This window comes from Camarhynchus parvulus, chromosome 11 (assembly GCF_901933205.1).
Source record: "Camarhynchus parvulus chromosome 11, STF_HiC, whole genome shotgun sequence".
NCBI classification, from domain to species: domain Eukaryota; kingdom Metazoa; phylum Chordata; class Aves; order Passeriformes; family Thraupidae; genus Camarhynchus; species Camarhynchus parvulus.
The window spans coordinates 6,369,134-7,468,140 of NC_044581.1; the positions used below are offsets into that span (position 1 = coordinate 6,369,134).

Genomic DNA, 1,099,007 nt, shown 5'->3' on the forward strand with positions numbered 1-1,099,007 from the left:
CCCTGAGGATGTCCAAGAGGGACAGGCCAGGATGAAAGGACAAGGTTAAATCCTGCTCCAAGCGTGGCCAGGAGCGAGCAAAAGGCTGGGACTGAGTGTGGTGAGATCAGAGGTGGAGAACATGTGGTCTGAGGGGAGCACAGCACAGGGCTGGCATCAAACCCTCCTTTCCCAAGGGACGCCACTCCTGCATGCCCAGAGCCACGTGGGACACAGGTCAGCCTGCCATCAGGTGTGCGGATGTGAGCCACGGGCACAGGGCACCCGCTGCCACCACCAGGGATGCCAAGCTCAGCTTTGGTATGGGGAATATCCAGTACTGCCAGTTCATCACCCTCAGCAAGTCATGAGTGACTCGTGTCACCCAAACCAGCCATTACTGCGAGGGCTGTGTGTGCAATACAGGGAGGCAGATACAAATCACACCCTAAAAATGCATATATACTATATATAAAGCAGGATTTTCTGTTGCCTTTCTGACACCGGGGCTTTTGTAGAGGTCTTGGCACACGAGGCTGTTTTCTCCATGTCTCTGGGTTAGAAAAGGGCTGTTTTTCATGTGATATATCTGTCCCTGGGCCCGATGAGCCTGGGGTGCCAGCTGGCATTGCTGCCTGGGGATGTTTGGGAGCAGTGGGAATGTGGCAGAGTGTGAGGAGGGCGTAGTTTGGGTTGGCAGGTCCTTGGTGGGTAGCACATCAGCACCACTGTCCCCACAGTCCCCCAGGGTCCCCGTGATGAGTGGCGCCGGGAGGGGCGCACAGGTGGGGGGCAGTTACACTGGGACTCCCTGGAGAGCTCCGGGCTTGGGGTGGGAATGGCAGAGACACACGGGGAGCACCCGGGACGCACGGGGAGTACCCGGGACACACCGGGAGCCCCAGCGCTATAGCAAGGGAGGGTCAGGGGAGCACGGCGAGGGCGGGCCGCCCTGGGAAGGGCGCGGGGAGCACCGGGGCTCCCCTGTGCTTCCAGGGTTCCGGCCAGAGGCGCCGGGGTGCCCCGGGGGCGCACCGGGTGCCCTCCGCAGCCGGGTAGGGCTGCCCCTCCGGAGCCCCGCGCTCCCGGAGCCGGTGCGGGAAGGGGAGCCCCGCCTCCGCCGCCCGTCGGGGGTTTCACGCGTTTCCGTGGTAACGGGTGCGGGGCGGAGCTCGGCGCTTCCGTTACCGAAGTGCCCGGGAAGGCGGGGACGGACGGGCCGGGGCTGTGGTGGGTGCCCTGCTGCTGCCGCCGCCGCTCCGCGCCCGGTGAGTGGCCCCGCGGGGCGGCGCCGGCACCGCCGGCACCGGGGAGCTGGGCTGCACCGGGCAGGACCGGGGCTCCCTTTGTCTGCGGGCTGGGAGCGCTGGCACGGAGCGCGGCGAGAGCGCGGCTCCCGTTAACCCGCGGCGGGCGGCGCTACCGGCACCGGCACCGGCACCGGGGCTGCGCGGAGCGGGGCTGCGTCTCCGGCACCGGCACCGGGACCAGCACCGGGGCTGCGCCTCCGGCACCGGCATCACCGGGGCTGCGCGGAGCGGGGCTGCGCCTCCGGCACCGGGACCGCCTCGCTGCGGGTCCCGCCCGCCCGGAGCCGCCGGTCAGGAGAACAAGGGACCCCGCGGTGGGCTGGGCGGCTCGGCGTGCTGTTCCCCGCCGGAGCGGCCCCGGTGAGGAGCGGCGAGTACGGGGCGGTGCCGTGCGGGGCGGTGTGCGCGGAGCGGAGCGGGCGGTGCCGTGCGGGGCATTGTGTGCGCCGAGATGCGATGGGTGCGGTGCCGCCCCGCTGCAGGGCTGCCCGCGGTCCCGGAGTTCCTAACTCCATAAAGTCAGCCCCAGCCCGAGGTTAGGAGGGGCCTGGAGAGGCTTCAGGAATGAGTAAATTAATTACAGACACCGTTTATGTCACATCCGCTGGGAGCACGGAGGGAGCCCGGGGCTGTCGCCTTTTCGGGAGCAAAAAACGGGATTGATGCAACTTCCTGCGGGTTTCGAGAGTCGGAGCCGGTGTTGCCGTCGTGTTTTGCTCCAGAACGTCCCGCTGGGATTTACAGCTGGACACTGAGAGCGGCTGAGATGTCCGTCCTTGCGCTTCTCCGCAGAGGTGCCGCTGTGCCCGGGACCCCCGTGCCATGATCACATCCCGCACCGCCTGGCACCTGGGATCCGGGCCCGCCGCCGGAGCCGCCTGGAACACCAAGGACCTTGCCCCGGACGGTGAGTACAGCACGGTGGCTTGTCCCTTGTCCTTGCCCCGTGGGGCTCAGCCTGCTGCACTCACGCCCTGCTCACTGGGGAAGGAGAGGCTGGGAACAGGCCAGCCTGCATTTTTCACATTTCTTTCCGGATGAAGGTCAAGATTTGAGAATCGGGGACTCAGAAGCAGGCACAAAGCTCTGGGCAGCCTGCTGGTGAGAAGGGAGGGCTGCCTCCATCTCCCTGCTGGCCCCTCCGAGCAGGAATCGTAGGGAGAAAGGTTAAAATTTAACATGTAAGATAGAAAACAGAGTGATCTGCGTGACAGGGTGAATGCAGGCCCTTTGCCTCTTCCCAGCCTCAGCTCCTTGGAAAGGCTCCTTGTCCCTCCCTGGCACATGGACCCCATGGGTGAGTTTAGCTGGAGTTTGCTCTGTGGAGGCTGAGCTGCTTTGCAGGCAGGCGGGCAGCTGCCTGCCCCAACCTGCAGCCGCTTGCTGGGAAACAGCCCTTCCCTTCCCACCTCCCTCCCCGATGGTGCTGAATGGAGCTTGGCAAGAGGGAGGCTGAACCCCCCTATTAGAACTTCTTTTCCTCTTGGCTTCAGCATTTGCCTTCATCCCTCTGTGCTGGCAGACACTTCTCTGGGCACAGCTTCTTCTCTGGCACTCAGGCCAGTCCAGCCAAATGCTGGTTGGCACCAAAGCCTCCAAAACCAGGGTTTTCAGCTCTTTCTCTGCCCAACGGCTGCTGCTGCCCATGCCAGGATGGGGAAATCATCTCCTGTTATCCAGCACTTTGGAAACGCTCAATTTTCATGGCGTGTGCAAAATGTTATGGACAATTAGAGGCTGAGAAGAAGTCCAGAGTGATGGACTAACTTCATAAGGGCACATCTCCCTCTGGACATTAGTTCCACCTTTGGCCCAACTTCCTCTGTGTGGTTTTAGGGGGGAAAAGGCTGCATTATTGAGGTTTGATTTGTGAGCGATTGATTTTTTCCCTGCCGGCTGGAGAAGAGATTTGGCCACCCGCAATGGTGGCAGCATTTGTGGCAGACAGGTGGGGGGGCACAGGGTCCCTGAGCAGTGGGATGTAGCCCTTGCCAGCTGCTTTTCCTGTAGCAGAGGAGGACACAGCCATGGGAGAAGGCTCCTCGAGTTGCTGTTTCCTTCTGTGTGGCTCAGCAGGACAGGGAAGTGCTGCCCTGGCCGCTTTTGGGATTGGCTGCCTGACAAATGAAGGAAATATTTGGGGGCAGTGGAGGGAGGTGACGCCGTCAGGGTCCGTCTGTCTGGTTTTGGTGATGCAAGCTGGCTTTGACAGCTTTTCCAAGATAGGATCATAGGAAGTGGAGCAGCTTGGCAAGGGGCAGAGCTGGGATATCCCTGGTGGGGGCACAGACCTGGTCCTGCCGAGGCCAGACGGAAGCTACACCCTGAGTTCTCATTACTAGTCATTGGCAACCAGTCTCCGCCCCCCGGAGGGCTAATTTTACTAATTAACATAATTAACATTTTTAATAAAAGTCATGCGCTGTCTCTGCCACGCCGGTGTGGTGGCGGCAGCAGGGAGGAGGAGGAGGAGGTGGGTTTGCTGAGCTGGCCGAAGGCTGTGTCTGTGCTGGTGGATCCAGTGATGCTCTTTGCTCCCTCTCAGGCCGTGGGCAGGACAGGCTCGGCGCCGGGGGCGGAGCAGGCGCCTCTCCCCGGGCTCCTCTGCTGCCCGCGCTGCTTCACCATAAAATCCTCAGCGTGAGCTGGCCGGACTCTGCAAACCCCCGAGGGCTCTGCCGGGCACTGCAGGTGAGGAACGCTGAGCCAGCCATGGCATGTATGGGAGGGCAGCTGTGGGGTGATGGGGAGGATGCCCTGCACCCATCCAGGTGGGAGCCAACTGGTTCCCTCCCTCACCACAACCAGGTTGTGTCTGGAGCCCAGCAGCGTGTGCCTCGAGCAGAGCTGCTGCCTGGATGGGGAGGGAAAAGCATCTCTGGGGAGTGAAAAGGCATCAATGGGGAACGGTGTTCATAACAAAATAGCATTTCTGGGTCACTTATGGGTCATGCTGGCAGGAGAGCTCAAGGCAGAGGTGTGATAAGAAAATGCAGCGCCGTGAGGTGGTGTTTGCCAGTGGGATGGAGGAGAAGGAGGTGGCAGGGTGCCACGGCCAGGGACAGTGTCGGGACACCACACACTGGTGTGGCTGCCACGAGTTCATTCCAGGCTCCAGGCAAATCATTCAAATTCCCCTTCTTTGAAAAGAAGGAAAACACCTTATCACACACCAGCCTTGATGAATTCCCTTCAGCAAAACCCCTCTGGAGTCTCAGATGCAGAGGCACCGCAGACACGCGGCTTCTCCAGGAGGATGCTGCCGCCTCCTTCCAAATTACTCCCAAATTACTGGCATGTACTGAGTATCTGCCCCTCTGCTGGAGTGAGGTTTCCCCAGCATCACTGGCCACAGGGTCTGAGATAAGATTTGAGAACGAAAAGGCATTATTGAGCAGGGTGAGCTTGGCTGATCATACCCTTTTACAGCAGCCTTATGAAAGCTCCTTTCAGACTTCTTCTGATTTTTTTGGAGCTCCATCCCACAGGGATGGAGAGCCATGCCTCCAAGTCAGAGTCTCTTTCTTTTGAAGGCCATAGGAAGAAAAATGGGAAATATTCAGTACAGCTGTGTGGCCAAGCTGAGCAAAGTTTTTTATGTGAAGAACTAAAAACATGATAAGTTCATTGTGGCAGCTTCCCAACACAGAACTCCCTTGGAGGGAGGGTTTCCCCAAGCTCTGCTGGTCTGTCTTCTGCACTTCCCGCCCTGCTCACTCCTCCTGGCCAGCCCTGGGAGGTGCCAGCTGCTGGCACCGTGTCCAGCCCGGTGTGGGCTGTCACTGTCTCAGCTCCCTGCCCTGTTTGTGCCACAGGCCCTGCGGGACACGACGCGCAAGCGGCGGGAGGAGCCGCAGCCCCGGGCCCCGGCCACGGAGGAGGAGCCGCCCGCAGCCCCCCGTGAGCCAGCGGCCGTGCAGGCAGCCCCCACCATGAACCTGGAGAAAACAGGTGAGGGGAGAGCAGGGATCCACTGCTGGCTGCTCAGGACCTGGAGGGGTGGGATGGGATGGGATGGGATGGGATGGGATGGGATGGGATGGGATGGGATGGGATGGGATGGGATGGGATGGGATGGGATGGGATGGGATGGGATGGGATGGGATGAGGGCTTGGTATCTGCCCGTGGGTATCGAGGAAACCTCTCCTCTGTTGGGGTGCACGTAGATGTGTGGCTGTGCTCACTGTGGGAACAGGGCACAGGAGAAACCCAACACCAGCCAGCTGCTGGCTGCTGACAGGGACTGATGAATTATTGAGCTGGATGAACAGAGCAGGTGAGCTCTGATGAACCTGCTGCTGTTTCCTCTTTCTTAAGGAAAATGTAACGTGTGTGGAAATGCCTGCAGCGTGTGTGGCTGTGCCAGGATGGGGAAATCCCAAAGTCCCATAGTTTCCTGTCTTTTTTGGTCAGGATTGTATTGTGTGAGCTTGTCAGGGCACATCTCAGGAGCTGCTCCTGGCCTGGTCCCCTGCTGCATCCCAGAACAGCTCCTGAGGTGGGGTAGTGGCTGGGAACTGGCAGGGATGCAGGAGAAAGGAAGTCAGGGTCTGATTGGCAGTGGTAACAGGGCAGAACTGAGGAACAGGTGTCTTTCTGAATTTTGCAAATTTCTGCATTTTGGAAAGCAGGAGGGTCACTGTGCACCCTGCCTGCCACACTCAGACCACGCATGGCCACCAGCACATCTGCCCAGGGGGAGATGTAACGCAAAGCTGGTCAGCATCTCCTCTCCCATGGATGCTGTCACAGGAAGGAGGTGCTGGAGTGTGGAGGAAGGCATGATCTGTGGGGGATTTTCCTGCCTGGCAGTTTGATTTGCAGCTGAGTGTTGCAGCTCTTAGCCTGGCTCTGCCTTGGGTCTCAGCCCAGGATTAGTGTGAATGATGTGTGCAGACATGCAGTGTGTCCACAGGAGCCTGGTGCTTCCTGGAATTTTGTCTTATCCCTGCACACTCCCAGGGGATGAAAGCTGGCATTCCTGACAACTTTGGAGATTTCGAGGTGGGATTTTTGGTTTTTGTTTGGGTTTTTTTGTGTGTTGATTTTAAAGAGAAGACCACGGTCCTCTGCCGGAGCTGGGCTGAGCTTTCAGTATGGAAAGAAAGAAAAGCCAGCACCTGACAGTGCTGTTTTGGGGTATCCAACCCATGGCAGGAAGACAAAACCTGTTGATCACTTCTGCAATCATTGCTGGATAAGCCCCATGGCATGCACTCAGCAGCAGAGTTGTGGTTTGGTCCCAGCATTTCATCTTTTTGCAGGTTACGCTGCCTCCCTAACTCCACTTAGGGGTAGAAAATCTGACTCACGGACAAAAAAGTCTCTCTTTTTGCACCCAGGACGTTTCCCATGGAGCAGGCAGCATCTTCCCACAGGCAGCACAGTGATTCCCAGCAGCAGTTCCTGCCTGTGAAACCTCAGGTTTCTGGTGGCAGCAGCTGAAATCCACAGCAGGCAGGGAAGGGCGCCGGGCAGCTGGGATCCTGTCCGTCAGTCCTGCCGCCTCATCCCACACTGGGGATGAGTCACGCCAGCTCATTGCTTCTTGGGAACTACCAGGTCATTTGGTAGGCTCTGATGTACGGCCAGGTTGGCTTCTGTCAGCACTGGTGGCTCTATTAACATGCAGAAAGTGATGTTTAAAATAATACTAGGAAGGTTAGAAAGCCAAACGCACAAGGATTAGGCAATGTGGCCATTGAGGGTACCTGTATAATTTAAATTTTGCTTCCATTATGTTTGTGTGTAATGATGCAGACGTTAATGACATGATCACACACTGCTTTTCCACGGGCACCTGCTCATTCAGAAGAAAGGGTGCCGGGGTGAATCAGCGTCCTGCTGAGGGCGGTTGTTATCGGAGCGAGGCAGCAGCATTGCAGTGTGTGATGGGGCTGGGTCACGGGGCACTGCTCTGGGCAGCTGCTCTGTGCTGTGGCCTGGGATGCTCTGCTGGCACCAGCAGATCCCTCTGGCTCCCACACAGCTGGACCCCACTGCTAGCCAGGCCTGCTCTGCTGAGCACCTTGGCACTCAGGATGCTCCTCTGACACAATACTGCGCTCTCTGGGACCTGTGCAGGTCCAGTTTCCTGCGTTCCCATCTGCAGCTCAGCCCCTGGGGACTCCCCATGGCTGGCATTCTGCTCCCCAGCGAGGTGGCTGTGCCCTGACCAGCTCCATCTTTGCTCACACTGCAGGAGGGAGGCTCTGTGGTGGAAAACGTGCCAGCCTGTCCACGGCCCGGCCCTTCCCCGTGATCCAGGAGGTGATGGCCTCCATGGCACATCTGCAAAAGGAGAAGCTGCGGCTGCAGGAGGAGCTGCTGGAGCTGCAGGAGAAGCTCACTGCCCAGGAGAACAACGAGCTCTCCCTCTCTCTCCAGCTGCAAGGCCAGGTATGGAGGGGACACAGTGACACAACAGGGTTCATCAAGGTCTTCTGCCTCAGGCTGTGGCTTGGCTGGAGCTCTGTGGCAGTTAGTGCTTGCACTCAGAAGGAGTGTAGGATCTCCATCACTGAGCATCTTCTCTGCTGGGTGCTCCTGAGCACCAGCTCTGGCTGTGCCTCCCTTGGGATGCTTGCAGTCCCCAGTGACACTGCAATAGTGCTGACAAGACTGTGCGGCTCTGTGGACATGACATGGCCAGGAGGGCTTTGGGCATCGGAATGCAGCTCTGCACCAGTCATCCATGCACTCAGCACAGGATGGCTGCCACGGGGTCAGCTTGTTAGACTGACCTAGCAGTTTAATTTTAGTGACTTTCAGCAGGTGGAAAGTGAATGTGAAGGCACAGAATTGTCTGATGAAGGGACAGATTTTGGCCACTGTGACACGCCCCCCAAAACCGCCTCCTGCACTGATGCAGGCACATCCTCAGCACGAGTACTTGGGTCGTCTCAGGGACATGGAAATTTTGGCTGCTCGTAAAGAGATTTGCATGTGGCTGTTGTGGAAGCTGTTACAGTCAGGTTCTGCTTGTTCCACGGGTGTCAAAAGGAGGAGGTAATTGTCCTGCATTTGGTTGGCATGCTCTGCATGACACAAGCGTGAGCGCAGCGGGATCTGGCCCTGCGCTCATCAGTTCGGCAGCAGGCGCAGCCGGCGCCGGCCGGAGCCAAGAGCTGCCCCAAACTTCCAAAGCTCTGGGATGGCCGGGCCATGGCTCGAGCCAGATCCAGCTGCCAAGGAGTCCCTGTCACGTCCAGAGAGCAGGATGCAGCTGGAGATGCCCGAGCAGGTAGGGGAAGGAGGAACATTGACGGCCCAGGGAATGGTGGGCAGGCTGCAGCGTGTGCACCGACTGATTGCGCTGGCGGCTTTCCCGGAACAAGCCGCGACTCTTTTCTTCTCGGTACCTCCCCTCCTTTAAAAATACTTATAAAAATAGCTTAATAATCTCCCTCAGTGGATATGGAAATGGGATTTTCCCACTCAGGCGCTCGCTCAGCCCCCAGCTAGAGCCAGGGAGATTTGCTGTGGAAGGAGCGGGATCCCGATCCTGGCTGGAGCAGCCGCCGTTCCCCTCCTGTAGCTGGGGAGCTCCAGCTCCCAGCTGTGCCAAGCAAGGGCACACGGAGGGGCTGCCCACCCTGCTGCCATCTCTGCAAGGGTGTGGCTGAATAATTTACCAGATTAATTACAGCCCCATGTCACCACATCTGCATTGGTTATTAATCAGCAGTTCCTAAATTATGGTCCGTGGAGAGCCAGTTGCTGGCTGGTTATTGGGATGGGGCAATATCCAGGTGTGTCCCAGAGAGAGCTTTGGCAGCTTTCTGGAGTGGGGAAACTGGGAGCTGGGCTGGGATCTGGGGGATGGTGGTCCAGTGAGGGACAGAGCAGGTGGGTAAACCCCACTATGACACAGCCTATGAGACTGCTGGTTTCACCAAGCACTTACTGCTGCTGTTTATTCCAATAACTGCAGATTTTGGGAGAGCTTCACAGGTCTCTGCACAAAAAAAGGTTGAAGGTTTTTTGAGATCCATCTGGCTTTGCGGGGAGGGCAGCCTGGTTACATGAGATGGGCAGATGCCCAGATAGAGGTTGATGGAGAGCATCATCCCATGGGACTCAGACATGTGGTCTTCTTGAAGAGCTCTTGCTCCCTCTTTATACCAAGATAACTTTCCTAGAAAGAAAAATAGAGAAGGTAGAGCAAAGCTGGTTGTGAGGGCAGGACCAGGCATTTCTGGCTCTTCAAACACAGTTATGGATGGGTTTGTTTTTTCCCTTCTCCAAAGATGATGCCTTTTTATTTTTTTAATAATGGTTTCTGCTAGTGCTCAACACGGACAAATTATACCCATGGTTGAACAAGGTCAAAGCAAAGCTTTCATTAATGCTCATTTTAATCTGCTCGTGTGAATCAGGCGCTCAGAGCCAGGTGGAAAATTAAAGCATAACAAAAGTGTGAGCCAGACTGGACGTTGGTGGCTGGGGTGGCACCGCGGGGTCTCCTCCAGAAGCTGCTGAGGTGCCTCCTGGTTAACCTGGTCTGTGTTGACAGGTGGAAACTCTGAAGGAAAAGCTCCTGGAGCAGGCACAGGAGATCAGCCGGCTGCGCTCGGAGCTGGTGAGCTGCCACTGGGATGGGACTGAGCCACCCTTGCCCTGATGGACGCTGGAGCTCTGGGTCACTGAGGAGGAGGAGGGAACACGGGGTGGGCGGAGATGGATTAAACCTCCCCAGGGTCACAGTTTGGACCATGCAGGCCAAGAGACACTGAGGAACAAAATGTGGGATTTTCTGTCCAATGCAATGTGGCACTGGTGACCCTGAGGCTGTCATCCTGTGGTGGGAAGTGAAAGCCCCTCTGTGGGTTGGGGCTCCCTGGGGGCAGCAGGAGGCTCATCAGTGCAGCAGGCTGAGTGATTCCCAAAGGGCAGGCAGGGACTCCCTGGGAACGGCACACTGGGGGCTGGGGGATCAGTGAGGGCAGCAGGCTGGGGCTCGCTGGGGTGTGTGGAGATTCCATGTCCTCTCCCATCCCCTCCAGGGTGGCACGGATGCAGAGAAGCACCGGGACCTGCTGGCGGCCGAGAACGAGCGCCTGCGGCAGGAGATGAAAGCGCTGGAGGGGGAGCTGCGGGAGCTGCAGCAGCAGCCACCGTGCCGCGACTGCCCCCACCTGCAGGTGACTCCCTGGTGGTGGCAGTGGTGGTGGCAGGGTGACAGTCACCTATGGGTGACATGGCCCTGGCTGTCCTGTCCTCTGCCAGGAGAACGCCGAGCTGCAGGAGCAGCTGTCCCAGCTGCAGCGGGAGGCAGAGGAGACGCGGGCCAGGCTGGTGGAGCTGGACCTGGAGGTGCAGCAGAAGACGAACCGCCTGGCTGAGGTGGAGCTGCGGCTCAAGGACTCCCTGGCTGAGAGAGCCGAGGAGGAGGAGCGGCTCAGCCGGCGGCTGCGGGACAGCCAGGAGACCATCGCCAGCCTCAAGTCCCAGCCCCAGCAGATAAAGGTGAGCTCTCCATTTATCCTGGTCGGGCCAGATGCCTTACAGTGCCCAGTAGGTGCCCTGCAAGTGCCACCTGTCTCTCTATCCTGAGCACATCAGCACAGCACCATGATTTCCTAAATTATTTCCCCCTGGGCCAGCAACAGCTCCACCCCAGGCCCTTCAGGTGTTGTTTCCCCAGCACACCCCATCTGTGGGTGCTTTCCCCTGCAGTACATCATCAAGACGGTGGAGGTGGAGTCAGCCAAGGTAAAACAAGCCCTGTGCGAGACCCAGTCCCGAAACCAGTACCTGCAGGAACAGGTGGGGATGCAGAAGCAAGTGCTGAAGGAGATGGAGCAGCAGCTGCAGAGCTCCCAGAAGACAGAGGCTCAGCTCCGAGCTCAGGTCTGAGTGTGATAAATGTAAATCAGAACTCCCCCCACCATTCTCTGCTTGCCAGGTGACATGGTGTGGCAGCAGGTGGGCACTCACTCAGTGTCATCCCCCACTGCTTCTCTCCCAGATCATGATGTATGAGGCTGAGCTGGAGCGAGCCCATGGGCAGATGCTGGAGGAGATGCAGGCGATGGAGGATGAGAAGAACCACGCCATTGAGGAGGCATTTTCCCGCGCCCAGGTGGAGATGAAGGCGGTGCATGAGAACCTGGCAGGTGAGGAGGGTGCAGGGGGCTGTCAGGGTTGCCTGACTGGTGTTGGGGTGTCATCATCTGCCTCTCACCCTGCCTCACACCTGCAGGTGTCCGGACCAACCTGCTGACGCTGCAGCCGGCGCTGCGCACCCTCACCCATGACTACAACAGCCTGAAGCGTCAGGTCCGCGACTTCCCCCTGCTTCTGCAGGAGACCCTGCGCAGTGCCAGGGCCGAGGTGAGCCCCCCCGCGACCACCACCCAGCACCCCTCCATGTGGGGTGGAGGTGCTGGGGCGTCACTGAGCCTCTGGTGTCCGCTGTCCCCAGATCAGCCAGGCCATCGAGGAGGTGCACAGCACCAACCGGGAGCTGCTGCGCAAGTACCGGCGGGAGCTGCAGCTCCGCAAGAAGTGTCACAACGAGCTGGTGCGGCTCAAAGGTGTGCAGGGGGTGGTGTCCCTGAGGTGGGACAGCAGGGACACAGGAGCGTCCCCATAAGGTGGTTGGGTTGGCTGCAGGATGCTTCAGCCTATCCCGTGTTTGATGGCTGACTCCCTGCTTCTCTCCTCCAAGGAAACATCCGTGTTTTTGGGCGAGTCCGCCCCATCACAAAAGAGGACGGGGAGGGCCCCGAGGCAGCCAACGCTGTGACCTTTGATGCTGATGATGACGCTGTCCTGCACCTCCTGCACAAGGGGAAGCAGGTGTCCTTTGAGCTGGATAAGGTCTTCCCCCCACAAGCGTCCCAGGAGGAGGTGGGTGCTAATGTCCGCTGCTGGTGTGAGGTGGGGAGGCAGCCACCTTCTCCTCACTGTCCCCTGTCTCCCCCAGGTGTTTCAGGAGGTTCAAGCCCTGGTCACCTCCTGCATTGATGGCTACAATGTCTGCATCTTTGCCTATGGGCAGACAGGGGCAGGAAAAACCTACACGATGGAGGTGAGTTTGCTTGGCTTTGTTTCCATCTTCTTCCTTGCCTTCCCACCCTGCAGTTCCCAGTCTCCATCACCAAGGCTGGTGGTCAGCTCAGACCTGATGTGCACCACTGATGGTCACTGCTGCTCCACAACATCCCCCTGGGCTTTGCTTCTGCTCAGAAAAAATCCAGAATAAAATGCCAAAGGGTGTTTTTTTCCCTGTTTGTCACCTCAATCCTTCAGGGGACAGCTGCAAACCCAGGGATCAACCAGCGGGCCCTGCAGCTCCTTTTCTCCGAGGTGCGGGGCAAAGCGGCCGACTGGGACTACACCATCACTGTCAGCGCCGCCGAGATCTACAACGAGGCGCTCAGGTACGGGGATGGGCAAGAAGCTTTTGGACATCACCCCGTGCTGCTCTCCCCCACATCCCTCCACCCCTTCCTAGGCCTCACAGCTTGTCCCAGGGCACTGCATTTGGCCCTGCAAGGATTTATTTTTAATTTATTTGGTGCACACTGCCCTTTCCATGAGCTCACTCGCTTGCACAGGCTCCCAGCTGTGCCATCACTCCCACTCTCTGACCCTGATGCAGCGGTGGGGGCATCTCCTTCTCCCCCCTTTCCCTGCCCACGGACACTATATTTAGGAATTTGTAACTGGGAGCTGAAAGCATGAGAAATATTTTCCTTCCTAGTCCAGCCACAGGAGGGGAGGAGCCTGGGTTCTCATCCATGAGAATAACCGGGAGCAGGGATGGGAGCGGGGTCTGAGCTGGGTGAGAGAAGGCACATGGGAGCCAAGAGAGTTGAGGTCTGTAAATAGGATGTGCAGCTTTGTCGGGAAGAGATGGCTGCTCTGGCAGTGTTGGCACACAGCCCTGAGCCAAGGAATGGATGCCAGCACTCCCTTGGGATGGGAATGATAACGAGTGCCCCTTTGCCCAGGGACTTGCTGGGGAAGGAGCCGCAGGAGAAGCTGGAGATCAAGCTGTGCCCTGATGGCAGCGGGCAGCTCTACGTGCCCGGGCTCACCGAGTTCAGGGTGCAGAGCGTGGAGGACATCAACAAGGTGTGGGGACATGGGGGCAGCAGGCACAGGAGGGTGGCAGCAGGGGTGCAGTGAACTGGGGAAGGGTCTTTGGTGTGTGACTCCTGGATTTGGGAGCATTTCTGAAGCCATGGGGAGCAACAGGGACCAAAATAGGTCCCTGGGTGTGATGTGACGGTCACTGTCCCATGGGATGAGCCACAGGGGGTTAAAAATAAAAGCGCGGGGCCCAGAGAGTTCCTGAGGGATTAGTGGGGTGTGGCTGTCACCGCAGTGCCCTGCCTGTCACCCCTGCCTTTGTTGCATCACCCAGGCTGAGACCCGACAGTGGTCATTACCCTGCTGGGCCAGGCACCCCTGTGGGGGCTGATGCTCAGGTTACATCCCTGGCCATCCCTGGACACAGGGGATTTGTGGTGGGACTGAGGCGGGTTGGCCTCACCCCCTCAACTCCCCGGGCTCCCTCAGGTCTTCGAGTTTGGCCACATCAAGCGGGTGACAGAGTGCACCAACCTGAACGAGCACAGCTCTCGCTCCCACGCCCTCCTCATCATCACCGTCCGCGGCCTGGACCGCAGCACGGGGCTCCGCACCACAGGTGGGTGTCACGCAGCAAACCCTCACTGAGGCACCTGGGCTGTGCCATTCCGGGAGTGTGTAGGGCTGGGTGCTGATGCCAGCGGTGGGATTTGGCTGTGTGCCCTCAGGGAAGCTGAACCTGGTGGACCTGGCGGGCTCAGAGCGGGTCGGGCGGTCGGGCGCGGAGGGCAGCCGGCTCCGCGAGGCGCAGCACATCAACAAGTCCTTGTCAGCGCTGGGCGATGTCATCTACGCCCTGCGCTCCCGCCAGGGCCACGTGCCCTTCCGCAACTCCAAGCTGACCTACCTGCTGCAGGACTCGCTCAGCGGTGACAGCAAGACCCTCATGATGGTGCAGGTAGGGGCTGGGCACTGGTGCCTGTATCCCCACAGCCAGTCACTGATTTCTGAGCCCCTTCTCGCCCCAGTGCTGAGGCAGGTGGGAGGGAGGCTGGAATCAAGGGACGGGGCTCACCCCTGGGTGAGCAGTCTGCAATCATGGTGCCAGTGGCAGCTCTCTCCCTGTCTCTGCACTCGTTCCTTAGACAAGGCCAAGGAGTGGGGAATTAACTCGGAGGTCCACGATCCTGCCCTCCCTGCCTGCACATGGATGCTATCCCTATGGGCAGCATTATACAACCTCTTTGTATACTGTCATCTCTTCATCCCCTCTTTTTCTGGGAGGTTTTTAAGTTCTGGTAGCTTCTCCGCCCCTGCCCTGTGACCCCCCCAGTCCCAGCTGCTGGCACCCACCACGAGCCCAGGGGGAGCTGCCTGAGCCCCTGCACCTGCCACAGCTATTCCCGGCTGCTCCGTGACAGGGAATGCAGCTGGCTCAGACACCAGGGATGGATGGGGCTAGCCTGGGAGGGGCAGGTTAATAATAGCATCTCACTGGCCAGCAGCAGCAGGTTTTCTAGGGGGAGCCCCTGGGGTGCACAGACAGCTGTCAGGGTGACTTTGTGCCTCTCCTCCCTGAGCACAGGTCTCCCCTGCCGAGAAGAACACCAGTGAGACGCTGTGCTCCCTGAAGTTTGCCGAGAGGGTTCGCTCTGTGGAGCTGGGTCCTGTCTCCCGCAAGGCTGAGCTGGGCTCCTGGCCCAGCCAGGAGCACCTGGAGGTACTCAGGATACTGCTGGTGCCCTTCACCCTCACCCCAGGGATCATCCTTATTTTGCCCCCACACGTGGTCCCCAGAGTTGTTGGATGATCCCCTAGAGCCACCCCCACTGGGGACAATCACCTGGTGGGATGCAGGTTGTCCCCAAACTGCAGTGTCCAGCCAATGCTGCCACCTTGGCTGGTCCAAGCCCTGTTTTGCAGCAGCCCCCTGAGAACACTTGGACACCACTACCCAGGCATGAACTATCTGCCTCAGAGCCCATCCCCATTCCTTCCCTCTGGGACCTGGCCTGGGCTGACCCTGGGGCTGTGTCCCCTCTCCTCCCAGGGTGACTCTCCGGGTTCCTCAGCACCAGCAGGCCGGGGCCATGCATCCCCCAGCCCGGGGCAGCTCTCCAGTCGCTCTGCCTCCATCCGCAGGAAGCTCCACACCTCAGGTGGGTGGTGGGACACCTTGAGAGTCCATACAGGGTCCCTCTGTCCCAGGAGGCTCCAGCCAACAGCCCATGGCTGCAGTGGGGAGTGAGCAGCTCTGTAGTCAGCTCATTAGTTAATAGCTAATTGGCCATGGTTAGCACTTCCCCAAGAGTGCCCTGGTTCAAAGGCACTGCTGATGGCTCAGGGTGGGGCAAGGGGAGGGCAATGCCAGGAGGCTGAACCTCTTTCCCTTCGATTTCAGCCTGACTTAGGGGCAGCCGTGGCTGCCAGGTGAGTGCCTGCGGCCGGTGCTGGTGGAGGGCTCTGCTTTCACCCCGCTCCCCACGCAGGGCAGGGCTGCTGGACTGTGCAGGGATGTTCCTGGGAATGCTTGTGGTACCAGCTCCTGCTACAATGCCACCAGACAGGGCTGGGGCACTGGAGGCTGTGCCCCTGCCTGCTGTAACCCGTGCATCTCTCCCCTCAGGGAAGCTGAGGTCAATCCCCCTGTGATGAGTGCCAGCCATGGCATCCAACCTGCTGCAGGACCCAGCCCCTCACAGTGACACAGAGACGGCTGCTGGAAGACATGAAGGCTTTGGTGCTGTTCCCTTGGCCACCAGGACCCATGACCAGAGGGTGATGGCACCTCTCACCATGAGCAGCACAGGGTCAGGGTCTCCCAGCAGCCATGCCCCCCTCTCAGAGTGGGGGACAGTGGTGCTGGGCAGGGATCTGCCTCCTTGGATGCTCAGCTCTGTGAGTTTATTTTTACTGGACAGATGTTTTTAGCCAGAGCAGGGAGCAGCTGGGTGTTCCCTCCATCTCTCCAGCTTTGCTTTTACAATGAGAGCTGGAAGGGGGGCACAGTGCCAGACCAGTCCCTGGCCCTGCCTCTCCCACTGCCACAGGGCCATCCTGGCCACAGTTCCTGCAAGACAGCATCTGGGCAGCTGCCCAACGTCTTTCAGAGCAGCACTTCCTCCAAGTTAAAAAATCCCAGCAGCTCTCTTCCCTGTCAGTTTCTCAAGCCCTGTTGTTGCATGAAGGCCCCCGGTGCTGTGCATGAGCCGAGCTGCCGTTCCTCACGGTGCCAGTGCTGCCAGGGCCCCACACTGGCTGCCTGTGGTACCTGGCACCAGGGGGGATGGAGCAGTCTCAAATGAAGCTATTGTAAAGTTATTTACCAGTTGTCTTGTCAAGAGAGATCACAGTGTGGTCAAGATGAAAGTGTTTGAAATATTTATACCTGTTTACATGGTCTTGGAATGGAAAAGTAGTGGAAAACAAACAAAAAGACCCCAAACCTCCAGTCAAAAAGCCTCTTGGCTTATGTATGGGGATGGTGGTTGGCAGGGGCATGGGAGGGGATGACACTGCCCTTGGACCTCTCAAGACCCACCTGTGGGTACATTTCCTCCGGCTGCAAGCCCCTGCTGGATGCACTGATGGCTCTTTCCACCACTCTCTCCTCTCGCGCTTCCACGGCGTATTCTATTTAAAAACAAAAAAGGGAAAAATAAATTTAGCCTTTTGTAAGATTAGATGTTTCTATGTATTTTAATAATTAAAAAATACCCTGTTTTGTAACAAAACTTATTTTAAATAAACTCTTAAAGCTAGTCCTCCTGTGCTGCGCTGTTCTTGAACCCTGCTTGAGGAGGGGTGGGTGCTTCTTCCCTCCTCCCATAGGGCTGGAAAAGTCCCTCATATCCTTCTCCTTGCAGCTGCCCCCGGGGCCAGCCTGGCAGCACAGTCCCCACCCCAATTTGCAGCTATCAGGTTCCTGCAATTAGTGGGAGAGCAGTGGTTAAATCCAAAGTGAGTCCCAATGTGCCCATGTCCTGCTCCACCTTGTACTGCCCCACCTCACATCCCCGCAATAGGCTGGTGGCTGGCAGAGCCTTTTCACACCCCATGGGGGTCCAGGCATGGGATTATCACCAGACAGAGCAGGAAGCAGCTGCAGAGCAGGAGGACACACACGCTGTGAGTGTCCTGGTGCTCAAAGCAGGCAGCACTCACCGTCAGTCCTGCAGTGGCTCAGTGCCAGGGCCTCTTGCTGTACAAGCCACTTTGGAGCCACCTCCTCCAGAGGCACGGAGCAGAGCAGGCACTCCTCTTTGTTCCCAAAATGTGACTGTTTGGATGAAGCATCAGCAATGTGGGGACTGGCTTTAGCTTTCCTGATGGCCCCACTCCACCTCCCCAGAACAACTTTCCAAACGAGCTCCCTGGCTCAGAGCGCATTGACACTCTGCCCGGATCTGCTGGAGAGGCAGGGGAGGGAGATCTGTGTGCAGCCAGAGAGAAGGATGAGCCCTAAATGATGACACTGCTCCTTGGGCTGGGAACGACCCAGCAGAGTGAAACTGCCCCCGGGATTTCCACAAGCCGCCTGGCAAGTGCTGGCTCTGCTGTTGTTCACCACGGCCTCCCAGCAGGAAGGGTGAGAATGGTCAGCTTCCTCTGGGACAGGCAGGGAACACAGCCCTGCTTTTCCTGGGCACTCCCAGCCAGGAGCCATGCCAAGGTGAAGAGCACTTCAAGAGATTCAGGCATTTAACACAACTTTTAAAAAAAATTACAAATATTTTAATAAAATTCATTATAAGTTACAGATTCCTGGAGAACAGGCTCCAGTGTATAAAATGAGAGACAGGCTGGGAAGAGCAGGGAAAGCACCAAGAGGAACCTCTTTCCCCAGAGGAAAGAAGAAAGAGGGACAGAAAGGTTCTGACAGACATTTATTGGGGGAAAAACCAAAAACAAACCTCTAAGAATGGTCCAGTGGATGTAGAAAGACATAACTCAGTCCATGTCCCTCTGTTCCTCCACCCTTCCAAATCCTCACCCCCAAAGGCAAGCACATACGACGAGTCCTGTTTAAGTCACATGTTTTAACAGGTCCAAGGACAGTCTGAAGACACTGATCCTCTGCAGCCCTGGGTGCCAGCAGGGATGGCTGAGAAGCCAAGAGAAAGTCTCTTGGTTCAGGTCCTTGAGATGCACCAGCACAGTGGCACAGTGTCCTTGCCCATGTCAGATGAAGCCAAAGGGGCTGGTCCCCCCTGGCAGTTGAAGTCCCTTCTGTATGGAAAGGGCATCACCCCACAGCAGGCGTTTGTGGGGCGGTGCCTGCAGTCCTCAGCAGCTGCACAGCGAGAGCAGGGCCCTGACCCACAGGGCCAGGCAACAAGAACCGACAGCACAAGCGGGAAGGAGGGGTGACAGCAGGCTCAGAGCCCTCCTGCAGGGACAGGCCAGCACACAGAGCAGCCCAGAGCTGGATGCTGAGATGAAGAGCTGAAATGAAGCAGCTTCCCTACAGGGCTCTGTGGGGCCCTCCACCCGCCAGGGCCCCTCACACAGCACACACATCTCTCCACTGGGGTCCTCCATCCAGCCCCTAAGGCACCAGGGCTGGCTGGGCGACCAGCCAGGCAGATTGCACTTCCCTACCATGCTGGAGAGGGGCAGGGGGAAAGGACGGACACACGGAGAGATCTGAAATCCAGCCAGACCACGAGCAGGGGAAGCTTGGCCACCTGTATTTGTACATGAGGAGGTGGTGGCTGTTAGTCCAGGACAGCCATGAGGAGCAGCAGTTCCCGAAAGGCACTACCATGGCGGCCACTGAGCCCAGACTTGTTCTTGACAACGTTGCTGATGTTTTTCAGCTGCTTGTAGCACAACTTGCATTTGTGAAGCCTGGAAAAAAATGACAGCAGACACAGCATGAATCCCTAGTTGCCTGAGGTATGGCAGTTCCTGCAGTGCCAGAGAGGCAACTCAAGCAGGAGAGAAAAGCCCTGAAAATGGCCTGGAAGAGGCTGAAATATGAGCACAGCTCTGCAAAAACACCAGGCATTCAGCCCACGTCCTGATGAGACAGGAGAACAGCATCCACATAAGGGCTCTTTCAGCCCTCTTCCTCCTTTGGCAGCACAGTCCAGGAGAAAAAAATGTGCTGTTTTCCAAAAGCCAATTCCCAGAGAGGAGCTATCCTGTGAATGAACTCAAAATCCAGGGCCTGGCTACCAAATCATGTTTCTTGTGAGGCAGAGGGGAAAGCCACAGGGTGCTTTTACTCCTGATACTTTGTTTAGGTATGACTCAATGCACAGAGGCAAAGGGAAAGGCAGTCCTTTTCCTCTGAGCACGAGGGATTGGTGCTTGCAGACAAAGGGAAGGCATGTCCAGTCTGGTATCAGAGCCCTGATGGCAAGGCCAAAGCTCACCCAAGAGAAAGGCTGGTCCCAGGAGGGAGCAAGTGGAAGTGTGTGCCTCACCTCTCCTCTCTGCTGATGTCCACTCCAACAGAGGGTGGTGCAGCGAGGATGTCTGTGATGAGTGGAAGGAATCTCTGGAGAATGAGTTTCAGGGATGTGCAGCCAGTCTGCACGTAACTGAAAAACAGAGAATTGGGTCCCACTTGAATGCCATTCCTGTCCCCCCAGCACACAGCCCCCAAACAACTCCACTCACCACCTGTAACCAGGGAAGCAGAACAGCCAAGTACCAACAACACATCTGAGTTCCAAAGCTTTCACAAAGCAAGTCTGTTCCAAAGGTCCTGGCACATACCCCATCCCAGGGGGACCTCTCTGCTCAAGGGCAGAGATGTCCTGCCAAGGGAACCTGGCAGGAATCTCTCTCCCAGATGAAAGGAAGAGCAAAAGCTCCATCTTAAGAGAGGCTGTAATTTTTCTCCCTACAGATGAGTCCCCAGGGCTGTTGCAGGACTTCATTCCTTGTCCCAAGCTGACAGCTTCACTCCCAGCAGTGGGCAAAGCCCATTTGTTTTACATGACCCCTCCTGGCTGCCAGAGCTGTCTTAAACCAAAACACCTATGACAAATCCCACTATCCTGTTCTTCCTGCCCATGCATACCTTCTGCATCTTTTCCCACACACACCTGGCAACTCCATCATTCTTTTTCAGGTGTCATATCAGCATGAGACTGTATCTGCAGTGATTTCTCAGCATTTTCCTTCAGGTACAAAATACCCAGCACAGCTCCCCTCTCACTACCTAGACCCTGTCCCTCAAGCACACCATGTTCTTGAGGCCTCACCTTTCATATTTACTTTGGAGTAGTTTTTCTATCTGTGGCAGGACTATAGTACACAAATCCAGCTTCCAGAGAGACCTGAAAAGAAAAGGACAATCCTGAGACTGGAGACTGAGGCTTTACAAAGCCAAGCCGACACAAATAAGAATTCCTGGCAAATGCCCAGACAGACACACTCAGGTTCAGAGAGCAAGTTCACTGACTCCCCCTCGTGAGAGAAAGTGGCAGGTTCAGACATATTTCTTTGACTCTCAGCAGAATCACTTTATGAAGCCCCAAGACTTTAATTTTCCTTGGCCTCAAATAATTCCAGCAGTTACTGCCACTGCAGGCTTGAAGATGTGACTACAAGCACATGAATTTCATGCTGACATGGCCCACTGGACATGGGGCAGATACAAGGCAACTCCCAGCCAGGCAGCTTTGCATATCCCAGGGGCTGACCCCATCCAGGACTCACGCTTTTTGGTTGACAATATTCAAGAGATCCACGACAACAGACAGATCATTGATAGCCACTGCAGAGTCCAGAGAGTTCTGAGAGAGAAGGGGAAGAAAAAGTCATCTACTGCAAAGGTCAAACTGTTTAGGCTAATGCAAATTAGTATCTAGTGCTGCTTTTCCAAAACAAGGTAGAGGAAACATGAAGTTGGCTAGGGAAGAGAACTCTCTCATGGGAAAGTCATGTGAGTTTCTTTGTGACCATTCAGCTGCAGCACTCTGTGGTGCATCCCTGGGGACAAAAGCTGTGAGACCCTTGTTTTGTATGAGGCAGAATCAGCCCCAGAGAAGCAGAGAGAGCTGCTCAGCTGCTCCCTTTATGAGCCTCAGGCATGTCCCCGTGCTTGCCTTGATGTCACTGGTGCTCCACACGGCGCGCACGGCGTCCAGGTTCTTGTGGCGGCTGGTGAGCACCACGCACATGGTCTCGTGGCCCTTCCTGATCTGGGACATGGCCTCCTCATCCACCAGCTCTGTCTGGCTTTGGTTCTTCACAGCCTGCAAGGACAGACACCACGAACAGAGCAGGGTGGGAGCATTCTCTGGCCTAGGTGAGAGCCAATTTTGGTGCACAGATTGTCAGTGAATACTGACTTCCTTGCAGATGCTTGTAAAAACCTTTTGAAATGGAAATGCTCGATTTGTTCTGATTTCAGTTACTTATTTCCTGCTTTTTTCTACTACATCAATCACAAACATGTTTAAAGCTTTGGAAAAACTCTCAAAAAAGGTGAATTTAAAGTAAGTTTTCAAAACCAGTATATTTTAATGAAGAAATGTTTTCACACAAACCCAATTCTTTTATGTGAAACACTTGTCTGGGAACTGCAAGTTGTATTTCAAAGCCGAAATCTTACATAATTCATTAGAGTCTCCATTTGCTTCCTGCCCAGGCCATGACAGAACCACTACTTCCTTTACTCACATTTAGAGTTTGATATCATCAGGATGCTCTGGTCTTTCCCCCTTTTTAGGACAAGGGAATACACCCCCCAAAAGAGACCAAGAAGCCTTCAAGATGCAAGAGGCACAGATTCCTGTGAAATTATTATGTACATGTAATGGCAGACACTAATTTTTTAAATGAACCACTGTCTCACCCCTTGCTCTCTGCTTTGGTAAGAGCAGGGCTCAACTCTGCTGTACTCATACCTATCACAATGGGGCACCCCCTTTCTGATGCCACCCAACACAGACATTGGCTGGAAAACATTATTCAGAGACACTTACTGGGAGAAAGTCAGAGGCCTTCAGGCCAATGGGCTCATTCCTGGCTGCAGGAATCACTGATGGCTCTGTTCTGCTCAAAGAAGTCGAGGAGGCATTCAGTGGCCTCTGGACTGGATCAGGCTGCAGGAGAAATTGGGATAAAAGCTCTAGCAGGAACAGTTTGGCCCTAGTCTGATGACCTTTACTTCTGACCTGCTTTCTTCTCACAGCAGGGCCCTAACACAGAAGCAGTCTGCAGCTTGCTAGCATAATTTAAGAGGCAATAAAGTGACTCTCAGGTACACACTACGATGTAATTAAGGTTTGTAAAGAACACGAAGATGCCCCAGCAGAAGTGCCAAGTGCTGTTATTGTTATCTGAAATTAGGGCAATGGGCTGTGGCCAGCCTGAAGGCTAAGGGAGAATTCTAAAGAAGCCAGTAAAATGAATACTGGCCCATCAGCTGCTTGCACTTTTGGCAACAAAACAGCCTCTGTTCAAGCATTGGTAGAAACCTGGCACTTGATTCTCTGAGTGCCCCAATTTTGAGATGCAAGGAGAAGCACCACTGCAAGCACAAGCAGCAAACTAACACAACAGGCTTTAGTTTCACTGCTAAGGCAAGACACTTGGCAGCACAAAGCCTGGAGCTGCACTTTTACTGCCCTGCAGTGAAAGAATCAGCCTGAGCAGAAATCACAAATTCTCCAGCTCTGCACATCCCTCACAGAGCACACAGAACGTACGAGCTCCTGCTTTGGCAGCGAGGTCTGGACATCCACAGCTTGGCTGGGCTTCACTGCTTCCTTTGCAGTTCCAGGCTCTACCAAGAGGGAGAGAAGTGGGAAAGCAGAAACTGATTGTTACTTTCAAGAGTTCAGAGCAAAGGTTCTGTTTAGCTATACTACAAGGAGTAATTTCTGCCTTCAGGCAGCTCTGCCTCTTTTGAGGGCCATTAACCCCATCCCCACCAACGGGTCATTTCCATACTCACCATCCTCAGGAGGGGCAGGAAAGGGCTCATTTCGAGGAGGAGTTCGACCTACAGAAAATTATTTAAATAATAAACAAATGAAGGATCATCCAAGGCTACAGATAAGTGATAAGTCAACCTTGGAGCAGAGAAATCTCCAACAACTCCACACATGAGGGTAATCAGTGATACAACAAGCAGAGTTATCTCTTTTGGACCTTGACACTATTGTTGAGTTTAGCTAAAAGCTTTCAGCCTTCATGGATAGAAGGGAAAAAACTGACCCCTGTGGTTCACTGCTGCTGTAGAGGTGTGAAGTATGAGACAAGGCACTGTCACAACAAATGATATTAGGCAAAATCCACCTCCTGTTATTGATTTACATAAGTAAACAAAAATAATGCAATGAATTCCTCTGAAAGAGTATCTCATTTTTATCATTTGCATAAAAATGAGATACAGACACTGCACAATGCCTCCTAAACAACAGTCTTTGCTTTAACAAAACATTTTGCCTTTCCTTCTTTAACAAAGACTGCTGATTTTGATATACATATCAAAATTCTAAGCTAACAAAATTCCCTTAACACTCTAATCAGAATAGGAGGGCAGCACACTTACAATGAAGCTCTGGATTCTGAGCCAGGCTTCAAACAGACATCACTGTACCCTAGTAAAGGTGCCTTTAAGCTATTCACCAACACGATCTGTGCATCAGTGTACCAGCACAGAATATTAAAGGAAAGCTTTCTAAACTCTCCAGTCACAGGTGAAGCCTCTGTTACAGTAAGCTAAAGGTCAGTTCTATCGAATCAGTTTAGCACCCTGTACTCAAAAGCACTGTAAAGCCTGGTACTGACAGATTGCATTCTTGGGCTGGAAGATCTCTTTGTAATCCTCCTGGTTCTGGATCTCAGCCTTTGACTCCTTCTCATCCCGGTCATCTTCACTGCTAGGACTGTGCCTCTCACTCTCCGAGTTGTGCTTCACTCTGCTGTGGAAAAAGAGGTGTTGTCAGGGGAAGCCATATTGTCAGAGAGAGAGAGAGAGAACACTGAGTGCCTGGGACATTTCCTCAAAATCTGGAAACTCAACAAGCCAGCACACTGCCTCACCTCTGTGGCTTGCTGCAGCTCGTTGAGGGCCTGTCATAGATGCGGCGAAGGGAGGACCCTGTGGGGGTAGGTGGCACAAGAGGCTGGTCGTCCCTGATCAACCCTTGAGGAACAGAATCTGACTTTGGGACTCTGCTGAGATCCACAACGAAGGAAGAGACTGTGCTTTGTGCAAAGGAAACTCCTATCTGCAGAGGCAAAAGATCAAGATAATTCACCAAGGAGTGGGGTGCACACCAGCCCTTTTGAGAACAGGCACGATGGAGTGACCCTGAGCAACTGTGCTTGAGGACTGCTCAGTTCAGTGCTGCAGATTTTTCAAGCTGAAGCTGCCAGCAATTTTGAAAGGCTTGGATAAAACTTTTGCCAAGTATAGTTTCTAGATATTAGTCAAACTAAGCTCCAGTTTTTTCCTCCAGAAGCCAGAGACACAAAGTGGAGCACAGGGCACACAGCCTTTGGGCGTGCTGCAAGCCCTGACACAAGCTTACAGGTCTGAAGGCCTGCAAGGAGGTAGCAGGATTTTATCTTGTGTTTCACAGCTGCCTAACCCTGCCTCAGGAGCAGTGGCTTACCAGCTGGTTGTTGCTGATAGACAAGTCAGCTACTTTTCCCCAGTTCACCAAGACCACATCAAAACAGCGCTCTGGCTCCCAGCCGTACACTCGCAGCGAATCCTGGAAGCCGCTGTACAAGCAGCAGCCATCAGGGTTGAAGAGCACACACCTGGGAGGAAGGCAGGAGGAGAATCAGGCACAGCATTCCCACCCTGCTCAGTCCCTGTGGATCTCTGACTACACTGAACACCTTCAGTTTTGTTTCTAACAATGAACCTTGCAATGTGGGGTTCACCAGGGCAGTATCTCCAGCAGCCCAAACTTCTCCCCAGTAAAGCCTCTCTCTGAGGAAACCCCCCCTTCACCCCACCTTTAGTCTCTGCCTAGCACATTTCAGTAGGAATTTAATGTACCTGACAGGAGTGGCCTCCTCTTCAATACAGCTCACAACTTGAAACTTCTCCAAGTCCCAGAACCGAACAGTCCTGTACACACAACACAACAAAATTCATTGCTTGTCATTCTAGAAATCTCAGGAGGATCCAGATTTTAAACAAAACACTAACAGTCAGAATGACTTTTGCAGCTGTGCACATACAGTGAGCCTACACAGAAGGCTGGTCTAGCTAAGATCCATGAATCCAGACAGAGATACTTAGAGGCTCTAGACACAGACAGGCATTCAGAGCCAGCCCAGAGCTAAGAGAACACCCTGCCAGCTGAGCAGGGCTGCCTGCTGTTCACACAGGATGTCAGCTGGATTTGTGAGAGGCTTGGGGCTACACATTGGTTTCTAGTGTGGCAGAAGGTGCCATCAATTTTGGATGAGAAGGGAAGATCTCCATGTTCTGCCCATCACAGATGCCATGTCCTGCTGTCTAGATGTCTGAGGCAGGTTTGAATTGAGTGACATTCCTCTTGACATGCCCTTCTTACAAGGAAAGGCATCAGGAAATGGAACAGACATATACATTTCCCTTCTTTCTCCCTCCCCTTATGTACCTGTCAGAACTGCCAGAAGCCAAAAGGTACTCATTGGGATGGAATTCAACAACGTTCACTGGGCCGGTGTGTCCTGTAAACTCAAACATCAACTTCCCAGCAGTGAGATCCCACAGCTGAAAGGAGGAAAGAACAGAGACTCTTGAAGAGATTAGAGATTTCCAACACACCTGGGATTTCCTTGTACTGGCAACCTTCTAATACTTCCCTCCTCCAAAAACAGACACAAGTCTGTCAAAGAAGGCAATAATCAGGGAAAGAGTACCATCCAAATAATTTAAGGCTTTGTTTTGGTTTTGTTTTTTGCATTATCTTTTATTTTCCACATAACTTGTCCCCTAGAAGTTTCTGGTTTATATTTAGAGACTGAGACAAAATATAGCAGTTCCATCTGTCCCCACAGACTGTATCTCAAAGTGAACAAACAAAAATCCAAAAGCTCTGAATCCCTTAGCAATTCCTTCCTCCTGTGCTCTACTCTCCACTCAAAAATGCCAAGAAATAACTGATCAGTTAATTTCATGTGAAACTGAAAATAAAATCAGTTCTTCATCTCCATTCCTCCATACTCCATGTGAAACAACTGAAGTCACTACTTCAGTCAACACCTTCCTGATCTCCTCCTCTTGCTCTGCTCAGTCCTGACAGCAATTTTCAGACTGATAATCACATGCAATGTGTATAACACAAACAGAGCCAGAAATTAGTCTGGTGAAGCAATGTGCTGTGGACAACTCATTTGACAATGTTTACTGAGGCCAACATTCAGGTATCACAACTCTACTACCATCAAAACATTGATTTTTTCTGTGCATAGTCTCTCCCAATGTGTCTGCTGGATAAGGGCATTTCAACCCATGCAGCTCTTCCATGGGTGTTGTGGGCCATCAGATAGGATCCTCACAAGAAAACCAATCTCTGCAAACCCACAGGGCTCAGCCAGTTGCCAAATGAACTGAGGGTATTTATGAGTGAGTGCTGGTAATGCCTGGAAAAAAGCCAATCCCAGCATTCCCATGTGCCACAAGACATAAGGAAGGTGTCACAATAAATTACCTTTACAGTGTGATCATCAGCAGCAGAGGCCACCCATTTCCCATCAGGGCTGAAGCGGAGACACCGAACTGCTTCTGTGTGACCCTGAAATGAGGAAAACAAACAGTACTCTGGCTTTTGTCTCTCAATCCTATACAATATAATAACCCCAAACCAATCAAGTGTTTTACAGAGCTCACAGCTTGCAGAACACAACACTGTACTCAAGACACTACACCCAGCCACATTAAATGTGTGTAATCTCTCTCACCTAGTCATTTATGCCATCAGTTTAAGTATGGTAAATACAGATCTAGCTTCACTAATAAGTTCGAAATGACAGATTTACATATGGTCAGATAGAAGTGCTGTGACACTCTGGTTTCTACATGAAATTAATATACAGCAAGTTCTCCAGATAGAAGAAGGTCCCAAGAACAGAACCATCTCAGTGCAGTGGTAATACCATTAAGAATATAAAGAAACCCTCATGGATGCTCTCCATCCCCACTGAAGCCATCCACACTATAGCACATGATACCCATTGATATCCTATAATATCCATTTTATATTCCCATACAGCTTGCAGAGGCCTGCTGAGATTTGCCAGGCCACTTCACAAATCACACAGATCTTATTTTCATGCTGGAAAAGCAGACAGTTCATTGTACATAATCACATTTAGATTTGCTCACAAGTCCTCAAAATAAAAATTTCTCCCCTCTTTGCCAAACCTAATGAAATATTTTACCTTGAACGTGAAGATACAGCCTTTTCTTCTAACATCCCAGAGCTACAAGGAAGAAAAGCAAACAAATTGTATGTTTAGAGCAGTGTGTTGGGAGCTCAAGGGTCTTGCCAGAATAAGGGATCTCTGGGTCACCAAGCTAACAGATACTACAGAATGAATGGGCTGCTGAATCCCTGTAGGCCTTACGGGTATTTTCTAACTCCCCAAGTGAGAATCACTCCTGAAAGGTATCTCTTACTACAGCAGCTCAGCTCTGACAGTCAAACACAGTCTGAGGAAGCAGATACAATCCACAGCAAGCAGGACATCTGTGCTTGCTGACACCAGGCACCTTACTCAGAGCCACATTCCACAGCAGAGGAGTCACACTCATGAGCTGGCTGTGAAAATACACACACAGATTTCACAAGCACTCACAAACACACCTGCCCACACACGGAAATGATGATGGGCAGCATCCACCAACAGCTTGACACAAGACATGTTCTGGCACTCTAAAACAAAGACACTGCAAGTAAAGAGGGAAATCTCTAGTGGAAGCTGGGTTTTACCTTAATGTTGGTGTCCAAAGAGCCAGATGCCACAAAGCTTCCAAAAGGATGGAAATGAAGGCTGCAGATATTTGCTTTGTGACCTGGTAGGGTACGAAGAACTGGGAAAAGGAGAGGCAGAGCAGTGACAAAGAATAGGGGGAAAATATTTAATAGTTCATTTCCACCAGACACCATGCAGAAGTGTAGCCATACTATTCCCACCATTATTTTATGGAAATACACATTATTTTGTGGAAATGCCTCTGACTTTACCCCGGCAATGCAAAGAAACAGCAATAGAAAGCCCATGATCAATGAACTTAATGACAGTCCTGTCCTTAGGTATGGAAACTACAGGCAGAACTCCAAATATCTCCATTCTGAAAATGAGGAAGTTGGCAGGCAGTGCATCTTTCCATTTGTTACACAGACAGCAAAATGGGCCAGAGGAGGAACAGTTTTGGCTGGGAAGTGAAGTGAAACAGTCTTGACTGCCTGCAGCATTCACCCTGCAGTTATTGGACAGACCCTTTCCCAGGACTCTGCACCCCATCCAGTATTAGATGGAGTGCAGAGTCCCCATCTAATTAGGTTCCAGTATTCACCCTGGAGTCCTTCAACTGCCCCTTGCAAGAATCCCCACAAAGACAGGAAATGGATGCTCAGGGAGCAGGAGACAAAGAAACGATCAGCATTTCAGCAAGTCATCAAGTAACACCCCTGTAATTCTGGAAACCAGCAAGGACCAGTAGAACTGGTACACCCTATCTCAGCAAGCAGTGACAAATGCAGAGCTCAACTCTAACTGCCCAGACAATAACAAGGGCAATCCCTCTCCCTCATCCCTCATCTGGAACAAGCTGATGATTCCCCTGGCAGAAATTAGCTCTTGAGCCAGAGCTGGGGTGGTCATTTGCACAGACACTGGCTCATAGGTCTTCTAATAAATGCAGCCAGATCAGCTACTCCCCACGGGCAGAGCCAAACTATTCCATAACTGAGCTGATTCTAACTGTCTGAATGACATCAGTGCTTTCCATTATTGATGCTGCCTGTGGTTTGCCTCCTTAGCTCAGCCAGTGTAAGTCCATTTTCATTACACATTCCTTCTATGAACATGTAGTAACCCATAAGAAATATTCAGTCGTTTTCTGGTATTCCTGCTGGAATGCACTCAAGTGATTTATGATACCTTTGCAAACTCATTCTAGGATTTGAGGAAAATGCAATAAATAAAGCATGACTCAACAGTGGCCTCTAAAGGATCAGAGCTTGATGAGTTCATAGCTTTTACAGCTTATTAAAAATTAGGTCTTTGTCTATTTATGTGGCCATGCAAGAGCAGGACAGCAGGAAAATTGCTAGAGGAAAAACAAAAAGTTAGAACATAAGAACAAGAAGACAACAAGCAGAGGATTCCTGCATTTATACAGAACCTAATAAACTTAAAACTTCCAATCTGGTTTGGGATCCTTTCATTAAGGTTGACAATTCTAAGTTGAGACTCTGAATACAAATTCTGTATGCCTAGTTATCCGTACGTGAATGGAAACTGATCTGGAATACAGATTTTGACACACTCAGGTCAAAACCATAGAAACTAGTTCCTCAGATCAGTGTCCCCAAAACATGCCCAAATTTCTGCTGAAGTATGAATACAGAGATGCAGATGAAGATGAAAGCAATGCCAGGCTCCTGTTCCTTCTCAAATCAGGAACCTTCTGGGTCAGTACAGGCATTAAACATAAGGATTCCCCAAAAAGTGTGCATGACCAGAAGCACAAACTCATGGGCACATACCTTTGGCAGCTTCCAGGTCCCAAACTCGAATGGACCCTGAGCGGGACCCTGCCACTATGAGCTTCTCATTTGGGTTCACTTGTAGGCTCTCAATGGGGGTTGTGTGGCCTGTCAAGCTCTGCAGAGAAAACCATCAGTGTCAGTGAGCAGCTGCTGGCACAGCTCTGTAGGAACCACAGGAACCATGGCATTGTTCATAATCAAGGGGTAACTCTTTAGCCATGAGCTGGGACCACCTGGCTGAGCCATAATCCTTTTTCCTCAGCAGCCACCAGGGTGGCAGAGCACTCTAAAGGCCATCACTGCACCCAGCACAGCACAGCTGTATTCCCACATTATCTTTGGAATCACTTTCTGGGGCACACTGACTAAGTTTTAAAGGATGCATCAACAGAGACACAGGTAGTTAAACATTAGGTGCAGGTGCTCAGACAAGGCTGACACATTCTTACATCATACAAATTATGCTGTGGTAGCACAATGCCACCGTGTTTGTTCTAAATGGGTCATGTAAGTGTCATGAACCAGTTACAAAATCAAAGCAAGAGCAAAAGCAGGGCTACTTTGAAAACTTCACACAAGCACCAAGCCATAGGTTGCTGCCAGCAATGGATGTCACAGTGATAGCATGGTGCTAACACTGAAGTACTGACTTGAGGCATAAGGCTGTAATTCACATGAAGTTCCTTTCATCCTTGAGCACCTGAAAGCTTACAAATTACATCAGCATCTTGAAAAGGCCTATATTTTAGTAAAACACAAGGATATTTAAAATTAGCTCTAGAAAACAAATCCCACCATTGCAGACTTTCTGCTTGCCAAATAAGCAGTATTCTCTGCTTTAGTCCATCCTCAAATGTCTTTTTAAATAGCTGCACTAGCTCTGTGCCTCCCACACACATACAGAGGCTGGGAATGCCAGTTGGAAGCTGCCTGCTCTGATGGAGCTTTCTTAGGAATCCATGTGCAAAATCCACAGCAGCAACTGCCATTACTGAGAACTAGAGCTAACACTTAAACCAAGTCCCAATATTACTTGAAAAGTTCCTTTTCTCCCTCTTTCCTGACACAAACATCCATAATCATTATAATAGAAACACTAAAAATGAACTTCAGAGGACAACCCCAAAAATCAAGATTCTTTTTGATATACAAGAATGGCACAAGCAGCTTCAGTCAGTCCCTGCCTCTCAGAAACAGCAGCTCAGCATCTGTGGTTCCCAGGGAGTGCCGGAGAGGGGCAGCTCTGCCACCACAGAAAGGTACAGAGTTAGTCCTTCCACCTTCCTCTCTAGTAAGGCAATAGTCCAGTTTCAAACTGGAGTCATGCCACCACCAAGGGCCTGAAAAGACACTGCTTAACTACACTATGCAAAAAGCACAGCCCTGCTAAAGGTGATCATTCACACACAGTTAATGAATGGAAAAATAAAGTGGACAAATTCTCCTTTTAGCCTTTTTGACCTGACTTCCCTGATTTTTTTTCTCACAAGGCTCACACTGGTTAGAGCAATGCCTTTGATACCACAACATTATTGTGTTGTTAATTAAACAAATGACAAGAGATGTGCTAAAGCTGGTTTTACACAACACCCACTCAAAGTGATGCAGGATAGATATCTGTTAAATATATATTTATGGTGCTCTTCAGTGATCACTGCTGGGGTAAGCTTGCCCTTGCTAACCACTGCAACCAGAGTTACTCCTCCCCAGCCTACAGCAAACTATTGTGGCAACCTTCATGGTGACAGTTAGGGAGGGTGGCACAGGTGGGAATGCATCCTGCTGTGACTGCAACCCCCAGGGTATAAAACTGGCCCCTGCACTATAAAACTAGCTGTTCTTGTACAAAACTCTTCCTTTCATTATTTGTAGCCTGGTAATGTATTAAAGCACAATATTTATGATCTGAGTAAGCACTGGCCCAGCTCAAGCATTCCCACAATGTCTCTAGAGAGAGCAGTGGTCTCACCAGGCACCCAGTTCTGTCCCTATCTTTAGCTAGAATCCGGTTACACAGCTTTGTGTTGGCAAACTCTATTCAAAAGTCCCACAGGCTCCATCCCAACAATCTTTCCCCTCATTCTCTACCCTCCAAACCTCAGAATTAATATTCCCACCCCCCAAAAGCTGAGAACAGGCCTGTCCTTACCATGATGCAGTTGGGCTTGCTAACTGACCATATGTTGACCCGACAGTCGTCTCCTCCAGTGGCCAGCATCCGGCCTGAACCTTTTCCCAGGACCACTGAGGACACATTGCTGCTGTGGGCCATGATCTCTTCTGCACAAAACAAAGCAAACACTTTTTACAGATCAGTTATAAAAATTTTCATCCCTCCAAAAGGTCTAAAAAAAATTTCTTTCTCCAGAAACACGTTCCAGTTTCCACTGGACAAGCTGCAGCAGCCCACTGCTCAGATAAGAAGTCACACTATTATCTTGCTTTGAACAGTCCTTCTTGGCTCTTCCTGCTGCACTAAAACATTTGCTGACCAAAGTCTCACGACTCCAGGGCTCACATGGCTTACAAAAAGCATCTTCTCTCACTTGCAGCAACTCAGGAGCTTTTAAAGATTTGCTCAAGTGCAGCAAAGCACTTTACCTGCAGTAATGCACAGCAGCCAGAGTCATCTAGTGAAAGGCCCTCCAATCCTGTTCTAGAGAGCAGCAGCAGACAGTCCAACCTGAGAGGAACTGGCAGAGCAGCAGCAGCACAGTTTGTTACCTTACCCAGAAAAAAGCCAGACTCAGCAGTGGGGAGAGGTGGAGCTCCCTTCCCTGAGCTTTGGCAGAGACTTTGTACATCCCCACTAGGGAACACAGGCAAAACTGAGCACTGCAGGGCATGCAGCTGTGACAAAGGAGGGTGAATATCCATCCAAATGGGCAGAAAATAACAAATCTGATTGATGCTAAATGACTGCTAAAAAACTGGGAGTTGAGGGGACGCTCTGACACTGCAACAAATGGAAACCTCATCATAAAGAAACCAATTTGGGGCAAAAAAGAAGCAAAATTAGCATATTTGCTTACACATCTCACAGTGGAATTTTAAATTCATTCAGAATTTTGTCAGGGGCTTTTGGCAGATGCATTTACCAATACCTTCATCTAACTGTTCTCTTCTTTGAAACATCACAGAATTTGCATGCCTAATAGTTATGAAACTGTAAAAATGGTTCTGAGTCTGTAAAAAGGCTAGGGAGCATCAATTCAGCTTCCATTCACTGTTTGGCTGGGAGGAGCAATGTGATCACTCTACATGCAACACTAATCCAAAAGGATTTTAGATGGCTGCAATAATAATTACAGGTACTTTGATCTCAAACTCTCAAGAGTGTTTTTCTGAAAGCAAAACTGCGCAACTTTCACTTGGGCTGGAGAAACACCTTTCAAATTACAAAGGTGACTGGACCATAAATTGCATGTGAAGGGCAAATCTGAAAATACACCTGCATTGTGTTGAAAGACCAAACTTCCACATAAAACTGCTAAAACAAAGCCTGGATGGATACACAGACTATAAGGTAACCAAAAGTACAATTAGCATTACTAGACCAAGTCACTAGTTAAAATTGCAAGGACAGATGCTGAGCATTGCTGCTGAAATGAGTGTGTCAGCAGCTCCACTTCTTCCTGTCTTGATTACCTTCTTAATAACATATTGTAAGTTTAAAAGTCATTTTGGAATCCAACCCTCTGTTCCTAAAAGCCAGGTGATAAACTGATGTCTGCCTTGGGCAGAGAGGTTCATTTGCTCTCCCCCAAGTCCCTTAAACCCACAATTTTTTTATTTAATGAAGTTCTTGTCACCAGCTATCACCTACCAGCCCAGTAACACTCAATTCCTAATTAGCATTGCTGAAACATCCCTAACATTCAGAATGCTTTTGCCTCTAAAGAGGATGCTAAGATGGGGCAGCAGCCAGCAAAAATGAAGATCAAGAACCTCTGCACATCTATGGAAAATGGAGATGGACAGACTTCCAGCTCTTCCTGCAACTGGAGTTTCAGGGATGGGAAGATAACAGCAAACTGGCTTTCTGCTCACAAAGATAGAAAACTCCTAAGTCAGTAATCTCAGATGACTTCATGTGTTACCAGCCAAGGACACTATTTCTGACAGCCAGTTTCCAAAGCCCACCACTGACTAAAGCAACTGATCACATTCTATTGCTTCTAAGCATTCCTCAATGAAATAACTCATCAGCGACCAGCTAGAAATTGACAGTCAGCAGAATAACAGACAGGAAACCAGCAGATTCTTACTGTCCCTTGCAAAGCAATTTCAAGAGGGTGGGACACAGAGGCCCTGCAAAGACCTCCTCATTTCTCCTGCAACAGAGAGCTCAGTGAACCTTCTGTGTAAGTGAGCACCAATGAAGGACAACTCCACAGAGGCTAACTTTGGGGCCTTCTCCCTGATACTGAGGAGATGCCCCATCAAAACCTGGCTCTCAAGAGCAATTTCCATTGAATGACAGAATATTCTGAGTTGGAAGGGACCCACAAGGATCAAGTCCTACTCCTGCTTGTCCTACACAGGACAACCTCCCCTTTGCCTGAGAGCTTTGGCCAAACACAGGTGTGGTGCTGTAAGTACCTCTCTGGGGAGCCTGCTCCTGCTCCGGTGAAGAACCTTTTCCTAATATTCAACCTAAACATCCCCTGGGCACAGCTCCAGAGGCTCACTCAGGTCCTTTCACTGGTCACAGACAGCAGAGATGGGAGCTGTCCCTCCAATGCACTCAAGAAGCTGCTGCAGCTCATGACAAGCTCTGCCCTCACTCTCCTCCAGGCTGAACAAGCCAAGAGAGCTCGATCACTCCTTTGCATGGCTTCCTCTAGACCCTTCACCACATTCGCAGCCCCTCTTTGGATGCTCTCCAAAAGCTTTATAATCCTTCTCACACTGTGGTGCCCAAACCGGCCCCCAGGACTCGAGGTGAGGCTGCACCAGCACAGAGCAGAGTGGGACCATCACCTTCCTTGGTGCACCCCAGGGCACAGCCGGCCCTTTGGGCTACCAGGGCACACTGGTGACTCATTTTCAACTTGACATCGACCAGGAACCCCACATCCCTTTTTGTGAGGGTGCTGTCCAGCCTCTCATTCCCCAGGCTCTCTGTACATCCAGGGTTGTCCCCTGGCAGGTGCCCCATCCCTCACTGCCTCGGTTGTGCTTGTACTACAGTAGAGTCATGTGGGGTCAGACAGGCACTTAGCTCAGCACTGCAGCAACTATCCAGAAAAAATAAAGACAGTGACCCTTTGAAAACAGCACTGACAAGGCCACGCTATTCACAGTGCCGCTACGTTTTCCAACAGGACTTCCAGGAGTTAAAAATTCCAGTCAGCAATGCAGAGAGAGGGCCGGGGCACCATATCCAGGGCAGGGATGAGGTGGCTCCCACCCCTCCCCGCTCCCCGCCGGGGCGGCTCCCCCGCCCGCCACTCACGCAGCTTCCATGCCGTCTTCGTGGTGACGGCCACGGCCATGGCTCAGCGCGGCGCCTCTGGGGCGGGCAGCGCCTTCCTCCTCCCGGCGAGGCTCCGCTCCGCTAGCGCGTCCTACGGCCAGGCCGTGCACCGGGGCTGCCGCGGCCGTCCTGCGGGCACTCAAACACGGTCACGGCGAGACTCTCCTGAGAGGCGGTGCGGCGGGGGACGAGGCCTCACCGCTGACGAACATCACGGGACGAGAGCGCCGGTCGCGGCTCGGGCGATCGCCTGGACGCTGGCGGCGGCGGGGCCCGGCAGTTCTGGACCGGGACCCTCTGGCCGCCCCCGCCCCGCAACCGGCCCTTCACAACAACCCCGCGCCGCGCCGGGCGGTTGCCCGGGCTCCGCGCGCCGCTCGGCCAATAGGAAGCGAGGGCGGGGTGGTTGCCATGGCGACGGCAGCGCGGCCGCCACTCGCGGAGCGGCTTCTTAGCGGAGCCCCGCGGGCGCGGCCAATGAGGAGGCGGCGCTCTGGATGGGGGCCGCCATTTTGCGGGGCCGCCCTGAGGGGCGGGGGCCGGGCTGCTCCTGCTCTGCCGCCGTTCCGGAGCTTCCGTGAGGGCGGCCGGGGCTTTCCTGGGGCTCGGAGCTCACGGCCCGCCAAGGGTTGGGGCCGTCGTGCCTTGTCAGGCGGCTCACGGGTGTCTCGGTGCGAGCGGGACTCCTGCGAGGCTTCTGTGCCTCTCCTGCGCGGCTGAGGGGCGGTCGCGCTGCTTGTGCGTATTTCTTGAGTCTTTGAAACCAATTACTCCATCAACAGAGAAAAATCCAATTTGACGCTGCTCCTTGATAATGACCTAAGAATGAAGGCTGAATTTCAAGGATTATATCCTTCGAGCTCAGGAGCGATGCATGCCGACAAGAGGGAAATCGGGCAAGAATGCCAGGAGGCCTTCGTGGATGGATGAGAAGCTGCGGAGCAGCAGATTAAAAAAAACGACAGTAGAAAAGAAGAGGTTTTTTTCTGAGAAAGGAAAAAGAAACTTTCAAGAAGTGGATATGAGGACGAGTGGCCTTGGAGGACTACAGGGAAATCCCCTGGCCAGGGGACTTGGGGCTGGATGATATTTAAGGACCATTCCAACCCTGTAATGCTCTATGATTCTATAATATGCATTTGCTGATGGTTTGGCAGCTGCTGTGTCCCTAATGCCTGTAAAAGGATTTTTAAATTAATTTATTCTGGTGTCTTCTCTGGTATTGAGTTAACATTGATGAGTTCATATCTACAGTGTTATATGGGGCAATGTTTTGTCATTACAGGGCTCTAGATCAGGTCAAAGAAATGCTACATTTGTGAACTCACCAGTTCAAAACCTTTGCTTATGAAAAACTGACTTATAAATTCGTTAAAATATTATGTTGGAAAAGAATCAGTATTAAATAATCCCACTCCTGCTGCCAGCAGCTATGGAGCAGATTTGGAAAAGAAAAGCCCTGAAAGAATGTGCATGGTTTGTCTCCCCTTCTGAAGCAGACCTTAGGGCTAAGGTCTCGTTCAGGTTCAAGTCTCAAACATGATGGAGTTTTGTGAAGAGACAATTGATGTAACTGCAGATGGGCCTTAGAAAAAAACAGGGAAAAGGAAAAGGTGCAGAATGGTGCAAATTTATTAAAATGTCTGCAAATCTGATAATACTGAAAAGTTTACTGTAGGCAACTCCAAAAAAGGAAAGAAGAAATCAGTAATGCCTGAGGTGCCCAGCCAGGTGAGGATTCCTGAGCAGCACCTCTTTAGGAGAATGGTTTTTTTCTATTGTGCCAACTGCTTTTTCTTACAACAAGAAGGGGAAAATCAGAGAGAAACTGTAGTGGGACATGGATTAAAGCATTTCACAGAGTAGCTTCTGTTCCAGGTTGCCAGGAGGCTGAGTTGTAAACGTGCCCTGCTCAGGCAGTCATTCCCAGCCCCTGCAGAGGCTCCACTTCACATCGTGGAGTTGGTTGCAGTGTGCTGGGTGACAGATTCATCCTCCCCTTCTGTTTGCTGACTCTTCTTCTCCAAGGAACTCTGCTCCTCTTCCAGCAACTGTGAGGGAACATGCAACCAGAAGTCAGGGAAATAGAAAGTGAGGAGCAAAAGCACAACTCAAGTCACAGAGCTGAGATGAAGGAAACAACAATCTGGAACTGATTTATTTTTGGGAGGGGGCAAAAAGTTTGAGATGAGGTCTCGTGAGAAGAAGAAAACAAGGGGAATCAAAATACGGAGCAGGAAGAGGCAGCAAATGCAAATGTTTTGCCTCACTAGAGTCAAGAAGCCCTGGAGAACCAAATAATCTGTGATTGGGCTAAGGACTAAATTTGACCCTGTGGCTATTTTGTTCTTTGATGCTAATTACAAATAAAAATACATATATCTGTATATATACAGGCATATTTATGGCTCTTTTAAAATACTCCCCCCATAATCCCTATTATCAACTAAACATTCTTAATTGTTTTCTTTATTAACTATACAAAACACAGTAATCTTTCTCAGTGGTGCAAGTTTTTCCAGAAAGTCAGGAGGCGACCATAGCACAACCATGTTATATTTCCCTGGGAAGGCAATTGAAGCTGTGCTGACTTACACCATACTGTGATTTGTCCCAATATATTTTAATGATATTAAAAGATCTTCAGAGATAATTCCTGATAGAGAAAAAGCTGACTCTGGATTTCTTTGAGTGCACGTACTGAATGCTGACATTAATGAAGTTTACCTACCGTGGCTATACGCTGGTCTCTCTGTGCAGTGGTGTATATTGAAACTGTCAATCTAATGTTGGCTTCTTCATTCTCACGGACCGCCAAAATATTTAACATCTTCCAAGAAATAAGAAGAAAGACCCCTCAGCTTTCCCACAAAATGAATGTACCTTTACAAGCCTGACCTGCTAACAGAGCAAATGCTGCATACAAGAATTGTAGAATGAGATTAAATATAGATCTGTGCAAACATGTCTACATCCTGCTGGATCAAGCTCATAGTCTTAATTTTAGACTGCTACTGTGTAGAAAATTCTTGAATGTAATTACTGATATTAACTGATAAAGCTTTTCTGGAATCATAGTTTTGGCACTACTTTAGAAATGGCACTGATAGCTTTGACTTATTCTTTGACATATAGGATATGCAGCATAAGCAATGGGAATATTTTGCCTGTTGATACAAGGCTGAGAAATTTGGTAAGGTAGTTCATGAGGTCACAGTGAACTAGCTTCAAATTTCGGAGGAAAAAATGTGATTTTTGCAAAGTTGTTCTTAATTACTACTAATATTCTGGGCTAATGTAGTTGAGAATTCCCTCTGCAGCTCCTTCAGGGATTTCTCTTCCTCAAAAAAAAACATTACAAGAAATCCAATAGCTGTGGCTCCATCTGCTAGAACGATTATCATAAAGTAATTACAAAGAACACGGATCTGTTACACCAGTCAGTGTGATCAGCAGTACAAAGTGTTTTATGAAGTATTTCTCTACAGCTGCTCATGCAACAAGTCACTTCAGTATTTGGGATAGGGTTTCCTGCAATGCCTAGCACCTAGATCTAGCATTACATACAATATCCTTGCTTTTTGGCCTCATTCCTGGGCAAATGGCAGGTAGGCTTCCAGATGCCCCAATTCATATATTGTCATTTGCTCTCTGAAATGTTTCCTCACAGGGAAGGAAGACTAAGAGCAGGAGCAGGAGAGTGTGTGACCCTCCATAAATATATTACAGCTATGTCTTCACTGAACAATGCCTGAGTAGCAAGAATAATAATTCAGCATGGACACCAGCTTTGTCCTATTTGATCACAGTTTATGCTGAGGAAGTTTTCAGTCAGCTGAAACTATTTCTGCACCTGATCAGCTCTGACACTGGACACCTCCCTGTTACCTCTGCTTCAGAGTCCCGCACCAGCTGCTTCAGATCCTTCTGTTCTGCTCTCAGCTCCCACAGCAAGTTGTAGAGATAGCGCATGTTCTTGTGCTTCTCTGAGGACCAGGGCTGGAAGCAGATCAGTCAGTGAGAAACAGCAGCACTGCCTGGGTGCACAGATCAGGTACTCTGCTGGCAGAAACTGCCACGATCCTGCTACAGCCAGTAAAGCAGCACTCCTTTCCATCATTGAAACATCAAACCTGTGGTCAGCATGGGTTTATCAGACTTCATTTTGATTTAGAATCCATCAGTAATGTGAACCAGATGGCACACTTTGCTGATGCTGCTGTTTTACAGTTGAAATGAGATGAATAGGAATGTACAGAAATAGAGATGAAAAAAATGGGATTCCAGCAATGGTACTCTGTGTATTCTCCCCAGTGGGAAACGGGAATTTTAAAAACCCTGTAACATTAAAAAAACCCCCTACTTTGTATTCTCTGTTTGGTTTTCCTAAGTGTAATTGTACAGCATCACTGCAGAATTTACTGGCAGCCTTCTGCCTCTGGTTACAGACTTGCACTGATGCTGTTAGTGGGGTAACCCCTCACCCCTGATGAGATCATTTGCCTTAATGGCAGCACTCCACTTCTTTTGGAATATCTTTTATTTAAGGCTAGCTAGCTAGCTAGCTAGCAATCTGCAATTAATTAAGCCTCTGCATCTGTAAACACTGTGCTATTTAAGGATTGATAGGACCCAAGAACTCCACAGCAGAAACAGAACCAAAACAAAGAGTGTCTGCCTTTGCTGCTCTGTTCTTGCTCTTTTTGAAGAGGGAACAACAGAGGACATTTCAGCTTCCCCACTATGAATCTCCAGAACTGAGTCCAACAGCTGCTGAACCTACATTTTGCAGGATCCCAGGGGATGGCAGAGTCTCCCTGATGACCAAACCTAAGAAGATGACCTCAGGCATGGCCAGAGCAGCCCTGCCATGTCACATGTCCTGCACTCCCAGCATGGCAGTGCATCTCCTGGGCTGTGGCTGTTGTCAGCCTGGAGCTGTGCAGGTGGAGTAGAGGGGCAGCATGGAATCTGTCATATCTGTATTTCTTTCACTGACATTTCACCTTTGTGTCTTGTGATCTTCATACCTGGTATTTGACAGTGTTTTCTCTGCTCAGGAAGATTTCACCTTCTCTCTTCTCCCTCCCTATTACTCTAGCGAAAACCACCTTTGAGGGAATGATGTCATAGATCTCAAGGTGATATGTCAGCTGGATGACATCGTCTATGACCTTAAAGACACGTTCCTCTACATCTTCATCAGCAGGCTTTCTTGGATTTCTGTGGAAATACTCCTTGATTTGCTAATGGAGAGTGAAAAAAAGATACAGAAGCAACTTAGACAACACAAAACTGGGAAATTTACAGATTTGGGTAAAATCCCAAGGTAAAAATTGTGCTTTTCTGCCTGGACTTGCATCTTTTGGCCAATGGTCCTACTGTTCTTGCCTATGTCTTAAAAAAAACCCAACCACAAAGCTGCTTAAAGCAATATAGAAGTTTCCTATTTGTGGAGCAGAGTATGCTTTCCAAACCACAAGGTAGCTTGGGATGCATCCCTGCCTGAGGGACCTGCAGGAAGCAAGGTGTTTTGGAGGAAAGCAAAGTTTCCCACATTTCCCAACACAGGGGAGGAAAAGGTAGCATGTTTGGTGCTGGTCCAAAGACAGACCACTGCATGGCTCTGTCTTGGCAGGTGAAGTGTCTGAGCCATACATACTGCCAGATGTCAGACTTTCTCCTTCTGTTCTGCAAACCCGACCTGACAAGAGGAAGTGTAAGATTACCTGCCTGTAACAAATCAGAGTGATGAGACAATTCATCAGGAACCTAAAATGGTATTAGTTTGGGCTCAGCACACAAAATCATTTTCCTAGTTCTGAAACTTGTGAAAATTTTTTTCTGAAATCATAGTCACTTTTTTTCTCTTTCCTCTGACACACAATTTCCAAGCCTTAGTTTCCTAGTTTAATTCTAGCTGTTCAATGCAATTCCTGACAACTGGTCACAGTAACTCTCTGTCAGGCAAGCAACTGTGAGACACAGCAGCTGAACAACGCTTGGATGTCTCATCTGGAGACATCAGCCTCAGCCATGCCCACTGAAAATGAACTGAAGCCCCAGGCAGTATGTTTTGCATAGTTTAAATATCACAGTGACACATATTTTCTGTTCCTGCCTTGGCCATACCACTATGGGCCGGGCGTTAGCCTCAGCTGTGCCTCCAGCCATTTCCATTCCCCGGTCTCTTTCACCAAACTTTATGTGCCGCTTGTGCAGGAGGTCCTCCCGCTCCTCGAAGTACTCTGTCATCTCTGTAGCCGTTTCAGAACGTTTCCAGAGGCCATCAACTCGTGCTTTGTGGTAAAACTCCACTGTGTGCCCAGTCTCAGGTTCCAGTGATGTGTAGGTGTGAGCTAAGGACAAATCAGACACAATTTCAGAGTTAGCAGCTAGCTTGTAATACACTGAACACAAGCATGGCCAGGGGAGGTCTCATTTTCTTCAGCTTTAACAACAGATCTGATGCAGGGGTTATCCTCAGCTGCACAACACTGAGAGAACAAGCATAATCCTAAAGAGAAAGTTTCAGCTTCTATCAATTCTGCTGATAAAAGCAGAACTGTATCACCCTGATACACATGACAACTATGTATTTTTCTAACACGTAGAAAACTACACAGCTGTGGGAGCACTGCCCAGGACTGCAAGCCACCAACCCAATTCTCTACTCTTCACTGGAGATCATTTTATTTATCTAGAAAATTTATCCCACAAGTATCCTGTCCCCCCTGCCTTTCAGCTTTGGGCTTTTGCTACTGCTAGAAGGGAGTCGTGTGAAATCCCATCAGCTGCAGTGGCTGCCCAGATGAGCTGGAATACCTTTAAGAAGGAGGGGGTGTCCAGGATTAAAATGGTCTGTGATCAGCTGTGTTTGATGATTCACTTCTCTCATATACAGCAGGTCTTTTCGGTGTTCAAACCATTCCTTCACCTCCAGTTCTTCAGTACCTGGCAGGAGACAAGTCATTTTGCAATCTTAGGTCACCCTGATGGAGGAGGCAAAATTCTGATGGGCTCTGAGTGTCTGTGCCAGCACCCTGTGCTCCTGATATACCCTCAGTGGACACAGTACGGCCACTGGAACTGCCCCTGTGCACAGGGGAATTTTGTATGGGAATCCTGATCTACATTTGAGTAGATGAATTATACCCTAAGAGGGTCTATTCCTTTCCATCAACCAGAACTAGAGTAATGAGCTCAGGCATAGAACATGGCACAGCAAAGGGCTATGGATAGACAAAAGAAATTCCATCCCAAATATTTATTCACGGTGTCAGGAGATTGGAGCATCACACTATCCAAGAAGGCTGAGGGCAGGACACTGTATGTCCAGTTTGGAATCTGCATGGTTTCTTGAACCAGCTGTTAAAAATAATGTTTTCAACTACAGAGATACCCTCAGGCTGTAGCTGCCCCTTTCTATGGCCCCTTTTGACACCAATGAGGAAATGAAGATAGTGACACTATTGGATCAAATCCAACCAGCCTTCCATTTCTCTGAAGACTGAAAATCCAAGCAGCTGACCTGTGACACTGAACAGTTTCACTGGTGTATAAAACAGATTCAAACTCTTGTGAAAACCCCCAGCAATGCTGAAAAGTTCAGGGGCTCCACAGACTAAGCATGATGAAGAGTTGGAGGATAAAGTAAATAATTCCCCCACAAAGCTGAAAGGAAAATGAGAAAGCACAAGAGAGACTCTGGCAGAAAGGGAACCACGTCCCCCTTTCCATCAGCACAGCCCAGGCTGTGTGCTCAGTGTGTGGAGTGTGCTCTCTCATCCCTCTTACGGTCAGAGTCTGCGTAGACAGTGAGGCGTTCCACCAGCCCGTCTGCGTTCGCATACGCCGCCCATTTCTCCTGCTTTGCTTTATCGTACAGGATCACCTTCTTCCCCCGGGGAAAGGGATTCTCATATTCTGCAGTGGGCAAGAGACATGTCAGACAAATTGACTCCTCTGTGTTCAGCCCCAAAAATAAAGAATTTGAGAGGGGAAAAAACCATGGTCTAAGGGACATTATGCATTTATTTATTATGTTCTGCTGGCAATAAAGCTGTTCAGATTCTGTCTGTTGTCCTTTAATGTTATAATAACTCTTTTCTCTCCCCAAACAGGTATTTGATAATGCAGGAGCAGTTCCTTGTGCATAGCAGTAAGAGAAAGACCATCCCAGGAAAAATTCCCAGCTGGCAGGAAAAGAGTGTGGGGTGTGTGTCTGTGGGGGATGAGACAGGGCAGCACGAGGGCAGCCACTGGAACCAATAGGTGTTGTGGTCTTCATCTATTGTGCTTCACTGTCACTGTTTGACCACCTGAAGGAGAACCCAATTAGATAGACAAATGTCCTAAACCCACTGAAAGGTCAGCTGGGGGCAAGCAAAAGGCAAAGGAAAAATACCTACCTTTGCAAGATACCTTAATTCGGTCTACCCATGATAGTGGCATCTCAAAGCTCCTGCCTATTTTCTTCTTTTCTTGCTGAAACAGAAGCAGAGATTTGTGGTTTTGGCAGCATCTCTTACTGTGCCAGGAGGCATTTTGGTCTTGGTGAACTGCAGTGATGAGAGCTCAGCTCATGTGAGGCTGTGTTCTGGTGAGCACCATGGCACAGCTACAACAGCACATCCCTACTCAAGCCTGATGAAATTATCTTCTCCTGGCTACTGCTCATACTGGCAGGGAATGAATGTGGCAATCACCAGATTATTTTATGTAGATCCTGGAGGACTCTTTGCTCCCCAGCTATGGGTACAGGCTGAGAAGAGTAGATAGCAGGAGGGAATTATTATTTGCATTCCTTTGTCCTGCTGTGGGGGTGCAATGTCTTTTTTATCATGCTGTCTTCTCCCAACATGACAACATTTTGTGCTTCTAGTACATGGCATTTTTTGTATTTTAGAGAACACACATTATTTCTGCATTTGGTTGGCAGGTTCACCTTGCAGCCAAGAGGGGAAGGTGACCAGCATAGAAAGAATGTCCACAAAAATCTCATTCTGGATTTTTTAAAATTATTTCACCCCAAAGGCCAATGCACTGGAGGCTTGCAGAGATCCCTAGCCACTTATGACACCTGAAGTACCACTTGGAGTCCTGCTTCAGAAATCACCAGAACTCTCCTAGATTGAGAAGGAATCTAAACCTGGCCAGAGTAGAAGGGATGTGACCTGGAGAGGGCAGCAGGCAGGCAGATATTCACTATGGACACACTGGTTCCACACAGGGTCCCCAGTGCTCAAGAGCATCGCTTGGGTCACTCACCATGTCATCTGTGCTGTCCTTGGGTGACTCTGTGGACAACTGAGAGGCCTCGTTGCTCTCTGGAAACATAACTTCCCAGTAGAAATGATTACTCAAGTCAAAGCTGAGATCCTAGGGCATATAGAAAAAATTCTTTTAACTACAGGGCATTGTCAAGGGCCTGACACTAAATTTGACCATTGCATCAAGATGTCTGTGGTGCTCTGGACCTGCCTGGGTGCCAGAGACTTTAGGAACTCTAGGGAGTTGAGCTCCTCAAATCCTTGGCTGGCTGGTGAGACCCCAAAGACCCCTGTCCCTTGAGGTTGCAGAACCCCTTCCTCGTGGTGCCTCTTCCTCAGATGAGAGGAAATGGCTGGAAATGCTTCTGCCTCCTTCCTCTGGGCAAGTGTGGCCCCAAGGGCAAGCTGATCCAACTCAGACCCTCACCTCCCAGACTCTCTGTCTGCTGGGGGATAGCTGAGGTGTGGTAAGAGCTAAATCAAGATTTTACCTTCCTTGAGCTATGCCTGACAGACCCAAAACATCCTCTGCCTCCAAAGCTGTTGTTTGAGAGCAGGAATACCTAGCCATCCTTAAAAGCTGAAACTCTTGCAGTGTAGGGATTTCATACATGTGATCTGTATTTGCTAGCTCAGAGTCTGGGATGCCCTGGAGTAGTTCCATAGTCTGTGTAATCAGAGCAACATGACCAAAACCAACACAGGGAATGGTTAAGTGGAAACTGGAGCACTCCTGGTCTTGGACTTCCCCAGGACTCAGGTGAGCCCAGCTGTCCCTCAGTGGCCAGGCAGGGTGCTGAGGGCTCCCTACCTTGCAGCCTTTGTGGCAGTCCTGCATGTTCACCCAGTAGTTCTTGTCGTTCCAGATGCTCTCAATCCCAAGGAAGCACTCATCCTTGGTGCTGTGGCTGTTTCCTGTGAAGGGGTTGATGAAGAAGGTCTCGGGAACCTTCCTCTTCCCAGACAGAACCAGAACCCAGGCGTGCACCCGTAAGCCATGCAAAGGGTCTTGCTTGGGCTTTTCCACCTCCTGTAGCACAGAGGATAGAGCAATAGTTACTGCCATTTCACTGACACTTCATTCCAACCCAAGGGCCATCTTGTCCTTTCCTCTGTCCACTTCTAAAGAACTCCAGGCTCTTAATGCTCTTTAAGAGTGAGGTACATAGTCAGCACATGTTCCTGTGCCAGCACACACTGTGCTCCTGCAGGCCAAGAGCTCATGGCCATGATCAAGGCTGTGTCATACTTCAGGAGGGTGTGAGCTCTTCTCTTTGGCCAGCCATTACCTCTGTCTCAGCTACTTTTCCTGAAGCTCACAGGAAGGTGGACCTTGCTAACTCACCTCAACCACCTCCTCTTCTCTTTCCTCCTCTTGTGTGGATTTAGCTTCTTCCTCCTCCTTGGCCTTCTGCTGAAGCTCAAACTGGCTCTTTGGCTCTAAAGGGTACTTAATTCTATACTTGTTGGGATCCTCCTTTACTGGTTCCTGCAAAAGCAAGGTATTACAGTGAAACCCAGCAGAGATCAAGAGAAGGAAGTAAATGTATGGCTTACAGGTAACCCCCAGTTCCCAACACTTGGCAGTTTGCAATATTGCACCTGGTGAGCAGAAATTCAGTGAAGCCAAAAAGGCCTTGTAAGGAGCTGTAGAAAATCACTCAAAAGATTGCTTTGGTGGGCACAGACTGAAACCCAGTGTGGACCTGAAGCTGTTTCCCCTAGCTCAGCTCTGGAGCTCACTGGACATGAACAGGCTGAGAATGTGTGCTGGACTCCTCCCTGCCCACTGACTGCAGATCTCACCTCTGGGGGCTTCTTGAGCCGTGGGCACACCTCCTGGGTCTGGTCCAGGGAGCACATCTCGAGGGTGGCATATCCATGTACACAGTAGGCATCGTAGCCAGCCCCCACCAGCAGGGAGCACAGCAGCACGCTGAAGTCAAAGCAGTTCCCTCGCTGGTACTTCACAATGGTGGTTGGGGAATAGAGTGAGCTGGGCTTGAAAGAGAGAGATCACGTTCACAGTGCTTGTCTTGTGGAGCTGAAACGTGCACCAGGCAGAGAGCAGGGGAGAGAGGCATTCCCCACATCCCTGGGCCCTGCATCCTATGGGAATCTGTTATGTAACATTTCTTCAAAAGCCACTGACTCTAAAACTCCCCTCCAAAATGATCTGGGGAAACTCTGACCTCAAATCTGGTGATAAATTTAACCACAGGAAGGGAAGGAAATTACAAACTCATCAAACTGCTGAAAACCTAATGCTAATCCTGGAATGGGATTTCCCTCTCTCTCCTGCTGTTCTGTCTACTGGTCTTCCAAGGAAAACAACATAAACTAAAGTATAGTTCACAGGAGGAAACATATTTCCTTCTGGCCCTCGCTGGTGAGCAGTAAAAGGTATCACTACACATGTACTGCATACAGAGAGGTTCTAATCCCACTCAGGTCTCAGACACCACCTAAGGTGATCAAGGCAGTCTCCACCTGCTAAATGGAGATACCTTCTGTGTAGTCAGAAAGTGCCAAAGCTCCTCTTGAGTCCCTGGGGCTCTTGGGACAGACTGTGCCTGGTGCAGATTGTTTTGGTCACTCTGCAGTCCTTGCTAGCAAGGAGTGTGTTCTCTTAGCTGATTCTCATCAAGAACTTGTCCCAGCTCTGGCATCATCCCTTTTTGCTAACCTAGAAATCTCCCTTCATCCCAACATATACCCAGATACGGGAATATAAATGTCAAAAAGTGCCTAAGAACAGGTCACTGAGGTCAAGTATCATCCCCTAGGGTTTTTGTGCTCCTCTGTTCCAAGGTGTCTTGGTTTTCAGAGGGGAGGCTTGTCAGCCATTGCCTCCCACAGTGCTCCAGCTGCTCATCTGGGCTGGCTGAAGGCAGGGTCTGGTATTGAAGAAATGGTGCTTAATTACTTAAAAGGTATCACACTGCACATGCACAGTGGATCCAACAGAATGCACTGGGTCTAGGAAAATCAGGGGGCTGCCTAAATAGTGAGGGGATGGTGGAAGTGCCGGAGACCTTTGTGACCCCAGCCACTGGGACTTGCCCACTGTGTCCTGCTGAAAGGCCCTTCTGTCACCTCTGTTGTGTCTCTGCTGGGGCTGCAGCCCCTTTCTTACCGGCGTCATTGGGCACTTGAGGGGCTCCATGATGAGGTAGTTAGAGACAAAGCTGGCACAGCCTGACCAGTAGTACATGTCTGGGTAGGGCAGCAGGGTTGGCCTCACTGTTGTGCTCACAAACTTCTGTAAGGCAACAAGAGGAGTTTGATTAGCCAACAGGCCCTTGGCAGAGTCTCCTCTCCAAAGCCATCCTCAGACCACCCCTGGATGTTGCAGTTCAAATTCAGGATCTTTCTACAACATACCAACAGCATCAATATCCCTTCTCTCCAGTTCCAAGATGGAAATTTCATGGGGTTGGGAGGCTGTCTGCTTGCCTTTGGCTGAAACTTCAACCTCATCTCAGACACATTCCAGATGTGAGCCAGTTCTTCTCTTCATTTTCAAGCAAGTCAAATAGCTACTGCCTTTTCTGGCTTTTGCATCCTCCAGCATTTTTTTTCCTTGCATGTTAATAATACAACAAATTTTGGGGAAAGCTGGTACAAACTAGCAATTCCAGGTGCCCAGGGGTGCAGGGGTGAAACATCAGGTCCAGAACTAGATAGCAGTTGTGCAGCTTGGGCCCAGAGAAAACAAAACCAGACCAAAACCTTCCACATTTACTCCTTCCCTGTAACTTCGGGGAAGTTCAGAGTAAGTCCTAACTCTGGATCCTCATCTGTGGCTGAGCCTGAGCCTTATCTAGTTCATGTGTTTCTTTTCCTTCCCTTTATGTTTCTGTGGTCTCTCTTGTTTCCTAAGCATCACTCTGCAGCCCACATGACAACACCAACATTTATATGGCTCATGGATTTGGACAGCCAGGGTGTTCCTGGGGCTCTGTGTGCTCGCTCAGGGGCTGTGGGTTCAGCCAGCAGGTTCCCATTCCCTTTAGCCAGGAGAACTTGCTGCTGCTCTTCCACAGCATTTGGCACTGTGGAATCCAAGTGTTCCCTGCGCTGTGCCCAGCCCCACCCACCCCATACCTGCACTCCACACTCGTTGAGCGGGTGGATGAAGAGCGGCTTGCGGTCAGGGCACAGGTGAGAGTACTGCTGCAAGAAATGGTCAGCCAGCTGCAGCAGCTTCTTCTCCTGACGGGAATTTGTCTTGTATGAAGATGGTAAGTTGGATGTGTCAATGGAGCTCCAGTCAAAATCACTGACATGGCAGGGGGAGGCAGAGAGACACAAGTAATAAGCCAGGAGCAATACAGGCAGACCTGGTATCAAAACATGGCAGAGCTTCCCTGTATCACAGGTACAAAATGGGGGCCATATCCAAGGATATGATTTTGACATAGCCAAACATCTCCGGAGCAATGGGAAACTGACATATACCCAGAGTCTCAGAGGATCTTATACAGTGATGAATGGATGTACAACTAAATGAGTTACCTTGTCTTACTTGCACACGCACACTCTTGGACAAACGCATCAGGCACAAGAAATTTGCTCACTCCCATCACCATGCAAGGGGACCACATGTGCCATCCACACATGTGTAATCACCCTGTGGGGCCCAAAGAGAACATCTCTGCTCATCCCAGCCATGGACAGAGACTTACGTTTCATTGCTTATGACAGAGGCTTCCTCCACATCTAGCTCATCGAGGAAATCACTGATATTCAAAGAGATCACATCTGGCGGTTGCTCCACTTCCTCCTTCTCCTCCACGGCCTCCATTCTGCCCGGCACTACAGGAATGCACACACAAGGGTGAATTCAGGGGTGGGACCCAGCTACACAAGGAACAGAGAAACACTCTCATTGTGGCCGCAGTGCTTTGGCACACGAACATGGCTGAGGCAGCTAGAAAGGGACAGCACTGCGTTTGGGCTGGGACAAACTGTCCAATGTTCCTGGACACCCTAAGCGTGCAGAGCAGGCAGAGCCTGGCTCAGCAGGGCAGCGCACGTCCCCATATTCAGACCGCGTCTCCCGTGCCCTCCCTCCTGCCCGGGGTGCTGCTGGCGGAGCAGCAGCTCCATCAACCCTCAGAGCACCGGCCGTGCCCAGCCCGCGGCCCGCAGGGGCCTTGGAGGGAGCGGCCGCTCCGCGGAGCCGGCAGCCCCCAAGGGCAGCGCCTGCCGCGTATCGCCGCCGGCGCGGGCGGTGTTTGTGTGCCGTCCCTGCGGCCAGGCTGACCCCGAGCGGGGCACACAGGGAGGCACAGACCTTGCCCAAGGGCCCCGCACCGCCCCGGCCGCCCCTCACCGCGGCTCCAAGGGCAGAGCGGCCGCTCCGGCCCCGCGCGGCTCCGTTGCTCACCATGGCAACGCCCGCCCCGCGGCTCGGGGACGGGCCCGCGACTCCTCGGGGACGGCACCTGCACCTCCTCGGGATGGGGCTCGCGGCTCCTCGGGGACAGGCCCGCGGCTCCTCGGGGACGGGCCCGCGGCTCCTCGAGACGGGCCCCGCGGCTCCTCGGGGACGGGCCCGCGGCTCCTCGGGGCGGGCCCGCGGCTCCTCGAGACGGGCCCCGCGGCTCCTCGGGGGCGGCACCTGCACCTTCGGGGCGGGGCCCGCGGCTCCTCGGGGACGGGACCTGTGGCTCCCCGGGACGGGATCTGCGGCCACCGGGGTGCCCCCAGACCTTCTGCCACAGCCCCGGCCCGGAGGTTCCCCGGGACCCCTGCGCTGCCCCAGCCCCGGCGCCTGGCCCGGCCCGGCCGCCGGCACCGTGCCCCGGGCCCGCTGGGAGAAGGGGACACCGCGGAGCAAAGCAGGGGACAGCGGCCGGCCCTGCCCGCCACCACGGCTGAGCTGTCGCCCTCCAGGACCTGCTCCGAAACTCACGAGTTCGGCTCTCTTAAAATTAAAGACACCCCCGGTGATCCTTTGTTGCAGAGGGACTTACCCAAAAGCTGGTACCACAGGATGTCAAGACACCTTGTTCTTTTTTTCTTTTCTTTTTCTACTTCTTTTTCTTCTCCTTTACCATTTCCTTTTCCTTTTTCCTTTTCTTTGTCTTTTTCCTTTTTATATTTTCATTTTCCTCTTTTTTCTCTTTATTTCCTCTTTATTCTTAATTGGAAGTTCATTAGACTGTAAGCAGGGTCAGATGCTAAACACTTTTTTTTCTGATTTGTTGTTGTGGTTAAGAAAAAATATGGATTGATGGACGGATATTCACATTAGGCACTCTGTTAAGGGAACCATAGCAATTAAAGCTTTGAGGATGCGCAGACTGCAGTCAAAATATATCAAGAAGCATCATTTTGCGTGATTAATGTGGTTTGCAGCTGGTTACTGTTGCCCAAATGGAATGAACCCGTGTTGAGGGCAAAGGTTTAGGTTGGATATTAGGAAAAGGTTCTTCCCCCAAAGGGTGGTTGGGCACTGGAACAGACTCTCAGGGAAATGGTCACAGTCCCCAAGCTTGCCAGAGTTGAAAGAACATTTGGACAATGCCCTGAGAGGCACAGGGTGGGACTGCTGGGGTGGTCCTGTGCAGGGACCGGGAGTTGGACTCAGTCATTGCGGGTGTGTTTCACGTCTGGATATGAAACAAAGTGGGGTAGGATCCTCCATCTCTCACCAGCACTTCTCAGCAGTTCTTAAATCCCAGAAGTCAATTAAAAAAAAAAAAAAGATAAGACAAATATATGTTGTGGTTCCAAAACTGCCTGTACTCAGCACCCAAAGTTATCTGGCCTTGGCATGTGCTGCTATGGTATCTGTTGTTATTGCTGCATCAAAAACAGATACCACAAAACCAGCTGGATGCCCAGACCCCAGATCCTGGAGGGTTTTGCTGACACTCCTTGTTTGGCACCCTCTCAGGGCTGTGGATGCTGGATTGGGTCAGCCTCCACAAGCTGTTGGCTCATGGGCACGGCCATCCTTGCTGGAGGAAGGACTTTGAGAGTCCTTTCCTCCTCCCCGGCCCCGAGGGATGCTCAGCGGGCTCTTGTGCAATCCCAAAGGCTGCGTGTTTGCGTGGGGCAGAGCGAGGAGATGTCGGGAGGCGATAAAAGGCACACAGCGGGAGGCACGGAGCAGCCCCGGCGTGCCGAGCAACCCCGAGGGGAAGGAGCATGGATGGAGGAGCACAGAGCAGCCCGGCAATGGTGAGCAGGGGGAGAACAAGGTGGTGGGACCTCTCAGGATGGATCTCTCGGGATGGGTCTCTCAGGATGGGTCTCTCGGGATGGATCTCTCAGGATGGGTCTCTCAGGATGGGTCTCTCGGGATGGATCTCTCGGGATGGATCTCTCAGGATGGATCTCTCGGGATGGATCTCTCAGGATGGGTCTCTCAGGATGGGTCTCTCGGGATGGATCTCTCAGGATGGGTCTCTCGGGATGGATCTCTCGGGATGGATCTCTCAGGATGGGTCTCTCGGGATGGATCTCTCAGGATGGGTCTCTCAGGATGGGTCTCTCGGGATGGATCTCTCAGGATGGGTCTCTCGGGATGGATCTCTCAGGATGGGTCTCTCAGGATGGGTCTCTCAGGATGGATCTCTCGGGATGGGTCTCTCAGGGATCTCTCCTGCAGCCAGCAAGGAGCAGACAGGGCATTAACTCTTCCTGTGCAGCTGCTCAGGGTCAGTGCAGGGGGGTGTGGGTGAGCTGTGTGAGGGGGATTTTGGCACTGGCTTTGTCCTGCTCTCAGCACTGACAGAGCATTGCCCAGCCACCAGTCCTGGCTGACTTGCATCCACATCTCTGGTAAGGAGTATCTGGTGTCCAGGGCTGGTCCAGCACTGTGCCAATAATTTCCCTTAAGAATCTGTAGCAACAGAAGACATTGTCCTTATGACACTAATTTTGGTAGTGTTGAAAGGTTTGGGTTTGTTTTATTATCCTGTTGTCTCCTTGTTATAGTTATGATTTACTGGAACAGTGAGGATCCTTTTGCAAATCCTAACTCTTCAAAAGAGCTGTAGTGGGAAGAGGGTAACTCCTTTCCTCTTTGGGGAGTCCAGACTGATATCCCATCTGTACAGCTTTACTCAAATTGCCACTGAAATGTGGCTTTGTCAGTGCCAGCACATCCCTGTGGGTCCCAGGGCTGGTTTCTCCCACCTCCTTTCTGGAATAGCTACCTAAATTCAGGATAGTATTTGACCCTTGTGTTAACCTGATGGGGGAAGGCTGATCTGGCCCTTTGGGATGGGAAATTACTTTGAGCCATGGAATGTGGGAAATACAGTACAGAAATTATTGCACCCATACTTGAGGATTCAGCCTTTCTGAATGACTGCAGACATCTCCGGTGAGCATGATAACAAATCCAAGTTATCCAGAGCCTGCTTGTTTTTCCAGGACAGGATTGTGAGATGTTTGCTGCTGCTCTCAGTGCTCTGCCTGGCTGGCTGTGAAGGCAACAAGAGTGAGTCTCCCCGTGCTCTGTTCCTGCTGGGTCATGGATGGGTAGTATGGCAAGGAAAGGTCAAACCTCCACCTGCTCCTTGTTCAAGTTCGTCATTCAGCACACTGCTGAAGGCTGCTAAAGAGGAACAATGGAATAGGGCTCAGAGAGGCAGGAACTGGGGTCCAGGAGCCAGCAAAATAGGCAGAAACTGCAGCCTGTCCCCCCCCAGCCATGAAGGGTGTGTAACCCATGGTGCTGCAATGTGCCACCCTGCTCATTGGTGACAGTGACAGGCCTCTTAGCTCTGGTCCAGATTACAGCCAGGCTGAGGAGGTCTCACAGCCTCCCAGCAAGCTGAGGCAGCAGGTTCTTCCTCAGATGTGTCTGCTCTGGCTCCAGGCAAGGATCTCAGCCCTTGAGAGCTGTGCAGAGCTTCCTGCTGTGAGGTGAGTTCTCAAATCTCTCATCGGGGAGGAATTCTTGCTGCATTTCATCTTTCTTGCCTTTGCTTTGCTGCAGGTGACCTGGCCAGCACCCATGGCCCAAGGCCAGGTGTTGCCCTCCGTGTCAAGAGGAGCCCAGATGCCTGCGTGCCCAACCCGTGCCAGCACCAGGGGCAGTGCCAGGTGCCTGTGGACAGACCAGTTTGCAGCTGCAAGCCAGGCTTCACAGGGGAATTCTGCCAAGGTAGGGCTGGGAATGCTGGGGAGCCCTCCCCAGTCTGTCCATGGGCACCAGAGGGGACAGAGATGGGCACTGGTGTTACCACTGCTCTCCACCCCTGCAGCACATCCCAGCTCCTGGATCAGGTGTATTCTGCACCACTAGAACCATATCCTGGCTATGTGCTGGTAAAAGACCCAGCTACAAGCCATTTTCCTCTTCCCCAAAAGCCTGAATTCCTTGGCTGTGCCGTGGTGCAGCAGGGCATGCTGCAGGGCACAGCTGCCTCACAGTTTCAGAGCAAGCACATCCACCCTGACACAGATACAGCTCCAGAAGCCTCTTCCAGACACTGGCCAAAAACTGTGTCTTCCTCCTCTGAAGGAGAGGGTCCCTGTCCCTCTGGTGCCCTAGACACACGGTGGCGGTTGTGTGGAGAGCCCTCCAAAGGGACCAGCCTGTCTCCTGCCCAGTGTCTCTGAAGAGCCCTAGCTCAGCGGGACTGTGCCACCCTCCAGCTGGCCTAGGGCTCCTTCAGGCCTGTCCCTTATTGCTATTGCAGATGGCTTTTTCCCCCAGATGTGGTGCTGAAGCTGGCCTGTGAGGAAGAGCACATGAAGATGATGGTGAGGAAGGAGGTGTTTGAGCTCTTGAAAATCCCACTGGAGCTTGTCCACTTGAAGAACCAGGCATGCAAGGTCTCAGAGAAGGAAGAAGAGGGTGAGCTGTTTTTTGCAGCCATTCTCACAGGTGAAAACCACACTGCCTGTGGATCAGTGATCCAGGTGAGGATCCATAGCTCCAAAGCCAGGAGAGGAGCAGACGTGGTGAGGTGGGATGGCAAAGGGCAACCCCAAAGGCTTTTGCTTTTATATCTGGGTGCTGAAAAGTTCTCACTCCCCTTGAAAGTCTTCCCTGAGGATGTCAGAAAGCTCTTCTGTCTCCAGCAAACCGCTGCTGGCAGCACATTTTGTCTTATTTAGGAGAGCTTGGAAGTCTCATTGTGCACTGGTAACAGCCCTCAGCTTTCTGAAGACATCCTGTGAGCTCTGCAGCCCTGTTCCCTTGGTCCCTGACTTGCTTCATGGAGCAGGAAGGGAGCAGACAAGGTGCTCGAGCTCTGCATTGCACAGCAGAGCCCTGTGCTCACCTGTGCCCACTGTCCTGACTGCTGTGCCAGCAGCACCCCGACACAGGCTGCAAGCCCAACAGATATCCAGGCCTGCAGCAGCTACAGCTGAGTTGTGCCTTCTGAACTTGCAGCTCTGTGTGTGGCTTTAGTCATGACCTTGATTTCTGTGTCGTTCCAGCAAAACAGCTCCCATGTCTCGTACTCCAACGCCATCGAGTCGGAGCAGGAGGCCCCCAGGGCCACGATCTCCCGCAGTTTTCAGCTGGAGGTGCACTTCTCCTGCATCTACGCCTACCAGCAGCTTGTGAGACTGCCCTTCACTCTCACTGCTGTTGACAAGTGAGTGTCCCTCTTCACCTGGCTGCTGGCATGGTGTCTTTGAGCTTGGAGAGAAGTAGATTCAGTGAGACAATTTGCAAAGGTGCTGGGGAGCCCTAGAGAGCTCTGAGAGCAATGGTGGCTTCACCTGTGCAATGTCCTTCCCACCTCCTTGTTCTGTTTGTGAGCTCTCATCCTGTGCTCTCCTCTCAGGCTGGTACAGCTTGTGGTCAGAGAAGGACACTTCAATGTCAGCATGAGACTGTACAAGTCCCCCTCCTACCTCGAGCCTTATCACCTGCCAGGTGTGGCTGTCCCCCTCACGGACACACTCTATGTGCTGCTGAAGATGGAAGGGCAGCACCAGCTCAAGTATTTCCTGCTGAGTGTTCTGGACTGCTGGGCCACGCCGAGCCCGGATCCGCACCAGGACACGCAGCACAAGCTCATTGAGCAGGGGTGAGGGCAGTGAACCCAGCACATCCGTCCCCTTGCACACAGTGTGTCAGGGACTAGACAGAAATAGGCCAGTGGGCTGCACCCATTCCCTGTGGGATGTGTCATCCCACAGGGATAACCCTGCTCCACCTCGTTTGCCACCCACTGATCCAGCCCCCGTGTCCCAGGTGTCCCCATGACGAGACGGTGACCTATCTGAGTGCCATTGGCGAGAGCACCACTGCCAAGTTCAGCTTCCAGATGTTTCAGTTTGTTGGTTACCCTGAGGTGTTCCTGCACTGCCGTGTGCAGCTCTGTGTTCCTGACAGCCCAGAGCCCTGTGCCAAGGTGAGCTCCCTTGCTGGGCTGTGGGACGAGGGGCTCTGCTCTGCTTTTGGGGGCCTCACCCAAACACCTCCAGAATCAGAAGCCCTGAACACCAAAGGTGCAGGGGCCTGAACCCACCAGAGACCTCCTTTCCCTCTTCCCTGGGAAAGGAAGGGAGATCTACAGGACAGCCCAGGTGCAGGGTGCCCTCCCCTGCCCTCCATCACCCTTCCTTTGGCTTTGCTGACAGCAATGCCCCAGGCACTGGAGGAGCAGGCGGGCACTGGCAGATGACTACAACAGGATTGTCTCCTACGGGCCCATCCTCCTGCTGGCTGCTCCTTCCTCGGGAGCAGAGATCCACCATTCCAGCAGCGACCAGCAGGACCCAGCGGGTATGTATGTCCTCCTGGGCACCGAGAGCAGTCCAGCAGATCCAAGCAGCAGTCCAGGAGCAGGGCTGGGGGCAAGCCCACCTACAGCACGGCTCAGAGCAGGCATGCATGCTGAGCTGTAGGCAGCAGGGGTGGGTGGAGGCCATTTGAGGTGTTGAGTGCTGTTAGTGCCCTCAGGATCCCAAAGTACCCCCAGCTCCTGTGGCTCCTGCCTGTCACAGGAGATGACCTCCCTGAACCTATCCCCAGTCAGGAGATGCCTCAGCAGGGCTCAGGGGACCCAGATACCCAACCAGTCTCTCTCCTCTTTGGCAGGACCCAGCCCGTGGCTCTCCAGGGCCCTCACCCTGCTGGGTGTGCTCGCCGTGCTCGCTGTGGCTGCTGCGGCCGTCAGCGTGGGGCGGAGGATGGGTTAGGAAACAGCTCTTTCCCAATAAACATCACAGGAGCAGAGAGGCTCTTGCTGTGTCTCTGTGGGTATTTTGGGGAAGGGGGTGATGGCTGGCTGCAAACACTGCTTGAAGGATGAGGTGCATCACAGTGTTTCTGTTCCCTGTAGCATCTCTTGGACCTTCTTCCCTTCGGGCCCATGGTCTGTAAACCCAGAGTATGTACCCAGGGATGGGAGAGCCCTCCCTCCTGCTTCCCTCTCCCCCACAGAGTCACCCTGGTGTGTGGGGAGATGAAAATACCCCACTGTAGATACCAAAGCTGGTCCTTGCATAGTTCTGTGCCACACAAAGACAGTGTTAGCAGAGAAAGGGCTGCTTTGTGCATGCACATGTGTGTGGTGGGTGTGTGTGGGTGGGTGTGGGTGTGGGTGTGTGCACCCATCCATAGTGATTTCTCTCTTCATTCAGATGACATTTCTCTTCTCATTCATAGCAAATGGCCAGCAAGACTTTTCCCATTGATACCTCTCCAATATAAAGCAAATAACAAACAATAATGCAGGTATTAAAGACTAAATTCACAGTGCTCAGACAGCTGGCAGGGATTTAATACCAAAACACAGATCAGGAGACAGAAGTTGCCCTGCAAGGCAGCTGTATGTGCATTTTGGCTAGAGCACCATGTCCGTGAGGGAATTGCTGCTGGCCCCAGAGGCTGTTTGGCAGGAAGGACACACAGCAGATCTCTGCCAGAGAGCAAGGAGATGTTTTGCAAAGAAGCTCATGGATTTCCTCTTCTTTTTGCTGATTCCCAGATACAAACCCCCCACATCTGGGCTGCAGCACGTCAACCCTCTCCCTCCAGTGGCAGGAAACTCACTGCTGGGCTGGTTCAGCACCAAAAGCCACCTCAAGCAAAGAGGGTGATGGCTCCATCACAGCTGAAGGCAGGTGCTTTGTGGGCTCCCTCCTTGTCCCCTGGGGAATGAGATCAGGGCCACCTCGAGACCATGGAGCTGCAGCCTGGAGGGGCTTGGCAGAAGCATCATCTGTGGAGCTCCTTGCCCAGGGCAGCCCAGCAGGAATGAAAGGGACAGAGCAAAGAGCCCTGCTGAGGTGGACCATGCCCACTGAAGGGTAAACTGAGGCATTGTTAGCTGATCTCCCCTCTGTGAGGAAGCTGTATCTGCCAGCATCGCTCTCAGTGGATGCAGGTGCAGGCAGGGAGAGAGGTCCAGGCAGGAGCTGCTCCAGGCAGGAGCTAGTCCTGGGAGGCTGTGGTGGTTTTGTCATGTCTGATGATGTAGGAGAGGGAACCAGTGCTCTCCTTTGTCTTTGGGTAGTAGAGGACAACCAACCAGATGAATATGAAGATTCCTGCAGGGAAAGGAAGACAAACACTCAGCAGCAGCAGGAGACAATGGGAAGCATCTTGCTAGGATGCTAATGGCACTTCCAGGGGATTCCCTCAGCTCAACCCCTCCTTCACAAGAACCATTTGGCTGGGAGTGGCTAATGTCCCTAGTCCTCTGCTAAGGAATGCCCTTCTTGGAGAAAAAACAGAGAGGATGTGATTGGGAGCAGCTCCGTGCTGGTGGTTGGGACCTGCCCTGACAAAAGGAAGGGTATGACAGTGCTGGGAAGACACTGGTGCCTTGGGATCCCTGGTCAACCCACAGCCAGGCTGGCTTCTGCCTCCTCCACCTTCCCCACCCAAGCCAGGGAACCCCGCAGTGAGTGCTGACCTTGGAGAGAGTTGAGGACGGTGAAGAGGTAGAGCACAGCTGCAGAGGAGATGCCATAGGTGAGGAATGCCAGGGCCCAAGTGGCTCCCAGCAGGCAGAAGAGCCCTGCTGCCACCAGAGCCACCTTCCAGGGCTTACTGTGTCCCTGCACTGCCCCAGTGCCCTGCAAGCTGCAGCTCTTGTGGGTCACCACCCCGAACACAGCCATGTTGAAGAGGAAGATGAGGCCAAAGTAGCCACAGTTGGTGATGTAGTGCACCAGAAGATGTTTGGAAGTGATCCAGCACCTGAAAAGAGACAACCCTGGTGCCTCCAGCAGCCTTGCAGGCCTCAGCAGCACCCATGGGAGCCTTCCAGGGGGGAGCAGGGGGACAGTGGTGGGTAAACACTGCCCTCGTGTTGCTCAGCTGGCAGGGACCTGGGCAAGCTCCAGGTGGACCTTGGGCTGCAGGCATGACTGAGGAGGCTCAGCATGAGAGCTGGGGGTGGCTGCTGTGTGGCAATCACAATTAAGGAAGCAGAAGCAGAAGCATGGCCCAAAGCAGATGGGTGCAATCCCTGACTGCTGCACTCCTGGCAGGACTGAGCTGCCCCTCCCTGTGCTAAGGGCCCCCTGAGCCCAGTGGGCAGTGGCACACGCACAGGTGGGCTATGGCCTGGTGGTCCATGGTCTGGATGCTGTATTCTCCATAGCTGCCAAGAGCTCCTGCCACTCCCACCACGAGAGCAGGGAAGCCTGGAAGAAGGGAGACACAATCACACAATTGTTTAGGTTGGAAAAGACCTCTAAGATCATCGAGTCCAGCCACATTCACCACTAAAGCAGTCCCCAAGTGCCACATCCACACATCTTTGAACACTTCCAGGGTTGGTAACTCCACCACTGCCCGGGACACCCTGTTCCAGTACCTAACCACCCTTTCAGTGAAGAAATTTTCCCCAGTATCCAACCCAAACCTCCCACTGCCCCTCTCACCCCCCACCTCCCATCCAGGCTGCTCACCCCAGCCAAGCAGGCACAGCTTTGCCAGGTAGTGGTGGATGTAGGTGCCGAGCACCTTGACAAAGAGGAGGTAGAGCTGGCAGCCCTCCAGCGCCGTCCAGGTGAAGCAGCAGAGCAGGCAGTAGTGGGTGAGCCCCCCCAGGAGCCCGCAGGTGCTTGGGGGGACCCTGCCAGCAAGCCCACTGTTGAGCAGGAAGGCCAGGTTGAGGAGGAGCAGGCTGCCCACGAGGTTGAGGTGCAGCCCCAGGTTGGTGCGGACGGTCTCCTCCAGCCTGAACCTGCACCTGTGTCCCCACAGGGAGCAGGGAGGGGTCACAGGTGAGCAGGGCCTGTGCTGTGGCACAGCAGGTCCAGGAGAGGCACTGGCACTGCCTCACGTCTCTCCCAGCCTGACAAGCCCCCATGGAGCTGCCGGCTCATCCCACCTGACGAAGATGCAGAAGGCCACGGTGAAGATGGAGAAAGCCATGGCTACCCCACAGCCAGCAGTGGCAACAGCCATCAGAGCTCTTGCTGTGGAGGCATCCAGAGCTGGGCTCTGCCAAACATGCAGATGTTGGGTTAGACAGGCCCTGCCCCAGCCTAGAAACCTGACTGCAGGTGCCAGAGCCATGGGCTGCTGCAGGGACCCCATACCAGCCCCAGCAGATTTCAGGGGAAGCAGGGCAGTGGTGGCTCAGAGGAGATGCTCTGTGGGTGAAGTGGACCACCGTGAGCACCCTCCTGGGGGTCTCCACCAGGATTGGGGCCTCAAGCTTTGTTCTGCCAGAGCCTGCACAAAGCTGGGGCTTTTTCCAGCCTGCCCTGCTCAGCTGAGCTGCTGCTGCCCTCCTGAGCTGGGGCTGGGCTCGGGTTTGGGACCTTGCCTTGCCTGAGCACAGATATAATTGTCCCTGTGGGGCTACTCATGACACCCAAGGGGCCACAAAGGTGTGCAGGCAGCACTGCCGGGGCACAAGCAGGAGCTGCAGGAAGCGGGGTCATCACCAGGAGGAGGGTGAAGAAGGTGAGATGGTCACAGGAGCAGACTGTCCCCTTGTCCCCGGGCTGTGTGACACATCCACTGCTGCGCCAGCCTCCTGCCCGCCCTGCAAGAGGAGCGGCTGTGAGCGCTGGGACAGCGGCCGTGCCCCGCCCCACACCGGCCCCGAGCAGCCGCACCTTTGCTGGCATCCCAGAACACGCATCGGGGGGTGACGCCCTGCAAGGGAGAGAGCAGCATCAGCCCCTGCCCCAGGGAGAGCAGCATCAGCCCCTGCCCCAGGGAGAGCAGCACCAGCCCCTGTATGGGGAGAGCAGCATCAGCCCCTGCCCCAGGGAGAGCAGCACCAGCCCCTGCCCCAGGGAGAGCAGCACCAGCCCCTGCCCCAGGGAGAGCAGCACCAGCCCCTGCCCCAGGGAGAGCAGCACCAGCCCCTGCTCCGGGCAGGGGCACTGGAAGGGAGGGGAGGGCAGCCCTGCAGGGCTGGCTCACCTGGGGCAGCTCCCCGTGGGGGAAGGCGAGCTGCACGGGCTCCTGCAGCCCCGACATGCTGCTCTCCCCCACCGTGATGCCCACCACGGTGTTGTCCAGGACCTGCCCCGTCTGGTTGACCTCCTGTGGAGGGGAAACCCTGCAAGGGCTGAGCTGGTGGGCGGCAGGGGCTGGGGGCAGCAGGAAGGATGCTGGCAGTGCCAGCCTGTACCTTGAACATGCCAAGCTGCTGGATATTGAGGACTGTCACCACCACACGCACTGTTTGGCTGCTCAGGGACCGGAATATCTCCCTGGGGAGACGGATTTTACCTGCCTTCCCTTTCTCTGTGGTGTTCAGCCTGCTGGGGCCCTGCAGCAGAGAACAGAGTGAGAGGTCGTTTGCTGCCAGGTGACATCTCTGTTCAGAACCCACCGATCTTGCTGCAGGCACAAATTCAGCCCTGCCCAGGTGGGTTTGCTCAGCAACATCAGCAGGAGCCCTGAGGGCAGAAGGAAAGAACCTCATTCCCAGCATCCAGCATCTATGGGGGCAGAGCTGGGAGTGAGACCCAGCAGATTCTCCACCCACACATGGTCCCCTGGGACATCCAGAGCCTGGGACAGCCCTTGGTGGGCAGGAGGCACAAGGTCACACCTGTCTCTGCTCCTTTCCTACCTCACACTCCCCCTGACCCCCCTGGCTCCTTGGGGAGGGCTCTTTCCTCCCAAGCACCGTTTCACATGGCTCCTTGCCAAGGGATGTTGAAGTTGGTGTGGGCCCATGATGCAACCCCACAGGGAGGAGGAAGAGCACAGCAGGGCACACCACACCCTGGGGCAGGGGCTGAGGGGTGCTTGGAAAGTGTGGGACCTTCCAAGCAAGGGAGAGGGGGGGGCACACCTCACCTCAGTGGGGGAGAAGGTGATGAGGACATCGCGGGTGACAGCCCTGCTGACATTGAGGAGCAGAGCCTTGAGCCCAGCCAGCCAGCTGTGCCGCCCTGACTGCAGCAGCCTGTGGGACAAGGGGGGCTGTGGGACACAGGAACATGGGGGCTGAGCCCCCACACCCTGTCCTGGCCAGCCCTGCCCCTACCTGAGCCAGTGCTCCCTCAGGCAGGCGCAGGCGCGGCTCTGGGAGCGCCACAGCTCCGGGCAGTGCTGGGGCAGGGGCAGCCCTCGGGTGCTGCTGCCTGGGCTCTGCTGCTCCAGCACCACACTGCAGCACTCCCGGTGCTCATCACCCCGCTGCAGCTCTGGGCAGGGCGCAGCAGTGACCGCTGGCACCGCAGCACGGCGTGGGCCCTGGGAGCAAGGGCGGGAATGGGAGGGGAACTCACCCGAACAGCTGTCCTGTCCTTCGGCAACATCTGGAACAGGGGGATATGGAGAAAGGGGCAGACCTCCCTCAAAATCTAGGGTCAGCCCTCCCTCTGTCCAGAGGGAAAGGGGAGGAGAAGGCAGGAGAGTCTGGCAGCTGCCAGGTTTTAAAGGAACAGTCCTGCAGTTAGATGGGCTTCAAAAACACCTGGACATCAATCAGAGCTGGTGAGGGCAAAACCACCGTGCCCAGCCTGCCACGGGGCTCACAAAGGAGACCCTGGACTGCTGATCCCGGGTTTTAAAAAAGCCCCCAGCAACAAAGCCCCCAGCTCTGCTCACCTCTGCACATCCCAGTGGGGACGCTTCCCTCTGGCCTGTCCATGTTTCAGGATGAAATCCCCACTTGGTCTTTTGGTGAACACCTTCCCATGGGAAAACCTTCCCACAAAGCCCATGCACCACCCCCAGTGCTAAGGATGCCACTCACCAGGCAGCAGCAGGAGCAGCAGGACAGTGCCCAGGAACACGTTCACGCCACTTTGTGGGGTCTCCTGGCTGCCCCCGGCCATCCCACCACACTCTGCTCCCCTTGTCCCAGCAGCTCTGCTCCTCCCCAAGCTCCCCCAGGGCTTGTGGCCGCTTCTGAGGCAAGAGCTGTTCCTCATTTCCCTTCTGGGAGCCCCTCACGCCTTCCTGTGGGCTGGCAAGTGACCTCCTGTCCCAGCTCACAGCAACGGCAGCAACCGCCCGAGCCGCAGCTCCTGCCCGGCACAGCTCAGGGCTTTTTGCTTTCCCTTTCTCCCCACACTCCTGATGGCCCTAACCAGCCCAGCAAATGCTGGAGCATCCTCATCTGGCCATCACCACAAGCCTCCAGGATGAAGCATCCCCCTCCTGCCCCAGCTGGGTGGAGGGGGATGATCTGCAGGCAGCTGGAAGGGAGGTGGTGGGATGGGAAATGTGGTGCTGTGTTTGCAAGAGACACAGCCAGGAGAGCCAGATCCTGCCTGGCCCCACAGGCACTGAGGGGTGATTCCCATCCTTTGATGTCTCCCTCCTTGGATCCCTGTCCTCCCTTCCTGCTGGGGAGTGACAGTCCCTGGAGATTCCCAAGCCGTGGTACCTCCCTCCATAACCCCAGCCCCAAAGGCAGCAGGCAGCCAGTGCTCTGCCAGGAGCTCCATGATCAGTCCCACTATCCTCAGCAGGATCCTACAGAGTGAAGTGCTGGGTCCTGCCCCAGAAATGGGATAACCCAGATGAGAGATGGATCCCATCAGAGAGCCCACCAATGCACCAAGAGAGTCACACTCAGAGAAAAATCACTTTAATGGGCACAAATCTGGTGTGCAGGCATGCTCACTGAACTCCTACATCGCCCAAAAGTAGACATTAAACAAAATAAAAAAAATAGATTGTTTCAGCTGCCTGAGAGTGCGGCAGGGGCAGAATCATTCTGTCTTCTCTGGGGAAGGGCCCTCATGGTGACCATCAGCAAGGGCTGAAAATTGGCCCTTTCCCACCCATCACTCCTGGCCTAAGGATGTGGGAGGGGACATCCAAAGGCATTGGGGACCCTGTCCCTGCCCCTTCCACTTTTTACAGCCCCCACTGCCCAAGTAAGCATCCCTCCCTCCTTCCCTCCTGCCCCAAGGGTGCCAAGCCAGTCAGGATGAGAAAACTGGGAAGGGGGCCAGCAGAGGGGAGGGTGGCTGGCCCCACTGTGGGTCCCTGGGCTCCCTGTGGCACTACAGGGCAGGTGCAGTAGCAAAGCAGATGGCGTGGTCCTTCCTGTGGCCGTCCTTGGCATGGGGAGCTCTGGCACGGCCAGCACGGGGCTCAGCTGCTGCTGGGCTGTAGCTTGGCACTGTCAGAGCTGCTCTGGGAGTCAGGGCCCTTCCTCGCCTGCAGCACCATGGTCCAGTACCAGAGGAAGATGAGGAAACCTGGCAGAGGGGAGAGGAAGCATGGGTAAGCCCCCCACAGTCGAGAGTGAGTCACACCCAGGCTCCCAGAGCTCCTCTTGCACGCCGTCACCACCCCACCAACACCCCGTGAAAATCCTGCTGCTCCTCAGGGGAGCCCAGAGTCACAGGCTCACCTTGGAGGGAGTTGATGATGGTGAAGATGTAGAGGGAGACAAGGCAGAACACACCAGAGGTGAAGGAGAAGAAGATCAGCGCCCAGGGGATGCCCAGCAGGATGCTCAGCCCGAAGAGGGCCAGGACATGCTTGAGCTTGTGACCCCTTTTGTTCTGCCGGAGGATCTCGCGCACCATGGCCCCCAGCATGACCGAGTTAAAGAGGAACACCAGGCTGAAGAAACCCAGGTTCACGGTGTTATGGACCAGGGGGCTCGTGATCCAGCATCTGCAGGGAGGAGAAAGGACAGAGGGTTACTCTGTGTCTGCCCACAGGGTCGCAAGGAGGGGCTGGGAGAAGCACAGAAGTGTGGTGCCAGCCCAGGGAGGGGGATCCCCCTGGCACAGAACCCCAGAACAGCCCCAGGGCACGGTGAAGGTTTAGCCAGCTGACTTTACCTACAGCCAGTGACCAGGTGACCCGTGTGCCAGGACTCACATGGTTGCATTGGTGGTTCTGCCATCAATGGATTCATAGATGGGAATGGAGACGGGGCCGTAGTTGGTCCAGCTAGCCAGGAGGATGGTCACCACACAGAAGATGGGGAGCCCTGGGTGGAAAGAGCAGAGTGAAGCAGGAGTAGGAGTGTAGTAGGAGTAGTAGAGGAGTAGGCTGCCCTACTCCCTGGCCTTTGGACCTTCTGGAAGGACTTGCTGGCCCTTTCTCCCTGCACAGAGCACAAGCCAACATCCTCCCTCCCAAAGGGAAACCAGGGATGGAACACACAGCAAGGGCACCTGGAATAAGCCCCAGCCTGGGAGGGAGTGGTGCTGTGCTGGCCCCAGCTGGGGACCTCCCAGGGCTGTGGAGCTTTAGGCCATAAAAGATCACAAGATCTTCCTACCATGACCTGCAGCCCAGAGCATGGCAGAGAAGCATGGGCACTTCCTGCATCCAGCCCTGGGCTGTCCTGGATGGTTCTTTCAGAAATAAAGGATCATATTACTATTTAAAGATCCCAAGTGGGGGTTCTCACAGGTCTCCATTGCTGGCTGATCCCCCAGGATGACCCACCCTTGCTTTAGCACCAGCTTCTGCTCTCAGCCTTCCAGGCTCCTCCTCCACCAAGGCTCTTGACAGACAGCTGCTCCCCACAGCTGTGTCTCCATCCCCATCCAGGCATCGCATCCAGTGGGAATGACCCACCCCAGTGCCCCTCAGGGGGTCTCTGCCCCCCCATGCTCACCCCAGCCAACCAGGCAGAGCTTGAGGAGGAAATGGTCGTGGTAGGCGTTGAAGACTTCGATCACAAGCCTGTAGAGGTTGTAGCCCTCAATGCCCATCCAGGTGAGGCAGCTCAGGAGTGAGAAGTGCAGAAACAGCCCCCCAGCTCTGCAGACAGCCTCGCTGCTGCTGGCAGCCAAGTGCTCGGAGATGAGGAAGGTGATGTCCAGGAGGAAGATGGCAGCCAGCAGGTTCATGTGGATGTGCATGCTCGTGATCTGGTCTCGCTGTTTGCTTCTGCAGAACCAAAGGGAGCAGAACTCAGCACCCTGCCTGGCCAGCACCACTGGTGCCCACAGCACCCCACAGCCCTCATGGGGCACCTTGCCCCAGCAGAAGAGCAAGGAGACTCTGTGGTAGTGCCAGGGACTGAGACACCAACCCTACTGAGAGACCCCTCATCCCAAACCCAGCCCCTGCAGCTGACCCTGCACTGAAGATGCTCAGAGGGATGAAGCACTTTTCCTATGGAGAGGCTGAGCGAGTTTGGGTTGTGCAGCCTGGAGGAGGCTCCAGGGAGACCTTAAAGCACCTCCCAGTGCCTAAAGAGAGCTGGAAAGGGGCTTTGAACAAGGGCATGGAGTGACAGGACAAGGGGGAATGGCTTCAGTCTGAGCACAGGCTTAGTTTAGATATTCAGAAGAAATTCTGAGGGTGGTGAGGCCCTGGCACAGACTGCCAAGAGAAGTTGTGGCTGCCCCATCCCTGGAATTGTTCAAGGCCAGGCTGGATGGAGTTCTGAGCAATCTGGTGTAGTGGAAGGTGTCCCTGCCTGTGGCGGGGGGGCTGGAAATGAATGATCTTTCAGTCCCTTCCAACCCAAACCATTCTGTATTTTCATGATTCTAAGATTTCAGGTCTGAATCATCCCCTTAGGATCAGTGACATGACTCAGGAGAAGACACTCATGTTCTCCTCCAGGTCCTTGAAAAGATCTTTGCAGACTTCTACTTGATACATCCATAAAAATCATTACTTCCAAAATCTTTGAAAAGAGCTGGTGTTTCTGAGCTCCCTGCAGGAGGCCTGACAGAGAGGGTGGGCCCTGGGCAGGAGAACTCTGCTTTCTTCAATCAAGGCTCCTTCATGATGCTTCTATCCAGGCCACCAACTGCTTGGAGAGCTTGTGCCCACCCAGGGGTTCACAGCCAGGGACAGGACACAGCAGGGAGTGGGGGTGACCCATCAGACTGTACCTGAAGTAGAGGAAGAAAATGGTGCAAATGGAAGCCAAAGCCGAGATCAGGCAGCCAACGTAGCTTATGATACTCAGGTAATTCCTGTGCACAGAGGTGATGTCTGGAGACGAAACCTGAGGAGGAGGAGGAGGAGGAGGAATGAGAGATGGTGAGGAAGAGCACCACTGGGAATGAAGTGAGGGATCTGAGGGAAGGTGCTACCCACCATGAGCACAGCAAAGTAGGTGAGGTGGTTGCACCTGCACTCTGTCTGGCTGCTCCCTGTCACTGTGGCACAGCCAGAGCTGTCCCAGCTCCCAGAACTGCCTGTGCAAGAGAAAGGGAGAGCATCTGGTGAGCAGCAGGAACATCTGCCATGGCCGAAAGGATCTTCAGGGCAAGGTGTCCATGGAAAGAGGGAGAAAAGAGTGGAGGGTCCCAGCTTGTCCCAGGCCAAACACACAACTCAAACAGCCCCCTCAGCACAGGAACGCATCCCTAGGGAAGGGGAAAGCTCTTAGCTTAGCTCTGGAGGGAAAAACCTGACATCAGCCCTGTGGCAATGACTTCTGGAGATGGAGTGAGGAAGGAAGGTGCAGAGCAACCTTCCCCCTGCTGGTGGGGCTGTGGTACCTTGGAAGAAGGGCCTGGCTTCCCTCCCGAGGGCAGGGGCACTCACCAGAGGTGTTCTCCTGCCAGAACACGCACACCGGGGTCACGTTCCTCTGCAACGACAGAACCACAGGCCCTGCTCAGGATGCAGCTGCGGGTTTGCTGCCTGCCCAGCACTTCTGATAGGGGACAGCACGGGGCAGGAGACAGATGGTCTCAGGAGACAAAATATGACTTGGATAAACCAGACTGCCCCTATGGTGGGAGTGGGCTCCAGGCAGAGACCACTCTGTTAACAACTGATGGAGCAGATGCCTCCTTCCAGATCCTCTTTTCCAAACAAAGAGTTCAGCTTAGAGCAGGCACCTGGCAGGGCCATGATGAGCCAAGGGCCTGCTGACACAGTGTGCCCCAGGCCTGGTGACAGTGCTGGATGTGACACATCTGCCATGAGGCACCTCCTGGAGAGGGGAGGGCAGTGCCAACCCTCAGTGCACACAGCCAAGCCATGACTGTGACACAGCCCCAGAAGACACAGCAGACCCTGCTCAGGCTGGCCATGGGCATGGACCTGCTGGATTGTGAGCCCACCCTAGGCTGGCAGGGGCTGAGCCCTCCTTGCCCCTCATTCCTGGTGGGATCAGGTTCTGTGAGGCTGCTCCCCACCTACCGGGAGCTGGTCGTGGAAGAACGTGAGGAGCACTGGCTCGGAGAGGTTGGCCACCACTGTGTCCACCAGGGAGATGCTGACCACCTTGTCACCCAGCACGTGGCTGCTGTTTTCATCCTGTTGGAGAAGAGGGGCAGTGGCAGGGTGGGAAGGGAGAGCAGCCAGGTGTGAAGCAGAGGAGAGTGCCCGAGAAGAAGTTCCCATGACTTTACCCATCAAGCTTTTAGCTCATCTTTGAAGTCATCATCACTTTCTCCCAGTGAGCACCAGCCCCCTGGTCTGGTGGCACCCCTGCAGCCCAGGACCAGGGGACACCCAGCCTGCCATCCACGTGGGCATTACCTGGAACATGGTCTGCCTGTTGATGTCCATGACGAGCACCCTGTGCTCCACCACCTCCTCCCTCTCCTCCACCATCATAAACAGGCTCCTTGGCAGGTCCACTGTGAATCCCTGGACCTCTCCACTCTCCTGCAAAGACAGATTCATCAGGAAAGAGGTGTAGAGAGAGCCTGATGGGCCAAGAGCACTAGGCCAGAGTTTGCAGTACCCACCTCTCTCTGGGGAGCAAAGGTGAGGGGCTGAGGGGCCCGGCTGGGCTGCACCCTCAGGACGGTGGCGTGCACAGTGGCCTCCCCAAAGGTCTGGTTCTGCCCTTCCAGCTCCACCTTGGCCAGCATCCTCTCCAGCTCCCCGAGTTTGCTGCTGGGGAAGGGGCACAGTGAGCTGGGTGCAGCGGGGGTGCCTTGGCAGCAGCAGGAATGGGCTGAGCTGGAACTCACCGCCGGAGCCTCTGCTGCTCCCTGGCCCCCGGGCTGCTGCCAGGGGCTGGGCAAGGAGGCTGTCCAGGGCACTGAGCTGCTCCTCCACATCCTGCTCCCACACGGGCATGCTCTCTGCAGAGGCTGGGGGAAAGGAAATGCCGTGAAATGCATGGGCACAATTGGCTTCCTGATGCCCCAAACTGACTGGCAGAGCCCTGGTGGGGGCAGAAAGCAGAGGCCTTCAAGGTGATCCCCAGCCAGGAAAGCTGACAGTGACCCCAACCCACAGGGCTTTCCTGCCGACCAGAACTCAGCTCCCACTGAGGCCGTGGGGACCTCATGGTGTAGACTGGACCCTGAGAAACCACTCAAAGACCTCAATTTTCTGGGATTTTAGGCAGCATTTTGAAAATCTCCACCTTTATGGACGCTAGGTACCAGGCCTGTCTTTGGGCTGCTTCTAGAAAACCTACATCACCTTCAGCTATCTTCACATCACCAGGCTAAACCACACACTGGGAAACAACCAGTGCTCTGATGCTGCCTAGGGAACAAGCTGGGGATAAAACAACCCTTAAATTTCCTTAAAATGACATTAAATTGCATTTACCAGGGAAGAAGTATTCAGCTTTAGCATCCAGGGAGGTGTTCTTCCCACCCTTTATGATATAGGACACATTGAAGATGTTGGCTCTGGTTCTTTCAGTCTTCTGACTCTCCTGTCCCCAGGGGATGCTGCTGGCTGTGTCCCCACCCAGGGGGATGCTGTGCTTCCCATACACCAGCTGCAGGCTCCTGTTGGACTCGAACCAGAAGATGCAGAAGCGGTACCTGCCCAAGGTGGGGGGCAACCTGTACTTGTAGTAAGAGCTTCTCCTGCTGGGCAAAAAGGGCTTTTTTATGATCAGAGCCTGGGCTGTGTTCTCGATGGAGATGGTGGCGGGGCCGTGCTGGAAGATGGCAGAGCTCTCCTGGGTCTGGTTCCGGTCACCACAGAAGCGAAAATCCTCCTCCCTGTGGCCACTGGCTCCCAGCCCTGCGTTGTACAGGCACACAGAGCCAGCAGATCAGATGCAGGACAGCCAGCCCTGCAAGCACCCCAGCCCTGCAGCAGCTGTCACACGTGGCATGCCAGGCTCTCCACCCCAGTCATCCCAACCCTGTCACTCCTGCGGGCTGAGTGACACCAGCCACGTCCCCAGTGTCACTGCCACGCTGCCAGGGGCTGACAGGGCCCTTTGGGCAACGGGACCTCCTGTCCTTCAGGGACACCCTCTCCCATCTGCCACCACCCACATCAACAGACCAGCCCATTCCCAGGAGAATGGATGGATGGAGGCCACCTCCTCTCCCTGGAAAGGAGACATTCTGCCCAAGAGACCCACCAGAGGCACATCATCCTAGGAGATGCTTTACTTCTGTGGAAGCTTTGGTTGCACACATCTCATGGTGCCCCCAGCCAATGTTTTGGGGCTGCCAGTTACTCCCAGCAACCCAAACCCAGCTCAGCATCCCAAGGCAGGACAGTCTACCTTGGAGAAGGGAGAGAAGGAGCAGGGAGAGGACCTTCATCCTGGGCAGCTCTACCTTGGCCTGGCCTTCAAGGAGACAGCAGAGCCTGAAAGGGTACAAAGGGAAAGGACCACATGAGTATTTGGGTATCCCCCATGCCATGAGGGCAGGGATGAGAGCAAAGGCTGTGCAGGTGGGGCACAGCCAGTGTCACAGCCAGCTCCCTGTTGCCTCTGCCTCCAGAGGAGCCAGGATCACTGGGCACCCAAGCTGGCTGTGGGCTGGAAGGATGGCAGAGGCTGGGAGCCCCTGAGCTCTTAGCATGGAGAGGGTGCCCCAGCTCTCCAACCCAAGAGCCCACACAGGAGGGGTCCCCAGGGTGCCCCAGCACTCCAAACAAAGAATCCACACAGGAGGGGTCCCCTCTTCCGCTCTCAGCCCCACATCTCAGTGAACACCCTGACTTATCAGAAATGATAGGAACAGAAGGAAATTGTGGTTTCCTAATTAGCCAGCCCTGAAATTATTTTCTTGGATGTTTTCAGCTCCTGCAGATTAGCTGAGGAGCTGGGCACATTGCAAACCACCCCATCATTGCAGCCTGCAGAAACAGGCTCTCCCAGGCACATCCAGCCAGCGCAGCAGCCGTGACTGCCCAAATCTGCTGCTCACAACCAGCTGGGCCACATCCTGCACAGCCCCTTTGCCCATCCCTTCATCTGCCACTCGGCTCCACCGCCCTTTTCTTTATCTTTGCACGAGGAAAGGCTTCTGTCACCTACACCAGGCCAGCACTGAGCACCCTCAAGTGCTGCCACACCCCTGCGCTCACCCAGCCACTGCCTTCACCCTTACAGCTTTTGTCACTGTGCTTTCCGCCTGCCCCAGGCCACAAACTGCACCTCCAGCTCTGCTGGGATGCACAAAGTGTCGCTTCCTCCTCACCCTGCTGTCACTTCAACCGTGGCACACACCCTGCCAGGGTCTGTACCCCGCAGAAGCTCCCCAGGGTGGGACAGCATTGGTGGAGCTGTCAGAGCAGCTGGCCCAGCGCAACTCTTCTCCGTGCCCAAAGTGAAGCCAGCACCCTTGGCCACTGCTGCACCCCCTCCTGCACTGCCCTCAAACAGCCCCCCAAACGCCACCAAGAGGCCAAAACTGTTTTGTTTGCTGTGAGTTGGTGCTGGGGCACCAACCAGCATCACCTGCAAAGGCGTACAGCTCTCCCAGATGCTCAAGGCTCATCAGATGCTCAATAACTTGTTAGCAGATTTCTCCCACCAGCACGGGCTTTTCTGGAAGTTTCTCTAGCCAGCACAGATCCTGCACGGGTGTACAGCCCACTCCCTATCCTTCCCCCCCTGTTTCTTGTGGCAATTTATCATCAGCAGACGGGGGCTTTGGGTTGTTAATTAACCTGTGCTGTGGCTGTAGCTAAGTGACACTAACGAGGTGTCCCAGTGTGAGCTGGGAGGGTTTGGCACAGACATGACTTGGCAGGAGTAAATGGATTTGGTGGGGCTGGCACCCCAGTGCCTTGCCACACACTGAGGAATCTCACCTATATATCCAAAAAACACGGAGTTGGGGTGGCAAAATGCTGTGGGTGATGGAAAACACCTGGAGCACGTAAAAGCAATGGAGCTTCAACCATGTTGAGGCAGCACAGAGCTGGCAGGGCAATAAAGCATCGCCTCTGGATGGGGAGTGCTGAATCCTAATGAGGCCTCAGCCCATCCCACTGTGCTGACATCCTTAAGGTTTAATTGGGAAGGTTGGAGGAGAGGATCAGCCCCTTTCAGTGTTACTCAGCTGGGACCAGAAATCCCTGTGGGAAGCAGGGTGGGGGAGCCGGTATTTCAGTATTTCCCCTCTGAGCCCTGCGTTCTCCTGCTGGCCCGGCGCTGATTGCCACTTCCTGAGCTGAACAATAGCGAGAGAAAATCCCCTGAAAATGGTTTCACTGTGAGAAACCAGGGCTTCCATCCACACTGGCAGTACGCACAGCAAAGGGAGCAGGATGTGCTGGGTTCTCATCAGGCCTGAATCCTGCCTCGTCATCTTCCCATGCCCGCATGGCAGAGGGGAAAAATTCCTGGCTTGGCCTCAAAATCAACCAGATCATGCACAAAGAGGTGCCAGACACTCAGCCAGGGCTGCACAGCTTGGAGCAGGCTCCCTTATCAGCAGAGAGGGAGGCTTATTCCTGGGCACCAGTTCTTATCCTCCCATCACCATTAACATACTGGCCTTGGGAAGAAAAGCCAAAGCATTATACTGAGGTCTCTAAACCTCAGGTGAATGGAGGGCAGGGGGAAAAAGACTTAAAACCCTACAAACAAAAGGTGTTTACTACAACCTTACTGCCTTCTGGGTGACTTGAGGAGGTATTTAAGCTGGTATTTAAGCTTTTGGAGGTGGCACGTGGCTTTTGGACATGACGTTTTTCCCAAGGAGAAGGGAAGATGCTCTGATGACTCAAACAAACACAGGAAGCAGGGAGATCCAGGAGCTTTTATCTGTTTTCCTTCCAGCTCCGTTAGGAAAGTGACGCTCTGTTCCTCGAGTGTGAGTGGGGCTGAAGCTCATCACCGCAGTGGTTACTCAGGCAGCACTCAGCAGCAAGATGAGGAAACTGTGGCACAGAGAGGCAAGCCAGGACGGGCCCCTGGAGATGCAAAACAGCTTTGCACAACCAGCCCCTCATCGTAGGGACCATAAACAATGTGCCCTGGGTCTGGAGCTGCACAGGATGTGAGGACCCCATGGGGGTCCCCCTGCAAAGGGATGCCCCAGTGTCAGCATCTGAGTGCTTCACAAAGTGCCCTTGTCCTTGGCCAGTGGTACATGCCCACAGCGCCAGCCTCACATTATTCATGGCATTGGCATGTGATTCCCAGCACCAGTGGGCTTGGCTAGTGCCCAGGGAGTCGAGGGGCAGCTGCACTGTGCCAGAAGCCTGGCACTGCCAAGCTGTGCCATGGGGTGCTTCAGCTTTTCCCGGGCCATGGCACTGCACAGAACACCCAGCAGCACCTTCAAGATGAGCCTTGCCAGCAGGATGAAACCAGATCTGATGGAGATTCCCACGGGAACGGCACAACTCCCTGCCAGATCTGCTCTTTGCCAGCCACTGGCAGCCATCCCTCCCCACAAAGGCTGGCATCCCTCCCCACAAAGGCTGGCATCCCTCCACAAAGGTGGGCAGAGCCAAGGGGAGGCTGGCACAGGCGCCTGCCAGTGCCTGGGGCTCCTGGGACGGAGCATTTGCTTAGAGCTGGGTCTTGACATTCAAAACTTTTTTTAAAATTTCCATTTCCTAAAAAACACCACAAAGAGAAGTACCACAGTGAACTAACCCCGTACTTCCTCCAGTGCCAGGGCAACACAGCACCTGGCTCAGCCACACATGAGGCCTTGTGGCTCCAGCAGCCGCCACAGACACTCTGCAAAGGACCAGGTACATCCACACTGGGCTGAGGCTGACGTGACACGGTTACAACGCAGTGCAAGGACATCTCTGGCCACAGGACTACAGACAGTTGTCCCTGCCACACACTCCCACCACAGAGTCTTCTTTGAGAGCAGCTCCATTTCTCCTCCTGCACATCCCCCTTCCAAATCACTCCTTTGGGTTTCAAACAGCTCCCAAAACACCCTGTGCAGCTCCTCATGGCCTGCCTGTGCTGCAGGTGCCAGGCAAGGGAGGTGCAGAGCAGTAGCTCAGGTTTGACCACCCCAAATCAGGGTCCCAGGTATTTGGCACAGAAAACAAGGTGCTGGAGCCTAAGAAGGGCAAAGTCTGCAGCACCCAAGGAGCCAGGTGACAGACTGTGGGCCTCCCAGATTCCTGCCAAAGCCCAGCTGTCGGGTAAGGAGCTGGTGAGTCCAAGAGCTCCTGAAAAGCAGGCGCCAGCAGGCTGAGCCCAGCTGGTCCCGTGCAGACATTGGCATGCTGGGAGCGACCCAGCCTGCTGCCTGTGAACCACAGAGCTCTGCCCCTGCACCCACGGGTGCCACCTCAAGGTGCAGGGATGGCCAAACCCAGGGATCTCCCTTCAGCCAACACACAGTTGCTCCAAACCTGTTCCTCTGCAAATAGCAGCCCCCAGGCCGCAGGATTAAGAGCTGGACTGTAACCAAGTACATTTTCAGGCCTTGGCTTAATTCACGTGGGAGCTGTGAACCCAGCAAGGGACACGGCAAACCCCCCTGTGGCTGCAGTCCCGGTCTCAAAGGATTTGCCCCCTTCCCATCTCTGCAACACTCCCGGCTCCCTGCTGGTGGGGATGGGGGGGTGGGGGGGTTACTGCAGCCCTCAGACCATGAAATGAGCTTTGGCTGCCTTCCCTCCACAACAGCCATTCGGACTTGCTGCCAGGAGGTTATTCCAGGAGACTTCATTTCAATTCTCCAGCTGGTCTCTCTGAGCTTTGCTGGTCTCTCTGGAGGGGCAGCACAGACAGTGGGTAGAGACCACCCCAAGCATCCTACATCCCATATCCCGCAGAGACATGCCAGGACCGGCAGGAACAAACGGGGATGTTGCAGGAGGAATCCCCCCAAAAGGCATTTTAGGGAAGGGAGATCACCCTGTCGAGACATGCCGGCGATCCCACGGGATGCTGCACCCTCCGCCGGGAGGGAGGAGAGGAAGGAACGAGGTGTGCTGGTGGTTCCCATAAAGTGGAAGCAATGGCCACACACCGGCCGGGGCTTCGTGGAGCTCAGCTCTGCCGCTGGCAGCAGAGCCGGTCCCGGGCAGCTCCGGGGGCTTTGTGGTGCCATGGCCCGGGAGCCCAGCCTGGCTGCGGGGCAGGCGAGAGCGAGCCCCATGGAGCAGGGATGAGGGTCGGTTTCGCAGATCACTGGCACCACGGCCACGAGCAGAGTCCCTGCCCAGCCCGGGCAGGGCATCACCCCCAGCGCTGCGCCCCCGCACCCGGAGCGGGGTGCTGCTCAGCCCCCATAGAGCCCCCTCCGCTCCATCCATCCGGGCTGCTCCCTGCCCGAGCAAGCCGGGGCGCTGCCCGGTGCCACCGTCCGCACGGAGCCCCCCAGCCCCGCTGGGCGCCCACCCCATTCACTCCCGTACCCCCGCTCCGCCGAGCCCGAGCGCCGCAGCATCCCCTCGGCTCCTGGTGCCGGCAAACGCCCCTCAGCGCGGCCTCTGGGACCCCCACGGCGGGCACCGGGCTCCGCAATCCTCCCCCGTCCCGGCTCAACCGCTCCCCGTTGCTTCCATACCTGGAGTCGGTGCGGGCTCGGCTCGGCACGGCTCGGCACCGCCCGGCACGGCCCGGCTCCGCTCGGCTGGTACCGCGCGGCTCAGCAGCCCCGCACAGCTCCGCCCGGCTCCGCGCAGCTGGGCTGGCCCGGCTCGGCACGGCTCGGCCCCGCTGCCCCGCGCACCTCCGAGCGCGCCTGCCTCAGCGCGGTGCCCCGGGAGCCGCGCCCCGCCCCGTCCCCCCGCGGCCGGTGACTCAGCGGGGCGGTACCGGCACCGCTCCCCCCGCACCGACCCCTCCGAGACCCCCGAGATCGCTGCGGGGTCACCGCCGCCCGTCACGGCACCTGCCCGCTTCTGCTCTGCCCGCTTCGGTTCAGCTCGGCGCGGCTCTCAGCACCTCCAGCCCGGTTCGGCTCAGAGCGGTATCCCGGGACCGGCGGCCCCGTTCCCGGTGAGACCCCCGGGGATCGCTGCCCTCGGTCACGGCGCTGCCCAGCGAGCCCCGGGCCGGCAGCACCGGGGGCTGCGTCCCCCCCGGGCCGGTACCGGCCCCGGCACCGCCGTGGGCTGGGGGAGCTCGGCTGGGCACAGCCGGGCGTGCCGCGTCCCGTCGCCCTTCAGCTGCGGGCTGGCGGGCGTCCAGCGGCGGAGCCAGCAGGCTGCACGCCTGACTGCCAACGGGATTAAAAAATAACAATTAATGGGAAAGCAGCCGGGACGGAGTGTCCCGGTGACCCCTGTCCCGCTCCCTGGATGTGAGGGAGGAAAGGAGCAGGGCAAGGAGCCCAGATCACAGGAGGGGGATACACAGCGCTCTCCTGGAGCAGGTGGAATGGGGAGTGGGGTGTAGAGCCTGGCCGCGACCACAGCGCCCTCAGCACCCACCCCAGGGCCGGAGATGGTGGAGATGGGCACCCCGGGGCTGCAGGCAGCGCTGTGGGAGCGGGTAAAGCCGCTCCTGCAGCGCCTGCACCCAGCCCTTTGTGTGTGCCCCGGGAACAGCCGGGCTGGAGAAAGCCCAGACGCAGGGAGAGGAGGGAGCAGGGCGGGGGGGAGAGCTCCGGGAAGTGCCCTGGGTAAATAGTTGCTCTTGCAGATATTTTCAATGGCTTGAATGAGACTTTTCTTTCTGCAAGGGGGAAGGGTGTAAACAACTTCCCTCTCCAGCAGGGAAGGTGATGGACCTTGATCCACGAGGATTGTGCCACCGCGGGTGCCATGGCGGCTTTGGGATCCTGCAGAAGGGGACATCCCGCAGTTTACATCCCCCCACTGGCTGAATTTCCAGCTCCAAGCCTCAGTTTCCCTGGCTGCCACGGGACAAGGCTCCCACGGGAAGCAGCTCACATGGCTGGAGCGTGGCTAAAGCGGCCGGACCGTGGCTAACAGAGCTGCCTTTGAAGTCCGGCCGTCCCCACGCCTCGGGGAGCCGGGCGAGCTCTCAAACGCGCGCTCAATCCGCCAGAGCCGCGGGAGCATCGCTGGGAGCCAAACCTCCCTCCCACCGCGGGTCATCCCGACCGGCTCCTTGGGGAAACGCCATAAATCCACCTCCCGGGAATAGCCCTGCTGAACCCAGCATCAGGCTCTCCTGGAGAGGGGAGTTAGGTGCAGACCCCTCGCACCAGCGAGGAAAGGATTTTTTGCTGCTGCTCGTGGAACAAAGAGTCTTTTTTCTGCATTCGATGTTATCAGAAGTTATTTTTAGGTCAACGCCTGCACTTGCTGGTGTTGTCGGGATTATCTCTGAGTCGACAGACCTTCAAAGACTCTGCCTGAGTACGAAGAGGGAGGAAATCCTTGTGTTGTCTCCTGGAAGGGACATTTGCCCTTGTACTCGGCCTGATAAGGGTGTATTGCTTCAACTGGGGAATTCCTATGAAAGCCCTACAACTTCTTAAGAGTCCTAAGAGCTCCTAAATCAATTAAAGCGCCTAAATATGCCTAAAGTTCCCGAAAGTCCTAAAAGATCCTGAAAGCTCCTAAATCCCTAAAATGTCCCAAAACCCCTACAACAACCTAAATGTCCTAAAACCCCAAAAGCCCTAAAAATTCCTGAATATCCTTGAAGTTCCTAAAAGCCCTAAAAATTACTAAAAGCCCTAAGAGTTCCTAAACCTCTTAGAAGTTCCTAAAAACCCCAAAAGTTCCTAAAGCCCCTTCAATTTCCTAAAAGCTCCAAAAGAACTCTAAGGCTTCCAAAATCCTCTTAAAGCCCTAAATCTTGCTAAAAGCTCCTCAAGGCTGCGGCGGCGGGCGGGAGGGAGGGAGGGATCAGGAGATCGCGGCGGCGGGGCGAGGGGATGGGCAGGCTGCGGCAGGAGAGGGCACGTCGCGCCAGGGCTGCTGCCAAACAGGGGAGACGAGCGTGGGCAGGGGAGCCCCGGCGCCGTCTGCAGCCGAGGGATGTGCCAGCCCTACTGCCCAGCGCTGCCAGCCCCACTGCCCAGCGCTGCCAGGGTGCCCAGACCCCCCCAAAACCTCTTGGGTGCTCCCAGCAAAATGCTACCATAACCAGGGCTTAGCCCAGCTCCGGTGGATGGAGGAGGATGAGGATGAGGATGAGGATGAGGAAGCAGAAGGAGGCTGGTGGGAGGGAATGCCCCTAGATCTCTCATCCGAATCTGGTGAGCAATGCCAGGACAGCCCTGGGAGTCTCTCGGGGAGTGCCTCAGCTGCCTTTGAGCGGCTGTGGGTGCCCGTGCTCCCCTCCTTGCTGCTGCTCCACCTCCCTCAGCCTTCCTCCTGGAAAAACATCCGGTGAGGAGGTGAGTCCGCCCCACCCCACGTCGGGATTTCTCCTTCAACGAAAACAGGGACACAACAGGTGCCAGGGCAGTAAAACCCGAACAGCAATAAACCGGGATTATTTGTTTAGGCTCGGCTTTGCAAATAAACCCCCGGTGATGTCAGGGAGGTCTGGGGGAGAATTGGTCCCTGCGGGTGTCTGCACGAGCACCAGGTGAGGATGCTCCCATGGGATGCAGTAACTGGGCTCATCAGCTCCCCAGCAGACAAGTCCCAAAAGCAGATCCCAAAATGGAGCCAAGGTCTTCTCCAAACCTTCCATTTCCCATGTGGATTCAGTGTTTTTCCTGGCTGCTTGTTTCCCCAAAATCTGTGGCATTTGCTATAATTCCACAGCTTTTTCCCTGGAGCCAAGGCTGGCTCGGAAGCCTGAAGGTACCGTGGTGCCACCAACCCTCCTCTCCTGGGCAGAAAAGGATGGCACAACCCCTCCAGCAGCCCGGCCCTGGCTCCTGCCAGGCAAGGTGCCCAGAAAGGTAAATGGCACCATTTCTCCTTGAGAAGATCACAGGGGCCGGGCCCCCTCCTGCCCATGCCCGGGTGCTGGATGGAGCCAGCCCTGGCACCGTGGCACTGGGCGGTGGGTGGGGGGCTCGATCCCAACCCCTGCTCCCTGGGGAGTGCTTCAGCCTGCTCCTGGTGTGCCAGGCTGGGAAAAGGGTGACCAGCAGTGGGCTCAGCTACCCGAGAGCCAGCATGTCCCACCAGTCCCCAGAAGCTTTATCTCCCTGGGGACCTCCCAGGAATGCTGTGTTCCTGTGACCGTGTTCACAGGGGTCTTAGGATGAGGGAAGAGACGAGGATCTGAGTCCATGTTTCAGAAGGCTTGATTTATTATTTTATGATATATATTACATTAAAACTATGCTAAAAGAATAGAAGAAAGGATTTCATCAGAAGGCTAGCTAAGAATAGAATAGGAAAGAATGATAACAAAGGCTCTGTCTCAGACTCTCTGCTCGAGCTAGCTGGGCTGTGATTGGCCATTAATTAGAAACATTTACCATGGACTAATCACAGCTCCACCTGTTGCATTCTACAGCAGCACTTAATCAATGTTTACATTTTGTTCTTGAGGCTTCTCAGCTTCTCAGGAGGAAAAATCCTAAGGAAAGGATTTTTCCATAAAAGATGTCTGTAACATGTTCCCGCTGCCAGGAGCCAATCACCGAGTGATTGTTTTCCAAGCGCCACCGGATACCGGAGCAAGGTGGATGTGCGGCAGCCAGAGTGACTCACAGCACAAACCCCCAAACCTGGAGATGGGGAAAACGGGCACGGAAGGCGCTGGGATGTGACTCTCCCACGATGGGGCTCACGGGGGAAGGTCGGGCACTTGGCACCTCACCAAAGCCGCAGGCTCTCAGTGAATAGCTGAAGTCACGGCCGGAGCGGTGAGCCATGCACAGCTCATCCCGTGCGAGCGGGGGCACCGCGGGGCCGGCGGGCTGCGGGGAGGGGACACAGAGCCCCGGCGGGACGGGCCTTTGTCCGGGATGCCGGCGGCACTGCCGGGAACGCGGCGGCGCTGGCTGCCCTTTGTGCCTGGAACAAAGAACAGCCAGAGGCTTCCTTCGCTGTCCAGCAGCGGGAAGGAGCCAGAAAGGGAAATGTCACTCGGCAGAGATGGGCAGCGTGTCCGGTGGGGCTCTGACCCTGCCACCCGGCCAGGAACGGGCACAGCAGCTCATGGCACCTCCCTGGCTCACCCTGCAGGGACAAGCGTGGCGGCCGTGGGGACGCTCATGTCGCCATAGGCGGATTTGCCGTGCTGAGATGCTGGTCTGCACTCCAGCAGGCAGAGCGGGATGTCCGGCTCCAAAACCTCAGGCATCAGGAGAGGAAAAACCCCGGTAACATTTCCAGGTGATGTCTGGTTTATGCGGATGCACCACGGGCTCAGGACCGACTCGCTGCCCCCAACTGATGGATTTAATCCCTGCAATTTGTCCTGGCTATTTATTTCCACAGGCTGGATTGCTTCAACTCCGAAAGTGTTTGGTCGCCTTGAGGAGCTCTGCTTGGCATCTGCCTTGCTCAGTGAGAGCGGGAGGAAAGCCGAGTATCACTTACTCACTTCCCATGCTCTCCTCCACCCAAGCTCGTCTGCCCGATGCCGAGACAAAGCCCTGCTCACCCATTTTCCCGTCGCCCCAGGGCTGCAGGTCGCCTCCACCCCTGCGCTGGATTTGGGGTCAGAGGGAGGGCTTCTGTCGTGATGCTGTCGTGGATGAAAACCCAGGGTCGGGATGGTTTTGGGATGCCACAGCCTTACAGCCGCTCCTGCGCTGCAGCCGCGCTGGTACCGAGCGGATTTGGGGGATGTAACCGGAGATCTCCCGCTTTTGACCGTGCCTTGTGAGATGCGCAGTGGCAGCTCCTCAAGGGGGCTCAGAGGTCCCCTCCCATTTGTCGGGGGACACTTCGGCACCGCTCGCCGCCACCGGCCGTCCCTGCGCCTGCACATTCCCGATGTGGGACCATTCCTGCGCCCCTTGTGCCATCTAGTGGGACCTGCACCAACCGCCCGGCGGGTGTCCGGGCGGAGCAGACCCGGCCAGAGGCGCCCGGCTCGCACACGGGCAATGCAAACGCGCTCCTAAAGAGAAGCAGCGGCCAGGGCTGGTCGCTAACAGGGACACCACGGGCAGGGGAGCAGCCGTGGTGCCCAGGACATGCAGCACCCCGAGCTGCAGCCCCCCAGCAGCAGCTCCCACCACCCAGCGATTCAGGTTTTAGCCCCAGTGCTGAGCCCAGAGCGTCAGGGTGCTCAAACTGTCCCGCGGGCCAAGCTGTGCCGGTCATCCTTGCTGTGTCTGCAGCCTGTGCTGTGCCCAGCCTGCCCGGGAAATGTGGTGTGCCAGGGGTTCCTGGGGTGCACAGGGTGCTGATCTCCACTCTCTGTGAAAGGACACGGGAGGTGGAGTGAAGTTGCTGCAGGGGAAGTTTAGTTTGGACATTAGGAAAAGGCTTTTCACTGAGAATGTGGTCAGATACAGGGACAGGCTCCCCGGAGAAGAGGTCATGGCATCAAGCCTGGCAGAGTTGAGGAGTGTCTGGATGATGTTCTTAGTCACATGGTTTGCTTTCAGGTTTTCCTGCAAGGAGCAGGGAGTTGGACTCAGTGTTTCTTACGCGTCCCTTTGAACTCAAGATGGCCTGATCCTGCGACACCACAGTGGATGCGATTGCCAGGATGGAGCCACCACACTCCATGACACCCCCAGTGACCACAGCATAGCCCTCCAGCAACGCCAGCGAGCCTAGCTGAGGGAACAAAGGTATTTTTTTACCCAAAATGGTTAGGTTTGCCCCAAAAGGCTTCATCTTGCGCTTCATCTTGGCTGCTGGGTCCAGCTGCAGGGATGTGGCCATGAGCAGAGTTGCAGGGGGCAGGGGTGACTCAGCCACAGCAGCGCTCATTGTGGGGCAGCAGTGCCACGCTGTGCTCGCCCAGCGCCTGCAGCCACTCCTGCAACATTTCTAGGTCCCAGTTCATTAGGACAACCATCTGGTTCGCTCTGACCTATCCCAAATGGGGGCTCCTTGGGAACAGATTTAAGGGGTCCTGCTGTCCACGGCCAGGCTGGAAACCCAGAACGAGAGGAGAAGGGCGCCAGGACGATGATGCTTGGACCACAGAAGTGGGTCACTGGCCATATCTTTCGGTGATGCACCCCACACCAAGGAGGTTTGATTTGTGCAAGGATAAGCCCCACAAATCCCAGGATGCTGCAATGCATCCTGGAGCCTGCTGGTGTCACCAAGACACGCATGTCCGAGCAAACAGTAAAGGCATGCTTGGAAAAAACTTTGCCGGTTTTAGTGCCGGGAGCGGGTTAAAGCCGCAACCACGCACCCGCAGCTCTGGCCAAGCCGCCTGCAAAATCGCTTCACCGGCTGCAAGAGACGGCGCCGGCTCCCCTGGCACAAGACGCTGGGATAGGGGCGTAGGAGAGGAAAGCATCCCTCGCCTCCAGCTTTTTGGGGTTGTTTCCAGCTGGAAAAAAAAATCCGATCTTGGAAAGAAGTTTTGCTTTAACTTGATTTGGTTTTCCCTGCCTCGCTCGATCCTGGGGGAGAAGAAGTTGTTGGCGTCCCATGGCATCGATTCCACGTCCAGCAGAACACAAACCCAATTTTTTGTCCGAAAGGCATCCAGCAAAAGGAAAGAGACGGGCAAAATGGTGGTTTGGGGTTTTGCCGCTGGGCCAGGAGTAAGCCAGCACGGGTATGTGTGGGGGATGCAGACAGCACGCGGCCACCGCTCACCCGGGGGGCCCCCCGTGTCCCCAAACGCGTCCCCACCCAGTTTCCCCCCGCCCTGGGACAGACAGACACGTGTGCGCAGCCCAGCAGCAGCCACGGGCAGGGTCCCCAGCCTTGGGAGCACTCGCTGTCCGAGCCCCCAGCCCCGGCACGCTGGGCAGGGCTGCCCGCAGCCCCCGAGCGCCGCAGCCCCACGCGTGCGGCCGCCCCGCCCGTGCCACGGGGCAGGACACGCAGCGCGGCGCGGACCGGCCCCCGGGCGCGGGCGGGGGGCGGGAGCGGCGGCGGGGGGAGGAGGAGGAGGGCGAGGAGGAGGAGGAGGAGACTCGGCCGCAGCGCCCCGGCCCGCGCGGGCCGCCCGCACCGCCGCCGCCGACACCGCCGGGTGAGCGACCGGGCCGGGCCGGGCCGGGCTGGGTTGGGCCGGGCTGGGTTGGGCCGGGCTGGGCGAGGCCGGGCCGGCGGGCGGGCGGTGGCACCGGCGGCACCGGGAAACTTGCGAGAAACTTTGTTGGGGGAGGGGCCGGGCCGGGCCGGGCCGGGCCGCGGCGGGGCGGGCGGGGCCGTGGCGAACCGGGCGGGGCCGGGCCGAGCGGTGCCTCCCGGCCGGAGCGGGGGGAATTCCGGCGGAGCGGAGGAATGCGGGGCTCCCGCCGCCCGGGCCGCGGCCGGTGAGTGACGGAGCCCGGCGCCAATGCGGAGGCGCGGGGGCGGCCCCGCCGGGAGCCCCGGGGAGGGGGCGCGATCCGCCCGTGCCAGTGACCCACGCGTACTCCCCGCGGCTGTTCCGGGGTGTCCGTGACCCACGCGTACTCCCCGCGGCTGTTCCGGGGTGTCCGTGACCCACGCGTGCTTCCCGCGGGTGTCCCATGGGTGTTCGTGCTCCCCGTGGGTGTTGCAGGGGTGCCCTGGCTCCACTCGTGCCCCCCGTGGGTACTGCATGGTTGCCGGCTCTCGGCATGCGTTCCGTGGGTTTTGCGTGGGTGCCCGGGCACCATCTGTGCTCCCGTGGGCGCTGCCTGTGCCGGGTCCTGCCAATGCCTGGGATTCCAACAGGAGCAGCCCAGAGAGCGCGGGCCTGGGCTTGCTGCTGAGTTTTACCAAAACTTCACCATTTCAGCAAATATCACCGGAAAATTTAGTTCTTTCTCCCATGCAAATCCCACAACTGCTACCGGCCTCTGCTCCCGCTGCTCCAGCACTGGCTCTCCCAGCCCAGCCGGATTTGGTAGCAGGTTAGGGCTGCACCGTCCCAGAAACCTGCCGGGGCTGCGGGCAGCCGCGGCTGGACCCTGTACTTATCCCATTAGGACGCGCAGCAGCCTCCCATTGAGGTTTCCTGGGGCGGTTTGCCTGCCCGGCCGCGCCGGGGGTGAGATCCAGGCCGGGATCTGAGCTCCGTGCCGGGATGTGGGCTCCATGCCGGGATGGGGACACCCAGCCCCGGCCCTTTGTTGCGGCACCATCGCAGAGCACATCCAGCTGCCGGGACACACGTCCCCCTGCCACGCCAATCTCGCAGCTCCGGGCTCTCCTTCCGGAGCTGTTCCTGCTTTGCTGGCTCCAGATCCGGGCTGTAACCCTCGCTGGAGCTGCTGGGGTGCAGCCGAGTACCCCAACTCCAGCACCAGGGATGGTTTTGGAGGCTCACAGATGATGATGATGTCATCAGATGACCTCATGCAGATGACATCATGCGAATGACATGTCGATGTCTTCCCTTCATTGTGGTGCGCTGGCAGAGGTGCCTGCAGGGCCAAGCTGAGACCAGATGCCGGTGGCTGTGGGCTGTGGGCTGTGGTCCTCACTGAGGACCTCACTGGTGGAGCATCCCCTCACTGGGGATCTGGCTGGGGCTGTCACTTGGCTGCCAGCTGGGGACATTGCCAGAGTCCTCACTGGGGACCTGGCTGGGGTCCATCCCAGGGATCTCATCACTCAGTGTGCCGCTCCCCAAAACCAGGGACCGTGCCCCTGCCGCCCCTTCCCTCCAGCCGCCGTCCCCAGCTGACCCGCGTGTCTCCTGCAGGTGCCCGGGTGCAGGACGGTGACGGCCATGCCCTAGGGAGCCCCACCATGAGCCAGAGCGGGGCTTCGCGCCTGGCGGGCTCCCCGCCGCTGCCGGGGGGCTCCCTCCTGGCCCTGCTGGCCCCCGAGCCCTCCCCGTCCCCCCCCAGCGGGACCCCCTCGCCCGGGCCCCCGCCGGCGCTGCTGGAAGGGGACTGGGAAGGGCGGGAGGAGCTGCGGCTGCGGGAGCTGGAGGAGGCGCGGGCGCGGGCGGCGCAGATGGAGAAGACGATGCGCTGGTGGTCGGACTGCACGGCCAACTGGCGGGAGAAGTGGAGCAAGGTGCGAGCCGAGCGCAACCGGGCTCGGGAGGAGGTGCGGCAGCTGCGGCACCGCCTGGAGGCCCTCACCAAGGAGCTGGCCAGCCTGCGCGCGACGCGCGACCGCGAGCGGCCCGACGAGCGCCCGCCGCGGCCACCGGGACAGGCACCGGCACCGGGACAGGCACCGGCACCGGCACAGGCACCGGCACCGGCACAGGCACCGGGACAGGGACAGGGCAGCGCCGGCAGCCCGCCCGCCGATGGAACAGAGGGGGACGCCGGCCCTGAGCAAGAGCCTGTGCGGGATGTGGGGGCCGAGGTGCCCCAAAAAGCCAAGGTGGGCGTGCGGGGCTGCCCCAGGCGAGCAGGGGAACAGCGGAGCTCCTCATCCTTGTCTGCTGCCCATGGGCACCCCCAAACCACCCCTGCCTGTCCTGTAAAATGGCCAGTGTGGGGGGACTGCTCTTGGGGCAGGACTGGGAGGGACAGATCCCTCTCAGAGCAGTAGAGGATGGTCAGACCCCTCTTGGATTAATATGGGGGGTGTCACACCCCTCCAAGCAGCACTTTGGGCTCAGACCCCTCTTGGAGCAGTACAGGACAGTCAAATCCCTCTTGGAACAGCACCAGGGGGGATCAGACTCCTCAGAGCAGTGTCATGAGGAGACCCAGAGCCATCACAGCCCCGTGCAGTGAGATCACCTTGGCACTGGCAGCAGTCCCTTTGCTGGGGCTTTCCCTTTGCGGGCACAAGGCAAAAATCACTGTGCCAGTACAGGGATGGTGGCATTGGCAGTGCTGGTGGCATCTCCCAGCCACAGCTTGATTGTCAGGGTGTCCATATGGGCTTCTGGCAGGGGTTTTTGCTGAAGGAAGGAGAAGGAGGAGGAGGAAGGGGGGAGCACACCAGAGGCACCTCAGGGATTATCCCAGCTGCTGCAGCCATCCCTCCTCTGCTGCCGTTGGCTCTGTCACAGCACCGAAGTCACTGCTTAGGGTGCCGTGCTGTGACATGTCCACCTGACAGCACAGCTGCCAAGTGACAAATCTGAGACTAATGTGAGCATCCCCCACGGGCTCCACACTTGGTCCCCAGGCATCCTGTCTCCTGGAATCCCCTGCTGCTCATTTACTGTGTGCTCAGAGCTCCTGGTAGAAGGTCACCCATGTGGCAGTCCTGGGTGAGATCGGCGTCATAAATTGGTTTTAAATTTTTTGATACCACATTTCCAGCATGGCAGGGAGCTGGCAGCAGAGTGTGGTGACATGTGGGAGCTCCCCTGGGAGGGCAGGTCCCTCCTCACCAGCCTTAGGGGATCCCCGGGGGATGGAGGGAGAGGTGCTCTTGGTTATGGGGTGCGGGCTGGGTGCTGTAGGGCTGGGGAGCCCTCTCACCCTGTCCCCTGTGCTGGGCCACCCACGGCGCCACAGGAGCTGGAGCTGATGGAAAACATCTTGACGAGCAAGCAGGAGGAGAGCTGGGAGCAGCGGGGCCCCCGGGCCTCCTTCAGCCGCCAGGAGCGGAGCCGCCTGCTCTGGGAGGACGTCAGCGCCGTGGAGGAGGATGCCACCAAAGTCACCGCCCTGAAGCTCAGGCTGGATGAGTCCCAAAAAGTGCTGCTCAAGGAGAGGGAGTGAGTGCTTGGGGCATCATCCTTGCAGGCTGCCAGCTGATACCAGCCTGGTCCCCGCTGGGGTGGCACATCCCGTGGGGTCCTGCAGGCTGTCACTGTCACTGCCTCTCCCCAGGGACAAGCTGGCGCTCAGCAAGAACATTGAGAAGCTGGAGGGCGAGCTCAGCCAGTGGAAGATCAAGTACGAGGAGCTCAACAAGAACAAGCAGGAGGTGATGAAGCAGGTGAGCGAGGTGCCTGGGGACAGAGCTGCTCCAGAGGGTGGCCTGTCCCTCACAGGGTGGCACATCCTGATGGACATGGTGGCCCACAACCACTTCCCCAACCCCAGGTTGCTTGTTAAGGGTTTTCATTAGTGCTGTTGATGCAGTGGGTCCATCCATAGAGTTGGGTGAATGTGTGTGGGCGGGGCTCAGGTAGAAGGTGGCTGCTCACAGCCCCCTTTGGTGCCATGTCCCCCCACAGCTCAACATCCTGAAGGAGATTCACCAGGACGAGCTGGGGCGCATCTCCGAGGACCTGGAGGATGAGCTGGGTGCTCGCTCCAGCATGGACAAGAAACTGGCTGAGCTGCGTGCAGAGGTGAGGCCAGACCCCAGCCTGGGGGACAAAGGGGGCAGAGAGGGGGGTCCTGCTGCCCCCCAGCCACCCCATGCCCTGTCCCAGATGGAGAGGCTGCAGGCAGAGAACGCGGCTGAGTGGGGCCGGCGGGAGCGGCTGGAGACAGAGAAGCTCAACCTGGAGAGGGAGAACAAGAAGCTGCGGGCACAGATCGAGGACCTGGAGGAGGTGCTGGCTCGCAAGCGGCGCCAGACGGCCAGTGCCCTGGACACTGACCTCAAAACCATCCAGGCTGAGCTCTTCGAGAAGAACAAGGTGCCACAGGGGAGGTGTCCCCCACTACCGCATCCCTGGGTGACTCTGTTGTGGGGCTCAGCCTCCCCAAGGACTCCCTCAAGCCCATATTTTGCCATCACCCTTCAAGGGATGGTGTTGACCCCATCAGCTCCTGGGTCATGGGGTGGGGCAATGGGAGAGACCCCTGGGGAGGGAGGGGAGGACACCCAGTGGTGGGGGTGGCTGTCCCATGCTCAGCCCCCTCCCCGTGCCCACCACAGGAGCTGGCCGACCTGAAGCACATCCACACCAAGCTGAAGAAGCAGTACCAGGAGAAGATGGCCGAGCTGGCCCACGCCAACCGCCGCGTGGAGCAGCACGAGGGAGAGGTGAAGAAGCTGCGCCTGAGGGTGGAGGAGCTGAAGAAGGAGCTGGCCCAGGCTGAGGATGAGGTGAGAAAACTCACGCTGGTGGAGGAGGTCAGGGGGCTGTTCTGCTCCTTACACAGCTGCCAACAGCACCATCCCACCCCATCCCACCCCATCCCATCCCACCCCACAGCTGGATGAGGCCCACAACCAGACGCGGAAGCTGCAGCGGTCACTGGACGAGCAGACGGAGCAGAGCGAGAGCTTCCAGGTGCAGCTGGAGCACCTGCAGTCACGGTGAGCAGGGGCTGGGTGAGCCACGTGGGCACCAGCCAGGATGGGATGATGTTCTCCTTGCCACCATCCCTCAACCAGCATCTGCCTGGTTGAACCCATGGCCCGAGTGCCTGTGACATCCTCGGGAGGGGCACAGCCATCCTCTGAGCAATCTTCACCCCACCTTGAGCTGGGTGGCATTCACCTCCCAGTTAAACCAGCACAAGGCTGCCCAGAGACCAGCACAGCCCAGTTTTATGCTGCTTAGGGTTGCACCCACTAGTACCCACAGCCAGGGCAGGCTGCTGGCATCCCACACCAGTCTGGGGAGGTGGGAGCTGAGTTTTCTTGCCCTTAAAACTTTCCCCGGCCCTGCTTTGCCTCTCCAGCAGTAAAGAGCTGAAATGGCCGTGGGATCGATGCCGTGGCTCCAGGAGGCGCTGGGGGGGTGTTTATAATCATCCTTTATTTTATTGGGACATCTGCATTAAATCATGGAAGCATAATGGAGGATTCATCGCCCACCCCAGACTCCCTGTGCAATCAGCCCTAAATAATTCATGCTTTCCAGTAAAGTGTGGTGGACTGGTTGGATCTCACTGGATCCTTGGCCTTTGGATTTCAGATTTGATTCATAAAATTTGCTTGATGAATTTTCACACAAGGGCAAGTAAAGAGCTAAAACCACCACAGGGCAAGTAAAGAGCTAACACCACCACAGGCTCCTGGGGGTTTTGAGAGTTCCTCAGTTTAGGGGAATGACACCTCCCTTTGCAGTCCTGTCTGGCTCTGTGCTGCCCAGCACAGGAATGCCCAGCCACGGAGGGGTTTAGCCTGTGCCCCATCCACAGCTCCCAGTTCCAGGCTGTGGGGGCTCATCCTGCGCTCAGAGCTTAGCGAGGGCAGCTGGAAGGGATCTCTGGGGTGCAGCCGTGCTGTCAGGGGGTGCAGGGGAATGCAGGCCCCCCGGGCCGTGCTGCCCCCAGCCCAGCAGCTGTCCCCGCAGGCTGCGGCGCCAGCAGAGCGCCCCGCTGTTCGGCAAGATGCGCAGCGCCCGCTTCGGCCCTGACGACGCCGGCGACGGCACCAGCGACCCCGACGAGGATGAGGACCTGCAGATCCAGGTGCCCTAGAGCCCAGGGCAGTGCCACCGCCGCAGGACGTGCCACATCAGTCCCCTGCGTTCAAGTGTGTCGCCATGGGGCCCAGCTGTGCGGTGATCCTTGTATAGATGGGGAAACTGAGGCACACAGCGGTGGGGAGGAATTTGCCCGGGGGTGCTCCAGAACCCACTGCCTCTTGGACAGGACTGGATGGCCCTTCAGCCACTGGCATCTCCTGGGACACTGGTGTGGCCACCAAAGCCAGCATCACTGAGCAGCCCAGGAGGAGGAGGCGCAGGCCTAGAGAGGCACCAAGCTTGGCAGCCGCAAACTGCCCACTTCTCTTTATATATATTATATATATGTATGTATTTGTATATGATTTTTTATTATAAATACAGAGCCCAGATGGGCCCAGGCTCTGATGGTGGTGTGAGCTGCTTGTCTGTCCCCACACAGGAGCGAGGGTGGGGAGGGGACACATCAGGGAGATGGGCCTGAATGTCACCCACTGGCATCCCTGTCCCCATGCCTGCATTCCAGCCCAGCGTGGGGTAAAGCCTGTCCCTGGGCCTGTGCAGTGAAAGGTGCTCACCCAGGGGTGCTCACCCTGGGGAGGTGCACAGGTGCTGACCCAGGGGTGCAGAGGTGCTCACCTGAGGGTGCTGCTCACCCCAGCACAGCCCTTCAGCCCAGCCCCCCAGCACAGGGCCTTGGGGGCTTTGGAGGCGCTCAGACACAACCTTATTAAAAATTAATATTTCGGTGAGCTAATCCCCTCGCTCTGCCTTTTAATTGATTGGCTAAAAGCGCAGCTCTTTGCTGCTCATGGGGTTTTTTTAATGCCCTTTTATTTCCAGCGATTATTCATATTTTTATAGCCCAACAAGCGAGGCCGCGGGGGTGGGGGTGCCTGGGGGCAGTTTTAGTGAGAGGCCTGGAACCAGTCTGGGGGCGCGGAGCGGGGATGCGGCGACACCTGAGCCGAGGGACCGAGCAGAGGCTGCTGCCGCCGCCCGGCAGTCGCTGCGGGGTGTTCCCTCCGAAGCCCAATGATGGAATTTTCTTTCCAGGGCGGCCGGTTGTGGCTCTGGTTGGGCAGCCCGGGGGTGGAGGGAGGGGACCGGGGCGGGGCGGGGGCCGGGGCGGGGCCGGGCGGGGCCCAGCGGCTCCGGGGCTCGCAGGACGCGGAGGCTCCGCCGGCTCCGCTCGCACCGGGAGCCGGTAAGGCGGCGGGACCGGCGGGGGAACGGGTGACACCGGACGGGGCTGGAGCGAGGTTTGGGCTGACAAGCGTCGGGGGCAAACGGGCGGGAGGTGACAACGCCCGGAGGGACGTGCCGGTGGGAGAGCGGGGTGTGATGGGTGCTGGGGCCGGGGGGCGGCGGGTGTGGCGGTGACAGGTGGCAGGTCGGGGTAGGGGCAGGAGGGGCCCCCCAGCAGCTCTGGGTTCCCTGGGGTGTTGGTGTGCGCGGGTGGGTGATGGCGATGGGGAATGGGGGGTGTTCCTTCACAGGAACGCTGCCCCGGCCGCTCTCGGACACCGGCGGTCCCCAAGGCGCTGTCCCAGCCCGATCCTCCTGCTGGGCTTTGGGGACCCGGGTGTCGCTGGCACGGAGGAGCATCCCCGGGGATGGCCCTGCTCTGTTTCCTGGGTTACTGCCTCCACCTGGGACTGCTCCACCTGGCAAAGGAACCTGGTCCCCACCTGGTCCCGCCGGTGCGGGCTGGGGAAGCAGCAGGGACCGGGCTGAGCGAGGCCGAGCTCAGGGAGGGCTGGAGGGAGGCTCGGTGACACCGGGGGGCGAGGTTGGAAGCCGGGGTCCCTCTGGCCCCCGATGCCGGCCGAAACAGCCCAGAGCAGAGCCGGCCTGGCCGCTCCCACCGAACCCAGCCCGTGCCCAGGGGCCGGGGCCGTGTTCCTGCCCGAGCGAGCAGCCTGGGAGGAAGGAGGGCAGTGCGAGAGGTGATGGAGACCTGCGGGCGAGGTGTGGTGCGGGTGTCCCCTCGGACACATGTTGGAGCTGGCGGCAGGGCACTGACCGCTTGTCTGTGGCACCCTGGCTCCGCCGTGCTGGCAGGGGTTAACGCCGGACTGTTCCACTCGGATGGTTCAGGCAGAGAAGGGAGGAGGAAGAGGAGGAGGAGGAGGAGGAGGGGAAGGAGGAGGAGGACGACAAGGAGGAGGGGGAGGAGGACGAGGAAGATGTCACCCGTCGATCTGTCATTTCTCTTTTCCAGCCAGCATGGGGGACACTGCTAGCACCAAGCTGGGCCGGTGGTGAGACAGGAGGGGTAGGGAGGAAGAGGATGGAGAGGGGGGGGCGAAGGTGAAGGCAGCCCCCCCCCAAAATATCCCCTACCCTATCGAGCCATCGCCATGGCGACGAATTTTAACGACATCATCAAGCAGGGCTATGTGAGGATGAAGAGCAAGAAGCTGGGGGTGAGTGGGGATCTTGGGGAATGGGGAGATGTGGGTGGGACACCCATGGATGTGGGGTTCTGGTTTCCCAGTGAGGTGACGTGGCCAGGTCCCTCTTGTGGCTCCCTGTGCCCCGTTTTGGGGTTGAATGAGCAGCTTTTTGGGGCTGTGGTGGCAGAGGAGTGGGGGATAGCAGGGACGGGCCACTTGTTGGTACCCAAATCACCCAGCAGCCCCAGGGGTCCAGCATCTGCACCGGCCGAATCCTGCACCGAGTAACACCCGTTCACCTGTCCGAGGTCACCCGGGGTTTGGGGAATGTCTGTGAGCCTTCCCTTCCCCCCGTGCCTCAGTTTCCCTGCACACACAGTTTGGCATCGGGGATGCCCCGCACCGGGAGGGGTTGGAGCTGCTGGGTGCAAATTCGGGTGGTGCAGCACCCACAGGTGGGGGGTCAGGGGGTTTGGTCGCCCATCTCCATGGTTTGGAGCCGCAGCAACGAGCATGCTGGGTAATTTCATGCTAATTAGGGAGAACAAAGAGGGAGCGGGATCCAGGGGAGGGGGACATGCCTGGAGACCGTGGCCCCACCACCCTCAGAGGCAGAGGATGTAGGAGAGGGGACGGGGAAATGCCAGAACAGCGGTCCCCTTGGGAGCTTTGTCTGTGCTCATTAATTAAGCTCTGCAATTAGCACTGGCGGGGGGTGGGGGCAGATGATGGCAGCCCCAGCACAGCCCTATCCCCAGCATCCCCTCCTGTCCCCAGGCCAGCAGGGCCAGCAGAACCAGGCACGGGTCCTGGGGATGGGGCCAGGGGGCTGTGGTGGGGACAGGGAGCCCCTGTGGCACCGAGCAGCCGCCGCTCTCTGTCCGGCAGATCTACCGGCGCTGCTGGCTGGTTTTCCGCAAATCCTCCAGCAAAGGGCCCCAGCGCCTGGAGAAGTACCCGGATGAGAAGTCAGCGTGCCTGCGGGGGTGCCCCAAGGTGAGGGGGTGCGCTGGAGGGGTCATGGGGGGGCTGCCCGCTGCTCGGGGACCCGTGCCACAGCAGCTCCTTCCCTGCCTGAACTCGCTGGGTGGCTGTCACCCCATGCTCCGGAGGGGGATGCAGCTGGGTCCGGGTGCTGCAAGTGTCGGAACAGGGGCTGGGAGAAGCAGCTGGGGTCTAGAGCAGCCCTCGGTGACCCCCCAGCTCCTCTGCAGGTCACCGAGATCAGCAATGTCAAGTGCATCACGCGGCTGCCCAAGGAGACCAAAAGACAGGCGGTGGCCATCGTTTTTACCGACGACTCCGCCCGGACCTTCACCTGCGACTCAGGTACGGGGCAGCGCCCAGGGGAGCCGGGCAGAGGGTGCTGGGTGGGGCACCCGGCGTGGCCAGGGTCGCCCAGGGGCTGCCGTGGTGCCTTGCAGAGCTGGAGGCGGAGGAGTGGTACAAGACGCTGTCGGTGGAGTGCCTGGGCGCCCGCCTGAACGACATCAGCCTGGGGGAGCCCGACCTGCTGGCGCCCGGTGTGCAGTGCGAGCAGACGGGTGAGCGCGGCGGGGAGTGCTCGCCCGGGGCTCCGCCTTGCTGCACCCCTCGCTGATTATTTTATTTGCTTTTTTTTTTTCTCCCTTTCCAGACCGGTTCAACGTGTTCCTCCTCCCCTGCCCCAACCTGGACGTCTATGGCGAGTGCAAGCTGCAGATCACCCACGAAAACATCTACCTCTGGGACACGCACAACCCCCGGGTGAAGCTGCTCTCTTGGCCCCTCTGCTCCCTGCGCCGCTACGGCCGCGACGCCACCCGCTTCACCTTCGAGGCCGGACGGTGAGATGTCACCCTTGCCAGGACAGGATCACAGCTCTGTGCCCTCCTGCAGCTGGGCAGTGCCACTGCTGGCATCACCACAGGCAGGCCTGAGGCTGGGGTGATGCCCATGGCTGGCAGGGCTTGGAGCTCGTTCTGATCCCAGATCAGCATCGTGCAGGGGACCTAGGCACAGCTCTAACAGTATGGGAAGCTGCCCCAGCTGTCATCTGGGTGGGTTTTGCTCATCATCCCTTGGCTTGAAGACCTTGGTGACATCCTGTGCCCTGTCCCCATAGGATGTGTGACGCAGGAGAAGGTCTCTACACCTTCCAGACGCAGGAGGGTGAGCAGATCTACCAGCGCGTGCACAGCGCCACATTGGCCATCGCTGAGCAGCACAAGAGGGTCCTGCTGGAGATGGAGAAGAACGTCAGGGTGAGCTCCAGCCCATGCCAAGGGGGGACACAGCTGGGGGAGATGCTGGGGGCCCTGTGTCACCCTCCTCCCCTCCATCCACTGCAGCTGCTGAACAAGGGCACTGAGCACTTCTCCTACCCCTGCACGCCCACGACCATGCTGCCCCGCAGTGCCTACTGGCACCACATCACCGGCTCCCAGAACATGGCCGAGTCCTCCAGCTATGCTGGTGAGTGTCCCCACCCCACTCTGAGGAGATGCTGCTCCTCCAGCCCCCAGAGCTTTCCCCACCAGGTGAGCCCAGCCTCTGTTTCATCCCCAGGGGAGGCGTATGCAGGTGCCCAGGCCAGCTCGGACACCGACCTCCTCAACAGGTTCATCTTGCTGAAGCCAAAGTCCTCCAAAAGCGACAAGCCTGAAGACAGGGAGCCCACATCGTCCCCATGAGCTGGTGTGGGGGGACTGTGGCAGGGGCCCCCTTTTTCTTCTCCAAGGGGTGGCGAGGACGCAGGCAGTGACCCCTCAGAATCCCCAGGAGCCCGAGCTGGGGCAGCTCAGTGCCAAGGCCTTGGGAAGCAGGCACTGGCTCACGCCCTGGGCTGGCGTTAGTGGAGGCGATGGCTGGCTCAGCCTCAACTGACTTCAAATATATATTGAATACCTGTATTGTAAGAGATATTTCCTTCTCACATGAATGCAAATGTGGTGGCTGCTGAAGAGCCCTTGGGCAGATGCCCAGAGGTTTTTGACTCTTAGGGATCCAACTGGGAGGTGAAGAGAGGTGGGGGCGGGGGGTCAAGAAATTTGGAGTTTTCTGCATGGCAGGAAGACTGGAGCATCACTCTGCCATGGAGCAGCGTCAGAGGATGCAGCTATGTCAGGCCGTGGCACAGGATCCCATCCCTCTATGAAGAGCAGGGTGCTTCTGAGGACACCCTGCCATCCCTGAGCTGATTTTTGCACTTCTTCAAGCTATTTAAATGCTCGCTGTAGAATTGATATGTCTCAGGAGAAACTAGTTTTCCTTCCAGGGGGTTGGCTGGGGTGAGCGGCCAGGCAGAGCCGAGCTCCCTGGCTTCTCCCACCCCAACACCCCTCACTCCTCCCACAGCTGTGTCCCCCTGCCCACGCCCCTGGTTTATCTGCTGGTGGGCAACCATGGGACTGGTTTTGGCCAGTAGCACCTGTCTCTCAAGGGGCAGCTTTGTGGATATGGGAAGCCCCAGGGCAGAGAAACCCATGCTGATGGGGAGAGAGCCACATTCCTCTGTGCATTCCCACAGCCCTCACTTCCTCCTCACCCACTGGGGGTGGAACTGGGCTTTATGTGCTGAACTTAAAAAGCAATTGATTTTTTCTAGTTCTCCTATTTATTGACCTCCTTTAGAAGGGCTATCTTTTTATTGCCGTGCAAACCTTGGTGTTTCTTTGGAGTCTTCTTTCTGTCTGGGTTGGATGCTTGGTGGTTTTTATTTCTGCCCTTTAAAGCTCCAGGTCCATGTGTTGGGCACAGGGAGTGTTGTGATGTGGGAATCTGTGGTCTGTAAATACTGTGTTTCAGGGTGGTGTAGCTTGTGGCTGAGGGGACATGGGGACAGGGAAAGGCTGCTCCTCGCAGCGTGGCTGTGCACAGAGGGGCTCTGGACCCTAGCACCGCCCAGCAGTGTGTCCTCCCTGGGGTGAGAGGTGGAACTTGCCCTCTTTTCCTGGCTACACACCTCATCTGGAAAAGATTTAACATTTGTTACCAAAAACGTTTGGGTTTTCTGTTTTTTAAGGAGTTGCTCAATGAATAAACAACCCTTATCCACATCCACCCTTCCTGTTTGTCCGTTCCATCCAAGCGCGCTCGGGAAGCGCGAGTGGGAGTTGTGCCTGCCAGAGAGAAAAATGCTGATGGGGGAGATTTCCTGAGGTTCCTGGCAGCATGCTTGGCTCAGGGCTTTGTTCTGCCTCCAGCCATGGCCAAGACATTTCAAGTGAAGCCCTAAAACCACTGGGATAGGAAGAAGGGTAAAGGGAGTTGCCACTCTCCATCAAACACCCCTGAGTGGAACCGGATGCCAGCATCCCCCGTCACCCTCACCTCCAGCTGCCCGTGGCTCTGGGGATGTGCCAGGCCAGTGGTGGCTCCAAGTCCCCAGGTGAAGGAGCTTCAAGGCACACCATCTCCCAGCTCCCCCAGAGCTGTGCCAGATAAGCTGTCCATGCCATGACTGCCTGGCAGCACTGGCCTCAAGACAGCCATGCCAGCCAGCACAGTGATCCCTCCAGGGATGGGGACATGGGGAGCCATGCTGCAGCCAGCTCTGCCACAGCAAGGAGATGGAAGCAGCAGCCTGGCTGCAGCAGCTTTTGCCTGGAGGGGAAGGCAATGCTGGCATGGGCTGCTCTCCCCAGCTCAGTGTGACCCTAGCACCACCCCCTGAACCATCCCCATCCATACCAGGATGAGCACAGGGGCACACAGGCCTTCCCCACCCTCCCAGCTGCAGGTCTCTCCAGAAAGCGTCACCAAGCTCATCCCAAGTCATGCTGGGCAGTGATGAAGGGGAAGAGGAGGGGTGACAAAGGCCATTGCTTTCAGCCACTGCCAGGGCAGTCAGGGCACGGGACTGCCCAAACTCCAGCTCAGCACACACTGGGGGCTGTGGGCACAAAGAAAAGTATCAGCCAGGGGCCATTACTGACAGCCCATGTGCCACCCAGCTCCTCAGAAAAGGGTTCTACAGCACAGGGGTGGAGTCTGTTCCAGAGGATTCTGTAAGTACAGTTCTGCCTGCCTGGCCCAGCTGGGCTCCCCTGCAGTGCTGCCTTCTGCAGCTCTCGCCCCCCCCAGCCTCAAACATGTGCTTTACACACAGCCCTGGATCAATGAACCACGGGTTCCTGCCTGCAGGAGGGTGCTGCTCTCCTCAGGAGATAATGTCACAAGCAGCAATCAGCATCAGCGAGCAATGCTCCCTACAAAGCAGATCTCATTAAGTCAATGTCTATTGGAGGGAAGTAAATGATGTGACATCTCCTCCAGCAGCTTTGAATGAGCTTTCAGGGATAACAGAAAAATTTGGGGGTAAGGCTTTATTCAGCACAGTAAAGAATGGACATGTAAAAGGGTTGTGTAACAAAGGTACACACTTCCCAATCCCAAACACCACGTGGCCAAAATCCAACACCAGAACCAAAACTCCAGGATCATTTGGAGACAAAGCCTGTCCCAGCTAAGATGCTCACTGATGCCCCTCCTGTTCTACCCTACATGTAACAATGGCTTTCCCTGGGAAGGAGGGCCAAGGAAGAGGTGTCCCCAATCAAGTGCTGGGCCAGGAAAGGCTGAAGAGATGATGGGGAGGTAAAAGCCTCTCCCCAGATCTCAGCCAGGCATCACTCACAGCTCACAGCACTCTCTTGCCAGGGCCACCTCAGTTGATAGTGAGGACATCGCTCTGGATCTCGTGGCTCAGCTGTGTCTGGAGGTCGCTCAGTTTCTTCTTGAGGCCGGACAGGGCAGACAGGACGATGGTCTCAGGGCGCAGGGAGCCACAGGACTCCACGTTGTAATAAAACCTGAGGTTACAATGCAGGGGTTAAGTCACCACCACCTCTGCAAGGAGGTGCAAACCCAGACTGCACATCATTCCAGCCCATCCACACCCACAGCAGGGAAAGCAGGGAGATTGGCCTGGAATCCCAATCATCATCATCGTCATTCACCTCCCAAGCAGGCAACAGCCACTGCTGCCCCTCTAGAACCCTCACAGCAACACTCACAACTTCACAGGCTGCAAGAGCACTTCTGAGATTGATTTCTGTTCAGCACTGTGACCTGTGAGCCAGCAGCCCCCAGCCAGGGACTAAGGCTGGCTGAGGCACTTTTGCAGTGCAAATAACACCAGCAATCAGAGCATGAGACACACACAGGTGAATGAACACCTTCAGCCAGGGTATTTCCCCTGCAGGCCTCACACCTCACTGAGTGTGCACCGCCCTCCCTGGCAACATGAACTCAGGAGAACTGTCTAGGATCCCCCAGAGGGGAAAACCTGCCACATCCAGGTATATCGCCACTTAATGCCAACTCCTGCCCTGCTTTTCAGGGAATGTCAGCTCCCTGGGCTGGCAATTTCAGCACAGTGTAGGCACTCTTTACTAATGAGAGCCCATGAGATGCACCCAGCCAGTCACCCCCTCTCCCAGCTGCAGCACTGCATTCAGCTCCCACCTCTCTGGCTTGCCATTGGGGTCATAGGGAGCCTGAGCATCCTCATCGTCGATCTCCGAGTACTCACTCTTGGGCCTGGAAGCAGAGAGCAGGAGAGGTTACACAGAGGTTACACAGAGCCTGCTCCAGCCTGGCCCCACAGAAAGGGAGAGCAGGAGAGGTTACACAGAGCCCCTGTCCCAGCCTGGCCCCACAGAGCCCAGGCACTCAGTCTGACCCCAGTGAGTGAGCACACAACAGGGTGGTCATCAAACATCAAGTCACAGAAAGAACCTCAGTCACACATTGTGCTTTCTGGCTCCTCACTAATGCCCCAGAGTCATCCAGCAGCACTGGAAGAAGGGGATCAGCCCTGCTCTGCCCAAACTCAGCAAGCCCTGTACTGTGGCTCCATCCATCTACACTGGTACAATCTGGCAGGTGCTTCCAGTGAAGGGATGTTGATTCCTGAAGGGACTGTGTTTATGGAGCCTGGATGCTTTTATGGAGTAATGGACCTTGAGTTATCTTTTCTTTCTACTTCCCACTGGGCCAGGAAAGCACTGGAGTACACCAGCACTCAAGCCTGTGAGGCACAGTTGGCTTGGAGCCAGCAGGAAAAAAAATCTCCTGTACAACAGACACCACCTGCATCAGTGAGCTCCATGCTGATGTCCTGCACCCTCATTCCTCTACCAAAAATCACTGCAATTCCTGTGCATCAGTTAGGCAAACACATCTTTTTACCTTATGCACTCCTTGGTTTGTAGAGCACCACACCAGAGAGACTGCGTGGAACCACTTAATCCATGTAAGAAAACCCAAAGCCTTGAGCTGTCTGAGAAGGCAGCACAGAAAATCCTGTACCCATCAAGGTCTCCTGCTGGCCTTCCTCTGCCCCAGCAATGCCCAGAAACACTGATCCCAGCACCCTGTAATCAGCTGTCTGAAATAAAACTCTGTTTCTCAAACAAACCCTCTGCCTGTACAAACCACCGAGAGAGATGAGGTGTTAATGAAGAGGGGATTTCTTGTCACTTGCAGAACCACCCATGACCAAAACAGTGCAGAGGTTTCCATGACCCTGAGAGCTGTTTGGAGAGTCCAGCTGCATGCCAGTGCTCTGCCAACAGCCTCAAAAAGCAACTAGCACGAAAAACTAAACCAAAAATCATAGCTAGCCTTGGACAGCAGAAGGCTTTGGCTCTGTATTGTCTTCACAGGGAGACAAATGAACTTGAAAAGACAGACATATTGTCAAGAACTGGCAGCTCCAATATCAATCCTCTTTGGGGATTTTTCCAACTTTTACATATATTTTGCCTAGCACCTCTCAGAAATTGTTTCCTGGTGCCCTGTCTGTTGTATGCCACACCAGGTTTGTGAGCCTGCCAGTAATCAATGTTTACAGCAGCACATCCACCACCCTGCCCAGTCCCTGCTCTCAGCCTGCCCTGCCTGAAGGCACCTGGTTCCTCACTATGCTGCTGGCTCAATGATAGGATGTCTGCTAGGTGATCACTGGGATACTGAGCCAGGAGCAGCTCAGGTGAGCAGCATTCATGAAAAGTCATGCTGGACGAAGTCCTCATCCAGGCCAAAGCAAGGCAGCAGATTTCCAAAAGTAAAATATGCCACTTTTGGATGAGAAGCTGTGTGCAACTTGTGCAGAATGGTATTTCAGAGTAGAGGAAAGGGCCAGAGAGGGAAACCCTGCAAGAGCTCAGGCTCTAGGAGTGAGGAGAAGTATGGGTTAAATCACAGCCATACTGGGCTTCCTCAAGCCAGGCTGAAAAATCAGTCTTGCAACTCAACCTTCCACTCTTTACTCTCATAGCAACTTCTTTCATCTCATATGGATCTTCTCCTTCCTCAGACCTTACTCCAACCTACAAAACACTTGCACAGGGAAGAAAAAAACAGCAAGAAGTGGTGAAAAAGGGCATGAAAGCGAGGCAAACCAGCAGTGATGGTACGTGAGGGAGGACAAAAGATGACCACACACCAGTCCACCTTGTGTGCAGCTGCCAACAAGTGACTGGCCTTGCTTCCCAACCCCAGGAGCAGAGTCTGTGCAAGGGGATGTGGCAGGCACGCTCCCCATCGCTTACTGAGCCAAATTATCCCCAGGGCTGAAATGTAAGTTGTGTCCTGCTGGAAAACCCTTCCCAGTCGCTGCAGACAGACAGCAGGACATACCACTCCTCTGGCTTGGGGTACACGGTGTGCCTGAGCGCGTTGTCGGGGTCGTACTCGAAGGCCACGCCGGCCGTGGGGTTCCACTTGGCGTGCTCCTTGCCAAAGCCCTTCTTGGCGTAGGCCCGCAGCCGCAGCTCCTGCCCCTTGCGCAGCTTCACAATCAGGATGTCTGCAAAGCACGCAGAGGAGACAGCAGTGGGTGAGCACACCCTGCAAAGGCAGATTTCTGGTGCCCAGGAAGATGTCACCAGTATCCAGGTTTAGCTTGGATCCTTAGCGGGGTGTGACCGTGTTTACAGCGGTCCGAGGATGAGGGAAGAGACGAGGATCTGGCTCCATGTTTCAGAAGGCTTGATTTATTATTTTATTATATATATTATATTAAAATTATACTAAAAGAATAGAATAAAGGATTTCATCAGAAGGCTAGCTAAGAACAGAAAAAGAAGGAATTATAACAAAGGCTTGTGGCTCGGACAGAGAGTCTGAGCCAGCTCACTGTGATTGGCCATTAATTAGAAACAACCACATGAGACCAATCACAGATGCACCTGTTGCATTCCACAGCAGCAGATAACCACTGTTTACATTTTGTTCCTGAGGCCTCTCAGCTTCTCAGGAGAAAAAATCCTAAGGAAAGGATTTTTCATAAAAGATGTCTGTGACAGCGGGGCTCAGCTGTGTCCTCAGAAGAGTGAAGTAAAAAGGAGCTACACAGGCCCCCCAAGGAACAGCCAACAGCACAGCATTTCACCTCCCTGATGTCTCTAAGCTACCACAAGGAGAGACAGAAGCATCCTTTTCAGTTGTGGGACAATCTGACAATTAAGATAAAATGCTACCCCACTTGTGCAGTGACACCAGTAGCTCAGAAGTGTCATATTTACAGCTGCCTTATGGTTGCACAGCTAGTAAAGGAAGAATGAGTTCAAAGAACCTGAGAGAAAAGGGAATTTCCTGCTACAGTTCTTATTGCCAGTGACCCACCACTCACCATCCTGCTCCACGTAGTCATTGGGGTCGTTGTCTCTGCTCCGAGATGTCACCTGCAGCAGCCAAACAAAACCAAGCAAATTAGGGACCAGTTCAGCTTGGATGAGTGCTCCAGCACAGCACATCTGCTTGGCTCCTGAAGTCACTCCCACAACTGCTACAGATGATACACAGCACACAGCCAAAGGCAAGTAAAAGACAGTAGGCTCCAGCTGGGCTCTACCCAGGCACACACTGTCACCAGGCAGCAGGAGCAGCCCAGGCTGTGGTGACATCTGGATTCACCTCAGCAGTGTACTAGAACATTCTCTGCAAGTCCCTTTGTCTCTGTCCCACCTCAGCACCACCAAGCCTCCCCAAGATGACAGCACAGGAGCTGGTTGGCAGCACTGCCCTGGCCCTGGCCCCTCACACTCTGCCATGCTGAGAGTCAAGAACCAGCAAGCCAGAGGCCTCAGGGCAGCCCAGGATTTTGGGATGGGGGTGCAGGATGAGGCCACACTGCTTTGCAGCCCATCAGACAGCAAGTGAAGGACAGCATGGCAGAGACAAGGAGGGCACTGGCACACACATCTGCTCCTGCAGATACTTCTGCTTTAATCAAACACTGGGATTTAAGTGGAGCTTTAGGCAATATGAAGTGTGGTCAGAGTGTCTACATTCCCTGTGTGTGCCACCCTGCCTCTGCAGGAGCAGGGAGGTCACCCTTCCCCTGTACTCAGCACTGGTGAGGCCACACCTTGAGTGCTGTGTCCAGTTCTGGCCCCTCAGTTTGGGAAGGACACTGAGACACTTGAGCACATCCAGAGGAGGCAACAAGAGGGGCTGGGAACACAAACCCTGTGAGGAACAACTGAGGGACCTGGGGGTGTTTAGCCTGGAGAAAAGAAGCTTCAGAAGTGAGCTTATCACTCTCTACAGCTCCCTGAGAGGTGGCTGTGCTCAGGTGGGGTTGGGCTCTTTCTCCAGGCAGCAAGTGACAGAACAAGAGGACACAGTCTCAAACTGCATCAAGGGAAATACAAGTTGGATATTAGGAAAAAGTTTTTCATGGAAAGAGTGATCAAGTTCTGGAATGACCTGCCCGGGGAGGTGGTGGAGTCACCATCCCTGGGTGTGTTTAACAAAGCCTGGATGTGGCACTGGGTGCCAGGGTTTAGTTGAGGTGCTGGGGCTGGGTTGGACTCGATGATCTTGAAGGTCTCTTCCAACCCAGTGATTCTGTGAATCCTGTGAATCCTGCTGTGGGTGCTGTGAATGCAGGAGGTGGCACTGACCGGGATGACGCGGGGGTTGTTGGAGATGAGGTCCCGGGACGTCACGTGCCGGGTCTGGTCCTCATTGCAGCGAACGTCCAGCGTGAACTCCACGGAGCACTCGGGGCAGAACTCGTCACACGTGCAGTCCTGGCACGCACACACACACAGGTTCTTTATGCACAAACTGCCAGAGCTCCCCATCAGATCAAACACCCACCACCCTCAAAATGACTCCCCACAGCATTTTTGTGACTCACTCTGGAATATTGCATCTTATCCACAATGTCATCGCTGGTGAGAGGAATGAGACCTGGGAGAAGCAGGAGATCAGAGGAACATCTGATAAACCACAAGAGCCCCTAACCCTGATTTTGCCCACAACACACCTTCATCTTCCTCCCCAACCAGCACTCACCCAGCCTGTGTGCAATGAACTCATCGTGGAGCACGGAGGAGTTGGCATCTATCTGGACCCAGTCAATGGCTGCAGAGAAGAGAAAGTCACAAACTGAGGAATACTCATGTGGGGAAAAGCAGCTTGTGAGGGTACAGAAAACATTACAGAGACTGCAGAGACACTGGGGCAGCATCTGCAGGGCACAGTACTGGCTGAACACGGGTAAGGAGAGCCAAAAGCAGAGAGGAGAGGGAGAACACGGAGGGCAGCCCAAGGGACTCTGACCACAGGCAAGCAAAAGGCCTCACCTATGGTGGGGACTTCTGCGATGAACACTCTTCGAATGGAATTCGCCACCCTGAGGGAGGGAAACACCCGTGGTTGGGCACGAGGGAGCGTGGGGCTGCAGGCCCGCACAGCCCTGGCCGAGGCTGCTGCGGGGCTTTGCCTCAGAGACCCTGCCCGGCCGCCCCCGGCGCCTCCCGCGGCCGCTTCACCCCCGGGCCCGCCCGGCCCGGCCCGCGGCGGTGCTCACGCCAGGTCCGTGTTCTCGATGATGAACTTGACGTTCTCGTCCGTGAGCTCGGTGATGCGCACGGTGGGCTGGTTGGCGTACGGCATGGCTGCCCCCCCCCGCTCCCGCTGCTCCCGGCCCCGCTCCCGCCGCCCGGAGCGCCCGCCCGGTCCGTCCCGCCCCGCTCTCCCGGCCCCGGTGCGCCCGCAAAAAGAGTCCGTGCCAGGCTGAGTACGACTTTATTGGTGCCGGGGAAGGGCCGGGCGCGGCCGCTCCGGTGCTCGCTGCCGCCGCCGCCTCACCGGCGCTGGTTCAGCCCCGCCAGGTTCTTGATCTGTGGGCACAGGGAAAACGGGCTTCAGTGCCCTTGTGCCGGGTGGCCGCCGGAGCAGGTGCCGAGGGGAGGCCCGTGTGCTACGAGCAGAGATGCGGGGCCGAAGGGCATCTCTGTGGTCTGGGGACGGACAAGAATCAAACTCCAGCCACCCCTCGGACCGGAGCCTGCCCTCCCAGTCAGCAGGTTTGGGTTTATTTCTGCGGCCACACAGACCTCGGCAGTGAATCTGTGCTTTTGGGGCATTATTTGGCTCATCCATTTTGCAGAGAGCCGCAGAGCTCAGCACTCCTGTACAGGAATGCACCTCGGGACACCCTGCAGCTGTGGGAGGTTCGGAATGTGCTCCCCTGTCAGGTATGTACTGGGATGATTCTGCCCTAAAGCCATCTGACCACAGCCCACCCCCTCAGAATGCACCCAGGTTTATCTGGGCAGTGGATCTGCTGCAGGGACAGACCAAACATCGGCACTGGGAGAGATCCCAGACCCGAGGGCACCGTGTGGATGTAAAACAGAGCCCGGACTTCTCTAGGGAGGATCCTTTTGGCACATGCAGATATGAGAGAGGAGAGAGCCTGAGAGCCACCAAATCCCACCACAACTGCAGGGGGAAGGAGGTGGGAGAAATTCTTGACAAGTGCTTCACCAGTTACAATGTCTAATTTATGTTCCAGCCTATTTGTCTCTTAACAAGAAAATCACTTTGTTGCTAAATAAAATGGGAGTTTTCCAAAAATAGAATCACAGCGAGGCCCTGAAGCCTTTCAAAAGTCACTCCCGGGTACACAAAGGGTTATTTTGTATCCCAGAGGAATTGCAGTTCCCTCTGCATGGACAGAAAGCAGTCCAGGACACTACCAAGAAGTGGAGGAATTCTTGGAAGGATACTGAAATCAAATGAAAGAGCTTGAAGAAGTCACCCTGCTGTGGCTCAGGGACTGGTGCCACCTCCCAAATATCCATGGGGCCACTGAGCCTCTGTCAAGATTTCCAGCACGGGGCCTGCACAGGGAGAGATCTTGTGACAAGCAATGGAGAACAGTTGTATTTATTCTGATCACCTGTCTCTCATCCCTAAAGCTCACCCTGCAGCTTCAGACTTAATTTCCTTATGCTCTATTCAAGTTCTTTCACCACAAAACAGTGAACTAACCTCAAACTACCAAGGAAATGACCCTTAAATAAATCTAAGTTATGAAATACAATAGTTTTTTCCATGTTGTCCTCTAGATTTGGGAGGAAAAACACGCTGACATTCAGAAACAATTCTGCTCTCACAGCCCTGCTGGTTCCAGCATTACTTACAGTAACTGCAGCTCCCATCAGGCCCTGGACAACAGCTTCTCCAGTGGATTGTACCTGGGAGACACAGTGGGAACGTGACATTTTGCTTCCTGCAGTTGCACCCGTGGCCCTCAAACACAGAGGGAATGCACAACAAACATGTATCTGCCACAGAAAGGTGCTGACAGCACTGCAGACAAGTGACAGACAGAGCACATGGAAGGGGTTTCCTGAGATGTCTCCTAACCACTGGGACAGCCTGACAAAGAGGGCACCTACATGTCAATTTATTAAAAACCACAATCGTTTCTTGATTTTGAACTGACAGCACCAAAGGGGTCTCCCAGCAGATGTGCATGATGGAAAAGCCAGCTGTGCCTGCAGATATCCTTGTGGAGGAGGGATTTGCTGCATGCACACCTGTTCCCACGCTTACCTGAGTGGCTGTATTGCTCATGGTCATGGCATCAGCCACTCTGTTCTCCAGGAAGCGCCAGGTGTCCTCGAAGCCAGGGGACGAGTCCTGCATCATGACCAGCTCCGTGGTGTTGTAGATGGCAGTGAGCACTGCCCGCCGAGTGTACCAGTTAAACTGCAGGGACAGGGGGGGAGAGAGAGAGAGCTGTGACCTGAGTGCACATCCAGGGTCAGAGAACTGCCAGGGAAAACCCCACACCCACAGCACGTTCCTCCCTGTTGGATTTTTTGAGTCCCCTGTCGTTGGGAGGAATGATGAATCTGACTCCATGTTCTTAGAAGGCTAATTTATTATTTTATGATCTATATTATATAAAAGAATTATACTAAAGAATAGAGAAAGGATACAGACAGAAGGCTGTATCTAATTAGTATCTAAAAGATACTAGATTAGTATCTAAAATAAACTAATGAAAACTCGTGACTCTCTCTTCAGAGTCTGACACAGCTTGGCACTGATTGGTCAGTAAGTAAAAATTATTCACATGAAACCAATGAGATCCCCCCACCTGTTGGATAAACAATCTCCAAACCACATTCTAAAGCAGCAAAACACAGGAGAAGCATATGAGATAATATTGTTTTCCTTTATCTCCGAGGCTTCTCAGCTTCCCAGGAGAGAAATCCTGGGCGAGGGGATTTTTCCAGAAAAAATGACAGTGACACCTCCCCATACAGAGGAATTTGCCATTTGCAGCTGGATCTCTCAGAGCCTCAGACAAAAGTCTTTCTGTTCTCTTCCTGCTCCTAAAATCCCACCTGAAGGGGTCTCTGAGACATGAGAATTCTCTGCCAGGCTCCTGGTGTTGGGAAGAGGGATCTGCTGTGAGCAACTTTAAACCCCATTAATGGGAAAGAGGGAGCAGGCTCAGCATCACAGCTTTCCTGGAAAACTCATGCAACCAGTCAGGAGGTGCAAACAACTTTAGAACCTCTCCTAATGCCTGCATCAGTGAGACTTTAGGAACAGCTCAGTGCAGACACTGGCTCCAACATGTTGATTTGACTTGCATAACACGTAAGGGACTTTCAGTTCCTGAAGCAATTGCATTCCTTCAGTTGTCTTCTGGTTTATTCCTTTAATTTTTCTGCTGTCTTATTTATTTTTCACTTCAGTAGCTTCTCTTTTATACACAGATAAAAGAAGCTTATTAAAGTAGTTTGTTAAAATGGCTCATTTAGCTTTTTCCATCTCACCCTACGTCTATAAGAATTAAAGTAATTTATTAATTGCTATAATTAAGGTTATAATTTTCTTTTATTTCCTGCCAGAAAGATGAAAGCTTTAATAAGCTACTGGTATTTTTAGGTAGGTTCTTTAAAGGTTTTCAAGTCAAGTCTGTAAATGCTATTGCTGGTAGAAGAGAGATGTTTGACAGACCCACTGCTCACTCACTGAAAACTGGATCAACTTCTCAGTTTCAAAATCTCAACAACTTTGTGTCTTCAAAAAAGAAAAAAGAAGAGCACTTAAGAGCCTAGGGAAGTAGGTCCTTTTAATTTGCACTAATCCCATTGGCAGTAATTTGCATTCAGTCTCAGTGCCTCTTAAGTCTCTTTAGAAATTAGACTGTAGTTTATAAGGACCCTTGGGTGCCTCTGAAATGCCTTCACTCAACAAATGGGCCATGTGCAGAGGGACTCAGCCCCACTCCTATTTGAACCCATGATTTTGCCAAAGTAGAAGCAGCTTGTCCCCAAAGCACAAGGACTCACATCTGTGGACTGGTCCCCAGCATAGTGCCAGATATCATCAATCATGCTGGTGAGGAGGTTGAGGCTGGAAGGGATGTTACGTGGGAGCAACAGGACACTCAGGGCCTGCAGAGGAAACACACACAGAAATGGGAGCCAAAGAGAGAAGGATCTAACACCAAAGGAGACCAACAGTGCTCTGACCTGTTATCTTTTCCCTGTTGCTGCTGACTGAGCCTGTCACTTGTCACTCCAGCTCCCAGTGACAAGTCCTCCCAGCTCTCTGCAGTCTTTCCAAGCAGCAGGATGTGCAGGGAGCACACAGTGTGGCTCAGCAGGATGTGCAGGGAGCACAGTGTGGCTCACTAAGTGGCACAGAGGGTTCAGGCCTCAGCCTGTACTGGCCCAGAAGATCCCTGCTCAGTTCAAACATCCCTGTGCTGTCTCTCCTGAGCTGCCTCTCTGGCATGGAAACATCAGAGCCTGAGCTGACTCACACTGTGCTGAGCCCCTGTGGGCAGGGAGTCACATCTCTCATTTCTCTGAATTTGACTTTGAACTCAGAGCTGCAACCAAGGGCAGAACAGTGCCAGCCATAATGGCCCTGCTGGGATCCTGCAGCGTTTGAACGTAATCACACAGTGCCAGGAGAGACACAAACCACCCACATCCTTCACAGAGCAAATTATGCTAATCTGAAAGAAGAACACGAAGCCTGTACTCTCTCTCTGTGCATGGGGTGCAGGATTCAGCTGCCCAAAGGCCAGCAGTGGCTCTGCACAGAGGTTGACCTCACAGCAATCTCTGCAGCCCAAGATCAGGAACTCTCTGCTTGTCACTGTAGCCACAATTCAACTCCCTTCCCACTGTGGGAAGAATGGCTAGAGAGTTAAATCTGAATTTAGAAGCATGGAGCCCTCTCAGTTCAGCTCTACCCTCAGGCTGCCAGGGGTCTGTCAGTCACACACTGCAAGGACAGTTCCCTGCAGCAAACCAGTTCTGCATTTCCAGGTGTGAGGTGATCCCGGTGCAGCCACAACAACGCTGCACAGAGCCTGACTCGCAGTGACCCTGCAAACAGGACTGAGCAGAGACACAGTAATCAATCCCCTGGGGATGCCAGATGGGTGGAGGAACAACAGAGAGCTCTGCCTTTCCAGAACTGCGAGAAACAGTTGCTCTAAAGTCACCTTTAACTGCCTCCTTCCAAGGCTGCTCTCCTCTTGAAGGCTACTAATCATTTAAAAGCAGCCAGGGCTTCATTTACTACCTTGAACTAATCTGGTGGAGAGACTGTGTTGAAAGTCACAGGGTGTTAAAAATACACACACACAAAAGAGACAATGTTGATATTAGTTTTATACCTGGGGCCATTTCTCAATATATGGAATCAGCATCCTCAGTCTGGCTTCCACAGCATCTCTCAGGAATTCGTCTATAGGCTTCTTCCTGAGTAAGGAAAAAATATTAAGAAGAATATCAAAAATTAAACTCAATTCTGATCTTGAAAAATCAATCTCCACCTGGCTGAGCAATAGATAAGGAAAGTATTATATATCCTTCATGCCTTGGTCCTAGTCTGTATCTGGAAAGATGGTTTTATTTGAGTAAATTATACTTTTAACTTAAAGTATCTGTGTTCCAGGTGGCCTCTCTGTCTACCCAGCTCCCAAAATCTGCAAAGGAAGACATTCGTTCACACCCAGTACTCACTCTGCTTCACCCAGCTGCACTAGTTTCTGCTCCTTCTTCAGCAGCTCGGACAGTTTGGTGTTGCACTCAGACACAAAGTGCAGGATCAGTTCACTGCCATCACTGTGAAACAGCCCTGCTGCAGCAACAGAGAGGCCCAGGGTCTGGAGGGAAGAAGAGAGAAGCACAGACCAGGTCAGACACTGCTAAGCAGGATCCAGCTAGAAAAAGTAGTATTTGTTTTGTGAAAGACATCATGTGAATTCAAACAAAGCAATACTACATTAAAAAGTACTTAGACATGTTCTCTTTAGGATTCACTACTCTACATTGTGCCTCAGTCTGACTCTGAAGGGGTTATCCTGTAGCAGCTGGGTTTCATTCCTGCCCAGTAGCATTTGCTGACTAGGGTGCATCACCCAAGAGTATGTGGGGGAAGCATGCAGGCCTGGCTGTCTCTGCACTTCAGCTCCATCCAGTTTTCAACTGGTTTGTTGCTTCTCTCCCCACATACCTTGGCTCCCTCTGCAATGGCCTCTGCAGTCCAGCCATGCTCAGGCACGAACTCCAGCGCCGCTGTGAGGATTCGATGCTGCAGCTGCTCCTCGCTCTCATAGTCCTCAGACTCCTGGCCGCCCTGGCCAGTGTAACTATGAGAAGGTATTGTTACAGTGAGGGGAGTGTCACCACCAAACACAGAGCCCTGGGCTCTGCCACTCACTCCCTGACAGCAGGCACGTTCTGACACCTGCTTAGTATCAATCTGGCCTCCTCCAGTAAAATCCTTCCCTGTCCAGAAAAATGATTCTTAACGAACGTTTGCTGAGAGAGAAGAGAAAAATAAGGGAAGGAGGGCTCAATAGAAATGCCTACATAGAGACCAATCAGCCCCACATTCCCCTCCTTTACAGAGAACTAAACTATAACCTTTTCCAACATGGGCTTTATACTATGGGCATATGGACAACACAAGGTCCCTTTTTTTTAAGATTCACACAAAAATCCAGAAACAAAGACTTGTGCTTTGCAAACAAGACAGTTTCCCTCTTGAAAGCAAGGCCCATACTGTTTCCATGGTGGAATTAGCATGGTCACAACAAATCAGCTCTCCAGCTGCTGCAGTCTGGGGCTCCTTAACTCTGGATCTCATCTTCCATTTTCAGATGTGAGGTTCAGGAAAGCAAAAGCCCTCTGATCCCTCTTGGTGGGACAGTGCTAGAAGGAGTTGTGAGTTACCTGTGGTGAGGGCCCTGAGGTTTCTCTTCAGGCTGGTGCCCAGCTGGAGGTGACTCAAAGTGCTGCTGGGAGGAAGATGCCCATGGCTCCTTCTTGTGCTCATCGGAGGCTGCCCTGAGCGCGGCCGAGGCCTGGAGAGCCCGGAGCGGTGGGTACTGCTGGCACCTGAGCACTGCAAGGGAAACCAAGAGTCAGCATCTCCTTCCCACACCGGGAAACACGGAAAATTAAGGTGGAGAGAGTTGTGGTGAATGCAGCTGAAAAGATCACAAATTCAGTGTCTCTTTTTATGCTTCTGTTAAGTGCCGCTCTCAACTGAGCTTGTGTCTATGTGAATACAGCAAAAATGTTTTGTGAGGGAAAGAGCAGTGCAAATGGCGCATATTGCAAATCGTTTCCCAATCTCGGACTGGAAACCAGGCACCCAAACATGCCCTTTCCCCATCTTGGTCCCCGATTAAGGAGTTGGGAGGAAGGTGCTGCCCTCCGAGCAGGGGATGTAAGGCAAGTGCGACTCCGGAGCCGAAGAGCCCTGACAGACACCACACGCTAATCACTGAGTGATTACTCAACGACACTCTGGGAGAACGTTTAATTTAGCTGCTGGTTTTTAGATTTGGGTTTTTTTAAATAAATTGGGTTTCACGGCCCACGCTTCCAACGAAAACCACCACCGACCAGCTCCTCATTCAAACCCACCGGCTCGACACCCGCCCCGCTTCCCTCACACCCCTCGTGCCCTTCACCTCACCTTGCCCCGCCCCGCCCCGCCCCGATCGCCGGGGCGCGCGCGGGGCGCGCACGGGGCGCGCACGGGGGCGCGCTCCCCCCTCCCCTCCCCGCCCCGCGTCCCGGGCGCGCCCCCCCCCCCTCACCCGCGCGCCGTGCCCGCCACAGCCGCCAGCCCGCGCGCCGCAGCCCGCCCGCCGCCGCCATCTTGGAAGCGGGCAGAGCGCGATGACGTCACGGTGACGGTGTCAGCCCGGGACGAGCGAGCGGAGCCGAGCGGGCCGGGCCACGGGAGGTGAGCGGCGCGAGACGGGGCTGCCGTGCCCCTTTTCCCCCTTAAAAATATTCTCTGAGACCTCGTCTGAAGCGCTGGGGGTGAGGGGTGTGTGCTATGTGTGTGTTTGTGCTTAAGTAATTCCCTCACGAAATTTCCTCACGTTTGCTGTCCTTGCTGCCGCTGAACCGTCCCTGCTCGGTGACCGAGAGGTTTAGTGCGCCCGTTCCCCCTGCGCTTCAATGCGCACCCGCTGTACGGCCCGCGGCCTTGCGCCGCCGGAGCGTCCCGGGCCGCCGGAGCATTTCCGGGCCCGCTGGAAGCCCGAGCGTCCCGAGCCCGCTGGAATCTGGCTGTGCTGCGTCACGAGGCCGCAGTTTACAGCCGTGGAGTGGTTTGGGTTGGAAAGGACTGTCAGGATCATCCCATTCCACCACAGCAGCTTTCTAATCTACCGAAGCGGAACCTGCGCTATTGTTTAACCCCTTTCCTTGGCCTGTTCCTCAGGGACTGTTAAATGTGTGTGACATGGAGATAAGGGCCCCTCCTCCGCGGCCTCCTCGCCGCATCTCAGGGAGGTGAAGTTGCTGTTGATGCAATTTGGGCTCTGACTGATCTTGCAAGGTCATCACCTGGTGTTCAGAGAGGAAGCTGTGACTTCGGATTTATCTCTCCCACCTTAGCCTAGCAGCCTAGGTGTCTTTTGAGATTTTCAGCCTTCTTCTTGGGAAAGGTGACTTTTTAATGGGATTAATATGTGTGATTACAAATGTTACTGTCTGCTGTGACTGCTTAGCTTGTGTCACACATGCAAAACCAGCTGTGAGATGTCACAACCTGCAGTGTACATCCAAGGTGTATGTTCCATACTTGGGTTGGTATTGTGGTTGTTTTAGTGTGAATTCCTACCACAGTAGCTCAGAAAAGGCACAGATTGTCCCATTCTGAACTTGCTGGCAGTTTCCAGGAGGGAGGGGGAGTTCACAACACACAGAGCCAGAGGAACCGTGGGTCAAAATCCACTGCCCACCTCACCGCAGTTAAATTTGGTACAGCGTATCCATGAGCTGTGCTTCAGTGACAATGTGGTGGCAGCAAGGCATTGCCCAGGATGTGTGATGTAGCAATTCCTGGTACAGACCTTGCTTACAGCTGTCTCTCCAGAAATAGGTGTGTTGTTTCCAGGTAGTTGAAAATAAACTGGGCAACTGTTCTGGTCAGCAGTGCTCTCTGTTCTCTAGTTGCGTTACATTAGGAAGAAAATAAGTTTGTGTTGGATAGAGGAAAGAGGGGAGGTCATGGGGTTCAGTAGCTGGTGCTGCTGTGAGAACAGGTGATTATGGGATACTATTGCCATACAAGGAATACAGTCTCATATAAAAGATCAGTGGAGACAGCTTTCTCCAAACTGTCACTGCACATTCTGTTCTGCTCCTCCCTCCCTGTAATTTGCTCACCCAGTGCCACCAATCATAACGGTGGGAAGAGGCTCAATCTGGAATGCTGGGAATGCTGAAAGTTACTTTTTTCTTCTCATGTGCTGCATAAATAAACTCTGCTAGGTGCTGTTTGAAGTAGGAGACACAAGGCAGTGTTTAATGTCAAATAGCTGTCACTGCTCAGGAAATCCAGAAATCCTGTGTTTGTCTTATTCAGATTTTTAAGGAAAGCAGGTGAGATTTTTTTGTTATTTTGTTGATTTCTTTAAAGCATGGCTTGCAATCTCCCAGCAATGAACTGGAGAGAAACTGAATTATGCCCTGAAGTGTAGCTCTTTCTTCATGTCCTGCTAACGTTCAGATTGTGGGAACTTTGTATTGCCCATTTTCAGAAAATTACCCCTGCTTTTTAAAACAACTCCCCAGCTGATTAAGTCACAGTCCACAGCGGTTTGTGCACTTACCCTTGCCCTGTCTCCCCCAGCCCTGCCAGGTTTGCTGCTGCTGAAATGGGCGAGTACGGATTGGCTCCAGGCCAGCGCGTGGCCATCATCTGGGACAGCTCCTCGCCCGTCGAAGCCCTGAAGGATTTGGTGGATAAAGTCCAGGCACTGGTGGGAGCTGATAATCATATCTCTGTGGAAAATGTTAACCAGCTGCCTCTGTGTAAGAATGAGCTTGATTTTTCACTGTTTCCTTAAAAGGGAGAGGGTTCTGCTGCTGTGTGAACCAACGCCTTCCCACTTTGGGAGTCAGCACTCAGAACATTGTCAGCACCTGCTGCTCCTTCTTACCTGGGCAGTACAGCAGGAGAAGTGATGCACCTTGGCTGTGCTTCTAAGCTTGGTGTCTTTAATCAGTTCCTACTGTTGTACTCAAGCATGAGGGATGAGGGAGGTGGAACTGGTGTTTTAAGCTGTGTGTACATGTTCAATGGTACCATCTTGCTCTTTCTTCCCAGCGGCTCACAGGAAGTCCAGTTTTGATGTAATCCTCTCTGGCATGGTACCAGGCAGTGCAGCACAGCACAGTGTGGAGCTCCTGGCAGAAGTAGCTCGGATACTTAAGCCAGGGGGCCGTGTCCTCCTGAAAGAACCAGTGGTTCCAGAGTCAGGTGAGAGACTCTTGCTTCCATGGCAGCATAGCATTTCTCGTGAGGATTAGGCTGAAATAGAAAGGACAGGAACCCCGATCAACGTTGAGAGATTTTCATTCTCCTGACACACTAACTCAAATCACAAGGTTTTTATCCTGTGCTTATGCTGGTATCCATCAGAGATGTTTGCAGTCACTCTCCTATCAAAAATGCTGGATGGGCTTGTTCCTAAACTACACTGAAAAGCTTCAATGACCGCTGTTTTCTCCTCAGGGTGCAGTGTTAAGTAGTTGCAGATGTTGTGTTTCTGAGGAGCTTCTGATATGGTTTTAAAAACAGGTGACAGATGCTGAAGAGATTGCCTCAGAAGTCCATTGAGAAATAATTATCCAGAAAAGGTTAAAAGTCTTTGGACTGAGTTTTAGGAGAAAAGCCAGAGCACCTGCCATGGGACAGCTGGAGAAGCCATGAGAAGGCAAACACAAGTTGATTTCTTTATGTAGTGTGTTCATTTAGGAGTCCATGTTTTGAAAACTTCATGAGTAGTTTAATAGGTAAAAATGTTGGGGAGGGAGTTTGTGTGGGGTTTGGGGATTTGTTGAAATCTTTTTTTGATGGGTGTTGATTGGATTGAGAAATGTTTTGGCATATATAGAACATATTCGGAGCCAGAATGGCTTTGTGACCCCACACTGTTACTCTAATGAACAAGCTGCTGCTGCTTTTTCTGGTTTGTTCTGTTGACTAGAAAAGGCCCAATTTTGGTGCAGAAGTTTGGCTCGAGTTCTTCCCTCTAAAGTTCTTGCTCTTTCAGGTTTCTCAGTGAGCTGTATTCTTGTTCTTGCCTTCTCCTACTCTCTGCTTTTGTGTCTTGCAGGAAACAATACCAAAATCAAGACAGCAGCCAAGCTTCTCACTACTCTGACTCTCTCTGGGTTGGTGGAAGTGAAGGAGGTAGGGATGTGTTTACCATTTCCAGAAATGCCCTCGGGCAGTTACCCGGGGATTTGTTGGGTGATGAGGGTTTTAGCTACCCTAGTAAATGTGCATGGCCACTGCCTGGCACAAACTTTAGATAGTCAGCATAGTGGTTTTCTTTAGGATTGAAAATACTGACTATCTGTTCACTGGAATGCTGGGCTTGGTGTTAAAATAAAGGGTTCTGCATAAGGTTAACCTAAAATCTTTCTTGGCAGCTGCAAAAGGAAGCACTGACCCCAGAGGAGGCCCAGTCTGTTGGAGAACATCTGGGTTACCAAGGCAATGACCTTCTCATTGTTCAGATAGAAGGCAGGAAGCCCAATTTCGAAGTGGGATCCTCAAGTCAGCTCAAACTTTCCTTTGCCAAGAAACCTGGTCCTTCAGGTAAGGAGTGGTGCATGCTGAACACCTGGCTCTCACAAGGCATCACTTGCAACAGGGAGACAGTTCCCAAGTAGGGAGTGCTACAGTGAAAAGCTATGAAATGGGGCTTTCCAAAGTTGCTTGAACTCTTATTTTTTTGGAGTAAATGGGGCAAAGGCTGGAATAATTACTATTTCTTCCTTTGTTTTGGCTCCAGCAAAACCCCGTGTGGACCCAACTGCTGCCAAGCTGTGGACACTGTCTGCCAATGATATGAATGATGAAGAGATGGTAAGTAAGAAAAGATGGTTTTCATTGTGAGGCTTTGCTGTTCCTTCTCTCTGTCCATTATTTCCTCTTCTAAATACTTTCAGTCATGCCTCTTAGGAAGCTTTACAACTTCAGAGGTAGAAAAACCTCCCTGGGGCAAAATAGCTCATCTCCTTCATGGGGTCTGGAGAGCTCAGTGATGTGGTGAGGGCAGAGAGAAGACAGGGATGAGAGAGCAGAGCTGCAGCACTTTAATGCCAGTGTACAGATAGTACCATTTCTTTGAATGTAACTCACCAGTGTCATTCCCTACTGAAAAGTCTAATTCCTGCATTTTGTCTCCCATGGTGTGTTTTCAGGATCTTTTGGACTCTGATGAGCTGTTGGATTCAGAGGATTTGAAAAAGCCAGATCCATCGTCCCTCAGAGCTCCATCCTGCAATGAAAAGGGCAAAAAGAAAGCCTGCAAGAACTGGTCAGTGCTGGAATTCATGTCTCAATGAACTTTTCAACTCCAGCATTAAACTCTTAAGAGTTGGAGGGATTTAAAAAATATTGTAGGCAATTTGCTGTTCTTCAGAGCCTAATCCTCTTAGTTCTTGTTCTTTCTTATCTTAATTATTGGAACGTAAATCCAAATACAGTGAGAATTGACCTGTGACAGCTACAAATTACCACGATGGTGTATATTATCAACAGCCATCTTGGAGGTGACTGCATAGCTTGTGCAGCTTGCCTAAAACCCTGGTTTCTCACCTTGCAAGGAGAAACAGCACATGTAGCAAGTGCTGTAGTGTCATTTCCCACTCAGTTTAAACTTGAGGAGTGTTTCAACACTTGTTATACAAACTGTGGTGTTGAAGAGCAAAGTGAGGAGTGTGAGTCCAGAGTCAGCTGTGTGGTGTGACAGAGTGAGGGCTGTTGCATGTGAGGAGGGCTGGCACAAGTGTTGATGTCTCATGACCTTTAAGCAGAAAGATGCAGGTGACTTCTTTGTTTTTCTTACAGCACATGTGGCCTGGCTGAAGAACTGGAACAGGAGAAGAAGGGCTCACAACCTAAATCTGCCTGTGGAAATGTAATTAGTAATTTTTGTATTTATACCATGGTTTACAGTAGATGATCTCTGTGTAAGAATTGTGTTTCCTAGTCACTGCAGCCTGAGCTGGATCACTGCTTCCACACACTGCCTGTGCAGCTTCTGCAGAGCTTCAGCCTTTGCCCTGTGCCCATGTGCTCTGTACCAGCACATGCTGTTCTGACTCCCTGGGGCAGTCAGAGTGAGCAGTGACCCTTTCCCTCTGCTCATGGCCTAACCAGGGACCTGCCCAGGGAGGATTGCCCTGTGGGAGCTCAGGGGGCTGCCCCAGCCTGGGCACACCAAGTGGGGTGGAGACTCATTTCTGTGTGAGCCTGCACGGCTCTGCCATCCACACTAACCAGGTGTGTTGAGAAGGGGGTAGAAGGGAAGCAGTTTCTGTGCTCATAGATGCTGAGGAGCATGACACCTCTTGACCTGGAGAAACCATATCACAGGGGAAGAGACCTGAAGGTGGCACCTGATTACAGACAGTGCTTTTCTTTCCCTTGCCAGTGCTACCTGGGGGATGCATTCCGTTGTGCCAGCTGCCCTTACCTGGGGATGCCTGCCTTCAAGCCTGGGGAGAAGATTCTCCTGCCAGAGAACCAGCTGCACGATGCCTAACAAAGACATGTCCTGCCAAGGACTCTGCTGCTTTTCCATCACTCTGAGGTTCTTCCTGCAGTCCTCATCCTCTCAAACTCATGCTCTCCAGCCAGTACTTCATATGGGGAGGGACACTGCGAGCACTGACACTGCTGTGAGCTCACCACTTGTCTCCAGCCTTGGGCTACCTGATCCTCTGGTGACAAGTCATGTATTAGACTTCATGTGACACCTTCTTTTGGCTGACCTGACTCGATCCTGGACGCTGGCCGTCACAGCGTGTCCCACTAGCAGAGGGAAGTACAGTCACGTGTCAGGGTGTCCTTGTGTGCCTGTGGCATCTCCCATGCCCTACAGCTCTAATTAGTCCTGATTGTCCCTGGTGAATCAGCAGCTCTGGCTCAGCCCCCGGGGCGATGGGCTCCTGCTCTCTTTGAAATTTCAACCTGCAGTCCCATATGTGGAGATGGTTCAGCAGCTCCTGTGGCAAGTCAGGAGCAGGGAGTACCCTCAGCATTATGTACTCTTAGCAGTGTGCATGGGAAAGGCTGGCAGGCATGATGAATTTCCAGGTGTTCTGGGAGCCCCTTCCCCCAGCTGTTTTCAGCAAAATGACAGAGATTCAGTCCCACCAAGAGCTCCTGCCTTTAAGGCAGGGAGCTGATGAAACAAGATCTGTCTTGTCTCCCCACAGCTTTCAGTTCAACATGAGCTGATAACACAAGGGCAGTCTGAGACTATCACCTCTCTTGGTGGTTACCCAAGTGAGTTACCTGCAGTGTCAAATACATAAGAACATAGCAATAACTTAATTTCTAGATGATCTGTGGTGGCCCTCTGCGCCCTCTCCATGAGATACTATTTATTTGTGTAGTTACTACTAGTGAAGCATCCTGCAGGTGTGGGATCAGGGTGCTGTTCACATTTGGTGCTGGGCTTGCTTTTCACCTAGGGAGGGGGAGGAGGAAGGCCCACATTCAGTGTCTCAGTGGGGACTGCTTTGTTTGGAGCTCTTGCTCTAGAGGATGTGACTTCTTCTTGTGTGCTACCTGAGTTACTAAACTCATGGAGAGGGCTGGGATGAAAGGCTGTTCTGTTCTTGAAATAAAAGTGACCAATAGTAAAGCCTTTGTTTTAAGGCTGGTATTAGTGGTATTCTAAGTGTCTCTCCTTCTACTCAGCCTCTCAGCGATTTCTTAAACTGTCCAAGTGTTAGGTTGCATTCTCCATAAATTGTTCCTCTGAAAACTTGACTTGAATATGTGGTATGCACTGGAAAACCACAGATGTTAGGGAAACTTAAGAAAACACCTTTCTGACTGCTCAGATGCTGCTCTGGGAATCACTGCCCCAGTGATTGCACTGCCCCAGGCTGTCACTGGTGGGATTGAAGCTCCTTCCTTCTAGAGCACAGCTTTCCCAGACCCCTCTTTCACTCCTCCCCAGTCCCTGCTTCTGTCATCAGTGAGAACAGCTCCCAAGGAGACAGGATTTGTGTGATTAACCACCTGTCCTACCAACTTGAAGCTAGTGATGATGTGAGAAGGAAATGGGTAAAAGCCTCTGCACACTTACAGCCTTTGGGGGTTATATTACCTTTTCTCAGCCTCACTGGTAGTAGAAGATCAGATCTCTTTATGAAGTCTCTGATATAGGCAGCCCTTACCCTCAATTCCACTTTCCCCTTGCCCAAACTGGGAGAAGCAGCACTTCTGTTTCTCTGGATGAGCCAGCCTTCCTTTTTATGGCCAGCAGAGCTTGGGGGCCAGCAAGGACACACTCTGTGCTCCTGGCATGAAAACCCATTGTGGATGTTCCACCCACCTGCCTTGGGTGCACACAGGGACAAGGAGCCCTCTCCATATGGAGGAGTTCGGGACAAGGAGAGCATTGTGTTTATTATTGTTTTACCTTCACACAGTTCCTCAACTGCTTGTGATAGCACCTTTCTGAGAAGTGAAATTTGGAGGCTCAGCTCTGGTCATAGTAGCTGCTTCACCTTTTTAAAAATAGCCAATGGGCAAAGACTGCCCCCACCCTTCCTGCCTGCACTGGAGAGGTTGCCTCAGCGAGTTCCTCCAGCAGCCCTGGCTGCCTTTCCCTGCCCCTTGTCACTGCTGTTGCTGCTCCAAGGCTATTTCATGGCTTCTTGCCTGGTTCCCTGTTAAAAATGCTGTCCCAGATCTGATTCCCCACTAACCTTGGGCATAAAGGAGGATGCAAATGCAGCACTATCAATGTCCCAGCTTCCTCCATTTCATTGATCAATAACTCTCCTGGTGAAGCAGTGAGCCATGTTTTTCTCTCCACTTCTTTTTAAGGCAGTTAAGCAAATGCAGAGCCTCTGGCAGCCCTTGTTAGTCTTAATTTGATTTGCATCTCAGCTTTCCAATTTTGCCTCTGCAATTTAACAAGCATGTCATTCTGCTCATGTCCTTTGTGGTTTTCCTCATGGCCTTGTGTTTTGACCAGTGGGATTCTGAAGAACTCTGCAGCTATATTTGCCTCCTCTGAAACTTCCCCTCCTTCCCTCAGCAAATAAGTGGCTACCAAGGTTGTTAGTACAAGTCTCAGGTGTCTGGCTCAGCTCTTCTTGAATTCATGAGCAATCTGTCCCTTTTAGTTAAAGGGTTTTTAACACCCTTTTCTCCTTAAAATAACAATATAAGTAATTTTATGCTAGAGACACAAGAGAAGGGCTGTGCTGGTCCAGCCCAAGGGCCACCCAGCCTGGTTGTAGAGAATCATGGGATCCTTTTAGGTCAGAAAAAAGATGTTTGCAACAGTTACCCCATCATTGCCAAGCTTGTGCAGGTTTTTATGTCACTAGGCTTTGAATGGATCCTGGTCATGCAGGTGCTGATGATGCCATGCCTGGCAGAGGAGCTGATGAGGTGGGTTGTTTAATGGTTGGATATCTGCTCAAGCTGGATCATATGCTCTGAGAATAACCCAGAAGATCTGGACTATCTTTTTGGGGTCATCTCTGAGCCCCAGCATCTGTTGTGGCTGTAACACTAAATCACTAGAGCTATGTGCTGATTTCAATAGTTAACTGCACTCAAGCTGCTCCTCTTCCAACAGCAGAGGAAACACCAGGTGAGACCACATGTAGGAATGATAATTTTACTGAAAAACTCACAATAAACACAACATTATCAATAAAAGGGCACAAAAGAGAGTGTTCTATCCACAAGAAGGTTATTCACCACCAAACCAGCAGAAACACCCAGCTACTCCCAGTACAAAGCAGATCCATGTGCATCACTGCAGCAGCACCTCTGTGAAGCAAGCAATGCTTTTCCATCCTTGCCCCTTGTGTTTCAAGTGAGTGAATGAAACAAAGGTCAGCCTACATCACAGCAGGTGCCTGCTCCAGAGAAAATCCAGAATATTGATCCAGGACTTCTCTGGATGGCCAGCATGTGCCACCCAGCACATCCAGGACCAAGCTCTTCCTGAACACCATGCTGGCCACACAGTGTACAGTGTCATTCCTGAGCATGGAACAAGCAGCAAGAGGAGCCTGTCAGCAACTGGAGACAGTGAAAATAATTGCTGAGGCTTGGCAGTGCTTGGAGCTGCAGAAGGCAAGGGGAAAATGGGCTCAAGAGCCCTGTCCTCACATGGCTTCTTCCAGGGGAACATAAAGCAGGGCTCTGCAGCCACTCAGGGGTAATAGGTGTCTTTGGTCCCCAAGACTGCACTGCTGTATGAGCTAACATCTAGTTTTTGAGGAGAAAGACCCCAACAGGTGGACAATCAGCTGCTCAGCTCCCTCACTTGTCCTCTTCCTTGGGGGAGACATCCACCTCCGTGTTGGCGGCACTGCCATCCCCACCACTCTGCTTCTGTTGCAATGGCTTGATCTCAGTGTAAATGACATTGGAGGAGGCAGATCCTGTCCCCTTCTTTTCAAATTTCAGGTTGGCATAGGTCAGATCCTCAGTTCCTGTCACCGGGGCTGCCTGCAGGGAGACAGCAATGAGTAGAGCCTTGGTTTTTCTTTCTGTGTCTCCCATGCTAACATATTTCCACTGGCACAACTCTTTGTGCTGCCCAAGCATTACCCAGATTGCTCAGAAGTGCCACCTACTCAAACACTCATAAGCCCTTATTTAATAGAAATTAATAAGTGTTTAGGACCATGTTTTCAGAAAGCAAAGCTGATTTTACCATGAAATCCTTCAAGTGGGTATTCAACAATGCTTTTTTTGACAGGGAGGAGGAAGCAATACGTGGAAAGCTTCCCCAGCTTACCATACTGACTTGATTCTCCTCTGCCACTTCCTCGCTCATGAGCTCTCCTGGAAAAGGAAACCTAGTTTAAATAGTAGTTAAAACAGTGACAATGATCATTATTTTAAATTAAAAAGATAATGAAAGAATGAAGCAAACATCTGCATTGGTCCTGCTTTTGTTGTGGGAGAGGATGAGGCACTGCAGCTCTGTGGTTCTGAAGATGGTCAAATGGTTGCAGGGGGTGGCAAGGGCTTAAAAGCCCTTGGAGGGGCTGGAGAAGAGCTCTGAGATGGACACTTCTGGATATGCAAGACCTGTTTCAATCACACAACAGGTTATGCCATAACCAGACTCCCACTAGCAACTGGCCAGAAGGAAAGGAGCGGGGTGAACCTTCTCACCACACTGGGACAGCTGGTTCAGGAGGACTTGTGAAGGGAACACAGAGCAAGCAAGAGCAGTAGGATGTCAAAGATGGACAAAGATCTCCCAAGCCTGACTTTGTCCAGACCAGCAGCTGAGGAAGAAATGCCAACCTGTTCTGTTCCTTCTGCACTGCCACAGCAGGAAGCCAATTATGGGCATGTAAAGGAGCGTCCCGACCGCTAATCCAAGGAGGATGCACAGAAGGAGGTTGAGTCCTGCACACACAACACCACAGAGGCACTCGTGAACCACCATCCATCTATCCCCCCTGCAGGGACATTGCTGCCATTGCCTCCTTCATGGCCAGTTTCTTCCCAGACTTGGCCTTCCAGACCCTGAACCCTCTACAGCTTCAGGGTGCTGACAAAACCCAGTGGGGAATGGTCTCCAAACTCATCCAGGGGGTAGTTGGAGCATCAGAGCCCCTTCCCAGCATCACAGCCTCTGATCCACTGGTGCCTACCCCAGTTTGGCACTGGCTCCCACCCAATCCTGGGAAAATATCTGTCTGTTTTCTCCCTTACTGCTCCTCCCTCTTTTTCCCTGAGGATTTCTCCTGCCCTCCACTCTTGCAGCCAGGGGACTGTGGGGACACACCTGTCCAGATCTTGCCTGTGACATCAGTCTGAGGTCCAGCACAGCCACAGCCTGAAAGGCAGAAACATGAGTGAGAGACTGTCCAGAGGCAGAGAACCCTGCACCCTGCTCTGCTTTGGAGCAGGAGGCTGGAGCCACAGTCCTGGCTGTCCGTCTCCTGCCACCACAGCTCCAGCCATGTCAGTATTTGGCTGATGTGCTGCAGTTGGAGAATCTGGCAGGTCATAGGAAGGAACCAATGGCCCGGCAGCCCCATGGTCTGTCCCCCCAGCTCTGTCCCCCCATCCCATGGTGGGATGAATCTGCCAAAAGCTGCTGTGCTGGGCTGGCTCCTCCAGCTCTCAGGATGCTTTCAGGGGAAACAACACATGGAAGAACCAGAGGAGTGCTGGATGTAGCATCCCTCTCTGCCCACTCATCTCCCCCATGGAAACAGACCCACTGCCACTTACTGAGATCTGCTGCTTGTGTGCTGTTTCCAGCATCTGTCGAGTTTGGTCTTGTGATGAAGATCCTGCACACACAGATGCCTGTGCAGACTGTACACAGGCTTGAGCTGGTGAAATTCATACAGTTTTCTCCCAGAAACACAGTGTTGGTTTGATTTCCAGCATCTGTTGAGTTTGGTATTGTGATGAAGACCCCAAAACCACAGATTCCTGTGTGGGCTGCACACAAGCTTGAGCTGGTGAAATTCATACAGTTTTCTCCCAGAAACACGGTGTTGGTTTGATTCTCCCCCTGCAGACATTCAGGATTGTACCACTTCACCTGCACTGTGAGATTCTCCAAACCAATCTCGAGCTGCACAGTGGTGACTGGCTTTACCATCTGACTGGCTGTTCCCGGAGGAAACAAAACCAAAAGTGATAGCTGAAATACAGATGATCTTACAGGGTCATGTCCCACATGTCACTCATGAAAGACACAGTCAAGTGACCATCCCTTTCTGCAGCAGCTGATGATCTTTTCCAAATCTGGCTGCTAAGGATTCTAAGCACTCTAACCATGCTAAGCACTCAACGCTGAAATGTTGCATGTTAACTTGTGCCACTGGATGCTGTGCAGGGCACAAACTTCTCTGTGCCTCAGGAAGGATTGAAAATGTGAGGATCAGGGGGAAGGCACCTCCTCCAACAGGGACACAGGCACCCAAGCAGGAAGTGCCTCATGCTCCACCATTTCATGGAGCATGAGGTGGGACTGGGGGATTGAGAATAGAGAATGGTCAGCCCTGGAGAAGCAAAGAAAACACAGTAAACAGATTCTCTGCAGCCTCTCTGGCTTCATCTTGCCTATAATGCTCACTCTGGAGTATTTCAGAATCACTGAGCTGAGCTGAAGTCACTTCACACATTCTCAGCTGAGTCCTCCCTCTCTCACCTCTCTTCAGTCCTTTCTTTCCACTCCAAGGGGTGTTGGTGGATTTCTGTCCCTTACCACCCTTGCTCAGTTCAGAACACCTGCTCTTGGACATGCTCTGTGTGTTCTCCACCCTGCATGGGTACATTCCTGCATTTGCTTTGTTCACATTGGCAAAGATGAGCTGGGCCAGATCATTTTTCTTCTTCACACCCCCTCCATTCTGCTGTTCTCCATCATTTCAGGTGACATTAAACCACTTCACCTCCCTGGCAGTGCTGCTCAAACCTGACTGCTCAGACACTGCAAGATGAGACCTAACCCTGCCAACACATGAACTGTGGCTGAAATCTGGTGAGCAAATCCTGCTGGAAAAAACAACCCTATAGGAGGGCTGGTTTTGTCTTAAGGAATATCCACATCTGACCCCACTCTGCAATAATCAGGCTTATAAGCATGTCTGTTTCCTTCGCCCCAACTGTTTTCTCTCCCTGCTGCTGAAGGCAAAGCTGGTTCAAAGCCCCTGGAGCTCACAGCCTGTGCAAGCACAGCTGCAAGGGGGACCCCTTGGCAAGGCACATGGCAAGGTGCTGCTGCAGAAGAGGGGCTGAATGATGCAAGAGGGGAGGTAAAAGCAGCAGCAGGCACTTTCCACACCTTCTGCAGGCATAAGCATAGAGGGAAGAGCTCAGAGCAGAGGCAAGGGCACTGGGGGACTCACCAAGTGGCAGCCAGGTGAGGAGCAGCAGGGGCAGGAAGGTGTTCGCCAGCCAGGGCTCCATGCTCCCCAAGAGCCTCACAGCGACCGTGCTGGGTGCCTGATGGGATCAGCCGGGAGTCTCTGTCTCTCCCTGCAGTGAGGGGTCACTGCTCAGGCAAGGGCAGCTGAAGCCTTGCTGGGACCTCACCCCTGCACCACTGGGCCAGGCAGTTTCCTCTGTGCTCACAGGCTTCCTCTTCTCTTCCCCTTCTCTTGCCTCAGCCCAATTCTTATCTCCTCTGTTCTCTGATTCCTCCTCTGGTTTCATCCTGACAACACGCTCTCGGCCCTGAGACCCGAGTAATGCCCCGGGAGCTGCTGAGGGCCATTTCCCACTCTGCTAAGGCCAGCCCAGCTCCCCGCCACTTCCCCAGCTTCCTGCAGCACCACCTCCCCAGGCCACCCCAGCCTGTTCGGTTTTGCACCAGGGAATGGAGCCCCTGGAGGACGCAGCGCTGCTGTCTCGATGGGGGTTGATATCCACACCCATGTGGTGATCGGGTGTGCTCCTGCTGAGCCCAGGTGGGGACACACACACCCTGCCACCCCCACACACACCCTGCCACCCCCATACACACCCTGCCAGCCCCCACACACACCCTGCCAGCCCCCCCACACACCCTGCCAGCCCCAGGGACCTGCGGTTTGACATAGGGATGGGCTTGATCAGAGTGCTCTGCTTGTGGGATGTACACGGCCCTGCAGAGCCCTGCTCCCAGTCTGGCCATGAGGACCCAGATGCCAGCTCCTGTCACTTTGCTGCCACTGCCCTGTATTTCCCTACCACCTCTGGCACGAGGAACATGAATATCCATCAGACCAGACACAGCTTGTGTCACCCTTGCCACCAAAGGGACAAGGGCAGCAGTCAGCAGGTGCAGGCCCCTCTGTCCTCCCAGCCTCTGTGGGTGCAATCTCTGCTGCTCCCCACTGTCTGCCACCACTCTTCCTCTTCATACTCAGAGCAAAACCTCCTCCCATCTGCCATTTCCTCCCCTTTAGTTTCTATCAGCATCCACAGTTATCGCCCTCCACACCACGTTGGGAACACACAGCCCAGCCCCACGTGTCTCCAGAAGAAAGGGTGTTCACTGGAGCTCTGCTCCACCAGCCAGTGGAACTTCCTGGCTGAAGCTGAGGTCTCATCTGTAAACCAACCCACATGAGGAAACAGCAACACCAGCATGATATTTGCTGATAAGATGGTACAAGATCCACAAGAATGATAAGTGAGAGGTTCTGTATCACTCTTGCTCTGCCCTCTGGACCTCTGCATCTCTTCCCATGCTCTTTCTGATGTTCAGTTCCTCTCTGCATTTGAATCTTTATCTTCTCTCATTTCACAACTGCATAACGATGTGTACATGTTTGCTTCCTTCCTTTTCATTTCTATTCTGGTTCTCACGTTTCCTGGCACTGATGAAGCCAAGACCTTCTCCAGCAGGACGTGCCTTCCCCCTGTCCCCAGCTGTGGTGCTGGTGGAACTAAAGGTTAATGTCTTGCTTTCTGCTGACTCCACAGAGGTGCTCTCCTACCAGAGCCCCTTCCAGCTCCACAGCCACATTCCATGGTGCTCTCTGCCAAGGAGAAAAGAGAGCAGGAAATGACAATGCTGCTGTTAATAACAGGGTGCCCCGTGTCAGCAGGGCTACACCGGGCACTACACAATGTCCACAGCAACAGGGAGGCTGCGGAGTTCCTCAGGAGCTCCCCACTCCCTTGAAGAACACGAGGGAAATACAGAAGGTGCCACCAAGGTCTTCCTCTCCCAGCTGCTGAGAGCCAGCGAGCAGCCGTGCGAGGCTGGGGAGGACGAGGAGCGCTGTGAGGAGCGCTGTTTTCAGCCGGCCCGCGGGGATTTTACAGAGCTGTTCCTTGGGTGTCGTGGTGCTCTGCCCTCTGCAGGGCCGCCAAAAGCGATCCTGCCCCACGCCCGAACCTCACAGCGCTGTGGGGCTCACATCGATCTGAGGCCCCTGAGCCCCCATGGAGCTGGGCACGGAAGAGCCACCGTCAGAGGAGCTGGAGCTGGTGCTGGTGCCAGCGAGCAGGAGGTGCTGCACACACCGGCGGGGTCCCGGGCTCCCTGAGGCACAGCACCATCGAGAGACGGCCACCCCTCAGACCAGCTCCGGGCACAGCCCGAAAACGCAGAGCGCCTCACCACCGCTCATCGCGCTGTTCTCCCATTGGTTGTTATCTCTGTCCGTCACTGTAAGCCCCGCCTCTCCGCCCATCTACGCCGCAGGATTGGCCGTACCTTACGCAGTGTCTGAAGCTCCCCAGGGCGCCGCCATGCTGGGTGCCGCTGCCCGGCAGAGGGGCGGTGCGGCGCGGGGCTGTCGCGCATGCGCGGGCCGGGCAGGGCCGCCGCCCCGGGAGCGCGCGGCCGCCTCGGGAGCGCGCCCGGCCCGAGGATGCGCCAGGCGGGACAACCCCGGTGGCCCGGCCGGGCACAGGTGAGGGCGGCTCGGACCCCTCGAGCCCCCCGGGCTCCTCCGCTGTCCCGGGGCCGCTGGGCGGCGAGGGGGGCGCGCTCCTGCCAGAGGGCGCGGGGCCGGGAGGGGCCGGGGGTACCAACTCCGTGTGGGCCGGTGAGGTGAGGGGGGCCCGTCCCGCCCAGACCTCTGAAGGGGGAGGCCTGGTGAGGTGAGGCGAGGTGAGCCCTGCCCTGTTCCTGAGGTGAGGCGGGGTCAGGTGAGCTCTGTCCCGTCCAGCCCCGTGAGGAGCCGCACAGGGGGAGCAGCTGCCCGAGCCCCGGGCACACAGAGCGAGCACCGCGGGCCGTGCCAGCGGCATCCCGGGGCTGCCATGGCCGTGCCGCGGGCTTTGCATCAAGGCCGGTTTGGTTCCCAGGGTGTTCCCGCTGCTGCTGTCTCCGGCACGGTCCTCACTGCCACCTTCGGCCTCGGGCGGCACCTGTGGGAAGAGCCGTGCCTGGAACGGGGCCTTTGCTGCCGTACGGGCAGACCAGGAAGGACAGAGTGCTGTGCCGGGCTTGTCTCCAGGTGTGGTGGGAGCTCCTTCGGGCTGTGGACTCGTGGGTTATCGCACAACCCGCTGGCGCTGAATCAAAAGCACGTTTAGTAATGAAAGCACGTCAGTTTTGACATGGACACGTGAGCCATTCCATACACAGCCTCAAGTATATTTGTGCCAGAGGGCAGAAGTGTTTGCTGATGTGCTCCTCCACCATGTGCCTCGTCTTTCTTGGAACCCAAAAGGAACTTTTTAGGATAAGTTGGAGACATGTGAAAAGCTTTCTCTTTATGCAGAGCTAGTGCTACCCTGGCCAGCACCTTTCTGAATATGTGCTGTTATTTTCACTACCTATAGTGGTCCTCAACAGTTTCTGGGCCCTGTGATCCTTGTCTGTACTATCAAATTTTTGAAACTTCTGCCTTTGGAGCTCCCAGACTGCTTCAACATGCAATTGAATGGGATGCTGTAGGAACCATCAGGTTTTTCATTGCATTGGGTCACAAACTTATTGTTGCTCTGTGTACCAAAAGAGTCAAAAAGCTCCTTTCTATGACCAGGATGTGCCTTCAAACTCACTGTGAAATTCAGCAAAAATGAAGGTGTTTTGTGGCCACAAAAAAGAGGAATGGCAGAGCTCTTAAGTGTTTCAGTTGGAAAATTTAAGTCAGAATGATGTTGCAGGATTGATTATTTAATCTCTGTTAAAAAGAGATTGATTTTTATCTCCTGACATGCAAGATACCTGTTGCAATCTGGTTTCAGTTGCCCATAAAAGCTCTGCCATTTGTGTTTCCTGGGGGAGGGTTCTCACTGGAGTGTTCATTCCAATGTTTGACTGCTGGAGAGGTTGATGCACTAGGATTTTAATTTTTATAACTGATTTGCTGAGGCTTGTGTGAAGGTTTGAGACTTGGCAAGTTCTAAAGTAAATATGTAGAAATTGTACCTAATTGTAAGCTGGTGTTGGTACCAGTTTCAGGCATTTCTTTCTCAGAGCTGTTCCCATGCTCTGCCAAAACCAGTTTTCTCTAGTTTTCAGTTCAGTGCTAGATGTGACTTGTGTGCATTCAGTGAGCCTCAGTGGATAGACAAGAGTCCCTGTAAATGACAAATGTCTGCACTGTCTCATGGCAAGGGTGCTTCACAACTTTAAAAAGTCTGCTGCAAGGAACCACCTCCTTCAGATTGTTTTGTTCCTGCCTTCTCTGAGCTCCATTTGATGTGCTCCTGTATGGTGAAGGACAATGAAAATTGCAGTTTTCTCCATCCTAAGCCACTCTTGACTTTATTACTTGTGACTCTTTCAAACGGAGGAATCTTTCCTTGCTTAGGTCTTCCTTTTCAGGAGATTTTGGTGCTTTTGATCACCTCTGCAGCCCTTCCAGTTCTGCTCCCCCCTGCTTAGAGGAGAAGTACCAGATGTGCACATAGAGCTCCAGACGATGGTGCTCTGGGGACTTCTGTGGCAGCACAGGGCTGTTCTCCTGAGATCCCTGTTCCTTCTTCCCAAACTGGTAATTACAGTTGCCTCTCCTCAGCCGTGGCCTTTTTCTGTCATGGAGGGTTTAGGCTGTTTCCTCACGCTGGCCTAGGCTGGAATCTCTCCTGCTAACCCTGGAGTGTGTCTGCAGTGTGTGTGTGTGTGTGTGTGAAGGCTGCAGTGCCCACGGGTACCCCTTTCTAAAAGCTCTCTCAGCTCAGTTCTGCTCGTGCTCTCTGATTTCCCTGTGTAAGGACTGGCTTTTTGCTGCCCTTCAGCACCCACATCCACCCTGCTGTGCCTGCCCTGCCAAACCAGCACTGCTGAAAGTCTGGTGGGAGAAGAGGAGGCTGCAGGTGGCTCTCAGGGGACGGAAGAGAAGCTTGTCCTGTGCTCAGGGCCACTCTGCAGAGCCTGGTGGCTGCAGTGTTTGGGGTCTCCAGCCCTGTGGGGCCCTTGGACCCTGCAAGCTGTGTCTCCATTCCCAGAGAGCTTGGGCTGTCCTGCTGGAAGTCACTGCTGAGGCTGGGCTGGCCCCTTGTTGCTCTGTGGTGGTGCTGGTGACCTGAAGTTCTTGTAGCATCAGGAGCTGGTGCATGGTAGCTCATCACTAGATTTTGCAGGTTTGTGCCAGTAGCTCCCAGTGATACCAATGTAGAAGCTTGCTATCTTTTGGGATAAGTGAGTTTAAGATTAATTCCACATGACTGAGATTATTTTTAAGAGGCAGCTGGATGGAAAACAGGGAAGAGTAACACTAAAACTGAGTGATTGTTACAGAAATCAGCTTATCAGAGTAGCAGGAGCCTCCTGTTGCACATACTGTGGTGTTCTCCTGGAGCATTTTCAATGAATTCAGCCTTTTCTGAACCGTGCTGGTGTTGTGTGAGTTAGACACATCTGTGTGATCTGTGCAAGCAGGCACACACTCACCTGGTCTGTGTTCCACCTCACTTTGTGTCCCTTCAAACAAAGATGTTCTTTCTGCTGTAAGAATTTTTAACTCTTCCAGACCATAAACTGCTAAACAGATTTGTGGGGACTTCAGTAATTATGCCTGCTGTCCAACCAGTTGCAAGGGTTTGTTTTTTTGGTTTTTTGTGTGATTTATATAAAGCAAGTCTGGGTAGAAGCTGTCCTCCTTGCCAGGGTCCCACCCTTTTATGTAGTAAATATTTTCAAGATCCTTTTGATCTTTGTCACTGCCTTGTTTGAGTGTTCTGCTAAATGTTGGATAAAAAGGAGTTTATGCCAATGAATGTTGTTCATCTTTATAAAGAATGACAGTGACAGTATCACTGCAAATGCTGCATCACACAGAATAAGGAAAAACATACTGAATTAATTAAGTAAATATTTCATAAGCTGTTTTATAGCATCTGTAAACATTTGTGCATTTTGCAAGATAAATATTCTCAAGCATTTCTGTTTTCTAGTTTAGTGTTTGTACTACAGAAATACCTCAGAGTTCAGTCAGGGTTCAGTTTTATAGCACAAGCTGGGCAGTGCAGCACCCCCAGACTGATGAGATGCTGATTGCAAACAAAGCCCTTGCACTGGGAGTAGTTCCACTTCTGTGCTGCTACTGCCCAGTGCTGTGTCAGGGTTTGCTTCATGTCTTGTAACTTAATGTGAGTATCTTGGGATGGGGAGATGGGTAACACTGTTCCTGAAACAGGCCATGATTGTTGCTGCTTTTAGGTGTCTTTTCCAGAGGCGTTGATCTGGTGCTGATACAAGTTCTCTTTTAAAATATGGTCTTTGCTTTTTCATTGGAAGCTTCTAATGAAAACTGAATTCGTCATGTTTTTCTCTCAAAAATAAAAAAAAAAAATCAAAAAAGGTCAAGTGGGTGTAGTAGATGAGAATTCAGAAAGGCACAGAACAAAAGCTGTGTTTTGTAGGTTTCTGTGGTGTCAGAGATTGAGGAGATTTCTGCTGTCTCTCCTTGCAGCTGATGCTGAAGTGAGTGCTGAAGGCAGTTTGGCCAGGCGTGCACAGCAGCTGGGCTAAGACAGACTGGCAGGTAGAGCTCAAAGGAATTGATTTACCAGGAAATATTTGGAAGAACAAAAAGAATGTGACTTGACCAAATGTTTGTGTGTAGGGAGTATAATAATTCTGTGCAAACCCTGCATTCCTGGAGTTTAAGTGGCATTGGCAGAAGGAGATATTTTTAACTGTCGTGAGTGAAGCTTTTAACTTCCCACAGTGGACACAGAGGAGTGCCCTTCTCCTTTCAGCAAGCACATTTCTGTATATTTAAACACTGGCATTCTCTCTCCTTGTAGGCTTCTCCCCAGGCAAAACAAGCTCACTGAATCCAGGCTTTCCCCACAGGACATATTTTCTAAATCTTCTCTAGACTGACTTATCTATTTGCCATAAAATTGTTAAGGTCCAAGTAGTTGTTTTCAGTTTGTGTATTTAATTTGGAAGAAAGATTTATGTGTCCCAAAACATGTCTATTATTTCCAGCTATTTCAATTGGTCTAATAAAAGATATTACCTCATCTCACAAACCTTTATCTTATTTAGGGGCTTACATCATCACAAATAGAGCAGCACTGCTTTTACTGTTGGTATGACAGACTCCATGTCCTGTCCTCTTGGTGCTTCCTGTCACTCCCAGTTTGTGCCTCTCTGTGTCTGGTTTATCTTGCATTCTTGGATGTGTTTCTGTCCCCATGTGCTGAGTTTTGAAGGTGAGGAGATTACTCTCTCCAGCTGCTTTCTTACCATTCTTCTGCAATAGGTTTGTTAGGTTTGTCCCTTAATACTGTATCTCTAGATTGCGCCTTTTTGGAGTTTTGGTTTTTGTCATTAGGATGTTTGAGAATGTTGAAAGCCATACAAAGGACAGAAGATGGCATTCAGGGTAGGTGTGTTTGATCCCACAGTGTGCCTTTTCCTGATAATGACTTGCAACTTTTACCATTTTAGGAGCTGTGGATGGGACACCGAGCTGAGGAGCCGAACATTTTATTGAAGGCCTGTGTGTAGACCCTGATGCTTGAATGAATGAATGAAGAATGAAAATGCTCCCTGGAGTGGGTGTGTTTGGAACTGGTAGTGCTGCCCGGGTCCTGGTACCCTTGCTGAGGGCAGAAGGCTTCTCCATTGAAGCTCTTTGGGGCAAGACTGAGGAGGAGGCCAAGCAGCTGGCAGAGGAAATGAACATCTCCTTCTACACGAGTCGCACTGACGATGTCCTGCTGCATCAGGATGTGGATTTGGTCTGCATCAACATCCCTCCACCACTGACTCGGCAAATTGCTGTGAAGGCTCTAGGTACCTGTTTATCCTTGGAGTTGTACCAAAAATCTGTAGCTTCTTGGCAGATTGAGATTGGAGGCTGTTAGCCCAGCACAGTTCTGGTTGCACCAACGGGCAAATGCAGTGCTAAAAATTTTGTGTGGCATTTGTGAGAAGGGTTACCTGGTGTTCTTTTTTTGTAAAAATACTGTTAATAATTGCTTATAGATCTGCTTGAACCAACTGGGCTAAAATATTTCGCTTGGGTCAGACTGAAGTTATGGTAGGGAGTTTGTAATAAAAATCAGCTGTATCAGAGACAGTAATGAGAGGGTAAATGGCTTTATGCCCATTAAAAAAACACAGGGCAACAAAAAAAAAAACCAAAAAACCAAACCAAAAAAAAAAACAAAAAAAAAAAAAACACAAAACAAATTGTTTAATTAATTTTAAATTTTCCCATGTACTAGGAAACTGAGATTTTCCTGGGAAGGGAAGGTTGTTCATGCTTTCTCCACAAGTAAAATCAAACTTGGAAGTTGAAAGCCTTTGAAAAAATGTTTGTAAGCACTCAGTAAAATCTTGTGAATTAGGAGCTAAGAGATGCTGTTTTAGCTGTGACCCTGACCACTGCCTGGACCACTCTTGGCACATCCATGTCCATAGCAGGCTGATGTGGTCCCAGGTGGAGGAATCCTTCTGCCTGACTCAGGAGGGCAGATGCTGGGGACAGCAGGAGGAATCTAGCTAGATGAGAAAGAAGGGATGACACCCCAGACTGGTTGGGCGGGGAGATGGGAGCCAACTGCCCAGGCAGCCTGACATTTCTAATTCCCCAGTGTGTGACTTTGTAGTGTTAATGTCGTCTCCTGCAGTGCAGCGTGGGTGTCAGTTTGCGTGTAATTCTGTAAATAACAAGGGTGATATTTTTACTGTGTTTACAGGAGATACACAAGTTAATTTTAGGACAGGTAATCTCAGACCATGTGAGCCAGGGTGGTTTGTTGTGCCTCTTTTCTCTACAGTAATTTCTTTTGCAAGTAAACAAATTCCTGGACAAACATTTGCAATGCCACTTAGATATGCAGAGTGAGATTTCAGGCTTTTTTTTCCCTTTTCTTTTTTGTACTGTTAGATTTGTTTGTTTACCTTGTTAGAGTACTGTCCTTTGAATTTCAAGGTATTCTGAGTTTTAAATATTTGAACTGTAAGTTAGAATTTATCTCTTCAAATATGCTAAAAGCTCTTTAAAGCACTTGTTAGGTAATATGCATTTCACTAGGTATTCTGGCCCTTGATGATCAAATGGGCTGAAAAGGAGAGGATTCACCATTCTCTGATGGATTATTAACTAAAAGGGATAGGGATTTCTTCATTGAAGGCTGGGAACCCATGAGATGACATTATCCAGAAGAGGAAAGGGAGGTAAAGCTGGTGCAGAAATACAGAGGTTGTATGTTTGCTTGAATGGAAGTTTAGGAAGTGTAAGGCTGAAAAAGCCAGGGAGATGGATGGAGGAAGCAGGAAAGGGTAACAATCCCTTCCTCTGTCCTGAGATGTTCTGGTCTGTAAACTGATGCAGACATCTCAGGCCAGTGTGGTGCTGACCTTGCCTTTCAGCTCTCCAGGTTCCTTCAGTGCTATTTGCAGGTCTGCTGCCCAGTATATCATGACTTATTTAAAGCCAGTGTTGGGTGGTTTCCTGTGTCTGAGTGTTCTGAAGGAACACAGAATGAGGGGAGGGCCAAAGATGGCAGCAACATATTTTTTTTGAAGTTGAGATTGATACAGTGATGATTATAATCAGAGGATTATTTTCTGTGAATTGTTTATAACAGATTGGTGTTTACTTGCCAAGAGACTGGGCTTTAGGAAATGTCAGAAGTGGTGCAGTAATAATGGTCTTGTGTGTTGTGTTTTGTTGGGCTTGGTTTGTTTGTTTTAAAGTGGTGACACTTTTATCACTTATTTTTGTACCTTTTTCTACTTTTTTAAAAACCTGTGCTTCCATTTGGTAAAGAGGAGAAAAGACCCCAGTTTTTCTAGGTGGTGCAGTTTCCTTCCCTAAGTTTCTTGCTGACAGGTATCCATGAACAAGCCTGGGGACAAAGCAGTGACACTGGTTTGAGTTCATGAACCAGACAGAATAGATGAAAGCCCAGGGGATAGTTCATATTAAAATCAGTATAATCTTATGGTTTATCTCCACAGCAGGCAAAGCAAGAAGCTCTCTTTAAATGTGTGCTTCTTTTGATCTCAGAGGAACTAAATAAATTTCCCCTAATGTCTGAGTTGTGGTTCGTGTCCCACAGTTAAATGCACCCATCCATGCTCTCATGTCTCCTGGCTGGAGAGGGTCCCAACTGAAAATTTTGCAGCTGTGGTTTAGGAAAACAATATGGTACAAAGTTCAGGTTATTCATTACCAAAACAATAGTAACAATCCCAGGGATGTAAGCTGCACTGCCTTGAAAAACAAAAGGCATGGCCATTACCTTGGTCAGGGACCTTGTAGCCATCTCTGACTGGGCCCCTGTCCTTGCCTCATGGCCATCTCTGTGAGCTTGGGCACAGCTGGAGCGATGTTCACTGAAGGCAACAGCAGGATTATCCCAGAGCTGTTCTGTGTTCCCAGGTGTCACCCTGGCACTCTGGCAGTGCACAGTGGGCTGTGCTGAGCTGTCAGTGTGCTGCACTGGCTGCCATCCCACAAAAAGGCAGCAGGCAACTTTAACTCCTCAGGTGGCTCAGTCTGGGCTGCCACAACGGGCACAGCACTGAGTGAGGGCGAGGCTGCTCAGCAGAGCAGGGAGGGCCCGGGGTGACAGGGCTGTCCCCAGGCTCTGCTGGCTCTGCTCTCAGTCCCTGCTGCAGGGAGCCAGGGCTGGGCAGCAGGGGAGCAGCACCAGCACAGCACTGGCTGCAGAGTCACTCTGGAGTCACCATGGAGCCAGTGTCACTTTGGTTTTCTGCAAGCTTTGAGGGTGCAGATCTGCTCGGGATGCTGTGAGCATCCCTTTGCTTTCTCTGGTGGTGCTTTGCTGTAACCTGCCTGGAGACAAGCATCATTTTAACAAGGCAGATAAACTGGACTGAAGCAGCTCTAGATGCTTGTCCAGGTGCTTCAGCCAGCCCTGAAAGTACTGAACTGAGGGTTGTGCCTTGCCTTGGCAGCAGGACTGGGACAGAAATGGTCCCTGAAATGGGGGTTACCAATGGACTGCCAGGGTGTCCACTGGGAATTTGACCTGACCCTTTGGTCATTAAAGCTGCTGTAGACTCTTCTCAGTAGAGGGGATTTCTCACTTGTAGTCTTCACGTTTTCTGACTGGGTTTCACTTGTGTCTATTAGAAGCAGAGGTTCAGAGTCTCCTGTAGCTGTCCCTTGGCTGAGCTGTGTCACGGAGTGTGCTGGCCCCTGGCCCAGGGTTCCTGGAGGGCTGGCTGGGTGCAGCCGGGAGGGGGAGCACGGAGAGCAGGAGCCACCGTGGGGGATGTGCCGTCCCCTGTGCCAGACACCGACCGAAGTGCCTGTGCTGGTACCCTCGCACTGGGAGTCAGTCAAAAGCTGTGCCAGGCAGGGAGCACAGCCTGCTCCTGGCTGAGGAGGAGCTTTCAGAGAGGTGCCCAGCGCCCTGTGCAGTGATTCCTGCAATTCTTGGGCAGAAACTGAGGTGTGCCATGACTGACATTCAGGTGTGGCATCCCCAGTTAGTGTCTGTAAAAACCATGTTAGGAATAACATGGTTATTAAAAATGTGTAGATAAGTATTTGATCAGATGTAAAACAGGAAAAAACAGTAAAAGTCAAGCCCTGCCATTAGAAGGGGGATACCAGAAATGTAAGGACTGGTTAAAACTTGTACTGTCATGCTCTTTTGTATTACTTAATTTCTGCTTTACACTTAGGGGAAAAAAGAGGATTATTGACTGCCCCATTGATTTAGGCTGAGCACAATGTAAAGTGCATCAGGAGCAATAACAGTGCAGTGGGTCAGCTTGGGGGTGCAGCTCTTGTCTGTGTAACTCAGTCACCTTTTGTCTGCTTGTACAAACAGGCTCTATGTGCAGACCAAAATTATTTGCTTTCTAATTAGAAAGGGTTGTTTTAAAACAGTCCACCTACCAAAAAATTATTTCTAATTCTTGTGTTCTGTGCACAGAATCTGTATGTATCTTTTATATATATACATTTTTATATAAAAGTAAATGGCATGTCCCATTTATATTAATTAATAATAATAATAAAAAATTGTAGAGGGATGGTGAAATACAAAGTGAAAATCAAATCTCCCTTTCCCCCACCTCTTCCCTGCAGGGTACATGGTGCTTTTTTTTCTCCTCTAGCTATACAGGTATTCAAATAATGTTTTAAATATAGCACTCGTGTCTTGTTTAGATGCCATGTGATGCCATTTGGACATTTATCTTTCATGGTGTAAAAATCCTCTCTTTATTTGGAGCCTCCCTCTATGAGAGTTTGTCCGCTCTGCAACTGGAGCATCTTGGAAACAGCATTGAGTCTTGCTGGACTTGGCATTCCTACTTTAGTTCTCAGATCTTTACCTTAGAAATTGCAGCAGGAAAGCCCAACTCTTAAAACCACCACTTCTTGACAACCTTTGGGGCATCTGAGCATGTTCTCCTCAAGGGTGCTAAATATTGTATTTTCTTTTCATTTGTGCTACAGGAATAGGGAAGAACGTGCTGTGTGAGAAAGCTGCTACCTCTGTGGATGCCTTCAGGATGGTGACAGCTGCCAGGTACTACCCCAAGCTGATGAGCATCGTTGGCAACGTGCTGCGTTTCCTGCCCGCCTTCGTGAAGATGAAGCAGCTGATTGAGGAGCACTACGTGGGCAACGTCATCATCTGCGACGTGCGGGTCTACGGGGGCAGCCTGCTCAGCCACCAGTACAACTGGATCTGTGATGAGCTCATGGGAGGGGGCGGCCTGCACACCATGGGCACCTACATCATCGACCTCCTGACTCACCTCACCAGCAGGAAAGCTCAGAAGGTGCACGGTTTGCTCAAGACTTTTGTGAAGCAGAACACGGCCATCAGCGGGATCCGCCACGTCACCAGCGACGACTTCTGCGTTTTCCAGATGCTCATGAGCGACGGCGTCTGTTGCACTGTGACTCTCAACTTCAACATGCCCGGCTCCTTCATCCATGAGGTCATGATTGTGGGCTCTGCCGGCCGCCTCATAGCTCGTGGGACAGACCTCTACGGGCAGAAGAACTCTGCTCTCCAGGAGGAGCTGCTGTTCACAGACTCTCTGCCTGTCAACAAGGGCCTTTTGGAGAAGGGCTTCAAGGACATCCCTCTGCTGTACCTGAAAGGAATGGTGTACATGGTGCAAGCCCTGCGGCAGTCTTTCCAAGAGCAGGAAGACCGTCGGACGTGGGATCATAAACCTGTGGCTATGGCAGCCTCTTTTGAAGATGGCCTGTACATGCAGAGTGTGGTAGAGGCCATCAAGAAATCCAGTAGGTCAGGTGAGTGGGAGACTGTGGAGGTGATGACTGAGGAACCAGATGCCAACCAAAACCTCTGTGAGGCACTTCAAAGAAATAACTTATGAACATTCCTACCTTGGAAAATACTACTTCTGGCTGTAATGTAAAAAAACCCGGTTTTTAAGATATGTAGATTCTTATTTAATAGCTTGAGTTTCTTGGTTTTTTTTTAAATATGTAAAATATGTTCTCATAGGAACAGTTCTGGTTTAAATTGTTTGAAGAGTTTTAAATGTTTCTGTTTTTAGCAAACATTTAATTTTTGTCTTGGAGACTGGTAGGAAAACTTGAATTGCCCTTTGCACTTGCAGTAGCTGAAGTGAATTGTGGGATCTCTGCCATTGCATGGCTTGGAAATGGGACACAACCCCTGTTGCACAGGTTGCTGATTTAACTATGAGAGCATGAAGAGCAAGATCAGGGAGTATCTGCTGTTCAGATGCCTTTTTCCTCTCTCTTGGAGACTGATTTATGTTTTAATCCTCAGTTTGTAAAATTTTACGAAAGAGTTCAGTGATGTAACAAGTCTCTGAACTCCTATAGGACAAAAAGTAGAAGGAATGGATTAAAGTTAGTAACATACAGATCAGCCTTTTGGCTTCCTGTATGTGGTGAATGTCTTTCAAATTCATTCAAACTGATGTTTTATTTAAACGATACTACAATTCTCTGTTGTTGGTGTCTTGGCAGGAAAATATTCAGGAAGTCTGTGATGCATTGAGCTATTCTTCCATATCTGTAGATATTATTCCTTCTACTCAAGAGGCTGCCTGCATCCAGCAGCTGTTTTTCCATAAGCTCAGTGCTTATGTCAGTTGTGTTTACTGCCTGGCAGCACCAGTGCCGTGCCTGTGGGGCCACCTTCTCATTTCTGTGACTGTTACCAAATAAATGCCTCCCTGGGTCATGGGACTGCCACAGTGTCGTGGGTAACAAAGTTGTACAGCATGAACCCTTTCAGGGACCTGAAAGTGGAAGGAAGGAGGTATTTCCTACCTCTTGCAGCTCTCTTCATGTGCTGGCTGGGTAACTGTCACACTACACACATCCTGATAGTTGAGAGAACAGGGACTGAACTGCCATGGCTAAATGTGCTCTGGATCTCAAACACTGGCTATTAACCCTCTGGGCCAGCCCATCCTCACTCCCTCCTGCAGCTGGTGTCCAGTGGAGAGATTTGTTGGCAGATGATGGGGTGGAAGTTCATTCCTTTTGAGAAATGTTTCTCTCTGAGGCAGGTATGTGGAAAGGATATTCTAATTTTACTACATTTGTTTTGTGTACTTGAAAGCTTTTTTAAAAATGTATTTCCCACTAAATTGTAACCCTGTGTATTTATGTATATTAACATGCACGCTGCTGTTCCATAAGCTGGACCTTCCTGAAAAGTATCATGTTTTCTACAGAAATAAAAAGTTGTGTTTGTTGAGGGAATTCTCTATGCAGCTGTGTGCTTGTGTTTGATTTGGTCAAGCTAAAACCATCTTAAAAAAAGTGAACAGGAGACTCAGAGCTGGGACTCAGTCCTTCCCCACTTATTGTAGAAATTGCCAGAGGACCCCAAGTAAGAAGTAAAATCCCTGCAGTATTGATGGGACCACTTTCTTTGCTTGGTGTATAAATTAGGTATTCACCTTTGGATGTTTACTTTCCAGACTCTGACAGAAACAAGTCTACTGCTGTGCTGTTTTAAAGGGTAGGAGCATGGCTGCTCTTGTGCTCTGCACATTCTTCTCCCTGCTGTGAGCTGTGTGAAGGAAGTGCATGGTTAGATTGGATATTAGGAAAAGGTTCTTCACCCAGAAGGTGGTTGGGCACTGGAATAGTGTCCCCAGGGCCCAAGCGTGCCAGAGTTCAAGAAGAGTTTGGACAATGCTCTGGGAGGCACAGGGTGGGATTCTTGGGGCTGTCCTGTGCAGGGCCGGGAGTTGTACTCAATGATCCTGCCATACGTGTGAGATCTAATGCCTGTGGAGTCTGTGCTATGTAAAATGGATGAGATAACGTGTCCTGAGCTCACCTGGCACTCACCACCTTCATTCAGATAGAAGAGCCCTGACTGTTTTCATGCCAGTTTGGGGGTCTGTTTTGAAGCTGTCCTTCTGGAACTGAGAATCTTCCTTTGTGCCTTTGTCACTAAGTTTGTATTGGGCAGAACAAAGCTAAAGCACAGCTCCTCCTCTGTGTGAAGAAAGAAGCACAAAACATCTCCGGACGATCCCAGTGAAGGAAGGAGAGTGCCGAGACTGCTGGGTGAGAAAGAGACATGACCGCAGAACTGTGCGGAGAGGTGAGAGGGGCCTCTGTGGGCTGCCTGCAGCCTGGGGCTGCCCTGCTCGGGCAGGGCGGGACGGTGACCGCAGGCGCGCCCGTTTGGGCGAAGCGGGTTCGAGCCGGGATTGCCCCGAGGAGTCCCTGTGTGTTTAATGCAGATATTGTGCATTACGGACCGGGGGCTCGGTGTCCCCCGTGTGCTGCGGGGCCCGGGCAGAGCCGGCGGTGCCGAGGGAGCGGCTCCGGGGGCCCTCGGGGCCGGGCCCGCCCATCCCGGCGGAAGCGGCGGTTGCCGGGGAGCGGCGGGGCCGGGCCGGGCCCTCGGCTGCCGGCGGGCCCAGCCCAGCCCGGCCCGGCGGGGAGCGCTTCTCCGCGGCCTCCCTCGGTGAGTCCTCTCGGGGCGGCCGCGCAGGGCCCTGCCCGGCCCGGGGCCGCCCGCCGGGGCTCGGGAGCGGCGCAGGCCGGGGACGGCGGGAGCCGGGCCGGGAAGCGCCGGGCCCGGGGCAGGGGCAGCGCCCGCAGGGGGAAGGCCGCGGGCCCCCGGCACCGCGGGACTGCGCTGCTGGCAGCGCCCCCGAGCCCCGGAGAAGGGAGCCAGGAGGGTTCCCCCGGCGGTGTCCGGTCCCCGGCGGTGTCCGGTCCTCCCGGCGGTGCCCGGTGTCCGGTCTCAGCACGTGTTGATCTCAGGGCCGGTGTTGATCTCCCGTGCCAGCCCGGCCGAAGGAGCTGGGGCTCCCACACAAGCTGCAGCCTCAGCACGGGGCTCGTCCGTGCATCCCAGAGGAATCGCACGCGTTGAGGTGAGGCTCCGTGCCCGCATCTGTGCTTGCCCTCCGGAGAGGACTGGGCTGCAGCTCTGTGATACCCACAGCAATCTCTGCCCACCTTCCACTGCCGAGCACGGCCCTCGTTCAGCTCCTGCCCCAGCAGGAAATGCGTCTGACTCCCTGGGCAGGCTGTCCAAGCTGGCTTTATTCCTAAAGAGCTGTTGGTAGGGCACCAGCTCCCAGAAATGCAAATGTCAGTGTCACACCTGGCTGTACCTGTCTCTCTGTTTTCACAGAGACAGAAGGAAAAATGGGTCTTTGAAACTGGCAGATGGGGAAGAGCTGCTGAGACCTGGGGAAACTCACATGGGGAATGATATTAAAAGGAGAATATTAATCTCTCCCATAGCAGTCAGCAAGGACAAGGCTTCGGCAGGGACAAAAACCACTGGGTAGGTTCACAGCACATTGACCTCTGCTCCTGACTCCCAGTTTTTTGGGAGGAATTGTCTCAGATCCATTGGTGCTGTTTTGGTGCAGCCCTCAGGCGTGGAAGTTATCCTGATGTGACTTTCCATTTCAGCTAAAACTGTTGAGGAAGGAATCAAACATGCAAGACCAGCTGCACGGAGATTAGCCCTTTGATTTGCTGCAGATGACTTGCTCTGCTTATCACAGCTTATCACAACCGTGGGATGTTTTTTCCCATGCTTTTTGCAGAGATCGGCTCACGAAGACAAGAAGCTGGGCTGGCATCAGCTCTGTGTGTGGTAGCAGCTTCCTGGCCAGGGACCCAGGCACAGTGAAAATGTCATCTGTGAAAGAGAGGGAATGCTTCAAAGTCAGATGCCGAGGGTTCAAGGCGGTGAAATGCACCTGCCTGAGGCTTGTCTGTTCCCATGTTTTGCAGTTATCTTAACTACTATGTTAAAAACAAGCCACAAAAGGAAGCTGTGGTTCTTACAGGCTCAGTTTACCAGGGAGATAAGTACCATTTTTACCACTTGGTCTGCTGCAGCAAAGGGCACAGAGCCGAGTTAATGGTAATTAAACTTGCAGACACTGTGGGAGAGAGAGAACTGGAGCCTGCGTTGCTTGGCTCCTAGGCCAGCATAAAGCCATGTTCTGGTGGAGAAGGGAGCAGCACACGGGGCTGAGTGAGCAGTGTTGAAGTTACTGGGTTACTCCAGCAACTGCTCTGTGCCTCCTGTAGCTGTGCAGGGTGGCTGGGAGCTGGGACTCTTCCCTAGGGAGCCTGCAGGGACAGGAGCAGAGAGGAGTGGCTGACATGCATCTGTTTGCCTGGACTTACTCAGCCTGCTTCTGCAGAGTGTGCCTGAATCTCACAGCCTGTGAGTGCATAAATGGTGTGTGTCTGGTGGCAGCAGGTCGGGTGCTGCACTGCTGATGTTTAGGTTGCTGATGTGGTGGTAAAGCAGATGCTCTGCTGAGTGCAGGAAAGCCCCCAAGAGGGCTGACCCTGTCCCCTCATCCCTCTCCTCTGTGTTCATAACTCCTGCTGTGTTTCTCTGGTGCTTGCTCCAGTGCTTCTCTGATCCCCCGTGTGATGTTAAAGTCGTGTTCCTTTTGGACAAAGGGTTACATGGGCAGAAAACAAAGCCAGTGAAAGAAGTGACTTGTTTGGTGCAGGGGCAGTGAGTGGAATTGGCTCAGCACAGGACTGTTGGTGCTGCAAAGCTGTCCCGAGAAACAAAGCAGGTGGGAATGACAGCAGAGGCCATGCAGTCCCTCTTGGCAGGAGTGAGCCATGAGGGTCTCCCACTCTGTCCCCCAGCTGGGCCCGTGGCCAGCAGGAGCAGAGCAGCAGCTGGGGAAGTGCATTCCTGGAAGTGTGGCTGGGACACTGCTGCTGGGAGCTAGTGTCCCTGTAGGTCCCTACATGGACAAGATGCTCCCTATTGTAATGAGGCTCTCTGATCCTGCAAGATCCCATGCCAGAGGTGATGTGACTTGCAAATCAGGGAGTGGGTGTCATTTGCAAGTTCCCTGCAGCAGGGCAGGGTGCAGTTGGGATGGAAGGTATGAAATGAGCCTTCCATCCCCCGCCTCCCCTCAGCTTGCCTTTCCTCCTCAGTCCCCCGCAATCATTGTCTGCTGTTACAGGGCTTGATTTCAGCCTGTCATTTTACGTGTAAATCACTGGGGTGGGACTTGAGTTCAGATCAAGATCAGATGTGCATTTCAAAGCCAGTAGCTGTTCTGGAGTGATCTCATGGTGAACGCTTTCTTTTTTTTTTTTCCTCTAGAATAAGAGAGGCTGTTCTGGCTTAGTTGATCCATTATCGAGGAGATTAAATAATACCAAGCCAGCATCCTTTTATCTCTGGCTGAGAGTCTGTGCCTGCTTTTCAGAAACAGCTTTTCCAGAGCAGCTGGCTAGAGGCTGCACATGCATGCTGGTGTGCAGCAGTCAGCACTGCTTGCATTGCCTCTGCCCTTGTGTCCAGGAGATGAATAACAGCATTTTGCTAATGGGTCTCATGTCAACAGGGGTGATTTAGCAGGGAAGACTGCAGTGCATTAGTTGCTATGAGTCAGATTCACTCAGCCTTGCACTGATCCTTTATTGGTTTATAAATTAAACTGCAGATGCTGCGTCCCGTCAGTGCTGGCATGCTGAGGATCCTGAAAGGGGTTCTTCCCGTGGAGTTGTCTCAGCAATGTTTAAATTACTGCCTCAGGAGTCAGGGAGTGCAGGTTGTAGCCCCAGCTCTTGGAGCAGTGACTCCAGCCAAGCTGCCCTGGCGCCTGTCAGAATTGTGGTGTGACTGTGATGAGGCTCTTGTGGCACCTGCTGAGAGCAGTGTGTGCCTGCTGTGTGGCATCCTGCACGCTCATGCTCTGAGCTCTGGGTTTGTTGTACGTATAAAAATGCTGTCCAGGAGATCTTGGTGAGCAGTGCAGGGAAATTGATGCTGGCTGCTCCTGGTGGAAGGATCTATGCTTCTGTCATAGAGAGAAGAGAAGCAACAGGGACCCTGTGGGCCAGAGCAGGGACTTGTGGCTCTGTGCTGCTTTGAAAAGTACTTCAGAAATAAAAAACATGTTCTTTGTTATCTGTTTGTTATCCCCAAGACCTGAGAAACCATCTGGGCTCTTCCCCAGAAATCCAGTCTCTGCCCCACATGGTCCTGGAGGGAACTGTTTTGTATTTTTGTGAAGTGTTTGTCCTTCTGAGGGTCAGCCCCAGCCTGCTCAGGGGTGGTGACAGCACAGGTCTGTTCTCAGGGAGGATATGGCCATGTGGGGCAGGAGCTTCAGCTTCCTCTGGACAAATTGTGTTTGAACCACAGGAGCCATTTAGAGGGAGCCCAGGGTACAGAATAATTCAAATCTCAGGCTAAAAGCTGTCAGATGATGGCCAGCTACCCCGTGTTTCCTGTTCACCCCTTCTGTGTCTGCATTCAGCGTTTCCATATGGGAGAACAAAGCCACAAAGGATTTTGTGGTAGCAAAGGTACCAACATTACAGCAACTGTGGGCATTTTCAGCACTGGTAAGAACACTGACCCACAGCAGGGACAGGGCTGCTGGACCCTTCACCTGCACAGAGTCCAATCTGGGGTGGTTTCTACCTGCAGGACATCTCTGGAGCTGGGGATGAGGTGTCAAATGAAAGCCAGAAATTCCCCTATACATATATATATATGTTAAATGTAGCTTTCCAGCGGCTGAGTGAGCCCTGCTCATTTCTGTTCTGGTGGTTGGTTTCTCTGGCAGAGGTAGAGCAACGTGTGGCAGGATGTGTGAAGGGCCATCCAGGATTTCTGGACCCATTCCTCCAGACCCAGGGCTCTTTCCAGAGTATTACAAACGCCCCCTCTCAGGTGAGTCCTTGATGCTTGGCACAGGTTTGGGGGTTTGTGCTTTGGTGTGACACAGCTTGATGTCCTCGACAGTCTCTGTTCACACTGCTGAAGGTGCTTCTGGTGGTGACCCTAAAGATTTTTGTACAGCTGGTTGAAAGATGGGAAAGCATAGGGCAGAGGTGTAGAGGGGGTCATCACGTTGTTGGTGGGCTGTGGGTGCAGAAGACTCAGGTAAGATCATTTCCTGACAAGGTTCTCCTTTTTCTTTTCACTGCAGCTCGAGGGAGGCTGGAAGGAAATGCTCAGAGGCTGTTTTTAACCTCCAGCCCTCTGGACACAGTCCCCAGCCCCTGCCTGCCTCTGGGCAGTGCCCGCCAGGCCCAGCCAGCCCCTCGTGTCCGCCCCAGCGGGAAGGACTTCCTGGAGAGGGGACAGAAAGGGACACTCGGCCTCCTGCTGCAGCTCCAGGGCATCTCCCTTGATGGGGGGCTGCCAGCTAAGAATAAGTACAGCCAAATCACTGCTGGCTGCAGCTGCCTTTGGGGCCAGGCATGAAGCATTTGGGGTGGATTCCCAGGATCTGCTGCCTGAGGAGAGCTTGAGCTTCACAGGGCTGGTCACCCCATCTGCAGCTTTTGGCCTGGCAGTGGAGTCACCTCTGCTGGAGCCAGTGATGTTTTGGCTCCAGTTTCAGTTTTAGAATGGGAAGAGGGACTTGAAAAAAGGTGCAAAAATTTGTACTTCTTTGTGGTAAAACTTCTATATGAATCAAACAAAACCTTGTTGTATTGAGGATGTTTAACATGGTGAGCTCCTAGTTGGTGAAGCCAGGCAGGATTTGGGAAGGGTGCCTGTGGATGTGGATGTGAGAACATCTTTGCAGAACATGTCCCCTTCTCCAGGGCAGGGATGTCACCCAGAATACATTCAGAGGTCCAGGAAGGTGATAAGGTTGAGCCCTGTGTGTCATTTTAATTCATTTCATGTGCTGGCATTGCCCTGAGCTGGTGCCAGTGTGGTAGATGGCACAACTGCTGTGCCCAAACGGGGGAAACAGATGAGCATCTGGTTATGTCAGCTGAGATGTTCCCTGCCTTGGGGAGCCCAAGGAAGGATAATTTTTAATTCAAAACCAAAACAAAACAGAGTCCTAATCCATAATCTTGGTTGTGTCATTGTAGGACAATAGCTGACCCTAAAACCAGGCACAGGGCAAGCTCAAGGCTCTGCAGCCCTGTCTACTTCAGAAACACCATGTGAGCTGAGCTGGGAATTGGCCTTGCTCTTGAGAGGGGCTGGCATGGTCCATACTGGAGCAAGAGGAGAACAGGGGAGTCTGTGGACACCAGCAGTGAGCACAGACCTGTTCTGTGCTCACCTGGGCATGGTGGGATCCCCTGGCAGAAGAGTCAGTCTGGGAGTGTGCATCTACAGGGGCAGGAGCAGACTGGTCTGGTCTGCAGGAGAGGGAAGGGCTTGCTGGGTCTCTTGGTTGTTGGACCAGCGTTGGGAGGGATCTGTGGCAGTGTCTGGGAGGTGAAGGTGTGTCTCTCCTTGCTGAGCAGGGAAAGAGGCCAAGGACTACGAGAAGGAAAATGTGAGGCGGATAAAGGAGATTCAGAGGAAGTGCAAGGAGAAGGAGCGAGCCCAGGAGCACAGCCAGCCCAAGCCTGTGAAAGCTCTCTGGAAATCCCAGAAATATGAAAATGTGGAGTCAAAGGTGAAGGCCAAACTGCAGGTTGGTATCTGTGGAGGAGGTCTTGAAGTCTCCAGGCTCGGGGAACAGTGGGATGGATGATGGAGACAGGGGAGTCCTGGTGCCTGCAGGATCTGGGGGCATCTCAGTGCTGAGGCACAGTGGGCAGATGTGGCAGTGGGGCAGATGTGGCAGTGGGGCTGTGAGTGAGAGTGTGTGGTTTGGGTCCAGACAGTGACTGCTGCCATAATCCCTGTCCTGCTTCCCCCTCATAGCTGTATTTCCTGCCAGGGGATGCTCCCATCTGACTTTTCAGCTTCCCCATGTTTGGGGCAGCACTTCTCTGGGGTTTGTGCCAAAAGGCTGTGGTGTTTTACCCAGAGGTAAGATCAGCAGGTTGCCTTGAGCCTCAGTCCATCTATTCCCACCCTCTGGATACACAGTGGGCAGTGTCTTCCATGTGTGAACATCTTCCCCAAGTGATTGTCCTGGTGGATAACTGTGGGATTCACATTCTGTGAACAGAGAGAGACAATTCTCTCTCTCAGGTTCAGAGAATGAATCCCACAAATGACCCCTGCTCTGGGGGGCACACAGCCATCTCCAGGCAGGCAGGGTTGAGGCCTCAGAGATCAGCACAGATCTGAGGGCGCTGAGTTGGAGCCTTTAACTTCCTCCTCATCTCTGCATTGCTTCCCTTTAATCTGTTGCCAGCTTTCAATGTTAAAATGACATATATTGATAACAACTGTCAAAATTGGCAGGATGATTCCCAAACCAGTGGCTCCAACTGCTGTGTCCCTTTTTCCAGGTGTGTCACCAACCTCTTTGGTATCTGTGACCCTTCCACACATGGGAGCAAACCCACGAGTGCTTCAAGAACACAAGCCTACGCTCGTTTGACAAATCCTCTGGGTTAGAGGCAGATTGAGCTCATTTCTGCCTTTGTTATGGGGAAGGGGGGTGGTCTCTGCGCAGGCAGGTTCTGCGTGGTGCGTTCCCTGTGCTCTGTGTGCTCCTCCAGAGAGGCCCTGGCACTGACTCATGATGCTTTAACTGTTGCTGGGGCTCTCCTGGAGCTGAGATGTTCCCTGTGAAGGATCTCCATCTTCTGTGGAGCTGCTGCTGCTGCTGCTGCTCAGAGTTTCAGTTGATTGAGCTGGATCTGGATGACTCATGCAGAGTTTTTCCTCTGAGGCTGTTGGCTGTAGCAGTTGTCTTGGGAAGGGTTCTGGCAGTGCCAGTGCCCCTGTGCAGGGAGATGGGGTAAGCTGTGCCCTGTGCTCCTGAGGTCACAGATTCAACTTTGAGCCAGCTGTGCCAGGTGAAGGCAATTCTCATTAACTTATCAGTGAGACCCAGGTTTGTTGAAACAAGACTGATCATGTTTGGGGCATGAACAGTCTGGGCAGTGCTGAGGGCATCCCTTACCCTGCTCCTCACACTGATCCCAGCAATGTGGCTGCCCAGTCCCACCCTGTCTGCAGCTCTGCCCAGGGGAATGGGCCAGGCAAGAGGAAATCTTGCCCAGGGAGCTGCAGTTCAGCTGAGACCTTGGGTATTTCTGAAGATCTGGGGGTGGCCCTGTGCAGTTCCCACCACTCCCAAGGGCAGAGCAGTGCCCCAGCTGCATTTTTCATAGGGTCACCGACTTGCCACAGTGTCAACTCTCAGTTCTCAGGGTTTGTTTGCAACAAGACTGTCTGGGATATTCCCAGACCACCTGCTAGATATCAAGTACTCTCAGCCTGTGCCACAGCCTTTGAAGATGCCCCTCAGATGCAATTCCACCAGACTCCTTCACTCTCTGCTCCCTTTTCTTTCTGCAGTGATACAAGCACACACTTGAGGCGCTGAGCAGAGCAGCCCTGGAGAACAGCACCTCAGCAGGCAGCCTTGTGCCTCCCTGCTTGATCCAAATTTGCTTCTGCAGCGTTCCCCCCCTGTTTCTTAGCCATTCACTCCCTGGCCAGGTCTGATCTGTTGCTGTTTGTTGGCCTTTGCTGGCTGATTACAGATTCTCTTCCCCCAAGAACTTCTGCCAGGCCATGGCAGAAGGTGTGTGTGCTGTCGTGTGCCTGCTGCAAACCTGTGCTGAGCTGGGTGCAAACCTGGGTGACCCCCCAAACTTGGTTGAGAGGGTTTTTCTTTGCCACAGCCTCTCTCCACTGGTGGATCTTTTCTTGCCTTTCCCAGGAGACCTCTCCACCTCCCAATCCCGAGGCTGTGAATTTCCTGAGGGCGTATTCCCGCTGTGGCTCTGGGATCAAGCCATGCAGACCACTGTCCCCAGGGCCTGGCAGGGCAAAGGCAGGAGCAGACACAGAGGCTCCAGAGGCACAGGGTGCTGAAACCAAGGTGAGTTACACACTGACTGCATCCATCCCAGGCATTTCTGGCATGGAAAATCCATTCTTCTAAAGTGTTGGGGCACATGTGCTGCATGAGTAGGGAGATGTGTAAATGCTGTTCCTGGCTGAAGGGAAGGAGCAGGGTCCTGGTCACTGGGGTGGTGAGATGGATATTCAGGGACTGTTAATTCTGGCTTCATCCTCACTCATAGTTAAGGTGATTATGAAGTTCCCTGTGAAAATTCCACCTCATCATGCCAGCAATCTCAAATCTGCTCTCCCAATGGCTTTGCAGGAGGTCTTGGGGTTTTGGAGGCTGTTCCCACTGTAATCAAAGGAACTGTGGCTTCTGGATGTTAGATAAAAATTCGGGAAATGAGTGTGTGTTTTAGTAAGGAGAGTTAAATCAGCATTAGTAGTTAAACCTTTCAAGTAGTCTGTTTGGGAGGTCCTAAACAGCTCCATGACTCATGTCCTTTTCCCTTGGCAATTGTGAGATTGTCAGTTTGTTGGTTCCTAAATGCCATGAATGACTTAATTAAACAGGACATGATCTACAAAGGAGGAAGACCAGGGAAATCTTAAATGCAAACACAGCCACCTTCTCCACTGTTTTGTCCATCAGAGGAGCTGTGGTGGAGGTGCTGTCTCTGGGGAAGTGCCCCAAGGATCAGCAAAGTTCCTGCTCTGCCAGGGGTTCTGTTGCATTCCTTGGCCTGGTGAGCTCCCAACCTGTTTTTCCTCTGCCCCTCAAAATGCTTCATGGTGACTACATCAAGCCTGAGGTTTTCTGTCTTTCTGGCTTTTAAGGCATTTGGTCATCTTGGGGACGTTATAGAGGCCAGGATTAGGCTTGGCTTTAGGTGCCTACCTTCCCAAACCATGGCCACAGCTCCTGCCTGAGACAGGCTGTGCCGAGGGTCCGCCTGTCCTGCTGTCACACAATCCACACACACCTTGTGTGCTGCATTTCTGCTTTTCCCTCGTGTGGCCAGTGTCAGCTGGCTGTGTGCCTGTGCCCAGCCTGCCCCTGATGCCTGGCTCTCTGTTTTTGCAGATGCAGGTGGAGGGCAGGAGCGTTGACTTCATCAGGCACAACGCGTGCAGCGCCAAGCGGGCGCCGCTGCGCCGCTCGCAGTCCCTGCAGGCGCTGGCCCAGCTGCTGCAGCACCGGCAGCAGGAGCAGGAGCACTACAATGCCAGGCAAAAGGGACACGTCCCCCAGTAGTAAGTGTGCCCCTTTCTGCTCCATGGGAGTGCAACAGCCTTAGTGCATCCCCTGGGTGTGCCTGGAGAGATGGGCTGGGCTCAGAGGTGCTCCTGCAATGTGCAGCAGTGCCTTTTTCTGTGGCTGGGGAGTAAACGCTGTCCCTGCTGCTTTCTTGGCTTAACCAGCCCAGTGTGACAAGGCTCAGAGGGAGTTTTATCTCCTCCTCCCTTGCTTGCTGTTGTACAATGATGCTGATATGGGGAAGCTCTGTATGCTTTGGGAAATGTGCTCCTGCCCCTTTGTAGGCTTTGTTCCATGTGATGTAGCTTTGGCATGAAGAGGCCTGGGTTTGGAGAGGCAGAGAGCTCTCTCTGCCTCACAGGTGTTCATCCTGCCTTGGGCCTGGGTTCTGAGGAACATCCAGCTAGTGCTGTGCATTTTGGGGCTGTGCATGGCAAACAGACCCTGTCCTAGGACTGACTGTGGTGCCAGTCCTTTGGCTGTGCTGTCCTCTGCCAGCATCCCTGGCCGTGAGCTGCTGTCTGACTTCATTCTGCCATTGACCCACAGATGGTTTGGCGAGGACTCAGCGAGCCAGAAACGAGGAGCAGCAGCCCTTGTCTCCAAGGAGCACGTGTTGGCCTGAGTGCATCTCTGCCAGCAGCCCTTTGTGCCTGTGGAGCACATTTGCTGGCCCACATATGTGCTTTAAACACGGTGTATCCCCCACCATGACGGTGTGTGGCTCCCTGGGGTCCTCAGCCAGTGACATGGAACCTGGTGGGGTTTGAAGGGCACATTCCTGGCCTCTGCCTGTGCCAGAGGTGCTGACACGTGCTCTCCTTTGCCCCCAGCCTGCTGGAGAGGAAGGAGCTGTGGCGCAAGCAGGCGGAGGAGCGGCTGCGGAACCTGCCCGACCCCGACACCCCCCCTGGGCACACCCTGATGCCCGAGGGCCAGCGCCTCGAGACCCTCAGCAGCCTGAAACAGAGTAAGAGGGAAAAACCCAGTGAATCCAGCTCAGAAAAACAAACAATCCCAGGCAGGATAATGGAGAAGAGACACAGGGACACATTCCTGCCACTTGGAGAGTTGCCTGGGTTAAGGCATATATAGTCAGGATATGAGCTGGGTGCTTGGAAAGAGGAATCAGTGTCCTGCAGGTTACAGGACTGGCTGTCTGAAGCACACTTGTCCACTGGACTTGATGTCAGGGTTGCTATTGCTCCTAAAATCTTTGAAAGATTTTGGCTGGAAGGGACCTTCAGAGGTCTCTAGTCCAATCCTTGCTTCTCAAGGCTAGAGCTGGTCCCTCAGGTCTTCATCCAGCTGAGGTTTAAATAGAAGGATTCTAGGTCCTTGTTCCAGTGCTGCCATTGTGTTCATAGCTCTAGAAAAAGGGTGGATTTCTTTGCTTTTCAACTTACACAACTTTTTTTTCCTCTTTTTACAGGCCAGGAGCAGCTGGTAAAGGACCTGGTTCTGCTGCCCATGCGTGGAGACAGCCTCAGGATGCAGAAGAGGCGGGTAGAGCTCGAGAGGAAGCTCTCCCAGATAGATGAGGCAGTCAAAATTTTCTCAAGGCCCAAAGTCTTCATCAAGTTGGACTCCTGAGCTGGTGGGGCCAGGTGTGCTGTGCTGCTCTGCCTGAACATCCTTTGTTGCTGGGCAGGAATGGACATCACTTTTTGGGAGGGAAGGAGAGGAAGCCAAGTTCAGACCCTGGGCCCATGCAGGTGCCAAGAACAGTGTCCAGTGCACAGCTGGCATCTCTTGCTCACCTTTCAGTGCTGTATCTTGTCCACAGAAAAGGGAGGGAGATGTCCTAATAAAGGCCCTGCTCAGTGGTCTGGGGAGCAGTTGTCTCTGCTGCTTGACTTCTCACAGATCAGCTCTCTGCTCTGGATCTGTGGCATCACCTCTTACTTTCCCCGTTTTTCCTACTTTAGAAACTGGTAGGAGGTCTCTTGTGCTGCTGTCTGTGGTATTCCTTGTATTCTCTTTCTCCTGAGCTGGACCGTGGTCATGGCTCATCCTGAGCACCTGAGAGCTCAGGGGACAGCTTGGGGACAAGAAGGAGGCACAGAGCTTCAATGTTCTCTGCCCAGGGAAGGGCTGAGCTGTCAGGAGGGTCTGGTCAGATGTCTGGAGAAGCCTTTGTTGTCTGTGGGGCAGGAGATACTCCAATAAATCATCATTTCCATCTTGCAGTGTGTGTGCAGCTCCCAGTGGGCCCAGCAGGGCCTGAGGAATGGTGTGGGCAGCAGAAACCATCAGTGCAGGCAGGGGATCATGGACTGGAGAATGTGCAAAATCCTGCTGGATCTCCATCCACAGGCTGGCAGGACAGGGCTGGAAGGTGCCATCACACAGGTGAGCTCTCTGCTGCCTTGCCTGGAGATGCCATGCAGGAGCCTGTGCAGACCTTTGCAGGGATCTTGCTGCGTGAAGCAAAGAAGCTGTGAGGGATGGCTGGAGGGCTTGGTGTGTCTCCTGCTCAGCAGAGGCACAGTGCCACAGCTTGGAGCCATATCTAACTGAATTTGGAGAATCTCCAGGGAGGGGCTTGTCCCCTTCACCTTACTGGGGCTCTGTCTGCAGACAGTGCTGGCCTCAGGGGGAACACTTTTTCCCCTGAAATCCCATCAAGTTTTCCTTTCTTGCTGCTTGTGCTGTTGCTCCATCTCCATTTGCTACACAGGGTGGATTTGCTACTGTGTGTGGATTTTCCAAGCAGCTGCCTTTTTGCAGGGGTTGCTCCATCCTGGGCAGGATTGTGGAGTATCCTAGCCCTGCCTGTGCCACCTGGCACACTGCAGTGCCCTGGGATGTCAGGGCTGACGCTGCTGCCAAGGGGTGGGGAATATTTTGGCACTGGAGGGCTGGAGGAGGAGAGATGCCAACTGGAAAATCACCCCATGTGCCCCTGGGGCCACCTCAGGGCAAACCCCAGCCAGGCTGAGCCTGCTGGATGAGAGTGACTGGGGGCCATGGGCACAGCCCCTGGGCACCTCCCTGCCCAAAACCAGCCTGGGCTAACCAGCCCTGCTGCCAGATCTGCTCTCTGGTCTGTCTGGGCCCTGGCTGTGTGCCATGAGTGTCCTCAGCCCTTGCTGCACTCCCAGCCTGCCCTGCCCTGAGGCTCTGGACAGAGTTGGTGCTGGCTTTTCAGACCCTGAGAGCTGCAGGGCTTCCTCATTGCCAGTCCCACCACAAGCCCTTGGCAGCAGTGAGTGCCACCATCAGCTTGGCACTTCTGGGAGAGGGACTGAGGGTGCTGGGAGCCCCAGCAGAGCAGTAGGGACAGGTGTGGACCCCCCTGCCCTGAGCTTGGGGCTGAAGAAGGAGGATGGGGCTGGACTATGCCCAGCAGCGTTTGCAGGGCTGAGTGACAGCCAAGGTGCTGCTGCCAGACCAGGTGTCCCCTGCGTTAGTGAGGGCCCTGCAGCAGGGACAAGGTGGGAATGGGGGGACCAAGCAAGGCTGACTGCATCAGGCCATCAGGCCAGGTGGCTGCCCAAAACAGCCTGGACACCTGTTCTGGAACAGGCACAATGAGTCTCAGTGGGGTCACCCAGCACAGCAGCAAAGATCAAGGCCACCACCCCCAGGCACTGCCTTCTGTGTACAGGGCTGGGGAACCCACCTGCTGTCCCCCTCCTCCCTGCAGTGACACCAACCAGGGACAAGCATGGTGCTTTCTAGAAAAAGTTTTACTGTCCATTGCAATATATTAATGATGCATATTTCAATAAAACAATTAAAAACCCCCGCTTGCTTGGAAGAGGAGGCAAGGGCGCTCACAGGGGCAGTGCCCAGCTTGAGTGGGTCCCACAGTGGGGCTCCCAGGGTCACAGGGGGTGGGAGGAGGCAGTGGGCAGCCCCTCTCCACCCCTGCCCGCTGGCCACATCATCACCCTGCTGTCCACATCCAGATCAGCAGAAACCCATCCAGCCACCGCGTGGCACGGGCCCCTGTGGCTATAGGGTGAGGAGGGTGCCATCCTCCCGTGCGCTGCCCCTGCCAGGGCTGCCGTCGTGGCTGCCCAGGGACTGCAGGGAGCCCCGCGAGCTGTGCGGGGACAGGCTCCGCCGCAGGGCTCCGTCGGCAGGGCCCCCGTTGGGGCAGCCCCCGGGCATGTAGTGCGAGGCGCTGTCGCTCTCGATGACCAGGTCTCCCTCCTCGTCGCTCTCGGCCGTGCTGTAGTTGCTCAGGTACTGCGAGGCCGGGCTGGGGGTCTGCTGGCTGGGAGTGCTGTCCGTGGACACGCCGGAGCTGCCCGAGGCCTTGCTGCTGCGGATGACGTTGTTGCGCTGGTTGGCCGGCTTGACGGTGATGATCAGGTTGTGGCTGTTGGCCACCATCATGTCCGTCACTTGGTCCAGCGACTTGCCGGCCACGTCGATGCCGTTCACCTCCAGGATCTCGTCGCTGACCGCCAGCAGCCCCGTGCTCTCGGCCAAGCCGCCCTTCACCAGGCGGGAGATGAAGATGCCGGGCACCTTCTCGACGCCCTGCGGGGCCACGCGCACGCTGACGCCGTCGCGGATGTAGAAGCCCAGCGGTTTGTCGGAGCCGTGCTTGTGCAGCCGCACGCGCCGGTGCGTCTCGGGCAGGATGTCCACGTCGATGATGGAGGAGATCTGGCGGAAATCCTGGGGCATCCCGATCAGGAGGTGAGGCTTGGCCCGGTAGTGCGCTGGCCGCAGCAGCCCTTTCTTCTTCCGCTGCAGGGAGTTGGAGGCGAAGACGCTGGCGTCAGACTCTGCTGTAGGGAGCGAGGGAGGGAGGACACGGGTCAGGCACTGTGTGGCTGCTGGGGATGTGAGCGTGTGCCCCTGGTGCTGGGGCAGTGCTCAGCAGAAGGGCCCTGCTCACAGCTCTCACCAGCTTTTCCTCCCCAGATCACCAGCCTGGCTCTCCCTGCAGCCTGTCTCCGCTGGGGCCCATCTCCTGGGATTACCCAGCGTACACAGGCACACAGGCCAGGATTAGTGGGATCGAGGCAGTGATTCAGCCTTAATCACACTTTAAGCCAAACTCTGCAGTTTAACACTAGAGCTGCCAGCCCTGATGGCCTGGGAGCTGCAGCCATGCCCCAGTTTGGGTTTGGGGAGCGAGGATCCCCCCACATAAGTGTGCTGTGGTGGCAACCAACTCTCTTAGGGCGAGTCCAAGCCCAGGAGACAGCACCAGAGTCCTCTGCCCCACCAGAGCAGGGCTGTCGCTGGCATGGGTTGGTGATGGCCACCACTGTGTCCTGCAGAACTCTGCCATTCCCAAGGACAGAGACTCCCCACATCCTGGAAATTCATCCCAGGGCTGCAACATCCTCAGAGCCCCTGAATATCCCAGACTGTGATTTGTGCCCATGTCTCTAACTGCACCATCAGGCACCTTCATACAGGGTTTGACTCCCTCCTTCTGGACCGTGGCCTGGGGCTGCTCTGTGGAGCCCAACTCCAACCCATCACACTTGGCCTCATCTACCAGGTGCTGGGGAGTACGCCCTGGTTCCTCTCTGGTTTCTCCCCATCTTTTTCCATGGGGGAGCCCAGATCTGGATGCTCCATGGTCAGCACATTCCACACAGGTGTCCCCCACCAGCACCTGGACCCTGCTCCAGCTGCCAGGATGTCCCCAAGCCCAGGGGACATGGGATTTCTCCCTAGCCAAGCCAGCCTGCCAGGGCTCCTGGTTTATAAATATCTCCCTGCACACACAGCCTTGGCATATTTTTAGCTCAGGGAAGGGTGGCGGAGGCTTTCCCACAGCTATTTCAGCACACAGCTCCTCTCCAAGGGGCGCAGAGTGGCGGGGCCAAGCAGGTCCTGCACGCCAAGGATGAGCCCCATGGTGGCCCTGGCAATGTCCCACACTTTCCCCTGCCCTTCCCACGAGCCTTGGCCCAGCCAAGGAGGGTCAGCACCATTGTCCCAGCCAGGCTGCCCTGCAGGGATGGCTTCACCCAACGGGGTGATGGCACAGAGGGAGCCCAGCTGCAGCCTTTGCTTTTTGCTCTGCTGTGGCAGGACTGGCTGCTGCAGAGCCCACTGCCAGGAGCACACCTGTGTGTGTGCACCGCTCCCTGCACCCGGCGGGGTGAGAGGCTCTGCAGCCACATTCCTCAGCGACCCAGACCGGTTCAACGACAGCCCAGCCTCGGGATGACCTGGATCCATTTTAAATTAGCTGTGATTCACCCAGGACTTGCTCCTGGCCTCTCTGCTCACCTCCCTGTGGTGCTGGCAGCCCCGCGGCCCCTCTCCTGCGGGCACAGCTGGGTGCTGGGGCTCCCTGGTGCTGCCTGCCTGCCTTCCTTATCATGCTGCCCATGGAGCCAAGCTCTGCCTGCTCCCTCTCCAGTCTGCTCCACAGACTGTGCTGTCTTGGCACAGGCAGCCGTGGGCCCTCACAGGCTTTTCCAGCAGCCACAGGGTGCTGGAGGATGGTTTCTTGGGAGCAGGAGTGATGGACCCACTGCTGCCTTGGCACACCCACCCCTCACTGGCTCTCCATGTCACAGCCTGGGTCCAAGCATTGGGCCAGGAGCAGGGGGTGGTTCAGGGCTGGCAGTGACAGCCCCTGAGCACACCATGAGCTCCAGCAGCCTGGATCAGTGCCAGCCCCCACACCATGCAGCCATGAAGCACATGTCCAGGGCATCCCACAGCATCCTGATGCAAAAGCCCAGGAAAACTGACACTGCAGCCAGGGCTGGCCACCAGCACCATCTTTTGCCCAGAGACTTCATACCGCTAACATGAGCTGGAAACACGGACTCATTCCGGATGCTGTGCTGAGCCCGTGGCTCTGGGTCAGGCTCTGGCTCTGTGAACTGCTGACTGATGGTGCTGTGAAAGAGAAAACCTAGGTGCTGCTAAACTGGGTGGAAGGGGATGGGCAAACAGTATTTGTCCCTGCAAACAGGACAAATACTTGGGGTGTTTGTCACTTGGAGGCTTTCATTCCCACCAGGACACTGCTATCAGGATGCTATCAGGTGTACCTGTGCAAGGAAGTGGTTCCCTGGGAATATGCCACTAAGGTAAGGGCAGGGAGGCACCAAGCCTCTTCCCAACACCAGAAATCCAGCAGCACCTGGCACCCTGAGAGCTCTGTCATAATGATGGCTGCTGCCTCCTCAGGGCAGGAAGCTGGATGGGGCTGCTGGCGCAGCACTCACAGGAGCAACACGGGTGTTATCTGGGAGCCCACGCTGGCTTGGCTGGAACACACAACTTCAAAGGGGTGAATTGCAAGGATCTGCCTTTGCTCACCAGGTCGCATGGGGCTGGGCTGAGGCGGGTGCCCTGGGCTGCCAGGGAGAGCCCGTGCGGTTGCCACAGCCCTGGCAGGGTTCTGGCAGCCTCTCAGTGCCACCATCTCCACATCCATCCACTAAAGCAGTGGCTGGAGGGTGTGTGACCAGCCAGGCCCTGCTGGCACAGTCCAAACCAGCAGTACTGTGGGATGTGGCTCATCTCTCTTGACAGGAGGACACATCCAGCGCCCTGCTTACCCTTCTTCTGGATGATGACCCTGAGGAGGGGGTTGGCAGAGGACAGGGCTTTGTGGTAGTTGTCGTCGTTGTTGATGGGCAGGAGGTCGCCGTGGATGTCTGTGTAGCCCAGGAGCACATCCACCCTCGGGATCTGGTGCACTGTCTGCAGCAGCTGGTAGAAGTCCTGGAAGCTGCCGGCGCCAGAGCGCTTCATGGCAAAGCGGCGAAATTCAGCGTCGAACTGCAGGGGAGGATGAGGAAGAGGAGGAAGAGGGTGACCCTGGGCAGGGCTGGCCCCGGTGGGCAGGACTGATGCAGGCAGGGCACCACACAGAGCCGGCCCAGGGCAGGCAGAGCCAGTCAGGAGGAGCCCGTCCCAAGAATAAAGTAAGAGGAGGGAAGCCGTTTTTCTGCCCAAACACTGAAGTGATGGGGCAGAAAGATGGCCCCGCGGCAGAGGAAGGACCCTCTGGCCGTACCACCAGCCGTGGCAGTCTCCGTGCTGCCGGGAGGCCCTTCCCTGCGACACGGGCGCTGCCGTAGCACCTGGTGAGCAACAGCGCTAATTAATGCCTCCTTCCGTCACGATGAACGGGAAGCCAATTAAGAACAGGCTGAGGAGCGCTGCGAGGATCGCGCTGCCCGCGGGGGTCACACCCCAGCTGTCGGGGCAGGCGGTGGCCACCACATCCTGGGAAGGAGGGCACCCCTGCACCCTGCCGGGGATCCCGAGCCGGCAGGGGCACAGCTGGATAAGGGTGCACAGCTGGATAAGGGTGCAGAAAGGGAGTGCACGCGTCTGGCTGAGCATAGGGATGGGTGGATGGGCACAGGTGGACGATGGTGCATATCTGGGTGACCGCACACAACTGGGCAAGGGTGTGCCAGGTGAGCGCATATCTGGATGAGCAGACACGTCTGCGGGAGACCACAACCGGGCGAGCGCACAGTCATGCAGGTGTGCACATCTGGATGCGCGACAGGGGCTCGTCCCTTGCTGGGGGTGCACATCTGGGTGATGGCACAGCCGGGGATGAGCCTGCCTTGGAGAGCACGCACATCTGGGTGAGTGCACATCTGGGCGAGGTGTGTCCCCGGGGTGACCGCGCACCCCGCACACCCGCACCGCCGGGGCCACCGCGCACACCGGGGCTGCCGGAACGGCGCACCGGCGCCCTGCGCATCTGGCGAGCGCTCCGCCGCGGCGTTCCCACGGCCGCACCGAGCGAGCCCGCGGCCCGGCAGAGCCCACGGTGGCGGGACGCCGCGGCCGCCGGGCCGGGCTGCGCTCGGGGAGGCTCCGGGCAGCGCCGCCGCAGCGCGGGAGCGGAGAGCCGGCCCGGCCTGGCTCCCGCGCCGCTTCCCGGTGCGCGGTGCCACCCCACGTGTGCCGCCCGACGCGGGGGCGACGCGCTCGGTCGTGACCCGGCGGAACCGGCGCGGGCTTCGGCATCGGCATCCTCGGCCCCGTCCCCGGCGGGCGCTTACCTTGCTCTTGACCTCGATGACGGGCTCGGCGGAGCGCGCCGGCGTGCGGTGGTGCTTGGCCATGGTGCGGGCCGCGCCGGGCCGCGGGGCCGCGCCGCCACCGCCGCTCCCGCGGCCACGGGGGATTTTCACCGGCCATGACGTCACCGGCGGGCAGGCCGGGCGCCGCCGCGCCATTGGCCCAGGCGGGGCGGGGGGCGGGGCCAGACGGCTGCTGACAACGTCGCCGTGGAAACGGGGGTGGGGACGGGACCGGCGGGACCCCCGTCCTCATCCCTGCCCCTATCCTCGTCCCCAAGCCCGGCTCCATCCCGATCCCCTCCGTGCCCGTCTACCCGAGCACGCTCCGCTCCCCGTCCGGCCGCCGCCGCGCCGGGACGGCACCGGCACCGCGCCGGTAACCTCGGGCAGCCCATCGCTGTCAGGAGCATCATTAGCGACACATTAAACACAACAGCGGCTCCTCTCTGGGGATACCGAGCTCCGGCAGGCGGCCAGCATCCGCACGGAATCCCCGCGAGTGTCACCGGTGGAAGCCTCGGCCCCGCCCGGGAATATCCCTGCATTCCCCCGTGCTGGCAGGGGGCTTCCCATGCCACCGGTTTGGTGGCCTTTGGCTCAGGCAACCCTGGTAGCAGGGGATGTTTTCCAGCTGTGTCCCTCATTCCTCACCTCCTGGTTCGTTCTGGTTTTTCTCCCTTGTCTGGCAGGGAAGTTTCTCGCTGCCCCAGAGCAGTGTGGGCCAGGAAAGGTTCATTGTTTTGGGGATGATTTGCCTTACTGAGCAGTGGAACAGCTGAGCGAGGGGAGGGAAACTGACCGAGTTCACCGGGTGTGTGGCAAAGCCTCGCCGTGCCTGTCCCAGCACCAGGCTGCCAGGATGTGCAGGCAGAGCACATCTCCTCAGTGCTGCCAGGCTGTGCCCACAGGTGATGCCCGTGGGATGTGTTTGGTGGCAGATTTGGCTCTGCTCGGGCACAGAAACACTCAGGGACAGCCAGAGAACCCCTTCCCTGCAGACCCCACTGCAGGGCAGCTCTGCCAGCGATGCCAGAGCACACTGTGAGCTCCCCTCCGCCAGCACCAGGGTCACCAGCCCCAGAGCCTGAACAAAACCAGACTCTTGCTCACGGACTCTGAGGGATTTTGGAGCCAAAGGGGCCATGACAGCAGCACCACGGAACAGTTTTTAAAGCCAGACACCCAACAAGCACAGTGCTTCTGACAGAATAAACATATTGAACCGAGCCCAGACAATCAGCTTGGCTTGTCCGGGTTCTGCTGCCCTTTGATCCTTGCCCTGTCCTGGCCCAGGGAGCAACTTCTGGTCAGGACAAAATTGCATCACACCCCGGCATCCCTACAGCACCAGGCCCGTGTTAGCTGCTCTCAGGCTCGTCCCTTGTGCCTGGGTGAGCAAAGGAGCCTGCCAGGCTGTGAGACCGCAGGGCATCTCCTCATGAGCTGGCAAATTCTCCTCTGGCTGTTCTTGCTGTGCCAGGAGATTGCCACGCCATGAAAACCAGCCTGACCACAAACAGAGCTGTAAACTCATCAGCAATACCCACTCAGCACCCCCCCCACCCAGTTTAGTTTGGTTTTTTTTAAACAGAATAATTGTGTTAAGTTCAGAGAGATAATCCTGATTTACACCGTGGTTAATATTTACGCAGGTGACAAAAGCAGCTTGCAGCCCTTCATCTCCAATTTTGGTAAACTGGAGTTAATTGTTCAGCAGGACAGTGGGGTGATGTGCTGGTCACACCTTCTGGTTTGTGCTATGGCCCCTTATCTGCTGCCATAGAGAGAGCTAAGCTAAGCAGACACTATCAGGGCAAGTGTTTGTTTTGTCTCAGTCCAAGGAGCTCTGAATCAGCCTCTGGAGCTGGAGCATGTGCTACCTGATGTCCACACGTGTCCCCTGACTCCAGATCCGCCAATTCTTGGCTGCTGTGGGTGAGGGCAGCGAGGGACAGGCTCTCTGGGGGTCCAGCACCCCCAGACATGGAGGGGGATGCTGAGGTTTAGCACTCAGGTGCCTCAGGAGGTTGTTCCTCCAGCCCCTGCTCCACGCCAGGTCAGTGCTGGCTTCAGGTAAGTTTGTCCAGTGAGCAGGCAGAGGACAGGGGCGGGGGCTGCCACGTGGGCCAATGGGACGGAGAATTGCATTTCGCCAGCAATGGCTCAGACATGGAATGAACAGAAAGCAGCTCAGCTGAGTTCTGTCCCCTCTTGTCTGTGATGAAGGAGAAGCACAGGAGCCTGAGCTCCAGGCAGGATCGGCACTGTGGCTACAGCTGTGCAGCTGGTCCACGGGCCAGCAACAGCACAGGGAGTCCCAGACAAAACACACCGAGTGCCTGATCCTGGTTTCACTCCAACACCTGCACAGCCTTACCCTGTCCCTGCCACCCACGGGAACTCGCTTGGTGCTCTGAACAAAGGCTGCAGCCAAGCCAGCAGCAAAGTCACCTTGACTTTGGCAATGCCAAGGGTGGCCCTGGACACTGTGTTTGTCTTTCCCCACTGTCAGCAGGAGCTCAGGGATGGGGATCCCGATCTGTGCTGATGGAGCAAGAGCAGCAAATAGCTCTGGCCGTGTCTCCTCGGGCTGCTGGGACACAGAGCAGGAGTCGGGGAGGCAATGCCCACCCGGGCATTGAGCCCTCGCAGGGACAGCAGGGACAGAGCAGGCAGGAGCGCAGCCCCAGGGCTTGCTGCGGGATGGATGCGAGAGGGGAACGGGCTCCGATGGAACTCTCCCACCTCACAAGGACGTACCCTGGCAGCTGCGGGGGCTTCACCCGGCCAGAGCCAGGCTCGGCTCAATCCTCCGGGGTTCGGTGCTGTCGGCTCCCACGGCAGCGCTGCCTCTGGCTCAGCTCTGACCCGGGAGCCGCGGGGTGATGCATCCCCGTGGCAGAGCGGCTTTCCTGCTTGCAAAATCTGCTCTTGGCTGCACACTCATCCGCGCCTTTGGGCAACAGGTCTGGCTGCCAAGGAACACCGAGCAGCTCCTGAAGCGCGCACAGTAAATACCTGGCGCCGAGAGATAAACCCGACGTTCCTAGAGCTTTGTTTTGCAGGACGCGAAAACCCCCTCCTGGTGCATCGGGATCATTACCATGGGCTTTTTACGGGAAGATGGGCAAGAGGAGGAGCGCTCAAAAGCTGCTGATCCACATTTTTATGGCTTTTCCTTTTAATTTTTTTTTAGTAAAAATGCCATGAATTACTAACTTTCCCCAGCATCTTTGCACACTTCTTTTGGCTCCTGCCAGAAATATGGTTTGTCGTGTACCCACAAAGCCCGCAGTAAACCGGCTATCGGGTAAAATAACCATAAGGAAAAAGGGGATGTTTCACCCGGATCAGGCTGTGGATGCAGCACGTGCGGAGCTCCACAGAACGGTGCTGCTCCAGCGGGCAAGGGGAGAGGGAAGGCGAAACAAGGGATCGCTAAGAGCGGCGTTGGCGCCGGTGGTGGAAGGAGGGACGGAGGAGAGCGGCACCACCCCCGCCATGGCCTCCGCCCCTCAGGGCCCGGGCGGGGCGGGTCACAGTCGCCGTGGTGACAGCATAGCCCCGCCCCTCACCCGGCACCACCCAATCAGCGCCTCCGTTTCATCACGGCCCTGCACGCGAGGCTCCGTCCCATTGGCCCACGTGGCAGCCCCCGCCCCCGCCCCATCGCGGCCAATCAGCCGCAGCCACCGCGGCCCTGCGGCGGGGCGGGCCCCTATAAAGCTCTGGCTGGGGAGGTTTTGCAATCACCGCCCGCCTCGCGCCCGCCATGGAAGAGCCGCTGTCGCTGCTGGTCCGGAGCCCCGCGCAGCGGCACCGCGACCTCCGCCTCAGTGCCCGGCCTGCCTGGACCGTGCGCCGCCTCAAGACCGAGCTGCGCCGCCTGCTGCCCGACGCGCCGGTGAGTGCGTAATCCGCTCCTGCCGCAGCCCCGCCGGGGGTCCCTGCGTGCAGCCCGGCTGGGTGGGTGGGTGGTGCGGGCTGGCTGGCGGCTCCCCGCGGGGCAGCGGCGGCAGCTGCCGCGGGGCTCTCGCGGGGCTCCGGGACCGGTACCTGCCCCCCCGCGGGGTGTCCTGGTCCCGGTTGCGTCAGCCGCGCTTGGGGCGCGCTTGGGCTGCGCTTGGGCTATTTCGGGACTGGTTTGTGGCCGGCCGCGGTTAATGATTAACCAGCCGGCCTCCCGGCACTGCGCGGCTCGCAGGTGTGCGGGGACGGCAGAGCCCGCGGCAGCGCAGCCGCGCCCGGGCACCGCGCCCAGCCGGGCGGGCGGGCCCCTTTCCGGGGCACACGGCGCTGTGAGGGACTGGGATACCGGTGTGTGCCTGCCCCCGAGCCCCGGGACACCCGCGCTGTGAGGGGCTGCAATGCCGGTGTGTGCCTGCCCCGAGCCGGACCCGCGCTGTGAGGGGCTGCGTGCCGGTGTGTGCCTGCCCCCGAGCCCCGGGACACCCCGCTGTGAGGGGCTGCAATGCCGGTGTGGCCTCCCCCGAGCCCCGGGACACCCGCGCTGTGAGGGGCTGCAATGCCGGTGTGTGCCTGCCCCCGAGCCCCGGGACACCCGCGCTGTGAGGGGCTGCAATGCCGGTGTGTGCCTGCCCCCGAGCCCCGGGACACCCGCGCTGTGAGGGGCTGCAATGCCGGTGTGTGCCTGCCCCCGAGCCCCGGGACACGGGAGCCGAGGCGGGAGCGCTGCTGCAGCAGCTGCGCTCCGAGCCCCGCTGCTCCCACGGGACGGTGTGTGGCCTTCACAGAGCAGACAAACTCGGGAGAGACCGCCAAGTTCAACCTTGACCAAATGCCACTGTATCTAAGCCACACTTAGATATAGTGTGGCTATATCTAGATATATGGCATGTCTATACTAAATTTTTCAAGAGTTCCAGGGATAGTGACTCCACTTCCCAGGGTAGCCCATTTTGATGTTTAGCCATTCCTTCAGTGAAAAAATTTTCCATAATATCCAGCTGGAGTATGCCCTGCAAACTTAAAGCTATTTCCCCTTGTCCTGTCACTAGTTGCCTGGGAGAAGGCCTGGTTCCTGTGCTTTGCCATGCTTTCCCTGGCAGTGTGGTGATTAGCCAGGAACAGGCTCCATGTGCTCCACCAGCTCCTGATGAAGAGCTGCTGGGTCCCGTTGGATGGGGTGTAACAGATTGACTTGACACCACCTCTGCTGCTGATCAGATTAGGTGGAACTCCAAACATCTGTTTTTAAGAAATACAAATATTTTTGTTAGCACTGTGAAAGATATAACACATGAACCAAATTCTTTGTCCAAGGGACTTTAGGTTCTTATGCAGGTTTACACCTCCATAATATCCTTCTTGGGCATTCAGTTGTGCTCATAACTTCAGTTGAATTGAGAGATGCACCTTAGTATGTGGGGTGCTCCAAGCTCTGTGCCTTTCTGCACCAGCTGGAAGCTGTGTTGGTTAATGCTTGGCAGAGCAAGTAATCCTATTCCTTGTTTTCTTTCTTCAAAGCCTGAAGAGGACCAAAAGCTGATTTATTCTGGGAAGCTGCTGCTTGATCATCACTGTCTGGGAGAATTGTTGCCAAAGGTATAAAAAAAGTATCTTTTATGATGTGCTGAAATATATCTGGAGAAGGGATTTTTTTTAACAGCTCTTCCCTTATATTTCAGCATGGGGAGCTGCATGCTCTTCATTTGGTATACAACTTCAAGACTCCTGCAAATATGCAAGGAACCAAATCAGAGGTAATTAAACTTAACTCTGAATCTTGGGCTTGTAACTGAAAACAAGAAGTGTTGCATGACCATTTTAAAGTTCCCTTTTACTGCAGTTCCCTTTTCCCTATTAGTGCAACAGCAGTATTAGTTTGTGATAATTTGTTTGGGAATGTGAGAATGTATTTAGATTAAGCTGAGTAAAAAAAACTGCCTCTGCAGTTCATCAGTAAAGATTCTCATGGTATCTGTTAAGAAAGATCTAGTTGTGATGTGCTGCTCAGGGGAGAAATGCCTTCTGGCAGATTCAGTTTTATTAAATAGATTATGATTTGCTGTTTCCAGGCACGCTTGGACAAACAGCTTGTGGTCAGAAGTGGAGGGAAGTGGTTGTGATGTGTGTGGGGAAGGAAGAAGGCTGAGAACTGCAGACACTTTAACTGCTCCCATTAATGACTCATCTGTGGCTTCCTCTCTGCAGGCTCAGCCTTAGTGCTTGAGCTCAGTCCCGACTGCTCTCAAGTACAAATGACCAAAACCCTTGCTTTCTTTAAAGTGGCTGGGCAAAGGTTTCTAGAGGTGTGCTCCTGTTGCCCAGTAAAGGCACTGTGAGCTAACCCTACCCATGCCTGCTGGTTGCTAGATGTCAGCCAGCTTTGGCTGGGTGTCAGATACATCACCACAGGACAGCTCTTGAACTGTGTACAGCAGTTTGTGCAAGTACAAATTTACCATAGGAAAAAGCCAAAGTGACTTTTGTATCTTATATTTTTATAACAGATGGACACTGAATGTGTGCATAAGAAGTAACAAATACAAATATAAATCTTGTGAAAGGGAGGAGTAGCATCAAATCAGTTTTGCATCTCAGTAATTTGGTTCCAGGAGGTTTAAAGTACTGATAGAGGTGCTTGTGGTGTGGTGCCCAGAGGCAGGGACAGCACTGAGAGGTGCTGTGCAGGAATAAGTGTTAAGGGCATACTTTGTGGGGTGTAGACTTCTTGCACAAAGTGTGTGTGGTGTCCTGGGTAAACCTCACTGGCTGCCCTGCTGTCTGTAGGTTAAAGCTGATCAGCCCAAGTTACCATTGGAAACCAGGCAGGAATCAAATGTGTCTTCCTCAAATGGTGGAAGGTCGAGGAGCTCTTCAGGTGTCCAGTCATCAGCAGAAGCCAGTAATGGGTAAATACAGTTTTATGTACATTTTTAAGATGTGTGTTTGTGTTGGAGGCCACCTATACTGCCATAAGTCCGTAGAACATGGGCCACGTGTGATGAGGCTTTATAGAAAAGCTTTAGTAGACATACAATAATTTGGATTGGAAGGGACCTTTAAAGGCCACCTAGTCCAGCCCTCTGCCTTTCACTACATCAGGTTGCTCTGTCCAACCTGGCCTTGAACACTTCCAAGGATGTGGCATCTAAAGGAAATGCACTGCTCTGTTAATTAGGAAGAAAAGTCTTTCCTTTATTCATGTGGGTAAAGAGGTGTCTAGAAGGAAGCATTAATTTTGTATTTGGGTGCACAAAATGGCAGAAACTATTCACATTGTTCTGTAAGAAATTGCTTTTGCTGTTAGTCCAGTGTTTGCTAATGAATGTGTTCAAATTTTGACCAAGGCTGGAAACAACTCAGCATCCCTTCCAGAGTGTGGCTCCTGGCTTCTCTGCTTACACAACCTACAGCATGCTTCAGATGTCCTGGTTCCAGCAGATTTATGCAAGACAGTACTACATGCAATAGTAAGTGTTCTATTCAAGCTGCCAGTAGGAAGTAGAAACTGTGATACAAGAAATTTAACAGCTCATGGCAATTCTTCCTCTTTTGATGGTGCTTGGAGACTTTTTCATCATAACCTGTGCTGAATGTTGTGGGAGTGTACCCCTAACTGCTGCTCTGCTGCTGTTCAGGCCAGTGGTTCTGAATCTTGCCCATTGCCTGACTGTTCACTGGGAGGGCAGGTGACTGAAGTAAATCTGATCCTGCTGAGGAGCCTTTGTTCTTTTTCTTGACTGCTCCAAGTGCATACAGCATTGACTGGACATCAGTGATAGGTCAAGCTGAGGCTTGCAGAAGGCTCTTAGATTACCTGAAGATTGCTCTAAATTGTTTTTTTGAAGTGTTGCTAAAGGGGGAGGGTGCCTGGTTTGATTTGTTGAAGTCTATACAATTGTTATGGGTAGAACTAAAACTTGTTTATTATGCTTCTGTAGCCTCTAAACTTAATGCTTTCTACTTGCCTGTGATCTGACTCTGTTGCTAAAGATGGACAGACTTTCACACACAGGGCCTGTGTGGAGTGAGAGGGTTTGGCTGAGCCTCATTCTGTACTTTGTTCTCTGCTTCCAGCTTGGCTTCCACTGCTGCATCTGCTGACCCATCCCATGCACGGCATTCTCAGGAGATACCAGTGACACCTCCAGCTCCTCTCCCAGACCCATTTCCTGCCCAAAACCAGCCCGGAAACCAGAATGTTGCTGCTCAAGTTAATGCAGTGGCTGACCAGAACTTGAGGATGAATGCCCAAGGAGGGCCCCTCATGGAGGAAGATGAGGAGGGTGGCAATCGAGACTGGTTGGACTGGCTCTACTCAGCAACATTGTTATATGTTTTTGTCAACATGGTCTATTTCTACTCCAGCATCAGCAGACTCCTCATCGTCATGGGTGGCACTGTTCTGATGTATGTGTAAGTGGATGTGTTAATGTTTGCTGTTCAGAAGGGTTTCACTGAAGTGCTGAGTTCTGTGCTCAGGGAGCTTCCTGGTGCTTAAGCTTCATAGGACTCTTGGACCTGGAAAGGGCAAACCACTCCTATATCCTGGTATAATTAAGTATTTAGAAAAATTATAATTAAGCCTATGTCTGGTTTAAATTAAGAATGTGGCTGATCTCACTGGGGTTTTGCAGTTTCTGGTGTGGCTGTCTTTCTATTTCAGAAAACCACTTGAAACCAAAGTAACCCCTGTTGTAAAGCTCCAGGGACTCAGCAGCATGGAGCAGACAAACCTCTAGGTTCAGTGTGGGAAATTACAGTTTGTTGTTGGGGAATTAGTGGTTGAAGTCTGGGAAGGGATCTCACACTTGCTGTTCAGTCATGCATCCATGCAGTTCTTCTGCTTGTTGCCCCTCTGGAGAGCAGACCAAGCTGAACTGAGTGGAGTGTCCTGAACTGCCTTTGAACCTCTCTGTGGGGGAATATAATTAGGATAAAAACACAGAGATAATGGACCCTCAGCTGCTATGCTTGGGATGTCTTATCTGAGAAAAATACTCTGTCCTCTTAAATTCTTTGATCACCTGTGGAACAAATGATGTAGGTGTCTGAATTGTGTAGGTCTAGGAGTTAAAAGTGGAGCAGCTTTTCCAACATCTCTGTAGGCTTGGAGAGTTGAAGGTTCATTATTCCACTGAAAGTCCTTAAATTTTACTGTTGGTGGTTGCCAGCAGCTCTGAGCAATCAGATGTGCAGCTGTTGTGTAACAGGATGAGTCATGTTGAAACAGCATTAATTAATTAATTAATTTGTTGCGTTTCCCAGGCACCATGCTGGACGGTTCCCATTTAGACGAAGACCAGTTCAGCCCTTCCCAGGCAATGTTCCTCCTCAAGCTGCTCTAAACCAAGACCAGAACAATAATTTTCAGGTATTGTCTTGCTATATTTTTAAACCATGATACCCTGGGAAGTTTTTGCTTTTGGTTTAATAATTGTGTAGTAGAAAAAAATATTTTCTTGAAACTTCCGTAAGACCTATGGGAGAATAATTACCACCTGAGTCCTCCTGTAGTAAATTCATTAGTTAACCTGAAATATTTTGGTGATCTTTAGCTTCTTCTGTTCTTTAGGAAGTTGTAGTGGGAAGTGGTCTGTTACAGGCTGTAACTGAGGGCAGGGTTCAGGCTACACCTCTGTAGGATTTGTGTCTATAAGCAGTTGGAGTCTTTCATTTCAAGCTGACAGTTCTGATGTCAATGAAAGTTAATTAGCTGTAAATACACAATTCACCTGATCTGGTGCTTGATGGATGTCCTGGACAGTGCTTCTGGACACCAGTATGAGTTAACCAGTAGTGTCCATGTGCAGCTTGGGCTTTTGACTTTATATCTGGAGCTACTTGAAAAATGTTATATTCAAACAGTGACAATTGTGGCAACAAAACCACGGTTTGATGCCAGATTTTTCTAATATGTTTCTGAAATTCTTCTTTACCAAGTATCTTTTCTTTTGACAGGGGGAAAATGGAGGCAGAACAAATGAGTCTGAGGCACCTCCTGGTGAGGGACAGGCTTTCCAAGAGCTGCAGCAGGCCAGCCCTTCACTTGTGAGCACCGTGTGGGTTTTCTTCAAGACTTTCTTTGCCTCCCTCCTTCCAGAAGGGCCCGGACTGACCCGTAACTGATTTGTAACCAATCTGCTTGTCTGAAACTGCAGTGGACACCTGAGAGAAGCAGACACCAACTCCAGAGCAGGCATGGAAAGGGATGGCACTTCCTCTGGCTTTCACTGAGCGAGCAAATAAAGCTGCAAGAAGCCTTACATCATTACAGCCCAGGGACTGAGATGCTTGTCCTCATTCCAAAGAACTTTGTTCCATAGCATTTATTAGGTACCTGTGTAGAGGCTTGGCATTGTGGACTTGTGCACTAAAGGCACAGGCTCTGAGCGGGTGTGCAAAAATGTTAGGGAAGCAAATTGCTTCTTCTGTGCAATGTGATTCCTGTTGGAATGTTTCAAATGCTGTTTTAATTACACTGAGTGTAGGATCTCCAACAAAAATTGCTAGATATGCATTAGCAGGTTTTTAGGAAAGATCTATTGTTAAATTGCTTCAATATTTTAAATGTTCTTTGTAAATATTTCCCTGTGAAGAATGTATTGTGCAATCTCCTTGTTGGACAGAGTGGAGGACTGTAAGATGGTGATGTGGATGAGCAATTACCTCAGTGGAGTTGCAGGCTAAATTTCATGTTGCTGAATTCAGATAGTTTAAATTCAAGATTTAATTCCTCCTTCCCCTCTGCCCTGCTGCCAGATCATGAGGGAAGAGTAAATATGTTCAGGTATAAATATATTTAGCAAAAACTTATGCGAAATGTAAACTTTTTCACTACTTTTGGATGCAAAGTTAAAGCAGTCCAATTCCTGTATTCAACTTTGCATTCTCACTCCAGTGCAACTCCTCTTGTATAATTTAATTGTGTTCCCTTTAAATTCTGATATGGTTAAGGGCTATTATTACAATAAAATTTGCAGGCATTTATATCCATTTGTATATATCTTCTAAAGCACAGGGTGTGTTCTTGCCTATTTTTTATTGAAAAGTCTTGATGAGGGAGTTGGGATATGAGGGGAAAAGGTGCTGAACTCAGTTCCTTGCTCAGCTGTGTTCTTCAGCAGGTAAAGTACCTTGAATAGTTTGGAGTTTGTTTATGGAAGGCTGGTAACAAAAAGGCCATGGACATCTTGAAATGGGAAATTCTGTATGTATTTGGGAAGTTGGGCTCCTTGAACCCTGCCTGAGACTTATGGTGGAGTTGCTGCACAGTCTTGGCTCAGGGTTTAACTTGGCTTGAAATGTGCTCTCTAGGAATAGCTGCCACTCTGGAACTTGTCACTCTCTTCCTTTGCTGCCTGCACCTGGCAGGACAATGTGAGGGGTGTTGGCAGGGCCAGCACACATCACTTGGGGCCAGCAGTTGTAGCAGGTAATGCTTGATCTTGCCATGGCAGATCAGACTGATGCTGAACATGATTTGATGGTGTTACCTGTGGAATCCACTTCATTCTTGTGCTGGTTTTGATTTGAACAAATTCTTTTCCAGGTGTGTTCTTCTGCCATATCTTCAGTTTGCTGGAGACTTGGAGGATGGGTAGGACAGTGGTAAAATAATTATTTAAAATGAAATCATTTGAGAGGAGGTCAGTTTTGTTGCCCCAGATATATCCTGCATAAGCCTTTGAAGATGTTCCTGGAGGAGGTGCCCACTCTTTCTTGCCTGGGTAATGGTCTGGTGCTGCTCTGGGAATTGCACTCTCCCAAAAAGAGGCATCCCAGGCTGTTTTACCCTCACAGTCTGTGTCCCTGTCCCTGTGGTGGGCACGGGATGGGTGACAGCCATTCCCCACCCTAGACACAGCTGCAGCTCTCACCTGAGGTGCTGCACTGGGTGTGCTCCACATCAAGGGTGCTTTGTGGATTGTGGGTTTTTCTCCCTCAGGGTATAGCAAACCCTCACTCGGTACCTAAATTAACTGAGCTGTGCCTGTGCTCAGCTTGAGCAGGAGAGAGCAGTTCCTGGCAGCCAGAAAGAAACTGGTTTGATATGGTGGAGACAATGAGCACATAATGCTGGATTACTTGTGAAATCTCTAGTCTGAAAATTTGAGACAGCAAAACATCTGTTGTCTTGCAGCTTTTGCTGTTCCCAGGAGCAGGCCAGATGGATTTAAACCTAGTTGAAAAACTAATGAAGTGTAGCTAATGCCGCTGCAGAGATGCAGTGAGAGTCCTGGACCTTAGAGGAGATTTCCTTAATGGTTCTGTTAAATGCATTGGTGTGGAGGGGGGCTGTGACTGCAACAGAGGACACAAAATGTGGAAGTAAATCCTGTGTAATCCTGCAGAGGCAACTGCCAGTGGCTGTGAGGGGACAGTGCCTGGCTGAGGGTTCCAAGCACTTCTGACTGAGCCAGCCTGATGTTCTGGGGAGTTGGAGGTTTGGGGTGGCCCTAACCCTGTCACTGAGCCCTGAGCAGGGAATGCCTCTGGTTGCCTGAGTCCCTAGGAGCAAGCAGAGACAACTGAGGCATGAAAGGAACTGAGGCAGCTCAGCCTGGAGAGCTGTCAGTGTAAACAGTGAGGAATGTGAGGAGGGATGGCGAGGAAGGGGATAGAGCCTGGCTGCAAGTGAGCATGGCCCTGAAAATGAGGGAATCCAGATTAGACACAAGGCAAACAAACCTTGAATCTTCCAGAGCAAGGCTGTCCCCTCTGCTGGGCCAGAAGCTGAGAGACCAGAAGGGGCCTTGAGGCTTGTGGGTTTAGGAGGCTGGCTTTGCCTTGGCTCACACTTCCAGCTCTGACTCTGCTGCTGGTTTAGCTCCTCTGCCTGTGAGCTGCAGCACCGTTGTGTAAGGCCCCCGAGAGCAGGCAGGTTGTGGCAGTGAACATCCTCTGAAGGTCCACAGGGTGGCAAAGTGAGCAGCAGGACAAAGCCAGTTCCTCTGCTGCTGTGTCCCCTGATACTCTCTGGCAGCTGCCCCTAGCTGAGAGCAGTTCTCTGTCCCCACTGAGAAACAAGTCAGAGAAAAATGTCCAATCTGTTGTTCTCAGACACCTTTGTTCTCGTTGTGGAAGCTCCTATCATGCTGCTTGCTTGGGGAGCCACTCAGGTCCTGTTTGTCACTACAGATTTGGTCCTGTCCTCAGCTCTGGGGACACAAAGCTCATGAGAATGAGGCTGCTGCTGAGCAGATAAGCTGGTGCTGTGTTTGTTTGTGTGTTGTTTCCCCTTTTCTCTGAAGAGCTGTTTCATTATGCACTGACTTGCCTGCTGTCCCTGTTCTCAGCAGCCAGGACATCCCCAGAGCTGTGCAATGCCCAGCTGAGTGTTAGAGCCTCCCTCTGCTCTTTGTCCTGTGATCCAGTTCTAGCTGTGGGGCTGGTGGCATTTGCAAAGCAGTGCACACAAACTGAGTCTCCTCAGTGTTACCAAATGTGCCGACTGCATCTTCACCACCTCCCTCCAGCCCTTCTGCTGCACAAGAGTAGCTCTTGAAATGCCTGCTAGTGTTCAATGTGCTGTGAATTTCCAATGGAGTGATATCACGGGGTGATATCATGGGTGTCATCTGGTGTGACAGCCCCTCACAAACCTGCAGTGAGTTCACGTTCAGCTGCCTGCCTGGGAGGGTTGGACAAATCCTGGGAATTGTTGGGACCATGTCTTGTGTCTGTTCAGTGACCTGTGCTGCAGAAGAAACTCCTCAGTTTCTCACAGTAGCACTGAAAGTTGTATTTGCTGCTCTTTCAGCCTGGATTTGCCAGTGCCACAGAAATGCAGCTGGCTGCACTTCCAGCTCCAACCCAGCTGCTCTGGGCACCCTCAGCTGTGAAAAGCCTGGGCTGATTTGTGTGTGCCAGCTTATTTTTTCTTTTTAGAGGTTGTTATGGATGATACTGGTACAGAAGAGAAGGAATTGAGTTGGCTTCAGGAGAATTTGGAGTTGCAGTGGGGGAACCCTCCCCTGGGGTCAGGACATCACCCATGGACACTCCTTGAGACTGAGAGCCCTCACTTTATCATGTGATGGTGGATTCCAGGTTACTCCTGCTTTCTAAAATTTTGAGAGTAACTCAGGTAATACCAATTTCATTTGGCATCACAAATCTGTATTCAAACATTGCATAGCTTTAATTGACTTAACTAGTTCATAAAACAAATCTTATTTGACTGTTATTTGTCTCAATTTTATAAACATCTGGGACAGACAGGAGCAGTGCTCTTTGGGCTGGCCCCGCTGCCATGGCAGGGCTGAGCTGCAGTTGGATCCTGGCAGTGCTGCTGGGCCCATCCTGCTGACGGGTACAGCCAGGGTACCTGGAAAGCTCTCAGGAAGCATCTGCAGGGTAACACCAAATGTTTTGGTCAATGCAGCACAAAGATTAAATGGCACTGTGATGTACCTCTGCCCTGGACAATGGGGAAAAACAACCCCAGTTACAGGACAGTGCACAGCAAGGTGGTAAGTGCATGTGTGCGTGCACGGCCTTCAGATAAAGCCTTACACAGCAAGAATTTATCAAAACATCTTCCAGCATCCCCTTTGCAGCTTGGATGTTTAACTTTTCTTTGGGGTTTAAAGCCTGCCCTGCCTCCTGCTAGCCAAAATTAACTTTTCCTTAGGCTTTTAAATCTGACCTGACTTGTCCTAGCCTGACCTTGCACTGGGAGGAGGGTTGGGCTCTGGTGTCCTTGCTGCCCTGGCCTCTGCCTGGTTACTCCAGGACAAGGATGCTCACAGCATCTCTGTGTTCCACATGCTTTTGCAATTGTAGGCAGAAAGGCTCCAGCCTTCCTGTTCCCACTGGAGGTCAATGCCCAGCAGTTCCCTGTTCACCTTTTCTCTGAGCTCTGCTGACAGCAGACTCTGCAGCCGTGCTGGGGCAGGGGCCTGGCCCCTTTGGGGGCCGGGAATGCACTGGATCTAGCAGGAACAGCACAGTGGGGCTGGGGTCTTGGGCTTTGTGCCTTTACCTACCCTGGTGACTGACTCAGGGGTGTTTAAGTGCCAGTTTTCCCTTTCCTCCATGCTGATGTGAATTGCTGCCCTGGCCTAGGGAGTGGTTGTGGCCTCCTGGGGCCTGCAGGGTTCCCTTTATGCCAGGCACGGGCCACTGTGCCTACACCCCTTAAACTGAGAGGACAGGAAATAGAGCTGTCAGATGGTTAAATCCTCTTGAATTCCACTCCTTTTGTGACATGGCCAGGCTCTGTGCAGCTGCCCTGGGAAGAGCTCTCCTGGCCAGGGCAGCGGGGAAGCTGTGGCAGCTGAGATGGTGCCATGCGGGAGCTCTGCTGCTCCAGCACCTGCTGCCTTTGTACCTTTGTGTTTCCAACCATTAGCTGCTCGTTTATGAAGCACTTTGGGCTGGCAGAAGCCCGTCTGTCCACGGCCACCACGCTGCTCTGCTGGAGGAGCCTGGAGGAAGCTGCAGATGCTCGGCTTCCCTCGGGGTCAGTGACCGGCAGTGCCTCCCGCGGGGTACCCGAGGCCGTTCACTTTCTCACCTCAGGAAGAAAACAGCCCGGCAGGGTGGGGGCTGCTGGCCAGCAGGGACCCCGCAGGAAACGTGCTCAGCCTGCCCGGGGAGGATGAGGCATCTGCCAGGGAGAGGAGGGAGGCTGGCACCTCGCCTTGCTCAGGGCGCTGCTCCTGCAGCGCTGCCCGGTTCTCACCTGCGCTTCTCCCTCAGCCTGGTCTGGCTAAAGGTGCAGGGGAGCTCCGGTGAGCCTCCTTGCTGAAATCTGTTCTGTGCTGGGGGTGTTTTGGGGCAGCACAGCAGAGGGGCAGCAGGGCAGCGGCACACAGGGCAGGGGTGCACAAGGAGTGGATGTGAGCCTGGCTCTCTGATGTTCCCCGATAGCAGCTGAGAGCCTGGCTGCAGGGAAAGCTCTGCCTCAGTGGCATGGGGGCAAATCAGACTGTTCGCCAACCCAGACAAGAGGCAAAATGCATCCCAGGTCATGGAGCTTTCCAGATGTGGGTTCAGCCGGTAGGAGCAGGAAACACCCCCGTCCCAGGAGCGTGCCTCAGTTTCCCCTCAGTGTGTATAAAATCAGTGGAAGGAGGAGCAGTGAATGATGTAGGCACCTTTCAAACAGGGCTTTGCTGGGGAATCACTGCAGGAATACAAAATAAGGAATATTTCTGCATGAATTAAAAATGATGAAGTGGCTTGAGGCAGCATGTGAGGCTGCTCCCTTGACTTTATCCTCCTCCACTCTCCATCCCCCTCCAGCTTTTTCCACCCACCCTGGTGTGTCCATGTCCTGAGCTAAAGCAGTCTTGGCAGCAGCACCAAGCCCTGCAGCCCAAACTCCTGCTGAGGGAGGAAGGCAGCGTGCAGCATGACTGGTGTTAAGGAAACTATAGGAAGATTAGGAAATGTGTGATGAATTCTGATAAGTGGAGGAAGCAGGTCATGTCCTGCTTCGAGTGGGCTCTGCTGAGGGTATGAAAGCAGTCTCTGCCTCCGTCAAGAACCACTTGGTCTCCTCAGCTCTCTCTGCTCTGGCTGAGGATGTGCTGGGCTGGCAGGATGGTGCTGGGGACCTTCAGCATCCTGCTAGGACTTGTCCAGGCAGCAGCAGCCTGCGAGTTCGGGCCCTTTGCCTACCGAGGCACGGGGATCGTCTGCAGGATGACCAAGCCCGCGGCATTGCTGTGTAAGTGCCTGCTCCTTGGGGCTGCCTTTGCCCCAGCTCTGCCAGAAATCTGGAACAGATCAGCCCAGGGAGGGGGTTTCTTGCTTCTGTGCCTCTTGTGTGAACACCTGCCTGGAGCACAGGTTAAAGCATGAGCAGGCAAAGGAGCTTGAAAATTATTGTCAGCCACAGGATTTAGTGCTGTTCCTGTTGGGGCTTTGGCATGATGAAAGAGCTTGAACAAATGTGTGCTTGATTTCTCTCCTCATTGCAATCTCATCTCTTGGGGTCGGTGAAACAGGTTCTCACCTGCTGTGGGCTTATTTGCAAGGATTTGGGAGCTTTGTGGGGGAGGAACTTAATTCTTCTGTGGAGGGTGGGAACATCTCTGTCCTGTCCCGTCTGACAGAGATACATGCAGAGAGAGATGTATTCATGCTGGGCTGAACTAACAGAGGGTATTTCTGGAAGGAAAAAGTTCTGTAGAAGCATCTACCTGAAGCTGAGGCTGGAATGGGCTGTGTAACATTAGGAAAATGGGCACAGAAACTTTTTCAGAATTTTTTCTTTGTAGACCCCAGAGCTGACTGCAATACAAATAAGCAGAAACAAAGCAAAGCACTGGGGTAAAGTCAACAGCTTGTGTGGTGTAAGGATGAGCACAGCCTTGCCCTTTCCAAAATCTGCTCCTGAGGTGTGTGAAAGCTGGCCACGACTCCCTGGGACAGCTCCCACTGGTGGCTGTCGAGTCACACACGCTACTGTCCCTTGCTGCCATCAGCTGTCACAGTTAGGGATTTTCAATATTTTAAATTTACTCCGAAACTACTTCTAGAGCTTCCTGAATCCAACACAAATGCCTCGGATAAAAACCTTCTGTAGTGCTTCAATCCAGAGTGCAGCTCTGGCTTTGCAGCCAGGGCAGATTGCAGTTTGACGCCTCTGCCCTTTTCTTCCATGGACAGTGAACAGGGAAACAGCACAGGTGATTCAGGCAGCCTTCAGGAGCGCCCAGTTCCCGAACATCACCGGGGAAAGGTCCATGAGGCTGCTCGGCAGGGTGGCCTATGGGCTCAGTGGGTGAGTATCTGGGTGTGTCTGTGCCAGGGGAGGGATGGGGCACACAGGGGACCAGAAACTGCCCTTGGAGGGAGCTCTGATCCAGCAGTTCCTGGGGAAAGCAAAGCTCTGGGCTGGGGCAGACACAGTTTTGGGTCTAAGCGTCGCAGACAGTTTGCATGTTAAGGTTTAGGCTGCTAATGTGTTATTAAGAGTTATTTGTTTTTCCATCTGAGTGGGAAGGCAGCTTGTAGAGCTCATTTCTGACAATGGGGATGGGGAGTAATGTCCCTGTGGACTGGGGCACCCGTGGGCGCTGATGGCAGAGGGTGGCCAAGGCACATTAAGAGGCAGAGGGAACCCATCCAGGGTGCCAGAGCCGCCCCTGTCAGCAGGATGTCACTTGGCTGTGCTTTGTGACAAAGCAGGCTGGGTGTCACTTGTTACTCACTTTTACATGGGGAGCACAAATCCAGGGGTGTACTCACAGAACCGACTTCCTGCCATGACCACGGCTGCACAGAGCCCTGCAACAAAACAGGGCTGCATTGTTCCCTGTTTCCTGTTTAAATCATCCCAAAACCTGTATCCAAACATTGCACAGTGCACCAAGGCTGAGCACAAGCAGCACTGCCACTGTCCTTGTACCTGGCCCTGGGATTTGCAAAAGCTCCAGAGTCTGGCCCTGGAGTCCCTCAGAGATCCCATTCCTCAGGAACAAACCCAAAACAATCCCAGCAAAGAGTTCTGGGCTGGGACAAGCTCTGTCTCTGCTGTTTCCAGCATCCAGGTCAATGATTTGTCCATCGAGAGGAGCGAGGTGGAGCTCAAGGACGACAGTGCCATCCACATCTCCATTAGGAATGTGACAGCCTTGTTCAAAGGGACCCTGACCTACGGCTACGCCGGGGCCTGGTTGTGAGTACAGGGCTGGAGCTGCTGAGCTCCATTCCCAGCCCTGCTGCTGCTCCTTGGACTGGCCCATGGGGCTGGAACTGCTCAGCTCCACTCCCAGCTCTGCTGCTGATTTCTACTCCCAACCTGGCTCCCCATCTCCGCTCCCAGCCCTGCTGCTGCCCCTGGCACTGTGGCAAAGCACAAGTGGGGCTGCTCTCCTCAGTGTCTCTGGCCATGGCTGCACTGATGACTGCCTGAGACAGGATTTTATACTCCAGCAGAGCTTCTCAGCCCCTTCTTGCTTTCTGCTTTTCTGTCCTCACCTTGCATGGCAAGACTAGATGGCCAAAGCGCAGGAGTTGACTGAGTCTCTCTGCTTTGTTGCTCTGTAAACTCTGAGTGGGCAAAAAGGGGGGGTTAATGCTCCAAAGTGCCACTAAGGCAGGAGTTTGCAATGATTTGAAGCCAGAGTGTCTGAGATGGGCTGGGGTGTGCTGGGGCTTGGCCCATTGCAGTGCAAGGACAGCTGTGAGAGGTGTTATAAAATCCACATCTGTCAGGGAGAAGCTGCTCCTGGCTCAGGTTCCTAAATGTCCCCTCTTCTGCCATTCCAGCTTGCAGCTTTTCCATTCAGTTGATTTTGAAATTGAGTCTTCCATTGATCTCCAGCTAAATATCAATCTGAGTAAGTATGCTGCAATACCCAAACATTTTGCAATATGAATAAATTCCCTCCCCACTCTGCTTTGTGGGCTGCATGCACTGTGCAGGTTCTCCTGGGTCGTGTCAGGGGGCAGCTGAGTCCCTGCTGGCAGGAGCCAGGGCAGCTGGCAGGTATGCAGAGGAAGAAGGGTGCCTGGCAGACCAGCTCAGCTGGAGCTGTGAGCAGAAACCATCCAGGTGCAAGGCAGCCCCACCTGCCCCAACCTGTCTCGGGTTGCTGTTGATGTTCTCTGCCCCAAGAATGTGCAGGATGTCTCTGCTTCAGCCCGCGCAACTGAAGAACGAGTCTGGACTCTTTCCTTTTCGGTCTTGAGGTTGTTTATTAATTCTTATCTATAAAATTTTCTTTCTGCCCAGCCAAGATCTGCTCAGCAGGGCAGCCACAGGCACTCTGACCGCCCTCAGGGTGGTGTTGTCCTTTTATACTACAAACTAAGTTTAACATATGTACACTTAATTCCCAATACCTATCACCTATGTTAGATAGTGCACTTCTACCCTAAACCAATCCCAAAGTGCCAACATCGCTGCAGAAAATGGAGAACAAGAAGAAGAAAAGAAGAAAGACTAGACACGCCCTGATTCCTCCATCTTGTCCCCATGACCCCCATACCAAAAATCCTAAAATCTATATTTTCACCCTGTGAATATCTTATTATTACACTATTCAAACCTGTGTGACTTTCACATCCTCATACAAGACTGGCAATTTGCTCCAGGGGTCAAAATCAAGCCACCAGGTGTTCTGGGGAGCATGCCAGGGTGTCCGAGCCCCCTGATGGGGTTCTCGGCAACTCTGGGCATCCAAAGGGATGTGCTGAGTTCCCACAGGTCTGGAATCTTTTGGAAGCATCCCCTGGGAGATGTGGGGAGCCCTCTGCAGTGATGCCCTGCTCCAGCTCCAGGCCTGCAGTGTCTGCAAAGTGCACTCTGCCTTCTCCTCTCAGTAACAAATCAGCTATTTTTGTTTTTTTTCCTTTTTCCTTTCATCCCATGCAGTGTGCCAAAAGGACCAAGTGGCTCCTGATGCTTCAGACTGCTACCTGACTTTCCACAAACTCACACTCCACCTGCAAGGAGACAAGCAGTGAGTCTGACCCCTTCCAACATTGAGATTTATTGTCCCCAAATGCCACCCACCCAAACGTGCAGACCTCACTGTGCTCCCTGTCTTGCACAGACCCGGCTGGCTGAAGCAGCTCTTCACAGATTTCATCTCCTTCACTCTGAAGCTTGTCCTCAAGAGGGAGGTAAGATAAGATCAGCCTGTGGACTGAGGGAAGCTCTCTGTGCATGCCACACACTTTTCTTGCCCACAAGACAGCAGCAGTGACATGTTAGTGCCCATGAAAAATAAGACAAATAAATTGAATACACAATAAAAAAGCAGCTTGGGCAAAGTGAGAGCTGTTGCTGACCCTGAGGCTGTCAAGGGACTCTGACCAACAGCCCCTGGATCTCAATGAGGCTCAGCTCTGCTCTAGAATGCAAAATCCTAATTTTTCCCCTTCTTTTCCTCCTGTAGGTGTGCAAGGAAATAAATGCTGTTGCTCAGACGCTGACAAACTATATACTTGATTTAGCAGGTAAATATTCTTGTTTTTTCTGCTTTCTTTTCTTATGTACAGCTTTTAATATTTGAGTGGTAGCCACATCCATCAACAATGTCCTTCAAAAATGTGTATGGGATCCCAAGCCCTCAGACAGCAGCAAAATAAACCTTAGTAATGTTATGTTTGGATTTTTCTGTATCAGGTTATCTTTCATGATGATTACATAGATTCAAAGCTATTTCAATTAATAAAGAATTTCTCTTCAGTGTGTACTGATCAGCTGTTCAGGATGCTGCAGGACCAATGTTAGCTAGAACAGGAGCAGGTACTGCAGGATTAGGCATAAGGCTGTACACCATCTGGAGATTTCCCACTCCCAGATATCAGGAAAAAGGAGTTGAAAGTAAAACTGAGCATAATTATCCCAATTTCCCAGGGAAGATACAGAGTCAGGGAGCTGCAGGAGGATCAGTGCTAGCATCCAAAGGAGTGGGAACCCTTGTGCCACCCCTGTGCTCTTCATAACGTCCCTGTCACCCCCTGCACCCAGCCCTAAAAGTGACAGTCACAAGTCACCTGTTTAAGGTCCTGGTTTCTGTGAGGTTTTTGTGTTTTTCCTGCAGCCAATTTTGTCCGGGACGGGGACATCGCTGTCGATATCTCCCTTGCATCAGATCCTGTCATAAAAGCAACGTACATAGAGTCCCACCACAAGGTAAAGTAGCCCAGGCTGCTCAGACACCAAAGCTTTTCTGGCCATGCTGTGCTCTGGAGAGCTTGGAGGGGCTGGTTCTGTGGGGCTGTGCTGGGGCACTGCAGCTGGGCTGATGCTCCCTGCTGCATCCATGGAAATGCAGGAGTGTCACAGACATCTTTTATGAAAAATCCTTTCCTTAGGATTTTTCCTCCTGAGAAGCTGAGAGGCCTCAGGAACAAAATGTAAACAGTGGTTATCTGCTGCTGTGGAATGCAACAGGTGCATCTGTGATTGGTCTCATGTGGTTGTTTCTAATTAATGGCCAATCACAGTGAACCGGCTCAGACTCTGTCCGAGACACAAACTTTTGTTATTCATTCTTTCCTATTCTATTCTTAGCTAGTCTTCTGATGAAATCCTTTCTTCTATTCTTTTAGTATAGTTTTAATGTAATATATATTATAAAATAATAAATCAAGCCTTCTGAAACATGGAGTCAGATCCTCGTCTCTTCCCTCATCCAAAAACCCCTGTGAACACGGTCACACAGGTGTTGGCTTTTCTCCTGTCTCCCTGCTGCTTGCTGTGGCCAAGCCCCTTGTTTTCCTTCCCAGGGCATTGTGCTGTACAAGAACAGCTCCAGCAGGCTCAGTGACTCTGTTTTCTCCCCGTCCCTGCTGACCGAGTCCCGGATGCTCTACTTCTGGCTGTCCGAGCACAGCCTCAGCTCCCTGGCTGCTGCAGCCTTCCTGGATGGGCAGCTGGTGCTGGACCTCAGAGGGGAGAAACTCCAGGTCAGTCCCAGAGGGGTGCCCTCCTTACCCCATACATCATATTTTGGGGAGAAAGTGGAAAATTCACTGAATGCTGTGTTTTGGTGAGAGCTGGTTTCTGTAGAAGGTAGAAATCTACAGTCAGTCACTTTGGGTGGGCCTGGAATTGGTGCCCTCTTATCAAAAGGGCAGAGTTATTCCTTGGAGGGATAACAGCAGCTGATAGGAAACTTGTCTGCTGAATTGCAGAGGGATGTGACTTTCTGGGGGATCACTGGGATGGAAAAAAGGGTGGGAGCTGGGGGAGCTCAGCCATGTCCTGCCCTGGGCACAGCCCCCAGGAGCAACCACAACCTTTTGTTTTTTCACTATCTGTTTCTGGTTTGTTTCTGAAGGAGCTGTTTGAGATGGAAGACACAGAAGTGCAGAGGAAGGCAGTGCAGATGGTAACTTTTTGTCCTATTCAGAGCATTGCATGCCAAACGAGGAAATTTCAAACGGATTCTGTTGCATTGTAACAACTTGGGTCCTTCCCTTGGCGATCTGAGTCTTGGGTGGGCCAGATGGAGAAAAAGAGGGGCTGATGGAGAAGCAGCTGTGCTTTGCAAGGAGGATTTCTCCATCTTCCATGCTGGCACAGTTTCCCTGAAACCTAGCTGAGTTACTGGGCTTGGGTGAACAGGAGGAGGACCTGGGGACAGCAAAATGAGTGCAGCTGAGTGACAAGCTGGCATGAAATTGGTATGGAAAAAAGCCTGACTCAACTTCTGCTCCTTACTCGACCAGATTTTCCAAGGCACCTCCTACAATGACTCTGTGGCCAAGGTGTGGAGTCTCAGCCAGCCCCAGATTTCCTTCCAGCCTGAAGGGACCATTGTGAGGTCCTCAGTAGCAGTGGAGGTCAGCATCCCCCTGGCAGGAGAGGAACCCCTGGTGGCCCTGTACATGGAGAAGGTCAGTTCTGGCACCTCCTGGCTGTGAAGAGCTTGGGACAGGCTCTGTCCCAGGTCAGGACCATCCCTGGTGTGCAGGGAGCCCTTTGGCAAGGGTGGGTGGCTAACCCAGGGCAGGTGGAGAAGGTAAATCAGTTTATTTCGACACTCCCATGTGTTCCTTTGACCTTGGGGCTGGAAATGGTGACAGTGATCCATGTGCAAGGTGGTCAAAGCAGCAGAAAGCTCTGAGGAGCCCCCATTAACATTTCTCTGACCCAGGGTAGTGTCACTGAGATGTTTTAGGAGAAAGTGAAGGCACCATGGGAATGGATTTATTTTGAACTCTCCTTGTACCCAAATTCTAGCTCAGGTCCCCACTAGGAGTATAGCAGTGTCAGAAATGGACAATGAAGCTCTGAAGAATGTGGAGTTCAAAATATAACCTTTTTCTCTATGTGAGCCTGTGTGAAGGGTCCTGATTACACTGTGTTTCACCCCAAACTGCTTTATAGTGAATCTAACAAGCAGAAAAAAGAAATGCCAACAGCTTCCCTGTCATGGTTAACATCACAGGAAAGCAGCGTCCAGTCTTGTAGCTGTGGGCTGAGACAGACACAAAACCAGCCCAAACCCTTGCCTGAGGGTTGGGCACACTCAGTTTTAAAGGTTTAACCACAGCTGAGAATAATTCCCTCAGCAAGTATCCCATGTTAGCAGGGTGTTAGAGGAAATATGCATGGCTGTTTCTCATGCCCCAAATGGAATCTTGAAATACACTGCAAGGATTGCAGAAGCACTGGATTAGAGGTGATCCCCAAAATTTTGGCTCCTAGGATGAGATCTGCTCCTGGACTGCCAAGACCCTGGTTGTAATCTGCAACTGCATCACAAAATGTTCCTCTTAAATGAATGTTTACGTGCAGACAACAGCAAGACAGTGAGCCCAAGTGGCCAGAATTCAGAGATTGCTTTCTCTTTTAAATTTGGTTTGCATTGCATTGATTACCTGTGGCAGCCCTGAGGCTGTTCTCTCTACATCCAGTCAGATGTTGAGATGGATGTCATGGGAAAGAACACACTACAAAGCCATTTCCATCCTCGTGCAGGACTCACAAAATAGCAAAAGTGCAGTGGATGAGCCAGCCTGCAGCTCCAGAGGCTGTGGGCATGAGGGGGGAGTTTATTGCATGCAAGGGGAGAAGGAAAGTGCTGGCCTTCTCTAGCAACACCTGGAGGTAAAGCCAAAAGGATGTTGAACTCTGGCTCCTAGAAAACAACCCAAAATATCCAAATGCAGCTCCCTGCTATAAGGCTATGCCTGAACCCTGCTGTTCTCTCTGCAGGAAATCACAGCCACCATCCAAGCTACCTATGCAGAAAAGAAACTCATTTTGCAGCCTGTGGACTCCAGGTTGGTACTGTGCTCTCTTGAGAGTTGCCTCTTTTGGCCCATGTTTAAAAGCAGCACAAAAAAAGGATCCCTGCAGCACTTAGTGACTTTTCTTCCCCTTTTCCCCCCTTCTCTTCAGTGTAGAGATTAAAGTGTTTAAATGCACAGCTGATCCAAGTGGGGTAAGTCTTTAGAAAAGCATTCTCTAAGCCATTTGAGGCTAAACAATGTATTTTAAAGCATTTTTGTATGAATTTTCTGGTTTTCAGGAGGACTCATCCATACAAAGCTTCCTGCAGAATATGATCTTGGTTGCTGGCATTCCAGAAGTAACTTCAAGTGAGTTTTCATTTGGGGAAGTGCCAGCCTCCTCCAAATTGTCTAACATCAGATCTCCTAAATCTGAGCACTGAAAAAATACATCAATAACACTTATAACTGGGAAGGGGGGGAAAGCCACATTTGTGGTTTGAAATCTGTTTGAAATTTCTGCTGGATACCCTTGGGGAATGAGGCACCCCATGTAAATGGCTGGGAGAAAGGAAAAGCATTTTTTCTGTCAGGCTGAAGGTCGTGGGACATTGAGGCACAATTAGCAGCAGCAAGCCAGGATGGACATCCCTGTAACTGGATGGGTTTGCTGCTTCCACAGGTATTGGATCAGCTCTGACCTCGCTGCTGAACAGCAAAAGGCTTGATCTCTTTGACATCATAAATCCTGAGATCATTACCAGGAAGGTAAGCAGAGCTCAGAACTACCCAGCTCTCAAAGCCCTTCTGGGACTGTGGCAAGAACTAAAATAATAATTTCTGTTCTCTCCCCACTTTTTAGGGATATGTACTTGTACAGCTTGACTTTGGCTTCCCGAGTCATTTGCTTCTTAATTTTCTTGAGAAAAGTTTGTAGGGCTCATCCATTCACAGAGGAGAACAAGAACTTGTGTACAACCAGAAAAAATTGTGTCTGGACCAATTAAAAGATGAGCTGCTTTAAATCAGTTTTGGTTGAATTTTATTTCCTTTTCCTGAGAAGTGCTCTAGGCTTTGTGCGACTGTGCTACCATGGAGCCTTTCTTCTGCAAAGATTTTGAAGTCTGTACCTCAATCCACACAATTTTTTTCAGGATCTTTAAAGGGCTTGTGTTCTTAGGAGTCAGAGCTGGGCTCTTGAGGTGCACAGGCTTTGGGTTAGCAGTCTCAGGAGGCAGCAGAAATTGGTTTTACCACCTTTTGGCATCTCTGTTGTTACATTTTGGAAATACAGCACCTTTTGTTTTCATCCTGGGTTTTACTTCCACCAAGAGCCTCCTGATTTTGGTAGAATCCAGAAAGTCAAATGATATTACCAAACTCCCAGTAAGCTTAGAACCAGTAATGCTAAAAGAACCTGGATATGGCTGAAAAAAGTAAGTGGGATGTGAACTTGCAGTGCAGTACAAGAACAGAGATCTTGTGCCCAGGGTAACTTTTTACAGACCCTGATGGTTCAGTGGAGAGCTCCAAACTGATAATGGCCATGTTGTTGAGACAGTGACAGCAAAGATGAAAAAAACATTGAAAATTACAAGGAAACAAAAGAGATTATAAGAGAAAGTTTAAGTGTCTAGTCGAACATCAAGTTCCTTTTCCTTCCTACTACAGTGCAATAATTTATCTCAAGTGGCTCAGTTATTTTCCTGTACCAGTTCATGCTTTTTTTTTTAAGTCTTTTCACTTGGAGGAGATCTTGGGTGATAAATCCAACACCTGTAAAGGTGATCACATTACCAAAGGTAGAGATGATGTTCTCTTCCACCACAGAGCTGTATAAAACATTAAACTTTGTCTCAGAAAGAAGCTGGGCTCCATTTCCTGAGCTCCTTGGGCATGGTGGTTGCTCCCTCTGCATTACCACGGATATAAGCCAGGTCCCTCTGAGCTGCTTCTCTCTCACCCACAGCACCAGAGGCCCTTCCTTGTCCTGGGTGCCTGCTGGGCTGTCATCCCTTCAGTGGTCCTGGTGCCCAGGCTGGTGGGGAGGAGGCTGGAGGGGCCTCAGGGGCCCCATGGCAGCCAAGGAAGGTGTGAGCTGAGACAGGAGTGTGACCCAGCTGTGTCCCTGGGACAGCAGTGTGACCCAGCTGTGTCCCTGGGACAGGAGTGTGACCCAGTTGTGTCCCTGGGACAGCAGGAGCCGAGGGGCACCGAGGGAATGATGCTGTGCTGTGACTGTGCCCTGGAAGAAGCCCTGGTGTGGTGGGCAGTTTTGTACCTCCCTTCTCACCCTGTTCCCATCGCTGCCAGCTGTTTCAGTACCAGCCAAGGGCTTGTCCATGTTCCCTCCTGCTCTAAGGCCACCAGTGCTCAGGTGACATTTTCACTGCTTACACAGCAAAGTCTGCTGAGGACTGTGGGGACCTGGCTTCCATCAAGCCACAGCCTTCAAATGACATCCCACAGGAAAGGGATGTCATTTTATTAATGCTCATTAATAAAAAGGATTAATAAAAAGGAAATGGCAGGAGAAAAGCACCCTTTTTCTGCCATGCAGGTGCCTGGCCCCACTGGGGGGGCTGCTCAGTGGGGACTGGGCTGGGCTGCCCTTCCATGGGGACAGAGGAGGGCAGGGGAGCTGGGGAAGGATCTGGAGCAGAAGTTTGATGAGGAGCATTGATGGAATTGGGAGGATCCAGCCTGGAGAAAAAGCTCAGGGAGGACCTTGGCACTCTACAAATCCTTGTAAGGAGGATGGAGCCAGCTGGGGCTCTGTCTGTCTTTTCTCCCAGGTAGCAAGTGACAGAACAAGAGCAAACACCTTCAAGTTACAACAGGTGAGATTTGGGTTGGTTCTAAGGGAAAATGCCTTCATCATGTTAGGAAAATTGATTCACAAACACCAGAGGTTTATGTCGAAAAAGGAGACAGAGGAGTCCTTTTGGACTTTATTCAAATAAACAGAGAGGCCATGGGGCATTCCCCTGGGATCTCTCCAATTTTTGGAGGAGGCAACATCCTTTTTATCCCAATTTCCTGGCCACATTTCCCTTCTCTCTTTCCCCATTTCTGAGGTAGTTGAATGGTACAGACTTCTCAATATGCCTGATAGTGAAGATTTCCCTCTGATATGTAACCCTTCCTTTACATTTTTAATTCTTACGGAATTTAGGGGTTTTTCTTCCCCGTTGTTTCTTTCATCTTTCAATGTCCAATTTCATTTATCAGCAAACCTAAGGTTTATTTGTAAAAGCAAATATCTTTTCCCATTCATCAATCAGTGGGATCCTTCCCACTGTTTCTTTTATCTCCCAGTGCCAGTTTTATCTACCAGCAGTCCCACAGCTTGTTTGTAAAGACAAATCCGCTATTCCTCTCAACCAGAAGCGGGGTCAGCCTGCGCAGGGTAGAGGTGAGCTCCTCATCCCTGCTGCTGTTCCAAAGGTGCGCGGGTGCGGCACCTGGGCACCCGGCTATTGGTGAACACAGCCGCGCTCAGGTATTGAACTCGCTGATGTGAGAGGTCTTTTCTTTCAGAGATCCAAACTAAATGATTCCAGGAAAGAGCAGTGAAGCCTCCGCTGCCTCCCGGGGCATCCCGAGCTGCCTCTCTGCCATCCGGGGGCTGCCTCCCTCCCCAGCCCGGCTCCGCAGCCCCACGTGCTTTCCCGGCAGAGCCGCCGCTTTCGCTTTCGAGCGCCGCCGCTGTCCCGGGCTCAGCGCTGTCCCGGGCTCAGCGCTGTCCCGGGCTCAGCGCTGTCCCGGGCTGTCCCGGGCACCGCCGCTGTCCCGGGCTGTCACGGCACCGCCGCTGTCCCGGGCACCGCCGCTGTCCCGGGCTGTCACGGCACCGCCGCTGTCCCGGGCACCGCCGCTGTCCCGGGCTGCCCGCGGGGACGCAGCGGGGCCAGGTGAGCGCTCCGGGGAGCGGGGACATCGCGCTGGGCACACGGGGAGGGACGGGGCGAGGAGGCGTCGTGCTGGGAACCCCACGAGGGTTTGGGGCTGGAGGTCTGGCTCTGCTCCCCAGCCCCGAGATGTTCGTGTCTTATGGGAAAAGCTGGGCTAGAGAGCGGGATGTGAACGCTGGAAAACACCTCCGAGGTTCTGGAGTCCGAACTTCCACCGAGCTGGTGGTTTGTGCTCCCAGGAACAAGGTGGGCCTGGAGGCGGCAAAGTGGGGCCGAGCCTGGCAGGTGTCCCCGTGGCCGCCTCCATCCAGCCCTGGTCCTGCAGAGCTTCCCCCACTCAGGGCAGGACAGCCAGGGTCGGTGTGCCTGTCCGGAGACACGGGTGTTGCTGGATCTGGGTAATTTGTTCCTCTGCTAAGTGAATTATGGCACAGCACAGTGTGCCACCTTGCCTTCTCTGGGTTTCGGCTGCAGGCTCCATCTGGTTTTCCAATGCAGCTTCCCTGGCCTTCAGAGAAATATTAATAACATTTCATTGTGGCAGCCCATCCGATTAGATCTGGAGACCTCTGCACACACAGCTCTATCTAGACATGGGATCTTTTGTCTAATCATTCACATCTGCTACATTATCACTTTAACCTTGTTCTTATTCCAAAGGAAAAGACACTTGTTTTTTCCTCTTACATATAATGGAAGAGGTAATTAAATATTTCCCCGTGTACCAAAATAATCGGATTTATGCATGTGAATAGAAATATTCCCATTGAAAGTGCCTTGACCAAAACAAACTCCACTAACTGTTAACTCCAACAACTATTGTTGCTTGCCCTGGGTACCATTTCTTTGGTCTACTCCTCAAATGCTTCACCTAAATTATCACCTAGCTATAGATTTTAGGCTTGGATGTTACCCTTCCTCTGTTCCGATCGGATATTTTTGCTAATTTCTCTGTTTTTACTGCAGATACATTTCAGTTGGGGAATTCCTAACTGGTTTTACTTTCATTTTGCTCAGTCTTTTGTTCATTAAAGGCAGGAAAGACTTTGTGCCTGGGGGTAGTGGTGAATTAGCATGTGGGGAAATCAAGGCCGTGGGTATTGTCCCCCAGCTTTGTTGTTTGGTGACCCCCACACTGGATTTGGTGCTGGTACTCTGTTTCTGGGCTTCTGGTAAGTGCTCTGTGCCCTCAGAGCGGGCAAGAAGTTGGTGGATTTGCAACAGGGAGTTTCACATTTTATTTTAATTTTTTTGTGGCTGGGAGCAGTGCAAAAGCCAAGTTGAGGAGGTTTAGTTCTGCAAAGTTTGTTAAAGACGGTTTTGCATTTGAAGGGTAAGGATCGAGGCTCAAAAGTTTTCTGGCTTTTCTTGGGAGGTTTTTGTGCTTCATTTTGGGATCAGAGGTATTTTATTGAAGGTAACTGCCAATCGTTCTTGAGCAGACCAGTAGTACAGGAGCTGTGCAGTGTGGCTGAGCTTTCATTCAACTTTTCAGTGTTGCTTTCATCCTGAATATGAGTCTTTCATTGACGTGCATGAATCTACTCTTTGTCTGAATGGCTTTCAGTCTTCATTGGCATGAAGTGCTGATTTTATTCGTTTATGTATGCATTTAGTATGGCTTTATTAAGTCCGTTGTTGTCTGTTGATCGGATGGTGACTGCTTTCCTCTTCCCTTTCCCTGTGGGAGGGGTGGCTGGACACCAGCTGCTGCCAGGTGCAGAGCAGGCTGAAATTTCCCTCCACCCTTTGTGCTGAGAGGTGGAAAGCTGGCACTGGGAGCTTTTTCAACTCCCTACACTTGGAACTCTTTTGTGAGAGCTGTGCAGTCTCAGAGGATCAGCTTTTCACAGTTTTTCTGGTGTAACTGACTGCCTGACTTGAGCAAGATGCTGCTGCTTCTGCATCAGCCTCCACAGAGGGGCTGACAGCAGCAGAGTGGCACAGCCCAGCTCAGATCAGGCAGTGACACCAGGAAAGCTGTGATTCCCACAAAGTGTTCCTCTAAAGCTGTCTTCCCTTGCATCCTAGGGCACAGGGCTCAGTCCTGCATTTTCATGAGACCAGGAGTGAATCCTCAAATGTCGAAACTTTGTGGTCGCTGCTGGTTTGAGTGAGAAGAGACAAAAAGCATCAGAGCTGAGCCTCGGATCAAAGGCAGAGCTCCTAGATTTGTGGCACACATAACTGCCGTGGCCTGGCGTGTCTACACCAAGCTCTGCTGTCGTTATCCCCAGGCAACTGTACCAAGTGAGGCATGTCCCATGTGTTGGGGTGTGTCTGTGTTCTGAGACTGCCTCCAGCAGATCAATTCTCTGTCAGAATATGGAGGAGAAGCCACCTTTGCACTTGACAACTGGAAGGAGACTGATTACACAACAATGCAGGTAGGAGATCATGTGTGTGGCCTTGTGGCTAGCAAGAGGGAATGGAGGTGGCCTTGTCACCAAAGCAGAAACGGGCTGTTCATCCCCACAAAATGAGCAGCAAGAGCAGTTGTCACCAAAGCAGAAATGGGCTGTTCATCCCCACAAAATGAGCAGCAAGAGCAGTTGCCTGAGCCCTTTGTGCAGGGGGATCCTGCACAAACTTGTGAATTGAGATACAGCTGAACAAGGAAAGCAAAAGCTGCACACACAAGGAAAGTAAAACAAGGAATTCATTACCACCTTCTCATGGGCAAGCAGGAGTTCTGCCATCTCCAGGAATGCAGGCACATGCAATGGTGATCTGGGAGACAAACATCATCACTCTAACTCCCTGCCTTCCTCTTTCTTACCCCAGATTTATGTTCTGAGCATGATGCCATGTGGCCAGGTGAAGTCAGCTGTCCTGGCTGTGTTCCCTCCCAGCCCCTTGTGCATCCCCAACCTATTTGTTGGTAGGGTGTTATGAGAAGCAGAAAACCTTGCCACTGTCTGACCACCCTTGAGCAATAACAAAAACATCCCTGACCTCCCCAGAGGTCCTGGTACATGTGAGAGATGTCTGGGATGTTTGACAAATGGCCACTGCAGCAATATAGATGCCAACAGCTTCTCCCTGGCTGGTGCCAGAGAGGTTGCCCCTGTCCTTCACAGTCCCGCTGTCAGGCACTGTGATGGCAGACAAGGACTGCCATGAGTGGGCTCAGATCTCTAAACTCAGGAGTAAAGGTAAGAAATTCTAGGTTAGGCCGAGGGGTCGAAAAGCAGATCAAGCCATGCAGGGCTGTGTGGGTGAACATCTCTTGCTCCTGTGCCCACTGCTGCCCTTTGTGTGATCCCTGTAGCCCCCATTCCAGCACGACGACCTGGAGCTGGCAGCAGCTGTGGCAAGAGCCCGTCCCCAGCTGGTGGAGTTCCTCAGCCAGTGCCCCGAGTGGCTGCTCTGCACTGCCCAGCGCTTCGTGCCCCAGGCAGCCCTGAGCAGCCTGGGCACCATCACCAGCCCCAGGGAAAAAACATCCCTGCTCCTTGACCTGCTGGAGGAGGCTGGTCCTGCTGCCTGGAAGCACTTTGCACAGTCTGTCTGCATGGAGTATGACCTGCCCCTGGACCTGGAGGTGCTGCTCATGAGCTCTGCAGGAGAAGGTAAGAGAGGTCAGGCCAGTTTCCCCTGACCAAACACAGCCAACGCCTTGGCCACCCATCACCATCACCCAGTCCAGGCAGTGGGACCACCAGTGCCCTCAGTTGCATGGTCTTGTTTTTCTTGGAAGCACAACTTCTGGCTGAGAAATGTAATTTGAGGTAAATCCCCCTGACATTAACAGCTTAAAACAATAAAAATTGTATGTGCCCACCTCCAGTAAAACTGAGATGCAATTTTTGGATGGATTTATTTGAAGGAAGAAATACTCCAATCTCTTTGATCTGCGGAATTTTAATTGTTATTTTTTTTAAGTTTTCCTGACCCAGAAAGGCAAGGAACACAGAATCATAGAATTACCACACAAAACCACTTCTCCATATTCCACATTAGCAGAGGCAGTGGCTTTAGAGAAAACGAGTGATCCCTGGGGACCACGATCCATTGGTGTGTGTCATCTTGCAAACGACACAGAGTGTGCACACCCTCTGCCTTGTGAAGGCCTGTGGGGCCAGATAAGCTGTGCCTTTCCTTTAGTGGGCTGCTTTGTCTGGTGATGAATTCTTCTCTTCTGCAGGAAGTCTCACAGGGTGGGTCCTTCTCAACGGTACTTTCACATTCTGTTGTGGTAACTCTCATAGGTTGCATCAGTTGGGTGGATGCAACATTTGTAAGCAAGTGCAGCAGCAGCAGGATCTGTTTTGGCTGAGATGAAACAGGGCAAAGACCACACAACCATCAGGGAACGTGGATTGGTGGGGATTTCTCTCAGGACTGAAGCAGATGCAGCTTTCAGCCTTTTGATACTGTGACATATCATAGAAGGATGTCTCTTAAGGAGCTGGCTTATGCTGGTTTAACTTTTGCAGTAACAGCTGAGCATCACTAATCCTTCTGAAGGTGAACTGCTTCTGGTTATGCTGAGGGGGTTTTGTGGCAGCTTTGAGCTGTGCAGTGAGTCAGAAAAGGCCCTTGACTGGGCTGCCAACTCAGCCAGTGGTTTATTCACAGAAACCCTTCTTTGCAGGGAAAGTAGGGCTTCCCTTTTGGGCCACAGTGTGGTTTTAGATCAGCCAGGGCTGCCCATACTCCGAGTTTGTTTGCATCAGAGAGTAAAGTTGTTTTTCTTCTGCCTTGAAAGTGAAACTAACTGTACTGCACAGTAACCTGGAAGGAAAAGATCAGATGGAGACTTTTGAACCTGGATGTTTGCATCCCTTATACTGAGCCTTGGTTTGTGCCACTGTCTGTGTTGCAAGATGCTTGTCCTTTGTCTCTGGCCAGCTGCACTCTGAATTTCAAGAGCAGAATGCTCACATGAGCCATAATTAATTTCTCATTCAACTCCTTTAGGTACCTTCAGCCTGACAGAAGAATCAGACACAGACACGAGAGCCCAGTCATCTGTGCCAAAAGGTAAGGCTGGCACAGACCCTGGGCACTGAGCTCTTGGAGGTTTTCTCTGCTCATGGCCTGGGCTGGGCTCCAAATGTCCAGATGTCCCAGGTATTGACCCTCAGCACTGGCAAGGTGGGGAGAAGCCACTGCAATCTGCCATTTCATTGTTCTGTTCTTGGTGCTTCCCACGTGAACCTCCCCTGGTTTTGCTTTCTCTCACTGAATTTCAGAAAAGCCTTGCTGGCCCCTGCTAAGGAACTCGTTCCTTTTAGTTTCTGCAGGAATCTCCCACCCACTGTACAAAACCCATGCTTTTTCTCTTATACTGTGGTCAGCTCACTGGGAGCTGCAAGAAGTTGGTTTGGCTTTTAAAGGAAGAGCAGAAAAACTATTCAGGTGTTGATCAAGCAGAAACCACTCCAGAGTTGTCAGAATAGGAGCTTAAGAGAGCAGATAGCAGGGTTTTCTTCAGGGGTGCATTTGGGACTGAGACTTTCCCAGCTGGTGCAGGTCATGAAGAGACACTTTTGCCTCTGCTGAGTCACAGCACTGCAAACATCAGATGAATGTCCTCTGTGCCATGTGCAGGTTTAAGATGTTGAAAAAGAGAAGAAAAAAGTGACCTTTGTTCTGCATTCAGACTGCTGCCAGCTGCTGTGTGTCCTAGTGAGTCCATCTCACCAGTTGCTGGTGGAATGGAAATTTGAAAATAGTGCTGAAGTTACTAAGACCAGTCAAGAAAGACATGTGTCTCTCTCAGCTCTGTCCATTCTTTCCATCTGACAGTCCACCATAAAAAAAACAGGGAATGAACCACTATAAACAGCCCTGGGAATCTGTGGGCCCTGCATTCCCCAGACACAGATATTCCCAGCCACATTCCCCAGGATATCAAAGCAGTTCCTCTGTTCAAAGCGAGGCAGGTGCTTCATCCAGCCTGCAAAAAGACTCACCTCAAAAAGAGGTGCTTGTGGCCCATCTCAGAAGAAGCAATTGTGCAATCTCAGCCTGAGTTTACAAATAGTTTTGTCTGTCCAGTTTTTCCTCCTCAGCTCCCCAGATGCTTTGCTGGAGAGTTTTGCCCAGCTTTAACATGCTGCCGTCCAAAATGCTCTTTTGACGTGGTTCTGACCTTTCCATTTCCAGGCTCTGCTCGCCCTCGCCCTTGCAGCAGCTCTGGGAGTGACAAAGATGCCAAACGGCGAAGGTTGGGTATGTGGATATTCCAGAAGCTGTGCTGGGCTCCCCTCTGAGGAAAGGACCTATTTAACATCCCTGCAGAAACACCCAGGAAATCAACTTCCAGCGTTAGGAGGCCAGCATGGGTGAAGAGGGAGCTAGTGGACAGGGAATAATATGCATAATACACAGATACCTATTTCTCATCTTAGTAAGATTTAATTTTCATATAAAGCTGTCTCATCTTTTTCCTGAATGTTGTTCTTCTTTGGCCCCTGTGAAAAATTAGGAACAGTTATGTGTTATTTTCAGGAGTTCAAAATTTGTCATTTCTACCCAGCAACCTCTGATCAGGGCCATTGTTTCTCCATCTATAAGTGGTAGTATTTTGGATCTGTGGTGACTCAGAACTAACTTTTTCACCCTCATGCCCCCTCTGTTGTCTTCTCTCTTAGATGCATGTGTGAAGTACAGGCATCTCCTCATCAGTTCCATCCGCCAGAGGTACGGAAGCAGGAGAGCAGCAGAAGCACAGGAGCAAACACAGCCACTGCCTTTCAACCAAACCTTTGTCAACGTTGTCATTCATCAGAGCAAAGCCCCTCGCTTTAAAGAGAGAGCAGAGAAAGCCCAAGAGGGCCTGGCAGGTGCTCCTGAGGCAGAGGAGTGTGCAGATACAGCTGTGAAAGTGTCAGACCTGCTCTGCAGCGAGGCCCCGTCGCACACGACCAAGGTGATCTTTTTGTTTGGGAAACCAGGGATAGGCAAGACCAGGCTCATGCACAGGATTTGTCAGAAATGGGCAGAAGGTGTCCTACCTCAGTTTCTCTTCACTTTCCTGTTTGAGTTTCGGCAGCTGAATTTGTTAAAGAGGAAATTGACCCTGAAGGAGCTTTTGTTTGACATGTTCCTTCAGCCAGAGGACAGCCCTGACGCCGTGCTCCAGGGCCTCCTGGAGAATGCCCAGCAGACACTGATCATCTTTGATGGGCTGGATGAGTTTGCAGCCAACATGGACGTGTCATCCTCCTCTAAGAGAGGCCCAGCCCTTACCTCCCCTCTGTCCATATCCCAGCTCTTTGCAGACCTCTGCCATGGGAACCTCCTGCCTGGTTGCACAGTGCTGGTCACCAGCCGCCCCAAGAGGTTGCCTGACTTCCTATTATACACAGTAAGTGTGTTGGGAGAAATTGGGGGATTTGACCATGAGAAGGTTGAGGAATATGTTAGCCACTATTTCTGCCAGCATTCATTCAGAGAACGAGCTATTGCTCACGTGAAGAACAACACCAAACTCCTCAGCATGTGCCTCATCCCTGCTCTGTGTAACATTGTGTGCATCTGCTTGGAGTATCTGCTCCTCAAACACCAGATGAGTGTGGAGCTTCCTCAGACCATGACACAGTTTTATATCAAAATGTTTCTCATCTTCCTGAACAAGCAGCAAGGAGACTGTGCAGGTGATGAGGAGACTCAGGTGAACTGTAACAAAAAGGCCATTTTGGGTCTCTTTGACCTTGCACTGAGAGGCCTGGAAGAGAAGAAACTTGTATTTTATGTCCATGATATTCCTGAGGACGTGAAGGCATTTGCTTCCTTGCATGGGTTGCTGACTGTCTTTGAGGTGAAGACGAGTGGCACCTGCCCAGAGGCTGGCTATGCCTTTGTGCACTTGAGCTTGCAGGAGTTTTTTGCAGCACTGTGTCTCATGGTGAGTAGGAGGGTGGACAAGAACTACCTGAAGAAGAAGTTCTTCTTGAAGTCAAAGTGGACTTTAAAGAATGAGACAAAGACTGAGTTTATGGAGAGTTTTCACATATTTCTCTCGGGCTTGTCATCAAGAGAGTGCAGGACATTCCTCATGCTGCTGGCAGAGCAAGATGAAGCTTGGGTGCAGGAAAAGCAGGATGTGATCCTGCAGTCTCTCAAGAAACTGGCAGCCACTCATCTGTCAGGCCCTAAGGTCCTTGAGCTCTGCCACTGCACCTTTGAAACCCAAAACCTTGAGGTGGCCCAGCACATTGGGAGCCTGCTGAATTTCAAGTATGAGTTTAAAAACTTCAGACTGACAACGCTGGACATGTCAGCTTTGGTTTTTGTCATAAACTTGGGCCAGGATTTGATTTGTTTGGATTTTGCAGGATGTCTTGTGGACACTGAATGTTTGGAGGTTCTGGCTGGCTGTAAAAATGTGGAACACTTGAGGTAAACACAGTGAGTGCTGTGAGCTGCTGGGTGGGGAGAAGGGATTGGAAGGTCAAACCTCAAGTTAGTTCTAGAACAGAGAGAGAGATGATGTGAGAAAATTTGATCAGAACAGCATCACTCCAGTACTGCAGAAGTGTATGAAATAATGAATTTATGAATGACTGAAGGATAATAAGGTGGTAAATCCATTCTGGCTATATGTTTGTTTGGTTTTCCCTTTTGATTAAGGTGAACAACAGGGGAGTTAATGCAGTAGATAAGAGGGAAGATGATAGGCATTTCTTTTCAATACTAAGGAAGGGTGAATCCTGCAAGCAAATGAGAATATCAGCTTTTGGTGTGTTTGTCTTTTTCCCCTTTTTTCACATTTTAGCTTTCGTAGCAGGAGATGTGGTGATGACTTTGCTGCTGCTCTTTCAAAGGTCTTACAAGGAATGGGGAGCATGAAGAAACTGGAGTAAGTCTCTGCTTGTAGCACCTCTTCTCCCTTCCTGTCTGTCCTCTACTCAGTGACTTTGGCTCACCCCAGCTGATTGTTCTGTGCAGGGTGTGAGGGTGGCAGTGCCACACAGGGCAGCACAGACACATGTGGCTCTTGCTTTATGCTGGCACCAAGAGCAGGGTTGTGTTACCCTGCTGGAAAAGGAGTATGAAGCTGGTTCAGGTGGCTGCTGCCTCTGTCTCTATGGTGGGCACATGGTGCAGGCAAGGGTCTGAGACTGGCTTGCCATGTGCTGCAGGGGATTCCAGTCCTCCCTTTGCTTGGTTTGAGTGATCCTTTCCCTTTCCAGGCTGACAGGTGGGTGCATCACAGCTGAGGGCATGACTAACCTGGTCCAGGCTGCATCCCAGTGCCTCCAGCTTGAGGAAATAAAGTGAGTGTGTTGTGGCAATGGCCATAACTCAGCCATTCCTTCCTTGGGGATACTAATGGGGATGAATCCTGTGCAGCTTGCAGGGCAACCGGATCCGGGATCCAGAAGTGAAGAAGGTGATGGACCTGTTTTCCAAAATGGAAAAACTGAAGAAAGTAGAGTGAGTAAAAAATGGCTTAAACCTTGGCTACTGTGAAGCCAGGCATTGCACAGAGATGTGGGGCACCAAGCTGAGGCACAGACATTTAAGTGCCAGCAGGGCTGTGCTGGGCTCAGTCTGAGGTAGGCTCAGCCTCACAGTTCTTTTCTAATTCTTTTAAAATCATCCCAAGGGAGTCCTGGCACCACTGACACCTCTGCAGGAATTACAGTGCATGTGCTCAGCTCAGTGCCTAGCTTGACTTTTCCTCTTCTCTTCCCCTTGGTGAGGTTCAGGTTGAGATCTCACTCTGATTTAGGGAGGAGGGCTCCATCAAATCTTCCCAGCCTTTCACAGCTCTCTTCTCCTGTGCTGCTCCTTCTAAAGCTCCTGTGGCCATCCAGAGCTGGCTGAGAGGGACAGACTGCTTGCAAAACTCCCAGCATGGATCTGCAGCTTTTTAGGTGGAGAGAAGCAGCCTGGCTGAAGGGATTTAAAGCCTTTGAAGAGCTGCCAGGGGCAGTTGAAGCAGCAGCAGAGCTGCTGTGAGTGCTGGAGTCTGAGTGGAGTTTGTGTGACAGGACAGGGATAGCCACAAAGCCATGGAGTCAGAGCACCACCTGCCCTCCCCAGGTGAAAGGGACACACTCTGCCTTTAAATGCCTTCCACACACCCTCAGGTGCAAGCAGCTGAACCCAAAATACCTGCAGTCATTGCTGGATGCCACGCAGGGATTAGTCACTGGCTTTGCAGTGTGGTCAGAAGTGTTTAAAAGCACGGCAGAAGGACAGAGGAATGGACCTGCTGCTCTTGCTTTCCTGGGCACACTGGAAAAAGCCTTGTAGGGAATGCCAGCCTGCCCCAGGGAGCAGAAAAGGCAGGAAAACAGTGTCATTTGTAATCCCCACTCTAATACACACACAGTTCTCAGGGATGGCTCCCTCCAGGCTCTCAGGAGTGGTGCCCCGTGGCCCTGAGAACAAACAGAGGATTTGTAGCAGCAAGATCTTGTGTTTCACACCTAATGAGGTCCAACAAGTAAAGAAACAGAACGAATGTGCAATTAAAGAATAAACCCTCAGAGGCTGGAGGATTGTGTTCAGGCCTCCCTGCTTCAATAAGCCATAATTAAATTGGATTTGTTGTAGTGGGAGTTGAACTGCACTGTGGATCAGTGGTGTAATCATGAAATGTGAACTACCTCCACTAACTAACCCAAAACTGGTTAATGATCATTCTGCTGCACGTGGAAGAGTTATCTCTGATTCTAAATTCATGGGAGCTACAGCTTGCAGAGAAAGAACTGATAAAATCTGAGAATGCTTTTGTGGAGTCCTAGATGGAAATTTCAGAAGTTTTTGAGAAATACCCTTATTAAAAGATCGTGTGCTTCAGGATGTTTGGGGAGCAGAGCAGAGGGCATTTGTGTAACAAAAGAACCTGCTGTGGGGTCCAGCAGCTGAGCTTCTGTTTTTGCTCATGTTCACAGCCTGAGCAACAACCATCTTTCCTTGAATGCTGTTCTCAGTTTGGCAAAGGAAGGCATCGTGTGTCAAAATGTCACTGAACTCTGTGCCAGGTATCAATACATGGGAGCTCTTTCAAAAGCAAGTAGGTTGTCTCTTTAGATGCTGACTTTAAATGGACACTTTTTCAGCTTAATTGTTGGCTAATTGAAGTGAACAAAAATCAGTTTGACTCCTTTTTTCTTTGGTATTGGAAACAAAATATGAATTCCTCTTCGTATTTTTAATAGGTCGTTTTATCCTTGGTCTATAAAACCATTTGCAGGGTGTGATACTTCTTCCTGTAAAACAGAATTTAAACTTGCTCCTAAGCTCTGCAATATATCAGAAAGGGAATTCTTTACTAACTAGCACAAATTTGCTATGAGTCAGCTAAGTTCAGTGAAAATGTGTGACTTTAGCTCTAGCTCTGCATTCCTTTAAATTACAGGGTTTGGGGTTTTCATGTGTCTGGGGTGACAAAGGGTAGATTTTTTAAATCATCCTGGCTCTTGTGGTTGTCTTATGTTCTAAGTTTAACAGGCCAAAGTAATCCCTGGTGTAACTGAAATTGCATATGGCTTTTCCTTATTTTTCTTGCTGGAAGGGAGTTTCTACTGAATCTCTTTCCAACAAACTTTGCAAAAAAAACCAAAACCAAAACCTAGCCCAGTCTTTTTCAGTGTGTGACCTAATACTGACCTGGATCTCTTTTTCAGGGGGGACACCATGGTGATTCATTTTTCTGGCACATCTAGGAGAGCTCAAAGGTGAGACACTGCACTTGTGGTTACGCTGTGCTCAGTTGTGCTGATTGAAATGTCACCATAAACCACAATGCCAGCCCAGCTGGTGCCCACTGCTCTTGCATCTGCCTGAGCAATGGGAAATGTAACCAGAAATAGCTGGGTTTGCACACACACCCAAAGCAGCTCCTTAGAGCCTGGGTAAGATTGAGGGCCATGGTTCTATTGCAAAAAATTCACAGAACACAGACCTGGTGCTTTCTGCTGGGAAATATTAACTGGGACTCAAGCTGTCAGATAGTTCATGAAAGCTCATTAAAAGCCAGATTATTTTGCTTGTTTGCAGATCTCCGGATTTGAAGTTGGAAGAGAATAAAGAACACATCATTCCAACTAGACATGTGAATTTATGGTAAGAGTAGATATAAGAGTCCTGCTGATGCATGTGATTTGCAGATGGCAGGTACTACAGAAGGGCCAGAGAAGCAGATGTGTTCATCCTTAAGGACAGATGATATTTCCACATGTGGAAAAGCTTGAAATGAACCTGAATCAGCAAATAAAAATGACAATAGAAATCCTGTCCAGCCCAGCCAGGGGCACCCCCATCCCCTCACTGCTCACCAAGCCTTCCTGTTCACAGCTTGCAGGACCACAGGCTGCTCTCCCAACACACCAAGATGATTGTGGCCATTCTCCAGAGCTGTCCCTGTCTCTCTGAAGTGGAGTGAGTGCCTCCTTTCCTTCCTGTTGAGTAGCTGCAGGGGATCACAGCATCACAGACTGGTTGGGGTTGGAAAGGGCCTTAAAGATCACAGATTTTCTAAAGCAAGATGGTTTGGGTCTAAAACATGAATCGTGTTGCCCAAGGGCTAAAACTTTTTGTCTGAAGTTGATTGATGCAGAAATAAGCAGGGAAGATTGATCTGAGACAGAAGAACAGTCCTGGCAAAAAAGCAGTTGTAGGAAAGGGAAAGCAAGCAGGTTTTGAGGGCTTTGTTTTTACTGTTCCAATCAGTCCCCACTAACTGGAAAATGCTTCAGTTTATCAGGCAACAAGCTTGGAGATGAAGGCTGCAGTTGTCTGCTGGAAAGCTTCCCCTGTCTCTCAATTTCAAAGCAGCTGAAGTAAGTGTTGCCTTGCACAAAACCAACCTCCCCCCTCTGAAGGGAAATGGTTCCAAGCATGCACAGCACTGGTGGCTGCTTCACAGGCCATGCTGTGGGATTTCAGAGACCAGCTAATTGCCTTTTTCTTTCTCAGTCTCAGTCAAAACCACCTCTCTGTCAGTGGCATGTGCAGCCTGCTGAAGTCAGTCAACACCTGCCAGGAGGTGATGGAGCTGCAGGTCAGGTATGTGCCTCTGGAACCATGCCTGGGGTTATTCCCCAGCCTGGGAGCTGCATTTGAGGGGGTTTGTTGGGTCACCTCAGGCGTGGGGTGGGTGAAGAGCATGTCCCAAGGTGGTCACTGACACTTGGTGACACTTGGTGACATTGCTGGGAGCTGATTGCACCAGGGCCATGGTGGGGGATGGAAGAGGGGGAATGAAAGAACAGAGACAGTGCAGAATGCAATCTCACCCCTGAGGAGCTGCAGCTGTACCAATTACCAGGGATTAGGAACAGGACACAGCTGTGTCCAATAAAGATGAGTGCAATAAAAGGGTGGGTGAACTCCTGGAGTTTGTTGGCTGTGCTGTGAAGAAGATGATGGAGACAGTGCTGTGTGGAGCTGCCACTGAGAAGCCACTGAGAAGGTATGGAACTTCTGCAATAAGATGACAACAGGCCATCAGCCATAATTTTGGTGGTTGTAAAACTGGCTGTTCTTTCATGCATGGGGTGTTTTAGAATGCTTCCCTGCTCTCTCTGCCTTGGGAAGTTTTGGAGACAGGATCTCTGCAGAGTGTGAGAGCTGGTGACACCTCCTGGAGCAGCGCTGGAAGTTCTTTCTCCTCTATTGCTTTCACTTGAAAACACACTCTAGTACAGCAATTTTGTCTGTGCTTTGTCTAGTGATTCAGAGAAACTGGATCATCAGGTACTGCAGAATTTGATCCAACCAGAGTTTAAAACTGATGGGGATTATTTTATCTTGCTTTGGGAGTGTTTTAAGCACAAGTGATTGGTGTCACCAGAGTTTTGCAGAACAAAACCAAACAAGAAGTCCTGTAAATAACCAAACCATGACATTGATTGATTACTTCTCTTCCTCACAGCCTTTCTCGTGATACTGCAGTCCTGAGGTTCAGAGAAGACAGGGAGTTTGCTTCCCTTCCTCCTAGGTAGGCTGTGTGTGCACAAATGGTGTTATCTCAGCATCCTGTTTGCTTCTGGCATCCTGTGTAGGTACCAAGGGTAACACTCCACTCCACAGCAGTTCCTGCCTCCCACCCCACCCCCAAATCTAAATGTGGAGCTGTCTCCTGGCTTTCTCAGCCATTTGAAAAGTTGTCACTGCCTTCTGTAGTGTTTTCTGCCTCTAGAGCACGTTCCATCCCACAGCATCCTGAGCAGAGCAGGCTGTTTAATGACACCCATGCAATCTGACAATTGTGAGGGTAAAAAAACAAGATAATGCCACACCAAATTCTGAAAAGATTCACAGATCTCTGCAGTTCAGAACACTATGCATTCTGGATCATGGTACTCCTAAATTGTGATGTTTGGAGTTTAATTTTTTCCCCTCAGAAAATTGTGGTTAAAACAGCTCAACCCAAAGGTTTTGATCAAGAAATGGTTTCCTGTTGCTCCTGGAACTTCAGGTTCACTATACCCTTGTTCTCTGTGGACTGTAAAATAGCATTTTCTTACAGTAAAATAGCATTTCCCATGGAATTCCACCTCTTAGCCAGAGAGAAACAGCAGCACCTTTGCAGGCCCAGCCCGGTGGTTGTGCTTGAGAAAGAGTGACAGGCAGAGACAGGCAATCTGTGGGCTCCTTTAAGGCACCAGGTGGCATTTCAGACTCAGATATTTTAGGTCTTGCATGTTCCATTTAGTCATGAATAGTCAGATTTAGTTATAGTTTCACTGTTTATAATTGCAGCTTTTAGTTACAGTTTAGTTAGTCATAGACAGTTCCATTTAATTATGAATAGTCAGATTTTTGTACAGGCTCTTCACAAAACTGTTTTAGGCAAAAGCTAAATTCAGCGAAAGCTGAATTCTCCATCAAACTTAGATAGAAATATCTATTTTCCCTTCTCTCCAGTTGCCTGCATGCTCAGATATTTGGGTAGAAAAGGAGAGTTTGCAATTGGCACAATACAGGCTGGAGCCAGGGCGGCCCCAGGGATCTGCCAAACTGCTAAAGCAAAAGAGTTTCACCTCTGTCTGCTTTTGTGCTCACTTAGGGAACAGCCTGTGTTCTCTACTGATAACCAACAACATGGGGAGGAAAACCAGACACCAACCACCACCCAAAAAATCAGGTACCCTGGCCAATTTTCATTGTGTTCCCTGCATGTCCCATCTCTGGGTCCTGTTTCCAGTGTAACCTGCATCTCTAGGAGGAGAATCACAAGAGATCTGGGGATCTCCAGCTGCCAGGGGAGCTGCAGGGTCTGCCCAGGCTGGGGGGAATGCTGGAGCCCCTGGCAAGGGGCTGGGACCTGGTGCCCACCCTGTGCCTTCCCAAGGACACAGGACCTGCAGTGCCAGGCAGGGGTGGCATCCCCTGGAGACCCTGTGGGAGCTGCTGAGCATCAAAGCATTTTTAAATTTCATTATTATCTCTTCACTGATTCTCTAATTTTCAGAGGAGTGAGTTTTACAACCTTTATTTGAATTCCTGCAGACCTGGATCGTTGATTTCTTTTTTTTCCCCTAGACTGACAGACTGTGATCTTCAAGGCAGTGACCTGAAGAATGTGTGTGCAGTCCTGAAGGAATGTGGCCACATCTCTGAGCTGGAGTGAGTCCTCCTTAGCTCCCCTGGTGTTTACCTGCAGTTATTTGGGATGCTGAGAAAATGCCCCTTGGTGTTGTAGAGGGTGGTGTGGAGGCACAGCCTGGTGGAAGGTGTGGCTGTGCATGCAGATAACAGAGCTGATGGTGCCTATGGGTGTTTTTACTGTGAAAATTAAATGCCTTTCTTTAAATCCTAGCCTATCTGGGAATTTTCTGGGAGATGAGGGACTTCTGCAGCTGTTTCAGTGCCTCCCAAAACTGAAAATGTTACGTTCTCTCAAGTGAGTAGCTCCTGGTTTTTTCCTTATGCATGAACTGGGTTTTTTTTGTGGAAGCACATTTGGGAAGGGCCCCTCACAATCAGGGCAGGATATTCCGTGTTGGGCAGATGCACTGTGCTGCTGCTCTGTGCCACCTCCAGCCCAGAGCAGGTTGAGTCCATTTGAAGCTTGGCTGAGATCAGTGCCCGAGAGCCTCTGTGCTCTCTCCTCCATGAAGGGGACAGGTGGTTTTATGTCAGGTGTGGTACCTGAAACTGCCTGAGGTCTTCAGCAACTCACTGAACTTTTCCTCACAGGGAGGGAGAGCAGCCCTTCCTCTCCTGAGGGGAATAGGAAGGCAGGGAAGTGCTGGGGAGACCCAGCTTCAGTGGTGGCGTCTGAATTCACCTGCAGTGCTGGCTGGTGTTTGTTTATCTGGGCATTTCACCTGCACTCCCACTGCAAGTGCTCTGGGCTGTGGCTGAAGGAGAATGGCACCATTCTGCACTGGTGAAAGAAAAATTTATTGTTCCTGTTTGGTTAATTGAACTTGTCTCAAGCCAAGGCTGTTCCAGTTACAGACAATCTCACTAGAACCAGTTGCCCTGAGAGAATGTGAATTCTGTCTTCGGAGATGATAAAAACCCAGCTGTTCAGTGTCCTGAGCTGTCTCTCCATGCTGACCCTCCTGAGCAGGAGAGTTTCACCAGATCAGCTCTAGGGACCCATTCCAGCTTTGGCTATTCTGTGATTCTCTGAACACCGAAAGTGAGGGATGAATTTAGAATATATGGGAGGGAGTTGTGCCTGCAGAGCTGCAGCAGGAGACACAGGCAGAGGGTGGCACAGCAGCAGCGTGGCAGTGCTGCACAAGGATCTGTGCAGCAGATGTGCTGTGGGTTTATTTTTTATCAGTTTTGCTTGCAGCAGCTGGTTTTATCTTTCCCTGCAGGTTTAACAACAACAGGATCTCCCTTAGCTCTGTGTTTTTCTTAGCTCAGTCATTAACTACACTGGAACACATTAAAACAATGAGCCTCAGGTATGGCCAGGAGTGCTTTTTATATTCTTTTGCTATTTAAAACCCCAAGCTGTGGGTTTTGAGGAATGACACAGGAGCTTGTGTTGTCAAACTCCATGCTGATGATGTTCTTCTTTTCTGGTTACAGCTTAGGACACCCCCAGGTGGTTCATTTGACCTTTTGGGAAAGACTCAGGTAAAATCATACCCACCCACATAAGTCGTTTAAACTCCTTGTGGAGTTCTGAGCAGCAGGTGACACGTGGCTCCCTGAGGTGTTTGCCTCAATGAAGAGCCAAACTCCAGCCAGGCTGGGGAAGCCCAGGGAGCTGTTTCATGGCTGATGGGGGCATGGAGCAGGCAGCAGCACCCACTGCTGAGACAGGCTGCAGTCACCTCCCTGCTGGCCAGCACACAGCACAGCCCCAAGGGCTGAGGGGCTGCACAACTCTCTGGAGGCCGGAAAAGGGCCAGTAAAGCTCTTTTCCTTCTGGGGATGGGCTGAACCTCATTCTGGCACGTGGTGGGGGAAGGCAGGTTGGAACAGGAGGCCACTGCCACCACCTCAGCCCCTTCATGGGGAGCTGGCTATGGGGGCAGAACAGCAGCACAGCTCCTGGGCTAAACTGCTCCTTCCCCAGCAGTGCCAGCAGATGGACAAGTGGCTCCCTGGCACGGCCCAAGCAGGAGGCAAAAGGACAAAGCTTCAGGTATGGCAGCCTGAATTCCCTTTCCACCAGGGCTGGGGGGAGAGGTGATTCTGGGGGTCTGTAGGGCAGTGTGCTGTGTGGGACAGACCCATCCCTCCAGCTGGGTCTCCTCAGAGAGGAAAATAAATAGTAATAATAGCATCTTTGGCTTGGTTTGAGGGGATTGTCTTGCTTTCCAGCAGAGGAAGCTCCTACCCATAAATAATGAGACAGATCTGTGTGAGTGCTACATTCATCCCATGCAGACCTGCCAGTTTGTCACCCAAAAAGGCTTCTAGGATTTCCTTCCTGGAGAAGGACAGAGGAGGCACCAATTCCAGCCTTTCTCTGGGAGAGCCCAGACAGTGCTGAGCAGGGAGAGACGCTCTCCAATCTCCTGAGACAGCTGAGTCACCAATGATGTGGCTCCAGGGAGACAACACCCAAAGTTTTGATAGCTCAGGGCTGATGAAGTCATCTGCTTGTCCCAGGTTTTGATTTCTTAGTCCCAGACCAAACTAGCAAAATCCATGTAGAGGAAGTGAGAGGGTCACCATGGGCCTTGTCCTGGGCTGTGAGGCTCTGGGGTATGCAGGGACCGGTGGCATCCTGTGGGCATGTCCAGCTCCTGAGAGCTTTGTTTGCTTCAGTCTCAGGGACTGCAGAGTGGGTCTGGAGGACGTGACCAGGCTGTGCCAGACACTGGCTCAATGTCCCCAGCTGACAGAAATCCAGTAAGTCAGCCTGTCTGTCTGTCTGTCTCCCCAGCCCCAGATTTGCTGTTCAAACCCCAGATTTGATGTTCAGGGTGGCAGCTGGTGTACACCAGCTCTCCTCTCACCACATCCTCACCCAGATACTTGGCTAAACCCAAACTTTCTACTGTCCTGTTCAAAGAGAACTTGGCCTCTCCTGAGGCTGCCACATCAGTGTGTAAAGGCCCCAGAACATGTGTGTGTTCTCATGATCTTCCTCAATCCTGTGTCTAGAAACAATTGTCATCTATTCCTTGAGACCTCAGCTTGTAGCACAGCCAGAGCAAGAGCTCCTGCCCACCAAGCCATGAGCTCTGCTCCTCAAGGGCTGGTCACTCCAGGCAGGAGCTTAGCACCAAGAAAATTGGAATGCTGCTCAGAACAAAAACTCAGTAATAGCAAATAAAAATAACCTAATTCCCCTCTTGCCTGCATGAAAGACATCAGTAGCATAATTTTGTAAGTGTACAGTAATGGAAAAGTAAGACTCCTAAAACTGGAATGTTGATTGGCTGTAGGATGTAAAGAAACACAGAGATCAGGCTGTAAGGATTAAATTTTGCCCAATTTTCATGGTATTTCTGGACATGTCCTTTCTCAGAATTTGCCCGTTTGTGTGTGCTTGTCCATGTAAATGTTACAGAAGTAATTAGGAATTGAAACAATTTCTCCTGGGTTTTGTTTCCTTCCATGTTTTACAGTCTGTCTGGAAATTCATTGAGTGACCAGAGCATTGAGACATTACTGAGCTTTCTGCCATCCCTCTGTCATCTGACACTACTGAGGTAATGGTTGGGGTCCTGCTTTCAAACATTGGTTTGGAAACTGTTAACAGCACAGCAGATCTTAGGAGCATTAATCAGCAATTGTAAACTAACAAGCAAGGCAAAGAAAATGCAGAAATGCTTTCACACCCATTCCTTTCTTATTTCCAGAAGTAAAGCAGCACTTTAATGATATTTAGCAGAGGGCAATTCAGAATCACAGAATAATGAGGTTGGAAGAGACTTCTAAGGTCATCGAGTCCAACCTTTGCCCTAACACCTCAACTAGACTATAGCACCATGTCCAGGTGCCATGTGCCATGTCCAGGCTTTTTTCAAACATTTTTTCAGGCTGGAATTCAGGCCAGGGACGCCCTGTCAGGGGATAGGGCACTCCTCTGTGTGCACTAAGAGCCCAGGAGGAGCCTGGCCATGTTTTACAAGGTGCTGTAGCATGGAGGAGCTGCAGGGTCTCGTGAGAGTGAGTTTGCCCAGTCAGGAGTTGCTTCCATCAGTGTGAGCCCTTGGTCTGTGCTCCCTTTTTAGTCAAAGGGCACTAAAGGAGACTCTCCTTTAGGTAAAGGAGCACTGAGTGCCAATGCTCCAAACTTTAGGTCCTTGCTTCCTCATCCTCAGTTAAATCTTTTGTGTCTCAAAACAAACAATGGGGAAATTGGGCTGTGTGTATGGGAGCCTCTCTTCTTAGGAGCTGATTTCTGTGTTTTTTCTTTCCCTTCCCTTACAGTATTAGGAAAAACTCCTTTTCCCCACGTTGTGCTGTTCTACTCCTCAGCTCCATCAACCTCTGTGAGCGGGTCAGAGTGGTGGAAGTCAGGTGAGGCACCCAGACTCTGGAGCCCCGCAGGGCCTACAAAGCCTGTCATCTTTGGGGATCAGTGCTGAAGGACTGTCCTTTGTGTCTGCTTCAGGTCGAGTGAAAATGCCTTCCTGCATTTAGGAGCGAGCATGCAGAGCCAAAGGACATCCTGCAGGTACTGGCACAGAGCACTTGTGGGCATTCTCTGTGGGTGGGTTTGAAGCACCAGTGCAGGGAGGAGCCAGATTCCCTCTTGTATTGAGAATTCATGGGCTGGTGGCCAAGGAGCTCAGGCCCCTAAGCTTTAGGGCTCAATTAATCTGCTTAAGTGCAATCCAGAACCATTTGGATGCGCTGAGATGGCAGAGGCCAGTGCTTTTCTTTTCCTCCTTTTTTCTTTATGATCATCTTGGGTTGCACCAAATTCTGCTCCATGAACAGCTGAATTGAGCCCTCATCAGTGCATTTTCCAAATGTGTGCCTCAGATTCTGGGGGATAACCTCCACGTGCCCATCTGTGTGATGTGAGATGTGTCTGCAGCCCTCTGGGAGGGATGGCCCTGGAGTGCCCCTGCACAGGAGCCTGTGAAGTGTCTCTGTCCCAGCACCAAGGAAATGGCAAAAAATGTGAATGCTGCACAGAGACTGTGCAGAGGTGCAGGTGGGCAGTGCTCAGTGCTCAGGCTGAGCTGGTTGCTGGCCATGCTTTCACTCTCCTGCTGTCTCCCACAGGCTGACAGGCTGTGCCATTGGGGAAGGGCAGGTGGAGGAGCTCTGCAGCATCCTGGAGCAGCACGGCTGGCTGGCAGAAGTAGAGTAAGTGGGGCTCGGGGTGTTACCATGATCTTGAGCAGAGAGACAGGGGGAGAGCTGTGTTTGTGGGGTTCAGCATTGCCTGGAGTTTCCCAGCCTGTCTGCAGGGGTATGTGTGCTCATTCAGGGTGCTGAGAAACACAATCAGTGGGAAATTATACAGGTCCTTTTGAGCTGATGGGACAGCTGCTTTGGGATTTTCACTCCTTTACTGTTTGGAGACATTTGTTGCTTCACTTGAGCTCTTCATTTGAGCTTGCTCTGCAGCTTATGCATGAGGTAATTTCATAAGGCAGTGCTTTGTTTTAAGCAGACCTTTTTTGGCTAAGCTAGGATTTAAGTGCAGGAAATTAGAGTTTTTTCTTCAAAGCTTCTCAGAGGACCATTGCTGTTTAAAAAAATATAGAATACTTTTTTTTTTTAAAGGCTCTTTAAAGGCCATCTAGTCTAACTCCCTGTCATGAGCAGGGACATCTTCAGCTAGATCAGGTTTCTCAGAACCCTGTCCAACCAAGCCTTGAATATCCAGGCATGGGGAAACCCCCACCTCTTGGGGCAACCTGTTTCAAAGTTTTGGCTGGCCACATTGTTCTTCTGCCTTTCAGTCTCTCCAGGAATCAGCTGGGGGATGAAGGCCTGAGGTGCCTCTTGGACCACTTGCATCGAGTGCCTGGTACCTGTTCCCTCAAGTAAGAGAGCACACAGTGAATCCAAGGAGCAGGAGGGTGTGGTGTGATCCTCCAGGATGCTGCTGCTTGTGCTTCTTGCCCTCTCCTGTTGGGAGCAAAGCTCAGACTGAGCTGTGAGCACAGCTCAAGGCCACCAGGCTGTAGTGACTCAGGGTCTGATCCAAAACCTGCTGAAAATAAGCAAAAGTCTTTTTATCAGTGTCAGCAGGAAATAGCAATGCCCAAAGTGGGGTGGGATTGTATTTGTAGGGACCCTTGTGGCAGGGAGGAATGATGAATCTGACTCCATGTTCTCACAAGGCTAATTTACTATCTTATGATACTATATTAGATTAAAGAATACTAAAAAATACAGAAAGAATACTTACTCAATGCTAAAAAGACACTAATGAAAACTGGTGACTCTCTCCAGAGTCCTGACACAGCCTGGCCCTGATTGGCCAAAGAGTCAAAACAACTCACACCAGAATCCAATGGAACAATCACCTGTGGGTAAACAATCTCCAAACACATTCCACATGAGCACAACACAGGAGAAGCAAATGAGACAAGAATTGTTTTCCTTTTTCTCTGAGGCTTCTCAGCTTCCCAGGAGAAAAATCCTGGGCGAAGGGATTTTTCAGAGAATGTGAGTGCCACAGGGTGGTGTGACAGAAGCTGACCCAGTCCCCAGAGCTTTCAGCTCATCCCTCTTCTGGGTGTTCTATGAGTGACTCAAGACCCAAGGTGCTGTGAGCTGAGCTGTGCCCTACCCAGCCTCTCCCCTTCCCTTTCTGCTGGGGCAGTAAATGTTCCAGCTGCTGCTGCCTCTGTAGTGCGAGAGGAAAATTGCATCTCCTGCGTCCCCCGAGTGAGCAGCCCTGTCTTGGGGGAGTTCAGTGACTGAGCAAAGCTGAAGGGGCCCAGCACCCCACAAGCTGCTCTGTCTTTGGTGCCAACTTGAGTTTTGCTTCTGTGCCTGAGGCCTGGGGACAGCCCTGACTCCTGACATGTGAAAATCCTTCCTTCCCTTCTGTGCAGTCTCAGCCATAATGGGATTTCTCAGGATGGAGTCCTACATCTCGTAAATGCCTTTGTCACATCTGGAAACACCACTGAAGTTCAAGTCAGGTGACTGCTTTTCTTCATTAATTTCTGAGTCTTCCCTGCTTGTTTTCCTCTTAATTATTGAAAGTTTGTGACCTTCAGGTAAGAATGATGAGGACCATGTTTTCAACTACCTAAACCTTTGGTTTGTGTCCATTTCAAATGGCCAAGCATAACTGCCAAGCAGAACTACCATTCCACAGGGCCAGGTTATTTTTGTGTATGGGCACAGATATTCAGCTGTACCAGCAATTATTGTCATGTATTTATTTGTTAATGAACCTCTTCAGGGCAGGAGCCAGCATTGCTCTCTAAGGTTCTCTTCGGTATGCTGAGATTTCAGAGGCAATAGAAAGCAATTTCCCATGTTCTTTTACTTGGATTTGCATTTTATCTCCTTTCCTCTTCGGCAAAAATATCCCATGGGCTCTGGGCCTGTTGCTCTGGCACAAAGTGCTTTTCTCACAGATTCCAGGCATGAGAATTCCAGGCTGTGCTGCTCATCCGTGGGGCCTTATCAGTGTTTGTGTTCATGGAGCAGCTGGTCTGTCCTGAGCCACTTTTAACCAGGGCCACTTCCATCCCTTCCTGCAGTTAGATGTGGCTGCTGCATCTTTGGGCCACTTTAAAGTCTCCTGTTATACCTCTCCCCAGAGAGGGCAGAGGAGGCAAATAAAATCAGGATAGGTCAGGATGCTTCTCCAAACCCCAGTGCTGCCTTTATGCTGATTTAGCATGAGTGAGACCTTACTGAAGCATTTCCCTGGGCTGGTTTATTTTAGGGAGGGCTGAGCTGTGCCAGGTACCTTTGTCACTGCTGTGCTGGGTTATTTTCCGGAGTTTGGTATCATTAAATTTTGAACACTGGGAAAAGTAGTAATTATCCATCTAAATCTCACACTCATGTCTTCTCTGTGCAGTTTGTGCTCCAAAGAAACTTTAATCATCAAGCTGGCAAGCAGAGATGACCCAAGAAAGATTTTGAGGTAATTTTACAGACCTTTTGTGGTGATTTCTTTGGCAAAGGGGGGGGTCCTTTTTTGAGGCGCAAGACAGACAAAACCTCTTTTTGCTCCTGGCATGGTGATATTTTGCACTAATAGCTGATACGTTTCCTTGGGCTCACGTTGTGAGAAGAGCTTTGTCACATCACAGAGGATCCCACCTCCCTTTCTCTCTGTGCTTCCCCACCATCTGTTCCTCACCTGGGCACCTGTGGCTGTTCCTGCAGTCACAGGACAGGGTCCTACAGAGAGCAGTGCCATTATAGCACACATGTTTATATCAGAATATCTCAACAGATGCTTGTGAATGTTGCCACAGTCTTTTTTTTTGGAAATCCTAAAGGTGTTTAAGGTTATTGTGCCATCCTCCTTTCTCTCTGGGGTTAGGCTGTGCTGCCTGATATTTCCAGTTCAGAAAGCCTGAACTGTTTGTGATTAATTAAGGCTGTTCTCTTTCTCATCCTTTCAGACTGGCAGAGTGCAACTTTCAGCCAGAGCACTTGGAAAAGTTGTTCTTGCTCCTGGAGAGGTGCACTGGTCTGACAGAGTACACGTGAGTTAATGGCTCTTGGTCCCATTGAGGGGTTCATTTGTCAGCTGTTCATTACACTGAGCTCTGGTTCTAGGTCCTCAAATAACAACATGACAGTCCAAGCTGCAGAAAGACTTCTGCATTCCCTGAGGAAGGATCTGGGACTGCTGAAAATCAGGTATTGTGTCACTGTGCTTTTGTAGATACTGGTGTGATCTTCTGAGATCTCCTTTCATTAAAAAAGAAGTGAGCTGTGCTTCTTCCAAAGGCAGGGAGCGCTGGCCTGAGAAACTCTGTGGCTGACTCTGTTATTGGTGTTTGGCTTTATCTCCTTGATTCTGACTGAGCCTCGTGTGGAGCTCTGGCCATAAGCTGTGCTGACCCTGCAGGCCCCTGCCAGTCTCACAGAGAAGGGTGATCATCCTGGGGGACACATTCCTGCTGCCAGAGCATCCTGCACTTTGCCTGGCTGGCAGATTCTCCCCTCTCTGCAGGAAAGCTGGGCTATTCTCCCTGCTCCCAGGCTGCCCCCTGTTTCCCATGCAGACATTCCTCTGCTAAGCCAAGCAGCCTTTCCATGGATTTGGAGTGTGGAGCACTCAGCTGGAGAGGCAGGGATGGAGCCAAGTGTGTGAATAAAGCAGAGCTGCCTGTGTTCTGCTTTGCAGCATAGAAGAGCCATGGGTGTGCAGAGAGAGAGTTGTGGACCTGCTCGAGCTGGCTCTCCAGGCCTCTGGAAGCATCACTGAGATCATGTGAGTGGCACCTCTGGTGTCTTTCAGATGTTTTCATTCAGCATGATGCTCTTAAGGGAATGAGATTGAAGCCAGCGCTGGTTCTTCTGTTTATTCACTGTCTCCAGTGCATTTGTGATCTATTTGCCCACTTGAACCAATTTTAACCCAAATTGCTGGTGGGTAGAAGTGCTTAGAAGGTTTGTGGTGTCACAACTCAGAAGGTTTAATGGGAAGGAGATGATGTCCCTGGTTGCCCCTGGGAGAAAGGCTGCCCACTTTAGGCTGGTTTTGGAGCTAGTTTAAACATTACAAACCTCCTCAGAGATGGGTGATTAGCTTTCATGTGCCCTGTCCCATTCAGTCCTTCTGATTTTTCCTATGGAAAATAGTATTTTCTTCCCTCGGGAGTTCACTGGTTTATGCTGTTCACTAATCTCTTAATTTTTCAGGATATGTAAAGATAAAACCCTCTTCCAATTAGTCATAAGATTCCCACACTGCCTGGAGAAGACAGAATCAGTCATCAGCAGGTGAGAAGGCAACTATTTCTCATTATTTTATGCTTGCTTTGATTTTCACTGTGGGATGAAAAATACCTTCAGAGTGTCTAAGGCTCCCTGGGTTCAGCCTCTGTGCCACACATGTGGAAGGAACCTTAAGCATGTGCATGGTCCTTCGGGCTGCCCTCCTTCACCCATGCTGGACCTAAACAAGGCTAAAAAATCCATCTGCCTTCCTGGCAGCAAGCAGGAGCACTTTGAGGACTCTTAAGAGATGCTGGCTTATGCATGAGCGTGCAGAGAGAGCAGCATCAGTGTGCTTTTCCTTTTGTGCAGCTGGAGGAAGAGGCAGCTCTTGTCCTGGGCTGTGTTTCTCTACGTGGACTGTGACAGAAATGGGACATGGCAGGGAAGCCCCAGGTGGGCTCTCTAAAGCCCTGATCTGTCCCTAATCGTGTCACCAGGTGCTGCACTGGGCTCTGCTGCTCCTCACTGAGAGCTGTGTTGTTTGTGTCCTGCAGACTGAGCCTGTACAAGCCACAAATGAAGCACTCCTTCTGCCAAAGGCTCTGTGAGAAATGTGCTCAGCTTCAGCAGCTGAGGTGAGTTACCAGGTGTGGTGAAGGATTTTTAGGGAGGGGAGCAGCTTGTCCTGGTGAGTGCAGCACTCTGAACACTCAGCAGGGCATGGGAGAGGCCAGTGCAGGGGCCCAGTTCCTGACTTTGGGTCTCCTTCTTGGAGTGCTTGAATGGAAAATAGGAAACACCCATAGACCTGGTGGCTGCTGGGGTATCCTTTGAAATCCCCTCAGTCTCCCAGTGCCCAGAGAAGCTACACTCCCCTACCATGGCTGGAGCTCCTGTGGGACCCTGCCTGGTGTCAGGGTTGTGTCCCTCCTGTGGGCTCAGCACAGACCTTCTGCCAGCCCCAGACCTGTTGTTCCCTCCCTGCAGATGGTCCCACATGGAACTCCAGGAGGATGAAGCAGAAATGCTGGTCAGGATTTTGCTGCCCCTTCCAGAGCTGAAGATGTTTGGGTATGTGTGACCTTGGGTTTGCATGTCAAGCTGGGACCTTTTCCACATTTTTATTGTTTGTTCAATCCTCTGCCTCAGGCCAGTCCTCTTAGCCCTGCAGAGAAGGGAAATCTCTCCAACCTTGCTGGTCCCTGATGTCTGGGCTGCCTGGGGTTTGGGATGGGGCAGTTTGCCTGTCAGTGGAGTAAACCCTGCCTCAGTGTGCTGAGACCTCCTCATCTGGTCCTTGCTGTTTTTCAGGCTGACCTCCAGCAGTGTTGCACCAGCTGGAATTGATTATTTGATCTCAGGCTTGCAGAATTGCCAGGCCATTGAAGAGCTCAAGTGAGTGAGTGTGTTGTTACCAGGCTGACCAGGGGCTGCCAGAACTTTCTAGACGCTTCAGTTAACCTGCAGCCTCCCTTCTGCATGTACTGTGGACAGATGTATTTTCCTGATGGCTTCTGATAGGGAAGAAGCAACAATTATTTTATATTTGCAATGAGCAGTGAGTGAGACAGACAGAGATCAGTACTCTGTGGCAGGGAATTCCAGTGGAGAATCAAATGTTCTGGCAGTGGTTTTTTTGCATGGATCTTGTTGTCCTGCGGTCACAGAGGCACCTTGCTCCATGAGGGGCTGGGCTCTTGCTCTAGAGCTTTGGTGTTCTGTTGGTATTTTATCAGAATCCAAACAAGTCCATTAGAATTGCATTAAAGAGCAAAACTGAAGTTATTCCTAGGGATTAGAATACACTCCCCCATCTCTCCCATCTTGTTCTGCTCCCCTCTGTGCTGAGCGCTCACACCACTGTCCCTGGGGAGTTGATTGTTATTTCATCCTCCAGCCTGGGCTACATGAAACTCAGCAGTGCTGCCATCCCTGAGCTTGTGCTGGGGCTTTGTGAGATGCCATCCCTGAGAAGGTTGATGTAAGTATGGTTTGTGCAGCTCACCTCTGGCCTGGGATGCTCAATAGCAGCAGCAGCTAAATCTCCATTTTCCTGGGCATGTTGTTTCCAGCTTGAACCACAACAGCATTGGTGATGAAGGCTGCTCCAGACTTGCAGAAGCCTTGAGGAAAATGCACAGCCTGGAGGAAATCAAGTGAGTTTCTCCTTTCTTGCAGAGAGGTGACCACCAGTGCCAGCCCTTGGAGAGAACCAGGTGTGCTTGTACACAGCGTTGTTACAAAGCAGGGAGGTTGCAAAGTGCTCGTGTATGAGGTACCTTGGACTAGAGGAAATCAGAAGAGGAAACTTTGGTCTTACCCCACTCAGTCATGTAGAAAATGGATTTAACAGAATTCAAATCTTCCCTGGGAGCCAGAATAGGACTAGAGTCTCCCTTCTGTCCTGGGAGAGCCTCAGACCCAGAATTTGCCTGAAAAGATCTGTACTGGAGCCAACCCCAAGTTTGATCTCCTTTCTTCCCCTCTCTCCTGCCAGATGCTGTCCATTCTCTGCTGTAGCAATTTGTAAAATAATAACCACCTGTCTTCATCCTGTCTTGGTATTCTGGCTGAAGTAATTTCCCACCTGTCAACAGGATCCAGTGATTTTAATTGTTCTTTGCAATTTTTTAAAATTCCTCATTAGCACCTATTAATTTTCTGTGAGATAGTTGAGATAAACAGCTCTTTGATTCTGCTGGCAAGGCCTGAGGTGTCATCCAGCAAATGGGATACATTAAATAAGATCTTGCACGTTGCCTGCTGTCTTCCTTTACAACACAGGCCTTCCATCTCTTCTTTAAAGTTTAAGCCACACCGAGATTGGAGATCCAGGCCTGATAAATCTTGCTGCTGTCCTGCTGGAAATGCAAAACCTGAAGAAAATCGAGTGAGTCCCTTTGTTCTGGTTTAGCTGTTTTGGTCATGGCCATGGCTGGTGGGGAAGCCTGTGTGGGAATCCCTGTGCAAGGCTGAGACATGGATTCAAACTGTTCCTTCTCCCAGGGAACAGAAATTAGAGCATCCAGCTCTTTGTTAGGCTCAGCTCTTGGGGGAAGCCTGGTAACTTTGAAATGGAAAACCTGGAAGTGACTTGGGGCAAGAAAAGGATTTTCCCAGTTCTGTCTGGGAGGGAAAACTGCTCCATCCCCACAGGACCTGCAGGGCCAGGAGTTACTCAGCACCTGGCAAAAGAACCTAAAAATCGCCAGACCATTTCCCAGAGACCCATCACAGCAGGCAAACAGTGAAATATCTTAACCTGGTGCATTCTGGTTCTCCTTTAGTCACTGAGAGTCTCATGTTTATTTCAGCCTTTCAGGGAACTGTCCCAGTCCTGCTGGAGGGGAGAAGCTGATGGAAGCTCTTGCCCATTGCAAGCACATCAAGGAGTTACTGTAAGTGTGTAATTTCAAATATCCTTTGGGGAAGCTGGGCAAAAATCAAGGCATAGAAACCAGATATGGCTCTGATAAAGCCAAGATCAGTTTTACCACTTGGTTCTTGTGAGAGCAGAGTAAAAACTCTGCTGCACACCACAGCAATGTGTGGTGCTGGGCGTGGAAGGTTTGGGGATTGGTTGTTGGATTGTCTTGAAGATTTCCAAGAACTGTGCAGCCTGCATTAGTGGATTAATGGATTCAAGAGCTGAATCTGCAGGTTCATAGGCAGTGTCAGGAGCTGCTCAGTGCCTGTGTTGCCCAGGATATCACCATTAATCTGGGTGGCTGCAAAAATGGAGGGAAGTGGACAGATATAGGCTTTACACAATCAGATCTATTGACGTTCTATCCCAGACCAGTTTAAAGAACATATGTGCCCTGCCATATTAAATAAATGAAATTTAAAAATAACAAATAAGGAAAAGTTACAGTTGAACTACTGGAACTGTCCTTGTAACCTTCAGACTAGGGTGTGTGTACTGAGGGCACATATGAAAAAGTGCAATTTCAGTTCAATTCCAGCTCAGGTAACTCAGTCAGGAAGTGCAGCTCAGTTTTACTTTCCTGTTTAACTTCTGCTGCAGGATTTCAAAACCTCATTGTTTCTTCCCCCCACCCTCAGAGTCCTTTGGATTGGGCCCTTTAGATCCTCTCAGCACAGTCCCAGGCACACAGGGGTGAGGAATGGGGGTCACACATCAGTGTGGGGGTGACACACAGGTGAGGAATGGGGCTCTGGGCTTCACTGCCAGCAACTTTTCACTTCTGCTTCTCCCAGGCTGTCAAGGAATGGTTTTGGAGACAGGACAGCCGTGACACTTGCCCTCTGTCTGCCTCACATGGCCGACCTGAAGGTCCTGCAGTAAGTGTCACCTCTGCCCAGGAAGGCTGGGTATCCTGGGGAGAATGGGGATTCTTGAAAGAAGGAATGGGAAAGGGCATGGGCACTGGTTGTTTAGAGTAATTTCAGTGTCCCAGGGTAGAGAAACCCTGCACAATTACTCTGCTGTAAGAGTCACATAAACTCTTGTTGCTTCATCTCTTGCAGCATTAGCTATGGAGATGAGCCAGGAAGAGAGAGTACAGTAAAATAAACCTTAAAATTGATTTGGAGTATGTTGGTTTCTGATGCCTCTGGTGGGATGTAAGCCATAAGGATGAGCATCTTTTATGGACCCTCACCTTTTTGTGCAAGCACATCTGAGTAATTTCTGTTCCCTGAAGTCAGTGTTACTGTATTTTTAAAACTTTTGTGGGAGTCTCTCCAGGATTCTAACATGTAGGACTTTCTTGTACTGTTTTATAGTAACAAAGTGAGAAATTGGTGAGCTAGAAGTGCTCCCTGGGCTCAGCTTAGAGGTATCTCTTCCAGCCTGTGTCTAAGATGTCATCAAAAGTTAACTTAGAACAGGAATCCCAGTGGTAGGACACCATCTCTGTTGGGTTCTTGGCAGGTTAAATATGAACTTCTGTTACAGTTTTATTCCAAAATAATCCTCCAATGCTTATGTTTCCTTGGTTAGCTTCCAGAACAGCAACATTGGGCAGGCAGGAGGGCTGGAGCTGGCCAGAGCCCTGGTGGTGTGTGAGCAGCTGGAAGAGATAAGGTAGGTCATGGCTGGTGCACCTGGGATGGTGCCAAAGATACCACAAGCTGGTTTGGAAGGGACCTTTGATGATCACCTGGCTCCAATCCCCCTGCCATGGGCAGGGACATTTTCTACTGGACCAGGTTTCTCCAAGCCCCATCCAGCCTGACCTTGGACAATTCCAGGGGTGGGATATCTACAGCTTCTCTGGGAAACATGTGCCAGGGCCTCACCACCCTCACAGGGAAGAATTTCTGCTTCCTAATATCCGATTTAATCCTTCCCTCAGCTTGAAGCTCTTCCCCCTTGTCCTGTCTCTCCATGCCCTTGTCAAAGGCTCTCTCCAGCTCCCTTGTAGTCCCTTAAGGTGTTGGAAGGTCTTCCCATTCTCCCTTACTGTCATTTCCTCTCAAGTCACACCAGTCATTAACTCCAGTTTTTGAGGTTCTTTTTTATTTCCAGTTTCACATGCAACACATGATGTGCTGCAGATCTGTGCTTCTTTGGCGCAGGTATAACCCCAAATTTCTGTCTGCAGGCAGTTCCCTGCTGCAAGGACTGAGGTTGTGAGTTAGAGCAGGGCTGCCACTCCCATTGCACCAAGCAGTGAACTGAAGTTGCTATTTACCAATCTGGCCCATCCCTGCTGTCTGCAGAGCCCTCACTTAGTCCGGGTAGTAGTTATTAACTTGCTAGTTCACACGCTTATGTTTTCATGGTGGCTTTTCTCTGACTGTACCTGCTTTTGCTGCCCCACTCAAAGCTTTCCCATCCCTTTTACAGTTTATCAGAAAACAACCTTGGGGAGCAGAGCATCCATGCCCTGTCCAAGGGGCTGCCGTGCTTCAGACGCCTCCGGAAGATCGAGTGAGTGCCGGGGCCCCGGGGCAGGACGTGGGCTGTGCTCCCCTCAGCTCTGACACCAGCACCCCATGCCCTCTGTTTGCTCTCTCCCTGCTGCTGCAGCTTGAAATTCTGTGGCGTCACCGATGGTGCTTCAAAGTCCCTCTCTCTGGGCTTCCAGCAGTGCCCGTCCATGGAGGAGATAACGTGAGTGTGGGGAGGGGTGGGGAGGCACTTCAGCACTCACAGGTCACTCTCATTTTAGCGCCGGCTCCTGTTTGGAGATGCAGGGTACTGTCACAGACATCTCTTTGTGAAAAATCTTTTCTTTGGGATTTTCCCTTCTGAGGAGCTGTGGCCTGGGAGACAGATGTAAACAATTGTTATCTGCTGCTGCGGAATGCAACAGGTCCGTCTGGACTGGCCCATCTTGGGTGTTTATAGTTAGTGGCCAATCCAGGACTGAGCTCTCTCGGGCAGAGTCCGGGAGAGCTGCCTTTATTATCACTCTTTCTTTTCTAGTCTGTTCTTAGTGTAGCTAGCTTCTGGAAATCTTTCCATCTTTTTTCTTTTAGTATAGTTATAATGTAATATATATATATATCATAAAATAATAAATCAAGCCTTCTGATCATGGAGTCAATGCTCTTGTCTCTCACCTCACCTGAAAACCTTTGTGACCGCTGTCACAGGGCGCTTCTCACTCTGCTGAATATTTGTTAAAAGTATTTCATAATGCTTTCCACCAAGTACATTTCGGTGGTAAATGTATCAGTAATTTACTAATTGTTGAAATACACTGCTAAAACGTTTCGTGGGGTAAAGCTGTGTGCTCTGCAGCCATTTCCATTTTTCACATCTCATTCCCTGGGCCTGAAGGACTCTGAGATAACCACAGTCCACAGACACTCCTTGGTGTCTTATCATGCATGTGATGAAATGGAGAGAAATCCTCAGAATTAAGCTTGCAATCCAAGGTCACCATGATATTTTCTGAAAAATCCCTTTACCAGGATTTCTTCTCCTGGGAAGATAAGCCACAGCTTCTCCATATTTTGCTGCTCTGGAATGTGGTCTGGAGATTGTTTATCCAAACATGTGAATTGTTTAATTAATGACCAATCACCAGCATCTGTGTTGGACTCTGAGGAGTCAGTCACAGGTTTTTATTATTCATTATTTTCTAGCCTTCTGATGTATCCTTTCTTTTTCCTTAGTATAGTTTCAGTATAGCATTTTAATATAATATAACAACATAAAATAATAAATCAGCCTTCTAAGAACATGGAGTCAAATTCTCATCTCTCACCTCATCCTGGGAACCTCACAAACACCACACCAGGGAAATGTTTACCTGTCATGATAAGAGGGTGATTAGCTCTTGCAAATAGGCTAATCCAGGAGGGGTAATGTCACAGTAGTGACACCAGTGTTCATCCAGACTCACAGCTGGGATTTCTTGTCTGCTTTAGACTGTCCTGGAATGCCCTTGGAGATGGAGGAGCCCAGGAGTTGGCCATTGCTCTCCCAAAGATGGAAAAGCTGAAGGTGTTGGAGTGAGTACAGCCCTGGGAAACACCCCGGGAAGGCTCATTTTTCTGTCCTTGAGCCTTCAATCACTGGGCTTCCAAAAAGGGGAGGCACTTTAGGAACAACAGGAAGGCTCCTGCAGTTTAAGCTCCATGCACCAAGGGCCAGCCTGGCCTGGCTGATTCACTTGAATTAACGCTTATTTTACTTAAGGTGATTCCAACACGGGACAATTCAGCTGTTTTCCTCTCTGGGTTTGTTTGGGGTTTCAAAATTCTCTTTTGGTTTTTAAAATAGCCTGGAGAAGAACTGCATTGGAGCCTGTGGGGCCACAAAGCTTGCAGAGGAACTTGCCACGTGCCCAGAAATTGAGGCCATCAGGTGAGGAGGTGTCCCAGAGCTCTGTGGCTGGCTCTTGGCTCAGCAAGGAGAGGTCAGGGTGACAAGGGTGGGGACAGATGTGACCCATGCCCCTGCTGCCCTGGGTTAGCTGGCAGGGAATGGGGCATTGCAGGGAATGCAGGCACAAGACAAGCTGAGGGTTTTCTGGGACAGCTTCAGCTCCTCAGAAAGTCCAGGGAAAAAAAGAACTGAAAAGCTTGGTGGCTTTAAATGAGGAAAAAAAAAAAAAGAAGACTCAGTTGTGTAATATCCCCATCAGGAGGTTGTTGCATTTGTTCTTTAAAGTTTTCTTTTCTCTTTCCTTCTGGTTTCACTTCTGATGAACATTCCTGCCCTGTCCCACTCTCCCCTGGGATCCACACCTGGTCCTGCAGTAACACTTTTGCTGTCCTTGCAGGCTGTGGGGAAATCCAGTGCCCAAGGGCCTTCCTGAGACTTTGATAAGCCAAGACCCAAGACTGTGCTTCTCCTTCAACTAGAAAAGACCCTTGCCCTAGCTAGGAGTTCTCTGTCTGCTGCTGCCCTCAAAACTGCACTGAAGAACCAGGAGCTCAAAGTTCCTACCACTGAAAGCTGTAAATATTGGATCTTTCTTTGCTGCACTGAACCAAGGGTGGACACTGGGGGTTTTTTTTGTTTGGTTTGGGGTTTTGTTTTGTTTGTTTCTGTTGGTTTTTTGTTTATGATTTTTTTTTGTTTGTTTTGTTTCTTATGATTTTTTTACTGTACAGAAGAACTACTGTAAATAACTGCTGCTGAGTAGGCAGGATGGTATTCTTGGTAGAAAAGCACTGAAACTCTCTTCAAGAGAATAACTTTCCAGAAAATAATTAGCAAACTGTGATAAGAATACTTATGTGCTAGACATTTTTTATTTATGTATTGCCCTACAATGAAAGGTTCACCATCACCTCCATCCAAGCTTCAACTTCAAATTAGAAGTTTGGTACTTTGTATTTATTTTGAGGGAGGGGCAGAAAGAATAGATACCATAATTAAGTTCTCACAGTCAGAAAAAAGCAGATATAAGGTTTTCTCAAAGCTGTGAGATTTTGGAGTCACCATCCCTGGAAGTGTTCGGAAAACGTGTGGATGTGGCACTTGGAGACACGGTTTGGAGATGAACATGTTGATGCTGGGTTAAGGGTTTGGCTCAGCGATCTTAGAGGTCTTTTCCAACCTTAACCCTTCTATGACTGCATTATTCTAGGATGAGATGCATGTTCTCAGGCATTCAGAAAGGCAGCAGAGTTTTTCATTATCCTTAATCAAGATTGCAACACCTGCAGGGTGTTGTAGTAAAACAATACACATCCTCTAGGAGAGAATGTAAAAATAAATATTTAATTCTTGTGGTGGATTTATTTATGGAACTTTGTTTGCAGCAGCGTTTGCCTGGGGAGATGTAACTGATCTGATTTGGGCAGGGCAGGCATCTGGAATGAGACAGAAATGCTGGTCCAGCAAATCTTCAGGCAACTGGTTGTGAGCAGGTGGTGCTGGTTATTCCTGGGGGAGCCACTGTCCCTATTTAAAGATCAGCACCATGCTTTGTGCCATAATGACGTGGTGGTGTAAAAGTGGGACACGTTTTGCAGAGACTACTCTGAAAAGGGTTTAAAAGCAAAAACAAAGGGAAAAAGAGGTAGTGAAATTGCTCATCAGGTTATATATTTCAATGGAGTAAGCAAGTGCCTCAGATTTAAGCACTGCCACTTAGAAAAAGTGTAGTGAACTGATAGGAGGAAGAAATTCTTTCCTGTGAGGTTGCCCAGAGAAGCTGTGGCTGCCCCATCCCTGGAAGTGTTCAGGTTGGATGGAGCTTGGAGCAGCCTGGTCCAGTGAAAGGTGTCTCTTACCCATGACAGAGGGTTGGAACAAGATGATTATTAAACTTTCCTGCTACCCAAACAGCTCTATGATAAATGAGGTCTGAAGTTCCCCCCCTGCAGTCCCGCTGACTCCTGAGGTCAGGCAGGGTCCGTCTGTACCATGAGCTTTGCAGTGATGTAACACACCATGGGAATGTTGTTATAGCACTGCTCTTGTCTCGAGGTGTTAAAAGAGGGACTCAAATCTAACTGCACACCTGCATTTCTCAGGGTCTGCCCCAAATTCAGGGCTCTAGTCTAACCCAGAGAGTGGCCATCCCAACGGGAGCCAGGGAGGGGAATTGCAGGAACACACAGCATCTTCTCCAGACCACCAGGTGTCAGCAAAACCCCAAAAACTGGGAGAGGTTCTCTGTAATCCAGCAGTTCAGGATAAAAACGGGCTCTGTGCTCTATTTTATGTGCATGGGTTGCATTTTTTAAAAACCAGAGGTTTGGACCGAGTTGTACATGGAACACAAGAACAGGATGGGTCTGTGGTTCAATTCTCCCATGTGATGCCAAGGACTTCTGGGGCGTGCTTCCCATTTCCATTGTGCTTGCCATGTCCCTGCTCCAGCTGGTGCTTGTTTCTGAAAGTTTCTGAGGGGAACTTGGGGGCTCTGTCCAATTTTGAGGGGCTAAATGTATCTTCTGGAATGCAGGAAGATGTGAGGCCATGAGGGATTGTGTGTGATGGCCGAAAAACAAACCAATTCCCAACCACCTAATTACTGCAGGCCATTTTTAGAGCTGTTACTATTAGGTTTTGGATTTATCATGGTCCAAAAATGGAAATGCATCAGGACTCTCTGCACTCCCCTATTGTTTCAGGCTGCCTGCAGTCTCTGGAAGACAATGTCTGAGCTAGTCAGTACTGGTTTCATACACAGAAGGCATTTTGCCCCCTGAGACCGGATCTTTAGAAAGAAGCACTGTGCTGTAAATAAACAGGCTGCTGCAGGGCGGGAGGGAGCCTGGATTTGGTGCTGGGGAGCAGCTGGAGCCAGGCTGGGCCAGGATCCTGCACACGATGGAGGCAGCTCCAAAGAGCTGGAAATGCAGCCTCTGTTTCCTCTCTGCTAAAAGCAGTTCCAGGTAGCCCTGAACCTGCTGTGACTTGGAGAGAAAACACAGGAAAATCTGATCTGGGAGAAAACAGGCATATTGGCATTTGTGAACTACAGTCTGCCTCTCCCTTTTCCCCTCAAAGTGACATTTCAAGCCTCAGGCAAGGAGGTAGGAGGGCAGGGCTGGCACAGACCACTTCTCCCACTGAATTCCTCCTTCAGGCACAACCTCGTCCCTTTCTGTGATGGTTTCTGGCCACACAGATCTTCACACAGAAAGAGCAGGGTTGCTCCCCAGCATTAGGCTCAGCTCTTAGCTGGGTGCTGCCTGTGCTGAGAGGAGCCCTGGTGCCCCCGAGCCTGTCCTGTGTCCACTGCTCCACTCCTGGGGCTGGCAGAGGGAGCACCTTGCGCAGGCTAAAAACGCGGTGCCTTAAAACTCCCGTGCCTTCCACAGCTCAAACTGAAGGAGAAGAAACTATTCCAGCTGGCCAGGGGAATTTGGGACTTGCTTATTTGCCTGCGATCTTCCAAAGCATGAGCAGGGCCCACAGCAAAGAGCTCTGATCAAATACGGATGGTTTATTTAATCAGCAGCCTCAGAGAGAGGCTTTCAGCCTTATTACCATATCTCCACATCAAAAATATCTCTATAGATATCCTGGACACCTCAAGATGTGTCCATCAAGGACAGGTGAGGTTGCTAATGGCACTTTGGTGGTACCAGTGGTGGTACCAGCCTGGAAGGGAGCACACACCAGCTCCTTGAGGTGGGTGGGTGATGGGTGGGTGTGACACTGCCCAGCCCTTCACATCTGGGCCATGCATTTGGGGCCTGTTTCTTTTCCTTCTTTACCCATCTTTTTCCCACGGGGAGCAGAATCAGCAGGACACAGTCCAGGCCTGAGTGATTTCAGCACCAGGAGCACCCACACTGGCTGGGCAGGGAAAACCCTGCTTACACCCAACCAGCACAAAACCCTGTGGTTTTACTTAAAAGCGATGACTGTTGATCCAACAAAGATATATTTGCCCTTGGATCTGACTGCATAACACAGAAAACAATTTTCTATATGTATTTCTTAGGCTGTTTTTAAGCTTTTTTTTTTCTCCAAACAGCAAAGCAAAAGCAGCAAGAGAAGAAGTTTTGGGGTGGATCCTCTCTTTTTTCTTCTTTTTTTTTTTTTTTCCTTTTTTTCTTTTTTTCTTTTTTTCCTTTTTTTCCTTTTTTTCCTTTTTCTCCTTTTTTTCCTTTTTCTCCTTTTTCTCCTTTTTCTCCTTTCTTTCCTTTCTTTCCTTTCTTTCCTTTCTTTCCTTTCTTTCCTTTCTTTCCTTTCTTTCCTTTCTTTCCTTTCCTTTCTTTCCTTTCTTTCCTTTCTTTCCTTTCTTTCCTTTCTTTCCTTTCTTTCCTTTCTTTCCTTTCTTTCCTTTCTTTCCTTTCTTTCCTTTCTTTCCTTTCTTTCCTTTTTTTCCTTTTTTCCTTTTTTTCCTTTTTTCCTTTTTTTCCTTTTTTTCCTTTTTTCCTTTTTTCCTTTTTTTTTTTTTTTTTTTTTTTTCCTTTTTTCCTTTTTTTCCTTTTTCCTTTTTTCCTTTTTTTTTTTTTTTTCTTTTTTTTTTTTTTTCTTTTTTTTTTTTTTTTTTTTTTTTTTTTTCTTTTTTTTTTTTTTTTTTTTTTTTTTTTTTTTTTTTTTTTTTTTTTTTTTTTTTTTTTTTTTTTTTTTTTTTTTTTTTTTTTTTTTTTTTTCTTTTTTTTTTTCCTGTTAATCAGGAAGGGCTGCTGCTCGTTGCGGGAGGGGGAGCCCGAGCCCGGCCGCGCCCGCCGCCCGCCCCCGGCCCCGCCGTTCGGGGCGGGAGGGTGGGCGGTGATGGCGAGGGGCGGGCGCGGCCGTGCGGAGCTTCTGAGCCCGCAGCCCCGCGGGAGCGGCTCGGCCCGGCCCGGCCCGGCGGTGAGTACCGGCAGCCCCGGGGATGCGCTGGGGATAACGGAGCGGGGCTGCTCGGGCGGGTGGTGCTGGGAGAGCGGAGAGTCCGGTGCGAGGGTGGCGCTGGCCGGGACAGTGTAACGCCGCTGTCACCCACCGGATGGGGACATGCAGGGTGCTGTCCCCCACTGGCTCGTCCCGAGGTGTGTGGTGGCGCTTCTGCCCTCTATGCGTTTGGACAGACCCTCCGTCCTGCCAGACAAGACCCTCCGTGCCCTGGGACAGACCCCCTGTGCCCTTGGACAGACCCTCCCTCCTCTGAGACAGATCCTCCATCTTCCCAGACAGACCCCCTATGCTCTTGGACAGACCCTCCATGCCCTGGGACAGACTTTTAGTTCCTTGCCCATCCCTCGGGACGCTCCCCCCGTCACTTTCCGCTCCCCTTCCCCAGCCCAGGTCCCTTCGTTCGTGCACGGTGTGGAAGTTGTTCTGCTCCCACTCTCTGTGTGTCTGTATCCACCCCTGAAGATGTGAACTGGGTATGTGACCCCCAAGCAAATGCCAGGGCCTGGTGGCTTCACTCCCCAAGCCTGGGGGTGTTTGTAGGGTTTTTGCTGGGCAGCTGCTGCAAGCCCCTCTCTTTATTCTCTGGCATTGAGTCCAGGGGAGATCTGGCGAGTTGGAGGCTGAGGAATCAGAGTCGCTTCTTCAGGAGCTGTTTGCAGCCTGATGCTGCTCCAGCTGGTGATGATTTCCCTCATGCCACGCATTTTGGGGGCACTGGGAGGGTTTCTGCTCACGGATGTGCTGCCTCTCTCTGCTCTGTGCCCAGCAAGACGCTTTGTTCTCTGAGCGAGAGGCGAGCGGAGCGTTTCGCTCAGCAGTGTGAGGGTGCTGGGAGGATGGCAGGCAGGGAGGTGCTTTCCTGTCAGCTCTGCCAGCCTGAAGACCTGATGCAATAAGTCTCTGTGTGAGTAACCCTAATTTAGGCAAAGGGGCTGGACTAAAGCCAGCAGGGCTGGAGGACTTGGTGGGCAAACACACCCTTTGGAGCTGGCCACCACAAGGAGGGTGGAACAGGAAACAGAGGTGAGTGGAGAGCCGAGCCTCGGTGGCAGAAACATCTCTGAAGGGCTGGGTCCTTGCTGCTGACTCCCCAGAGTGTGAGCTGCTCTGTGGAAAGGAATTGGGAGGATCCTCATGAACCTCGAGGACCAGGTTTGAACCTGCTGGCAGTACACCTGAACCTTGCTGGAAAAGCTGGAGTTGTGAGCACAGCCCAGGTGTGCTCAGTTCTGGTCCTGCTCCCCCGTCACCTGCATCAGCCTCCTTGAGCCAGCCCAGGTACTGGGGCCTCTGATACCACTGTGCTTCTCTGGAGTCAGAAAATTATTTATTATCAGCCAGAAATAGCCTTCCACCGAAGCCTGTTGGGGGCAGGGAAGGGAGAGATGGGAGGAGGAAGGCTGGGAACAAAAGCTCGGGGCATGTGGAAAGGAGCTGTTTTGAAGAACGAAGTCCGTGGAGGATGTTTTCCTGTAGCTGCCTTGGGGAAATGCTGCATTTGCTTTGGTTACAGCTGTGTGACAGCCTGGGACATAGGTTTTCTGGTGATGTGTGTGTTTCTTTCCCTGCTATTGCTGCCTGGGATATCCTGGACATCCTGACTGGGATAAAGTGGAGGGAAGGAGTGAGGGCATCTAGTGAGGCTTCCAAGTGTCCCCAGATTTCATTTTCCTGTGGTGTAGGCAGCCCCTAGCCCCTGCCTTGGGCAGACACATGGTCCTGGAGCTGCTCTGTGAGAGCCAACGCTGTCCCCAACCCCCAGGGGATGGGGTTTGCCAGCAGCCTGCCTCTGCTGGCACTGCTGACATGTGCCCTGCTGTTCCCAGGACCTGCTTGCTCAGGAGCACAGTTTGTATTTCTTTCAGGGGCTGCAGACACTGCCCTGCTGCAGAGTGAGGGTGGGCAGGGCTGTCCAGCTGCTGCCCTCCCTGCTGCCCTGTGAGCTCCGGCTGAAGGGAGCTGAGATCCTGAGGATCAACGCGTTGTGTCCTGGGAACATCCTTGCTCCCTGGGTCCGTGCTGGGGGACAGCAAGGGGTTATGCTGGTTGCTGACAAGCTGTTGTGAAGCTGCTGCTTATCAGGGTTAGACAACTCCAGTGTGTGCTGTAAGAGGGGCCCTGGACACCAGGAGCTGGGGATTCCAGTGTGGAAAAATCCTTTTGGGGTTCAGCTGCTGGAGCCGAGCTGTGGATGAAGATGCTCTTTGCCTTGGAGGGGATACATCAGCTTCACAGCCCTTGGCAGTCCTTGATTCTGCTCCTCTGGCAGGGATCCCCCTCCCTCACCCCAAAGCACTGGGATTTTGCGGTGCTGGAGCAGCCTGGAGCTGCCCCACGATTTACCAGTCTGCCCAGTTGTGTGCTGGAACTGCAGGAGCTTTGTTTGCCTTTCAGCAGTCTCAGTGTGGTGCACGAAGAGCCTGGGAGGAACAACTTCTCCTGCTCCACTTGGTGGAAAGAGTTTCCCCCTGCCTTCAGTGGAAAGCCCAGCCTGGGGGGAGCAGCTGTAAATCAGGGCTTGTTCTCCAGGAGCCCTCGGCGTGCTGAGAACAGAATTCCAGGTTAATTGATGAAACAGCTACTCCTGTCTGGGTTCAGGGCTGCCAGCTCTCATAAGGAACTCTTTATGTGAGAACCTTGGCTGGTGTTCAGAGGCAGGGTGGGGGGATAGAAGGAAAGGTAAATTTTCTGGTGCAGTGGAGTCGCCTGGCATTTGAAATAGTGCTCCTGGCAGGATGCAAAACCCACAAAACAGTGGGAAAAAAAAGAATTGAACACTTCCCCACCCTTTCTGCCCCTGAAATCTTACAGTTTGTCTCTTAAACCTCTGTAAAATATTTGTTGAAGGACCTGAGTCATCACTTTTTGCTGCTTTGGCTGCTGGCTTTGCAAGGTTTCTTGTTTGGATCATGAGAGCAGGGGAAAAACTAATTCCCAGGAACTCAGGTGAGTTTGGAGATCATAACGTTGTTAAAATGCCAGAAAAACAAACGAGTGTAGAATTCAGCAAGAAGGGCTCCAATTTTATTTGTCTGCTGCTTTTGCTAAGGCCTTGTGTTTGGGAGTTGTCATATTTTCTGCCTGTAGCCAGCAGGAAAAATCTTGTGTCTAAAATAGTCGCCTTCCTCAGAGCCCTGGATTTTCCATCATCACGTGATTCCAGAAGCTGAGGATTTAGGAAGAAACATCAGCTGTCATGAGGCTGATTTTAAAAATGATACAAGCTGGGAATACAAGTTTTGCTATTAAACAAGTCCAGTGCTGTGCAACCATTTAAACCCAGTCTGATATTCCCTCGAGCGGTGTCTAAAGCTGTTGAGAAGGGGTCGAGAATTAGTCAGACGTCATTCTCACAAACCACAGCATTTTTGTCTCGCTGGCACACAATTCTGTCTCAGGGTGAAGCTTCACACATCAAGTGGCAGCATCTCTCTGCTGCAAAGCAGGCCAAAAAAATTAAAATTCTGTGGGAAAATGTTGGATCTTGGTGATGAAAATCGTGTCTGTGAAGAGGAGGGGATGGGGGGCTCTGAGGGGTGGGGTGGAAGGGAGGGGGAAAGGTGGCCCCAGCCATGGGGACAGCAGTGCTCTGCATGGCTTGGTGTCCCAGTGCCAACGAGCATTGCACATAAACACCCACGAATTAATATTTATTTATCTTATCAGCTCTGAAGCACTGGTTGCTTTAGGGATGAAGTAGTGCATGGGAAGGAGGGACCTGCACAGCTGCCTGCTGCTGGGGCTGTTCTGGCTGACATGAGGTTAGCCTGACATGCAGTGAGGTTCAAAAGCAGTTAAAGATATTTCTGATCACATAAATGATGATTTTTTTTTTTTCCCCTCTCACATGTAGTAGATGGTGTTGGCTGGGAATAGGAATCCAATTAAGATTCAGAAAGCCAGCATTTTTGTTTTCAATAGCTCAGGAAAGTGGATAATAAGTTAAACAGCCTGTTATGCGTGTGGTGTATAGTTGGGGTGTGGGAGGCTCCCTCTGCACCTGCAAGGGGGCCCTGCTGGCTGTGTGTCCTTTGCAGCCCAGCCACATCCCCACAGGCCTGATCCTTTACATTCCTTAGGGATGGAATGTAAAGACTTTAATTAAGTCCACTTCTTCCTCCAAATCCAGTTTTGAAACAGATCTACCCCCCCCATTGTGACAGTGTGCCCAGCTTTCATATGCCTCCTGTAGGATGGGGCAGGGAATTTTTGATACTGGAAGCTAAAATATGCCCCAAACCCTGAGAGTGCCTTATCCTCCCTTGCTGCATCTCCTGTTTGTCCCACGTGGAGCAGGTGCCTGACAAGAGCATCGCTGCCCTGGGGAGGCAGGAGATTTGTGTTTGATTTTCTCTGTTGGACAGAGGCTCCCACAGGTGCTGCCTGTGGCTGCCCCCAGGATGGAGCCTCTCAGTCCCCCGTGGAATGGGCAGCGTGGATTTGTGCTTGGGAAGGGGCAGGAGGGTGGATTTGTGCCTGGGAAGGGGCAGGAGGTGGATTTGTGCCTGGGAAGGGGCAGGAGGGTGGATTTGTGCCTGGGAAGGGGCAGGAGGGTGGATTTGTGCTTGGGAAGGGGCAGGAGGTGGATTTCTGCCTGGGAACGCGGTGGGTACAGAGCCGGCACACGAACCCTTCCCCTGGGTCCGCCTTGTAGGGCGGCTGTGTGCAGGGTTTGATGTGAGCGCCACGATTCGCGGTGACATCACGATGTTTTCTGCCCTGAATCACAGATTTCCCTAAATTGAGCCCCAGAGGAAACTCGTAGTCAAGCGAGAATGTGCAACCCTTCTCGGCGTATCTGAGCCAAATACGTGCGAGCCCGTGGGGACGGCAATGGGCTCTGTCCGTGTGTGTCCCGGGCAGGGGCAGCTCTGCCCTCCCACTCGCCCTGCTCCTTGTTTGCCCTTTCTCCTGCCTGAGCAGCAAGCCTGGGAGGCACCCATGGATCTGTGAGCTGGGCATGGATGTGCGGGGTTGGCACCAGGGTGGGCTCTGCCCCCTGCACACGCACCCCTGTGCGGCTGCCTGGTAGCAGAGCCCGTTTGTTTCCTCTCCGGTTTTGGTGGGTTTTTTGTTTGTTTTGGTTTGGTTTTGGGGGTTGTGGTTTTTGTTTGTTTGGGTTTTTTTTTTTTTTGGTTTTTTGTTTGGTTGTTTGGGGTTTTTTTTCTGTTTTGTTTGGTTTTTTTTTTTTTTTTTTTTTGGTTTTTTGTTTGGTTGTTTTTTTTTGTTTTGTTTTGGGGGTTTTTTGTGTGTGTTTTTTTTTTTTGTTTGTATTTGTTTGGTTTTTTGTTTTGTTGTTGTTGGTTTTTGGGGGGTTTGTTTTGTTTTGTTTTGTTTTTCATTGTGTGACTTCCTGAGCACGCCCCCGGCCCCTGCAGCTCCTCCCGGCCGTGTCACCAGCGGGGCTCTCGGTCTGTCCCCGCGTCACCGCGGGGTGTGGAGGAGCGAGTTTTGCTTTCGTTTGCCAGCCTGGAGCCCTCGGCTCTGCGACGACGCTGAGGATTGCGGAAACACCTCAATCCTCGTGATTTCCCGTCGGTCAGTAGGTTTAGGTACTTTGGGGGACATTTTCAGACTTCATCCGTAGAGGGCTGGAGAACAAATTTGCTCTTTGGTCCGCAGTGCCAGGGCAGGCTCTGCCCGGAGCTGCCTCCGTGCCAGAGGTACCTAAAGGTGTTGGGTTTTCCTCTCCCCTCCCTGGCTTGCTGAGATTTCCAGTTTTGGTGTCTCTGCGGGTGTGAGCCCCTCCCTGAGGTCCTGTGTCCGTCCCGTGTCCTGGAGCAGTGGCTGTGCCCTGCTCTGGCAGAGGCACCGGCTCTCCCCCCCAGGGGATGCTGGCACAGCGGCTTTTGCCTTCCTGCTCGGGACAGAGCAGCCCCAGCTCCTTCCAGCTCCTGCTCGGATGGAGGAAGCAGCCAGGGTGGTGAGTTTGGTGGTCACAAGGGTCCCTTGGGGTCGTGGTCAGGGCTGTGAGGTGGTGCAGGAGGAGTCACTCCCGCCCTGCCGTCCTTCAGTGTGAGCCAGGCTCTTCCCTAATGCCCCTGCCACAGCAGCTGCTGTGCCACATGTGGGGATGGCACAGAGGCTGCTGGAGCTGGTGGATCCCTGCTTGACATCAGCAGTGCCTGTCTCAGCTCTGCCCTGGGCACGGGAAAGTGCTCTGGAGTTGCTTTTCAGGGAATGATACTTCCAAAATGAGATGAGCCGCTTTGGGGGTGTCCAGCTCTGGTGCCACAGGGTTTGTCTTGGAGTTTTCTTGTGATTTGTGACTCCCAGGTTACCTCAGGTGACTTCTCAGGGCTCTGCTGATCCTCAGCCCCTGGAGAAGCTTTGCTGGGTGCTGCCCATGTGCTGGTTGGTGCAGCCTCTTGGGGTTTCAGCAAGGGGGGTGCTGCCCTCGCTGGCACTGAACCTGCACAGACCTGGTGGGTGAGAGCTTTTCTGGGGACAGCAGGGCCTGAGAGGAGCTGGCACTGTGGGTGGGGATGGCCCAAGTGTGAACTGGAGAAGCAGTCACTGTCACAGCAGTGGCCACCAGCCCTTGAGAGGGAATTTTGCAGTGCTGCTGTGAGCAGCATTGTCTGTTGTGGCCCATCAGGGACAGTTTCCATCAGGAAGGGTTCAATGGACATACCACTTTATTAGGCTGTCCTAAAACACTTTGTCCCTCTGTATCAGGCACCAAAGTATCTCAGTACAGTCCCCTTGGCAGTGGGACTTGTGCTAAAGGCTGGAAACAAGAGCCCTGCCTGGGCATCTCTGTCTGCTGGGTCTCCCCCAAATCTCTGTGAATTTGGGAGAATTTGAGCTCAGTCCCAGCCGTGCTGCCTCTGCTGGGATGCTCAGGGGCAGTTTTCAGCATTTCCCTGCCCAGTGGGAGAGATGAAGTCCTCTGGCAGTAGCAGGGACCCAAGGAGCATATTCAGGGGTGTTCCAAGCATCCCCTTTCTGCCTCCCAGCCTGCTCACAGAGGCATCTGCTGGGGACCAGCAGCAAGGTGCTGTGTCCATGACTAACTGCACCTGTGTGCGGAAGGTAACGAGGCTGCTGAAGGACCAGGGGCAAGCTGTGAATCCACTGAACTGCCTGGGTGGGACTGAGAGGTAGATGTTTTTGCCTTGTGAAAGAGTTCTGGAGATGGCTCTGTTTGTCAGCAGGAGAGGGGAAAGTGACCACTGTGAGTTGTGGCGCTGTGGGGAGCTGCCTTGGGTGCTCATTGCAGTGCATCCCAGCTTTTCCTGGTGTCCCCAGCTCCATGTGTCCTGAGTTTCAGCTTTTCTGCTGCTCTGGGCAACCAGTTTTGTATCCTCACACTCCTCTTCTGCTTGAATCTGGTGACAGCCTCCTTTCACCTGCCCCTAATCCTCCCTCAGGTACTGCTGCTCTCCCTGTGTGTCTCCACTGCCTGTGAGCTCAGATATTTGATTTATAACAGCCCCAATTTACCTGTTTGATACTCCTCTCTCATTTTTGCCTTCCTGAAAGCAATTTTGCTTCCACAATTGCAATAGGCTGTAGTGGGACAGCCTTAGTGGGGAAACAGTCACAGGTGACTTTTGTGGGCTCCTGCAGAAATTGTGGATCATCCCAAAGAAGGATCTCCTGTTCCCTGGGATGGATGCAGCAGAATTTTGCATGGTATCACTGTTGGGTGCCTGTTCCAAATATGCCTGGTATTAGCCATGAAAAGAAATTATTTCTTTAATGAGAGGAGATCACTGAATTTAAGGCACTATTAAGATTGAGCCCCTCGCCCCCATGTTTTACTTAAAGCCCAGCTTTATTTTTTTTTCTCCTGTTTTTTCTTGTTAATGTTTAACACAGAACTTTAGCATGGCCTGAGGAACTGCTGCTCATGGGGCTGCTCTTCTGCAGAGGGAAGGGGAACCTCTTCAGTCAGGAGTTACTTTGCAAATCAGATATCTCCTTCCCCTCTTTCCTTTTCAGATAATTGAGGAAGTAAAGCTCAGGTTTTTCTGCTGACCCTTTTACACTTTGTAAAAGTCATTTTGCTCTGCTGTAGAGATTGGTGTGCCGTGGGATGAGACTCTGCTCTGGGACTGCTAAATATTCTTAGATATTCAGGGCTTGTGTGTGGCCCCAGGCAGCAAAACCCTTCTCTGTGGGTTGTTGTGGACATGAAACAGCTTGGAAGTGACCAGGCCATGGAGAAGAAAAGTACTTGAAAGTTGTAAGCACAAAGATGTTCAGTTCAGAAGGTCCTGGAAGCTGGAGCCCAAAAAGGATTTGGTGACCGTGTCCCTGCATCCTGGTCCTGCTGCTGTGACACCTCCTGATAGCAGAGGGACCCTGGGGCAGCCAAACCTTCAGGCTCATCCCTGAGAGCCCTCATTGGTAACCTGGCTGTGTTCCCTTGGGGCACCACGTGTGTGTGCTGGAGCTGGCAGCTGGGATGGAGCACAGGACAATGTTTGGCTGCAGATGCTGAGCCAGCCACAGGACTTTGTTCAGGGCAGCAAATGTGGGGAGAGGAGAACAAAAACGGGAGGAGAGACTGGAATACAGATGGTGGCATGCTGACTCTTTCAGTGCCAGCTCAAATACCCCCTGAATTTAAAGCTTTTGTGGGGTGTTAGGATGGTGCTGGCTCACTGGTGGTGCCTCAGAGGTGAAGCCTCTGAGGCAGCAGGGGCTGAACCCACACCTGGCCCTGTGGAAAGTGCTGGATCCATGCAGGTGTAGCAAGAGGAAGGTGCTGGATCCATGGCAGGAGAGGTGGCTTCCAGGGTTTGCTCTGGCTGGTGCTGGCCATCTCCTCATCCCAGTGCCTGTGACCATGCCCACCCTGGGGAGCCAGACAGGCTGAGCTCAGGGGCTGGAGTATGGGTGATGTGCTGTGCACCAAGAGGATGTTTTGGTGTCTGCTAGCCCTGGGAAAAAAAGGTTTTTTCACTGAGTCACTGCCTCTGCTTTTTATGAGACAGTGCTGAGATCTGGGAGAAGGGGAGATGGAAAAACCCAGCCCAGATCTCCCTGCTCTGGCAGGACCAGGTCCGTGCCAGCACAGCTGCTCCATGTTTGCTTCTCAGAGGGAGTAGTAGACAGACAGCAGCATAAATAGAACAGGCTTGGCTATTTTAGGACATTGATTACATGATCAGTGCATTAAAGAAAATTAATTAAGTAAAATCTTCACTTTAGCTGCAGCTGGCAACATGGGCTTGGGTGGAGCAGAGCAGGGATGGGCACCTTGGGGCTGGTCCCCAGCTATGGTGGATGAGCCATGAGGACTTCTGCTTCTCCACGTGCTCCTCCTTGAAGCTGCAGTGGATGGAAGCTTTCCCACGTGTGCCAGTGCTGGTGTGACACTGGCACCGTTCTGGTGTGACAGTGCCACCATTTGGGTGTGACCCTGCCGCTGTTCTGGCATTGTGCTGCTCCCTGAGCAGCAGTCTGGGGTGAAGAAACATTTGGGGGGCTTAATCTTAATAGTTCCCTAAATTCAGTGATCCCCTCTCATCAAAGAAATAATTTCTTTTCATGGCCAACACCAGGCATATTTGAAACAGATGCAGAAGTACTGACACCCAGCAGTGATACCATGCAAAATTCTACTGTGTCCATCCCAGGGGATCCTTCTTTGGGATGATCCACTATTTCTGTAAGAGCCCACAAAAGTCACCTGCTTGCACAGGGGGTGATGGCACCAGACAGGCTTGGTCTAGGAAAGGGGGAGCCACACTTGGGAAAGGGACGTGGGCGCTGTTTTGGTGATGCACACGAGTGTCTGCAGCCAGGAATGGGGTTTTTCCTCTTCTGGAGAAGTTTCTGAGTTCTTATGGAGCTGGGATGGTTGTACCACTCATTCCCTGAGCAGCAGTGTGGAGTGAAGAGCTTCTGTTTACTGCTGGGGTTAAAACCAGGCTTGTTTCTGGTGACTTAGTGCCAAGCAGAGATCTTGGCAGGCAGGAGAAGAAGGCCCCAAGCCTTGGGAGCTGGAGCTGTTTTCTGCTCAGAATTCTTTGCAGCAGGGCTGAGCACTCAGGACAGCTGGTGGTGAGCCCAGAGCTCCTTCCACAGCCCTGCTGGGATCACCCTATCCCTGCCCTCCCTCCCCATTCCAGCTGGGAAGCTGAGCTGCAAGGGAAAAGGGCAGCAGCCCAGCTCCTGGCAGCACAAGGGCTTGTAAATACTCATACCCAGGCAAAACAAATAGATAATATTAATTGGGGTTTCAATGCCAAATAGAAGCAGATGGTTTATCAAGGTGGAGAAGGCAATGTTTGAGGGCTTCAGATAAAGTGGATGAGCCAGGAGCCGCTCTTGAAAAAGAAGACAAAAAATATTGAAGCAGCTGCTGAGAAGGGCTCACTCTCCACTAGCAAAAATAGCCACAAAACTTTGTTAGTGTAAATTTATCTAAAAATGGGTTTTTTCTTATTTTTCTCCCCTTTTTCTCCATTGAAGACCACTGGTGATTCATGACAAGTAAAATGTATATCAGAAGTCAAGACTGTCCTGTGGGATGGGGTTTTGCACTAATAATGGTATTAAACCCATTTATCTCTGCAAAATGGCTTTGGTAGCAGGCTTCTGATAAGATTTTAAATGGATTTTTAGTCAGGGCCCTGTAAATCGTGCTCCAGGTCATGCAGTGCTTGTCACATGAGCCTTCACTGCTCTGAAACAACTATTGCCACTTTTTACCTGCTGCCAGAGCCACTGTTCTGTGCTGGCCTCAGGAGCTGGGTGGAGATGGGGCTGACTGAGGGCTGGAGCTGCCCTGCGTCACACTCATCCTCACAGTCTCTCCCCTTTCCCTGTGATGATTTGCAGAGCAGAGCTCAAGTTTGCCCCTCATTGCTTAGGTCTGTGGTGTGTTGCCTGGGGACAGACAGACAGCAATCAGGTTTGTGCTCAGAGATGGTTGGGAGTGTGGCTCCTCAGCACAAGCAAAAGCCCAGCATGCTGGAAGAAGAGGCTGGGGAGTTCCCTCTCTCTTGAGGGGGTAAGATGTTACCTTTCCTTGAAAAATGTGTAATTTATGGAGCAAACTCACAGCAGGTCAGTGCTCTGCTGGGCTTCCACTCAGGACCCCTGGGAGATGGAGCCAGGAGAGCCTCATGGCTTGGATCACCTGTGTAACTCAGAGCAAGAGGCTCTGCCCATGGCCATGCTGTGTATGCCTAGCTCTGCTGTAAACCAAAGGCGCCTCCCACGAAGGAGAGAGAATGATGAAGAAGACTCTGTAGATATCAGAAAGCGAATTAATTATATTTTGTTACATTTTATTTAAATTGGATCTGTTAAGCACTCACTGCACACAACTGCTCACGCTGCACAAAATTTCATGGCTGTCACCCAACAGTCCACACACACACACACACACACACACACACACTCTCCTGGCCCTGATAGGCCAAGGAGACAAAACATCTTCACTTCAGATAAACAATCTCCATATTGCATTCTACTTCAGCACAACACAAGCACGAGCGAGTAATAAGAACTGTGTTTTCTCTTTCTCTGAAGCTCAGAGAATGCGAATCTCGGGAATCTTTGAGAACAGTTGTGCCTCGCTTTTCTCTGTGAGGAGAAATGTGGCAGCACGGCTCAGCAGTGCTGCCAGGAGGTTTGGTGCCCCCAGCGCTGAGGTCTGTCCCTGTGCTGTCCCACACTGAGGTCTGTCCCTGTGCTGTCCCACACTGAGGCCTGTCCCTGTGCTGTCCCACACTGAGGCCTGTCCCTGTGCTGTCCCACACTGAGGCTTGTCCCTGTGCTGTCCCACAGAGTGCCAGGAGCTGCTGTCCCCCGGGCCCATGGCGTACACGGCGCCTCCCTCACCGCCGGGGCCCGTGGGCTCCCAGTACTGTGTCTGCAAAGTCGAGCTCTCCATCTGCGGCCAGAACCTCCTGGACAGGGATGTCACCTCCAAATCCGACCCTTTCTGCGTCCTCTTCATGGAAGTCAACGGGAAGTGGGTGGAGGTAAGTCCTGCTGATGGGTGCATTTGTTCCTCCCGTGGTTTGCTCGTGCTCATGCCTCCTTGAGCAGGAGCGGGAGCTTTCCTGGAGCTCCTGAGGCTGTGTGTGGCAGCAGTGTGTGAATTGTTCTGTGCCACAACTGGTCCTTCCCCCATTAGTGCTTTCTGCTTTGTGCTGGGCATTGGTTTTTACTGAAAATTCTGTTTTAAACCTGGTTGGTCTGGGAGGGAGCAGGGTAGGCAGAGGATGGATATGTGATGGATACAGGCACCTGCACTGGGTGCAGCACAAAATGAGCATAGAGGGATGTCACAGACATCTTTTATGGAAAATCCTTTCTTTAAGAGGCCTCAGGAACAAAATGTTAACAATGGTTATCTGCTGCTGTAGAATGCAACAGGTAGATCTGTGATTAGTTTCATGCAGTTGTTTTTAATTAATAGCCAATCACAGTCAGCTGGCTCAGACTCTCTGTCCAAGCCACAAGCTTTTGTTATCATTCTTTCTTTTTCTATTCTTAGCTGGTCTTCTGATGAAATCTTTTCTTCTAATTTTTTTAGTATAGTTTTAATATAATATATATCATAAAATAATAAATCAAGCCTTCTGAAACATGGAGTCAGATCCTTGTCTCTTCCCTCATCCTTGGATCCCTGTGAACATGGTCACAGAGGGATTTAAATCATGTAAACCACACAAAAATTTTCTCAGTTCCTGGGAGATCAGGTGGTCTCATTCAGGTACTTGGCCAAGGAGCTGGTGAATGTCCAGCACCACCTCAGGTGTCCAGCAGCTGATCTCACCTTCAGCAGGGAGAGTGTAGGGGAAAACCTCACTTTGCCACAGCCTGCAATTAACTTTTTTCAACAGCCTGGATGAGACTAATGAGCTTTCCAGCCTTGATAGGTGTCATCTCTGACCTAATTGTGCTTTTCAGGAATTTTTCTTTCTGTCAGTGATGTCTCAGTCCAGCGGTTTTGATCCCGAAGCTTTCTATGTGATACAAATGTGTGGTGCTTTTAGGTTTTTGTTTTTCTTTTCTTCTGCTATTTTTAGCTTCTTTCTAATTGGCACAGCAGGCACTGGACTGAGCCTTGAGCAGCAGCTTGCTGGTGGTGTCAGCAGGGCTGGAAGGGGCTGGCACGGGGTGTGGTGTGCTGGTGCCTCTGAGCTCTGCCCAGTGGGACATTCCTGACACTGGTGGTGTCAGGGGTGCTGTGTGGGTTTGGCTCGTGGCTGGGTGCCAGGCAGGGTCAGGAGAGGTGGGATTGCCCATGAGAACCTCGCTGGATGGGATGTTGGTGGAGTCTTGGCAGCTGATGGCACATGGTTCACAGCTACCCCCCTGTTCTCTGTGGTTTTGGCTACACAGATGTGTCCTTTGCCCTAATGGGGACAAAATAAGCTCACTGGAACCCATCCCACCCCGCTGCTCCTTTGTCCTGCACACCAGGACATGTCCCAGGCCTTGGTCCTGGCTGTGGTGGTGGGTCTCCTCCTTTGGCACCAGCCCTGGTGCCAGTTCTGAGCTGGGCAGTGGGGCTGTGGCACCAGCTGATGCCAGCAGGAAGATTTCTGCTCACTGTTCTTTCTAGCTGTAACATTTGTTCCCAAATACAATTATTTTGTCTCACTTGAGCTTAATAGGAATTAAAAATCTTTGTGAATCAGCCTTGGAGGAGTGGGGGAGGGAGGGACAATAAACCACAGGCTGGGAAGTGAAGATGGGTGATGTTTAAATGTTCTGCCCAGTGATGTCATCTCACAGAAGCCATGAAAGAGCTGACCTGTGGTGCCAGGAACAGGGACAAGGGACACATGACTCAGCCCTGCAGCTGCCTTTGTGCCACTGAGTCATCCAGGCAGTCCTGCACCTTCAGCATCAGCTTCCCTTGGCACTTGAGGCAGCATCTCCCCATGTAGGGGCATGAAGCAGCTCCCCATGCTGGGGATGCCTGAAGGCCCCAGCCTCCCTGTGAGCCCTGGAAGACTCCAGTGCAGTCACTGAGCACAAGGGCTGCTGCTGGAGATGATTTCCTGGTTTTGTGCTCGATTTGCAGAATTGTAGAATCATGGAATGGTCCCTGTTGGAAGGGACCTAAAGATCACCTCGTTCCTACCCCCCTGCCATGGCTCTTGCTTGAGGCCACATCAGCCTGGCCTTGAACATTTCCAGGGATGGGGCAGCCACAGCTTCTCTGGGCAACCCGTGCCAGGGCCTCCCCACCCTCACAGGGAAGAATTTCTTCCAAACACTCAATCTAACCCTGCCCTCCGTGAGTTTGAAGCCATTCCCCCTTGTCCTGTCACTCCATGCCATTGTCTGAAGTCCCTCTCCAGCTCTCCTGCAGCCCTTTCAGGTGTTCTAAGATCTCTCCTGAGCCTTCTGTCTTCTGAGCAATCCCAAGGCTCAGTCTTTTCTCTCAGGAGAGGCACTCCATCCCTCTAATTGTCTTTGTGGCCCTTTGAGGCTCTTATCCAAACAGATTTTTTTAATTAGCCTGGCTGCCTCTGACAAACCCTTGTGCTTTTCTGCTTTTTGGTGGCAAAGGCCCTGTTCTTTCCTGTACATCTGAAGGGGATGGCAGGAGCTGCTGGCAGTGAGGGATGGTGGTGAAGAGGCCTCATGTGTGATGGTCACCAGCAAGATGACTTGTGCTCACCAAACCAAAGATCAAACCTTGTCAGCTGGGGATATTGTTGTGCTTCACACTGGCACTGGGCAGGAGATTAAACTGTTGGATCTGGGGCTTGAAGAAAGCTCCATCACTGCCAAGTTTGCCTCAAGCTGGCTGGGATTTTCATAGCCTTCCTTCAGCCACCTCTTCCAGAACAGAGCTGGAGAGGGGACCTCAAGTTATCTCCCTCAGACTGGGGTCTGGGTGTGAAAGGACTGGTTTCTCTTGATCCCTGGCTTCCCAGTCATTCAAAGAGCATGGAAGGACCTAAAATCCATCTCTGCTGCCTGTGCAGTCCCATCTCCTAGGGCTGGAGGGGCTTTGTGTGTGTTGTGCTGCTGAAATGAAGCAGGGCTGTGGATGCCTCTGCTCCTGGTCCAGCTCACCCCTGAGCAGCTGCTCCTTTGGTAGGGGATGGCAGCAGAGAGGGGAGGGTCTGTGTGAAGCTGTGTGGCCCTGGCCAGCTCACAGCCCACTGCAGTTGCTGGGTTTGGTTCCCTGGGGTGCAGCAGGTGGCTATTCTGGGAACACAGCATTTACTTTAGTAAATTTACTTTCCTTTAGCATTTCTTGGCAATTAAGGCAGACTAAGCGAGCAATTGCAAAAAACCCTGTGATGGTTGGGTGTATAAATAGCAAACTCACCACATTTCCACTGAGCCCCTCCAAACCTGCCTTCTGTGCTGAATGAGTTTCTTTGGGACTAAGGTATGTGTTTGCTTTTTTTTTTTTTGGAAGCTTTTTCTGCTCTGCTTATTCTTGGCTCAGCAGCCCTGGCAGACATCCCACGGTCCCACAGCCTGGCTGGTGCTGCCCAGGGATGCCAGCTGCTTTCCAGAGAGGTCCTGCCCTGGATCTGGGATGCACAGCCCTGTCCAGAACTGGGTGTCCTGGCTGCAGGACAAGGTGGAATGCCAGCCAGGGTCACAGCACAGCCAGAGGCTTTGTGCTGCCCCACAGGGACATGGGATGGTCTTTCCAGACACTGAGGGCAGCAGCTTTTGATAAAATCCCACTGGACATTGTGATCTGACACAGTGCCTGTGCTTCCTTCTCTTTTAATATCCATGTTACCGTACCCTGGGATAACGAGGTGATGTGGCAAAGTGCCAGGGCTGTCATAACACCTTTCAGCAGTCTGGGTTGCTCAGAGCCACATCCAACCTGGCCTGGAGCACTTCCAGGGATGAGGCAGCCACAGCTTCACTGGGCAAACTGTGCCAGTGACTCACCAGCCTCACAGGCAAGAATTTCCTCAGAACATCTAATCTACACCGGCCCTTTGTCAGTTTGAAGCCATTCCCCGTTGTCCTGTCACTCCAGACCTTTGTCCAAAGTCCCTCTCCAGCTCTCTTGGACCCCTTTACATGCTGGAAGGTACTCTGAGGTCTCCCCAGAGCCTTATCTTCTCCAGGCTGAGCAGTGATACCAACATGATGCCATCTGCTGCTCTGCTGACAGAGCTCCTGCTTGCTTTGCAGGACTCCCCCCAGCTCTGGGAGTTTCTTGTTCAGCTCTCAGGCTCTGCTGCCCCTGCCCTTCCTGCCCCTTTCAGCTTCATAAGGATATTTTGCATGTCAGGCTCTAAACTTGCCCTTTAGCATGTCTGGGGGGGAATATGGGTTCTGACATTAGAGTTCAGACTCTCCTTGCCCATGGACTTCTTCTAGAAGTAAATAAACCAGCTCTTCTCAGCCTCAGTTTCCCCAGTTTCTAACACTTGGGCCAAAATCCTGGGGGTTTGTCTTTGTGCAAGCTCATGCCAGGATCCCTGCTGGTGCTGCCACCCTTCCTGCAGTGAGTTGTGGGGCTGGGACCAGAGTTCCATTACTGGAGAGCAGCATTCCAGCATCTCCATCGTGGCTGTCCTCAGGGTGTTGTTTCGGCTCACGCAAGGCTTTCTGACCACCTGTGCCATGCAGTGTTGTAAACCCACACTTCCACCAGCTGCCTGCCAAGTTTCCTCTGCTCCTATCCCTGCTCCTGGCTGTGGGGTGCTGCAGAGTGCTGTGCTGCTTCCCCTCTGGCAGTGGGTTCCCCACATTCTTCCAGTCTCCATCTCCTCTCTGTGCCTGCGCTTCCAGTTCATCAGGGATATCATTGCTTCCAGCCTGCTTCCCATAGCTCTTGGTGACAAAATCTATTGAAGTTTGTCTTTGGGCCCTTCCAGCCTCTTGCTGCTACTAATGCTTGGTGAAATCTATGAAAAAGGGACTGTGGTGATGTTTTTTTATCTTTTTATCTATGGAAGGCCAACAAAGAAGAAACCACATGGATGTTTTGGTTTGAGTTCCAGAGGGAAATGCTAGAGAGTTGTGTTCTGGCTCATGACACTGCTTGTTTTGCTTGTCCTTGTTGCTGGCTGCACAGACTAGAAGAAGCAAGTTTGGCACTACAGCTGTGAGGGTCTCCTTGGGGATCAGAGGTGTGTGAGAGCCTCAGCTCATGGAGAATGGGGCTTGGAAGCAAATGAAGCAATTCTGGCTTCAGTGACCCTCGAGTCCATGCTGAGCCTTGTCTGGGTGGGCACTTCCATCCTGGCTGTGGGGTGGGGAGGGGTGTCCATGCACCCCATCCTCGGGAGGCAGCTCTGCCTGAGGTGCCCTTGTGTGTTCAGATGGATCCCAGCTTGTGCCCCCGGGTGTCACAGCCTGTGTTTGGGGACAGCTCTGCTGAGAGCTTGCTGTGCTCATTCTCGTGGTCACCATGGGGTTTCTGGCTGGCTCTGGCTGAATTCATTTTCAGTGACAAAGCTGCAAAGTGCACTTGCCTAAATGCCTCTTTTTCTCTGCAGCTGGACAGGACAGAGACAGCTGTGAACAACCTCAACCCAGCTTTTGCCAAGAAGTTCATCATTGACTACCACTTCGAAGAGGTGCAGAAGCTCAAGTTTGCCCTGTTTGACCAGGACAAGTCGAGCACACAGCTGTATGAGCACGACTTCCTGGGCGAGTTCTCCTGCACCCTGGGCACGGTGGGTCTGGGGTCCCTGCACAAGGGGACCCCAAAACACATCAGACACGGGGATGTGGTGAGGCTGCAGCTGTTCTTCTTACCCCATGCAAAGTTTGCTGGCTCCTTCCTGCAAAGGCAAATGTAATTTGCTTGTCACACTTCAGCTGTTGAGGTTGAACTGTTCCTCATTAGGGAATGTCTGCTTGCTCCAGTCTAAGCTAATCCTAGTGTGGGTTTCTGCTGGTGCTGGCAAAGGGGCATCAGCTGGAAGCTTCTGGCTCTGTCTTCACCATGGGGTACAGTAAGGGCCCAGTTTGGGCTTGGGAAACTTCCAGATATTTAAAGTTAGGATGCATGTAGTCTGCCTTTCTTTCTCAGTTTGGGTTTTCTCTTTCTGAAAGTTTTGTCTGTTGCTGTTGTGTAGCAAAGCATTCCTCCTCCTTGAGCATGTTGGTGCTGGAATGTGTCTTCTGCTCTTCCTGTGGAAAAGCTTTTGGGACACAATGCAATTTATGAGTTTTTGGAAGGTTTTTTTCATTCATGAGCCCAGACCCTGTTAGAAGCTGGCAGCTGCATTCTCCAAATGTCTTTGTCCTCTGGCTCAGAAGCTGGGAATGAGGGGGATTTTTTCCATCTTTTTGCAGCATCCAGCAGCTGAGGGCTGCTGTGGTACCTGGCACAAATGCAGAGGCTGGGAGAAACTGCATCTGTAGTGCTCAGTGCTGGGATGGGGAGGAAGGAGGTGCTGTAATAGGTGGGTCAGCATGGGGAGGGAGCCCAGGGTGCTCAGGGAGGCTCATGGGCACAATTGCTTTGCTCACAGAGTGCAGCATGGCACTGCATGTGGCAGGCAGCACCAGGACCTGACCACTGCCAGCTCAAGAGCTTGACAGGTTAGAGGAGCACTGACATTTACAGGGTTTGAAGTTTAATGACTGGAATTTTGGAAGTGGTCTGTGATGACCTAATTCTGCTCCTGCAGAAGTTAAGGGAGTGCAGGCAGCAGCTCTGGCCTGTGTTCAGTGGTTCAGCTTAAACCCATCCTTTACTGTTGGTTCTGCTGTGCTGAAGCACATCCAGCTCCAGAGTGGGGCAGCTCAGCAAGGGCTGCTTGTGAAAGTCATGGTCTTGGTGGGAGCAGAGAATTCACGGGCATAAGGACACAGCTGGAACCTTGCTGTTCCTGACTGTGGCTCTGCAGCAGCTCAGGGCTCTGCAGGCTCTTGTTGGGGAAGAATATTATCCATGTGCAGTGGGGGGGAAGGTGGGAGGGTCTGAACCATCTTCTCCCACTTGTTGGGTCTCCCAGATGATCTCAGCCCTTCTGGTGCTTGGGAAGGTGATGATGTCAGAGAGGAGACTGAAACTCACTGAGCTGGGAAAAATCTCAAGGGTTTAATTAATTTCCCAGTTTATTCTGTCTGTCCTGTTACAAACCAGAAGTGAAGGGAAGAACATGCCTTTGGGGGTGCTGTCCCTGCTCAGGGGGTCCAGAATGATGCTGGGGAAGAGCATCCAGCTTGTAATCGGGATCCACCCGTGGAAACATGTCCTGCAATCAAGGTGCTAGCAGGGGTCATGGTAGGAGTGTGTGAAATGGGTCTTGAGGGAGTGAGTGGTGATGTTGCTGGGATCAGATTGCAGTGGTTCTGTCTGGGTGAGGACCCACTGATCTCCTCCACTGGTGCCTGGGTTCCCCAAGGGCTGGGTGTCACTGGTGATATTCCCACTCTCACAGCCATCTCTGCATATTGGTGCTTTTGTTCTACTCCTGCAAACGCTTAATCTGAATTAACCAACATGAGCAATGATCAGTTGCTTATGGGTCTGCTTTTGATCACTTGTACAATCATGGCTTTTTTGTCTTTGGCATCTCTAGATTGTCTCCAGCAAGAAAATAACGCGGACTCTCCTCCTGGGGAATGGCAAGCCAGCTGGGAAGGGCATGATCACGGTAGGTTGGCTCCTTTGTGTAACTGCTGGGATTCTGAAGGTGGATGGGGGCAAGGCAGGGCACTCACAGGGGCTCCAGGAGACTGGGGTGAATCTCTTGAATATTCTTCCTTTTGCTTGTTGTTTTCCTGGCCACTTTGGTCTGTTTGGAGGACAGTTTATTTGGGACAGGACAGTTTATTTGGGACAGGGATGGTCTTGCTCAGTGTCTGTCCTGTGCTTAGCACTGTGAATCTTCAACTTCTGCTTCAGTCTCAGAAATAAAAGATGCCTCAGTCTGCAGAAGTACAAAGTAAATCTGTGCTGCTGCTGTTTGTTATCTGGTAGAAGGCGCCTGCTCAGACCTCTCTGGTGCAGTGACAGGTAATAGGGCTCATTCCTTTTGCAGGGATGGGTGATTTTGTTTGTAGGATGAGGATGTGCCATGGCAACAACTCTCATGGCAACAGCCACTGCTTCTGATCCAGACCCCTTCGGGCAGTGGCCTTCCTGCTGCGGATCTCTTCAGCAATGTTCTTTTTTAAAAAGAAGAGACTAAATTTAGGTGTGTTTCTGTTCTACCTCAGCTGCCATCATTTTTGGATCTCTGCTGTGTTATGGGTTTTGTGAAATGTGCAGCTGGGCTGCAAAGTTGTGGAAGGAAAGGCCAGCAAGGAGTTAAACTTCTGTCAGGTTTAAAAGCACTGGAGAGATTTAAAAGCCTGGGACCTGCTGCATCTCAGTTCTGTTTGCTTTAGGGGAAGATATTTTTCTCTCCTAATTGCTGCAGTTAGTCTTTAAATGCAAGGGGAAAAGCCACAGTGAGGTTCAGAAGTGGGGCCATTCCCAGGGCTCTCACATCCCATCTGCTGCTTGAGTGGGAAGAGCTGGAAAAGTTTCCAGTCAAGTTCAAAGGCTACGTGCTTTAGAGAAAGGAAGGTCCTGTTGTGTCACTAATGTGCCATTAAACATCCAAGGGGCAGAGACATCTCCTTAATTTTGTAGAACTGATATGATTTCTTGATCTGGGTTTTTTCATCCTGTCCTGGACTGGGTGATGTCCACACACACAATCCTGTTGTCACCTTTCCCTGCTCTTGGTGCAGTGCTGAAGCACACACCATGGACACCACTGGAGGAGCAGGCTTCAGGGAGTCTGGAGCCAAAGCCTGACTTCCTTGTCCTCATTCCCTTCAGTTGTGCCCAGCTATCCATTTTCCTAGCTGAGATGCCACACAGGTGAATGCAGCAGAAGAGCCGTGGCTGAATAGATGGGACTGTGTGGGGGTCCCTGAGTTTGAAGAGAGAAGATCCCAAAGCAAACCTCTGTGTTTGTGGAAGTAAATTTTAAAATCTTGCAACACCTTTAAATCTTTAAAATCTCTCTGCACCCCTGTGCTGGACATAGTGGTGGGGATGTTGTTACTGTCCGTGCTGGCCAAGAGAAGATGCCACCAGCAACTGTGGCAGGGTGGCACAAGGACATTCCTGGCTTGTCTGCACAGCCTGGCTTTTACAGAGCCTACAGGAGCCCTAAAGTGCTGGATTCCAGCTGAACATGCTTTTGTGGGGCTGAGGAAAGGGCAGATTTCATCCTCTTCCCTGCAGTTTCTCTTCCTCCTGCTGGTTTTGGTGATTGCTTGCACCCACCAGGGATTGGTGGGAGAGAAAAGTAATTCCATGGCATGGCAATAGGGAACTCCTGTATGGGGCAGAGGGGAAAACTGGGGCTCATATGCAGTGAATGGGGGTCCTCTGTGGACCAAAGAGTTGTGTCCACCATGGGAAGAACAGGAGGTTGTCCAGGAGCTGTGGCTCATCCCCTCAGCTGCCCAGGCAGATGCAGGAGCTGCATCTCTGCCTCCTCATCTCTGCCAACTCCCCAGCTCTCCTAAGTGCCAATAACCCTCTGATTGCTCCTTCTGTAGAAAATTGTCCCCTGGAGTTCTGCAAGTTTTTCTTGAAGCCTTGGTGTAATGACACTGCATGATTTCAGTGCAGGACAGCCTCTTGTGAGAGCCCGCAAACAGCCATGCTTGGGACACTGTGCACAAGGACAATGTCCAGGCTGTGTTCCTGGCTCTCCTGGTGCTGGCCCCTGCCCTGGGAGAAGGAGCATGCAGCTGGGAATGCTGGGGAACAGCTCAGCCCACCTCAAGAGATCAGAGAAAGGAGAGCTGGAGAGCAGATGCTTGGGCAGGAAAAAAAAGACAAGTGATTCAGAAAATGGCTTGTAATAAAAGTGAATAAATGTGGGGTTTTGTTATAAACATTCCTTTAAAATACCAAGAGACTGATTAGACCATATTCCAGACAAAACTGGCCCACTGGGGGCTGGCAGCCAAAGCCCTTCTGGAGCACGTGTGAATGAAGTCTCTCCATCTGAAGGGGTCTGGGCTGTGCTCCTGCCTGCTGCAGCTCCTCAGGAGCACTCATGGGCTCTTCATCCTTGGGGCTGCCCTATCAGGTGGGCATCTGGACACATGGCTCAAGCCCTGGCTTCCACCAGCATTTCCTCTCAGGGAAATGTTGCCCTGGCTTCCACCAGCATTGCCCCTGAGGGAAATGTTCCCCTAAGGATGTTTTTGCCTTGCCCAGCCCAGGACATGGAGGATGAGGTTGCACATCTTGCTGGCAAGGGTTCAGATGGCTTCTCCTCCCTCTTGGCTCAGTCCTTGGAGGCTTCTCCTCCTTGGAGGCCATGAATGAACCCTGGTACAGAAAAGCCATGTGAGACCAAGTCCAGCATAACACTCAAGAAAGGGATTGTGTTTTTTACCAGAAACATAATTTTAATGCTGAGAATGAATGCAGCCTTCCCTTGTCTTTCAGATAGCTGCCCAGGAGCTCTCGGACAACAGGGTGATTACTCTGAGCATGGCTGGCAGAAAACTGGATAAAAAGGTGAGTGGAGCTGTGTCTGGGGGATGCAATGTTAAATTTCTGCCCTCGGGATCTAAAGAAATCTCTGCTTTGGGTGTAGCAGTGACAGAAAGCAGTCCCACTGGAGAAGGTTTCAGGGTGAAACTGGGCAAGATCCTCTGGCTGCTGGGTACATCTGTGCCTCAGTTTCCCTGTTGTCACTGTTCTTCATCACACATCTCCAGGTGGAAGGATTCTGTGTGCATCAGCATGTTTCAGAGACAGCAGATTTACTGCCTCAGTGGCAGCTGTTTGGAATTGCCTCCTGACAGAGCTGGAAGTTTTGATGACCCTTGACTCTATGACCTGAGAGCTCCTGGCTTGTCACCTTCAGCCCCTCTGGAAGTGGGGCAAAGACCTGCTTCTGTACAAAGTGTAGGGCCTGTCTTCTCCCAGGAAGTGAGGATCTCCCAGAGGCAGGGAGCACATGAGCTTTGCTTTGGACGTGATGCACAGGAAACAGTTCTTAAAGCCTCTCTGAACAGCATCTTCTGACCTTATTTACCAGGCAACCAGAGCTATTCCTCTTGAACCACTCCTGTTGCTAAGCAATCCATGGGAATATTATTTTTTCCTTCTTCCTAGTCTCTCCAGAGCTTGTTTTATTGGTAGGATGGCCCTCAGTTTCTTTGAAAACAGGATAAAGCAAGCAGCCAGGCAGGAGGGTATTTGCTGGGGCAGAAGATGGGGCTCACCCAGTCCTGTTGTTAAAACTCAGTGGGTATCTGGTTTATCCAAGTGTTTTTCCCCACCTGTTGGAAATGGCTGTTTTCTCACCCTCCTCCTTACCCTGCCTAGTGCAAGGAGCCAAATGCCCCAGTTAGGAGGTGACAAATAACAAACAATTCAATTTAATCTGTAGGTGTCAGCAGAAAGGTTGTGCTCAGTGACCACCTGCTGCCACCAAGAGCTGACAAGGGTTCTTTGCCAATTCCCATACTGCAGGACAGAGTTGCAGTGCTCAAAGTCCTGCTCATGAGCAAAGGATGCTCAGGTCACTTCATGCAAATTAAAATGGCCCTTGAACAGGGATGTTGGATGAAAACCAATATTTTGGTGGCATTTTTGGTTATGGTTGAAATGCAGCTGTGGGAGCTGGGTAAAACTTGTTTAAGTTTAGGAAAGACAGTGAAAAATTGAATAAACAAAAGAAAACCAAGGCTAAGGTTGCAGCCTGGGGAGTTGCAGCATCCTGTAGCACACAGCATGGAGCTGGGAGCACAGCTACAGGCTCAGACATTATAGGAAGGGACTGGATATCACAGGACTTTGTGGTGGGGTCATGGGATCATCTTCAGTGCACACACCAAGCTGAAGCTGTGCTCATCCCTCACTGGCAGCTGTGCCACAAAGCCAGCCTGGAGCAGTGCTCAGCCCCAGGCAGCTCCTTCTGCCAGGGCTGCCCTGAGGCTGGGATCTCTTTGAGGCTGCAGGCAGGTCCTCCTCCCCATCACATTCCATCCTCTCCACCTGCATCTCACTACCTTGATTTAAATGTTGAAACTGCAAAGCAGGAGCATGTCAGCAGCAGACTCAGCCTGGGGCTCTCATACCTCATGATCAGTTCTTGGAAGAGTTGTTGAAAGATAAAATATCTTGCAGAAGAGGAGGTATTCCCACCTGGGACCAGCCATGTGGAGCCCAGAGCTGTCCGTGCCACCACAGCAGTGGGGACAGCAGGAGGTGACAGTGATGCTTCAGCATGGCTGGGGGACAGCAAGTGCTGCAAGCCAGGGCTGCTGCTGGAAGCTGTGATTTAGGGAGCTGTATCTGTGATTTAGGGAGCTGTATCTGTGATTTACGGAGCTGTGTCTGCTGGAAGTCCCTCCCTCCTTCTCCATGGTGTGTTAAAACCAGTTTGGATCATTTCAATTCTTGGATCAATTTGCAGATCGATCTGGCCTGCTGAGCTCCTTTGGTTGCTCAGTTTCCACCTCCTGCCAGGTTTGCAGGGGTGAGATGTGGGTGGGTTTGATGTTTTAAAATAGCAGCCCACAGTCTTGTGGCTTGGAGGCATCTCCCACCCTGCTTTGAACAGAACAAGGCTGACTGGACTTGCAGGCCAGGCTGATCCACGTGGGATGGCAGCAAATCCTTCAAAGCTCCCAGTGCCTCCACCAGCCCACGCTGGGCTGCTGCTGCTGAAGCTGCCTTGGTTGGAGGTTAAGCCAGCACAGGCAGGGTCAGGTACCCACCACTGGTTCTTTAATCCATCTGAGAAGCCTGCAAGTGCCAAGCCCAGGCGGTGGGTGAGGGATCAGAGCTGTGCTATAGTCACAAAGCTGCAGAAGGAATGGTTTGTGTTTCTATCCTACAAATGTGTGAAAAAGGGGAGGAAAAAACCAGCCTTGTCTCACCAGAGAGCCTTTATGGTCTGCTTCTCTGCAGAAGAATTTTGACTGAAGCAAGTTGTAGTTTCCCCAAGCCAGAACACTTTGCAGTGATTTACTTTTCTGGCTGGCTTCAGAAACAGGATTTACATGGAAATGTTGATGGATTTTCTGCTGGGACATCACTAGAACCCATGTGCACCCCAGCTGCCATCTCCTGGGCTTGCTGTGGACAGGAGGTCCTGGAGTGTCCCCGTTTCCTCCTTCCCCATGCACAGCCCCTCACATCCCCACTGCATCGCTCAGAAGCACAAACGCATCAAAATTCCTCAGACACCCACCCTCCTCTAGGAGGAAAACCCAACTGAAATAACTTAAATTCTCCATAGATTGTCTGGAATATTTGGGATTGGGTTTCTTCTTAGCAACTCCTTGGGTTTTTTTCTGAATGGGAACGAAGCTCTGCCTAGAAAAGCCGGAGTTTCCCTGCTGGTGCCTTCCTCCTCCCGAGGCAGCCCCCGAGCTGATCCCAGCAGGGGGGTGTGTGTGTGTGCACGTTCCCGTGAAGCAGAGCCTTTGTCGGGGGATTATCTGAGGAGATGCTGGCACAGAGGCAGCACACACTGACTCAGGGCTGCTAGCTCAGGGTGTTACATGATCCCTGTCAACACCAGGGCAGCTCGCTCCTTAAAGACTTCCTCTGCTTATGCTTTGCTGCTGTGTGTAGGAGGGTGGATTTTCTTCCTTTCTCCCCCAAGAGATGCACTTCAAAATTCTGGTTTTTCCTCTGAGGCTTTGGATGTTTTTCCAAGCCCAAATGCAGCTGCCTCCCAGCTGGGGTTGTTTTCTGTGGCATCTGTGTCCAGAGAGCTCCTTGGGTACAGGCACACGCTGGGGTGCCAACTCACCAAGCTCACAAAATGTGCTGGGGAAATCCAGGGGATTCATACAGCCAGGACACTGCCTGTGGGTGCTGCCTGCTTGCCAGAGTGCCTGACCTGGCCCCACGAGGACAGGAGAGTGTCTGCAGGGCTGGCAGTGACACAGGAACATCTCCCTTGGACCTCTGCTGCTTGCAGAGCACCCTGTAACCCGTCCTGTTCTTCTCCCTCCAGGACCTTTTTGGGAAGTCAGACCCCTTCTTGGAGTTTTATAAACCAGGTGATGATGGGAAGTGGATGCTGGTTCACAGAACAGAGGTGAGCAAAACTCCAAAACTGCTCCAAAACAGAGCTGCTGAGACACCTCCATCCTCACATCAGCTCCTCTTGCCCTTCATGGGGTTATCTCATCCATTGCCTGTAGAGCAGGGTGGGATCCAGGGATTTCAAAACCTCACAGCTTTGCTTCCTGGTGTCCAGTTGAGGCTGCTGGACTCCAGCAGATGAAGGTTCACTGGCAGCAAAGTCTTGAAAAATTTCTGTGCCCTGCTGTGTCTAGCATGCAGAGAGGGAGATGGTCTTGAAGCCTGTGATAACCTCCAGTCTCATCCTGGGCTTAGACTGAGCCCTGGGCCACTCTCCCTCCACTTGCAGGAGCACCAGGATGAGCTGTGACTTGGGGAGATGGTGGAGAGAGGTGGTGTGAGGTGGGGAAAGGTTAAAATGAGCTTTTTCCCCACCTCCACCTAAGCTGGGTGTTGAGGCACCTCCAGTTTTAGTGCAGAAGCACCCTCCTCGTGTCTCTCATGAGCCAGAGCCACAGCCAGGGAGGCAGAGAGCTGTACCAGGGTCTTGGTGGGTCTGAGCAGGGCCAGCTGACCCCTCCTCTCCCTCATTTATACCTGCTGTGGTAATTTGGTCTGAGCTGGTCATGTTCTCAAGCTGCTGAAGCCAGTGATGTTAGCAATACCAGGCACAGCAATAGGCAGGGAGAAAAAGGCTGGATTTTGCTTTAACAATGGACTAATAAGTACTTTTCAACGGCTTTCTTTCTTCTCCTCAGAGCTTGTTTCAAGGCTGTTTTCAGTTTGCACATAGTTCCTGGCAGCTGGCAGAGAGAGGAGGGGGAATCACTGGAGGGGGGACTCAGCAGCTTCCATGGCAGAGGAAGAGAGCTCCATCTCACCCCATCTCCCCTTCTTTCTCCATCCCTTTCCTTGTTCCCTCAAAGCCTGGTTAAGGAGTTGTACCATCACAGGAAACTGCTGTAACAAAACACAGGGGGAGCTCAGGTGGCAGGAGAAAGTGGTGTTTGTTTACTAAGTCTCTCCATATGTTTGGTTTTACCACTTCTGTGCAAAGTCCATGAGGATTTCCTTCCCTCACACACCCACAGGCACGTGAGCACCAGGATGTGGGTAATGCCTTGTGTCCTGTGGTGCCAACACAGGCCATCCTTACAACCTCAGCTCTGCTGTTTTATTTTTTGGTGCTTTCCCACACACCTTTCCATGCATATTTAGCTCACATCAACCTTAGTATTTCTCCTGTATTTCTGTGGGAGCAGGCTGGGACCTCACTTGTTTTTTCCCTCATGATTCAGTGTGTGTCGCTGGGCTTTGACTCAACAAGATGTGTTTCTCAGATGTGGGGGTTTGGAGTGGCCCCCAGCCCTTCCTTCTGGAGAGGCATGGGGAGGTGACTGAGCACCAGCCATTGCTGGCATGTCTAAAAGCCTGTCAGGTTTGTGGGGAACAGATGTCTGTACTGGTGTTTCCTCTGAGTTGCTGCCCCTTGTCCTGCCTCACTGGATCAAGGTCTAGACAAGTTTTCTTTCAGGTAATGGGTGCTCCAACAGCCTCCACCTTTCCAGCCCTGCATACATCCAGATGCCCTGAGGGGGGTACCCCACATTAGGTGACCCATCCTGGAAGAGTCCAAGGCCAGGTTGGATGGGGTTTGAAGCAGCCTGGTCTAGTGGAAGGTCCCTGCCCATGGTGGGGGATTGGAACTGGATGATCTTTAAGGCCCCTTCCAACCCAAGCCATTCTATGATACTGTCACCATCTTTGTGCTTTGAGGCTGGATATGAAGAAATAAAATTCTCCATTCTTTTAGTTTCCAGTGCAGGAATAGAACCAGTTTTCAGTGTGATGCTGGCATTTCCCCTGCCCCAGCAGACAGGGCAGGATGGGTGCAGTGCTGCAGCTTGTTGTCCAAGCACAGATGTGAGTGCTCAGCTGGAACTCTGGATTCTCCCCCACCCACCCTGGTGGCCTGGCAGCATCTTGGGATGTGTGGGCTCCCCCTGCTCTCCCAGGCTCCTGGAGGGGGTCTTTACAAATTCAGCTGAACTGTTCCTGCCCTGTCAGGGTTTCCCCCACTCTCAGGAAGAGCTTAGCTGTCACACAAGATCCCAGGTGCTGTGCAGGAGTTTGCCCACAGCAGCAGCCATGGATCTCTTCCTCCCTGCTCTGTGCAGTGACTGTCCCACCTGCAGAGATCCAAGGTCCTTTACAGCAGAATCCCCCGTGGTTGCTTTGCACAGAGAAGGGTTAATTTGCTGCCTGTGCCTGGCTTTCTGAACGTCCCTGTGAATCTCTCTCTGTGAGCACCACACCTCGGTGAAAAGGGATCTTTGCCTACCCTGCAGGCACCTCTGATGTTCACAGCATGTGCCTGGAGCCCGCTCCAGTTTGCTTAGGTTTCTACTAAGCAATTGCATTCTCTCAGGAAATGTCAAAAAGCATCAATTAATATTTCTCCAGCCCAGGCAGCAGATGTTACACAGATGAGACAAGAGAGCTTAATGTGCCCCAGGCTGTTTTGGCTTTCCAGGGCTGCTTGCAGCATCTTGCTGCTCCATCTTCTCAGTGGTCAGACCTTAGATGGACTCAGGCTGTGTTTGGGTGCTGGGGGGCTCTAAGCAGTGAGCAGGGGGCAAGCAGAGGATGCAGAGGGCAGAAATAGCAGGGGGGTTGTGCAGTGAGTGGCTGTGCCAGTGCTCAGGCATTGCTGTGCCCCTGCTGCCCAGTGTGCCACAGCTGTTCTCTCAGGCAGATTTCCTTAATTGCTCCCATGGGTGGATAAATCACCCAGCACAATGAAAACAAACCTGGTTTAACTCACACCTGCTGCAGCCTGAGAAGGGGAAGCTGCTGTGTCTCAATTATGGAGGCAGGGGAGGGCTGAGCCAGCCTGCCTGGCCTGGCCCACCAGGAGCTGCTTCAGGGTCACTCTTGGAGATGTGTCCCTGCTTTGTCCTGATCTGTGCCTGTGTGTGTGCCCATGGTGACAGCATCCTGTGCTCCCCCCTGCAGGTGATCAAATACACACTGGACCCTGTCTGGAAGCCATTCACTGTGCCTTTGGTGTCACTGTGTGATGGAGAGATGGAGAAGATGATAAAGGTAGTGGGGAGCCCTCTGTGGGGATCAGCCTCTGGGATTGACTCTCGAACATCTGAACCCCCATGGCTGCCTTATTAACAAACCCCAAAGCAACAAAAAATTCCTCATTTGGGGTCTCCAGCTGGGGACTCCAGCAGCTCTGGCAGGAGGTGGTTGCTGTTCCTGAGGTTTTTGTTCCATCCATCCCAGGTGGTGTGCTACGATTACGACAGCGATGGGGGACACGACTTCATCGGGGAGTTCCAGACCTCGGTGGCCAGGCTGTGTGAAGCCCAAGATGCCTCTCCAGTGAGTGCTGACATGCTTTGGGGAAGAATGAGGAAGGGGCTCCTCAGGGTTGATGGTAGACTTTGGTACTTGCACCCTCAATCTGTGCTCAGAAGAAGCCAAGTCCAAGTTCCTTTCTCCTTCCACCCGCACCCTCAGTGACCCAGGCTGTAGCTGAAACGCCTGAGCTGGGGAGTGCTGAGGCAGGCTTTGCTGAAAATCAGGCTCTGCTGGGTGTGTGAAGCAGCACCCATGATTTGGAGGTGCCCTGTGGTTTGGGGGGCAGAAGGGGAGGTGTGACTTGCTGCTGGGGCTGCATCTGCAGCAGGGCCAGCCTGGTCCCCAGGAGTGCAGCTCAACACCAGTTTTGTGACAGAAGTGTCCCCGTTTTGCCCTGAAGTGCTGGCCGAGATCCTTGGCAGATGCCTCCTGGTTGAAGGGGTGTTGTGAAGACCCCTGGATGGCAGAGCTTTGCAGTGCTGTGTTCACCAGGATTGCAGGCCAGGACATCTTGGCCAAGGCATGGAGAGGTGCACACACCATGTGTGGTGCATTGTCTCCTGCCTGGGGAAACTGAGGCACAAAGGCATGAAAGTGCCCTGTGTAGGACTGCACAAGGTGGTGGTGCCAGAGGCAGGCATTGAGCCCGTTTTTCCTCTGGATTTGCAACCTGTAGCCTGGCACTAAAATCTTCCTCCTCAGCACTGGAGGGGGGCTGCCCCCAGGACGTGCTGCTGGTGGCATCTGCAGCCACGGGGCACAGCCCAGCACTGCTCTCACACCAGGGCCTGTCCTGTGTGTTACAGCTTGAGCTGGAGTGCATTAACCCCAAAAAGCAAAAGAAGAAAAAGAATTACAAGAACTCTGGGATCATCATTGTCAAGTCCTGCAAGGTGAGTATGTTACTGAGATGTTTCCTTCAGCCCTGACTGAGCTTTTCAAGCTCCCTATCCCTTATCCTCTGCCTCCCTTGTGTTTCCAAGGGCCTGCATAGCCTGAATAATGATGGCAATGATGACAATTGCTGAAACACTGCTTTTTTTGGTTTTTTCTTTCAGATAACCAGAGATTTCTCCTTCCTGGACTACATCCTGGGAGGCTGCCAGCTGATGTTCACTGTAAGGACTTTTGCTTCTTTGCCCAGTAGTAGTAACGCCTATGTGATGGGCAGAACTGGGGAGTGAGGTTCAGTGTGAGATTTGGCACCAGCTTGGGGTGACAGGAGCTGCCCATTTTGCTGCTAAACCATGTGGGTTTGGGGATTCTGGGGATGCTGAGGTACATCCAGTAGCATGGAGGGAACTGGTTGGACTTTGGCTGAATGCCAGACTTTCAAAAAGACCTTCTGACCCTTCACAAAATGTCACCAACTTCTCTCCCTATTTCAAGCTTTAACCACCCTCATTTTTTTAATGGCAGCTCTCCTCATTCTGAGCCCATATGGGAGGTTTTGGGATGTTATAGAGATGGTTTTCTGCATTTTTACTGACATTTCCACTTTCTTTCAAGCTGGACCACAGCTTGTCAGGAGCAAATAAGCAAGAACATGTCAATCCTGAGTGAAACCACCACAATGCTGAAGCGGGTTTCTCAATTTCTGCAAACTTTCCTGGTGCAGTACCCAGAGAGCTGCAGGCACTCACAGTTAGATCAGTTTGTATTTTGTTGGTTTTTTTCTGAAAACATGATGGGGGAAGAGTAGGAGGAGGAGGAAGAGTTGCCATAGGAACAGCAATGATTGGGAGAGCTTTTTGTGTGCTGCTCTGCCTCTGTGCGCTTTGGCCTGGGTGCTGGAGACTGAATAGAAGAGAAAATCAGTGAATTTATTGGTAGTACAGAGCTCTGGTGTGAGTTAGGTTTGAATGCAGAAATTTTTCCCCCATCTAAAGATCTGCTGGTTATTGGAGGGCTCCTCCTCCCAAGGCATCTTTGGTCCAAAGGGTGTGTTTCCAAAGGGAGCACGGCAGAAACACCTGAGCTGGCAGGAGGATGCTGCACACACCCCCTGCAATTTGGAAAGGCCACTGGTGCCCTCCCCACCGAGGTAGGGGCTCAGGAGAGGAGGGCTGATGCCAGAGAAGAGGGTTTGGGCTCAGCTGTGTGCCCTGTGCTGGAAGCAGAGCAGCTGTGTCCCTCTCAGACCCAGTGCCTGAGTGCTGCTCTTGATGGCACTGCTTGCACCAGCAGGGCCCTGCCTGTCTCACTCCACCCCACCCCGTGCCTCAGTTTCCCTCTTGCTCTCTGGCCATGGTGGCTTGGCCAGAGCTGGTGCAGGGATGTTCCACAGGTTTGGTGAGGCCATACAGGTGTTCTATAAAGAAGTTAGGTCTTCATGGAACCATAGGATGGTTTGGGATGGAAGGGACCTTCAAAGATCATCTCATTGCACCCCCCTGCCATGGGCAGGGACAACTTCCATTGGACCAGCTTGCCCAGGGCTTTGTCCAGCCTGGCCTTAAACACTTCCAGGGATGGGGTAGCCACAGCTTCTCTGCACACCTTGTGCCTCACCACCCTCATTGTGCAACATTTCTCCCTTATCTCCAATCCAAACCCACACTCCTGCAGTTTAAAACACACTCCCTTGTCCTGCCATGCCCTTTTTCCAACCACCCTGGCACAAGGTGGTGGCACCTCCTGGGCTGTGATGTCCTCTTGCCCCAGCCAGGCCAAGGTCCCTTCTCAGGCAATCTGCCATTTGTCCTCTCCCATTATGAATATGGAGCAAAATCTCTCTCAAAATCCCTGAGCTCGATTTAGGCAGTGGAGTTATTTTGGGTTTTGCCTCTTTGCAAAGCAAACCAGTCGAGTGCAGTCACGCTGCCTGTTTGCCTGGTCCCAGCTCTTCCTTCCCAGTCACGTCAGATTGGGTGGCTCAGCATCTCTCCTCTCCTGGCCAGATTTATCTGGGTCTGAGATAGGCATTTCTACAAATGCCTTTAAATAGAAAGCCTAATTTAGTGCCTTCCTGACAGAGTCCCCTGAGAGCTCAGCATATATTGGTCCCTGGGGAAGCCTGGTGAAGAGCTGGTCTTCCTGCCTGCAGGGAAAGGTCTGCTCAGGGCTATGATGCTTTGGTCAAAGACCTTGAGATCCAGGTACCCAGGTGGCCCTGGCTGCCTTGGTGGCCCTGGGGCTGCTCAGTTCCTGTGCACCTGGGAGATGGGAGTGAGAGTCCTCAGCTGGAGCTGGTGGTGGCTTGCTCCAGGAGTAGGGGCTGCTTGGGGACACCTTGTGTGATGCTCATTGGTGAAAACTGGAGGGGAAAGAGTGAATGACTTTGCCTAATGCAGTATTCAATCAACTTTTTGCAAGGAAGGTGAAGAAATGGATTTTGTTAAACTTTTTTCCAAAGTTTGAAGTTTGAGGGAACTGTGTGTGGGCCTCGCAGCAGTGGAGGCTTGGTGGCCAGGTCTCTGGTGGCATTTGCTAACAGAGGATGGGTTTATGCCTCTCTCTTGTCCTCCAGGTTGGGATTGACTTCACAGCTTCCAATGGGAACCCCCAGGAGCCCTCCTCTTTGCACTACATCAACCCCCTGGGCACAAATGAGTACTTGTCAGCCATCTGGGCTGTGGGCCAGATCATCCAGGACTATGACTCGTAAGCACCGTGTCCTTCTGCCACCACCCATTTGCAGATGTTTCCCTGGCTTCCCAAGAGGCTTCTGGGATGCATCTGCCTTGATCCAGGGCTAAGTAATACCTTAAGGATATTATTTACCATAAACATCAGGATGCAGGAGGAGAGGATTGGGACAGGCTTTCTCCTCTCTCCCCACTGCTGCTGTGGAGGCGAAGGATGTTAGCAGAGGTGGAACATCCTGGGGGCTGTCAGCTTGCTGTTGTTTACTGTCAGAGCTGTGACCCCAGACTGCCTCATTCCTCAGACATCCTGAGGAATGGAGAAAATATCAAAAAAATATCATCTCAGACATTGATAGAGAAAACAAAACAGAAGTGTGTTGCTCTCACTGTGATGGCTTTTGTGACCAAAATGGATTGCTCACTTTTTAAAATCTCCAGGGTTACATGCCTGCAAGAGACGTGTGTGTTTGGGCAAGAGGATGCTCCTGGTCTCTCTGGGAAACAGAGCAAAGCTGGGCTCCTTTTTCTCTAAAGGTCAAATTCAAGGGGGAATATCTGTTCTCTCTTGAGAATGTTTATCTCCCATTGAAGAGCACTGCATGTTTTGGGAGAAGCTGTGCAAGCCTGCTCTGTGTGTGTCAGTACACCCATATGTTTTCCTCCTTCTCTTTAGGGACAAGATGTTTCCTGCTCTGGGATTCGGCCCAGCTCCCGCCAGACTGGAAGGTGAAGTGCTGTGGCCACCTGAGTGTTTGAGATGGGTTTGTCCTGAAATTGCCTTGGCAGGAGCAGAACTGCCAGGGCTTGGTCAGGGAAAAGCTGCTGGGGAGAGGGGGAAAGGGCAGGTGTGGAATCTCAGCCGGTGGGATGTGTCAGTGTGGGTGGGCAGCAAGGCAGGGATGGGGCACAGGCAGCCCGTTCCTTCCTTCTGCACTGGCATGAAAGCAGCAGCTCCCTGGCATTAATAGGCAGAGCCAGGCATTGATTCATTTTCCTGGCAGAAGGCAGGAACAATTCTGGGGAAGGGAAAAGGCCTCTGGATGAATGTGTCAGACGACAGCTAAGTCTGGAAGGGGGCTGGGAGCTGGGGAGCCTTGATTTGATGCTGCACATGCGGAGACTGCGAGGGCTGAAGCACAGGAGCCTTCCCAAAAATCCACCTTGATCTTTGGCTAGGATTAGACACTGGTCCTTCAAGGGCTGAGCTGCACATCCTGCTCTACTGGAGCGCAGGGAATGGAGCTGTTCCTGCAGCCTGGCTGGCAGATGGGGAGCATCTTCTCAGGGCTGAGACAATGTGCTGGGACACCACCATCATTAGTTACTGGCTGGCTCTTCTGGCTGCTCTTTGCTCACGCCCTTTGTTTGCATTTTCTTTCTGCTCGCTGCTTTTGAGGCGTTCCCAGCTCCAGGCTGGGGTTGGATCTCAGCAAGCCCTTTGTGTTCTGTGGGAGGGGAGCTGTGCTCTGGGCTGAGCACAGCAGGGCATGTAAGTCATGAGCAGCTGGGAGCTGGGCTGGGAAGCTCATCCCTGCCAGCCCTCGTGCTGGGGATGTCCTGCCTGCTCCGGCTTTGTGCTTTTCCCTGCCCTCCCAGCAGCCAGAATTTGTATGACTCAAGTCGGAGCTCTTGCTGTTTGCCAGCCACAGAAGGAGATCCCTCCATGTGCACTTTGTAGCTGATTCATCCTCCTTGGCCTGCAAATGTCTCTGGTCTGTCACTTTATCACTTTTGTTGGGAAAATCTAGGTAAGCAGCTTCCAAGGTCTAAGAGCCAACTGCTGCCAGGGATTTATTACTTGGGGAGAAAAATGGGAATGGGAAATGCAGTAGGCATGCAGTAGGCATGGAAAGGGCTCAGCAGCTCGGGATTGTCACAGAGAGCATCCTGTTGTGCTGCCCATGTGTGTGAGTCAGTGCCCACAGGAAGAGCATTGCTGGGTTAGAAACAGCCCTTCTGGCAAGATTGGAGATGGGTACTGGGTTGAAGATGAGAGCTGGGGGCTCTGCACATGCCTCCTGTGGGCTAGGAGATGCTCTGTAAAAGCTACCAGAAAAAACAACTTGTTTTTCCCCAGAATGGTCTCTAAGCCCAAATAAACCCCAGTGGGGAGCAGCTTCTTCCTCCCCAGGTGCTTGGGCCATGCCTACAGGTCACCCATGACCCATCAGTTGTCTCATGTTATCAGTGAGGCCATCCCTGGTGCATCTCCCTGCACCTCTCCAGCTTGGGGCTTCCTCTCTTCCCAGCTCTCTCTAAGCATCACTGGCTCCACTCGCTCATTAATGATTTTTTGGCTGTCGAGGCTCATTGTGTAACTTCAAAGCCAAAGCAGCAGCTCTTCATGAAAACCCGCACCCTGTGCTACAGTGGACAGAAAGCAGGGAGCCACAGACCCAAGCAAAGATTGCCAGGAGATACAAGAGGTATAAATGGTGCTTTGTGCTCCCGTTGCCATGGCTCCCCCAATGCTTCTCAGGCGCCCGTCGGAGCGAGATGTTTCACACACAAAAGTCGCGTTGGAAATGTCAAAGAACATCTTGCGGTGTAACAGCTCTGTGGAGAGCCTCGAGTGGTTTCCTAGTAGGGAACAGCAGAGGGGAGCAGATGGGTTGTGCTTTCTGGGGGATGAGCAAAGGCAAAGCAGCAGCAGAGAGGGGGATTCTAAATGTTGGAGCCACACCGGTCACCTGGATTTGGGAGATGGGATCAGCCGAAGGAAGCTGGTGGCTTGACTGATATGCAACCTCCAAGGCTTTCCATCATTTTGCCATATATATATATAATCTATATCTATTTGTTTGTTTATATTTTATATATAATTTTATTTATATATATTTATATTTTTATATATAATTTTATTTATATATATTTATATTTTTATATATAATTTTATATATATATATGCAAACTGAGTCATGGCAGCGATGGGATTCCTTCTGGAGGTGGCAGAGAACCCTCTGTGAGGTTGGTCTTACCCTTTGGGGTGGTTCAAAAGTTTCTCCCTGTGAGTTACTGGGGAATGGGATAGCTGTGGGTGGGTGCTCCATGTACATTTAGCTGGACTCCACAGAAACTGTTTTCAAAGTACAAGCTGAATAGGGAATGACATCCTTTCTTTTACATTTTTTTGTTGTTTTGAAGCCCTCTTGTTGATTTTTTTAGGAGATATGTATATGTAGATATGTATTTTTATATATATGTAAAATTCATAAAAACTCCAGAGGAGGTTTTGCAACACTTCTGCCATGTAGGGGTTCTGCTCTGAGGAACACAGCTTGAAACCATTTCATTGCTTCTTAAAAGAAAGAGAAACCCCTCTTTCGCAGAGCAAAACATGGAAATATTTCTGCCTGCCTTGTCTATAAATACTCATGACAGAATTTTGAACATCTTTAAAAAAAAAAAAAGCCCGTTTACAACTGCAAGTCAACTGAATTACTGAATTTGGGTGTATTGCCCAAAATCAAGGCTTCTGTGAGAAGGGGTGTATGCAAAACACAGTGATATATTCAGCTTGTCTCTACCCTGGTGGCTGTGGGTGCTCTGCAGGCCTGGGGAGACCTGAGCAGGCTGTGGTCGGTCACCAGTCAGGCAGCCCATCAGCTTTGCAGCATGGGGAAGGCTTTTGGTTGACTTTACTTTTGTTTGGTTGCTGTTTCCCACCCCACAGCCTCTTGTAACAGCAGTTTCTGCTGCTTTGGACACAATGCCCAGCATAATTGGAAAGTCTGAATCAGACGCGCGTTGGGTTCGCAGCCTCGGGCGGGCTCTGCCTTCAGACAGCTCTGGAGGACACTCGTTCTGCCAGCATTGGGAATTTGTGTGTCCCAAAGCAATTCCCTTGCTGACAAGCTCAGCAATCCTCCACCCTTCCGAGAGGGAGACAATATCCTTGTTTTGTAACACTGGCACGAACAGGGTGGGAGCTTTTTGTTTCAGAGTCCTTGAGCCGGTGGCCTGAAGGCCCAAATCACCCCTTCAACTTTCAGAGGTGCTGGAAGAGGCAGTTGCACATCCTTGATGCTCCTGAGGGTCTGTTTGCTTCTTAGAGTGCCTAAATGGCTGGGAGCAGAGTGGGGAATGTGTAACCCGACATATCTGGTGGCTGTTGACCCACACCAGCACTGGAAAGGCTCATACTGGAAGCCAGGAGCCCCCTCTTGCAGCTGGGCTGCTCAGCTTTCTGTGCTGGCTGAGACAGGTTCAAAGCAGCTGCTGTCCAGTGCACCAGCCAGGGATCAAGGTGTGAGGGCTGTCTGCTCTTGCCACAAGACTTTTTGAAAACCATCTCACTCTGAAAGCTTGAAAGGAGGTGGTGGAAAAGCCAAAGGGTCTTGGATGTGCTGTGGTGGAAGGATGGGTTCATAGGCAATGAAAACCAGCTCAGATTGTGCTGGGACTTGCTGCCCATCACACCCAAGCTTTCCCATCACCTCTCCCACACTGCCTTTCACCCTCATGCTGACCCAGAGGATGGAGTTAATCAGCTCCTGGTTTGCCATTGTACCTGACATGCCAGACCAGGTCTTCAGCACAGCTCACGCTGTGTCTTCTTCCCTCCTGCTGCATCCTCCTCATGCAGAGAGATGGGGAATGGAGATGCTGCCAGGACTGGCACTCCCTGTGATGAGTTTGAGTTTTCTCTCTTTAAAACCTGCAGCAGGATGAAGTAATTTCTCCTAGTGACTGGTGAGATGGCACAGCTGGCTGGGAGCATCCCTTCTGCCTGCTTCCCCTCTGGGCAGCCAGCAGGAAGCCGCGTGGACAGACCTGCTGTGGTAACTGTGGGAGAATGTCTGGTGTGATAATTTCAGGAGGCTGCATGATGAGGGCATTGGAGAACTGGTTCATCCTCAAGTGCTGCTCAGCCCTGACCACATTTGTGTTTGCTGTTTGGGTAGCAGAGGGCTGGGAAGTGTCACTGACCCAGCAGTTATGTGGACCATAACTCTGTGACCTCCTGATCCAGGGGAGCATCACACTTAAACCAGCCCTGCAGTATCAGCTAAACTGTTAGTGAGCTGCCTGCCCTGCACTGGCCCTCCAAATTAATTTGAGTCTTTTCTTCTCCACAGGTATCCCATGAGTTTGCCATTAACTTCAATCCCAGGAATCCGTTCTGTTCAGGTAAGCATCTGCCAGGCCTTTAGGACTCCTTAGATGCCTTCAGGGCCTTCTGTCCTTCCTCTGCATTTCTTCAGTAACTCCTTCATCCCTGGATGTGTTCAAGGCCAGGTTGGATGGGGCCCTGATCTGGTGGGTGCCATCACCACCCGTGTCAGTGTGGTTGGCACTAGATGATCTCTAAGGTCCCTTCCAACCTGAATCATTCCATGATTCTGTGATCATGGGGGTTTTTCAAGGCGCGTTCAGGGACAGACATGAGCAGCGAAGCAGAGCACATGCTAAAGGCACACTCAGAGGAAAGCACAGAAAATTTGAGGGTGTGTAGGAAGGCCCAGGGTAAGATGCAGCTGGATTCAGACTGTGTAAAATCCGCCTTCGCTCTGCTGTCTGGTGTGTCCTACCAGTCGTCTGCTCCCCCTGCAAGGCTGCAAGAAACACAAGGCCTGCTTAGCAGATGGGGAATTCAGACTCAGTGCTCCATTTAGCAGCTGATAGCTGCTCACAGTGATGGCTGAAGGACTGCTCAAATCCGAAGTAGTAAGGGCTACTACCTATTCTAGAACTACCGTGGACCCTCTGTTTTTGGTTATGTTCAGAGACCAGGAGTTGCTTTTCTTTTTTCTCCTCCTCCTTGGCTGAGTCTGAGATTTTTTCACAATCCCAAGGAATGCTTTCATTGACTGTGGGTCCTACGAGGGCTTCCCTAACACAGAAGGTCTGAGGACCCACTACAAAGCAACTGAAGAGCAAAGCTTGGATATTCAGAAATTTGGGATGAGTCGGGCAGGAAGTGGGGGAAATATCTCTGACTTCAGCTCCATGACAGCATGAGCTAGTGATTCCTGGTTGGGCTTGCTGTGGTCCTGAGTTGTGACCCTCTGTAATGCCTGTTTCTCTGCTTTCCCTGAAGGTGTGGAGGGCATTGTCCAAGCATACTCTGCCTGCCTGCCCCACATCCGCTTCTACGGCCCCACCAACTTCTCGCCCATCATCAACCACGTGGCTCGTTTTGCAGCTCAAGCCACCCAACAGGAAACTGCATCTGTAAGTCCGTGAGATTCCGTGATCTGATGGCAATCCTGATGGCTCTGGGCAGGGGAACACAAAGCCTGAGCTGGCTTTCATGTCTTTCCCTTGTCTGTGGGTCCAGCCTTGCCAGTGGTGACCAAGGTGTGCTCTTAGGGGTGTGAAGAGCATCTGGAGTCTGCAAGATAGAGCTCCCTTGGGTTCCTATGGCAGTAGTCTGCCCATGGAGGATGGCAGATCTGGCCCCTGGCTTTTGCTGGCCAAAACAGCTCAGCTTGGGCACCAGCAGTTGCATGGCAGGAGATGTGGGGGTAAAAGCTTCCCTGATTCCTGCCTGGAGCAAAGCAGGATCACACTTAAAGCCTCTTCCCCATGAGGACCTTTTCCAGCCTTGCTGTGAGTGCTGTTGCTCTTCCCAGCTCCAGGCATAAGGAAATACTGAATTTGCTTTAATTCAGCACAAATCCAGGTCTCTCCCCATTTTTTCATTTTCTGCGTCGTTGTCAGTGGGGGAGGGAGAGCCCACGGGCTCAGCACTGAGCAGAGGCACTAATCATATGCAAATTGCACCCCTCTGCTGGCACTAATAGTTTAATCAAGGGAGATTTTAAATAATGGGCACTAATAGTGCCGTCAGAGGCAAGCCTGGCTTGGCTCGGGTGGTTTTTTGGCAGCACAAAGCGTTATTGATGAGGGATCTCACTCCCCCGGGGTCTTCTCCTCTTCCATCCCCTCTTCAGCTTGTGCATCAAAGCCACCCCTGGTGCTGAGTGGCTGCCTGAACCTGCCCTCCTCTTCCTCCCGCTCTCGCTTGCTCCCAGCATTTCAAATACGACCAAAAAAACCTCGTAGTTTTTCCATAGCAACATAGATCACAAACACAGCCCTCAGCTCGTAAGGGATGGGAGACCAAAACATCCTGGGGCTGGGGGAGAGACAGAGGAGTGTTACACCACCTGGCTCTTGGGGAAGGATTAATAAGCTTTGGGGAATTAAAACTCACCTTTCCAGCAGGGTCCCTGCATCCAAACCTCCCCTTTTCTCACCTCATGCTGTTCAGTGCTGCCTAATCCCTCCAAGTCCTGCTGATATCATTAACAAATGGATTGGGAATCATCCCAGAGCCCACGTGGATGCAGGGATCAGCCATTTTAACAAGAAAAAGAGGAGAAAGGAGGCAGGTGCTGCTGGTTGGTGTGTGATGGACACCCTATCCTGGTCCCTGTGCACCAGCAGCTCTGATTGTGGCTTGGCAGAGGTGCCAGCCTGGCTGAGTACTGCAGCTGGAGCCTGGAGGTGCCACCAGCACCCCTGTCCTGCTGTCATTTACTGACACCACCAACACTGCCACTGCTCCTTGGGGAATCTCCCACTGATGCTCTCCAGCAGTGCCTCCTGGTCCCTTGCTTCATCACCCCTACACAGCCCCTGGGCTTTGAGGCTGATCCCCAGCATCAGCTCTTAATTCTTTTGACCTCTGAAATATGTTGTGATAAACATTTGGCAAGCTCTGCCTCCCCACCCCTTTTCCTGCATACTTTCCAGCATTTTTCTCAGATCCTGTTACAGATTTCACAGAAAAAAAAGGGAACAAAGGGAAATAACCCTTTCCATGTTTCCAGGGGAGAGGCCAGGCAGGGAAAGGGAAAATCAGCTGAAAGTCATTATCAGCTGCTCCCCTCAAGGTTTCATACTCTCCTTCCCATACTGGTTCCCAGATGGGGTGAGGTCCAAGTCCAGCTTCCAGTTATGACCAGTGCAGGTCCTCTCCTGAAGTTTAGTCTTGTCCTCCAGACTCAGATGTTACAGTCCTGCTCTGCAGACTTATGTTACTACAGACTTATGTTACTTATGTTTTGCTCTCAAAAGTTCATCTTTAGATAAAAACTAAACCCTGGACCGTGCTGTGCAGGCAGGGTTAATGCATCCAAAGGGGCTGGAGTGGGGAAGGGTCTGCCTTGGGAAAATCTCCTCACCCATGTCCTCAGTTGTGTTTAAGCTCTACCCAGCTTTATTAGTACTTGGAGTTTAGCACTGCAAGAGTGGATGAGGCTTAGGGAAGGTTTCAGGGGATGTGGACTGGAGGAAGACCAGAAAAACAGGCTTGGGGCAGCACTCCTTCCTTTGCTTTTCCAGGATGCTGCACTAGCGGTTTTCAGAGGAAATGGAAAGAATGAGGAGAGGAACAAAGGCCTTTAATGCTCTTAAGTGCTTGTTTTCGTCATTTCTCCAGCACACACAAGCTCTGTAATGTGCCAAAATTGAGCTATTACTTTCCCTGGAGACAGAGGAGATGGGATTTTGGGGGTCCACATGCTCCAGGTTTGCTGAGCTGAGTCCAGCAGGACCATCTGTCCATCTCTGTCCATCCTTCCCCAGCTCTGCAGGAGCAGCCCTTTCCCAAGGGAAGGGGAGCAGTTCCTAATGCTGCTGCTCTGTCATCCCCCAGCTTGCTGATACCCTCTGCATCCCCCTCAGTGCATCCCACAGCCATGGCTTTGGACAGGAGCCCTGAGCAGTGTGGGATGGCCCCACAGTCTGGCAGTGCAATACAGGAGATGCTCCCCATCAGAGCAGGGAGATGTTGATGGGAGCACCCCAAAAAACACCCCGCTGTGTGCAGGCAGAGGGAGATTTCCTTTCCCAGCTGGGCTCATGTCCCAAGCCTGAATTCCTCCTGGCCCTGACAGAGATCCTGTGCAGTTTAGAAGTTGATTTTGTTTTGCATCGTTAAGTACAGTAAATCAGTAATTCAGAAAAATATTTTGGAGTGAGAGCTGGTTTGTTTGTTTAAGATCTTTCAAAAACCAGGGGGAGTAGGAGCACCTGAATTTCTGGATTCTGCTGAAGGGCATGAAATGCCAGTTAACCTGGGAAATGGTGAAGCTCACCCCCAAACCCCCAGGGGCCCTGCCACTCCTCGACATGTGTGAGCCCTAGCTGCAGTGTGAGGGTGTATCTCAGGACTTTAGCTGGTCAGAGTGACTTTGAGATATGTTAGAAAGTCTTTTTTCGTAGCCTGGTGGTCGAAGAAGGAGTCAGAACTCCTCAGCTCTCGGTCTCAAGGTTGTTTATTGTTTCTTATCTATAAAATTCTTTCTCCTGACCTGCCAAGGGCCGCTCAGCAGGACAGTCAGAGGCACTCTGCCCGCCCCAGGGTGGTGTTATCTTTTTACACTAAAAACTACGTGTGCAATATTTACCATAACTTTCCAATACCTATCATTTATGTTAGACAGTGAGCTTCTCTTCTAAACCAATTTAAAGGTGCCAACATCACAGCAGAAGATGGAAGCCAAGAAGAAGAAGGAGAAAGACTAGACACGCCTAGATTCTTCCATCTTGCCTCCTGAACCCCTATTCTAAAAACCTCAAAAATCTATTTTTCACCCCATGACAAACTAATTATTATTCCACTTATACTTTCATGGCTTATAGATCTTCATATAGGGTTGGTAATTTGCTCCATGGGTCATAATCAAAACCACAGAGGTCTTGGGCTCTGTGCCAGGGTCTCTGAGCCCCCTGGCAGGGGTCTTGGCAATCCAGGACAGCCAGAGGGATGTCCTGAATTCCGACATCTGTTCTGGCATCCCACTGGCTCTCACCCTGTGCCCTCCCCTCCGCAGCAATACTTCATCCTCCTCATCATCACGGACGGGGTGATCAGCGACATGGACGAGACGAGGCACGCCGTGGTGCAGGCGTCCAAGCTGCCCATGTCCATCATCATCGTGGGCGTGGGCAACGCTGACTTTGCAGCCATGGAGTTCCTGGACGGGGACAGCCGCGTGCTGCGCTCCCACACGGGCGAGGAGGCCGTGCGCGACATCGTGCAGTTCGTGCCCTTCCGCAACTTCCGCAACGTGAGTGGGGCCAGCAGGGAGGGATCCCGGGGGAGATGGGCTGGCAGGGGCTGTCGCAGACGTCTTTTCATGAAAATCCTTCCCTTAAGATTTTTTCCTCCTGAGAAGCTGAGAGGCCTCAAGGACAAAATGTAAACAGTGATTATCTGCTGCTGTGGAATGCAACAGGTGGATCTGTGATTGGCCCATCTTAGATGTTTATAATTAATGGGCAATCACAGCCCAGCTAGCTCGGACAGAGAGTGAGACAGCTGCCTTTATTATCATTCTTTCTGATTCTATTCTTAGCTTAGCTAGCCTTCAGAGGAGAACCTTTTCTTCTATTCTTTTAGTATAGTTTTAATGTAATATATATCATAGAATAATAAATCAAGCCTTCTGAAATTCGGAGTCAAATCCTAGTCTCTTCCTTCCTTCAACATAAGACCCCTGTGAACACCGTCACAGGGAGGGATCCTGGGGAAGATGGGCTATCTACCTAATTAAGGTGTCCAGGGCATCTACACTGGAGCACTGATACTTGCATGTATATACCTAGCAAAAACTAACAGTAAGGTTAGGACTAAGTCTTTTGTCCTTGGGTTTGTGTGGCAGCCATCTTGACATCTTCAGTGTCATGCTTTTCATAAGCTACAAGAATGTAAAATTTGGTGGGTGATTGGTTGATGATTTAGCATCATGGTTTGTATTTTTGTTTGGTTTTTTTCTGGGGGGGGGTTAGTTCTGGGGTGAATTCTATATTTGTTTGGGGGTGGTTGTGGAGTGATGATGACAGTTGGTTATTGTTTTTGATACTAGGAAATATAGAGGAAGGTTAATTGAAAGTGTATTGATGACAAATGATTTGGATAATGTAGGGATATATGGTTTAATTATTTGACCAAAAAAAAAGTCAAGATAAAAAAAAATGGATGTGTAAAATGGAATTTTATGCAGACCTGGAAATCACCCTGCAAGTGGAACAGCCAAGGCAGAGGCAAGAGGTTCCTGCCTGTCTTGCTCTGTCTTAGCCTCAGGGATGCTGTGGTGTGGATCACATAAATCAGCACTGCAGGCAGGGTGGCTGTGCTCTGCAGCTCTGTAGTGGTTCCACCTGAGCATGCCATGTTTCTCCACCCCTGTCGTGGTCAGACAGGTGGGAGCAAAAACCAGTGACTCAGAGCAGGATCTGGGTTCCTGCAGCAGGGTGTGGCAGCACTGGGCTCATGCCCCTTGCCACAGCCCTGTGCTGATTTTGGTGGCTCCCACTCAGGCCTCATCCAGCACCCCTGATGTGCCACACACCAAGGGCTTCGTGCTGAATTGTCCTGAGGAGGAGCCCCATGCCCCCTGGTCCCCTGTAGGAAGGGGCAATGGTGGCACTGGCCCTGCACATCCCCTCTGTGGGATGAGTCCATTGCAATCATCCAGCAGACAACTCTGGGACAGAGGCTGTTGCTGGCATGGGATCGATTGCCAAGGACAGAGCTTGTGCTTATCTTCCCCTTCTTTGCAATTAATCAGTGTCTTTCTATTTCACCTCCTGCCACCCACACCTGTTTTTTCTGACCTACCCAGAATGTTTTATTCCTGTGTACCAGTGAATTCTCTCCTGGAAGGATGGTAGTATAGAATATAATAATCCCTGGTGTATAAAATGCTGGCTATCAATAGACTCTAGTGGGTATTAAATGAGATGCCAAGATTTGGAGCTGGAGCCAGCCCAGCCATGTTTGGTCAGTCAGTCCCCTGTGGCTGTCCTAACAGTGGTGTTGGTTCCCTTTGGCTCACAGGTCCCCAAGGAGACCCTGGCCAAAGCTGTGCTGGCAGAGCTGCCCCAGCAAGTCGTGCAGTACTTCAAGCACCAAAACCTGCCCCCCATCAACTCGGAGCCCGCGTAGAGCCGTGCCAGGCTGCACCCTCTGCATGCTGCCGAAGCCTGTTGGTCCTGCCAAAAGCACATCCCACATGCTTTTAAGAGAAGAATACCCTCCCTGAAACACTTTGTACTTCTTAATTTAATTGCTAAGTTCTTAAGACGCATCCCAGCATAGTGTCTGGATTCATTTTGTACAGTCCTGGCTCAAGGTAACACTAAGCAGCCAGGCCATGCCTTGGTCCTGCTCCGTTGAGTCACTTTTCAGTATTGAATGTACTTTGTATAATTTCAGTGGTACAGAATACAATTTTTATGATCAAAATTTGCTTTTTCCAAGCAATGAAATGCTTAATATATTATCATTCAATGAACTGGTCGTTGTATAGTTCATGTATTTGTGTTGTACCTGTACACCTGTCAGGTTCTGTGTTCATTTTTATACTGTGTAAATGTTATATTTGTTATACTCAGGTTAATAAAGAAACTTGGACATTTAAAACAAGAGTCTCCTAGGTGGGAAGGTCTGGGAGTGGCTGGCAGCAGTGCTGGGTGTTTGGAGTCACCCTGACAGGGCCAGTCCTGGTCCCTCAGTTGCTCTGCTGGCTGTGCCCAGGGGCTGTGCCCCACACTGTCAATGGCAAAGGGAGATTTAGTGAAGGCGGATACCCTGGGGAAGGCAGGATGCCCTTAATGCTTGCCTGAGCTGAGTCTGTGTGCTTGGGAAAACCCTGGTGACCCCACAACAAACCATCAAAGGGAGTTTCATGGTCCACTGCTGCTCCAACTCCAGAAAATTTTCCAAGTTTGAGTAACAAAAGCTGCCTGCTGCCTGGGAGAAGATGGGCTGGGTAATGAAATCCTGCTCTCCAGCAGCTCCTTTGAGCTGCTCATCAGCAATGTGCTAATTGCTGCTTTATGCTGCTCCTAACCAGATTAAGGTCTTTTGAAGCTGAGTATGCTGCTGAATATCCGGCAGGGATCACCAGCCCTACTCCAAACTCAAGTAGACTTGACTTGAGTCTCCTCCCCATTAATGGAAGGTTTGAGGTGGGAGGTTGCTGTCCCTCTATAATGCCTGCACAGGCGTGTGCTACTGCTTGTGTTCTCTGCCAGCAGCCTTGTGGCTGTCACTGCTGCCACCAAGTCACCAGCACACAGATGGCCCCAGGCTGTCCCACAGTGAGTCGGCTCCAAGCACGGCACTGGGTGAGACCCCATCCCTTGGGAGAGGTGGGACTGTTCTGAGAAACATTTTTCCCTTGCAAAACCTCCTGGAAGGGAAAATAAACAACCAACACCACCCTTTTCCAAAGGGAGAAGCAGCCTTTGAAGGGTGGCTTGTTTAAAAATAATGCTGTATCCAGCTCAGCTTCCAGATTGAAGTCTGCGGCTTTGGAAAATTTTTTTTATTTATTTCCATAAGAGAACCTCACACACAGCTGCAGGAGCTCATAAACTCTGCTGCTAGTAGAGTGTTTGTGGGGGTCTGTTGGGTTTTTTTAACACCTCCTGAAACTTTAACAGCTAGCACAGACAACGAGTGGTTTATTGAGCTGTCCCTGGGGAGGGGATGAAGCACACACTATGCAGTCATGGTTTTTTCTTAAAAATAACAAAAAAATGTATCTAAATCCACCAGTGAATGAGAGTTACTGAAGCCAGCCACAACCAGCTCGTCTCCAGCTTTGCCAGCCCAGGGCAAGGTTACTGCCACAGCTGCCCTTTTCAGGTCTGATTTATCCTCCATCCCATGCACTCCGCACTTCCCAGCACATCTCCGGCACTGGAGTATTTTAATGTCAGATGGCTTCTGATTACAAAGGTAAATGGGACCAAGAGATGGAGTGAGGAGCTGGGACAGCTCTGCAGTTTGTTTACATGAGGCAGGCCCTGAGAACAGCAGAGCTGACTCAAAGGCATTCCCCAAGTGTCCTATTCCATTCTTCTAGGAACAGAAGAAAGGCAGAGGGCCCTCACATCTGCTTTTCCTGAATTATGTCTCCTCCTGGCCTTGCACAGCCCCATATAAACACCATAATTTACACACCACAATATACTCACCATCTCACCTGCAGCCCACCACTGCATTTGCCGCAATTGGCTGGAAACTCCCACTATAAATTTCTGGCTAAATCAGGCATTTTGACTGCAGCTGTGCAAGATACCACTCAGGAAAATGGCCCCAGCATGCTGGCAGCTGGGCAAGGCTGCTCTGACTCTACAGTCAGATAATTTATGAAGTTTAATGCCAGAGAAGAACACCAGCAGCTCTCATACCAACTCCTTGAGGCTCTTGCCCATACAACTTTAATAAAAAAACATGCAATTTTTTTGTGCACCACTTCCATTTCATTCCCTAGCTCAGTATTACGAAAGTCACCAAAAGCAAAGCATTAGGGAGGCTGCACAAAATCTGCTTATTTCCCCCCTGTAAGTGCCATAATTACAGTAGCTAGAGAAGAGGCAGGAGCAACTCTGGAGCAAACACAGGAGGTGCCAGGCAGCCCAGAACAGGGGAGGAATTGCAGTGTGTTTGTAAAGATCTGTCTGTGGAACAAGGCTGTGCAAACAGAAGGGGTATTTGGCTAAGGATAGCTGCATTGTGAGCACAACTCTCCCCATTTCCTTTGGAAAATTCAGCACTCAGGCTAAGGCATGAATTCACTACAGGCCTTGTTTTCTCTGCTCCCTCCCAAAGCCCTCAGTGCCACCTCCAGGTGACTGCCCCTTGGTACACACTGACCAGTTGCTGTCTCACAAGGGCAGTACTTAGAGCAGGATTGCACAAAGACACTTCCAGCCCTGAGCTGAGCTGTTCCAACCCTCCAAACTCCCACCAGCACACCGAGATTAAGAGGATGGGCTCTCAGCCCCACTTCTGGAATTCTCCAACTCCCCTACAAAGGAGTTTGGCTGAACAGGGGAGTGCCACCCACTCTGGATTCATACCCTTCAGGACACTGCTGATGAAAAACTGCATGACTTGTCAAGCCCCAGTGCTGGAGCAGCCTTTGAGCAGAAAAGCCAGCTGCAGTTCCTGTGAACTCACTCTGACCAAGTTTTCCTTCACCACCTCTGCTTTTGTGGGAAACTGACCTACACATCTCCTGGATGGTGGTTTGAGGGAATGGCTGGTTGGGTAGAGCAGAAATTGATTAATGAAATGAGAACAATTATGAATGGCACAGGCAGAGATAAAAAAAATGCATTCAGAATGTCTTTAATCATGTAACACTAAAACTTCTTTACAGTGTCATGGCAATCTACACTTCACCATCTGCTCAAATTTGGTTCTGCCCCCATTTTTCAAATACCGAATAAAAATGACATTTTAAAACAGAACACAGGGCTGCTTCTACAAGACTTCACTGCTTCAAGTGATTATTTTTTGCCTGTTAGTCTTGTATAAACTTCTTAAATCAACATAATTCTTTCCATAAGAATTGTAAAAGATAAAGCTCTCTCCTCCATACCCTCAGACCTTTGTGACATGGTTAGGTGTGCCTTCTGCTTTAGGATGGCAGCTTTTCCTCCAGGCTCAGTATGCACCCCAGAAATGGAAAGTTGGGGGGGAAGGGGGGGAAATAATGAGTTACTTTAGGAGTATCTGAGTGTAATAAAGTTGAGAGGTTAGCTAGAAAGATTATATTTGGGGCAGAAGGATGCAACAAGCATCCATCAGGGCTTTGGAAGATATTCTGCACTACATTACACACGGAGGGATTTTGTTATGGACCATCAAAGAAGCTGTTGCCACGAAAGACAGAAGAGACAATCTTCCCAGTGGAATTGATGGTGCCCTCGCTGTCCGAGCTGGACTCGGAGTCGCTGCTCCCCGAGTAGGCGCCCAGGCCAGGCAGGATCCCGATGCACACGGCTGCTGAGGGACAGTGCACCGTGGAGCCTCCCACTGAGCTGCTCCCCAAGGACACACAGGAGGGCTTTTCTGCAAGAGAGAAACCTCAGTCAAAAATTAGAGTGCAGGAAAGGGCTTTCAATCAGCCCAGGAACCGCCACGTGTCACTCACCTGCTTTTCCCACATAAGCAGGGGATGATTTCAGGGTTTAATTAAAGCATAAGGCAGCTTTATGCTGTAATAAAAGCATTCTGACAGGAAGGACTTGCTACCTCAGGGGATTTTTTCCTGCTCATCACTAGTTTAAGCCTAGCTCTATGCTGCCATTACAGATTTTTTTATTCTAAAGTTGTCAGTTTGATGCTTGTCAAGTACCAAACCCACTAAATAAGAATAAATGCTCTGCTTTGAGTAATTGAGTAATTTTTTTCAATATAACAGCATAGTTGAGAAAAAAGTTTTATTCCATTATTCTGCTAGTCAACATCTCCCATCTTCCATGGCTAATTAATTATTTCTGCTCTTCTGAAAGTTTACTGAACAGAAGGAGATTCAGGAAGCGCCTTGGGTTGTCGTTACACAACTGCAGCTCACCCGATTTGTGTCAGGGTAGCTTGACAGCAAGTCAATTGCAGCCCTGACAGCTACAGCTGAAACACAACTCAATTTTTCTTCTAGCTCCCCACAATTTTCTGAAACAAATTGATTTCAGGATGGACTGAATCACTTCAGAGCATGAAGTGGATGTATACAAATACATGCAATGCTGCTGTGGAAGAGGAAGGGGATGATCTATTCTCCATGTCTCCTGCCCACAAAACAAGCATTAGGCTTGAAATGCACCTAAGGACAATTCCATTAGTTATCAGGTTAAACTCTTTCAGATTAATAAACTCTCAAAGGAAGGTGGACAGTCTAGATGTAGAGACTTAAGAGCTCCTTAGACAAACATCTGTCAGGGCTGGTTTGGGCAGGGGACATCCTGATAACTGGCAGAGGTTCCCTGCAGCCCTATTTTCCATGAAGGCTCTCAGCTCCCACACTTACCATTTCTACTGCTTTAAAAGAGAACGTGCCAACCAAAGTCCGTGCTGTCCAGTGAAGGATCAGAAAAGCAAAGCTCCTATGAGATTTAACCCCAACTCAGCTGCTGTTCAGTGACAGACACAGAGCTTCCCACACACAGAAGTTGGGACATACCTGGATTCTTTTCCTCGTGGTCAGTGTCTAGTTTCAACCTCTTGACACTGTTACCACCATCTGAACTGTGGAAAAAATAACAGAGTGTCTTGTTCTTCACAGGCAACCACTTAATTATTGTGAAGTCATTGTTACATCTTTGCCTCAAATGCTACAGCAGATGCCAGGAGGGTCCCCTGATGACCATCACCACTTCCACCTGCCTTTAACTGAGGCTCCCTGGGGAACATGCAGGATCCAAGGAAGCACCAACACCTACACTACAGCTATCACTTGTTAACCTGGGAAAGGAACACATCATTTAGAGTTCAAGTCAAACCCCCTGCACAGCAACCTGGAGCTGCCTGTTCAGCAGGATGTGCCCCACAGGAGACTGGGAATGACTACCTGAGCTTCAGACACCCACATGGCCACAGCCTTGCACATGTGGATGATTACCACACTTGCTGGTGCCAACATCCATGGCTTTTCCCTTGCAGGGCTTCCTTCCCCTCCTTCAAGCACCTAGAGAGCCTGTTCTAAAACACCTAGAAACCTTGCACCCAGTAAGCTCAGACACTTACAGCAATGGACAGAGCCACAGTGTCCACAAAGGTCCTTTTTGGGTCCAAAGTGGCACTGGGAGAAAGGAGCATGACTTGAACTCCTGACTCTTCAGAGCTTCTATAGCTCTCCCCTGTCACTGCTGAGATTTCCCCCCCTTCACTCCTGCATGTTCCCAGTGCTAAGGCATCCACATAAACAAATGCTTCCCAGATTCTGCAGTGATGAACTGATGAAGCATAAGCATTAGGATGCATTAACTCTTTTCTGTCCCTATCAGAACATGCAGTACAGATGAAAGGTTATTCTGTGCAGAGAGCTTTTAATAGTAATACATCCTTTAGAGGAAATTACAAAGCTCAGGGAGCAGATGTTGAGCTCACTACACTTGCTTTGGGCCACTTTGCAATAAAAGGTAAGATGGCAAAAATAGAAGACTGCAAAGCAAGTCTGCAATGGCACTGACATGTCATTTAAGATGCTCTCTTTTAAACAGATGCCATCTGCAGACTTTAGAAGTACCATTAAGCACATGCCAGCTCCTTTTGTACATCCTACTGGGTTAAGTACTATTAGTTACAAGACAAAAACAACATTTTTGGCTGCTTGTTATCAGCTCAGGGTTTTTCCTTTCTCTCTTCCCAAAACCCAAACTATCACCCAACCCCACAGACATCAGGTGGTGGAAGTGCTTACTTCAGTTTTCAGACATGTAATTAACTGCTGTACTGGGAGCTAAACATCACCCTACAAGATAAGCTTCTAAAATAATCTCACATTCCCTGAGAAGATTCAAACACACTGCACTTTGAGATGTCAGTAATCATCTTAAGTATTAGATGATTCATCTGGGGGAAATAAGTCTGGTCCCACATGCCTGGTTTCTCCATAACCTGTAGTACACCAGCAGCTGTGTTTGCAGGCCAAGATCAAAGCAGCAAGCACATCACAAACCCAGCTGGGATGGAAAGAGTGTTGATGTATCAGTGTAAATCCATTAAAACAATCCATTTTAAACACAGGTAAAATTGGCTGATAAATCAGGCAACCTGAATGAAATTGCATTCATGAGGTGACACTGATATCTACAAACAGAGATGTAAAACAGATTCCCTCAAACCCCAAGCAGGATTGCCCAAGCCTGGCACTCTAAAATGAAGATCCTGCCCACTTGCTTTACACACACTTATCTATTTGATTTGCTTCATGTTTTTCCCCACAGTTTGTGAGAGCCTATAGAAACAAGACTGGTCTTTTCTTATACCTTCCCCCTTTTTCTTTAGGGCTAAGGTTTACACCTCACTCTCTGGAGGCAGTTTTGGCCTGTCTCCCTTTACACTGCTAACTGGGTTCCGTTCCTCAGGAATTTATAGAAGTGTGAAACTAACCTTCTGTGTTTCACAGCTCCTGCCAACAGCTTTGCCTGAGAAAATTTGTTCTTGTTTTCCACTGACTTCATGGGCAATTTCTTCTCAGTTTCCTTCTTTGGGTCCATACTGACTCCCACTTTAGCGAGAGTGCTGTGAATTAAGGGTTAAGGATCAGCTGGGAAGGAATGGGGAGAACAGACATTTCCTCCCTGATATATTTAGCCAGCTCTGCTGACAGCAGTGACCGAAGTTCATTCACATATTCTATCCAAATATACTTATTTGTGATGACATTGAGCTGGTAGCCTCAGCCAGAAGAGAAGATAGTTTGCCCTCTGGGGTTGGAGCTCTCTCTGGTATCAGGACCAGCTCTCCCTGTGAGGATGTCCAGGCAGCAGCTGGGAGCTGCTGTTTTGAAGCCAGAAAGGTGTAACACAACACACCCAGCACCCATGAACACATCCACCATCCTGCCTTTCCCTCAAGGCCTTAGAAAAGCAAAAAGGTCAGGCTGGACCAAAACAAACAAACAAACCAAAAAGACAATGCAGTACCTCCCTTCTATGGGGATCAACACATTTGTAATTCAAATTTGCTGCTCCACACTCTAATCCTTAGCAGAAAAGCTAAGTAGCAATTTATGCACTCACTTCCACTCCTCAAAGCCTCTTTCTGCTGAGCCCAGCAGATTTCAGCCTAGCAAGACAGAACAGTTCCATTTTTTGGTTTGGTCTTTAGCACTCCACCTTTGCAGCTCATCTCTCTGTAAGGACCACAAGGATTCTACTGCTGGTCTGAGCACCAATCCCAGGAGAAAGGAGACTCTGATTAAGGGGAACTGTGGTCCAAGATTCATCCAAAAAAGACTAAAACTGCTCAGAAAAGCTAAGCAGATTAAAACAGTGTTAGCAAGGTGGAATGCAGCTGAAACCTACAATGAAGTGGAGAAGCTTAAGCAGGTTCTCAGATGGGATGAGAAAGAGCAGGGTGTGTTTATTAGGGCACACTCTGCACACACTGAACACATCTCCTTGTGTGATGAAGAGAAATCTGCCAAAGACCCTGTTTGTAGACGAGGTGCCAGGAAAGTCACACAAAATTCTGCAAAAATTTTAACTGCACAGGCAAAGGCAAATTAAAATTAACTTAGTTTAAAAGCATGTTTTTAAACTCAAATCTAGTGCTCTAACAGTCTCTCCTCTGGCTACAGTTCCACAAGCTGGAGTTTCACAGATGCCCCAGTCACTTCAGACTTATATTGGATAGTGAATTTCACATTGATGGCCCATGTATTTGAAGCCATAGCTTTTTCCCCCCACTGAACATCTGAAAATCAAAAACTTCCAGACTTTGCTTTGAAGTGACACCCAGTCTCCAATCCCTTTACAGACAGGAATGTTCAGATGCCATTTGTTGTTTGATTTTCCTAAGGATACAGCACTAACCCAGACTGTTCCTTACTTCAACCAAAAGCCCTCTCAGCCCAAACCACTGTTCAATTTTATCTATTTTTGAGATGGCACAAGAGTGCCATCCTGTGGCTGTCTGAAATCATCTGAGAGCTCCTCGTGCTGAACATGATTTGATGCTGCCACACAATTCTTCCACGGTCTGCAGTGTTCAACTGCCACATTCAGGTCCATTACCTTGTTATAGTCTAAGCCTGACTGAGGAACTCAAAGGCTTTTCTTTTAAAGATACCAAATTACAGGCTTTTAGCTTCCATCCAGGATGGCATTCTCCTAAAACTCCTCAACTAGAAAGGCACAGGACATTTTTAGTAGGTATTTTATACATCTTGCTGTCATTAGCAAATGTAATGCTATAGGCAGCCAAGAAGTGTTCCCTCTCAGGAAGACAACATTAGAAACAAACCTCTCAATCTTAAATATCAACTGCACTAAACAAGCTGTCCTTCAGTAAAGCCAGCTTCTTGGAGGGGGGACTGTTCCTACATTTAGACAGCAGTAAAGACAAGCTGATCTTGCTCTCAAATACTTCTTGGAAATGCTTTAAAAATATTTGTAAATCTTCATCTGAACAGGGGGCTCTGGATAAGGTAAGGAACAAACCAACCTAGTTACCCATGCAGGAGAAAGAAAAATTCCTATTCATCCATGCATATGAATTTCTTATGCTCAAGAGTACATTAAAATATTCCAAGGCATATTTATCCTGAGGATGTATAATTTTGTGATTGTTCAACCTGAAAAATTAAGAAAAAAAATCTCTGTACTTGAATATTGACACAGTTTTTACCATGAAATTAATGCCTCTGGGTAGCTTAAATTAAATGCTATTGCAGGAAAAAGAGCAAATAGTGAAATCCATTGGGTTGACATTGCTCTTATTAATTTGGAAGAGCATTTAAACAGCACCTATAGATGCAGCACAGTGGTTTTTGTCACTGCAGTGATAAACCATTAGTAACAACCTGCAGAAGCAAAAACCACTTTTGCATTTCAGAACACCACCAAATATTTCAAACACAAGTCAAGAAATTAAATTTTCTCACAAGATGAGGTGACTATAAAACATTTTCCCTTCCTCCACTCCATCAGCAATAAGTTCTAAAGTTTAATTTTTACAGTAAGACTTCAGATTCAGAGCCACCAATACTACTAATCGTGCAAAAGACTGAGGTGAGATGGTCTGTACATCTTGATCAGGCTGTTCAGGGATCTCTGTGTTAAGTGGCCAATTCAAGGCAACTTAAGATTCCCTCAGGGCTGGTATGGCTCAGCCCAGATGTACATGACATGACAAGAGCTGTCAGCTGCTCCCACAGCACAATCTCACACTGCACAAACCTGGATCAGCCAGCCCCATGAGCAACCATCACCAAAACTAAATATATCCATGAATATTCCATGAATAGATCCAGCAAATCAAGAAAATACTCCAAATCCATCAGCTAACTGCAGCCTATTTCTGAAGTTAAAAAAATGCATCAGGATTGCTTTTTCATAAACGCATTCCTGAGCTAATTGGGATGTTCTTCACAGGACACATGCTCCAAATTGTAAATCATTGACCAACACAAGGTAAGACCAATCTCTGTAGCACCAGCACTATTCAATTTTATTTGCTGACTGGTTTTGGTCACCTCCTTGTGTCCACAAACTCCTTCATCTTTACTAAAGCTTCCCTGAGCACTTGTGTTTTGTTCACCTATAAGTCAAAAGCAATCCAGCAAGGAAACCATCAGAGTCAGCACAGGTTCAGTAAACCTCAAAAAAGCAACATTTTGCTTAGCACAGAAATTCTCAAATCATTCCAACCTCCCTTGACTGGCACTGATTAGAGAGAAAAAACATCCTCTATGATTTTCTAGCATATCTACAAGAAAATTAGTCAAATTTAACAGCAAAGCCAAACTGTCCTGCTCTTAATCCTGCCTACAAGTGTGCACTACCCAAAGGAACCAAGACTCCATGGGCACTGACTTCCCAGAAGAAAATCAGCACATCTGCACAGATGTATTTAATTTCTCACCCTGAAGGTATCAGTAAGGGAGAAATATCTAATACTCCAAGAAGAACAACAGAGAGAACAATCCACACATTATTTCAAACAGAAATGTTAAAATCAGGCAATATACAGTTAAAAAAAAGAGCGTGTAATTTTCCATAAGAAGATAAAAGCAAAATATTAGAAATAATATACTGGCTTTTCTTTATGTTCTCTTTCTCTTTTAAATTATGGTATTTCATTACCTCAGTAACAGAAAAAAACAAACCCCAAAAAATGACAACCAAGCCCCAAAACAATGCAGAGGGGAGAAGGAAAGGATCAAAGAAGTGGGAGTTGAGAGGGGGAATATCAAACATTGCAGGGGTCTATCAAAGCTACAGTGAAGACATTAAACTTTGGAAATGTATCACTATACACACTCTGTAAAGCAGCTTTATAAAAACAATGTCGACTGACAGAGCAAACTACAGTCCACTCTTACTCCTCTAGGTAACCACCAGCCACTTTAGTGCAAAGGATATTCTGTATTCATTTAATTCTTTCAGCTCTTCTTCCCTTCGTTGCTTTTCTAGTAGCTCTTGCTGCCGAGAAACCTCATCAAGGAAATGTGTCTCATCTTCATCTAAGCCTCTTACCATGTTTTCTGAATAAAGAAAGAAGAAATTTGTTGGTTTCAGACACCAAGTCTGTCTCCTCTGAATGTTCTTAAACCAACCAATAACTAAAAACACCACACTACTTCTTGCCTCAAAAATCTTGCCTCAGAAGAAGTACATTTTCTTAGAGCAAACAATTCCTACCTAATTAGTTTTAACACCTGTTCAGAAATTTTAAAATAGTAGAAACAAAACAACTCCTAATTTCCAAATAAAATCAAAGTCTTTCTAAACATGCTACCCTACTTTAAGGAAAGTACATGCTAGTGCAGCAGGAAGGTCTTTTATTTCCTGTTCTGAAAATGTTCGGAGCCTCTTAAGCAAATTATTTAATTAGAATGACAATAAAGATTATGTTTCAGGAAGACCAAATCCTGCTCTTTGTAGTCATCATCAGAAATCTTAGCCCAAACATTACCTTTAGTGTTCATTAAAGTTAAATTCCATATTTTAGGCTTTTACATGAAGTCACCGTATTTTTAATCTTCAACCCACACAGGCAAGCCCTAGTCACTTTGAGGGCAAACTAGGAAATCCATTTACACCCATAATTGGCAAGCTTGTGTCTGACAGAAAAGCTCTGGAAATCAATGATCATTTGAGGTTACTTTATAAAAGCCAATCCCTGCTCCTTCCAACTCATGCAGAGCTCATTCATAAATCTTTCAGCAGTAACTTGTAGCACTCACTACTACTACTGAGGACCCCTCCAGAGAGCAAAAGCAGTGACACTCAGGACATTTTTTGAAGGAAGTGACATGAATTAATCTCATTTTCTGCCTGACTCATCTGCAAACTAAGAGGAGCAGCCAGTGAGGTCCTTTGAGCTGAGATTTTATTGAGGTTACCTCCCAGGCACTCTGCAGCAGGTTTTGTTCTCCAGGTTAGCTGGTGTCTGATATTCTGCTGTGGTTGCATTAAAAGCAGAGGTGGGTTTATTGCTCAGGGCTACTTCCCATTCCAGTGCTTGGAATACCAAAGCAAAGCTGTTGCAGATCTAATATAACTGGCCAAGAAAAACTATTCATTTAGGCAGTTATTAGAAGCACTTCCTATTCAGGCTGACAGCAGTCAATTTTTGGGTGGCTCCTTCAGCAAGAATTGCTTAGTCATGTTACCAAAAATGACTGGGATCCAAAGTCTACTGAAGTTTACTGGAAAGAATTCTAGGTGGAAAGAATCCTGTAGGTCCAGCTGGAGACTTTAATGTATGAATGTTGCTATCTGTACTTGCCACTTTTCAAAGGGCAAGCACTTTTCTATAAAACCAGAAATTCAAACATTTCATTAGAAGAGTCAAACATCTACTTCTAAAGAATCAAAACATTTAAATTTACTTCTTCCAAATCATAATCTTAACTCTCAAATCACTTTTAGTCAAATAATTATTGCTTGGAAAAAATTGAATTTTTTTTTTTTGTTTTTTTTTTTAGTATGCAATACAAGCTCAGTATTCAACACTTTGCATGCACACAGCTTGATAACTGCAAACACCTTTTGAGTTTTGCAAGTGTGCAGTGCTGCCTCAGCATCCAAAAGGTGCTCCTTTAAAAATTCAGGATTTCAAAAATACTCTCCTGAAGCCTTTGTTTCCCTCTCAGAGAGGGAGACAAAACACACAGATATGTCCTTTGCTCAGAGGTTGTGCACAGCTGTTGCATACAACACACACAGTTTGCTGCTTACTGAATTTAAATTGCTCCTCAAACTCCTGCTGCTTCTTTTCTCTCTGTTCCTGGAGCCTTTCATACAAGGACCGTGGGTCATATGCCTCCTCTGGGCATTCTGAAAGGAACAAATCAGGAAGGGAGACCATGTCAGAAACACTAAACCACCAACAGTTCTCATTTCCTTCATGTAAAAACCATTTCAATTATAGAATATAAAAAGACATTACTTTTATTTCTATTTCTCACAAAAGTGAAAAATTCTCAGATCTTTTTCCTGTAATTACTGACATGAGCAGCACTTCCCCTGCAGAGAGCACAGCCCCTTCCCACACAGTGCAGCCACCTCTGCTTCAAGATTTCAGTACCAGGGGCAAGGTGGAGATGCTCCAAGTACTCAGCCTAACAAGGAAACTCGTGGTCCTGACACCTGTAAGCCCAGGATGAAACAAACTGCTTCTCTCAGTCCTAGGCGTCTCCTTCTAGAATTTCTATTTCCCACAAAAGTGGGAAAGTGGAAGAAGTGGGAAAATTCGCAGCTCTTTTCCCTGTAATTACTAAATTGAGCCCATACCTTTTGGGTCCTCAGGTTTTCGGACCTTTTCCCATTCCTCTTGCCTCCTCTTTCGTCGCTCCTCTAGCTCTGCTTCAGACACGAACCTCTTGTTAATCACCAGGTCAGCAGTGCCATCTCCCCCTTCCATGGTGGAACAGTGTCTGCTAAAAACACAATCAGGAGTCTGATGATGCTTTTTAATGAGTGATTATTAAATATCCTGAAAAACAGACTGCTGTCCTCATAATAACTTCAGTTCTCTAAAGAACACTGCATGGTAAGCACTGACTGAGACACAAACTCACTGCATAACTGCTAAGACTTATAACCAACCTCTATTACTCCTTCTTTACTCTTTTTTCATAATTATGTCCTTCCTGCTAGTTGTCTGCCTCAGGCTGTTTTTCTGAAAGTCATGTTCTAATGGATTTACTTTGCTTAAATAAATATTAAAAAAAATAAAATTAAACACCCTCACCTACACTCTCATCCTTTTATTTCTGTTCCTCCACATATGTTCTGAAGAAAAATAAAGTGATGGCAAAACATCAAATCCCAAGTTCTTTTTGGCCAACCTATAAAAATTTGAGAAACCCTGCCTGTTTTCAGTTGTTGAATGCATGTATTTAGAAGAGATTAACAGTGAAATTTCAGAAATTAGCAACTCTTCTGGTTTTGGCTGGGACAGAGCTAAACTTCTTAGTAGCTGGAACAGCTCTGGGGTTTGGGCTTGGTGTGACAAGAACACTGATAACACCCTTGCAGTTTTAGCCTAAGTCAAGGACTCCCCAGTGTGTCACACTCAGCCAGTGAGGAGCTACACAAGAAGCTGTGAGGGAGCCAGGACAGCTGTCCTGAACTGGCCAAAGGGATATTCCACAGAGCCATGACCACACAACACTGTGCCCAGGATATAAACTGGGGAACACTGCCTGGGAGGTCAACAGCTGAGTGAGAAAGGGCTGAAACAGAGCTGGGGTTAGAAAATGGAACAGCACTTCCCCTGCAGAGAGCACAGCCCCTTCCCACACAGTGCAGCCACCTCTGCTTCAAGATTTCAGTACCAGGGGCAGGGTGGAGATGCTCCAGTAGTCAACCTGACAAGGAAACTCGTGCTCTTGACACCTGTAAGCCCAGGATGAAACAAACTGCTTCTCTCAGTCCTAGGTGTCTCCTTCCAGAATTATTCTGCCAGCTCCATGCTAGACCATGAAGCCCCAATGCCTGTTTTTGTTTCAAGCCTGAACATCAAAACTGTACACAGAAGGGCAACATAAACACAACACACGAAGCTGTTCATTTAAAGACATGCAAACGTAACTTTTTCCTACTTTATTGTCTCCCTGGATAACTGCAGCAAGTTCAGGATTGCCCACAGTTCTGCCAAGTACTGTTCATTGGGGATCTCACCCTGCATTTCAGCACAGAAGAGATCTCAGAACTCTTCCAAGGAGGAGGGGATGCAGGAACCCAAACAAGGGAAGAAACCTGTTAATCATCCTTCTTTCATACCACAAGGAACCAGTCCTGCAGGAAGTCCTGAAATCCTTACAAAAACTGATACTTTTGTGGGGTATTGCTTGTAACAAAAATAAAAAAATTGAGGTCTCAGCAGAAATCCCAGTTAGAGCACTGGACAAATATTTGTTACAGCAGGATGCGTTCTTAAGGTTAGCATTATTAAAAGAAGTTAAGAGAAAAGAATTCTCTTAAGAGCTGGGGACAGGAAGGACAGATCCAGGGCTGATGATTTTATCCTCTTTAAACTTTTCTTTCTTTCTTTTTTTAATATCTACAAAAAATCCACCCTAAGACCCTAAGTCCACTTTCCAGAAAGCATGGAACATTTGCTCTTTGAGTGCAATTTCTGAAGTTGGTTCAAGCTGGAAACCTACAGAGAAGATAAAAATTGAATCTCACTACTTAATACAGGTCCTGATCACAAGACCAGCTTTCCTATCCAAGTGCTGCAAACAACATAATTTGTTTCTCCACTTGTGTCATCTCAACCTATATATTTAGAGAGGACACAAAAGGTTCCAATACAATGGTGACAGAAAGTAATAAAAGCAAACTGAGAGAGGGATTCTGCAACAACACACTATCCTCTGGGGACTACAGCCTTCAGCAGCAAATCACCTGGATCAGTCAGTTCACTCAGACAATATATTTTAAGATACATAAATTGATGAATCAATTAAACCATGATTAAGGTTTAATTATGGCCTGAGATGCAGCAAAGGTGCTTCCAACACCAGCCTGAAAACTGGTGTCTGACAGTGACAACCCTATCTGGGGGAAAAACCCCATCAAGCAGCATCAGAATAAAGTTCACTTGCACGTATAAAGTTTGGTAATCTTGCTGTATTCTTTGTCCTCTCCCATCTGAAGCTAACACACACAAACCAGACCCAACAAAAAACATGCACTTGGCAACTTTTCCTTATTTATCTGTGTTTTCGTCTGGTGACTAGGTATTCTAGGGCTATGCTGTCACCGCAAATGACAGAAGTTTGTCACAGTTGTAAACCACATGTTTTCATAACACCAGATGGTAACACCGCCAGGATCACAAAACCTCCCAAACTTCACAACCCTTGCCACCACTGAGGCTGGAACAGACGTAGGGCAGCGACGGCGCCCCGGGTACCCGAGCGCAGCTTCCAACAGACTCAGCCCTCTGTAAATACCAAACGCGATTTACCGACCCGTCCCATCAACCCACCGGGGCCGGGCCGGGCCGGGAGCGCTCCCCGCTCCGCATCAGCTGAGGCGCTGCGAGCCGAGCCCGGAGCCGCCCGGGGCCGGAGGGGATGAATCGGCCCCACCGGCCTGACCCCGCCCCGGGTCCCGCTTCCTGCAGCACCCCCGGAGCTCGGTGCGGCCGTGCCGGGCTGGAGCTGCTCCGAGTCCTCTCCGCATCTCGCTCCCGGCCCCTCGTCCCGGGAGCGGCCCCCGGCCCGCCGCGCGCGCGGGGCCCAGGCCCGGCCCTCCTCACCCCCGCACCCCAAGGGCGTGGCGGCCCGGCCGCGGCCGCTATCCCCGCCCCCGGGCGCTCCCTCTGGCCCCGCCGCCCCGGGCCCGCCCCCGGCACGTACCGCGGCCCTCACAGAGAGCGGCACCGCCGGGCCCGCAGCGCCGCCATTGACCCCGCTCCCCTCCGCCGGCCGCCCCGCCCCTTCCGCCCGCCCCGGCCAACCGAGCGAGAGCTTCCTTGGTTGGCCCCGCCCCCGCGGCAGCCAATCCCCGCCGTTCTTACGACGGGCAGAGCGGCGCGCGGAGCGGGCGGGGGTTGGCTGCAGGGAGGACGTCACGGCGGCACCGCGCCGCGATTGGGCGAAGCTCCGGGGCGGGGGGCGGGGCCAAGGGCGGGGCGGGTCGCCCGGGAGACGGCGGGGGGCGAGGCCGCGGGCGGGGCGGGGCTCGGGGCGGGGCGGGGCCGCGCCGTGAGTCGCCTCCATCTTTCGGCACAAAGGAGCGGCGGCAGTGCCGGGCCGGGGCCGGGCAGGGGCGGAGGGCGCGGGGTCCGCGGCGGCCCCGCTGCGCTCCCGGCGGGGCTGTGCGGAGCTGAGGTGAGGCAGGGCGGACGCGGCCCGGCTGGCGGCGAGTACCGCGGGGCTGGGGTGGAGCGGGGCGCGCATCGAGGCGAGGGGAAGGGACAGCGGCGGGCTGGGCACTGGTCGCCCCGCTGGTGGCCCTATTGCCGCCTGTGCGTCCGTGAGGGAAAGCTCCGTTCTCAGCCCTCCGCTCCCCCAGGCGTGGATCCCGGTTGGGGCGGGGGCCGGGCCAGCGCAGCCCCCGGCCCCAGGCAGCGGCCCGGGGTCCCGTCGGCTCCCGTGGTTGGTGCCGCTGCCCCCAGGAATTCCCCGTCCCCCCCCCGCCTGCCTCGCTGGGGCCGTCTGGGGCGGGCAAGCCGTGGGTACCGGGGATCCCTGCACCTCCCTGGCCGAGGTGCAGCCCCGGGCTGGCTGAGCCCTGATGGAGGCCCCGGAGCTGGGCTGGCGTGTGGAGCTGGAGCTCGCTGGGGAAAGCGGCGGGAGGTGAATGAACGGGGGTTTGCCGAGCTGGGGCGCCCCGAGTGCGGCGCTGCTCGGGGCCCGCAGGGGCTGGAACTTCCTAACGGCGCCTCCCGGGAGCGGGGAGCGCTCCCGGGGCTCGTATGACTTGCAAAACACGGGCTTGGCCACAGCGGGTTTGGTGTGTGAGGAGCGAAATGCCATCGAATCGCGGAGTCACGGGCTCCAGGTGCTGCTCCCCCAGCGCTTGGCGGCTCGGAAACACGGCAGGGCTGCTGAGCCCTCGGGTGTTGTACATCAGTGAGAAGAGTCAGGTCCTGAACGCTGTTTATGGCTCTCAATGTGAAAATGCTTCTCTACTGCAAGTTTTCTGGCTTCACAGAGGAGATGTGGAGCGGGCCACCAAATGCACTCGTTTACCTGGATCTTTTGTTTTACATTCTTGCGTGGTAGATTGGGCAGCGGCACCTTTGCTGCGGGTGCGGCAGCACCTCGGCTCCGCTCTCCCACTTCAGTTGCTCTAAAGCAGGATTTTTTCACTGCTGGTATTATGCCCATATCGAGCGTGAGTTTCTCTTTTAAGCCCTTTGATTCTGTCCTCCTGATCGCTGTTTCTGTCTCGCAGGCCTTCATTGACCCCCTCTTTTTAGGAATTGCTTTTTTTTCATATGTTCTGCTGTGTAGCAGTAGGTGCACTGTCCCTCCTAGGCACAATCTTAGTGTAGATCCCAGGAACGGCTGTAGTCACCTTACTTGTCACTTTCTGTTTCGTTACTGCAAACTGATCCCTGAGCCCAGAGTTCATTTGGGTGCTCAGCCAGTGTTACCAGTTTTTGTCACACAGTGAAACTTTGGTCCATGGAGGAGCACAGACATAAGAGTTGCCTTTTCTCTCCTAAATTAATTCAGCCTGCTCTGTTTTCTGAATGCTGGTGTGTTTGGTAGGGTGGGTTTTATTTTTTCATTTTGTGTCTGTGTCAGTGTTTGTTTTCTTCAATATAAGAGATTTTTTTTTCTACTTAGCACTAGCTTTGCCTCAGGATTTTAGTTTTTCTGTCCTTTGTCTTGCATTGAATGCGTGTATTTGTTTTGGTGTTGTTTTCTTTTCTCGTGCTGGTTCTCAGCTCAGTTCTGCTAATTTTCTGTACATCCATCACTGCTATGAGATTATTGTCACGTGGAAACCTACATCCACTGTTTACTGTGACTTTCCCTTGTTTTCTTCCTGGTATTTTGTACTTTTCTTGTTAAAATATACAGATTTTTAAACAGTGAATGTTCTCATCACCTTTGAGCCACCTGAAATATTCCCTTGCATCTCATCTCCTCTTGGACTCCTGTATTTGACTGTGGATTTCCGGAGGACTCTGCATTCTCAAAACTTGTCATATTATTTTAAGAGTCTGTGATGCTGTTAAATGTGTTTTTGTTTTGCATTTATCCAAATGCACAGAATTGATCTAAATCTGGCCCATTCTTCTGTAAGCGCTTTTGCCTGTGTCTTTGTTCTCTGCCCAAGTCCACTCAGCAAAACAGGCCCTTTCTCCTCCTGGCACCCATTCCTCTGTCCCTCCCTTTAGGACATTGCTGTTATTGCTTTGTGCCCCAATCTCTGCTGTTTGTTCCTATTTATAGGTCTGCTTGAACAGATTGTGAATTTCCTGTGCTGTGTTCTTTTTCAGATGAGTGAAGCGCAATTGTAGTTGTGCGATCGCTTCTTGTCTCTTCCCTTTTCATCCAGGCATTCTCTTGAGGTTGCTGCTAAATGAAAGTTTTCAGTTTCCCCTGTCCATCACTTGAGTAGGAAGCTCCTCCAGGGTATTTTAGTGCTGTGTTTTGCATTCTGCACAACTCTTGTGATAACTCTTGCTGATGCTGATTGTTTATTAGCTTGGCTTTGGTTGTTTACCCACTCTTAGATTGCTGATAGAGCTAATCCAGCTTGCCCACACACCTCCCTTATCAGCAGCTGTGATACCAGTGTGTGTTTGCAGGGAGGTGGGCTTATTGGTTTCCCTGAGGTCTTTAACTTTCCCTTTAATTTACCATCAGCCTCCTATACAGGGAGTTTCACTGCAAAGCTTTGTGGTAGCCGCTGTGGTATCTTACTGTGTGGCCTCATAATTTGGTGATCACTCAGTGGCTCTCTTGTTCTCTCACTGATACATTACTCTGTGCTTTTCTTAATGTTCTTTTTTTTCCTCTTAGAGGGACATGATGGTTTTCTGCACAACCCTGCAGTGCTCTCCCTTGGTACATTATCAGTGTTTTCACATAGGAGGTCTTACCTTGAAGTGCATTTCATTTGCTGTGAGTCTAATGGATAGGACTGAAATAGATCACTTACAATGTTTTGGTTCCCTCCTGTGAAGTAAGACATCCCTCATATTCTGCCCTTCAGGTGGAATCAGAGTCAATTCTCCTCAAGCTTTTTGCTTGTTTGTTAAAATTGAGGAATAACAGGAAGATATTTATTAGTGTAAGCAGCAAGTTAGTGATAAAGGCAGTGATTTGTCATAGAATACTTACTGGCCTGTAACTCCTTAGGTTTCTTCATTCCAATTTCCTTTGATATCATTATCTCCCCCACCTGGCAATGTGCTGTGTTTGGAAATGTCCTCAGTTGTTCATGTAGTTATGTGCTGATATCCTCACAAAGTGGAGTAAGGCTCATCATGTGCACTGTGTGCTTTCCTTCAACACAGAGGCAGCAACTTAAAATGCTTCAGCTTGTAGTAAATTGAAGGCCAGCTAATGTCATGATATTTGTCCTGTTCTGCTCCACTATCAATATGTTGTGTTCAGCATTTCAAACTGATTTTTGTGGGTTTTTTCCCTCTATTGAACTTATGATTGCTCAGTAGGCTTTGAATTTATTCATTGCTTTAAGCAGTGCAGATCTTACACTGAGATTCCTTGTCTTTCAGGTATCTCATGTGCATTGTATTACCTTGTGTCCGGACAATATATTTAATTTTCCTGGTCTGTGTGTGGTAACTGTAACACTGGCATTGCAGGGCAGTGACTGTGCCAGCATGATCTTTATTTCCTTTTCTATTCTTCATTATATTGCTGAGGTCTAATAAAAGTCAAATGCTCACACATGACTCACGAGGCTGCGTGGCTGACCAATGCATCATGATCTCTCTTCAGGAGTGCTTGTAATTACCTGCCCTTGATCTGCCATTCCTGTGACCAGGCTTGTGCTCTGGGAGCACAGCTCTGCCGTGGGAGCTCTGGGTGGGCTTTGCCTGTGCAGTGCAAAGTCTGGGATAAGGGGCTGCTCCTTGGTTTTTAATGCATGTTTATTAGATGGAGTTCAGGGACTTACCATGATAAGTAAGAAGAAATCCATCTTTTTCCTAATAAATCTCTCCCCTTGGGGAAATAGTGGTTTCTGAGCATATGAAACGCAACTGTCATTATTTTTCTCCCTTTCTAAGGCTTTTTTTTTCCCATAGAATATGCCTCCCTTTTGCTCTAAGTATCTGAATATCTTGGTGTTGTGTTAGGTGGGAGAAGGATGAGTATGAAGGACTTTTTGATCTGAAGTGTTGGCACGGGCTTTTGGATTTCTGGCTTCAATGCATGTGCACAAACTGGTGCAATTACAGCTTGAATCATAGGTTAGAGGGCAGCTGATGAACTATGAGCCAGGAGGCTGCACCATTCACATGTATCTTATACCCTCCTGCAGACAGTGGGACATGCTAGAAAGTCATACTGAAAAAAGAAAACCCAGCAACCTGCTGATGCTTTTTTTTTTTTCTCTAAAGGCAAAGATGTCTGGCATGGATCAGAATTAGAATTGTTCTCCCTGCTTTTAAAAACACTCAGCTAATGGTGAGTCCAAGATGGTGTGTGTTTGCACTCAAACTCTGGTTAATGTATCAGTCCTGAAATAAAAGATTAAAAAAAAATTAACAATAGGTGAGTTATTCTCTCTTTAGAGCATTACCCCTTTGTAACATTCAGTGAAGTGATGTTTACAGGTAATTATCAAAACAATTTAATCTTAATTCTCCTGAAATTCCTCAGGAAGTTATTTAGCAGAAGCTCCAGGTGGCTGAGACTTTATGTACCTGGTACTGTTACAGGATTTTGAAAGCCTCTTAAATAGTTTTTGTGCTTTTTGCCTTTTTTTGACTAAACTGGGTGCACAGTCTTGTTTAAGCCGTATTCAGACTGCCTTGTGAGACACGTGCTCATCATCCTCCCACTTCCCAACCCACCTGCACATGGCCAAGCCATCTCTCAGGGCTCTTCCCCCCTTGGCCACGGCACATTGAACAACTTCCTCTGGCTTTCTTGGTACTGGAGGGGCCCTAAAACACTGTGAGGAAACACCACAGCTCAGTGGTTGGAGCAGGACACCTGAGAGACCTGGCAGGGGCCCTTGTTACAGTGGCTGGTGAATCCACAGCAGGCTCTCTCCTGGCAGACTTGTGGCAGGGCAGGGCAGAAAGGTCCTGAAGGCAGAACCTGAAGAGAGAGACCTGGGGAGAAATGAAACTGAGTTCCTGTTTGGGTGGGTTTTTTGTTGTTTTAAGTGTGTTCTGTGATGAGGTACTGGAATGGGTGCCCAGGGAGGTGGTGGAGTCACTGTCCCTGGATGTGTTTAAAAAAAGCCTGGATGTGTTTAAAAAAAGCCTGGATGTGTCACTGGGTGCCAGGGTTTAGTTGGGGTGCTGGGGCTGGATTGGACTCGATCTTGAAAGTCCCTTCCAACTTATTGACTCTGTGATCCTTGAAATTGGTGAGATAAGGGGGTTCCAGTGACCTGCCCAGAGCTGTTTCAGGTTCTGTATTCTTCAGCTCTGGAAGCCCCAGGTCGTTCAGGAATTGTGCTTTCCAAGAGTGCTTCCAAGGCAGGTTTGCTAACCTAGTGACCTACATGTTGTGTTGGGCTCAAGTGACAGTCTCTTGAGCAGCTGTCACTGTATCCACTCACAGGAGGAAAGGGAATTTGAAGGGCATTTCCTGCTCTGTCAGTACAGTCCTGAACTTTGTCTAGCAAAGAGCAGCCAGCTTTCCATGGCTGGCAGGGAGGGCCACAAAGCTGGCTCTAGCTCTGCCCACTGAAAGATCAGGCCATCCTCTGATGCTGCTTTAATTATCAAGACATGGAACTTTCTTCAGCCTGTTTCCAGACATTGTCTGCTCACCAAGGCACTTGTCAGACAGCTGATAATGCAGGCTTCCAACTGAGGCATTGCTGAGTTTTTCAGCAATGTTATTCAAATTTTACCCTGAGAACAGTTTGTGGACATGTGAATTTTATGTGTTTGTAGTAGCTTAGTCATGCCGTGTAGCTGGGCTAAGTTCTGTGGTCTACAGCAGGAGACTGTTCTGCCTTCTACAGAGTAGTTCTGCACCCAGTGTTCCTCTGAAAACAAGCCCAGCTCTGAGACAGAAGAAAGAAAAGCACTAAGATCAGTTTAGACAAGAAACAAACTCTGAGTTGCCACTCTTTTGGCTCACTTACATGAGGCTGGTGATTTGCTGACGAGAATCTGCCCCTGCTTCCAGCAGTCCCTCCTTGAAGCATCTTCCTGGTGCCCACAATGTGGTGACTTGGATGCCCCTGTGCAAGTCCTAATTCTAGTTCCCAGGGCAGGGCTGTGCTGTGACTGAGCTGCTCAGTCTCTTGACTTGCCCCTCAAAATGCTTTTGTGGTTTAGATTTTGCTCATGCACAAGGTTCTTTAGGTATTGCAAGGAGCTGATCTCCACGTGACTGAACAGAACTCTTCCACTGGTTTTTTGATACTGATGTAGATAAAGCCTTATCCTTTCTGAAACGAACTGTTGCAAATTTTACTAGGCAAAGCTTTAAAAAAAAGTCTTTTTTGGGGGAGGATTTCTTTGCCATTCTGTACCTCTGCTTGGTATCCACAGAGTCACTTTCCTTCCAGCATAGTCTACTCTGGAATTTTTTGTGGATTTTTTGGGAGAGTTTTGGGCTTTTTTTTTTGGGGGAGTTTTTATTTAATATTGAACCCTGATATCATGAATGCTTTTGTCAGAATTGTGTTGTTGATAACGCCTTTAACTTTCTGGGCAGCAAGGAAGATTAACTTGAATTAATTGAAAGAGTTATTTATAAGCTTCAAAATGAATGTCTGTGCCAAAACTTAATAGGGTATAGCTAATTGATTTTATTTCATGTGCTTGTATCCCTGCAATTTATAGGATTAGTGTTCCTTGCCATCTACAGGGCATCATCTTTATCTCCCTGGCACTTGTGAAGCAGTGCATTCTCCTCTGCTCCTTGGGCAACTGCTGAGCTTGTTCAGCTCTGCCAGGCCACGTCACCCTGCTGGAGGCACCTCTTGTTCAGCTTCACTGGGCTGTCAGATACCACCATCTTTTAAAAAGATCATTATCTCAGAAGTGCTTTCATCTGCCTCAAAGCAGAGCTTAAGCTCAGGCTCTGATAAGGAATTCAATGATCCATCTGTGGCTTGGGGAGCTGCAGGAAGCGTGATCGATAGCAGCCTTGGTTTAGACATGAAGCAAAGTTGAGGTTTTCTGTAGTACAAAGGACAGTTCCACCTAAATGACAGATGACAAGTGATAACCTCTGAGATGGGGAAGCTCAAAAGGTGGGAAATGCTTCAGTTTCTCTTTCAGAAAGCAAGCTGAACAGTCTGATGCCTGGCATGTCCTGAGCACTAGTGTCTCTGTATCCAGAGGTAAGGGAAAAACTGCAGGGAGGAATCCCTGCCAGGCCTGCTCTGGTGATGCTCATTTAAGTGAGAAAGTGAAGTTCACTTTAAATCCATGCTGCAATTTTAGTGTACCAGCTTAAAAAAGGAGTTTAAAGGAAGTGAAAAGACAAAGTAGTGCGGTGTGCAAGTGACTGTAAAATCTGACTTTCACACTGAATCTACAGAAAAAGAAACTACTGTGGTGGTACTTACTGTCTGCTTCTTTCTGCTTCACATCAAGTCAAACAAGAGATCAGATCCTCCAGCTCTGTGTGTGTGACAAAGATGAATTGCCTAGAGAAGGCATCAGGGTTAAAGCCCAGTTGTTTGCATAAGCCTTGTACAACCCTGAGGTTTCCACTGATGAGCACTTGTGCAGGGGCTGGAAGGCTTTGAGACGTGGTGAGTCTCCCTTTCTGTGAAACTGGCATGCTCAAGGTCAGTCTGCTTTTGGTTTCAGGTACTCTTGCCTCAGTGAGAGCAGCTGTGGCAATGGCTTTGTGAAATGCTGCATGCCAGTAAAGGCTGCTTCCCATCGTGTTTTGACACTACTCTTAACCCTCCAAGGTATTTTTAAAGAAAATAGAACTGAATTAGGGGTTTGCTTCAGATTACACAACGTGGTGGTTGGTTACCACATGCCAAAGCAGCAGCAGGGTATTTACCTGCTCCTCCTGAAGCCTGTGCTCCCCTGACTGTGTGGAACCACTCTGGACACCCAGCACCTGCTGCTCTTCAGCTGCACAAGTCTCACAGGTGAGAGGTTGTATATCAATGGGATCTCTTGAGAAAGTCTCCATTTCACATTCTAGTTGTATGTCATTTACTGGAAATTGTTGGTTTTCAGTACTATCCCCATTGTTTCACTGCTGAAAGCTCTCCTTATTAAAAAAAACTTGTTTTTCAAACAGGCTGCTTCTTCCTCTTATTCCTGTATCAAAGTTGATTATCTTTCAGCAGTCCATAGCTGTGTTTCCTTCTGGTTTGAACTTTCATCTGACAGGCATCGCAAGCATTTCCATCTCTTCCTTTTTAGGAGCATCATTTCTTTGGGAAAGAAATGCTGAGGAAATATTTCTAATTATTTTATCTTTGTAATAGGAAGCTGCTGGCCAAAACTTACAGTTTTGCTTTTGAAAACTTGTCAGCTTTGCTGTGTGGTTTGTTGACTGAGCTCCTGTGTTACTCTGCTCAAGAGGGGAAATCACTGATCTTAGTCTTGTAGTGGTGGCAGAAACTGGAAAAGTGTTTTTGGTAGCTGAAACCTTCCCCATTTATGTGCATGAGGGTTTTTTTGTTTGCTTGGCAGTGCACTCCATTTCATGGAAAGAAGAGGCATTTTCCATCATGAGGCAGTGTTATGGTTGGCTGTAATTGAATATTTGAGGGGATGAATCACTGACTTTAGGGCTGCACATTGCAGAGCAATGATCCCAGTGCCACTTGGAGCCAACTCCTCCACTGGTGTGCTCGGTGGGGTGATCCAGGGAGGCCTCTCTGGGGCAGGCTGGGCACCTGCACTGCCAGGCAGGTGCAAATCCACTCCCACAGCATCCCTTCCAATGGATGATGATTTTGTCTGCACACTTGGACTTTCAGCCATGGCAGGTTGGTCAGCCTGTGGAGCTCATGACTCCTTTGTGCACCCATGCCTGTGCTTGAACCTGCCAGGAGAGCAGCTGCTCCCTGTGCTGGGCTGGTCCCAGTGCCAGGGGGGGTGTGGGGGGCACAGCAGGCTGCAGCTGGCAGCTGCTTTTCACCAATTCAGGGAAGGTGTCCTGCTCCAGCAACATCTGATCTGGGGGCTGTGTTGAGGGCAAGATGTGCTGGGGCAGCTGCTCAGTGAGTGTCCCACAGAGGAGGTGCTGGGCATTGGCATTTTGTGCTGTTTGGTGAGAGCTGGAGTACCAGCTACTTCTTATGGAATAAAAACTTGTATTTTTATTAGTTTCCTTTGCACTTCAGAACCTTTCTTCCTGCATTTGTGCTCTATCCAGACAAGCTGGTTTGTGAGCAGATCTGTAGCAATCTCTCCTACCTTGTGTTCCTAATTTATTTAGCCTTTCATTTTGTTTCAGGCTTGACAATGAGCTCCTTGTATGTGATGGTGAGCAAGAGCCAAGTGAATGCTGTCAAACCCAGCTCTTTACTAAATAAGGGGAGTTTATCCTGTCATTTCTCTCTTCCTGTTATCTAATCAGCTTTTATAGTGTACTTTTATTTTCTGCTCTGTCTGGAGCAGATATTATTGCTTCTCTTGTTCCTCCTGTAGGGAGTAATTTGAGGTGAGGAGTTGGTCACTGCTCTGCAGTTGGTACTGTGTAATCTGGAATACCAAGGCTGTAGAACCAGGTTGGGTTTTCTGTCTCTGTGTCTAGTCCTAAAGCTTTTAGATGAGAAACTGGGTTTTGAAGCCTTAAGAGAATTCCCTCTGTAAAGGCTGAAAATAAGACTCTGTATAGCTGAAAATAACAGTGTGGCTTGATGTCATGGCAGGTGTAGGGAGGAGGTAAAGTATGTCTACCTTAGATGCAGTTTCTAAGTGAATTCTCTTTTTTTTTTCCATCTCTCCTCAGGGACTCCTCAGTGCAGTTCCTAGGAGTGAAAGCAGAGTGAGTAATGACTCAGTGCCCACCATAAAGGCTTACAGAGCACTGCCTTTTCCAAAGAGACTTTGTGCCCTGGAGAACAACCCACTTCTGCCACAGCACTTTGAGCTCCCCCAGCCATTCCTGAACCAAGCAAACTTACAGGTGAGTTGATCATAATTACTTGGTTTTAATCATGCTTTAAGTTGTCAGCCAGAAAACCTTAGGCTTCAATAATCAGTTTTAATCTTGACATATGTCTGGTTTTGTTTCTTTAGGTTTTTTAGGTTCTTACTCATTGTTCATCTCTAAAATACAGCTTTTCCATTCTTGTTTTGATGGCAAGATAGATTCACTGTGTTAACATTTCCATAAGTTACAGAACAACTTTATGCAGATTCTAAATCTGTAACAGTTTTAGATTTTAGCATTATCTTGCTAAAAAGCCCTTAAATGACCCAGATTCATAAATATATACATATTCCCTAGAAAGACATGATTTGCATTTAACATAACTAGTTCCTTTTAAAATCAAGAAAGTCGTTTTAACCAGTTGTGAACTCGGCCAATTCTGTTGGAGGTCTTTGCAATCTGCACTGGCACCTCTCATCTCCCTGTGACTTGCTGACTGAGAAGATGCCAGCAGGATTGGCTCAGATGGAAGGACTCTGAGCCTGATGGCCAAACTGCTCAGGGCAAAAAGCAAGCGTGATGTGATGCTGAAACCCTTTTGATGATCTGTGCTTTAGGAATTTCTTGACCAAGAAGTCAAGATCCTGTATTTGTTTCCTATTAATATCCTTTGGGGAATTGATTTTTTTTTCTTAGTTAGCCTCAATACTGAACATTTCTCTGTGCTAAAAGATGATGTGCTTCACAGTGCAGAAGAGCCTGTGAGAGCTTCGTGGCAGTGCTTTTCCAGTGACAGCTGACATCCCAAGAGTTGCTCATATGACCAGTGTCTGGTTCCTGAATGTTGTTGTGATCTTGTCCCAAAGGGCAGCCAGCAATTGCAGAGTTGCCAGTTGGCTCTGATGGTGGGGGCCTTCCATATTTAAAAGGTGTCAGCTCTCTTTGACTTTCTTTTGAATTTATGGTGCTACACGTCTGCTGTTAATGAGATTATTTAATAATTGAAGAATAGTAATAACCTATTACAGGATATTCACCATAACTTCTAGTGTAAATGTTAAACTTGATTCTTGAAAGGATAAAAATTACTTACTTATTCTGACATGCCTGAAGTGTGTAAGTAGTGAAATTCTATCTTTTGTAGGGTTTTATATTACCTGAGACTTTACTTAAAGTTCTATAAAAATATGCCCTATGCCTTGAAACATAACTTGTTGTGAAATGGGGCTTTGAATCCTTTTTGTCTTGCAAATGCCCTGTGGTCTCAGTTGCTACTGGGCCTGTATGTGATCCAAACCATTTGAATGAAGAACAGAAGAATGATTGGATTAGTCTTTGTTCCCAAAAGTGGGAGATCGGTGTGACACTAGATCCGAACAGGCACACAACACCCATTTCAAAATCCCGGTTAGATTTGTGAGGCATTAAAATGTTGTCTATAATTCCTATTTAATTCAGTATTAGTGCTTCTTTGGGTGAGAATGCAGGAGATGTAGGCATGTTCCAAAAATGTGTGTTTATGGACAGGTGGACCAAATGGTTCTCTGTTAAATCTATTGTTTATTGAGATAAACCATAACTGTAAGATTAGTTCTTTACCATTTTATCTGTTTTATAGTTTGGAAATGTTCCTGATGTGAAATGAGAACCTGAGGTGTACAGCCTTTATTGGGGTGGTATAAGCCATGTGTCTCTATAAAGGGCAAATGAAACTGGTTGGTTGATACTTGGTATTTAAAGGGCAGCAGTGTGGGACATTTACAGGCAAACTTGTTCCTCTGCATCCAAAAACCACCAAGGAGCTGGGAGGTAAGGTAGTGTAGAAAGGAATGGTGTGTGGGTGAGAGCTCCTTACCAGGGGAACTTCCTCCTCCTCCTCTTCCTTCCTTTCCCTTTCCCCACAATAGACTTCAGGTAAAGCCTTGTGTTTCTTAGCTGCTTTAGCCGCCAGAACTGCTGGTGTTTACTAAAATAGGAATTCTTCTGTTGTTTTCTAGCAGTAGTAACACTGACTCTTGTTCTATGTTTGCTTTTTCAGACCTCCTTCTGGATGACCAATGTGTGTTTTAAGTGATTCTGTCAGCAACTAAGTCTCCAACTTCCCACTCATTCCAGCTGGCAGCAGCGTTTAAGATGCAAAAAGATCACGATCCGGGATCGCACAAACATTTCTCTTAAAACTTCCTAGATGATTGTAGTTGCTTGGGTTGTGTTCTATGCTAGCAGAAGCCTTTTCCAAGCTCTGCTGTTGACTCTAGAGCACCACATTCCCCATTTCCTGGGAGCCTTGGGGGCTGGCAGCATGGGAAACTCGTGCGTTTGCCGCGACGACAGCGGGGCCGAGGACAACGGGACCTCTCAGGGCCGACAGACGGAGCACAGCAGGACACACATCCCTGAGGCAAGGAGCCACCCAAGGGACCCTGTCCGTCCACCCAGGAGGGGTCGAGGGCCTCATGAACCAAGGAGGAAAAAACAGAATGTGGATGGGCTGGTGCTTGACACACTGGCTGTAATTCGGACGTTGGTAGATAAGTAAGTACCTCCTCAAGGAATAATTCAACATGAATGAAAATGTTCTTGTCTTCTCTCAAACTGTGGCTCCAGCCTCTCACCGATCTGCACCTGACCCTCCCTGGAGCAGCTGCGTGTTTCCATCTGGAGGCTTAGGAGAGGAGCACCTTTCCTAGGTAATAGAAGTAGCTCCTGAGTGCCCAGGTACAGACTCTTCCAGGAGCTGAGGAGCTTCCTCACAGTTCCTGATTTCTTACCTGGCACAGATACACAGTTTAGGAAGCAATAGATATGCTCCAGAGGCTGGGAACTTCTGTCCTAAAAATTGGTTGTTGTGCAGTTTTCTATTTGCAGGCTGGATTTTACTTCTTTGGAAATGGTGAAGCAAAATAGGGAGCTTTGATCTTTATTAGCCTGGATAAACAGACTGAGGTTTTCTTTCCAGTTGTAAGTCTGACTACTTTTTAAAGATCACATGTTGTGACTGCCCAACTCACAATCCCAGTATTACATTCCTGGCATGCTCAAAGCATCCATTAAGGGCGTGGGGGATATTTATGGGCTCATCCATTTTTTGGTCTTTTTTTGGTTTTGTATTGCTTTCTACAAAGCTTTAAAAGGACCTTAAAATGATGGGTTAAGTTAGCTCAACCCATTTTGGGTTAGGTGCAGGCTAGGAATTGGGAAGACCAGAACTGAAGGAAAAGCACAATTCCAGCCTGAGAGCTGGGGTTTGAGTTTAAGGTGGATGAGACTCAAAATAAGTGAGCCTTGATTCATATACCTGCATCAACTCTGGAATGTGCCTGCAGAGAAGGAGTTTGCCTTCTTGCTGTCTAAGGCTTTAAGTGAAAATATCAGGACTGATGTTTTTCATGAACATTTAGGTCTAAGATACGTGTTTGGTTGGTTTTTTAACAGGTTTTATTTTGTGCTCTGTCTTCAAATCATGGCAAATGGTTTTTAAAGTCTCTGCCCAGTCTCACATGCCCTTTCCCTCAAGTTCAGCTCCTTAAACTGTTTCACAACACTTCTGCCCACAGTCAATCCTGTTCCTGTGGGTCTTGCAATCAGTTTTGTAATCTTGTGAGCGCTTTCCTATGCTACTGAGAGACAATAAGCATGGTTATTTCACTGCCCATGGAGTCCTGTTTCTGATCAATTCCTGAAGCTACTGTATTTTTATGGGGGCTTTTATACAGATTACAGTAAAATGAACTGTGATAAGGAATGAGAATCATTGCTTAGCCTGTTTATTATTTGTTTGTTTTTTCTTGGGGTTCATTTCTTTTTCTTGTTGTTGTTTTTGGTTTTATCAAATCTCAAAGTTCTGACCTAAAACATATCTGACAACTGATGTTTTTTTCTCTCTTATCTAGAGATAGCTGCTTCCTAGAAGTTTAATTTCATAAACTCAGAAGGATAAATTCTATATTTTGGGGCTTATATGAAAAGCTGCCTTGCAAATTAAGAAATTACCAAAATGGCTGTTTTGTTTCAAAATGAGGAAGGTGTGTCCTGGTGGGGATGTTGGAAATTAAGTGGTTAAAATGGCAAATCCGTGGGACAGGATTGTCCTGTGCTCAGTGCCAGTACTGTGAAAAACTGCTACTCATGACAAAAATCAGAAATCTTGCAGATAAAAATGTCATTCCTTTTTATTGCAGCCTTTACTTGTACTTATGGTTGGGAATTTTTGTTGGGGTTTTTTTTCTCATTTCTTTGAATCTTTCTATCCTTTCTCCTGATGTAATACGGGCTGCAAAACTGCACTTTTTTTCCTTCTAGGCAGATACTTTCCAGAAGAAAGGTGAAGATGCCTCGAGTTAAAAAAACAACCCAACTTTGTTTCAAATGTTGTGGCAATATAAAAATGCGTTAAACTGGACTTTAGCATTTTCTTGTGGAAATATTTAAGAATGTGCTCACCTTTTTGTAAGAAAAGAAAGACATGTATTTATGTCATATATATGCCAGCAATGCTGAGATTTTTCTCTTCTTTATGATTAATCTCTCAAACTAAGTAGTTTTATTATCTCCATAAGTAATGTCTGTTGAAATTTTCGCAAATTCCTCTGTATTTCACATTTCCAATTTCTTTTTAGAGCTGTGTGATCGAGTGTGAGTGTGGAACATAAAGTCTAAGCCTGGGGTTAGATCCCAGTGCCTGAGGAGCACTGAATAAAGTATTTTAGGACATGCTGCTGGATAAGCTTTTTCTGGACCTAGAGGTGCTTACTGAGCAGGACTTTGGGGTCTTGCTTTAGGTACTTTCACTGGCAGTGCCTGCTCAGGTACACAGATGTGTCCATAGCTTTGTGTCCTTATTCCAGCAAACTGGACTGAGGACCTGAGCTATTGAGCTTCTTGTGGTTTTCATGTTGGAAAATGGCTTGGATGAAATATTTTCTGTTAAACTGCCTTAACTGTTTCTTTTAACAATTCTTGTTGAAGACTATGATGCTGTTAGGTGGCTTCCCATTTGGGTTTTGTGGTGGTTTTTAAATATTTATATATTTAGCAGAGAATTTCTGAGAAAAAAAATCCTGTTGAAGTGATGCCCCTTGTGCACTGCTCTGGGTTCACTTTGTGACCTCTGACATGCAGTGCCTCATTATGTGCTACAAGGAACCTGCTAATGAACAGCACCAAATCCAGGCATTATGTTCAGCTCTTGGACATGCAGATGTGAATCACAATTTCACTTGTCAGCTGTTGCAGACATGCAGATGTTGATGTTGAGCCAGAGAGAGGCTCAAATCCCATCTGTGTTTCAGACCTGAAAATGACATTAGCAGTCTGCAGCCTGTGTAACTTCCTTTTGTTAAATGGTTACTGGATTTGTTTTTGTCTGTGAGTAATCGTTTTATTCATTGTATTACATTGATGATTGTGTATAATTTTTGACCTGTGTAATATCTCTTTCAGTGACCAGGAGCCTCCTTATTCAATGATCACGTTGCATGAAATGGCAGAAACAGGTATCAAGGCATTGTGTTGGGCATTTCAGTTGTGACTCACAGGCAAAAGAAACAAAACAAACCCCAAGCCCCTCTTTTCTTTGTAAAGAAAAATGCACCTCAGCTGGGTGTGTTGGGGTGTGGGAACCAGAACAAAGTTCTGCCCTTCAGAACCTCACTGAGCTCATGCATTGGCCTGAGTTTGTTTGAATTCAGTTAAAGTTCCCACGTGAAATCTGCAGAAGCAGGCAGTGGATGGCCACAAACACACTGTAGTGGCATTAAACCCTAAGCCACCAAGAGTGGCTGTTTGCAGCTGAGCAGGAACATCCTACACCTGTACACAGACATGGGCCAAGCCCGTGTGCTCTGGTCTTAGCACAGAGCAGGTTCCTTTGGTTTGGGTCTTGCTGACCTGAGACCTCTGCTTTGCTCTGTATTTGTCCCAACCCTGTCCCCCAGTGCTCCTGCAGGACAAGCAGGGGCTGTTTCATCTTTGTTACAGCAGGAGAAATTCTCCCAGCTTAAGACTTCAACAAAACTTCTGGTTTAGTTGAATTTTTACCTCTCTACTTAGTAGTCTTGATAGTGGTCTTAGGAAATAGATTTCTATATTAAAATAAATTAATCAATCTGGTTAGATATTACAGGAATTCAATAAAATGTTTTTCAGGGGAATGTGCTAGCATAACTCAACCCCCAGTATATTACTGCTGTGTTGTTGTTGTAGGGAGTACTGCTGCTTCAACCTCACTCACCTGTATATAGATACAGACTGTCTTTATTTTCACTTCTAAGGGAGCTATTTTCTTGTAAATCCAAATCTGTTTACTTTATCAGTAGTTTAACATCTTCTTAGTTTACTTGCAAGTAAAAGTCCTTGTCTACTTCATGAGAGCTGCTCCTTAGGAAAACATTCTTTAGACCAGCAGGCATGGGAAAAAGTCACTGAGTTTCTCTGTTACTGTCTGTTACTTCAGGGAATTCAGAAAGAGGCATCTGATTCTCGTTAAAAGAAATTATTTCCTCAGTGTCATTGTGTATGTAGCATTTAACACTTAAGAGTTGACATTGGCTGCTGAACTCTGAGTGTCACACTAGAGCAAAGTACTTGTCCATACCACCATGAGTATTCCTGATTAATAGTAGTAGGAACTAAAGGATGCTCTGGCCTGGGTTAAGACTCTTCTCCAAACCATACAGGTGTTCACTATTACCCAAGCTGCTGTAAACTTTTTCTTTTTTTAAATTTAAACTTCTAGACTACTGCAAACTAAGACAGTGGTGTAAAAAGCAAACTGTTTTTCCTGCTGTTTCTAAGCTCACTGGTAATTTTGAAGATTTTTCAGTTTACATTTAGGGAAGTACTTTGGACACTTTGAATGCTGTTAATTCTGAGTGTGACTTCTGTTTTGTGGTTGACAGATGAAGGCTGGTTGGAAGTTGTTCAATCTTTAATTAGAGTTATTCCATTAGAAGATCCCCTGGGACCAGCAGTTATAACGCTACTACTTGATGAATGTCCTCTGCCAACAAAAGTGAGTCAAAAGCAGATGCATTTATCTGTGCATGTCAGTTACTTGTGGTTGCCACACCCAGGATCCCTTTGAGTGCCTTTCACCAGTGATGCAAGACTGATAGTGGTTCAGAAAATGGGTGTAACATTCAACTTCAAGTAGTCTGGGGTAACTTGGTGTCTAAATGTTAATTAATGGTAGGAGTGTTCTCCCCAAAAAGATAAATTTGATCTGTGGGGAAGAAGCAAGAGAGCCTTGGGTTTTGGCTGCTTTTCCTGCCACTCTCTCCTGCTGTGTGGTACTTACTCTGTGCAGGTGCTGCAGAAGCTGCCCTAGTTCTGCCCTTTTGTTCTCTCATTTGCAAATCTGCACATTTACAAGTCACTTTTGAATTTTTTCCTGCCCTGCACATGAGGAATACAATGCAAGTGGGTGTGTTAAGCTAAATAAATTACATTTTTCAACTATGAAATACCTATGTATGGTTTTGGCAAATGAGAATCCTTTTGTTTTACTGGTCACTAATCTGGTTTGGGGCAGAAAGATGACCTGAGGTGTTCATGCTGTGTGTAACTGAAAGCCTCAGGTGCTTAAGGATGCTAAACATAATGTTTGTACAGTGAACTTGTCTGTCTTCAAATATTTTCATTATCTCATTTCTTCAGAAACTGATAATCACATCATTGTTGCTTTCATTTCTCAAGCTCTTGATGCTGCCAGTTTTAGTCTTCCATTGGTGTTGTTAGGGATATGAAGAGCTGGTTGCATCGGTGGCTGGAGAACTGGTCAAGCTCTCAAACTACCTGAAGTGGGTTTGTTTCCCCTAGGCTATTGATTCAAGTGATCTGAGACTTTTAAACAAGATAAATGTATTATGACTCTCACAGAGACTGCTGAGTTATTTTGAAAACAAAGCTATGACTAGAAACTTTGTCTACTTTAAAAAAGAAATCAGAAATGTAGACCACTGTGAATGCACATAGAGAGAGTGATTTTGGATTTTTTGTTTGGCTCTACAATATCCTCAGCAATCAAATGATTTGTCTTTGAAAAGCCAAGTGACTTTCATTTGGGTACAGTTAAGGAGTTTGCTGTAAAATAGTTGACCTTATCAAGACAGGGAATGAGGTGCTTGTTTTTCTGGGGGGCCCAGTGGTTTTTTCCTGTGTAGCTTCTTTACAGCACAAGGAGCTGCAGCTGTGGGGTCTGCTGGCCACATGCAGCCTCATAAAGTCTGTGCTGCTGTTCATTTTCGTTCTATACAGTTTAAGTTTTTTGTCTTGGGGATTTTAAGTCAATGCCTCACTTCCATGACAGCTGGAGAACAGCATTGTGCTGTATTTTATTTTCTGGTTTTGCAGGCTATAAAGTCCATAAAGTTAAAAGGGCAGTGCAGTAAACTGTTTATTCTATAAAGTCTTTATTTAACTCAAAATACTTGATCTCTCTGACAGTTCTAATAATGGCTAAAAGCAGTATCAGTATGTCAAGAGTCTAATTTTAGTGAGTCCTTTCCATCCCAAGTCTGTTGCTCAGTCATTCTTTCTTCTTTCTCTGTCCTTTCCACTTAGCTCAGTCCTGTTCATCAGCTCTGTTTTTGTGGCTTTCCTTTTAAGAATGTAACTACTTTTCAGTGTGATCTCTGTACAGACCTCAGACTCTAGCACAGTCACCTGATTCAAATGTGGCTCAGAACACAGTTCAAAAAAACACATCTATTCAACTTGAGCAGTGCTCATTTTTCCTCCAAATGGCTGCTGATGACTTCAATATGAGGAGTTCTTCTATTCTAATTAGATCCTTGCCTGAGATTATGCAGTTTCAATCTGAATCAGCTGAAACTTTCATGAAGGCTGGAAAGTTGAGGAGGATTTGGAACTTTTCAGGGTGGGGTTCTCCCTGTGGGATGACTTGTTCAGGCTCTAGATTAACCTCTAACTACCCTGAAAATGCAGAGAATGCTCTAGGCCTATCTGGAATTTTATTCATACCATACTGTCTGAACAAAGCAAGTCAAAGCATGGCATTTTAGCTTTATTACCCTCTCTGGTTACTTCCTAAATTTGTGTGACTACAGAAAACCACTTAGGCTCTCAAGAATAGAGTTTGACATCCTGTAAAGCTGACAGCATCCTAAATTTATGATGGGAATGTGGGCTTTTTGGGGAAGGGGCATGTCTCTTTAGTCCTGAAATCTAAAATCTGAAACAGTCCTTTTCTTTTGAAAAGGGTGTGAGTTTTAGGACCCTAGAAATAGATCAGATGGCAGTGGTGCCATATGTGCTAATTGGTTCCTATTGCCATGGGGAGCTCACTTAAATCCAGAAGTGTCCTGAGCTATTGATCACAACAACCAACAATCTGGGGCTAATTTTAAAGTTACAGCTCTTGGATGTGTTGAACTTTTTTCTCATTTGTCCTTCATTATCTTATCTTAAAAGATAACCACCCCATGCTGTCTGTAATACGATGTTGACTTTAGTAATGTGTAAAAACAATCTGACTTTACGATACTGAATTAGGGGGTACCTGTCAGTAACATTTAAGAGATTTCTGATTTTTCCTTTGCAGGATGCATTACAGAAGTTAACAGAAATATTAAACTTGAGTGGAGCTGCTGCTTGCCAGGACTCTTGTCACCCTGCCAAGCACCGGAACACGACCGCAGTGCTCGGCTGCTTGGCAGAGAAATTAGCAGGTAAAGAAATAAATTAGCAGGTAGAGAAATTAGCAGGTAAAGCCCTGGCCGCCTCCTCACAGCTGGCACTTGGATCTCTGCAACACCTTCTGCTTTAGCACCCTCCATGTGTAGGTCAGAGGTGTTTGCTTAGAACTCAATGTTCTGCATCCCAGGGGTACCAGGTGTGACAGAATCTGGTTGATTCAAGTGTCTGAATGAGCCATTGACAAATCCTTCTGATGTGTGGTTAGTGATTGGGGATCACTGGTGGTTATATTGCTTTAGCACTGTAATCAATCTCTTCTGCAGACCCACTCTTGCTGTGAATTACTGAGGACACATTCTCTAGAATGTAGGCAGGAATATCAAGTTGGAGATCTTGGAGGCTGTATAGAAATAAAAAAGAAATGTTTTTTCCACTAGACATGTCTTATTCTATTGTAGATAGCTGAAAAGATTTTCTTCTGTGTTGCTTAAAAGAAAACTGCTGAGATTCTATTTTAAGGTGTCTTCATATAGAATCTTTATTCCCTGTCATTCCTACCTAGTACACAGCTGGAAACTGATGGTTAAGTTTCCTTCCTGCTGGTGATCTCTTTTGTATCTAGGTTTTTACTCCTTTTTTGAAAGTGCACAGGAAATAAAGGGGAAAAAAGTGATTGTCCAATGTCACCTAATGGTTATTAAAACCCAATTACTGTATTTCTGGGGAAAAAAAGTAAAGAACAAGGTCTGGAAGTGTTTTTGTACTGTAATACTTACACTGTATTATACTAAGTCAAAATGAGATACTGTATCTACTTCTATCTTAGTGGACACAGATCTCATTGTGTCAGCTCAGGCAACAAATCTGTTAATGAAGTGTTGGAACCCACTGCAAGTTCTTAAGAGCTTGTAGATGCCAGAGTTTGATTCCCTGGTGTCTCTCTCTTGATTAAGTGGACACTATTTCAGGGCCTTTCCATTTTAAATTGGCTGCTTGCTCTGGTGCTGCTGCAAGCTGTATAATTAACTATCACGTTGGCTGTTTCAGGTGCTCAGTTTTGCTTCTTTTGGGCTACTGATAGATGGAGCTGGTCTTTGCACATTGACTCTGGAAGTAAAGGGGAGACAGTAGTTTTTCAAAAGTAAAGAGCATGAAAATGCTGAGTGGAGGCTGCTGGAGTCTTACTGCAAAATCTCTGGCTGGAACTCTGTACCCACTTAGAGCTGTGAACTGAGCAGGACTGTAATGTGCCAGTAACTGTGTAATTATTAAATGTGCAACAAGTATTTTACTAGAAACAATGATAATTGTTTTATATTATAGTTTTGCTTTGCTGTGAAGTTGTTTGGTGTTCTTTAATTTGTTACCTTGTGTTTAAAAGCTCTGTGGTGATGGGTATGTGGTACTTCCCATGGAGGGATTTCATTCCTGATGTTCTTGCAGGTCCTGCAAGCATAGGCTTGCTCAGCCCAGGCATATTGGAATATTTACTTCACAGCTTGGTAAGTGTCTTTGATCTTTCTGTATGTATCCATATATAGCAATTAGAATGCAATTTTATTATTATTATTATTATTGTGAAAAGTTGAAGTCATGTCTGCTAAATATTGGCAGTGTATGTTACAAAAAGCTGAAATTCCAGAGCCTGTGGGACCTCCATTCTTGGAGGTAATGAGAAGTCAGTGGAACAAGGCTCTGGGTAGCCTGATCTCTCTGGATCTATCTCCACAGGAGGGTGGAATACAGGCATTTTGGAGGCTCCTTTGAACCTTTGACTTACAGCTCTTCTTGTCTGTACTGGGTATTTATTAATAAGCTTTTTCTTACTGCCCATGTTTAGAACTTCCAGTCTCACCCGACAGTGATGCTTTTTGCACTAATAGCACTGGAGAAGTTTGCACAAACAAGTGAGTATTGGCCTGGTACTGGTCTTACCACCATGGCTTCTGCATTACTGTCACTTGCTTTGCCTGACCACTTGTGAGCATGAGAGCCTGCAGTGGTATTTATTGCTTTAGTGACATCCCTCTTCCCCTCAAAACCCCTGAGATACTTGCTGAAACTTATTTTCCCTGTTAGAAATTGCTGTAGAAGGATTTGTGACATGAGGCCTTTGTCACTGACATAAATCTGTATTAGAGCTGGACAACAGCATTGGGAGCTTGTAGGCAGGAAAAGATATTTTTTGTTTTAATGGCAAACCCTTAAGAGATTTGCTGAAACTGACCTTCTCATCTGAGAAATTACTACATAATTACTTATGACATGAGACCTTTGTTACTCGAAAAGAAATCAGTCAGTATTGGGGAGATGGAGAACAGCTGTGATCGGTCTCTTGATGATGCAGCTCCATGCTGAGAAATCTGAATGAAGATAATTCCAATTCTGCTTGGGGAAACATCTACATGCTTGTAATATTGAGGTTTAAATGTGTGTAGAGAGTTCTAGTGCATTTGTAGGATGCTATTTTCAACTTATCCCTAGCTGATAGCAATTATTCTTTTCTCTGCAATTGCAGGTGAAAATAAAATGACAGTTTCTGAATCGTGCATTAGTGACCAACTGATCCTGCTGGAGAAATGGACAGATAACCCCGACTACTTAAAACGCCAGGTTGGATTCTGTGCCCAGTGGAGTTTAGACAATCTGTGTAGGTATAACAAAGGGATGGATGAATTAAATAGTAATCACTCCTCCAAGAGATGGAGGGCTCCTTTGTGTTCATTTTTTATGAGCACTTTGTGTACTCATTACAAACCTGGCTGCGTTTGTAATATCTCCTTGGAAAAGAAAACAAAACCAAAAAAACACACCAACAAATATATCCAGTGTAGTGGTATGGAAAGAAAATTTTGGCATGGAAAATGTTTTTAAAAGGAAGTGGTTTGTACTGTGCAAGTTGGAACTGCAATGAAAATTCTTCTTTGCACCAATTTCCTGTAACCCACACTTCAGCCAGTTTGCTGAGTGGCTCAGCAGTGCAGCTCTGTCTCTGTGGAACGTCTGGGTTGCTGACATGTCCTGGTGATGGCCACTCCTGTGTCATTCCCCACTGGCACAAAGAATTACTGAAGACTTTTTAAATTAAATATACTTTTTGATTTTTGTGATCAAAAGCAGAAAGTGTTTGGCAAAGCACTGCTCCAGGTCGATCTTTTGGATTATTAAAAACCCACTGAATTTGCTTGTTTAGTTGTGATTTCAAGGGTGCAGTAACTCTAATGACCTTGTATTTTCTAATGCCTTTTAGATAAATTTGGCTAAAAGGTCTGTTGGGCTTTAGGGGCTTTAGTCAGCTTATGGAAAGCCAGTGTTAGCTGTGTTTAGTAAATGTCTAAGTGTTGTAGCAAGTTTGAGTTATATGAAGGTCCTCAGATAAGATCTTTCACTTGTAAATTAACAGGTATGTGTCAACAATTTGACACCTGGCAAGAGAGAAATGCTTCTGATCCTTCCACGTAGAAAGGGCAAGCTGGGAGAGAGAGAGAGAGAGAGCTGGTTAAAGTTCACCACCTAAAAATGAGATGGTAGAAACCTTTAAATCCCTGTTTTCCCCTTCTTCCTATTTCCAAATCTGTTTCCACTGTAATGAGTCAGAAAAACTCTGCCCACTGAATATACTAATGCAATGGTAAATCCTGAAGCAGTGGCATCTTGGTGTGAAATTGGATGCCTTCCATTTGCCTGTGGGTTTCCTGCAAGTGCTAATTAGATTGAGGGAGCTCTAGTCAGAGGCACAGGTCATGCTTTCATGTTTGGAAGGTATTTAACACACATTCTATTGAAAGCTGTTTTCATGCGGGCTAAATCTCAGTGTTTCATTCAATTGTGCCAAAAACTACCTGGATCCTAGCGAGATTGTCATTCTATGAAGTGTTTAAAATCAAGTTTTGCAGCAGCAGTAACTAATGCTGGTTGGGATTTTTTTTTTTTTCAGTTTTAAAAGAAGGCAGGCAGTTTACATATGAGAAGGTTGACTTGACCAACATTAGGGCCATGCTGAACAGCAATGATGTCAGTGAATACCTGAAGATCTCACCACATGGATTAGAGGTAGGAATTGTTTCAGGTATTCAACCTGAAAAAGAGGCTGAAGAAAAAGGCAGGTTTTGCTTTGCACTTGTTCCTGTGATTTTGTAGAATGAATCCATCTTGTCTGCCAGCTTTGTACAGAACACTTGCTTTGTCATCAAAGGGTTGTAGCATCACTACACTGATCTCAGTTATAGAAATGTTCACACTACAGTAATGCCTGTGCCCCAAAATTTCAGGGAAGTGATGAGGATTCTTAAGAGTCCCATGGCTTTTCACTTACTTTGTGAGCAGTTTTAGTCAAAATATCATTCTATTGTTTGTCCTGTCTTATCTTGAAAAGCTCTCAGCAGTCAGATTTTTGTCTCAGCCACATGGCTTTTTTTCTTTCCTCTCTAACTCCTAAAAACTTGTTTGACTACTTAGAGGTGACTTTTCATGAATTAACATTGAAGGCCTCCTTGTCCTTCCTACCAGGAATCAGTTAACAACCAATGATTTAGGTTTTCCTGTCTTGGTTGTCTTAGTCTTTAAATCTTTACATTGTTTCTGTCAACTTTCTACTTTTCTCTTTTTTTTTTTTTTTTTCCTTTTGTTTTCCTGCCTGTGGCTTAACCACTTAACAATTTTCAGTCTTGCCTACTCACTAGGTCAAAGAGAGGTCACTTAGTCTGAAATGCCTCTAAAATTATGTTGGTATGTTCTTATACTCAAGAAACTTGAACCAAGGTGGAAGGTGTTTGTTTGGGTGGTGATTTTTTGGAGCCCCTGGGTTTGGAGGGTGATTTTTGGAGCCCCTGGGTTTGGAGGGTGATTTTGGGTTTCTGTTTGGTTTTGGTAGGCACGGTGTGATGCCTCGTCCTTCGAAAGCGTGAGATGCACATTCTGTGTCGACTCTGGAGTCTGGTACTATGAAGTCACTGTCATTACTTCAGGAGTGATGCAGATAGGATGGGCAACCAAAGACAGCAAATTTCTCAACCATGTGAGTACCTGTAATATCCTTGAGCTGGTGATGTAACATCAGTATTTTCCTTCTTACAGCATCTGTGAAAATAGCTCTGGTTATTCTGTGGTTGTAACTGAGCACTTGTTCCCTTCAATTTTTCTGTGTCCATGAAGAGCTGGTTTTGCTGAATTTGGTGGTACAAGAGAAGTCAGTTATTGCTACAGACTCACACTGTTCACCTAAGGCATGCAGAGCTAGCAGAGACAGCTTGTTATCTGCTGGCTATTGTATGGAAACTATAGGAAACTTTATTTCTTATTTCTTGTAGCATAATCTCTTGGAAATTCTTTAGATAATAGTAATTACTCTCTGATTTTGGAAACAAACAATAAATCACTAGGAACAGCAGTTTCTCATACACTGTCCTTTACAGAGGTCACCAAGCAGCCATTTCCTCATCCTCTTTAACACATTTTCCTATTAAATTAACTTTCACAAGGGAAATAACTCAAATTCACTCTGGGATATCATGGTATCATTGGATTTGCTGGTAGCAGCAATATGGGACAGTCTTGGAATGCAAAAGCTTCTTTTTAATTAAAAAAAGGGATTAAAAAAAATTAAACCCTCTACCTTCTTGCCTTTTTCTGAGAGTACAGAACAAGTCTGCTGTCTTATTTTATAGCTTTACTGTCCTTTTCATCCAGATAATTTTGTATCTTATTCTCAGTTCTAAGTATTCTTCGTCCTACTATTTACTTGTAAGATTATGTACTTGCTAGCATTAAAGCAAAATGTGCCTTGTGCACATGAAGTCCAAACATAGTCAGTCATCATGGAGATGTCACTAGGCTTTCTTTCTTCTTAAATCTTCATGGTAACTCTGCATGGCTGTTAGAAACTTTGTATGCTTCTCATGCTATGGTATAACTTGTTTCGGTATTTCCAGAATAAGAAAGAGTAATTATTACTACCCAAAAACCTTTTCTACCTCAGCTTAATTTTCCATGTTATCAGCCTTCCAAATGACCATTAATGTTCATTAAAGTCCAAGCTAGAATTTTAGGACAAAAGGTATGTCAGGCCTAGCCTAGTGCTGAGGATGGAAACAGTGCTGGGGTTTCAAGTTGACACTTCTACTGGCTAAGCTTGAGTGAGAAATTCAGCTGTAGCCCTTCTTTACTGTTGTAATTGTATGGCTTTCTGCTCCTACTTGGAGCTTATTTTAGAAGAAGAATTATATATTTAATATAGAGAATTATATATTTAATATAGAGATAAGCAGTTAAACCTGCTCATTTCTGATTATTATAGAAAAAGTCATTCTACAGATGAGTCAAATACAGAAGTTAATACGAAGATAGGCCAAATTCATACATGTGAGCAAATATTGATTGTGGGGGTATGAGATAAATACATTAAGGAGATTGAACAAACACCAGTGGCAAGAAACCCAATGGGAATGCAAGAGTAGCTTCTCTCACCATTTAACTTAGGTATTCCTGTGAGTTCAGAGGTCTTGCTCCATTTCTTCTAATTATCCATGGAAATAGCATTGTCTTCTATAACAATTGTCTGATCTATAACATGTACATATCTCTGTGTCACATCCAAAGTCCAGTCCCACATTTTTAGCATGGAATTGAAGTGTGATTTAAGTAAAAAAAAAAAATCTAAACCATACACAAAATCAAAAAACACCAACTGAATAACAATATCATGCAGGCCTATGCTGAGCACAGTCCTTGCAGACACTGAGTGTAACAGAAACTGTGTGAAATAAAAGGCCATGTGTCTGCCTTTAGACTGCTAAGAGGCTTAAAAGATTTTTTTCCCACTTACTGTTAAGGAGCTTGGTGTATATGCATTTTTCTGTGTGTCTTGTACAAGGCATGAAAATAGGAGATGTCACATCTCTGAGCAGGATGATTTTTCTGTTGCTGCAGCTGTTTTGCTGGTGGCCAAATGCTGCTGTTATTTAAGTTCATCAGGTGTGTGCCTGAAATACAAGGATATTATCCTCTGGGTATGTCACAAACACAGGCTTCAGAAGCCATATGCTCTTTATTTACAGCATCTGTAACAAAAAGACTAGTCCTAGATATGACATTAAACACCCATTTGCTGGGCTTAGCTTTAATTTGGGACATGGGAAGCTTGTGTAATCAGATGCTGTCTGGTATTTGCACTCCAGACAAACCATGCTGTGCACGAGGAAGTTACTTACCTTCCATAATGCTTTGGTTTCATGGTTGGGCTCTGCTGTGGGACAGATTTTTCTCCCACTCTGAAACTCTTTAGTTCTGTGTTTGCCTTGGACCTTAGGACTATCACTTGATTATGTTTTCACAATTTGAGGGAGGCTGGCAGTGAAAGGGACCCAATGTGAAACAAATTAGGTGAAGGGGCTGTGTGTTTGTTCCCTTTGTGTACTGTGGGTTCTGGTGGCACATGGATATCTTGTGGGGAGGGCACTACAAGCTTGGTACTGGGACTTCAAGATAAGAGAGTGGCTGTTACTCTGTGGTGACTTCTAAAGATGCAAAAAATTAACCTATTTGGGTACTAGCCTTCTGGTATTTAAATAGTTTGACAGACAGGAGTGATTTGAGATCAGAGAATGGAACACTTTGGAAACAATATCCCCTTCTCGCTTCCTCCTCACCCCAACAAATTCCCTTTTGATGTGAAAATGGAACTGAAACTAGTTTGAAAAAAAAATATTACTTTCATGGGGGAGAGAGAAAGAAACTATTCCTGCTCCTGTGAGAGTGGTTTAATGACAATTCTTTGCTTATTTTTTCTGCTGAGTTTGGGATTAAAGGCACAAGACAGTATTTCTTGTTTGGACTCAGATGTTCATTAGTTCTTATCTATGTTACAGTCTCAGAGCATGAGTTCTACAGCACTTCATTAACAAATTACAAAATGGAGCCCTATCTTTTTCCCTACTAGGCCTTTTAAGGATAAACTGCCTAATAAAGAAATTAACCTAAATTATTTTTACTTTTAACCAATAACCAACCACCCGTGCCCCACAATGACTTTTTCATCTAATTACACAACACCACCCAAATCCATGGAGAAGGACCAGTCTCAGCCCTAAAACTTCCATCTTGCTTTATATATATTACTATATTTTAAAACCTTAAACTCCAAGTGATATTACACACTTCTATTCAAACTCCACACCCACAATCCCAGTTTTATCATTCAATTTTGAAAGCTTTCTCCACGACCTCAGGTCAAATGCAGGGTTGGCTCCTGTCAGCACAGAAAGTCCAAAATTCTCAGTTTCCAGAGTTCCAACAGATTTAGGTGAATGCAAAGAGGTTTTAGCTGAGTGTGAGGGACGGCTGCAGGCTGAGATGTTGTGCTCTGTCTCTGAAGGAAGGTTACGGCATCGGGGACGATGAATACTCCTGCGCGTACGATGGCTGCCGGCAGCTGATCTGGTACAACGCCAGAAGTAAACCACACTCCCATCCCTGCTGGAAAGAAGGTATTCACTCTGTCTGCTGCTCTTTATCCTAACTGCATTTCTGCACAGGATTCTTTCCCCTTGCAGGTATCTGTTCATTGGTGCGAACAAAGCAGTTACTGCCTAATTCTGATGATCATAAAGGTTTAATAATTACTGTGTCTTTGTGATTTAAATGGGCACAGTGGGCACTACAGTTTTGTTCCCCAATCTGTGTAAAGAGACTTTTGTTGGTTAAACACTTTTTCTTTTCAAATGCAGAGTGAAAATCATAGTACCAATTAACATTGGACATTTAAACATTAGATTTTTTGTAGTTGTACAAGTACAAACAAGTCGTACAAACAAGTCCACTTGTTTGTGTTTGTACACAACAGGGTTGAAATCTTCCTTTCAGGGTTAAAACAGTTGTTTTAGAGAAGGGGAAAAAACCTTGATCTCTGAATTAGACCTTTTTTTTTTTCTTTTTTAAGGAGGAGTTGCACTGTCTTGCTTACTTTAAATTCTTGGATAACTACTTGGACAGCAAAGTTCTGTTCTTGATCTCAGCTTTGAAATCTTGGTAGGATTCTGTGCATGCCAAGCTTGTGTGAACTGTGCCGCCTTCTCTTCTATTAAAATTTTCCCCCAAGGATGGCTAAATTAAAACACCTCTTAAAAAAAATAGCACAAGCATATTGGAAATTTCTTCTTAGAACACCCACTTGCTAAAGTCTATTTTCAACAGGTGTAAAATAGCCAAGGAGTGACAGAGTGCAGCTTTCTTCTGGCTTTGGCAAATACTCTGCAATACTTCTACAACTATGTAGTATTAATGCTCTGGCAGACTAAAATACTTAATTTTTTTACTATTTTCTTCTGGGTTTTTTGGTTTTGGTTTGGGTTGGGGTTTTTTTAGTTACTGTCTGTATCAATGTTCCTTCTTTTGTGCTTTTGCAAACAGTTCCTTTTAAGTAAGACAACTCACAATGACATATGTGATACTTGAAACAATAACTGTTTCAGCTGTTGGCATTTAACAGAAATTAAATCTTTAAATTATTTTTGTTTTGCATGTAAGGAGACACAATAGGATTTCTACTAGACTTGCAAGAAAAGCAAATGATCTTCTATTTAAATGGAAACCAACTTCCTGCTGAGAAGCAAGTATTTTCATCTGCTGTGTAAGTATCTGCTCATTTGGAAGGACATGACCTCTGTGGATAATTGTGTTAATTATATGAAGAGTTTTTAATTTGAGATGTGAATTCATATTTACTTACCTGAAGCCATCATTAAGCAAGTTTCCCTGTTGAAAGTTGCTTAGAAATCAGTAAGAGGGATATAATTTTACAGGTGGATTTCAGAGTCCAAAATAAATACTTTGGACTTTCCAAAGGTATGATCAGCTCAGTGGTTTATACTGTCAGATTAGCATAGCATTAAAATAGAATGAGGCTGCAGCAAAGATGAACAGTTTTCTGGTGCCTGAGGAACTTATCTTCTGAAAAATAAAGCCTTTCTTGTAGATGTTGAAGAGGGCTTGTTAACTGACTGCCATTCACTGGGGCCAGCTTCTGGAGCAGCACATTGAATATTCACCAGAGGATGTCTCTGGGTAGCATTGCAGGCAGGTGTTGGGCTTATTTTGCCAACTGTTGTTAAAATTAACATATGGTGAACTCCTCTAACTCTCATAGGGAAGTTCAGCCTTTTACTTCAGAAAAGATAAGCTGATGTAATACTTGAGAAAGCAGCTTCCTATGCAGCTTAATTAAACATTACAGCACTTTGTCAGTTATTCCTACCAGGCTCATAATTTCATTCATGTTTTCTCCTCAGAATAAAGTTCAAGCTGCAGGCAAAGAGTAGTTCACTTTAAAGAGTTGCTGAGTATCTTCTTTATTCAGCTTTTAGTGCTCTGTGCTTTGAGTATGGAATTGATAAACTTGAGTATTTGTTAGAACTTGGGGTATTACTAAACTTGTGCCCTTCCAGTAAATTTGAGAGGTGATAGTTGTGGTTTTAAAATTGTGACTAATCCTTGTTGCACAGTAGGCAGCCCTTATTGGCTGACTTGCTAAGAAATTCAGATAAATCCCCATAGTAAATTCAGCAGCTGAGAACTAAACAAGGTAAGTATGTGCAGCTGCAACTTGATGCTCTCCCAGTTAGCTGCAAAACACTGGTATTAAACTTGTCTCTGTCTCTGGGTATATTTTCAAATGGTAATAGTAACATGCTTGAAAGCTCTGCTATTATTTAAGTCATTCTAAAATGCCTGTTCATGATGTTGCAGATCAGGATTTTTTGCTGCAGCAAGTTTCATGTCCTATCAACAATGTGAGTTCAACTTTGGGGCAAAACCCTTCAAATACCCACCACCAATGAAGTTTAGTACCTTCAATGATCATGCCTTTCTCACAGCAGAAGAGAAAATCATTTTACCCAGGTAATCCTCCTCCCTTGTGTGTTTGCATGTAGAGAAATAAAATGTTTCATGTCTGAGTTGCAAAATCTTGCCTTGTACTTCGCAAAATTAATTTCTTATGGGGTCATACTTCCATAGGTTCCTCTTCTAAAAGGATGAGACAACAGGCTCCAGTGCAATTTTATCAGTAGGGCAGGAGATATGCAACCAAAATCTATTAAATTAAAATAAATTTTGTAATATTAAGCTAATTAAAATGAGCTAGTACCACACAGTAAGCTGTTGTAGTAGAAGTACCTTCTGCCATCTAAGGATTATTAGGCTGATTGAGGAGGTATATAGTGTTAATTAAAAAAATATGTCCTATTTAAAATTGACCTAATTAGTGGTGTTGGCAGCATGGAGGTGCTGAATGATTGTAAGTCTTGAAATTGTCCTTTTCTGAGCATGATGAAAATTTCCCCATTTTGAATGACAGTAATGACAAAGGTTATTCAAATTTAAAGTGTTTTCCCACCTAAATATAATCCAACCCAGATAGAAACAGGTCTAAATACATTCTTCTTTAGCTTTTACCAAACTCTGGCAGGAATGACAACTAATAGGTCATCTGAATCAAGTTATTACTAATAAAATAACTTACTGGAACATAAGCAGTAACAGTGTACAGTTAATCTTTGTGGTGTACCCTGAATTTCAGTATGTGACTGAAATGACCTTAAATTGCAACTAATTAAGTGGGGGCGAGATTGTTGGAGGGGATACCCCTGGCTCTAAATTGAATTAGCTCTGGTTTTGAATTATCTGGCTCTAAATTGGCTCTGGTTTTGAATTATCTAGTTTTGATCAAGTGTATTTGAGGTACTTAAGTATCTTTAGTGTTTAAAAAGAAAATAAGAAAACCACCCCTGACTTCTGGGTTGGTGTCACACATTTGCAAAGTTTGAGGCTTGGAATGTTGTATTTATGCAGAGAAAATCAAATGCAACTTGCAAAATCATTTTGTGCTTGCCTATAGCCAGAGTAAATTAGTTCTGCTTGTGACTGCAGGTGCTTTAAGTGAGAGTCTGATGTAGTCTTTGAGATGATCTGTTAGGTACAAATTTGTGCTCTTCTGTCCTGGTAGTGTCCCACACTGGATGAGAGGTTTGTAGTTTCTGGCTGATGCTCAGGTGGGATTGATGTTCTGGCGCTGCTCTTGCAATGTTCAGGCAAGAGCTGTGAGAGCTGTTAGTGATTGTGCCAAAAGATGAGAGACAAACTGGGGGAAACTGGTTTCCTGTTGATGCCTGACTGGTGAAACTTGGCCTCCTGTGTTACAGACCCTGCATTATGCAATAGCACTGAAAGGCTCCATTCAAGGCTGGACACTGTTGTTCTTTGTGTAAACAAAGATCATCCCTGCCCTACAGCCTGAACTGCTTGGAAATGATAAGCCAATTTTAAATTAAAAGATATCTCCAATCACTTTTAAGATGATCAAAGCTAAGGCAAAGGCCTGTATGACTGGACCCTAATTATCCATCACAGGATTTAACATAAACCCATGCAGAGTTATGCTGAATTTAGTGCATCTGGTGTTGGGGCCAGATCCCAAAACACATCACTCTGCCATTGAATAGTTGTGGTGGGTGTTCTGGGTGTGTGTATGTGTTCCAGGTGAGAAATGTCTTACTTCATCAGATGAGGGATTTTCCCTATTTTCTCTCCTTTGTGGCTGTTGCCATACTGGGATGTTGATTTAATTTGCTGGTTTTATTCTTTTAAACTGTGTTAGAATATTATAGGGTTTCTGTATGTTGTTGATACATGGGTTTGTGAGGTTTATTTGTTTGGGTTATTTTCTTAACTCCTGAAAGTAGCCAGGTACAAAAGAATTTCTGTAAGTGTTCAGCTGTGGGGGCTAGGAGAATTGTTATTTAATCCCCTCTTTGTCCCTTTCTGACAGACCAGAATAGGGAATCAGATTGTTTTGCAGGTCTGAGTGTGTTAAGCCTTTTTTTGTGGGCAATTGTGATTGATGTTTATCAGCAGTGTGATGCAGCACTGCTACAAGTGTTATGTTGGCCTTGATGCAATTCTCAGAATAGTTTGGAATCTATTGCTTTGAGCCAAATTAATGTTTGGGGGGTCTGTCTCTCTTTCCCTTCAGACACAGGCGCCTGGCTTTGCTGAAGCAAGTGAGTATCAGAGAGAACTGCTGCACACTTTGCTGTGATGAGGTAGCAGACACAGAACTCAGGCCGTGTGGACACAGGTAAAACCTTAAAAAAACCCAAATCCAAAGAAATAGGAAAATGTGTGTGTGATGCTCAGCTTAGATGAGGCTGTATGCAGTCCCTGCTCATCTTGATTGACTCCCCAGGATAAAGAAACATCCTTCTTTTTAAGGATGTGATGTTTAGAGGTTAAACACAATATTCCCACTATTCCACTGATCCTAGACCTGAGCAGATTGAACCCCTGATTGTGTATTTGGGGAAGTACAGAGAGTACATCTGTGTGCTGCCCTGGGCTACTGAGTCTTATTTCCCTGATGTCAAAGGCTTTTCTGATTAGTACTTGATACTTGGTACTGTGAAATCCAGATCGTGCGAGGAGAGCAGAAAATTCATAATATGGTCACATACTCATTAAATGTTCAACAAATGGATTGTCTCAAGTCACAAATTCCTCTAAAAGCTAAAAATGAGCCAGCAGTATGAGTTATACCATAATAGCACTTTCCTGCCTTTAAGCAGCCTGCTGGGAAATTAATCTAGTTAAGTCCAATTCCTTAGAGTTTTAGAGCACTCATGGAAGGAGTCTTGCCATGTGTCTAGGTGCTGGAAAGTTAAAAAGAGATGTGCCTGGATTGGAGAATTTGCTGCAGGGCACTGGGGCTGCTCTCCAGACCAGAGTGAGTGCAAGGATTAATGAGCTCAGGGAAGTGGGATCCTGAGCAGCTGCAGGAGCAGCTGCAGGTCTGGGAGATGCTGAGCAGCAGGAGCTCCTCTCAAAGCCTGTAAATGGATCCACCACACCTGACTTGCAAGGCCTAATCTCCACACTGAGGGACTTGACTGTGACTCTGGCAGGCTGACTAAACTGCACAGTGCTTAGCGTTATTTTGTTGTTGCTGATTAGTTTTCCATACTGTAAAAGCAGGCTTTAACTGGTTTTTCTTCTCCTTCAGTGACCTGTGCATGGAGTGTGCCTTGCAATTGGAGACCTGCCCTTTGTGTCGACAGGAAATACAAACCCGAGTCAGACAGATCTCTCACATTTCATGACACATGTGGAGAAACACCACAGACTTGTTTTTAAAGAACTCCAACCAATACTGAAAGGGGAAAGCATCTCTAACCAATCCTTATGCACATAGAACCATAGCCACAGCCAGATTTCATGCTAACCTGTAATCTGTTTATCTTAAAACTGAAATCTTTAATAAGCTCTTCCCAGCTGCCAGCAATGGGAGCTGGATTCAGCAGTCAGGAGCTCTGGCTATTGGTTCCTCCGAGCAAGAGCAGAGGGAGTTGTCTCTTCTTCCCCTTTTCCTTCTCGCCTGTCGCAAGTGCTGAAAAAATTTGCACTGGAAGTACACATACAATGCATTTTAGAAAAGAAGAGAAAATAAGTATTTCCTAAAACAGGGCTGTGCTGTCTTGTGCTCGAAAGTCTCTATTTTTGGCAGAAGTCAGTGCTAAAAAGAGAATGCCAATGTTTTCCTGTTTAATGTAGCCTCCTGCTGGTCAGAGACTCTGTATTTTCCGATATTAAACTGCTCAAAGACTGAATCTGTACACAGACTGATTGAAAAGACAGTGTGGAGACTGTAGAGAAACTCACAGGTTTTAATAACTTGGTGATTCCAAAGAATGTTCTGATTTGTTTTTAAATGTTAAAAGATCAGTGGTATTTTCAAGTACATAATGTTTCTGATACTTTTAACTTCGGTACCCACATTTTTTTGTGAGGTTATAATTTTCAGGAGGTATTCTTAACTACTTATAATGCTGGACTGGAATTAATTTGATATTCTGGGTATTTTTTAAGGTATCATCGAACATCTTTTTTAATCAGTGTTGTTTTTGAAAGTTAGCTCAATTTTTCCAAAGTGAATATATCTTAAAATATTAGAGAAGAGTTCTGGACCCATTTATTTAAAACAATTTCAGTCTTATTCTTAACTCCTTAAAAATGCACCTTGCTTGCCACTTGTCAGTCCTGCTCTGAGCAGGTTTGGGGCCACACTTCCTATTTTTGGTAGGGATCATACAGTGGGAATCTCTGCTCCACTTTAATTACATATTTGTGATGTTTGTGTGTTAAGGATGCACTTCAGTAGGCAGCTCTTGACTTTTACTAGGTTTCTACAAGGAATCAGGGTTCACAGCTGGTGTCAGTGAAGTAGCACAAAAATAGGTGGGGTTCTGCTTATTTTGCACCAACTGAGGGATATGACTCGGTCTCTTCCAAGTCTTGCACCGGTTGATTTTTTAAAAATATCTGTCTGTATAGTAGGACTTTACTAATTCACACACAACTTATACCAAAACCATCCCACTTCTTGGCAGTGATTCAGCAGCAGAGGCTGTTGTAGTGAATTCTCATGGTGTGATGTAGCTTATTTTTAAAATCATTTATTATCTTTATTGTACTATGAAGTACTAACAAAGCAGAGCCTGCTGAGCACTCTGGCTTCCTACAGACCTCAGCAGGAACTGAGAGCTCTGCACACAGGTCCCAGAACCCAGCTCTCTAGCAACTCCTTTCACCTTCTGCCTTTGCTAACTCAAGGGTGCTGAACTTCATCCAGACATGTGTGAATTAGGAAAGTTCTGTCCATCGTTTTCACGTTGACTTTTGTCCAAATGTAGACTGAATCCAGCAGCAGAGTGCTGGTTAGTGTTTTTGCTAAAATGTGGATTCTCTTCCACCTTGGATGCCTGGTCTGATTTAGGTCAGGCTGGCAAATCTGTGCCACAGGGATCTCATTCCTTGCTGAGTGTACTTTACAATGTTTTGCTGTATCCATGTTTTCAGTCAGGGCCGAGTCCCTTCCAGCTCAGTGAGCAAACATGAGCTCCATCACTGCCACAAGGGTGTTAAAAATTCAGAATCATTTGAAATGAAGTTCTAAGCGCTTCCAAATGCAATTATGAGTTTTTATCCCTAAGGTACAAAGTTACAAATCATACTTTAGGGAAGAGGTGGGACAGAACCATTTTGAACTCTGCCTTAATAGAGTCTAGTAATTTCAGGGCTTTGGTTTCCCTGGCCAGGATTAACTGAGGTAAAATTTTCAGAAGTGCCTAGGACTCCTAATTTGCATCAACTGCTGTATGAGATTAAGGTCTTCAGGCCCAAGTCCACAATGGCTTCTGGGCACCTGCTGTCCCCTTGGAATGCAGGTGATCTTAGAGCCTCACTGCCTTTGTGGACATGGGGCTAAGTGCCTGTAATATGGAAAAGATGTGAATGCTTTGGAAAATTTTGCCCCAGACCGTCTTCCATGCAGCTGGTGCTGGGCAGAGGGAGCCAGCGGTGGCGGAGGAGGGAGCTGTGTTGCAGAGAACTGTCCTGTTCATTTCACAAAGGGAAAACTGTACCCTGGGCCCGGCTGTGTGCCGCCATGCAGGCCGGGGCCATTGCTGTCAGGCTGGGCGCTCGGTGGGCAGTGCGGTGTCACCTCGCTCCCTGCACCCCCGGAGCTTTGGGGACAGGGACAGGAGGTGCCGACTCCATAGGCCCTCACAAGGGGAAACGAATTGTAGCAAAGTTGTCCATTCAACAATAAAAACATCCTGAAGGCTGTTTGTTGTTCTTTAATTCCTTGTCGGCTGAGATGCGTCTGTGCGCTCGGGTGGGACATTGGTGCCAGGGGGGCCCAGGTCATCGGGCTGGTCGCTGGGCTGCAGCTGCTGGGGGCTGTCCCCAGCCCTCGGAGCTCCGCTCTGTGACAGGAAGCCCGCTCTACCGCTGCCATTAACAAGCAAATACTGCTGCCTCCTGTCTCCCCCTCAGGGCCCGGCCCGACGCCGGACGTGCTCCCCAACCCGCCATGGCGGCGGCCCCGCCTTCCCGCGCAGCCCCCGCCGCGCTCTGATTGGGCGAGCGGGGTGGGGGCGGGCCCGGCGGGCCGGAGCCGCGCTGTGATTGGCTGCGGGCGGGGCGGAAAAGCGCGTTCCCCAGGAGACGGCCGGAGGGGAGGGGGCTGCGCGCCGGCCTGAGGGCGGTGGGTGCGGGCGGGGGCGCGGGGCCGCGGGAGCGGGACAGGGGCCGGCGCCCCGGAACGGCGGGATGGCACCTCCTTGTGCAGAGAGGGACGGTGATGGCCCGCTGCCCTGGGTCCCTTTGAGGAGCGGGAGGGAGTGAGGCGGGCTGGCTGCCTGGGGAGGGGCTGGGCTGGAGGGCTTTGCCCGCCCTCGCCGGGACTGAGGATGGGAGGGCGAGGGACGCGCTCGGCTCCTGCCGGGCTCCCGGGGATGTCCCGGGACTGCTCTGAGGGGCGGCGGTGGGGGAAGCCCGGCGGGAGCAGCGGGATCCCATCGCCAGCGGCCCCGGGAATCCTGTGCCCTGACCCCGGTGTGCCCTGTCCCCGGAGCCCGCTCACAGCCTTGGGCCGAGTGTCCAGCCGGGTCACAGCCCCTGGGATCGCTGTCCAAAGCTGCTCTGGGACACTCTGGGACACACTGGGGCACGGTGGCACTTTCATCTTATCTGGCTTTATTTCTATAATGGTCAGTCAGAGATGTTTCAGGAGAAAAGATGTAGAGGTGACCCAAACCCCTTTCATAGGGACTAGTTGTATTTTGAGCCTGTTCTCTGAATAGGCAGGGACAGTTTCTAGATTATTTGGGTTATTACAAAAAAACAGTAGCAATCGTTTTGGAAGAACGTGATGTTGGAATTCCTGTGTTTAAAAATTAAAATTTATCTCCTGATTTGCTCTTCAGGAAATGTATGGCAGTTTAGCAACTAAATTTGTATTAACACTAAGTCGTGTTATTCCTTAGCACTTTGGTCAAAAAGAAGAAATAACCACTAACAGCTGAAACATACATCTTCTCCACTCTGGCTAGGCAGGAGCAATGGAGACTTCTGATGGAGAAAGTTTGGGTGTAGCCACGTGAGTATGCTGCATTCTCATGTGTCAGATTTCAATAAGCTAATTGCTAATTAAAATATCTTGACAGGAATATAATTACACAAATGAATTGACACCAACACTGTTTAGTAGATTCTGCCCCTTAGGAGAACAAAGGTGCAGAATGCAAAGCTGCAAGAGGGAATAACATCAGTACAGAGTTTAGGTGAAGTCAAACTAAATAACACTGTGGTCAGTGTAGCACTGGGTAGCTGTGCTGAGGGATCACAGCAAGCCTTGTAAAGGCTGGAAATTGCTTCTTCTGGTGTTCATTTTAAATTCAGAATTCTCCTTTTCAGAGTGTTTGTTGTCTTATGTCACTGATCCTGAGAGGAGACTCTTCCTCTGAGTGTTCTCCTAAAACTGAGCCCATCCACAGGTGACCTCAAGCAAATTTCACACTGGCAGGTGTGAAGCTAAGGTGCTGCTTCACCCCACAAGTGCCAGCCATACTCTTTTCCCAGGAGTTGTGGCAGAAGGGGCTGTGTGACTATGCCTCTGTCATGCATGGATTTAACTCTTTCAGCCTCAGACTGTGGCAGAAGGGGCTGTGTGACTATGCCTCTGTCGTGCATGGATTTAACTCTTTCAGACCCAGACTCTGAGCAAAGGCTGGTGCCAGGGCTGCCTCAGCAGCACAGTGTGCTGGACCAGTCTGGGTATTGTGACAGGGAGTTAAACCCCAGAGTTGGTGAGCTCGTGTCTCTGTAGGTGTGTGGATGTCCGTGTGTTGTATGAAGAGATGGAATCGAGTTCTTTTGGAACAGATAAATTCCATTACTTGCACAGACTTCAACCAGGGTTTAAATTAACACTTTCTCTGTTGCTGCTAGGATAAGCTGTAGAACTAGCAGTAGCATTTATTTGGATGGGGAAAAGAGTGGAAATTACCGCCGGCAAAGGCAGCGCATGCCAAGGGGAGCTCTGAGTCCCGCTGAGCTGCCCGGAGGTGTCCCCGGGCCGGGCCAGCCCCGCTGCCGGCCTGTGCCGCCCTCTCGCGGGCTGTCCCCGGCCCTGGCTCCGCTCCTCTCCCCGGAGCAGCAATGCTGTTGCTAGGATATCCTCGCTGAGCAGAAGCCTTTTTAAATTAAAGATCCCTTAATTTTTCCTGATCAGAGCGAGCCTGATTATAGTTAAGCTGTCGGCTAAACTGCTGTTGGATTAATTTCACTGGAGTATTCTCTAATGGCAAAGTAACTTTAATGGGCTTTTCAAAACTTAGTCTGAAGGGCTGTCCTACTCTGTTTACTGATGAGAAAGAGACATTCAATTGAATTTAAATGGTGCTTTCACTGATCGAAGCGATTTTTTTTTCTTAAAGACAAATATCCCTGTTCCTTTGAGACTTCTTTTCCTCACATGTGAGAAAAGTTTATCTTTCATCCCTTGGAGGAAATAGGAAGAGTTCATATCCCACTAAAGAGCTGTGAATGCCAAAGACATCCTGTGGATTATTTACCGTGTCTATATTGCACAATAACAGATCCAGACTTCTGATACTGGCACCAAAGATTTCGTCCCTGGATTAATTCAGATCCATAATGGTGTTTAATATTTGCTCATGATGGAATAACTTTAGGAGATTATCCCATTTATTTGGATCATATAACGATATTTCTTGCATAAGAAAAATATTTAAGTTTCTTCAGTTATGTAATACTTGTGTATACACTCAGTTTAAGTTGTTCCACAAGACCAAATATTTCAAAATATTCTCTAGAGTGTCTACAGTTCTGTAATCACCATGTGCAGGAAAGAGAAGGGAAACTGGTAGCAGCTGGGATTTGTGGGTTGGAAAAGGTTTAATTTGCTGTTCTAATTACACTCTTTACATTCTTTTGCACCAGAACTAGAATTACGTTGACAGTAATGACAGTAAAACAACATTTATTCTTTCTTGCAATTAGCACCTTACTGGGAGGAAATAGAGTAGAGGCCTGATGAGAATCTCCATGGAGCAATCTTCTCATCAGTGCCATGGATTGTTTTGTAGGTTGAAACTAGGAAGTTTTTCAGTTATCTTGTAATTACTGGGCTTATTTGTTTATTTGTACTTGGGCTTCTGTTAACACTTTTTAATTTTAACTTTAATTTCTGCTGTGGTCAATATATATATTTTTTCTTTTGCTTTCAGCTCCACCACTTCTGATGAGTTTGATGCAGTTGTTGGCTATCTGGAGGATATCATAATGGGTAAGGTTTGCAAGTAGGTACAGACAACAACAGGGCTGTTAAACATGTTGCCAGCTGCTCTTCTGTTAATTAGCCAACACACAGAGCCCCTGCCTGCTTCATGGAGGCTTTCTCCTTCCTTTCCTACCTGGTAGTGTAGTAAAAATATACATAAAATTCTTCTGTGTGCTTGTGACTCTTGAAAATTATTCTCCACATCACTGCAGCACATTGCTTCTTAGAGAAACAGTAAAGATGCTTGTGCATCTCACAGAGAAATCAAAATTTTCTGGGATTTTTATGGAAGAGACTGTGAGAGGCAGCCTTCCCTTCCCCAGCTCTACCCAGACTTCTCCTGACATGTCTGTCAGGATGTTTGGTTTGTCTGGGCAGTTTTCTGCAGTGCCCAGCCACTGCTGCTGCTGCTGCTGCAGGGAGCCTTTTGCACTCTGATACAAAGTTGGTTCTGTTGAGAGTTGGTTCCATTCCAGGACTGAAAGCTGCAAGAATGGGGAACCTTATTTCTGTGTATCCAGCCCTAAAGCACAAAGATGGTCACAGAATCACAGAATGGTTTGGGTTGGAAGGGGCCTTAAAGATCACTCACCCCCCTGCCGTGGGCAGGGACACCTTCCACTAGAGCAGGCTGCTCACAGTCCCATCCAGCCTGGCTTTAGGCAGCAAAAGCTGCTCAGTTCTCAGGGATGTGGCTTTAATGAGAAGCCAGTGTGTGCAGGGAAGGTTTTTACAAGGTGCCAAGGCAGAATTCATGCTGATCAGCCATCAGCTGCTTTATTGAGACAGCACAGAATTTCTTTGGTCACATCCTTCCCAGAGAGATGCAGATTCTGGAGCCTCAGTTGCCTGGTGATGCAGCTGATTCTGGATAAATGTTAACTAAATTAATTTGGAATGTGTCAGAGTTTGGAAGGCTGAGACCTGTGTCCTTTACCAGTGTTCATAAGTAAACTTTTTATTTATACCTGTTTTGTGGAATTCCATGGTAACTACTGTATTTATTTTTACTCTTCTTTGCTTCCACAACTGGAAAAAATTCTTTGGCAATTGAAAATTTAATCTGGGAATTTCACTAATATTTTTAAATTCAAAGAAAAAAACTTAGAGTTCTTGTAGAGAACAGATAATCACTTATTAAAAAATACAGATGTTTTGCTGACTTTAGAGCCAGAGCAAAAGGAGGTTGAGAATAAACAACTATTAATAAATGTAGAGCAGGAGGACTGTTTTGGTAATATTTCACCATCAGCCTCTGTTCTCTCACAGATGGGTCAGAAGTGGTGGTTTGGCAGCAGCTGTGGGGCTGATGTGATGAACTCTGCACGTGTGCAGGGCTCTGTGGTTACAGCAGGGAAGCAGAGGACCAGTGAATGTGGGGTTTGTGTTACAGAAAGAATGACTAAACTCCTAACTCTGTGCTGCTTTTCTGTCATGGCCCAGATGATGATTTCCAGTTAATACAGAGGAATTTTTTGGAGAAGCACTACCAGGAGTTTGACGACTCAGAAGAAAACAAACTCATCTATACAGACATTTTTAATGAATATGTAAGATACCTTTTCCTATTTTTTCTTTTTTTTTTTTTAATATAGTTCTCCCTTTGTAAAATACTGGGCTTACTTGGAGCAGATCCCAACATGTTCCTGTCTCCTTCAGCAGCACAGCCATGATCTGTGAGCAGAAAGTTTTTTTCTGAAGCTTTAGGTTCCTTTCTCATTGTTTCACACAAAATTTTCTAGAGATATTCTGGAATTTGTGTAGCTCCCTTGAACAGAAATTTAGCCAATTGCTATAGTAAATAATTTGTTTAGCATGTGTTCAAACAAAGTTTCTTCTTTTCCAGTTGTTTTATTTCTTGTATTGGATAATTCTATCACATTCTTCATGCGAAGCATAATCAAGAAACTAGACCAGTCTGCTATTCAGTTTTCCAACCATTAAATGAGTTGGAAAAATATTTGTTACTCGATACAAATATTTGTTACTAGATACAAACAGTCAGTGTTTGTTCTCCCCAAGATCCCCAGAAAAAAAATGTGCAGCTCTGCAGCTCTGTGCCTCAGGGCTGGTGTGAGAACAGAACCAGCAACACCCCCTGAGGAATCTGCAGCTGTGCCCAGTGAGGATCCTGCAGAGTGTCAGGAAGGTGTCAGTGTAAGGATGCTGTTTGAAATCTGCCTCTGAAATCTCTTGTGATCTTACTGGGGTGGTTTGTCTGGGTTTTTTTCAGATCTCTTTAGTGGAGAAATACATTGAAGAGAAGTTGCTTGATCGGATTCGTGGGTTTGATATGGTTGCTTTCACAGTGTCATTGCAGTAAGTCTCTGCTTTGCTTTTGGTTGAGGAGTGGCTTGTGTGCCTCTCAGTTCTTTTTATCTAGATTAAAGCTTAGGTTTTTGGCTGTTCTCCCTTTAGCTAATGGTTCCACTATAAGTTAAAATAGAAGTGTTCATACTGGCAGTGGCTGACCACTTTTCTTGCCTTCAGCATGTCCTGCAACTCTACATTTCTGAATTGTCCTGCTGAAATACATTGGGTTTGAAGGGGTAGGAAGAGAAATCAGAATGAGAGCACTGGAGGATTTTTGTATTTCTTGTCATTTTGAAGCCAGACCCTTATGAGGTTGTGTCCTATCTCTTCCAGGCACCTCAGCAGCCTGGTGGTGTTTCAGTCATGTGGTTGAATTCCTTTATTGCAGTTTTCATATGGAGCATCCAGACAACAGTTTGGTTTGTGTTCAGCTTTTGCATTGGGTCATTTTAGCTTAACCAGCTCCCTGAAGAGCTTGTTTTTGAAAGATCACTGGTTTTCCCCTTGAATAAGAAAATCAAGTGTCATTGGGAACTGAGTATCTTAAAACATTTGAATCTGGTTAATTTTTAATGTTTCTTAAATAAACAGATCAGGTTTTCAAGGGCTGATAGGATACTCATAGGTCTTGGATTTAGATTAATTTAACAATGTAGTTGGATTGGAAATACTGCCCGGTGATATTTGGCTGCAGTTTTGCTATATGATAACATGCAATAATATTCTTGTTTAAATACTGATATCATTCTGCTTGTCCTTTTTGACCTTGTATCATTTTAAAAATAACAAATTTTCCTCACACAATTTTCTCATTCCCCAACTTCTTTTTCTCTGTAGACAGCACAAAGATGAAGTGCCAGGTGATATATTTGATCTGCTTCTCACATTTACAGACTTTCTGGCTTTCAAAGAAATGTTCTTGGAATACAGAGCTGTGAGTATATCACATTGTTTATTTTCATTGGCACAGTAGCTGTTGGTTTTGTGTAGCTCCACCTGAGAGTGCCGAAGGAAAAGTTGCTACAGTAGGTCACAGTATTTAATCAAAGGCTGTAACAGAGTCAAAAGAAAAATTAATTCAAAGAGTGGCTTTGTAAGCTCAAGCTGCACATTTAATGATTTATAGAAAACATTAATAAAGCTGGCATGTGGAGCAGTTCTTCCTGCTTTTGTGAACTTCCTGCATTTGTGAATATTGTTTTCCAAATGAACAGAAGGGAACACTTTTTCACTGTGACAGTCTCTGAGCTTGTAGAGTCTCCATCCTTGGAGACAGTCTAAAGTTGTCTGGACACAGTCCTGAGTGACCATGCTTGAGTGTGGGGTTTGGCCCAGATCACCTCCAGAGATCCCTCTCCACCTTGGCCACTCTGACTCTATAGTATCTTCTTTTATTTTTTATTCCTGGTCTATCCAAAATTCGCTTTTTAAGACTCTTTCATTTGTTTTCTCCTCCTCTCTGTGCCAGCTGGAGAAATAAAAAAAAGTGCTGAGATTTTTGGATGAGGTTTTTCCTAGCAAAATAAAAATCACTGCTCTCCAGTGTCGGTCCAGTCCTGTTTGACAAGGAGCAAAAGAGTCACAGTTGTGGTTGTGCCTCTGCCTCTTCCCCATCCCTGTGAATTTTGTGGAACTGGGGACAGGCTGAAGAGAGTCAATCTGTATATCACCATCAGGAGGAGTTTCAGTTGGGATTTGCAGATTGGAGTCTCTGAGAGGCGAATGACAGGAGCCAGATTTCAGTCGATCCCTGAGCCACAGCGTTCCCAACCAGGGGCGAGCAAAGCTCTGCTCTGACACGGGCAGGGTGACAGCCCCCTCACCCCAGGGATTCCTGCACAATCTTCTTGGGTTCACATTCAATCCCAGATGTTCCAGTAACATGTAATTTCATATTGGTTTGATGCAGCAGAATATGTTTTGCCTGTTTCATTTTTTGAAATGCTTATTCCAAACCATCATGGAGTCACAGATTTCTCTTTTTTTCCCCATGTTTCTAGGAAAAGGAAGGTCGAAGTCTGGATTTAAGCAGTGCGTTAGTGGTGACTAAATTAAACCATTAAACAAGTCATTCCGAAGGGAGTTCTGTTGTATTTTAAGCGAGGTCTATTCAAATTTCAGAGGTGAAAGGCAGCGATTCCCAAGAGAGGCCGGGGCAGAGGGGCGGGGACTCGGCTCCACTCGGCCCCTGGGAGGGAGGTGGGTGTTCGGTGGGGCCGGGCCGGGACTCTGGGTCCTTTTCCAGGGCGTCAAATCAAAGCTTTCTGGAATTTTTATACCCTTGCACAAATGGATGGAAGAGACTGTGAGAGGCAGCCTTCCTTTCCCCAGCTCTACCCAAACTTCTGACATGTCTGCCAAGATCTTCTTAGAAGCTGCCATGGTTTGTCTGGACAGTTTTCTGCAGTGCCCAGCTGCTGCTGCTGCTGCAGGGAGCCTTTTGCGCTCTGATATCAAGTGCCTGAGCTGCAGTTTGAGCTCCTTGTTCTTTGTCCTGTCTCTGCTGAACACAGAGAACAGTTTATTCCTTCTGTTCCTGCAGCACCATTGCTTAACTGCAAATCATCCAGTTCCAACCCCCCTTCCATTAGAGCAGGTTGCTCACAGTCCCATCCAGCCTGGCTTTAGGCAGTAAAAGATGCTCAATTCTCAGGGATGTGGCTTTAACTGAGGAGCCAGTGTGTGCAGGGAAGGTTTTTACAAGGTGCCAAGGCAGAATTCATGCTGATCAGCCATCAGCTGCTTTATAGGGACAACACAGAATTTCTTTGGTTATATCCTTCCCAGAGAGATGTGGATTCTGGAGCCTCAGTTGCCTGGTGATGCAGTTGAATCTGGAGAAATGCTAGTTAAATTAATTTGGAATGTGTCAGAGTTTGGAAGGCTGGAGACCTGTGTCCTTTATCAGTGTTTGTAAGTAAATTTGCTGTCTAGATTTTGGAATTCAATAATGACCTCCCATGTTAATTTTTATTAATTTTATTGATTTTATTTTCTTACTGTTCCTGTTATTTATTTATTTATTTATTTATTCATAACTGTGGAAATTTGACCCTTGATTTACTCACTGACAACCAAATAAAGGCAGATGTGTCATGGGCCAATGACATGTGTCCAGTTCCTTTTCAGTTCTCACCTTCCATCACTGCAGTTCCATTTCCTGATCCTGCCTCTGCAGACAACCTGGTAAAACTTTTCCCCTGCAGAGCATGCAGTAAGATTTGCAGTGTTGCTCACCATGCACCAGCTTTGGAACTCACTGAAACTACTTTTACTACCTTGTACAAGGAGGGTGTGAAAGGAAAAGCTGCTCTGCCTGGCTGGGCATCACTTCTCGTTCTGACAACACCCAAAAGGTGAATCTGTGGTCTGCAGCACGGGGGAGCCGCATGGTTCTTCCCTCTCCTGAGGCACTGATCCTGCCTGTCTTCCCAGAGCTTTTGCAGACTTGACTGTAATTTCTGAAAATGACCTGCAGCTAATGGGCAAAATTGACTTGCTGGTTAATTAGGTGAACTCAGGAGTGTGTGGTGCTGAGCCAGGAAGAGGGAGTGATCAAAGCCTTGGCACCTCGTTTGTGCTCTTGTGGTCTTGGCTGCACACTCTGAGCGTGTGTGTGCATAAAGCAATGAGAGGTGAACCCCATGGCCTTTTTCCTTCCATAGCCCACATGGGCTAAAACCCACATGGAGTGGGAAGGAACAGCCACCTCTGCAGTGACATCTCTGCTGTCCCCACCATGCTGTGTGTGCTACTTCCTCATAAGTTTTCTCATGACAGACTCCAGTGCTGGATTGAGGAATGTTTTTATTTAAAGCATAAATTTTCTATTCAAATTGTTAGAAATCAATCCAAGAGCAGTAATGACTGTTTCCCTTGCTTCACTTCTTATCTTCCAGCTCTGCCACTGTTTCTGCACCCCGTTAATTGCATTACTTACACTGTAGCTGTGAATGAGCAGAGAGGGGAGCCTGGGCTTGAGTTAGTCAGTTTTAGTATTGCACTGTGCCAAACTGGCTGAGCCCCCTGAGTGGAGCTGCTCTGGTGAGGATCCAGATGAGCCCCAGGGATGAGCAGGAGCTGCAGCCCCAGCGAGTCCGTGTCCCCGTGGCGATGCCGTGGGGTCGTGCTGTGGGCACGTCAGCTGGGAGCATCCTCAGGAACCACAGGGCAGCATCCACGTGAGGCAGTGCTGAGCACTGCTGCCAGCCCAGGCTGCTCCCAGAACGAGCCCCGGTGGCACACGAGGCTCCAAGGCTGGCACAGGCCGGTGCAGGGTGGCCCCGGGGTGGCCGGGCTTTGCTGCCCACTCCTCCTCACGCGTGGTCGGTCACTTGGCTGGTGGCCGCGTTGCTGCCCAGCCCCTTCCAGGCGCGGAAGCTGAAGAAGGTGCTCACCCCGTAGGTGATCATGGTGGCACAGGCGAAGAACTGGAAGAGGAGCACACATCCATCCCCGTGTGAGCACGGGGGCTGCCCCGGCCCGCGGCCCTGCCCTCCCTCCCGCCGGTACTCACGGAGGCGGCGGCTCGCCGGTTGTAGTCCCACTGCCGCCACGACGTCGGCTGCACGGCGGCCGCGCACGTCACGAAGGCGGTGATGTACAGCACGGTGGCCGCGGCGTTGCAGATCATCAGCTGGGGAACAAAGAGGAGCTCCTGAGGTCTGGGCTTGGGCTTGTGCATGCTGGGGTGAGGCAGCAGCAAAAGGCTCAGCTTCACATTCCTCCCATTCCCCAGGAGAACACATTAAATGCTCCCCAGGTTGTGCTGGGAGGTTTTTGGATGAACCTACAACTACAGCAGTTGGTGGCTGTAACTTTCTGGACTGACACAAGACTTTCTGGTTTGAGCATTTTCTAAGCAATTCAAGGGCAGAATGAAAAACATCACTGTGCAGAGTGCAGGGGACTTGGTTCCATCAGCCCAGAAGAGACTGAAGCCTTCCCAGACCACCTTTCCAAGATGTTTCCCTCTTGGGATCCCCCCTCACCCCCTCTCAGCTACGCACCACGAGGGGCCAGGGGACCATGTAGAACTTCTGATGAAGCTGCAGGAGGTAAGTCACCAAGAAAAGGAGTGTTAGTATCCAGAAGAAGAGGGACACGAACATCACCCAGCCGTACGCCGCGTGCAGGTGGTACGTTGTGGCGGCGATGAGAGACCACACCAGCAAACCGAGCACCTGTGGGGTGAAATGGGAAACCTGTTCAGGGGCTGGTTCCTGCAGGGGGAGCACAGAACATTGCCCACAAGCCCAGGCACACCAGCACCAACAGCAGATGGGTTCCCTTCACTCCAGGAGGGCAGCAGAAGGGCAGGAGAAGGGCTCCTTGGAAAGCCGCTGTGCCCCTGTGTAAGCCCGCACCGCCCATTGTCATGGAAGGAACACAACAGCCTTTGTCCTGCCCGCGTCCAACGCCCTGGCTGCCCCGACAATGCCTCCTTGTCTGTCACATCCATTTCTAACACTCGTGATCACAAAATATGTGCTGGGGAGAAACATGCTGGGGGGCTCCTGCAAGAATGGGAGGTGGCACGCGTGAGCTGCTGCGGGAGGAAAGCAGGGGAAAGTTTAACAGTGTGGTCTAAGCTGCAGAGGTGGGAGCAGCTGCAGAGTTGGAAGGTCTTGGCTGCTGGCCTTGCTTCCATCTCTCTTTCCTGGCGCTCCTACAAGGCACCTCCAGCAGCATCCTGCCCAGCCGCTTCCCCGAGCGTTTGTCTCTGTCACCGCCAGCTCAGCCATGCCCAGGGGCTGCAATCTGGAGCCAGGAGCCGGGTCTGTGCCAGCTGTTTGACAGTGGCTGCTCAGGGCACATCCCACAACGCTGCCCCGAGGAGAGGGGACGAGCGAACAGGCTCCCGGCACCGTGGGCAGGTCACGAGTGGCCCCGTCCACAGAACTCCCATCCCCGTGCGTTCATGCGGCACCGCGGTCGCGGGGACAGCACCAGCGGGAGATTATTGTGGTTGCCTCCGATGCTGAAGCAACGGGCAGTGATGCTGCTGCTCGATTTGACGGTGCAAGGGCCCTTGGGCTCCTCTGGGAGCCTGGGAGGACAACCTGGAGAGCTGAGAGTGTTCCAGGGGGCGTGAGAGCCTCACGGGCACCCCCAGCACAGCTCCCCTGGAGTCACTGGGCTTCACACACCCCGACCCCATCGGCTGTGCCCTGCGGAGATGCCCGCACGGATCAGCCCGTGCCTGGCACTGGGAACCACCCGGCACTGAGCGGAGTTACAACCGGCAAGGGGTGTGAGGACAAGAGTCCGATTTTTCCTCTGGTTTATAGAGTGAAGGAGGAGAGAGGCTGCACGGTCTTAGGGTTGGGGATTACCCAGGGTTAGACGGCGGAGATGGGGTCGGAGTGGCAGCCCGGGCTGTTTCCAGCTGAAGAAAAGCACCCGAGTGGGTGATGCCCTCCCCCCTCCGCCGCGCCCTCTCCCCGGTACTCACGGCCTGGGCGCACATCAGCCCCCCGAGCGGCGAGAGCAAGAAGGAGCCGTCCAGGGCCGGGGGGGAGCCCGGGGAGGCGTTCCGGGCTCTCGCGGCTCCGGGCAGCCCCGCCATGCCGCGCACCGGCCCCGGCACGGCCCCGGCACGGCCCCTCCGCGGGCGGGGCGCGGGTGGCTCCGGGGCGGCCGGGCTGACCCCGCCGCTGCCCCCGCCCCGCCGCCCCGGCATGCGGCGGAGCCTCCGCCCGGCGCCGCGCTGCGCTCCCGGTGTGGGGCCGTGTCCCCGTACCGGGGCACCGCCAACAAAGGGCGGCCCCCACCGCGACAGCCCCCGCTCCCCGTATCCCGGCGATGCTCTGCTGGAGCAGCCCGGGGCACCGGAACCTTCGGCGCAGCCGAGTCCTGCTCGGCGCTCACCTGGGACGTTTGGTGGCCTCCGGCGCATCCTGCTTCTCTGCGGGGTCCGGGCGACACGCGTCTCCTTGTTAAGTCCTGGAATAATTTGGGTTGGAAGTGATCTAAAGGCACCTCGTTCCAACTCCCTGCCATGCCGGGACACATTCCACTAGACCAGGTTGCTCCAAGCCCTGGGACTGCCTCCAACGTGGCCTTGAACACTTCCAGGGACGGGGCAGCCGTAGCATCTCTGGGCAACCTGCGCAGAGCCTCATCAGCCTCCACTCCGGGAGATTCCTGTCAGCCCGTATCCCGGGCTGGTCCGGGTCACTCTGGGTGGCAGCAGGACCCTCTGGACTATCAGCCACTGCTCCCAGTTTGGTGTAATGTGCCCAGGGCACCCGGGCCCCATCACGCAGGTCGTTAATGCAGGCCGTGGCTCAGGGCTGGGCCCGGGGCTGTCCCGGGCTGTCCCGGCAGTGACCGAACGCGGCGGCTCGGTTGGGATCTGGGATGGCAAGCGGCTGCAAGAGCAAGGCGCCCAGCAGGTCAGGATGGCCGAGCGGTCTAAGGCGCTGCGTTCAGGTCGCAGTCTCCCCTGGAGGCGTGGGTTCGAATCCCACTTCTGACAGCTAACTTTTGCGCCCCCCCGCGGGCGCTTTTAGCTGCGGAAGGCGGGCGGGAGCGGAAATGGAAAAACAAAACCGACCAAAAGCGCGCAATTAAAAGCAATTACCTAATTAACTACAGGCGAGCAGAATGCAAAAATACTCGAGCTGTCAGAAGTGGGATTCGAACCCACGCCTCCAGGGGAGACTGCGACCTGAACGCAGCGCCTTAGACCGCTCGGCCATCCTGACACCACTGGGCGACCGTTTCGGCCTGTGCTACACTTGAGGGCGTTGTGCGAATGTTCCGTGAGCTCCATCACACCAGGGGCTGTGACGTCGCCCTGCTGTGGCACCTTCCTGGGGAACTTTCTCCAAAGCCCGACCTTCCTCTTCACGCAGAGGAACTTTTCCTAACATCCAGCCTAAACCTCCACATGCGCAGCTTAAGCCATTCCCTCAGGTTCTCTCACCAGTCACAGACAGCAGCGCTGCCCCTCTGCCGCCTCTCCTGAGGAATCTGCAGCTCACAATGAGCTCTGCCCTCAGGATCCTTTGTTCCAGGCTGAACAAGCCACTCCTCACATGGCTTCCCCTCCAGACCCTTCACCATCCTCACAGCCTCCTTTGGATGCTCTGTTACAGCCATAGACACTTCTTGTACTATGGTGCCCAAGTCTGCTCCCAGAACTCAAGGTGGGGCTGCACCAGCAGAGTGGAGTGGGACAATCACCTCCTCATCCTGCAACTGCCTTTAACATTCCCAGTTCAACCCAAAAATGTGATGGTTGAGGCACAGTGGAAATTTTTTGCTGCATACATTTGCTTGAGACTAATAGCTTGAAACCAGGAACTCTGGCAAGTGGAATTACAAGTTCTAAGAGTGCATGCAATCTCTTCCCTGCACTAGGCTGGTTCATGGGAGGCCATGCCTTCTCCTTCCTCCACCAGGCATTAGACAGGAGAGTCATGCTCAGGGAAGCCCTGGGGGGAAGCCTGGTTCCCTGCTCAAATCCCTCCAGGTTGCACAGAGAGCACCCTGTGACTGATGGCTCCAACCTCTGTGCAGGTAGGTGTGTGGTACACTGAACTGACCTCAAATTCCTCTTCCTCACCCCACATGAATGTGAAGATATTCCTGCTGTTCCAGCTGTGGAGCTGACAATGAAAAGAAAAGATGTTACAAAAGAAAAGACAAAGCTACAGTCACAACCTTTCGGAAATAGATATATAAACCACAAGGAGACAGGAAACATAAGAAAACAAAATATACTTTATTAAAATTAAGCATGTTAGCACCTCAGTGTAACCTGGAGAAGTCAAACAGTCCAGCAGGTAACCAGTCCAGCAAGGCCAAATGGCTGAACATCCTGAAGTGCCTCCAGATGGTAGAAAAAGTACCATGACTGTCAGGACACGCACGCTCTGAACGGGCTCAGAGGCACAACCAGCCTCGTTTGCAAGGAGGGATGTTGTGCTGCCTACTGTCTTGATGGGAGCATCTAGAGCTGCTGGACCAATCACATATGTTAGATCCCATGGTGGAGCAGGTATCTGCTTGTCCTACAAAAGAAACCAAAAACAAACCCAAAACAACAAGCCAAACCAACCAAACAAAAAAATCGCCGCTAACTCGACTCGCAGAAAAATCAGTACAGCACAGAGCTGGAGAGCCACATATCAGATTGGAGAATAAATTAAACTGAAGTAACAGCAAGGACTTGGTACATGGATAGACATGTAGCATCCTTACAGATGACCATCCAACTTGGCACACACGTTAATAAAAAATGACCCATGCATCACATAGCAGGCTGTGACAACCTGGAGCTGAACTGGCTTCAGGATCTACAGAGAAACCTCCGGCTACAAAACCCCAGGGTGCCCTTTTGTTCAGCTGTATACACTGTTGAAGCTGATGGTTGTAAAGCTACATTAGCCAGTGTTACAAAGATTACATAATTTCAAACTAAAGATACTTTTTACATTTAGAAAATACCTCTATAAAATTTAGTAAAAGTGACATCCCAATCTACTGAGCACAATGCATTCCGGTTCCAGAAGGATCTCACAGAGCCAGGGAACACCTGGGAATTCTTCCCTCCAAGGTGAATATGGGCACACTGTGGTCAAGTGCCCTTTGTTCTCAAAATCCACCGTCATTGCCCATTGCCACAGGGCCATGCTGGGGCACCACACACTCCCCTTCTCCTCCTCCTCCTCCAAACTGCTGAGGGATGTGTTCCACCAGCCAGGCTGGAAGTGCATAACCGAGCCAAACCCGTGGCTTTGCTACCCTCACTCCACCCTCTTTCTAGCCAACGCTGATTTGGTTTCCTGTTGCAGAAAGTGAAGGGACTGATGCTGGCTAGAAACAGAAACTACACAACCATTCCACATAGATTTGTTACAATACTCGTAAATCTTGGTTTAGAACACACAAGCAGGTTTCAGTATGGTCTTGCCTAATGTACAGATTATTAGTCATGCCAACTAGTTTAGGATTAGACACGAAAGGTTTGCAACCACTGCAAGTAAAGTCACTTCTGTTTCATCCTGGATCTCAGAACGAAAGCCAAGGATTAAAATTCCAATGTGTTACAAAGCCTCAATTTCATTAGAGGGAGTCTTAAGCCAATGAGATAAACTACAGCTGTTAAGCGGCCACCGTGTTCCTTGTACCAGACTGTAATCCTTACTGGTGTCGAGAGCATGGAGACATCTGTAACCAATACACACACGCTGCAGAGAAAGCAGAAACTACACGGTACAAGAACACTCTTTAATCTGGGGGTTCTGTCACGCTAGGAACAGCAGTCTTTTATGGCATCAGTAATTTACTGAAGAAACACATCACCCTGAGAGGGTTTCTAAAGCTTTCCTCCACTGAGCGAGGCTGAACGCGACATCACCGACCATCCCGGGATGGGGACAGCGCCCATGGCAGTCGGACACGCCTTCTCCAGGGTAGTGTTGCTGTTACCTCACTTGACACAGAGCGAGTTTATTTGCTGAAAACCGATACCCTACTTAGTGACGACTCGGGTCCCATCCACGCTACGAGCAGCGCGTTCCGACCCCGCACACGGCGGGTTTGTTGGGCCCAGCGTGAGGTGACACCGGAGACAACGTCGGGGCGATAACGGCGCTGGGCACCGAGCTGGCCCAGTCCGGGCAGGGGAATCCGACAGCCTTGCCCGGCCGGGGGCTGCTGTGGCGTGGGCTGAGCCGGGCACGGAGGGGCCGCGGACCATCCCATCTCTGCCGTGCCCGGCACCGCAGCGAGGGCGGCGGAGGCTCCGGGATGGAGAGCCCCGCGCCGGGCCGGGCGCCGGCAGCGCTCAGAGGCCGTGGCGCTTGCGGGTGCCGGCGCTGGCGGCGTGGAGCAGCCGGTCCTTCTCGCGGATCTCCTCGCGGAGCTGGGCCTCGGCCAGGCGCAGGCGGCGGATGCTGCCCTTCATCTCCTTCATCTTCACCTCCAGCAGCGCGATGATGTCGCGCTGCTCGTTCAGCTTCCTCAGCAGCTCCTCCGACGTGGTGCCCGACGACAGCGAGTACGAGTGATCGGGGGGGCCGCCCTCCACCGGGCTCTCCTCCCCCGCCGCCGCCGCCGCCGGTACCGGCACCGGCAGCCGCACGGGGCTGGGCCCGATGGTGGCGGCGGCCCCGAGCTCCACCTGCACCGTCAGGTCGATGGGCTTCACGTCCTCGGCCGCGCCCCTGCAGGGGCCTCGGCGGCGGCCGCGGACCCTGCGGGGCGGCGGCGGCGGCGGCGGCGGCGGGGCGGGGGCGCCGGGCCCGCTGAGCCTTGCGCTCGTTGACGCCGCGCAGCGGGAAGATGGTGGGGACCCGCACCAGGTAGGACTTGCGGCCGCCCTGGAAGTGCTCGCTGCAGACGCGGTGGCCCGTGGTGGGCTGGAAGGTGCTGAAGCAGCCGCTGACGCCCGCCCGGGAGACGTTCTTGAGCCAGAGGCGCCGCAGCTCCTCGTCCTTGGGGAAGGTGTAGAAGTGCAGCGCCTTGTCGCGGTGCGAGTTGTTGTAGCAGCCCGGTACGCAGCAGGTGAAGCCCGGCATGGCCTCGCGGGGCGGGGGGACACCCGCGGCGAGCGGGGCGAGCGGCCCCGCCGAACTACAGCTCCCACAAGGCCCGCGCGGCCTCTCGCCGCCGCCGCCGCCGCCGCCCCGGAACTACGCGGACCACAATGCACCGCGCTGCCGGCGGAACTACCCGCCCCACACTGCGCCGCGGCCACTCCCGGCGCGCGCGCGTCTCGCGAGAGGCGGTGGGAGGCGGGTGCCGTTCGGCCGTTACCGGACCCGCCATGGCTGACGGGCGGTCCCGGGCTAGGCCCGGCCTCAGGCGCAGCGGGCGCAACGCGGGGGCGGCAGCACAGGTGCCCCGAGGGACCTGCAAGAGCGGGCGGGAGGGGAGGAAGAAAAGAAAGAAGGGAGGAAAGGAGAATCGCTGTTGGGATCGACATCCCGTGGGACTCGCCCGGTGCCGCTCTCCCGGTCGCTCCCGGTTTGAGACAGCAGCGAGGCCTCTGAAGCAGGAGCGGAGGCCGCTCCCGCACCCTTGTTCGCCTTTAATCGTGGGAAATAAGCCGAAAGCCCTGACTTTGGCGCTCGGCGGGTTTAGGTGGCGGCTGTGCTCTGAGGCCGCTCAGGATTCCGTCCACAGGAGGGTTTTTTGCTGGAACCCCCCTGGATGATTCCACAGGAGAGTTTTATACTGGAGCCCCCCTGGATGATTCCCTCAGCTGATTTGTCTCCCGTCCACACGGGAAGTGTCACCGTTGTCAAAAAGCCAACACGCGCAATTTCTCTTTGGAATTTGGAAAAAGTTTCTTACCAGCTTGCTGAGCTTGTTAGTAGAACATGGGTGGTGGATGCTTTTGATGTTGGGGTCTTTAATAATAAAAATCATAGCTTTGAATTGCTTGTCTCTTGATTTCCCTCTAGACTGGATCGAGTGTAGAAAATAAGAGTAAATCTGTCAGGAGCACCTTGGCAAAGCAGAGACTGGGAGTGTTCCCTGATCTCAGAAATGGCACACCACGGCTTATGCTCAAGAGAGTCATGCAGAACCGTAAGTGGCTTTTTTTCAGGAGAATTGAGAACAGAAAAACAATGGTTTTGGAAAATTAAGAAAACTGAGGATGTTCCTTGCCGGCCCATTATCCTTTCCCTGTTCCATGAAACAGAAATCAGATTGTTGTATGACTGATTTATGTAACAGAGTCACTGCAGGGCACCTGAATGCAGGATTCAGCTGTCTGAGACCAGGCCTTGCACTGGTGAAATCAGAGCTTTGAAGATTCTCTTCAAAACCCTCTTCACTTCTTATCCTGGTGACTGAGCACATAATCCTGGTGCTGCCTTTGGCTGTAGGATTAGCTGTGAGTTATTCTGCTGCAGTGCAGGGACCCCCTGTGCTGCCCCCTGTCACCACTGGCTTTGTCACTGCCAGCCTTCCCAGGAGCAGAACCCAAACAGTTTTCACTAGGTCTTTATTTTCACCTGCTAGTAAATGTTATTTACAGCCTGTAGTGTAGATGTGACACCCTGCTGTATTGAATTGAGGAAAGGAAATGTTCTGGTTTGTTGGCAGAGCCCCAAGTTTCACCACTGGCACCTCAGGTATCTAACCATGAAGACACAGAAGAAACTCATTCAGAAGTCCCATCTAAGAGGGTTTCCAGCATGTAAGTAGGGAGTTTTTATAATTTACACTTTTATTACATTTCTATTACACTGCTGTTATAGCTGCAGTTTATGTGGTGGGACTGGGGAGCAGGACTTCTCTACTTGTGTTTCAGTGATCAGAATTGCATCTTGTCAGGTGGGATTATCAGGAATGCTTCTCCAGCTTGGTTTGTTTTGGCAGGGGGGAATTGCAGCTGCCAGATGTTGCTCCTGAGGACACATCTATCACTGTGTTCAACATGAAAAAGAAGAGAAGAAAATTCAGCATTTCTGAATTTGAGAGGGCAGCAGAGAGCCGACTTCCCCAGTACCAAGGTAAGGCTGCAGTCAAGAATTACCTTGCAGAGTGCTGCATTTGCTGTCAGCCTGTTCTCACCTGCTCAGCTCAGTTGTCAGGAGCAGCCCAGTTGGGCAGTGGTAGGTTTGGAATCCAGATTGCAATATCTCATGCAAAGGGGAAATGGAGAAAGTAAAAGCCCCCATCCTATCAAATTTAAAATAAACCTTTTTAAGCCAAGTTCTAGGCTCTGCCACAACTGTATATAATTTCCTGACTACTTTTGCAACTTGGTGCTTTTTGAGTTTTGTGTCTCCAGAGGAACCCTTTCTTCTTCTCAGTTCTAGAAACTTTAAAATCCAAGCGGCTGCATAGTTTCCATTGCAATTATATAAAATAATGATAAAAAGTTCTTTGTGAACAGAACATGTTTGAGTTCCAGTTTCATCAAGAGTCTGTGGAATAGTTATCTGTGTTTGTAAAACTCCAGGTGTGTTTGGGTTGGGTTGCTGAAGGGTGGCTGTGACCAAGACCTAACATCTTGTTATCAGTGTGGTAAAATTAAAATTATTAAATCTGAGAGTATGTGCCATGTTAATTTTTCATTGAAATAACTATTTTCTTACCCTTTTAGAAATTGCTTATTAGATTTCTAATACACAATTCTGAAATGTAGACAAGAAATGGTAAAGTGACCCCGTTACCTAATTCTGTTTGCACCAAAGTATGATCTTTGAGGATTGTAGCAGGGCTGGCTCTGAAAAGAGGAAGATCTGTTGGGATGTTCCTGTAGCCTGGTGTGTAGTTTCTCAACTAATTTGCCATTCACTTTTTCTAGCTCAATCAGCGTTGGACAGCACAGTTATGACTCGGTGAGTTTAACCTAAAATGTCTTAAATTCTGTCTGTCCTGGCTGTGATCACATCTGAAGGGGTGAGGAACAGTGCAGATGCCTGGGTTCATGTTCAAGACCTGTGTTAGTGTTAGCAATAACAGGCATCTGCCCCTCTGCTGATGGAATTTCAAGGTGTTGCACCACACACCTTTTGATTTTCAGAAACTGTGGCTCTGCACTGTGTGCCTGGCTTGGTCTAGCTTGTATTGCTACTATTGCTCCTCTTTTCGCTTGCTTGGATCATTCCTTTTTTCCTTTCATTCTCATGCTTCCAGCAGTAAATCACTGCACAATATACCTTAGAAAATTATGTAAATCAGTACACAATATACCTTAGAATATTATGTAAATCAGTACACAATATACCTTAGACTATTATCCCTGCCTGTTCATAGTTTTATCACATCAATTGCATCTATGCAGTATTTTCTGGACTTTAAAAGCTTTTTAGTGAATCAAAGAATTTACTTTCTGGTGTTGCCTGTGTACTTTGCAAAGGACCCTGGCCAAAATCAGCACATTACTTCACCCTTCTCACTGCAGCCCTTGCCTGGGGTGCCACACAGGATGCTTTTTGGGGCTGCATTCTGTACTTCTGTCTTTGAACCCTCTGAACCCCCTTTTTTAATGGGGTTGCCTGGAGAGAGGGACAGGAGGTCATTGAGCATGGTTGGTCTTCAGGGTGCAAAACACCTGCAGTGAGAAACATTTCCTGTGCTTCAGGTGTTGCTATCAGCTCTCTCTTAAACCAGTCTCAGTGTGTTGGAAGCTGTACTTTGCTGAGAGTATTGATAATAAGTAGATTCTTAAACTTATTGGGAAGTCCTCCTACCACCCCATTGTCATTTAGGGTATATATTTACTCTCAAACTTTTTTTCCCCCTTTTTATTTTTTTTAAAGATTTTTAAAATTCCATCATGTATTCTGAGGGGGAAAGTGGGGTGTGTGATTTTGACAGTTTTTCCCCTCTTTTTACAGGTCCCTTCGTATGTCTGTGGGTTCCTTGCTGGCCCCAGACACCGTTGAGAAGAGGGGCTTGCTGCGGAGGCCCAGAACCCGCAAGGCTGTTGACATGCAAGCCTTTGAAGGCAGAGTGGAACAGAACATGCTGAAGAACAAAGGTTTCTTTAGTGGTGTTATTTCTCTTTTGGGAAGCAAAGGGGCTTTTAGAAGCATTTACTGAAGCATGGTCTGTATTTTAGAATTTAAAATTTACTAACACATTGACAGAAATAGAGTGGGATTTGGGAGGCAAGATTAGAATGAGGTTCTGCCTTGGCAGTTCCTTTGATTCTATGCACTTAAATGTGTACTTTGCCCAGTTTGGTTGTTTAAACCACAGGAATTGTTGGGGATCCTCTTCATCTGTGGGTACTGAGGTCTCTTTTGTTTGGTAGAGAGAGTTGTGGGCACAGAAGTGGGGTCATACAGTGTCAGTGTTTGATCTGCTGAGAAGAAGTAAAATTTGGTTGAATGACTTAATTGTGAATTACACAAGTCCTGGTAGTATAGTGTGTCCCTATGACCTTGAACAGTTTTTCACACAAAATTTGTTTTAAAACTTTCTCAACAGGACAGAATGATCTTGTGGACTCACAATCTGCATCTGGGATTCGAACAAGCATGCTGACCAGTGATGCAGAAATGATGATGAATAGCACAGAGCTCTTTGTTCAGCCCCAGCTGGATGAAGAGAGCCAACATAAATTGTCTGCTCTTGAACCCCAGCTGTCAGATTCAAAATCTTCAGCACAGAGGAGCCCGATTTCTGATGCAGATCAAGAGGAAGCAAGGCTGGAGGGCCTGGTATCCAGTGTGAGCACAAACCAGGGAAGGACCCAAAGATACTCCAAGAGCTCAAGCCTTGATGATGAGCATGTTGGCAGAATGACTCATGTATCTCCAGAAACTCCTGCAAAACAGGGAGAAGAAAAACAAGATCACTCCCAGCAGAGTAACCCAATGGCACAGATTTCTATTGCTGAAGAAGAGGTGGTTTGCAGTGAGTACTATGGGTTAAGGCTTAGCAGGTGTTACCTGAACTCACAGAGTGGTTGAGGTAGAAAGGGACCTCAAGGTTATTTTCTCCTGCCCCTCTGCCCTGGCAGGGCCATATAGAGTAGATTGCCCAGGACCCTGTCTAAGTGGCTCTTAGGAGTCTCCTAGGGTATTGGCTGCAAACTGTCTTCCTTCTGTTCAGATGGAGCCTCCCATGTTCCAGTCTGTGCCAGTTGCCTTTTCTCTTGGCACTGGCCATCACTGGGAAGAGTCTGGCTCTGTCTGCCTTACACCCTGCCTTCAGGCACTTGTGTATATTGGTAAGATCTGCCCTAAGCCTTCTCTAGGCTGAACAGTCCCAGCTCTGTCAGCCTTTCCTTCTAGGAGAGATGCTTCAGTCCCTTAACTGTCCTGGTGGGCCTTTCCTGGGCTCTCCACTGTGTCCATCTCTCCTTTGTACTGGGACCCAGAAGTGGGCACCCTAAATTGGTCACAAAAATAAGGAGATAATATGTAGGACATGTAGGCAGACGTGGAAGGAATCTCTGGAAGTTCCTAGTCCAGACCTTCACTGTGGTATGGTCACTTATTTGTCACAACCAACCTCTCCATTGTCTCCAGGGCCTTAAAAATCTTTGGACAGGGGCAGTTGCCTCCCTGCTCACTCTGTATCAGTGCTTTGCAATTCCTTTTGCTTGCCAGTTTTCCCCTGGTACCTCTCCTTGGCATTCATTTCCCTGGCCTTGTCCTGGTTGTGTAAATGGGAGCACATTTTCCTCATGCTGTTTGGACCAGGCAAAAGTTGTTTTGAAAGGACAAGGGAAGGAATGACCAGAAGAAGGTTAGTTGCTCAGAGGGCTCCAATGGCAGGCATTTTTAGGACAAAGGGAAAGATAATGCAGAGTGTGGGGAATGTGGAATAGGGGACTGGATCCAATGAGGGGAAGAGGAGAGGGAGTGAACTGATCTTTAAGATGCTGGAGTTAGTAAGGCATTAATGTCAGATGTTAATGGTGACATAGTTCTGCTCTACCACAGGAGGCTGCTGGTGGTGTTGCTCCTCAGTGTCAACTGAAAAACAGTTGCAAAGATTTTTCCAACTGGTTCCTAAGGTTCGATGCCAATTCCCTAAACTTCTTGAAGTGCACACAAATGTTTCTTGTGTGTCTTCTTCTCCCTCCTTGGTTGGTTTTGTATTTACCAGGAAAGTTAAAAGAAAATTCCAAAAGTTACCAGGAGACACATTAATGATCTGTTCTAGGTGTTTATAGATGGAACGCCTCTCTGCCCTCCAAAAGTTCAAGTACATATTTGGGATCCCCAGTCAATCTAAATGTTTCCCGCATATATTTGAGACAAGTTGTGTCCCATATAATCGAAGACCTAGAAATAAGTGATACAGAAGAAGAGATGATTAATACAGAGAATGGAGTGGAACAGGAAAAGATTTCCCAAGAGGGTAAGAAGTACTTTCATTGTAGAAAGGGAATGGAGTATAATCTGATTTAAACAGAGTGTTTCAGGTGACTTGTAAAATAAAATTTATTCTACTCAGATTAAAATAAGACTTAATTGTACAGTAGATGCTGGAAATAATTTAACTCAAGGCATACCAGAAATACTTGGTCATTTCCAGACAAGCTCTCTAAAAGTGGGCTGTGACTGGAAGTGGAATAAAGGTTCATATGTTTTGGCAGATCTGTACTACTGCTCAGCTTCCCATAGGAAAGATGAAGAGCCCTCATCTGACTAATCTAAGCTGCTTAATATTTCACTTCATTTTAGGCCCTGTGTTGATGTAGGCAGCTCAGTATTCTGGTTAGTGAAGTTGATAAAACTGATTTTTGCATTACCTTTGGCCACATTTCCTTGTGCCCTTCACTTGGGCTTGGGGGTCCCAAGGCCTTGTGACACTTGTGCTTTTCAGTGTGAAAACTCTGAAGTTGCTGGAGAGGATGGTAAAAGTGCAGTTTGACAGCTTTTGGTTCTGGGCTCAGCCAAGATTTCCAGACCCTTCAGTGAGTGACAGCATTGTCATGTGTGTCATGATGTCAGAGTGCCCAATTTTCACAAAGTAATTACCTGTGTGGGTTTCTGCTTAATGAGCTACATAGTAACAGATATGTGGACTATATATATAGTATAAAGGAAAAAGGAATACTTAAGTAGTAGCTCAAGTTTTTAAACATAAGCAAGTCATGTGTCTGTATTATTTCTAATCCTGCATGCCAGAGGCTTGTCCTGCATGGTTAAAACCACTCTAGGCTCTCTTCTCCCCACAATGGAATATATATCTTACGAAATTGTTTAATCAGAAAAATGGAGGAAATGATGAGGAGATTCTGAGCACAAACTCCAGGTATTGTTAGATTTAAAGGAAAAGAAATTGGTCTTTTACACAATCACCAAAATTGAAAATGGCCATAAAGATGGCAGATCTGGAGGAGCTCTGCTTACTGTAAGTAAAATTCCTTCGTTGGGATCTGATGGGCCCCTAATTAGGTGCCTGTGGAGCAAACACAGGAAAAGTTGGGCATTTCTCAGCTGTGAAGGGAACTGCATCTGCTTTTCTTGTTTACAGCTTATGGCTGAGTTTATTTATCACAAATAAATTCCAGTGGTGGTTGAACTGTGTGCTGGTGGTTGGTTGGGGTTTTTGTAGGTAAGATGTATAATAGAATTTCTTATTTTAGCTGTAGAACATGGTGCAAGTGCTGGACATTCTGAACATTTGGAGAAGAAACTGGCTGAAAAAGCAGAATTGCAGATAACTGCAGCACAGAACAGCAGAGGTGAAACAGAAATGGCTCCTTCAGCAGGAAAGGAAGTGGAAGAGGGCAGCACTGGAGCCCACAGCTCTCCCAGAGCTGGTGAGGACACCATTCTAATGCTGACAGCTCTCTGTAGTGCCAGAGTGCTCTCATGCTGCATGACTGGCATCAGTGCTGAGAGAGACACTTAACTTCCTTTGTTTTCTGGAAGCTGGCCTAATTACTGGGGAAATATCAAACTGATTTTGTCATTTTAATCTGGAAGACTGCATTTTATTTAAAGGGAAACCAAAATTGTACTGGCAGTAGTATTTAGAAATGTATAGTTACAGCAGGTATCTTTGATTAAAATTTACTAGTGGAAGTTCCAGAATCAGGCAAAGATCTTTGTTTCAGTGCTTTATTTTTTCTGTTTTGGAAATCTAGAACGTGAGATTACCAGGGGCATTGGAGCTGAAAGTCTGGGCAGGCACTCTCATGCCTTTTCCTCATTTGAAAAACCTGAGATGACTCCAGTAGATGAAACTGATGAACAAGGAGATGAACTACAGGACCAGGCTATGATGCTAAATTTGGATAGTTCAGTGGAGGAGCCTGCTGAGGATGAAGCTGAATACCCTGCCAGTGAAGGTAAGGAATCTGCTCAGCATTTCTTTTACATTCTTTTCTTTCCTGCTCTCACGTGTTAAGAAGTGAAGAAGTTCAAGAGTGAAGTTAAAGACAATGCAGATTAGACTTGGAGGAAACTGCTGTGGGTTCATAGCAGAGAACAGGTGGCATGCTGATAACAGGAGCCTTGCCCGGAGGGAGTTATGAAACTGCAGACAGGGAGAAGTTTATAGTCTGGCCCTTGCAACGTGACTCTGTAGTCAGCTTGTCCCTTTGTCCAGGAGCATTTGCCAGTGGCTTAGCAAGATGACAGAGGTAACTTCTAGACTTTGAAGTTCTCTGTGGTTATAAAGGATGCAGCTTTGTGGCAACCTAAATTAACCCAGCCATCAGCCACTGCAGCCTGGTCCTGAGTGTGTGTCCCTGCAGCCTGGCCAGCCAGCTGGGCCAGCACAGGGGCCCAAAGGGAGCCACCAGCCTGTGTGACAGGAGCTGGGGGTGTGGCACTGCAGCAGCCAGCAGCTCTGCTGGCTCAGGGTGCTGTGGGGCACAGCCAGAGCACAGCCATGTGGGGAGCTGGCTGGGTTTCTGTCTGCTGTGGCAGCACTGCCTGCTCCAGGAGCTCTGGAAAGACACTTCAGTTCCTCCAGTACTTTTTTCCCAGAGGTTTCCATGAAGACTCCTGCATTTGTCCGTGCTCCAGCCCGCAACCTCCTGCTGTCAGCAAAACCTGCAAAACCTGCTGCTCCCAGGTAAGCCTAAGCCTTGTCCAGCCTGGCAGAGGTGGGGCTAGGGCAGAGCAGAGCCTGGCTTTGCCAGCTGCTCTGGCAGCTGCCACAGGGAGTGAGCAGTGCTGAAGTCTGAGTGAATGTCAGTGCTCTTCCAGGGCAGATCTGATGCCTTGAGGCTTTCCAATTAACGTTCTTGTAATATTTTCTTGTGCTAAAGGCCAAAACTTTTCCTAGGAGTTTTTCAATTGGTAAGCCACTCTGGAGCCATAGACTCCAGTAGGGAATGCAGAGGCCCTTGCAGAAGAGGGGGAAATACAGAAGGGCAAGACACTGATCACCTGGAATGACATACTTGTATTGACTGCAGAAGCCTAAAGCTGTGTGCAGTTGCCATGTGTTGACTAAAATGAAGCTCTCTTAGAGGCAGAAAGTGAACCTGTCCTCTGCATTACTCCAAATTAGTTAACACTTTCACCCTCTTGACTAGAAATTTAGTTTCATCAGAGCTGCTAGCAGTGGGTCCTAGGGAACAGGAGGAATCTTCTAGCCCATGACTTCAGAGCTTTGTCTATTAAAGCAATAAACAAGAAGACAAAATTCTTTTGCCCACATATGGGTGGACTGGAGAGAGTCAAGTGATCCACACACCCTGTCTGGGGTTTTGCATGTGTTAGCCTGAGATTCTAGTTTTTTTCTGTTGTTTTCCAATTACATCTGAGTGAATCCATAGATTTCACTTAACTTTTCCATATTACAATTTTTCCTATTTTAGAATGGAAGACAATTGTAATTTCCTTTAGGACGTACAGTCTTGTTTAATGGAGGGATGGGGAACCTTACAACCCACAAAAAAAGCCCCCATTGAAGTTTTTAATAGTGTAGAAGGATTCCCTGCAGAGCAGCTTCCCCTGTCCACAGATGCAGAGGTGACCTGTGGTGCCTCAAACTTTGTGCACTACTGTAAAGGGAATACTGCAGGGATGCACTGGAAACTGCAGAGAACTCCAGTTTGCTGAGAGTGTGTTACACGAGCACTCTGGAATCAAGGCAACTTGAGCCTGGATTGCTTCTCTGAAGGCCATGATGCCACATGAACTGTTTGCAAACTGCCCTGTGTGCCCATGAGAGTTTTGAAGAATTGGGAGGGAGAAAGAATGAAGAGCTCAAGGTAGTTCTTATCCCTTCCAGTTCAGCTTAGGGTTTCTCCAAACTCAGCCTGGTGTTCTCTGCCTCTCCCTTATTCATTCAATGTGTGAATTTTCAATTTTCCTCAAAGGTCTCCCCTGCAGCTGCTGCAGCGTAAGACAGTTCCAAAGAGATTGGCAACATCCCAGAAGAAACCACGGGAGCCTCAAGTACCCAGGAGTTTGATAAAGGAAATATTCAGACATTTTGCTAAAATGCCAGTAACCAGAGAGGCATTCCAAATTGTTGAAAAATGGTATGTAGCAACAAACTGCTCTTTCCATTATTTTTGCTATTGAGGTTTTTTTCTTTCTTTTCTCCCCTGCGGTAATAAACCTGCTGGGACTGCTGCTGAGAAGCTGAGCAGGATGCTCTGGACAATGGCCATTGTGCTGGGCACATTGAGGGTGTGCTGTGTTCCATTGGAATCCAGATCTCTCAGCTTTTTGCACCCTTAGACCTTGTTACCTTCATGAGTAAAGTCTGTGTATTGTTTGAACACTGTCACTGCAGCAGCCAATATCTGCCCCTCAGTGCTGATTTCTCTGTCACTGGTGTCAACCCCTGCTCCTGCAAGTGTGGGAAGTTTGGGAAGGGTTCTGGTTGTGCAGCTGTTTCACAGCTGTCTTGGCACTGAAGTTCCAGGGAGCCTGAGCTGAGAAGCCAAGCTTTGTTCATGGGCTGGAGAGTTTCTTCTCCCCCAGCTTTCCCTGGCAGGCTGTGACCTGCACAAGGAGCAGCTCTGGTGCAGCTTGGCCTGCAGAAGGGGGTGAGTAGCTGGTGTTCACACCAGCTTTGATCTGCTTTGATTTCCTCCCTCAGCTCAGAGAGATACTTCAAGCAGCTGAGTGATGATCTGGAAGCTTACAGCCGCCATGCAGGGAGGAAGACAGTGGAGGCAGCTGACCTGGAAGTCCTCATGAGAAGGTAATGGAAGGGTTGTTACTAATCTGCAGTAGTGTTTGGTGGTGCTTTGATGGCCCAGTAACACCTGGTTGTTGCCAGAATGTGCCACCAGCAGAGTTTGCATAGTAAGTGTGGGATCTGAGATTTACTCTGTGTGAGGCCACTTCTGTCCCAGGAGACATCCCTGGACTTGGGTTGCACCCCTTGGTGATGATGGAGGGGCAAGGGGAAGTAGTGAGGGGCTGTGAGTGCAAGGAGTCATCTGAGGAACCAAGGGGAGAGGGATTGGTGTAGAATGTGTAGAAGAAGTAGAGAAATGCTAAGAGGGAGGCTGGGCTGCACTGTTTGCATCCTCCAGTGAGCTCTTTGCTAAAATATCTGCAGCTGACACTCTGAGCATTTTCACATGTCCTGCTGTCTGTTTTGGTGACTTGCTCTTGCTGCTGCTGCACAAGCTGATCCTTGGGATCCAAACTGACAGTTCCTCTTGAGAGCAGGAGAAAGAGCCCCCAGCCCGGGTGGGCAGGGCTGGCCTCTCCTAACAGTGCCATTCCTGGGCAGCAGCCTGAAGAGCTGTTCTCAGAGCTGCCTCACTGGTGTTCTGTCCTCTGGACGTTCACAGCTGCCCCATCTCCTGCCTGGATTGACCTTGTTCTGTGACCAAAACACAAGGGATTTTTTCTTTACTTGGAAGCCCTCTGTGAGGCCTGAAGCAATCCACCACTTTTCATTTAAAGTCCTTACTCTGGGTGGTTGTTCTTAATCTCCACTGGAAGAGTTTCAAATGTGATGTTAAAGTCACCTGGGGGATAGTGCAGGGCACAGCTGATGACTCTGGCTTTGCATGGGCCTCTGTAGGTGAGCTGGTGCTGCTGCTTGCTTAAAAAGAATAATCTGTTGCTGTCCTGATGCAGAGATTCTGTTTTCCCACCTGACAGGTGTGTGCTGAGGTTGGTATGAACAGGCCAGCAGGCACAGTGGGTTACTTGTCCTGGTTTGGGAATTCCATGTACTTGTTGTTTAACTTTGTTCTTGATGTCTTTATGCCTTTTTCTGCCTGATAAAGAGATCAGGAATTGTTGCTGGCTCATTGCATAAGAACAGCACCTCTGTTCCTTCCACATGGGAAGTGTGAACAAATTTTGCACTTCCTTTCTTTCTATGAAACTGGGAGACGCTGACTTTTTCAGGCCAGTCAGCTAAATGGTGTACAGGAAAACTCCATAGCCTGCCCAGCTGGCAAATGCCAAATCTGGTTACTGAGCTATTTCCTTCTGTCACATCATTCTGTGCACATCTTCAAAGGGTAGAATTTATCCATGGTAGGTGGATTGTGAATTTAGAAAGCAATGAGCCTCTACTTTGGTCCTGATCAATATAGATGAATATCCCCATGGTAAACAGTGGGAAGCTGCTCTGCAGGACCCCTCTGGGTCTGTCTGCTCTGCTGTGTGGGCAGCCCTGCATTGCACCATGCACAGGAGCTCAGCAGCGCCTGCAAACACGAGTCTGGAGCTGTTTGTCACAAGCAGTCAGAGCATTTCAGCTCTTCAATGCAAAAACATCGCTGCAAGAAAGCTTTACTGTGGCATTGAGTGGAAACACATTTCACTAACAGCTCTTGTTTCTTCCCTGCTCTCTCTGGCTGAAGGCAGGGGCTGGTGACAGACAAGATGCCTCTGAGGGTGCTGATCGAGCGTTACCTCCCCCTGGAGTACCGCAGGCTCCTGATCCCCGTGGCTGTGAGTGGAAACAAAGTGATGCCCTGCAAGTGAAGGTGCAGGGCTAGCCTGGGCTGGATGGTGGCTGCTCCCAGGGGTTGTTGCATGTCACTTCTCCAGGTGATGCTTTTTCCAGTCAGGCAGCCACTGCTGGATGTTCTCCTAAGGGGAGGCAGCTTGTGCTGTGGCCACCACACCCTGCTGGGTCTCACCAGCCTTTGTTACAAAATTTGACTATCCATATTTTTATATGTTACCTTTGGATACTTGTACAGCTCTGATAAATAAAATGTTACATGCATTTTTTTTTTTGTGATGCCAATGCTGTTTATGCCAGTGAGCTGAGAGGCTCCTGCATTGCGGTGTTCAAATTGTTCCTAGCAGGCATTGGGCTGTGTGGGTGCTCTTCATGCCAGCCATGGTGCCCCTTTGTTTTCCACTGGTGTTCCTGTGCAGGTGTGACCGTGTTCACAGGGGTCTGAGGATGAGGGAAGAGACAAGGATCTGACTCCGTGTTTCAGAAGGCTGATTTATTATTTTATTATATATATTATATTAAACTATACTAAAAGAATAGAAGAAAGGATTTAATCAGAATGCTAGCTAAGAATAGAAAAAGCATGATAACAAAAGCTTGTGTCTGACTGAGAGTCCAAGCCAGCTGGACTGTGATTGGCCATTAATTAGAAACAACCACATGAGACCAATCACAGATGCACCTGTTGCATTCTACAGCAGCAGATAACCATTGTTTACATTTTGTTCCTGAGGCTTCTCAGGAGAAAAAATCCTAAGGAAAGGATTTTTCATAAAATGTGTCTGTGACATCCAGGCATTTGCTGCTTGGAGGAGCTGGTCCATGCTGTGCTCCTCACACAGGGAAACAAAGCAAAACTTTTGTGTGTGGTTGTATTGCTTCCAGGGAGCCTAAACCACACTAGGAATGAGATCTGGCACAGCAAAGGGTGCCAGGGAGTGTGACTTTGTAGGATAGTTCAGAAGCTGGGAAAGAATAATGCCTGTCACATGTACCAGTTTCAGAGGGATGGAGATGGGTACTGGATTTTCTCTGCAGTTCCTTCTGGGCACTCAGTGTGGCATGAGTTGTTTCTCCCCATCTGAGGCTGTCCTAAATCCTGCTGCAGGTGTGGATCCTCCTCCCCTGTGGGTTATGCTGTGTGTGCAGTACAGTCTCCTCAAACCCCAGCCACAGGGCACAGTTCATAGGGACTCCTGGAAATCCAACCCAGCTCTTGGCAGCAGGAGCTGCAGGTTAAACGGGTTCTGAACAACACTGAAGGACACAATGGCCAGTACAGTTAAAATCTCTTCATCAGCCAATGCCAATCCAAATGGCAGGCATTTTTCAAGGATTTTTTCAAAACAGAATTCCATTACTACAACAAAGAGCATTTTTTGCTGATATAGTGTGACTGAAGTCTTGGAAAAAAAAGGATCTTTTGAGAAGCTCTGCTGGCAGCAGGGTCTGCATGTCCTGCATGGATGGGATTCCCTTCTCCAGGGTGTGTCAGAGTTCACCTTCTTCTCACCAGGAGCTGCAGCTCCCAAGGGGAGCAATGGAAGGAGGCAGTGCTTTGCACCTGCTGCCTGTCACATGTTGGGCTGACACTGGGGTTGGATGTTCCATGGGAATTGTTCAACTCAATGGAGCCTTTCCTTAGACTGGGTGTATTCCAAACAGTTGATACCTGTTTGGCAGCCTGGAGCCTCAGAGGCTGTATGTAACTTTTTGTATCAAACTGGCTTGTATGGATATCTAAATATATATATTATAACTAGAGATGTAGTCTAAATATATAACTATATAAATATTCTCTCAGGGAAGGGACGATCATTCTGTCAAGAGCACCTTGTGTCAGACCTGTAACTTCAGTGCAGACCAAGAGAATGCAGCTCTTGCCTTAAGAAGGGCCCCAGTTGCTCCAACATTCATGGCTTTGGAATGATGACAAGGCCTGTTTATTGCTATGGAGACATGGAAAAAGAATGGAAACATGGAATTACGTGTGTCATACACAGAAGAATGAACTTATACTAGAAGTCTGCTCAAGGATCTTGTTTTTCTTCCTGCTGGCCGTGGCTTCACAGCAGCAGTTCATTTTTTTGTGGTGTACTCTCAAGGCATAATTGGATTAAAAAAAATACGTATATATAAATACATACAAAGACTGTGTAGCGATATGGATCCAGCTGGGACCCGAAGGATCCTTTGTGAGCTGCAGGGCCCAGCCGGGGTCCCTCGTGCCCCGTCCCTGGCAGCGGAGCCGCCGCTGCTCCCGGTGCTGTCCGGGCCGTGCCCGCTCCGCTCCGCCATGGCGCGCCCGCTCCGTTTACCCATCGCCATGGCAACGGCCGCGCCCGCAGGACCCCCTCGCGCGCCGCCATAGCTGCCCACGCAGCGCCTGACGCGCGGGCGCCGCGCGGCGGCCCAAACCGGCCCGTGAGCGGAGGCGGCCGGCGGGCGCCTGCAAGCGCTGGGCGGCCCTTGGGCTCCGCGCTGCCGCCGAGCACGCTGGGAGTGGGAGTCTCACACCCCACGGCAATGAACGGAGCAGAGCGGAACGGGGACACGGTTCCCAGCGTGCAGCGCGCCGAAGGGGGGACGGGGATTTGCACGCTTCGCCTCTCGGGAGTTGTAGTCTCGGCGAGAGACGGGGACGGACGGACCGGAGTGACGAGGACTGCGCTTCCCGTCGGGCGGCGCGGCCCCATTGTGGGCACGCTCGCAGCCCATTGGCTGCCGGCCGCGGCCGGGCCTCGCTCCCCGCCCGCTGACACAAAGCGGGTCCAAGATGGCGGAGGCGGGCGCGGGGAGCCCGCGCGGCGGGGACGCGGCGCCGCCGGGGCCGCCCGAGGAGCAGGAGCTGAGCCGGCGCCTTCGCCGCCTCTACCCCGCCGTCAACCAGGACGAGACACCGCTGCCGCGCTCCTGGAGCCCCAAGGACAAGTACAACTACATCGGCCTCTCGCAAGGCAACCTGCGCGTCCACTACAAAGGTGCCGGGCTGGGGCGGCGGCGCCGGGTTCGGCCTCGGCCCGGAGCGGGACGGCCCCGCCGGGGCCCTCGGCCCGGCCGCTCCGCGGGCCTCGCCGAGCGCGGGCTGAGCCGGCAGCGGGTCCGGTGGCCCCGGGGCAGGGGCACCGGGAGCGGTGCGGGGACGGGCAGCTCCGGGCTCCGGGAGCCCGCTTGGCCCCGAGCCCCGGCTGGGCTGCTCGGGCCGGGCTGCCGGGGCTCGGGAGCGGAGGCGCTGGGGAGCCGGGGGCTCTCCCCGGCGGGGTGTGTGGCCTTATATAACGCTGTGCTGTGCCGCCCGGCCGGGCCCGGTGCGGGCAGAGCGGCTGTTTACTCTGTCATCCTGCTCAGAGCCAGCCCAGCGCTCGGATGGCCCCGACACGCTCCGTGCCCGGGCTTTGGCTCCTCGGGTTTGCCCCACAGAGCTGCTCGCTGACTTGTAGTGCGATGTTTTCCTTGCTCGCTGTTGGAGCTGTTCTCCCTACCCACCCAGCGGAGAAGCGATTATTCCTTTTCCAGCCTGGCTAGTAAACACTGATGTCATTCCCTTCTTGTGTAATCATTTTTGTCTTCTCTCTGTGTACATTGGTCTTCAAATTGTGTCTGTGGGGAGGGGGAGAGGTGGTACTGAGAGGCTTTCGCAAAAACTTCCTAGTGAAAACAAAGGGAAAACTGAAAAGCTTGTGCTGTAGGAATTGTTCTTGGTGGCAGTGCAGAGTTGTGTATGCTGGTTCTTTGGAACGTGTGCTTTAAATGGCTGGCTCCGTGTAGAAACAGATCCCTGCTGGCTTCAGACAGTGAGGCTTTAGATCAGGATACGTGAGAGGCCAGATCCCCTCAGTACTTACATTTCTGTTCTTTCTTAGGTCACGGTAAAAATCACAAAGATGCTGCCTCGGTCAGGGCCACTCACCCCATCCCTGCAGCCTGTGGCATTTATTACTTTGAAGTGAAGATCGTCAGTAAAGGTAGAGATGGGTAAGTGCTCCTTGCAGCCCAGTGCCTGGGGATGTGTGGCTGGCAGCTCTGCTGGACTCTGGCCTCCTTTCCCGAAGGGTTCCAGCTCCCTGTTCCAGGCAGGCACAGCACGGGCAGGTTTTGTCTCCTGCTGAATGGATCTAAACGAGGTGGAATGCCCTGGAAGCAGAGGCACTGGCACAGCTGTGTCCTGAGCTCTTGGAGATGGGCACTTCTAAAAAAAAATCAGTAAATTGGGGGTCTCTGGTGTGATATGAATTAAAACAGGTTTTCTTCTTGCTGGCAAGGTCTGGTCACTCTGGTTTCTGGATTTGTGATGCCTCAGAAATGAAGTGAAGCAGAAGGGAGGAGCCTTGAGCTTAATTTTGGACTGCTGCAGTGGTGTTGATGTGCTGAGGAGTACTGGAGCACTGGGGAGAGCAGTAAAGGGGCATTTCTGACAAGGTCTGGAGTTCTCTTGTTAATGTGGATTTAATTTTTACTCATCATGAAGGTGTCAGTCTGCTCTGTGTGGATGGCCCTGGCATTGTTTATTGTTAAAGGATGAATATGGCAGGAATATTATCTGGAAAGGAACGCCACACAGGAGGAGGGATTGGGTATAATAAATTATTCCAGTCCTTCAAGTGTGACACTTGAACTCTGTCCAGTTTAAGGGTTGTGGGGAGGGCAGCAGATGTTCCTACTGAAAACCAAACCAAAGTGACAACTTGTTACAGTTGAATTTTTTTGCTGTCATTGTTGAAGTGAGAAGTGGCCTACTTGTAAAGGGACTTGGAAGGATCTCAGTTTGTGCTGCATTTAGGCCCTTGATAATTACTAGGTTATCTGCAAAGGTGGATGCTGGGCTGAATTCCTCATAAATGCAGGGAAAAGACCATCCTTATTCCTTCATTTCACTGACCTGGCTATTAACTGCTTGTCTGTTTTGAAACACTGCCCTTGATTAGTTTATGTAACTGCTAAAACTGAAATAATTTGCAGTGAGCTTCAAGACAATTTTCCAAAGAAATCACATTACAAAAGGTCACTGAACAGCACTTAATCTTTTCTGCAGTCTAGATCAATCTTAAAGGGAGATAATGGAATTCTCTGCTTGTCTCCCAAGATCAGAGTTTTCTGTATTAACGATTTGTTGTTTTTATTGTATTCTGTAATTACAGTGATTTTCCAAGAATAATTAATTCCAAAGAGAGAGACCCATGTGTGTCAACAACAGCCTGAACAGGAGCTGCTGGTAGCTCTGACCTAGAGCAGTGGAGAGGCTTTGAGAGCCTCTCTGATGTCTCAGCCATTCCTGTGCCTTGTTTTTCTTTTGCTGGTGGAGACAGATCCAGCTTTTATCTCGCACAGGGTGGTGCTGGGGATTTGTGGTTGTGAATTTCCACTGTAGCTGCTGCCTGGCTGTCACTTGAGAAGGTGTTTTTGTGTACCTCACCTTTAATAGTTTGGATTGTTCCTGCTGGAGGCTCAGTGTGTTGTATTGGTGAACTGTGGCGGGGATCTCTTCTGGGGAGGCTCCCCAGTGTTGATTCCATCATGGTGACTTCAGTTCAAAGGATTGAAGGTGCAGGCATCTAAAGAAGGGATTGAGGGAATGAAGTTCTCAAGCAGTGTAAGTGGCAAAGCCTGTCCCTAGAAACAGCACTTTAGCAAGGGGAGAGGAAGAGGAATCCTTCTGAGCTCATTTTCAGAATGGGTGTTTCAGCCTCTGCCCTAGAGCTGGTTATTTGACTTCTGTGTGAGGTGAGAATGTGCAGTTATTCCCTGTGCAGTTATTCCCTGTGTATCTCCTTCTGGAGTTTGTGATGGCATTTCACATTTGGGTTTAAAATGTGAGTGATTTGGTTTTGAAACAAGACTTGTTCGAGAAAGGCTTTGGTGAAGGGAATTTCAGGGAGTGTTCAGGAGTCTGATTTTGCTCAAAGCTGTTGTCTTTCTGTGCTCAGCATTCTTAGTTTAGGGCACTGCACTCTGGTTAGGTACTGACACTTGCTAATAAACAACAGAAATGAAGGTTTCAGATAAGAAATGGGATGGGAGCTCCCAGTGGCTCTTAATGGAGAATTAAGAACCCCGAAGCTCACCCAATGCCTTTCTGCAGCCTGCCAAGGGATGTTGCCTGTGTGTGAGCTGCTCTGATAAGAGGCTTCTTGAGTTGGCATTAGGCAGTGCCATTTTGGATTGGTGATGTCACTGTGGGACAGAAACCTGAGCTATGGAGATTACTCAGGTGTCAGGACCACCTTTTTAACTTCTCCCCTGCTTTTCATTGGACTGAGGGGATTTAAAACCAGTGTGCTCTGGTTCTCTCCTCTTTCCTCCCACCACATCGTATCCTAGCAGTCAGAGCACACATCCCTGCCTCCCCCTGTTTCCCAGGCTGAGAACTCCTGTGCTCACCCCAGAGCCAGCACAGGGGAAGAGGGAGGGAGGGATTGCAGCAGCACAGACACAAGTTGCTTTGCCCTGCCACAGCTGGTAGAAAAATTTCCTCTTTTGCACTGCCTTGTCTCCCCTGTGCCTTACTGCACCTGCCCCAGAAAGGTGCTTTTGTTAAAGAAGCAAACAAAATGATTCATGAAAACTCAGCCTTTGCCATCATTGGACTTTTCTGCCTCAGCATTGGTAAAATCCTTTACTGGTGGATATTTCAAAGCAAGTACAGCATCCAAAAAGTCCATTTGGTGCATGTAAGAAACTTTTAAGGCTGATCAGGTTTTCTTAGCTTTGGATTTTCCACTGCTCAAGAGATAAAACCACAGTCCTTTGAGAAGGACAAGTGTGATTCAAACATACTTTTAGTTGAATTGTAGCTATTTTTTATCCTGGTGGATTTAGTCTTTATTGATAAGAGGTAATGTTTATTTACTGGGTTTGTTTTTTGTGTAGTTTTGTTTTGTTGTTTTTTTTTTTTTTCTGGGAGAGTGGAGGCTGCCAGGATACCATTGAAAATTTGTCCTGACAAGGTTTCTAGGTAGCATGGAACAAATCAGATCTGTCAGTCTGTTGATCTGTTGCTACTTCTTGAGGGGGGAGATGGTTCTTATCCTCAGAGAGCAGAGGAGAACTTAGTCTGCAGTCTCTAGTCCCAGCCCTCCTGTCACCTCCTTGTCTGTGCTGAGCACACAGGGAGTGGTTCCACAGCCCCTGGGGATGATACATGTCAGGGCTGTGGGATTCTGCCCTTGCTTTTGCTGTGGGTTTCTACCCCTTCCCTCATGCAGACACACTGCTACCCTGTCCTATGGAGAGCTGGTTCAGGGAGATAACTGGTGGAAGGCTGGCCAAAAAATAATGGATGATGATTTCATCTATTGATGTCACTGTCAGAAATTACTCCTTTTTTTTTTCTCCTTAAATTGAAGTCTACTTTTCAGGGTTCCCTTTATTAATTGAAGGCAAGTTAATAAAGGGATGGCCTGAACTGGCAGACAAAAGGGTAGGGTTGCAGCAACCCTCAGTCCCATTCAAAGTGTTGTTGAACAGTTTTGTTTTAAGACTTGCTGGTAGTTAATTCCTGAGCCATTGTGTGCTTGTCTCCTGAGTGTTGTCAACTGGAACAAAAGAGGCAATGGGTCACAAGTTGTGGCAAGGGAAATGCCAGCTGGACATAAGAAAGAATTTTCCTTTGTGGAGGTGGTTGTGCTCCTGAACAGGATGCCTGGAGAGGCACTGGCATCTCCCTCATCACATTTGCCTGGGGAAGCCCTCAGTCTATTGCTGCCTGAGAGATGTTTCAGAGTTCCTTATGCTTTGGGCAGAAGGGTGAAGAAAGAATGTCCCAGGGTCCCTTCCTGTCCAAACCTCTCCATGAATCCGTGGATGGCTTGCTTCCAGCATTCCTCAGATGAGCAGATTGGCAGAAATGCCTGTGACTTCTCTGTTCCTGAGCTGCCACAAATAACTCAGGCTTTTATCCTGGTGCTGTTCATAGCAGTTCAACCTTAGCAGTATCTGAAGCCCTGAACTCTTGTCCTCTCTCCCTCCAGTACGTGGTTCTGCTTGCTGGTGATTTGTCAGCACATCTCACAGCCTCTGTTCCCCCACTCCATGATCTCTGCTTGGTAAACAGGAACAGGGACAGACTCACCAGGGCAGGGCAGCCAGCCCACAGCTTGGGGGCTGTTGTGACTCAGAAGGACAAGTCATCCTTGTTGTCTTCTTTGTGCTGGGGCAGTGTGAGCTGTCTGTGGGTGACACTGTGTGTTCCTGGCCACCGGTTTGGTTTCTTGACTGGTTTTACCTCCCCCAGCCACGTGCTGGGATTGTGATGGAGTGTGACTGGGGAGGACGTTCCAGAGGCCAGCCCTGATGATGCATGGGTTCTGAATTCTGGCAGAAGTCACCTGTCCTGCTGCCTCCTCTCCATTTCTGAGCTGCTCCTGGAACAGACAGCCCAGCAGCCTGTGGATTGCCTTTGCTGTTACTCATGGGTGCTTCGGTGTCCTGACCTTTCTGGTGGGGACAGAGCCACTGCCTGCCCAGAGTGACTCTGCAGACACAGCAAGTGTGCTCTGTGGGCAGAGGAGGTGCCAGGGCAGCCCAGTGGTTTCATGAGGACTTTGAGCCATCCCAGGAAGCATCTCAGGATGGCTTTTCTTTTTGCCATGATGTGTTTTTGTGTGCCAGCACTAGTGACTGTGTCCTGAGCTCCATTGTGCTCACAGTCTTTTTGCTGGATGAAACAGTGATTTCTGCAGTAGGTGAAGTCCCAGCAAGGCAGGAGGGGGAAGCTGGAAAGACATAAGCCACAGGGAATGCTGGTAACCTTCTTCCAGCCCCATTCCACAGTTGCTTTGAGCTGTGCAGCCTGTTGTCCAGAGATGTTCAGCACTAGCTTGGGTCGAGGACAGTTTTCTGGGAGAGGGACAAAAGAGTTCTTTGAGGAGAGTGGCTGAAGAGCTAATCAGCTTAGTCCATACCATAGTTTATTCTAAATCTTCCTTTAGCTTTCATACACAAGTGCCATAAGCCAGACTTAAAAATAGCTTAGTTTCTCTCTGACTGAAAAAGAAAAATAAAGGTCAGATGTGTTGGTTGGTTGCAGTCTGTACATTAGTAACAAATCATCTGCCCCTTTTCCTTGCTTATGTTTCTCCTTGCCAACTTTCCATTTCTGCTCAGCATATGGTGAGGGTGATGGCTCTGTGAAAAGCCTTTTGCTCGTGTTCTCTAATGGCTTCCAGATGCTGCCAGAGGCCTGGCCATGGAGAGCTCTGACAGCACTGGCTGCTTGTGCTCAGGCACCTTGGAGTGCCTGTCTGGATGTGGCTGTAGGGAAGGGTAAGGGACATTCTATAGGAGCTGAGGATTTCTGGTGTGATCCCTGATTTGTTATTGGGAAGCCTGTAAATAATTGATTTCCTCCCCCCTTTTTATTTTTTTTCCATCCTGGTTTCCAGGAATCCAAAACCAGCACAGAGAGGGGGTTGTTCTGACTGCAGGTAGGTCTGCTTGTTTGAATTTCTGCTGTTCTGCAGACACTCATTTAAACAACCCAGCACATAAATAAAGCCCCCAGGTAGATTCCATAAACAGTTCCTGCCTTGCTCGCATTTGCAGATTGCCCAAGCAAGTCCTTCTTGCTCAGCCACCAGCTGTGCCTTGGTGCTCTCAGGTGTAGAGTCTCATTTTCTGCAGAGGTTTTGTGTCAATTGATGACACCTCACACAAGTTGTTATTTCTTTGTCATTGTTCTGCTACACTCTTCTGAAAGGGAGTGATATTGAGAGCAGCTTTTCAGTGTAAAGGAGTCATGAGTTTGGAATATCTGATTTGCAGTTGATAGCTTTTTAAATTCCTTTCTTTTTTTATCAATGAAGTGGAAATTTAATCTGAGTGTCTTATAACAGTATCATGAGCCATCTATTGTAATAGTTGAGTATCAATTTATCATTAAAATTATTTGTGAAATATGGCAGTGAAATGGAAGCAGTGATGGTGATATGTGACATTTCCACTTGTGATATGTGGATTTAGGTATGTCTCAGATCTGAGATTTCCTAGATTTGACTGTGATAATTATTTTTGTTGTTGGGGTTTTTTGTTCAGCTTCTTATGAAATTTTGCACAGTAAAAAAGAAAAATTTTGGGAAGGGATTATTTTTGTTTGGTTATTTTTTCATCCCCCCTTATTTCTGAGTATCTGTTATAGAATAGGTAAGAATGTGACAAAAGCAAACGCTAGCAAAATCAACATCTTTAGAATATATATAAAACATTACTGTGCTCAGTTCTTCTGAATATATTTGCAGTTAAATCACAGAATAATGGGAACTAACTAATTACATATTCTAAGCTTGCAGATCTAAGGAATTTTGTTTAATAATAACTTTTGTAAGCTGGATAACTTCTATGTAGGAAAACCTTTTTCCTTCACTTGAGAAGCCTTGAAATGATGAACTGCTGAAGAATTTATCATCCAGTGTGAAGCTTTGACTCTCTTTCTTCAGCTCTCCACTGAAGCTGAATTGTGTTAGTTGTGGCCAGATTCATTTTTTTATACTGCTTTTCTAGCAATAGGATTTACATTGTACCTGTGATATAAGACTGGATCTCTGTTTCCACACTACAATCTGCCTGCTTGTTTACAAGTTCTTTGTTTTGATGCCATGGTCCACATGCAGCCTTTGTCCCTTGTTGTGGAGATGTCAGTGTGTAAAGATCTGTGAGTTCAGTGTGTGGTGCTTTCCCAGCACTCACCCAGCTCTGACTCTGCTGCTGATGTTTAAAGAGAAAGTGTTCTTATTTCACCAGTACATCTCTTACAACTTCAGGTGTTACTTTTTTTTTTTGAGATGTTTTGCACATAATTAACCCTCACTCCAGATCTGATATAAATATTGCAGCTACTTCCTTCTGTAATTTCATTAATTATTATTAGGAGGAAAGAAATCTTCCTTTCATAGGAATTGTTACCATCCAAGCCTAAAGCAGAGGAAATTAGCCTATAGGGATGTGAGAATACCCCCTAACAGAGAGCTAGCTGATGATGGAGTGTTTTCTTCTGATTTGGGTGTTGCATTTATATTGTTCCCCCTGTTTTTCAGAGGAAAAACAAGGGCTCAGGGTGCATTTTTAATCTGGCTGTCTATTATGATGGACTGAAATGCAAGATTAGTCACCAGAACGAAACAGTCTTTAAATGACTTGCCTTGTTTTGGATGCTTTTCTGTTAGACATTTGTGGTAATTCTTAGCATTGTTTTTTACTGTTTTCTAGGTTTTATTCATGGCAGAAAAAATGTTCTGTTACTTAGAGTGGCAATCAAACAATCTTAAGTCCTTTCAGTTGTGGAAACCTGTTTAACTGACCTAATACATTTTCAGTGACTGTGAGCAGTGCATTTGGAAGTGAGGTTTGTTAATCAGCAGAATAACCTGAAGAAAAATCCTACTTATTCAGTTGGGTGTAACCAGAATAACTAATCAGAGAATGAGTATCAGTAATGCTTTGTGCTGTTCCCAGACTTCAGGCACCATTTGCCACTGAGATGGTTTGTGTGTGAACTTTGTTGGATATCAGCTGACTTGGAGAATGAGTCAGCTGCCAAGAGTGAAAAAAATAATAAATTGCTGGGACACCTCTGCTTCAGCTACATTTGCATTTCACCACAGGGTTTGGGGTTCTGTTGGATATGGTGATGCTTGGGGTAGCAGATGGAGAAACTGGTTATTCTTGACAGATTTTAGTGGTGATTTTACCCTGGTGCTTGTATTTGGCCTTTTCTTTCTTAAATGGTGCTCAGAGCAAGTCTTCATCTCTGTATTTTCCATCTTTCAGTGTTCCTACAAACATGGTTAATCTACATCATCAGCCTTCCTTTCCTGAAGGTAGCAGCACAGGCAAGGGACAGTTTGGCCCTTCTTCCAGCTGGCAGATACCACTTGAACGTGATCCTAAAATTAGAAGGGAGCTGGCAATATGATACCTTGGTCTGTCAAAAATAGCTTTTCATTCTTCCTCTTGTCATTTTATCACTAATTACTCATAACCACCCTGAGAAGATGTTATGTTACCAGATTGCTGCCTCTCAGTTTTGTCCTGCTAACTCACCTTCCCTTCCACAGTCTTCAGCTTTTAAGGATTCTCTGCCTTTCTAAGGGCTGATGTACACTGGACTCCTCCTTGCCTCAGGATCCTTGTAGTTGTCTTTAATGAGCTCTTCAAAATTTTATTTTCTTCCCTTTATCCCCTTCTTTTCAGCCTTGCGTAGTTTGTCTTTACTGACCTCTTCTTGGGGAATTGGGATTCTTCCTGGAGCCCATCAGTGCTATTTCTGAAGCACCATCCCAGAACAGCACAAATAAAACCAGAACCACTTCCACTCTAGAGATTATATTCCATTATGAAGTAGTTCCAAAATATTTGTTGTTAGACTGAGGAGTTAGAGACTGTTGGAATCCAGTATTTTACATGCCATAGGTAATTTTTCTAAGCAGATGTAACTTGTTTTTTTCACTGCCTTAAAACAATGTTCCCCTTCCCCCACCAGAACTGCCACAATGTGGTTTCAAGTGGTGAGTTGATAAGGGTTATCATTTCTAACCACTCTTTAAACCTGGCATGAAGTCAGGACCCACCTCAGACAAGAATGATAGTTCAGAGCTTTGCAACAAGAGACTGTGAAAGTCTCTGAAATGCCACCAGTGTGGTGCATTATTCACCTCTAACTTGATCATTTAGTTTGTTTATTTTAGATTTAACTGTGCATGTTGAAAGAGTGAGATGCATGATAGCTGGGAGGACAGGATTCCTGCCACATAGGTGTGGTTATTAGAAAAATCTGCAGGATACAGGAAGACTTTGAATCCTGTGGAAGAGTGAGACATCCCTTGTTTAACTGGTGGCTCAGCAGGATTGCTTGGCTTTGGCTGAGCCATGTAATAAAATGCCATTCCCAGGAATTTTTACCCCGTGTTGTGTTAATGTTGGTTCACAACTGCTTTACTGCAAGTCATGGCATTCAAAACAAATTATTCAACCTCTCTGCTCTTAACTCTTTCCTGTTTGGACCTTGGTGCCTGTTGGCATCCCTGGCAGTCATGTTCCAGCCTCCTGTACTGTGCCAGGGTGGGACTGGCTTGGGAAAGAAGAGTTTTGGGCTGGTGGCTGTTACCCAGCCAATGCTAAACCAATGTATTTTTCCCCCCTTTGTTTCCCCAGCTCTCAGATGGGTAGAATTTTGTCTGCCATCTGGGTGAACCTCACAGCCCCTTGAAAGAAGAGTGGCAGGGATTCTTTCACCATCCTGATCTAGTACCTTTCAACAGGTTAAACAGTAAATACAGAGGAAACCTGTATTTATTATTTATACTGTCTTTCTTCTCCTGGCAGAGCCTTAATAAATCTGCCTTGCTAATTGTCAGCTAGTGTTAGAGATGAATACTCAGTCCAGGTTCATTGGAGAAGGTCTTGCAGCTTTTTAAGGAAAGAAATACCTCCTTTTGTTTCAAGTATACTCCAAGTCCATGGACTAATTGATTTTTCCCTCCTTCTGCTCTGCCTTTATTTTGCACACAGTGCAAAATTATTATTATTATTTATATTGCACACAGCAGTGCTTCCGAGGTGCTGGGTGCTTTCCATGGAGGTGATCTTTGCTCCTGGGATTCCTGAAACTGCAGAATGTAGTTCAGGTCTGCAGGAGTTCTGTTGCTGTGCTCTCCTCTGTTGTACTCAATGAGTTCTTCAGTCCTGCACTGCAAAACCCAAATAGATGCAAATGCTGGAATTTCAGCATTAGCCACTTGCTGTCAAAGGGCAGGTCTGTTCTGAAGGTTTTCTGCTGGGTTCACAAGGATTTTTGTGGGTTTGCTCATACAAAGTAGCTTTAAACTGCACAAAAAACTTTCCTTATGTTGTCTTTTTGGCAGGTTCTCCGAGTATCATGTTTGTTCTGGAGAAACATCTTTTGACTCAAAGAATTGCTTCTCATATGGGTGGATTCCCCTTCTGGGACAAGCTAAACACAGCCATCAGTGTCTCCCCTACTTCTGTGACTCTGTAATGCTTAGAGCAGCCTCATTAAGAGATCTCTTTGTTTCAGTTTGGGTCAGTCAGATGTTGTCACTCCTGTGAAATAACTTTTCTCATTGTTTTTCAGATGATTTCAGCGCAGTGACAATATATAATTCTTCCTGACTGAGTCACTACATTTGAGATCTTTTATAACTTTAAGAGTTAAAATTTAATTCCGAAATGCAGTCATCATTTTGGTTTTCCATATATTTTCCAAGGGAAAGTCTTTTATTGACAGAAACAAAAACCAAATTACATAATTTTTTTTAATATACAGATTTAAAATGCAGCTTTGAAAATATCTAAGACAACCCAAGTTGTCTTAGGGGCCAGAAGTGAATGCTCTTGTGTTTGGATGTCACTGTGGTGGAACAGCTACATGTTGGTGTCCACTGCTGAAGTCCTTGGCAGCTGGGAAGGGACCCAAAAAGCTTTGTGTCTTTGAGCTTAATCTTAGCACAGTCATGGTGCTGTAAGACCTAGAGGAAAAAACCCTGGGAGTACTGCTGGGTGTGTGTGGAGCCAGCATCTTCTGCCATGAGAGCTTTTTACCAAGCTCCTTCGTTCTGCAGAGGCCAAGGAGAGGCAGGGAGTGGATGAACAGGCAGAGCTGATGGTGGGGCTCATTCAGGCACATTTTCTAAAGCAGCCAGTGCTGGGCAGGGCTGAGATGGAGTAGGAGTCTGGAAAAATTTGGTGCTATGGTAACTGCCAGGGCTGCTGGTGAGTGGAAACAAGACTGTTCTGACTGAATCACCAGCATGTGTCTGAGTTTATTTTTGCCAGTCTGCTCTATTTGGAATTGATCTAATGATGCAGCATTTTTGAAGCTTCAGATTAGGTGTGGGGGACAGGTCCAAGAATTCAGTGTTCACTGCTCAGAAGATGGTTTTAGGAGGTCACTTTAGCTTAGCTTTGCAGATTACCTATGATGGATAATGGATATAAGGATATTATTGCCCCCCAATTTTTTTTCCCAGTTTGACGCTGGGTGCTGACATTCCTCTGCATCTTTTTTTTAATTTTTTTTATTTTTTAAGAGGTTCTTTGGATCTCTCAAAGAGGAGCTCCAGTTAAGGGATACCCCACAGGGAGCCTGCCCACATCATTATGGTCTGAAACCAGGGGTGAGAACAGGCAGGCCACAGAGGTTTGTGTTGAATGATATTCAATATAATAATTGATTCATTAATTAAAACAAAAAGGGCAGTAGTTTGCTCTTGATGATGCCCGCAAATACTGTTTAACTAGCATTTGTTGCATACACAAAACTGATTTGGAACATTTGGAATCGAGGAAGTGAGAAGCTGTTCTGCACTAAAAAGTTCAGAAAGCATCTGGTGCTTTTGGGGGTGGTGGAGTTGAAGATTTAATTTTTTTCCCCTCCCAGTTTTAAAGAGAATAGAGTGATTTTTTTTTTTCCACTGAGGCTTTATTGATCTTAAAGCTCATTTCATCCATATTTCTGGTACATAAATTGATTGTAGATGATAAAAGCAAAGTAGCACTTTCTAAAACAAAACCCAGCAGTCAAGTCTGTGACAATTTGAAGTTCTGGATGTAAGCTGTGGGCTGTGGAGTTGAAACTCAGCATGGTGAGGGAGTCTGTTTTTATTTTAGGTTGTCTGCAAATTCTGTCTACAGTTCTACAGCCATTATGGTCTTATTTTTAAAGTTTGTCTTGAGCTTTAAATGGGAGCAGAAGTTGAAGAGCAAAAAACTGTGAACCAGGAAGGTTTGTGGTCATGTTCCTTTCTTTTTTAGCAACGTATTTCCATGATGTTGTGTATCTAGATTAAAGTGTAATCTTAAATTTAGAATTTGTGGAGTTGTAGTGCTTGCTTTTTATAAAAATACAAGCTTCCAGTCTCAATTTAAAGCTGTGTTGTCTGAAAATGGAAAGATAAAATTGTATAAGTTTTGTGTTTGGTTATGTGCATCAGATTTAGCTGTACACAAAAGAGGGGGGGATGAATCTGCATAGAAAATAATGAAGTTAAGCAGGATAAGCTGAAGTGAGTGGTGACCTATTTTATCTGAGTTTGACAGTTAGGTTATTTCCTCTGATTTCCAATGTTTTCCTTGGTGTTGCCACCCTTATGGTGCAATACAGAGCAGAGACCCAGCAGGGGATGGGGACAAAGGGCGCCCCTGTGAGTGCTGCAGCTGGGATTGTGGTGAGGCTGTGCCAGGGCTGTGTGCAGAGGTGTCCCCTCTGCTCAGCTCTGGGTCTGCTCATGCCAGCAGCAGCACATGTAGAGGCAGAGGAGCAGACAAGCACCCTCAGGCAACAAGGAGGGATGGAGCTGGCCCCTGGCCCTGTGCCAGCAGAGCTGTGCTGTGTGATACTGAAAGGAAGGAATCTGACACCACCACATGACAAAGTGGCCACAGTTCTACAGTGCTTTACCTTCAGCTGAGCCAAATAGATCAGGACATAAGAAGCATTCCCTGTGCCAGGAGGCACGTCCTGTTCTTTGAAGAGAATTTGTCACAGCCAACAGATTCAGGAGGTCTGGAGCTTGTGATGTGACCTGGTGAAGTTGGGTGGGGATGGTTCTGCCAGGAAGCAGAATGGTCCTTGCTAAGTGTTTCAGACCTGCCAGTGTCAGGGGGAGCTCTCTGGTGTTATTGCTTCAGGCTTAGAGGGTGTTTTTACACTGAGTTGAAGCAATTGGGTACTTTGGATCACAGCTCCCCTCAGGCTTGAGCTGTTGGCAGAGGTGGCACTGAGGTTGTCACAGCTCTCATAGAGCTGAGGGCAGCTGTAGCTGTGGACTGGATCCTGGCTGCTTGTACACATAGATGGAAAAACACACATGGCAAAACCCACCATGTAGTAAGGAAATCTCTGCAGCAGCAGCAGACTCCAGACTCAGTAGAAACACAGAAATTGAATAAGAACTCTCTTATCTGCCAGTGTGACAAGGAAGAGCTGGAGTAGTCCCTGCAGATATAGGAAAAAGTCTTCCATATTGTGCCTGGAAGGCTGTAAAAATATCTCCAAATTCGGTTTATTACAGATGCATGTATGTCAGATGACACTGGGAGGCTGAATTTTTAGATGCCATAAATGCCTGCTGTGGAGAGGCTCTTGTGAGTCAGGGAGCTCATGGGGATGTAACTTCTGACTCGTGCTCTGAGCAGTGCAGGAAATGTTTACAGCAAAGGTGTGTTCAGAAGTTGCTCTGCAGCACTGACCATAATCACTCATCTTTGGTATCCTTTGAGAAGTGCTATAAAAGGCCCCCAGGCCCTGCCACTTTAGTATTCATCCAAAAAACCCACCACCCAACAACAAAAAAGCCAGAAAAAAAAGTTATCAATTGAAGAAGCTTGTTTAGGAATAGCTAATAAAATCAGAAGGGTCAATACTTTGAGATGGTATAGAGACTGTTTAAGAAGACATTTTATTGGAGGATCAGACAGCTGATCAAAACAGCTGACAAAATTACGTAGGGATGAGAGGCAATAGGGATACACACCTGAAGTTTAAATTTTATTTGATCAGACAAATTGAAAGAACAAACTTTTAAGCTTAAAAAAACCAATAAGGTTGACCAAAATTAGTTGAGGGACATCTGGCTAAAGGTCTGAAATTTTAAAGGGATATTTTTCCTTCCCAACACATCAGGGATGAGAAGCAAGCTGAAGTTTCAGGAGAACTTCTTACGAAGAACTCTGAAAGCACAGGAATATTTAGAGGCTCACAAATGCCACTCTTTTGCTTTTAAAGGATTATAATTTTAAAGTAAAAGAGTTAATACAGCAACAATGTTGTTTGACAACAAAAAAAATTACAGACCATGCAAATTAACAGAAACAGAAGGCACAAAATGGGAATGTGTGTAAGTATTGCAGTAAGGAAGAGGAGACTTTGTGAAGGCTTGCTTTGCCTTACTGTCCTGTTGGATAGGTGCACAATGATTTTTATGAGGGTGGAATAAACAATCCAGACTTAATACAAAAAAGTTGTCTCTGAGCTGCCACTTATAATGCAGGGTCAAGCTGTGTCCAACTTCCATGGAAAAGTGAGTTCAGTTCTCATCTGCAGTCAGAACATAAATGGAATAATAGAGATCAGGAGGAGGAGGAGTAGAAACCAAAGCAGAGAACATTGTTCTGCTGTTATCTGTAATAATCACCTTGGGCTTGTGTGGTGCTGGTGGCTCTGGTTATTCCCTGCTTCTCCAAGAAGTTACAGAACTGGAAGTGTAGCAGGAGCACTGAGGTGGAGATGAGCTTCCATGAGAACAGCTGAGCAGACTCTGATTAACCAGCCTTGAGAAGAGACCTTTGGGGAGGGGTGTGATCAGGACTTCAAAATCCTTGAGAAAGTGGTCAGGGAAATGCTTTTCCTCTCTCTTCCAATTTTAAAATAAAAAATAGGTTGGGCAGGAATTGAATGGGGGAGCTGTGGGATGTTGCCTTTTGAAAGAGCTTACAAAGGTTCAGAAAGTGAGATTGTGTAAAATATATGCTGAACAATGAAAAAGTGTTCTTGGAAAGTACAGCTGAGTGCTCTGTCCTCTGCATCCACTGTCAGCTATTTTTGGAGACAGTACATCAGGCTGGACAGACATCTGTCCTCATATACTATATCTGCACTTGGGTGTTTTTTGTCTTGTTAATCACCTATATAAATAGTTTTTTTCTGATATATGAGTAAAAATACCTCACAAATACAAAATTGGGAATTAAACTGCTGATTTTTGTCCAGTGCTTTTCCTACCAATTAAGAGCTAAAAAGTAGCTGTAGTTGTACATTGAAAAAGCTCTCAGTTACTAGAGGAGATTGATGTTTTATCTTGGATTCAGTAAAATACATAAGTAATGGAAAATCTTTAGTAATTTTGTCATTCTTCAGTAATTTTTGTGTGGATTGGATTTATTTTAGTGCTGTATTTCTGCTGCAGGGAATCTTGTGCTGTGACCATTCTTTTGCTTGACTGATATTTTGTTTGGTTTTTTTGAAGGTACATGGGAATAGGACTTTCTGCTCAAGGAGTCAACATGAATAGGCTTCCTGGTAAGTCACTGTTAAGGTTTGTTTTGACCTACAATCTGTGTTAAATGTTCATTTGAAATAAAGATTTTTCTTTATATATATGTATTAGTGAATGTGTGTTTCTATTAATAAAATTGCATTACTATAATTGTCTTATATCTGGAAACTTCAAACCATTGAGTGTTATCTGAAATTGAGCAGCCATGATGATTTCAGCAGATAATAGAAATTAAACTAATAGGTAATGGGCAAGATGATGAACTTTCAGACAGGCAAACTATTCTTTGTGTCTGAAAAGTAAGTAGGAAAATAATTTTACATTTAGTCTGTGTACTCCACTTGACAAATTTACATGAAAGAATCTGAAAATGACAGGATAATTGACCTGTTGTATTGTCTCTATTCTTTTCTTCTTCCCACTGAAAGACTACAAGAATGTGATAGAGTGTTATTTTTAGTTAAGATTGTTGCTTCTTTTGTTTGAAATGTGTGGTTCTATGTTTGCTGCTAAGTTGGTCGAGTGGCTTCTTTTTAGAAATAAATAATTGGTAATTCTTCTTTGACAATATTCAATTTATTGAATAAAATAACAATTTCTAGATATATATTGATGTAGTGACTTCTATGCCAGAAATTCTTTCAACTGGGCTTAAAATTGGAAGCTTGTATTTGGTAGAAAATAAATGTTCTCAGATGGCAAAGTGAATGACAGCTGGTCAGTGGTAAGGGCTTTTTTGGCCTTGGGTGTTACTTCTAGTGAAGTTGTTTTAAAGGTGAAATCTGTGCTCAGCCCTTATGGATCTTGGTGTCTGGAAAGGAGAATGTTTAGTGAATGTCCTAACAAAAGAAAGATCTGTCCTGGGGAGAATGGTTTGAGTGACCTGTGCTTCAAAGAATTTGCATCTTACTTCAGTCTGTATTTGTTAGTAATTGTTATGACAGCTGCACCAGTCAGTCCTGCTCTCTCTGCCCTTTCTCTGCCCCCAGCCCTGATCCCGGTGGGTTGTGTGCCATGTACAAGGCAAAGCAGGAATTGAGTCCCATCATCTCCTTCCAGGGCTGAAGTTCTTGGACGAGGGGTTGGTTGGTGGTTAATGGAGCCTGTTCTGTTCATGGCTCTGTGGTTTGTGTGGTGGAAAGATGGGGGGAATGTTTTGTAGGCTTGGCCTTGCAGATGGTTGGTTGGATTATGCTGTATTTAGGATTCCCCTGGGGTTATAGCACAGGTACATGCAGGGTTCAGTGCTAACCAAGATGGTGTGTACTGAATGTCTCAGGTGTGCTGTCCTGAAATTGAACAGCCAGTGTAATTTCTTCTCCTTTTTTTTTTTTTTTTTTTTCTTTGGTGATTAAAAATTACCCAAACCACTTCTGATAAATGGCTTTAAAGCCCAGGAGTTACATGGGCAGCATTTGTGGGCAGGTTAAGTCAAAGTGCCTGTACACCACTGTCATTTCTAGAGTGCATGTGATGAACATGGAATTCTTTTCTCTCAGTGAAATAAAGCATAAAGTGAACTTGAGACTTGAGATTGTACAATTCATGCTAAATAAGCACCAATTTGATCCTATGAACCTGTTGTTTGTTTGATCACATGCAGATTAGGCTGCCAAGAGTCATTCTGTGGTCATAGTTAGGTCTCTCTCCCTTCATCTGTATAAGATTAACTGCATGGCTCTGTATTACAGCTCAGTAATTATCTTCCTGGCTTTTTGAGAATGAGTGTGATTTTTTTATATATATATATATATATATATATAATTTTTTAGTATATTATTCAAGTAACTGTAGTGAGAAACATTTCCAGGCTTAACTGTTATCAGGTCCTTCACAGCACAGAGTAAGTGAGAGCTCACAAAGAAGTGGCAGACTTTGGAGTCTTGACTTGGCTTTGTGTCAGAGTGTAATTTTAACTTTTTGTGACCTGAAACCCTGCCAGGTTTGTCTCCTTAGACCCTTTCTAAGTCACTTCTGCTTTAACAGATCGATTTTCACTCAGTGTGCTGCCAGGGAAGTGTGTAACCACTACAAGTGGTGGTTGGGAGCCCAGAGCCTGGTACAGGAGCCAAAGTTGGTCCCTTTCTTGTTCCCAGTTTCACTTGGTGGCACCCTGGGAGTCCTAATTCAAAGAACAATCCTGCTGCTGGGTTCTGTCTCAAACTCCTTTTCCCTCCACAAGGACAAACACTTGGCCATATCCAGTTCCAAGTCAGGGCATTTGTGCTTTATTGCCAAATTTATTTTGGCTTAAACCCAGCTGGGTGCTGGTGGGGGTAGTGCTGAACTTTCTCTGAAGATTACAAATGTGATTGGAGCCACATGAACTCAGTTCCCTTAACTACCCCTGTCTGCATGGAGAATAGAGGTTGCTTTTAATTGGAGAGTTCCCTGTCCATGTTCTACTCAGGGTTTCTTTGTGCTGCGGTTTGAAATTCAGTCAGCAGGTCTGAAGTAATTGTGGGATTATTATTAACTATCAGTTTTTGTGACCCTGACATATCTTGATTTAAAAAAAAAAAAATTAAAGACATTTAGAACATTTACTAACCATTCTGCTTTAAGCCAGTGGCTTTTAGTGAAATGTCTGCTCACTTCTTTCCCCACATTCAGTTTTTTTCATGTGTGCTCAGCATTTTGGTATTTGAGGATGAAATTACATGTTGCAGCTGAACTGATCTAACTCCATGTCAATCAAAGGAGAGAAACCTGACCCTTCCCTCCTCTCCACCCCATCTGCACAGCCACTCCTCTGCCCTGGTGCAAGCCTTTGGCTCTGGCAGTTGTCACCTTGGCCAGGCCAGCTCCCAGGCCAGGCAGGAACCTGGTGGGCTGGTTCCTTCAGGAACCATGGAATAATGCTCTTACTTGTGCACCCTGCATGTAACAGATCAGTGTCCTTTTAAAAAATGATGATGATGATGATGATGATGATGATGATTATTATTATTTAGGCCTCAGTCCAGTAAGTTTTCCTGAGCCCTGCTGAAAATGTATTGGTAGTTTGCTACAGGTTTCACCAAACCTCCATAAAATGAGATGATGATAAGTGTCCTGTCCTTAACATGGGTGAGATTGCACACTGGGAATGAGTCTCTCCTGCATGGGATGTTCTGCATTAGTTCAAGTCTTCATGCTGTTGAGAAGTAACATTTCATTTGTTTGAGCTCTTTGAGGGCAACCCAGCAGGAACATGGAGCCAGGCAGAGAGGGAAGGAGGGATGAATCTCTAAGGTAGCAGCAAGTTCTTAATTCAGCCTCAGATACTGTGAAACCACACCTTTAGGCATACCCTGCTTCAGTTTCTTAAGCAGCACAGATAGGAGCTGACCAATCACTTTTAGAGACTCTAAACACCCTCTGGTTAATGAATGACCTGCCCTGCTGTGCAGCATTGTACATGCTGAAGGGAGTGCCAGCTTTCACTCACCATTCTTTGGTTTTCAGAAACGTTGGTAATTTTTTCAGCTTGCTTTTTAAACAAAAAGATACTGCTTGGCTTATTCACTGTCTGCTCCAGACTGTCTGTTAAAAGAACAAGGTTTCAAACTCAAAAACATTTTATAGACTTGAATTCGTGTGCAGCCAGATAAATCAGGAGAATTTGGTGTACAGAAACCTCCTCCCTAATGGTGTTTGGCTTCTGGGTCTGTAGTGCTGTGAGCCAGGTCAGCAAAACCAGAAACATTTTGTCCAGGTGTCCTGAGTCTTTTGTTCAGCAAAAGGTCCTTGTGAGTGACCCATTTATCTGGGCATAAATATAAAATAGAAATGAGCCCTGGGAATGAAGAATTCCCCCTGCTCTCCTCCTCTGTGAAAGCCATCCTTCATCCTCCATAAACCCATGTGTGGACTGGGCTTTCCGTTTTACCTTTGTTTGGAGATCCTTTCCTTTGAATTTTCTTGCTGATAGGTTTCTGTTGACATTTGTAGGTAGGACTTTATTTCTTCTCAGCTTATCTTACGAGCTGTCAGAGGAGATGCAAGCAGGGGGAGCAAGACTGTTGAGGACTCTGTCCTCCTGTCCTTTCTTTGAGAGGAAAAAATTCCTTGTTTCTTCCTTAGGGATGTTCCCAGGGGTTTTTCATGCTGGTGTGCTCCCCTCTGGGAGCTGGGTAGGTAAAATGATAGGATGTCCCACATTGGAAGGGATTCACAAAAATCATTGAGTCCAGCTCCTGGTCCTGCACAAGTAAAATTCTCATGGGAAGATATTATTCCTCACCAGAGCTGGGGATGGGTTTCTGCAGAGGTTCTGTATTTAGATTTTCAAACCTCAATTCCACAAGGATCTGGCAGCCTCATGTAACTCTTAATTTAATCCTGCTGCAAGTGGGAAGTTCTGCTAAAGTCTTCCAGATTTTCCTTCTAGCCAGTTTTGGTTTGTTGTTGGTGTGAGGTTTTGTTTGTTTGTTTGTTTCTTTGGTGATTTTGTTTTGTTTCTTTGTTTTGTTTCTTTTGTTTAATGTGAATGCTATGGAATCTTTCTACTTCAAATGTATTTAAGGAAGTTTTCAGTTTATGCTTTGGCTTGTCACTTTCTGTGACTCCACTGACAAACAAAGGACCTGTGCTAAAGGACTCCGTGCCAGTGCTAAATGCAGTATAATTATAGAAGCTGAGACCTCACCAAATCATCTGATCTGAAGTGAGTTCAATTAGCATTAGTCCTGCCTGACAGGTGTGTGTCTAAACCAGTCTTTCATTATTTTTCTGGCAACTTCTTCCAACACTGTCCTTGTGTTGGAAACTTTTCCTGATGACAAAGCTGAATATCCCATGTAGTCTGAGTCTATTCTTGGATCACGTGGAGGTGGAAAATAATTAATTTCTTTCCTCTTTGTAGCTCTATACATAAAAACCTCTATCACTGCTTTGTGGTCTTCTCTCCAAATCATACACCCCTGGCTCTTCACCCTTCCCTGTTTGTCAGGTTTGCTTGATTTTTGACAACTTCTGTAGATGTTTTCTGAAATTTAATCACTGGATGTATCACAAGCACTGGATGTATCACAAATATCTTACTTTTTATAGTAAAAGAAAACATTAAAATTCAGAGCAAGTTCAGGAAGTGGCTCTTATCCCATCTTGCAAACAAGGGCAAAGGAAAATCCTTGCCAAGCTTTCACAATTCTTACGGCTTCAGCAGAAACAGGAGGGGAAGAAGCTACTTGGTTACCTGGGGAAAGAAGGCTTTTGTCTTCCAGAGCAATCAGCAAAAGCCCTGAAGTATGGGGTTAAATGCATGAGCAGTATGTGGCAAACAAGCAGGGAATCAGTCTGCTCCCTGAGCCTCTTGGCTACATCAGCAACTTGGACACACTGCTTGATTTTCTGTCTTTAGAAGTCATTTCTATTAAGTTTATTTATTTATGCAGCTGATGAAGCTCTGGCTTGTAGTACCTTATGGTGTTTGTCCTGCTGCAGAGCTCTTTCAGAACTGTCCTTAAAAGCAGTTGTCCAAAAAGGCATGTGGGATTTCCACAGGGTGTCACAGCAAAGCCTTGGACAGGTGTTGGTTCCACATTCAGCTGGCTGTGCCAGTTCCTGTCCACAAAATTGCTTGTGCCTCTGGTACCCTCTAATTTATCCTATCAAACCAGTTTATGGGGCTGCATATGGAATGGGTCACCTAATTGGGTTAATAATAATGGGTGGGGGGCACTGCTTCATTCTGGGCTTGTTACTAACTTGGGTCTGTCCACTTGCCTGGCTCATCACAGGTAATGCAGGTTGAAACAGCTCCTTTGGGAAACTTTATTCTCCTCAATCATGTGTTTAACAGTGGTCAGAGGTTGTTTTTGATAGAGATATGTGTTGAAAACCTCAATTAAATTTCCTCCCAATTAACAGTTTTCCTGATCATGGAGACATTTTTATCATTTTTTTCAATCTTTCCAGGCATAATGGACTGAAGCTAACTTGGCTGACTTGTCTCCCTGAATTTTTATTTAGGCTGAGAACTCCTGAAACTTCACTTGGGTAGCCTTTTGCTGACTTAACTGCTTTTTACCTGAAAGCATAATTTGTACCTCCTAAGAGGTCATCAGTGTGTTTAGAAATGGGAGATTTTAGCACTGCACAGTGGAAGAAAAGAGAGCAAAGTGGGTCAGTGTGATGGGTCAGCTCTGGAATTATTGAATCCATTTGTGCAGAATGGATTTACAGAAAAATTCCTCAGCACACGAGAGCTCCTGTGGGTGGATGAAGATGATTGTGCATAGAGCAATGGTGGATAAAAAACATACCCTGCCAAGAAAAGATACATGTTACAGCAGATTGGAGATTTCTGGCCTTTGTAAGTCAGAGCCTTTTGGATTTACTTACCTGACTCCCTTATTTTTGAAGGGGTTTATTTATGTAAGTGAATCTCCTGGCTGTCACCACTGCCTGTAGTTTTATTTACATCTTTGGTTGTGCTACCCCTGTTTCTTCTAAACTGAACTGAAAGATGCACTCCAGAATCACAATTAGTGCACTACAGCCACTAATAAGAGTTCAGTCCAAAACACAAAGCTAAGCAATAAACCCTACCCAGACCCATTTGAAAAAAAAAAATTAAAAAATCTCATATGGGAGGAAGTGTCCTGAGACTGGTTTAAGCTGGTTGTTTCTTTCTTGAATCTGCTCTTACTGTACTGCACCATCTGCTATTTTCAAAATAGCTTTTATTTATTTTTTTTAATTCAAGTCAAAATTAAGGTCATACTAAAGAAATTAATAAGAAATTTGGGTTTCTTGTAATGAAACAGAAGGATTTCCTTTGAACTTAAGCTTTCACATATTTTTAGTGTTAAGATTTCTTTTTTCCCCATATGGAATCAATCTTGTTTTCAGTGTATGTAAAATGCCATCATAGGAAAGCAATCTGAGGAACATTTAATTTTTGTTTATCCTGGGTATACAGAACTCATTAAATTTTCTTTCTTCATCCTCACTCTAAATTCTGTGTATACATGTATTCTATGTATATTTTAATGGCTGCCCTGCTGCATCATATATTGAAGAATTTGAGTTCCTCTGGGATTACTTAACTCGCTCTCATCTTTTCTCTTCTTGTTTCTACTCTCTGCAGATCAGCTGAACACCTTTTAAAATTAAAATTTAAAACCACTAAATTTTTAAAATTGGAAATTTTAGAATTCTTGAAATTATATGAGCTTTATTAAAAAAAAATAATTCTTTGTGTCTTTGGGAATATTTGCCGTTCATGGTTGATTTGTCCACTGCCCATCCACTTCAGCTTAGTTCCACTGAACTGCTCAGTTGTCTTCTCATCCCATGGCAGCTTTCTCTGTTTTCAATCATTTTTTCAGTTCATGTGCTGAATTCACCTGAACTTGTATGAAAATTCCAGCTTGAATACTAAAACAGATTTGTTGCGTGCCCTGTGCATCCATTCACATCCCATCTTTGTCCCTTAGAAGAGCTGGAAGTTCTTTCTTTCCCATTCTTCAGTTTTTCAGGACTCATTAATGGGCTGTCTGACCAAAGCTGCCTCCTCACAGCTGCTGTGTTTGGGGTGTTGCCCTGCAGAGCTTATCATGGCCAGAGCTGTCACAGCTTGGTGGGGTGGATGTGTTTTGGAGATGAGCCTTGTGCTCAGGGCTGATAGGGCTGAGCTGCTGTGGCAGGGGGGTTGGACAGATGTGGCATCTCCGCGTGCTGAGCGGTGACACCACAGGGATCAGGTCCCCAGATGAGGTCAGACCTGGTGCTATCAGGTCTGTTCAGAGCTGCAGAGTAACTAAACTAGCTCCTGAACCACAGAATTGGGATGAATTCTGAATTAAGGTTAAATTTAATACCATGCTTTATTTATGGATATGTATATATGAAAACTCGGACTGTATAAAGTTCCTGCCTTTTTCCCTTTCTGACTGACTTCATGTCATGTGTTTGCTCATATTGATTGTAATGATTGTCCTGCCTGCAGCCAGAAGAACTGCTGCCCATTTGGTTGGGTTTTTAGGGAAGTGTTTGGTTTCTTTCCTCTTTTTCCTTTGGTCTGTTCAGTTAGACTGGCTTTGGGCACCCAGCCTTCAGGTTTGACTGGAGGAGCAGACTGAGGCTGCAGCTGAGCTCTTAGAGCTGTGCCTTACCCAGAGGTAGCTGGGAAAGTGCTTTGCCATTAAAGTTGAACAAAACCATCCATCAGTGTTTCAAGACAGTAATCCTGGCCTTGGAAAATAACCAAAGAAAGTGTTTTCCACTGGCCATTAAGTGCTCAGGCATCAGTGTGGGTATGTGATTCTTAGTGCTGGCCTGCACTTTTCCATGCCCTGATTTCTGTGCTGTGGCTCTTTCAGAGCTGGGCTGGCCTCTTCAGAGGTCCTGTGCTCTGTCCTCCTGCACCATGTTCCCAGAGGTGTGTGATATGGCTGTGCTGGAGCCTTTGCACGGGTTCTCTGTCATCCAGCAGGCTGTGCTGGTTGTGTGCCATGTGAAAGCAGAGTTTCCAAAGCAGGGCAGAGATGGCATTGCACAGTGGGGTTTGGGGTTTGGCCTTCACCCCTGCCACAGGTTGCATCTCCAGCTGTAGCCCAGATTATAGAAAATCCAGGTATTTTAGTGACAGCTAAGAGTTGATTGGCACTTTAGAGACAGCAGTTTAGCTGTCAACACAAGTTGTAATCGCAGAACTGCTTATTTTTCAGATTAAAACAAATTCTTTAATGTGGCTGTACCTATTATTTTGGATGAAAGGTGGCATCAACACAGAGCTCAGTTTCACTACAACTCAAACTGCTGGGTAGCAGCTGTTTCCACTGATGGATAAATATCATCCTCTTCAGAAAACCCTGTTGCTTCACCTTGATTAATATGGAAAGTATTTAAGAAACCTCAGTTTAGAATCTAGAAGTCTTTGTTGCAACCTCCTAACATCATGAGGTGTGCTTCTTTTGGAAGACTTCTCTCTCCATAAGGTCTTGTATTTAGATAAGTGGGGTTTTGTTTGTAATTTTCTTAGCTCATTAAATACCATTTTAGGGATTGTTTTTAATGGTAACTGGACATGAACCCCCTGCATTCTGCAGTGATCTCTAACATTTCTTTTGGCTGAGTCACTAAACTGTCCTGCCTTGATGTGTCTGTAGAATGACTCTTGCCCATTACCTTGCAAGACTTTGCTGGAAGTGTCTTAATATTTTATAAAGGTGTTCTTGCCCCTCAGCTGAAGGTTGAAATGTTGGCCCATAAATGAACATGTGAATTATTTAGTATGATGAGATTTGAAGCCTGTGTATGTGATAAGCTTTTGATTGTTGTTCCTTACCCCTTCCACTAAATAGGTAGAGTCAGATGAGGAGCATTTCCATTTTTTTCCCCATACCTGTCCTGCATTATTGTGTACCCCTGCCCTGTGTCCCACCCTCTCCACTCTGCTGTGCCAGGGAATATGGTGGATATAATAGAGCAGTGGTGACCTGGTCATGCTGGAGAGCTTTTCCTTTGTATGCAGAAACAGCCTGTTCTGTGGCTGTGGTCTTCACAGGGCTGTAAATGGCTTCAAGCACATCTTGACCTCTCCGGTGTAGGGAAACCCAAACTGTGTTCTGACTCTGGCAGAAGATGGAACCATCAAGCTTGTAAGTTAGGAGGACTTGCCATATTTATTCAGATGATTTTTATCTTGATTACTGTATTCAGTGGTGAGGTGCATGCTAATATTGAAATGGACTCCTTACAAATTTCTGGGGCTGGTGGAACAGACCTTTCCTGTTGAAAAGGTATTGCCTGTGTTGCAGCTGTCCGGAGCCTTCTGGTTTTGTTTTTTTCTTTATGAGTCAGTGGGTAGTGCCACTTTATATAATGGTGTAGACTGTGGTTTGATGTTTTTTGAAGGCTAGTTAACATGCAGTGAGTGGTTGTTAATGGTAGGACTTGCTGATCTGGTCTAAAAATCACTGTGCCAGATCAATATTGTGAAAAATTGAATTGTACAGTGCTGCTCTGCTTGTTGTCTCCATGGTGGATCAGGCAATGCTTGTTAGCACCCACATTCTGCTCAATCTCTCAGACTCTTGAGTCATACTGATTTTTGGGTCACTGTGTCCTTTTCTTCCTGCTTTCTGTTAATATGAGAGAGATGTTGTGATTCCTTTTTTTTCCCTTTTTTTTCTTCTCCTTTGGATTCTTGCCACACAAGTCTTGCTGTGAGGATTTGGACTGAATTTTGTCTCTTTTGCAGTTGCAAGTACTGTATTAAAAAACATGGACTAGCTTCTAAGCAAAAGCTGCAGCCAGGCCTGCCAAGAGTCCTGCACTCTCTGATGAGCATCATCTGCTGTGTCTGTGCAGGGGCCAGGCTGGCTCTGCTTCATCTGCTGGGACCTGGGGTGAGGGGGAGGCCATGAGCAGCAGTGCCTGGCTGGGGTGTGTGTGGTGCTGCACTGCTCCATGGCCTTGTACAGGATTCAGTGGGATACTGCAAAGTTATGGACCTGAACCCATCCAGCCCCTGCTTAGGGAAGTTTGTGCTCCATGGGGTAAAGTGATTTTATTCTCTGTAGAAGCATTGGTCCTGTAGTGCAAGGTTTCGTCTTCATTCAGTCATTTTGCCGCCTTGTAGAAGAAATAGAAGCTGGTTGGGGATGTTTCTAGCTAGGGCTTCTTCATATCCCTGGGTAAGTGGATTTTAGGGTCTCTTTTTTTTTTTTTTTTTTTTACCCTTGACATGTTCTGGGCAGATGTCCAGGCCCTTGAAGTTCTGCCAGGGAGATTCTGTAATGTGTTGAGCACGCTGTTCCCTGCTCCTATTCCTGTCCTGCAGTTGGTGTTGTGACTGTACCTAGACAGTTGTTCATGCCAGGGCCTCCCCTGTGCCCACATCCCCAGCTCTGTAACAGAGGTTGCTGTGCCACTGAGCAGCTGTTTTTGTAGGCTCATTATGGGAGCAGAAAGATGTGTTGCAGCACTATTAGTTGATTTGATTCTAAAGCATGATTGAATAAAGGAAAGCAAAGCAACCACCCTGCTCTCACCAAAACATGTGATGAGTGTGCAGCTTCATAGGGCTTGGCATAAATGCTGTAAAACTGAGTGACAGGTGAGATGCTCCAGCATCTCAGATGCTTCTTGGGGCAGCAGATTTCTCATGACCAGGCATTTACAGACTTCTCAAGCCCAGGCATTTGGTTTCTGAGGCTGTAGGAGCACCAGAGCTTGTTGAGCTTTCCCTTTGCTGGTGGTAAAGGCCTCTGTTGGACTGATGTACACCAGAGGCACATCCAGTTGCAGAGCCAATCCACTGGAAGATGGAATCATCAACAGAGGGTGGTTCTGCTTCTCCTGTGGGGTTCTGCTTCTCCTGTGGTACTGGCTCCTGTCCCCTGTTTGTGGCTGTCCTGTCCCTGCCTGGGACTGCTCAGCCCAGGATGGCGTAGAACCAACATCCAGCTTCTCTGTGCACCAGATTCCATCTGTTCAGCCTCTGTTGAATATACCTTCCCCTCCCCTGAGCTCATGCTCTGCTGCTGCCAAAGACCCATAGCTGGCTGAGCAATAGCAGCCTGCTCAGCACAATGCATGGAGCTGGACCACCTCCTGCCTCCAACTGGAACATGGTCCAGCAGCAACTCTGGGCTCTGCTGCTGCCTCCACCCTCTACATCCCATTCCCCAAGCACTGCACAAGCAAAGTTTGTACATCTGTTTCTGCTGGACTTTGGATTCAATAAATCTTATAAAATAATTTTGTTTGGTTTATTTCAGTGTGTTGACACAAGTTCTTGTCCCTTTGCAGCTAGTGTTTGCACACCACTTGCCCTGGCATGGGCAGCTGTGGGAAGCTAGGATTGCTGGCCAGGGGAGTGGGAAGAGGAATGCCACAGGCAAAATACTGGACAAGAATAGAGGGGAGAAAAATGACAAGTGTTCCAAAATATGAAAGAGAGAAACTTTGGAAAGATTGTAGAGTGGTCACTGGGGTCTGCCCTGAAGAGTAAGTCTCAAACTCTTCCATTAGTCATGATACAACAGACACAAACTCTATTTACAAATCTTCAGATTCTTTCTGAGGAACTTCCATCTGCCCTTCATATGCCCAACCATACTCCACCATTCCTTCCAGCTTCAGATGCCCCAGGTATCCCTGACTGCCGGGAGGTTACCACTGAATGTGTGGTCAGCAAGGCCCTGCCCTTTGCAGCAGCTTCTGCACCCATGACATTGAATGCTTGGGCTGAGTTGCAGTGGAATGTGTTTCTCCTTTGGAATGTTCATGGGCAGGGAATGGTCCATGTGTCAGTGACAGCTCATCTGTCTGCCAACATCTTCAGCCCAGCAAGTGCAGAGCAGGAAGAGTCAGACATGTCTGGCTATAACTCACTGGAAAAGTTTATTTTCCATGGTCACTGGGCCTTGTGTGTCAGTCCTTTGGCATGTCATCAGAAGGGGATCTCAGTGCAGATCCCTCTGGGTGTTGGCTTCCCTGTTCCCTTGTGCCCAGTGGCAAGTTTGACATGTTTGAACCTTGATGCACTGAGGGATGTCATCACTTGGCTTTCTCCTCCACCCTGTGTGAACAAAGCATCAGGCCAGAAAGGCGGGGTGAAAATACTGCCCTTGGTGACTTGCATCAGGGCATCCATCCATCCATCCATCCATCCATCCATGCTCCACCTGATGCTCCACACTTTGAAGGCTGAGCAGCTTATCCAGGTCCTGATTTACCTGGGTGTGTGATGTAGCCATGGTGCCAGTTCTGCCCAGAGCCTACCAGCAGCTCTGTGTTCATTGAAGAAAAGAGCTGAATCACCATGTTATTTCTGTGGTGCTGAGATGTAAATGGTCACCCAGCTCAACAGAACCACTTCCCACTTGCTGCCTTCTGAGGCAGCAGAGTCTGATCTCAGGTACAGAAGTCAGGATCTGACCAAAGAGTCAAGAGCAAAGCAAGGCTGATGTTGAGTGGGAAAGGTGGGATTGAGCAGGGACAGATGTAGGACAGTCAGGGATAGTAGTAGCACACTGCATCTAACTCTAGTGCTTGCTTAAGGGTGAGTGTTTATCAATTTATCCTGTAACTGTGTCCTGAAGTAACTCAAGTCCTTTCTGCCACGTGTCTGGCATTGCATAATTCTGACCTGTTTATCAAGCAGCAGCAATGGAACTCGCTGTTCATTTTTTTCCCCTATGTGTTGGGGTCGAGGTAGTCTGCCAAGAAGGTCAGCATATCAACTTTTTCTTGTTAGCAGGCCAAACAGAACTTCAGTTTGGTGTTGAGCATACAAAAATGTCCTCCCAAGCCCTACTCATGGGATTTGTTTTCCTTTCTTTCAGGTCTTTGATTGCACAATCTGAGCTATTCTGCATCTTGTTAGTAAATGTATAGGTATATTTTGGGTTTGGGTGTTGAAGGGTTCAATTCAGAGGGATGTAAATTTAACCTCTTTTTGCTTTTGTAGCTGCTGAAGTCTTACCTGTAGTGGTTGTGATTCTCTATTTGCATGTTCTAAGTGCTGTCTTAAAAATGAGCTGTAGTGAGAACAGTCTTAGAGTCAGGACTTTGAGGTTCTGCTATGACCACATGAGCCAGGTGGCCAAATCCTTTCTGTTCTCTGCCTGTCTCCCCTATTTAAAATGATTTTGTGCTTTTGAAGAGAGAATGGGGAAGGGAAAGGAAAGGAGGAGAGAACTGTAAAGAAGGACCCTGCAGCCACTCTAGCTCACTTGATTTCAATCTATAGAGTATAGTCCATCAGGAGTCCATGACCTGTGTTTTGTAAGAAAAAGCACATTCTCCAATTTGGTCCAGATTTCTAAAATTTTAAGAGGAATCTGCACTTGCACTTGAGAATTTTTAGACTTGGCCACAACTGCATGTGGGTGCTGAGTGTCCATTGCTCTAGACATGGCTATGACCAGGAGATCAAAATGGGATGTTTTAAACAGCCTTGTTGGAATGAGCTACCAGTCACAAACTGTCAGTGCCTGGGTTCTCCCAGGGTTTTCTTAGGAGCAGCTGCCTGCCCCTCTCTGTCCTGGGATGGGCTGCTGGAGCTGCTGAGGATTGTGAGATTGAGGGTGGTGAGGAGTGCTGGGGGGAGCTGTGGGAGCCAGCTGAGGTGACACACCCCGACAGGGAGGTGCACATGAGAATCTGTGCAAAGGGAGCAGTGATGCATTTTGGAGTGATGACACTGACTTCATGGAAACATCAGGTCACTGGTGAAAAGGACAATGAAGGGAAAATGCTAGAATTAACATGTAGGGGGTTTGGGAGCAGTGCAGAGAACAACTGCAGCCTGCTTCCCTTCTCCATGGGGCACCTTCTTCTCCATTCCTACAAGCAACACTAAATCCAGAGGAGGTTCAGATGATGATGATCAGAAAAGCAGGAAATAGCTAAATAAGTTAGGAAGCATTAGCCTGGAAAAGGGATCATTATGGGGGATTTTGCAGAGGTCTGCATACTGATGTATGTTCTGGAGACACCAAATCCACAGTTTGTTATCCGCTCCTGTGCAAGAACTACAGGATATATCTAAGTAGTAGGAGGCACATTTTCATTGATTGCAGTTACTCTGTCAAACCCCTTCTTGCAGGACACAGTGAATGATGTGAGTTTTTATGTGTTCTTAATAGAGGATTGAACAATTTAATGGAAACAAAATCCTTCCAGGAGTACTGAGTGGACAGAATCTTCATCTGGCTCAGTCTGTCTGTGCTCACAGGTGGTAATGCTGTTCAGTCAGGGTGTGATACATGCCCATCCTGTACTTCTCCTGTCTCACTTTTTGAAGAGCATCCTTGTCCGGGCTGACCCCTATCCCACAGGGACAGCCATTGTAGGAGCATGTGGGTGTCACCTCGTCTCTGCCTTCCAGGTCACAGCAGTGACTTCTGCAGTACTCGAGTACAAGTGGCACAGAGGTTAAACTGTCAGGAGAATTGGCAGATGCAGCTGTGGGGAGGGATTTCAGGAAGTTCTGATTCAATCCTTATTAAAACACTGCTGGATTTTGTAGAGGAAGAAGCTGTTGAGTCACTGGAGGCTCAAAGGGTGTCGTGGGAGTCCCAGAGGAGGTTGTAATATTCTGGACCCATTCCTAGGTGGCGATAGCAAATTGTTAATGATGCAGGAAAAGCCCAAGTTTTCAGGAAGTGTTTTGAGAAAAGTTGGAGTCTGTGTTTTCAAAATACATGTGATGAGTTACTCCCCAGTCTGCTGGTAATCCAGGATAATGCCAAGTGCTTTCAATAGGGGTACATGATTTAAATCAACAGGCCCTGAAAACTTTGACCTAGAAGTACCAGAAGTGCTGATTCTTGTTTTTAATTCAGATTATTAGGAAATTTCAGAAGGCTGGCTGAAACTGGCCAGTGCTGGAATTACCTGTATGCCACTGCCCTCATGTTTATTTTGGGCAGAATTTTAGGAATAGGGATCTGTTTTTTATTAATAAATAACTTAAGGTTAGGCATATGATTAATACCACTCAGTTTATGTTTACAGTGAGTACAGTAAGTTCACTCAAACAACTCTGGCTTGTTGTTTAAGATGACCATGGTGATGTGATAAGGCTGACAGGGTAGATTTAAAGCCCCTAGTGTGGTGCCAGGTCCAGGTTCAGCACCACACAACATTTGAGTTGAAAAAGTAAACTCTGCATAACATCAGCAAAGTGCTGGGTGAGCAAATTTCCTTAACTGATTATGTTAGTGGTTTTCTGGGGAAAATAAGATTCAAAAGAAGCTTTTTCCGGTCATTGTTGCTGTTTGTACCATGTTTGTCATTGTCTTCAAGGTCTTTATTCAGTCACTTTTCACTGGAGTTCCCCACCACCATTGGTGCTACAGCAAGAACTTACACTGTGAAGCTCAAGTCAGAAAGGAACAGGGGGAGGGTTTTTTCAGTAGGATCAGCTGTGATCTGTAGTTAATGAAACCTTTATTTCTCACACTGCAGAACCAGTAATGTCTGCATTGGCCCAAGCATTTAGTGAGCTCATATGGGAGCCTTACCCAGTACATGATGCGTAAGCACTTCGCTGCTTAGATGCAGCTGATGACAAGTTCTTGGTAGGTGCTTTGTAATGCCAGAAATGTTTTGTATGCAGAAGATACAGAAGTTTGTATTTAGATTGTATTATTAGTACATTAAGAGGTGAATTGATTTAAATTATCATCTGAATTACAACTTCCCAACAGCTCCATTAGAGAAGTTCTGAATTGACACTCGTGTAACAGGTCTGGTTTTGAGGAGACTAAAATAATAGATCAGTGATGGCAACAGTGCAAATAAACAGGCTAGTGGAAAGGAGCCACAGTTTTAAAAATTCAAAAATATTTCAATGGTATTTTTACTGGATGGAGTCTTAGCAGTGAAAGTTTGACAACAGACTCTAGAGCCCCTATCACTTCCTCCTTTGCTCTGGCAAGTCAGTTTGGCATTGTTTTTGTGCTTGCTGAGGGTGCTGCCTGTGCTGTTGTCCCTGTCTCTCACGAAGATTTGAAACAGGACTGGTGCTACTGTCAGCAGCTTGTTTGGAGCTGATCCGAGGGAAGATGGAGCTGACTCTTGGGACATCTCAGTCTGTTCCTGTTGGATGTGTGGGACTAAATAGAGGAAATTACTCACCATTTCTAGACTAGAATTTTCTGGGAGTCCTTCATGCCTTTCACTTCCAAAGTTTGCTCTGAGGTCCAAAATCTTGGCCTGTGGCATGTTTCAGTCTTGCTTCATTCCCTGACTTTCCCACTGGCATTCATTTGGTGTGGTACAATAAACGGGGCCTTAGACATGCACTGACTGTTTTGTGCTTTTCTGAGAAGCCCTGAGCATGGGAGTGCTGATGCCTCAGTGTTGTAGCACTATTTTACAAGATTGAATTTCTAGTGCCCTCATCTTGTTGTTGGTTTTGGAGGAAAATCCTGGCTCACAGAAGTGCTCCAGCCCACCTTCACAGGGCTCTGCTCTGTAGTTCTCAGGGTGCTCAGTCTTTTTGTGCCTCATTGCAAGATGTGCATTTCCTGCACAGTGTCTGTGTTTCTTACATATTCCCTGTGCCAGAGGCATCACTCCACATTTAACAGAATCTGCACCACCCTTGGGTGTATAAGGTAAGAAGATGGCCAAAGCATCTTCTTTGCTTCCCTAAGGATCCAGCCATATCCATATAAAACACAGGTGTCTGGTTTTAATGTTGTATCACTTTCTGGTAGAACTCTGTCTCTCTGTGAGATGTGGCTTTGATTGTGCCATTCAGAGGAATGATCCAAATGAAATTACTGGGATATATAGAAAAGAACAAGTGGGCAGGGTGCAGCTGTAACCTGTAGCACAATGTCACTGGCTGAAGAAATAAAAGATATTAATATTAGAACTGACCGCTTTGCATTGAACTCCCCTGTGACATTTGAGGGTTGTGTTTTAAGCTGTCTGCAGAATGGGAAATATTGTATCCCAATGGAAACATAGAAATCCTTATCAAACAAAGATTTGAAGATAGAAAAATTGACTCTCTCCGTTTCTTACACCTGTGACAGTACTTACAGACAAAGCTGCAACTGTCTGAGAATTATTTTGTTAAATGCTTTTGTGGGAAGTATTTGGTTTTGGGAAACACAAGTGTTTTACAAAAGGAGTTTGTTTCACCTCAGGCAAGATAAAAGAGAAATGTGTTGAAATGCAAATGATGTGTTTTGATTAAACACCATTGATTTCTTTTCAGTTACCAGTATGTGAAAATTAATATTGGGATGAATCAGGAGTGGCAATCAAATTTTAAAACTCACACAGAAAATGATGTCCTGAGAGTTGTAGTAGTTCCATGTGGTTCTGCTCAACTGGCTTCACTGCTGTCCTGTTCTTTTGCCTTTTGCAGGATGGGATAAACATTCTTATGGGTACCATGGAGATGATGGGCACTCCTTCTGTTCCTCGGGGACAGGGCAGCCCTACGGCCCCACGTTCACCACTGGAGACGTGATTGGCTGCTGTGTCAACCTCATCAACAACACCTGCTTCTACACAAAAAATGGCCACAGTTTAGGTGAGTGAAGGTGTTCTCAGGAGAGGGATGCTCCAGTGCTGCTCCTGCTGCTGTTTAATACTTTGGTGTATTGTAACTCTTGTCCCACACCTGTGAGTAAGGTTTAAATGGCAGAGCAAAAGAGCACTCAGCAGCTGTCAGCAGCTGTAAATTTGAGCAAATTTAGAAATGCTTCCAGCAGGTAAAATGGTTTCCATGCTGCTCAGTTTGTTTAGATATATTAGAATTTCATCCACAGCTTCTTCTGCTTTCCTCTGCTACTGCACAGTAGGTGGGAGGTTGGATAAGATGTCTAATGGCTGGACAAGAGGGAAAGAAAGAAAGAAGTGGGAAGTTTAATTAGTGTTTTGTTCAACTACCTACAAAGGCACAGTACTGGTGTCTTCAGTTTTGAAGGGACTTGTCCATCTGAAAGCCTCAACACGTTGGTCTGAGCATTCCCAAAGCCAGACATTAATTCAGCACAAGAAAGGTCCAACTTAAGCATTGAGCTACAATGTGGTTCATTCCACACTTGTTTCTGTAACTGTCTTAAAGTTAAGGACTAAAAAATTTTGCCCAAATTAACACCTCAGATGTTTTCCAGACATCTGTCATATCTTATTTGTCTAAAATAGATATTTTTGGCCATTTTCCCCTAAAATACCGGTTCCTTGGATGGCATGTTCTCTACCCCAGATAAATTCTTGTCTTTTTTTTTTTAACACATAAGATGTGCAGTAAATTTTTGTAGGTTCATCTCACTTTTTATCCTGGGATTAATTTGATTTGGCAGGGAGGGATGAGCACTCCTTTCCTTTGCTTCTCCTTGCTGTGTCAATTCTACTTCGTTGAATTCAAGATTAAATTGGTAGAAAAATACCAAAAATACCCTGCTCAAAACACTTAACAGAGCAAAAATGTTTTGAATTGCTGGCTGGGCTGAAGGAAGGAGTGGGATTGGAGTGCAGTGTGTGCCTGGAGAGTACAGAATTTCTGGTGAGCTCTTGGGAGAAGTACTGGGCTCCCCAGTATTAGAGAGAGATGGACTTATTGGAGAGAGTCCAGCAAAGGGCTGCCAAGGTGATGGAGGGTTTGGAGCATCTGTCCTGGGAGGAAAGGCTGGGAGAGCTGGGCTTGTTTGGGCTGCCCATGTCAGTCCAGTACTGGTGAGACAAGTAGAGGCTTGAAAGCAACAGCTGATGGTGTAGAGCAGGAGCTTTTGATTAGGAATGAGACAAGACGGAACAAGAGCAACTGAGGTAATGAAATAGTTAAAAAGATTTCACAAAAGGTCTCCTGTTAGTTCCTGTCCTTGATTTTTGGCCTGTATTTCCCTGTAGTGGTTTGTGCTGTGCTCCTCTGGATGTTTTCTGTTAAGTGGGTGGTTTTCCAGCTTCACTGTTTTTCACCCTGATGGTGCTGTTACTTCTCATCATAACAAAAGTGTGAGAGTCAGGAGGAGGCCAGATCTTCTATTTAATGAATACAAGTTTGTTCATTTGGTATTTAATTTCTTTTTAATGACCAGAATCTCCACAGTATAATCTGTAGCAGTTGAAAAGTTGCTGCTTTCTCCTTCTCTGTTTTGTACCCAGGACTGTGTTGTGCCTGAGTGTCTGGTCAGATGAAGCCAAATAAAGAGCCCAGTTCAGTAACTTCTGTGTTACCTTTTGTCATTGCTCAGAGATTTGTTTGGTTTGGGACATTCAGAGTTCTTTACAGCAGAGAAGTTATCTAGTCTTCCTTTCTGAAACTGAAGTGTTCCTTTTCCTTCAAAGATGGGGCTTTTTTTGGATGGAAAGCTTGTGTTTTTCTAATGTGACATCGAATGACCCCTTGAGGAACAGCCTACCCCAGTGGTGAACAATGCCAGTGGGAAGAAACGGGAAAGGTAACAAGAAAGCTACCATGCTTAGAGAGCAGCATCACTTATAAGCACTGCTGTCCCCTGGGTGTCTTCTTGAGCTCTTCAGATGTGCAAGACATGAGCTGTCTAAGAAAGGGACAGGTAGAAGCCTCTCCTCAGCATTCACAGCTGGCTCCTGTGTGTAGCAGCTTTTCTTTGAGCTGTAGTGGCATAGTACAGATAGATAGAGAGAGGAGAGATGGTGTGGTTAGAGGAGACAGGAGTGGAAGTGCAGAAGGGAGCAGCAGAGCTCAGGCCTTGCTGGGTGACCCCACAAAAGCTGCAGGAACATTTTACTGCCTTTTTACAAAAGCAGAATGAAAACCTCATCTGAGGAGGCTGTTGGTAAGGGCCAGCAGTGTCTGTTTGTGTCACTGATAAAGAAACAGCATCCAGGAGAAATAAATGCTCAGTGCAATGCTGAGGAGAGGAGCCCCTTGGCCAGGGGTTACACAGCTCCTTGTGGGCACAGAGCAGAGGTGTGAGGAGGGGGTCAGACAGGTGTCAGCAGAGGAACCAAGGCCAAATGGATGTAGGAGCAATGATTTGTTTGGAAGTCAGAATGCTTTCTTCCCTGAAAGAAGCAGCTCCTTGATGGTCTTGAACTTCCATGATATTTAGTGCTAACCTGAGAATCTCATTTCTGTGTTGTGTAGACCCAGGGTTTACCAGGAAGGGGATGAATGTGTGTTTTTCTAGGTGTTTCCTGACATGAAGCTGTGGAAGCCATGTGTGTCTCCTCCTAGGAGATGAGGTAATTGTGTAATCCGTACTGCAGACGCCAAGAATATTCATGAGGCTGATCAGCCCCTTTGTGAGGCCGGTTAGCTTGAGAGCAGGGTTTCAGAGTTTGAATTTGTCTTTCTTTTGATGGAATTGCTGTAGCTTTGTCTTTCTAATCCACTCTTCACCATTTAAGTCCTCTCCTTTTCATCTGTTAATTAGACATCCCCCCTTTTGTTTTCCTTGCAATTTCTTCTGTTGCTTAACTGTTATCTTCCATTGTCTCCATACTTTTTCATTTAATCAGATCCATCAGGAGCACTGTATAAGAACTGTTTTCTTGGCCATCACAAATTCTGGATGTTCTGTTTGGAGCTATGTCTTGAACTTTATTTGGAGACGTCACATGAAAACTGTTTGACATCGTATGTAGTCTTAATTCTCTGTTCTGGAAAATGTCTTGAATGTCTTCTGGCTGCTGATGAAACACTTTTGACAAGTTCTGAGCAGAGTCCTGGCAGTAAAAAACATAGTGAGATGTGGCTTGAAGTGTGATGAGAGTGAATTTGGAGAGAAAGGGAGAAATGTTAGGGCACCAGCCATTAAGCAGAAAGTCTTGGACCAGGGCATGAGGAGGAAATGTGACTGCTGCAGGTCTCTGGGTTTAAGTGGATGAGTTTGCTCAGGGATTAATGTAGGAGTGTCTCAGATCTCAGACTTTGACAGCAGACCAAGGTAAATGGAGCAGCAGGACTATAAAAAGAGCATGCAACCCTCTGAAGTCTTGGCATAGAAAACTTCCTGTAGTTTGAGTTCTAGTGCAGGCTCTTGGAAAGACCAAGTTAACCTAAAAAGTAAAATATCCATTCTGCAGCCAGTTTAGAGACTAGGGGGAACATTGGGAGTAATGCAGAAAGCTGATGTGGGAGACATGCAGGTATCAGTCCCAGATTTAATAGGTTTGACCCCCAAGGCTCTAAATGAAATTTGCAGACAGCAAGAGCATTGGGATGTTCAAAACAAGACTTCAGATTAATCAGATTTCAAACTACAGAATCCTGGAGTGGTTTGGGTTGGAAGGAACCTTTAAGATCATGTCATTCCAGCCCCTCTGCTGTGGGCAGAGACACCTTCCACGAGACCCGGTTGCACAGGGGCCTATCCACCTTGGCCTTGAGCACTTCCAGGGATGGGGCAGCCACAGCTTCTCTGGACAACCTGTGCCAGGGCCTCACCACCCTCATTCCCTACCAAAATGAGCAGAAAATACCAGCCTTGGCCACAGCCTTGTTCTCTGTATGAGCAGTTTTACCCAGTGGCCTCATTGGAGGATCTGTTTCCAAGGGCATGTAGAGCCATGTGGGTTTGACAGTGCTTCTCCTCAGCAGCACGTTGGAGAATATTCAAGTATTTTCCTGGGCTGGCATTTCCTGGTCTGCTCTTTAGGATGCCCAGACTGCTGAAGGAGTTGTGATTATTGCAATCCACCAGCAGTGCTTAAGGATTCCCTGGATCACAGCTCCCTAAGCAGGTGCTGGAGGAGATCCCTGCTGTGCAGGCAGTGCAGTGCTGTGGCTGATTACCAAATGTACATTGTCTTGTGCAAATTGAATTCTGTAAGTGGCCAGCTGTGAGGCAGAAAGGATGATTGGTGCTGGGTGGAGAGCAGAGATGGGCTGGAAGGTCCACAAACATTCTGTACATGGGATCATGTGTAAGTGCAGTCATGGAACGTGGAAGTCCCTTGGTTGGCAGGTGAAAATGTCAGTCACACTGTGCCCTAGCACTGAACCTTCATTCAATGTCTTTATGTCACTGCTCTTCACACACTTGCCCTTGCTTCCTGGCCTCTTGGTTTGTCCAGTCCTTGAGTCTTTAAGAAGGTTGTGGTTTTAAACTGGATCCAGGCTTTGGAGGGACTGCAGAGAAAGAAAACAGTTTCACATTCAAGCTGTGATTATTTCACTTTCTGCTGTTGGCTTTCCTGATGCAGGTGTGTAGCAGTGCAGATGCAGAAACTCTAAGCAGACGTGTGTGTGCAACAGACCAAGTGCTGTCTGCTTTTATTTATAGAATCATAGAATTATTTTTTCTGGGAGGGATCTCTGGAGGTCAAGCATCCAACACCCTGCTGAAAGCAGGCCCAAACTAGATCATGTTATTCAGAAACTCATTAAGTTTTTAGTGTCTTCAAGAATGGAGATCACCTGGGAGCTTTTCTGGTCCTGATTCAGTGTTTGACCAAAATTCATACTGAATTTTTCTCATTAGAATTTCCCATGTTGCAGCTTGTCTGTGTTGCTTCCTGTCTCCTGCCACCACGCATCTCTGAGAAAAGCCTTTTTTACACCCTCCTGTATGACAGTTGGCAGCAAGAGGTGTCTGCCCTAATGCTTTTGAGACTGAACAGAGACTTTTCCCTTAGCCTGTCTTTGTCCTGCTGGCCTCTGCTGGACTCACTCCAGTCTCACTGTGTCCTGTGTTGGGGAGCCCTAAAGTGAACATCATAACCGGAGTGTAGACTCACCAGTGTTGGAAAAGAAGGGAGAAATCCCATCCTTTAACCTACACTCTCACTAAGAAACCCAGGATGTGGTTGATGTCCTTTGCTGCAAGGACCCACTGGTGGCTCCTGCTCTACTTTCCCAGCAGGACCCTGAGTCTTTTCTGCAGATCTGCTTTCTCTCCAGTCAGCCTCATCCTGTCCTGTTTCCTGGGACTATCACAGCCTGGTGGCAGGGCTCCTAGGTTGCTTTTGTTGAGCTTTGGGAGCCTTGTGCTGGATCATTTCTCCAGCTACAGCACTGTGCCCTCCAGCCTGGTGTCCACTCTGCTGTTTGGTGACAGCTGTGAGCCTGCTGGGAGCACACTGTGTCCCGTTGTCCAGGCCATTGGTGAAGACAGGGAGCTGTGTTGGCCCTGCCATGGATCCCTGAGGGACAATTCTTGCACTTTGAGCTGCTGATCACAACTCTTCCATCCTGACAGTTCAGGCAATTTTCCACCCACCTTGTCCATTCAAAACCCAAGTGCTTGTCCAGGTGCTGGAAGCAGCTTCCAGCCACACAAATACACCAGCCTGGCCACCTTTGGCTCTCAGAGGTGCTAGGGGCAGAGGAAGACTCCAGTGGACAGCAGGTTTAAGGAGATTGACCTCATTCTGCCATAAAAGTAGGAAAACAAGCTTTCATCCACCTTTTCATCCAGCTGAGCAAAATAATTGCAAAGTGAAAAAAAGGTTTGAGTGAGGAGCAATATCTGGGCAAGGTGACAAGGTGAGAGAAATGCTCACTGAATGTTTTCTTCAGTCACATGTTCAACATCACCTGTGCTCACAATCTTTGGTTGGGATGTAGAAAGGGTGCTCAATAAACAAGGTCCAAACTGCCAGGATGTTCATTAAATCATACTGACTATCTGCCATGATGTTAATTTATCTTTACTGGCTGTTTATTAAGTAAAATATTCAGGATTTCTTTCTGAGCATTTGATTTAGATCTGTGCTGTTTTGAATAACTTGTTTCCTATCTTGACTCCTTAAACTGGTTTAAATTACCATTTCAGACTGATCTGGTAACATTACATTGCAGCTCTGGGTTAAAATAGTCCTAAAATTAAAACCAGAGGGTGGTGTTCTGCTTCTGCAGTCCTTCCAGTGCCAGGCAGAAGGGAAGGAGGAGAGGTGGGACGTGTGTGAGAACTGGCTGTCCTGGTGTGGGTACCAGCCTTGCTCTGGCTGGGGACAAGAAAGCATTCTTGGGAGCACACATGGGGAAAGGCTGCAGCTTCCAGAGTGACTCCTGGAATGTCAGCTGGAAGTCTGGGCTTAGCTGAGCCTGGTGAGGTGATGGCAGCAGTGTCCCCTGTGCTGCTGGTGATGGTGACCCAAAGCCTGGGGGGCTCTGGCTGATCCTGAGCTGCTGGATCCCCCCCGTGGCAGGAGAGGCAGCATCCTTTGGGGCAGAGCTGTGCCTGGGCAGCCTGGCTGTGGTGGGTGTTGTCTCTAGCCAAAACCCTGTTAGCCATCCCAGGCAATGGCTGCCTTGGCTTAAATACCTCTTTTCTGCCAGATGTAAATAAAAAGGGAAACCATACTTTTTTTTTTTTCACATCTTTTCTGTTTGGAGCTGTATCAGCTGAGTTGAGGATGAGGCTGTTCTTTGCACAGTTTCTCAGGTGCTCCTGGCTGCAGCTTGGTCCTGTTGCAGGGCTGCTCCCCAGCTGTAATGCCAAGTGCTGAATATTTATTCCTCTTTCTCTGGCTGATAAGAAGAATCAGTTACAGCCTAAACCAAAGCAATTTTATACTAAAACTCTGTTTCTAACACCAAAGGGAGTCTTGAAAACTAACTCCTTCCTAGTAACAGAGGGAGAAGCAAAGGAAAGAGGAGCTGCTTTTAGAAAATCAAATTTTTGGGAGAGATGTTGAAAACATTTAGGCTTTTTCTTGAACCTTTCTCCAGATGCAAAACCTTGCAGAGGAAGGGACTGGGGAGTGTAGTTACTTCTAAATACATGAAGCAGTGAAATGCAGGGTCAGAGCTGGGATTTGAAATGCAGTAATGTTTAGTAGCATGTTAAGGATGTAGGCAAGCAGGGAAAAAAATCCTTTGTTTTTTTAATTCTAATATTTTTTCCCCCCACAGGTATAGCCTTTACAGACCTCCCTGTAAGTACATCTATTTTCAGTATTTTAAGTAAGGATGCAAACAGAAGGGAGGGGGAAGAGTGTGGGGGTGTGATTTTTTTTTCTGTTTGATGTCCTGTTGAAAAAAACCATGATAACACACATTACTGAATGATGTGGATGCTCCTTTTTCTGAAACTTCATAATCCTGTGACTGGGTTTGTGGGCTACTCACATGCCTCCTCTCATCCCTCACCACCTCTAAGAATTTGTTGCTCCTTCTCCTGGAATTAAAGCAAAGATGCAAACTTCATTACAGGTCATTGTCTTCCAAATGCAGCTTTGACTCTGAGGAGGAGATCATGTGCATAGTTACACTCATGTCTAGTCAGGTCTCACAAAAGCACAAGAAAATGTTCCCTCTTTTCTAGACCCAAGTGTTCCTGGACAAGGAGCATGTGTTCAGTGAAAAAAGGTAAACCCAGGTCAGGCATACACCAACACATCCACTGCATCCCTCTCATACACAGGACTTCTTGTCCCTAAGGTTGCACTCCTGTCTTTGTACTTAAATACTCCAAATTAATTTCCTCTGACAAATTTCTTAGTTTTGATAACTTTTTTAGGCCTCCAAAGTGATCCATTTTCTTGGCTGACTTTGCTGTTGTGTGGAAGGAAGGTTGCTTTGCTTTGTTCTGTACTTCCTGTCCAAAAATTTATCTTGTTCCTCTAATTTTTATATTGTGAGGAATAATGTCTAGTACTCCCTGTTCACCTTCCCAATGGGATTTAGGGCTTTACAGATTCCTCCCATATCCCAAATATAGCCTGCACTTAAATTGCAGTTATTTGATTGGCCTTTTCACATCAGCTGTCAATATAGGATGTTTTGGGGTTTTTTTTGTCCTAGGGTCTTTGAACTTGGTAACATTATGTGGGTTGTGTAACAGCAGTTCATTCACTTGGTCCAAGTACAATTTATTAAAGTACAAGAGTAGTTTGCCTTTCCATGAAGATTAACCTTTTGGGGTGAGGTATTGCGATAACCTTACATCCACAGCAAGAAGATGCTTCTCTGATGTACCCCTTAGTTTTTAGTGCTGTTTGTGTTCCCTCTGGGTATAGATTGCATTAGTAGTCACAAATTTACCATATTCCTTCTAATTTTTTCACCACTTTGCCTTCTCATTTGGTTAGACTGCTTCTCCTTCTGCAGCAGGAGCAGACATTGTCCATGTTGTCAATGACAAATGGCAATGTCATTGTCCATGTTGAGCTGGACAATGGCAATTTAGGCTCCTGTCAATCAGAAATGGCTGTCCAGCACACGTACCACTGCTTTGCCATTTACTGCCCAAGTGTTGCTCTGAACCTTCACAGCACAGATTTGGCAGCTTGAAATTCCCTGTCCTGCTTAGCTTAACTTGCATGCTGTTGATCCTGGAGTGCCCAGTGGGCTGACACAGAATTTAATGTTCATGTGTAAACTGTTCACCTCTGTGCTGAGTCTCTGCTGGGCACAGGGGATGAGCAGCAGGGGAGGCAGAGCACACAGAAGGGTGTGAGCTGAGAACTCTTCTGAGCCCCTGGCATCTCCCTGTCCTGCTGTTTCCTGGTCTGGGCAGATCATCCTCACAGGATCCCAGGCTTGTTTGTCCGTGTGTCTTGTGCAGAGGAGATGTTTAGTGTGAAACTGGGAGAAGATCTGGCCAGGGTAGGTTTTGGCAGATGCCTTGTGGTTAACTGGTGTGTAAATGGTCTCTGTACCTTTAGCAGCCAGGTTGCTGAGCTGTTTTCTGGGCAAATCCCCTTCTGGCTTTTACAGCAGCAGCTAATCCATAACACTGCTTTTCTGGGCCAGGAAAGAGAACAGCTGATGCCCTGTAGGCCTCCTACTATTGAGAATTATCCTTCATGAGATAATTCCTCTTCAAGAAGAGGAGGAAAGAAGCTTGATGGGGATTTTTTACCTCTTAACTGTGAATTTGAGCAAGGATGGGAGACTTCTGCCTCCATATGGATCTAGGACATCCCTCTGCATATGCTAAATCACTCTGCTGCTCTGCTGGCAGCTTCCTAATGGTGCCTACAGCTGACTTCAGCATTCTCTTTTCCAATGTCCTTCCCCTGGATTACTGCATTCTTCCTTCACCCTTGCAGGTACCAATGTGTTCCATGTGCTCTTTTTGCTCCCTTGGCCCATGGATTATTGGTTGTTCCAGTTCAGGTTACAACCTTTCCTAAAGAAGTGGATGCCAAACCCAAGATAGACTTTGGTTGAAAGTCTGTCAGATATTTTAGAATTCTTGAGGCAGTAGAGAATATGAAGCTGATCACTTGCAGGTTTCATTTTTTATAGTTCTCTGTTCCAGGCTCAAACACAATATCCACTGATTATAAGGTAAAAAAAAAGAAAGTATCCATTATAGAGTCTGTGTTCTTCACCTGCTAAAGCTGCAGTTCTGAAAATTTAACTGCAAACAGGAGTGGGAGCAGCAAACTTACCTGGGTGACCCTTGAAGTGCTTTGGTTTGAGCAGCTCCACTTAGATTTTTTGGCTCTGGTCCATTCCTCATTACTCACCCCTCCAGGGGACCTTTAAGGGAGAACTTTTCCTTGCATTACAGCCTGAGGGCTGGTGAAGCTGACTGGTAACACACATCAGTAAACCCCATTACTTCTGCAATTTTTAAGCTTAAATTTTAGGGTTGGCATATCAGTGAGGTTACACAAGGAATTAAAATCCTTCAAAACATTGCCAGATTAGAAATAATTTCCTTGAAATGCTTGTTCCAAAATTCCCCTTGCAGAGGCAAATGGTGAAAGCAATATTTTGCAGAATTCACAATATTAGGAAGTTGAAATGGATACTTTAATTTGAAAACCAGAGACACAGATGTTGAAACATACTTGCTTTGGCTCGTTTCAGTTTCCTCTAAAGGGTGTTTTCATTTGTACAAAAATACAGTGATAGGAGAAAACACATTTTGGCTTAGCACAGGCTGAAGTTAAAACCAAAATAACTGCTTGAAATAGGAGTGAATTCCCACAGAGGAAAAAGAGGGAGTTTCTTTTTTTTCCTTTTTTTTTTTTTGCCAATTTAAGTCAGTGCTCAGGCCCAACTCTTACTTACACAAGCATGGATCAGGTCTATCCTGCCTGGAGATTTGAAGGAATAGTAGGAGATGAAAAAAACCAGAAGAGCTCAGGGTGGGATTGTAGGAGTGCAGAGGGACAAGGGGGTTAAAAACCAGGCCAAGATGAACAGTGGGGATTGTGAGTAACATCAGGGCAGGAGGTGGGCCAGATGTCATGGGGAAGGTGTTCCTGAAGAACTTGGCAGGAAAAGCATCTCCTGGGTCAGTGGGCTCTGGGGTTGTGTCTGCCTGCATCTGGCAGGGTGCTGGAGATACACGAGCTTCCCAACAGCTGCTAAGCAGAGAGAACACATCTCACATGGAAAAATGGAATTTTACCTTAGAGATGATTTGGGAGATGTAGAGGGTAGGCAGCTTCTGCTCAAAGATGAACATAGCCAAAGCTGGGGGCTTTGCTTCCAACTTCCAATAATAAGAAGTCTGAAGTATGGACTGTGGAAATATCTGATTCCTCATTAGAGATATTTCCATGTCAGCCAGTTTTGAAGGAATGAAGGGATTAAATGTAATTACAGCATTTTCCTCTGGTAGCTCTTCCTTTATCATGCTGTATTTACTTTGCACATCTCTGACCCAGAGACTTCCTTGGTGTGGGAACAGGAAAGGAGGTGTAGCAAATCACCAGTAATGCAGTCATCCTGATCTCTGTTTCCAGCCTGTATTTATAGATTAATTTCTTTCCCTTGTTGTTTGAGGTTTGATAATTTCAAAGGTAGAGGAGGTTGGTCAGGTTCTTAACCAGTTCAGTTTTGAAAATGAGAACAGAAATGCTGCAGTCATTCTTGGAACCCATTCCAGGCCTAAATCATCCTCATCTCTGCAACAGGGAAGAATAAGTTGAAGAAATTTTCCATATAATTGTAGGAATGCCCATGTCTCTCTCTACAGAGGAGGAGAGGGTCATCCTAGGTTTCTGATGGGACTTAAGGAGGGAGGTCTGCCCCTCTGCTGCTCTAATATCTGATATGGGTTCAGCCCTGAGCAAGGCGCTGCAGCCAGGCACCTTGCAGACTTCAGTTCCATACAGGTGTCCCTGTGCCTTGCCCAGTGTCCATTTCTGGCTCCACTGTTTTAGGGCAAAGTTTTTAGGAAAAAACCCAACACCAAACAGTTCCTGAGTGGCATGAGAGAAAGTTCTTCCCCAGCCTGCAGACTCTCAGCACATGCTGTGGAGCAGAGAATTCGTGAAGCTTCTGTGTGCTTTGCAAAGAGAACAGTAATTTGTGCTGCACAGAAGTAACTTGAGAGTGAATGGAACATGCTTTTGAAAAATGTGATTTTGGTGTGCACGAGTGTGCGTGGGTGTGCACGAGTGTGAGCAGGAAGTTTGAATTCGTGGTTTGTGTCTGGTTTGCAAACAGCACAGTAATTTGTGCTGCACAGCAGTAACCTGACAGTGACTGGAACATGCTTTTGAACAATGTGCTCAATGATGAGAACCAGGCATCCCTGTACCTCTTCTGATGCTGTTTCTCTTTTCCCAACGTTTAAGTGGGCTCAGGGATTCCGTTTGTATCCATAAGCTTATTCTTAATATAGCATGAATTCAGAGAACTTCTGATACACTTTGAACTCCTATTTTTAATTAAATCATCCTTAAAAGCAAATTAGTGGCTGAATTTTAGAGACACTTATGGTGGTAACCTTTTTATTTTCCTCATGTCCTGTTGATGGGTCAAAGCTTCCATTTGGATCTGTAGACTTATTCTTAAAATGAAATTAATCTATCAGTAGTGTAATTTCTTGTGTGGATGTCTTGGGATCTTGGGATCATCAAAGACCTAGCCTCAGAGCTCCACCACTGTCTGTTCCCTTTTCATCAGAGATGTACAAGACTGAGATAACAATTTCCAAGGAATAAAAGAGTTGAGTTGAAACAGGAGGGAATACACAGATCCATTGATTGAGATGATACACCTCTCATTTATTTTTATTTATTTATTTATTATTGTTGTTGTTGTTATTAATATTGTTGTTATTGCTGTTTTTTGTTATATTATCTGCTGGCTCTTGAAGCTTGGTAGAAATTGTAGAAAACTAAGCCAGAAGTGCCATCCACACACAGCAGTCATGGCCTTGATCCCAGGCTGCTGGGGGATTGAACCCATTGTTCTGGTTTGATGCAATAACTTTTCATAAATGCACAATAAGTCACAGGATTTCTTGAGAAGTACCCAAAGGGCTGTTGCCTCTCCCAATTCCATTATATTTATTTCAGTATAAAAAGCAGCTCTTTGGTTTTACCAAACCACATAACTGGAACCAGGAGGAGACAGCTGTGTTTAATACAGGTTTGTTTTTCTTCCTTCCCAGTCAAACCTCTACCCTACAGTGGGTCTCCAGACTCCAGGAGAGATCGTGGATGCCAACTTTGGGCAGCAGCCCTTTGTGTTTGACATTGAGGACTACATGAGGGAGTGGAGGGCGAAGATCCAGAGCACCATTAAGCGGTTTCCCATAGGAGACAGGCTGGGAGAGTGGCAAGCCATGCTGCAGAAGTAAGTCACTGCCTTGCTGTTCAGCTTCTTCCCTCTTGGTAGGCTTTAAATACTTCTTAAATGCTAATTTGTGCTCTCTTATGGCAAAAGTTGCCACTCTGTGCATTTTGCTCATATTGTTTTATCCTCTGTTCGGTTGTTTAAGTTTTTCCTGGGTAGATTGCTGCTGTTTCAAATGTGGCAGATGTGGGAAAAGTTTTCAGCCAAAGATTGCCTGGAGAAAGCTTGTAGGAATGGAAGGATATACATTTTGGGGTGATACATTGCAGGAGGGGGAAGACACCATAAACACTCCTAATGCAGGAGAAAAGCTGGTGTGTAAGCCAGCTGAATTCAGAAATGAAAGAGCAAGAAACAGCCTAAACCAAAGGCTTCCAAACCTAACTGGAAGCACATTTATGGCACTTTATAAATTAATGAATATTGAAAGCACTTCTCATTGCAAAAGGGATTGAGTGGAACTTGATGAGAGCAGTTGACAGGAATTGTCAGAGGTCAGGAATGTTATTGATGCTGTTATTTGCCTTCCAAAATAGGACCAAATTAGAGAGTCAGGACCTCCCTTAACAAGAGCTGTTGATTCTGCTGCAGTGGGACCAGTTTATCCCTGTATTTGTTCCTTGTGTTCTCCAGAATTTTTTCTTCTGATGGGCACGGTGGAGTTGTCGGGGTCACCACTCTGGAGCTCCTCCTATAGAGCTCTTGGGCAGAAGCACTTGTATTTAAAACAACTTCCAAAAATTACACACCTGCCTAGAATGTTATGCCTAAGAATGATTGCTGACTCATAAAATACTTCTTTCTTGTGCTGAAAGTAGCCAAGTTGAGTGTGTGCTTTGAGCTGTGGCTTGATCAGATCAATGCCAGCTTCATCGTGAGAAGCCTGTTTTGAGATTCATGAGAAGCTTTGAAATCCTGTTGCTGGCTTTTTAGATTTTGTTAAAATCCAGTGAGCATTAACATTGAGTCACTGTGTCCTAGGAAGGCACAAGTGTGTTAGAAATGGTCTGTTCAGGAAGATGGTTTTGTTGTATTTGTTTTGTGACAGTGATACTCCTCCCTCCCCCAAGATTTTTTAAAAATACAGCTTCAAAGAGTGTTAATGTTTTTTAAATCAATTCTGACAGTCACCAGATTAAAGTATCTGTGAATGTGCAGAATTCATAAGGAGATTGAACTACTAAAGATACAATTGCTGGCAAATAAGTGATGGAAGAAATTCAGGACCAGAATCTTTTCTTCTTTTTAAGATCTGCTTGAAAGCCATGAACCTCTCTAAGGTTCATATTTATGTCTCTATAGGATGTCAGTGCAGTAACACAGTATTGAGTCCAAGTGACCCTTGGACAGCAGTCATAAATAAATACTGTATATGCATTGAGATTCTTCTTTTTTTTTCCACTCTGTAAAGTGAATTTAGAGCCCCACTCCTGTTTGCAGAGGACCAGGTGCCTGTCTTGTAAATACACACAGTTTAGACCCAGAAGGAGAACCTTGGTTATGTCCTAAGCAAGCTGAGTTTCTCAGTGAAATTGCAACTTCTGTTGTGTTGGTTTCTTTTTGCTCCAGTGTGATGACTCTGTTTCACTTGTACCTTGTCATCTCTTTGTATTTTCTTTTTTTCTAGTATGGTTTCGTCCTATTTGGTTCATCATGGGTACTGTTCAACAGCAACTGCCTTTGCCAGAGTCACAGACACCACAATCCAGGAAGAGCAGACCTCAATAAAGAATAGACAAAGTAAGTCTCTCAGGTGTCACTCCTCAGGTGTGTTCTGTTGGGGACTCTGCAGAGGAGTGAGTGCTGTGGAAGCATGAGAGTACAGAGCTGTGCACAGCACTCTGGCCTGGAGCAGAGCTTGGGAGTCTCTGCTAGGAGCACTTTTCCCATCACCACTGCCTGCTCTCCACCTTCTGCCATCTTTGCCTGGAGAACTGCCCTGTTCTTCCTGTCCCTGTCTGCTCTGCTTAGCCTTTACCTGAGCTGAGGTTGTTGTGCACCAGAGATCCCTTGGGATGTGATCTCCTCACTGCAGGCTGGTGCAGCAGGGGCAGGTCCATCAGCCCAGGCACAGGGACTCAGACACATCCATTTAGTTTCACTGGAGCTCCCAGTTAAGGACTCTTCCAATCCCTCTGCACATTGTGATTTCAGGTAACTTTTACATGCTGAAGGGTTTTCAAATTCACAGCCAACATGTTAAGCTCACACTGGGTGAAGAATTTGTGTTCTGTGTCTGTTTTGGTTGCTGCTGTTTGCTCCCAGGTGGCTCATCTCTCAGCTGCTGGGGCTGTCAGCACTTTTGGTCCTACAGAATAAGGCTTGCAGCTTTCTCCTGCTGTACCTTTTTTTAAAACTTTTCTATTCACAGGCTCAGCCTGCAGAATGGCAGAACATTGGTGTGTTTTCTGCATTCTCCTGGCTGCTGAATACAGGCCACATGCCTGTACATTTCCCTTCCCTTTGTGAGCTGCTGCTCGTGTGACTGTCACGTACCAGAGCATTGTGCCCTTTGTGGCTTGCTCTCCATACATTGCATGTGCTTAGCCAGCAGTCAGGGTCATCTGGGGACTCTGCTCTTAAATAACTTGCAGTTGCTGCCTCTTAGTGCTGATGGGCTTGGTGCTTTCCAGGTCATGCATTATGCAGCCCTGACCCCAGCAGTGCTCCCAGTGCTGTGGTTTAGCTGGCAGAGCCTGGCAGGAGGGAGACACACACACGAGATGCTGCGGGCTCCTTTGGCTGAGGACAGGTGACAAGGCAGATGGAGGGAAGGAATACAGAGCCCTCAAGTTGGGGCTTCAATAAAAGGTGTGAGGAAAACACAGATGGGGAAACAAAAAGAGGGGGAAATATAAAAGGGAATGACATCTGTGAGAGTTGCCAAACAAGGCAAAGCAGAGCTGTCAGAAGCAGCGAGACGAGAAAATGGACGTGCAAGAGAGGGAAATGAGAGCTCTTGTGTTGGTGTGAGAGCCACGGCTTTGGTTCCAGATTTCAGCTATAATAACAACCAGATAGACACTGAGAAGTGGGAGACATGACAAGTCATTGCAGTTTGTTACTGGCATCGTTAATGAAGATTTGCCAGACTGGGCTTCCAACTGCTCCAACACTTTGCAAAAGCCACAGCCTGTTGTTATCAGAGGCCCTGCTTGCAAAGCACCTCATGGGCCATTCCAAACCTTCCCTCTGCTGTTCATAAGGAGTACTGGAAAAACAATGCAGTTTTAGTTTTAAGTACATTTAATTTTTATCTCCAAGCATGCTTAGAAAAACGAAATGTGAGTCCCTGTAGATTCTCTGAGCTTTCAGGGGTCTCGGGTTGAGTCTTGCACTTGTGTCTTCTGACTTGCTGAAGGAACTTATATGGGACATGAACACTCAGCATAAGTGTCCACCTCCTAGAAGTGTACAAGTCACTGAGCTGTTTCTAGTGCAGTCAGTAGCTGGTACTTCTCTGGGAACGCATTGAGGTGGCCTTGCAGGAACATAGTTTTGTTGATATAATTACTTCTGCTTAGTGGTAGGAATATTGTGAAAGCAGTGCTGTGATTTAAGACCACTGACCCTCTAAGAGTACTCCATTTATCTCATACTGAGCCATATGTTTGAGCCAGACAGAGAATGTAATATGAGGGTGACCTAGGAATTTGCCCTCTGAAATTGTCACTTCCCCAGCAGCCTCCTTATTTCCATCCAGTTGGCATGTCCTGTTTTTGTTGCCATTGCTGCAGAGCTCTGTGACTAAAGAGCACCCCAACCCACCTTCTTCATCCTTCAGATCCTTCTATTCTTGATGGCTTTTTGCTACTAAAAGATCCTTTCACATTTTCACAGGGTTTTCCTCTCCCTGATCCATAATAAACCAAATATAGTCTCCAGCTCTCCCAAGCCCTTGTGCAAGATGGTTGTGGGGACCTGGATGGAATGGATGGGACAGCTCTTTTGGCTGTTCCTCTGGGCTGGTCCTGTGTGTCACCAGGTCTTCTTTTGCTTTCAGGAATACAGAAGCTAGTATTAGCAGGCAGAGTGGGAGAGGCTATAGAAGCCACCCAACAGCTCTATCCTGGCCTCCTAGAACATAACCCCAACCTGCTCTTCATGTTAAAGTAAGTATGAAAAGCTTTATGCTCCCTAATGCTGAAATGTGTAAATGAAGGAAGGAATAAGAACCTAGCTAAACATCCAAGTCTGGCTGCACACCTTGCTCTGAATTCACACTGTTTGAGCTCCCTTTGGGAGTCCTTTGCACAGTGCTTGTAGATGTAGCCCTTTTGTTGCTGCTCAGACCCAGTATAGCTTTGTCTCATGAGGTCATACATAGGTGGGTGAATTTTAGTTCTGCTGACTGCCAGAAATTCCTTCAGAGGAGTTTCTTTACTGGCCTTGTGAGGATCTTGCAGTGTTGGAGCAGTGTCAGTCACTGTGAAGGTTCCTAGAAAGGCAGATGTGTGGAAAAGGCTGTCTGGGGTAGAGATTAAAGGAAGAAGTGTCCCAGTTCTCCCAGCTGTACAGAGTGGTTCCCCCCAGACTTCTGAGACATATGAGGACAATTCCCAGTAAAGCTAAATGAGGAGCTGTCCTCACTGTCACTGTGGATATTGCATTTTTTTACTCTTCCTTCTCTATTTTCCATTGGCCACCAGTATTTTTAGGTTGGTGGAGTAGTGAAGGAATGATGGTATTTGACAGATTTAGTACCTTCCCCCTGAAAAAACCCCTCCACAACTGAATCTCAACTTCTTCAGTCGTGTGGCTGGGAAAGAGACTTTTTAATACCTTAGGAGCCATTTCAATCACAGAAAACCCGAGATTTGAGTACCTGCAGAAGAGCTGGAGGTGAAAGCTGCCAAGGAACAGTTTTTTCTTAGCACAGTGTAATTAAACTTGCTTTTTTGGGAATATCTCACCATCCATTAGCATCAAAAGCGAACTTTCCAAACTCCTCCCTCTGTAGCATCATCAGAGCACTCACAATACAAAGGCACCAGGAGCCTGAAATGTCTTTTTGAAAGTTTCTAGGAGTTGCCCAGTGGGGCCCTGAGGCAGGCTGAGTGCAGAGCATGCTGGCTGTCACGCCCCCTTTGTCCCTCTTGCTCCATGAACCCAGGTGCCGGCAGTTCGTGGAGATGGTGAACGGCACGGACAGCGAGGTGCGCTGCTTCAGCGCCCGCAGCCCCCGCTCCCAGGACAGCTACCCCGGCTCCCCCAGCCTGAGCCCCAGGCATGGATCCAGCAACTCACACCTTCACAGTACTGGTAAGTTGTGGGAAGCCAGAACATCCCTCTGGCTGTCCAGGATGGCCAAGACCCCTGCCAGCCCAGAGCCCAAAACACCTGTGGGTTTGATTGCGACCTGTGGAGCAAATTACCAACCTTATATAAAGACCAGCAAGCCACAACAGTTTAGGCAGAATAATAGTGAAGTTATCACGGGGTGGAAAAGTAGATTTTGGGGCTTTTGGTATGGGGGTTCAGGAGACAAGATGGAGGGAGCTGGGTGTGTCCAGTCTTTCTCCTTCTTCTTCTTGGCCTCCATCTTCTGCTGGGATGTTGGCACTTTTGGATTGGTTTAGAGTAGAAGCTCACTGTCTAACATAGGTGATAGGTATTGGAAAGTAATTGTGAACATTGTACACGTAGTTTTTAGTATAAAGACATAACACTGCCCCGGGGGCAGGCAGAGTACCTGGAACTGTCCTGCTGGACAGACCTCAGCAGGGCAGGAGAAAGAATTTTATAGATAAGATACAATAAACAACCTTGAGACCGGGAAATAAAGAGCCCTGACTCCTTCTTCGAGCGCCGGGCTGGGAAAAGAGACTTTCAAACTCTTCCCGGGGTCACTCTGAGCAGCTAGAGACCCCGACAGTAAGTGGGTCCTGTGTCTCCACATGAGGAGAGCAGATGTCAGAGGTGGATGTGTCTTCTCTAAACCCCACTGAATTTAAGAATGATAAACCATAATTTAAGGTCTGCAGTCTTACTTTGCTTTCTTCCTTTGGGGCCACAACAGAGTGACACTGTCAGTGTGGTCTCATTTTTCTTTCTTCTTGGCTTTCAGGAGCAGATAGTCCAACCTGTAGCAATGGAGTCATGTCCACAAAAAGCAAACAGAGTCACAGTAAATACCCAACACTGAGTTCATCATCTTCATCTTCCTCCTCCTCTTCCCCTTCATCTGTGAACTACTCGGAGTCCAATTCCACAGATTCTACCAAATCTCAGCAGCACAGTAGTACGAGTAATCAAGAAACCAGGTATTGTTTTTCCTCTGGAGACACCTGAGGGGGGATGGCATGGTGAGAAAAGTCTCAGTCTGCTTTCTAAGGAGCCAGAAGGGATCTGTCCTGCCCTTTTGAGGAATATTGTTATCTACAATATCTACCCAGCACACACAAACCTGTTCTGGCTTCCCTGCCCCTTGGAGGTTCATCTCATAAGGAATATTATGATGCTCTTGTTTCAGGCAGCAAGCTGTCCCATTACACTGATGCCTTTGGATCCCAGTGTGATAGTTTACCCAGAAGCTTTCCCAGTCAGCCTGGTGTTGTTTCTGCTGTCTCAGCCAGGCACTTGTTCCTGCTGAGCAGCTTTCCTGCCCTGTCCTGTGAGGCAGCAGCTCAGGCCACAGTGGCTTGGTGCATTGCCCTCTTGTGTCATTTCCTTGGGCTGCCTGTTGCTCTGTTCCTCCCAGGTGAGCCTCTGAGCCAGCAGTGATTTGTTTTGTGCTGTGGCAGCAGGTCAGACTGAGCCTCTCTTCTCCAGGAAGCCACAGGTGATCCAGCAGTTCAGTGCAGTCACTGCTGCCTTTTCTGGAGTGTGGAGCAGAGTGAGCTGTGCTGAAAACTGAGCTTCCTTTGGGCTCACTCTCCACACTGCTGTTGCAGGGCTGTCTGAGGCCTCAGTGGAGCAGAGGGTGTCATTGTGATTAAAGGAATCTCTTGCTAATTACAGCTGGCACTCATTCTTCAAGTGCTGTGCTGAGCACAGCTTGCAGGGCAGTTTGTAGGCTCATTTGTGACCTCTGGAGAGCCACCTGGCATGTAACTGAGTGAGAAACACTTGTTCAGACTCAATTTACCAGAATCATTTAATGATGCTGGATTTGTCATTCTTTTTTTTTTTCAAATGTAGAACCCATGTTCCAGTAAGATTTTCTCATAATTTCAGTTAATCAGTAGTTAATTAGCAGTCTCAGTCAGCCTGCTGTCTTGGGCATTTAAGTGCTCAGTGGTGCACTGTTTGCAAGGACTGGGGATGTATCACAGCCAAGATTTCCCTCCTGCAGTCTCTGAGTGTGTTATCTGTTACCTGGCTGCTGTTTACTATCCCAAGGATCACCACTTCCTGAAGGGCAGATGCAAAATGTTCTGCACCTGGAATTATGACAGGCACTTAGGGAACAGAAACCTGCTTCATAAATTGTCTTCAGAAGCCTAAAACAACTTCTGCTGCACTGACTTGGACCATCTGGCTCCCTGCAGTCCATCTGGACCTTTTCTGGTGTGCTGGTCATTGCTGGGCACTGTTTGGCACATAAGCTCTTCATTTCTTCCCTTTTTAGTTTAGACATGTGACCTTTCTTCCCTCCTTTCACCTCAGTGACAGCGAGATGGAAATGGAGGCTGAGCATTACCCCAACGGAGTCCTGGAGAATTCATCCACCAGGATAATGAATGGCACCTACAAACATGAGGAGATCCTGCAGACAGATGAGTCCAGCATGGGTAGGTCCTCAGGGGCAGGAGGGGTAAAGGGAAATAGGAGCTGGTGTCAAAAGTTAAAACTCTGATTGGATTGTGGGGGAAAAGCATGTACTTTGGGCTGCTTCATGGGGAAAATTAATCTATCCTGGAGCTAAAACTAGGTCTGGCTTTTCATAGACTCCCAGCAGTGCTGGTGGTGTTTTGGAGCAGGGAAAACAATAGGAGTCAAAGGTTTGTTCCGTGCTGGTCATGGAATTGAGCTCAGAGCAGTCCTGGCAGAAGTGCCTGTGGGGAGCTGAGCTGGGTGGTGTGCCAGCTGAGCTGGTGTTCCTGTGCCAGGCTGGGCATGTCCAGCTGCAGGGTGGCCTCAGCTCAGCTGGCAGCCATGACTGTCTTGTTTGCGGGTGCTTTGGCCAGGAGGGAGCAGATGAAGCAGCTACACTGCCTCTGAAACTGATTCATCCAGTTCTAAAGGCTCTTGTGGCCACTAATACTGGGAAGCTGGTGGTGTTGGCCTATCTGAGTCCAGGATTTGTTAGACCAAGGGTTTCTGGGTTATATACCCCGTGTTACACACATGAAAGGGTAACAGATTGGTTACAGGCAAGATCCCAGGATTTTATCAGGACACTTGATTTTTAGGTAGTTCTCAGGTATTAAACAGAGCTCAGATCTTCCCTGTATCTACCAGGCACTGTGACAAACCCACTGCTGGCTGTTGTAGGGCAGGGATCACACAGAGAAAGCTTCCACCGGGATAATCTTAGGGCAGGAAGCAGATACCTGCTGCAGAAGGGTATCCTGACACACAGTGGGCATTGGTGGGCAATGCAAGATGATTGTTCCTTCTCCACTGCTTCTCCTTAGAAGACAGCTGCCCCCAGAGGCAGCTCTGTGGAGGGAACCACGCTGCCACAGAGAGAATGATCCAGTTTGGGCGGGAGCTGCAGATCCTGAGCGAGCAGCTTTGCAGAGAGTATGGGAAGAACACCATGCACAAAAAGATGCTTCAGGTAAACCTGGACCTTGTGCTGCATTGCAGCAGTTCTCTGGGCCAGCTCTGGGGTTGTGGGTTCCCTTGCAGACACCTGAGTAGCCCCCACTTCTGCACCTGCTGAGCAAGAAGGGACTTATATGGGGATCAGAGATCAAAACATGACTGTAGAGCATCTACACCCAGTTCTCAGCACAAGAGAGAAGAAATACAGCTCCTGCCTGGCTTCCTGGAGCAACTGCATGCTCTTCTTCACTCCACCTGCCTTCCCATGCTGGCTCCCCTGTCAGGTGGAGGGGGCACCCTCTCTAACCTCCTGTCTTGGTGGCCCACTGTGGTCCCCTGCCGCCAAGAATAAAAAGGCCATTTCTCTGCAGGAGGTAGGCACCTCTCATCATGGTGACTGCAGGAGGTGCCCCAGCTGGACTTGGTGGTTTTCCTGTGTGTTTGCAGCCCTCCTGATCTCACTGTGCCTTTCTCTTCCCTCCCAGGATGCCTTTAGCTTGTTAGCTTACTCAGACCCTTGGAACTGCCCTGTCGGCCAACAGCTGGACCCAATCCAGAGGGAACCTGTGTGTGCTGCTCTCAATAGTGCTATTTTGGGTAAGATCTTCTTCCTGTGGGAGTGTTTCCCCAGACACACCTGCTCTCAGGGGCTGTCCTGTGGCAGGCAAGCCTGTCAGAAATATTTGTGTTTAGCTTTGGCCTTTGTTTCTCTTGCTGGGGACTGTCAGGGCAGTAATGCAGGAAGGGGAGCAGGAGGGAAGCCTGCAGAGTACAGATCCTCTGATACACTCCCATTTTGACTCCCTTCCCTGCATGTTCCTCAGTGCTGCTCCCAAGGATGCACGTCAGGGTTTTCCACCCCTGCTTACTGAAGAAACTGAGATCTCTTTGGTGCATTTCCTACCCCTCTCCCTTCATGATCTGAACCCACCTGAACCATTTTGTGGACTTTACCAGGGCTCTTTTCCAGCTGTATGGATTAGCAGAGTTCAGCCCTGATATCATCATATTTTCTAGGAGGGAATGCATTTGCACAGTCTGGCTCCCTGTGCCCAGGCAGATTTCCTATGGGGGTCTGTGTCTCTCACACTGAATGTTCCAGAAGGAGATTTAGAGATTTTCTTCTGGGGAAAGGAACAACTTGATGGACATGGCCATGAGGGTTCATGTTCTGACTGAGCAGAGAAACAGGAATTGCATGTTTTGGGAAGGAGAGTCCTTTCCCCTGACAGTCAGGAGCTTTTTGAGGAGCATGGACAAGTTGTCACCAGGGAGATGTGGTGTCTGGACATGCTGCATCACACAGGTTACCAGGCACCAAGTGTAGCTCAGCTGAGGGTTCCCTCAGAAAACATGTCACTGTAAAGGCATGGTGGTGAGGGAGTGAGTTCATCCAGGTCCTGGGCTGCTGTGCAGCCTTGCACAAGTGGGAGAAATGGAGAGGTTGCCTCCAGCTGGGACCAGATCCTCCTGCCTTTACTTATTCCTCCATGCTTTGATATCTCATGTTTTAAGAGTTTTCTGGCAAGCAGCATCAGCAGTAGCTACGTTGCCATTTTGTTGCTCTGGCCAGCACAGCAGCACTCTCTCAAAGGCCCTGCTGAGCTGTGGGATGTGTCATGGCTGCTTGGCGTGTGCAGCAGCAGCAGCAGCAGCAGCACGGAGCTGGCAGTATTTGGGAGCAGCTTCCTTGCAGAACCAGCACCTTCTGCCAGGGATCTGGACTTGGGACAGAGAGAGGCCGGGGTGCAGGTGAGGCAGCACCAGCCTGAACCTCTTCTGAGCAGCTTTTTCTTTGTCCCCACAGAATCTCAGAACCTGCCAAAGCAGCCCCCGCTGATGCTCGCCCTGGGCCAGGCCTCGGAGTGCCTGCGGCTCATGGCGCGCGTGGGGCTGGGCTCCTGCTCCTTCGCCAGAGTGGACGATTATTTGCACTGACAGGAGCTGCCGTGGAGTGCTGCCCTTCACCCTCTGCTGCTGCCACTCTGCACCACCACCTCCCTGCCACCAAGCCCCTGTAGCACACACACACTGCCCGTGCCAGGACGGAGCGAGTCCCTCGCTGTGTGGCTGTTGTGACCCCGGGGAGTCTGGCAGGGCTGAGCCATCTCCCTGCCGCTGCTGCCGCGGCTCCGGCGGCGCTCAGTATTTCGCTGGTTATTCTAATGTAGCACCTTCTGATGTAGGGATTTTTCTCTTTTTGTTTTGATTTGAGTTGTTTCTCATGGTTCCACCCATGTTTTATCTGGAGAGTTTTGCTGAGCTGGTTTATGCTGATTTACTGAGGAAGCTCATCAAGTTGGTGACAGCTTGTTCTTTTCTTCCCTTCTCCCTCCATCGTGCACATACAGCATCATCCGTGCTAGTAATCAGAACTCTTCTCACAGTGGCAGTTCAGAGGGTTTTTTTTTTTTTTTTTTTGAATCATGTTTATTAAAAAGGTCTCTTCCACCTCCACAAAGTCATTGATGTATTTATTGCCCACAGACTCGGTCCCAGCCACACACACCATACAGCCCCTCAGGTGAGGTAGGTCCTGTCACACACTAATGATGGAAACTGGAGGAACGTGGTCCTTCATGGTGTCTCTCTTCAGAGCCCAAGGCTCTCAATCTTGGCTTTGTGAGTGGGAAGAGTAGAAGATTTACATTGCCTGTGTTGGTGATTGTGCTGTAGAAGCATCTCACAGCCCTGAGAAAGAGTTAAATCTAGCTCTCTGAACAGCTGGAGGGACAGGACTGATGAATGTGAAGTGAAGTCATCTGCCACTGTATGGTAGAACCAGCTCCTGTGAGTTGGCCAGAAACATCCGTGGGCGATGCCCTGGTGGGCTGACAATTTTTCATTAAATAACAAATCCCCCATTTTTCTCCATGGAGGAGGGCTCTGCCACTAACTCAGTAATAACAGTATTTCCTGCCCTCTCCCACCTCTGTAACACTGATCTAAATGAGCACTTCTAAATTTTGGAAGTGCCTGGAGAAACCTGGTCTGAGCTGTGCTCGTCCTTGCAGGTGGGACAAGCTGAGGTCAGGTTGCAGGTTGGGGTCAGTACCAGCTCTGTGGGGCCTGAGCCATTCAGAAAGGAGCAGCAATGTTTCTTTAGGGATTATTAAGATAATTATCAAAGTTCCAATCCCAAAAGAGACCAGCAAGGATCTGTGGGTGAGTAACCTCTGAGTAAGATGGACTAATGTGTCCGTGCTGTGTGCCAGGCTTAGGGACTTGAGTGCTAATAAGCATTCAGACCACCTGGGAGTGTTTCTGAGCTTCTCTTACCTGGCCAGGCTGCCTGGCAGCACTGTGTGCTTTGAATCCTCTGCTGTACCATTAGGAGATGGCAGGTTCAACCTGGCAGGTTCTGCACCAAATTAATTTTAGATCAGTAGCTCTGGGGAGGACCCAAGGGAGCTCAAACCAAACATGAATTTTACTGCTGTTCACAAATTTTTTTTGGAAGGTCAATGAAAGATGAACAGGTTTTGTTGAGGTTTGTCCTTGAAATGGAGGTCAGCCTGTGCCAGGGCTTCAAGCACCAAGAGAGTTTGTGTGCCACTGAGAGGGAAAGTAGCAGCAGCCCAAAGCTTTAAGGATTTTCTGGGTTTGCAGGATGGATTTTAGCTGGCACATGAGGTCTGAAATCAAGGCAGAGCAGGGGGCAGGTGCCAGGACAGGCTGTGGCAGTGAATGTGCAGATGGTGCTGGAGGTGGTTGGGAGCATTATCCCTGCCTTTTGGTGAAGGTGTGCAGTGTGTAGGGGCAGTGAAAAGAAAACAGGAGGTTTAGAGCTGCAGGAGATGCTTTAATCAGATCACTGGGACAGCTGCAAAAAGCAGAGGGAGCTCTACCACAGCCTTTCTTCCAGGGAGACAGAAGCAGAGAGCTGCACCAAGCAGAATTCAACCTGCCAGTCTGGGGCTTCTCTTCCAGCTCCTCTCCAGGAACAGCTCATGTGCCTGACAGCTCATCTGTTCATTGCCAGCTCTGCTGATGGATCTTAGCCCAGCCTGCTGTCCTTGCCTTGCTGCAGGTGCAGAGAGAACTCAGTGGGAAGGTTTCCTTCCCAAAGCCTCAGGTCCCAAATGTGCCAAGGCAGCAAGTGAACTCTGCCTGGTGGGACTCTCCTGCTGGCTTTCCATTCCTTAGGCTGACAGCACACTGCTGGGCTCATTCTGGGTGCTGAGGTACTCCAGGACCTTGCTTTGCCTTCCCCTTTTAGCAGCTTCCTCTGCTGTTGGTCACCACTTGCAGCAGTCTGGCTGCAGTCAGACCTCTCTCTCATCTTCATAGCAGCACCATCTTTATCTTTCTGAGGGTTTTTTGTTCCTTCTCTTTGTGGTTTCTTTAAGCCAAGTCTCTTCATCATGTGTCATATTAATGCCCCATTTGGTCTCTCAGCAAAGCTTTGCTGACTGTCCTAGAGTCAGTCTACCAAAAAAAAAAAACCCAACCAAGAGATATTCCTAGCTATCTAGTTATTTTGGTGCCAAGAAATGTGTGATGGATGTTATTTGGGGTTTTTTAATTTACTTCCAAGTGTTCTGGGGGTTTCACCAGTGGTTTCTGCTTCTTGTACTCAGATTCTGACTAATGTGGCCATGACTCAGTATGGGGAAGATAAGCATGTTTGTGGTGGGATGTAGGTCCCAACCTACCCCTGATTCCTAGATGGGATTTCTCATATGCTTTTCTCAGGTTGTATTTCAAAGCCTCTTGCCTTTGAATCTCCCTGGCTGCTCTTTGATGGTTCATGTTAGCTTAAACTTGGATTATTGCAGTAGTTTTTAAAAACAGAGCTAAAGTGAAATGGGGTCTGTAACACTGAATGTGGCTGTACAACTAACCAGAGGCTACATGGCAATTCAAAAGTTACTTTTATAAAAATTATTTGGTTTTTTTTTTTTCTTCCAAGTGCCTCAAACAACCTGATCACTGCTCCCAGGAGTCCTTCAGTACAGCCATGTATTACTGTGGAGCCTGTAGGAGAAACTGCTGGTATCATTCCTCATGGTTACCTACACCTGGGATCTTCCCATATCCTTCCTTCTCTTTTTCACAGTGACATCTCAGTCTCTCTTCAAGCTGTGTCCTTGTTTTTCACATTTCATTAAGGCATCTTTACCATTCTTTAAATAGCTTTGTTCTTGAGGCTGCCTTGAAAAACTGGAGCAACCAGAGCTGCTGGAGGTGGTTCTAGGGATTGAATGTATCGTTTTCCACCTTGGGTATCAGGGATGATGAACATCTCCTCCTTCAGCAAGGAAACCAGGCTGGATTGCAGCTGTGCTTTGGTACCTGTCCGTGTTAACTTGTAGCACAGGTTGCTTAGACACATTTCAGAGTTCTGCTGCCCTGGGGGTGATGGAGAAGGTGACCTGTGGCAGCCAGGCTGCAGAGCAGTGTGTAAGTGCCATGAAGCTGTGTGGTGCACCACATGGGATCAGAAGTTCTCCCCTTAAGAAGCAGAGCAGACTTGAATTGTCCTGTGGCAGAACAGAGGTCCCTCACTCTCCAGTCTGGGTGCAGCGAGGCCCCATGAGCTGGTGACAGCCTGGGAGAAGGAGCAAGGGCTCCTGCTCCACCAGGGGTGCCCTTTGCAGGGGAGCATCTTCCTTCCAGCCCTGCCAGGGTGAGAGCAGCCTCAGTGGTGGGGCAGGAGAGGGCAGGTAGAGAGCAAGTGTTGGGTCTCCAGCTGTACCAAGGTGTTTCTGCATGGAGATGTGCCAGGGGACACGCTGGGTGCTGCTGGGACCCTTCAGATCCAGAGGTGGCTGTGAGTCTTGTCCCATCTGCTGTGTAGGGGCAGAGCTGGAGGAAGTGTTGCTGGGGCTATGTGAGGGGAGCTACAGCAGATTTGGGAGGAAAAGGGAGGAGCTGAGAGCCTGGAGACTTCTTCCATAGACAGCACTAGCTGCTCTCCACCATCCTTCCCTGCAACAAGAGCTGGCAGGTGATGGATGAGTGAACCTGGCATGTCTGTCCCTCTCCCCACATCCCAAACCAAAGCTCAGAGCCTGCAGCTTGAGCTGGAGCAGAGCCCAGCAAGCCAGGGCATCATCCAGGCTTGAGGAGCACACACACATCCTGCCAGCTCTTTATTTCCAGGAGGGAAGCTTAACTCTCTCCTGCTCGCAGGAAACCCACAAGTCCTGTGTGGAATTTACACTCACATCACCACAGAAACATTCCTGGAGACCATGCAAACCTCTGCTCCTTGCTGAAGGTCCCATGGCCAGGCAGACACCTTTTCTCTGGTCACTCCACTTGGGTCCAGGCGTGTGCTGGGATGTTTTTGCTCGGGAAGACTTCAGCCACATCCTTCCGCCAGAAGGGAGCACAGCTGGGCTTCTCACAGGCTTAGACTTGGAGAAAGGAGAAGCAGCAGCAGCAGCAGCAGCTCTGGGGATAATCCAAATTTTAGAGAAAATTTAAAAACCACAAGTATGGTGACTTCCAGACCAAGGACTGCACCAGCGCTGGATTGGGATTGTGTCTCTCAGTCCTGCCTGTGCAGTGGGGGAGGCAGGAGGAGGCTGCAGCCCCTGAAGCTCTCACACACAGCAGTGCAAGCCCCAGGACCTGCCCAGCACACAGTGAACTCTCCTCTCCTGCTGGTTGCTCAAAACTCAGGTATGAAATGCTCAGCTCTGGAGCACGGGGTGCGAGCTCTCCGCAGGTTTCCTGGCAGCCCTGGAGGAGCAGCCACCGCTGGGCACAGCTCCCTGTGCCACCCCAGGCTTCTCCAGGCCCTTGGAAGGGAGTTTCACCTCTTGGGTACAACATTGGCTACGTGGACATTACACAAACTGTGCACATTGGTTCAGTCTACGCTTAGTATTTGTGAATTAAGTTATCTGATGCTTCGCATGAAAACTTCAAAAAAGGGGCTGGGGGGGTGGATTTTAACTGAGAAAAAGCCTATGAAAATATACTGGAAATATGGTAAAGAAATCGACATTCTGCTGTATATTGACAGAATTATTTTTATTAAAATACACATCCATGTGCAAGAGCCAGCGTGGAGCTGTGTGCTTTGTCAGTCTCTGCTCCTCAGGGAAGGCTGTGTCCTCTCTGACAGGGGGTGCACAGGGCTCCAGGTGTTTGTCCCCCAGTATCTGATTCTGTTCCAGCTTCCCCTTCCACCATTGCTCCTCCCATGTGCTTAGAGTTCAAAAATGGGCCAAAATGTCATTAGGGATGTTTTTCCTGTGCCATTCAGGGTCCTAGAAAATACAGCCCTGAAGTGTTTTCTAGGCATGAGCATAAAACATTGATGAAGCTTTAGGTTGAGGATCATTTGCCCCATTCCTTGCTTTCTCCTTTCTGAGGTTTTCCCTGGTGTGTTTGCAGCTCTGCCATGAGAAGATGGGCCAGTAACCCGGTTTTAATGTCTGATCTCGCAGTGCTTCCACCCTTTTGTGGCCCTGCAGAGGGACAGGCAGCCAGGACAACTCTGTCCACCCTCAGGGTGCTGTCTTCACCCTCCTGGCGCTGTGGGCATTCTCCTTATCTCCCTCAGACACTTTGCAGTGACCACCAGCACATTTGGAAGCTGTCAAGTTATTTAAGGTTTAGTAGATCAGTATCTTCTCCTAGAACCCTCCCCTTAATTCTGGAGCACCTGCAAAGCCCAAGGGGCTGCGAGCATGCCCTGAGCATGTACAGCTTTGCCTGGGGGTGAGGTAACCTCATCTATGGGTCCTGGACCTGTGGGTCAGGGCCTGGCTCCCCTGTCACATGCCCAGTGGAGCACACTGTGACCAGGCACAGTTTGCTCCTGGAGAATTAAGAGCTTGTGGCAAAGGCTTTTTTCTGGGTTTGTTAGGATCTGCTGCTTGGTCTGGAGAATCAGGAGAAGTTCAAACAGCAACTTGTGGCAAAGAGTCTTTATTATAAATATTGGTTCCACAGGCACATCTTGGCAGAGCAGTGACAGCAGGAGGAGCTCGGGAGCTGGCAGGGCCATGGCACGGTGACACCTGATCCTGATGGCTCCTCCTGCAGGGACCCCACGGCCACAGCACCCGCTGGAGAAGAGCTGCCAGCACTCTTGGCTCCCTCGAGAGACAGGAAGATTGAATGGGCAGGTCAGATGGTGGATGGGTCTGATGTTTTGTTTTGAAGCCGTTTTATGATTTTATTCACCCAGTCCTTCTTGGGGTCGGCACAGATCTCATCACCATTGGCAGCCACAATCCTGCAATGAATGAAAGTGAGGAAGAAGAGTGAAAACAGGAACCATGAGCCATTCCCTTCCTGTGCGCTATTTCTCCCCTCCCTTTTTGCAGCCCCTTCCAGGATCAAGGCTTGGAGCCATCTCCAGCAGCCTGTGCCCTCCTTGGGCTGCTGGTGAGTGTCTGAGTCTTCCCACACCACTAGCATTAGCAGACAGCACTAAAACCCATCTTTCCCCTCTTTGCCCACCCCCCAGAGCTGCTTTCCTACAACATCCCCCCTGGCTGGGACTGAGCTGGGATGGGATGGGATGGGATGGGGATGGGGCAGCAAAAGATCTGGGATCCCAGATCTGAGATGGGGAGCAAAGCCTGGGATACTCACACAACTGCAGGCTTGGGGCAGTCCTTGGATGTCTCGTAGAAGCCCTGAGGGTGTCGGATGCGTTTCTGTGCATATTTAAAGCAGCATTCCACAGGTGCAAAGTGGGCTGGGGAGGGAAGGGGGATGTTGTGAATTGCATCACCAGACAATGGCACGACCAGGTTTGGGACACAGCACAGAGGCTGTGGAGCCCCTCAGCAGCTCCCATAGCATCCCATGGCAGGGGTTTGTCACCCAAGCTCAGCACTGGGACATGGACAGAGGTGGGGCAGGGGACAGCCTGGCACCTGGCCCCTCACAGCCCGGATTGCTGCAGCTCCCAGAGCACACAGGCTGGGGTGCTCAGTCTGGAGATGAGATTTTGAGGCTTTCCAAAGCAGGAGCACAACTTGCAGGGTGTTTTGGAAGGCTCCAAACAGCTGCATGTTCTCCCTCCATCCAACCCCTTGCTCATCCAGGGGAACCTGCCAGAGCCTCCTCCAAGCTCCTGCAGCCTCTCCCCAGGTCTGGCTTTGCTGAGAGCACCCAGCACCTTCTCCATCCATCCCTGCATCCCGGGATGTGCTGCCCTGCCCTGAGCAGGGGTTGCTGCTCCCGTCAGCAGCACCATCCCCACTCCCTGCTGGGGTTCCTGCCTGACCTCCCCAGTGGGGGCTCAGAGCCCTCACCTGCAGCAGCAGCCCCTGAGGTTCCTTACCTGTGGCGTGGTGCAGGGAGAAGGTGAGCAGCAGGGTGAGCAGCAGGACAGTCCTTGCAGGGAGCATGGTGGCTGTGGGGTGGCTCTTCCTCGTGCCCTCTGCTGCCCTGCCCGCTGGCTGTGGCTGTGGCTCTGTCCTCGCTGCCATTTATCCTGTGCTGCCGCCCACTCAGGCTACATTTCCAAAAATTCGGGGCTGTACCAAGAAGCCAGGGTCAAGGGGCTTTCTGTTGTTTATTTTTGGGGCACATCGAGCGGCGGGTGGAAGAGTTTGAGGAGCAGTTCTGCATTCGATGGAAGAGCCGTGACGTGGCAAGGGAGCTTCTAGGAACTGAAAGCAGATTGAACCATCTTCCCATGCAGGCAGGACAGCAAGTCCAGTGCTCATCTCTTTGTTTCTAACAGGAGACACAGTCCACAGTCCCTGAGCAGGGACAGGTCTCAGGGGGTTTAGTTGGTTTGCCCAGTGCCAAAGGCCAGTGATGGAGTCCCACCCAAACCAACCTTGGGCACACAGGGAGCACTGGGCTGGGCAGGAAAGCACAATGGGATGGACTGGGATGGCATGGGGTGGGCTGGGGTGGGATGGGCTGGCATGGCATGGCATGGCATGGCATGGCATAGCATGGCATGGCATGGCAGGCAGAAGAAGCCACACTAGACCAATCCAGAAGGGAGCCTGGAGCAGGGGGTGTCAGAGGTGGTTTTGGTGGGCTCAGCAGACATCACAGAAGGGGAAGAAATGGGGCAGGGGCAGTGGGGAGTGTGAGGAGAGTCTGGGTCTGAACACAAGCCTGAGCCCCTGTGCTGCCTGTGCCTCCCACAGCAGCCCTGGGACTGAAATGAGAGCTGGGGGATGGAGGCTTGTGGCCATCAGTGCACAGAGATCTCCAGCAGGAGAGGGGACAGATCCCAGCACAGCCCCAGGAGAGCCATCCCAGAGGCCAGGCAGGAGGGGCAGGTGGCACAGACCCCAGTGGCAGCCCCATGGAGCCCACCTTCCATGCAGGGATCTGCTCCCTGGGCAGGAGATGCAGCTCTGTGTGAAGAGGTGAGGTCCTGATAGGAGCCAGCATAGGGTGATGCTGAGTGGGAGCACAGGAGGGGACCTGGCTGTGGCTTGGGGGATGAGGCAATGAATCCAAGGCTTCTTGGAGGGGATGAAAGGTGGAAATGGGTTTCTTTGGAGATTATGTCATGTCTGCACGACTTCTCTGAAAGGAGAAAGGAGAAGGAAACAGATCTAATGTGGTGAAAATGCTGGTTTGCAAGAAATGGTCTGCAGGACATGGGGTCTGCTGGCCTTGCATGGGGCAGGTGGCCCCACAGAGAGCTGGGCACAGCCCCAAGGGGTTCTGGTGCCACTGTCCCCAGGCAGGGCTCTGCAGGGAGAAAATGCCTGGCACAGAGCAGCCAGAGCCCTCTTCTGTGGGCTTTGCATCACCCCCAGGCTCTCCTGCCCTCCCTGCCCACCTCCCCACTGCACAGAGCCTTGGGGCCAGCAGCTCACACCAGCTCCCAGGCACTGGTTAAAAACACACAACTGTAATTAAGGGAGAACTGAGCTAATGGCTTTTCCCAACCAGTATCCCCTGGCTCAGAAAACCTCATGTGCCAGCCCTGAGCTCCCTTTCCAGGCATGTCTGAGGCACACAGCTGCTCCTCCTTTCCCTTGGCTATTTATTCCTCTCTCCAGAGGAAGCGTTAGTGGATGCCTCCACTATCTGTTCTTCATGGAGGAAATCAGTGCATGTTGGATGTTTGAAGGCCTGGAAAGGCCCCACAAGGCTCTGGAGGACTGAGCTTCCCTCCCTGCCCCAGCACTGGACCTTTGGGTCTGGCTTTAGTCTTCTCCAGGCTCCTCTGCAGCTCCTGGGGCACTCCCAGCACCCTCTGAGCCATCCCCAGCAGTGGCACAGCTGTGGAGCTCCTGCTTGGGCAAATGCAAAGGCAAGTGGAGAGAAGAGGGGGTACAGACTCTGCAGAGGATTTTATGGGTGTCCAACCTCACTATAATTAATAATTGAATACAGATTTTCTGACTGAGCAAAACCCCTGCTTTAGAAATGGAAATGGATAGGCATGGACCAAAAAAGAAAAAAAAGCATCATAGAGGTGGGAAATATTCTCTGACTCATAAAATGCTTTGGGTTTTGAGGGGATAATCACAAAAGTTAATACTTTAACAGAGAACATGAACAGTTTGCCGGTGATAAATGCGGGTGTCCGGCCGGACCTGCCCCGCCCAGAGCCCCGGGGTCCGTTCTGCATCCGAGCCCCGTCAGGAGAGGGCACCAAGCCCCAGCAAACAGAGACTCCACGGCCTGAGGACTCCTGCAGTGGAAAGGCAGCAGTTTAAGCAGTTCAAGAGGCTTCCCCAGGCTGGAGCCTCTCCTGGTGCACCCAGGGTTCTCCTCCTTGGCAGCTGTGACACCCCAGGTTCCAGACCTGCAGCGTGTCAGGGTCACCCCTGAGCTCTGCTGGGAGAGCATCCCTGGAGATGCTGCTGCTGCCAAAATCCCCTTGCCCGGGAGCTGTGAGTGCCTGAGCATCATCTGGGCCAGTGCAAGTGATGGTTTCTTTATCACTTGGTGGAATTTTTTGGGTAGGTTTCTTTTTTTGGTTGGTTCTCCTTTTCTTTTCCCCCTTATTGGACTGTTACAGGGAAAGGAGGAGGAAGTAGGGGGACATTCAGATTTGCAGAATTTGTCTTCCCAGGTCACTGTTACATGTGAGGGAGCCCTGCTCTGTTCCCCATGGCTGGACCCCTGCCCACCCATGAGAAGGAGAGAATTAATCCCTTATTTTGCTTGGCTTGTGTGCCAGTTCTGCTTTATTTATTAAACTGTCTTTAACTCATGACTTTCCTCATTCCTGCCCTTCCAGTTCTGCTCCCCCTCCCACAGCCCTGGCAGGGATCACTGCTGAGCTCTCCATGGCCCCTGGCAGGGGGATATTGCAGGAATCCCTGGGGTGATCCAGCCTCCCCTGTCTGTCCCTCCTGCCCAGGGAGCCCTGCAGGGAATCCCTTCCTCTGCAGCCCAGCAGACACCACAGGCCTGGGCACACGTGGCAGGCAGGCTGTGCTCCTCCAGGGGACAGCAAATGGGACAGGCTGAAACCCCTTAGCCTGAAACTGGTGGCAGTTTGGCACCTAAAAACCCTCAGAGGGGTCTCCAGCCCCTTTAGGGTCCCCTTGGAATCCCATCCATCCCCTCCCTTCCTGCCCTGAGACCCAGTGGGAAGAGCCAGTCCCAGCTGCTGGCAGCAGCACAGTTGTGGGGCTGGGAGAAGAAAGGACACCACTCTCCAATACCACATGGAATAAACTTTATTTTGTGGCTGTTATCAGCAGGCAGGTGCAGGCTGGGCCAGCAGCATTCCAGGAGCTGGTGCCCAGCTGTGGGTGCAGCTCAGGGCTCTGGTGCCCTCTCCCAGGAGCTGAACATCCTTAACCCCTTCTGAGAGGGGATGCAAGCCTTCCCTCCCAGCAGATGTTGGGGAGCCTGAACCAGGGCACCCACTCTACATCATGGGGCACGAAGTTCTTTCTTCCTTAGAAGCATTTTAACTGCTCTCTTCACCCACTTCTCCTCAGGATTTGCACAGACCTTGGCTCCTTTCTTGGTCTCAAACCTGCCAAGGTTAAAGGTGAAGCTTTGTGAGGAATGACAGCTGGGATTCCACTTGTGCCCACCACACCATCCTCCCTCCCTGCACCCTTTCTCCTTTCCTTTGTCCCTGTGCCTGCCCCTGGGTTCTTGGTGTCCTACAAGCAGCTCATCCTGCAGCCCAGCACCTCTGGAGCCCCTGCAGAGCCCTCAGGAGCTGCAGTGGCCTTGTGGAAGTGCCCAGACAGTCACATCCTCCCCTCCTCCTGCTGGAACATCACGGAGCTTACGCAGACCTGTCCCTGTCCTGTCCCCACATGGAACAGATGAACTGAGCCTGTGGCAGCCCGGGAGGCAGCACAGCAGCAGGGGAGCTGCCAGGACTTACACAATTGCTGGGTAATAGCATTCCCTGGAAGTTGAGTTGAAGCCCAGGAGGATGTCCAGCCGCAGGACACCCTTGACGTAGTCGAAGCAGCACTCAGCTGGAACGTAGGGGGCTGCAGAAAACAAAGAGGCACAAGTGAGGCTGGCTCTGGGGCAGCCTGCCCTCAGCACCTTCCCCCAGCACAGGGCTGATGGACACAGCACCCCCCAGGCTCTGCAAATGCTGCCATGAGGAGCCCCAGGGGCCCTCCCGGGGCAGGAGGATGCTGCAGGTGAGCACCCAGCCCTGCAGCAGCTCTGCCAAAGCCACCCAGCCCCAGGAGCAGTCTCCATCCCTCCCTGCACCCCACGAGGTGCTGCTCTGCCCTGGCCAGGGCAGCAGTGCCCCAGCAGGGCCGTTACCTGCATGGCAGCACGGCAAGAGGGTGAGGAGCCCAACGAGCAGCAGGACTGGCCTTGCAGTGAGCATGGTGGCTCTGGGAGGGCTCTTCCTTGCAGGATGCTGCTCTGCCTCCTTGGGAGAGCTCAACTCTGAGCTTAGGCAAGGAGCTGCTGCAATTTATCCTCTCTACTTCTCCCCAGTTCTCTCTTTTCCGAAGAATTTTAACCCAATTCAAGGAAAAGCTGCAGCTTCTTTGTCCGTGGGGATTTCCATGTCACGTGGGGTCATTGGGATTGCAGACAGACAGTACCTGAAAGGCTAAACAAATTGTGTCAGCTTCTGTCTTCACCCACACAGGGAAAGTCATGAAGGAAGTGAAATCCTCCTCTCTGCAGATGTAAACTCAAGAGCTCCTGGGCCGTCAGAGAGGGGATTCATAGCCATAGGAAATGCAAAGCTTGGTGTTCCATGCAAGGTCACTCAGCCCAGAGCCAACACAAATGTGCTGGAGATGCCTGGATGGCTTGTGAATCCTGGAAAGCATTAAATAGAACACAGTGACTGCTGCCACCAGCCCTCTGTGGCCTGAAAGGGGCAAGTTGGCAAATACTGGCAGAAATTGTATCACATTCCATGTTGGTACTATGGAGAAGAACCCAAGTTTTCCACCAAAAATCCCTGTTTGTAACTGGGCAGTGAGGGGGGAAGAGAAGGGGGTGTAGTTGAGCCTTTCCTTGTGGACAGGGCTGGCTTAGCCCAGGGCAGGGCCGGAGTCAGCACCAGGCTGAGGGGAATGGATGGAAAACTCACTGTTCAAAGGTTTTGGGTGTGTTTCCATCATCTTCCTCTCTCCACAGCCTTGAGGCATCCCAGACCCTGCAGGGAGCTGTGAAAGGGGTCAGCCCCTCTGTGTTAACCTGGGGGCAGCTCTCCCCCCTTGTGCTGGGCTCCCCTTTCTTCAGACCTTCAGAAGGTCCAAGGAGCCCCTCTGCAGGTCCTTGCCAGTCACGCTCAGCTCATGCTCAGCTTTTTTCACCTTTCCCTCTTTTTAACCAGACTCCAGGTGGATGCAGGGAGCAGTGGGGTCCCATGCAGATCCCCTGGCACCACAGTCCTCCCTCACCCCCTGTGAACTCCCCAAGGGGCCACCTCAAGCCCTTCTTCACACTGGCACCCTCAGCCACTCTCTGGGGCAGGACATTGTGCCTGGGGCTGTCATCCCTGGATGCCTTTGAATTGGGAGAAAAACCACCCAGTGCTGAGAACTGCTCTGGTCATGCTCAGTTTCATCACACACATTTCCTGCCAATGGAGGCTCAAGATCCACTGCTCTGGATGGACCTTCAGAAGCTCCTGCAGGTCTGTGTTTCTTTTTCTGGCCGAAGACCTGGCCTAGGATGCTCTGCTTCCCTTTTCTCAGGATTTGAAGCCATGTCTGTGGAAACCAGATGACTCACAACTCCCTGGAGAACTTTTGATGTTTCTTTTCACTTTGGAAAGGGAAAGGCTGGTGTGTAGGCATTAATTGTTAAGTGTTGGAAAGCCCCTGTGCTGGCCCAAGTTTTTATTTCACTTGAACAGACTCTGAAGAATGTGCTTGTTTACATGAAAAAGAAACAGAATCTTGTTTTTCTGCAGGAGCAGGGAGGCTGAGGGGACACATCAGATGCAGCCTTTGCCAGTGAGGGGACAGAGGAGTTGGGCAGAGCAGCCCTGAGCTGGGTTTGGGGTCTCAGTGGGTGACTGAGCCCTCCCAGCTGTGCTGGAAAACAACCACAGACATCCTGCACTTGGGGAGGCCCTGCAAGAGCAGCTGGGCTGCAGGGCAGGAGAAGGTGCCTGAAACTTGTCCCCAAGGAGGCAGTGGGAGGCTTTGGAATAAGTTTTCCCTGCTTTCTTCTGTTCTACTCAGCCATTTTGAATTTTTCCATTTACAAGATGAGACATCCTTGTCTGGCTTCTTTAAACCCTTTCTGCCTGCAAAGCTCCTTCACATTTCTTTGGGGTGCTCCCTCCAGAGTCTCCATGGAGAAGCCCTGATTGACTCAGGACAATCACAAACCAAATGTGATTCTCTTCTTCCTTCCCAAAATCCCTGTTATTCCAGGAACAGCCCTGGCATGTCCTACAGCCTGGACATTCTAAAATAAGAAAAATAAGAATCTCTTCCAAAGTCTGCTTCCTACAGACGGACACTGGGGAGCACCAAGTGCTGCGAGTTGGTGATCTGAGATATTTCCTGTGCAGGAAGCTCTGCCTGGAGTCACGAGACACAGAGGCTGCAGAAAGGCTCCATGCCTTCCAGGAGCCCTTCCCCAGGCTCTGCCTGCACTGACTCACTGGGCAAGCTCCTCCACAGGCACAGGGACAGAGCAGAAACGCCCTGTGGGCATGCAGGAAACCCTCACAAACACAGCCAGGAACAGGCAGGGGTCAATGCACCTGCAGCAGAAACTGGAAGTGGCCTTATCTGGCTAAGGAAGATGAGATAATAGATCTGATGTCAGCTTCCCCAAACACACTAAAAATGAGATATTTTTCCATTTCTATCCAATGAGGTCAATCAACTACCTCAGGGTGAAGTGAAGGGGTGTGAGGGAGACTCTGCATTGGAGAGCCTTCTGTGTGGAGTAGCAATCAGGGGAAATGATGCTTAATGAGAACTTCAGGCTCCTTTTAGAGCTCCTAGAGTTTAAGCAAGCAGCACAGATGCTTCAGCTTTTAAAGCAAAGCTGAGATAACAGAAAAAAAATAGGACATGGAAGCAATTCCAGTCTAATTTTTGTGATTTAATTCTGAACAGAGTTAGCCCTGATAATTTCAAGATGGCACTAGAACAAGTTATGAATTTATCTGCTCCTTAGTGTTTGATTAGAATAAACCCCCAGCAATCAGAAAAATAAATGCAGTTAATGAATGTGATGAACAAGACACGTTAAGGGACCTAGATGTTGTAATGAAGATGTGTTTATGTGGGGTTATGGTCAGAGTCAGCAAGCTGACCTCACATCCCTCCTTGGAGGGTGATCTCACTTATATCTGTCTTCTTCTTTTTAAAATTATTTGGTTTGTGGCAGAATTCCAGGGTGAATTCTGAAGGCTCAAGAAATGAACCTTCCTCCATCACCTGTGACAGTCACCAAAGAGGTCCCAACAACCTCTGTGATACCCAGGGGGATTCCAGCAGCAAAAGCAGCCCTTGCAGTGACACTGCAGGGACACGATTCTCATAAAAGGGGAGATCAAGCAAACACAAAGCCCAACAGGACTGTGGCTGTGCACCCTGTTTGTCCTGCCTTGCTGAGCCAGCAGGGTGAAGGTGCTGGTGGCACCAGAGGCTGCCCCAAGCACGAGAGCTCTTGTGCAACATTTCACAGGAAAGAAACCACACTGAGGCCTGTGATCAATCCCAGCCCAAACCAGAGAGGATGGAGGCAGCACCTTCTCTTCCTCACCTCACACCAGCCTGGGAGTAGTCAGAGCTTGCAGGAGACAGTGGCAGAGGAGATGATGGCAGAGGTGTGTCCCTGGCAGGTCCAGCCTGCAGGGAGCAGAGGGAGGGACAAGCCAGCAGCCAAGGGTGGCCCCAGCAGAGGCAGGGTCCTCACCAGTGAGGTGACAGCCCCCAGGGTCTGAGCACAGGGCTCAGAGCCTCCAGCAGTGCCCCCCGGCACACCAAGGTCAGGAACCAAACCCAGAATCCATTTGGGAAGGTTGGGGGAATTTTCTCAGCAGTAACAGGACATGGGGACAGAGACAGGGCTCCATCCAGCCAAGGTACCTCCAGCAGAGCCCCAAGGGCTGTGCAAGGGGCTGATCAGAGCCAGGACATCAGAGCAGCACTCACAACACAGCAGGGACTCAAACCTGAGTTAGATGGGGCTCCTGAGGACACTGAGCCTGTGAGGAGCCCCAGGAACTTCTCCTTCTCACAAGGTCAATCTCAACAGCTGCTAATGACATGGTGGAGGTGTTGTGGAGCTGGAAATGAAACATGTGGGTTAGTAAGGGCTGAGAGAGCCCTTCATGACCATGGATCCCCCATCTCCTGTGGGCTGTGGGGAAGCATCAAGGCAGGACATGCACCTCTCATCCCCCTGAGCAGAACAGATGTGGCATTGGTTATCCCCTGGACCAACCTCCGCCCCTGAGGCACCCATGGAGCTCCAGGGGAAGGGGTTGGAGGGACACCCTTGGCACAAGGTCCTTCCCTGCACAGCCAGACACCAACACCAGCAAAGTCAGGGAGTGTGTGCCACCCACAGCCCAGGGGCACCCAAAATCTCCAGAGGAGCAGCCCCAAGAGCCCTGCTGGGGCCAGCTCTGCCTGGGGGGGAAATGACTGGAAATGATTCATCCTGTCAGGCCTGGCTGGATTGCATCACTCCCTCCTTCCTCCTGCTCTCTCCACAGGAGAGGAGAAATGAAATTGAAAAATCAAAAGTGCTTTCATTTCCTTAGAGTTACATTATACCCAAATGACTTTCCTGGCCTGGTGACTCAGCTGCAGGAAATTTTCATTGACTTCTGCATCTACCTGGAAGGGCACGGGGCTGAGAGATGGTTGGGATGAGAGCTCCTGAAATGTAGGGAAGGTGCTCATTCCTCTTGCTCCTGCCAGCTCCCCACTCCAGGCAAACCCCTGAGAACTGACTCTTTCATTGAGCTGCTCCTCCCAGCTCTCCAGCACCAGAGCAGCACACAAGGGCAGCCCAAGCCCTGGCTGGGGTGGCAGAGGTCCTGTCTCAGCCCTTGCCCTCTTGCCTCCTTACAGAACAATGTTTGTTGTCTCTGAGCTGCTGTTTGACCTTAGCTTTGCTTAAACAATGCCAAAGTCCATTTTTCTCTATTGCCTTTGTAAGATGGGAGACACAATTCCCTGGGAGGAAATATATTTCCTGCAAACACCTGCAAGATGAAACCCTAAAGGAGATGGAGCAATAGCCTGGCCACATCCAGCTGTGCCAGATTTGCCATCTCTTGGTGATGCTGGGATGCTTTCACAGTGCTCAATCACAGGTGTTCATCTCTGCAGGGACCACGCTTGGAAACCCAGCCCAAGGCTCAGTCCCCTGAGGGTGAAAGTTTTTAACATAAGAACTTTATTACTTTTATTTCTATAAAAATGTACAGCTCATATCTCATGCACACACTCAATATACAAACAAACTGCAGCTTGTAACAGTCACTGTGCTCCACAGCAAGTGTATTTTAACTCCCAGAAATGGGTGACACCTACAGGCTCCATCCTCTCTCCCTCCCAGACTGCAGAGAGGAGCAGCAGTGTCCCCCTGTCCCCTGTGAGGGTGCCAGCACCCTGCCTGCAGAGAGCCAAGGGACAGGAGAGGGGCAGGGAGTGCACAAGGACAGGGCCAGCCTGGAGGAGCAGCTGCTCCTGCTGAGTTCCAGAGGGGTCACAGCAGCTGGGAGCTGGTGGTGGAGCAGGGAGCAGGGTCCTGCCAAGGACTGGGGGATTCCAAGTGGTCTGGTGCACATCCATCCCCCCAGCCCTTCACCTGCAGCACACAAGTGTCCACTCTGCTTGCTGAAGGGCCTGGGCAGTGATCCAGCCCCCATGGACGTGCACAAGCCATCTCAGACCAGCAACAAAATAGACAAGGCACAGTGTTTCCCAGTGCTGCCACAAAGGTCTTGACTCCAAGCAGCTCAGACAGGACATTACATACATTCAAAAAGCTATAAAACCTTTTTTACAAAAATAACATTTCTGGTGTTTCGTATAAAAATAATGCCACAGTACATCACCTCACGAGTTCCAGCTGTGCACAGGTGGGGTGCATGGGGAGGTGGCACTGGCAGAGCCAGATTTACCCTCCAGGAAAATCAACCCCAACCAGAGTTCCACAACTGAGCTGCTGCACAAGGAAGGATTTCACTCCAAATTAATCATTGAAATAGATCTGATTGCATCCTGTGCTTGCAAAGGAGAGGAATCCCTCAAGCCAACAAAATGCAGAAGTCAGGGATGTGTGATGGCACACAGCAAGCACAACTGTGGTGTGTCCTCTCCCCCTGCAGGGCTGGAGGGATGCCCTGAAGGTGCAGTTTGACAGATCTAACAGGCCACATTCCTCAAGCTCTGCTTCACAGCTGGCCCATCATTTTTCTGATCATCTTGCTTATTCTTTTCTTGTTTTTTTCTTGCTGATCTTGCTTTTATTTTCTGCATGCATATTTGTACTTAGGGATCTGATCCCCTGAGATTGGTTGGGATCTGACCCTTGATGTGTATCTACTTACAAAGCATCATGTCATGAGGACCTTTGCACACTCCAGCAGAATTCATCCTGGAGTCAAAGTTTAATAAGGGCTTTCAAGACTTGACCACAGATAAAACATAAGACTTATGTACAGCAATGTCAGGATGTGTTAAAATCAAAATCAATTTGGAGTTTAAAAAAGCCTGGTTCTGTAACAGTGCTTTCATAGCCTGGTGATCAGTGCTATCCAAAATGGAAAAACTGAAATGTGGCTGAAGCATAGGACCATGAATAGGCATTTTGTGCTTTTTTTTTTTTTTTGTGGATCAGCAAATGTGCTTATTTCTAGAGAGAAAATGGGATCAAAAGAATGTCTGCTGTGGTAATTTTTTCATTACTACATCCAGAATTGCCTTTAGCTCCACATTTCCTGGGTTTTGTGCTTGCAGAGAAGAGCAAAAATGTTCCAATGATAACACAGGAATAGCAAAATTATTGGGTGGCTTCTTGATTTCTCCCATTTGTGAAGATTCATCAGCATTTTCCTGCCCTGGTGATGGATGCAGCTGGGCACAAGGTGCATCAGCTGGCAGAAGGGATTTATTGCATTGATTTGCCGAGAACCAGCTCTCAGAATTCATCTGCAAGAAGAATCACCCAGAGCTGCTAAAAGGAAGGGCTTGATTTCAAGGAGACAGACTGGATTGCCAGCTTCTCTGAATAGATCTGTAGCACTGACCTTCAGTCCCCTGATCAGATGCAGTGTTGGTCAACTATTTCTGGAAAGCTGGGCTACCCCTTGTGCCTCCAGCAAGAGAAAATGATGAGAGTAAATTCCATCAGCCCAGGCAGAGCCAGCACCCAGCTGGCCACCAGCTCCAGTCTTGGTCTGGCAGAGCAGAGACCTGAAGTGCAAAGAAAGAAGCAGCAGAGAGTTTAAGTGCAAATTGTGTGGGTTTGGTGCTAAGATTGCTCCAGGTGGCTGAGCCCAAGTCCAGCAGTGTGGGTGGGTGAGTGGCTTCTTGCCTGGGCCACAATGAACCTCAGAAAAATTCCCAAGAGTGACTTAGAAAATCATATCAGCTGGCAAAGAGCCAGCAACAGCAGGAGAACAGCCACAGCCTTTGTACAGAGCACTGCCAGTAGAAAAGAAGTGTCTCCCTTATTTCCAAAACACTGTGACTGGTCAATGATGAAGTAGATGTATTATTGGGCATTCTGCTCTACCAAAAAATCAGTTTTCTCTGTGATTTTTATTCCCAGGCTTGTTTCCTACTGGTCACCAGGTTCAGCATGAACAGCTTTTCTGGAGCAACACTCAAACAGAAATGTCCATGCCATGAAGCATTCATATTACTTCCATTGGATAGACATTGTCTTGATGTCCTGCCTGCTGGTAGAGCAAGCCCTGCACCATTTCTCTTGATGTTTCTTCTGGTTTGACTCCAAATTTCAGATACAACCACACAAGAACAACGCTGCTAACCATCAGTCCACAAACCACAGAAACTGGGATGACAAAGTGCATTTGAGATTTTGACAGGAAGCTGGGCAGAGGCAGATTGTTTGGCCTGACTGTGATCATCTGCACTCTGGCTTGGCTTGACAGTGCCTGGTGAGTAAAAACTCCTGTGTCTGAAGGCTCTTGCTTCCCTACAGGCAATGAATGATCAAATGCTGTTGTCCCTGCAGAGGGACCAACAACCCTGTTGGTATGGACAGAAGCAGCTTTGCCTGTGGCAGTGGTGGAGCTCAGAGTAGACACTGAAGCAATCTGTGGTGCTGTCTCTGTGACTGTTGTGGTCCTCATACTGTCCCAGACGGAGGGGAGATCTGACCCAGAACTGCTGGAAGCAGTGTCTGGTGTGTTGGCTCTGGCTCCTGTGGGGTCCAGGGGTCCATTGGCAGCCAGTAGAGGTTGGATTGATCCTCTGGCAGCAGCCATCAAGTCTGAATTGGAGTTAGGAGCAGCTGTGTGTTGACCAGTGGGATGTGGGGTGGGCTGCCTGGAGCCCAGGCCTGCTGCAGCAGGAGAATTTGAGGTCTCTCCCTTGGCTTCTGGAGTGACCCCAGGGTGCATAGCCTCCTCCTGTGTCATGGGGCTGGATCCTGCAGGGAGCTGGGAAGGCTCCTGCTTGCCCAGGGGTGGCTTGCTGGACACCTCTGTGGTGGCAGCAGGAGCATGTTCTCTCTCCCTGAGTGTTGTTCCAGTCCCTTGGGAGAAACCAGCTGGAGCAGTGGTTTGAGATGGAGGCAGTTGTGGAAGACCAACGTGTCTCTCGATGCTGCCGGGCTCTTCTGCTGAGGTGACACCACGTGGTGGCATCACTGTGGCACTTTTCCCGTCCAGTTTGTCTTTGATCTCCTTCACCCAGCCTTCATTTGAATCTACGCAAATCTCCTTATCCTTCACAGTAACAAATCTGAAAATATAAAGGGATCACTCACTGAATAAAGAAAACACTGGTTCAGGTGATCAGAGCTGTGGGGAATGTGTGTAGATACAAACACCAAGTGTTGTTTGGATGATTCATTTCAGGAAAGGCAGGCAGGTGCCTCTGATATCTGACTGAATGAGCAGCAGCTGAACATGACTCATGGGAGAAGGGTTTTTCCCCAATAAGTTTTTCACTTTCAGAAGCATTGTCCTGCTTGGACACAGAAAGCTCCACAGGCACCAGCTGCCCCGGGGCACACAAGCATGAAGGAAAAACTCTCAGGTTTACTGGGTGTTGTGAGACTTCCCAAGGTCAACCCAGCAGCTTCACTTTGGAGCCACCCCCTGGGCTGCAATAAAATGGTGTCAATGGTGCATGAACTTCAGCATAAGCACAAAACAGCAATTATCCCAAAGGAAAGAAATGGAGCTTTTCTCATTTCCAGACAAGCTCACAAGTCTGAATCTGTCTTCAGACAAAATATCTGCTTTCAGAGGACCACATGAGCTCTCTCCCCACATCATTCCTATGCCCTGTGCTTCCAGGTACATCCCTCAGTCCCTTTCCCCACACATTTAACCCTGATCCCACTTGGAAGTGGGGCAGCACTTACACAATGGTATTCTGTCTGCATCTGGGGTCCATCTCGTAGTACCTCCTGATCAGCTTCTCTGGTATCTTCTTTGTAGAATTTTTGCACTCTAGTGAACACTTCACAGGTGCTCTGGGTTGCCCTGAAATAAAAATTTCACCTCATTAAGTGTTGGCTTTTTATCAGGGCCTCTAAAAACCAGCACTGTTTAATGTCTCCCTTTTCCAGGGAAGAGTACAAAGCCTGCCACAAAAGTTTCCAATCCCTGCTGAACTGAGATGAAGACAGATCCTGATGAACACAAAGTCAAATTTGCTTGTAGCCCCCATACATGCAATAAGATACCCAGAAAACTGAGGGGGAAAAAGCACTGTGAAGCCTGTGGGCTTTTGGGACAGCATTTCAGCTTGTCCTGTAGGATGTGTAAGCCCCTGGGCCTGCAGGTCCTTTCCCTTTTGGCTACCAGGAGGACTGGTCTCAGCACAATGCCCAGAAAATTCATTTCTTTATCCCCCAAAGACCTACTGCAACCCTCACCAGCGAGCAGGGTGCTCTGCTCTCTCCTTATCAGTCTCATCTCTTCCTCCTGTGGCGTGTCCCCTCCAGGTGAGCATCCTGCCTCTCTGCTCCCGGTCTCTGAACGCCACCTGGGCTCAGAGAAAGGGTGCAGGGCAAGAACCTTTTGGGAATGATGCTTCACTCCCACAGGTATCTCAGCAGCCCAGCTTCCCAAACACATCTTTTTGACCTCCACCAGAAAACACAGTTCTCAGTTTGCAAAGTGTAAGAATAAACCCCCCCTTGACCCCTTCAAGGGGCAAGGCCAGTAACGCCACTGGGGCCAGTCATGCCTGCATCCACCTCCAGCCTCACATAACAGGCACTTGCACAACACATCCTGACAACTTGTTCCTGACATCCCTGGGGGCAGGATTTACAAAAACAATCCCTGATTTATGTGGGGCCTCTGTGAAAAAGGAACTGGCATCTGGTTTCAATCAGGCTGTCTCTTACAAAATGTTGCCCCTGATTCCCAAGGGGATGTGGCAAATTTTATGCAGTTCAGTTAGGAATGAGCCAGGTACCAGGCACAAGAATGAGCATCAATGCAAGAGCACTCTGAATCATTTGAATAATTTACTGGGGAAATGATTGCAAAGAAATCCCAAGCAAACACTCCTGTGGCCCCTCTACAGAAGTCCATTTCCAACTCCCAGTCAAGTCAAGTTAAAGCAAAACTCTTTTTTCACACAATAATGTATTCTGTGGCATTTTAGGGTCAAAAATTCCCTGCTGGGAACTCAGGGCGGCTGACTTGTCATACAACTCTCATTAGCCAGAGGATATTCTGCTGTTGCCCTCCACTTTCAAGAGCACAGTTCAGCAAAACAGGCACAGGGACAAGAGGGCCACACTGTCCCCTGCATGGTGGGGAGCAGTCCCTGTTCCTTGGAGAACCAAATCTGTTCCTTTGAGAACCCTGAACTGATTTTACAATTATTGGCACCAATGCAAACGGTTTCCATTTGGCTGAGCTCCTGGTAGGTTTCTCCCAGAGTGGAGGAGCTTGGAAAGCTCCTTCCCAGGACAGAGGGGTGCCACAGGAGCATGGAGCCGTCCTCTGGGGCACACACCCCGCTTCTCTGAGCAGCACCTGAGTCTTTGCCAAAGGGATCTGGGAGTTTCTCCACCCAGGACCACTGCTCTTAGGAGCCATTGGCACCTAATTTTCAGCGCAGTTCCTCCAAAGGAGCTCTTCCAGGGAGTTCTACCGGGCCTTTAGCAGGGCCAGCCCTGTTTCCTCTTTTGGGGGAAAGGGAGAGCAGAGTCAGGCAGTGCCGAGCAGGCAGCGGGTTCCCAGGGCAGGGTGAGCTGCCTGGTGTCCCTGCCTGGTGTCCCTGCCTGGTGTCCCTGCTGTCCACCTTTCTCGGGCCAGCGCTGCAGAACCTGCCCGGAGGTGTGTGGAGGGAGGAGCTCCACCACTCCTGCCGTGTCCTGGCAGCAGGACACGGATCTCATGGGCTCTCTGCCTCGTGGGAATAGTCACCCCTCGGCTCCGGGCACAGTCCAGCCTTGCCTGCCGTGCTGGGAGCCTACGGACAGCCCAGCACCGCCCTGCTAAAGGTGGCGAGCACTGATCGGTGCCACAGCCACGGCAGCAGAGCCGGCCCAGCACGGCCCGGAGCCCGCGGAGATCTCAATCCGGACAGGAGAGCGGCTCCCCTCACACACAGCCCGCAGAGATCTCTGTCCTGAGGGCAGGAGAGCGGCTCCCCTCACACACAGCCCGCAGAGATCTCTGTCCTGAGGGCAGGAGAGGCTCCCCTCACACACAGCCCGCAGAGATCTCTGTCCTGAGGGCAGGAGAGGCTCTCCTCGCACACACACACACACACACACACACACACACACACACACTGCAGTGTGTGACAGCAGTGACAGTGACACCCCCCTGCCTCACAGGGACGGCAGCACCGGCACCTGCAGCACACGGTGTCGTCTCCTCAAACCCCCACCCATCCTTGGCCAGGCTGCAGCCTTCCTGCCACGTCCCCAGGCACGTGAAAAAAGGGGGACAAGAAGCACATTGTGCTTTTTTCCTAACACGGGTTATCGGGAAGCGTCTCCGCCGCTCTCCCCGTCTTCCCTCCGGTGTGACAGAAGCCATCTCGGGGCTCTCGGATGTCCCTGCTGCCGGGATTGCGGCCATTTATTGGCTTCTCCCCCCAACACCGCTTCCCAAACCCAGCCTGATCCTGCCCTGAGATCCCCTGCATCCCTCCCCACAGCCTGATCCAGTGCCAGCGCCCCCTTCCCGGCCCCATGGCCATCCCCCCGAGCCCGGCTGTCCCCGGGCAGCGTGGGGACGAGCGGAGCTGTGTCTCACCTCCAGCCAGGGTCACCACCAGGCACAGGGCCCACAGCAGCGTCTGGAGACAGGCAGCCTTCATGTTCCCGTGGTGGGCAGGAGGAAAGGCAGGCAGGCAGGGATTCCCGGCAGGATTTCCCACTCCCGGCTGCTTATTGCATCCTCCGGAGCAACACAGACGCTGCCGCTCATTCGGGATTGAGAAGCCCCGAGACAGAGCTTTAGTTGTTATTCGCGTGTCCAAGGGTGACGCCAGGAGGAGGAGGGAACAGGGAGAGGGCAGGGAATAGCGGCGGCTGCGGCGCGGGATGGCTCCTGGAATTCCCCAGATGTACTCACACCAGCTTTTCCCAACGCACGCACAGCAGCCCACACTACTTGGCAAATTATTCAGGCAGGGACTTGCAGTGGTCGGCTGCTCCCTCCTCCTCTCCCACCACAGCATCACTGTCCTTAGGCTGGGAAAGCTCTCCCCACCTCCAACTGCAGCTCCCCGCTGCTCAGTAAGCTCATTAATTACCCAAAATGCCAAAGCAGTTATTCCTTTCCTTTCCTTTTTGGCAGCCATCTTACAACAGCAGTCATTAGGCCAAAAGAGACGGAATTTGCTAATCAGGATCGTGAGTTCATCAGCGGCACTTTGATCTCAGGCCAGGCTGCCTCTGAGGAGCATCACCAAAGACAAGGAGAGGGATGAGCAGGGACCCGGTGGCTCTGCAGGCAGCTCCTGTGCCCTGGCCGTGCTGTCTGCAGTGTGTGCTCGCTAGGACAGCCTGATTTTGCATCAACACGGGGGCTCAGACATCGGGGTCTTGCTGCTGCTGGGAGCAGGAGACCCCCAGGAGGCGGAGAGCCCCAGCTCTGCAGGGACCAGGCTGGGTCAGGGCTTTCCAGGGGCAGCCCCTGTGGCAGGTCAGGAGCGGACGTACCAGCACTGCAGCCACATCCTGCACCTTTTCTTTCTCTTTCATCTCCGGTCCCAGGAGACAGAACAATTTTCCCCTAACAATTCCCTCAACTGAAAGATGAAGATAAGCTCCAGACTGAGTCTGTGACTGCCTCGGAAAATAAATATTTTTGGATGAAGTTTCCTTAGGGCTGGTGGAAATCTGGCATCTCTGTGCAGTGGGAAATTCCAGCGGTTCCAGTTGGGATTTTCATTTTCAAGAGAGAAAATCCCCAGGTTTCCATATAATGCATTTGGTGAAAATCCCAGCCTACAACTTCGGGTTTTGTTTTATTGTATTAGAAGAAAAAGGCCATTTCAAGGAAATGAAATAAAAATTAAGGCTTGAAATAGTCTACTTGGTCTAGCAAGAACAGAACACGCAGAGTTTTTTGGGATGTTTTCTGGCGCTTCCCCAAATGGTGTTTTCTCAAGGTCCACAGGAAACTTTTGTCCCAGGAAATGGCATTGCCTGAAGCCATTGGGCACCTTGGCTGCTGGAAGTGATGGCACAGCCTACATGTGCTCATATCTCCCCTGAAGGAGCAGGTCCTGCCTTTTCTGCAAAGGGTTTGCTGCCAGAGTTAGGTAAAACTGAGGAAGGGCTCTGACATTCAGCTAAGTGGGAGTGCTTTGTTTGCCAAAGGCATGACTTGCCATAGGGGTTGTTGTTTTAAGGCACAAACTGCTCTCTGGCAGCTGCTGTTCCTCTGCAGGTTGGGCTGGAGGTCTTTTACCTGGAAGAGAACTCCTCTAGGTCACTTTTGGACATCCCCATTTGCTCCCTGTGAGCTCAGCAGCTGGATTTGGAGGTGACGTCTGCACAAGGAAATTCCACAGCAGGAGTGTGGAGGGCAGCTGCAGCCTCAGTGTGGCTTTGTGGGACACCACGAGCCATCAAGGGCTGGCAGCAGCGAGGGCCTGAGCCACCACCAAGCCCTGTATTTCCCACCAAAAGCAGGACACAGAGGCCCAGCAACTGCCTACAATGGGAGCAGGCAGCTCCAGTGAGCAGTGACAAACCTGGGCTGCAGCTGGCAGAAAACTGGCACCATCACTGCCAACCCACTTCCCATCCCATCCCATCCCATCCCATCCCATCCCATCCCATCCCATCCCACCCCACATCTGCTCCTCCACACCAGACCCTTGCAGCATTGAAGAACCTAAAGTCAGAGGATCTGATGTATTCCAGGGGATATTTCTGATATAACTAGTGGTAAACCACAGACATTGTGTCACTCTGACATGTGGGAATCCTTAAAATCAGAGGGTTTTGGGAAAGCTGCAAAAGGCAGGCTGCTTAGCTCTAATCACAGTTCTGTCTCTGAGGCCTGCCTTCTGCAGCTTTCGCAAAACACTCTGATTTTAACCATTCCCACATGACAGTGAAGGATCTCAGGACTTCTCTTAACTTCAACAGATTTTAGCTTCTTTAGTTACAGTAGGAATTGTCTGGGAACTTGTTTTCTCAGTTTGATTAGTTTCACTGTAGTTTCCAGGAATAGCAGGTTGTTTTTCAGTGCAGGTCTGGGCCTGTAGATGAAATTGGGATATGGATGAGTGCAAGCAGGCAGGTGAGCTCCTACATGAGCAATCCCAGAAGAATCACAGCATCCAAGTGACGGAGTGTGCAACCCTGCGAGCCAGGGACTTCCAAGCCTTCAGGGAAACAGAGAGCAGAAAAACTGAGTAACTGGGAGCCAGGGCCAGCTTATCCCAGCCTGCTCCCATTCCTCCTTGGGAGATTTCTTGAGGCAACCCTTTGCACCCCAAAGAAAAGCAGCAGATAACAGGAAAAGTGTTGGTTTTTTTTCCCCTACTGGTCTGCTGGGGACATTGGTGACAGGCACCAGGCACACTCAGAAGCCTGATCTGATGTCATTCCCTAACCTTTGATTGCTGCAGCCCTTAGCCAGGAACTCACTTGATTGTTCCAAACCACATACAGCACAGGTCAAAGTGCAGATCCTATCTTACCCAGGAGAGGCCTGAAAGCAGCTCCAGCATTTCCCACCCACCAGAGCTGTTCACAACCAACTTGAGCTGTGCACAGGGTCAAGGTCCCCACAGGTGGAGGGAATCCATGACTAATGCCTGAGGAATTGCTCGTGAAGGCAAAAGCACCTTGAACCTGCAAAGCTTTATATGCAAAACAACATATAAGAGAATGTGGGTGGTGTTCTAAACAAACAGGAAATGGCCCCAGAACACCTCCCCACCTCCTACAGGGAGTTTTCCTGCTGGAAGTGTTTGCTGTTTGGTTCTTTGTGAAAGAATTGTTTGTTACAGTAGATTTGTGTTCCTTGAAATAAGGTCAAGACTGAGAATTAAAAGGGAAAGTAAGTGAGAGCTAGGAGACTGCATCTGACCTGAAAGAAAGATGCCAGAGTGGATCAGATGAGAATGTTGATTTTCCACTTCATGGGAATTTCCACTTCATGGGAAGCATGTTCAGGAGGTCCCCAGGCCCAGGAGCTGGTGACACTAGAGCAGGGCCTGGGAGCAGGTACTGACAGCATCCTTGTCTGCCCACAGCATTGTCCTCCATCCCAGGGCCTTGCTGGATGGAGGCAGCAGGAACATTTAGGTTTTGGGACAGCCCAGCCAGGGTTGGTGCTGCAAGGGAGACACACTGACACTTGACTCCAGCTCTGGACATAGGATGGGATTCTCTCTCCCCTGACAAAGCTCCCAGCTGCCTTGTGGCAGCTCATGCTCACACTAACCCACCTCTCCTCAGTGGTGTTGGCAGCTCAGCCTCTGCTCTGACACAAACCAACCCACCAGCCCCTCTCTCCTGGCCAAGGACACCCTTGCCAAACTCAGGAGAAGGTTCCTTAGAGCCAAATGTGGCCTCTTACTTTGGAGATGCCCTTTGGAGAAGCCTCTGTGGTTCATGTAGAGCTCTTGAGCCATTACTGTAATGAGGGAGAGAAATAAATGGCAGGGGATCAAGAAAGGCACCACATGATTTCATATTTTCTCACATTTAAGAATGAAGCAGGAAATGAAAAGCAGATGTCTGGATCTGTCTGCAGCCAGTGTCTCCACAGGAGACGGAAAACTCCAATTTTGGAAGTACTGACCACTCTGGGGGTTGTGTTTTAAGGGAACTGCTTTACGTAGAAAATGTTTTCAAAAGTAGTAGAGACCATCACACTGGCTTTCACTTCTCTTGAAAACAATGGCTTCCTCCTTCTCTGTAAATGAGAACCAGTTTGAAGCCCAGCAGGCAGTGCAAAGTGCTGATACTCTGTATTTTCCACAGCTACCAGTCAGCATCCCAAGGCAGCCAGGCTGTGGGATGCAGCTCTTCCCTGGCAGCATCACACCCGAGCTGCAAACTGCTGGCTGATCCCAGTGGGACACTGCAGGACAAGGTGCACACCTGCAGTGGGAATTGCTGCCTCTCCTCGGCAGCTGGAGCAGCCTGGACTGAGGAAAACTCATCCTGTGCCTGTCCCATGGAGGCTGCCAAGGGCTGCAATGTCTGCTGCAACAAACAAGATTCAAGTTGTTTGAAAATATTGTGTCTAAAGAAACAAACACGGAGCTCTTCAGTGCACACTATGGTTATGCTCTTTCTAAACAGGGAAGGGTCACTTGCCTCCCACAGAGCAAGGCAGCCATGGGAGCAAGCTCCTTCCTGGGAAAGGGGATGGGGAACTGCTGGGAAAGGTGCCTGCATGGCAGAGGTGAAACCTGGGCAGATTTCAGCTGAGGAGAAGGAGCATGAAGGGATTGTACCAGAGCAGGCTGCCCTGAACACATCAAGCCCTTGGCTCCTGCGTGAGGGCAGTCCCTACAGAGCTGGGGAGCCATCCTGATGTCCCAGCCCCTTCTGTGTAGCTGCAGGCCCTGAAGGGAACAGTTCCACAAAGCTGACACAATGGAGGACAGACAGAGGATCTGTCCCCCCAGCTCTGGGGCCCCAGGAGGAATGTGGAGCTGCCGGAACATGTCCAGACACCACCAAGATGCTCTGAGGCCTGGAGCACTTCTGCTGTGGAGAGAGGCTGAGAGAGCTGGGGTTGTTGAGCCTGGAGACGGTTCCAGGAACACTTTAGAGCCTTTTCAGTACTAATGGGACTACAAGAGAGCTGGAGAGGAACTTTGGACAAGGGCATGGAATGACAGGACAAGGCAAGATAGCTTGAAACTGACAGAAAGCAGGGTTAGATTAGATATCTGGAATAAATTCCTCCCTACAAGGGTGGCAAGGCCCTGGCACAGATTATCCAGAGAAGCTGTGGCTGGCCCATCCCTGGAATTGTTCAAGGCCAGATTGGATGGAGCCCTGAGCAACCTGGGATAGTGGAAGGTGTTGGACCAGATGGCATTTAAAGATCCCTTCCAACACAAACTGCTCTGTGATTCCATGATCCATGGAAGGGCAGTCTCTTGCCACTGCCCTGCAGGGAGGAGAGGTGAGAGTGGCAGCAACCGTGGTCAGGAGGGCAAGACAGAAATCTCCATGTGCCACAGGAGACCACGGCTGCTGTTGGAGCTGCTGCCAGGCTCTCCCTTGGCACAGGGGTGGTTGTGCTCTGCTTTGTCCCAGGGTGATAAAGGGGGCTCTCCCCTCCTTTGCTTCCTGGAAAAAGATTCTTCTGGAGCCTCTGTGACAGAAGATGGGGAGCAGCAAAGTGCCATGGCTCTGCTATTTCACCTCTGCCAGAGCCTGAGGCCAGGCTCGTGCCTGCTGCCTGGGCTGTGGGAGAGGATGAGGCATGTGCCTATTTGCAGCAGCCCCCCTATTTGCAGCTCACTCCCCCTCCTCCTCCCTCCCATGTCAGCAGGAGCAGCCAGTGCCTGTGCAAAGGCATCCTTGTGTCCTGGAAGGGTTTTCCTGCAGGAACAGCCAGGTCCTGGCCCCAGCCCTTTGCCTGGGGTGCTGCGAGTCCCCAGCTGCCACAGAGCCAGCCCCTGGGCCCCGTGCCATGGCAGGCATGCAGCACCATCAGCACCTCCCCACATCCCCTCTTCCCACTTCTCCATCCATCCTGTCTGCACACGCCGCAGTCTCAAAGAAAGGAGCTTACCAGAATCAGCTCTGTTCCCAGAAAGGCTCACCTCTTCCCGCCTCCTCTGGGCAGGAGATGTCTGAGAGCCTTCCAAGAAAGATCTGTGACGTCATCACTCATCTGTGACATCATCACTTGGAAATGGCTTCTGGATTGCCGAAGACACCAACTCCTCGACTTTTGCTCAGGGAGAGACTGAAGTCTGATACTGTGAGTAGCCGCTGAGGCTGTGTTAAGGCTGGCACTGCCCTGCTGTCCCTGCTCTCCCTGCCCCTGTTGTCCAGCAGTGCAGTGAAGCTGCAGAGCCCCTCCCCAGCCCTTTGTGCCGTGCTCCTGTTGCTGGGGGCTGTCCTGGTGCAGTAGGGAACACCGTGGGATGTGTCAGGGACAGCCCAGCGCCCTGCCTGGCTGTGCCTGCAGAGCCAAGTGAAACCAATGTACAGCTGAAGCCCTCAGCATGGGCTTCTTTCCTTCCCCTTGGCCACAGGAATTCCTTCTGTCAGGCTGGGCACTCACCTGTGCTGCTCTGACCATCCTGCCCTTGGGCACCTGGGCATGTGGGGGGCAGCTCAAACCCTGCCCAAAGCCTTGAGAGCCACAGCTGGTCCCAGCTGGAAGAGCTTCCAAAGCAGCTGTTCTCTCCCAGCTCCTGGGTGGGCACAGATGCAGCCCTGCAGGCAGCACTGGAGCCAGGGCCACAAAGGTCCCTTGCTGTCTGCAGCTCACTTGACTGAAGATGCCCCACTGCTGAGGCTGAGGAGATCCCTCTGTTCTCTTCTCTCGAGGGCTCTGTCAGCCCAGACAGAGAAAACCAATGCTAATTTACAGAGAGAGCTAAAACTTGGACACATTCCTGTGCACCTCACTCTTGGTACAGCTTTTCTTGCTTGCTTCCCCTGGACTCAGCCAGCAGTGCTATCTCCTGGCTGTGAGTTTTGAGTGTTGTGCAGGGATGGAGTTCGGGCAGTTCTGAGAGCTCCTCCCCACTCTCTGAAAAGGTCACTGCCTCAATCCAATGAAATGAGAGAGGAAACAAATGCCCAAAGAGCAGAAATCCCCAACCATGTCCCATCAAATCACAGAGAGACTAATGGGACACAGCCATGTCGTTGGAGTATGTGTATTGCACTCTGCATTATTAATTTATTGGTGCTAAGTATTTCAGCAGGTAACTTCCAGGGCTTCCAGAACTGTCCTAGTGGCTGTGATCACAAATTATTCATCAGTAGTAAGTGAACAAGAAAAGGCTTCATGAACATGGGCATTTCTGAGACTCTTGCTGGCTTTTTGCCTTTCAGCTGACTCCCTCTGCCTTCCAGAAGGAGATGTCTCTGAGCACCAAGCAGAGGCTGGCCAGAGCTAAGAAGCTGAGTCTGCCTCAGGTTGTCCAGCCTCAAGACAAGCCTGGGACCTCCCATCACAAGGTAGCCTTTCCCTGCCCTTGTTGTTTGATGTGATAATTGAGGAAGATGCCAAAAGAGCAGCTTGGCTTGAGCCTGCTCAGCCTGGTCCAGGAGCTTTGGTCAGCCCAGGGCAGAGGTGGAAGAGCCACTGTTTGCCCAGTGTGGGCTGGGCAGATATACTCACCCAGAGTCTGTACTTCACTGGTGATCAGAGCAGAATCTTCCTCCAGCAGCTGAACCTGTCTCTGCTCTCTCTGGCCTCTCCTTGCAGTTCTCAGCAGCTAAACCAGAGCAGAGCTCATTTCAGCCTTGCCCACCAGAGGTGGTGTTTCAGAACTACAGCCCCGGTGAGGTCTGTGAAGTGCCGCTGCTTCTGAGGAACAGGGACAAGGTGAGTGCTCGGACGTGCAGGTTTAACGCTGCGCTGGAAGAGGAGAGCAGAGAAGGGTGGTTAAGGATGGCACCGGGGCATGTCCACCTGTCTCCACAAGTGGCAAAACCATCATTGCATGTCTCTCCTGCAGGTTCCTCACTTGGTGAAGGTCACCTTGAAGGGCTCACCTTATTTCCAGCTGGTGGGCCCCAATGCCGTGTGCCGCAAGGTGCCACCGGGCCTCTACACGACTGTCCGCATCCTCTTCACCCCGGGGCAGAAAAAGGTGAGTCTGGAGGGCCCAAGAGTTTGGTGGCTGCAGTGGAAAGTGGGCCTGCAAGGCTGGATTCAGGACATCTGGCCTGGGTTTTCAGGACCTGTTCTGGTTTCAGAGGATCTAGAACTGGGAGATACTCTTTGCCTGTGCTTAAGATGGGGATAAAGGCTCTGTGCTGAGACAGTTTCTTTTCCCAGTCCCTTAAATTCTAAATGGCTTTTATGAGTCTCAGAGAAAACCTTAAGTTCATAACAATTCCTCTAAAGATTAATAGTGACTCCCCCCCCCCCTTTTTTTTTTTTAGGTTTTGGGGTTTTTTGGGGGTTTTATTTTCAGTTTTTGAAAGTTTTTATGTAATAATATGATAGCTTTTGGCCCAGAGGGTTAATAATTTTATTTAAGATGATGCATTATTGGCCAGCATCCCCAAGCTGTGGAGCTCAAGCACTAACAGGCCATGTATTCCCTAAGTAGCCCATATCCCGTATCCACCACTGCAGTACAAGACCACCTACCAGTTCAGCTTTCCAGACACACAAGAAATTTAGGAATGTAACTCTGCCTACGGCCCATTTAGGCATGTAATCCTAAATCCTGACAACTCCTGTACCCTTTTGAGTCCCCTCTGCTGCTGCTGCTTCAGGGAATACGGTAGGGCTCCAGTGGGACCCAAACCACGCTTTTTAGACCACCTATATCTTCACAAGTATTTATTTGAAGGCGTTTTCCTACCACCTCACACCTTCTTTGCTAACTTCACTGCAACCAAGTTGAGTAATTTCCTTAAAAATCGTCATTGCATAGCTCTTATGGGGGGACTAAAATTAACTTCAGGACCTGCAGCGCTGCGGCTGGGACCACCCACGTCCCCACTCAGGGCCTCAGGTCCTGCTCTGACCCAGAGGGTACAACTCTGTCCCAGATGGGGACAACCCTGTCCCAAAAGGACAGAACCCTGTCCCAAAGAGGTAAAGTCCTGTCCCAAAGGGGACAATTCTCTCCCCAAAGGGGGACAGCCCCCAGCCCCAGCCCCAGCCCCAGCCCCAGCCCCAGCCCCGTCACTCCCCAGGCGCAGGGCCCCGCTCCGCTCCCCCACCATCCCACAATGCTCCGGGGCGCCGCCGCGGGGCCAGCGGCACGCGGGCCCCTTCCCTCATTCAAATGAGCCACAGCGGGGTACGCCGCGGGGCTTGTCGGGAGTTGTAGTTCCAACGGCCTGTCGCAGTGCGCGTCCGGCGGCCGGTGTGACTCGCTGTCCCGGCATGCCGCGGGGCCGGGCGGAGCGGGGCGGGGCAGAAGCGCGGGCGAGGGAGGCTGAGGGGGCTCGCGCCGCGCACGGGGCCGCTGCCGCCGCCATAGTGGGAGCCGCGGGTGAGTGCGGGGGGCGCGACCGGTGGTGGCGGCGGGACCGGCACCGGCACCGCCCGCGGGCCGGCGCGCGGCACCGCCACACCCCGCGCTCGCCCCCCGCGGCCCCGTGGCCCAGCCCCATCCCCGCCGCGGGGCGCTGCCGGCTGCCGCGGGCCGGGCTGGGCGGGAGCCGCCGAACAGAGCCGCCCTGACCTTCCCCGTCTTTGAGGCGCCGGCAGCGCGGTCTCCGAGGGGCGGCGGCGGCGGGAGCCGAGCCATCGCCGGCCGTGCCTTGGACCGGCGGGGCCCGCGTGTGGGTGGGCCGGCGGGTGGGCTGAGGGGGGCGGGCGGCCCGGGGGGAGCGAGGGGCCTCGCAGGGGCGAGCTCGGCCCGCAGGCTCGGGGCACATCGCTCCGGCGGGGCCGGGGCACAATGCGGGGTGCGGGCTGGGCTGGGCTCGCCTCGCCCCGCCGGCAGCCCCCGGCACTCCCCGGCCGTGCTGTGCCCGGCGCTGCCCTCAGAGGCACCGAGGCTTCTCGGCCTGCTGCCCGTCCGTGCTTCAGTCTTGCTTTGCCACGGTTCGGTATCGCAGGGAGGAGAGTTAAAGGGAGGGAACCGGGAGCTGCGAGGAGATGGGTTGTGCAGGGCAGTAGGTGTGCTCTGTTTTAATGTTCTTGCTGTTTTCTGTCTTACCAGAAGGTTGTGAGAGGACTGGAGTTATCTGACATGGTCGAATCACTTTGTCACAATGAACGTGAAAGGTTCATGCTTCCTTGGAGTGAAGCTAGCAAAGTGCATGTGCTCAGTGATCTGCTGAGTATCAGAGTATCTGCTAAGTATCAATGGCAACTCAATGTAAAAACCATGTAGTTTTCACATTGAGTTGCCATTTTCAAGTATGATGTGCAAGAGAGAATATTTTTTGCCTTCTCTGGCTGTTGTCACTTTTCAGCTTTGAGAACACCTGCAAAGGTGTGCAATAGGAGTGTGTGTTACATTCAGTTAATGTGAGATAGCTTTCTGAAGACATTTAAATTCCCAAAAGCCTGTTCTTGCAATTCAAATCGAACTTCCTGTCTGAGGCGGGCTGAAATAATAATTCACTTCATTTGAAGTCCATAATTTCCAGTGTAAATATATCGTAGAGCTGGGCATACTGTATTGATCTGGGGGAAAAAAGCTCGGGTAAATGCTTGAGCAGGAATTGGTTGCAAAAATGTTGCTTGAAAGTGAATTCTGATTCCTTAAGCAGCTGCCATTTCAAGTTAATACTCTTTTTGCCTTCTTGAAAAGTTGTGTTCAAGCAGTGATTTCTGTATTTATGTGCAGTGACTTAACATTTTCTTTTAGCAGCAACAAAACAAAAGGCATTTCACAGACCTTCTCCTAGAAATAGCAAAATTTCTGTATATGGTGAAATGCCTGATCTCACTTAAAGTGAGGAGATATTTTGGCTCACTTTTGGACAATTTAACTATTTTCCCACTGGGCCCTTAATTATAATTTGCCTAAAAGGTTGCAAGTTACTTGTTAGATGATTTGAAATATATTTGCTTAACGCCTGTGTTTGTTCAGGTCTTTGGAAAAATGCAAATGGTAACAACTTTGCAGTTCTCTCTGCTGGATTTCTTTTGCCTCTGTTAATAAGAAGATAATTTACTCAGTGAAAGTGCAGAGTATGATTAGTTAAGGAATTGCAACATATACTGATAGCTGGTAACATTGCAAGTATGATTCTTTTAGGTTGTTTTGAAACTTATAGATATTGTGGCAAGTTTGGCCATTCAGTGTTTTGTTACTGTGTCCATAAGGTAAAGAAAAACAGGGTGTAGCAGTTCTCCCCTCCAGTTCCCCAGTGCCTCCTGGTTTTGTTTTTTTTTTTTTTTTTAAACTGGGCAGTCCTGTGTTAATTTTGGGAAAAGGAAATGTGGCTTCAGCCTTGCAAACTTGAATTCAGTCTTTGCCTTGCATGAAGAACATTCTGGAAAAAGAGGCAGTTGTGTAGCATTGTGGCTTTTGCTTAACAACAAAACATGATGTCCCCCTCTGCAGTTATGTGTAGTATATGTCTGTATATTTGAAAATCATCCTGACTGACTCTCTGTGGCCCTCTTGGGTTGTCAGGTTGCAGTTGGGATGAGCATCGAGCTGCAGGCACAGTGAAAGCTTTCCCAGAGTCTTCCTCAGGTGCTTTGTGTACTAGTGGCCTTACACTTGCTGACATTTCTAACAAAAAAAGATGTACCTCAGGTTGGCATAATTCCCTCATTAATTTGTTTTACCAAAGTTGGAGTAGAGGAATAAAAAGACTAAGAAGGGGCAAGTAAATGTATTTCCCAAAAGGAAATAGTCTAGACCTTGTCATCTTCCCCATTCCATTCTCCCTTTCCATTCTTTCACTGTTCACATATCTAGACTTAATTATTTTTAGCTCTAAAACATATTTAGGATAATGTCATTTCTTGCACAGAGCAGTCCATGGCAATTACTTGGTGGAGGTCTCTGAAGTCAGTGGTTTCTGATTGGCCTTGAGCTGTAGTTCACAGAGGGGTCTCCTTGTGGATCAGTCAACTGCTGTGGAGATAATTGTGAAATACGTCAGAGAAACACTTCTTTCCTTCAGTTCTGAATGCATAAATGTGTTCCTCAACTGGAAATGTTACAGGTTTTCACATGAGAAAGGTTCACTGCTGAATTGGCATTTACCATGCAGAGCTGCAGTGTGTTGAGGATAAATGACTGATGAGGCAGGATGCCCCTCAGTAAGTTCCAGTATTTCTGCATCCCTGTGTTACTGGGCACTCTGCCTGGCCTTGTTTAGTCTAGGAAAGGCTTGAGCAGAGCTTAATCCCAGCCTCCAGTCTCTGTCAGGCCATGATCAGGAGAATGGAGCCAGGCTTTTCTCAGGGTACCTCATGGCAGGGCAGCACATGAGGGCATGCCTGGGACAGATGGGATTGGGGTAGGACAGGGGACAGCTGCCCTTTGTATGAGGCCAGTCAGGCAGTGGAACAGGTTTGTCCTCCTGCCTTGAGCTAGAGGAGGTCCCTTGCAAACCTGCATTATTCTGGGATAATTTGCATAGTTTCTCTGTTGGGAGTGGATCCTTTGCTAAAGGAGGATGATCTGTTATCAAGTGGTTGTTGGTGGAGTTGAATAGAAAGAAGATGAACTGGTCCTGTGATGCTGGTTCCATTGTGTTCCTAGAAAGTGCACACTGGAGACACTCTCGTCTTTGCAAGTTTTAGGGGCAAAAGAAAAGCTATTAAAAGAAAAATAGCCTAAAACTGATGGCTGCTTTACTTTACTTACCAGTCTAAAGACTGCTGACTCTCTAAGTCATCTAACATACCTGTGTGGTAAAAATTGCAAGAGTATCAGGGACTGCAAAAGCTGAGAGTGCTTTCACTGTCCTTATTTGCTCCTGTTAATCAGTAGTGAAGGACACAGCAACTGATGGTCAGAACCATGTTTGCGGTGGATTCACATGTCACTGGACCAGCAGCACAGATTTAAGGGTGGTGGTGGTGCTAATTTGTTGCACTGATTCTCAAATTTTCCAGAAAACAAGCTTGAATTCAGTCTTGAGAGAGAGTGACTTTGGTGGTGTTGGGCTGGCTTTACTATCCTGGGAGCGTGGTTTATTTATGCTGAGATTACTTGTGGAATAAATACAGTCATAACTGGGTAATAGAAGGCAATTTTCTCCACTAGCATTAGAATGCATTTGTTTGAGGTTTTTCCTCTTACAATTCAGTGGGTTTTTTCTTTTGAGTGTTTTGCAGACCAGAAAGACTTCACAGACCTTCTGTGCCTGTGGTGGTTGTTCATTGATTCTTTGAATACAGCTTGCTTTTTAAATGTGGCAATCCCTGGCAGACCACCTCTGTTTTTCTTTACCAATTTATCTTTTACTATTGCTCATGCTAGTTTTTGTTGACTTTTTCAGAAAATGTCATATTCTTTTAGAATCACAGGCCTACCTTGCTCCAATTCAGAATGACTTAATTTTTTTAATTGATAGCAGCAGCCTTACATGTGTCCAGGTCAGATAATGTGATAAAGCATAACTGCTGGCTGAACTTTTTGTTCTTTCTTCATAGTGCAGAGCTGTGACAGTAGCTCACCTGCTCCAAATGTCACGGGCACTTAATGTGTTTCAGAGAAGGCAATCTCTTTACTAGTGTTGTTTTTCCATGTAAAAAAGTGACTTTTCCTCAAGCCATCCCTCTGAGTAGCTCTGGTGGTGCTGCATGAGCAGAAAGATGGACTCTATGCTGCAGCAAACTGTCAGAATCATGTGTTTTGTAGCTTGGGAAGGAAGCAGTAGGAGGAGGTTTCATCCAGACAGGTGGCAGAAATGAGTCTCTTAAGGACTGAGCTCCCCTGAGGAGTTATGGGCAGTGTTGGTGTGCTGGTGCTAATCTCACACCCAAACTGTAGACAGAGACACCAAAGCTGGGACAAGCAATGGAAAAGATTCTGTATTTTTGGATTTTGTGGATAAAAAAGCCCGCCTGAGGCTGTGTAACCCTAGTTTTACTCAAGGTCACTCAGGGCCCATGTGGTGGCTCTATTCTCTTCTAGGTCTTCTCTGTTTTATGGGTGCAGCTTTCTCTCCAATGCTTCTGCTCACTGGGTTCTGCAGCTTGTCCTGCTCCTGGTGCAGTCTCTGCCACATGCCAAGGCAGATGGATGCAAAACAATCACCAGGGATGCCCTGGTACATTGTAGGATGAGATGTGTAGGGATTGTGGTGAGAGATGTGTACAGGGATGGGATTTACTCTTGACATGTCAGTAGGCAGCCTGGCAAAGGTATTGGAGAGTTTTATTTTGATGTCACTGCAGAAGGTCCCTGCAGAGAAGCACTTCAGTTCAGCAGTGTCAGTATATATATACCTGTTGAAGACAGAGTTGCTGGGAGCTGCAGCTTTTGTGCCCTGTATTGGGTTTCTGCTTCAGCACTGAAGCACTGCTGGGTGGTATTTGGGGTGGGGATAAATTCTCTAGTAAGAGCAGAGTCCAAGAAATAGAGTGAATAATGTGAATTATTACACTGTGCTGGTAGCTCAGCTTTACAACTGTGCCTTGTGAAGAAGCTGTGAACCAAGTGGACCATGATGTTCTTAAGTGGATGTGAGCAGGTAGCCTTGGTTTGAAGTGACAAAGGCAAGGAAATTAATTAGCTTAGGGAAATTATCTCCTTTTCTGTGGGGAATTAAGATGGAATATCCAGTAATGCACTTACACAATAGTAACTTTCAGCAGATGCCTTTAAAAGGACAGGAGTCCTTTTTAAGCAACATCTTAGGAGCTTTCTAGTTTATTGAAACTTCTTTTATCTGCCGTTATCTTAAGTGGATATTCTTGTTTCTGTAACCATGGATAGATTTGAGTGAACCACAGGTGGATTTGGCTGAATGGCTCTGAGGCACCCCTGTGTTGCCCTAGTGTTTGACAACATCAGAACCTGTGCTTTCCTCATAGGTTTGCAATAGATCCTAAAGCCTTTTATATTATATTTATCTCATTAAAATACTGTACTGATAAGTGTATCAATACAGTCTTACATGGGTTGTGTCTCACTGAAAGGGACTGGGCTGGATGACACAGATCATTCCCATCTTGTTCTTTCTTTAGGTACATCTCTAAGCTTCTTACATCTGTAATGACAGGCAGAAAACACAAGACAGCATGGAGGAAAAGGTGACAAATCAGAAAAGGAAAATGAACCTTTCCAGGAAGAATGAGTGTACAGCAAAACCATATATGAATGGCACAGGAAAGAGAGTAAGGTTGTAGCAAACAGAAAATTAGTCAAGGATCATTAATTTCAACAACTTTTTTTTTAGCTTTTTCTTATTTCTGAGAAAATCAACATTATAATTGGTCAAATTTATTCTGTTTTTTATTTTATTTATTTAATAGTATTTTACTGTTCAAAATACAAATACTTTTTTTAGGAGGAGATAGCAAGCTAACATACTAATTTTTAGATCTAGAAACCGTAATTCTACTTTCCATATTTAAAATAAGAATTCCTTCATTCCTTGCAGTCTCTAAGGCTTTCTCACAGGTTCAGGATTGAACAGAAGGCATCTGGTGCTTGAGTGAGGCTGTTATGCCTTGAGGGACTAAATGAGGTGCAGTGCTGGCATACAGCTTGATCTTGGGTTTGTGTGATGGTACAGGGAGCTGTTAAGGGTGAATGGACTTCTTGTGTGTGGGGAAGTTTAATATGGCAACAGCTACCTTGCTTTAGCTTCAGAAGAATAAGCTGGTGGTTATTTTTTGTCCTCAACTTCAGTTCAGTGTTTCATGTGTGGCTGCTGAGCATCAATACTGTCAACTAGATTTGCCCTTAAATGTTTAGGAGTATCTGACAGTGATGTAACTTCATGTGTTGGAATTGAAGCTTGATCCATACAAAGTGATTCAATGTGATTTTCATCTGTGCTGATTGTTGGCTCCACTGCAGCCATCCCAAACTAGGTACCCACAGGTCTGGAATGGAAACTGCCGGCATCAAACTTAAGTCCTACTCCTTCTGGTTTCCAAATATGACATGAGTCCTACCTCTCAGCAGGGTGGGCATCACTCAGTAGAGCTTCCAGGGAGTTGGTGCCATGATTTTAGGGTGTTTTATCTTTAACATAAAATCCCCTAATACAGGCTGAAGTTATTTGATTTCTGGATCAACTCCAGATTAGGCTGATATGCAGCAATTATGATGTGCAATCAATACAACCTTTTCACTTGTAAAGAACTAGTTTTAAGTTGTTTGGGAAGTGAGTGTGGGGTTGGTTTTGGGTTTTTTTTAAATCTATTGTACTTGGGTGATTTTTTAAATTTGTGATGTGTTTTCCCAGAGGAGTGGCCACACTGGGTAAACTGCTCCAGACTGAGGTATGTACTGCAAGTATCAGTGGGGAGCTCATGATGGTGACTAACACCAGACTGTAGATCTCTTTGGAACAGTTGAAACAACAGTGATGTGGCAACAAGACTTTGAATTTTTATGTCAGTGTGCAGGCTTGGTGACTTGGATGTTGACTGTACTGCCTAGGTGTCTGATTGTGAAATTAGGATGTTTAAAGTGTGATAGCAGCTGTGCTTGGTAGTTGAATGTACCACCTGAAAACACAGATGCTGCCTGCTGTTAGGCCATTGATCTGACAAAAGAGATTTGCTCTTCTATAAGTCTGGCCAAATCTGTATGACCTTAATACTTCCAGCCTAGAGTCTGAACCCATTTCATGTATGAGTAAAGCTCAGAGGCCTAAAATATGCAAAGAGCTTTCTTGTCCAACTGTGCACAAAAAGCTGGGCCTGGGAGTCCCCTCTGTGGAGATTTTGGGAGTGTGTGTTTTGCTTCTTTTAGGAATTTGTTAAATCTTACACAGGTGTGTGAGTAATTGACAGCTAAAGGAAACCAAAATAACTATTATGTCCTGTGTCTTAAAACAGAATTTCATACCTTTCTAGGCTTGCAGTGCAATTTAAACCTGTATCTCCAAGGTTCCTGGACAGGGATTGAGAAGAGGGACTAGTGGCTGACAGATGTAGGTGTTAAGCAAGTATAGTTTGCTTGAAGTGAACTCAGGTCTTAAAAAATAATGTAGTGAGGTTTGAGTGCAGCTATTTTGTGTTTTGTATTTTAGCACAATTCTTCTGACTTTCAGAGAGAGATCAGGATAAATAAAAATGAATTTGCTTTCTTGAAAAATGTAATGTGATACAGCCATCTGTCTAGACTGCTGTGCATGCTCTATGCTAAACCCCCTCTGGAACAGAGGGATTTGTGTTCAGAAGTGTGGGATGCCTTCAGCACCTTCACTAGGATTCTCTGCACTATGAAAAATCATGGTTTGTGTCTTGAAGTTATCACAGGTTCAAAGATAAGCATTGAGTCTACTTCAGCCTCACTGACAGAAGAGGATGGGCAGTAAGCTTATGTTGAACAACGAGCTAGTGAATTAATTCTTGTTATGTGCCATTGACAGGACACTCTTAGAATGGCCTGTGGATGGTGAAATACCTGTGGAGCTAAATACATGAATCAGTTGGTGTAAGCCACTTGCAGACAGGTCAGTTGTTTACAGTAAATGAGACCAAGCTGAAACAGGGAGCACTTGCCAGCTTGTTCAGATGGTGTAACTTCTGAAATATGTGAAGACAAGGTGGTAACACTTGGTTTTGTTCTTGTTCTCCACTTTTGTACATGAGATATGACCTCCCACTGAAATAGCACTACAAACCACATCTATAATTAGAAATTAAAGCATTCACTATTCAAGACTTTTATTTACAAGTCTAGGATACAGAGGTGAGTTTGTCCTACTTATCCCAAAGAAAAACTCAGGCCAGTTGAGAAGATCTGTGATTCTTGATGCTAATACTCAAGCCAAGTGTTACACTTATTCCTGTGGTCTTTCTGATGGTTTTGTTTGCTTGTTTTGTAGTCACTGGCTCTGGTTGAGGATTCAGAATGGGAGACAAGCCTATCTGGGAGCAGATTGGATCCAGCTTTGTACAACATTACTACCAGCTTTTTGATGCAGACAGGACTCAGTTAGGAGCAATATATGTAAGTATCCACAGAAGGGGAGCTGGGACTCTCTCCCATTATCTGTCTGGAGTTCTCTGTTTTGATGTGTGAGAATACACAGGGTGGGATAGTGGGCTTTATCCTGACTCCAGAATGCCAGTCAGTGCCATCACACTCACTTTTATTTATTGCCTTTCTTTTATGTCTCACTTCTGTTTGGAGCTTTGTTTGCCTTGTAGGCAGTCAGACTCACAAAAGCCCTGTTTAGCTGTAGGCAGTGATTTGTTTTGGAGGGGTTTGATGATAATCCTGTAATGAAGTGCTCTGTAAAAGCAAACATTCTAGTCTTAGTTTGCCATTAATTTACAGGCGTGGATTTGCTTGGATCCCTCTTGAAGTGGGATGTAATTTAAGGCCTACCCTGTGTTTAGCAGTTCTTGCAGGTGTTTCTTGGACCTCATGCTGTATTAATCCTCTGAACAGTAAAATAGATTTACAGTTTTAAATCCAGTTTAAAATGTAGAATGACATATTAAATGAATGTAAATTTAGTTTAAATTTCCTCAGTCATTAGGTTTTTAGTTTTGCATCTTATTTGGGCTGAAGTAGACTTGGATACCAGAATTAAAAAGTGTAACTAACAAACCCAAGGCACATCAGTTTTTAGTTTTGGGGGAAGATTCCTCCGGAGCACGCCAAGTGCTCTGTGTGTGGAGTTTGATTGCGGATGGTGAGGAATGCTGCTGGGTGGCTGAGGAGTTGCAGCAAGAGGTTCAAGGCTGACAAGTCTTCTAGCAGCATATCCTGTTTTTCTGGCTGGTTTTTCATCTGCTGGATGAGCTAAAGTTTCAGCAAGCTCTTGAGGATTTAAATGGTTCAACACCCTCTGCCACCCCTCCTTATACCTCAGCAATATCCAGCAGCACTGATAGCCTTTGCTCTTGGGATTGTTGTGTACTTGCTACCTGCCAGATTGTTGGTTTACTTTGCCCAAAAAGCTGTGTACAGAGCCTAGAGAGAAAGAAAACCAAGCAGTTTGTGTTCCAACCACAGCTCTGAATATGGAGGCTCTTAGTAGTTTGTATTTTATTACCAAAATACATTCAGTCCTCAAAGTGTTGTTAAGTACAGACTAATTTAAATTCCTGGATTTAGGGCCTTCCACACAGTGAACTCCTGGCTTTTTTTCACCCTGAGGGTCTTTCTGCCTTCCATCATTCAACAGAGTCCTGTGCACATGTAATTGGGAGAACTATTATGCAGGTCACTGATGTGTGTTGTTTTGTGGAGCTCCTGAACTGTGGAGAAAACACACACTGTTTTGTGTGGCTGAAATGCACCAAGGTCACAATTTGTATAAATCTGGGGGGATTCTGTAGAAATAGGCTTTTAATGATAAACTTTTTCCCTCCAGAGACCCTGGGGGAGCAAACAAATTTTATAGCATGCAGGAATGCTGCAGGGAGCTCTTAGATTTGGTTTGTATTCCTGTATCACTACTTCCACCACAAGATTCAGTTTACCTTTAGTGATGTGATCCAAGTCAATTAAGACTTTTGTCACTTATCCCAGGTAGGGATCTGGCCAGTCACTTTTGAATTGCTTGAGTTAGGTGAGTTGAAGCGCTGCCCTGGTGATGCAACCCATGTTGTCAGTTTTCTTAATATATTTTTCTCTTTACACATGCTTGACTTTGTGTCTGTAATTATTTTTTTTTAATCCTTTAGATTTTCTTCCGAAAGCTGACTTTTATCCAAAGGCAGGAATTCTTTTTGCTGATAGACTTATGATACTGAAATGTAGTGTACTTAATTTTTAGTTGATTGTTACAAACTTCTTCAATTGATTTTGCTGGTTTCTTTCTGTGTCCCTTTGAGGTCGTTTTCAAATAGCTGGATTCTGAGGATTTCTAGTAAATACATAAAGTCTCTTATCAGGATTGCTTAAGGGCTACCTAAGTTGATGACATTTTTCTTTTTCCCCCAGATTGATGCATCATGCCTTACGTGGGAAGGACAGCAGTTCCAGGGCAAAGCAGCCATCGTTGAAAAACTAACTGTAAGTCTGTAATCCTTACTGAATGTTTTGGGAAACAGTTATGAAGACTAGAAGATAATTGCTTCTGAAAATTTGAGTTAGACTTAAGCAGTTCAAAAATCTTGAACTTGTGCTTCCAGCTTAGTTCTTCAAGAAATGTTATGAATTACTGCTGCCCAGTGGGTTATTCCACTGATGGCTCTAACGTTGGAATGTTAATTGACTCCATAGTTTGCAAGGTTATTTTGTGACTGCAATTGTATTTGACATTATTGATTTATTTTTTTTAAAAGGTCTAATGCATAAGCTGCCTCTGATCTAGAGGAGTGAAAGGTGCCTTTGCTCTTTTAAGGAAGAAGCAGTAGCAATCCTGTTACTTGGATCTGTCTGATAAAGGCTAGACACATTACAGCAAGGAACAGCTTGTTTTCTGATACGTAAACTGCAAATAAGTTCTATAGTGGAGAAGCTGACTTATCCTCAGTGCAGATTTGTCAGCAGTTCAGATGTGAGCAGGTAGGATTCAGGACTTTGAAATGTGTTTCCTCTTCAGCAAGTGAGAGGGCACTGGAATTCTATGTTTGTTTAAACGAAAAGAATTTTTATCTTCTAGAGTAAATCCATGGTTCTGTTATAAAACTGGGGGTACTTGCAAGCTGTCATGAGACTAGAAAGTTTGTTCCTCATGCAAGATATGCAGAGGACATGCTTTTTAGGTCACCAGACAGTCTGCTCTGAGTATGGTATTTCAGACATTTTTATTACACATTGAGAAGAAATGTAATTGAAACTTGACACTTGGCTTATTGCACAGCTACTCCTCCTGTGTTTTGGAATTGCTTCTTTTGCCTAAGGCATCTTTAACTGTAAAGACTGAGGTTTGCCCTCAGGCCTGTGCTTTAGGTACCTGTGTTGCCTTTGAGAAGGCTGCACATCTCAGAAACAGCAGCAACTGCTTCCTTGTAGGTGAGGAGCTACCCAAGCTCCGGGGTTGCTTGTTTGTGTATTCAGTGTTCTTTAGACTTTTGGGCTTGCAGCCACTCAGATACCCAACCAGCCAAGCATTTGCTTGGCCACAGTGTCTGATTGCTGCCTTGGATTCAGCCCAGGCAGATCCAGCCCCTTTCCCACTGTGACATAGCTCATCTTTACCTTCCCTCTCACTGGTGCAAGGTGGACTTTCTGGATTTATGTGCCTGCTGCAGTTGCAATTGGTGAGTGAAGACACACTACTCTGCTTTAGGGAAATTTTTTCTGGCTTGTATCCATCTGCTTAAAGTGAAGAGGAAAAGCACTGAAGTTGCTCTATGCCCTTCCACCACCATGGCTCATTATGGGCTGTATCAGCTTACAGTGACTCTCATGTCGCTCAGCATTCCTCTGTCAGCACTGGGCTGCCTGGACTCCTGTTGCTGTGTCAGCTTTATGTGCTCACCTACTCTGCTTCTGGAGCTGCTTACTCAGTTCAGCACAGCTCTGGAAGTTTGACACTGAAATTCTTTCACACTCCTGTGGTCTTGTGTCCTTCAGTGCCTGGCTGGTGAACTGATGTGAGCACAAAGAGGTGGCATTTTCTTTTAGATCAAGTTCTTTGCTGTGTGACAGCAACGGTATGGCACCTTTTCAGTCTGCTATTATAGTAGGGCAAGGTTGTATGGGCATTGCTCTGCAGGCCCAGCACATCTGTGCCTTGCTACAGCGTGGGAGTTGACACTTCAGTTCCTTCTGTCCTAATTGGTGCTGGCTTTGTTTAACATGGAGTGCCTGTGCTAATTAGGGGCAGCCTGATTTACATTGAGCATTTGAGATAATAATTACGTAGTTCTATGAACATCCTGGACCAAGGAGGAAGCTGAGACAGGTATTCTTGCTGCCAGCAGTGAGTTTATGCTACTCAACTTTATTCTTGCCTAATTTCTCTTACCTGACTTCAGGAGATTCCATAGTTTTCATAGTGAAAGGCCAGTCAATTCCTAAAGTCAGAGGATGGTAAAAACCTTGCTTGTGTGGCTCTATGCTTTTTAGACACTTTTATTGTACTTTTCATGCCACAAAATCCTTCACTCCTGTACAGATGCATGTCTATAAGTAGCTTTCCTTTTGAGGTAGCCTCTACCTATCCTAAAAATCAGTGATCTTTTCTGTCACCTACATTCCTACTCTTTCCAATGGGATTTCTCCCAGTGCATCATATGAGTAGCTCACTAGGCTGGGATCCTTTCCTCTGAAGAGGACAATCAAAGAGTCTTGGGATCCTTTCCTCTGAAGAAGACAATCAAAGAGTCTTTAAGGTTGGAAAAGTTGTCCAAGATCGAGTCCATCCTTTGACTGAACACCACCTTTTAACTAAACCATAGCACTAAGTGCCATGTCCAGTTGTTTCTTGAAAACTTCCAGGGATGCTGATTCTACCACTTCCCTGGGCAGCCCATTACAATGCTTAACCTTTTCAGTCAAGAAATTCTTCCTGATGTCCAACCTGAACCTCCTCTGATGCAGCTTGAGGCCATTTCCTCTTGTCCTGTGGAATCAGGTATTTAAAACAGCCACTGTCTTACCCAGCCTTGTCTTTGTTTCCTTGTCACCATTTTGCAGAGCTCTTGATTCCAAAGACTTTCCTTCCTTCCTGGAATGCATTGCATTCATTCCCCTTCATCCCTCTGTCTTTTCAAGAGAATCTTTTTGCAGGGCTTATTCAACAAGAAGCTCTTGTGCTGAGGTGGGACTAGGCTTTGGAGTATCCTTTTGTCAAAGGAACATCCCAGCCTATGCTTGTGCAGGCTGTGTGGGCATTTTGCACATTCAAGTTCAGGATGGTGACCCTGGAAAACAGTCTGCTGGTCATTCAGAAAAGAAGGCTCTGGATTTGTGTTGTTACTAAATGTCTATTCCATACTGCAAAGCAATTGGTTCACTTTGCACTTCGAGTTGGTTGGGATTACACTCCCAGCTGAAAGGAAACACCACAGGCTTTATTAAAGGGTGTTCTTGAACAGTGTCCCTCTAATTAGAGGGCTGCTCCCTACACTTCATTTGCTTCCTCAGGTCCTGATCCTTCCACAGTTTGTGTTCTGTTATCCATGGATTTAGCTTCCTAGAATTCTTCCTATAGCCTTGGGCTTGTAGAGCCGAGACTGTACTTCATATCCATGACAGCAGGACTTGTGTCTCTACCTAGGCCTTCTAGGAAGCCTTTGGGGCTCCTTCCACTAGAGGGAAATGCAGGATTTGTTGGAGTATGCATTTGGATCTGTTTCAGCCTGTTTCCAAATGCAGCAAAGGCATCCAAGTGCCACCTGAGGTTTGAATGGCCACGTGCTGCCATCCTGTGCAGTTCCTGGACTTTGGGTATCTGCCACATGGTCACCTGGAGCTCCATCCATGCTGAGCTGCCACTAAAGCACTCAGCAATAATGCAGCTTTTGGGAGAACAGTCCCAAAATTGCATTTGTGTGACAGGACTCTCAGATCTCCCAGGTGTTTCATGTTCACTGCTTGGAATTTTCCATGTTGGAATGTGAATGTGGTCTAAGTTGAAAGACAGGAATTATTCTCCAATGCCTAGTGTTTCTCAAGGTGTGTTCCTTGCACACATTCCTCCAGACATACTGACACTGGCTACCTGAGTGTAAAGGCAATTAAAAAGGGCAAGAGTGGATATGTGGATTTCAAGTCTTGAAGATTTAATCCACTTTTCCTTTCCATTCATAGCCACTTTAACAAAGAAACAAATTCAGAGTTGTCTGGTAAACATCAAGTATTAGATGACAAAATCTTTTAACACAGTTGAGAGCAGAGGTTTGTTCCTTCATCATAAGAACTTTGAGCTTACAGATGATCTGAAGCCCTTCAGGCAGTGCAGTTAGAGTAGGAAAATATACCATTTACTGTGTATGATGACATTATGTCCTCTTTTGGTGCTTGAAAAACACACCTGTTAAAATTTACCCCACATGAGTAGGGCCCTCATTTGCAACAGTTCTCTGTGCAGTACTGCCACTATAGTCTAACACTTCATAATGTTGGATTTGCTCAGTCTTTGTTTTGTAAGTTAAATAATTCCATTACTGTACATTTCTTATTTTGATTTCTTTTCATTGCAGAGCCTCCCTTTCCAAAAAATACAACACAGCATCACAGCACAAGACCACCAACCTACACCTGATAGCTGTATACTCAGTATGGTAGTGGGACAGCTTAAGGTAAACTCTTTCCATTACAGGTGCTTATGTCTTAGATTTTTGCAGGATTCTAAATTATCTGATTTCTGAATACATTTAAATGCTTTCATGGGTGGGGAAGGAACATGGGTGGATTTTACTGTGCAGACAAATACCATGTGGGTTCTAGAGGCATCAGCATTTCCCTTACCCTGATGCAGTAAGGTTTTGGTGTCCTCTGTTGCATTTAAAAGCATTGTCACAGTGTTCTTGGACAATTTAAGCACATCTAGTTTAACATCCTCCTTGATGTAATATTTGCATTGAGCTCTGATTTAGCAGATTTCATTTGTTAACTGACCACCCTTCAGTGAGTCCATACATTTTTTTTTGCTGTCACAGGACACAAGAATACAATCCTGGTGTTAGTACAGTCCTGTACCTCTGTAACCAAAACTGATTCAGCAATGGAAATGTTGCCTCTGAGATCAAACACTAATTGTTGAAACAGCTGCTTCTTGTGAAGAATCAGATTATTTTTCAGGCTTAGTATGACCATATTGCTGTGTGAGTGATACTACTGAACTGTGCAAACTTACCCAGTCTGCCAATATACCAGGGCCACAGACTTGTAAATTCATGAAGCTGCTGATGAATGAAAGACATTGTCCTGGAATTTGCAAAAAATACTCTGTAAATAAAATCAGCTGCAGACAGAACTTGCTTACAGTGGGTGGTAATAGTTAAAAAATGTGAAATTATGTAGCAGTAGTTAAAGTTATCAGAGCTCATTTGGTCCAGCCATGCTGTGAAGTCAGGCCTCTAATCCCATCCAATGTTTAGAGTTAGATGCACACAGTTTGTTTTAAAATAGCTGTTTAGATTTCCTTTTCCTACTAACTTGATGGCACTTCTAGTATCAGAGCATTCAAACTTCCACTGACACTGTACTGTCTACTAAGCAGACATAGGACTGAATGTTTGAATCTGCTTGCTAAGCTGTTCTCTTTGTTTTGGGCTGGGCAGCTGAGAAGAGCAGTGCCCACTGTAATGCATCCACTGCTGAACCTAACAGAGGGAGCTTTGGCTCTCATTAAAGCTGCTCCTGCTTCCTAGCTGCAAGTTGGATTCCAGCTGTTGTGTTGCTCAGTCCCACCTGCACACACTCTGTGGAAAAGCAGCCACACATGACCATGGAAAGCACTGAATTACAGGACAGATGTGCTGATCTCCTCAGCCTTGCTCTTGGGTGTGCACAAAATTCTGTGATGTGATCAAGACCTTTTGACTCAATGTCTTGGGCCAGTCACATCTGCACCTCGTTTTGCACAGTCATGTTTTAAGGTTATTGCATAATTATCAAGTAGATTGCAGCTTGCAGCAGTGATTGTGTTGGATCCTGTGGCAAGATACCAAGTTCTAAAAGATTCTGTAAAGTTATTGGGTTTTCTCAAACCATAATCCATTAATATGTAGGGATTGTAAATGCACTCTGGGAGCTTTCCATAAATACCATGGCTTGGAGTAGTATTTTCTGATGTATTTTTTTAACCTCTGTGTAATTTCAGTTTGCTGAAATTACTCAGTCTAATTTGAGGATCATGTGTTAGAGCATCCAGGTATTTGGAGAGAAAATACTGGGTTAAAGTATGCTTGTGGTCATGATCAAATGCAACTTGTTTGTGAATTTTTAGTAAGTGAGGAAAGGTTTTTCCACTCTTCACATTTATGTGTCTCAAACCTTAGCTTTAAAAATCACATTTTAATCTCAGGAATGCTGCTTCTCACAGAACAAGTGTCCGGAAAGTCAAAGTCAACTTAAAACCTTAACTTCATGCTTCTGCCCTGTGTGATATTTATAGAGGTGGACAAATGAAATATTAGGAACAGTCTGTGGCATGAATGAGCCTGGCTGTCATATGTAGTGAATGCTTTTCTCTCATGCCAATTCACACATGTTGACAGCCATTCTACTGCATCTCAGTGCTGCTCTGTGTACAATACAGTAAGTGGGAACAACTGGGTGCAGGTGGTGCATTTTAACAAGTGGCTCACATGTAGCTCCAGTTGAGCAGGGAACACTATAACAGGCAAACGTGGAGCTGCATACTCACTGTTATTTAAAGCTGCCTTCTTAGTGATGTGCCTGCTCAGCCTGCATATATTGCTCTCAAGGAGAACTGTAAGAGAATTTTGCACAAGGAAGGGCACTCCCAAGACCACCAGTAGCATGCTAATATACCAGTATCAACTATAAATAAATTTTTTTAAAAACCTACCTTTTGCAGTAGAATCACCTGCACTGAGGGGCTGGGGCACAACAGCTTCTTTGAGAAGATGCTGCAGAGTAACAGAGCATCTAAGTAGTGACTGCCACTAGCAGGGATCTAACTGGCTGGCTAAAGCAGTGCAGTGATTGCTTTCAAAGATCCTCTTTAATGGATCCTGATAGGTATTAATGTTTGGTTGGGGTTATCCTTTTGTAGAGGTATAATAAATATACATCCACTTGCTGTAATCATATTGGTTTTTATTGCTGTTCATTGTCTGAGTGCTGCCTGCTTGCTTCAACTAGGAAGAGTGAGCATCAGTTTAAGCCTTTAGCAGTGAATTCCTTTTGGTGTGACCCTGCTTTGCCAATGTTCATCCAGAATGTCACCCAGTATCTTCAGTGTGCTTCACCTAGTAATGTATTTCTCCTGTCATGCTCAGGCAGATGATGACCAAGTTCTAGGCTTCCAACAAACCTTTTTGTTGAAAAATTTTCAAGGTGCCTGGGTGTGCACCAACGAAGTCTTCAGGCTAGCCCTCCACAACGTTTAACCCTGTGCCTTCCCTGTCTTCCAGTCCTCGCTGTCCTGGTTGAGTAAGGAGTGCTCTCTTCTCGCCCTTCTGTCCCTTGAGCTCGGCTGAGAAGCATGGCTGTGGCTTGTGTGTTCTCAGAGCCATGTGGCACATCTGTGGCTCTCCTCAGAGTGTGATTTTTTTGAAGTGATCATGCAGAATTAATTGTGAATAACTAATTGTTATGCAGTGTTTCCTAGTTTTAAAAGGAAAAGGAAATTTGCAATTAAAATCACTGGGTATTTTTGTAATGCATGCTGAACACTTAAAGCATTGCTTAAAGCCTGTTAAATAAGGCTTCACATCTGAAAGAACCTGCAGTCTCAAGTAATTATCCTTTCCTTTGAGGTAAGGGTTGTTGCAACCCTGCAGTTCAATCAAAAATTGCTGGGGGTGCTGGTGAAGAAGTAAAACTCTCTGACCAGGCAAGAGGAGGAAAGTTGTGTAGCTAAAGCTGAAATGCAAAGCAGTGCTGCATCTCAAACTCTGACATGACTCACTGCTCTGTGAGCTGACAAGTTCCTTTTGAGCCTCCAGGTTAGAAAGGATGTAGAAAAACTGAAAGGTCAAAAAGCTGCCAAGATTGTGGGCGATGAAGAGCTTGTGGAACTTGGAGAGGAGGTGGCTAAGGGCATCTCCTTGAAATGTCAGTGAAAAGTAATTGAGTACTTCCAGCAACCTGAAAGCAAACTCTTCTCAGTGGTGCCAGACATTGTAACAAGGGACAGTGGTCAGAAACCATAACTAGGAATATACAGATGGGACACAAGGGAAGATTTTCATGAGAAGACTGAAACCGTGGGAAGTGGTGCCTGTACACCTTGTGAAACATCTGTTCTGTGAGAATTTGAAGACTCTGCTAGGCAAGGCTGTGGCTGATGCAGTGAAAGATGTCCCTGCCCAGGATAGCAGAATTGGATTAGATGATCTATAAAGGTCCCTTCTGTGGACTTTTACCATCTCTGGACCAGCCTGTTCTGTGATGCAGAGCTGCTGCAGTCTGTGGTCATGCTGAGCAAAAGGCTGGCCTGGAAATCAGAGGATTCTTTCAGTCTGATTCGGGGACTTGTTTAATTTTTGTTTTAATTCAGTGATGTCATGGAAGAATTTGAACTGCACAAAGGAAAGTTTTATAGGAAGACTAAAGCCCCTTGTGTTTTGAGCCTGGGCTCACATGTGGAATGCAAATCCTGAGTTGGACATGCCTGAATTTGGAGTGTAAAGTAAAGATAGCTGGTGTTATCTGAGCTGTGATGAACATCTAAACTAAAATGGAATAGGATTAGTCTGTGTTTTCTGTGGCATCTTGAGTCACTAACCTGTAAGCCTTTGCTATGCATAGTCAGAATTGGGGAATGGACTATAAAGTATATACTTCACCTCAAATATAGTCTAGGATTTTCCTTGTTTTTAAAGTATACTGCTTCTCTATGCTATGAAGGGATAACAAGAAAGGAATAAAGAAAATAATAATGTGTGACTTCATTGTGAGGAATTTGCTGTCCGTAACACTAAATATTTTGGGGAGAATTCCCTTTTAATCTTTCTTCATGTTTTCAGCCCTGAATTTCTTAAGAAAGGAGGAAATTCTCCTTAAGCCAAAGCATCAAGAGCTGTAGTACTCTTATCAGAGCCTATCTAGACTTATCAGAAATCAAGGAGACCTACACTAAAGCTTGTCTGGAGATGGTATTTTTTTCCAGAGGTATATTTTAAAGCATACTCATGTCAGTAATGACAAGCTCAGATTTGGTGTGAAAAGTACTTATGCAACTTGTAGTAGATGTCCCAGTGAAAATGCCTCACCTGGAAAAGGCACAAACCCACAGGCTTCAGTGCACAGGCCACCTCTACAGCTCAGATATGTGTTCTGGGCACATGTAGTAGGATTAACACTTCCTTTGGAATAATTGCCATGGCTGCTGTCATGTGTGCTAACACACGAGCTGGATGGCTGGTGTAGCCCAGCAGAGTTGCTGGTGTTCACACTGGGCTCCTCCTCTCCTTCCTAGGGAGCCTCTGGCTCATGCAAAGCAGGTGTGAGGGACAAGCTGTCCTGCTTGTCTGCTGCACAGTGACTGCTGGCACTCGTCTTGCTCATTCAGTCATGTATTGAACACTGACTTGCTCGTATTCCTGGCCTTACTTGTTGCCTTCCCAATTTCTGGCTGTATTAGTTTCCTCATTCACTTTGTTCCTCATGGTTTTATAGTAATTTATCTTGCCTGTTCTCCCCATTCTCATTATGTTTTTGCAAGCTGAAAAGTTGTACTCAATTTACTTTCTTCAGTAGGAAACCATTCTGTAGCTGGATCATTTTTCTTGTCCTTTTATGACTTTATTGTAGCATTTTGTTTTTTTAACTTCTCAAATCCTGCATGCATTTCTTATATGTGGGTGCTCTTTGCCTATTTATGCATTTGCTTACTTCTGGGTTTTGGTTCTTTGTTCTTTCCTAACAACTGCTAACCCTGTGCTTGCCTTGATAGCTTTAGAGCTCTCAGCTGGTTTAATAAATAAATATCTATTATTATTTTAGTATTACTTTCATGAGGGGCCAGTCTAGGGCCCACTTTGGCTTACTCTGTGAATTAGCACACAGTTACTGGAACTGCACTCATTGTATACCACTTAACTTCCCAGGCAGTTGTCACTGTGAAATCCATGCTGTGATTTTGGATCTGAATGCTTCCTTTCCATGCACCTGATGCCACCAGTGTTCTGGCAGACCTGCTGTTCTGTGATATAACTGATGTCCTTTGCAAGTTGGTCCTCAAAGCTGACTTGTTTCACAGTCCCTGAATACTTTTTTAAAGTAAAGTTTCTTTTTTGTTTATTCTGTAGTCTGCTTTGCTCTTCAGACTTTTCACTTGTTCTCAGTGAACAGCAGCAGGGCAGTGCCAGTGAACATTGAGTGTTTTGACAGCCTCTTTCATCAGCTGCTCTGGCTGCTGCTTTTCAAGCCTCTTTTTTATAAATTTGCTCCCTTTTCTGAAGCTGAACAGTCACGTGTTGAAAAAATAAAGCTTAAAATCCTCCAAAAATGCAGAATTGAACACACTACAGCCACCATCAGAAGATTGTTTTGTAGTTGGTCCTGTGTGATGCTCAGATTAAATCCTGTTGTGTGATTTCCAGCTGATTGATTTGGGAGTCATTTATGTTATTTTGAGGATTTGATTCCTGCACAATGTCTCTGAGAAGATGGGTAAATAAAATTAAGTGGGAGTATAGTCTCCCTCTGATACTCTTTTCTGCTTTTGTAGTAATGTAAATACCCAGACATATTGTCAGGCAGGAGTGCAGGCAGTGCTGCAGCCATTCCCTGTGCCTAGCACACATTGTCCCAGCTGTAGTGAATGCTCTGCTCCCTTCCAGCTGCTGCTGGACACTGGAATGGGAAGCACTGTGTTTCTGGCCAGCTGTACCTGCTCTGGCAAGGCTTTCAAAGCCCAGATCACCTGGGTCATGCAGGCAAAGTGTTGATACCAAGCTCTGCAGAAACTCCCTGAAACTCCCTTCTGCCATCAACCCAAAGTTCAGCAGTTAAAAATTGAACCACTTTCTTTTAAGCTTAATTCCTGGGCAAGGGATTTGTGATTCCACACTGAGGCAGGCATGTTCCATCAGTGTGGTGAGTGACATGTCAGCAAGTCTTCCACAAAACCCCAACTTCAGATGCTGGTTCAGGAATTCCATGTCTCTGGGCCAGGCTGTTTGTCTGCAAAGCCCCTCAGAACAGACCCTCTGGTGGAGTTGGTGTCTCCTGGGGTACTGCACACCTTACAGCATGTAATGTCACTGTAATGTTAGCTTGAAGTTGTCTCGTCGTGAATTTTGGAATAAGTTTCTCAAAACAATGAGTATTTGAACCTTTCCCCCCCTCTCTTTCTACAGGCTGATGAAGATCCTATCATGGGATTCCACCAGATATTTCTATTAAAGAACATCAACGATGCCTGGGTTTGCACCAATGACATGTTCAGGCTAGCACTGCACAACTTCGGCTGAGCAGCCCATCCCGAGGCACCCGGGCTTTTTTTTTTTCTTTTTTCTTTTATTTTTTCTTTTATTTTTTTCCTTTTTTTTTGGTTTTTATTTTTTTGTTTTTCTCCTCTCCTCTTAACTGGTATTATTCACACTCACGGAACATTCCAAATATCATACACAAACCTGCAGCACTGCAGAGCGTGAGCAAGCAAGACTTGTGACCTGCCCTTCTGCTGAGTTTACATTGTCACTAGATGAGTTTCTTGTGCATGATGTTTGGAACTTAGACTTAGCTGCATTTGATAAAAGAAATTTGTGTTGTACCAGCATGCCTCGGAAAGAATTTATAATGCAAAAGGTTGTTGTTTATGTACTGACAAGATGCTCTATAACCCAAAGAAATGAAAGAACAGCAGCCTGTACAGCCCAGTTATTGATTTGTTCAGATGTTTCAATGCTACATTACACAATAAAACAGAGATTTTCTTAAAAGTTTAAATTATTTTTATGAGTTGGCTGTGGAGTGTGTGTGGTAGTGCTTGCTGGGGGTAGACTGTGTCTGTCTGCTGGGGGAATGCTTGCAGAGCTGGAGCTCGGGCTGAACGATTCCTGACAGTTTTGGCAGTGAGTGCAGGGCAGGTCTGCCCTCCTCCATACACCTTCTTCCCCTCCTTCTCAGCAGCTTTCATAACAGAGCCTTCCGGCTCAGTTTTTAACAATGACAGCTTAGTTCTCACCTGTTGTATGTTACCGATGCAAATTCCTCACACTCCATAGTACAGGAGGATGACAACAGTGGTGGCAGCCTGCGGTCAGTGTCCTGTGTGAACCCAGGGGTGGCTCCCGTGCCGATCTCCAGGAGTTGGTGCCGGCAGCTGTGCTCAGTCCCGCGCTGTGCTGTGTGTGCAGCCTCCCCGCGTTCGGCGGGAGCCGGTGTGAGCGGGGCTGGCCCAGGGCGGCTGTCCCAGCCGGGCGGGGGCGGATGGGGGGCTGGGGGGAGCCCCGGACACCGCTGCTCCCGGCCCAGCCCCGCCGCTCCCGGCTCCTCCCGGTCCCGCCCCGCCGCGCTGGGAACGCTCCGTTCGGGCAGCGGTTTCCGCCCGGCGCTCGCAGGGCCGGGCCGGAGGCGGAAGCGCGGGTGGCGAGGCCGGGCCGGGCAGCGCGGTGGCGGCGGCGCGGGCGGGCGGCGCGCCGGGCCCCATGGCCTCCTGCTCCAGTATCGACATCGAGGACGCCACGCAGCACCTGCGGGACATCCTCAAGCTGGACCGGCCGGGAGGTGAGGAGCGGGGAGCGGCGGGGCGCCAGAGGCCGCCGGGCCGGGCCGGGCGGGGCCTTGTCTCCGGGCCGCGCCGCGGGAGCCCCGCGGCCGTTGCGCCGCCGCCCCGCCGGTTGTCAGCGGTCGCGCTCGGGGCCCCGCCGGGACCGCTTCGCCTCGGGGCGCCCGGCAGCGCCCTCCGACCCGCCCGGGGCCAGGGGGTCCCGCTCGGCTCTGCCTCGCTCCCCGCAGAGCCCGGAGCCGGCGGCGCGGCCGGTGAGGAGGAGAGGAGCCCCCGGGCTGGGGACCAGCCTTGGGGGACGGGGTTGGTGGCGCTGGGCAGAGCAGAGCAGGCCGGGCCCGGGGCTCGCTGCTGCGGCCGTCTCGGGGCTCCATTCATCTGGGAGGTGCTGCTGCTGGGAGCTGAACAGCCCCGACCTCCCTGACACGAGTGTTCCCCCTTCCCAGGAGTGCTTGGAGTGTTTCCCAGGTGTCTCTCTGGGCTGAGTGGAAGGGGCTGGTAGGCTGCTCCGAGATCAGTGCCAGCTTCCCCCTTTACAGGAACTTTTCACTCTCCTTATTTGTACGTGAAATGGGATCGCAGATATCTCTTCTGAAGAGGTTGTGAGTCTTTTCCCTGTGCTCTGAACTATTATACCTCTCTGCTCAGAGTTCAGCGGGCTCCCCTCTGCCTGTAGGAGTATCGGCAGCGGGCTCAGTAGTCAGCTGGATAGTGTTCCCACTCTCCTGGAGCTTCGGCTCTCTCTCATCTCCCTTCTTGAACCTGCCGCGGTGTTTCAGTCAAATGTAGTGAGTTAACACTCTGAAGGAGGCTGAGACATGAATGCTTTGCAAAAATATCTTAGCCCCTGGGTAGAGGACAGAGTTATGCCCCTCTTGTGCTCCTTTCGAGGGGAAGACAGGACAGGAATAATATAACTTCAAAATGTCCTGAGACTCAGCAGGAATGTGCTACCTCCGAAGCAGCTGCCATGTGTGCTGCCTTTTGCTGGGCCAAAAGGAAGAGAGATTGGGTGTGGGAATGTTGTGGAGGGCTATAGAGGCCTGTGAAGTGATGGAAGAAATCTACAGGAAGGCAGCTTCATGAGCTCTACTACCCTTAGAGAATCTCCTCATTAATTGGAATAGTTTCTGTGGTTTCTGGAGTGCTAGCATGTTCCTGGATTCTAATTCTTACAAGAAGAATACATTTTTTGTTTGTAGTGCAGCACTGTACTTGGAAGACTGGAAGGAAGCTCAGTACAGGGATGGGGAACACTCATTTCACAAGCAGTTTGTGAGCTGAAAGGATATGTTGTGGTTGAGAAATGCTTGGAGTTGTTGCTCAAGGTGACTTGACTTTCTCCTGAAGCAGCTTCTCCTGCTGGTTGAGGTCAAGGAGTTACTGACAGAGTATGGCTTATTTCTTTCATTCTTCTTTCCTGTTCATTCTCTTTTTAACTTCTCTGTCATCTCCAGTGCACAAGAAGGGTTTGAGAGGAGAGGAGCAAGTGGGCAGGAAGTTCATAGAAGGAGCCTGTGCTGGTTCTCAGCAGAAATCACTGCCTGGGTAACAGCAAATAAACTTGAGAAGATGGACTTAATAAGGGGAAGAAGAAGAGTGCACATGTTGGCTGAAAGCCTCTGAACCTCCTGTTAGGATGCCAGGGGAGAGGAATAGGGGAGCCTTCAAGTTTTGCAGTACCAGGTGCAGGTGGCTGTGAGCAGTGTTGTGTTCCTCTAGGTCCTGTCCAGGCAGGTGACAAGAAACACTCCCTGCTCTAAAGAGTTTACCACTGTCACAATACTTCTTTAATTCTGCTGGGCTTGGTGATTGTGAAAATGTCATCCACTACCCAGTCTGTCTCTCCTGACACAGTTTCTCCCTGTTTTGGCAAACTTCATCCAGTGCTTCAGTAGCTGTTGCCAAAGCATGGACCTGCCTGCTGGGATGTGGGGACAGGCTGTCAGTGCCACTGTGCTGAGGAGGAGCATCCCTGCTGGTGGTGAGCAGGATCCTTCGATCCATGCAGAGATCTCTGCTGCTGAGCAGGTGTTATGTGGGCTCACCCTGCTCATGGTGTATCAGGGCAGTGTTCAGTACAGGCTGGCATCTCCTGGTGCAGCTGGTGGTGGGAGCAGGAAGAGTTCAGTCTCAGCTCTGACTGCTTCTGCTCTTTGAAAAGGTAATGAACACAAACACCCTTCTTTCCCTTTGGGAACCTCGATCTACCAGTCTAGCTTAACCTTTTGGTTTAGTTCATGTTCTTACTAAACAGAGCCTCTTCCCTTCTTTTATGCCTTGAGGACTGTGCACAGACAGCACCTGTGTTTGTCTGGGTTTCACTAACACAGACTGAGCTGTGCCCCTTCCTGAACTTGGGTGAGCTGTTGTTGGGCCCATCAGCCTCTGGGGAGTGTTTCCTCCTTCCTTTTTCCCATGGAGCAAACATCACTGTCCTGCTGTGTGTAAAAGAGCAGCAGTACTTACATGAGGCTTTGCTGTGGCTGCAAAAGGGCAAAGCACGTATCATCTTTCTCTGGGAGACTGGATGCTTTTTCTGTAGGGAATATTTTCCTGCCTTTGGTCACAAAGGATCAAATGCTGTCAGTGGAAGTAGCTGCAACTGGACGAGCACCCACCTTATGCTGTAGGAATAAGGGGCACATCTTAATCCTGTGACAGCAAGCACAGCACCAGTGGGAGGTGCTGGATCACATTCCCTTGCCTGAATTTCCTCGTGCTGTATGAGTGCTGCTGCTTTTTTACACTGAGGTGCGTGCCCAAATTGTCCCTGCATTGGGGTACTCTGTCACTGCCCATTTCTGTGTCCATAATGACTCTTCATAAACAGGCAAGCTTAAAATACTCTTCTGGCAAATGAATAATTGCAGTTGTGTTTTAGGCAGCAGCATCACCCTGATCTGTTGAAGCCTATTCAGTAGCAGAAAGGTTGTCTCACTTTGGAAGGATCTGCCTCTTGGCCCCAGTTATGTTTAGGTTTGTTCCATGTGCCAGAGATGGGGAGTTCTGGTCCTGGGAGCAGCCATTTTGCAAAAGCTCAGCAGCAGTTGTTACCTGGCAACAGTATACGAAATTTCGGGTTTCAAAACCAGCGAAAATTTCCAGCAAGGATTCGCTGAGACAGGCGGCTTTTCCTTGGTGTGCTGATGTGGGGGTGCAGATGGGGGGGCCTTGCTCTGCAGTGGGGGTTGTCAAATATTTGCCTTGCTAGTGAAGAAGAGTCTCCTTCACCCCCTGTTATGTCTGTCCCCTCCTAAAGCCTTCAGAAGGCATGGAAGCCACCAAGCACCTGCTGCTAGGCCAGATGTGCAAAGTCAGGGCATACACACTCTTCAGAGCACAGCTGGGGCTCTGAACAAATGGCTGCTTTACACAAAATTTGACTGCTATAAACTTCTCTGTGGTTGTTCAACCAAGGGAAAAATACGGGAATTCCAAATGCACAGCTGCAGAGTTTCCTAGGAAAATTACTTAAACACCTGGACTTTGAGGTCTCACGGTCAGAAGCCGGTTTTGGAAAGTTACAAATGCACTGTTTCCAGCCAGCCCCAAATGTTGCAGCTGATCCCTGCACTGCTGCACTTCAGAGGTCTCTGCAGGCCTGAGGGTTAGCATTGACTTGTCAAGAACCTTTTGGTCTGGCACTTGGTTCAGTAAACCTGAATTACCAGCTTAGTCTTTCTGATCTAAAGCTATTTGCTCCTTGAGCCAGGTTAAGTTCCTTGAAACATACTCTTTGGAGTTTCTCTGATTTGCTTGTGAAGAAAAAAAATCTGTTTCACTCAGATGTGTGAAGGTGAGTTTGTCATCACACAGGAGGTCTCTTACCCATTTTTTTTGTTGAACACTTGTCCCAATTAATTCAGCATATTCTACCTGACAGACCAATAGAAGCTGACAAAAAGCACCTGGAGGTGGTGTATTTCACACAGTGCTGTTTCTTTTAAATGCACATTGGGCACAGCTGGTGTTGCTTTTCCTCAGGTTCGGTGAATGAGAACCAGAGGCCGTCGAATTCGTACAACGGGGACCTGAATGGGCTGCTGGTGCCTGACCCCCTTGGGAGCGGAGATGGAGCTGCTCTGGCCAAGCCAGTGCATCGCAGCATCTCCCTAGGAGCCCTGCAGGAGAAACAAGTCATGTAAGTTTTGCCAAAGAAATGCTGAGAGTGAACAGAAAACAGCTCAGATTCGGTTCTCCGGAGCGTGGAGATTCATGCTGGGCCTCTGACAATGGGTTTTGTGTTCAGTTCAGGTGGCAGCTGTGAGCCACTGCTCATGGTTAGAGCTTTTGTAGCTTTTGTGAGGCTGATGCATGGAGTCTGCCACCCTTGCATCTCAGGAACCAAAGAATACCTGCAGAGTTGTTCAGAGAAGGGAAACAGGACTGTACATGGTGAAAATTGCACATAAGAGTGAATGTAAATCATGAGGGCTGTGGTTGAAACTGTGGTTCTCCTGTAGATGTCCAGCAGGACTCCTTCAGGGACCCAACACCTAAGGTGTTGCAGAGCATGGAAGTAGCTTCTGCTTGGGTGCTCTGGTCATGGTTTTGAAAGAGGATGCCATGAGAACCATGAGCAGTGTGCACTGTTTTGTTCATGAGGTTCAGCTGGTTGGTTTTGGTTCCTTCATATCATCCAGTGCTGGGGATGTGAATCAAATGTAGGTCTGTGCTCAAGTGAAATGAACTGAAGGTTTTTAGGCTGAACAAAGCAGGTGTTTGACTCTCTCAAACCTGTGACACACAGGGAAGGGAGACTCAGCTGAGAAGAGTTTTGTCTTCACTTGTTCAGCTCAAGCTCTTAGATGCACAGATCCTGCTGTGTTGCTGTTAAAATTATGAATTTAACATAAAATATTAAATATTCTGTTCCTGTGAGTCCTGTCTGATTTTTCTCCCCTTTGTTTTTTTTTTTAAAGCTGCCTTTCTGGTGATGACAGCTCCACCTGCTTAGTGATATCAGCAAAAGACGTGGAGGTGGTGGCCAGCAGTGATTCCAGCATCACCAGCAAGGCCAGAGGGAGTAACAAGGTAAGGAGCAAGAGAAAGCATGGTCTGCCTCTTTTTTAGTCACATCAGCTCATGCTTGAATATTTTTAAACAGAAATGAATATCTGCTTTCTTGTGTCATAGGAGTTTCTAATGAGGTAGAAGTTTGTCAGAGACTAACAAGGAGAAAAAGTTGGAGCAGTATCTTGTAGCTGATTGTTTCTATTATTCCAGAGTCTGTCTGAGTTATCTTCTCATTTTCAGAAGTTCATGATCTAAGCTGTAGGTTCCTGGGAAAGTGTCCTTTCTCCACAAACATGATTTTTCTGCTGGTTGTTTCCTCCCTGCACCCTGAAGGAAGGGTTTCCCTGGCTGTTTTGCTGGCATCAGTCCTGCTGAGAGCTCTGGCCAGCAGGTCAGAGCTGCAAGAACCAATATGCTGAAATTAGAGCTGGTGCTGAGCAGAGAACTAAGCCATGCTCTGAACAAATGCTGATGATTAGGAGAGAGACATTTGGTCTTGATCCACTCAGACTTTTTCCACTTTGTTCCTTAATTTTCCATTTTGTGTTTTTCCATTTTCTGTTCCAGTTTATTCCTTAGTGTGCAGTGACCTAAGGGACCACAAAGATGGAAAAAATAATTCCAGACATTTCTCATGTTTTGTTTGCTTTCTTCTGAACAGGTGAAAATACAGCCTGTTGCTAGATATGACTGGGAGCAGAAGTACTACTATGGCAATCTGATAGCTGTCTCAAACTCTTACCTGGCTTATGCCATTAGAGGTGAGTTACTTTCTTGTCTTGGATGTGATTTGTATTCTGTTGCTCTGTGTATCAGTAAGAAAGGCAGAGTTTGCATCAGAACAACATAACTGGCACTAATTGAAACATACCTTGCAATACTCAGATCAGAGTGCTGTTGTAGAGGGAATATAAGCAATGGTGGAGAGAAGAGTTTATGTGGGAGAGTTAGAAATAAAAGAGAAGGACTCAGTGGGGATGTAGGAAAAGTTGAAGGACTACATTGGTTTTACTGGAGAGCTGATGTTCATATTCCTCCTCTAATTAAATATTTCTGCAGCAAACAAACTGCTCTGTAGCAAAGCACAGAAACAGCCCCATGGTAATTTGAGCAGATAAGTGTTTGTGATGGATTTGCTTGCATAAATTTAGACTTGAGTTTAAGGCTAAATTTTGAGGATCCAAAGAGCATGCAGATGCAGTGCCTTGTGCAATAGAGAAAGCAGAACAACACAGGGAAAGATTGTTTCACAGCATATGGGAAAGAAAGTGGCAAGATGAGAGGAAACAGTCTCAAGTTGTGCCAGGGAAGGTTTAAATTGGATATTAGGAAAAATTAAAACGTTGGAACTGCCCTGCCCGGGGAAGTGGTGAAGTCACCATTCCTGGAAGTGTTCAAAAACACATAGTTATGGCACTTGAGGACATGGTTTAGTGGTGAACATAAGGGTTGTGCTGGTTGGACATGATGATCTTAAAGGTATTTTCCAACCTTAAGAGTTCTATGAAATGAACGCTTAGTTATCTACAGTGTCTCTTTCTGCTCTCATAGAAGCAGAGAGTGTCTGTGTCTCTTTGTTCTTAGTTCTCACACCAGTTTATCTGGTCTTTGATGAAACCTGCTACTCTGCTCTTTTTGTTTTTTTCCTAGCTGAGATTATTTTAGAGTATCTTAAGGATGTCTCACCCTTTTAAAAGTATTTTAAAAGCTTGGGTGTAGTAACACTGGGAAGCTGAGTGGTTTGCTAGGGCTGACATGGGCATCAGGAAGTGAAAGCACCATGATCCCTGTAAGACTGCCTGCTTTGTAGGGATTGGTGTCTGTCTGAAAAGGGAAAGCTGGAAACTTTGCTTAGTGTGCTCATGTTCTGAAGCATCTTCTTTTCAGTCATGCAAGCCAAAAAGGAGGGCTTTCTGCAGGGTGAATGCTCATGCCTTTTGCTTCCCCTTACAGAACATGTATCTGAGCTATCTGCCTCTCAGTGGCTCCTTTTCTCCATGAAAAATTAAGCTGAAAATTTAATTGAATTTAATTAAAACTAACTGAAAATTAAATTGCAAACAAAATTAATTCACTGTCACTGGAGGTCAGCCTTGGAAGCGTGGCAAGCTCAGGATGGAGGTCCAGGCCTGGCATTTAATTGCAGCATTTAATGAGGATAATCCTGGGAATTATGAGAAGTTTATGAGAGTTTTGGGAAGTTTATGAGAATTGTGCAGAGAAACCACAGGCATGAATGGTGACTTGTCCCTCTGTGTGTCTCACAGCTGCCAGCAATGGCTCTGCCATGGTGCGGGTGTTGAGCGTCAGCACTGCTGAGCGGACCTTGCTGAAGGGATTCACAGGAGGTGTGGCAGACCTGGCCTTTGCTCACCTCAACTCCAACCAGCTGGCCTGCCTGGACGAGGCTGGCAACCTTTTTGTCTGGCGCCTGGCCATGGATAAAGAAAAAATCCAGTATCTTGTCCAAATACATCTCCTGTCAGCCTCTGCGTAATGATTAGATGTGAATGCAACCCCAACGTTACCCTTTGATTTTGTAGCTTTTGCAGAAGAGCAGCTTGCAGGGGAAAGATGGGATCGTTATACCCCTTCCAGAGTGTCAAATCTGGCAACTTTTACCTGCATTCAGCAGTCATTACTTGATATTGCAATGCTTGAGATTGTAGGAGCACCTCAGTGCTCCTGGTCCAGGCAAAGTAGACAGTGAGAAGTGTCATTCTGTAGCAGCTTGGGTGTGGACAGTGTCACCTCAAGTGTGTGACAGAGGCTTATCTTGTCTGATTCTACCTCTTTTCCTCAGTTACTTCTCTAGGGAAGAGGCTAGACATCCCATCCACTCACTATCTTCCTTCCAAACCTGTCATCCTTTTAGTGGCCCTGAAATTTATTTTCAGTGTTCATTACCCTAAATATTTTCCTTTTAATTGCTAGGAGTGATTGCTCAGTGCTTCTGGGAAACATGTGAGGTATGTCACCTCAGAGTGTAGCTTTTTAATTTTAATTGTGCACCATCATTTCAAGAGCAACTGGAGCAAAGGTGGTGGTAGTTGTTGAAGCCCTGATTTGTGGTGGTGCACTCAAGCACTCAGCTGGAGGCAGTATGGTAGCTCTTGTGTCTTTCTCTGGCAGTGTTGCAATGCTAACAAATCATCTAATCATTAGCTGTCTGATGGATTGCACATTCAGACGTGGCTGTGTGCCCCTGTTGTGCTTATCCTGTCACAGCAGCCTGCAAGAGAAAATTGTGAGAACCTATAAACTTTTGTAAGCTGAAGCTCTCCTGTCAGTGAAGAAACTCTAGCTTGGCTGCTTTCTCAGCAGAATCCCTTTACCTGCTTCCTTTTTGAATCAATGGCCCAAAACCCCTTGTTAAAACAGCAGACCAAGCCTGAACAGATTATTGCTGGGCATTAGTAACAGAGCCAGAATGTTACATTTCTTAACCCTGGTGATCAGAGAGGAGATCTTGGTTAACATCAAGCGACCTGACAACACCCCCCTGAACACCTTCCGGAGAATCATCTGGTGCCCCTTCATCCCCGATGACAACGAGGAGAGCGGCGAGGAGGGCAGCCAGACCCTGGCATTGCTGCATGAGGACAGGGTAAGGAAACTGCTTTGGAAACATTGCCCTCATTTATCATTAGGAGAGAATTTAATGGAGGAAAGAGCTGAGTTTGCAATGAAGTTGTAAAGGCTCCTGTGTAGTCCATGTTGGGGATCCTCCTGTAAGATGTTGGGTTCCTCTCTTCCCAGGAGAGATCATTCTCTGGGCCTCAGGAGGATGGAAAGGGAATTTCTGCTCATCATCAAATGACAAAGACCACTTGAAACAGAGACATCACTTATCTGTTCAGGCTGAGCCAGTACCCGAGGGAGGGGCTTGGTGGGCAGCAGCTACAAATGCCAAGAGCAATTCCCTGTGTTATGTACAGTGCCAGGATTGAATGGCCAAATTGTGTGGAAATGGGAAGGTGTATGTCACACACTTCCATTGGGCTGGTGTGTCAGCCCATAAGATAAGGATCTAGGAAGTTCTCTGGATCATACCAGTGGTTATAAAAATAAACCTGTGTGTCTGCATGTTTGTTTTCCAGGCAGAGGTTTGGGACTTGGACATCATCCGAACCAACAACAGCTCCTGGCCAGTGGAAGTGCCTGATATCAAAGAAGGCTTCATTGTGGTGAAAGGCCACAGCACGGTACAGACTTGGGTTTTTTGGCTTTTCTTTGGGTTTTAGTGTCTCAGGAGCTGCAGTTCTTAGGACAGTTGGCTATAAAAAAACAGTTGTGAGGCAATTATGATTGTGAAAAGCCAGAAGAGCCCAAACCAAAATGAGCTCTACTCATAACATGAATAAGAGTAAGAGCAGTGGCAACAGAATCCCTTGTACTTGAATTTGCTGTCTGGAAAGATGATAGTTTATTATTACCAAGAAAGAGGGTGCCTGTCAATTGTTCTGTGTAGGGTTAAAAGGTTTAATGTTAGAGGCTACCAGTTTCTGTTAGAAATCACTCTGGCCTTCTCTACTATCAGATTGTTAGTCAAATTCTTGCTTGAAGATAGAGCCTTTTCTTCTTGTAAAGTAAGAAAAACTGTAAAATTACTTTTCTGTGTCTCTTTTCCCCCTCTCTGTGTAGTGCCTGAGCGAGGGAGCACTTTCTCCAGATGGAACTGTGTTGGCCACAGCAAGCCATGATGGTTTTGTAAAATTCTGGCAGATCTATATTGAGGGACAGGATGAGCCAAGGTAACTGGAGAATTGGGAAATGAAGGATCTTGGAACAGAGAGCAGCATTTTCTCTGGGAGAATTTCCTTGATACAGAATTATCTGTGATGGTCATTCTCAGGACATTATAAAGATACAGCATAAGTGTTTGTAATTTGTTGCTGAAAAATTGCACCACTGAATACCACAGGCTTATGGAAAAAACAGAGATTTGTGTCTGGAGACAGGAGTTCTGTGCTTTGCACAAGCTGTAGTCAAACTTTTTGCACTGTCTGTGTAAATGCAGGAAGCTGCTCTGAGCTGTTCTTCTCAATGTTGACTTCTTTTTGCATTGTGTTTTTGTTAAGACATCAGACCAAAAGACAACATGGGATTTTATTTATTTATTGGTAGCAATATTTGTCTGTGTGATCTCCTTATTTTGTATAAGGAGAGTTACAAGTCAGTATTCATTTGTGGCTTCTGGACAAGGAGTTGTGTGTTCAGCATTCTCCTCATTTACCACTCCCTTCACACTTGGATGTTTTCTCTGATTTATTCCCAGGTGTCTTCATGAGTGGAAACCCCATGATGGTAGACCTCTTTCCTGCCTGCTCTTTTGTGACAACCATAAAAAACAAGACCCAGAGTAAGTCCCCAATCCTGTGCTTGAAGTGTTAAAGTTCAGCATTGTTTTCTAACTCTGCCTTGCCTTGAAAGTTCCTTGTAACTGAATCATACTTAAAAAATTTAGCTTAATAGCAGGAACAAATCCTGTCATCTTTGTAGTCACTTTTCTAGTGGTGGAGAAATAAATAAGACTCTGAAGCACAACCTAAAGTGACTTTAATCATAGTGCCAATTTCATGAAAGTAATGAGAATTCTAAATTAAGGGGTCCTCTCAGGTGTGTGGTATGGTCAGTCTTAAATAGCCTGTTAGACCTCCAAATTTCAACTGCTGTTGCTGAAAATATAACTTATTGTTTCTTCAGTCAGTTGTGGTATTAAGGTTTCTGAGAGGTGTAGTGGTTTCTAGTCTGCCTCAGAGCAGAAATTTTCTGGGAACTTTGAGCCATGGTTGGGTAAAATCAGCCATGGGTAGCTTGTGAGGAGCTTTTGTGGGAAGGATCAATCTTCTTTAAGAGAATTTGGATCTGTTGTGCCTACAGAGTTCCCTTCTGGAGGTTTCTCATCACAGGAGCCGAACAGAACAGAGAACTGAAGATGTGGTGCACGGTGTCTTGGACCTGTCTGCAGACTGTTCGGTACGTGTGCCTGGATGCCCCTGAAGGCTGGCATTTAAGGGTACTGAATTTACAAAGGTGATCCCTGATGTCCCATGGATTCTACTCCTTGGCCATTCCAGCCTGTTGTTGGAAGCTCTCAGCTCTGGCGGACTGTCAGGTCAAGCTTAGGCAAGGCCAGGGAAGTTTTATACTTTTATTATTTGTGTTACCAAGATCTGTTGTCTTTGCCTTGTTCTGTAAAGCACAGACATAGCTGTGGCAGGAGGGGAGATTGCACAACAGAACTGCACACCTTGAGTGTTTTCTTCTCTGGAGATTTTAGATATTCAATAACCAATCTAGGATCTTTTCCTATTACTGCTTTTTCTGTTTAAATTTTGAGAAGCTGCTGTGTTGATAGAGCTTAAGAAATTATCCAAGGCTTAAATGTTGTGCTGTCTAGGCCCAGAAATGCATCCCTTGACTCAGTTTAGGTTCCCTGATTTTATTTTTCTGTTGGTGGATCATGGCCTTTCTTACCACACACATGCTTAGGGCCACTTTGGATTTTCCCTCTTTAAATTAGAAGAAATTACATAGAGCCAAGTGCTGCTTTTTCCACCTCACACTTCAGAAGGTCCAAAACTTGTGGAAGGGTTATTTTGATTTGGTGAAGTTTTACTTTTAAATCTGCAGCATTGACTCTTGTACTCCTATGAATATGGAACATGATGAGTAATGACTAAGTGTCACCTTCCATTTCAGTGTTCAGAATCCATAACTTGATCCTATCATGCCATCTCCCAGCTGCTTTCTCAGCTGGTGTCAGCATTGATTTCAGCAAAGGAGTTTCTGTTCTAGTGGGTGGTTGCACTGTAATAGGGCTGTAAACTCCTTAATGTTCCGTGGGAGTTTTGGTAATTAGTACAGTTTTGTAGCAATCATGCTGGTTGGGCTAATCTACCTTGCTGTCTGCACCCCCTCCCTCTTATTTGTATATGTAGCTTTTCTCCTGACATCTTCAGCTCCATGAATATTCTTCCCAGCCTGAAAGTCTGCCTGGACCTCTCAGCTGAGTATCTGATACTGAGTGATGTGCAGAGAAAAGTAAGTAGTTCATTTTGTTGCTGCTTGTGGGAAATGGTGGTTGAAGCAGAATTGGCCTTATGTTGTGACTGGTTCTGCTGCCTAGGTCTGGGATTTGCATGTTAGTAGATAAAAATGCAGAAGTTGACACATCACTGTTTGATGAAAAAGGGCAGCAGTTCAGCTGAGTAATCCTTAGGAGCCTTAAGCATTATTTCTCACCCTTTGTAAAGCTCGCATTTGGAGATACTTGTGTCTGACATGGTAGGATTGAGTTCTTGATCAACATTGACTCCCTTGAGAGTGTGGTGCTTGTGGTTCTCTTGAGTGTTCCATTTCAAATTTCAAGATCCAGGCTTTATTCCTCACATTATTTCCCTTGTTCCCAATCTGGTTTGGATGCTCAGCTCTGTAGTCCCCACACATGTGCATGGTCTGCTCTGAAAGCTCTGATTTACCATTTCCAGGTCTTGTATGTGATGGAGTTGATGCAGAACCAGGAGGAGGGCAAGGCTTACTTCAGCTCCATCTCAGAGTTCCTCCTGACCCACCCAGTGCTGAGCTTTGGCATCCAGGCCGTGAGCCGCTGCCGGCTGCGGCACACCGAGGTGCTCCCGGCAGAGGAGGAAACTGACAACTTGAGTGTAGGTAGGTGACAAAATTTGGCTGCTGTGTGGTCAGGATTTCTTTCCTGGCTTGTTCTGATTTTCTTGTGAAAGGCTAGTCACTTCTCCCAAATAACAAGACAAGAGGAAACAGCCTCAGGTTGTGCCCAATGAGGTTTGATTGGGTGTTAGGAAAAATTTCTTCACCAGGCTTAAGCTGGGTTGTCAGGCATTGGAGCAAAGGATTCAAGGTGTGGCCTGGTCACCGCCCTGGTCCTGCTGGTCACACTGTTGCTGAAACAGGCCAGGATGCCAATGGCCTTCTTGGCCACCTCAGCACATGCTGGCTCATTTTAAGGTGCTCTCAACCAGCACCCACAGGCCCTTTCCCCCTGGGCAGCTTTGCAGCCACTCTGCTCAGCCCATGGTGCTGCAGGGGGTTGTTGTGGCCCAGGCAGAGGACCTGCCACTTGGCCTTGTTGAACCTCACACAATTGGCCTCAGCCCATCAATCCAGCCTGTCCAGACCCCTCTGTAGGCCCTTCCTCTCTTCCAGCACATCAACACTCCTGCCTGATGTGGTGCAGCATCCACAGCCAGGCAAGGGAGGGGATTGTCTTGCTCTGCTCTGCAGTGGTGCAGCCTTGAGTCCCATGTGCAGTTTTGGGCACCACAATATAAAAAGGACACTAAGCTGTTAGAGAGTGTCCAAAAGAGGGCCATGAGGATGGTGAAGGGGAAGCTGGATGGAGAGTGGCTGAGGTCACTTGGTCTGTTCAGTCTGGAGGAGACTGAGGGAAGACCTCATTCCAGCATCCTCACGAGGGCCAGGCACTGATCTTTTCAGTCTCATGACCAGTGTCAGGACTCAAGGAAATGGCATAAAGCTGAGTCAGTGGAGGTTTTTGCTGGATATCAGGCAAAAGTTTTTCATCCAGAGGCTAGTTGGGCACAGGAGCAGGTGCCCTGGGGCAGTGATTATAGCGCTGAGCCTGTCTGAGTTCAAGAAGCATTTGGACAGTTCTTTGAGGCACATGCAGTGATTCTTGGGGTGTTCTGTGCAGGGCCAACGATCATCATGGGTCCCTTCCAGCTCAGAATATTCTGTGATTCTGTGGAGTTGTCTGGAAATTTACTGAGGGTGCTCTTGATCCCCTCATCCAGATCATTGATAAAGAGAATCTGTATAATGCTGGTTATTTGCTGTCAGTTCATCCTGCTGTGATGCTTTTGTAGTACTTTGTGTGTAGTTTCCATGCAACTTCATATTTTACCTCTGTTTCCCTTCCAGAAGGTGCTCAGGGCTCTGGGGCTGTTGAATCAGCAGCAGGTGTGCTGATAAAACTCTTCTGTGTTCACACCAAGTGAGTATTTGTGTGCAGCTGTCCGTGTTTGTCCTAATCCTGCACTGACCTGTAGAAATTTAAGTTCAATTCTTTTGCTCATAACAAAAGCTACTTGGCCCCACAGAAATTTCTGGCTGTGGTGTGTATGGCCTTACAGGAGGTAGCCCTGAATGGTGTGACAAGCTTGTATTTCCATGGCTATGAGTGATTTCAGAGTTGTGCTCACACACAAGTGCTGGGAAGCATCTCAGATACCCTGGGTGGCAGAACTGGGTGACACGGCTGAGTGAGGATCAGCTTCTGTTGCTTCTGTGACAGGCAGAAAACACTGAAGCATTTTCCAAGGGAATTAGTTCAGTGAAGAGAAATCTTCTGAGCCTTAATGATGCCTTAAGTCTTCTCCTGGTGGTTCTTAAGCTGATCAGAGATGCTTGTTTCTTTCTAGGGCCCTACAGGATGTGCAGATCAGATTCCAGCCTCTTCATAGCCCTGACACAAGTGCTTCCATGCCTGCCCATGGCTCTCATGAAGAATTTGGTGAGCATGTGTGTTAAATTGGTCTTCAGTGTTGCTGAGCCTCTAAAGGTTATTGGTGGGGAGAGCAGGAGGGTTTTGGGTATCTTGTTGTACTGCAGTGGTGTCATTGCATAAAGGGTTCTGAATAGAGAGTAGCAGTGGAGCAGGAAGCTGGTTAGACCCTGGTTGTGAGTATGGAGTTTGGGATGTGTTACACCAGGAGTGCTAATGCTTTGTGCATGCTTGAGTTCACCTTCCTGGGTGATTTGACACTTGTGAAAGAAACTTGGAGTTTGTCTCTTGTCAGGTGGAAGAGATCAGAGTGACAGCAGAGCTGTGGGAGTAGAGGGGGCTGGACTGTTTGTGATGAGCTCTTTCAGCTCATTCACCATTCTGGGATGTGGCAGTTCAACTGGCCTTGCTTTTAGGGAAGAAAGGAAGCTTGGACATTTTATTATCAAAGCCTGATAAAATCCAGTCTGGCATACAAAGAGAAAGCGTAACACAGGATTTGCTTTGCTCTAAGCTTTGACTGGGATCTTGCGGGGGTTTTGCATGTTCTTTTTGGAATCAAGCATGGCACACAATGGCATAAGTTTATACTTCGTGGAACTAGAGCTTTAGTTTTAGAGGGAAGTTCCAGACTGATTTGTACCTCTCCCTTGAAGCCTTTCCAGACCACATGGCTGATCTGGGCACGGAGGGGCTGGGCTCTGAGAAGGAGTCTGTGCATGGCTCCCAGCCGGACCTGCGGCGCATCGCGGACCTGCCCGTGCCAGCAGACTTCCTCTCCCTCTCCAGTGATGCCAAACCCAAGCTGATGACTCCAGATGCATTCATGACACCAAGTACTTCTCTTCAACAGGTAATCAGAGAGCAGCACTGTTATGGTGATGCAAGGGACGAGGGTGGATTTTGGTACTTTTGGACACCCTTTCCAGCTGTAATGACTGTGATAAGCTCTGCTAGCTGAATGCAGAGCACACAGGAAAGTCTGCATGTAGCCAGACTGAGCAGAGACCTCTTGGCACATCTGAAATGCTAAACTGGCCTAAGCTTGTGTTGTAAGGGCTGTGTTTAACTGCAAAACCACTGATGTAGGTATGCTTTGTAGAAATATGGGTTTGCTAAATAACTCTATCTGAGCTGGGAGACTGCTCTTACTGGTTTACACATGTGTATGGGGATATGATATAACTGTAATGGAAGAAAAGATGCCACCTCTGCACATCCTGTCTGATGGGGTCCTGTGGGAATGCAGATCTGAAATGATCAGATAGGTAGATGGGACTGTTCAGACTTGTGAGACCCCTCTGGAGTACCATAAGCCCTTTGCCTCTGCACTGGTGAGGTCACTTTGGGGACAGCAGCTCCCCAGTAAAAACAGCCATATGATGAGAATGTTTTCAGATTTGCCTTTGACCAGCACCTGAGCACCTTAGCAGAACAACCCAACCTGTGGGGATGTTTTCTATTCCCTCTTCACCAAAGACTCTCTAGGAGTCTTTCTTCCTCAGGCTGAGTTGTGTTGTTGCCCTCTGTGCCATCCTGACTGCTGTGCTTCCTTGCAGATCGCTGTCTCTCCAGGCAGCAGTGTCAGTTCCCTGACCGCAGTCACAGCCATGAGCAGCACTTCTGTCACGGATGCCTCTCTGCCCAGGTGAGTAGCACATGAGTTAAATAATGCATCTGCAACTGAACTGGCACAGGCCTTTGGGATAGCACAGAGCTGTAGCATGTCTTGCAGGAGAGGAGATTGTAACCAGAGTTAGAAACTGGCCTGAGTCCCAACATCCCTGTATAGGCAGCTGTTTGCATCCCTGTTGCAGCTTGGAACGTGTCTGTTGTCATGTAGAGGCCAACAAGAGTGTTTTATGTGTGCCTCATAGGGATTCTGTTTGTGCAGCTCAGTTTTGTTGCTCTCCATGCTTTTCCCAAAGGGCCGTTGTTTACAGGTAAGAGAACTCTGCAGCCACCAAGGACAGGGAGAGAATTAGGACTGGTAGGAAAATCTTACAGTGTGACAGTGGATTGGGCTGCATAACAGGGGAGAACTTCCCTTCTGGGAGTTGGGAATAGGAGAGAGACCTATCTCATAGTGTTGTGTTTCTCCCTGTACTCTGTACCGTGTCCACTGGAGATGCAATTGGTCTCTTCTCTCACTGACCCTTCAAATTCTAAAAGATTGCAATGCCTCTTGTTTTTCTTTTTTTGTTGTTTCCACCTGGTATCTCTCTGGGCTCTGTGGGGACTAGAAGATGCAGGTGCTCATTGACAGGGAGTAGCTGACCATGGTGGAAAGAGCAAGGGCTCCTCCACTGATCTTCGTACCCCATCTCCTCACCTTGAGTGTTTGATACAGATCAATCCTTTCTTTGGGCTTCTTGATTTGCTGGTGTCTGTTTCTGCAGAGCTTCAGAAGACTTGACTGTGAGCCCCAAGATGCAGCTGGACACCAGCCTCACACTGAGCAGCAGCAGCAGCAGTCTCCAGACCAGTCCCAGGAGTCACTCTGTTCTTATCCCAGGCCTCCCTGACAAGCTTACACCAAAGGCACCTGTTCCAGTAAGGCCCCAAATGCTGCTCCCTTCCTTCTCATGGGCCAAGGAACCTCTGTATGGGCCTCCACAAGCTGAAATTGCTCAGCCTGGAGAACAAAAGGCGCTGAGGAGCAGAGTGCCCTTTTAGTGCTTTAAAGAGTGACTTTTTGCTTGGGGAGACAGGGATGGGGCATGGGAGAATGATTTTAAACCAGAAGAGGGGAGGCTTGTGTTAGATGTTAGGAGGAAATTCTTTTTCCAGGGGGTGGTAAGGGACTGGCATAGACTTCCCAGGAAAATTGTGGATTCCCCATCCCTGGAAGTGTCCAAGGCCAGATTAGATGGGGCTTTGAGTAACCTGGTCTAGTGGAAGGTGTCCCTGCCCACGGCAGTGGGGTTGGAACGAGATGAGCTTTAAGGTCCTTTCCAATGCAAACCTTTCTAGGATTCTATGAAATTACACTTATTTGGATGTTAACAGGGATAGTGTGTGCCCTTTGGAAAACACAGCTGCTGGCACAGATGTGCAGTCCAGTTTACTCAGCCATGTTGGTGGAATTTGTCCATATATAGAACAGTGTGTCTCTGAAATAGAGATACAGCAATGGAGAGACAGCTCTAGCTTGTGCTGTCACCATCCCAGTGGCTGGAACTGGTCAGCCTTTGTGTTAAGCGACAGTGCTACCTGGAAAGGCTTATTCCTGCTTGTTGGTCTATTGAGTGTGAAATCACGATTTCCTATCCCTAAATTTTAATTTCCAGGTGTAGTGTAGAACAGATCATGACCAAAGCTTGAAACAAGTTTTCAGTCCAGGAGATGTTCAATGTTAAAATTAATGTTCTCCTTCAAAGAGGAGGGAGTCTGGAGCAGAGCAGGGGGGTAGATGTAGTGTTACATTTTCTTTTGAAAGGGAGTTCAAACTAGCATTGGCTTAAGTGTGTTGTTAGCCCAGCTCAAAGTCCACTACAAGTGCTGGGACCATTTTCCATCTGATGGAGGAGTGGGAGCCAAGGAATCACATGAGGAAAGGATACAGCAGGCTGTTTCCAGAGGCAGTTAGTTCTTGGAGTGTCTCCACATTATCCTAAAGCCTCTTGTTTCATTTCTGTTTGTAGGTGGCACCAGGAAACTCCTCTCTAGCACTGGAACTGCAGGAAGTGGAGCCCTTGGTGGTGCCCCAGGCTTCTCCCACCCGTGAGCGCTCCCCAGATGTCATTTCCTCTGCTTCCACAGCCATGTCCCAGGATATCCCAGAGATTGCTTCCGAGACCCTGCAGCGCAGCTTCGCGGCGGCGGCGCCCGCGCTGCCCGGGGAGGGGCTGGAGCCCGGGCACCACGCAGACAGCATGGCCTCAGCTGCCTCTGCCCTGCACCTGCTGTCTCCCAGGAACCGCCACAACTCCGAGCACAGCCACCACTCTTTGGACATGCCTCCAGTGGAGGTGGACAGACTGAATGCTCCATCATTACTGGAGACTGCTTTAACTCAGGAAAATGCATCTTCTGACAGTGTTGTGAGTCAGCCGTGGCCGGCGGCTCCTGACATAACCCGGGAAACCAGGAACAGCATGGCAGACAGGTAATCCTTGGGTTTGTCTGGCACGGGGCAATTTGTTTGCATTGCCAAGTTGGCAGCTTGGTGGAAAGCTCTTATGCTGTGATTAATCCGGAGCAATTCTCCATCCCTCTTTCCCTTGAAGGATCTGATGAGTCAGCCTTCCTGTGTGCTGTGTCCTGAACTTCCTAGGCCACCTCTAACCACTTCTGCTCTCTGATACCCTTTGCAGCATAAATGATCTCTGTTAAGAAGGTGAAAAGTCTTCTTTGTTGGCCTTCATGTTCACATGGAGACTTGAGATTTTTTTTGTGTGCTCTGGAAATCAAACCAGTACAAGCTACATTCTGCCCCAAGTGATGCAGGCTTTTGTTGAATCAATTGACAAAATAACTGACAGGTTTGCTTGTATGTCTCTCTTTTAGGACTGGCTCTATGCAGCTAGTGTTACAAATACATAAAGTACTTCAGCAGTCAGAAAATAAATGGCAATGGAGCAGGAATGAAGGATGATGCAGCATCACTTAGGCTGCTTAGATGGAGCAATCTGTTATGCTGGACCAGGGCTGGGTTTCATCACAGAATTAGTGCCCCGGCCTGGAGTAGGATGAGAGCAGCAAGAGGCATCTGGCATCTCCAGATTCCACTTAGGCTGGGGCTACAAGCACCATGTGAGCCTGCAAACACCTTCATTTTCAGCAGACTGGAAGGCTGAGAGGGTCAGTGTCCCTCAGGTAATCCTGGACTGTTCACTCATCAGAGTTGCAGAGAAATGCCTCACCTTGTGCCTCCACAGCTGAGGATGTTGTTTCAGGAAACAGTCCCATCTGATGCCTCTGGGAGGTCATTAAGACTGTATTTCTACACAATATTTTTTCTTTTACTCATAATATGGACTTGAGAAAATACTTTTGTAGGAGTTTGCAACTCCCCTCAATCCCATTCTGTCTTTGAATTCTTCTGGATGTCTTATATCAGAATACCAGATCAGCTATCTCTGACTGTGAGAGATTTCACCAGTGCTCACTTCTGTGTAAAGTCCTTCCTGCAAGCTGCATTCAGGCAGATCTAATTGACAGCCCAGAGGCATGTGCAGTTTGCTCTCAAAATCATTGTGATACTCAGACTGGATCCACTGTTACAGCCCTGTTAGAGCTGACCCATCAAATTCACACACTTCCTCAGACACTTTAAGGAACAAAGAAGCACTGATGATTTTTGCTTCAGTGATCAGTAGTAAATGAGGAAAAACAAACTTAAGGTGATGCTATTCATGGCAGTATGGTGTGCTGCCAGGTTTGAGTACCTGTCTTGTATGGATGTCTGTTGGGAGATTGTTGCAAGGTTACTACTTCAAGCATGGCTGAGCTGCTTCTCCCCTTTTGAGGCCCCAGAAAAGCACATGAACAAGTTCAAGTGCTTAGTGCTTCTACACAACACTGCCTCTTCCTGGATCTGTGGGATGAGTGTGGGGTTGATTTTTGTTACAGACTTCCTATCAGGATCTCTCATGAGACATGGAGAGAGTGGCTATCCAAGCTGAAAGAGACTTTCATGATGGTATTTTCTTTTTTCCCCTCTCTAGCCCAAGGGATGAGGTTGAAGAAAAGCACAAGAGTTCTTCCTACCATCGACACAGCTACCACCTTCTGCAGCATGACAGCCAGGATGCCAGTGCAGAGCAAAGGTACCAGAGTGCTCAGCCCCCTCTCTCACCCTGCATGGACTCAGCTCAGGCTGCATTTGTGCCTCTGTCCCCAGCCAGCCTTCACGTGTGGGGTGAATGTCCCTGCTTTGTCTCCTGACGTAATGGGGTTTGCAACCCAGCTTCCCTCATGTTCCAGTGACTTCAGCTCATCTCAAGATTGGCCTCTGGGCCCTCTCCAGTTTATTCTCTGTAGGGAAAGATTTGATTGTGCTGCTTCTAAAAGCATGGACCAAGCTTGGTTTAATTACCAGGAAAAACCTTTTAAGAGATCAGTTTCCAAATATTCTGCCTTTTATAAGGTAGCAAGGGTACCTCAGGAGTTTCTTGCTTCTGCTATCTTTCCTCCCTTATAAGTGCCCCTGAAGTTCTGTGGGCACATTCTGTGTGCCTCACAAGCTCAGCCCTGTTTGACAGCTGAGGGCTGTCCACAATCCACACATAAATTCAGACTGAAACCTGCAGCCTGTATTGGAGGCTGCTCAGCAGGGGAAAGTCTCCAAGGTACTGAGGATCACAGATGTCTTAGGCTCACCTGATCCTCCTCTGTTCTCACAATGTGTTCTGTGTCCAGTGCTTGCTGTCTGTAAAGCTGTAGGGAGGTGCTGTGTAAAGCACATTCATACAGGATGTAGGGATGTGCTTTACACAGCACCTCCCTACAGCTTTACAGCTGCTGGGCCCTGCTGTCCCTAATGCAGGGACCCCCAGCCTTGCTGCACAGCACTGGAGCTCAGCCTGAGCAGACCTGGATCAAAGCAGAGCAGCCTGTTCTGAGCTCTGAGGTGACTGTGAAAGGTTGGGTGGGGGTGTCTGTAGCTGACTCTGGCCATGTGTGGATGAAGAGCTGTGTGAATCCATCCCAGTCCAGTGTGGTGAGTGAGTGATGTCCTCTCCCTTGCTATTCCTTCACAGTGACCACGATGATGAAGTTGCAAGCTTGGCTTCCACGTCAGGTGGATTTGGTGCCAAGGCATCAGCACAGAGGCTGCCTGTGAAGGACTGGAAAGTCAAGGCATCCCCCCGGGCCTCCCCAAAGCTGAAGAGGAAGGGCAAGAAGGATGATGGGTATGCTGGGCTGGCCAGGGCACAGCAGGCTCAGCACCAGCTGGGCAGGGCACAGCCTCCTGCAGCCCTTGTGGTCTGAGGCAGCAGCCAAGTGCTCCCAGCCCTCACCCTTTGCAAAGGGCAGGAACCCCACAGAAGGCATTGCTGGTCACTCAGACACTGACTGGCACTCGGGTGTGGGAATAGTTCTGCACTGTCTCCAGCTGGGACTCAAAATCCAAAATACAGCCTGGGCTTGAGAAGAATGTATGGGAGGTAAATTACACGTTGTGAGGGGACACTGGGCCCTTTCACTGGTTTCAGTAAAGGCTTCATTGGAACTGTGAGTGTCACAATGGCCTCCCTTTTTAATTGGCTTCTGAACAGCAGCACAGTGCCCTTGTTCAGCAATATCTGTCATTTGTTATCTCCTTGCTGCTTCTGTGTGTTTCTAAACATGCCTGTATCAATATCCTGTAAGTGAAAATTGGTGACTGGAAAGGTCTGCCCATGGCATGTTAGATCAATCTGTCTACATCAGTGTGAGGAGAGCAGCAGAGCTTCTGCACAGGGCTCTCTCCTCTTCTTGTGTTCCCATAGCTCCATGATTTGGATCTCTGGCTGTGCAGATCACAACAAAGAGGGGCTATGGCATTTAATTCTGGCTGTGGTCCTGCACGGTGACACCTGGAAGCTCTTGGTCTCTGAAATGAGTTTCACTTTTTCTGTCTCAGTTCTTTTGAAGTTGCTGAGTGGATACTGTCTGGGAACTAAAAGTGTTTACTTTTCTTCACTGATCTGTGACTTTGATGGAGACATGCAATATTAGTGGATCAGTTCAGGGGTTTTCTTTATTCTGCTGTATGAGCTGAAGTGTATCTCTAGTTTCTTCACCTTGAGAGCTGGAATCACACTAAATGATTTGTGCTCATTCATTCTAGATTTTAACAAATGAATACTTGTTTTTTGTTTGGGTCTTCCCTGGCTTCGAATTTGGACAAAACTGAAAAAGCATTGTGGAGTGCACTTTGTAATAGTCCTCATTAACACTTGGTTCAGGTCTCTTCCCTGCAAAGGGACCAGTCTGTAAGGAGTTTCAGGGTCTGTGAACAGTGCAAATGAAAGTGTAATAGTGCTGTAAGGACTGTGATTTCATCACCTTCCCATCATTCTCCATGTTATACAAGGCAAGCTGGAGTTATGAGCTGGAGTGTAAGATCTAAAGCAGCCATAAAACCTGTGATCTGTTTTGGCAGAAGACTTGGATAATAAGAGGAGTTAATTGACATAACTGGGTTACTACTCTTTCTCTGTTTATTTCCAGGGACATGAACCAGTCACCAAGATCATCTAACAACCAGGTGAGTCAGAGCTGCTCTTCATGATGCTTCATATCTTACTAGGGAAAACCTGAGAGAAAGTTCATCCCAGTTCCTTGAAGTATCATGGGTCATACCCTAGCAGGTTGAGAGGGGGCTGCATTTGGGCTTGGAATTGCTCAGTGCTGACATGCAGCAGAGAAGGAGCTCCATGCTCTCCAGACTGATGATTTCTTTCTCATACTTGCCTCTGCCTGCAGCAGGGTAAGCTGTTCCTGTCAAAGAAAGGGTCACAGGGGGATTGGCCTTGATGTTTGTGTCTCCTTGTTCCTTCCCTTTAAGGGTGAGTCCTCACACTCCTTGAACTATTACAAGCAGTGAAGAGACAACATATATAAATTTATACTTGTTCAGTTGTTTGGTGTTCTTAAATAAATGAAAGATCTGAAAAAGTGCTCTAAAGAAGCCTCCTTAGTGTACTGATTGCACAGATCTTTTGTGAGTGTTTGAGGTCATTGTTTACATTTGTAGGCATCAACACTCTCAGTACCCTGCCCAAAGTGAATAAAATGTGTTTTGAAGGGTGTGTTGTATCTAACCAGTTGATATTCTAAGCAAGGAACCTTGTTTTATCAGGTTATTCCTTGGCACAGCAGTTCTTGGGAACGGGCATTAAACTGGTCCTGTTTGCTGCGTTGTGGGTTACACTTCACTTCCAGGCACAGGGCTTGACTCAATACTGAGCAGAAACTGGGCTGACCTCCAGTCTTGTTAGAAATGAATGCTTGACCTCTCCACATGCAGGTGACAGCAGAGTTCCAGGAGGAGGTGATGTGCATCCTGAGGAGCCAACAGCGGGAGCTCTCCGAGCTGCGGCAGACGCAGATGGAGCTGCTGCAGAGGCTCACGGATCACCTCGATGCCATCCAGAGCTCCCTCATGGGCCACATGGAGAGGGTCATCGACTCCCAGCAGGAGCAGGAGCGTATTCTTGTTTGCAGGTGTTGAGGGGAAGCTGCAGGGCAGACTGGAGTCGTGAGGAAGGCTCAGGAAGGTCAGGGATCTTGGGAGCGTGGGACCGGAGGTGCAGTACAATTGCCTGGCTGCAGTGTCACTATTTCAGTTCTTCTCAGGCCCTTCCTCAGGGCAAGAAATTCAGAAATAGAGCAGAACTGACACTTTCTCTGTGCCACTAAATCTTAGTAACCCATTAAGCCATAAGTGCTGCAGTGCTGGTGTAGACCAGAGGTGCACTTGGTACATTATCCCACCTCAGGCAGTGGCCAGTTGCACAAGAGTAATCATGGGCTGATCCTTTCCTTCCTTTCCTCCTTAAGGCAAGTCAGTGCTTGCACCAGAAACAGCATCTGGCTGCCATACTGCATAGCTGGATATAGAATTATCTTGTTTGTCCACATTTATTCATATGCTGGTTTACAGGTCTCTTATGTGTTGCCTGAGAAGTATTTTCTTTTGCTGCTTTCAAACCTGGTATCCAGTTATTTGTATTGTACTATGAATTATTGGTTCCTGTGTACATTTGCTGATGAGTTTGGTTATATTCCCCAAACTGAGCAACTCCAGCCTATCTCATGTCTGAAACCACTCTTAACTTCTATGACAATAGCTTTCTCTATTAATTAGTCTCAGATTTTCCTTTTTTGACCATCAGTCTGATATTCACAGATAATTTAGATACCTTTCTGCTGAATTTCAGTGTCTAGAGCTCTGTTGTAATACTAGAATAATTTTTCCTTTCTCCACAACTTTATGCATGGACTGAATTTTGTCAGCAGTTGAATTGTCATTTCATTGTTTGCTTTGTTGGAGTTTGAGGTGGTAGTTTGTTTAAGATGTGTTTGTGTGTTGGCTCCTTCAGAGAGGTTGCTTGTTTCATGAGGTGTGAGTAGCCTGAAGCCTGGATTTGCTCCCATCACTGTATCACTTATGTCCACTAATTCCATCCTATAGAAACATTTTTACCAACTTGATATTTATGGATATTAGACTTGATGGTTTCTGGTGTCCTGGTTTTGACTCAGATGTAGTTGATTTTCTTCACAGCAGCTCATGTGTGTTATGTTTTGGATTTATGACCAAAACAATGCTGATAACACACTGATGTTTTTGCTGGTGTTGCTTTTTCTAAGCCCTGTCAAGGCCTTCTCTGTTTCTCATCCTGCTCTACCAGGCAGAGGCTGGGGGTGGTCAAAAGTTGGGAGGAGACAGAGCCAGGACAGCTGACCCCCAGTGACCAATGGGGTGCCCCACACTGTGTGACATTGTGCTCAGCAGTAAAGGCTGGGGGAAAGGAGGAGGAAGAGGGGACACTTGGATTGATGGTGTTTGTCCTCCCCAGCCACTGTTAGGCATGAGGGAGCCCTGCTTTCCTGGGAATGGCTGAACACCTGCTCGCTGATGGGATGTAGTAAATTAATTCCTTATTTTGTTTGGTTGGTATGTGCAGCATTTGCTTTACCTCTTAAACTGTCTTTACCTCAACCCATGAGCTTGCTCACTTTTACCCTGCCAGCTCTCTCCCCCATCCTGCTGCAGAGGAGTGAGTGAGTGGCTGGCTGGGACTGAGCTGCTAATGGGGCAGCCAGGTTAACCACAGTATGTAGGAAACAGAACTGTCCAGATTACTTGAGCTGTCTGACTTTCCTATCTTGCCTTGATCAATTGTTTAAGAGCACCCTGTGTCACGAGCACAGCACTAATGTTATGAGACCACTCTTTCACCAGAGCTGCACATTTGCTCTCACTGAGCCTCTGGGGGTGAGGCTACCGTCCATCTTTGTGGACAGGGGTGTTGTGGGTGGACAGGAGATGTGTTGTTGTGCTCCTTGACCCCAGATGTCATCAGAGAGAAGGCTGGAGCGGGTGCTGCTGGAAGGGCAGCAGCGCAATGGGCAGCTCCAGGAGCAGCTGTCCCAGCAGCTCTCACAGTCGCTGTCCACGGCCGTGTGTAACCGCCTGGAGAGGACCATCCGCGAGGAGATGAAGAAAACAGTGCCCCAGTGTGAGTGTGGCTGGGAGGTGGAGCCCTACAGGTGGCTCCATTGGGATCAAAAGCACACTGGGGAAGTGCTGGCGCTGTATGAAGCAGGAGTTGGGTTGTGTGAGCACCAGTGGGTCTGCAGAGCAGGCTGCTGTGGGCCCCACTGTAATGTGAGAAGAGGGGCTGTGGTTTAGAAGCAGTGTGAGGCTCCCAGAGGGAATGCCTTTCCAGAGAGTGTGGTCTGACCTCCCATAATAATCTCTAAAGCCTTTGGAGTCTGCTCAGTAGAGGAAGGTGAAAGATGAATTTGGAAATGCTGAGACTTGGCTGGAGCAAGCTTGAAGTTGTCTTTGCCCTTTCTCAATGCACTGGCACCATGCATGTAAGGAAATGTTCCAAAAACTGCTGGTGGGAAAGCCTGCAGCCAGTAGCTGCCTAAGGCAGGGCTACCTGCTCTTCTGGATCAGGTCAGCTGTGACTTTGTCACACTAACTCTTAAAAACTCAAGGCTGTAGGTTCCACAACTTCTGGTGGCTTCCAGAGATGTACCACCTTCCTAGCAAAGAATTTCTTCACATGTCCAACCTTAGTTCCCCAAGCAGAGTTTGTGATCATTGTCCCTTGCTGTGTCATATCCAAGAATCATTTGATTCCATTTTCTTTTCTGGGCTTTGAAGTGTGACTTTAGGCTTAAAGCTGCATTTTTGTCCTTTTTTTGTTATGCCTAGGCATTTCCAAGAGCATGGACCCTACTGTCAGCCAGCTCAGTAATACTATTGCTACCAAGCTCACTGCTGTGGAGGGGACACTGAAAGAGAATATTACCAAGCTAGTGAAATCAAAGGTAAGGAGTACCAGAGTAGCTTTTCCAGGGCACACTGAGTTGGGTAGCACACCTGCCTGGGTAGCAACTTCTTAGGCCTTTTCCCCTCACCTCTCTCTAGGTAATGCCAGTTTAGCTGCCAGTAGTCAAAGCTTTTTCATGGTCTCATTAGGAGGACAAGCTCTTTGCATGTTCCCCTGCCCACTTTGCCTCATTAACACCTTTTTCATTTACCAAGTTGTTAATTTTCTACTAGAGTAGAAATTCTCACCACAGCAGTGACTTTTAGGGCCAACTCAGTCAAGTGGCAAACATTTGACTGGCTGCATTCTGTTCTCCATATCTACATTATTTAGGGGGCACAAGCTGCTTACTTACTTTGGCAGGGAATTATGGTTTTTTGGGAAGGAAGGAGGAGAAGGGAAAGGAGCTGTGCCTGACTGTGCCCCCTTCCCTTGCTCTAGAGCAGAAGTGGTGCTGGGTTTGGGCAGCCCCTGAGCAAGCAGAGGTTGTGCCTGCTGGAGTCACAGTGCAGCCTGGCCAGTGGGAAGAGCCAAGGGAACAGCCTTGGACACTGGGCTGTCCTTACCTGCTGTGGGTGTGTGGCAGGGACCTGGTGTTTGCTCACACCCTTAGTCCTGGAGCAGACTGTAGTTAATTTTCTGGAATCTTCTCTGTGTGCTTGTAAGAACCTTACAGACAGTGTTGTGAGAGCCACAGCTGACACTCTGCAGGGACCCATCCAGTCAGCCTACAGGGAGGCCTTCCAGAGCGTCGTGCTGCCAGCCTTTGAGAAGAGCTGCCAGTCCATGTTCCAGCAAATCAATGACACCTTCAAGCAGGGCACACAGGAATGTGAGTAGGTTTTATTCAACTCTTCTCTGCACTATTTGCATTAGTGGCTGGCAACACATTGGCCTTATGTTTTTGCCTTTCAGAGTTTCACTGGTGAGTGTTTAACCTCTTAGCCCTTCCATGTGTTCTGTTTCATATTTGGGAAACAAAAGTGGGGAGGTTTTTGTGGGTGGTGCTATAAGAGTACAGATTCACTTCTGGTCTTTGTAGCCCACGTAGCTAAACACTCAGTTGTGTTCTGGGAATCTGTGACTTCATCTACTGAGTAGGAAAAGCCCAGCTGCAGGATTAGCCCATCCTGGTGTCAGGAACATGATGAATGGAGAGTGTAGCAGTCCTGCAGCTAGGCCCTCCTCTCAGAGGGATAATGGGTTGGAGAAGGTTTAGAGAAGAGTACCAGGGTGACCAGAGGTTAAATAGTGGCTGAACAGGGTAGACATAGGCTGAAATAGAGCATACCCTTGAGTAAGAAAATCTATACACTGATGCACTGCAGAAGATTATTCCTGTTCTCAGGCTTGGGATGCAGATCCTTGGCCTTTGGGGAGGCTGGACAGGTATTACTCTGCAAGATGGTTTTTGAGGGCCTGAATGTGGCCAGTGCTAGCACAGTGACTTCTGTTGGCCATAGATCTGCAGGGTGTCTCCAGCTGCTCTTTATTTTGCACCCTTCCCCTTCCACACAAGTCTCCCACAAATACAAGAGCTTACATTCTTCTCCCTTTTGATCTGGCCAGTTCCTAAGGTATTTTAAAATACAGATTTTAAATCTTTGGAGACATGATTTCTTTCTTGTCAGAAATGTTTCCCTTCTTTCTTCATGAGCATTGAACTAATGCAGATCACAATTTCCACTATATATGAAATAAAACACCCTCACTCCTGCCTTTATGTCCCCTGAACAAGGAGTGCCTGCAGAAGTCTGTTTTAGGAGAGCTGGTGGGTTTGCGGCTGTGTTGTGTGATGGGAAGATTGGAAGATGGGTTTAATATAATACAGCCCAAACAAGGCTTGTGCTTCTCCTCTGTCCTGTGCTCATACGTGGGCTCAGCAGTTGGAGCAGTTGGAGTCAGAGTCCGCCAGCTGGATTTCTGCCCTGATCATCTCCACAGGTGCAAGTGGCACAAACCTCTCCCTGTGTGCTTGTTGCAGATATCCAGCAGCTGGAGGCTCACTTGAAGAACAAGAAGGTGCGGGAGCAGGAGGTGCGGGAGCCGCTGCTGGGGCAGCTGCGGCAGCTGATCAGCGCCCTGCAGAGCAGCACGGAGCAGCTGGCCTCCAGCATCGCCGCCGGCGTCCACGCCGAGCTGCAGCACCAGCTCCACCTCATCGTGGGCAAGTGAGTTGGCAGCTGGCCGTGGGGAAAGAGGTGTCACTGAGATGTACAGCAAGCCAGGAGTGCTGGAGGGCTGCTTGTTGGCCCTGCACTATGGCAAAGCAAGTGGGCTGGTGGCTGTTGCCCACAGAAGGTTTCCCAGCTCTGTTGGGAAGCTCAGGGCCTGCTTTTCTCCAGGTCCCATGTGCACAGTGGAGAACAGAAGGATCTAAGGCACCACTAAGCAGACTCAAATCCGAGCACTTCCTGAAGATTATTTCAGAGGAGTCTTGTCTTTACTCAGTGTCCTCAGGCATACAGTTTCTACAGGCTACTCTCTCTCCCCACAGCTGCTCTGCAGCAGTTTGTGCTTTGCCCTCCTGCTTTCAGGATGGGATCCCAGCAGTGCCTCCAGCACATTCACACCGTGAGGCAGTGGCAGATTGCCAGGCATTGGGATGGGCTGGTGGTCACCTGTGGGGCAGAACAGCCCTGCCTGTTTTAAGCCACTAGAACATATGTCAGAACACACTGGGGTCTTCAGTGCAGGCCAGAGTTGCCAGCAAGGCCTCCAGACTAAATCCTGGTCTTGTTGCATGGGCTGTGCTTGTTCCCAAGGAAGCCCTGCTTTTCTGCCTGTGGTAGAGCAGGTTTGATGCTTTGTACCCTTTGTAAGAGGGGAGAATCCAGCCCTTGAGGGAAGAGGTGTCACACAGAGCAGCAGAGTCTGCACTGTGAAATCCTCTTGTGTGGAGAAGTCACAGGCACAGCATAAGTGTGTTCTCATTCTAAAGGTGTCATCTGCACACAAGGAGCTGCATCTGACAGATCTCCTGTAGGAAGCTGGCCCCATTTAGGGATAACCCCACAGCTTATTCACCTTGCTTGTAAGCCAGAGACATTAAAGATTTAAAACACTGTTTGATGAGAGACTTAGTTCCCTGAAATGTCACTTTCCTGCACAGAATCACAGCATCTTCCAAGTGCACCCTGGGACGTTGTGGTGTTGGCCACGGAGCTGCCTGTGCCTCAGATCTGTTTGTATGAACCCTTAGGGAGCCCCACTATGAAAAGCAAACCAGCCTGTGTTTTCTCACTGGTATAAGCTTTGTGCAGTGTTATCCCTGGGCTCTTCATTCTCAGAGGTGCCCATGGGTTCTGTTTTGGTTTTTTTTCAGCATGCAGGAGTCTATTTTGGCCCAGGTGCAGAGAGTCATTAAAGGAGAAGTGAGCCTGGCTATGAAGGAGCAGCAGGCAGCTGTCACCTCCAGCATTGTCCAGGCAATGCGCTCGGCAGCCGGGACACCCATCCCCTCTACTCACATGGATTTCCAGTCCCAGCAGACTCACATCCTTCAGCTGCTCCAGCAGGGACACCTCAACCAAGCTTTCCAGCAGGTACCCAGTTTTCCTGGTAGTCATCCACTACGTGTTGGGAACTGAGAAGGAAAAAAGGGCTCCTTGAGGTGGGCACATAATGTCACAACAGCTGTTGACGGAAAAGACCTGTGCCAGAGGGGTGCTTGAGGGGTGCAGTTGTTCTTATGCAGGTGGAGCCAGAGCCATGCAGGTTCCATGATTTGGTAGCTGTTGAGTTCCTTCATCCCTGCCCATGCCCTGTCAGGACAGTGTCAGTGCTCCAGTGTGTTCTGCCATTGGCACTGACACGTGGCACACACAGCTTCATAAGCCTCTCCAGGCAGATCCACCAGCTGTGGCCTGACCTTGCCTTTGACTTTGAACATGCAGGCAGATCCCTTTGAGCTGCTGCAGGCAAACTCTTCTGGGAATGATAGCACTGCTGGCCCTACTCCATGCTGCTGACAGTAACCTGCTCCCCTCTGTGTGGTTGTGCTTTTTTCAACTTAAAACAGACACAGGTGTCCTCAGAGCATAGAGCAAGAGCCTAAAGATGGCCTTGCTGGCCTGTACAGCAGAGGTGCAGAGATTTTTGCTCCCAGAGGAGGCTGTTGAGCCACTGAGCATCCCAGAGCTGTCCTGTGTCACTCACCTGCCTGTTGATTCCTATGCATTTCTAGCTGTGTCTTTCTTGCAGGCTCTAACAGCAGCTGATCTCAACCTGGTTCTCTATGTCTGTGAGACTGTGGATACTCAGCAAGTATTTGGACAGCATCCATGCCCACTGTCCCAGCCTGTGCTGCTCTCCCTCATTCAGCAGCTCTCCTCAGATCTGGGCACTCGTACAGAACTGAAGTTGAAGTGAGTATGACCAGAGAACTGGGTCCTGTTCTTAGCCCTGGCTTTAAATTCAGTGTCTAGAAGTGGAAGGTAGAACTTGGACAGAAGTTGGAGCTGCTGTAGCCCGTTACTGGCATGTTTAAAGCCGGTGTAACTCAGGTAAATAGGTCAGCATTACCACAGAAAGCTTTGCTGCCCTGAGGTAGTAGTGGAAGGAGAACCCAGCAGGAGGTGCTGGTACCTCTGGAATTGTAGCCTGTAAATATTTGCAGCCTGTGCAGCAATTCCCATTCCCCAAGGAATGATTTCCTTGTGGAGGCAAAAGGAGGGATAGTGCCATGTTCCCTGGACAAGTTTGCTCTGTCCTCAACTCTTAACCCATCACTGGACTTTGTGTCAGCAGTTTCTTGTCGTGACTGTCAGAAAAGCTCAGTGGGAGGCTGCAGCAGGAGCTACTGGTATAATTTCTGGTAGATGTTCCAAGCAAAGCTTCTGTGACAAAACAGTGACTGTACTGATACTTGCCATGAACATTTTTAGTGTCTGAGTCAAAACCCTGCTATCTGCCCTTAAAAGCTAAATTGTTAAGGTACCTACAGGTTTTGACTATGGCTGGTATGGAAAAATTACTTAAATTGAGTTTTTAACTCAGTAAGGATGAGCAAGCTAGAAAAACTGAAAAGAGATTCAAGTTATAGGCTGGTAATTGGGGTTAAAGCTGCTGCTGTAAAGTTTAAACTGGATTGTTTTTGAAAACCTGCAGTGACCATATTGCCTTACTCAGGCTATGGTTTAAAAGCTGATGGCTCATCTGAACTTCAGTGTCTTGTTGGTAAAAGTTTTGATCTTATCCCACCCCTTCCTGGATGGGTTTTATTGTAACCCTACACAAACTGAGCCTCACTGCTGAGGGGTTTTACTTACTTATAAGTGACGAATTCTGTTTAAAGTTATTTAAGAAAATATCTACTGAGAGTCACCTCCAGCACGGTGGGGAGTTCTCACTGCCTGCTGCCTCTGCCTTGGTTCCAGCAGCCAGGCTGTGGGGCAGGTGGGCAGGCTGGGAGCTGTAGGCTGACCTCACATGTTTAGGAAGGGATAGGTAGACGCTACTGTGAGTCAGGAACATTTATTTCGTGACAACTGAACACACTGCAGAGTTTGGGTGGAGTGGAGAACAAAACTGCATCTTCAGTGAGCGCTAACGTGACCTGAATGGGATTGGGGTTGTATTCTGGGTTTGGTCCTAACCTTGCTCTCTGTCCTTCAGCTACTTGGAGGATGCAGTGATGCACCTTGACCAAAGCGACCCCATCACCCGCGACCACATGGGGTCAGTCATGAACCAGGTGCGGCAGAAGCTCTTCCAGTTCCTCCAGGTGGAACCCCACAACCCTCTGAGCAAGCCTGCGCGTCGCCTCATGATCATGCTGCAGGGCCTGGTCACCCCTGGCATGACCTAGGAGGAGCTGCCTGCCTGGTGGGCTGCTCCACCAGAGCCCACCCAGCAGATCTGTAGTTACTAACGACGCCTGGCTGGTGTCAAGAGCTCTTGCCAGGAAATCATCAACGCGTGTGTGATGTCTCTAAGGCGAACACCATCTGTGTATAGTTCCAAATAGTCACTGAACATTCACTTGGCTTATTTTTCCTAAATAGCCTCTTTTTTGAGAGTTAAATCTCTTCTTCACCTGCCCATCCGTCCCCAAGGCTGGCTGGCAGTCCAAGTCTCGTGCAGCAGAAGCCGATGGATTCCTTGCCCCTTTAAAAGTTTGGATCAGCGCGGGAGCAGCGAGGCGTGCGCTGAGCCCAGGGGCTGCTCCTTGCTGGCCAGAAACCTGTACCCACACCTTAGGGAAGGGCTCAAACTCCTCCTCCCTGGCAGGCTGCAGGCACAGGGAGGAGGTCAGCTGAGCGAGAGGGGTTAGATAGAATTCATTAATTAGTTAGTTACTCTGCGGTTCGTTAATTCCAGATCCACAGGGGAGTGCCCGGCCCACCTGGCGCAGTGAGGCAGGTTTGGGCAGGGCTGATACCTCTGGAGTGCCACGGGGAGGGGCTCTGGGTCAGGGTGCTGAGGCAGCAGCAAACTGCAGGAGCCCTGGGGGCCACGGTTCTGTTGTGCATTGGAGCATGTCCATGTTTCAGACATTAGTTTTGATTTTACACTGAGGTTTTTCTTTTTATCTAAATTTTGAAGTTTTGGGGGGTTTTGTTGTTCTTTTTTTTTTCTTTTTTGGTTTTTTTTTTTTTGGAAATAACATTGAGAACAATTCAATAAAAAACTTTTTGAGAAAAAAGATGTGGAGACCTTCTTCTGTTGTGTGGTGGAGGGAAGACTGAAGGGTCTTTTAGGATATCAAGCTATCTCCAGGCTGGAGCCTGAGATGATGGGCCACTGTCACCTCTCTCTTTCCAGAATTTTTCCTGAGTCTCTCCTCATGGTTTCCTGTGTGAGTCCAGCAGGGCATAGTGGTCGCTGCTTCCTGGGAGAGGCAGGAGGTGATGGTGGGCTGCTGGCTGTGGGAAAGGGACATTAATTCCCCTTTTCACAGCAAAAATGTCTCTGGCTGCTCCTCCTTCCTGGAGAAGAGAAGGCTCTGGGACGACCTTACAGCACCTTCCCAATACATACAGGAGCTCCAATAGAACTGGAGAAGGGCTTTGGACAAGGGCATAGGGTGACAGGGCAAGGGTGAATGGCTTCACACTGACGGAGGGCAGGATTAGATTGGATATTAGGAAAAATTTCTTCCCTGTGAGGGCAGTGGGCCGCAGGTTGCCCGGAGTAGCTGCGGATGCCCCATCCCTGGAAGTTCGCAAGATCAGGTTGCACAGGGCTGGAAGGTGTCCCCGCCGGGTTGGACCCGTCCAACCCAACCATTCTGTGATCCCGTGAAGCGCAGGGGCCGGGGTCCAGCCCCGGGGGCTCTCCGCCCCTCGGCGGGGCCGGCAGGGCGTGCCGGGGGCCGGGCCGGGGCGGTGCCGGCGGGCCGGGGGCGGGCGGCGGGGCCGGGGCTGCCGGCGGCGGCGGGCGCGGAGCACTCGGCGGCGGCGGCGCGGGGTCCGCACCATGGGCGGCGGCTGCTGGCGGCTGCTGGGCGTCGTGTGCCCGCTGCTCCTGCACCTCGGTGAGTGCCGCGGGACCGCTCCGGGCCGGGCTGCGGGACCGACACCCCGGGCTCTCCCCGCCGGGGCTGGGGGCGGGCGGGTGGGAGCGGGACCGCGGCCGCGTCCCGCACCCTCTGTAGCTGCGGGGAGCGGGGTGCCCGGTTGCCTCTCGGCTCAGCGATCCATCCGCTCTTGTCCCGTGTCCTGAGATCCTGGCGAGGAGGAATGCGGCTTCACGGCGCTGTCCGGGGTGTCTCTGCTCAGGCGGGGACGGCTCCCGAGCTCTGGCTCTCCAGCCCTGTGTGCTCACCCCAGCACCCGCTGGCTTTGCCTGCTGCCCTCGTTCAGCGGGGCCGGAGGGCATCCTGATCGCTGGGGACTGTCACCCGGCAGGTCCTGTGCCTCACTGGCACCAGCGTGTCCCCTCCACACTCCCGCTCCTCCGAGCGCCGAGGGAGGATGCGGAGCACAGCGATACCCGGTGACATCCCTGCTCTGAGGAGAGATGCGGAGCCTGGGATTAACCTGGTCCGGCTGCACGGACAATGAAGGACAGGGACCACCAAACCCCTGCTGGTTTTTAGGCTTAGAGGGTGGGAGACTCCGACCCGTCCCCAGGAGCAGGATGGCTGCACTCGCTGGGGAGCTCGGGATGCTCTGCAGCGCCCTGGGAAACTTCCCCCGTGCTTTTCCCTTGGGCTTTCTCCCTGACGGAGCCGGGGGCAGGTTTTTCCCCATGGTTTTGCAGCGGAGCAGCGGAGGTGATTTGCCCTCTTGCTTTCTCCTTTGCTCACCCTGTTCAGCCTCGTACCGAGGGAGCTGAGCAGAGGAGAGGGCTTGTTCCAGACCTTAGAGGAGCCCGGAAGGTGAAACCTCAGCCTGCAGCAGGGACAGGCTGAAGGGAAGCTTCATCTGGCTCTGCCAGCTGCTGGGTCCTTGGGCTGGTGGGAGGCAGGTTTGTGCCTGACTGGGTGAAAAGAGGAGCAGTGGATCCCACGTTTCTCTACTGATACCTGCAATGTTTGTGACCCACGTGTCTGGCATCGGTCCGAGGCTTTCCTCGGTGCTGTGCTCAGGGGGTTCTCATTGCAAACACCTAAAATGCCCTGTGATCATGTCAGGCTCACCCTGGTGTTAGTCTCAACCACAGCCACTTTGCTCAGGAGCCTGTTCCAGGAGTGCAGGCATGGGATGCCAGCAGCAAGGCACACGGCTTCCTGGAGACATCCTGGCTGCCTCAGCAGTCACCAGGAAACTTTCAGCTGTTTCTGGGGTCACCTTTCCACAGGGGTCTCATGCAGGGCTCTCCTCAATTAGAAACCTCCCTGGTGCACACCCTTGTCACTTCCAAAACTCTTAACTCCTGTGAATTGGCACAGGGACCCCACATCTTCTGGCCTTCAGGACCTCTGGGGCAGAGCTGAGGACCATGCAGGTTTTCTCTGTGACCCAGTCACACACCAGCTCCTTTTGAGCTTCCCACTGGTCGTGGATGCACTGGCAATCCTCATGAACACCCCCTGTCATCCACTGTCCCACGTCCAGCACCAGGGTATGGCCAGTGCCAGTGGGGAATGGTTTGTGGAGCAGAGCAGGGGCTTCTCAGAATGGAGCGGCCAGACTTGCACTTGTGCCTTTTCCTTTTGTACTTTTACTTCCTCTTTCCTCCCCCACTTCCCCTCCCTGTTTTCCCTTTCCCTTTTCTCTTTATCCTCTCCCCTTTCCTGTTCACCTTTCCCCTTCCCTCTTTCTCTTCACCCTTCCCCTTCCCACCTTTCTTCTTCCCTTCCCCTTCCCCTTCCTCTTTCTCTTTCCCACTTTCCCCTTCTCTTTCCCCTTTACCTTTTGTTTTCCCCTTTCCCTCTCTTTCCCACTGCAGCCAGAGCAGGGACTCCAGCTTGCTGAGCCGTTGCTTTGTTTTTTTCTGTTGTAGTCACAAATTAATCTTTGCTGTCAGGGGATAAAGGCCGGGACAGATGGCTCTGGGGAGAGCCGGGGAGGCCCGAGGTGAATGGCAGCATCGCTGCGGGGCCGTCACATCGCGTCGGGCCCCCGGGCCGGGAGCGAAGGGTCACTACAGTGCCCAGGGAGGGGATGCCGCGGTCCGGGGGCATGTGGAAGCCTCTCGGCACATTTCAGAGCCCGGTGTCACCCTCAGCCGGTGACACGGTCACACCACGCTGCCCTGAGCCGGGCAGGCGGGGGCTGTCGGGGCTCGGCGGGGCTCAGCTCGGTGTCTCCTCTCTGTGCCCCGCAGCCGCGAGCCAGGAGCCCGTCAGCATGGCGGGACAGTGCGATACCATCTACAAGGGCTTCGCCGAATGCCTCCTGAGCCTGGGGGAGAGCATGGCCCAGAGCGTCCGGCAGCAGCAGCAGGAGGAGGGCGGCGACGAGGCGCAGGAGCTGGACGCCATCTGCAAGTGAGTGTCCGTGTGGGAGCCGCTGGGACGGTGGGGTCACCCGCCACCAGCATCGCCCCGATCCCCGCCCTCCTCCCCAGGTCCTGGGATGATTTCCACACCTGCGCCAGCGAGGTGCTGTCGCGGTGCCCCGTGGAAGCGGCCACCGTCTGGGAGTCGCTGCGCCAGGAGTCCCGCAAGATCCAGTTCCAGGGGAACCTGCAGGAGCTGTGCAGCGCCCGGGGCCGCCTGGCCAGCGCCCAGAGCTCGCCGGCCTCTGAGACCAACCAGGCCACGCTGCGGGGCTCGGCCGCCGCCCCGCAGCCTCACCCGCTGGCCCTGCTGGCCCTGCTGGCCCTGCCGCTGCTGCTGCTGCCCCGGCTGTAGCCCGGCTCGCCCTCGGGGTGCCCAGGTGATGCCGGCTCCGTTCCCCCGGTTGCTGGCCGGTCCCCGCTGCGCCCACCTCCCTCCCGGGCATCCCTCGCGGGGCACGGTCCTCTCCTGCAGCACTTCAGATGGATTTATATTTATATTAAAAGACACTTTTACATTTCTCCTGTCTCTCTGCCATGGGATGCCCCTTGAGCCCCTCCCAAGCTCCGTGTTTGCTCAGGGGACTGGAGAGGAGGTGATCCCTGAACCAGTCCCCAGGAAGGGTCAGTGGGAGGGTCTGCGACTCCATTCCTCCAGTGTATTGCCCATGGCCATGCCAGGGGGTCTGTGGGACCATGGACAGCCCCAGGAGGGGGCGATTCCCACTGCCCTGGTGCTCCCTGGCTGCTGCTTCTCAGGGCTGGGTTTAGCAGATATTCCCTTTAGAGGTGGGTCAGATGTTTTATTCCTTTTAAAGGGAGCCTTAGGGAAACACAGGGTGCAGATTTGTCTTTTTGGCAGCCAACAGCTTGTCCTCTGATGGGCAACTCCAGTGACATTTTCTGTTTTCTACCACTTTTATTTTGGTCTTGCTGTATTCATGGTCATGAAGAAAATATGGTTTGCAGGGAAGAGAGGGGTTTTTTTGTTGTTTTTTATACCAAGATGATGGAGGAAAAAAAAGCTAGGGAACTGGAAATCTCATCCAGGTTCACAGGGAACTTGTCGAAGTTAAACCAAGATGATTTGTGGGTGTTTAAGTTGGCTAAACTTGTATCTATCAGTGGAAGATGCTCTAATTCCCATCCCTGTCACTTTTATGCTGAAAAGTTAGCATATTTCTCCCAGATGCTAAAGCCCAGAGTGCAAACCAGCTCCCCTAGGCCTGGGCTGGTGAGGCATCCCCCTCACTCTCCCAGGCACAGCCTTCACTCCCCATGCATCGCCTGAAGGGCCACTGGAATTGCAAATGGGCCACCCCAGCTGTGGCACAGGTCAGGGGCTCCTTGCTGGTGTGGCCCCAGACCCCAGCAGCAGTGCTGGGTAAATCTGGCTGTGGTAATCTGGTGGGTAAATCTGGCTGGCATGTGGGAAACCATCCCACTTGGGAAAGGCAACAAAATCCTCTGGCCGACACCACAAGTGCCACCACTCTGAGCATCGCTCCAGGCTCAGCAGAGAGCAGGAGCCAGGAGCTCCTGTGTGCTGTGGGTAGCAAGTTGCTGCTGTTTCTGTGATTTCCATGACTTCAAGGCTGTCCCAAAAACATTCCAGCAGCTGGGCACATAGTTTTGGTCTGGGGAAGCTTTTGCCACGCTGTCCTGTGGCTGAAAGCTTTCAGCGTGTGAGCGAGGAGCTCAGTAATCACTGTCCTCATCAAGCCAGGGAAAAATATTGCTTGTTTCATCATAAAACCTCTTCCTGAGAGGTCTCGTAACTTAAACAGGTGACTGGTCACCTCTGGGATGTCCCCCTGGCTGTCCCAGTCCTCTGCCAGGCTCTGGGTCCAGGAAACACTAACAGGACTGCTGGCTCATCCCATGGGGCTGAGTGGTTCCTGCCGATCCCTCAGCTCTGTGGGGGGCTCTGTGTTTATTTCCCGTTATTTATCTCACTAACCAGCCTGGAGCTGGCTGGGGGGGCACAAAACATCTGGGCTCCCGGCAGCCCTTGCTGGGGGAAGATGCTGATCCCGGGGCCGGCGCCCCATGGGACACGGGGCAAGACACCACCCCAGCTCTCCTCACGCAGCAGCTGCCGCTCCCCGTGTTTAACGCCAGCGCCGGGGGGATAATCCGCCGATTCTTTCCTTCCCCGTTCCTGACAATCCTGTGTTTAAGGGTGAATTAGTGGCGGATCCCGGCAGGGGCTAAGAGGATAAACGCCAGCCGGGCGCCGGCCACGCACCGCGCAGCGCCCGCCGGCACCTCCGAGCGGTGGGATCGGAGGGCAGGGGGAGGTGGCCGGGGACGTGGTGCTGTGACAGGCTGCCACCACCATGGTGACACTTGCAGACAACAAAATGCTGCTTCAATCCAGCCGGAATCAAAGCCTGGGAAGATCCACGCACATCCACCGGGTGTTTCACCCTGTGTGCAGAAGGACACACCGCAGAAGGTCCCATGTCCTGGAAAATGTCACCGTACATGTCACAGACCCTTGGCTATGTCACCACGTGTCCTGAGCACCAGTACTTGTCACCACACGTGGCTCACACCTTTGGCTGTGCTTCCCTGTGTGTCTTGCAGCTGAAAGGTGTCACAGTGTCACCACACAGCCTGAAGGCATGGTGGCTCTGGGAAGCCAGGGCTGGGATTTGGATGTGCTGGAAAATGCTGGACCTGGGTGTCACCACTGCTTGGTGACACTGCACGTGCGAGTCCACAGCAAGGCACTGCCCAAACCCCAGTGCCACCTGTGACCCCAGTCCTCCTATGGGGAGGTGCCTGCAGGGCCGAGGGCAGCAGTGTGACAGCAAGGGTGGGCATGCTGACCCCAGGAAAGCTCTCTGGTGCTCCAAACTGGGACATTGAGCCAGTGGCTTCCTTCCCATTGGGTCTAAGTGTTTGGGACAGTCCTGCAGCTGTGTCCTGCTGTGGGAAGGGACAACATCTTTGTCCCTGTCCCCAGGAGCAGCTGGCTCCCTGCACACTGACAACACCTTAAAGCAACTGTCCAGGCTGAAAGGAGTGGATGGTGGGGAATGAGAGTGGGGACCCCGGCAGTGGGAGCCTTTGGAGCACCCACCGTGCTGTGGAAACCCCTTGTTCTGGTTATGAAACTCTGGTGACCTACTTTACACTCCCTGCTTTTGTTCTTAATTCCCAGATATGGCCGCTCTCCAGATTTTGCCCATCAAGGCAAATTAATTGGAGTAGATCCTAATTTGCTCTCTGCTATTCTTTGGGCAGAAGATTAAATGCTCTGCAGACATTATCTCCCTCTCTCTTCTCTAAGAGACAAACCTGAATTAATAAAAAAAAGAAAAAAAAAGGGATAAAGGCCAGCTGAATCCAGCTGAGTTGATGTTTGAATTCACTTTTTGCAATCGCAGAAGGGGACAGGGAGGCCCTTGTGTCCCCAGGCAGCTGGAACCAGATGGTGACACTATTCTAGGTGGCTGTGTGAGTGAGACAGCACACGTGGCACAGTGACATGAGGGCCAGCTTCCCACCATGCTGCCCAACGCCTCTGCCACACGATGGCTGAACCCTCCATTCCTTCACCCAGGGAAATTCCTCCTGGTGAAGGTGCCAGCTGGGGAATGACTCCTCATCTATGGGGATGCACTCAGGTTTCTCTAACTGGATAGACTAGTGTGGAGGCCACCAGCAGAGGGGGGATGGCTCCTTGACCTTCCATGGCCCCAGTGCCACAGTCCCAGTCTGGCATCCCCAACCAGGCACCAGTTTTGCCACCTTCAGCCTTGCTGGCATCCTAGGGGGAGCGGGAGCATTGGAAAACAAGCATAGCCTGGAGGACACTATGTCACACTGCTGGCCAGTGTCCGAGTTTGCATGGGGATTTCTGCTAAGCCAAATGTCCAACTTTCCATAAGGAACCACCAAAAGACAGCCTCAATCCCCGTGGACGGGAGGCAGTGGGAACAGCTGAGCTGGAGTCACCTCTGCCGTGGGGGCTGTGTTCAGCCCCCCGCCTGGCACCCCATCTGCGCTCTGCTTTGGGGCTGCTTTATTCTCCAGAGAGGCATATGGAAAGTTGGATTTCTTTTTTAAGCAGCTTTAATTGAACATCCTCCCGTTACGACCTCTGCTCAGCTTTGCTGGGACAACCTTGAGCTCTGGCCTGGCATGGCCGCTGAAGGTTGGGCTCACTGCCACACAGGGCAGGGATGCAGCTCAGAGGAAATCCAGGTTTCCTGCTTCACCCCATCCATTTGGTGGCAGATTTCTCCTGGCTTCCTATGGCCTGGCACAGCAGGAAGTCCTGGGATCCCCAAATTTGCCCCATGCTCAGGATGTGCAGCTTTGTGGTGCTGGGGAAGGGGGATGCTAGAGATGCTTCCAGCCATTCCCACCATTCCACAGGGAATTACAGCTTGTTGCACCCCAGTGAGATCCTGGAGTCAGCTGGCAGCACCACAGGGAGGTGTGGGATGCAAAGGGAGTTCTGAAGTTCCTGCTCCAAGCAGGGCTAGTGCTGGTGCTGGAGCCAGCTCTGGAGCACCTCTGCACCTCCAGGAAGAGAGGATCCTCCACCTGTGGGTAGCCAGCATCGCCCCACTGGTCCCAGCCTGCCCTTAGCAGCTTCCACAGGAGAAGCCCTGAAGAAACCACTAACAGGAGATACAAAACCTAGGGGAACCCACCCTTGCAGAGGGGTGAGGGCTCTCAGGAGGGAGCAGCCATGCTGCAGGACCAGGGGAGCAGTGGGCTAGGGTTCCACTCCCTGGAAGCGTTCAAAGATGGAGCTCTGAGCAATCTGGTCTGGTGGAAGCTGTCCCTGCCCATGGTAGGGAGTTTGGAACTGGATGACCTTTAAAGGACCTTTCCAACACAAACCATCCCAGGATTCTGTGACTCTTCACAGACATTCCTGCCTCAAGGGCTGAACCCTTCCCACGGGGCTGGGGGCAGGCTGTAGTTCTTGGGCATCAGAGCTGGCAGGGGATTTCTGAAGGGGATTTCTGAAGGGGTCAGCACAGAAGAGCAGGGGGAGGCTCCTCTCCAGGGAGAGCAGCATCTTGGAAGGGAAAAGGCAAAAAAAAAAAAAAAAAAAAAAGGTGACAACAGTCCATTTGGCAGGAAAACCTGCTGTTAGATCCTGCCCAAGCACACCATTGCTTTGTGAGTGTGTCAGAAACCTGTTACCTTGGAGTAGGGAGAAAAAACCCCAATGTTTTTTGGCTGGAGCAGTGCTGGTGGGAGCCCAGGCACCCAGAGCCTGGCAGGATGAGTGGCTGCAGAACCTCTCAGTGCTCAGAGCTTCACAGCTGGTGGCTCCAGCAGCAAGGTGCTTATCCCTGTCAGAAATCTTCCTGCTGTAGCTGCAGAAAAGGCTCTAGATGGAATAACAGGCATCAGGAATCAACAGGCAATGACCCCAAGGTCAAACCGGGTGCCTGACCTGGCAGGCTGTGGATCACACGGATGAACAGACAGTTCCTGCCTCATCCCTGGGTGTTTTGCCAGGAGGATGTTGGCTTTGTGCAGATGTCTGGTGTGAAGCTCTCTTGGCTCCAGTGGGTCTCAGAGCACCACCACAGCATAAATAATACAAGAGCTGCTCTTATTGAGGTTCTCAGAAGTCCCCAGTTCAGGCCCAAGGGTTCGATGCCTGTTGGCTCTTTGATATTTTTCAGCGGTGATGGACCTGGAACAGCCTCATTCAGTGTTCCCATGAGGCTGGTCAGGAAACAAAGCTGTGAGGAAGTGACTAATGGAAGCTGCATCCCCTGAGGGAAACAAATCCTTGCTGAGTGCTTATCCCTGTGTGAGCTCCCTGGCCAAGGTGAGGCAGCCCACTGCCCTACACCCATCAACTGGGATGACAGAGAGGAACGTGCTGGTGGAACCAAGCTGGGATGACCTTGACAAACAAGCCTAAAATAACAGGATCAACTTAAACGGGGACACGTGCAAGGTTTCACATGTCAGACACAGGCTAAGCCACCTCTCAGGGACAGTGTGGGGAATGTGTGGCTGGGGAAACATCTCCATAAAGAAAGTTGGGGGGATTAGAGGGCTAAAAACCGACCAGAAGCGCCATTACTGTGTGGGACAACAAGAACCGGGGAGTTTCCCTTGCAGAGAACTGCACAACTCACCCAATCCATCAATTCCAGCCCAGGCAGCCCCTTCTCAACCCTCACACATTTCCACACCTTGTTGGGAATTACACAGAGAAGCAGCTGATGACAATAATGTGCATCAGCAGGTACAACTTTTACTACGTTATGACTTACTAATCATTCTAAAGCAGCCGAAGATCCTAGGAGCATTAAAATAAACCTGGCTATTTTTAAAAGCATGGTAGGAGTGTGAAAAAAGCCCCGCTCCACCTGAGCCGCCTCGGGAATGACGTGACAGCCAGGCTGGAAAACAAGCCCGGCAGCATTGCGTTTGTGTGCCCCCAAGGGAAAGGAGTGCTGTCAGCATCCCTGCCAGGTGTCATCCCTCTCTCCCTGCCTTCAGGTCATCCAGGGCCGGGACTCGGAGTGTTTTGTTTGAGGATGAGGAAAGGATATGAGGAAGAAAGTCCACGGGCAGTTACCAAGCAAACTTTGCGGGTTTTGTGGCACTTAGTAGCTGGGGCAAAGAAAGGAGAAAGGAATGCGCCTCGTTATTCTGCTGTGCACAAGGGCTGTCCCACAGGGACCGGGTTTTCCCTGCCAAGGAAAAGGACCGATGTTTCCGGGCAATTCTTTTTCGAAGGGAATGTTTTTCCAGAGTCCCGCAGCGCAGCAGGGAGCCCTCAGAGCTGCTCCATGGGCTGCGGGCTCCAAGGCGCTGCTGGGGAGCTGTCAGAGCTGGATTTGGCTCCAAAGACGAGAAACTGCAGCCGCTCTTCCGAGGCAGGAGCACGGGGAGCGGGAACATTGCCCCTGCCAGGGGCCACCGACTCAGCCCACGGGGTCACAGGGGTGCAAAATGCAGATTATGCCAATGTTACCATAAGGCAGGATGTTCTTTGGTGTAAGACCTTTGTACGCTTTCAAACCTAATCAGCAAAAAAGGAGAGCTAATCAGGTGGAACAGGCAGCAGCCAACACTCCTCACTCAAGAATATTCTGGAACTAACAAGATTTAGGGATGTAATAAACAAAGATGTTGATGTTCGCCTATGTAAACATTGCCAACTTGGCAAAATACTCCATGTCCGTGTATCTTAAAGCTGAACTATCTTCGTGGTAACACTAAAATTTGTGCTATGGGTCAAAAAGACCTATCGGTGAAGGTCCTTCCCCTGAGCAGAAGTTACCTGGATTAAGTTATGTGATTCCTATGGAAATTACTAACCAATCTTAATAGAGAAGCTGTCCTTGGGAAGTCACTAACGCTGAAGTTCTCTGTGTAAATAATGGCACAGAAAGCCTGATGGGTGTGCTGGATTTGTGGAACAGCATCGAGCTCCCAGGCTGGGGCAGCTCTGAAATAAACAACCGATGTTTCTCTGGAGTGTGTCATGATCGGCTCGGTGCACAGCAAGGAACGAGCCCGATTTTGTGGGTAACAGCAGGGCCAGAGCAGTGAGGAGACCCCGGGGTCCATGGGGGTGAGGAGCTCCAGGGGCCCGTGGGGCTGAGACGTGCTGGGGCTGAGGAGCCCGGGATGGGGTCCCAGAGCCCTGAGGGGTCCCAGGCGGGGCTCAGGGGCGGCTGTGAGGCCCGGAGCCCCTCACTCTCCCGGAGCCCCTCACGCCCCCCAGAGCCCCTCACGGCCCCGGAGCCCCTCAGCCTCCAGAGCCCCACAGTCTCCCGGAGCCCCTCACACCCCGGAGCCCCTCATAGTGCCAGAGCCCCTCATAGTGCCAGAGCCCCTCATGGTCCCAGAGCCCCTCATGGTCCTAGAGCCCCTCATGGTCCCAGAGCCCCTCACGCCCCAGAGCCCCTCACGGCCCGGAGCCGCGGGCGGTCCCGGGCGGCCCCGGCAGGGGGCGGTAAAGCGCCCCCGCCCTCCCCGCGTCTCGGCCCCGCCCCCCGCCCCCTCCGCCAATCGCCGCGCGCGGTGTCCCCGCCCCTCGGGCGTCCCCGGCGCGGAGTGATGACGTCGGGAGGCGGTGCCGCGCCGCGGCCGGAGTGGGCCGAGGTGAGTCCGGGATCGGCGCCCCCGGGACCGCCCGACCCGGCACCGGCTCCGGTCCCGGCTCCCCTCCCTTTCCTCCTCTCTCTCACTCCGGGGGCGGCGGTGGTGCGGCCCGGGAAGCGCCGGCGCGGCGGGCCCCGGCGTCTCAGCCCCGGCGTCTCAGTCCCGCCGCTGCCCGGGGCGCTGGGCCGCGGGGCCGGGCGGGCCGGGGAGGGAGCCCTGCCCGTTCCCGGTGTCCCCTCGGCGGGACAGACCCGGTGCTTCCCAGGCTGGAGCCGAACCTGCCGCGGGAAACGAGCTCCCGCCACCGACCCGGCCCTGGGTCCCCTTTCCAGTTTAGCCACAAGCGGGCTGGGCTGGGATGAGTTCTGGAAACAAACGGCTTTGGAATCCCGGCTGGGGTGGCTGATTCTGGCCCTGGCTCCGGCACAGCCGCCTGCGGTGCTGCAGCAGCTCCAGCTCTGGGTTTCCACTCTGAAATCCACCAGGAGCTCGCAGTGGGCGTGCCAGGCATGCAGTGGGTTCAGCCAGACAGTGAGAGGCACGTTCGAGACGCGGTAGTGACAGGGAGGGCGAGGAGCTCGATCTCCCAGGAGGGAACCATAAATCCCATGTTCCTTCCCACCCATTCCTGTGGCTCAGATAGTTTGCCACCTGCCAAGTATGTGATTTCCCACTGGGAGAGCTTGTAATGCTTGTAATTTCTCTTAGTTCCTTTCCCCACGTTCCCGGTGGTTACTGCACAGGAGCATGTCCTGCCCTAATGGGGAATTAAGCATTTTGTTGCTGACTCTGGTTCTGTAGCCTTCACTGGAACACTCAAGTGTACAGGGAGGAGCCACTGACATGCTGGAGTTGCTGCCAGATCTCAGTTAATGCCGTGAGTGGATTTATAGCTTATATTTTCAAGTGATTCATTCTTCAGTTTGGTTTTAGTTATGGGTGGGATGTTTTACATGGGTCCTTCTCTACATGTTGAATTACTCTGTAATAATCTTTTTTATGGATGTTCTCTTTCCATTTCTCTGTTAACTTAAAATGCTTTAAGGTTCAATAATGCTGGGAAAGCTGTCCATGGGAGGCATTATTCAGGACTAGCCAGAGCTCTTAATTTTTTATCATGGTGCTTTAATCTGAATGAAGCCCCACCTCCAGGGCAGTGCTTGGTGGAAGTCAGCTAAGCTTTCTGTGAAGTTGTTTTTTATTTCTGCTGCCTGCACCCTGCCACAGGCCTGTCTGTACATGGCTGGGTTGTTTGACCTCAGGGTGCTGCCAGGAGGGAACTTCTCCCTTGAGAAGTTACTTTGATGATGTTTGATTATAAGACTGAATCTTAACTAAAGCCTGGTTTTCTTTCCAGGTTGGATGAAGAGTCTCAACTTCTTCCAGGTGTCCCTTTAAAACATTTCTTATTTCTCCACTTGCTTCTCCCCATGGAAGACAGGCTGGGGTTCCTTTTCTGCTGTTCATGCTGAGCAGTTGCTTGGAGAGGTGGTGCTTGAGTGGAGACAAGCCTGGTGATGGTAAGACCTCAAATCACATTTTCAAGGCTAATGGGTTTCTGTAGCCTCCTGAAGGCTCAGGCAGAGCCACTCAGTGACTGCCAGAGCCACAGGTGGCTTCCCCATCTCCTGACCAGTCATACTGTTTTAATCAGCACATGAAGACTTGCCCCAAGTGCAGCTGGTTTGGTTTTGTTGGGACACAGTGTGGTGAGCAAGAGCTCCTAGTCTGGAGCAGCTGGGAGGAATTCCACTTCTTACAGGCAGCTCCTTTGGAAAGCCAGAAGTGCCACTTGGCGCCTAAAGATGTAAAATAAAGCAAAATTGAGATTGTTGAAAGATGTGAAAGCCCAGCTTGATTTCTCAGGGTTTGGAGGATGAGGGACTTGCTGACTAAAAGCTGCCCTGAGCAAATGAATGTCTCCCTTTTAGCAGGGGCTGCCCCTTAAAACCAGTGTGCCTCTGGCTCCACATTCCCTGCCTCTTCTGCTGTTCCACTGATCCCCAGTAGCAAAGTAGTGAGAAGCTTAAGACAGTGTACAAATTCAATATAAAGAAAATCTTGGGAAGATGGGTTAAGTGTACAAGTTGCTGAGGTACTTCTGGTGAGCAAACTCAGAACTATTGGGTTTTTATTTGGCTGCTGACTGATAAAGCTGAGCAGATCTAACAAAACTAAAGAAAAAGCTTGACTTTTTTTCTTTATTTGCTTTTTATTAAGCAGTTGTGTCTGGACAAAAACACCTCCAGAAGTCTTGTGCAGCCTCAACTGCTCTGTGGCTGATTCAGGGCTCAGCAGGGAGCAGAAACCAACGATCCCCAATAAAGAGAGATACTGTGTGATTTCTGTGGACACGTGTTCTGACCATGATTGAGTGTTTGTAGGCACTGCCTTCACTCACTCATGATGAAAGCAGCAGAGCACTGTGCATGTTCTGTAGCAGAGAGCAGTGGAAATCCCATATTCTCAGTTTGTGATAACATGGTGCTATTGTTTTGATTCAAATGGAGGGAAATATCTTTACTGCCTTGATTCCTCTTTATTTGTTTCTTCTCATTCTTTTTCTAAGATTCAAATGTGGGAATCACCCCGGATGTGGTTGCTGCTGGTGCTCCCCTGGGAACATGCCTTGATAGGGAATTAACACCAGTCAGTGATGGGCTGTGGGACCAGCAAAGTGCTTCCCGAGCCCCCCAAAGATGTGCAGCTAGACCTGGTTAAAAAAGTGGAACCTTACACGGGCCACAGTGACATCTACAAGCATTTCATCAAAGATGACTGCGGGGCTGTCATCAAAGCTGGCTCTCCCTCCCCTCCCCATCACCCCAACCCCTATCCCGGGAACGCCCTGCCTGCCCAGCAGCCCGAGCCCCGCAAGAACAAAGTGGCCAAGTACCGCGCCAAGTTCGACCCGCGCGTGACGGCCAAGTACGACATCAAAGCGCTGATCGGCAGGGGCAGCTTCAGCCGCGTGGTGCGCGTGGAGCACAAGGCCACCAAGCAGCCCTATGCCATCAAGATGATCGAGACCAAGTACCGCGAGGGCCGCGAGGTGTGCGAGTCGGAGCTGAGCGTCCTGCGCCGCGTGCGCCACACCAACATCATCCAGCTCATCGAGGTCTTCGAGACGCAGGACCGCGTGTACATGGTCATGGAGCTGGCCACCGGCGGCGAGCTCTTCGACCGCATCATCGCCAAGGGCTCCTTCACCGAGAGGGACGCCACGCGCGTGCTGCAGATGGTGCTGGATGGGGTCAGGTACCTGCACACGCTGGGCATCACCCACCGCGACCTGAAGCCCGAGAACCTGCTCTACTACCACCCGGGCACCGACTCCAAGATCATGATCACCGACTTCGGGCTGGCGAGCGCGCGCAAGAAGGGGGACGACTGCCTGATGAAAACCACGTGTGGCACCCCGGAGTACATCGCTCCCGAGATCCTGGTCAGGAAGCCCTACACGAACTCCGTGGACATGTGGGCGCTGGGGGTGATCTCCTACATCCTCCTCAGCGGCACGATGCCCTTTGAGGACGACAACCGCACCCGCCTGTACCGGCAGATCCTGAAGGGGAAGTACAGTTACTCAGGCGAGGTGAGTGTGGTGAGGGGCAGTCAGGCAAGAAGCTCTGTTTTGTGCAAGCAAACAAACTCTATAACTTTGTGAAGGTTGTATGTTTGTTACAGCGCTGGACACACGTGGAGATTACTCTCTTTAAAAAACATGCGTACTTCTGGGAACTCTAGATCTTTTTTTATCCCCCTCTCAAATACATATGCATGCAATTTCACAATAGGTTCATACATATTCATTTTTACAGATTTCGCGTGACATTTGCTGCTAATTCTTTTTTATCAGAAAGAATTCTTAGGTCAGGTTGACCTGCTCTTGTAGCAGTCTCCGTTTCTCTGTCTGCCCCCCTCCCTTATTTCTGTCCTTCAGCGGAAGAAGTTTCTCCCAGTTTAGGCTTTTTATGAGAACAGGCAGTCAGACTAAACAGCTATGTTTTAAAACTACAGACTTAACTCAAAGATGTACATTTCACTTAAGTCAAAATGGATTTCTACTCTGGAAAATTTCTACTTTGTCTCAGCTCTCCCTAGATGCGTCTCTATGATGACCAAAATCTGGTTGTCTTGTGGGTGATAACTTTACCGGGGGTAAAAAAATCTGTGAATCTGGCTTTTAAAATCCTTTCCCATGTTCTGTCTGCTCCCAATCCTTTCCCATGTTCTGTCTGCTCCCAATGCAGCATAGTGATCTCCTTTAAAAAAATGTGTGCACAGAAAGAGGAAACTTGCTGTACAACAGAACTGGGATGCTTGTGGGTTTCTAGCTGCTGTTAGAGGCTTTGCAGTTGAAACTTGTGCCAGGGTGTTTGAAATGTGGCACATGCATCACTAGTCTGATTCCTGACACGAATCCAAGTGTAGTATGAAAAATAGCTTTGCTGAAAGGTTATGGCAGGCAAGGGGCACTTACTTCTTCCATCTGGAGATGGGATTATTTCAGGAATTGATCTGCATTGCTTCCCGAGCTTGGTATGTGAGAAAATGGAGGATTGAAGGATAGTTTTCATAGGTAAGTGTGGAGAGAAGAGTCATTCTGTAAATGATAGTAGGATCTGAAGGTGCTTCTTGCTCTTCAGAAGAAACAATTTGAAGCTAAACACTTGTAAATAACATCTTCACACATCTGATCAAACCCCTGTTGATATTAGGAATGAGTGTTGCTATTGTCATGTCGTTGCTGTGCAGTGCCCTTGGCTATTGAGTGCAGGTCTGTGTTCTCTGGATAAAAATACAGAGCTGAAAATCATGTGTAGAAAGGCAGTGTGAATAACCAAAGGCATGGCCTGGCTTCTGTTTGAAGAATGAGTGAACAGACTAGGGCCTTTCCTCCAAAAAAATTAGCATTTGAAGGGGGTCTGATCAAGCTCAGTGCTGTCATAGGCAATCTGGAGAGAGTGAATTGAGTGTTTTGAAAGTTCCCTGGGTAATTTACTTTGATGTCCACTGGTCCTCGTACCAGAACAGATTGGTTTTGAGAAATATTGTGAATTGCAACTAGGCCACTGGAGGCTTGTTGGTTGTACATGCAGAAGTAGCACATGTGCCACAGAGAAAGCATTAAACTCTCTATTTTGAAAGTGTCAATGTACAAGCCTGAGGCATTTTACTTGTCATGCCTCCACAAATTACACACTTTAGGAGGCTGTTATGGATACTGTGTGTGACATGAGCAGTTATTTTGGAAAGGTGTCGATGCTTGACTTGTTGAAAGCAAATATGTGTCAGCCAGAAGCCTGTATCTGTTGCCTGGATGCTTTCTGTTCCTCTAGATCCAGGGAAAATGGATGCTTTAATTTACCAGTGTAATTAAGCCTATACCCCTAAATTGCATGGTGCTTGACTGTAGGCAGGTATTGGCAGGAGGTGCAGTAAAGAGGCTGCTCATTTTGTGAGTAAATTCTAGGAGAAGACAAAGTGAGCCGCAGAGATTTGAAGGTGTCTGTTGTGTTTCCCACAATCTTGCCAGCACTCTGGGTTTTTAAATGCTTCTGAGTTTTTGGTGCTCACAGACAATGGCTCTTCTTTCTTTCTGTTACACTGGAGGAAGTGGGAAGATGTCAGAAATGAGGTTATTGATAAGTTTGTCAGACTAATGGGAATGGCAGGAGCTCAGTCCTGGTTTCTTTGGAGTAGGAATGGGCAGAATACTCGAGTGCATTGCCGGCAGCATCTGTCTTGGATGGATGCAGGAGCACAGGTTTCATGGGAGCAACTGCTTTTCTTCTCTGTAATCTGAAGGCTGAGGATCTGAAACAGAAGAGGAAATGTTGACAGAAGCCTGTGAACTACAGAGCTGACAGCTTGAGCTGTGTGGCTCAGGCAAGTTCCAGTGGGGAAGGAGGGAGCTGTCTTCAAGCTGTACCATGGCAGGCAGCAGCAGTGCCCTGAGTCTCGGTGCAGAGTCCTGCTTTTTGAAAAGTCTGACCCCAAAACCTGGTCACAGAGGACAAAGCTGTATTGAAAGAGGAACAAAAGCCAAGATACATGCTGACCTGAGAAGCAGCTCCATTTTCTTGGAAAAACAAGTAATCTCTAGTCCAGCTAATGTAATTGCTTTCTGACTGGGACCCTGTTACCCCGGCTCCTGTTCCTGGAGTGTGAGGTCTGTTTGAAGAGGCCATTAGCAGATCAGTAGGAGAGGTCTCCCACAATAGGTTACTCAGGTACTGCTGACATCACTGCTCTGATTATCTGTTGTATCCCCTCTACTTTTTGAACTGCTTCTGGTAATGGCTAGGATGAGGAAGGAAGGACAGCTGGCTTTGTAACTGGTGTGCTTTTTTCCCCTGAGCATCCTGAGTCAGGGTTAGGTGAGCTATTGACACTGCTTTGAATGTAGCCCGCTGCAGTATTATTCTTTTTCACTTGTTTTGTTAGAACTTGCTAAAAAGAGTGTTTGGACATAATTATTTCATTTAATTTTTAATTGAAATCTTGGAGTTAAAACTGATTTTTGGGAGCTCTTTGTAGCTTAAAAAGTTGTCTGAGGAGCAAAGCTGGAATTCCATTCTTGGTTTTCTTTGAATTTGCAAGTGTAGAATTGAAAATTGGACGATCATTATCCTGCTAGGACAGGCTTGCTCTGATTCTTTTTCAAAGCTTCCCCTTCTGTTGAATACCAGTACTTTTATGTTGCCTTACACACCTGGGAAAATGGATGGAATAAGTGGAAGATAATGTATGCTATGGTTTAATTGGGAAACTTAGCTAAGGTGTATGGATTGTTCTGATTTTGATATCTGATCTGGACATATCATTTCTCTCATGGGCTGTACTCCTATTCATAGAACAGAATCAGCTTTTTGTGGTATGCTCACAGTGGGTGAGGTTGGTGTGTGCTGCTGTGGGAACATGTCTTAATCAAATAACCAAAAAAGCTTGTTCTAAATTATGGTGCTAGTGGATGCATTGATAGGAGAGACATGCTTGATAGATGAAGGAAGTTGGGCATTGCAAGTCTGTAGGAGCTCTGCAGGAGACTTAGCAGCCTGTGGAGAGATGAACTGGTTTTGTGTGGCTTAGATTTTCCAATGGTTTTTGGTAGAAATCCTCACCAAAATCTGTTGAAGGAGCATTGCAGCCGTATTGTGCCAGTGGCTTTTGCATGGATCAGGAGTTTGCTGATAAGCACAGATGTGAAATATGTGGCCAGTTCCATAGGGAAGGACAAAACCTGTGAAGATTGAAGGGGCTGTTGCCTTCTGCCTAAAAGCCAGCAGGAGAAAGTTCCCTAGCAAACCTGCACAGTCTCTGATGATACAGGGTGAAAATGAGGGCTGTGGACCTTGCAAGTTTACCTGAGTTTGAAGAGCAACTGCACAAATTCATGGAAGGCACATTGATGGAGAGAATGAGCAAAGGTCAGAGGATAAGCCTGACTTGCAAACTGTGTGTGCATTGCATTTCTACTTTCCTTGAGCATTCAGAATCTTAATGATCTTCTGCCCTAACTGGGAGTTTAAAGCCCCGAGTTAAATGCAGGTGTTGAGTAAGCTCTGCAGATCCTGTATGGATAGATTCATGCTGGAAGAATGCCCTTAGTTACAGGAAAACCAAGTTACTCTGGATGAGTAGCATGAATGGTGTTCCCATAACAACTCAGTCTGTGTGAGTAAAAAGATAAACCACTTTCTCCCCAAGCAGTTTTTCCTGCCTGCAGCTAATAGCAGAAGCATGAAGCACAGAGAGTGCAGGCAGTGCATTAGCAAACAAACTACCTGTGCTACCTGGCAGAAAACAAGATAAAAATAAAGCCATTCCAAGGCAGCTGATGCGTGCTCACAGGATGAGTCCTTACCCAAGCACGTCTGCAGAACATTTCCAAAGTATCCTCGTAATTGTCCTCCTTGTGGGGGCTGCTTAAAAGACTGTGGAGGACTTGTAATCCCTCAAATCCCTTGTGACACATAGTGGAGGAGACAGGTGACAGGCTTGTCAAATTTCACTATTAATTTCCTGCATTTATTCAACGTTTTGAGAGAGAATGGGGTAGAGCTTGAACCCAGACTGCTTCTGACTCAGTTGGGAGCTGGTTGCTGAATCGCCCATCCCGCCCCAGAGGGACTGATCAGTCATTGCATTATGAATTGTGATGACTGTGGTTGGATTTCCTATCAAATGACAAGCTTAATATAAAAAAGGCACAAGCAACAAAGAGAAACTGTAATTATTCTTGGTAACCTCCTTCCCCATAAAGTTGCAGATGGAAGTGTATAGTGGCAACTCAACTTTCTGTTCTGCATACTTGTATTTTACTGTAGAAACTGGTCTCCTATAAGGGAAAAAAAAATTTACTTGCATATCAGAGAAAATCTCTCCATAGTCCTTATCATTTTCAGGAGAATTCAGTCAGTATAGGACAAGCATTCTGAAACTTTGGATGAGGTTTTGCAATGCAATAAGTTTTGCACTGATGCTGTGGCAGGTCTGGCTGGCTGGCTTTCCCTGAAAGAGTGAAAACTCAGGTGATCTTATTGTGGCACATCTGTTTAAGATGGGCAGTAAGGCAGACTGGCTTCCCTGAATTTGGACTGGAGTGTGTCTTTGGGAAAACATTCAAAGCTAGTTTAATATAGCCAGGAACAGAGGAGCACCACTGCCCTCTAATGCTCCCTTGGTCCTATATGTTTTTTTAATACAGGAGATAAAGTCCTGTAAGTACAAGAGGCCAGAGAAGCTGGTAGGTGCCCCCCTTTATTGCAGATTTACCTTTGCAAAGTGTAAAGCTGTTCTTTGCTCTAAGAGCAGCTCAGTGCAAAGCCACCTGATTCTTCTGGAAGTTCTCCTTGGCTCAGTGCCTGGGAGGGTCTGGGTGCATCAGGACCCCTCCCTTGTGGGGTCCCCAGAAGGCCACACTGACACGTGGTGTTGCCCTCTGTGGCTGTGCCAAGATGGTCTTTAGACCCATTAGATGCTTTTGCAGGGCAGTCATCACCTTGGCCTCTGATGTCTGTGCCAGAAGAGAGGAGAGATTTCAAAGCAGCAGGGTGGCCAATTTTCCATTCTTTCCCCTGGAGTTTGAGTGGCCCAAGCTGTTGAATATAGTGTAACAAAGAAAACAAGGATGGGGCAGCTGAAGGCAGGATTTTAAAACACATTTGCAGTACTTACTGGTGTGAGCATATAAGTCTCTGGGACCACATTTTAGCCTTCTTGGGGGCTAAAAGTTTTTTACTTAGAGCAGCTGCTGTTTGTTCCTGTGAGCCACATTAGATGGTAAGAGTGTTTTACAATAGTCCTGTTCTTAGAGTAACACAGGCTTTTTTTCCCCTAAAAACTAGAGCTGGCTTTTTTTCCCCATGTAGGGAAAAATTGTTTTTTATATAAATTGTTGAGCCCTTTGCCTGGAAGAAGTAAAACCCCATCAATTTACAGAGGAATGTGCTTTTGCATTTCACATGGCTGTGTGAAAGCGGTGATTTTGAAGTAGAACAACAAGAGTGTTGGCGAGCTGCAGTCACAGGGCTCTGCTGAAAAGGGCACTCTGCTCTCCTTTGAAGAGCTGGAGCACTTGAACAGGATGAAAGCTCCTCTCCAAGCCAGGCACAGAATACTGAAGCCAGCCCAATACATGGACTTCTCTTGGCTTCTGCTCTTTCTTTTCTTTTAATGCACCTGTGAGGGTAGGTGTGTTTGTGTCACTCCAGCTCCAAGGGCTGAAGTGTTTGTCCAGATCTCTCCCTCTGCAGGGAGGGACATCTTTGGAAATGTGATAACCTCAGTTAAAACCTGGGAAATCCTGCCTCCTCCTGCATGGATCAGTGACCATGCTCCTGCAAAAACTCAGCATGCTGCATTGATAAGCACTTTATTTACAGGTAGAGAAACACCTTTTCCAGTGAAAGGGCTTTGAGACCAATGCATGCATTTGAAAATCAAGTCCCCCTTGCTCTGGCTGCATCTTAAGCTTCTTTTTGAAGGTTTTTTGCTCCAACAGAATTGGTGTCACAAGGACCTTTTTCAAAATCACTCCTTTTGCCTCTTTACCATGTACTTCAGCTTATGTTGCAACACAGCAGTGGAGAGAACCCCCAATGCTAGGGCAGGGTAAGCAAGGAGAGGGGTCATTTTCTCTGCCTACATCTGCCATTTCCATACTGCTGCAGTCTGCAGCACTCAGTGTTAACAGTTTATATTTCACAGAATTGTGCATGTCATCAGGACAGGGTGGAAACTGTCCAAGCTTCAAAGCCTCTAGAAACAAAGAAAGCAGGGAAGGAATCTCCGTGGGGAAGAGGAATGTGGGGTTTTTTCCCAGTGATTTCATTCTCAGCCCTTTTTCTTTTGGACTGCTGTCTATGCCAGTAGTACCTGCAGGTTCAAGGCACAGTGAGGGACAGCAGCTGAGCATTTTGGTTAAGATTTTTGGGGTGAAAGACTGAGTTTGGGGAAGTGGTACACAACCTATGGCACGTAATATAAGGATGGAGGAAGGCAATCCCCCCCACATCTGGGGGGAAGGGATTTACAATAGTGCTGTGGTTTGACATATATTTTCATTCCTTCATCTGGAGGCCCTATAAAATCCTGTTAATGGTGGAATAGTACTTCTGCAGAATTAGGGATGTAGGGATAAAGAGACATTGGTAGGGTAGAAAAAGAATATTAAACTGCCTCTGTACAGAATACACATTATTAACAGGAAGGATTTGAACTATCACCTACTGTTGATGTCTTTGACTCCTTTACATTTGCCTAAACATAGCCTAGGCCATTTCCTCTTTTACCCTTGGCTGATTGAGTCCTTGGTTTTCCAGTTGTGGCTCAGATGTGTTGTTTTTTCTGATACCTTAGTGGAGGTGTATTTTGGGGCAAGACATGCTATTGCAGGCTAATTGACTTAGAACCAAGAGAGTGAGAATATGTGTTAATTCTGCAGTGGGTAGAGCTGTGACCTGCAGGAAACCTGTCCCTAAATACAGCAGCTGTCCCCTCCTGCCCTCCCTTGGAAATGGTTACCCAGGGGTTGGACTCTGTGTTGGAAGTCCAGCTGCTCGTGGTGCTGGGCTTGAGCCAGGTGCAGCCCTTGAGCAGGGTGTGAGCACTCACCTGGTTCTCTCCTTGCTGTGGCACACATGGGAGTTGATCACAGATTGTGGGGTGAGTGGCTTGGGGTAACACCTTGCACTGCTTCAGCTGGATTTCCTGGACCTGCTCTGCTGAGGACCTGGGGGCCCAGGTGATTGTATGGAAGTAAAAGACCAGGACAGCATCTGGGGGCACAGGGAGGACTGGCTGGCACCTATAAAACCTTTTTAAAGTGAACTCTCAGGGGGAGCTGTAAAAGTGTTGCACTCTGGAGAAAATTACAGCATCTTCCTAACTGTTCTGAGCCCCAGGCTGAGGCTTTGAGGTTTTGCAGAGCTGGCACCTGGTGGAATTCCAGCTGCTGCCCCTGCTGCAGATTAAAAGCCACTTTTGTTTAATCAAAACTGAGCTCTGTGGGGATGGGCTGTGAACATGTACCTTGCTGCAAATCACTTTGTGGCCTGTAATTGACCCTGCCTTGGAGAGAGGCAATTGAACCTGATATATTTGGAACAGTCTGGCATTGAAAGGTGTTTCAGATTTGCTCTGACCCGAATTTGGGACTTCCCTAGCATTTGCAGTGTGCTCCTGCCCTGGGATGTGAGGATGGAGGAGTTAAGCAGTGTGCTTGGCATAGGTAGGAAGTCAAGGTTTTAATATCACATTGTTGAAATCTTTTTTCAACTGCAGAAACTGTTCTGGGGAATTTCTGTTCATGTTGAGCCAGAGGGCTGCAAAGGTGCTTCCTAAACCCAGGGGTTTTCTTGGCAGTCTCTTTACCTAATCCTTGAAATCCCTAAATCTGACAAGATTGCAGTTGCAGAGTTGAGGCTGTAGACAGAGGGAACTGGACTTGTTGTTTGGGGCTGGAAGGGATGGTTCAGACTGGCAGTGGTGCATCTGAGTTCCCTGGTTTGGAGCATGAGCTGCTCCTCCTCTCTCCAGTTCACCCACCCCCCCTGCTTTGCCCCCTGCTGCCCCAAGTGAGTGACAAGGTAGAAAAACCAGGCATGTTTTCCAATATCTTTCTTATTTCAAATGGATGTTTTTATAGATTTTCCTGAAAACTGAGCTTTTACTAATGCACCAGATTAGTGTTGATTGGTGACATGAGAGCCGTTCACACAAGTCAAGGAGAGGCAGAACATTCTGGAGGAGGCTGTTAAGAGATGCCTGCTGTTCCTGCAGGGTTCCCCAAAGTGCTGGTGTGTGCCTGGCTGTGTGTCTACAGCTTGTGAACTTCATAATCATGGCACTCCCTACACATCCAGTGCTCCAGTACTTCAGGCACTTCAAGTGATTAACCAAAGAGTCTGGTTTGATGTCTCACAAAAGGGAGAATTGTGCTATCTGATAAAAGTATTTGTGTGTTTCCTACCTTTGTCTGTGTCTGAAGAGAAATTTCTAAGAACCTTTTTAATAATCTGATAATATTGCGAATGATTATTTGGTTCACATGTGAGAAAGGTTTCTCATTACAGCTGGGATGACCAGAAGACTTGATATGCTGTTTTATCAGTGCTGATAGGAGTGCCTGGGTTACAGTTTCTTACCTCTCTACACTTAGTCCTTCATATTTCTTTATTTGCTTTTAGCTTTAGTCTAGCTTCAGGAATTCTTGGTGGCATTCTTCAGCTACTGTTTTGCTTGAGAGGTTGATATTGCAAAACTAAGGAAAACTTCGCACTTGGCTGAGAATGTAAAATAATTTCATGGCAAAGTCCTCTTCCAAAGTTGTAGGAGTCCCCATACCTCCAGTGTTTGGCACTGGAGCTTGGCAAGGATGGATCTGACATTGAAGAGATCTTCAGCTGTTTCATGAAAGTGTTCTGTGGTCTCTGAAAACTTCCTTTTTGGAAATGAACGGTGAAGCAGGGAGAGCCTGGGGACCAAATCTTGTGTTTCCCCAAACCTGTTGTGTTAAAAGTGACATTTACTTACTGGTGGCCCATCAACAAAGTGGAACATGGTAGTGATGGTGTTTTTGTAGAAATGGCTGAAGGTGCAGAGGTATTTGGGGGTTAATAACCAACCCAGGTGAGGGACATGCAAGTGTGTTCATTATATTTGTAGATGACATTGAATTGGAAGGGCTGCAAAGGGCATTGAGTTCCAGGTAGCCCTGTCAAATCTGAGCAATTCAGTAGCAAGTGTAGTTTGGTTTTTTTTAAAGTAAGAGTAAGTTGGTGCACAAAAATAGGTGAAGAACAGAAAATTAGGAAGTGTTGGCTTCTCAGAAAAGGATGTGTCTACGAATCACAAACTGTTGTGTGAGAGCAGTATGATACTTGTGGGAAAAGGTGAATGTACTGAGGTGTCTGAGCAGAAAGGCAGCGTGTGCTGTGATCCTGCTGTGTTTAGTGGCTGCTGCAGATGCCAAGCTGAAGCTCTGACACTTCTGGGCAGCAGACTGCAAAAACACCACGGGCCAAGCAGAGAGACTTGACAGGAGATCAACAAAAACAATCGTGAGTCAAGAAACCCCAGTCTCCGGAAGACTAAAACACTTTTGGCTGTTTGGCCTGGGGAACATGTTGTCATAGCAGTTTGCAAATATGTAAAAGGCTGCTTCAAAGAGGAAGAGGAATAATCTTTTTTCCAGATTATGTCAAACAAGGGTCTTAAATGGCACTTAGAAAGGTTCACACTGAACTTTTTACAGAACTGGTGTCTCCCACTCCAAAAAATGTTTACCCAGAGGATTTCTGAAGCTGTCTTGTGGAACAAGTGAGGCAAGTCATCTGTCAGGAGTGATGCATCTCTGGTGGATCCTTGGGGGCTATGGGATAGATTGGATGATCCTTGGGTGTCTGCTGCAGCCCTGCCTTCACCCTGATTTCCCAAAGAGGCAAAGTTTATGGAGCTGTGCTGTCTGTCTTTCCGTCTTCTGGAATTAACTATTTAAATGCCAAGGTCAGTGTCAACCCCCTTTGAGCAATGTGAAGAATTCAAAGTTGCTATGAATTTTGTAAAGTCAGTGGCTCAGTAGGAGAGAGAACTAAAGCACATTCTTCCTGCAGGAAAGGTAATTGAATATCAGTCCAAATTTACCAGAAGCTGATCAGCACATGTTTATTTCTGAAGCATTCAGGGCACACTTGACCCTGTTGAGCATGTGGGATGGAGCCTGGGCAGGGGTATGTGCTGGGAGGAGGGATGTGCTGCTGCTCTGGAGGGGATATGACAGTGCTGGCTGGGGGCAGGGAGGGGAGAAGCACTTGAGTAATAGAAACCTTGGTTACAAGAGATCTTTGGAGAGCTCTAATCCTATTCAGCTTGAGACAGGAGTGTTGCCAGCACTAGGTCATGCTGGCTTGACTTTGTCTTCTTGAGTGTTGAAGGGCTTCAGGGATGAAGATCCTCCACCTCCCCAGTGACCTTTTCCAGGGCTGCACCACCCTTCTCCTGGTATTTCCTGATACAGACCTTCCAAAGCACAGCTTCTCCCTGTCGCCCCTTCTTTGGACCTGTTGTGTGGCTCTGTAATCCTTGGAACTACTTTTAAATTAATGTGGTAGCATTTTAAATAAATGCTATTAGATTGCCCTTAGACTTCTCTTTGCCAGACTGAACAAGTCCAGCTCCTTTGACCCCTTCTTGCAGACTATGTGTCAAAGATTCCTGGCTGTCTTGGAAGCTCTTACCTGGATCTTCTCCACAGTGTTTTTGAACCTGGGGATGGCCAGGCTCCACAGTATGTAGTATGATTCCACATTGAAAACTGAAATGGTTTCATCTTCTTTTGGAAAGAGAAATACCCCAACAATGCAGGTGAGAACAGGTAGGATTTTTACAGGGAAAAAGATCACATTGGTATAAGATTATGGCTGCAGAATTAGGATTGTGTTACGTTAGGGATTTTTGGTTTGTCCTTTTTCCTTCTTGTGTATGTGCAGTTTGGTGCAGTGTCAGTGACATATTTTGTTTTTCAGCAGGATCTCAACATAGAGAAATGTGTTGGAATGGGATCTAGAACAGTTATCCTGCTCTGAATTCTAACAAAAATGTCCCAAATAGTGACAGGAAAAGCAATTATAAACCAGTGACCTGGGACTGAATTGTGGAAAACCTAGCAAGCCTACTTAGAGTGTCTCTTGATGTTTTGTTTACTTTAAAATGGGTTACATCCATCTTGCCTATCCGAAACAGTGCTTTCTGAGAGAAAGCCAGCAGTGGCATTGGGCCACACTGGCCTAACTTGGGAAGCACTAAACCTGGGCTTTCAGGAAATGCTGAGATGAAAGAGGCATCATTTCACCTCCTCTGAGACTATGACAGGGTTGGATTCTGGTTAAAACTGAAAGAGTGACTCTAAGGAATAAAGGAGAGTCAAGGCAGACAGGGGGGCAGCTGGGGCTTGGACTTTGCTGGTGTTTGCAGCCCAGCTCCTCACCTTGATCCTTGTGGGTCCCTTCCAGCTCAGGATATTTATGATTCTGTGACACATCTGTGTGCTCTAGGAGGTTAAAGGAGCTGTCCAGAGCGGCAGAGGAGATCTGGTGCCAGCTGGGGAGCAGGGCAGGGTTGCAGTGGCAGCTAAGACTGTCTTAGGATTTACTCCCCCTTGTTCATTCCCTCGTAAGCGCCCAGGGCTTGTTCACCGACAGCTTGGAGCTGGCAGGAGGGGGTTGTGTGGGAGGTTATAAGCTTATCTGTTCATCCCCCACCACTGCTCTAATCAGTGTGATGAAAGATATTCTTCTTCCCTGGGGAAGATCTTTCCTCCCTGTCAGGACCTGCCATTTCTTAATTAAACTCTTACTCTGAATTTGTACGTAGAAGCACGCATTGACTTCAGCTCCAGTTCACAGCCAATACTCTCTTAAGGTAATAGTTCAGAGTGAGGGAACGTCATTCAGCTCAAATCTGAGTTTTTTCAGAGTAAAAGCACTGAAGATGTCAGGATACCCAGATGTTAGGACCAGTCTGGGGAAGGTATTTTCCAGTTTATTTACTGCAAATACTGCTGTGAGCTGGTGCTATAGCAGTACCTTTGGAAGTGTTTGAACCCTTTCCATTTTCATGGCTTTCTCCAGCACTGTATACTTGGTGATCTCATCTTTTCACCTGCATCCTTCCAAGTCCAGGTCTCTTAACTCTGAGCTTCCCTAATAGACAATTTTTCAGTCAAGGTAGTGGTTAAAGTCCCCTGTGTGCAGCTGTAACTTGCTGACACATTTTTAAGAGACGTAAAGCGATCCAAGCTGAAATGTGGTATTACCCCATTTTAACAGCTATTCCCTAAGCATTGCACTTAGAAGGGCTGCCCCTGGCTGGAGAGAAAAGCTTTGTGTTTATTGTTTTTGTAGCTGCTGTAATTTTAGTGCATGATTCCAGCTGAATACTCAGTGCCTGTCCAGGGAAAACGGGCTGGCTATTTCCATTCGAAAAGCTGGGTTATAGAAGTTCACCGCACCAGATGGCTGCGCATACTTATAATGCTCTGGATTATTAAAGGGCTGTTGTATTTTCCTCTTTCATCCTTCCTTTATTCCTCCTCCCCACATCAACAAATTAATGCTGAATGCTTGGGAATCTGCCCTGCACAGACTTTAGCACATTTCATCTTTTCACTGGAAACTTTTTGTTCCGGCTCTTTGGAACCAGTTGGTTTTGATCACCTCATTGCAATTATTTGGGGGCTGAACGATGCCTGGGATGGTGCAAACCTGGTGTCATTGGAGCCCCAGCACAGCCCTAGGCTGGTTTGCCATGTCATGTGTTACAGTTGCAGTCCCCAACCTGCTCCTTTGGAGCTGACGCTTCCTGCTTTCTGATGTCATGTGGGAATCTCCTAAATGAGACAAAACTGCTGTATTATGCATAAATAGGTAATGCAATGAAGAGAGTTCTTGGGGACGTTCTTAGAATCATTAAGGTTGGAAAAGACTTCTTAGAGCATCAAATCCAGTTAATTTCCTTCTCAAAACTAACAGCAGGTCACTTGTCTTCCAGCAGAAACGTTGGAATTTTAAGGTGCAGCTATTCTGAAAAATGACAGGAGCTGGAGAGATGTGCCCTGCCTTCAGCACCACACATATATTAGCTCGACTTATTTTTGTGAAAAGAAAATAAATTTAAGTCATTAACTTGTGTGCAGTGCAGGCTTTGGTGGAGCTTTACAGCAGCTCCCGTTGCAGGCAGAATAAAATTGACGGACTTGATTCTGGTATCCAAAATCTGCTTTTTTTGATCAGCAGATGAAAAGAAAGCTGCTCTGCCTCCAGTGTTGGCTCCCACCCCTGCCTAGGTTGCTCCAGTTGGGTGAGGAGATGCACAGTGGTCACACAGGTCAGGGTTTGTTTCCAGCACCTGTTGGGAGCTCTCAGCTCGCTGGCTCAGAGCTCACATCAGCTGCAGGGAGAGAGGTGAGTTGGCTGTTCAGACCAGAGAGCAGCACAACAAACCAGCAGTTGTTTGTTCCCCCCACGCTGGCCTGGCCAGTGCCTCAGTAGATTTTCTGCTGCTGTGAATAACAAGCAGGGGTGGTGAAGAGATTCAGTGACACAGAGCGAAGCACTGCACACAATCCCCCAGCCTAAGTGACACTCTGAGGAGGATCTCTTTCTTCTCCTCCTCCTCCTTCTCCAGCCTCAGAGCCTAAGTCTGAATAAAACATAACACACTTGAGAGCTCTTTAAGGCATTGTAAAGGAGGCTGCTTTCCTCTGAGTTTGTTGTCTAGCAGGGCTGGAGTTGCAGATGGGTGAAGTGCCCTGTGTTTTATGTGGCTTAGAAGTCCAGGAGATGCTTTTGTAGGGAATGCTAGTGCTCCCTCAGAAGCAGCAGCCGGCATTCCTGAGGGACCAGGGCAGTGTCTCCACCATGGGAGTGTCTCCCGTTGTCACTGAGGCTGTAAGACAGGCTGTGGGGGGGGTTTCATGCTCAGTTGAAGTGCTGCTAATTCTGGACTCTGTTCCAGTCGCTCTCTTGGGTTGATGTAGCTCCTTCTGCAGCCATCTGGTGACTCATGCCAAGGAATGGCTGGGCTGAAAACCCCAGCTGAAAAATTTACAGAAGCTCCCCAGTTTGGCTCACTGTGTTTGCATAAACCAAGCTATGTTGCTGGCATGGTGGGGAGTGCAGCATCAAATGGGAATGACAACAGAAATGTGTTCATCTCCTGTGATGTGGAGCATTGCTCCTAATGGTGACAAGGACATGATGTGAAGGCTGTTCCCTCTGACCAAGTAGATGCATTAAACCCAGTCTATTTGTTGGGGCAAGCTCACTCCCAATACGTCTATTTTATCTTGTGAAACTGCAAAGTAGATACCTGAAGGTTTTCTGTAGGAGATCCTTGCAGGAACCCGTGTGCTGCTGTGGGGCTCCTCAGTCTCTTTGGTGCTTTGAGGCTTCTGCAGTGCTCAGACTCATCCTAGGAATCACTGGGACTGGGATACGATATTTTTGGCCTAAGAGCAATCTTTTGCAGCTGTGATAACATGGTTTGTGCTTCATGTTTTTGTAAAGACTGACTGGCAAGAGAGATCCAGGCCTTTCCCTCGCCTTCCTCATAAACATTGTCTTTATTCTCCTGAAAACAACATGTAACTTAGGTGGGAATCAGGAAATTAGAACGTATCCTTCCTTCAGTGAGTACTGTTGGGACTAAAAGCAGAGCTTGAAGTCAGATGATTGATCCTCCTTTTATTTGCACTCAAGTAACCAGAAGATCCCTCTGCAGCTTTGTGCAGCTCTTCTGCTCCCCCCACTTTTCTTTTCCTTGTAAATTGTGCTGAATCATGTTTTTAGTCACTGTGCTAAGTTCTAAAGTTACAGGCATTACTTTCCAGAGGATGTTTAGTCCTCCCTCCAGCATGAGGCCAATAGTCTCCAGTGTTAAATGAATGTGTATCCAGGGATTGTCACATGAAAAATCAGATTTTTGAAGCAGACACTGCACCAGGTATCCCAGACAGAGGGCATGATTGCTGTTGTTAGAAAAACTGGTCACATATAGGAGGTCTCTGTTGTCATTCAGCTGGAGCTTCAGCTCCAAATATGGCTATTCCACCTTTTTTTAAGGTATGTGAGGGTGCTGAGGCCTTGGCAGAGGGTGCCCAGAGAAGCTGTGGCTGCCCCATCCCTGGAAGTGTTCAGCCCAGGTTGGATGGGGCTCACAGCAGCCTGGGCTAGTGAAAGGTGTCCCTGTCCATGGCAGGGGAATTGGACTAGATGAGCTTTAAGGTCCCTGTCAACCCAAACCATTCTGTGCTTCTCTGCAGAAAGACACCAGAGCTTTATCTTTCTGAAGCAACACAGTCTAACAGAGGGAGCAGAAGTTGTACTCAAACTGCATCACATTTGAAATTGCTCTCTAGAGAAACAGAAATGCAAGTATTGGTGACTTCATTTTTGTGCCATTGTTGTGGCATTTTTGTGCCACAAAAAAGCAGGATTTGTCATTGCAGCACTGAGATTCAAAGGCAAGGCTCTCTGATAGAGTTTAGCTGATCCAACATTTCATGGCCACTGGATGTGAGCGTTTTCCTTCCAAGCCAGTCTCTGTCTCTCCTCAGGCAAGCAGATGGGCAGCATCTCGTCTGGATTGCTTCAGTCCTGTCATGGGAGCACACTTCATGTCCTGCACTCATGTCCTCCCCAAACACACCAGTGTCAGCCTCCCTCAGCCCCCACACAACCCTCTGCTGCTGCCTTGCAGTATTAATTTGGAGGGTTAATGGGATTTTGCTAAGTTAAAACTGCTGTTTTGTCAACTGATGCAAGTCTTCTGGAGAGTGGATGCATTTCTCCAGGGACTGAGGTTGCAAATGGCATGGGTAGAATGTAGCCCTATGTATTACTAAAGAAAAAGCTTCAGTGAAATAGGAAAGATGTGTGTGGTGCGGCAAATCAAACCTCCAGCTGTGTAAACAGATCAATAAACTGATTTGTGTTTGCTGACCAGAAGAAAAATCTAGTTGCAGGTACTCCATATTCACCATTTGTGGTGAAACTAGAGTAATTGGAATAATGAGAAATCCAATGTGCTTCTGTTTGGAGTTTATTCTTCTTTAGGATTCATTAAACTGGACAGGCCTCTCAAGGTTTAGGCTGGTTATGTATCACAGTTCCTAAGCCCTCAGACTTCACAGATTTCTTCAAATTCCAAATCGTCACACTTGCCATCTTTTAATAAGACTTGAAAATATTGAAGTAATATTATTCCTGCTGTTTAGAGGCTCATTTCACTCACCAGAATCTCATTTGACTGAAGTTTGAATGCATTTGGAGACAGCAAAATAGCTCCTGGGTTGCCTCAAATTCCAGGTTTCTGCAATTACTTACACTTGGAAGAGAAAATAATGCTCTTCTGCATGTCCTGAAGATGTGTTTCCAAGTACTTTTGTGCCAGTTCTCAAATACTTTTCATTCTAGCATCTCTTGCATTTCTTTTGACTTAGTTAAAAAAAACAGAGGCTAGTATCTGATGTGCTGGAGAAGACTCTGCTTCCTCCTCGAGTGTTTCTATTCCAAATATGTTCAGGAACATTTATAGGTTTTTATTAATGTAGCAATATTTTCTTTATATCAGGTAGTTAATATCATTTTCAGTCTCTTCTCTTGCCCAGTTATTGGCAGTGACCATGTATCCCATTTCAGCTGAGTAAGCCAGACTGTTTTAGTCCTTGTAAAATAAGACTGTGGGACCCTGATCCCCCTCACAGCCAGTTCCTCAGCTAAAGCTCAAGTTCACCTTTCCTGGCCATGCACTGACAGGGCTGGGAGCAGTGCTCTAACTCTTACACCATCCTCCTTTTCATTAAAAATTCCTCCCAGGGATCTGTTCTCTTGCTGGTGCCTTGAGTCTTTTGAAAAGAAAATTGCTTTCTGTAGCAATGAATTACAAACCTCCAAAAAATCAGGACATACCTTTTTTAGACCTTCTGTGCAAGAAAAGGGCATTATTTCTGGTTGTACACTCAGTGAACCCTGAATTTTAAAATAGCTGGGTGCTTTTCTTCCTCACCCAATGAAGAGAAGAATGAGAGAGACAGAATAGCAGAATTTTGCTTTTTTAACTAGACAGGGGTGGGTCCACTCAGTTACATGTGTGTCACCACTATTATATGGAAATCTTCGTTGCAGAAATCTGCTCGGGCTTTTTCTTAATGCGGCTTGGGAAGTGATCTCCACAGACTTGAAAAATTCAGTATTGGTGGTTTCAGGACAGGTGAGACCCCCAGAATACCCAGTGACTGCAGAAATCTGCTCTTGCCTGGCTCCATTTCCCACCTGGGGTTTTCTGCTGGCCCTGCTGCCTCCTCCTCTCTAACCTTACAGTGGATTTTGTCACATTTTTTTCCCCAGCTTTGTCCACATCCACAGCCCAGCCTTCACCTCATGCTGAAGGAAATGTTCTCACTTCCCATCTTAGTGCAAATACAGTATTTTGTCAGAAATGAAACAATTCAACATTTGTGGCTGTAGGTGTTTGACTCATAAGTTGTTTTGGCCATTCTTGGGTGTGCTGGGAAGATATTTATTATAGGACTAATTAATTATTTTGGGCTTGTTTCTTTAAAACTAGCATATTGTAATACAAATTCCTTCCTCTTTGTGCAGTAAAATTATTGAAAATTTCTTATATCTAACATTTCTATATATTTAGAACATTTTATAGGGTTGTTTCCAGCTGGGCTGAGCTGCTGTACCAGAGTTAACCAGTAGCAACATCTAAATTTCCATGTTGGGAGTGAAACCAAATTCCACAGCAGGAAATTCTGCCTAGTTTTGGTTCCAGGATCAGTGCAGAGGTTGGTGCTTCCTCCCTAGGTGTGTGCCTTGAGATGAAGAGTCAGAAGAGGATCTGGTGTCAGAATCCATCCCCTGTGAGTGGTAGGGCTCCTGTTCCTGCAGTAATGGCTTTGTGGGATAGAAAGCACTTGGACAGGGGAGGGTCTTCATGGAGATACAGTTGCTGTGCTTCTGCTAATAGTTGTAGGATTTTGGAAGCTGATGTGAGAAGATGAGGTAGGAAGGACCAGCAGCTGGAGCAGGACGTAGGTCTGGGGGCCTGTATGTGTCATGGTGCAGCAACTGGAGCAAGCACAGGTGTGTGGGGGTGTGTGACTGAGTGTGACTGCTGGTGAACGTGGAGCTGGACATGGGTAAAGGGCCTGGAAGCTGGGGGTGTCCATGTGTGTGTGTCTCTAAGGACAAGGACAAAACTCCAGGAAGATCTGGGGACCAGATGGACCAGGGAAGGCCCAGCCACTGCTGGAGAGATGGTTGGGTCTGGGGGTTGACTGATGTGGGAATCCATAAAATCAGAGGGTTTGGGGAAAGCTGCAAAAGGCAGACCTCAGAGACAGCAGAACTGTGATTGGAGCTAAGCAGTAGCCATGAGATAGGTCAGCAGAAAAATTATTTTAAAAGTAGAAAAGTAAGGGCAAATGGAACAATGGTCTGTGTATTAATGCTTGTCTAGAATAACTCCCTAGGCTGCAGAAAAGTTTATCTAGCAAGATATTAGGAAGTTTTAAGCTTAATAATGGAGCTCTGTGCATTGTGTTTTAAGGCTTACAAGCAGGTATTGTATTTGAAATAAGCAGGCATTGTTTCACCAAAGGTACGTGTCCTTATAGCAGTTAGATAGAACTACTGTCAATATGCTTTGGCTTTGTGTGATCGGTCAAAGAACTTTTAAAATAAATTGTAGCATTAAGTTCTTTGTCTGCTGCTTGGGATGTGAGCTGCTGGCATCTTCCCATTGTCATAACCATGTAATGAGGCTGATGCTGGAAAATAAAACAGCACAAGGCACGTTCCCAGCAGTCCTGTCCTGTTTGTGATTTGTACAGAGCCCCTGGCCAGTGATAGACTGAGACCCTTGGGTGTGTGCACATGGGTGTGTCAGTGCCTGCAGGATGGAGGGTCAGCTTCTGAGTGCCTGAGCCCAGCCGCTGGAGGGATCTACTCTGCACCTGTGTACTTGCAGATATATCCCACTAATTCAGCCTCTTCCCCTCACATGGGGTACTTGTGTCTCATTCTCCTTGGGCAGATACTGCCAGTTACAGCTTGGAAGATTTGAGGATAAAAGAGAGAGGGGAAGCAGCAGAATGCCCCAAAGCACCTTGCAGACATGGGAGGAATTAATTAATCAGCAGAGCTGTGCCAGGATGTCTCATTCCAACCGCCTCTTTTGTGTTTCAGCCCTGGCCCAGTGTGTCCAACCTGGCCAAGGATTTCATCGACCGCCTGCTGACGGTGGACCCCAGCGACAGGATGACAGCCCTTCAGGCCCTGAAGCACCCGTGGGTGGTCAGTATGGCAGCCTCCTCCTCCATGAAGAACCTGCACCGTTCCATCTCACAGAACCTTCTCAAGAGGGCTTCCTCCCGCTGCCAGAGCACCAAGTCAGCTCAGTCCACCCGCTCCAGCCGCTCCACCAAATCCAACAAATCGCGGCGCGTGCGGGAGCGGGAGCTGCGCGAGCTCAACCTGCGCTACCAGCAGCAGTACACGGGCTGAGCTTGAGTCTCTGGAAAGGAAAATTCAAAAGGAGGACCCCTGCCACAGGTCTGCTCTGCCCTGCAGGTGTGCACACACTCAGTGAGGAACAGCCAGGTTCCTCCCTCCGTCCCTGCAGGAGGTGTCCCCCTCACCCCGTGCGGAGGAGAGGGAACCTCGTGGTGGCCGTGCCAGCCTGCGAGGGTCTCGCACCAGGAACGGGGGAGTCCTTGTGGGCTCAGAGCCTCAAGGAATTAAGGAGCCACGTGGGGAGAAGAGCTCTTTCTGTAGCCCAGGAGCTTGGTTGTTCATAGTTATTTATTAATTCCAGAGCGTTTAGTTTCTCTCACTTGTGTACGGAAAAAAGAAGCAATCACTTGGTGTGTCTGTGCGTGCACGTCCGTGTGTGCACATACACGTGTGGGGGTGTAGATGTATTTAAAAGTTATGGATACTCAGATTTTGGGCTGGTTTAGTCAGACTCCGTGGGGCCTTTGCAGCGAAGCTGGAATGAGTCATGTGCAGTTAGAAGTGGGATAGCTCTGACTCACTGCTGTGCTGCCCACCAGCTCCTCGCCAAAGAGATGCCAGACAGCAGTTTTCCACCAGGGCTGGGAAGCTGTGAGGTTTCCCCCAAGGGCTGCCATCCTCCTGATGATGTCAAGGGCTCACTTGATGACATCAAGGGTTTACCCTGGAATTGTCTTTTCCCTGTTTGCAGCAAGACCAGTGCCTGTCATGCAGGGTTTGCTCTTGTGGCTCTGTTGTGTCTCTGACGTGTTACACACTTTGCACCCTTCAGAAGAAGATTGAGAAGGTTGATTTTTTTTTTTTGTGCTAAGGGGAAAAAAGAGGGGGAAGGTTTTAGGGATGTGCTTCCCACCCCAGAGGTGGGATGGGCTATAACCACTGTAAGCACAGTGTTACTGACGGTGTCACTGCACCAGAACTTTGGTGCTTCCAGGCTGCTCCCTGCCTGCAGATTTGACAGGGCTCCCCTGCTTTGTGTGCCTGTGCAGCCCCAGCACTGCCATCCCCCCTTTGGGACAGTGGTGGTGGGAGCTGCTGGGGTGGCCACAAATGGCTCCACAGCATCAGGGTAGGGCTTGAGTAGTGGAAGCCCAGTCTGGGAGTGTCAGCAGTGACAATACCCTGGAGACATTGTACAAATGCCCTAGAGCTGTGAGGGGTGACTTAAGTTCACCAGGAAAAAGCTGCCTTTGAGGAGTCCTTGTGCTGTGTAGGTGATGAGGTGGCCTCTGACAAAGGACTCTCAGGGGAGATGGGGGCTGCAGAGCTGAGCTTTCTGCAAGCCTGCTGAGATTCTCTTCCCAACTAGTTAGAACAGCAAAATGGGGCTGATGGCACTGGCACAGGATGGATTTGGCTTCTCATGGTAGCAGAGACAAGATCAGCAGTGAAGGAAAATGCCGGGGTTTGAAACTTTTTCTTACAAAGCCAAACGATTTGCTTTGTGCTGTGCACTTGGGAAGGGCTTGCTTGGCTCTGGGCTGGAGGTGCAGGCAGTCCAAAATCAAGGGTCTGGTGAGCCTGGCCTTTTCCTAGGATTGATGGCTGTGCCACTGTGTTTCAGTGTCAGCAGGGCTGAAGTGGTCAGTCACATCTCCAGGGAGCTCTCACAGTCACTCCTAGTCAGCAAACAGCAGAGCAGCTTTAATGGGGGAAGATTGGAGTTTTCTGTGCTAAGGTAAAAAAAAATAAAATAAAGGGGGATTTCTGGGGGTGTGCTTCCCACCCCAAAGGTGGGATGGGCTGTAAATGAGTGTAACCAGCCTGGTGTGCCCAAGCATGTGGTGGGGAATAGAGCAGAAACTTGAGGACAGCCACTGTGTGTAGCAGGAGTGAATGTGAAATCCTTTGTGTGGTTTTGCATCTTATTTTGGAAACCTCACATTCTTTGCAGGCTGCCCTTGCTCTGAGCAACCCATCCTACCATGTCACATGCAGTCTTTCTTCCATGAGCATTAACAGATATTGTAGAATTTCTCATATTTGTTTTTTTCAACCCTGTGGACTGCAAACAAAAATATTTTCAGCATCTTTTACCTCCTCACATTGTTTTTCCCTAGATTGTAACCATGAACTGTAAACTAGATGTGATTTCTGACAAAGCAGGCAGCTTGCCACGTTTTGCATCATACACAGTTCAGTGTCCCTCATGGTACTGCAAACAGCTCTCCAAAAGCAGGAGCCCCTCTTTGGCCAGTATCAGCTGGACCATGGGGCCCTGCAGGTCAGGTGGTGGCAGGAGGCTCCCTGGGAGCACTTCTGGTTCTGAGCCATTACTTGAAGAGGCTTTGGTGTGTTTGGAGCATCACTCCAGGCACTGTGATTGCTTTTACCTCCTGGCTGCTCCCATGGGCCTCCCCAGATTATCCTGCATTTTTATCCATAAAACAGGGATTTTGCCTGTGTGAGGGGGTCAAACTGATGAACTGAGCCAAGACCTCTAGAACTGAGACCCTTCCCCTTAACCACTAGACCGTCTAAATGCACAGGCATCATGCAGATATCTGCCCATGCTGTTCCTTTATCCTTCCCTTATGGGATGAGGAATGCATAAAGTTCTGGGCTAACCAGGCTTGTTTCTTCACCTTCACAAAGCAGAACAAGAATCTTCTCATCTGTAGCAATTTTTGCTTCATTGATCTTTTCCATAACTGTTTTTTCACCAGGGGAAGTTTGGATTGGTTACTTTGGGCTGGAATATGTTTTGAGAAGCAGGAGGTTGCTGTGCAAGTTCCTGACAGTGCCTGGATTTGGTGGTGATGCTCTGTGACTAGGGGTGAATTGGCAGAAGAGGGGATCCATCCATAACTGAGCATACTGGAGAGCTGCATGTGCCTCTCCATGGTATCGAGGTGTGTGCAGTCCTTGGGCACTCCACTGTTTGGGAACTGTGGGAAGAGGACCAAGGCCATCCCATAAAGAGCTTTGGCTTTTCTAGAAAAAGAATTCTTAATTCTTCTCACAAATGCAAGGTTTTCTTGTTTGCATGGAAAAATCAGTGTAAACTTGGGAAAATCTTTACAGGCTTTCCTTCCATTATTCAATTTTAACACTCTTGGCTCACTCCCTCTTCTGTTTCTAAATCCAGTATTCATAGGAACTTTGCAGCCAGACAATAACATGTGGCCAGAGGGGAGATGAGCAGAGCTCTGTCCAAGTGACCCTGGAGTCCTCAGTGATCTTTCACTCAGTCTGGAAAACTGTGATGATCCAAATGCCACGTTGGAAGGTCCAGCTTAAGAACAATTCCTCAGGTGCTTTTATTTTTGCAAATGGGACACGTTTTCACTTGGGTCTGGTGTGGAGGGTGACAGGCAAAGTGCTGTAATTCTGAGCCATAGTCCAGGTGCCTTCAATCTGTCCTCTAAGAAGCTCTTCACTGTGAATTACCTTGATCATCTGTCTTCATTCCACAGGAGCAGCTCAGTGTTCAGTTGGTCTTAAGTCTCAGGAGTTTACACTTTTCAGGAGTGCCTTTTTTGGGGATTTTAGAAACTAAAATCTCTCTGAAATGTTTTTTTCTACTCTTTCATTTATTTTTTTTTTAATGTCCTTCTTTGACTCCTAATGTTGGTTCTTAATTTGGCTCGCAGGATGTTTTTGGGAAACTTCCCTCCTGAACGTGCAGGGAGGACAGAAGTAACACCTGCCTGTTCCAGACCACCACAAATCTGAGTGTTTCTGTTTTGCCTGCTCTGGCTCACGTAGGGGAGGTGGAGTTGGAATGACACCTAGTGGCAAATTGTGGTGTGTCCTCGTCCAAGCACAGCCCTCTCCTCACTGCTCTTTGAGGAGTAAAGGGAATGAGGGTGGTTTGTCTTTTGGAACTTAGCAGTACTGTGTAAAACAATCCCATCCTTTTGTCCTGGGAGTTTGGCTGCTCTCTTGAGGGAGAGAATTACAGCTTCAAAGAATGTGGCCTTTTGGTTCCTTTTTTTTTTTTTTGAGGGTTACTGGAAAAGAATGTGAAAAAGTCTTCCAGAAATTGCATTAGGGGGTGTAAAGATTCGCATCTAGGTTTTTGATTGTGTAGTGTATTTTCCTAAAACAGCAGTTATCAGTCCATTTTTTATTTACTTCTCACTCAGGCTTCTAAAAATCCTAACACTTCAATGGGGTGTAGTGGGGGTAGAAATCACCCTTCCTTCAATCCTGAAGAAGTCTGTGCTGTTTAACACTGCAGTTGTGATAGCATCCAGATGCTCCTGCCCTGTGTTGTTCTTGGAAGCACACAGCTGTACGTGGAGGAGAGCTTGAGAGCCTTGTGAGGAGCTTGGGCTCAGACCTGCTGGCTTTGGTAGTGATGTGGAAAGCAGCTGCAGTGTAGGGCCTGCTTCACGTGTTTGTTCTGGATGTGATAAACCCTCATGCTTGGAATCTGGGTATTTTCCTCTTTTAGGTGAGATATTTTCTCTTCTGGTAATTTACACTATTTCTGAGGCCCTGCTCCTTTTCTCAGTCCTGTTTTCTAGCTGGGTGTTTGGCTGCAGTACTAAGAGAGTCAGCTTTTATGTGATGCACAAACTGGAATAGGAATGATGGGTCACTTGGCTGCTGGGCAGCAGCTCTGGGTTTGGCTCTGCAGGAGCTGTGGCAAGTCCAGGGGTAGGGTAGAAGCTTCCATATGGTGCCTTTGAGGACGTGAGTGCAGGCTCAGCTCAGTCTTGTACCACATAGGGCAACTACTGTGTGGCTGTTACAGGCTTCTAATTAGGCTGTGTGGGGCCATATTGGTTTAAGTAATGATACTGAAGATTTGGGGGGGTTTGAGGTGGGATAAAATAAATCTCAACTGTTTGACTTAATTTTGTTGTCTAAGTGATGCAAAGCAACACAGACATTGGCTTCTTTGGCACCAGTGTGAGCCCTAGAATTTGCAGGGAGGTTGGGTTGTCCAGGCCTCTCACCCACTCAGCTTTCTCCTGGAAAGTGTCACGAAGTGCCTGTACCACTCAGTGCGTGTCCCCAGTCCCAAGTTGCCTTCACCACTCTTGGGAGGGTTTTGGTGCTATTTTTGACTACACAGTCTCCTCTTTCACCCTGGATTAAGAGCACAGCACTCCAAGGCAGGTGCCTGCATGTCAGCTGTGCCTTCCTGTGCAGGAAACTTCCCAGAGAAATAAATGTGAACACCAGGGACGTGCTGTGGCAAGCAGCATCACAGAGCTCAGTGCCTTCCACCCTCAGTGTGCCGGGGGCAGCGGGAGCTCTGCCTGTGACAATTGTCCCTCTCCCACTGTCCCCCCCTGCCTGGTGGTGCTGCAGATGTGTGATGGGCGAGCTCTGGCTGCTGTTGCAGAGGTCATTGCACTGTTTGTTTGCTGAATGTGGAATCGGTTGCTGGAGCAGTGAGTGTGTTACAGAGCAGCAGCTCCTGCAGGGACGCCCCGATGCCCTGAGCTTTCCTGTTGCCTTTCCCTGCGGAAGGACCTCCCAGGAAGCCCTTGGGATCCGAGATCTTCCGGCACTTGCTGTTATTTTTGGTTGCCCAGTTTCCGGTGCTGGGTTGGAACGGTTTGGAAGCGACTCCAGTCTCATCCACTCGGTCTGTGTCACATCCAGTGTCCTGTTCTGTGCCTTGCCTTTCGAGTCCTGGCTTTACTCTAAGGACTGTCCTGTCAGATGAGGTGGGACCCATTGTAATTAGTCTGTAATGTTCAAGTTAGAGTGTACAGAATTATTTATTTGTTGTACTCGTTCTGCTAAAACATGTTCATGTATTCTGTGTACCCCACGGCTCTGCTCTCCTTACTTGTGCCTGGTGGATCACCTGCAGGCTGGCTGCTGGAAGGCAATTCCAGGCCTGATTTCTAGGCTGGGAATGATGGTCAGTAAGTCCATGGAGACCCAGGATGTGCTCACCCCTCTGTTACATTCATAGATCACAGCAAGAGGTACCAAAGAGCCCATCAGAGGGTTTGCTGGTTTCTGTACTGCAGCTGCCAGGCCAGGAGCTGCCCAAGGGAGGCCTTGTGCAGGGCTGGGATGTCTTTGGGGTGCCCTAAATGAGCAGGCACTCAGCCTGTTCCTGGGAGGTGCAGCTGGGAGGCTGAACAGGCACTTTGGGATAGTCTGTTTATTTTTCCTTGGCTGCAAGGTGGTAGACTGGGCCAGAGGAATGCTCTGGTTTGTCCACAGCCACTCATCACCTCTACAGTTTTACTCTGAGTAGCTTTTATGGACCAAAAGAAAAATTTGTAATATCAAGTGGACAATGCACATCCCTCTTTGAGACACCTCCTCTCCAGGATTTTCTGGGGGTAAATCCATCCCAGTGGTGGCAGAGCTGGCAGAGAGCTCAGACCAGATGACCCATAGTGCTGCAGTTGGTCATTCCTGTTTGAAGTTCCCTATAGCCTCAGTTCTCTCTGCCTGCATGGTCCATCCCCACATCTCTGTTCCCTTGCATTTAAGGTCAGTTAGATGCTCCCTGCAGAGCAGACCACTAAAAAAAACCTAACTATTACTGACCACTAAAATTTGTTAGCCCTAGGCTTTACTTGAGCAGATTTGTATTTATTTTAACTCAATCATATGGGCCAGACTGTTTGTATTTGCCCTCCATTGATGTTCCATACCCCTCCCATCAGCGTGTCCCTGTGTAATGTCACACTCTGCTTAATAGAGTGATTACCTTTTGGGGGCTGTGATTCACCCAGCAAAGGTGTTGTGTCACCTTCACATCACTGGTAAGGAAAACTAAACCCCACACCTCATGTTAGGACAGTCTGATCCTGCTTCTCTCCACAGTGCCTTATCACCAGCTTTATTTGGAGCTGCTGGGAGCTGGACTGTAATTCATTGAGCATGTGTCTTGCTACTCCTATGTCACACAAGACTTTTTTTCCCACCAGCCATTGTCTCAAGAACCCATTTGAGTAAAAGCCTGTCACCTGGCCTTGAAATTTGTTTTCAGCTTCAAATTTTCCTTTGCAGTGGCCTTCAGTTTCCTGCTGTTCCCTGGCAGATCTGCAGGTGTGAAGCAGCGTGCTGTCCTCCAGCCATCCCCTTCCACCTTCCCCAGGAGCTGGGGCTGCCCGTGGTACTTCTCCTTTCAGCTGTGTTCTCCGCTGCTACACAAGTCATGGCTCTAAACTGCAGGCAGGAATCCTTTAGGATCCTGTGCTCCCACCAACACCCACATTCCACTGCAAGCTGGGCAGTCCTTTCTGGTGCTGAGCTGCAGCTCCACACTCCCTTCCCTGGTGGCACCTCGCACCTGGGTCAGTGGGAGGACCATTCTCCCAACCTTCAGCACTGCCTGGGTTGGTGGCAGGGTGTGCTTGAAGACCCCTTGAGCAGCCCTTGAGCTACAGCCAGCCCTGCTCTCTCTCTTCCTGAGCATCCTGTCCTAGTTTGGCAGTTCCCCCTGGATCCCAGCTGGGCACCGAGCTCCAGCTCTGGGAAGGAGAGAAGCCCCAGGCTCCTCTATGTATCTTCCACCCCACTCTGCATCATGAGAAGAAAGGAGGCAGAGGCAGTGCTTGGCACAAGCAAAAGCTGATGCTTTATTTCTTTATTAATCCCATTGAAGGGATCAGGCTGGCAGCAGCTTTACCCCTGAGCAACAACAGCATCGATCCAGTTACGGAACTGGCTGACACGAGTGTACATGGCCGGCGTGTTGATGTTGCAGTTGGAGTTTCCCCAGGAGACAATGCCAATCAAGGTCCAGCCATACCCAGTCTGGTACACCAGAGGTCCACCAGAGTCACCCTGTGGAGAAGATTCCTGCTTAGTGCTCCTGGCACATGCTCCAAACTGGTCCCTGCCACCCCAGCCACCTGAAGCCCTGCACACTGGGTGTTGTAGCTCAAATATCTGGCTCCATAAGGGCAAGACCCCGTGTACCCTGCTCCTCCACCCTCCCTGTGATGCAATGGGATCTCAGCAAGACCCTGCATCTCCTCCTCCTCCACCCACCCTGTGCAGCCAGAGCTTGGCTCCTTACCTGGCAGGAGGTGGCACCAGCCCCACCAGCACAGATCATGGCGCTGGTGATGCGGCTGCCCCAGTACTGCATGCACTGTCTCTGGGGGATCAGGGGCACAGTCACCTGCTGCAGGACTGTTGCTAAGGCTTGGGCTAGAGGAAAGAAGCACCATTAGATCACCTCAGTGTCTGTGGGTCTCCCAGAGTGCACACAGGTGCCCTGGGTATGCTTCCACTGGTGCATGGGAGCTACCATACAGAGCGCCTGCCTCCTCTGTGCCAACAAAACCCCTTCTTCCCCAGGATCACCTCGTGCAGGCAGCCCAGAGAAAGGGCAGGCTTGTGCCTGTGCACAGCCATCCCTGGGTTACACACACACCCAGCCCCTGAGCACACACCTGCACCTATGTGCACACTGGTACATGCTCAGGGTTACTCCACTGCCCAGCTCCCCTCCTTCCCACATGCACAGGAGATATCACCCCCACAAGCACCCCTGGACCCTCAGAGCCGCGAGGAAGAAGAGCAGCAGCTGCACACAGCCCTCGCAGAGGCTGCAGCTTACGTACAGTTGGGGTTGGTGCGTCCCCAGCCGGTGGTGACAGCCTGGGCGTTGGAGGGCAGAACCAGGTTGGCAGGGGCCGGGCAGATGGTGGAGACACGGGATCCCAGCTGGGCAGGTGTGGACAGCCTCAGCAGGGTGATGTCATTGTTCATGGTGTTGGCGTTCCAGCCAGGGTTGGTGATGGCCTGCAGAGAGAGAAGCAGCACAGCCCTTCATGGCTGCCCCATGGGAGCAGCCACGGTGCGAGCTGCAGCCCCACCCCAGGACCCGCCCGGCTCACCTTGGACACGGTCTTCACTTGGACGGGCTCGCTGTTGGAAGCAAGGCTGTATTCCCCCAGGACAACAACATGGGCACGTGGGCTGTGAGAGGTAAGAGGGAGTCAGGGGCAGTGTCCAACCAGCGCCCAGGGTGGGAGCAGCACTGGGGCAGCCGCCATGGGGACAACTGGGGAGGAAGTCCTGGGCTGCTCAGGCCTTTGGGGCTGACCCGAGTGCCACTCAGAGATGCCCAGGATGCTCCGAGTCCCTGGCTCTGCCAGCAGCACCAGCATGGGCTGGCTGGGCATTGCTCCTTACTTGAAGTTGCAGTGGGCAGCTGTGACAACCCAGTGCTGGTTGATCAAGGAGCCGCCGCAGAAGTGGGATCCTGTGGTGGTCTGGGGAGGGAAGAGAGGAGAGGAGCTGGGGCTGGGTGGGCTGAACACCCCCAAGCTAGGGACAGGCAGAGGTCCCCCAGCAGCCAGCTGGCCATGCCAGTGCTTAGGGCAGAGCCCAGGGAGGGGGACAGTGCTGCACCTGCAGGGACACCTGCCAGGGCCATGAGCCGGGCACAGCGTTCTGCCCATTGACAATCCTCTCGCTGTAGGCCACCGAGGGACTGATGGCGGGCACCCCGCAGCCTGCAGGAGAGGCACAGGGGACAAGGGTGACCCAAAAGCTCAGGACTCATATCTGAGGGCTGCCTGTGCTGGTGTGGGTGGCTGTGTCACCCTCCTTGGCATCCTGCTGCACCCCAAGGACCTTCCCACACCCACGGACAGCACTTACCTGAAACGGCACTGGCAAGGGCCAGGCAGGCAACTACCCACAGGAATGCCATCCTGAAAGGAGATAGTCTGAGCCCCTGGGCACCACGAGCTTTATAGCAGCCAGGGAGCCACGTGGCTCATAGCTGGCCAGGCTAAGGTCCCCCTATGGCCTTGTGACACGTGTGGGCAGCAGTGACAGGTCAAGCCTGGCACACACACAGAGGCACATGGGAAGGTACTGTCAAAAGACACCTGGGGGGCTTGGGCTTTTGCTGTCGTGGGTTGTGTTAGTTCTGACTGCAGGCTGTGGAGCTGGAGCAGGAAGCACCACAGGGCTGTGCTGGAGGGCACAAGAGGCTGGTTGTGGGCACACAGCTGGGGTAGCAGTGGGGCTGAACATGCTGGGATGGGCACCAGTTCCTGCGGTGGGAAGTCATCCAGTGCTCAGACTTGTTTCAGATCTATTGGGACTAGAGCTGTTTTTCCACATGCCCATGAAGTCCTGGCCTGGGCGGGCCCACCTGGATGTTCCCAGGGCTCAGTGTTGAACACTTTGAACTGTGTCTGTAGTGCAGGTGAGCAAGTCCCATAGCCAGTGGGGGCAGGTGGGGAGAGCAGACACCTTCCCAGGCAGGTGGGAGTGTGGCCAGCTGGGCAAGCACACCATGAGCCCCAGGGAGGACAGTGGGCACCTCCCCAAGCTGAGGTTAAGCCTTTCACTGAGAATCCCCCTAGCACTGCAGCCACCTGACCCAGGGCTGGGGAACATCAGCCCCTGCTGTCCTGGACAATGGGGTATGTAGTGTCTGCATCATGCCCTGTGTCCTGGGTGATCTCCTGGACTGGCACAGGGTGCAAGGAGCCAGGTCTGGGGTGATGCTGAACACGGGGATGGATCCCTCCCTCTCTGTGCCACCCACATACCCCAACCCTCCAGGGAGCAGAGCTGGACACTGGGGAACAAGTGCAGAGCTTAGGCCTTTATTTCCAGCAGTGGTACCATGCATGCACAGTGGGATGTGGCCCATCCCAGGGTGGGAAGCATGGCAGAGCATGGAGGTCTCCCAGGGCACTGCAGGGGCTGGACACAAGGGTGTAGGCAGAGACACAGAGTGCTCCTGATCTTCATATGGCACCTGGAGGAGATGCCAAGGCCTGGGCAGCAGCACAGGAGGGAGGGAGAGCCAGTGCTCAGGGTGGTGCTATCATGGAGGAACCTTGGAGCAGGACAACACACCAGGCACAACCATGCTCTCCATGCAGTTTGGGAGCCTCCAGCTCCAGTCCTCCTCCTGGCAAATGAGCCAGAGCCGGGAGTCTGGCAGGTCAGCAGGAACTCAGAGCTGTCCCTTTGTGCCAGCAGGGGTAGGGCTGATGGCACTGTCCAGGATGGGGAGACCACCTTGTGCTCTTCTCCTCAGCATCCATAAGCCACGATGAGCTGGCTCAGCTGCTCCCCACCGGCCATGGAGGACCCAGCCTGGTGGAGCAGCAGCACCCAACCCCAGGGCTGAGCCCAGGGTACCTCCCATGGCTGAAACCCTCATGCCAGCCTGGTTCCAGCAAGGCTCCAGTCTGCCTCAGAGCTGGGATGGTAACAGCTTTCATGGCTAGTGTGGGAATCCGTAAAATCAGAGGGTGTTGGGAAAGCTGGGAAAGTAGGCCTTAGAAACAGAAATAGCATAGAAACTTGGAGCTGGCTGGGACACACTGGCTCAGGGGGCTGTCTGGAGACTTGGGGAAACCCAAACATCTCTGCAGCCCCATGGAGACGTGAATTTGTCCCAGCTGCAGATTCCTGTCCATTCTGCAACTCTTCTTTCTCCTGCAGGCAATGGGCCTGAGCAGATCTCAGTCACTGTCCCAGCAGGCCACCAAAATAGCTACAAGTTGGATTTTCCCCAGTCCAGGTATCCCAGGACTGGTGCTTGCAGGGGACAGTCTTCTCATGGGGTAAGACCAGAGGAGAATGGCCTTTATCCAGACTGCCCCAACACAGGATGAGGTGCTGTGTGTAGAGGATGCCACATGTCACCTGTTCTCACCCTGCACAGCTCCTAGCTGGGCCAGCAGGGCACCAGTGCCAGGCAGGGTCAGGCACACTTGCCCTTGCGAAGGCAGAAGGGCAGCTCGGGCACAGGGACCAGGATGGTGCTGAAGATGGGCCGGTAGCCCTCGGGCAGAGCCTGGGGGTGCTGAGCCATCATTTCCAGCACCACGTGCCGCACCTCCTTGGAGACGTCCCCGCGGATGTCCAGCAAGGTGGAGATGTGCTCGTCGCTGGGCAGAGAGCCAGGGGTGAGTCTGAGCACTGCTCATGTCCTGCAGACCTCCCCCCATCCACAGAAGCCAAGCCAGGGCCAGGGGAAAACTGGTAATTTGCACCAGGCCAAGTAGCATTTTCTCAAAAACAACCCCCCCCAACCTTTTGAATTTGGTTTTGACGTTTCCAATTTGGTGTTTTGTTACTTTTCACGGTTTGTTTGGCCACCAAATACAGATGTGCAAATGCCGCAGCTGTTTTCTGTACACCTTTGCCCTTGGGACTTTTTCAAGAACCCCTCAAATCTGGAGCATGGGAAAAGGAAACCTCAGGGAGAAGGGAGTAAAGGCTCAGGTTTCTTCCTGCTTTGCTCTGTCACCTCAGAGGGTGCAGGCCAAGACTGGCTCTCCTGGGCAGGCTCACACCCATCCCCTCCTGCAGGGAGTACCTTACCTGACATCGGGGTACTTGGTGATGAAGCCCAGCACCTCCAGGCTGAGTAGTGCAGGGTCTTTGAGGCAGATCAGCTCCCGCAGGGCAAAAACAGCCTCCAGGCTCTGCTGGCCCCGGTCCAGGCCCTGGGAGGGAAAGCAGCCAGGTGTGAGACCCAGAGGATGTCACTGCGGTGGCTGGGGAGCCAGCTGTGCCTTCAGTGCCCACGTGGGGACCTGAGCCCCTGCAGCTGGTGTCTTCCCACTGAGCATGTCCCACCCATCAGGGCCTGCTGGGCAGGGTGGTGGTCCCCAGAGTCCCTAATCCAGCCAGTTCCTCCCATACTGGCCTCACAACCACCCAAGTGTGACAGCCCCATTTGCTTGTGGGCTGCGGGCTGGAGGGCAGCAGGAGGGTGAGGTGATGCTCCCTTTCTGTGGTGCAGCCCCAGCTCCCCACCACAGCCAGGCTCCTCTCACCAGGCCACAGAAGAGCTCCCGGAGCTGTGTGGCGTCCTGCAGCAGGCGGTGGCACAGCTGGCCCCGCTCCTCCCGGCTCTTGCACACCATCTTCCTCTGCAGCAGGGCCCGCAGGTACTGGTTCGCCACCAGGAGCTCGCTCTCGGCCAGCAGGAGCTGGGCAGGGGACAGCTGTTAGTGCTGGCATTGCCTGGGTGTCCAGACCCAGCTCCCCAGGGAAAGGCAGAGGCAAAAAGGGCTGATACAACACCAAGGCATGGGAACAATCTCCTGGGGAGCCCCCTGACCAAAGGGACAGAGAAAAAAGCTGGATTTGGGGGAAGCCCTGAACATCTCCGTGCTCTGTGGCGGTGCTCTCTGCACTGCCCCAGAGGACACACACTCCTGCATTTCCAGCATCCCCATCCCACAAACGAGCAGCAGCTCCAAGGAGGTACCGTGAACACGGGTTTCCTGACGCGGGAGAAGTCCTTTGCATACTTGTCAATCACTTCACACATGCTGCCGACCAGCTGGGACCCGGAGAGCCACTTGCGGGAAGGCAGCTGCAGGCAGAGGGGCTGCAGGGAGCAAGGAGCAGTGTCTGTGCCCTGCACCATCGCAGAGCTGCCAGCTCAGGGCAGCACAACACCCACAGCTGCTGCCTGGCACCACAGCCACTTTGCCTTGCAAAGCCCCCGAGCCCCTGCTGCCAGCCAAAACTCAATGTAAAATCAGCAGAGTGGTTAAGGTTAGGAAATTATGGAAACACTAGGGCTGTCCCTCCCTGACACCCTGAGAGCCTCCTTTTGGGGCTTTATCTGGGTCATGATGCACACCTGAGGTGTGGGCAGCACTCTGCTCCTCACACACCTGCTTTTGGCCTGTCTTGCCTATTTTTAATTTCCACTCCTCCCCACTTCTCTTGTGTAGACATAACATGTTTTTGATTTCCTACTCCTGCCCTGCTGTCCTTGCCTGTCTTCCTGCTTGCAGGCACACACTCCTTCTGTCTCTGCTAGGGCCACTGCTGCCTGCAAGCTCGTCGCCCTTTGGCTCTTCCTTTGTTTTCATGGCATTCAAGCCCTAAATAGTAATGTCGTTAATTATTCCAGGTTTTTGGTCCAGACTCCAGGAAAGCTAAATTTGACTACACTAGCAGGAAACGACTCGGGCTGTTGCACATGGATTTGTATCCTCCACACAGACTTTGCTGCTCTCCAGCTGGTTTTCTGCCATGGAACAGCCAGAAGGAGCTGAGGCAGCTCGGGGGGGCTTTGGCTCCTGGGCTCTGTCCGTTGGTGATTTGGGGGCCATGAGCCATCTGCCCAGCGATATGGGGTGGTGCTGTTGGTGACAGACATCGGGTGCTTTATCAAGGTCTGGGGGACAGGCTGGCAGAGATGTCTGCAGGGTGATAGCAGGGTACAGAGTACATGGCAGAGACCCTGGGCAGGAATAAACTCGAGTTGCAGTAGGGCTGTTACTGCTGGGTTCAGCTTTGTTGCAGCCCTGTCAGCCTCAGGTGCTGGACCAACGTACCTGCAGGTCCAGGAGCAGTTCCTCCAGCAGCAGCTGGGTGGCTTTCTTCTGCATCCTGTCTAGAGCAGCCTGCAGGGATCCAGGGACTTCTCTGCAGGCAGTGTCAGGGTGCAGGGAGGAGACAGAATTGCTAGGAGAGAGAAGAGAGGGCACAGGTAGCCTGGGAAGCATAGTGGCAACGCTGGCCCCAGTGAGGATGGGGGTGGGTGTTGCTACAAGAGCTACCAGGTGCTGGTGCAGCTTACCTGAGAGCCAGGTTGTTGTTGAGCACGGCCAGCAGGTGGGAGATGTAGTACTTGGGAACAGCCCGGTCCTGCTGGTGCTCCTTCCCGCACTGCACCAGCGCTTCCCGCAGGCTGCAACACAGCGAGGCAGAGGCAGCCGTGATGGGCAGGCAGAGCCCCAGGCGGCCACCACGGGCACCTGGCCCTGGGATGCTCCTGGGGACAGATGGACCTCCCACAACCCTCCCAGCTCACTCGGCTCCTTTCAGATCCTGCCACCAGGTTGGAGAGTGACAGGTCGTTGGGCAAAGTAGGACAGTGGGACCCATTCTGGATCCCTTGGGAGGGCTCAGCAGACAAGCATTTGGGGCAGCAGGCCCTGAGAGCTGATGTCCCCAAAGGCTGAGACAGCAGCCCCATGGGCAGGCAGGCTGCTGAGCCTTCTGTGACCTGGGTGAGCATTGGCCCCACAGCAGATCTCCACCCCAGCCTGTGATGCTTAGCCATGGCCCCAGGGTCTGTGAGCGTGGACAGGGTGTGAGTGGCTCCACTGACCGGCCCAGGAATGCCTCAAGCTCCTCCAAGGCCATGTTGTAGATCTTCTGCTGCAGAGAGTCCGTGATCAAGGAAGCCACCTGGATGTTCTCATTCAGCATCTGCAGCACAAGAGGAAAGTGGAGGTGATTCAGGGAGAGCCTGCAGGCCATGGAATCCTTTCTGGAAGGTCTCAGCATAGCCAAGCCCCATCTGTACCCATGTTCTTGGGGTCCCACCTGCATGACAATGGCAGGCAAGGCTGACTGGAAGAAGCCCTGATGGTCTGTCTCAGGTTCCTCTTCCCTGAACCATTCCTTGAACTCCACCTCCAGGGTCCTCTGCATCCACTCGAACACGCTAGCCTGCAGTATGGACACCCCCCACAGGCAGCCCAAGAAGCCAAGTACAGACTCCCTTGAGACCCAGCACAGCGAGTCCTGGGCCTCATCCCAGGCTCATGATGAGCAGATGCTTGGCTCAGTGGGAGTCCCCGTCCTGCTCACTCACCTTGACTTTCATCACATATCTCTTCTCTGTCTGATCCACAAGCTCAGAGGACATCAAAGGATCCAGAGCAGAAACATCCACTTCTGGGAGGAGGTCAGGGTGAGCCATCATCTCTGGGCTGGAGGGCAGAGGTGGGGCAGGGTTGGGTACACCTGTTTTCCAGGAGTTCCTACCTGTCCCTCTGCCTTCCTGGTTGTCATCCCCTGGCAGCCAGAGACACTCTCCCGACCCATCCATGAGCTGGTGAACAACCCAGCTCTCCACAACATGCCTCACTTGGTTGGTGCTGACCTGTGGTACACACGGAGCGCCCACTCAAGGAGAAGGAAGAGTCCCTGTTTGTCCAGGTCCTCCCGCAGGATCTCCTGGAGGTGGCTGGTGAGGGCCTGGTGGTAGGTGGCAGTGCAGACACTGAGGATGTTGTAGTGAGCTGGGACACACTGGACCATCAGGTCCTTCACCACGCGCAGCTCACACACGATGTCCTTCTGCAGCGCTGCCAGGTGCTTGGCCAGCCCTGGCCCCTCAGCATCCAAGCGGGGAGCATGGAAACGGCCTCCTGTGATGGTGTCCTGGAGGACCTGGTAGAACTTCTGCCTCCAGCCCTTTGGGCGGCCAGGGGGCAGGAAGGTGGCCTCCAAGAGCAGAGTATCATCTATTTTCTCCTCCCTCTCGATGATCCTCACGGCAGTGACAAAGAGAACGGGGTCCTCGCGCACCAGCCGCAGGCTGCTGCCCACAATGTCCCACAGCTGCTTGGCCAGGCTCTCGTTGAGGTCCTGCAGGCCGCTGAAGTAGGACAGCACAGTTGCCTGGGCACCAGAGAGCCCACGGAGGTGCAGCTGGGAGAGGATGTCATCCCGGAGTTGTTCCACCATCATGAGCTCCACGTGGGCCTCCAAGAGATGCTGCCCATGGAGCAGCTGCAGGATATGGGAAAAAGCCTCGTGGACTGTGGGAGAGGGAGGAGAGATGAGTGTGGAGATGAAGGGGTTTGCAGCAGGGACATAGGTGCAGGTTATCAAGGAGATGGTGAGGGGAAAGGTCTGGGGCTCTGGGAACACCACTGGATCAGGCCCTGGGGAAGCAGGGATATCTCCATTCACCCAACTGGCAAAGCTTGAGTGACCTGCTCAGGCTTTGCCACCAGCCCTGCACAGAGCCCGTGGTTGGACTGAGGTTTCCCCCAGTGCTTTCCAGCCCAAATTGACCAGGACTGGGCCACTGCCTTACCCGAGAAGATCTGGGGCAGCACCTGGACCACTGAGGCCAGCTGCACATGCTCCTCCATCAGCTTCCTCATCTGCTGGAGGCCCTGGAAGTGGTCTGCGCTGTCGAGCAGGGCCCACCGTGCAGCGCCCAGGTCCTGGCACACGCCCTGCACCTCCTGGGTCGCCGACCGCAGCTGCTCCAGCCCTGCACTTACCCCCTCCAGGTAGGTCTGGACAGTTGACTGGGGAGCAGAAAAGGATGGAGGGCACTGGAGCAGCTCCAGAAGGCGGGAGGACTCCACACCATTTGCCCCAGCCCTGCACGATCTGTGTTGCAGCCCCTCAAGGTCCAGGATAAACAGTAATCGGATGTCTCTTTCAGTTTTAAAAGATTACTTTGTTTCTGCAAAGGAGCAGTAGGTCACAGGGCCCCTATGTGCCCCCAAGGCATGAAGGACCTCAGTGGCCATATAAACCCTCCTCCCAAATGGGGTGCCATCGTTTCCAGCCCTGCACTGGCACATCTCCGTGCCCTATCCACTCATTTAATTCCCCGCTCCTGGTGCCAAGAATTCCCAGAAGAAGGTTACTTTCACTGAGACCTCCCAGACAATTCATCCAGAGTCAGGATAGGAGAAGCCATCTCTAAAATTATCAGGAGAAAGTTGTGGTGCTCAAACTGATTCAGTCCTGAGGTTAATAATTCCTTGGCTCATGCAAAAGCGGATGTGAGTGATCAGGCAGGAGTGCAGGGGGACTGGGACAGCCCTTACAAATATGTAGAGATGGAGTTTTCCCTGTGGAGACCCACAGGCAGGGACAGGTTGGAGCTCTGTGCCTCCTCCCAGCCATGGTACAGGGCAGCCTTTGGGGCTGGGACAGGGCAGTGATGGGGTGTGCTGGGTCTTGCACATGGAATGTGCTGAACTCCCTTGGTGTTTTATTTTGAAAGATTGTCAGAGACACAGCAGACTCCTTTTAACACTTCAGGCACTGCTTGGGGGTAAGGCAGAGGGTGAAGGGGGTCTTCTCCCCCTGGCAATTGCACTTCACCCACCAAACACCAGCCAAAGGAAAAGATTTAGCCAAAAGAGGACATTCAGAGGATTAATGGCACAAGAGGGGACCCTGGCGGGGATCCCTGCCTGAGGAGAGGGTGTGGCTGCAAGTGTCCATGGGGTGGGCAAACACACACCTTCAAACGGGACTGGATGGAGTTGTTCCTCTGCGTCTCCCGTCTCCGGTAATGCCCGAGCCCCTCCAGTTTCTCGGGGCGGTAAAACACCCCTGAAGCCCATTTCAGAGCAGCTCCTCTCGCCAGCTTCTCAGCCTTCTCTGCTTCCGGCCACTCCTCGTCTGGGGATGAAGCCAGGGGTCAGTGAGCACAACCAAGAGGGGCAGGAAGGGCCCTGAGGCCCGGGACAGGAAGCTCACTGCCAGTGGACTTCCAAGCACACACGGATGTGGGAAGCTGGGCAGCGTGGCACCAAGAGGGTCCTTCTGCAAGGGGCCCCAAGATGCCACCACCACGGCCCGGGGTTGTCACAGCAGCTGTGGAAGCAGGAAGCAAAGCTGCCCTGGAGTGCTGTGACTCAGCCTGCCAGATCAGATTGTCCCCAGGCCAGCTGCTCCCCCAAACACAATGCTGGGCTGTCTGGGGGGGTCTGATGCCACTTGGGAAGCTATCAGCAGGGCTGAGGCTCCAGCAGTGAGTCAGCAGGAGGGATGGGGAGAAGGCAGCTCTGGCAGGAAGGAGAGCCAGGTTAAGGTGAGGATTGGAGACTCCTGGTCTCCCCAAAGCACCCACACAGCTGTGTCCCCTTGACACAGGGCCTGGAGCCATGCCAAAGAGCTCCTGGCCACAGTGGAGGGCTGAGAACCAGCACAGTTATACACCATTCCCAGTCCTCAGTGCCTGGTTTCATCATTCCCCCATCCCATCCCAGCCACTCCCTGCAGCCCTGCGGGGCTGTCACCCAGTGCCAAGCCAGGCTCCTGCCCTGCTGGGGAGCCGCTTGGGGACCAGGGGATTAGGGAGGAGGGCAGCAGCTTTGAGGATAAGATGAGCGGTGAGCAAGCAGTACTGCCCCGGCGCAGGTATCACCATCAGGAAGCAGAGCCAGGCTGCTACCCCGCAAGGACACAAGGCACCAGCCCCGGCACAGGGGAAAGGAGGGTGGAGGGGGTGGTGAGGCAAAGGGCAGGGGAATCCCCAAAATGTGCTGCAAGCAGCAGCATCCCTTCCCTGCCCAGCTCGCCGGCTCCCCGGGGAGCATCATCCCCGTTACCTCTGGGGCTGGCGGCGCGCTCGTCCCCCGCAGACATGCCCATGGTGTCCAGGCTGTGCGGAGCTGCGGGGCCAGGGCAGGGCTGCGGAGGAAGCCGGCTGCCGTTTCCTCAGCCGGAGCAGCCGCGCTCCTCAGGGCCTCATTGTGTTCCCGCAGCCGCGCTCAGGACGTCAGGAACGGGGGGCGGAGGGGAGGGGGGACACGGGAAGGCACCGCGACAGCCGCAGGTCTGGGGAATAGGAGTCACGGAATCAAAGGATCATTTAGGTCGGAAAAGCCCTCTAAAATCATCGAGTACCAACCGTTAATGTCAAGCCCACCACTAAACCATGTTCCTAAGTGACACATCCACGCTTTTAACGTGTCCAGGGATGGTGACTTCACCATCGCCCTAGGCAAGATTTTCCCGTGCCTGACCATCCTCTTAATGAAGAAATTTCCCCTAATAGTCAATCGAACCCTCTCCTGACTCAACTTGAGGTCATTTCCCCTCGTTCTGGAGATCACACCCTGTCTCCCCTCACCGGCACCCCCTGTCCTCCGGACACTCAGCCCCGTCCCTGCCCGCAGCGCTGCCCCCTCGCACCCACCCTGGCTCGGGGAGGACAGCGGAGTGTCAGACCCCAGCGCACCCACAGTGCGAGCCCACTCGAGGGTGGATCCCCCATGAAGGGATGCGCTGTGCCAGCCTGACCCGGAGGCGAGAACATGGGGATACACCCTGCATGGCTGCGGATGGACCTGGAGATGTGTCCCTGCCACAAGCTGCCTTCCCCGGGCACAGGCTGGAGGATTCCGCCGGCACTGGGTGTGCTGGAGCAGCAAAGCGCCCCTGTCACCGGGCGGTGAGAGCTGGCTACATGGCTGAGCTTTGGCTTCGGTACCACAGGGTGGGATTTTGACTCTGGCACCGCAGAACGGCGAAGGGATGGACGCACCCCTGGCTTTACCCCCCCAAACCGACGGGGCTGACGGAACACCGGGAGCAAAGCCGAACGGCTCCGCACCCCCGGGAGGCGGCGGGGGGGAGTCCCCCGTCCCCGCCCCGCCGCCGTCCCCGCCCCGGAGGTTCCCGGGGAGCCCCGCGGCCCGGAAGCGGATGCGCGGCCCCGGAGCCGGCGGCGGGCAGATGGCGGAGTGCGGGGCGCAGCCCCCCGGGGGTGGCAGCGGGGCTGCGGGCGCGCCCAGCAGGCACGAGAAGAGCCTGGGGCTGCTGACCACCAAGTTCGTGTCGCTGCTGCAGGAGGCCAAGGACGGCGTGCTCGACCTCAAGCTGGTGCGGGGGCAGGCGGCGGGGGGCTCGGGCTCCGCCGGCCCGGGGGTGGGCTCGGAGGGAGCGGCCGCCGGCAGAGCGGGGCTCCGGCGGGACCGGGGCTCCGGCGGCTGGAGCGGGTTTGGAGGGGAAGAACGGGGACATGGCAGCGCCCGGTGCAGCATGTGGTTTAGATTGGATTACAGGAAACATTTCTACACGGTAAGAGCGGTGAGGCACTGGTGGAATGGGCTGCCCAGGGCAGCGGTGGAGTCACTGTCCCTGGTCAGAAGGTTTGTGGATATGGCGCTTAGGAACATGCTTCAGTGGTGGGGTTTAGTGGCTGGGATCGATGATCCTGGAGGGCTTTCCCAGCCGTTTCTAGGTGCGCGGAAAGCGGGGTTCCTGGGGCGCGGCAGAGCTGCCGGCCGTGCACAGAGGGCTCTGCATTGGCCGCCCTCCCAGCCCCTCCTGCTCCTCCTTCCCAGCCCTTCTCCTCACCCCATCGCGTTGTCCCGGGCACTCTTCTTTCCCCAGGACCTTGCTATACGCTACAGTGTTTGTGTGCTTCAGTTGCAGAACCGTCTGACCACCTTGTTCTCCTCTGTGTTCTTGCCCTGTACTTGGTGACTGGCACCAAAGCCTCAGACACCTACAGAAACACATACCTATAGAAACTGTCCGTGCAGCACTTAACCCTCCCGGCACACACCAGGAGGGGGAGTGTGGTCAGAGTCACCTGCCAGAGGTTGTCCCCCATGCCTTTAGGCAGTGGAGAAATGCTGTGTGAATGCATCTTGCTTCTGTATTTTTAAGATCTTCACCTAGAGGAAGTAACACAGTGCAATGTATAATGCTTAATCTCTGGCCTTTCCTGTAGGGGAAGTTCCTTTGCTGTGGTTTATATAATCATCTCTTATGTGGGCACGTGTGTGAGACAGACAAGTGCCAGAAAGCCCCAATAATGCAGGGCTGTAGGAGTTTCCTGGCTCCATGCCTGTGCCAAATTGTTTTCTCATTGGATTTGACAATATCTTTGTGCTTCAAATGTCCGTTAAGGGAATTGATATTGGTCAGTGTGATTTATGTAGTTGTGTGGTGTAGGGTGTCCAAAGTCCTGGTCCCTCACTGGTGAGTGACAGGGACATGGTTCCTGTGCTGACCTGCTCTGTCTGCACTGCCACTGCCATTGTTGGTCCTGGCTGTGCACACATTAACTCTTGCTGGTGCCAGGTTGCTGTGTGGTAGTGGAAACAGTGCCATTCCTCGAGTCCTGAAACCTCAGGGGAAAAGGGTCGTGTGAGCAAGGCAAGGAAGCCCCAGGCTTGCTCATGTTTATTCTCCACGTGGACTCATGTCATTGCAACAGAGGAGTCTCTTGAAAAGATATTGATTCTTTGTCAAGTGGCATCAGATCAGCTTTAGAAAAGACTTTGTGAATGTTGATTTCACTGAAGTGTTGCAGAGACAGCTGTCAGCATTCCCCTTCCAATCTCCATCTCTACCCCAAGGGAGCACTGAATTTTTAGGCTGCTGAAGTACTGTTTTCTAGCACTTCTTTGCTACTGGAGAATGGTGATTTTTGGATTCACTGAGAGCAGGAGTGCTGGAATTTGGTTTGTGTTTAGTGGGGAGGCTGTGGAGTAAGAAAAAAAGAATGAGTGACTTCTTCTCATGGTCATATGAGATCAAGAACATGGCTGTGTAACTTGAAACGCTGGAACAGGAGAGGTATGAAATGGGGAGCAAAGTACTTGGCCAGGAGTTAATCTGCCAGGCAAGAAGGAACTAAGCATGACTGAGAGTTTGGAATTAAGTGTCTTAACCTTTTTCAGGCTGCAGATACCTTGGCTGTGCGACAGAAGCGACGGATCTACGATATCACAAATGTCCTGGAAGGCATCGGGTTGATCGAGAAGAAGTCCAAGAACAGTATCCAGTGGAAGTGAGTGGCAGAGATGGTGTAAATCATTCACAGGTCCCTTCTAGTGCAGGTTTAAGTGACAGTGGGATTAAAATGCCCTGTGCAGAGGGAGGTTCCTCAGTGGTCCATGCTCTTGCCTCCCCCAGCTGGGCTGTGCTGATGGCAGAGTGAGGAAAGCTGAAGAACATATGGTGTCTCTCTTACAGCAAAGGTGTTATTTTGGTACAAACTAAATATTTGCACTGCCTTGATCTAGAAAAGATGCCTGTCATGGCACTGGAGGTGGGGAAGAGTCCTGCTGGACTGTGGGAAATAGAAAGATGTACCAAACATTGCTGTGCTTGGAGGTGGGGATTTAGAGTGGGTACAAACATGGCTTTCCAGGCAATCTGGCATTGATGTTTGACACAGGTGGGAATAAGAGGCTGGCAGAGAGGTTGGAGTTGGTCTGGGGGCCTCCAGAGGCTGATATATCTCACCCATTTTTGCTTTACCCAGGGGGGTGGGTCCTGGCTGCAACACACGTGAAATAGCTCACAAACTGATCGAGCTGAAGGCAGACATTGAGGACTTGGAGCAGCGGGAACAGGAGCTGGAGCAACAGAAGATGTGGGTTCAGCAGAGCATCAAAAATGTTACAGAAGACATGCAGAACAGTCGATATCCTTTGTGTGAACTGATGGCTCTGTCTCCATGTTCACTTGCTGGGCTGGGAAGCAGAGACCTGAGGGCTTGGTGGGTGCTGACCTGTTGCTGCTGGAGAAGCTGCACTAAAAGGGTCAAAAGGCAGCACCTTGGTTTGAAATTAGGGTAACTGTCCAGCCTGGAGACCTGATTTTCTCTGCATCTAGCTTCTCCTCTGGTTTTTGGAAGTAAAAAGCATAGTAATGTTTACCACAGTGAGGAAAGTGCTTCTTTCTGAGTCACAGGTGCCACTTTCTTGAGTGCAGAGCAGCTCTTGTGGCTTAACTATCTCAGGATGTCAGCTCTGGTGGGCATGGAGCTTGCAGACCTCACCTGCAGACCACTTCAGAGTGTGGCATGGAGAGCCTTCTGGGAATGGTGTTCCTTGTGCTCAGGAAGGAAACACCAGGTGCTTTGAGCTCTCTGTCTGTGCAGGAAGCTGCAGCCTTTCTCCTTAACGTTGGGAACATTAGCATATGTGACACATGAAGATATCTGCAAGTGCTTCACAGGTGAGGAAATGCTCATTTTCAATGAGGTGCTCCATTGCAAAGATGGGATGCTGCAGGCCTGTCAGTCTGTCCCAGCTGCTCTCCTTTCTCCAAGAAAGAGTGGGCAGCAGACTGTGGGCTGGCCAACAGCATCAAATGGAATGTAATGTCAGCTCTCATGCTGTCCTGGGTTTGTGTACCACTCAGTTGTAGCTTTCTTGTCTCCATTAGAGGGGACAGGCCATATCTTTTACTTGTGCTTAAAGGAATAGAGATGCTGCTCCTAAGGAAGTCTTCTTGCTGGGTTTCACAGTTGGGTGTATGTGTGTTATGTTAGAAGCCCTTAATTTTAAGGGCTTGGGTGGGCAGTGTTCTAATGACAGGAAACAAATTTTATTTCACAGTAGTAACCGTGGTGTAAGCAGGGAAATAGTATTAAAGGTGGTCCCTCAGCTACATCATTTCCCCTGCCAACAAGAATGCAGGAAGGAGACAGCAGAGGACAGAAGGAAATGCACCATTTGCTCTGCCCTCACTCCCTTCATTCCTTAAGTTGGTGGGGCTGTATCAGAAGTTCCTATGTTCTGTCTCTGGGCAAAAGTGAAGAAAACCCACAGCAGTCTTTGTTTCTTCTGCTGCCAATTCTAATGATAGATGTAAGACCAGATTAATGCCTGGTGGCCAGCAGGCAGTGGGACAGCCTCAGTACATAAAGTGCTTTTCCCAGCTGTAGTGGTGTGGAGTCACAGCTCCTTTCTGCTTCAGTGGGTGCCTGACCTCTCCTGACCTGGCAACCTGCTTCTGCTTGGCTGCTGCAGAGATTGAAGCTGTTTATCCTGGCTGCCTCCAGCCATGCATAATCTCACCTGTGTCTGCCTCTCCTCATCTCCTCCAAGCACTTTTCTCACCCTGCACTTCATCAGCTCCTCTGTTTGCTGTTGCTGCCTTTGTGCTTTCCTTGTTCACCAGGTTCCTGCCGGTGTAACGGCTGCATCACCACCCCTTGGCTTTCCTCTTTCTTCTGGTTGAAGCTGCACTTTTGGGGGCAGGGATTGTGTTTTCAGTTTGACAGTGCTGGGGGCCAGATCACTTGTAACAGTCTGGAAGAGTTTACTGGAGACCAGCAGACAGCTCCTTGCTTGGCTGGTTGAGTGTTTTGCATTTCATTGCACCTGGTTTTTGTGAACCACTTTGTGTTTGAGGTCAGACCTCACCAAAACATGCAGAGATTAGATCTTACTGAGGGTAAGTGTCAGTTCCCTCTAGAATGGAGGCTTTCATCCATGGTTTTCCATTGCCTGTCCAGTTTTCCTGTATGAATATGCCTTAAATGATTCTTTTTCCTCTCCTGGACACCTGAGCCTTACAGATGTTCTTTGGTTAAACCTCTTGTGTTCCTCAAACTGTGGTGCAGACTGAATTTCAGCTCTTGGTTTTTCTAATTGACTGCTACTGAACTTGCTTGCTCCAAGATTTCCACTCTTGGACTCTTTTCAAATAGAGATTCATTTAAAAAACAAAGAGAAGTAAGAATATGTCAGCTTCTAGTGACTGGGAAGCCTAATTTCTGCATCTGTTGCTGTGATGCATTTTGCACTTGCAGATTCAAAAAGGAAGTGGAAACCTACTGGGTGCTCTTTTGTACAAGTATTTGGGACATATTTATCAAAGGAGATACAAACCCAGCACCTGTCACTGAAACAGGTTTTACAGCTTGAGCTGGTGTCTTTGAGCTTTATTATGCATTTTAAATGTCTTCTACATTTTTCTTAAGTGTAGATTTGTTAAACAAGTCCCATCCAATTGTCAAATCTCATGTTGTTTTTAATCCCTTTACCTTTTGCTTATCTGACTTTTGATTGCCAGCCTGAAACTAAGGGATGTGCTTTTCTGCTGTCCACTCTTTCTCATCACTCTGGGGATCTTCTGTGTTAATTGCCACGTGAAGCTTAATCAGAATATTGGGGAATTGTGAATATTAACCACACTAAAGCTTAAACATTCAAAGTGAAAGCTGCAAGCTGCTTGATCTAAATATGTCAGATGTTCACAGCTCTGGTATTTCTTTGTTCATGTTTCTCTAAACCCAGATACAGGCTGGGAGCTGCTTGCCTGTGACTGTTGAGTTATTAGAGTGCAGGTCTTAAGGAGCTGCAGAACTTGCAAAGGAAGGATGCTGTAAGCCTGGCTTCCAGCCCCACATGTGCTGGGCTCTGTGGAGGGTCCAGTACAACTAAGGCAGCTCTGGCCAGTAGTAGAGACTGGGGAGTGTTGGTTTCAGGTGTTGGGACACCAACCTGAGGTTGGCAGCCTGGCTCTGAGCCTGGTTCCACCCCATCTCTCTGCTGGCAGTGCAGCTCTCTTGTTTCTAATTCACATCTAAAAGCTTGTGACAGCAGAATGAAGGATACTTCCCTTAGGATTCAGATGTTCTTAAGAGTGAATTTAAGCTAGTTCTTCCAAGGCATTAGGAACTGTATGATGTGCTTGGGGTGTAGATGTCTTCCTTCCATGGAGGATTGACATGAGAGGGGGGGCATTGAGGAGGGGTTCTTTATCTGTGCTTAATTAACATTACAACAGCTCATGCCCAGGAGCCCTGACTGCTTCTGTTTTCACAGGAGACACCCTCCTTGTGATTCGAGCCCCATCAGGCACACGTTTGGAGGTTCCTGTCCCTGAGGTGAGTGATAAATTCATGGGCAGAGTGCAGGGGCTCCGTGTGTGTACATGTATGTTTTCCCTGTGGAAAATTGATGTGCTATTTGAAAACGGTTTTTAAGGTAAATCTGTTTTGCTTTTGATTTTTTTCAGGGCCTAAATGGACAGAAGAAATACCAGATCCACCTGAAGAGCACAAGTGGTCCCATTGATGTTCTCCTAGTAAACAAAGATACTTGGAGCTCTCCTCCTGTTGTACTCCCTGTCCCTCCCCCTGAAGACCTCATTCAGTGCCAGGCAGCTGCACCCTCGAAACCACAAATCCCACCGCTCGCCCACTTCCAGGAGGCCTCCGTTCCCAGCAGCACCCAGCCCTCCACACCAACACCCACCAGCACTCAGGACCATGGGCCTCCCACACAGAAAAGTGCAGGCACAGGTGAGAGGGAGCTACAGGAAGCAGAAATGGGATGGTGGCTGGTAGAGCAGGGTACATTCCTTGGCCCCATTGGGGCTGGCACTGCTGGATGCGCAGCGTTGAGAGCTCCTGGCAAAGGCATTGCTGCATTTGCTGCTGCCCTTCCTTTGGCCTTGATTAGTGGGACTGGCTGTGCTCAGGGAGATCAGACACTTGGCTTCAGTAGGTAGTGCCAACCTGGAGGAGCACCTGTAGGTGTAGGAGCACCTGTAGTGCCAACCTGTAGGAGCACCTGTAGGGGAGAAGCTGGTCATGCAGGTTCATTGATCAGCAGGAAATATGTCAAAATATGGACCTGGAGGAAAGCAGGAAAGCTTCTCCCTGTGCAGCTGCCTAGCCAGCACTGCCAGTGAGGGCTGAGTGTGTGCTGCAGCTGCCTTTGGGCTGGTGGGAGATGACATTCCTGGGTGTGTCTGTGGTGTTCCCAGAGTGTGATGTCCCGGCGGCAGAGGCCAAGGGCAGCGGTGACTTCGAGGGGCAGCCGGCGGCGCTGGACACGCAGCTGCTGCAGTCCTCAGCCTCGCTGGACAGCAGCTCTGTCCTGCCCAGCACCTCTACCTCCTTTGAGCCCATCAAGCCCGAACCCACAGGAGGTGAGTATGCTGCTTGTTTTGTGTGTTGCTCCAAAATCCTGCTGCTGGGGGTGAGGGAAAGGCTGCTGGGCCTGGAGGAAGGAGCTGAACTCCATTCTGCCTTTGCTGTCAGCCAGAGTCTGCAAAGGATGAGTAGGCATTGCCCTGTGAGGCTGCCAGGAAACATGGTGACAAGGTGACTGTGTCTTGTCTAGTGTCCTGCTGCTTTCTGTGACATCAGTACTAGAAAATCTGCAAGGGACACCCTCATGACACACATCTCTGCTGTTACATGTGGGGTTATTCCCTTTCAATCCTTTCTGTAGAGTAAGGTCCTATTTTTGAGACTGCATGAAGTTACAGAATTTTCAGCCACCACTGAGAGCACCTTTGTAACTCGGGGAGTTTTCTGTATTAGGAGAGCTCTTGTCTCCCTTTTCCTCCTTTGCTCAGGAATACTTCATCTGTCTTTAGTGACCTTGTGTTCTTAGTGACCCTGCAGTATATATTTGGGGAGCTCCTTGATGTGCTTTAAAAAAGGTACCCTGGAGCTTTATGCTAGGAAATGGCAGGCTGGCCCAGGGAGAGAAAAGCATCTTCTAGGTAAGCCACACTGCTGGAATGTTTTGAAGCCCAACTTCCCTGCAGAAGCACTCAAGGTTAGTTTATCGTTAGAAGAAGAAATCTTACTCAAACACAGCTCACCCAGTGCTTTTTTCACTTCTGCTGATGGCCTGTCTCAGAGCAGCATGAGCTGTGGAGTCATCGTGGTTGTGGAATTAGGCCTTGGATGTGCATATATCTTATCACTGTGCCTCTCCAAAGGCATGTCCCCATCCTACACAAGGTAATCAGGGCAGTGTACTGGGTGAGGTTTACAGACACAGCTGCTGACTGTGATAACATGTTCATGTCCTAGGGCTCCTACAAATTTATTTTAAAGTAGTGGAGCTCAAGTGTTTTGTTGCTTGTCATTGCAGCAGAAATATCTGACATGGAATGTGGGAACAGAATTTCTGGATGACTTGGGTGTGTAAGGAGCACAATAGCTTTGTGGGTGATTCTGCTGTAAAGCATTTCAGACTCTTCATGTAATGATCCAAACCATCTGGTTTGTTGTATTTGCAGTACTGGAACTTCCCAAAGAGCTGTCAGAGATGTTTGATCCAATGAGAGGTACGTTCATTCCCTGACCACAGCTTTTTTCTGTGCCCATCTATTCACAGAAAAGGGACAATTTGTTTGATTCGCTCCCTTTTGGATTATTTTGTGGATGTGGTTTTGTAAGGTGCTTGTGGTCATTGGTGGCTGCTGGCCCTCTACTAAAGAGTAGGTAGGCACTTCTAAAACTACTGGTTTCTGTATGTATTTTTCTGTCTCCATGTTTCCAGCAACCTCTGTTAGATGTTGCCTGCAGTGCACCAGCAAGGGCTTTCCTGTCCCCATGCCGACGCTAATCCATGTTCAGCCTTTCCATGCTCCTCCTTCAGCTTGTCAGCAGTATGGAAAAGAAAAATCCCTGCTAAGTCTTGTTTCAGCTTTAGCTGCCTAAGGCTAATCCAAGCAAATAATCTGAGGAGATAGTGTTCTCTCTTCTCAGTGGTGGTGGTGAAGGAGCTGGTAATTTTGGAGCAGTAGGGGAGGGAGATGCTGTTGCTTGTATTTGGAGTTCTGACTCTGCTCAAGGAATATCTGTGGGTTGCTGCCTAATGGTGGGACAGACTCTGGGTTAAGGGCAGAAAATGTGAAAGAGTTTCGTGTGACGTAAACCTACACTGGGAAACTTTATCAGTACATTTATTTCTCTTCACTGCTGGCCAAATACTTTGTAGCCCTGCAGCCAGGCAGGGCCAAGTACACCCAAGCACTTCAAGGGGATGTACAACAGCTGTCCTTAGTTCCATGCTCTAGCAGATGCTTTTGTGAAGGTGCTACCTTTGGGTAAAAATCCCCACAGACCCAAACACAGACACATGTGAGTCTCCAATCTGTGTGCTCTTAGCCCTGGGCTCCACAGTCAGTCTGGAGAACATCCTTCCTCCTTGCCCAGCACCTCTGGGGCAGATAGTGGATGAAGTCTTGATGGTCTCTAAGTACATCTGAAGAGTAAGTTTGAGTTCACAGTGTGAGATATAAACTGCTGCAAAGCCCCAGCCATGTAGGAGATCTAACTTACCCAAAGTAACTACTGTGTCACTGTGTGGATGCTATTGTAAGGGAGGTGTTTACTGGCCATGGTAAAGTGTGTGGTTTTATGGAGTATTCTTCCCAGTTTGGAGGGGGAAGATAAAAAATCCAGGAGCAAAGGACGAAACAGAATCAACAGCTACAGAGGCCACACTCAGGACTGGAAGAGTGCAGCACAGCAGAGCTCAGAGGAATGGTCCTTGCAGCACACTTCATGCAGCCTCTCATCCCAGTAATGTTGCCCTGGCACTGGCAGCTGCTTTAAGGCTGTGCAGTCTAAGCCACAGGAGCTGGAGTTCTGTCATAGTGTTTTGTGCTGGAATTACTTTTACTACATGGTTTTATCTCTTTTAAGCACAAGCTTCCTTTCACTGCCTGCTGGACATGCTGTGCCTTAGCCAGAGAAGGGATAACAAGGGTGGGGAAAGTGGGGAACTACTCAGGAGCAGACCAGGAGAGCAGACTGTTTTGCAACCATGCTTGTCTCTTCCCCAGAATGTGTGAACTCTGAGCTGCTGGAAGAGCTGATGTCATCTGAAGGTAAGTCTCAGAGTCTCCTGTCATGGTGTGGCCTTCCTGGGAGAAAGACCATGCTGTGTGACTTCACCCACTGGTAACCTTGTGACTGTAGACTCGTCCTCATCTTTTCTGGGCTCTGGACACAGACTCAGTTCTCACTGTCCTGCCAGTCCCTGAGAGAGGTGTGAGACCCAGGAGTCTCTTCAGTTCTGTGAGGCTGACTGAAGCCACCTCAAAGACTGTTCCTGTGAGGTGGCTGTGCTGCTCAGTGCCATTGGCAGCTCTCAGCTGGGGTGGGAGTGCTGAGTTTTGTAACCAACCCTGGGCTTCTCTTTCCCCAGTGTTTGCTCCCTTGCTGCGCCTCTCCCCTCCACCTGGAGATCACGACTACATCTACAACCTGGATGAGAGTGAAGGTGTCTGTGACCTCTTTGATGTGCCTGTCCTGAACCTCTGACTTCTCAGTGCGGCTGTGAGCCCTGCAAACACGGACTGTTTTGTAACTCTTTGGAAAGTGTCTATTTTTGGATTCTTTTTGTGCTAGAGCTCAATGGCCGAGTCATTCAGAGATGCTCTCAAATGGACTCAGAACCAAGAGATGTGGACTTGCAGGCTGGGAGCCTCCCTGTAGTTTGCTTCTTCCTCTGGTGCACGTGCAAGATGCACGTGCAGCTTTCCCCCCGCATCTCTCCACTGGATCCTGGGCCTCACTTCAAAGGCTCTGTGTTTTGAGTGTTCCCAGTTCACTTGCAGAATTTGCCCACGTGCCTCTCTGAGCTTCCTCCAATCTGCATGCCTTGGTTTTTCCTGCACTCCCAGAGGCACTTTGCACCTCCTAGGTACCAGCTGCTACAAGGAGCCCCAATACCATGATCAGTTCACAAGCCCAGAGGTTGTTTGTTAGATTTCTTTGTGTTAGTGGTTCGGATTGGGGTAGTTTATTTCCAAAAGGCATCAAGAGGAAAAAAAAAAAGGCACCAAAGTGTCTATTTCTTCTATTTCTTTCAGTGACTTCAGACCAAGCTAGTATGTTTTACAAAAAGCACTTTTTTTTAGCCAGCTGTGCCTCCTAATGGGATTCAGGAGCTGAGTGCTCCTTGTAGGACCCAGGAGCACTGAGCCTTTCCCTGTTGGTGCATCAGCAGGAACGTTGGATCTGCTTTCACCAGCCTTCTGATGCACAGCCCCAGGGGCTCCAGCTCCTTGTCCAGCAGCTGTGCTGTTTCTACAGGGCTAAAGCAGAGGTGCTGGTATGGTTTTGTTTTTAATTTTTGGTTTTGCCTGACTGAAGAGATGTTTCAAAGGATAAGACTGCTTCAGCTGGTTCCTGTAAGGTACTCCAGGGACATCAGAGCCTGCTCATATTAGCAAATAGCTGGGTTTTTCCAATCATTGCACTTGAACTTGCAACTGTCTGAAAGGTGACCAAGCAGTTACAATTCAGTAGTATTTTGCTGTGACAGGTTATGTAGGTGTTGTCAAAATAGTGAGCTTTTTTAACCCCTTTTTCTCTCAGGATCAGGTTTTCTGTATATTTGAATTTGCTCCCTTAGTGCCCATACCCACACTCCCAGTTCCTGATCCTGTGGCAGGTCTTTACCTACTGCGATGCTTTCTCTGCATCATTTTTCCTCAACATTTTCTTCATTGCTTTGTAACGGAAGGTCTGCTGTTGGCTTCTTTAGGGTCATCAGCTGGTACCAGGCTGGGACCTTGTGCAGTTTAATTGGAGTAAAAATGTCCTTATGGAATTTGTATTGTATTTTGCAAGCCCCAACTTTGGGTTTTGGTCAGGTCCTGTGAGTGTCTTTAGTTTTGCACATCTTCCTGCCACCACAGGGGAAGCAGGTGTCCTGCCTTTCCTGCTCTGCAGACTGCTGAACAGAGAGCCAGGCCAGGCCATGGCTGGCTGCTGCAGATAGGGAGCTTCCAGCCGTCCACTTAAACAGCTGATGTTTAATTTCTCTGCGTAGCTGCTCACTGCCTGTGACCCACGCAACCAGCTGCAGCACCAGCACTAAGGGATGTAAAGTATCAAGAGCCTGCAGAGGTGAGAAGAACATGTGCTTGGGACCTGTGTCTCTGGAGTGGCTCCTCAGGCCCTCTCATTTTGCATGGGACTCCTCCACAAGGACTGTTCATTTCTGCAGTAACAAAGCACTGGCAGCCTCTTTGGGGAAAGCATGAACAACTCAGGAGGAGCAATGGGACGCGAGTTTGGCAGCTGCTGCTGGCAAGACAGCTGAGGTGTGAGAGCCCTCTGGGGGCTGAACTTCCAGCCTGCATGCTGCCTGTCCCTGAACCTTCCCCTCTCCACATGGAAGCTGACCAGAATCCCTTGGTCCTGCCTGTTCACAAGGCTCCGTGGCTTTGGTGTAGCTCGAGCTCTTCATGTACTGCCTGGCCCTTGCCCTCCTTCCCAGTGTTCATGTCCACCACCAGTTAGACGACCTCCCGAAAAGGATACCTAGAGAAAAATCTACAGTTGCAAATGAACTTTTGATTCATATATAAAGATTATTTTTATACTTTTTTTTTTTTTGCAAGGGAAGAAAATTGCCTGTCATATTTGTACAGAGTGTTCTCTGACGTGAATAAACAAAAACTTTCCAGAGTTTCTCACCTTGCCCCAGCCTGTGCCTCCTCTCTGCCCTCGCCCAGGGGATGGGGTTCCTTTCCCGGCAGGAGGCCCTGTCCTGCTGCCGGAGGTGGGTCCTGGCACACCCGCGTCAGCTCAGGTGAGGGGGCCGGGCCTGCCCGGGGCTGGGGTGGCGGCGCAAGGCCTCGGTGCGGCGGCCGGGCCCTTCGTGAGGGGAGGCGGCGGCGGCGGCAACAACCCGGAACTGCCGGCGGTGCGGAGCCGCCGCGGGAGCCATGCCGCCGCCCAAGGACGTGGTGAAGATCGCCATCCAGATGGTGGGAGCCATCCCGCAACTCATCGAGCTCCAGCAGGTACTGCCCGTGACCCCAGCACCCCTCCCCGCGTCCCCCGCCCCGGCTCACGGCCAGCCTCCCTCTCGCAGACCAAGCCGCTCGCCTCAGTGCTCAAGGACGTCTGTGATGCGTGAGTACCGCACTCGCTGCCCGCGAGTGGTGACAGCCCGTGACCGGGCTGCGGTGACCCGGTGGCTGCCGGCACCAGCCGAGCGGGGCTGTGACCGGCCGCCCCTGGCCGCAGGTGGAGCCTGCCCAACGCCGAGCGCTACGCCCTGCAGTACGCGGACGGGCGGCAGACCTACATCACCGAGTCGGTGAGACACCCCCCGGCCCCCGGCCCCGCCGCTGCAGCGCCCACCGGCTCACCGGCTCCTTCTCTCCTTACAGAACCGCAGGGACATTAAGAACGGGAGCATTTTACGGCTGACCACTTCCCCGGTACATCCCTCTGCCCCCCTGTCTCCTCTGCTGTGTGCTCCATGCCCCTGCAGTGGGGTGCTCCGAGCCCTCTGCCTCTGACTGCCTCTGTGACTTGAGCTCATGATGGCTCTTCTCTGTGCCTCAGACCCAGCAGAAATAACACAGGCAGGAGACATGTCTCAGCCTTCATTTTCCCTTGGCAGAGCTTGGGGGAGTTTGAAGAGAAATTAAATCATCTTGAAATGCTTCAGAAGTGGGGTTTACTACCAGTGGGGCCAACTCATCAAGTGTTCTTGGTGTCATGCCAGTTTGACCTCCATCCTCAGCTCCACCTGGTCTCTGCTCTGGTGGCTCTGTTTCTCTCTCCAGCTCCTTACTGGGGCTGCTCTAGCCTGAGGCTCCTTCCAAAACTTGCACTTCAGCTCTTACAGCCACCTTCAAGCTTCTCACTCTTTCAATGAGCCCCTTTGGGTTGATTCTTTCCTTCCTGGTAGGACCAAGAAGCAGAGCAGTTGTATATCGGGATCCAGAGCAAGAATGTGGATGTGAAGACTGACTCACTGAAGAAGCTTGCAAGCCTCTCCCAGGATGTTACCTTTGCTCAAGAGTTCATCAGCAGGAATGGCTTGAAGCAAATCTACTCTATTGTAGAAGAAGGGAATGAGTTAGTATCAGGACAGGACTTTACTTGCAGTCCTTGACTTTTCTTCTCCCCTGCTAATGCTGCATGAGCTCCAAGCTGGGTGTTGGAGTGGACTCTGTGTTCCTGACTTGTTGATGCCTGTACTGTGGCTGTGTCCCTGCATGCTGGCAGCCAGGGGAAGGTCCCCACAGATATGCAGTCCTGACTCCTTGTGAATGTGCCCAGACTTGAACCTTCCATCCCTTCTCTGGCTGGGTTATCTGTAGCCTCATGGGGTTTACTACCAGGAAACCTCTTGTGATCATCTTGGCCTCCAGTGCTGTTCCTCATTCCTGCCACCCTGAATGATCCCTCTGCCCTGAGGTTATAGCTTCAAGAGCTCTGCAGGGAGCTTGAGAAAACCCTGGTTGCCAAATACCACTGCCTGTGTGACTCTTCCAGGATGTGATGGTGCAGCTGCTCTGAGCTCCTGTCACACAGAGAATGTGGAACCAGGCAATGCAGCACACGTTTCTTAGAAGTAGAGGGAGGGATATGGGGTGGGTCAGCTTTCCTGAGGGCTTGTCTGCAGTGATCTTTGTACCATGGTGATGCAGTTTCCAACTACTGAACTTGTCCTGCCTTGACTTCCTGGGCAAGTCAACTTCCTGGGATGACTAAGTGAAGTCTGTTTTCTTACCCAACAGTGTCTTTCCTTTCTCCTGCTCACTGCTCTCTTCCCTAGCTGTTTCTAACATGCCTACCAATATTCAACTGCAGAGACACCACCATAGGATGCAGCAGGGTATCTGGTGCCATCCTCACTGTATTTGTTCATTTGTCCCTCCAGTACAGGGGAGATGCTGGCTCATACCCTCAAAGCCTTCACAGAGCTGATGGAGCATGATTTTGTTTCCTGGGAAAATCTTAGTACAGTCTTCATCAAGAAAGTAAGAGTTTTCTACAATGTCCACAGTTTGTGCCTGTGGCATCCCTTGTTATCCTTGTGCTCCAGGCTCAGCCTGCCATTGACAGATGGTTTTGTGTCTCATAGATAGTGAGTTATGTCAACATGAATGCAGTGGATGCATCTATCCAGCAGCTCTCCTTGTCTATCTTGGAGAATATGGTGCCTACCAGTCGCCTCCTCTACGAGGTGGTCAAAAAAGAAGTGACATTGGACCGACTTCTCACCCACCTGCAGGTGTAAGTGGAGAGGCTGGAGGACCATTTGTCCCCTCCTCAGAGCTGGTGACTCTCACATCCTCCTGCTCTTCCTCCCACAGGACAAATGCCCAGCTGCAGCTGAAGGCCATGGCTCTGCTCATTGCGCTGCTGCTGAGCGCCACCAACGCCGAGCGGCGGGTGAGGGCCACCATGGCAGGGTGGTGGCATTGCAGAGTCAGGCACCACAGTGCCCCTGTCAGCGGGGTGCTCTGCTGAGAGCCCTCAGCTGTCAGGACTTTTTGTCTCAAATGACAGAAATGTCACAGTTGGTGGTGTCACAGTGGTTGTAATGACCCAGCCCCTGGCACATCTGAGCTCTCAGGGTGGGCCCCCCCTGTGATGGGACCTTGAGCAGCTGGCTCCTCTGCTGTGGGGTTTGTGCTCTTTGGGATGGCAGGGCTGCAAGAAGTGCCCAGAGATGTTTAAAGTCTATGTCCTAATTCTGCTTCCTCCTTTTTTTGGGGGGAAGTGGTGGTGTGCTGAGCTGGGGAATGTCTCACAGTCTTTTTTTTCCCTAGGACATGATGGACTACCTGAGGGAGAAGAACATCAGGCAGTTTATCCACAAGGTGAGGAGCTGGGGTTATGCAAGGGTCTGCTTTGTGCTTCATTCTCTGTCCTTTCTCCCCAGGCCCTGTTCCCCTGAGCCCCAACCTTTGGTGACTGTGCTTGGCTGAGTTGCTTGTCTGCCCCATACCCCTTCCTTGAGAATGCCTATGGGTGCTGCTCTGCTGGCACCCACGTGCCCAGGGTTGCACCCCCATCTGCCTGCAGTTCAGTGCACACAGATTTTGCCCAACCCCAAGATGAGTTTCCCACTTCCCAACACCCCTTTGAGCAGCAGGATTTGGCTGTTGGGTCCTGTGCTTGGACTGGAAGCAGCAGCATGGGGGAACCTTCTGTCTCATGATCTCCTGCAGAACATTATCCACAGCTCTGAGCCGCTGGGGGATGAGATGGCCCATTATCTTTACGTGCTGCAGTCTGTCAGCCTCAACTTGTGCGAGCATCGCATGAAAATGTCCATGGATCCCTACTCACAGGTCTGGGAGTACTCCCCTTGCAAGTCTGGTCTCTTCCACCTGTGGAAGTAGCTCACATTTGGGTGAACCCAACACATTTGGGTTTGCCCTGGGAGAACCTGCTCCTGTGGGGCTCACTGGCATCCCCTCCTCTCCTCTGTCCCTCCAGGAGCAGCGGGATCTCCTCCAGTCCCTGCGCCAAACTGCTTTTGAGTCAGAGAGCGAGGCGCCTGCTGGCACCTTCAGCACCGAGCGCCGGCGATCCCTGTGCGCCAAGGAATTCCGCAAGCTGGGCTTCTTGGTGTGTTCCCCCTGCATCCCCCTGAGCCCCACGCTGGCTCCACCACATGGCCTTGGTGTCACCTTCTGATGGCTCCCTTAAGCCAGGTGTCCCTGTTGGTGCTGAGGGACCACCATGCAGTACCTCCCTTCTGCTCCCTCGGCACTCCTGAACAGCAAGTGCTGTGGAGTGCTGGGACTCAAAGGCAAACCCCATGGCTGTGTTGGGAAGACACTGTGCTTGAAGAACAAAGCAGCAGCTGCTAAATTGCATCCTTTGTGTCGTCCTAGAACAACAGCAACCCAGCAGAGGATCTCCGCCGTGCCCCACCAGGACTCCTTGCTCTGGACAACATGGTGTATTTCTCCAGGAACACCCCGAATGCCTACAGCAGGGTAGGTGCTGTGGTCTCCCAGGGAAGTCCCTGGTGGAGAAGTTCTGGTGGATCTCCACCTTCTTTTCCTTTCCTTGTGATCTGTCCTTGGCCACACCCAGGCAAGTGTCCTTGCTCTGTTTCAGATGGAGATGAGTCCTTCCTGTGGGTGGGAGAAGCCATTTGAAGCCAGTGCCTCTGAAGGGTCCCCATAATTTTTAAGGGTTTGCTCACAGCTTGGTTTCCAGGCCTTGAGCAAACTGGGGCAGTTTGGGCAAAACCAGCAGGGCATGAGCCATGCTCCAACCTGCAGTGCCTGTGACCAGCTCCCACACTGCCACAAGGGAAGGAGGAGGCTGGGGCTGGATTTTGGGAAGAGTGGGTCACTTGTGTCAGAGATGGCTTCACCTGTTGGGGGGACAGCTTGACTAGGAATGCAGGAGGAGCATGGCAAGTCTGACACTCACTGTTGGGGCAGCCCTCCAAATCCATGTAACGTGAGGTTATGTCCCTCTTCTCCAGTTCATCCTCGAGAACAGCAGCCGGGAAGACAAACACGAATGTCCCTTTGCTCGAAGCAGCATCCAGCTCACCCTGATCCTCTGTGAGATCCTGCACATTGGAGAGCCATGTACGTGTGCTCAAGCTTGTCCTTCTCCCTGCCCTGCTGCTTGGGGAACAAGCTGCCAGGGCAGGGCACTGCATCCATGTGGCCACAGGCTCTGGCATGGCTGACAGCATGGGAAGGGGATGTAGGGCCGGGAAATACCCAGGTTTCCCTGGACACTGAAATGCCCTGGAAAAACTGGGAAGTCTGGTTTCATCTGTCCTTCTCACCACAGGCTCGGAGACGGCTCAGGCCTTTTACCCTATGTTCTTCGGGCAGGATCATTTCTTTGAAGAGCTGTTCTGCATCTGCATCCAACTGGTGAACAAGACCTGGAAGGAGATGAGAGCAACCCAGGAGGACTTTGACAAGGTGAGGGGGGGATGCTTTTTCCCCGGATGGGAGTACAGATTTAGGGATTTGGGGAGTGTTGCCAAACTGGAGTTGACGTCCCGGGCCTGGCAGGTGATGCAGGTGGTGCGGGAGCAGATCACCAGGACCCTGTCCCTCAAGCCCACGTCCCTGGAGCTGTTCAAGACCAGAGTGAACTCACTGAACTACAGTGAGATCTTGAAGCTGCGGCAGACGGAGCGGCTGCACCAGGAGGAGACGCTGGCTGTGCCTGTGCTGTGAGTGGGCTGTGGGCAGGGAGTGGGGCTGTGATGGGGGCCTGGGGCAGGGACAATGCTATGGGGCTGGGAGGTCAGTGAGTGCCTGCTGAAATGGCTGTGCTCCTCTTGTGCTGGCTCTCACCCCAGGGAGCTGCGGGAGAAGCTGAAGCCGGAGCTGCTGGAGCTGATCCGACAGCAGCGCCTGCTGCACCTCTGCGAGGGAACCCTCTTCCGCAAGATCAGCAGCCGCCGCAGGCAGGGTGGGTGCAGAACCCTGCTCCAGGGCGGGGGGCCTGGCGGGGGGGACAGAGGCTTATTCCCATGTCCCCTACCACTGGGGAAGTCCCAGTTAATCTGTGGGACTAGAATGCCCAACTCCCTGGACAGCTGGTATGAGCTGTCCCATGGGCTGGGAGAAATGGGGAGTGCTGATAAGGGGGGGCAGGTCCATGCCCCTTGGGAAGGGCATCTCTGCAAGGGGAGGCTGAGAATTTCTCATGGCTCTTCTGCTGCAGACAAGCTGTGGTACTGCCGCCTGTCCCCCAACCACAAGGTGCTGCACTATGGGGATGTGGAGGAGGGGGTGCAGTCTCCCCCCATCGAGAGCCTGACAGAGAAAAGTAGGTGATGGAGAGAAAGAGAGGGTGGGAAGGAGGGAGGGGAGCCCTCTGATTACTTCTAGGTTAAGACTGCCTTAAGGTGGGAATTGCCCCTCTGCTTGGCTGCTGCATGGCTGTCCCAGTGTCTGCTGGTATTGTGGGACTGGGAGCTGTGGGAGTTCAGGCTGGGGCAGACTGGCTTCCCAAAGGGTGCTGCAGAGGCGCTTGAGCTCCCCACCCCAAACTGTGGATGGCTGTGAGTCCCCACATTTGGGTTGTACTGGGCTCTGCACATGGGGGACCTGAAGGAGTGGGAGAGGGATGGGAAGAGGAAGAAGGAACTCACAGCTCCTCCACTTGCTGCAGTTCCTGTGGCAGACATGAAGATGCTGCTGGTGGGGAAGGAGTGTCCACACACAAAGGAGAAGAGCTCTGGGAAGCAGAACAAGGTCAGCACCTCACACCCACCCAATCCTGTCCAGCTGGGAATGGGTTTTGGGAGTGGGTGGATGGTGGCAGGTTGTGTGGTTTCATGGACAGAGACCTCTCCTGGAGTGCAGAGGAGGAGGGTGGGTCCAGCTCCTGCTCTGAACCCCACCAGGGCTGGGAGGAGTCCAGCTGAGAAGCCAGCTAGCCCCTGTGCTGTCCCTGCAGGATGTCCTGGAGCTGGCCTTCTCTATTGTGCACGATGTGGAGGAATACTGCCTCAACTTCATTGCCCCCACCCGGTACGAGGTGAGCTCCAGGGGCCCGCTGGGGTGGCACACAAGATGTCTCTGCCAGGGCACAGCAGTCAGGGGAGTGAGCTCTGTGTGTCCCTGGGGGGTGGAAGCCACAGCAGGGGAGAGATGGGCTCTCTGGCTGCCCAGGGCTGGTGCCAGAGATGCCCATGCTCTTCTTCCCCAGTTCTGCCTCTGGACAGATGGGCTGAATGTGCTTCTGGGCAAGGAGATGACAAGTGAGCGGACACAGACAGATCTCGATGTCCTGCTGTCCATGGAGCTCAAGCTGCGGCTTCTGGACCTGGAGAACATCAGCATTCCTGACAACCCCCCTCCCATCCCAAAGCCTCCCAGTAACTTAAACTTCTGCTATGACTTTAGCCATGCAGAGCAGTGAGTTCCTCCCAGTGCCTGTCCCCACCCTCGATGCCCCTCAAAATAAAGGCCCTCCATCCTGGCTCTGTCCCTCATCTCTGGCCGAAAACCGACGTAAAGCGCGACTGTCGTAAAAGCGACCGTAAAGCGCGACTATTGTAAAAGTGTTGTAAAAGGTGTCGTAAAGCGCGACTGTCGTAATATCAGCCGTAAAGTGCGACTGTCGTAAAAGGTGCCGTAAAACGCGACTGTAGTAAAACCGGCTGTAAGGCGCTACTGTCGTAAAAGCGGCCGTAAAGCGCGACTGTCGTAAAACTGGCCGTAAGGTGCGACTGCAGTAAAACTGTCGTAAAAGGTGCCGTAAAGCGCGAGTGTCCTAAAAGGCGTCATAAAGCGCGACTGTTGTAAAACCGGCCGTAAAGCACGACTGTCGTAAAACTGTCGTAAAAGGTGCCATGAAGCGCGACTGTCGTGAAATCGGCTGTAAAGCGCGACTGTCGTAAAAGGCGTCGTAAAGCACGACTGTCGTAAAACTGTCATGAAAGGTGCCGTAAAGCGCGACTGTCGTGAAACCGGCCGTAAAACGCGACTGTCGTAAAAGGCGTCGTAAAGCGCGACTGTCGTAAAAGGCGCCGTAAAGCACGACTGTCGTAAAAGGCGTCGTAAAACGCGACTGTCGTAAAAGGCGTCGTAAAGCGCGACTGTCGTAAAAGGCGCCGTAAAGCGCGACTGTCGTAAAAGGCGTCGTAAAGCGCGACTGTCGTAAAAGGCGTCGTAAAGCGCGACTGTCGTAAAACTGTCCGTAAATGCGACTGTCGTAAAAGGCGTTGTAAAGCGCGACTGTCGTAAAATAGGTCGTAAAGCGCGACTGTCCTAAAATGTGGTGGTGTGGGGATCAGTCCCTGGTGTGCCCACTCTGCCAATTGCAGTGCCTTCCCCTCCTGGCGCAGGTACTTGCACACTTCAGCCACACTGCTGCACGACTGCACCACAAGCTGCCTCCTCCCCGGCCCCACAGCCCCACCCCAGTGCCCTGCAGCTCCTCCCACGGGTGTTGTGCTAACAGCCACAGGTCAGTGGGGATCCAGCTGTGCCTCTGTGTCCTGTGTATTGGGACAGTAAACACTGGTGGAGGACTCGGAGCCGTGTCCTTTCCAAAGGTTTGGGAAGGGCTCAGGCTGACTGAGGGTCAGAAGGGGCCAGAGTGGGTAAGGCTGGGATGGCAGCACCGTGGAAGCTGTGTGTGAAGGAGCTGGGAGGATGGCTGGCAAATTTTGTTCCTGGTGTTGAGGTGCAGGCTTAGAGTCAAGCTCCCTACAGCTAAAGCTATTTCCAGCCCAGGATGGCTGGGAGCACTGTAGATGGTCCCAGTGCCATGCTGGGAAATCTTGCAGTTCCTTGGCGTTGTTACTCGCACAGTGAAGTCCTTCCCAGTTCGCTTGTCCAGAGAGGGTATGGAGTCTCCCTCACTGGAGATATTCAAAAAGCATTTCTGGGAAGACCCTGCTCGAGCAGCGGGGTTGGACCAGCTGATCCTTTCCAGCCTCGCTATTCCGCGATTCCTTGGGAGGACCGCGGCGCAGGGCCATCCCCTCCCGGCCCGGGCGCGCCCCACCCGCCCGCGGCTCTGTCCCGCCCGGCGCCGGGGCTCCGTCCCGCCCGCGGCTCCGTCCCGCCCCGCGCTTGTCCCGCCCGCCCGCGGCTCCGTCCCGCCCCGCGGCTCTGCCCCGCCCGCCTGCGGCTCTGTCCCGCCCGCCCGCGGCTCCGTCCCGCCCCGCGGCCGTCCCCCCGCCTGCGGCTCTGTCCCGCCCGCCCGCGGCTCCGTCCCGCCCGGCCCCGGAGCTCTGTCCCGCCCCGCGGCTCTGTCCCGCCCGCCTGCGGCTCTGTCCCGCCCGCCCGCGGCTCCGTCCCGCCCGGCCCCGGAGCTCTGTCCCGCCCCGCGGCTCTGTCCCGCCCGCCGCTCTGTCCCGCCCGGCCCCGGAGCTCTGTCCCGCCCCGGGGCTCTGTCCCGCCCGGCCCCGGAGCTCTGTCCCGCCCGGCCCCGGCTCTGTCCCGCCCCGGGGCTCTGTCCCGCCGCTTCCGTCGCGTCACGTCCGCGGGAAGCGGAGCGCGGAGCCGGCGCGGCCATGGCGGTGAGTGCGGGGCCGGGGTTGCGGGGCCTGGGACTCCGGGGAGACGCTGACCGCCTCTCTTGGCTCCGCAGCCCAAGGGGAAGGCGGGCACCAAGGGCAAGAAGCAGATCTTCGAGGAGAACCGGGAGACGCTGCGCTTCTACCTCCGCATCATCCTGGGAGCGTCCGTGAGTGCGGCCGGGCGGGCCGGCGGGGCGCGGGGCCGGGGCGGGAGCGGGCAGACGAGGAAAGCTGTGCCGTGCTCTCTCCGCAGGCCGTGTACGCCGTAGTGAACCTGGTCATCTTCTACTCCGCCGCCTCCGCCTGGACGTGGGTGAGCGCCGGGCACCGTGTTCTGCTCCGGCGGGGGCACCCGGGCCGGGGCTCGTTCGTGGCCCCCGGCCCCGGGGTCGTGGCCGTCGCAGCTGACAGCGCTTCCCTGTTGCAGGTCGCGTTCGTCTTCAGCTTGGTGGTCTACGGCACCAGCTACCGGTCCATGAACTCCATGGCAAAGCCGTCTTTCACAGACGATGGCAGCCTTGCCGACGGGGGAATTGACCTGAATATGGAGCAGGGGATGGCAGAGTGAGTGTCCACACCCGCACGAGTCCAGGTGAGCAGGACCTGCTGCCTGAGCGTGCACACAGAGCCAGGAGAGGCACCCGAGGACAAGGCTGGGCCTCAGCCCCCTCCTCAGCTTGCCCACTGGCGTGGGCATGAGGGGAGCTGGAAGTTTGGAGCCATTTTATTCAGAGTGTACCTTAACTGTCCTTATTACCTGAACACTTGGCTTGGTGTGCTCCAGTCAGGAGCCACGACATGGGTGTGTCAGCCTGGCACGGTCACTGTCCACAGGGCTGAGCTGTAGAGGTAAGAGATCACAAAGAGTTCAGCAGGAGTAGTTTACAATCCTCTTTCAGTTAACAAACACTGCTGCAGCACACAGTGATAGGTATTTTCTTTTTAAACCAGCACAGCAGGTAATCCTTGACAGAGCAGAAGGGTTTTGCTGCCAGTTACGCCATCCTGGCTGCAAACCGGCCATGTCTTGAAATGCTAAAAATTCCTGCCTCTGTCTCAGCCAGTTCCTGTCACCTCCTCAGCCATTTCTGTCCCCCATGCTTGTGCATTCTTCATGTGCCTCTGCAGACAGCACTGAGTCTCTGCCTGTCCAGTGTTCTTGGTGCCACTGTAACTCTTTTCCTTGGTGAAGGAATGCCACAGTATTACAGGAAACACAGCAGTAATTCCTGAAAAGCTGCTAAATGAAATAAGGAGACAGCTGTGCTGGTACCAGAAATACCTTCTAGATTTACACGTTTTCCAACAGCGAGGATCAAACTGTTTAGAGAAAACTGCCAGGTGGTTGTGGACACATCAGGCTTTGCTCTTTGTCTTCGCCGCCCTCAGCCTCTGCCCAGGCCCAGCCTCTGCTGGGGATCTTCAGCTTGTGCTCAGCGAGGTGCTGGGGTCCTTGGCTCCTTCCTCCCATGTCTTTGGGCTACAGTTCCAGGTTTACCTCTGTCCTTCCCTTGCTGCCAGGCTTTTGAAGAAGCACAGTGGGGCCTTGTTTGCAGCTGAGCCCTCTGTGTTGCATCAGGTGTTCTCAGGCTGTCAGGGTCATATGTATACAGTTTTATTAACGTAAGTTTTGATTTTTGCCTGGGGGTGTTATCAGCAGGCAGTGGGGTACAGAACCTGCTGTCTCTGCACAGGATGAGCTCTCATCTTGTGTCTGGGTTGGTGGAATGGTACCTTATCTGCCTGCAGCAGGGGTGACTCAGATGTCTGGTGTAAGAGACTCGGGGGGGACAAGGTGGCCAGGAGGAGAGGAGGTGTGACCTATGAGCTGGTCACTTGCTGCTCTGCCAAGTGTTTTGCTCCCGTTTTACACTGGTTTGGCTCTCTAGAGTGGAATTGCAAAACATTTTGAATACCTTTTTAGTGAAACAATGTGGGATAGTCAAAGAGGGAAAATACAGACTTTTGATGTTTGGGGTGTGCTCCTGATTGTGGGAGCTGCCTCTTGGAGTTGTGCAAGGCACTGAGGCAGAGTGCCTGATAACTGCCCTCTGTGTGTGATGGTGCTGCCAGGGGAAGTGACTGACAGGAGTTAGCACAGGGATCCCAGCAGCTGCTGTGAAAAGGTGACAGGCACAGCCACAGCACTGCTGCAGTCCTGGGTGCAGATGTACTTCCCTTGCTACTGAGGCACAGAGGTTTTTCTGTGGGGTTTATCACACATTAAAATCAATTAATGCTTATCTGAGTCGTGGGCTATGCAAAACAAAGGGGAGGCAGAGCTCTAAAAACAAAACCTTCAGAGCTGAAGTTCCCATCCTTACCCTGTACCTCTAAATTACCTCTCAGGGGATCAGGGAACCCCCCTAGGCTAGCAGGTATTTCAGAAAGCAGTGGATATTTCCAGCTTCTTAGCTAAGCCTGCTGCAGCTGATTAATGCTGCTCCTTTGGAGCTGCTTCTGGAACACTGTGGATTTCGTGGCATTTCTCTCGTGCTGTCTGTTGCTGAAATGGATGCTTTGTGTTGCTCTGGGGTTGGGGAAAGCCCATTTTCACGGTCTCTGGGAGAGTTTGGCTTGGTGAGAGCTCTGCCTTCACCCCTCTGTGGCCTCTGGTAATGCCAGAGGTCACTGAACCCTCAGTGTCTCGTGTTAGAGCTGTTGGTGGTGGATTCTGCAGTGTCTTGAGTTGATGTTGTTTATGCCATAGCCTTTGTTTTCTTCTCTCCATTCTTAGATGTGACTCAAGGGTTTTTTATCCAGCAGATGATGATTTAACCAGAGTGAGAGTTGGCCTCTTTTCTAAACCTTCATGGCACTCCCCGAGGCTTGTGTTGAAAAACTAATACCTGTTTACCTCTCCTGGGTGTCAGATCCCCCGAGGGTGGTGGTTGAAGTGTGGGCAGCTGATTCCTCTCCTTGGCTGCTCTCAGCTCTGCCTCAGGCTGGCATGGAAGAGCTGGAGTCAGATAAGCAGGAGGGGAGGAGGAGCCGTCTGTTGCTGTAGCTCAGCTTGTGGTGTGCTTGTCCTTTAGTGACCCCAAGTGTCTGTCAGCCTGTGAAATGGCATGGGGAAGATTCATGGCTCCCTTCAGCACAGCCAGTCGTGAGGAGTTACACTTTATGTCATTATAGGTGTCAAATCAGCAGTGCTGGCTGCTGCTGCAGCTGTGGGGGTGGGGGGTGGTTTCGTTGCTGATTTCCAACTCCCCAGCAATTCCTCAGCTTTCTCAATGTTGTTTTTTCAGAGGGAGATCATCTCATTAATTCATCAGAGTATTTTGCTGTTGTTGTTTGCTGCTTTGATTCTTTAGATAACTGTGTGTGGCAAAGCAGAGCTGCAGGGCCAGCCTGGCTTGGGCAGGGTCGCTCCCCTGAGGCAGAGCAGACTGTGCTGGCAGAGGAGCTGCCGTGTTTGCCAGGGGTTGGAATGAAAGATTAATGCTTTGCTTTTGTTCCCTCAGGCACCTCAAGGATGTGATCCTGCTGACAGCTATAGTCCAAGTGCTGAGCTGCTTCTCGCTCTACGTCTGGTACTTCTGGCTCTTGGTAAGCCCCAGCCCTGCTGTTTTCCATCTTGCTCTGCATTGTTGCTTTCTTTCCTTGTCTTCAGGATGGAGGACATTGTTTATCCATTTCATTTCAGTGTCATGTTTCAGGATCAAACTATTTCCTGATATGTTTTTTAATCTCCTTGTCACATCTTGTTTAAAATTTAGGCTGAACAAGGCAAAGAAGTCCTGATCCCTCTGGGTCAACCACACAAAAACTGGTTGGCTTTTGTCTTTCCCTCTGGTCCCATAAATGGGCAACAAGCAACATGAGGCAGATCAAAGCTGTCTTGGTGCACAGAGTCTTTCTGTGTCTGTAACAAACAGTGTTTCATCATGTTTGGCTCTTTGAGCCATTCAGCATGCACCAGGGCTGGGATCTGCTGGACACTGTGCCTTTGGGTAGATAAAATGCTACAGGCTTCCATTCCCCTTAACACCAAACCCTTTCTGCTCCTGAAACGTTTGTCATGTGTCTCCAGCTAAAACTGCTTGTGCAGAAGGAGAAAAAAAAATCTCCATTTAGTTTAAAAATCCCACATTTGCTTTGAGGATATCCCATGCAGAGGTACAGAAGGCAATTGTGGGAGCATGGAAAGTTATCCCAGTTCAGTCCTTGATCTTATTTCAGTCCTCACCCACAAATTCCTCCCTAGCTGGCCTGGCAGAGGGCAGCCTAGACTCGGCTGTCCTCTGGAGACCATCTGGATCACTTTTTCATAAATTCAAAGAAATGTGGGTGTGTTTTCCAAAGGAAGGAGAGGTGGAATGTCTGGACAGTTGGATCCCTCTGGGTAATTCAGACCTGATGCTGAGATTTCCGTGCATGAAGCCTGAGCTCTGTATACGTTCCTCAACCGTGGAATGAAACCAGGCCGTTTATTTTGGGCGCCCGCCACTGCCTTTGATTTCTGTGCACCCTGAGATGCCTCTGATCCAGCTGCTTTGTGTCCCTCAGAAGGACCAGCCCTCCTGTCCCCGAGGAGGGACAGGAGTTGGTGGCTGAGTTTGTGCCACGTGTGTTTTGCAGGCTCCGGGGCGCGCTCTGTACCTGCTGTGGGTGAACATCCTGGGGCCCTGGCTCACCGCCGACGCCTCGCCCGCTGCTCAGGAGCCCAATGAGAAGAAGCAGCGGCGGCAGGAGCGCCGGCAGATGAAGCGCTTCTAGCCCTGCCTGGGCACAGATCAACACCCTCTCCCATCTCCATGCTGTTATTTCATCAGGGATGCGACCAAAACCAATCCAGAACCACTGCAGTAGCTCTGTTGCCCTTTGTCACTGCTGCCATTCCGACAGCAAGGCCGCAAGAGACTTCCCCTGGTTGGGTCTTGGCGTGGGCTGAGGCCTTGCTCCTTGGGCTGACAAGGGGGTGATGCTGGGATGTGTGTAAATATCTTTTTAAAGCAGCGCTGTATCGCATTCAGCGTTGGGGAGTGCAATGCTGGAGGAAATAGTACATTAAAGAGCAGAGTCTTAACTGACCGTGCTGGCAGTGGGTTTGTGAAAAGTGCCAGCATGTTCTTGGAGAGCTGGGCTAGAGGGGAGCAGAATCCCCAGAGATAAGTGCTCTCCTTTCCCAAACTTGGTTTGTGCTGCCCTGCCTGCTACAGCCTCTGCACCCTGTGAAGAATCTGCAGCTGCCCTGCAGGATCAGGAGTGAGGGGCAGCTGGGGATGCTGAGAACAGGGCTTGCAGCCAAACTTGGAGCTTTTGGGATTGAGCCTGAGCTCTCTAGAGCCACAGACTGGCCTGTGCTACCTTTGCAGGAGCTCAGTGGGATGTAAGACAAGAAGCTGTGGGGTTTGTTTGGTTTGGGTTTTGTTTTGTTTTCTCCTAAGAGGGTACTCCCAGGGGTGCCATGACTGCTCCAAAGCTCATGTGTTAAAGATCAAGAACAGGGCAGTTTTTACTTTTGCCTGCTTTGATGTGCTGATGTCCCTGTCCAGTATGTTGTTTGTCACAGTCCATGACCCCTTCCTGCCCCTGACACACCAGCTCAGACCATGCAGCTTTGCCTGTGCCAGCAAGAGGCACCGTGGGTGTTCACAGTGGTGCCAGCCTGGGTTTTGATGCTATCCATAACCTTTTGCCCACATGTCTTTTCCATTACATCACCTTTATTACACGCTTTTTTTCCTAACATCAAGCCCAGGCCCCACCCTGAGTCCTCAAAGCCAGGCAGGGTGGCTGTAGTTGGGGTGCAGAGCTGGGCAGAGATTGGTAATGGGGGATTCAAGTCCTTCCTGCTGCTGGTGGAGGACATGAGGGAAGGGGTAGGGAGTGGAAAAGGCATCCATGGGGCGATCTGTGGGTGCAGTGCAGCCCTTATTCCCTGCCAGGCACAGCCCAGAGCCCCCAGCCCTGTCTCTGGCCCCAAGTAGGTGCCCCCACAGTGCTGGGAGCACTCCTGGCACCCTACAGCAATCCCCCAGCACAGCCTTCTGCACTCGGGGACCAGCACATTGCCCCAAGTCTGCCCTCACTCTCCCTGAACCCTCTTGTCTGGCTCCCCAAAGCCACGTGGAGCAGCACAGGCATCCCCAAAATACACAGGGAGGATGCAGGGGACACATCAACACAACCACACGGGCCCTTGGCCGCGCTACCCTACACAGCGCTACATGCACAGCGCCCGCCTCGGGCTCTGCCCTCTGCTCCAGCCCCAGTAAAACCCAGTAAACAGCACCAGTTACACCCCTGGGGTGCTGGCTCAGGGGGTGCCCCTCAGTCAGGCAGCAGCTGCTCCAGTTCTTCCTCGTTCAGGCCATTGGTGGTGACAATGTGATCCAGCTGCTTCATGTAGCGCTCCAGGTCCTGCATGAAGTGGGGGATGCGAGCCTTCTCCAGGACCCCGAATTCCTTCAGCCGATTCACATCTTCATAGGACACCTGGCAGGAAGGAGATGGGGGTCAGTCCCCTCCACCCCAAACCCTGGCAGGTGCCATGGGGGGCATCTGGTGCCCTTGCAGCCCCCCTGGGTCAGTCAGAACATCCCTGCTGCTCGTGGGGAGGCAGTAGGAGAGCTGCTGGGGGTGTGGGATTTGCGGGTTTGGTAATTTTTGGTCACTGCAAGGACAGGTGACAGCAGGAGACTGCTGTGGCCAAGGGCCAGAAAGGCTTAACCTGCTGGGTTAAGCCTCTTCCCGAAAGTCTCCCACAGAGGATTATGGATTGTCCTGTCCTTCCTTGCATCCTACCCAGCACAGCCTTTCCCTGGTACACAGAGATCCATGAGTGCAGGGAAAGACAAAGAGCTGAAGGGCTGCCAGGCAAGGGCTGGTTTTTGGGAAGCCACGAGATTGAGGGAGCCTGTGTGAGCTCTGGGGTGGGATGGGATTGTGGGATCAGCCACCCCCTGCCCCACCCTCAGCCTGGCTCTTACCTTTCCAAGGGCAGCCAGCAGTGGGAAGTCAATGGTCTGCCGATGGCGCAGGATGCGGAGAATCCCATCCAGGTACACCTGGTCCTTACTGAAACAGCCTGGAGCAGCAGAAAAGGCCTGGGAGAGGGCTCCTGGCTTCCAGCACCCTCCCCTTGCCTGAACGTTTGCTGACCACAATAACCAGAATGAGGGCACTGCCCACGAGTGTGCCAGGGCTCAGGACGGCTGAGTCCCAAGGGGTGAGCACTGGGGAGGCAGCCGGGTGCAGCTGGAGCCACAAACACCACTGGGATACCTCCCAAGTAATCCCCAATAATTTTTTAAAGGACAAACGACTGCAAGCATCCAAATGTATCCAAGTGTTTCCTCTCCTTTGCCTGCTGCTTCCCCAAGAGCTTGTGCAAATCACTCCCATGGGACAGGGAGAGTGGTGCTTGGGATGGGGAGGGATACAGGGACTGGGTGCTGTGGTTATGTTGGGAGGAAAGGGTTAAAAGCAAAACTCTGATCTGGAGGATTCTAAATTGCTCAAGTGACCTTGCACCTGGGTGTAACTCTTGATAAGCTTGTGAACAGCAGGCTGGTGACCCTTTGATCTTGTGTTCCTCTGCCCAGGTGTTGGGTGTTGCTCTGGGGATCCCCCCAGTCAGCGAGGTAATGCAAATAAATTTACTTTCTGTGTTCTAGCCATGACTTTGTGCCTGTTCTGGCTGCCTGTGCCAACTCACACTCTACAGGACTGGCGATGCTCAACCTACACAGCAGCAGAACATACCACACTCTGTTTTTTCTTAAAAAAAAAATGTAAGTAAGTAGAATTCTTCCCAAAGCTCAGTTGACCGCCCCAGTGGTACCTGGCTGTGAGGTGTCCGTCTGGCCCCGCTTTGCCCGCACACAGTACTCCCACCGGACCCCAGCATCCTGCACGTACTGCTCCAGGTCCTGGAAGAGGGCAGAGAAGGAGAGGTGGCTGGCCCTCTCGATGGTGTAGTAGAGCAGGGCAGCCCGCCACAGGAAGGGCTGCTTGCGGAACAGGACGCTGTGCAGGCTGGCCAGGCCCTCCTCGGTGGGGTTGGCGGGCTTCAGGCTGTACTGCTTGCGGCCCTCGGAGCTGTGCCACGGCTGCCGCGTGTTGTTGACCCCCCGGATGTAGTGGGTGCCTGGGGAGAGGGGACAGGAGTGAATGCCCAGAGCGTCCCCCAGCTCTGCCCCCGCCCAGAGCAGCCCAGCTGACCGATCTCGTGGCGCAGCATCCCCTCCAGCCAGTGCTGCCGGGCTCCGGCCAGGTTGATGGCCAGCGTGGGCCGGCTGTCCTCCACCATCATCACCGCCTGCGACAGGAGGTCATCGGTCAGCTGCACCACCACCTGCAGGAGGAGGAGGAGGACACGGCCGTGAGCGGGGCTCGGCTCTCAGCAGAGGCCAAGATGGTGGCAGATGGTCAGAAAAATCCACTGACACCACGGATGGCACCGTTTGGCACTGCTGCACCATCACTGGGCTGTGCTGCAGCTCCCCAAAGGAATGACAGACAGCAAGAGCCACTGGGGGTGAGGGGGATAATGAGAGGAGAGAGATGATCTCATGCAGGGATGAAGTAGCTCCTTTAATCTCTTTACAGCCAACAAAGCTGAGCAGGCACTGTGGGGGGAGCAGGCAGCTCCAGGGCAGCCTCCTGCAGTGCCCCTCTGGCTCCAGCATCACCTCCCTGGCTTGTTCCCATGGGCTCCCCAGCCCTTTGTGGCCACACAGGATGGACATCCTCTGGAGACCTGCCTGGTCCCCCTTCTGCATCCCCCCTGGCAATGGGATGGGGCAGTAACTTTGGCCATCAAAACAACCCCACTCTGAACACCCAACAGCTTTGTAATGGCTCTGCACTCCCCAAGAAACACCTCCTGAGGGACCCAAGGCTCTGGTTCCATTTTCATGGATTTCTCCACAGATTCTCTCATTTGAGGCTTCAAGACATGAGCAGTGAGGATGGCTCCATGCCAGTCCACCCTCACAGGCGGAACTGTGTGTGCTGGCCACAATTCACAGCAGGGATGGGCATTGCATGTGGAGGGCTATTCAGTATCTTTATACAGAAAAAGAATGGTATTTTGAGAAATATGGCTGTCACAGGTGCTGGAGCCAAGAGAGCTGCTCACCAGAAGTTAACTTGCCAGCCAGCAGCACTTTCTGACCACTTGACTTCAGATCTGCAGCAACTCAAAGCTGCAGCATCACCAAAGGATGGTCCCTGGGAGCTCTTGCATCTGAGGTTTGGCAGTGGCAAACCTCAGGATAGCAATCAGAATCCCCTACATACCTATTAACTCTATATAAACCACCTGTTATTTCACAACTGACACTTTTCAGGATGAAAACATATGCCTGTGTTACTATGTGACAATTCTTCTCTTATTAAAAAAAGAGAGGAGACTGAATTGGTTCGCTTTAAGTCAGATTTATTATTATTATGAAAGCCAAAAGTGCAGCCTAACAGAGTCCACCACTGGGCAAACAAACAGCATCAAATACTTACAGTGCAACTGCTTACCTGGGTTAAAATACACCAGTGTGAAAAGGAATCCCTCCAGTGCTGAGCTTGTCAGCTCACCTCTGACTCCTCATGCAGAACCAGCCATCCAGGAGCAATGGGAAGGGACTCTGGGCAGTGCCAGAGACCACAGCTTCTTATGCTGCAGCCCTTCTCCTGCTACAAAACCTCATCCTGCTGAGCAGCACCACTTGCCTTGCTTTGGGACCCTCCAGCTTTGCAGACACAACCAGGGCTGCAACTCCAGCCAAAGAGCAGCAGGACCAGCTCTCCAGGTCTGTGACCTCTCTCAATCTGAGCAGCATCCCCACTGCATCCTTGTGGTCCATGGTTTTGCTCAGCTTTTGTGAACGCACTGATGGAGAAAGAGCTCATCCCAAGGAACTAAGGGAAGGTTTCTGGTGGTCCCCATGGCACTGGGGTATGGGTTCCTGTCTCTCCTGGCACTGCTCAGGACCTCTGACACTGAGCAAGCAGCTCAGAGGTAGAGGGAGGCCACTGATGGGATCCCAAGAGACAGCAGCTAGCACTGTTTAGGGTGACAACACTCCACAACCCCAAGGATTGCCATGCAGCACTTACCAGTGGGGCCAGGTGTTTCTCTGCTGCAAGCTGTGAGCCCACTGAAATCCATATGGAAACCTCTGGCAGCATCATGTCTGTCCTAAGTCAGAAGAAAAGCAGAAGAGCTTCAGGATCTGCAGCTTGGACCCCAACAAAGCAGCTTTTGAGGGGACAGATTTAATTCCAGCACGAGCACTTACCCAGGAGCGGTGCTGGGAGCGGGATCCTGCCTTTGCTGATCGGTGCTGGGGACAAAGGGCAGCTGCAGGGGCTGCACCAGCCTGGCCACGCTGCCTGCCAGGGCTGCCCCTGGGCAGGGACACACCAGCTGCTGTGCTCTGGGCTAAGGTACCCCCACAGGAGGTTCTTCTTTTTCAAGCAAGCCACCACAATTAGTGCGGATCAGGGAAGCAAAGGGCACGGCAGAACAGACACAGATGGTGAAAGTCAGGAATCAGAGATACAGGTGCAGGGAGGGAGACACAACCTGAAACCACTCAGTTCCCTGACAGGGTGTGAGATTATCAGTGATGCAGAAGTTTCAACAAGTTTTGGTGCTGTACAGGGAGCAAGTTCTGCCAACGTGGCTGTATTGAGAGCAGGTGAAACCCTTCTCTCTCCCCTACCCCAGACACATCCAGCAAAATTTCCATTGGACAGAAAGGAACAAACCAATGCTTTCATTGTTTCCAAAGCACTTATCAAAGGCCCCAGATAAAACAGCCACACCGACGTGCAAACAGTGACTGAACTCTGCGTTCCCTTGAATCACAGAATGTCCTGAGCTGGAAGGGACCCACAGGGTTCATTGAGTCCAGCACCTCTGAGCCCAGGGACAACTACACAGGGCTAGAAGGAAGCCAGTTGTACACCAACACGTAAGAAAATCAATGGCTTTTTGCCCAGCCAGGGCTCAATTAATGGAGAACAGAGTAGCTGAATTTAATCAGTTAATAAACCCAAGAGATAGAGCTCAACTAGCAAGGTGTAAGTGCAGGTCTGTAAGACTGGCAGCTGCTTGGTTGGGTATTGGGACTGCCTCTGGGCACTCAAAGGCAGATGAATTATAGGGAAACATCTACAGAAATCTGTTCTGTCCCAAGCAAAGGATTAGGAAGACCAAGGTGCCAAATCCACATCCCAGGAACACCCTCAGGAGGCATCAGGGCAAACCAAGGGTGTTTGAGGAGGAAATGAAATGTCCTCGGGCAGGAGGGACCTCAGGGGAGCACTCATTCCTGCTTTGCCTGCATGGAATGCACTGGGTACCACTGGGTGAGGTGATACTTTGGAGAAATGCTCACCAATAACCCTCTTTGAAGACAGAGGTGAAAAATCAGAGGTAGGAAATAGAGTCTGGCCAAGAAGCAGAGGTGAGGAAGCCCCCACACCACCCAGCACTGCACAGTCCCTGCCCTGCAGCCAACAGCCCCAGGGAGCCCTGCAAGCCAGCCCACACAAAGCCAGGTCCAGAAATCCTTCTCAGACTTTGAACCCAGGACAGTGGAAGTGTTTTGCCCACACCTTGCTGGCAGAAGGGATAAAAAAAGTTCCTTAATGGCAGCTGTGGCATGCTCCATGCAGGATGCTGCAGGGAGTGCAGAGAAACCAGGTTAGGAGATGTTGAACTTCTCCCCTGGCTCCATCCCATGTGGCTACTGTTTTATCTTAACCACGTATTTCCCAGCCTTAAAACCCAACCCTGGGGTTTCAAAGCATCATAACCTGCATGTCCTGCAGGACAGCAGGAAATCTCTTCCCTGGCTTTGCTTTTGGACATGTGGGTTAAGGCAGAGGTCAGAGAAGTCTGCCCTCCCACTGCCAACAGCAAGAAATGACTTCCCAACAGTAATTGATGCCTCATGCACACAGCAAAAGGCTCCTGGCATGGCCATGCAGACAAGCAGCAGCTGCTCCCTCCCTCTCAAGCACAGAAGGGAGATACACATGGAAAACATCACAGGAAGTTTGTGGCGAACCAGCACCCAAGTCCTAAAGCCGGGGTATGGTGAGGCTGGAGGTGAAAGGACACTGCTCAGAGCAGAAAAGCTTCCTCTTTGAAACCAAAACATTTCTTAATCAGAGTCCTTTTTATCAGAAAATAAATATTTTGCTGTGTTTTACAAGTTCTAAAGCAGGGATGTGGATTACCTCTCCCACACAGCCCTCCTTCTGCATGTACTTTCGGATCACGGACCAGATCTGGCACTTGCTCAGCAGCCGCCCGCCCGTGGCCACCTCGAAGCTCTCGTAGGTCCCGTACTTCTCCAGCACAGCACGGATGATCCTGATGGCCTGTGCCACACAGAAAGTACAAACATAAGCACAAACACCTCCCTGCTTACAAACACAGCCGAAAATCCCACATGCAACAAAGGCAGTGAAGGTAACCACGATTAACCCCTCTAAAATCCCTTGTGGTTTTGCATGATCTAAGAAACCAAGGAGACTGAGCTGGCTGGAGTGTCCACCAGGACAGACAGACACTTCACATAATCAGCACCACCCACAGCATATTCTTTCTGATTTCTGTCACCCTTGCAGGCATCTCCTGCAGAAATGGAGCAAAGCAGAAGAGAAACTGCATGGTCGCAGCGTGGTTAAATCTCTGATTATTTTCAATCTTTTCTGCTTTCAGTTCTCCTTGCAAACTCCAGTGCTTGCACAAAGACCTCCAGCTTCTGAGCTTCCTTTTTACTCCCAGAATTTCTTACTCCAAGGCTGAATTCCAAGCTCAGCAGTGAGGCTGTGCATCACCCTCTGCAGTGATGCTGCTTCAAACAGCATCTCAGCACACCAGCCTGCTGTACACCCAGCAGCCTTCTAATAAAAGCATCACGTGCTCCATTATTCACATTAACATTGATGGAGCATCTATAAAATCTGAACATTTATTAGCACATTTCCTCCCCAAAAAGTGAGCTTCCATTGCAGACATTTTCAAGCAATTACTTTCTCCAGCCATTGGAATACATACTAATATATTAATATTAGATATTATATTCATATTATATTAGTACATATTCTGAAGCAGATGACTTTCAACCAGTTCTGGAGTTTTTCCAGCAGTTTTATTGCCTCTGCAAACCTGGCTGGGCTGCTGCCAAGCTTCCCAGCCCTGGACCACTTGTTGTCCCTCCCTAGTCTCTAAGGTTACCCAGGATCAGGAGATGAGTGCTCACCACCTGCACTGCTGCTCAAATCATCCAAAACCCCATAAGAGAAGAGGAAATGGCTCAAGTTGTACCAGGGGAGGTTTAGGCTGGACAATAGAAAAAAATTCTTTATGGAAAAAGTTGTCATGCATTGAAACAGGGCGGGGGTGGAGTCACCATCCCTGGAGGCATTTAAAAGACGGAGATGTGGCACTTGGGGACGTGGTTTAGTGGTGAGATTGGCAGTGCTTAAGTAACAGCTGGGCTTGATCTTAAGGGTCTTATCCCACCTAAACAATTCTGTGATCCTAAGAGGGGCTTTAGGTCTGCATCTGGTGAGCAACCTCCTCAATCCCTGCAGAAGGGCCTGATTTTCCTTCCCTGGGCAGTTTTCACAGCTGGTTTCTATTCTCAAGTCATTCACCGTGTCTTTCCAGGAGAAGCTGTGCACAGTTTTTTCTGCTGTCAGTTTTGTTTTCTGGAGTGGGGGTTTTTGGATTTTTTTTTCTTTGTTTGGTGAACAGTCAGACTAATTTTTACAGCACAAGCTACCTTCAGCTGACCACTGCAGAAAAACAACCTTTCATCCTCCCACCTCTGTCAGCCACTTGCTCTCTCTCCTCCCAGGGGACCCAAATCACTGAGCCAAGAGAAACCCAGCACAGCTGGAGCCCAGGAGTAAGACAACCAGAGAGCTCCTTCCTGACCTTCAGAGCACATCCTGGTGAGCAAAATTCCTGAGATTCCAACGTCCTGAGCATCCCCAGATCACGCACCCACCATAGGCAGTGGGACAACAAATCCTCCAGCTCTGTGCTGGTGCCACTCAAATTCACGTGGCAAACCAGGGATGTGATCTCCAGGGTGATGAGCCTCTACACAGGGCTGGAAGAATCCTCCTGGCTTATTTAAGTTTTCTATTAAGAAAATAAAATAACCCCCCAAGCACATGCAGAGCAGCTGGAAGCAGGGAGTGGTGTTGGTTTGTCTGCTCATGTCCAAGGATGCTGACTTAGCAAAATGCCTTATTTATTTAATCTCCATGATTAATGAAAAGGTCTTTGAAAATAAAAGCAGTTTACAGCTAAGAGTTAGCTGCCAATGAAAAATGCTTCCCAAAATAAAAGAGACTGGAAGGAGGTTACTGCAGGGCAAGAGCAGAACAACAGTGCCATGAATGCTGTCCCATCCCAGCCTCACCAGAAAACCAGGAAAAACATTGGCAGAAACACTCAACCCTTAGTAGCCCTTGCAAAAGCTTCCAGAATCCACAGAGGTTACAAACCTTCATTCCATTCATTCAAAGCACTGCTCAGAGAAAAATAATCTCAATTATTCATCTTTTACTCCGCTGCAAGCCAACTGCACCAAAGGAAAAAGCACGGGGAGAAGGAGCTCTGAGCAACTCATGCTAGTGCAAGTCTCAGGGAATAAAATACAGGAGGGAAATGCCAGAAGCTGAGAGGTCTTTGCAGGCGTCAGAGTGTCTCCCCTGCAAGAGCCTCGCTGGCACCAGCTCATCTGGGGCAGAGGTATGGCACACACTGGGAATGACAAACTGCTCAGAAAGCTGTGTGCAGAAAGAGCCTGAATCATCTGGATAATGAACCAGGCAGAGGCATGGGCAGTGATGCAGGAAAAGTAAACATTCAAAAAACAACAAATAAATCAGTGATGAAGTTGTTATTTGAATACGTAACTCCTGAGTGAGAGGTGCAAATAAACACCTCTGGTGTGCCAGCCTGAATTTGGGATAAGAGGAGGTTTTTATCTGCTCACTGGTTCACGTGGCAGAAAGGATGCTCTTCCTGGAGGCAGGATGCTCACTCCCAGGTGCAAACTGGTTCTGGGACACAGCCAGGCTCCCAGCTCCAAGCATAGGCTGAAGGGACAGAGCAGCTCTAGTCCTGCAGCCACAAAAGGCTTGTTTGTGGGCACAGCACCCTGGAAGCACACTCCTGCCCCTTTTCTCCTGATGAATGACCAGGAGCTGTTTTCTCAGTGCCATCCCCATGGCAGAGAGCAACTCAGAAATGTTTCAGTAGTGTATAAGCCATGGAAACAGTTAAGTAAAATAATACAGACTCCTTAAGTGGAGTCTTCACCAATTAATATCATTACTGACTATGTTTGCTGATGCCTTGAGGATGCTGCTGCACTGGACAACCTTTAGGCCTTCCAGAAAACAAGCCAGACTTAACCACCAGGTAATTCAGGCTAAGGAGCACTTCCCATGCTGTCACCCATGTGCTCCAGCTCCTCTGCTGTTAGCTCTACAGCAACAAGTGCAGAAGCATAGCAGCAAGGTGTCCCTGATGGAGAACAGCTCCCAGCATAAGCAGGAGCCAGTGTGAGCATAGAAACACAGACTGGTTTATGTGGAAAGGGACATTTGAGATCATTTAGTTCCAATCCTCCTCCATGGGCTGGGACACCTTCCACTAGACCAGGCTGCTCAAAGCCCCATCCAGCCTGGCATCACCCAGCACCAGCACGACCCCTGTCACCATGGAGCAGGCACCATTCCTGCACGTAGGCGAGGTTACTAAACCCTGAGGTTTAAGAAATCACAGGGTGAGTGTAATGAAGGCAGGACACAAAAGGTGCTAAGGGGAGAGGGACTGGGCACCAGCTGGGAGGGAAAGAAGGCCAGGTTTCACATGGACCAGGGGGAATGGTGTTAAGTTGACTGAGGGTGGTTTTAAGATGGACATTAGGAATCAATTCTTCCCTGTGAAGGTGATGAGGCCCTGGCACAGGTTGCCCAGAGAAGCTGTGGCTGCTCCATCCCTGGAAATGTCCAAGGCCATGTTGGATGGGACTTGAAGCAACCGATCTGGTGGAAGATGTCACTGTCCATGGCAGGGTGTGTGGGGTAATTAGACGGTCTTTAAAACCCCATCCAACCCAAACCAGTCCAGAATTCCACGACCATGGACCATCTCCTGGCCAGCCCCACCAGGGCCCATCCCACACCGGTCCCTCCTTTCTCCTCCTCCTCTTCCTCCCAGGCCGAGCATCCTTCCCGGGCCCCGCCTCACCTGAGCCACGAAGCGGTCGGAGGCGGCCCCGTACTTGTCCAGGACGGCGGCGGGCACCGGCTCCGCGTACTCGAACTGCGGGTCGTAGGCGAAGCTGGCGCGGAAGAAGCGCTCCCGCTCCGCCTCCACGTTCCGCGGCCGCAGCGCCACGAGCAGGCAGGGGCTGCGCCGCCCGCCGCCCTCCTCGCCGCGGCCCCGCGCGATGTGCGGCAGCGAGGCGGCGGCCCGCAGCCCCCCGCGCCCCGCCGCGCCCTCGCTCCGCCGCGGCCCGGCCCCGGTTTCCGAGAGCCGGCGGCTTCCCCGCGGGCAGCGCGGCGCGGGGGGCGGCGGCGGGGACGGGCAGGGGCAGAGCGGCGCGCCATGGCCCGGCCCGCCGGCCGCCCCCGAGCCCGCGGCCCCCGAGCCCATCGCCCCCCGAGCCCGCGGCCCCGAGCCCGCGGCCCCGAGCCCATCGCCCCCGAGCCCACCGGCGCCGAGCCCGCGGCCTCCAGCGCGGCGGCACCGGGCCGGCACCGGGGCTGCGCCGGCTCCGCCCCCAGCACGCGCCACCGCCCGCCAATCGGCGCTGCGCCCGGCGCGCCGCAGCCAATGGGAGAGGAGCGAAGCGGGAGAGCCCCTCCCTCCCAGCCCGGCCCCGAGCGCTGCGCTCCGCGCCGCGGGATCGGTGCGGGCACGGCAGCCCCAGCCCCAGCCCCAGCCCCAGCGCCAGCCCCAGCCCCGGCGCCAGCGCCAGCCCCGGCGCCAGCGCCAGCCCCGGCGGCATCACCAGGCCCGGAGGCACAGCCGGTCCCGGTTGCACAGCTTGTCCCGGTTGCACAGCCGGTCCCGGTTGCGCTGCTGCATTGCTGCCTCGGTTGCGTGGCTAACCCCAGCTGTGTCGCCATATTTGTATTGCCACCCCTGGCTGCATCGCCAGACTCCAGCTGCATCCCCACCCTGTTTGCATCTCCAGCCTTGGCTGCATCGCCACCCCAGGTTGTGTCACCAACCCGAGCTGCATCGCCAGTCCCAGATGCATTTCCAAGGGCAGTTATATTTCCATCCCAGTTGCTCTGCCAGCACCAGTTGCATCATGCTCCAGTAGCACCACCAACCCCAACCACATTGTCACCCACATGACATTGCCAGCCCTGGTCACATCACCAATCCCAGCTGCATCACTGGCCTTGTGGTTTTTCCCAAAGCCCTGTCTCCTGGAGTGCCTGCAGGCAGCAAGCACCTCACGTTCTGGTTACGGTTGGCTTCACCGTCTGGCTCTGAAGGACAAGGCAGGCTCAGCATATAGAAGCAAAGTGTGTTTATTATTTTGTAAATCTGCTGATTTCGAGTTGGTCTTGCCCAAGGAGCCTAGCTCACTGCTCTGTAAGCTCACCTACTGTGCTACCCCCATGCTACCTCTGTGACCACCTGGTGAGTCAGAGCCTGCTCTTCTTAAGTGAGTTGCTCTGTCCCAAGTGAGCAGAAGCTACAGCACCACAGGTCCACAGCCTCTAAAGTGCCTAAAAATGGCTTGCTAGCAACACGGGCTTGTGCGTACGCTGGAATTCACAAGTGTGATGTTAATGAGCTGGCAGCATGGTTAATTATCCACCCGCTGGTGGGAAGTGACAAGCCTCTGAAGTAAAATTAATCACCATTCCCAAAAGAAGAACCAATCAGTGTGGAAGTGGGTGCCAGCCCATCCACCCGAGCTGTTGGTCTTGCTCACCTTCCTTCCAAACTCAGCTCCAAGTCCTTTGCTCCCCTGCACGGCAGTTTGTGGTGCCGCCCATCACGGAGGGAAGCTGGCCCTCCCTCCTTTCAGTTCTTTTTAGGCTCCTTACGCGCTTTGTGTTCACGCAGCATCTTCACCAACTTCCCAGCCTCTGGGCTGGACCTTGCCTGCCCTGGCTCCCCCTGCTCCTCTTTGCTCCCCAGCAGGATTTCGTTGATGTAACTGAGGGTCAGGTTGCTGAAGATCATGTTGAAGTGGTGGGCACCTCGCAGCTCCTGGACGAACACCTGCTGCTTCTGCTGGTCCCGCCACCGCTTGCACAGCTCCAAGCTGCGTGTGCTGACACTGTCATCCCCGTCACCATAAATTATATCCACGGGGTCCTCATAGGGGAAACGCTCATCATAAATGTAAGTCTCTGCCGTGGGGAAGCCTGTGCCATAGAGGCAGTACGTGTCCACCCCAGGAGGGGGCAAATCCTTCAACAGGTCCTTCATGTCCTCCCACATGTACCAGCCATCCTCCAGGTTGACGTCGGTGAAGAAGCGCTGGTAGTCGCGGTAGGTGTAGTTGTAGGAGGGAGTGGAGATGAAGACGTGGCTCTCGGGCCAGGCCAGGGTGGTGGGGAACATCCAGGGGCTGGTGGTGGTCATGCGCTGCTCCTCACGGAGCTTGATGTTGGACATGAGCGGGATGCCCTGCTCGTCACCTGCGGGACACGCAAGGGCTTGTCACAAAGGGCACCACAATGTCCCCACACAGCCTTTGGAGCCTTTGGGAGCTGGGCTGGGATCAGCGCTCCCCACAGTGACTCACCACTGTCCCCTGCCCTTCTCCAGCTCAGCTCTTCCCCTGCCCATCACCTTACATCCTCTCCTTACCCCCCTGCCTGCAGATATCAAGAACAGCCTTCCAAACCCTTCTCTCCACATCTCTAGCTGCTCAGAGGGCCTGAGTGGTGAAAACCTGGATGTGTGATGGCACAGACCAACCCAGCCCTGAACATTCCCTGCAACCCTGGCACCACCACACCTGCCTGCAGGAACAGGAGCAAGCAGTAGTAAGAGGCCAACTTGCATGTTTCCTTCAAGCCTTGATATTTTTTGGTGTGTCTGAAGTCCTAAGACTATGGAATGACTGCAGACGACCTTAAAAATATCTCTGGCTCTTGTGGCAACAGAAAAAAATATTAGCAGGTGACTTAAGGGTGATGCAAGGGGCCAGATGTTAAAACCTTCAAGCACATGATTTTTAATCTCATGCATTTTTGGACTTGTGACTTGGAGATATTCTGGACTGTCAGCATTAGGCAAGTGACTGTGGCTTTCTGGGCTGCAAAGAGGCTAAACAGGAACTGGGTCCCCCACCTCTTTCATCACTCTGCCCTTTCCCTGCCCACCACCACCCTTCCATTTCTGCAGGAGGGAAAGAAAACAAGGAGGTGTCTGCACACGAGGAGTCACCCACCGGATGCCAGGATACGCAGGGGCTTGACGGAGCCTCCCCAGGGGGCACCCAGGGAAATGAAGCCCCCAATGTACTGATCTTTCCAGGCTTGTGTCTGCTGCAGCAGGAAGTAGAGGACGTGCAGGTTGCCCATGCTGTGTGCAATGAGGAACACGGGTCTCTGGTACTCGTCGTGCATCTCCTCGATCAGCGCCTTCAGGTTCTGGAAGTACTCGGGCTGCTGCTCTGTGGACAAGAGGGGAGCACGATGGCATGAGGGTCATCCCGCTTCCCTCTGAGCGTGGGGGGCCTGGCCACAACCCCCAGACTTACGGGGTCCAACCCTCCAGTCGTAGGGGGCTGCCCGAACCGTCTTGTCCCTCACGTAGCCGTTGTTGACCAGGTTCTGCACCATGGTGTGCAGGTAGCCTGTGGGCAGAGGCAACAAGGGGGCATTAGGTCTGTGGTCTTCTCTGGTCAAGCTTTTTCCATTCTGGTCCTGGTCATGGTCAAAATGTTCCCTGGGAAGCCCTGTAGCTCAGTGGCTCCAGCCAGATGTAGTGACTCTGTGCATCCCACTGAGTCCTGGGGTCAAGGATGGGATGCTCCCTGCTAGCACCCAACTGGAGTGAGTGTGTCCCCCAGGCTAATGTCCCTCAGTCCCAGTGCCCTGGGCTCTCTGCAGAACCAGTCCCTGCTGGAGATACAGGGACACCTCCCCATTTGCAGGGAGCATGTGGGATCCCCAGACACCCTGGCCTCTCCTCCTCTCACCTGCCAGCTTGCTCTGATCCAGGTATTCCACAGAATAGGTCTTGCCAAAGCCAGGAACACGGATGTGCACCCCTGGGGCATTGGACATTTTCCGAGAGGTTCGGTTGTACACCACCCTGTGGGGACAGGACAGGAGGTGACAGAAGAGCCATGTCCCCATGGAGAACACAGGGCCGGGGTGGAGATCACTGGGTTGGGCTTGGACCTGGCTGTTTCCAAGCCTTGTGTGGGTGTGAGGTGCACTGGAGCCCAGCCAGAGCCCCTTCTGCTCTCCTGGCATCCTGGGACAGGAGGCTCTGATGGAACCAGGTGCCACAGCCCCCTGACCCTGCAGCCCCAGGCAGCGTGGCAGCATCTCCAGTGGGTGCTCAGGGTGGTCTGGCTGGGCTTGAGCACATGGCAGGAGCTTGGGAAAGGGGCAGACACTCAGAGCAGTAGCCACTCACTTGTGTTCCCAAACAATCCCACAGTCCTCCCATTTTTTTTCCGTGTGTGCTAGATCATGGCCGGGGGGAGGAGAGGGGAGGGAGATCCTTGGTAGGTCATTTCCCCAGGGAGCTCCCATGGTAGAGCTGGATGGTACCTGGTGTTGTCAATCCAGCAGTCAACTCCCACTGGCAGGAAGGTGTTGAGGTTGAGCCAGATGGTGAAATAATCCTCTGTTTTACGGTAGCACATCCAGTTCACCACATCTGGCTTGTCCAGCTTTGCTTCCAGCTGGTTCCCAAGACACCCAGGCACTGGAGGCACCACAGAGGGAGAGCAGAGCCAGTTACAAACCCCATCCCACCGACCCTGGGGGCTGCCCAAGCTGCTGCTTAGCCCACCCGCAGGCAGTGCTCCCCTGGGGCTGCCTGGGGATGGCTGGGCACCTGCTGGAGCAGCATCTCTGGAGAACAACTCACTCCACACAGGAGAGAGGGTGCTTGGAGCTGAGATGCTGGGTGAGCATGAAAACAGTGCTAAAATGCATCCTTGGGAACCCCTAGAGCTGCATTTCCATGGGGTGATCCCCAGAGTTGTCACCCCTGGCTCAAACACACGAGTCCCCAGCAGCACAAAGTACTCTGGATTGCTCCCCCTCCCTGGATGGGTTCCCACCTTCCTCTCCTTGCTGCAGCCTGGGGGAAGGAATTCGTGCTGCCCATTCCTAATGCAGTCCTGACACCTTGTCTGGGGGCTGTGGTCAGCTGAGGGATGCAGAGCTCCCAGGGAGAGTTTCCTGAACTTTAAACCCTCCATGCAGGCTGAACAGGTGGTTCAGTGCTCAGTGGAACTGAACTCTGTGGAAATTCAGTGGGAATGGTGTGCAGGAAACACAGCACAGCTTTAAGCAAGTTCATTTTGTGCCCTGGGCACCCTCAGTGGAAGGTGACAGTCACCAGGGTGTTTGGCCTGCCTGTGGGAGTGTCCCAGCAGGGATGGGACACGCGTCCTGCTGCTGCCCTGAGAGCTGCGCTGTGCTGGGACCAGAATCCATGGAGAGCTTTCCCTGCTGTGTGCAGGGGCCCAGAGCCAGCTCCTGGTGCCAGCCCTGACTGTGAGGGTGAGGACAAGAGGTGAATGACTGCAGGGGACAGTGAACCTGGTGGAATGGGAGCACCAGGTGACAAATCCCAAGGCGCCAGCAGGTCCAAGGACTTGCCTGCCATACGTGTCTGGGGCTGGTGTGGACCTTCAGTGCCTCGTGCCATGCAAGAGGGGAAGGAGAGGTAGCAGTTTCCTTCCTCAACCTGCCTCACAGCTCCTCCATGCCTGGGGCACATCCCTAGGGGTGCAGGGAGGGTCTAATCCTGTCTTCAAAGCACCTGGGTGGGGATCAGACAGGCGTAGGGGAGCCCTGGTGGGGAGTGGGCAGAAGGGATGGCCAGTAAGAGGAGCAGGAGCATGAGCTGCTCTGACGGCTCCTGAAGGTGCACAGCCAGGACCCCCCTGCCCCTGGCACACAGCTCTGAGCTCTGCCTCCCCTCCCAGAGGACATTAGGTAATTATTAAGGGAGTTCTGCGAGGGCAGAGGGGTTATCAGTGGTCCCAAGGGCACTGGGGGTTTCTGGGACGCCCGGCCCAGGGGGATGGGTTGGCTGTGGATGCCGAGGGGAAGGAGGGGCAGCCAAGTGGCACAAGGGGCATCTGGGCATGGGACACGGCCTGGGGGTGGCACTGAGTGGCACAAGGGGCATCTGGGTCTGGCTGGGTGTGGGACACGGCCTGGGGCTGGCACCGGGGACAAAAGGAGATGCTCCAACTGTCACAGGTAACCCTGAAAAGAGGCATTGGTGACAGTGAGCTGGGTCTTCTGACAACCCCAGCACATGGAGGCCTGTGCCCCCTGATGCCCCTGGGAAGGGAATTTACAGGGTCAGCCCTTGGCATTGCAGCAGGGAGGGATCTTCTGCTTTTTCTCTTCTCTTTTTTCAAGGGGAAACTCATCATGAGTCAAGAAAAAGGAGGAAAGCCCCAACTCTGCTCAGCAGAGTTTTCATGGCAAAACCTGAGCTCAAGTGCCTGGTGATGGCACAGGAAGGCAGAACCATGCAGCACAGAGGCACCAGCTGGTGGTGGCTGCTTCCACCTCCCTGAGATGATGCCCTCACGTCTCCTTTAATCTCCCTGAGCCCCTGTTCCTGCTGGCTTGCCCCCAGTCAGAGTTGGCATTGGGTGGGATGTGAGATGGATCCTCTTTGCAGCAGCAGAGGATGACTTAGCCATCTCCAGGGAGTGGGAGCAGACGCAGGATGGGATGGGCTTCAGGGAAGTGAGAGGTGGTGGATGCACCCCCGGCACCGGTGGCAGCCTGTTTGGGAAGTGGCACAAGAGGTTGTGCCGCAGCCCCTGTCCCTCTGCCAGCAGAGTTCCCCAGACACAAACAAGCCCTAAAACACTCTATGGGCCAGCTGTGAGATATCAGAGACCCACCTGCTTTCTGGGGTGCCCAGTCTATCCCCTCAGCTCCAAAAGGCTCCACCTGGGCACGGCCAGCTCGGTGAATGGGAGGAGCTGTGTGACACCCTCACTTGGTGGCTCCAATCCAGACAGCCAAGACCCATCACAGCCAAACCCCACGGAGCCGGCAGTGGCACAGGACCCCGGTCCTGTCCGCCTGGGGGGCTGCAGGGCAGCCCGAGCTCCCACCCAGAGCCCGCAGGTGCCCGCGCTGGCCCCACCTTACCGAGCACCACGGGCGGTGTGCTGTTGGTCGGGGGAGCTTCTGGGGTGGTGGTGGGAGGGAAGAGGACATTGAAGAGCCAGAACTGCGCCGTGGGCTGCAGGAGCAGCGAGAGCAGCAGCAGCAGCGCAGCCCCGGCGGCGCCGCTCCCCATGGCCGGGATCCTCCGCACGGCTCCGGGCCACAGAGCCGTCTATGGTCGCACCGCGGGTCCAGCCAAGAGGCACCCGGGCTGCAGGGGAGGGGAGAGCTGCGAGGGGCTGGCCATGAGGAGGAGGAGGGACGGGGAGGGACGAAGGACTGGCCTCATGGACAAGCCATGGCCTGTCAAAAGCAGCCCAGCTGCGCCTGGGGGTTCTGAGAGCCCCGGGAGCCCTGCTCAGGGGTGCTGCAGGTTCAGCAGCTTCCCGGTGCCTCGGTGTCCCTTTGCCATGTTCTGGGGACGTGGCTGCCACGTTCTTGCCCCTGTGTAATCCCCAGGGCTGCCCAGGGCTGCTCCCTCCCTGCCCCTCTCCACTCCTCCTGCCCTGGCAGGGGATGCTGGTGCTGCCAGCGTGTCCCAGGCATCTGGGAGAAGATGGAGGGGTTGGGATGGGAAAAGACAAATCTGGGCAGCTCCTTGTGCCACATGGCAGTGCCACGTTCCCCAGTGCCATGCTGGGCACTGCCCCTGCCCTGTATCCACTGGAAGGCTCCCTCTGCGACAGTCCCAGCTGGGGGAAGCCCCTGCAGCTTCAGCTGCACCGGGTACAGGCTCTGGCTGGAAGGGACCTTAAAGTTCATCTCATTTCAAACCCCTGCCACAGGCAGAGACACCTCCCACTAGACCAGGATGCTCCAAGTCCCATCCAGCGTGGCCTTGAACACTCCAAGGCATGGGACAAAGTCATATTTTCCTGCTGAAGGGAAGGTGCCTTCTTCCTCCCGGGAAGTGTGAGGTGGGACAGGGCTGCTGACGGGCACTGGTGGGTGGGTTGGCTGACAGGGTGGGCTCCCCCTGGGGCAGAGGGTCCCCTCCTGAAGAATGGGGAGGAAGGGCAGTGGAATGTGTGGGGTGGCACCTGTAGGTGCCCCCCGGGCTCTGTGTGCCGCTGACCCAGCTCCCGCAGCCCCCGCTCCCTCCCGCTTTAACGCGGCTCCTGCGGAAGCGCCGCCGGGCCCCGGGCCGGAGCCGAGGCCGCTGCAGAGCAGAGCAGAGCTCGGAGCCGTGCCCGGCCCCGGCCCCCGCAGCTGCTCCTGCCCCGGCGGGGCCCTGCTGCCTCCCTCCGGGAGCGGCGGGGGCTCCCGAGCCGCTCCCGCAGCCCCCGCTCCTCTCCTGCTGCGCATCCCCGCGGCAGCGGCGCCTTCCCAGGGCGGGTCGTGTGCCTGCTCAGCGCCCAGGGAGATCCCCAGAACCCGGCTGTTCATCTGGCCCGCGCTGGCTGCCTCGCTGGGGCGGTGTGGGAGTGGGGAACACCCAAGTGGGTTCCCCCCATTGTCCCTGCAGTGCTGGGGAAAGCGGGGTCCCCCCCCAGCTGTCACAGACCACCGGGGAGCCCAAATGTGAGCCTGGATAGCTCAGCTGGGAGAGCATCAGACTTTTAATCTGAGGGTCCAGGGTTCAAGCCCCTGTTCAGGCGGTGGCTTTATCCTTTAGGAGCCTTGGGACGGTCCCGCCCGGGGCCGCTGATGCAGGGGAGAAGTGAAGCAGGGGATTGTGGTTTCCACTGCTCCCTCGCGCAGGGAAGGGGGGATGCGCTGATTTCAGGTAGAGTTCTTAAGTTTGGGTTCCTGCTGGCAACTGCTTTTTTACTGCGTGACAGCCTCCGTGAAGGGACTGAAGGGACTGGAGCATCTCTCCTGGGAGGGAAGCCAGGCTCTGTTCATGCCAGAGGCCATGGGCACACACCGGAACACAGGAGGCTCCAGCTGAACCCTGAAAGCATCAGGAGAACCTTTTCCACTGCGAGGGTGACGAGTGGAAGTTTGCCAGCAGAGCCCTGCATCCCTTTAAGGGAATACAGCTCATGTGAGAGCAGGGGCTGCAGTGACCTGTGGGGCCACCACACTACCTCAGCCAAGCCCTGGACTGCCCTGTAGGTGCACAGACACTTCAGAATATTTTTGCAAAATAGAAACTCTTTTAACAGAAAATCAAGCAATTTTGGATGAAAAATATCCCCTGTCCTACGTAATTTTTTTTTAATGTTTTTCAACCTGAACATACATCAGTTGCTCGAGGATAGTAAATTATTTTTCAGGTAAGTTTAGTGGCCTTACACCTCACACTGAATTTCTGTGGGGAAAAAAAATAAAAGAGGAATGAGAAGTTATGTATTTCCTTGTGTTTCTGCTGCTCAGCTGGGTAAAAGTGGGGCAGGCACTGCTGCTGCTAATGGGCAACGTCTCCAGATGTTTGCCTTTTCTTCCTCCTGTTTTATCTTTAGAACAGAAAGAATGCTTTTTGAGCTTTCCCTAAGAAAAGAGATCTGTGTTTTCAGTAAATGAATATTGCGGGAGTATGAAGTCATGCAAATGCCCTATAAACTACAAATCCTAAAAGTAAATGTGCAATGATTTTTTTTCTTCCTTTCTTGCTCTGGATAAGATACAAAAGAAAATAAATCTATTTTGTGCTAGAAAAAAAAATCCACCCTCCCCTTTTCCCAAGCAGCAGCCCTGCAGACTCCTGAGCCCCTCTGCCTGAGGGCTGCAGCCTCCTGCTGCTCTCAGATGACCCCGGAGTGAGCCGAGTCCCTCTGCTGGGTGGTGCCTTCCCTGTGTCACACCTCGTGTCCCTTCTCCTCTGAAAGCTGCCGACCAGAGCGAGTTCTGCGCGGCTGTCAGGAGAGGGCACCAAGTCCAAGCAATCAGGGTGACTCCATCGAGGCTCCGAAGGGTAAATGCAACAGCTGGAGAGGCTGCCCCAGGCTGAGGCGTCTCCTGGTGCACCCAGAGATCTCCATCTGCTTCTCGGTGCCCGTGACACCTCGAGTTCCCAGACCTGCGGCGTGTCAGGGTCACCCCTCAGCTCTGGGTGGGTTTTGCCTCGGCTGTGAAAGCGTCCCTGGAGGTGCTGCAACCAAAATCCTGCTCCCCTGGAGCGGGGAGTGCCGGCAGCAGGGCTTTAATCTGGTTGTCTGCCTTCTGCTGCGGCAGGTGCTTCATGCCCTGGGCACCAGGAGCTGAGCAAGTTCTGCCTCCCACCTCCTCTCACTCTGCAGGGCCCCCGCAGCACCTTCTGGTCCTCTTTCTGCAAAACAGTGGGGAAGCGGAACGTTGGGCAAATTCCTCTAAATTCTCAAGTTTGCCTGGAAAATGGAGAAGCTGGAGTGCTTTCCCAGAAGTGCCACTGCAGCCTCACTGGAGAGACCCTGCACAGCGACTGCAGGTCGGGAAATCGTTGCTGGTGTGAATCTGGTCACTCTCTGGACCAACCAAACTTGTGGTCCCCTCCCAGGGCTTGACATCTTTCCAAACCCCTCAGAGCTGCCTCTCTCCCTCCCTCCCTCCCGGCTGGGGACAAAAGTTGCTGTGACTCGGATTCGAACCGAGGTTACTGCGGCCACAACGCAGAGTACTGACCACTATACGATCACAGCACAGGGACCCTGCCACCCCCGGCAGCGCGGCCGGGTCTGCCGCACCCCGGCAGCGCGGCAGGGCCTGTCCCCGCACTGTCCCCTGCCCTGGCACCACCGGCAGCGCGGTGGGGCCTGTCCCCGCACTGTCCCCTGCCCTGGCACTGCCACACGCCAGCAGCGCGCGGGGCCTGTCCCCACTGTCCCCTGCCCTGGCACCAACACCCAGCACAGCCTGGCCAGCAAATCCTGTTTAATTGAGGAGGCTACGGATGGATTTGGCAGTGTGGAACGGGGCCCTGAGTTGTGCAGAACAGTGGCAGTGCTGGGGTGGCACCCAGGACATGAGACTGCTGCAAGGGGCCTCAGGCAGTGGGGCCATCATCCTGTAATACAGCCAAGTCAGGGTTATAATAATTTCAGCTAAATCTAAGCGGTACAAGAGGTGAGGAATTAATGAATTAGTTGTAGCATCCTGTGCGATATGACAAATTTGAGGGAAAACAGTTAAAAATGCAACAAATGGCACAATGATCTCCATGGGGAGCTGAGTGGTGCTGTGGGAAGGATACAGTCAGGGAGGTCTGGGTAACCCAGAATGTCCCTGATCCCCATCATCCATCATCCATCCCCAGGGTCCCAGTGCCACCTCCCTGCCTGATCATGATCCTTCTCTGTGTGTCCTCCCCAGTTTCATGCCTTCAGAATTGTGCTTTGGTGACTCCAGAGCTGCATTTGCTGCTCCTGGCCCTGGTGCAGCTTGGGCTCAGTGCTGGTGGTAAAGAAAGGACTCTGTGGGGGTGAGAGCTCCCTGCTCCACATCCAAGGCAGCCCACAGCCCATGGGAACCATCCCACTGCTGCCTCCTCCCCATCCCTCCATGCACCACAGGGCACACAGTGGGGGATCCCTGGGTCCCCACAGACCCCAAGGCCCCATGTGCCCATCTGGTCCCACACCCCACTACATCAGCCCCATGGTGAGTCCCAGAGGACCTGTGGGCACCTCTGCTCATCACTGGAGCCTCCAGTGCCACGTGTGCCCCATGTACACAACACCAAGAGCCTATCCTGCCTCCACACACCAGCTCACAGCAGGGAGCAGAGCTGCCAAGAAGAGAGGTACAGACAGAATTTAACAGGAACACAGAATAGGTTCCCATCCCTGGGAGGGCTCAAGACTGCACCTGAGATTTCCCATTTGAGGCCCTGGTCTTCATGAGTGTTTTTGACTACCTTGATCCCCAGCAGGGCGTAAGCAAGCCAGGAAGATCACATCAGGTTTTGTTTTCCTGACTTATGTGGTAGAGGTGCTGACAATGAGCAGTGCTCTGCTTGGACTTTGAACAGGCAAACGAGAAAGGAATCACTGGGAGGAGTGCCTGAGTCATTGTAAGGTGGTGCTGCCACTCTGAGGCAGACCTCTGGGACGAGCCCAGGGACAAATTTCTATCAGGATGGTGTCCAGGTCCCCAGTTAGACAAGAACAAATGCTCAGACCAACCCAGCTCAATGGATATGCGGAAATAACTGAGAAGAGCTCTCAAAGCACCAGTGAGGATTCTCAGTTAGTAGAAGATCGAGGGAAGGAGGCTCACACAGTGCTAATTGTTTGTGGAAACTCATTTACTAAGGGACAGGTACATGGTGCAACAGCAAAGGTCCTCACAGTTGGAATCCTGAATCAGCATCTCACCAGGGCACGACCTTCCCTTCCCAGTCCAGGAAAGCACCAGCCTCCTTCTCAGAGATGGAGGACAGCACCTTCAGCATCCCTTGCACACTGTCATCCACTGTCAGGGGAGGCTGTGGGGCAGAGAGAGAAACAGCTCTGTGCTCAGGGGTCCGCCCTGACACACATCATTGCTCTGGGCAAGAAGTATTCCCAGTTGCTCATCTCCCTCCCTCCTGTGGCTCCAGGGTATCTGTCCAGGAGCTCTCACACAGCCCAGCATGAGACCCCAGCAAATTCTGCATTCCAAAATGATGAGGCTCTCCCAGACCATGGACAGGAGATCCCTTACCTTATATGATCCTCCTCCACCCCCCATGTCGGTTTGCACCCAGCCGGGGTGGAAAGTGATGCAGAGGATGCCGTGCTCCTTGTACGCCAGGGACTGGCACTTGCTCAGCATGTTCAGAGCAGCCTGAGGGGAGACAATGCAGGGACGGTGGTGGGAGGGGAAGGGGGGCTGCAAAGGGGACAAGTGCTGACCCCACAGCTGGGGCAGGGCTTGGGCAGAGGAGGCCACTTCCTAGGATACAAGATGCTCCCTCACTATCCCTGTGTGGATGCCTAGGCAAGATGAAGTCCCACTGTATCATGTTCCTCTGAGGTAGACCCCAGGGCCAGGCACATAACTGAGCTGTGATGGGCACCAGGGACTGACAGGAGCTCAGTCACAGCATGGAGAGGGGCACAGACTGAGGGGGAGGTTGCAAGGCAGTGTGATCATTAGGAGGGGAAAATGTCTGAGCCCACCCCCAGCAAAATCTGGCAGTACCTTGCTGCAGCGGTATGAGACCACTTGTCCGAACTCCCACACATACATATCCTCAATGGAGCCTGCATAGCTGGACATGTTGATGATGGCAGCCTTGCTGCAGCTCAGCCCTGAGCCTGGGCTCCCCTGGGCAGCTTTCTTCAGCAAGGGCAGAAATGCCTGCGAGGAGACAGAGGGGACAGGAGCACACATGGACACGGCACAGGGCAGGGGAGAAACTCCTTCCACAGTGAGCAACACTGACACCAGCACTGGGGGGACATCCTCCCTCCTCTTCCCTGCCAGGCTGCAGCTCCTGAGCTCCGGCCCATGGCTCAAAAAGCTTCTCATCAACTGAGAGCCCATCAGGGCACCAGAGCACTGACAGGAGCCCCTCACACTGGCCCTTCACTCCCTCCATAATCTCCAGCTTGAGCACATGGGAAGGGATCCTTCTGGAGCTGTGCTGTAGTGCTGGGGACTCACCTGGCCCATCAGCATTGGCCCAACCGTGTTGGTGGTGTAAACCTGTATCATATTCTCCGGTGTCTCATTATCAAGGGAGCATGGCTTTGCAATTCCAGCATTGTTGATGAGGAGGTTCAGCCCAGAGCCCCCCAGGCGCTCCCCAACCTTGGCTGCAGCCGCCTTGATGCTGGCAGGGTCTGAGACTTCTGCAGAGCCAACACAGGGAGGTCAGAGCCTGTGTCCCCATGCTGGAGTCCCCTCTGTTCCCCCAGAGGTGGCAGTGCCCGATGGCCCTGCAGGCACCAGCCCATGGCACAGCTCCCTCCCAGCACGGGGCTCCCAGGGTGTGCCCAGCCTGGGCACTCGCCAGAGGAACTGGGGCAAAGGATCCGCACCTCGGGGCACCTACCGAGCGGGATGATGATGATGTTGGGGTGCTTGGAGGCCAAATTCTGTAACTCCTGAAAGAGAGGGTACTGTGTAGGCATGGAGAGGCTGGAGGGGCTGTGCAGAGGCTCAGCCATTTCCACCTAAAGCACACATTGCTCTGGCTGCATGCCTGCACTACCGTGGACCCTGCACTGTGCTCCAGCTGCCCTGAACCCAATGGATGGGGAGGGCTCCATGACCAAGTAGCACTGTTCCCTCCATGCATCCCATGCACAGCTGCTCCCACGTTGTCTCAGCCCAGCTGCCCTGTGCCCCAGGTGCCTGACTGAAGCTCCAGCCCCTTGCAAGCACCATCCCTGTTCCAATCTCCCCCTGGCACCGAGTGCTCCCGTCCCCCAGCACAGCCCCTGCCTCCTGCCCGGTCTCACCTGCGCTCGCTGTCCCTTGGGGTCCCGACAGCCTGCAAAGATCCACTGAGGTGGGTTTGGCATCCTCAGGAAATGCTGGACAAACCCCAGGCCGATGCCTCGGTTGGCCCCAGTCACCAGAACGGAGCGGACGTGGAGCCCTGCCATGCTGCTTGTCCTCCTCTGCTCCAGCTCTCACTGTTTGCTCTGCTCTCTAATAGTTCCTTTAACATTTTCTACAGACACTCCACCCACTCAGGGTTTGCACCAACCCTTGGATCCAGGAGGAGCAACCTCACCTGCCCTTCAAACTCCAGGCCATTGATCCCGGCTGGGAGCCAGTCCTTGTTTCCAAAGGGCAAAAACCCTTGGCGGTTTCAGGCAAAATTCTGCTGTCCTTGGGAAACCTAGTGCCACAAGCCAGGAGAGGATGTTGTGGATGAGGAGGGAAGGAGCAGCATGTGGAAGGGATGTGGAAAGCTCCAGGGCTCACATGGACTTGACACCTTCACAAGAAGGGCTTTCTGCATCAGACCCACACAGCACTGGGAACAGGCTGATCTCATCCCCCTGCCCTGATCCCCTGGGCCAGGACATGGCTCACACGGCCACGAGCAGACACTCTCTGCCTTGAGCTGGCCTCCTCCAAGCCAATGCCCATTGCCTGATGGTCAAGTGAAACAAGGCTCCCATGCAGGGAAGCACACCCAGAGGATCCATTCTCCTGGCAGAAGGATGGGCACCTGCATGGCCAACACATCACCAGCTGCTGGCCTTGCACTCCAGCAAGAGACAAACTGCAGGCTTGCCACATCTTCATGCAGCATCTGTGTCCTTGCAGCAGGAATTTCTGCCACTCCTGGAGCAGGCAGACAAGGCAAGGAGGGTCTGAGCTGCAGCAGGGCCGCTGTCATCAACATCTCCTCCAAGCTGGGCTCCATCGGGCTGTGCCTCCACGTGCCAGAGGCCCCCATGTACCCGTACCGGGCCAGCAAGGTGAGCTGCCAGGGGAGGTGCTGGAGATGCTGTCCCAGGCACAGTGCCTGTGGAAGGGAGGGAGCCCCTGGGTCACCCCCTGCCCCAGCCAAACACCCCCTGCCTGGTTCTCCCAGGTAGAAGCAGAGAAACAGCAGCAGCCAGGACTGAGCCTTCCAGGAGGGTCGTTCAGGTGCTTTGTCCCAGGACTGAGTCCCATTTCTCATCTCCACAGACATTTTGTGGCTATGAAATGTCTCCTCTCCTGCCCACCCACTCCCTGGGTTGTGCTGGCAGGGCTGTGCCTCTTCCAGGCTGCCCGGGATGAAGTGTTTGGCTGTGCAGCTTCAAAAAGAGAAGGGCTTGGGAAGCAACTTCTGTCTCCTTCTCCAACCCACCTGTGCTCCCTCTGTACCCCTCACTCTGTAAACTCTGGCAGCTGATGCCTCTCTGCTCTGTCTCCACACCCAGTCCCAAACCCCTGTCTGAGCCCAGGGCAGGATCCCTGTGCTCTGCCCGAGCTCTGTGTGTCCCTCTGTCCCACCAGGCATCCCCCAGCTGAGGGGAGAGGGCAGCTGCTCCCTGTGATCTCCAGCCCCTCACACAGCTCAGCCTGGGCAGGGGTAAGCCAGTCCTGCAGGGGCTCAGATCTCTCTCCTCTCAGGAGAGGGGCCCTGCTCCAGCTCCTCCAGTGCCTCCTGGAGGGGAGGTCTCCAGAGGGCAGTCACAGTGCCATGGGACCTGCTGGCTGGAACTCATGGGGATGCCAGTGGCAGCCGTTGGTTGGGGCAGCTGTGGGCACCACCAATCCCCAGTGCAGGAGTGGGATACCTGGAAAGGGCCACCCCATGAGCTGGCACTGCACAACAGAGCTGGGGGTCTCAGCAGGAGTTTATTGAGGATGTGGGGGAGGTGGGAGCAGTGCCAAAGGGACCTCTGGGCTGCCAGGATCCTGAAGTGGTGCCTCACCAGGGGATGACGTTCCCTTCCCAGTCCAGGTAGGCCCCGGTGTCCTTCTCAGAGAGGGAGGAGAGGACCTTCAGCATCCCTTGCACGCTGTCATCCACTGTCACTGGGGGCTGTGGGGCACAGGGACAAATAGTTCTGTGCCTGAGGCCCTGGTCTAGCAAGGCAGGAGGAACGAGGCACCCCAGGGCAAAGGGGAAAGCTGAAAACCCTGAACAATCAGGACAGAGGGGCCAAGCAGGGAACTGAGGTGATGGGGACACCCAGCACCCAGGACAGCGGGAGCTGCTCCAGCACGGATTGGGCAGGCGGGGAAGCCATGGGCAGGAGCTCAGGACAGCAAATCCCACCGATACAGAATCAGCACAGGAGCTCTGATTGACCCGCCCCGGGGGAATTCCTACCGCGTGTCCGGCAGAGCTGCCCATGTCAGTTTGCACCCAGCCGGGGTGGAGAGCGACGCAGAGGATGCCGTGCTCCTTGTACGCCAGGGACTGGCACTTGCTCAGCATGTTCAGAGCAGCCTGAGGGGAGACAATGCAGGGACGGTGGTGGGAGGGGAAGGGGGGCTGCAAGGGGACCCGCGGCTGGGCAGGGAAAGCAAAACTGTGACAGCACCTTGCTGCAGCGGTACGAGGTGACTTGCATCAACTCCCAACCAAAGGCAGAAGCAATGGAGCCACCAATGCTGGATATGTTGACGATGGCAGCCTTGCTGCAGCTCAGCCCTGAGCCTGGGCTCCCCTGGGCAGCTTTCTTCAGCAAGGGCAGAAATGCCTGCGAGGAGACAGAGGGGGCAGGAGAACACATGGACACGGCACAGGGCAGGGGAGAAACTCCTTCCACAGTGAGCAACACTGACACCAGCACTGGGGGGACATCCTCCCTCCTCTTCCCTGCCAGGCTGCAGCTCCTGAGCTCCGGCCCATGGCTCCAAAAGCTTCTCATCAACTGAGAGCCCATCAGGGCACCAGAGCACTGACAGGAGCCCCTCACACTGGCCCTTCACTCTCTCTGTAATGTCCAGCTTGAGCACATGGGAAGGGATCCTTCTGGAGCTGTGCTGTAGTGCTGGGGACTCACCTGGCCCATCAGCATGGGCCCAACCGTGTTGGTGGTGTAAGTCTCGGTCATGTCCTGCAGCACCTCATTATCAAGGGACTTTGCCTTCAAAATTCCAGCATTGTTGATGAGGAGGTTCAGCCCAGAGCCCCCCAGGTGCTCCCCAACCTTGGCTGCAGCTGCCTTGATGCTGGCGGGGTCTGAGACTTCTGCAGAGCCGACACAGGAGGTCAGAGCCTGTGTCCCCATGCTGGAGTCCCCTCTGTTCCCCAGAGGTGGCAGTGCCCGATGGCCCTGCAGGCACCAGCCCATGGCACAGCTCCCTCCCAGCACGGGGCCCCCAGGCTGTGCCCAGCCTGGGCACTCGCCAGAGGAACTGGGGCAAAGGATCCGCACCTCGGGGCACCTACCGAGCGGGATGATGATGATGTTGGGGTGCTTGGAGGCCAAATTCTGTAACTCCTGAAAGAGAGGGTACTGTGTAGGCATGGAGAGGCTGGAGGGGCTGTGCAGAGGCTCAGCCATTTCCACCTAAAGCACACATTGCTCTGGCTGCATGCCTGCACTACCGTGGACCCTGCACTGTGCTCCAGCTGCCCTGAACCCAATGGATGGGGAGGGCTCCATGACCAAGTAGCACTGTTCCCTCCATGCATCCCATGCACAGCTGCTCCCACGTTGTCTCAGCCCAGCTGCCCTGTGCCCCAGGTGCCTGACTGAAGCTCCAGCCCCTTGCAAGCACCATCCCTGTTCCAATCTCCCCTGGCACCGAGTGCTCCCGTCCCCAGCACAGCCCCTGCCTCCTGCCCGGTCTCACCTGGCGCCGCTGTCCCTTGGGGTCCCGACAGCCTGCAAAGATCCACTGAGGTGGGTTTGGCATCCTCAGGAAATGCTGGACAAACCCCAGGCCGATGCCTCGGTTGGCCCCAGTCACCAGAACGGAGCGGACGTGGAGCCCTGCCATGCTGCTTGTCCTCCTCTGCTCCAGCTCTCACTGTTTGCTCTGCTCTCTAATAGTTCCTTTAACATTTTCTACAGACACTCCACCCACTCAGGGTTTGCACCAACCCTTGGATCCAGGAGGAGCAACCTCACCTGCCCTTCAAACTCCAGGCCATTGATCCCGGCTGGGAGCCAGTCCTTGTTTCCAAAGGGCAAAAACCCTTGGCGGTTTCAGGCAAAATTCTGCTGTCCTTGGGAAACCTAGTGCCACAAGCCAGGAGAGGATGTTGTGGATGAGGAGGGAAGGAGCAGCATGTGGAAGGGATGTGGAAAGCTCCAGGGCTCACATGGACTTGACACCTTCACAAGAAGGGCTTTCTGCATCAGACCCACACAGCACTGGGAACAGGCTGATCTCATCCCCCTGCCCTGATCCCCTGGGCCAGGACATGGCTCACACGGCCATGAGCAGACACTCTCTGCCTTGAGCTGGCCTCCTCCAAGCCAATGCCCATTGCCTGATGGTCAAGTGAAACAAGGCTCCCATGCAGGGAAGCACACCCAGAGGATCCATTCTCCTGGCAGAAGGATGGGCACCTGCATGGCCAACACATCACCAGCTGCTGGCCTTGCACTCCAGCAAGAGACAAACTGCAGGCTTGCCACATCTTCATGCAGCATCTGTGTCCTTGCAGAGAATTTCTGCCACTCCTGGAGCAGGAGACAAGGAAGGAGGGTCTGAGCTGCAGCAGGGCCTGTCATCAACATCTCCCAAGCTGGGCTCCACCGGCTGTGCTCCCGGCCAGAGCCCATGTACCCGACCGGGCCAGCAAGGTGAGCTGCCAGGGGAGGTGCTGGAGATGCTGTCCCAGGCACAGTGCCTGTGGAAGGGAGGGAGCCCTGGGTCACCCCTGCCCCAGCCAAACACCCCCCCCTGGTTCTCCCAGGTAGAAGCAGAGAAACAGCAGCAGCCAGGACTGAGCCTTCCAGGAGGGTCGTTCAGGTGCTTTGTCCCAGGACTGAGTCCCATTTCTCATCTCCACAGACATTTTGTGGCTATGAAATGTCTCCTCTCCTGCCCACCCACTCCCTGGGTTGTGCTGGCAGGGCTGTGCCTCTTCCAGGCTGCCCGGGATGAAGTGTTTGGCTGTGCAGCTTCAAAAAGAGAAGGGCTTGGGAAGCAACTTCTGTCTCCTTCTCCAACCCACCTGTGCTCCCTCTGTACCCCTCACTCTGTAAACTCTGGCAGCTGATGCCTCTCTGCTCTGTCTCCACACCCAGTCCCAAACCCCTGTCTGAGCCCAGGGCAGGATCCCTGTGCTCTGCCGAGCTCTGTGTGTCCCTCTGTCCCACCAGGATCCCCCAGCTGAGGGGAGGGGCAGCTGCTCCCTGTGATCTCCAGCCTCACACAGCTCAGCCTGGGCAGGATAAGCGTCTGCAGGGGCGCTCCAGGAGAGGGCTCCAGCTCCTCCAGTGCCTCCTGGAGGGGAGGTCTCCAGAGGGCAGTCACAGTGCCATGGGACCTGCTGGCTGGAACTCATGGGGATGCCAGTGGCAGCCGTTGGTTGGGGCAGCTGTGGGCACCACCAATCCCCAGTGCAGGAGTGGGATACCTGGAAAGGGCCACCCCATGAGCTGGCACTGCACAACAGAGCTGGGGGTCTCAGCAGGAGTTTATTGAGGATGTGGGGGAGGTGGGAGCAGTGCCAAAGGGACCTCTGGGCTGCCAGGATCCTGAAGTGGTGCCTCACCAGGGGATGACGTTCCCTTCCCAGTCCAGGTAGGCCCCGGTGTCCTTCTCAGAGAGGGAGGAGAGGACCTTCAGCATCCCTTGCACGCTGTCATCCACTGTCACTGGGGGCTGTGGGGCACAGGGACAAATAGTTCTGTGCCTGAGGCCCTGGTCTAGCAAGGCAGGAGGAACGAGGCACCCCAGGGCAAAGGGGAAAGCTGAAAACCCTGAACAATCAGGACAGAGGGGCAAGGGGAACTGAGGTGATGGGGACACCCAGCACCCAGGACAGCGGAGCTGCTCCAGCACGGATTGGGCAGGCGGGGAAGCCATGGGCAGGAGCTCAGGACAGCAAATCCCACCGATACAGAATCAGCACAGGAGCTCTGATTGACCCGCCCCGGGGGAATTCCTACCGCGTGTCCGCAGAGCTGCCCATGTCAGTTTGCACCCAGCCGGGGTGGAGAGCGACGCAGAGGATGCCGTGCTCCTTGTACGCCAGGGACTGGCACTTGCTCAGCATGTTCAGAGCAGCCTGAGGGGAGACAATGCAGGGACGGTGGTGGGAGGGGAAGGGGGGCTGCAAGGGGACCCGCGGCTGGGCAGGGAAAGCAAAACTGTGACAGCACCTTGCTGCAGCGGTACGAGGTGACTTGCATCAACTCCCAACCAAAGGCAGAAGCAATGGAGCCACCAATGCTGGATATGTTGACGATGGCAGCCTTGCTGCAGCTCAGCCCTGAGCCTGGGCTCCCCTGGGCAGCTTTCTTCAGCAAGGGCAGAAATGCCTGCGAGGAGACAGAGGGGGCAGGAGAACACATGGACACGGCACAGGGCAGGGGAGAAACTCCTTCCACAGTGAGCAACACTGACACCAGCACTGGGGGGACATCCTCCCTCCTCTTCCCTGCCAGGCTGCAGCTCCTGAGCTCCGGCCCATGGCTCCAAAAGCTTCTCATCAACTGAGAGCCCATCAGGGCACCAGAGCACTGACAGGAGCCCCTCACACTGGCCCTTCACTCTCTCTGTAATGTCCAGCTTGAGCACATGGGAAGGGATCCTTCTGGAGCTGTGCTGTAGTGCTGGGGACTCACCTGGCCCATCAGCATGGGCCCAACCGTGTTGGTGGTGTAAGTCTCGGTCATGTCCTGCAGCACCTCATTATCAAGGGACTTTGCCTTCAAAATTCCAGCATTGTTGATGAGGAGGTTCAGCCCAGAGCCCCCCAGGTGCTCCCCAACCTTGGCTGCAGCTGCCTTGATGCTGGCGGGGTCTGAGACTTCTGCAGAGCCGACACAGGGAGGTCAGAGCCTGTGTCCCCATGCTGGAGTCCCCTCTGTTCCCCCAGAGGTGGCAGTGCCCGATGGCCCTGCAGGCACCAGCCCATGGCACAGCTCCCTCCCAGCACGGGGCTCCCAGGGTGTGCCCAGCCTGGGCACTCGCCAGAGGAACTGGGGCAAAGGATCCGCACCTCGGGGCACCTACCGAGCGGGATGATGATGATGTTGGGGTGCTTGGAGGCCAAATTCTGTAACTCCTGAAAGAGAGGGTACTGTGTAGGCATGGAGAGGCTGGAGGGGCTGTGCAGAGGCTCAGCCATTTCCACCTAAAGCACACATTGCTCTGGCTGCATGCCTGCACTACCGTGGACCCTGCACTGTGCTCCAGCTGCCCTGAACCCAATGGATGGGGAGGGCTCCATGACCAAGTAGCACTGTTCCCTCCATGCATCCCATGCACAGCTGCTCCCACGTTGTCTCAGCCCAGCTGCCCTGTGCCCCAGGTGCCTGACTGAAGCTCCAGCCCCTTGCAAGCACCATCCCTGTTCCAATCTCCCCCTGGCACCGAGTGCTCCCGTCCCCCAGCACAGCCCCTGCCTCCTGCCCGGTCTCACCTGCGCTCGCTGTCCCTTGGGGTCCCGACAGCCTGCAAAGATCCACTGAGGTGGGTTTGGCATCCTCAGGAAATGCTGGACAAACCCCAGGCCGATGCCTCGGTTGGCCCCAGTCACCAGAACGGAGCGGACGTGGAGCCCTGCCATGCTGCTTGTCCTCCTCTGCTCCAGCTCTCACTGTTTGCTCTGCTCTCTAATAGTTCCTTTAACATTTTCTACAGACACTCCACCCACTCAGGGTTTGCACCAACCCTTGGATCCAGGAGGAGCAACCTCACCTGCCCTTCAAACTCCAGGCCATTGATCCCGGCTGGGAGCCAGTCCTTGTTTCCAAAGGGCAAAAACCCTTGGCGGTTTCAGGCAAAATTCTGCTGTCCTTGGGAAACCTAGTGCCACAAGCCAGGAGAGGATGTTGTGGATGAGGAGGGAAGGAGCAGCATGTGGAAGGGATGTGGAAAGCTCCAGGGCTCACATGGACTTGACACCTTCACAAGAAGGGCTTTCTGCATCAGACCCACACAGCACTGGGAACAGGCTGATCTCATCCCCCTGCCCTGATCCCCTGGGCCAGGACATGGCTCACACGGCCATGAGCAGACACTCTCTGCCTTGAGCTGGCCTCCTCCAAGCCAATGCCCATTGCCTGATGGTCAAGTGAAACAAGGCTCCCATGCAGGGAAGCACACCCAGAGGATCCATTCTCCTGGCAGAAGGATGGGCACCTGCATGGCCAACACATCACCAGCTGCTGGCCCAGCCACCCACCCCCTGCCTGGTTCTCCCAGGTGGAAGCAGACAGACTGGGACAGAAGCAGCCAGGACTGAACCTTCCAGGAGGGTAGTTCAGATGCTTTGTCCCAGGACGGAGTCCCATTTCTCATCTGCACAGGCATTTTTCTGCCTAGGAAGTGTCTCCTCTCCTGCCTGGGAAATGTCTCCTCTCCCGCCCACCCACTCCCTGGGTTGTGCTGGCAGGGCTGTGCCTCTTCCAGGCTGCCCATGACATGGGGATGAGGTACTTGGCTGTGGACCTTCAAGAAGAGAAGGGCTTGGGAAACAACCTCTGTCTTCCACAATCCACCTGTGGTCCGTCCCCCTGCATCCTCCTCTGTAAATTCTGGCAGCTGATGCCTCTCTGCTCTGTCTCCACACCCAATCTTCACAACCAGTCTCCCCTCCAGTGCCTCCTGGAGGGGAGGTCTCCAGAGGGCAGTCACAGTGCCATGGGACCTGCTGGGTGGAACTCAGGGGGATGCCAGTGACAGCCGTGGGTTGGGGCAGCTGTGGGCACCACCAATCCCCAGTGCAGGAGTGGGATACCTGGAAAGGGTCACCCCATGAGCTGGCACTGCACAACAGAGCTGGGGGTCTCAGCAGGAGTTTATTGAGGATGTGGGGCAGGTGGGAGCAGTGCCAAAGGGACCTCTGGGCTGCCAGGATCCTGAAGTGGTGCCTCACCAGGGGATGACGTTCCCTTCCCAGTCCAGGAAGGCGCCGGTGTCCTTCTCAGAGAGGGAGGAGAGGACCTTCAGCATCCCTTGCACACTGTCATCCACTGTCACTGGGGGCTGTGGGGCACAGGGGGAGATGCAGCCCATGCCCAAGGCCTGGCAGAAGGCCCTGGAGCAGCTGGAGCCAGGGGAAAGAGCTGCTCCAGGGCAAAGGGAAATCTGGAAACCCCAGGTGGAGGGACTGAGACGAGAACTGAGGTGATGGGGACACCCAGCACCAGGACAGCGGGAGCTGCTCCAGCACGGATTGGGCAGGCGGGGAAGCCATGGGCAGGAGCTCAGGACAGCAAATCCCACCGATACGGAATCAGCACAGGAGCTCTGATTGACCCGCCCCCGGGGAATTCCTACCGCGTGTCCGGCAGAGCTGCCCAAGTCAGTTTGCACCCAGCCGGGGTGGAGAGCGACGCAGAGGATGCCGTGCTCCTTGTACGCCAGGGACTGGCACTTGCTCAGCATGTTCAGAGCAGCCTGAGGGGAGACAATGCAGGGACGGTGGTGGGAGGGGAAGGGGGGCTGCAAGGGGACCCGCGGCTGGGCAGGGAAAGCAAAACTGTAACGGCACCTTGCTGCAGCGGTACGAGGTGACTTGCATCAACTCCCAACCAAAGGCAGAAGCAATGGAGCCACCAATGCTGGATATGTTGACGATGGCAGCCTTGCTGCAGCTCAGCCCTGAGCCTGGGCTCCCCTGGGCAGCTTTCTTCAGCAAGGGCAGAAATGCCTGCGAGGAGACAGAGGGGGCAGAAGCACACATGGACACGGCACAGGGCAGGGGAGAAGCTCCTTCCACAGTGAGCAACACTGACACCAGCACTGGGGGGACATCCTCCCTCCTCTTCCCTGCCAGGCTGCAGCTCCTGAGCTCCGGCCCATGGCTCAACAAGCTTCTCATCAACTGAGAGCCCATCAGGGCACCAGAGCACTGACAGGAGCCCCTCACACTGGCCCTTCACTCTCTCTGTAATGTTCAGTTTGAGCACATGGGAAGGGATCCTTCTGGAGCTGTGCTGTAGTGCTGGGGACTCACCTGGCCCATCAGTAGGGGTCCAGCTGTGTTGGTGGTGTAAGTCTCGGTCATGTCCTCCAATGTTTCAGCCTCAAGCATCTTAGGCTTGACCATTCCAGCATTGTTGATGAGGAGGTTCAGCCCAGAGCCCCCCAGGCGCTCCCCAACCTTGGCTGCAGCCGCCTTGATGCTGGCAGGGTCGGCAATTTCTGCAGGTCCAATACACTGGAGCTCAGTGACCCTGTGGTGGTTTGGGGTCCCCTGTGTCCCCCAAATGAAGTGCCCCCGAAGACTGCCTCCTGTGTGGAGCTCCCAGGGCTGTGATGAGTGCCCAAGCATTCACCAAAGGAACTGGGGCAAGGAACCTACCAAGAGCGATGATGACCAGGTTGGGATGTTTGGAGGCCAGATTCTGTAGGTCCTGCAAGAGGTGTCATGACATTGGTACCAACAGGCTGGAACAGCATTGCCAAGGCTGTTCACTGTTCACTGGCTGCTAAGCCAGCCAAAGCCTGTGTCCCTCCAGCTCCACCCCTGCACCACCAAGTGCCCAGCACCCTGCTCCAGCTGCCCTGATCCTGATACAGGGGGAACACTCCACAGCTCCTGCACACACCACATAGCCATGACCCTTCCATGCACAGCTGCTCCCATGTTGTCTCAGCCCAGCTGCCCTGTGCCCCAGGTGCCTGACTGAAGCTCCAGCCCCTTGCAAGCACCATCCCTGTTCCAATCTCCCCCTGGCACCGAGTGCTCCTGTCCCCCAGCACAGCCCCTGCCTCCTGCCAGGCCTCACCTGCGCTCGCTGTCCCTTGGGGTCCCGACAGCCTGCAAAGATCCACTGAGGTGGGTTTGGCATCCTCAGGAAATGCTGGACAAACCCCAGGCCGAGTCCCCGGTTGGCCCCAGTCACCAGAACGGAGTTGACACAAAGCTCTGCCATGCTGCTTCTCTCTTCACTCCAGCTTGCACTGTTTACCCAGCTCTCTAATATTTCCTTTTAACATGTCTCACCCCACCCACTCACAGCTTGCTCTAATGGTGGCTTCTCTCTGGGAGGAGCAACTGCTCCAGCTCTTTGAGCTCCAGGACATGCATCCTGGCTGGGTACCAATCCTTGTTACCTAACAGCAAAATCACTTGGTTTTTCCAGGAAAATTATGCATTCCTTTCAGGGTAACCTGATACCATAAGCCAGGTGAGGCTGTTGTGGGTTGAGAGGGAGGACGCAACATGTGGGTTGATGTGGGAAGCTCCATGGCTCAGGTGGGCTTGACACGTTCACAAGCATCCTGTGGGCTTGATGGTTTTTGCACATTGTACCAAGCTGTGCCTCAGGTGTCCCTGAGCAAATGTTCTTTGCCTTGCTCCTGCTTCTTCCAAGACAATAACCTCTCCCTCATTGTGGAGCCAAAGACCTGTGGAGTGGGAGAGCAAACCCAGTGTGGTGTCCTGGCAGAAGGGTGGGGACATGGCACAGCACACCATGCTGCAGGTCACACACCCCATCCCTTGGGATGCTGTCCTAAGCTGAACTGTCCCTTTGATCAGAGCCACAGAGGACTCAGGCACCTGGGACATTTACCTGCAATGCAAATGCCCTGCTCAAAGCCTATTCTCCACCTCAGCTATTGCCATGAGGCACTGACTGTTCTGTGCTACTACCAGTGGAGCCCAGTACCTCAAGTGATGCATTACAAGATTGCAAGGCTGGATCAGGTGTGTGTGTACACCATGTGTCCCTGTCCCACTGTAAGTGAAGACCCACTCCCAGACACCTCTTGTCACCCTTGTCCTCCTACATTAAGTCCCAGAGCCCTTGCACAGGCTGCTGGGCAACAATGGAGACAACACTGCTCACATGTCACCTTCTGCCTCAGGATATATCTTGGCAGCAGGATTAACCAGAACAGCTTCCTCCTAGTGGCAATGCCAAGAGTGTCTCCATGCTCTGGCAGCAGCTGATTTCCTCCTGCCCACTCCAGCCTGTTTTCTGGGGCTCAGCTGGCAGACACTGTGAGATAAGCAGGTCAATTTGGGAAGGTGCACACTGGCAGCTTCTGTGGTGAGCTGATCCCATATCTTCTCTCTGCCAAGTCTGAGCCTCTCCTTGCAATTAATTTTTTTCCGACTTTGTTTCCTTGGTTAATTAGATCCCTGTCTACTTTTTGAATTTTCCATATTGGGTTCAGACACTTCTTTTCCCTTGTGCATTCCTACCACTTATCAGCAGTACAAAGCTTTGGGTCTTTCAGTATCTCAGACTGATCTCTATCTGAGGATCTCTCACATGGCTGGACTGGCATTCAGGCTCCATAGATCATTTCAGTATTTCCTTTTCATGACTACAGACCTCAACCATACTTGCCAACAGATGCACCAGAGCTCAAATCCTCCAAACAGACTTCCATGGTTTTCTTCCTCTAGGTGGAGGATAAGGCCATCGCCCACAGCCTGTCTGAAACCTCCACAGTGACTCAGAAGCAGACAGCATCAGAAAACAAACAATTAACATTTTAAGTCTCCTATTTTTGCTGTGTCACCTCATTTGAGTAGCCTTCCACTGTTTTGGAGCTGTAACTTTGTCATGTTGACTTTGCTCTGGGGCCACACGCTGCATTACTGATTATTAGAGTTTAAACAAACTCTGCTTCACCAGGAGTCTAAGTCCAGCCTGTCATGAAGAGGCAGAGGGGAAAGAAACCAGTCTCACTGCCTTGCAGCCCAGTCTCATCACAAGGGCTGCTGCTGTCCCCAAGCCTCTGGAAAGGACCTTGGTCCAGCTCCTAAGAGGGGATTCAGGTGCTTCCTTTGCTCTGAAATATTCTTGCAAGGTCTAAATCTTAAATTGATTATTAAAGTACTCAGAATTATGGAATCATTTAGGTTGGAAAAAGCCTCTAAGATCATTGATTTCAACAATTAGACTAACAATGCCAATTCCACCACTAAACCATGTCCCCAAGTGCCACAACCATGCATTTTTTAAACACTTCTGGGATGGTGACACCACCACTTCCCTGGGCAGCCTGTGTACTAGTGCTTGAAAGTCCTTTCTGTGAAGAATTTTTTCCTAATATCCAATTGAAACGTCCCTTGGCACAACCTGAGGCTGTTTCCTCTCATCCTGTAACTTGTTACTTGGGAGCAGAGCCTGACCTCACCTGGCTCCACCCTCATTGTCAGGGAGTTGTAGAGAGTGATAACAGTCCTGGTCCCGAGTCTCCTTTTCTCCAGGCTGAGCCCTCCCAGCTCGCCATCAGCTCTATTCAGACTCGTGCTTCAGACCTTCCCCAGCTTCGTTCCTCTTCCCTGGACACACTCCAACACCTCAATGTCTTTCTTGCTGTGAGTGGCCCAAAACTGAACACAGGATTCAAGGTGCAGCCTCACAAACACCAAGCTCAGGGGCACTGTAGCTCTTCTTCCACGATCCCCAGGCTGCTGCAGATTTACCCATGGTTTTCATATCACCACACTGGGAAGACGTGGAGCCAGTTTTCCAAGAGGCAGTCACACCTTTTCCACTCTCAGTTGCTGGAGGCTCAAGTGTGCTCTCAGTCACCGAGGTGATTGCATAATGACAGTGCTGCTGACAGAAACATGGAGGAACAGGCTTTTCTCTGCCTGCCAGGGGAACAGGGGTGTGGCACAATTAGTTTTAGTACATTTAATCTACTATAAATAAGAAATAAACTCGCTGCTGTTTATCAGGCTGATTTTGTCCTTTTTTTTTTTTTTTTTTGTCCATTGCTGCACAATGCATTCAGGTCTGTCATCACCTATTAGTCATGTGCTAAAGAATCAATAGATAGTGATAAGCGAGCCACCCATGCAGAGGTGGGGTGAGACCAACCCTGCACTGTAACTGAAGCTGGGCAGTACCCACCCTCCCTGATTACTTTTCTTCTGGGCTGAAGAGGATTAGTGATCTGGGGGGAGTTGGAAACCCACGGCAGGAGGGTTGGAACTGTTGTAATGTGTAAGGTCTCTTCCAACAGAAACCATCCTGTGATTCCATGATATGATTCTATGAGTAGTGACACCCCATTGTGAAAGGCTGCAGGGACTGGGGGAGCTTACCTGCAGCTCCCAAGTGAAGTTCCCATGGCACCTTTGTCATAGCTTTGCTGTTTTCCAAGCAGACTCATGCAGGCTACACCTGCATTGTATCAGAGATGCAGAGGGATTTGGGACAAGGGCATAGAGTGACAGAACAAGGGGAATGGCTTCAAACTGACAAGAGGGCAGGATTAGATTGGGTATTTGGAAGAAATTCTTCCCCATGAGGGTGGGAAGGCCCTGGCAGAGATTACACAGAGAAACTGTGGCTGCACCATCCCTGGAAATGTTCAAGGCCGGGCTGGGGGGGCTCTGAGCAACCTGGTTAAGTGGAAGGTGTCCCTGCCCATGGCAGGGGTTGGAACAAGATGGTCTTTAAGGTTCCATGTAGCCCAAACCATTCTGTGATTCTGTGACTGAGGATTTCAAACACTCACACTGTCCATGCAACCTCCCTTGGGCCACAGTGTTTTGACCTTGTGCCAGCCTGGGGCCTCATACCAGGTTCAGAAACACTTTTTGGGGATATTCCCCTCGTGACAGCAGCCAAGATGTCTCAGCTACCTGGGTGCAGCAGGGCTGGCAGCACAGGGACAGAACTGCTTTGCCAGGACCCATGGGGACAGCACAGAATCTTACTGACCATTTCTCCCATCCTCTAAGGATAGGTGGCTGGGTTATCCTTCATGCTTCAGCACAGTGCCATGAAGAGGCACCTCAGAACCACCAAGCAAGATGAATTTTCTTTCCCACTATTAGATTTGCTAGCAGGGATGGCTGAGAATGGGCTGTCACATGTGGCAGATATGCTCCCTGTCAGGAACACTGAGGCACAGGTTAAATGATCAGCTTGTGACTGCCTTGGTTTGACATCCAAGTATTGAAGTGAGAAAAGGAGGCACAGTAAAGTTTAGGAATAGATACATGATAATGCAGATGTTAATTTAGGAATCCAGTTGAAAAGAATCATTAAGTCTTATTAAGGAAAGATATTTAAGCAGGAAAGAGTGAATATAATTTTTAAATTTAAAAAAATTTAAGGGACTATTCAAAATTTACTCCCTGTAAAGAAGTAAAAGCTGAGCACCATGCTACTCCAAAAATGCCATGCTGGCCTAAATGATGTGAGCCATTGCCCACACAGCTGAGCAGAAAAAATACATTCTGTGAACAGCAACAACTCATATTGTTCTGTAAGTAGCTGTGGACACTGCTAGAGTAAAATGGGCTGCATTGGTATTTTATCATCAGAAATTTAAACTTACCATAGTTGTTCATTCTGGTTTCAAACCATATTTATAAAAAGGAAGGGGGAGAAAACCCCACTTACCATTTTTTCTTTAATTAAGATATTTACCCCTCTTCCTCTAGCTGTATTTTTAAAAAATCCAGTAACATAAAGCAGCACTTATGATGAATCCATCAGCTCAGTGCAAAGGACATGTGTCCACATGTTCTTTACAGTGAAGAAACTTCAAGCAAATTACAGCATCAATGAGCTGATAACAGGAATTACTAGTTTTGATTTTTAGCTAAGTGAACTCAAATACTTTGTATTCTTAGGGAGGTCTAGTGGAAAATGTCCCTGCCCACGGCAGAGGGGATGGAACTAGGTGATCTTTAAGGTTCCATTCAACCCAAAACATTCTAAGATTCTATGATTTATACCCTCAAATGCTCCAAAATTCATCAATATCAGACTTTACCAAGCACAAAGTTTCCCAATGCCTGTTGTAGTGAAACCAGAGCACTTGGATAAGCCTTGGGGCTTTTATGCTTTATTATTTGTTGGTGGGTTTTTTGGTTGCATTTTTCATCATTACCTGCTGGAAACCTCCCAACACTTAACTAGCAAGGTTTTCAAAGAATGGATAATCCTCTCTTTCATTCATGGGGAGCAGAAGCAGGTCAAGCAGTGCCCACACCCACCGGAAAGTGCTCAGTTAATGCTACTTGGAGCTGCCTTTCTTTCACATTAGCATTCAGAACAGGCTCCTCCTGCCCTCAGCTCTGGCTGCACTTTAACCGTTTCTGCACAGCAGATTGCTGAGAATCCCTGTCTCCGAGGCTTTTTCAAACAAGCACTTTTCAGGAAGAGCTATAAATGTAATTTACACAGATCCAGCATGCAGGATCTGTGTGGAACAGGTAGCCAAACCCTGGCTGTGGTTTACCCTGAGTGTTGGTACCCCTTGGTCATTATTTGCTAAACTTTGCCATAGACAGAGCAGCATTTCTGCTGAGAAGTCACTGAATTAATGGCCTGAGCACAGAAGGAAAAGGAGAACAGGACCTTTAATCCAAATATCTGCTAAAAGAAAAGGGTTTTTTTTGCCCTTAGTAGTATAATCAAACATTTATTTTTATTAAATTCCAACTTCTGTAAAAAAGTCTAAAAGCATTTTAATATCCTGAAGTAAACTGGGGAGCAGAGATTCCTATGTACTTGAACTACCATGGAGCAGGATAGAGTTAGCACAAATCACCTGATGCTATCACCTGATTGATACAAATATTTAGTTTCTGATGTATTTATCAGTATCAGAGACGTTTTGTGTGGTCTTTGTCAAACAAGAATGAAAATAAGCAACATAAATAACAACCCTTATATACATCAGAGTTGCTCAGTCATTACTTCACTGTTGAGAACCCAGTTGTGTGCTCACTGTAATGGGATTTTAATGGGTATCTGGCTGTCCATATAACAGCAAAAAATAAAACAATAGCACCCACCTCCAGGCTGGCAGCAGGGCTGGTGAATGCAGACCCCCTCCAGACACCGTCCTCCAGCTGATGCTGATTATCTCTTTTCTGTTCTCTCTTTTCCCTCCAGCTCTGTTTTCCCATCCCTGGATGCCAGCAAACCTTTTCCTTGCTTTACTCTGCACTACCCCTTCGGTGCAGCTGCTCAACCAGGTACCTGATACTCAGCAACAAAAAGGAGAAAACATCCCTCAACACACCTGCAAGCCCAAACTGCCCAAGTCACAGAATCATTTGGGTGCTAAGGAACCACAAAGACCATTTTATTCAATCCCTCTGCCATGAGCAGGGACACCTTCAGGCTGCTTCAAGCCCTGTCCAACCTGGCCTTGGACACTTCCAGGGATGGAGCAGCCACAGCTTCTCTGGGCAACCTGTGCCAGGGCCTCACCACTCTCCCAGGGAAGAATTTCTTCCAAACACTCAATCTAACCCCGCCCTCCGTGAGTTTGAAGCCATTCCCCCTTGTCCAAAGTCCTCCTCCAGCTCTTTAAGTCCCTTGAGGCGCTGGAAGGGGCCCTAAAGGCTCCACAGAACTTTCTCATCTCCAGGCTGAACAAAACCACAACTCTCTCAGCGCATCTCTATAGGAGGGGTGCTACAGCCTCAGAGCACCTTCGTGGATCTATTTGTTTACCAGATTTATTACATCTGATGGTCACGGAAAGAGGCAAATCATGTGCATTTCTGGGCAGGCAATAAAAATAGCTTGTAAAGGGGCTGGTACTTCCTCACGCTGAACGGGTTTAGTTTGGGTTGCCTTTTTTTTTTTTTGGTTTTTTTTTTTTTTTACTCTTATCTACAGCGAAGATTAGTGTGCTAAAGGTGCTGCAGACAGCACCCAGACCTGCTGCAAGCTTTCTCCCTCACCCACCACCCTCGGCAAGAGTCCCCTCAGCCGCTCCGGTTCGCTCCGAGACCCCGCGCTCCTCCCCTCGGGACGCCAGGGCCGGGACGCGGTTGTTGTGTTTGCAGTGAATAGGCACACAGACACACACAGACACACACACACCGACAGACACAATCCCGCCCCTCAGGCTGTCCCCCGGGCTCGGGGCAGCCCGGTGCGGCCCGCGGACTCGGGAGGCGGCGCCAGGCGGGCCGGGCCGCGGGCGGCGATGGCGGTGGCGCGCACGGTGCTGCTGACCGGCTCCAACCGCGGCATCGGCCTGGAGCTGGTGAAGCAGCTGCTGGGCTCGCCGCGACCCCCCGCCTGGATCTTCGCCACCTGCCGGGACCCCGATGGGCCGCGGGCACAGGTCAGTGCGGGCCGGGGGACGGCGGTGACGCTCGGCCCCTGTCACCGGCCCGAAGGGCTCGCTGCTGGCGCGGGGCTCTGCTGTCCGCACCGTGCCCTGCCCCGAGTGAAAGTCGCCTGAAGTGCAGCCGGCGGAGAATCGGTCGTGTCACCCTTGAGGCCGCGCCGCTGGGCTGCTCGGGGCCGTGCTGGGTGTGCCCGAACCCGCCCTGCCGTGCCAAGGCTTGGCCCTTGCGCCCCGGGCACAGGCCGACCTGGGCTGGCCTCGGGGCCCGAGGCGCTGCGAGAGGCAGCGCCGCTGCTCGGGCCGGTCCTGCTGTGTCATGCTGCTCTCTGCAAAATTCCGAGGTGCAGAACATGGGGTTTCCAAAAGTGTTGGCTTGTGGGATCCCCCTGTCCCTGCTTTCCACTTTGCTGAAATGGTAGAGACTCACACACGTTGCTTGTGCAGGGAATCACAATGCTTCCCTGTTCTTCCAGCTCTCTTTACATCCAGCTTGTCTTCCTCTGCTTGCTGTGCCCCACTGAAATACTACTAGGGAGAAACTTGCTCTCTGATAGATCGTGGCTCCAGCTGATTCGTTTGTTGCATCTTCTTGCAAGTGTGCATTATTCCACATCAGGAGTGGTCCTGGGGCAGTGAGAGCCACCCTACTGCCAGCCCGGGGGTGCCCAGCTCCTGCTGTGGCTGGTGCCCAAGCTATCTGGGTCAAAGATAGGCCAGGTTTTTTATTTTTGCCCCATTCTTCCTCCCCACAACTTGCAGGACTCTTGCAGGGCAGCGATGAGATCAGGGACTTTTTCCAGAGCTGGTCTGGAGCCACTTTTCCTACAAGGTGGTCCTCATGCAACTCTCCCAGCCAGGGGGTACTTCCCTAAGCCTTGTCCAGCTGTGGTAGGGTGAGGGCAGTGTCATCAGGGTGCTGCTGACGTCGGTGACGACAGGACAAAGACATCAGAGGCCACATCACTTCTCCTGCCCTTTTGTGCCTGGACCAGGTGTTGGGGTGGGGGAAGCTCCTGCTGGGATGGTGCGGGGCTGTTGAGGGAAAAACAGGAGAGGAGAAATATGTGTTGACCGCCACAAACAAATTAATGGATTTTACATGACTTCCCAGGGCTAATGTGGGAAGATGGGGTCTGGTGAGGGAGCCCAGAGATAAGTGATAGTGAACCATGGCCAGTCCCAGCAGCTCTCCTGCTCCATGGTCTTCTCAAAAGAAACCACCAATTTGTATTTCTCCTGTGGGAATGTTTGGAAGAAGTTTTTAGTTGTAAAAGCAATCCTTTTGGGCACATTAAATGAGGTGGTTCGGTTTCTGCGGTCTGAAACCTGCTGTAGTTGGAGATTCAGAGCAAAGAGCTGCTAGGAACTGTGAAGTAGAAAGTTTCCTTGCTGAAAAGAGCTTCTGAATCCTCCACTGTGTGAGTTGGCATAGGCAGGAAGGACAATCAATGGCTAAAATACAAAGAGTAAATTTATTTCTGGTATCTTGATAACCAGGGGATCCCTGAAGCAACACCAGGCAATGGTACAGGGAGGTACAGAGATAGACGAGACACAAGTACTGTTAAGATCCATGCTAGGGGATCACTGGCTGCTGTTTACATGGTTTATCAAGTGTTATTCCCAGCTGTAAGGTCACTTGAATGATTTACAGTCCTCCTCCGAGACTTCAGCTTTTCACCCACTCCGCCCAATATCCCCACGAGGTGGAAACAACCAATAAAAATGTGCAAAGTTGTTAAATTCACTAATCATTAATAAAGTCCAGAGTGTGTGGATCTTGGACTGGCCTATCCAGGTGTGATTTCCTCACAGGTCAAATCTGATATTGGCACTCACAGGTGTTCCTCTTCCACCTCATTTTCAGCAGCCTCTGTGAGACACTTCTGGCTGTGTCCCCAGCCAGTTCACATCATTTCCCTGGTAAACTGGTCCTTCACACTTTGCTCCCATCATTTGCTGTGGCTCTGGCTGGGCTGTGGATGACCCTTTGGGAAAGTGACCACAGCATCTTGCAGTTACGGCAATGTCATGCCCTGAGCACACGGCACTTTGCTTTGTGGAGCCTGGGAGCAGCCTGAGAGCCAAGGCCAGTCCCCAGTCCAGCTGTTCACAAGCACTGAGTAACACGTGGAAGATGTTTGCCTCAGGGTGGGCCATTCTGGCCCCCCAGCATGATGCTTGGCCTCACCTTTGCCTCGTGCTGATTCTTTCCATGTCTCTTTTTGTAGGAGCTGAGAGATCTGGCATCCAAACACCCAAACCTGGTTCTTGTAAAGCTGGGTACGTGTGCTCTGCCTCTGAGCTGGTAAATTTGTGACTGGCAGCCATGCATGCCCCATTTCTCCTTCCCTCCCTCCCTTCAGGCTGTGCGTGGGGATCCACTTCTTCAGAGCTTCTTCAAGTCCTGCTGCCAAAACCCCAACTTCTCTAGACCTGTCTTAGCCTCACTACCCCATTCCCTGGAGCCTCCTTGCTCCATGGCCACAGGACCAGAATGTTCTTGAGACCCATCCTGGGCAGCCCCCTGGCTCCCCCAGCTGAGTGACCACATCCTTGCTCTGCCTTGATCCCAAGTCTTAGGCAAGACCAGAAGGGCCTTGGGAGGAAGGCAGCTCCTGTGGAAATGCTGTAAGATTAGCCCAGACCTTGAGCAGGAGCAGAAGGACCATGCAGAGCCATCCCACAGCAGGTCCCAGCACATTTCTCTTGGGGACTCATCCCCCCGGAGGCTGCCCTGGGGTCTCCAGAAATTGCTCAGACATAGACTTTGGAGCGGTGGGAGTCACAGCAGCGGTTTGTCCACACGGTGGGCTTTTCCTTGTGGGAGCCCTCAGCTGCGGGCGGAGGCGGCGGTGTTGGGAGGCTCGGGATGAGTCGGAGCTGGTTTCGCAGCACCATCTGCTGCCCGTGGATGGAAGGGCCGCGCGGCTCAGAACGCGCACATTTCCTCGGCGTCCTCCCCTCCCTCTTCTCCCCTCCCTCTCAGACTGTTCTCTCGCTCTGCAGATGTGGAGAACCCCTCGGCTATCACCGATGCGGCGAAGGTGCTGGAGGGGAAGCTGAACGGGATGGGGCTGAACCTGCTGATAAACAACGCCGGCATCTACACCCCCACGGCCTCACTGGACACGGTCGATGCTGAGGACATGGTCAGGACCTACAAGACCAATGCAGTGGGGCCAATGCTGATGGCCCAGGTACGGGTGAAGCTCTGGGGGTGAAATCTGGCCCAACTTGAGGGTGTCCCAGGCTGGCCATGGTCATGAGGGAAATCTTGGAGAGCTTTGCCAAATTTCTTGGGGCTGTGCAAGGGAGCGCTAGGGCTGCTCTTCAAGCCTAAGCCTTCTGCAGCCTCTATGAACTGTGCAAGTCTAATTGGGAGCAGGCAGGGCCACCTGGGCTTTCTTGACATCCTGCTGTTCTTCCTCACCCTCCCTGGGTTGCAGTTGCTGTAAGTGGGACTGGCTTGAGGCACAGGTGTCCCACTAGGTTGTTTCTCCCCAGGCCTTCCTGCCTCTGCTGAAGAAGGCTGCCCAGGACAGCAAAGAAAAGGGCCTGAGTTGCAGCAAGGCAGCCATCATCAACATCTCCACCATCTTAGGGTCCATCAAGAAAACACCTGATTCCTTCTTCCACCCTGTCATCTCCTACCGCTGCAGCAAGGTATGGGGAGTTGTGACCTGCCCTGGCTCCTGAGCTCCATGGGGTCAGAGCTGCCCTTGCCAGGCTGGATCTCAGGGAAACACCTGGGATGGAGAGATGGAGGGAGTCCCCAAGTTCCCAGGGCATCTTCATGCCTACCCAGGGGAAACACACACTGTCTCTTGAAGACCCAGCATTGCTTTTTCTCCCTCACCAAGAGGCAGCAATGGGAAGGGAACCTGGTTCATGGAGCTTTTTGCTTTCCATGGATGATGCTTGCTTCCTCACCCAGGCTGCCCTCAACATGCTGACCATGTGCCAGGCTCTGACCTACAAAGAAGCTGGGATCTTGTGTGTGGCACTGCACCCTGGTTGGGTGAAAACAGACATGGGCACCCAGGAGGTGAGTTCTGGCCAAGCAGGTCAGCAGGGAACCCATGGGTGGCACCCAATGCTATAAACCTGCACAGGAGGTGGCCCAGGTGGCCAAGATGGCTCTCTGGAGAGAGGATCCAAGTGAAAATGAGCTGCCTCTTGGGCTCCAAGTTGCCCATGTCTCTGTTGGGCCCCTGCAGAACACGTGGATACTGGGACATCTGGGAAATAGCATCAGCACATATCAGGCTGCTTGTTTAGGGGGCAAAAAGGGGTTTTGGGCAGCCTGAAAGATACGGAGAGAACCTGAATCCAACAGAGCAGGGAGAAGAGGAGCAACACCATCCCATCCTGTGCCCCATTCCGTGAAGAACTTCAGGTCCATGAGGTTTCCACTCATCCTGCAGGATCCATGTTTTGCAGTGGGGGTGGTCCCTGCAGCACTGGGGTTTTGAGAAGCCTGCACAAAGCATCTCATTTGCAGCAGAGATCTTCTGTTTGGTTAAACCTGTGGCTGGCTTCCCAGCCCAAGCCACCTCCATCCAAGCCAGCAGTGCAGATACCCAACCATCCTCCCACACAGTGGACTTGTCCCAGCTCCTGTGGCTCTCTGCTCACTCTGGGTGGAAGGAGCCTTGCTGTCACTGCCCACAAGACAAGTGGGTGCTGCTGGATGGCCTGGAATGATGGTGGTGTCTCATTTTCCCCTTTGCAGGCTGACCTGACGGTGGACACAAGTGTGCGGGGGTTGTTGTCTGTGCTGCCAATCCTTTCTGAGAAACACAGTGGAACTCTGCTCAACTGGGAAGGGAAAGCCATCCCCTGGTGACTGCCCTCTCTCCCTGTGAGGGACTCCACAGTGCCATGGGACTTCCTGCTTGCCCAGGTCCACCAGGGTGCTCAGCCCTCTGTGATCTGCAAGGGACCTACCTGGGACTCCAGTGGGTGGGCAGGGTGTGATCCCTGCCTCCAACTTGCTGATTAATAAAGTCAGTTAGTACCTGTGCCTTCTCCCAGCTGCAGAGTCCCCACTCAGACTGTCTTGCCCCTGCAAAAAATAGCCTGGCATTAATGGCTGAAGTTGATGATCTTGGAGATGTGTTTCCAACCTAAATGATCCTGTGATCCAAGCAGTCTGCCTGCTTTGTCTTCAGCTGCTCTGAGCTGAAGGGGACATGTAACTCACCCAAAGCTTTCCCATCCTGCCTGGCTGCAGGGTGTGCCCAGGTCTGCCTGGTTTCTGCCATGCTTCCACCAAAGCATGGTGTATTTGCCATAGATTTCTTGGGATGACCTTGTTCTAGACATGGTGTCTTTGGGAGCAGCCTCATGGTTGGAATGGGAAGACTGGGCACTACAGTCCAGTTCTGCAATCCCAGGCAGACAGCTCTTGCCACAGTGGTGCCCCAGCCCAGGCATGGTACCCCTGGGTGGGGGAAATCTGGTCCCATGGGGGATCCCAGCATGGGAACAATGCTTCTGTGGGATGGAGAAGCTGAGAACCTTAGTAAGGTGGGCTGGGCAGCCCTTGACTGCAGAAATTTGACCAGGAAATGGTAACAGCCCCAAATAAATGGATTTTGGGGTGGTATTGGGGCTTTGCCCCTTCAGGAAAGAGCTTCTCTTTAAGGAGCGTGGCCAAAAGGAGCCAGGACTCCTGCAAAACCAAGCCTGGTCTCTGGTGGGCAGAACAACCTGGCCTGTAGGACAGGCAACACCCTGCTCCCTCCCTCAGAGGCCACCACCTTTTCTTTCTCATCTGGAGGACCAGTGAAGCATCTGGGTCTGGGCTTTGCTGGGGTTGCACCTCTTTCTGGAGTGGGAGCTTGCCTGCCACCAAGAGCTTTCCTGGGAATCTTGAGGCCATGCCCCACCTGGCTATGCCAGAGGAGCTGCGTTCCCCATGCCCAGGCTGACATGATCTTTTCCAAGGCTGTGCTGTGCTTTCCAAGGCCCTCAGGAGCCAGCAGTGCCAGCAGAGCGCCCACATGAGGCACCCACTGCTGCACAGGTGCCCCCTGCCAGGGAGACACTGACCTCAGCCTCATCCTCAGGGGAGCTCTGAACCATCTGGGCTCTTCCACATGATCCAGCCACCTGATTTCCCATGTCAATGCTTGTTCTTTTCTTTCCCAGCTCATATCTCTGGCCAGAGTGGTCAGTGCCAACTTGGGCACCTCCCTATCAGCGCTGCAATGGCAGCAGGAGGAGGGGAATCCCTGGGAAGGAATGGCTGAGGGACAGGAGCGTGGGTGAGGGGCCTGATCCTGGCAGTGCATTGCTGTGCTCAGCCCAGTGCTGGCTCAGAGACATGGCCAAGCCTCCCCCGAGTGCCCTCCCTGCCCCTTGGCAGAGCTTCTCCTGCCCCAGTTACTCCGCACAAGCCAGCTGGAGCCCGGCCAGTCACCACAGGCTGGCTCCATGCCCATCTCTCTCTCCATGTTCCTCCCTTCTGTCCCACGCCACGTGCTGGATCCTGGGAGATGAGCAATGCCAGGGATCCCACCAAGGGTTGCTGACAGTTCACAGTCATCGTCCCCCTTGTGGCCATTGCCAGCCCCACGAGATGTGTGTCGCTGCTCCCTTGGGAACATGCAGGAGACAGGGCTGCTGAGACAAGCTGGGACAAGCTCCGTCACCTGGGCCATCACCTGGGACGCAGTCAAGTCACCAGGGCATGGGCAGCCCTGTGTTCTGAAGGTGGTAGGAGGAGGAAGAGTGGGAAGCTCTGCAGGTGGAGTGCAGTCTGGCAGTACTGGACACAGCTCCTGGGGGGAAGAACTAACCCCAGGCACTGCCGGCAGTGGTCTCCCTCTGGGTGCTGGGATAGCAGACCAATTGCTGGGTAGAGCCAAGCGGAAACAGGTCAGCTGATCCCAGTTTTCAAGCCAACACGAGACTGGGGCAGGATAAACCAACTGGGACCTCTCTGCAACTGAGATTCAGCCCTGGTGAGTGCTTTGCCTTTACAAGTGCAGCCAGGTGCTCTTCCACCCACTGAGACAAGGCTCATCCCAGGGAGCACATGCTGGAGCTAAGCCAGCAGGGACTGTGCCACCCATGGTAACTTGGAGGCCAGGGACCCCTGAGACCCTTAAAGTGCTGCAGGGCACGTGTTCTTCAGGAAGCCTCAGTAAAAGGCCAGATGGGCAGGTCTCCCTGCTCAAATGCTTGCCAAGTGGTGTTGGCTTTTCCTTTGCACAAGTTCCGGGTGTTTGTGCTCATGGAGCTGATTATCTCCCCGTTTCCTCTCCTGCCTGATGTTTCCTGCCTCCCTCCCTCCCTTTTGCTGGTTTTGCCCTTTGTGTCAGGCTTATTTCCTGGCTCTGGGAAGTGTCAGACCTCAGTGTCCCCCCTGCCCCCTGGGATGGCAGCACATAGCCCTGTGTCCTTTCACTGGGTGCACTACAGTGCCCCAGGAGACACTTGAGCTCCCAGCTCCCCCTGACCAGCTAGCTGCTCCCTGGGAGCACAGGCAGGTTTGAACAGAGTGTGATTTAAGATCCATCTGTTTTTACCAGCTCATCCAGCTCTATTCTGAAGCTGGGGCACAGGTGCCAGCATTGGTTCCAGCTGTGGGGAAAGCCAGACAACTCCTTGAGGACACTTTCTGAGGCTGCACAGGGTCATGGAAATGTGTCTGGGGACTTCCAGAGGCCATGGGTGGGGAAGCTGTCACCCAGAGCAGCTCAGACAGCCTCCCCCAGCCTCTCTGGAGCCATGGTAACATCTGGGGGCAAACATCTCTCTGCTCCAGGGAGCCCAGCAGCTCTCCAGGCTCAGTGGTGGAAAAGGCCCACATTTCCCAGGGTCTTCCAGCTGCTGCCTTATTCCAGACCAATATCCACTGGCAAAGACTTGTTGCACCAGGAGCTGGAGCCAAGCAGCTCTGTGGGTTGGGGTAGGAGCACTGAGGACATTGGGACTCCTGACCTGACTTGCCAGGATCAGGGCAAGACCAATTTTGAGAGACACCCTCGCGCACCCGAGTGGGGCAAATGGCAGCAGGCAGAGCCTCTGTGAAAGGCAAAGGCTGCTACAGGAGGAGAGGGCCAAAAAACGGAAACGAAACGGAAAAGGGCTGCTCCTGTGAGAGCCGTGCAGCTGCGGAGGTGGAGCACAGGCAGGTCACAATCAGCCGTGCACGAGGAAGTGCTGGGACAGCAGCTAGCGCGGCCAGGCTGCAGCAGCTCCAGGTGCTGCAGATCTTTGTTAAGAAGGACCAGGAGCAGAGGCAACCAGAACTGCAGGGACCTCAGCCAGGACCTGGAGATCCCCTTTGCAGGAGTCATCATCCAGCCAAAACTTCCTTCTGCCAAGGTGTGGGTGCTGTCTGGGATGGGGGGGATGGGGCAGCAGGATGGTTGCTGTGGGGACCATGTGCTGGGTGGCACCGTGGTGCTGGGGGGCTCTGAGGCCTGGGTGACCATTCCCAGAGCCCCCAGCAGTGGGAAACACTGATGCTGGGGAGGCTGGACTGTCTGGGAGTGCAGGGTTTGGGGGGTGTTGGGGTCCAGGGCTGCCATCAAAGCACTGGGACCCAACTTGTGTCCGTGAGGCTCTGGAGGGGGAATGACGCAGTCCCTGCAGCACCAGGGCTGCTGAGGAAGCCGAGTGGGACCAGCAGATAATGTGCTGAGGCTTCCTCCTGCACAGCTGCAGCTGCAGGGCTGGGGTTGCTCCATTGCTATCAGCCCCTGCAGAGCCCCGTCCATCCCTTCTCCCTCCCTTATTATTGTTTGCCGGGAGGAAGCAGCTCACCCAAGTCCCACCTCAAGCTTTTAACCCACTGGTGCCTGCCCTGATGCTCTCCACTCTCGTCAGCCAGAGCCAGGCAGGCTCCACATCTGCCCTGGGAGGATGGTTTGGTACTGGGAGCTTGCTCCAGGCTTTACCTCCCTGGCAACCAGAAGCACCCCTTGACTCATCTCCCCCAAGCCACCTTGTCTCCCACAACCCCTTTTGCAGAGGGCAGACACTGGCATTGCCACTTCTAAGGCCCTGAAAGCTTTAGATGCCATAATTCCCTCTTTCCTCTCTCTTCCCCTTTTTAGCTGGTTGGATCCTGTCTTCTGCTTCCTCTGGAAGCCCCCTAGTCTGCTGGGGGGGCACCATGGAGACAGCAGCTTTACCAGCTTCACACAGACTTAACCCAAACCCCTAATAAGGGGTTTGGAGGAAATCCATCTTGAGGAAGAAAAATGCAGCACTTCTCCAGCTTTGTTTGACAGGCTGGGATTTAATCAAACCCTGAGATGTCCAGAAGAGCTCCTTGGGGAAGAGGAAATCAGACAGAACATCTCAGCAGCCTTCTCCAGATTGTCATCTTCTCACACAACTGAGCTCTGCCAAATTGTCCTCACTTCTCAGCTGGCAAGGAGGGGACATCAGTGTCCCATCAGCACAGGCTGGGCTGTGCCCTCCCTGGTGATGACCACTGAGAGACACCTTTCCTGAGCATCAGTGTCCCTGCAGGAGCAGAGGTAGGTCAGCCACTGCTGAGCCTGATGGGGTGAGCAGAGATGCTCCCTGTCCCCTGTGAATGCACCACAGATGTTGATGAGCCCATCACATGCCCCCAGTGCCCCCTAAGAATAAACCAGCCTGCTCTGTGCCCTGGGGCCCTGACACTGCCACACCCATGGATCTTCAAAAAAAAAACCCGTTGGGAGCACAGGAGGGTGCACCCATGGGTCACAGAGAGGTGCTCACCCTTCCTCCCACAGCTGGGCTCTGCCCATGCCTGTGCCCCCAGGGATGCCCACAAAAGGGATGATCCCTTGGCCATAGCACCCAGTCCTGCTCTGCAGGGTCCTGCCAGGGGTTTGGAGCAGGTCAGCCTCTCCCTGCCCATCCCACGGCACCAGCTGGGCCTGAATTTCCAGCTTTTGCAGAACAAGTTCCCGGGTGGCTGCACTTGGAGCTGGCACAGTGCCGAGATGTCAGTGTGCCTGACCAGTGCTGTGAGCATGTGGGGGGGCTGTGGGAATTGTGATGGGGTTCAGCCAGGCATGCCATGGGCTGGGGCAGGCTTCCTGCTGCTGTCTGCAGGACAGGAGTTACTGGAGGGGTCATCTCCTCAGGCCCCAGGATGTCAGCCCACAAATGTATCTGTTCCAACTCTTGACCCAGACCTGCTGCCCTGGAGCATCTTCCCCCCCTTGTTGTCTCAAGGGAGTGGAGTTAAGACCCTGTGATGGCAAGAGCAAGGATCCAAGTTCATTGTAATGAGTTCTCTCCCCCATGTCCCTCTCCTTGGAGCCAGGGAAGTGACGCTGGGGAGGAACTTGGCTCCTCTTGTTTGTTATTACAGGATAAAATTACCCTTTAAAGCAGAGCCAGTGCTGTCAGGGTTGCATACCATCCGGGAACATCGCTCCTTCCAGCGGCTCCGCACACTTCTGGGTATTGTGCTTGCATAGAGCCAGCCCAGCGCCGGTCACAGCAAGGGGGATGCAGGTGGGGGGATCCAAAAAGAAGTTTCCAGGCTCTTTTCCCACCCTGGGAAGTTTGGGAGCATAGGGAAAAGGCCTCTATCTGAAGAGGATAACTTTTCTGACTCTGGGATGTGTGGAAAAGAGGGGCAGAAAGCAAGGGCTGGGAGCAATGAAAGGGAAGGGGGAGCTGGATGTCATTGGGGTGTTTTGGGGTTTCTCTTATCTCCTGGGATGCTCACTCTGGCTCAGCTGGGGGCCCTGTGGATAGGGCAGCCTGCTGGTTGCCACTGTGTGCAGGCTGGGCAGTGGCGTGCAGCTGGCACCCATCTCACCACCCAGGCAATGTGAGATGGGAAGAGGGCTGGCTTCTCCTTTGAGCTCCAGCCTCTGTCCCTGGGGGTCCCAAACCCAGGGGACCCCTCTCTCCTGTGAGCAGGATCCCCAGGAGACACCCAGCGCCCCAAGGCTTTGCAAGACATGGGGTTTCCTTAGCAGCAGCCTGGCCATCCCACCCACACCTCTGGAGGTGTCTCGGGGCTCGCTCAGGGTTTGACTGCCCCATGCTGAGCCATGACGTGCCTGTGGGGTGGAGGGGAAGGAAGCTGACCCGGGGGAGCGGAGCCAGGGAGAGCTTCCTGCAGGGAGCTGCAGCCTCCAGTGCCTCCCTTGCTGCTGCAGATGGCTCCGAGCGGGATGGAAGGCATGAGAAGGGCTGTGCGAGCCTGAGCGGGATGGAAAGCAGGAGCAGGGCTGTGCGAGCCCCTTGCAGCCGCTCCCCAGCCTGGTATCCGCCTGCTCGGAGCCGTTCAGGAGGCGAGCGCCAGCTGGGGCCCTGACACCGCCACCTCAGCGGGGTGTCGAGGGAAGCCTGACTCATCCCCAGCAGGAGAATCTGAGACTTGCAGATGTAAACAGAGCTGGCCTTGGCATGCCAGGACATGTGACAGATACAGGAGAGACCTGCTGGAGCCACAGCCTGAGGCTGGTGGCATTCACACATGTGCTAGAGGCATGAACAAGAGCTGGAACGGGTCCTGCTCAGGGGCATCACTTGGGTGGGGAGGAGGTGGCAGGATCCCTGCTATCAGCCTGTCCCTCCTCTGCTACCCCTACCCCACTGGCAGCTTTTAGCAGCTCGTTTTAGTCCTGGTCTTTCTGTTTGACTGCCACTGCTTTCCTCCAGGGACACCCCTCCCAGTACAAATCCATTTGGGCCAGCAGCTCAGGAGAGGTAGAAGAGCTGCAGGATGACCAGGGCAATGGTGGCCTCACCTCCTCTGGAAGTATTAAAAAAAAAGTATGGATGGGACATCTGTGGGATGTGGTTTAATGGTGGGCTTGATAGTGTGGGGTTAATGGACTTGATGATCTTAAAGGTTTTTTCCAACCTTAATTTTTCTATGAGAGCAAAACTCGTGAGATGCCACCACACAGTACCAGCTTTGGAAGCAGAGTGCAGCTTGTGGTGTCAGGAGGTCTCCCTGCATGTTATGCTGGGATGGAGAGAGCATGGAAATGCCAGTCTGGGAGCACAGAGGCTCCATGAGTGCCTGTTCCATCTCAGGAGCAGGGATCACTCAGAAACCTCACAGTTATTCAACACACTCTCCAGCACGTGATTTCCCTTGGGTTTAGATGTGCCATGCTGTGGGCTCCAGGCTGGGAGAGCTGCAGGCCAGTGAGGAGAGGAGATATCACAGCCACTTCCTATCCTTGCTTACCCTGCACAGCCGGTTTCATTTCCTTAATCCCCATCCCAGCATTTTCTCTTGTTTTCTTTGGAGGGGAGGGAGCTTTGCTGGAGGCTGCTGCTCACCGCAGTGCAGGAAGCACTTTCACACTCTGGGAGACCAGCGAGAACCGGTCTGTTCCCAGGTGGGCTCACTCTGCTCTTGGATGTAGCAGGTGCTGCTCACGGGGGGACAGGGACCCCACCTCAGCAGTGGAGCAGATCAGGGTGTGTGGGATCCCCTGCCCTGCTTGGGTGGACTATATTTACATGCATTTGCATACAGCTCTGCCAGATTTGCAGACTCAGCCCTGCCAAAACACCTCGTGCTCCGAATGGCCTTTTCCTCTCACATCCTTACAGCACCAGCTTTGGGGCAATGTGTTCCTACCTCAGCCAACTGGATTGGCCAAACTTTGCTTCACGTGGTGCAATGTTGAATCCTCAAGGCTGCAGACACCTCAGCTGTGCCATTGCCCAGCTGTGCCAGTTGCCCTGCCACTGGCTACGTCTGCTGGGCTGGGCTGGTTTTGGGCTTGCCCACAAGCTCAGCCTTCCTGCTCAGTGTTGGACAACAGCAAGGGACTGTAGGAATCTTGTGAATCATGGATACTTTTGGAGTGATCCTGTGGGTGTGTGTGTGAGCTGGTTCCTGCTGTGCTGAGATGGGCACGGCTGCCTGCTTGCAGGAGGTGGAGTAGTCCCAGGGGATGTTCAGCACCCCAGGCTGAGCTGGGATAGCAGTTGGAGATGCTGCCAGCAACTTTCCCGGGGTGAAGAAGGGAGTTAGGAGGGGAGACAGCTGGTTGGTGGCCAGAGAGTCTGGACCAGTGCTGTTCTGCAGCTCCTTACCCTCCTGGCCTGTGCTGGGGCTGAACCTGATGAAGTCACAGTCTGGATGCCCTGGCTTTGCTGCAAAGCCCTGACCTGGATTCCAGATTGCTGGCCAGAGTATGGGAGAGCTGACCAGCACCCAGTGCTGGCCAACACTGAGTGGGTTTGTGGCCACACTGGGGGTACCCTATCTTCCCTTTTCCTGGCCCCATGGGCAGACAAATGCTGGGACATGCAATTCTGCCCCATGGAAAAGGACCGGCTGGGTTAGGGCCGTGGCCCAGCCTGCTGCTGCTGTGAGCTGGCCCTGAGTGTGTCAGGGAAGGTTTTCCAGCAGAGCTCAGAGGACCTGCTGGCACAGCCTTTCTGTGCTGCTGGCCAGTTCCTGAGCACGGCCAGGGCTCTGGTGAGTCAGCTGGAGCAGCAGCTCACATTGCTCATGCTGCATCAGCACCGCCCTGGCTCCCTTAGCTTTTACCAGGTTGTGTTTTCCAAAAATGCGCAGCTGGAGGGATGGGGAGCTTGGGGCTGGGATGCTGGATGCTCGTCTCCAAGGTGGTGGCAGGGATGGTGGCAGGGTTGGCAGCAGGCTCTGTGGGGGCACCTCAGCTGCTCACAGGGGTGGTGGCTGGGCTCTGAGTGTGCTCAGCATTCGTGGCTGTCCCAGTGCAAGGCTTGGAGCCCCAGCCTGTGTGTGCCTTGCTCCAGTGCTGAGCAGGAATGCTGAGCATGCAGCAGCTCCAGCCTGGAGCCAAGGGCTGGCCTCCAGCCCTCTGGAGAGAGGGGAGAGGAAGACATGGCTCCAGGCCCAGCCTGCAGTGAGAAGAGCAATTTGGGCAGAGACCCGCGGTGCGGGGCTCCACTGACAGCTCAGGCCTTTCTCTGCACCACGGGGTGGTTGCAGGCAGCTGGCAGGGCTGGTGCTGAAGCTGCCAGGAGCAGGGGAATGTGCTTGGAGTGGTCTCGGGTCACCAGGCTCTGTAAAGGTTGGATCCTGTGCTGGGAGGAGCTCATTAATGCCAGCAGGGTCTCAGACAAAGTGCCCTTGGGCTCAGGGACTCTGTCCCGCACCAATGCCCAGCTTCCCAACTGGACTGCTGGGAAGGCTCCTTCAGTGACAAGAGCCCAGGAGTATCCATATCCATGCTGGGAGCGTTAGCCCAGGAGTATCTGTATCCATAATGAAAGGATTAAACCAGGAGTACCCATGCATAGCCATGCTGGCAAGATTAGCCCAGGAGTATCCATATCCATAAAGAAAGGGTTAAACCAAGATTATCTGCATCCATGCTGGGAAGGTTAACCCAGGAGTATCCAAATCCATGCTGGGAGGTTTAACTCCTTCCTGCCAGCAGGCACCATACCTCCATAAAGCCAGGAGGGAGTTTTGGAGGGCAGGCAGGCCAGGAGGCCACTCAGGCAGGAGCCTGTCCTTGTTTTTGTTTGCCAAGCTGGTCCGTGCTGAGCAAGCTCCCAGAGCAGCCAGTGCAGTGTGCCAGCTCTGACCTTGGCACAGGGAGTGCTTGGCTCCCCAGCCCAGCCTGGCAGGGCAGGCAGGCGTGGGGCTGAGGGGAGGGTGCAGTCCCCTCTCCTGCTGTGTGCAGGGATACAGCTGCTCCCCAGCAGCAACCAGGAATGGGGCTTAACTTGGGATGGTGGTGCATAGGTAAGTGGAATGTGGTGGCGTGGGTCAGTCTACCTCCAGGCACCCCAAGTTTTTACTGAGAAGGTGGTCAAACCCTGGAACAGATCTGGGGTCCATCCTCAGCAGAGTGGGCAACTGGCTGAGAGAGGAGATTCTGCCCTTCTGCTCTGCTCTGCTGAGATCCTACCTGCAGCACTGCATCCAGTCTGGGGCCTCAAAATAAGAAGGATGTGGACCTATTTGAGCAAGTCCAGAGGAGGCCACAAAGATGCTCAAAGGTCTGGAGCATCTCTGCTGTGGAGACAGGCTCAGGGAGTAGGGGCTGTTCAGCCTGGAGGTGAGAAGACTCCAGGGAGACGTTGGAGTCCCTTCCAGTACCTAAAAGGGCAGCAAAAGACTTGAAGAGGGACTGTAGACAAAAACACAAAGTGCCAGGACAAGGGGGGGATGGCTTTGAAGTAACAGAGGGCAGGATTAGATTGGATATTAGAAGGAAATTCTTCCCTGTGAAGGTGGGGAGGCCCTGGCACAGGTTGTGCAGAGAAACTGTGGCTGTCCTGTTCCTGGAAGTGTTCAAGGCCAGGTTACATGAGGCTTGGAGTAACCGGATCTAGTGAAAGGAGTCCCTGCTCATGGCAGGGGGTTGGAACCAGGTGGTCTTTAAGGTCCTTTCCAACTCAAACCATTCTGGGATTCATCAACCATGTGGCGTGGTGGATCCACCCTGGCAGCCTCTCCCTGTTGGCCTTTTGGCTTGGCTTTTCCCTGGTGGCCTCAGGACCTGCTGTCCCTTCTCCCATCTTTGCATCACTTCTCCTTCTGTGTAACCAGGCCAGCCTGGAGAACTGGGCTGGGAGCTGGGACGCCCTGGTTCTCACCGAGCAACCTTGGCAGCAAATGCTCTGCTCCTTGGTGTGGCCCCAGGAGAGTGAGAGTGGTGCAATGATTTCCTTGTCACTGATATTGCCCTGCTCCACTGGGCTCCAAGACCTGACGATGGTCTAATTAGTGTTTGCCTCACAGGGCTGGTGAGAGCACTGCTCAGCCTTGTCCTTGCATGGAGGGTGTCTCACCAGGGCTGCAAAGGCTTCAGTTCTACTTAAAACTGGGTCGACTCAGTAGGATCTAGGACAGGTAGGAGAAAGATGGTCTTGGGAGAAAGGAGAGGAGCAGGGTGCAGTCCCCCAACAGGCATGTGGCTTCCTCACCCCTCCACCTTCAGGGATGCTCAGAGGTGCCAGGGTTTAGGAAGTGGACTGGCAGCTGTGGAAGCAGCACTGTGCGACTGTGGCATCCCTCGGGTGACAGCCTGCATTTAGACTGCTGCAGCCTGTCCCTTAGTTGGGGAAGCTGGGAGTGCTCTTCTGCTGCTTCCTTAGGATGCTGGAAGCTGGTGGGATGGGGAATGTGGGTCAGTGCCCATGCTCTGCTCCTCCAGAGTGCACTTTCTGATTGGCAGAGGTCCGAGCATGGCTCAGTTGGATGCAGGAGCTGAGGGGGAAGGCAGGGTGGGGTGCTGGGTGTCACAGAGCTGGGAGTAAGGATGTTTGGGTGTTCCCTCTGCCACCGACTGACTGACTGCACAGCCTTGGTCATGTTGCTTCACTGCTGGAATGTGAAACATGCCCGGGGTCTGTCAGAGAGCACTGAAGCCCGCGAGGCTGTGGTGGCCCTTGTGGGGGGACATGGGGGCGGAGAGGGAGGACGTATTGCTCCAGCCATTGCTCCCCTGGCAAGGGGAGGCTGTGGGCGCGGTGTGCGGCAGGAAGGCCAACAGCCCGGGGCCCAGCAAGCCGGGCTGCCCCCACTCCCCTCGCCCGGGGGGAGGTGGGATCCCTCTCCGGCTCACGGTGGGGTTAGTGGATCCCCGGGAATGTTGATGGGCCGGCGGGTCTGGAACCCCCGCAGGCCGTGGCGGCCGTGGCGGTGTTGGTGGCGGCGGTGGTGGCGATGGCGGTGTCGGCAGCGGTGTCGGTCGCCTCGGGGAGGGAGGTGCTCCCGTCCATGCAGCTGCCATTGGCGCTGGCTGGGCCGTGGTTTCCTGCCGAAATCACATGGCTCCCGCGTTTCCATGGAGAGAGCCGGGGTGGGCGCTGCCAAGAGCCTGCACGAACTCCCCGCTTGCTCCCGTCCATGGGAGTGGAACAAAGGGGATGCACCGAGCCAGGCCCGCTTTCGCCCCGCGCCTCGCCCCCCGCCTCTCCTGGGACATGTGAGTGCCACCCGCACCTCCGCACCCCGCGGGCACGGGAGGGTCGGGGGGAGCGGGGTTGTGGCCCTGGCAGGGCTACACCCTTGGGGGGCCACGTCGCCGCAAGCCACCGCCCGCCCGCCCGCGTCCCCACTGCCGCCAGCCCCGGTGGGCGCCCCGCGCTGCGCTGGGGGCTCCGGGCTCGGCGGGAGGGCAGGGACGGCGACACGGACACGGACACGGACACGGGGCTCCGCTCCTCCGCCCCACTGCGGACCGGAGCGATCCTCCGCGCTCCGGCCGGCACCGTGGCCGGAGCCGCCCGGAGAAGGAGCCACCTGGAAGCGGGGTACCAGGGCGAGCAGCCCCAATGTCACCCGGTGCCCCTCAGACCCTGTCTGGGATAGATCAGCTTCTCCAGCCGCTCTTTCGCTCCCGGGTTTGGAATGACGCTGGTGGCACGAACCGTGCCCTGCCCCGAACCCCTCGGGACTTCAGGCAGGGGTACGGGCAGGGGTACGGCGGGCGAAGGAGAAGCTGCCCGTGCCCATATAGGGCCGTGCCCGAGCGCCAGAGCCCTGGATCCCGCGGGAGAGGCTGCAGCCATCGCCCCCCACGGCAGCCCCGCGCCGGGCGGGACCCGCCGGGCTCCCCGGGGACCTGGGTGCACCGTGTCAGCTGGGTGCTGCCTCCGCCTCCCCTCCGGGCCGACGGGGGGAGGAATGCTCGGGGGAATTAATGAGACAGATCTCGCTTTGTTGCTGGCCCGATCCTCCTGTCTCCCAGCCCTTCCCAGCCTGCCAAGAAGTGCTCGGGAAGGCCTCGCACCATTAACCCTTCCCCTGCCGCACCTCCGGCCATCCCAGGGCATGCAAACAGCCTCAGCGGCTTTTGCCCTTGCCGCATTCCCAGAGGAGACTCCCGAGGGCACTGGGAAGTCCTGGGCATCCTATAACCCCCATGTCTCCCGTCTCCTGGCTGATGGCCTCACTGCGTCCCCCGGGCAGGGCTGGGACGGGAGGCTGTGACGCCGCGCAAAATCCGGCAGTGCAGGGCTTGTCACCGGCTTGTCACCAGTGGCGTTGCCTCCTCTCGGCTCGTGAGGGTCCCCGGTGCCTTGCCACAGTCCCCTGGGTGGAGAGGAGCTGTGGTGGTATCCCTGGCATGGTGGTGACTGAGTCTCCATGGAGGACATGTCATGATGGGGTTGAGCATGGAAATGGGGGCAGCAATGGATATGGCAGGGATGGGGGATGTCGGGGGGCACAGCTGAGAGGTGTTGGAGTGCAACCAGGGAATAACTGTTGATCTGCAGTGAGGACAGTGGTGAGGACAGGGATATCTCTTCCCAAGCCTTGCTGACGCTCCTGGTCAGAGCTGCTGCTTTGCCCAGGACTCTGCTGGCTGGGTTGCAGCAGGATGCCTGCGATGGGCATTGGACGGGAGGAGCTGGATGGGTGTAGGGTGTCCCCCAGGAATGCCATCAGGCTGGGATCCAGAGCATGCCCGTGGCTGAGGCTCCTGCCATGACACTGACCTAAAGGACAGGACCCTGGGAAACCCATGGCAGGCAGGGAGCAACTGGCATTCGAGATCCCCTGGGCACAGTGAAGGCAGCCCAAGCCCTGGCTTTGCGTGGGCTGAGGCCAGTGCTGGGCTGGGACGAGCTCCCCGCCGCGTGCTTTGGGGTTATTTATAGGGCTGCCATTTATATCGCTTCTATTTCTGCTGCCGTGTGGGGACTATGCGAGGAAGCGAGGGGGGAGGGCTCGAGTCTGCCACCGCCCCGTGCCCAGCCCCTCCAGGAAGGGATGCTGCCACAGCTTAGGGCCAGCCTGGCTGGGGGTAGAGCCTGGCTTGGCATGAGGGCTGGTCCTTCCCCAGCCCCCAGGGCATCCAGTTGTGGAGAAAACTCTGTGTTGGGCTCCCAAGATTTTTTGGAGTTGGCTTTGCCAGTTTTAGCAGAAAGTAAAGTCCAAGAAGTCAGCTGTAGCACTGTGGTGGGGGTGACCACCTGCAGCTCTATGACCAGCTGTCCCAGCCCAGGACAGGTCACGTGGTCACTTACTCTGCTTCTTCAAGCTGTGACTGTGTGTCTTCTTGCCAAAATTGTCATCTCCTGCCTTTTCCCAGGACTCCCCCATGGCCAAGAGCTTTTTGGTCCCTCACCAGGCTGATTCCATCTCCAGAAACCTTTTGGGCCAGCCACTCAAAGATGTCTCTGGAGTACTTGCCCAAAACAGCCTGAAACAGCTTCTTCATCACCTTGGCCTTTGGTGCTGGTGCCACTAAGGCAGCGTTGAACTGGGGCTGGTGGCTTCTCCAGGGGTTAGGTGCTGGAGATTCAGTGCTCCTGGTCCCTGGGAGCAGGGAGAAGCTGGAGAATTTCCCTAGGACTCTGCTGGCAGGATGTGGGATCTATGGGAAGCTGGTCTTCTATCCCATGCAGGGCAGGGAAGTGGGAATAACCTGCTGGATTTTTCTGCCTATGCACAAACTGGCTGTGGCTGCATGTGTGTGTCCAAGCATGGCTGCCCAGGGAGTGTTTGCATGTTCAGCTGTTGTGGTTGGGGTGGGGATGCCCAGGGCGGCTCCCCAGGCCTGGTATGAGGAAGGCATAAAGGGACACTGCCAAAAAGGGAGCACCTGAGGCATTACACCCACAACATCCTTGCTGCAGAGGAGGGATTGAGGCAGCCACCCTGGCAGGTTGAGCTGAGCCAGAGTAGTGAATATGCAGGGAAACCTCCTGAGTTGAAGAGTCACATGGAGATGTCGTCTCCCTTGCACCCACTCCCTATTCCCAGCCCAGCCAGGAACAGGGACTCATTTAACTCAATTACCACCCTGGCACTGCTGGCGTGGCTTGTGCCCTTCCTCTGCTCTCCCTTGGCAAAGTGTCCTGAGCTGTCAAGCCCCGCCAAGTGCCTTGCAGGGTGCTGTGAGGTGCTCAGAGGGCATGGCTGATGGCATGTATCCTTCTCCAGTACCCTCTGCCACTTTTGGAATGCCTGACCCTGTCTCCTGCCTGCTCCTGGTGGTCTCCCCAAGGGTGAAGCCCGGGATGGTGCCATGCCAGGCACCTCACCCATGTGTCAGCTGCCACACAGATCCCCCTGGGACTGCAGGCTACAGAGAGAGGCAGAGTCCCCAGAAGCAGCACAGCCTGGCTGTCACCTCTCTGCGAGGGAAGCCTGGAAGTCCCTCACTCTGTGTGACACCGGGGAAAACCCCTCCCGCAGCTGGGGCAGCTTCAGCGTGGCTTTCTCATTAACCTTTAATGAGAACAAACAAGCTGGCATGGCCGGCGCTGCGGGCGCGCTGCCTGGCCGTGTGCTGGCCGCGGGCTCCGCTCGGCTGCCAGCCGGGGCAGGCTTTGCACAAGGATGGTCGAGGCCGGGGCGGCGCCGGCAGTGATGCCATTCCCTGGGGAATCAGCACGGGGTGAAAAGCACGCTGGTGGCCACTGCCCAGGGCAGCCGTCAGGATGGGACTCTGCCCGTCGGCGGGGAGAGCCGGGGGGATGCATCGTGTTCGGGAGAGGTAGGAGACGTGGTCTTCGTGCAGCTTCTGGAAGGCTGGGGTGGAGATGGGCTTTGCAGTGTGATGGGCTGCTGGCTCCCCATGGCACTGGCACTGGCATGGAGGCTGGTGGGCACCTGGGATGGTTTTTCTTTGGATGCTTCTCAGAGCCAGCCCAGCCTCACCAGCTCCAGCCTCACCAGCTCCAGCTGCCCTCCCAATGTGGCTGATGCTGTGCACCCACCTGGGCACTCACCTGGGCACTGGGACCTGAGGGTGGCCTGGGTCACAGCACTCTCTGGTGACACTGCTGCAGCCTCAGCTCTGCAGGCCTGACTGTGGCTGGCTCCAGAGCCACATGTGGGTGCCATGCCACCATACATGGGAGCCCCTGATGCTTCTTGTCCCCTACGGGACCTGCTTTGGGCTGGGGAAGAAATCCCACAAGAGGCTCACTCTCTGAGGGAGAGGTTAACTTTGTGGGAGGACCTCATATCTGCAAGGACCCCCAAGACTCTGTCCCAGTGCTTTTCCTCCTAAACCTGTCCTGACCTTGCTCTAAAATCAGCAGCAAACAGGAAAGGAGCCTGGGAGGGAGGTGTTTCTTCCTGCTCCAGTGACGTGGTGAGGGGCAGCTGATCCCAGCCTGGACAGAGCTGGCTGCTCCAGCCTTTGTCCAACCTGGAGGGGGGTTGCAGTCTTGGGTATTCCCAGGATCAGGGCTGAAGCCTGGTGACGTCTGTATCACAGAGTCTCCTGGTTGTTCAGGGCACTAAACAGGGAGTTGTGGGCCTGAGAGGTGCTGCTGGCTGCTGGGATTGGCATGGAGGGCAGGTGGTTCTGCCACACTCTGCTGTGGGAGCTGGACCCCCATGAAAAGCAGGACAGACATTCCCACATGGGAATTGCACCCCAGCGTCTTTGGAGAGCCCTTCGAGGGCTTCACCTGGCTGAAGTGAGCTCTTCCAAGGCTTTGGATACTCAGGATACAAAGTAGGGACTTTTAAGCAAGGAAACCCTTTTCCCAGTAGCTCCTGGGTCTTGGAGGATGCCCACAGGCATACCACGGGATTGCATGCTGTGGGAAGCCTACAGCAAAGCCACGGTGGTTTTATATATACATAAATATAACTATATATATTTATTATATTTATATATACTTATATTTAAACCCTAGCAATGCAGAAGCAAGCGGCAGTGGTGTGAGCATCAGCTGCCCACGGCTTTGTGCCTGCCCGCAGTGGAGCCGGCAGGGACGGGGGCCAGGGGCTGTGCATCTCCCGCCCAGCCTCGGGTGCAGCTCAGGGCCGGCGGGGCATTCCGCAGCGCGGGGTGTGCTGGCCCTGGGTGCCGGCGGGAGCGGGGGTCTCCAAGGGAAGCGATCAGAGAGGGGCTGGAGGGGGGGTTTGCAGTGTGTTCCCCTCCCTTCCACCCGCGCCTCAGTTTCCCTAGGGGGGCGGTGGGGAGGGAAGCATAGGGACCGAAGTGTGCTGTGCTCCGGGTGTAGCCGGTGCTGGTGGGGCCCCTTCCCTCCAGGGGGGTCAGGCATCCTCCCCGTGTCCTCCCATCCTCCGTCCCCTTGAGTCACGCCGGGGCTGCGGCGCTGGGCAGTGATGTCAGCCCGCGGGCAGGGGAAGCGGGGGAGGAGACTGCTGCCCGGGGGGGCCCTCCGGCCACGGCCCCCGCACTCGGGCGGACAGACGGCATGAGAGAACAACAACCGCCCGGGACGCTGAGCCCAGCCCGAGGGGGATGTGCTGCCGCAGCACGCCATGAATGGCAAACCGAAAGGTACCGAGCACCGGCAGCGCCGGGGCTCCCCAGCGAATGGCGACAATTTGGGGACCCCCAGCTGCTCGAGGCTCCCGGGGTGACGTGGCTGGGCTCAGGCGGGGTTTTTTGGGGCGAGGAGATTTCTTGAGGGGAAAGCTCTCCCTGACAGGGACACCAAGGACATACACACCCGCCACCTGCAAGGGACGCAGTTGTCACCGCGGGTTGTGCTGACGGGGTGTCAGGACAGGGTCTCCCTGCAGGATAGAACCCCCTGGCTGCCTGATCTTGCTGTTGCCTCCACTGAGATCCGCCGTGTCTCAAGGCAGGAGAGGGGCCACAGCTGCCAGGTACTCTAGGGTGAGGTACCCCTGATGCCAGGGCAGTGCCCGATGACATGGCAGCACAGTTTTCCTCGGCAAACTGTTTTTTCCCCATTCATGCCCCTGTGTCTGACGAGGACAAACAGAGCCCATCTCTATGTCTCCCTGGCATGGTGGCCCCAGGTGACCTGGGCAGAACAGAGGGCCTTGGGGTTGCTTTTATGCATGCGGACCAAGTTGTCTGGGCAGGATTTGTGGGGGCAGCTACTGGTACCCAGCAGAGCACTCTGGAGATAAGGATGTCAGGGGGAAGGTGGCATATGGGACCTCCACAAGGTTATGCCAGTCCCAGGAGGATCCTTCCAGAGGTTCCCAGCACTTCTGAGAGGGATCACAGCCCACTCAGGAGCAGAGTCTGGTGCCCGTGGCCAGGATGCAGCCCTGTCTCATGGGGTACAGAGATGAGCGGTGTTTGTGGGGATCCTGACTGGGTGGGTGCTTGGTTTGTGCCTTTGGTGGTGGGGGACTCACTTCACCAGGACTGCTGTAGTCCTGGGCTGGTTCCCAGGAACCATCCTAGAGAGCACACTGGGTTTGAGCTTTGCCAGCCCTTGGGAAACCCCCTGCCCCAGTGGTGGCCACTTCCCTGCGTTACAGTTTGGGTTTGCATCTCCTCCTGGCTGGAGACAGGGAGCCCGTGGGATGAGTGGCAGGGTCGGGGGCTGTGAGCCCCCCCGAGGAACTGGCTGTGAGTGTCCGCCTGTGCCGTGCCCTGCCCTTCCTCAGGGATACTCCGCGGGGTAAATAAGCACTTCCTCCAATTCTTCCCATTCGCAGCTCCTTCCCTTTCCTGCTGCCCTCCCACTTGGCCCAAGGAGCCGGCAGCCTCCCCTGGCCGCAGGGGCGGATATGAGCACCATGTCCCTACTGCCATGGGGCTGAGAGCACCCAGCACCCATCCACCCCAAACTGCCGAGAGCAGCCAGCACCCAAACAACCAAACCGCCATTCCCTGTTCCCATGGGGGCTGTGGGGCTGTGACCTTATGGCTGAGACTTTCTCCCTGGGTGAGTCACGGGAGCCCGGATGCCATTCACTGACTCATCTGACTCCCGAAAGCCCCCAGTCCCTCTCCTTGCCCAGCACGAGAAGGAACCGGGGGTGCCCTGCCTTCCTGGAAGAGAGGCAGAGCGTGGAGAGGTCAGGGAAGAGGCGGCTCTCAGGCTCCTTGTGACCAAGGCATGATGGCTTCGGTCCCGGATGCTCCCATCCTCTGTGCTGAGGGGACATGAGGCGTGATGGGAGGGAAGAGCTGCTCCAGCCCACGCTGGGAGCCGGCCAAGGGCCGTCCCGGGGCCGGAAGGGGCCGGCGGGGGCCGGGGTACGTGCCTGGGTTGGGGCAGCGGGGCCGCAGCTGTGCAAACACGGACGCAGCGCTGCTCCCGGGGGAGCCGAGCCAGCGGGCTGCGTTCACAGGCTCCCGAGGTCACCCCCACCGTGCGCCCAGGTGTCACCCAGAGGTGCTGGGGTGAAGTGTGGCAGGACCCCCCCACTTGCCCCAGACACCACGGGCAGGCTGGATGGTCCTGGGCCCATCGTGGCCTCTCCCACTGAGGGACAATGTGCCCTGCTGTGCCCTGGGGATCACCGCAGTGCCATCAGTGCAGGGACCACAGCCCACCTCCCTTGGGTGCCCTCGGTGGTGCTCCTTGGTCCTGGGTGTCTTCCCCGAGGTGAGGGGTGTTGGAGTCTGCTGGGTTGGCCACCCTGGGCATTGGTGGCCTTCAGTGAGTGACATCCCTGGAAGTGCTGGTCAGAGCACCCCCAGTTCCCAGGGCTGCAGGGCTGGGGACACAGGGGGAGCCAGTTTGGGGCGTCTCCGACCAGGGCAGTGTTGATAAACCCGCCGGAGCGACCTGAGGCTGGTGTCTGAGTGTCGGAAACAGAAACCAGCTGGGACCAACCCAGCCGGTCGGACTGCCCCCTCCGCTGCTCAGACCAGCATTCTTGGGATCCCAATCATCTCCAGAGCACCGGGCGTCGAGAGAGGAGCCGGCAGCCGGGCTGGAGAGCCCCGGGGTGGGCTCCAGCACCCCGTGCTGTGCTGCTTGTTCAGCTGCTCGCTGCCCTTCTGGCCGCTGCCCACGGGCAGTGCTGGCCAAGGACGGACAGAGGGACACACTCCCAGGATTGCATTTCCTGCGCTGGGAGATCTGGAGGCAGTCTGTGGCACGGAAAAGGTGAAAACCTTGGTCGGGAGGCAGGTTTGTTAGCACTGAGCCCTAACTAAGGGCAGGGGGCGGTGGGGCTTGCTGGGACTGAATCTTTGGGGCAGGACCTTTTCTGCTCAGGAGCAAGAAAGGATGTGCTTGGGGCTTTAGCCCATGGCAGGGACATGAGTGTGCTGGTGCTCTGATGGTGCCAGCCTCATGGTAAGCCTGGCACAGGGCTCACCAGCCTGGGCGAGATACGGTGCCCAGTGGTCCCTTCCAAGCGTGCCCCAGGCTCTGCTCCCTGCCGGGGCTGGCTGTGCTGCTGGTACCAGGTACCTCTTATCTCGGTAATGTCAGGAATGCACTATGCTGGGGATTTTTCCTTCTCTGTGAGCCAAGCCCAAGAGTGCCAGGAACAGAGACCCCACATTCTGCCTGCCCTGCCTCATGCAGGGAGTGCTGCCCTTCGGCACCCAGCTGGCTGCCGGTGCTGGGCTGGAGCATCCTTGGGGCTCCTGCAGCATCACTCCTGCTGAGCAGGGGTATGGTGTCCCCCTCCCCTGAGGGGGCTTGGGGTCCTGGCACAGGATCTTGGTTGCAGGGTGCCAGGTCTGGGGATGCAGGGTGCTGTGGTGCATCATGGTGGATGTTTAGGGGAGAGCTGGGTCCAGGGCTGGAGCACAGGGCTGTGGTCCTGTCAGCAGCCACTGCTCCCTGTGCCTGTGAGAGAGCCTCCAGTGCTTTGGAACAGGACCCAGCACGGCACAAGTGTCTGCTGGAGCCTCTGAGGTGCCTGAGGAGGTGGCTGCAGATTGCTCTGAGTTGTGCTGGGGCATCAGTTCCCTCCAGCACACCCAGCATCCTTCTCCCCCTCCTGCATCCTCCTCCCCTTGATGCTCTCAGCATCTATCTCTCTGACAACCTCAGCATCCTTCCCCAGTGTGGGCTTCTCCCTGGGAAACCCTCCTTAGAGGTCCCTCTGTGCTCCAAAGTGGCAATGAGGGCTGGAGCAAGATGGGTTGGCAGGACTGTCCTCACCCTGAACTGTGACCTGCCCCACACATGAGAGCCTTGTCTTGTGGGTGGTGGGTGCTCTCCCTATGGCTGAGCCACTGCAGCACGGGTGCCACAGGCCCTCCTCGCTCAGTGGGGAGCAGATTAAAGAGCCCTGCAGAGGGTAATCTGCCCAGGCCTGCAGGTCAGCCGGGCTGCCAGGGATTACAGCTCTTGGTAATGAGCTTAATTGGGACAGTGTTGTCCTGGAAAATGGAGGGACTGGCACCCAGATAACGCTGTGTCCGTGGGACCCGCCGAGTGGCTCCGTGGTGTGGGCTGGGACACGAGTCCCAAGGGGGAACCAGATGGACCTGCTGCCTCCTGGCTCCACTGGGATAGAGGTGAGTGGTGGTGGTGGTTAGCTTTGACTGCAAATGGCTCCGGCACATCCTGGGTGCTGCAAATCCCTGGCCCCAGCCTGGCGTGCGGGGTGGCGAGGGACACAGTGCTGGGGGGATGCCTGCCTGTGGCTGAGTGAGTGTGAGCCGTGTGGGACCAGGCTGAGCTGGGCTCCTGGCCGTGGGGAAGGAGTGGGGATGGGATGGGCATGGGATGGGGTGGGGGTGGAAGCCCCAGCAGTGCCTGTGTCGCTGGGCTGTTCACTGTCAGCCATGCTGGAGACAGGAGGAGAGGCAAAGTGAGCTCCTTAGGATGGAGGGAGGTGGCTCTGGCTCAGTCCGTCAGCCAGGGAAGCTGTGCATCCCTGGGGTCCTGCCTGGCTGTCCTCGTGGTGTGTGGCTGCTGGGCACCGTGTGGGCTCATCCCCAGCAATGCCACAGCTCTGCTCAGGGCTGGCTGGAGCAGAGGGACTGACCTGCCATCCGTGGTGGCCAGAATGAAGTGGAGCATCCTGCATCCTGCTCCTCCATGGCTGCCCTGTGGGCTGGGCTCCTTCCTGTGCACAGCTGGCACTGCTGGGGGTGGCAGGGCCAGGAGCCCTGTTCTCCCCTGCTCTTGCCTTGTCCTTTGGGCTGCCCTCCCCAAGGCCCAGCCCTGGCCAGGGCTACAGGGATGGTTCCTGTGATGCAGAGTGGCAGCCAGGTGCCAGCCCTGAGACTCAGAAAACTGCTCTATCCCTGACTGGCATCAACTGCACTGGCTCTGGTGGGGACAGGCAGTTCATGGCAGTGGTTTCAAGGTTCCTGACACTGTCACTGCCACGAGCAGAGGACAGGGTGCAGCAGCCTTGGGGCTGGACACGTGTGGCCTGCACAGACTTTCCAGGGTCTGGCAGGGGATGGCTTGGCCTTTTCTTCCCCCACGCAGAGCTCCTGGCAAAGCTGGGAACTTCCCAAAGTGCTTTGTTGTCCTTGGGTTTCCCTTCTGGTTGCTGGAGTGAGCGGAAGCAAGTGAGGAGTCAGCAAAGGGCTGGACAGCCGAGTCCAGCCCTGTGCTTTTCCTGCCCCTGCAGCAGGGTGGCACAGGTGACAACGGACATAGGAGAAGGTGGGGTTCAGGAGGAGGTGTCTGGGCTTGGGCACTGTGTAGAGTTTGCTGTGGGAAAGGCCATGGTAGGCACCAGGCATCAGCCCCTTTCTGTAACTCCCATAGGGCCAACCTGGGACACGTCTGTCTGGGTGCACCCACTGAGAGCTCCCAGTGCCCAGAGCCCCACTTCACCAAGGGCAGTATCTCTGGGGACAGCATGGGATCTATGTCCCAGTGCCACCAGGAGTGTTCTTGGACTGAGAGAGGGGCAAGTCTCCCAACCCATGGTCTGTGGGTGCTGTTCTCAGTGCTGGTGGCAGTCCCACTTGCATGTGTATCCTCACCCTGCTGCTGGTGACCCTGATGTGTCATTGTCCCCAGGGCGGCCCTCCAGGTCACACTCAACGATGTCACTGTCTGTGCGCCCGCAGCGCCGAGTCCTCGTCACCAAGATCAATAGGAGCCAGTCCTTCGCCGGAGTGAACTCATCGGCCGACCGGCCCTTCAGGTAGGAGATGGCTGCTCATGCTGCCTGCCACGGGCAATGGGGCTCTGTGGTGGGACCTGCTGTGCGTCCTGAGGCTCTTTTCCATCCAGCTGTCCCAGCATCTCCCTCAGGGATCTTTTTGGTAGCCAGGGGCTGTTGCACAGGGGGGTGCAGGAAACACTGAGGCCATGTAGGAGACAGAGCCCATCATCCCAACCTTCTGCCTGGCCGTGCTCCAGCTGGGGTGAGGACCCTGCAGCCCTGTGGCTGCTGCCACGAGAGCATGAGAGAGAGGGCAGGTGTAGCTCTCCTCATTCTTCAACCACCTCCTAAGACCTTCCCTGTGACCACCTCATAATGTTTAATGGGTGCGGTAGAGCTGGGGTGGCTTTGAAGTGTCTTGATGGCCTTGACATCCTGCGGCAGCCAGTTTCGGGGTTGAGAGCTGGTGTGAATCAGGGTTTCCTCAGGGTCACCTCAAACCCATTGTTGAAAGGTTTTACCAGCTGCCCTCCAGCTGCAGTGTGAGGAGCAGCTGTTTCCTGCTCCATCCTCTCCATCCACTGGTGATGTTATGGTCCCTTCATACCCTTCCTCCTCCTATCTGCTGAGCATCCCCACCTGCTGCACTTCCCCACCAGCCCTCTCTGCACCATCCCTAACTCCTGGCTACCGTGTTGCAGGTAGTTCTTGGGTAGCAGGCAGAGCCTCCCTGTGCTCTGACCTCCTGCCCTGCTCAACTCTGTCCCCAAGTCCTGTGCAGCCTCTGGGCCAAGTGACACTTTCCAGGTCACCAGCACATCGCTGGTGATTTGTGGGTGCTAGAGGGGGCCTCTTAGAGAAGAGTGAGGACTTTTAGATACCTGCGACCAAATGGTTGCTGGGGAGATGCTTGTGGTAGATGCCTCCAGGGACCTTGGAGGATGGGAAGGAGAAGGAACGGTGGAAATTAGGTGCTTACCCATCTCTTGGGAAGAAGCCAAGACATTAATTTCCCCACCCATGATTCAGGGAAGTGTTTTGGTCACTTCTGTGAAGAGCAGCACAGGATGGGAGGTACAGGCTGGGAAATGAGGAGCCCATGGAGTCTCCTGGGCACTGGTGGCGCGACGATGCTTGGGAAGGAGGAAGGGAAGAGCCGGTCTGAGTGATGCATTGCTGGGCTGGGGAGTGACTCCATTGCACAAGGCAGGAAGGGTGGTGTGCAGTCCCAGTGCTGGGTCGGCATCCCGCGGGTCGGCTGGGGGAGGCAGCTCCATCCAGCAGGTTTGGTGACATCTGGAGAGGCACAGCATCAGTGAGCATGTCCCTGCCCCCTGTGGCTGTGCTGGGTGATGAGGTGACAGGGCTGCTGGTCCCCAGGATGCTCCCATGCTGGACTGGGATCCTTGCCTTACCCTGGAAGCACAGGGTGGCATATTTCACCCTCCCAGAGAGAGCACTGCTATGCCCCTGGCAACCTGGGTACTGGGATGGAGCCAAGCATGCCCCTTTAGAGGGGATCCAGGGCTGTAGATGTCCCCACGGACCCTCCAGGAATTCAGTTTGATTCCAGGTGGTGCCATCTTCCTTTGCCTTGTCTCCCCCCAGCTGGCACCAGGGACCTGGTGGACCTGGCCCAGTGGACCTGGCCTCCATGCCAGAGATTGCCCTTTTCTAGAGACAGGTGCCTGGCTGGCTGGAGCACCCAGAAGGACCCTGGTGCTGTGTGCTGATCCCAGCCTCTCTCCCCAGGAATCTCTCACCTTTCACCCCCACTGTCTCCCGCAAGACTGGCTCCAGGGTCAGTAGGATGTTCTCAATGTCCCACAAATCCCCACCACCCAAGGTGCCTCAGCCCAACCGCCTGGACGAGGTGTACGAAGCTCTCAAGAAGGGCCTGACGTAAGTGCTGGGTGGGTGGAGGCTGAGAGCTCCTGAGGGGCATGGAGACAGCTTGTGACATGGCTTGGGGTTGGCAGCTCTCTGCTCCCACCAGGCAGGGACATGCCAGGTCTCTTGGGCATGTTGCCTTGGTGTCCCAGATTGTGTGGGGTCCCACATCCCATGTAGAGGCATATATGGGTTGCCACACCTGTGTGCTGGAACAGGGAGTGGGGATGTGCTGCCACGTGTGCTGGGTTGGTGTGGGCTGTGGGGAGCAGGAGCTCTGGACACAGCATCCCAACCTGACCCCCATGGTGTGGTTGCCCCCAGAGCCTACCTGGAGGTGCACCAGCTGGAACTGGAGAAGCTCAGCACACAGATCCGTGAGTCCAAGAGGAATTCACGCCTGGTGAGTGCTGCTTGGGAAGAGCCTTTTGGGCAGTGGTGCTTTGGGTAAACAGCCAGGCTTGTGGGCACAGCTGGGACAACTCGTGGTCCATCTGTGCCTGGGGCAGAGCCCGTTTCTGTGGGGCTGTAGGGGCCAGCCCAGGCTCTGGTGCTGGGTGGGGCTCCCATCCCTCTGTCATGCACTCTCCAGCCCTGGCTGGGTGCTGCATGTCCCACTGCCGTGCTATGGGTGGTGGGTGCCATGTGCTGGGTCTTCTTTGGGTGGGCAGAGCTGGCTTTGTGCTACATCTTATCCCTCTCATCTTTCCTCCAGGGCTTTCTCTCCGATCTGGATAAGGTAAGCGGGATCAGTGTCTCATCCCCCTTGTATTCCCCTTCCTTGTGCCTGGGATGTGCTACTGCCAGCCCCGCTCTGCTAGCACTGCCCTGCTGCCTTGTCCCCTGGGAAGGAGAGGGTCTGGGGCTCTGCCAGCAGGGTGGCCCAGGTGGGCAGGGGATGAAGCAGAGATGATCTTGTAACTCCTTTCAGGCAAACTGAAGTGTTTTTTAGTGAGTGCAGGGCACGGGTTAGCTCACAGGCTGGGAAAAAAGCAGCCTGGAGCCTGGCTTGGCTCCTGGAGGACCTTCTGGTGCATGGGTCTGGAGGAGGCTGCAGCACATGGGTGCTTCCCACTGGCTGCCACCCTGCAGCTCCCGGGCAGGACCCCAGCCTCAGTGCAGGGCTTGCAGAGGCCACATTGTGACCTGTGGCTCATCCACGGAGAGGCTGCACTGCTGCTCACACCATTTCCTCTGCTTTTCCAGCAAGTGAAGTCAATTGAGCGCTTCCTGCGTCGCCTGGAGTTTCATGCCAGCAAGGTGAGAGCTGGGGCAATGCTGGGGTGGCCGTGCTGTCCCCAGCCCTGTGCCTGTCACTGCAGCTCGGGCCTGTCCTTGCAGATAGATGAGCTGTATGAGGCTTACTGCATCCAGCGGCGGCTCCGTGATGGAGCCCACAACATGGTCAAGGCTTACAGCACCGGCTCGCCAGGCAGCCGGGAGGCACGCGAGAGCCTGGCCGAGGCCAGCAAGGGTTACAAGGAGTACACAGAGGTGAGGCAGCTGGCTGGCTGGGCTGACAGGGTGCTGAGTCCATGGGTGGCTGCTCATAGGTCCTGTCCATCTGTCTGTCTGTTCCCAGAACATGTGTTTGTTGGAGAATGAGCTGGAGAGCCAGCTGGGCGAGTTCCACATCCGGATGAAAGGTACCATGTCCTGCTCCATCCCTGTCCTGCTGCCTGCCTGCCTGCCTGCTGCCTGCTGACGCCCCTCTGCCTTCTCTTGCAGGATTGGCAGGCTTTGCCCGGCTTTGTGCTGGTGACCAGTATGAGGTTGGTGGGACCATATGGGTTGGGTTCTGCTCTTCCTCTGCCCTGTTGTCCTTGGGGTGTCTGAGGGGTGTAGGTGGGTGCTGGCGTGGAGGGCGTGTTGCAGGGTGGTGGTGGTGGGTGGCATGAGTCCATGGCCATGCCTAGGGACATACAGAGAGCACCCTGGGGTCATGTCTCCCCCATACCCATACCTCTGCATCCCCAGATCTTCATGAAGTATGGACGGCAGCGGTGGAAGCTGCGAGGGCGCATCGAGGTGAACAGCAAGCAGGTGTGGGACAGCGAGGAAATGGTTTTCTTGCCCCTCGTCACTGAGTTCCTCTCCATCAAGGTATAGTGCATAAAAGGACAGGGATGGGGTGGGACTGCTATCCCTCTGCATCATAGAGTCACTGAGGTCAGAAAAGATCTCTGTGATCATCAAGTCCAACTGTTAACCTAGAACTGGCAATCCCACCATTAAACTGTGTCCCCAAGTGCCACATCCACATATTTTTTGAACATTTTCGGGGATGGTGATTCTACCACTTCCCAGGGCTTCCAGCACCTCACCTAAACATTACCCTCACTGGCCCATGGTTTCATTTCCTCCTCTCCTTCCTCTCCTCCTTCTCCAGGTGACGGAGCTAAAGAGCCTGGCCAACCACGTTGTGGTGGGCAATGTGTCCTGTGAGACCAAGGACCTCTTTGCAGCTCTGCCCCAGGTAGTGGCTGTGGATATCAACGACCTGGGCACCCTCAAACTCAGCCTGGAGGTGACCTGGAAGTGAGTACCTCAGCAGGCATTGTTGGTGGCAGATGGCAGTGCAGGGGATGCCCAGCAAGAGATAACCCACCCCAGTCTGTCTCCCATCCCAAAACCAAGCTGTAATTATAGAAAACCAGAGCTGGTCTGGAGGGGGTCCTGGTGTCTTGAGACATACCCCTCACCTCCCTGCTGTCCTCCCCAGCCCCTTCGACAAGGATGACCAGCCCTCAGCAGCCAGCACTGTCAACAAGGCTTCCACAGTGAACAAGAGGTTCTCCACCTACAACCAGAGTCCGCCTGACACGCCGTCCCTGCGGGAACAGGCATTCTATGTAAGTGTGCACCAGGCAGGGCTGCTCAGGAGACATGGCCAGTGGAGGGGTCCACACAGGGATGTGCCTAGGCAACGTCTGAGAGGGTGGCACAGCTCAGGGATGGGTAGCCAGCTCCTTCCTCTCCAGCCATCCCACCAGGACTCCCCAGTACCGGCACCTGCTCCTCCCTCCCACGTTCACAGCTCCTCTTCTCTCTGCCCAAGAGCCCGGAGCGGGCAGCTGACAAGCGTGGTTGGTCCTTGCTGGACATCTTTCGGGAGACACTCTTCGAGAAGCTGTCTCAGAGCTGCTCCTGCGGCGATGTCTCCTCGGCCGAGCTCGGGAGATGGCCGCAGCAGGGCCGCGTAAGTGCGGGGCTGGAGCAGGCCAGTAGCTTAGCCCAGCGCTGTGGCCGTCCCACTGTAGCTGTAGCCGGTCCTTGCCTCCTACTCACTGTCCCTGATTCTGCCAGGCTGGATCTGGCTGGTCCTGCAGAGCTGGTCCCCAAGCTAGGGGAGCCTGGGTTCACCCCTGTGCAAGAGCTGGGCTCTAGTGAGTAGACAGCTTCTCCGTGTCCCCGTGCTGGTGGCATTGGTGTGGTACTGGTGATGGTGCTGGTGAAATGGTAATGGTGTGACGGTGCTGCTGTGGTGCTGGTGTGATGCTGTCATGGTGCTGGTGTGACTAATGTGGAATTGGCTTGGCATCGGTTCAGTGATGGTGAACCACAAAATTGGTGGTGGCCAGTGGTGTCCCCACCAGCTGGTGCTGGAGCTGTTGTTGTACTTGCAGCCACAGTGGTTGGTGTCCGTGGCTCCACGTGTTGCATCCCACTGTGCTGAGGGAATGCCGGCACCCCAAGGCTCCAGGACATATGGGGCTGTTCTTGGGGAGCTGGATTGCCTGCTGGCATTGTGTGGGATCCAGAGCTGGAAGCTGCCAGGTGTTTGCTGACCATCCTGCTGTGTCAGCAGAGCCATGGCAGCCTCAGTGCCCTCCAGCTCTGATCAATCCTGCCCCTGCTTGACACGCAAACGGCTGGAGGACATGGGGCAGCAGGAGCAGGGTCTCAGCTGACAGCATTCTCCCCCTCTCCAGAATATGCTGCGGCGCCAAGAGGAGCTGGAGAACGGCACAGCCTGGTCCATCTCCTCGGAGTCCTCAGATGACTCCTCCAGCCCCCAGCTGTCCAGCAGTGCCCGCCATGCCACACACAAGCCCATCGTGCAGCCTGAGGTGCAGGCCTCTGCCCCTGCCATCGAGATCTCCTTCTCCCAGCAACCAGAGGAGGCTGATGCCGTGCTTGGGGCTAGTGGCAGCAGTGTCCCCTCTGCCGGGACCCAGATGGAGGAGCAGAGCAGCCGTAAGAAGGACACGGTGGCCAACGGGCATGTGCCCTACTCCCGGACTCTGAGCCACATCAGCGAGGCCAGCGTGGATGCCACAATGGAGGTCAAGACTGTGGAGAACCCTTGGGAGCCTGCACCCAGCACAGAGGACACAGGGATGGGCAAGCAAGATGCACACCCTCTGCCTGGTGCTGCAGTGGCAGCTGCTGTGGCAGGGCAGGACAGGGCCACTGAGGCCAAGCCTCGTGCCTCCGTGGCATGGGCCACCTCCTGCGAGGAGGAGGCTGGCAGTGCAGAGCCAGTGCAGAGCCAGGCGCCAGCACAGAGTGACTATGGCACCGGGATCCCCACAGCACTGGCACAAGCCTCTGCAGAAGAGAGGCCCATCCCAACCCCACCACTGCCCACCAGCCTCCCTGAGGTGCCACGGGGGAAGATGGTGGATTCAGGTCTGGAGGAGGCAATTGGCCTCCTGGGCTCAGCTCTGGATGACTATCGGGGACAGTTCCCGGAGCTGCAGCCCCTCGAACGGGAGCTCAAACGTCTGGAGGAGATGCTGCTGGTGAGGGGCCCCCAGGGGTGTCATGGGGTGAGGGTGACAGGGTCATCCTGGCTGGCAGTGCCTGGGGATGATGGGGACAGGGCCAGCCATGGTGGCAGTGCTCAGAGGCAATGGAGACAATACCATCCCTGCTGGCAGTGCCCCTGGGTGGTGGGGATGCAGCCATCCGTGATGGCATAGCCCGGTAATGCGGGTGGCAGGGCTGTCTTGGCTGGTGAGCCAGGATCCAACTCCACCATGCCTTCCTCCACAGCAGAAGCAAGGTGTCTTCCTCAGCCGGGCCTCCAGCATCAGCCTGACAGTGGAGCATGCACTGGAGAGCTTCAGCTTCCTCAACACCTCTGACATGGAGGACTCAGAAGGCTCTGAGGAGGAGCCTCTCCAAGATGAGAGGTGCACAGTGGGGCTTATGGCATGGGGCACAGGGCAGGAGATGGCATTGGAGCAGTTGGAATGGGGGATGTTTAAGGGTGCCCAAGCATATTTAGATCTGTTCATCACAGCTTAGGGAAGGTCTAGGTCAAGAACCAGCATCTAGGTTAAGAACCTGTACCTGGTTCCTTCTGGTGGCATAATGTCACCCTGCAGCTCTCCATGAGATGTGGGCTGGAGGCAGTCCTTGGGCCCCTGGGACTTGTCCTCTGCCCTGTGGGTGGGGAAGGGCCAGGTCCAGGTGTCCTGTGCTGATCCACTGCCTTGATCTGTCCCTGGCTTGCAGGAGGGCTGGCAGACCCCTGCGCAGCACCAGAGCCCCCAGCGCTGGCGAGATGGGGGCAGATGACACCGGAATGTGCAGTGGTTCTGAGGCCAGCACTGACCCCATGAGCACCGGCAATGAGTTCCTGGATAAGGCTCTGGTGCTTCACCTCAACAACTGCAACCGCCTGCTGCTGGTGAGGACCAGGGAGCAGGGGACACCCTGGGGCAGGCTGTATGTATCCCCTTGAAGGGGGTCTTGCTGCAGCCTGGAGGCTGTGATGTGGGCAGTGAGAGCTCTGTCCCTGAAGTCCCCGGTTTGGCTGTGCCTTGCAGAAGCTGGGCACCTTTGGTCCCCTGCGGTGCCAGGAGATGTATGCCCTGGACAGGCTGCTGCGGGAGTCCCAGGTGCTGGAGATCGTGTGCCAGCTGACAGAGGAGCGCGCAGGAGCAGCCACCTCGGCCGCTGATGGTAAAAAAACACAGCTGAGGGGACCCTCTGTGCCATCCTGGAGGCTGTGTGAAGTCTGTGTCCCCTTGTTGGCATGGCTGGGCAGCGATGGACCATGCCAGACAGAGGGCAGGAGTCACCTGCCTGCTGCCATGGCCTCAGGGAGGTCTGACAGTGCCTGTCCCCACAGTGGTGCAGTTCTCAACACGGAAGGAGGGAGTGCTGCCCCTTTGGGACCTCTGTGTGGATGTGCCCAATGTCTACACCTGCCCTGTGGAGCGGTTCCTGCAGGTGCTCAGTGCCCAGTATGCAGCTCCCATCAGTGAGCAGCACTCTGGTTTGGCTGATATTGGTGAGTGGGTGCCCAGGGGTGTTTGGGGAGTTGCCAGCCTCACTCAGTGACCATGAGTGGGAGGATATGGGTGCCAGGAGCTCCACAGAGGAGTGACCATGGCTGCTGCACATTGTGATCCTGATTCTTTCCCACAGTGTGTGTGAAACTGGTGGAGGACATGCTGAACCGGCGGCTGCCCCGGCGGCCCGGCAGTGCCCAGAGTGAGCAGGTCACCATCTTCCAGTACTGGAGCCACTTTGAGTCACTTGGTGCCCTGGTGCTTGACACCTACATGATGGAGCTGGCAGAGGAAGGTGGGTGTCCTCCCACCCTCCTTAGGTCCTGGGATGGGGTGCCAGAGTATCACCATAGTGATTGATCACCCTGCAGAAGTGCCATGACCATTCTGGGGCATCACCAAGAGGCTCAGCCATCCTTGGGGTGGGCAAGTCAGTCTGATCTAGAGTGCAGCCCAGTCCCATGCTGCCTTTTGATATCCTTGCTGTAGGTCCCCCAGTGTCTTGGGGAGCAATTCCATGCATTGGCACCTTGTGTGGGGCCCACTCTGCCCAGTATGGATCTGAGGTGCCCGAGGATGGGTGGCAGGGGTGTGGGGGCAGTGCTGTGTGAGTCCCCACACCTTGGATGGCTTCCTGCAGCCCTGCTGGCACAGAACCTCAACTCGGACGACCAGGACGTGGTGCTGCGTGCCCTGAAGCGCATGCCCGAGGGCCGCCTGAAGAAGGAGGGACTGAAGGCGCTGAGCCTGCTCCTCGTGGAGGGCAACAGCAAAGTGGTGAGCGCCGTGTCAGCCCAGCTCCGCAGCCTGGCAGAAAACCCCCGCTTCCGCCAACGGGTACGTGCTGGGCAAGCCAGGGATGACGTGGGCTGGTGCCACAGCCCCCGGGGTGCTGCCCCTGCTCTGCTACAGATGGCGGCACTGACTCCCCCATCTCCCCCAGGCCCTCGTATGTTTCCTGGAGCAGCTGGAGGATGAGGAGGTGCAAACACGTGTGGCAGGGTGTGCGGCGCTGGGCTGCTTGAAGGTGAGGGATATGAGGAGGAGGCAGCAGGGCTGCATGTTCCAGGGGAAGAGGAAACACAATGAGGAGGAAAAGAAAGAGGATGAGGGGCTTTTCTGCACCATGGGGCTGCAGCGCCCTCTGCTACCCTCCCCATCTGGCTGTGTTCCTGCTCCAGCCTTGACAGCCAAAACTCATTTCCTTGTCCCTTCTTCTGCAGGCCAAGGAGAGCATCGAGCAGCTCGTTTACCTGTGCCAAACCGACAAAGAGCCTGTGCGGGAGGCAGCCAAGCAGAGCCTGATGCTGTGTGGTGAGTGTCTTGCTGCTTCTCTGCTTGCTCCCCACCCACAGCATCCCAAGTGGCATCTCCTGGTGCCAGCAGTGCCCACAGGAGATGGGGCTCCATGGCTACCCCACGCACTCTGGTTCATTATGCCCCAAGCTCTGCCAGGCAAGAACAAGCTGGCAGCAAGGGCCAGGCATCCTGCAGCCACAGCACTAAGCCTGGTTGTTATTTATTATTTGCTAGATGGCCCTGAGAGAACCATCTGAGTGTGTTTCTAGGCCTCCAGATCGTGGCAGCTGCTGCACAGGTTGGGACACGTGAGCTGTCCTCGTATCCCTTGTCCCTGCTCCGGCTGCTTTGCTCACGAATGTCTCTGTCTTAGAGCCTGTCAGCTGTGTCACGTTTTGGAGTCTGTGTGTCTTGGTTGTTGATAGTGCACATCCCACTGGCACCCTGACACATGTAGATGCCTTGTGTCCTATGTCCCAGCAGATTGTCCATGTCACCATCTCTTGCTGGGGATGGCTGCTGCAGGCAGATTTGCAGGCAGAGCTCAGAGTGAGCCTGTAGCATGGATGTGTGCATCCCTGTGTGTGCCTGGGGGTTCTTGGGGAGCCCTTGTGACCCCCATGCCAGTGCATGCAGATGTGCACAGCTGTTGGAGCCACCAGAGGTGGCACAGCCCTGAGCACTGGTACCTTGGCCCCAAGTGAGGGTCTCCACAAGCCAACTGTCCTGCAGCTGAAACCCAGGTTAACCCTGTCCTGCATGGGCAGCTGAGAACGGGATTTGCAACTTCTGAATCGGGAGCTCCGGGGACTTTTTGATCCAGATCCCAGCTGGGACCTGCCCAGGGGTGTGCTAGAGAGAACGAGAGAGATTTCCATGCTGTGGCCATAGCACGCAGGCTCAGCTCTACCAGATTTTAGGCATGTTTCCCTGGAAAGACCAGGGTAGGTGGCCAAGGATTGGAAGGGGACAGAACTTCTGCAGTTTTTATCACTGACCATGGCATGTACTTGCAGGGGAAGACGGTAAATCAGCTCACCGGCGACTGGAGGAGACCCTGGATAGCCTCCCGCGGATCTTTGCACCAGCCAGCATGGCCAGTACAGCTTTCTGAGACCCACGCACACCCGCCTGCCACCCCTGAGGGCAAAGGCACTGCTGGGCCACCCGGGCTTGCACGGACTGGGGACCCGGCAGCTCCGCTCCCGGCAGCACACCACAGTATTACCCCGCCCGCCTGCCGGCAGCTCGCCATGGCCGCACACTGCCTTACGGAGCACCGCTTCCCTGTCCCCGGCCACCGGCCCCACAGGTGCCACCTCCACACCACTGGGCAGGGGGCTCGCTACACATCCCACCCTCTGATCGCTATTTAAAGTACCCAGGGAGTCCACCCTTCCTGCCCCCCTCGTCCGCTACAGCTGCCAGGACTGGGATGGCGGGAGAGGTACCGGATTGCTCTGCCTCCTCTTGCCTTCCTCTTGCTCGAGGGCACGCGCCCTGTCCCAGAAGGACCTGCACTTTGGAAACCTTGCTGTTTCTTTCCAGGAGCTGCCAGGGCCATGGGGACTGCTGCCCTCTGCCACCTGGAGTCCCCAGGACTTAAATAAAATGAAATATAAGATATTAATATATTCTGCTGGCGTTTCTTCTTTCCAGCTCCACGTGCTCCTGTCCCTCCCTGGCTTGTGGCTGTAGGAGTGTAGTGAGATGTGGCCTCAGCCCAGAGCCTTTCCTGGCCTGTTGGAAAGTGCTGTGGAGGGCAGGGGCAGGAGGAACGATAGAGGGATGGACAGACGGATGGACAGAAGCTGCCACCTTTTTTTTTTGTTTGTTTTGTTTTATTTTATTTTTTATTTACAGATTTTTGCAGAAAAACAAAAGCAAAAAATTCTTTTCTATATTGTCTCTATAAATCTATATATAATGTAATTACAGAGAATGACTAATTTTGATTTTAAAGCAGAAATAAAAACCTTTAAAGAGTGTTGGTGTCGCTGTAAGGGTGTTTCTTTGGTCCCAGTGCCCTGGGGCAGGGCAAGTTGAGTGTCAGCATAGCTGCCTGGAGGGGATGGTAACAGGGGATGTCATGGGAAATAATTGTGATTTCTGGCCCTGCAACGCAGCCAAATGTTGCCAAAATTTCGCTGCTGGGCATGGGATGCATCACCCAAGGTAGTAGGAGGTGGCCACACAGGATGGGGACCACCAAAACCAGGGCTGCCCTGGGAATGGAAACAGCAGTGTGTGTGTGTGTGTGTGTGTGTGTGTGTGTGTGTAAATCCACACGTTCCCCATCTCCATCTAGGCTCCTGTTGGTTATCTAGGCCCTGACTCCAGTTTGGACCAGTAAGGACCCATGTCCATCACTGGAAGCAGATTCCAGCAGCTGTGGTGGCCAGGCCATGTTCCCAAATGTTCCCACACCGGATGGGTGTGACAGGGAATGCTAAACCACCCTGTGAGCTGCTCTGCCTAACTGGCTGTGCCTTGTCCCAGGATATCCGCTGTCCCCACCTCACTGTGTGAGGGACACACCACTGGGCTGGGAGGGAAGCTGCTCTCTGTGTCCCCCCTTGCTGCTTGTCCCTCACCACATTCCCTGAGGCTGGAGGTTTTTTGGAAGTTTTTGTGCCCCTCCTGTGCAGCTTCTCAGCACCAACGAGCTGCTGGATTTTCTGAAGCTTGCTGGGAAGGAAGCACTGCTTCCTCTGGCTCTCCCAGGAACTCTGCCCTCTTGGTGGCTGTGACAGCATGCTGCAGCAGCATGGTGGGGGCCACCTCCCTGACACTGACAAGACTGGTTCTCACTGCTTTTATTAAATTTCCTGAGTTCAGTGGCCTTGCAGCATGTGGCTGGTGACACGGAGCCTTCTGCCCTACCAAGGAGGAGGTGGCATCAGGCTACAAAGTGCACGGCACAGTGCTGGGTCTTGTGCCACCTCCCAATTGGTCTGGGCAGAAAGGGGGATCCTGCATATTTCTGCCTGCGTCATGAAGTAGGGCTGCTGGGGCCCTTGCTCCTATACCCTGCATGGTGTCACTGTGGGGCTGGGGGCCCCCAGAACTGCTCCCCTCTCCCTGTTACATGTCTCTGTGGTTTCACTGGTGATTTTTTTAAGCTTGTATAATTTGCCTTCCTCTTCTCAAACCCTGCCCATCACCTTCTGCTGGTTTAAATCCCTAAACACCCACCATGATGGTGCACCTGGGCAAGAATAACTCCATGCACCAGTACCTGATGGGGGCCAACCTGCTGGGAAGCAGCTCTGCAGAGAAGGACCAGGACCAGGGAGTCTCGGTGGACAAGAAGCTGTCCCTTAGCCAGCAGTGTGCCCTGGGAACCAAGAAGGCCACTGGTATACTGGGATGCATTAGGAAGAGCATTGGCAGCAGGGCAAGATCCTGCCCCTCCATATCTGAGGCCATATCTGGAATGCTGTGTCCAGTTCTAGGCTCCTCAGTACAAGAGAAACATGGAGTTCTTGGAGCAGATCCAACAGAGGGATACAAAGATGTTTAAGGAATTGGAACATCTCTCTTACAAGGAAAGACTGAGGGAGCTGGAGCTGTTCAGCCTCGAGAAGTTACAACTGAGAGGGGATCTCATCAATGTCTGTCAGTATCTGCAGGGAGGGCACCAGAGGATGGATCAGGCTCTGCTCAGTGATGCCCAGCAACAGGACAAGAGGCAATGGGCAGAAACTAATGCATGGGAAGTTCCACATGAAAATGAGGAAGAACATCTTCACTGTGTGGGTGACCACACAGAGGAACAGGTAGCCCAGAGAGGGTGTGGAGTCTCCCTCACTGGAGGTATTAAAAAAACATCTGGACACGATTCTGTCCAATGCCCTCTAGGATGACCCCTTGAGCAGAGAGGTTGGACCAGATGACCCACAGTGGTTCCTTCCAGCCTTACTATTCTGTGATTCTTTATTCCCCAACTAGGCATGGACAAGAACCCCTTCCCAAGCCTTCATTTTTCCAGCTCTCATGACAGCTGCTCCAATCCTTTAATCATCTTAGTGGCCGGTATGATCCTGGGAGTAGTTCAGAGCAGCAAAGATGCCCCCCAAAGCAGCAGAGACAGGGTGTCCCCTGAGACAGGGACATCCCCTCAGTCCTGCCAGCCACCTGTGCCAGATCAGGGGCACTGCCATCACCAGTGGAGCAGGGGATTTACAGGCCAAGCAAGGCCCATCCATCGGTGCTTCCCAGGGTTTCTAAGTACATCCCAAGAGGTTACAGCCTTCACTTGCTCCTTCCTCACTGTAGCAGAGCTTTTAGAGGCTGGCTCAGGCAGAATGTAGCATATTGTGGTGCTTGTGGTCCCATCTGGGACACCCCCTCAGCATGACCACTTCTGGATGCAGTTTTATCTGCAGATGGGATTGCAGGGAGGGCTAACCAGGGTACACTGCTGCATCACTCACCCCTTAGCCTTCTTCCACATGCTTTGGGGGGCTGGACAAGCTCCAGGAGGGAAACACAGTGCTTTTCCCAAAGTACTGCATCACACTGTCAGCTTGAGCAGCAAGAGATGAGGGATGTAGGTCCCAGCTGGCACATGCAACTGTAGACAAGAGCACCTGAGAGGTGCAAAGTGGCCCAGCCCTCTCACACGTTTAATTTGATTTGGTTTCTTTTCCCCTTGCAATAACTGCTGAAAAAAACTCAGCCCAGTGCCCCAGTGGCCAAAGCCATAAATTTAATTCACTCACCTACCTGGGTGTTCTCCTTGCCCTGCCAAAACCTTGTCCCCTCCCTGCAGCACAATTCCACTTTCCAAGATAAGCTACACCTTGACTGAAGAGATCGGAGCAGGAAAGCAGACTTCTGTCATTCTGTCAGGGTAGGCAGGGAGCTGCAGGCCAGGACAAAATTACTCTGCTCCTGGAATTGCAAGGAATAATCCCATTATTTACGTGGCTGTAAGAACATGTGGGAAAAAAACCCCTCAGATTAATTTAAGAATCTGTTGCCCAGCCCCTTGCTGTGAATGGGTCTGTGCTGGCATGGCCAAAGACCTCTGCCCTATGGACACCACCAGGTCACCTGGAATTGCAGGACTGCCATTTCCACAGGACTAAACTTCACACAAAATGTTTTGATTTTCGGACCCCTCAGCTACATGGGTGAACTCCCTGGGAGCCACTTTCACAGCACCCAGGGACAGACACAGCAGTGCAGAGCACGTTTTGCGGCAGCATTTGTTATTTCAAAGGAGACAGTGTGCCAGTACCGCGTTTGTCAGCCAAATCTGTGTCAGCACTTAAAACATCCCCCTCCCGTATGGACGTGCTTGTGCTCAGCAGCTACTTGCTTTTCTTGCAGGAGCTGCAGCCCGTGGGAGGGTGTCTGTGTCACAGTTACATTATCCATGTGCTCTGGCTTGGAGAAGATGTTCCTTTTCCCTGCTTACTGCTGGTTTTGCTTTTTTTTTTTTTTCCTTTTAATTGGAAGGGTGCATACAATTTCTGGAGCACTCTGCAGTGTCCCTTTTTACCTGCCAGTCTTGGGAAAGTGTCCTGACGAGCCCCTGAAGACCATCAGCACAATGTTCCCTTCTCTTGCACAGCATCTGGGCTGGTGCAGCTGCCTGGGTGTGACACCAAGAGCAGCCACCAGCCAGAATGACCCCAAGGGGACACTGCCACTTTGTGGCACTACAAGCTCCAATCAGCCCTTGTGTTAGAAATCACTTAAATCTTGATGCAAAGTCATTTTTGGAGGTTGCAGTTTATGACTCTCCAGTCTGAGCAATCTTAAAGTTGGACCTCCCACCTTTTCCCAGGCTTGTGGGAAATCATGTTTCCAAGGCACTCACTGGGGCACTTAGAGATGATTGGAAGAGCTAAGCAGCCTGAGCTGAACCACGGCAAAGCAGCAGCCTCCTCGTGAGCACTGACGTGTTCCTTGCAGGGCTGTCAGGCACATCTGTATGGGCTTGTTCTCCAAAGACCACTCCTGGGGCAACAGCTGGGGCCTTGTTTCACAGAAAGACCAAATGGTGCTCTAGGCAGCCTTCAAAACTTAATTTGATTCTCTCAAGCTCGACTACTGCCTTCCTTAGAGCTGACTTAGAGTGGTGACTCCTGAGGGATTGTGAAGGTGATGGAAGCTCAGAGCTGGAATGAGGAGGGTGAGCCCACCCGGGGCCTCAGCAAGGCGGTCGGGAGCTCCTTGGCTTCAGTTCTTTCCATTGTGCTCATGGGCAAGGTGTCTCCGGGAGAGGCCTGGCTCAGGCAACTTTTCTAGAAGGAGCATCTGCCTCTGGGTGTCTCATTTGGACAGGCTCAGAGACCGATACTCAGGAGCAGTCACAGTTAGGACTGAAGCTGGGGATTTGAATTCCCTGCAAATCAGCTCAAAAGCGCCTCCAAGTGAGGAAACCCAGGATCAGTAGGGCAGACCCCCAGCACTCGCTGGTGGATGGCCCGGGACGCTCCTGGCAGGAAAAGTCCACGAATAGGTGCTTGCCAGGACAAAAACCTTCTGCTTCCTAAGCAGCGACATTCCTACTAGAAAGATGCGACCGTTTGCCACGGAATGGCTCAAACAGAAGGCAGAGGGATCATTAGCAACCATTTACACCCTGCCCTGGGTGAGTAGTTAAAGCAGGGTAAGAGACAGTTTTACACACAGCCACTGCTCCTCTCCATTTTGATTCGTGCCTGAGCTAAATTTTGAGCTTAAAGCTGGATTCATGGCTACAGACGAAAGATATGCCGTTCTCCCAAAAATTGCAGCGTGAGAATTGATGGCTTGACAGCTTAGAATGTACGTGATTTTTTAAAAACTCACACCACAGAAATGTTCTGAACAGATTCTTCGTGCTGTGCTAACTTAATTTCCTTCTACACCAGCTCATCCAGTGGCTAAACGGAAGGCCATGGATGTGGGGATTTTTTTTATTTTAGCAAAGCTTTTGATTGTCCAACATTGGACTCAAAAATCTTTGTGAGGTTCCTTCAAATTCAGGATATTGTTTCAATTATTCAAATTTCTCACGCAGTGAAGACCACGGAGTTCACAGTTGTGGGCTACACCACCTCTCATAATTAATGGCCATTTTGTGGATATTGTTTTGATCATTCAAATTTCTCGTGCAACAAAGACCCAGGAGCTCATGGTTGTGGGCTACACCATCACTTCTCATAATTAAGGGCCACTTTTTACCATTGCTTTGTAGATAATTTATTTCTCCTTCAGCCAAAGCTGCACCCACACAGCTCATCCTCTCTGGCCCCCCGGTAAGCTGCCAATGCCTCACTGAAACAGGCTAATGGACTTATCTTGCTGTCATGATCCTGAGAAGGAAACTTGTTCTGGGTTGTCAACAACCTCCAAAGGGGTACTGGTACTCGGAACACAGCCCACGGCGCTCTGCTGCTTTGCAAGGACTTGAGAGAGCTTAGGCTTAGGCAGGACAAACCCGTAAAGCCGGGTCAGGGCCTGATCTCACTCTCAGCCCAACTGCCCTGGCAGAGGGACCCTCCTCTCCACAGCACAGCTCAGCAAGTCACCACCATTATTCATACCAGCATGTAAGGGACAGTTTACACATGCTAATGTATGCTAATGTTTTTCTGATGGGTTTGTCACTTGTTAAGCAGGTTGTGGTAACGCCTGGGCTGTTGAACAGCTTTTATCCCAACGTGCAGTGATATCTCAAGAGGCACAAATTGGAGGAAAGATTTTGAACATGGATTTCAATTCTCACAGCCTTAAAACTCCCACCACAGCTTTGTGTTGGGGTTTCTTTACATTTAGATTTCTCTCTGAATTCCTGGCCTTATTGTCCTCTAGCGACTGTTGGAGTAAGAGGAACAAAAAAATGCAGCTTCCTTCCAATGTGTCTGATTTTTGAACTATTAATATTTTAACCCATTACTCTTGCTCCATTTCACATGGATTTATGGTAAGAAAATACCAAGAGGATGCAGCATGAGCTCATAGAATTCTCCTCTCCTCAGCTTGCCTGTCAATCAGCTCTGGGGCTGCTACAACACTGCTGGAGATGAGAAATATGTTAAACCCAGAAGATTCAGCAACTCAGGAAACTGCAGCAAATAAAGACAGGCAAGCCCTGACTATCCTCACATAAATTCATGCATCTCACCAAGGGTGCCATGGCTCTTTTCACCTTTTGGGGATAAGCTGTGGACAGAAAACACCATGGTGTCTAACTTCTGATGGAAATCAACCTTGCTGACTTTCCCAGAAGTTCCCTACTGAACACCTGGCAGCACATCTACCATTCCTGCTGTGCTGAAGCTGACTGGAGCTGGTTTGTCCTACTTGATTATGATCTTGGCAGGCCTAAGGTCCTTAAAAACACCAAGAAAACACCATCTTAAATCACAGAATTGTGGAATCCTAGGATCTCCTGAGTTGGAAGGGATCCACAAGGACCATCACGTCCAAATCTTGGTTCTGCACAGGACATCCCCTAGAATCACACCACATGCATGACCTTGTCCAAATGCTTCTCAAGCTCTGTCAGGCCTGGTGCTGTGACCACATCCCTGGGGAGTCTGTCCAGCACCTAGCCACCCTCTGGGTGAAGATCCTCTTCCTAATAGCCAGCCTCACTCCCCCTGACACAGTTCCATGCTGTTCCTCAGGTTCTGTCACTGGTCACAGGGAGCAGCCATCGGTGCTGCCCCTCCTGAGGGAGCTGAAGCCCACAGTGAGCTCTGCCCTCAGCATCCTCTGTTCCAGGCTGAACAAGCCAAGGGCCCCCAGCCACTCCTCACACGGATTCCCCTCTAGACCCTAATTCCAGACAATTGTTGGTATTTACAAAACTGTCCTATGACCTTCCTGCTGATTGATTCACGATTGTACTGACTCCTCAGTGTTGGGGTTTCTTCCAGCTTAAGGAAAGTTCAGGTCTTACAACCAAGCCAAATCCCTCCTGAGCATGGAGGATGGACTTTCCCTGTGGCCTTATTCTCCTGAGGAGCTCCTTCCCACAGAGCTGAGGCACAGCCTCCTGCTTTGGAAGTTTTGCAGAGGTGAAGGGGTCAGATTTGGCTGAGGTGAGGGGGTCACTTTTGGCTAAAGTGAAGGAGCAGTTTTGGCTGAGGTGAAGGGGCAGTTTTGGCTGAGGTGAGGGGGTCACTTTTGGCTGAGGTGAAGAGGTCAGTTCCGGCTGAGCAGCGGCGTGCAGAGCTGGGACTGGCGGCCGCTGTGGGCATCTCGGGGCAGCACTAACCCAGGAGCTGCCTAGCGCTCCCCTCACGCCGCCCCGCGCGCTGCCCTGAGGGGAAGGAGGGGCGCTGCCTCCGGCCCCCCCCGCGCCGCCCGCCCCTCGACAGCACGTGACGCGGTGACGCACGCACGCACAGGCGCGCGCCGGGTGACGCCGCGGGCCCCGCGCGTTTGAAGTTGGCGCGCGACTCGCGCCCTCTCTCCCCCCCACTCTCGCCCCGCCCCGCCCCGCCCGCCGCTCCCAGCCTGCCCCGCGCGGTCGCTTCCCCCGCGCGCGCCGGCCCCCCCCCCCCCCTTTCTCCCCCGCCCGGGCCGGCGGCCGCGGCAGAGCCGCGCTGGGTGGCGCGTGCGCACTGTGCCCCGCCCGCCGCCATTTTGTGTCCGAAAGCGACTGTGGAGCGATTAAACCGCGGGGCTGGTGCCGGGGCGCTTAAAGCGGCGGCGGCCGCGGCGGGGCGTGCGGGGCGCGGCGGCTCCTCCGCGGGGCCCGCGGGCGGCGCGGGGCGGCGGCGGGGCCCGGCGGCCGGAGGGAGCTCGGCGGGGCGCGGGGCGCAGGTAAGCGGCGGCGGCGGGGGGTTTGCAGTCGCGTTCTCCGGCCTCTAGGTGTCACGATGGGGCTCCGGCGCGGCTGGGGCCCCGCAGCGGCCGCCGCCGGGGCAGCAAGGGGGGCTTTGTCTCCCTCTACCGTCCCCGCGCCGCCGCCGCCACCGCCGCCATTCCCCACAGCGCGGCGCTGGGCTGCGGCACCGCCCGGGCCGCCCGCCCTCCTTCCCTCCCCGGCCGCCGCCACCCGCCGGCCCCGACTCCATTTTCTTTCCTTTGTCTCCTCCACCGCGCCACCGGCGCTGATTAACCGCCCCATTACCGCCCCCTCCCTTCCCTTCCCGTCCCGCACGTCCCTTCCTTCCCCCCCCCCCCGCCCCGCCGGGCCCGCTCCCCTCCCGCCCCGCCACCGCTCCCCCCCTTTCTCGCACCTCCGCGGGGCTCGCCCGGCGCCCTCCGCCCGCCGCCCGTGTCCTGCCGCGGTGTCCGGCCGGGCGCTGCCCGCGGGGACGGCTGCGTGTCCCGCTCCCGCCGGCCGCCGCCTCGCTGCGCTGGCGTGTGCGGCGGAGTGAGAGGCGCTGCGAGGCGCAGAGCGGGACTCGAGCTCCCTCTGCAAGGCAGGCTGAGCAGCGCCATGCAGCAGCACCGGGGCGGGCACGGCTGGGGGGCGCCCGCTCTCGCCGCGGTGACCGGCCGGCAGCCCCCCCGCACCCCCCGCGCCGCTCCCGGAGCGCGGCGGCCCCGCCGTTCTGTGTCCGCCCTTCCCCCCCCCGTCCCGTCCCCGCCACCCCACTTCGGGCCCGGGATCCCCACGGGGCTTCGGGCTCCGATCGGGAGCACCCGGACTGCCACCGAGCCGCCGAGCAGCTGTGTCACTTGCTGGGACCTGGCCCGGCTGCCCGACTCGCGGGGCACCTCCCCGGGAACCTCCCGGGCCTCCGCAGCCGGGCGCTTGCCCGGGGAGGGAGCCCGAAATCTCATGGCAAAGGACGGCGTTATTCCCTCCCTTCCATGGGTCCGTGCTGCTTGGGGGGGGGAAGCACCAAACCCGATTCTTTTTGTGATGCAGAGGAGGAAACCGCACATGCTCTGTGTCCAAACGCTTTGCTGTTTGTTCTCTATATCAGCTTTAGATTTCTTTAGAATATGTGTTTATATGGTATTGGATTTGGCCTTGTGTTAACCTTGTGAAATGAGTTCGGTAGAAGGGTTTTGTCGTGTTGTATGGATCCTTCTCCGTTCGATGCAATCCTTAGGACTTGCCTGTTGGTAAAAATGAGCTCGCTTTCCTGTTTGTGACTTCCTATTTTTTTGCCGAGCATTTCTCCCCTTAAATACATGCATGGCTGTTCCTCATCTCTGGCCAGTTACTGAATCCTAGTAATAAACTCCAGAGGTGTTGTTAAAACACTGCATCTAAAACGCTGTTTGCCACTTCCAGTGTACGTGTTTTTGTTTCAGTGCAGGAAGTGTGTAAATATCCTCTCAAATTCTCCAGTTTATTAATCTTCTGCCGAGCCTGTTGAATTTGTAGGAGCCCGTTGAGTATTGGAAATAATTCCGTGCTGTATTCAAGCTGTTCTTACTTAAATGATCCCCCTAACACTTTCCTTCAGTGTAGAAGACATCAGCAGAACTGAATTTTAGTATGAGGGCAAAGCAATCCTTGCTGCCTTTTTTTTTCTAGGTTGATGGATTTTTACTTCCATTTTGTTTTTCTTCTGGATGTGTAGGGCTAGCTCAGTTTTAAGGTCATCCGCTGTGCATGGATGGTTATTAGGATGCATAGAAAGGCTCAAGAAACTTTGTGGGGTATTTTTGAAGAACAATATCTGAGCAAAAGGTGCAAAACTCAAGTTCCTGTAGCCTCCAGTGGCCCTGCAACTGAAATAATACAGCAAGGCTCATCCATTTCAGACAGAGCTTGGAGAACTGTCACTGCAGCGTTAAGTTTGCTGGTGACTCGTGCCTGCAGAGTTTCTGAGGGAAGGAGCTATTTCAAGAGCTGTTTTCATGTGAGCAGGCTGGATCTTGACTGTGATCTGTAGCTAATTTGTGTGCATCCTCACCAGCTCTTGGAGCTGCAGGTTGATACCCGCCTGCTGCGCTCCCAGGGCTGTGTCTTGAAATGCCAGAAGCTGACCCGTGTTATTCTTGAATTTATTCAGCATTTACCTGAAAAATCTAATTGTATGGGATTACTAACTTGCTAAGGAATTTCTGTGCACAGCCTACTCCAGAATTTAATTTCTTCTCCTCCCCTTAGGACTTCATGTCCAAGAATTCCTGCTTTTCTAGATTTTTGGAAGTTGGATGTTGAATATTATTAGGCCTGTCTGTTCTTGGAGCAAAGCCAGCCTATTCCTTGCACTTATCCCTTGTACTTAAACAGGTTCTACTGACCTCTGGATGGCTCTCCCTGCTCTGTCCAAGCAGTTTTTTGTACATGAGCTCTTTCAGCTATGTTATTGATTATATTTGCATAAAAACTCCCTAATTCCCCATCCTGCCAACTTTAGCTTCTCTTACCTCTTTACCAGAGAGGGAATGCTCGAGGGAGTAATAAGCTTTAGGATCCCAAATGTGCTTGTAGGTGCTCTAGAAATGTGTGTAATAAAGAGCAGCTACTGCTTTACCTGAACGCAAGAGGACACACACTGACAAAAGTGGAGAGAAACCAAAGCTTTGACTGCTTGTTTTGTGTGTGATAACTTACTGAACTGAACTGATTTATTTGCTTAACTGTAAACCCCTCTTCATCCATTTGGCTTTAGTTCAGATGCCCAGTTCATTCTTTGTTATACTAAATCTTGAAATGTCAATACAGTATCAAGCTCTGCTACTCTGTAACCTACATGGTCTTAGAGACACAGATCCAGGAAATTCCCTTTTGTTGTTTATATTTAGTGTTGGTAACAATGGTTCGGATCATACGTGGCACTTGTTCTTTCAGGTTTTTTACTGAAACTTAGAAAGAATCTGTCCTGATTATAGCTAAAAATACTGCTTTTTATTGTGCTGAAGGATATTTGAATTTCATTTACAACACCCTGTTCTGCTGCTTCTCCCAGATCTCTCTAATAATTCATCAGTCTTTAGGAATTAAGTGAGGTATGCTTATTGCAGACATATTTAATATGGGAACTAAAGAGTTGCTGCCCAGCTGAGTGATCTGTTTTTCTCTGATTAACAAAAATAATCTCAAAAAGAAGAGCAGAATAAACAGAAGGTGAGTAGGGAATTTTATGTTTCAGATCATGTTAACATTTAAGTAACTGTACACAGGACAACTCAGTTTGGGTATCTAACGTAAATTAAAGCTAAAGTGAAGTTTTCCTCAGTATTATAAAAACTTGGAAGCTATAAAATCTTAATTTCCTTCCAATGTGGTTCTTAACAGGTGAAAAGAGAAGTAGTGCAGAGCCAGCTCTCAAGAATGGCGCAGTTGACGTGCATTGGCTTAGGGGACATCTCTGATAGAATGGACTCCCGAAGCATTATTCTCTAACTATCCCTACAGGTGAAGTTTTGAGTCATAGATAGAGCTGCATTTCTTCTGTAAAAGTTTGTTTTTAGAGATCCCCCCTCAGTTCAAGCTCTCCCGCAGTTTACTGTCAGCTACCTGAGGATTTCATTGTGTTGTGTGGGGCTCATATTAAGAGGTGAGGCTAGGAATGTTTGAAATTACTTAAAAAAAACAAGGGCAGTGATCAGTTAATATTCTGACTAGTGACACTAGCAAGGGCTTGTGTAATGGTAGCAGTGCAGCAAGCTGAACTACAGGGTATTTTTTTGCTCCCTGTAGTGCAGGTAGTCTGCCCAGATACATATTGTTATGTCAGTCAGTTAGCAGCAGCATCTTATTTGTTCTGCTATAGCTGCAAACTCATGAAATTTCTAAAACTTCACAGGTTCCACTGGAAAGCTTTGCTTAAATGTAAAGACAGGGTTAAGTAAGTTCATCTTATACTGAAAAATCTTGTTTTGCATATTTTTTCCCCATACTGTAAAAAAAATTCTGTTGACATCGTTGAATTTGTCAAATTCTGGCAAAACAGAAGGCAAATCCCAGATTGTTTGGCATGTAAATTGCACCCCTGTCTTTATTAATAATGCATCATCATTAGAAGCCTGTATATGTCTCAAACATCCACAGTTAAAGTATATTAAAAAATACTAACACAAGCCAAAACTTAACACAAAAACTCTTTAAAACTGCCCCCCACCAGAGTGCACTGGGAGGTGAGAGAGACATTTACCTTGGCATATTGGTATATTTTTCACTACTGGAATATTTTTAACAGCAGTATTGGAAGGGATGTTTTATAGCCAATGCACTTTGGAACAGTAGTGAAATTCCAGGAGGTCAGAGAAGTGCTGATGTGTCAGTTCTAAAAGGAGGTGGAGTGGATGAACATGGCTGTGCAGGGAGGGTGGCAGGTGCCTAAAACACCTTGGGTGTTTGGCTAGCTCTGCATGGTGTTAACACACATGTAGTTCACATTATTACCAGCTCTCCCATTTATTCTTAGTACATAATTTAGTTAAAGTAGAGAAAAGTATTAATCCCAGTAACAAAGGCTTTAAGAAAACAAGAGCTTATTAAATTTATTTCTTGACTTTTTTAAAGGAGTTGATCTTGATGAACTTACTGTATATTAAGATTAGTACTGAGTATCAGTAAATGCCATTTAGTTCAGGATTAATCTGGGGGTGTACAAGTGTGAATAGTTTCCATGGATATTCAGCAAAAACTAGTAATTGCTTGTCACAATTTATTTTCATTAATGATTTTGTTGGTGAAAAATGTATTTAAAAACTTGTTCATGATAAACTTCTGATTTGTGGAAAATCACTGGGCACTAAGGCAGCCATTGTGATTGTCAGGTGGAGTAAATCCAGTCCAGTGTGTGTGCTAAGGCTGCTACATGTAAAGCTGTGCACCTGGGAACCAGGTATTCCAGCTGAATTTAAATCCAGGCACGTGGTATCCTAGAAAGCAGTGATTGAAGGGTGTTTTGGAGTCATAGTGAATAAACAGCATCAACAGAAGTTTCCAAGGTGATGCTGTGACAAAGAGCCTAATGTGGTTCTTAAATGCATCAGTGGAATAAGCATGGGTATGTTCTTGCCCATCTTGTGGGATGGGATGAAGTCATTCCCAAAATCCTACATGTGGTTTTGGCCTCAGCACTCAAAACCCTCCAAAAATTACTGTGTGAAAAGGGATTCATCTCCAATTTGATGGAAAACTAAGCTGTATTGCCATGCAGTAAAATGTTAAATATGTGCTGTGCAGCTTCTCATCAAAACTGAGGTGACTTAATGAGACTCCTCAGATATGTCCCTTACAAAATAATACTGGATATTAGTGACCAGTGATCTTGTTCTAATCTTGCTGACAAGCACAGTATGAATTTGTAACCCAGTAAGTTCAAATTATAAAGTTTAAGTTTTTCACAGGGAGGGTGGTTAACTAATGGATTGATATCAAGAGCAGTCATATATTTCTTTATTTCTTAACATCTTTGAATCAAGATTGTGGAAAAAAAAACCCTGAAGATTGCTTCAGCCAGCTGCAAGGTGCTGACCTTTTCTTGTTTGATAAATATTTAGAGAACTGTCATTCATGAGAGGTCAGGCTTGGTGATAAACCAGGGTTGCTAAAGAAAATGATGGATAGCACCTCCTCTTCTCTTGAGCCACCTTCACTCTTTTTGAGCAGAGAGAGGTTTAGGACTTTTCCTTTTCAATCAAGAATATCATCAAACCTGTAACATCTTCTGAATAGGGGAAAATAAGCAGATATTGATATATATTGCAGATGTGTCAAATAGTGTCCTGAATACTCGGTCCAGACCTGTGACTAATACATCCTGATCTGAGGCCGTGGCCCTGGGGAGCTGTTGGAAAGATAAATGTTACTTCTCTGCTGCCAGGACAAGCTGCTGGCTCATGTCCAGCTCGCTGCCTACCAAGCAGCCCAAGGACCTTGGCACAAGCACTGCTGCCCAGACAATCTTTGTATCAGCAAAGGAGTTCTTCCTTCCTGGTTCTAAGCATGGAAAATGCCCAGAGGGTGAAGCAAGGTGGTTTTTATTGAATCCACTAAAGAAAACATAGCTCCATAAAATTTTGTGTTACATAAAATTATTTATTGACTCATTTTATATATTGCATTTCTGTTTGTTGTGTGGAATTATATTATCTGCAGTGATCCTAGTTTTAAACTGATGCTGAGTAAAATACTGACTTAATCAGGAATTAAACTATGAAGCATAAAGCTGTGGAAGAAGGAGTAAACAACTCAATAATTTTAAGCTATGTTAATGCCTCATGTGTGGAGATTTGACACAAGTGTTTGACACTTTCTGAGCTCTCAGGGATGTTACAGTGAATAGCTTGATGGTGGCATAAGCATCTCTAGGTGGAGATTGCTGGAAGCCTTATTTTTTCCCATCTTACATTAAAAAGGTGGAAAGGGGATATGTAATCTTGAAAACTCGGAGCTACAGAGCAAACTTGAATGTAATCCATGTGCTCCTCTGTGTGGTAATTTCAGCAGAAGCACATGATGCTTGAGTTTGGCAATTCTGGTTTTTCCTGGCTGTTCATAAGAAGGTGAATGGTGTCACTCTGCTGCTGCCCCTTGAGTTCTTCACAGAACTCAGTCTGTGCCCAGTCTGGCTGCTGTGCTCACACGAGGCCAACTTCTTGGGTAAATGCAGAGAGTTTTGTGGTGAGCCTATAGCTTGTAGGAGTAAAAAATGAGGTAAATACACCACAATTGATGGGAAACCTGTTTTGGTAAGAGAGTGTGGAGACGCTGTAGGTTCAGAAGGGGATCCACAAGTCCAGAGGCAATGATCCCTAATCCCCTGACTGGATGTTGGGATAAGGGTGGTAAGCCACAGACATGACTGATTGCTCTCCTACTCACTTTTTCCTGCTGGTGTTTTTGGAGACAGACTGCTGCACTGAATGGACAGTGATCTGTCCTTGTAGGGCTTTTTTTTTAATGCTCATGTTGGATAAAGGAAATTTTTTCATTTTTTCCCAACCTATTGATAAAAGCTATACAAGGAAATTTACAATTCTTGCTATTTTGGGAATAAACACCAAAGCATTTAGGGAGGTGAAAGTCAAGGCTTCCCTGGAAAATTATGTTGGCTTGCATCAGGATTGTTGTGACCCCATCTCCTTCCACGTGTGTGCTGGCAGTTGCATCCCCAGGTGATGAACTGGTCAGCAGAATTTCCTTCATGAGGGCAATAGCATGTAAGTGGATGCGGAAAAAATGTTGCCTCAAGTTTGATTTGAGTCTTCATGGAACCATGCCCCAAAATATTCTGGGGTAAGTAGAGGCTTTCTGTGAGGGAAGCCAAGAGTACAAGTAGTAATAGCAGCATTTGGCTATTTGTAAACATTTTTTACTCTTTTGAAATGGAGCTGTAAACTTCCCTGTATGTTTAAAATTGTTGTCCAGGCAATTGAATTCTCCCATTGTTTAATGTTGAAAGAGACATGGTTTCTCTGGACTGGCTCCTGGAAGAGCCTTTCACTGCAGTAGAACCAGTAGTGATTTTTGGCCAATTACTTCAGCTTCTTTTATAGTTTTTCTGTCTCCTTGTATTTGATTTACAAAGTTCTTCCCTTGAAACCACTTCTAACATCCAGAGATTTAAAATGAAAGCAGGAAATGCTACTGAATTAAAAATACCCCCTGGTTTTGATTGTATAATTCCATGACATAAGTTAACAGTATTGCATTTTAACCAGTAGCTTTCTCCTTTGTCCTAAACTGTTTGCAGTGGAAGTGCAGTCTGAACTTCAGTTTTGCTTTCTTAGCGTGTACTGCAAGAAAACCCCTTAAAGGCACTTCAGGAGTTTCCAGATTACAGGTTGGAAAAAAAATGACATTTTTGAAGGCTAGTAGTTTCAGTCAAAGCTTATCAGATTATTAAAACCTTTCTTCTTTTCTTTTCTTTTTGGAGGATGGAAGAAGTTAGTGTTATCCAGCATTCCTGCTGAGTATATAACTTACTGCCACTTCTGATCTTTGAAGAGAGATTTATCGCTTCCTGTGGCAATACTGAATACTCAAAAGGTACTCATTGATTACTTGATCCCTGCCTACCTTCCATATTTATTAATACTCTTCTTTCCTTCCTGCCAAAGAGTGACTGCTGTTGACTCCTGCCTGCTCTGAGCTACCTGGAGTATTACATGGTCCCAGACTACTTTATGCTTTGCTCCTGTAGTGTGTGTCCTGTTAAAGCAGCTGCATCCTCTCCTTGTCCTACCAGCATTTTGACCTACATGGAGAAGAATTTGTGAGCTTCCATGACAGTGTGGTGGAGCCAACTATGAAATATTTTGGTGTCTCACTTGCCTGATGTGACATCTGTAATGGTTTTGGAGACATCTGCTTTGAGTGGCTTGTGCAGGCAAATCCTTAGGGATGATTTCTCCATCTCTCAAAGGAGAGAGCATTGAATGTTTGTCCTGCTGTTGTTACCAGTCTGGCTCTTCCTGGTTAGAAGTGCTGGATCCAGTGCAGTTGTTGGTCAGTATGATGTGCTGTCTCTTGAAACAGGCTGTTCTGTGCTTGCAGCCAAGGGAGAGTTTTCATCTGCCTTTTGGCACCTTTCCTGTTGCCTATCGGACAAGTTACAATTTCTTGGTAACATCCTGGGGAAAAGAGGATACAGTAGCCCTCAGTACTTCAAAGACAGATTTTTCCTTTTTTATTAGTTTAGATTTACTCATTGTGGACCTGGGTTTTCTCCTGCAAATTATAACAATAGTAGTGAGGTCTCTTGTCAGTACTGCTTCCTCCTTTTCTTACTGAAGCCCCCATAGGTGTCTTGTCTGATGTGGATCCTTGTACTTCATAGCACATGTGATTCTCTGTCTCCTAAACAATAAAACACAATGTTTGTGCTTTTCTAATGCTGTTCTCTTCAATACTGGGTGGATTTGGATATCTACCACTCTGAAAGTGCTGGTCCCCAGTAGTTTGCTGGGATTTAACAGTACATCTGTTAATTTGCTGAAGAACTGATCAGTATATTAGAGCTTGCAGAAGTGTTCCAGGGCCTCTATATCTTGTGTGGAAGTGAGTGCTGAGACCAGTAAATCTCAGTCCTAGGAGCATCACAGTTATAACTGCATAGATGGAAAAAAGTCTCAATGTTTTGTGTTTGAAGTTTAAGTATATGCTTCATTTTGTGTAGTGCCAGAGAATGGTAAAATAATTTTGGTTGGAAAGGATTTCTTGTGGTACCCTGATTCAACCCCTGACTCAGTGCAGGGCCAGCATTGATGCTAGATGAGGTCAATTAGGGTTGTATTTAGGAAATATTTTTGTTTCCACGGCATCTCTGAGCAACCTACTCCAGTGTTTGTCCACTCATTGTTGTAGCTGGTCTGTTGCACTTGTCCTTTGACTCTCTGCTTCCAAGAGTGTGGCTCCATCTTCTCTTTGCTTCCCTTTGAAGGTAGCAATAGGATCTCCCCATAGTCTTTTAGCAGCTAACTCTGTAATTCTTCTGTGTAGGTCTTGTATTCCAGCCACCTCATTGTACTGGCAGCCTTCTGGTGTGTTTTTTCCATGTGTTCTAACCTCAGCAGTGGACATGTGAAGCGCTTCAGCTTTTCAGTTTATGCCTGTTTTCCTTCAAGCTTATCAAACATTGCCCGTATGTCAGAGGTCTGATGGAATGTAAATTCATGCAAGGTATTTTATGCCAGAAAATACACCAGGTATTTAACAGAAGTTCAGTATCATCTCTGCAGTAAAGGAGAGTAGAAGTGACTTACTCTCCCTTTGGGATGTTCCCTTGGAGTGGATCAGAACAAGAGGGCCTTGCATTTTTGGAGCTCCCTGGATTGTACATTAGTAGGTTGATACTTCTTGAGTGGTGTCCCAGCAGCTTCAAAACATCTCTTTAAAAACTCCAGTAATTTATTTCCTTAATGAGAATCAATACCTTGTAAACAGAGAGGGGCAGTGGCTGTGCCTTGCATTAACTCACCACCAGTGCTAATCTGCAGATATCCCTGTGAAATGTTCTCTGTTTGTGTTGTCTCCAGTGTAGAAAAGAGCTGTAATTACTGGTTTGTTTTCTTTTCCCCCTCATAAGAGTTTGGATACAATCTTTATTTAAAACAGCTTTCTTTACCATTAAATCATTTGCCAAGCAGAAGATTAGGTTTGAAAAACGGAAGAAAACTGTTTCTTGATTCAAAATTTCAGGAAACCCAAAGTGGATAAACAGATGCTTCCATTCAGTTCAGTGTGTTCTGTTGTCCTCTTGTCTATGTGACAAAACTTCTAAGGTGATAGTATTCCACGTGGGAGGTGTTAATTTTGTATCAAGTGTCTTTTGAAGGGAGAAATCCTTCTCTCTTGAGGCTTTTCTGCATTAATTGAAAAGTCTGTAAAGTTCAGGAAATCTTTTCCAGTGTTGCACAGCACAGAACCTGGCAAGGATGCAGCTTCCATCAGCAGTCTCAACATGCCCTTAGCAGCGGAGCACACTCCATGTATCTTCTGAGCATCCTCTTTCCTGGTCAGGGCCTGTATGTAGCATTTGTGATTTTTGCAGAGTGAGTGTTAAATAAAAAGAGATCATTTCCAATTTTTTTTTAAAAGCTCACTATCACTGATCATCCACAGCTCCAACAAACCTCTTATCAGTAATGCTCTTTGAAGCTGGTAAACAATTAAAAATAGACTTGCCAAGTAACAAATGCAGGACCCAGACTTGAGTGCCTTGTGCTAAATAAATGACAGAAGAACCTGGAGGGGAAGCACTTAAATTCAAAGGGTGTGAAATCCAGCTAGTGTGAAATCCAACACTGCTTGGCCTTCATTACTGAGTGCAGCAAGAATACGTGCCTCTCTTGAGAATTACTCCTCTGGACTTCCTTCCCATTCCCAGGGTTTTTAGCATGTGTGCACACTGCAGACTGACAAGGATTACAGAAAGGAGTAATGTGCTGTCTTGTAAATTCTGTATTTCTGTAAATGTGGATATTTTAAGCCCTTAATTGATAAGGGTAATGAAGCTTGCTTCAGTGAGCAGAGAGCCTCGTCTTCCTCAGGGTGGCAAGGTTAGAACTGTGTTAGAGCTGATTTTGTTATTTGATATAAGCAGTAGATCCACTGCTGCATTGACAGTGTGTAAGGAGTGATATTTGCTCTCATTTGCACCTCTTCAGCAATAAAAACTCCTTGTGTGTGATGTGCTATTGCACAGCACAGGACAGAGAGGCCATCTGAAGTAGGCAGAGCTGGCTCTAAAATGTCATATTGCACTTGTAATCTGATGTGAGGCATCCAGAGCCTTAGGTTGTCAGAACTGTAAATGCTAAAGAGTTTGAGAACAAGTAGGAAGAGAAGCTTGTAAAATGAGTTCAGTCATCCTAGTGAAAGTATTAAAGCTGATTAAAATATTCCTTTGGTTTTGCTTATGGCTCTCTTGGTAAGTGAAGGGGTCCTCAAGCAGTTATCAGTGCTGCTCTGTTAGGGGTGTGGGACTACACCTGTGTTAAACAAGCATTAAATATTGAACACTGCTTTTATTTCCCCCCTCCCTCTCCCCTCCCCAACCCCCCTTACCTTTCTCTTTTATGTAGTTTCACTAGTTCATCTGTTCTGTTCCAGAGTGAGTTCTGACCTCAGGAGCTGCATGAAGAATAGCCAGCATGAAGAGAACAAATCAGTCCAGGCAGAAGTGCAGAAGCGTCAAGAACATAAATGTAAATTGAGGGGGTTTAAAGTGTGGTATGTGTTCCATGCTGAGGCAGTAGTTTCCTGAACATAAACCTTAACATTGTGCTAGTAGAAACCCTTTTGCCCTGCTTCTCTTTTGGCTGCCCTTAGTGTTGGGGCACACCAGAGACCTAGTCTGGGTTGAAATAAGTGTCCTTGGCTGGGTGAGTTCTGGCCTGGATTGGTTTCCTGACAGTAGCTGCAGTTTTGAGAGTGCTTGTGCTAACATGAGGAGTAGTTGGGCTGATGGAGGCAATGAGTGGGCAGTTTAAAGGCAGGGATGGTTTTTTGCAGAGTGGGTATGTTTGGAAACGAGACCTTACTGCTTCCTGGGAGAAAGGGGTTTTTTCTTCCAAGGTTGAGTGCCTTTGTGGGATTTTGGGGGTTTTTTGCTTCATCTGCTTTGAATGTTGATTGTAGCACTTTTAGGGCTTGATGTATGAGAATATTTGGAATACGAGTCCAAATGAATTAGGGGTGTGTGTAAAACAATGAAGCTTCTTAAAATTTCAGCATGAGGGTCACATTAAAGGAGACACCTGGGTTTGATTCTGTTTATGTCTGCTCCAGCACTCACTAATTCAGACTAACTTTTCTGTGACTCAAAAGCAAGGATGTCTTAATTTAGGCTCTGGGAGTTTTTGTCCACCACCCTTCTGCCATAGGTGCTTTCAAAACTCTCCTGGAATTTCCTGTTCCTGCTGCAACAGCAGTGAACTGCACCTCTGTGTTTGACAGCCTGACATTAGGTTAACTAGCACTGACTTTAGTTTTCCTTAGGTGCATCAGGGTGTGATTTGTGAGGTGACTAATAGTGCATGGGCAGCTGTTGTTCATGGGGTAGAACCCAAGTTACCATCCCAGGGATAAGCACTTCCTGCTCCTCCAATTTGAAGTGTGAATTCCCTTGTCCTGGGAGAGTATCACTACTTAGTGAGTACATATGCAAAATAAAAGAAATAGCTGTTCCCCAAAAGTTTATTCTTGGATACCTGTTCATCTAGGTGAAGCCTTGGAGGAAAACAAAATCCAGATACTTATTATGAAGTCTCTAGAACGCCATGAAACTTGTTGCACAGGTCTTTTTTCAGGTGTGGGAGTGGCTGGTGTTGCCATTTTGGAATCATGCAACCCTACATCAGATGGCCAAAGAATCCTGTTCTGCTCAGACTTATTTTGAAGAAATATCTTCTGCTGCTGTTAGCAGTTTGCCAGTAAATTTAATGAAAGCCTAAATTAATGTGTGATGGGAGAAATGACCACAAATACTTGTTGATAAAACTAGGAATCTTTTCCAATATCTGCCTACAGTATAAGGCTTCACTTTTTGTGGCAATGGATTTTGCAGGCTGTTTAATCTGAAATAATTTTTGATTTTCAATTTAATACCTTCAGGTATTCTGATGGTCTTTCATGAGCTCCTTATCACTTTTACATTATGAAGACCTGTAAAAGGGAGGGACTGATTAGTTTTATGATCTAACATCAGCTAAAAAGAAATTCCTTTGTGATTGCTTCTTTTGAAGTGTAAGTCTTCCTGTATTCTACACCTGATTAGGTTGTGTGTTTGTCCTTCTGAAATGGACTGTCAGGTTAGCAAAACATGATGACTTCCTTACTAAATTAAAAAGGGAAACTTTAAAAAAATTATTGATAAGAGTATATTTCACTTGCATTTCCTAGCTTTCAGTAGAGAATTCTTTGAATGAATAAAGACCTCGTGTCATCTAGTGAGATGCACTAGCAGTAATTGAAAGACATAGTGAAAAAATAAAACTGAGATTTGAAAGAATGGTAGATAGGAACTGAAGGAGAAATTAAGGAAGAATGGAACAAATGTTAAGAACATTAACTAATTTTGTCCCTATTACCTTCTCACTAGACCTTTAATTCTCCAAATCTAAAATAAAAGCAAGGAAAAAACTATTCCAGAAATACATCTGAAAATGCTTTCATTGGTCTGCTTTCTTCATCAAGGCTTTCCTTGTCAGGTTACAGGATATCCCAAGTGACTTGAATATGTGTGGGATTTGTTGTCAGTAACTGCAATGATTTTTTATCTTTTGTTACACAATGCAAGTTTCAAGCAGTTGACATTATTGTATCTGCTTTTCTCTCCATTGTAGGCTGCAGCTTATTACAGCAGAATTAGCAGTATTAGTTCTGGAAGAGCCATGATCTGGGGCTTTCTGCTTCTGTCAGGTGCAAGGATTAAGAGGGAGCTTGTTCAGCAAACAGCTGAGGAAAGATGTGGAGTTGAGTTTCCTTCTGCCTGGCAGGGGGCCCTGGGTATATACTCTGTTTCCATGTCTTGCATGAACTCCCTGAGTTTCTGATCCAAAGTGAAAGGTCAGCTTTATTCTGAGTAATTTCAGGAGATCACAGGTGTGTGCTACTTACTGACTGAAAAATAGGGGTCAGTGCTGAATGAAGCTTCTCATTGCTTTGCATCATTTTATGAGACACAATGAAATTGGAAAGAGCTCTGCTGGGATCCCTGGCCAGGAGTAGAAACCAGGAAGATTTCTCCTGTAAGTTACAGGAGGAGCAGAAAAAGGAAAAGGGGGGAAGTAGAGAAATGGCACAAGATGCATTTTGATTCTAACAGTGCACCAAGCTGGCTGTGAGTAAGGATTGTCCTGCAGCCAGGGACTGGCTTGGCTGTGCCCTTGGGAGTTTGTAGGGGTCGAAGGCAAAGATCACCTTCGATAACATCTGGGCCAAATTAGTTCTCAGTCAAGTTCATTATGGTGAATTATTCTGTCAGTGTGAAGGAAAAAGCTGAGAGCAGCTCTTTGGACAGAGAGTGCTGTGTTTAGCTGTCTTACAGAGACCATGAAACTATTATGAAGGTTTGCAGGTTAAAAATCCGATCTCCTGTCTTGTTAGTAAGGAAAAAGTGAATTCCTCTAGATGTCAGTTTAGTGTAGGGATCCACTTAAAAGCTTTGAATCACTCCCTAGAACAATGTGCTCTTGTCCTATTTAGACCAACCTCCCAGCACAGACACCTTGGTTAAGTAATCACCACCAGCACTGTCTTCTCTGATCCCCTCACAGGGTCATCATTCAAGGAAACGATCCTTCTACAACTGCATTTTCCAATTTCAACTCTCATTCCCATAGCTGGTTTATGTATTTCTTGGGGCATAATCCTGACAGGCCGCTTTTCATGCAGAGGAACAGCAAAGATGTTTATTAACCTGTGATGAAGTTTGCTTTTTTACTTCTAGTTTTCTTGCTTTTCCTTATGCCCTCCAAGATGCTGAAATATTTCTCAGAATAATTGCTTAATAGTGGGTTAATGAGAATACCCTTTTTTTTTTCATTTAAAGCTGCAGTAAATGTTTGTCCCTTTTACTCTTCTTGTTTGCTTTCAGTGCCAGTGTTGTAAGTGGCAAGGAGGAAATGAGAAAACAGCTGGAGATGGGTGTAGCAGTCATAACCAGTGAATATGGAAATGATTGCAGTAGCCAAATAAAAGCCTTAAGCTTTTACTGTGAGAAAATTACTTAGTGAAAGAAATCTACCCAATGTTTTAGTTTCTCCTGTTGGTAGTAACTCCTTGGTGTTTTGCATGTGAAAGGCACAGCTGGCCTGTTTGGATGTGTGTCTGTCTACTTTAGAGTAAGTTACGCTCACGCCATGTTCATCTCTTATCAGGGTAGCTCTGCTGGAGGAAATGGAAAGGCTGCCTACCTGTTAAACTGCCTTATCTTGGGCTGTGCTTAGCTGGGAGACTTTTCAGGGAAAAGATATGGCTGTTTCATGGTGGGAAGGAGAATGGCCAAGCACTCCTGCAGTTAATCTGCATCTGTTCATGCCCTAAAATACTTACATAGACATCTGTGGACTGCAGGCAGGGGAGAAAAACTCTGTTGTCTTTAAACCATGTTGGATATGTATTTTTCTTTTCAATCTTTCTCTTGCTTTCAGTGGCATATACAGTGCATAACTGCAGAGTCCTAGTTGAAGTTTTTGTTTTTTCCTTTATTCAGCTTTCAAAGGGATTCTTGGAGAATGCAGGAGGAACATAAGTCTCCCATGTTTTAATATTAGGCTTTATTTCCACTCCCATATAATTTTTAATAAGTGGATAATCTACAAATGTCAAAGCCATGTCAGTTTTTGAGTGGGATCTGTATGTAGATTGACTTGAATTCAAGGCCTGAATATGCTGCAAGGTGATAGGGTTGTTTGCACTAATGTAGCTGCTGATAGTTTTCATTATTTTATGAATATCAAAAATTTACTGACAGCATTTGGCTTCAATGAGTCTATTGGAGTTTTAATTTTTTTCTCAAGTGCATATTACAGCATTAAATGTGTAACATTTAACATGTGACACTTCTCAATTGCGTTGGTCTCCCAGCAGTTTTTATTGAGACTGTGCCTTATTTGGCAAAAATACGTATTTTTGTGTAATTTGGTACATGAAACTTGATGCAGTTCAGAGTTCCTTAATTTTAACGTGCCTGAGAGGCAGACAAATGTTTCTTTGATAGTAACTTTATTATAAATAACACCAGCAGAAAAAATAGGCACTGGCACTAGTTATCTCTGTCTCTGGGTTTGTACTTTCTGCATTGACAATGACAGCAAGTTTTTTTTAGTGCTTCTACAATTCCCTTCAGTACCTAAAGGGGCTTCCAAAGAGCTGGAGAGGGACTTTGGACAAGGGCGTGGAGTGACAGGACAAGGGGGAATGGCTTCCCACTGACACAGGGCATGGTTAGATTGGATATTGGAAAGAAAGTGAGCATATCTGGGCTGAGGCTCTCCTGTGCTGTAGTCAGCAGGACAGCTGGCACTAAATTACTTTCTCTCAAGCAGCCTTTTGGTTCCTTTCATTGGAATGACGTGTCAGTTGTATGAAATGCACAGCACTTTGTATTTCTGCTTGTTCCAGCTTTTTAGATGAGCTGTCCATGAACTGTCTGAGCAAGCTTAGGTCTGTTGTTTGGATGTCACAGCTCCTTACCTGGCTAATTGGATTGTGACAGTGCACTGAGCTGTTTGGTGTCACGGTGTCTCTCAGTAGAGCCTGCTGGGTGAGCCCATGTGTAAGGGCTGGCTTGAGCCATTAGTGGGAATTGTGCTTTCAGATCTTTGATTTCTTTTTTGGTCATTCTCCTTATTGAGGAATATTTTCTCTTTGGCTTTTTTTTCAGTCTTGATTTACTGCATCTTTTAACCTGCTGCTTTGTTTTCCTTTTTAGATTCAGTCATTGTGGAACCGAGCTGTTGGTGTAAGGTAGCAGTAACTGGTAGGAAGAGAGCTGGAGACAAAAGCCAGAAATAAAAAGTTGAGAGAAACTCTGCAGTTTTTATTCCTACTGTTCTGCTATAATGGTCTTAATTGTAGGAAATGGCACATGTCCTCCAATAAATACAAAACTTACCCGAGACCCACTTTTGAAAAAGGACAATTAAAGAAAAAAAAATTAAGTGAGAGAAGTAGCAAATTATTCAAGACAGAGTGAGTGGGAAGTGGCATGGACAGCCAGTGCGAAGCTTGCTGCAGCAGAAATGGAGTCTTTACAGAGAGCTTATTTAATAGGAAAACACCCATACATTTTCCTCTCAAGTTTAGGGTACATCCTGCAGGGTCCCCCCCAACAGTTGAAGAATTTTGAAATTTGTAAATCCACACTTCTTCAGAGGAAATCTCAGCAGTCTCCTGAGGTTTTTGAGCTGTCCAAAGCATCAAGTGAGACAGCTCCTGTATATTTCTCTAATTTTATATGTTGTTATTGTGACATTTCCCCTGTGGCAAGAGTTTGGTTTAGAACCAGACATTTTCAGATGCACTAACTTTGATGGAAAGGAGGATAGTGGATACTTTGGCATAGGCAGGAGTGAAATGCTGATCCACGTGCTGAGTGTTGGAGGCCAGGGAATCTGGGTCAGGATGCAGCAGCAGGCAGGGACAGTGGGAGTGGCAGTGCCAGGATGCAGCGTGTACTGGGACAGTGGAAGGGGCAGGCAGGGATAGAGAGGTGACATGGAGGTGGCAGGGTCAGGATGCAGTGGTGGGCAGGGATGGAGGGGACATGGAGGTGTCAGGCTCGGGGTGCAGTGGCAGGCAGGGATGGCAGTGACACGGAGGTGGCAGGCTCGGGGTGCAGTGGCAGGCAGGGATGGCGATGACACGGAGGTGGCAGGCTCGGGGTGCAGTGGCAGGCAGGGATGGAGGTGACGCAGGGGTGGCAGGCTCGGGGTGCAGTGGCAGGCAGGGATGGAGGTGACGCGGGGGTGGCAGGCAGGGATGGCGGTGACACGGAGGTGGCAGGAAGGGATGGAGGCGGCGGCCCCAGCCCGGTGCAGTGCCTCCTCTCGCCGCTCGGGGGCAGCCGTGCCCCGCCGTGTGAGCCCTGATAGCCGGCGACAGGAAACGGGGTGAGAGGTGACAGAGGGACAGGGGCAGTGGCGGGGTCTGAGATTCTTTACCGGACGGCTGTAGGAATCCATCCATTCCTTTCACACAGGTACACCCCCACTGTGAGTGTCTTTAACCTGAGTCTTGCTGCCGGCATTTCCTTGGTGTCCCTGTACACCTGCATTCCTAGGCTGGCAAACTTCCTGACAGTGTGAGCTAAAGTCTCCATGTGTGCCAGCGTCCTGTTCCTTGGTAGACATAGGATTTTCTCCTTTACAAGTCAGAAGTGGTGCTTTCCTAGTACACTGTAGAATCATAAAGGACACTGGCAAATTTTGGCCTGTTGGCTTACTTTCAGGTGACTTAGCAATGTTGTTACCAACTGCTACTGACAGTGAATGTGAAGGTCCTTGTGAGGGCCCCACCTCTGCTCAGAGCTGCCTGTGCTTGTTTCAAGGTTGCAGACCTCTGCTCGGCACCAAAGTTGCATTAGCTTTGTAGATGGACTTCTGCCATTTTTTTCCCTCCATCTTACATATTTTATTGTTACATCCTTCCCTATTTAGCACATTTTTATGTGTTGTTTAGCTATGTCCTTCCTTTTATTGTTCAGACACTTTTGGTCACCTGGAAAGTCTTCTCTCTGCAAATACTTAAGATGATTGTAAAACACTTTTGCAGTTGCTGAAGGCCACAGACCTGCTCTGTTCTGATTGCCTGCTGTCTGGTGTTAAGTACTTACATCATCTGGTGTACTTCAGCTGTTTGTCCATATGGATTTGCTCCGACTTGAAAAGCTGACGGGTGGTGAAGGAAAGGAGAGGCGGGATCCCTGCGGGGAGTGCGCATGAAGCCATATGTCGCTATTCCTGGGGATCTGGTGCCCTCTGGAGACTGTGGCTGCCCACGACATCACCAGTGTCAGGGCACCACGCTAATTTATGTCCCTTGTCTGGGCAGGCTGAAGAGCAAGATGAGCTGTATTGTTTTTACAGCAGAAGTGGATGATACTAGAAAACACAGTAAAAGCAAGAACTCTCTAAAAATAATAGCAATTACATGTCTTGTAGTTTTTAAAGCTGATGGAGACTTTCGCTGTGCTTCATGTTTGTCTTGTGTATAATCAAAATCGAGTACACAAAATTAAACATAGATATTTGAAAATAGTATGGGGATTTTAAAGTGTTGAGTTTGCAAGGGAGATTAAATATTTATATTAATTCACTTAGCTGGTCTGAGAGGCCAGTCAGTCTAATGGGAAAATACAGAAGTCTCTTAGCAAATCTGGAACTGGATTCAGGAATTTTTCACAGGCTTAGTAAGGAAGCTGGCTCTTTTGTCACTTTCTTCTTACCCAAAATTGACCTTGGTACCTTTTTAATGCTTAATGAGGGGTATAAGAAATGGTATCCTGATGGAGGGAAAATGGTGTGGTTAGGGACCTCCTTTTTATTTTTACGAAGTAAAAATACTCTGGAACAGAGACGGGCTTACAAAATGCTCCTTTACTATAATCTTATTCCTTTCATTTGGGAAAAAGACAGCTGCAAGACGATAATTTATTTTAGCTCTTGTTACTCTTGAAACAACCTTCCTGCATAATGAGAATACAGGAGTTTTATAGTTTTCCCCAACTGCAGTGAAGAGCACTGGGTGATCTGAGGAGGCAGAAAATCTGTGTCATGCTTGTGTGCAGCTTCTGTCAGAGTTACATGCTGAACTCTGGGTTCAAATGCTGAACTTCTGTGTTGTTGTTTGCTTGTGACTGTATGGATGGATTTAACACAGGTGTCAGGAGATCCTTAAGAGTCCAGCCAGCTCAGAGTCCACATCATTTACACTGAAATAAGATTTTACCTGAGCTGTGTCTCCTGCTATGGCTCATTCAGCCAAGGAGGGAGTGCACAGTGCATCTTGAGATCCACTCAGGGCCCAGCAGTGCCGGAGGTGGGAGCAGGAATTGAAGTCCAGGCTGGTGACAAGAGACATATTTGCCTAACTCCTTTATGTCCTTATGTTGTTCAGAGGAGTTTAGACTTGAAGTAATAGTAGTTTGATATTAAATAAGTGCAACTTATGTTCTTGTGCTTAATTCTTAGTGCCTTTTCCTGGAAGAGTTCTGCAGTTCTCAAATGTAATACTTTCTTTAAGGTTGGCTTTTTGTTTTTAACAGTGTGGTAATTTTGTACCTTTAAAATTTATAGCCAGAGACTGCCTCTGATACTGCTAAGTTATATGAAATGATTAAACAAGCTCAGTAAGGAATAATACTGCTGTGCATCTTGCTGGTGGGATTTGTGTTCTTTGAGGAACAGGAACATGTGTATCACTTAATCTCTTTTCCTTGCTTTCCTCCTTCCTTTCCAAGAAGCTGATACAGTTGTCTCACTGCAGGCAGCGTTCTGTGATTGCCTTGGTTTGCAGTGTGATGGGCTTGTGGAGAACTACAGCTCTCAGCTCCTGTTTTCTGAATATGATTGGGATGAATTGGGTATTTCCAGCTGGGTGACTTGTCCCTCTGTGGGGTTTGTGCAGTTGTTAAATACATTGGATGGTGTGCAGCATTCATTCTCTTGTTTTTGCAGCAGGAAGGTGAAATGGAAGGTGAGGCAGTCGACGCTATTGTGGAGGAATCAGAAACTTTCATTAAGGGAAAAGAGAGGAAAACTTATCAAAGACGCCGTGAAGGTGGACAAGAGGATGATGCTTGTCATATACCACCAAACCAAGCAGATGGAAGTGAAGTGGTGCAGGATGTCAGCAGTGGGGTGCAGATGGTGATGATGGATCAGCTGGATCCAACTCTTCTTCAAATGAAGACCGAAGTAATGGAAGGTGCAGTGTCTCAAGAAACTGAGGCTACTGTGGATGACACACAGATCATAACACTTCAGGTTGTTAATATGGAAGAGCAGCCTATAAACCTTGGTGAGCTTCAGCTGGTCCAAGTACCTGTACCAGTGACTGTACCTGTTGCCACCACGTCTGTGGAAGAACTGCAGGGAGCTTATGAAAATGAGGTTTCCAAAGGAGGCCTGCAGGAGGGAGAGCCCATGATCTGTCACACCCTGCCTTTACCAGAAGGCTTCCAAGTTGTGAAAGTGGGTGCAAACGGTGAGGTGGAGACACTGGAACAAGGTGAACTTCAGCCACAGGAAGATCCCAATTGGCAAAAAGATCCAGACTATCAGCCACCAGCCAAAAAAACAAAGAAAAACAAAAAGAGTAAGCTTCGCTACACTGAGGAAGGCAAAGATGTGGATGTCTCTGTATATGACTTTGAAGAGGAGCAGCAGGAGGGTTTGTTGTCCGAGGTTAACGCAGAAAAGGTGGTGGGCAATATGAAGCCACCAAAACCGACAAAAATTAAAAAGAAAGGTAAATGGATTTTAAAAATGCTTTTGTTGTGGTGATTGCAGTGTGACTGAGGCAAATGAATACATTCAAGTGGGAGGAGAGCAGACATGCCTAATGCTGCTTGCTCACAATGTAATAATGCTTGACTGCAGTGTTTCTGGGGCACACCTCCCTTCTCCTCTCTATAGGCTGTCAGGGAGATCATTTTCCACAAGTATGATACTGTGGCATTAATATTCTCACACAACTGTGATTGAAAAGATTGTTCTCTTTGCTGTACTGTACATGTGCACGTTTGTGTGCACGTTTTACATCAGGAGCCAATGGCATCATTAAGTCTGTGGGCTTTTTCATAACCAATTGCTGGGTAAGGTGGATGGTGCAAAATACAGTAATAAGTATGTTAGATTTTTGTTAAAACTGTAAGTTAAGGAACCCTTTTTAGAGTGCAAAAGGAACATTAAGTGCTGGCATACCAGTGAAAATTGAATCCAAACCAGCCACTAAATCCAGTTGGATTTAGTGGTGCATGGTGGTTCCTTGCCATACTTACACCCCCAAGAAACATTCCTCTTATATTACACAGTAGACCACACTATTGTCAAAGACTAAAGATGGTTTCCTTCATGACCAGGTGTAAAGAAGACATTCCAGTGTGAGCTGTGCAGTTACACTTGTCCTCGTCGTTCCAACCTGGACCGCCACATGAAAAGCCACACCGATGAAAGACCACACAAGTGCCATCTCTGTGGCAGGGCTTTCAGGACAGTCACATTGCTGAGGAACCACCTCAACACTCACACAGGTACTCTTGGTTTTGCATGCATTGTGTTTATAGGGTCTACTCTGCCATCAGAACGAGGTTGAAGATAGACCCTTCTTGTTTTCCTACTTTCTCTTAGGGAACTAGGTAAAAAAGGGGAAACTACCTAGTTGTTTTCTGCCTGGCCAGGTCAGGTGCAGAGCTTATCCTGTTCAAAGGTACAAAATTGATCCTGGGCTTGATCTCAAGTTACCTGAAGTTATAGAAATGTTCCCTTTGCCTTGGACGTGAGCACTCATGTTTTCAGCTTGTAGTGCCTTACTGCCAAAAAAAAGAGTGTAATTCATAATCCCTCATTTTTTCTGCTAACTGAACTTACGCCTGACTAGCTGGTTTCTAATGTGTAAACAGCCAAGTGGTACAAAAATAAAGGAGTCTATTTCCTCACTGAAAGGATATTAATTCTCTAATATCTTAAATCCATTAGTTATTTTTACAAAACCTCTGACTTTTGTGCATTCTGTTGCTCTAATTTAATCTTTCAGAAATGAAAACAGTCTTTCTAATTCACTTCAAAAACAACAAAAAAAAAATCCACAACCGGTGCTGCCCCATATTTTCTTTTGTCACTAAATCTCTGTGTCACTGTCTTCCTGTCTTGCTGCACACCATCAGGTACTCGCCCTCACAAGTGCCCAGACTGCGACATGGCCTTTGTGACCAGTGGAGAGTTGGTTCGGCATCGCCGCTACAAACACACCCACGAGAAACCATTCAAATGTTCCATGTGTGACTATGCCAGTGTGGAGGTATGGGACTTGTTACAGTGCTGACTGCTTCCTTGTGCACTTCAAAGCTTGTTCACCATCTGTTACAAACTCTGTTCTTAGGCATTTCCTCTCTGGCCATTTGGTTGAAAGGCTCTGGGAAAAAGAAATTATAAATCAGGGCTGCTCTTGGAAGCAAATGGTGGGGTTTCCTCAGTGAATCAGAAAGCAATTTGAGATCACTTACAGAAATTCTAGGTGATACCCATTTCCTCTTTAGAAACAATAGTTGTCACAGTTTCTTAAATTATTTGTCCTTTAAGCTGATTGCAGGAATTGTATTGTGCTTCATGTTGAAGGAGACAGACATTTCCTGCTGCAGTGGGATGTCCTTTGAGTCCACAGTGCTCTCCCATTTTAGAAACATGCATTCTGCACATCATCTGTTTATGCCATGAAGGTGTCTGTAGCTAAAACTAATGAGCCTTTGTCTCAGTATTGGTGAAAAGCAGCTTTGCTAATGTTAGATGATAGCTTAATTTGCTTGAGCAGATTAGACATTCTTGAATGCCTTCCCTCCATGCAATATTGTTAGATATTTTATAGGACGGCTTTTATACTGTGAAAGGAAATTTGAGCCAGATGATGAGCTACATAATTTTAAAAAAATGGAATGTCTGCAGTGGAAGAAGGCTACAGTGGGAGAGCTTGTGTAGGGGCTTCAGGGTTTTTTTTCAGCCCACGCTATGCCTGCAGTGCTGTCACTTCAGGTCCTGTGGTTTGAGTGCTGAATAAGTTATGTTGCAGAGGTTTTCATAGTATAAATTAGGAAAGAATAACCAAGTTGGTCCTTATGTGGTCATGCTGCTTTTTGTAGGCATTAGTTGGTGATTAAGCAGCATGATCAGGCTGGAGTAGAAAATGCCATACCGTTGGTGTTCTTGCTTTGAGCTGGGTTTGTACCTTCTAAATAAAAGCAGGAGCAGAAAAGAATTAAGCTTCCCCACACCACTTCCCTGTGTGTCTCCAGGATATTTTAAAATTTTAGGGTGTCTTCAGATGCAGATCAATAACAGTAAGGTGAGCACAGAGTCTAAAGGCCTCATTGAGTGTGGGAACAAGCATCAGGCACGGCTGGGAGGCGAGGTAGAGTGGGCAGGAGCAGTGGGAAAATGGCACTGAAATGTGCTTGTTTGGTTTTGTGCCTAAGTAAATATAAACTGCCTTAAACTCTTGACTGGTTACTTGTGCTTTTGGCAATCTGGCCTGCTCATCTGTGCTAACTTGAGTCTTGCCCTTGGCTTGCAGGTTAGCAAATTGAAACGCCACATCCGCTCGCACACTGGCGAGCGCCCGTTCCAGTGCAGCCTGTGCAGCTATGCCAGCAGAGACACCTACAAACTGAAGAGGCACATGAGGACCCACTCCGGTACTGATTCTGTGTTCTCTTAGTGTCAGGGTGCTGAGGCTACAGTGTTGCTGACACATAGCAAACAAATACTATTGTGTAGTTTAATATAAAACCTGTATAAAGTGTGTAGCTGAAGCGAATGCACCATGTTTTGTAAGCACTTATAAATTTAAAACTGAGAAATGAGCTTGGCAGATTCTGATTTCTAGTTTGACTGTGAGGTGACAAAATGCAGGCATCTCTAGTATGAACAGAAGAAGCTTCTTCTGTTTGCAGTGTTCCAGCTGAAGAGTAGAGCCATTTGTAGTTTTATGCTTCAGTGCATTTTTAAAAGCATCTCATGCATGTTAGTTCATAAAGATGCTAATTTTTTCTTCAATATAAATAGGGATGATTTTAGCACAGAATGTTACTGCCAAATTAATCATATTGCTAAAATTGATGGGGAGAAACATGCCCTTTTATGTATACATGAACATTCAGAACCTCCACCCCAAAAAATCTGATGTCACTTGCTCTCTTCTGTCAGCATGTTGATCTTGCCTGTATTTCTCAGAGTAAGAATAATTTAACTTCCTTAAGGATTGAACTTTGGTTTCTTTGTAGAAAGACACTTACTGGAGCTATTACATGCAGAGAAAGATAATATTGAGCACTTTGTAAAATTACAATTTCTGTTGTCCAGCTGTGTGTTGCAAGTTTCTGGGAAGTTGTTTGGGGCTTCTTGGTAAGATTTCTTTTTAATAAAAGTACTTGTTCTATTTTTTCCTTTTGCTCCTGAAGGAGAGAAGCCATATGAATGTTACATCTGCCATGCTCGCTTCACTCAGAGCGGTACCATGAAGATGCACATTTTGCAGAAGCACACGGAGAATGTGGCCAAATTCCACTGTCCTCACTGTGATACTGTTATAGCGAGAAAGAGTGACCTGGGTATGTGTCTCCCAAACGTGGCCATTTGCTGAAGATGGTACAAAACTTCCCAGAATTAGAGTCCATATAACCCAACTGCTGTCTCTTAACCCAATAGCCAGTCTGGTAACCACACAACATGAAGCACAGCTTCACATATGGGGCTGGTAAAACACACCTTTAGCTTATAGCTGCTGCAAGTTAGAACAATTTTCAGTTTCTTCTCATTATTTGATTTTTTTTTTCCCAAGCATACAAGGTAAGTTACTGTTTGCCCATAAATGCAAGGCATTTATTGAACTTGGACTGAGATTTCAACATCATAAGAATTGGGATCTAAGAAGCAAGATCACTTGGCTTAACCTCCTGCACATTGGAGGGCATTGTTTCATGCAGAGATATTTTCATCAAGTTAAAAGATGTGAATTCGAGCAAGTAGTTAACTTTCCAGGATTTGGAGCTGTGTGCTCAAAAAAGCCTCGAGTCCTTGCAGTAGGACATTCCTGATCTAGTGAGCAGTACCCAGTGTGATTCCAGCAGGCAAGCTCTTATGTTTCTAGAAGGTGACAAACAATATCATGCCCAGAGCAGCTGAGGGAAAGGAAGGAGCCACGATTTGGCAGAACTTTCTGTCTTTAAACAGAATTATCACCCAAGTAATGGGAAGGCAGGCTCCCTTCCAGTAAAGAGAAGTGCTACAGTGAGAGGCAGTTTGAGAGGAAGGCAGTCAGTTGATGTCAGGAGCAAACAAGCTGATTTACAACAGAGGAAAACTGATGTTAGCTATGAAGAATTTTTCTTCTAATAATGCTTTAATCTACCCTAAGCTACCTGGTGCAGCTGTGGTATGCTCTTAGTTGGAGGATTTTAAAGAAGTGACTAAAACCTTTTGGGGATTATCTGCTAGTATCCCTGTTGCCTTCTAGTCCTGTCACTCTGATTTCTAATCCTGCAGAAAATCCTGTTTCCCCCCCCACTGAATTACCTGGCTTCTGGCTGTATCCAGGCAATTCAAGTTAGTCTTAAACATAACAGTCCATAAGACACTTTAGTTTGACAATCATGTGTCATCAAATTCAAGTATCCTGAATCAGCACAGATTGCAAGTAATAACCAAATCTGTGGAAAATCTTAATGGAGTTTTTTTTTCTGGGAGCTCTTTCTGTCTAGAAATGGTTCTAGTTGGTTTTACTTGCGAGTCCTTCAGGTTTTTAGTTGAATCCTAAATTCCACTGTTTTGTCTGAGCTTGGGAGGATCACTGAAGGACTGTAGGCTCATCTTTCATGCTTGGAAAGCCACGGTGGTGAAAGCTTTTGATTCTTTTTCCTGTAGGTGTCCACTTGCGGAAGCAGCATTCCTACATTGAGCAGGGCAAGAAGTGTCGCTACTGTGACGCTGTGTTCCATGAGAGGTATGCCCTCATCCAGCATCAAAAGTCCCACAAGAACGAGAAGCGCTTCAAGTGTGACCAGTGTGATTATGCCTGCAGACAGGTGAGCTGGGGGCGCCCCTTAAGAGTGTTAGGACAGGAGCTGAAAGTATGGGATGGAAATCTTAGCTTTTATGTTTGACCAGATGTTCCTCTAGGACACGAAATAAAACTACGTGGACACTGGACTCTCCAAGGTAAAAAAGAGGGAAAGTTTAATTCTGACTCCAATATTTATAGATTTCCAAAAGTGACAGTGGATTGGAGGATGACAGTGCCACCTCTCCAATGACACTGGACAAACCATCAAACTTCTCCTCCTCCATAAAAGAATGCAAAACAATAAGTTATTTACATAAAGTGCACAAGAAAGTTCATTACAGGAATGTAAACATCAGAAGGCTTAGAAGAACTTAAAAAAACAGGATGACAACCAGCTGTCAAGATCAGATTAGCTGTCTAAATTTTCTGAAGGGTGTAAAGGAGAGTACAAGTGGCCTTTTCTTGATGTGATTCTGTCCTGTAGAGAAGAACCTTCTAATTCATAACCTTGATGTACCCCTTGACCAAGGAATAAGAGTCCATGTAGGATGGGAATAGCTAGGACTGAATATGCCATCAGTCAAGATGTTCTTGCATTGCTGTGGAATCATTCTTTTCCTGATATTAACTATAAAATTTTGGCCTCGTTTTAGCTGAAAATTCACTTTTCTGTATCCATTGACACGAGTTTCCGTTTTTCCTGTCCGTGCCAGGAGCGGCACATGGTCATGCACAAACGGACCCATACTGGAGAAAAGCCTTATGCCTGTAGCCATTGTGATAAAACCTTCCGCCAGAAGCAGCTCCTCGACATGCACTTCAAGAGATACCACGACCCCAACTTCGTCCCTGCTGCCTTTGTCTGCTCCAAGTGTGGCAAAACATTCACTCGCAGGGTAAGGGAATATGCTTTGAACTGGGGAGGGTTGGGGTGGAATGAAGCTATTTTAGTCAAGGGGAGGGAAATGTTTACCCAAAAGGAAAGATGGGCGAGGTAAAGGGTAAAATATGAGTCTTTTAATAGAGCTCTTCTCCTTGAGAGGGAAAGAGAGGAGAGAGAATTGAGAATTAGTACTAACAAACATTAGCATTCACATCATGAGCAATGTGGAAATGCAACTTCATTCGTAAAGTTAATGAATGTACCCATTTCCCCTAAAGAATGTCTCTTAAAAAAAAAAAGTGAAAGACATAGTTACCAGAAATGTGTTTGAAAATACAGAGCCAGAATGTCTGATCTTGAATTCAATGCATGTTTTAACTTCTCTTGTGTTTTTGATCTTTCACTGAGTAGAACACAATGGCCAGACATGCTGATAACTGCTCTGGCCTAGATGGTGGGGAAGGAGAGAATGGAGGAGAGACAAAGAAAGGCAAACGTGGCCGAAAGAGAAAGATGCGTTCTAAGAAAGAAGATTCTTCTGATAGTGGTAAGAGCAGCTCAGTACCTTCTGAGAGTTACAGGTCTGTGATTCACTGTATGTGTTAGCTGCTGGTTTGCCAGTTCTGCAGGTTTCTTCTGGCACTTGAAATTCAGTCTTGTCTGGTTGGCAAACACAGAATATGGTGATACATGGCCAAGTAGAGAGAGATGTACTGCCTGTGAGGGATAATATAGAGTCTGCTGTCCCAGGCCTGTTCCAAGACAGTAGTTTATAAAACACTGTCTGACACCCCTTGTGTCAGCTGTGCCATTCCTGCCCTGCCTGTGTGGGAAACTCTGGTAATTTTTTTCAGAGTCCCAAAAGAGGCTGTGGGATTCTGCAGTGCATTGCTATGAAATGTTACTTGATCATTCTTCAGCATTACTGGGTGGCATGTCCAGACAACTCCACCACTGAATAGTTTGGCTACTTCTGTGGAGAAAGGCTGGCAACATCCAAGGGAGTGGTGGAGATTAATACTGTATATGAAGGAAAAACTCAGTCCTACTCCTGTCTCCTGGTAGAGGAAAAACTTCATCATGTCTTCAGCAGGAAGAGCCAAGTAGAGTCTCAAGACCAACCAGTTCAAAGATGATTTTGCAGAAGGCATGTTGCTGATTAGTCTTTTATCTGGAGTGCTTTATCTAATTAATCAAGGGGTGTAGGTTGGGAGAACAGGGATATTTCTGGCTAGACAGTGCATATCTGAAAATCTCACATGGCAAACAAGTTTTAGGATGAGTATGATCAAATGATTTGCAAACTTTGATTCAAAAACTATAGAAATTGATGCTTAAACTCATGTTTGTATAGATGTTTAGAAAAATGTATTAGGTGAATTAAGCACATGTAACTAATTGTGCATTTAAAACATGAACAGGTAATGGAGGCAGGGTAAAATAACTGATGGAAGGTAATTCAAAATGTGGTATTCTGGAGTATTGCATTCTTAGTATCTGATTTGAAATCTCCCTGGGAGTTCAGCCTGTTCTGAAAACTTGCATTTTATTTAGTTGGTTTGGTCTGAGTTTAAAGCAGATATTTGTAGGAGAAGCTCATCAAAAGTCAGACTTTTTAATGAGCTGATGATACGCAGTAAAGGATGCCGGGCTCTGTGCTGAGGGAATCCCTTCAGCCTCAGTGGAAGTGGCAAGTGTGGGTTGACCTCAGAAGTCATTTGATAGATACCAAGAATTGACCAGTGAGAGCTGAGTAGCTGTAAGAAAGATGTGCTAATCACCTGCTTGAGGAATTGCATCAGTCACTGTTGTGTTTATTTGGATTTCTGCAGTTTCATGAGGTTTGGCAACTACTGAATACCTAAAAATTATGAGCAAAGCTGGGATGAAATAGACCTATTTGTGTTAATGAAGGAGGGTGGGGGACAGACCAAACAGTGAATGATAGTTTTTCTCCTGGCTGCCCAGCATTAGACAGAATGTTAATTGATGGATATTAAGTTGAGGGGAGATTGTCAAGAACCTCTAAAAAGGTGGGACCTGAGAAATCCAGTAAAAAAATTCCTCATGGGGGGTATCCCTTGAGTGATTGTAAAATCACGCAGCATGTACGTGCTCTAGTGTGGGTTGGGGTTTTTGCCTTTAGTCAGATAAAAGGGACTATCCTTGTGGCCTGTGTATTCTTGAGTGAAGCTACTCCTGTAGTGAACAGCCTTATAAATTTAAGGGCAACCATTTTGCTGTCCAAATATTATCCTCTGACATCTCTCACTGCTTTTTGTCTGCTCTGGGTTTGTCCAGAGCATTCTGAACGTGTGGATGGTCCTCACTTATTAGGTTTAAGGAGTGTTGTGAAGAATGAAGTGTAGAGCTTGAGGGGTAGGAGACTGGCTCTTGGATGCCTGTTGGGGTTCTCCTGTTTTACAGGGATTCTGGAATGGCTGCTACAGCAATTACATGGGATCTACCTCTTTTATCCTCTTGCCCCTCTATTTTCCCCACACTTCTTGAAATCAGCTCATCCCCTCCCCTAAACATCCTGCAAATAATCCTTTGTGATCCAAAATGGCCTTCCTGCTGCATCCCATTGTGTCCCAACCAGGAATTCCCTAACTTCCCATAGTACCAAAGGTGATCTCAAGAGCTGCTTCCCATGACTGGGATGGGTTTCACACCTGGTGTGAAACACTGGACACTCCTTCTGGGAGTGTCCTGGACAAGAAGTTTGTTCCTCAGAAGCTGTGAATTTGGGCTCCCACCTTCCATTGAGCAATGCTGTGCTCCTCTGTGTTGTGCAGGTGGGACTTGGATGGGCTGTTGGATCCTCTGATAGGCTGGGGAGTAGCCCAGCCATGTGTTATTTGGTCTTCCTTGTGCTGTTGTCTCTGAGCTCCTTTGTGCATGTGCAGAGTAGCTTTTATCACATAATCTAACATAATTAAATTACCTTTTGCTTTCTGAAGGACAGCTTGTTCTCTCTAAGTGAGGGTAACAGATTAACAGTCTGTGGCAACAGCTTCTGAACAAAGGCCTTACTTGCCTTCTTTCTCTGAGCTGACTCCTGCAAATCCGTCCCTTTTGGATGGGATTTGATGGTGCTTCTCTGTAGATGGATGTGTTTTATTCTTGTTAAAACTGAAGATTTATCTGACATCCTTTCTTACAGAGGAAAATGCTGAACCAGATTTGGATGATAATGAAGATGAGGAGGAGACAGCAGTAGAAATTGAAGCTGAACCAGAAGTTGAGCAAGAGGCTCCTGCACCACCTCCCAGTAAGAAAAGAAGAGGAAGACCACCAGGCAAAGCTGCTGCGCAACCAAAACAATCCCAGCGTAAGTCACTGATTGAAGCTCACCTTACCCTGCTTGCTTGAGCACCTTTTGCCTTGGATTTGGCCATTCTTGTAGTTGTGATCACTGCAAATGAGATTATTTAAAAAGTAGATAACTGTACTTGTCTCTGCATTGCTAAGAACTCACCTTGAAATTTATTGCAAGGGTTTCCCAGAGGCAGCATGGCCACTTCAGGCCAGGCTAAGAAAGGAAGGCCATTATGTTTGTTTAGTATTGTTTCATTTCATGGTTGTGCAAACTGCTCACTTCTTTTTGGGAAAACAGGTGGCAGTAAAAACATCATGGTGTTCTTACCTGGCTGGCTTTTGCAGGTATTGCCACAACTGAACTTGCTTCAGGCTGTTGGTTCTGAGCAAGGACCAGTGCAGGTGTTGTTTCAGCTCCACAGGGATGTGGTTAAGAATAGACATTGTAACTGTGCAAAGTCGAAGTAAATACATTTTAGGCACAGAGTAGGATGGGAAAGGGAAATTAGTTCCTTTGAGGAGGTGGTGGCTTCCTCAGTGGCTTGGCTGTGTGCTCAGTGATACAAGTGTGGCCTGTTTTCTCTCTGGGGTTATTCTGTGGAAACATTTAATGCTGAATTTGTCATCACTAATTTCCTCTGAAGTTTAAGTTTTGTCTTAGGCCCATATATTGATATGGGGTTTGATTTCATCCATTATTTTACAATATCCATTGTTTGAAAGATGTTTTAGTATGAAAGTGCAGACTGGAACTGTGGCACTGGGGGCCCATCTTCATAAAGGGGCAAGAAAATAAATGCTTGATGCTTGGGTGAGTGAGGTGGGTTGAATTGCTCCCCACTGATGTGGCAGTGCTTGCTGTGGGCCTCACCTTCCCTTGCCTTGGAATAGTCTTACGAAAGACCTGCTTGAGGCATGCAGGCTGGCTCTGGAAACAGTAAAATAATCTGTTTCTCCCCCTCTCCTCCTTTGTTTCTGCCCTTCCAGCTGCAGCAATCATTCAGGTTGAAGACCAGAACACTGGTGAAATTGAAAACATTATAGTTGAAGTGAAGAAAGAACCTGATGCAGAAACAGCAGAGGAAGAGGAGGAAGCTCAGCCTGCTGTAGTGGAAGCTCCCAATGGAGACCTCACCCCTGAGATGATTCTCAGCATGATGGACCGGTGATGGAGGAAGACCACGTTGGCTGACTGAACTGGCCTGGGCTGTGTTTAAGCGGCTCAAATCTATTTTTTTCCTTTTAATCTTTTTTCTTGGCTTTGGGAAGTGCATCATTTTAGACCATTTTACCAAACATACTGGGAAATAAAACGATGTTAGAATGTGATTTAACTAGAACTTGCTGTTTTATGTTAGCATTACAGGATCATGGAACATTAGGAAATATTTTGGAGTCCTTGAGGGTTTCCTCTGAGATGCTTGATTTAGTTTTGCTCTGAACTGCATTGTAAAGCTGGGCACCAAGTTTTAATATACAAAAGTGGAAGCCTTGACTAGAGTATGTGGAAAACCACTCCGGACTTGCCCTTCCAGTTCCCAGAGTCCTTGAGCCTCTTCTCTCAGTAGTGTTTTTAACTGTAAATGCAGACTTGGGAGGGTTCTAGACTTTTGAAATGTTTTTTTGGTTGGTTTTTTGTTTTTTGTTTTTTTGTTTTTGCTTTCTCCCACTGAGTAGCTCCGGTTCTCCAAGTCGGCTGCACATGGTAGTTTTGGCATGCTCCAACTGGTTTCTGTCCTTAATATGCTTTGCTTTCTGCAAAGCATTTCTGTAATGGTCAAGCTTGTAAATAACTTTTTTTTTTTTACATTTTAATCTTTTTCCATTAATTAAGAGGTATGCAAAAATGCAGTTTAAAGAAACCCCAGTATTCTAATCCCTTTCAAACTAAGTGACAAGAGAATTGATAGAGTGTAAATGTTGGAAAAGCTGTTGATAAGGTAGAGAAAATATGTACCCAAACTACTGCTTGCAGAACAAGAGAAACCCACATGTGAAATCTGGTTTTGAAGCACAAAAAAAATGTATTTTATAGAATCTTAGACTGGCTTGGGTTAGAAGGCACTTTTACAGACCATCTAGTTCTACCCCCCTGCCACAGGCAGGGACACTTTTCACTAGACCAGCTTCCTCCAAGCTCTGTCCAACCTGGCCTTGAACACTTCCAGGGATGAGGCAGTAAGTTTCTCTGGACAACCTGTTCCAGGGCCTCACCACCCTCACAGGGAAGAATTTCTTCCTAATAGCCCATCTAACCCTGCCCTCTGTCAGTTTGAAGCCATTGCCTGTTGTCCTGTCTCTCCATTCCCTTGCCAAAAGTCCCTCTCCAGCACTCTAGTAGGATCCCTGCAAGGTTCTGTAAGGCCGCAATCAGGTCATCCCCAAACCTTCTCTTCTCCAGGCTGAATAACTCCAGCTCTCTCAGTCTTTCCTCATAGGAATGGTGCTCCATCCCTCAAATCGTGTTTGTGGCCTCCTCCAGACTCGCTCCGACAGCTCGATGTCCTCCTTGTCCCAGGGACCCCAGAGCTGGATGCAGCACTGCAGGTGGGGTCTCACCTGAGTGGGGCAGAGGCACAGAATTCCCCCTTCCTGCTGCCCACAGGGCTCTGGATGCAGCCCAGCACACACAGCTGGGCCATGTCCAGTCTCTCCCACCAGCTCCCCCAGGTCCTTGTCCCCAGGGCTGCTCTGGATTTGTTCATTCCCAGCCCGGATTGATCCCAAGGGTTACCCCAACCCAGGTGCACCACCTTGCACTGGCTCTTGTTAAGCCTCATGAGATTCCTAAGGGCCAGGTCCCTCTGGATGGCCCTGTCCTTCAGGTGTGTCACTGCACCCTAAGCTTGGTGTTCCCAAACGTGCTGAGGGTGTACTCCATCCCTTCATCTATGCCATTAACGGTGATAGTGAATAACACTGGTCCCAGTATGGACCCCTGAGGGGCACCAGTCACTGCTGTCCATCCAGAGTCTGAGCTGTTGACCACTGCCCTCTGGATGTGACCGTCCAACCAATTTAAAACATATAATTAACGTTTTTGAGTTATAATTTCACAAATACATTTTCTTTGCTCTATCTTGTAGTTGTATTTTGTGTTTATGAATCCTATGTTAAGACAAAAGTGGTGATTTATGAGTGGGTCACTGCAGCCCTCAACCTGGGCCAGGAAATTTTATTAATAGGTCAGTAATTCTACAATTTTTGAATCTCTGATAAAGACAAAAAAAGGAATAATGTGAAATACAAATGATGCCTGTATATGAAAATGTCACATGTTAAAATATGTAAGCTTTTTATAGAGCCTCAGTCTTGCTGATTTCAAACAAATTTTTCTTCTATGTATCGCTTTTAAGAGAGCTATCAGTTTAGCTATCAGACTCTAGGTTGATGCATTTTTGTACTTAGCTGTACTGTGTGATATTTTTCATTATTTTAGGAAGCCAACATGGGAAAAAAATACTGTTATAAAATATGTAATGGGGTTTGAAAGCTGGGAAGGAGAATATACTGCTGTACAGCTAATAAATAATAACGGATTAACACGTGTGCTCACTGGCTGCTTTCTTTGTGTACATCCACGGTGCGACCTGGCAGCCATCTCCAGATGGAAAAGCTGCTCTTCCCAGAAGGATGCTGTCAACAGGACTGGCTCCTTTCTCTGCTGGTGTTCCCTCTGCCCCATGCCAAATGCAAGGTACCTGTCCATGACCTTAAATCAGGGTGTGCTGCTCTGTGCGTCGAGGAGGGAGGATGTAAAATGCAAATGTTGGTGTTGACAGCTTGAGCTTGGAGTAACATGGGAGTAGTTGTTACTTCTGTTTGTTTGTTTTGACTGTGATTTTAAATGGTTATAGCTGATGGTTTAGTTAACAGGAATATTGTTTCTATTTCATTCTGAAAAATGGAACTGGTACTGGGGTGGAGTTTCTGTGGTATATTTTTTTGGTTACCTATGACAGCGGCTTAGGGTGCCAACTGTGGGCAATCACTGCAGGTTCAGTATAGAACCTCCTACTGCTGGTACAGGAGTCACTGTTGGCAAATGGCACTACTTTATTTTACACTGTTTTATAGGAGGCTGTAACCAAGCACAGGGATTGCTAGTTCTGGCTTTCACTAGGTGTTTGGTGACTCGTTATCCCTGGTCTTGAGAGATGGTCCTTCTATGACTTGCCAAGGAAAGCCTGTCTGGAGGTGGAAGCGCAGAGTCCTGAGCAGGCTGGAGCCTTGTTGCAGCAGGTGGGAGAGGTGGTGTAAGGGCTGCTTTGGTGAGAAGTCAGGTCTGGCTGAGAAATGGATAAATCCTCAAGTGCTTCCCCAGCTGGGTAAGGGGCTTGTGTGCTCAGAAGCCAAAGATGTTTTAGTCTGAGGCAGTGCTGAGGTGGTTTTACATAAGCCTGGAGCTAGGGAGGCTTTGTGGTGAGTGGGAAAACCAAAGGTGTCCTTGGGATCTGTAAGGAGAAACACCATCATATCTTAAACACTGTGGCTCGACCCAGTGCTGACAGGTGGGCTGTGAAGGATGGTGCAGTGGCTTTGTTTTAGGTGGTGGCCCCAGGAGGTGCCACACGTGCTCCAGCAGAGACCTCCCTTGGTCTGTGTGAGTGTTCATGTGCAGCAGCTCATGCTGTTGTACACAGGCCTGGGTGACACCAGACCAGGTGCTGCAGCTCTCCTGGAATTCAGAAGAGCTGGGGGAGGTGGCTGTGTGTGAACAGCTGAATGGGAGGCTGAAAGGACGAGAGCTGAGAGGTGTATTTGTCCAAAAACCACAGGTGTGGTTGGTGCTGAGTGGCCTCTGTAGTGTTCATCTGAGGCAACTCCACTCCATGAAGGGTTATGGGCTGTGACCATGTGCTGGCCTCATGCTCCATCCTTTAAGCCCTTCATGTGCCCGCCCCTGGGGTGGCACTGCCTTGGCCAGTCAGGGCCCAGGTGAGCAGCACCACACCAGGAGTCCATGACTGACAGCTCAGCCAGGGTATGGGTGGTCTGGGGATGAGCAGGGTGTGGCCTCACCTTTAGCCAAGCCCAGCCAGCCCCTCCCACCAGACACAGGCACTGGCAATCCAAGAAGTTGTGAGATGTGCAGCATCCAGTCTCTGACAGGTTCCTGCCACAGGTACATCACCCTGTGCAATGCCCTTGCAATTGCTTTTTCCAGCACCAGTGTCCCTGGAGCTCTGGGCTCTTTGGCTCTCTCAACCCTAAGCATAACCCTAGCCCTTAAACCAGGTCTGAGGAGCAATTTCTGAGGAACTTTTTTATTGTGCTCTGATTCTAGAACTTTCTTCACAGACCCCAGTAGAGGCTTAGTGAGGATGGAAGCTGTCACCCTGTGTCCATGCTCCTTTTTTCCCCAGCCTGGCGTGTTACCTTGCTATCTGCTCAGTTGACCTGGTTTCTCTGTGCTTGCTCAGTCAATGGTCCTGTTATGCAGACTGGGTTTTATTTGATTTGAGCTGAGGCTCCTGCCTTGGGCAGGGATCTCTGCTTGTGCCTCTTGCAGGCTGCTGGTTCGCCCTCGGAGGAGCTGTTCTGGAGAGATGCAGATCAATATCCCAGCCTGCTGCCAAGGACACACATCCAGGGCAGCATCCAAAGCCTGAATGTGGACAGAACAATTCTGCTCAACCCAAGAGCTGTTATCAGTGCTGGAAAAGCTGGGCCTTGGGCTCTGAGTGCAAAGCCAGGGCTGGGATGGATCCAAGGAGCATTGCTGCCTCTGCCAGTGGCTTGGCCTGGCTGCCACCCCTGGTGCTTGGGCTGCTGTTCTCTGTGCTGGACCAGAGGAGATATGCTGTTCTGGACATCCTGGTGTGCCTGGGCTTGCACAGAGACAGGAACATCTGTGCACATGGATGTCTGTCCCACTCCTGGAGTACCTGTCCTGCTGCACTGCTGCTCAGAATGTTCCAGCATGTGGGAACCAGTATTTTGGGGAATGGGCTTTGGATGCAGCTTACCTGGAGCTCCTCTGTGCTTCTAGTCTTCCACAGAAGCCACTCTGATGCTGAAAGGGGACAGCTGCTCCCTCTGTGCCCTGAATATCCTTGCATGACAAAGCTGGGAGATGGTGCCCTTTTAGAAGTTCAGATACCAATAGCCTGGCCTTCTCTCATCCTGGAAAAAACTTGGATCCAGCCAGGACTGCTGCTGGTGGCTGCTGACTGCACTGGGTGGTGAACACCCTGTGCCCCTCATCCTGCTGGTGCTCATCCCTCTGCTGATGTAGCTCAGGAGGCTCGAGGAGGTGCCTCAGCAGAGCTTGGTCCTTGCCCTGGGTTCTCCTCAGTCACCTCCTTGAAAAGAGCCTGTGCTGTGGCTGGGCTCTGTGGAGATGCCATCCCTGCAGGGAGATGCTTCCTGCCTTCACCCTCACACAGAAGGTGGTTTAGAAGCACTGTGGCTCCAAGTTGATGTAGCAGGAGGGCAAACTCACCTGTGCCTTCTCGCAAGAGATTCAACCTCTGGGAAAGCTCAGTGAGCTCCTGCTTGGCAGCTTTCAGCCTGGAGCTTGGAAGTTTGTCAGAAAGGGGCAATTTAGGGGAAGAAGGCCACTGTCCAGTGGGTGCTGGTCACAGGGACTCAGGCTGCTGGCTGAGAGCAGTTCTGCCTCTCCCTCAGCCCCTTTCCTGAGTCTCTAATGGGGCCAAGTTGAGCCAACAATGGGAAATCCTGAGTCCAGGGAAGCTCTGCAGTGTCATGGGACACAGGAGCGCTTCCTGGTCCAAAACCTTCCTGGGTGAGTGGAGTGGTTGATGTGCTCAGTCTTGTTGCTCCAAGGAGGTCACCTGGAGCCTCACCTTTGCTTTGGGACAGCAGTTTTGTCACTTTGACAGAAGGCCTGGGGCATTCCTGTTCTGGAAAAGCCCTTCCTTCAGCATCCTGCCATGGGTACCAGCATCCATCCTCCAGAGAGCAGCCTGCACTGGGCACCTTCACCCATCTCCATTAGCTCCCCTTGCAGATTCCCAGTGCAAGCTGATGGAGCTGGGCTGGCTGCCCAGTGCTGGCAAGGGTTGACTTGCCCTTACCCCACACACCGGCCATCTCCAGGCAGAAATACTTCGCCATGAAGCACCTCAGGAGATAGGGAGAGGTCATGGATCCTCCTTCGTGCTGGGAGGGGTGTCCTGCTCTCGCAGGGGAAGGCACACGGCAGGAGAAGGGTGGAAGCTGGGTAGTGCCGCCCTCTCCTCCCGGCGGGGCCGGTGGGCCGTGGGCACCGTCGATTTCATTTCGCTTCTCCAGCTCAGGCGGTAAATCTCGCCTGACGGGGCAGGAAGAGGCACCGGGAGGGGGAGGAGGCACCGAGGCGGCGGCGCTGCCGGTCGGTAACCTCAGCGCTTCCTCCCGGCAGGGCGCCTTTCCCGCGGGCCCGAGGATGCTGCCCTGACACCGCATCCCGGGCAGGTGACCGCAGGTGCCAGGCATGGCTGTGTCCCCCGGAGGGATCCCCGCCGAGCTGCAAGGTAAGCGTCGCCCGCCGCCGCTACTGCCGGGCACCGCTGCCACATGGGGCTGCCCGTGCCGGGCCTGCTTGGCCCCCGTTTGCCTCGCTGGGGTTGGCAGAGTCACTTTTGGGTCCCTCAGCGGCAATAGATGAGGTTGAGGGGGGCCCATGCAGTGTCTGGGGGTTCCTCTTGTCTGCAAAAGTCATTTGCCTGAGGATGGACCCTGGACCAAGAGCATCCCTGGATAACCTGGCTGCTCAAGGATGGGATTCTGCACAGCTCAAGCTGCCGGGTTTGTGGGTGCAGCTTGGTGCTGCTCAGTCCCATGGGCTTGGGCTCCTCTGGCCAGCTGGGGGTCCCCAGAAGCTCCCCAGGAAGGCACAGCCTGCAGCTCAGCATGGGGGATGTGAATACCACTGCTCACAGCCTTCTCTTGGCTGATTGGAACAGCAAAAGGCCACAGAGGTCTCGGGCTCCTTCAGCCTCATCAGCCCCACCAGGGCTGGCACTGAGGTGGGGAGGAGCTGGGTCACTGTGTCCCCACAGCCTCAGGCCCCAGCTCTACCAGGGTGGGTCCCTGGGGAGGTGAGGCTCAAACCAGGGACCCATGGGGATTGGTGTCGTTGTGACAGCCTGGTGTGCTCTGCACAGTGAAGGACAGCTGTGCCTTTGGTCCTGTGTCTCCCATGAGAGGCAGGAATCAGGAGGTGCTCAGGGCAGGAGCCATGCTCACAATGGCCCACTGATGGTGGGAGTGACCAGTCTGTGACCTTGGGGGGGATGGCACATGTGACCACCCTGGCTGCCCTGTGGAGAGAAGGACTCGGGTGACCAAGTGGTGGTAAATTTGGAAAGGAAGGAAGAGAAATCAGAGCCCTCTTATCACTCAGTGCCAGCTCCCAGTGGGTGAGGCAGCACAGGCAGTGTGAACCAGCAGCCCCAAACCCTGTGCTTGGTTGAGGCTGAGGCAGAAGATGGGGAGGTGGGTGCATCACCTGAGCAGCAGAGGAGACCCACAGGTGGTGTGTGAGGCTTGTCTGAGAGCAACCAGGGTGTGACTGTCAGGTGTGGAGGGAGAGGAGACGATTCAGGTGGGGACAGTGTCCTCAACAGCAACAGGGCACATGGGAGAGGACCAAGGTGACATGAATCTAATTTCATGTGGACATTGGTCTTTTCAGAGGGCATCACCGCCTTCCTGGGGACAAAGAAGGTGCTCCTGGTGCTGAGCATCCAGCTGCAGGTGAAATTCAAGTATGACGACTTTATCTTGGTATGTGCAGAGTCTGGCCTGGTTCCTGCTTTCCTGGTTTCCCCAGGAAGGTGTTTTATGGTTGCAGTGAGGGACAGAGGTGGCTTCCATGTCACTGTGGTCCCTTGTCACACCTTGCCTAGGTCCTGACACCCTGGCGAGCCTATGTGCTGCCTGTGATGCTGCCAGTGAGGGTAAGTGTGGGGAGCCTGGTGCAGCTCTGGGGTTCTGGGGGGGCCTGGGGCACTGGAGGGAGTGACCCCTGAATCACCTGGGCCACTGGGTCTGGGAATCCCTCAAGAGCAGGAGGAGGAGAGAGATGGGGGAAGGGGAGGGGTCTTGTTTGGGGGCTGGTGAAGGGTGGGGCCAAGGCCAAGCACTACTTGAGGCATGGGAAGTGTGGGAGCTGGGGGGAACCCTTGGGTTTCCTTTCTCCATCACCGCTGGGGTTGATCCTGCTTCTCTCACCTACAGGTTCACAGCAGCTTCAGCTTCCTGGAGGTGAGGGAGATGACAGTCCAAGAGCCCAGTGTGGTGAGTGGGGCAAACTGGGACAAACCCAACCTGGGCATTACCCCCCTCTCTGCCCACTCCTTCATGGCAAACCCTGGTCCAGAGTCCCCCACGGGATCTGGGGGTGTTCTGGTCCCCCATTGAGGGTCACCAGTGTTGATCTCATCAGGGTGTTGCCCTGGAGCTGGAGGTGCAGGGGGGCACCCAGGGGTGCTGGGGGGTGCCTGCACTCCTTCCCCTCTGACATCCACGGCCAGTGCCTGGCCATGGCACCTCCTGCTCAGCAGGGACAAGGTGACAAATGGCTGCAGGCTTACCAAGGTGAGGACAAATTTAGCAGGAGGGCGTTTTAAACCCTGTTAATCCTCTTAGAGAGGGGCGGGCACATAGGGCAGATGTGGCAGTAGAAACCACGGAAGAGAGGACTTGGATATCAAGGCTTGGATGTATTGGCCAAAATAGGGCTGTGGTCCTGGTTAACCTCCTGTCTGCTCCTTTCTAACATCCTGTCTGGCTTTTCCTTGGTGAAGCATCAGCAGCAGCCATGGCCTCAGCCTCCACACGGGGTTTCTGCTGCTCAGCAGGCTGAGCTCCAGGAGAGAGCTGCAGGAGCTGGGCACAGACAGGGGGGTGCAGGGAGTTGATTCCTCAGGGTGGAGGGGGCTGAGATGTCTGACTGGGACACGGAAAGGCCAGGGATTGTTAAAGTGCCGGCGGTGCCACGCTCTGCTGCCTCCACAGCCCCGGGCACTGGCGGAAGCTCTGTCCTGCACGATGCCAGCAGATAATTGTCATCCTGCTCCCACGCCTCAATCAGTGTGTAATTAAATCAGGGAGCATGTTGCCATGGGATTTTTTTTTTCTGGTAGGAACCATAAGCTGAAAAAGCCCTAAAGCTCGATTAAATAAATTCAGGGAGGAAACCTCCATGCTCCAGCTGCGGCTGCTGCAGGCAGAGACAAGGCTGTTCTCACCTCACTGCATCGGGCTGCCTCTGCATCAGCTTAAGCTGAATTTTCAGGAGGTTTGTGCCTTATTCTGGCACACCAGTGTATTTTATCCTAAATTCCTGGTGCTCACAGCATTCTCTGTGCTGGTGGCTGGGTTGGCAGAGAGGAGCTGATGGCTGTCACCGTTGTGTCTGGGGGCTTGGGGACGCTGTGTGCTGCCAGCTCGCTCAGGAATCTCTCATCCTTTGGACCCTGCAGGTTGTCATAGAAACAGATGCAGCGTCCTATGCCTTCCGGTTCATGTCCTTGGATGATTTGGAGCAAGTTGTTATCCATGTCACCGTGTCACTTAAGAAGGTCTTTCCAGACTCATCCCTTGGGTAAGGGTCTTCTGCTCCTGAGGGGTGCTTGGGTAGGAACCAGAGCAACCCCTTTGCCCAGAAAAGCTCCAGATTGTAGAATCCTGGAATGGTTTAGGTTGGAAGGAATCTTAAAGATCGTCTAGTTCCAACCCACCTGCCATGAACCGGGACACCTGCAGCTAGAAAATCCCAAATATAGGATGGGTCTACAGCAGTGCTTTTAGCAGGAGAAAATACATGGATGGAGATGAGACCCTGTTCCCTGACTGAGTATTTCTGGCCACCCTACACACAGGGTTGTGCTAAGCATAGAATGGTGGGGATGCTCTTCTCCTGGCTCACCCTGACACCCCTCTGCTCCCTCCCCAGGACACTGCTCAAGAACTCCCCCCCCAGCCTGTATGAGAGGATCCAGCAGACCACAGACTCACTGGAGGAAGTGCTGCAGAGCAACCCTGGGCCATGTGGTAAGTCCTGCCATAACCTCCCTCAGGCAGGACCCGGAGGGTTGGAGCACTCTGAGGACCATTCTAGCCCTGCATCCACCAACAGCAGCTCTGCTGACAGCCCTCACCTCTGCTGGCAGGGCACCTCTGATGGCTTTGGTCAGATGGAGCCCTGCTACTGGGGTCTGCTGCCCACCAGCCCACCCCATCCCATGGGGCAGGAGCAGGTTTGAAGGGATGTAGCTCCCCAGGAAGAAACAGGATGGCAGGCAATGTTGCTCAGAATCTACCTGCAAGGACCTGTAGCTGTGCATGCTTCTACCCACCTCACATGGCACCACTGCAGAGCCAGGAGCTTTTCCTGTAGCCTGGTCTGGAGCAGGATCCCTGCATTATCCCCGTGGAAATGTGCCTTGCCTGGCATCCACATGGAGCAAGCAAAGCAAGCCACAGCCCCCTTTGGGGCTGACAGTAGATCCCTCTCCCCTTTGGGCAGGGAAGGGGGAGCCCTCAGCATCACTTCTGAGTCCCTGTCATCCCTCTCCTGTTTCCCACTCCCCACAAAGTTCTCCTCCATGTTCCCCTGGGAAGCTCTGCCCCCAAACTGCCTTCTCCTTGCAGGGGGGTTTTCAGAGACCTACGCTGCTCTGTGTGACTACAACGGCTTTGCCTTCCGTGAGGAGATCCAGTGGGTAAGCTGGTCCCTCCCGTGGATGCAGCAGTGGCAGCAGGGTGTCCCTTGGTGACAGGATGCTTGTGGCTGCCTCATGGAGCTGCTGGGGCTGGGAGCTGCAGCTCTGAGTGCCCCCTGCTCCTGAGTGGGCTGCAATCAAAGTGCAGGTGGGAGCGGCGTGCCTTGGACCAGGTTCTTTCCCAAACTGTGACCTAAGGGGAGGCCCTGGAAATCTGGGACCTTGCTGGGTGTCCCAGGAGAGGAGAATCCTGCTGGCACCCAGCCACAGCAGGACTCACTATCCCCCTTTCCCCTGGACACTGATCCCAGCTCACCTCTCCCCACACCGTCACTCCCACCAGCCTGGGCTGTGTTGCCTTCAGACCATTCCCTGCGGAAGTTGTCCAATCTGTCCCACCAAGCTGGGACATGTCCCCTGCCAGCCATCAGGGAAGGTTTTAGGCTTTGGGGTTAGGCAAGGGGCTCCCCAAGGGCTCAGCTCCCTCCAGCAGCACCAGGGACCTGAGCCCTCCCCAGGACCCAGTGCTGAGCCTGATCCATGTGTGCATCCTTCTGGGAAGGACGTGGACAACATTTACCACAGCCAGGACTGCCGGGAGTTCAACCTGCTGGACTTCAGCCACCTGGAGAGCCGGTGAGCCCCCAGCCCTGCTGCCTGCAGTGTCCCAGCACCCATCCTCATTCTCCCTGTCCCTGTTGGGGGGCCCAGCATGCTCTCCTGCCCATGTTAGAGGCTTTTACAGGTTACACGCTCCAGGGGTGCCACATCTGACACTCCCCCCCACCAAACACCCTGAGCCCCGTCCCATGGGGCAGCAGCTGAGGGTCCAGGCAGCCTTTCTGCTCATTTTTAACTCTTAGATCAGCCTGGGAGCTGTTTATAGGGCTGAAAACTCAATGTCACAGTGGCCTCTTGCAGCTCGTGGCTGTCAGGTGTTTCCCTATGCAAAGCAGCTGGCGCAGCTTGCCACCCTGAAACTTGCACTGCTCCCCACCAGCCCCCCCAGATATCTGTTATAACCCTGTTATCACCTGATTATAACCTGAGAGTGGGGCTGTGAGCTCCAGCCGTGCCTGGAGTTCTCCCTGTGGGGCTCAGCCACGTCTCCATGCCAAGAAAGGCAGAGCAAGGGCTCAGCTCTCAGGGGAGGCAGCTGCCAGGCTGGGCCACAGCAAGTCAAGGTTCTGGGCTGATGTTTTGGGGAACAGAGGATCTGTGTTCAGCTGGTGAAAAAGGAGACCGTTATAGAGATTTCTTTGGATGAGGAAGTAAAAAAGAAACTTGTTTCCACTCAACCAAAACCTGTGGTGTTGCTCACATGAGAGCTCAGAGTTAAAAAGAATTTAAAACCCCGAGGTTTAGATAGAAGCATGCAAATATTTAGTTTAATTTGATTTTCCCCAAGGGAATAATCTGGGGAAGATGATCTGTACCTGTGAGTTGCTTTAAACCCACGATCCCCAGTCCTGTTCTGTTGAATGTGGTGTTGGAGCACACTGAGGTTGGGTCAGTTGGAGCATCCCAGGGCTGGGTCAGTTGGAGCACCTTGGTTTTGGATGGGATGGGTGTGTTCTGGCATCCTGGGTGTCTTGGGGCACTCCAGCTCTCTTGGGGCACCCTGGGGCTGGATGTATTTGGACAAGCCCCAGTTGGGTGTTTTTTGTCACCCATTTGGGATTAACCTTGGCTCAGCCTGGCCCTTGACTCCCTCCTCCCTGTCACCCTGCAGGGATGTGGCACTGAGTGTTGCTGCCTTGTCCTTCAACCTGTGGTTCACCAAGCTCTCCTGCAAGGATTTCAGGCTGGTGAGTGCTGCTGCTGCGGCTCTGGGTGCACCAGAGGTGGCCAGGCTCCCAGAAAGGCTTTCTTCTTCCCTGCCAGAATCAGGAGATCTCAGAGCAGCTGCTCTACATGCTCAGCAAGTCAGTGACACTGGAGGAGCTGGTGCTGGAGAACAGTGGCTTGAAAGGGTAGGTGAAGGTGCTGCAAGGCAATGATGAGCAGGGTCTTGGCAGCCTGGTGCTTCTTCCCTCAGTACATGGAGCAGGGAGGTCCATGCATGGACCCTTGTGCCAGGGGCTGGTGGCTCCATCCCCTCCACACTGGGAAGCTCACTGGGAGCAGAGACTCCCATAGCCTGGGAGTGAATACCACCCATCCCTGGAGATGCTCTGCTTCCTTCTGGCTGCTCAGATGAGCCAGGTCTGCCACACAGGCAGGAGCTGCTGGCATGTCCCTGTAAGACTACAGAGCTGGTGGCTGTCCTTCCTGGGGGTGTCCAAGCATTGCTCAGATGGGTGACCCTTCTCCCCACAGTGACTTTGTGCAGAGGATGGCCCAGGCACTCAGCAGCCATCCCAACTCTGTCCTGCACACCATCAACCTCTCTGGCAACCAGCTGGAAGATAGAGGTACTCAAATTCTGGGCTGGGATGAGTTTACATCCACAAAAACTGATGTTCAACTCCAGATCCCGCCAGCAGCTGCCTCCTGTCCCGGAGGCTGCAGCTCAGGGTGGGATGGACACCCAGCTGTGCTGGCACAGCCGTTCAGAGCTCCCTGCTCTCATCAGGGGTCTCTGCCTTCAGCCGGCACGTGGAGAGGAGTCCCAAGGGTCTGCAGAGCCTCAGCTTGGCCAGGACAATGCTCACAGCCAAAGGTAGAGCCCAGGTGGCCTTGCCCCACTCCACAACAGGAGTGATGCAGGGACACCCTGGAAAGGGCACCTTCATGGATGCGATGTCCTGCTGCCCCAGCTGGAGGGAAGCTCCCTTGTTCTGCTCCCTGGCTCTCCCCAGTGCAGGGAGCCTGTAGCCATGCCTCTCTCACTCTCTCTGAGCAGGGATGAGCACGTTGTGCAAGGCCCTCACAGATAACAAAGCCACTGGGTTCTCCCTCCGGCACCTGGACCTCTCTGGAAACCCCGGCACGCTGGCTGGGGACGACATCAGTGTGAGTGTCTGTGCTGTGGTGGGTGGGGTGGCACACTCAGGCTCTGTCCCCAGTCTGGTTTGGGATGGGGAGGTCATGGCTGCAGCACCCCGTGCCTGCCTGGGAGCAGCTGGGGACACCCTGGGGACATCCCCCTGCATCTCCTTGTGGCAGTGTGGCAGATGCCGTCTGCAGCAGGGGGCTGTGTGATACATGGCAGTATCCCATGAGAGAGTGGGTTCCTGTGTGCAGGATTCACCCCTGTGCTCAGCAGGATGGGGGAGTCAGGCTGGAACTGGGATTCCAGGGCTGCAGGGTGAGGGTGGGACCCAGGGGCAAAGCTGCTGAGCCCCCTGTGCTCACAGAACCTGCAGAGCCTCCTCCAGCATTGCCACTCGCTCTCCCACCTCAGCCTGGCTGGCACAGACTGTCCTTTGGATGCTGTGAGTATCACGCAGGGGCTCCTGGCAGTGAGCCCTGCCCTCAGCCCCCTCCATCCCTGGGCTGTGTGAGGGGCTGCAGTGCCCCTGGCTCCTCCTCCACACGGCTCACATCCCACCCTGGCAGCTCTTTGGAGCCCTGGTCCTCGGATCCCACACCAGCCTCATCCACCTGGATCTCTCAAAAAATGTGTACTCCCACAAGTAAGCTGGGGATGGCATCAGGGGGGTGGGGTACCCAGGGATGGGGTACCCACGGGTGTGGTACCCAGGGGTGTGTGGTACCCAGGGATGTGTGGTACCCAGGGGGTGTGGTACTCAGGGGTGTGTGGTACCTAGGGGGGTGTGGTACTCAGGGGGGTGGCTGGTGCTGGGTTGCTGTTGTTGCCATGTTGTGCCCATCCTTTCCAGGAGGGTGAAAACCATCTCCCCTGACATGAAGGAGTTTTTCAGCCAGGCCTGCTCCCTCAGACATGTCTCCCTGGCAGGTACCAAGCTGCCAGCTGATGCTGTAAGGTGCGATGGGGCTGCGGGAATGGATTTGGGGTGAGCACAGCCTGGGGTCAGGGCTGGTGGGGAGGATGGAGGGAAGGGGCTGTGAGAGGCAGAGCTCTGGGAAGGATGCCTTCTCCAGCATCCCACTCCCACTGCCTGCACTGCTGGGGGTGCCCCATGGCAGGGGCTGGTGCCCCCATTTCTTGCACTGATGGGGCTTTGGTGACTTTTCCAGGGCATTGCTGCAAGGGCTGGCAGACAACAGCCACATCAGTGACCTGCACCTGGATCTCAGCAGCTGTGAGGTGAGGGCCCAGCAGCCATGGGCAGCGCCCGCTCTGGCCAGGGGGTGCCCTGTGGCAGTGTGGGAGGGTCTGTGCCCTGTCTGAGCTCCCCGGCAGGAGGGTCTGGTTTGCAGGGCTCGCTGCCTTCCCTGTGCTGATGTCTTGCTGTTTCTTCCAAGCTGAGATCAGCGGGGGCCCAAGTCATCCAGGACCTCATCCCTGATGCCAGCTCCATCAGTCACCTGGACCTGTCTGACAATGGTAGGTTGCCTTTTCCCAGCCTGGGAAAAGATCTCCTACATCTCCTGGACTGTCATGTCCAGTCACCCAGCACAGCAAGTGAGGATTTCTTTATGCCCTCCTACCTCAAGACTTGCCAAAATTTCTCATTTTGCACCTTTCCTGATACTGTCCTCTTCAGTTCGCTGAATCTGAGGTGGTCTCCTGCGGCTGGTTCAGGGTTTGAAGCACTGAAAGGGTTTCCCTGGGCAGGAACTGGTGCACCCAGGAGGATGGGAGTGCAGGCAGCTGCCTGAAAGCTGAACTCCCCCCATGGTGTCCAGGGTGCTGGGTGGGTGATGGGGGGCACACCCTGAGGGATGGCAGAGAGCAAGTGCCATCTCCAGCTCCCTCAGTGCCCCCGTGGCCCAGCACAGCCTTGGCACCCCCATATCAGGAGTGCCCACACTGGCTGCTCCTTCTGGAGGTCATTTCTCAGGGACCCCAGCTCTGCACAGGTCTCCAGGCTCCTTGGGGAAGCCAGGAAAGGAGGAAGATGCTCAGGAGCCTCCCTGGGCATCTCCAGCGTCCCACTGTGGCAGCTTGGTGGCTCTGCAGGTCTCCTGTGAGGAACCACCTTGGTGCCACCTCCATGGGTTGGTTGGATCATCCTGGGGTGTCTCCCTCTCCTGCAGGCTTTGACCCCGACATGGTGACTCTGGTGCTCTCCATTGGCAGGAGCAAATCCATCAGGCACGTCTCCCTGGGGAAAAACTTCAACATCAAATCCAAGTGAGTGCCAAGCAGCAGCACCCAGGCTTGGAGCCATCCTGGAATGGTGCACGCACCTGGACTCTCCCTCCCCATCAAAAGCCCATGGGCTGGCAGGAGTTGCCTGCCCATGCAGGGAGGGTCACCACTGCCAGCAGCTGGGGCAGTGTCAGAGATGGGTCACAGCCCAGGCAAGAGTGGGAGGGAGGACAGAGCTCTGCCTCTGTGAGCCCCAGGGCATGCACAACCCCTCACACACCTCTCCTGCAGGGAAGGTCTGTTGGATGTCCTGCACCGCATTGTCCAGCTCACCCAGGAGGAGGATTGTGTAAGTCCAGCTTGCCCTCAGCCACCAGAACCATCCCATTTGTGCTCCTGGTGTCACCCTCAGCCACCAGAACCATCCCATCCGTGCTCCTGGTGTCACCCTCAGCCAGCACTGTGCAGTGTCCATGCAGGGGTGCCATCCAGATCCCTCCTGCGCAGGCTGGAGCAGTCCTCCCTCTCTCACTGCCATTCGAGTCCTTCTGCTTTTATTTTTCCTCAGTCTGAAGCAGAAGCTCAGACAGAGAAGTGAGAAATCTGGGAAAATGGAAGCCTGTATCTGGCTAAAATCATGGAGGACACTTACTGTAACCTGCATTCAGCACAGCTTTCCCAAAAATCCTCTCTTTTCTCCTGACTGCCTGCTGGGCATCTGAGCTAAATCCAGCCTGTCTAAGCAGTCACTGCCCCTCTGTTTCTCAGGATTCAGTATCCCTTGTTCTCTCCAAAACCAGCACCAGCCCAGGCTGCTGCACAGGGGTGGAGCTGTGTCTGAAGGGTGACATGCACCTTGACATGTCCTGATCCCCCTCCTTGTCCCTTTTCCAGCCTCTGCAGTCGCTGTCTGTGGCTGAATCACGCCTCAAGCTGGGAACCAACGTGCTGCTGAGTGCCCTGGGCAGCAACACCAGCCTCGTGTCCCTGGACATCAGTGGCAATGCCATGGGGGACACGGGGGCCAAGATGCTCGCCAAGGCCCTGCAGATCAACACCAAGCTCAGGTAGCAGCAGCTCTGTGACACGCTGTGGGTGACCCTGTGTGGGTGGCCCTGATGTGATGGTTGTGATGCTGATGCCATCAGAGGAGTTTTGTCACATCTCCTGGTGGCCATGGATGTGGTCCTGGACCACTCCTGGTACAGGGTTGGGTGCTATGACTGCATTTTGCACCCATGGCAGTCATCTGGTAGTGCTGGTAGGGGACATGTGAAGGGCAAGAGAGCATCTCCATCCCTGCCCTGGTACTTGCCACCTCTTTTCCAGGCTCCTGCCCAGCCCAGCATGCTGCAGACAAACCTTTGTGCTCACTGCCCTCACCTCATGCTCTGCCATCACTTCCTAAAACACCGTTTTGGACCACATTTTGTATACAAAGCCAAAGCAGAGGTGTCTGCAGAGGACAGGGAATGGTGTTCCTCTAGACACATGATGGTGTTCCCCTGCCCACAGGATGGTGCCTGAATGTGTCCTTCCAGCCCTTCCCTCCCTCCAGGCACCCACCTAATTTATAGCTCCTTACGAAGTCCAAGTTTATGTTTTGAATACTCAAATTGTCATTTTTAACCCCACTTTTAGGCTCTCTGATGCCTGGGGTCAGCCTTGGGCTGACTCTTGCTAGCACCCACCTCAGGGCAGTGTGGGTGTGGGCAGGGCTCACCCAGGTCCTTGTTTTTGCAGGACTGTGGTTTGGGACAGGAACAACACAACTGCCCATGGGCTCCTAGAGGTGGCTCAAGCTTTGGAGAGGTAAGGAAGGAGCCTCTTGGTCCTCCTGGCTTGTTACTGCCATGCAAAAGAGCCTCTGTCACCAGCATGTCCCTGTCCCCAGGACCTTTTTTCCCCTGGCCCTCACACAGTTTCACGCATATCCCAAAGGAGCTGGCCCACAGCTCTGGTCTTGCAGCCAGAAAAGCAACCTGACACCCATTTGGTGATGACACCCCCATTACCAACCTCAGGGCTCCCCTGGGCTCTGCATCCCAACCAGCACAGCCTCATGTCACCCCAGGAGCCCCACTGAGCACAGGGTGATCTGCTGCTGGTGGTGCTGTGATGCTCCTCTCCTCCCTGCCCATGACAGATGGGTAGAGTTTGTTCCCCTGCTGAGCACACCCACCACCCTGTCTGGTGTTTGTGCAGAGGTCTGAAGAAAGAGGGGTGCATGGAGAGCCTGGGCACGTGCTCACTGCCACCCCATCAGGGTCTGCTGAGGGCCAGAGTTTGGCCATCTTATCTCCAGAGCTGCTGCTGGGTGGGCTGCGAGCCCGTGTCACGTCCATGGGGACACGAGCAGGGGGTGAGCCCTGGGTGCAGCAGCACAGCTGACCCCCGCTGCCCCGCAGGAATTTCACGCTCAAGTCGATGCCGCTGCCCATGAGCGACGTGGCGCAGGCCTACCGCAGCCACCCCGAGAGGACGGAGGAGGCCGTGCACAAGGTGGGGAAAACGGGCTGTGGAACCCAGGGCCAGGTGCCACCATCGCTGCTCATGGCCTCTGCCTTTGCAGCTCCAGTCCTGCCTGACGAGAAACCAGCTGCGGCAAACGCTGCCAGCTCAGACCCTCCGGCTGCAGCAGGGCATCCTCACCACCTCTTCTGAACAGGTCTGAGGGACAAACTACTGCGTGGGGCTGCTCCTCCCCTGCCCCAAACCACCCTGGCTTGCTCATGTGAGCTCTTGCAAGCAGCAAAACCCTCTTAACCTTTCCTGGAAGTGGAAGGCAGAGCAGATTCAGGGATGGAGCAGGTTGCTCAGAGAAATTGTGGATGCCAAATCTCTGGAAGCATTCAAGCGCTGGGCTTGGAGCAACCTGGTCTAGTGGAAGGTGTCCCTGACCATGGCAGAGGGGCTGGAATAGGAGGACCTTTAAGATCCCTTCCAACCCAAACCATGCCATGGTTCTGTGGTGAGGGTGGGGGCAGATGGAAAGCAGATCTCCTAGAATCCTGCTGGTTGCATCCGAGATTTTCATGCATATGCCCTGCTGAGATAACTTGCTGCTACGCTAACCTGTACAGTGTGTTCCTGCCCCCTGGGCACTCTTGCCAGCACATCCCTGCCGTGTGCATCCCTGGTTATTAGGCAGGGGTGCTCTTGGAGGCTGTAACCTGCCTGTGCCCCCTCTGAGCACACTCTTCTCTGGGAAAGTCACAGCAAGGAGGGGAACTGGCAGTGCTGCCCCAGCGCTGGCACATGACACAGCCTCTCTGTGCTCCAGATGGTGAATGAGATCTGTCTGAGTGTGCAGAAGCACATCGACATCCTGAGCACCTGCACGGGCAAGGAGGTGGAGACGGACATCCTCTGTGCTGAGGAGGCCATCAGGAATGCCAACCTCTCTGTCAGTGTGAGTGCACAGCGTGGGAAACCCCCACAGCTCGCCCAGCCTCCACTCGGGATCGAAGCAGGGCATTGATTAATTAATAACATCATTAACCAGCAGTCAGGGAATTCCAGAATGTCAATGCAACAGACACACACCACCGAGCACTTGCAAGCACTAAAGAACAGCTGAGAATTTCTGAATTCCCTTCTAGAACAAAGATCAAAATGTTCTTAGTCCCCTGGCCCCAGAGACACACGGCTGTGTGCACACCCCCCACAGGGTTACAACCCCTCTTCCTCTGGCATCCCATGCTCACACATCCCTCCTTGGGAGAGAGGGGTGCTCCAGCTTTGAGAACACCCTGCAACCCACAGATGCCCACACTGCTGGGAAACCTCCCTGAATCCCTGAGGGGTCCCTCCCTGGGGCACCTTCATCCCACCCCAGCAAGAGAATGCTCCATCAGGCCATGACAAAATCCATCATGTTGGTTTGGCAGCTCCTGGCTCTGTCAGACCTGGTTTGATCCTCCTGGTCTTGGTTCTCTCTCCCCACTGCAACTTTTCCTCCTTCTCTTCTGCTTCTCTTCAAACCACCTCCTTTCCCCTTTTCCCCACCTCTCTGGCACCCCCCTGGTTACTTAATGTGGCAGAGACAGGATTTAAGAAGACGGTACTGATGTTGGGAAGGTGTGAAAGGGTTGGATAAGAGTCTCCCTGCTCCAGGAAGCAGTGTAGTGGGGTGCAAGAGGGGAAGGAGAGTCAGTGGGTGGCGGGGAGAAATTGAGGAACAAGGATGCCCAAACCTGGCCCAGCAAAGCCAAAAGATCGCTGGGTCTCCCCAGCTGATGTGGGTGATGCTCTTCCATGGGAGAGCCACGAGGGCAGGCTGTGCATGGAAATATAGGAAAAGAAGATGAGGTGACACAGGATAATCCACACCATCTCTCTTTCCATGTCAGATCCTGCCCCTCTTGTATGAGGCTGGAAACAGCCCCTACCAGAATGGCAAGCTGCAGCACAAGCTGGAGTGTCTCACGGAGGAGGCATCACAGACCTGCAGCCGGGAAATCCAGGTGGGCACCATGGGCAGCACGGGATGTCCATCAGCCTTGGCCCGAGGATAAGGGGGATGGTGTCTACTGAAAGCCATGTGAATCCTGATAGAAAAGAAACTGAATCCTTCCTTTCCTGCCCAAACTTCAGGCAATCATGCAGGCGGTGCTGGACACGGCCCACGGCCTGTGCCCAGCTGTGGTGCAGAAGAGCGGGGTCAGGGACCAGCTGGTCACTGCCATGTCAGAGAGGATCTGCCTCCAGGACCAGCTCAGCCTCAGCGCTGTCCTGGACCAGATGGTCACCGATGTCTTCAGCAAGCTGAAGTGGGTGATGTGCTGTTCTTCTTCTTGCTCAGTCACTGGCACTGACCCCCGGGGCCAGAGGAGCATTCTGGGGGCTCTCTAGCAACTTCTCCTCTCCCCACATTGTGGTAGAAGTGTGCTGGGGTCCTGCTGCTGTGTTTTTCCAGCTGTAGCTTTGCTTCCTGCTTGGATCCACTTCAGGCAAGTCCCTGGGGTGCTGGGGAAACCCATGGGGTGATGTTCTTGCAGGCACATCCCCTTGGCTGGCCCTGGCCATCAACAATGGGATGCATTTGGTATTCTCCATCCCAGCCGGTGCCTATTCCCATTCCTGCTCTGGCAGCACAGACCCAGCAAGCTGCAGCACATGGGCATGTCCTGGGAGGCCCTTGTGTGCCACAGCCAAGCATCCATCTCCTCAGCAAAGCCCTCCCTGGGGAGACAGCCCCATGGCTTGCAGGGGTGGTGGGTGCTGGCCCTGAGCACCCTCTCTCTGCTCCCAGTGAGATCAAGCTGTCCGTCACAGCCGCTGTAGCCGACTGCATCGTGGATGCCGTGCTGGGAGACCTGACCATCGCCCAGTGCAAACTGGTGAGTGCTGGGGGCTGCCAGCACCTGTGGCATGGGGATGGGGGGCTGGGATGCAGGATGGGAGTCTGGATACCCCAGCATTGTCCAGGTACCTGGACACCAATGCCGTGACACTGGATTTGCAGTCTGGGAAGCAGGACAATTCCCACCCAGGCTGGTTTTCCTGCCAGGTAATCCTCTCCCAGTGTGGTCACAGCAATATTAACACCCTGAGCAAAGCCCCAGCGCTGCTGCCGTGTGCTGGGGTGACGCCAGGCGCCGGCCACTCCTGCAGCAGGGCAGCTGCGCTGGGCTGGACACCGGCTAATCAGGCCTAAATCCGCTCACAAATCCCAGCCGTGGGTAGGGAGCAGAGCAGCGCAGAGCACACAGGGCAGCCCAGCACGCTTCAGCCCCTGGGATAATTTAAGCGCTTCCTAATGGTTTTAGGCAGAGAGCCTCGCCAGGCAGGGGCTCGACCTCCTGGTGCTGCTGCCGGAGTCGGCTGAGGACGATGCCACGGCGCTGGCGAGGGGCAGGAATCCTCCGGACCTGGCTGCAGAGGAGGTAGGGACCGGAGCCGCCGTGTGATGCCCGCGGTACAACCGCCCTTTATCCGCCTTACGGGATGATGCCGGGCTTAGCCACAGCCTCTCCGGGTGCACGCACCCCCGGCTCCCCCCAGGGCAGGGCTAAGGCAATTAGTGCTGGGAAATGGGACTGTCAGCCTGCCAGGCAGGCTGAATGTGTCCTGGCACACTGGAATGTGTCCTTGTGGCAGCCTGGCTGCTTGTACCTTGTCCTGGTGTTGCTGCTTTGGGACCTGGGATCCAGTGTGGTGAAGAGTTCTGGATGGGGAAGTATCCAATCCAGCACCATGGGTGGTTTTGGAGCTGGGATAAGATGAAGGGGTGCAGCTCTGGGAGCCTAGGGGTGATGGAGGGATTGCACCCATCACTGGGGGAAGCCTGGCAGGCTCTGGCTGCCATGGGATGTGTCTTGGCACAGCCAGCCTGTCCCCTGCCCACACCGGAGCTGCCACCATCCCTCTCTCCCTGCAGTACAAGATGGCCCTGCGGAGGAGAAACAAGCACTTCAGGAGCATCCGGCCCACACCAACTGTGAGAAGTAAGGTCACTGTGGAGCTGTCCCTCTGCTGTGGCTCAGTGGGTGCCCTCCACAGGGCATGGCAGGGGCGGGGGGCTCGCAGCAGCAACGGGGGAGCCTCATGGTCTGAGCCCCCCACAGTCGTGGGCTGAGGGCAGCAGGGTCTGGGCCCTTCAGAGAGCCTCTCCCAGTGCTGTGTGGGGTCTGTGAGGGAAGCTCACCTTGACCTTGCTCTTGCGCTGGTTTTGGGCCTCAGCTGGCTCAGTGCCCTTGGGCAGTGGAGCAAACGCCCCGAACTCCCTCCCCACAGAGCCAGCCCGGGGTAGGAGGTTTGTGTGTGATTGTGGGTGCCATGGTATCTCCCACGGCCACCCTGGACATAGACATCACCCACTCACCCAACAGCCTTGGGGAGAAGATGTTGCCCATGGGTTTCCCTTGCTGCTGGTGTTGTCCCCACCGGCCTGGGAGGGGAGTGAATCTCAGGGGGAGCACAGACAAGGAGCAGCTGATGGGTCACTCTGCTTTGGCTGAGCTCATGCAGACTCCAGCACCCCTGTGTCCCCAGGGGATCCCTGAGCCCCGCAGCACCCTGCTGCCCATCCAGAGGGTACCTGGGGGGGTGAGGAGCTGCCTGCAGAGCAAACCGGGTATGTTTGTGAGCGCTGCTCACTGCTGGCAGGGTTTGTGCCGTTCCACTGCTGCCTGCTGCAGGTCTCAGGGCTGGCTGCGGGGCTCGGCCCCTGCCTGAGCATCTCCGCACACTCCCCCCACAGCATCATCCCCCGCACGCAGCAAACCTCCGGCGGCGGCGGTGCGGGATCCATCGCAGGCTGCGCCGCAAAGCCGCCACGCACGCTCCCGGCGGGGTACGGCCCGCCGCTCCCGCCCTGGCGGAGCCGCTGCCCCGCTCGCTGCCCCTCCGGCGTGGGCGAGGTTGACGGCGTCCGTGATGATGATGATGATGATGGTGATGATGATGATGATGGGGAGGCCTGGCGAGGCCGGCTGTCAACAGGGACCCTCTCGCCTCTCGTAGGTGTCTCGGAGCTGGAGCCGGCAGCGGGTCGAGACGCCAGCGGGCTCCGAGCTCACCGGGCGCCGCCGTCACTCAGCCCCGCCGCGCCGCCGGCACGCCCTGCCTCCACAAAGGATGCTGAGCCTGCGAGCGGCTCGCTCCCCGCCACGCAGCCTGCCACCGCCACCGGATTCCTTATGGACCTGCCGACCGCCGGCGAGAAGCTGGAGCATTGCACCAAAGCCAGGCCCCGGCCCAACCGCCGGCACAGGCAGCCGCCCAGCAAGCCGAATGTAAGGGTGGGGGCACGGCTGGCAGGGGAGGTGGGGTGCGTTCGGGGTGTTTCTCCCTTTTTTTTTTTCCGCTTGGGTGAGTTATTGCGGTCAGTATTTGTTGCAAGGCAGGAAAATGAGATGCGCAAAGACGCGGTGGGTTTATTATTCTGCATTTCAGCTGCTGCCGGAGCCTCCTCCTCCTCGGGGGGCAGCCTGAAAGGATGGGCAAGGGGGCTGGGGGGGCGAGGGGAATCATCCATCCTCTTTCCTGCTCCCCACTGGGAGATGCTGAGAGGTGGGAGCCGGGAGAGGAATGAAAAGCCCTGCAGAGTTTGGGTGCAGAGGGCCGGCGATGTGTTCGGCAATGGCTCCAGCTGCCTCCCTCCTGAGCTCCATTTGCTCCCCCTTATCCAAAATCCATCATCCCTGAAGCACTGGTGGCCACCACGGCTCCCGGTGGTGCTAGTGGGGCTCTGCCAGCCGTGATGAGGTGGCTTGTGCTCCCCCCATCCAACAGGCGACTGGATGGGGATCCTGCCTTTGCACCCCCCTTCCCAAAGGAAAAGTAACTTTTGGGTGCAGTCAGTGGCGAGTACAGCTCCATCACCGTCCCTGGGGCTGGATCCTGCTGGCATCACCTCATCCCCGTGCCACCGTGATGCAGCTGGATCCTTTCACTTGCTGGAAAGCCCTGGCTTGCAGGGCTGTGGTGATGCTTGCCCTTGGATCATGGTGGGATCAGGGCTGGCACGGGGCCGGAGCCTGCACGGGAGGCAGGAGCTGTGTTCCAGGGGCAGGGTGGGTTCTGGAGGTTGGCAGGGCCAGGAGGCCATCACCCTGCAGTGGGACAGGCATGCCTGGCACCCGGGGTGGGCCAAGACTTGAGCAAGGACAGGCTTTGATGGATGTGATATGACAGGGAGAGCAGATCTCAGATGGCTGGAACGGCTCCTGAGCGGCATCAATCCAGCCGTAATGAAAAGTCATTATGGATTGAAATGCCACCGATGGGGAAGCGCCTCCCTCTCATCGATAGCATGGCACTGATGCAGTGGCACATGCCAGGGAGAGGAAGGTGCCATGGAGGAAGGCTTGGCCGTGGTGCAGGCCACTTTGTTATGGGGATGGAGCAGGTGGCTCTCAGGCAGGCTGTGGTGGCGCTCCAAGGTTGGACTAGAAACATCTGAAGGATGCAGGTGTGGGTCCTTGCAGGTCACCTGCTCCATCACCTGCCAGCAGCAGAGGGGTCCCTTGGAGATCAGATGGAGGAGGCATCTCTGCCAAAGGCTTCTCCCACAGTATGAGTGCCATACCTCAGCCACTGTGCTGGGCAAGGGGTTGGAAGGAGCCTGGGGCTGCCTGGAGCTCCCAGTGCTCAAGGGAGGGAGCAGGATTAGAGCTGGGATGCAGCTGGTAACACCATGGTTTGGCTTTAATGCTGGGTATGAGATGGAGCGTGCCAGCACCCATCCTGCAGGGGCACACACTTGTTCATGCCCGGGGGGGGTGACAGACACACCTTCATGCCTGGGGGCATTTTTGCCCTGTGCTGGGCTGACAGCAGCTGTCCCTCACAGGTGCAGCCCGTGGCCTGTGAGAACAGCGAGGACAGGAGCATCACCCGCGTGGACGAGGGGCTGGAGGATTTCTTTGCCAAGAGGCTCATCACAGAAACACTGCCGTAAGCCGGGGGTGCTCAGGGCCCCTCAGCTGCCCAGCACACACCCATCCCCAGGATCCAGCAGCCTCCCTGCAAACGCTGCTGGGCCCAGTGCAAAAGGGATGCTGGGGAAAGCAGCACACCCAGGGATATCGCCAAGGGCAGGGCTGGGGGAGGAGGAATGGGATGGCAGCCATGGTGTGCCAGATGTGGCCGTGGAGTCTGTTCCACAGTGGGGAGGCAATGAGGCAGCACCCAGGGGAGCAGTGCTGGGAATGGGTGCCCTTGCCAGGACACTGCCATCTCAGGTGGAGTGTCCAGGGTCTGGATCCATCCCTTTAGGGTGGGCAGAGTGAAAAAACTGATCCCTTACCTCTTGGCTGCCTGGAGCTCACCTTTTCCAATGCTTCATCTCTCCCCAGCCCCACAACTCCGGAGACCTGCCTGGGATCAGCCCCTCTGGCTCCCTCTGGTTCCCGCACCCTCAAGAAGAAAATTGGGAATTTTTTTGCCTTCAAGAAACCCAAATCCAGCCGGGGCTCAAGGTGTGAGAAGGAGCCCGAGGGTGGTCCCACTGCCCCTAGGAGCAGGCGCTCGATGCTCAGTGACATTTTACGAGCCCCCAGCAAGGCAGGCGAGTCAGGGAAGCCCCTGAGTAAATCGGAGGAGGGGGGGCTCTCTGCCGAGCCCCCAGCAGAGCCTGAGCACTGCCAGACTCCTGACTCTGCCCGGAGGATCCGGCCCAAGTACTCTCGGGAGGGCAAATCCCAGTCACTCATCTTGCTGTCCGGGGAGGACGAGGATGCGCTGGGGGTCAGGCATGACAAGGTAAGCACTGTCACAGTCACCAAGCCACCACCACTGTTCAGCTCACCTGGTGGGTGCTGCTCCCATCCGTGGACACTGGTGGGGTTACCAGGGGATGTGGGGACACTGCAGTGATGGCTGGGGATATCCCCGCTGGGTCGTGTCCATGTAACCATCTCCTGGCAGCATGGCTGGGGTTGGGAATGTGGGTGCCCCGCAGGCAGGAGTGTGGGTGCCACAGGTGCTGTGGTGGGTCCATGTTCCTGGCAGGGTTGTGTCTCTCCTGCAGAAGAGGCACCTGGAGAAGAGCGAGGGGGAGTTGTCCAGCTCCTTTGAGCAGCGTGTGCAGGTCATGCTCCATCGCATCGGCGTCACCAAGGGCCCGGCTGCTGAGAGCAAGAAGCAGCAGGTGGGGACTGGTTCCATTTCTGGGATGAACCCTGCCCCTCCAGGGTGGTAGGAGATGGTGGTCCTTAGAGTGGGGACATCTCCCCACTGGGAATGACAGCACCCAGCTCTGTGCTGCCACTGCCCATAGCCTCTGCCCTGTCACCTAACCCTCTGCAAGGGGTGAATTCCTATACACTGCATGGTGTCTGTCAGTCTGTCCTTCCTTTCCTGGCATGCACCCATTCCCTGCAGCCACATCAGAGCCTGGCAGCAGCCCTCTACACCCACTGATTCTGTGGGCATTGCCTCTCTGAGACCCCCTTACCATTTTTTTCCCCTTTGCAGAGCAAAGACAGCGAGATCAAGAAAGCCGGCTCAGATGGTGAGGGGCTGCTCCCTCCCCACCCTGACCCCCACCAGCTGGGCACCCATGGGTGGCCATGGGCAGGCCCCCTTGGACTCCCGGCTGTGGGTCCCACTACATCTTTCCCTTGTCGGGTGCTGGTGGCGCTGGGCAGACCCCAGCTCACTGCTGCTGCCCGGTGGCTTGTGCTTGCAGGGGACATTGTAGACAGCTCTGTGGACTCGCCCCCATCCCTGAAGGCCCGCACACACTCTGTGTCCACAGGTGGGTCACCAGTGCATGCTGGGGGGTCACACCAGCCCCTGGGGCAGAGGCCTTCATCCCCTCTCCTAGCCCCAAGCATGGGGACTGGAGCCAACAGGGACTGGTGGGCACAGGCACGTGGGCAGAATTCCACCCTCGGGAGCGTTACCTACACCCACGGGTGCCCATCCCTGGCGTTGGCAGATGGCCACCAGCCCACTGCCCAGTCCTTGGGCCAACTGTAGGCTGGTTCCCAGCACCAAGAGCCATCCCTGGGGCTGTCACTTCTGGATGCCCACAGCTCCATCCTGCCTGCCCCACAGACGCACCCTTCCGCAGCCCAGCCACCAGGACGGAGCCCAGCGCCGAGCCCCGGCCAGCCTGGAAAGCCCTGGGAAGGCAGCTGCCCGCTGAGCCTCCGGCCACCAGCTCCGACCAGCCCCGGCGCTCCCTCACCCTAGCAGAGCCCAGCGAGCTGCCGGAGCCCGGCGGCCGGGAGGGCTGGAGCAGCAGCCTGCCACGGCTGGGCAGGAACGTGCCGGTGGCACTGCCGCGGAGGGTCAGCCATGGTGGGGAGGTGGGTGCTGGCACCCTGCCCACCCTGCCCACACCACCCAATACTGAAGGTAGGGATGCACGAGGTGCCCATGGGTGCCTCATTCCACTGCTGACCTGTTGTTGGAGCCCTTGGGACGGAGGGCAGCAGGGAGCCAAGCACACAATGGGTGCTGGGTGCTGATGGGGCCTGCCAAGTGCGGTGCTCTGGGCTGTCCTCCAATGGCATCTCCCCATTGCTTACACAGACACCCGGCTGATGGCACGGCTGGCAGCGCCACGGGGGCCCAGCCGCCGAGCACTGTCTGTCCACGAGGAGCAGCTCAGGGAGCCCGAGTGCCCGGCGGAGCTGGGAAGTAAGTTGGGTGTGACGTGGGACCCCAAGCCCTCCTTGCACCTAACACCAGCAGAGGTGGGTGGTGGTGTTCCACACGTGTGCTGGTGCTGCCTCTCCCGGCGGGTGGGTGATAGGCAATGGCACTGCCACACTGGGAAGTTCCCAAGGGGAATTCAGCATTGGGATCAGTTCCAGCACGAGCCAGACCACTGTGCCCCACCCTAACATGGGCCTGGGTTGTGTTTCCCCCAGTGGGCACCGTTCCCCTGCGCCTGCGGCGTTCGCCTGTGCTCAGGCACAGGACCAAGCACGAGTCCCTCTCAGAGATGGAGGGTGAGCCTGGACCAACCTCGGATGCTGAAGGTGAGGTGCTCCCCTCCCCGCTAAGGCAGATGTTGGGGTACCAAGGGTCCCCCCATGCTTACACCAGCACCTGTGACCTGTGTAGGTGCCACGCTGCAGGACTGGCCCCGTGCCGGGCTGGAGGAGCCGCAGGCTGGCACAGGCACTGAGGGTGAGCAGCCGCAAGCCCTGGCACAAACTGTTGGGAATGCACAAGACTCAGCTGCCGTAGACCAAAGAAGCCCAGTGCCGGGCCGGGAGGAGCCGGCCCTGGGACAGTGAAGCCCCTGCATGTCACCACGCTGCTCCCAACAAAACCCTGCAAGCAAGTGCGCCGTGCTGGGGTGCTTGGCAGCTGGGGTGCAGAGAGGACAGACGGGGCACCAGGCTGGCGTGGATGTGCCAATGATGGCATTGCCCAATTTTCGCCATGGGGACAGCCGGGCCACCAGCACTGCCCAGGATGCCCAGGGACTGTCAGAGCCTGCAGGATGCATCCAGTGGTGTTGCAGTCCCCAGTGCCCTCTGTCGCTGTGGGCTGCAGCGGGGGAGCCGGTGATTTTAGGCAGCCAGTTATTTTTAGGAAGCGTTCCCAAGGCACTTTCACCACTCCAGCTCCTGACCCCATGGGGCACTGCTCTCTCCAGCCCCCGCCAGACGCAGGCTTCCATCAGCGGGACCACGACCCAGCGCCTTTCAGCACGCAGCTCCATCCCCGCAGCTCCCTGACGGCACCAGCGTGATCCTGACACCCCAGTGGCTTTCTCCTGTGTTGCCCTCTGCTCCGGACCAAACGCATTCCTCACACGGATGTTTACGACAAAGCAAGATGCTTGTTTTGGTTTTTTTTTTTTTTTTTTAATACAAGAGCTGTGTATTTAAAAAATATACAATTTTTAATTTCTACAGCATAACCCTGCAGGATATTTTTTGTAATAAACAGTGCAGGACCCTACCTAAACTTATTCAATAAACCATCCAAGCTCCTGGGGTACCTTCGGAGCAAGACCAGCTTGTAGGGCCTCTGCCATTGCTGCTATGGTGGCACTGGGTCACCTCTTGTCCCCACCTGCTGGGACAAGGCATCTGAAAAGGATGAAGAGGTGGGAGAGGGATGCTGGCTCACATACAGGCATGCCTGAATGAATGCTTTTCTCCCCTCTGGGCACTGAGGGTATTGGCTTTCAACAGGTCATATGCCACCACCCCTGGAACCAGGGTTTCTGCAGCCAGGCTAGCCCACTCAGCAGTCTCCTGGGGCACAGTGCTTCTGGTATCCCCACATCCCTCCCCCAGCCACTCTTCCCAGTGTTCTGACAAACCCACTGAAGAAACAAAGGAATGAAAGATGGGCTGGGCTCAGGAGTACTCCTCCTCCTCCTCCTCCTCAGTCAGCATCCAGCATGCCCACATCAGCATTGCCTTTGAGATCCTGAGAAACCAGACAGGAGGAGCCAGGGTGAGAAGAAACCCAGCTGTGGACATACCACTGGGGCAGCTGGTGACAAGGGGTAGGGCAGAGGTTGGGGACTCACTATAGGTGTGTGAGTCCCACTGCAGGAACAAGGGACAGCCACAAGTCCATGGCTGATATGGCACTGACCTGATAGATTGTACCTGCTGGCAGAGCTCAGGGCTCGGTGCCTCGTACTGGTACTGGGGTGGTCTCTCCACGAACTACAAAAGCAAAGGGGAGGGTGAGATGGGTCTGCTCCAGCCACAGCACCCAAAGTGCTGCCCCATGCAGCCTGAGAGCCCAATAACCCCAGGAAAACACCTAGGATTGAGGTGTCTCTCCTCTGTTCTTCTGATCTTCTTTTACCCAGGTAGCTCAGAAAATGCTCCAGCAATTGTTTGCTCCTACCCAATTGTTTAACTCACGCTAAACCACATCTTCACCATCCCTGGAGGGATTTAAAGACCTGTGGATATGGCAGTTGGGGCTATGGTTGAGTGGTGGCTTGGCAGTGCTGGGGAATGGTTAGACTTAGATCTCAGGAGCTCTTTTCCAGCCTAAGTGATTACATGAGTCCCTCATGATTCCCAGATCGTCCACCATCTACACTGACACCTGCATTCAATTTCCCATCCCCATCAGCCTGGTGAGGAAAGATCCTGGGGATGAACACCAGTGCTGTGGGCACAGAGAGCCTCCCCAGGCACCCCCAGCCCTCAGGGGACCTCACCAGCTGCTTTGTATTTACCGGCTCCCGAGCGCTGCACTGCTCCGGCCTGGAGCTGGGCCCAGCTCTTGCAGGGGATGCTTGCTCTTCCTCCTCCTCCATTTCCTCCTCCTCCACCTCCTGTTCCTCTTCCTCCTCAAGCCCCTTTCTACTCCGCAGCCCTGTCTCCTTTCTGCTCTTCTTTGCACCCCGTGAGCTCTTGAGCAGCAATCCCTTGCGTGTGCCTCTCCCCCTGCGCTTCGAGGTGCCTGGGAGATGCTGCTGCTCACTGGAGGCCTGCTCATCTTCCTCCACCAGCTTCCTCTTGGCACCCACAGTCTCTCCTCCCTTTGTCCTGGTGTGAGCCAGTCCAGGCTTCAACGCCTCTGTAGAGGAAGCTGTGCCACTGGAGCAGGCCTGCTCCCTGTGAGGAATCCTGCCAGGTGGCGATTTCAAGCTGCTGCTGGGCAAGACTGGGAAAACTGGAGAAAGAGTGGGCAGGGCGGGCTGAGAGCCCCTGGATCTCTGCAGGCTTTGATCAGCACACAGGGCATCCCAGGCTGCCTCTGCAGCTGATGCTGCCTCACTGGTGCTGATCTCTGCCAGACTGGGATGGCTGTAGCAGCAGAGCAGGGAGGGAGAGGAGGTCTGTGCTGGCTCTCCCCGGGGTGAGCCCTCAGGAGAGCTCTGGCTACACAATTCCAACAGGTCAGTGGTGTTGCTGTCAGCAGCCACATCTTTCTGGGTCTTCAGGGGAGGGTCAGATTGAAAGGTCTTCTCTAGTAAGAGGAAAAGCACAGTCAATTTGAGCAGGGTGTTGGGACCTGCCCTGGCACACAGGAATTATGCAGGTCCAGGCTATGGGAACACCACAGCACTGCTTTATGGCCAGGGGAAACCAAGCCAGCATCCAGGGTGAGCTACATCCATTGAGAAGAGAGGAGCTGTCTCCTGCCAGGAAGGCAGCCTGGATGCCCTGGGACATGGGGACTCACCATCTGAAGAGCTCGGGGTCAAAGACAACGAGGGCATCCCGTTCCAGGGGTTGTCCAGGGATCCCTCCAGGCTATCTGACAAGGTTGGTGATGCAACATCTGCAATGAAGAAGCCAGAGGGTTGATTTTGGCAAAGAAAGCAGCTGCCCATTCCCTGTGGGTCCCCTGTGCACAAGGTCTCAGAGACAGCTCTTGAGGGGGCTCTGCAGCCCTTTCCAGCCCAAAATGTGTCCTATTCCAGTGAGATCCTCTCCAAGATCTCACAGAGCAGGCAGTGGAGAGGCAGACACTGCCCAGAGAGCAGGCAGCTATGAAGAAGGCCTTCTCCTACACCCTGCACTGCCCAGGACAGTTCTTCCCTTCAGCTCCTCCTCCACAGGGAGCTTCCACAGGTAATTCTGCAGCAAAGCTTGGTGACACCAAGCCAAGTTAGGTGACACAAACCCATCGTGGTGCTGAGCCAGGGCCAGCAAGGAGCCCACACCAGGCAGGAGACTCACGCTCAGTGGTGGCATCAAAATGACTTCTTGTGCTCCCAGCACAATCAACCAAAGCTGCAGCTTCAAGAAGCTTGAGGACTGGGACCATCCCCTGCCTGCTCAAGGTCTCCCAAAGACCTGGCCACACCAGTACCTCCTCCACTCAATCCAGGGAGATGGGCTGAGCCAACTGTAGAGGAAACTAAAGGCTGGATGGGATCTGGAGCGTTCATAGGAGGCCATGAGGATGATCCAAGGGCTGGAGCACTGCTGCTATGGAGACAGGCTGAGAGAGTTGGGATTATTCAGCTTGGAGAACTGAAAGCTCTAAGGAGATCTTCAAGAACCTTCCAGTATCTAAAGAGGCTCCAAGAGGGCTGGAGAAAGACTTTAGACAAGGCCATGGAGTGGCAGGACAAAGGGGAATGGCTTCACACTTATAGAGGGCAGGGTTAGATTAGATATTTTTTTAAAAATTCTTCCCTGTGAGGGTAGGGAGGCCCTGGCACAGGTTGCCCAGTGAAGATGTGGCTGCCCCAGCCCTGGAAGGTGTTCAAGGCTAAATTGGACAGGGCTTGGAGCAACCTGGTCTAGTGGAATGTGTCCCTACTCATGGAAGAGATTGGGGCTAGATAGTCTTTAAGGTCCCTTCCAACACAAATCATTCCAGGCTCTGCAGATTCTGCTACTCACAGCTGATTTGAGATACAACACTTGGGTCTCCTGGCACTGTCCTGTCATCACTACTCTTTCCAGGAGCTGCTTGGCTTGTATCTGCAATGAAAGGGGCACTGGGTCATATCCCCAGCATGAGGCACATCCAGAACAAGGGAACTCTTCTCCCCACCTTAGGGAGCCCCTAATTTCACGTGCCTGGGTGCTGCACTGCCTACCTGTGTACCCTGCAGACACTGCCTCAGAAGAATCACAAACAACTGCCTCCTCCTCAGGAGGGATCACCAGGGCACTGACTGGGACCATGAAAACGTCCTCACACTGCTGAAATGAGACACATGACAAGGTTTTTGCTGGCAGTCCCTCTCCAGATGCAGGAGTCCACGTGTACCTGCCAACCCAACACCATCTCCCTCCCCAGCAAACCTCCACTGTCCTTTCCCTTCCTTCTCCCACCCACCAGAGCACCCAAGCTGTCCCAGCCCTGTCCCAGCACACAGACTGACCTCCTTCTTGCGCTCTACCTCCCACTGGGTGATGGGAACCTCGTCCTCCACTGTCACTGGCTTCTCCTTTGATTTCCATAAATCCAAGCATTCCTCAGCATTTTCCTTCAAAATCTCCAGCTGGTTCTGTCCTATGGCATCAATCAGCTGAGAGACAGAGGGCTCTAGAGCAAGAACACACAGACATCAGTGGAGGAGACAGCTGAACTCAGGCAAGCCTCACCTACAAACACTTTTACCCTGCTGCATGACTTGGTGACTGTCATGACACTGAAACCTGTGGGAACAGCCACAATTCTGCATTTCCTTTGCTTCTAGAAACTATCCTTCCTTTCTTCAGAAATCCTGGACCAGAAGCATGAGCACAGGCATTTAATGTCCCACTCTGCTTCAGCTGTCAGCATTATCTCTTCCAGCTTTGGGCTTAGCGATATACACTTGTGAGATCTGACCAGGTCTCTGTGATCTCTGCCTAACACGGACCAAGCTGAGGAAACCCAAGAACTCCTCCAGGCAGTCAGAGCATTGCATGCTCCCCACAACCCTTTACCTGAGCTGGGAGCATTCCTCACAGCAAGATTCCTCCTGTAATGACCAAGGAGAAGACAAAGCCAAGTTAGGGCTGGGACACAGATCTTGGTCACAGATCAAGCACTCTGGATTGGAAGAAGCAGCTTGTGAAAGTAGTGGATCCCTCGCTGGGTGCTGATCTGGCCACTGGCCACATGCCCAGTGTGCCAGGAATAGCCATCAGGAAGCCTCACCCCTGGAGATGGACTGATTGAAGGCCCTGGGGATCTCCAGTATTGGATCTCCAAGGATGAAGAATGAGCTGTGCAGGGCTGACCCACAGAGCTGTACTGCCCACCACTGGCAGGAACAAGCTCCCCACAGGTGTTTCCTCCTAGCTCAGAGGAAGAGGCTGACAATGTGCCACCACAATTTCATTTTTCACAGTCTATTCAACTCTGTCACATTCCAGGGCAAGGAGTCACACAGGTTAACCAGGAGCTGCCATAACCTGTGCCAGCCCTTGCCAGCCTGCTCTAACCCCACTCTGAGACTGCACACATCAGGGTACCTGGATACATCCCTCAGCCCCATACTCACAGCCAGAGCTCCTTTATCTTCTTCACCACAGAGGGGTCCTGGTTCCTGCAGCAAGAGAGAAGCCAGTTACTGATTCCCTCCAAATCCCTATCTCCCTTCTCCCTTGCCTTGGAGACAATCCCTCCCTCAAAAGGGATTGCCACAAGCAGAACTCCCAGGGCCAGTGCTGCTGTGGGGAAGATGAAGTTCCCCTGAGCACAGCCCCACCCAGCCATCCCATGGGCCATACCCATCAGATGATTCCATCCTCTGCCTCTGCATGGGCAGCACGATGAACTGCTGGGCCGTGAGGTAAAACTCGCAGTCCTCCTGTGGGAAGGACAGAGCCTGTAAGGCACCTCTGAGTCCCACCACTGCCCCTGCCTTCCCTGGGGCCAGCCAGCACTCCCACACCCACCCTAGCTCTGCCACCAATCCTCCAGTCTAAGAGAAGGTCCCCTCAAAAAGGACAGCCCCCCTTCAAACGGGAGTTTGTATTTTCCTGTGTCAGCTGATGGCTCTGCAAGAGCCACACACCAGGGTGGGCCAGCCCAGGAGAGTCTGTGGGGACACCTCTGAACCACTGCAAGGGGACACTGGCTGCTCTGCCACCAGCCCATGCAGGCCTTCTGCAGCTGTCCAACAGGCAGAGGTGACAGCCAGAGGTGATCCTGGGAAAGATGCATCCCATCGAGGAAAGATGCACCCCAGTGAGGGCTCATCCCTGCCCAGGTCAGCTGCCACAGACCCCACAGGAGCTGCAGCTGGAAATGAAAGGCCACCCATCACCTGCCTTCAGCTCCTGGGAGCAGCTGGAAGCAGGCAAGAGTGCAGGGAGCACAGCAAGGCAAAGGAACAGGCTGCTTCCACTCCTCAGAGCACTTACCAGCCTGGCCTCGTCCTGAAAACACACCGTGTACTTCTGCAGGACGATAATTCTGCAATTAAGGCTGGAAAGCCTGAGCTGCAGGTGGGCGCTGGAAAAGGAGCAGAGCAGGAGTGCCTTGAAGAACAGAGCTGGACCCCCCCTGACACACAGTGGGGCTCCTGCAAGAGCTCTGCCAGCCACACTGGGGCATTCTGGAACATGTCTCAGCATGAGCAGCAGGCACCAAGGGCTCCTTATTCCTTAGCAATTCTTGCCTAAGAGCAGCTTCTTTTGCTGCTTATCCTTGGCTCTCTGCTACCAGCACCCCAAGCGTTTAAGGGTGTCCAAATGGGGAAATGGAGGAAAGCACTGAAGGAGCAACCCAGGCTACCATGGTTAATGATCTGGCTCCTTCCACAAAACTCAAGGGCTCTAAAGTCCTTTCTAATGGCATCACAGCTTCTGCCATGGATCCCTGCCCATCCCAACCAGCAGATACTGGAGCAAGGGCATTCCAGCTTTCTTCTCTGAGCAGCTCTTTCACACCAACTTCCCGCCCTGAGGTTGCTTTAGCTTAACACAACCTGAGACAAGAGCAGGCAGGAGCCCCAGGTGCTCCCAGCAGCTGTGCAGAACTGCTGTCCCAGCCACGCCAAGCCACGGTGGAACCCACTTTTCCTCTGCCTGCAGAGCCTCGGCTGTAATGACCACACGGATGTAGCAGGATCCGTCAGAGACCTGCACCACAGCGTCCTGGAGGAGCCCAGGCTGGCCAGCTGCACTCGAGTCACTCAAGACCTGTCAGGAGGTTGGAGAAAGGGAATAAAAAAAGAACTCGCATTCATAGACCTGGAACAAGTTTCGCAGGAAGGCAGTCACGACACCAAGCTCTTCCTCCTCAAAAAAAAAAAATTAAAATCAGAGATGTTGAGGAGGAAGAGTTGCACATCCACAGCCACTAAACTGGGAACCACTGTGCACTTCCCAGAATTTATTTCAAAGGCTGTTGGAGCACTTTGGGACAATCCCTCTAGGTACCTACCCGCACCACCTGCCCAGCCAGGAAATTCTCACGCTCATCCACTCGCTCGTAATTCACCAAGAGGTCAGCAATCCATGGCTCCAGGACATAGAGTTTGGAAGAAGCCACATTCTTGTCCACACACACAAGGCTACACGAGAAGAGACAAGACACCAACCCATAAGCAGTACCCCATCACCCTGGGAACGGTTTTGCACTCCAAGCACAGCCACAAACCCAGGAGATTGCTCAAATCCACCCAAGTGCACCCACTTCTCTGCAAGGACCCATGCTAAGGGCTTTGTGCTGATGAAGCCACGCTGCTGAGGGCACACAGGTCCTGCTGCATCCTGCTCGGACAGCGGAGGGGGACACTCACAGCTCTGCAGTGTGCCTGGCCTTCTGCAAGTCTCCCACACAGGAGAGGACATTTATTTCTACCTCTTTCCACATTGTTTATTATCACCTGATAACTATTCTCCTGGGACCAAGTCTTAACTATAACAGTCTGAACTGTGAAAGGGAGAAGAATTGCGGACAGGCAGGGGCTGGGAACAGGTTGGGGGCAGGCAGGGGCTGAGGGCAGACAAGGGACGAAAACAGACAAGGGAGGACACGCAGGGGATGAGGAGAGGCAGGGAATGAGGACAGGTAAGGGTTGGGGACAGGCAAGGGACGAAAACAACGTAGGGCAGGCAGGGGACGAGGGCAGGCGGGGCTGAGGGCAGGCGGGGGATGAAAACACACAAGGGAGGACAGACAGGGGATGAGGGCAGGCGGGAGCTGAGGGCAGGTGGGGCTGAGGGCAGGCGGGTCTGGGCCACGCGATGTTTGAGGCAGACGGGGGCTCAGGGCAGGCAGGGCTGACCCCCCTCCCGGGCCCCCTCACCGCTCCGCCGCCGCCAGCCCCGGGCTCGCCCCGCCCGGCGCAGCGGCCGCCGCCGCCATGGCCGCGCGGCCCGGAACGGGAAGCGGCGCCCGGCAGCGCCACCTCCGGGGCGGAGCGGCCCGGGCCCGGCTCCCGGCCCTCCCCATCCCCGTCTTTATGTCCTGCCCAATGTCTGTGCCCAACCCCGCCGCTTTTCCTGGGCACACACGTCCCGTTCTAGAAGAGAAGGGTCTGGGGAGATGTCGGAGCCGTTTCCAGTTCATTAGGGCGTTACAGGAGAGCTGGGGAGGGACTTTGGCCCTGGAGTGATAGCATAAGGGGGAATGACTTCAAATTGAAAAAAAAAAAAAGGCAGGTTTAGGTTAGATATGAGGAGGAAATGCTTCCTGATAACGGGGTGAGTCACTGGCACAGGTTGCCCAGTGAAGCTGGGGCAGGTCCGTCCCTGGAAGTGTCCAAGGCCAGGTTGGATGGGGCTCTGGGCCTAAGGGAAGGTGACCCTGCCCATGGTGGGGTGTTGGAACAGCAGGTCCCTTCCAACCCCAGTCATTCCAGGATTCCCTATCCTTTGGCACACTCTGTAGTACAGTTTGCCTTTCACACGTGATGCCAAACCATCCCTGCAACTCTACCTTGGTTTTATGTTTTTTCCTTTAGTTTTGGCTCCAGCTCCAGGTAATCCCAGGGTTTCCCCAGATGGTTGCCCATGGGAAGAAGCGTCCTGCCACAACAGCCTTGCCCATCCTTTATCTCATCTTAAGGTATTAAAGCCACTCGGTCAAGTCTGTCAAGCAACCTGGGAAATGTTCTGGCTGAAGGGATGGGAAATTCCTGCCCTCACGCAGCTCAGATGTGACTTGGGGCAGTCAGTGCCTTTCATCCCCGTGTCAGAGGCTGTGGTTCCATCAGTGAGCTGACACTGGGAGCAGTGAAATGGCATGACAAGATGGATATAATTGTCACCCTGTATTTGGTTTGCATGGCCAGGTTTTTAGTGGGGGTGGGCCTTCTGGGGAAGCTGCCAGGAGCCTCCTCCATGTCCAGCAGAGCCGGGGGCAGACGTGTTGCAGGCCAAGGCCGAACCCTTCAGCCACAGTGGTAACACTTCTGTGATAATATGTTTAAGAGGAAAACAAAAAAGTTACTGTGCAGATGTAACTGCAGCCAGAGAAGAGTGGAGTGAGAATATGTGAGGGGAGTAGCTCTGCAGACACCAAGGTCAGTGCAGAAGGAGGGGGAGGAGGTGCTCCAGGCACTGGAGCTGAGATTCTCTTGCAGCCCGTGCCTGTGCCTGAAGGACTGCACCCCAGGGAAGAGTGATCCATGTTGCAGCAGTTTGTGGAGAACTCTTGCCCAGGAGATGGACTCATGTTGGAGAAGTTCATGGAGAACTGTCTCCCATGGGAGGGACCCCATGCTGGAGCAGGGGAAGGACTCCAACTCTTCTCCCTGAGTAGCAGCAGGGAACACATGTGATGAACTGACCACCACCCCCATTCTCTGCCTCCCTGCACTGCTGAGCAGGGGGAGGTAGAGCTGGGAAAAGGGGAGTGGTGGAGGGGAGGTATTTTTAAGATTTATCTTACTCATTATCCTGCTCTGATTTTGTTAGTAACAAATTCAGTTAATATGCCCAGTTTGAGTCTGTTTTGCCTGTGATGGTATTTGGTGAGTGATCTCTCCTGGACCTTATCTCAACTCATGAACCTTTGTTACATTTTTCCTCTCCCCTGTCCAGTTGCAGAGGGAAGTGATAGAGAGGCTTTGGTGGATGTGAGGCATCCAGCCAGGGTCAACTCACCACACACACAGAAGAGTAGGCAGCAGGGTTTGCTCTTACTGACAAAAGCTGATTTATTTGCAAAGGTTGCATTTGGATGGAGGATCAGATCTCCTGAACATGACAGCTCATCATGATCTAGTTGCAAAGCAAAGTTGGAGCAGCATTTCCAGCTGGAGCAGGACAGGTTCCACAAGCTTATGCCCCCTAGTCCTGCCCAATCACATCCCATATAAGTGGTTATTAATTACCTTAAACTGCCTACACAACACCTCTGAACTATCTTAAATGTGTATATTCCACTGTTGCAAATGGTCTGTGCAGTTTGAGTGATGCTGCAGCAGGAACAAGCTGGGGAGGCCATGGGATCATAGAATCAGAGAATCATTTAGACAGGAGAAGACCCCTAAGACCACCAAGTATAGTCCATCCATCATCCATCAGATGCCCAGACCCTCCCTGCAGGGTGGGGACACATGGAAACATGCAGGTCATGGTTCTCCATTGATTTTAGGTGCAACAGGAGCTCCTGGGGATGATTCTATAATTCAGTGATCCTCAAGCCTGTCCAAAGCTCCTGAATCCGCCAGTCAGATGCTTCCCTGGGAGTTCAGTCCTTCAGTTGGTTCAGTACTGCAGGAAAGAGCTGGGCAGTACCTGGACCACCCTGGGGCTGGATGTGCACCTCCAGTGTGTGTGCCTGGGCATGGCCCTGGCTCCCAGCTGCACCAAAATCATACCCAGGGGCAAACCTGAATTTTATCATAGCACCACAGAGCCATAGTTTGGGCTGGAAAGGATGTTAAAGACCATCTAGTTCCAACCCCCCTGAACAAGTAGGGATGCCTTACACTAGACCAGGTTGCTCAGAAGCCCATGCAGCCTGTCCATGAACACTTCCAGGGATTATCCTTCTATGACACTTAAATATTATAAGTGCTGTTAGAGCAGACTCTGAGGAAAGGGGTCACTCTGGTCAGCCCTGGAGGGTTTTTCCCAGTGGTCCTGGAGGGTTTCTAGGTTTCTCAGCCTGTTCTTGTAGCTAAGGAACACTTGTCTGATCTGGCTCCATCCTCAAGTGGCATTCACCTGTCCTGACTGCTCCATCCCCAGCCCTGGCCTTGGCATTGCACGAACTAAGGCCAACAAACTGCACTGTGCAGAGTCAGCGAGTCCAGCCTCGCCTGCCTGACCTTGGGCAAGGGGAGGGACAGGCCTGGCATCCCAGGAGGGAGGGAGGTGGTGGGAGAGGGTGTCACACTGCAAGGACAGGGACAGTGCTGGCCCTGAAAACCAAAAGGCTCAGGTTTGGTAGCATAAAGCAACACTCCTGACACCTAGCCCAGGGCATTCCCTGCCTGGGCAAGACACTTGGCTCCCTTTGCATCATTCCACAGCCAGCAGGAAAAGTGGATCACGGGTATGGACCAGAGCCAAGAGATTGAGGTGCAGGCAGAGACTTTCTGAGAGCCACGAGCTGATGCAAGTCCTCATGGGAACATGTGAGATAACCAAGTAGCAAAAGGCACTGGCAGAGTCCAGGCGAGAGCAGTGCAGCCACAGCCAGGGCGGCATGGCAGGGCTCCACATCCGCTCCCTTCTGGTGACTGGGGCCAACCGAGGCATCGGCCTGGGGCTCGTCCAGCATTTCCTGAGGATGCCAAACCCACCTCAGTGGATCTTTGCAGGCTGTCGGGACCCCAAGGGACAGCGAGCACAGGTGAGACTGGGCAGGGGGAGACTGGATCAGGGATGGTGTTTGCAAGGGGCTGGAGCTGCAGTCAAGCACCCGCAGCACAGGTCAGCTGGTTTGGGACACCACAGGACCAGTTGTGCATGGGATGTGTGGAGGGGAGAATGGCACCAGGCATGTATAGAAGGTACAGAGCCCCATTGATGTGGCAGCTGGAGGAGGTGTTGGACACAAAGTGATGCAGGGACAGAGATGGAGTGGCATGGGCTTTGCCTAGGAATAGCTGAGCCTCTGCACAATCCCTCCAGCCTCTCCATGCCTACATAGTGCCCTCTCTTTCAGGAGTTACAGAATTTGGCTTCCAAGCACCCCAACATCATCATCATCCCGCTCGGTAGGTGCCCCGAGGTGCGGATCCTTTGCCCCAGTTCCTCTGGCGAGTGCCCAGGCTGGGCACACCCTGGGAGCCCCGTGCTGGGAGGGAGCTGTGCCATGGGCTGGTGCCTGCAGGGCCATCGGGCACTGCCACCTCTGGGGGAACAGAGGGGACTCCAGCATGGGGACACAGGCTCTGACCTCCCTGTGTCGGCTCTGCAGAAGTCTCAGATCCTGCCAGCATCAAGGCGGCTGCAGCCAAGGTTGGGGAGCGCCTGGGGGGCTCTGGGCTGAACCTCCTCATCAACAATGCTGGAATTGTGAAGTTGAACACGCTTGATACTGAGACATCAGAGGACATGAGGGAGATTTACACCACCAACACAATTGGCCCCCTGCTGATGGGCCAGGTGAGACCCTCACCCAAGTTGGGCTGTCCTGGAGAAGCATGAAGGGTTGGTGGGAGGGGATTCTGCCTGCACTCTGGTTACCAATGGGCTCTCAGTTAATGAGAAGCTTGTTGAGCCATGGGCCGGAGCTCAGGAGCTGCAGCCTGGCAGGGAAGAGGAGGGAGGATGTCCCCCCAGTGCTGGTGTCAGTGTTGCTCACTGTGGAAGGAGCTTCTCCCCTGCCCTGTGCCGTGTCCATGTGTGCTTCTGCCCCCTCTGTCTCCTCGCAGGCATTTCTGCCCTTGCTGAAGAAAGCTGCCCAGGGGAGCCCAGGCTCAGGGCTGAGCTGCAGCAAGGCTGCCATCGTCAACATATCCAGCATTGCCGGCTCCATTGCTTCTGCCTTTGGTTGGGAGTTGATGCAAGTCACCTCGTACCGCTGCAGCAAGGTGCCGTCAGAGTTTTGCTTTTCCTGCCCAGCCGCGGGTCCCCTTGCAGCCCCCCTTCCCCTCCCACCACCGTCCCTGCATTGTCTCCCCTCAGGCTGCTCTGAACATGCTGAGCAAGTGCCAGTCCCTGGCGTACAAGGAGCACGGCATCCTCTGCGTCGCTCTCCACCCCGGCTGGGTGCAAACTGACATGGGCAGCTCTGCCGGACACGCGGTAGGAATTCCCCCGGGGTGGGTCCATCAGAGCTTCTGTGCTGATTCTGTATCGGTGGGATTTGCTGTCCTGAGCTCCTGCCCATGGCTTCCCCGCCTGCCCAATCCGTGCTGGAGCAGCTCCCGCTGTCCTGGGTGCTGGGTGCTGGGTGTCCCCATCCCCTCAGTTCTCGTCTCAGTCCCTCCCCCTGGGGCTTCCAGCTTTCCCTTTGCCCTGGAGCAGCTCTTTCCCCTGGCTCCAGCTGCTCCAGGGCCTTCTGACATGCATCTGCCCCTGTGCCCCACAGCCCCCAGTGACAGTGGATGACAGTGTGCAAGGGATGCTGAAGGTCCTCTCCTCCCTCTCTGAGAAGGACACCGGCGCCTTCCTGGACTGGGAAGGGAACGTCATCCCCTGGTGAGGCACCACTTCAGGATCCTGGCAGCCCAGAGGTCCCTTTGGCACTGCTCCCACCTCCCCCACATCCTCAATAAACTCCTGCTGAGACCCCCAGCTCTGTTGTGCAGTGCCAGCTCATGGGGTGGCCCTTTCCAGGTATCCCACTCCTGCACTGGGGATTGGTGGTGCCCACAGCTGCCCCAACCAACGGCTGCCACTGGCATCCCCATGAGTTCCAGCCAGCAGGTCCCATGGCACTGTGACTGCCCTCTGGAGACCTCCCCTCCAGGAGGCACTGGAGGAGCTGGAGCAGGGCCCCTCTCCTGAGAGGAGAGAGATCTGAGCCCCTGCAGGACTGGCTTTCCCCTGCCCAGGCTGAGCTGTGTGAGGGGCTGGAGATCACAGGGAGCAGCTGCCCTCTCCCCTCAGCTGGGGGATGCCTGGTGGGACAGAGGGACACACAGAGCTCGGGCAGAGCACAGGGATCCTGCCCTGGGCTCAGACAGGGCTTTGGGACTGGGTGTGGAGACAGAGCAGAGAGGCATCAGCTGCCAGAGTTTACAGAGTGAGGGGTACAGAGGGAGCACAGGGAACACATGCTGTGGGAAAGGAGAGAGCCTGTTTCCCAAGCCAATTCCCTCTCCCCAGCAGTGCAGGGAGGGCTGAGGGTGGGCAGGGGTGACCATGCAGAGGAGTGAGCCAGCGAGCAGAGGCTGCAGCATGGGCAAGAGGCGCCGTCCATTTGTCCATCACCAGGGCAGGCTGTTCCCTTCCCAGTCGAGGAAGGCTCCAGAGGTGTCCTGTGAGAGGCTGGCCAGCACGGTCAGGATGCCCCTCACACTGTGCTCCACTGTCAGTGGTGCCTGCAGAAAAGGACAATGAGCTGTAAGAGAGAGCAGCTCTTGGAGAGGGTGCATGCCTGGGAGCAGCATCCATGGTGCTCACTGTGATATTTTTCCTTATTGCCACACCTCTCCAGGCTGGCTTGGGAAGACAGGGCTGGCTATCCCATGTATTCAGTATGTTGCAGCTTGCTGCCTGCTCCCTGCCTGCTCTGCTCCAGAAGATGGTCCTGGCAGTCCACAGCATCACACAAAATCCTCCAAGTGCCCCTGCCCTCCCCAGGGCATGGGGATTCAGTGGGGGTCCTGCTGACCCTCCCCTGCACAGCCCAGTACCTCCTCTGTGCCCATGTCAGTCTTCACCCAGCCAGGATGGATGGCCACGCACAAGATCCCCTTGTCCTGGAGTTCTGCAGCCAAGCACCTCGTCACCATGTTCTGGGCAGCCTGGAAGAGGCACAGCCCTGCCAGCACAACCCAGGGAGTGGGTGGGCAGGAGAGGAGACATTTCATAGCCACAAAATGTCTGTGGAGGTGGGAAATGGGACTTGGTTCTGCGACAAAGCATCAGCATGACCTGCTGGAAAGGCTCAGTCCTGGCTGCTGCTGTTTCTCTGCTTCTACCTGGGAGAACCAGGCAGGGGGTGTTTGGCTGGGGCAGGGGGTGACCCAGGGGCTCCCTCCCTTCCACAGGCACTGTGCCTGGGACAGCATCTCCAGCACCTCCCCTGGCAGCTCACCTTGCTGGCCCGGTATGGGTACATGGGGGCCTCTGGCACGCGGAGGCACAGCCCGATGGAGCCCAGCTTGGAGGAGATGTTGATGACAGCAGCCCTGCTGCAGCTCAGACCCTCCTTTCCCTCTTCCTTCGCCGCCTGCTCCAGGAGCGGCAGAAATTCCTGATGCAAAGACACCAACACTCCATTAACAAGCAACAGAACCCCAATTTTAGGACCATCCTGGAGGGCTCTGTCACAGACTGCAGACAAGCAGCTGGACAGACACTCCTGGCAGAAGTGCAGGAGATGGGGATGATGCCCCAAGGAGGGGCCAGGCTCCAGCCTTTCCCATCCCCAGGAAAGGAGTGAGCTGGCACAGTGAGCCTGGAGCAGGCAGCCGCTCCAGGTGGGGAAGAACTAAGCATGGGTAATGCTGGGCTGGGCTAAGCTGCTGAGCTCCTCTGGGTAGGCAGGGGAGATCCATGGATGTGCACTTATTCCCATCAGGGACCATCTTCCCAAGCAGGAGAAATGCAAAAGGTCCAGACATACCTTGACAACCTGGAGTGGCCCAACCACGTTGGTGGCAAACACGTCGAGCATCTCCTGCGAGTCCAGGGAGCACAGTGTGGCATGGGAGCTGATGCCTGCATTGTTGATGAGCAGGTTCAAGCCCTGGTCCTTCAGATGATTCCCCACAGCCTGCATGGCTCTTTGGATGCTGGGCAAATTCACTGTGTCTGCCAGGGAAAAAGCAAAGTGAAGAGTAGCTCTGATGGGTCACACAGCACCCACTGGAAATTGTGCTGTGGCTGGAAGCAGCACTTCTTATCCAGAAAGGATGCAGCAAGTCTAGCAGATTAAGCACATTGGAATGAGCAGCAGTTTGTCCTTACCCTTGGTTTTGTAGCCTCAGCTGAATTAAACCTTAATTCAACTCATTTTGGGTCATGTGGGGGCTACTGGTAGGAAAAACTTGTCTGTGTTTGCTTTCTGTATCCAGGGAATTTATGGTTGTACAAGGGATGCTTGGTCCTTGCACACTGAGACTCCCAAGTTTATTTCCACAGGGAGCCATTTTTTTCTTCATGGTGTTACCCACAAGGTTTTGGAGCTGACAGATGAGCTGAGGTGAGTACAAATAATAAAAGATTTGGGATGTAACCTGCAATATTTGGTTGCAGGCTCTGAATCTGAACTTCCCTATCCCTACTGACAAAGTTTTGGGGACAACCCCTCTCAAGTAACAAGGCACAACTGAAACTGGGCTAAGAGGGATAATAATCCCCCGTGCCTTCCTCTTTGCTTAAGTATTGGTATAGCTTTTGAAATTCTGCCATGCTTTAATTGCAGGATGTTTCTGACTTAGGCAATAAAAGTGGAGGTTTTTTGTGTCCAGCTGTCAGGGTTGCTAGTTAGGATTTACATCCTGTCCTGGATACTCACCAATTGAAGTGGCCATAGTTTGTTTAAAAAGGTCATCTAAATATATTCAGGATATGAAACAGGCTGATTAGGCCAACGTTAAACTTTATATATTGCTTTTTAAAACCTCAGGTATACCACAGAGCCCTTAAAACTATGAATATTCACGTGTATGGGCAGGTTGGAGTGTGCCCTTGTTCCCATGCACATTTCTGTGCCTGTTTTTTGCAGATGCCAATGTGATGAGCCTGCTGGGAGTGGGGGACTGCAGATTCCTTATTTTTTGCAACACTTTGGCCCCTGAGCTGTGTTTCTGTTCTCATTCTTGGAAAAGAGCGACTTAGCAAAGGTTTCCAAGGCTGAAGATTTCTTTCTTGGAATATTTATACACTGATGGGCAGCAAAAAGATCCTTTCCCCTGGCATTTTTAACTAGCCTGATGTTTTTATGGTGGTAAGCAAGTATGTGTGCAGCATGGGACTTGTTGCTACCTTGTGTTGTGCAGCCCAGACCTTTGTAGAGGTGTCCTAAAAACATTTGAGGGGAACACCATGGGATAATCTGCTGTGGGGAGGGGAAGGAGCCCTGAGATTCAAGAGGATATTGCATGGCCAGTTGCGGGACAAACCACAAAGTGCTTTGGAGTTATTTCTTTGGATAACAATGGGATGAAGTTCAAGGTTCTGTCACTCCAGTACATGTGAGGGATCTTTTGGTCACCTGGTGAATGATTAACTGCTCTGTGTGGGTTAGCTGCGTCATTGCTCCAAGACATGTGGGACCAACATATTTTTAGTCCTTAACCACCAGATTTGGTGAAATAACCAACGCTTGTCTCCCTGGAAGAAATATGGGTGGGAAAGAAAGAGAGAGAATGAAAAGAAGTGACAGATCTTACACATTTTTGAGTTATTTTTGTAACATTTCTTTCTGAAAAGTCCATGCCTGCTACTGGTTTGAAGACAACTCTTCCTTATTATGGAGCAAGAGAGCTGGAAGCAACTTCTCTTTTTAAAAAATACCTTGTTGCTGTTGATATTTAAGTGCTTTTAAGCTTATTTTGGGACTTTATTGACAGTCTGGAGCTTGGGCTGTATGTTTTTAGTAAAGATTGTTCATGTAATGGCCAGTCCCTTGAGATGTCCCTTTTATGTTGGCCATGCTCTTCCCATCAGGTACTGCCAGTTGGGGCTCACAGCTCATTTATTTTTAGTTACAGAGAAGGTATTTTATTTTAATAACCTGCTTAAGAGCAAAAGAGAGATTTCCTGCCTCTTTGTAGTAAAGCCTGAATTCAAGAATGTCTTATTTTCTTAGAAATATTTAAAAAACCTAAGCTTGAACTGAAGGTATTTGAACTTTTAAGGTGCTTTTAAACAAATAAACAGGTAGCTGATTGGTAGGTACTAATATGGAATAGCCTTGATTCAGTTTTCTTATTATTGGCTTCAATGAAACACAAATATTTAGAAGCTATGGCTGCTTCCCACCTCCCTTTTTACAGCAATGGCAATCCTAGTGCAGGCACTTTGTCAAAACATTTCCTTTGGATTTAGATGTTCTTTTAATTCTTCATTAATAAAAACAGCCCCCACTCTCTCAGACACAGGGGAACACAGGAAATCTCTGCTTCTCAAGACATATCCTCAGCCTGGTGCTCCTTATCTCCCCACTCTTCACCCAAACACTTTCTCCCCAACAAGACCCTGTCTCTGTTCAGCACCCTAGAAGCTTCTTTCCTGTGAATACCCCAACTTTGCCAATTCCAAATGCCAGCCTGGCTGTTCTCCCTATGCTGCCGAGGTCTATTTGTTGCCTGTGCTTCTCCCAAATGCTGCTGAAAAAGGTCACTGAGTTTGGCCCTGTGCTTCTGGGTCAGAGCATCAGCCTGGGATACCAGGCTGGGCAGATTTCCAATGTGTCATTTTTAGCTATTTTTTCCTCACTTTTTTACCTGAAAGAAATGCCAACCATGGCCACCTCCAAGCAGATCCCAAACCAGCCCTCCTCCTTAGGAACCATCCAGGTGGTTACTGTGCCCTGCCTTGTTCACTTTGTGAACCCATGTGTCCCAGCCCAAATCCTGGGCACTGTATTTAGCATCCTTGGGAAGAGACGTCATGCCTTTCCCATGACACTTGCTCAGCTGAGATGCCTGGACCCACCTCTGCCTCCTCTGAAGCCAGTTTGACTGCTCCAGCCAGGGCACAGCTTAATTTGCAGGGAGAAGCTTGGCCAGGTGTGCATGGATGCCTCCCCATGGATCCCTCCCCACCTTGCAGGGCTAGAGCTTCCTGCAAAAGCTGCCCCTGCTCCCACCTCCAAAGTCGCCAGAGAGCAATGCTGGGTGCAAGGAGAAGGCTTGCTCCATACCTAGCTGGACCAGTTTGATGCTGGAGTGCTGGGCAGCTAATTCTTGCAGGGCCTGGAAATAAAGTGATGGAGCAAGGGCGGAGGTTAGAAGCCACCAGCTGCATGGTCAGGGGTCCCACCCCTGCTCCCCGGTCACTGAGCCAGGGTGGCTTTGCTTTCCCTGGGGAAAGAGCACAGGGCCATTCCCAGTGGATGGGGAAGGGCTGCAGCCCCACAGCCAGCCCATCTGCTGCTGGGCTTAGGAACTGCCCCCCGCCCCGAGTGATCCCAGCACAGAAAAGGGGTTGATCAGCCATGGGCACAGCCAGGAGCGAGTGCTGAATACGTCTGCCTCTCCAGCCTCACCCCACCCAGCCACACTGGGCACTGCCTTATCCAGGGAGCTGGGGGGGTTATGAGACCCCCAGAGCACTTCTACCCCCACTCCTGGGCTACCCAGCCAGGGCAGCAAGCCAACAGGGCTGTGGGGACCGTGGATCCCCTCTGCCCACCTGGCTCAGCACCACCCCATTCCCCGTGCCCACACTGACCTTCCCTCTGGGGCCCTCGGGGTCGCGGCAGGTGGCGAAGATGTGCTGGGGGGGCCGGGGGCTGGCGGCCAGCTGCCGCACGAGCTCCAGCCCGATGCCCCGGCTGGACCCTGTCACCAGGACGCTCCGAGCCAGCACAGCCATGTCCCCAGCCTCTGTGCCGGGCGGTGACACATGGCAGGGTTGCCGCCTGCTTGGCGTGAAGAGGAGCCCGGCACAGCCCAGGGTGTGGCTCTGGGCACCCATGGGGACTGGGACAGTGCCAGCACCTGGCCCCTCGCCTGCCCCTAAAGGAGCCAGGGTCCCAAGAGGATCAAGGGCTCCCTGATATATTTGACACACTGCATGTCACCTGCATTGTCACTATGCTCCTCTAAAGCCCCAGCTCCCAGAATCCCTGCAACAGCAGAAGGGCCCACCCCTTCCACAGGCTTGGAAGAGCACTACCAGGAAAAGAAGAACAAGTTCAAATCTGGCTGTGGCCAGCAATCTCCTAATTTGGGGGTGAGTTTGGGATGGTTGAATTATGAGACACTAATCCAAAGCCCGGCCTGGGAAGCACACAGAGTGCAGTTTGTGTACTTCAAGTTCCACTCCTGCCAACACTTTCCCCCTGAGCATCCAGGAGCCAGCAGAGAAGGACCCCCCACTCCCTGCAGCCTCAACCACCGACTGCTGGGGCTTCAAGCTCACATCCTTCCTCCTTCCTGGAGGACAATGCTGGATGCTTATAAGCTGAAGAAATGCCTGTAAAAGCAAGGCTGCTGCAACCCAGGCCAGCCTGGGGGCATGGATTTTTAGAATGCAGAAGTATTAGAAGAAGCATAGGGCTGCCATGTAAAAAGCCTCAGCTAAAACAGAAGAATTGGGGCAACATGAATATGAGATGGGGGAGGAAAAAAGAAGAGGAAAGTAGTGGGGGTGGGTCCATCCCGTCTGGATGTGCCTCATGGCACATACCTGTTGCTCAGTGTGACAGAGGGGACAGAAGTCTCTATTCCCCAAGTAGCTGAGTGGTTCCACATTTGGCAATCACCAAAGAAACACTCAGGAGATGGTGAAGGGCCCCCACGTTTGGAAGATGATCTTTTATGCGACACAGATCATGAAGGGGAGGAAGCAGTGATGTTTCCTTCCATGGTGGTGGACAGATTATGGCTCCCATGAGAGGTAAGCATGCTGGGCGTGGATTTGGATGGTGTTGGAGTTGGAACTGCTGTTGCAGACGTTCTTGCAGGTGTAATCACCTGCACAAACAATTGCACTGCACAGACTTGCCTGCTCTGCCAGCAGCATCCAGAGCAGAGCTCCCATTAGGACAGAAACAAGCAAAGAGGGCTGCACGACCAGGAATGGCTACGGGCCAGTGCCAAGCAGGAGAGTGACCTTTGGAAAGGGCTGACCAATGGCAGCCAAGGACAGCAGCACAGGCACACTCGTGGCTCCAGAATCACAGCCCAGGGCCAGAAAGTGTGCCCCAGGGAAGGGGAGACAAGCTACAATGCTACAGAGGCACCTGGGAACTGTCCAGGTTAGAGAGGAACTGAGAGAACTCTACTCCAAGGCACAGCAGGAGGAGCAGGATCAGCAATGGCTCCAGAGCAGGTTGCCCAGGGCTTGAACCTGACCTCAAAACCCTCCAGGGACCCTGCAGCCTTCCCAAACCCCCTTTCAATGCTTGATTGTCCTCAGAGTGATTATTTTTGTCAGCATGGCACCTCCTGTGCATACATGCTGTACCCCTTGGCCTGGGTCCACAAGGCCCTTCCTGTGAGCTCCATGACCAGAGCCATGCCTTGACCTCTCCTGCATCTCACAGCCTTGAGCTTGATCCTGCAGACCCCTGCAAAGACCCTGTGTAGCCATTACATCCCCCAGCAGGGCTTTGTTCACCCCTCCAGCACCCCCAGCCAGCTCCTGCTCTGCCGCAGCCCTTTCCCAGCTGAGCCCCACAGCTCCCGGCTCCTTCCAAGGCAGCAGGCAGCATCACTGTTGCAAAATGTGCAATGTGTCAGTGTTATCTTAAGTCAGGCTGTTCTTTGATGTAAGACCTTTGTATACTTTCAAGCCTAATCAGCAGGAAAGGAGAGCTAATCGCTGGAAGAGGCAGCAGCCAGCATCCCTCACTCAAGGGCATTCCGGAACTAACAAGATTTAGGGATTGCTAACTTGGCAAAATACACAGGTCCATGTATCTTAGAGATAAACTATCTTCATTGTAACACTAAAAATCACACCTCCCGATCAAAAAAGACCCTCCACACATAAAGACCCTTGCCCTGAGCATGAGTAGAAGTTAGCTGGGGTTATGTGATTTGTATGGAAGGTAGTGGTCAATCCTAACAGAAGGGCTGTGCTTGAGAAGTTACTAACCCTGCATTTCTGTGCATAAATAACAGCATGGAAAGTCCAGTGGGGTGTGCTGGATTTGTGGAATACCACCGAGCACCCAGGCTGGGGTAGCTCTGAATCAAACAACGTCTCACTCGATGTGTCATTATCGGTTCGTTGCACACCAGGGACCGAACCCGATTTCTGAGGTGACCTCCCCGTGCCCGCAATGCCGGCACCCTTAAAATGGCGGCGCCCACTGAGGCTTCAGCCCACCCGCGTCACGTGGCCGCCGTGTCCCGCCATTGCATCAGCCGGGGGCGGGGCGCCGCGCGTACGGGTGGGGCCGGCGGAAGAGTGACAGCCCCTGCAACCAATGGGAGGTGGTGCCCGGCAGGGGGGCGGGGCGGAGCGGCGCTGCGGCGCGGCCGGAGGAGCGCAGCGAGGGGCGGCGGTGGGCGCGCAGGTACGGCCCGAGGGGCCTGGGGAGCTCCGGCTGCTGGGTTTGGCTTCCATGGCCCGGCCAGGACCCGCGGGCACAGGGGAGAGGGGCACGGAGGGGGCAGGGCGGGAGGGTGACGGTGGCGGTGCGCTGGTCGCGCCCCATGCGGGCCCGCGGGGTGATGCCGGGCGGCGCTGCCGGACCCCGCGGTGCCCTCACCGCTCCTCGGGCACTGGAGAGCGGCTGTGTCTGGGCAGAGGCTCTGATAGGGCCTGGGGCCGCTGCTGTGCTTGGTTCTCCTCACCTCGGGTCCTTCCCTCCTGCAGCATCGAGGTTGGACTCGGTGATCTCAGAGGACTTTTCCAACCCAATTGATTGTGTGCTGTGAGTGCTCCCAGGCCTTGCTCCTGTGGGGAATTCCCATCTCTCGGCGCCGCAGCAGGCCGCTGGGATCTCGCCTCCCTCCCTGGATCCGCATTGCGCTGAGCTGTCAGGGACAGCCCTATGTGCCCGTAGGACACGGGCGGTGCTGCCCTCCAGGCTGTCACTTGCCTCTGGTGTGCACGTAGGGATGTGGGTCCCTTCAAGGAAGGCTGCCGGGCATCCCTGCAGCTGGCTCTGCTTTGAGCAGGAAGGGTGGATAAGGCTATATTCAGGGGTCATTTTTAAACCTGGCTATTCTATGATTTAGTCATTGAATCACAGAAGGGTTTGGATTGGAAGGTACCTTAAAGCCCGCCTGATTCTAACACCCCTGCCATAGGCAGGGACACCTTCCACTACACAATGCTGCTCCAAGCCCCATCCCACCTGGCCTTGAACACTTCCAAGGATGGGGAAGCCACATCTTCTCTTGGCAGGTCTTCACCACCCACGGAGGGAATAATTCCTTCCTAATATCTAACCTAAATCTCTCCTTTTCTGGTTTAAAACTGTTCCCCCTTAAAACTGTCATATCATTACCTGCCCGTGTAAAAGGCTGGTGTCCATCATTTTTATAAGCCCCTTTAAGTAGTGGAAGGCAGTAATGATGTGTCCTCACTCTGCATTTAATCCCCTTGAATGCTTTGGTGACTTGGCAGTCTCTCTGTCCCCAGTAAGGCAAACACAACCTACTAGGTTTAGTATCCATGTGAGTTTGATACTTTATAACAATGTGTTTTCAAACAGCAGGCAACTTGAGGTAGAGCCCCAGAAATCAGGGAGTTTGGGGGAGAGGAAATTTCGGCTTGGGCCACCACTATTTGGGGCAGCTTGATGGTTGAACAGAAGTGTCAGTGAGTACTTAACGATGTGGGGAGACCCTTTCAGGAGTTGGAGACAATAATCTTGATGTTCACCTTGAGCTGACAACACATCAGAGTGCTGTTTGTTTTCATTTGTTCAGACTGCACCGAGGTTTTGCCACTTTCCTGCCACTTGCTTTGGACAGTGGCAACTTCCAGCTTCCAGATGGAGACCCCACTCACTGCCAGCCAGATCCGGCAACGGTTCATTGACTTCTTCAGGGAAAACCAGCACACCTATGTGCACTCATCTTCCACAATCCCCCTGGATGACCCCACCCTGCTCTTTGCCAATGCTGGTATGAATCAGGTAGGATTCCCACCCTGGCACTGCAGTCCTACAAACATGTCCTGTTGGAGCCTGTGAAGCTGTTTGCAGAGCTGTTGGAAAAATTGTTGTTTATTCCACCTTCCTTCTGGTCACAGAGGGATGGGTGGTGTGTCCTCTGGAGTCCTCTGTGCTCTCACAAAATTGCCAAGAGCACTGGAGCAGGTTCCTATGGTGAGAGCTCTGCCAGTCTCGTTTCCTTGACCCTTGGTACCACAGCAGTCCTGGCACAAATGACTAACGGTGTCTTTCAAGAGTGGTTGAGACTGGGATGCTGCAAGGGCTCTGCTGCAGATCAGCATCCAGTTTTTTATTTTTGACAGCTGGGAATCTGACAGCTTTCAGTCCCTTTGGAAGGCCTGGGGTTTGGTGGGCTCTAGGAACACCTGTGTGTGTCCAAGTGCTGAGTTCTAGGCAGCCTTCTCATGGACAGGAGCAGCAGGTTTGTTTCTGAAAGTGCTTTGGGTATGTTCAGACTAGTAATATCTTGACACTTACTGTCTTGCTGTTGCATGCAACATTTGAAAACAGGTTCTGAGTGCTTTCCTCAGTTTCTCAGTTTTTCTAGCAGTTCACTTGTCCTTTTTCTCTCCTTGCAGTTCAAACCCATCTTCCTCAATACCATCGACCCCTCACATCCGCTCGCTAAACTGAGCAGAGCCACCAACACTCAGAAGTGCATCCGAGCAGGGGGCAAGCACAACGACCTGGATGACGTGGGCAAAGATGTGTACCACCACACCTTCTTTGAGATGTTGGGGTCCTGGTCCTTTGGGGATTATTTCAAGGTAAAACAGTCTGGGTGCAGCTCTGAATCTCTTGCGCAGATTTATCCATCTCTGTGAGCTCAGCAGAGCAGTTGCCAAGAGGAAAGAGAATGCGTTGGCAAAGAGGTGCATGTGGCTCCTTTGGAATAAATGAGCTTGGAAGCTGCCCCAACCCTGCAGAATGATTTGAGATTAATTACTTAAGGTTTACAAAGCTGATTGAATTAACTCTGCTAGTTTGGAGTCTTCAGGTGGAGATTTTAGTGGCTGTCCTGGAGATGTGGGGACTAGCATGTACTATGCAGCTATGACTCACCTTAAACAGGAGTGATCATACAATAGTGACTTCCTTTCCCAAGCTTCTTGCTAGTGTAGTATTCAAAGTCAGAATTAAAAGCATTTTTGGAGGCAGTGAACATGCTAGGCCTTAACTTGGCTGCATCAAGACAGTCATGTGAGATGTTTCTTGTGCCCTCTTCACTGCATGTATTAATTTTTCTCTTTCTTATGTCAAAAGTCAGAAAGTTTTCAGCTGCTGATATCTACAGTAGTCAGTACTTTGGATGTTGAAGAGAAGTTGTCTTTGCATTCACTTGCTGACCTCATGTTTCCTTCTGCAGGAACTTGCTTGTAAACTGGCACTGGAACTTCTCACCAAGGAGTTTGGCATTCCTGCTGAAAGACTCTATGTCACTTACTTTGGTGGAAATGAGGCTGCAGGACTGCAGCCAGACCTGGAGTGCAAGCAGATCTGGTTGGATTTGGGGTAAGGCCTTTCACTGAGGAAGGTGCATGTTTTGATGAGCAATAGTAATTTATTTGGCTTGGATATTAGGAAAAATTTCTTCTTACAGGCTGGCTGAGGGCAGGATTCTGCCTGGCAGTATGAAGGATAATTTCTGGGAAATGGGAGACACCGGCCCCTGTGGCCCTTGCAGCGAGATCCACTATGACCGGATTGGGGACAGAGATGCTTCACACTTGGTCAATCAGGATGACCCCAATGTCCTGGAGATCTGGAACCTGGTGTTCATACAGTTCAATAGGTGAGCCAGACCTTCTTCCAGCTTCCAGGTGAGCCAGGTTGCTCCAGCTCAGTTTGGGAGGCTGCTTGTGCTGTGTGTTCTTTCAGCTGCCCATGGCTTACTCGCCATTCCCAGTTATCCAGCAGCTGAGCACTTTGTCATGCTCTGTCCCTTTACCCACTGGTACAGAATGGGTTGGTCACGCTGCTTTTGGGACAAACTGAGAATATTTTCTCTGTTTATCTGCCAGGTGTTCAGTAGGGAATAAGTTATTGTCTGCTCTGGGTCTAAGTTGCTGCTGAGGGCTTTTTAACTGTATTTTATCAAAGTTATCCTTTGTGTGGCTTGTGTATGGGCCTGTGTCACAAATCTGATGGAGCTAAATCTTACAGAGATTGAGAGAAATGGGGTTTCCCCTGCAGAGCCTCCATCCATAACATCTCACCTTTCTTTGGCAGGGAGGCTGATGGGACACTGAAACCCCTTCCTAAGAAAAGTATTGATACTGGGATGGGCCTGGAGAGGCTGGTTTCTGTGCTGCAGAACAAGATGTCCAACTATGACACTGACCTTTTCCTTCCTTACTTTGAAGCCATCCAAAAGGTATGAACTGAAGCCTGACCTAGCTGCATCCATTCCCTGAATTCTTGGGGAGATGTGTGGGACTGGTTGGACAGGGTGGTCTCTGCTTTCCCAGCTGCTGTGAGCCCCACACATTTGCACTTTGCTGAGGGTAGGAATCCAGGCTAGCACAGTAATTGCTGCCCTGGGACATCTTTCCAGGGGAAAACAGGACAGTGAGTGGTGCAGCTTTCCTAGTTTCTGTGGACTGTCCTGATGGACACTCCATGGTCCTCTCCCAGTGGGAGATACTCTGCAGTCCAACATGGCCAAGTGCCATCTTTTTGCCACGTGGTACTGCTAAGCCAGAATCAATTTGTCCTTCAGCCTCCCACCTGGAACATGCTGATCTGTAGAAAATTCCCTTAGCCAGGAGTGCTTTGCCATAAACCACAACAGTCACTGGCAGAACCTGTGTGCTGTTGCTGCACTGTCCATTGTCCAGCATGGGTAATGTGGTCCCATGCTGGAAGTTCTGTGTGCAGTGCCTTTTTTTTCCTCTGTGGAGGAGGCAGAGTTTCCTGACTGTAGATCATGCTGGATAAAATGCAGGGAGAAGAGCCCAGGCTCCTGCTACCTCTAAAGAATGAGGTGCCAAGCTCCAGAGTTGGAATTGGAGTGCTGCCTTTTTCCAGTGTTAAGTCCACTGGCTAGACACAGCCCCTGTGCCCTTGTCTGCCTTCCTGCCGTGTTCAGGGAGCCTGGCTGGAGGGACTGTGCCCATGGCTGGAGGTTTGCACCACCTGCAAGCAGTGCATGGTTACAGCAGTATCTTTCCCTAGGCTATGGATAAAAACATCCTAAAAGAGGAAAGCTGGGACCATCTCCCATGTGACAGAAACTGAAAGATTTCTTGGCTGGGCAGGTTATGCCAGCTTGGAGTCCTTGAGCCAATGTGCAAAACAAATTATTTCCCTGTATTCTCCCTCTTCCTCTCTTTTGGGCTCTTAATGATGGGATAAATTGCATTTTCCTGCCTCTGGTTTGGAGAGCTTTCAGCCATTGAGATGTGGGCCGTGGCACCATGCAGAGCCCTCTATGTCTCCCCTAGGTTCACTGTGTTGCCTCTTTCCAAGAGGAATATTCTCTGTGGCTGTGGGTGGTGGGGTTGGCTTGGCTTCTAAGGGCCTTCCCTGTAATTCTGCCATAGTGCCACTGCCAGTAATTGTACCCTCTGCCCACTGCCTTCTCCTCTGCACAGGGCACAGGTGCCAGGCCGTACCTGGGGCAGGTTGGGGCCGAGGATGCTGATGGAATAGACATGGCGTACCGTGTGCTGGCTGACCATGCACGGACCATCACCCTGGCCCTCTCAGACGGGGGCAGGCCTGACAACACTGGCAGAGGGTAAGAAGGAGCTGCTGCGTGGTCACCACTACCATTCTGTTCCCCAAGGTTTCCCTCAAGGCTCTGGGATCTCCTGTGTCTCTGGGATCTCTTTGGATTCATCATTAAAGCAGTGGGTAACAGAGTGTTTGCTCGGGATATTTGATGCTTGAATGGTTGTAGTAGGGTTCACACCCACATGATGCACAAGTCTGAAGGTTCTTGTGAGCACCATTGCTGCTGTGCCAGCCCCCAGATAAGATGACTGTGGACAGAAAGGCACAAAGGCTGGCTTGGTGCACTGTTGCTGTTGAAAAAGCGGGGAATTTTGGGCTGGGGGGCTGTGCTGCAGGTTCCATTGGACTCCATAAGCTCACAGTGAATGTGGGTCATGGAGCTGGGGCCTAGCACCTCACCTGTGCCTTGCTGCTGCCATGAGGGAAAACGAGAGGAGAAAACCCTGTGCTCTTGGTCCTGGGAGGGGGTGCTGGTAGGTAGATGCTGGTGGAGCCCCTGGGAACAGCTCAGGTGTGTAACATTTGCATGGGGGGCTCTGCTATTCCCTAGGTATGTGCTGAGGCGGATTCTCCGACGGGCTGTGCGCTACTCCCATGAGAAGCTCAATGCCCCCAAGGGGTTCTTTGCTACTCTGGTTGATGTGGTGGTGCAGTCACTGGTAAGTTCTCCTATTCCACTGTATCTGCTTAAGCCTTCCTCTGCTGAGGTGTGCAGATCTCCATGTTGAAGGGCTCCTCCTCCTGGGTCTGCAGGGAGATGCCTTTCCTGAGCTGAAGAAGGACCCAGATATGGTAAAGGACATTATCAATGAAGAAGAGGATCAGTTCCTGAAAACACTGAGCAGAGGCCGTCGCATCCTGGACAGGAAGATCCAGAGCCTTGGGGACAGTAAAGTCATTCCTGGTAAGGCTGTGAGTTCTGTCTGGATGCAGCAAAAGGCATTTGTTATCTGGGATTACGTAAGGGCTTAGGGAAGTTGGGGAAAGGGAAGGGGTAGGAAAATTAGAGGTGGTGGAAGGTGGTAGGGAGACAAAGTTGGAGTCAGAAGACATCTCTTAGAGCTGAACCACCTGTCTCTGCTCTGGCCTGTGCTCACTTGCTGAGGTTTCTAAGCTGCCCAGACACACATCTCTGTGCTGCCAGGGAGGAGCCTTTTGGATGTTCACATTCTCCACACCTGTTCATTGTCCTGCCATAGCTGGTGGGGGGAGCAGGGAAGGGAGTGATGTCTCATGGAACATGAGAGAGAGGTGACTGCTTTGCCCTGTCTCTGAAGGTGACACTGCCTGGCTGCTGTATGACACCTATGGTTTCCCTGCGGATCTCACTGGGCTGATTGCAGAGGAGAAGGGCCTTGTTGTAGACATGGAGGGCTTTGAAGAAGAGCGGAAAAATGCTCAGGTGAGTAACAGCTCCAGGGGAAGCTAGTTTATGAGTTGGCAGGTATAATTCCCTTCCTTGCAGTTTTCAGTCATGAGTTGCTCCTTTCTCACTGAGGCTGTTCACACCCTGTATGCCTCATGGTTTGTTCCATGGGAAAATCCAGGACAACTGCAGTTGCTGTAGGACGTGTTTATTCTGTACAGCTGGGGTTGGTTCTGCTCACTAGCAAGGCCTGGAACCCTGAGCCCAACCTTCAGACAGAGATAGTGGAGTGCTGGGAGCACCTCTGCTGTCCTGTTCTGGTTAGGGAAGTTATTCCCTATCTAAGGCTCAGTATCCAGGCAGGCCTGCACTTTGGGTGCATTCCCCAGTATGTTTGCTGAAGCAGCAGGGAGTGGCATTGACTGGCTGGGTACTTGCCTGGTCCTTACTGGGCTCAGGCCAACTTGGTCTGCATGCTGAAGCTGGGTGCTCTGAAGCCAAAAAAATTGGCACATTCCAGGTACTGGCACACAGCTTCCCAGGGCAAGGCTCTAAATCAGGGAGTGCTGAGGGATGTGAGCGAGATGTGCAGCTAGGCTGGTATGCATTGCTGTTTCTTAAACCTTGGTATTCGGCAGGTCATCTCTCAAACCTTGTTCCTTGGCAGCTCAAATCCCAGGGCAAGGGTGCTGGAGGGGAAGATCTCCTCATGCTGGACATCTATGCCATTGAAGAGCTGAGAGCCCGAGGGCTGGAGGTGACAGATGATTCACCAAAATACAGCTATGCTTCAGATCTGAGCGGTACCTATGGTATGAAAACACCTCACAGTCATGTTCTGCTACTAAACCTTCCCTGGCATGTACCTCTGGGTCCCCTTTCCTGGGACGTGGAGCTGGAAGTGGGAGGCTGTGCAGGTGAATAGTCTGCTTGTTACTAATTGAGCAGAGAAAGACAACAGACTGTTCAGGGGCTACTGTACTGCTGTTGCCAAATTAAGGGATTTCCTGTTGCTGCAGCTTTATGTCTCCACACTCCTATGTTGGTGTTTCTCAGCTGCTCCTTTGCCAGTGCTGCAGGAGACTGCAGTTTCTGCTTGGCCAGTTGGAGGGTCCTTGGCTTGCTCACTCTGGCTCTTTTGCTAGTTTTTTGATTTGATGGAGATTCAGGAGGCTGCAGGCTCATAGCCGTGTATGCTGCTGACTTTTGCTGCATAGGTGTGGAAGGCAGTTACAGTCCCTGCCTTGGAGGGCGCTAAAGGAAATTTCCAACCAACTGTCCTCTCTCCTTATCCCCTGCAAATGTGTGGGGATTTGTGCCACGAGCTCCTGCAATAACTGGGAGATGTTGCTATAACATTCTGCTCCCATGTGGTGTCTACAAGGTTTTCCTGTTTTACTGACACTGCCTGTCCTCCTGGTGGCAGATTTTGGGAGCCTCGTGGCCACAGTGAAAGCCATCCGCAGGGAGAAGACGTTTGTGGAGGAGGTTTCCACTGGCCAGGAGTGCGGCATAGTGCTGGACCGGACCTGCTTCTACGCCGAGCAGGGGGGGCAGATCTACGACCAGGGCTACATGGTCAAGGATGACGACAGCAGGGAGGATGTGAGTGAGCCTGAGAGCCTTTTGCTAGGCTCAGTCTGATTTGGGGCCTGGGCAGAGGGGTGAAGGGGCCAAGCAAGCTCCAGCAATTTCTCATCCATGTCAGATGTCACCGTCGCATTGCACAGGGTTCCTTTCTGGGAGTGCAGCATGGCATGGATGTGCTGGGGTTTTGTTCCCCTTGCTTCTTGAGGAGCTCAGTTCTGTGCTGCTGTCAGCAGAACGTGGGTGCCTGTGGTGGTGGTTGTGCTGGGATAACCAAGCCCAAGGACAGTGCTCTGAAGCTGAGGTGGGGAGCTCTTTCTGTGCCCCATAACTGTGCCCCACCTTCATTCATTTCTCTGCTTTGCTGTGTGCTGTGCCTGGAGACACTCAGCTTTCTCCAGCACACACACCACTCTGGCTCCCAGCTGGGACCTTTCCAGTTGCAACTCAGACTTCTGGCTGGATGTCTCCCCTGCTCACATGGGGCATTTCCCGCTTTGTACAGAAAACAGAATTCACTGTGAAGAACGTTCAGGTCCGGGGAGGCTACGTGCTCCACATAGGAACTCTGTATGGGAGCTTGAAAGTGGGAGATCAGGTCCACCTGACTATTGATGAGGTGAGTTAAAACATGGTGTAACACATGGGCTTGTCTCTTTTCTCTGGATTTTGTCTCATTTCCTTTCATCGGTGCCACTCTGGGGGCCTGATGTTTGGGTCCTGCTCTCCCTGCATCACACAATCAACCAGTGTCTGGCTGACTCCAAGTCTCTCTTGCTTCACACCTGGCTTTCTCCTACCACGAGGCAGATTATGCCCAGCTAGCTCAGACTCACTCTTGCTGGGTTTGCTGGTCACAGGCAGAAACACACTTTGGGTCATGACTTGCAGGGAGAATGTGTGGTGCTCCACTGTGTGGGGACAACAGCAGAGAGCCTGGGCTGTCTACCCCAGTCCAAACATTGCTCCTGTGGGCTCAGTTTGCTGAGTGAGTGCTGGGTTGAGCACAGTCAGCCTGATGAATTTCCCTTCCCTATAGAGGCAGCACCTTTAGAGGAAGAGGGAACGCTGCCATCTTGAACTGCTTTTCCCTGCTGAGGGACAGAGATTAGTTATCTGTGTCCTGATCTGTCCCTGGCCTCTTTCCACATAGGCCAAACAAGGGAACTGCCAGGAAAAAAGCCATGCACAGATTTGGTGGGTAACACCTGTAGCTGAAGTTCCAAGGCAGCAAGTGTGATCAGTTGTTTCTGGTGTCCTGAGCTAGTTTAGGATTCTGTTGGAGCAGGGCATTAACCTCCCCTTCAGCTGCTGGAGGTGGTTGTGGCTCTGGGGTGTGGGAGCCCATCCAACAGTGGCTTCCTCCCTCAGGCCAGGCGGAGGCCGGTCATGAGCAACCACACGGCCACCCACATCCTCAACTTCGCCCTGCGCTCCGTGCTGGGGGAGGCTGACCAGAGGGGCTCCCTGGTGGCTCCTGACCGCCTGCGCCTCGACTTCACGGCCAAGGGAGCCCTGTCCACCCAGGAAATCAAGAAGGTTGAAGGGATTGCCAACCAGATGATCGAGGAGTCAAAGGTGAGTATGGGTGACACGTTGTATGCCTTGAGTCCCTGTTTTGGATGATCTGGGATGCTGGGAGTTGGGCATGCACAGGAGGATTCTGAGCTGCTGGTGCAGTACTGTGCACAGATTGCCATCACCTTAGAGGGTTTTGAGTGGGAAAATTCCATATGGATTGTTCAGTTCATTGGTTTCAGGCCCTCTGTAGGGTTGAAGTGTTCTCACTCCTGCAGTAGTGTCACATCAGCTGCAAGAGCTGGGAAGTTTGGCAGAGTAGTTTTGCAGGCCTGGCTGGATTGACAACATACACCCAGACAACCCAGTGATGTGTTCCCAATGGCAGGAGAGTTGCTCTGTCTGGTGCCAAGTGTCAGAGCTGACCCTGAAGGACCCTGGAATCTGTGTTTGGAACCATTTGCATGTGCAGTAGCACACAGAGAGTCTGAGCAAGGGGTATTGGGAGTTTTGAAGATGAGACATCTTTTAATAACTTTGTGATTCTTGTAGCTCAACAAACCCCGGCTCAGGTAAGGCACAAGACTTCACTTCTAGGATCTTTCAGAGGAAGATAGTTCCTGGGAATGCGGGCCCTCAGTCACAGGTGACAGGACTGGCTCTTACCTGCATCCCTTTGCTGTCCCTGCAGACTGTGTATGCCAAGGACTGCCCTCTCGCAGAAGCCAAAGCTATCCAAGGACTTCGGGCAGTTTTTGATGAGACCTACCCCGATCCTGTGCGTGTGGTTTCCATTGGCATCCCCGTGGAGGAGCTGCTGGCTGACCCCTCTGGCCCTGGGGGCTCCATCACCTCTATTGAGTTCTGCGGAGGGACGTGAGTACCTGGAGAGGCTGGGGAAGGTGGCAGGGTGGCTGAAAGAAGTTCCTGTGGAGCTTGAGCTCCTGTCATGAGCATGAGCACACTGGGCAGAGCCAGGGCAGAGATGGAGGTGGTGGTGGTGATGTGCCTTTGCATTCCTAGTCCTGAGTCAATCAGTCTTTAAAATTACCTTTTGCAGGCAGGAAACTGCCTGTATTGCCCCTGCCCTCACACAGAGTCTCTGGCAGTACTGGGAGCACAGGTCTTACCACCCTTTCCTCACTCATTTGCTTTCAGCATTGATTGTTTTTTCTGCCTGTCTCCAGACTGCTGCAATTCCCTGGCAGGATGGTTGTCTTATTTCTTTGCTGATTCTTGCTCAGATGAGAAGTGGACTTCTAACTCTTTCCTGTGGGTCTGTCTGGGTTCTTTCCAAAGGCACTTGCAGAACTCCAGCCATGCTGGCCCCTTTGTGATTGTTTCAGAAGAAGCAATTGCTAAAGGCATTCGGAGGATAGTTGCAGTTACCGGGGCTGAAGCTCGGAAGGTAAGGGTAGGCAGGAGAGATCCTCTGTGAAATTCCACCTATTAACCCTGTGCCAAAGTTCATTTTGTGCAAATTTGCACAATATGCTCTGAGGGACTCCTGGAAAAGGGTGCTGCTGTTGCCAAAGACTGTTCTGGAGACCCTGGCTGTACTACAGTCATAGCAGGAAAGAGAGGGGGAAGTCTCAACTGCAGGTGTTGTGGCAGACAAGCCTGGGTGGGTATGTGGGATGGCTCCAGGGTTAGCTCAGGTTGCTTTTCAGAGTGACTGCCAATGTGGAGCTCTCAGCAGCTGGCAGGGCCAGCAGGAGAGGGGTGAAGTCTGAGAATCCAGTCCTCTGCTGCAGAAGGCAATGACTTTGGATGTGGGCTGGTGCTCCCTAAAGTGGGAGAAAGGGTTTTTATGGGGGAGATGATTTCTCTTTTGGGGGGATCTTGGCAATCCTGGCTAAGGAAAGAGAGCTGGAGCCCATGTGCCAGCATCACACCCTGCTTCTGGTCAGGTGCTGCCTGCTCTGGCCCTGCAGCTTTCCAAGAGTTACTAAGTTCAATCCGGGGGGATTCCAGCATTCCTCACCCCTTCACATTCTGGGGTGATGAAAGCCCAGTCTGCTTAATCTTCCAGCTTGATTTAACTCAGATTGTATCCTCCTAGGCCCTCAGGAAAGTCGACAGCCTCAGGAAACTGCTGTCAGCTCTGGAGGCCAAGGTGAAGGTCCAGACAGCTCCCAACAAAGACGTGCAGAAGGAGATCACGGATCTCAGTGAGGTGAGGATGGTAGCAGTGCTCTGCCTCCCCAGAGTGAAAGGGACCTTGATTGCCTGAACTGGGTATTCATGAAGCCTGAGTTCACCTTCCTGCTCCTGTCCCAACAGCCCTGCCTCTCATGGGTGCTGCAGCCAGCACCTGTTTCCTCAGGTCATTGGCACTGGGAGAGGAGTGGAGCTTTCTGGGCTCTCCCAGCTGAAGCAGAGTTCATGAGGTGCTGCATCTCCTGCTATAATTGCTGTGCCTTTAACCTTCTCTACCTGCTCCTCTTTTGCAGACTCTGGCCACTGCTATTATCCCACAGTGGCAGAAGGATGAACTGAGAGAGGCTGTTAAAGCACTGAAGAAGGTCATGGATGACCTGGACCGAGCAAGCAAAGCCGACATCCAGAAAAGAGTGAGCTCTGGGCTGGAATAAAGGGCAGTGTGGAAAGCCTGTGGGGTGCTCCTTTGGGAGCTATGTTAATGTCCAGGATGGAGGAGAATTGATGTGTGGGAGTGCCCCTCACACTGCTCAGCCTTCCAGCTTCTCCTGCTGCCTCCTGAAGCAGAATTACCTCTGTACCTGTTCCCTGGGTTGAAGCATGGCAGCCAGTTCCTGCCCTAACAGTGCCCCTGGGTGCAGGCTTCCTCCTGGATCCCACTAGAGTTTTCTGGAGGAGAAATCATGCACAACATGGTGTCTTGCAGGCCACATACCTGCCTGTCAGAGTACATTCCTCCTGGCTTCATAGTGTGAAGCTGCTCCAGTCTGGGCTGTGGGTGTGTTTGGGCAGCTTGGGGACCTCTGTCCCTGCTCTACCCAGGTGGTTCTTGTGTCCATACACAAGAAGTGGATGTTTAGTGGCTGATCACTGTTGTCCTCAGGTACTGGAGAAGACCAAGCAAGTTATTGAGAGTCACCCTAACCAGCCATGGGTCATCATGGAAATGGAAAATGGAGCCTCAGCAAAGGTATGGGAAAATCTGATCTATCCTCAGCAACGTTCCTTCTGCCTGAGGAGCATCTGGGTGGTCTTTCATCACCTGGGGAGGTGGTTCAGTGCTACAGAGCTGTCCCTCTTGCCACCTGCCGTCCCTGAGAAGGAGAAGGGACTTACTGGGATATTCTCTTGTGTCCCACCTCCTGTCTGGCACATGGGCTTGCAGGGGTGGTGGGGTTTTGACCACTTGCTGAGTTTCCAGCCATGCTGGTAGATTTGGAGCCCAGCAGAAAACCCATTGTGTCTCAGGTAAGACTCATCCTGCAGCAGTCACAACCCTGAAATGCACTTAAGGGACTGAGAGCAGCAGCTCTGCTGAGCCATGATGCTTGTGGCCCCTGCAGATCAGCTCCAGGAGTGGTGTCCTGGGCTGGGTGTGTGGACAGGGCCAAGCAGAGAGCTGCCCCGAGCACTGTCTGCTCAGCTGGGTTAAAGATCTTCCTTTGCCAGGGCTGAATCTGCCCCTTCCCTCCCAGGGCTGAATCTCCTTCCCTCCTCCACACACAGGTTTTTTCCAAGTGATTTCTGTTGGAATGGATGCTCTGTTGTGTGTGTTGTGTCACAGTGCTGAGCCCAGTAAGTGCCAGGCAGTGGGAGCTGGGTGTGCCTGGGCTTAGATCACTCTGGGCTAATGCTCTGTTAAAATTTCCTCTCTGAGAGTCTTGGAGCTGATCCTGCTCACTCTCTGTGGCCACCAGCATCACCATGATACCCAGACTTCTGCTCCCAGTGGGTGCTGTTGCAGCATTTTCCCTGGCAGAAGGGTGCATCCCATGGGATGGCAGTGCTGGCAGCCCAGGGAGCTGTGTGTTCCCAATCCATCCAGAGCAGCACTGCTTTGCTCACCAGAGGACCCACTCCTGGGGCTCTGTGCTGCATTGTGCTGTCTGTGTGAGCGAGGCAGGATGGTCTCCTTGTGAATAATAGAATGTGTGACAGTCTCCCTGGTTCTTCCCTGCCTGCTGTGTCTGATAGCTCTTGCAGGGTCTTCATGCTGTGTTTGAGTACTCTTGACTCCCTTTGGAACAGCTGTTCCCTTCTGCTGGGAGGAGCTTTTTCCCCTTCAGCCAGTACACTCAGGCAAAGGTTTATTCTGGGGCTGATTTTGCCAATTGCTGTATACCTCAAGGTGGGGATATAAAGGCATCTTCTCCTTCCTGCCTTGGGGTACACAGGCAGGGTTTATGTCCCCTGCCAAGGCTTCTACACTGCCTGGAATGTGAAGATGGCTGATGTTTGGGAGGAAGAGCTTTGCAGAGTGCTGCTGGCTGGTTTAATGAGATTCCTGATCCCTGAGGTCTCTGTGGATGCTGTTGGGGCTGGAGCTGGGATGGGTGCAAGTGCAGGGAGGCAGTCATATAGTGATTTCTCTTCCAGGCCCTGAATGAATCTCTGAAGCTCTTCAAGACTAATTCCCCCCAGACTGCTGCTATGCTCTTTGCTGTGGATAATGAAGCTGGCAGGATTACCTGCCTGTGTCAAGTGCCCCAGGTAATGCCAATATTGCATGGCTGCCTCTCCCTGAGCCTCTATGGAGGAGCTGCAGCCTCCAGGCAGGAACTATCTAACATTACACAGCTAGAACTGATTGGGGCTTGGCAAAAGCCACAGCCTTTGTGCTTGGGCCTATTGTCAGGCTGCAGAAGTGAGGGAAGAGGGGTTATGCTCTGCAAATAGGGAAGGGCAGGAGTCAGGACTTAATGGGGTGGTAGGCACAGGGTGGGGCAATTGCTAGCAGTGCTGACCGCTGGGTTTCTCTTCCTGCCCAGGAGACTGCAAATAAGGGCCTGAAGGCCAGCCAGTGGGTGCAGGAAGTGTCTGGCTTGATGGATGGCAAAGGCGGCGGAAAGGACGTCTCTGCACAGGCAACAGGCAAGAACGTGGGCTGCCTGCAGGAAGCCCTGAAACTGGCCACGGACTTTGCCAGGCTCCGCCTGGGGGAGCTGAAGAACTGACTGAGGGGGAACCCTGGTCCCTTTGTCTCCCTGTCTGTCCCCTGCGCAGCTTTCCTGTAATAAAGGCTCCCTGCCCCGCGCTGTGCTCCCGGCTCTGGAGGCGGGACGGGACGGGATGGGGCTGGGCTGGGATCCCGCTGCCAGTCACAGCTTGTGCCCGCCTCCTGCGCGGGCCCGCCCCGTGGCCGCCCTCGCGGCGTCCTGCCGACCATGCCGCTGGATCACCGCCGCCTGTGCGGCCCGGAGGAGTCGCAGCCGCCGGCGCTGTGGGCAGCGGCCGCGGCCGAGGATGAGGAGGACGAGGAGGGCGCGGGGGCGGCGCCGCGGGACCCTTGTGCCCTGCGGCCGCTGTTCGCGCGGGCCGGGCTGCTGAGCCAGGCCCAGGGCTCGGCCTACGTGGAGCTGGGCAGCGGCACCAAGGTGCTCTGCGCCGCCTGGGGCCCGCGGGAGGCGGCCGAGCCCGGCCCGGGCCGGCTGATCTGCGAGTTCCGCCGGGCGCCGTTCGCGGGGCGAGGGGCGCGGGGCCGGCCGGGCGCGGCGGCGGAGCGGGAGGCGGAGCGGGAGGCGGCGGCGGCGCTGCGGGAGGCGCTGGAGCCGGCGGTGCGGCTGGGCCGCTACCCGCGGGCCCGCCTGGCCGTCAGCGCGCTGCTGCTGCAGGACGGGGGCTCGGCGCTGGCCGCCGCCATCAGCGCCGCCGCCCTGGCGCTGGCGGACGCGGGCGTGGAGATGTACGACCTGGCCGTGGGCTGCGCGCTGTGCCGGCCGCCCGCGCCCGCCGCCTCGTGGATGCTGCAGCCCGCCGAGCCCGAGGAGCGCCGCGCCGCCGCCCGCCTCACGCTGGCCCTGCTGCCCGCCCTCAACCAGGTGTCGGCTGTGCTGGGCGGCGGCCGGGGCGGCCCGCCCGAGGACTGGGCGCAAGCCCTGCGGCTCGGCCTCGATGGCTGCCACCGGCAGTACCCGGTGCTGCGGCAGAGCCTGCTGCGGGCCGCACAGCGCCGCGATGCCGCCGCTGCCACCGCCGCTGCCGCCGCGGCCACCAGTGCCTGAGTGCCCGTGAGACCTGCGTACCCCAGCTTGGGGATGGGGCATCTCCCGGAGGCCGCCTAAGCTGCTTTCAATGCTGCCGGAGACCCCTGGAGCCTGCCTGATCCACGCATCACTGTTGGGGATTAAAGCAAGTTTACTTTTAGAATCTTAAAAGTTTATTAAGTTTTACTGTTACTGCTGGTGAACCCACTGATCCATGCCTGATGCCGCTGGAGACTGGATGAGCCAACCTTTGCACTGCTGGAGACCCAAGAACTGCGCCCAAGGACACGGGAATCTGCACCCCCCACACACTGCCCGAGCACCCCAGAGTGCACCTGAGAAGCCCTCGTGTTGCAGGAGACCATTCTCAGCTGGCACCACAAACAGCCTTGCACGCTGCTGAAGCCCCCCAAGAACAACCTCCATACTGCCTCAGCAGCCAGAGCCTGCCTGAGACCTCCCTCCAAGCAATTGCTGCCACTCTAGGACCCCACATCTCCACCCAGGCTGAAGCCCTCACTCCAAGCTCCTCACCATATCCATCTGTGCAAGCAGCACCAGGCAGGAGCCACACCATGGCATGGACTGCACATCCCTTGGACTTCTTGCCCAGACAATGCTTCAGGGCGGCAGAGTTCTGTTTTGTTGGTTTTTTCATAATAATAAATAGTATTTTTTCTGGTGAGTCTTCTGCCTGCATGGGCCTCCTGGGGCCTCTGCCAGCCATGGGCAGGGGTGGAAGGATGTGCTTCTACAATTGGGGTCACCCCCTCTGCTCCCACTGTCCTTGTGGAGTTCAGCGGGAGCTGGGTGCTTCCTTGGAATCTGATTATTCCTGGGGATGGAGTGGAGCAGGTGGCCTTGTCTGCCAAGCTGCACCATGGTGGGCTTGTACCCAGCACAGGGGGTGCTGTGACTTGGGGCCATCCTGGGGCTGGAAGAAGCAGCTCTTGGCTAACACCATCTCTCCAAGGCAACCCCACGTGCTGAAGATGAGTTCAGCCAAGGCTGGCCTTGGCTCCAGCAAGCCCAGAACCCACTCCAGAGATGAAACTGGAGATTCCATCCAGTGCAGGCAGGATGTGGACTGTGGCTAAGGAGAGTCTGGTTGGCTTAGGGGAGGAAAATGAGACAAATTGCTTTTCCCAAAGGAGAGAGGGTCTTTATTAATGACCAGGCAGATGATGAAGGACCAGGTGAGAGTGAAAAACCCACCAGGCTGGGGCATTCTCACCCAGGCCAGGACAGTGGCTCAGAGCTGAGCCTGGTCCTCCCTGAGCTATGCCAAGGTCTGCACCCCCAAAGAGCCCCCTTGGCCCCTCATAACACTGAGACCACAGTCCAGACACAGCCCAGCTGCCAATTTTGGAGGAGGATGCTTTTGTACCTGGCTGTGCAAGGGATGTCTCCTGCCCAGGGTGTTGCAGAGTGATAGTGGCAGAGGAAGGTGAGGGGCAGAAGAAGATACTGTGTCAGGGATGGTAATGCACAGCACACCCCTTCTTGCCAGGTCCCAGTGCCATGGATCCCCTCAGCCCCTCATTCCCTGCACAAGTGAGCTGTGCAGAGATCCTCCTGAGCCAAGGTCCGGCTTTGCACAGCACCAGGCTCCTCCTGAGCCCCAGGTTCAGCACAGCAGCCAGCGCTGGCCAGTTCCCAGGGCTGCCAGCTCAGGGGTCCCGCTGCCATAGGGCGATGTGTTCCTGGGCTGCAATGGCAAGTGTAGAGTCAGAGCCTCCCACCCCAGGAGAGACACAGAGGTCTGGGCAGGACTGGCAACAAGGGACAGACACAGCAGAGCAGGGGATTGGCAGCTCCAGGGCCCAGCAGGCCCAGGAGGGCTCCCAGCTGCCCACTCACCGAACTGGCAGATGTACCGGTTTCGGGTCTTGCAGCGCTGGTCGTTCCAGTTGAAGGCAGCTGACGCTTGCATCTCCACACAGTTCCCAAACCTGTGCCCACCAGGATGGTGGTAAAGCCAGCCAGCAGTGACACCATGCAGAGTTTGGTGTCCTCTAGATCCACTTACCCCTGGTTGTCCGGCTGCCCGAAAGCGAAGCTGGTGAACGAGGATGGCTCACCCACATCCCAGCGGAAGGAAGCCTTGGATGTCTTGTAGGTGAGACCTGTGGGGTCAGGACCTGGTTGGCATGTCTGCTAGCATCCCAGGCTCTCTGTCCCCTGCCTACTGCTGTCTCTCACCAATCCAGAAGTTTCCAGTCTCAAAATCAGTGTCTGTCACCCTGTTGCCCATCTCCAAGCGGCTGAGGTAGAAAGCCAGGATGTCCTGAACCTTCTGGTTTCTTATCTGGGCCAGCATAGCTCCTTTCTCCTGTGGAGAAGGGAGTGAGTCTGCCCCATCTGCATGGCCCAGCACTGCTCCAGGCAGAGGAGAGATGCCCAGGGGCACTGCAAGCATGGGTGTCACTTTTCAGCTGCACAGAGATGCTTGGAGCACCCCAGGAGTTCACCTGGCATTTAATTTTGGCTCCATAGTAGGTGTCGGCTTCAGGGGACACCATGAAGCAGTCGCTGTCTATCCGCACGTCACAGGCATGGAAGGGGAAATGGATCTTAGCTGGGGACACAGGCAGGAGCAGATGGGTCCTTGTGCCAGCAGAGATGGGCCCACAGAGGACCCTTTCCTATGCTTTGGGGTGCCCTGCCTGTGGATCACAGCAGTGCAGGGGGGCACAGACTCACTGCCACACTCAGCTCCTCCGTATCCCACGTCGCAGAGGCAGGAGCACTCCTCCTTCCTGAACCTCCCGTGGAGGCACTGCCCGCTGCACCTCACTGTGGGCACAGCACTGCATTAGCTGCCAGGGGGCTCAGCTGGCCGTGTCCCCTGTGCTGCCCACACTGCACCGGCTGTGCCCGTGCATGCCCTGCACCAACCCTGCACCTGCAGCCACGCACAAGGCTCCGAAGGCTGCACGGTGCCCTCTCACCTTGGCAGTACCTGCCCGTGTAGCCGGGGGGACAGGTGCACTGGCAGCTGCTCATGTCGAGGCGCCCGCTGTTCCTGCAGCTCATGCGACAGGGGTTCCTGGGCACCTCTGGAAACACCAGAGTGACACTGGGGCATCAGGGGTGGAGGCAGCGCCACCAGGGTCATGCAGAGGCCATGGTGACAGGGAGGACTCACCGCAGAGCCCGCCGCTGTGGTCCCAGGACTTGAAGCAGCCAGAGAGGCCAGCGGTGCAGAGGGAGCACCAGGGTCCCTGCTTGTAGGGCAGGATGGGCGTCCCGGCCACCTCCCAGTTGCCCCTGGCCCCACAGACAGCTGGAGGAAGATGCCCCACCCACCCGGGCAAGCCACACCCCTTTCTCGGGCAAGCCTGCACCCGCCTTGCAAAGCCACACCCATTCCTAAATCACCGCCCCGCCCTCGTTCCCTAGCCCCACCCACTTCCAGCGCTCGCTCCTGTCCACAGCACTCAGCCCCACCCAGAACATCCAAACCCGCCAGCTTCTAAAACATGGCCTTGTTTGCATTTCCAAGCCCCACCCACATCACCCAGCCCCACCCACTTCAGTGCACAGTCCCACCCACCACCGGGACAAGCTCCTCCTCCCCTGCCGCACATCCCATAGGTCAACCCATGCCCCGCCCCGGTTGAGACCCCACCCACACAGCGAGGCCCCGCCCCCTCAACCACGCCCACCACGCCCCCGGCCCCGCCCACCACGCCCCGGCCCCGCCGCAGCCCCTTACCCCGGCGAGTAGGCGCACACGAAGGCCTCGCTGGGGCCGTGGGGGCCGGGGCAGCGGTGCCGGCCGCAGCCCAGCTGCCCCGCTGTGGCCCACACCAGCTGTGGGAGAGCGTTTGTCACCGGGGTCCGGTCCCCAGCAGCACCCCCGTGCCCCTCCTGCCCACCTGGGTGTAGTGGCGGCAGGTGGCATTGCCGGCGCAGCGCCCCGTCCTGTAGTCGTAGCGCTGTCCCTCGGCGAACCAGAGCTCCAGCACGGCCCCGAAGCCGCCCGCGCCCGCCGGCAGCAGCAGCTCGCTCCAGCCCAGCTGCGGGGCTGGCGGCGGAGCGGGGCCCTGCAGGCAGCTGGCTGCCCGTGCCCCCGCCCGCCGCCCCAGCTCCTCGCTCCATTCCTGCGGGAATGAGCATGAGGCACCCGGGGAACAGCCCCAGGGGGTGTGGCGATCACCAACATGGTCAGTACGGGAGGTGACTAGGGGACATCAGGGGGTCGACAATGGGCAATGCTGCAAGGGACTCCTAGGGATCTGTCCTCCCCCTGGTGTGAGCGGCTGGGGGGTGATGGAGGGACATTGAGGGCCATCATCACAGGACATGGGAGACACGTCTAGGGACCAGCCCTGCCTTTGGTGTGTTCAGGTGTGAGGTGGTCGGGGAATATCAAGGCCCTTCATGGGGGATGGGGGACCCCACAAAGGAGTCCAAAGGGCCAGCTCTGTCCTTGGGTGATTAGGAGGCATCAGAGGGACATGGGGGACACCAAAAGGCACCTCAAGGGATCAGCCCTGTTTTCAGTGTGCCCTGGATGTGGCAGTGACATGCTCTTCCCCAGGGGCCCCACACCAGCCAGCTCTTCTGCTTCATTAGCGTGTTAGCAAACTACTGTGTGTCACCCATGGGCTGCCCACCTCCCTGGGCATGGACAGGAAGGTGGATGTGACATCGAAGGTGGGGGACACGGGACCTACAAAGGGGCTCACCAGCTTCTGCATGTTGGCAGCAGGGGGCTGCACTTTGCTCCTCAGCTTGTTGTGCAGTGAGAGCACCAGGAAGGTCTCCTTCGTGCTGAGAGCTGGGGGGGGACAGCAGGGGATGGGGCAGGGACCGAGGGGCTGAGAGGCACAAGTGCCCTCCCCGTATCCCTGATTGTGGCCAGACCCTTCAGGGGGCCGTGGGAATTCCCCCTGAAGGGTCCGACCGCAGCCGGGGATACCGGGAAGGCACCCGGGTCTCCATGGAGACTTGAGGGGAGAGAAGAAAGAGCTTTTGGGCAGGGAGCACAAAAGGGGCAAGGGGATGAGGGGGAGGGCAGCCCGCTGGGCCCCCGTCTCGCACGGGTGGGCTGAGATTGCCAGGAATGTGCCCCCTCTGCCCCCCTGCCTCTGTCCTGCCAGGATCCAGACCCCACTGGGCAAGACCCATCACTTGTCCCCATCACCAACTGCAGGACCCCCGGCCCCATTCCATAACAGGCTCCATCCCATTCCCAGCCCCGGAGCCCCCTGGTTCCATTGCAACACCAGCCCCAGAGCCCCCCAACTCCATCCCATCACCGAGTCCATGCCCCTTCTCCCACCTCCATTCCATCCCCAGCCCCCATCACCCACCAAGCCCCCCATTGCCATCCCTGGGTGCCCATCACCCACCCAGTCCTCCACACATCTGGTCTGGCCCAAGGGGAGGGTGCTCAGGGCGCACTCATCCCCCAAACCAGCAGCCTCCCAGCCCTGCTGCCGGAGAGGCAGCCCCTCCACCAGTTACCTCCTGGAGCCAGCGGGGACAACTTTTCTGGAGGATCCGATCTCGTCTCACCCACCCTCCACATCAGGAGGCTGCAAACCAGCAGGACCAGGAGCTTCATGTAGGTCCCGGGATGTGGGGAGCAGACCCCAATCTCCGGAGGGAGGGCTGGGGAGAGCCGAGCCGCCCCGCAGCAGCCCCGGCTCTGGGGCGAGCTCGGCCGTGCGCTCCTGCGTGCGTGTGTGTGTGTCTGGTTGCAGGATTTGATCCTATTCAGGACTCCAGACAGGCACCGCTGGGCAGCGGGAACAAAAGCTTGACGGGTGAGTAATGGCTCTGTCAAAACAGTTGCTCGCTGGAGCGAATGTGGCAGACAACTCCCGGGGCCCCGGGCTGCAGCCCCGCCGGGATGTCCCGCAGCGGGGTCAGCCCTCCGTGCTCTGCCCCAGCCCCTCTGCCCAGCCCGGGTCGGGCTGTGAAGGCAGCAGGAGCAGGGGTCGCTACCGGCACCCACTTTGGGACACTGGGAGACTGGAAGCCAAGGGGCTGGGGCAGCAAGGGGGCCCCTGCTGCCAGCCTACCTCCTGCCCCATGAATTAAACATGCCGGGGAGGTAACACACACCGTGCAGGCACGAAGCCAAATACCCGCTCCGGAGAGCTGGGCAGCGTGGTTACAGGGTGGGAGGATGTGAGAGCCGGGGGGCCGGCGGCGGGAGAGGTGCTGGGCACAAGGGGGCCGTGTCTCGGTGGGCACCTGGATCAAGCAGGGGTCCCACAGCCCAGGCTGCTCAGGGGGCTCAACAGCACCATGAGAGCTCTGCCCCAGCACAGGGCTGGCAGAACCCATGTGCTCCCCTGGCACAGGGCAGAAGTGAGGGCTTCAGACATCCTTGCTCAGGATTCTGCAATGCCACAGGCAGGAGGGACTGGGAGCATCCTACGCACCAGCTGTCAGGGCTGAGCTGGGTGTCAGCGTAAACCCAGCTGTAAATGCTTCAGTTCCATCAGCCTGAGTCTAAACCTGACCCTGGCCTGAACCCTGGCACTAATGCCAACCCCAACTCTCATACAAACTCTCTTACTAATATGGATCTGAGCCCTTGGCACTGATCCTAACACTAATATTAACCCTAACAAAAAACTAACTTTAGCCCTAACAATTATTTTAATGCTGATCAAAACATTAATCTTAATGCTAACTCCAAACCTAACACTAATGCTAACCCTAACTCTTATCCTAACCCCAACCCTAACTCCAACTCTAATCCTAACCCTAATCCTAACCTCATCCCGAGCCTGACTCTAACATTAAGGGTTAATGTGGACTGTAACACCAACTGCACCCCATCTCCAGGCTGCAGCAGCACCCTGGGGTTCCCCTCTGAACTCCAGCCAGGGCTGAGCTCACCTCAGCAAAGCTGTGCCGAGTCCAGTGAGTCCACAGCATTCCTGGGCTCCCCTTCACAGTAGCCCCAGCCCCACCAGTGAGCAGAACCCCCGCACAGACCCCAAAGTCATCTTTTCTCCCAGGAGACTTTCCCAGGCTTAGCTGGTGCACGGGATTAGCCTCATCCTGCATCTCTGCATGCCGGGGAGCCCCAGAGGCAGGACTGGCCGTGTAGTGAGCCCGGCACCGCCGGTACTGCCATGAGTGCCGTGACAGCCACTGCCTGGCCCCGATATCTGCTGGCCTGGGACATGAAAGGCCCCAAAGCCTCTGATGTGCAGAGAGGGAAAGGAACGGAAGGGAAGGGAAGGGAGAGGCTAGAGCCAGTGCCAAGGGGAAACTTTCCTACAGCTCGGCCTCAGGCAGGGGAAAAACCAACAAACACATGGGCACAGGCTGCGGATAAATCCCTGCGAGTGCAGGAGCGCGGCTGTGAGCAGAAACGGACAGTCAGCGTCTTGCCCCTGTAGTCAGCCCAGCGTGATGCTCCTCATCCCACTGCCAGCCTGGCTGGCCCTGGGCATCCTGCAGCTGCCCCTCGGCAGCTCCCAGGTAAGGACCTGCATTCCCTCCCCTCCAGCCCCCCAGCAGACCTCCCTCTCTGGGCTGCTCAGCACCCACCTCTCACACCCCGGTGCCCTGGAGTGGGGGGTATGGCACAGCCACAGCATCTGTGGAGCTGCCAGGGCCAGGGGGACGGTCATGAGGATTTTCCCCTGCAGCAGTGAAATGATGTTAAATGTGCTCAGGGCATGCAGCTTCTCCACAGCATCCAAGTGCCAGAGCACGACCGGGGAGGTAGGGACTGAGGCTGGAGCAGACACAGAGCCAGGGTCAGACCCCAGCCAGGATGGGAAGGGGCTCTGTCCAGGGCAGGACATCCAAACCAACCCCAAAGATGCTGCCTGCTTGGAAGGGTCCTCCCAGGCTGTGGCAGGGTGGCCGGGGAACCCAGGAGATTATTTAGGTGTGTCCATGATCCCCCAGGAGTGCCTGAACCAGCAGCAGGTGCTCAGCGTGGTGCGGCAGATGCAGAAGCTGCTGGTGGCACAGGAGGCCGCCCACCTGCAGGGCACCCGTGGGCTCCGGCACCATCTCTCCATCCTCCAGAGCCACCTCCAGAGAGTGGCCACCAAACGCAATGGTAATCCTGGCTGGTCAACACCATGGGTGACATCCCCACAGGGCCAGCTCTGATCCCTGGCCTCGCACAAACAGCCTGGGCAAGGGACCCCCAGCTCTCTTAGGCTGGGGTTGGCTCCAGGCTGGCAGTGCCCATCCCCACCCATGTCTGTCTGTCCACAGAGGTCTGTCCGCAGCTGGCAGTGCCCCTGAATGGACGGATGCTGGGCCGGAGCCTGCGGGTGGGCCACGAGGTTCACTTCATCTGCGATGCCGGATTCCGGATGGTGGGCTCGGAGACGCGCGCCTGCCGGCAAAACCGCACGTGGAGCGGCACCCAACCCTTCTGCAGAAGTGAAGTGGAGTGGGATTGGGGTGCCATGGGCTCTGCCCTCCCAATGGCCTCCTCTGTCACCCTGAGCTGTGGGGTTCCACTGCTCAGCCCAGAGGCTGCAGCAATGGGCACCGGGGTTGGGCAAGGGTGCACCTCTCCAGCTGACGCTCATGAGCTCCTTCTCCCTAGGTATTGATGACTGCTCCAGCAACCCATGTGCCAACAGTGGGACCTGTGTGGATGGCAACCAGAGCTACACATGCCTCTGCCCCCCAGGCTGGTCAGGCCCCAGCTGCCAGAGCCCCATCTACTCCTGTAGGTGCCTGGGTTTGGGCTGCAGAGGATGGGGAATCTCATGGGGACAGTACCTGGCCATGCTGTGCCTGTCTCCCCCTTCCCTGGCAGCCCCCAGTACCTTGGCCTGACCATCTCCCCATGCCCCAGCATGACACCTGCTGTCCCCTGCAGACTGGGTGACACTGAGCAACACCTCCTTCAGCCGCCAGCCCCGCTGTGCCGAGGGCCGCTCAGGCTCCCGGCGCTGCAGCTGTGACACCGGCTTCCAGCTGCAACCTGGTGGTGTGTGCCAAGGTAAAAGGGGGGTGAAGATGATGAGATAATGGAGGGTGGGGAACCAAGGCTTGGTGGCAATGGGACCTCTGACCATTCCTCACTTTTTCCACCCTAGATGTGGATGAATGCCAGCTCTACCAGTCCAGCCCCCAGACGCAGATTTGCCTCCACGACTGCCTCAACCTCCCTGGCTCCTACCGCTGCCTCTGCCCCCCTGGGTACCTGCTCCACGCTGACCGCAATGCCTGTGAGGGTAAGAACCCAGGGTGCAGGACAGAGAGCCTCCCACGGGAAGAGGGGTGCAGTGGGGACAGCCCCACTCACCCTGTGTCACCACAGATGTGAATGAGTGCACCAGGAAGCAGCACAACTGCAGCCAGGGTGACCTCTGCATCAACACCTTTGGGGGCTACCGCTGCGTGCGCCCCAAGTGCCCCCCACCGCGCCACAACACCAGCTATGTCAAGACCTCTGCCTCGTGAGTACCCTGCTGTGCGTGGCTCAGGCTGTGTCGTGCCCTGTCCCAGGGTGATGGGTCCTGTGGTGGGCTGAAGGCTGTATTGTGTCACCCAGGGGCAGCAGGGAGAGTAGCAGCCACCACTGGTGGCACATTGCCACATGGGGTGCTCAGGTGTGCTTGGCATGTTCCCTGATGGTCTTGGGATGCTGGGGGTGCAGGTGGGAGAACCCCAATATGTGGTGGCTTTATCCAGGATCCTGGCCCCTCTCAGAGTCCCAGCCTGGGGGGAATGATGCTGATTTTCCTGCGCTGCACATCCATGTGGTGCCATCAGCTGCCTTTCAGCAGTCCCAGACATCCCACTCCTGAGATTAAACTGCTTTGTGCCACCAAGTAGAGGAGCATCCCTGATCCTGACAGATTCCTCTTCAGGAGGCACATCTGGCTCTATCCCTGGCCTTCAGCTGGGACTGTGGCATCCACCCAGTCCCCTCAGAGTGTCACCCAGAGCAGTGTCCCTGAAAGCCACAGCATTTGCCTGGCAGAAACAGGGATGAGGCAGAGATCCGATGATGGGCACACCTGGATGTGACTGTCTTGGGTTGCTCTGCCACAGGACGGACAGCAGGGCTGGAGATGCTGCCTGTGGCATGGGCTGGGCTTGTGTGCAAGGATGAGGGCAGCACGTTGAGTATAGTGGGTATTTTTGCCCCTTACAAGTGGAGAGAATGATGCATCTGACTCCATCTTATCAGAAGGCTAATTAATTACTTTATTTTACTATATTATTCTATATTATATTACATTACATTACTTTACATCTAAACTGAATCTGCTAAGCACTCCACTGCACTCAACTGCACTGAATCTCGTGGCTGTCAGCCAACAGATCCGACACACACACGCTTGGCCCTGATAGGCCAAGGAAAAAAAACACCATCACTTTGGGTAAACAATCTCCATACTGCATTCTACTTTTGCACAAACACAGGCACAGCAAATGAGATAAGAATTGTTTTGATCATTCTCTGAGGCTCAGAGAGTGTGAATCCCAGAAACATTCTTGGGAAGATTGCCTTGCTTTTCTCTGTGAGGACAAATGTGGCTACTCTGAGAGCCCAACCACGGCACTGAGCGGTGGCACCCTTCTCTCCTGGCAGCCAGTGTGAGCGGAACCCCTGCCCCATGGACAGCCGAGCCTGCCAGCTGGCTGCCAGCTCCATCTCCTTCCACTACCTGCCGCTCCAGGCCAACCGCACGGTGCCGCGTGTCCTGTTCAGGATGTCCACCACGCGCTCGCTGGGGGACAGCCTGCGCTTCGCCATCGCGGGCGGCCACGGCCGGGGTGTCTTCGCTGTGCGGCGCTCGGACCGGCACACGGGAGAGCTGCTGCTCACCAGCCCTGTGGCGGGGCCGGCCACGCTGGAGGTGGAGGTGGAGATGAGCGAGTTCTCCCACAAAGTCCTCCTGGGCAAGCACATCTTCAAGGTCACGGCCTTTGTGTCCCCGTATGTGTTTTGATTGCCTTTGGAGGCAGGTGTGGGGCCATGCCAGGGCCTCTCCTGGGGAGGAATGGAGCAGGTTCAGCTCAGCAGTCCCAGTTTTTGTCCCATTGGAAATATCCCTCTGCCATAATGCTTTCTCATAGCCATCAGAGCAAAAACTGTGTCCCTATAGGGAAAACCCCATGGCCAATGGAAGGACCAGCCTGGGAGTGCCTGCCTCTGCCAGCCCCTTTCCTCTCTGCCCACATGGCACACAGAGGGGAAAGACAGAGTGAGCCAACAGCACTTGGCATGCAGATGCAGCATCTTGTATCTTGTAATCTCTAATAAAAGAAAACTGCTGTAGGAAGAGTGCCCTTCTTGCTCTATGTTTTGTCCTCCTGGGGTAAAGCTCCTGGGGATAGCTGGTGGCTGTGCTAAGGGCAGACTCACCTCACAGAGCTTGGGGTGAGCTACCAATAGAGCTACCAAGCCCATCCAGGGTCATGCAGTGTCCATATCCCTCCCAGCACCACTGCTCCTGAGGCCATGCTGAAGAATCCCCCAGCATAAAAATGGGAGATGGGCTGAGCAGAGAATCACAGAATGCTTTGGGTTGGAAGGGATCATCTTGTGCCAACTCCACTCCATGGGCAGGCACAACTTCCAACACACTGCTCTCAACATCCTGCACAGCCAAGACTGTCCTCAGCCACCTTGGCATTGCCTGGAAAGCACAGCACGGCTCCCTGGCCCTGGTGAGCAGGGGACAGTGACAGGGGCTGCGCTTCCTTGTGTGCAGGAGGCTTCCCTCTGCGGCAGCTCTGACACAGGCTGGTCGAACCTGCATCTCCCCAAGCACTGGAGCTGTCCCCCTGCACCCATCTGGAGGAGGGTGGGCTGTGACAAGTGGGGTGCAGCGCCCCACACCCCTTGGGCACCCCCATTACCGCCAGCATGGCCAGACCTTGTGCAGGGAGAGCAGCCGGGGGTTCAAAAGGTGACGAGGGCCTTTGGGGACAGCGAGCTGAGGACACGCCACCCCCAGTCGCACACAGAACCCTTCTGAGCCGGGGTCCGGCTGGAGCCCTCGCACAAAGCAGCCGCTGTGTGCGGACACGGGCGGCCCATAAAGGGCTCCTTGTGCCCGCCGCCGGCACCGCCACCGGGGCCGGGCTGTGCTCCGCCGGGGCAGGCGGAAAAACCTCCCCAGGGCCAGCACAGGAGCGGGCTGGGCCGGGCTGGGCCGGGCCGGGCCGGGCCGGGCCGGGCCGGGCCGGGCCGGGCTGGGCCGGGCCGGGCTGAGCTGGGCTGGGCCGGGGCAGGCTGAAAAGCCTCCCCAGGGCTTTTGCCCTGTGCTGTGCTGTGCCAGGCCAGGCCAGCAGCGCTGTGTCACCCAAACCCACAGCTGGCCCATGCCCGCTGCAGTGGCGGGCTGGGATGAAAAGGGAATTACGGGGTAAATATTTATCCCTGTACATGAGGTGTCCCAGCCAAAATGGACAAAACAACCTGGGTTTTTTGAGCAGGTTTTCTTCTATCCTTGAAACCCTCGCGTACAGCTGGACTAGGCACTAACAGCCACATCACTGACTGCTAATGATAATAAAAGTTTGCAAAGGTCACTACAAGAAGGACATGGAGGTGTTGTGGCGAGACCAGGGAAGGGCAGTGGAGCTGGGGAAGGTCTGAAGCACAAGTCTGGTGAGGAGCTAATGAGGGAGCTGGGAGGGCTCAGCCTGGAGAAAAGAAGGCTCAGAGGGGACCTTATCACTCAACAATTCCCTCACAGCAGGGTGAGCCTGGGGGGATCAGGTTCTTCTCCCAGGTAACAAATGATAGGACAAGATGAAATGGCCTCAAGTTGTGCCAGTAGAGGCTTAAATTGGGTATTAGGGAAAATTTCTTCACGGAAAAGGTGGCCAGGTGCTGAGACAGGCTGCCCAGGCAGTGGTGAAATCATCATGCCTGGAAGTGCTCATAGGGTGTGTGGCTGTGGTACCTGGGGACAAGGGTTAGTGGTGAACACGGCAGTACTGGGTTAGTGGTTGTACTCGATGATCTTTAGAGATCTCTTCCAGCCTAACTGCTTCTCTGATTCTGTTTTCCCAGTGTTCTTGCTGCACTGAAATGAAATGCTTGCTGCACCACACCTGCCAGACTTCAGGAAGTATTTGGACAATGCTCTCAGACACATGGTGTGATTTTTGGGGTAGTCCTGGGCAAGGTAAGGAGTTGGACTTGATGCTCCTTGTGAATCCCTTCTAACTCAGGATAATCCATGATTCCACGATCCAGGCATCCCTGGAATCCATCTTGCTGGAACTACTGATGCCAGACGATGCTAGGAGGGTTCAAATCCATCAAATTTTATGTTATCCTGGTTGCCCAGGGGTATCCTTTATCCTTCACTGATAAAGCAATCCTTAGTTCCATGTCCTTTACTCTGTTTTACTTAAGCACAAACCACTGCAAAGCCTCCAGTAAAATTCTGAACTCCCCAGAAAATTCTGCAACCTCATTACGTCACAGTGTAAATCTGATTACATATATATCAATAAAAATTTTCATGCCATAAAAACTAGTCAATATGACAGGGAATGGAATTTTCCAGGAGTGGGATGGCTTTAGCTCACAACCACCCTCCACCGCTGGCTCACTGGGCATCTCCAGCCCCGTCGGTATGGAATGTCACCCCTTGGAAGGCGGGGGAGTGTCGCAGACAGAGTTTCCCCGGGTGTGAGACGACCCCACCCTGGGGCTGATGTAGGACGAAATCTCACGTAGGAACGGTCGCGCCCGGCGCGTTTTGCCCCCTGCGCGCCGCCGTAGCCGTTGCCATGGCGACGGGCGCAGCGGCCCGGGGCCCGCGGAGGCGCCGGGAGCTGCCGTGGAGGCCTCGGCCGGGGGCCCCGCGCCCTGCCTGGGCATGAGGCGGGGCCGGGGCCGCTCTCCACCGCTTCTGCGGGAAGAAGGTGAGGGGTGGGAGGTGGTGGAGTGCGGGAGGGGTCTACGCGGCTCTCACCAAAGCGGCTGCCCGGGAAACCGCTGACCCAGCCCTGGTTCCCTTGCGTCCCGATGCCTCTCTCTCTCTGTCTACCCTGGTAGTGACTTCGTGCTGGTTTTTATATTCAGTGTTTTCTGGAGCTGGGTATAAAGGCACTCCGGGCATACCCACTGTGGGGTTTGTAACAGGCAGCTCAAAGTGATGCACGAGCAAGTTTTCAGCAGCCTAATGAGAAAAGGATGACATGATTGGTAATGATTTCTCATCAGTGATGAGCCAGTTGCAAGGTAGCAACTTAAATGGTGAAGGCAGGCAGATACTGCTAATTATTTCAAAGGGTGAAGTTAGGAATTTTTTATTCCAGGCTATGTGTTGATAAGACCATGCTGATGAACATAAATTATATTCTCTGTTATTATTACCCACTACTCTACCAGGTGACCCAAACAGACACTTCCAGCCCTTCACCAGGGGCTGAAGGGCTGTTCCCATACCAAGGTGGGAATTGTCCTGCTCGCTCCTTCAGCAGTTGCTGTGCTTGCTCTCTTCCAGCCCTGTGAATTGTTCTGGCACTGGAACCATTATCAAAAATACCACAAGTGAGCCACAGACCTCCTCCTTTTCTTGCATCACTCTCCTGTGCACGTTAATCAGACTAATTGAAGTTGTTTGTCATGTTAGACGTTAATTTCACATCTTCTTTAGTTACTAAGGAAGGGTGGGAGTGGTGCAGAGGTACCTTGAGTCAGCTCAGTCCAGCAGAGCTCCTTTGTGCTGGCTTTGTGATGCTGCCCTTGATCTCCTGCCTGCTTTGCTCTCCCTGCTAGCTCATGTTTTCTGTGAAGCAGAGCAGCCCAACTCTCTGTTGTTAGAAACTCTCCTGGCCCTGTGGCAAGTGAAAAGCAGTACCTAATAATCCACCAGAAACTGAGGAAAGGAGAAATTGCTTCTGAGCTCAGAGCTGTTTCTCTTCACATGTGTCATCATTTTGTCTGCCTTGGAGCCTCTCTCCAGCGCCAGGGCTCAGTCACAGCACTTTTGTTTCACATCATTTTGTTTTCCATTTTTGATTTCTGTAGATGAATATCTGCAACAAACCCCATAATAAGATAGCTCCAGAGGATTTGGGTGAAGCTGTCCCTGAGGTGAAGGTCCAACGTGCTCGAAGAAATGGCTGGAGCTGGCCCCTGCACCTGTTCCAGGTCATTGCCTGGCTGCTGTTCCTGTTCTTTGCTCTGGTTGGCTTTGGGATCCTGGTTCCCCTCCTGCCCCGCCACTGGCTGCCCGCTGGTTACATCGTATCCTTGCATGGAGAGGGAGCAGGGCTGGTACAAACTGTCCCCGGGGGTTTGCTAGTGCAGAACACTTGTTGGGTAGCACAGAAAGCATGGGAGAGAAGCACCTGAGCCAGAATGTTTCTCTGAACTGTCACCATCATCTTGGGTATCTCCTGATTATAAAAAATCAGTTGCTTTGAGATCCTCACTGTAGGTCACTGATGTTCTGCTTCATCACTCTCCATTAAGGTTACTGCCTTTGCCTCCGATGCTCTTCTGCTGCCTGCTTCTGCCTGTGTGTCTCCTTTGCTTTATATTATTCTTCTACCAGTGTGCTGCAGGGTTTGAGGGAAGTCATACCAAAAAGCCCCTCCTGAAACATCCTTGGGAAGGCAGCCCCACCTCTCTGTGCTGGCTGGGTGAATCATGAGAGGCAGCTTGGCATGCTCCAGGGTGGGTTGCTTGTGGTGGCTCGCAGTGGATGTCCTCCCTGGGCACTCTTCTGTGTCCAGGAGAAAATCTGGGAGTGGCACGCAAGGTGGTGTGGTGTGAACTTCAGAGGAGAGGTCTGGAGGAGCAGTTTAGTACACATCTAAGACAGCGAAGGGTCTAGAGGAGAAGCAGCTGAGGACACTTGGCTTGTTCAGCTTGGAGCAGCTGGGGAGTGATCCCAGTGCTCCCAGTACTCCCAGTGCCACTGTGCTATCACCTGTGCCCAGGGAAGGAACTTCCTCAAGACCAGACCTTGTTCTAAAGGGCACTTACACCATTTATACATCTGACACAGATGCCTCTAAGTCTTGGATATGTTTGGGATGATTTTGCATATTGTTGTCATAGTTTTACACCTGCATGATTTAGACATTAATATAATTAGCTCAGTTGTCTTACATCTACTTGGCTTGCTCAAATCCTTGATATTATCACAGTTCAAATCTTGTGAATTTGTTTACCAAATATCTTAATGCAATCTAAAGTTACTCTTAATTCAACAGATTAATATTTCCTCAAGTTTTACTTCCAGTTAATAAAGCACTAACATCTCTTTTGTGTCAAAGGCAAATCCCTTCCCAATCTGCTCCACCAGCCATCAGAGCTGCAGTGAGCTGGACCTCTCAGAGGCCTCCTTTTTTAACTTACTAAACTGATCTATTTTCTGTAGGTCTTAGTATGATCAATGATGTGCCCATCTGGGTGTATAGAAACAATGACAAACCCTGGATCCTTTGTAGGAGCCTGCTTTAAAGGTGTGCTCCTCTTCCTTGGGATTCTAAGGCAAAGGAAAGCAAGGTAATCAATACTACTTCCTTGATGTGACCTTTTTTTTCTTGAAAGTCTGGTCCAGTGAAAGGGCATGTGCACAGCCTTTCCAAGGAGTTTGTATGAACTGAGAAACTTGGACCTATGTCAGCAGCCTGTACTTGGGCTCAGATTCTGGTGAGTACAGGTAACTTTTGAAGACATTCTGTGCTAGGAAGGGCACTTCTGCAAGGCAGAGTAGTACATAATGAGGAGGGATGTTCCTGTAGATTTCATTATCTTTTTCCAGGGATATTTATTACAAGGCAAACGTCTCTATCAATAGAGCTCAGATTAATGTGTTGCAATCAGTTATGTAGCAACTTCTAATTCCATGCCATAAATTTTTCATCTGTGTGGGGTTTGTGTATTAAGGATTAAAAGACATGTTAAATCCTTAACTGTGTACTTCAGTGTCCAGGAGTGTGTTTTCTCTACCATTTAGTTGTTCATCTTACTGCAGTTTCCATTGATCCTGCGGATGCAAACGTGCGAGAAAAAAATTATCTGGGGCCTCTGGCCACCTTCAACCGTAACCAACACGCACATGTCATTGAGAACCATCACTGCCATGTCTGTGATGTGGATGTGTAAGTATCTCTTCTTTCTCCTGCTCTGTCTTCTTCACCATTGCATGCCACCATTAGTCCTTACTGTCAGACTATAAGATTTGAAATCGAGCCCCTGAACTGCTACAATGCAAGTTAAGCTTCATCCTGTGGCAGGGTTCAGGTAATTGGGTAGGGGCCTTCTGTCAAATGTGCACAGGGTTCTGTGTTTTATTTCATTGCTCATGTTGTGTGGAGAAAGCTGTAGTGTGCCATGTTCCCTGGGTGTTATGTTTTACCTATCAGTGTATAAGAAGTGTGTGTGTGTGCGCGCTTGTCTCTGGCTGGATGCTGGCCAGTTGCAGGAAATGCTTGGAGGGCAGGCATTAAGACCAGGCTCTGTAGTATTGCTGAAGGGACTCAAAAAAGAATTCAACAATCTCCAAATTAAAAATCATGCAGTGCCTTGAAAGGCAAATTTTGGGATTGTGGTGCAGCAGTGACAGATAAGATTAAGAGATTAAGTACTCCTGATGCAGAAGGTTTACTCACTATTACCAGGATCTCTGCTGCTGTATCCCCCTGTGTTTGAGTCACTGAATAGTCACAGTAATGAGCTGGTGCTGCCATGCTAATGCCACCCTTTCCTTGGCAGGAGTGCCAAATCAAAGCACTGTGGAACTTGCAACAAGTGTGTGTGTGGCTTTGATCATCACTGTAAATGGCTCAACAACTGTGTGGGAGAGAGGAATTACTGGTAAGAGCTTGGCATTGTGGCAGAAGCACAACACTGCATCAATAATGTGATTCCTTCTCTTTCCAGGGTTCTCCTGTATCTCAGTCCAGTCTTTACTTAGCCATGCAGAATCACTTTTCTTTTATCCCCTGGCTGAATAGAATCAGTAATGAGAAAACTAGATGGAAAATACAAGCATAATCATTCAAATAACCAGGGATAAAATTCCTAAACTTAGAATGTTGTAGCTGAATATCTGTAAGTAAAAACAGAGAACATAGGGTTACTATTTGGTATTAGGAAATGCTTACAGGATGTTAATTGAGTGTCCTTAGTGCTTCTGAAAGCTGAAGTAGGAATGGAACCATGATGGTGCTGTTCCCATTTGAAACAACCTGCATCCAGATCATGTGCTTTCCCTACAAGACTTGCCAGTTGGCAGGAGTCACAGCAGCATATAGGGACCTCTAATCCATGCCAGGTTTGACATAAGAATAGGGAGATTGTCACTGATGCTTCTCAATTTACTTTCCTGCACTTAAACCCCGTGGAAAGCAAAGTGGAGTTGTTGCTGGGTGCCGTGTTACACTGATGCTGGTGAAGCAGATCGGGAAGGGATTTGCCTTTGACACACACTACGCTTCAGATTTTGTGCAAGGGAGCTCTTTGTCTGTCCTAGATATACTTGACTGTTTTGTAACCATGGTTGCACTAAAGGGTCACAGTTTAGTCCCTCAGAGTAACAAATAATAAGTAAAGCTGTTCACCACTATCTATCAGAAGTGTGAGAAAGCGTGCCAGTAATTTGAGATAGCTGTCTCTATCTCTTTGTTTATTAGAGGCTGGGATATTGATTTGTGTGTGTGATGTTATTGAAGCCACTGAGAGCTCTCCCTTTCCTGGCAGGCTCTTTTTGAACAGTGTGCTGTCTGCCATTCTGGGCCTGGGGCTTCTGCTGCTCGTTGCTTTCTACGTCTTTGTGGAGTTCTTCGTGGACCCCGCGGTGCTTCGCTCTGACCAGCACTTCGATGGTACTGCAGTGCTCCACATGAGCATCCTGGGGATCAGCCAGCATGTCTTGATGAGGGTTTGGATTCTGACAGCTCTTCCACTGAGGAGGAGCTCCATTCCTTACTGCTTCCATTTTATATTTCTGTTAGAGTACCTCTGCTCACCTGGATGGAATGTCTTTCCTTACAGAGCTAATTGCTCCTCCTAAAAGCCCTGCAGACACTGGATTTCATAGGCCTCCAGTGCACAATGGGTCTGCAGCTACTTTTGAGTTAACAGGATTTCCAGCTGTAAAGTTTGTTTAGAGATAATTCATACCTGGGCAGTATACTTACCTCCAACTCTGTTTTGCAGCTTTGAGGAACCACATGGACCGCTGGTTTGTGTTTCTTCCTGCATCTCCTGTTGAGACTCGGGCGCCTGCCATTTTGGTGACAGCTGGGATTTTCATTCTTCTGAGCCTAGTGACTGTGATCCTGCTGGGCCACCTCTTGACTTTTCACATCTATCTCTGTAGGTGTTTTGTTCCTGTCATCTATTACCCCCATTTCATTTTTGTTTATCTTCTACTCATCCTGTATTCACTGTGTGTTCACCCATGTCACTAATATGCACCCATTGTGTAAAATTGGGATTTAACATTATATTTCTGAATTCCCCCCTATACCAGGTAGGCTTGCCAGTGCTTGTGTAATATGGGGCTTGTGTTGGGCCTCTGCAGCCATGTTTAAGCTATGTTGTCCTGAAACTTGAAAGCACATGGTAGGGTACTGGAGAGGCCAAGTGGGATGAATAAGTGAATCCCAGCTTGGTGCCAGCAATGGCAGATTCAGATTAACTCCACATTTGGCATTTGTGACTCTCCTCACAGTGCTCCCCAGTACTTCTGTTGTGTGAAAGAACCTGTATTTTTCCCTTACCCCAGAGAAATGTGGATGTACGGAGCTGAATTTCTCGTTGGAGCACTGCCATCCAGGTTAAGGTCCCTTTATGGAAATTGTACCATATTGATACAAGAAGATTTGTGGAATTCAGAGGAAGAAGCTTTCAGAAAGGCTTCTCTTTAGATCTACTGCTTGTTGCTCTGGCAAGAAAGGATATTTGTGTTTATGTAGAAATAGGCATCAAAAACTTTTTTCAGCCATCATCTAAAATTAAGCCAATGCTTTTTGGCTGCTGATGAAAGTCATGATAGGGAAAGATCTTACATTTGCAGTGGTTGGTGGTGCCAGAAGTAGGAAAGAAGGGATGTGGTGGAAGAGAAGTGAGGACAGAGGTTACAGAGGATCCTTGGATGGATTTGCAGGTTCTCGGTTAACAGACCTGTACATGCCAACACAAACTAGGTCAGCACAAATCAGCACAGCTCCAGAAGCAAAACAGTTGCACTGCTGAAGTGTAGTGTTTGATAGGGGAGTGTTCCCAGCTGGCATGGACAGTGCACCCAGTGAGGACACTGACCATAATTTTCTTCTGCAGCCTCTTTGAGCTTGACTGAAATTTGGGCATACTGCAATTTCACTTCCTTGGCAGAATTGACAGTTGGTTTTTCTGTGTTAATGGCACTGCCTGGAGATTTGAAAGGTTGATCTAGCACTTTTTAAAGACAAAAAGCATAATAAAGCTCTAGGAAGGTTTCTCCTGAATGAAAAAGGATTATTCTGTTTAGTCCTAAGTGGTATTTATCCTGTCCTTGTGTGCAGCTTCCACAAGAGGGTGCTCCCTGCCTGAGATAATGACCTGCTTTATCTGTCAGACAGAAACCTCTGTGTGCTACTAGTTGTGCTCTGGCCTTGGGGGAGATTTTGCTGCTCTTGTCTTGGGGTGATTATTTTTCCTCTTTCATAATAAATTTTGAGCCAAATTAACTTCTACTTTTGGCCCAATTTTAAATCTTTATCTTCCATCTTACGTCAAAACGGAATTATTGCTAATGTTTTTAATGTTTTATTACATTATAATCTGCTGCCCTGATGAAAGTTCCTATCTGTGCAGAATGAAGTGTGTAAGCCCTTGCTTTAAAGGAGGGGTGTCACCACACTGAAGCCTTTATTGTATGCTGCATATGAGTATGCATTGCACTTACCACTGCATTTGCACTTACTACTGGCTTTCAGGGAGACAAAGTATGTCTGAACTTAAACTCCTCTTATTTTATACCTGTAATTGTCAATAGTCTCCTCTGAATGCTTTAAGGTAGACAGTGTTGTAATGAGCTGTCTTCCCTCTTCTGAGACTAGAAATACACTTTACCAATTCCAATGTAATTACTGTTGGTCAGTATTTCTTCATATACCTTTTTGTTTTTCAATAATTAAATAACAGAAATTAAACATTACCCATGTGAGGGGTAGTGCTCTTATGCTTCCATTACAAAATGGCTTAAGTCAGGTATGGCTATTAAAATTTAATGTCTAGTTTTGTTACAAGCACAGTGAAAATCTCAGTTACTCTCCAGGTAATTACTCACTATGATCACTCAAAGAAAGTAGGTTATTCTCAAAATAGTAGGTCCATGTATTCAAAATTACTAGTCTTGGTTCAGATTCAGTTCTGGAGGCATTTGGTGAAGCATGGCACTTCAAAAGCTTGGAGGGAGGACTTTTTTTTTTCTTCAATAGCAAGAGGCTGATAGTAGAATAAAAAAATAGTAGGGAATATAGGAAAGCATATAGGGTTATTCACAGACTGATTATATTTTGCATATTATGTGCTGCAGTGTTATCTGGCCAAAAATGCAGTATTTCAACTAAATAGCTCTGTTAAAATATTTTAAAAGTTATACTGTAAGTATTCAGAAACCAGCAAAATCCAAATTAAAAATGTTTAATAGGCCTTTGCTTATGAAGCAACATTCTGTTTTTCAAAGAAAGCAAAGGGTGCCATTCTAGGAGCACTTGCCAGCTCCCTGCACTGTCCCTGTTAAGTAATCACTTGGCTGCAGACTCACATTCATCTCTATGTTCTCTCTTCTTGGCCAAATGGATCCTGGTTTTTTATTTCTTCATAAGGTGATTGTGATTCCTTCATAAGGTGATTTTTATTTATTCATAAGGTGATTCTCCCCCACTTCTCTGTAAAGTAGTCCTGCGTTCAGGGCATGGTATTGAGAGGTAAGATATCAGTGACCTAAATGTCTTCAGGCAGAGGGAGGATTTTAGTCCAGCTGATCCTAGGCATCTGCTTTAACTCCTGTAAAAAGGAGGAATAACCATCAGGCTGTGCACTAAAACTCTTCAGCATCCATTTCTGGGTTTATTCTCTAAAAATATTTAAGGTCATTATGGGAAGAATGTCTGCGTTTTGGACTCTTTTGGGTCTCATGAAGAAACCAAGTTGCTCAGAAATGTCACATGCTTTTGGTTATTCATGGAAGCAGATGTGTTTGCATGGGCACCTGGAGAGCTCATAAAGTCAGGGGCATGTGAACTCTGGGCACATCTATTTGACACGAGGCAAGCTGTGCATTTGATGCTCTCTGGTTTGCTCATTAAGTGTCTCAATCACTCCAGGACACTCTAACCTGCTCCATTTCTTCTCTCCATTTAGCACCACCTTCTGCAATACCTTCTGATTGCTCACTGAGCTGTTTGTACAGTGCAGATCTTAAACCTCTTAGACAAGAATAATGGATTTGCCCTGAAATGAACTGAACAAATGACTACAGTATAGAAGGCTGTACCATTCTAGGACACTTTAGAATAGCAGGACTATAAGAAAGCATTGTGATGGTGACAATAAAGGATATAGTAGGATGTACAGAGCACAGCTGCTTTTGGCTTGGATTATCAGTTTCTTCATGTTTATAGTTACTATTTGATGGTATAGTTATCCAGCCTGTTTGTATAAGTGCAGTCAGGGAGGGGCCTTTCCTGTGCTGACAGGTCTCTTTCTTCCCTTTCAGTGTGGCACAGGCTGACTACGTATGAGTACATCCTGCAGCAGCGTCCCCAGCAGCAGCCAGACAAGGTAGACAAGAAACAGGAGTCTTGTTCCTCCCAAGTGAGACCCAGTCAGGTACTCGTCCTACTTTCAGCCCATTTCCCAAAACCAGCCTTGTTTGTTTGCTGTGTAAACTTTGCTTCACTTTCTTATGCTCCATATTTTAAAGGCAGTTGCTAGAGATAAGATTTGGTACTTTGATGGAGTTGAGTAGGATGTGAAAGAGTGCAAGGCCTGTAATTCCATGAACACTTTAGGTATAAGCAAGTAGTGCTTTCAGAGCAATCAATCCCACCCACTCTTCCTCCACCACTTGTTTTGGGCCCTGCACTATCTCGTCTCTTCTGCCAGCACAGCTGTTCATTAGGACAGGGTGGGGGAACTCATCTGAGTAACAATAAACTTTATTAAAAAAACAGTTGAGCTGGCCCAGCTCCCTCCCATTTGGTTCACCAAGTAGTCACATAAATGCCTGGCTCAGCACGAAGGAGGGTGACTGAGGAGTGGGAAGAATCCTTTCCCTGAAAAGGACAGGACCATCTGTTTGGGTGGCACTGCACATCTTGGGGCCTTGTGTCATGACTTCAGATGAGACAGGCTCTAGGACTGGGGAAACTGAGGCTAATCACTGAGCAGCTAATAATACCAGTAATTTAACCATCTTAAAAGTGAAAAGGACACCAGTTTTTCAGAAATGACCCAGATATCTGCTTTTCTTTGAAATGAGTCTGTATAATAAGGGTCCTTGTTATTAGCATGATGTTGATCTATATCTCTGTAAAAAGAGTTCTACAAGCTCTTAAATGCTGTTAGACTCTGCTGAGGCAAGTATATCAGGCTCTGAATTGAGAGGTTCAGTGTAATTTATTTTGATATAAGGGAAAATAAATTATTGGATTAACTCAAATTTTGACTGGACATATTCTATACTGACTTCAGCAGGGGCTTGAACTAGAAATTTCCAAAAATTCTTCCTAGTCTAAATTATTCTGTAATTCTCAGTCATGTGTAATTTTTCATTTTATGCAAGTAAGTTATCTACTATACCAACAGTTTTGTATTTCATAAGAAATTAATTAAATACAAGCTTCATCCAAGTATTCTCTGTAGAGATACTGGGATGTCTCTGGATTCATCCATAGTTCTTCCCTATCAAAGCAAAGGGGAAAGTGAGCTCATTCAGTTTTCTATAATATGAAGTCCCTAGCTTTTCATATATATTTTTTACTGTTTTGGAAAAGTTGAACTTCCAGTTTAAACAGAGGTTTCCATAACAACAGAAATATTTGGCACTTTGTTTCACAGAGCTTTGCTTACTATGAAGATTAAAACAATAATAAAGCATTAGCTCTAATAATGTAGTTATTGAATTTTAGTTGATACTGAAAATGTATTTGAACAGGGGTGGACTTAAAGTGTGTATGCACTTTTGGGATGTTGGCATTCTCCTGTCCTGTGTTGTTCTCCTGTCTGCACTGGTTGTTATCTAGATATGTGTGAATATGGTTAATTTGAAGCAGCAAGCCTGGAAGGAGCAGGGTGAAAAGGAGTTTGATGTTTCAGGACTGCAGTTAGGACATTGGGGAACAAGAAAGACTGGATCATACCCAGTAACATTGTTAAGAAAAATGTTAACCCACTAGATTTTCCTTGTTTCTTACATAGCAACCAGAGATAAACACAAACAAATAGATTGGAGTAGGAGGACACCAAGTGACTTGCCTTTTGTAAGCTGTGTTGAATACAGCCTTCTTTAGCTTGAACACTGCAACCCTTTGTAATTGATCCAACATGTTGTAAGCATAAAATGGAAATCATCCTCTTCCCACTTTTGTCTGAACTGTTCATTCATTTTAGGGACTAAGAAGAAACATGCCATTTCCCCTTTAATGCTTGTTTTTGAGCCTTATTCAAGCTTGGGTGTTGGTTTTGGCTTCAGTTTTCCATGTTGGTCTGTGGTTAAATCTTCAGCTATGTTCAAGTTAAAGGATTTTTGTTCAGGATAAAGGATTCTTATGTACTTGTAGGATCTACAAAATAAGAGCCCTAATTTTGCACATTTAAGTGGTTCAGATGTCACAAAAAATGCAGAACAGTTGGGCACACTGAGCCTTTGCTTCTATTACCATACCTAAAGCAGGATGTGCAAGTAACCTTTTTTTTTGTAGTCATTTGCAGTCCAAAGAAATATAAACTGAACCAAACTCTATGCTTTAATGCATAATTGCATTCATGCCAGGGAGCTGGCTTTCATATGAGGCCAGCTGGGATGCAATTCTTCTCACATTCCTAAAGCTTTGAACTTGCTTTGGAAACTGATTCAGGTTGGTGTGGTTTGATTTTAAATACTAAACACAGATTTTACTCAGCTTTCCTTACACTTTCAGAATTCTTTCTTCCAATATTGATGTAACACAAACTTAGTCTTCACTCAGCGTCAACACTTGCAACAGACTCAACTTCCTTGGGACAAGAACTCTTTTTTCCTGTTTAATTCTGCTTCCCCTCCAGGCAGACAGCACTTCAGGGCACTTCTGACCCTGAAGTGGTTGATAAGGGCACTGCAGTGGGCAAGGGAGCTGAATCCATTCTGGGCTTGTAAGCCATGGACCTTGGGGTGGTCACAGCGGGCAGCTGGTGAATGTGGCCAGGATTTGCACAGGGGCAGAACTTGGGCAATGTGTCAGCCCAGCAGTCTGCTTTCAGCTGGAGCAGCAGCTGAATCCTGACAACCCAGCTGCAAAGGGTGCCTTGTCTTGATGCTGCAGAGGAAGGATTCTGACTCTCCTGCTAAATGCCTGGGAGCAGAGGGAGGCTTGGGCCCTGTGCTGTGGCTGTAGCTTGTGTCACACTCTGAGAGAACACTGTATTTTCTACTGATTGAGTCTCATTTGTTTTCATAGTCAGCTCTAATGCTTTACTTTCATTTATGTGGCTGGTTTAGGTCTACATTATTTATAGAAGGCTGAAATGAGCAAAATGGATTTAAAAAGGCTCTTTCATTCCCTGCTTGGAAAGAAATTGTTCACGTTATTCTCAAGATGAATCATTTATTAAGCTCCCTTGAAATGCAAGTCCTGCAGTCCTGTTTATGTGCTGTGGACATTGAGTCCTGATTGTTTTCAGTTATTCTGTGCAGTGGGACATCTCCTGCTGCAGCTCATTTCAGCCATGAGCTGCTTCCCTCTGAAAAGACCTGCATCTCCTGCTTGTACACTCACAGTGACACAAGACTGTGTCTGGTCTCCTTCCCTTGTGACTCAGGTGCATGAGGCCTGAATGTAAATCTTGATTGTAAATGTCCCAAGGAGCTTTGAGGAGACATTTGTGCTCCCTTTGTGTTCAGCTGGTGATGAGTGATGATGTGATTTGAGTTACAAGTTCCAATTGCAATACATGTAGTAAATTTCTGCAGATTATTAATCTTGCACTTGGATAAATTTTTAAATCAGAAAGACGTGGTGTTGATTTCTAAACCAATTCCCTTTAGATATTGTGTTACTACCTACAAAATAGCTGAATTTTTTTTTCTCTTTTTATTTGCTTTTCCTTCTTATTCCTAACATCCGAAATGATTTGACTGTCACTGAACATGCAGCTCCATGGATTCTTTTCCAGTTCAGAGACTGTTGCTTTTTATATGAAGTTTAAACTGCTTTTCCCACACGTTTCACTTTCCATCTTTACCTCTAGCAATCTTGATTTTTTGTGCCATTTTAGCACCCTGTAATTCAGTATTGCAAAGATCTTCCGCAGCTCTTTGCGGCTGGCTTTCATTTTTAATGCCTTACATCAGGGAGTGTCATCACCAGGCTTCTCACTGCTCTGCTCTTTTGTTGATTGTTTATGGATTTGTTCAAGTGCAGAGGCCCTGGATCTCTCAGGAACTCATTTGTGGCGTGTCTGACTTTGACTTCATTTTCTCAAATTTGCTGATCAGGCTCTTCAGAAAAAAAGGTCTTCATGAGCTTGTTTTAGCTATTTTTGAACCTAATGCCTTTCACATTTTAAATCCTTCCATCTTAACCTAAAAGTTACTTTAAAATTTCTTTATAGTCACTGCACAGTGAAACACTTATGAAGAAGTTATCTTGATGATTATTCAAGTTTAAAAGCAGCTGATAAGTGGTGGCCAGGTCCTTCTGAGTATGGTTTATCCTTTTCTGATAACAGTGCTTCATACTCTTCATCCCTTGGTACTCTGACCATCCTAACTGGATGCTTTTGAGGGAGAACTGGGGTCCTTTCCTGTAATGCAGCACTTGGATTTAGGAGACTTATAATGTTTCTGAAAATATGCAGTTTTCAAGTTCAGCTGTCATTACTCTGAGCTCATCCATACCTGAGGCAAATAAATGATATATCACACTCATTTTTAAAAATCAGCAGGTCTTAACCATACGGGGTCACACAAGAAATAGAAAACACTTTATGTTTTTCCTGTATATTTAATGCTTCCATTCTCCTCACCTCCATTTTGCATTTAAAAGACATTTTTTGCATTCACTGCAGAGCTCCTCAGATTGGACTGTGTAACTAATGGAAGCTTTAAGTGGTATTTTGAATGCGCTCCCAAGAAATGACTAAGCTGATCTCTGTAAGTGTGATTTGGTTTTGAGTCATATGAAATACTGACTGGACTAAACAAATTAATCAAAGACTTCTAATTGTGCCAATCTTGGGTTTTTCATCTACTTAAGATGCAGTTTCCTGCTGTGCTACCAATAAGGACAAAAGATATCTGGCATAAGGAGAAAGAGTACATCTGTAATGAAAATCCTTCTTCTCCCCTCTGTGTTTGTATTAGTCTGAAGATGTTGTTTGTTTTGTTTTTTCCAGGAAGCAGACTTATTGTCAGGTAATCCTGGCTATACAGACCCTGGAATTCAAGTAGAGGAATTCTCAACAGTAACTTCAGGAAGAAGGTGAGAAAAGTCAAGGATAAGATTCTCCATGTGTGGTGAATGGGAAATTGCTGTCAAGGTCACTGATGGGCCCTAAGACAAAAGTACTTAGAAGGATAGGGAGCACCAGTGTTTTGAGCAAGGCATGGTGAAACCTTTGAGTTTCAGGAGGGTAGATACCTGCAGGAATACTTGCCTTCCCTCTCCTGGGAAAATATCCTTCCTAGAATATTACATTTAGGCTGTTTTATATTAAATATTTTATAGGAAACTGGTTTCTATTAATTGTTTTATATTAAAATTACTTTAAGGCTGGCTGATTTGTCCTGTAACTCCTCTGTTGAGCTCATTATAATTACATGACTTCAGGTTGTGAAGAAATGCATCACAACAGTTACAAGTTTATAACACAAGCAAGCACTCATGGGAAACCAGGATCCTTGTCTATTAATTAGTCCTTTCCTGTTAACTTATGTCCCTGGGGATTTCCTTCTTATTTTGCACAATTGTGCAGGAATAGTTCCCCTGCAGTTTTGCTGGGAATGCTGTGTAAGGCAGGGGAGGCTGTGATCAGCCTGATCTGTGTGTGCAGGCAAAGAGGGCATCAGACTTAAGTCCTGTCTTAGGGAATCACCTTGTGTGTCTGCTGTGTTTTTAGCTTTCCAAAGCTCTATGTCCATAACCAAGAAGGTGACCCCAAGCAGAGCTCATCCCCTGAGTCCCCATCTCTTCACTCTGTGGCCCCTTCTCAGGTAAGGAGGATTTGCCCCACACCCAACCTGCACCACCCAGGTGCTCGGGCATGCTCCCTCTAGAGCAGGCTGTGCTTACCCCTGCTCACACAGGCTCTGCCTCCCCTCAGTGAGTGCCTGCAGGTGTGGCTGTGCCCTGCAGTCACCAAATCCAGGTGATGTTCTCCTGTCTCTGCTCAGAGGCATGATCAGATCTATCCTCCAGTCCCCTCATAAGCTCACAGCTGTAACACAGCTGTAAGCCAGTGCCTTGCTGCCCCAGTGCAGCTCAGTGACTCTGACTATGCTGCTTTGTTGATGTAAGAAGCTCTGCGTGTTTCTGTAGAGCAAAATCCAACAGTTTAAATGTTCAAATAAAGCAGTTTCCCAGGGAAACATGGTGTGTGTGGATATGGAGCTGGAGTGTATGGAACAGCTCTCCAAAGTCTTGGACTGGGCTCCTGATATTCATGAATCTGCATCCAGATGCTCTCTCCTCTTGCTCAGATGGCAGGTGGTGGTGCTTTTCCTCTTTCCTCCAAGCTTATTAATCAGTCTTGCCATCTAGATGGTAAGAAAATTTTGTTTTTATCTATACTGTATTTGGGACAAGGACTGTCCCTTTCTTGGGACATCCTGTGCTCCGTGAGTTTTGGTTCCCTCTTCTAGTTTGGCTTTACAAATGGAAGTGACCAGCTCTATGAGACAGCAGCTTCAAGGTACCTACACAGAGAGAGTCACTGTATGCAGATAGTGTGGGGGTGTGTTATTAAATCCCTGTTCTCTGTTACTGCTTTGTAGTATCTAAGTCTTTAATAGTAAAATATTCTTGGACTTTGGTTATACCTACTGCTTGTTATTCAAAGTAGGAAGAATTAAAAAGAGGTAACAAGTAAAAAAATTGTCTCCTTAATTTGGGCTGGTGAAGTGACTTCCCTTTTTTTGGGCTACTTGCTTTCACAGCAACAGAAGAAAAGAAGAAAGAAAGTGCAGAAAGTTTCTTCCTCTGCAATGGACAGTGGATCTAAAGCACATGCTACACCTCAACTCTCCTTCCCAGATCCCCCATCAGGTGAGAGTGCACCAGTCAGCTTCTCTGCTGAATCTTGCATAAATATATGTATGATTTGCTTTAACACTAGTGCATCAGCCAGAGCAGAGTTCCTGGGCTTGTTGATGTCTTTGTGGGGCTGAGAGATCTCTCTCTCCTTAAGGTTTCTTCTCCCTTTATTTCCATCTGCAGAGCTCCCAGCCATGGCTGCTGCCTCACCTTCCCACAGGCTTCACCTCTTAGTGCCAGCTTTTCCTCTGAGAGCTGCTGTGTCCCCCAGCAGCATGGGCCTCATCCAGGCAGCAGGACCCCCAGCTCACTATCACTCAGAGTCTGTTGAGTCCATGGATGAGATTCCTGTGGCTCAGATTTGCCTTGTGAGCCCAGTCCTTCAAGGGCCTCCTAAGAATAACTCAAGCAACTCTCAACGTTATCCCTTGTCCACAGACAATCCCAGAGGAGTCAGGAAGAAGAATCTGTATTCTGAGCACAAGGTCAAAAGGAGAAGCTGCCAGCAGGACAGACATGTGGAACGAGACCTGGAGCTTTTTTCTAAGATTCCTGCTGTGTTTGTAAGTAAGAGCAGTGGAGAACCTCTTGTCCCTCAGCCCCAGCCCAGTGAGAGCACGTCAGAGCCTGACCACAGAAAATGCACCAGCAAGCAGCATGTGGGCACACCTGATCCATGCTCAAAGGACATAAGGACAAGCACCACAGCGGCCTAGGGACCATCCTTCCAAAGCCATGGCCTTTGGGAGCAGCATTAGTGCTGTGTGGAGCCCTACAGGACTCACCCCTCACTGTGCACGTGCTGTCAGGCTGCAGTGGGACATTTCTCATCCTCAGCCAAAGGCAGGAGGCAGCAAGGTGGCAGACCTGAGGTAGACTTGTTGCTCATGTGAGCTCAAGTACTTTCCCTGGGGAAGGGCCAACCCCTCTTGGCCCTCTGCACGCTGGCACTGCAGTAAGTTCCCAGCAGAGTGTATGGGGAAGAACAAGGCTGCACCTCTGCCATTCCCTGCTCCCTGAAAGCTGTATTTCCATCTGCCTACTCCCTGTCATTGGATCATGCTCAGGGGCTTCAGCAGGTGGTCAGGGAGTAACCTCAGGACTGCCCCATCCCTATACCGCTTTCCACTGTGCACCCTCAAGCCAAGGCCACCACCAGCATCTTCTCTGGAAGGCAGCATAGCTTGACCTGCTCCCCTTCCCAGCACTCTGGGGTGCCCTACACTGCAGTATTCTCATCAGAAGTTTTGGGATACAGCAGGCCCTGAAATCTTTCCAATTCCTGGCCTGCCAGATCTGTATTAGCCCACAGCCAAGCCTGGGGTGTGTGTAGTGCAGGAAGACCCCACAGCAGACAGTGGGGCACATGGCCAGTGCCTTGAGCCACAGCACCCTGAACTGGGGGTGAGCTGCAGAGAGCTCTCTGGGCTGCCACCCTACAGCACCTGTGCTCTCCCTGCCCTCATGGCTTCCCCAGGCAGCATGCCCTGTTCCAGATTCCTGCTGAGTGCTGAGGCTGGGCCTTCAGCAAGCCAGATCTGCCTAGCAGCCAGCTGATCTCAGAGCCCAGACAGCAGCCACCAGCATGGCCATGTCTGACAGGATTTGGGCACAGCCCTGAGCAGCAGCACTGGCATGGCTGGATGCACATTTCCAGGCACATCCCAGCACAGCACACTGCTGGTGCTGTGAGCAGACAGGTGCACCAACAAAGAAAAGGAAGCCAGGGGAGTCTTCATCACCCTTCAAAATGTTTTGATGCATGGAAGGCACAACTGACCTTTCTCCAGCCTATGGTGTGTGCAGGTTAGGGAAGGACAGGACAAAGTATGGTGCTGTGAGAGACAAGCTAAGCTGTTCTCCCTTTGTCTAGCTCAGTCTGCAAGCTTTCCTTGGAACTGGGTCAGAGCAGGACAGGGATCTGGAGTCAAAGGCTCTTTTGGCACAGTCAACATGGGACAGGCAGGCTGGACTCACAGCCTTGATGGGAGAGACCAGCCTGAGAGAAAGACCTGGGAGTGTTTTAAAGGGCTGCCTTACCACTCTTCTCTTGTGTGATTTTTGTCTCCTGGAAGAACTGGGATGAGGAGCTTTGACTCCTCATCAAATTACACCATCTGTTGATCAGAAAAAGTGAAGTCTCATGTAGCTGTTGAAGTCATTTTGTCTCAGTTTGCAGGAAGGGCTGGCCTGTGGTCACACTCCTTGCAGCTTCCCTGCCTGCTGTGGCCAGTGATGCCCTCTGGCAGTGTGACTCTTTGGGAAAGCAGGTGAGTGTGGACCAGCAGACATGGCACTGGGTGTCTGCAGAGACCAGGGCATTGCTCACCTATGGCTCCCAGTTAGACAAAACCCTTCCTGTTGTTTCTCCTCATGTCTGCTGTCATCCAAGGAAACTGTGTCCTGCAGCAATGCTGGGCTCATGGTTTTCCAAGGCCAGCTGTCCCTCCACCAGAAAGCATTGGTAATTCCTCTTCAGCAGTGCCCCTGAGCAGACTTTGTGTGTTTTCTTACTCTGTCCATGCAGAATCAGTCCCATAATCATGTATGGAGCTCTTTGGTAGCTCTGGCCACAATAAAATTTTCTATATTCTTTGCTAAATAGCTTCCTCCTTCTTTTGCAGCAGTTCTGGCTCTGCCCTGTTGATGATCCCCAGGCTGTTTGGTTCACTTCTCCCTGAGCCTCTGGAGTCCCAGAAGGGCTCAGCACTGTAATTGATGTGGGGGTGACAGCAGTCCCTTCTCCACAGGGCCTTTTGGGTGTTAGATGGGAGCGTCTTCCCTGAGGGGTAGGGACCAGACCATCTTCTCCCTGAGCTGTGTACCCCAGCCTGGTTTTTGTGCTGAAGCACCAGAGGAAGGAGCCCAGCCAGCTCTGCACTGTGCTACAGAAAGGCTGCTGTGCTCTTTGGGTTGAAGGGAGCTGGGTTTCCTGAGCTATCAGATGTCCAGGCACATCCTTCTGCTGCCTTCAGCTGGAGCATTTGCTCCACTCTGCTGAATTACTCAAGACTGCCAAACATGCAAGGCTGTGTCCGTGCATTGGGGCAGCTGGGTGCTGAGCCAAGAGCCAAGCTCCAGCAGGATGGGCTCCCAGCACTGCCAGGGTTGGACTCTGATCTCCTAAACCTCAAGGGCAGCAGGAGGATTGTGTGTGCCACATGGTGATAGAAATTGGCTGCGGTTTATGCCACAACCACATCCAAAGAGCGCTGTTGAAAATGCACAGTGAGCACCCAAGAGTGAAAATGGTGAGGCTGAGACAGTTCTGGCTCCTGGACTCTCCTTCCCAACCTTGCTTTTGTCCTCTTGGGCTTTTAATGTTGATACCCTGCAGGTTCAAGTGCCAATGGCATTTCTGCTGCTCTGCATGAGGAATGTCCATAGCAGACCGGTGGCAGTAAGCAGAAGGAACGGGTCACATTGGGGTGCTGCTGCAGAGTCCAGCATGGGCAGAGCAGTCCTGGGCTCAGCACCAGAGGGTTGCAATGACCACAAGCTGCAGCCCAAGGCCATAAGAAAGCTGGGTTAAGATCCTGACAGCAGAAGCCCTGATGCTTCAGCTCCCCATCACTGCAGACACATTGAGGTCTGACATCCTCAAGCACTTTCTCCAGCACTAAATAAAAGGTTTTTGCCAGGGTGTGAACTCTCCCACCAGCTGGAGGCAGTGCCCTGGACCAGCTGTTTCCACCACAAGACACTGGGGCTTTCTATTAGGAAGAGGCAATGATTTGCAGGATGACAGCGTTCCACAATCCTCTGAAATCATGTCATGGTCGCTGGCCACTGTCTGGCAGCTGTGCCAGGCCCCGCAGTGCCTGCTCAAGCCTCCGCCTTGGCATGGGATGCACATCGTGGTTACTTTCATCGTTGAGCCTGGCTCAAGTTTCTTTGTTTCCTCTTTGAAGTCAAGGGGACCTTCCTTTGGGAAATGATTTTGTAGGAGTCTGTTCCTGCACTGCTTTTGACACATCCTGAGAGCATCTCAGTGAGCTGCCTTGAGCTGCAGGGTGGGCAAAAGGAAGTTCCTGCCGCGGGATGGAGCTTTCCTCCCTCTCCCGTGCCCGGTGCCGTGCATGGCACGCCCGCAGCTGGTGCTCGGTGGCACACCCGGCACGGACACGGCACGGCCCAGTCCCCATCGCGCTCAGCAGCCGCAGCTAAGCCCCGCTAATGCCTTGTGGACGCGCTGTTGCTGGGGTGACCGTGTACATATTGCACAACCTCCGAAACACTTGCCTCTGTTTTGTAGCAACTCGCGCTAGAGAAGCGGCGCTCCCGCATAACCTCATCCCACCCCAGACACGGCCGAGCCAGAGACTCATTCCTGGAACGGGATGAGTGCCGGGGGCTGCGGTGCCCAGCCTCGGGGGAAACGAGGGGCAAGAGGATGGGGGTGAGCACAGAGGGCGCTCGGAGGTTGTGCTTGTGCCCTCATGCAAGCTCTGAGCTGCACCCGGAGCAGTCCCAGCACCCCGAGCTCTGTGTGAGGGGGGAGAAGGACACAGCCTCAGCAGGAAGCAGCCGAACCCGCACCTCGGGGATGCAGCTGTGTGTGAGCCTCGCTGTGTCCGGGGTGAGCGCTGGAGTATTCGGCTCTCTGTGTCCCTGGGGCAGGAGACAGCCTGGGAACATCCTGACCTTGATTAGAAGGGAAAAGCCCCCGGCGAGCTGAGCTCTGAACCGTGTGCGTGCTCCTCCATCACATCACAGGAGCTGTGCAACCTCCCTCTCAATTCCTGCCCGTCCCGCGGGCTGCGGACCAAGTCACGGCCTCCTCCCGGGCTTCCTTTTCCGGGCTGCGTGAGGAACAGCGGGAGCCGGCCAAGGACCACGCTCCATCCCAACAGGGCTGTCATGGTGACAACAAACGCACAACAAACCCCGGCCCTCAGGAACCGAAATCTGACCTGCTCAACCCGAGCCCGTGGGCAGCTCAGCAGCCGTGGCTCAGCGCCCCCTTACCCGGCTCTCCCCGTGTGCCATTGCTTGGCTCCATGGGCTCTGCAGCCCCAGGACCAGCTGAAGCTCCTACAGAAGAGCTGCCCACATGTCCATCTCCTTTTCCACCTGCTGCTGGCTCGGAGGATCCAGGCTCCCAGACTGCCCACAGCTGCCAAGTCCTGCTGGGTGCTCCAGCTGATGTTACCTGACTGCTGTCTGGAGCTGTCAGCTGGAAGCAGAGCCACACACCTGCTTTGGTGGGGAGCTGCAGGGCAAGCTAAGGATGGGGCTGTACCTTCATCAAGACTTAACCACCCTCCTCTGTGTGGCAGTAGTTATTCCCTTGCCCTTAAAACAGAGTTTGCAGCTCCTCCCCACCTTCTGCAGGTGGGATCACACCCCTGGGTCCTTGCTGGCCTGCAGAGAGGTTGAAATTCCCACTTCACAGCCAGGCACTGTCAGCTCTGACCCTCTGTGCTTTGGAACCTGCTTTCACATTGTATGAGGAGCAGGAGGAATGTGTGATCAGGAGAGTCCTCCTGGTGCCACCTGCTCCATGTAGCTCCCAGGCTCTCTGGCCATGTCTGAGCTCTACCAGGACAAACCAGAGAGAGGAAAAACACTTGGAGAGATCTGCCTGGACTCTGGCATCAGGTGAGCCTCCACACTTGCCCTTCCCACTCTGGACTGTCCCCTCCAGGATGTCCTTGCCACCCTGACTCTGGCTGGGCTGTAAAAGAGCAGCTCTTGAGGGGCCACAGGGTTGGTTGGGGGAATAATAAAGTGGGGTCCTTTTTGTGTCTGACCAGCTGGGCCCATCCAAAGGGGCCAGGGGCTGTGACACACCTGGGGCCTCTGGCACCAGCCCTGGCACTCACCTCTGAAGTGAGAGGTGAAGTTAGTGATCCCAAACTCCCAGAGCTGGCTGGTGGTTACCTCTGGAGGTCTCCAGACCCCAATCCAAGAGAGAGTCAGTGTGAGTGGGTTGCTCATGGCTTTGTCCAGTCAAGAACAGGCAGCAGTGTCCCCGGAGAGAACAAGTACCCCTCAGCCAAGTGGGGGAGGTTGTCACTGGGGCTGTGCCCCATGGCAAAATGCTCTGGGTGCACAAGCAGAACTGATGCCCTGGGGCAGCTCAGCCCGGGGGACACCTGTGTTTGTCCTTTACCTTCAGCTTCTCTGAACAGGGAGCAGGGCAGACAGACCACAGGGTGCCAAAGACTGGTGTTTGAGCCACTTCCCAGTTCCCAAAGCTGCTGCTTTGTCCTCAGGACCCCCAAGGCAGCAGCAAATCTCACACTGTGTGTCCTGGCTTGCACAGCTCCTGCTGGTGCTGCAGCTGATCACCCACGATGTCCTGCGCCCCGAGCAATGCCAGGAGGGCACGGGGATCAAAGCAGGCTCTGGGCAAACAGCTGAGGTGGGGCAGTGAGTAAGACATGTGGGTTGTGCTGGGGCTCCATGACAACCACAATATTTGGGTACTGCCTCAGCTCACAGCACCCACTGGGAGCCCTGCTGTGGTCATGCTCCAGGGTGGGCAATGCTGGCACATGGCTGCTCCAAGGGTGTCTCACTGGGCCACAGGTGCTCACCACGGTCCCTGACACACCAGAGGGGCTGGCATTGTCTCCTCAGCCTGGGCAGAGTTCCTCTATGGGGCTATGGTGACTGTGTGGGGCAGGGGAAGGGCTGCAGGGTAAAGCACAGCTGGGGTGCCGGGGGGAGCCTGTGCTGAGGGGATGGTGGAGGGACCTCGTGGGTTTATGGTGGGGCCTCGGGGGTTGCTAAAGGGACCTTGTGGGACAACCCTGTGGCTTTGTAGGGTGATGGAGAGCCCTTGTGGGGTGTTGGAAAGACGGGTCAGGTGCTGGTCGGGTCTGGTGGGGAAGCAGAGAGGCTTCATGGGCTCGTGGAGGGTCCAGAGGTGGTCCGGCTCCGCTGCCCGGGCTCCTCTCCCCGCCCCGAGGGCGCTCCCGCCGTGCCGCGGCCCGGGGGAGGCGGGCGGGGGCGGCCCGGCCCCTCCCGTCCCCATGGCGGCGCCTTAAACAGGCTGCGGGGCCGCCCCCGCCCGCCTCAGAGCGCGGCGCCGGGAGGGGAGCGAGTGACCGGGAGGTGAGAGACCGAGCGACCGGGACCCCCCGCACCCGCGGCCCCTCCGGTGCCCGTCCCGGGGCCGCTGCACGGGGAGGGAGGGAGGAAAGCCGGGCGGAGGGCGGGCGGGGGCCATCGCTGCCCCGGCACCCCGCAGCCGCCGGCAGTGACCTCCCCGCCGGGCGGGAGAGCCGCGGCCGCCGCTGCGGGGCCGTGCGGGGCCGTGCGGGGCCGGGGCTGCGGGAGCCCGCGGGAGGACGAGGCCGGGAGGGAACCGGCGGCATCCCCGCCCCGCCGCGCCTCCTTAGCGACGGTCGCCAGGCAACGCCCATCCTCCCTAGCGACAGTCTTAGGGACCACTCCCCGGCCCTCGCCGAGGCTCCGGGACTCCATGCCAGCCTCTCCTGCCCGGGCACCCACCGGGCGAGGTACCCGCTCTGCACCTCGGGTGCCGGAGAACCCCCGGGTACTGGAACTCCCCGGAGTTGGGCCGTGCCCAGTCCCGGCCGAGATGCTATGGGTGAGGGATGCTGAGCCGCCAGGGCGAGGCTGGCGAGGCGATGGAGAGCCGGGATGGGACAGCAGCAACAACATGCCGCCACGGGGTACAGAGACTTGTTGGCTGCTTGTCACCCTGCAGGGCATCACGTTTGGCCCAGCCCTGGGGGCAGCCACAGGCTGGGGTGCTGCAGCTCCGCACGGGGGAATGGAGGCAGGGGGAGGTGGGGCTGGAGGCAGCGGCGGGGCCGCTTCTCCCGATGTGCGAGCGAGCGGGAGGAAGGCGGACGCATTGCGTCATTCCCGGAGAGTCCTCCCGAGGGGACAGGCTGATGCACTCACTCCCCGCCAGCCCCGGAGCCGACAGCCTCGCTGCTGACAGCTCTCGACCAGGAGCCTCCATTCCCCAAGACGCGTTCTTGGCTTTCGGCCTCGGGGCTCATCGAGCCTGCTGTCAGCCCTCACCCCACGCCCACAGGTGCTGCCAACACCCCCATCCTGCTGCGGAGCCTCCACCCTCGCCAGCCTTCCTCCTCCTCTTCCTCGAGGGCCTCGAGCAGCCAGCTGAGCTCTGCCGTGCCGCCAGCAGGAGCCTGGGTGGTGCCGGGCCCATCCTGCAGCCCCATGGCCGGGAATGCTGAGGTGGCGTCCCTGGAGGAGAGCTTCCGCAAATTCGCCATCTATGGCGACACCAAGGCCACGGGGCAGGAGATGAATGGCAAGAACTGGGCCAAGCTGTGCAAGGACTGCAAAGTCACGGACGGCAAAAGCGTCACCAGCACCGACGTGGACATTGTCTTCTCCAAGGTGAAGTAAGTGACTTGGGTGCCTCTGCAGGACGGGCAGGGTGTGGGTGTCTGGGTGTGGGGTCCCCACAGAGCTCTGCTCCCCCTGCTGTGTGCCCAGGCTGTCCATCCCACTTGTCACGGAGCTGTGGGACTGTGGGACTGTCCTGCAGTGTCCCACCTTCAGGGGGGATATGTGGCTGCTTCTGCAAGACCTAATGATAAATCAGCCCAAATTTGGAGGTGGGAGGCTCAGATTTGGTGCAGAGATTGTGCCCCTGCTCCCACTCCAAGAATTGGGATGGGTCTGGTTGGCTCTGCTGGGTTCCCATCTTTCAAGAGGTGCTACAGGGAGCAGAGGAAGGTGCTCAGGGTTGTCCCGTGTGATGTGGCCCTTCCCTGGGCCTGGCCAGCCAATGCCCAAGCCTGGGGAGGATCCTGGTCCATGGCAGTCACAGGGGCAGCTTGAAGGGCTGAAAGGCTCCTGGAACTGCCTTTAGGGTCCCTGGGGACACAATGATGCTTCATGCTCCACACCAGGGTACATGGTGTGGAGAACAGGTGGAGAACCTGATTCCTCCTTGTGCTCTGTCCAGGAATTCCCATGTTCGTGGGTTGGGTCAGGTGGAGCTGAGCACTGGGAGGGTTTTGGGGTGCAGGAGAGCAGGTTGCTGTGCTGCCCAGAGATGAGGACCAGAAGCTCAGGGGAGAGATGCTCTGTACATGTCCTTCTAAATTTGACTGGAGGATTGATGCCTGCCAGGGGAGAGAGTGTGGTGGGCAGCCCAGGCAGGCTGGGAACAGTGGGGATGGATGCACTCCCCTCCTTGACACCAGCACCAAGTCCTAGAGCACTTCCATGCACTCTGGTTTTTGGTAACAGGCACTTCAGCATGTGGTTGGAAAGCTCCTGGAGCTCAGCAGCAGCTGTGCCCAGCCCTGCCCATTCAGCTGTAGCTGAATTTCAGAAGTGGGTGAGGGTAGGACAAAGTCAGGGTCTCTCTGATGCAGCTCATCCCATTTGGAGGCATAACCCAAAGACAAAGTGCTGGTGGCAGCCTGAGTTTTGCTCTTGCAGGGGGAAGACAGCCCGTGTCATCAACTACGAGGAGTTCAAGAAGGCGCTGGAGGAGCTGGCCCCCAAGAGGTTTAAGGACAAGAGCAAAGAGGAGGCCTATGAAGCCATCTGCCAGCTGGTGGCAGGGAAGGAGCCCATTAACGTGGGTGTCACGGTGAGTGAGGAGCCCCTGGGCTGTGGGAGCAGGAGTGGTCACCAGGAGGGGAGGATGGAGCTCTGCCCACTGTGCAGATGCTTTCCAGGAGACCCCATGGCCCCGGCTGAGGGGGGACCTGAGGGTTTCATAGGGCACGCGGGGCACAGCAGGGTCTTTGGTGGTGTCAGGAGCTTGTGTGGGGCAAGGGATGGAACTTGTGTGGGAAGGGGATGGAGCATCTTCTTGTCTCCCATGTCCCATCTCCCACTGCAGAAAGCCAAGACAGTGGGAGCCGTGGAGAGGCTGACGGACACCTCCAAGTACACGGGCTCCCACAAGGAGCGCTTCGACGAGAGCGGCAAGGGCAAGGGCAAGAGCGGCCGGGAGAACATCGTGGACACCAGCGGCTACGTCAGTGCCTACAAGAACGCGGGCACCTACGACGCCAAAGTCAAAAAGTAGGGACGGGTGCCCGTGGCGCCACCGGGCCGGTCCCTGCGCGCCGGCCAGGGCTCGGTCACAGCCCCGGGACGTGCCCGTGAGCCGGGCCCGGGAGGCTGCGCTGGGGCCGGCCCCGGGCTGGCGGGATGTCGGCCCCCGGCGCTGGGGGGATCGGGGAAATCGCCGGGCCGAGAGCTCTGCCCCAGCGCTGCGTCCGCCCCACCCCGTGCTGTGATTCCCTCCGTGTCCCCCGTGCTGTCACCGCAGCCCCACACCGCACTAACAGCGCTGCTCCTCAGGGCTCCCCTGCCCGCCGGCACCCACACCTGCCCTACCTCAGCCCCGGCTCTCGGGGCACCCTCCGTGTCCCCCGGGCACCGCCGCTGTGCTCCCTCCGGGGACCTGCCTTAACCCGCTGCAGCTCCACCACAGCCGCCTCCCTCGCTCCCCTCGGGGCTGCCTGGCCCTGCCGCTCGCCCGGCGCTCGAGGCTCAGACCCCGCGGCGCCGTTCGTGCCGGGGATGCTCCTGCCCAGCCCCGGGACGCACCCGCGACAGTTTGGTGTCACCTGGCCACCGGCAAAGGTCTCCGACCTGAACCCCCGTGGCCTCTCGCTCCCTTCGTGAAGCCCAAACCAAAGGATGCTGCAGGCCCGCGCTGTAACCCGGCTCTGCAATAAACCCCGTCCGCACTGAGCTCCGCTCTGGTTTGTTCAGGGCCCGACGCCTCTGGCTGCTCGCCCGGCCGGACAGAGGGGCTCGGCCGCCCCGGGGCAGCTGTGCCGGGGGCAGGGCCTGGCCACCGAGGGTTTTGGCAGCTCCTGGCTGGCCCCGAGTTGCCTGAGTAACCGCAGGCACACAAACACCAGCGCCTGGCTCCCACTGCTGCTCTGTTTGCAACCAAACACACGAGGAGCTCCTGGTAACGATCGCTGGGAACAGGCCGGGCTCCAGGACGGCACGGCAGCTCCGGGATGGGATGGTCACTCAGAGAGTGCAGGAAACCGGGTGAGCCCGGCCCCAGGCACGGCTGAGCCTCTGCAGCGCTGCTGGGGGGCACGCCAGGGTCTGCAGCTGCACATCCACCTCCCGGGTCATCCACGCAGAGCCAGGTTCCCTAAATAACCCACAGGGGTTATCCCGGGTGCCGCAGCTGTGGCACTGGCGCTGCTCAGGCCGTGAGGGATGTGTCAGGGGCACACACGGGGCTGGGACAGGCTCCTTCACTGCCAAGGCACAGCACTGCACCTCTGCATCCCAGACACTGCTTTGAAAAACACAGGGGAAGGGAGAGGTTCTCTGGTTGTCTTCTCCCAGGCTGGATTCAGCCCCATCCTCAGTGAGGGCTGGGGGATGTTCCCTCTCCTTTCTCCTCTGGGGGTGTTGGAAGGAGTTTGTGGCCGTCTATCCCTGAAGGCTCTTTATGAACAGCCAAAGTTCCTCAAAAATTGTTATGAAGGGAGAGGCCAGGGCACTTTAACCCTTTGCTGACTCCCTTGCCCAGTGCACAAATGAGCTGCAGAATTCCCAGGGCCAGGCTGCCCTGCATGCCTTGAGGTCTGTGGAGCTGACTCAGCCCTGTCCTTGGAGGCTTGGCCAAGGAAGATTATTTTGGGAAGAGGTGAGCAGGTCAGGCCCACAGGACTCATCCCCTGCCTGTGTGTGGCCCTGGTCAGGACCTGGTCGTGGAGCACAGGAGCTCCCATGGGGGGACAACTCTGCAGGGGAGTTGTTGATGTGGTTTTGATACAGGAAAATCAAGAATCTTGGGAATCACAGAATCCTGGAATTATTTGGGTTGGAAAGTACCTTAAAGACCATCTCATTCCAGCCCTTGCACCATGAGCAGGGATTCCATGTCGCTCCAAGCCCTGTCCAACCTGGCTGTGATTGTTTCCAAGGGGTGGGGCATCCACCCTTCTCTGGCCAGCCTGTGCCAGGGCCTCCCCACCCTGCTGCTCAGGTGATGGCTCATCCAAGGCAGGGCTGCAGGATCCCCCAGGACAGCCAGCTCCACCAGCCAGCCTCTCCCTGCTGAATCCTCAACAGAAGCAGCTTCCCCACAGCCTGTGGAGGCCCTGCAGAGCTCAGGTAAGAGCTCACAGCTCTCACAGCTCCCACCAGCTGCCACCCTCTGCACAAGGATGCTCCTCAGCCACTTCAGCACCTCTTCAAGTGCTTCACCACTTTCTCCTGAGTTTACACAGAATTTCTCCCCTCCAGCCTTCCTGGTTCTGGAGGAGGCAGCTCCAGTGCCCCCTGTTCCCAGCATGGAAAAGGCATCTCAGTCATGCCAAAGCAGCCCCAGGAGAATTTGTGCCAGTAAAGACTGGCTGGGTCTGTTGGCTGCAAAGTGCCCCAGCTCAGCCTGAACAAATCATGTCCTCTGAGGTGATGGGAACAGCTTTCTGGGAAGAGTAAGATATTGATCTGGGTCTTCACCAAAAAGGGGAATCTGACTAAATACCAGTGTAATGATCTCCTGAGTTGCTGGCTCTGTGTGTGCATGTCCAAGGCCCCGTTCATCCTTGCAGGAGGGTCTGAATGCCCTTCAGAAACAGCACCTGCAGTTCTGTGGCCGTGACCTGATTACAGACACATCCCACGGCCCCTCAAAGTGGTCAAATCCAGCTGGAGACACAGGTGAGTGCAAGGGATATGGCCTTTAAACAGCAGCTTTCCTGGGCAGTGTGGGCAAGAAAGCAGAGGTTCCTGCAGGGGTTGGCAGTGCAGCACAGGACTGACAAGGAGAGGCTGAGCTGGATTGCTCAGCATCTGAGACCAAAACCTGAAGAAACTTCCACAGGACCAGCAGCTCCAGCTCTTTGCCCAGTGAAGCTTGAAGTGGTGCCACAGGCTGCTGAGCCCATGGGGCATCAGTTGCAGCCCTGCTGTGTGTGATGAAAAGTGACACTGCCCAAACCAAGGGCCTGCAGCCATCTCCTCATGCTAATGGCCTTCCTCTGGCCAAGCATCTGCTCTGAGCTTGGCTCCTCACCAGCCCAAGACAGACACTTTGCAGCCAGCCTGCAATGCCCTGGCAGCAGAGGAGCAGCAGGGAGGTGTCTCTGCCAGTTTGTGTTGTGTGCATTGGTCCAGGCTCCAGACAGCAAGATATTTTCTTCTTCCCACTTTTGTCTCTCCCTTGGCCACCCTCTGGCCACGCTCACACAGTGGAGAGACCTTGTCCCCTGTGGTGTCCTGCCACCAGAAACTGCCACCTCCTTTGGGTTTTAGACAAACCCAGATTCTCTTACAAGATGATGTCTTACCTTGCCACAGGGACGTGCAGCCCAGAAGTATCAGGTGGGTGGTTGCAATTAATTTAGCTGCAAAAATAATGTAAAATGTGTTTTTGCCCCAAGGCCCCTTCCCTAGAGAGCTTCTAAAATCATCTGGGCTCATGGCTACTGTGCTTCATGCTTTGACAGCAGGTTGTGTGCTGGGGATGAGGGGACTGGCTCCTCTGAGAGGCCATTTTTCTCTAGGATGAGCAATTTGACCAGAAATACTGATGAGGATGGATCACTCTGGCCCCCAAGGACATAGATTTGTTCCTAGAAGAGGGAGACAGTGGATACCAGTATGGCCAGGGACGTTGTACCCTTTCTGTCCCTGTGCAGGATCACCAAGAAGAGCTCGTATGCCGTCCAAACCTCTCCCCAGGGAGCATCCCTGCTCAGAGGGCTCTGTGCTGGCGCTGGCAGGTCCTGGCAAACACCTGCCCTGTGCAGCTCTACCTGCCCAGCTCCCTCAGTACTTTTCCACTTCACTGCTAGCCTGGTGGACAATGCTTTCCAAAATACACAGACAAGGCTGTAAATCGTGTTCAGACAGGATTCAGAGCGCAGCTTCTGTCACCTGAACCAACACTTGAATTCAGGCTCCTCCTGTCAGTGCCCTGGGATTGGTTTGACCACGTGTGTTCAGGCAATGCTTCACTGCCAGCCACGTGCTGGAATATTGATTCAGTTCCCTTTTAGATGGAATTCAATTAACTAAATTACCATCTTCCCAGCATGGCATGGCTCCAGATAAAATGTTATTATCCAGGACTCATCCCTGCATTTTGTTAATGTAATAACTGCAGCAGAGTCGTGAGAACGCAGGGGGAGATGGAAGCAGGAGGATGCAGAGAAAGAAAACAAAAGGCAAGGATTGGATTCACCAGATTGAAATACAGCAGGAGCTACCATGCAAGGTGAAACTGAGCATGGTCCATATTTAATGTCTGTTTTGTTCCCTGTGCTGAGCACAACTGTACAATTGCTCTGAACTCCAGAGCTGCCCAGAGCTGTGTGCACAGCTTCCCAGGTGTGTGATGCACATCTTCCCAGTGGGGATGAGGCTGCATTTCTCATGGCTGGTGCATTTCTCAGCTGGAAGAGGGGTTTGGGAACAGTGTGGCTGCTCTCTTCAGTCAGCTGCTGCAGCAGGAAGGTTTGTGGATAGGAAAGGCGCGGGGCAAGATTGTTGCATTAAAAAGATTAAATTATAAGCAGACATTTGGGAGAAGGCACCTGCTGCAAGGATATTTTTCCAAAACTGATGCACTGGTTTCATCATGGAACTATAGAATATTTGGGACTAGAAAGGATCTTAAAGATCCTTTAGTTCCAACCCCCTGCCATGGCAGGGACATCTTCCACTGTCCCAGGCTGCTCCAGGCTCTGTCCAACCTGGCCTTGGACACTTCCAGGGATCCAGGGGCAGCCACAGCTGCTCTGGGCACCCTGTGCCAGGGCCTGCCCACCCCCACAGAGAAGAATTTCTTCCCAATATTCCATCTAACCCTGCCCTCGGTCAGTGTGAAGCCATTCCCCCTTGTCCTGGCACTCCATGCCTTTGTCCAAAGTCTCCCTCCAGCTCTCTTGGTGCCCCTTTAGGGACTGGAAGGTGCTCTGAGGTCTCCTCCTCTCTTCTCCAGGCTGATTTCCATTTATTCAAAATCACATTTTAAAACATTTGTACTTGGATCTCTAAGCCTGTAGCCCAGAGCTCTGTGTTTGACAGCCTGCACCTACAGCCAAGATTCATTTTAAGATTTCATGCAGAGATTGCTGACAGTCCTTAATAACTGACAGAAGCTGTTCCAAGAGATCAATAGCATGTGCTAAGATAGCTGGAAGCACATCAGTGGAGCAATCACATCTGTCATTGCAAAAGGCAATCAGGTCTCCTCTCTCTTGTTTTGACCTAAGATATTTTTCTAAAAAAAAAAGGTTTAATCAGACACAGACTATTCCTGATGTGCTGCTCACTGAACTGGCATTTTCATGACTTGGCTTAGAAGTCTGTGACCAGTTCCAGCCTCATTAAGGGTATAATGTTAATGGTCCCCAAAATAGCTCTCTCTTGTGCCCAAATCCATCCATGTGCCAGCAGTGGGGGCATTACAAGAAGCAGACACGACTGGAGGAATTCTGCTGGGACAGAGGCACCAGGTCCTGCTGTGACAGGTGAGCTGTCCCCTGCCTGTGACCAGCCCACACCTCTGCCTGCCCTGCAGGATAGCCCTGGGCTCCTGTAGCTCAATTGTTTCACTTCCAGTCTTGGAAATAGCACCTGGCAACTCAGATTTTTACAAAACAACTCATCAGAAGGGATCACAGGGAGAAGGGTGGGTGAGCTTCCAGGTGCTGCTTTCTGAGCATCTTTCTGTCAGGCTGGGCTGCTCTGAGGGACAGAGGGGATCCAGCAGCAGGGGTTACACACAGCAGAAAATCTCCAGAGCTGCCTGTAAGAGGCTGCACATTCTGTTTGTAAGAAAGCTGTGATCTCTGGCTTCCTCAGAGTAACTCCACTCTTGCTGTACCATGACTCCAAGCTCCTGGAAAATGCCAGTGGGGCACATCTGGCCCTGGCAGCACGTGTGTGTGGTTGCTCTGTATCAGTTCTCATGAGCCTTATAAACCACATCACCCCCATTTACTCATTGCCCAGGAGGCTCTGAAGGATCCTTCCATTTTTCTTTGCTCTGTGGGTGTTTGATCCTGGAGATGCAGTGGCTGGGAGCAGCAGCCTGATCCATCTCTTGGAGGGTGGAAGCTGCCACAAGGTTCCCCTAAAGCCTTTCATCCAGCTACTGAATCAGATAATCCCTTTGGGATGAGACAAGACATAAGAAAACAAACCCCAAATCCCCAGAATCACAAAGGGTCATAAATGTTACAAGAAATTAATCACTTTTGTACAGTTTTCCCCATGTCTGGTAAGTCCCTGGGAGCCTTTTCAGTGGTGCTGCTGAGCCTCAGAAGCGATGAATGTCCACACATGTAACATGGTGTGAGTTTAAGCAAACCCTTCTGTCACTGCTTTGAAGTATTTGTCTCAAACACTTCTAAAGAAAAAAACCCAACTTTTTCCAAGCATTCCTGCATAGGTGTGTGAAAAAAAATAACTTAAACAAGCAGTAAAATCTGGAACACACCAAGACAATCTGGAGTTTTGGCAGGAAGCTCAGGTGATGTCAGGAAACAATTCTAAACAGAAAAGTTTCTATGGATTTTTTTTTTTTTTTGAGACCTAATTGGAAACAGATTTTTGCTTTGGATTTAAACACTTTCCTGCAGCATCTGCAGTGTTATCCCTGCCTCATGCATGTCAGGAACAGAAGGGTATGAAGCAGGGGAGGGAAAAGCTCAGCTCCCTCCTGTTCCTGTTATTGCTGCAGGTTTAGCCTGTCTTTGGACAGTCATGCATCATTTTCTTGAGGTTATTACCCAGCAGATTTCAAGGTAAATTACAAAACCCAGCAAGGCTCCTGTCCATGGAGGTCCATCCTTCTGCCCACATAAATCCAGCAAGGGATTTTGGAGCTTTGAGAAGAATGAGGAGCTGGGGTGGGGTGCTCTTCCATATTAATGTTTTTGCAGTCAAGTCGAGCAGAGAACGTCAGAGACACTGAGGACTCCAAAACCATAAACCTGACACAAAAACCAGCCTGCAAACCACTGTCTGGAAAGCTTGTTAATTAAATAAATTAAATAAATTATCTTTGTGTCAGCTGAGACTTCCAGTAGTAACACACAGAGATAATAATGGGTAGACCCAGGAGAACATTCAAGACATGTAAACCCATCCCTGAGGTGTGACAGTGCCCTAGAATTGCAGCTGTTATTGTACAGATTTATTTAGATTCTAATATTTAAAGTATAAATTATTAACAAATATAAAATATAGATATTAAGATATGGAGTTTGCCTGTATTAATACTGATGTTCTTTTTTTAATGCTGACCTTATCTCCAGAGGAAGTTTTAAAATATTATGCTGAAAATTTGTTTAAATATTTAAATATGAAATATTAATATATATTAAGTAAATATTAATAAAGTATTGATGAGCACTCCTATATCTTTGTCTAAAGCCCTCTTTAGGTTTTCTTAACTAAAAATGCCACGTGATCAAATTGATTAGTTAATTTATTAGCTGCCATATTCAAAGTTTTCTTGTTTTTTTTTATTTTTTGGGTCTCGCTTCTCACCTGTTCCCTATTCTAAAAAATGACACAAGGAGCATCTAATTAAAGAGATCTGTCATGTTAGCATTGTGTTAATTGGCTTTTAAATAAATAGCAGCCCTGTTCCTTCCTCCAGGCCTGATGGGATGGAATGGAATGGAATGGAATGGAATGGAATGGAATGGAATGGAATGGAATGGAATGGAATGGAATGGGGAGGCACAAGGCAGGGCTGAGCTCCCTTTGTGCAGGGGGAGCTGCTGGTTGGGCACTGCTGCCCATCAAAGAGCAGCCTGAATTCCCTCAGGAATGTCTGGGAGTACTTTCCTTGGAGCAACGGTGCCACGAGGGTGTTTTGGTGGTGCTGTCTTTCTTCCACTGTCCCCTAAAATTGGATTGAGCCTCAGAAATACCAATATTTTACTATCCAGTTGTTTTTCTTAAAATGTTTCATCTTTCTTGCTTGAACAGTATCAGCAATGAGAAGTTGACGTGATTATCTATGAAAAAGTCTTGTTCCCCACATCATCTTTGATGATCAGTGCTGTCTGGAGCTACAAGCTGTCTCTGGAAGCTACTGACTTTAATTCTTGCATCCATTTACAGAGGGTTTCCTTCCCCTCCCCATTCTTTTCCAGACATGCTTTTGACTCCCTTTTCTGTGGCCATTTATATGAGAAATAGCAAAAAAACCTTCCAGACATCAGGTTGTTCTAGGATTTACAGGTTTGTTCTTGCCACTCAGTGTTTTCTGTGGGGGTGAACCAGAGAACATTGTGGGATCTGCAGAAGCAGAGTTAATTAATTTTTATGTCAGTGACTGGTATTTCTCAATTCCCAAAAGTAAACTCACTCTTGTCTCCTGAATCTCTGTTGTAGAAAGCAGCTCCTGCACAGGGTAGGTCTGATAATCATAAATTATTCACTGACCAACACAGTTTTGTGTTTGGGCACCTTCATTTTTACATGCAGACCTCAAAGTTACCTTTTCTCAGCTGGGTTGAATTTATCCTATGAGCATCAATTCTACAGCTGAAGCCTTTCTTGCAGGCAAAGTGGGATTTTCTATGTTTTTTTCTATATTTTTTAAATTCTTAGATAATATTGGGTGCAGATGGATGTCACAGAGTTTGTGTTAATCAAGGCTCCTGATAACTATCCAAATAAAAATCACATTCAACTCTTCTGCCCTGGTTGGTGAAACAAGATTTCATGCTTGACCTTCCCATAAGAGCTCATTTAATGGTTTTGATCTTAATTAACTGCAGTTAAAGAAAGCAGCTGCTGTGTTTGAGGACAATTTTATACTACCCCATCTTATTGAATCTGGAAAAGGTGGCGTTGCCCTTTCTAGTGCTCCGTGAGGAGGTTCAGTTGGCCTGAAAATAAATTCATTCTAATGAATTTATTGTGGTAAATTCACCACTGAATTTACTGTCATGTGCAACAGGGAAGTGACAGCTCCTCCTCTTCCCCTACGCTCTGTATCTGCATAAATGAAAATACTAAATGGGTATCTCTAACAAAGATTTAATTCACTATACAGGTACAAGTATTTTTTATTTTAATTGAAGTGTAATTTTGTCTTGTGCCACTGAAGGGTGAGTCTGTACATCCTGGCTGGATGAAAAGTCTATTTTCAAACATTAATATCTGCATTTCCTCCAAGCTTCAGATAAACTCTGAGTCTTCTGATTTCCAATTTCTTTTTTTTTTTTTTATGGAATTGTCTCAAAAATGTTATGCTGCTTGATATTTCTAACATCAAATAGTAACATATTAACATTTTGCATTTAACATCATCCCTTTTTTTTTTTTAGGCAGTGTTTAAAGTTGTTCTCTCTCCAAAGGCAGGGAGAGGAAAAGCAGCAAAGCTCAATAGTCTATTACTGCATTAACAAACAGTGCACAATGACATTTACAGTGGCCCTGTTGAGGTACGGCCAGGACCAGATCCCACTGAACCAGAATTCCTGCATTCCCCATCCCTGGAAGTGTTCAAGGCCAGGCTGGACCAGGCTTGGAGCACCTGATCTACTCTAAGGTGTCCCTGCCCATGATCACGGATTTGTGCAACATCTGCACATCTTTAACAAAATGGAAAATTGCACCTCTCTTCAGATTTTTGTGGGTTTTTTTAGGGCAGATCAGCAAAGTCAGATTAGTCCAGATGAAAAATATTCCATCTGCCCCCTCTGCTGGTGTCCCTGCTCTAAGGCTGAAAATGCTTTCCAAAACTGCAGTGGTCAGGAGAACTCAGGGAGCTTACAGGAGAGGGCACCCTCCCTCCACAGCCACAGCAATCTGTCTACAAAATTTATCAATCACCAGCAACTGAGATGGCTTAAAACACCAAATTGGAATTCTTGCATTCCCCACTCCTGCAAGTGTCCAAGGCCAGGCCAAGGACTCTCCAGGGCTTGGAGTGACCTGGTCTAGTGGAAAGTGGCACTGACCATGGCAGATTGCAGGATTTTACAATTCTAATACCTGGATGGCCAAGCCTGGGAATTGTTGGGAGTACAAAGTGGGTAGGACCAGGCACAATGGCCATTTCTAGCAGAGATAAGGGTGTTCTGGGAAGGGTGGATTCCCAAACAGCCCCCTGAATCTATCTACCCTCTTCAGGGGATTCCCTATATATGGAAAATGCCATGATGAATTTTCCATCTGAGGTGTGTCATGAGTGTCACAGCGCAGAGTGGGATTCCTGCTTTTCAATAGCAGACTTTCTTTATCCCTGGTTAGTTAAAGGCGGAGAAAAAAAAGAAAGAAGGGACAGAGAATGTCACTTAACTTGCAAAAAGGCTGGAAAAAGTATGGAAAATTCCAATTCTGAAATCCAAAGATTTCAGGAAAACACCTCTGATTTAGGAGCTCATTTATTTTTGTTGCACCCTCTCAAAATGCATTGTCTAATCTGGGATTCCTGACATGCAGCTCACTCTGTGGAAGTCCAGGTTGGCAATAGATAGATTTCTACTTATGCTAATAAAACCAAATATTTTTTGCTCATTGTTTGGGTGCCAGATATGGAATAGGGGGAAAAATTGTTTGTGTACTTTTCAGTGCTTAAAATGACAGGCACCCTCAGCCTCACCCCAATAACCTGCTGGGTTAGGTTTGGTCAGAGAAATGTTACTTCAACCTGTTCCCAGTACTCTGAGGGGGTATTTAAACACCCCAGGGACAACTGCTCCTCTCAGGGCTCCCTGCCTCCTCCTGCATCCCATGCTGAAATCATGCCACAAAACAAGTAAGATTCATATAAAGAAAATAACCTTTATTAGACAAATCAATCAAACCCTGAAGAAAGAGTGTCAGGTAAACAATACTAAAGGTTTGTCCAGCAATTTAGAAACTTTTGAAACTGAGAAATTCCAGACGTTTCATGTTCCTCTTGTTGCATTAGTAACTTCTCTCCCTCTTATGACATGAGCTATTGTTGTCTTGACAGTCCAGAAACTTTGCATTAACCCAGCAATTATCTCAAAATAGTAACTTGTAAAATATTCCCTGTATAACTGTTTCCCACGCAATTTTGTACAAAGGTGTCAATTGTATTTTCCTTGCTGTCTGAAAAAAGAACAAGGTTTAAAAACATCCAGCTTATTAAAAATAAACAAGTGTTTTACATACAGTACAGGAATTTCCAAACTTGAAGGGACACTGTCTCCAGGGTGGCTGTGGGGTGTAACACCCATGTCTGCCAAGGGGAGAAAACTGCAGTTAAATAAATTACAACTCCATCTTCTTCCTCAGGCCAAATGTAGCACTTCTCCCACACCTGCAGGAGCCTGATTTACAGCCCTGCATAAACCAGGAGTAAACAGGAACTTGGCAGCCAAGTAACGACTGTTTCCAGAAATGCTAATTTTCATTTTGTCCAAGAACAGAGGGAGGGTGTCACAGCCACACAGCGACCTTGGATGTTACTCATGAAAAAGCCACCTTGGAACACAGGGCTCGTTTGGCCTCCAGTTACTTCAAACAACGTCCACTTAAGGTTCAGCATTATGATCAACCCATTATGCTCAAAACCTGTTGGTCTCGAATGCCAGCACATCCAAAGCTCCTCAAACAAGCCACAACAGTGGGACTGAAGTACCAGAAGAGGGGCTGAGTCAGAGATGAAGCAAGGAGCTTGTCAGTCCAAAACCAGGGCTGCAGCCAGGACAAAGCACAATGAAGCCTGAACTAAGCCACCGGAACCTGAGCCAGCAGGGCAAGAGAGGAACTTGCACTGGGACAGCAGCTACAGGGGGCAAGTGGCTAAAATTAGAGCCAGGAACTCTGGTGCCTCCAGAGCTCCACCAGACAGCTCCCTTGTCCTCACTCCTACTGACACCTCTGCTGGCTGCTCCTCTCTGGGTCAGCCTCCCCACTGGCATCAGGGCAGTCTGCCTGGGCATCTCCTCCTTCTCTGGTGAATGCACTGAGGATTTACAGGTGGAGCTGGCAGTCAGAGCAGAGGTGGCACAGGCAGAGCGGCAGAGCTGACAGATAGTTATGAGAGAGATTAGCTCAGCACCAAGGCATTGGAAGAACCATCTGAAGAAACAATTCATAACAATGAAATTGCTTTTATTAGAATGGAAGTATTAAGCCAAGGAAATAAATTATTGCTACAATAGACATATTTAGAACATAAGGAAGGACGTTAAATCTTGAGCTTCAGGTCACTATAACCCTGAAAAAGAAAGTTAGACTACTTTTTTTAAATACCTCAATTTCTCTTCATGCCCTTCCAAAAACTTTATAAAATGTGCAGCTTACACAACAAATAGTAACAGAGTCACTTGTAATAAAAATCTGTACAACTCATAGCTTTAAAAATAATACTTTTTTTTTCCCAAACTGCTATGTTACTTATTACTTATAAATATAAGGCTAATGAGCTTTAAATGCCCAAGGTCCCATCCAACACCAAAGCTATTACATTTAGTTGACAGAAGCCTTCCTGGGACTTCACCTCAGGCAGAGGTCAAATTTTGGGCTGTCTGAAAGAGCCTGATAATGGGCAAAAAAATATCTTCAAGAATGAAGACTGTGTCCTTCTGCTGGTCAGAGGCCTGGGATCTTCAGTGAGTTTGAAATGGCAATCAAACCTGGAACACAGCACCGTGCAATGGGTTAGACCAGCTGCACTCCTGGGATGTGGCAGGATCCCACAGGTCCCTCTGTCCTGGCCAGCAGTGACTTCACAAAACACTTGAAATCCACTGCTTGTCAGAGGTATTTTTTGGTGGGGAAAGAACAATCTCCTTGCAGGAGATGCACAGCTCATCCCTCTGTGTCTCAGGCCTCGCCCAAAGGCTTTGTGCTGCTGTCCCTACTGCTTCTGTGGCCACTTCAAAAATCTCATCTGTGACCCTCCAGAAGGGGCTCAGGATCTCACATCTGAACCTTGGCTGGTTCTGTACAGCTGGTTCTGAACTCCTGCCCCTGCAGGTCACAAGACATGGGCCTGCATGGTGCCACACCCCACAGTGCCAAACCTATGAGCCATTCACCACTCTGTGCCTTGACCATTCAAGCCCTAATCCTGCCTCTCCCATACCCCTCTGCTCCCTGTGACAGGGGAGGCTCAGCCCCAAGGACAGAGAGGAAAAGGCTGAGACAAGAGCAGGCTGGTTTGAGTGGGTCCTGACAAGACATCAAGGGCTGCCAGCCACGAGCAGGAGCCCTGCCTGGCTGCAAGTCCTGTCAGGGTTCATCCTCCCTGGATCAACAGTGACTTCCTTCCAGACAAGGCATCCTCCCAAAATCCCTAAATACTGAAGCAACCTCTGGCAGCTACCTCAGGACATCCTGACCATAACCTAGCAGGTTCCTTTGTCTGGCAAAGTACCATTTCCTCTGGAGATTCAAAGGAAACTGTGGGATAAACCTGCCTTGGGGAGAATTACTGGGATTCCCCAAGGCAGTTCAGAGGGACTAAGAGCAGGATTTTGGCAAACAGCCACAAGAAGTAGATTAGTGGTTAGACAGGTGGGCAGCATTCAGAGGAAAGCAGCTCATCTGAACACTCAGGAGGTGGTCAAGCCTTTAGTACCTGAACGTGATTTTGTTTGTTTTGCTTCTGCAAGGTAGAAAGCATCAAACCAGCTGTTCAGAGTGTGGCTCCATGGGAGCTGCTCCTCTGTAACCAGATGAATCAGAGCCTCAGACACCAGTCAGGAATGCATGGGGAAAACTCACAGAGGAGCTGAGGGTGAGATTCCCCTGACTCAGAGCTACTGACAAACCTGACCAGCACTCAGAACTGCTGGAAAATCCCCTGCAGGGGCTACTTACAACAACTCCACTTCCTGAGGCGGGGCCGAGGGGCTCACACTATTCTTGAGGGGCTTATGGTGACCTGGCCTGCTTTCTGCAGAAGAGAGAAGCCAGTGTTAGTAGGGGGTTAGAGGACAACAGCATCAGGACAGGATCTAGTGGGAAGGGAAGCAGCTGAGAACTCTCAGGAACACACCGACATCTCAGAGCAACAGGCTCCCACTACTCCCTCTCATCATTCCCCAAAAAACGCCCAAACCTCCCAGGAAAGGAGCTTGGCAGCATGTGCAGCAGAGCTCCAGCCATTCCAGGAGGTTATATATGTACCCCAGCCCATGGCACCATTATAGCTCCTGTTTGTGCAACATCTCCTCCTTGTGCAGTCTCCAGCACTGCAGGTCCTTTCCAGCTCATCTCCTCAGGGATCCTGGCCACTGCAGGGGTGGCTCCTGCACCAGAGGCTCTTGCCTGCCCCAGAGGGGCCAAGTCTCTGCAAGAGGAAATGTCACTTCCCCACAGTCACCCCAAGCCCAAAAGCAGCATCTTCAGTCCCCCTGTGAGAGGCAGTGGCTTGAACTGGGGAGGCAGGTACAGGAGCAGGCAAAGTGAAGGGAGTGTTTTGGCTGCTTGCACTTACTGCAGAAATGTACTGGCTGTTTGTGAACCTGGGTCTGCCCTCCATGGCAGAGCTGTGCTGTGGGCCTACAGGCATGTAAGGGGGCGAGCCCATGTCTTCACAGAAGCTTTCTTGTGGGACGTTGGAGACACAGCCACTGTCGGAGCCGCTGGAGCCAGTGGCTGACATGCAGTGCGATGACTCTGAGCTCTCTGTTGCTGGGGAAAGAGAGGAACGTCACTCTGACAGCCACAGCTTTGGGCTGCATATAACCCATGCCACATACACTTGATAATGTACCTGTCTGCAAGGGCACTGGCCACACTAGCCCACAGACCAGCCACACTCCTGTCTGGGCCTCTTTAAAGCCACAGACAACAAACCAACACAAGCAGGAAGAGTTATAATGGTGCTGGTGATTGGTATGGGCTGGCCAACAAAGTTCACATGAGGTAAGGCAAAGGGTGATGGGGCCAGGATGGTGAGGGCAAAGGACAGAGCACTTCACACCAGAGGGGCAGGGACGCAAGTCCCCAAGACCACAGCAGTACTAGTACACAGCACCAAGCCTGCCACAGCTATGGTTGCAGCTCAGCAGGTACTTTAGAAGCCCCATATTTGAGCTAACTCCTCTCATGGAACCTGAGACAGAGCTGGCATAGAAGGGCAGGGCCTTCATGCCCTGGTCTGGGTAGGAGACAGGGACTGCCATGACCCCAGTAAGCCTGGTCTGACCACTTAGCACAGAACAAGGTGCAGGGATGAGCCCACACATCCCAGGTGCTGCAGAGCAGAGGGGCTGTACGTACTCATTGAGGGCTGGCTGCTTGTCTCATGCTCCAGCTCATCTTCCTCGATGCAAGTGCCAATGTCAAAGGGGCGCCTGGGGGCCAGGACCCCTGGCAGCAGAGCCTGGTCCAGGTACATGTGGAGGTTGAGGGGCCCCAGAAGGGAGGAGGAGGAGGAAGGGGAATAGGCAGTGGGGGTGCTGCCAGTGGAGAGCTGCGTCTGTGTCCTCTTGAAGGGGTTGGAATGGTCAAACAGAGACACTGCAATTGAGGCTCTGGTCCTGGCACCTGTCAGAAAACATACAAAAAACCCCCTGAGAATCAGTCCTGCCTCACTCACAAGGATCAAGGGGGAAGGCACAGCTGGCACCTACCTCTGCCTTTCATGATGTAATCGATAGCACGGTCATTAATAGCTGCCTCACTGGGTTTGATATCCAGGAAGGGCTTGTTACCCACACCCATGGAGACCATCTCCTGCATACGGATTTCTGGAGAGGAAGAGACCCACAGCCACATTGTGAGGCTGACCCAACCCAACCCTCCCCACAGGCATTATTCAGCCACAGGTTAGAGCAGTTGGGCTGGGCTGCTTCTGAACTGCTGAGATTAGATCTCCTCTCCCCTTGCTGCCCTCCCCAGCGCTGTGGAGTCTCCAGGAAGAAGCAATCATGCCCTGCTCTGGCCAAGTAGCTCAGCGCCATGCCACCTACGAGAGTCCTGCCAAGCGGGAAGCCTGTGGGGGGTCAGGAGGGACTTGGTCAGCATGATTCAGTAGCAAGCTCCAGTAGTGGCCCACATCACTGGGGAGACCAACAAGTCTTTCAGGGGCACAAACTGTGCTTACAGGACAAGGAACCCTGAGCATGGATCTTCTGTTCATGGAGAACAGGTGGGTGTCTACAGTCATACAGAGCTTGGACCAGTCGAGTTCCCTGGGGATGAGGAGCAGGGAAGGGACATGCCCAGCCAAGCCCAGCACATGCTCCTGAGGCTGCATGCTGGCACACAGCTGCTTGCTGCACAGAGCTGCCTGGTAACAGGATCCAAACCTACTCAGGACAGCATGAGCTGAACAGGGCTCCCGCACCTTTTGCGGCACAGAAGGAATTCCAGGAAGGAATCACACCTTTATTGCGGGCTGCCTGCTGCCACAGGATTTTGGCAATGTCACTGGTCCAGGCCTGCTTAGTCTCAGCTGAGCTGGCCTGGAGGATGTAGGTGTCACTGGACTTCCGCCTTCGGAACCAGATCTCAAAGCGCAGGCCGCTGTCTCCACAGTTCTCTGTCAGACCAATGTCTGCAGTCTGGGAGAAGAGGAAAAGCAAAGCATAAACCAGACTGTACCAGGAGCAAAAGGAGTAAGCTGCTTGAACCTTGTGCTAGAGCTATCCCCAGCTTAGCAGACCTAAGAGGAAGGAGACTGAGGGTCTGGAAAGCAGCAGGTATGTCCTGAACATGGCTGGGCACAGACAGTTCAGGCAATTCCTAGTGCTCCATCCAGAATTACCACCACTTCCCTGCCACATACACACTGCCTTTCCCTCATACTCCACAACCCTCAGAAAACACTAGCCCCACATCTCACAGCACAGAGGACCTAGGCATTAATGAGTGAAATATCCTCTTCTGGCCTCACTGCATGGTTTGGAGGAGGCTTAGAAGTGGTGGGAGCAGCTCTTCTGCTGAAGGTGCTCCTGCTTCCCATTTCAGAGGCATGTGCCATGGGGAAACCAGCCATGGACACCTCCCACACAAGAGGGAGCTGCAGGGCTGCCCTTACCTTGAAGGAGCGCTTGTAGATATACACATCAAAGCCACCCTCGATCCTCTTGGGCTTGCTGAAGAGGATGAGGTCCTCAAAGAGGAAGACGTGTCGCTGGTACTTCCTGCGGCCCAGCCAGATGGTGAACTCGTCCTGCCGCACCAGCTGCCCCTGCTCCTTCAGGTTCACCTGGACACGAGAGGACATCCTTTTAAGACTCCACCAGCATGACCCAGGCAGCCCTAGACCTGGACTTGGAGAACATGGTCCCATATGGCTGTAGCCCAGGTGGTGAAGAAGTGGCAGCTGCCTGACATCTTAAGAGGGCTCTTGAAGAAGTTGGGCTGCAGGGCATTGCTGGGGACCACATCAGGCTGAAACAACTGGCTCCAAGCTCAGGGGAGAGCTGGACCTTTGTCCTTAGGTGTAACCCACAGATGACCCTCTTCTGTCGCCCTGTGCACATCTGTGACAAACCTCTGGAGTGGCAACTGCAGGTAGCAGCCAGAGCTTTGTCTTGGGGAGGAAATGAGTTCCATCCACTGCAAGGAGCCCACCTGGGTGAGAAGGCCAGCTACTCAGTTCTTCCTGACCCAGACTGATCCTACTCCACCCTGAGCCCTGGGGTTTCTCCTTCTCCAGTGCTGCACTTTGCATGCCTTTCCAAGTCCCACTTAGTTGATTTTGTCCTACCCTTGGCATTGGCATCAGTTCGAATTCCTTCCTGCAATCTGCCTGACCCTCTTTTGACAGCTCAAGAGATGAAAAGTCCAAAGCAGTCTGCAGGATGCCATCTGCAAGAGCTGTGAGGCTGCCTCCCATCACTGCTAAGCATCTGGGAGCATGTTTATAACAAGCAACTCACCCAGCTCAGCAGCACCCAGGCTGTCTGCCCTAGGAAATCAAGGTGACCTCCAGGTCCCACTTCTCCCTTGCCCCATGCCTCAGCAGTCCTTCTATGCTGTACTGGCAGACAGCACTCTGATCACTGGGGGAACATGAGGGGAGGCTCACAGTACAATCCAAAGACCCCAAGTCTAGAGAAGGGGAATAAATGTGGCTCTGCTCCCCTGGGCAGGGGAAGACACTGGAACATACGTCACAGTCACGGATGGCATCCATGGCCAGCAGGTCATTTCCATGCCGGAGCTGAAACTTCACCATCTCCTCAGCAGCACGGAGATAGCCCAGCTCCTGCTCTTGTGCCTCGCTGCACTCCTTGATCAGGTCCTTCAGGAGCAGGGCATATTTGCTCATCCGCTGGATGGGTTTCAGCAGGTAGGAGGCCAGGTCCATCTTATCCCCCAGCTGCACCTGCTTGAACTGAGAAATGCAACACAGTGAAGGCAGCAGCCTCCCCAAGGAGAACCCTGTGCCCCCAGGCAAGCACTGACACCTCTTGACTGGGGTACTCAGGGAAAATGAGTACTCCTGGGGAAATGCAAGGCCACAGGACCAATGCTGCTGTGTGCTGGCTTCCTTTTCCAAGCCCTCTCTGCACTTGTGCCCTGTCCCTTCCATACATCTGTGCAGAGAGTTGTGCCAGGGAAGCAGAGGCAGCACTGAGCCTGCCTCAGGCAGGTAAGTTGGCTTTGCTTAAACAGATCAGTGACCAAACACCCTGAGCAATCCTGATACAGGCAGTGGAACTCACCTTGAAGAAGGTATTCCCATGGCTGGCCAGCAGCGAGTCTGACTTTGGCTTGTTCTTGCTGTACAACGCATACATTCCAAACTGGTCTTTCTGCAGAAGAGATCCATCCTCGAGTGAGACCCATGCACCCAGGACACAGTGACAGCCACAACCCTGGTAGGTTACTCTAGTACTTCTGCCTCTCCTAGGCTGCACCAGAGCCTCCTCTGATATCAGGAATAACTTTATTTCAAGTTCACTAAGAGCCAGGGAATGTTCTTGTCTTCCTACTCCCAGAGTAGCTAGGACTTTTTGATTCATTGTTCTGCTATCCCTAGCCTCTTCCATACCCCAAGAGTCACCTGGTACCATTCACACCACATAGCAGCAAAATGCATGGGGCAGCTGACCTTAAGACCTGTGTCCCTGTGCTTCTGCCCAGCAGCCCTCTTCTCCCAGAGTTGGTCTGTACCTCTCTGCTCACTCTAGTCATTACCTCTGACACCACAGACAGAAAACACGCAGGGGATGTCCCTGGAGAAATAGATGGGCTTTAAGGAGCAGAGATTTTCTTTCCCTGGCAGTGTCTCGTGGTAGCAAAGCACAACATGAAAGGCACAGAAACCAAACTCATGTCTGGAAGAGCCCAACCCTGGGGGCAAGGTGCTGATGCCTTACGTGTCGCAGGAAGCAGTGGCTGACCCTCAGTGGGTGGTTGCAGCAGCTCTCAAGCTCTCGAAGGAAGTATTGGCTGTGGAAGTCATAGAGTTTCTCCAGGTTTCCGAAAATGACGCTGCGCTTCCCACGCAGGTCCTGGGGCAGGTCGAGGCGCTCCATCTCGGGGAAGTAGCTGTCGATGATGTAGCGGAGTGACCGCACGTACTCTCGCTCCGTGGTCACCATCTCATCGATGATGTGCCGCAGTTTGCTGCAACAGGAAACACCCAGCCCTGAAGGGACCCAGGCTGCAGCAGGGCTACAGCAGCCAGAGTGCCTGCAAAGCACTGGACTATCGCTAGAGAAGCTCTCTCTGACAGCCAGCATGGAAATGAGATGATCCTTGGCACAGTCCAAGCTCAGATACACAACTGTCTGTGACTGCTCTGACCCTGAGCACTGACAGGACTCAAGGGAACAGCATGAAGCTGTGTCAGGGGAGGTTCAGGCCGAGGCTATTAGGAAAAGGTCCTTCACCCAGAGAGGGTGGTTAGGCACTGGAACAGGCTCCCCAGGGAAGTGGTCATGGTACCAAGCCTGTCAGAGCTGAGAAGGATTTGGACAAGGCTCTCAAGCACACAGTGTGATTCTTGGGGTAGTCCAATGCAGTCAGAAGTTGGATCAATTATCCTTTTGGGTCTCCCTTTCAGCCTGGGATAGTCTGTGATTCGAAGGATTCAGGAAGGGAGTGCCCAAGGCTGGCTGTGATCCTGACCCAAACTCAGCAGGACACACACTCCCGGGTCCACCCAGCCCCTGCTCTGGACACAGTGGGCTGCTCTGCAGATGGCTGCACTCCCAAAACAACAGTGACAGCAGAAGTCACAGTGACTTCTTTGAGAAGGCCCGATGACTAGAGACTGTAGGAAGCAATGTTAACCCTGGGAGAACAATAGCTCTAGAACTAGGCGCTGCTGGGCTTGTCCTAGTAAAAGTCAGAGAGTAAAACTTAAGTGTCCTAACACTTCAACAGTGAACAGCAGTTCCTAGCACAGGTTGCTCTCACATTTCTCAAAGGATGCCTCTAAGGTACTCGAGGTTTCCACTGTGAGGCAGTGTAGCACCAAGCATAACTACTCCAATGTGTCCCTTCCTCCCCTGTATTCCAGCCTTCCCTCAAGTCAACTTCTCTGGCTGTTCAGAGAACAGAGCAGTGGAACTGTCTCAGCACCCATGGGCACGGGAGGCCTGCTGCATTGCTCCCTTGAGAAGCAAAGTGGTCACCCTGCTGTCTGCTGGTGCACATTCCCTGCCATGAGCTTTTCTGGCTATCCCAGGGATATCAGAGCCCCCTTCCAGATTTCACTGTCCCCAGCCATTTCACTCAAGAGTAGTAACCATGATCCCCCAGCACCCAGCATTCTTTTCTCATCTCTGCCATTAATTTTTTTACTTATATTTTAATTTTTTTCCAGTGAGAGCAACTGAAAGACCTGCCTGGAGACCCTTTGTCAAGAACAGCTCATATCCCTGGGCTCTCCAAAGCATAGGTACACATTGTAGTATGACAACAAAGTTGAGATTCTCAAGGATAGAGAAGGAAACCAGCACAAATGCCAGCTGCTGGACACCCAGAGATTTCAGCCCCAAAGCACAAATACAAACACCCTCTCACCTATGAAGCTGCTGTCACAAGGTGCTGGATGTGCCTCCCTACCAGCCTGGGTACAGCACTCCCAAAAGTGTGGGGGATGATGCCCTGAGCTTCTGTTCTCCCACTGCACCTGTACTCCTAGTTTTGTTAGGTCACTGAATACTGTTTCTGTAATCCCTCATTCTCCAATGGAAGCAATGTTCAGAGACTCCCTCTTCTGTCTGGGAACTGAACTTTCACACTGTGAGGGAAGAGCCACAAATCCCATTTCTCTGTCGTCCCACCAAGGAAGGTGCCAGATTATGTGGGGACATCCCTGTGGGCTTGCTCAGCATCACATACACACATGCAGGGAAGCTGGAGCTACATACATCTCCATCTGTCCTGTAGCCAGTGCCAAAGTAACCTGCACTACAGAGCTCCTCTAATCTCTGCTGGCTGCCTTTTCATCACCCTGAGAAAGAGAACACCAAATGTCACAGACACTTACCTGCCCCAGCTCTTGGCTTCTGACCCGGAGAGGCAGCCCCTCTGTCCCTCCAGCAGGCAGTCTGCAGCCCAGCTGTTCACAGCTGGCTGCCGCAGAGCGAACGTCCTGTCCACCAGCTCAGTGCTGCTCACCTCCAGCCCCTTAATGAAGACGCCGGTGTTGCCGTACCTGGCTGGCTCGCTCCTCTGGCAGCTGGCCCACAGGCTCTCACCATAAGGCAGGTCAAAGCTCTGGGCCTTCCGGAGCACCTTCCTGGGAGGCAGCTTCCCAGGGACTGGAGTGGATGTACAAGACTGCTTCACCTCTGGGGCTTCTAAAATGCTCTCCAGGTTTAGCTTTTCTTCAGGCAGCACTGGAGACTTACAAGCCCTGCTGGCGAAAGAAATTCTGCTTGAGTGAGGACCAGGGCTGAGAGGAGCTGGGCAGACAAATACTTCCCCAGCATCAGCATCTCCAGGGCAGCTCAGGGAGGGCGAGGGAGCTTTCTCCCTAGTCCACTCCAGACAGCTGTTGCTTCTGTTGTAGCCATGAGATGTGCTCTGAGTCCTGTCCCAGTGGGACCTGGAGGTGGCCCCTTCAGAGTGCCTCCGGTGGGACAGAGTGCCAGTCTCACTGCCAGCCTGGGGCTGCTCCCCCACAGCTGGGTTGCGGTCTGACAGCAGAGACTTTCTTGTTCTCAAGGCTGCTTCCAGTTTCTTTTCAAAAACCAGCTTGGTCTCCTGGCATTTAGACCATGCAAATTTCCACTGCTTGAGCCCCTTGTCACTCTTCAGCTCACAGGCCAGTTCCTTCATCTCCTGGAACCGGGCAGCACTGATGTCCGGGTGCTGCCCCTTGTAACTCTCCAGGCACTTGATGACATCTGCACAGTGCTCGGCGGAGCTGCAGTCCTCCATGCTGATACACGCAAGGTGTCGCATCCCGTCCAAGGCCCACTCGTACGCCTGCAGAGCAAGTACAAAAAGCAACAGCCAGTCAGAGGGACTCAGTGAAGAACAACCCTAATTCAGTGCCTGAAGATAAGAGAAAGGATCAGTGTCTGGCCACCACAGTTCCTTGAGTGTAGAGAGTGGGGGGGGGGGCTGCTATTGTCAATGGGGCTTAACAATTCAGCAAAACAAACAGCCCCTTATGCAAAGGGCTTCAGCTGTGCTGGCTGCTCTGCCACAGCCCCACCTCCCTGCCAGGTCCCTGCGAGCTGGCGCCCACACTGCTGGGCGTGTTTGTCCTCTCCGGGCAGGGGGGCCCAGGGAAAGCTGCTGCTAAGACTGCAGGAATTCACACCTCAGTGTGGCCTGGCTCAGAATAAAACCTGGAACTCTCTCTCCTCTTTTGCCCAGCCACTTTCACCACTGTCAAGCAGGACAAGGTCAAAGGGCACCAGTACGCTGCAGGCAATAGGACTGCTGCTCCCTACACTGTTTTCCTGGAGCTGATAGCACACAGAAGTCACAGCTGGGATCTGTGGATCACCCCAAATGCTCTGACCCATCCTTGCAGCAAGGAAGAATCTGGGGCTGTGCAGCCTGTGCACTTTCTGTGTCTGCTGGCAGCTTGTGTGATGTGCTGTGTCCTGCCTGCCTGGCTCTGCTTGCCACTGCACTACATGCTTGTGCTCGTTAGTCAAATACTGAGCTCAGCAGTTTATTTCTAATACTCCAGGAATGCTGGAAGCAGCTTCATGGAGCTTAACTCTAGCAGTGGTGCATATGCTGGCCTTGCTAAAACAGTTCTGCTGCATCAGTCAACCATGAAAAGTGGGACAAAATGTGGTCCAGTGGGACAAATATAAAGGAATAGTGAGTGTCTTATCACCACGGAAAGAATGGGGCTCAGCACCAAGACCTGTCATCAATAAAAAGCAGAAGAAAGACAAACATCTGACTTAGGTTCATAAGCCACCATTTTCTCTATAAAGCAGAGATGGTAAGATTTAATGATAGAGTAAATAAGATGTGACCAGCTGCTGTAGGCCTGGCTAGAGAATTTTAATGGTCATCAGTGAATACACAGGGTTATTTGTTGAAATCAGATACACAAGGTGGGGAAAACACCCTGGACAGGGCTGCCTGGCATCTTCGGCCAACTGCCCAATATCAGTGGATGTGCAGAAACACAACTGGATGCCTGGAAGTGAGCCAGACCATCTCTACCACTTAACCTGTCAAGCCCTGTGTACCTGCAGAGAAACAACACTCATAATGAGTGCCAGGAACAAAGTGATTGGTTTTTCCATTTTCCATTTCCTGAGCAGCCTCACTGTAGCAACCTTCACTCAGAGAGCTTAAATCACTTATTTTATGCAGCTTTAGACATCAAGAAAACCTACCCAAGCTTTATGCAAGCAGACATCGCATGCTCATCAGGGACATGGTGGTCAAACATATCAGGTGCCAGGCTCACTCTCTGCTGGTGACAGAGACAGGCAGGGCAGAAGGTATTTCATTCACATGATGCTCAGTCCCTGATGGCTTTGACAGCCAAACGCTGCTGTCTGTAGGAGAGCTGAATGCCAGCCCAGCCTGCAGTCTGAGCAGAGTCACTCCAGGGCCAGATTCCACAGGAGCTCCCACAGCCATCCACATTCTCTTTTGAGCTGCAGCTGCATGGTGTGCGTGCAGCCAGCCCCATTACTCATGCAGAGCAAGGAGCTGCTTCAGAAACACCAGCAGCTGCTCAGGGAAAACGCTTCTCAGCACCACCCAACTGCAGCACAGGACAATCCAAAGAGCAGCAGCCCCCTTTCCTCCCATCACCCTGCCTAGAGCAGCAACAGGCCCCTGACCTGCCTCTCCCTTGATCCAGGCTTTATGCTTCAGACTTGCCCACTGCTGGCAGCCAGGAGGGATGTGCAGAGGCAGAGGACATGTCAGATTTTTGGTGGGAATCTGTATTTATCCTCAATTCAGAGGTTTTTCTATTTCCTGGAGGTGGAAGCATTTCAAGGCAAGGTGAATCCCCAAGCCCAGCAGATCTGCACAGCAGTGACAGATGGCCTATTCTGCTGTGGGGTTTTGAGCTGCCCCCTCCAGCTGTACATAAACCAACATCAGCCCCTCACAGCTCTGCCCAGAGCAAAGACTGGCCATTGGTCTGGGCTAAGAAAGGGCACATCTCACCTCTCTGGCTGTGGAGGTCAGTGGGTCATCCCCACTGAAGGCTGCATGCTGGCTGCCATTTGCTTGATGGGAAAAGCTGAACTCAAAAGACACACAGGGCTGTCAAAGAGGGTGCTGAGAGCAATGTTCAGGAGAGGGACATCCAGCAGGCCTGCCTACAGTAACCAGTCAGGAAGGCAGATGCCCTGTGAAGGCCTTATCTAAGGCTGGGGTACTCATTTCCATGCTCAGATAAGAGAGAGAGAAAAGAGACTTCTTTTATTTCCTAGGAACTCTGCAGATCTGCATGTGATTACTGTGAGGAGGGATCAGGGCTGCAAAGCACACAGGACAGCAGCCCCACCACCTCTCATATTCATACGGTCTCTGTCTGTTCTTGGCAAGGACATCACGGCTGAGCAGAAATTACTCTCAATCTTGATGGCATTTCCTTCCATCACCAGTGCCTGTCACAGGCCAGCAAATAGCTCAGCTTTGTTCCCTGCACAATGGAGCAGCCTCCACATCCTGCAGCTTTGCTTGGTAACATGCTAAGTGACCACCAAGGCTTTCTCCAGTCACATCATCCGCTTCAACTGCCCCTTTTTGCACATAAATGGCAATCCTCTCCAGGGACCAAGTGTGCCCCCATTCTCGTGCAGGCAGGGGTATTGCTGTCACCTGTCCCCCAGCAAGGCTGCAAACAACACTCAGCCAAGCCAGGATACAGCCCTCTGGATGAGGGGCTTTTGGGGAGCAGGCAGCCCTACAGCTTCCCTGCAGAGCTGCAGGAGCTGCTCAGATAAAAGGAGGCACCTGTGCGCAGGGAAGCTGAAATCTTCCCAACCATGTCTGGAACCAGGCAGGAAAGAGCCTGTACCTCAGCTTTTGATCTTTACAGGCAAGTTGTTACTGAACCTCTCAATTACAGGATTAAAGACAAATGTGCTTCCTGCATACACCTGACTGACCTATCCTGCAACAGGCATCAGCAACAGGTTGGTCCTGCCAGGCTGCCCAGGGCTCTCAGGGACCTGCCATGCTGAAAGGAAAAGCCAGGGACTTCACTGGATTATGGTGCAACCCTCAAGTCCATCATCCTCTGCTGGTCTTCTGATCATTTCACCACGCACAAGGCTTGCAGCACATCGAGGACAGGAGCTCCTGGAGTCTGTTGGTTTTGGCATCACTTAAGCACCATCTGCAAACACAGGCCCAGAGAACTTGCTCAGCCCTAGCTCAGGGCACACTGCCGGCACTGAAAGCCTTCCAGGGGTCCTGGATCCTCACCTGAACCACTACTCAGAAATTACACCTCCCCAACCCAAACCTATCACAAACCTATCAGATTCCTTGCATACTCAAGGTTAAGTGACCTCTAAGACACCTTCTGGGTAGCCAAAAGAAGGAGCAGACACTGTGCATCTCACATATATGCCAGAAGGGGCAATTTCAGGGGCCTGTCTTTGTCCAAACCATTTTCATCCCTTCCTGTGGGGAGATGATGACAGCAACTATAATTTCTTTACAAATACAAAACTGAATGTCTAAATAGGCAGAGGTAGGCAAATCAACTTTCTGCAGAAGAAAAATGCACCTGGGTGGGTAACTAACTCTGCTGTGAGAAGGTTTCCTTTGGAATCCCAAGTGCCTGCACAGTGCATCTTGAGACAGTCAAGACTGGCCCTGGTGGGAGCAACAATACAGGCAGGAATGGAATCATGCTTGTGGGTATGAAGACTGAAGCACAGCAACAAGACAGACCAAGTTTTTCACTCTTCTGTGGTAATGTCCCAGGACTGGAAGCCCCCATCTTCCTTGCTCTCTACAGCTCAGAGAGGGGGAAGCAGCATAGCAGCTGAGAACACCGCCAAGGACAGCAGAAAAGAAACTGACATAAACAAGCCCTGATCCAGCTTGGCGCAGCTTCTGGACCCAGGCTGGGCCCCACTCTCCTGTTTCTCAGTGAGACACAACTGACTCTGTGGGTCTCTGTGGAAAGAAACAACTACACAGCCCTCCATTAACCAGACCTCCTCTCACCACCACTGTGCTCATTTTAAATGCCCTTAACTTCAGCTGTGAGCTTTAAGAGCAAAATGAGGTTAGCTTGCAGCAAAAGAGGCAAAACTGGTGCAGCCAGAAAAATTGAAAGCATCACAGGTACTGCTGTGAACTAAACAAAGCACTTCCCAACAGCTATGCAGGGTGTCACACAGGCACTGAGTCCTGCAGCTGCCCTGCTCTGCTGGCCACCCACAGCCTTGGTACTGACCCAAGTGCAGCTCAGACAGATTGCAACAATCCCTGCACAGGGATAAAGAGTGACAGGGACTCACCAGAACACCATTCCAAAGTAAATGCAGCTCAATTGCAAGAAAATGCTACTGCCATTACTGATATTTGGGCTTATTCCCTCTGAAGTCCAACATGGCTTTAGGAGATTTGAGAAATGACTCCTGCTCACAGCACTGGTATGTCCCTTGTCACAGGCTGCTGCATGCACAGTGGTAGCAGGGACCCATGGCTGGAGACTGCTTTATATGCTGACAGTTCAGAAGGACCATGATTAAAAAGCTATTTTACATCCAAATATACTGAAAGCAAAATTACCCAGGCTTACCTTACTTACCACAAAAACTGTCAGCTGGCAAATGGTGACAAGACTAACTCAGAGACCAAGCAGCTTCAGCAGAAAGTGGTCAGCTCACCACACACTTGGATCTGCCTTAGGCTTTCCTCAGGCTCCCACCTACCAGTACTAACAGCACCCATGAAGAAAGGAGCAGGGAAAGAGCAAGACTTCAGGATCTGCAGAGGTTCCCTTGGCCAGTCTATCTGTTGGTTAAAAACAGACTTCATCCTACCTTCCCATCTGTCCAGAGGGAGTCCATACCCTGGCTGTGCCCAGCTCTGTGCTGTACCTCATCCCCTACAGCCAGACTGAGGCAGGGCCCCTGCTTCAGTGCATCATCTCAGCTCTGATTATTCACAAGCAAATGCTGCTAGCTCAAATACCAGATTGGGGGGCCTGGTAACCAGAGACAAGGCAGAGGGGGAAGGGACCGTGCTTCACACGAGAACTCCTGAAGTGTGCAGAGAACACCCTGACTGGGCACAAGCCAGATATCCCTTCACAGTGCAAAAAACAGGGAGAGAAAGGATTCCAACTGAGCCCAAATTCAAGCAAAATGCAAAGTAAACCGCTACCCAACATATAAGAGCTATGGAGCAAACACTGATCCCTCCCAGACATTGTGATGCTTTTTCCACATCTCTAAGAGCCAAAGCCCCTGCTCACTTCTACCAAGACCTGTGGCTCCATGAGCAGGCAGCTCCACTCACACACAAGAAACCATGTAATTTCAGAGCACAAGCATTTCAGCAAAGCCACCAAGTTAGAAGCAATCCCTTCTCTATGCAGAGGTTTGCTGTTACTCTCCTATCCCTCTGTAGCAGTCAACTTTTCCAAACTGCATTTGCAGCCCTGTCTGTGATTCATTAGCAGCACAAACCAAACTAATCAAAACTGTGTCCTACATGGGATGTAGCTGGTAAAAGCTCAGCTTTAAAGACTAAGAAAAAGACTCATGCTCTTGAAATGAAGAGCTAAACTATTTCTGAGCTGCTGTGTAGCTCAGACAGCCTCCCCTCCTCCAAGGGAGAACAGACCACTGAAATCTTTAGTTTGCCTAAAACTAGCTGCTAAGGAAAATAAACTTTAAATCCTGTATTTGCACTTCTGCCAGTTACCAAGTGCCAGCTGCTGTACAAACACTGTGGGAGGACAAAGGATGAGAGATGAGCACAAACTAGAAACTCCTTGGATTTAAGCATAAGAAAGGAGAACAAGCAGATACCCCACAGCTGGGCAGGAAAGAACAACAAGGGGTCAGGGAAGCAGCACCTGTCAGGGTTGGTCTGGGCATGCCACAGTCCATGTACCATCAAAGGCTGCTCATTAGAGCAACGTGCTTGGACATCCTTTTGCAGCAGCTCTCTTGAACAGAGCTCAAAAATCCCTCCATTTGCCCTCTGGGCAGTCAGGCATGACAAGTCCAGGAGAGCCTAATTACAGGCAAATATAATTGGCTAAAATAAGATTGCACATGATTTCTGCTCTCTTGACGACAGCACGAGGACCCAAAGGGCAAATGTGGCTCGCTGTGCTGGAGCCGTCGTGCAGGACGCGTGCTTGCCCTGCTCTTCTCTAACTGCTGCCACTGCCAGGCAGCACCCAGGGGGGTCAATTAGAAACAGGGTGACTCACCTGATGAATCAGGAGCAGCTACAATAACCCCTGCTTCAGAGCAACTCTGAGATTCCACAAGAGCAGCCTGTGCCAGTTTCACCATATATCTATGTACAGGCACACATGTACATGTGTATGACATGCATGTGTATATTTACTTGTGTGTGTATGTATAAAATTACTCCCTAGGTAGCTGGGCAGCAAGTGGCAGATCTGCTTTCCTCAAAGCTCCAGAGTTTCTCATGACTGTAGCTGTGGGTGGATTCTGCACTGATTATTCTCCCCCTGCTTTTCTGTCTCACTATAGAGATTTTCTCAACATTTAAAAGCTCCCAAGTCCAGAGGATCAGGAGCCAAGTCTGCTCCCAGTAAAACCAGAAACTTCAATGTTTGCCTTTGCTGCAAACCAGCCTCTTCACATTTGAGGCACTGCCCATTTTTTCAGCAGCTTTGTTCACCAACGAGCCAAGAGCCTCATGCTACCAGCCAAGCTCAAGATCAAGCAACAGTGAGATGTGTGAGTCACCAAAGCTGGAGCTGGCAACTTGCACAACAGCAACAAATTACCCTTTCAGAGACTAATGTCACCTCCAAAGGCTTTTTGCATGCTTTGCTTTTACATCTGTCCTGACAGTCACATCATCACACTGCTCAAATACCCCACTGTAATGGCACTCCACAGGCAAGTGTGGACAGACTGGACTGTGGTGGGTGTCTCCCCTCTGCCCTGGCTCCCTTTTAATGAGGTTCCTCATGCTCCATGCTGGGGATTGCAAAACTTCCAGTATGCCCTTGGGCCTGCATGGAGAAAATGGGTGCTTTCTCTGTAGTCTTCATTTCTCATCCTTTCCCTTGTGACAAGCAGAGCCAAACTCTGCTTAACTATAGTATGATGTGTTGGGATCTCTCTGCACTGCAGTTTGGGTGCTTGTGCCCCAGGAGACGTGGAGCTGAAACTGGATCCAGACAGCCAGCACGTTCACTGGGTCTCTCCTCTGCAGGGGGACTGACAATGCTGGAAAGAGCTCCTTGTTTTAAGAGCATACCAAGATGCACTTGGAGGGTGCAAGGCCCTGCAGAGCAGCCGGAGGAGCCGGCAGAGGCAGCGGGTGCTTGGGAGAGCCCTGTCCATATGTCCAGGGCTTTGATATGCAGATTGAGCCATTGTGAGCTTCAGTTCCATCTGTACACTGAGGGGAGCTTCATGACCAGATTGCTTGAACAGATCTATTTAACTCCCATGACTAAAGGGAATTCCAGTCTCCAGGAGTCTCCCAGCATCCAGATGGATGCCAGCACACAGAAATTCAGAAAATCTGTCACCCTGTGCAGCTTCTAGCCCAAGATTAGAGGAGAAAAAAGTACTCAAACTTTGCACTGCACACATGCACGAGGCTGGGCCCAGCTGAAGGGAGATCTCTGCTGGCATCAGATCTCACACTTTAAGAACACACACCTCAGCTCACACCTCAGCTCCAATGCACCCCTCGCACCTCAGCTCCAATGTGAGCTGAGAAATCCCTAAACCTGCTGGGTGGAAATGCTGTTTCCCTGCCACGACTGACTGGCTCCCAGTGTGGTGATCCTGCAGGAGATTTGAACACACCTGACAGAGGCCCAAGTCTTTCAGATAACTGTCAATTTATGCTCATGGCAGCCAAGGACACCGAGGAATTTTTACACAGAGGTGCTCTGACAATCAAGGCTGAAGGTGGTTTCAGCATGTCAGGCATTAGTCCCTGCATACATGCAGTGGCAGAACATGCTGGCACTCCTTGGGTCAGGGAAGGCACATGAAGGGCACATACCCCACATCCCAACATGTGCTACACGCTGGCTGGCTCCCTCAGACTCTTCTTCCTCTGTGTCCTCCACCAAGGGGAATTTGGCCAGCCCAGTAGGAGGGAGAAGGACCCCAGATGAATCAAGGCTTTGCCTCTCTGCACATGTCACGAACACATCACAGACTTCATACTGCACTAAAGCACTGCCTGAGGTGCTGGAACAGGTGCTCAAAAGTGTCTTAACCCAAGAACCTCTCACCTTCAACTGCAAATTGCACTTGGATTTAGCACATGACAAAAACCTAATTAATTCACTGCTGCTGCCCTGTAACACTGAGGGACAAATGAGTCTCACACCTATGTTGTGCAACCAGAAAGGAGCACTGAGTGCTGGTGCTAACTACTATTTAGTTTTTACCTCCTGCCACAGAGCTTGTCAGGGCTACTGCTGTACTGCCCATTTGACCATACAGTTTTTGGTGAAACACAGCAGAAAATAACCCTTGCCCCAGCAGAGCTAGCAGTGATTTACTGAAGAATTCATAAGACAAAACAGTTTCCAAATCACTAATTTTGCAAGAAAGAAAAATCTGATCTGTAACAGATCAGATTTAAGTGTTCAGGACTTCTTGTTTGTACAAGAGGGCTATCTCCAAGACAAAGCAGAAACTTTCTAATGCATGAATACACTTTGATAGGAAAGTAAAGACTAGACTCTTTTTAACCTTGCAGGAAGATTTCTCCAGCAAAAACCTGGCAGGAAGAAGAGGGGAGAAATTTCACGCATTAACCTTGCATGAACTCTGCCAGAGGATCGATTTTCCTTGAGGCTCATTCCCCCAACTGCTTCAGGCTGTGCATGAAAAAGGACACTCCTGAAATAGGAGAACAAATCAGACTAGATGTCTGTCTAGGGGCACGACTTTACAGGCATAACTGAGGAAGGAGAGAGAAAGAGAGATGAGACAGCTGCTGTCAGACAATGCTGAAGCCAGACAACGGTGGCTTCCCCTAAAACAGCACAGTAACTATTCCTCTTCCATGCCCTTTGGATCTCCTTTCACCATCCTGAGAACTTGCATCAGTAACAAGATCAAAATGGTTATTTGGGAATGTTATGCAGACCATCCCCAGAAAAGCAAAGACAATCTCTGCACAGAGGTGTAGAGAGAATAGTGCATGTTAAGTCCTAGGGACTTTATTACAAACCACAGCAAAACCTCATTTGCTCCAAGCTGCTGTGGGGTAAAACCATGTTCTGACCTGTGCAGAACTGCTGGCAGCATCATGGAACAGGGACCTATGTCTCTGTTTACAGTAAGCTACAGTAAGGATACATCAAATGTCTTTTTTTTCTACTTTGGTGCTGAGGTTCTACTCTGTGTTTCTGCCAAGCACATTCCCAAAGCAGGGAATCATAGCACCCTTTCAGTAAAATTACTTCTCAAACTGTGCCAAACAGCCTGCTACAAAAAAATCACACTTTCAGGTTGCAGACACCAGGATCCTTTCCAGCTTCCCACAGATGAGCATTCACAACCCTCTTTTTTTCACCAAAGGCTAAGAAAAAAAAAATCAATTATTTATCACCTGGGAGTTTTTTCCCTCAAAAAGATCATCTGCAAAATTGTATCTGGTACATAATCAGAAATGAAGCACAGCAGAAAACAAGGCATCAGCAGGTCTCTGTTCTGAAACTTTTGGGGAGAAGTCAGAGATAACATTTGTGGAAGGCAACTTATTTAGCATACTCTGGATTTCTGCTGCCAAATCTAAGATCAGATCCATCTCTGAAAGCTGGGAGTGCTGTGCCAGCAGGTCTCAGTCACCTGGGGGGCAGGAACCCAGCAAACCTTGGAACAGACCAGGAGAGCAGCCCCTTCCTGTGCTGTGTACAATATTTGACAGAAGTCCTGGAGGCTGAGAGGTACCACCTGCCCTGCCCATACATCCAGTCCGTCTGCAGCACCCAGCCCCCACAGCAACTTCTAGCTGCAGGTAAATTATGCCCACTGAAATGATCATGCAATAACTTCTAATAAAGAGAAAGAGGAACTTCTAATAAAGAGAAAATCTGCTGTGCTACAGACAGCGCAGCCCTGGGGCTCAGAGGGACCATGCAAAGATGCCCACAGCCCACAGGGTTCTGTCTGAGCGCACAAAAGCCGCACACAAAGCGCTCTGATTCACCCTGGATGCACAGACACGCACAAGCAACCGAGTGAAAAGCCTTCTCTACATTGTTTCCAAACAATATCAATACAGCTCACACGTCAGCCGGCACTTGGTACTTACAGGAGGGTTTGCTGTGTCCGTCTGCTGCCGGAGCCGGGATGGGGGGACTGTGACTTGGAGGGAAAGGTGCACGGAGACGTGCAGAGAGGCGAGAGCGATGGGTAGAAGGGCCCCGGCCCCTCTTTGGGCCCCAGAGCAGCAACACTTGCTCACGGGATGGAGCGCAAAAAGGCTGGCATTCCTACAGCAGCAAGGACAATGGGGAGGGATGAGGAGGCACTGCCATAATCAAATGCAGGCCAGTTGGCCCTCCCCCAGGAAGGGCAGGCACCTCCTTCACTTGCCAAAGGCTTTGTTTTCTAAGCCACAAAGAACAAAGTGGCTGAGGAGGAGAGCACAGGAGAACCCACTGCGGGGGCAGGTCCATCCAGAAGCACAGGTAACCCATTCCTGGAGATGTAAACACAGATGGAGAGGGGTTGGGCAATATTCTGCCCACTCCAAGCAGAAGTCAGAAGGAGCAGCTCCTTGAGTGCAGCAAAAAAAAAGACAACTGAGGAACAAGAATCAGCAGAGGCTGATGGTCAGGGGTCCTCTGAGGGAAAAGATCCAAGGGAAACAGAGAACACCACTGAAGGAATTGCTTGTGGAACAAAGCCCTAAGAAATCCCAAGAAATGGGAAACCCTACCGTTTCTCAACTCACCTTGCCCCAACAATCCTCAGCAGTGAGAACTGAAGCTGAACAACTTCCCTCAGAAAGCAAACATAAGGCCAGGGCTTAAGCTGCAAGAGACTCAAAAGCTTTGGCAGGGCAATGACCACACTTTCCCTGAGCACCAGTGAGCCACCGACTTGCACAACATCCTGAGAAGCAGGAAAAAGCCCCCGGAGCTGCCTCAGGCCCTCCTGTAATGATACAGGCAGTTCATCACCACATGGCCACAGGGTATGCAGGTGCTGATGGGACACTGCCCTTTCTGGTTGGGTCAGTGCTTTCTTCCACTTGTGCCAGCAAGGATCATGCACCTTCACTCCTGACCTTCAGCAGGACTGGTTGTCATCCCAGACCTGGTAGAGACTGTCCTGTGTGCTCTGGCTCACTGGACATGCTGCTGCAAGCAAGGCGCTCGGTCCTGACAAGGCACATTTCAAACATGCAGTCCAGGTAACCTGCACTTCACTTACGGTAAAGCCAACAACATGGGATATAAGGTGTTCTGGGAAATAATTCACCCAGAAAGAGCTTGAGGAAGGAAAAAATATGAAGGCTAATGAGATAAACAAGGAGAGGAAGACTTGCTGGGGTTGCTCCTGGTCTTGATGGTGTACCTATGGCAGTGTTATTATGAAGCCAGGATAGAGAGCAGGAGAAAAGGATACTGGGGACTGTCCTGCAGGAACCCCAGAACAAAACAGACATCAATGCTTTTAGTGCACCATCCATACCCTTGTTTGTTCAGCTGCCCATTTTTTCCCCAAAGCACTGTATGGTGCCAGATCTCAGTGCAGTCTTGGAACTGAGTAAACAAGGGACAGTGGCCAAACCAGGCTTGAAGCCACAGGGAGATGGCAGGACCCCGAATATACCCACACTGACTTTGTGGTACTGAAAAACAATCCTCCAGCCCACAGTCAGAGGTGGGGAAAGCAGCTTCCTTCACTGTTCCTCCTGCTTCAGCCCAACCATCATCCACCCCCCTGTCAGGCACCAAGGGCTCCTGCCACAAAGGAAGTGGGGACAAATGGAAACATCCAGCTTGGCACCAGTCATGTATTTGGGGAGGGAACCCTGCCAGCCCATGTGCAAGCTCCATGTGGTCTGGCCCAGCTCAGGCTGCCTCATTGCAAGGAGCTCTGACAGGCCTTCAGGAACTGCCAAGCAGTGAAAAAAACCAGTACAGCATCTTGATGGGGCATATGGGGTTATGTTGTCCTGTCCCACAGCCTGTCCAGCAGCCACAGCCCTGCAGAACACCTGCCCACCACATGCAGGAGGGCCAGCACAGCAGGGCCTGCCATTCCCAGCAGGCAGTGAGGTATGTGAGGGATGAACACCATGATCCCCGTGGTGGGTGCTCCACTCCCTTGGCACATGCTGAGATGTTTGGAGAGCTGAGCTTGCCAGCTCATTTCCATAGTGTACATTGCTTACGCATCCTTGGGCTTCTTCCCCAAATCCTGGGGTTTGGCACTCTGCAGGCTCTTTACGAGAAGGAATATCAAGGACATTGCTTATTGCAGACTCCTGCTGTAGATATGCCCTCAGATACTAGGGAAGAGAGAAGGGAGTTAGGCAGGCACTGACAAGATCAATGCAGGAGGGTCAAAAGCAGCTCAGTATCAGAAGACAGTGAAATCAGTTTAGATAAGATCTGCTTATCCCCCACCTCCCAGACCACACCACACCAAAACTTTGCTTTGGGAAGGCAGAAAGCATTCTGGAGATCAAGACCAAACTCATAGTCACTGAAAGAACTTTCATGCTGTGCAATTTCTGCACTGATCCTACAGCTGCAGGATGTATCCCACTACACTCCTTGTTTCAGTTGGCCACTGGTTCACAATACACAGATAGTATATTTACTCCACCAGAATTGTTTATAACTCTACTGAAACCAGGGAGATCAAAATCCTCCTCCCTCCCTGAGCCAGCTGCCTCTCCTCCACACAAAGCAGTGTGAAAACACACTGTGCCACTATAATTTTGTTTTCACTGGGGCCGTGCAGCATGAAAGGCACAACCAAGAGGGGCTGCTGCTGCTGCCAAGGACTGCATCCTGGAGTTTCCATCCACCAAAAAAGTTGCAATGCCCTCAGAAAATTAATGGGCCACTGTTGGGGCCTATGTAGCATTTGTGTCTCTAGAAATGACTCCAGGCTCTGAAAAGGCTTTGAAGCTGTGGAGGAGCACACTGCTATAATGATGTCCAACTATCCTGGCAGCCCAAGAGCTACCAGCACAATGTAACTTCCATGCCAGAACAGAGCATTGTGCAGCCTGGAAGTTTTGGGGAGACCTTAGAACACCTTGCAGAACCTGAAGGGGTTCCAAGAGAGCTGGAGAGGGACTTTGGACAAGGCCATGGAGTGACAGGACAAGAGAGAATGGCTTCAAACTGACAGAGGGCAGGGTTAGATTGGATATTCGGAAGAAATTCTTCCCTGTGAGGGTGGTGAGGCCCTGGCACAGGCTGTCCAGAGAAGTTGTGGTTGTCCCATTCCTGTAAGTGTTCAAGGCCAGGATGGGGGCTTGTAGCAACCTGCTCTAGTGGGTGGCATCCCTGCCTGCAGCAGGGAAGTTGGAACTGGACGATTCCTTTAAAATTCCTTCAAGCTCAAAACCATTGTTTGGTTCTATGATCATGTGCTATAGTCCACATTTGTGCTCCAGAGACTTCCAGCTCGGGCTGGAAGGGTTCACATACAACCAATGCTTGGCTTGGCTGCAGAATTGTCAGTATGCCAAACAAGGCTTGGTGCTTTTATGTGCCTCAATTTATCACAAAAAACATGAGAAAACCCTTCCCAGGATCCTTCCCAGGATCCCCCATGATGGCAAGGGGTGTTCAAGTACCAGAGCAGCCCCTGAACATCTCTGTTCAGTGAGGTAAAAAAGCACAGGTTCTTGCTATTCTCCTATAGCACAGGAGGCAATTCTCTCTTCATTGGGGTGAAAAAAAAATTACATATTTCCACAGCAAGAGGGCCCCCCATCTGCACAGCAAACTGCAGGGATGAGCCAGAGCAGACCTGCAGAGCATCACCAAACAAATTCAATTCTCATTGCCCTTACAGCAGTGTTCTGGGCTGCCTTCTCCACTTTCCTGCCTCACACAGGATGCTTTTCCATGTTTTCATGTTTAGCTGAATTTCCTCCCTCCTCCCCATAGCACTTCTGGCTGCCAAGGCAGCTCAGAGACAGCAACTAAGTGGCACCTACATCTGGTACAGCTTAACTTTTAGTGTCTATTCTTTCTGGAATTTGAGAACTTCAATACCCAATGTTTGTACAAGTGTGGAATAAATGGAGCACAGGCTCCCTGGCTTTCTGCTCTTGCCAAAGTTGTATTTTAAAATGAACTTAGAAAATCCTACTGCTTTTTCATCTGCAACTTTAGAAATTAAAGAACACCAAATCCAACTGCAGATCTGCTAAATGGGTGCATTTGCACTAAACCAAACAGGTGGAAAAGTCAGGTACTCAGCACAGTCACCACACACATCCTGTCCTCTTGCTTCCCAGATCCCTGTGATGATCCAGGGATCCCTTGTTCCCTCAGCCACACTTCCCAGCTCTCCATTCTGGCGCTCCCTTTCCTCATTCAGGCCTCCACATGGGAGGAGTTGGACTGTATTTAGGATTGACAAGCAGAGTGCTACTCCTGATGGGTCAACAGGCTGAACTGGACAGTGTGTAAGGATATAGCAGGAAAATGCAGGCAGCATTCCCTGGCATGGTGGCCAAGACTGGCCATCTCTTGGCCCTTGTCATCAGAGCCAGCACTGCCATAATCCTTCTGCCCACTGTTGTCATGAAAGGGGTTAAAAAGCTCCAGCTCAGAGAGCAGAAAACCTCTATGTTTAACAGATGTGGACATTTTCTGTAAGACACACCCACCCCTTCTCCCACATACTGACTTGAAAAAAATCACTGCAGACACACGAGCATGAGGGGACTGCTGCAGGTTATAGATCCAGCTCCCTGATGGAGCAAATACATTTCACACCTTTCATAAACAATCTAGCACTGGACTGAGTCCAAGTAGACTTTTTACATCCTCCTCTGTGCAGCAGATGCCTTGTCTTACCTTGTCAAAGAATTCATACAGCCTGACTGTTTCACAGACTCGGTGCCTCGTTTCATCCAGCTGGGTGCAGAAATCCTCCAGCTCATCTTCATAGGTCTGCAGCTTTACCCTGTAAGAATGCACATCCACAAAGGAAAGGTCTTCCCATTGATTCATCTTCTTTAATGCTTCCTGTCCCCTTTTGCAATATTCCTGAAAATAAAAAGGTATTGCTTATGAGGATAGAGAGCTGGAATCAACACTAAGTAGTCTTCAAGGCCATTAACAGCTAGGGCTAACTAGACCGGTTTTTAAGGTTCAAATCACATGAGTAGTCTTTGTTTACAGCAGAATTTTGAAGCCTGATCTCATGATTTACACTTGTCACACAGCAGCTTGGAAAGGCCTACACAGCAAGACCATGGCTCAGTCAGGATCAGAAAAAGGCAGTGTTACAAGCACATCAAGGAAGAACAAAAAAATCCATCTTTCAACTCAGTAGTTATTTTCCCCAAGACTGGTAAATGCCATCTACTAAGTGTTGAGCTGGTGGGTTTGTCTGCAAAAGGAGAGCAGGGAGACTATGCAGTGAGAGGGAATGACACACACTTTGGTGATGAACCCTCTTAGCACCATGTGTTTGGCTGAGCACATACAAGACACACATGCTACCAACTCAGATGCTGGAGAATATAATTTTCCAATCTGACAACACTTACACTGGCAACAAGATCAAACTCCTTGAACTGCTTTTGTGCTTGAAGCAGCATCTCCAAAGAATCATCCAGGTTGACAGTTTCCTTTAGCCGTTTTCTGCCAACATTCTCAATCCAACTGCTGACCTAGAAGAAAAGGGATAAGCCCTGCTTGTTAGTCACCCTGTGCTACTCACCAAGGTAGGCCTTTATGTGGAAAGAGCAAGGAATTGCTCTCATAATGCTGGTCATCTCATTACTGGAAAGAATGAGGGTAGACTTCTCCCCCCCAATCCAGCATTTCAGTCTGAGCCTCCTGCTCAGAGTTTTTCCACTTCAGGTTACAGAGTAATTGAAAAGCTCTGCTATTGCTCACTAGCCTTAGGCATAAACAGGGCAAGTGGCTGCCTGGGCTCTGTTTTGGGTGAGCCATGGTCTAAAGCAAGCTCTGCAACTTGCAGACTGGCCTGACATTCCTATTATTGTTACCCCCAACTGGGATCAAATCTCCTTGCTGCCAGATTTCCTACATCACTTCCCTCTTCTGACTGGCAGGACATGAACCATGTCAGTGTGAATGTATTGATGGATTCTACCCATCTGCTATGTTCCATGGTTCTCTGGGACTCTCAGCTACTGGTTTTCTGAGTGCAGCTCTCCACAAAGCTGAGCAGCAACTGCATGTTCCTCGGTGGAGCCCAGCTACTGATGCAGTTATCAGCCCATATCCTCAAAGAGGGGTAGAGGACTGACTAACAAGAGCATCCTAAGAGCAAAGCAGTCATAGGAGGCCAGGCAGGATAACACAGCACCTCCATCATCACTAGGTTTTAAAAACAGGCTGGCAAACTTGTCTGCAATGCTCTAGGCATAGGTGCACCTGGGGGAAGGGACAGACTAAGTGCTTCCTAACGCCCACACATCCTGTTTTCCTATGTCACCTGAATCCATATCCCAACTCAACCCCATAGTCAAGGACAAACTCCTAGTTTTATGGACTGTGAGAAGGTTACAAGGAGCAAGCCCACTGGCAAGAGGAAGAGATGGTGATGGGTTCTCAGTACTGCAGAGAGGCACACTGCTGCTGCCTAGAGCTCCCAGGCAGGTTTAACAGCAGGAGCAGCTCCTACCACCACTGGAGATCTACAAGCAAAGTAACCCAGGAGTGGTTGAGTGTTACCCAATTCAACAAAAAAAAATAAAGTTCAGCTTAAAGCAGAAAGTGGTTGCAGTGCTTGCTTTTGTGCCTTTTTTCATTTCTGTTTGGTATTAGGAACCTGTGAGTTTAACAAGAGTCTCTACCAGGTTCTTGCAACACACTTCTTGTCCCGAGCACATCCTGCATGGCGCCCCAGTGTCTACCTGCAAATGGGAAGTCATTAAACTCCCAGATCCACCTTGGCCTGTGAAAACACTAGGTAGGCTACAGCCTCCTTTGCAAATCCAGTTCCCACTAGAGGAGAGGAGCCCAGAATCCCAGAACAGCAATAGTGAAACTGATCCTAATAATGATTTTTAAGGACATGCAAACTTCTCATTGTTGATGAGTTACAGCACAGGAAACCATGCAACTCCATAATCTCAATGGTGAGTTCAGGCTTAGGGATCTGCAACGTGGAACATCTGGGATCTGCAATACTGAAAGGACTGATCAGCTCTTGTAGGATGTTCAGACCTTAGCTGCTTTCTGACTTTTTGAGGTCCTTTATCAACATGGCTACAGGTTTCAAAGGTCTTTCTGAAAGCCAGTGTCTGCTTCAGTTATCCCATGGCTGTCAAGAGTTTCAACAAGCACTAAATGAAGGGAAGTTGAAGGTCCCACAAAAGTGCAGAGGGTGGGAGGTTGAGCATGGCTCTTGGGCTAAGGACAAGAAGCTGTTCCCTTCCTGGAGTCTGTAGAGAGGGCTGCACCCAAAGGCAAACCGAGTGTGCCTGGTGCTGCACCCAGAGGGGAAGGAGTGTGCCTGGACTTATCAGATATCAGGGACCTGAGAACAGCACAGGAATCTAAACAACAGAGTACACAACAGGGATGGGCAGCCAGTGTGGGGCAGGGATATTCTGCAACAGGATGTCAGGAGACCCTGCAGGAGCTACAGCCCAAAGGGGACAAGCAGACTTATTAGCTTGTTGACATCACTCTGCTGCTTCTCAAGGTGAAGTATGAAGAATACTTCATCAACAGCCTCGCTGAGAGGGTCAGAAAAGACACCCAGCCTCCAAGTGTATGGCTTACTTATGAGCCACTTCACAGATGTTTATGGGGTTTGACTAATCCACACCTAGAGAGAAGCCAAGGGACTTTCACTTGGCATCAAGAGATACCAGGGAAATAAGTGGCTTGATTCTCAGCACTGTTGAAACTCTACCTCAAATTCTTTTGTTCAGTTGTTCTTTTTAAGCATCAATCATCACTGTACACCTTCACACAAGAGATCAACAGGCCCAGGACCTGCTGTGGAACACAGTGGGAGGGCAGCAGCCACTGCAACTGGCAGGTAGGCCTTACCTCCTTAAAACACTCTTCCACTTTCTCGAACTCCATCACCAGCTCCAGCTCCTGGATGCGCTTGTTTGACAGCATCACCAGGCGGTGAACGCCCTCATCAACTTGATTGTAAAGCACGCTGGCAGCATCGAGTGCATCTCTGCAAAGGGACACAGGGCTGGTCAAGGCTTTTGCATTAGGTCCTTCCCCCAGTGCTTCATGCAAACACAACCTGGCCAACAACAGCACTCCAGTCATCCTTCCCATGGAACCCACACAGGCCATCTCCATATGGAGAACAGGAGAGAATATTGCTGCTCCTTGCACATTACCATGATTCACCACCCTGACCCCAATGCAGATAACCTGGCAGGAAGGACAAAAGCATCTCCTCCCAGCCAGGTTCCTTGCAAGATTTACCATATTTCTCACACTTTCAGCTTTTCATAAACACAGATCATTGCATCAATGGATTTTCACAAAACACAGGGTCAAGCAGTTTCAGCGTCTAAAACCACCATTTGAATTTATTTAAGTAAATAAGCCACCACTAGTAAGCAAATCTCTCCTGAGTGACAACAACAATATTAAGTGCCTGATGCCCCACTTACTCTCAGGATTTCCACCAGCCAAACAAATATGCAAAATGTACAACAACTCAGTGCCAGGAGCAATCCGATTTTACAGTGTTGTGCTGCAGAGATTCACAGATTGAGCTCCCCACCTCCCACAGGCAGCTGTGCTGACCAAAGCCCAGCAGGTAACACCAGGAGGCACTCTCCCTGCCAGCCCTGCCAGCCTGCCCACAGCACACAGGCAAGCATGGAGGGGTCAGGATGCAGCCCAGTGCCCTCAGATGCTGCAACCACGGTCTTGGTAAGATGATGAGTATTAGCAAACTCCTTTTAGATGTGTGCAACACCTCTCCAGCACAGGCTTGGGTGAATCACAGATGGGATACAGGAGACAGAAGAGCATTCAAGCTTATTCTTCTGGTATTTCTTTTGCTTCTAGATTTCCCCTCCTACAATTATGGGCTCAAGAGACAGCTACAAGAAAACACTACTGCCTCCTTCAGCTGTGCTCTACACTGGCATGTTCAATTGCCTGGTCATCTCCTGTACTCACCCTAAACCAATTTTCATTTCATTGTCTTACAACTTTCTGACTTATTAGAGCGTGGCTTTTTTATCATATTATTAAAATTATCTAAAGCACTTGCAAAATAGGTAGCTAATATTGCTAATGGAAAATAATTCAGAACAATTCAGCATATGTGCTTATTTCTGTCTGGGTTTACAGGCAATCTTGAACCTATGAAATGCAACTGAATGTGAGTGTTTAGTGGCAGCCACCCTGTAGTTTTAATTGACACGAGGTAGCGCCATAGGTCTGGACAAGCAGCTCTGCATAGCAGAAATCCACACTATTTTTCCATTCAGAATTCCACCCAGTGTGCAACAGCCAACTTCTCAAACCTCAGGCTCTTAGATACTTTTGTTTTTCCTCTTTGAAATGCCATTAGACTGAATGAATTTCTCCAAAGTGCAGCCAAAAATACCCAAATAGTTTCTGGACTAAGATCAGTGCTACTGCAGTACAGAGCAGACAGGTTCTCTACAGAGAATCTGCAGGCTTCAATGGAAAGATCCAAGCTGTAGCACTGTTCTGGCGTTTCCCAAAACTGCCATAAACAAACCGTGATGATATGAGCCTTCTGTTTTGTAATCCTTTCCTATGGACAGACCCAGATCCAAGCCAGGAGACTCACAGCAGCAGAGACATAATCACTGTCCAAGCTGAGCTCTGGAAAGTGTTTACAGAGCAGGTTGTGGAGGCCAGTTCCCGTCAGCAGCAGTGACACAGCTGGGACAGCTAATGAGAAACAGCTTGGACGATGGCTGCAAGTTAAATTTGGCAACACCATTAATGCTGCTCGGTTTTGTGCAGCAGAGCGTATCTGTCAAGCCCCATTTTCTGAGTAAGTCTCCAGCGTACTGATGGCCAGACAGGCAGACACCCTTTGGCCTTACTCCCACAGGGCTGAATTCCCTGCTGGCATGAATGCTCTCATCCACTCAGGAAATGGATACAGCAAACACTCTTCCTCCCGCTGGCACAGACAATCGGCACCTATAACTTTAGGCATTCCAGGCTGCTATATGCAAACATTTTCAATTACCCCCTCACGAGGCAAAATATTTTTCAAACCTTTCCCTGAGCTTCCATGGAAATCACTTTGGTGTTGATGCTACTTCTTTGATGGCACTCATCAGCAAGCCAGACTGACCTGCTAGACCTTTCTGTAATAGGAGTCCTTATGTCCACCCAAGCCAGTGACAAAGCGAGCATCCATAGCTTCAGCACTTAATGTGGTATTGTCAGATGGCAACCTGATGACACAGGGACCTGAGACAAGGGTTCCAGCTCTAGCATTGCCTGACCTAGCACAGAGTATGATCTAATTAGGGGATGGGAGCCAGGGAGTCCCACTCTGCCCCTGTCCATACCTGACACAGGAAACAAACCCCCCCATCGGTGTAAGCCTGAGCAGTTTTCCTTGACAGGAGTCAGCAGCAACTTGGGCTGCAAGGCCTAACAAATATTACAGATTCTAGCAGAGCAGACTGCACATTTCCCAAAGGCACAAAACACAGGCTTCCCTGAAGACAACACTGCAACTACAGGAGGGAAAAATCACCCTCAAGGTAGAGGGATAGGAAGTGATTATAAAAAAAGGCTAAAAACTCCCACATTTCAAGGTTTTTTAAACCAGAAATAGGTGTACCACAAAGTCACTGTGTAAAGAGGCTAATTCACTGAGCCACTGCGGAAAAGACCAGTCTCGGCCTTATGGCCAGCAAACCCCTCCAAGGAAAGTTAGGTTCAAAACTGCAGCAATAAAGTTCTCCTGCTGGCCCACCAAGCACAGTCCAAAAACCCATTTCAGGAGAAGGGGCTTGAGTGAACTTCTTGGTATCCAACTAAAGGAATGAGTAAAATCCACCCCAAACAACATTTCTGGCCCCACGCATTCCCTCCACATGAGTTATCCTGCCCCTGAAGATCTCAATCCAACCAAGCCTTTATGTACATTTTTAGAAGGTGGAAGGGAGCTCCAGTTTAGAAGTGAGCCCTTTGCCCCACTGGACATAATCATAAAATACATGTCTCAGTAAATAATGTGGAGCTACACATGTACAGAATCTACATATATATACACATCAGTCATCCTCCATCTCAGCTGATCCAGGGGCACTAAAAGTGACATCCTCTTGCTGAAGACACACACAAAAAACCTTTGCTTTACTGACCCACAACCATCTCACAGTTACCTGAAGTCAGTCTAGGATGCTTTTGGAATTCAGTTCAAAAGAAGGCTGGAAATTAACTTGCATCAGTAATTCAGGCTGTTTGGGGATATATAAGCCAAAAATCCCTTACTCTTGTCCATTTTTTTCCTCTGCGAATGCTTGCAGCAGGCTATTGATGCCCTTATCAGCCACAATTCAACACTTTAAGACTGCCCCTTCTCATGGTCCTGCCAATTGTTTCCTGAGCGACTGAAACAACATGCACAGAAAAAATATTTCCAAACAGCTCCTCTGAGCTCAGAGTCCCCAGAAAACTTCAGGTGTGGCCTTACACCATTCCTGCTCCTCTGTGAGTTCCTCCAGCATCCCAGCACCTCAGCTCTTTCTTTCAAAGACCAGCCACGCTGTTTTCACACATTCTGCCTCGCTTGGCAGGCATTCATTAAACCTTCAATGTCTAGTTGTTGGTCTTCTGTTGCATCTCCAAGGTAACTCCATTCATACGTTGTCAGCCCCTGACAGTTCACTTTTACCAGCTGGACAGGCTCTCTGACTAACATCCATCTTTTACTCTCTTACACAGAGGAAAATATAAGCCTTTCCATGCTGTAGTATAAAGTAGGTAGGCAAACTGAGCCCAACAAAGAAATCACTCACAGTCCATGGGAAAGTTTGATTTTTTGATTCACTTGGGCACTTCAGTGCTCACAGAGAGGATCCATTGGGCGTTAAGCCTGTTCCCCCAAACCTCTGTATATCCGTTTATCTATTTACACACACACACACACACACACACATTTGCTGATCTAGATCTTAAAAACTTCCTAAATTATTTCCAGTACACTAGTAAACTCCACAATATCCTGAAACAGGGAGTTTTATGGGGAAAATGATACTTCACACAAATATCTATTTCTTTTTCAGCTTCAGACTGAGTAGTTTTTAATTCCTGTCTTTCAGTATTTTCACAGCAGCTTGGAGTAAACAAACCAAATATTGAAAATTTGGTTGAAGAAAGAAGTGACTTCCATCCTGGCACACAAAGAAAATACCTGGCTGTTAAAGACTTTAAAGATATTTTAACAGTGGCCTGTGCAGCTCTGAGCACAAAAGGCAGAGTTGTTTGAAGTCAGTGGAAAGTCTCAGCTCAGATTTGTGTGGATGCAATGCAATTTCCCTGCACATGGGAGTGTGGTATTAAGAGTCTTTCACTACATTCTTCCATGGTCAAATCATCAAAAGCAATTTTGCAATAGTGCAGAGTCAATATAATTTATAGCAAAAAGGAGTAGCTTGATGTCAGTTTATGTTTCCCCAAATCCTGTTTTCATTGGGCAATTATCATTTCAGTGGAAAAGGTTCCAAATTTCCTCAGCTTTCTGGAGAAGTGCCAAGCTTTTGTATAATGGTAGGGTAATTTTAAACCTATAATTTAGAAAGACCATTTCTGTCTAAGTCCATTCTTCAAAAAAAGCCAGCCTTGGAGACTTACACTTCAGTTTTCAAAGTAAAATACCTGCTTTGCTTTCAAAAAATAGATGGCCACAGAAGCAGCTTCCAGCAGAGTCACAAAAGCAGGTGCTGCCTGCACCATGCCTGCCAATGTCAGTGAGATGCAAACAGGTGAGCACAGGGAAGGGAGCAGCAGAACCATCACTATTCTGCACCTTCCTGTCTGCCCCTTCAGGAACTGCTTTGACAATCAGCAAGAACAGCAGATCTAACAAAAGGGCTGAAACCAAGAGTTCATCCCCTGACCAGCCTTGGTCAATTTTAAAATGGCAAAAATTAATGGATGGAAGGAATACAACATGTTGGTAGTGCATTTGAAGGGGTTTGGGCAAGTATAGGGCAGCTAACTTGTCCTAGGAAAATCAGATATCCTTAATTTGATTTGTTCTGTAATTTAGAAGAAACACAGTTGGATGTTACAACATTAGCCTCATCTAGTCTTCCACTCTTTTGGTGCTGAACTTCCCTTGTGGATGTCCATACAGGTTTTAGCATAAAATGAATAGGATCTGGAAATTAGGAGGTTTAAAGGATGGATTAGCCCAAGGACATCACCCAGATCATGTATGCTGATACCTTGGCTACAAATCACTTAAAACATCCTGAGCAATGCTTCTGGAAGAAATCCTTCCAGATCTGCAGGGACAGTGCTGTGCCTGAGGGATGTTTTGCAGGATGAGAAATGTCATTCTTGGTTATTACTGCATTTTGGTAGCAACCTACATAAGTACCACATTTATAATGATCCCATAAAAGGAGGTCAACCTCCAATGCACAGTCCTGCTCTCTGAGCTGAGAGTTTCACATGCAGCTGAGGTTAAAATTCAAACTAGCCACGATGAAGGTAAAGCAGATATGGCTAAATGAATATGACTAATTATTCTCTGCAGCACACAAATGGCCATGGTGGTTTCAATTCCCTCACTGAAGTATCTGAGGAACTGGGTACGTTTTTTAGAACCCTGAAGTGTCCTTACAAAGGCACAGAGGTCAAATACCAAATCTGCAGTTGCCTGTGGGATGGCTGCTCCCAGTGAATGTAGCTGAGACCACAGACCTGGCTGAATCCCTCCTCACTAGGTTACCTGACCTGGGAGCCATCAATTAAAAACCATCCAATTAATACAACACACTGGAGACCACAACTGCCAAGAGAATTCTCTTCTGGAGCTCAGTTCGTTTAAATGTGTTTTTAGCAGAAATACACTCAGAAATCCCTTTAAAAGCCAAGGGATCAATGCACACAGTTAAATGAGTGTCCAAGCACAGTCCCAAGCTGTGACCTTTGTTTCTTTCTTCTGCCTGGCTCGCATTCAGTTACAATAAAACTGTGTTCAGACTCTGGTTGATTTAAAATCCCAGTAAGATCCATAAAACTGACTGGGGAAAAAAAAACATAATAAATCCCAAACCAACAAGTAGCCTGCTTAGGGGGACAGTTCCCAGTGCAGTGGAGCCTTGGATAGGATTTGGAAACATCATTCTGGGAACACTGAGCGTCAAGATGTGGTTTTCTACCAGCTGTAAACAATTTCTACCTCCAAACCTTGTCTAATGTACATTAACCTGCTTATGTTTACATCCTGGTCAAATGCACCAGTCTAAGAGCTGTGTTCCTGAAGCTGAGACCATCAGGCTTTCAAGATGTCCTGCTCAAATACACACACACTTCATTTAAAGCCATATCCCTGTTTCACTGATACATCCTTTTGCCCACTTTCAGGACTATGATCCATGTAATAGTAGGAACTGTGCTATTAACCAGCCCAGCAACAGAAGTATCTATCCCAACACAGTTATATAAAAAATGGTGCTTGTGGGATAGCTGAGACTAAGGCAGGAATGTCAGGCAGTTCAGCTAACATCCTATACTGGAAACTTTTTGCAATTTTTTTCCATAATATTTTTAAACAGATAAAGCACAGTGTGTCATTAGTTACCTAATGCCCTGTTGGCATGACAAGCATTGCAAACAAAAACAAGCAAAACTGGAGTCTTCTGGGTAAATTCTCATTGAATCCAAGAAGATTTAGGACATAAGCAGAAAATTAAAAACAGAAAGAGAGCTGAGGGGAATCATCTATAAAAAGCCCAAGAGGACAATGAAAACTTACCTAGACAGAATTCTGCAATCTTTTAGCTCTCTGCAAATGCCACAACTGATGTCTCACAGCACTTCATGCACTCAGAATGACAACAGCCCCAGCTCCACTCTCCTTTATGCGCGGAGCAGCGAGATTTGTTTAATGTGAGCCTAAGTGCTTTTTACCAGGCTAAAACCACCACGCCAACAGAGGGAACAGGTTAGACTGTAACCAAAATGAATACCAAGTAGCACAGCATGTGTTTGGGTAGAAATGTCGCCCTGTGCTCCTCCCTCCACCTGACACAAACAAATAAGGCCAGGGAAGAGCACTGCCACCCATGCTCGGCCAAAGGCTTAGCGCTCGTCAGCACCTTCTGTGTCACCGGCAACAGCACAGAGGCCTCTCGTGGCAGCCTCTGAGGTCAGAATTTAAGCACACTTTTTTATCTGGCTTCAAAGGTATTCTGAGTATACATCTTGTCCTGAGGTTTTAGGATTGGGTCCACAGGAGGAAGATGGAAAGGACCCTGCAAGGAAAGGTGCCTCTCACAGATCATGTTAGGAGGGTGCACTATGGCAAGTGGTAGCATGAGAGGCTCCCAAAGCTCCCAGAGAGGAATGAAGATGGGCAGGCACCAGCTCAACTGCCATCAGTGAGAGGGACACAAGCATTAGCATCTTGTGAGAGGGAACTCACACACCACTTTGCAGAATGGCACATGCAGGCATTCCAACATCCCAGGAGTTGCTACTAGCAAGAGCCCTGCTGAAGATCCATAAACAAGAGGTCTGCAGTACCACACAGCTACACCCCACTTCATTGTTAACTAGCCACAGCTTCAAGGAGACCCAGAGTCTCAGTGGTGTGTGTGGAAGCCAGAACATGAACTATGGGGCTTTTAGCTGTAAGACCACCCTCTCTGTCACTGTAATTGAGCCAGGTCCAACACTAGGAACCTGGCAGCTCAGGAAGTCTGCTCTGTACTGTCCATTCCCTCTGCTCAGCTCAGGTCCCCACCCAGGGCTTCCAACTAGATCACCAAGCCACACTAAAAATAGCCAGCTCACAAAACCAGCTCTTGGCTCTAGCCACTCCACCCTCAAAATACAGAGACTAACTATACTGCCTTCTGCAAACAAAGGAGAATTCACTCCTCCATCTATTTATAAGCTGCTTATTCACAGCTTGTAAGCACAAATTCTTTTCAGATGAGGAGCTTGGGGGAAGAGATCAAGCTCATTCTGGTTCCCTGGTGCACAGAGCCAAACACTCAACATGATCATTCCTTCACCATCTGAGGTTTTTCTCCTTTCAGCTCTCACCTCTAGCCTTGGGACTATCTTGCCCATCACCATGCAGAGCATGACACAATCCCACTCCTGTGCCACGGTGAGAACACTGTGGTAGAGCCAGGCAGGTGCATTCTGGTTAAAAACCATCTATATATTCATATAAAATGGTTATACCTTCTTTACTCTACTTGTGACTCATAACACATCTGCAGGATGAAAGGCATTCACTGGGCACCTGTCTAGGCACACAATTCCAGATCTTGGCTATGCTGGAAGAAGAGCAATAATGAGAACAACAGTGAAAAACACCTGGCTAAAGACCAGGTTAAAAGGATCCTGGCTTTGCTGCCCAGCCCCAGCCTCACTTCAGCAAGAGCTCCCACTGCTGCTGCCTGGCCTCTGGCAGCTTCTCTGACATTGCCATCAGAAACTGTAAGTTTTTGACATCCACTACAGAAGCAGCAATAAATTAATCCACTTTTCACAGCTGGCTCAGTGAGTTGCCTGCAGGTTAGCTGATCACTACACAAGATAGCCAGAAGCCAAAGCTACACCTGCTAACCAACACTATGTACCTTATTAAAACAAGTCTGGTTATTAAAAAATTCCTCTTTGAAAGTGCAAAAAGAAGTATTAACAGCATTGAAGTGATGGAGGTCTCTGTGACATGTGACCACACTCACCAAGAGGAACTTCAGCTAGGCTAACAGCTCTGCATTTCAATCCCCACAAAGACTGAGACAGCAAAACCTCAAAGAGTTCAGCTCACAGACCTGGAGAAGCACTGAGCCTTCAGTGCAGTGGATGGTGTGAAGGCAAATGTGCTGGCTTTAAATCTACCAACACTGAGCAAGTGGCAACGTCACCTCCAGCTGTCCCCAGGCACCTCTGGGTGGCCAGCCCTACCATTACAGCACTTAAAGAGGTGCCACAAAGATACACTGGCTCATGAGTGCCACACCCACACCAATTCCAGGACAAATTCAGCCTGGTCCTGCTGGAGGTGGGAGATCTCAGAGGGATCAGCTGAGCATACCACAGCGCCTAATCCAACTCCCTGCAATGAGCTGCCTGCAGGATGTGTATTCTAGGAACTGAGCTCCTCCTTCCTAAGCTGGGAAAAAGCAGAGTTCCAGACAGCCTGCTTGGAGAAGACTGTCTTTCCTTTTGTGGACAAGCAGCTGGATGGGCAAGGCTATTTTCTGCAGTGGTACTTGGTGGAGAAAGGAGTATGAAGACTCCTGGTCAGCTCACAATGGGAGCAGTTACTGGTCAAAGCCACTGCTGTGGTGCTACAGCATCTCAGGATGAGACCATCCAGGAAAGACTCCCAGAAGCTCTTAAACCATCTGTTAGAGAAACAAATGGATGGAGCACAACACATCCCTCCTGCATGCCCACATCTGTGATGGAATAAATTCAACTTTTGCAGGAAAGAACCTATGGCGCTGGCTTAGCAAAGCCTCACAAATCCCAGGTCAGACCTGAGCAGCAATGAGACCCCACTGCTCTGTGCCACAAAACAATCCAAAGGGCATCTGTGCTCTCCAGGAGGGCAGAGCGAGCAGAGAAGGTTCCACAACCAATTCCACAAGAAGAGTTTCATTACTAAAGAAAAACTAAAACAATTCTTGTTTACCTTGTGCTCTTGAAAGGTATTTGGCAGATAACATCTGACTGCACTTACATGCCTGCTTCCTTGCCTGTTTTAACTTATTATCTCCAACCTGTGGTCAGGCATTTTCAGAAGGGTTCATCCATCTCTATTCTTACCAGCTCCCGGTGTTCTTTTTCCACATGAAACCACAAAATAGCAAGAAAGACATCTGTGACAGCTAGAAAAATATATTGCCTGAAAAAAAACCCAAGTCAATCCCTTGCTCAGTTAATCCCAAGGTGAAGGTGCAGATGGGCTTGTCAACTCTATTCTTAAAAAAAATTTAAAAATCACAAGTTTAACTTTAGTTCTCCACTTGTAGTTGGCATATTTTAAATAAGTGGAGCCAAAAGTCCAGAAAACTGCTCTTTAAACTGTTTTCTCTATTTATAGGTAATTCATGCACATTCAGACAGTCACCTGTTCACAAATGGCCTCAATTTATGACTAAGAAGTCCTGGCAGTCATGATTATTTTATCAGACTTTTGTACCACACGAGACAATAAAAAACAACAATGGGACACGTGATAGACAAAAGAGCCAGAGGTGAAGAGTAAAGCCATTTAACTTGCTTTTGTAAATAATTTATTTCAATTATTGGGAGAATGGGTGTGGAATTAGGCTGCTAGGCATTGATCAAGATTTTAGAATTCAAAGTTCAGAGCAGCAGTGCCACAAGCCCTGCTGAGTGCACACACAAAGGGAGTTCTGTTCCATTTTCACACATCACGAGTTGGAAATCAAATACTGGACCTACATACACCAATAGCCACTCCATGCTAGCTTAGTTGGCCAGTTGCAATATTTTGTCTCTATCCTGCTTTGATCATATCTATTAAAGAAGCCTTTGAAAAATCATAATCTTTAGAGTATTAGCAGAACTTAGAACCTTTAATATCTGCACATCAGATAGGAAAGAAGGAGTAAGTGCAAAGTCATGGAGAACTGAAAACCAACAGTGCCTTACACAGAGTTCTCTAGCCAAGTGATAGAGCTCTTTTCCCCATTTGAAGGGAACCTGAAACAAAGAAGAGGGGACTTCTTTAGTCCCCTGCCCCAATTTAGATGAAAATTAAAATACTGCATGGATTTTAGTTTCTGCAACTACTCCACAGCCTAGAAAATAATAACTTTCTCCTGCTATATTCAGTTATGCTCCTTAGGCTAGAGAGAGCCACATATATTAGAGCCATGGCATACAGTCTCTCTTCACACTGGTACACAATGAATACAACCTGAATTAAGCAGAGAATATTCTACACAGCTTCAGCATGCACTCAAACACTGTACAATCAAAGAATTCTGTGTGTATCCCCCACCCCTGCCCTTGCTAAAGTAATCAAAGCAGTAAATTATCCTTAGGGGCTCTGTCAGATCAGGTTTCAAAGTTGATCATTTCCCTGCACAAAAACACAGGCTTAGCTTAAAACCAAACCAAAACAAAACTCATGAACATTTTCCCATTCTCCTAGGACTCTAAAGTTGCTGTGTTACTTAAAATAAAATAAATAATAATTAAAAAAAACTAAACAAAGCACAAAACCCCACATTATTGTGCTTCTCATGTCATGTGAGAATGAAAAGATTATACTGTAGCAATTCAATTCAAAATTGCATCAAGATTACTTCATCAGTTCAGCAAGAGAACTGTGTCTGCATAGTCTGCCAGAGCTCCTGACAGGAGCCACAGCAAGCAGGGAACAGAAACAATTACACAGCCTGCCCTCATGCTCCTCACTCTGCACCAAAATTTCGATCCTCTTCTTCCAGTGACAGGCAGCAACTTGCACTGTCATCCGCTTGCTGAATTTTAAAAGAGAAATGTTTTTTTCATAGTGTTTGGTTGAGATACTCCATAACTACTTTGTTATCTTCTCTGGATTCCCTCCCTTCAAACCTCCCAGCTTGTGATGGCAACATGGAGTTGAACCAGAGCAAGGCAGTGGGTGCACGGAGCTATTCCACACCACCCTGCCACCCCCCGTGCCCTCACCTGCACCCACATGCCAGTGCTTATCTCACACTGGGCTGAAAGCTCCTGGCTGCAAAGGCTGCCTTTCTACCTTGCTGTTTGCACAGCACATAGCACAGAGGCCTTCCCATGCTGATAGGCTTCAGGTGTTTTAACAGCACAAACACAAGTTGTGCAATGCCCTGGGGATGTCAAACAGCTGGGCTCTCTCAGTCCCCGCTTCTCATACCGACCCCACAAATGGGCAGTGAGTATTTGTTTGTGCAAACTGTACCAGTGTGCCAGGAGATCAGAGCCTGCCTCAGCCAGCAAGCATTCCTCCCAGCTAAGGTCCCTGGAAATCCCCTTGCACAAGGAGTGCCTTAGGAAATCACACAGCGATAATGGCCAGCACCTAAACATTCATCACTGCTATCATCAATTAAGGCTTGTGTTTTACAGGTACCCAAAATATCCACTTCTCTCTCCACTAGAGAAGATAAGTCTGATTTGGCTTGAAAAAGGAAGTTAAACCATCTAAGTGAACTCACCTGGACTAGCGTTTGGACTGGGGAAGAAGCAATCAAGATAAGAATAAAATTCATTACATTTTTCACCTTTATTGTTTTTAACATAATTCCTTCCTACACAAAGCTGATCTCCAGCCTGCACAAACGATGGAACACCTCAGAGAGACTGCCAGCACCTGGTTTTTGCTCATCCCCATCTCCTCTTCTCCCACTCTGGGAGCTCACCTGTAGTCTTGGGTAAGGGTGACACAGGACGCCTCCTTCCCCAGTCTGGCGAGGAGCGCTCCACCCTCCTGCTGCACCCTGACCAAACTTGCATCTTCAAGAACATTCTTCATCAACTGCCTTGAATTCCTCAGCAGCACAGCTGCATCCTGGAGGGATCACAAGAGTGAGGTGAGCAGATATTGCAACCTACAGGCAATGAGGGAACGGGCCAAAACAGGAACCTAAACCAAAACCACATCTCACCTGGGCCCACTCTAGGAAAAGGGGACATTGATTCCCATAGCTGTTTCTCTCCAGCCTGATAAGTCTAAAGTGATAAACAGTGCTCCTTATACACCTGATACCTTCCCCACTAGGCTAAAATTGTGACCCAATTCCTATCATTGTTCTTCCATTCATTTGCTGGGCATAGAAAAAATAGCTTTCCAGTCTTGCTTCCCACACATACTTAGCTCCTACTGTTCTGGGAGCCTGGATCTGCATGGCTCCAAGCCTTGGGACAAGGTGCACATGAAAGGTTTGTGGATATACAGATGTGTGCAGCAAGGCCACTACCATATCCTCCATCATTTAGTATTGGCACCCTCAGTGCAGAGCTGGCAGCAATTCCCCACCATGTCAGGGATGCAGCAGCTTCTCAAGAAGAGAAATAGAAGGTTTGTGACCACATAGGCTTGGTCTTTGTCTCTTTGTCCCTTCCCCTTCTTGCCCACTTCCAAACTTTGCCCACAACCAAGTCTGTACCAGCTACAGAGCTCTGGAGCTGCTGAGAATGCACCCCAATGCTGGATCAAGCACCCATCAGCAACAAGCCCAGCTGGAAACATCTCCTGGGTGACTCTGAGGAATCAGACAATCAGTTTCCAAACCCACTGAGGCCTCTATCACTTCATTTGGATTAGCTTCTACTAGTATTGGGAAACCCTGCTACTCCAGCTTGCAAATTCAAAGCTACAGCTTTTCTGCAGCTATCCAGCCTTGTGCTCTCTTCTGCCTCAGGTCCACCCCTGATCCGAGGTGAGTGACATACTTACCTCAGCCTTTCCTGGTAATTTTGTGGATTCCACTTTATTAATAGCTCCCTGAAGGAAGGCACAAACACCCTGGCATTGTTGTAGTAAGTATTCCAGTTTCTACAAGAAAAAAAGACCAAGGCAGAGATTATTGTCTCATGGCTGACAGGAAAGGTCTTCTGAGCTTGCAGAAGCTTCAGAGTACAAAAATCAAGAGAGGATCAAACACATTAATCCGAGGGTTCAATTATATCATTCAGTGAGACTGTATCAGCAAAGAGAAGCCCATAAGAAGCTTCAGCTGCATCATACTAGACCAAGGCCTCTATGCAGACCTTAGAAACCTGCATTCTCATGGCTTGGATGGGTCATGCTTTACAGAAAAAAAACAACCAAACCAGTCCACTGATGTCTCACATTTTTCCATTAGCATTTCTTGTAACTTTCCATGAAGATGAATCACACTGCATAAATTTCAGAGAAACAAAACATAAAACAAGTACTTGGAATTTTTTTACTTTAAATAATTTCTCCTTGTATTAAAAGTAGTGTAAATTAAAGATTAGGAAACTGAAAAGCTTCCAAAATTAAGCACCTTAACCTATGGACAAATTTGAAATCCTTCCGCTCTTCAGGGTGGGGGGGAAGCAGGGAGAAAAACAAACAAAAAAAGTCCAAACATTTCATAAGGGTTTGTGACGCACTATTTTTTAGAAAAGCTAATGATATAAGGCCTGAATACTGCCAGATGCCACCCTCTAGTCACTAAAATCAAGAGAAGGGAGAAACAGTTATTCCAAAATAACTGTGTTTAAAACAAAACAAAAAAGCAGCTGTTTGAATCTTTACTGAATTGAACTCCCTCCTCCCCTGGAGTGCTGGAACACTGCCAGCAGTGACAGATTAGCAGGCAGGATGCAGGTGAGATCACTGAGACAGGAAATAAATGCTGTTTGCCACATAGCTGCAGAGCTAAGGGAGCTGAGCACACGGGTCATTATCACACACAGTATAAACAGGCATTCCATACAGAATGATTCCCATACTAACTCCCTTTGGTACTGTTTTACATGCCAAGACAACAAATAGCCTGATATTATGGTGCTTCCTTCATGAATTACCCTTCTGCACACACAGAGCACCTCAGCTCTCAAGGTATTCTCAACTCTGTCCATTAAACTAATCCATAACTTCTTGCAAAGTTTCTCTGCTTTGTCACTGCTAAATAAACTTCAACTTCTCCAAGTTCTCCAAGGCAATCCTTGGCACAGATTAGGCCTCTGTACCTCTACTGCATCAGCACAGGTTCATACAAGTACTTTTAGATGTAAACTGGAAAAAATAAGTTAACATTTGGCACATGCCAAGCCTATCTTCTGAAGCTTGCCACCAGCACCACAGTGGTGCTATCTGTGACATCTTAATTGTGGCACTCTGGGTAGCAAGGTCAGAGCCAAAAGACCACTGGATCCTCTGGAAGCTGAGGTGCCAATTCTGTCAATCACCAGGGTCAGCAAACTCAACATGAAGACAGCCAGCTTGTGTGCAGATTTACAAAGATTTAATCCTGTCTAGTCTTGGTGTGCCAAATAACTCAACTGAGCTTTTAGAGATTCAACAGGCACATGGTTGACAGCACTCAGGCTCCCTCCACAGCACAAGTGCACACAGAGCTGGGTATTGGTACCATGGATGCCACCCCTGCAGGCTTCTGGCAGTCTGCACATACCCTGCTGCTTGAAAGTAAAAGATACTCCTAGAAGAAGAATTCTGAACTGTTTATCCAGAACTTCCAAGTCTCACTCATGCAAGGACTGCAGATATTACCAAGGAGATAACAGCTTGATCTGGGGGACTTGCTCCAAAATCAAAAAGATTTGTTATTACAGTCAAGTTCTTCATCATTAGTCCAACGGCAACATGATACTAACACCTTCTGAGATTAGTTTCAGATGTCTGTCTTCCTGTCTAACTCAAGAGCCACTTGTGTATCACAAGACGGGATTCCATTTCAGATTGGACCATATTTTGAAGGCAAGAAGGAATAGAAAGAAATAATGCAGTTCAAGCAAATGAGTAAAAAACTAAAACTTCAGCTCCTGCAGTCATGCCAAAAGACCACAGTGTGTACTTATCTTATGAAGACAGTATTAGCATTTTTTTTAATACCAGAGATTCATTTGCATTCACAGCTTTACAGGAAAATTGTATTTTAATGCTTGTAGGTTCAGCTGTTGACAGGTTCCTGTTGTTCCCATCTGTTACCATGCCACTGCTTCTCTCAGACACCAAAGCACACAGGACATTGTACTCACCCTGCGGAAGCTCAGCCAGCTCTGGTGGCAGTACGGGAAGGTCCCTTCCAGCTCCAGAGGCAGCTGGGAGCTGTCTATGTGCTTATGGAGGGATTTCATGGAGGTGAGAAGTTCAAACTGCACAGGAATAGAAAGGAAAAGGAAAAAAGCTCACTTGTATTAGGGTGTGAGGAAGAGGGGAAGGTTAATAAAAGGCAGAATCTATTATTTCTTTATCTATCTTGCAAAGAAGCACAGTATGCAGTGTGTAGCTGCAATATCACTACAATATGAAGGGGGAAAAAAAAACCAACAAAAATTCAATCTCAGAGCAGCTTGTTGAACAGCTCAGTGGGCAAACCCTGAAGGAATGCAGGCTACAACACGCTGTTTCACCAGGCAGAACATCTGTGATGGAAGTCTGGCAGCAGCCAGCCTTCTCCAGAGCCAGCACCTCCTGGTGTAAGCAGAGCAACTCCCTCATATGTTCCCACAGTTGTGCTCCAATTTGCATCTGTTTAGAGAATCTGGGAGGTTAAATCCAGCTCCCAGCTTCCCCATCTCAATCCCTATAAAAGAGTCTAACAGAGCAGCCTCTGCCCTGCCCTCAACTCTCCATTCATCACAGCAGCTATTTGCTCCAAGAGTTTCTTGGAGCTTGGCACAGGTAACTTGCCCTCTCCACGTCTGCAGGACCTCAGAGCATTTCTACACTCACCAGAGCAACAAGTGCTCCTGCAGGTACATGGAAGCCAGCCCAGACACAAACTCAGGTGCAGACATTTAACTCCCACACACACACACAGTGTGAAGTTTCTACCTCCTTACAAAATTGTGATGATGCTTCCAATGCCTCCTGCATGCCCATGTGTTTATTAGCCTTTCTTCTCTTCCCTCCTACACTCTTTGCGTTTGTTCAATGTGTTTAATGTCTACTGTAGCTCTCCCTGCATGCACATGCCTGCAGCCCCCATTCTCACTCCAAATTCTTCCACGTGGGGGCAATAAGGAAATGGACTAATAGCATTTGTTATTCTTTAGCCTTTGGGGACACCACACCACATGCACAGCAAACCTGACACCTGTCACAACATCTTCATTCACAGCAGCCAAAAGGGAGCTCCTGGCCTACTCTGAAGTCTACAGAGCTTCATCAGGCACAGAATTCTTGTAGCTTGCAACAGTCTTGGAGCACAGGAAGAGGACTAAGAAGAAGTCTGCTCACCACAGAATGGCTGGGAGCCTACATTTCTTATACAGCTATAGAATACCAAGACAGTTTTACTTGTAGTGGGGGAGTTCACTGACATTGTGGTAACTTTCCCTCCTCTTGGTTTTTCCAGACATTTCAGCTACAAAGGGAACCTCACACAAATGCCCATCTCATCTTCCCCATCTTGCAGAAGTCTCTCAGCCACTGGCAGCAGCAGTTATGAGAGGAAACAGAGGAGATGCAAAATCCAGGAAAGCAACAGGCACCTTCAAAGGTGGAGTTCAGGATTTAGCATAATGTGATCTCTTCCTGACCACCCATTTCCCCCCTTGTTAATGGGAGAACATGAAAAGCCTCTCTAGCTAATTGTGCAGGGCTCCTCCAAACAGTTATCCATGTTCCCAACAAACCCCCTGTGTTCTGAGTCCCCAGCAGACTGACGTAATTGTGGTGCAAATGCCACTGATGGGCGTGGCAACAAACAGCAGGACAGGGATCTGTTCAGCTCACAGAAACACTACAACCCAATAAATACCACACCCCTAGAGACCACAGCCACAAAACACAGAGGACACCTATGGAAATTTCATGTGAGAATGAACATACATCAATGACAGGGAATTTGCTGTCTGGAGAGTTAAATAAAGGATATTAGGAGTGGCCAAGCAAACCCCAGATAAATGGTTCCATTACCTGTCCTGCTGGTGGCTTCTCCATCCGAAAAGTCAGATCTTTTTCAACCAGAAGCAGGACTCCATGAATACAGTGAGGATCCATCTCCTACAACAGAACAGAGCACAAATCCATTAGTGATCTGTCTTGGATACTAAGGAGAATGTACCACACCAGGTTCATAGAAAGTTTGCAATTAATCCTTCAAAGGCATCTACAAAGCCTGGAAGGCAGTCACCAGAAATTAAGGAAGGTCTATAAAGTACCAAGGTGATGTCTTTAAGGTAGTTTACTTCAGATCAACTAGTCTTGCGATATTTAAGGAAGCAATGGAAAAGGTCAGGTGTTGGCTGTACTAAAGAAGCTCTGCCTTCTGCACAGGGAAGTGAATCAGGGAAAAAAAAAAAAAAACAAAACAGAACTTTAAAAAAAACTAAACCAAAAACCATGTTCTGTGTCCAAGTTTTTTCCTGATAACTTTCCTGGTTACTTCACCTCACTGAAAGGAAGTGGCTTTCCCCCCTCCACCCCTAATCCAGTGCCAAAAACATCATCTTGTCTCTACTTACTGCCAATTTACAGTCAAGTACTTGCATCCTGTTTCTACTGTTAAACTGACAGAAATTCCAAACACAAGGGATGTTTGGCAGCTGTAGTTCAAACTCAGTGATCCAGGAGCAGCTCTCCCATTATAGAAGCATTCTGCAGGGAAGTGAGAAACAGGCAGAGAGAGCAACAGTAGGAAGAGGGAAGCATGGCAGAAAGATCCAGACCATGGAGACAGGACTCCCTACATATGTGATGCCTGGATCAGGAAAGCAAGGAGAAGAGCCATTTAAGCTGTTGTGCCACATGATTAAACAAGAGCCATCCCATTTTGAGGTTTCCTATGCGGTCTTTGCCTCTGCGAAGATCTCAGGAATTGTCAAGCAACAAATCCTTTATGATGTTGCTCGAGCTGGAAGGAACCTGCCACACAGCAGGTCACAACAGCAAAGGAAACTTGCTTAAATAAACAACTCCAGCAGTGAGCAGGGTTAAATATCTGCCAGGAGAAGCAGAGCCAGAGAGAAGTGGACCAACAGAGACTGAATGACCTAACCTGACACTGGGCCCAGTTCAGCAATTAAGAAACAAGGCAAACACAAGGAGCCCAAATTCTGCAAGTGAAAGTAGCAGCAGAGATCCCAGAACAGAGGAAAAAGGCCTTTCTCTCATCCAGTCCTAAACCATGATTCTTTTAAACAGACAGCGAAAAAATCTCAACTGAAATACCCTCCAAAACCATGAGAGGTCTCTAAATTGTAAATTTCTCCAGTGAATTATTCACACTTTCACTGTTATTTAAACACTGATTAAAAGGCCAAAAAGGATTTATTGCATAATTAGGCTGCAATCAGGTAAATACTGAAGAGAGGATGGGGAGATATTACAGCTGTATCACCAGCTCTGAGTTTATCTGCTAGAAAGTACGGAAGGAAGAAGACTGGACACAGCTTAAAGACTGATGATGGTACTAAACAAATTTTTTCTTACACAATCCCTCTTCTATGCCAACAGTCACAAGATGTACAATATGAGTGAGGGATAAAGGTAGTGATGGTGTAACAAGAGGTTACAATAGCCAAAACATTCATTTGTTTGTTACTCCTGAAATAGAAACTGAAAAACCATTCACAAATAAAGCTGTCAAGGGAAAAGTTCAAGGTTTTCCAACTCAAGAAGAAATTGCATTTCCAAAGAAATCAAGTACTTTTCACCACATTTTTTAATTTAAACAGCTGAAGATTAGTCAGTCTCATCTACCACTGATGGAGCAATCCAAAGACTGAAACAGTTTAGCAGGAGCATCTCAGGAGACAAGCAGAGCTAGGAACAGCAGAATGCCACTTGAGGAAGCTTCCCTGCAGCTTTATGCACAATCTCATCTTTCCTAACAAAACCAACTTTATGAAAGCAAAGAAACAAGAATTTCACACATATAAGTGAACTCTTCACCTCCCAAAACAGGTATAGTTTGGACAGCATAGAATAGAGGGGCATCAATAGGAGTTCAGAAAGCACCAGGGTAAATACAGAGCCTTTTATTACTATTCCCTTTAAACAGAATTAGATACTTTTTCCAATGTTTCTCAGACTGAAGTTCCAGTTTTCTGGCTTCCTGCTCCAAATGGAAACCCATGGCCAGACTTAACAACACTGGCACAGTCTGAAGCACAGGCTGCCAGGAATGTTTGCACAGAGGGGAAGAGTCCCCAGACACCTAGGTCAGTCTCTAAGTGACCACTCCAATGGAGCAGCAGGGGTTCCCTGTCTTTAACGTGAGACCAAGTTCCTCTGCACTTCTGCACTAAGTGAGAATGCAAATACACCTCTTGAACAGAAAGGTTTGCACAGAACTCCTCTGCTCTCAAATGCTAAATTGACTCTTCCCAACCCAACACACAAACACAGCCAATTACAGGATTAAGTCTTCACACTGATATGGGAAATTCAAAAGAATCTCACTCTATTAAGACTCAGGCAGAGGGAAATCCCACAGATACTTGCTCACTGAAGCCAGGGCACACATTCCACTGTTCATGCCCTGTCTGCTCATTGAGCAAGGGATCAGTCTAGGACTTCTGAGCAAAGTTCCTCTTAAGAGCCGCCCTCCACAGCACAGAGCTTACTTGTGACAACCTGTAACCAAACATTACAGCATTTATCCTACAAAAATCCTTGCTCCAAAGCATCATTATGCAGTTTCCCACAGGAACAAGCCTGATCTATTCCTGCAACATGCACGCACTGTGCACTTCCCTTCACCTCCGCACAGAGCTGCCAGAGCTCCTCCTCCTTCTTCCTGAGATAACTCTGCAGCAGTTTTTTATTCTGCCCCACTCCCTCTGCTCTGGCTGCTGTCTGGGACAGAAAGATTTCTCAGCCACTCAACAGTGTAAAAAGAAAGGGGAAAAAATTATTGCAGAATACAACTGGCCCTACCCTGAAGACAGAAAGGACAACCTCCCACCAGTTTACCAGGTGGTTCTGGACAGAGCAACTGGCGGACTCCCAGTGCTGTAGGGAAAACTAACCTACAAGCACCCAAAGTTGCCTACTAGCACTTAATTCCAATCATGCATTCACTCTGGAAAGATGGAGAAATGGGAAGAAAGATTTCCTCAGGCTGACATACCCTGACCCAGGAACCTCTGCTTCCCAGGAGTCTCTCTAGGCTTAACAGACCCCAGCAGGAAGGGACTCTGCAATAGGGCATCTCATCTGTGCTTCCTCACTGTGAACCCTCTGCTGGGTTAGGAGGAAAACAGCCACTCAGAATTGAATAAGCAGTGCTGGACCTCAACATTAAACAGATTCCAGAACATTATCACAGTAGGCTTCACAGAAACTATGTAAGTAAAATCCTGTATAAGGGGAGTGGTGGACAGCAGAGAAATGAGCTCTAGAGACAGTCTGCCAGAGACAAGAAACACTGAGATGTGTAAGGGATTTCAGAAAGGACCCCAAGGAGGTGATCTGCACTGTGACCTTAGAGATGTAACATACAGTCTGTACCTCAGTGCAGTCACTGGCCAAGCTAATCCTGCTGCACTCCAGAACACTTAGCTTGCCTCACTGTAGTTACACTCCGTTTTCTGTATTACTCTATCCTTGTTCCAGAGCAGAGGAGAACATTTCCATGGGATTACAGAGTAAATGCTGAGGATCTTACTGGGACCAGGGATTACTCCTGTGCCATAACTAGGTGATGAGCTACCTGAACAGGTCTCCTTTACAGAGTCTTCAGAAGAGTCAGTGTAAGGATCAAAAACCCATAAGCAGAGTAATCAGCTTTTGTAAACAATCAGAGTAATCAGTTACTGTTACCTAGAGCACACGCTTAGGTCCACCAATCTGTCTTGCAGCACATTAAACTCTGTTAACTAACTGTAGCACCACCCTGATAAGGAGGTGCTCAGAGCCAAACAGCCATCACAGCACAGCAAAAAGCTTTCCCCCCTCCCTTGTTTCAGAGGGGAAACTTAAGGTTAAAATGGCATTATTACCATGCTTGTATGAGAATTGACACAGCCAGAACATGTTACTGATTTCCAAATCAGGCAACTAAGACTGCCATGCAACTTACATGGACAGTGAAATGCTCAAAAGCTTTAGCAAGCCCACTGCCATGTGGGCACAGCATAAAAGACAACGTATTTCCTTGTTACCTCTGCAGAACTGAGCAGGGCACAGATTACTCCTTCACCACAGAGAATGAGCACGCTGATAGAGCTCACAGCTCCACCCAGCCCAGGAAGCAGGAGGACAGACCTCTGAGTCAGACTCAACTCTCAGATGTGGCACTGAAGCACATAAACCACAGACATCAGCTTCATTAAAACATTGCCCTGTTCCAGTTTGCAGAGTTTGAGTCCTAAGAGACCTAAGCTCTGATTTAAAAGGAACACCTGCTTAAACAAGATTAGTCATCACTACAACCCATCATCTCCCTGTCTTTCTAAGAGCAGCAGATAGTTTCTATCTGGGAGGGGGGGCAACACAACCCACTGGCTTCCCAAGTGACTGATATGAAAGCCCTTGACCTGAAGCAATATAGAGTTACAGCACATCCGATTCTAATCATTCACTGACAGCCACATCAACAGCTGCACGTGCTTTTCCACCTGGCATAGCAAGCAGTGTCCTTCCCTTCCCATGACAGCAGCAGAGGCCTCTCTCCCTCCCTTCTCTGTGGCAGGCAACAATCCCTGCACATTCCATACACCCCCTCAGTGCAGGGGACAACTCCTCCAAGCAAGATAATTCATGACAGCATTGAGACTTGGGTATGGGCTGCTCTCAGCACTGAGATGAAAGCAAATTTGGAGGGGTGGGGAGGGGTGTTCTCCCCTAACTCAGACTCACTTATGTTTTTTGCTTTGTCTGCAGTCTGGCAAGTCCAGGTCATCCTCCTAAAGCAGGGCTGGGTGCATATCTCCACCTCCCAAAGCCAACTGAAAGCCAGGTGGCAGATGGAGACAAAAGCAGCAGATGGAGATGTAACATCCAACCATGCCAGCAAGGCAGCCAGTGCTCCTCTGCCCAGGCTCGGGGCTCACCTGCAACATGCTGAAGGCCTTGAAGAGAGCAGGAACGGGAGAACAGCGACGAGCATCCACAAGAACAGTCAGACCCAAAGCCTGACATTCTGGTCTGCAAGGACAAAGATAAAAAGGTCACCTTTGTCACCAATGAAAATTAACAAGACTATAGAAACAGAACCTGTAGTCATGGCAGGGTGAAAAAAAACCCCAGTACATTATGGCTTTAAAACAACAGGAACTAATTGGCCACCTTCTCCTAAACCAAATATATACACAGAAACCACCAGATAATTGCTCTGGTTTTACCTTTGCCGTATGATTCTATGACTTCCACCCAATTTCCCATTTCTCCTATTCCTAGAATATGGGTCACTGATGGCAAAGGTGCTGATGCCCACTGGATAATCCACACAGGAAAACCAATTCTTAGTAATTGTGTTCAGAGACAAGCTTGGTTTCAGCCTCACTGTTTCAGGAGAGCAGCCAGTCTGGAGCAGACACAATGCCTACCTCATTAGAATCAGATTTGAAGGGAGAAGCAATAAGAAACAAAGTATGAGTTTCTCATGGATTAAGCCTGCTCCCCTTATTAATGGTTTAAAGGCCTCAAAAAAACCACTGTCAGAATTGCTTTGCCTCTTCTTATTTAATCATATAAAAGTGAAAAATAGTGATGAGCTGCGGAAGAAAAGTCTGTCATAGTGAAAGGAAGAGAAGCTCCAGCAAACTCCAGCCTGCAGACACAGGCTTTTTTCAGCCACACATCAGGCAGCCTCTCAACCCTTACAGATCCTCCCTCCCTCTCAGCTTGGAGGCCTGGCCCTAAAATATCATGTCACAACACTATCACCAAGCTGCTGCATGACTGCCCCATGATAGCTCCCAAATCCCATTTTCTGAACTAATGAAGGATAGCAAGAATGGCTTGGATTCATGGCAACACATGAAAACATTCAGTACATACCCAATTATATCACACCATGTGCACAGAGCATATACAGAATAGGCAAAGTGCTTGCTGAACACAAGCCTGTTCACCCTAGCAGCAGATTCCCACCTGTGTAATTTCAGAACTGTCTGGACCAAGTGCCTAGGCCAATAAAGTCAACCTCCTTCCATTCCTGCCTCAATTCCCACCTCCAGGAAAGGCAAAGCAGACAGGGCAGCAGCTGTCTGCCCTGTCAGCCCAAGAGCATCACAAACCTTGGGATGCTGTGCAAGTACAGAAGGAGGCGTACAAGCTCAGTGGTGTTGCAGTGAGGGTTTAACCAGGCTGTGCTCCTTGTTGTTATTATGGCCACTGCACGTCCTGATTTGTCTCTTGTACCTGTAAAAAGAGGGGGGTGGAAATCACACAAGTCATTCAAAAGAGCCTGGTTCCAGCTCTGTATGCATCATATTCTCCCACAAGGACCCCACCACCTTCCTGGAAATCCTGCACAGAACTCAATATAGTGTATGCTGCAGATGGTAGGAGACTATAAACACACTTCCAAAGTACCAAAATGCTGCCCCAGAGTGAAGCAGATGAGCTCAGCTTGTTTCTCTCATGGTAGTGTTAAATTTGTACTGCTGTCTTCCACCCAAACAGATGCTCTTCATAAATATGGCTGAAGTTGCCTAACAATAATCTTGAGAAAAGCAGAAATCTCATAAATTCAAGGTACAGAATCTCACCTTCACATTGCTGTCAGATGAGAGAATGCAGACAGGTCTGCAGAACATGCACTATGTTAGGAGAGTGGGCACAAGCAGCAGGCTGAGCCCAGAATGTACCCAGTCAGCTCCTGCAAGCAGAGCCCTGGAGCAAGAGCCCAGAGCTGCTCCTCAGAGGCTGCAGAGAGAACAGTCCAGGAACACACTCCTGCCTGCCTACAGCTCTGACAAAGGGCAGAGGCAGTGCTAGGCTTTCATTAGGTGCAGATCTTGCTCAGGATCTAGGATCTTGCTAGGATCTAGGGAATAGATACAGCACAGTATGGGCAACCCAGCTGAGTTGTGATACACTCAAGAAGGAGAAATCCCTCTGCTTCAGTTAGCCAGGAAGGATAATGCTTCTCTGACACCCATTTCCCAAAAGCCCAAAGTCACAGCTTATCACAGGAGGAGAAGGACCTAACAGTGCCAGCTCTGGGATTATGTCCAGCCTCCTCTCCAGGTGCAAAAGCAGGGTAAAGAGCAGGTGGACACAGCACTGTGGAAAGTCAGAGCTGCTTCTGAGACTCAAAATCAGGCAGTACCCGCAGTGAGCCTGCTCGAGCAACTGGGAAAGTAAGTGATTTGGGGAACAGGAGGGACAACACCTCTTTTGTGTGAAAAGTAATTCACAAGGACAGAAGCCACCTCCTGTCATACAAACAGTATAAGGATGGGGGGTGGGCAGAAATCCCAAGCACAAGACAAAAGCAGAGACTTAGTGAAATCTGTTTCTTGCTCTCCTCAACTTTGTTCCTACCACAGGAGATACTGTCCTGGACCACTTCTCTCCCCCATCCCAGGGACGAGCATGAGAGCTGTCAGGTAAAACAGACACAGATGGACAGGCACAAGCATGGAAAGCTGCCCCAGTGTGATCTCCATCTGTCACTTGGACATGACTTGAGTAAGGGCCACAGACACAGATGGACACCATTTTGAAGCAGGGCTTTCTGCCTCCCAGGGACCAAAACTGTGACACAGGCTTTCTCCTGCTAACAAAAATCTTTCATCATCACTGTGAGTCAGGAGGACTTCTATTACTCCTGAAATACTGTAGCCTGGATGCTGCATAATCAAAGAGATGGAAAGAAATTAGAAAAAGCTCATTAATATAATTTGTTTCATAAGCTAAGGGGATCATCACAAAATAAAATAAAAAACCAAAGCCCTCAATTACTGGAAAATGGCTCAATAAAAGCGTTTTGATTTTGAAGCAACATCTTCTGTCCATCAAGCAGGTTGGGCATCACCAGAATTTGATTAAACCTTGAACTTTCATCTAGTGGTCTGGGAATTGCCTGACCAGGTCAAAAAAGCAACTAGAGCCACCAGGGCTAGGTCTTCAACAGTGGCATAATCCAAAACTGAAACTATCCTGGAAGTTTCAGCTAACTACATCAGCTACTAGTTTATTACTTAGCTCTTGTTTACCATTCATTATAAAAGTTATTCCTTCTAATGTAATTGCTGTATCATTATCACTGACTAACATAAAGCATTTAACTGAGTGGCGAGTATATTCCCTCAGGAGCGAGGATTGCCCACGGAAACCCCAAAGAGGCAGAGAGATCATTCAAATCTGATAGTGCTTTTACAGGAAACATAATTCCTTCCTTAGAGAAAAACTTGCTTGGAAGCAGTATCAGATCCAATCCTTGCTTCTTGTGGGCATCTGATATCCCTCCATCATATATTCAAATGTTTTTGTCTCATTTAACATTGGTATGTTATGATTGGAATCTGTGACAAAGGGAGCATTAGGTAACATGGTAAGGTTCCTGCAACAGCATGGACTGAGAGCTTCTCTGAAAGACCCTCTCTACTCCTGTAACTTTTTGGGCTGTTATATACAGCATAAAAATGTCCAAATTGATCAGAAGATTAAAAATCCTCCTTTGGAATCTGTTGTAACAATTCATCTCCTAATGCAAAGTTACATGTAGGAGGAATGCACCATTACTCTGCCCTGCCCTTGGTTTTCCATTTCACCTTCTTCCAGAAACTGGAAAAGTTTTAACTCCCTTCTTCCTTCCTGGCACAAAGGTGATTTCACCTCTTTCTCAATCATCCTATGAGATAAACAACCTGCCAGTCTCTTGTTGTAAGACACCCAGTTAAGTAACAAGAAAGGGCTGTATCCCTTCTCTGCATCACCTCTAATACTTACCATTTCCTTTTACAATACAGCCCAAACTATTTCAGAGGCATCACCAACAAGTATACAGAGGTAAAAAAATCAGTCTCTTAATCTGTCTAGTTGTCTCCTCCCCTTTACACAGCTGAGGTCAAAATGGGGGGGGCAGTTGCCAAGCACCACCTGGGAGATGCCTGTGTTGCCTTTCTGCTCTCTTTCCCTACTCCTCCACACTGCACAGTCTGCCTGACCTCTTCTCTGAGGTTGGGCTCTCTGCCCAATTTTCAACTCGTACGTGGCCCCTGAGCCGATCAAATGCAGCTCCTCCTGCCCCACACTGAACAACCCTCTGCTGGCTCTGAAAGGACAAGCCCACAGGGGCTCCTTACACAGAGCTGCCAAATGCTGCTTCTCACTAGAGAGGTAGCTCTTACTTCCTCTGCTTTACTTCATGTTTGGTTAAACACAAAGACGTCTTGTGTGGGCCCTGTACCACCAAGAACCCTGGCTGCTCTGTCCAACAGCCTCAGCTTTGTTCACCCCTCTGCCAGTATTCATCCCATGCAGAAATTTTATCTGCAGCTATTTGATATTCATTGCTCTATCAGATGCAAACACTGAATAACATTTGACCTACAATCTGATTCTGGCAGAATAATTCTGAGAAGTTCTCCCTTGATAGCTGGTTTTGTCATCTGCTATTTAGCTACACTACCGTTCACCCTACAGGTTGCTCAGCCACTTCACTGGGATATTCCTCTCAACACCATGTCTCATGAAATCGAATGTTTTCTAAAAATCTATTATATCTACGTGGCTACATTTAGTCAACCAAACTTCTAATTACCAAGAATAAAACTGGTTTTCAAGAGTCCTGTCAAAGAGCATCTTCTACATTCCTATCCTTTAATTACCTAGCAAGTGAATCAAGTTCCTATTCTTCTGACCAGGTCTGATGTTGGGCCCACCAGCCCATCATTAGCTGCATCCTCACTCTGCTCTTTTTGAACTCCCGGTATGAGCCCACAGATTTGGCATTTCTGACTCATACACACTCAGTTAACATTTTGAGACTCCTGAGAGCAAATTAACATTAATGGGAGGGAAGTTCTACTTCCTGTCCTGCCCATTCGGAAACTTCAGAGGATTCAAGAAGTGGAACTTCTCAAGAGGTTTGGGGTGAAAGAAATAGAATTGGCACAAGCCTCCAGTGCTGCAGAAGGAGGCTCACCTCCCTTGCCCTCCTACAAACCACATTTCCAAGACACATTCTGGCTCAGCTACTCACCAGGCAGGTAGGCAACTCCACTCCTGAGCACTTCTGGGTTCACATCCTTGACTATGGTAGGTGCAAAGTGACCACCCCAGGCAGTTCCAGAAGTTGGGGATGTCGGGGGAGTAACAGGAGGTGAAGTTTCCTCCAGGGCACTGCTTTTACTCGCTGGTTTCAACACACCTGTGCCAGCTGCCTCTTTTCTCATCTCTGTCTCTTTTGGCATCATCCCTGTAAGACAAGCAACAAACAGAAGCTCAAGCAAAGTTCCACCCAAAAGATCACAGGTAAGTACCAGACTGGGGAGAGATGTGCTCCCAGCTCCAGCCCTCTGCAGCTCTTCCAGCCCTTTAGCCAGCAGCATGCATGTTCTAAAACTGGTTATAACATTAATACTACTGTAATTCTAAAAAAAGAAACCAATTTACTGTGAAGTTTGCAAAGTATAAAAGCTCAATTCAGATGGGGATTACTGTAGTCAAAGTCCTTTTTAAAGGTAACATATCAAGCAGTACATGTCTGCTCACAGCCTGGAAGTCTGGCACACTGCAAGTCCCTGGCTGAGCTCCAGCAGCCTGAGCATGCTGAAGTGATAAACCAGCTTCTGACAGGGAGGGCTACTCCATCAGGACAGAATTACTCCCCCAACACCACTTTCAGATTAGTTCCTGAAAATATGAAGTCAACTGGAGGCTGACAAATCAGCTGGAAATTAGCCGAAGAGACCCTGTTCTCCTTGTCCAGCCTTTTTTAATTAACATTTAACTTGAAAGTCAGAAACACATTTAAAAAACACTGAAGAACAGGATGATTACACCAATCAGCTCCTGCTCAAGAACTGCAGAAAATGCTTCCTTTGTCTGACACCTCAGCTCTAAAGTACAAGTTATCAGAATCAGTTAATTCTAAAATTAAATATCTTGGCTACTACATGGAAACTAAGGCTAGTTCTATCAAGTTTCAATTTTCATGTAAAATTATCTGGAAAGAAGAAAATAAGTATTTACCCATGGGGAAGTATTATTCCCCATTTCCCAACATCACAAGAATTAGAAGCCAACAGTACATCTTCAATGATAGATCTTTAGTATCCTAAGTGCACAACTAGGCTATCCCTGTGTTTGCAGAAAGCTATACTAAATAAAAGACTATACTTCACTCCAAAACCTGATACTTCAGTATCTACCAACAAAAATATCAACATTTCTCCACGAAAATAAGAGTGAAATGTTTGCTTGCTCTGAAGTCAGACATTTTAATTGCTATTTAAAATTTACTTCAACCATCCTACCCTCCTGCTGCATCAACAATGCTGACACTTGACTCAGTTTATTTACTAACAGATTCCAATACTTCATTAAAGAGCAGGACCAGGAACAAAGCAGTCCTTGAAGTGGCTTTCAATACAAGTTTTAGCAGTGAAGCTATTTACAGGTTGAAGCTTAGCCTGAACTGCTTTCAAAATTGCTAAAATGGGTGAGAGAAGTGCCCTGAGCAGCATTGCTCACTGCAACAAATCATGCAGCAGTGGGGGAAACTAGGAGGAGCTCCAAGGCACTGCACCATCAAGGGCATGATAGAAGAGCTGCTCATTCCTCTTTGGTAACACCACTGGTTGAGGAGCATCCCTGGGATCCAGCCTGGCATCTGCTGCATTTGGCCACATGAGCTGCTGTGATGGCTTTGGGGCTCTGCCCAGTTCTGGGCTGTACCAGAGCCCCACTCTGTTCCTAGGGCTACCTCAGCCTCCACTTCCCAGTGGTGCAAGAGGTCATCCACTTCAGACAACACTGCTACATCTTCCTGAGCAGCTCTTTAGAGGGGCACAGATCTCCTGCAGAAAGGGTATCTTGAACATCACAGAGTCATGGAAGTTGTGCCCAAAAGTTTCACATTAAGAGCTAGGAGAACACGGAATCACCTTATCAATGAGCTTTAAGGACTGGCAGTAAGAAGAACTACACAGTTTGTAGTAAAGGGGTCTGCATAAAATGACAAAAGCCTGCAAAGAGGACCAAAATGTGAGATTTCAAGAGGACAATAACCAGAATGTAGCTGTGTTCCACATAGGTTACACATCAGGGCAAGAGAAATACATAAATGTGTGTGACAGTCCTGCCTCGGATATCTCTTAGGAATGAATGAGGCAGCAGCTCCCAAAAGACAGGAGAGAAACATTTTGCTCAGCCCACTACACACAGTCATGGTACCGGGGCTTTTCAGCCCTGGGGAAACTTCACTAAAGCTGTGCAGCTTCCAGACTATGCACATCTTGCCCAAACAAAACTCTTCCCCAAGCTCCTGAAGGCCAGCTCAGATGTGCAGATGCCAGCTCTCCCAAGCAGGCCAAGCACACTGTTTGTTATTTGCAATCCAGGGCGGAGGCACTCACTCAAGCGGAAATTGTCCAATGCGGAGGATTACATCTAAAAGCAAATTGAGAACAGCGACATCTGAATTTGCCGTGTTTGCAGGTTCCACCTTTCCCCGAGGTCAAGGAAGTGGTAGAGGAGGATTTGCTTGTGTGCATTTCAAAGAGACATTAGCATTTTCCCTGCAAACTGCCCCAGCACCAGTATCACCTATGCTAACATCAGGTAGTAACTGGGACCAGGAACGGAACGCCCTAACAGGTGCTGCTGAATATGCCCCAGTGTGGCTTTACAGCCTATTTCTTGAATATCAAGATATTTTCCACCCACAAAATAGAGGAATTCTTTCCAGAGCTGCGAAGTTTCAAAATCCACTTTCATTTAGAAGTTAGTCATTAGGAAAAAACAGCAGTCACATTATCTGTGAATGGAACCAGTGTAAATTTTAAGCCACCAACTCCAAACAGTTCACATTTGACTTCAGACTTTTTTCTATTTATATCTAAGTCTTTCTAAGTTAGACTCTACTTGTGCACAAAAAAACCTCACTGAGAATGGAAGTAAAGGGAGAGAGTTAAGGGACAAGGAAAAACCTGCAGACACAGCAAACTCAGATGCCCCAGTTCTGAACATGTATTTTGACATAATCAACAATATCTGCTGTAACAAGCAAGCTCCTCCACCTCACACAAAGCAAATTGTGCCTCTGCCCACTGCTGCTGAGGCATGAATTTCAGATCTGAATTGACCCAGTAAAGTTTAAGCTCTGTTGTTATTTATAGTTTAGGCAAGATACCCACAGTTTCCAATCATAGTAGCAAAATGACCTCAACAAGACACAGAGAATTTAACCTACAGAACCACCTTGCTGGAAAAGTAAAGTCCATTTGTAGGACATTTGCTTTGCTTTGTAATTTTACCTCTGAATTATCTTGTAAGTACATCTCTGAGGGTTTAATGGGGCTAGATAAGGAGATGGCTTGTTCGGATCTCAAAGCAATCAAATGTAATTGAATGGATTAAGCTTTTTATAGTGCCAGTTACAGTGTTTAAGAACTACTGCCAGCATTAACAGATACTTGAGCTGCCCTTTGCCATAAAAGGTTTATTTGGATAGTTTGGGTGGTTTTCCTGGCAATTTAGGTTGTTTCTTTTGCTTTACAAACACTGAGATAACAAGGTTTGAATTTTTCTTACACCGCAATGCCCAAGTTTAACATCAGCAGACTTGAACCAAAAGTGTCACTTATTTCAGCCAAATCCCCAAAATCATTTGTATTGTCTTTCATTAAAAACAAACTCCGTGTGTACCCCAGAGGGGTCCATCACTGCTAAAACCTCCAGCAGTGGCCAAGATTTATTCTTTGGACCAGTGAGAACATCACACATCTCATAACAAGCTGGACCTTGTTAATTTTAAAAGAGAAGAGATGGGAACACTGAAAAAGCAGCCACAGCACTCACGAGCAAAGTGTTCACCCAGTACTAAACACGGACTAGGTGTTCCAAGGCCTGGTCCTGAGCAAGCAAGAAGTCAGGCCAGGTTCAGGTTGGCCAGGGGAATGGACACCCACAGCATGGTTATTTCCTCACATATATCCACCAAGACCCACAGGTAGGCAAGTGATTTTTTTTTTCCACTCATGGTGACAGATGCTTAGAGACATGTGCGCTGCAGAAATAGAAACTTTTGAGCTGATCCCTCCATTTCTCAGAAGAGAAATGCTTTTCACTTCAAAAGTTTCAGAAATGTCTGGTAACACTGGGCTTCCCTAACTATAGAATTAAATTAGTTTAATGCAAATGTTAATGAAATTTTATTCTAATCAATGATCACTAATTTAGCTCCATTAGAAGATCACGAAGACATCCAGTAAAATGTGACTTTTGGGCACTTGAGAAGCAGCTGTGTGTGCAGTCAAATGGAATCATGCAGCAGCTCTTGGCCACATAATTTGGGGACCAGGGCAAGCATTAGAGTGGCAGCACATCCCAAGACAACCAGCTCTGGATCTGTTGCCCCAGAGGATCAAACATGCTCTAGCAAGATGGGTCTGTACGCCAACCCTTTCAAGAGTCCTCACTCCAACATTTCAAGCTGGGTAATTTTCCTAGCCAGGGGTCTCAGGGAATGAGAGCTGCTGAACTGGAATGGCATGTTCCACCCGCCCCCGCCACACACCCGCTCCTCTGTGGGATCTGCAGATCGAGCTGCAGCTTTCCAGACTCAGCAGAGCTGGGCAAAGCCCACACCAGGCCCGTGCGGTTACACACCGCCTGCCTACAGTCTGGTGCAAAAGGCACACACCTGGATTGCCCTCTCAATCCTCCTGAAGAAGCACAGCTCCAGCTCAGGAACTCAAGCATCAAGAAATCTGGGTAATACCTGCTTGAACATTCCATCTGAGCTGAAGTTAAAGCTTAATTCCTGGGCTCTCCCACTCAAGTTAAACACTCCTACTTGAAACACAATCGAGCTGAAGAAAGCACGCCGGAGGGGAAGGCAGGGAGAGGGGGGAATCCCTCAGCTCTGCAGCTTGCTGCCTGAATCAGTTATCAGCACTTACATTTGTTGATCTTCAGGTCACATTACACAACTAGTATTTTACTGTGGCATCCACTGCTGTTTCCTCTTGCCACAGCCATCTTCCTAAAGCCAGTTTTCAAGTACGAAAGACTTGTACAGTTAGACAAGTCTCTCCTCATACATTCTGCACATCATGAATGTAAGCAGGAGGAGGTCACCAGCAATCAGATTAACTGAAATTAAAAGCTTCTTCCAATGGAACTTTGTTCTGTACTAAGGTAAATTTGCAAAGAATTATTGAACAAAATACCACAATAAACCCACCTGTGAAGAGAAATATAATTTCATGCCATAAAAAATGACAATTTAATCTCTTCCCAGTATTTTGTGCTATTACCCCAAAGCCTCCCAGATGTATTTATCAAATCCTGCCTGATAAGAAGGATTCAAGCAGTACTCCTTGAGGACTTTGCTTTCAATCCATGTTACCAAACACAACCAACAAACACCTAATGGCTGTACCTTTAGGAGGTGATGCCCCCGATGATGCCTCTGGCTGGGAGTGCAGAGTGGTAGGCTCTGTATGCCCCTCAGCAGGTCCTGAGGACAGTGGTCCACCCTCCAATTCCTCTTCAATGGATTCCAGTGTTTTTGAGGCTGTAGTCTTCAACCTTTCCCTGTAAGAACAACTTTCCTGGTTCTCCACTTGTCCCTGCAAGTCCTGTATTGCAACATGCTCCAGGTTCAGCACAGAGTTCTCTTCACTTTCACAGCCATGGTTTTCCACCAGTCTTTGCAGTTCCTCAAACGTCCCTCCAGACCTCTGGGTTTTGAACAGACTTGAATCTTCTTCTTGTGCACTGGGAGCCAACAAGTCATTATTATTTAATTGTTCTGCCATCTGATTCTCCTCTGCTGACTGGGCAGTTTTGAATGGTATGGCTTCTTCAGCCTTTTTATGCTCATGCTCCTCACCATCTGACAAGGTTCCATCCTCTGGAGCACTCACAGAACAGTGACTATGACTAGTCTGATTTTCATTTACAGTCAACATTTCTTTAGACTCTTTCACTTCTTCTTGGCTGTCCCTTCTTCCCACCTCAAATTCATCTACATCTCCTTGGCTCTCTTCTGGAGGACTTAATGGAGAACTGCTATTTGCTTCATTATCACCGCAGCAAGTGCTTACATCTGCCATGTTCCCTGAAGGAGAGCCTCTCTCCCCACTTACATCTGAATTCTCAGGCAATGTAGTGACCTCAACTGGCTCAACACTTCCACTGACAACCTGGCAAGAGACATCAGAAGCTTCCTTTAGTGTGCAACATGGTCCCAAAGGCCCTAGGACAGGTACAAAAGAAGCATCCATCAGTGTCACTTCCTTTTGACCCTCAGTCAGTGGTTCTGTGTGTACTCCCAGCATCACTTCCTCTTTAGCAGCAGTAGCATCCAGAATCACTTCTGGGCTCTGCTCCAATGTTTCAACACCAGCATTTTCATTAGGTCCATCCCTTCCTCCCTCCACATTTCCAGGGCTACCAGGCACTCGTGCCTTGCAGCTGACAGCATCTCCAGCACACACATCAGGGTAGCTGCACAGTGCGTATCGCCAATCCAGTGAGTGCTCACTGTGAGTCTCCCGCTCTGCAGATGAATCTTCTGCACGGCAGGCAGGAGGCTCAGCCACAGGAAAGTTATCACCCATACTTCCAAGATCAGCTGGTATCAGCTGACCTTCTGGGGACAGTTCTCCATGTGCCATCACTTTGTTACCTTCCAATGGAGTAACATTTTTGAGAACTTCTGTAGAAGTGCTCAGAGTGTCCATTTGACAGTGCTCTTTCTGCATAAGTGCTGACTGAATTAAGTTCTTGGAGTAGGTGCTGTCTTGTATGACAATAAATCTGTGCTTGCCTGTAGACTCATTCACTCGTGCCCTGGGCTGAGTTAAATAACTTAATGCCAGCGACTGTGTTAAAGATCCTGTTTGTGGCCCAAGTCTGGGCAGTGAAACTTCTGCCAGCTCAACGTACTCCCCTTCAAGGTCACTTTCCAAGTTCTCTTGAGTCACAGGACTCGTACAGACACCATTGACTAGAGCTTCGTTTAACTGTGGCACTGTGCTGCTAATGACAGAGTTGTCTCGATTTGAGCTTAGTTCCTGTAGATACTGAGACCTCAGGTCTGGTGAACCACACTCAGTACGGTCCGCGGGGAGGCACAAAATTGAACGTTCCTCTGTTATTTCTGAAGAGATGACATTGTTTTCAATTATTTTTGGTTTATTTATAAATTCAGGATTAACCACTTTATCCCAGGGGACGCGAAATATTTTGTCATCAGTGGTTAGTAAACAATTTTCCAGTGCTATGCCCATCCGCTCTCCATTGAACGTACTCAACCATTCCAGAGTAAATATAGAGGTATATGAAACTTCTGGAATCACCACTTCTTCTACATTATGCTTATCTTTTGCCAAACACTTCAATACAATTCGTGGAGGCTTCTTCAGAGAGGGGACCACCTGCAGGTAGAAGTCACCAGGCTTCAAGATTTGCCAGTCAATGGAAGCTAGCTGGATTACAATCTTCTCTTGAATACACAGGGGCCAGCCCGCGTGGCGAAACAGCAACCCGCAGTACGGAGCCTGTGGAGACAAGAGAAAATGTTTTCAGCACCAGCAAAAGAGCTCAGCTCAAGCTTCTCAGTAAGAGATCAAGAAAAGAGATGAATTTAGGGTCTTTGGTTATTGATGTAGGCAAGTTTTCCACACTAAGGTCTTCTCTTTAAAAGTAGAAATAAGAAAATCTACCAACACAAACCACCCATGCAGGACAGGTAGGCACAAGTTACACTGGGAGGCTGCAACCTCCCAGCGAAGGGAAGAGGGCAGTGCAAAGACAAAACAGGAGATAGGAAGCAGCAAATGAGGAAAGCACAGCAGAGCCACAGAGAAAGAAAGCAGCAAGTGCCCATCAGCAAGCTGCGAGGAACCACACTTAACATACCAGCAACTTCCTCATTCCCAAAACACAGCAGCACTCAGGCCATGCCTCAGACAAATCCCACCCAAATAAAAGAACAGAAGTTTCATGGCTGAACTGACTTGACTCAATTATTTACAGCTTTATCACAACTTCAAAAAATAATGTCCAGTGCTTTGAACTTGATTCTGCTTGGGTAAGATTTAAATTAAGCCATTATATAAGCCATCAATTCTGCAATTAATTTTATCTTTTTCTGTATGACAAGGCTTTGGATTCAATTAATTCAAGTATTTTGCCATACAGCAGAGAAACCAGAGAACAGAAAGGAACTTCCTGGATCCTCACACACCTTGAAACAACAGGTACTGGCATAAAGCAATTTCTTTCTTGTGTTCATCAAGCCTTACCTTCAGCCTCACCAAATTTCTAACCTCTTTGCACCTGAAGCAAAGATTGCTCACAGGTTTAAAAACCCAAATCATCCGATTTAGTAATTCCTTCCCCTCAGTCCTGTATTTTCTGGATCCATTTCCATTGCTTAGACTTATTAACCCATGTCACATGACCTTAGCATGTCTACCTTCCTCATCTCCTCAGTGTGCCTGAAGTATCTCCTTTGTAATGCCCATTTCTTTTTCTTAAAAACTGTTTGTTCATTGTGCAAAGCATTGCAAAACATGGCCTGTAATGGCACCAGCACTTCCCAAATGTGCTAGAAGCATCTCCTAAAGCTAAGATCCCACTTGTCTTCCAGTCACGCTCCTACAGTAACCCAGACACCTACTGGTTTTTCTTTTCAAACTGATGAACTCCAGTTCACAACAGAAGTTCTGCCTGCCACTTTGTGGAGGCACATGCTTGCCTCCTGAGTCTACCATTACAAAATTTAAGGACAAAGTTTTAGAGCTCATCTTGCGCAATGCATTTATCACCCTCTTCTTCCAGGTTATTGTTTGTGTGTCCCAGGCTGGTTTCACCACAAACATACCATACATACTCTTACTTTTCATGCCAAGGTCATGGATGAGAAGCACGGTGTGTTTCACGACTCCTGCCTCCAACTCCATTTTCCCCCCAGTACAAACATCCTCCCTCCCTTTCACCAGTTTGTAGCCATCTTGCAATTCTTACATAAACCTCAACCCCTTTGACACAGTAATTAATCTTCCATATGACTCCATAATAAATCCTTTATGGCAGAGATTAAACAATGAAACTTATCTCTCTAGAGAGAGCTGGTTTATTAAAAAGGCTGGTGTGACACTACCTGCCATGGAGCAAACCACATGAAAACGTTATTCAGTTTTTCATGGGTCAGTTAATTCAGTCCTTGCTCAGTGCACAATGTTGTAGGCTCAGCTTGTTCTCTGTATTTTGTTACTAGTCCTGACTTAACAGATTCAATAAAATCCCTGCTACCAGACATTCAGCACAATATGGTAACTTCTTCCATATTCCAGGATGGAGACCTGCCAGTCCTATTTCTTCAAAATAGTCAAGTTCAGTCACAGTAGTTTTACTTCTGTTCATTTATTGCTGCTGTACAAATGATGTACTTACACACTGTATCACTACAAAAAGAAACCTTACTTTAGTTTTCATTTACTCGAAGGATCATATTAATATTACCTTTCTATTCTAACCTTGACTCAGAGCAGACCCATCTCCCCTTCTTTCCTCTTTCTATTAAGTTAGAACCAAAAAGCCCTATAACCTGACACACAGCTGCTTGTACTTCCCTCAAAGGCACAGCTAAGCTGGGCAGTCTGATGTTCTCAGGCTTTCTGATCTGCAAGACACAGATGCCTCTGTCGCTAAGTTCCTTTCATCCACAATGCAGTTAAACTCAGCAAGCCAAGACCACCTCTTGCAGCAGCTTGCACAAGCTGCTTCTGGCTCCAGCAGGTCTCGGGCTAAATGCATTTCATGGACTTTAATATCAAGCTCAAGACTCACACAGCACCTCAGCCAACAAAGCTTGGTCAGTGGCTCCGACCAAAGGGCCCAAATCAAGTATTTTGTACATAAGTTTTAAGCTAGAGCAATTTGCAGCTTTCCAAAAGAGTGTATCACTGCAGCACACCAACCCCTCTTCTCCCATTATAGGATCTCCTAGTAGGTATATTAAGGCCAAGGGTCTGTACCAAGGGTCTTTCAGGGGAAGAAGAAGCAGATGAAGATCCGTTCCCAAACTCTTATAGCTCATAGGACTGAAAAGTGAAAGACACAATCAGCAGCAGCATAAACATAAAGCTGAATTCCATCAGCACATACTTGACATAGAGATTCTGTTAAAATTTGGATGCAGAGTAACCCACTGGAGGGCCACTCATACATTAAGAAATTCCAAACAGCCTCACTGTTTAGATGCTTACTTGTCTGCCTAACTGACTCATAAGGAGAAAACTCAGCAATAAAATCACCAAAACCAAAATGCAGAATGCATTGAAGTTCCTGAAAAGCCCTACAAAGCCACAATCTAAAATGCATCGGGAGCCAGAGTAACATCCAAAACAGGAATGCAAGTCCCACAATAGCCTAAACATTACAGAGCTTCAGAAGTGGAGCATCCTCATGCTGCTCCTGCCCCAAAATGCACCTTCAAAGGGAAGATTATGTGAAGAGGCTTATTACAGTACCTTTAACATCTCATTTTGAGGCTCAAGGATTTGATTTTCTCGTGTCCAAACACTACAGAGCCAAACCAGGCCCACCAGAGGAGTGCCAGGAACAACCTCTATACCCAGTGGCTGCAGCCAGTAATAAAGCTGGCTGAGGAAAGAGTTGGGCACCAATGACAAAAACGGCACAGAGGTGGAATCTTCTAAAGCTACAGGGATGGTTAAGCTAGCACAGACCATTTAGCTCAGGACATCGCCTCAAAGCCAGGGGCAAAATTTGGTTTTTAACTTTGTGCTAAGCAGAGACAGACCTCCTTGGAACACCCCTTCCAGACCCTGAGGAATCACACACAGGCTGATGATTTTGATACATCCAGTTGAAGCCCATGAACTTGCTTAGTACTTCATGAAGCCATTTACACTTTTGTCACGGCAGAGGCTGACAAAAGATCCAGTGCCCTCAAGACTTTCTACAGTAATCATTCAGACACGAGTTAATTCTTTTCCCTCTAGTGTGTTTAGGAAACGCTCACATGGAGCAGCTGAACTACAAACTAAGGAGAAAGTATTGCTTTTGTTTAGACTGTCTAAAAGGCAAGCAAGAGTTTCAAAAAGCTATTAGTAAGAAACAGTCCTCTGTGATTTCAGACTATAAAGATGAAGGGGCATACAGTGGAGGTTTGGGGAAGAAGAGACCACAGCAAATTAAACAAATTTCATAAATAAGAAATAATAAATTTAAAATATCAAACAAGCAGACTTTTAAATAAAATACAGAATAGCCTGGGCACAACTCTAGAGAGGGTACAAGGTATCTAGAGCTTCCCTTGATCTCCCTGTACTAGCACTCTGGAAGTAAAAAATCACAAGTCACAGCCTGAAAGGGTCACAACCAAGTAAGAAAGGATCTTGCTGACCACTCTCCCAGACATTTCACACCTCATCAAAAGCCCCCAATACCTAATGCTAAGCCTTGTGCAGCCCTCCCTAAAGGCAGCTGCCCAACCCACCCCACATCTTCTTGGTCAGCCGGGTGGGCCACCAGCATCCTGGGCTTCTCCAGTGCCCACTGGCCTCATACTTCCCTTACCAGGACCCCAAGCTCCAACTGCCCTCATCTCTCCCTCCTCAGGACACCCAGCACCCATTGCCCTCACACCTCTCCTCCTCACGGCCGAGCACCCACTGCCCTCACACCTCTCCCTCCTCACGGCCGAGCACCCACTGCCCTCACACCTCTCCCTCCTCACGGCCGAGCACCCATTGCCCTCACACCTCTCCTCCTCACGGCCAAGCGCTGCAGCGCCTCGTGTTCCAACGGCCCTCCAACAGCCACCGAAGCCACCGTGCCCGTCAAGGCGGTCCCGCGCTGCTATTGGCTGCTGCAGCCGCCGCTGTCCTCCCATTGGCTGCCGGGTGGCCGAGGCCCGCCCAGCCGCGCTGCCCGCGTTCCCCCGTGGCGCCGTGCGGCCCGCGGTGGTTGCTTGGCCTTTGCCGTGCGTTCTTCGGCCGCGGGCCCCAACGGCTCCCCTCAGGGAGAGCAGCGCCGTGCGCCTACCTCACTGCTGCGTTCCTTCCTTCCCCTTCACCGCCTCACCTGCCCAAGGCACTGCTGGCCGCTCGGAAGCTGCCGGGATCTCGAGAAGTGGGGAAATTGCTACCTTGGCTCCTTCAGCGAGGGCGGTGTTTTGGGGAAAGCCGTGAAACATCTTGAAATAATTACCAGTTTGTGCAAACGAAAAGCCTTTTGTTTCTTTAAAGGGGAAAAACACACTATGCACCATAGAATTAGAAGCTCCAATTACAGATACTGATGGAATAACATCTATTCCAGTGTTCCGGGTGGGAGAGAGCAGCAAGGTCATGCACCACCTTGGATCCTCCTCGACTCACAAAGACGGCTGGCACCAAGCTGGAGCCTGGTGACAATACAGGGTGACAAACACTGCACCAAAACACACTTTCAAGGTGCCTAGCTCACATGGATCCATCCTGTGCGATGGGTCTGTCCCACCAGTATTTAATTTCCTTGAAAAAAAATGAGTAAATGACTATTTCAGCCTCTATTCCATATTTTTCCTCCTCCTAGCAATTCCTTGCCCTCTACCATGAGGACTTGAATTGAAAACCTGGCCACACGCCCCCTTTGCATTCAGAGACAAAAAAGTTAGAACAAACCCACATTTTAGGTTGTTTGGGCTGGTTGGGTTTTTTTTTCATCTTGCAGACCTCGAGCCAAGGTTTGTGATGGAGGTGTTTGACTCATCGTTTCTAACATTTTAGACTCCCAACAGTAAAGCACGTTAATCTTGGACTCGTTCTGGCAGTAAATGTAACGTGACTCCTCGGGGCTACCGAGCCTTGTGACTGTTCCAGCAACCATCAAAGGGGAGCTGGAGTTTTGGAAAAACACCGACTGGAAGCATTTCTCCCTGCACGTCATTGTGCCAGTGGTGGGAGCCCAACAGCTTCATCCAGAGGGTCAGGGAACAGCTGGGGTCAGAGGCCACCCTGGTCAGACACATCTAGCAAACACTTCGCTAAACCTCTTCCTGTGAATCCCTTAAGCCCTTGGTGTTCCTGATAATAGAAAGGGAGAGCACTGCTCCACACCTGATCGCTGATCTCTGAAGGGTTAAGCTTCAACAACAATTTCTCAACTATTTCCTAATTGTCTGCCTGCCCTCCCACCTAGACTGCCATACATACTCAAGCGCTTTTTGCCAGCCGTTTTGCATACAAGAGCAGAAAGAAAACTCTCCAAGAAAGCCTTCACAGGCCTTAGAGAGCATGATGTACTCACACAGGCATCCTGCTGAATGCACTGCAGGATGTGCTTGGCTGGAATCAGGAAGTCTATGAGGTAGTGCAGTCCATCCCCACGGTACGTCTTCTCCACCACATCAAAAACTTGGCACAGAACAGTGGCTGCGGTAGCCTCGAATGGAGGGTAGAGTGCTGATAACGTGCTCTGAATGCAGCCGTCCAGTGACTCCGAGTCCTGCCGAGAGAGAAAGCGTTAGTGGGACCGGGGCACGATCCGCCCAACGCCCAGGAGCGCGGCCATCGCCAAACGCAGGAGGAACGAAGATCAGAGGAGCCAAGTGCTGTCCTTTCTGGCTTCTTTTGGCACTAGCAATTGCAGGTAAACACAGAAAAGCTCTCCCAAACCAGGAGTGGAGTGCTCGCAGAGCGCTGCACACAGGATTGCCAGCTTTTGCTTACGCAGCAAGTCCTTGTGCTGCCTGCGCGGGGTGGGGCGGCTGTTAGACCACACCGCAGCACGTGAGCGCGTGCGAGAGACACAGCCATGGGGTGGGCATCACCAGCCCTGTCCATGGGTTGGGCACACTCCTTGGTGGGCTAAGGGCACCTGCAGTGGGCTGAAGCTCCTCAGGCTCCTGTGCTCTGGAATCTCAGCACAGGATAAGGTGCCAGAGCTGTTTGGTTCTGTGGAAAGCCATTCTCCAGAGCGACTTCTCGTTATTCAAAGCTGTTTGCCTCTCATGAAAGGCTCTACTGCAGGAGCCAGGAGATTTCTGCAGTGTGAGATGCCTCACACGAGGATTCACACAATGTGTGTGAGCAGGGCTGCCTGTGGTCCCTGAGCACACCTATTGATACCTAGGATGCCTGTTCAGGGGGATCAGAGGCAATGGCTTGCCTGCATCCACCTATATTTGGGAGAACCTGCCAGCCAGAGCCTGCCCATAGTGTCAGGACCAATTCCAGTGCTGGAGGCCAAATTCTGAGTTATTGCATGGGTGTAAATCAAGAGAGCTTGCCAAAAAGTAACAATTAAAAAAAATATAAAGCTGTACATATCTGGAGAGAGGATCAGGATCGCTCCTCTCTTTTCTATTTTAGAGGGGATCCCTTGGGCTAGCGTACAGCCACTGGGAGTAAGTTTTGCTCCAAAACCAAATGAAAGTTTACTCAGGTGTCTGGCCAGATCCTCATCTGATCCAAATCCACCTCCTTTCACTAGAGACAAGAAAAGCACTTCAGCTGCTTACGCAGAAGCTCTACAGCCTCCTGTAGAACAGGAACAACTACATGAACATGCCTGAAAATACATTTCAGTCCCACAGCAAGACTGGGAGAGAAAGTTAAACAAAGCAGTGCCACAACTGCTTACGCCACAACCAGGGAACAGTAGAACAAGGGGATCAGGAGGAAACAAGTGGTTTCACTGCTTCCATCCATTGCAGCACATCTCTGAAGATGCCTCCACCAGCCTGAGAAAGTTCAACAGTCTCAGAGCAAGCCTGAACTGACCTGCAGCCCAGGGGAGATGATGCTCCTCACACAAGCCTTCCCATCTCTCGCAGCTTACTGATCTCCAGGTTCCTCCTTTAGAGGGTTGGGTGTTTAAGCACAACATAAACTCCCTGCTCTGATGCAAAGCCACCTCGTAGGACAGCCTGTGGGACTGCACAGGAGAGGTGAGGACACCCATGTGATGCCTCCACAATCCCTGCCTGCAACGAGCCGGCAGAACTACAGTGACAGGCAAACCACACACTGCCTGTGGGACAGTACTGCTTCCTTACCTTTTCTGCTCTTTCTCCTGATGTCAGCGAAAGCAAGGCTAGATGGATGGCAGCAGGCTCCTAAAGTGCCCACACCTTTTCTGAGAGACCAACTTCCTCCTGCAATACTCAAGGCCAATGCAACTAGATAAACAGAGGTTGAGGAGCTATTTTTCATACACATAGAATCATAGATTATCCTGAGTTGGAATACTTAATCCAGTGTTCTTAAACCAGAATTCCAAAAGCAAGAGCCCTATGTGCACACTCCCAAGTGCTGAATTCTAGGGGATGAGCATTTAACCCCAATTCTAAATAGGAGGAGAAGGCTGTTTTAAACAATTTACTTTTCACTCAGAAAAATAATAACCTCTGTTGATACCAATCAGCCCCAGCAAGTGTCTGTGACCTTGTCAGATAAAACTGGCCTTCACAGAGGTGCTCTCCCACCCCACCAGTCACCTTCTTGGGCACTATCACAGTAACATTGCTGCTGGCAGCATTTGACAACAATCTCCCTCTGACCCTCCACAGCCCACAAATTCAAAACATCAATCAAAACCAGCTGGGGTTTGTTCTGCACCTTCTTCTGCTTGAGCAAAATTCTTTCAGATATCAATCCCTCCCCAAAATAAATTTGTTAAGATCACTGTTGCAAATAAAACAAAGAAGTCAAAATATTTGCACATGGGTCAGTGCATTGCTCTAAGGTTCTCACACCATTCCTCCTGCCTTAGACTTCACAAAACAATTATTAACATTGGCACCAAATCAAAAATCCTTTATATGGTTAAAATAAACCAGGTTGTACCGTATCCTTTCTTTAGTAAAATACAAAATAACCATAGCCTGTAGCCATTGCAGAGTGCAGTGCTAACTGCACTCCCGAGCACAGAGGCTTTCTCTCCCTCTGGCTAGATTATACCACAAAGCCATGATAGCTGTGTAGATTTCTAAGGGATAGAGAGAAGGTTTCAACCACTACCTTTTGGTAGAAAGAGATGTTTGTATCAATCTCTGCTAATTCTGCAGGAAAAGCCCCAGACAAGAAGTAGATTCCCACATCCCACTGTGCTGCATTGAATTGTAGCACCAACATCCTTGGGAGGCTACAGAACAAGGTACAGAAAGAGGCTACAGAGCACAGCAGTCTCCATGTGCTCAGAGGAATGTGGAGGTGACACTGCTCCTCAGTGCTCCCACCCAGGATGGTCACCCAGGGACAGCTCCTGCCTGGAAGGAGAGTGAAACATGGCACTGCCTCAGAAACCACCTTGAAAATACAGAGGGTAGAACATGGCAGAGCTTGGAACCTCCAACAGCAACAGACTCTCCTTCAGTAGGGGACTCATTAACCCAGCTCACAATCCTAGGGATGGGGCTGCTTATTTGCACTAATTAACTTCTCAGACTGCAGAGGGGCTGGAGGAAAGCACCTCAGCCAGGACTACAGGAGGCCTCATGGTGCTGCCAGAGCACAGATGGGCAGCCTCACACATCCAGCCTGCTGCCAGGGCCAGCTGCCATGCACGTGGAGGAGATGTGGTTTGCAGGCACAGGGAACTCATACAAACCAGAGAAAGGCATAGTGCCCTGTGGTCCTGAGGCCGATAAACCTGAAATCTAGAGCCCATCTCACCTACATCATGGAATCATAGACTGAGTAATGAAGGGATCTTGGAGGTCATCTATCCAAGTTCCCTGCTCCAGAGTGCCCTAGATCATACTAGGAGCCCCCCTAGACCCCTGCAGGGTCTCCTAGAGCATGTTACTCCAGACAGCTTTTGAATATCTCCAGAGAAGGAGACTCCACAATCTCTGGGTAACTTGTTCCAGAGGTCCCATGCTTTATCTCAAACAGGCAATGTAACCCCCAGCAGGCACAAGGAGAAACTTTTGTGACCCAGGATAAGTGAACAGAACCTGGAGAGAAGGAGAACAAGCTAAACCTAAAAGAATCCATGGAGGGGCACTCCTACCCCAGCACATTTCCACTACAACCAGCCCATAGTGGTCTCCAAGAGCTGGCAGAGCCTGGCACAGAAGCCTGCTGAAAAAAACCAGCCTCCTTTAGGGACTGCACATTTCAAGCTTCCCTGATTCCAATACTGTTGCCACATCCCTCTCACAAGAAAGGTCCTGGACATGTGCTCCTTTCAGCCACTGGGCACAAACACCAACAGGAGCACTTTCCAAGCAAGCCAGAGAGCATCTCTGCAAGCAAAAGGAGTCTTGGGATTCAAATGGTTCTTTGTCAATAGCACGGGAGGACCTATAAACTCCAGCTCACTGCCACCACTCCACCACACCTCCCAAAAGAGAAACATGCTTTTAAAATAACTCCTCTATAAATCAAGGCGCTAAATAAAGCCCAGGTTAAGGTCATGTCCGGCCAAACTGGCTTTCACTGCTGCTCAGCTGAGAGCCAGCTGCAGGGGCTGGAGCACAGGGACAGAGGAGGAAAGCACCACACAGGGATGGGATGGGCTGGGCTGGGCTCCATGGGCTGAGCCATGTGACAGGAACAACCCAGCATGGTCCCCCCCCAGGAGGCCAGGGGAGCAGTGAGAACCCAGAGGAGTTCACAACTGGCAGAGGGCTTCGGTCTGAGCCGTGGGTGGGCTGCGCTCTTTCCCCTGCATATCACAGGAGCCACGGATGCTGTGACAAGTAGAACAATAAAGACTGTTGTGGCAAAGCTCTGCTGCCCAGCCCTTAGAGCCCCACTCCATCACAAACTGCAGCAAGAACCAGGAGTCAATCAGAAATGAAGCTACGAGTGCCTGGGCAGAACAGGAGCCCAGCAGCTGTTGCAAGCTTGCTTAGGGGATGGATCTGCTTCTCCTGGTGCAAGCAGACACTGCAGGTTAGAAGAGGAGCCTGTCATTAGGCTTCTGGAGTAACCAGGAGCTTCTTAGACTTTTCTAGGTGCCCTGAGTAAATTTTCTGCCTATGTTTGTGGGCATAAGGAGAGCAATTTAGCAGCTCCAGCCACTGGGAACTCCTGTCATTCTACATTTCTTTCCTACTCAGAACTGAACTTCTTCCTCTTTGGGACCTACTGCTCACCAATTAAGTCTCAACCCTGGAGAACCTCCTCCAGGTTTGGAGAACAAAACATCAGCCTGCCTGGGGAGCAGAGAGGTCATCCCCAGGGCTACACACACACTTCACACAGCATCAGAATATCAGTGCTCTTCAAGCAAGAGACAGCAACCCAAGCGGCTCAGGACAATGTAAATCAGTGCAGGGGAGGCCTGCAATGCTTCTGGACCCACCTGGGACAGCAAAGCCTTGGCAGCATTTTCCCTACAACTCACCGAAGCACTTTGTTCATTTTGCCTACAAAGTACTGAGTCTTGGTCAAGGCGAACATGAAGAGGCACAAATCTTTCCCCGATGACAGCCCAGATGCTGTCTGCAGACTACTAAAAAAGATTGTTTTGGTGAGACCAGACTAACATGGGTTTGACTAACCCATGACTTATGGCAGACAACGCTCCTTTCCAGCAGGCTGGACTGGCCCATGTAACACGCTGAGGATTCATCCCTCAACAGGAATTTAGTCAAAGAACCTACAGCTCTGCTTTCACAAACCTACACTCCCATTTGAGCTGCCAGAGAGTGAAACTACATGTGCCAAAGTGCCCCAGTTAAATCCAGAGCTTGCCATGGCTTGGCAGAGCAAGGAGCATGGCTGGGCAGTGGAGCAGAGCCCGGCAGGCTGTGAGCACAGTGAGCGGTGCCCGTGGTACACCCAGCTCTGAGTCACGGAGCCTCTGGGCTCCTGCTCAGCAGGGAGACCTTGCCAGAGCTCCCACAACTTTGTCCTTCTTCTGCCAGCTGCCCGGAGCGTGGCCACGTCCTGCACGCACCCGCTTTGTCCCCTCTTGCCCAGGTGCCAAGACACAGTGCAAAGGCAGGGCAGGAGAGACCAGAGTGTGCAAAGGTGAGGGGAAGAAGTGACCCAACCCCTCCCACACCCCAGACTGGAAAGTAGAAATAATAGCAAAATTGGGGAGAGGCAGAGCTCCAAGCAGCACAGCACAGTGCCTGCCCATGGCTCCCAGCCAGCTTTGGGACTGGGGGAAAAGGAGCTCACAGCAGGGGCTGAGCAGGGCTGGGTTAGCTGGTCCCTCCGCCAGCAAAGGCTGCTGTGCTGCACCACTTGGCTGGGGCTGCTCAGATCTCAGCTGACGTGAGAAACCTCATTTCCAGTAAAAACAGACCTCTGGGCTTTCCATGAAGCCTTTCCACTTTCTGACACAAAGCCGAAAGACAGACTGCTTTCCCTTTAAATAAAGGAGACATTTCTGTGTTCAGAAAGGTCTCTGGCTAAAAAGAAGGCTTGTTTTTCTGACAAAATTTGAGATTTCCCACTCATTGCTGCAGAGGAGAACCCTCCCAGCCCCATTTCCTGAGCTGTTCTAATCACAGCGGCAATGAGTTCAAGAGAGAAAAATCTTCCCAGAGCAAGTGCCAGCTCCCCCCTCTGCTGCTCGCTCGGAGGCTCAGGGGGAGGCTGAGAAGAGGGCGCCTGCCTTCGGCACCCTGCCTTCCTCTGGATAAAATAATGTATTATTAAGAGGTGCAGCTATAGAGGTAGGCATTCCAACTCCTGTAATTACACCACCTTCCTGTGAGATAACCAGGAACAGCTCTACCTGCTCTTTGGGCTATTGTTTTAGGCTTTTCAGGGAGAAAAGCACAGCACCCAATTCCACTTGGGAGGCAAGTGTTTGCAGTCTCACCCAGGCCAGCTTTGCTGAAGGGCTGTATCTCCAAAAGCAAGCTGCTTTCTGCATGCCACCATGGCATCCCTTGCAGAGGGCATGGTTGTAGCCTGGCTCAGCTCCCCTACACTGAAGCAGGCAGGACTGCTCCATAGCCTGTGGATAAACCAGCTCCTACAGCTTTGCAGGGAGTGGTGCTCTGCAGACAGAGCTCAGAGAATCATTTCCAGATGCCTCCCTCTGTTCTCCCAGCCCTACTCGGTGTTGACGCGGCTGCGGCAGCCAAAGCAGCTCCTACTGGGCAGCACACAGGATTATCATTCCAGGCACTGCAGGAAAACAAGGGCTTGGAAGCGATTAACTCATGATCTCTCATTTAATTAAACAAAGGGGAAAATGATGTATTTGCTTTTCAGCTCCGAGGTCCCTGTTCTGCGCATGCTGTAGGTGTGGGCGTGCGCGGCTGGGGAAAGGCAGGCCCAAAGCTGGGTGATCTCTCCAAGCTCGGGCTTGGTTTGTTTTCACTCAAGGGGAGACACCCCAGATTCCTTTGAAAGTGAAGCATGACCTCCTGTGAGCTTCGAGCTTTGGAGTGCAGAACTACACCAATGCTGTCCTTGTGCTGGAGCAAAAGGCAGGGAATAGCAGGCAGCAGAGGCAGCCTGGTTCAGGTACATCCCTGGCTCTGCACCACACTGCAGGTGGCCTAACACAGCCATTATCATATGGCAACATGACTGGTCACCTGAGCTTGCTCCCCAGCCCAAGACCCCTGTTTACTTGGGTTCAATACAGCACCTTCCCCCTAATTCACCTCACTTCTCCCTACCCTTCAGCTTTTTGTACTCCAGCTTTTCTGGAGAAGAGATTGTAACTTTCTCCTTTGGCTGTGCAACATCCAACACATCAGAAGAGCTGCTGACAACTGCTGAAGATTAAAAAGGCCAAAGTGGGGGTGATCCACAATCCAAGAAAGTTGTCTTTTAGTCAGAGTGGGGAAGAACTGGGAAATGAAGCATTTCCTCACAGGGACACGTCTTGCTCCCTAACGAGTTCTCAATGTACTGAGCAGGAGCTAGGTCTTTTTTCCATAGCAACAAATGAGCCCTGGTCTCAAAGACCAGTTACTTTCTATCAGAAATAGATCAAGGAGATGATATAGGTGTTTAAAGGGCAGCTGAGTGAACAGATCAAAGCCCTGTCCTTAAACAGACATCTTCCAACTGAAACAAGGGCCTGCAAGTGGATGAGAAGAGCTGTGTATAAAACACCATCCTACAGCTGGACACCAGCTTATTTTGGTTTAGTTTAATCAAGGGATTAAGTCCTTAATCTGAAATAACTGTCTAAGCACAGATTTTTTTTTTAAATATCACTGGCATAGCTCTAACAATGCAATTAATTAAACAAGTTGTACTCTGTGTGTTGCAAAGCTTTGGGTACTTTTAGAACAACCTGCCCAACAACAGACTCATGTTGGAAGAGCATGAGTGCTGGCAGCCATGGTTTCACTGCCCATTGTTAGCCATGTGCACCTTTCCACCTCCTCGAGACCACCTGGAGCTCTCCTCTTCCCTCCTGCTGCCAACCTGCACAGGCTGCCCTGCCTTGGGCACCAACACTCTGCCCATGGCACTGTATGCCACAGTCCAGCCAGGGACCTCCACATTCCAAGTGTCATGTTCTACAACAGGCCCAGACAAGGCTTGCTAAATCCTGTTAGATATCACAGTGAGAGCCAAGAATTTCACAGGCTACTTCTATACAAGTCCTGAGACATTGCAGCCAACTCCCATTCTTTATAGGGCTCAGTCTACAAATGCACTAAAAACCTTTTTCTCTGCTATGGAACAAAAGAAATTGCTTGAGCTCATGCACCCCATTATTAGTGATAGGATTTGCTCTAGGCATTGGCATCCATCTGGCAAACCAACCCAAGCAGCAGCATGTTGTGCCCCTTCTTATTTCTGCCTAACGGGTACTAACAGGGCACTCCAGGCAGATGGAAGATTTCTTTATACCAGCCAGCTATAAAATACCCTAAGTAAATTCTTCACCAAACAGGTCAGCTCATTTTAACACCTTTTAGTCAGAGGCATTAGGCCATAGCCAACCCCTTGTGTTCAGACACCCATCTGGGGGCATCTTACAACAGATGGGCAGCCGCCTGTGCTCAGAAAGAAAATGATAATCCTTCATCAGGCCAGCTGATGAATGCCAAAAACGATCTTCATGGGGTCAGTACTTAGAGTATTAGTTCTGTGCCAGCGTTGCACACATTCTGGACTCACGTTCAGATCTCACCCCTTCCTTTTGCAAGGTGCATGAGCTGCTGGACAGACTCCCATGGGGACTGGTGGATTCTCCATGTCTTGCAACCTCCATAACTGAGGGTGGATGCCACAGAAAAATTATCCTCTTTTAGTTAAAGAGCTCCCAGACTCCATATGGAAGCTAGGTGACACTCTACAGTCCCAATATCCCATAACAGATGAGCCATAGTTCCTTTTGGCCTTAAACACACTGTGTTACCATGTGCTCATGAAATATGAGTCCTGCTATGTCAGAGGGGGACAGAAACTGCTCTGAAGCAGAGCTGCACTTCCAGGAGGGGATGGCTGAGCACATGAGAACACAGTAAGTGTAGACCTTGGAGGAGCACATCTCTGGACACCATTGATAGGAGAAAGCACCCAGCAGCAGTCATCAGATGCCTCTTAGGAAGAGGCCATGAGGAAGAATGAGCCAGAAGGACAGAGAAGGCAGCTCAGAGATGTCCATGGTTATGCCAGCTCGTCCATGGCCCCAAGAAGCACCAGTCTGTGCTGAGGAAGGGAGAAGTGTTCCTGGTCAGGGGGACCAAGATTTGTTCTAAGACTCTCTAAGGTCACTGGGGAAGAGACACGTGTGCTCAAGCTCTCCTCCTGCCCCTAAGCAGCAAACCTGGGACAGATTCAGATGAAAACATTTCCCCTGTATTTAGATACAGCACTAAATGCATGCCTCCCAGAAAGCTAAGTAAATCAGTCATAAATTCAGGGCATTTCTTTCATTAAACTCCTGAGTTAGAAAGGGGTGAACACAGGCTTTTAAAGCTACTCCCTTTATAGATTTTTTTTTCCAAACAGAAAACAGTCTCACGTGTCCCATTATTTCCATACATATCAAAGGAGGGTGGAGATTTAACTAGCAATTTCTAAAAGATCTTTGTGCACAGAAGGGATGTATGCCAAAACGTGGGTGGTTATAAGCCCAAACACAAAGGAGAATACATCCACAGGCATTTTTCCTCTTGATCCATTAACGGGCCTGCATACCAGCCTCCTGAGCATATGAGAGGGACCTTGTTCAAAAGGTAAATGTATTCAGCAAGATGACAACAGACAGCAAATAACCCACATCTTTTAGCCATGTTGGAGGCTCAGCAATGCTGGGGTTTTGTTGGGAGGCACTGAGACTTGACAGGCAGCCTCAGGGAAGGTATCCTCCCGAAGGAACCTGCTCAGGAAGCCTCTGCCACGCCTAACACGGGCTGCAAAGCTCAAGGTGGACACCTAGCTAAGGTCATCAGAACTCCAGCAGCTTTCCTCCTCTGCAGCATGCAAACCACCATCAGTGTGCCCCATTGCAGGGGATCATAAGGCCCCATGGAGACTCCCTTTACGCCATCCACCAGTGTTCAGGAGGAGCACATGCAAGTCTTCTCTTCAGCTGAGCCATTTGATTCCATTCTAATCAATGGCTGCTTACACCAGCTGAGGCAAAGGTTCATCCTGGGCTTCCCAGACTGATGGCAGGATGGCAAATCTGAGCAGACAGAAAGATTTTCAGATTCATTCTGTTCTGCTTTGATCTTGGAAGTTTCAGCTTCGTGTCCAGTGATGCAAAAAATAGGATACATATGAAACCAGCACTTACCACAAGAAAGGCCCCATTTTTTGTTAATATTTTAATGAAAGACTAAGCCAGCCAACAGAGGTGAGGCACTTGGTGTGGCAGAGAGGTATAAGCACGGCCAAACTTCAGAATCAACGAGGGCATGTCTACTCACTTCTCTGAGCTGCAAACAGGTACTATGGGTGGTGCAAAAAACACAGAGCATCCCATGGCCAGAAGTGGGCAGCTTTACCCTGGCAAGCTCTCCTTGCTTTTTACTGCTCTTCAGTCAGCAACACATCTGCTTCCAGTGCTACTACTCACTTTCTTAGACCTTGGTGACACTGAGCTCTGCAGGACTGGAACAGGGGGTTCCATCATGCATAAACAGCCAAGAACAGGAACAAAAAGTGCTCTGGTGCAAGTGCCTACAGTTTATAGTTTCTGTAGGACACCTTGATTGTTTCAACAGGGATTTTTTCAATATTTCAGTGCAAAAGGAGCCTGTCGCCCCTGTGATGTGACTTCCACCCACACTCAGCACCAATGCTCAGGTTAAGGCTGTGCACAGCCTGTAGGATGGTAAAAATTTTACATAGATTGGTTGCAGACAGGGTTACATTTGAGATGCAACTAGAAAATGAAGCTCTGTGAGCTGAGCACTGTGCCTGTGCTCTAGAATTTAGAGTAGACATGCTGGCTATCTTGTCTGAAGTGACCAGCCAGGAGATGCTGACAAGGCTCTCATGTTATGATCTCTTCTGCTATAGCAAGGTATTCCTTCAGAGCCAACTGCCCATGGGGGCAGCTGGCCAGCAGCACTGCCAGAAGGGGCTGTGCTACAGGATGCAGGATTTCAGAAAAACAGTGCTGACACTCAGCAGAGAGTCCTCCTTGGATTGTCTCACTGTAAGCATCTGCTGTCTTCCATTCCCATGTGGTACTAGAATACATTTGGCAATTTCTACAGGGAAAATACCTGGGTGCAGCTGGGCTGTCACCTTCATTCAGCCATTATTTTTATTGTTACATGTTCACCTGCCCAGAGCTTTTGAAAATAAGCTGGGGAAAATGCAAGTTGTCAACCTTGTTACCCCAGAGGAGGTGCTTTCAAACTGCTTCCATGTGCTCAGGATTATGTCTCTGGACTTTGTCTGAGTTCCAACATCTTGCTCATGGTTTTGGCACAGAAATAAAGAAAGAAGATCCCCAATGCTTAAAGTTCTTTGTGATTCCCAGACTCATTTCCTTCCCACCCTGGGAGAAGACATAACTGGAGAAAGATAGATCCTATTTTCTGCTGAAACCCATCCTCTCTCCTACCAGCATAGAGGTGCCACCAGAACTTCTCTGAGGAAGCACCAGGAATGGTGAATCCTGGGAATACCAGGGAATGAAGACAGCTCCCAAGTCACAAAAGGCATGATGGGTGAGCAAGGTAGACAGAGCCCAGCCAGACTCCTGCACTGCTCTCACCATGGGGTTGCACAGCTCCAGAAGTCACTTCTAGTGGAAGTGGGCTACTTTGGCCCAAGCTGTCTCACCCATTTGGTGCTTTGGGCATCTCCCAGCTGCTACAACCTTATGTACCCATACACAACATCAGCTCTAACACTGAAACCCCATGAAAATGAATCACCTGCCTCACAGAGCAGGGCAGCCAGCAGTGGTGCCTTGCCAGACCTCCATCAGGAGCCAAGTCTCCAAGAGTCCTGCAGGCTGCTGGAGGCCATGGAAGGTCTCCTACAGGCCAGCAGACTGACACACATTCACTGAGATCCAAATCTTCTGCCTGCAGGGTTTGTTTGATTTACCAGGACACAAAAAACTCAATCAGAGCAGCTTGGAGCTACAGTCACAACTTGGTTGCTCACAGAAATGCACCTCCCAAAATGTAGATTGGTCTACCACAACACTGAGAACAGATACCTGCCATGGACCAGAGGTGTCCACAATGTGGCCAGCACTCAGTGCTGGGTCTGGTGCAGCTTGGCCTCTGGTTCCTGTTCCTTCCAGCTGCACTCAGCCCCTGAGAGGCACAGGATCCCTCCTCAGCAGTGATACACAGTCCTTGAATGGCCAACCACCCAAACTGGTCATGGCACTGCTCCTCACAAAGGCCCCTGCTGCAGACAGCTTTTGCATCACACATTAAAACAACATCAGGGAGGGGAGCTGAAGCACTTGGGAATCAGAAAGACACCTCCAGCTTGAAGGGGCAGAGCAGTCTCTGCCTCCAACCTCCAAGGGCAGAATTTCACAAGCACTGTTCCAGCCCATGTGGCAAAATGCAGCCCATGAGACTGCAAGGGATGTCCCCAACCTTGCACAGCCCCAAGCAGTGCTCTCCTTTAATTTCAGCTTCACAATATAACCTGCATAGACCAAAAATTGCCAAGAACACACTGGGCATGGGGTGAGGGAAAGAGGTCTTCTGACTGGGATGGAGAAGTAGAAGTGAGATCCCTCCAGAAGAATAGCAGAGGAGAGCACACCATGGCTCTGACAGGCATGTGAGGGCAAAGAGCACCACAGGATTCTCTGCAGAGGAGCTGAAGGGTGGTAAAGGGAAAAGATATGGGTCTATAAACTTAGCTCAACTTGCAGAAGTCAGAATTCAACTCATCCCTCAATGAAAGCCAAGTTTCTGCAGGCTCAGAAGCTGAAATTTTAAAGGGCAAGTCACTGCCAGGCACAGCAGCAGTGCAAGCTGCTTGTCCTCCACATGGATTTTGTTCCCTCTGCTGTGGGGAAGCAGCCCCTAACATAGCAGGAGATTTGGGGTTGCTGGGCACATGGATCTCAGCCTGAGCATAGGATCAAACGATCAGAGGCTGGACTGGTGCTCAGTGGGATGTCACCACAGGGCCAGCAATCCCTCCAGCCACTGACAGCCCAGGGCTGGGCACCTCCGTTTGCAGGGCAGTGCCAGTGTGACTGGGCAGGGGACAGCCCTGCAGCCACTCCCAAGGAGTCTGGGTCTGGGTGCTCTGCTGCCCACGGGGCTCACCATCCTTTCCCCTCTCCAAACAAAGATCCCCACGTGCACAACTTGACACCCAAAAGGAACACCCCTGCCCAGCTCCAGGGGCTCTCTGGGCAGGGGAAAAGGCTCTGCAAGAGGGCAATGCCCGGAGCCACAGAGCAGCATTGGCAGAGTGAGGGCAGGAGGAGAGCCCAGCATCCAGGCAGCACAAAAGACAAGACTCTGCCCGAACTGACCCATCCCCGCTTCTCGCTCCAGCGCAGTGCCCGACAGGCACCTCGCAGGGGTCAGTGCCAACAAGGAGTTTGTGTCCCTGCAGCCGCCGCCCCGGGCTGGCACCAGGAGTGCCGTGTGCCACTCGAGTAACGGGAAATGCCACAAGAGCTGTTTCCCACTCCCGGCATTAGCGCCGTGCGCTGGCTCCAGGCGGGCTGTCCCGATAGCAGCTTCGTCCCGCACAGTGCCCAGGGCAAGAGCCCTCCGCAGAGATTTCCTTACCATGTTCCCGGCCTCCTTTCTTCCCCCTCACTTCCAAAGACAGCGTTTTTTCTCTTTTTCCTCCATGTGTGCGACGGGGCGTCTCCTCTCCCCTCCGACGTGAACCACCGAAGCACTTTGAGTTCTGGACTGTAATCCAAGCCCTCACCGCCCCCAGCACAGCTCCAACTAATCTAACTCATGACACTACCGGGGCTGAGCAGGGGACCTCCAAGGTTTCTCTGACAGCCAACTCCAGCGCTGGACGGCACAGGGGCATAGCGAGGGCAAGGTGCCGCATCCCCCAGCCCTGCGGGACCTTAGGGACACGGGCAGAGCCAGAGGCGCTCCCGGGCTGCTCCTCACGGCACCGCGGCTCTCCGCGCCCCTCGGACCCGCTTAATGCAGACACGCCGTGGCAGGGAGCTGCCTTGGCCCGGGGAGATCTGAATAGCTGCTGGAGGAGAGTAAGGCAGGCATCCCGAGAAGGTCTCCAGCTTCCCAAAGAGGTTTCCAGCAACGTCCTCCCCCCTTGCCTCCTCTCGGCTTGTTTTTCTCCAAGTCCAGGGAAGTTTCGCCACTCCTCGAGATCCTGAGGCGCCGCCGCAGGTTAAGTAAAATGCCGAGAAATACAGGGAGAGTGCTCTGAAATATTGTTTTTCTAACTTCTAGAAGGAAAAGAGAGAGCAGTGACCGCTTCAGGCAACAGCAACAAACTGCATTGGGATCAGGCAAGAGATGTAGAGACCTCACCCCCTCCCAAAGGAGTAAGTAATTTAACACGGCAAGTTTCTCCACCCCTCCATTAATTGTTTAAGATGGCCAGGGGCCAAAATACTGCCCGAGCAGTGGGGAAGGTCACCAAACAGGCAGGCAGCAGCCTCCAGAAGTGACAACGGGAAAAGGCAGAGCCACAGAGGCAGAGAGAGAGGAGAGAGGCAGGTGCCGCGGGGCATCCCAGGATCTGCTGACACACAAAGGCTTTGTGTAACGGGAAGCAGGGCGGGAAGTGACACACAGGCAAAACCTGGGCACGAGATGCAGGGCCTGGGACCAGAAACTGCCTCCCCAGCCTGAGCAGGGCATGGTCCCAGCAGCCTCGGTTGGGACTGACCCTCCATGAAGGAGTTCACAGTGCTGGAACTTGGTTGTCCCCACTTACGGAGAGGTCACACAAACTAACCCATCCCCAGGAGACAGGGTGACTCAGGCAGGATGTGAGAGCCCCCAGCAGAAGGGAAGACATCTCCTCCTGCATGGACAAGCAGAACAGCACAGGGTCCTTGCCTGCTGCAGATGGAGCAACTGCTGCCAATGCCACTGCTGCCTTGGCTCAAGGGGCAGAGTCCCACAGCCTTCCCAAACCCTGCTCCACAGGGCCAGCAACTTAAGACCACCTTCAGATACTCCTCTCCCAGGGAGGACTGACAGTTTGCCCTAAAACCCCTTTGCATATGATGGCCTCATTGCATGTTTCCAGACCCAACCAGCAACAGGGAGTTTGAGCAGCCAACCAAAGCCAGCCATTCAATCCACCAGCTGCCTGGTGTGCTGCTGCATTTCCTTAAGCCAAAGAGATGTCCTGCTAAAAGGGGCTGTGACACTGACAGTGACCAGAGCTCAGCAGCTGCCTCACTATTCAGCATTTGGCTCTCAAAAAGCTTGGGCTTTCAGAGGCTCCCCCATGGAACAGCCTGTCACCTTCCCCCCACAGCAGCACTGCATCTGTAGGCAGTGTCCATGTCAGGTGACAGCAGTTGCTAATGCCAAACTGGGTGAAGGAGAGCATCCCTGCCACCTCGAATATTAACAACCCAGCACAGGCACAACCTAGTTGTCATCTGCAACAACTAATTTGAGATCTTAGATCTTGTCTGTGCATGCAAGAGAGCCTCTTTCCCCCTCATGTTCCTAACAAGAGGATGAGGAGCCTGGCATGCCTCCCCAGCAGAGCCTCTGACCACAGCTTTCAGGATCTGTACAAGGCTACATTTGCAGAGTAGCTTTGTCCTTCATCTGTTCCTCCAGCACCTCTCCCACGCAATGAGCCTGGCTACATTTGGCTGACCTTTGCAATATCCTCCTGCAGGTGCTTGCTGGGAGTCTCCCTAGGGACTGGCCCACTCCCAGAGAGGAGGGAGCACCAGGAGTGATGTCTCTGCAGCATGCACATGACAAGCCCTGTGCTATCAGGAGTACCAGGCTATTTCTGTTGGAAGCATATCCCCATCACAGAATAAAAGGAGGTAGAAGAGATCCAACATGCCTCTCACAGCCAGGTGTTTTATGGAAAACTGTAGAAACAGTTTTATGTACTGTTTCTACAGCTGCAGCATTACATGTATGTTTCCTTTCAAGAGGCCATGGCTGCCCAGGGCAGCACAAATTGCAGAATCATAGAGAAATCCTGAGCTGGGAGGGACCCACAAGGATCAGATGCTATTCATTGTTCTGCACCGGACAACTCCAAAAATTATACCATGTGTGATTGCACCAGCCTTGCACACAACTATTTTTATCCAGCAAACAGGTCACTGCAATTACCCTGGGGTCTGCAGAGGAAAAAGTCGCCAAATAGAGACCTGGAGTCTCAAAAAAGTCTGGTAATCAGCAGCCTGGGTAACAACCCTGGGAACTTCAGGGCTATTCCAGTTGCAGGCCAAAGCTCCTGCTTCTTCAGGGAGGCTACTACAAGCCAGGAGCCACCTCAGCTTTGAAACAGAGATATGTGCTCCCCAGGTAGCACAAAGGGCAATGCAGAGCCATGGGACGTCCCCACAGCCCATGGGGATGAAGGGGATGGAGCAGAGAACCTGCTCCCATGCTGTTACTGAACTGGTCAGGTCTCCTACACTCAGACCCTTGGCAGCAGATGCAGGGTGAGCAGCTTTTGGCTTTCCTGTCTCCTTCAGGTGGCTTGCACAGGCCTGGGAGCACAAGGTTGTCACTCTGAATTTAGTTCTGAAGATACTGTCAAGCCACCTAATTTCAGCTCTCTGATGGCCAGAAAGAGAAAAGTGATACTTTTCTCATAGAAAGAGAAAAGTGGTATAGGAGCTTGCAGCAACTCCATAAACAGAGGAGTAAGGCACCATAGAGGTACTCAGAGCCTTGTTCCTACCCCATTTCCCATGACAAAAGAAAGCTCTCCACAAGTTCTCAAGTCAACACCACTCAGAAGGATGCAGGGAAGTTGGCAGGTGCCATTTATAGAGGCTGCCAAACACAAGAGCAGCTTAGAGCCCCATCTCACACCTCCTCCCTTTCCTACACTGCACTTAAAGCTCAGGAGCACCTTCCCCCATACAGATTTCCAGGCTGGAGAACCTGAGTGCAGCTCACCCCACCCCAGTCAAGGCAGTGACGTGATTTCCTCTGCCATGGCTCAGTGCTAAGGGGAACATCTCACTCTGTTTACTCATGGCTGGTTCCTAATATAGTTTCCTTTTTTTTTCTAATTGCAAAGTGGCCTTTCCCTCTTCTGCATTGTAGCTCCATTTCCCGCACAAGCACATGGGAGACAGCTGTAGCCAGCACTTCAGTGGGTGTTAAAAAGCCCCTCTTGACTGAGGCTGCCAACAATGCCACGCTTGTTCCCAGCACAGCCTCACTCTGTCTCCTCGCAGGAGCAGCTCCTCGCGCCTTCCTCGGGGCTGCTTTAATTGCTGCAGTCACTGCAAAAGGCTGCTGTCATCCATGCTGGCAGGGATCTGAGTGCCCCAGCTTCACATCCAGCAGACCCAGCTCCTTTGCATGGACTGAGGGGCAATTTTACTCCAAAGGTACCCACCTTGAGCAGCAGCTGACCATTGCTAAGCACAGCCTGTCCTAGAGGTGAATTACAGCAAAAGGCAGCAAACACTGACATTAGGAGTTTGACATTGAAGTCTGTGGGGCCTCCCCAGATTTGAAAGAAAAGGTATTAGAAGAGGGATCAGTACAACTTTTCTGAAAATTTCAGAGGTTCCAATTTCAGACTCTCATCTCTTTCTTTTTTCTTCCTTTTTCCTTTCCTGGATCTGGTTTCTGGAGTTGCAGTATTTCTCAAGGGCCTACAGCAGTACCACAACCTAGAGCTGGGAGAGAGCACAGACAGAGGTAGGAGGCAGGGAAAGGACCTCTGCCTTTGGGTCAACACTTAGCAGTTCTGCTTATTTTCGGTTGTGCAAATCAGGAAATGCTCAATTCTTTTATGAATAGAATTCAGCTGTGCTGGAAACAACACAAGACAGATGTTTTAGATGCCAGATAAGGACATCTCCTGACCCAGGGGAAGTTGTGCAATATGGATGTTAGCAGGATGATTACATTACTGTGGCCAAGAGCTCTTAGGAAAATACCCCCATGAGCTCCATGTTAGCTTAGAGTGGTCACTGGTGCAGTCCTCAGCACAGCACTGGGAACCTCCTGTGGCCACACAGACTTCTGAGGGAATGGAGATCCTGGGAATGGGCTGTGGTAGAGCACTACTCCAGGGTATATGGCTCCTGCTAACCCACTGGTAAGTGGATGTCTCTGAATCTACTTCCAGGCATCTCATCACCAGACTGGGGTTCTCCACCAGCTGCCATGCCCACAGACATGGCAATGCAGATATCCCATGGATTAAGCTGTACCCTGAAAGGAAAGGTATGTTACCATCCCACCAAGCTATCCACGATGAAGCCTCATAGAACATTCTAACTTGGAAGGGATCCACAAGGATCATTGAAGTCCAGCTCCAATCCTATATCCCTTCAACCTGGCAGTTGTGCTGCCACAAAATCAGAGGAAGCCTCCAAGAAGAAGCATTAAACCCCACCCAGAACAAGCCTTAAAAACAGGGATAGATGTTGCTCAAAATAGGGTTTGTGAAAGAAAGGCAACAAATGATGCAGCAAGCAGAGGTACAAGCAGCCCTTTGTACCAACTACACTTCAGGAAAGAACTAGCTCTCTCCCCCCATTAGGGAGACAAGAACAGGTTGTGTACAGTTTAATAACATTTAAACCTTTATTTCAGATCACAAGTAAAGCAGGTCTTGGCTTCACAAAAGCACATCTTGGTTTAACTAATTAATTTGATAATCTGCTATTTGCAATCCTCAGGAGACATTCAGCTTCTAAAGCAAGTAATTACCACTAAGTGGCAACCTCTTTGTGAGGCCCAGTCTGATTAGGGAAAATATTTCTTAAGCCAGAAATATAATCATGGTGTGATTTCCCAGAAGGACTGAAGGAGAGACTACATAACAACAGCTGGTCACGCTCCCCATCTGAAGGGACAGAAGCAACTCAATTACCAGGTCTCCAGCTACAATTCAAGATGTTGTTCAGTGCCACGTGCAGCCATGGCCTGCAGTTAACCATCAGGAGGTCTTACAGGAGGTATTTTGTAGGGACAGAAATCAGGAAGGTCCCACCTGGGGGGCTCAAATACCCATGTGTGCCACAAGGGAAAGAAGGGAGAGGAATAAAATGTGTTGTTTTTTTTTTTTTAATTCAGACATCAGGCTGGCTGAAGCACATATTGAGAGAGGTGATTCTCCCCCTCTGCCCTCATGAGACCTGCCTTGGAGTGCTGCATCCAGGTCTGGGGTCCTCAGCACAGGAATGACATGGACCTGTCAGAGCAGGTCCAGAGGAGGCCACAAAGATGATCCAAGGGCTGGAGCACCTCTTCTGTGTGGACAGTCTGAGAGAGAACTGTTCAGCCTGCAGCAGAGAAGGCTTTGGCAAGATCTTAGAGCCCCTTCCAGTACTTAAAGTAGGCTTACAAAAAAAAGAGAAGTTTTTATGCAGGCAGAGAGTGATAGGACAAGGGCTTTAAGCTAAAAAAAGGAGAAATTTAGATTAGGTGTTAGGAAGAAATTCTTTACTCAAAGGACAGTGTGGCACTGGCTCAGGTTGCCCAGAAAAGCTGTGGATGCCCCACCCCTAGAAGTGTTCAAGGCACAGCTGGACAGGGCTTTGAGCAGCCTGGTTTAGTGGGTGGCATTCCTGCCTGTGGCAGAGGGGTTGGAACTCTGAGGTCCCTTACCAACCAAACCATTCTATGATTCTAAGTCAAAGCTCAAAGTGTGCAGTGCCAGAGAGAGAATGTGCAAGCAGGGCCATATCAGCCTTACAGCCTCTGCCCAGATTCGAAGGCACACCTTGATGACACACAGTGTCTTCCCAGACAAGCCAGCTGGACTCAATACATGCAGAGTACTTGCTGGTTAGACCAGCTCTGGGCATCCCCAAGCACCCAGGGTTTTGGCTCAGCTGGCATCCATCACTGCCAGAGTCCCCAGGACAAAGTCCTGCTTCTGCACTCCTCCAAGACACCCCTCTCAGTCTGAGCAGCTTTGGGCTCCTTTAACTTTGGGCCAGGGAGGGGACACACAGAGGTGCCCCCAGGCCTTGTGAAGTGCCATGCTGCACACCACTCTTGGGTCAATGCTGCCACAGCAGTCTCCAGAGACTTCTCCTTGCAGTCATGAACACAGCCAGCACAAGTAGGAGGAGGGCTTGGATGGAAACCTGGCCTCCTGCCCAATCAGACACCCCAGTGCACCCACACCCTGAGGGTGTTTCCCCACTGCACTGGACTCCCCTCCTGGGTCTCAGCATTCTGGTGCTTTGAGTTCGAGGCAGGTGTCTGGTTGGCAAGATGTGACTGTACTGGAGAAAATATCCCAACCCCCACAAGAGCCTGTAGGACACAGAGCCAGGCAGGGACACACCTCTGTGAATGTGGAGTCGAGAGAGCTTAAATAGTTTAAGAGGAGCTACTTTTCTGTCTCCTGAGAGTTTAGGCATTGCCTGCCTTTCCTGAGAACAAAGTGCTCTTGGCTTAGAAATCCAGCTGTGGTTTCAGGACTGCTGCTTCAAAACTCACCACAGTCTCTGAACAGAAGAATAGGTCAGCTTTTTCTGAAGAGCAGCCTGAAAGCGACCCATCTCTCTCCAGATCCCATGTATTTAATGGCACAGAAGAGTCATCTGTTTACCTTCCCTCCTGGCTGTGATGCTGCATGCCATTTAGCCCCACAGCACATGTTTACTGTACTCTGAGACAGCATGCTCCCTCTGAGCCAGACGTGCCAGCGGGCACCCACACCCTTCCTGCCCCGGCCCCTGTCCTGCAGACAAGGGACTCGTGGGACACAGGGGTGCACACTAAATTCCATCCTCAGTCCCAGCTGCCAGGGCTTGCTCCCCTTTCCAGGTCTCCTTGGCAGAGTAAGTGTTGTGGTGACAGACAGACACCTCCCACCACGGCTCCACACCACCAGCAGCCCCTCATTTGTGTCCCTGCTCTGTGCCCAGCTCATGCCTGGGCAGCCAGCACCCATGAGACACCTGCCCAGCCCACACCAAGAGAAGTGGGTACATCCCTTGGATATACCTTGGATGGGTACATCCCTTGGAGGATGCCACCGAGCACCAACCATTACCAGACAAGGGCTAGGACACACTTCTGATCTGGAGACCCATCCCTTCTCTTCCCAAAGCCAACCTAAATCCAACTATGCCCTGCCAGGAGGCAGGGCTGGCAGCTCTAACCAGGGAAGCAAGGACCCCCTCTCCAACCACTGGCTCCACAGTTTGCAGAGCCAGGACCACTCCCAGGTCCTACCTGGGTCAGGGACTCTGACCCAGGAGCTTTGATCCCCAGAACTGCTATTCCCCTGGATGCACACTCTGCCAAGCTCCCATCCAGCCCCTCCAACCCTCCCAAACCCCACACTTACAGCCAGCATTTGCAGAGCTTCTACCCAGCAGATCCCGACAGATCTTGCAAACCATTCTCCCATGGCAGAATGTCTCCAGAGAGAAGGAAAGCTCTCACCTGCCTACAGTTTGCTTCTCCAGAGCAGGCAGGCAAGCAGCTGAGTTAGCTCAGCACTCCCTGGGGCAGAGCAATAGCCCCAAGATGCAGCTCCAGGTCCAGTCAGTGCCTTATAGAGCTGCATGGGCGTTCCCTGGGACCAGCTGTCATGGCGCCTGTCACAGCTGGGTTGTGTTGCCCACTGAATTCAAGCAGTCCCACTGTGAGTCCTCCAGATGCTTCTCAAAGTACCCTTAATCCAGCTGGTATTTCCAACAGGGGAATGACAACCTCAGGTCTGACAGTTTCCCCAGATACAGAAGAGATCTGCTTTGTCCCCCTCTAGCCTTGCCCAGCTGGCAGCAAAGGGGAAAGATCTCAGTCCTCCAGCAGCTCTGCAAGGCTTCAGGCTGATGTTCAAATCACTCTGCAGTGGGCAAAGAGCAGTCTGGGGTCAGGGTCTTCTCCCCAGGGGAGTCTAGAGCCAGTTCTGCTGACTGCAGATCCAGAGCACTGATAAGGTTCCTTATATGCCACTGGGAAGGGCTGGTTTGGCAGGGATAGGAGCAGTCTGCCATGGAACATCCACAGCTGGCAATTAGCAGAGTGAACCTCAGGGAATGCCTACAGGAAGGATGCCAGGCTGGAACACAGAGCAGGTGGGACACAGGGCACAGTGAGGAGGTGGCGTGATGTGGATCATGGCTGCTGTACCAGGGACCCTTTGTTCCCAGTGTGCTGGAGGCAAAGGAACCAGCACAAGACTGACATGCTGTGAGCTGGTTCCAGCTGGGGTGGGCACCTCCCCTCCCTGGCACCAGGGCTGGAGAGCACCGGCAGGAAACCTGATTCGGTGCCATCAGCAGCAATAACAATGTGCCTCCTGAAGGAGAGGAGCAGCTTCCCCTTCAGAGGGGCAGGGCGGAGGGCTCCTGCCTCCTGTCAGCAATCTCTCCTCTCTCCCTCTCACTTGCCCTTCTTCCATCATGTTGCTGCTCTCTTCCTCCTCCTCTCTGCTCCCAAATCGAGACAGGGTAAGATCAGCTACAGAGCAGCCCCAGGAAGGTTCGAGGAGGCTGAGACCCCTCTGGGGTTCAAACAGGACTGTCAGACTGGGGCCGTGAGCCTTTGGAGGAGCTTGGCGGGAGGAGGGACAACTGGGCCAAGAGCTTCCTCCCCAACACAGAAACACTCAGGTCCAAGTGTGTGTTCTTTGCTGCTTTTTTTCCTTTTTAGACTCATAAAGGAAATGTTAAGAATTTGGAATGGACCTTAAAGATCATTCTGTCCCAAGGCCTCTTGCCATGAGCAGGGACACCTCCCACTAGACCAGACTGCTCAAGGCTTTATCCGACCTGGCTTTAAACACTTCCAGGGCTGGGACACCTCCAACCTCCCTAGGCAACATATTCCAGTGTGTCACCACCCTCACAGTCAAAGAAGGCTTTGGGTTTGGGTCATATTTTGCAGCCCCTGCCTGCGTTTGCTGCCGGGTGAGATAAAGGTGTCTGAGAAGGAGGGCGTGATTGAACCTGGACATCACACACGCCATCAGAAGAGCGGGAGGGAGCTGGGGCTGGCACACAACGGGAGGCCTGAAACTACCACACGTATGTTGTCTTCTCCCTTAAGACTGCCCCGTCACGGAATCCCCGGGGCCTTTGAGCCGCGCTGAGCCGCACCCGCCCCGCCGGGGGCTCCCTGAGGGGACGCGGCGCCATCTTGGCGGGCGGGCCGGGGCGAGGCCTCGGCGCGGGGCGACACCTGCCGGCGGCGCGGGGCAGCGCGGCCGCTCCCGCCGTGCCCGAGCTCCGCGTGCCGAGCTCCGTGTACCAAGGGCCGCGTAGAGAGCACCGAGCTCCGGCGCACCGAGCTCCGAGCTCCGCGGACCGAGCTCCACACTGAGCCAGCGCCGGCCTCTCAGTGCGGCACCCTGGCCGAGGGAAGATGCTCCCCTGCACCCCCGTCCCCCGATCCCCACCAGCTTGGGGGTGGTTCGGTTGCCTTTGGGCAAGCGACACCCTGCGTGGAGCTGTATTTATAGACAAATCCAAGCACAGCGAGGTAGCTGCCTGATTTTTTCCCCTCTTCGTTGCACTCCTCAGTCTGTAATTTCCTGTTTGCCTTTAAAGCTATTTTTACTAAGGAAAAAAAAATTAACAGCTCTATCTGTTCACTAGCAGAATAAAGCAAAGATCGGAGTGAACCTAGCAGGGATCATGGATTAACTCCCCAGCAGCAACCTGTCCCACCTGTTTGCTCCACAGCCCTTCCATCCCAGCCCAGGTGGCTGGTGCTCCTTCACTGGCCAGCTCCCATCAGCCAGTCCCATACACGTAGGAAAGCTTCACGGTTGTTTCTTTTTTATTTCTGTCTCTGTCTTTCTGGGTACCTTTCTGAAGCTTTTGCCAGCTTTCTCCATAAATAGAAGAGGGTAGGGATGTCTTCTGAAAATAGGTGTATCTACATCACCTATGTGGTAGAGAAGAGAACATCCTGGTCCTTGGGAGATTGGGATTTCTGAGAGAGCAGGAAGGACCCAAATGTCCAGGAGAAATCTGGAGGGGGTGATACCTGCACAAGTGATACTCCATAGTCCCAACATCAACCATGCCTACAGGGAGGCTCTTAGGCCTCTGAGCCCACAGCTCATCCAGCTGTCTGTGAGAGCCTCAGAGACCCTAAACTGCCAGGCAGCCACACATGGTGAGGCCTCAGGTGGCTGCACAGCCAGAAGCCAACTTTCCCCCAGCCAAGGTTTTAAACGGCTCTCCAACAGCGTGGGCGTAGCTGGGCCTCAGGAGGCAAAGCCTGTGTGCAGGCAGGGATTGCCCTGCATTTCTGTGACAGAGGAAAGCACAGACACAGCACATCTGCTGCAGAGTTTGGTCACTACCAGTACCCTGTGGCCTTTCCCGGCCCTTCTTCCTGGGCTGCCCACAAGCTGAGGATGACCTGTGGTCTGATGTAGACCAGACCAACTGGGCTGGTCATCACCTCCCCAAAGTGTCCTCAGCACCCTCCCTCTCTCCCTCCCTCTCCAGCTGACCCACCAACGCATTTCATTTACCTTCAGGACAGCCTGGATATGTGGCCACAGATGCCAGGAGCAGATGAGGTGAGAGGAGCCCGGGTGGCTTCTTCAGGGATCCTCGCCTTCCAAGAGGCTGTGAGGAGCAGCTGTGTCTGGCTGCAGGGAAGATCACAGCTCTTGGATCTGGGGTACTCATAACATCAAAGCCCACCACGTTGGCTTCCACTCTGGCTGCTCTGCAGAAATCCCCCGGAGGAGAAACCTCATCATGCAGTCCTCAGGGATTCCTGCAGTTTTGTTTGCTCCTCCAGGGAAAAGCAAGGAAGTGCGAGCCACGAAAGAAGGTGGGGATCACCCCGCCCAGCTCCTGCTGACCTGGAGATCGCTCTGCTCTTGCCTGTCCTCAGCCAGTCCACGCTGCAGCGTGTTCCCTTGCACAGCCGGGCCGTGGGGAGAGGCACCCTGCAGCCGGACGGGTGGCACAGCCCTGGGGACGGTGCCCAGCCCTGCGGGGCCCCGGGGCCGCTCAGAGCCGGCAGCCGGCGGGGACAGCCCGGGGAGCCGAGGGGCTGGCTCCGCTCGAGCCGGAGGGGTGCAGAGCGGAGCACAAAGGCTTTTCCATCCTGGCCGCTCTGCCCTGGAACGCAGCATGGGAACCACTGCCCAGCGCGAGTCTGTTCCTCATTATCCGCCCCGGCTGATCCCGGCTCCGTCACCACTCGCGGCACAGCCCCGCTCGCGCCCCTCAGCCGAGCAACCTCGGCACACCTGGGGCAGACCAGGGCCAGGGCTGGCATCCCCCTCCGGAGGTCATGCCACAGGGAAAATGAATTGTTCCTTTTGCCGACAGGCAGAGGAGGCCTCCAGTGAAAGCAGGGATGGCTGCTTCAGGTGTGAAGAGCAGGAAGGAAAACACAGAATTCAGGGGAGGTGTTCAGTCTAATTGCTGGTGGGATGGATGCCTGGACAGATGGACATGAGGAGGCAGGAGGAGACTGATGTGTCTCCAAAATATTTGTACCAGATACAATCAGACTGAACACCTGTCCTGAATTCTGCATTTGCCTTCCTGCTGTTCTCCATGCAAACATGAGCACGGCCAAAGCCTCTGCCATGCTTTGTGTGAGTGAGAGATGAGCAGCTGGCTCCTATTCACTCCCTTCCCCCTGCTCTGCCTGTACAGAGCAGTGTGAAAATCTCCCAAGGGGGTGTCAGAAGTGCTCCAGAAACAGAGCACAATCAGCAACTACACATGTGAGTCAACAGCACCCTTGCTGCAGTGGAGAATACAAAGCTGGCAGGTTCAAGAAAATTATTATTTCTTAGACTTGGTACCTGTGAGACACAACTGGATGCTAGTTCCAATATGGGGCTTCCCAAAAGAATATATATATATATATATGTGAACCAGCTTTAAGAAGATAAGGCAGAGGGGAAGCTACCAACCAGGTGGCACACAGAAACCACAGCCCAACTCTACCCAGAGAAGCACTTGGAAGAACAAGAGGTAACAGGGACAACCTGCCCCAGGGGAAATAGTTACTGAGCATAAGGAGAAATTCCTTCTGTGCAAGACTGGTGTAGCTGTGGTGTGGTTCTGATGCTCCAATGTGCATCATGCAAAAAAAGCAATGTGGTGATTTAAAACTCACTTGTAAGATGGCCAACACCAATCCATTGCCCACAGCTCTTCCACACAGCTGATGTCAGATCTGCCTTACATCCCCTGCTGACTTCACAAGTTTTGCTACCACAGAGGAACTGGAGGAGCTGAGTATTGGAGAAAGTAAATGCCTGTGGAAAAAGATGTGTGGGTTTAATGGCAGGCTCTACACAGAAGCTTGGGTACAAAATGATAGGTCTGTGATAGTCTACCCTGGGATGGGGTTGCTTACAGTCGCAGTTGGAGGGTTGTATGTCCTGGGTTAGAGTCTGACAAGCAGTTCCTGTGGCTGTGCCTCACTCTGTCCTGGAGAAGCAGAAGTTTGGGCACATGCATTCGTGGTTTGGCCCACTCCTCATGTTTTTCCACTGAAGCACTTTAGTATTTTTAGGCTGAAAGAGACGACTCTCTGCTATGCTGGAAGGATCAGGGCAGTCCTGTGCAGGCAGGACACTCAAAGGTGAAATACAGAGAGTGAAGTACAGGACTAAAAACCAGCCAGGAGCCACCATCCCTGCTCCCAACAAAGGTGGGGTTGAGGGTGGGAAGAAGGGGCTCCAAGGGGCTGGCTGGTGGCATGGAGAGCCTGCACACTCACATTAGCTGCTAGGCTCAGATGTCTGGATGAGAGAGCAGCAACCAGCCCCAGCATTTCCTGAAGCTCAGATGTCAGCTTTCCCTCCTCTGAGGACCTGAAGGATGCAGACCCACCTCTTCCAGGAAACCACCTGGCCCACACAGCCTGCTGCACTGCCAAGGCAATTGTGGCTGCAGGCTGTGCTGGCACTGAGGTCCAGCATGCAGAGCACAGCTCAGCCAGCAGCGTTGTTGGTGGGATTCAAGGCAGATGGGGAATGTCACAAGGACCAAGAGCTTCCACGGGGGCCAGTGCAAAGCTAACAGGGCTAGAAGTTACATTTGACCCTGCCAAAAAGGACCAGGGGTTGATGGAGGATGCCAGGTTCAATACAAGCCAAACATCTGCCTTGTGAATCAAGTAAACCACATTTTTACTTTCCTTCAGGAAAAACGGAGACCAGGAGATCAAGGGGAAGAGCAAAACCAGCACACACCAATGCAAGGAGGCTCCTGTGGCCCAGAATACCCCAAAACAGACCCCTTTAAAACATATTTTTGGCAAGGAGAGAGGACATGGGAAGACATGGGCTCCCAGCACGCTGGTGGCTGTGCAGCCACAGCTCTGGGCAGGGGGACCTGGTCTCTTGCTGGCTGCTGCCTCTGCACAGCCTAACAACGGCTGCAGGCACGCATCGCTTTGGAAAGAATTTCACATTTTCCACAAACTTTATGGAAACCAAGAAATCCATTTAGGCACATCAAGAGGGGGGGTTGGGGCCTCGGGTGGAGAAGAAAAGAGAGGCACAAGGACATGGTGCCTGCAAAGGAGAACCGAACCAGGATGGGCAGAGGTTCCCAGACACACCAGACCACAGCATCTGCTCCAACTCCAGTTTATTGAACATTACAAAATACTCTGCATATATTTTCACATTATAACAATATCCTTGCAAATAATATATTAAGTATTGAGTCATTTGTGGTGCCCATGGCTACAGAAAACACTGACCCAACTAGAGATTTAGTATGGCCCAATATCAGAAATCAAAACTAGAATAAGTCATACCAGAAATGCAAAACTATATAAAAACCTTTTAAAAACCTCATGCTCATCTGGTGGAACAGGTACAGATCTGAAGGGCCTCTGCTGAGCCCTGCTGACAGGGCTGGGAGTCCCACCAGCTTACCTGCTCCACATTGGACTCACCCACCCAGTGCATCCAAGTGTCCCCTTGGCACCTGCTGTCTCAGCACACCCATAGAGCTGGAAAAGGCAGCCTTTTATCTGCTTTGGAGCATTAACAGCCCAGTCCAAGTCCCATTTTTCCCAAAGAGGAGTGACCCCCAACCCTCCTGCTCTGCCGGTGCCCAGCCATTGTGCTCTTTTGTGTGCTGAGCAGTTCTTGGGGTGCAACTCTTGGCTCTTGGGGTCACACCAGCAATAATTCCTCGTGTGGGCCACCAGCTCCCACGACCCTCTGAGGAGGGAACAGGGGTGGCTGGGATGCAGGTGTTGGGGACAGACCTTTGAAGATGCACACTGGTCACACCCATCACCCCTGTTCCTGATGTACATTCATACCTGCTGCTCGCTCCACTCCTTGCACCATGACCAGTCCTCCCAGCTGATGCACCCCAGGCAACTGGGAGACAAACGTGGGCAGAATGAACACCAAGGATGCTGTGCAGGGCAGCTGCCTCCCAGTGAAGCCAGAAAGCTGAGCACTGCAGCTGTTGGGAACACATCCAGGCGAGAGGTGCAAGGCTGGCACAGCAGGTTGGCTGCTGGAGGAGTCCCTGTGCGTACAGGTTTGCTAGCCCAGCTCCTGGTGGAGCCAAACCCCAGGAGCACTGCTCCCAGTCCTGAGAAAGCCATGGCTTTGCCTCTGTGGTGCCTCCAAAATCCGGGGAACACGCGGCTGTCGTGGCAAGGAGCCCATCTCTGAGCTCCATGCATGCTGTGAGGAACCAGCTCTGTGGCCACCTTGAAGTCAGTGGCTCAGTCACTGGGTGTGGGTGGGCTCTTGGGCACCAGGGCTGCTCTCAGCCCTTTTCCCAGAGACCTCCTGCTCACAGCCAGGCTGGAGACCAGCTCATACTCTTACACCCGTGAGCAGCCACAGCCCATTTTCCAGCAGCCACCAACTCAGGGCAGCACAGCCATGACAGGATCAAGTCTGTTTCGGATCCGAGCCCTGGGAGAAACATCTCTAACCTCCCAGCTGCAGAGATGTGTAGGGACCAGAGAGGAAGAATGAGGTGTGGGATCTGTGCCTTCCTGGGTGGACAGGGTCTGGTACCTGCTGTCGCAGCACAAAGACCAATTATTGACCAGGTTTGCATCAGCAGGCGCATGGGCAAAGCACACCCTGGAGAACAGCTCCAGGAGGACTGGGTTCTCCTGCCACTCCTGGAGTTTATGGAGACACACACAAGCTTTGCAGTGCAAGACAGAGCAGTCACCAGGTCACAGCCTGTCTGCAGCTCTCAGCCCCTTCCCAATCCGCAGGGTGCCTCAGAGGTGGCTTGCTCTGTTGAACATCAGCCACCTGGGCTCTGCAGAGGGTGGCACCCTGCCCTGCTCCTCTGTGGCCATCAAAGGCTGCAGCTCCTGCTGCTCAGGACCGTCCGGGCTGCTGTCACTCTGTGACCGGCCGCTCTTGGAGATGTGGCTGGGGAACTGGAAGCAGGAGCCCTGCTCTGGCATCGCCTGGCTTGCAGACTGGGGCTGCTCCTCCAGCACAGGGCAGGCAAATCTCCTGTGCTGAGGTCCGCTCTCGATGCCTGGGGGGGAGGCGATGCTCTCCAGGGAGGAGATGCTTTGGTTCCACGCCTTCTGCATATCCACTGGCACGATTTTGGTGGTCTCCGAGGAGACATAAACAGCCAGATCAGCCTGGTCTCCTTTCCATGGCAGCTCCTTCTCTGCCAGGGTTGGCGATGGAGGGATGATGCAGGGGCTGGGGCAGACATCCAGGCTGCCTGGAGATGCAGATGGAGGGACTGTGAGAGGGAGCTTGCACAGCTCTCAGTCTCTCCTTGGACCCTGCAAACATTGCAGAACCAACCACTACCAAATGGCCAGAGAACCCTAGAATACCCTGAGTTGGAAAGAACCCACAAGGATTATGGAGTCCAACTCCTTGCCCTATGCAGGACAACCCCAAGAATCACACCATGTGCTGGCCCAGGGATGCAGGACACAGAGAGGCTCTGCCATGCCTCCAGAGGACAGTGATTCTCCCATTCATGCTCTGTGGACTTTGCCCAGGCCATGGCAGCTTTGCTCCACAGGCAGAGGAAGGATAAGCTACCCGATGTCAGCTGCCCTGGCATGGAGCATTGGTGCCTACCAGGAGTTGTCTTTCCCTGCAGGACCTCATCAGTGGCTCGAGCAACGAACACAATCCCCTCATCGTCCTCTTTCTCCGTCTCCGAGCTATCACTCTCCTCCTCCTCTGAGCTGACCATCACCAGGACAGGAGCTGCAGGCGGATGGAGGGGCTCGGTTTGGTGCCAGCACAACCCTGGTGCTGTCATCCCACCGAGCTGGCAGCGGGCAGGCACAGCAGGTACTCCCATCCCACACCACCAGGTCCCCTTGCCAGGACCTGCCATCCTCACCTGCCACTGGCCTTACCTGCATCCTGCCAGGGGACATTTCTGTGAGTCTTCCCGTTGGGTGTCTCTTTGGTCAGAGAGATGTTCTTCTGTGAAAGAAGAGGAACTGGCTGGGACCTGCCCTGTGCAAAGCCCTAAACCCAAGAGGTGGTCCTGCAAGCCAGCCAACATTGGCCATGCAGATTCCCACCCTGGCTACATGGCAGATGGTTTCTAGTCCTTAGGCTTTGCATCTTCATGGCCCCCCAAGGAACTGCTCAGCTGCAACGGCTTCAAAAGCCTCCAAAAAAAGAAGATACCTAAGATTCAACTTGAGGTGCAGTTCCACACTTCTGAGCCTGGATCTGCACCAGCACTGAGGCTGCTTTATGCTGAGTGCTCTTGCAAAACAAACCTGGGGCTCCTCCAGGGCTTTGCTCAGTGAAGAGCCACGCCACAGCACTGACGGCATGCTGGGGACACATGGACACACAACACCTGCATGCTCACATGCAGCATCAACAGGGCTGAGAAGAGATGAAGTGCTCTCCCCTCTGGCTTTGGAGCTGCCAATGCCCTGCAACACTTCACCTGCTCCCCAAAAGGACCTCTCTTACTGCATCCCAGGGTGGCCAAATCCCAGAGCTAGGAAAACAACAGGAGCTTGGGGAGGACTTGCCTTTTTCCTGCCTTTTTCCTTCAGCCTGGCCTTGCTCTTGGAGGAGCAGACATTGTGCTTTGTGGACTTGAAGGTCTCCAGACGCCTCTTCATGTTCTGCCGGAAGATTTCTTTGTCTTGGCGCTCTTGTTTATCTGGAGAGATGAAGTGACGGCTGTAGCTGGCCTTGTACTGGCCGAGGGAGAGGCAAAGAGACACAGGGTGAGCAGCTGGCCCCACGGAGCGTGGTCCATCCCTGCTGCTGTCGCGGGTGCTGCTCCCCTCGGGGTCAGCCCCGCCATGCCCGGGAGCGCTCACCCGCCGCCGGGGCTTGTAGAGGCTCCCTCGCAGCACGTGGTGCATGGCAGCGTCCTCCTTGTCCCGGCGGCTGCGCACCGTGTCGATCACCTGCAGGTCCAGGCACGCCCCACTCCCGCTCTCCCTCCTGTGGGACATGGAGATGGACGGGCTGGGCTCCGTGCCAGCCCTGGTGCAACCCACTCCCAGGGAAGGGCGGCTGGGAGGTGACACAAGGTCTGTCCAGGAGCTCAGAGGGATGGCTGTACTCACAGGAGGTTTGTGACTGATGACTCTGACATGGACGTGCGGCTGGGCATGGAGGGCAGTGCCAGCTTGGCAGCCGAGTGCACGTGGCCACCCTGGGAGGTGGGAGGACAAAGCAGGCATCAGGACTGTCGCTCTGATTTTCTAAGATTTTCTAAGCCTTCTGATGTTTACATTTTTGTAGCAAACTTTCTCACGCACTTTCTGTAAATAACTTATTATTTTGCATTCTTTTATGGAAGAGGAGAAATTTGATGGACTGTTGGCTTGTCCAGTGTCATTGGAGAGGTGGCACTTTCACCCTCCAATCCACTGTCACTTTTGGAAAACTATAAATGTTGGAGTCAGAAAATAAACCTCCCTTTTCTTCACCTTGAGAGCAGTGGTGTGTGTGCTCATGTTGTTTCGTGTCCTATAGTGACACAGGACAGCAAGGCCCCAGCTGGGATGGGCAGGTCCCCACTGCCTGCCCAGAGGGTGCACATGAAAGGAGGAACATACATGAGGGGAACCTCTCCTGCCAGGGCCATCCTGCTGCCTGGACACCACTGCTGCCTGTACCTGATCTACAAAGCTGATGGCATCACGGATGTTCAGCTTGTAGTAAACATCCCAGATCTCATCCCGCAGCCTGTAGGCAGATTTCCGCATCAGGAGCTGGCTCAGGTACTTCTTGTCAAACTGCTCCCACCTGCCATGAGATGAAGACACAGGCAGTTCAGCTCCCATGGGCTACCAGGGATATCTACCCACACAAGGCTGAGTGTCCCAAGTACAGCAAAGGGAGGCTGGGCACGCAGGACCTGGCTGTGCACAGGGACACACTGCCAGGGAGAGCAGGAGGGGAGGGGACATGGTGACCCTTCAGCCTGCCCGAGGGGAAGCCAGACACTGTTGGGTCTGTGAGAGGCAGTGGGAGTAGGACTGGGGCCACCCTGCTGGAGCACTTCCCCTGCAGGAAACAGGCTTTTTGCATCCTTTTCCTGTCCCTGTGCTGCAGATAAACACTGCCCAGGCAGGAACAGGGCTGTTCCCTCCTCAGTGCCCAGCACAGTTCCATCCATGAGGAGGCAGAGGGCCATTGCCACCAACATGGACACCCCAAGTTCTGACCTTGGCAAGCAATGTCAGCTCCACAGCATCCCCAGCCTGACCTCTCTCTGAGATGCTTTTGTGATCTTGGTCTGCTGCACAACAGCAGTCCAACGGTACCTATCCAGACTGATGGACAGACATACAGGCTTCCTGGTCCCACTGCCCTGTCCACAGCAGGGGTGTCCTCTTGTGAGAACCCTGAAGATGTCCCTGTGGCTGGCATGCATCTCCCATTCACTAACAGTCAGCAGCGGGTCCTAAGGCACTCACTTGTCCCGCCAGTAGTGGTAGCCATGGTGCCCCACGATGTCCTCCACCGCTGCCAAGATGTGGTCAAAGGCCTTGAGTGAGGGGAAGAGGGTGAGTGGTGGCAAGGCTGTGGGTGCCCTGGGGATGCCAAGGTCATACATGGTCCTTGCCCAGTCCCACATGTGAGGGGAGCTGGGGAGCCTCTGGCACTATCACTCACGTGCTCATGCAGCTCCTCGTTCAGCGTGGGTTTGTGGTGGTCACTACGCTTCACCTTCAGCCACGTCACCAGGGGTTTGATGGTGAGGCCCTAGAATGGCAGGAGAAGGCAAGGGGAAGACTGGGAGGGTGAGAGGGTGCATGGCTGGGGCATGGGGAGCAGAAGCAGCACAAAGTGACTGGGGACAGTGGCTGTGCCAGCCATGCACGCCCCAATCAACCTGACCCCTGTGCCATGGTGTGCACCCCCAGTCATCCTTCCCCTAAACTCATTTTCATCCTCCCTGTGGCTTTCCTTCCCAGGGCACTGAATGCCAGAGCTGGGGCCCATCAGCAGCTTTGTAAAGAGAGCATCCTGGACAGGCATGCACTCTTGGAGCTTCTGGAGCCAGTCCCAGAACAAAATGCCAGTGGGAAAAGAAGGTGGGCCATGGCCCCACCATCACAACAGTGCCCATAGTGGTCCTGCCCACCTGCTGATGGATGGGGTGCCAGAAAGCACCGAGGACCAAAGGTCACTTGAAAAAAGATACTTTCCCAAAACACATGTCCCCAGGCCAGTTCTGGGGCAAGAAAGCAGCACTGGAGGAGGGCACAGTGCCTGTCCTCACCTGCACAATGACAGTGAAGAACACCACCACGATGGTCGTTGCCACAAAGTAGTCCTTGGCTTTCACCTTTTCCCTGTCCAGCAGGATGACCAGGGCGAAGGCCACGGCCCCACGGAGGCCACCATATGACATGACCACCTGGTCGATCCTGTCCAGGGGGATGAGGCGGAAGCGGTTGAGCACGTACGTTTGGAGAACAACACCTGGGGAAGAAGGAGGAGGAGAGCCTGGAATGCTGGGAGAACCCTGCCTGCTCCAGCAGCACAGCACAAAATCCCAGCCAGGATCCATGGCTGGCCTTGTGCCCCAATCTTTCTTGGGCAATATCCCTTTTTGGCATGAAAAGGGCTGTGTGCTAGCAGCCATAAACCCAGCAGGACAGACTGACCCACAGCTCTAAAGAGCAGGATAAAGAACAGGGTGCCCAGCACCAGTGCTGTGTCCCACGTCCACTTGGAGGTGTCCACAGCCGAGATGCCCAGAAACATGAAGATGATGGTCTCTGAGCTGCTGGCCAGTGTCTTCATGGTGTACTTGACTGTGGTGCGGGATTTCTGGGAGATGTTGGCTTCCACATACTTCTTGCAGCAGATCCCACAGAAGGTGACTCTGCAGAGGGGCAGGAGGAGATGGCATGGCCCTATGGCAGGATGAGGAGTGGGTCTACTCACTGCCTCTTGCTGCTCAGCACTGCAGCCCCAATTTCCTGGGCTCCCCTGGGCAGTACTCACGCCAGGATGGCAGAGAGCGAGACCATCTCGGCAGCCAGGTACGCCACGTAGGCCAGGAGGAAGACGAAGAGCGGCTCGATGATGCGCACGCGCTTGGTGAACCGCGTGATCAAGGCCAGCAGGAAGGCAAAGAGCAGCCCCACGGCTGTGCCCCCCAGGCTCACCAGGAAGAAGGAGGCTGGAGGGAGGAGAAGTCTCATGTGAGCCATAAGGAAGTGGGCCCAGCTCCTGTGCCCCACAGCCGTGCCATGCTGGGCTGGCCAAGCACCCTGTTACCACCCAGGTCCCCTCCAAAGCATCCCATGGAGTGCAAAGCTTTGGATGATCCCAAAGCATCCCCTGGAGCACCTCTGCTGTGGGGCAGGCTGATAGAGTTGGGGCTGATGTTGGGGCTGTTCAGCCTGGAGAAGACCTCAGAAGCCCTTCCAGAAGCTGAAGAGTACTCCAAAAGGGCTGGAGAGGGACTTTTGACATGGACATAGAATAACAGGACAAGGGGGAATGGCTTCAAACTGACAGAGGGCAGGATTAGATTGGGTATTAGGAAGAAATTCCTCCCTGTGAGGGTGATGAGGCCCTGGCACAGACTGGCTGTCCCATCCCTGGAAGTGTTCAAGGCCAGGCTGGGGGGGCAACCTGGTCTACTGGAAGGTGTCCCTGCTCATGGCGGGGAGGCTGGAACAAGATGGTCTTTAAGGTTCCTTCCAGCCCACACAGTTCTGCAGTTCTATACTGATGGCCAGCATGTGACACATGGAGGTGACAGAGCTGTGGTGCTCAGTGCCCACCTTACAGGACAACAGCTCCTGCACTTGCCCCCCTCCACTTCCACAACAGAGGAGGAGGTGGAGGGGCTGGTGTGGCCATTACTCACCTACCCCCTTCACGTAGTCTGTGGCGTGGATGTGCGCTGGGCCCAGCTCCACAAAAGAGTTGAAGACCTTGTACAGCACCTGCAGGCAAGGCAAATCCCTTGAGAAACACAGGGCATTGCCCTGCCTTGAGAGGGGCAGGAAGGGTCCTGTGGAAGAGACATTTTCCACCCCAAACCTGTCAGGTAACAGCTCATTTCAGCAGGCAAAGTCTCCCAGGGCCAGGAGAGAGGAAAGACCAAGAGAGCATGGCATGGGTCTGCCCCCAGTTCAGGATATCACCTACATCCTCTGCCCATCCTGGGGAATTCCAGCACCTTAGACATGTTGGGCTCAATATTAGAGTCCCCCAGGCTGCAACTCACCACGGTGACAGCATCATTCAGGAGAGACTCGCCAAACACAATGATGAAGAGGGTCTCATTAACATGGACCTCTTCAAAGACAGCCAGGACTGCCACAGGGTCCACAGCTGAAATCAGGCTGCCAAAGAGCAGGAAATCCATCAGCCCAGCTTCAACACCTGGATCTGTTAGAACAGAAGGACTAAGGTCAGGCAAACCAGCCACGCCAGAGCCCTTCTCACCAGATGGAAACAAGCCTGTCCCTCATCTGATCCCAGTGACTTGGCTGCAGCATCTCAACTGGGAATGCAGTAGGATGAGCCCAAAAGTGTTCCCAGACCTCCAGGATGCCCCTGGAAAAGTGGGACTTGGTGCCTTTTTGCTGCAACATGAGAGAAGCATGAGGGATGTCCCTGTTGGCACCCAGGTGCATCACTGCTCCTCCAGCAGGCACCACCAAAGGCGGCTCAGCAGCCCCACCTCAGTCCAGGCTTCAAGTGGCTCCTCAGGGCTCAGGAGAGCTCAAAACACAACCCAGGCCAGGCAGGGCCAGTGGCTCCAGCCAAGGACAGGGAACATGGCAGCGAGCCAGCAACGCTAGCCAAGGTCAGCAGACAAAAATAGCAAAGACATGAGTCAGCCCAGTGCCAAGCAGGGCCCGTCTGCCCTGCATGCTTGACCGTCCTGCCAGAGCACCATTCCCAGGATGACAGGACCCTGCTCATGCTGCAATTCCGAGGAATCCACAGCAGATAGAGGCAGTGGGCTATGAAATTGGGGTTGCTTTGCACCTCCACCCTATTTTTTGGGGACGTGGTCCGAGCTGGGCAGCCCTGCAGACCCACCCATGAGCCCGGCGCGGTGCAGTCCCCAGAGCGCGGTGCCGGTGGCGAAGGAGTTCCAGAGCGTGCCCACCACTGCGTAGGTGAGGATGGCACCAATGTTGTCAAAGAACAGCCGGCTGGGCATGAAGTACCCCGAGTCCAGAACGATGGGGGGCAGAAGGAAGAGGAAGAACATGTTGGGCTCCAGCTGGTACTCGGCTTTCTTTGCCACGGCCAACACGATGCCCCCCAGGCCCAGCCCCAGCAGGATGAGAAGGCAGCTCTCCGGGACGACAGATGTCACCTTCCTTGACAGGTGGAAAACTAGAAGAAAAAGAAGAATGAGAGCATCAGCCAAACAGGCACATGGACAGAGCATCCCAAATCCACAGGCTTCACAGAAGGGTTAGGTGATGCATGATGGATGGGAGGAGAACAAGGGAGCACTTATGGAAAGGCTGTTTCATGGCCACATGTGCACAAAAGATCTTCCAGCTACCTCCCAGGTCAGGATTTCAGGTCCCTGACTCTTTAGGATTTCCCTCTCCCTCTCAGCCAATAAGCCAATCAGCCAGGCATTTTACTTTTCTTGGCTGCTGGTGTCTACACTTAAAGGTTTAAAGCAGGCAGCGAGCACGTTCACAGTGTCACGAGCACTGCTGGCTGCTGTTCAAGTGAAAAAATCCTGGTACACCAGGACATGTCACCCCACTCAGAGACGAGGATGCTCAGCCCTGGGGACAGGGTGACCTTGTTTGCATCCGTCTGAGCAAGCAGCCAGAGCAGCATGCAAACCACTGCAGCACAAGCCATGCCTGAGCACAACCTCCCTCAGCACCAGCTAACCTACCTGCATGCAAAAGCACAGGCACTTGGGAGCTGCAGATTTAGAGATGCTTGGAATAATCCGTTTACTCCATGCAAGGTTTGGGCCAAATCTTAAGCTGCCGTGGAACAGGATGTATTTTCTAAAGCAAACAGAGGATGCCCTGCTATTCATCCAGCAGTAATGTGGCAGTGACCCTGTGCTCAGGCACAAGCCAGCAGGGTGCCATGCCAGCCAGCACAGGAGATTAATTCCTCCAGGCACCCTTGGCCCCCACATCAGGGTGTCCTGTGAAATCCCAAATCAGTCCAGCTTCCAGGCAGGCAACCCCCACCCTGGGGATTTCTCTTCACTAGCACAAGGTGCCTCTCCAAAAGGACATTGCTTGGGGAAAGGCTATTGAGGGTCACAGTTATTATGTCCCCCTGTCACCAGGTTCTGCCATCAGTTGTGACATCCAGCCCAGCTCTGTTGCATGACTTGACCATCAGATGAAGAAATCTCCTGGGGAATGGGTTCCTCCAGGCACTTCGAGAGCCACCTCTGTCCTTGTGCACCCAGCAGGTACAAGGGGCATCAGGGTAGGCTCTGAGCCATCACTTGGCTGCAAGCCCAGCCCTGCTGCCAGCCCCAAAACCCAGTCCCTACAGCCCTTTAGCTGGACTAAAGCTGCCCATTGCTTGTGCCAAGCTACCCCTCCAGAAGGAAAGTTGTGCTATGGTCATGCACCAACCCTGGGTCACTCAGCTGCTTCCCTCCTTTGGAACCCCAATGGACAGACCATAAGGTCTGCCTAGGCCAGGGTGCTGTCTCCAGTGGCATAGATCTGGAGAGGAGCCCAGGAACAGACAGTACTTCATCAGCAGGTTTCCATGTGTCTGTGTCCTTGTCATTCTCCTCTGAACCTGTTCTGGTCCTTCTCTATCCTTTTGGGACAGGTCCCAGTGTCCCTGAGATGTGGACAGCCAGAGAACTGAGGTTGTGGCCTCCTCATGTTCTTACTTTCTCCTTTCCCAGCACCTCTTAGGTTATTTACTTTCTTTCACCACAGCTGAGCTCTGAATTAGAGGAGATATTGAATGACAAAGATCTGATTCACAACCAGAGACATCTTTGAACCCACCACACAACGTGCAGGCTAAGGGCCACTTTTCCCTTAGTTGAGGACCTCAAGAGGTTGCTGCTTGGCACAGCAAGCTCCATCCATGCCCCAGCACTGGCTCCCTGCCATAATACAGCAGGAGCACTGCTGCAGCCAGCAGGGGCAGAGCAGTGAGCACAGGGGCAGCATGATCTGCAGCTCCACCACCAAGCACCTCAATAGGAAAGAGCAGCCAGGCCAAGCCTCTGCCATAGCTCTGCCCCTGAACACCCCGGCCCCAGAGCACTCCCCTCAGCCCCAGCCACTTCTGCTCACTGCTGTGGGCTGCAATACAGCCCTGGACACAGTGGTGACATGGACACTACAGCCCTCCAAGCAGACCCACAGCCTGAGGAAACACTGGCTGGGCTTCATCCAGGCCAAATTCCTGCTAAATGACCACACAAGTGACTGCAGAGCCCTGCTCACCCCGCACAAGCTGCCTGCACCGTGGATGGATGGTGCTCGCTCAGCGCCTGCAGCAGGCTGTGAAGCCGCTTCCCACCCACGGGAACAAAGCTCTGAAGTTTTCAAGAAGGGAACGAGGCGTCCAGCCCCTTTCTGCATTCTCAGGAACATTGCCAAGATCCCTGCTCTCTGCTTCGGCAACCCAGCTGCATTCCTCGTGCCATGGAGCTGTCCTGGCTGGCTGGGGCACCCAGGAGAGCGTGCAGGGATGCTGTGGGGACATGGGTCCTGGCTGCCATCCATCCTGGAAGTGCTCAAGGCCAGGTTGGATGGGGCTTTGAGCAACTTGGTCTAATGGAAGGTGTCTCTGCCTACGGAAGAGTAGTTGGAAAAAGATAATCTCTAAAGTCCCTTCCAACTCAAACTATTCAATGATTGATAGAAAGCCAGAAACTTGGTCAAATAAAGGAGAAACATAAATGGGAAAGATCATGCTTGTCCAAAAATCTGCTGGCTGATGGGGAGAGCTGCCAGCCTCCCCAGGAAATGGCAGCATATGAGCTCCCATGTGTCACAGAGAGCAGCCAGTGGGGACAGACTGAACGAGCTCTAATTTTATACACACTAGTCAAGGATTTCAGCGCTAAAGGTTCCCACAGCAACAGTAACTTAGCCACATGTGAATTAACTTCAGAGACATAATCCATACTCAGGCATACATAATGAAGCATTTGCCATTGAGACAACTCAGGGCCAAAACCTCCTCTGCTCCTCCAGAGCTTGGGAAATGGCAGAACACCTAAACCAAGACATGAGTAGCTGGGGGCAGAGGTGATGGTGCGAGGAGAGATGGTTGCAATGGTGCTGCATAGAAAAACATCTGTCTGCTGGCAAACTCCTGCCTGTGGGGCAGCTATGTGTAAGGAGAATGTCTGGGGCAATGCTCATCACCTCTGTGCTCCCCATCCTGTGCTCTGACTGTGGATGGAAAAGGCAGCAAAGCCCGGATGATGCCTCGCTGTGCAGGAAGGCAACACCCAAGCCAGTTTTTCCCCTGCCCCGGGTGTTTGCTGGCTTGGGTCACCCCAGCATCGTGACTGCCTCTGAGAACAGAGCCCACAGTGTCATTTCCCCATCACCCGGGCGTGGGGCCGCTTCCTCCCTTCCAGTCACAGGGCTGTGAGCTGGCAGCCCAGCGCCACAACCGCAGCGGATCCTCTGCACCAGCCTGCGCCCAGCATCCACAGCTGGCACAGCTGGCACTGCCCTCTCTGCTCCCCAAAATCCTCCACCCCTGGTTCATCTCCTCTGTGGACTCCTGTGCACCCTGGGGACTGCAGGTGCCACCTCTGGGGACACCCATGGCAGGGTGCTGCCTCCAGGTCTGGGTGTCACTATTGGCTCCAGGCTCTGAGGATCCATTGGACCCACTGGGTACACTAAACCTGGCAGCTCAAAGCCATCAGGGCTGTGTCTGACAGACAGAGAAGGAGAGTGGCCATCAGCCTCAGGCCTGGAAGAACGTGGGGATTTGGGAATGATCCCAACTCAGGCCCCCCTGCACCCACCAGCACAAAATCAGGGTGGCTGAGGGGAGCACGTCAATGGCAACCTGCACAGGGAGCAGCTCTGGGGAGAGGCTGGAGAGAAGAAAATAACAGCCAGGGAAAGGAATTTTCTCTCTGATCTTCTGCAGGTAGGAGGGACGCACTCGGCAGCTGGAGGTGGCACAGCTACAGCAGAGTGCTGTATTTTTAAACTCATGATACCTTTCAGTTCATTCCTCGCGAGGCTTTAGGTCTCTCTTGCAAGAAGGCAAGGAAGGAGAGGAACGGAAGATCCACAGTGATGCTGGGACAGGAAGAGGCCAGCTGGTGGTCACAGCTGTAGCTGTCTCTGTGTAACGAGTGCTGCTGCACATCCCTGGCTGATCAGAGATTCCCCTGCCAAACTCTGAACCCACATTTCTTGATCCAGCTTGAAACTCAGAGGGTGTCAGCGCCCTCACCACGGGGGCTGTGCCCACAATGGGGTCTCTAAGGAGAAAACCTGGCTCAAGGTCACGATCTCATCCCCTAGGCCCAGCACAGCAGGCAGGGGCACTGTGGGGGACCAGCCCTCTGGGTACCCCTGTTTGGCACCCACACACGGGTGTCCCCTCCCCAGCACCCCCGATGCTGGTGGGGAGCCCAGCCCTGCACAGCTCACACAGATCCTCATTGTGCCTTCCCACACAGCCTCTCCCAGCACAGCCTCCCCCGCTCCGTGGTTCTGTGCTGAGGAGCACAAGGGTCCAAGGCCAGCCCAATCCGGAGTGACCCACTGGAGGAGACTGCAGGCACCTGCCATCCCCAGGCCCATGGGGGCACATCCTGCCCGGCACTGGCCCCGCCGAGCCTTTCCCGGGGCTGTGGGGAACAATGGCTTCCAGACCTGCCAGTGGCAGGTGCTGTGCCAGCCTTTGGGAACACGGGACATCCTCTGGGGCTTCTGTTCTCGTGAACCCTCCATCCTCTGTGCCCACCCATCTATCCATCCATCCCTCGCAGGAAAAAGCAGCCCGGGCCCCCACCCTTTCCTTCGGGTGGTGCCTTAACCCCGCCGCCGCACATCATCCCACGGCGGGGCACGGAGGATGTGGCGTGGTCCGCGACCTCCGCAATCCAGCTGAGAGCGGTGACCAGCCGGATTTGTCCCCATGACCCGTGTCCCGCCGCGCGGTGACACCGCTCGTCCCGGGTGCCCCCGCGCCCGCCGGGGATGCCGCATCCCCCCTGCCCGCCCAGGGGTGGGCACGTCTGCTCCCGGGGGACCGGAGCGGGTGGGGACACGGGGACACTCACCGATCTTGGCCAGGCTGGCTACCAGGATCCAGGCGGCCACCAGGCAGGGCGCCTGCACCTCCCGCCACTGCCACCGCAGCAGCTCGGCTCCCGCCGGGGCGGCGGGGCCGGGGGAGGCCGCCGAGGGCTGCATGGCCCCGCCGCTCCCGCCGCTCCCGCTCCGCCGCGGCCCCGGTCCCGGCCCCCGCCCGCGTCACGCGCACGTGGGGATGCGCCGGGACGGCCCCCGGGCCCACGCCACGGGCCCCGCCCGCCGCTCCCCCGCCCCGAGCGGCACCGGCCCGCCCCGCGCCTTAGCGCCTGCCCCAGCACCCCCTACTCACCCCTTGCATTCCCTCCCCCTCCATCCCAGCTCATCTGCACGCTCCCGGAGCCCCCCGCCCCATGCGAGTCCCCTGTCACCTCTCAGTCCTCTCCGCAACCGTCCCGGTGCCACCTGCATCGCCCTAGTCCCCCATGCCCTCCCCCCGTGCCTCTGCTTTGTCTGAGTCTCCCCAGCCTGGCTTAGTCCTCACGCACCCACCAAATCCCCCTCCCTCCTCCCAGCCAGCCCCTTCCCAGCTGAAACCATCCAGCCCTGCCCCAGGTGCTGCTAGAGCACCAGCCTAGGAACACCCATGGTGGGGGGCCCCAAAATTTCTGCCTCCCCTTTCCCTCCTCAGCCCCTCTCAGATACTCCTAAAATCTCCTGCTTGCTGATTAGGCCATCCACCATGCCCTGGGAGGTGCCCCACCTCCCACCCCCCATCCCTGAGGCTCCCAATCCAGGAGATTCACACTCCATATCCTGGGTGGGCAGTGAGCTGTGCCCAAGCAGCCCAGAGAGGTGGGATGCTGGGCAGGGGGCAAGAAGGGACACTGGCAGAGTGCTCCATGGAGAGCCAGCTCTGACCTGTGTCCCTGCAGGACAGGACAGGACACCTTAGCCAGAGTGAGACCTCTGTCTGTAGCGCCTGTGGCATGGGCACTCTCAGGTGCTGAGTGCCAGCCTGAGCCCACTGGCCAGGTAGGAATGGGCCACAGGACACTTCCTTGGGAGCCTCGGTGGCATCGCCTTTTCTCATCTCTCTGCCTGGGTACAAATGTGCTGCAAATGTTTGCCAGCAGAAGCCAATGGCTGGGGAATGCAGGCTGGAGGCAGGAGCAAGGGGAAAGCTCCCTGCCCACCACTCCATCACGTCTGATCATTGTCATTGTCCAGGTAATCTGTCAAAAAGAAAGTCAAACGGGTTTTACACAAGCTTTGCTTTGCAGTTTGAGCTCAGTATGCCCCAGTTCCAGAGAGGCACCACAGCACCCCTGGATCCAGGAAGCTCATCCTTGTGCTGCTTCCCCCCTGCCCCAGGACAGGGAGATGGAGCCTAGCTGCCCATCCATGCTCCAGTTCACCTGGGCTGAGCCGACCCACCTGGAGCAGCCCGGAACCTCATGGGGCCTGGAGCATCCTGGAACATCCCAGTGGTGCCCCACAGGGCCTGGAGCACCCCTGACACCAGAGCAACCTGGGGTCTGGAGATCCTGGATACCAGGGCCCTGATGGAGCCCCCCAGAGCCCGAAGCATCCATCCTGGAGCACCCCTGATGCCAGAGCATTCCAGTGGAGCCACCCAGAGCCTGGGGCATCCATCCTGGAGCATCCCTGATGCCAGAGCGTTCCAGTGGAGCCCCCCAGAGCCTGGAGCATCCCGGCGCCCGGAGCATCCTCCCTGGATGGGCCGCGGGAGGGCGCGCCGAGCACCGAGCACGGAGCGGCCTCTCCCGGGACGGGGAGGGCGGAGGGGCCGGGCCGAGCCCGTGTCCGCCCCGGGCGTCGCACGGGGCCGCGGCGGCGGCGGGGCCATGGCGCTGGTGGAGGCGGCGGAGGCGACGGTGCCATGCCGGGTGCAGTACCTGGAGGACGCGGATCCCTTCGCCTTCGGCAGCTTCCCGGAGCCCCGACGAGCCCCGGTTTACGCCGTGGAGGAGGCGCTGGCCCTGGGGGCGCAGCTGCCCGCGCTGCACCGCCTGGTCGGGGCCCCGCTGCCGGTGAGCAGGGACGGGGACGGCGGGGAAGGCACCGTGCGGGGCAGGGGGTGGGGATGGCTGGCTGGAGGGGACCGGGGGGCGAGGGACCGGACGGTGTGTCCCCGGCAGCGCTGCCGGCGTGAGTCACGGCGGGGTTTGTGAGCCCCTGCGGGAGATGCCAGCCTCGGCCGGCCCCAATGAGTCGGCAGGAGGAAGAGGATGTGCTGCTCGGAGCAGGCAGGAGCCCTGGCAGCGGGAAGGAGGATGAGGGCAGGAGTCCTTTCCCATGTGGTTGGGGCTGAGGCAGGCAGCGTGCTCCCCACCGGCCTCGCACTTCCACGCCGGGAGCGGAGCGCACCGGCTCCGCCTGGGACCCTTCCCGCGCTCCTTTCTGCAGCACCTGGAGCTTGGGGCGGGGATGGTGGGGGCGGAGGGCCGCCAGCCCCTCATCTCACCGGTCCGGCAGCAGCTTTGTCAGCGGAGAGTAGTACGGAAATGCACGCTGAGCAATTTCCTTCAGCTGGGAGGAAGGCAGGAGGCCGAACGTGAAGCGGGGCACCGTGTCTTGTTTGTGTGTCCTCAAGTCTGGCTTGGGTTGGGAAGTGGAGGAGACACGGGAGACAGGGCACCCTCCCTGCGTATCTCCTGTGGACGTGATGCTCTCGGAGCATCCTTCTCAGGATGGGGACAGGCTTGTTTTCTTCATCAGGAACGTGGGACCCAGCAGAGCTCGGCAATAGCTGAGCATCTCCGTCTCGCAGCACCACAGGAGTGCAGGGAAGGGAGGCAGGAGCCCCCGCTGGCTGGGGGAGCTCTGCTCAGAGCTAGAGCGGAGAGATGGAGCAGCAGGAGGGGAAATTCAGCTCGGTGTGCCCGACACTGAGCTTGCTGGCCTTCCAGGGGAGAGGGGATCACTTTGAGACCTTTGCCTGCACCAAAAAAAACCCCTCCCATTTATTCCCCTTTTCATTTTTCTTGGAGCAAAGAAGCAGCGTCTCATGTCGCCGTCATGGGATTTTTAGGCGGTGACTAAAGGGAGTTTGTTTGGGAACAAACAGCCTGGAGACATGACGAATGGAGCAAACTCAAATTTCATGCGTGTGCTGTGCTCCCTGGGCAGGAGCTGGCTGTAACGGGATCGCCAGCCCGGAGTGCTGCCATGGTGGCACGGGGCAGTGGCAGGGGGAGGGGACACTGGACACTGCGTTCCCGAGGGCGGGAGCGTTGCAAGGAGCTCCTGTGCCCAGCAGAATTGTGTTGATTCTGGCATTTCATGCTCTGTTCTCTACCTAATCCAAGCTCTGGATATTTTTTTCCTGTAGTTTCCCTGTATCATCCCACGACCCTTGGTGAAATCACAGGTGAACGGCCTGGATCCTGTTCTGGGTCTATAAACCAGATGTCTGGATTATATAGGTTATAAACCATGCTGCCTTTATCACACAGTGCTCTCTGAGGCAGCAAGGGCTGCAGAATGTCCCACCTGACAAGCTGGGATGCTGGCTGGGATTTGCATGAGCAAATGTGTTCATTGGGAGCCTCCTGCACTGGGATTTACAGCCTGTGGAGTGAGCTCAGTCTCCCAAGCCACCCAGCTCAGCTGAAATTCAGAGCTGGCACCCTTGGAACCATGCAGATGTCGTTCCCCTGGCATGACCAGCCAAAGCCTCCCCTGGTGCCTTTTGTGCCAGGTAGCACTCAGCTCCATTAGTCACCGCCCTAAAATTAGTAAATGAACAGTCGGATTTTTCCCAAGGAACTGGCTGTAAAAAAATTCAACTGGGAATGCCTGGTGCCAGGTTTGTCCTGCTGGGCAGCATGCCTGGACCTGCAGAGCACTGGAAGAGGGTTCAGCAGCCAGGAGGGAGCTGGGCTGGGGTACCCTCATAGTTGGAGAAAGATTGAGCCACAGGCACCCAGGGGATGAGCTGCCATGGCAGAGCAGCTGAGCCCTACCCTTGCTGGGCCCAGCTAAGCAGCTCCCTGTGCTGGGAACAGCTTAGAGATGATGAGCAAGAGGTTTTTGGTGCAAGCACCACTGCCTTGAATAGCCTGTCCTGCCCCATGACACCCTTGGTGCTTCCTCTCCCTGAACAGGACCTGTCACTGATGACTTTTTCATGCTCTCCGGGAAGTGTTTGTGCTTGGAAATACCTTCCTGCTTTGTTTGCTGCTGCTGCATTGTTTGCCTCCAGGCTGATACTATCTTCTCCGATTTCCAGCATTTTTCTAGTACCCTTGGGTGATGCTTGGGCAGGGCGTGGCCATTCTCTGAACCTCTGCAGGCAGGTTTTGACAGGGCAGGTTTTTTTGGCTGTCCTTTAAGTCCCCAAACACCCCTGTGGCTCCCTTGAGCATTGTCTCACCTCTGAATCTGGGGATTTTTCCAAACAATTGCAAAACCCATCAGGCTAGAGTTTTGCATTCTCCTTCCTCCCCCGGAAATCTGGGAAGAGCAAACAGTTCACTGGCCTTAGTGCCATAAACTTGCTGAGAGCTCTTGTACTCCATAGAGGTGCCGGTGGGGCAATCTCTGTGTGTGAAGTGAGCAATCCCCATCCCACAGCCCTGTTGCCCTCTGTTTCCTAACAGGCTTGAGGAGGGCTTTGGTGAGGGTCTTTGCCCCACTTCACCCCTGGATGGTACGAAAGCAGTGAGGAGGGGTCAGCAGCACTGAGTGTTGGTGCTCAGCAGCCCCCAGCACTCCCCAGCTCCCAGTACCATCCTTGCATGGATCCCAGGAAGGGAGCTGCAGCCAGGCACTTGTGCCATGGCTTTTCCAGGACACCAGCTGCTGCCTGGGACTGGGCTGCTCCCGCTGCCACACGTCTGTTGATGAACAGCAAGAGATCTGTTAATGAGCAATGAGCCCAGCTGGAGGAGCTTCCAGAGGGAAGCAAGTTTGCACTTCTGGGCCGACTCTGGGTGACCTCCAGAGATCCCTCGTGGCTTGGGTATTATTTCCTGCCCCCATGATAAGGCAGTGGCAGTGTTCTCATCCACTTGCTGCTATCCATCATGCAGGAGTGGACAAACACCAGGGTGCCCTGGCAAAGGACACCCCTCTTAACTCTGCAACTAAACTGTGGTGAATGTGCTTGGCTGGGGTTTGAGGTTGGGATGGGGTTGAGGTTGGGGTGGGCCCTGTGGCTCGTGTAACTCTACAAACCATCAGCCCCTGTGTGTTTTGAGAGGAAGAGCAGCAGCTGGTGATGCCCGTGCTTTCTGACCTGTCAGTGCCTTGTGTTTAACTGCTGCCTACTATATTTAAATAATATATTTTTCCTGTAGTTTCCCCACAGCCTTTCTAGAAGAGCTGCAGCAATGCTGAGAAATTGTGGTTACTGCAAAAAGAAAGTGTTATAAAGGGGGTAAAAGTGGTACAAGTGTTTCCTTTGCTGGCAGATAAAGAGGATATTTGTTGCCTGGCCTTGGAGCATGTGGGGATGCTGTGATAGGGGTGAGCAGGAAAATGTTATGCTGTGGTGGGGAGTGTGAGTTCGTCTGTGCATGGATGATGTCTCCATATTGGAGGTGAAGAGGTTTCCATCACACCCCCATTGAATCCTGGAATGGTTTGGATTTGAAGGGACTTAAAGGAATCATCTTGTTCCACCCCACTGCCATGGGCAGGAACACCTTCCATTAGACCTCTTGTTCCAAGTCCCATCCAACCTGGCCTTGAACACTTCCAGGGATGGGGCACTCAACACAGACAGAATCCTTTTCCAGGTTGTGGCTCCTTGTTCCACATCAGGGCTGGCACAAGCATCCTGTCCTCAGCAAAACCCCAGAACCTCACTGTGAATGGGTGAAGGACATCCATCCTGCTGCAGGGTGGCTGGGACTCCCAGGAGCCACAGGCTGGATGTGTGAGCGTGGGACACTCTCCTCTCCCAGCTCTGCTTTGCCCTCAAGTCCCCATTGCCCTCAAAGTCTGGCTCATTTTGTAATGGTTTATGAGGCAGGAGACAGATGAATCAGAGCCACACTGCACTGGGAGCTGTCAGTAACCTGTGACCCCAACTTGCTGCCCCCAGCACCATGACACTGAGACCCCAGCTTGATCCTCCAGGGTATAAACCCCTTGTCTGAATAACCCCTGGCCCTGGGGCAGCTGCTGCTCCCTGGTGTGGAAGTGCTGCCCAGGATTTTTGGCAGGGCTGCAGGAGCCTGGGACAGCCTCTCCCCATCCCCAGGGAGGCCACAGCCAAGCCAGGGCCCAGGGCCTGGAGCATCCCTAGTGGGAAACATTGCCAAGCTCACACGGGAAATACGCGGGGTCAGCTCCCAAGGGCTTGGCCTCTCCCCACAGCTGGGACATGTCACCAGCCCCAGAGGAGCTGGGGATGTTAACTCTGGCTTGCTGGGGCTGTGGCAGCCCAGAGAAGGCAAGGCTATTTTACTGGGGTGGTTTGCTCTTTGCTGACTTAGAGTGCCTGGGTGGATGCGGGGATGCCTGAGGGATGCCCAGGAGGCTGGCAGAGGTGCCAGTGGGGATGCAGGGGTGGCCAGGAGGATACAGACATGTCTGGGAGGATGCCCAGGAGCATGCAGGAATTGGCTGGTTGGATGCAGGGATGCAGGACAGCCTGTCCCAGTGGAGGAATTGAAGCATTCCCCAGTGAGCAAACCCTGTGTGGGGTCAGTGTCAGGGACTCACGCTGTGAAGGCAGAGCTGGCAGCCAGGAGTACCTGCCCAGTGCCAGGTGCTGTGTTTGCCAAGCCTGTGTTTGCTGCACATTGCCATGGCTGGCTGGCGTGGCCAGCAATGTCCAGCCCAACAACAGTGCCCTGCCAAATTGCCCATGTTGATTACTTCAATTAATGTGTCATTTGACTTTACCCTGTGGTATTAAAGTCACACTCACAGTGAATTCATATGTGTGAGCTTGTGCCCAATGCTGGGATGCAAGGAGATGGGAATGTCATGGAAAGGAACCCCAGTGAAACACAGGAGCCATACCCAGTACAGCTGTGGGATCTCCAGGGCCACAGTGGGGAAAGGCATTGATGGGAAAGGCAGAGCAGTTGTGGCTGTTCCCATCTGAGCTCCTCAGCCACAGGACTGTGCTTGAAGCTTTTGCAATTTGGGGTTGAAATTGAGGTGAGGTTTTAGATGGCTGATGGATCCCCACTTCTCTCCCCTATTGCTGCTTGCTCTTGTTTGCACAAGAGCAGCTTTAATAATGGGGTTTTATCCCCCGTCCTCAGTTCCTGCCCTGCAGATGTGTTCCTTGGAGATGGGTTGAGCAGGGAGAGGGTGGGGCACAGGAGTTGCAAGTGCTTTAGGAACAGATCCAGATGTGCAGGGGAGGCAGGGTGCTGGCACTGCCCTCCCTCTGCTTCTGCTCGTGCCTGGAGGGTGAATTGCCGTGTCCCAGAGGACCTGCCTGGGTGCTGTGGGGTGCTGCTGGCTCCAGGGTACCTCAGGACTTTGTGGGTGCCGTGCACCATGGGTGCTGTGCATGGACCTTCTGGGAAGGTGCCCCTTGCCCCAGCCTTGTCTCAGAGCTGTGCTTATCCAAATTCTGATCGAAGATGCCACGTGGCTCTGGGCTGAGTCAGAGGGTGTGTCAGCCAGGGCACATCCCAGGGATTTGCACTGCTTTGGGGGGTCCCTGCCTGGGCTGAGTGCCCAACAGTTCCCTCAAACCCAGTCCCTGCAGGCAGGGGCAATTTGCCAGCCTTGGGAGGAGATGGATCCTGCCCCAGCTGAGCCCCTGCTGACTAAGGGGAGCCCCAGGGAGCCAATCAACCTCTTGCCATGGTTCCCACCCAGGCATTGCCAAGGAGCTCAGTGCTGGCAGGACCGCCCTCACTCAGCCTTTTCCAGCCTGGGGCTCCATGTTTCTCCACAATCAGCACCAGGCTGAGGCAGAAGGTGCTGGGACATCTCCCTGAAGAGCCAGTGGCTGGGGACAGGTGGGACATGCCACCCCACTGCAGGATGTGTCTGCCAACTGAGTTTGGTGTTGGTGGGAGGGTGACCTGGGAATGCTTTGGGAGCCTGTAGGGCTGTGTTGGGCATGGGCACTCAGCCTTGCTGTCTGCATCCCCAGCTGGAGGACTGCACGCTGCAGGTCTCACCCTCTGGACACTACCTGGACCTTGACTTATCCCTGCTGGAACAGAAGGATGATCTGGAGGGTTTCTATGAGGAGGTCAGGTAGGGCACATGGGGCACCTGAGCCCTGTGTGGACACAGGGACCCCACAGGTGTGTGCACACCATGGGCAAGGAGCCAGGGGCTGGGGTGATCCCACTGCAGCACTCACAGCACATTTTCTTCACCTTAGGAAGGGGAGACGACCGACGCTGATCCTGCGCACGCAGCTCTCCGTCCGAGTCCACGCCATCATCGGTGAGTCGGGGCTGCTCCCTCCTCCAGCCTGGTCCAGCAGCTCCACTGCCCTGCATGGGGGAGGTTTGGCCTCTGCAGTCAGCTCTGGCCAGGGTTTTGTGATGGAGAGGGCTGCTTCCACCCCATAACCCCTCCCAGAGATCCGGGGATCTCGTGGGGTATCCATTGGGTTAATCCCCTCCATCCTCAGAGATCAGGACTTCTGCCTCTTGGGCTGGGAGCCCACCACCCACTGCAGTTATTCTGGGTCACTCAGGCAAGCTCTAAATATAGCTGTGAAGACATAAACAAAGGGCTCTTGCGCAGCAGAAAGTGCTGCCATGGTTCAGGCAGCCTGCTCTGAGGTCCTGCAAAATATTCAGGAGTCTTGAGCCTTTTTTTTGTCTTTGGCAGGGGGAAAACAAGCACTGAGCAGAGTGATGCCAGATGGGCATCAGCTGACTGTGCAGGGCTGCAGCTGAACCATGCAGGAAGGGGCAGGAAGCCCAGGGTCAGGGTCATGGTCGTGCTCTTTGCCAGCAGTTCCCAGGCTCTGTCTGAGCTCTGAGCTCTTCTGCTTTTCCTCCCAGCAGCTCTGCCTTCCCTCCCAGATCTGACAAGCTGATAAGCAAGTGGAGGAGGCTGCCGGGACACTGTGTTTTACAGGGCATATCTGGAGGACTACTTGGACATCTTGTTTTTGGCTTGTTGCAGCTCTAAGCCTGACCCAAATAAGTTGGGATGTGTGGCTAACTCAGTTTTTGCACGTGGGAAGTGCTGGTTCCCAATGGCCTTGGTGTCTTCATGGGGCCTTCCAGCTTCCCAATGCCCTGGCTGCTCCACGCTGGCTCCTGCCTGCAGGCACACCCCCATAAGCACATAGTCTCCACCCCAGTGACAGTCCTGTCCCTGAGCAACCTGTGTCACACTACTGGCTTTCCGATCCCCGTCCTGTATTTTTTCCCAAGCTCTGGGGCTGCTGGGAGCTTTGGAACCATGGCATGGCTGTGCCCAGGGAGGGATGGCTAAAAGTAGCTCAAGCTCTTGCCTGTGTTCCTGTTTAGGTTCTGCAAAGGAAACCAGAGGGGATATTTGTGTCATTGCTGGTCAGAAAAAGAGGGCAAAAAAAAAGGAAATAGGAAAGTGGAAGGGCTGAAATATGTAGTTGTGGTAGAGCAGCTGCTCCCAGCCAGTGTGTCCCACAGCCAGGGCAATGCTGGGGTGATGGCACGGAGATCAGGATCAGGATAAGTCAGGATGAGGGGCTTTCCCAGGAAGCTGGGAGTGTTTGGGAGCCCCAGTTCAGCAATGAGCCACTCACACCACATCTCTCCTCCCAGAGAAGCTGTACAACTCACGGGGGCCCGCGTTGCGGAGGTCCCTCTTCTCCCTGAAGCAGCTCTTCCAGGTGAGGTGATGCTGGTGCGGTGGGGGACAGGGGCTCCCCCAGGGCTGGCTGCCACACTGCAGTAACACTTGGCCTTCTCCCCACAGGAGGACAAGGACCTGGTGCCAGAGTTTGTGAACCTGGAGGGGTTGACATGCCTGATCAAAGTGGGGACAGAGGCTGACCAGAACTACCAGAATTACATCCTCCGGGGTTGGTATTTGGGCACAGGGCACCTCTGGAGCAGGTTCCCTAAAGAAGCTGTGGATGCCCCATCCCTGGAAGTGTTCAAGGCCAGGTTGGATGGGTCTTTTATGCAACCTGGTCTAATGAAAGGTGTCCCTGCCTGTGGCAGGGGAGTTGGAATGGGTCTTTAAGGTCCCTTCCAACCCAAAGCATTCCAGGATTCTGTGCTTGTCCCCAGGGACGAAGGCTGGCACTCAGGGCGGGCAAGCCACAAAGTCTGCCAGGGCTACTCTGCCTTCCCAGCAGACATTGCCCTTGCTGCAGTGATGCTGTGCAGGAATGGGAATTCCCAACCCCTGCCTGCTGCAGCATCAGCCTGCCCACTCTGCCTTGCAGCCTTGAGCCAGATCATGCTCTTCGTGGATGGGATGCTGGGTGTCATCAACCACAACGAGACTGTCCAGTGGCTGTACACGCTGTCAGGAAGCCCAGTGAGTGCCTGTTGCTCTTGGGGGGCTGCCTGTGCCCTCCACTGCATCCCCTTCCCTGCTTGTCCCCTTGAACTATCCCTCAGAGGATGTGCTTCACTCTCTGCCTCTGGGCTTGGTACCCTGGTACCTTTGCTTGTGTTGGGTCCTGCTCCCAGCCTTCTGGAAGCCACCCAGGATCTGCAGACCTCCCTATCCTGATGTGACCACATTCCCAGGCACAGAGCTTGAGTAAGACACTCCTGCTCCAGGTCCCTTCCCAGTGCCTCTCAGCCATCAGCCTCACAGCTGCAGGTCCCTGGCCCCACGACAAAGCTCCCAGTCCTGGGGCATGGGCACAGCCACCCCACAGTGCTCCAGCAGCATGCTGGCAGGCCCCTGTCACTGCTGCTGTCCCATCTGCCATCCCTTGTCCCAGTTTCGCCTGGTGGTGAAGATGGCACTGAAGCTGCTCCTGGTGTTTGTGGAGTACACAGAGCCCAACGCCTTGCTGCTCATCCGCGCCGTCAATGCCGTGGACCAGGCGAGAGGTGAGCGCAGCTCCAGCCTCCTGCAAGGTCCCTGCTGGGGGACAGTGTCCCCTCCCAGCCTGCATGTCACCTGTTCATGCCTCTTTTCCCAGGTGCCTGTCCGTGGTCCAACTTAATGGCCATCCTAGAGCAGCGCAACGGGGCTGACACGGAGCTGCTGGTGTTCACCATGACACTGATCAACAAGGTCTGTGGGGGTGTCCCCGTGGTGCCACACTGCTGGGGCTCAGTGTGGGTCACCACAGTGCCAGCAGCATCCCTCTGATTCTGCCCAGACGCTGGCAGCCCTCCCAGACCAGGACACCTTCTATGATGTGACCGACTGCCTGGAGCAGCAGGGCATGGAGCAGGTGGTGCAGCAGTACCTGGGCAGCAAGGGCACCGACCTCGACTTGAAGCAGCAGTTCACAATCTATGAGGTGAGCGGGGCTCCAGCAGGATCTGGCCATGTGCCACCTGCCTCCAGCAGGGAGGGTGAGTGCATGGGGTGGCAGGGATGCTGCTGTGCCCGGTGCCATGCCCCTGGTCCCTCCACAGAGTGCTCTCAAGCTGGAGGATGATGTGGAAGAGCCGCCCTCAGGGGGACGCAAAGAGCGGAGGAGGACAGACGAGGGCCGGCGTGGGTGGAGATCCCAGGGTGGCTCCCAGGATCCCAGTGCCGATGCCCAGCCACTGCTGGGGTCTCCTGACACTCCAAAGGAGCCCCCAGCTGAGGACACCCCACCTATCCCTGCACCAAGCAGCCCAGCAGAGTAAGTGCAGCTGGAGGTGGTCTGTGGTGGGGATGATCCTGGGATGGTGAAGACACCGAGATGCCGCATAAGCAGCACTTGGATCCATTGCTGGTGTGAGGGTGGAGAGCAGTCCTGTGGGACCTGCTCTCAGTCCCTGTCAACTTCTTCCAGACCCTGTCCCACCAGCATCTACAACAGCACATCCAGCGTGCGGCTGGCCCTGGCCTCCCCCCCGGCTGAGAAGGAGCAGCCCCTGGGCCCAGGAGAGCGCAGCGTCTACAAGTGAGGAGCAGGGGGGGCTGGGGGCATGGAGGTCCCCCAGGGCAGCAGGGTGGGCTCCCAGGAGCATGAGGTGTGTCCATCCCAGGGCACACTCTGCCTTTGCCCTTGGGGAAACAGTCTGGGAGGGCACTGGAGCTGGAGAGATGTATGAGGGGGCAGCAGGTATCAAAGGGTCTGGCCAAGGGCTCCAAGGCATCCTTTGGGCATGCACAGCTCTGCTCCAGCTCCTCATTCTCCTCTCTGCCCACGCTTGCCCTCTCCTCTGCCCACTCTTTCTGTCTTTCCTTTTGCAGGCTGCACCAAACTGCCCCTGTCTGGTAAGTGCCTGGCTCTGCATGTGCATGCTCCCTCCCAGCATGATCATAGAATCATAGCACCTGGAATAGTTTGGGTTGAAAGGGATCTTAAAAATCATCTAGTTCCAATGCTTCCACTAGATTGCTTAAAGCATTCAGCCTGGTCTTACAGGGATGGGGCATCCACAGCTTCTCTGGGCAACCTATGCCAGTGTCTCACCACCCTCACAGGGAAGAATTTCTTCCTAATACCCAATTTAAACCTACTCTCTTTCAGCTTAATGTCCTATTAATTCTCCCTTGCCCTATCCTATGATGCTCTGGGGGAGCAGTCACTTGCACTCACCTTGCTGCCCCCATCCATTGCCTCTCCCCTTCAAGTCCTACCTGTGGGACCCCAACCCCCTCCCCATCACCCCACAGGATGTGGCATGCTCTGATCCCTGCTTTGGGGTGAGGTGTCCTTGCTGGGGGTGGCACAGCCCACTCCAGGTGATGGACAATGTCCCATCTCTCCAGCACCCGATGCCATGTGGTGCCTGGGCCAGAGGGGACTTGCCAGGCCTCTCCTGGCTCCCTGTGAACCCTGGGACCATGGGGCAAGGGTTTCATGCTGGAGGGCTGCCAGGTGGGTGTGTGCAGGATGCACAAGCCCCGGGGGGACTGCCAGCAGTGGGGGCTAACCCCTGTTTTCCCTCAGGCGGGAGGATGCCCCCTCCTTGCATGGGGACAAGCCTATTTTGAAGAAGTTTGAGTAAGTAGAGGCATGCGTGTGTCTCCAGGCATGCGCTTCCTTGGAGTGGTACCTGGCTGGAGGTATCTGGGCTCTGGCCACACAGGGCGTGAGGAGCAGGATCATGCCCTCAAGTCTCTGCCTTGGTGCCTTCCTGGGTTTTGCAGCTTTTGGATGAGGGTTGCAGTGAGCACCAGGTCTGTTGTGACCAACTGGTGACAGCAGCACCCTGTTGGCACAGCCGTGGGGCCATCACCTCTCTCTGCAGGGCTCAGAGGAGGTTGAATCCTTGGTGTCCCCAATGAGGTGTGGCCAGCGCAGGAGGTTTCTGTGCTGTGGGACTTGCTGTGCAGTGTGGCATGGCGTGGTTTGCTGGTTGTCCCTATTGTCCCCATCCCTGCTTTGCTTTTGGCCAACATCCACCCCATCTTGCAGAGCTCGCTTTTTGGAGAACCTGGCTGCAGCCCAGAAGGAGAAGATCTCTTCCATGGCCAAGGGACGGCTCGATGTCCTCAGCGATACTACACTAGAGCATCCTACTGCACTTGCATGGGAAAGAGACCATGGCACCTCTGATCCCGGGATGGAGCCACACAGCATAAGTAGGTGCTGCCAGGGTGTGTGTTCCCAGCTCATCTGGGTCCCTGGGTGGGGATTAGTGGCCCCTCAATCCTCATCCCATGCCTGTATCTGTGACACAGAACATTGGAGGAGCTGGTCGTACCTCCTTGCTCAAAATGCTGGCATCTGAGCACACCTCACTGCAGAGCAGGACTCCAACTCTACACTGAGCCAGCACCACCTGCCCCCTCCAAGCAGATTATTCCAGCTTCTCCCTCTCTCCCTGCAGGGTCTTGTTTGGCTCGATCTGACATCACTGACTCCTGCAGCACCATCTCCTCTGACACCAAGTTTATGCTGGACATGCTCTATGCCAAGGGCTCCTCAGAGTCAGGGAGGGAGAAGGTGTTCCATGAAATACCTTTATCCCCCCAGATCCAGGGTGAGGTGGAGATGGACACCAAGGGAAGCAGCAGCCAGGAGCAGGAGAGTGCCTGGCCCCGTGGCAGGGCTCCAGACGGGCCAGTAGCCAGCGCCCATGCCAAGCTGGTACGTGCCATGTCCAGCATAGATGATGAGACCCACACACAGAAGCTGGAGAACACTGGGATGATGCCCATCAAAAAGGACACAGAGCTGACATGGGAACGCCTGGAGACCATCCCTGTGCAGCTGAAGATCAAGGACATGGACTTTACTGACTTGGGGGAAGAAGAAGATTTTGACATCCTGGACACAGGGCCAATGACCAATGGGTCTTTCCTCCATCCTGGAATTGAAGCAATGAGTGCTGGAACATTCATGGCTCCCCCTCCACCACCTCCTGCCCTCCCTGGTTGCCCACCACCACCACCTCCACCTCCTGCCCTCCCTGGTTGCCCACCACCACCTCCTCCACCTCCTGCCCTCCCTGGTTGCCCACCACCACCACCACCACCTCCACCTCCTGCAGTCCCCGGCTGCCCACCCGCACCAGGGCTGCCAGGTCCCTCAACAACAGATGGCCCCTCTGAGGCCAAGAAGAAGAGGACAGTGAAGCTCTTCTGGAAGGAGCTGAAGCAGCTGGATGGCACTGTGGGGACTGGCAGGTTTGGCCAGGGGACACTTTGGGCATCCCTGCAGAATGTCGAGGTCAATACTGCGAAACTGGAGCATCTCTTTGAGTCACGGTCAAAGGAAGCGCCAACCTCAAAGGTACCACTTGGCATCCATTGGCCAAGGGGCATTGAGGGGTGGGAGGAAGGCTGTGGGTTCCTGTGGGGAGCCTGTTATCCCTACCCGATCTCAAGGATGGGCACCAGAAGCCTGGAGGCTCAGTGGGGATGATTATGGGCAGTGCACAGATTTGGTTTGGCTCACTGCCTCATCTGTGTTTGGTTCCCTGTGTTCATAAGTTCATGAAGGTGAGCCCTTTGCCTGGCTATCCCCATCCATCCTGTCCTCTTTGCAGAAAGCCATTGATGGGAAGAAGGTGGTGGTGGTGTTGGACCCCAAGAGGAGCAATGCCATCAACATTGGCCTCACTGTGCTACCACCCGTCCATATAATCAAGACAGCCGTGCTCAACTTCGATGAGTTTGCAGTCAGTAAAGAAGGGATTGAGGTGAGCACAAGAGAAGCAGGCTCAGCTCCTCTGAGGTCCTCAGCAGGTCATTTCCCCAGGCTGGGAGACATCCATGCCATGATGCCTGGAGTGACACATCCTACATATGGAGTCTGACATATCCCTCTTTCCCTGCTCTAGAAAATCCTAACCATGGTCCCAACTGAGGAGGAAAAACAGAAGATCCAGGAGGCCCAGTTGGCCAATCCTGATGTGCCTTTGGGCTCTGCAGAGCAGTTCCTGCTCTCCCTGTCTTCCATCAGTGACCTCACGGCCAGGCTCCAGCTCTGGGCCTTCAAGCTGGACTATGAGAGCCTGGAGCAGGTACGGAGCCATGTACCCCATCTCCCCTCTGCCCTCCCACTGCTGACACCCCAGCAGTGCTAAGCACTGAGCCAAGCATGTTTCTGGTGAGGACCAGTCATATCCAAACACGGGAGGTGCCCCAGCATGGCTGGGGATGGGCTGCAGATCCCCAAGGCAAGCATGGGCTTGGATTGATCAGGAGGTGGTTGTCCTCGTGGGTGAATGCTGAAGCTCCCAAGAGAGAGAGTGGCCAAGGGATCTCACCCCTGCTTCTCCCCTCACCCAGGAGATCGCAGAGCCGCTCTTTGATCTGAAGGTAGGCATGGAGCAGCTGGCCAGAAATCACACATTCAAGTGCATCTTAGCCACGCTGCTGGCGATGGGCAACTTCTTGAATGGTTCCCAGGTGAGGAGCAGGGTGAGGACCAGCCATGGTTTGTGGGCACCCAGAAGGGTCTGTGGGGAGCTGGGAGGTGCTGGTGGGGACCCAGTGGATCTGCAGACTGGAGGTCTGCTGGAGTAGGGATGAGAGTCCCTGCTGAGTCCATTGGGTTTCAGAGCAGAGGCTTTGAGCTCGGCTACCTGGAGAAGGTCTCGGAAGTGAAGGACACAGTGCACCGGCAGTCCCTGCTCTACCATCTCTGCCAGATGGTGGTAGAGAAGTTCCCAGAAACCACTGACCTCTACTCAGAAATTGCCTCCATCACCCGCTCCGCCAAGGTGAGGCAAGGCAGGTGACACCTGGGCAGGGGGAGGCTGTGGGTCCTGTGGCTGCCCAGCTACACCAGCATGGCTAAGGACTGACACCTCACTCTTCCAGATTGACTTTGAAGAGCTGGCCAACAGCCTGGTGCAGCTGGAGCGGAGGTGCAGGGCCTCCTGGCACAACCTAAAGGTGATTGCCAAGCATGAGACCAAGCCAGTGCTGAAGACCAAGCTGACAGAGTTCCTCAAGGACAGCACCCAGCGCATCATCGTCCTGAAGGTGGTGCACAGGCGTGTCCTCAACAGGTTGGTGGCTTGGGGACACAGCAGGAACCTTGCAGTCCTGTTGGTGGCCCTCCGTGACGGATGTTCCCGTAGGTTTCACTCCTTCCTGCTGTACCTGGGGTACCCAGCGAGCACGGTGCGGGATGTGAAGGTGACATCCATCTGCAAACTGCTGCAGGAGTTCGCCCTGGAGTACCGCACCTGCCGGGAGCGCGTGCTGCAGCAGCAGAAGAAACGCGCCGCCCACCGCGAGCGCAACAAAACCCGGGGCCGGCTCATCACCGAGGTACAGGGACGCTTGCCTGCGTGCCACCAGGAGGTGACGCCCCCCATGTCCCCAACACTGACCTCTCCTCCCATTTCAGACTGAGAAATTCTCCGGCATTGCCGAGGCAGTTCTGCCGCCTGCCGTGGTGTCCAGCAGCCCCAGGGAGCAGATGGAAGCGGGTCATGAGAGCATGAAGATTCTGCTGACCTCCCTCACAGATATCCCTGCCCGCCGCAGCCGAGCCAGCCAGGGTAGGAGCAGGATGGCAGAGGAACTCAAGACATGCCCAGCTGGCTGGGAGCAACTGGTGCCAGCATCCTCATTGTCCTCATGCAGGAACAGGGCATGGCACCCCGACCCAGGGCTCTCCAGCCCAGGAGGATGTTCCCAGCTCCCCTGATGATGCTTCAGATGAAATCATGGACCAGCTGGTGAAATCGGTGACACAGAATCCCAATCCCCGACCCTGCCCCAACAAGGAGCGCAGGAGGTCCCGTGGCAATAGGAAGTCCTGTAAGTCCCATCCCTGTGTCCTTATGCCCTGTTCCATCTCTGTTCCACGCTCTGTCCCTGTATTCTGTCCCATCTTCATGTCTGTGTCCCTGCTCAGATGCTTTTTCCCAGCTCTGTATCCCTATCTCCTTACCCTTTCCCATCTCTTTGTCTCTCTTGCCATGCCCTGTCCCGTCTCTCTTCCCAGGCTCTGCCCAATCCCCATACTCCTTTTCATCTCTGTCCCCATCGCTGTCTTGTTCCATCTCCATGTCTCTGTGCTCTGTCCCTTGTCCTTTGTGTCCTTGCTCCCATGCCCTGTCTGGCTCCTTCCCCATGGGCCACCCATGACCTGCCATGTTGAGCCCACCATGCACCCTGATACCAGTCCATGCCAGTGCACCCCATTACCCTGTCCCTGCCTGAGCAGGCCCCCATGTGTGGGGACTCTGGCAGCCAGTGCTGCTCGTGCTGGCAGTGCCACACTCTGCTCTTCCCGCAGTGCGGCGGACGCTGAAGAGCGGGCTCACCGAGGAGCTGGTGCAGGCCCTGGGCCTGGGACGGGTGCCTGGCATGGAGGTTTGAGGGGGCTCTGGCTGCTCCCCACTGCCAGCAGCCCCAGGGCAGGACATGGTGGCAGCCCCTGCAGTCCCAGGAAAGGCACACTCTGTGCCTTTGGCCTCACCTCGCTTTTCCCTGCTGGCCTCCAGCTCCCAGAGGTGCAGGGAGCAGAATGGGAGTGATGCCCAGAGCTGCTCCATGGTGACCGGGATGGAGGATGCTCAGCACTCAGCTTGAAGGCTCGAGGTTCATCTTCTCAACAGTATTAGAGCGGTCAAGGGGCTGGACTCAGACCCCCTCTGGGAACTGGGTCTGGCCCACGGCCGCTGTGGCAATAAAATGATCTGATATGCTGCCAGCATCTCTTGTTCCTGAACCTGAGAGGCCAGAATGATGTGATACTCCCTCCCTGGCCAAGACAGTATCCCTTCTCCTGCAACCCAAACCCTGCTGCCTGGGGCAAGCACTCAGCCAGCCCTGTGGCTTGTAGGCACCATTGTCCCTCTGGGAACAGCATGATCCCCTCTGTACCAGGACAGCTGGGGGACTTTTCCAGAAGGAGCAAGGACTGCTGCCAGGCTCAAGGCTGCATGCTCAAGGACAGGAGCAGTGGCTCGAGCACAAGGCCACAGCACAGTAAAATTGTCTCACACTTCACCTCTCCTTTACAAACATCTCCTGGGGGTGTTTAGCCAGACCCAGACGTGGGTCAGAGGCAGGGTGGTTGTTCCCCTCTAGGAGCAGGTCCTGGGTACAGCAGCCATGTGTCCCCCAGCTGCAAGCCTCAGAAATACCAGTGCTTGGCAAAGACAGGCTGCCTGTTCCTGTAAATGCACCAGGGCCAGCATCTGCCTGTCCCCATGGGAGCCTGGGAGATGTTCCTGCCACCTCCTGTCCCAGTGTGGCTCCTGCCATGCCAGACACAGATTAAACCCCACACTGGGTGCGATGCTCCTCACAGTGGGTACCATTTCTCAGCATCCCCCTCTGCCAGTGCTCTGGGCACTCTCACCTGTGGTAGAGGCATTTGGGAATGGTGTCACATCATCCATCACGACAGCTCCACCTCGGCGCTGCCCTGGTGCTGCCTCCAGCCCTGAATCCCGCACAGCAGGTCTCTGTGGCCTTCAAGGAATGAAGAAAAACTCCACCGGGCAGGGCAGCTTTTTCCTCCTGGCTATCTCTGCCCAGGGTTGTTCCTCTCCCACAAGGCTGGACATGCCAGCCTGCCTCAGCTTGCAGTGTCTGAGATCTTCCTGAGTGGCCCTGAAAGCAGCAAGATGCCACACTGAGAGCTGCAAGTGTCCCAGAAGTGCCTCAAGATATGGTCTGGCTTTCGTGGCCTCTGGGTGCTTGACTTGGGGCTGCAAAGAGAGGACAAAGAGGTTATGACAGGTAACAATGAGCCACAGGGGGAAGGAGAAGGGGCTGAGAAAGCATCTTCCTGACCTCCTGCACCTACTCCAGGTCCCTAAAATGACATTGCACATGTCACAGCCCCAGGACTGTTAGTCCTGAGGGCTTGCTGGGGAAAACTGAGGCAGGGTGCAGGGCAATGTGTTTGGGTTTTTCCACCTTTTTTTTTTCAGCCTTGGTGTTATTTCGAGGATTCCCAGCTTGGCCCTGGACACACGCTGCCCTTGAGCGGCGCCTGAAGTGCTTGGCTTGGCCACAGCACAAGTCATTTATGCCAAAAATATGACCAGCAGAGGTGACCCCTGAGAAGGAGAGGGGGTGGCAGGATGCTGGAGGCACCTTTGCAAGCTGAGGGGGGTTTGGGGCAGTCAGACAAGGCTTGGTGGGGACCTGGGACACATGTGGCCTCAGGCAGCATCAACAGAGATGGGGTTGGGGTGCTGCACCCCCAGTGGACTTCTCGAGGTGGGATGAAGTGACCCTGCCAGGGCACCCCATGTCACCCAGCACCTCCATTCCTTCCTCCATCCCCTCCTTGTCTCCATCCCTGCGTGGCTCCTGCCCAGCCAGCCCGGGACCAGCCGTGTGTTGCTGCCACGAGGGGGCACGGTGGCCACACGCAGGCGAGGCCACCCTAAAGGACTCTTCCCGTCCCGAAAGGATGCCCCGCGTCCCGCCGCTCTTCAGCGACTCGCCAACGAAAACGGGCTTCATTTTGTTGTTTTCCCCCGGCTGGCACCCGGCGGGGCTGCACCCTGCTCCCCCCACCCAGAGACACAGCCTGCCCCTTTCATGTCTCCTGTTGAATGACAGCTGTGTCCTTGGTCCTGGCTGTTTGTCTGGCCGGCGGGGACAGGCTCCTGTCCCCTGTGATCAGCTGTGTCTCCACGGCTTGTCCCTGGCCCTCATCCTGCCCTGGCCCCGTTCCAGGCAGCGAGGAGGAGCAGGGGACAGCAGGAATGAGCCTGGCTCCCCTTTATGTTGCATTTTTGCTCTTCTGTAGCTTCCACCCTCACTCTGATAGATGTTCCCTGCCTTCTCCATTCCAACTTTTCCATGGGATTGTCCCAGCACAGGGTCCTGTTTGCTGCCACACTCTGAGGTCGGCTACAGCTTTGTGCTCCATGGGCATGTCCCCAGTGCCACCCCCAAGCTCAGGGTGGGGGATTGCCCATGGTCCTGGCCTCGTGGTTGCCACAAAGTCCCACCACCTTGTGTGGGAAGCACAATTCCCATCAGTGACAGCACAGCCTTCCTCTTCCCAGGTCAGAGCCATCTTGAACACTTCTTGCAAATACTGGTGCACCCTGGCCACCTTCCAGAAGCATTATGATCATCTACCCCCCAAAAATTCCTCCTCCTGCCTCAGCTGGAGGACACCTACTCCACTTCCTGGCCTCAACCCTCTTAAGCAACTTCAGGCTGACAACATGCTCCATTCTGCAACCACCTTCCCCAGCAGGATGGAGGCGTGGAATGGGAACCAGGTCACAGCTGCTGTGACCTACTGCCACCTTCCCTAGGAGCAGAGGGAGCAGAATGTCACCTGGCCCAGTCATCTTCCCCTGGCATCTGTCCTGTGACCAAGGGGGAGACATATTTCCCCTGTCCCCATCACTCCAGTGCTGAGATACAGACTCTGTGATGGGCAGAGATGGGAGATGGGAGGTTGATGTTGTGCTGGCAAAGGAAGCCTGGCAAGGGTACCACATATGACCCAGGAGAACACTAAGTATTAGTGGAGATGGAATCACTGTTTCACAACCACACTGAAGGAGTGAGGTCCCTGTAGCCCAAAATCAGCTCTGGTTTGGGGAATTGTGGTGCAGAAAGCCTGGCTGGCAAAGGCTGTGCAGGCACAGTGACACAAGGTCCTGGCCAGGGCAGAAGGTGAAACCACCCAAAGCCATGAATGCGTCTGGAAACGGAGCTGTGTTTTGTAAATACCTGGGGATCATGCGCAACCTGGAAAAACAAGCCAGAGGCAGGAATGTTCCAAAGACAAGGGGGTCTGGAACGAGCCAGACCCAAGGGCAGTGCTTGGCTGGATGCTCCACGCTGCCAGCAAGGCTCTCCTGGGGAGCAGCCCTGGTACTCTGCAAAGGAGCTGCTCCAGCCACAGCACACCAGGAGCAAGGAGGTCCTGCCCAGCTGCTGGGGAAAGCTTTGAGCTGTGCCCACCATCCAGCTGAGGTGTGTGGAAACCCCCTACAGATGGAGGATCAAAGCCTGGGTCTCAGGCTGATTCCAACAACATGGCACCAAATGTAGCAGACAATGAGCACCAATGGTCACCTGTGATTTACAGCTTCAAAATATAAGGAAAGATCAAAAAAGTCCTTTGTCAATTAAGCTGGAAACAAGGAATGGAAAATGCTGGGGAAGAACAGGAAGAAGGTCCCAGAACAAAGAGCTAAGGTGGCTCCATAGAGGCTGTGGCTGAGGTTGGCTGTGCCATGAGAAGTGCCTCCAGGCTGGGCTTTTTTAGACTCAGTTTCCCCTGCCTTAGATCTGGGAAAGGATCACAGGGATGTTGGGTGCAGGAAAGGCTTCCTGGAGGTGAACCTGGCTTAGCTGAATCACAGCCACCCATGGATCTGTGTTGCCCAGAGAAGAATGCCACAATAACAGAGTTCCCACTACAGTGGCAAAGTTCAACCAGAACCAAGACAACTGCACAAAGTTCAGTAGTAGGACACAAATATTTGGTGCCAGGAGTAATTAATCACTGTTCTTTGCAAGATGCTTTGGGGCAAAATGAGAGTTAAATTCCAGGTGGTGCAACAGCCTTTGTCACCCCTGAACTGTCTCCAGCCTCAGATGCCAATGGGCTCCAGTGTCTCACACCCTCACCGTGAAGGATGAACCCCTGTCCATTCAAGGGCACTTTGAGGACATTATGTGGGAGACAGGGAGCTCCCTGTACTCCAAGTGCAGCATCCCCTTTCCTGTGGGTTTGACAGTCCGTGGTGGGTACCCAGCCCTCAAGTGACATTGAAGGGGGAGGCTTCAGTCCCATGGTCCCCTCTCCTGAGACAGCTGCTCCCAGGGAAGGACTGTACCTCATGGCATTTGTGAGGAAGCAAGAGCTGGCACAAATATCCATCAGCACTGAACAGGCAGAAGTGGCCTGTTAGACGCTTGCCTGGGTGGCGTTTCCTGAGGAGATAATAGCCCTGGAAGAAGGACTTGCTGTTTTGGAGAAGATTAAGTACCTGTGGCAGCAGCATGCGGATGAATCACAACCCTCATGGGCTTAGAGACCCTGGAAATGGCTTATGGTACTTTGAAAACAATGTCATGAATCTTCTGCAGATCAGATTAGGGAGTGGAACAATTATCTCAAAACCTGTTAGTCATGGGAGGCTCCAGGAGCTGGAGGAACAGCCTAGGGCAAGGGGAGCACTAGGAAGATGTGGTCTGTGTGTCCTCCCTCCCAGGGACCTGCTTGAGCAGCCCCAGGAAAGGTGTGGGAGGTGGCTGTGGTTGAACCAGCCCTGCTTCCCCTGTGAAAGGTGAGCTGTAATTAGCAGAACGGGTACGGAAGAGCTCAAGTAGGTCAAAAGGTAATGGGGCTATCACTGGCGTTTCCCAACAGCACGGCGCGGTTGGGAGGCACCCTCGGGGTTGGGCAATGGGCAGATGAACAAGGCCAGGCACTGTCTTCAAGGGAAGAGCCACCAGTCACCCTGACTGCACACCAGCCTTCTGGGGGAAAGCTGGGGAGCAGCCAGAGACAGCAAATGGTGCTGCTGGTTCAGCCCCACCACATGGGGCCTGTGGTGAGAAAACCCACAGAAAGCCCTGACTGGTGTGACAAAGAGCACCACGGCTATCTACAAACCCATCCTGAGGTGTCCCACAGGAAGGACATCCCGAGACCATGTGTGAGGAGATCTGGAAGGGATGGATGGATGGATGGATGGATGGATGGATGGATGGATGGATGGATGGATGGATGGATGGATGGATGGATGGATGGACGGACATCCAACCCAGCCCTCAAGGGGTTGTGGAAATTCATGCTGCAATTTGGGAATGGCCATACCTACCCTCTGTGAAATAGAGACATGGGTACAGATTCTAGATTCTGTCTGTCCCTGCAAAGCACCATATCCCTGATTTCACTCCTTTGCACGCCCCAGCACTTCCAGCTTGGCCAGCACAGTGAGGGACGGCCTCTCATGGAAAACAACCTTTCTCCAACAGGATTTTTCAAGCCCTGGTGAAGTGATGTGTGGTGAGGTTTAACCAGGTCCTCTTCAGAGCCCAAGTTCCCTGAGGCTCTGCTTTGTGGTCACCTCTATTGTTTTCACCAGGTTCAGTAGCCCAGGGCCGCAAGCAAGCAGATTCCTGTGGGAGAGCCCGCGGCCATGCTGTTGGGAGCATCCCTCCTCCTCTACCTTGCCGGCTTCCCAACATTCCCTTGAGCACTTCAAACTCAGCTGGGTGACACCACCACGCCCCAGCGAAACCACCCCAGCCTGTTCCACGCTGTACTTCTGCAGCTGTTGCCATCCCTGCTGATGAAATGTGGTTTTCTGCCAGTACCAGGGAGGCTGTTTCCAATAAGGATGGCACAGGCATCCCTGGCACGTGCTGCCACCACCACAGGGCTCAGGGGTCTGGTGGGGCAGCCGGTGCTGATGGCAGCACACCAGGGAGGGAGAGGGGTTGGTGATGGCACGCGAGAGCCCAGAGAGTGCCCAGAGTCAGGCCCACGGCAGGGACGCACGAAGGATCACCGAGTACCGAGACTTGGTGAAATATTAAAGCAGGTGCTTAATAAAGCGAGCCCAGCGGCAGCAATTACCCTGTGCAATTAACCTGGAAGGAGAGGACTTTGTCCCCCAGCCAGGTGGTGCAGGGAGCTCCTGCCAGCAGCTGCTGGAGGTGGCACGGGCCTGGCACCCAGCATTGCATGGCAGGGCTTCCCCAGGCTTCGCTGGGGCAAGCCAGGACCTGAGCTCCCAGCATGGCTCACCCTGCTGCAGCCCCAGAATCACACCAGGTAGGTGAGTGGCAGAGCACTACCTGCTTTGGGTGTGAGAAAATGCTTTGGGATCCCCCTGGAGTCATTGTCCCCAAGTCACAGGGAGCAGCTGGGAGAGATTCACATGTCACATGCCTGCTCTGGGCACTGAGGAACTGAGCATGGCTGGCCAAGGCAGCAGGAGCTGGGCAGCCACTGCTCCTACAGTGCTCCCCAGCAGGGCCTGAGGGCACTGCCCTGTGCAGGAGGACCCGATCGAGGGGTGGCCCTGACGGTGGCCATGCCCTGTGCTCCCCCTGTCCCATGGGGTGTGGGTCTGGTGGCACTGGTTCTGGCTTGGGCAGCCTCCCTCCTGCCAAGCCTCCCTGGATGCAATGGCACTTCCTGCCAGGAAGCTCTGCCTGGACCAGCACTGAGCCAAGCTGTGCCAGGCCAAACCAAGCTGAGCTGAACTGTGCTTACCTAGGTGGGATGATGTGCTGAGCCAAGCCAAGCTGTGTCAAGCTGAGCTGTGGCTGCCTAGGTGGTACCTTGTCCTGAGCTGTGCCAAGATGAGCTGAGCCATCCTGTACATGCTATGACATCCCAAGCTGTGCTAAGCCAGGCTGAACTGAGCTACCTGAGTGTCCTGACTGTCCTGAGCTATGCTGAACTGAGCTGAATTGAGCTGAGATGAATTGCACCTATCTAGGTGGCAAAATGTTCTGAGCTGAGTCGAACCGAGCTGTGCCGAGCTGAACCATGGCTACTGAGGTGCCACAGTGTACAGAGCAGGGCTCAGCTGAGCTGAGCTGCGCCAAGCCAAGCTGTGCCAAGCTGAGTTGTGCCTTAAATGGGTGGCATCATGTCCCAAGCAAGACTGAGCCCTGCCAAGCTGAGCTGAATTGTGCCTACTGAGGTGGCACAATGTCTTGAGCTCAGCCGGGCCAAGCCAAGCCAAGCCAAGCCCAACTGTGACTATCTGGCACATCATCATCTCCTGGTCTGTGCTGAGCTGAGCTGTGCATATTGAGGTGGCATGGTGTCCTGAGCTGTTCTGAGCTGAGCTCTGCCAAGCTGGACCAAGCTGAATTGTGCCTACTTAGGTGGCAAAATGTCCTAAGCAGGGCTGAGCTGAGCTAAGCTGTGCTGACCCGAGATGAGCCATGTCTACTGAGCTGGCAAAATGCCCCAAGCTGTGCTGAACTGAATCTGCTTGGGTGGCATCATGTCCCTAGCTGAGCTGAGCTGAGCTGAGCAATGCCAGACTAAGCAACACTGAACGCACCCACCTAGGCAGCAGAATATCCTGAGCAGCACTGAGCCAAGCCAAACCGTGACGAGCCGAGCCGAGCCGTGCCTACCCAGGCAGCACGATGTCCCAAGCCGTGCCGCGCAGTGCCGCGCCAAGCCACGCCGAGCCGAGCCGAGCCGAGCCGAGCCGAGCCGAGCCGTGGGTACCAAGGCGCTCCGCCTTCCCCCCTCCCCGGCCGCCGGTGCCGGTGCCCGCGGCTGCCGGTGCCCGGCGCTCCCGGTGCCCGGCGCTCCCGTCCCGCCCGTCTCCCATTGGCGGCGGCCGGTCCCCGCCCGCCCGCTCCCCGCCGGGCGGCTATAAACGGGCGCGGCGGGGCGGGCGAGCGGCAGCGGCGGGGCCGTGCCGGGCCCGGGATCGGGACAGGGATGGAGCCGGGGCTGGAGCGCTGGGCGCACGGCGCGCTGTGGGCGGCTCTGGCCGGCAGCCTGGCGCTGCGGGCGGCGCGGCGGGCGCCGGGGCCGGGCCGGGGGCTGGGGCCGCCGCTGGGCCGGGGGCTGGTGCTGCCGCTGGCGCTGCTGGCCGCGCTGCAGAGCCTGTGCCGCGCCTGGCTGCCGCTGCCCCTGGGGCTGGCCCTGGCCGCCGCCGCCGCCGGGCTGCTGCTGTGGCGGGCGGCGCCCCGCGGGCTGCTGCCGGTGGCGGGCAGAGCCGTCCTTGTCACAGGTGAGTGCGGGGACACGGCCTCGACGCCCCGACGGCACCGCCTGGGCTCGGCGGGGAGCGGAGTGGGGTGTCCCGCAGGCACCAGGACGCTGCTGTCTGTGGGGTCTCGCTGGGGACCAACCACCGCTGCCAGCGCATCCCTCATCCTCTTCCACGTCCAAGCAGTACCGGCCAGGCTGTATCTGCCCCGCGAGGCAGGGAGTTGCAATGGCCTCTCGAGTGTTGACCACTAGTTGCAGCATGATGCCGAGAGCTGCTTCCTCTGGAAGCCCTGAGATTAGATGGGACAGAGCTGGCTTTGGACCCCGTCGGCTGGCCCAAGGGCTTCCCTCTCCTCTTCTCCCCTTCCCTTCCTCCCCTCTGGAGTTGTACTTGTTCTTGGAAAGGTTCTCATAGTATCTCTAGAGGCTTCAACAGGGCTGGCTACCTAGTGCTGAGCATCACTGCTTCATCCAGAGCTCCATCCAGGGAGCTGCTGGCGACAAGGTCCTCCACTGTGTGGGTATCCTTGGGAAATGCTGCCCGGCTGCTGCCTGCCTCCTCTTTGGGCTGCCTGGTCCAAAGCTCTCTGTGGTCCTGAGCTCCTTGGAGAATGTGCTATGCTCCCAAGTTTTGCACAGCTCTGGCTTGCTGGCTGAAGCTCTTTAGGATGTCTTGGTATATACATGGTTTCTCACTCCTTCCTCCTGGCAGTGGAACTGCAGGATGAGAGCCAGGGTCAGCAGTGCATTGCTGTGAGGCAATGGTAGTGGAGAGATGAGGAGGAAGTGCTGGAGCTGGGGTGGTTTTTGCTCCAGGTGTGCCTGGAAGGTGCTGCTGGCTCCTTGTGGATGCAGAGGGGAGGGAAACTTCTGGGCATGACCTTGGCAGTGCTCCCAAGGACAGGAGCCTGCATCCTGGTGGGGATGTCTGTGCTGGGCTTGGAGGTGCTGAAGCTGGAGAAAGGAGTTTGCTTGTTTCCTAGAAAATTAAGGCGAGACCTGGGTCCCCCTTCCAGCTTGAAGGGTTCTGTGGCAGCAGTAGGAAGTGCAGGGAATCCTCTCTGGAGGAGGAAGATCAGAGGAGCAAGGCAGTGGATGAATGAATGATTCAACTGAGTGAAGGTCAAAGCTGCAGCAGGGTAGGGCTGCCTGGGAAGGATGTCTGACAGCCATGCGCTAACAGGTGCCCTGTGGCACACCAGCTCTGGCAGCCCTGGCTCCCTGGCATTGCCTATATAATTAGTGAGTCAGCGACTGGAACAAGGTGTTCTTGCCCCAGTGAGTTGAGGTGGCACCTCTGCAGCTCTGATGTGTTTGCTCTTGGCTGTAAATACTTTGTGGTTTTACAGGTTCGAGGCGCAGCCCGCGGTGCGGGATTGGCGTTTCCGTGCTGCTGCTCTGGCAAGTGCCTGCCAAGGGGCAGATGTGAGGGCTGTTTTGCTGAGGATGGCATCCCTCACTTGAGTATTTGCATAGTAATTAGCCTGATTCTTTTATGGATTAATTCCAGCCAACTAGGTATTGAGTGGCTGCTCGTGTCTCCTGTGGGAGCAGCCTGGAAGGATCAGCTCCAGGAGAAAGGCAGCCTAACCTTCCTCCTCTTGCCAATGGGAAGCAAAGCCTGGCAGAGAGAGCAGCATAAGCATGATGGCTGGCAATGCTGGGCCTCATTGAAGGTGTGTGAGGTCAGGGACAGAACTTCTGCCTGTGCTGGACCTTGCAGATCAACTGAGAAATGGCATGAAGTCCCCTCCTGAAGGAGCAGTGCAGGTTTCAGCCTGAAAATCTCTGGGCATCATTTCCTTGTATACATATCTTGGCTGCTGTCTTAATCCTGCGGCAGGTTCAGTGATGCTTATCTGGGGCAAGTTAAGGTGGCAGCAGTGCTGCTCTATCTCCCAGGTGATGAGTTTCAGCTCTTCCAGCTGCCCACTCTCTCCGGGAACAACCCTAAGCTGAGCTCTGCATGTGGTGCTCCAGCCCCATGTGCTGTTCGGACATCACTGGCTAAATAAAACTTAGTTGTGGCAGGGATTGAAGGAAAACTAACTGTGCAGCTCAGTGGGAAAATAGCAGAGCAGCTGTAGAGCTGCTGCAGAGCAAAGCTGCTGACCCTGTGGTAGCAGCAGGGGCTGGAAAGTTGTGGCGTTTCCCATCTGCTGCAGGTTTGCATTTTGACTGTTGCACATGGGACTGGGGTTTGGCTGGAGCAGGGATGGGCAGCCACCTGCTGTTAGAGGGGAGCAAGGGATGCTGTGCTTTCCCATGAGGCATCCCCTGGGCTAGCAATGTGAGTGGTCACTAGTCCCTGCAGTGCTGTGTTTGTCTGGGGCTGTGACCTTGGGACTTTTGGTCTGCATCCCGATGGTCCAGCTTCTCCAGGAGCGAGGCTCCAGTGGATGCAGCCTGGTTGGGGGCAGAGGGTGAGGAAAGCGCTAATCCTGTATTCCCAGGAGATGTAACAGCTGTTTTCAGGGAGGAGGAGAATGCCCTCCTGTGCAGCCAGAGGCTGGGAGAGGTCAGCCCCAGGAGGATGGTGGGGATGAGGAGGGGAGATCAGCTGCTTGGCCTGGGCTGGGAGGGAGACAGCAGCTATCTCCTTGCCTCCCTTGGTTTGCTGTCCTGAGCCTGCCCTTGCCTTAAAGATGAGCCCACACCTGGCACAGGCTTTAGCCAAACTCAGAAAACCAGAAGGTACAAACATACCTGCAGTGTGGGCAGGGTTGGCATAGGCAGCTGCCTGACCAGAGCCTGATCCAGCATGGGGAAGCTGCAAGGCAGCCAGTAGCTGGCATCCCTCACCACAGTGTGTGACAGGGCACTCCAGGGTGCTGGTGCTGCTGGCTGGCCCCTGTGGGCCAGTGGGGGCAGTGGCTCACTGAGAGCTGCTTGCTCCAAACACCAAACAGCTGCTTTGTGTGTGCATCCCCCTTCCCAAATGTGAAATGGCACTGCTGGGTGTCATTAGGGCCACTGGACTCCTCAGAGCTGTGTGAACAAAGAGGAGGAGTATTGTATCCCATACTGCTTCCCACTGGGAATTGATACAAAAAGCAGTCCAGCCTCTGGAGCATGGGCAGGGCTGATGGTCTGCAAGAGCAGTCTTGGAGGGATGTGATGAGCTGCCATGTCTTGGCCTCTCCAGATTTAGGCTGGCAGTGCTTTGTGCAAGGCTGGGCTTTGGCTGGGTCAGTTTAGACATGAACCTACAACATCCTTTGGTTCCTGTGGTCTTAGCAGATGCCTGTGGAATTCAGTGAGTCTGTTGAAACATCCAACACAACGGTGTGCCTGGAGGTGGTGGAGGGATGGCCAGGACATCCCAGGGCTCCACTGAGCAGCTGGAGAAGCCTCTTGCTGTTGTGTAGCTCTGCCATGTGTGACTATGTGGGGTGGTTCTTTGGACAGTAGCCAATTGCCCGATTTACTGCAGATCCTTGAAAAGCACCAAATGCAAATCAGCCCAGAGAGTCTGCCTGCCTGCAGGGCTTTGCCAGAGCAGAGGGAGGACAGGAGTTATGATATTGGTTCATACGCTTCAGCTTGGATGGAAAGTTGAAAATAGTGAATTTCTGTTCTGTCTATAATGGTGGTACCTGAATTAGCTCTCCAATAACCCCAAACATCAGGATGGCTGCCTGAGAGAAGCAGCTTGGGTCTCTTGTATCCTTGCTCTTCCTTGGTGCAGTCTGTGAAGGAAGCTAGGAGCACCTGCAGATTGGTCTGTCTTCCAACAAATCATCTCTGTGAGCAAAACTGGTTGTTGGTCAGGCTGCCCAGACCCAAACCTGCCCTGTCCTCCTCTCTTCTCCCTCCTGGCTTCAGGGAAAGTGTGGTTTTCCTGGTGAAGCGTTCTTGTTACAATTGCATGCCCCATTAACAATCTGAAATGGGTCAGAGCTTCAGATCATGCTCAAGGTTAACAGAGGCTTTGCAACTTGCAGCGCTGCAGTGTTTCCCATGGACTCCACAGATGTTGAAGCATCTGCTGGCTGCAGCAGGACTGTGTGATTCAATCCAGATGTTGGGACTCTTGCTTTCTGCCATGAAGGTAAATCTGTGGTAAAAAAAGCAGTGTTGCTCCCGCCTGGACTTTGATGTTGTCTTAGATCTATTTTCCAGCTAAACAAGGTGACTGAGAAATACTGGGGTCAAGGATTCAGGGCTGGCTCTGGGATGGGCACCTCTGCACCACGGCGTGGTCAGAGCACCTGCACAGCACACTCACAGCCTGTGTTTGGTGCTGAGCCTGCCTGCAGCCTTGCTGTGAGAAATGCTTTGTGCAAACGTGCTGCAGCTCTCCATAGGTGACTTTCACTCTGCTTCTGGAGCCAGTGATCCAGCTCAGAGGTAGCTGGGATCTTTCCCCAGCCTAAGGGCAGGGGGTTGGACCTAGGTGATCTTTCAGGTCCCTGCCAAACCAAACCATTCTGTGATTCTATAAGTGAAAGCTGAAAATCAGCTTGTTCCCTGAAATTGCTCTGATTTTTCCAGAATCTATTAAAAATTAACAGCAGAGGCAGCTGCTGCCTCCAAGCTGAGGGGTGGGACAGGACCAAAATCAAACACCCAAACTCCAGCCCTGGTGTACAAGTAATTCTTGGTATACTCAAAGTTAAAAAAAAAAAAAGCAATATTTATCTCTAGTTACAGGGTTTGCTGCTGGCTTTTGGGAACAGAGCAGGAAAGCTGGTTTTTCTGCCTCTATCTGCAGGGCTGAAGCTCTCCCCCCGCTTTGTCAGCAGCCCTCCATGGATTTAGGATTCTTCTTTCCCACGTGAGGTTTCTTCAGAAATAGATACCTACCCCTGCTCACCACAGGCATGTGGATAGATACGCTCGGCTTTTTCTCACTTATCTATAAAATAAGCACTTTTGAAGCCTACTAATGACACAGACCTGTTGAGGTGGGAGTTTTTAGCACCGTTAACCAGAAATGATGAGCACAGCTAATTAGGAGGAAAAACGCATTGAGGTTTCATACTGTGGGAGACTGGAGTTGGTAGAGAAACCCAAGCTGGCTTGATTAACCTCAGGGTTATGTGGGGACATGAGAGCAACAAAGCAAAGACTTCCCTGCTGAAATGAGATTGTCAGATGGGAACGGATGCTTTCGGGAGGAGAGAAGTGTAGGCAGTTGCTGCCCTCTAGTCCAATGAGCAGCCCATTTTTAATGAGGTCTGGGATTGGGTTACCCACTGTTGAGTCTAGCTCCCCTCAAGCCAGGATCTGGTTACAGAAGAGCCAGTTGCTGCTTTTACTGCTGGGAGCACAGCACAGGGTTGGTGGACTTGCCCAGCCAGGGTTTTGTTCGAGGGGGCTCTTCAAGATGTTTCCACCAAATCTTTGCCTTCTCCCCATAGTCTTCTTTCAGTGCTGGTCTAAAACTCCAGCTGGAGAGGCTTTTTTTTTCTGAGGAGGAAAGGCTGCAGGGCTTTTGTACCTCTTCACCTCCTGATGCCCCTCCTGTCATCTCAGATCTGAGGTACTGCTGTGGAGCCTCCAAAGCCAGGTTGGATGGGGCTTGGAGCAATCTGGGCTAGTGGAATTGCATGATCCCATAAGGTCCCTTCTAACCTAACTGTTCTATATTAAGGTGGAAAATGCTCAAATTTTCTATGATAAGGTAGAAAAACTGCCCTCATGCTGTCCGTATGTTGCTACAGGTATAGTTCAGGAGCTTTTATTTTTAACCTCCCCAGGATGTGCCTGTTACCTCCTTCCCTGCTCCCCTCAGTGGCTGTGGTATATCCAGCATCTCCTGTTCTGTCTCAGCTTGTATGTGCAACGTATCACTTCTGCTTCCTTCTCCCCTGGAGAGCTGCCAGCCCCTGAGCTTTATCAGCTTCCCCCTCGGGAGCTGGCTTCCCTGTCACACATGGCGCTGTCCTGGGATTTGCTGGCTCTAAGGCTGTAATCTTGAAAAGCAGTTTTTGGCTTTACAGGCTTTGCAGCAGCACTTCCTCTTGTTGGGTGGCTGACCCTGTGGAGCCAGATGGTGAGTGACTCCCAGGCAGGCTGGGAACTGAGAGAAGGGATGGGATGGAAAGCTCAGGTACCTGCCCTGATGTCTTCTGTGGCAGCTCTGAAAGTCTGGCCTCTCAATCATAGAAGCTCTGAATGGTTTGGATTGGAAAAAACTTCAAAGACCATCTTGTTCCAACTCCCCTGCCATGGGCAGGGACACCTTCTACTAGACCAGGTTGTTCCAAGCCACATCCCACTTTGCCTTGAACACCTTCAGGGATGGGGCAGGTGCAGCTTCTCTGGGTTACAAGGGCCTCATCCTGTTATGAGTAACCCCCTGTGACCAATGTTTGTTCCTCTCTAGGGTCCTGGTTACCAGGTGGGGATAAGCTCCAACCTGGGGTGTGCAGCCATCCCAGGATGAATTCTGTCCCCCTCTTTCAGCTGTTGTGCTGGGCTCTGAAGGGCATGTGTGGGTGCTGCCCTGGCATTGCCTGGGTTAGCACAACTATGTCCAAGCACATCAGCCTGGAGGGCCACCTTGATGTGGGAAAATGCACCAAAGTAGCCTTATGATACTGAAACTCTTACTCTGAAGAGCTGGTGAGAGCTGCAGGTGAAGAGTAAGGAGGGGACAACTTGAGCTGTGTATGGAAAGGGCAGGTGGGTTGAGGATGTCATGAGGCACAGCTCTGAGCCTGGGGGCTTAAAAAGCTCAGTGTTTTTCAAAAACTGTCTTGGCAGAAGCTCAGTTGGTGTTTGCTCAAGTGTTTTGCTCTGTTTCTAAAAAAAAAAAAAGTCCCCCGCTTCACATGGATCTGGAAGCTGCAAAAGAAAATAGTTGGTGCAGCTGTAGAGACCATCATGATGTGGGAATGGGCAGGGCTTGCACCACTTCTGCTTGCTTGGGATTGTGGCATGAGGTGGGAGTTTACTCTTGTGACAAGGAGAGTGATGAGCTGGCACCCTACAAGCAAAGAAATATCTCATCAGCAAAATACCCCTAAATATTACCCCTAGTGCTCCATTGAAACTGCTGTAGCCTTATTGGGGTGCTGCAAGCTCTGAGATGCTTAACATGGTGATCCCCTGGGCTTGCTCTGACCTGTTGCTTTGGTCAGCACTGTCCCAGCATGGCTTTGTCCCTGCTGGCATCACTTGTGACTTGCCCACAGTGCTGTCTGGGTGGCACTTCAAGGCTCTCCCACAGCTGACCTGTCTCGCCCCATGGTTAGAGGTTCTCCTGGTCATGCCATGGCTGTGGTGCTTTGCTGTCCTGGCTAAAAACACCTTCCCTGAGATGTCCCTGGGGGGTGATGGCTCATGGTGGTCTATGTAGAAGAGCTGTTCTTCCCTTCAGCTGCCTGAATGGATGGATTAGCCTTGCCTGTAGCAGACCTTAGGCATAACCTGATGCCTCTCTTTGCTTGTTAGCACACGAGGGATGGACATGGGGCTTGGCTGCTTGTTCTCAGGCCTGCTAGGAGTCCCTGGAGAGCCCTTTTGCTGACTAGAAATGCCCACCAGCAGACCAGAGCTCTTCACAACTTCCTCTTGGAGGGCAATCCATCCATCCATCCCAGATTAGCTCTCACGTACAGCCTGTGCCAGGTGATGGCTGTGCTGCTGACTTCTCTCATGTATCCCTGCCTGCTGCAAGATGAAATTCTTGACTGTGAGAGTCTCACTGCTGCCTTTGGGGAGAGGATCTCCCCTCGCTGGAGACAGCAGCTGCCGGAAGATGCCATCCAGCCCCGCGTGCGGTGAGCGGCTGCTTCTAGGAAATTCCTGTGCTCTCTTTCTGCGAAGTGTCACAGCGAGGCTGGAGGTGGCACTTCCTCCCCCCACCCCCGTCAGTTTGTGAGCCCAGGGTCACTGCTCACCGCAGCAGCATCACTGCCATGCCAGGGCTGGGTTAATTCCTGGGTCCCAGCCTCTCTGAGCATCCCCCCAGGCACTGGCCTTGCATTGCAGGGGGTGGCTGGGCTGGTTCCTGTCCTGCTGTCCCAGGGCACGAACAAGATCCTGCGTTCATTAGCCCCACTGGTGGCAAGCAGCATCTGCTGCTCACAGCTTTGGTGGGGGAGAAGGCGTCTGGATGGCTTTTAGTGACAGTGATGGGGAGGGCTGTGGCCTCTGACACTTTTTTTATTGCCCAGCTGCTTTTGTGCAATCAGTCCCCAGTACGGATGCACCAGTAAAGCTCCTGAGAAATGGCCTTTAATCCAGAAGCTGTGGGTGCATTCACACTGGCCTGGGGGCTCCTCGTCATCTCTCTCTGGTTGTGTTGGTTGTCTAGGCAGAAAATCAGATTTCCCCCCTTCTCTTTGTTAAGTGGGAGATAACTTCCCGGGTGGAGGTGATGACTGTGAGGCCCCAGGAACACTTGGCTAATCCATTGTAATTCACACCATCTGGCTCTTGTCCCCGGAGGGCCAAGGAGGGGTAGGTCACCCCTGTACCCCCTGCCATGGGCATTCTGAGCTCTGCCTTCTGTCATGAGTCTCCCTGTGGGGCTGAGGGTTTGTCTGACCCCTGCTCTGACCCACAGGACCTGTTGGAGGGACGTGTCTCCTGGGCTGTGGGAGCCATCAGCAATCTCCCTCCAGGAGCAGGGGCAGTGTGTGCCCCCCTTGGCTCAGGTCCTGCTCAGGAAGGAGGCTGAGGCTTTGCAGGGATGCACACCCAGGCTGCTTGGGTGGGGGGCTCCTGCATTATCCACTCACTAGGGATTTGGGGATGGGATTTGGGTCATCCCTAAGGGTATCTCTTGGCTTTAATTTAATTTAATTAGGCTTGTGACTTCCTGAACCCCAGTGCTGAGGACCAGCAGTAGCATCACCAGGCCTGCTGCCACCCCAGCCCTGTCTGCCTGTGCTTGGGCATGAGGGCTGCTCCCACAGGGAATGGGGGCATGGCATGCCATGCAAGCCAGTGGCTGGGGTGGTGTTTCCTGTGAACAGTGATGACACTGGATGGGTTGGGGGCTGTGGGTGCCCCTTCCCAGCCACACTCCCACAGAAGTTCCTTGGGTGTGGGCAGATGGTGGCTGATGCCTGGCTGGGGAGGCCAGGGCTGGTGCATGGCTGTGGTGGCCCAGCTGCTGTGGGGACAGGTGCTCCTGCCTTCCCCTCCCTCTCCTGTGCCCTGCCAAGAATTTGTTCCCTCTTGCCCGGGGCTGACATCACCCCTTTATCACTCCTTGCTCCAAATGTGTGCAGCAGCCGGGAGGTGTTGGCCACTGGGCCTTGTCCTGCCCACACAGGATTTTGCTGGGCATTTTATCATGCCTGGACCTGCACTGTGCAAAGATCCCCTCCTTGAGTTCCTCTGGGGGACTGCCATCCCCTCTGATGGCACCATCCCCACCTTGTCCTGTGCTTCTGCATCCATGAGGTGCCCACACTCCCAGGATGGAGCTGAGACAAACAGCTGAGTTGGGACCAGTGCCTGCTCAGGCACCCAGCTGAGCCTCCCTCAGTGCTGCTAAATCCCATACCATGCCCGGAGAAGCTGGATCCATGATGGCAGTGAATCCTGTCAGAGCCAGAAGGCCACATTTAACTTGGCATCCCAGGCAGGGTTTGAGCTTGAGCCCGTGGAAACAAGTGGCTCAGTGTGTTAATCCATTTGCCTTGGTGCCCTGTTGATGGTGTCCTTGAGCCTGGTGACAGCTCCATCCTGGTGAGGCCTCTTGGACAGGGTGGTGGGGCACACAGCCCTAAAGCTCTTTGAAGAGGGGGGGATTGATCCTGGGATTTGAGGAGCAGCAGGGGGCACCCAGGCAAGGGCCTGCAGAGCTGATGGGGGGAGGGAGTGATGCCCTTCTGAGTGCCCAACTCAGCTGGCAAGCTCCCCGTTGGTGGAAGATGGAGCATCCTCAAGGGATGCCTCCAGCTGCCTCGCTGCTGGGTGCCTGGAGCACTGCCCTAGGGCTGCTGACTGACCACGCTGCCAGGGTGACCATGGGGGAGCTGGTGCATCACAAGGGTGCTCAGCCCTGGGGCAAGCCCTCTTCAGCTTCCACACCAGGGTCCTCAGCTGGGGTGGCTGTGGAGGGACCAGATCCAGGGAGCTGCCACTGTACCCATCAGGCTCTGGGCAGTTTTGCGGGCACATGGGAATTCTTTAGCCAAGCTGTGGTTCTCACTGCTTAGCTTTTCATTGGTCCTCACCTGTTGTGCATGGTTCAGGGATGAGGATGCAAAGGTCATAAGGATGCGCAACTTCTGGTTCAGAGATGAGGGTGCTCAGTTCATGGCTCAGGGATGAGGATGTACACAGCTCATGGCTTGGGGATGAAGAAGCTTGGATTATAACTCATGGTTTAAGATGCCCAGCTTTCAGTTCCACAGCTCCAGAATGAGATTGCACAGCTCATGGCTCATGGATGGGGACTGTCAGCTCACAGTTTGGGAAGGGAAGTTATTCCTAGGTTGTGTTGGGGTGAGCACTGCAGACCTGTGCTGCCAGCCCTCCATCACGTACCGTGCCAGCAGTGGGGGCAGGGGCAGGCACCTGGTTGTGCTTCAGCAGCTCCTGGGTTGCAGCCGTGTTACTGACCCTCTCTGCTCCAATCAGAAAACTGTAGCACTAATTTTGAGCATGTCTGTGTGTGGTGGCCTTGGTGCTGGTGCAGGAGAGCAGGGTGAATACCTGAGACAGCAAAATGTCAGAGCGTGCCATGCCTGACTCACCTGAAAGAAATGTGTCCGCACCAAACCGGGACTGCAGCTCCAGCTGGCTCCTGGAGCGAGGAAGCGCCAGCGCTGCGGGCTGGCTGGGAGCTGCCCAGCTGGCACAGCTCAGCCCCGGCGGTGGCTCTGCTGTCACCCTGAGGAGCAGCTCTGGACAATGGATGCAAGATGCTGTGGTGTCAGTCCTCTTTCCCTCCCCGAGTGGGTGGGAGGGCACCCCTTCTGATGATGCTGGAGGCCAAACCTTTTTGCTTGCTCAAGATAAGTAAAATTGGGGCTTGTCATGCCAAAATTCTAGTGGAGGCTTGCATCTCTCACTCTTTGGGGAGCCGCTGAAGTGGCTGGAGCTTTCGCAAAGTTCTCAGGAATTGCTGCTGACTTGATGCTCTGGAAAATGTCCGGCCGGCCCTTGGTGCAGGAGTTTGTCCCGGCTTGCTGAGCCTGTGGAGTGTTGCTGGATTTTGCAACCTGGACTCAGGTTTAGCTGTGCTCCTGCTGCAGCAAAAGCCTCTGTCTGCTGGCCCAGGGTCCATGGGGATGCGATGCAAGGGCTTCAAGGTACCTGCTCTCCTCTGCTGCGCTCCCAGTGCTGGGCTCCTGTGCTTGATCTGACCACGTCCCTCCCTCCAGCAGGACTGTGAAACCAGCTGGCAAGCTGGGAGCTGGGGCGGGGGGAACTGGCGCCGGCATCTCCTCGTGATGCAGCATCCTGGGAGGGCAGCGAGCCCAGCGCCAGCCTTGCTGGGGTTGCACAGACTGGATGGCTCCAGCGCTCCCGGCGGGGCCGGGCCAGCGGCAATGGCTCCTGTGCCAGCTCTGGCGTGGCCAGCAGCTCATGTGCTGGTGGCCATGGGGAGTGAACATGGCCCTGGGAAAGCTGCCATGCTTTGGGGCCACGTGTTATGGGCCCAGGGGGTTCATTGTCCCTCCCTGCACTCTTGGCCATGCCTGAGCAGAGCGGATGGGAAGCTGAGCAGCAGCGGAGACCTTAAATAACACCAGAGCATCCTCACCCTCCTGGCCTTGGGCCTCCCGCCAGCCTCCCAGGAGTTTTTTTTTATTTGGTATGTGTGTGAATAAATTAGAACTTCCGAAACAAACCGTCTGACTGCCCTGCTCCTCTAAGGCAAAACAAACCCTGCCTGACTTGGACAGCATGTGGCTGTGTTTGCTCCCTCCTTGCCAGACTTGCCCATAAGAAGCCAGCAAACCTGGCTCTCAGTTTTTTGGGATGTTTCCTGGGGTTTTGAGAGTTACGTGGTGATAGGAAGCTTCATGTTTGGACTGGAAGCTTTTCTTGCCAGCTGCATGGGAGCAATGCAGGTAACCCTCCTGTCAGCTGCGTCATGGTGAGGCTGTGGCCACGAGCACTTTTATTTTTAAACCTTATCTTTATTGCAGTTTTCTCCTGCACTGCTTGGAAAGGTGAAATGCACCTTATCTGTTTGTCTGCTGGCACTATGCACTGCTCCTAGGGAGGGGAGAGGTGGATGTGCTGTACCTTCAGCATGCCCTGCAGACCAGGGTTTTGGGGGTGATGCTGGGACAATGCTGGGGTGATGCTGAGCCAACCTGGCACACATCCATGATGAGTGTGGGAAAGGGAGGTCCCTGCAGGCCCTTCCTGCCAACTGAACACCTCTGGGCCGTGTTATCACTCTGGCCTCTGGCCAAGGTTTAATTACAGGTTTCTGACGCACCAACAGAGTAAAACTGAGCAGGGAACTGGGACAGAGACACTGAACTGATGCTTAGCTGGCACCCCAAGAGCTGTGCCTGACCCCAGCCTGGGGGTGTGGAAGAGTGAGGCAGCCAGTCCCTGTGCCCACCTCCCCCCCACCTCAAAGGCTGGTGGAGGGGTGCTGAATCTCATGAGGTAACAGTCCCCAGGGCCACTGTTGTGCCCACCCCAGGGTGGCTCCAGGTGCCACACAGGGTCCATTTTCAGGATGTCCTCATGAGCACCCAAAGGTGCAGGGCAGGGGGGTACAGGGCCACAGGGCTGCCCCTGCAGCGCTCCCCTGTTAATGGTTAATGTGACTGGGCAGCGGTTGTGGCACAGACTCCCGGAGCTATCAGTGCTGCCATCGGCCCCGGGAACAGCCTGTACCTTGCTGCTGCTGTTTGTTTGCATCCTGGCCGCTCCACCCTGGCCACTGGCCTTGTCACTGCTCTGCAACAGCCAGCTCCTGCCCAGGCTGTCTCCCAGCCACCCCGATGGTGGCTTTGCAGGTGACAGTGTCACCTGTGGTGCCTCTGTTTGAGCAGAGATGGAGGAAAATGAGGCTGGGACCGGTCATGGAGCACCAGTACTCACCCGAGTGGTCCATCCGTTTGGATGCTCCCTTGAAGGATGCAGGGTAGCAGGAGCAGACCAGAATCCATTTTTTCCCTCACCCTTTTTAATGCCCTCATGCCTCAGCTAGGCGAAGAGGTCCTCTGCCTCTTTGATCACTTTCTGGGAGGCAAAGACCTTCAGCAAAAGTCTCCCAGGGAGCCTTACGCCAGCTATGAATGGTGCTTGATGAAGCTTTTAGAGGCTATTTTGAGGGTTGATGGCCCCGCATCGCTGCAGGGCTCTGGGCTGTTCGGTGGGTGCGGTGCTGGTGCCTGTGGGTTTGCCTGCAGCTCGGGGGATGATGGGGCTGCCGATAAAGGGAGTGTTTTCTTCCTCCTGCAAGGGAGAGAAAACAGCAGCTCCATGACCTGCAAATGCCCCAGGGCAAGGTCACATCCTGGTGAGTCAGGAGCTACAGAGGGTGGATTTTGGTTCCTGGGGCTGGTTCCTAGTGATGGAGAGGCAGAGCTAGGGGATCTTTGGGGGGTAGAGGCAGACAGTGGCTGTCACTGGCCACTGCAAGGCTCTTCCCATCTCTTTCAGGATGTGACTCAGGCTTTGGGCAGGCAACAGCCAGGCACTTGGACATCATGGGCTTTCGGGTGTTTGCCAGTGTGCTGGACCTGCAGAGTCCTGGTGCCCAGGAGCTGCGCCAGAGCTGCTCATCGAGGCTGACACTGCTGCAGATGGACCTGACCAAGACAGAGGACATCCAGCGCGTCCTGCAGCATATCCAGGCCCACACCAACAGCACAGGTAGGAGCTGCCTTTGGCAACTTCACAGCACCCCACAGAACTCCCTGGGACCTCAGCCTGCAGCCAGCATGGCAGTGGCAAACATCCATGTATCTCCACGGGGGGCTGCGTCCCTGTGCCAACAGCCTTTGCCAAGCTCTCTTGTCCTGGGGCACCTTACAATGCCCTTGCAGGACCCCCATCAGCCTGGGGAGCAGCTGGAAATCCCAGGGTGGGGCTTCCCCATTCAGGTCACCTCTTCAAGCATCCCATTCCCACAGGACTCTGGGGCCTGGTGAACAACGCTGGGTTCAATGACACCATCGCTGACGCTGAGCTCTCGCCGCTGGGCAAGTTCCGCACCTGCATGGAGGTGAACTTCTTTGGCTCCCTGGAGCTCACCAAGGGGCTGCTGCCCCTGCTCCGCTCTGCTGGTGGCCGCATTGTCACCGTGAGCAGCCCTGCAGGTGAGCAGCCTCCCTCCCCTGGCACCCTCAGGCCAGGCACGGCTTGAGCATCCCCATGGTGTGGTGCAATTCCCAACCCCCAGGCACTCCAATCTTCTCAGCCAACTGGCACCAGGAATATCTAGGATGAGCTGGCAGCACTGCTGAACCCCACAGCAGCCACCAACACAGGAGGAGAAATGGGGGCTGGGGACAGTCAGCCTGATCACAGGCAGCATGGGCAACCCCAGCCCAGCTGCCATGTGCCTCCATTGAGCACATTGGGATGCCAGCCCCAGCCAGGGTGGGAAAATCAACTTCCTTCCCCTGCCCTTTTTTTTTGCCCATTAAAACACTCTAATCGTCCACTGGGGATGACAATCCCAAGCTTTAGCTGGACAGGGAGCAAAATCAATTTCCTCTTCCCTCACCACTGTTTTTTTCCCCCATTAAAACATTAATTTGAAGATATTTGCAGTTGTTTTCTCAGCAAAACAAACCCTAAGCCATTTCCTTAAGCAGGGGCCAGGAACACAGCCCTACACAAGCCCTGCCCTTTCCCCCCACTCCCCTCTGTGCCTGCTGGAGCATTGGCTCACTCATTCTTTCACTCCTGCCAGGTGACATGCCCTTCCCCTGCCTGGCAGCCTATGGGGCTTCAAAGGCAGCCCTCAGCCTGGTCATGGACACCTTCCGCAGTGAGCTCCAGCCCTGGGGCATCAAAGTCAGCCTCATCCTGCCTGGCTACTACAAAACAGGTAAGAGGGTCAGTGCCTGCTCCTGTCTGTGCCTCTGGGCAAGGGACAGGTATCCCAGGGAGGCAGAAGGTGGAGCAATGGGATGAGCAGTTGGTGGTGCAAGCATGCAGCTTCTGAGCGTCTCCAGCCATATGGGGACAGTGGCTATCCTGTGGCCATTGGGCTCTGATGGATTGAAACAGCATCAGGATCAAGTCCTTGACCAGTCCATAGCACTAGGACTGGTCAAAGCAGCTCAGTCACATTTATGACAGCAGCATCCCCACTGCAGGCAGGGTCCAAGACCCCTGGTCCAGTCTCAGGCTAGCAAGAGCCACCATGGTCCTACTACTGTACTTCCCTCATGGCAATCTTTGCCAGGGTCTCAGCTGGACCTTCCTGTGAGGCTGGAAGGTGACTGGGGCTGCTGGCACCCATGGCAGGGGGGCTGGAGTGGGGGAGCCCACACAGCTCACGGGGACTGTTTCCTTGCAGGGACGACGTGTGACCCTGCCTTCTGGAACCTGCACAAGCAGCAGCTGTTGGCCAGCCTGCCCCAGGAGTTGCTGCAGGCCTATGGCGAGGAGTATGTGGAAGAGATCAACCAGCAGTTCATCCAGTTCATGAAGGTGGCAGTGGAGGACCTCAGTGCGGTGGTGAACAGCATCACAGAGGGGCTTCTGGCTGCCAACCCAGCCGTGCGCTACTACCCAGGGCAGGGCCTTGGGATCATGTATTTCATACACCGCTACCTGCCCTACTTTGTCCGAGACTTGTTCTTGAAAGGATTCTTCATCAACCCCAAGCTGCCCCGAGCCCTGCAGCGAGAGCACCACAAGGATGTGAAGAAGGCCTGACCTGGGCCTGCACAGGGCCTTTCCAGGCACACCGGCCCCTGAGCGCGTGCAGAGCCAAAGGCACCGCCCTCCTGCACCGTGGGGGAACAATCAGCACTAGACGTTAAAAACCAAATTTCTTTCCAAAATCAGGTAGATCTATTTTCTATTGTGCAAGAATCAACATTTTCTAGAGACCTTGGTTTTGTATTTTTTCTAACCATGCACCGTCCAAGAGGCCCATCCCTGCCTGACTCAGCAGCTCTGCACAACAGGCTGGGATGTACCTCCTCAGCTACCCACCACCTTCCTTACTGCTCTCAGAGCTGTTTGTCTCCATCCCCTCTTGGCTGGGTCAGGGCTGGGACCCTGTGGCCGCTGCCTCCCTGCCACTCATTACACACTCCACACGCTCCTGATGAGTGCAGGGGCCAAGACCAGGCTGCCAGTGCTGCAGAGCTCTTCATGAGATGAACTATGTGATTGTCACTTTTTAAATAAATCCATTCTTGATATTCCAGCAGGCTCTGGCTGACTCCTTCCACAGTGCAGTGCTGCAATGCTGCTCAGGGATGCCCAGCCTGTGGGGAGAGCTAAGCTGGGTCACGGCTGGCACCACACCGAGCACTGTGGCAGAAGCCTCACCTGCAGCAGCAGCAGGTGCCACAGGTACTCCCAGAAAAGGGCTCAGCCTGCCAGGAGGGATTTGTGCCCACTCCCTGCTCCTCCCCAGCCCTATGCCAAAAGCTTTCTTTTGCTTTGCTCTGACTCTGTGGCCCTGCTGGGGCAAGGATGGCAGCGGTGACAGTGCCCCATGTGGCCAGCCCCAGGCACCAGGGACAAACCATGCAGCTCCCTAACTTTATGGATCATTCCCATAAGGCTGCACCCCTTAGCTCAGCAGCCAGCTGCACCCACAGACCAGGCACTGTCCTGGCTTGGGCTGGAGGGAGTACTCTGGGCATCATGGGGTGGTACCACAATGATGCCTGTCGTACAAACAAGTGTCCCAACTCACACAGGAACCACACCAGGCTCCACTACCACAACTACCAGATTCCCTGTGACTGATGGAGGCTCCACCTGGGACTGTGGGAGCAGGTGCCCAAGTAAGCAGGAGAGAATAGTGCAGTAGGCAGATATTTATTGGTGTAGAGAGGGGGGGATCACAGGAAAACAAGCTGCAGAGGTGACCACAGCATAAGCTGGGACAGAGCCACTCTCCATTGATCCTTCTTCCCAGCAGCAGCCAGTATGTTTCCCTCCAGCAAGGCTTGTCTGCTGCCATTGCACATGTCCCAGAACTCAAGTGCAAGTAGGAGCTAGCCAGAACAGAGCAGCAAAGAGCAGGGTTGCCACACCATGCCCAGGGCTTGGCTCCCACCCTAGATCACAGACAGGCAGGGCCTGGCACATCCCTGCCCCCACCAGGGTGACTAAGGCTGCTCTGTCTTCTGGCCAGCTGTGCCATACAGCTTCATGGTAGTGCACTCCACCCTCTGCAGGGGACAAGCCTGGATGTCTACCCTGGAGGGGTGCAGGGGTCCACCACCATCTGCAGAGCCCAGAGGAGCCCCAGCTCTTGCACGGTTGTGTCAGTAAACTGCAAGCTGTGGGTCTTCACAGCTCTGAGGAAGGAGCTCAGCCAGCTTATGGAGCCCTGTCCAGGGCAGGGAGACTGATGAGAGCTGCTTCTGCAGAAACAGAGAGGCTGCATGAGTGCAAACACTGCCAGAGTGGGAGGACTGTGCTCCACAAGCACTCTGGCTCTGCCCTCACATTCCCACAGGCTCCATTCAAGTCCTGGCCAGGGTTGCTTGGTCTCTCCCAGGTCAGGGTTCACTACAAGGGGATGCAGGAATTGCACAGCAGCATGGGCTACGCTACAAACCACAGTATAACTACATCTCACAGGAACAACACTGAGTAGGAGACGTGCAGAGCACTGACAGAGGGCCCCCCAGCCACGGCAGACCTGACCCATTCCTCTGCAGCAGTGGAACTCTCTCAGAGGCAGGCCCCCGCAGCTCTATGAGCATAAGCACACACAGCAATTAGTACAGGAACACTGTGACTACTGCATACACAACAGGAGACCCTCCTGCTGCACAGGGCTAAGCCTGGACCACTGGTCCCTCTGGACATCTCACAGCACACACAACTCCAGCTTTTGAATAATTTAACTAGCAACTGTACAGTTTCCTCATTTGATCCAGTTCCACAGATGAGACATCCCTGGAGTCTGGGCACGGGACAATTCAGGGAGTTAGGGGTCTGTCCAGACTCCAGGGGTGGGAGGGTTGGACAGGAGCAGAGCAGAGTTAGAAGATGGGAATGTAGTTGTCGATCTTGGTCCTGTGCCGCTGGGCGATGCACTCTGCGATCCACACGATGTTGCGGCACTCCTGCTCCTTCAGCTTCACAAAGGCATAGAAGACTCCAAAGTGGAATTGGTTGAGGAAGGCCAGCTTGTTCAACTTTACCTGGGGAAAGCCCAGAGGAGGACATGTCATTTGTTCATTTCAGATAGGAGGAGTTGGTCAAGGCAAGCATGGAGTTGCTCGGAAGGACCCATGACTTCCCAGCAGGCTCGAAGGCTCTGCACAGGTATCCTACTCTGCATCTCTCTAGGTCCTCAGGACAGCTCTAACCTATAGCACATGGCTCAGGACATACTCTGACATTTGAAGGGGGAAATATTTATAACTCATAGAAGTCCTTCTTCTCCATGTAATTACACTCTGGTTTTGCTATTGATGGACCAAATATCCATGAGCAGCCCCAAACATGCCTCCTCACACTGCTGGAATCTGGGTTAGACAACAGGCCAAGCACTATGCCAGGCCCCCATTCTCATGCAGGAGCAGAGGGCAAGCATGCTTCTCCTTCCCTCAAATCCTGTTCATCCACAGTACTGCTGACAGGGCAGTAGACCAGCTTTCTGACACCTGGAGCTTTGCAAATGGCACATGTCAAGAAGCATTTCAGGGCTCACTCACCTCGTGCTCAAAGAACCTGTCTTCAAGGGTTTTGTCTCCAGGGTTGCTGCCAGCCCCTTCAAATAGCAGCTTGTACTCCTGCAGGAAATCATTATATGAGGATATACCCTGTACCCAAGCTCAGCAGCACTTGAGAGCCTCCTGTGTCACAGATACTCCAGCCACTCTGTTAAGTCAGAGGACAGAGAAAGCAAGAGTCCTGCTCCTTCTCCAAAATGTGCAGTTCTCAAAGGCATATCATTGCTTCGAGCCACAGGAAAAGGGGCATCAGGTACAGACCCCCTCCATGTACAGACTGGAGTGCTTGGGCCAGACCCCTCTGCCCACACGCAGGTTGCTCAGTAAAGGGACACTGAGCTCTATGACTCCAAACAGGCCCACAGCCATGCACAAAGTGGCTTGAACACAGACAAATCCAAACGTGTCCTCCCAGGTCAGCGACTCACCTTCAACTGAGCCAGAGCTCAAGGCTGGAAGTGGGGCAACACCACTTCTCACTAAAGATACATTTCCATCCCAAATCAGGCAAGGAGAGCCTGTCACTGCTTCCACATCAGCACTTTAGGGGTTTAGTGGTAAAGGCAGTCCCCACACCCTTGGACAGGGAACACTGTCTCCCAGTCAACCCTAAAATGACAGCTATGACTAAGAAGCCAATGACATCTCAGGCAAGCCAAGTCCTGCCCAAGCAGAGCACAGGACCAACAGCATCAGAGACGACTGGCACCTCTCTCCCCAGGCTGTCAAGTCACAAGTTTCCCCAGATCCTCAAGAAGCTTTGATGCAGAGCAGGCTCTTGTACCAATCCCCACGGCCCTCACCCCAGAGCACTCACAGGGTAGTAGTCAGCAACGTTTTTGACTTGCTCGTAGTCATCTGCCCTGGCCAGCTGAGCCAGGCCCTCGGGGTAGAGCTTGCCACAGTGTGGGAACAGCTTGGCTCGGTCCTCCTTGGACAGCTCAGTACCAAATGAGTTGATGGTAATAATGAAGGCCCTCCGGTCAGCTTCAAACTGTGGGAAGAGAGTGGCTCATGCTGGGATGCAGTATCTTTACCAGAGGCTGGCAGATATCAGTGCTGCTCTGCACACAGCCACATCAGAGGGCAGCATGAGGAGGCTCCTGGGATGCGTACAGCTCTCCAGTGCTCAGCCAGGGCAGGCTACGTGTGCAGGCTCCCAGTATGCCCAGTACCTGGGGAGCATTCAGGTGAGGAAATCCCCATCCCAGGCACAAGCCAAATCTTGCCCAAGTCAAGGGGTGACTCTCATCTGCTCCTAAGTCCTGCACATCTTGCCACAGCAAGCTTTGGCATGGAGACAAGCTGTGACTCCAAGAGCTCTGGTAGCTCTCCTACATGTTAGACGCGTCATAGGAAGAAGACGTTGCCACTGAGGCAACTAATGTATCAGTACTTGGGGGATCAAAGTCATGCTCAGGCAGTGTTCCCCAGGTCTCCCAGCAAGCAGGTCAAGTGGGCATGGGGATGCTGAACAGGAACTGAAGAATGCTTAATAACTGGCAGACAAGCTGGGCCCGAGCAGGGAGTGATGACCATCGCTGTAATACCATCCAGCTATGGAAGTTTCCAGACCTACCTCCAGGATTGGGCACATGGCATCTGCCGTGGTACCTCCCAGCGTCTTGCAGAACTTGTAGAAGGACTCCAGGTAAGCCTGGAAGAGAGAGGGCAGATGAGCATTCTTCTACACAGCTTCATCTACTCCCCCACAGGGCCCTTCAGCAGAGGACAGACAGCAAGCAGAATTTGCTTTCTTGCTCCCAGATGCTCTGTAACACAGCACAGGCACTCTGGCCCCATATGAACTTGCCCACACAAGGACTGTGCTTTCCCCAGGAGCCAGACATGAAGGGTTGTGGTTGGGCTTGTTCAAGTGACTGCATGAGCTTACTGTGGGCAAGATCCCCAGGCAGCAAGGTTAAAGCCTATTTTTCTCCTTTGAGTCGCCTAACTCATTTTACTGAAGTCTCACGTGGTTTCCTGACCCTGCTCTGGCCTCCACAAACATGCCAAGCCACACAACCATAGCTGCAAGACCTACACTCAGAAAGTAGCGCTGTGTAAGCAGAGTCAAGAGATGAGACAGGACATCTGTGAAAGAAACCAGCCATCCTCTCGAATTCTCTTTTCACACTGCGGCCACTTGGTCTCTATCCCAAGTGAAGCACTGCAGAAATCATACGGCCAGGCACAGCCACGCTGCCTCCAGGAAATCCTTTGTGGAGATGTTCTGTAATCCATCTGGAAGATGACTCTGTCTCCCAGGGGGAGCCTAAGAAGGCTGTGGATGGCTAAAAGTATCGTTCAGCAAAAATGTTCTCAGAAGAAGTGATCAAGTAATAAAACACCTCCCCAAGCCTCAGAGAGCTGCAAGCAGAATCACTTCAAAGGGATGGAATAAAAGGATGCTGAGACACCACAAATCTCTGTTTATCACAACAACTCTAGGACTTAAGATGGACCAAGAATGTAAAAGTTGGATACTCTCAGCCTCTGCACCAGGAAAGCACCTGGATTACTGTGTTCTGTAAATATTTGTTACCACACAGTGCAAGAGGACAATGCTGGGTGAGCATCACTCATCAAAGAAAGCTTCTCCAGCACTTGCCACTGCTCAGGTGGAGGACAGCACAGAGCAACAGTTGCAGAGTTACTACAGGAATAAGGACATGGATAATGGATGCCCTTTGAGGCTGACAGGAAAGGGAACTTGGAGAAGAGATTCAGTCACTACCTCTGCACAAAAGGCTTTAGAAGCAAATACAGGTGAACTCAAATATCCAGCAGTGAACGGGGATCCAGTAGCACATACAACATAGAAACAGTCTGTAAACAGCTGCACTGGGTGCCCTTCCAGTGACAGCAACTGGAAGAAAAACTCCAACATCCTAAAGCCCTTACCCCAGGAACAGAGGTGTCTTTGCCTTTAATGATCCTCAATGGGTCTTCCCCTTCATGAACCCACCCCCTCTGCCTCCTGCCAATCTCACCTGTCCTCAAGTCTAGTCCGAAGACAGGCCTGTGGCCTGTCCATCCACATTGACTTTTCCAACATCATCTGTGGATACCATCCTCCTCTGCCAGGTGAGGAATCCTAGCCTTTTCCTGCAGTTTTCTGTACAGAAGTCATCATACCCAAGCCTCTAAATGTGTCTGTCTTAGCATCATCTCCTGTTTTGCTGTTCATACTCTGAGATGAGTGGAATGAGATAGTGTCCAGGTCAAGCACACTTTACTGATGGATGCAGTAGCACAGTGATACTCATACAGTTCTTTTCTACTGTTAGGAACATGTAACTTTGTATAGAGACAATTGCTTAGGTCAATCATTACCCAAGATTGCAATTAGTAGTAGGAAGAAACATGGAGACCCTCACTATACAAGCAGAGTTAGGGTTCCCTCCTGGCCTCTCCCATACACAACTCATTTACCCACACTGATTTGCCTGCTTTATTTTATTGTCCAGTTGCAAAGCTCCTTCAACTGGTTCCTACAAGAAAGTCACCAGCAAAGGCCAACAGTCAGCTGGCTTGACTTCAACAAGAGATGGAACAAAGGGAGTAAGCACTGAAGATAACAAGGCCAGCAATAAAGATAACAATGCCTGCACACTTCCATTGCAAGACTTGGCTGCTGACTGCACTCTACACTAAGCACTGACCATTTTTAACCTCTGTTCCCCATTTTAATCATATTTCCATTTGAGAACCTTCATTGCTAACAAGAAGCCTTTGTAATAGCCTTCCTCCTATGAATCCTGCTCAAACCTTCTGTCAACACACTCACAGATTTCTTAAAAGCCTCCAGTATGTCTGGGAGATAGCACTTCCCCTCCCCATGCCAACTCCACACGAATGCAGGCATCTGTCCCAGGCCTGTTGTACTTTTCAGAGCAACTCTCTGCAGATTTCAGACTTGATTTTAGTTCCTTCATTTGCATTGTATTATACATTTTCCAGTCCCTGGGGAGAGAGGTAGCTTCAAGTAGTCTGTAGGCAGCAAATACCTTTTCCACTCTTTCATCCCTGTGATTTGTTACGGACAGAGCCCGTGAATTCCCCAGGGGCTGCTCTTTAGCAAGATCCAGTGCCAGCACACACTGAGGCATTACATGCACCTACATTTCCATTTGTGGGTAGGAAGAGCAGACTACAAAGCAATATTGAGCCTCAAAAAGGATATGGGAAAGGACATGGCAGCTGGGATCTAAAGGGATACATCCCACCTCCCTCCTAGCCAGTTTTCCCTGTGCCCACTCTGTTGCCTGCCTTCCCCCTCCTGCTTCACATTGAGACCTGTGCCCTGCAAGGCTTTGGTGTTTATGCACACAGGTGTCCCTCCCTGTTACAGCAAAGACCAGTACACGCCAGAGGCCACAGGCAGCTGCGCATGACTGCTGACACATCGCTCCTTTTCCCTCCCTTTGCCTTCACGCCTGACCTGCTCTCTGCCTCTCCAAATAGGCCATAGCTTTCTTGGGAAGAAGAGGTCACACCGACTGCAGGCTGGATGTGACCAACCAAAACAAGATTGACAGATAAAATCTACATCCCACCCCTGATCCAGAGAGTCGAGATGGAGCGATAGCCACAGCCTGCACATAAACACATGCTTCAACACTGCCAGCTAAAACCAGACAGAGCCTGCAGAGGAGATGACAGTCAGGACAAGGAGATCCTTAGCCCCCTCCACATCTCTCTGCCAATACTCTCCTGAGCTTGCATCTTTCACACTGCTCTACCAAGAACATCTAACCCTAATCACAGCCACAGAAGGCTTGAGCAGACAGGTCCTTGGGAAGGGCTCAAGACAAGGAGCGAAGTCGATGGGAGTCCTTCAACCAAGTTTAAGTTTAGTCACTGTGAATGCAGTTAACTGCACCTCCGAACCTGTGTGGTAAGGGAGCAGACTTCTCCTGCCTGCCTGGGGCATGAGTAAATTCAAAGACACAACCTCTGCAAAATCTCTTGCACAGACTCCTGAGAAAATCCTCTCTGCCTAGCTCTGGTGCCCTGACTCAGCAGAGCTGTGTGATCAGATGTCAGGCCCCTCCAGGAGTGTTATCTTTACTTTCCAATGGATGCAAGGAGGTTTTGGCCATGTTTAATCACCACGTCAGGAATAAACAGGGAAGTTTACATCTCCTTCCTTTCTCAGGAAGGAGAGGGCACTAGGACAAGAGGCAACAGGCAGAAATTGATGCACAAAACTTCCACCTGAATATGAGGAAGAACCTTTTTACTGTGTGGATGACCATGCACTGGAACTGTTTGCCCAGAGAGGGTGTGGAGCCTCCCTCACTAGAGATATTCCAGAACCGTTTGGACACAATCCTGTGCCATGTGCTCTGGGATAGCCCTACCTGAGCAAGGATGTTGAACCAGATGACCCACTGTGGCCCTTTCCAACCAAACCCATTCTGCAACTCGGTGACTCATTTACCTTATACAGCGTGTTTCGAATTATTTCAATATTCATTTCATCCAGGTCCTGTTCAGATATGCAGTCTTGGAAGAAAGCAGCTGAAACAGAGCCAGAGACAGAGTTAGCATTGCCCTAACCAGAGCCATGCTCAGCACTTTCCAGACTCCTCAACAATACCAGGCAGAAGCACATCCTCTGCTGAGCTTGTCCCTCCTAGGCCTGGCCATAGTTATCTTCAGCAGCCAAATTGTCATTACTCAAAACCTCAGGCTCCACCATGGTTCCTTAGGCCATAATAATTTTTGGGGTTCTCATATGAAAATCCTTCCTTACCCCTTAGTCCCATGGTTTTGTTAACAGCCTATTTCCAGCAGAAATTCTCAGCTCTAGCCCCCAGCATTAGTGATAGAGAAGCCTGTATTTAAACATAAGCAGTCCCCAAACTGATCCCAGATGCAGGCACTTGGAGGTGACAAGGCAGCTTTGAACTGCCTGCTACAGCATTGCAGGAGTGCTTAAGCACCTGTGAGACAGCAGCTAGTGAAACACAAGGAGCTGATGCTTCTCCCTCCTACAATATCCTAGTGGGGATTAAGGTATGATGATGCCATAGCTCGTATTGCCCATGACACTGGTCATGGTTGGAGTCAGGAGTTGTTTCTCCTGGTCAAGTCTATCAATCAGTCTCATTTGCCACTTCTTCCAAAGGCTTTTATTTCTCTAGCTGAAAGTTAGCAACAGGAGACAGAATAAATTACTAGGATTTGGTAGGATGCTCAGCCCTACATACTTTGCCCAGAGTACCCCTGGGAGGGAGTTGGAGAAGTTGTTGCCACCTAAAGAAGACAGATTTCAGATCAAACAGGTGCTGCAAGCTGCAGATATAGAGTCTTGTACATCTACAGTGTAAATGCAAATGAGTGGTACAATAAAAGCCCATTGACAGGACTTCCTGACTTCAACTCTCACTCAGTAACCAACTTTGCTGAATTTGCTACAAAGAGAAATCTGATCTGTCTCAGCTTACACAGTGCAGCTGTGGGTAACAGACACCACAGCCGTGCTGAGAACTGACCAGTGCTCTGCTCTGTGCAACAAACCAGCTGCAACACAGGCTCACACCTCTGGCCTGTACCACTTTTATAGCATGAGCTGCTTGGAAGGACAGCAGCCACAGTGTGGGTCTGGAGGGTCCTGAACAGAGGTTAACCTCGGCAGAAGTTTCTTTGCAGAACCAGAGCACAACGCCACGTGTGCGGGGGAATGCTGCTCCCGATGGTTGGCAAAAATGCAAACAGTGTGCCAGGACTGGTTTTTACTGCAGGATGTGCTGGCCAGCCTGGAGAGCTAAGCAGTGGCTACTTCAGAGTAGCTGAGGAATGAGTACACAGCTATTTCAGTTCTTGGCCCTCCAATATCCCAAATTAAGCTTACAGCCCTGTTAACCTATGAAAGCCATTTGGGGTTAGGCATTCCCACCAAGCCACGTAGCTACTCAAGTCCTTTTAGGAGATAGAGCTGCTGTTTCTTTGCGTGTGGTCACTGGAAAGAGTGCAAGTTAAACAACTGAAGCCTGCATGCCTGCTTGTTTAGGCAACACAGCTACTCCCCATGTTCCCTTGCTGAAGAAATGCCATACTGGTTGGTACACAGCCCCAAGGGCATGGCCAGAGCAAAGGTCTGGAGAAGCTAGCCCAGGCAGGGCTGAAACAGGCAAAACCAACTCATGAACAAGTACATGAAAGCAAGAGGCAAAGACCCTCAATTGCCAGCCATGTTGTCCAGAAGCACCTCAACACTGACATGGGGCATTTTCACTCCATATTCTGCTGGAAGTTTTAAGGTCTCTGAGGGATAATATCTCTGAAATACTCTGTTCTATCTTCTTACCAAAATGGGAAGGTTCCCACTTACTTGTGAGGAGGATTTTCTTCCCACACATCATCCCCACAGTGGGCTCAACTCAGCTGCATGCAGAGCCTCAGTTCTCCTGCTCTGTTGTTGCCCTGCCTTGCAACCCAGATCTCCTGAGGCAGGTTATCCCTTCTTTACTGGACACAAGTCATTTTTCCATGATGACTACTTCATTTGCCCCATTATAACACAGGGCATTTACAAAAGCACTTTCAGTTCCAAAGCCAACTATTTCTATCAAAGACAGCATGATGACTTAGAGTGTTTTCTTCTTTCTAGCAACCCCAAAAGAATGACTAATCACTGACTCAGGCATATCTCATTACGTTTTTGCCCACAGATGCTAAACTAGAAAGTCACCTGTGACTACCTCCCCTACTACTGCAAAGACTTCCATATTTTCTCCAGAACCACTTCCTACACCTTTTATCTTTAAAGAGCAGATCTGTCTGACTAGCTCTTCATAAGACACTTGGTTTCAGCACTATGTGCCTCCTAAACAGGCCTGTAGCCCTGAGACAATATATCTCAGCCCAGGATGCTGCTACACAATGAGTTTTAAAAGGCTTTTGGAGATTTCTTTGCTTTGCTGTGGTTGTTTGGGTTTGTTTTTTGTTTACATAAAGGGCTTTTATTTAACTAGTGCTAATTTTAGTAGTCTCAGAACAAGACTAGGCATGTGCAGATCTCTGTAATTATCTATAAAAACTGCATACAAGAAATTACCCAATGGTCCAACTAAAAGTGCTAGAAATCAAGTGATTAATTCCAGCAGAAGACCCAATAGCCTTTCACTAAGGAAATTCAAGGCCTGGCTCACAAAAGCCAAACTGTCCAGCACTTTGCCCTACCACTGTGATGGCCTGGACACTGATTGAAGGACACAGAGAGGTAGCTGGTCCTCCAGAGAAAAAGATGGCATAGGACAGACATAAACCTGAATCCAAGCCCAGCCACCACAGGCAGTACAGCCACAGCTGTGCATTACCCACTACTTTGTCTTTCTGGAGCACAACCTAAGGCTTAGCTGGAGATACTTAGACTGGGGGAGAAACGGACATCTGTTCCACCATGGACAGCTGAGAGGTATTTTGAACAGCTCCACTCACCCAGGGGAGTGTCCACCAAGATTGCATTGTAAAGCTCTGCAGGTGTCTGAGCAATGTTCACAGCTTCCATCTGCTCAAAACTTCCCAGAGGATGGCATTTGGGCACCAGCTCGGAGATGGAACGCTGGTGCAGAGTCCCAGTGATCAGCAGAATGACATTGTCAATCATATAGCTGTACCTGGAGGAATGAAAGAGGGAGACTGAAACAATACATACAACATGAAACCCAGCAACAGGCACACATCATCTCCTCGTGAACATCTCCAGAAAGATGCACACTTCCCACAAAGAAGCACTAAGGCACCTCCTTAGCATCTGTTTATCATGCCAGCTTAGGAGAAGGCAGTCAGGCATAATCCCAGGCTGTGATTTATGCCACAGTTGAACCACACCATCTGGGTACCACCTACCACTGAAGAGCATTAGACTGGAACTGACTTCTGGAGGTCTCTGGCCCCATACCCTGCTCTGAGCATGGCCAGCTCTAACTGCTCAGGCAAAAAGACTTTTGAATGTTCATATGAACTTTGAATTATTTGCAAGGATGTGTTTCTCACAACCTCCCTGGGGCTCTGCTTCAGCATCCAACCACACTTGCAATGAAAAGGCTTTCCCTAACACTTCCCCATGGTCATTTGTCTACTGTCTCTCATTCTAACCCCACACACCTCCAAGAGGAGCCTGGCTCCAGTTTCAGTGCCAGCAACACTGCTCCATCTTGCCAAGTGAAAGGAGGAAGGGTCACATTTCTGCTGCCTCACTCTATTCCAACAACAACAGGACTGGCAGCTTTGGCATAAGCCTCACTCACACCCTCAAGAAACTACACACAAGGTTTTTCACACCTTACACCAAAAGCTACAAACTTCTTTGCATTAGCGCAAGTTATGACACCCCAAATCAAGTTCTCCACTTATGTTGTTCAGGATTAGCAGATTCAGCCTTTGGCACTGCAGCAATGGGACATTCAATCTGGAATCACAGTACCTGGCATAAGTTCCACCAACACAAGCTCTCTGTAGCCCTCCTCTCCAATACGTCCATTTTTCTCCTGCACTGAGGAGCTCAGAACTGGGCACAGCATGCCAGGTGAGGCCTCCCCTGAGCAGAGGAGAAAGAACACCTCCCAGTACTCCCAGTCCAGCCAGGGAAGAGAGACACAGCTAGCCTGAAGAGTGGGAACACATGAAAGGCTGGTAGCCTTCTCCAAGTAGAAGGTCCAAGCAAGAGATCAAGGCATCACGTAAATAGCAAGTGTCCCCAGCAAGAACAGCAGTGATACTCTAGGCATCTTCACCACCAGCTAAGCCACAAGCCAACCAAGCTGAGAACTTGATAAACATCAAGTGAGATGATGGGGTGTTTTAGTCAGCAGAAGTTGCCTTTGCAAATAACCCTCAGCAGCACAGGGAAGAGGCACAGATGCTCAAGAGCAGGGTATGTGGCATTTCACGCTCCCTTGATCGCACTCCTAGAACTCTAAAAAATAAGATGATGGCAAAGACCTGAAGAAGCTCCTTGGCAGGAGCTGCTTCAAAACAAATGAGATCAGGCCTGAACTAGAATGGCAAAAGGAGCTATGCACATCTGGAGTTGTAGAGTCAGGCTTCCCACAGGTACTTGAGTACTGAAGAAAGGGAACTTAAGGCCAGCATCCTGGGATGGAGGCAAAGACAGGCATCGAAAGGCTCTGGTGATGTTTAACAAACACATGCTGGGATGCTGCTGGTCTTTGCATTTCCAAGCTAACAGAGCACAGTGCAGACCTGCTTCCCTTTAACCACATCAAAGGCAGGTAAGCAGAGCCAGTTAAAGGCAGATTTTGCTAGTTTTTATTAGATGGGCTGATTGCCTCTCAAATATGTTCAAAGGGCACGTCCATGAAAACATCAAATCCACACCTTAGTTCCTCAAACAGGTGCTGCTTTTTTCTCTCCACACTGCAAGGCTGAGTAATGCACCTCCTGGCACTGTGATTTTTGCAGAGCACCCTTCTGTTTTCACAGCCTGCCTTTCCTGGTTCAATCTAGAACCAGGGCAATCAGCACAAGCTTCATGTACTAGGAAACCTCCTTTTGCCCTTTAATCTGCAAGGTCATTATCTTCCCTCCTGTTTGTGCAGCTCTCACCATGGAGATGACTGCAATCTCCAGGACAGCAAGAAGGGCCTGTTTATGAGAACTGAGGTAAGTCTCCTGCAGCAAGCAGCTGGTTCCTGGTAAATAAAAGCATGTGCACCCTAACACAGATGCTTCTCCATGAGGTGCACCAGAACAACGATACAGAAGATCATTTCCCAGCTCCACCATCTGCCCTCAACATGCAAGTTTCTGTAGTGCAACACAGTAGCTTTAAGGAAAGACCATGGCCAGCACTTCTCTCAACAAAGCAAGGCAACAATATACAACCAGACCAAATTTGTTATTTTAACTCAGCCTACAGTGAAGGAATAGGTAAGGAAATACAGTCATGTATGGCAGCACACCTCCTTCCTATCCCCAGTTTACTACAGATACCACTCTCCACAAGATATTTGCAAGGAGCCTGGCCAATGTCAACTGTATGAAAAAGGAACTAAGGAGAAGTGTCTGGAGCCCTACTGCTCTCAGGTCTTCAGAGCAGCTCACTGGAGTCCCACCAAGCTCATTCATGCCTTCTCAGTCTAGCTCAGCACGAAAGTCACAGCCAGGTTTTGGGAGAGCTGCCAAAATCCGAGTCTCTTCACACATGGAAGCTCCTGCTTTTGGACTGATGGTGTCAGGAAAGACAATCCAGCTGGCTTCCAGTGCCAGACAGCAAAGCATGGCCCTCCCTGTTTAATTTATACCCCTAACTTGACTGTTTCCTCATCCTTCAGGGAGGTCTGGGAAATGCACGGTCTATAGCCCAAACGCCAAAGAAGCACCAACTGTTTTAAAGATTCCTTCACCTCCTTAAATCTTGCTGTCAAAGGATTCATCCCTGCAGGAAGAGTCAATATGCGTGAGACAGAAGAGGAATTCTCATTCAAATTTCCCTCCTGAAAGCATTTCAAACCTTCACAACAACAAGGCAAATATAGCAGGACAAAGGTCTTCTTGTACCTGTTAAGGCCAGGCAGACACCAGCAGCACTACCTAATCCTTCACAATAGCTCCATTTACTTCAAGCAAGGCCAAACCATCCTCATTCACATTCAGTCCCTACTTCATCCCAATAAAACCAGCCACAGCTTAGCCACTCATAGCTACAGGACAAGTCTTCCAGTGCCAGGGCAGCTGGAAAAGCCTCTTCTCATCTGTGGAAGGGGCAATAGTAACATTGCCGGGCCAGGTTTCAACAAGGACCCAAGTGCCTCCATCAGCAAAGCTGTCCCAAGACCACAGCAGAGATCCTGGCTATGCTGGCATTTCCTCCCAGGCCCAAAGAAACAGATTAAGTACAGCAGCAGCAGAGTTTCTAAGAACCTCCAACTACTTGTGTAATAGAGCAACTTTTGTTGTCATCTTCCTCATCTCCTATAAAGTTCTGACCACCCACAAATGTTTCAGCTTTCACGGTTAATGCCTGCTCAGAGCCCTCCAAGAGCATTTTAACCTTCTCTAGCTCTCAGTGCAGCTAATAAGAAGATCATGTTCTGGACACATAAGAAAATAGAAGTAGTTTGTCACTTGCAACACCATGAAGCCTTACTTCAGCCCACTTGGATGGCCTCTTCACAGCAAAACTCTTGCACACAAAGTTGTTTTATACTCCTGCTTTGAGCTGCCTTCTGCTCATCTGGGGACATGGGCACAAAACCAGCCAGAGTTTGATATGCACAGTTACACCAGGCATAACTCTTCCTGTCACCCACTGGACAAAGGTGTCATATATTCCAGAAATTCACATTCACAGAAATACCATTTTAGTCAATACTGAGAAGTGTTAGTAACATCTCACAGGAGAGTATAATTTCTTATTAAGGGACCAAGAAGAGTCAGCAACCATAGAAAGATCCTCAGCATCACCCACAACAGGGCAGAGACAATGATTTACAGCTTCCTGAAGTCTGAGACAACTGGAGCCACTATTTTAGCTCCTCTAGAGATTGCCACTGCAGAACAATATGCACTGGGTGACACTCAGATAACAAGAACAAAGTCAGGCTAGGATATGCCTAGAGAAGCCAAAAGAGAGGCACTGGTGGGGGAAACCTTCCTTCCAGCAGCAGCAGGCCAGAGTTCATTCTCACTGCTGGTTTTGGGAGGTATGGTCTCAGGCAGACACAGCAGAGAACCCTCACAGAGAAGAGGGGAGAGCCAGCCCCCAGAAGCTAAATCCTGACATAGTCACCCATGGGTAGCTATGAAGCAGAATCAAGCAGGAGTAGAACACAAGTGCAAAAGCCATACACAAGTACTTTGACAATGTATGTTTTCTCCTTCTGGCATTACTTAAGTACAGACACTGATAAATGAGATATGCAAGAAAGACTGCAGTGGCCCACTGAATATTTGGAAAAGCTGTTTTAGCATGGGAGCACATGAAATGCATGAGCACTCATCATATGGGGCATTTACAATTTGGCCTCAAGGCACTCAGGCACAGCCCTGCAAGGCAGTGACCCCAAAACAGTTACAGCTTCTCCCTCCTCCACTTACTAATCTAATCTAATCATAAAGAGTCATTGTCCTACAGCAGATAGGTTGGTCTTTTATTGCCTTCTGTTCCAGGATACTAAAAAAACCGTTAACAATACTGCAAGTAGTCACAAAGCATGACTAATGATGGAATATTGCGTGACCTGAGATTCTCAGGGATCCTCCAAAAGTAGAGCCAAAACTGTAGCTCAAACAGCTGCTCTGCAAGGGATCATGAGGACAGCCCTCCATGTCACAGCCAACAGACAGCAGTGGGCCAATGCAGAGGTGCATAGCAGGGGTTTTGTCGGGATGGGTTAAGATATTGCCTTGCTCAGGCAGCTTTAATGCTTTCCAAAACCAGCATTAGACATTAACTCAGACTACTGTAAGCAAGGCCAAAGTTCCTATGTGACTGCATTGGGCAGTTACTCAGATTACTATAGAAGCATGAATTTATTTTGGGATGAAAAAGGAAAATTTCCAGTGGGATCAGAGCAGTGCTCTGAACTCGGCATGAATTCCAGAGACAGCTTTAAAAGATAATGAAGTTGTTTTAACTATAGTCACTTTAGCATCTAGTGCTTCCCTCTTGCAGCTCATTCAGTTCACACACTCAGGGGGTGTTGGGAGAAGTAACTTAGGGAAAAAGTTTCAGGCTGTTTTACCGCTGCTTCCTTGGGTTTGTGCATAAATACACAGATCCATCTATATCCCACTGGATACTGTACTGGTACACAGAGCCACTTGTCACACCTCTCTCAAGCTCCAAATGTTAAGCAGCCACGGGGGAAAGCAACATGCGGACTTCAAAGCCCAAAAGAGCAGTGGCTGACACTAAGAATAGTGCCAACAGCTGAGATGTTTGTATCTGTGGGGTCAGCTTAAGATCATTAGTAAATAACTGCACAGATGTCCTGATCTGGAAAGGAGAGGAATGTTGCACATCAGGAAGATCTCAGCGTCTCACTGAGACTTGTTTGAGTAATAGACAATGGATGTGAACAGAGTGAAATCCTTTAATCAGTTTTTCAGCTTGTATTAGAACAGGTCAGATCAGCAGCAGTTCAACCTCTCTGCAGCTGAAGGTCAGACAGTCCAGGGAACAACAAGAACAGATGCAGTGTGTGAGGATCTCTGCTCAAAGTGTCCTTGCTCATCTCTTCCTACCTTTGCACACTGTCCTTCCTAGAGTCACACCAATACAAACCATACCTAAGTGCTACATTTGTGAACCTGCCAAAGAGAAAGCTGAGAATTTCATGGTTGCCACCACAAACCAAGGGCGCTCAGCCAGGAAGTGGGTGCTCTGCTAAACTTAGATCAACAAGACCATTTGAGAGCAAAGAGTTATAACTTCACAGTACTACAGAGGCTGTGGCAGCCTTTCAAAACCAAGTATCCAGGAATGTTCTCAGCATTAATCTATATTTAGCTGTATCTCCACATGATTTTCACCATCCTCTAGTCTAGATCTCTAGGGATACTGACCTCAGTTTTCCACTGGTATCATCTGTTAACTTACATGCAGTGATACAGTGTTGGCTGCATTAAACACTAAAGAGAAAAAAGCTACAAGAAATACTTTTAATTTCAAGGCTTTGTGAATTTGACTCAGTGCTTCTGATCTCTAAAAACCCCTTGAAACATCAGGGAATGTTTTGAGCAGCTTGCAGCCTGGTGCAAGAATCTCTGGTTACCTAAACTTGACGTCTCAAAGTTTGAGAAACACGAGGCTGATACGCAAAGCTGAGCCCTGGCACTCTGCACCATGTTGAACAGACTTCATTAAATTTTAAATATTGACCAAAACCATGTAATCATGCTGTTTTCCCAGGGACCAGCTGCAGAAGTCAAATTTGCATAAAGTTTTTCTTATCTTACCTGTAAAACACAAACCCCACAACATTCCATGGATATAAAATAAGAGGAAAGGCTGCACTGTTCACATGATGCCCCAAACTGTCTCCAATAGCTAGGAAACCTGAATGAGTTTAGAGGCCTAAAAGCCTTTACCTGCTTCTCAGTGAATGTGTGGTCTGGACCCAGCCAATGTGCACAACATCTCTGTGCATACAGATCTGCTGCCAGCAGAAGCCAAGAAAATTCATCATCCCATCTGACATGCAGTAAACTATAGGAGGTAGACACAAGATTTAGCTCAGCCTCTAAATATTGCGGTACTTATTCAAAGTTCTACAAAAGTGTTTGCTAGACTTCAAACTAGCTTACAGAATGGACCTGGGAGAGGGGACTAGGACCCAAGATGCCCCCAGGAAGCCTTCAGAAGTAGTGCTCTTGGCCTCCAGACCTTCCCTGGCTGAACTTTTCAGTCTAGAGTATTGGGTGAGGCAAATCAATGGAAAGGTAAAAGGAAAACAAAAGCTGCTAAGGTCAAGCATGAAATACCTTGGGAATGGTTTCAGTCGAGGAATGAAGCGTGTTACATGTAAACAGAATTGCTCAGTGAGTGCACACTCAGCTGAAGGCAGTGCACATGGGTTTTCTTCTGGAAAAGCTGCAGTCACACAAATTGATTTGAGCAGCATTGATAACCTCCTCATACACACTCTATTCCCTTCTTGTTTTATGCCTCTAACAGACATTCTCTTCAGTCTGTTGAGGAAAAGACTGTAAGAAGGAGCATGGGGGAAGTCAAGGACTGTTCCTGCAGACTCACCAGAGAAATTCGGCTATAAACAGAGCCCAAGAAGATACAGAAGTCCACACACTGCCTGTGGATGACGCTGCATGAGCTTGGACAGGGATGATATCCAGGGGCAATAAATTCTCACCTAATCACCCAGAGCCTGCATGCTAGAGCCCTTTCTCAGACTCTGCAGAGTTTCACAGAAAACCTCCACAAGTGACACACGAGCTGAAATCTGAAGCTCATCACTTGCTTTTTGAGCATCTTTACTGCCACCAGTAACATTTTGTTAGCTTTTCTGATCACTACCACTGCTCACTGTTTGCCAGGCACTGTGGTAACACACCATGAAGAACAGTGCTGCTCCATAGCAGAAAGTTAGGTTGTTCCCATTCAAATCCACTGGCCAAATGAAATGTTTTTCAGGCACCAGAAAAAAAAAAAGCAGCATTTTAATATAATATGCAGTGAAACACACCTTTGAAAGATTCCCTTTCTAATGAGGGCACCCGCAGTGACACCATGACTCCACAGTCACCACCATGCAACCCAGTCCATCATCACAGACATTGGTTCTGGGAAACCAGTATGAGACCAGCATCCTTTGGGAATGCAGGTGAGCAGATGCAGCTCTGATGCCACCATCCAGAGGACACAAATCTCTGATCATTTCCAGACCATTAGCTATGCCCTCTAATTTTGAATATTGCATAATCCCTCCAAGAACTTGGCTTATCAGTTCAACTTTGCACTCCCTGCAAACACGGAAGCTGTTTGTCAGAAACCTGTGCTGCTTTGCCAAAACAATCTCTGCCAGAAAAGGCTCTTAAACCTTTTATTGCAGAATCCCCAGCCACTACGGTAATTTTTGCTTCCTAACCTCATTGCCACCAAGGAACCTGACTGAAATAGTATAATGTAATTTTAAATGCAGCAGCATTAGGAAAGATCCTTCAGACTGTTGGACTTGTCACAATGAATTACACCTAAAGCATTTGAAGGGTTTTTTCTTTCTGCAGGAAAGGATTTCAAAAGGATACAGTCATATTTTGTAACCTCCACAGTTATGCCAGGATGCAAACTCCAGTACATTTAGAATGAAGACAGACAACTTCCTACTCCAGAGAAGAAGATTAGTGCTCTTCAGCTTAAGTAGCAATTGAAAAATTTGGCACCAGAAAAACCACTGCTGCAAAATTAAAATTAAATTCAAAGTTGTTAAGCAGCAACTAGATCTATCCAGTGCAGGGGGGAGGCAGAGCAGGACTGGGTCAGGGAGAAGGTAACAGAGGGAAGTGTCAGTGAAGAAAAGGCACACACAAGGGGAAAAGGTACATGCAGCCTCATCAAAAACACATCTTGTGACCACAAAAACAGACTGAAAGCCAAGTTCCCAGCTGCATCCTCGGGGCAAAAAAAGAACCTGGTTCCCAGCCCTCACAGGCTGGTAAGATAAAGATAAAAGATGACCTAGTCTGTCCTCTAGATGACAGGCTCGATCACAGATTTGTAAGATGTATTTAGACCCAGCCTGCCCCTAGCCCTCAGTCCCACGGCACACTCAGTGCCCATAGTCGCCAGCAGCTCCCCCACTGAAGAGAAGACCAAACCCTTCTCTGCCCATCAGTTTGCTGAGAGGGGGCCCAACAGCTGCCAGGGCCTTGACACTGGTCTGCTGCAAAGCCAGACTTCCCAGAGCAGGGAAGAGACTGTTGAAGAAATGGGGAGGGGAAAAAAACTCAAAACAAACCCCAAACAAAAAACCCACACACACAAAAACCAAACAAACCAACCCAAAAAACCCACTAAACCCTTTTCCCTGCCACTGGAAAAAGACTAAAGCTGACAATCTGATCAGGCTACAGCAGGCTGGAGTCAGGATTCTTTATCATAACATTGCTCCTATCTAAACCACATACAGGAACACTGGAAGGAAGGAGAGACAGGCCATGGCACCATGTCAGGCTAACACAAAGAACAAAGCCTGTACAGAAGGGCAAGGCAGCACATCACTAAGAAGAACCTAAAACCCACTTCCATCCCACAAGTCAATATGTGCTTGTTGAATTCAGGAAGTGGCTTTTGCTGTTTCAAGAACACTTAATACCTGTTTGTTGCTGCCCTACAGAACATCACTGCATTCCCCCAGCTGAACAGTCCATTGTTTGTGTTGGAGCAGAGATGTTAACAGACAATTTGTGCCCTATCACTCAGAACCTACCGTGGCTGGCTGAAAGGCATGGGGAAGCACCAGCAGACTTCCAGCAAGGAGCAGCGTGGCAAGATGCAGAGCTAGCAGGTGTGTTATGGAGACTGCAGGAGCTCAGCAAGCTGAGCTTTCTGCTTGCAGTGGCAGAGGCTGCCAGCTACAGCCACCACTTGAAAAAACAAATTGAGGAAGTTGGCTGATTTCCCTTATTTTGGTACTAAGAACACAACACTTGCCACAGAAGAGTTCCTGGAGAGAACCAGAGCCAGGAAAGAGTCAGTGTGGTGCCAGGAGAGGAGCACAACAGGACAAAAAAAAAAAAAAATCAGTGTCAGCAAGTGAGCTGGGGAACAAAGATCTTACTTTGGGGTTGCTGCCTAGCCGCGTTCTGGGGTCAGTTTTGTTCCTGTGCTTTTAAACACTGTCCTTTCCCCTGTGCTCAGGACAGAGGTTAACTCCTGCCCACCTCCCCAGGTGAACATCCTCCCCCAGGCTGTGCACCTGGGGACAGGAAGCACGGGGCTGGAGTGCCACCTTCCGGCAAGCAACCGGCAGCGCGGCCTCCCCTCCCTGCGCCGGGCATGGAGCACGCACCCTCTGCTCCAGAGCCCCTGCACTGCCCCCACTGCTGCTTCTCCTTTCCCTGGCCTCACTTACTGCCTGGGCTGCTTCACAGAGGCGAGTGAAATGACACGGTATCATTCCACCTGGGACAAACAGCATGGCTCCTGGCAGGTTGGTGCCGGGGCCAGAGGAGACAAGAACCACAGCTGCTCCCACAGTCAGACATTTCCCCAGATCTCAGCAATGTGTCCTGAGTCAGGTCAGAGCATCCTCAAAAAATAAGCACAACAGTCACCCGATGATCCACTCAAAACCACCTCAAAGGTTCAGCAGGACATTCAGGAAGGAGAGAGTTTGACTGTTTTTTAAGTGCTTGATCCACCTCCTGGCATCAGCCATGCACAGTGTGGCCACTACCAATGACTGTTAAGAGGCCCCAGTGGGCCCATCTTGTGTGAGGTTATCCAGAATTCCTAAGAAGGCCAAAAAGGTAAGTACATACAAAGACATCCAAGCAGCAATGAGCTTCAAAGCTGAACTGGACATGCTACAAAACATTTCCTTCCAATTTGAGCCAGACACACCTCCTACAAACCCACTCAATTTAAAAAATCTCTGTTTACAACTCAGAAGAGGTCTCAGTGAACTCAAGCTTTCCAGCCCTGCTCAAACTTTCCACATCTTTCTACTATTTTTTATTTCACTTCAGCCTGTATACTATTAGCACACAGATACATCCAGTTGAGTACAATTTCTTCTTCTCACCACCTGGTGCCTCAATTGCCTTGAGCTGTCTACCAGAGGCAGTCTTTATCACTTCCTGCTCAAGTCTCATTAACTATCCTGAAAAAATGGAGTGGGAAACAGTCATGTTCAAAAGGCAAAGACAAATCATCCCCTACCTATGTGTGTGCGCCCAGAAAGAAAAATCAAGAGGCAAAGGCTGGTCCCAGTGTCCCCCAGGCAGGCAGGATCACACAGTACCTCTGGGCGCACAAGCACAAAACTCCCAGCACCGCCAACGTCCTTTGGCTGAACACTTTTACAGTGCTGCCTCCATACATGCCTGAGCTAGATGAAAACCACTGGCATAAGTATGTGCTACCAGCTCCAAAGAGAGCTGTTCTCCACTCCAACTATTTGGGACACACATGGGAAGTTTTATGCTGTCAGCAGACAAAACCTCTGGAATTTCTGTCCCCTGCCCCAAAACAAGGGACAGTTTAAGGGAACACAGTCTGAAAGGCAGCCTAAGAAGTCACAGCCTAAGAAGCCTCTTTTCTACTAGGCCTGTCACAAAAATACTAGGTTTATCAAGAGAAGATACTAAGACCACTGGGCAAAAGCAGCACCTTCTCCACACTCCTTGTGGTTCACTGTATCATGTTTTAACCTGCCTGTAGAGTCATTACAAGTTATTAGAGTTTCTAATACCCTGATAGTGACTCCCACCTTGGACCAGTCAAAGCTGGTTAACACCTTCTCTACTTCAACAATACTCCACTGGTATGCTGAGTGCAGACCCAGAGGAGACCCCTCCATCAGTGATGCAGCAGAACCACAACAAAACCCAACTGAACACTTGACCTCCTTGCACAAAAGACTCTACAAGAGTGCAGACATTCCATATGGAAAAACAACTTTCTCCTGCTTCACCTTTTGCCTTCCTCTAGGCAGCACTGCAGACAACGGCATTAAAGCAAATCTTGTGGGTAGAAAGGAAAATCAGAGATAACAGTGAAGACAACTTGAGAAAGGAACATTCTGTGCTGAATAGAAACAATATATTCAAAAAGAGATTATGCAGTAGCAAGAGACAGAGGTATCTGCACAGAATCATGTTTTGCTGTAGAGAACTCATCAAAATCAGAATGACAGAAGCAGAACAAGATCAAAGCTAAATCTAGTTGAGGGCAGAACACCAGTTTTAAAAAGTGATTCCAACAGCTGGTAAGAACCAGCCTTTCTGATTACACAAGATGTCCAAGGTCTTCTTGAAAACACAAAGTGGATGTAGACACTGGATAAAGATCAACAGGACTGAACTTAAGAGGAACTGGATTTCCATGGCCATCCACAGCCTTCCTATCAAGTCAGGCAGTGTGTAACCAAGGCAGGCCTGGTCTGAGACCATTCAGCTCATACTTGCCACACACTGGTTATTAAAGTGAGACTCTTAGGCAACATCAAAGTGTTAAAGTCTGCAAGATACTGCTGTGCTGCCCAAACCATTGCCTTTAAACAGATATGACAGAAGCATTAGTGATTACGGTAATTCCATGGAGACATTTTCATAATCCTGTAAAACAGCAAAGGAAAAGCAACAGTGGAGGACCACCCTCCTAATACTGCCAAGCTCAAACAGCACTGATGTCTTGACAGAAAATTCAAGATGGGCAAAGAGGTGTTTTAAGAGTTAACTTAAGTTTGAGAGAATAGAAGAGATTGCTCCATATAGCTAAGATGATGAATTAGAAATTGCTTCATACATTGGAAACACTGCTGCAAAATGGGAGCTTAGTGATGTTTTGCTCCGTGTTTAGGTCCAAACATGAAAACTCTAAATATTTTACTGACAAGCTTATAAGTAAAAACTATTTCTCAGAAAACAGGAAAGGCTTAGGAGACAGCTTTAACACACTGACACTGAAAATAATAGATATGAGCCACTGGGTTAGAAAGTGAGATAGCAGTAGCACCCAGACACAGAAAGGAGTGAACACAAAGGCAGGTGGCAGAGAGACAGGTGTTTACTCAATATTTGCAAATGCAGGAGATGCCACAGATAGATGAAAATTTAAAATTTTTCCATTAACCACAAAGATCTTTCTACATCAGCCTGCATCATTCAAAAACTTGTAGCTGGTAAGCAGCATAACAGACAACTGCCAAAAATGCATGATTAAATATCACTTGCCAGAGCAGTTGTGATGACCCCAGGCTCACTGTATCAGAGGTGATACATTGACTATCCCACTTGAGAATAGAGTATGATCTCCTTCTCACAAATGCAAGTTAAAGTCACATTCTACTAAACCAGAAACTCACTTTTGTCCTCGAGGCATCTCCTTGGTGGTTAGAGGAGACCATTGGCTGTGTAGTTTGCAAGCTAAACTAGAGCTTACAGAAATATAGACTAAGGAAAGGAAAAAAGTCAATTTTACTTCCATGTTTCAGATGCCAGCTAGAACAACTAGCATCCCTCTGTCACTAACAATTCCATTTTGTTACCGAACAAACCAAGAGCAGCACACTGGGAAGCAGAGGGTTGTACAAAAGCTCTGGGAGAAGATACCTCAAGACTGCTGGGCTATTTCAAGCTTTTCACATCAGCTGAACCTGCTGTGGAAGCCCCATGTGTTTCCACCAACTGACAGAGACATGCTGAGGCTGCTGCAGCACTCTGTTCCCCTGCTGCTCATTTCAGGTCCTGCCTTCCCCTAGTGCTGGCATTTGCTGGATCCCACTGAGCTGTCCAAGAAAAACAAACCAGTCAAAGGTCAACCCCAAAAGGGAAAAGTTGTTCAATTTCTGGCCAGCTCAACTCCCTGAATCAGTTTGTGTGGAGCCAGAGGATGGGGCCAGAGTCCCTGGGGTGGGACAGCAGAATCACATCAGCCCTGATGAAGGCTGTCAGTGGCTCAGAACTAGCATTACTCCTGTAATGCACACACATGGCATGCCTACGTTTTGCAGCAGGACCACAGTTTTTAAAAAACCAAGAACATTTAACACAAGGGACAAAGATAAATGGTAGGTCTAAAAGACTGGATCAGTACTGCAATGGAAGGCAGCCAAGCAGCTGTACCAATGGAGCACATGCTCCCTGGGAACAGAAGCCTTTAATAACACAGTGATACGACGCTGCTGCTTTGAGACCTCCAGATACAGTCACACCCATTTCATTCAAGAAGCTGCATAAAACACAGCAGGCTCAGGGCTGAGAGTAGAAAGCTGGTCTGAGAACTCTCAAGTCTGGAAGAACAGCAGCATTTCAAATGCTGCTCAAACCAGCTGGTACTCACGTGATAAAGTCCAGAAAACTTGCCAGGGGCTCATAGGCGTGGTTCCTCATGTGACGGAACTCCACCACCATCTTCTCCTTCAGCTTGTCATCGATGACGGACACAGTGAGCGGGGACGCTTCATTGGCCAGGAAGTTCCCATAGTCTGTGCTCTGGAGGTGCAGTTTCAAGTCTGAAAACGAAAGAAAAATTCCACTCTAGATGGTTTTGGGCTGGGTTTGGGGTTTTTTTTTCAACATAGCCAAGAAAGCTGCTGCTCAGCACTTCTCAAGGCACTCTCTTCTCTGAAAGATCACCTAGACAAATCCCACGTGTTAGGTCATATATTTGTTCTCAGTTTTATCATGGACAACAAATGCAGGAAAAGATCAGTGTTTCACCATATCAGCCTTGCCTCATCTTAAAGGCAAATCTGTGACACCATCTGTGTAACTGAGCACACACACTGGTGCCAGCTGTTCACTCTGCTAGGTCAAGGTGGAAGCTTACTGATTTTCTAGGAGGTACTTGCTAAAAATCCAGGGGGAGAAAAAAACCAAGTAACTTAAGCACTCCATCTAGCCAAAAGGGCTCTGGGTGCAGGCTCCTTTGAAAAAAATCACAACCAAGAACCTAACTGCATGCACAGCAAGTCTCCCCAGATACTAGTGATGTGCAAACATTTGTAAAGCTTTCAAAACCAAAAGGACAGAAACAGCAACTTAGAAATTATAAATCATCTTGGTCTTACATTATCAAAGCAGCCCAGCTAATTGTGCTGGTAAATAGAATTCAGGCATTAATAGTTAGAGAGGGACTAGTGAAGATGAAGGCCATTTAAATCCACCTCCCAGGGTAGGCAATCCCCGCGCAGGATGGAAGAACATGCTCAGAAGTCTTCCCTTTCTCCAGTTTCAAGCAGAGGAAACCTTTGTTTCCTCTCTTACCCCTGCTTGCAGGTCAGGTGCCCAACCAAGCTGCAGTCCTGGCCAACAAGCAACCACAACATGCTGAGTTCTGTCAAGATAAAAGCACTGTTTGAGCCAAAAGCATTTAAGCGTCTCTGTGGAAAAACTGAATCCAGAACTAAGGAATGTCATACAATCCTACTCCTCAAAGCTCTGCTCATTGCATTGGTACACAATGTTCATCTCCTTTCAGCTTCACCTCAGAGGGCCAGTTAGGCAAGCAAGCATCCATCAGGGATTCAAGACCTTTATGGGGTAAGGAGAGGAGCTGGAAGAGTTGAGTTAAACCAGATGTGAACACACCATCCAGAGAAAACAAAGGAAGACATTTCTCTCTGGTTTTTCTGAAGTAGCATTACTGAGGCTGCCTCTCACTTCCACTGAGCCATACGAGTCCTCAGCATTATGGCACAAGCATCCACAGCACCGAGGTCAGAGCAAGCACTCAGCCTGCTTTGAGGAGTTTGACTTTTTGACATTACACTCAGCCATAGAGAGCTGGAGAGCTCCTCCTCAGGCTCCAACCTGAGCTTGTACAGCTTGATACTGTTCTCAGCCCAAGGGATCAGGGGTCAAACAGCTTCCAAGCCAACTGACTCTTCTGGGTATTTCCAAGGAGCTCTAGCAAAGATGGTTTTGACCCAGCACTCCGTAGTTACAAAGATGTTCCCACTGCTCAGTGCTACAGAAAACAGATGGAGTTTATAGGGAAGGAAAATAAAGGCCAGAGACTTAAATACCACTCAGTTTGTCAGGTGCTCAAGGCCAGGCTGGGGCTTGGAGCAATCTGGTCTAATGAAAGGTGTCCCGGCCCATGGAAGGTTTGGAACAAGATGATCTTTGAGGTCCCTTCCACCCAAACCATTCAACAATTCTATGAATCCTGAACTACGTCTTAATGAGTTTTTGTACCACTTTTTAAAGCTCTTGAATAATAAACTTTGGAGTCTGAGTGGAAAGTAAGTTTCTGACAGATCAGGACTTTACTAGTCTGCTTTTAGCAGAAACTGGAGAAAACATGGAACAAAACAGATCAATTAATATGTTCAATGAATATGAGAGAAAAGCTCCTGGTAAGAGTATTATACCCATAAGCTCAGATTGCAAGAGAAGGCACAGGGAACTGCAGTAGTTGCATTCATATACCTCCTACTTGCAGTTCCCAGTAGTTGTGCAGAGCTCTAATGGAAGCTAAGTCTGCCCAAAAAGGCATGTGATGTTGTTTTGCAGCATACAGGACTTTGGAGAGGAAGCAGCTATTGCATATCCTCCCAGATCTGCCTTCAGTAGGGAAGCTGCCAAAGCTTGTTTCCTCAAGTCCAACACCATTGGTTTGTTTTGTTGTCATCACAACCTGAAACTCTGCTTTTGAGGTTGCAAGCAGCTCCTTTGCTATCATGTCACTAGATGCTACAGACTTGGGGACACAAAAAGAAGTTTGCTGTACTTCCCGGAAGTCAGAGCTGCACTATATCTAGACCAGAGGCACACAGGCTGCAGTTGTGCCTTGCAGGCTCTCCAACAGCTCTGAGCAAGCTCCCATGAGCTGCTTGGCCGGAACATTTTGCCCTGCTCCATGAAGGGGTTGTGCCCCCAACTCCACAGCACGAGAGCCAGTACATTATGTTGCAACTGGAATAAGGGCCATGTTTATATAACACTTGGAATTCATTTTTACAAGGAAGGCCAGCCACAAACTGCAGAACTAAACTTTTCTGAATCTTTTAGCATCCAAGCAGACAAAACGGAACATATTTTCCAAAAATTGGACCGGATTTATGAACCCTGACTCAGTGCATCCCACAGTGTATCAGTGCTTTACACTAGCCTGTCCTCCTCCAGCTGCTGGGCTAGTCACCAAGCTTCAGCCAAGAGGGTTTGGGAGCTTTTAATAGGACTATTCACATGTCAAGCTTCTCAGATGAGAGCAAACTAATCCCGTGGTTTCACAAAGCCGCTGCCAGAAGAGCTGTCCCAGTAGCACGGTGACTAATAAATGGTCGCACTGCTGAGCAAGCCCCAAGCTCTCCAAAAGCTCAGGTTCCTAACACAAGCTTGGACTGAGCTGGAGTTGGCCTCTGGCAGCAAGAGCAGCACCGTGGCAGGGGCAGCTGCCAGAGATCCCACATGCTGCAGGTCGGTAAGACACTGGCTGCAAGGATTTGCAGCGCCTCTTCCCCAGCTGCTGCTGAAAAGGAGGGAGAGCTGCAGCTAGAGCCCAGCCCCTCCTGATGAGCTCTTCCAGATACCACATGGCATCAACGCAGTGATTGATTAAAGAGATACATTTGCCTGTTCTGGCGTTTTTCCAAGAGGTTCACACACTTTATGTAACAGACTGAGCCAGCATTTGGCAAGGCAGCACTTGAATGACCACAAAACTTTTGTTCTCTCTCCTCCCCCACAGAACCTAGGAAATTATGGCCAGGTCACTGCTCCCAGAAAGTTGCCTCGTACAAGAACACAACTGTTTGCCAGAATGAGAGTCTTTTTCAGCTGGGTAGGGTAATGCTTGGGATTACCACGACATGTACTTACGGCCACCTCCTTTCAACTCTCAGATCAGGCCCTCTGGTTTTCATGCAGCTGCCTGTACATGAGCCACAAACACAACCAGAGCTTAATCAACACACTGCTATGCCAACACCTGGACATTTCAGACGACATCTTCACAAGAGACTTTATATCCACACGAATGCAACGATCCTCTCCTATAAGTTTGCTTTGACACAACAAGGAACCAAGCCATTAGTCTGTCAGACATCTGTCAGTCAAAGCCTTTCCTGTAAGCCCTGCTCAGACAGAGTGATCCATGGCCCCATCAGCTCAGACTTCCAACCCTTCCTTCTTTCCTGCTGTAACTGCATTGCAGAGCTCTGAATCAAGTTAAGGGCTCAAACACTTCCAAGCAAGGACTGATCTGTCTTCTCACGCACAGGCACAGAATCAGCTTCCGCAACTTCTGAGCTGAACTGATGTTTTCACAAAGATTATCTGCTGTGACCTCGACATCTTCCTCCAAAACACCTGGGGCCACCACCGCCTATATAGAAATTAAAATATCATTTGCCATTTCCCAGGCTGGAGGCAGTAAAGCAGCTGAGGGATTACACAGCAGTCTGCAGATGAGCTACATCGCCCACATCTGCCTTCAGGAGACTGCAGTCATTACCATTTGCCTTGTTGCTGTTTGTTTGGTCTGTTTATAGCCACCTCAGACACTCCTGAAGCTGATTCTCTGAAAATCTTGTTCAAGAAGAACTCAGAGACCCTTTGCTCCCTGCAGAATTTAAGACCTTTCCTGTGGTTGCACACCATCAGCAGTGACGTGCTACCTCTTCTTCTCTGTTGTCAGGCAGCAAATCTGAGCCACAGCGAGACACAGAGAAGCATCATCTTTGGCTCTTTCCTCCATCAGTATCTCACCTCTGACTTTTCACCAGTTTGAGATGCCCTAAGCACCAAAGAGCAGCCTGTGTTTCTAGCTCATCCCTTCCTGGGACTGAACTCACTCCACTCAGAGCTTCAAAACCAGCACAGCCAGGCTGCGCTCCATGAGGAGCCCCTCAACTAGGCAGCCCCTTCCTAACCTGTCCAAAAGGCAAGGTAACCTCTCCTCATCTGCCTGCATCCCCAATAAGCTTTCTTCCCCCTCCAAAAGCAGACTGCTGTAAGTCACTCTGTAACCTCAGAAGCCCAGTCAGGACATCAGCCCAGCACCTAGTGCAGGGGATAAGGGAGAGGCAACAAATCACTGAGAAACTAAAACAAACAGGGCAGAAAACAGTCTCATGCTGCAGGAGCTGACAGTTGAGGAAAAACAAGATGAAAGCACTGACCGGCTGCCGAGCAGCAATACCTGCCAGGAAACCCAGATGGCATCATCATCTAACAAGGGGCAGGACCCAAACAAGGGCTGAAGCTGCACCAGTACTGAGAAGCTGACCTCAGCTTCTGCTTGAAGTTTAGCTAAGAGAAGCCATGAAGCAGGTCTCTGCCTGGTAAGGGAGGCCAGAACAAACAGCAAAGAGCCTCTGCTGAACCCTGCAGGAAGCCAGTGACCACAGTGTTTGTTTGCCACCATGATCTAGCAGGCTATGGAAGCGCCATCATTCTTCCAATAAATGATGTTTTCCTGAAGCTTGATTTAACAGGAGAGTTGATGAAACAGCTACAGCCAGTGGTTACACACATACAGGATGCAGGACAAAGCACCACAATTAGCAGGACAGCATTTTGGACACTGTTCTGTTGCTACACAAGAAGTGAGCATTCAGAGGACAGGAATGGTCTGTACTTTCCTCAGATCTCACCTTGCCTGTAGACTCTGCCTCCTTTGGCAGGAGAAAGCCCTTGGGGCCAGGGGTCAGTCCTGCTGCACAGTGCCAACACACAGGGGTCAGCTTTTCACACAGGGCCCCAAGATGTCAGGAGAGTGACAAATCATCATTGTGTGAATGTCAATGAAAGGTGCCCAGCACACTAAGGCCCGGCTTCTACAGCCCCCGAGTTCAGACTGAACCACTCTTGGAGCTCAGGATGGATCTAAGCACGGCCACACCTTGCGACCATCAAATGGCCTCTCCCTGCTTGGTAGTACAGTAAAGGAGCTGCACAGGAAAGGATCGATGCTGATCCCCCTTCACACAGGTGAATATCCTGAGCTCCACCAAAAGCACTCTTGAAGTCAGTCTGGATCTCTGCAACACCCCCACACAAGAGAGGACACACTGCCCATGTGGTTATCCCAAAAGAGAAGCCTCACTCCAGCCTTCCTGGGGCCTAAATTCCAGGGCCACAGCGATAAAATGGAAAAGAGACGGGTAGCACAGCCTCCCCTGCTCTTCTCTCGTGAAAGGAGATGTGCTGAACACCTCAAAGCAATGGCAGCCTGCAGGGGAGAAAAAAAGACCTTTGGGACAATGAAAACAAGAGCCCATACTCTACACAGCCTGGTGTACAGAAGACAAACTGCGTGGACAGATCCCACTCCTCCAAGTGCACACCACTGTTTACAAGTATCCCAGCTCTCAGCTGTGCCAGCTGCATGGACAGAGGCACAGGCACCCACAGAGTGGTGGTATTGAGATACACCGTCTCCAGAAGGCCTCTCCCAAAGGAGGCCCACAAGCTTGAGCCAACTCCCTGCCACTCCTCAGCCTCACTACCCAGCTAGAAGGAGACACATCCTGCTGCTGCATTTCACCCACCAATCACCTCTACAACACTGGCAAGTCAGAAAGAAAGCAGCTTTCTACACTGTTGCTGTGGAAGCAAGAAGAAGTAGTAGCAATAGGATGCTCATGAACACTGACCTAAGGGTAAACACACTCCTGGTTTAAGATGCTTTTGTGCACTTCTTGGGTTCTGCACACTTTTTGCAGAAGGGGTCTTTTCAGACCAACAGTAAAGCCAGTTGATAACCAACATTCCAGTCCCAGACTGAACTCTGCTGCTTAAAAGCATCACCACTGTTCAACTGCATCAACAGCTTTTCATTCTCCTGACAGAACATCAGACCCCTGACAGGCCACCACAGCTTGAAGAGCCGTAGATGACTCACCAATCTTCTGACAGTAGAAATCTGGGTGACTCCTAAGTTTGGCTGCCCCAAACAGACTCCACTCAAGCACAGATCCATGCTCACAGCACTAGAGCAGGGGAAAAGCAGCTCCAGGTCCTTCACTGACACCTTGTGTCAGAAGCAGGAACTGGAAACAACAGCGACCACCAGGCAGGTTCCAAACGCTCCCAGCTCATGTGTGCTGCTGCACAGGGCCTCAGCTGGGGAACAACCAGAGCATCAGGACTTCTGGAGCTGAAAGAAGGCATTAAACTGTTATTGCTAGAGGGTTTAAGAGAAAGCTTAAACCAAAACAGCTCTCACACACATACACTCAATCCATTTTTCTGCACTTCTTACGGCCAGCTCAGGAGCCTGGCTGACCACAGACAGCCCATTTGGCTGTTTCTGACTCAACAGTGGAGAGCTTGGATCAGATTACCTTGTGATCAGACAAGCAGAGACAACAGGGGATCATGCAGAAAAGCATGATTTCCTCCCTTCCAGCAGCACTAAACTGCCAGCCTAAGTCCTGAAGCAGACAAGTCAATCCCTTTATGCTTCCAGACTGATCTGGGCACACCAGAGGGAGCAGCATTTCAGACCTGGAAGCACAACGTCCTCCAAGCAGCCAGATACTCAATTCCCAGGGCCAGACCCAGAACAGCCTTGGTCCTTCAGGCTTTCTCTATGGCCAAGGCAACCACTTGCTCCAGGACTGGGACTAACTGCAGAGCCAGACATGTGAGAGGCAGCAGCAAAGACTAAACAGAGAGTAGAGAAGAATGTGTCAGTAATTTATGCCCCAGTACTTATTTTGGCTGCTAATACATCAGCCACTGCCTGGATTTAGGGCAGATGAGCATCTGGGAGGGAAGAAAACATGTTAAAAGTCAGTGGAGCACAGAAAACAAATACTGAAATGGGAAAAGCAGCACTAAAAGGACAGAGGAAAGAAACTGTTTGACCAGAGACCTATGTAAGTAATAAAGAACAATGCTCCTTTGAAGAAAAATCCCTCCCCAAAAGGGCACAGTGAGCCAAGGGAAGGAGCAACAAGACAGGCAGGGAATTTGGAAGAGCCTCCAGGTTCTGAGTGAAGCGTGACCAAGAGCACAGCAGCTGCCACCACCAGAGAGCTGCTGGGGACAGAACAGCAACAATACCATGGCAAACATACGGGAACTCCGACGTGACTCATTCCAAACGCAGCCAACACCACTCCAAGGGAGAACCAGGCTGAAGCAGCTTGGTTCAGAAACTGAGAAACGGAGAGAAAAGAGAAGCTCCAAGTACAGAAGGACTCCAAAGAGGAAGTTATCTGCAGGAAAGGTGAAAAAGTCACAGTTCAGGGCATGCTGAGACTTGTGACTACCAAGAGAGCAGAAGTCACTCCCACTGCTCTCTTTCAGGCCCTGGGCTCCACAACAGGAATGACAGTGACTGCTGCAAGCAAAGAGCTGAAAAAAAAACAAAAAGTGGAAAAAGAGCTTCTGTCCTAAGCAAAAATATACTGGGGATTTTTAAGGTAGAGACTGGGGCACAACACAGCACTCTGTTCCATTCTATTGCTACCTGGAGCTGCTCACTCCAGCTAACCTACATCCAGGGTTCAGCTGGCCAGGGATACATCTAAAATGTCAATATCAATTAACCACTCAATAATGATTGTCTAGATAAAACTGATGCTTAATTAATTTTTTAGAAGAAAAAAAATGATCAAATAATTATAGTTCCACTGATCGAAACAACCAAAATCTCTGGATATGTGTGTTTCTAGTTTATTTCAAGACAGGCCTGGTTTGAATCTTTGTGATTTGTGATCCAGGTTCTGTACACCAAAGAGTGAAAACTGTTAAGCAGGTCACTGATCAGAGGAACAGTTCAGCACCAACTAATTAAGACAATAAGCTGACCACAGGTGATGACAGAACTGCAGAATAGTTTAGGTTGGAAGGGACTTTCAAAGGGCATGCAATCCAACTGCCTGCAATGAGCAGGGACATCTTCAGCTAGACCGGGTTGTTTAGAGCTCCATTCAACCTGGCCTTGAATGTTTTCAATAATGGGGCATCCACCACCTCTCTGAACAACCTGTGCCAGTGTTTCACCTTCATAGTTAAAAAAGAAATCCTCACAGTTCTGCAAGTTTGTACACATTGATCTAGAAAAAAAAATATGACGGCTGGAAATCAGAATTAGCTTTGAAAGAGATCACCAAATCAGAGGCAACAGATAATTCACTGGTGAATTTACTCAGATGTGCACTAGATTTTTTTCCACTAGCGATCTTTCAATAACAGCAGGTACTTTCCTAGGTGACCTGATCTCCTTAAACACTAATCGTGGATATCAGGGATCTTAGATTATACCAATAACCTTATTCCAGGCCTTAAAAGGCTTCCTGCCCTTAAAGGAGCGAAGGCACAAACATGTCTCACCAGCAAGGCCTGTCAAAACCCACCAAGCTCCCAAAACCCGCAGGGTACAGCTACACGGCCACCTCAAGAAAGCAGCAGGAGCCCAAGTTCCCTCACAGCACGGTATGAGCTGCTGCAATCACACGGCCCGGGCTGACCAGGAAACTGAGTCAGCTGAGGCGGGGTGGAGGGCCAGGACAGGACACCGAGCAGCCACGGGGTAAAGAGAGAACAGCTCCTCATAAACGCCGCTATCGGCTCTTTGCCCCACTGCCAGACAGCCCCTTCCCTCCCCTCGTCTCCCCACAGTCCCTCACCATCTCCCCTCAGCCTGGACATTCCCCTCAGGATGGCGGGGAGAGAGGGGGGGGCTGTCTCCGCTTGCCTCAGGCCTCCACCGCTACTCACCCTCCAGGCTCTCACACTGCACCAGGTTCACGTAGTCGCCTTGCCGGAGCACCCCCGCCTTAAAGCCGCGCACCAGCCCCTCCAGGTAGCCGTTATCCACGTTGAAATAGAGCTCCGGGAAACACGACATGGCGGCAGCGGCACAGGCAGCGCTACCGCCCGCCGCCTCACGTGACCGGCCGGGTCACGTGGCCGCGGCCCCTTCCCGGCAGCCATTGCGGGGCGGGAGCGGCCTGAGGCGATGGCGGCCGCCGTGAGCCCCTGCCCGCCGTGCCCCCGCTCCGATGCGCAAGGGCGGGCCTCCTCTCGCTAAACCATGCCCGCCGGCCCCGCTCCGACTGCGCAGCGCCCGGCGGGAGCCTCCCCTTCGCTCCGCTCAAGCCGCCGTGAGCGATACAAGCACAAGGAGGATACGCAAGTAAAGTTCGCAGTGTCGCCTGCTGCCGAGACACCGCTTCTACTAGTCGGGAAATACCTGGCCAGTTAAAGGGTTTTGCCAGGAGGTGCTCTTTGAAAAAATAAAATAGTTTTGTTTCATGTGAAGGTGTTGCAAAATGTGGGATATGTCAAGGTTATATTAAGGCAAGATGTTCTTTGATGTAAGACCTCTGTGTACTTTCAAACCTAATCAGGAAGAAAGGAGACCTAATCAGTGGAACAGCAGCAGCCAGCACCCCCCAAGAATGTCCCAGAACAAGCTTTAAGGATGTAATAAATCAAGGTGGTGATGTATGTCTACATGCACATTGTTAACCTAGTGAAATACTCGAGGTCCATGTATCCTAGAGCTGAGCTGTCTTCACTGTAACTCTAAATCACACCTGGAGGGTCAAAAAGACCCTGCCCAAGTGAAGACACTTCCCCTGAGCATGAGTAGAAGTTACCTGGATTAAGTTATGTGATTTCTATGGAAATTTCTAACCAATCTTTATAGAGTGGCTGTACGTGGGAAGTCACTAACGCTGAAGTTCTCTGTGTAAATAATGGCACAGAAAGCCTGATGGGTGTGCTGGATTTGTGGAACAGCACCGAGCTCCCAGGCTGGGGCAGCTCTGAAATAAACAATCAGCATCTCTCTGGAGTGGGTCATTATCAGCTCAGTGTGCACCAAGGAACGAGCCCGATTTTGTGGGTAACAGCACCATAGCCAGAACATCACCTGGGGTGCCCCTCCTGCTGCTGAAACAGCACTAATGGATCCAGGAAAAGCACATCTGGTTTGCTGTGGATGTGTGGACACTGCCCAGCTGTGCACAGGCCACCCTCACCTTGCTGCCACCCCCCGAGAGCCCGAACGGACACGTCACACCATCCCCACTGTGCAGTGGCTTTTGCAAAGGGCTGGTTTATTGGAGCTGCAGAGCAGGAGGCACACACAGGGGCGAGCAGCTGGCAGCCCCTGGGGCGCTAGTTCTTGCCGCAGGGGAAGCTGGTGCTGATCTTCCTGCAGTAGCAAAAGGCGTTGAAGAAGCGGCAGTAGCAGGTGGCACAGGGGTCACAGCAGGGGATCTGGTGGCCCAGGCAGGACTCCAGGAGACGGACACAGCGGCGGGGGGAGCGCTCCTCACGGCCCTCAGCTTGCAGCTCTGTGGATGATGCCTGCAGGGGAGACAGGAGGAAGAGGAGGGGAAGAGCTGGTCCTGGACCACTGTGCCAGCAATAAAGAGCTGTGTGGGAGAGAGCCAAGAGTGGCTGCTGAAGCTTGGCATTGCCAGCAGCAGAGGTTTCTGTTGTGTTCAACTCTGGGCTCTATTTTCTGTTGGAAATCACTGCTGAGCAATGTGGAGACTCTGCAGGCATTGCTGCCTCATCCATGGTGTCTCAAGGCCTTTTTGCACACATTTACTTTGAAGCACAGCTTGGACTTTAGAAAATGGTGCTGTGCCTTCTGCTTGAACAGAGGCACCGGGGGCTGAGCCAGGCAACACAGGGCACTGCCCAGCGAGCTCCTGCTCTGCAGATGTTTCCTGGGCTGCACTTGAGCTTAAATGGATTACAGGAGCACAGGCTTGGACCACTCTCCTTTGAGTGCTGGAGCCCCTGGCAGGTTTGAGCAGCCTGAGCTCATCCCAGCTCCTCAGGTGATGGACGATCCCATCCCAGGCAGCACCGTGCTGGCTCCAAACCCCCAGCCCCAGGGACACAGAGGAGGCTGCTGTGGCCTGAGGCTGTCCCGCTCTTAGGGGTGTCTGTGAGAAAGCTCAGGGAGCCATACCTGTGGTTCCAGCAGGCTGCCTCTCTGCACAAGGTCACCATCAGCTTCCTGGACCCCCAGGGCCATCTGCTCAAACCCCAGCCTTGGGAGAGCTCCTGCAAGATACAGAGAGAGCCGGACAAAGAGGCTGCTGGAGGGTCAGCTCTGATTCTTCTCCCTTTGCTCGTGTGTTCCCACAAAAAAAAAAACCAAAACCACTCCCTGTGGGCTGCCAGGCTGCTCTCACTAGCCAGGGCCAGGAGAAGCTGTGCTGCTTTAAGGGGATGCCCAGCTCAGTTTTGGGGCCCTGGGTTTCCCAGCCAGCAGCAGGTGGGCTCAGTGAGGAGCAGGGCTCAGGACTCACCTGCCAGCTCCGCAGACGCCTCCTTGCCCTTGCGCTGCAGGCTGGCCTGGCGGGCTCTGTCCACCCGCTCCAGCCCGCTGCTCGCCTTCTGCACGTGGCCACAGCTGTGGTCAGCAGTCCTGAGATCCAGCACAGCCTGGATCCCCTGCAGCAGCCCACAGCACAGCAGCAGCACGTTCAGCATGGTCCTAGGGGACAACCTGTGCAGAGGGGCCTGGCCAGCATCAGCCCACCTGGTGGCAGCCTGGCCTGTCCCCTCCACTGCCATCATCCCCTGCCACCCTGAGAAGTGTCATGTCAGCCTCTGCCAGCACAGCCACCACTCCCAGCTTGTTCCTTGGACCTGAGAGCCTTTTCTTGGGCCCACAGACACCTGGGAGCAGGAGCCCCCAAAGCTCTGTCATGTGCTGTGGGACGCCCCACATGCGAGCACATTCATGATCTCCCCACAGAAAGGGGTGACCAGCAGAGAATGGACAGAGATCTGATCTTTTTTTGTGTCAGTTCAGGTTCTTCTGCCCGACACACAGCAGCCAGACCACTGAGGTGCACAGCATGTGCCAAAACATGTGACACGGCTCCTGCCAGGCTCTGAGCCTGAAGTGCCACTAGAATCTGAGTGCTGGGCAGGGAGATGGATCACAGCACACACAGCTAGGGGACAGGAGAAGCTGCAGGGCCAGGCTGTGGGCTTTGGGGGCCTGAAGGCTCTAAAAAGTAGGTGACCTCTTAGGGAGCAAAAGTAAAGGGTCCAGGAGGTGGTATCCACCAAATGTCAGCCAAATCCTTGGAAACCCTGTGCTTGCTGCTTGGGCAGCCTTGAGGTTCCAAACCTGGCTCCAGCAGCCCAGTACTGGCCACTGCTCATTTCCCCATCCCACAAAACCCCCCAGCTCTTTGCTGGGAGAGACCCCTCTGCACTGTGGGGAGCCCCACAGCCGTGGAGTCACATCCCGCACACTCCCAGGACCCCTCCCGTGGCAAGCACTGACCTCTCCCAGCAGAGAGGGGGTTGCTGTCGCTGCTCCACTGAGCTCGCTGGAAGTGCTGCTACCGCTCTCTGCCTCAGTGTCCTCCTCCCCACATGTTTACTGGGATTTATATCAGCTTTTTATTAATTAAGTGCTGTGGCCACATGACTTCGCTAACGACCAGGTAGGTGGGAGTCTCTGGAAAACGGGCTTTGTCTGGATGGAGAGGCAGCCAGTGGGGTGGTGCATGGGAGGGGGGGGCTCCTGCTTTGTGCCATGCACAGCTGCAGGAAGGAACAGTCCCTGTTAGCTCCAAACTCCCAGGTTTTTTGGAAGTGATCCCCACTTCCCTTTCCAGCCCACTTCCCTCTCCAGCACCAAGCCTTAGGACATCTCCTAGTTCCTAAATACAGAAATAACAGCGCTACGATCTCCACCAAAACCATGCTAAGCTTGACTGGTTTTCAAAGGGAATGCTGCCTATCTGTATCTCCTGGCAAGCATCCACTCATAGTGCAGAGCCTCCAGAAATCCTCCAGCTCCTGACCACATACCATCTGCAGATTCTCCAGGCTTCCACCTGTGCTAACTGCATCTCTTACTCATGTCTTGTTTGGAAAACCTGCATCTCCCCAGAGCCAGGCTCCTTTGGGGAACACTTGTGGCCTTGAGTGGCTTCAGCCCTGCAAGGAATTGGGGGAATAAGACATAACAGGAAGGGTTCAGCAGGCTCTGATGTCCCCTGCAGAGAAGGCTGACAGCCCAGGCTGTTCCTAGACCGCGAGGACTCCCCAGGCCTCCCAGCATGTCTGCAGCAGAGCGTGAGCCACTGCTCCTGGCTGCAGCCCCACCTCTGGGGCTCTCAGCAGGCTTCCTCTGCCCCTACATCCCCTGTCCCAGCATGATCAGATTCCTGCTGCATTTGAAGGACTGAGCAGGCACAGGACCAGCGAGGAGCTCATCTGCCATGTGTCATTTTCTCCAGCTGTGCGTGGCTGCTGTAAGCACTCAGCACCATCTGGGTCCCCCAATGCACAACACCCAGTCAGGATCCCCTGCCACAGCACCTGGATGCCTCCTGCACCCCACATGCCGGGACAGAGTCACCTTGGGTGAGAGGCAGGTTTGGCAGCCCCTTCCATTCCCGGGGCCCAGGTGGGTGCCGAGCGTCCCATCCAGCCCCGGCTCCTCCGTTCCTCAGCGCTGGGGCCCGCAGTCCGCGCTGCCGGGTCCCCGCTGGCCGCAGCCCCCGCACGGAGCCCTCGGCACAGCTCATTAGGGGCTGTTTGCTGCCGGGGCCGCGGGCCAGGACTTCTGGGAAGGCATTAGCGGGAACGAGGGCGGCCGCGCTGAGGGCTTTTTAATCTGCAGGAGCAACATCTGCTTTGTGCGCATCCCGATGGCCAGTAACGAGCTAAATGAGGCGGCCGGCCGCTCGGCGGCCGCTTCCAGGAAAAGACCGGCTTAAAGCGAGGGGGAAAGGGGGGCCAGGGCTGCGCTCCCGGCTCAGTGGTTCAGGCTCCAGCGAGGGAGGGAGCGGGCGGTGGAGCGGGTTAGTGGCACAGCAGAGATGCCCATGAGCGGGCATCCCGGGCAGGAGCCCACAACGGCGGGACCCTGCGGAGACAAGCCCGGGCTGGGGGCTCTCCCTCTCCTCCTGGAAGCATCCAGGCAGGCGGGCGGTTCGTTTAGCTCATCACCAGCCCTCGTTACCGCTAGGGCCAACCGAGTCCCCGCTACCCCAGACAGGCAGTAACGACCCGGGCCGCGGGAGCTGCCGGAGGCAGCGGCACCCGGGGCTGCCTCTCCGGAGGTGCGATGAGCATCGCCCCGGCCTCAGCCCCGCCGGGCCGGGCCCTTTAAGGCGCGATCCCGGAGCTGCCCTGACGTCAGCGGGGCGGGCGCGCCCGGGCACCGCAGCCCCGGCGGTCGCAGCTCCGCGCCCCAGTGAGTGCGGCTCCGCCGGGGCGCACCGGGTGACAGGGGTGGGTATCGGGGTGCCCGGGGCGCTAGAGGGGGAGCATGGGGGTGCCCAGGGTGCTGAGGTCTGGAGGTGAGGGCATGGGGTGGCACGGATGTTGGGGATTAGAGATGGGGATCCAGGAGTGACAGGGATGCTGGAGACCTGAAGGTTGGCGTTATGGGGGTGGCCCGGAGTGCCGGGGACTGGAGATGGAGGTGTGGGGGTGCCCAGAGGTGCTGGGTAGTGGAGGTGAGCATATTGGGGTAGCCAGGATGCCGAATATCTGGAAGTTGGTATTATTGGGGTGCCCAGGATGCTGGGGTCTGGGAGTGTGGGGTGACAGGGGTGCTGGCGATTTGGAGGTAGGGGTATGAAGTGCTCAGGATGCTGGGAACCAGGAGAGAAAGGGTATGGGGCTGCTCAGGGTGATGAGGGACTGAAGGCAGGAGTATTGGGGTGCCTAGGGTGCTGCAGTTCTGGACATCTGTAGGAGAGGGTATCAGGATGTCCAGGATGCTGGGAATTGAAAGGAGGGTGTTGGAGTGCTCAAGATGCTGGGGACCTAGACATGGGGATTATGGGGTGCCCTAGGAGATGGAAGATGGAAGTATTGGGATTCCCAGAGTACTAGGAACTGAAGGTGGGGATAACAGATGGGAGTTTAGGTCCTGGGATGGGGACTGGGAGGTAGAGTGTCAGGGTGCCCAGGCTGCTGGGGACCTGATGTCCTGGCAGTGCTGGTGTCAGTGGTGCTGGGCGACCTGGTATTCGGGAGCACCCTGTCCCTCACTCCACATTGCTCAGCATCTCCTCCATCCCACAGCACCTGCCTGATGCCTGTCCCCACCTGACGGCACCGCCATGGCCGGGGCGCAGGGCTGCGGCGAGGCCAAGATCGCGGGGCTGTACGACCTGGAGCGCACGCTGGGCAAGGGCCACTTTGCCGTGGTGAAGCTGGCCCGGCACGTCTTCACTGGGCAGCGCGTGGCCGTCAAGGTGATCGACAAGAGCAAGCTGGCGGGGGAGGCGGCGGGGCAGCTCCTGCAGGAGGTGCGCTGCATGAAGCTGGTGCAGCACCCCAACGTGGTGCGCCTCTACGAGGTCATCGACACCCACGCCAAGCTCTACCTCATCCTGGAGCTGGGTGACGGTGGGGACATGTTTGATCACATCATGCGGCACGAGGGCGGCCTGGCCGAGCCGCGGGCCAAGCACTACTTTGCCCAGATCGTCCATGCCATCTCCTATTGCCACAAGCTCCACGTGGTGCACCGTGACCTCAAGCCCGAGAACGTGGTCTTCTTCCAGGAGCAAGGGGTGGTCAAACTCACCGACTTTGGCTTCAGCAACCGCTTCCAGCCCGGCAAGATGCTCACCACCAGCTGCGGCTCCCTGGCCTACTCGGCACCAGAGATCCTGCTTGGGGATGAGTACGATGCCCCAGCTGTTGGTAAGGGCTGAGGGGGGCCCTGAGGACCTGCCTCCCTCCTGTCCTTGCCTGGAGCATGGTCCTGGCAGCTGGGTACCACCTCCCACTTGGCCCCTTACACTAGGAGCACACGGTGGCCCTGCTGTCCCTGCAAGGAGCAAGCCTGTCCCTTGGGTGCTTGGGTGCCCAGCCCTGCCCTGGCACAGCAGGGTCCTCCCTGCAGAGACCATCCTGGCATCCACAGAGATCCCACAGAGTGATGGTTGCCAGAGAGGGGAAAAAGCCCAAGCAGGCTGTGAGCCTGGCGTAGCAGCCGCCAGGAGAAGCAGTGTGAGCATACAGCTGCCAGCAATCTGGCGCTGGTGGTTATTTGGCGGGGCGAGGCAGGAAGGAAATCTCAGGATGCTGCTGTTTGGGCGGAGGGGCTCCAAAAGTTTCCTTTGCTCCATCCCCGCCCTGAAAACCACTTCCTTCCCGTGGCTCCCAGTGCTCTTCCTCCCTGGGTGCAGGGGAGGTGCAGGGGTCTGGGGAGACTGTCTGAGGGCACAGAGAGCTGGGCTGGGGGCTCCAAGAAGCTCTGCTGTGACAGAGTGGACGTGGGAGGGAAGCAGGATCCGAGCTGGCTGGCTGGCTGGAATTAGGGCAGGAGGATTTAGCAAAGCAAAACACGAGCCCTTAAAGGCAAAAGCCCAGCGTTGGCTCAGGGAAAGGCAGATCCTGAGTTGAGAACAGGGATAGCTTATGGAGGCGGTAGAAAAATAAGCTGGTGGCGCTGCAAAGGGAAATGAAGAGAGAAAACTGACGCAGATGAGAAATTTTCGAACACTTGACTTAAGCAGCTGAAGGTATTAACGGAGCGCCCCAGGGCGTGCTCAGCATCCTAAACCCGCACATCTGCAGGAATTTGTGTGCTGGGCAGGAGGAGCCAGTGAAGATGCTTCTGGCTCCATCCCTGTCCCCAGGACAGGGCAGCAATCCTGCTTCAGCTGGTCCCCATGCTGGAGAGCCTAGATCGGTGCTATGTCCCTCTCTGATTGCTGTAGTGTCTCCTCAAGCACAGCCCAGTGCCAGGATGGTTGTGGTGGGGTTTGGGAATCAGGAAGCTGAGGAATGACATGAAACAGTACCATGGGTGGGTGCGTGACCGGGGGGAGCGAAGAGGGGGGCTCAGGGCTGGCTTTCCTGTCCCTGCCTGGACAAGGTGATAACACCTCAGCTGCTTTGGTGAAGTCCCTTGAGACCTGTTTGGATGTGGGGATGGGAAGGTCCTTCCCCTTGCCTTGGTGGGAGTATGGTCCCCCTGTCCATGGGGCAAGACCTGGGGGCTGTTACTTCCAAGGAACATCCCAGTGAGCAGGTGCGGCAGCCCCTCCCAGGGTCCCTGGGATGGGGAATCTCCTGGGCCATGGTGAGTGCAACCTGAACTGCTGCTGCTGCTTCTTGCAGACATCTGGAGCCTGGGAGTCATCCTCTACATGCTGGTGTGTGGCCACCCCCCCTTCCAGGAGGCCAACGACAGCGAGACCCTCACCATGATCATGGACTGCCGCTACACCGTCCCCCCGCACGTCTCGGCACAGTGCGCTGAGTGAGCACCACCCCCTCACTGTGCCCCCAGCTTGCTGCCCCCGGGGGGGCTGCCCCAGCCCTGGCAGATGCCTGGGAGCTGAGGTGGGAAGAGCAGGCAAAGCTGCTTACTCTGGGATTCACACAGTGCTGCAGGGTTGCAATGTCACTCCTTTCCCCAGTCTCATCTCCAGGATGCTGCAGCGGGACCCGAAGCAGCGAGCGTCCCTGGAGCAGATCGAGGGCCACACGTGGCTGCAGGGGGTGGACCCGTCCCCTGCCAGCCGCTCCCTGCTGCCCCTCACCTCCCACAAGCGCGTGTCTGAGGAGGAGCACGAGATCATCCTCCAGGCCATGATGTGCGGGAACATCGCGGATCGGGACACCATCCAGGAGTGAGTGTTGGGGTGCAGGGGTGGGAGCCCCAGGGAAGGGTTCTGGGGGTCCCTCCAAGCATGTGTGTGCTGCAACTCCCTGCTCCCACACAGGGCGCTGGAAGCCGACCGCTACAACCACATCACGGCCACGTATTTCCTGCTGGCAGAGGGGATGCTGCGGGAGAAGCAGGAGAAGCAGGGCCACCGCCACAGTCTCGTTTACAACCTGGCCAAGGAGGTTCAGAGCAGGTGAGCCCCCTGCTGCCCCCCATCCTGTGTCACCCTCCCCACCATCCTGAGTCCCCAGTGCAGGGTCTTGGCCGGTCCCCTGTCCTTTTCCTTGTCACAGCCCTTGTGATGCCCAGCCGGGTACTGACACCTCTCTCCCCTTGCTCAGGCCCAACTTGTCGGACACATTTGGCTCTGCGGGCAGCGCCGGCAGCCTCCTGCCCTTCACGGAGATGGGTGGCCTCGCCGGGGCGTCCCGGCTGCCCCCTGGAGGGGACATTGGCGGCCGGCAGCCCACCGGGACCCTGCTGAAGGTCCCTGCCGTTGACACCACCATCACCAAGAGCACCCCTGCCCTGCAGCAGATCTGTGAGGAGGAAGAGGAGGACGAGGAGGAGGAGGAGAGGCCCAGCGCAATGGAGAGGAAGAGCAGCTCTCTGAACCAGGAGCAGATGCGAGCCTTCCTGCGCGCCCACCGCCCGCCCGGCCGCGGGGAGGTCTGGGGGCCGGGGGTGGAGCTGGGGGGCCGGGGAGGGCGCTCGGGGATGGCCTGGGCTGGGAAGGGAGTGAATGGGGGCCGGGGTCCCCCCGTGCTGCGGGGAAATGGAGGTGAGTCCCCAAGGAGGGAGGACACAGAGCCTGGGGGCTCCTCAGCAGAGTTCCCCAAGGAAAGGGGAGCCGTCCTGTCACCCCAGAGCAGCTCAGCTGAAGTTCCCCAGGTACTTGGGGCAGAGACAAGTCCTGCCACCCTCCCAAGTCCTGCAGACACGTCCCCAGGGCAGGGGGAGCAGATCAGCCCGGCCCAGCAGTCGGTGGAGAGCTCAGGCCCTGAAGGGGGCGCAGAGAGTGTGATCAAGCTGGACCCGGGCAAGGGCAAGGGGGGCAGCCTGCGGGACAGGCTCCTGCAGTTCCCGCTCTGCGAGAAAGCCCTGGCCTTCAAACTGCGGCCGGGCTCCAAGGAGAGCCTCTTGTCACTGGGGCAGTTCAACTGCTGCCATGTCATTTAAGGCCCCGGGACTGGCCCTGCTGTGGGCACTGGGAGGGCGCCCACTCCCCTGCCTTTGGTCTGTGGTGGTGGTGGGTGGCACAGTGCCCTGCTTTGTCACCTGCGGTGGCCACCCTGCCAGCACCCCCCCCGGAGCCCGCTATGACTGACCAGCCCCCGGACAGGCCTGCACCGGCCAGTGTGTCCCCAAACCTCTGGGACAGCTCCACGACCCTGCCCGAACGGGATGGACCACGACACTTTTTTAACTACTAGAAATAATTTTTTAAAATAGTCTATTTTAATGTAATTAAATAGAGATTGCTATATCCCCCCCAGACCCCTGAGTGCCCCAGCCCCACAGTGTGCATGGCCCGGGGCTGGGCTGTCCTGCCTGCAGCCCCCCCAGCAGCCCTGGCCGGGGCCAGGCACAGCCTGGCCCGTGACCCCAGGCTGTCCCCGGGGCCCTCCCTGCAAATAAGCTTCCTATTTATTATCTCTTTGTTTTCTTGCTGGCAAGAAATGAATGACGACGGAGGCATGGGCCGGAGCTCGGCCTGAGCCGTGACACATGCCCTGGAAGGATCGGAGCCGCTGGGAAGCAAAGTTTGTCAGGACAATAAAATAAACTCATGGGTTGATGCAGGTGCAGTGTCATTGCAAAAACATCACTGTCCCCCCAGTCAGAGGGCCAGGGCTTCCCTGGCACCAGGGGTGGCTTTAAGGGAGCATCTGCCTGAGCTGGGGTGGGCAGGGACCCAGATTGGAGCTCGGGGCGGCCCCAGATGGGAGTAAGGGCAGGGATGATGAGCACCCAAAGAAGAGAGAAGGCCTGGGCATGCCAGAAGGCAGGTGGAGGGTGCTGCACATCCCCTTGAGAGTCAACCATACTCAGCCCCAGGGTGCCCCCAATAGGTTTCCCCACTCTCAGTCTGCCATCCCTCAACCCTCAATTTCAATTCAAGCCCAGCCTGGGCTTCCTTCCCTCCAGCTCTGCTGTTCCTCTTCCTTTTCTATCCATCCTCCTCCCTCCTTTCAAGTGTACCCATGATAGCTCCCTTGTCTGTCCTCATCATCCAACAAGAGATCTCCCTGAACACTGGGTGGTTGAACAGAGCAATGCTGTGTGGGTCTCAAGTGGGATGGAGCCAGCTCTGAACAGCTTGGGGAGTTGGTGATAGGAAAAGAAGGGGGGGGTGCACTGGGCTCCCTGCAGCCCCCACAGGGCCCCAGCAGCAAGAGGGGACGCTGCTCCTGCCCACAGGCTCCCTTTCTTGGTATTAAAGGATAAAGCCATCGCCTGAACAGGGGCTTGAACCCTGGACCCTCAGATTAAAAGTCTGATGCTCTCCCAGCTGAGCTATCCAGGCTCACATTTGGGCTCCCCGGTGGTCTGTGACAGCTGGGGGGGGACCCCGCTTTCCCCAGCACTGCAGGGACAATGGGGGGAACCCACTTGGGTGTTCCCCACTCCCACACCGCCCCAGCGAGGCAGCCAGCGCGGGCCAGATGAACAGCCGGGTTCTGGGGATCTCCCTGGGCGCTGAGCAGGCACACGACCCGCCCTGGGAAGGCGCCGCTGCCGCGGGGATGCGCAGCAGGAGAGGAGCGGGGGCTGCGGGAGCGGCTCGGGAGCCCCCGCCGCTCCCGGAGGGAGGCAGCAGGGCCCCGCCGGGGCAGGAGCAGCTGCGGGGGCCGGGGCCGGGCACGGCTCCGAGCTCTGCTCTGCTCTGCAGCGGCCTCGGCTCCGGCCCGGGGCCCGGCGGCGCTTCCGCAGGAGCCGCGTTAAAGCGGGAGGGAGCGGGGACTGCGGGAGCTGGGTCAGCGGCACACAGAGCCCGGGGGACACCTACAGGTGCCACCCCACACATTCCACTGCCCTTCCTCCCCATTCTTCAGGAGGGGACCCTTTTGCTCCATAGGGAACCCACCCTGCCCGTCCAGCCTTGCCCAGCTCGGAAGGGATTGAAGATGAAAGTCGAACCCAATTGCAGACGGGGTGGGGGAGCCCCAGGGACAGCCCGCAGAGAGCCCCGTGGGGCCTCTTCAAACACCTCGTGCGCACTAATTGGCTTCATCCGAGCAGCCAGTGATGGATCAGCCCCCTCCTGCTGGGGACAGCACTAATGAACCGGGCAACGGCGGCCTCGGGACGGCCCTGGAGGGGAGATCACAGCCCGTACGTACGGTGGGAGCGTGTGTGGTGTCGACTGAACAAGAGCACAAGCCTAATTACCCTGGTTAATTAGAGCCCACTGCTTTCACCCCATGTCTGGAGCTGTGGCCACACCGCTGCGCGGCCCCTCGGCAGCCACGGAGGCACCGCAGCCCCCCGAGGTGCACCGGGCTGGACACAGCGGCAGAAAGACGCGTGGTGGTCCCTGGATCCCGCGGAGAGGCACCACACGGAGCTCAGACCCTTCAGGGAAGCGCTCGGAGGCCAGACCCCACAGAGACGGACTGCGAGCCCCCCGGCCAGGAGGCTCCCGGGCGCGTTCCCGCCGCTGCTCCCCCAGCCCTTTCTGTCCCCTTTTGGCCACCGTTAGCCCGGCCCATGGGGGCGGAGCCCCGCTACCCGGAAAGGCCCGACCGGGACCACGTGTTGGCAGCGTCATGGCGTCGGCGCCCAAGCGGTTCAAGGTACGGGGGAGGCCGGGGGCTCCCGGGGGGCTGGGGACACACCGGCGCTGAGGGGATCCGCGATCGGCCTCATGGCTCCTTCCCCTTCGCCCCATGTTTCATCCACAGGCGGCGGTCGAGAGCGGTGCGCAGGAGAAGAGTAGTGCCGACCCCCTGTCCGCGTTCCTGGCATGGTGCGGGCGGGCCGGGGTGGAGCTGAACCCCAAGGTGAGGCACCGCGGGCCGGCCCGGGCATGCCCTAGGTCCGCCCCGGTCTCTTCGCTCCGCCCCTCACGGCTCCCTCCGGCCCCAGGTGCGCCTGAGCAGGGAGGGCGCGGTGGCGGGGTACGGGATGCTGGCCGCCGAGGAGCTGGAGGCGGGAGAGGTGCTGTTCACCATCCCTCGCACGGCGCTGCTGTCCCAGCACACCACCTCCATCCACGCACTCCTGCAGGAAGGTGAGTGCAAGCTTCTTGTGTCACTCGAGTCTGCTGTACCTTTGAAAGGAGTAAATGGGTCTGTGGTAAAGCCTCGGGAACGTTTCTGATTTACACAGGATGCTGTAGGGCTGTTTGATACCAGGTAGGAAAGGGGAGGGCTGGGCATCCTCTCACTTCCCTGAGAGCTGTGCTGGACAGGGAGAAAAGTCCATCAGTGCAACATTTCCAGCTTCTAACTGACAGGTACTGACAGGTACTATGCTGCTTTCCTTGAAGCACTGGTAAGAAAAAGAACAGTTCCTTGGTTCCTGCAGGCACACAGAGCCTCAGGCTGAGGAGGGCAAGGCCATGAGGCCTGGCAGAGCTCATCTGTAACCCCAGAGAAGCCATTTCTAGTCCTGGTTCAGCTCAGGACAAAGCCAAGATAAACCAGAATAAAAGCTCAACTCTGTCTCCAGGCTGAAGACAGACATGGAGCCTTGTCATATAAGGTTTTGGTTCTGAAACACAGAACAATTAAGGTTTTCTCCATTCTGTCTGGTTCTGTAGCCCAGGAGTCCCTGCAGAGCCAGTCTGGTTGGGTCCCTCTCCTGCTGGCCTTGCTCCATGAGTACACAGCCAGCAGCTCCCACTGGCGGCCGTATTTCTCCCTCTGGCAGGACTTCCGGAGCCTGGACCACCCCATGTTCTGGTAAGGTGAAAGCAGCGGGGCTTGGGGAGGCTCAGGCTTAGAGCTGAAGGCAGGCACAGGCCAGGGGCTGCTGGGTACTGTCCTGGGAAGGGCTGTGGTCCTGCTGGGTGACCCCAATCCACTGTTCAAGCCCTTTGCTGGCAGTGGCAGGAGCCTGAGGGCCCTCCTGGAGTTACGTTACAGGCAGAGCTAGAGAACAAGGACCTGGCGAGCATGGGGAAGCTGAGAGTTTTAAGGAGGAAGGAGTTTATAGACCTTTGGCCCTAGCACAGATGGAGAAGAACCAGTTTTTCTTGCAACAGGCCTCAAGAAGAGCGAACAAGGCTCCTGCAGGGCACAGGCATCCCAGAAGCTGTGGACAAGGATCTAGCTAACATCCAGCTAGAGTACAACTCCATCATCTTGCCTTTCATGGAGACCCACCCTGACATCTTTGACCCCAAACTGCACACTCTGGAGTTGTATAAGGAGCTGGTGGCATTTGTCATGGCTTACAGGTGAGAAGTAAGGGCTTTGCTCCAGCAAGGAGCACAGACAAGGAAGTAGGAGTACAGGCTGTGTTAGAGGTTGCAGCTGCACAAGAATCTGAGTGTAAGGTGAAGCTTGTCCTGTGCAGCCATGTGTACCACTGGCTTGTCTTAGCTTTCAGGAACCTTTGGAAGAGGAGGAAGAAGATGAGAAGGGGCCCAATCCTCCCATGATGGTGCCTGTAGCAGATATTTTGAATCATGTGGCCAACCACAATGCCAACCTGGAATACTCTCCTGTGAGTGCAAAGCTGCTGCACCAGGCATTGTCACAGCTTGGTTCTGTTTTAGTAAACCTTTTGGGAATGGGGGCACAGCAAGGTGGGGTCTCAGCCCAGGGCAGCAAGTCTGGCCTGGATCTCATTAAAACAAAGCCCTGCTGTATGTTTGGTTAGGAGGAGCTCAGGGACATCTGAGCTCTCTGAAAGCCCCTGTTGAGCAGTCAGATCAGCACAGCTCAGCTGCTCTCCTCCCCCTGCTTGCAGCACTGTCTGAGGATGGTTACAACACAGGCTGTAAGGAAAGGACAGGAGATCTTCAACACCTATGGGCAGATGGCCAACTGGCAGCTGCTGCACATGTACGGCTTCGCAGAGCCCTACCCGGGTAACAGCCACGACACCGCCGACATCCAGATGGTGACACTGCGCAGGGCAGCGCTGCAGCGTGAGTGCCACCCAGCCCCTGGGACAGCGCGGGGCAGCGATCTCTGTTCAACAGGGAGGACATGAAAATAAGCCTGTTCCACAGCATTTCAGGGGCTGGGGTCATGCCTTGGTTTTCTGTCTCCTTTTTCCCTTTCTCCATTTACCCTCCCCCTCTGCTATCCCGGCTGTGTTCACAGCTCTGCTGTCTTTGAAACAGGAGCCAAAAGTGAAGCGCAGCAGCAGCTGGTCTCAGAGCAGTGGGACTTCTTGTGCCAGCTGGAGATGGTGGGGGAGGAAGGTGCCTTTGTGCTTGGCTGGGATGAGGTGCTGACAGAGGAAGAGCTGTCCATGACCCTCAAGGTAAGAATGGCCAGAAGAGCTGCAGAAGGGAGCACAGAGTGCAGCTGGGCCAGTCAGCAGTGCAGAATGGCTCAGTGAAGGGGACAAGCACTTGAAGGTAGTTTGGCACTAACAGTCCTATGTGAACAGTGATAGGGGGTGTGGCTGCCCAGCTCCCAGATGCTGTTAAGTCATCTTCCTCTCCTGAAGTAGCCATTCAATGTGTACTCACATATTTGTCTTGAATGGCTCCATGGTCACTACTGTTCTAGAAAGCTGTCTCAGCTTTGTAGGTGACAGCTGAGATGCTTTACAAGACTTGCCAATACCCAGATTTACTGTTTTAACGTTCTTCTAACCCGTAATTACTTGCACTTAGGTATCTAAGCCTGTTTTAGGCTCTTAATCTTTGGTGCAGCTGAGGAATAACTCACCTGCTCCATGTGGCTCTTCTGTTCTACTGATGTACTCACACTGCCAGTGACTTATCCCTTTGCCTGGGTCACTACAGGTGCTCTGCATGTCAGAAGAGGAATTCAAGGAGTACAAGGAACAAGACGGCTGGGAAGATGACAGTGACGAAGAGGAAAACTCTACCCTTTCAAATGAGGCCCTCTCCAGACTTAAAACCCCTTGCAAGAAGCTCCTTTATGACAGTGTGCTGCTGACCCTGGAGTCCTATGGGGCAGACCTGAAAGCAGAGCAGGACTTGCTAAATAACAAGGAGGCTTATGAGAAACTGAGTCGAAGGGAGCAGCAGGCGCTGCACGTGCGCTATGGACAGAAGAGGATCTTGCACCAGCTGCTAGAGCTGGTACAGTAGAAACCCCAGTGCCCCTGGCCAGGCCCTGGCTGGGCTGATCCCGAGGGAAAGGTCAGCCTCTAGCCATCTCCTCTCTAGCAGAGAGCACAGATGGCAAGACTTGACTGCAGGTCCACTTGTCCCTCATACAGCACATGGATTTTTAGCTACCTCTACATAAAGAAGTATCTTCACAGCACAAAGGTGGTTTTGAGTGGCCTTATTGTACCATGAGAGCTCTGGAGCACAAATACCACCTCTTCCCAGAGGCCTTAAGAAACCCCAGCCATGCTAATGGCTGTTTTAGGAAGGCAGACATACACTGCCAGACAGCAGAGGATTCCCTCATTCAGCATCAGAAGTTTATGGCAAGACCTGCTCCTTGTTGAGATTAAGAGGGTAGAAAAAATCCAGCTGGTAGCTCTTACCTTAGAGAGGTGCAGAGTAAATATCTGGCAGGTGGACCTGCTGACAACACTAAACTTTTCACCTGTACATATTTTATGTTGAACATGTTCAAGAGTACAAGCCCATCTAGCTGGTCTTCATGTAATCTCAGTATAACAAATACTTCCTTTTATTTCCACAAAAGGTATTTCTGTGTGGGCTTGAGACTACTCTGGAGGAGCACAGGAGTCACAGCTCCACAGCTGCTGCAGGCTGAGCATTTGATACACACCCTCTGCTTGATGCACTTCTACCCTAAACTCGCTATGGTTTTGCATGACAAAACACTGATGGTTGACAGGCCAAGCTCTATGTAATAAAAATGAGTTTTCTTACCCAGCCCATGCTCTCTACTTCAACAGGGTGTGAAGCCCCATCTAAGAGCAGGGAGATTGTTGCTGCTGCTGCAGTTAAAAGTATTGCAGACAAGCAAAACCCACACTGCACTCATGACAAAGCTCAGCTGCAGCTCTGCCTGCAGTGCTTGGGGACAGTGGTTTAACAGCACTGAAGGGAGCTTGTTCTGGTTTCCCAGATGGGACAATAGTGAATTTGAGCAGCATCTCACACAGCTGACACTGTCCTTCATAGAGACATTGTTAAAACTGGTATTTTGGTAGCCTGTGTCTCCAAAGTAATCATATTGGAAAACACACATGTCAGAGGAGTATTACATTCTGTATCTTGGTTAAAGTTTGGGGTTTGGGTTAAAACTTGTTTTTTAGATATGCACAAACTTGGTGATGACCAAAGCATATAAAAGGTTTGAACACTATAAGAAGACTTTGTTATACCTGCTGTTTGTAATTGTTTGCCTGCATGGGCATTGGAAGTTCCACCTCACTGGAGGGCATTTTGAGAACTTCACTTTTAAGAATGTATTTTTGGACCATGGGAAAAGCTTGGAGGGGATTAGCTTACTAAGAAGTTGATTATGTGGTGGCCTTTTTATCTATTAGAGAATTGGGGAAAATGGCCTCAGAATGGATCCTGCAATTAATGTTACTTTGTTGCCAGGAAGGAAAAAGGGGCAAAGTACCAGATGTTGATCTGTTCTTTGCATTGCAGAATAATGGTAAGGCTTGGAAGGAATGTGGATTGATGACAGCAGACTCTCATGTTTTAGCACTAGAGAAATGAAAACGAAGTGTAATGAAGAGAATGAGGTGGAGAAAGGAAAGAAAAGGGGAAAAGAGATCAGAGAAGGGATGGGAAATTTGGCTGATTGCTGTGATAGTTGGAAGGGCAGGAGGTAATGTAAGGAAATCAGACTTCAACTGCTAAATTCCCATCTAGTAGAAAAAATTCAAAGTAGTTACTGTAAGCAGAATGGGCACTGGAAACAAATGCCCCCAGAACCCAGAGCACACATAATCCTCAAAGATGGGAGGCTCCACAAGAAGGAAGACTGCTTACGCTCAATTGGGATTTAGACTGAGAGGCAGCTGAGTGGTCCACAGAATCCCCAACAGAACTCCTGGTCACAGTAAATTTGGGGAATGAAAAGGTAGAATATCTAATAGAGGAGCAACCTAGATGTAAATAAGCCTTCAGTAAACAAAGGACATCTATAGCTGAAGCCATAGGAAAAAAGGAAATAAAGCCGTTCTTCCAGTCACTCAAATTCGGAATTGGAAAGAGTTTTATAAAATTTCTGTATATATGCAAATGCCCAATGCCACTATTAGGAAGAGAATTAAGTAAATTAAATGCAAAAAGAACCTTTGAAAAAGGACAGATCCAAGTACATAAACTGGAAGAAAAAGCCCTGGGGGCTTAAGTGTTTATGTTACAGGATCAAAAAGACCCAGAGAGGAAAAGATACCCACAAAAATAGAAGATGGGGTGACTCCTCTCATATAGGTGACTGGCACTCCTGCAAGATCACAAGAAGCAAAACTGGTAACAATCCAATTAAAACCAGGCACGAGATGGGTAAGATGAAAACACCCTGTTAAACTGGAAGCTAGAAAAGGGCTAGACCAAACATTGAAAGATTTATTAGCTTTGGGTTTCTTCAGGAATGCCAGTCATTTTGATACCCCAATTCTGCCTGTTAAGAAACCACATAGATGAGTATCAGCTATCCAAGATTTAAGAGGAATAAAGCTTGCACACAAGATGTGAATCAACCACATAAAAAGACAGTGGTCAGTGGTTTAGGGCATTAGACTTAAAAGATATTCCCTTAAAAAATATATCCTTTTGTATCCCACTGGATGCTGGAATTCAGGAGCTTTTTGCATTTGAATGGGAGAATCCTCCAACAGGGGGCTGTCAATTATGCTGTACTGTTTTATCACAAGGATTTAAGAACAGACATACAATTTCTGGAAAACAATGTAGAAGTGTGTGTCCTTGGGATTGGAATGGGAGGCACAATAAAAAGTATAGTGAAGAAATGAGAACTATGTCCACACTTCCAACTTCAAAAGGCTCAGTTTCAGTACAGCTGCTGATCTGGCAAAGAAATGCCATGGAATTGTAGGACCTAGCCACAATCTACTCCTTGACACAGAGGTGACTAATGCCTGGAACAGAAAGAGAGAGAATTCCCTCTGAGCTGCCAGCCACTGGCACACCTGGCTCAGTGACCCCTCAGAGCTGTTTTTTCCTCTGTACAGCAAATGCAAAGCCAGGTATGGAACCCCTTAAACCCGAGTAGGAAATCCTGCCCTCTCTGCCCACACCACAGCAGTCAACTAAGCAGTTAGCTTTAACAAGCTGATGTTATGTAAAAAGAAAGAAGTGAAGCTCTATTTCCTAGCATCTGCTAGGTTAAAGGACCTTGCAATATTAACAACACTGAAGCTGCCTACCCTTACAACAGCTAACCACAGCCTTGGGCAGATTCCTGCGGCAGGGAGATGACAGCAGGGAGGAAGGCACTAGAAATGAAACTGATGGGCTGTCTACACTCCATTATACCTCCAGTGCAGTCTCCTGTCTGAGACAAACTCTGCTCATGAGCTTGCAACCAAGCCATTTCTATTTTCACACAACTGCCCCTTCTGATGCCCTTCAAAGCAAGACCCTGTCCAGTCATTACATCTGCCCACTGACCTCATGCTGGAGAACAAACCCAGCTGCTTTCAACAGGCAGTGCCTAAAACACATTAGAAAACTGCAGGTTTTGGATGGGTAGAACAGGCTTTGGAAGACACCAACTGGCCAGGACAGAACTGGAGAGAATAAGCACAGTGGCACGTGCTGCATGTCATGACTTTAATGTGTAACTACAGTATGCATACATACAAGAGTGGGAGAACTAAAGCCCAAGAACTAGAAAGGCTACAAAATACAACACGTGGACCAATACTTTACAAAACATTGAAAATCCTTACAAAATGGGCTGTATTGGTCCTTTGGGTTTTTTGTTTTGTTAAATTTTTTCTTTTTTTTTCTTTTTTTTTCAGTTTTTTTTTTACAAACTTATACTGTGTGGTCACAGGGGAGGGTGGGAAAAGGTCTAGATTTAACCCCTCATCTTCCAAAATTTACAACTGTCCAAAAAAAAAAAAAAGCTATAGGCCTGGTCTCTGGTTTATTTACTGAAAACAGCTGACCCTCACCCAAAGGGCCTGTTTCTTCTCCAACAAAAAGGAGGCATTCTGTGACTGCCATTCCACTTGCTGTCAATCAGCATTTGATGAGGGTGAGGGAAAAGCAACACTGAACCTTAACCCCTCCCTCATCCCTCCTGTACTCCACAGAATTCCCATATTCCAAACACATCCACTTTTTTTTTTAAACAACTTAGTGATTTAAAGGTCCCCCATTCACATAAAGAAAAATAAGTTACTGGCTTTTCAATATTCTTTGGGAGTCTGGGAATGTCAGGACAAGGAGGTCTGCCCCAGACAAGTGCTTGGCATCAGCAGCTGCCCCTTTATTACAAGATGGACAGGCACCAGTTACCCACCTGCCTTTTACACAATTTGCACAAACCCAAAAGTCCAGACAAATGTTTCTGTTCCTTGTATTTACACTAGTTCAAATGATATTCACAGCATCTTCTGAAGTTTGGCCGAAAGTCAAAAAATTTGTTTCAAACTTTGGAACATGCCCACATAAGACTTTCACCCAGGGTCTGTTGTGTCTACCCAATCAAGGGGGCTAGGAAGGTCAGGAGGAGCCTTACAGAGTCTTCAGTCAGTTGATGGGACGGGACCTCCAGGCTGGCACTCTTACAATGCAGGATGCAGCTCATCTAACTGGCACCAGTCCCTTCCATAACTTGCTGGGCCTGCTTCTGCCCCATGCAGCACTGTGCAACCGACTGGAACAACCTGCACGCAGAAGCAAAGCAATGGTTGGTGCACTTATGGCAGTAAATGGATGCTGTGACAGCACCAAAAACTCAAGGTTCAACTGCTTCAGAGATATCATTTAAGATTTTGTGGTTAAGTTGTACTCACTTCTCAATTTCTGGAGCACAGTGAACAAACTCATGGTTCCAGAACTTAAAGGCTGGATTTTTGATCAGCTCAATGAACGTGATAAGGAGACCCCAGGGATGAGGCCTATTTACAATCAGTCGTTCCAAGAGAACCCTGAAATCCAAAAGTAAGAATACTTAGAGCTCAAAGATCAAAAATATAGAAGGAAGGAAAGCAAAAAGCTGCACGTTGACAAGTTAACCACCGTCCCTCTCACCTGGTGATCTGCTCCTGGATGGCCTCTGTGTTGGCCTCTGCAAACAGGTAGAGCATGGTGCAGCTGAAGTAGTGGGTGTGGCTGTTGGGGTAGCGCAGCTGGTTGGCGATAGCGTTCAGGAAGAGGTACCGGCCTGCAGGAGAGAGCACTGAGCACACTCTGCTTCCCTGAGCACATCCTGCCTCCCTGAGCACACCCCCTGCTTCCCTGAGCGCACACATCCACTGCTTCCCTGAGCACACACATCCACTGCTCCCCTGAGCGCTACACACCCCGCTCCCCTGAGCGCACACACCCCGCTCCCCTGAGCGCACACACCCCGCTCCCCTGAGCGCACACACCCCGCTCCCCTGAGCGCACACACCCCGCTCCCCTGAGCGCTCACACCCCGCTCCCCTGAGCGCACACACCCCGCTCCCCTGAGCGCACACACACCGCTCCCCTGAGCGCACACACACCTGCTCCCCTGAGCACACACATCCACTGCTCCCCTGAGCGCACATCCACTGCTCCCCTGAGCACACACACACCTGCTCCCCTGAGCGCACACATCCACTGCTCCCCTGAGCGCACACATCCACTGCTCCCCTGAGCGCACACACCCCGCTCCCCTGAGCACACACATCCACTGCTCCCCTGAGCACACACACACCTGCTCCCCTGAGCGCACACATCCACTGCTCCCCTGAGTGCACACATCCACTGCTCCCCTGAGCGCACACATCCACTGCTCCCCTGAGTGCACACATCCACTGCTCCCCTGAGCGCACACATCCACTGCTCCCCTGAGTGCACACATCCACTGCTCCCCTGAGCGCACACATCCACTGCTCCCCTGAGTGCACACATCCACTGCTCCCCTGAGCGCACACACACCTGCTCCCCTGAGCACACCAAGGGGAATAAAGCAGCAACCAGTAGTGCTTGAGATTCACGTTTGGGAGCCTTGTGGAGGTACATGAAACAAAACCAACTGAAGATATGTAAAAGCTGCATCTACCCAGGCTGATGGGGAAATAAGAATTCAATTCTTCTTCACTGAAGGCATTTCTAATTCCATTGGATACTTTGAACTTTTGGTTAGAACATTGCTCTTATATTCTAATGCAGCATTCATTTCTGTGAATTCACTATCAGCTACATGAAATCACAGAATCATCAAGGTTGGAAGAGACTTTAAGACCATCAAGCCCAATCATCAGCCGAGCACTACCCCTGTAACCCCATAACCACTAAATCGCATCACCCAGCACCAGATCCAGACACCTCTCAAACACCTCCAGGGATGGCAACTCCACCACCTGCCTGGGTAGCCTAATCCAGTATCAGACCACCCTAACAGTGAAAAAACCTTTCCTGGTATTTAATCTCTATCTTCCCTGTAACACCTTAAGGCCATTTCCTCTTGTCCTCTCACTGCAGGCATGGTAGAAGACCCCCAATTCACTACAACAACTCTTCAGAGCTTGAGGCCCCTGAGCCTCCTCTTCTCAACACTAAACAAACCCAGATCCCTGAGCCATTTCTCACAGGAAATGTTTTCTAGACCTCTCACAAGCCTTGCTCCCCTTCACTGCACACATTCCAGTACCTCAATGTCCTTTTTAAAGTGAGGGCCCACTCGCTGTAAATGTGACATTGCATGAACTAGCAGTGTTTCCAACTCACCTTCAGTATCCAGGTCTACTGCCAAATTCTGGAAGATGTCCATGTGAGCTGAGTGGGTGATGGTGCTCATGGAGGGTGTGCTGCCTTTGTTGTGAATGTGTGCAATAGCTTGAGTACCTACGTAGAGCACCAGTGCATTAATCAGCTGGATGTTGTAGCGGTTGCCAGGTTCATTTGATACCTAATAGCAAAGATATGGAAAGCATTAACAGTCAATATTCCTTCAGCACTCAAAGGTACAGCATGTACAACAACAGCATCCAAGTATCTTACTGATTATCCAGAAGACAACACACTGGGACATCCACAAATTCAATTTGGCATTTAGCCTTTTTTAATACAGCTCATACTAAAAAGCATATATTATAGTGCATATATACCTGTGTGTATATATATATTTTCAAAAACATCAAAGTGTTGACACAACAGATTTGTTTTTACTCTCTGCCTAAAGGAAAACATCAGGTAAGGCAATGTGAATTCACCAGCAGTGCCAGATGCTGGCAGAAAGATCCCCCTTGTGTGAATGTTTCGGTCTAAGCAATTCTCTGAGGAAATCCAACTTCAGACTCAAGTGTGCTGCAAGCTAAGCCATGAGATGTCTGAAATGAGGTTTTAGCCACAATTCTGAACTGGGCTTTAGCTAATTTCATCTTTTCTATCTTTCAAGTATTGGCATGAGGATCCATATATTTCTGTAACAAATAATCTATTTGGAGTTAAAATTTAATCAGATTCTAAAAGGCCTCAATACATCCTATCAGGAAGTGGAAGACTTGTTCGGAGTGTGCATTTTCACAGGCTTTTCTACTGCCTGGAACACATGTTGGCCAACACACCAACAAAATTCCCGCAGGAAAGGATGGTGGCTGAACCAGTGAGATCATTTGTGCCACATTATTTCAATTGAACAACAACAGAAACCTCAAAAACCTCAAACTTACTTGTAGGTTGCTTCGCAAGTCAGACAAAAAGGTGACTGGAGAACGGGTTTTGAGATAGGAATCCAAGTCTTTCTTGAACTGAGGTGGCATCACTCCAGTGAAATTTGTGAGTATTCGTGGAGCAATATTAATCTCACTTAACATGTCCACCTGTTGACAGAAAACCCAGTCAACTAAAACATCAGCAATGGAACAAATTAAAAAGCAGACCTATAAGCAATATTTCATCAACTACTGCTGCTGATCACTCTTCCTTCCATCAATAAAATGGCAACACCTCACTTTTGCAGGTTTTAGAAGAAACTCGATATCTAACATGCAAATTTATTACATGATGTCATGAAGAACTGAGAGGATAAAAAAATTCAGGGGTGAAGGCCATAGAGAAATTCAGTCACTGCCTTTGGGGTCTCCCCATCTACACTCCAGACAGTCTGGTAGTCTCAAAAAGCACAAACATCCACACAAGGCAAGAACAGCCTTCTTCAGTGACAATGAGCACTGCAGCTTTGCTCCCATCACCCTGCACAGCTCAGGCAGAGAAGTGCAACAGGACAGTGCTTTGGCAGCAAGAGAAAGTTTCCTTCTAATCATTCCAGAATTAGTTACCTAGCAGATACCCAAAGATTTAATTAGGTAATATTAACCTGGATAGAGAGTATTTTGAGCATTAAAGTTTCCTATTATCAAACTCCTTTAAAGTAAGTTCTACCTTTAGGTTGGGGGTGAAAGGGTCTGGAAGCCTCATGTTCCGTGGGAAGGCACTCAGGATCAGATTCCTTAGCTGAATACAGTTAGGTGGGATCACATCACAGAACCCATAGTGGTAGTCACAAAGAAATTCTGGGAAATCATGCAACAAGACCAGCAACACACGCAGAGTGCCCTGTAAAATAAAATATTAAATATAAGATGTGTGTAACTGTTGAAACTGTCCAAAAGCTTCCAGAGCCATCATTCTATGTCATGTGGCTAACATTACCAGAAAGAAACTCATCTGGGAGGGCAGCCTGCTTTCCCCCCACAATTTAAATTCAACTCTCAGAGGTAAGTTAAAAAAAACAAGCTAATTCTATTTTGCTGCCAGAACACCTCTACTTTGATTGGAAGCATCTATTAGTTGACATTTTTTTACCTTATAAAGAATTTGCATAGGTTTGGTGAGTTCCACATTTCTAAGGAAAGGAGCCAAGTACTTGAATAGATCGATCAATAACTGGGCATACATAGGCCAACCCTGTCAAGAAAAGAACAGCAGGTGGAAAACATGCAGTGAAGACCAGTTACCTTAATTTCAAAACTATAATTAGATTGACCTTTATATCAAACTGGATGAAGAGCTAGCAACTGCCAGCTCAACCACTGAGTGCAGCACAGCTCACTTCAAGGGCTTCAGCTGCACACCATGAGCCATGGGTGTTTCCAGAAGCCTCAACATGCCATACTGAGCTGACAATATTTAGCCCAGAAGGAAGGCTACAGCTCTTCTAGACATTGACAAAGGCATGTTTATCAAATTCAATTCCCCCTGTGTTCCATAGTTATTGACACACAGACTCTCCTCCATGCAGTTAGGTTACTGTGAATATGGAAGACAACAAAAACAGAACAGCCATGCTACTAGTGCACTTTAAGAGATGTGAAACAGCACCACACCAGATAAACATCTGGGTGAGCTTTTTAATTCAGAAAAGATAAACTGCAGCCACACCTTCTGCTGTGGTGTATGTGCCAGCATTCTTGCAATAAATATCCGATGGGAGATCAGTTCCAGCCAGGCATAAACAAAACCTGGAGCTTTTGTAGGCCTCAGGATGTGAAATGTGTTACTGAAAGAAAAGTTAGAGCAGGTTAGAAGTGCACAGCAATAAGACTGCTTTTCATAACATTGAGGGAAAAACATAGCCCTAAAAGCAAAGGCATTTGAGCATCTTGGGTTTTACCAGTCATCTTCCCTAAAACAAGCAAGTGGTCAGTCCACAGTAGAACCAGTTACTCCAAAGGTGATGAAGCCACCACAAAGAACAGTCAGATAGCCTTTAAGTGAAAATCCTTGATCCTACTAAGAAAGGATGAGCACTGTGGCCAATCCCAAATACATACCAGAAAGCTGTGAGTGTCTGGAAGTTGATGGTCTCCAGCACATGCTCAGGAGCATTTAATTCCAACAGCAACATGATGAAAATGCGATGGTAAGGAAGCTGCTGAAACTCACTCTGCCGAACATCATGGTCTTGCAGAAGAACTCCCACCACGATACCAAGAACCTAAAGAGATTAAGACGTGTGGAGACAGCAAGAATTACTCTGCAAGTCAGACTACAGATAATACTTTAATCATCAGTAAAAAAAAATAATCAGTAGATTCTAACAAGAACCAAAATTCCTAGTTACTGGAAGTGTTGCATAAATGAATATTCCAATTTGTTTCAGCAATTCCCAACCACTATGCTTTGCTCTCCTTGTCCCTTGGACCACAGTCACAGTGACTCACTGGGCAGTATCTGAAGGTCTCAGACTACCTAAGACGATCCAGCCATAACCCAAGCAATGTAAGAGCAAAGGCAAGACCCTCACAACATGAAGGCAACCACTCAGGAATCAACAACCTTAAAACAGCTGCTGACCATTTCTTTTCAAGGCACAAAGATTAATTTCAGATTGGTTTGAGATGAAATCTTTGTGAACAAGAAAGCCACTTGGCATCTTGGTGGTTCACTCAAAAGTTTATCAGTAACCAACCCATCTAAGTTCTCATCAGACACTTCAGCAGCTGCCCACATTAAGGTCTGCACCTCGGGTTTATCAAAGGTACAGCTGACAACACACTTTAAATGCAACAAGGACAGGAAGGATTCCCAACCTTATTCAGGAGGTTGATCTTTGTGACTGTGTTGGTTGCCTCCCCAGAGTGCTTCACCAGCAGTGCAATGAGTCGCACAAAGGCATCCAGGTTGTGGTAGCACTTGGCTCGAATCATGGTGGGGTTGGCTGCAGGGTTGTGCTGCTGCTCGGCCAGGGCTCGATAGCTGATCTCAACACACATTTCGGTGCAGAGACGGAAAAAACGAGTGATCAGGTCATCTGTTTTCAGGATCCCCTGCTGGTGCATCTGACCAGGAAAGAACAGGAAAAGACGTCAGCACCATAACCACAGACAGTTCATTTTACAATTTATTTCCAACAACACACTCTTCACAAAGCACCCTCCCTGCCTGCCACAACAGTTAATTTTTGTCATGCTCTCCTGAGAGATTATTGTTTGCACAGCAATTTGAGGGTGGCAACACAATTTTAGCAAACATATTTATTCTCAAATACAATCTTTTGAATCCCAAATCTTTCCAACCATCAGCATAGCTGAGAACCCTGTTTCAGCATCAGTGCTGCCACTAGCACTCAGCCTTGCATGAAGAACAGGAGGAGCACAAGCTCTGGGCAGGGCAGACTCCAGCTCCTAGTTCAGGAATCACCACTACTTGGCAGCCCCATTCTGTAGAAGCAAACTGCATTTGGAAAGCAAATTTTCCTTACATGAACATTACACACAGAGAAAGACTGGGTGGGCTTTTTTGCTTTGCATGGGGGAGTTGTTTTAATAATATACATATAAAAAACCCCAGAGACCTCATTTTATTTGTTAGCCACAGTATTAGAACCATCAAAATGGAACAAAGTACACTGCAGAAAACTTGGGGGTTTTGAATAAAGCAGCTTATCTTTAAACTCCTACTGGACAGAAAGCTATAAAAACAGCAGAACAGGTAATTTGGAAACAATGTGGAGAACTTTTAGTATTTCTGGAGAAACTTTTTTTCTAAAAAGTCCAAAGAATTTAGGTATCTGCCTTAAAAGTTCTGTACTTCTTCTTGTCCTACAGACTTGTGGGAAGGAAGCAACACTTTGGCAGTCATTTGAGTTCAGTAACAGAACCTTATTTAATGTAGTTATTGCAAAATATTCTTTAAAATTTATTACTAAAGCCTGTAAGGAAACAATTGTAAGTAAACACTGCACTTCAATATATTTCAATTGCTTTTTCAAAACTGATCAAATATGTACAAAAGGTAATCAAACAAGCATGATAAAGAGTGACGTGGGACAAAAGTGTACTAAGTATTGTGAGTACTCTATACTGAAGTGTGCTTTAGAAGCATGATTTAAAGTAAAAGAAGTGAGATCACAGAAATAGTAAAATATCTCTTTAAGATGAATGCTTAGCACAATATCTATTAAAAACATTCAAAAAGTTTCATGCTGTAGAAGTCAGACCAACTGAAAGCTGTCTATAACTAGTACAAAAGGACACTAAAATCAAATTAAAAAAACCACTGCATCAGTCACAATCTTCATGCATACTCTAAAGCCTGAGCTTCTCTTCATGAGTGGCTGCAAAGTCTTCAGCACATCTGTGGCAGTGTCACAAACTTAAAAAGAACACAATGCAAAAAGGCCATGTCAGGGGCTTTCTTGCAGCTGCAGTCACGGAGCTGCATGCAAAGAACACAGCTGTAGGGAGCTGCCTGCAAATACAGGAGTTTGTTACCACACATGTTGGGCTACTCAGGGGATCTCCCTCCTCAATCACACCTAGAAGGCAGATGGTATGTGATGTTCACCACACCTGTTAAGGCGCTTCAGAGTCCTTTAACAATGGTTAAAAGGACCATGTCCAACGTGACGTTAGACATTGTTTAAATTTAAGCACCACTTCAGCTAATGAAGTCTCAAGATTTTCCTTATTAATGATTTCATTTTGAAAAAGAATTCCCTTGCCCACATGACCTGAAACAATTCACCTGAATCTCCACTGGTGAAATCCTCCTGTTGGCTGTCAGAGCTTTTGCTGTTACTCATAAAGAACAACACCAGTCAAGGCTCATTACAGAGCACGACAGAACTATTTCCAAGAGCTATTTCAGCTCAAGTTCTTTTTCCACCAAACTTATCTCAGAACTCAAGGTCTGAAGTGACAGCCTGTTGCTACAGTTTCTGAAGAACATGATTTGGTGGAGGACAAGACTTCATCAAAACCAGACAGAACTTTGACAGTAAATTGCCATACACCTCAAAGTTTCAAAAGGATGCCTAACAGGTTAAAACACCACTTTAAAATGGAGGGCATCACACCCTACTTATGTTGAATAAAAAGCACCTTTCTTTCCAAAAGCTCTACCTGTCCAACAAACGCAGAGAATGCTTTGGTACTGTCACGGCCTGCTGCAGCTGAATGGTAGAGGTTCACCCACTCCCTCAGCAGGTATTCTGCCTTCTCCCTCAGGCCTGGTGGGTCATCATACTCAGAAGCTTGGGAAATTCCTGAATGCATCATGAAATTAGGACCTCCATGAGCACGGTCAATCATTGCTTCATAGTTTGATCGGACCACTTCCATCAGCTGGGGTAATCTAATGCAACAGACCAGAGCAAGAGTTGGGTTAGAATTCCTCCTCCCCCACAAGGTGCAGGAACTGGAAGCTCAAAGAGAGTTGAAAGAAAGCAAATTATTTCTTATACTAAAACTTTCTATCTTACAGTCCTCACTGGAATAGCAGAATTAAGTCATGAAAGCAGATACACTTATGATGAAAGAAGGAACACTGAAATCACATAAGCTTTGAAGTTCCACTCCAATTTGTACAGTGGAGTGCTGCAACAAAACACCACAGGGACTAGAAGCAGCTTGTCTTCTGCAGACTTCAGGAGCCCTAAAATGCTCCCAGACAGGGAGATGCCAGTACTGAATGTCCTGACTGGATTTGGCTGCAGTGAAAGCCAAGCTGTACAGTGAAGACAGTCTATCCATGCCAACTGCAGATGAAAGAACTTTGGTTTTGTGACATCCTATTAGCAGCTGTGCTGGTAATGGCAGCCACTGCCATCAGCCAGCTGCTGGTTGCAGCTATTCAAAGTTCTCCAAGCTCTAATACGTGTCATTTTCAAACCCAGCAAGAACTGCTTCCACCTTACAAATAGGAGGCCTGCAAGTCCCACAGGTAGTTCCAGGTGTTGTGGCAACATTTGCTACCCAAATGGTTTGGGCAGTTTGCTGGTGGATACATCAGCCATGTGAGACTGGTGGAGGATTGCTCCGTAAGCTCTAAACAGAAAGGATTGTCCAACTGGATTGTTTGCAATTAAGAAATTAACATACTGACACCTAAATATGTAAGATTTAAACAGGCATTAATATTGCATAAATTTGAGATAAAGCAGGAACTCAAACAAACTTCTCACAGTTGCACAGAATTTTGGACTATAGTGCATGGAGAGATTTTCTTGCTTAAGCATTCAGCTTCACACGCTGCTGCAGTTGCCTCTATTTTGACTAAGATGAGCCCATTTACACTAGAGTGACAGTTGAAAGTAAGAAAGGACTGCAGCCTTAGGGAAAGTTAAAAGCTGTATAACTGAATGATACAAGACATTGCCTATATAATATGCAAATCATAAATGAGCACAAAAAAAGTAACACATTGCACAATACTATAGCCTCACCCTTCCGGGGCGTTTCCTCTGGAATGAGCATTAATTCTCATGAGTGTCTCAATGGTGTGAAACAGATCTGCTTCTGTTACATGGGCAACACTCCTTTCATCCACCAACAAGATCTTTACCAACTGCATGGCAAATGCCACAGCCATGTAGTTCAAGCCATTCTCCATGGACTGTCAACATGAAAAAGACAGAGTTCAACCACAGATCTTACAGTGGAGTGAGTGCATCCCTCCTCCTTTAAAAGAGCATATTCTCTTTACCTGAGCCAAGTGAAGGTCATACTGCTGCATGTTAACAAGGTGATTGCGGATTAGCAGCTCCACAGCCTCCACGTTGTATTTGTACTCGTCTCTGCATTCAATCAGGCACCTGAAGAATTGGACTTCTTACAAAAAGTATACTTGAACAACACAGTTTAAGTGAAACAACTAAAATCTAGTACTTCAGAAACTGTGACATTCACTGTCATTCATTGCCCAGCTTCAAAAGAAGCCTCTTCTAGAGCATTCTCTAAGGTAATGCTGAAGTTCAGAACAGTCAAACTCAAGCATCTATTGCCCTGCACAACTGGTCACAAGAGCCCTTCAAGAGCTTCAGTTTATTCAGCATAAGAAGTCTCTCTTCCAAGGATGAATTGGCAGATCTGCCTAGCTGAAGCTTCTGCTGCAGGCATATGCCATGTCACATTGTTTGTGACAGCACAGAGATACTCTCTGCAAAATCAGGGGAAAAAAAAAGCCCACACCATGCTCTAAAGCTTAATTCCATTCAGGATTCCTATCATGTTTTGGGATGAACCAGCATTATCAGAAGATCTAGTTAATTTTGACAAAAAAAGCTGGTTACTTTTTGTCTGTCTAAATTGCAGCAAAGCAAAATATTAACAGGCAGAAAATCCAGAGTAATACAGGAATTCCCCAAAGATGGTCAAAGCTACATTAATGTTCTTGCTGCCTTGTAACTGACCTAGTGATTTGTTTGTTACACCATGGAGATCCATAGGCACGGCCATCCTGCAGAGCCTTCAGCACCAGCAGGTGACACTCACGGTAGCGAAGCAGGAGGTCAGCGTCAGCCCCACTGGTGGCATCCAGCAAGCCCTCTACAGCCTAGAATAGATGCAACCTGTTAGCAGAGGGAAAAACCAGTCCTCTTCCAAATCTTCTGCACATTACATCAGCAAGAGCTATCACCAGAAGACATGAAAAAAAATCAATTTAATTGTGCTGACCTCTTGAAAAGAATGTGTGAGATTTTAGCAGCTACTGTGGCATCTATACATGCACTGTACACAGCTATGCTATCAGAAACAAACCTACAGGTCTCTCTATGCCCCACTAGCTTTGTATGCACACCAAATACCATGACAGACCCTGTTCCTCTGTGCTGCAGTCTCCCTAAGTCAATGCCTCCTCAAGCAATTCTGCATACAGCTCATGGAAAACTACCTGAGAAAATATTTACAGAACCTGCCAGAGGTAAGTGAGCAGCTTCCTTAGAGAAAGAGCTGCAACACTCAGAGATGCATCTGTGTTAGTCTACAACAAATGGAGAATGAGTTTTACATGGGCAACACAATTTATTTGGTCAAGTTCTAGTCAGGACTGGATCCTTTAATAGGTAAAAACACTAGCAGACAAGAAGGAAGAGTCTCCCTCCAGCTCTCAGCTACCTCTGATTTGGCACTGTTCTTGGATCCTCATGCAGACAGCTCAGTATCCTTACACTATTCTCAAGTGGATTTTTCTCTATGTCTGTCACTTGTTCTACACTACTACACAGGCACTGATGCCAGCTCAGATCACAGAGCTCACTGCAACACTTCCCACTGGTGCAGCCTACAAATTCTGGCTGGGATGGAGTTAATTTGCTTTATAGCAGCCCATATGGTGCTGTGCTTTGGATTTGTGCTGAACAAGTGTTGAAAACACAGCACAGTTCTGCCAGTTACTGAGCAGCACTAGCACAGGATCAAGGCTTTTTCTTTCCCCCTCTGCTCCCTCCACCACTGGGTAGGCTGGGGATGGACAAGAGGCTGGGAAGCAACACAGCCAGGACAGCTGACCCAAATTGAATAAAGAGATGTTCTATACCATATGACATCATGTTCAGCAATAAAAGCTCAGGGAAAGGAGGATGAAAAACAGCATTCATGGTTCTGATGTTTGCCTTTCCAGGCAAATGTCACATGTGCTGAAGCCCTGCTTTGAGGGGAGTAGCTGGACATCTCCCTGCTGATGGGAAGTAGAGATTTTAGTTTCATTTGTGCAAATGGCCTTTACTTTCCCTATTAAACTGTCATAATCTGAACAAATATCATCTAGTCTTCCCTGTGTTTTCTCTGTATCCTGCAGAAAAGCAGAAAGAGGAAGCAGCTGGATGGATGTTGGGCAGCTGGCCAGGGTCAACCCACCATGCACAGTCATATATCAGTCACTGCAAAATAAACCCCAAGTGTGCCACTAGAAATCTAGTACTAGGCTCAATACTATCTACCTACAAGTGCAGTTCAAACCCCTTTTTAGCTTCCACATCATCCTGAAATAAGACCACTCTGGACTGCAACAGCTCTCTACTTGCCAAATCTGAACAAAACTAAGTCCCAGGATTCTGTACACCTGCTTCTTCCACTGCAGTCTCAACACTATGTGTACAATACCCTATGTGAACACAACAGCTCCCTCCCAAATCTTATTTATCAGATTTCCAAACACAGCAGTTCAGTACTGTTCACCCAGCAAGTTCCACAGGATGCAGGAAGAAACAAGGTCACCAGCAAGACAATCCATGAACTAGGTGAGTAATAAATGCTAAGCAAGCTGTTACAGAGATGAGTAGCCAACATTCACCTTCTGCAGTAGTCCAAGTGCAGCAATCGCATCCCGGGAGTTCCGAGCCACCACCACTGCCTCCAAGAGGCTGCGCAGTGCTTGGACTTGAGGATTCATGGCCAGGGTGTGTGGAATGGATTGCAGGTGCTGCTCCAGTTCTGTCATACATTTGTCATAAATCTGTGCTACATCATCTGTAGCCCAAGCTTGCTGCTTAAGAGAAAGTGAGAATCAGTGATTTTTGCAAGGATTGCATTTTTGACACTCAAATACTGACTGACTGGCTCTGGGCAGGGACATCTTCCATTGGAGCAGGTTGCTCAAAGCTGCACCCAACCTGGCTTTGAACACTTCAGGGATGGGCCATCTACAGCTTCTTCAGACAACTTCTTCCAGTGCCTCACCACCCTCACAGGGAAGAAGTTCCTCCTAACATCTAATCTAAACCTGTCCTCTTTCAGTTGGAAGCCATTCCCTCTTGCTCTGTCAGTAAGGCTTTACGTATGCATACAAAAACATGTTAATTATCATAAATTTCAGACTTGCCATCCATGACCTTCAAAAGTAACCTGAGATGTGAATAAAATGTTTCAGCGCAATTAAAACTACATGTAGTAATCCCGAACTGCAGAATTTGTCCCAATCTGGATCACAGATCCCCAAGACTGGATGGAACCATTACTTTGTCTTTAGAACAAATGCATTTTTTCAAGCACCATCCCCAAACAATACAAACGCTTGACTCTTATGAGTCCTTCTAACAAAAACACAAGTTCTGCAACAGTCTCCAAAACAGCTATAGTACTCTCAAGCTGATTAATTCAGAAACCTCTACCTTCATAGGCTGAGCCAAGAATCCTGTAGGCTGAGTTAAGTCATTGGTGGGCAAGAAGCCAGGGACATTGCGTGCAAATTCTTCATAAACAGCCAGCTGTTTTGGGTCCACACCTCCAACCTTTGCAACAAAAGGAACAGGCAATTAACTCATTTGTAAGACTGAGGCAATAAAAACTGAGGGCAGCTTGTGTAGCAGGTAGCTACTCCTAAACAAAGTGGCCTAGACATGAAGTAGGATTCAACTGCTCTGCATGGAGGTCCTATCTCTCCTTCCACACCTCCTAAGAGGTGGATTTTGCTCTAAAAATGAGACTCACATTCCCAGAAACAGAAATAACTGAATACTGAGAAATGCTCAGCTGAAAGCACATGGTATGTCCTTTAAAAGGAAGAACATAGAAAGGGGACAAAAGAAAATAAAATATAAAGACAACAAAACAGTGAGAGGAAATGCACAGAAATAGAGACTCAAGGAATTGAGAAAATTATATAAACACTCAATTTGGAATAATGTATTTATGTGTTTCCACAATAATCAAAATAACAGCAGCTGCACTGTTAGGCAAGACTAACAATATATGATTACTCAGCCGATGCTGTGCCATCCACTTTTCCTTATCAGGAGGGAAAGAAGAGCAGCATCAGAAGAGAACTCACCTTTAACCGGATCTGCTCTGGCATCCGCTCAGCCTGGTACGTTAACACAACAGGATCACAGTAGCGCCGCCCCTCTTGCCTAGCATGCTTCCTGAGCTCAAATTCCTGCCAAAAACACAAACACCACACTGCATTTTACACAGCCCTCTGGATGTGTATGAGCACACAGGATACTTCTTCAACAGTCCCATACTTACAGTTGCGAGCCTCTTGTCCATCTCAGGACCTGCCTTTTCCACAGCTGTCTTCTGGATAAAGCAGCAGGCAAGCTCACAGTTATCCTGTGCTAACTGGGCAGCTGCCTGCTCCATCATGTCCCTCTGCTGTGGGGAGGCTGCCTATTGAAAATCACAATAATCAGTGAAAAATGTAAAATTTCCCTGTATATAACTAGCCTTAAAATCTGCACCACTGCTTACACAGAACACCAGCAATAAAAAGGAATGCTCTTAGGATCACACTCCCTTCCCATAGAATATACAATATTAAATTTAATTTTGCATAGCTTTGAATAAAACATGTAGGCAAGACGACAGTAAAGACTTTCAACAAGGAACAAAACAGCAGGAGTCCTCCATCTTCTCCACCTACCCATCTCCAGGGCACAGAAATAAAGGCCTGCTTTAGACAGACACACACAGAGTGATGCTAATGCAGGGAAGGCTTTGCATCACAGTAGAAGTTTTTCTACTTCCTAGGCTGCAATTGGAAGATATAAAGGTGCACCACTAACAGTGCAAAAGAGCAGTCCTAAGCCTTCTTCAGTGGGTTCCTTTTCTGATAAGGAATCAGATTTTCTTCCTTCCTTCCCAGAGTCTGCTTTATGAGAACCCTGAAGAGATGCACTTATTCTCCAGGGTGCAAAGCAGCAACTTCCACTAGAAATGGAATACATCTATAAAGGCAGCCTGTCCCATCTACTTGGACTTCATTGTCTGCAAACAGCTCTTCTATTAATTCCTGAAAATTACACCATTTCTGTTAAACCATTTCATAACAATAAGCCAGAAAACAATTCTGAGATGCCTCATACAGAGCCTTTTCTGCAACAAAATGTTTTCTAAAATTATCCCTTTAAAACTTCCTTGGATCAAAACTCGATTTGCACCAATGTCATACATCTTCAGGGATAAAATAAAACTGATTAATTTCTAATTGCTGAAAGTACAGCTGTGTCTTGATCTTTCCAAGATCCTTATGCTCTTGTGCCTGTTGCTGATACTGATGGCAAGAATTCTGTAGCAGCTGCTGTTGTGGTCAGCAGTTCACAGGCTGGTCCACACTGTTTAGTTCAAACTTGCTTCATTAAGAGACCTGATAACAGCCTCTAAAAAACCCAAAGAACTCACAAGCTGTGCAGAAGAGTCTAAACTACCTATCTGCTAACAGCACAAGTAAATAAAATCTGCCTGGAGCATGCATGATGAAACAATCCAAGATATCACCAAAATCAATTCGGTCCTCCACACTTTAGCTTTTCTGCCTCAAACCCTGCAGAAAGTGCAAGCCTCCAAGGCTTCCATGAGGTGATTAAACTGGAGAGAATACTGGGCAAAATAAAAAGATAGTCAGAAAGTTTTTGTGCCATTTAGTAAGATCTATCATCTCAGTTTAAGGGTGCTTGACCTGGAATCACAACACCTTTTTCCACTGTAATTCCACAAGAGTCACAAAATTATACCCAGTAAATTCATCCCCATGCTAGTTAAGCCACACAATGAATTAACAAGTCTCCATTGTAGAGAACTGATTTACTAATGCTGGATGCCTACAGTCCCCTAAGTTGGATATAAACTCCAAATGATGGGGCTCTTACCCTCAGTGCAGTAGCAAAGCTATTTTTCAAGTTGGTAGCTATGCTCATCAGCAAAGGCTCCCTGCAGGTAATCATGGCCATGCCAGCGGTCAGGTTCCTCATCATGTGGTGAGCGGCCACACGCATCCGGGACTCCTCGGAATCCAGGGCAAAGTCCTTCCTGACTATCTGCTCACAGGTGGTCATGGCAATCTTGATGGACCTGTCCACCACAGGATGGACGAGGTCCTGCACCGCCCGCTCGATGGCCTGCCGCACACACTGCTTCAGCTGCGGGTGTGCTTGGAACAGTGGAATCTGCAGTGCATGAGGAGAGGGGAGAGAATGAAGTACACTGGAATCCCACCTACCCAAACATCCACATCTTCTCAATGACTCATAAGTGCACTGTCATAGCATGTGCAGTACTTCCATGTTCCCCATGCAGCTATTACAGTATTTGATAAATCTGAAACTGGAACAAATTATTATTTTTCTAACCAAGTTGCAACTGAGTAACAATGCAAAGGTTGACTTAAGAGGTGAGCTGCTAACTGGACAAAAGGAGCACAGAGGCTCCTTTTATACTGATAGCTCCCACCAGCTGAGATCTGCATCAACCCTGGCTGTAGGATAGCAAACTAAATCAGCTCTAAAACTTACCGTTGGATTTAAGGTAATGTGTGGAGCCAAGCCTCCTAAAGAATAGACGTTGATGTCATGGTAACTGTACTGGGGCTGTGGAGGAACCGTGGCTGTACAAGTGGTGCTGGTAGCTGGAGTTGTAGAAGCAGCTGGAGAACACAAGTAGGTTTGTACTGAGACACTATGAAACCACAGTGAAAAGCAACTGCTTATAAAACAAGTACATAATTCTTATTTAAACCAGGAAACAACCTCAAAATAAAAGATTTGCAGTTTGATCATGAAACCTCCTAAACGTACCAAGCAACCTGCATTCTCCATTTGCCTAATAATTAGTATCAAAGTAGCTTCAGTACATTTTAAGAGAGCTGTTTATTATGACAGTTTTAGCACCTGGTGTATTGTTAATAGGAGGGAGTCTAAGGAGTAGCTACACAAACATAATACAGAATTTAGTCCTCATGATGGCTTCCATTCCCTTCCCATCTCCAAACTCTGTAAACCTGTTTCTTACAAAACTATTCAAGTGCTCCCAAGCACTCAGGAATATTACAATAGCATATGTAGCTTCATATTCTAGTTTTTGATAGCAAAACTGGTCTTATTTGAACTTTAACAATGCAGTTCTGGATTCTATGAGATGTACTTACTGGTTGTTGTGATGGGTGGTAGCTCTTCTGGCTGCTTCACATCCTTCTTTGGAGCAGACAGCTGCTCATCCAGATTTTTCAGACGATCCTTATCTTTCAGGAGACTTCCAGGTTTCAGCTCATTGATGTCTAGTGCAAGATTCTTGCAGAGCACCTCAATCTCAAACTTCAGATTCAACTGCAAAACAACTCTAGTTTAGGTCATGTCACAAGGAAAATACCCAAAACATCTACTGAGCCACCTGACTCCCAAACTCCCCATTCTAATGCCACCCCTTTCAGAGACCAACAATGACTGAGGATTAGACAACTATCTTGATGCTGACCTCAAGGAGAAGAGTTTCATCCAAGTTATACCAAATCAAGCAATTCCCAAGCAATCTCACTATGCTAAAGCAGTGAGGAGGACTGCTTAGTCCTTCATAACATCCTTCTTGAGTAGTATGTCAATAAAACCTTACACTCAGAAGTTACAGAAAAAAATCCAGTAATTTACTTTTAGATCATGTTCCTGATGTAGCTCAGCTAAAACATTCATAATGGCCATTGTCCATGGGTTTGGAGGCCTGAAGACCTACAAGAGAAAGAAGAGAGCAGGATTACAGAAACTTCTTGAATCATCTGGATAGTTTATGACTGGAAATGTTTGAAACACAAGCAGCTATGTGTGCATACAGCCATGGAAACCTTTGTACAGTTGTGATTAGAGTAGAATTTAGTATTTTAGTAATAATTATTCCAGTAATTCAGTATAACTAGAAATACATTAGGAACTTAAGTGAAAAACTGGAAACACAATGACCTGGTCCTTCTTGAAATATCAGTTCTATGTCAACCAGAACCGACAAGCTGATCAGGATCAAAGTGGGTGGGAGAAAAAAACCAAAACAAACTAGGAATAAATATATCCTAGAATCTCGTCAATGGCATCCTTCCATTTCTCAATGGAGTTCTGTTCAGGGATACCACAGTACATTTCAGCTAACACCATCTATTAAAAATGCATGGCCATGTACTTTCCCTCCACACAAGGAGCACTCCTTGACTTTATGCTTTTATATCCCTTTTCTTTCTCTCCACTGAATTCAATCAGTTTTCATTTTGTGACAAAAGCTGATTACTCCCTGCAATATTTTGCCATTTGAGCAATAACTCTGTCTGACAAAGACACTTACCAAACTCCTGACACTGGATTCTAAAACTTTGGCAACAAATGGCACTACATAAAGCAATTCCTGCTGTCCCTTAACATATGCTTCCAGTAGTAGTGACTTCACATCCAAATCCTGAAAAACAATTGAAGAGGGAATGAGGGTAGAGAAAACAGCAAACACACCACACAATTCCACTAATACACTGCTTCCTTTTCAGATACAGGTAAGGCTGAGTCAAGACAGCCCTTGAATTTTACAGATTGCTAAGCAGCAGTTACTTTTTGAACAAAGATTTATACACCTACATTTTTACATGGATTAACAAGCTTTTGCCAAAATAAATTTAGCTACTAACTTTCCTGATATAAAAAAAAAATTAGAAGTGTTAAATAACCAACTCTGGAGTCATACTTTGAACTAGGCACATAAAAGAGGCACCAGAAAGATGGTAAGATTTCCCAAATAGCCTATGCTACTGCATAACAGCATACCAGTTCATGCCAAGGCAATCTGTAAAGACAGAAGCTCACCGTGTGCAAGATGGGCTTATTTTTAGCCATCGTTATCATTCCCAGCCAGTGGCCAAGGTTCTTTAACAAGGAACGGTCTGAGAAGTTGGCTGCAGCTTTATCTGATGTCAATAGCACCTAACAAAGAATAAAAAAAAGCATCTCAAGCAGCAAGTAGAAGATAACCAGACTCCAAATCCAACAGCTGATCTGAATGAAGGCAAAGTTTAGAACATTAAGTTCTGAGCTTCAGACACATGACAAAGATACTTGAACAGCTTTCACTTCAAGGCAGCACTCCGTAGATCTGCACTGTAATGACTACAGAATTTCTTTCTTTAAAAGGATCAAAAAAAGAGGATTATGTTTTCCCAGACCTTACCATTTATTCTGTTGAGACTGTTACAACTACTCCCATAGCTGAGTGTAACTTGTGCTTCCTCTTAATGCCTCATCACAGACCTGAAGGCTACAGTTTAACCTTCCAGGGAGACCATCTCATTGTCATGTCGAAGCATAAATCATGTCATCATGTCATAAATCATAAAACAAGTATTCTGCTGTTAGTTCTGTTCCTTAACTCCAGAGGAGCATCAGCTGAACAGAGCAGGGTCAGCTGTATCCTCAAGAGCCAGGAGATGCTTTTGCACTACAGCGTAACCCACGGTGGTCAGGAAATCCCACCAACAGGTTTAAAAATAGTGCATTCTTTACAAACTTGTTTCATCTGGTCATCACTTCTGGGCTATTGCTTCCTCCCCCCATCCACATTATCTTAGCCCTCCAATAAATTTTGGCTTTTACACCCCCATTTTCTAAATACACAATTTCCCCCCCCATTCCTCTTGGGCCAAAAGAGCAGAGTGTCATTTTCTATCTTTGCACTTTCCTCCACAGAAAACAACTAGACCATAAGCAATTTTCCCCTGGGTTATAATTTGCAAACCTCACACAAATTTGAAGTCCACCTACATAAATTAATTCAAATGCAAATTTGCCCTCCTGTTACACAATTTAAGTCTTTCATGTGTTCCTAACTGAAAAGAATCCTAGTATTCCTAAAGATAATCTGTAAGTTGAATGGTAAACTAGAAAGAGTATTTTTGAATGATATTCTGTATTTGAGAATAAGCACCACACAATCAAATAGCATCAGGAGAACAGCACGCTCCTGTGTTGCCTTTAGAAAACTTGCACTACTCACCTTGATATTTCTGTAGGTTTCATTCAGAACCATTTTATTAAACTCTGGATTCTTAAGTGTGTCAAGGAAGTTTGAATACAAGCTGTGAAAGTTAGGCTCAATACTGACTCTCTTCATCACAAGATACTGTGATACCCAAGGCATGAACTCTTCTTTCACTGTTTCCTTCAATTCTTCCACCTGTGCTCAAACCAAAGACAAAGCACACCACAGAACAGATGAGAAGATAAAACCTTCTGAGGTCAGCTCTGACCAACATACAGTTTATGGTCAGTCAACTGCTTCTAACGCTAAGGTTGTTTTTCTATCAAAAAATAAGTATTTGAAATCAGTGTCTCATTATCCAAAGATCTGGTCAACCAGTAAGGACTCAAGCATGAAATCAGCAAGGTATAACAATTCACCTCTCCTTCACTTGCCAGCTTTTTACCAGACAACTGGAAATAAATGCTGTCACCTTACCAGTTCAGGCCATCCATTCACAAGACAACAGCACAAGTGGCAGCAGGATTGTACACCTCAACTAGTTCAGAAAATTCCCCTAATTTCTGAATACTAGAGCTTAACCTTGCAACATTTAATGGTATCCAGACCATTTATGATGTGAATGTTTATTTAAGATTAGGAACAGGTATCTTTTACCCATCTCTCCTCTCCCTGGAAAATTTTATTTCCAAAGATGTTTAAGCACAAAGTGCTGAAAACTATAATTTCTTTACAGTGTGCTCCCTCCTGAAGTTTTTCAAGTTAGAATTTTGTAGAAGTATCATTGCCCACACTTAAAAATGAATTTATAAAAAAAGGATTAAGAGCATAAAAACTATTTTTACTAGCAATCTTTCATACTTGCCTTCTGTGTCATATTTGACTGGGACAGATTATTGAAGATGAAAGCAATTTTTTCCTGGACATTCTCTGGAGGTTCCACAATCCTCTCTGTTTGATCTGTTGCTACTAACAGCGTATCAATGTTGGTAGTATTAATGGAAGGCTGGAAAGAGAACAAGAAGTTAAGCATAAACAATACCTAGAGGTGACATCAAAATAAACTTTTGCTCTGTTCTATCAAGCAAAAATAGAATTGCGCTTTGTCAGGGGACATCTACTGTCTCAGATTCATTTTCAGCAGCACTCTGAAGGAGCCAAGTGATTTTTTTATTCTAAAAATTATGATCAATACTCAGCAGAAGAATGCTGCTGCAGAAAAAGCCTCTACATGCACATAAAATAGGTGCAACTGCAATGGCACCCTTTAGGCCTTTAAGCCTGCGTACAATTATAGCTTGGAGAAAATTCACAACACAATAGTGAGCAGCACTTAACACAGCAGGGAGGCTCCAGGAGCACTTCAGTGCTGATTTGGGAAGGAGAAATCCCAGAGATTCATTCTGAGACCAGGTTCTCATTCTGAGTTGCCAGCTTAAGTCAACAGAGTGTGATCCTGGTCCCTACAGCTGCAGGTCTGGACCCCAGGGCTTAGCATCTGGTACATTGCAATTAAGGGAAAAGGCGATGCAGCTTTCAGTATGAATCCTGACTGGAGTTTAAATGGGAAAACAAACACCTCAAAATAACAGGTTTCTACAGGATATAATCAGGTGTGAAAGACATTCATAGCTACACTAATGACTGCCCCCCAAGAGTGTTCACACTTTCAGCTGCGTTTGGCTTTTGCCTCCTTTACAGAGACCTGTTCAAAGACAGTCCCAGGCAGAAAGACAGGTGCCCCAAAACTTTCTGTGCAATAGCCAATTCTATCTATCTGCCAACTCTGTAATAACTCCGACAAGCTTCAGAGTTGTTTACACGAGTTACCAAAGATGTGAAAAACCTAATGCAGTTAGAACTGTGTCAGATGTGCGCAGTGAGTGTTCTTAAGTCCCAAGCAGAATAGAAGCTGCCAACTATTTTAAGAGTCCTGTTGCAAGTCATTAATAGAAATGATGTTTCTGTAATTGTCCTTGTAATTACAGCCTCTAGAACACATTTCAACTTGACCCCAAAGTAATTGGGTAGTTTGATGATGAAAAATGCCTTCTCTCTACAAAAATGTTGGCCACACCTTAAAAGGTTACATGTTTTAAATCAAAAATAAGGATCACAGTTTGAAAATCTGTAGTACACAAATTAAAAGAGATTCAGTCTGTATGTACTCGGTCCAGAGCAGCATCTGCCCCTCTGGGAAGGGCACAAAGACACAAAGCTCACCGGCACATCTTTCTTGAAGCTGACTCCAGTTGGTCGGGTGATCGTAATGGTTTTTGCAACGGTGGTGGTGGTTGAGGTGGTCACTATAGTGCTGACTTGGCCAGCAAGAGGAGCTTTTGCTGGAACCTGGGCCTGGGCCTGAGCCTGGGCAAGTGCAATACTTCCAGGGGTGGTGATTGAACCCTGCATCTTCACAGGAGGATCTCTGGATTGCTGTCCATACTCTATGTACTAAAATAGGGTGAACAAGCACATACAAGATTTCACATGCAGCAACAGAACTATAGGCTGATTTTCAGCATGAGCACTATAAAGGTTTGCCAACAATCATTAAAATATTTGACAGTCTTGCCATAAAGGAATCTCTAAATACAACTGTATATCCTGATAAAGCACATCCTGTCACTATGGACTTTTTTACTGCAGAGGAGCCTCAAGCTCTGCCTCTGGCTGCAACAAATTAATGTCAAGCATCACAAGACCTAACATGCTTAATATTTTACAGGAGCACTACCTAAAAAACTCCATCCCTATCCCTTCAAGCCTAGAACAGCAGAACAAAAGAGGAAAAAGAGCCCAAGAACAATGTGTGAATATCAAGAAGTGGGCTACAAAGCAGGGAAGAAGTCTTCTGCAAGGACTCTGACAGCTAGATAGAATAGTCTGCAGCTCACTATTAATAAGGAAAACCACAGTGCAGAAATAGCCAACTTTTAGATATTACATCTTCTGAAATAGCTTTTCTCCCACTGCTATACATTTCCCCAGAAACTGGAAACATCAGACTGTCATTTAAGGGGTACAGTCTAAAAGCTGTTAGTGAAACCAAGACTGCTACTGGACTTGGCAGCTTCGGGTGAAGCCTCTACCTTAATGTCAGTGCCAAACATTTTTCCTTATTTAGCTCATGCTCTTAAGCTCTGCTACTGGGATCAGTTTTTCTGTATTTCTACCAATAAAAGCACATGCAAGGCAGACACCGTGTGATGAACACTGTTTTGGACAACAAGGTATTCCCATGGCTCTCAGACCTTCAGGAAAGAAATTTTTCCTGGATTATTTTATCAGGTCTAAGTATGAAATTGTATAAAGCCAGCTGAATGACCTCTATTTTAGACTAAAACTCCAAATCTTTAAGAGACTGGAATATGAACACACTGAGGCACTTTAAAACCTTCATGCAGGGACATGCATGCACTGGTTGATTATGCAGTTATATTCAGGTAGCTGTTTCAACATAAACAACCCAAACAGATTTATGAAAGCAGGAAAGGCACCTTCACCTGTCTACCCTAGCCCAGAGCAAAAGCTTTAAGAAAAGGCATTTGATTCTGTGGATGTAACATGGTCTAAAATCACCACAGATGAGACTGCTTTTCCAAAGGAAAACAGAAATTTGCTCTAAAGAATTTAACACCATAGAAAGTTAGTGCTGCTTACAGACAAACTCACCTCCTGTAAATGATGTGGGAACTGTATAAAGTGACTAATAGAAGCCAAGTGCTGACAATACTGGGGATAGTCCTTCAATCTGTAAGACAAAACATGCATTAGTCACAAGCATAAGCCCACATCACAAACAGTATTAGAGAGAAACAACTATCATATATGCCATTCCCATTCTGCACCAAATAACTACTTCTGGACTCTTTACAGCAGCTGTTATAAACAAAGCATTTCCTACAAAATAATTTTTGTTGCAAAATCTATTTTAAATTAATTAATTTAACATTAAAGCACAAGACTTATTCACAGCAACTCATCTTTTCCTACATCTCTATACTTCTGACCTAGTACACAATTGCATTTATATCCAGTGTTTGCTACAAGATTACTGGGTAAGTTACTGGTAGTCTGGTTCAGTACAGTTTGAACAGCAAACCAGAGCACACCTCACACCCAGAGTCTTCTCTATCTGCAATTCGTAAGAAGTTTTGGGGAAGAACTTTTTCTGAGATTATTTAGCCATACTTTTCTGTGTAAAAGCAAAGTTCTAGAGCTCATCTCTCAGTCAGTCCTTCAGTAGTGAAGAGTGCAAATGGCACTTCACTGGAAAGCACCTGTGAAGAGTAATTACATTCACCCCATGTCTAACAAGCTGTTAGTTACCTCATCTAACTCAACACTCCACTGATTTTTATAGTCTAAGTAGTTTCAGCATCTCAGTTTGTCCCACGTTTATACAGGTAACACACTGAACATTTTAATTTAGAAAGGTTACCCTTTAACTAGCACATTCACACATTCTGTTTCAACTCAGTGTATCTCTGAAGAAATCCCAAAGCTGAGCTGTGCAATCTTGTACTGCATGATTAGAGCAGGTTCAAGGTTCACAAGACAATACAGGCACTATTAGAAGTGTACCAAAACCCACACTCACCTATTTTTAAATCTATCTAGTGCAGCTATACCAAAATAGTACATTTTGGATGCAAAAGGCTTTCGTAAGGCTTCAAGAACATAGCGCAGGGCCAGGCCCAACGCCATGTAAGTAACCAGTCCTTTCTCTATGATGCCCCCAAACAGACAGGCTGTAATGTGCAGCTCCTTGTCTGGGTACTGGGGGAAGAATCGATATTCCTCAAACAAGTTCCTCAGCATACAGTTAAACACTTCTCGTTCCCGTTTAATGTTGGAGTCCTTAAACCTCTGCAGCATTTCCAAGACCTGCAAAGAAATTGGAAATTGTTACCAACAGATTTACTTTACTTCAGCCCTTTCCCATGTTCACATTTCATCAGGGTTTGCAACTACTAAGGTACATTGTGCTACCACAACCACAAAGTAACTGCTTCATTTTAGACAGCAGGCAGACACTACATCACTACAACCAGCTTCCTCTTCAGACTTTAGTTCTCTTTTAAGCAACTGTCTTAACACAAAACTTTTTTGTGACCGCCTACGTCATTACTTCCAAATTAGAAAAATTAAAATTAATGTTGTGTCTTCCATAATTTATAACTGTGCAAATATATTAAAGTAAATTTGAAGTACTTCAAAGAGTAAGTACATCAGACCAATAATTACTCTCATAGAGACTAACAAAAATAATTATCAAAAGCTCAGAAGGTAGAACTTGTGACACTTTTATATACTTAGATCTTGTAGTCATTTTTACATAGTTTAAAACCAAATACATTTAAGATAATTTATACAGACTATTTAAAGGCACTTTTTAGCACTTATTTTCAACAAAAAAGCTTCCACACCACACAGAATCTTTTCCACTTAGAAGCATTTTAGGAGTGTTAATTAAACATCTGAAGTCTTCAATCCAGACAAGTCAAAGCTGAATGTAATGAACAACTGCAAGTTCACTGTGCAAACAACTTTGACCAAGCAAAAAAGCAATACTGCAGCATCCACCACGAGCCCTTTACCATTTCCCACTAAAAGTAATACATGAAGGAATAATTATGATCCACTTTATTACAAGTTTCTGGACAGGTGCTGTAACTGCTACAGAAGGGAACTCACCTCATCCACAGACATGGTTGGGTGTGGTGGATGGTTGTAAATACGCTGGAAGTAGCTGTTTGCCTCATCATCTATTTCTTTGCTAAAGTGCTGATTAGCCTCTGGCCACACCTGAGATAAGTCAGCTGTTAAAAAAAAAGGAACAGGTATCATACTCAGGACAACTTCAGACAGTCAGGATTTCACCTAGTCCTTTTCAACTCTTCCACCAATCTATACAGAACTGTTAGCTCTTCTGAAGAGCAGGATATTTAACCTTCCCAGTAGACAGGAATTGCTATTTAAAAATCTGTTATGCTATATTTCAATATGCTATATTTTTTCAAAAAACTGCATCCTAAGATAGCATTAACCTCACAGTGCTCTACTCCTAGAACCCAGTGCCTCCCAAGCTAACCTCAGCTGACAGCTAAATAACTGAATGCAGAACAGTCTAGAATAAAGCATGCTACACAACACGAACATGCACACGAACTTGCACACAAACTTTCAGGCCAGCCAGTGAGCTTCCAACAAGTTTCTGTTGAATGCTGAGGACTCAGAATATAAAGCAATGGTGATTACAGCCACCTCCACTGTACATCTGCAGAGATAGGTAACTCTGCTGCTATTGCATACAGCTCCTCTGCAACAGCAGTGTGGAAGGTTTAGCATATGGCTGTGCTTCCTGTGCATTTGACTGCTTCAGCATCTCACTGTGAGCATGCTGCAGAGGCATAAATTAGTTAAGGATAATGGCTTAGTGTTATGAACCCGATTATTCCTTTCAAAAACTATCTTTCCACCAACTTTTTGTCTTATTTGTATCCAATGTTGCAGTCTATTTCACTGCTTCACCTGGTTTAACCAGCTCCCTACCCAGGTTTAACCTTGTTACAAACAGAACAAGATGCCCTGGTACCATGCACATACAATTCTCTGCCAAAAGCAGAACAACACTTTTGTTCAAAACACAGTGCAGCAGAAAAAGGACAGAAACACACTATTCATGCAAATCCATAGCACATTATATTTTTATGCTAATGGGTTCTTTTTTAACACCCCCCACCCCCAGACATTTGGCAAGCTATTAGGATACATGTTTAGAAGCACCTTTTTCAGACTAATATAATAATGCAAGAGCCACACTTCTAACATTGACCACCTACAGATCCAAGCTTCCCCTGAAGGAAACACAGATTAACTGCAGACCACAGTCACACTTCACAGCCACAGACAACACTACCACTTACAAGGTTTCATCTTACTCTGCTGGAATGTAGGCTGGTTCAGTCCAGATGTGCTCAGCTTCCTTTGCACGAATGGGTCATTGTTCACTGCAGGAAGGCCCAGGGCTCCAGTTCCTATGCCAGTCAGGCTACCCGTAGTAAGACCACCTACTGAAAAGCAAACCTGTAGTAAGACCACTTACTGAAAACAAGCAATTGGTCATCTCATTGCACCCTCAGAGTATCCACTTACCACTCCTCATAGCACTTATCATTTCCAAGAACTCAGAGCTTTATAGCCTCATTGCTGTCTAATATCAAGCAGTTTTAACATAAGCAGTCCTCCATCTCTGTCCCAACCTAAAATAAGGCTGCTATATTTGTCAAAACACTCATCCTCTCAACTCAAACCTCTTACCTATTGCAGCTCCAACACTCTGAAGTACTGTTTCAGCAACGACCCAGGAGTGAGGACTCCACTTCATATCAGAGTGTAACTCCCTTCCCTATGACACAGCTGTTTGTCCAGTGTGACTTCCCACCCTTAAAGGGAAGGAAGCACCCAACCCTCCCTTAAGGGGTGGGCTGTCACATTCAGTATTTCCAACCACAGCAACAACAGTGCCTTAGCTGTGCCATGTCAAAAACAAACCACTCCACCCAAAGAGCAGTACCTGGAAGCTGTGAGGAAAGTCCTCCGATGCCACTGAAACCGGTTGTCTGGTTTTGGGTGGAAAGAGGTGGGAAGGCTTTTGCTGGTGACTGAGGAGTACTGAATGCAGAGCCCAGGTTTGGAGGGAAGCCTTGCATGCTCTGGGTGTGGGGAGCAGCTGAGCCACCTAAACTAAGAGAGGCCATTCCTGCAAGCGAGTCGATCTGAATGAAGAAAGGAAAATTATACAGACATCCATAAACCACAATCCAGATGATTTTTGGCATGTTTTGTACAAAGACGGCTACGTATCAAAACATTTCTGAGAAAGCTCTTCTGCACAGTTACTGTAAATTTTGAAGTCACCCAAAAGATCAGTTTGTCTACAGAATGCACTCTTATTTTTCTTCTGCAATCCCATGAAATCCTATTCTCTCACAGGTTCTACAGAAATCCTGATTGTTCCACAGTCTGTAGTTGAGTGTAACATAACAGTAAATGCTTACAATAAGTAGCATTTACTTCTACTTGCAGATTTTTGTACTAGAGTAGTTTATGCTCTGCAGTTTGCAACCTCAGACCCCACCTCAAGACTCAGAAAGCTCTTTCAAACTTAAAGAGTATTTTTGACTGTCTGAAGGACCCTACTATGCCAACATTTCACAGCTAAATACCTGAATGAAGTCTACAATAAAAAACATTAAGACCTGGTTTATGAATAGGAGTGAAGGCACAATACAGTCTGCCAAAGCAGTAAGTTAAAGAACTGACTAGGAGCAGCAAAAAATGGTATTATCTACCCAGAAGACAACATGACTACAGAGCAAAAATTGCTGCTGTTTGTTCATATGAGTTATTTGTAGCAGGATGCCAAGATATTGGTACATCTGATGAACAACTTCAATGAAGCAGCAATTCACAAGAAACCAGAGTCTGCATTTAGTTTATATAAGCTACCGACAATTCAGTCATTCTTAAATGCTGAATTGTCACTATTTAATGTGAAGCACTTTTCACCAGTTAAAAATCTGCCATTGAATGTAACTGCTAGAAGCAAAACCTGTCTGCAATGTGTTGCTCCCAGAGGAGGAAGGGATGATGAGTGGCAGGGATTAACTGAAATGTACCTTGTTTTTAAAAGAGCAGTTCAGTTGAGAGCTGAAGAGCCCCAGTTATAACAAGTCCTTATGCTCTAGCACTGTGGCTTGGCCCGTGAAGCTACAAACAAGACACATCAGGTTCAAAGGCAGTGCTTAATTCTCAGAAGTCCTAGTAAATTTTAGCACTTTAAAAGAAAGCCTCAGTTATTCAAAGTAAACCAAATATCTGTCCCTCCTCAGTGCTCCCATCCTATAATACTTCACAGTTACTTCTTACAGACATCAGTGAAGTGAAAGACAGTTCTGAACTACATCCCTCAGACATCATTCTCTAGTTACAAGCAAGCTATCAAGACATGCAAGCACAAAACTACGTGAGCCAGGTGATGTTTGACTTAGTCCTGCAGAAAGAGCTCAACTAGTACAGCAGAACTAGCACTAAATCAACAGCACCTTCTGCAAATGCAGCATGTGACTGTTGTACCTGCACAGGAGAGATGGCATCCAAGCTGCTGGCGCTGGGCGGGCGTCCCTTGGGCATGACTCCAGGCGGGGGCTGCCGAGCCTTGTTCATGACATTGCTGCAGTTTGCTACCATGGTGAGGATGGTCTCTGACAGCTCCTGAGAAACACTCCTGGGATGGGGAAGGACAACAGTGAGCCACATAACGTTCACAAAAATAAGGTCATTAACTTATTTGATTTTCCTAGAGAAATTGAGGCCATATTTCACAAAAAGAAACTTCAAAACAACCCCAGCAAAAAGTTACATTTTGTTATTAGAAAAACTTGCCTTAGATAATTTCCCAAGAGAAACAGTTATATTTAAATAGAAAAGTTTAAACTGTAGTTCTACAACAATCTCCAACAGACTATTACTTTGTTTTTGATGATCCAAATACTCCTTTACAGTTACACCAGCAAGTAAGGGCTTACAGAAGGCTGGGATATGTACTACATGGCTCCAACAGGTTCCTGGAAGAGCCTTTGTCTGCTATTGTCCACTTTACAGGCTATATAACAGCTTAGCCTCAGAAATTAAAATACAGATAGTAACTCTGTGATCCCTTGTTCAAATCTGCCCCTCAAGGCTTCTTCCTGTACCAAAACTTCACCATTTATGGTTACTGTCATTCTGAATCTCATTACACACAAGGTCTCTCTAAAAGATGAGATACATGGGCTATGTACTCACAGACAAAAAAAGAAGAGGTAAATACCACCACCTGCTTCACTAAAACTCATCTGTCTACAGACTGAAAGACGTGCTTCACACACTGGCATTAAACCCAAACAGAGACAAGAAATTTAACTATTCAAGGAAAATATAACCAAAAAACATCAGAAAACTCAAACTTAGGCACAAAGTCATTGCACAACCCAGAGCAGCCAGTACCTCTTTCCAAAGTGTTCCATGTCTGACTGCCAGGTTCCCAAACTGGAAGGAAAGCCAGCCCTGTTGCTGACTTACCTAACCACAGACATAATAACAGAACACTAACATTTTCCTTTTGGAAAAAACAGCCAATTATTTATGCTTTCCTGAATTTCAGTTATATCTCTTTGGTAAAGACAGATAAAGTTGCAGACTCCTTCCTGTAATGGTGCAACTATCCTAATACAGCTTTGTTGCTCTGTTAACATTGTCTGAATATTCCTCATTTCAATTAAATTTTCACAAACTTTTAGAGCTCAACTCTTAGGATGAGGGGAAAAAGAACAAAGGAACCATGCTGGTGCTTAAGGCAGAAGAACTGAAGATCAGCTATCAGCTTTGGCAGGTATCCTGTCATGGGACACACAGAATTAGTTAAGGGCATTCAGCTGATCTCCAGAACCAGTGATCCACTATGCAGTGTGGGGAAAATCCCCCCCATGAGAGATGGCAATCTGGGGAGGTACCATGGGTGACCAGGCTTCTATACACAGCAATGGACATGTTAATAACTGTTTCACAAACTTGCTCCTTTACACTCTTAACATCCTCTCACCAGAGCCTTGTTTCAAAGACTTCAAAACAAACAGCCTCGTAGGGAATGTATGAAAATGCAATCAGAAATCTACCTTCAAAAAACCCCAAAGAGATTTCTTTTTCAGAAAGTGCAACCAGACCTGAAGACAGAGCTCTGAGCTTGGTACACAGTAGAGTCAGTACCTACAGTATGTATTTGCCCTCACCTGAGCCACGGTCCCAGAAATCTCAACATTTAAATGTGTGTATGACCAGCTGAAATGTACCACAGGATTTTTTCTGATGCAGGAGGCATTTCAAGACCATACAGCACTTCAGCCATGGAATGGGTCAGGGAGTCTACAGTTCACATGTGGTTACCAACCTCAGTCTTTTCCCCTCCTCCTTTTCGGGGGGTTAAATTTGCAGTTTTTATGCTTAAATACTACAACATGCTTTTGCAAAACAAATTCCAACTTGCTGTAAATAGATAATATGGCAGTCCAGAATGAGGACAAAGACAGAATTACAATCCCTGAGTTGGATATTTATGGTGACTGGTTAGGCCATTTGTGCTTTGGAAAGAACCACTAATGTTTTGTCCCATCATCTTGGCAAACTTTTTAATCGTGTCAAGAGACACACTGCTGTATCAAGTTGCAAACATCACAGTATTTTTAGATAGCAGAGAACTGCAGGTTTTCTAAAAAAACTCCCAAAATCCCAAACCAACCAACCAACAAACCCAAAACCCACAAAAGAAACCAGTCTGCATTTCAGGCAAACGAAGCTGGAGGGCTGAGAGCCAGGGATCAGAGTCTAGAGCAACAAAACTGTCACTGTAAGGGAAGTTCCAGCTTGCTGGAATCACACATTCATTTGTCTTACTCTTTTTTCCTAAACACTTTCTTACAAAGTGGGAAGAAGCCTTTTCATTCCTGAGGCACAGGTACACTGAAGCTCCTTCCCTGCTTGAGACTGAGAAGACTTCACTTAAAGACTGAGAAGAAATGACCATGCCCCACACTGACACCCTTGGCCCATGCAGGACATGACTGTGTGGAGAAGGCACTGCTGCCCCTCTCAACTCACTGCAGCTCCACAAGGGAAGGACTTCTCATAAGCAGCTTGTTAATAAATTACATGGTTGGTCAGCCTGTGGTGCCTGCAACCAAGCCTGACTTCACTGTAAAAACACTCAGTAATAGAAGGAACACTGATTTCTTTTTGAAGACTCACTGTTACATGATGCCACAACTGCAGTGTTCACCAGTGATAAACAAGCTCCACCAAAAATAAGTCTCAGAACATGCAGGGACCTGGTGGCTAAAAAAAAAGTGTCTCCCAGGTCACAAAACAAGACAAGAACTAACTACAGCCTAATTAAAGAGCAGGCTCCTAAACCAACAGATTTAGGAGATGGTAGGCTTCAGTTAGTGAAGTGCAACTACCCTCCCAAATGTACTTCATATTTACTGTGATTTTAACCTGCTAGTCTTTACAATGCCTGCTTCCATTTGTGACTGAAACCTAAGCTAATCAAAGCAATTGCTTCATTAAAGAAATCCAAGCTTTTTCTTTCTAAAGCTCAAAGAGAATAACTAATAGAAAATGACTGCAAGTAGGTCACATTCTTGTATAAAAGGGAATAAAGTAACTATAAAAAGAAACCAAAGGCTGTGAGAATTGTGCCAGTAGAGAACTAGTGGCGTTTGTAATTAATGGAATAAATAAAACTCGGTAACACATTAAAATTCAGAACACAATGACATTAGATGCAATTCAAATCTACAGTTAACTATTAAACCTCTAAAACAGAGACACTGCAGCATGCAAAAGGAATATAAGTTCATTTGAGAACTACAGTCTCAAAAGATGCACTTTGACTTCAAAATTAAGAGCTATCTTTTCTGACCAAAACATGTGCTAGATCATTTTATTTTAGAAACAGCCGTTGAACTTCAAGTGCAGAGGTTCCAGCAGAAAACAGGAAGTCTTTTCTTTTCTCCTAAAGTCTTACAGGTACCTCAACTTCTCTTTCAGTTCCAATACTCATTGTGACCAACTCTAGGCTAGTACTAATTTCCTACTATCTACATGAGAGCCATGAATCATCCTGGGTACCTTTAAAGATGTTTCTTATCACTTTCAAGACCACACTGGCTAAGCCAAAGGACACACTATAAAACCCAGATTATGTAACACACACTTGGACATGCCAGCCTCATTTGGTGCCAAAATGTAGCAGCAAAACAAGCCCTATCTCCAGCTTCCAGTCACTCTGGCTCACACATTGCACTATGCTGCCTCTCATTACCTCTGAAATATTGCTGCAGTTCAACACACCTTGATCTGACAGCACTAAGAAACAACACCACAGATGTTTTACAATTTTCAGTCACATTTACTATGTGTGTATATAGCATTTAAAGACTGATTTGTCCAACTGCAGTTTCCATCAGCCCTGTATTCCACCCCTGCCTCTAGCAGCTCTCAAATCCAAACCCTTTTCTTTTGACTTCAGCTAAACAATCTGATCTGCAAAAGATGTTCAGTATTTTCCATCTTTGACTACTTCGAGTCTCAAAGATAACAGAAGGTACACATATCTAGTTTCAGTCTCGATTACACAATCACCACTCCCCACTTTTCTCCTACACATCAGGATGGCATGAGTCCTTTCCGCCAAAACAGTTACCACACAGAAACATTTGGTTAACACAATCACAAAATCTGTTATAAAGCCACTGTTTTCCAAGATGCTGTCCCATTCTGTAGCCATGGCCTGGATTCCTGTCTGAATTACAGTCCTATATCTATCTACTCATTAACAACTGATTATCTGACTAACCAGACAGCCTCCAGTCACCAAGATCAGCTCACTTGTTTGACAATAGAGACAATACTCAAGCTCTTGTGATCTAGCCTACAACAGAAGTTTAAATGCAAAATTAAATGTACTCCTGCACCTATCCCTGCAACTTTATACGCTCTCATTAACCCCATCCTCCACAGGAAATTCCAAACCAGCTGTGACAGAAAGCCAGCTGCAAATGGATTACTCTTTCAGCATAAGCAATGTAATTCTTACCCAGCACAAGCTTGCAGACAGGCCAACATAGTTGCCAAGGTTTCTGGAGGAAGCTGAGCACTTTTGGGCTGATCCTTTTCTGGAGCAAGTCCACCCAGGATAGATGGACATCTTCTCTTTAAGAAAGTCATACAGGCCTGGATGAAAGGTTCCTGAGGAAAAAAAAAACTTATCTTAATCTCCCAAACCACATCCAAGACACTATTTCAAACTTGGCAATTGCACCATGGAAAGAATTGCACTAAGCTACTATAGTTCAGTAAAAAAAGTTGAACTATCAGACTATGGACACTTTTGACAACTTTAACGCTACTTAGAAAATTATTAAAGTGACTTAAGTTAGTCACTGACAAGAGTAAAAAAATAAAGAGAAAAATCCTGCTTTACCCCATGCTCCCGAATTTTATCTGTGAGCCATTTGTCAAGTTTGAGGTATTCCCGTCGAGAGGCAAGTGCAGCAAGGTCAATAACAAAGGCAAATGGAGTACCATTTAGCAGCATTGACAAGGCCTAAAGAAAGAAAATCAGAAGACTACTAGTGAAGACACACAGATACCCATTCTGCTTTCTTTTCTTTTTAGTTCCCATACATGTTTTAGTAAAGAGGTCTTATTATGACATGCTGCTATGCTTTCTTTCTCAACAAAGATCGGTACTATCAACTTCACTTATAGCTCGCTTGTGAGACAAATAAGCAAGAGCTCTGATTTGAAATCATGACTTCACCTTCTTTGAAGTGACCTTGTGCTGACAGTTTTAAATTCCTCTGTGATATTAAAAACCACCAGCAAGTGGTCAAGAGCTACCAAAGTGATATTGCTACAAAGTTAAGCAGAAGAACCTAGCATTCTCCTGCAAACAGATCTCAACCACTTCAGAGATACTTGGAATATATCTGCTCCAAGAGGTCATCTCTGAACACTGTAATTGCTACTACAAAACTGAGCTGGTGCTCTTGCACTTTGAGACACACAATTATTTTGCACCTAACTTTAGGAAGCAATAAAGGCCCCAAAGAAGTTAGTCACAACTGCCAGTCTTTTGTCAATGTATAAAATCTAAGAACTAGTAGCATTCTCAAGAAATCTCCATTCCACTATGTTTAGCAGTGCCACCTTCACACAAACATCTGACAATTTCTACATTCTCATTTCAATAATATTCAAGGTCAATAAAACAGTCAAAGCTCTTCCTGGATTCACACTACATTCACGCAGCAAGTAGTTCTGCTGTGCTGCTTCCCAAGGTACTTGTCTGCTAAGCCATGATAACCAACCCCACTGCAAATACCAAGTGCAATGTCTTGGGCTCACAATAGAACAGGCTGGAAGCATCTGGAGTCAGATACCACAACACAGCAGAAGAGTACTTTAAGTCACATGAACCTAGGCTTTTTTTTATGATGAGGGACAGCAGCCACAAATAAATTCAGACATGCCTAAACAATGTAATCTTTACTAAATTAGTCTAAGTTAAGCTTAGCTTTCATTAAAAGATGAGCAAGTCTGCATAAGGCATCAGACAAAAAAGAATGGCAGTATTTTGAAAAACTCACCTTCAAGTCTTGCGCCACATCAAGAATACGTGACAATTTTGCCTGGTCATACTGCTCCCCTCTCATGTACCATTCTGCCATGGCATGCATGATAAGCTGACGAATTGAAGGAGATTGACCCTGAGGAGAATTAAATTAGGATTGTACTTCATGATTCTAGTAACAGAATCAATTATGTGAACATTCAACAGGGTATTTTACAACTAAAAACCTTAACATACAAACATATTTACTCTTTAGCTTCAGAACTTGTTTCTGATTTTAACTCTTTCTATGCAAAACTGAACTACCCAGGAGCTACAATTAAACGATGTAGCTGACTGCAAGTGGTAGATACATACATCCCCAGCTCTTTCCTACCACTGTCCAGGACCAATTCCTCTCTATCACAGGCAAATCACTTTCAGACTACACAAATATTTACAAAATGTTATGTCTGACAGGATGTCCTGAAGTGAAAATTCAGTACCACACTTTAAAAAGGAAAACACAGTATCTAGATCATTGCTCATAAAGGAGCAATTTCAAAATACAGCACAAGTAACATTTTTATGGCACCAAGGGTTTTGTTTAAAGGAAAAGCGTCATGCAATAGCACCATGTCCCATGGCAATTATCATTCAGTGCCCTGATCTCACACCTACCCTGCGGAAAAATTGCCTCTTCTGCCATTTCAAGACCACATGCAAAAAGCACTTCACATCTATTCTACCCCCCATCTTTCAATTTAAAGACTTCCATCAGGAAAATATAAAACATTCACAGCATGACCTCAGAGGTCAAGCTTCATGGCATTAACTCTACTCTAGATGAACAGGGAAACATGTTTGCTAATAAAGATTCCCTCCGGCCCCAGAGACTTCCTCCACTTTAAGTTTCACATGATTTCTGTTCATTTAACTACTAATGCACACAATGATGAAGGCCACACCAAACAAAACATCTATTAGAAGTATGGGATTTGCATACACTGCTACCATATCTCTACATGGAAGCTCTCCTGGAAAAAGCCCAGCAGCCAGTCTCAAGTTTTCAGAAAACACCCAGACTCTGGAAACTTCAGGAACAGGTAGTTTCTTTACGTCTAGAATAGTTTGCATCTTTTTGGCAAGTACAAAGGAGGTTATTTTGGTTTAAACCTTCTCACCTCTGACTACTTCAAGTTTTTACACTTTAAATGTGTGAGGTTGAGAGCTGAGGGGGTGGGGTAGGTGATGCTGTTGTGAGGAGTTTGGGGGTTTCTTTTGGGTTGTTTGGTTTCGCATTTTTTCCTTTTTTCTTAAAATAAAACTGTGGTCAACTTTGTTTAAAGCTAAAGGTTTAAAAGCTCAAACTTAACTTCAGTCTCTGTACTTTTCCAGGAATATTTTCTCAGTGAATATTATTGAAAACCAAACCATAACAGTTTGCTTCAAGTCAGGGAAGAGACATCCCATTACTTTGCATAAACCATGGATCATTTACCTCTTGGGTTTTAAACTGATCAGTTCATAAACCAATACAAACATTGTTGTAACTGTTCAACCCATTTAACAAGTTTTCAAGTTACAAGAACAGACTACAGTGAAAATACTTACCTGTCCATGCCATGCATAGTGCAAAATGATGGCCGAGTTGGGATGGTTGCCAAGGAAAATTGGCATGAGGGTGGAGATGAGTTCATGGCGCAAGGTGTGCCAGGACGTGTTGATCTGCAGCAAGGCCAATACCAGCATATCTGGGCAGTGCTTGATAGGAAAACTGAAGAGCTGCTTAACCTGTTCATACTGCCCCACTTCTGCCAATCGTAACAGAGACTCAATCAAATCCAGGCTCTTCCTAACAAAAGAGAAGAAAAAACAAATAGACAACCCCCACAAAGTTAGCAAGCAGCAAGTTTACAGGATCCTGGATTCAAGTATTTTATGGCAGCAACTGTAAGGACATACAAAGCAACACCCACTGCATACAACCTGACACTGCAGCTCTTATGTACAATTAAGCCTGCAAGAAACCATAAAAAGTAACTCAAGATCTTAGGAGCTCCTAGTTATGTTAGGGAGGAGAGGGAACTGAAAGCTGACGTTGATGAAATTCAGCTTGAGCTGGGTCACTTGGATAATGGAACTTGAAACACACTTCCAGCAATGGAATACACTTTTTAAAACACCTTAGAGTCCCCACTTGTGGAAGTTAGTGAAGAGACTCTACTCGTTTTGCTTGCTTTACAGACAAGCGATCATTGCCCATTTACTTGTATTCCTCATCTTTCAATTCCCTATTCTGGGTCGTATAATTGAAAGAGAAGCAAGCATCTGTACTGAAAGCTACATGGTTACCCCAAAAAAGGGGTGTAAAGGTCAGCTCAAAGTCACACCAGTCAGCTTCATGCAGTAACTCACCAATAGCCACATACATTTACTAATTAAATTTTAGGACTTCTTTCATACAAGTTTCTCTAATATCATCCTGGGAAAGACAGATTTAAGTTTCAAACCACCCCCTCTGTCCCCTCCTTTCAGCTTGCAGGATATGCCAAAACACATCAGCAGACAAACTCCAAACAAGCTGAAGACTCTAACAAAAGCAAGGTATTATGGAAGTACACAGGAAGTTCTGATACTGTGAACAGTTTCACCAATCAAATGTCACAAATACTAACGGCTGACCTACTGGTATGTACACAGCTACAATAAATCTGGTTGCATGAAGATAAAACCACCTTTGACCAGACAATTAATCTTACTCTATGTATGAGAAGCAGTTGAGAGCAGGTTTATTACCATGTAGCAATTTCTCGATTGTCATCCTCTGGTGGTGCTTTCAGGATGTCTGTGGCAACAGTATGGCAAGGGTAGTCAGCAAAACAGAAGATGTCAGGGTTTATGAGGGAATGTTGGATGAAGGAGAGCTGGAATAAAAAAAGATGTTGGAAGTAGTTTAGACATTACAGTTTCAGGGTTCCTTCTGCTTATCAAGAGCCATATTTTGAGAATTATACAAATCAACTAAGCAGCAGGGGCGAGCCAAGCTTCACTGTGTATTTTAAGCAAGGCTGAACCTCACACTTCTAGAATTCGAAAATGATGGGTACAGACATGCTGAGGATACTTGTTTGTAAGAAGCTGTGGCCTTTTTGTGTAACCAGGTAAGCACTCCAGAGCACTGTCATGCAGCAGCAGTTCCATGCTCAGCTGCACTACACCCCAGAACTCTGCTGGGGCCAAAGGCAGGGCCACAGTGCACAGCAAGTGATCATGTCCCACACAGTGCAGTCAATCACACACAGTACTTCTGTAATAAACCTGAGGCTTGTGCCTTATAGGCCAAGGTCTCAAATGAGTATTACCTAAACATTCACACTACTAATCTCCATTTATCATTCAAGAAACTAAGGAATTTTGCAAATATTCTACAGAAAGAGCAAAAATGTTGGTAAACATACCTGGCCCTCTGCATGCTTCCAAGGTCTGTATATGGCATTAACTGGAAAAACCTCCATGCCCAGCCCTCTCTGGATACCAAAAACTACAATTTGCAGGCCCTTGCTATCACGAATCTGAAATCCTGGATGGTCCAATTCATACGTCACTACTTTGAAGTCCAGGCTAGGGTTCTGCAACCAGACAAATAAGGATTGTGAGCTTTGCACATTACCACCTTCAGTACTGTCTTGAAAGAGCCCCTCTTCATCAGTATTGTACCTAGCTTAACATCCACCCAACTTTTAGCTGAAAGCAAGGGTTTTGTTTCAGAAAGAGATGTATTTATATAGTTGTGAGAATTTGATGCAAGTTAATGATTTAAACTACCCTGTGAGATTGCACTTCCCCAGTACTACAGTAGCTGTCTGTCCTTCCAAACATTTAAATAATAATGCTTTACACAACCCAAACATATAGCTCCTCTCTTAGCATATTACCTTACTCCTTTCCTAGGCTTCAACACCCTCCAATAAAAGCCAGAAGGGTCTGATCTGCTGACAAGAAGAACTTGCTCCTTCTTTTGCAAAATGTAAACTCCAAGACCTTGTAAAGCACTCAATGTATTTTCAGGAACAGTGTGAAACAATATTGATGAAGGAGCTTGGAGGAAACTGTGGCCATTATGGAACACAAACCACTCATTTCAGAGATAGGTGAGCACCAGAGACAAACCTATTTTATGGCCCAAGGTTTAGAAAAACAAAACAGTGACTTCTGCATAGGGAACATACAGAAAAAATTCCATATAAGGCAAGCAAAGGAAATGGTACTCATGTGTAACTGAGTTCATTACAAAAATTGCTGCTTATAAAGCAGTGGAAAAACCTTCCTATTTCTATAGTGCTATCATACCTAAGAGGTAATAAAGAGGAGTTTTGGAATGAGTAGCTACAAAGATACTTTCATTTTCATCACTAATACCTACAGTAAGAAGTTTTCCAAAACAAGGTCTCTGATGCACAAAACTTTCCACTGTCATAAATACACTGAAACACAAAAACCCTCAGAGAGCACATGCTGGAATACATGGAAGCAGTGTGGAATGAATCTCAAACTGCACCCAAGCTATCCATTCAAGTAGCTTTCATTTCCCAGAATTCCTCAAAATTTTCTTGTTCGTGAGGGAGAAAACCCCAGCATTTAAGTAATTAGAGAGATTCAAAGCTATTCGGGCTGCTGGGGAGCTTAAAAAGGTTTATGATCATAGTGAGATATGCCCTGCTTTATCCATATGAAAGACCAAGATGCTCACAAGACTTACCAGCTCTTTAAGAACATCAATCAACACCTCCACATTCCAGGTATGGGCTTGGCTTCCATCACTCTTATCTTTGCCATCACTCCAAATCCCACTGCCAGGAGCCGAAATAGACTGCAAGTCAAATACACTGAATCAAACACTAGTAAAAAATAAAGCAGTCTCAACACCCACTGGCTACAGAACTCCCTGCGCTAGAAAGGTACAAACAGAAGTTCAGACTAGTAATGACATCAGTTTAACACTTTGAGGATCGTTCATTCATGAAAGTATTACAGACATTTACAGCAGAACAGTCAGAAGTATTCAATAATACAAGCAATTGTTAAATTCCTAGAGGCCAGCATTTTAACTCCTTCTTCTGCTGAAATATAATCCCCAGGAGAACAGGCCACTCACTTGTAATGAAATACCATCTGTCAATCCTGAATGAGTTCGAGCCATCATCCCCAAAACCCTGGCAACCTGGGCAGCCGTGACTTCCCGAACACCAAACTGCATGATTATGTTGCGACATTCTTCAACACTAAGATGCAACAAAACACAGAGATCTTAGAGGAAAGCCGGTTTCACTGCAGCACAACATAAGACTCCAGTCAAATTAGTCAAATGATCCAACATAACAAAATTCTAAGACAATCAAGAAGAAAAACACTCTAGACAATCTGTGCAATTATTTCCATGAAATGCACTGTGCCACGTTTCCAGTTCAAAGCCAGATGTACTGAAGTGACAGGGATGTCACTGAGATGTTTCACAGACTATGCTCTGTCAAAGCAAAAGCACAGGGTAGGTTTAGCACTCTTTTTGCTTAAAAGCACTTCCACTACTGATCTGTGATATAGAGCTTCAGAGACTCAAGTTTTCTGCTACCTAAAAGCAAAACAAAGGCTTTGAGAATGCACATTTCAAAATGCTGACATGCACTCTTCAAAGGTAGGCTGTGAACGTTTGCCCTTCAGCCTGATACACACCATGGCATCCCTGAGCAGAGGACACCAGCAAAAACCTCCCAGGAGACAAGAGAGAAAACAAAGAGCAGATGCCTGAGTTTCAACTTCAGAACTGAAGACTTTTTTCGCAGTTTTTTTTCCATTTTGTATATACTTCATAACTAGGCTAGGAAGATTTATATAGCACTAGTATAGAAACTGTTTTATTAACTGCCATGTGTTAACAAAGGAAATAATTCGGTATCTTCCAACACATGGTGTTTTTTCTTCTTGGTTTAGAAAGAAACTCATGTTAATACCTTTGAGATTTCATCACCTTCCCAAAGTAATCAATAGTCTTTCTCTTGAAATACAGAATAATTTAATTCTACCTTATGTTTCTTATAAAAAAGCAGGTTAGCTTCATTCTGAAGGCTAAGTTTTGCAAGAGCAAAGTTCTTCCAACACTCTAGTGGGATTCAGCTGGAATTTATGTCTACCCAGACACTTTCATTTTCATTTATTAAAGGGTGATAGTGAAATTCTTATGAAACCTTCAAAAGCAATGTGAATCCTCTTATGTAGCACTTCTTACCATAACGAAATTCCACACAGTGTCTACAGGCATGTAATACACATTAAAAGGAAGCAAAACACAACCAGAACTCAAATAAACAACCTCATAATACTTGGTAAGATTCTACTTATTTTAGTAGTTAAAGTGCTCTTTACCTTTCACCTCAAGAAATGAGAAAGAAAACCACCACCACCCAAAGTTACATGCTTGAAAATGACATTTTCCTACAAACCTTGCACAAAAGCCATAGCCAACTTCTTGCATGAAATCTGCCAGAGAACTCTCCATCATGGTTTTGGCTATCCCTCCAGAATCAGGCAGGATCCTGTCCATTAGAATGTCCCGTTTTTCAGGGTAGAGAAGTGGTGCAAGCACCACAGGGCAACGCTCCTGGGGAAAATCTAAAAGCAAGAGTAACAAAGTGTCAAAACATCAGCTACATGTGAAAGAGCATTCAAAAATTTTCCACTGCTGTGCTAGAGCTGGCCTGCTACTGCAGAAATCAAGAAAGCACTGATGCAGCATCCCTCCACCCCATTTTCAGTTCTCTCCTGGCACTGGGATATTCCTAGAGAAGAAGAATGTAGACTAAACTAGGCTCGTGCAGGTTCACAGCAGCTCTGCAGCTGCCCAAAAGGCCAGCAGCTGTGCTGGTGTAAGTTTAGAACTAGATTGTCACTAACAGCACTTATCCAAAAAAAGCACAGGGCAGGAAACAATACAGCAGTCCAGCAAAAGCCACTCCTCCAACTCAGGAAATATGAGGAAACAAAGGATCTGCTACCAAGTCCAAGAAATGTAGCAAAACTAAGCCAGGCACTTGAGCATAGAAAGAGTAAATACTCATTTTTTCCTTCCTGGCAGGCAAAGTTTAAGAGAGACTAGTAATGAGAGGATCACATCTGTGGATCAGAGTTCTGCTCACAGTGGAGAGCAGCAGCAAAGCCACCTTGTGGGAGGGCCTTCCTGAGACAGCACCATTGACATAGAACATCTCCATACCCTCTAGGGCTGTTCCAAGAAGAGTGCCCACTATCCCAAAGCAAAGTGTCAGGTATTACACAAGCTAACACACTAATCTTTATTAAAATACATATGAACTAAGAAGCTATATTTAAAAAAGTAGAACAAATATTTTGCTCTTGTACAAATGGTAGCTTCCTCTAGGTCTGTGCAGAATGAAGGAGTGGTTTAAGTTCAATTATCATCTTGAGTGCAAATCCTCCCTACTGTGATGGGTTTACAGCAAACACTGGTATTAGGAAGGAACAGACTACAATGGTAGTTTTCAGGAAATGAGCCAGAGTTCAAGTGAGAAGTACCTCCCTCACTGTTCTAGTGCTTCCTCATAGATCTGCATCTAATATAATACAGCAATGCTTAAAATGCACCTGTTTGAAATTTATGTTCCTTACTCTGTTAGAGGGTTTTCAACTACAGTGCACTGAGCTGCTTTAGTTAAATTCACAAATACCATGCCATACAAGCAAACACAGACTTGAATATCCCTTACTCAATGTTTATTCATCAAAACTTTTCAAGAACATGAGATCACGTTACTGCTCATTGAAAGTAAACAGAACAGTGGTACTTTTCTGTCAGTTTAGAACTATGAAAATCTACTGAGTTCTAAGTCAGCAAGTCCCCATCACTTCAGCACTCTGCACTGACAGCAAGACATGAAAATTCATCTCAAAGTCTGCATTTGGTCAGGCTTCCTGAACAGCACCACTTACCTCTACGTAATGTTTTGAGGAAAGCGTCAATCTGCTCCTGTCCTACCCCAAAGGCTCCCTTCTGCCCAAAGAGGAGATGGGAGAGGAGAAGGTGCAGGACCTCTATTGCAATATCTTGGAAGCCACCTTCTTGATTTCCACTGACGTCTGCGTCAATGTAAGAGCGCAAAAGATCCGGGAGTTTCTGTTTGATAAACTGGGCAGCTTTTGGAAACAGAAGAGGTGAGAGTCAAAACCTGGGATTCTGTTTTAATATTAGATTCTTTTAGCTAGGTACCATTCTCTTAATTTGAGTTTATTTACCACAGGCCACAACAGTTTAGATTTAAATAGAAATCTCATACCTGAGAACTCAAATATTAATGGACAACTACAATTTAAGATATCACAATACCCCAATTTGATTCATTATCAAGCAAGTCATTAATGAAACAGTCCTTCAACTTCACACAAGATGACTGTGTCATCTATTGCTCCTCCCAATGGCACAACTAATTGCAAGGTCAGGTCAGGCAGGCACACATCTACCCATCTAGAAAGCACACTGCTGAAAAAGGCTGTCCCTGCCTGCAGTACTTTAGAAAACTTACCAAAACCTCGCAGATCTGAGCTGAAAGAGTTCAGTAAAGCCAGACCAAAAATCACCTACAAACAAAAACAATCACAGTAAGGGGACCTTATCCTTTCTAATTTGCAATGTAAAAAAAAAAATTTGAAGTAAGCATTCACCTACCTCTTGAACTTTACTTAATTTGATGACTTTACTCAATTGGGCAAATAAATGGGGTGAAGGCTTTAGACTCTGAAATAGGGAAGAAGAATAACATGAAAGTTTTGTGATTAATCTCATTTGTAATGGTGTCAGACTATCTAAAGTCTATTTGCAAGCTTGGAATACTAGTAACTATTCTGCAGCAGGTTAACACAAACCTTCTATGGCTAAACACCTTTCCAACTACTTTTTGATACATTTTCTGTAAAAGCTTCTTCCATATATCCCACTATTAACCACTATCATGTCTTTCGTATTGAAAGAAACAGAAGCAGTGATTCTTTGTTTTGGTTCTGGTGCCATAAACAAGCCATGAAGTACCAACATTAGATTTATTAAAATTAAGTTTGCAGTCATTCTGAGTGATTGACTAACTCGCTTAGTTTAACAAAAAAAAACCAAAAACACACCAACCAGGCAAGCTCAGGTTTTGAAAAATTTACTACAAGGGAAAACTAGCTGGTTTCCTAGAGACCAATTCAGTGCAGTTTCTGACACTGGGATCCCCTTCAAGAAGCATACAAACCTTCTGATAGTGCAAGGGATTGTCAATGGCGTACGACAGCGTCGAGATAAAGTTTGGTTTTGTAATCAGCGACGCACACTCCTGGATCAGAAATTGAGTCTGAAAAGAACAAGATAACTTGAAGATTCAGAGTTTTGTAGCAGGACAATAAAAATAAAGTACTGTGCACTGTGTACAGAAAAACTAAAAGATAAATACTTATGTAAGTGCTCAAATTCTCTCTAACATCAACTAACTTCCTTTCATTCAAGCTTTCCTCAGGTTTGCTTTGCTTTTAAGACTGACAAAGTGATGAAACATTCTCCATCACATGTGCAATGTTTTGCTTTCTGTAAACATCCTCACACATTGCAACAGACAACTCAAGTGTATTTGATTCATGGTTAGGAGCTAAAAAGTCTGCGGCAAAATTGCTTAAGGATGAAAACAGCCCTGCCAATAGACAAAGTCAGCACCAGAAATGTCAGTTAATGGATTTGGACAAACTCTTAAAATACACCGAAAGGCTTTCAGACTAGAGCACTGCATCTGGTAAAAGCAGCACTTGTATGGATGCAACCTGTTTTTTCCCAGAGCAAGAGATTATAAGTCAGATATTATTCTGAGGATTGGCAAAAAGTGCTTGCAGTTGAAAGGCCATATAACCAGAAAATAAGTTTATTTTAATCTACTGCTTCTATGCTGCCTTTGTGCTTGACCTGGATGAAATCCCACAGCAGATTTTTAACAATCAAAATTAATAAACAGACATGTTGGTGTAAACTGTACCTGATGAAAATCTTTGCCACTACTTTTACCATCGCCACTGAAATCCACGTGCGAGAATAGACAGCGTAGTAAATGCCTGTCTGCCTCGGGACCGTGCCTATTCACAATCTGGAAAAAAAGTATCAAAAAAACAGCAAACAGTCATTACAGAGCAAGATCTGGGTCTAGCACCATGGATACAGCAGTACGGCTAGTAGTCAAATCATCAACAGTTTCAACAAAACTGCTATAAACGTTCCTTTTAATCAGTAACCCAGAAACCACATCATTAACTCTATTTGCAAATAAGAAGTAGAAACAAAGAATCTAAACACAAGTCACTGACACAGAAGCCATGCATTCCAGGGGTGTTATTCTTACAAAGCTAAGTAAAAAGGGGTTTTCAAGTTACCCTCAGGATTCTGCCATCAAAGCAGCCCAGAATCCACACAGTCCATGGCCTCACTTTTCCCCATTTTTTCCACAGCTCCAGTGCCTAACTCTGCAAGAAAACAGCCTTGGGACAGCACCTGTGCAATGAGTGATCTGCATTTGCTGACTTACAACACCTTTCACTCACTACTACATCTTAACAATATTACATTTTTGTTTGCATCCCCTACCCCTAAGAGCTAACTCTTAGCTACAGACCAGCTCATCAGCTTGTTGTCTGAAACAGCTGCAGACTGTTTCAGAACTTGCTCCTTTCTTTACACCCCAACCAAGTGGACAGCATTACTTGTTTTTAATATAATCCATACTGTCAGAAATGTGAAGCCAATCAACAGCAGCTTGCCTCTTTGGCCAAACAGTAGTGGCTAATAACAAATCCAGCCTTCATCTACTAACATTTTTCCCACTGTTTTCCCTTTTCTAGCTGCAGGAGAGACACAAACGTGCCAGCAAAAATCTGCAGCTCTGCCTCTGGTCTGACTGCCTACACCAAGCCCACTGCTTCACCAGTCATGAATGTCCTTGTTTGCCAGTAGCTTCTTTGTGCAAAAAGACAAACAGGGTTGCTTTAGGCTCTGTCTGCTAGGGCTCTGATGTTTGACTGTTTTCATCTCAATTTTTCTACTGTTATCTGGCACTATGCTTCCCTTTCCCTCAGAGCCTGCTGAGTCCAGTGGCTGCCAAGTTTTGTACTGCTGGAAAAAAAACTTCCAAGTTGAATCTAGCTCTGCTTCTTGACCAGAGGCTATAAAACACATGCCTGTGGTATGTCAGTCCAGAGTAAACAGCCCAGCTGTGGTGACAGCTGGGCCTTTGAAGGCAGCCATACCCCAGGATCAGGAAGATGCTCAGACTGGTGCAAAAGGCAGCAAACCTGAATTAACAGCAAATCCTACTACCTAGCTCAGGCTTCAGAAAACAGGCAGTTTGTTCAGGCAGTCACAATCAAATACAAAGATCTGGATGTGGTAACAAGACTGACATAAAGCTGGATCAATTTCCTAAGAAGCTGCCTGGTGCTGCGTGACCAAGGTGAATTCATCAAAGTAATCAGGTGCCAAAGAAAACTGTAATACTAAAGCCATCCACACAACTGCCTGCATCAGAAGTAGATTGCTTCCTTGCACTGAGGTATCTTCCAGAGGACAATAATTTGAAAATTTAACATACAGGAAGGAAGGGAAGAGAAGGCTAAAAGTGCAGTGTATCATATTTCAATTCTAACTACATTCCCAAAAAAGCTCTTCCAGGAAACGAGCAATGAGAATTGCCAGTTTTCCTGAAGAAAGAGCTGAAAGAAACCTTTGTATTGGCAGCCTTGATACACATTTACATGACAGTGCATCCAGTCATAAAATCAGATCAAAAATACTATTTTTTTACTGCAAGGGTCACCAAGGACTGACAAGGGCTGCCCAGAAAGGTTGTAGAGTCACCATCCATGTTGGTACCCACAAACTGCCCAGACATATTTCTGGGCAACCCACTCTAAGTGACTGTTTGAGCAGGAGGCTGGACCACATGACCTCCACAGGTCCCTTCCATTCTCAACCAGTCTGTGATTTAGGATAAAGCTTGACCCACACGTATTTGGATTTATCAGGTAATGTGTTTGGGCAAATACAGGATTAGACAAAAATAACTCCGTTTTTCTACATCCAAAAACTTTTGCTTTCCTAGATAAACCCATCCACAAAGCCCTTTCCTCCCCTCCAATCAGGCTCTCCTTACCACTTAAAGACAAGGAGACCACAAAAACTCACTTCAGAGGAAGTAATGGTTTAGAATTTGTGCCTGACAAATGCATAAAATATTTCTGAGTTTTTTAAACATACATTCCATTTCTTTAAGCACAGCTATATTAAATGACTACTGATAACATATTTAAACAGAAATTAGTTCCTCAAGCCTTGCCACTGTTACACTCGAGTGCCGTATTTAAACAGGAGTGTCATTTTGGTCAGTTTGAGACAAGAACAACTCCAAGTATGAATTTCTACAACTCCACGTGCTTAGATGGAAACTTTGTAAAACAGAGTGAATCATGCCAAAAATTTACCCCAAGCAGTGTACCAAGAGACAGAATTATAGCACATACATTCTCTTCAACTAAAGAAATATTGTACCAGCAACCACAAAAGTAAAGCAATTCCAGGAAAATAAAATTTAAAAACAAAAAAGACAAGGGATTAAGATTTTAGGAATTTAGCTTTGAAATTCTAGATCTGCTTTATAACTATAGACAATCCAGCCATTTCCACAGACCAGGTCCCAGTCTCTCATCCTTTTCACCACAGTGAGGCTAAGAGGCCTGGCTGAAGGGTAAGGAACAATCTGGCCCTGTTTTAGAGAGCTATGCCCCAAGTGAATGGCAGATCAACCACATCTTCTCCCTAATCAAGTCATGCTTTAGTCACACCTTGCTGCAAAAACCATCTGTTGAAACTAACAGTGATCAAAAGGACAGCATGATCCCAAACGAGCCCCAGAGTACTGAACTTGCAAAAACATGAGAAACTTAAAAAAGTTACAAGAGACCCATTCCATCTTACACTTGAAAAACCAATACTGCTGAAATCACTCTTCTCACCTCAAGATAACAAATGAATGTACTTTTAAAGACATCAAATGTTACAGAAACTCACTGCTTAAGCACTCTGGCCTTCTAATCTGATTCAAATCGCTGCAGGATTGCACTGCTGCGTGAAAAACCCTCAACACTGAGTGGCCCAGCTGTCTGCTGGGAACTGAACTAAACCAGTTTCTAAAACTAGTTCAGTAGCATTCACTTCCTCCTAAGCACTCCTCTGCAGATAATGCTTTTCAGTCCACCCTGCAAGTCAGAGCTATTTTTAAAAAGGTCAGTTAAAACAGAATTCTTGCCCTAATCATAGATATTTGGGTCTCAACATGCAGTTACTCTGCCTGCCTTCTGAAAACCCAGGGCCAAGACAGTCAGCTCAGCTTCACAACCAAGCCATGAGTCACTGAATGAAAAGAGGAAAAAAAACTTCCATCAAGGGAGGACAGAACATTCAGAGGTAAATTACAACATACTCAGGCTTTCAGTGCAACAACTCTGAACACTGAATGTATACGTTTTCCTCTCCTTCCCAATCAGTGTTCTATTGAATGGCCAAACTGGAGAGATTTAACCTGGAGAAGTCAGAAAAGCTTTTCATGCCACCCTCCAGGAGCAGCAGTTAACCCTGATATTCAGCTACAAAGTTAATACTGGTCTCAGCTCTTAGCTGTATTCCATGACTTGGCAGATGAACCAGCAGGACTATCAGACACACCCTGCAGTTCCCAACACCACAGAAAACAGCAAACAGTAACATGGCAGAGTACAAATACAAACGAGAAGAGAAATTCCAGTTCTCTTTACAAAGTTTATTTTGTAGGACCATATCACTTTACTTACATGCTGTATTTCCTGCTGGCTGGCTCGGTAGTTTTTCTTGGTTAAATTGTCCACCAGGTAGCTGATTTGAGACAAGGCCAGCGAGAGCGAGTCAAGATTCATTGCTGGTTGGGGCGGAAGCAGGCGGCCGAGCCCGGCGCAAAATCACCATTATTCCCCTTTAGTCACCTCAGAGACAGGTCAATTTTTTTTCCCCCAGTGAGTCTTTATCTGTTTCTGTGTTACTTGCTTCAGCTCTTCTTTCTCAGTTGTCTTTGTCTGTTCTGAAACATGGCACCTGAAAAACAGTATTCAATTAGATTTAAGTTCTGTAGCAATGTCACATAACTATGTTCACAAAGAAAATGAAGTAGTATTGAGTTTTCACAACACAAGCTCTGTTGTTTTTACACTACCCAACCACTTTTGTTTCTGCATTTTGCAGTCTGAAAGAGCCAGCAAACAGCTCAATCAGAAGAATGATTTTCAGCACCATGAGAAAGAAGAAAATGAGATTAATAATGAACTAGATATACAGCAACAATCAGAGGTCAGAATCATTCAAAGCATCCATCATAAACTAATATAAAAAACATACTTTTACCATCTCTGCTATATTTTGCCCCAGTACATCCAGGCAGTATTGCCTCAACCCTGGTATACCAAAACAAGCAATGAGCAACACACAAAGAACTGCAATAAACTAACCCTAACATTTGGCTTATACTGAAACAGCTTTCCAGTGAGCTACAACAGCAGAGCTTGCCAGCTTAATAAATTTCTATGACAACACAAAACTTGGCACTTGACATCTCATCTGTTAAATTACAGATTGCCAGTGTGACAAAATCGTATCCCAAAGCAAGTCCTGCATATCCAACAGTGTGGGGAGCGTCAAACGAAGCCCCAAGCTACTCTGAGCAGCAGCACTGGGCATTGTCAAAGGTAGAATCAAGCCGGAGAGCCACTGCTTGAGAGCTGTACCTGATCAAAACAAAGGTCACTGGGCCTCATGCCAAGAGTCTGAAGATCCCTTTTTCAGAACAAAAACTATTGCTTTGTGGTCTTGGCTCTCCATGGCAAAAACCAGCAGCACACGATTTGTGCCTCATCATGGGAATGGATGGCTGGGGTGATGTGTTGGCCTGGCACGAGGAACTGAGGAACCAGCCCAGGGAGCGTTCCTGCAGCAGCACAGCTCCCATGCCGGGCCTCCCTCTGCCAGCACCCAGCAGCACAGAGCAAGTGAACAGGCTGTGCTGGGTGCAAGCAGAACTCTTCTTCCCATCTCCCTTTACACAAAGGTTTTCACTTGCTTACATTTGGAACCATACCTTATACTTCAAAAGATCAGGAGCAACAAATCCTACCAGAGGCAATGAAGATCATTCTGCCGTTTGAAAAAATTTATTATATTGCACAAATATATGGGTAAATTATTTGTAAGAAAAATAAAATCAACTGACTTGCAGACTTTCAGTATGCCAAAGAAAACCCCGACTACTCAATGAAGGTATGCAAGATCCTTCTTATGCAATAAAGCTTACATCTCACAAAGAACAAATTTTCTAGCAGTAATACTGAAAGTATTCTTCAATGACAAGGCAGTCGGTCTCTAAAAGAATTTCAGAGCATGTCTAAAACTGCAGTGAGAAGAATTACACAAAACTTCCATTTCTTTTTAGTACATCTGACAAGCTAGAAGTAATTACCTTTATATATAAAGGTTTAAAAGGCCACTGACTGTGGAACATCTAGAAGGGAGGACTGGCACAGAAGTTTAAAAAGATTTCTCAGTAGTACAGGACCTGTTTTTTTGGTTTTTTTTTAATAACCTTTAAACTCCTCTTTTGGAATAACCTAGAAAATGTCACTGGGTTTGGCAAGTACATGCCTTCCAAGACAATCTTACTTGAAGGGTTTAACATTCATGACCAATATAAAGCTTCTGAAAAGCATTTGTTAAGAATCAAGCACACAGACCTCAGCACAGTACCTGCACTTACTAAAACCAGCAGTCAGCAAGGGGAATTCAGCCCCATCAGAGCACCAGCTCACAGCAACCAGCCTGGAGAACTCACAGGCTGTTTGAACAGCCTACAGGACATAACACGAAACTTCAACTTGGCCAATTTTTAAGGCAGTAACAGAATTTCAGAGTTTGCCTTTCAGGGCCCTAGGAAGAAAAACCACATTTCTCTGGGCATTTTTCATCATACCAATACAAACAGCACAGGAATCACACCTACTCCACCTAAACTCAGGAGTTTTAGTACTGAAATTCTCGAGTTGGGCTCAACCTCCCTGCTGCCATACCACACACTGACCATCCCACCCTCCTATTAGCATCTCTTGTCTTCCAAAAAAGCAGGGAATGCTTTGATTGCAAAGAAGCAAAACAAGCTTTGCCACCTTCCAACTGCAAAATCTGGCAGTGCCACTGGACAATCCAAGCTGAAGGCAACATGGATTTTTTCTTTCAAGGAAGAGCCTGAGCAAACACAGAGACTCAAGGAACACAATAGCTGACGAAACAGCTTTCCTACTTATGTTCTAAACATATGGTTTGCACTGTGTGTATCCCAGCACACAGCAAACCTGACAGCTCCCCCGGACACAACATTAACAGCACTTCAGAAGTTCAAATGAGGCACCTAACTCAGGAGAGTACAGAGTAACCAAGGGAGCCTTGTTTGCAAAGCAGAACTGCTCAGGTACCTCTTTGGTCATTCAGTGCAAGACTAAAATTCAATTACTACAGCACTGATTAAGGAAGCTATGAATGCTATGTGAAGCAGACTTTATTTTTAGATCCATATACCCTTAGTGGGAACGAATCTCCCTACACTGGCCTCAACAATTCAGGAAGCTTTCAGTCTGTGGGACAAACCTGCCAGGTTCAGGCAAGTCAGGCCTCAGCCACAGGGAGTTTATAAAAAAAATTCAGATTATCTGGCAAAATTATCTACTTTCAGCCACAGAACCTATTATACAGTAATGGATTAATATACCCAGCACAGGACACAGGAGCTCTTTCAATATTACTATTTTATATTGTACAACATAACCCATTTTAAAGAGATAAAAAATATTTACCAAATTCTACAGCATTACACACCCTGAGCACTTCCTAAGGGAAACAACAGCCCATCGGCAAAAGACATTTGGCATCTATTTCAGTAGCTCTTTTTTCAAGACCAGATTTCTGTTGGATTAAAACATAAATGCAATAAAATTTCAGGCAAGAATCCAAAGATCACAAAATAGAGTGGGCAATATGAAACCACCCATCAGGTGTGACCAAAGACACTCCCTAATAACCAGAAATCACTAGAGTAACTAAGCCTTGACGGTGAAGTTGACAAACCTGAAATCTTCCATGAATTCAGAACACCACTACAAAGTAATTTCAAAATTACTTTAAGCTAACTTTGGATCATTTTTTCAGCATTTTTCAGAAGTAAGTAACTACTGCCACTGGATTTCAGGAGTTGTATGTGGAGTTGTATGTTCAGGGCACATGTGCTGCATGTGGAGGATAAAACAGATCAAGTGACACAAACAGCAATGTGTCTGCTGATTAGGTTCTAAACTCCTGTCACAAAACATCACATGAAACATGCTAAAGGGACCAGTGCTAAACCTGCTCTCCAGAACAGTCCCTTACCCTTTTTTAAACCCATGACCAAAGACAAAACATGGAAGGGCAGCACACCCCCTCTGAAGGCTGACACTGGGAGCAATCCAAGGGAGAAAGGTGGTTTTGAATCATTCTGTACTTTATATTTCAGGATGTTTAACACTTTGAAATCTACCGAGGGAAAAACCCCAGAGTGAAATTCACATTAGCAGTAAAATAAGCTCCCAATTCATTTGACCAGTTCAAATTCAGGTGTTTACAAACAGAAAAGAGACCTGAACATTCCATACACTGGAAAGCTGCACCCAATTCCAGTAAAGTGGAAGTCGAGAGATGATTAGACACAGTAACTTCAGTTTTCAGCACCTAAGTTGTTCCTACAGACTCAGGCCAGTGAAGCTGCAGTTTGGAATCTACCTCAAATACATGAGATATGCATCAAACATGACATGGCTGCTTCAGCATTTCCACATCTCAACCTGGACTGTTAAAAAAAACAAAAACAACAAAACAAGAAACTCTCACTTCCCAGTTCTCCTTCAGACAAGAACTCCAGAATAAAGTTTCTGCTGAAGGGGAAAAAAATGAGAGACTTGTTATTAAATGCTTCATGGTTTTTTACCATTCAAAATGTGTTTTAGAATAGCTAAATGCTACTTCAAAACTCAAAGAAAACTGCAATATTAATACATTGGGGATGTTTATGGAACAAGAGAGCAATCTGGCTAAAATAGTGATGGCCTCAACCATGATTCTCAGTGATAACAATGCCCAACATGATTCAGTTATGTCCCATCACAGGGACACAAAATATTATTGACCTCTATTGCTAAGTTATGTTCCCACAGTTTCTCTTCCAGCTGAACACCAAGAGTGGCTGTTTCAGCATAAATCAAAAACCTAGGAACACTATATAGAATAAAGAGGGTAATGTATTTCTCCAAGGAGATACAGATAGGCAACAAACTGGCTGCCAGTTTGGTCTGGAGACACCAGGCCAACGGCATCAACAGTTAAGAGTGAACTTATAAGCAAAAGGGCTGAAAGAATCAAAATAACAAAGGTGAAACAGACCAGACTATTACCAACTAAGTTTGTTTCCTGTTTATAAGAGTCACCCCACCTGGACTCACCCTGCCCGTAATTTTAGCCAATGCCAAAGTGGTTACCTTAGAAACAGGAATCAGTTGGGTACACTAAGAGTGACTTGTCAGTCACACCTGTTTTGTTACCTGCTTAAAGAAGTTCCTGAGAGCAGTTGCCATGCTTTCTTGCAACAAGTGGGATTCAGAAACAATCCGAGTACCTGATATACCAACAGACTAGCGTCGTATTTTCAGTATTATCTCACTTCTGTCCTAAATACAAATTGGTTGTGGTTTGTTGAAATTAAACCATGAGTACTAATTGGCCTTCTTGTATAAGGAGTAAATGGTACTAATCTAAGTAAGGAAACTATTGTAAAGAAGCTCTTGTACTGATACAGCATCTGTCGAGACACTCAACTGTTGCTATTTCTAGTTGAGAATTATACAAGTCCATTTTACTGGGCAGCGTTTTCTTAACTGGAGGACAGCACTGAGAAGGATTTCTCTCCTGTGGTCTGCAAGAAGGTTATGTCACCGGATTATTTACTACAGCTCACTTTTTCCGTATTTTCTGCGGGCAAGTTACAACAACACCGATCTCCTACGGAGGCCGCCGAGCCCGGACGGGGCAGGCCCAGCCCGGAGTGCTCAAAGCTCCACCTGTCAGCACCGGCGTTACACAAGCGCAGGGGGAGCGAAGAGCACAGCTCCAGAGCCGGCGGTTTCCCCGCCACCTCGCGACGCCGCCGCAGCCGCCTGCCCCCGCCACCGAACAGGGAACACCCGCGGCTCCGGCCCCGGACCCTGCCGAGTTCCCTCTGTGGCTCAGGGGCGGCCGCAGGACCGAGGAGTGCGGGGGGAGAGGACCGCGGGTCCCTCCGCTGCCTCTCGCACACCGTGGAGGGCGGCCCGGCCGGGCGGGTGCCTCAGCCGGCCCCGCTGCCCCCAGCGCAAGCCGGCCCGGTCCCGCCGTCTCCGGCCTCGTCCCCACCGATGCCCCCCCCGCCCCGAAGCTCGCAGTGCCCCCATAGCCACCCAGAGCACCCCCCGGGGCCGGGCGGGCGCCGCTCCCACCTCGGCGGTGTCGTGAGGGCCGGGCCGGGGCCGCTCGCGCGCTTCTCTCGCGCCGCCGCCGTTCCGATACAAAATGGCGGATGGGGTCGCGCGCTCGCGTCGCGGCCTTTCCCCTCCCCCGTCCTCTCGCGGGGGGGGCGCGGGGGGAGCGGAGGGGCGGAATACGCGCGGAGCTGCCGCGCCCCCGCGGAGGGGCCTTCGACCAATCAGAGCGCGGGGCCGCGTGAGGGCTGGCCAATCAGCGCCGTGCGACCTCGGGGGAGGGCATCCTGCCGCCCTCCGCGCGGAGCCTGAGCCGCGCGCCATTGGCCGGGAGGGGCCGAAAGCCTTCCTACTCTCTCAGCCAATCAGAGCTCCGAACTCCTCTCGGTCTGCGCGTGCGCACTGCTGGCCAACCCGCGCTGCCAAGGCCGGCCAATGAGCGAGGGGCGTCGTGCGGGGGCGGGGCGGGAAGGGGAAGTGGCGGGCGGTGCCAAAGGGCGCGCGGAGTCACGCGGGGGGTTACCCCTCTCCGAGCGGTGCGGCCCGCCCCGTTCCCCCTCGCCTCGCTGCTTCCTCCCCCCGAAGGTGGTACTAGCCCAGGAACGGTTTCCCCCCGCGCCCGCGCAGCGCCGTGGTACAGGCCCATGAACTCATGAATTGGCGTCCCCTCCCCCGCGCTGCGTTGGTACGGCCCAGGCGCTGCCTCCCCCCACCCCAACATGGGGGCTGCGGGTCCTTCAGAGCGCCCGACCGCGGCTCGGCACGCTCCCGGCGGTGTTTTCCTTTCTAAGGAAATCCTCTCTCCATTTGCACCGTCCCGGATGGCCGGCCTCAGTCCCGGAGAGGAAACTCCCTTCAGTTCCTTCCCAGCCACACCACACCCGCCTGCCGGCCCTGGGGAGCGACACTGGGGTGCCACATCGGGACCGGGGCCCACAGAGCCTCCCCTGGCATCGCCCGGCCCTGGGCGCGAAGATACCCCGGAGAATGAGGGCTTGAGGAAGGCAGTGGGGCTTCCCAGCTCCACACCATCCATCCCAAAGCTCGGAGAGCTGGGATGGCATTTCAGGATATGGCTTCATCCCTGTATCCCACCCGGGAGCATCTCCCACAGAAACCACCTCGTGCTGGCCTGACACACGCATCACAATGTCACTTTTATTGAGTTGAGTTCCCTCCACTTTCTGCATGTACAAAATACATGTTAAAAGGCCAGTGTTTGTAAACAGGGGAGCGGTAAGGCAAACAGGAACGACCACAGCACCTCCAGACCCGCCCAGCCCTCAGCCACAGGGACTCTGCGGGGGCACCAAGGGAGCCCAGGTGTTCCCCAGGTGACATGAGACACTGTGTCCTCATCCACTTCGGCCAAGGGACCTCCTCATGCCTAGCACACCTTCAGGAAAGCCAGAGCCACCAGAGCCACCAGGTACCAAACCTTTTCATCTTCCTGCAGGGTGGGTACTGGAAGGCATTTTGGCATTGGCATCTGCTGAGCATCTCTGCTGGGCTCCACGGGAGGTGGCTCTGTGCTCCCAACATCAAGGACAATTGGCCATCTTCTTTATGCCAAAGGGTCCCCAAGCCCCAGCTCCTGCTCACAGGCAGGAGCCTGGCAAAGGGGCTCAGCACACAGCCAGTGCCATACCAGTGGGGGTTTGGTGGAGCCTGGTTTTGTCAAAAGATGAGGGCACAGATGCTGGAGATCCCTTGGGAGGGGCAGGAGGGATCTGGGCCTTCACAGCATCTCTCAAACATTCCTGCTGTGCTTAGGGCTTTTCTTCCTCCTTCTCCACCTGGGTCTCCCTGTCCCAAGCAGCAATGGGGAGGTCCCCATTTACACTCAGTGTTAGCAAGGAAAGACCAAACGTTTCTATGTGGGGAAGCACCCATGTGCTGTCACCCCTCCTGCAGCCACTGGTTGCAGCGGGAGAGAGCCACGTTGAGAAGTGCAGGAGCACAAGCCATGGTTCTCCTTCCCACCACAACAGCCTGTGCTGCTTCCAGAAGATGCAGGAGGTGCCGGGCCAGGTTTTGCACAAATCTGGGCTGAACCCTCATCACAGATGCATCAACAGCTATCCCTGAATCCTCCCTCCCCAAGGGTTTTAGAAGCCAAACAGCATAAAAAGAAACTCAAAGACAGAACAAGAGAACATTGCTGTTGAGGTTTAACACCCCCAACCAAATCTGCAGCTGGGGGAACTTCTCAACCCAAAAAAAGGAGGAATGAAACTATCATCCAGACAGGCAACAGAGGGACAGCCCAGAGCAACACCAGCCATACAGAGTGTAAATGACCAAGAGAAGAATATAAAACAAATTAATACTGATTGCTTTATCCCAATAGCATCCTTTAAAACCTGGCCCAGTCCCATTTCCTGGACACCTGGAAGAACGGGATTGTAAATCTGGAGAAGAGCTTTTCCCTATTGTAGTGTCTTCAGTAGGTTGATGCAGTCATAGCAGCTTCTCACTCATAGCAGAGTGAGCAACCCCTGCCAAGGAAAACATTGCACTGGCGTGTCCCTATCCAAGGGTCATTCTGATCCTCAAAAGAAAAAACCCAAACAGGCTGAAGGCAACCCTTTGTAACACAAAGTGCAGCCCAGGCAGAGGGAGATGTGAGAGAAGGGGCAGGAGACCAGCAGGAAACCAGAGTTCAAACCAAACATTGACACAGAATAGGACTGTGGGATGTCTCCCTGTCTGATAAACATGATTACTATTTCCCTTTATGCAGAACACTGCTTCTCTCTCCAAAGTTGGGAAGAGTTTTGGAGAGCTGTGGAGAGGAGCTCCACCAGCACAAGGGTACATAGATGAGAGCAGCATGGCTTTGCAAACCCCAACTACGACCCCTTAGTGATGTTTGAGGGAGGGATTTCTACTTCAGGGGCAGAAAGAGCTTGCCCTGGATGACAGTCCCCTTGTAGTGTTGCTCTGGCTTCACCAGGGAGCCAGGGCTGAGAGAAGCCTGACTGCCTGCAGCCTTAAGACAATGAGATACAAACCACCACAGGGCTTGTTCAGCCAAGCCCTGAGTCACAACGGTTCTCTTGGATCTTCCCAACACACCAACACGTTTTCTTCCCACTTCCCTTTGGTCCTAGGGGAAATCTCCATCCCCTCAGCAGCAGCAGTGCAGTCCAGCCTGGAGGAGTCAGGCTGTAAGATCCACAAAGATGGCATTGGCAGTGGTCTGTCCAAAGATGAAGGCTCCAAGGGTGACCATGAACACCCCATAGCTGACCTGGGCCCACCAGCTGTGGATGCAGGAGGACAGAGCATATTTAGAGGGGTCCTTCACCCCAATATCCAGAGGGGAATGGGGGAGAGGGGAGGCACATTTCAGTTACCTGATTGCCCTGGTTTCTTGGATCTCAGAGAGCTTGGCTTGAATCAGACAGAGCCCTGAAAGGCAGGGGAGGCAAATTAGAACCAGATGAGGACAGTCCACTGGGGACTGAACAGACACCCTACAAAACAGGGAGCTGCACTCCCTGTTACAGGGCTCCACATCCAGCCAAAATAGTTGGGCTGCTGACTGGCCTCACACCACATTAGTTCTCCTCTAAAAATCTCCTGGTTCCTGTGTTTCCATCCTGCCCCTCCCTCTTCGAGACACAAGGCCGTGAGACCTTTGTCAGCCCCTGAGCATCCCAGGATCCCTACCTGGGAAGACAAAGATGAAGCAGGCAGCCAAGCCCCCAATGACAGAGATGACTTTGCCAATATCAGGGATGAAAAGAGCCAGAAGGAGTGTCAGGAGGAACCAGCTGATGGTCTGAAGCAGGCGTCTCCTCCGCTCCCGAACCACGTCCTCCTCCACCGTTACCCCGGTGTAGCGGAGCCAGAGACCCTCCAGGACAGCCCTGTGGGCACAGACCCAGGATAGAGGGGTTTCCTCATGCTGCTCCTCCTTCCCACACCAGCCCCATCTCTCCCAGCACTCACCGGCCACAGAAGTGCAGGATGGGGTAGGATGTCAGCACACAGAGGATGATGAAAGCCCGGGCAAGGGCAACAGGGATGTCATTGGAGGGGTAGGACATCAAGACATCCTGCTCCACGCCAGCTCCAAAGGTTAGGAAGCCACAGATGCCTGCCAGGAAGAGAGCAGTCAGCAGGGGACAGGGACAAGTCTCCTGAGCATCTGTTTGAAGGACCAGACTAGGATGGATTCGGCACAGGGCACATTTTAGAGGTGTTTGATGGACTCTCCTCCCTTCTCCCTCTGACCCTTGGTGACCAGAGGGTCCCTGCCCTCCTGAGGCTCACAGCCACTCCAAGGACTGTGCCACACTCACATGGTGTCCCCTCACTTACCAGTGCCTGTGTAGACAAAGAGAGCAATCACCATGGCTGCTGTCACCACTGCCCCCCAGGTCTTCACCTCTGGCTGCTTCATGCTGTTAAAGACGGGCACGCTGCTCACATGGCACTGCCAGGACACAGAGACAGTGGGGATACATGATGGGCAGAACCATGGGGAATCCTGCTCATGATATTCTGTGTTTGTTGTGATATCGTGATCTCCCAGGTTTGTCACTGGAGAAGAAAAGGGGAGGGACAGGATGCCCTGTATGTTCTAGCTGGGGTAAAATGGATCCATCTCCATCCAGAGGTGGTGAGATGTTACAAATACTTCAGTGTCCTTGCAAAGCTGGGCAGTGAGCACACGGGCAGGGTTTTAGCCAATCACACAGGCAGGGTTTTAGTCTGCCATCCAAGCAACAAGATGGAAGGGGAGTGCCAAGCTCGTGGCCTTACCTGGAACCCAAAGCAGATGGTGGGCATGGCATTGAAGACAGCTGTCCAGGTGGAGGGGCTGGAAGGAGAGAAACACTCATCAGTCACACCAGAATCCCCTGTGACCCCCATCCAGTGCACCAGGGGAGGATGAGCTGGGAGTGCTCAGTGTCTTTGCCTTACTGCATCCCCCCACCCAGGATGATGCCATTGCATGGAATGAGGTTTTCTTGGGACCTGGTACTCCCTGAAGACAAGGGCCTTTCACTGAGACAGAAACAGCCAAACCTGAGCACACAAAAGTGAAAGTATCAGTAAAAAATAAGGATCTAGTTGGGCAGTGCAAAAAACTGGTTTAACCTTTGCTCTGCCATAAAATTCCTGCACTGGATCCAAAAAATATACACAGTGAGGAAGGGAACAAGCCATGGTGGTTGTGCTGGTTAAGGAAATAACCAAAATCATCCAAATATAGACACAGCCCTTGTGGCTGGGTGAGCACAAACACTGCACAGGGAATCCAGGCCTGGATATGTCAGAGATAAAAACCACTCAGTGCTATCAAAACCTGTGATGGAGCCATGGGGACCTTTAAGAGGTCCTTTTCTTCCTCTTCACCACCTGCTCCTCTGAAACACACAGAGGTGCAGCCATTTGGGAGCTTCTGGCAGCAACATGCAGAGTCCCCAGGACCAGGGATGGGACTGGTGAAAGATTCATCCCGTGCCTTTGCAGCCCTCGCTCCCACAGCCCTGCCTGGCTCTGCAGTGCTGTGATGGCACTGACAGCATCGTGTCTCTTGCTCTCACCTGGTGGGGATCTCCACAGGCACCAGCTCCTTGTCGGGCCAGATGTACTTGATGATAATGACTGCTGTGACATACCATGTGCCAATCACACTGAGGGAGCTGTGAAAGGGGATAGGAGGCTGTGAGTGCTCTGCCTCCCCACTTCATGGAGGGTCTCCTCCCAGCCTCTCTGTCCCCATCTTCTGGGCCGCACAGCCCAGGCTACCCCACTCCTGCCTATCAGACACATTTTGCTTTCCCTTCCCATGGGAATGTGCCAGGAAATGTCACCCACTGTCCCCCAAGCAGATGCCAACACAATTCTGTTGCATTTGGGGGTTATCCCATCCTTCTCTGAGTGGCAAACCTGCCAGACTTTGGTTTTGGGCTGGAGAAAGAGGCAAGTGTTGAAGCAGTGACACTCCTTGGTGCCCCTGGTCCAGCTCCAGCAGCCAAGTCACACCAAGATTCTTGGTGGAGCAGGGCTGACCGCAGACCACCCAGCCTAGGGACACTTAGTGGCTCTCCTTTCTGCTGGATTGCCAACTCCAAAGATAGGAGACAATGTAGTTGAAAGCAGCATTCCCTGCTTCCTCCAGGAAGCAGAAGGGAGGGACAAAAGCCATGAAGTATGACACTGCAGTTGCATGGTGCTCAGCCACTCCTCTACTTCCCAGATGGGAAAACTGAGGCATGGGAAGGCAGAGGATGAGTGGGCAGATATGGCACTAGAACCACAGCATTTCCAGTCCCTGTCCTCTGCAACCATGCTTAGGTGGGTACTGGCTGGCCCACCCCAGGTCCCAGCCCCAGAGGGCTCTTCCCACCCACCTGGCATATTTTTGGAAGCCAATCTCTTTGGGGATGGAGAGGGGCAGGATGAGCAGGAAGGCGGTGATGCTGATGGTGAACTTGCGGTCTGTGTACCAGCGGCTGCTCCCAACTTCCTCAGGCTCCTTCACCAGAGCAGCAATGACTGTGGGGACAACCAAGATGGTCAGGTTGGCCCTTCCAGCTGAAGGGACAACAACAACTGGTTATTATTTGCTCCATGGGAGGCACTTACTCTTGTCCTCCTGGTCTCCAATGATGATGAGGAAGGCGATGCAGGTGCCAAAGGTGTAGACAGCGATGGCCACCTCGCACAGCACACCAGGCACCTTCCCACAGACAGCCCACACAACCTCCTGGTAGGTGCGCTCGTTGCTGGCCTGCGAGCAGTATGCCAGGATGACCAAGCCTCCGATGATGAAGATCAGCATGCACTGGGATGGGAGAGAGACAGGAGGGAGGGAACACTGAGCCAACAACATGGCAAGGTTCCCTGAGCCACCCCAGGCAGCCACCCTTGAATACACTGAGAATCTCTGGTGCACCTCACCCAAAAGAGCTTCTTCCTAGGAGTCTGGTCCTCCCCAAGCCCTTTCTGGGGCACCATGTCCCTCCCGTGCACCCTCCCAGGGTGGGATGGGGGACTGTCCCTTCGCCACTCACCATCTGCAGGGTGATGCCTGCAGCCACGCCACCAGCCATGCTGAAGGCAGCAGGGAAGTTGAGCAGCCCAGCCCCGAGAGCAGCATTGACCACAATGAAGACAGCTCCCAGAGCCGATGTGGCCCCCAGACCGTTTCCTTGGCTCTCTGAATTTTTGGGCACCGTCTCCACACTAGGGCTCTGCAGGAGCCTGGCCCGTTCGCCAGCATCGTCACTCCATTCCCAATCCTTGTAGTCACTGTTGATGCTCCCAGTGCCCTGAGCCATTGTTCCTTCACAGGTGGCACAAGCCACTGTCCACGTCCCACTAGTGCTCCTGCACCAGGCTCAGCTGGGCACCTTGAGGAGGGTGCACTGGCTCCATCAGGCAGGAAGGGCAGCAAACAAACAGGCTGGAATGCAGCAACACGGGAGTCAGGCACTTCCCTACTCCTACAAGGGGATGAAGAATGACACTGTTAAGTGTTAGTTAAGTTTTATTAACAAGGGGCAATCTGGGCATCAGGTGGGGGCACAGGGGAACTGAGTTCCCTGGGTCTTAGCTTGAGGGGTCACAGCACACACAAACCAGCAGAGATATAGCAGGAGAACTCACCTCTTGTCCCTCAAATCCAAGGAGAGGACACAACTGCTGCTGGATAGGGGACTGAGCCCTGGCTGTGGGGCTGAGGAGCTGCAGCTTTACAGCAGGACTCGTCTTTCTGTGGGCACGAGACCCAATGTCCTGGCTCCCTTCCTGATTTCCAGCCCTAATTTCTGCAAGCTCTGCAAGACAGAGCTGAGCACGTGCTCCTGAGTAAAGAGCAAGGCTGGGCTCAACAGGAATGACCTCTGTGCAGCAGAAATACTGTGTCAACAGGAAAAGCAGGACTGGCCCCTGCCAGGGCACCCCCAGGGTGACAACCAGCAGGAGATGGATGATGTCTCAGAAGCTTTTGGATTTGAAGATCTGGTGTTTCCAGCATCACAGTCCTTAGGGGTTGGAAAGTCTAAATCTCATCCCAGTTGTCTCCAAGGTGGAGGACATTGACCCTCACAACCTGGCAGGATTTTGCAGGAATCTATATGATCATGAGAAATCTCTTTTCATGGAAATCTGGTTTTTATTCCTAGAGCACATCTACAAAGACTACCTGCCCAGCTCACTCCTTGCTTCTGGGCTATTTAAACTCTGTGCTTGTGCTGTGAATCCTCTGTAAAGATTTCTGGGGAAGGGGAGGAAGTGCCACCCTGTGCCCCGTGGGTAGGACCATGGAGGAGAGGCGGGTGGGTCCGCGTGGGCTGAAGTTCCCACCCGGCCGAGGATGCTGCAGGGGGTCGATCCTTCTCCCATGGCCTGGGGGAGGATGCTGAAGGGTGTCCTTCCTCTCCAGGCAAAGCCGCCATACTCTGGCAACCAGAAAGCCCGAGAGCAGGCGCTTCACCGAGGGTGACTAGACAGACCCGCGGCGCCGGCGGCGCCCCCCGCCCGGAGGAGCAAGGCCCGGAGCCGGTGACGGTCAGCCCGCGTTCGCAGGGGATGCACAGGCTCCTGCCCTGGCCGGTCGCTGGGCTCCCCGCGTGTGTCCCCCCGGTCCGTCCGTATCCCGGCCCCACTCACCAGGCGGGGAACGCGCTCTGCTCCGCTCCCTTCGGCCCCGGCCCCAGCCCCGGCTGAGCTCGGCGGCAGCGGCGGCGCGGCGGCGGCTCCGCCCTGCCCGCTGCACGCCGGGGGTTGTAGTCCAGCCCCGGAGGCGGGGGAACATCAGCGAAAAGGCAACATCCCCCTTCGGGTAGCCCTTCCCAGAGGCTGAGCCTGCGGGGACCCGCGGCAAGGAGACGGCGAGAGACAGGGCTGTGCTCCAGGGTGCTTTTATTGTACAGAGAACGAGCAGAAGAACGGCCCCGCGCGGGTAAGAGGGCAGGAGGCGGCAGCTCCAGAGCCACGCAGAACCGAGGACCACAGCACAGGAACCCACAGAGCCGTGGGGCAGCACGTACGGCGTGTGCGGCATGGAAAGCGGTTTATTGCACAAAGGACAGCAAGCAGCGGCTGTGGGCATCGGGCCAGTAAACAAGCGGCGTGGGAGCGGAAACTTTCTGTCAGGGAGCGGCGGCAGGATCCAGCCTTCCAGCAAGTCTGGCAACAACGTGCACTAGACCGGGTCAGGTGCACCAGACTGGACCTGTCCCAGCTCCAATGGGCACACAGCTGCCCTGGGCAGGAATGGGAAATGAGGACTGCCCTGCTAAATACCCTGGTATGGCTGCAGAGGGAAGAGGT

At 50.7% G+C, this 1,099,007-nt stretch overlaps 67 protein-coding genes and 7 non-coding genes across 137 annotated transcripts in view; 38 read left to right on the forward strand and 36 right to left on the reverse strand.

Annotated features, from left to right (window-relative positions):
• The first annotated feature begins 1,167 nt into the window (after positions 1–1,167).
• On the forward strand, positions 1,168–17,109 carry KIFC3 (kinesin family member C3). Of its 7 annotated transcripts, none has more exons than XM_030956192.1 (21): positions 1,168–1,247; positions 2,082–2,196; positions 3,835–3,980; positions 5,105–5,240; positions 7,493–7,689; positions 9,806–9,871; positions 10,296–10,433; positions 10,519–10,758; positions 10,969–11,142; positions 11,261–11,408; positions 11,495–11,625; positions 11,717–11,828; positions 11,963–12,144; positions 12,221–12,325; positions 12,547–12,677; positions 13,251–13,374; positions 13,822–13,951; positions 14,061–14,290; positions 14,918–15,052; positions 15,383–15,491; positions 15,959–15,984. In XM_030956192.1, the coding sequence occupies exons 2-21, from the start codon at positions 2,112–2,114 to the stop codon at positions 15,982–15,984; spliced, it is 2,745 nt and encodes a 914-aa protein (XP_030812052.1). In that variant the 5' UTR covers positions 1,168–1,247; positions 2,082–2,111. The 7 variants fall into 7 exon arrangements, with proteins under 7 accessions (XP_030812052.1, XP_030812051.1, XP_030812050.1 ...); XM_030956191.1 differs by having other exon boundaries at positions 1,171–1,247; positions 2,012–2,196; XM_030956190.1 differs by having other exon boundaries at positions 1,194–1,247; positions 1,873–2,196.
• A 980-nt stretch (positions 17,110–18,089) lies between these two features.
• Positions 18,090–35,870, reverse strand: KATNB1 (katanin regulatory subunit B1). 2 transcript variants are annotated; one of them, XM_030956212.1, is made up of 19 exons: positions 35,485–35,870; positions 32,176–32,306; positions 30,024–30,141; positions 28,242–28,342; positions 27,691–27,732; positions 26,961–27,044; positions 25,905–26,020; positions 25,316–25,387; positions 24,921–25,071; positions 24,346–24,533; positions 24,091–24,221; positions 23,252–23,299; positions 23,004–23,080; positions 22,278–22,397; positions 21,396–21,545; positions 21,007–21,083; positions 20,550–20,624; positions 19,764–19,880; positions 18,090–19,182 (listed from the first exon to the last, which is right to left on the reverse strand). In XM_030956212.1, exons 1-19 carry the CDS (start codon positions 35,522–35,524, stop codon positions 19,050–19,052), a joined length of 1,971 nt encoding a protein of 656 aa, XP_030812072.1. In that variant the 5' UTR covers positions 35,525–35,870; the 3' UTR covers positions 18,090–19,049. The 2 variants fall into 2 exon arrangements, with proteins under 2 accessions (XP_030812072.1, XP_030812071.1); XM_030956211.1 differs by having other exon boundaries at positions 24,091–24,224.
• A 1,256-nt stretch (positions 35,871–37,126) lies between these two features.
• On the reverse strand, positions 37,127–50,268 carry DRC7 (dynein regulatory complex subunit 7). Of its 3 annotated transcripts, none has more exons than XM_030956013.1 (16): positions 50,170–50,268; positions 49,466–49,595; positions 48,885–49,059; positions 47,914–48,039; positions 46,584–46,778; positions 46,123–46,266; positions 45,589–45,807; positions 44,776–44,886; positions 43,917–43,992; positions 43,303–43,431; positions 42,331–42,459; positions 41,638–41,864; positions 40,536–40,751; positions 39,394–39,504; positions 38,237–38,335; positions 37,127–37,556 (listed from the first exon to the last, which is right to left on the reverse strand). In XM_030956013.1, the coding sequence occupies exons 2-16, from the start codon at positions 49,582–49,584 to the stop codon at positions 37,455–37,457; spliced, it is 2,178 nt and encodes a 725-aa protein (XP_030811873.1). In that variant the 5' UTR covers positions 49,585–49,595; positions 50,170–50,268; the 3' UTR covers positions 37,127–37,454. The 3 variants fall into 3 exon arrangements, with proteins under 3 accessions (XP_030811873.1, XP_030811874.1, XP_030811875.1); XM_030956014.1 differs by lacking the exon at positions 50,170–50,268 and adding an exon at positions 50,116–50,148; XM_030956015.1 differs by lacking the exon at positions 50,170–50,268 and adding an exon at positions 50,077–50,093.
• LOC115908058 (ZP domain-containing protein-like) lies at positions 50,171–56,909 on the forward strand. The gene is made up of 10 exons (XM_030956352.1): positions 50,171–50,731; positions 52,690–52,748; positions 53,177–53,238; positions 53,740–53,907; positions 54,463–54,668; positions 55,194–55,354; positions 55,547–55,792; positions 55,960–56,119; positions 56,349–56,493; positions 56,809–56,909. Exons 1-10 carry the CDS (start codon positions 50,171–50,173, stop codon positions 56,907–56,909), a joined length of 1,869 nt encoding a protein of 622 aa, XP_030812212.1.
• A 1,237-nt stretch (positions 56,910–58,146) lies between these two features.
• ADGRG3 (adhesion G protein-coupled receptor G3) lies at positions 58,147–63,077 on the reverse strand. Its single transcript, XM_030956203.1, has 13 exons — positions 62,900–63,077; positions 62,430–62,459; positions 62,186–62,345; positions 61,996–62,104; positions 61,319–61,459; positions 61,108–61,230; positions 60,795–60,834; positions 60,621–60,721; positions 60,059–60,171; positions 59,634–59,917; positions 59,273–59,366; positions 58,631–58,917; positions 58,147–58,262 (listed from the first exon to the last, which is right to left on the reverse strand). Exons 1-13 carry the CDS (start codon positions 63,075–63,077, stop codon positions 58,147–58,149), a joined length of 1,776 nt encoding a protein of 591 aa, XP_030812063.1.
• A 649-nt stretch (positions 63,078–63,726) lies between these two features.
• LOC115907805 (adhesion G-protein coupled receptor G1-like) lies at positions 63,727–75,880 on the reverse strand. The gene is given in 15 exon segments (XM_030955945.1): positions 63,727–64,358; positions 64,514–64,782; positions 64,993–65,104; positions 65,741–66,015; positions 66,975–67,090; positions 67,183–67,283; positions 67,636–67,681; positions 68,239–68,355; positions 68,581–68,709; positions 68,793–68,940; positions 69,021–69,051; positions 69,054–69,143; positions 69,613–70,038; positions 70,535–70,620; positions 75,762–75,880. Coding segments are annotated over 14 exon segments (2,007 nt in total). The 5' UTR covers positions 70,575–70,620; positions 75,762–75,880; the 3' UTR covers positions 63,727–64,251.
• A 7,272-nt stretch (positions 75,881–83,152) lies between these two features.
• Positions 83,153–89,782, forward strand: CCDC102A (coiled-coil domain containing 102A). Of its 3 annotated transcripts, XM_030956382.1 has the most exons (10): positions 83,153–83,206; positions 84,851–85,344; positions 85,381–85,488; positions 86,583–86,785; positions 86,901–87,009; positions 87,251–87,367; positions 87,452–87,661; positions 87,904–88,074; positions 88,184–88,287; positions 89,273–89,782. In XM_030956382.1, the coding sequence occupies exons 2-10, from the start codon at positions 84,898–84,900 to the stop codon at positions 89,397–89,399; spliced, it is 1,596 nt and encodes a 531-aa protein (XP_030812242.1). In that variant the 5' UTR covers positions 83,153–83,206; positions 84,851–84,897; the 3' UTR covers positions 89,400–89,782. The 3 variants fall into 3 exon arrangements, with proteins under 3 accessions (XP_030812242.1, XP_030812240.1, XP_030812241.1); XM_030956380.1 differs by having other exon boundaries at positions 84,851–85,488; XM_030956381.1 differs by lacking the exon at positions 83,153–83,206 and adding an exon at positions 83,401–83,492 and having other exon boundaries at positions 84,851–85,488.
• A 729-nt stretch (positions 89,783–90,511) lies between these two features.
• On the forward strand, positions 90,512–95,820 carry DOK4 (docking protein 4). 4 transcript variants are annotated; one of them, XM_030955987.1, is made up of 9 exons: positions 90,512–90,593; positions 91,611–91,815; positions 92,674–92,781; positions 93,000–93,114; positions 93,210–93,329; positions 93,422–93,611; positions 93,890–94,028; positions 94,116–94,239; positions 94,333–95,820. In XM_030955987.1, exons 2-9 carry the CDS (start codon positions 91,750–91,752, stop codon positions 94,455–94,457), a joined length of 987 nt encoding a protein of 328 aa, XP_030811847.1. In that variant the 5' UTR covers positions 90,512–90,593; positions 91,611–91,749; the 3' UTR covers positions 94,458–95,820. The 4 variants fall into 4 exon arrangements, with proteins under 4 accessions (XP_030811847.1, XP_030811850.1, XP_030811848.1 ...); XM_030955988.1 differs by having other exon boundaries at positions 90,528–90,648; XM_030955990.1 differs by lacking the exon at positions 93,210–93,329.
• A 1,256-nt stretch (positions 95,821–97,076) lies between these two features.
• On the reverse strand, positions 97,077–103,765 carry POLR2C (RNA polymerase II subunit C). The gene is made up of 9 exons (XM_030955804.1): positions 103,595–103,765; positions 103,368–103,417; positions 103,078–103,146; positions 102,920–102,972; positions 102,681–102,809; positions 101,405–101,456; positions 100,411–100,579; positions 98,233–98,307; positions 97,077–97,577 (listed from the first exon to the last, which is right to left on the reverse strand). The coding sequence occupies exons 1-9, from the start codon at positions 103,678–103,680 to the stop codon at positions 97,433–97,435; spliced, it is 828 nt and encodes a 275-aa protein (XP_030811664.1). The 5' UTR covers positions 103,681–103,765; the 3' UTR covers positions 97,077–97,432.
• Positions 103,766–103,796: 31 nt separating this feature from the next.
• COQ9 (coenzyme Q9) lies at positions 103,797–111,233 on the reverse strand. Of its 2 annotated transcripts, none has more exons than XM_030956209.1 (9): positions 111,170–111,233; positions 110,295–110,466; positions 109,573–109,708; positions 109,080–109,222; positions 108,731–108,815; positions 107,388–107,492; positions 105,631–105,786; positions 105,216–105,269; positions 103,797–103,907 (listed from the first exon to the last, which is right to left on the reverse strand). In XM_030956209.1, exons 1-9 carry the CDS (start codon positions 111,228–111,230, stop codon positions 103,872–103,874), a joined length of 948 nt encoding a protein of 315 aa, XP_030812069.1. In that variant the 5' UTR covers positions 111,231–111,233; the 3' UTR covers positions 103,797–103,871. The 2 variants fall into 2 exon arrangements, with proteins under 2 accessions (XP_030812069.1, XP_030812068.1); XM_030956208.1 differs by having other exon boundaries at positions 103,893–104,027; positions 111,170–111,230.
• On the forward strand, positions 111,187–118,345 carry CIAPIN1 (cytokine induced apoptosis inhibitor 1). Its single transcript, XM_030956210.1, has 9 exons — positions 111,187–111,318; positions 113,221–113,402; positions 113,698–113,850; positions 114,710–114,786; positions 115,029–115,197; positions 115,394–115,467; positions 115,806–115,921; positions 116,455–116,524; positions 117,041–118,345. Exons 2-9 carry the CDS (start codon positions 113,246–113,248, stop codon positions 117,149–117,151), a joined length of 927 nt encoding a protein of 308 aa, XP_030812070.1. The 5' UTR covers positions 111,187–111,318; positions 113,221–113,245; the 3' UTR covers positions 117,152–118,345.
• Positions 118,346–126,870: 8,525 nt separating this feature from the next.
• Positions 126,871–139,196, forward strand: GFOD2 (glucose-fructose oxidoreductase domain containing 2). Its single transcript, XM_030955939.1, has 3 exons — positions 126,871–126,980; positions 131,927–132,274; positions 136,929–139,196. Exons 2-3 carry the CDS (start codon positions 132,016–132,018, stop codon positions 137,825–137,827), a joined length of 1,158 nt encoding a protein of 385 aa, XP_030811799.1. The 5' UTR covers positions 126,871–126,980; positions 131,927–132,015; the 3' UTR covers positions 137,828–139,196.
• A 697-nt stretch (positions 139,197–139,893) lies between these two features.
• On the forward strand, positions 139,894–153,649 carry ENKD1 (enkurin domain containing 1). 3 transcript variants are annotated; one of them, XM_030956262.1, is made up of 8 exons: positions 139,894–140,052; positions 144,545–144,651; positions 144,911–145,135; positions 146,199–146,371; positions 148,526–148,687; positions 149,738–149,907; positions 150,745–150,881; positions 151,344–153,649. In XM_030956262.1, exons 2-8 carry the CDS (start codon positions 144,567–144,569, stop codon positions 151,502–151,504), a joined length of 1,113 nt encoding a protein of 370 aa, XP_030812122.1. In that variant the 5' UTR covers positions 139,894–140,052; positions 144,545–144,566; the 3' UTR covers positions 151,505–153,649. The 3 variants fall into 3 exon arrangements, with proteins under 3 accessions (XP_030812122.1, XP_030812120.1, XP_030812121.1); XM_030956260.1 differs by lacking the exon at positions 139,894–140,052 and adding an exon at positions 140,284–140,421; XM_030956261.1 differs by lacking the exon at positions 139,894–140,052 and adding an exon at positions 140,522–140,836.
• PARD6A (par-6 family cell polarity regulator alpha) lies at positions 153,593–158,948 on the reverse strand. Its single transcript, XM_030956263.1, has 3 exons — positions 158,884–158,948; positions 157,414–157,636; positions 153,593–154,659 (listed from the first exon to the last, which is right to left on the reverse strand). The coding sequence occupies exons 1-3, from the start codon at positions 158,944–158,946 to the stop codon at positions 153,872–153,874; spliced, it is 1,074 nt and encodes a 357-aa protein (XP_030812123.1). The 5' UTR covers positions 158,947–158,948; the 3' UTR covers positions 153,593–153,871.
• Positions 158,949–162,664: 3,716 nt separating this feature from the next.
• Positions 162,665–169,847, forward strand: HERPUD1 (homocysteine inducible ER protein with ubiquitin like domain 1). The gene is made up of 8 exons (XM_030956003.1): positions 162,665–162,808; positions 164,392–164,469; positions 164,553–164,627; positions 165,658–165,779; positions 166,218–166,340; positions 166,948–167,286; positions 168,139–168,244; positions 168,832–169,847. Exons 1-8 carry the CDS (start codon positions 162,677–162,679, stop codon positions 168,997–168,999), a joined length of 1,143 nt encoding a protein of 380 aa, XP_030811863.1. The 5' UTR covers positions 162,665–162,676; the 3' UTR covers positions 169,000–169,847.
• Positions 169,848–175,386: 5,539 nt separating this feature from the next.
• CETP (cholesteryl ester transfer protein) lies at positions 175,387–184,505 on the forward strand. Its single transcript, XM_030956096.1, has 16 exons — positions 175,387–175,549; positions 176,494–176,608; positions 177,371–177,505; positions 178,099–178,169; positions 179,207–179,294; positions 179,388–179,457; positions 179,733–179,793; positions 180,384–180,475; positions 181,072–181,251; positions 181,626–181,676; positions 182,017–182,184; positions 183,509–183,576; positions 183,695–183,737; positions 183,825–183,894; positions 184,208–184,293; positions 184,388–184,505. Exons 1-16 carry the CDS (start codon positions 175,405–175,407, stop codon positions 184,460–184,462), a joined length of 1,518 nt encoding a protein of 505 aa, XP_030811956.1. The 5' UTR covers positions 175,387–175,404; the 3' UTR covers positions 184,463–184,505.
• Positions 184,506–190,464: 5,959 nt separating this feature from the next.
• NLRC5 (NLR family CARD domain containing 5) lies at positions 190,465–220,936 on the forward strand. The gene is given in 48 exon segments (XM_030956146.1): positions 190,465–190,496; positions 190,498–190,594; positions 190,711–191,011; positions 192,363–192,425; positions 193,554–193,619; positions 194,042–195,791; positions 196,168–196,251; positions 196,586–196,669; positions 196,746–196,829; positions 198,299–198,388; positions 199,034–199,084; positions 199,407–199,472; positions 199,704–199,787; positions 200,105–200,188; positions 200,325–200,414; positions 201,283–201,348; positions 202,420–202,497; positions 202,896–202,979; positions 203,173–203,256; positions 204,188–204,277; positions 204,405–204,452; positions 204,898–204,966; positions 205,596–205,679; positions 206,402–206,485; positions 207,210–207,299; positions 207,394–207,456; positions 208,014–208,097; positions 208,700–208,783; positions 209,804–209,893; positions 210,790–210,855; positions 211,343–211,426; positions 211,500–211,583; positions 212,074–212,160; positions 212,592–212,672; positions 213,164–213,244; positions 213,597–213,680; positions 213,921–214,004; positions 214,507–214,590; positions 214,682–214,765; positions 215,416–215,499; positions 215,924–216,007; positions 216,831–216,914; positions 217,576–217,659; positions 218,425–218,508; positions 218,608–218,691; positions 219,957–220,040; positions 220,312–220,395; positions 220,814–220,936. Coding segments are annotated over 48 exon segments (5,697 nt in total). The 3' UTR covers positions 220,896–220,936.
• A 4,293-nt stretch (positions 220,937–225,229) lies between these two features.
• Positions 225,230–270,637, forward strand: CPNE2 (copine 2). The gene is given in 17 exon segments (XM_030956225.1): positions 225,230–225,303; positions 237,100–237,296; positions 242,766–242,945; positions 244,806–244,880; positions 247,691–247,762; positions 251,226–251,309; positions 254,312–254,401; positions 254,591–254,689; positions 255,475–255,561; positions 255,727–255,786; positions 258,138–258,271; positions 258,929–258,958; positions 258,960–258,981; positions 263,334–263,385; positions 264,296–264,429; positions 268,041–268,277; positions 270,050–270,637. Coding segments are annotated over 16 exon segments (1,632 nt in total). The 5' UTR covers positions 225,230–225,303; positions 237,100–237,128; the 3' UTR covers positions 270,158–270,637.
• Positions 270,638–273,343: 2,706 nt separating this feature from the next.
• Positions 273,344–286,658, reverse strand: PSME3IP1 (proteasome activator subunit 3 interacting protein 1). Of its 3 annotated transcripts, none has more exons than XM_030956124.1 (7): positions 286,557–286,658; positions 283,477–283,622; positions 282,922–283,020; positions 281,101–281,222; positions 277,124–277,257; positions 275,193–275,257; positions 273,344–274,081 (listed from the first exon to the last, which is right to left on the reverse strand). In XM_030956124.1, the coding sequence occupies exons 2-7, from the start codon at positions 283,604–283,606 to the stop codon at positions 273,864–273,866; spliced, it is 768 nt and encodes a 255-aa protein (XP_030811984.1). In that variant the 5' UTR covers positions 283,607–283,622; positions 286,557–286,658; the 3' UTR covers positions 273,344–273,863. The 3 variants fall into 3 exon arrangements, with proteins under 3 accessions (XP_030811984.1, XP_030811985.1, XP_030811986.1); XM_030956125.1 differs by having other exon boundaries at positions 283,477–283,619; positions 286,557–286,645; XM_030956126.1 differs by lacking the exon at positions 286,557–286,658 and adding an exon at positions 286,184–286,295.
• A 298-nt stretch (positions 286,659–286,956) lies between these two features.
• Positions 286,957–323,480, forward strand: RSPRY1 (ring finger and SPRY domain containing 1). Of its 4 annotated transcripts, XM_030956081.1 has the most exons (17): positions 286,957–287,030; positions 291,251–291,317; positions 296,760–296,936; positions 298,942–299,438; positions 302,346–302,398; positions 303,803–303,915; positions 306,466–306,592; positions 308,004–308,062; positions 308,401–308,467; positions 309,079–309,210; positions 310,498–310,613; positions 311,434–311,577; positions 314,932–315,043; positions 316,083–316,185; positions 317,301–317,453; positions 319,585–319,689; positions 320,608–323,480. In XM_030956081.1, the coding sequence occupies exons 4-17, from the start codon at positions 299,092–299,094 to the stop codon at positions 320,702–320,704; spliced, it is 1,728 nt and encodes a 575-aa protein (XP_030811941.1). In that variant the 5' UTR covers positions 286,957–287,030; positions 291,251–291,317; positions 296,760–296,936; positions 298,942–299,091; the 3' UTR covers positions 320,705–323,480. The 4 variants fall into 4 exon arrangements, with proteins under 4 accessions (XP_030811941.1, XP_030811942.1, XP_030811943.1 ...); XM_030956082.1 differs by lacking the exon at positions 291,251–291,317 and having other exon boundaries at positions 286,983–287,030; XM_030956083.1 differs by lacking the exons at positions 286,957–287,030; positions 291,251–291,317 and adding an exon at positions 294,897–294,939.
• A 153-nt stretch (positions 323,481–323,633) lies between these two features.
• ARL2BP (ADP ribosylation factor like GTPase 2 binding protein) lies at positions 323,634–331,135 on the forward strand. Of its 2 annotated transcripts, none has more exons than XM_030956117.1 (7): positions 323,634–323,652; positions 324,434–324,546; positions 326,699–326,757; positions 328,195–328,301; positions 328,985–329,070; positions 329,902–329,998; positions 331,065–331,135. In XM_030956117.1, exons 2-7 carry the CDS (start codon positions 324,509–324,511, stop codon positions 331,125–331,127), a joined length of 450 nt encoding a protein of 149 aa, XP_030811977.1. In that variant the 5' UTR covers positions 323,634–323,652; positions 324,434–324,508; the 3' UTR covers positions 331,128–331,135. The 2 variants fall into 2 exon arrangements, with proteins under 2 accessions (XP_030811977.1, XP_030811979.1); XM_030956119.1 differs by lacking the exon at positions 323,634–323,652 and adding an exon at positions 323,671–323,745.
• Positions 331,136–333,015: 1,880 nt separating this feature from the next.
• On the reverse strand, positions 333,016–335,642 carry PLLP (plasmolipin). Its single transcript, XM_030956181.1, has 4 exons — positions 335,519–335,642; positions 334,074–334,247; positions 333,581–333,700; positions 333,016–333,494 (listed from the first exon to the last, which is right to left on the reverse strand). The coding sequence occupies exons 1-4, from the start codon at positions 335,630–335,632 to the stop codon at positions 333,381–333,383; spliced, it is 522 nt and encodes a 173-aa protein (XP_030812041.1). The 5' UTR covers positions 335,633–335,642; the 3' UTR covers positions 333,016–333,380.
• Positions 335,643–336,461: 819 nt separating this feature from the next.
• On the forward strand, positions 336,462–336,544 carry TRNAL-CAG. Its single transcript has one exon. It is a non-coding gene; the product is annotated as a tRNA-Leu (tRNA).
• Positions 336,545–336,690: 146 nt separating this feature from the next.
• TRNAL-CAG lies at positions 336,691–336,773 on the reverse strand. Its single transcript has one exon. It is a non-coding gene; the product is annotated as a tRNA-Leu (tRNA).
• A 1,003-nt stretch (positions 336,774–337,776) lies between these two features.
• On the reverse strand, positions 337,777–340,685 carry THAP11 (THAP domain containing 11). Its single transcript, XM_030956154.1, is given in 2 exon segments — positions 337,777–340,265; positions 340,267–340,685. Coding segments are annotated over 2 exon segments (732 nt in total). The 5' UTR covers positions 340,596–340,685; the 3' UTR covers positions 337,777–339,862.
• Positions 340,310–353,622, forward strand: CENPT (centromere protein T). Its single transcript, XM_030956153.1, is given in 14 exon segments — positions 340,310–340,791; positions 340,793–340,915; positions 341,484–341,610; positions 342,133–342,226; positions 342,409–342,542; positions 343,343–343,376; positions 344,379–344,521; positions 344,974–345,402; positions 348,092–348,268; positions 348,596–348,799; positions 349,443–349,530; positions 350,786–350,950; positions 351,517–351,621; positions 353,252–353,622. Coding segments are annotated over 14 exon segments (2,145 nt in total). The 5' UTR covers positions 340,310–340,593; the 3' UTR covers positions 353,376–353,622.
• A 2,497-nt stretch (positions 353,623–356,119) lies between these two features.
• RANBP10 (RAN binding protein 10) lies at positions 356,120–418,976 on the forward strand. 4 transcript variants are annotated; one of them, XM_030955805.1, is made up of 14 exons: positions 356,120–356,339; positions 357,222–357,333; positions 372,333–372,385; positions 390,193–390,360; positions 397,618–397,640; positions 403,070–403,254; positions 404,882–404,994; positions 407,258–407,366; positions 408,368–408,516; positions 409,322–409,517; positions 410,863–410,987; positions 411,834–411,979; positions 412,452–412,563; positions 413,774–418,976. In XM_030955805.1, the coding sequence occupies exons 1-14, from the start codon at positions 356,135–356,137 to the stop codon at positions 413,902–413,904; spliced, it is 1,827 nt and encodes a 608-aa protein (XP_030811665.1). In that variant the 5' UTR covers positions 356,120–356,134; the 3' UTR covers positions 413,905–418,976. The 4 variants fall into 4 exon arrangements, with proteins under 4 accessions (XP_030811665.1, XP_030811666.1, XP_030811667.1 ...); XM_030955806.1 differs by having other exon boundaries at positions 411,837–411,979; XM_030955807.1 differs by lacking the exon at positions 357,222–357,333 and having other exon boundaries at positions 356,220–356,339.
• A 1,078-nt stretch (positions 418,977–420,054) lies between these two features.
• On the reverse strand, positions 420,055–421,349 carry LOC115908059 (C-C motif chemokine 3-like). The gene is made up of 3 exons (XM_030956353.1): positions 421,223–421,349; positions 420,526–420,631; positions 420,055–420,163 (listed from the first exon to the last, which is right to left on the reverse strand). Exons 1-3 carry the CDS (start codon positions 421,287–421,289, stop codon positions 420,055–420,057), a joined length of 282 nt encoding a protein of 93 aa, XP_030812213.1. The 5' UTR covers positions 421,290–421,349.
• Positions 421,350–424,752: 3,403 nt separating this feature from the next.
• LOC115908021 (C-C motif chemokine 3-like) lies at positions 424,753–425,689 on the reverse strand. The gene is made up of 3 exons (XM_030956302.1): positions 425,623–425,689; positions 425,222–425,333; positions 424,753–424,858 (listed from the first exon to the last, which is right to left on the reverse strand). Exons 1-3 carry the CDS (start codon positions 425,687–425,689, stop codon positions 424,753–424,755), a joined length of 285 nt encoding a protein of 94 aa, XP_030812162.1.
• Positions 425,690–432,143: 6,454 nt separating this feature from the next.
• LOC115907841 lies at positions 432,144–438,191 on the reverse strand. Its single transcript, XM_030956011.1, has 3 exons — positions 437,741–438,191; positions 434,875–434,995; positions 432,144–434,246 (listed from the first exon to the last, which is right to left on the reverse strand). Exons 1-3 carry the CDS (start codon positions 438,165–438,167, stop codon positions 433,172–433,174), a joined length of 1,623 nt encoding a protein of 540 aa, XP_030811871.1. The 5' UTR covers positions 438,168–438,191; the 3' UTR covers positions 432,144–433,171.
• Positions 438,192–447,032: 8,841 nt separating this feature from the next.
• Positions 447,033–469,174, forward strand: NUTF2 (nuclear transport factor 2). The gene is made up of 5 exons (XM_030956097.1): positions 447,033–447,119; positions 455,563–455,687; positions 457,635–457,706; positions 461,789–461,887; positions 468,587–469,174. The coding sequence occupies exons 2-5, from the start codon at positions 455,589–455,591 to the stop codon at positions 468,698–468,700; spliced, it is 384 nt and encodes a 127-aa protein (XP_030811957.1). The 5' UTR covers positions 447,033–447,119; positions 455,563–455,588; the 3' UTR covers positions 468,701–469,174.
• Positions 469,175–469,834: 660 nt separating this feature from the next.
• EDC4 (enhancer of mRNA decapping 4) lies at positions 469,835–503,036 on the forward strand. Its single transcript, XM_030956122.1, has 29 exons — positions 469,835–469,958; positions 473,947–474,103; positions 474,885–474,996; positions 475,640–475,739; positions 477,246–477,435; positions 478,438–478,585; positions 479,079–479,183; positions 479,623–479,732; positions 480,257–480,340; positions 480,862–480,957; positions 481,923–482,025; positions 482,472–482,652; positions 483,901–483,973; positions 484,401–484,492; positions 485,140–485,336; positions 486,043–486,131; positions 486,883–487,036; positions 488,128–488,591; positions 490,153–490,254; positions 491,188–491,340; positions 492,644–492,680; positions 493,443–493,623; positions 495,505–495,660; positions 496,368–496,483; positions 497,152–497,317; positions 498,470–498,656; positions 499,811–500,030; positions 500,689–500,852; positions 502,102–503,036. Exons 1-29 carry the CDS (start codon positions 469,880–469,882, stop codon positions 502,292–502,294), a joined length of 4,209 nt encoding a protein of 1,402 aa, XP_030811982.1. The 5' UTR covers positions 469,835–469,879; the 3' UTR covers positions 502,295–503,036.
• Positions 503,037–503,862: 826 nt separating this feature from the next.
• Positions 503,863–506,853, forward strand: NRN1L (neuritin 1 like). 2 transcript variants are annotated; one of them, XM_030956246.1, is made up of 3 exons: positions 503,863–503,962; positions 506,200–506,362; positions 506,443–506,853. In XM_030956246.1, exons 1-3 carry the CDS (start codon positions 503,905–503,907, stop codon positions 506,726–506,728), a joined length of 507 nt encoding a protein of 168 aa, XP_030812106.1. In that variant the 5' UTR covers positions 503,863–503,904; the 3' UTR covers positions 506,729–506,853. The 2 variants fall into 2 exon arrangements, with proteins under 2 accessions (XP_030812106.1, XP_030812107.1); XM_030956247.1 differs by lacking the exon at positions 503,863–503,962 and adding an exon at positions 505,943–505,949.
• A 7,586-nt stretch (positions 506,854–514,439) lies between these two features.
• PSKH1 (protein serine kinase H1) lies at positions 514,440–543,800 on the forward strand. Of its 3 annotated transcripts, none has more exons than XM_030956041.1 (5): positions 514,440–514,482; positions 515,191–515,359; positions 515,840–516,002; positions 517,052–518,077; positions 537,744–543,800. In XM_030956041.1, the coding sequence occupies exons 4-5, from the start codon at positions 517,139–517,141 to the stop codon at positions 538,059–538,061; spliced, it is 1,257 nt and encodes a 418-aa protein (XP_030811901.1). In that variant the 5' UTR covers positions 514,440–514,482; positions 515,191–515,359; positions 515,840–516,002; positions 517,052–517,138; the 3' UTR covers positions 538,062–543,800. The 3 variants fall into 3 exon arrangements, with proteins under 3 accessions (XP_030811901.1, XP_030811902.1, XP_030811900.1); XM_030956040.1 differs by having other exon boundaries at positions 514,452–514,482; positions 515,284–515,359; XM_030956042.1 differs by lacking the exon at positions 515,191–515,359.
• Positions 543,801–545,624: 1,824 nt separating this feature from the next.
• Positions 545,625–547,668, reverse strand: CTRL (chymotrypsin like). Its single transcript, XM_030956149.1, has 7 exons — positions 547,617–547,668; positions 547,365–547,468; positions 547,146–547,225; positions 546,848–546,929; positions 546,572–546,752; positions 546,022–546,155; positions 545,625–545,786 (listed from the first exon to the last, which is right to left on the reverse strand). Exons 1-7 carry the CDS (start codon positions 547,666–547,668, stop codon positions 545,625–545,627), a joined length of 795 nt encoding a protein of 264 aa, XP_030812009.1.
• Positions 547,669–548,579: 911 nt separating this feature from the next.
• On the reverse strand, positions 548,580–557,774 carry EXOC3L1 (exocyst complex component 3 like 1). Its single transcript, XM_030956010.1, has 14 exons — positions 557,650–557,774; positions 557,060–557,288; positions 555,967–556,127; positions 554,794–555,013; positions 553,852–554,512; positions 553,561–553,678; positions 553,290–553,415; positions 553,072–553,172; positions 552,538–552,648; positions 552,293–552,422; positions 551,209–551,331; positions 550,772–550,927; positions 550,314–550,438; positions 548,580–549,877 (listed from the first exon to the last, which is right to left on the reverse strand). The coding sequence occupies exons 2-14, from the start codon at positions 557,100–557,102 to the stop codon at positions 549,691–549,693; spliced, it is 2,262 nt and encodes a 753-aa protein (XP_030811870.1). The 5' UTR covers positions 557,103–557,288; positions 557,650–557,774; the 3' UTR covers positions 548,580–549,690.
• A 370-nt stretch (positions 557,775–558,144) lies between these two features.
• On the forward strand, positions 558,145–570,440 carry E2F4 (E2F transcription factor 4). Of its 2 annotated transcripts, XM_030956318.1 has the most exons (10): positions 558,145–558,335; positions 560,147–560,256; positions 560,734–560,895; positions 561,388–561,431; positions 564,032–564,093; positions 564,225–564,510; positions 564,978–565,142; positions 566,250–566,297; positions 567,804–567,848; positions 568,169–570,440. In XM_030956318.1, exons 1-10 carry the CDS (start codon positions 558,159–558,161, stop codon positions 568,282–568,284), a joined length of 1,215 nt encoding a protein of 404 aa, XP_030812178.1. In that variant the 5' UTR covers positions 558,145–558,158; the 3' UTR covers positions 568,285–570,440. The 2 variants fall into 2 exon arrangements, with proteins under 2 accessions (XP_030812178.1, XP_030812179.1); XM_030956319.1 differs by lacking the exon at positions 564,978–565,142.
• A 182-nt stretch (positions 570,441–570,622) lies between these two features.
• On the forward strand, positions 570,623–577,690 carry ELMO3 (engulfment and cell motility 3). Of its 2 annotated transcripts, XM_030955928.1 has the most exons (20): positions 570,623–570,779; positions 570,851–570,891; positions 571,006–571,078; positions 571,152–571,202; positions 571,679–571,848; positions 572,657–572,756; positions 572,861–573,012; positions 573,093–573,171; positions 573,552–573,602; positions 573,954–574,076; positions 574,225–574,356; positions 574,626–574,730; positions 575,231–575,339; positions 575,551–575,687; positions 575,781–575,944; positions 576,074–576,186; positions 576,442–576,546; positions 576,892–576,974; positions 577,180–577,260; positions 577,432–577,690. In XM_030955928.1, the coding sequence occupies exons 1-20, from the start codon at positions 570,702–570,704 to the stop codon at positions 577,642–577,644; spliced, it is 2,160 nt and encodes a 719-aa protein (XP_030811788.1). In that variant the 5' UTR covers positions 570,623–570,701; the 3' UTR covers positions 577,645–577,690. The 2 variants fall into 2 exon arrangements, with proteins under 2 accessions (XP_030811788.1, XP_030811787.1); XM_030955927.1 differs by lacking the exons at positions 570,623–570,779; positions 570,851–570,891; positions 571,006–571,078; ... (7 more) ...; positions 574,225–574,356; positions 574,626–574,730 and having other exon boundaries at positions 575,264–575,339; positions 575,595–575,687.
• Positions 577,691–579,606: 1,916 nt separating this feature from the next.
• On the forward strand, positions 579,607–584,788 carry TMEM208 (transmembrane protein 208). Its single transcript, XM_030956140.1, has 6 exons — positions 579,607–579,754; positions 579,826–579,921; positions 580,008–580,067; positions 580,182–580,318; positions 583,219–583,303; positions 584,336–584,788. The coding sequence occupies exons 1-6, from the start codon at positions 579,749–579,751 to the stop codon at positions 584,471–584,473; spliced, it is 522 nt and encodes a 173-aa protein (XP_030812000.1). The 5' UTR covers positions 579,607–579,748; the 3' UTR covers positions 584,474–584,788.
• Positions 584,789–585,405: 617 nt separating this feature from the next.
• KIAA0895L (KIAA0895 like) lies at positions 585,406–596,402 on the reverse strand. Its single transcript, XM_030956355.1, has 6 exons — positions 595,995–596,402; positions 591,950–592,093; positions 587,924–588,056; positions 587,544–587,849; positions 586,690–586,787; positions 585,406–586,195 (listed from the first exon to the last, which is right to left on the reverse strand). Exons 1-6 carry the CDS (start codon positions 596,400–596,402, stop codon positions 586,031–586,033), a joined length of 1,254 nt encoding a protein of 417 aa, XP_030812215.1. The 3' UTR covers positions 585,406–586,030.
• A 915-nt stretch (positions 596,403–597,317) lies between these two features.
• On the reverse strand, positions 597,318–603,318 carry LCAT (lecithin-cholesterol acyltransferase). Its single transcript, XM_030956038.1, has 6 exons — positions 603,098–603,318; positions 600,512–600,668; positions 599,929–600,044; positions 599,488–599,583; positions 599,176–599,400; positions 597,318–598,417 (listed from the first exon to the last, which is right to left on the reverse strand). The coding sequence occupies exons 1-6, from the start codon at positions 603,246–603,248 to the stop codon at positions 597,795–597,797; spliced, it is 1,368 nt and encodes a 455-aa protein (XP_030811898.1). The 5' UTR covers positions 603,249–603,318; the 3' UTR covers positions 597,318–597,794.
• Positions 603,319–604,640: 1,322 nt separating this feature from the next.
• TRNAK-UUU lies at positions 604,641–604,713 on the forward strand. Its single transcript has one exon. It is a non-coding gene; the product is annotated as a tRNA-Lys (tRNA).
• Positions 604,714–606,603: 1,890 nt separating this feature from the next.
• On the reverse strand, positions 606,604–606,675 carry TRNAH-GUG. The gene has a single exon. It is a non-coding gene; the product is annotated as a tRNA-His (tRNA).
• Positions 606,676–608,345: 1,670 nt separating this feature from the next.
• Positions 608,346–610,569, reverse strand: LOC115907926 (C-factor-like). Its single transcript, XM_030956156.1, has 6 exons — positions 610,423–610,569; positions 610,014–610,065; positions 609,623–609,810; positions 609,158–609,316; positions 608,678–608,800; positions 608,346–608,459 (listed from the first exon to the last, which is right to left on the reverse strand). The coding sequence occupies exons 1-6, from the start codon at positions 610,567–610,569 to the stop codon at positions 608,346–608,348; spliced, it is 783 nt and encodes a 260-aa protein (XP_030812016.1).
• Positions 610,570–612,341: 1,772 nt separating this feature from the next.
• On the reverse strand, positions 612,342–614,368 carry LOC115907912 (C-factor-like). The gene is made up of 6 exons (XM_030956139.1): positions 614,222–614,368; positions 613,815–613,866; positions 613,426–613,613; positions 612,961–613,119; positions 612,747–612,866; positions 612,342–612,455 (listed from the first exon to the last, which is right to left on the reverse strand). Exons 1-6 carry the CDS (start codon positions 614,366–614,368, stop codon positions 612,342–612,344), a joined length of 780 nt encoding a protein of 259 aa, XP_030811999.1.
• Positions 614,369–616,093: 1,725 nt separating this feature from the next.
• On the reverse strand, positions 616,094–618,119 carry LOC115907914 (C-factor-like). Of its 3 annotated transcripts, none has more exons than XM_030956144.1 (6): positions 617,973–618,119; positions 617,564–617,615; positions 617,173–617,360; positions 616,708–616,866; positions 616,511–616,613; positions 616,094–616,215 (listed from the first exon to the last, which is right to left on the reverse strand). In XM_030956144.1, the coding sequence occupies exons 1-6, from the start codon at positions 618,117–618,119 to the stop codon at positions 616,094–616,096; spliced, it is 771 nt and encodes a 256-aa protein (XP_030812004.1). The 3 variants fall into 3 exon arrangements, with proteins under 3 accessions (XP_030812004.1, XP_030812002.1, XP_030812001.1); XM_030956142.1 differs by having other exon boundaries at positions 616,094–616,209; positions 616,505–616,613; XM_030956141.1 differs by having other exon boundaries at positions 616,094–616,232; positions 616,495–616,613.
• A 1,231-nt stretch (positions 618,120–619,350) lies between these two features.
• LOC115907905 (C-factor-like) lies at positions 619,351–621,441 on the reverse strand. The gene is made up of 6 exons (XM_030956129.1): positions 621,289–621,441; positions 620,862–620,913; positions 620,514–620,701; positions 620,049–620,207; positions 619,835–619,954; positions 619,351–619,540 (listed from the first exon to the last, which is right to left on the reverse strand). Exons 1-6 carry the CDS (start codon positions 621,433–621,435, stop codon positions 619,427–619,429), a joined length of 780 nt encoding a protein of 259 aa, XP_030811989.1. The 5' UTR covers positions 621,436–621,441; the 3' UTR covers positions 619,351–619,426.
• Positions 621,442–628,288: 6,847 nt separating this feature from the next.
• On the forward strand, positions 628,289–633,606 carry LOC115907865 (C-factor-like). Its single transcript, XM_030956051.1, has 6 exons — positions 628,289–628,576; positions 630,814–630,865; positions 631,592–631,782; positions 632,090–632,248; positions 632,520–632,630; positions 633,318–633,606. The coding sequence occupies exons 1-6, from the start codon at positions 628,436–628,438 to the stop codon at positions 633,429–633,431; spliced, it is 768 nt and encodes a 255-aa protein (XP_030811911.1). The 5' UTR covers positions 628,289–628,435; the 3' UTR covers positions 633,432–633,606.
• A 3,152-nt stretch (positions 633,607–636,758) lies between these two features.
• Positions 636,759–667,642, forward strand: RIPOR1 (RHO family interacting cell polarization regulator 1). Of its 3 annotated transcripts, XM_030956101.1 has the most exons (23): positions 636,759–636,922; positions 637,657–638,085; positions 656,135–656,261; positions 657,975–658,124; positions 658,437–658,515; positions 658,828–658,851; positions 659,319–659,372; positions 659,454–659,606; positions 659,695–659,758; positions 659,841–659,884; positions 660,090–660,215; positions 660,502–660,650; positions 660,835–660,964; positions 662,045–662,857; positions 663,111–663,250; positions 663,576–663,750; positions 663,890–664,025; positions 664,195–664,356; positions 664,494–664,652; positions 664,998–665,194; positions 665,301–665,384; positions 665,581–665,671; positions 666,673–666,908. In XM_030956101.1, the coding sequence occupies exons 3-23, from the start codon at positions 656,161–656,163 to the stop codon at positions 666,768–666,770; spliced, it is 3,129 nt and encodes a 1,042-aa protein (XP_030811961.1). In that variant the 5' UTR covers positions 636,759–636,922; positions 637,657–638,085; positions 656,135–656,160; the 3' UTR covers positions 666,771–666,908. The 3 variants fall into 3 exon arrangements, with proteins under 3 accessions (XP_030811961.1, XP_030811959.1, XP_030811960.1); XM_030956099.1 differs by lacking the exons at positions 636,759–636,922; positions 637,657–638,085 and adding an exon at positions 645,334–645,459 and having other exon boundaries at positions 666,673–667,642; XM_030956100.1 differs by lacking the exons at positions 636,759–636,922; positions 637,657–638,085 and adding an exon at positions 650,442–650,751.
• A 7,736-nt stretch (positions 667,643–675,378) lies between these two features.
• CTCF (CCCTC-binding factor) lies at positions 675,379–710,006 on the forward strand. Of its 8 annotated transcripts, none has more exons than XM_030955759.1 (13): positions 675,401–675,430; positions 683,413–683,525; positions 687,090–687,184; positions 696,161–696,953; positions 697,567–697,737; positions 698,371–698,504; positions 699,771–699,891; positions 700,657–700,806; positions 702,119–702,279; positions 702,971–703,153; positions 703,552–703,687; positions 706,307–706,474; positions 707,449–710,006. In XM_030955759.1, exons 3-13 carry the CDS (start codon positions 687,131–687,133, stop codon positions 707,628–707,630), a joined length of 2,253 nt encoding a protein of 750 aa, XP_030811619.1. In that variant the 5' UTR covers positions 675,401–675,430; positions 683,413–683,525; positions 687,090–687,130; the 3' UTR covers positions 707,631–710,006. The 8 variants fall into 8 exon arrangements, with proteins under 8 accessions (XP_030811622.1, XP_030811619.1, XP_030811625.1 ...); XM_030955757.1 differs by lacking the exon at positions 675,401–675,430 and adding an exon at positions 676,183–678,938; XM_030955760.1 differs by lacking the exon at positions 675,401–675,430 and adding an exon at positions 676,183–678,938 and having other exon boundaries at positions 696,164–696,953.
• Positions 710,007–713,899: 3,893 nt separating this feature from the next.
• Positions 713,900–736,666, forward strand: CARMIL2 (capping protein regulator and myosin 1 linker 2). The gene is made up of 40 exons (XM_030956245.1): positions 713,900–713,939; positions 715,103–715,194; positions 715,317–715,367; positions 715,648–715,707; positions 716,895–717,016; positions 717,368–717,465; positions 718,066–718,136; positions 718,699–718,772; positions 719,869–719,944; positions 720,021–720,109; positions 720,456–720,550; positions 720,712–720,798; positions 720,982–721,091; positions 721,436–721,513; positions 721,638–721,714; positions 721,922–722,026; positions 722,241–722,310; positions 722,469–722,550; positions 723,204–723,300; positions 723,550–723,607; positions 724,153–724,325; positions 725,002–725,070; positions 725,667–725,760; positions 725,831–725,926; positions 726,542–726,670; positions 727,611–727,724; positions 727,855–728,030; positions 728,513–728,600; positions 729,030–729,146; positions 729,641–729,707; positions 730,726–730,997; positions 732,557–732,660; positions 733,062–733,467; positions 733,736–733,855; positions 734,182–734,218; positions 734,396–734,464; positions 734,767–735,069; positions 735,247–735,354; positions 735,588–735,698; positions 735,784–736,666. Exons 1-40 carry the CDS (start codon positions 713,900–713,902, stop codon positions 735,957–735,959), a joined length of 4,461 nt encoding a protein of 1,486 aa, XP_030812105.1. The 3' UTR covers positions 735,960–736,666.
• Positions 736,667–736,969: 303 nt separating this feature from the next.
• On the reverse strand, positions 736,970–744,420 carry LOC115908061. The gene is made up of 15 exons (XM_030956356.1): positions 744,362–744,420; positions 743,494–743,623; positions 743,125–743,249; positions 742,470–742,560; positions 741,834–741,913; positions 741,605–741,649; positions 741,045–741,079; positions 740,495–740,658; positions 740,207–740,312; positions 740,007–740,087; positions 739,468–739,599; positions 738,835–738,933; positions 737,882–738,618; positions 737,281–737,354; positions 736,970–737,109 (listed from the first exon to the last, which is right to left on the reverse strand). Exons 1-15 carry the CDS (start codon positions 744,418–744,420, stop codon positions 737,037–737,039), a joined length of 2,031 nt encoding a protein of 676 aa, XP_030812216.1. The 3' UTR covers positions 736,970–737,036.
• Positions 744,421–747,714: 3,294 nt separating this feature from the next.
• On the forward strand, positions 747,715–749,661 carry LOC115907925 (C-factor-like). The gene is made up of 6 exons (XM_030956155.1): positions 747,715–747,861; positions 748,177–748,228; positions 748,432–748,619; positions 748,889–749,047; positions 749,142–749,261; positions 749,548–749,661. Exons 1-6 carry the CDS (start codon positions 747,715–747,717, stop codon positions 749,659–749,661), a joined length of 780 nt encoding a protein of 259 aa, XP_030812015.1.
• A 727-nt stretch (positions 749,662–750,388) lies between these two features.
• Positions 750,389–755,806, reverse strand: LOC115907874 (C-factor-like). Its single transcript, XM_030956065.1, has 6 exons — positions 755,529–755,806; positions 754,999–755,050; positions 751,753–751,940; positions 751,222–751,380; positions 750,818–750,928; positions 750,389–750,502 (listed from the first exon to the last, which is right to left on the reverse strand). The coding sequence occupies exons 1-6, from the start codon at positions 755,772–755,774 to the stop codon at positions 750,389–750,391; spliced, it is 870 nt and encodes a 289-aa protein (XP_030811925.1). The 5' UTR covers positions 755,775–755,806.
• Positions 755,807–758,272: 2,466 nt separating this feature from the next.
• Positions 758,273–773,335, forward strand: AARS1 (alanyl-tRNA synthetase 1). Its single transcript, XM_030956063.1, has 21 exons — positions 758,273–758,325; positions 759,689–759,897; positions 760,515–760,703; positions 761,303–761,448; positions 761,537–761,728; positions 762,166–762,310; positions 763,530–763,675; positions 764,222–764,330; positions 764,425–764,575; positions 764,949–765,073; positions 765,705–765,849; positions 766,464–766,642; positions 767,130–767,243; positions 767,996–768,202; positions 768,834–769,018; positions 769,442–769,550; positions 770,205–770,318; positions 770,596–770,715; positions 771,186–771,272; positions 772,679–772,792; positions 773,071–773,335. The coding sequence occupies exons 2-21, from the start codon at positions 759,754–759,756 to the stop codon at positions 773,254–773,256; spliced, it is 2,907 nt and encodes a 968-aa protein (XP_030811923.1). The 5' UTR covers positions 758,273–758,325; positions 759,689–759,753; the 3' UTR covers positions 773,257–773,335.
• An 89-nt stretch (positions 773,336–773,424) lies between these two features.
• On the forward strand, positions 773,425–775,521 carry EXOSC6 (exosome component 6). Its single transcript, XM_030956299.1, has one exon. The coding sequence runs from the start codon at positions 773,467–773,469 to the stop codon at positions 774,301–774,303; it is 837 nt and encodes a 278-aa protein (XP_030812159.1). The 5' UTR covers positions 773,425–773,466; the 3' UTR covers positions 774,304–775,521.
• On the reverse strand, positions 775,426–780,246 carry LOC115908015 (C-type lectin domain family 18 member A-like). Its single transcript, XM_030956297.1, has 12 exons — positions 779,761–780,246; positions 778,980–779,071; positions 778,167–778,391; positions 778,004–778,101; positions 777,434–777,555; positions 777,237–777,344; positions 776,989–777,081; positions 776,757–776,863; positions 776,488–776,617; positions 776,315–776,411; positions 776,146–776,237; positions 775,426–775,993 (listed from the first exon to the last, which is right to left on the reverse strand). Exons 1-12 carry the CDS (start codon positions 779,858–779,860, stop codon positions 775,956–775,958), a joined length of 1,302 nt encoding a protein of 433 aa, XP_030812157.1. The 5' UTR covers positions 779,861–780,246; the 3' UTR covers positions 775,426–775,955.
• On the forward strand, positions 779,873–785,270 carry LOC115908016 (fibulin-7-like). Its single transcript, XM_030956298.1, has 9 exons — positions 779,873–780,062; positions 781,540–781,740; positions 782,176–782,332; positions 782,494–782,664; positions 782,834–782,959; positions 783,113–783,235; positions 783,333–783,470; positions 783,557–783,695; positions 784,838–785,270. Exons 2-9 carry the CDS (start codon positions 781,672–781,674, stop codon positions 785,196–785,198), a joined length of 1,284 nt encoding a protein of 427 aa, XP_030812158.1. The 5' UTR covers positions 779,873–780,062; positions 781,540–781,671; the 3' UTR covers positions 785,199–785,270.
• Positions 785,271–788,000: 2,730 nt separating this feature from the next.
• Positions 788,001–806,245, forward strand: ZDHHC1 (zinc finger DHHC-type containing 1). Of its 4 annotated transcripts, XM_030955914.1 has the most exons (12): positions 788,001–788,136; positions 789,248–789,466; positions 791,159–791,334; positions 791,948–792,049; positions 792,935–793,059; positions 793,394–793,552; positions 796,944–797,056; positions 801,821–801,906; positions 802,544–802,637; positions 803,580–803,688; positions 803,860–804,239; positions 805,849–806,245. In XM_030955914.1, the coding sequence occupies exons 2-12, from the start codon at positions 789,248–789,250 to the stop codon at positions 805,948–805,950; spliced, it is 1,665 nt and encodes a 554-aa protein (XP_030811774.1). In that variant the 5' UTR covers positions 788,001–788,136; the 3' UTR covers positions 805,951–806,245. The 4 variants fall into 4 exon arrangements, with proteins under 4 accessions (XP_030811774.1, XP_030811773.1, XP_030811776.1 ...); XM_030955913.1 differs by having other exon boundaries at positions 803,860–806,245; XM_030955916.1 differs by having other exon boundaries at positions 804,115–806,245.
• A 4,393-nt stretch (positions 806,246–810,638) lies between these two features.
• On the forward strand, positions 810,639–813,715 carry TPPP3 (tubulin polymerization promoting protein family member 3). Of its 2 annotated transcripts, none has more exons than XM_030956060.1 (4): positions 810,639–810,738; positions 811,694–812,027; positions 813,079–813,232; positions 813,488–813,715. In XM_030956060.1, exons 2-4 carry the CDS (start codon positions 811,840–811,842, stop codon positions 813,674–813,676), a joined length of 531 nt encoding a protein of 176 aa, XP_030811920.1. In that variant the 5' UTR covers positions 810,639–810,738; positions 811,694–811,839; the 3' UTR covers positions 813,677–813,715. The 2 variants fall into 2 exon arrangements, with proteins under 2 accessions (XP_030811920.1, XP_030811919.1); XM_030956059.1 differs by lacking the exon at positions 810,639–810,738 and adding an exon at positions 811,162–811,237.
• Positions 813,716–824,424: 10,709 nt separating this feature from the next.
• PLEKHG4 (pleckstrin homology and RhoGEF domain containing G4) lies at positions 824,425–910,125 on the reverse strand. 5 transcript variants are annotated; one of them, XM_030955862.1, is made up of 24 exons: positions 909,427–910,125; positions 895,605–895,802; positions 887,716–889,840; positions 882,310–882,525; positions 878,393–878,516; positions 877,205–877,298; positions 872,124–872,210; positions 870,239–870,355; positions 867,945–868,043; positions 866,908–867,056; positions 854,360–854,498; positions 851,875–851,997; positions 851,177–851,368; positions 834,998–835,941; positions 832,875–833,124; positions 832,218–832,307; positions 831,662–831,886; positions 830,582–830,752; positions 829,889–830,105; positions 829,173–829,289; positions 828,820–829,086; positions 828,032–828,228; positions 827,413–827,488; positions 824,425–826,223 (listed from the first exon to the last, which is right to left on the reverse strand). In XM_030955862.1, exons 1-23 carry the CDS (start codon positions 909,427–909,429, stop codon positions 827,447–827,449), a joined length of 6,186 nt encoding a protein of 2,061 aa, XP_030811722.1. In that variant the 5' UTR covers positions 909,430–910,125; the 3' UTR covers positions 824,425–826,223; positions 827,413–827,446. The 5 variants fall into 5 exon arrangements, with proteins under 5 accessions (XP_030811722.1, XP_030811723.1, XP_030811721.1 ...); XM_030955863.1 differs by lacking the exon at positions 827,413–827,488; XM_030955861.1 differs by having other exon boundaries at positions 824,425–827,488.
• A 13,236-nt stretch (positions 910,126–923,361) lies between these two features.
• Positions 923,362–937,614, reverse strand: SLC9A5 (solute carrier family 9 member A5). Of its 2 annotated transcripts, none has more exons than XM_030956314.1 (16): positions 937,461–937,614; positions 932,264–932,566; positions 931,440–931,603; positions 931,077–931,155; positions 930,203–930,380; positions 929,860–930,080; positions 929,472–929,674; positions 928,862–928,951; positions 928,663–928,733; positions 927,859–927,988; positions 927,304–927,392; positions 927,052–927,178; positions 926,755–926,925; positions 926,116–926,185; positions 925,829–925,960; positions 923,362–925,457 (listed from the first exon to the last, which is right to left on the reverse strand). In XM_030956314.1, the coding sequence occupies exons 1-16, from the start codon at positions 937,591–937,593 to the stop codon at positions 924,991–924,993; spliced, it is 2,628 nt and encodes an 875-aa protein (XP_030812174.1). In that variant the 5' UTR covers positions 937,594–937,614; the 3' UTR covers positions 923,362–924,990. The 2 variants fall into 2 exon arrangements, with proteins under 2 accessions (XP_030812174.1, XP_030812175.1); XM_030956315.1 differs by having other exon boundaries at positions 925,240–925,521.
• Positions 937,615–939,255: 1,641 nt separating this feature from the next.
• FHOD1 (formin homology 2 domain containing 1) lies at positions 939,256–955,574 on the forward strand. 2 transcript variants are annotated; one of them, XM_030955896.1, is made up of 22 exons: positions 939,256–939,485; positions 945,527–945,633; positions 945,764–945,828; positions 947,148–947,215; positions 947,302–947,407; positions 947,777–947,871; positions 948,287–948,398; positions 948,491–948,585; positions 948,674–948,817; positions 948,936–949,150; positions 949,304–949,414; positions 950,879–951,045; positions 951,294–952,198; positions 952,455–952,607; positions 952,749–952,931; positions 953,200–953,319; positions 953,472–953,633; positions 953,734–953,924; positions 953,997–954,189; positions 954,269–954,422; positions 954,508–954,684; positions 955,166–955,574. In XM_030955896.1, exons 1-22 carry the CDS (start codon positions 939,300–939,302, stop codon positions 955,246–955,248), a joined length of 3,792 nt encoding a protein of 1,263 aa, XP_030811756.1. In that variant the 5' UTR covers positions 939,256–939,299; the 3' UTR covers positions 955,249–955,574. The 2 variants fall into 2 exon arrangements, with proteins under 2 accessions (XP_030811756.1, XP_030811757.1); XM_030955897.1 differs by having other exon boundaries at positions 939,355–939,485; positions 945,527–945,628.
• A 7,718-nt stretch (positions 955,575–963,292) lies between these two features.
• On the forward strand, positions 963,293–979,619 carry HSD11B2 (hydroxysteroid 11-beta dehydrogenase 2). The gene is made up of 5 exons (XM_030956357.1): positions 963,293–963,587; positions 977,114–977,326; positions 977,587–977,772; positions 978,372–978,509; positions 978,984–979,619. The coding sequence occupies exons 1-5, from the start codon at positions 963,293–963,295 to the stop codon at positions 979,343–979,345; spliced, it is 1,194 nt and encodes a 397-aa protein (XP_030812217.1). The 3' UTR covers positions 979,346–979,619.
• An 832-nt stretch (positions 979,620–980,451) lies between these two features.
• Positions 980,452–1,014,337, reverse strand: ATP6V0D1 (ATPase H+ transporting V0 subunit d1). The gene is made up of 8 exons (XM_030956178.1): positions 1,014,181–1,014,337; positions 1,004,843–1,005,014; positions 990,793–990,971; positions 987,788–987,867; positions 983,921–983,998; positions 983,159–983,335; positions 982,324–982,401; positions 980,452–981,807 (listed from the first exon to the last, which is right to left on the reverse strand). The coding sequence occupies exons 1-8, from the start codon at positions 1,014,308–1,014,310 to the stop codon at positions 981,646–981,648; spliced, it is 1,056 nt and encodes a 351-aa protein (XP_030812038.1). The 5' UTR covers positions 1,014,311–1,014,337; the 3' UTR covers positions 980,452–981,645.
• Positions 1,014,338–1,015,587: 1,250 nt separating this feature from the next.
• On the reverse strand, positions 1,015,588–1,016,925 carry AGRP (agouti related neuropeptide). The gene is made up of 3 exons (XM_030956185.1): positions 1,016,739–1,016,925; positions 1,016,396–1,016,490; positions 1,015,588–1,015,779 (listed from the first exon to the last, which is right to left on the reverse strand). The coding sequence occupies exons 1-3, from the start codon at positions 1,016,920–1,016,922 to the stop codon at positions 1,015,588–1,015,590; spliced, it is 471 nt and encodes a 156-aa protein (XP_030812045.1). The 5' UTR covers positions 1,016,923–1,016,925.
• Positions 1,016,926–1,019,577: 2,652 nt separating this feature from the next.
• LOC115907846 (SNF-related serine/threonine-protein kinase-like) lies at positions 1,019,578–1,024,890 on the forward strand. Its single transcript, XM_030956018.1, has 7 exons — positions 1,019,578–1,019,694; positions 1,020,496–1,021,122; positions 1,022,548–1,022,689; positions 1,022,850–1,023,062; positions 1,023,156–1,023,293; positions 1,023,442–1,023,930; positions 1,024,012–1,024,890. The coding sequence occupies exons 2-7, from the start codon at positions 1,020,534–1,020,536 to the stop codon at positions 1,024,277–1,024,279; spliced, it is 1,839 nt and encodes a 612-aa protein (XP_030811878.1). The 5' UTR covers positions 1,019,578–1,019,694; positions 1,020,496–1,020,533; the 3' UTR covers positions 1,024,280–1,024,890.
• A 664-nt stretch (positions 1,024,891–1,025,554) lies between these two features.
• Positions 1,025,555–1,025,627, reverse strand: TRNAK-UUU. Its single transcript has one exon. It is a non-coding gene; the product is annotated as a tRNA-Lys (tRNA).
• Positions 1,025,628–1,026,826: 1,199 nt separating this feature from the next.
• Positions 1,026,827–1,030,523, forward strand: SETD6 (SET domain containing 6, protein lysine methyltransferase). The gene is made up of 9 exons (XM_030955930.1): positions 1,026,827–1,026,897; positions 1,027,006–1,027,104; positions 1,027,190–1,027,334; positions 1,027,866–1,028,007; positions 1,028,310–1,028,504; positions 1,028,650–1,028,773; positions 1,029,020–1,029,200; positions 1,029,399–1,029,541; positions 1,030,032–1,030,523. The coding sequence occupies exons 1-9, from the start codon at positions 1,026,871–1,026,873 to the stop codon at positions 1,030,341–1,030,343; spliced, it is 1,368 nt and encodes a 455-aa protein (XP_030811790.1). The 5' UTR covers positions 1,026,827–1,026,870; the 3' UTR covers positions 1,030,344–1,030,523.
• A 3,435-nt stretch (positions 1,030,524–1,033,958) lies between these two features.
• Positions 1,033,959–1,089,894, reverse strand: CNOT1 (CCR4-NOT transcription complex subunit 1). 10 transcript variants are annotated; one of them, XM_030955708.1, is made up of 49 exons: positions 1,089,729–1,089,894; positions 1,083,948–1,084,224; positions 1,080,092–1,080,199; positions 1,079,324–1,079,422; positions 1,078,759–1,078,827; positions 1,078,616–1,078,670; positions 1,078,026–1,078,229; positions 1,076,522–1,076,690; positions 1,075,180–1,075,306; positions 1,074,784–1,074,894; positions 1,073,483–1,073,653; positions 1,072,821–1,072,948; positions 1,071,636–1,071,876; positions 1,070,059–1,070,178; positions 1,068,891–1,069,013; positions 1,068,504–1,068,655; positions 1,063,946–1,064,096; positions 1,062,384–1,062,585; positions 1,061,749–1,061,877; positions 1,060,502–1,060,626; positions 1,059,405–1,059,691; positions 1,058,477–1,058,555; positions 1,057,025–1,057,255; positions 1,055,667–1,055,807; positions 1,054,817–1,054,996; positions 1,053,634–1,053,750; positions 1,053,125–1,053,235; positions 1,052,446–1,052,523; positions 1,051,950–1,052,127; positions 1,051,318–1,051,448; positions 1,050,676–1,050,972; positions 1,049,057–1,049,197; positions 1,048,860–1,048,964; positions 1,048,201–1,048,320; positions 1,047,384–1,047,578; positions 1,045,501–1,045,643; positions 1,044,795–1,044,903; positions 1,044,535–1,044,704; positions 1,043,192–1,043,444; positions 1,040,900–1,041,148; positions 1,040,141–1,040,304; positions 1,039,749–1,039,866; positions 1,039,173–1,039,274; positions 1,038,750–1,038,923; positions 1,038,038–1,038,187; positions 1,037,094–1,037,274; positions 1,035,426–1,035,558; positions 1,035,188–1,035,322; positions 1,033,959–1,035,058 (listed from the first exon to the last, which is right to left on the reverse strand). In XM_030955708.1, exons 2-49 carry the CDS (start codon positions 1,084,047–1,084,049, stop codon positions 1,034,980–1,034,982), a joined length of 7,137 nt encoding a protein of 2,378 aa, XP_030811568.1. In that variant the 5' UTR covers positions 1,084,050–1,084,224; positions 1,089,729–1,089,894; the 3' UTR covers positions 1,033,959–1,034,979. The 10 variants fall into 10 exon arrangements, with proteins under 10 accessions (XP_030811568.1, XP_030811566.1, XP_030811567.1 ...); XM_030955706.1 differs by having other exon boundaries at positions 1,061,734–1,061,877; XM_030955707.1 differs by having other exon boundaries at positions 1,061,749–1,061,880.
• Positions 1,054,180–1,054,318, reverse strand: LOC115908085. Its single transcript, XR_004061089.1, has one exon. It is a non-coding gene; the product is annotated as a small nucleolar RNA SNORA46 (small nucleolar RNA).
• Positions 1,063,481–1,063,616, reverse strand: LOC115908087. Its single transcript, XR_004061091.1, has one exon. It is a non-coding gene; the product is annotated as a small nucleolar RNA SNORA50 (small nucleolar RNA).
• Positions 1,089,895–1,090,847: 953 nt separating the features above from the next.
• Positions 1,090,848–1,098,451, reverse strand: SLC38A7 (solute carrier family 38 member 7). 3 transcript variants are annotated; one of them, XM_030956324.1, is made up of 11 exons: positions 1,098,345–1,098,451; positions 1,096,745–1,097,176; positions 1,096,317–1,096,515; positions 1,096,082–1,096,226; positions 1,095,272–1,095,370; positions 1,094,484–1,094,541; positions 1,094,040–1,094,154; positions 1,093,668–1,093,815; positions 1,093,386–1,093,585; positions 1,093,070–1,093,124; positions 1,090,848–1,092,976 (listed from the first exon to the last, which is right to left on the reverse strand). In XM_030956324.1, the coding sequence occupies exons 2-11, from the start codon at positions 1,097,009–1,097,011 to the stop codon at positions 1,092,874–1,092,876; spliced, it is 1,389 nt and encodes a 462-aa protein (XP_030812184.1). In that variant the 5' UTR covers positions 1,097,012–1,097,176; positions 1,098,345–1,098,451; the 3' UTR covers positions 1,090,848–1,092,873. The 3 variants fall into 3 exon arrangements, with proteins under 3 accessions (XP_030812184.1, XP_030812186.1, XP_030812185.1); XM_030956326.1 differs by having other exon boundaries at positions 1,096,745–1,097,136; positions 1,098,345–1,098,421; XM_030956325.1 differs by having other exon boundaries at positions 1,096,745–1,097,170; positions 1,098,345–1,098,370.
• Positions 1,098,452–1,098,579: 128 nt separating this feature from the next.
• Positions 1,098,580–1,099,007, reverse strand: part of GOT2 (glutamic-oxaloacetic transaminase 2) — a 13,483-nt gene continuing 13,055 nt past the window's right edge. Inside the window, exon 10 of the mRNA XM_030956174.1 lies at positions 1,098,580–1,099,007. This exon is cut by the window's right edge and continues 1,574 nt beyond it. The gene's annotated coding sequence lies outside the window, so the exon portion shown is untranslated.

What these genes read in the sequence shown, in the direction of transcription:
- KIFC3 (XM_030956192.1), top strand. Translation starts at nt 2,112, where the DNA reads ATGATCACATCCCGCACCGCCTGGCACCTGGGATCCGGGCCCGCCGCC. An exon ending in GCGACTGCCCCCACCTGCAG is followed by an intron (nt 10,434 to 10,518) that starts GTGACTCCCTGG and finishes GTCCTCTGCCAG; the next exon opens with GAGAACGCCGAGCTGCAGGA. An exon ending in AGACCCTCATGATGGTGCAG is followed by an intron (nt 14,291 to 14,917) that starts GTAGGGGCTGGG and finishes CCCTGAGCACAG; the next exon opens with GTCTCCCCTGCCGAGAAGAA.
- KATNB1 (XM_030956211.1), bottom strand. Translation starts at nt 35,524, where the DNA reads ATGGCCGTGGCCGTCACCACGAAGACGGCATGGAAGCTGC. An exon ending in GAAGACGGCATGGAAGCTGC is followed by an intron (nt 32,307 to 35,484) that starts GTGAGTGGCGGG and finishes TGTTTTGTGCAG; the next exon opens with AAGAGATCATGGCCCACAGC. An exon ending in CTTTGGACACCAACATTAAG is followed by an intron (nt 27,733 to 28,241) that starts GTAAAACCCAGC and finishes TCTTCCTTGTAG; the next exon opens with CTCTGGGATGTTAGAAGAAA.
- DRC7 (XM_030956013.1), bottom strand. Translation starts at nt 49,584, where the DNA reads ATGGAGGCCGTGGAGGAGAAGGAGGAAGTGGAGCAACCGCCAGATGTG. An exon ending in GGCTCAAGAAGCCCCCAGAG is followed by an intron (nt 46,267 to 46,583) that starts GTGAGATCTGCA and finishes TTGCTTTTGCAG; the next exon opens with GAACCAGTAAAGGAGGATCC. An exon ending in GAGACCAGCGTATAGCCACG is followed by an intron (nt 37,557 to 38,236) that starts GTAGGTAAACTT and finishes GTTCCCTCACAG; the next exon opens with TTGCTGGAAGAGGAGCAGAG.
- LOC115908058 (XM_030956352.1), top strand. Translation starts at nt 50,171, where the DNA reads ATGGCAACGCCCGCCCCGCGGCTCGGGGACGGGCCCGCGACTCCTCGG. An exon ending in TGGCTGTGAAGGCAACAAGA is followed by an intron (nt 53,239 to 53,739) that starts GTGAGTCTCCCC and finishes GCTTTGCTGCAG; the next exon opens with GTGACCTGGCCAGCACCCAT. An exon ending in CCTGTGGATCAGTGATCCAG is followed by an intron (nt 54,669 to 55,193) that starts GTGAGGATCCAT and finishes GTGTCGTTCCAG; the next exon opens with CAAAACAGCTCCCATGTCTC.
- ADGRG3 (XM_030956203.1), bottom strand. Translation starts at nt 63,077, where the DNA reads ATGAGGAACAGCTCTTGCCTCAGAAGCGGCCACAAGCCCTGGGGGAGC. An exon ending in CTGAGGGAGCACTGGCTCAG is followed by an intron (nt 62,105 to 62,185) that starts GTAGGGGCAGGG and finishes CTTGTCCCACAG; the next exon opens with GCTGCTGCAGTCAGGGCGGC. An exon ending in AGCAGCTTGGCATGTTCAAG is followed by an intron (nt 61,231 to 61,318) that starts GTACAGGCTGGC and finishes TCCCCTCCACAG; the next exon opens with GAGGTCAACCAGACGGGGCA.
- CCDC102A (XM_030956380.1), top strand. Translation starts at nt 84,898, where the DNA reads ATGAGCCAGAGCGGGGCTTCGCGCCTGGCGGGCTCCCCGCCGCTGCCG. An exon ending in GTGCTGCTCAAGGAGAGGGA is followed by an intron (nt 86,786 to 86,900) that starts GTGAGTGCTTGG and finishes GCCTCTCCCCAG; the next exon opens with GGACAAGCTGGCGCTCAGCA. An exon ending in CTGGAGCACCTGCAGTCACG is followed by an intron (nt 88,288 to 89,272) that starts GTGAGCAGGGGC and finishes CTGTCCCCGCAG; the next exon opens with GCTGCGGCGCCAGCAGAGCG.
- DOK4 (XM_030955987.1), top strand. Translation starts at nt 91,750, where the DNA reads ATGGCGACGAATTTTAACGACATCATCAAGCAGGGCTATGTGAGGATG. An exon ending in GACCTTCACCTGCGACTCAG is followed by an intron (nt 93,115 to 93,209) that starts GTACGGGGCAGC and finishes GGTGCCTTGCAG; the next exon opens with AGCTGGAGGCGGAGGAGTGG. An exon ending in TGTGCAGTGCGAGCAGACGG is followed by an intron (nt 93,330 to 93,421) that starts GTGAGCGCGGCG and finishes CTCCCTTTCCAG; the next exon opens with ACCGGTTCAACGTGTTCCTC.
- POLR2C (XM_030955804.1), bottom strand. Translation starts at nt 103,680, where the DNA reads ATGCCGTACGCCAACCAGCCCACCGTGCGCATCACCGAGCTCACGGAC. An exon ending in ATCGAGAACACGGACCTGGC is followed by an intron (nt 103,418 to 103,594) that starts GTGAGCACCGCC and finishes TCCCTCCCTCAG; the next exon opens with GGTGGCGAATTCCATTCGAA. An exon ending in CGCAGAAGTCCCCACCATAG is followed by an intron (nt 103,147 to 103,367) that starts GTGAGGCCTTTT and finishes TCTTCTCTGCAG; the next exon opens with CCATTGACTGGGTCCAGATA.
- COQ9 (XM_030956208.1), bottom strand. Translation starts at nt 111,230, where the DNA reads ATGGCGGCGGCGGGCGGGCTGCGGCGCGCGGGCTGGCGGCTGTGGCGG. An exon ending in GTGGCGGGCACGGCGCGCGG is followed by an intron (nt 110,467 to 111,169) that starts GTGAGGGGGGGG and finishes TTTCCCTTGCAG; the next exon opens with TGCTCAGGTGCCAGCAGTAC. An exon ending in CCATTGCAGAGGGAGCCAAG is followed by an intron (nt 109,223 to 109,572) that starts GTATGTGGGGAG and finishes TCTTCCCTCCAG; the next exon opens with ACCCTGGGCCTCTCTGTTGC.
- CIAPIN1 (XM_030956210.1), top strand. Translation starts at nt 113,246, where the DNA reads ATGGGCGAGTACGGATTGGCTCCAGGCCAGCGCGTGGCCATCATCTGG. An exon ending in GGTTGGTGGAAGTGAAGGAG is followed by an intron (nt 114,787 to 115,028) that starts GTAGGGATGTGT and finishes CTTTCTTGGCAG; the next exon opens with CTGCAAAAGGAAGCACTGAC. An exon ending in ATATGAATGATGAAGAGATG is followed by an intron (nt 115,468 to 115,805) that starts GTAAGTAAGAAA and finishes GTGTGTTTTCAG; the next exon opens with GATCTTTTGGACTCTGATGA.
- GFOD2 (XM_030955939.1), top strand. Translation starts at nt 132,016, where the DNA reads ATGAAAATGCTCCCTGGAGTGGGTGTGTTTGGAACTGGTAGTGCTGCC. An exon ending in AATTGCTGTGAAGGCTCTAG is followed by an intron (nt 132,275 to 136,928) that starts GTACCTGTTTAT and finishes TTTGTGCTACAG; the next exon opens with GAATAGGGAAGAACGTGCTG.
- ENKD1 (XM_030956262.1), top strand. Translation starts at nt 144,567, where the DNA reads ATGTGTGAAGGGCCATCCAGGATTTCTGGACCCATTCCTCCAGACCCA. An exon ending in TGGGGGGCTGCCAGCTAAGA is followed by an intron (nt 145,136 to 146,198) that starts ATAAGTACAGCC and finishes CTTGCTGAGCAG; the next exon opens with GGAAAGAGGCCAAGGACTAC. An exon ending in AAGGGACACGTCCCCCAGTA is followed by an intron (nt 149,908 to 150,744) that starts GTAAGTGTGCCC and finishes CTTTGCCCCCAG; the next exon opens with CCTGCTGGAGAGGAAGGAGC.
- PARD6A (XM_030956263.1), bottom strand. Translation starts at nt 158,946, where the DNA reads ATGGCCAAGCACCACCGCACGCCGGCGCGCTCCGCCGAGCCCGTCATC. An exon ending in TCATCGAGGTCAAGAGCAAG is followed by an intron (nt 157,637 to 158,883) that starts GTAAGCGCCCGC and finishes CCTCCCCTGCAG; the next exon opens with TTCGACGCTGAATTTCGCCG. An exon ending in GGTCATCATCCAGAAGAAGG is followed by an intron (nt 154,660 to 157,413) that starts GTAAGCAGGGCG and finishes CGCTCCCTACAG; the next exon opens with CAGAGTCTGACGCCAGCGTC.
- HERPUD1 (XM_030956003.1), top strand. Translation starts at nt 162,677, where the DNA reads ATGGAAGAGCCGCTGTCGCTGCTGGTCCGGAGCCCCGCGCAGCGGCAC. An exon ending in TCAGCAGAAGCCAGTAATGG is followed by an intron (nt 165,780 to 166,217) that starts GTAAATACAGTT and finishes ATTTTGACCAAG; the next exon opens with GCTGGAAACAACTCAGCATC. An exon ending in ACCAGAACAATAATTTTCAG is followed by an intron (nt 168,245 to 168,831) that starts GTATTGTCTTGC and finishes TTCTTTTGACAG; the next exon opens with GGGGAAAATGGAGGCAGAAC.
- CETP (XM_030956096.1), top strand. Translation starts at nt 175,405, where the DNA reads ATGTGCTGGGCTGGCAGGATGGTGCTGGGGACCTTCAGCATCCTGCTA. An exon ending in AGCTTGTCCTCAAGAGGGAG is followed by an intron (nt 179,458 to 179,732) that starts GTAAGATAAGAT and finishes TTCCTCCTGTAG; the next exon opens with GTGTGCAAGGAAATAAATGC. An exon ending in TGGCCCTGTACATGGAGAAG is followed by an intron (nt 182,185 to 183,508) that starts GTCAGTTCTGGC and finishes TTCTCTCTGCAG; the next exon opens with GAAATCACAGCCACCATCCA.
- PSME3IP1 (XM_030956124.1), bottom strand. Translation starts at nt 283,606, where the DNA reads ATGGAAGGGGGAGATGGCACTGCTGACCTGGTGATTAACAAGAGGTTC. An exon ending in AAGAATTAAATGAATACAGA is followed by an intron (nt 277,258 to 281,100) that starts ATATCCTTTGCA and finishes CCCTTAATTCAC; the next exon opens with AGCACTCTCGCTAAAGTGGG. An exon ending in CCACGAGGAAAAGAATCCAG is followed by an intron (nt 274,082 to 275,192) that starts GTATGTCCCAAC and finishes TCTCTCTTGCAG; the next exon opens with AAAAGCCCTCCTGTGTGTCC.
- RSPRY1 (XM_030956081.1), top strand. Translation starts at nt 299,092, where the DNA reads ATGATTGTAGTTGCTTGGGTTGTGTTCTATGCTAGCAGAAGCCTTTTC. An exon ending in GGAGAAGTTTGCACAAACAA is followed by an intron (nt 308,468 to 309,078) that starts GTGAGTATTGGC and finishes CTGCAATTGCAG; the next exon opens with GTGAAAATAAAATGACAGTT. An exon ending in TCTCACCACATGGATTAGAG is followed by an intron (nt 310,614 to 311,433) that starts GTAGGAATTGTT and finishes TGGTTTTGGTAG; the next exon opens with GCACGGTGTGATGCCTCGTC.
- ARL2BP (XM_030956117.1), top strand. Translation starts at nt 324,509, where the DNA reads ATGGAGACTTCTGATGGAGAAAGTTTGGGTGTAGCCAC. An exon ending in TCTGGAGGATATCATAATGG is followed by an intron (nt 326,758 to 328,194) that starts GTAAGGTTTGCA and finishes GTCATGGCCCAG; the next exon opens with ATGATGATTTCCAGTTAATA. An exon ending in TGTTCTTGGAATACAGAGCT is followed by an intron (nt 329,999 to 331,064) that starts GTGAGTATATCA and finishes CCATGTTTCTAG; the next exon opens with GAAAAGGAAGGTCGAAGTCT.
- PLLP (XM_030956181.1), bottom strand. Translation starts at nt 335,632, where the DNA reads ATGGCGGGGCTGCCCGGAGCCGCGAGAGCCCGGAACGCCTCCCCGGGC. An exon ending in GGCTGATGTGCGCCCAGGCC is followed by an intron (nt 334,248 to 335,518) that starts GTGAGTACCGGG and finishes TTCACCCCACAG; the next exon opens with GTGCTCGGTTTGCTGGTGTG. An exon ending in ACCGGCGAGCCGCCGCCTCC is followed by an intron (nt 333,495 to 333,580) that starts GTGAGTACCGGC and finishes CTCCTCTTCCAG; the next exon opens with TTCTTCGCCTGTGCCACCAT.
- RANBP10 (XM_030955805.1), top strand. Translation starts at nt 356,135, where the DNA reads ATGGCGGAGGCGGGCGCGGGGAGCCCGCGCGGCGGGGACGCGGCGCCG. An exon ending in GACAGATGAGTCCAGCATGG is followed by an intron (nt 410,988 to 411,833) that starts GTAGGTCCTCAG and finishes GCTTCTCCTTAG; the next exon opens with AAGACAGCTGCCCCCAGAGG. An exon ending in TGCACAAAAAGATGCTTCAG is followed by an intron (nt 411,980 to 412,451) that starts GTAAACCTGGAC and finishes CTTCCCTCCCAG; the next exon opens with GATGCCTTTAGCTTGTTAGC.
- LOC115908059 (XM_030956353.1), bottom strand. Translation starts at nt 421,289, where the DNA reads ATGCTCCCTGCAAGGACTGTCCTGCTGCTCACCCTGCTGCTCACCTTC. An exon ending in CTCCCTGCACCACGCCACAG is followed by an intron (nt 420,632 to 421,222) that starts GTAAGGAACCTC and finishes TTCCCTCCCCAG; the next exon opens with CCCACTTTGCACCTGTGGAA. An exon ending in TGCCCCAAGCCTGCAGTTGT is followed by an intron (nt 420,164 to 420,525) that starts GTGAGTATCCCA and finishes CATTCATTGCAG; the next exon opens with GATTGTGGCTGCCAATGGTG.
- LOC115908021 (XM_030956302.1), bottom strand. Translation starts at nt 425,689, where the DNA reads ATGCTCACTGCAAGGCCAGTCCTGCTGCTCGTTGGGCTCCTCACCCTC. An exon ending in CTTGCCGTGCTGCCATGCAG is followed by an intron (nt 425,334 to 425,622) that starts GTAACGGCCCTG and finishes TGTTTTCTGCAG; the next exon opens with CCCCCTACGTTCCAGCTGAG. An exon ending in TGCTATTACCCAGCAATTGT is followed by an intron (nt 424,859 to 425,221) that starts GTAAGTCCTGGC and finishes TAACCTTGGCAG; the next exon opens with GTTTGAGACCAAGAAAGGAG.
- LOC115907841 (XM_030956011.1), bottom strand. Translation starts at nt 438,167, where the DNA reads ATGCTGTGGTGGGAGAGGAGGAGGGAGCAGCCGACCACTGCAAGTCCC. An exon ending in GGTGGTGACCCTGGCTGGAG is followed by an intron (nt 434,996 to 437,740) that starts GTGAGACACAGC and finishes TTTTTATTTCAG; the next exon opens with GGCAACCCAGAGCACCTGTG. An exon ending in TGCAGACAGAATACCATTGT is followed by an intron (nt 434,247 to 434,874) that starts GTAAGTGCTGCC and finishes TTATATTTTCAG; the next exon opens with ATTTGTTACTGTGAAGGATA.
- NUTF2 (XM_030956097.1), top strand. Translation starts at nt 455,589, where the DNA reads ATGGGAGACAAGCCTATCTGGGAGCAGATTGGATCCAGCTTTGTACAA. An exon ending in CTCAGTTAGGAGCAATATAT is followed by an intron (nt 455,688 to 457,634) that starts GTAAGTATCCAC and finishes TTTTTCCCCCAG; the next exon opens with ATTGATGCATCATGCCTTAC. An exon ending in CCATCGTTGAAAAACTAACT is followed by an intron (nt 457,707 to 461,788) that starts GTAAGTCTGTAA and finishes TTTTCATTGCAG; the next exon opens with AGCCTCCCTTTCCAAAAAAT.
- EDC4 (XM_030956122.1), top strand. Translation starts at nt 469,880, where the DNA reads ATGGCCTCCTGCTCCAGTATCGACATCGAGGACGCCACGCAGCACCTG. An exon ending in CATTGCTGCATGAGGACAGG is followed by an intron (nt 478,586 to 479,078) that starts GTAAGGAAACTG and finishes TTTGTTTTCCAG; the next exon opens with GCAGAGGTTTGGGACTTGGA. An exon ending in TCAACCAAGCTTTCCAGCAG is followed by an intron (nt 500,031 to 500,688) that starts GTACCCAGTTTT and finishes TCTTTCTTGCAG; the next exon opens with GCTCTAACAGCAGCTGATCT.
- NRN1L (XM_030956246.1), top strand. Translation starts at nt 503,905, where the DNA reads ATGGGCGGCGGCTGCTGGCGGCTGCTGGGCGTCGTGTGCCCGCTGCTC. An exon ending in CCCGCTGCTCCTGCACCTCG is followed by an intron (nt 503,963 to 506,199) that starts GTGAGTGCCGCG and finishes TGTGCCCCGCAG; the next exon opens with CCGCGAGCCAGGAGCCCGTC. An exon ending in GAGCTGGACGCCATCTGCAA is followed by an intron (nt 506,363 to 506,442) that starts GTGAGTGTCCGT and finishes CCTCCTCCCCAG; the next exon opens with GTCCTGGGATGATTTCCACA.
- PSKH1 (XM_030956041.1), top strand. Translation starts at nt 517,139, where the DNA reads ATGGGCTGTGGGACCAGCAAAGTGCTTCCCGAGCCCCCCAAAGATGTG. An exon ending in AGTACAGTTACTCAGGCGAG is followed by an intron (nt 518,078 to 537,743) that starts GTGAGTGTGGTG and finishes TTTGTGTTTCAG; the next exon opens with CCCTGGCCCAGTGTGTCCAA.
- CTRL (XM_030956149.1), bottom strand. Translation starts at nt 547,668, where the DNA reads ATGGCATTCCTGTGGGTAGTTGCCTGCCTGGCCCTTGCCAGTGCCGTT. An exon ending in GCTGCCCACTGCAACTTCAA is followed by an intron (nt 546,930 to 547,145) that starts GTAAGGAGCAAT and finishes TACCTCTCACAG; the next exon opens with CCCACGTGCCCATGTTGTTG. An exon ending in AAGTGAAGACCGTGTCCAAG is followed by an intron (nt 546,753 to 546,847) that starts GTGAGCCGGGCG and finishes CTCTCTCTGCAG; the next exon opens with GCCATCACCAACCCTGGCTG.
- EXOC3L1 (XM_030956010.1), bottom strand. Translation starts at nt 557,102, where the DNA reads ATGGGCATGTCTGCGGGGGACGAGCGCGCCGCCAGCCCCAGAG. An exon ending in CCATCCAGTCCCGTTTGAAG is followed by an intron (nt 555,014 to 555,966) that starts GTGTGTGTTTGC and finishes TCTGCTCCCCAG; the next exon opens with TCAACTGTCCAGACCTACCT. An exon ending in GATATGTGATGAAAGTCAAG is followed by an intron (nt 553,416 to 553,560) that starts GTGAGTGAGCAG and finishes TCCATACTGCAG; the next exon opens with GCTAGCGTGTTCGAGTGGAT.
- E2F4 (XM_030956318.1), top strand. Translation starts at nt 558,159, where the DNA reads ATGCGCGGCCCCGGAGCCGGCGGCGGGCAGATGGCGGAGTGCGGGGCG. An exon ending in ACAGAAAAGTGCAGGCACAG is followed by an intron (nt 564,511 to 564,977) that starts GTGAGAGGGAGC and finishes TGGTGTTCCCAG; the next exon opens with AGTGTGATGTCCCGGCGGCA. An exon ending in AGAGCTGATGTCATCTGAAG is followed by an intron (nt 567,849 to 568,168) that starts GTAAGTCTCAGA and finishes CTCTTTCCCCAG; the next exon opens with TGTTTGCTCCCTTGCTGCGC.
- ELMO3 (XM_030955928.1), top strand. Translation starts at nt 570,702, where the DNA reads ATGCCGCCGCCCAAGGACGTGGTGAAGATCGCCATCCAGATGGTGGGA. An exon ending in GTACAGTCTTCATCAAGAAA is followed by an intron (nt 572,757 to 572,860) that starts GTAAGAGTTTTC and finishes TGTGTCTCATAG; the next exon opens with ATAGTGAGTTATGTCAACAT. An exon ending in CGAGAGCCTGACAGAGAAAA is followed by an intron (nt 576,547 to 576,891) that starts GTAGGTGATGGA and finishes CACTTGCTGCAG; the next exon opens with TTCCTGTGGCAGACATGAAG.
- TMEM208 (XM_030956140.1), top strand. An exon ending in ATGGAGCAGGGGATGGCAGA is followed by an intron (nt 580,319 to 583,218) that starts GTGAGTGTCCAC and finishes TTGTTCCCTCAG; the next exon opens with GCACCTCAAGGATGTGATCC. An exon ending in TCTGGTACTTCTGGCTCTTG is followed by an intron (nt 583,304 to 584,335) that starts GTAAGCCCCAGC and finishes TGTGTTTTGCAG; the next exon opens with GCTCCGGGGCGCGCTCTGTA.
- KIAA0895L (XM_030956355.1), bottom strand. Translation starts at nt 596,402, where the DNA reads ATGGGCTCGGGGGCCGCGGGCTCGGGGGCGGCCGGCGGGCCGGGCCAT. An exon ending in AGGAGGGCTGTGTGGGAGAG is followed by an intron (nt 588,057 to 591,949) that starts GTAATCCACATC and finishes CTCCTCCTGCAG; the next exon opens with GTGGTGGTGCAGCTGACCGA. An exon ending in GACGGACACCTCACAGCCAG is followed by an intron (nt 586,788 to 587,543) that starts GTACCACTGGGG and finishes CTGCTGCTCCAG; the next exon opens with GCTGTTTCAGTAAGGACCAG.
- LCAT (XM_030956038.1), bottom strand. Translation starts at nt 603,248, where the DNA reads ATGGGGAGCGGCGCCGCCGGGGCTGCGCTGCTGCTGCTGCTCTCGCTG. An exon ending in CACACCGCCCGTGGTGCTCG is followed by an intron (nt 600,669 to 603,097) that starts GTAAGGTGGGGC and finishes TGGTGCCTCCAG; the next exon opens with TGCCTGGGTGTCTTGGGAAC. An exon ending in CCTGCGTATCCTGGCATCCG is followed by an intron (nt 598,418 to 599,175) that starts GTGGGTGACTCC and finishes CGTGTCCCGCAG; the next exon opens with GTGACGAGCAGGGCATCCCG.
- LOC115907926 (XM_030956156.1), bottom strand. Translation starts at nt 610,569, where the DNA reads ATGGCAGGGCTCCACGTCCGCTCCGTTCTGGTGACTGGGGCCAACCGA. An exon ending in GGCCAATGCTGATGGGCCAG is followed by an intron (nt 609,317 to 609,622) that starts GTGAGTCCCCAG and finishes GTCTCCTCGCAG; the next exon opens with GCATTTCTGCCCTTGCTGAA. An exon ending in GTGGAGGAGGATCATATAAG is followed by an intron (nt 608,460 to 608,677) that starts GTAAGGGATCTC and finishes TCTGCCCCACAG; the next exon opens with CCTCCCCTGACAGTGGATGA.
- LOC115907912 (XM_030956139.1), bottom strand. Translation starts at nt 614,368, where the DNA reads ATGGCAGGGCTCCACGTCCGCTCCGTTCTGGTGACTGGGGCCAACCGA. An exon ending in CATCATCATCATCCCGCTCG is followed by an intron (nt 613,614 to 613,814) that starts GTAGGTGCCCCG and finishes TCGGCTCTGCAG; the next exon opens with AAGTCTCAGACCCCGCCAGC. An exon ending in GGCCCATGCTGATGGGCCAG is followed by an intron (nt 613,120 to 613,425) that starts GTGAGTCCCCAG and finishes GTCTCCTCGCAG; the next exon opens with GCATTTCTGCCCTTGCTGAA.
- LOC115907914 (XM_030956141.1), bottom strand. Translation starts at nt 618,119, where the DNA reads ATGGCAGGGCTCCACGTCCGCTCCGTTCTGGTGACTGGGGCCAACCGA. An exon ending in CATCATCATCATCCCGCTCG is followed by an intron (nt 617,361 to 617,563) that starts GTAGGTGCCCCG and finishes TCGGCTCTGCAG; the next exon opens with AAGTCTCAGACCCCGCCAGC. An exon ending in GGCAGCTCTGCGGACACGCG is followed by an intron (nt 616,233 to 616,494) that starts GTAGGAATTCCC and finishes CCTCAGGCACAG; the next exon opens with AACTATTTGTCCCTGTGCCC.
- LOC115907905 (XM_030956129.1), bottom strand. Translation starts at nt 621,435, where the DNA reads ATGGCAGAGCTTTGTGTCAACTCCGTTCTGGTGACTGGGGCCAACCGG. An exon ending in CCTGGTCATCATCGCTCTTG is followed by an intron (nt 620,702 to 620,861) that starts GTAGGTTCCTTG and finishes TTGGACCTGCAG; the next exon opens with AAATTGCCGACCCTGCCAGC. An exon ending in GCAGCTCTGCCGGACACGCG is followed by an intron (nt 619,541 to 619,834) that starts GTAGGAATTCCC and finishes TGTGCCCCACAG; the next exon opens with CCCCCAGTGACAGTGGATGA.
- LOC115907865 (XM_030956051.1), top strand. Translation starts at nt 628,436, where the DNA reads ATGGCGGTGGCGCGCACGGTGCTGCTGACCGGCTCCAACCGCGGCATC. An exon ending in GGCCAATGCTGATGGCCCAG is followed by an intron (nt 631,783 to 632,089) that starts GTACGGGTGAAG and finishes GTTTCTCCCCAG; the next exon opens with GCCTTCCTGCCTCTGCTGAA. An exon ending in CAGACATGGGCACCCAGGAG is followed by an intron (nt 632,631 to 633,317) that starts GTGAGTTCTGGC and finishes TCCCCTTTGCAG; the next exon opens with GCTGACCTGACGGTGGACAC.
- RIPOR1 (XM_030956099.1), top strand. Translation starts at nt 645,381, where the DNA reads ATGGGAGTGGAACAAAGGGGATGCACCGAGCCAGGCCCGCTTTCGCCC. An exon ending in GTTCCACATCCGGATGAAAG is followed by an intron (nt 659,759 to 659,840) that starts GTACCATGTCCT and finishes CTTCTCTTGCAG; the next exon opens with GATTGGCAGGCTTTGCCCGG. An exon ending in CTGAGTTCCTCTCCATCAAG is followed by an intron (nt 660,216 to 660,501) that starts GTATAGTGCATA and finishes CTCCTTCTCCAG; the next exon opens with GTGACGGAGCTAAAGAGCCT.
- CTCF (XM_030955759.1), top strand. Translation starts at nt 687,131, where the DNA reads ATGAAGAGAACAAATCAGTCCAGGCAGAAGTGCAGAAGCGTCAAGAAC. An exon ending in CCACCTCAACACTCACACAG is followed by an intron (nt 697,738 to 698,370) that starts GTACTCTTGGTT and finishes GCACACCATCAG; the next exon opens with GTACTCGCCCTCACAAGTGC. An exon ending in GCAAAACATTCACTCGCAGG is followed by an intron (nt 703,154 to 703,551) that starts GTAAGGGAATAT and finishes TTCACTGAGTAG; the next exon opens with AACACAATGGCCAGACATGC.
- CARMIL2 (XM_030956245.1), top strand. Translation starts at nt 713,900, where the DNA reads ATGGCTGTGTCCCCCGGAGGGATCCCCGCCGAGCTGCAAG. An exon ending in CTGCCAGCTGATGCTGTAAG is followed by an intron (nt 722,027 to 722,240) that starts GTGCGATGGGGC and finishes TGACTTTTCCAG; the next exon opens with GGCATTGCTGCAAGGGCTGG. An exon ending in CGGACCTGGCTGCAGAGGAG is followed by an intron (nt 729,147 to 729,640) that starts GTAGGGACCGGA and finishes CTCTCCCTGCAG; the next exon opens with TACAAGATGGCCCTGCGGAG.
- LOC115908061 (XM_030956356.1), bottom strand. Translation starts at nt 744,420, where the DNA reads ATGGCGGCGGCGGCCGCTGCGCCGGGCGGGGCGAGCCCGGGGCTGGCG. An exon ending in TGTTGTATCTCAAATCAGCT is followed by an intron (nt 739,600 to 740,006) that starts GTGAGTAGCAGA and finishes CAACTCTCTCAG; the next exon opens with CCTGTCTCCATAGCAGCAGT. An exon ending in CCCTGGATTGAGTGGAGGAG is followed by an intron (nt 738,934 to 739,467) that starts GTACTGGTGTGG and finishes TCTTCATTGCAG; the next exon opens with ATGTTGCATCACCAACCTTG.
- LOC115907925 (XM_030956155.1), top strand. Translation starts at nt 747,715, where the DNA reads ATGGCAGGGCTCCACATCCGCTCCCTTCTGGTGACTGGGGCCAACCGA. An exon ending in CATCATCATCATCCCGCTCG is followed by an intron (nt 748,229 to 748,431) that starts GTAGGTGCCCCG and finishes TCGGCTCTGCAG; the next exon opens with AAGTCTCAGATCCTGCCAGC. An exon ending in CCTCGTACCGCTGCAGCAAG is followed by an intron (nt 749,048 to 749,141) that starts GTGCCGTCAGAG and finishes GTCTCCCCTCAG; the next exon opens with GCTGCTCTGAACATGCTGAG.
- LOC115907874 (XM_030956065.1), bottom strand. Translation starts at nt 755,774, where the DNA reads ATGGGTGCCCAGAGCCACACCCTGGGCTGTGCCGGGCTCCTCTTCACG. An exon ending in CCGAGGGCCCCAGAGGGAAG is followed by an intron (nt 755,051 to 755,528) that starts GTCAGTGTGGGC and finishes CTTTATTTCCAG; the next exon opens with GCCCTGCAAGAATTAGCTGC. An exon ending in GGCCACTCCAGGTTGTCAAG is followed by an intron (nt 751,381 to 751,752) that starts GTATGTCTGGAC and finishes TCTTTGCATCAG; the next exon opens with GAATTTCTGCCGCTCCTGGA.
- AARS1 (XM_030956063.1), top strand. Translation starts at nt 759,754, where the DNA reads ATGGAGACCCCACTCACTGCCAGCCAGATCCGGCAACGGTTCATTGAC. An exon ending in CAGATCTGGTTGGATTTGGG is followed by an intron (nt 761,449 to 761,536) that starts GTAAGGCCTTTC and finishes TTCTTCTTACAG; the next exon opens with GCTGGCTGAGGGCAGGATTC. An exon ending in AGATGATCGAGGAGTCAAAG is followed by an intron (nt 768,203 to 768,833) that starts GTGAGTATGGGT and finishes CTGTCCCTGCAG; the next exon opens with ACTGTGTATGCCAAGGACTG.
- EXOSC6 (XM_030956299.1), top strand. Translation starts at nt 773,467, where the DNA reads ATGCCGCTGGATCACCGCCGCCTGTGCGGCCCGGAGGAGTCGCAGCCG.
- LOC115908015 (XM_030956297.1), bottom strand. Translation starts at nt 779,860, where the DNA reads ATGAAGCTCCTGGTCCTGCTGGTTTGCAGCCTCCTGATGTGGAGGGTG. An exon ending in GTCCCCGCTGGCTCCAGGAG is followed by an intron (nt 779,072 to 779,760) that starts GTAACTGGTGGA and finishes GTCCCCCCCCAG; the next exon opens with CTCTCAGCACGAAGGAGACC. An exon ending in GTGTGCGCCTACTCGCCGGG is followed by an intron (nt 777,556 to 778,003) that starts GTAAGGGGCTGC and finishes CTGTGGGGCCAG; the next exon opens with GGGCAACTGGGAGGTGGCCG.
- LOC115908016 (XM_030956298.1), top strand. Translation starts at nt 781,672, where the DNA reads ATGCTCCTCATCCCACTGCCAGCCTGGCTGGCCCTGGGCATCCTGCAG. An exon ending in CACCCAACCCTTCTGCAGAA is followed by an intron (nt 782,665 to 782,833) that starts GTGAAGTGGAGT and finishes CCTTCTCCCTAG; the next exon opens with GTATTGATGACTGCTCCAGC. An exon ending in CCAGAGCCCCATCTACTCCT is followed by an intron (nt 782,960 to 783,112) that starts GTAGGTGCCTGG and finishes TGTCCCCTGCAG; the next exon opens with ACTGGGTGACACTGAGCAAC.
- ZDHHC1 (XM_030955913.1), top strand. Translation starts at nt 789,248, where the DNA reads ATGAATATCTGCAACAAACCCCATAATAAGATAGCTCCAGAGGATTTG. An exon ending in CATGTCTGTGATGTGGATGT is followed by an intron (nt 791,335 to 791,947) that starts GTAAGTATCTCT and finishes TTTCCTTGGCAG; the next exon opens with GAGTGCCAAATCAAAGCACT. An exon ending in GACTTTTCACATCTATCTCT is followed by an intron (nt 793,553 to 796,943) that starts GTAGGTGTTTTG and finishes CTTCCCTTTCAG; the next exon opens with TGTGGCACAGGCTGACTACG.
- TPPP3 (XM_030956059.1), top strand. An exon ending in ATTGTCTTCTCCAAGGTGAA is followed by an intron (nt 812,028 to 813,078) that starts GTAAGTGACTTG and finishes TTGCTCTTGCAG; the next exon opens with GGGGAAGACAGCCCGTGTCA. An exon ending in CCATTAACGTGGGTGTCACG is followed by an intron (nt 813,233 to 813,487) that starts GTGAGTGAGGAG and finishes CTCCCACTGCAG; the next exon opens with AAAGCCAAGACAGTGGGAGC.
- PLEKHG4 (XM_030955859.1), bottom strand. An exon ending in TACTTGCACAGCATCCCAAG is followed by an intron (nt 877,299 to 878,392) that starts GTTTGTGATGCT and finishes TTGTCCTTGCAG; the next exon opens with ACCAGAATGTCAGGCTTTGG. An exon ending in TTACATCATGAAAGGCAGAG is followed by an intron (nt 829,087 to 829,172) that starts GTAGGTGCCAGC and finishes GTTTTCTGACAG; the next exon opens with GTGCCAGGACCAGAGCCTCA.
- SLC9A5 (XM_030956314.1), bottom strand. Translation starts at nt 937,593, where the DNA reads ATGCAGCCCTCGGCGGCCTCCCCCGGCCCCGCCGCCCCGGCGGGAGCC. An exon ending in AGACTACGTGAAGGGGGTAG is followed by an intron (nt 930,381 to 931,076) that starts GTGAGTAATGGC and finishes TCCTCCCTCCAG; the next exon opens with CCTCCTTCTTCCTGGTGAGC. An exon ending in AGGAAAAAGGCAGGAAAAAG is followed by an intron (nt 926,186 to 926,754) that starts GCAAGTCCTCCC and finishes CTTCTTTCACAG; the next exon opens with AAGAACATCTCTCTGACCAA.
- FHOD1 (XM_030955896.1), top strand. Translation starts at nt 939,300, where the DNA reads ATGGCGCTGGTGGAGGCGGCGGAGGCGACGGTGCCATGCCGGGTGCAG. An exon ending in GATGGAGCCACACAGCATAA is followed by an intron (nt 951,046 to 951,293) that starts GTAGGTGCTGCC and finishes CTCTCCCTGCAG; the next exon opens with GGTCTTGTTTGGCTCGATCT. An exon ending in TCAGTAAAGAAGGGATTGAG is followed by an intron (nt 952,608 to 952,748) that starts GTGAGCACAAGA and finishes TCCCTGCTCTAG; the next exon opens with AAAATCCTAACCATGGTCCC.
- HSD11B2 (XM_030956357.1), top strand. Translation starts at nt 963,293, where the DNA reads ATGGAGCCGGGGCTGGAGCGCTGGGCGCACGGCGCGCTGTGGGCGGCT. An exon ending in CACCGTGAGCAGCCCTGCAG is followed by an intron (nt 977,773 to 978,371) that starts GTGAGCAGCCTC and finishes CACTCCTGCCAG; the next exon opens with GTGACATGCCCTTCCCCTGC. An exon ending in GCCTGGCTACTACAAAACAG is followed by an intron (nt 978,510 to 978,983) that starts GTAAGAGGGTCA and finishes GTTTCCTTGCAG; the next exon opens with GGACGACGTGTGACCCTGCC.
- ATP6V0D1 (XM_030956178.1), bottom strand. Translation starts at nt 1,014,310, where the DNA reads ATGTCGTGTTTCCCGGAGCTCTATTTCAACGTGGATAACGGCTACCTG. An exon ending in AGTTTTCTGGACTTTATCAC is followed by an intron (nt 990,972 to 1,004,842) that starts GTGAGTACCAGC and finishes TCATTCCTCCAG; the next exon opens with GTACAGCTATATGATTGACA. An exon ending in CTTGGTGGACACTCCCCTGG is followed by an intron (nt 987,868 to 990,792) that starts GTGAGTGGAGCT and finishes GCTCTGTTTCAG; the next exon opens with CTGCTTTCTTCCAAGACTGC.
- AGRP (XM_030956185.1), bottom strand. Translation starts at nt 1,016,922, where the DNA reads ATGCTGAACGTGCTGCTGCTGTGCTGTGGGCTGCTGCAGGGGATCCAG. An exon ending in GGCGTCTGCGGAGCTGGCAG is followed by an intron (nt 1,016,491 to 1,016,738) that starts GTGAGTCCTGAG and finishes TGTATCTTGCAG; the next exon opens with GAGCTCTCCCAAGGCTGGGG. An exon ending in GCAGCCTGCTGGAACCACAG is followed by an intron (nt 1,015,780 to 1,016,395) that starts GTATGGCTCCCT and finishes TCTCCCCTGCAG; the next exon opens with GCATCATCCACAGAGCTGCA.
- LOC115907846 (XM_030956018.1), top strand. Translation starts at nt 1,020,534, where the DNA reads ATGGCCGGGGCGCAGGGCTGCGGCGAGGCCAAGATCGCGGGGCTGTAC. An exon ending in GATCGGGACACCATCCAGGA is followed by an intron (nt 1,023,063 to 1,023,155) that starts GTGAGTGTTGGG and finishes GCTCCCACACAG; the next exon opens with GGCGCTGGAAGCCGACCGCT. An exon ending in CCTGGGGGCTCCTCAGCAGA is followed by an intron (nt 1,023,931 to 1,024,011) that starts GTTCCCCAAGGA and finishes GGCAGAGACAAG; the next exon opens with TCCTGCCACCCTCCCAAGTC.
- SETD6 (XM_030955930.1), top strand. Translation starts at nt 1,026,871, where the DNA reads ATGGCGTCGGCGCCCAAGCGGTTCAAG. An exon ending in CCACGCACTCCTGCAGGAAG is followed by an intron (nt 1,027,335 to 1,027,865) that starts GTGAGTGCAAGC and finishes CTGGTTCTGTAG; the next exon opens with CCCAGGAGTCCCTGCAGAGC. An exon ending in AGCTGTCCATGACCCTCAAG is followed by an intron (nt 1,029,542 to 1,030,031) that starts GTAAGAATGGCC and finishes GGGTCACTACAG; the next exon opens with GTGCTCTGCATGTCAGAAGA.
- CNOT1 (XM_030955703.1), bottom strand. Translation starts at nt 1,084,049, where the DNA reads ATGAATCTTGACTCGCTCTCGCTGGCCTTGTCTCAAATCAGCTACCTG. An exon ending in CCTCAAAACATTACGTAGAG is followed by an intron (nt 1,076,691 to 1,078,025) that starts GTAAGTGGTGCT and finishes TCTTGCTTTTAG; the next exon opens with ATTTTCCCCAGGAGCGTTGC. An exon ending in AGTCAAATATGACACAGAAG is followed by an intron (nt 1,054,997 to 1,055,666) that starts GCAAGTATGAAA and finishes GTTTGAGCACAG; the next exon opens with GTGGAAGAATTGAAGGAAAC.
- SLC38A7 (XM_030956324.1), bottom strand. Translation starts at nt 1,097,011, where the DNA reads ATGGCTCAGGGCACTGGGAGCATCAACAGTGACTACAAGGATTGGGAA. An exon ending in GGCTTCCAAAAATATGCCAG is followed by an intron (nt 1,095,371 to 1,096,081) that starts GTGGGTGGGAAG and finishes CCCCTTTCACAG; the next exon opens with CTCCCTCAGTGTGATTGGCA. An exon ending in CTTCATCTTTGTCTTCCCAG is followed by an intron (nt 1,093,125 to 1,093,385) that starts GTAGGGATCCTG and finishes CCTGCCTTTCAG; the next exon opens with GGCTCTGTCTGATTCAAGCC.